Source organism: Porcisia hertigi, chromosome 36 (assembly GCF_017918235.1).
Source record: "Porcisia hertigi strain C119 chromosome 36, whole genome shotgun sequence".
NCBI classification, from domain to species: domain Eukaryota; phylum Euglenozoa; class Kinetoplastea; order Trypanosomatida; family Trypanosomatidae; genus Porcisia; species Porcisia hertigi.
The window spans coordinates 2,668,410-3,748,944 of NC_090595.1; the positions used below are offsets into that span (position 1 = coordinate 2,668,410).

At 55.3% G+C, this 1,080,535-nt stretch overlaps 291 protein-coding genes across 291 annotated transcripts; 85 read left to right on the plus strand and 206 right to left on the minus strand.

Annotated features, from left to right (window-relative positions):
* Window positions 1-10,892: 10,892 nt before the first annotated feature.
* On the plus strand, window positions 10,893-12,176 carry JKF63_00677 (uncharacterized protein; the record flags this gene model as incomplete). Its single annotated transcript, XM_067896728.1, has 1 exon — window positions 10,893-12,176. One exon carries the CDS (start codon window positions 10,893-10,895, stop codon window positions 12,174-12,176), a length of 1,284 nt encoding a protein of 427 aa, XP_067752885.1.
* Window positions 12,177-22,782: 10,606 nt separating this feature from the next.
* JKF63_00678 (uncharacterized protein) lies at window positions 22,783-24,360 on the plus strand (the record flags this gene model as incomplete). The annotated part of the gene is made up of 1 exon (XM_067896729.1): window positions 22,783-24,360. One exon carries the CDS (start codon window positions 22,783-22,785, stop codon window positions 24,358-24,360), a length of 1,578 nt encoding a protein of 525 aa, XP_067752886.1.
* A 1,095-nt stretch (window positions 24,361-25,455) lies between these two features.
* JKF63_00679 (uncharacterized protein) lies at window positions 25,456-26,286 on the plus strand (the record flags this gene model as incomplete). The annotated part of the gene is made up of 1 exon (XM_067896730.1): window positions 25,456-26,286. One exon carries the CDS (start codon window positions 25,456-25,458, stop codon window positions 26,284-26,286), a length of 831 nt encoding a protein of 276 aa, XP_067752887.1.
* Window positions 26,287-28,039: 1,753 nt separating this feature from the next.
* JKF63_00680 (uncharacterized protein) lies at window positions 28,040-32,491 on the plus strand (the record flags this gene model as incomplete). The annotated part of the gene is made up of 1 exon (XM_067896731.1): window positions 28,040-32,491. One exon carries the CDS (start codon window positions 28,040-28,042, stop codon window positions 32,489-32,491), a length of 4,452 nt encoding a protein of 1,483 aa, XP_067752888.1.
* Window positions 32,492-33,575: 1,084 nt separating this feature from the next.
* Window positions 33,576-34,877, plus strand: JKF63_00681 (uncharacterized protein; the record flags this gene model as incomplete). Its single annotated transcript, XM_067896732.1, has 1 exon — window positions 33,576-34,877. The coding sequence occupies one exon, from the start codon at window positions 33,576-33,578 to the stop codon at window positions 34,875-34,877; it is 1,302 nt and encodes a 433-aa protein (XP_067752889.1).
* Window positions 34,878-38,285: 3,408 nt separating this feature from the next.
* On the plus strand, window positions 38,286-40,322 carry JKF63_00682 (uncharacterized protein; the record flags this gene model as incomplete). The annotated part of the gene is made up of 1 exon (XM_067896733.1): window positions 38,286-40,322. One exon carries the CDS (start codon window positions 38,286-38,288, stop codon window positions 40,320-40,322), a length of 2,037 nt encoding a protein of 678 aa, XP_067752890.1.
* Window positions 40,323-42,488: 2,166 nt separating this feature from the next.
* On the plus strand, window positions 42,489-43,532 carry JKF63_00683 (uncharacterized protein; the record flags this gene model as incomplete). The annotated part of the gene is made up of 1 exon (XM_067896734.1): window positions 42,489-43,532. One exon carries the CDS (start codon window positions 42,489-42,491, stop codon window positions 43,530-43,532), a length of 1,044 nt encoding a protein of 347 aa, XP_067752891.1.
* A 6,489-nt stretch (window positions 43,533-50,021) lies between these two features.
* On the plus strand, window positions 50,022-51,587 carry JKF63_00684 (uncharacterized protein; the record flags this gene model as incomplete). Its single annotated transcript, XM_067896735.1, has 1 exon — window positions 50,022-51,587. The coding sequence occupies one exon, from the start codon at window positions 50,022-50,024 to the stop codon at window positions 51,585-51,587; it is 1,566 nt and encodes a 521-aa protein (XP_067752892.1).
* A 1,114-nt stretch (window positions 51,588-52,701) lies between these two features.
* JKF63_00685 (uncharacterized protein) lies at window positions 52,702-54,015 on the plus strand (the record flags this gene model as incomplete). The annotated part of the gene is made up of 1 exon (XM_067896736.1): window positions 52,702-54,015. One exon carries the CDS (start codon window positions 52,702-52,704, stop codon window positions 54,013-54,015), a length of 1,314 nt encoding a protein of 437 aa, XP_067752893.1.
* A 1,333-nt stretch (window positions 54,016-55,348) lies between these two features.
* On the plus strand, window positions 55,349-59,680 carry JKF63_00686 (uncharacterized protein; the record flags this gene model as incomplete). The annotated part of the gene is made up of 1 exon (XM_067896737.1): window positions 55,349-59,680. The coding sequence occupies one exon, from the start codon at window positions 55,349-55,351 to the stop codon at window positions 59,678-59,680; it is 4,332 nt and encodes a 1,443-aa protein (XP_067752894.1).
* Window positions 59,681-60,861: 1,181 nt separating this feature from the next.
* Window positions 60,862-63,945, plus strand: JKF63_00687 (uncharacterized protein; the record flags this gene model as incomplete). Its single annotated transcript, XM_067896738.1, has 1 exon — window positions 60,862-63,945. The coding sequence occupies one exon, from the start codon at window positions 60,862-60,864 to the stop codon at window positions 63,943-63,945; it is 3,084 nt and encodes a 1,027-aa protein (XP_067752895.1).
* A 635-nt stretch (window positions 63,946-64,580) lies between these two features.
* On the plus strand, window positions 64,581-65,117 carry JKF63_00688 (uncharacterized protein; the record flags this gene model as incomplete). Its single annotated transcript, XM_067896739.1, has 1 exon — window positions 64,581-65,117. One exon carries the CDS (start codon window positions 64,581-64,583, stop codon window positions 65,115-65,117), a length of 537 nt encoding a protein of 178 aa, XP_067752896.1.
* Window positions 65,118-66,405: 1,288 nt separating this feature from the next.
* Window positions 66,406-67,119, plus strand: JKF63_00689 (uncharacterized protein; the record flags this gene model as incomplete). The annotated part of the gene is made up of 1 exon (XM_067896740.1): window positions 66,406-67,119. One exon carries the CDS (start codon window positions 66,406-66,408, stop codon window positions 67,117-67,119), a length of 714 nt encoding a protein of 237 aa, XP_067752897.1.
* A 3,699-nt stretch (window positions 67,120-70,818) lies between these two features.
* JKF63_00690 (uncharacterized protein) lies at window positions 70,819-71,418 on the plus strand (the record flags this gene model as incomplete). Its single annotated transcript, XM_067896741.1, has 1 exon — window positions 70,819-71,418. The coding sequence occupies one exon, from the start codon at window positions 70,819-70,821 to the stop codon at window positions 71,416-71,418; it is 600 nt and encodes a 199-aa protein (XP_067752898.1).
* A 3,567-nt stretch (window positions 71,419-74,985) lies between these two features.
* On the plus strand, window positions 74,986-75,573 carry JKF63_00691 (uncharacterized protein; the record flags this gene model as incomplete). Its single annotated transcript, XM_067896742.1, has 1 exon — window positions 74,986-75,573. One exon carries the CDS (start codon window positions 74,986-74,988, stop codon window positions 75,571-75,573), a length of 588 nt encoding a protein of 195 aa, XP_067752899.1.
* An 872-nt stretch (window positions 75,574-76,445) lies between these two features.
* On the plus strand, window positions 76,446-78,425 carry JKF63_00692 (uncharacterized protein; the record flags this gene model as incomplete). Its single annotated transcript, XM_067896743.1, has 1 exon — window positions 76,446-78,425. One exon carries the CDS (start codon window positions 76,446-76,448, stop codon window positions 78,423-78,425), a length of 1,980 nt encoding a protein of 659 aa, XP_067752900.1.
* An 815-nt stretch (window positions 78,426-79,240) lies between these two features.
* JKF63_00693 (uncharacterized protein) lies at window positions 79,241-80,203 on the plus strand (the record flags this gene model as incomplete). Its single annotated transcript, XM_067896744.1, has 1 exon — window positions 79,241-80,203. The coding sequence occupies one exon, from the start codon at window positions 79,241-79,243 to the stop codon at window positions 80,201-80,203; it is 963 nt and encodes a 320-aa protein (XP_067752901.1).
* Window positions 80,204-81,133: 930 nt separating this feature from the next.
* On the plus strand, window positions 81,134-82,156 carry JKF63_00694 (uncharacterized protein; the record flags this gene model as incomplete). The annotated part of the gene is made up of 1 exon (XM_067896745.1): window positions 81,134-82,156. One exon carries the CDS (start codon window positions 81,134-81,136, stop codon window positions 82,154-82,156), a length of 1,023 nt encoding a protein of 340 aa, XP_067752902.1.
* A 2,402-nt stretch (window positions 82,157-84,558) lies between these two features.
* On the plus strand, window positions 84,559-85,959 carry JKF63_00695 (uncharacterized protein; the record flags this gene model as incomplete). The annotated part of the gene is made up of 1 exon (XM_067896746.1): window positions 84,559-85,959. The coding sequence occupies one exon, from the start codon at window positions 84,559-84,561 to the stop codon at window positions 85,957-85,959; it is 1,401 nt and encodes a 466-aa protein (XP_067752903.1).
* Window positions 85,960-86,703: 744 nt separating this feature from the next.
* JKF63_00696 (uncharacterized protein) lies at window positions 86,704-87,714 on the plus strand (the record flags this gene model as incomplete). The annotated part of the gene is made up of 1 exon (XM_067896747.1): window positions 86,704-87,714. One exon carries the CDS (start codon window positions 86,704-86,706, stop codon window positions 87,712-87,714), a length of 1,011 nt encoding a protein of 336 aa, XP_067752904.1.
* A 1,605-nt stretch (window positions 87,715-89,319) lies between these two features.
* On the plus strand, window positions 89,320-91,797 carry JKF63_00697 (uncharacterized protein; the record flags this gene model as incomplete). The annotated part of the gene is made up of 1 exon (XM_067896748.1): window positions 89,320-91,797. The coding sequence occupies one exon, from the start codon at window positions 89,320-89,322 to the stop codon at window positions 91,795-91,797; it is 2,478 nt and encodes an 825-aa protein (XP_067752905.1).
* A 1,626-nt stretch (window positions 91,798-93,423) lies between these two features.
* Window positions 93,424-96,387, plus strand: JKF63_00698 (uncharacterized protein; the record flags this gene model as incomplete). Its single annotated transcript, XM_067896749.1, has 1 exon — window positions 93,424-96,387. The coding sequence occupies one exon, from the start codon at window positions 93,424-93,426 to the stop codon at window positions 96,385-96,387; it is 2,964 nt and encodes a 987-aa protein (XP_067752906.1).
* Window positions 96,388-97,556: 1,169 nt separating this feature from the next.
* JKF63_00699 (uncharacterized protein) lies at window positions 97,557-99,416 on the plus strand (the record flags this gene model as incomplete). The annotated part of the gene is made up of 1 exon (XM_067896750.1): window positions 97,557-99,416. The coding sequence occupies one exon, from the start codon at window positions 97,557-97,559 to the stop codon at window positions 99,414-99,416; it is 1,860 nt and encodes a 619-aa protein (XP_067752907.1).
* A 1,262-nt stretch (window positions 99,417-100,678) lies between these two features.
* JKF63_00700 (uncharacterized protein) lies at window positions 100,679-103,924 on the plus strand (the record flags this gene model as incomplete). The annotated part of the gene is made up of 1 exon (XM_067896751.1): window positions 100,679-103,924. One exon carries the CDS (start codon window positions 100,679-100,681, stop codon window positions 103,922-103,924), a length of 3,246 nt encoding a protein of 1,081 aa, XP_067752908.1.
* Window positions 103,925-104,748: 824 nt separating this feature from the next.
* On the plus strand, window positions 104,749-106,872 carry JKF63_00701 (uncharacterized protein; the record flags this gene model as incomplete). Its single annotated transcript, XM_067896752.1, has 1 exon — window positions 104,749-106,872. One exon carries the CDS (start codon window positions 104,749-104,751, stop codon window positions 106,870-106,872), a length of 2,124 nt encoding a protein of 707 aa, XP_067752909.1.
* A 4,664-nt stretch (window positions 106,873-111,536) lies between these two features.
* JKF63_00702 (uncharacterized protein) lies at window positions 111,537-113,909 on the plus strand (the record flags this gene model as incomplete). The annotated part of the gene is made up of 1 exon (XM_067896753.1): window positions 111,537-113,909. The coding sequence occupies one exon, from the start codon at window positions 111,537-111,539 to the stop codon at window positions 113,907-113,909; it is 2,373 nt and encodes a 790-aa protein (XP_067752910.1).
* Window positions 113,910-127,080: 13,171 nt separating this feature from the next.
* On the plus strand, window positions 127,081-128,388 carry JKF63_00703 (uncharacterized protein; the record flags this gene model as incomplete). The annotated part of the gene is made up of 1 exon (XM_067896754.1): window positions 127,081-128,388. One exon carries the CDS (start codon window positions 127,081-127,083, stop codon window positions 128,386-128,388), a length of 1,308 nt encoding a protein of 435 aa, XP_067752911.1.
* Window positions 128,389-129,539: 1,151 nt separating this feature from the next.
* Window positions 129,540-134,961, plus strand: JKF63_00704 (uncharacterized protein; the record flags this gene model as incomplete). The annotated part of the gene is made up of 2 exons (XM_067896755.1): window positions 129,540-129,585; window positions 129,911-134,961. The coding sequence occupies 2 exons, from the start codon at window positions 129,540-129,542 to the stop codon at window positions 134,959-134,961; spliced, it is 5,097 nt and encodes a 1,698-aa protein (XP_067752912.1).
* Window positions 134,962-136,351: 1,390 nt separating this feature from the next.
* Window positions 136,352-138,823, plus strand: JKF63_00705 (uncharacterized protein; the record flags this gene model as incomplete). Its single annotated transcript, XM_067896756.1, has 1 exon — window positions 136,352-138,823. The coding sequence occupies one exon, from the start codon at window positions 136,352-136,354 to the stop codon at window positions 138,821-138,823; it is 2,472 nt and encodes an 823-aa protein (XP_067752913.1).
* A 1,413-nt stretch (window positions 138,824-140,236) lies between these two features.
* On the plus strand, window positions 140,237-143,953 carry JKF63_00706 (uncharacterized protein; the record flags this gene model as incomplete). The annotated part of the gene is made up of 1 exon (XM_067896757.1): window positions 140,237-143,953. One exon carries the CDS (start codon window positions 140,237-140,239, stop codon window positions 143,951-143,953), a length of 3,717 nt encoding a protein of 1,238 aa, XP_067752914.1.
* A 3,220-nt stretch (window positions 143,954-147,173) lies between these two features.
* JKF63_00707 (uncharacterized protein) lies at window positions 147,174-149,408 on the plus strand (the record flags this gene model as incomplete). The annotated part of the gene is made up of 1 exon (XM_067896758.1): window positions 147,174-149,408. The coding sequence occupies one exon, from the start codon at window positions 147,174-147,176 to the stop codon at window positions 149,406-149,408; it is 2,235 nt and encodes a 744-aa protein (XP_067752915.1).
* Window positions 149,409-150,418: 1,010 nt separating this feature from the next.
* Window positions 150,419-152,047, plus strand: JKF63_00708 (uncharacterized protein; the record flags this gene model as incomplete). The annotated part of the gene is made up of 1 exon (XM_067896759.1): window positions 150,419-152,047. The coding sequence occupies one exon, from the start codon at window positions 150,419-150,421 to the stop codon at window positions 152,045-152,047; it is 1,629 nt and encodes a 542-aa protein (XP_067752916.1).
* A 1,832-nt stretch (window positions 152,048-153,879) lies between these two features.
* Window positions 153,880-160,350, plus strand: JKF63_00709 (uncharacterized protein; the record flags this gene model as incomplete). Its single annotated transcript, XM_067896760.1, has 1 exon — window positions 153,880-160,350. The coding sequence occupies one exon, from the start codon at window positions 153,880-153,882 to the stop codon at window positions 160,348-160,350; it is 6,471 nt and encodes a 2,156-aa protein (XP_067752917.1).
* A 9,974-nt stretch (window positions 160,351-170,324) lies between these two features.
* Window positions 170,325-171,986, plus strand: JKF63_00711 (uncharacterized protein; the record flags this gene model as incomplete). The annotated part of the gene is made up of 1 exon (XM_067896761.1): window positions 170,325-171,986. The coding sequence occupies one exon, from the start codon at window positions 170,325-170,327 to the stop codon at window positions 171,984-171,986; it is 1,662 nt and encodes a 553-aa protein (XP_067752918.1).
* A 1,472-nt stretch (window positions 171,987-173,458) lies between these two features.
* On the plus strand, window positions 173,459-176,074 carry JKF63_00712 (uncharacterized protein; the record flags this gene model as incomplete). Its single annotated transcript, XM_067896762.1, has 1 exon — window positions 173,459-176,074. One exon carries the CDS (start codon window positions 173,459-173,461, stop codon window positions 176,072-176,074), a length of 2,616 nt encoding a protein of 871 aa, XP_067752919.1.
* Window positions 176,075-178,526: 2,452 nt separating this feature from the next.
* JKF63_00713 (uncharacterized protein) lies at window positions 178,527-179,756 on the plus strand (the record flags this gene model as incomplete). The annotated part of the gene is made up of 1 exon (XM_067896763.1): window positions 178,527-179,756. The coding sequence occupies one exon, from the start codon at window positions 178,527-178,529 to the stop codon at window positions 179,754-179,756; it is 1,230 nt and encodes a 409-aa protein (XP_067752920.1).
* Window positions 179,757-185,004: 5,248 nt separating this feature from the next.
* On the plus strand, window positions 185,005-192,699 carry JKF63_00714 (uncharacterized protein; the record flags this gene model as incomplete). The annotated part of the gene is made up of 1 exon (XM_067896764.1): window positions 185,005-192,699. The coding sequence occupies one exon, from the start codon at window positions 185,005-185,007 to the stop codon at window positions 192,697-192,699; it is 7,695 nt and encodes a 2,564-aa protein (XP_067752921.1).
* A 1,383-nt stretch (window positions 192,700-194,082) lies between these two features.
* On the plus strand, window positions 194,083-195,597 carry JKF63_00715 (uncharacterized protein; the record flags this gene model as incomplete). Its single annotated transcript, XM_067896765.1, has 1 exon — window positions 194,083-195,597. The coding sequence occupies one exon, from the start codon at window positions 194,083-194,085 to the stop codon at window positions 195,595-195,597; it is 1,515 nt and encodes a 504-aa protein (XP_067752922.1).
* Window positions 195,598-196,723: 1,126 nt separating this feature from the next.
* On the plus strand, window positions 196,724-199,309 carry JKF63_00716 (uncharacterized protein; the record flags this gene model as incomplete). The annotated part of the gene is made up of 1 exon (XM_067896766.1): window positions 196,724-199,309. The coding sequence occupies one exon, from the start codon at window positions 196,724-196,726 to the stop codon at window positions 199,307-199,309; it is 2,586 nt and encodes an 861-aa protein (XP_067752923.1).
* Window positions 199,310-200,421: 1,112 nt separating this feature from the next.
* JKF63_00717 (uncharacterized protein) lies at window positions 200,422-203,307 on the plus strand (the record flags this gene model as incomplete). Its single annotated transcript, XM_067896767.1, has 1 exon — window positions 200,422-203,307. The coding sequence occupies one exon, from the start codon at window positions 200,422-200,424 to the stop codon at window positions 203,305-203,307; it is 2,886 nt and encodes a 961-aa protein (XP_067752924.1).
* A 1,317-nt stretch (window positions 203,308-204,624) lies between these two features.
* On the plus strand, window positions 204,625-205,233 carry JKF63_00718 (uncharacterized protein; the record flags this gene model as incomplete). The annotated part of the gene is made up of 1 exon (XM_067896768.1): window positions 204,625-205,233. One exon carries the CDS (start codon window positions 204,625-204,627, stop codon window positions 205,231-205,233), a length of 609 nt encoding a protein of 202 aa, XP_067752925.1.
* Window positions 205,234-205,860: 627 nt separating this feature from the next.
* Window positions 205,861-206,250, plus strand: JKF63_00719 (uncharacterized protein; the record flags this gene model as incomplete). Its single annotated transcript, XM_067896769.1, has 1 exon — window positions 205,861-206,250. One exon carries the CDS (start codon window positions 205,861-205,863, stop codon window positions 206,248-206,250), a length of 390 nt encoding a protein of 129 aa, XP_067752926.1.
* Window positions 206,251-209,824: 3,574 nt separating this feature from the next.
* Window positions 209,825-210,685, plus strand: JKF63_00720 (uncharacterized protein; the record flags this gene model as incomplete). Its single annotated transcript, XM_067896770.1, has 1 exon — window positions 209,825-210,685. One exon carries the CDS (start codon window positions 209,825-209,827, stop codon window positions 210,683-210,685), a length of 861 nt encoding a protein of 286 aa, XP_067752927.1.
* Window positions 210,686-211,624: 939 nt separating this feature from the next.
* On the plus strand, window positions 211,625-213,655 carry JKF63_00721 (uncharacterized protein; the record flags this gene model as incomplete). Its single annotated transcript, XM_067896771.1, has 1 exon — window positions 211,625-213,655. One exon carries the CDS (start codon window positions 211,625-211,627, stop codon window positions 213,653-213,655), a length of 2,031 nt encoding a protein of 676 aa, XP_067752928.1.
* A 1,360-nt stretch (window positions 213,656-215,015) lies between these two features.
* JKF63_00722 (uncharacterized protein) lies at window positions 215,016-215,498 on the plus strand (the record flags this gene model as incomplete). The annotated part of the gene is made up of 1 exon (XM_067896772.1): window positions 215,016-215,498. The coding sequence occupies one exon, from the start codon at window positions 215,016-215,018 to the stop codon at window positions 215,496-215,498; it is 483 nt and encodes a 160-aa protein (XP_067752929.1).
* A 1,741-nt stretch (window positions 215,499-217,239) lies between these two features.
* On the plus strand, window positions 217,240-218,070 carry JKF63_00723 (uncharacterized protein; the record flags this gene model as incomplete). The annotated part of the gene is made up of 1 exon (XM_067896773.1): window positions 217,240-218,070. One exon carries the CDS (start codon window positions 217,240-217,242, stop codon window positions 218,068-218,070), a length of 831 nt encoding a protein of 276 aa, XP_067752930.1.
* A 1,978-nt stretch (window positions 218,071-220,048) lies between these two features.
* On the plus strand, window positions 220,049-222,295 carry JKF63_00724 (uncharacterized protein; the record flags this gene model as incomplete). Its single annotated transcript, XM_067896774.1, has 1 exon — window positions 220,049-222,295. One exon carries the CDS (start codon window positions 220,049-220,051, stop codon window positions 222,293-222,295), a length of 2,247 nt encoding a protein of 748 aa, XP_067752931.1.
* A 1,259-nt stretch (window positions 222,296-223,554) lies between these two features.
* On the plus strand, window positions 223,555-225,099 carry JKF63_00725 (uncharacterized protein; the record flags this gene model as incomplete). The annotated part of the gene is made up of 1 exon (XM_067896775.1): window positions 223,555-225,099. The coding sequence occupies one exon, from the start codon at window positions 223,555-223,557 to the stop codon at window positions 225,097-225,099; it is 1,545 nt and encodes a 514-aa protein (XP_067752932.1).
* A 973-nt stretch (window positions 225,100-226,072) lies between these two features.
* On the plus strand, window positions 226,073-226,876 carry JKF63_00726 (uncharacterized protein; the record flags this gene model as incomplete). The annotated part of the gene is made up of 1 exon (XM_067896776.1): window positions 226,073-226,876. One exon carries the CDS (start codon window positions 226,073-226,075, stop codon window positions 226,874-226,876), a length of 804 nt encoding a protein of 267 aa, XP_067752933.1.
* Window positions 226,877-227,595: 719 nt separating this feature from the next.
* JKF63_00727 (uncharacterized protein) lies at window positions 227,596-228,192 on the plus strand (the record flags this gene model as incomplete). The annotated part of the gene is made up of 1 exon (XM_067896777.1): window positions 227,596-228,192. The coding sequence occupies one exon, from the start codon at window positions 227,596-227,598 to the stop codon at window positions 228,190-228,192; it is 597 nt and encodes a 198-aa protein (XP_067752934.1).
* A 1,412-nt stretch (window positions 228,193-229,604) lies between these two features.
* Window positions 229,605-232,727, plus strand: JKF63_00728 (uncharacterized protein; the record flags this gene model as incomplete). The annotated part of the gene is made up of 1 exon (XM_067896778.1): window positions 229,605-232,727. One exon carries the CDS (start codon window positions 229,605-229,607, stop codon window positions 232,725-232,727), a length of 3,123 nt encoding a protein of 1,040 aa, XP_067752935.1.
* A 706-nt stretch (window positions 232,728-233,433) lies between these two features.
* On the plus strand, window positions 233,434-235,032 carry JKF63_00729 (uncharacterized protein; the record flags this gene model as incomplete). The annotated part of the gene is made up of 1 exon (XM_067896779.1): window positions 233,434-235,032. The coding sequence occupies one exon, from the start codon at window positions 233,434-233,436 to the stop codon at window positions 235,030-235,032; it is 1,599 nt and encodes a 532-aa protein (XP_067752936.1).
* A 1,618-nt stretch (window positions 235,033-236,650) lies between these two features.
* Window positions 236,651-238,546, plus strand: JKF63_00730 (uncharacterized protein; the record flags this gene model as incomplete). The annotated part of the gene is made up of 1 exon (XM_067896780.1): window positions 236,651-238,546. One exon carries the CDS (start codon window positions 236,651-236,653, stop codon window positions 238,544-238,546), a length of 1,896 nt encoding a protein of 631 aa, XP_067752937.1.
* A 1,195-nt stretch (window positions 238,547-239,741) lies between these two features.
* Window positions 239,742-240,749, plus strand: JKF63_00731 (uncharacterized protein; the record flags this gene model as incomplete). The annotated part of the gene is made up of 1 exon (XM_067896781.1): window positions 239,742-240,749. One exon carries the CDS (start codon window positions 239,742-239,744, stop codon window positions 240,747-240,749), a length of 1,008 nt encoding a protein of 335 aa, XP_067752938.1.
* A 1,991-nt stretch (window positions 240,750-242,740) lies between these two features.
* JKF63_00732 (uncharacterized protein) lies at window positions 242,741-244,492 on the plus strand (the record flags this gene model as incomplete). The annotated part of the gene is made up of 1 exon (XM_067896782.1): window positions 242,741-244,492. The coding sequence occupies one exon, from the start codon at window positions 242,741-242,743 to the stop codon at window positions 244,490-244,492; it is 1,752 nt and encodes a 583-aa protein (XP_067752939.1).
* Window positions 244,493-249,028: 4,536 nt separating this feature from the next.
* On the plus strand, window positions 249,029-250,045 carry JKF63_00733 (uncharacterized protein; the record flags this gene model as incomplete). The annotated part of the gene is made up of 1 exon (XM_067896783.1): window positions 249,029-250,045. The coding sequence occupies one exon, from the start codon at window positions 249,029-249,031 to the stop codon at window positions 250,043-250,045; it is 1,017 nt and encodes a 338-aa protein (XP_067752940.1).
* A 1,087-nt stretch (window positions 250,046-251,132) lies between these two features.
* JKF63_00734 (uncharacterized protein) lies at window positions 251,133-252,494 on the plus strand (the record flags this gene model as incomplete). The annotated part of the gene is made up of 1 exon (XM_067896784.1): window positions 251,133-252,494. The coding sequence occupies one exon, from the start codon at window positions 251,133-251,135 to the stop codon at window positions 252,492-252,494; it is 1,362 nt and encodes a 453-aa protein (XP_067752941.1).
* A 2,074-nt stretch (window positions 252,495-254,568) lies between these two features.
* JKF63_00735 (uncharacterized protein) lies at window positions 254,569-257,097 on the plus strand (the record flags this gene model as incomplete). Its single annotated transcript, XM_067896785.1, has 1 exon — window positions 254,569-257,097. The coding sequence occupies one exon, from the start codon at window positions 254,569-254,571 to the stop codon at window positions 257,095-257,097; it is 2,529 nt and encodes an 842-aa protein (XP_067752942.1).
* Window positions 257,098-258,273: 1,176 nt separating this feature from the next.
* JKF63_00736 (uncharacterized protein) lies at window positions 258,274-258,753 on the plus strand (the record flags this gene model as incomplete). Its single annotated transcript, XM_067896786.1, has 1 exon — window positions 258,274-258,753. The coding sequence occupies one exon, from the start codon at window positions 258,274-258,276 to the stop codon at window positions 258,751-258,753; it is 480 nt and encodes a 159-aa protein (XP_067752943.1).
* An 839-nt stretch (window positions 258,754-259,592) lies between these two features.
* On the plus strand, window positions 259,593-261,005 carry JKF63_00737 (uncharacterized protein; the record flags this gene model as incomplete). Its single annotated transcript, XM_067896787.1, has 1 exon — window positions 259,593-261,005. One exon carries the CDS (start codon window positions 259,593-259,595, stop codon window positions 261,003-261,005), a length of 1,413 nt encoding a protein of 470 aa, XP_067752944.1.
* An 888-nt stretch (window positions 261,006-261,893) lies between these two features.
* JKF63_00738 (uncharacterized protein) lies at window positions 261,894-265,622 on the plus strand (the record flags this gene model as incomplete). Its single annotated transcript, XM_067896788.1, has 1 exon — window positions 261,894-265,622. One exon carries the CDS (start codon window positions 261,894-261,896, stop codon window positions 265,620-265,622), a length of 3,729 nt encoding a protein of 1,242 aa, XP_067752945.1.
* A 1,775-nt stretch (window positions 265,623-267,397) lies between these two features.
* JKF63_00739 (uncharacterized protein) lies at window positions 267,398-268,081 on the plus strand (the record flags this gene model as incomplete). The annotated part of the gene is made up of 1 exon (XM_067896789.1): window positions 267,398-268,081. The coding sequence occupies one exon, from the start codon at window positions 267,398-267,400 to the stop codon at window positions 268,079-268,081; it is 684 nt and encodes a 227-aa protein (XP_067752946.1).
* Window positions 268,082-269,717: 1,636 nt separating this feature from the next.
* JKF63_00740 (uncharacterized protein) lies at window positions 269,718-271,487 on the plus strand (the record flags this gene model as incomplete). Its single annotated transcript, XM_067896790.1, has 1 exon — window positions 269,718-271,487. The coding sequence occupies one exon, from the start codon at window positions 269,718-269,720 to the stop codon at window positions 271,485-271,487; it is 1,770 nt and encodes a 589-aa protein (XP_067752947.1).
* Window positions 271,488-272,850: 1,363 nt separating this feature from the next.
* Window positions 272,851-273,534, plus strand: JKF63_00741 (uncharacterized protein; the record flags this gene model as incomplete). The annotated part of the gene is made up of 1 exon (XM_067896791.1): window positions 272,851-273,534. The coding sequence occupies one exon, from the start codon at window positions 272,851-272,853 to the stop codon at window positions 273,532-273,534; it is 684 nt and encodes a 227-aa protein (XP_067752948.1).
* Window positions 273,535-275,055: 1,521 nt separating this feature from the next.
* JKF63_00742 (uncharacterized protein) lies at window positions 275,056-277,869 on the plus strand (the record flags this gene model as incomplete). Its single annotated transcript, XM_067896792.1, has 1 exon — window positions 275,056-277,869. The coding sequence occupies one exon, from the start codon at window positions 275,056-275,058 to the stop codon at window positions 277,867-277,869; it is 2,814 nt and encodes a 937-aa protein (XP_067752949.1).
* A 1,228-nt stretch (window positions 277,870-279,097) lies between these two features.
* On the plus strand, window positions 279,098-279,523 carry JKF63_00743 (uncharacterized protein; the record flags this gene model as incomplete). The annotated part of the gene is made up of 1 exon (XM_067896793.1): window positions 279,098-279,523. The coding sequence occupies one exon, from the start codon at window positions 279,098-279,100 to the stop codon at window positions 279,521-279,523; it is 426 nt and encodes a 141-aa protein (XP_067752950.1).
* Window positions 279,524-280,255: 732 nt separating this feature from the next.
* On the plus strand, window positions 280,256-280,495 carry JKF63_00744 (uncharacterized protein; the record flags this gene model as incomplete). Its single annotated transcript, XM_067896794.1, has 1 exon — window positions 280,256-280,495. One exon carries the CDS (start codon window positions 280,256-280,258, stop codon window positions 280,493-280,495), a length of 240 nt encoding a protein of 79 aa, XP_067752951.1.
* A 4,039-nt stretch (window positions 280,496-284,534) lies between these two features.
* On the plus strand, window positions 284,535-289,940 carry JKF63_00745 (uncharacterized protein; the record flags this gene model as incomplete). Its single annotated transcript, XM_067896795.1, has 1 exon — window positions 284,535-289,940. The coding sequence occupies one exon, from the start codon at window positions 284,535-284,537 to the stop codon at window positions 289,938-289,940; it is 5,406 nt and encodes a 1,801-aa protein (XP_067752952.1).
* A 2,621-nt stretch (window positions 289,941-292,561) lies between these two features.
* JKF63_00746 (uncharacterized protein) lies at window positions 292,562-294,640 on the plus strand (the record flags this gene model as incomplete). The annotated part of the gene is made up of 1 exon (XM_067896796.1): window positions 292,562-294,640. One exon carries the CDS (start codon window positions 292,562-292,564, stop codon window positions 294,638-294,640), a length of 2,079 nt encoding a protein of 692 aa, XP_067752953.1.
* A 2,041-nt stretch (window positions 294,641-296,681) lies between these two features.
* JKF63_00747 (uncharacterized protein) lies at window positions 296,682-298,850 on the plus strand (the record flags this gene model as incomplete). The annotated part of the gene is made up of 1 exon (XM_067896797.1): window positions 296,682-298,850. The coding sequence occupies one exon, from the start codon at window positions 296,682-296,684 to the stop codon at window positions 298,848-298,850; it is 2,169 nt and encodes a 722-aa protein (XP_067752954.1).
* A 963-nt stretch (window positions 298,851-299,813) lies between these two features.
* On the plus strand, window positions 299,814-300,305 carry JKF63_00748 (uncharacterized protein; the record flags this gene model as incomplete). Its single annotated transcript, XM_067896798.1, has 1 exon — window positions 299,814-300,305. One exon carries the CDS (start codon window positions 299,814-299,816, stop codon window positions 300,303-300,305), a length of 492 nt encoding a protein of 163 aa, XP_067752955.1.
* A 3,520-nt stretch (window positions 300,306-303,825) lies between these two features.
* JKF63_00749 (uncharacterized protein) lies at window positions 303,826-308,244 on the plus strand (the record flags this gene model as incomplete). Its single annotated transcript, XM_067896799.1, has 1 exon — window positions 303,826-308,244. The coding sequence occupies one exon, from the start codon at window positions 303,826-303,828 to the stop codon at window positions 308,242-308,244; it is 4,419 nt and encodes a 1,472-aa protein (XP_067752956.1).
* A 2,253-nt stretch (window positions 308,245-310,497) lies between these two features.
* On the plus strand, window positions 310,498-314,502 carry JKF63_00750 (uncharacterized protein; the record flags this gene model as incomplete). The annotated part of the gene is made up of 1 exon (XM_067896800.1): window positions 310,498-314,502. The coding sequence occupies one exon, from the start codon at window positions 310,498-310,500 to the stop codon at window positions 314,500-314,502; it is 4,005 nt and encodes a 1,334-aa protein (XP_067752957.1).
* Window positions 314,503-316,452: 1,950 nt separating this feature from the next.
* JKF63_00751 (uncharacterized protein) lies at window positions 316,453-316,860 on the plus strand (the record flags this gene model as incomplete). Its single annotated transcript, XM_067896801.1, has 1 exon — window positions 316,453-316,860. One exon carries the CDS (start codon window positions 316,453-316,455, stop codon window positions 316,858-316,860), a length of 408 nt encoding a protein of 135 aa, XP_067752958.1.
* An 873-nt stretch (window positions 316,861-317,733) lies between these two features.
* On the plus strand, window positions 317,734-319,587 carry JKF63_00752 (uncharacterized protein; the record flags this gene model as incomplete). Its single annotated transcript, XM_067896802.1, has 1 exon — window positions 317,734-319,587. The coding sequence occupies one exon, from the start codon at window positions 317,734-317,736 to the stop codon at window positions 319,585-319,587; it is 1,854 nt and encodes a 617-aa protein (XP_067752959.1).
* Window positions 319,588-320,548: 961 nt separating this feature from the next.
* JKF63_00753 (uncharacterized protein) lies at window positions 320,549-322,201 on the plus strand (the record flags this gene model as incomplete). Its single annotated transcript, XM_067896803.1, has 1 exon — window positions 320,549-322,201. The coding sequence occupies one exon, from the start codon at window positions 320,549-320,551 to the stop codon at window positions 322,199-322,201; it is 1,653 nt and encodes a 550-aa protein (XP_067752960.1).
* Window positions 322,202-323,211: 1,010 nt separating this feature from the next.
* On the plus strand, window positions 323,212-324,171 carry JKF63_00754 (uncharacterized protein; the record flags this gene model as incomplete). Its single annotated transcript, XM_067896804.1, has 1 exon — window positions 323,212-324,171. One exon carries the CDS (start codon window positions 323,212-323,214, stop codon window positions 324,169-324,171), a length of 960 nt encoding a protein of 319 aa, XP_067752961.1.
* A 1,941-nt stretch (window positions 324,172-326,112) lies between these two features.
* JKF63_00755 (uncharacterized protein) lies at window positions 326,113-328,899 on the plus strand (the record flags this gene model as incomplete). Its single annotated transcript, XM_067896805.1, has 1 exon — window positions 326,113-328,899. One exon carries the CDS (start codon window positions 326,113-326,115, stop codon window positions 328,897-328,899), a length of 2,787 nt encoding a protein of 928 aa, XP_067752962.1.
* Window positions 328,900-329,733: 834 nt separating this feature from the next.
* Window positions 329,734-331,260, plus strand: JKF63_00756 (uncharacterized protein; the record flags this gene model as incomplete). Its single annotated transcript, XM_067896806.1, has 1 exon — window positions 329,734-331,260. The coding sequence occupies one exon, from the start codon at window positions 329,734-329,736 to the stop codon at window positions 331,258-331,260; it is 1,527 nt and encodes a 508-aa protein (XP_067752963.1).
* An 892-nt stretch (window positions 331,261-332,152) lies between these two features.
* Window positions 332,153-332,989, plus strand: JKF63_00757 (uncharacterized protein; the record flags this gene model as incomplete). The annotated part of the gene is made up of 1 exon (XM_067896807.1): window positions 332,153-332,989. The coding sequence occupies one exon, from the start codon at window positions 332,153-332,155 to the stop codon at window positions 332,987-332,989; it is 837 nt and encodes a 278-aa protein (XP_067752964.1).
* Window positions 332,990-333,685: 696 nt separating this feature from the next.
* Window positions 333,686-335,215, plus strand: JKF63_00758 (uncharacterized protein; the record flags this gene model as incomplete). The annotated part of the gene is made up of 1 exon (XM_067896808.1): window positions 333,686-335,215. One exon carries the CDS (start codon window positions 333,686-333,688, stop codon window positions 335,213-335,215), a length of 1,530 nt encoding a protein of 509 aa, XP_067752965.1.
* An 812-nt stretch (window positions 335,216-336,027) lies between these two features.
* JKF63_00759 (uncharacterized protein) lies at window positions 336,028-337,467 on the plus strand (the record flags this gene model as incomplete). The annotated part of the gene is made up of 1 exon (XM_067896809.1): window positions 336,028-337,467. The coding sequence occupies one exon, from the start codon at window positions 336,028-336,030 to the stop codon at window positions 337,465-337,467; it is 1,440 nt and encodes a 479-aa protein (XP_067752966.1).
* A 2,883-nt stretch (window positions 337,468-340,350) lies between these two features.
* On the plus strand, window positions 340,351-343,974 carry JKF63_00760 (uncharacterized protein; the record flags this gene model as incomplete). The annotated part of the gene is made up of 1 exon (XM_067896810.1): window positions 340,351-343,974. One exon carries the CDS (start codon window positions 340,351-340,353, stop codon window positions 343,972-343,974), a length of 3,624 nt encoding a protein of 1,207 aa, XP_067752967.1.
* A 2,492-nt stretch (window positions 343,975-346,466) lies between these two features.
* Window positions 346,467-348,308, plus strand: JKF63_00761 (uncharacterized protein; the record flags this gene model as incomplete). The annotated part of the gene is made up of 1 exon (XM_067896811.1): window positions 346,467-348,308. One exon carries the CDS (start codon window positions 346,467-346,469, stop codon window positions 348,306-348,308), a length of 1,842 nt encoding a protein of 613 aa, XP_067752968.1.
* Window positions 348,309-351,271: 2,963 nt separating this feature from the next.
* Window positions 351,272-351,982, plus strand: JKF63_00762 (uncharacterized protein; the record flags this gene model as incomplete). Its single annotated transcript, XM_067896812.1, has 1 exon — window positions 351,272-351,982. One exon carries the CDS (start codon window positions 351,272-351,274, stop codon window positions 351,980-351,982), a length of 711 nt encoding a protein of 236 aa, XP_067752969.1.
* Window positions 351,983-354,916: 2,934 nt separating this feature from the next.
* On the minus strand, window positions 354,917-355,867 carry JKF63_00764 (uncharacterized protein; the record flags this gene model as incomplete). Its single annotated transcript, XM_067896813.1, has 1 exon — window positions 354,917-355,867. One exon carries the CDS (start codon window positions 355,865-355,867, stop codon window positions 354,917-354,919), a length of 951 nt encoding a protein of 316 aa, XP_067752970.1.
* Window positions 355,868-356,383: 516 nt separating this feature from the next.
* JKF63_00765 (uncharacterized protein) lies at window positions 356,384-357,049 on the minus strand (the record flags this gene model as incomplete). The annotated part of the gene is made up of 1 exon (XM_067896814.1): window positions 356,384-357,049. One exon carries the CDS (start codon window positions 357,047-357,049, stop codon window positions 356,384-356,386), a length of 666 nt encoding a protein of 221 aa, XP_067752971.1.
* Window positions 357,050-357,500: 451 nt separating this feature from the next.
* JKF63_00766 (uncharacterized protein) lies at window positions 357,501-363,974 on the minus strand (the record flags this gene model as incomplete). Its single annotated transcript, XM_067896815.1, has 1 exon — window positions 357,501-363,974. One exon carries the CDS (start codon window positions 363,972-363,974, stop codon window positions 357,501-357,503), a length of 6,474 nt encoding a protein of 2,157 aa, XP_067752972.1.
* A 1,566-nt stretch (window positions 363,975-365,540) lies between these two features.
* On the minus strand, window positions 365,541-366,620 carry JKF63_00767 (uncharacterized protein; the record flags this gene model as incomplete). Its single annotated transcript, XM_067896816.1, has 1 exon — window positions 365,541-366,620. The coding sequence occupies one exon, from the start codon at window positions 366,618-366,620 to the stop codon at window positions 365,541-365,543; it is 1,080 nt and encodes a 359-aa protein (XP_067752973.1).
* An 861-nt stretch (window positions 366,621-367,481) lies between these two features.
* JKF63_00768 (uncharacterized protein) lies at window positions 367,482-368,882 on the minus strand (the record flags this gene model as incomplete). The annotated part of the gene is made up of 1 exon (XM_067896817.1): window positions 367,482-368,882. The coding sequence occupies one exon, from the start codon at window positions 368,880-368,882 to the stop codon at window positions 367,482-367,484; it is 1,401 nt and encodes a 466-aa protein (XP_067752974.1).
* A 3,043-nt stretch (window positions 368,883-371,925) lies between these two features.
* On the minus strand, window positions 371,926-373,638 carry JKF63_00769 (uncharacterized protein; the record flags this gene model as incomplete). The annotated part of the gene is made up of 1 exon (XM_067896818.1): window positions 371,926-373,638. The coding sequence occupies one exon, from the start codon at window positions 373,636-373,638 to the stop codon at window positions 371,926-371,928; it is 1,713 nt and encodes a 570-aa protein (XP_067752975.1).
* Window positions 373,639-374,414: 776 nt separating this feature from the next.
* JKF63_00770 (uncharacterized protein) lies at window positions 374,415-375,539 on the minus strand (the record flags this gene model as incomplete). The annotated part of the gene is made up of 1 exon (XM_067896819.1): window positions 374,415-375,539. The coding sequence occupies one exon, from the start codon at window positions 375,537-375,539 to the stop codon at window positions 374,415-374,417; it is 1,125 nt and encodes a 374-aa protein (XP_067752976.1).
* Window positions 375,540-377,444: 1,905 nt separating this feature from the next.
* On the minus strand, window positions 377,445-378,272 carry JKF63_00771 (uncharacterized protein; the record flags this gene model as incomplete). Its single annotated transcript, XM_067896820.1, has 1 exon — window positions 377,445-378,272. One exon carries the CDS (start codon window positions 378,270-378,272, stop codon window positions 377,445-377,447), a length of 828 nt encoding a protein of 275 aa, XP_067752977.1.
* Window positions 378,273-378,975: 703 nt separating this feature from the next.
* On the minus strand, window positions 378,976-381,120 carry JKF63_00772 (uncharacterized protein; the record flags this gene model as incomplete). The annotated part of the gene is made up of 1 exon (XM_067896821.1): window positions 378,976-381,120. The coding sequence occupies one exon, from the start codon at window positions 381,118-381,120 to the stop codon at window positions 378,976-378,978; it is 2,145 nt and encodes a 714-aa protein (XP_067752978.1).
* Window positions 381,121-382,275: 1,155 nt separating this feature from the next.
* Window positions 382,276-385,167, minus strand: JKF63_00773 (uncharacterized protein; the record flags this gene model as incomplete). The annotated part of the gene is made up of 1 exon (XM_067896822.1): window positions 382,276-385,167. The coding sequence occupies one exon, from the start codon at window positions 385,165-385,167 to the stop codon at window positions 382,276-382,278; it is 2,892 nt and encodes a 963-aa protein (XP_067752979.1).
* Window positions 385,168-386,003: 836 nt separating this feature from the next.
* On the minus strand, window positions 386,004-387,062 carry JKF63_00774 (uncharacterized protein; the record flags this gene model as incomplete). The annotated part of the gene is made up of 1 exon (XM_067896823.1): window positions 386,004-387,062. The coding sequence occupies one exon, from the start codon at window positions 387,060-387,062 to the stop codon at window positions 386,004-386,006; it is 1,059 nt and encodes a 352-aa protein (XP_067752980.1).
* Window positions 387,063-396,314: 9,252 nt separating this feature from the next.
* JKF63_00775 (uncharacterized protein) lies at window positions 396,315-397,304 on the minus strand (the record flags this gene model as incomplete). Its single annotated transcript, XM_067896824.1, has 1 exon — window positions 396,315-397,304. One exon carries the CDS (start codon window positions 397,302-397,304, stop codon window positions 396,315-396,317), a length of 990 nt encoding a protein of 329 aa, XP_067752981.1.
* A 1,701-nt stretch (window positions 397,305-399,005) lies between these two features.
* Window positions 399,006-400,679, minus strand: JKF63_00776 (uncharacterized protein; the record flags this gene model as incomplete). The annotated part of the gene is made up of 1 exon (XM_067896825.1): window positions 399,006-400,679. The coding sequence occupies one exon, from the start codon at window positions 400,677-400,679 to the stop codon at window positions 399,006-399,008; it is 1,674 nt and encodes a 557-aa protein (XP_067752982.1).
* A 2,022-nt stretch (window positions 400,680-402,701) lies between these two features.
* On the minus strand, window positions 402,702-403,505 carry JKF63_00777 (uncharacterized protein; the record flags this gene model as incomplete). The annotated part of the gene is made up of 1 exon (XM_067896826.1): window positions 402,702-403,505. The coding sequence occupies one exon, from the start codon at window positions 403,503-403,505 to the stop codon at window positions 402,702-402,704; it is 804 nt and encodes a 267-aa protein (XP_067752983.1).
* A 2,497-nt stretch (window positions 403,506-406,002) lies between these two features.
* On the minus strand, window positions 406,003-406,743 carry JKF63_00778 (uncharacterized protein; the record flags this gene model as incomplete). Its single annotated transcript, XM_067896827.1, has 1 exon — window positions 406,003-406,743. The coding sequence occupies one exon, from the start codon at window positions 406,741-406,743 to the stop codon at window positions 406,003-406,005; it is 741 nt and encodes a 246-aa protein (XP_067752984.1).
* A 1,144-nt stretch (window positions 406,744-407,887) lies between these two features.
* On the minus strand, window positions 407,888-410,425 carry JKF63_00779 (uncharacterized protein; the record flags this gene model as incomplete). The annotated part of the gene is made up of 1 exon (XM_067896828.1): window positions 407,888-410,425. The coding sequence occupies one exon, from the start codon at window positions 410,423-410,425 to the stop codon at window positions 407,888-407,890; it is 2,538 nt and encodes an 845-aa protein (XP_067752985.1).
* A 1,147-nt stretch (window positions 410,426-411,572) lies between these two features.
* Window positions 411,573-412,745, minus strand: JKF63_00780 (uncharacterized protein; the record flags this gene model as incomplete). Its single annotated transcript, XM_067896829.1, has 1 exon — window positions 411,573-412,745. The coding sequence occupies one exon, from the start codon at window positions 412,743-412,745 to the stop codon at window positions 411,573-411,575; it is 1,173 nt and encodes a 390-aa protein (XP_067752986.1).
* A 1,777-nt stretch (window positions 412,746-414,522) lies between these two features.
* On the minus strand, window positions 414,523-415,818 carry JKF63_00781 (uncharacterized protein; the record flags this gene model as incomplete). The annotated part of the gene is made up of 1 exon (XM_067896830.1): window positions 414,523-415,818. The coding sequence occupies one exon, from the start codon at window positions 415,816-415,818 to the stop codon at window positions 414,523-414,525; it is 1,296 nt and encodes a 431-aa protein (XP_067752987.1).
* A 2,361-nt stretch (window positions 415,819-418,179) lies between these two features.
* JKF63_00782 (uncharacterized protein) lies at window positions 418,180-418,983 on the minus strand (the record flags this gene model as incomplete). The annotated part of the gene is made up of 1 exon (XM_067896831.1): window positions 418,180-418,983. The coding sequence occupies one exon, from the start codon at window positions 418,981-418,983 to the stop codon at window positions 418,180-418,182; it is 804 nt and encodes a 267-aa protein (XP_067752988.1).
* Window positions 418,984-420,383: 1,400 nt separating this feature from the next.
* JKF63_00783 (uncharacterized protein) lies at window positions 420,384-421,730 on the minus strand (the record flags this gene model as incomplete). The annotated part of the gene is made up of 1 exon (XM_067896832.1): window positions 420,384-421,730. One exon carries the CDS (start codon window positions 421,728-421,730, stop codon window positions 420,384-420,386), a length of 1,347 nt encoding a protein of 448 aa, XP_067752989.1.
* Window positions 421,731-422,785: 1,055 nt separating this feature from the next.
* On the minus strand, window positions 422,786-423,964 carry JKF63_00784 (uncharacterized protein; the record flags this gene model as incomplete). Its single annotated transcript, XM_067896833.1, has 1 exon — window positions 422,786-423,964. The coding sequence occupies one exon, from the start codon at window positions 423,962-423,964 to the stop codon at window positions 422,786-422,788; it is 1,179 nt and encodes a 392-aa protein (XP_067752990.1).
* A 1,092-nt stretch (window positions 423,965-425,056) lies between these two features.
* JKF63_00785 (uncharacterized protein) lies at window positions 425,057-426,859 on the minus strand (the record flags this gene model as incomplete). Its single annotated transcript, XM_067896834.1, has 1 exon — window positions 425,057-426,859. The coding sequence occupies one exon, from the start codon at window positions 426,857-426,859 to the stop codon at window positions 425,057-425,059; it is 1,803 nt and encodes a 600-aa protein (XP_067752991.1).
* Window positions 426,860-428,728: 1,869 nt separating this feature from the next.
* Window positions 428,729-429,556, minus strand: JKF63_00786 (uncharacterized protein; the record flags this gene model as incomplete). The annotated part of the gene is made up of 1 exon (XM_067896835.1): window positions 428,729-429,556. The coding sequence occupies one exon, from the start codon at window positions 429,554-429,556 to the stop codon at window positions 428,729-428,731; it is 828 nt and encodes a 275-aa protein (XP_067752992.1).
* A 2,499-nt stretch (window positions 429,557-432,055) lies between these two features.
* JKF63_00787 (uncharacterized protein) lies at window positions 432,056-434,959 on the minus strand (the record flags this gene model as incomplete). The annotated part of the gene is made up of 1 exon (XM_067896836.1): window positions 432,056-434,959. The coding sequence occupies one exon, from the start codon at window positions 434,957-434,959 to the stop codon at window positions 432,056-432,058; it is 2,904 nt and encodes a 967-aa protein (XP_067752993.1).
* A 1,156-nt stretch (window positions 434,960-436,115) lies between these two features.
* JKF63_00788 (uncharacterized protein) lies at window positions 436,116-436,910 on the minus strand (the record flags this gene model as incomplete). The annotated part of the gene is made up of 1 exon (XM_067896837.1): window positions 436,116-436,910. The coding sequence occupies one exon, from the start codon at window positions 436,908-436,910 to the stop codon at window positions 436,116-436,118; it is 795 nt and encodes a 264-aa protein (XP_067752994.1).
* A 1,167-nt stretch (window positions 436,911-438,077) lies between these two features.
* On the minus strand, window positions 438,078-438,818 carry JKF63_00789 (uncharacterized protein; the record flags this gene model as incomplete). The annotated part of the gene is made up of 1 exon (XM_067896838.1): window positions 438,078-438,818. One exon carries the CDS (start codon window positions 438,816-438,818, stop codon window positions 438,078-438,080), a length of 741 nt encoding a protein of 246 aa, XP_067752995.1.
* A 2,031-nt stretch (window positions 438,819-440,849) lies between these two features.
* JKF63_00790 (uncharacterized protein) lies at window positions 440,850-441,686 on the minus strand (the record flags this gene model as incomplete). The annotated part of the gene is made up of 1 exon (XM_067896839.1): window positions 440,850-441,686. The coding sequence occupies one exon, from the start codon at window positions 441,684-441,686 to the stop codon at window positions 440,850-440,852; it is 837 nt and encodes a 278-aa protein (XP_067752996.1).
* Window positions 441,687-443,765: 2,079 nt separating this feature from the next.
* Window positions 443,766-445,427, minus strand: JKF63_00791 (uncharacterized protein; the record flags this gene model as incomplete). The annotated part of the gene is made up of 1 exon (XM_067896840.1): window positions 443,766-445,427. The coding sequence occupies one exon, from the start codon at window positions 445,425-445,427 to the stop codon at window positions 443,766-443,768; it is 1,662 nt and encodes a 553-aa protein (XP_067752997.1).
* Window positions 445,428-448,625: 3,198 nt separating this feature from the next.
* On the minus strand, window positions 448,626-450,503 carry JKF63_00792 (uncharacterized protein; the record flags this gene model as incomplete). The annotated part of the gene is made up of 1 exon (XM_067896841.1): window positions 448,626-450,503. One exon carries the CDS (start codon window positions 450,501-450,503, stop codon window positions 448,626-448,628), a length of 1,878 nt encoding a protein of 625 aa, XP_067752998.1.
* An 890-nt stretch (window positions 450,504-451,393) lies between these two features.
* On the minus strand, window positions 451,394-453,088 carry JKF63_00793 (uncharacterized protein; the record flags this gene model as incomplete). Its single annotated transcript, XM_067896842.1, has 1 exon — window positions 451,394-453,088. The coding sequence occupies one exon, from the start codon at window positions 453,086-453,088 to the stop codon at window positions 451,394-451,396; it is 1,695 nt and encodes a 564-aa protein (XP_067752999.1).
* Window positions 453,089-454,509: 1,421 nt separating this feature from the next.
* Window positions 454,510-455,139, minus strand: JKF63_00794 (uncharacterized protein; the record flags this gene model as incomplete). The annotated part of the gene is made up of 1 exon (XM_067896843.1): window positions 454,510-455,139. The coding sequence occupies one exon, from the start codon at window positions 455,137-455,139 to the stop codon at window positions 454,510-454,512; it is 630 nt and encodes a 209-aa protein (XP_067753000.1).
* A 2,839-nt stretch (window positions 455,140-457,978) lies between these two features.
* On the minus strand, window positions 457,979-459,577 carry JKF63_00795 (uncharacterized protein; the record flags this gene model as incomplete). Its single annotated transcript, XM_067896844.1, has 1 exon — window positions 457,979-459,577. The coding sequence occupies one exon, from the start codon at window positions 459,575-459,577 to the stop codon at window positions 457,979-457,981; it is 1,599 nt and encodes a 532-aa protein (XP_067753001.1).
* Window positions 459,578-461,551: 1,974 nt separating this feature from the next.
* JKF63_00796 (uncharacterized protein) lies at window positions 461,552-465,412 on the minus strand (the record flags this gene model as incomplete). The annotated part of the gene is made up of 1 exon (XM_067896845.1): window positions 461,552-465,412. One exon carries the CDS (start codon window positions 465,410-465,412, stop codon window positions 461,552-461,554), a length of 3,861 nt encoding a protein of 1,286 aa, XP_067753002.1.
* Window positions 465,413-466,160: 748 nt separating this feature from the next.
* JKF63_00797 (uncharacterized protein) lies at window positions 466,161-469,118 on the minus strand (the record flags this gene model as incomplete). Its single annotated transcript, XM_067896846.1, has 1 exon — window positions 466,161-469,118. The coding sequence occupies one exon, from the start codon at window positions 469,116-469,118 to the stop codon at window positions 466,161-466,163; it is 2,958 nt and encodes a 985-aa protein (XP_067753003.1).
* A 911-nt stretch (window positions 469,119-470,029) lies between these two features.
* On the minus strand, window positions 470,030-474,409 carry JKF63_00798 (uncharacterized protein; the record flags this gene model as incomplete). The annotated part of the gene is made up of 1 exon (XM_067896847.1): window positions 470,030-474,409. The coding sequence occupies one exon, from the start codon at window positions 474,407-474,409 to the stop codon at window positions 470,030-470,032; it is 4,380 nt and encodes a 1,459-aa protein (XP_067753004.1).
* Window positions 474,410-475,850: 1,441 nt separating this feature from the next.
* JKF63_00799 (uncharacterized protein) lies at window positions 475,851-476,588 on the minus strand (the record flags this gene model as incomplete). The annotated part of the gene is made up of 1 exon (XM_067896848.1): window positions 475,851-476,588. The coding sequence occupies one exon, from the start codon at window positions 476,586-476,588 to the stop codon at window positions 475,851-475,853; it is 738 nt and encodes a 245-aa protein (XP_067753005.1).
* Window positions 476,589-477,648: 1,060 nt separating this feature from the next.
* JKF63_00800 (uncharacterized protein) lies at window positions 477,649-479,016 on the minus strand (the record flags this gene model as incomplete). The annotated part of the gene is made up of 1 exon (XM_067896849.1): window positions 477,649-479,016. One exon carries the CDS (start codon window positions 479,014-479,016, stop codon window positions 477,649-477,651), a length of 1,368 nt encoding a protein of 455 aa, XP_067753006.1.
* A 1,629-nt stretch (window positions 479,017-480,645) lies between these two features.
* On the minus strand, window positions 480,646-484,110 carry JKF63_00801 (uncharacterized protein; the record flags this gene model as incomplete). The annotated part of the gene is made up of 1 exon (XM_067896850.1): window positions 480,646-484,110. The coding sequence occupies one exon, from the start codon at window positions 484,108-484,110 to the stop codon at window positions 480,646-480,648; it is 3,465 nt and encodes a 1,154-aa protein (XP_067753007.1).
* A 1,003-nt stretch (window positions 484,111-485,113) lies between these two features.
* On the minus strand, window positions 485,114-514,986 carry JKF63_00802 (uncharacterized protein; the record flags this gene model as incomplete). Its single annotated transcript, XM_067896851.1, has 4 exons — window positions 485,114-505,135; window positions 505,166-505,390; window positions 507,460-507,626; window positions 512,115-514,986. 4 exons carry the CDS (start codon window positions 514,984-514,986, stop codon window positions 485,114-485,116), a joined length of 23,286 nt encoding a protein of 7,761 aa, XP_067753008.1.
* Window positions 514,987-518,102: 3,116 nt separating this feature from the next.
* Window positions 518,103-520,646, minus strand: JKF63_00803 (uncharacterized protein; the record flags this gene model as incomplete). Its single annotated transcript, XM_067896852.1, has 1 exon — window positions 518,103-520,646. The coding sequence occupies one exon, from the start codon at window positions 520,644-520,646 to the stop codon at window positions 518,103-518,105; it is 2,544 nt and encodes an 847-aa protein (XP_067753009.1).
* A 740-nt stretch (window positions 520,647-521,386) lies between these two features.
* Window positions 521,387-523,642, minus strand: JKF63_00804 (uncharacterized protein; the record flags this gene model as incomplete). Its single annotated transcript, XM_067896853.1, has 1 exon — window positions 521,387-523,642. One exon carries the CDS (start codon window positions 523,640-523,642, stop codon window positions 521,387-521,389), a length of 2,256 nt encoding a protein of 751 aa, XP_067753010.1.
* Window positions 523,643-524,455: 813 nt separating this feature from the next.
* JKF63_00805 (uncharacterized protein) lies at window positions 524,456-527,629 on the minus strand (the record flags this gene model as incomplete). The annotated part of the gene is made up of 1 exon (XM_067896854.1): window positions 524,456-527,629. One exon carries the CDS (start codon window positions 527,627-527,629, stop codon window positions 524,456-524,458), a length of 3,174 nt encoding a protein of 1,057 aa, XP_067753011.1.
* A 1,498-nt stretch (window positions 527,630-529,127) lies between these two features.
* JKF63_00806 (uncharacterized protein) lies at window positions 529,128-529,697 on the minus strand (the record flags this gene model as incomplete). Its single annotated transcript, XM_067896855.1, has 1 exon — window positions 529,128-529,697. The coding sequence occupies one exon, from the start codon at window positions 529,695-529,697 to the stop codon at window positions 529,128-529,130; it is 570 nt and encodes a 189-aa protein (XP_067753012.1).
* Window positions 529,698-533,203: 3,506 nt separating this feature from the next.
* JKF63_00807 (uncharacterized protein) lies at window positions 533,204-537,328 on the minus strand (the record flags this gene model as incomplete). Its single annotated transcript, XM_067896856.1, has 1 exon — window positions 533,204-537,328. One exon carries the CDS (start codon window positions 537,326-537,328, stop codon window positions 533,204-533,206), a length of 4,125 nt encoding a protein of 1,374 aa, XP_067753013.1.
* A 2,453-nt stretch (window positions 537,329-539,781) lies between these two features.
* Window positions 539,782-540,897, minus strand: JKF63_00808 (uncharacterized protein; the record flags this gene model as incomplete). Its single annotated transcript, XM_067896857.1, has 1 exon — window positions 539,782-540,897. One exon carries the CDS (start codon window positions 540,895-540,897, stop codon window positions 539,782-539,784), a length of 1,116 nt encoding a protein of 371 aa, XP_067753014.1.
* Window positions 540,898-542,342: 1,445 nt separating this feature from the next.
* Window positions 542,343-544,274, minus strand: JKF63_00809 (uncharacterized protein; the record flags this gene model as incomplete). Its single annotated transcript, XM_067896858.1, has 1 exon — window positions 542,343-544,274. One exon carries the CDS (start codon window positions 544,272-544,274, stop codon window positions 542,343-542,345), a length of 1,932 nt encoding a protein of 643 aa, XP_067753015.1.
* A 1,290-nt stretch (window positions 544,275-545,564) lies between these two features.
* On the minus strand, window positions 545,565-548,843 carry JKF63_00810 (uncharacterized protein; the record flags this gene model as incomplete). The annotated part of the gene is made up of 1 exon (XM_067896859.1): window positions 545,565-548,843. The coding sequence occupies one exon, from the start codon at window positions 548,841-548,843 to the stop codon at window positions 545,565-545,567; it is 3,279 nt and encodes a 1,092-aa protein (XP_067753016.1).
* Window positions 548,844-551,190: 2,347 nt separating this feature from the next.
* JKF63_00811 (uncharacterized protein) lies at window positions 551,191-553,752 on the minus strand (the record flags this gene model as incomplete). The annotated part of the gene is made up of 1 exon (XM_067896860.1): window positions 551,191-553,752. One exon carries the CDS (start codon window positions 553,750-553,752, stop codon window positions 551,191-551,193), a length of 2,562 nt encoding a protein of 853 aa, XP_067753017.1.
* A 1,916-nt stretch (window positions 553,753-555,668) lies between these two features.
* Window positions 555,669-559,430, minus strand: JKF63_00812 (uncharacterized protein; the record flags this gene model as incomplete). The annotated part of the gene is made up of 1 exon (XM_067896861.1): window positions 555,669-559,430. The coding sequence occupies one exon, from the start codon at window positions 559,428-559,430 to the stop codon at window positions 555,669-555,671; it is 3,762 nt and encodes a 1,253-aa protein (XP_067753018.1).
* A 956-nt stretch (window positions 559,431-560,386) lies between these two features.
* On the minus strand, window positions 560,387-561,253 carry JKF63_00813 (uncharacterized protein; the record flags this gene model as incomplete). Its single annotated transcript, XM_067896862.1, has 1 exon — window positions 560,387-561,253. The coding sequence occupies one exon, from the start codon at window positions 561,251-561,253 to the stop codon at window positions 560,387-560,389; it is 867 nt and encodes a 288-aa protein (XP_067753019.1).
* A 492-nt stretch (window positions 561,254-561,745) lies between these two features.
* Window positions 561,746-563,386, minus strand: JKF63_00814 (uncharacterized protein; the record flags this gene model as incomplete). Its single annotated transcript, XM_067896863.1, has 1 exon — window positions 561,746-563,386. The coding sequence occupies one exon, from the start codon at window positions 563,384-563,386 to the stop codon at window positions 561,746-561,748; it is 1,641 nt and encodes a 546-aa protein (XP_067753020.1).
* A 644-nt stretch (window positions 563,387-564,030) lies between these two features.
* On the minus strand, window positions 564,031-565,500 carry JKF63_00815 (uncharacterized protein; the record flags this gene model as incomplete). Its single annotated transcript, XM_067896864.1, has 1 exon — window positions 564,031-565,500. One exon carries the CDS (start codon window positions 565,498-565,500, stop codon window positions 564,031-564,033), a length of 1,470 nt encoding a protein of 489 aa, XP_067753021.1.
* Window positions 565,501-567,794: 2,294 nt separating this feature from the next.
* On the minus strand, window positions 567,795-569,339 carry JKF63_00816 (uncharacterized protein; the record flags this gene model as incomplete). Its single annotated transcript, XM_067896865.1, has 1 exon — window positions 567,795-569,339. The coding sequence occupies one exon, from the start codon at window positions 569,337-569,339 to the stop codon at window positions 567,795-567,797; it is 1,545 nt and encodes a 514-aa protein (XP_067753022.1).
* A 1,578-nt stretch (window positions 569,340-570,917) lies between these two features.
* Window positions 570,918-571,994, minus strand: JKF63_00817 (uncharacterized protein; the record flags this gene model as incomplete). Its single annotated transcript, XM_067896866.1, has 1 exon — window positions 570,918-571,994. The coding sequence occupies one exon, from the start codon at window positions 571,992-571,994 to the stop codon at window positions 570,918-570,920; it is 1,077 nt and encodes a 358-aa protein (XP_067753023.1).
* Window positions 571,995-573,154: 1,160 nt separating this feature from the next.
* JKF63_00818 (uncharacterized protein) lies at window positions 573,155-574,957 on the minus strand (the record flags this gene model as incomplete). The annotated part of the gene is made up of 1 exon (XM_067896867.1): window positions 573,155-574,957. The coding sequence occupies one exon, from the start codon at window positions 574,955-574,957 to the stop codon at window positions 573,155-573,157; it is 1,803 nt and encodes a 600-aa protein (XP_067753024.1).
* Window positions 574,958-575,392: 435 nt separating this feature from the next.
* JKF63_00819 (uncharacterized protein) lies at window positions 575,393-576,589 on the minus strand (the record flags this gene model as incomplete). Its single annotated transcript, XM_067896868.1, has 1 exon — window positions 575,393-576,589. One exon carries the CDS (start codon window positions 576,587-576,589, stop codon window positions 575,393-575,395), a length of 1,197 nt encoding a protein of 398 aa, XP_067753025.1.
* Window positions 576,590-577,135: 546 nt separating this feature from the next.
* Window positions 577,136-577,996, minus strand: JKF63_00820 (uncharacterized protein; the record flags this gene model as incomplete). The annotated part of the gene is made up of 1 exon (XM_067896869.1): window positions 577,136-577,996. The coding sequence occupies one exon, from the start codon at window positions 577,994-577,996 to the stop codon at window positions 577,136-577,138; it is 861 nt and encodes a 286-aa protein (XP_067753026.1).
* A 596-nt stretch (window positions 577,997-578,592) lies between these two features.
* Window positions 578,593-579,759, minus strand: JKF63_00821 (uncharacterized protein; the record flags this gene model as incomplete). The annotated part of the gene is made up of 1 exon (XM_067896870.1): window positions 578,593-579,759. One exon carries the CDS (start codon window positions 579,757-579,759, stop codon window positions 578,593-578,595), a length of 1,167 nt encoding a protein of 388 aa, XP_067753027.1.
* A 747-nt stretch (window positions 579,760-580,506) lies between these two features.
* JKF63_00822 (uncharacterized protein) lies at window positions 580,507-582,306 on the minus strand (the record flags this gene model as incomplete). Its single annotated transcript, XM_067896871.1, has 1 exon — window positions 580,507-582,306. The coding sequence occupies one exon, from the start codon at window positions 582,304-582,306 to the stop codon at window positions 580,507-580,509; it is 1,800 nt and encodes a 599-aa protein (XP_067753028.1).
* Window positions 582,307-582,956: 650 nt separating this feature from the next.
* Window positions 582,957-584,219, minus strand: JKF63_00823 (uncharacterized protein; the record flags this gene model as incomplete). Its single annotated transcript, XM_067896872.1, has 1 exon — window positions 582,957-584,219. One exon carries the CDS (start codon window positions 584,217-584,219, stop codon window positions 582,957-582,959), a length of 1,263 nt encoding a protein of 420 aa, XP_067753029.1.
* A 1,422-nt stretch (window positions 584,220-585,641) lies between these two features.
* Window positions 585,642-587,210, minus strand: JKF63_00824 (uncharacterized protein; the record flags this gene model as incomplete). Its single annotated transcript, XM_067896873.1, has 1 exon — window positions 585,642-587,210. One exon carries the CDS (start codon window positions 587,208-587,210, stop codon window positions 585,642-585,644), a length of 1,569 nt encoding a protein of 522 aa, XP_067753030.1.
* A 1,185-nt stretch (window positions 587,211-588,395) lies between these two features.
* JKF63_00825 (uncharacterized protein) lies at window positions 588,396-591,311 on the minus strand (the record flags this gene model as incomplete). The annotated part of the gene is made up of 1 exon (XM_067896874.1): window positions 588,396-591,311. The coding sequence occupies one exon, from the start codon at window positions 591,309-591,311 to the stop codon at window positions 588,396-588,398; it is 2,916 nt and encodes a 971-aa protein (XP_067753031.1).
* A 4,519-nt stretch (window positions 591,312-595,830) lies between these two features.
* On the minus strand, window positions 595,831-598,190 carry JKF63_00826 (uncharacterized protein; the record flags this gene model as incomplete). Its single annotated transcript, XM_067896875.1, has 3 exons — window positions 595,831-596,397; window positions 596,446-596,723; window positions 596,759-598,190. 3 exons carry the CDS (start codon window positions 598,188-598,190, stop codon window positions 595,831-595,833), a joined length of 2,277 nt encoding a protein of 758 aa, XP_067753032.1.
* An 8,054-nt stretch (window positions 598,191-606,244) lies between these two features.
* JKF63_00827 (uncharacterized protein) lies at window positions 606,245-607,132 on the minus strand (the record flags this gene model as incomplete). Its single annotated transcript, XM_067896876.1, has 1 exon — window positions 606,245-607,132. One exon carries the CDS (start codon window positions 607,130-607,132, stop codon window positions 606,245-606,247), a length of 888 nt encoding a protein of 295 aa, XP_067753033.1.
* A 1,533-nt stretch (window positions 607,133-608,665) lies between these two features.
* On the minus strand, window positions 608,666-609,757 carry JKF63_00828 (uncharacterized protein; the record flags this gene model as incomplete). The annotated part of the gene is made up of 1 exon (XM_067896877.1): window positions 608,666-609,757. One exon carries the CDS (start codon window positions 609,755-609,757, stop codon window positions 608,666-608,668), a length of 1,092 nt encoding a protein of 363 aa, XP_067753034.1.
* An 822-nt stretch (window positions 609,758-610,579) lies between these two features.
* JKF63_00829 (uncharacterized protein) lies at window positions 610,580-612,133 on the minus strand (the record flags this gene model as incomplete). The annotated part of the gene is made up of 1 exon (XM_067896878.1): window positions 610,580-612,133. The coding sequence occupies one exon, from the start codon at window positions 612,131-612,133 to the stop codon at window positions 610,580-610,582; it is 1,554 nt and encodes a 517-aa protein (XP_067753035.1).
* A 2,167-nt stretch (window positions 612,134-614,300) lies between these two features.
* JKF63_00830 (uncharacterized protein) lies at window positions 614,301-616,289 on the minus strand (the record flags this gene model as incomplete). The annotated part of the gene is made up of 1 exon (XM_067896879.1): window positions 614,301-616,289. The coding sequence occupies one exon, from the start codon at window positions 616,287-616,289 to the stop codon at window positions 614,301-614,303; it is 1,989 nt and encodes a 662-aa protein (XP_067753036.1).
* A 524-nt stretch (window positions 616,290-616,813) lies between these two features.
* On the minus strand, window positions 616,814-618,211 carry JKF63_00831 (uncharacterized protein; the record flags this gene model as incomplete). Its single annotated transcript, XM_067896880.1, has 1 exon — window positions 616,814-618,211. The coding sequence occupies one exon, from the start codon at window positions 618,209-618,211 to the stop codon at window positions 616,814-616,816; it is 1,398 nt and encodes a 465-aa protein (XP_067753037.1).
* Window positions 618,212-618,848: 637 nt separating this feature from the next.
* Window positions 618,849-622,517, minus strand: JKF63_00832 (uncharacterized protein; the record flags this gene model as incomplete). Its single annotated transcript, XM_067896881.1, has 1 exon — window positions 618,849-622,517. One exon carries the CDS (start codon window positions 622,515-622,517, stop codon window positions 618,849-618,851), a length of 3,669 nt encoding a protein of 1,222 aa, XP_067753038.1.
* A 1,057-nt stretch (window positions 622,518-623,574) lies between these two features.
* JKF63_00833 (uncharacterized protein) lies at window positions 623,575-626,031 on the minus strand (the record flags this gene model as incomplete). The annotated part of the gene is made up of 1 exon (XM_067896882.1): window positions 623,575-626,031. One exon carries the CDS (start codon window positions 626,029-626,031, stop codon window positions 623,575-623,577), a length of 2,457 nt encoding a protein of 818 aa, XP_067753039.1.
* Window positions 626,032-627,220: 1,189 nt separating this feature from the next.
* JKF63_00834 (uncharacterized protein) lies at window positions 627,221-627,940 on the minus strand (the record flags this gene model as incomplete). Its single annotated transcript, XM_067896883.1, has 1 exon — window positions 627,221-627,940. The coding sequence occupies one exon, from the start codon at window positions 627,938-627,940 to the stop codon at window positions 627,221-627,223; it is 720 nt and encodes a 239-aa protein (XP_067753040.1).
* Window positions 627,941-629,128: 1,188 nt separating this feature from the next.
* On the minus strand, window positions 629,129-630,250 carry JKF63_00835 (uncharacterized protein; the record flags this gene model as incomplete). The annotated part of the gene is made up of 1 exon (XM_067896884.1): window positions 629,129-630,250. The coding sequence occupies one exon, from the start codon at window positions 630,248-630,250 to the stop codon at window positions 629,129-629,131; it is 1,122 nt and encodes a 373-aa protein (XP_067753041.1).
* A 1,440-nt stretch (window positions 630,251-631,690) lies between these two features.
* JKF63_00836 (uncharacterized protein) lies at window positions 631,691-632,488 on the minus strand (the record flags this gene model as incomplete). Its single annotated transcript, XM_067896885.1, has 1 exon — window positions 631,691-632,488. The coding sequence occupies one exon, from the start codon at window positions 632,486-632,488 to the stop codon at window positions 631,691-631,693; it is 798 nt and encodes a 265-aa protein (XP_067753042.1).
* Window positions 632,489-633,534: 1,046 nt separating this feature from the next.
* JKF63_00837 (uncharacterized protein) lies at window positions 633,535-635,229 on the minus strand (the record flags this gene model as incomplete). Its single annotated transcript, XM_067896886.1, has 2 exons — window positions 633,535-634,475; window positions 634,509-635,229. 2 exons carry the CDS (start codon window positions 635,227-635,229, stop codon window positions 633,535-633,537), a joined length of 1,662 nt encoding a protein of 553 aa, XP_067753043.1.
* A 639-nt stretch (window positions 635,230-635,868) lies between these two features.
* On the minus strand, window positions 635,869-637,467 carry JKF63_00838 (uncharacterized protein; the record flags this gene model as incomplete). Its single annotated transcript, XM_067896887.1, has 1 exon — window positions 635,869-637,467. One exon carries the CDS (start codon window positions 637,465-637,467, stop codon window positions 635,869-635,871), a length of 1,599 nt encoding a protein of 532 aa, XP_067753044.1.
* Window positions 637,468-639,657: 2,190 nt separating this feature from the next.
* On the minus strand, window positions 639,658-643,371 carry JKF63_00839 (uncharacterized protein; the record flags this gene model as incomplete). Its single annotated transcript, XM_067896888.1, has 2 exons — window positions 639,658-643,004; window positions 643,038-643,371. 2 exons carry the CDS (start codon window positions 643,369-643,371, stop codon window positions 639,658-639,660), a joined length of 3,681 nt encoding a protein of 1,226 aa, XP_067753045.1.
* Window positions 643,372-644,400: 1,029 nt separating this feature from the next.
* On the minus strand, window positions 644,401-645,102 carry JKF63_00840 (uncharacterized protein; the record flags this gene model as incomplete). Its single annotated transcript, XM_067896889.1, has 1 exon — window positions 644,401-645,102. One exon carries the CDS (start codon window positions 645,100-645,102, stop codon window positions 644,401-644,403), a length of 702 nt encoding a protein of 233 aa, XP_067753046.1.
* An 866-nt stretch (window positions 645,103-645,968) lies between these two features.
* Window positions 645,969-647,462, minus strand: JKF63_00841 (uncharacterized protein; the record flags this gene model as incomplete). The annotated part of the gene is made up of 1 exon (XM_067896890.1): window positions 645,969-647,462. The coding sequence occupies one exon, from the start codon at window positions 647,460-647,462 to the stop codon at window positions 645,969-645,971; it is 1,494 nt and encodes a 497-aa protein (XP_067753047.1).
* A 762-nt stretch (window positions 647,463-648,224) lies between these two features.
* Window positions 648,225-649,226, minus strand: JKF63_00842 (uncharacterized protein; the record flags this gene model as incomplete). Its single annotated transcript, XM_067896891.1, has 1 exon — window positions 648,225-649,226. The coding sequence occupies one exon, from the start codon at window positions 649,224-649,226 to the stop codon at window positions 648,225-648,227; it is 1,002 nt and encodes a 333-aa protein (XP_067753048.1).
* A 1,314-nt stretch (window positions 649,227-650,540) lies between these two features.
* Window positions 650,541-652,670, minus strand: JKF63_00843 (uncharacterized protein; the record flags this gene model as incomplete). The annotated part of the gene is made up of 1 exon (XM_067896892.1): window positions 650,541-652,670. The coding sequence occupies one exon, from the start codon at window positions 652,668-652,670 to the stop codon at window positions 650,541-650,543; it is 2,130 nt and encodes a 709-aa protein (XP_067753049.1).
* A 1,466-nt stretch (window positions 652,671-654,136) lies between these two features.
* On the minus strand, window positions 654,137-656,230 carry JKF63_00844 (uncharacterized protein; the record flags this gene model as incomplete). Its single annotated transcript, XM_067896893.1, has 1 exon — window positions 654,137-656,230. The coding sequence occupies one exon, from the start codon at window positions 656,228-656,230 to the stop codon at window positions 654,137-654,139; it is 2,094 nt and encodes a 697-aa protein (XP_067753050.1).
* An 876-nt stretch (window positions 656,231-657,106) lies between these two features.
* Window positions 657,107-657,823, minus strand: JKF63_00845 (uncharacterized protein; the record flags this gene model as incomplete). Its single annotated transcript, XM_067896894.1, has 1 exon — window positions 657,107-657,823. One exon carries the CDS (start codon window positions 657,821-657,823, stop codon window positions 657,107-657,109), a length of 717 nt encoding a protein of 238 aa, XP_067753051.1.
* A 542-nt stretch (window positions 657,824-658,365) lies between these two features.
* On the minus strand, window positions 658,366-659,334 carry JKF63_00846 (uncharacterized protein; the record flags this gene model as incomplete). The annotated part of the gene is made up of 1 exon (XM_067896895.1): window positions 658,366-659,334. The coding sequence occupies one exon, from the start codon at window positions 659,332-659,334 to the stop codon at window positions 658,366-658,368; it is 969 nt and encodes a 322-aa protein (XP_067753052.1).
* Window positions 659,335-660,797: 1,463 nt separating this feature from the next.
* JKF63_00847 (uncharacterized protein) lies at window positions 660,798-663,185 on the minus strand (the record flags this gene model as incomplete). Its single annotated transcript, XM_067896896.1, has 1 exon — window positions 660,798-663,185. The coding sequence occupies one exon, from the start codon at window positions 663,183-663,185 to the stop codon at window positions 660,798-660,800; it is 2,388 nt and encodes a 795-aa protein (XP_067753053.1).
* Window positions 663,186-666,350: 3,165 nt separating this feature from the next.
* On the minus strand, window positions 666,351-667,166 carry JKF63_00848 (uncharacterized protein; the record flags this gene model as incomplete). Its single annotated transcript, XM_067896897.1, has 1 exon — window positions 666,351-667,166. One exon carries the CDS (start codon window positions 667,164-667,166, stop codon window positions 666,351-666,353), a length of 816 nt encoding a protein of 271 aa, XP_067753054.1.
* A 1,101-nt stretch (window positions 667,167-668,267) lies between these two features.
* On the minus strand, window positions 668,268-668,534 carry JKF63_00849 (uncharacterized protein; the record flags this gene model as incomplete). The annotated part of the gene is made up of 1 exon (XM_067896898.1): window positions 668,268-668,534. The coding sequence occupies one exon, from the start codon at window positions 668,532-668,534 to the stop codon at window positions 668,268-668,270; it is 267 nt and encodes an 88-aa protein (XP_067753055.1).
* Window positions 668,535-669,076: 542 nt separating this feature from the next.
* On the minus strand, window positions 669,077-671,080 carry JKF63_00850 (uncharacterized protein; the record flags this gene model as incomplete). The annotated part of the gene is made up of 1 exon (XM_067896899.1): window positions 669,077-671,080. One exon carries the CDS (start codon window positions 671,078-671,080, stop codon window positions 669,077-669,079), a length of 2,004 nt encoding a protein of 667 aa, XP_067753056.1.
* A 496-nt stretch (window positions 671,081-671,576) lies between these two features.
* JKF63_00851 (uncharacterized protein) lies at window positions 671,577-672,899 on the minus strand (the record flags this gene model as incomplete). Its single annotated transcript, XM_067896900.1, has 1 exon — window positions 671,577-672,899. One exon carries the CDS (start codon window positions 672,897-672,899, stop codon window positions 671,577-671,579), a length of 1,323 nt encoding a protein of 440 aa, XP_067753057.1.
* Window positions 672,900-676,263: 3,364 nt separating this feature from the next.
* On the minus strand, window positions 676,264-678,306 carry JKF63_00852 (uncharacterized protein; the record flags this gene model as incomplete). Its single annotated transcript, XM_067896901.1, has 1 exon — window positions 676,264-678,306. One exon carries the CDS (start codon window positions 678,304-678,306, stop codon window positions 676,264-676,266), a length of 2,043 nt encoding a protein of 680 aa, XP_067753058.1.
* A 729-nt stretch (window positions 678,307-679,035) lies between these two features.
* Window positions 679,036-684,132, minus strand: JKF63_00853 (uncharacterized protein; the record flags this gene model as incomplete). The annotated part of the gene is made up of 1 exon (XM_067896902.1): window positions 679,036-684,132. One exon carries the CDS (start codon window positions 684,130-684,132, stop codon window positions 679,036-679,038), a length of 5,097 nt encoding a protein of 1,698 aa, XP_067753059.1.
* A 1,189-nt stretch (window positions 684,133-685,321) lies between these two features.
* Window positions 685,322-685,837, minus strand: JKF63_00854 (uncharacterized protein; the record flags this gene model as incomplete). The annotated part of the gene is made up of 1 exon (XM_067896903.1): window positions 685,322-685,837. The coding sequence occupies one exon, from the start codon at window positions 685,835-685,837 to the stop codon at window positions 685,322-685,324; it is 516 nt and encodes a 171-aa protein (XP_067753060.1).
* Window positions 685,838-687,834: 1,997 nt separating this feature from the next.
* Window positions 687,835-689,238, minus strand: JKF63_00855 (uncharacterized protein; the record flags this gene model as incomplete). Its single annotated transcript, XM_067896904.1, has 1 exon — window positions 687,835-689,238. The coding sequence occupies one exon, from the start codon at window positions 689,236-689,238 to the stop codon at window positions 687,835-687,837; it is 1,404 nt and encodes a 467-aa protein (XP_067753061.1).
* A 780-nt stretch (window positions 689,239-690,018) lies between these two features.
* Window positions 690,019-690,831, minus strand: JKF63_00856 (uncharacterized protein; the record flags this gene model as incomplete). The annotated part of the gene is made up of 1 exon (XM_067896905.1): window positions 690,019-690,831. The coding sequence occupies one exon, from the start codon at window positions 690,829-690,831 to the stop codon at window positions 690,019-690,021; it is 813 nt and encodes a 270-aa protein (XP_067753062.1).
* A 794-nt stretch (window positions 690,832-691,625) lies between these two features.
* On the minus strand, window positions 691,626-697,187 carry JKF63_00857 (uncharacterized protein; the record flags this gene model as incomplete). The annotated part of the gene is made up of 1 exon (XM_067896906.1): window positions 691,626-697,187. The coding sequence occupies one exon, from the start codon at window positions 697,185-697,187 to the stop codon at window positions 691,626-691,628; it is 5,562 nt and encodes a 1,853-aa protein (XP_067753063.1).
* A 961-nt stretch (window positions 697,188-698,148) lies between these two features.
* Window positions 698,149-699,654, minus strand: JKF63_00858 (uncharacterized protein; the record flags this gene model as incomplete). Its single annotated transcript, XM_067896907.1, has 1 exon — window positions 698,149-699,654. The coding sequence occupies one exon, from the start codon at window positions 699,652-699,654 to the stop codon at window positions 698,149-698,151; it is 1,506 nt and encodes a 501-aa protein (XP_067753064.1).
* A 2,714-nt stretch (window positions 699,655-702,368) lies between these two features.
* Window positions 702,369-703,877, minus strand: JKF63_00859 (uncharacterized protein; the record flags this gene model as incomplete). The annotated part of the gene is made up of 1 exon (XM_067896908.1): window positions 702,369-703,877. One exon carries the CDS (start codon window positions 703,875-703,877, stop codon window positions 702,369-702,371), a length of 1,509 nt encoding a protein of 502 aa, XP_067753065.1.
* Window positions 703,878-705,910: 2,033 nt separating this feature from the next.
* JKF63_00860 (uncharacterized protein) lies at window positions 705,911-706,522 on the minus strand (the record flags this gene model as incomplete). The annotated part of the gene is made up of 1 exon (XM_067896909.1): window positions 705,911-706,522. One exon carries the CDS (start codon window positions 706,520-706,522, stop codon window positions 705,911-705,913), a length of 612 nt encoding a protein of 203 aa, XP_067753066.1.
* Window positions 706,523-707,856: 1,334 nt separating this feature from the next.
* JKF63_00861 (uncharacterized protein) lies at window positions 707,857-708,468 on the minus strand (the record flags this gene model as incomplete). Its single annotated transcript, XM_067896910.1, has 1 exon — window positions 707,857-708,468. One exon carries the CDS (start codon window positions 708,466-708,468, stop codon window positions 707,857-707,859), a length of 612 nt encoding a protein of 203 aa, XP_067753067.1.
* Window positions 708,469-709,805: 1,337 nt separating this feature from the next.
* JKF63_00862 (uncharacterized protein) lies at window positions 709,806-710,417 on the minus strand (the record flags this gene model as incomplete). Its single annotated transcript, XM_067896911.1, has 1 exon — window positions 709,806-710,417. The coding sequence occupies one exon, from the start codon at window positions 710,415-710,417 to the stop codon at window positions 709,806-709,808; it is 612 nt and encodes a 203-aa protein (XP_067753068.1).
* A 1,338-nt stretch (window positions 710,418-711,755) lies between these two features.
* JKF63_00863 (uncharacterized protein) lies at window positions 711,756-712,451 on the minus strand (the record flags this gene model as incomplete). Its single annotated transcript, XM_067896912.1, has 1 exon — window positions 711,756-712,451. One exon carries the CDS (start codon window positions 712,449-712,451, stop codon window positions 711,756-711,758), a length of 696 nt encoding a protein of 231 aa, XP_067753069.1.
* Window positions 712,452-713,646: 1,195 nt separating this feature from the next.
* On the minus strand, window positions 713,647-714,594 carry JKF63_00864 (uncharacterized protein; the record flags this gene model as incomplete). Its single annotated transcript, XM_067896913.1, has 1 exon — window positions 713,647-714,594. One exon carries the CDS (start codon window positions 714,592-714,594, stop codon window positions 713,647-713,649), a length of 948 nt encoding a protein of 315 aa, XP_067753070.1.
* Window positions 714,595-717,896: 3,302 nt separating this feature from the next.
* Window positions 717,897-718,271, minus strand: JKF63_00865 (uncharacterized protein; the record flags this gene model as incomplete). The annotated part of the gene is made up of 1 exon (XM_067896914.1): window positions 717,897-718,271. One exon carries the CDS (start codon window positions 718,269-718,271, stop codon window positions 717,897-717,899), a length of 375 nt encoding a protein of 124 aa, XP_067753071.1.
* A 4,282-nt stretch (window positions 718,272-722,553) lies between these two features.
* JKF63_00866 (uncharacterized protein) lies at window positions 722,554-723,936 on the minus strand (the record flags this gene model as incomplete). Its single annotated transcript, XM_067896915.1, has 1 exon — window positions 722,554-723,936. One exon carries the CDS (start codon window positions 723,934-723,936, stop codon window positions 722,554-722,556), a length of 1,383 nt encoding a protein of 460 aa, XP_067753072.1.
* Window positions 723,937-728,810: 4,874 nt separating this feature from the next.
* Window positions 728,811-731,003, minus strand: JKF63_00867 (uncharacterized protein; the record flags this gene model as incomplete). Its single annotated transcript, XM_067896916.1, has 1 exon — window positions 728,811-731,003. The coding sequence occupies one exon, from the start codon at window positions 731,001-731,003 to the stop codon at window positions 728,811-728,813; it is 2,193 nt and encodes a 730-aa protein (XP_067753073.1).
* Window positions 731,004-732,674: 1,671 nt separating this feature from the next.
* Window positions 732,675-735,053, minus strand: JKF63_00868 (uncharacterized protein; the record flags this gene model as incomplete). Its single annotated transcript, XM_067896917.1, has 1 exon — window positions 732,675-735,053. One exon carries the CDS (start codon window positions 735,051-735,053, stop codon window positions 732,675-732,677), a length of 2,379 nt encoding a protein of 792 aa, XP_067753074.1.
* Window positions 735,054-735,959: 906 nt separating this feature from the next.
* On the minus strand, window positions 735,960-737,057 carry JKF63_00869 (uncharacterized protein; the record flags this gene model as incomplete). The annotated part of the gene is made up of 1 exon (XM_067896918.1): window positions 735,960-737,057. One exon carries the CDS (start codon window positions 737,055-737,057, stop codon window positions 735,960-735,962), a length of 1,098 nt encoding a protein of 365 aa, XP_067753075.1.
* A 993-nt stretch (window positions 737,058-738,050) lies between these two features.
* JKF63_00870 (uncharacterized protein) lies at window positions 738,051-744,035 on the minus strand (the record flags this gene model as incomplete). The annotated part of the gene is made up of 1 exon (XM_067896919.1): window positions 738,051-744,035. One exon carries the CDS (start codon window positions 744,033-744,035, stop codon window positions 738,051-738,053), a length of 5,985 nt encoding a protein of 1,994 aa, XP_067753076.1.
* Window positions 744,036-746,194: 2,159 nt separating this feature from the next.
* On the minus strand, window positions 746,195-747,448 carry JKF63_00871 (uncharacterized protein; the record flags this gene model as incomplete). Its single annotated transcript, XM_067896920.1, has 1 exon — window positions 746,195-747,448. One exon carries the CDS (start codon window positions 747,446-747,448, stop codon window positions 746,195-746,197), a length of 1,254 nt encoding a protein of 417 aa, XP_067753077.1.
* Window positions 747,449-750,864: 3,416 nt separating this feature from the next.
* JKF63_00872 (uncharacterized protein) lies at window positions 750,865-751,989 on the minus strand (the record flags this gene model as incomplete). Its single annotated transcript, XM_067896921.1, has 1 exon — window positions 750,865-751,989. One exon carries the CDS (start codon window positions 751,987-751,989, stop codon window positions 750,865-750,867), a length of 1,125 nt encoding a protein of 374 aa, XP_067753078.1.
* A 7,276-nt stretch (window positions 751,990-759,265) lies between these two features.
* JKF63_00873 (uncharacterized protein) lies at window positions 759,266-759,808 on the minus strand (the record flags this gene model as incomplete). The annotated part of the gene is made up of 1 exon (XM_067896922.1): window positions 759,266-759,808. The coding sequence occupies one exon, from the start codon at window positions 759,806-759,808 to the stop codon at window positions 759,266-759,268; it is 543 nt and encodes a 180-aa protein (XP_067753079.1).
* A 1,272-nt stretch (window positions 759,809-761,080) lies between these two features.
* On the minus strand, window positions 761,081-761,962 carry JKF63_00874 (uncharacterized protein; the record flags this gene model as incomplete). Its single annotated transcript, XM_067896923.1, has 1 exon — window positions 761,081-761,962. The coding sequence occupies one exon, from the start codon at window positions 761,960-761,962 to the stop codon at window positions 761,081-761,083; it is 882 nt and encodes a 293-aa protein (XP_067753080.1).
* Window positions 761,963-763,071: 1,109 nt separating this feature from the next.
* On the minus strand, window positions 763,072-764,952 carry JKF63_00875 (uncharacterized protein; the record flags this gene model as incomplete). Its single annotated transcript, XM_067896924.1, has 1 exon — window positions 763,072-764,952. The coding sequence occupies one exon, from the start codon at window positions 764,950-764,952 to the stop codon at window positions 763,072-763,074; it is 1,881 nt and encodes a 626-aa protein (XP_067753081.1).
* Window positions 764,953-766,572: 1,620 nt separating this feature from the next.
* On the minus strand, window positions 766,573-767,742 carry JKF63_00876 (uncharacterized protein; the record flags this gene model as incomplete). Its single annotated transcript, XM_067896925.1, has 1 exon — window positions 766,573-767,742. The coding sequence occupies one exon, from the start codon at window positions 767,740-767,742 to the stop codon at window positions 766,573-766,575; it is 1,170 nt and encodes a 389-aa protein (XP_067753082.1).
* A 3,084-nt stretch (window positions 767,743-770,826) lies between these two features.
* On the minus strand, window positions 770,827-771,759 carry JKF63_00877 (uncharacterized protein; the record flags this gene model as incomplete). Its single annotated transcript, XM_067896926.1, has 1 exon — window positions 770,827-771,759. One exon carries the CDS (start codon window positions 771,757-771,759, stop codon window positions 770,827-770,829), a length of 933 nt encoding a protein of 310 aa, XP_067753083.1.
* A 2,583-nt stretch (window positions 771,760-774,342) lies between these two features.
* JKF63_00878 (uncharacterized protein) lies at window positions 774,343-776,226 on the minus strand (the record flags this gene model as incomplete). The annotated part of the gene is made up of 1 exon (XM_067896927.1): window positions 774,343-776,226. One exon carries the CDS (start codon window positions 776,224-776,226, stop codon window positions 774,343-774,345), a length of 1,884 nt encoding a protein of 627 aa, XP_067753084.1.
* Window positions 776,227-777,846: 1,620 nt separating this feature from the next.
* On the minus strand, window positions 777,847-779,718 carry JKF63_00879 (uncharacterized protein; the record flags this gene model as incomplete). Its single annotated transcript, XM_067896928.1, has 1 exon — window positions 777,847-779,718. The coding sequence occupies one exon, from the start codon at window positions 779,716-779,718 to the stop codon at window positions 777,847-777,849; it is 1,872 nt and encodes a 623-aa protein (XP_067753085.1).
* Window positions 779,719-780,746: 1,028 nt separating this feature from the next.
* Window positions 780,747-782,258, minus strand: JKF63_00880 (uncharacterized protein; the record flags this gene model as incomplete). The annotated part of the gene is made up of 2 exons (XM_067896929.1): window positions 780,747-782,167; window positions 782,207-782,258. The coding sequence occupies 2 exons, from the start codon at window positions 782,256-782,258 to the stop codon at window positions 780,747-780,749; spliced, it is 1,473 nt and encodes a 490-aa protein (XP_067753086.1).
* Window positions 782,259-783,370: 1,112 nt separating this feature from the next.
* On the minus strand, window positions 783,371-786,412 carry JKF63_00881 (uncharacterized protein; the record flags this gene model as incomplete). The annotated part of the gene is made up of 1 exon (XM_067896930.1): window positions 783,371-786,412. One exon carries the CDS (start codon window positions 786,410-786,412, stop codon window positions 783,371-783,373), a length of 3,042 nt encoding a protein of 1,013 aa, XP_067753087.1.
* A 1,357-nt stretch (window positions 786,413-787,769) lies between these two features.
* Window positions 787,770-789,794, minus strand: JKF63_00882 (uncharacterized protein; the record flags this gene model as incomplete). Its single annotated transcript, XM_067896931.1, has 1 exon — window positions 787,770-789,794. One exon carries the CDS (start codon window positions 789,792-789,794, stop codon window positions 787,770-787,772), a length of 2,025 nt encoding a protein of 674 aa, XP_067753088.1.
* Window positions 789,795-790,879: 1,085 nt separating this feature from the next.
* Window positions 790,880-791,698, minus strand: JKF63_00883 (uncharacterized protein; the record flags this gene model as incomplete). Its single annotated transcript, XM_067896932.1, has 1 exon — window positions 790,880-791,698. The coding sequence occupies one exon, from the start codon at window positions 791,696-791,698 to the stop codon at window positions 790,880-790,882; it is 819 nt and encodes a 272-aa protein (XP_067753089.1).
* Window positions 791,699-792,867: 1,169 nt separating this feature from the next.
* JKF63_00884 (uncharacterized protein) lies at window positions 792,868-799,884 on the minus strand (the record flags this gene model as incomplete). Its single annotated transcript, XM_067896933.1, has 1 exon — window positions 792,868-799,884. The coding sequence occupies one exon, from the start codon at window positions 799,882-799,884 to the stop codon at window positions 792,868-792,870; it is 7,017 nt and encodes a 2,338-aa protein (XP_067753090.1).
* Window positions 799,885-801,149: 1,265 nt separating this feature from the next.
* On the minus strand, window positions 801,150-804,101 carry JKF63_00885 (uncharacterized protein; the record flags this gene model as incomplete). Its single annotated transcript, XM_067896934.1, has 1 exon — window positions 801,150-804,101. The coding sequence occupies one exon, from the start codon at window positions 804,099-804,101 to the stop codon at window positions 801,150-801,152; it is 2,952 nt and encodes a 983-aa protein (XP_067753091.1).
* A 1,285-nt stretch (window positions 804,102-805,386) lies between these two features.
* Window positions 805,387-806,367, minus strand: JKF63_00886 (uncharacterized protein; the record flags this gene model as incomplete). The annotated part of the gene is made up of 1 exon (XM_067896935.1): window positions 805,387-806,367. One exon carries the CDS (start codon window positions 806,365-806,367, stop codon window positions 805,387-805,389), a length of 981 nt encoding a protein of 326 aa, XP_067753092.1.
* Window positions 806,368-808,176: 1,809 nt separating this feature from the next.
* On the minus strand, window positions 808,177-810,429 carry JKF63_00887 (uncharacterized protein; the record flags this gene model as incomplete). Its single annotated transcript, XM_067896936.1, has 1 exon — window positions 808,177-810,429. The coding sequence occupies one exon, from the start codon at window positions 810,427-810,429 to the stop codon at window positions 808,177-808,179; it is 2,253 nt and encodes a 750-aa protein (XP_067753093.1).
* A 1,837-nt stretch (window positions 810,430-812,266) lies between these two features.
* On the minus strand, window positions 812,267-812,707 carry JKF63_00888 (uncharacterized protein; the record flags this gene model as incomplete). The annotated part of the gene is made up of 1 exon (XM_067896937.1): window positions 812,267-812,707. One exon carries the CDS (start codon window positions 812,705-812,707, stop codon window positions 812,267-812,269), a length of 441 nt encoding a protein of 146 aa, XP_067753094.1.
* A 1,149-nt stretch (window positions 812,708-813,856) lies between these two features.
* On the minus strand, window positions 813,857-815,539 carry JKF63_00889 (uncharacterized protein; the record flags this gene model as incomplete). The annotated part of the gene is made up of 1 exon (XM_067896938.1): window positions 813,857-815,539. The coding sequence occupies one exon, from the start codon at window positions 815,537-815,539 to the stop codon at window positions 813,857-813,859; it is 1,683 nt and encodes a 560-aa protein (XP_067753095.1).
* Window positions 815,540-817,753: 2,214 nt separating this feature from the next.
* Window positions 817,754-819,088, minus strand: JKF63_00890 (uncharacterized protein; the record flags this gene model as incomplete). Its single annotated transcript, XM_067896939.1, has 1 exon — window positions 817,754-819,088. The coding sequence occupies one exon, from the start codon at window positions 819,086-819,088 to the stop codon at window positions 817,754-817,756; it is 1,335 nt and encodes a 444-aa protein (XP_067753096.1).
* Window positions 819,089-823,366: 4,278 nt separating this feature from the next.
* Window positions 823,367-824,923, minus strand: JKF63_00891 (uncharacterized protein; the record flags this gene model as incomplete). The annotated part of the gene is made up of 1 exon (XM_067896940.1): window positions 823,367-824,923. The coding sequence occupies one exon, from the start codon at window positions 824,921-824,923 to the stop codon at window positions 823,367-823,369; it is 1,557 nt and encodes a 518-aa protein (XP_067753097.1).
* A 2,421-nt stretch (window positions 824,924-827,344) lies between these two features.
* On the minus strand, window positions 827,345-829,018 carry JKF63_00892 (uncharacterized protein; the record flags this gene model as incomplete). The annotated part of the gene is made up of 1 exon (XM_067896941.1): window positions 827,345-829,018. The coding sequence occupies one exon, from the start codon at window positions 829,016-829,018 to the stop codon at window positions 827,345-827,347; it is 1,674 nt and encodes a 557-aa protein (XP_067753098.1).
* Window positions 829,019-831,611: 2,593 nt separating this feature from the next.
* JKF63_00893 (uncharacterized protein) lies at window positions 831,612-832,106 on the minus strand (the record flags this gene model as incomplete). Its single annotated transcript, XM_067896942.1, has 1 exon — window positions 831,612-832,106. The coding sequence occupies one exon, from the start codon at window positions 832,104-832,106 to the stop codon at window positions 831,612-831,614; it is 495 nt and encodes a 164-aa protein (XP_067753099.1).
* Window positions 832,107-834,527: 2,421 nt separating this feature from the next.
* On the minus strand, window positions 834,528-834,881 carry JKF63_00894 (uncharacterized protein; the record flags this gene model as incomplete). Its single annotated transcript, XM_067896943.1, has 1 exon — window positions 834,528-834,881. One exon carries the CDS (start codon window positions 834,879-834,881, stop codon window positions 834,528-834,530), a length of 354 nt encoding a protein of 117 aa, XP_067753100.1.
* Window positions 834,882-835,627: 746 nt separating this feature from the next.
* JKF63_00895 (uncharacterized protein) lies at window positions 835,628-836,596 on the minus strand (the record flags this gene model as incomplete). Its single annotated transcript, XM_067896944.1, has 1 exon — window positions 835,628-836,596. One exon carries the CDS (start codon window positions 836,594-836,596, stop codon window positions 835,628-835,630), a length of 969 nt encoding a protein of 322 aa, XP_067753101.1.
* A 676-nt stretch (window positions 836,597-837,272) lies between these two features.
* On the minus strand, window positions 837,273-839,324 carry JKF63_00896 (uncharacterized protein; the record flags this gene model as incomplete). The annotated part of the gene is made up of 2 exons (XM_067896945.1): window positions 837,273-837,650; window positions 837,843-839,324. 2 exons carry the CDS (start codon window positions 839,322-839,324, stop codon window positions 837,273-837,275), a joined length of 1,860 nt encoding a protein of 619 aa, XP_067753102.1.
* A 711-nt stretch (window positions 839,325-840,035) lies between these two features.
* JKF63_00897 (uncharacterized protein) lies at window positions 840,036-842,657 on the minus strand (the record flags this gene model as incomplete). Its single annotated transcript, XM_067896946.1, has 2 exons — window positions 840,036-841,683; window positions 841,714-842,657. 2 exons carry the CDS (start codon window positions 842,655-842,657, stop codon window positions 840,036-840,038), a joined length of 2,592 nt encoding a protein of 863 aa, XP_067753103.1.
* Window positions 842,658-844,848: 2,191 nt separating this feature from the next.
* On the minus strand, window positions 844,849-845,337 carry JKF63_00898 (uncharacterized protein; the record flags this gene model as incomplete). Its single annotated transcript, XM_067896947.1, has 1 exon — window positions 844,849-845,337. The coding sequence occupies one exon, from the start codon at window positions 845,335-845,337 to the stop codon at window positions 844,849-844,851; it is 489 nt and encodes a 162-aa protein (XP_067753104.1).
* Window positions 845,338-846,551: 1,214 nt separating this feature from the next.
* On the minus strand, window positions 846,552-847,658 carry JKF63_00899 (uncharacterized protein; the record flags this gene model as incomplete). The annotated part of the gene is made up of 1 exon (XM_067896948.1): window positions 846,552-847,658. One exon carries the CDS (start codon window positions 847,656-847,658, stop codon window positions 846,552-846,554), a length of 1,107 nt encoding a protein of 368 aa, XP_067753105.1.
* Window positions 847,659-848,828: 1,170 nt separating this feature from the next.
* On the minus strand, window positions 848,829-850,055 carry JKF63_00900 (uncharacterized protein; the record flags this gene model as incomplete). The annotated part of the gene is made up of 1 exon (XM_067896949.1): window positions 848,829-850,055. The coding sequence occupies one exon, from the start codon at window positions 850,053-850,055 to the stop codon at window positions 848,829-848,831; it is 1,227 nt and encodes a 408-aa protein (XP_067753106.1).
* A 2,362-nt stretch (window positions 850,056-852,417) lies between these two features.
* JKF63_00901 (uncharacterized protein) lies at window positions 852,418-853,872 on the minus strand (the record flags this gene model as incomplete). The annotated part of the gene is made up of 1 exon (XM_067896950.1): window positions 852,418-853,872. One exon carries the CDS (start codon window positions 853,870-853,872, stop codon window positions 852,418-852,420), a length of 1,455 nt encoding a protein of 484 aa, XP_067753107.1.
* A 2,205-nt stretch (window positions 853,873-856,077) lies between these two features.
* JKF63_00902 (uncharacterized protein) lies at window positions 856,078-856,848 on the minus strand (the record flags this gene model as incomplete). Its single annotated transcript, XM_067896951.1, has 1 exon — window positions 856,078-856,848. One exon carries the CDS (start codon window positions 856,846-856,848, stop codon window positions 856,078-856,080), a length of 771 nt encoding a protein of 256 aa, XP_067753108.1.
* A 1,144-nt stretch (window positions 856,849-857,992) lies between these two features.
* JKF63_00903 (uncharacterized protein) lies at window positions 857,993-858,550 on the minus strand (the record flags this gene model as incomplete). Its single annotated transcript, XM_067896952.1, has 1 exon — window positions 857,993-858,550. The coding sequence occupies one exon, from the start codon at window positions 858,548-858,550 to the stop codon at window positions 857,993-857,995; it is 558 nt and encodes a 185-aa protein (XP_067753109.1).
* A 666-nt stretch (window positions 858,551-859,216) lies between these two features.
* On the minus strand, window positions 859,217-862,531 carry JKF63_00904 (uncharacterized protein; the record flags this gene model as incomplete). The annotated part of the gene is made up of 1 exon (XM_067896953.1): window positions 859,217-862,531. The coding sequence occupies one exon, from the start codon at window positions 862,529-862,531 to the stop codon at window positions 859,217-859,219; it is 3,315 nt and encodes a 1,104-aa protein (XP_067753110.1).
* A 751-nt stretch (window positions 862,532-863,282) lies between these two features.
* On the minus strand, window positions 863,283-867,047 carry JKF63_00905 (uncharacterized protein; the record flags this gene model as incomplete). The annotated part of the gene is made up of 1 exon (XM_067896954.1): window positions 863,283-867,047. One exon carries the CDS (start codon window positions 867,045-867,047, stop codon window positions 863,283-863,285), a length of 3,765 nt encoding a protein of 1,254 aa, XP_067753111.1.
* A 1,836-nt stretch (window positions 867,048-868,883) lies between these two features.
* On the minus strand, window positions 868,884-873,044 carry JKF63_00906 (uncharacterized protein; the record flags this gene model as incomplete). The annotated part of the gene is made up of 1 exon (XM_067896955.1): window positions 868,884-873,044. The coding sequence occupies one exon, from the start codon at window positions 873,042-873,044 to the stop codon at window positions 868,884-868,886; it is 4,161 nt and encodes a 1,386-aa protein (XP_067753112.1).
* Window positions 873,045-875,046: 2,002 nt separating this feature from the next.
* On the minus strand, window positions 875,047-875,583 carry JKF63_00907 (uncharacterized protein; the record flags this gene model as incomplete). The annotated part of the gene is made up of 1 exon (XM_067896956.1): window positions 875,047-875,583. One exon carries the CDS (start codon window positions 875,581-875,583, stop codon window positions 875,047-875,049), a length of 537 nt encoding a protein of 178 aa, XP_067753113.1.
* Window positions 875,584-876,568: 985 nt separating this feature from the next.
* Window positions 876,569-878,788, minus strand: JKF63_00908 (uncharacterized protein; the record flags this gene model as incomplete). Its single annotated transcript, XM_067896957.1, has 1 exon — window positions 876,569-878,788. One exon carries the CDS (start codon window positions 878,786-878,788, stop codon window positions 876,569-876,571), a length of 2,220 nt encoding a protein of 739 aa, XP_067753114.1.
* A 3,615-nt stretch (window positions 878,789-882,403) lies between these two features.
* Window positions 882,404-883,306, minus strand: JKF63_00909 (uncharacterized protein; the record flags this gene model as incomplete). Its single annotated transcript, XM_067896958.1, has 1 exon — window positions 882,404-883,306. One exon carries the CDS (start codon window positions 883,304-883,306, stop codon window positions 882,404-882,406), a length of 903 nt encoding a protein of 300 aa, XP_067753115.1.
* Window positions 883,307-886,678: 3,372 nt separating this feature from the next.
* JKF63_00910 (uncharacterized protein) lies at window positions 886,679-887,692 on the minus strand (the record flags this gene model as incomplete). The annotated part of the gene is made up of 1 exon (XM_067896959.1): window positions 886,679-887,692. One exon carries the CDS (start codon window positions 887,690-887,692, stop codon window positions 886,679-886,681), a length of 1,014 nt encoding a protein of 337 aa, XP_067753116.1.
* Window positions 887,693-893,424: 5,732 nt separating this feature from the next.
* On the minus strand, window positions 893,425-895,140 carry JKF63_00911 (uncharacterized protein; the record flags this gene model as incomplete). The annotated part of the gene is made up of 1 exon (XM_067896960.1): window positions 893,425-895,140. The coding sequence occupies one exon, from the start codon at window positions 895,138-895,140 to the stop codon at window positions 893,425-893,427; it is 1,716 nt and encodes a 571-aa protein (XP_067753117.1).
* A 1,852-nt stretch (window positions 895,141-896,992) lies between these two features.
* Window positions 896,993-902,143, minus strand: JKF63_00912 (uncharacterized protein; the record flags this gene model as incomplete). The annotated part of the gene is made up of 2 exons (XM_067896961.1): window positions 896,993-897,670; window positions 900,974-902,143. 2 exons carry the CDS (start codon window positions 902,141-902,143, stop codon window positions 896,993-896,995), a joined length of 1,848 nt encoding a protein of 615 aa, XP_067753118.1.
* A 1,998-nt stretch (window positions 902,144-904,141) lies between these two features.
* Window positions 904,142-905,857, minus strand: JKF63_00913 (uncharacterized protein; the record flags this gene model as incomplete). Its single annotated transcript, XM_067896962.1, has 1 exon — window positions 904,142-905,857. One exon carries the CDS (start codon window positions 905,855-905,857, stop codon window positions 904,142-904,144), a length of 1,716 nt encoding a protein of 571 aa, XP_067753119.1.
* Window positions 905,858-907,716: 1,859 nt separating this feature from the next.
* Window positions 907,717-909,432, minus strand: JKF63_00914 (uncharacterized protein; the record flags this gene model as incomplete). Its single annotated transcript, XM_067896963.1, has 1 exon — window positions 907,717-909,432. One exon carries the CDS (start codon window positions 909,430-909,432, stop codon window positions 907,717-907,719), a length of 1,716 nt encoding a protein of 571 aa, XP_067753120.1.
* A 1,856-nt stretch (window positions 909,433-911,288) lies between these two features.
* Window positions 911,289-913,004, minus strand: JKF63_00915 (uncharacterized protein; the record flags this gene model as incomplete). Its single annotated transcript, XM_067896964.1, has 1 exon — window positions 911,289-913,004. The coding sequence occupies one exon, from the start codon at window positions 913,002-913,004 to the stop codon at window positions 911,289-911,291; it is 1,716 nt and encodes a 571-aa protein (XP_067753121.1).
* Window positions 913,005-914,875: 1,871 nt separating this feature from the next.
* JKF63_00916 (uncharacterized protein) lies at window positions 914,876-916,540 on the minus strand (the record flags this gene model as incomplete). The annotated part of the gene is made up of 1 exon (XM_067896965.1): window positions 914,876-916,540. One exon carries the CDS (start codon window positions 916,538-916,540, stop codon window positions 914,876-914,878), a length of 1,665 nt encoding a protein of 554 aa, XP_067753122.1.
* Window positions 916,541-917,943: 1,403 nt separating this feature from the next.
* JKF63_00917 (uncharacterized protein) lies at window positions 917,944-918,906 on the minus strand (the record flags this gene model as incomplete). The annotated part of the gene is made up of 1 exon (XM_067896966.1): window positions 917,944-918,906. One exon carries the CDS (start codon window positions 918,904-918,906, stop codon window positions 917,944-917,946), a length of 963 nt encoding a protein of 320 aa, XP_067753123.1.
* Window positions 918,907-919,893: 987 nt separating this feature from the next.
* Window positions 919,894-927,714, minus strand: JKF63_00918 (uncharacterized protein; the record flags this gene model as incomplete). The annotated part of the gene is made up of 1 exon (XM_067896967.1): window positions 919,894-927,714. The coding sequence occupies one exon, from the start codon at window positions 927,712-927,714 to the stop codon at window positions 919,894-919,896; it is 7,821 nt and encodes a 2,606-aa protein (XP_067753124.1).
* Window positions 927,715-935,943: 8,229 nt separating this feature from the next.
* Window positions 935,944-936,771, minus strand: JKF63_00919 (uncharacterized protein; the record flags this gene model as incomplete). Its single annotated transcript, XM_067896968.1, has 1 exon — window positions 935,944-936,771. One exon carries the CDS (start codon window positions 936,769-936,771, stop codon window positions 935,944-935,946), a length of 828 nt encoding a protein of 275 aa, XP_067753125.1.
* Window positions 936,772-939,477: 2,706 nt separating this feature from the next.
* On the minus strand, window positions 939,478-951,978 carry JKF63_00920 (uncharacterized protein; the record flags this gene model as incomplete). Its single annotated transcript, XM_067896969.1, has 1 exon — window positions 939,478-951,978. The coding sequence occupies one exon, from the start codon at window positions 951,976-951,978 to the stop codon at window positions 939,478-939,480; it is 12,501 nt and encodes a 4,166-aa protein (XP_067753126.1).
* Window positions 951,979-952,907: 929 nt separating this feature from the next.
* JKF63_00921 (uncharacterized protein) lies at window positions 952,908-953,492 on the minus strand (the record flags this gene model as incomplete). Its single annotated transcript, XM_067896970.1, has 1 exon — window positions 952,908-953,492. The coding sequence occupies one exon, from the start codon at window positions 953,490-953,492 to the stop codon at window positions 952,908-952,910; it is 585 nt and encodes a 194-aa protein (XP_067753127.1).
* A 469-nt stretch (window positions 953,493-953,961) lies between these two features.
* On the minus strand, window positions 953,962-954,228 carry JKF63_00922 (uncharacterized protein; the record flags this gene model as incomplete). The annotated part of the gene is made up of 1 exon (XM_067896971.1): window positions 953,962-954,228. The coding sequence occupies one exon, from the start codon at window positions 954,226-954,228 to the stop codon at window positions 953,962-953,964; it is 267 nt and encodes an 88-aa protein (XP_067753128.1).
* A 571-nt stretch (window positions 954,229-954,799) lies between these two features.
* On the minus strand, window positions 954,800-955,357 carry JKF63_00923 (uncharacterized protein; the record flags this gene model as incomplete). Its single annotated transcript, XM_067896972.1, has 1 exon — window positions 954,800-955,357. The coding sequence occupies one exon, from the start codon at window positions 955,355-955,357 to the stop codon at window positions 954,800-954,802; it is 558 nt and encodes a 185-aa protein (XP_067753129.1).
* Window positions 955,358-960,998: 5,641 nt separating this feature from the next.
* Window positions 960,999-962,525, minus strand: JKF63_00924 (uncharacterized protein; the record flags this gene model as incomplete). The annotated part of the gene is made up of 1 exon (XM_067896973.1): window positions 960,999-962,525. One exon carries the CDS (start codon window positions 962,523-962,525, stop codon window positions 960,999-961,001), a length of 1,527 nt encoding a protein of 508 aa, XP_067753130.1.
* Window positions 962,526-968,054: 5,529 nt separating this feature from the next.
* JKF63_00925 (uncharacterized protein) lies at window positions 968,055-968,843 on the minus strand (the record flags this gene model as incomplete). Its single annotated transcript, XM_067896974.1, has 1 exon — window positions 968,055-968,843. One exon carries the CDS (start codon window positions 968,841-968,843, stop codon window positions 968,055-968,057), a length of 789 nt encoding a protein of 262 aa, XP_067753131.1.
* Window positions 968,844-970,787: 1,944 nt separating this feature from the next.
* Window positions 970,788-972,626, minus strand: JKF63_00926 (uncharacterized protein; the record flags this gene model as incomplete). Its single annotated transcript, XM_067896975.1, has 1 exon — window positions 970,788-972,626. One exon carries the CDS (start codon window positions 972,624-972,626, stop codon window positions 970,788-970,790), a length of 1,839 nt encoding a protein of 612 aa, XP_067753132.1.
* Window positions 972,627-973,535: 909 nt separating this feature from the next.
* On the minus strand, window positions 973,536-975,761 carry JKF63_00927 (uncharacterized protein; the record flags this gene model as incomplete). Its single annotated transcript, XM_067896976.1, has 1 exon — window positions 973,536-975,761. One exon carries the CDS (start codon window positions 975,759-975,761, stop codon window positions 973,536-973,538), a length of 2,226 nt encoding a protein of 741 aa, XP_067753133.1.
* A 1,416-nt stretch (window positions 975,762-977,177) lies between these two features.
* Window positions 977,178-978,107, minus strand: JKF63_00928 (uncharacterized protein; the record flags this gene model as incomplete). Its single annotated transcript, XM_067896977.1, has 1 exon — window positions 977,178-978,107. One exon carries the CDS (start codon window positions 978,105-978,107, stop codon window positions 977,178-977,180), a length of 930 nt encoding a protein of 309 aa, XP_067753134.1.
* Window positions 978,108-979,681: 1,574 nt separating this feature from the next.
* Window positions 979,682-980,464, minus strand: JKF63_00929 (uncharacterized protein; the record flags this gene model as incomplete). Its single annotated transcript, XM_067896978.1, has 1 exon — window positions 979,682-980,464. One exon carries the CDS (start codon window positions 980,462-980,464, stop codon window positions 979,682-979,684), a length of 783 nt encoding a protein of 260 aa, XP_067753135.1.
* A 398-nt stretch (window positions 980,465-980,862) lies between these two features.
* JKF63_00930 (uncharacterized protein) lies at window positions 980,863-981,312 on the minus strand (the record flags this gene model as incomplete). The annotated part of the gene is made up of 1 exon (XM_067896979.1): window positions 980,863-981,312. The coding sequence occupies one exon, from the start codon at window positions 981,310-981,312 to the stop codon at window positions 980,863-980,865; it is 450 nt and encodes a 149-aa protein (XP_067753136.1).
* A 926-nt stretch (window positions 981,313-982,238) lies between these two features.
* Window positions 982,239-983,834, minus strand: JKF63_00931 (uncharacterized protein; the record flags this gene model as incomplete). Its single annotated transcript, XM_067896980.1, has 1 exon — window positions 982,239-983,834. One exon carries the CDS (start codon window positions 983,832-983,834, stop codon window positions 982,239-982,241), a length of 1,596 nt encoding a protein of 531 aa, XP_067753137.1.
* An 805-nt stretch (window positions 983,835-984,639) lies between these two features.
* On the minus strand, window positions 984,640-985,410 carry JKF63_00932 (uncharacterized protein; the record flags this gene model as incomplete). Its single annotated transcript, XM_067896981.1, has 1 exon — window positions 984,640-985,410. The coding sequence occupies one exon, from the start codon at window positions 985,408-985,410 to the stop codon at window positions 984,640-984,642; it is 771 nt and encodes a 256-aa protein (XP_067753138.1).
* Window positions 985,411-986,541: 1,131 nt separating this feature from the next.
* JKF63_00933 (uncharacterized protein) lies at window positions 986,542-989,079 on the minus strand (the record flags this gene model as incomplete). The annotated part of the gene is made up of 1 exon (XM_067896982.1): window positions 986,542-989,079. The coding sequence occupies one exon, from the start codon at window positions 989,077-989,079 to the stop codon at window positions 986,542-986,544; it is 2,538 nt and encodes an 845-aa protein (XP_067753139.1).
* Window positions 989,080-990,203: 1,124 nt separating this feature from the next.
* Window positions 990,204-991,130, minus strand: JKF63_00934 (uncharacterized protein; the record flags this gene model as incomplete). Its single annotated transcript, XM_067896983.1, has 1 exon — window positions 990,204-991,130. One exon carries the CDS (start codon window positions 991,128-991,130, stop codon window positions 990,204-990,206), a length of 927 nt encoding a protein of 308 aa, XP_067753140.1.
* Window positions 991,131-991,627: 497 nt separating this feature from the next.
* Window positions 991,628-992,221, minus strand: JKF63_00935 (uncharacterized protein; the record flags this gene model as incomplete). The annotated part of the gene is made up of 1 exon (XM_067896984.1): window positions 991,628-992,221. The coding sequence occupies one exon, from the start codon at window positions 992,219-992,221 to the stop codon at window positions 991,628-991,630; it is 594 nt and encodes a 197-aa protein (XP_067753141.1).
* Window positions 992,222-993,323: 1,102 nt separating this feature from the next.
* JKF63_00936 (uncharacterized protein) lies at window positions 993,324-994,154 on the minus strand (the record flags this gene model as incomplete). The annotated part of the gene is made up of 1 exon (XM_067896985.1): window positions 993,324-994,154. The coding sequence occupies one exon, from the start codon at window positions 994,152-994,154 to the stop codon at window positions 993,324-993,326; it is 831 nt and encodes a 276-aa protein (XP_067753142.1).
* A 1,511-nt stretch (window positions 994,155-995,665) lies between these two features.
* JKF63_00937 (uncharacterized protein) lies at window positions 995,666-996,742 on the minus strand (the record flags this gene model as incomplete). The annotated part of the gene is made up of 1 exon (XM_067896986.1): window positions 995,666-996,742. The coding sequence occupies one exon, from the start codon at window positions 996,740-996,742 to the stop codon at window positions 995,666-995,668; it is 1,077 nt and encodes a 358-aa protein (XP_067753143.1).
* Window positions 996,743-997,956: 1,214 nt separating this feature from the next.
* Window positions 997,957-998,211, minus strand: JKF63_00938 (uncharacterized protein; the record flags this gene model as incomplete). Its single annotated transcript, XM_067896987.1, has 1 exon — window positions 997,957-998,211. The coding sequence occupies one exon, from the start codon at window positions 998,209-998,211 to the stop codon at window positions 997,957-997,959; it is 255 nt and encodes an 84-aa protein (XP_067753144.1).
* A 188-nt stretch (window positions 998,212-998,399) lies between these two features.
* JKF63_00939 (uncharacterized protein) lies at window positions 998,400-998,936 on the minus strand (the record flags this gene model as incomplete). Its single annotated transcript, XM_067896988.1, has 1 exon — window positions 998,400-998,936. One exon carries the CDS (start codon window positions 998,934-998,936, stop codon window positions 998,400-998,402), a length of 537 nt encoding a protein of 178 aa, XP_067753145.1.
* A 1,173-nt stretch (window positions 998,937-1,000,109) lies between these two features.
* JKF63_00940 (uncharacterized protein) lies at window positions 1,000,110-1,001,090 on the minus strand (the record flags this gene model as incomplete). Its single annotated transcript, XM_067896989.1, has 1 exon — window positions 1,000,110-1,001,090. The coding sequence occupies one exon, from the start codon at window positions 1,001,088-1,001,090 to the stop codon at window positions 1,000,110-1,000,112; it is 981 nt and encodes a 326-aa protein (XP_067753146.1).
* Window positions 1,001,091-1,003,886: 2,796 nt separating this feature from the next.
* Window positions 1,003,887-1,005,686, minus strand: JKF63_00941 (uncharacterized protein; the record flags this gene model as incomplete). Its single annotated transcript, XM_067896990.1, has 1 exon — window positions 1,003,887-1,005,686. One exon carries the CDS (start codon window positions 1,005,684-1,005,686, stop codon window positions 1,003,887-1,003,889), a length of 1,800 nt encoding a protein of 599 aa, XP_067753147.1.
* Window positions 1,005,687-1,006,944: 1,258 nt separating this feature from the next.
* On the minus strand, window positions 1,006,945-1,008,144 carry JKF63_00942 (uncharacterized protein; the record flags this gene model as incomplete). Its single annotated transcript, XM_067896991.1, has 1 exon — window positions 1,006,945-1,008,144. One exon carries the CDS (start codon window positions 1,008,142-1,008,144, stop codon window positions 1,006,945-1,006,947), a length of 1,200 nt encoding a protein of 399 aa, XP_067753148.1.
* Window positions 1,008,145-1,008,964: 820 nt separating this feature from the next.
* JKF63_00943 (uncharacterized protein) lies at window positions 1,008,965-1,011,106 on the minus strand (the record flags this gene model as incomplete). Its single annotated transcript, XM_067896992.1, has 1 exon — window positions 1,008,965-1,011,106. One exon carries the CDS (start codon window positions 1,011,104-1,011,106, stop codon window positions 1,008,965-1,008,967), a length of 2,142 nt encoding a protein of 713 aa, XP_067753149.1.
* A 2,620-nt stretch (window positions 1,011,107-1,013,726) lies between these two features.
* JKF63_00944 (uncharacterized protein) lies at window positions 1,013,727-1,014,158 on the minus strand (the record flags this gene model as incomplete). The annotated part of the gene is made up of 1 exon (XM_067896993.1): window positions 1,013,727-1,014,158. The coding sequence occupies one exon, from the start codon at window positions 1,014,156-1,014,158 to the stop codon at window positions 1,013,727-1,013,729; it is 432 nt and encodes a 143-aa protein (XP_067753150.1).
* An 811-nt stretch (window positions 1,014,159-1,014,969) lies between these two features.
* Window positions 1,014,970-1,016,727, minus strand: JKF63_00945 (uncharacterized protein; the record flags this gene model as incomplete). The annotated part of the gene is made up of 1 exon (XM_067896994.1): window positions 1,014,970-1,016,727. One exon carries the CDS (start codon window positions 1,016,725-1,016,727, stop codon window positions 1,014,970-1,014,972), a length of 1,758 nt encoding a protein of 585 aa, XP_067753151.1.
* Window positions 1,016,728-1,018,182: 1,455 nt separating this feature from the next.
* JKF63_00946 (uncharacterized protein) lies at window positions 1,018,183-1,019,355 on the minus strand (the record flags this gene model as incomplete). Its single annotated transcript, XM_067896995.1, has 1 exon — window positions 1,018,183-1,019,355. One exon carries the CDS (start codon window positions 1,019,353-1,019,355, stop codon window positions 1,018,183-1,018,185), a length of 1,173 nt encoding a protein of 390 aa, XP_067753152.1.
* Window positions 1,019,356-1,021,464: 2,109 nt separating this feature from the next.
* Window positions 1,021,465-1,022,187, minus strand: JKF63_00947 (uncharacterized protein; the record flags this gene model as incomplete). The annotated part of the gene is made up of 1 exon (XM_067896996.1): window positions 1,021,465-1,022,187. One exon carries the CDS (start codon window positions 1,022,185-1,022,187, stop codon window positions 1,021,465-1,021,467), a length of 723 nt encoding a protein of 240 aa, XP_067753153.1.
* Window positions 1,022,188-1,023,820: 1,633 nt separating this feature from the next.
* JKF63_00948 (uncharacterized protein) lies at window positions 1,023,821-1,024,597 on the minus strand (the record flags this gene model as incomplete). The annotated part of the gene is made up of 1 exon (XM_067896997.1): window positions 1,023,821-1,024,597. The coding sequence occupies one exon, from the start codon at window positions 1,024,595-1,024,597 to the stop codon at window positions 1,023,821-1,023,823; it is 777 nt and encodes a 258-aa protein (XP_067753154.1).
* Window positions 1,024,598-1,026,700: 2,103 nt separating this feature from the next.
* On the minus strand, window positions 1,026,701-1,027,651 carry JKF63_00949 (uncharacterized protein; the record flags this gene model as incomplete). Its single annotated transcript, XM_067896998.1, has 1 exon — window positions 1,026,701-1,027,651. One exon carries the CDS (start codon window positions 1,027,649-1,027,651, stop codon window positions 1,026,701-1,026,703), a length of 951 nt encoding a protein of 316 aa, XP_067753155.1.
* Window positions 1,027,652-1,030,754: 3,103 nt separating this feature from the next.
* Window positions 1,030,755-1,031,885, minus strand: JKF63_00950 (uncharacterized protein; the record flags this gene model as incomplete). The annotated part of the gene is made up of 1 exon (XM_067896999.1): window positions 1,030,755-1,031,885. The coding sequence occupies one exon, from the start codon at window positions 1,031,883-1,031,885 to the stop codon at window positions 1,030,755-1,030,757; it is 1,131 nt and encodes a 376-aa protein (XP_067753156.1).
* A 793-nt stretch (window positions 1,031,886-1,032,678) lies between these two features.
* JKF63_00951 (uncharacterized protein) lies at window positions 1,032,679-1,033,260 on the minus strand (the record flags this gene model as incomplete). Its single annotated transcript, XM_067897000.1, has 1 exon — window positions 1,032,679-1,033,260. The coding sequence occupies one exon, from the start codon at window positions 1,033,258-1,033,260 to the stop codon at window positions 1,032,679-1,032,681; it is 582 nt and encodes a 193-aa protein (XP_067753157.1).
* Window positions 1,033,261-1,034,472: 1,212 nt separating this feature from the next.
* On the minus strand, window positions 1,034,473-1,036,419 carry JKF63_00952 (uncharacterized protein; the record flags this gene model as incomplete). The annotated part of the gene is made up of 1 exon (XM_067897001.1): window positions 1,034,473-1,036,419. One exon carries the CDS (start codon window positions 1,036,417-1,036,419, stop codon window positions 1,034,473-1,034,475), a length of 1,947 nt encoding a protein of 648 aa, XP_067753158.1.
* Window positions 1,036,420-1,038,741: 2,322 nt separating this feature from the next.
* JKF63_00953 (uncharacterized protein) lies at window positions 1,038,742-1,040,997 on the minus strand (the record flags this gene model as incomplete). The annotated part of the gene is made up of 1 exon (XM_067897002.1): window positions 1,038,742-1,040,997. One exon carries the CDS (start codon window positions 1,040,995-1,040,997, stop codon window positions 1,038,742-1,038,744), a length of 2,256 nt encoding a protein of 751 aa, XP_067753159.1.
* A 2,897-nt stretch (window positions 1,040,998-1,043,894) lies between these two features.
* Window positions 1,043,895-1,045,004, minus strand: JKF63_00954 (uncharacterized protein; the record flags this gene model as incomplete). Its single annotated transcript, XM_067897003.1, has 1 exon — window positions 1,043,895-1,045,004. The coding sequence occupies one exon, from the start codon at window positions 1,045,002-1,045,004 to the stop codon at window positions 1,043,895-1,043,897; it is 1,110 nt and encodes a 369-aa protein (XP_067753160.1).
* A 2,142-nt stretch (window positions 1,045,005-1,047,146) lies between these two features.
* JKF63_00955 (uncharacterized protein) lies at window positions 1,047,147-1,048,373 on the minus strand (the record flags this gene model as incomplete). The annotated part of the gene is made up of 1 exon (XM_067897004.1): window positions 1,047,147-1,048,373. The coding sequence occupies one exon, from the start codon at window positions 1,048,371-1,048,373 to the stop codon at window positions 1,047,147-1,047,149; it is 1,227 nt and encodes a 408-aa protein (XP_067753161.1).
* Window positions 1,048,374-1,049,410: 1,037 nt separating this feature from the next.
* On the minus strand, window positions 1,049,411-1,049,974 carry JKF63_00956 (uncharacterized protein; the record flags this gene model as incomplete). Its single annotated transcript, XM_067897005.1, has 1 exon — window positions 1,049,411-1,049,974. One exon carries the CDS (start codon window positions 1,049,972-1,049,974, stop codon window positions 1,049,411-1,049,413), a length of 564 nt encoding a protein of 187 aa, XP_067753162.1.
* Window positions 1,049,975-1,051,566: 1,592 nt separating this feature from the next.
* JKF63_00957 (uncharacterized protein) lies at window positions 1,051,567-1,052,160 on the minus strand (the record flags this gene model as incomplete). The annotated part of the gene is made up of 1 exon (XM_067897006.1): window positions 1,051,567-1,052,160. The coding sequence occupies one exon, from the start codon at window positions 1,052,158-1,052,160 to the stop codon at window positions 1,051,567-1,051,569; it is 594 nt and encodes a 197-aa protein (XP_067753163.1).
* Window positions 1,052,161-1,053,365: 1,205 nt separating this feature from the next.
* Window positions 1,053,366-1,053,647, minus strand: JKF63_00958 (uncharacterized protein; the record flags this gene model as incomplete). The annotated part of the gene is made up of 1 exon (XM_067897007.1): window positions 1,053,366-1,053,647. One exon carries the CDS (start codon window positions 1,053,645-1,053,647, stop codon window positions 1,053,366-1,053,368), a length of 282 nt encoding a protein of 93 aa, XP_067753164.1.
* A 1,543-nt stretch (window positions 1,053,648-1,055,190) lies between these two features.
* On the minus strand, window positions 1,055,191-1,056,852 carry JKF63_00959 (uncharacterized protein; the record flags this gene model as incomplete). The annotated part of the gene is made up of 1 exon (XM_067897008.1): window positions 1,055,191-1,056,852. The coding sequence occupies one exon, from the start codon at window positions 1,056,850-1,056,852 to the stop codon at window positions 1,055,191-1,055,193; it is 1,662 nt and encodes a 553-aa protein (XP_067753165.1).
* Window positions 1,056,853-1,058,163: 1,311 nt separating this feature from the next.
* On the minus strand, window positions 1,058,164-1,059,363 carry JKF63_00960 (uncharacterized protein; the record flags this gene model as incomplete). The annotated part of the gene is made up of 1 exon (XM_067897009.1): window positions 1,058,164-1,059,363. One exon carries the CDS (start codon window positions 1,059,361-1,059,363, stop codon window positions 1,058,164-1,058,166), a length of 1,200 nt encoding a protein of 399 aa, XP_067753166.1.
* A 1,477-nt stretch (window positions 1,059,364-1,060,840) lies between these two features.
* Window positions 1,060,841-1,061,281, minus strand: JKF63_00961 (uncharacterized protein; the record flags this gene model as incomplete). The annotated part of the gene is made up of 1 exon (XM_067897010.1): window positions 1,060,841-1,061,281. The coding sequence occupies one exon, from the start codon at window positions 1,061,279-1,061,281 to the stop codon at window positions 1,060,841-1,060,843; it is 441 nt and encodes a 146-aa protein (XP_067753167.1).
* A 1,281-nt stretch (window positions 1,061,282-1,062,562) lies between these two features.
* JKF63_00962 (uncharacterized protein) lies at window positions 1,062,563-1,063,051 on the minus strand (the record flags this gene model as incomplete). The annotated part of the gene is made up of 1 exon (XM_067897011.1): window positions 1,062,563-1,063,051. One exon carries the CDS (start codon window positions 1,063,049-1,063,051, stop codon window positions 1,062,563-1,062,565), a length of 489 nt encoding a protein of 162 aa, XP_067753168.1.
* Window positions 1,063,052-1,064,010: 959 nt separating this feature from the next.
* JKF63_00963 (uncharacterized protein) lies at window positions 1,064,011-1,065,129 on the minus strand (the record flags this gene model as incomplete). The annotated part of the gene is made up of 1 exon (XM_067897012.1): window positions 1,064,011-1,065,129. One exon carries the CDS (start codon window positions 1,065,127-1,065,129, stop codon window positions 1,064,011-1,064,013), a length of 1,119 nt encoding a protein of 372 aa, XP_067753169.1.
* Window positions 1,065,130-1,066,275: 1,146 nt separating this feature from the next.
* On the minus strand, window positions 1,066,276-1,067,718 carry JKF63_00964 (uncharacterized protein; the record flags this gene model as incomplete). Its single annotated transcript, XM_067897013.1, has 1 exon — window positions 1,066,276-1,067,718. One exon carries the CDS (start codon window positions 1,067,716-1,067,718, stop codon window positions 1,066,276-1,066,278), a length of 1,443 nt encoding a protein of 480 aa, XP_067753170.1.
* Window positions 1,067,719-1,068,652: 934 nt separating this feature from the next.
* Window positions 1,068,653-1,068,910, minus strand: JKF63_00965 (uncharacterized protein; the record flags this gene model as incomplete). Its single annotated transcript, XM_067897014.1, has 1 exon — window positions 1,068,653-1,068,910. The coding sequence occupies one exon, from the start codon at window positions 1,068,908-1,068,910 to the stop codon at window positions 1,068,653-1,068,655; it is 258 nt and encodes an 85-aa protein (XP_067753171.1).
* A 793-nt stretch (window positions 1,068,911-1,069,703) lies between these two features.
* Window positions 1,069,704-1,070,759, minus strand: JKF63_00966 (uncharacterized protein; the record flags this gene model as incomplete). Its single annotated transcript, XM_067897015.1, has 1 exon — window positions 1,069,704-1,070,759. One exon carries the CDS (start codon window positions 1,070,757-1,070,759, stop codon window positions 1,069,704-1,069,706), a length of 1,056 nt encoding a protein of 351 aa, XP_067753172.1.
* A 1,838-nt stretch (window positions 1,070,760-1,072,597) lies between these two features.
* Window positions 1,072,598-1,073,524, minus strand: JKF63_00967 (uncharacterized protein; the record flags this gene model as incomplete). The annotated part of the gene is made up of 1 exon (XM_067897016.1): window positions 1,072,598-1,073,524. The coding sequence occupies one exon, from the start codon at window positions 1,073,522-1,073,524 to the stop codon at window positions 1,072,598-1,072,600; it is 927 nt and encodes a 308-aa protein (XP_067753173.1).
* Window positions 1,073,525-1,074,577: 1,053 nt separating this feature from the next.
* On the minus strand, window positions 1,074,578-1,078,654 carry JKF63_00968 (uncharacterized protein; the record flags this gene model as incomplete). The annotated part of the gene is made up of 1 exon (XM_067897017.1): window positions 1,074,578-1,078,654. One exon carries the CDS (start codon window positions 1,078,652-1,078,654, stop codon window positions 1,074,578-1,074,580), a length of 4,077 nt encoding a protein of 1,358 aa, XP_067753174.1.
* Window positions 1,078,655-1,079,473: 819 nt separating this feature from the next.
* Window positions 1,079,474-1,080,307, minus strand: JKF63_00969 (uncharacterized protein; the record flags this gene model as incomplete). The annotated part of the gene is made up of 1 exon (XM_067897018.1): window positions 1,079,474-1,080,307. The coding sequence occupies one exon, from the start codon at window positions 1,080,305-1,080,307 to the stop codon at window positions 1,079,474-1,079,476; it is 834 nt and encodes a 277-aa protein (XP_067753175.1).
* Window positions 1,080,308-1,080,535: the final 228 nt, after the last annotated feature.

Consider the following 1,080,535-nt stretch of genomic DNA (forward strand, 5'->3'; position numbering starts at 1 on the left):
ACTCAACTTGGCATCCTCCCCTCCCAAACGGAGTATTTCCACAACAGGCTGCATATATATATATATATATATATGCATAGCGCTCTCATATGAGAATAAGCCGTAAACACCGTGTTACGTGCGCTCGTGCCGCTACGACGTCCCACACCACCGCCTGTGGGAACTAACCAAACTGGGGATCGTACGTGAATTCCATCTACTGATCGTGCAAATTCAAGCAATGCAAAGTCACGAATACGTGCCCCACGGTGTGCTTCCTCGATGTGCGGTCGCGATGCACCCGTCCTCAGATCCCTACAGTGGGAACAACACAAGTTGAATCACAGCATCTTTCACGGCGCTGCATAAGTCCAACGGAGCAGCGAAGTTCGTTTTCGTCGAGGACATTCTTTCCAGAGGCGCTCTCAGAGTGCCGCTATTTTGTAGAACCGGCAGAGCAAAAAGTCTCCTTCGCTGTACGAGTCTACCTCGGGTATTACATGTCTGTATGACTTTCTTTTTGTACTGCTCTTGTTTGTAGCGTAAATTTCCGGTCAGTGTGGATGAATCTCATCTCTTGTGTTGTGTTGTCTCATGCCTCACCACGTGCTGCCTAATTTCTAGCTGTTTCTCACATCTACATGTTCGTTCAATAGCGCCTGAGCGGCAGGATTGTTCCCCATCGTTTTGTGTCTGCCATCTTTGAACCGAGTCATGGGAATTCCAATGCCACAACCTTATCGTGCTCTCTGACGCTAAAACAAAAGCCTCCGCTAATGACAACTTCCTCTCCCCTTTTGCTCTGCACACCCTTCGCGACATGCCACCTAGGGGTAGTGCAGCGAAGTGACAAGTGCCTCCCTGCAACGTCACCAATCGTTTGCACTCCTGTGGGTTTTATCACCTTATTGGGTGCGAGAAACACGGAACGCAGCATCATTTCTGCCGGCTGGATTTGCCAGGTGAACTTTGGGTAATGCAGCGGTGCCTGTCTGCGCTGCAGCGTTTTTGCTGCAACATTCAATGTTGCAACCTGTGGGCTGCATCGGCGGTGAAGGCCAGTGCGCTGGTTCTTTTGGGGGCTCGATAAAAAGTTAGGTGGATAGGGTTAGGGATAGGTGGATAGGGTTAGGGATAGGTGGATAGGGTTAGGGATAGGTGGATAGGGTTAGGGATAGGTGGATAGGGTTAGGGATAGGTGGATAGGGTTAGGGATAGGTGGATAGGGTTAGGGATAGGTGGATAGGGTTAGGGATAGGTGGATAGGGTTAGGGATAGGTGGATAGGGTTAGGGTTAGGGTTAGGGTTTCATTGGCGAAGTCTTTTCGACGGAGGCAATCGAATGGTACATGATTTTCTGGATGGATGAAAGTTCTGCACGGGAGGGGGGTCCGAGCGAGGGGGTCGGGTACCATGTGGCCGGCCGGCTTTCCGAGTGAGTGACGCACATTCACTGCTATGCAGTGTGTGGTGCGGGGGATTTCTGAAGAATGCATGTCCGGGTTTCGTCCGAGATGTCTGGTCCGAATGTATTTTGGTACCCCGGACCCGGGTGTACCCGGGACGGTTTGGTCCAGTGCACCTTGTGTGCCGATATGCTCTTGAAGCGGTTTTCTACAAATGTGATGTCACATGCGTGTATGTTTGTTATCTCTTTACCGAATGATTATTCGTTCTCTCTCCTTCTACTTCTGTCTCTTATGGAATTGGATACAAATCCAGTAAGTAATCTAAGTGGGTTTAATGCGGTCTCTGACGCAAAAACGCCCACCCACCCAACCCTGAGAACTGGAACTCCTGACGGTGTCTGGTCCACGGTGAAGTGGTTTTTCTTAAAGAAATGTTGATTCAGTTTAAGCTGTTCTATGCCACACGATGGCAGATCAGCAAACCAGTTTGTTTTCAAGGTGGTCAAGAATGCCACGCGAGTGTGATTTTATTCCGTATTTTTACATGTGCCCGAGGGGGGTTTCGACCAGCTCTCCTTTTCCCCCGCGCCCGGGTCTTTCCAAGAAAGAGGGCGCGGGTCTGAGTTGAAAGGGTGCGCTTCCGAGATGGTAGGATCGTGGCGGAAAGCTATCCACCCTCATATGCCGATGGCGTTTCAACACCCCGTGGGCTTTAACAAGGGGAATCGTTGACCCCATTAAGGTCATTCTTCTTTAAAAGTTCTTTAGTTTTTCAAGCACCATCTTCCCTTCAATAGTTGATGGCTGGGCATCGCTGGGTGAAGAAATGGTAGCCAGGATGACCTGAAAAATGGGAAAACTATATCTAACGTTTATGATTGATTTCTCTAAAGATTCTCTTGTTTCCAGTTTCTCTTAACACAGCTTGGATTCACGCTGTGTTCGCCATAACCCTCTGACGAACGCCGGCGGGGCGTTTGTCATCCACCCAGTATCTTTTCTTTGTTTTCTGTCACTCTTTGATTTGTTCGATTTCTCTAGTTTAGTAGATTCTCTTGTCTTCATCTTTTTGCCCACTGACAACACGAGTGCTCGTTTCGCCTCGGCTTCTTCCTTTTTTCCCTCGGGCACCACCGTTTGTTCAGTCGGAGCTGATTTGCCTTTGTAGTTTCATATGTTTTCAGATTTTCTTTCGTGATCCGTTGTTCTTGCATGTCCGTTTGGCATGCACACCTTTGGCACAAATGAAGGGGCACTCGGTGCTGGGGGCTTCCCCGGTACCGGTGCCAAGCCACAAGAAAAAACACACAACAGAGATGTAGACGACGTGACGTGTCCCACACGCGACTGGACGCGAAGGGTGGACGAACGGAACCCCAGTTACGCGGCCACGCGGCTGTAGTCGCGTGCCTGCCTTGCCGCTTCCCATCGGGGTCGCGAAGAATCATGCCATGACCTGCCCCACCTCAGGCCACGCCTCCCTCACTTCCCCTCGGCCTCTTTCTTTCGCGACACATCTCACACAGGTCGGTAGCATTAGGGTTAGGGTTAGGGTTAGGGTTAGGGTTAGGGTTTCATTGGCGAAGTCTTTTCGACGGAGGCAATCGAATGGTACATGATTTTCTGGAGGGATTGAAAGTCTACACGGGAGGGGGGGTCCGAGCGAGGGGGTCGGGTACCATGTGGTCGGCCGGCTTTCCGAGTGAGCGACGCACATTCACTGCTATGCAGTGTGTGGTGCGGGGGATTTCTGACGAATGCATGTCCGGGTTTCGTCCGAGATGTCTGGTCCGAATGTATTTTGGTACCCCGGACCCGGGTGTACCCGGGACGGTTTGGTCCAGTGCACCTTGTGTGCCGATATGCTCCTGAAGTGGTTTTCTACAAATGTGATGTCACATGTATGTGTGTTTGTTATCTCTTTACCGAATGATTATTCGTTCTCTCTCCTTCTACTTCTGTCTCTTATGGAATTGGATACAAATCCAGTAAGTAATCTTAGTGGGTTTAATGCGGTCTCTGACGCAAAAACGAAAACAAAAACACATTTTGCACAAAAAATACCGTACGCACGCGCCCAGGCAGATCCGCAGCTTCTCGTCATCTAGCCGTTCAAGAAGTTCCGCCACGTCACAAAAGACGATTGTACTTCACAACATTCGCGCTTAACAATGAGCAACAAGACGGATATCGCTTCGCTTTCCACCGAGGAGGGCGATGTGGACATCAGTTTCTTTTTGAACAACCCAAGCACGTCGACTAGAGCGAAGACGTGGAGAGGTCTCCGCAAACAAGGGATCATTTCAGCGGAGAAGTATCACGAAGAGCTTGTGCGCCTGGCTGAGGGTCTTGAAAAGGACAAGGAAAGGGACCGAACGGTGCCGTTGGACGGTGACGCGAGGATTCAACACAACATGATGGAAGCGCAAACCATCTACGCGGACACACGGCTCCGCGAATGCATGAACACGGAAAATGCAGACAAACAGGCTATCGAGGCGCTCCGGAGCCTACGCCAAACAACGGGAGACCCGTTAGAAGGGGCCCTGGAAAAACTGGAAACGGCAATCGAAGCATCACAGGTGACACCAGTCGTGGCGGCGTCGGCGGTAATCCTGCTCGGCCTATCCGGGCCGGAGCTGAAAGAATTGAGCGATAGGGAGCGGATCGCGTTATGGCTCGATGTGTTTCTCGAAGAACCCAAGCCGACGCGCCTTTTCCGGTACAACGTGCATGTTGCAAGGGCGATGGGAGCCCAGATGCGTACATGGCGACAAATTATCCAAGAAGTCAGCGAGCCATTGCTTCCACAAACGCCACGCCTGGCGAGATTCACGCGAGACATTATGGAAACAGCGCAGGCTGCAGTAATGACTAAAAGGCGGAATTTGAAGGCGGCGCTGGTTACACCAAAAACCCAAAAGCACGTTCCGGAACTCAAAGGACGATAAATGTGACCCGCTTGAAGGTGGAGCTGCGTATGCGCAAATTGTGGGCACGGACGGGTCACCAATTGGAGCGTTGGACTTGAGCAGCTGGGATGAATTCGCCACCACTCTTAACGCAAAGTTGGACACCCTCAATGCCAATGATCGTGAGCTTGTTTGCTCGGATGATGAAAGAACGCATGCGCGCGCAAACGCGCCAAAGCACTCAATACCGCTCGGACGCCCCGCAAATTACAAGAGTTACCAAGGACGAAATTATTCAAATGGTAGCAGGCGAGGCGGCTACGGCAACGGAAGCGCAGGAGGCAGAGGCCACCATGCCGCGGAGGCGAACCGCAGGAAAATCCAAAAACTGCGATGCGCGACGGAACGGCGGCCGTCGTTTTGAAGGAGGAATCCACACACACATCAAAAAATATGTCGAATATTGCCCGCGAATTCGGCAAGGAGGTGTGGGGCGGCGACATGCTCGAAGGCAAAACATCAAACATAGAACTCGACGCCATTTACGAGCAGTACCTCCCACCAAAACGCATCGTTCCGTCGGATACAATGGTGTACTTGGACCGCGATAAAACCCAACAACTTACGAAGATGGTGCGCGAGCACGGCTTTGTTTATTTTCCAATCTTTATTATGAAGCATTGGATAGCGGGCATTTTGGAGCAAGACGACGAGGATGCAACAGGCATTCAGTTATCCCTTTATGATTCCGCACCATCCCCAATTTTGGAGCAACAACTCAATGAGAACCTCAAAAAGGTTTGGCCGGCTTTGCGTTTGGTGAAACAATTTTCGCCACGTCAGGAACGCTATAGCAATGATTGTGGGTTGTTCATGTCCGCGGCATTTTTCAGTCATTATTTACAATTAATGGTTGATCACCGTCGTGATTTGCCACGGTGTTTGCGACGACTATTTTATGCGGCGTCGCAGTATCACCCGCCTCGTGATTATTTCCTCACGAAAATGAGAAAGGTGCTCACGAACCACCCGGTGTCTAGGAAAGATTTCTTTTACGATGAAATCGCGAAGATGCCATGGAAGCGTGCAAAAATGGATGACGCAGTCCAATCATCCGGATCACGCGACGCTCTCCACGGAGGTGGTGGTGTAAAGCAGTCGAAAAAGTCTCCGCCGAATCGGAAACGACCAACGACACGCACCACACGAGCGGTCCAGAGCATTCCAAAACCATCTTCGAGACAGAAGAAAAGGGAAACCAGGATGCAGAGGAACGTGGACCGAGCTGCGCGAACGAGGCGCACACCACAGGAGAGAAAATCGACATCGCAGGCGTCGTCCCGAAAACGTCCGGACAGGTCCTCGATGGATGCTCCGCTTCCAAGGCGTAAGGCTGCAAAGAAACGTGGTAGACAAATGTCCGTGGATCCAGTTCAGGTGACAGAAAACACATCACATTCCCCACTGGTAAGCGACCCCTCATCCGATGATGAGGACATGCTGCTGATTGATGCGATCGCGCGTGCCGACGCACGCGCTGCAGCACTACAAGGCCATGCACCCGTCAATAAAACAACCAGCGTATCAGCACGAGTCACGGCTCACGAGCCTGAGAGCACACCGGCGAAAATTCCCGAAAAAACATCAGAAGATGAGCAGAGGATTGTCCCAGAAAACATCCCAGGGAGTACGCCAGCGAACCCGACCGTGAGTATAGCTGAAAACGTACCGGTGAATCCATCATCACCACCTCCACAAGGGAAATGCATCTCCGAGTGGATAGAAGAAACATTCGCAGAGGCAAACAAACACGCCAGGAGGGTATACGAATTTGTTTTGGATCACCTATGGGCTGCGACGGCTCTGGCGAGAGCCGGCGATGGTGTCGCGCGCGGTATGAGCGACACAGCCGTTGGACAGCAGCGTGTGCGACACAAACTGACACCGCTGCAACCCTATAGTGTTCAAGAGATGCTGAAACTTCTCCACAAGAAGATCCACATCGTGGATCCATCACCGACCGATCCGAATGAGGTGATTTTCCGTGAGGAGAACGGAGCCGATGAGGTGTCGATGGACCCTCCGATCGACGAATTGTATCTCGTTCGAGGGCCCTCGATGTCGGCGTTATCTGACCAGTTTAGAAACTATAAGTTTCTCCTCGGAGCGAGACTCCGTGAGGCACCGGAAGACATGAACGGTGTGCGATACCCGAGCTATTACGTCCTCACAAAGGTGGCGTCAGAGGCGACGGTGGGTGTGTACATTCCCGCCGGGATGACGCATTACCCGACCTCAAAGCCACAGCGTGCGTCACGCCACGCGTCCCGATACGTGCCTCGTCCAAGAGGTGCGACGCCGGAGACACATCAAGGTCGCTCGGATGATCCAGCGCCACGCCTGACCAGACGGAAAAGATGGCCAGGTGATGGAGTGAACGTCGATCCGGACATCAACGATGAAGGCGATGAAGGCGAGACATCCAGGATTCCTGGCAACAGGAAAGGTGATGGATACGCCGATGTCGACGCGAACATATCGGAGGAGGCGAAACGAGCACTCGAGGATATCCGTTCAAACCCTTTAAACATGCAGGGCAGGCCTCTTTCGCAAGCAGAGGAAGCAGAGGCCTGCCCGAGAAACTGGTTCCTCTTCAGCGCGAAACCGCCACACGTCTCACAGCTGGCATGGAGTCTTGTGAGGCCGGACACGCGCGCACACCATCTACGATGGCTGACGCGCATAAAATGCATGAATTCAGAGCAGATGCTCATGCGTCTTCCGTCGGCGTGCATCGACCTGATCCTGTCGACCGCTCGGGCACGCAAATGGAAGTGGGCAACGACAGCGAAGGCGTTTGCGGGAGTAGCGGGTGCGCTGCGCGACCTGCCGCTCTATTCCACCCAATCGCGAGGCATTCGCCTCCAGGACGACCCGGAATGGCGAAGCGCTTTTGGCACGGCGCAGCGCTTCATGAAGGAGTCGGTGCCAGACGCGCCTCCTTTCGTATCGCGTATGCAGGTCGAGAAAATCCTCGACCGACTTCGCCTAGGCCATCCTCGGGCTGCACTTTTCTTGGCGATGATGTGGGGATTCGCGGCGCGAGCGTGCGACATATCCACGCTGCGTGTGAAGGACGTGACGGTGTTTCCGACACCCGCTGCGGAGCCGGACCACCACAGCAGGAGAAGAGCGACCACCATCGCAGAGGAGGAGCCGTGCGTGCGAATCACCCTGACGATACGCAAAGGAAAAGGTGCCAAGACGAGGAGCCCATACCCTGTGCCGTCGATGCTGACCAGAGACCTTGCAGCCACGCTGCAAGAGATGATGGCAAAACGGAAACCATCAGAGGAGTTGTTCGCGCCTCACTCGGAGGAGCTGAGGTCGCGGATCGCACACGAGGTGCGGACAGAGATGCGAGGCGCACAGCTGCCCTCGATTCGAAAAGGCGCACTCCGCTGCATGGCGGAAGCGGGTGTCCCGCTGAAGGACTTGATGACGATATCAGGCCACGCCAAACAAGCCACGCTGCTGCGCTACCTTGGGTATGGCCAGCAGCCTACGGTGGAGGCCGAGACCGCAAGGGAAAACGCAGGAAGAGCGTTATTCCAGACCCGCTAGAAGCGGCGACTTCGGTGTTTCGTTTCCGCTCCCAGGAATCGTCATGTGCGAACCTCGCGATTGCACCGCAAGAGGTGTCGGACATGGTGGATCGCATGTCCGGGTTCGTCCGAGTGATGGCGGAAAGGCCGGCGCTGGTAAAGCACTGGCCGCTGCACTTGAAACAAAACACGCCGCTGGACATGGAGGCGGTGCTGACGATGCCGACAAAACGCGCCTCCACAAAGCGTTTTCTTCGCCGGATCCAGTGCTTCCTGGATCCCTGCTTCATGACGGATTGCGGACCTCGCGGACCATCAAAAAATGCGCCCTGACAGCGGACGAGATCCGCCAGGCAGTCGACATGGGAAAATTCGAGCCGTGTCCTGCCAACAGGTGGGTACCCAGGCGCAACTGCCTGAGGGAGTGCATGGCGTGAACGTGTTCACGGTGCCCGAGTTGAAGGGCAGACGGCGCCTCATCACGGAGCCGCTGCTGAACCGGGTGATTCCGACACATCACGTGCCACGCGTCCACTACGACACCCGCCTCGGAAGGCGGCAGCGGTTGCGATACGCCCGCTACATGCTGCAGATCGATTTCGAAGCTTATTACGACGCTATCCCGATCGCGGCGACACTCCGCAACAAGTTCGTTTTTCGAGCACGACATGACGGACGCTACTACCGTCTGCGGACGCTTCCGACCGGTGCGCGGTGGAGCGTTGCAGTGGGTCAGGCCGTGACCTGGACGATCGTCGACATCGACACGCCAGTCACCATCACCACCCTCATCGACAACATTCTGATTGCAGCGAAGGAGGGTCAGGAACGTGAGTTCCTGATGGCGGTGCGCGCGGTCGTGGCGCGCATCAAGGCGGCGAACCTCATGACATCACCAAACCGTGACGAGTTGGAGGTGATGTCCGACGAGGCGATCCTGCAGATGGCAGGTGCCAATACGGTGTTTCTCGGTGAGGAATACATGTGGAACGGACATGAGCGTCTGATTCGGAACTCGGTCAAGACCGTGGCGAAGATGCAGATTGCGCTTCGGAAAACTTCCCACACGATCCGCAGTTTGGCGTCGCTGATCTCGCTGATATTTTTCGCACTCCACACCACCCAGGTGAACCCGGCTCGCGCCTTCAAGCTGTTGAGAACCTACCGCGGCATATTCCGTCTGACGTTTCGGGGCTTTGACTGGGACGACCCAGTGCCATACATTGACTCGGCGGTTTCGCGCACACTCCAGGAGATTGGCGGAGCACTTGTGCACAACCAGTGGTGGAGAATATCGAATGAGCGTCACCCGTCCTATGACGAGGCGGCCTACGACGCGGTGTGTTTCACCGACGCGTCGCTGGAAGGCTGGGGTGCGGTCCTTCACCTGCGCGAGGCCGGCGCCACGGAAATGTGGACGTATCGACAACGTTGGACCGAGGACCTGGAGCAGCAGCTCTGCGGTGAGGACGGCGAGGCGACCCGCGTGCTGGAAAAACTGCGAAAATACCAGCAACAATGCCATAGGAATCCGGACGGCAAACTAGGAGATCCGGACCTCGAGACGGACCGGTTCCAGGCGAGGTACTCGGCACATGCGGAACCTCGCGCCGCGCAACTGATGCTGCGACACATTGTGGAACACCATCGCGTTCCAGATGGTGCACGCATCGCGCTGGCAACGGATCACCGGGCGATTGTGATTGCGCAAAAGCACCTGAACGGTTTCGGTGGCATCGGCAGAGGCTATGCACTGAACAAACTTTTCGAGTACACATATGACCTCTGGTGTGACAGAGGCATCGACGTAGTGTTTTTCTACGTCGAGGGTGCGCAGAATCCGGCTGACGCCTACTCGCGCCACTTTGGGGTGGACGCGACGGGATCGCTGGAGGTGGAACGTGTAGCTCCCATCGGTGTGCCGTTTCTCCGCCAAACGTGGTGCCCGCTATGCGAAGAGCAGCCCCGCGAGGAGGGCGGAGAAGTGTGACGACCAACCCCGCACACACACACACGCACACCATGAGATGAAGAACTTCGAAGGAAGAAAAGATGCAAGAGTGGTTTCTGGCTAACCGCGCGCTATGGGGGCTTCCCGGTACCGGTGCCAAGCCACAAGAAAAAACACACAACAGAGATGTAGACGACGTGACGTGTCCCACACGCGACTGGACGCGAAGGGTGGACGAACGGAACCCCAGTTACGCGGCCACGCGGCTGTAGTCGCGTGCCTGCCTTGCCGCTTCCCATCGGGGTCGCGAAGAATCATGCCATGACTTGCCCCACCTCAGGCCACGCCTCCTCACTTCCCCTCGGCCTCTTTCTTTCGCGACACATCTCACACAGGTCGGTAGCATTTCATTGGCGAAGTCTTTTCGACGGAGGCAATCGAATGGTACATGATTTTCTGGAGGGATTGAAAGTCTACACGGGAGGGGGTCCGAGCGAGGGGTCGGGTACCATGTGGTCGGCCGGCTTTCCGAGTGAGCGACGCACATTCACTGCTATGCAGTGTGTGGTGCGGGGATTTCTGACGAATGCATGTCCGGGTTTCGTCCGAGATGTCTGGTCCGAATGTATTTTGGTACCCCGGACCCGGGTGTACCCAGGACGGTTGGTCCAGTGCACCTTGTGTGCCGATATGCTCCTGAAGTGGTTTTCTACAAATTTGATGTCACATGTATGTGTGTTTGTTATCTCTTTACCGAATGATTATTCGTTCTCTCTCCTTCTACTTCTGTCTCTTATGGAATTGGATACAAATCCAGTAAGTAATCTTAGTGGGTTTAATGCGGTCTCTGACGCAAAAACGAATTCTTACACAAAAATTGAAGCACGCTCAGTTACGCCAACAAAGTTTAAACAGACGCCGTTTATCAGGGAATCTACCAGACGATTTATCAGACAATTTATCAGACGACTCATCAAACATCAACGCAACAATGGAGCCAACCAGACGACTCACAGAGGAGGAGCTTGATGAGAAAATGAAAGTCTATTTTGCAAATCCCGAAACCCGAACCTCAGCCTCAACGATAAAAAAGATGTACCTCGGAGGAAGCATTGATCACAACCAATTTATCGAGTTGTGCATGGGTATGGCCACCGGCTTGCTCGAAGGCAAAGGGGACGGGTCAGCATCTGCCAGATCATATGACAGCAGGGCGACCTTTGAGGAACACCCGCGCAACATCCAGAGGGAAATGATGCACGCGCAATCGTTATTTTCCGATAAGGAAATGCGAAAGTATCTATCTACGGAGGATAGAAACAAGAGACTCTTGCAGCGTTTGAGCGAGGTAGCGGACCCAATGGAAGGACTACAGGCAAGGTTAGAGGCGTCCATCGAAGCAAAACTTCTCACACCGATCATGGCAGCATCCGCGGTAATCCTGCTCGGCCTTGCGGGGCCTGGGGCTCAGGAGATGAGCCTTGCAGAGCGGATCACTCTTTGGTACGAATTCTTTGTACATGAGCCAAGCACGTCGCGTTTATATCGTTACAACACGTTTATTACCAGCGCGCTTGAAGGTGACAACATGGAGTGGCGCGAAATACTCTCAAAAGTGGACACCCCTCTACTTCCTGAGACGGCTCGGTTGGCGCGTTTCAACCGGATTGCGCTAGAGGAGGCGCGGAAAGAGGCGGATAACACAGCGACAAATATCCAGGGAGGTGGCGGCCATGAAAAGAAATCGCAAAGATTGTTCAGGCGGGCAAAAGATGACAAACACGACCTGCTCGAGGGCGGGGCGCAATACGCACCCATTTTGGGCCCGGACGGATCACAAACTGGAGCTTTGGACTTGAGCAGCTGGGAAGAATTCGCCGCTACGCTTAACGCAAAGTTGGACGCCCTCAACGCCAATGATCGTGAGCTTGCTTCCCGGATATTGAACGAACGCATGCGCACGCAAACGCGCCAAACAAACCAAAAGAGTTACCAAGGACGAACTTATACAAACGGTGGCAGGCGAAACGGCTACGGCAACGGCGGCGCAGGAGGCAGAGGCCACACATACCGAGGAGGCGAACCGCAGGAAAATCCAAAAACTGATGCGCGACGGAACGGCAGCCGTCGTTTTGAAGGAGGAATCCACACACACATCAAAAAATATGTCGAATATTGCCCGCGAATTCGGCAAGGAGGTGTGGGGCGGCGATATGCTCGAAGGCAAAACATCAAACATAGAACTCGACGCAATTTACGAGCAGTACCTCCCACCAAAACGTATCGTTCCGTCGGATACAATGGTGTACTTGGACCGTGATAAAACCCAACAACTTACGAAGATGGTGCGCAAGCACGGCTTTGTGTATTTTCCAATCTTTATTATGAAGCATTGGATAGCGGGCATTTTGGAGCAAGACGACGAGGATGCAACAGGCATTCAGTTATCCCTTTATGATTCCGCACCATCCCCAATTTTGGAGCAACAACTCAATGAGAACCTCAAAAAGGTTTGGCCGGCTTTGCGTTTGGTGAAACAATTTTCGCCACGTCAGGAACGCTATAGCAATGATTGTGGGTTGTTCATGTCCGCGGCATTTTTCAGTCATTATTTACAATTAATGGTCGATCACCGGCGTGATTTGCCACGGTGTTTGCGACGACTATTTTTTGCGGCGTCGCAGTATCACCCGCCTCGTGATTATTTCCTCACGAAAATGAGAAAGGTGCTCACGAACCACCCGGTATCTAGGAAAGATTTCTTTTACGATGAAATCGCAAAGATGCCATGGAAGCGTGCAAAAATGGATGACGCAGTCCAATCATCCGGATCACACGACGCTCTCCACGGAGGCGGTGGTTTAAAGCAGTCGAAAAAGTCTCCGCCGAATCGGAAACGACCCACGACACGCACCACACGAGCGGTCCAGAGCATTCCAAAACCATCTTCGAGACAGAAGAAAAAGGAAACCAGGATGCAGAGGAACGTGGACCGAGCTGCGCGAACGAGGCGCACACCACAGGAGAGAAAATCGACATCGCAGGCGTCGTCCCGAAAACGTCCGGACAGGTCCTCGATGGATGCTCCGCTTCCAAGACGTAAGGCTGCAAAGAAACGTGGTAGACAAACGTCCGTGGATCCAGTTCGAGTGACGGAAAACACATCACATTCCCCACTGGTAAACGAACCCTCATCCGATGATGAGGACATACTGCTGATTGATGCGATCGCGCGTGCCGACGCACGTGCTGCAGCACTGCAAGGCAATGCACCCGTCAATAAAACAACCAGCGTATCAGCACGAGTCGTGGCTCACGAGCCTGAGAACGCATCGGCGAAAATTCCCGACAAAGAATCAGAAAATGAGCAGAGGATTGTCCCAGAGAACATCCCAGGGAGTATGCCAACGAACGCGACCGTGAGTGTAGCTGAAAACGTGCCGGCGAATCCATCACCACCATCTCCACAAGGGAAATGCATCTCTGAGTGGATAGAAGAAACATTCGCAGAGGCAAACAAACACGCCAGGAAGGTATACGAATTCGTTTTGGATCACCTATGGGCTGCGACGGCTCTGGCGAGAGCCGGTGATGGTGTCGCGCGCGGTATGAGTGACACAGCCGTTGGACAGCAGCGTGTGCGACACAAACTGACACCGCTGCAACCCTATAGTGTTCAAGAGATGCTGAAACTTCTCCACAAGAAGATCCACATCGTGGATCCATCACCGACCGATCCGAATGAGGTGATTTTCCGTGAGGAGAACGGAGCCGATGAGGTGTCGATGGACCCTCCGATCGACGAATTGTATCTCGTTCGAGGGCCCTCGATGTCGGCGTTATCTGACCAGTTTAGAAACTATAAGTTTCTCCTCGGAGCGAGACTCCGTGAGGCACCGGAAGACATGAACGGTGTGCGATACCCGAGCTATTACGTCCTCACAAAGGTGGCGTCAGAGGCGACGGTGGGTGTGTACATTCCCGCCGGGATGACGCATTACCCGACCTCAAAGCCACAGCGTGCGTCACGCCACGCGTCCCGATACGTGCCTCGTCCAAGAGGTGCGACGCCGGAGACACATCAAGGTCGCTCGGATGATCCAGCGCCACGCCTGACCAGACGGAAAAGATGGCCAGGTGATGGAGTGAACGTCGATCCGGACATCAACGATGAAGGCGATGAAGGCGAGACATCCAGGATTCCTGGCAACAGGAAAGGTGATGGATACGCCGATGTCGACGCAAACATATCGGAGGAGGCGAAACGAGCACTCGATGATATCCGTTCAAACCCTTTAAACATGCAGGGCAGGCCTCTTTCGCAAGCAGAGGAAGCAGAGGCCTGCCCGAGAAACTGGTTCCTCTTCAGCGCGAAACCGCCACGTCTCACAGCTGGCATGGAGTCTTGTGAGGCCGGACACGCGCGCACACCATCTACGATGGCTGACGCGCATAAAATGCATGAATTCAGAGCAGATGCTCATGCGTCTTCCGTCGGCGTGTATCGACCTGATCTTGTCGACCGCTCGGGCACGCAAATGGAAGTGGGCAACGACAGCGAAGGCGTTCGCGGGAGTAGCGGGTGCGCTGCGCGACTTGCCGCTCTATTCCACCCAGTCGCGAGGCATTCGCCTCCAGGACGACCCGGAATGGCGAAGCGCTTTTGGCACGGCGCAGCGCTTCATGAAGGAGTCGGTGCCAGACGCGCCTCCTTTCGGTATCGCGTATGCAGGTCGAGAAATCCTCGACCGACTTCGCCTAGGCCATCCTCGGGCTGCACTTTTCTTGGCGATGATGTGGGGATTCGCCGCGCGAGCGTGCGACATATCCACGCTTCGGGTGAAGGACGTGACGGTGTTTCCGACACCCGCGGCGGAACCGGACCACCGCGGCAGGAGGAGAGCGACCACCATCGCAGAGGAGGAGCCGTGCGTGCGAATCACCCTGACGATACGCAAAGGAAAAGGTGCCAAGACGAGGGGTCCATACCCTGTGCCGTCGATGCTGACCAGAGACCTTGCAGCCACGCTGCAAGAGATGATGGCAAAACGGAAACCATCAGAGGAGTTGTTCGCGCCTCACTCGGAGGAGCTGAGGTCGCGGATCGCACACGAGGTGCGGACAGAGATGCGAGGCGCACAGCTGCCCTCGATTCGAAAAGGCGCACTCCGCTGCATGGCGGAAGCGGGTGTCCCGCTGAAGGACTTGATGACGATATCAGGCCACGCCAAACAAGCCACGCTGCTGCGCTACGCTGGGTATGGCCAGCAGCCTGCGGTGGAGGCCGAGACCGCAAGGAAAACGCAGGAAGGGCGCTATTCCAGACCCGCTAGAAGCGGCGACTTCGGTGTTTCGTTTCCGCTCCCAGGAATCGTCATGTGCGAACCTCGCGATTGCACCGCAAGAGGTGTCGGACATGGTGGATCGCATGTCCGGGTTCGTCCGAGTGATGGCGGAAAGGCCGGCGCTAGTAAAGCACTGGCCGCTGCACTTGAAACAAAACACGCCGCTGGATATGGAGGCGGTGCTGATGATGCCGACAAAACGCGCCTCCACAAAGCGTTTTCTTCGCCGGATCCAGTGCTTCCTGGATCCCTGCTTCTATGACGGATTGCGGACCTCGCGGACCATCAAAAAATGCGCCCTGACAGCGGACGAGATCCGCCAGGCAGTCGACATGGGAAAATTCGAGCCGTGTCCTGCCAACGGATTGGGTACCCAGGCGCAGCTGCCTGAGGGAGTGCATGGCGTGAACGTGTTCACGGTGCCCGGAGTTGAAGGGCAGACGGCGCCTCATCACCGGAGCCGCTGCTGAATCGGGTGATCCCGACACATCACGTGCCACGCGTCCACTACGACACTCGCCTTGGAAGGCGGCAGCGGTTGCGATACGCCCGCTACATGCTGCAGATCGATTTCGAAGCTTATTACGACGCTATCCCGATCGCGGCGACACTCCGCAACAAGTTCGTTTTCGAGCACGACATGACGGGCGATACTACCGTCTGCGGACGCTCCCGACCGGTGCGCGGTGGAGCGTTGCAGTGGGTCAGGCCGTGACGCTGGACGATCGTCGACATCGACACGCCAGTCACCATCACCACCCTCATCGACAACATTCTGATCGCAGCGAAAGAAGGTGAGGAACGTGAGTTCCTGATGGCGGTGCGCGCGGTCGTGGCGCGCATCAAGGCGGCAAACCTCATGACATCACCAAACCGTGACGAGTTGGAGGTGATGTCCGACGAACGATCTTGCAGATGGCAGAGTGCCAATACGGTGTTTCTCGGTGAGGAATACGTGGAACGGACATGAACGTCTGATTCGGAACTCGGTCAAGACCGTGGCGAAGATGCAGATTGCGCTGCGAAAAACTTCCACACGATCCGCAGTTTGGCGTCACTGATCTCGCTGATATTTTTCGCCTCCACACCACCCAGGTGAACCCGGCTCGCGCCTTCAAGCTGTTGAGAACCTACCGCGGCATATTCCGTCTGACGTTTCGGGGCTTCGACTGGGACGACCCAGTGCCATACATTGACTCGGCGGTTTCGCGCACACTCCAGGAGATTGGCGGAGCACTTGTGCACAACCGGTGGTGGAGAATATCGAATGAGCGTCACCCGTCCTATGACGAGGCGGCCTACGACGCGGTGTGTTTCACCGACGCGTCGCTGGAAGGCTGGGGTGCGGTCCTTCACCTGCGCGAGGCCGGCGCCACTGGAAGTGTGGACGTATCGACAACGTTGGACCGAGGACCTGGAGCAGCAGCTCTGCGGTGAGGACGGCGAGGCGACCCGCGTGCTGGAAAAACTGCGAAAATACCAGCAACAATGCCATAGGAATCCGGACGGCAAACTAGGAGATCCGGACCTCGAGACGGACCGGTTCCAGGCGAGGTACTCGGCGCATGCGGAACCTCGCGCAGCGCAACTGATGCTGCGATACATTGTGGAACACCATCGCGTTCCCGATGGTGCACGCATCGCGCTGGCAACGGATCACCGGGCGGTGGTGATTGCACAAAAGCACCTGAACGGTTTCGGTGGCATTGGCAGAGGCTATGCACTGAACAAACTTTTCAGTACACATATGACCTCTGGTGTGACAGAGGCATCGACGTAGTGTTTTCTACGTCGAGGTGCGCAGAATCCGGCTGACGCCTACTCGCGCCACTTTGGGGTTGACGCGACAGGGTCGCTGGAGGTGGAGCGTGTAGCTCCCATCGGTGTGCCGTTTCTCCGCCAAACGTGGTGCCCGCTATGCGAAGAGCAGCCCCGCGAGGAGGCGGAGAAGTGTGACGACCAACCCGCACACACACACACGCACACCATGAGATGAAGAACTTCGAAGGAAGAAAAGATGCAAGAGTGGTTTCTGGCTAACCGCGCGCTATGGGGGCTTCCCCGGTGCCGGTGCCAAGCCACAAGAAAAAACACACAACAGAGATGTAGACGACGTGGCGTGTCCCACACCGCGACTGGACGCGAAGGGTGGACGAACGGAACCCCAGTTACGCGGCCACGCGGCTGCTAGTCGCGTGCCTGCCTGCCGCTTCCCATCGGGGTCGCGAAGAATCATGCCATGACCTGCCCCACCTCAGGCCACGCCTCCCTCCACTTCCCTCGGCGTCGCTGCTTTCGCGACACATCTCACACAGGTCGGTAGCATTTCATTGGCGAAGTCTTTTCGACGGAGGCAATCGAATGGTACATGATTTTCTGGAGGGATTGAAAGTCTACACGGGAGGGGTCCGAGCGAGGGGTCGGGTACCATGTGGTCGAGCCGGCTTTCCGAGTGAGCGACGCACATTCACTGCTATGCAGTGTGTGGTGCGGGGATTTCTGACGAATGCATGTCGGGTTTCGTCCGAGATGTCTGGTCGAATGTATTTTGGTACCCCGGACCCGGGTGTACCCAGGACAGTTGGTCAGTGCACCTTGTGTGCCGATATGCTCCTGAAGTGGTTTTCTACAAATGTCATGTCACATGTATGTGTGTTTGTTATCTCTTTGCCGAATGATTATTCGTTCTCTCTCCTTCTACTTCTGTCTCTTATGGGATGTGGATTACAAATCCAGTAAGTAATCTTAGTGGGTTTGGTGCGGTCTCTGACGCAAAAACGCCCACCCGCAACCCTGAGAACCGGAACTCCTGACGGTGTCTGGTCCACAGTGAAGTGGTTTTCAGAATGTTGATTCAGTTTAAGCTGTTCCATGCCACACGATGGCAGATCAGCAAAGCAGTTTGTTTTCAAGGCGGTCAAGAATGCCACGCGACTGTGATTCTATCCAGTGTTTTGCAGGTTCAATGTTTTTGCAGGTGCCCGAGAGGTTTTTCGACCAGCTCTCTTTCACCCGCGCCCCGGGTTTCAAGAAAGAGAGCGGGTGTCTAAGTTGAAAGGGTGCGCTTCCTCTGTTGTAAAACCTTTCCGGAAAGCTAACCACCCTCATATGCCAATGGCGTTTCAACACCCGTGGGCTTTAACAAAAGGGAACCGTTGATTGATTTTGTTCCCTCCGTAATGACATCCCTTTCAGATTCTTTACTTTTCAGCATTTTCTTCCCTTCAATAGTTAGTGGCTGGGCAGTCGCTGGGTGAAGAAATGGTAGCCAGGATGACCTCAAAAATGGAAAAACTATATCTAACGTTTATGATTGACTTGTTTTCAGTTTTCTCTTGACACAGCATGGATTCACGCTGTGTTCGCCATAACCCTCTGACGAACGCCGGCGGGGCGTTTGTCATCCACCCAATATCTTTTCTTTGTTTTCCGTCACTCTTTGATTTGTTCGATTTCTCTAGTTTAGTAGATTCTCTTGTCTTCATCTTTTTGCCCACTGACAACACGAGTGCTCGTTTCGCCTCAGCTTCTTCCCTTTTCCCTCAGGCACCACCGTTTGTTCAGTCGGAGCTGATTTGCCTTTGTAGTTTCATATGTTTTCAGATTTTCTTTCGTGATCCGTTGTTCTTGCATGTCCGTTTGGCATGCGCACCTTTAGCACAAATGAAGGGGCACTCGGTGCTGGGGGCTTCCCAGGTACCGGTGCCAAGCCACTAGAAAAACACACAACAGAGATGTAGACGACGTGACGTGTCCCACACGCGACTGGACGCGAAGGGTGGACGAACGGAACCCCAGTTACGCGGCCACGCGGCTGTAGTCGCGTGCCTGCCTTGCCGCTTCCCATCAGGGGTCGCGAAGAATCATGCCATGACCTGCCCCACCTCAGGCCACGCCTCCCTCACTTCCCCTCGGCCTCCTTCTTTCGCGACCCATCTCCACACAAGTCAATATTGGTTGAAGTTAGGTGTGGGTGAGGTTAGAATTTAAAATTTAGAATTAGGTAAGTTAGAATTAAAATTAAATTAAGGTAAGTTAAAATTAAAATTAAATATTAAAGTTAAGTTGAAATTAAAATTAAATTAAAATTTAAAATTGCAAAATTTAAAGTTAAAATTAAAATTAAAGTGAAATTGAAGTTAAAAGTTAGGTGAAATTTAAAATTAAAATTAAAATTAAAATTAAAGTTAAATTTAAAATTAAAGTTAGGAGTTAAAATTAATTAAAATTTGAAAATTTAAAATTTAGAAATTAAAATTTAGGTAGTAAGTCAAGTCAAATTAAATTGAAATTAGAAATTAAAATTAAAATTATAAATTAAAATTTAGAGTTGAATTAAGATTAGGTGGAATTAGAGTTAAAAGTTAAGTTAGAGTTAAAATTAAAATTAAAGTTAAGATTAAAATTGGAGTTTAAGAATTAAAATTAGAAATTAAAATTTAAAAGTTAGGGTAAAGTTAAGAATTAAGTGAAATTAGAATTAAATTAAATTAAAATTAAAATTTAAAAATTAAGTCAGAAATTAAAATTAGAGTTAAGGTCAGAAATTAAAATTAAAATTAAAATTAAGATTAAGAAGTTAAGAATTAAAGATTAAAATTTGGAATTAAAATTTAAAATTAAAATTAAAATTAAAATTTAAAATTAAAATTAAAATTGAAGTAAAATTAAAATTAAGTCAAGTCAAGTCAAATTAAAATTAAAATTAAGAAGTTAGGGTTAAGTCAGAGTTAGGGTTAGAAGTTAGGGTTAAAGTTAGAGTTAAGAGTTAGGGTTAGGGTTAGGGTTAGGGTTAGGGTTAGGGTTAGGAGTTAGGGTTAGGGTTAGGGTTAGGGTTAGGAGTTAGGGTTAGGAGTTAGGGTTAGGGTTTTGAGGTTAGGGTTAGGGTTAGGGTTAGGGTTAGGGTTAGGGTTAGGGTTAGGGTTAGGAGTTAGGGTTAGGGTTAGGGTTAGGGTTAGGGTTAGGGTTAGAGTTAGGAGTTAAAGTTAAGGTTAAAGTTAAGAGTTAAGGTTAAGAGTTAAGGTTAAGGTTAAAGTTAGGATTAAAGTTAAAGTTAGAGTTAGAAGTTAGAGTTAGAGGTTAGGTCAAGTTAGAAGTTAAGGTTAGAGTTAGAGTTAGGGTTAGGGTTAGGGTTAGGGTTAGGGTTAGGGTTAGGGTTAGGGTTAGGAGTTAGGGTTAGGGTTAGGGTTAAGGTTAGGGTTAGGGTTAAGGTTAGGATTAGGAGTTAGGGTTAGGGTTAAGGTTAAGGTTAGGAGTTAGGGTTAGGAGTTAGGGTTAGGGTTAGGGTTAGGTAAGTTAGGGTTAGGGTTAAGATTAGGAGTTAGGGTTAAGGTTAAGTGAGTTAGGGTTAGGGTTAAAGTTAGGAGTTAGGAAGTTAAAGTTAGAATTAGAGTTAGAGTTAGGGTTAGGAGTTAGGGTTAGGGTTAGGGTTAGGGTTAGGGTTAGGGTTAGGGTTAGGGTTAGGGTTAGGGTTAGGGTTAGGGTTAGGGTTAGGGTTAGGGTTAGGGTTAGGGTTAGGGTTAGGGTTAGGGTTAGGGTTAGGGTTAGGGTTAGGGTTAGGGTTAGGGTTAGGGTTAGGGTTAGGGTTAGGGTTAGGGTTAGGGTTAGGGTTAGGGTTAGGGTTAGGGTTAGGGTTAGGGTTAGGGTTAGGGTTAGGGTTAGGGTTAGGGTTAGGGTTAGGGTTAGGGTTAGGGTTAGGGTTAGGGTTAGGGTTAGGGTTAGGGTTAGGGTTAGGGTTAGGGTTAGGGTTAGGGTTAGGGTTAGGGTTAGGGTTAGGGTTAGGGTTAGGGTTAGGGTTAGGGTTAGGGTTAGGGTTAGGGTTAGGGTTAGGGTTAGGGTTAGGGTTAGGGTTAGGGTTAGGGTTAGGGTTAGGGTTAGGGTTAGGGTTAGGGTTAGGGTTAGGGTTAGGGTTAGGGTTAGGGTTAGGGTTAGGGTTAGGGTTAGGGTTAGGGTTAGGGTTAGGGTTAGGGTTAGGGTTAGGGTTAGGGTTAGGGTTAGGGTTAGGGTTAGGGTTAGGGTTAGGGTTAGGGTTAGGGTTAGGGTTAGGGTTAGGGTTAGGGTTAGGGTTAGGGTTAGGGTTAGGGTTAGGGTTAGGGTTAGGGTTAGGGTTAGGGTTAGGGTTAGGGTTAGGGTTAGGGTTAGGGTTAGGGTTAGGGTTAGGGTTAGGGTTAGGGTTAGGGTTAGGGTTAGGGTTAGGGTTAGGGTTAGGGTTAGGGTTAGGGTTAGGGTTAGGGTTAGGGTTAGGGTTAGGGTTAGGGTTAGGGTTAGGGTTAGGGTTAGGGTTAGGGTTAGGGTTAGGGTTAGGGTTAGGGTTAGGGTTAGGGTTAGGGTTAGGGTTAGGGTTAGGGTTAGGGTTAGGGTTAGGGTTAGGGTTAGGGTTAGGGTTAGGGTTAGGGTTAGGGTTAGGGTTAGGGTTAGGGTTAGGGTTAGGGTTAGGGTTAGGGTTAGGGTTAGGGTTAGGGTTAGGGTTAGGGTTAGGGTTAGGGTTAGGGTTAGGGTTCCCCCTCTCGACCTATGTCGTTTGCTGTTTTATGTAGATTCAAATCGAATCGTTGACAAAGATAGGCAGTCCCCCCTCCCCTCCCTCTTCCCCCCACGGACAGTCACACCCATGTGGAAATGAGTGGCGGCAGGGGTCAGCGTCCCTCCTGTGCGACAAACCCTCGAGGGGATTACACTCGTGCGCTGCATTACTGTGTGCTGCTCACTCATATTTGGATAAAAACTGGCTTATCCCTTCTCTGTGACCACGCGAAGAGTAGCACGGATCTCAACTGGCATAAAAGTCCTCGCCTCGCCCTCACCTCCTCTCTTCTTTCTTTCGCTTTTCAACTGCTCACTCTTCACTGGCGCGACCTCACTAGGTGAGGGCTAAATCCAAAGGGAAGCACAAAAATATCGGAGATCGCGCACCTAGGCTGCCCCTGATCAGTCGCGTGGTACGCACGCCCCCTTCTGGGCATTCACATCCCCAAGGCATTTTTTTTTGGCCTGTTTGACTCTTCTGTGTTCTCTGCTCTCCGTTCTATTCGAAGACAGGCTTGCTCACATAAGCCACACTAAAGACGTAGCTCTGCCCCCCCCCCCTCCCCCCAACGCATACACATCCCCATACACGTAGAAACGTTCCGTGTGCGTCCTGTGTGCCTTTTTTCGAGAGTTGAACGGCCAACGATCGTATCCTAGCTGTGCTGTATCTGTTGCGTGTGGCCCATCGGTAAATCCTTCCCTCCCCCTCTCTCTCTCACATCAGCTTCTCTACCGGTGTCCCAGGAGAAACAGTTGATTCCTTTCTGTCCGCACTTTTCATCACCGGAGTGTAATAAGGTGGTAGGCAGTTCTAGGGACAGGAGGGGGGGTCTAAGAGGGCTAGCTAGCAATCCAAAACCACCACCACCAAGAAGAGGCGTGACACAGGGTCGATAGTCTCTGGTGGACAACAACAGACGAACCCGAGGCCTTTGACGTCTTGGGTCCCCACACAAGAGCAGCCGCTGCAATCACTTGGTGTGTGTGTGTGTGTGTGTGTAGAGGGTGGGGTGGATTGGGGGGTGGGGAAGAACAAAACAATAGGACAGGCAAATGGAGGGCATTCCACACCAGTTGATCAGTCGGATCTCCGAAATGTCGCTCTCGGATACCCAAATCCAGTCGTACGGCCGGTGGCTCGTAGCCGCAATGGGAGCCTACTACGTGGCGAGTGCATGGCAGAGGGACATTCCTGCAGATGTGCAGATTGCGATTACGGGGCACATGGTGCAGGGCTACGACCGCAGCACCATCACCACTCGCCTTGAGCAGCGCCACACGCGCCAGCTTCTACAACGAATCACGGGGCTGAACGAGCTGCGCCAGCAGCTGCGCTCGGAGACAGACAAGGTGGCGAAGCTGCAGGGCTGGCAACAGGTTTTCAAGTTGACTCTAGTCAACATTGTCGCTATCACCTACACACACAGTCTCACTATTTCGTTGCTTTCAATTAAGAACATGGTTCGAGTGCTTGTTTTCCTTCTGAATCGTCGCGAGAGCGCGGCGCTGTCCAGCAGCCGCCGAGGCCCCATCTCGACTGTTCGGGCATGGTGGACCAGCGGGCGGCGCGCTGGCCTCACGGGTATCCTGATGGAGACGATGTTGGCGAAGGTAGCCACGCAAGCGAGTGAGCAGGCGTCGCCGTTTGTAAACGCAGAGCTGGAGGAGGAAGTAGGGACTGAGGGGCTTCCCCCGCTACCTGCGCCGCCACCGATCGACGGCCGCGCCGCCTTTTTGCAGGCACAGCAGCAGCAGGAGCTGCTCGAGACGATGCACGGCGAGAGTCTGAACCAAGTGGAGCAGGCCTTCTCCGTTCGCGCGGTGCTGGAGGCGGCAGTTCCACGTATTGTGGCGTGCGCTACTGCCGCTGTGGACTGCGCCATTGCGGCGAGGCCCCCGCACCTGTTCAGCGTCAGTGGCATTGTCCGCGCGGCTGACCTGCGAAGTCTGCTGCGTGACATTGCCCTCAGGATGGAGCGGAGCGCTTGCATAGCCGAATGGGTGCAACGGCCGCGCCCCTCTGTGATGCCGATATGCCGTCCACGCAGTGACGTGTGCACCTCACCAGTCGTAGCACCGCCTAGGCACACAGAAACAAGCAAGGGCCGCTCGCAACCAGACGACGATGAGGAGCTGCTCGACGAGCGAGATCCTTCACTGACGTCATCGGAGGACATCATCGAGTTTCCTCACGGATCTACAACACTGCTGCGCCCCGACGGGCGCCCAGTGCGCCGCCGCGCTGGCGACCACAATGAGGGTCGAGTGATCGATGAGATGTTTGGTCGTCGCCTCACCGCGCAGGAGGAGGCTTTGCAGGAAGAGGCAATGCGTCGTGAGCTTTTGCTGAAAACACAGATGGCGGCGTTTTTCTCAGAGCTGTCACAGAGCGCGAGCTTCGGCGAGCTGTGTATCACGTATGCTGCAGAGCTGCTGTCGACGCAGTTCAAGGAGGCGAGTAACATCACGCGCGTCAAGACATACGATGTGGGGACAGATACAGCAAAAATGGCAATGGTCATTGCGGCCCTCGACGGCTGCCGATTAGCGGCACTGGAGGAAGAGTGCGAGGTAAAACCGTACATGCGACTCTTCTGCGAGGAAACCATCCGCTCCACCTGCGCGTCGTAACACACGTTACTATTTGTCCTCGCTCCTCTCTGTCCTTGACAAACCTCCGTATATGCGCCTGTGTGTGTGTGTGTGTGTGTGTATGCCTTGGTGTTCATGAGTCCCATGTAAAGGTGCCGTGCGCCTCGCCGGATCGCCTGATATGATAACCGCTTTAAGTTTTTATGTGAAGGTGCTTCAAAAAAAAAAAATAGATGGGGCAAGACGGCGAAGTCAACCAAGTCGAGAGCATGCAGTGGCACTTTGGGGGCAGCAAGGAGAGCAGCCTCGTCCCTATTTTATTCGGTCCCTTCAAAGGTGCGTATCGTTTATCTTGCGCTGTCCCGCTTTCCTTTACCCCCTCCTCTCCCCTCTCCACCCCACGCGGGTCCTGTATATCAGCGTGAATAGGGGGGGAGGGAGGAGGAAGGAAGGAAGGGAAGGAAGGGGACGAAGACGAGGGAGGGGGGCTGCAGCTAAATTTGTGTTTGGATTTCGCCCCTTTTTTTCCTCACCTGTTCTCCCTCTTGGCGCACCAGACCTTTCAAAGGTGATTGGTTTGGTTAGGTTGAACAGGGGGAGGTGGGGGTGTCTCTGTCTCAGAGAAAGAGACAAGCGCGGTCGCTTCCTCACTGTCCGCGATGATGTTCGAATCTTGTACTCACCTGCATCCGCTTCTTCTCCCCCCCCCTCCTCTACACACACACACACACACACACTTCTTCTCATTTCCTACAATGCACCTGTGCCTCTTTTTGTGGTGGTGGTGATTCTCGTTGCCCCTGCACTCATGCGCTCTTATTTACCCATGACACATCTTACTTTTTTTTTTGGAAAAAGTCTCACTCACTGCTCTATTGAGGGCAAGTAGGACCTACAAGAGTACGGTGACCCGCACATCCTCCACTCATACTACACAGGGGGGTGGGGTGGGGGGAGAGTGTCTGGATCGGAGTCTTTCTCGGGAGGGGTATAGCACTCGCTACGAACGACCACAAACGTAAAATCACGCACACTGTGAGCGTCCTGAGTACATTCAGCCATATAAGGGCCCGTCCTCTGTTTTTTGTTCATTTGTTTTTTGTTGCGTATTTCCTAGACCGGTGGGGCAGGAAGATGGGCCCAGAGGCGAGACAGGTGGCCACCTGGGAGAGGCTGCGGAACGAGGCACGGCAAACTGACCAGCTAATTGATCAGCAGCTGCGCACGCTGGAGGTGGTGGCACATTTTGATGACGATAATATGACTGACCGCGCAGGCACCTCGTTTTCCTTGAAAGGCGCTGGAACTTCGTCTTCGGTGACCCCAGTGGTGCCAAGCACCAATCCCACTTTTCCACACCATAGCACCGCCAACCCACCCTCGGCGTCCACTCGAACGTTAGAAGAGGTGGAGCGCCAATATCACGCAGCCGACGGTGATGTCGGTGAGCTACTCCGTCGACTAGAGCTAACCGTCATGAGCATGGAGGAGGCGTGCAGTGAGTTCGGCCCCACCTCGGCAGCCGCGCGGCACACGGATCGCTTCCGCGGAGTTCTGGCTGAGAAGCAGCAGGCGCGTCGTCGCCTTGCGTTGGTGTACCGACAGCGCAAAGAACGTTATGAGCTGGCTGCATCGCGGCTATCGGGCGCCGCGCGACGCCACGTCGGCTCTGCTGACGATGACACCAGCGGCGGTGTGCGTATTCTGATGGACGAGCAAGCCGCAATCCAACACACGCTGAACCGCGTGAATGGTTTGCTGGAGCAGGCAGGGGGGACACGAAATCGGCTGCTCCTGCAGCGCGAGCGCTTCAACGACATTGGCGACAAACTACTCCACATTGCAGAGCGCATACCATTTCTGCAGAACGTTCTCCATCGCATCGACGTGCATAGGCGACGTGAGACGGTGGTGTTGGGCACTGTTATGTCATCTCTCTTGTTTATCTTCTTTTTTTTCTTGTAGCGACAGTTCGTGGTTGCATCTTCGCGTGCGTGTCCTCATCGGACTTCCCCTGAATGCGATTGACGCGTACTGGTGTGTGGGGCAACGCCTCGACTTTGGTGGCGCTGTTGGTGTTGTTGCTGTTTCATTAAGAGTGTACATCATTCAATTCTATTCCCATCTTCCCCCCCCCCTCTGACGTCGCCTTCATTGCCCTCCGCACTACCGCGCACCAAAAAAAAAAAGAAGAACAAGACCAAGAAAAGGATCATGTACCTATTTCTGCTAGGCCCGGGTACACATGACAAGTGAATAGACATCGGTGATTTGAGTAGGGGGACGATTTGGTTAGTGGGGTGGGGGAGGGGGGGGGGAGGGCGAGACAAGTCTCATGTCTAAGACAATGGGCTTTATTACCTTTTTCTGTATCCCTCCCTTTTCCACACACACACACACATCTGTTAAACTTCTGGTATTAAAGAAGTCCCAATGCCGAGGGTGCTTATCCGATGCCATGTTCTCCGTGTGAGTGTGGGGGTGGGGTTGGGGGAGAGGGAGGGAGGGGGGGGGGCGGGGGAGGCGGGGTATCTTCCCAGCTTGTGTCCGCATCGCCTGGAGTATAAGAGCGGCCGACGTTTTCTTTTGTTTCTTTATGCCAGCCAACCTCCTATCACTGGTTCCTTCTCCCGTTTTTCGTGCATCTTCACTTTCGCCTCGAGCCAACACGGAAGTCCCGAGTGTATCACCCCCTTCCCCCCCCCCCCCACCACCACCACCACCACCTCTCCTTCCAAAGTCACATGGCACTACTTGGTGAACTGTGCCCGTTTTTTATCCCCCCCCCCTTTCCTCCATTATTCTCTTTGTCGCTTTTTTTTTGCCACTCAGTGCCGCGTGATTGTGGGCAATACCTTTGCTGTATGCTCACACATTGACTAGAAAGGCGCGAATACATACGCCCATACACATAAACCGAAACTACCACCGCTTCGCTCGTTGCGCCTCTTTCCCGTTCTCAACTTTATATACTGCTTTTTTATTTGTGCTAGAGCTCAGCTTTTGCTGCTGCCGCCTCGAACCTCAGCAACTTTGTTTCCCCAAACTTCTCCCCTGTCTGCCCTCGATCCCCTTGCCTCCCCCCCCTCCCCCATCCGGTCCCACCTCTCCTCACTTCACTGTTAGACTCTTTCCTTATTGTGTGCGGGTGTATGCGCTTGTATACCACTATGAATGTGTGTGTATGTGTTTGTTGTTGTGTCCTTTGTGATTCTCTTCCCCCCTTCTTGGTCCCTCCGCCCTCCCCTTTCTTCTCCTTCACCTATCTACACTACCTTTAATGGATAATCGCCTTCCCTCTCTCTCGCTCCTTCACACGTCAAGAGTACACAGAAAGATCAATGTAAGAAAAAGACAATTTTTCATTTTCAGGGGCACACACACACACACACACATACACACAGTCACAGACAGCAGGTACACAAAAGTGCAGGGCGTACCTTTTTTTCATAGAAGGCAAGCCCCAGCTCCCCCCCGACTGCTTCCACGACACGGGATCTTCGTGTAAGATCGACGATAGTTCGAAATGCTAGACAAGGGGAAAGGAAGGAGGTTGAGATCTCGTGCAGCCATAAAGGCGCACTTGGGTCCACTGCAAATGAATCGGCCAGAAGCCGGGATGACCGAGGCAGCGCCCCCACCCGCGTCGGCGTCCGCCTCTCCATATCGACATGCACCTGCTCTTGCCGTCTTTTCACCCTCCACCCGTGGAAACGCTATGGGGTTGGGTGGGAGGGATGGGTTGCCAAAGAGGCAGCGTGTCACACCGCGTGTGGCCTCCCAGAAGCGACGCCCAGAGCAGGGCGCGGCGAACAACAAAAACGATACGCATGCAAATCACAGTAATCACTCTAGCAACTCGCCCCCTCTATTGGTATCGGCAGCTGGCCTGCGCAGCCGTGCAAACCGCGCTAGTCCACTCCCCACCAACTCTAAATCCCTTTTCCAGAAAGCAGCCCGACTTTCATCCCCTCTCACCATCTCACCGGCTTGTTTTGCGCCTGCGAAGGCGCTGAAGGTTCAGGCACCGGCGAGTCACCGCGCTAACCAGACCCCAGCGTCTCAGCAGCCGCTGCGTGAAGGGGGAGCACCCAGCACCGCTCTACGGCAACCCCCGCGCGGAGGTGTGCACTCGCAGCGGGAGGCGACTTGCAAACCAGACTCACTGGCATCCCTTCTGCGTGGTGAGGCCCCATCACCTCTGCGAGTCTCTGCTGCCTCAACCTCACTTCCGCCGCCTCCAACCCTCCCGGCTACCACAGCGCAGAACGCACACGGTTGCAATTTATCTGTGCCGTGCGGGAGCAGTTGTCCAGAGACGTCTGCCGTTACGACTCCCTCACCACAGACGCACTCGAATGTGGGAGTTCATGCCAGCAACGGCGATCTAATTGCGACCAGTGGAAACGACAATTGCGGTTCAACTGACAGTCTTGGACGTGTCAAACACGACTCGATCATCCCAGCCCAGGACCGCCGTAACGAGGCTGCGGTTTTGCTCCCGACACAGCAGCTACTGGAGGAAGGTTACTACGTGGCGTCTGACTCAAGCGTTAACTCAAGCTTTTCTGAGACGCCGCGATCAGCGAGGCACGTCTCTTTCGGCGGCAGCCCCCGTGCGGGTACCGCAAGACAGCCGTTGGATCTGAACTGTAGCGGCAAGGCGAGTGGCGATCAATCAACGCCAGTAACTATCGCCGCTTCCCCACGGGACCTCAACCGCCTCCAGGACCGCCGAGATTCCGACAGACGCGTTGGCTTGGAAGAGGAGGGGGAGGACGACGCCAGTAACTTCAACAGGAACGAGGAGCAGGTGGTGCTGAGCTACATGGACTCCGGGGTAGGGTCACTTTGTACAGCGGGCCCGCCCCCATTACGGCATACATGGCCGCCGCCCATGACGCGTCAGGAGTCTGCTTCCGCGGCGGAAGCAGGAGAGGGATCCATCGACGGCCCCGGCACCTTTAGTGTGAGCGGGGATGGCCGAAAAATCGGCGAGGATCCGCCAAGCCGCATGGCCGCCAGTTGGCCTCCAAAGCCGCGCTATCTCCGTGAGCCATCACAGCGCAATCCGGTCCCCTCAGTATCCAGGTCAGCATCAGCCCACAAGGATGCCTCGACAGCGATTCAGCGGCCACCGCGTGGCCACAAATCAAGCGGTGCGCCACCCGGGTTAACGACGGCCACTGCTACGCCAAGTATGCCTGTGGGGCAGCGCTCGGCTGCGAATACACCCGCTTCATCCCACTATGATTTACTAACTACACTAGAACACCACGAGGCGACTGTGACCGCGCCTTCACCGCGCTCCTCGGCGTTCACAGCGCGGATGCCGCCGCCGTCTAGCAATGAGGAGGAGCTCCTGGACCGGCAGTGCCGACAACTGAGTCTCCACGAGGCGTTTTTCACTAACGCGAGCCGCACTGTATGGCTTGTAGACGACAATGTTTTGGCCAAAGTTCTCGAGTATGTGCGGATTATGGGCTACGAGCACCCCGCATTGAGGTGTGACCGCATCAAGGGCCAGCCCTCGCTTTGGAGCAGCAGCAGCGCCATCGCCTCTCCCATCTCGCCGGAGAAGCCAAAGAAGGCAACAAAGTCGCCTTCCCTCGCCGCAAGTGCGGAGAGCATGGAGGCAAAGTCGAAGGCGCCGCAAAACACGGATGCGCCATCATCATCCGCTACCGCAGAACCTGTGGCGGATGCTCTCGCTTTGTCGAGCAGCGCCGACATTTCACCGGGCCCGTCCAGTGGTCCCAATGACACAACGGCGTCTGCAGCGCCTGTGGCCAGGCATTACTATTTGAAGACGGAGAAGCCCAGTTGCACTGAACAGTATGTAAACATGTCCACAGCGACTGCAGCGGGACATTTGTTTTTAACATTCAGTGAGGCAATGCGGTGGCTGGCGGAGCAGGAGTACGTTATCGGGACGGTGCTCATGTGTTGTGCGCGCTTTGTGGGCGATCCGGCCGCTGACGGCGTGACAGACACGGCAGCGTGGCAACACCGCCGTGGAGTGATGCAACGGAAAAGGCCGTGCATCCCGATACGGTACCACCCCATCCACTTCGTAGCCTTGTTGGTGCGCTCGCGGTTCCCAGAATGGGGAGGCATGGCGGCCTTTACCCACGCTTGGGAAACACAGATTCGTCTGGTACTGGCCAGCGCGTCGCCGTCGCACCAGCGCCTTTTCAAGTTCCCCGATGATGACCTCGTGCTCAGCTCCGACTGCGAGGCAGGGAACCTGCACCGCGTGGAGCGCACAGCAGAGCGATACCTTTTTCTCATTTGGCTGGAGCCGGATCAGAGGAGCGACAAGCGAATTTGGTTTCGCTTTTCCGTGGCGGGGGCGGTGGAGGGGTGCACACTTCGGTTTCGCCTGATGAACGCCGCCCCACATGTCAAGCTTTATCGACAGAACGGCATGATCCCAGTGTGGCGTGATGGTCTGAGCCAGCCGTATTGGGGGGCGGTGGACTCGTGCACCTTTCGCACTACAAACAGAGACCTGGTCGGTGAGGTTTGCTTCTCTGTGACCGCCCGCAATTCCACCGAAACGATACAGATTGCTTTCTGTGCGCCTTACACGTATGCCGATTTACTTTGCCATGTGTGTCACTGGCATGCCCTAGCCAAGCTCAGTTGCTCTGACATTCGCTTCCACGAGCGGATACTCGGCCGGAGTCCGGATGGCCGAAAGCTTCACTTGCTCATCGTGACCAGCAACCTCGGCGTAGAATCGGTGTCGACAAAAAACGGGGATAAAAAGGGCGCCACGGCCACAGGCGGCAACTCATCCAGCGGCTGGGTCAGCTCGGGCTTTGCGGGGTCCACCATGGCAATAGCACCAGGGAAAGGCAAGGCTTCTGCGGGAAAAGAGGCGGTTCGGGGCCCTTACGCCAACTTCGCCTCGGGCAAAAAGGTCGTACTTGTCACTGGACGTGTGCACCCTGGAGAGGTGACGGCGTCGCACGGTGTTCACGGCCTCATATCCTTACTGCTCTCCAGCGACGCCCGTGCGGCCCAGCTGCGCGAGCATTTTATCTTTTTTATTGTTCCAATGCTGAACCCCGACAGCGTCAGCCGTGGTCACTCCCGTATGGATCAGTACGGCAACAACCTCAATCGCTGCTACAAAGACCCAGACGAGAAGACGCAGCCAACCGTGCTCGCGCTGCGGCGCGTATTTGAGCATCTGCAGCACACATATCGCGAGCGCTTCATCATGTACCTGGATTTCCATTCCCACGCATCGCAATCTAGCGGTTTTGTCTTTGGCAACAACCTGCCGGTTTCTGTGCAGCACTGGAACCTTTTTTTTCCGCGCCTGGTGGAACTGCACGCGCGACACGTCTTCTCGGTCGGCCTCTGCCGCTTCGGCCGCGTGCACATGACAGCGAAAGATGGGTCATCGCGAGTGCTCTTCGGCAGCAGTCTCATCCACAGTTATACAGTGGAGCTGACGCACTTCACAGATCGCCGCCTTTACGCGGACGATTTCACTGCCATGAACAACGGCAGCCGCGTTCTGTTTGAGGTAACGTGCCCACCATTACCCCAAACGGCGGGGCAGGCCGGCGACACCTACGGGAATGCAGATGCTGACCAGGCAATGGCGAAGGGCCCCGCAGGGGAACCGTGTCACAGCGCCACCCCGTCGCGCACACCCGCTGTGAAGCTGACAACTGGGATTCACCGCATCCGCAAGCGGTCGCACTGTACACTTCCCGTTCGAGGAGGAACGTGCCAGTCGAAACCCGAGGGTTCGGGAGCTCGAGCCAGAGGCAACTCCAAGCACAAGAACCCCTGCGATACCGCCACGAGGAGTCGCCGGTATGCCAGGCAGACAAGCGTCGGTGGGCACCCCGGCGGCCAGCCGTGCGCATCACAACCCGGCAGCCCGAGAGCGACGCCGTTTCTGCAGCCCATCTCCATCCCCACCGTTCTTTGCCAGAGCGCGGAGGTGGGGCAAGCATGCCTGCTGGCGCTGCTAGACTACTGCTCCATCGGGGCATATCCGTCGCCGGAGCTGACGCTGTTTGGCGGCATGGATGGGGTGCTGCGCGCCTCAAGGCGCCAAGTTGAGATAGATTCCTCGAGGAAGAGTAACAAGTCTCAGCCATTCACCACCCACTCTGGGATGCGCCCCATCTACAAGCAGTATTAGTCTTTCTCGGCGCTGGACATCTCCTCGGTAACTTTTGTAGTGATTACGTGGAGCGGCCATCAGGGAAACCAGCGCTGCCATTTCTGGAGGCCTCGACCGGGAAGCTTCAGGGGTGTTTGCGCCGGCCTCAATGGCCTACACCGGCAACACGCATCTTTTTTTTTTCAACGCGCTTTCCTCACCTGTTGACTGGTGCTGTGGCCACCTCACATATCACCTGGATAGAATACATCAACTGGACCACCTGTTCTTTTGTGACGGGTATAAACGGGGATCTAGGGAAGCTATGCCCAGCGCGAGACTTGCAGCAGACGTGTGGCGCACGCACGTCGATGCGTTGAACGCCGCCACTTGTGGTTCTTGCTATTCGCCCTGCGAAGCGCATCCGCCCTCGGCCCTGGAGTCAGCTGTCCTACACGTGGGCTGCGTACTGCCGTTTCCCCGTGTGGCTCCCACCACTTGCGGGCCCCCCAAATAACCCGCTGGGGGAGGAGAGGGTGTGCAGTCGACCCCTTCCCCATCCCTCTTCTTTACCCCGCGTCCTCTCCCGAGCATGCATATATATATATATATATATATATATTGCAAATGCTCTTCACTGGCTGCTTTCTCTCCCCAACAGTTTTGGCCGATTCCTCTACCACACACCGTCGGCCTTCCAGCAACGCACAGTTCCACAAGCACCAACACATTTCTTGTTTATTATTATTGCCTGTATCTACCTCGACCAAAAACGTTTATACAAACGTGTAGCAACACACCCACGAGACCCGTGACCCCTACGCTTTCTTCGGTTCAACACATTTGCAGGAGTACAGAGAAATCTGGGACACAGGAGCCTCGTGGTTGCACGCGTGCTTGTATGTGCATACAGTTGCTTTTTCTTCGTCTCTTTTCATCGTCTCACCCTTTCTCCATAGAAGACGGGCAGCTTCCATCCTCCCCATCTCCTTTTGTTTTTGTTTTTTTCATGATCAGCCTGCTGCTCGCACAACACATACACTCAAGGAAGGAAGGGCGAACTAAAACCACACCTTTTAACTATTTCCCCTCGATAAACATCGCTTCCGCTACATAGACAATCATGAGCGCCGCCCCTGACCAGCCATCGACGCACGCGGCGGAGGCGGCCCAACAGCACAGTGATGATGCTCAGCATAAATTCCAGAACGAAGAAGTGGAAGACCGGGTAACCAAGGCGGAAGCGGATGCATCAGCGCAAAGTGATCAGGAAGAAGAGGTAAGCAACACCAGCAGTGACGAGCACGAAGATGACGAGGAAGGGGAGCAGGACGACGACGACGACGACGACTCCACCTTTCAGTTTGCCACGGATGAGGACGCAGAGGAACAACGTCAGGTCGGTCTCGCCGCGTACAACGAGGGCCGCTACGAGGACGCGCTCGATGTGCAGTACCGTGTGGTGCGTCACTTCTCCAACAAATACGGCTCTACTTCGGCCAAGTGCGGCAAGTACTTTCTCGACTACGGTCTCTCACAGCTGCGTCTGCTTCAGGGACAAACCACTGTGGATGATGTTCTGCAGCCTCGTGACGAAGACGCGCTCATGACGTGCTACGTGAACCTGGAGGTGGCACGCGTCTGCTTCCAGAAGCTGGAGAACGAAGTCGGTGAAGAAGATGTAGAGACGGAGCTGTCGCTAGCCGAGGTGCACAACGCACTTGCGCAGCTATTCGTGGAGAAAGAAGATTACGATGCTGCGCTGCGCGAGTACGAGGCAGAGCTGCTGCAGTACCGCTGCCTTCAAGATGCCGCGCCGGAGGAGGAGAAGCTCACCATCGTCCCTGCCGGGCGCGTGATCGGGGTTCTTTATGGCATTGCTGACTGCTTCATGAAGGAGAGCGACTTCGAAGGGGCTGAAGAACGTCTGCGGGCCACGCTGGAAGAAATCAAACTTTATCCGACCGGTACCATTGACTCTAGCCTAATAGCAGAGCTAGAGGAGTTACTGGTCGACGCCGTTGACATGAAAGGCGGCAAGTTCCAGGAAATTCAGGACGCCATTAAGCAGCAGTTTGCTGCAGAAGCAGAGCAGATCCCCACACCACAGGAGTTCTATTCAGTTGACAAGGGCGGTAAGCATCCTTTTCTCTCCGCCGTCCCTGGTTGTGCAGCAGATGACGTAGCGGAGAACTCGTACTTGTCTATGCCCATGTCCGCCAATGGACAGGCCCTCGCCACAAACGAGCACAGCAATAGCCTCTCTGTTTCTCTCTTCCCGCCGCAAGGAAGCCGCAGTGGCACACCGAGCGGCCCTGTGCAGCACGCGACAGTGCGCAAGAAGCACAAGCATACCAGTGGCGACTCGCTCTCGAAGGCACAGCCGGAGAACAAGAGGCCGCGGGCAGAATCGGCGTATGTCTAGAGCCTCCGTCGCCACACGGGGGCACCTCAAAAGAAGAGGGCGGAGGTGACGGATGTGTTTGTGTGGGCGATTAAAGTGGCGGTGGTGGGGGAGGAGGGGGGGGGGCGCGGGGAACATTGAGGCAAGGAGACGGAAGCGTGTCGGTCTAAGCCGGCTGGCCGAGACGGTGAGTCCTCTTTCCAGACCATTTCCTTTCAGAGGAGTTCTCTTTTTGAATTTGATCACTACTTAGCAGCGTGGGAAGTCGCCTTGCCCCTGTCCTCCTTTCGCTGTCTCCGTTATCCCCCACCCCACCCCGTATGCCTACCAAGCTCTTTTTTCCGTGTATCTGTGACGTTTTTTTTTTTTTTTTTGGAGGAGGGGGGGGGTAGTACTCATGCACTGTTTTTCAGCTCTGTTGTCGGGCATCAAGAATGAGCAGACACAAAAAAGACGGCACAGATGCGTGAATGCGTTCGGTGGTGGGCGTTGGTGGCCGAAACGTCAAAGGACAGGAAGATGATAATGCAGCAGTGTACCACCCGGCACCACGTGCGCAGTATAGAGCGACACGTTGTGTTAGCGGAGCAATTGCGCGGCTCTACATCTTCGATTTTCGGTGTTTGTGTCGCTTTGCGGCCCCCCCCCCCGTCTTTTTTCCCTCGATTCCCGGCACTTTCGGTCAAGTTTTCTCTCTGGTATACCTCTTTTGAGGGGTGGGCTCTCCGTCCCCCCCCCCTGCCAACCGTAAACAAAAACTGACAATCATCATAAGGAACTTTTTTCTTCTTGAACAGGAGAGGCGGCCTCCTCGTCTCTGCGCTGTGCGGCGGTGGGCGATGTGCCGTTCTACTAGCAGCTGCCCTTCACGGACCCCAAGCATTGCTATCCACTCTCTTGGGGGGGGGGCCTCCGGTGTGTATTTGGATAGAGTGAAACGGCCCTTTGGGGGGGGGGGGGGGGAAGTGCGCCATGCAACATATCTATGCTATGTGATACGCTGTAGGGGGAATGTGCAGGGTGCAGCGAGCAGCAGTTGCATCCGTTGCCCTCTCCCCTCTCACCGTGTATGTATTACCTTCACCCTCTTCGCAACTGTTCCTCCTCTTTTCCGCCCTGCGCTCTTTCTCGCCTGCGATGGACTGGTATGCCCAACTCAACCACATGCACCCACACCCATACATGCACGTATATTTGTGTGTACACACGCTCACGAATGACCCCTGAAGCAGCCACCACGGCAGTGCACGTATGCACTTTTCCCTACGCTTGTTTTTCCTGAATTGTTGTTTGGTCTCGTGTTGTCCACAGGGTGCGTACTCATAAACAGCGATCTCGCTGAGGCCCCAGAGGTGGAGGGAAAGCTGCGCCACTCCTCGGGACGTTGATTCTTGTATGACTTCCTCTACGACAGCCACTGTCATCTCCATCGGATGCCACCAAATGTGCCAGTGGCAGGCGATACCAGGGTCTCTTGACACCGCCGCTCATTCCAGGTAACAGGGCGACTACGTGCAGTGTCGCGTGACAGGGTTGGTGATTTGCGGTACTCACCCTCTTATCGACTGGGACGCTGTGGCACAGGTGTCTGCCACACATGCGGCGGCCTTGATAGGATTCGGTATGCACCCGTGGCTTGTGACGAACGTAGTTTTCTCGCCGCAGGATTCGGGGGAAAATGGAACTACGAAACAGAACTCGGGTGCCTTGTCCTCAGCTGTACACCTGCCAAGTGAGGCTTGTTGTGGTTGCAGCAGCGACTGCTGCTCTGAAGCGAGCGCAAAGGCAGTCACCCCTGGTGTAGTTGCCCCATCGATCTTTGATCTCTCTCGGGAAAGCGTCTGCAGCAGCACCCCCTCGCGATGGTTGCGGAAATCGGCCTTGACAAGCTGCGCGGGGGCCGCCCGAGGCTGTTCAAGTGGAGGCCTTTATCGCCCAGCCTCGCCTCGCCGCAGCCTATCGTCGTCTGGTCTCTGTTCACTGCGTTCGCCACTACGGTCTGTTGCTACAGGTGCTCCGAGACTTGCCGGCAGAAGACACCCCGCCCGTCATCATCCCTCACGTCTTCACCGAGTCGCTGGGGTGGTGGTGGTGGTGGTGGCAAAGTCTCTCCTGTTCGTCAAGAACAAAAAGTACATGCCAACAGCAAATAGGTCGACGACGTCTGCACAAGACGCGATGGCGACGGTCGACAGCGGCGGACACGGTGCGAATCAAAGACCCCCATTTCTTCTGGGTCGGTTTGTCGACTAGTTTCACTGTGACAAACTTCGCGGCACAGACGCCGCCGTTGCTGCTTGATGCGCGGCGTGTGCTGCTGGAGACGGATGAGCACTACAGCGGCGTCAAGGCGCACTTACTCTAGGAGGCGAGTGAACCCCCATGCAGAGGTGGAGACAGCAGCGAGTATTCCCAACGGGTGCTACTCGTGTGTGTCGGTCGACTCTCAGGAACACGTCGTGAAGCTAGCTGGTTTGAGGGAACGGATTCGCGAGACCATGTCTCAAAAAAGCGGAGGCTTCGAGTCTGTCGGTAGAGGCAGTTCTTCACGACGCGTTGGTGCAGGCTTACTCGGAGGCGTTCCGGTCGGTTCTAGAGAAGGCGGACACGCGTTGACTACAACGTGGAGGCGGAGGCCCAAGGGGGCTGGGAGGGGAGGGGAGGGGGGCAAAGTGGCCTAATCGCCTCTCACCCTACTGCGGTCCGCCCACAAAAGTTTACTTGGCAAAGAATAAGAACGCACGCCGCTGGGACTATTGAGCGCAACTCCCACATGGAAGCCTTCACTTCATGCACAGGTCCACAGTAGTACTGAGGCTTCCCCCATTGGTACTGGAAGGGCTGGATGAGGCCATCCACTGGAGTGTGCTCCCCTATACAGCATTGGTGGGGCTAATGCTATTCTATACGCTTCTTTGTCAATCGTCGCTCAGCTAGACGCCACTCGTACCTACTTCCATCTCACCCCCCCCCCTCCCCTTCCTCCTTCCCCTTCCCCCCAATGCTCCGTGGTCACTCCCTCTTTTCGCCTTGATGCAGTCTGCCATAGAAGACGTGTTCACTCTTTTCTCAGGGTTTTTTTTCTTGACTCGACGAATACCACACCCGCAATAAGAGCTCGGAAAACACGCGACCAGAGCCGCATCACGTGGAGAATAAAATTTTCTGTGCCCTTGCTGCACTCGAACACGTTATCGCCACCATAGGCCTTGGACTGTTGGAGGAGGAGGGTGGAGTTGTCCTCACGTGTGTTTCTCATTATTATTCTTATTTACCAAAGTGTTAGATAAACCGTTGTCTTGCACTGCACACATCTCATACATACGTACGCATACATCAGTACATCATCGCATCGAGGAGCACCAGCATCTCTCCTCTTCCAGTGGCCTTATTTATCTCTCCCTCCCCCCCCCTGCCCTTGAGTCGAGAATGTTCTTTTGGGGCAGCTACAACTTTCAAGAGACGCAGTTGTCAGAGAATCCTGACCGTCCACCGCTGCGCTATCCCGCCTATCTCCCGCCCTCCCTCGCAGCCCTGCGCCGCAGTGCGCCTGTGAGCCACAACACAACCACTGCCATTACCTCTTCCTCTCTGCAGTCCGATGCAGCATCCGTGCAAAGAGCGCTTCAGAGCATCACGGCGCTGCGCATGCAGGTCCAGCACATCGCGTGCGGCACGAAACACCTTGTCGCAAGTGTGAGTCTTGTGCCAGCCACAGAGACAGCACCAGCGAGCGATAGCAGTGCTCGAATCGCACTTTATGGTATGGGGAACAACGAGTGCGGTCAGCTCGGTCACCATGTGGCGAACTACGCAACTGCGCTGACACCTCTTCACCTCGAGGACATCATGGAGGGCACCGTCGTTAGCGTCGCGTGTGGGGCACGGCACACAGTTGTATGCACCTCCACGGGCTGCGTTTACGTTACCGGAGACAATTCGTTCCACCAGCTGGGACTGCCTAGCCAAATGCTCAAACCGCTGCCGCGTGGTGGTTCATTTGCGCCAAGCTTCACCCAGCTCAAAAGCCTTGCACACGTGAAGGCAGTGTACGCCAACGGCAACGTATCCTTTGCGCTTGACCGACGCGGCCAGGTGTATTCGTGGGGTGAGGCCAAGTTCGGGCACCTCGGGCACAACGACAAGGGTGAGCGGCTCGACATGCAGACCCTCAAGACCGTTTCAGAAGATGTCCCCACGCCGCAGCTGGTGCGATGGTTCGAACGTCACCGGGTCACCATCGTGGAAGTGGCGGTGGGTAGGGCACACATGGTCTGTCGAAGCGAGGATGAAGTCTATACGTGCGGCGAAGCTTCTTTCGGGAAACTCGGGCAGGGTGACATCGACCCGCGTTTAGAGCCGACACGCGTGGAGTTCCCTCCGCGCAAACAAACAGAGCGGCTGCTGGGAATCGCGGCTGGCGATGAGCACACCCTTGTTCTCAAGGAAAATCCGCTCATCGGGTCTACCGTATACTTTTTTGGCAAGCTCAGCAATGGAGATGGACAGCTCCAGCCCATTGTTGTTCAGATTCCAACGACGACAGTGCGCTCGGTGGTTGCTGGCCGCGGCACCTTCTGCGCTGTTGTCACCCAGGAGGGCCAACTTTACGTCTGGGGCAAGCACTCGTATGCGAAAGTGTATAATGGTACAAATGCAGCGGCGCCACGAACGCAGCCCAGCAAGGTCCAGCTGCTCGATCCCTACGAGATCGGTGGAGTGGTTTCAGGGGGCACGTTCATGGTGGCTTATGCCTCTGCAGGGGTCAAGAAGGAGATCGAGGTACCAGAGCAGGGCGGCACAGCGACTAAGGAGGCCGTCTCGGCGACAACGGTGGCGCGCAGCTGGGACGTTGTTGTCCCACACGACGCTCGTGTCGGGCGGGATAGCCTTGGCGATCCTGAGGAGCAGTACGAGGCGGCCATGCGTGCCCTCTTGCGTCAATACCTTGGTCCCGCTTTAGGGGGCGCTTACGTGGCGCAACTTCCAGTAGCACCTCCACGCAGCGCAGCGCCAGTGTACGAGTTTGACCACATTGCTGTGAAGGATTTGGGCCGCGGGCAAAAGGTGCGGCTATGGATGACAAATGTCTACGCTTTGGGCACCATCGTCGACGAAATGGCCGACCAGGCGCCGGGTGCGTCTTTCAGCCAGACAGGCGAAGCATCCACCACTAACGCCGCCGCTGCCGCCGCGCACTACTCCCCTTCTCGGTCCGATGAGAAGAATCAGGTGGACGCTTTGACGAAGTCTGACGCGGCGGCAAGGGAGGATGCCGAGAACGACTCCCCAGCGTTGCCTAAGGGAAAGCGAGTAAAAGTGGAGTGGCAGCGTGATGACTGGGACGATGAGGTACTCACACTCTACTCCGATGACGAAACACTTGATGAGGAGAACGAAAACCGCTGGCAGCCATTCTGGTTTGAGCAGACCCCTGACGGCGAGTACGTCGTTTCTAAGAAGTAAGTGATTTGACCGCTGGCGGAGGGAGGGAGGGGGGGGGTCCTTGTACGCATATTTGTGCCTGGGTTGAAGGGGAGAGGAGTAAGGAAAACACAGAACCTGTATCGCTGAGGGCGATTTGGGAGGTGATAGGAGTCGCAGCCCCCCCCCCTTTTTGCACACCCCCACACGGTTTGCTTGTACACTGTCGATCAGAGCAGCGAGAGGGCGGATATCATGAAAGGGGGGGGGCGGCGGCAGAGCCTTTTCTAGAAGTTCTGCGTGACCGAAGACAGAAACAGCTCTGCTCAAGTGAGTCTGTCGGGTGCAGGTCTTTGTGGTGGGGTGAACTGGCGTTACCTCCTTTTCTCGTACCCTTTCCCAATGGAGCTCACACGTAGAATGTGTGTACCTCCCGAGAAGAGTTCCACGCGCATACCAACTAAGAAAAAAAAGGGCTCTATGCCAACGTGATGGTGGCGCAGGGGGGGATATTCGGCTCTTTTCGTGGGCAGTCTCGCTCCCCCTAATGCACCAGTCGAAGGGGAAACGTCGCGTCACCTTACATGTTCGCGATGCAGTGCACTTGATTACACAACTTGTGACAAAAAAGCATTGTTCCGATTGGGGCAAGATTACGCCGCCACCTTCTCTTATTTTTATATGCCCGCTCATTTTTTTTTTACAGTCCTCTGGCGGCGCAAATGCATATAAACTTGCGCGCTTGACATGTGCACTTCATTGTGCCTCAGTATGCTCTTTTTCACCCCCCCACCCTTTCCCTTCCACTGCTGTACTCTTCTATACATTTGCATTCAAACATATGCGCACGCACACACATACACACACACACTCGCACCCTCTTTTTGGTCTTACACGCCTTCCTTTTCCTTTTTCCTCAAACTCAGGCAATGAAGCTAGCTGCAGTGACAGACGTTGATAATGTGAACCTCAAAACTGTGTCTCGTGCACCTTGTGAAAGTGCTTCTGGTGTGTGCTGCCCTCTCCATTGGATGGCTTCTAGTCACGTGATTACTGGGATCGGCTCCCTCATTTCCCCTCTCCCTCCCTTCCCTCAAGGCCTCGGGCCCCGTCTAGTGTGTATGTACGGCATTTTCCCATCTGTCTTTTAGAACCTCTTTGGCTGTCTCTTCGCCATTAGCTCTGCTTGCCTCCCCCTCTCCCCCCCCCTCCTCTCCCCGCTCTCTATACCCCCCCCCTCTTCGCCCATCGGACTGCTTTTAAACCCCGCCTTTGTCATCATCGTCCATATTTGGAGTGATGTGCGTTTCAGCAGGGAGCAAAAGAGTCCAAGTGGGACAGGAAGGGATGGCGTGTAAAGTTTGGGGTGGGGGGGGTGTGGGGGTGGAGGGGCGGTAAGAGGGGCGGCGGGGTTTCACGTGGATAATTACTTCAATTCTCGAAGAGGTGTAACGCGGCAGAAAGAACCAAAAGCAAGAAGAGGAAAGGGGGAAGGAGGGCGGCTTTGATGCGGTTTGGGTTTTCATGGATGCGAAAGAGGGAAGGGGGTGGTTTAACGAAGAGACGCAAGAGGAGCCCGCTAAGCGCCACGCCTCGATTTCAGCAGTGGACGGCGAAGCCCCTTTGGTGAGATGTACTAGCCCGTGTATGCGGCAGCTAATTTGGTCGTGCCATCACAAGGTGTAGAATACGTAGAATAGAGTGATCTGCGGCAGCATCCAAATATATCCCTGGATAGCATTTATGCACAGACAGTGGAAACCACAGAAGTGAGTGAAGGGGTTCTCTTATGTGGTGAGCGTGACTGATGGTGTTGTGGAAGCGCCTATTGCACTCTCTCCTACTCGCCTTTCACCTCACCCCTCTGTGCTGAATAAACTCCTGTAACGGGCTGCCCCGGTGTCGACGAGGATTAGCGCAGTTGTGTAACGTGTCGAGAAAAGGACTGCGCCAGTGTAATCATGTGACCCTCGCTCCTCTTCATTGACGCCTTCACATGCCATGGCATCTATTGATGATCACGTGTATCTCCTAATATATATACATTTATTTTCTGTTGGCTTGTTTCACCACCACTTCCTTTTCGGATTATCACACAACATTGCTTACGTGTGCATGTGCTCCTGAACGCGCGCGCGCGCGCACACACACGTTCCTTTTAAACATATTTTTGAGGAATCCCCTCAGTATGTATCGATATCCTGGCACATGTCATTCACCGTCTTCCGATTCTTTGGGAGTGTGGCGATCGGCTTCGCTGCGTCGCCGCTCTTTCGCGGAGCCGCCGTGGCGCTATGCGAGGTGATGAAACCCTCGGCGCAGACGGGTATGTATAGCGCGACCCACATCTCCCCAGATGGCCTTGTGAACCACCTCTTTGACCAGGATCCTCTACCGACCAAAGAGGAGCTGCAGTACGTAAAGACATGGGGCGTGCCGTGGGTGGAGGATTGGGATCGCCCGAGAGACCGCGGCATTTGCGCAGACCGCGGTACGTCCGACCAGCGTCAGATTATCATGATTCGACATGGCCAGTACCGGAATGAGGGCAAACACGATGACAGTATTCGTCGACTAACATCTCTGGGACAGCGACAAGCCCGCGAGACGGGGGTGTACTTGCGGAGGCTCTTTGAAGAGGGCGAGAAGCGGAATGCGCTCAAGGCCGAATACCGCCAGGCTCGTCAAGCCTACAAACACGCTACAAAGGACGGCGCCTCTCAGAAGAATCTGGCGGAGCTGGAGAAGAAAGTCGATGAGGCACGACTGGCGCTATCCGGTGCTGGCGGTATTTTCGTCGATAAAGTACCGTCAGCGGTACATGTCTCAGACATGACCCGAGCCAAGGAGACCGCCGACCTTATTCTGGAGGCGTTTCCATCCGACTTGCGGCTTCGCCCGTGTGTGGACCCGCAGCTGCGTGAGCGCACTCCGTGCCCGGTGCAGCCGGTCAGATCTCTCACTGTTCTCCCTGAGGACATGCGCATCGCAGAGGCCGTGTTCGACCGTTACTTTCATCGGCCCGTGGAGCCTGGCACGTGTGTCGAGGTCATCGTTGGCCACAGCAACATGATTCGATATCTCACCATGCGCGCACTGCAGTTACCTCCCGAGGCGTGGCTGCGCACTTCGCTGCCACACTGCAGCCTCACAACCATCACCATTCGCGGCAATGGCCATGTAAGCCTCGTCGGTATGGGCTCGTACGGCCATCTGCCTCCAGAAATTGTAACAGTGTCCAACGTGAAGTAGCGCGGCTCTCTGTGCCAAATCTGTCTGTCCGTCCATAAGCAGGACGGTCTGTCAGTGGATGCATCTTTACTGTTTGGGTTTCTTCATTACAGTAACGTGCCTCCTCACTCTGATGTCCCACGTAGACATCCATTCTACAAATCGACCGCCCTTCCCTCATCTTGCTCCGAGAACGGCGGGAAAACGCCACCACCACGAGTGCTCTTGAGATGTTAACGCTCACCTGACAGTGCAGCGCGCGGCTCTCTACCACTCCTTCCTTCCTCCGCTCAGAACCTCACGCGCGCACCCTCCGCTGCCTTCGAGATCTGCTATCCTTGTATGAAGAACTCCCTATTGTACCACATCTATGAAAAAGCCCATTCCTCCGCCTCACCCACCATTGTCCTCTTCGGCACTTCTCCGCGATCGACGACGTTGCACGCGCTCGAGCTACGAATACTCTTCCAGTATCCACTAAGCCCCTACTGGAGCGGCAATGGGTGAAAAGAAAGCACAGCCATCGGACACAGGGCAGCTAAACTTGGTGCCTCCCTGTGATGAAGTCAGGCCCGCGAGAATAGTGAGAGATGCCAGGGCACGGCGCACGTCGCTTCCCTGCCGCTTTTTGCGTGTGCCCCGTTGTGACTGTGGCAGGTGGGGGAGGGGAAAGGGAGGGGAAGGAAGAGGGGCAGTTGCGGTGGTGGCAGCTGCGCATCGCCGTCTTTCGGCGAGATGCGGGTGCGTGCACGTGCGCTGTGTGATGTGTAGCCGCAAACAAAGGAACACGGGGGGACTCCAAACAGGACTCATTCCTTTGCGTGATGGAACTGCGGCGAGATGGCTCGTACGGCGCTGCGCCCCCTCCACTCCCCTCTTCCCTTCTCTCTCCTTGTGCTGTTGGTAGTGCTGTTGGTGGTGGTGGTGTGTTGTGGTGTGGTGTGAAACATGTGGGAGAGCCGTCAGTCTCTTCAGGGACTGTCCTCCTCACTTCCTCCATCCCTCGGTGCAACTGCATTCTGTCACTGCCCCGCTGTGTGGCTCGCGGTGGTTTCTGTCACGGCTCTCACGAACAATCCCGCCCGGAGTTTACCATACTTGATCTCTTGCGCGGACCTACGGGTGCCCAGATGCGACGACGTGTGTGGTGTGCGGGGAGCGTACATATGCGCGCTGTAGCTGCGCCAAAAGGGGTCTTTGTCAAATTCCTTGCAACGGCTGGTGGTGAAGCTGCGCGAAGGGGGGGGGAACTCTCCTTGTGCTGCTCTCCCACCCGTGTCGATGCCGTGCCCAGGACCGTATGACCCCAAGAGCGTTCTGCTATTGTGCGTGTGTAGGGTGTGTGAGCGAGAGAGACGACGACGACAACTCAACTTCATTTCCAAAACACAGTTGGTGAGGGCCTTTATTTCGATGATGATGCACAAGTTAATCCATTCTCTGAGTTTCTCCGCGCTCGCACACCTTTCTGTATTTGTGCGTTTGTGTCTGCGTGTCCGTGAGCTGCGGCCTGCCGGGGTGGTACAAGCATTAGACATATAGGGGTGGTTGGCGTGGAAAGGGTGGGGGAAGGGAAGGGAGAGGTCAGCGTGCAGCCGCAAACAAAGGAACACGGGGGGACTCCAAACAGGACTCATTCCTTTGCGTGATGGAACTGCGGCGAGATGGCTCGTACGGCGCTGCGCCCCCTCCACCCCCCCACCCCCCACCCCCCACACCTCACCTCACCTGCGTTCCGTGTGTGTGTGTGTGTGTGTGTGTGTGTGTGGACGACTAGCATCCGGTGGTGCTGAAACGGCACGCCCATGCACCGTCGGCGGGGGCGGCGTGGCACGCACTGTCGTGTCGGGTGAAAAGAAAGCACAGCCATCGGACACAGGGCAGCTAAACTTGGTGCCTCCCTGTGATGAAGTCAGGCCCGCGAGAATAGTGAGAGATGCCAGGGCACGGCGCACGTCGCTTCCCTGCCGCTTTTTGCGTGTGCCCCGTTGTGACTGTGGCAGGTGGGGGAGGGGAAAGGGAGGGGAAGGAAGAGGGGCAGTTGCGGTGGTGGCAGCTGCGCATCGCCGTCTTTCGGCGAGATGCGGGTGCGTGCACGTGCGCTGTGTGATGTGTAGCCGCAAACAAAGGAACACGGGGGGACTCCAAACAGGACTCATTCCTTTGCGTGATGGAACTGCGGCGAGATGGCTCGTACGGCGCTGCGCCCCCTCCACTCCCCTCTTCCCTTCTCTCTCCTTGTGCTGTTGGTAGTGCTGTTGGTGGTGGTGGTGTGTTGTGGTGTGGTGTGAAACATGTGGGAGAGCCGTCAGTCTCTTCAGGGACTGTCCTCCTCACTTCCTCCATCCCTCGGTGCAACTGCATTCTGTCACTGCCCCGCTGTGTGGCTCGCGGTGGTTTCTGTCACGGCTCTCACGAACAATCCCGCCCGGAGTTTACCATACTTGATCTCTTGCGCGGACCTACGGGTGCCCAGATGCGACGACGTGTGTGGTGTGCGGGAGCGTACATATGCGCGCTGTAGCTGCGCCAAAAGGGGTCTTTGTCAAATTCCTTGCAACGGCTGGTGGTGAAGCTGCGCGAAGGGGGGGGGAACTCTCCTTGTGCTGCTCTCCCACCCGTGTCGATGCCGTGCCCAGGACCGTATGACCCCAAGAGCGTTCTGCTATTGTGCGTGTGTAGGGTGTGTGAGCGAGAGAGACGACGACGACAACTCAACTTCATTTCCAAAACACAGTTGGTGAGGGCCTTTATTTCGATGATGATGCACAAGTTAATCCATTCTCTGAGTTTCTCCGCGCTCGCACACCTTTCTGTATTTGTGCGTTTGTGTCTGCGTGTCCGTGAGCTGCGGCCTGCCGGGGTGGTACAAGCATTAGACATATAGGGGTGGTTGGCGTGGAAAGGGTGGGGGAAGGGAAGGGAGAGGTCAGCGTGCAGCCGCAAACAAAGGAACACGGGGGGACTCCAAACAGGACTCATTCCTTTGCGTGATGGAACTGCGGCGAGATGGCTCGTACGGCGCTGCGCCCCCTCCACCCCCCCACCCCCCACCCCCCACACCTCACCTCACCTGCGTTCCGTGTGTGTGTGTGTGTGTGTGTGTGTGTGTGGACGACTAGCATCCGGTGGTGCTGAAACGGCACGCCCATGCACCGTCGGCGGGGGCGGCGTGGCACGCACTGTCGTGTCGGGTGAAAAGAAAGCACAGCCATCGGACACAGGGCAGCTAAACTTGGTGCCTCCCTGTGATGAAGTCAGGCCCGCGAGAATAGTGAGAGATGCCAGGGCACGGCGCACGTCGCTTCCCTGCCGCTTTTTGCGTGTGCCCCGTTGTGACTGTGGCAGGTGGGGGAGGGGAAAGGGAGGGGAAGGAAGAGGGGCAGTTGCGGTGGTGGCAGCTGCGCATCGCCGTCTTTCGGCGAGATGCGGGTGCGTGCACGTGCGCTGTGTGATGTGTAGCCGCAAACAAAGGAACACGGGGGGACTCCAAACAGGACTCATTCCTTTGCGTGATGGAACTGCGGCGAGATGGCTCGTACGGCGCTGCGCCCCCTCCACTCCCCTCTTCCCTTCTCTCTCCTTGTGCTGTTGGTAGTGCTGTTGGTGGTGGTGGTGTGTTGTGGTGTGGTGTGAAACATGTGGGAGAGCCGTCAGTCTCTTCAGGGACTGTCCTCCTCACTTCCTCCATCCCTCGGTGCAACTGCATTCTGTCACTGCCCCGCTGTGTGGCTCGCGGTGGTTTCTGTCACGGCTCTCACGAACAATCCCGCCCGGAGTTTACCATACTTGATCTCTTGCGCGGACCTACGGGTGCCCAGATGCGACGACGTGTGTGGTGTGCGGGGAGCGTACATATGCGCGCTGTAGCTGCGCCAAAAGGGGTCTTTGTCAAATTCCTTGCAACGGCTGGTGGTGAAGCTGCGCGAAGGGGGGGGGAACTCTCCTTGTGCTGCTCTCCCACCCGTGTCGATGCCGTGCCCAGGACCGTATGACCCCAAGAGCGTTCTGCTATTGTGCGTGTGTAGGGTGTGTGAGCGAGAGAGACGACGACGACAACTCAACTTCATTTCCAAAACACAGTTGGTGAGGGCCTTTATTTCGATGATGATGCACAAGTTAATCCATTCTCTGAGTTTCTCCGCGCTCGCACACCTTTCTGTATTTGTGCGTTTGTGTCTGCGTGTCCGTGAGCTGCGGCCTGCCGGGGTGGTACAAGCATTAGACATATAGGGGTGGTTGGCGTGGAAAGGGTGGGGGAAGGGAAGGGAGAGGTCAGCGTGCAGCCGCAAACAAAGGAACACGGGGGGACTCCAAACAGGACTCATTCCTTTGCGTGATGGAACTGCGGCGAGATGGCTCGTACGGCGCTGCGCCCCCTCCACCCCCCCACCCCCCACCCCCCACACCTCACCTCACCTGCGTTCCGTGTGTGTGTGTGTGTGTGTGTGTGTGTGTGGACGACTAGCATCCGGTGGTGCTGAAACGGCACGCCCATGCACAGTCGGCGGGGGCGGCGTGGCACGCACTGTCGTGTCGGGTGAAAAGAAAGCACAGCCATCGGACACAGGGCAGCTAAACTTGGTGCCTCCCTGTGATGAAGTCAGGCCCGCGAGAATAGTGAGAGATGCCAGGGCACGGCGCACGTCGCTTCCCTGCCGCTTTTTGCGTGTGCCCCGTTGTGACTGTGGCAGGTGGGGGAGGGGAAAGGGAGGGGAAGGAAGAGGGGCAGTTGCGGTGGTGGCAGCTGCGCATCGCCGTCTTTCGGCGAGATGCGGGTGCGTGCACGTGCGCTGTGTGATGTGTAGCCGCAAACAAAGGAACACGGGGGGACTCCAAACAGGACTCATTCCTTTGCGTGATGGAACTGCGGCGAGATGGCTCGTACGGCGCTGCGCCCCCTCCACTCCCCTCTTCCCTTCTCTCTCCTTGTGCTGTTGGTAGTGCTGTTGGTGGTGGTGGTGTGTTGTGGTGTGGTGTGAAACATGTGGGAGAGCCGTCAGTCTCTTCAGGGACTGTCCTCCTCACTTCCTCCATCCCTCGGTGCAACTGCATTCTGTCACTGCCCCGCTGTGTGGCTCGCGGTGGTTTCTGTCACGGCTCTCACGAACAATCCCGCCCGGAGTTTACCATACTTGATCTCTTGCGCGGACCTACGGGTGCCCAGATGCGACGACGTGTGTGGTGTGCGGGGAGCGTACATATGCGCGCTGTAGCTGCGCCAAAAGGGGTCTTTGTCAAATTCCTTGCAACGGCTGGTGGTGAAGCTGCGCGAAGGGGGGGGGAACTCTCCTTGTGCTGCTCTCCCACCCGTGTCGATGCCGTGCCCAGGACCGTATGACCCCAAGAGCGTTCTGCTATTGTGCGTGTGTAGGGTGTGTGAGCGAGAGAGACGACGACGACAACTCAACTTCATTTCCAAAACACAGTTGGTGAGGGCCTTTATTTCGATGATGATGCACAAGTTAATCCATTCTCTGAGTTTCTCCGCGCTCGCACACCTTTCTGTATTTGTGCGTTTGTGTCTGCGTGTCCGTGAGCTGCGGCCTGCCGGGGTGGTACAAGCATTAGACATATAGGGGTGGTTGGCGTGGAAAGGGTGGGGGAAGGGAAGGGAGAGGTCAGCGTGCAGCCGCAAACAAAGGAACACGGGGGGACTCCAAACAGGACTCATTCCTTTGCGTGATGGAACTGCGGCGAGATGGCTCGTACGGCGCTGCGCCCCCTCCACTCCCCCCCCCCCCACTCCTGCGGTAGTCAGATACGAAAGTTATAAAAGCCTACCAGAAGAGTTTCAGATGCAGAATCTTGTATTTTTCGAGTCTCACGTGAAGGGGAGGGATGCCTCTGTTGTGCTCTTTCAGGGAAAGGGAAGAGGATCGTCGACGAGGGCTAGTCACGCTGTTGAAAGGTGCTGTGGCTGTGTGGCTTTCAGCGCTGGGGCTTGAGACGGTGTGAGTTTGTTCTCTCCCGGGTGCTCTCTTATCTTCGCAAGACTGCGCCTGGTTTGACTAGGGCATTCTCAGAAATTCAAAGAAGAGATAAAACTCACAGACGCGCTTCTTTAGATGGGATTGTTGGTGATACGGAATAGCGAGTCCAGGGGGTTGAGACACAACAGCGTGTGGTGCATAGATGAGAGAATTTAATCCACGCGCGTGTTTTCGAATGAGACGCACTTCTTCCCCTTTTACGTTACCTCATCTTTTTCTCCACCCCTCTCGCCTTATCTTTCCACATGCACACGTGGATGCATAGATTAGAACAACATATATACGCGTACCCATCTGTTTTGTTCACCCGTTCGCGAACCTCGGTGACCAAGCAACAAGTGTGCAGAGTCATCGTACCCTGTGCCCCCCCCTCCCCAACAAAACCACCATCAGCACCGGCGACTATCATCACAAACGGTGGTCTGTATTACGTGCGTTCCCCTTTCTTCTGGGAACTGTGACGGGGGGCACTTCGTTGTTGTTGAACGCAAAAAAAAAAGAAATCAGTGCGACAGGTATGATGGAAGGAGACACGAACTATATATACCAGTACGCGAATCGCGAGGGTCGCACTGGGTTGGAGCTCGATGTATTTTACCGCCACTACTCTCGCATTACTCCTGCGTACGGCTGTCGCCTCATGAACGCTGTTCTTAGTGCCTTGGAGGACGCCAAAACTCACGCACCGATGGAGTTATCCGCTGCGTTGAAAATCCAGTCAACATTTCGAATGTTTCGGCAGCGGAAGGCGTTTCTCGCAGTACGGCAGAACGCCTGCCTAATCCAGCGCGTGTTTCGTGGGTACGCAACGCGTACGCACCTGGATGTGGAACGGACTACCGTGCGGCAAGTGGCTTACCTGCAAACAGTCTTTGATATGTTTGCAACGAGGATTCAGGCATGCTACCGTGGGTATCAGAGTCGCAAGATGAAGGCGAACTACTACGCACAGAAGGCGTATCTACAGGTCGTAACAGCGCGCTCGTCGCAGGTACTGGCACAAGCACACAGCACGCAAGTTGAGCAGGACACCTTGCGCAACGCGGAGGCACAACGCGTGCATGAACTCTCCTATGCCCGTCGAACCGCACGCATGCACTACATGGTGTCAACCTCTAGTGTCGCGAGTGTCTACCAACGTTTCGGAGCGCCCTCTTGGGCTATACAGCCCTCGCAGGACACCTTGCCCACTGACAGCGATGTACACAACTATAATGAGGTGAGGAGTTTGGCAAGTCCGGTGCCACCGACTGTGAATTCGACCGGTGGCACCGTGGATGGTGAACTCCTCGTGTCGGAAGTCGGCAACTGCACGTCAGGCCAAAAACTAGAAAAAGATATTCGTCACAACGCCCGTGCAGCACGCAGGGAGCCCACGATTGTCAAGACCAAGACGGACCGCAGTCATATCGCCTCCACTGTTCCCCAAACAGCCTCGCCCGAGTCACACGACAATGCAATGGCGGGACAGAAAGCGGCAGAGAGACTCACAGCAAGCACTACGAATCCGGCGCAGGGCACGCGGCTACCCCCCCTGAAGTCTTCGCGGCTTGCACAACGCGATCTTCAGCCTAGCGCTTCCGTCTCAGCGACGGTTCCGTGGGAGCTGTCAACAACCCATCCGCCGAAGAGACCGCTCACAACTCAAGCACCTCCTTCCGCGGGACCGTCTTTTAGTGAGACAGCGCCTCCCGCTGTATTGCCCCATACACTTCGAGCAAGCCGAAAGACTCACTGCGCGCAACACAATACTGAGAATGAATGTCCCTATCCCACAGGAGTGGCTGGCGGGGCAGCTGCTGGATCAGCTCCCTCTGCAGACACTGTGAACTCATCCATGCCAAGTGCAGCCGTCTCTTCTTTTCACCGCCGCTTTGATGTTAAGCGGCATGACTGCCTCGAGCACCATCTAAGCATCGTCAACGGAGTCACCAGCAATGGTGCTGACGCGCACACCTTCAGTGGCCCTATTTCCTCATCAGAGGAGTACTCCGCCGGGAAGCGTAGAGTAGACCAAAAGGTGATACAGGCGCTACACGGCGATGCCATCTTCAAGGTGCCCGCAGGGAGAGGTCGGCGATAGGATGGCGGCCCAAAACCAGAGAGGCGCATGCGTGAAAATTTTATAAGGGTGGTGGCTCTTGACTAACCACGCCCTGCTCTGCTGCGTCGGTGGGTCACCACATTACGCAGCTGCTCTCCCTTCATCTCCACTGGCATGCACACACACACACACACACACACGGTTCCCTGCACCCAAAGCTGATTTTTGAAGGTTCTGAAATTTTGTATGTAATGCGTCGGGTCTTTCTCGTATGTATCCCACTTGACATGTTTTCTACTCCAGACTTACATCTGTACCATATGACCGATAGATCCACCCCGTGTGTTCTACATTGTTTCTTTTCTTTGCCCTTTTGTTATTCGCTGCAGCCTTTTGATCGCCTGCTTTTGGTGCTCCACCGATCATCTTTGTGGCGCGCGCGCGTCCTGTGTGTGTGGATGTGAGTACGACGTGGAGATATCATGTACATGTAACTTCACCCCCTCCCCCCCCCTCTGCACACCTATCCACCCCCCCCAAAAAATCTCTTTCTACATGTATGTATTTATATACAGACAAAGGTGCCGGTGGAAACGACCCGCCTCGCCGTACGTTGTGTCAATACTGAACCCCCCCCCCCACTAACCTATCGCTCTGGCCTTGCGTCACGGATAACGCTAACATAGAGTGGTGGATGCATCCGAGGAGCACACCTAAAAAAAAAAGAAGCAAGGTGACTCGCTTCCCCGCTGTGTAACGCTGCGCTCTAGTTGTTCATGGGACAAGTAAGTCTTTATCCAACTAAAAGTTTCATGTGAACACAAACATCACCACGATTTCTTCTCTCTTCCGTTTCACCGCAAGAGTCACTAACTGTCGCTCTGCTGCTGTGAATCGGTGTATATTTTTCGTTTAAACACTGGTCATTACGTTCACACACACACACACACACACACACACACACAGGCTCTGAACGCTGAGATACTCGCACTATTAATATAGCAGATTACTGTGACTATACAGCGAGGTGCATTGCGCCACGCAGATTTCCTCACTCAGAATCTGGAGTTCATCCGAGCAGCCCCCCCCTCCCTCCCCCGTTTCTTTTTTATATTTTTTTCCTCGGGGTTTTTTTGATCAGAAGGAAGGAGAGATGCAGTGCATTCCCAGTCGCGGCTGTGATCTAACGCACACTCTCACGGATCGAACGCTGGCTGTGGAGCAAATTATGGGTGGCCGGTCGCTGTTGCCACCCTCCCCAGCTGCTGACCAACTGCTGCGGCTTCTGCGGGAGTCTGGCCACCCATGTGCCTCACCGGCAAAACAGGGCGGAAGTTCAGACGTATTAGAATGGACGCCGACGTCCTTCTCGGCAGCGAACATCACACGCCATTGCCCGTCGAGCGGGCGTGTGGCAAGCAGTTTTGCTGCCGCTGGGGCTCACTCAATGCTGGGTGAAATGCTGCAGTTCTTCGCTGAATCAATGACACGTCTCTTCGTTATTGGCGTGGCCGATCCGTCCGTCCGCGCGTTCCCTTCAGAGTGGGAACGTCGCCTGCACGCCCCAGCGGCCGCGTCCCTGCGCCAGCACCACCTCTACGAGCTACAGGGTTTTAGCACGCTCTTCATGTTCGTTTGGGGAAAGGTAGCCGCGTCATTCCCATTTTCGATAGGTCAAGGCGAAGAGCAGGCTCTTCTAGAGCCTGCCGCTGGAACCACAGTAGCATCGTACACGCCCATTATGAGCGCCAGTGGCGACGCACTTGCCAAGGGCCCGAAGGAGGAGCAACCAGTGACCCACCCTCTCCCACCGTCTGCGTCACCTAGTACAGAGCGTAGGACCCTACCCATTCACACGGCCATCGAGAAGAGCAGCAACTGCAGTGCGACATGCGGCAAAAACATGGAGCAAGGACGGCCGTGTATTCCCCTCACCTCTGCGACACTGTTTCTTCCAGATGTAAAGGCTTCACCCCCTATCGTGGTCAAGAAGCAACCAAAAGACAACTCCTCCTCAGCAGCGCCGAGTCGATCTGAACGACAGCCGGCGACGCTCGCTGTATTCCAGCACTCGCTGACAGCACAAGCTAAGACGCAGAAACCCTTTCTGCCGTCGATTCCACGCGAGGGACTTGTGCCATCTACTGCTCACCGAGAGTACGCTACTCGAGAGGGTGAGTGGCTACACTCGACAACCTATGGCGCAGCGAACAACAATGCACCACGCTTGCACACATCGGAGCAATCCGCTGTGGGTGCGGCTGCATCACACCCCACGTCATCGCGGACCTTGTCGGTGGAGAAGGCAATGCAGTTGAGCCGGGAGCGGGAGCTCCAAAAGGAATTGGGTGTCCGCCGTGTGCGCAACTATGCCGCTGAAGCTGATATGCGCGATTACCTCCACAGCTATGAAGCGAACTTGCGGAGCGTGCTAGACGAAGATGTAGCCATAGAAGGAAGTGTATAGAGAGAAGTTCGCCGAGTGTTTTTTCTTTCTTGGTGGTCAAAAAAGGGATTCTCTGCCCCGTCTTCCTCGGATACGGCCACTACTGAACTCTTTTTTTTTTACTCGCTCTTTTTTTTTGTGGTATCCCTCCATTATGTAAACAAGCCCATAACACTGCGGCAGGATGGGGTTGAAGGATACACTGTGGGCTGGTGTGGTGTTTGATACTCCTCCTTTTGCAGATTCCTCCTCACACCCTTTATCCCTCCCCCCCCCCTCTCCCCACAGCTTGTGTTGCGTACACTTTATTATTATTGCCATATCTGTACTTAACTCTCTCTTTCCCTTTGTTCCATCTTTGGGGGGGGAGGAGAAGAGAGGGCCTTACGCCATCTGCAGTCTCTTGGGGGGGGGTGACTCATGCTGGTCGCCCACACATCGTGAGTCGTACCGTTTCACGAATCCCCATTTTGTCGGGGAAAAGAACACCGACACAAGGCATTTTACGTGCGTGACTCAAAGAAGTAGGGCTACAATCACAAGGGGAAAAAAGGCAGGGCCCAAACAAAAAAAATGACACTTATTGGCGTCTTTTGCATATTCCTGGTTTGGTTTGAAGGAGTCTTCACGACTGGGATGCGCGTACGCCAGTTGCATCGAGCTTCTACAGCTCCTCTGTTTGGCTAGATGGCAAATGGCTCTAACACGCCAAACGCGCGCTTGTACCGAAGCATGTGTCTTGTGTTTCCACTCTACATGTTTGGAACCTCTCTATAAAACACCAGCACCTGTGTTCGTTGCGCCGCGCATCGGCGATAAGCTAATTGCACAGCCTTTTATCCTGGAATGTACACTCCCCATCTCGGCTTTCTATTCTCATCTTCATCTCCCCGTCATTCTCTCTCCTCAAGTGGTTCAGCCACCGGCCGTTGGTGCGTGAAGCGCAGCGAATGCACTGAGCACAAATTACATTATTCCCTGGTCCTCTCGACGCTATAGGGCTGCTATGTGTGCGTGCACAAGCAAGTACTTGACAAAGGTACGTCTGCAGAGGCATCTCTTGCACCCGGTTAGACTAAGGTAGACAACCAGCCTCCACAATAGTACACGGGAAGAAATCAAGCTCATACACTCGGCGTTTTCCTTGTGTGTTGCCCCTATCGTTTTTTTTTGTCGCTGCTGTTGCTTTTAATCCCTCTCCTCCCTCGATTCATGTGTGTTGGTGTGATTCAGGGTGCGTCTATTCCTTTTTGTGTGTGTGTGTGCGCGCACACTTCCTTTGCCCGTCTGCAGTCACCAAGACTGCATGCACGTCACCAAGAGCACACATTTATACGGTCTTGAAGGAGGTCTCATGAAGGTTGTTAGGTCTGTACTGCTGCAACGTGATATCGGCTCTCGAAGGGCGCGCCACTGGCGCAGCCGGCCCCTGTTGCTCCACATCACCTCTGCACTTATCGTTCTTGTAATTCTCAGTTTTGCCGCACTGCTGTGGTCTGCCAGCTACAAGGATGAGGAAGCGATGTCTGGTGAACAATACTCCTTTTTACTGAGCCACTGGGTGAACAAAAAAGTCGGTGCCGACAGCAAGATCCAGATTGGCAGGCCCCCCGCTCGGTCAAGTGGGTCTCCTGCGGAAAAGCTGCCAAGCGGAGGAGACACGATTTGGTTCAGTCCCAACATTCGCGCCGCTGGCGCTGGCAACACGTCCGAGTTATATTCTGTCTTCGAGTCTGCTGGCAACGTACGTATTGCGCTTCCCTCGGGCGTCGGTGAGGACACTGTAACGTGTGCACCGCGGATCTTTGCCTTTCTCGCACCCTGGAGAACCTACGAACGCTCGCTGGCTACGCGCGGCGCCTACGCGTGCGACACTGCAGCCATTGCGGACGTTAATGAGGAGCTGCAGGCCTCCTCGCGGAGGAGTCTCGTGCCCGTGAAACACATCGAGGTGCGTTTGGTGCGACAGCGCAAGTCACGCAATGCGTGGGTAGTTCCGACGGAGGCTACACTGCCCATTGTGGGAATCCTTCCTCGTGAATTGACGACGCTCGTCTACGCGGAAGAGCTGCTTGTCAAATCCGACTTGCGCCAAGATGGCTTGGTGTCTCTGGTGGCAGCGGTGCAGCCAGACAGTGTTAGAAATTCTTCGATGGTCGTGGGCATTGACACACACTTACGTGCGTCGGCCGCCAAAAGACGCGGCGGTGGTGCCCACTATGACACAGGTAATGGAACCGTTCTAATACCCTCCCCTTTGCTGGAATTTAGCAGCGTCCCTAGTTATCTCACCGGGCCATCCGCATTTTCTACTGCAGAGAGCTCAGAGGTTTCGCCCGGAACAACGCTGTTGAAGTGGCGCACTGGAAGCGCCACGGCGACAAGCCACAGGGAGGCGCTCGAGCTTATCCTCGACATTGCCCATCCTGGTCGGCCAAAATCGAGCTTCCCGTTGCATGCCAAGAAGGAAGTGAAGATGCGCCCCGGCTCTCGAGACAACACCTACACCGCTGCTCTTGAGGCCACCGTGTGCAGTGCACGTATTGTTCGCCTCTATGGTCTCAGCGCCTCACTATCATCCATAGACACTCATGGCGGCTTTCGAGATAAAAACGCAGCGGCAGGCGGGCCCCACGGGATCCAGCTAAATATGTCCGAGGAGGTGGAGATGGTGATCGGCTCAGAGGCGGGGCTGTCGTCTGGAGGCGCACCGCTAAGCGGTGTTGTGCCCCTTCTCTACGTGGAGCTATCCAACAAGAGGGGCGCTGACGCGAAGAAAGGCGCACAGAACAAAGAGCGTCAAACAGTAGGGCTTCTGTGGCTGCACTCTGGCTCGTTCTTTGTCTCTACCTTCACATCGCCTGACCCCACTGACGATGACAAGCCCCCACGTACCTGCGTACGGCTGCGCGGAACAGCCGGCGCGACGTCAGTGTACCTGCTTCCGGGGCCAACGCCTGCGGAGGTGCTCCGTCAGTACTACACCCTCGTCGGATTCCCCACACTGCCCCCACGATTTCTCTTGGGGTACCATCACGGCCTGCAAGGCGCCGCCGCCACCACCGAGCAGAGCGTGGAGAATCTGAGTGAAGCCTTTCTTACAAGCGGCGTACCGCTGGACAGTGTCTGGATCAGTAGCCCCACAGTGGCGGCGGGCGACACCCCCTTCACATGGAACCACACGCGCTTCCCGGATCCGCTGATGCTCCAGTCCAATTTATGGTACCGAGGTCGACGCTACGTGGTGGTGCGCAGTGTTCCCACCATCCCAAAAACAACGCGCTCCCCGCTGTTCCTCGAAGGCCGTCGCCAAGGCTTCTTTGTGTCGATAAGTGCCGAGGAGACAGCAGGTTGGTCGGCGCTCAGCGTGGATGGGGTTCCCAGTCACGTTGTTGATTTTTTTAATCCGATGGCATGCAAGTGGTATGGTGGAATGCTCAAGTACCATCGCTACGTGGGCTCTTCAAATCATACGTTCATTACTCTTCAACACAGCACGCCCGCTGTGCTAACGGGTTCGGCACTTGGCAAAGGGAGTAATGCGTTACTGCGCTCGCTACCTCGGTCACAGGTAGGTGGTGAGCCACTGCTGATGGACCTAGGCCACTATGGTGGCCTTCAGCACCGACAAGTACATCAGCTGCTCGCCTTGCAGTTTGCGCGTGCGGCGCACGATGGCATGCTGCGTCGAACTTTCTATCACCGGCGCGCTTTGATTTTCACTGAGAGCTACTTCGCCGGCACCCAGCAGTACGCGGTGGTGCGAGTGGAGACGCAGCCGCGGTGGACCGACGCCGTGCAGGCTGACCCGGCTGCGATTCTGACAGAGGCGTGGCGCACTCTTCACAGAGCTGTCTGCGAATGTGCACAGTTGGGAATGCTGGGCATTCCGTTCAGTGGCGCTAACCTTGCGGGAGGTCTCGTGTCACGCTTGCTCCTGCTAGCGAAGATGCCTAGCAACACTACGACACCCTCGGCTACCGCAGCAGGAAGGACAGGTGAACATGGCGGCAACAACACCGCAGAGGTAAATGCCGAGCTGATGATGTCGCCTGACGCGTCGGGAGATGCTATAAGGGAGATGGAAGAACTCTTGGTGCGGTGGTACCAAGCAGGCGTTTTCTTTGGTGCAATGTACGCCGACGAGTCAGCGGCAGCGGCGGACGCGCCAACCGCCAGCGGTGTGAATTCATCGCAGCCTTGGGCGGCTGCTCCGTGGTGGACGCGATGGCCTGTCGCCGTTGCCACCCGCCAAGCCATCCACGCCAACCTCCACGCCCGATATGCACTGCTGCCTTACCTCTACACCTCTGCTTATCACGCTAGCGAGGAAGGGAGCATCTTCCTGGCACCACTGGCGTTCGCCTCCTCGGAAGCGTCCCCGCCCCACGAGGACACGACCGCACAGACCTGCTACGCTACAGGCAGTGCGCTGATTGTGTGTCCGGTCACTCAGCCCGTGCATCCCCCACAAACACTACCGAGGAGCGAAGGCGGTTCTCATATAAATAGTAGCGGTTTTTTTGACTTTTGGACAGGGACGTGGCATGGCGCCTCTTCCTCTGTCGCTGGAGGTGCGTCGTCGTGGGCAGCAGTGGCGCAGAATCGCACACCGGCTTCTCAGGAGCTAGCGTGGTTGGCAGCCAGCGATGACGTTCCCCTCAAGGATCTCCCGGCGGCGACGTCCGTTGCCCCTGTCTTTCTGCGCAGTGGTCACATTGTGGCGACTCAAAACGTTATCGCGTCGCGAACGGACAGCACGCATGTGGGTTCAAACTGGACTTTCACAGTGGCTCTTCCGCCTTTGCCTACCGCTGGGGGCGTTTCGGCCACGTTGCCGGTGCTGTTAGCCGAAGGTGACGTCTTTTGGGACGAAGGTAGCCACAACAGCCAGAGCCACCCCCCTACGATGAAGCCTGGTGCCTTCCCGCCGCCGGACATGCCCCGCATCCCGACAAAGGTGAACCACTGTGAGCTGCAGATGAAGTGCTTCTACGAAGAAGGTGGCGCATCAGCAGCTACTGCGCGACTGACGGTGGAAGTGGCGCAGACGTCCGAGTCGTGCCCGGACGCTTTGGGAGAATTAGTGTCGCACTGGAACGAGGAGCCGCGTGGCTTCCATGAGTATCTAATGAGGGCGAACGCGCGCAGAGACGCGCGATTGCATCAACTGGGAATGGAGCAGGAAGCCCTGGAAGACAAAGGTCTGCGTCGTGACAGAGACCGGGCAAACGACTTGCTTGGAGCTTCACGGTTTACACCCGAAGACCTGCGCGGACTCCGCTTGCCTGACGCACACAACGAATCCACGCGCGATGAGCTCTGGAACTCTCACCTTCTTCAGCGTTTCCGCTTTCTTTTTCAGCGTCCAGAAGACGCGGCGCGCCTTGCACAGAGGCTGTCGACATCAACAGCAGCCACAGTTTTCCTTGTAGAGCGTCGCAGTAGCACTGGCGGCACACCTGACGCAGAGATCGACGAGAACGGTCCTAAGGGAAAGACTGTTCGCGCGTCTCACGACGGGCCGGACGCACACGCGATCGTCGTGGATATGACATCAGCTCAGCAGGATGGAGCAGCTGCGGCGTCGGTGTTTGGCGCCCGGAAGGTCGTCCTTTCGGACGGCTCAGTCACGGTACACGTGCCGCCTCGTCATACATGGCGCTTCACCTTTTCCTTAAAGTAGATATGGAGTGGGGCGGGGAGGGGTGCAAAGGAGGGAAAGGCAGATTTTTTTCGACACATGGTCTCGACCCGCATTCTTCTTATCGCACGACATGCCCTACTCACTTTTTGATGTGATGTTCGGGTCACGGTTTGTATAACCTATCTTCACAGGAACACACCGGACTTCTCTGGTGTCTAATTCAATCATGAGTCCTCCTCCGCGCCGCGCCGCTCTGTGTATGTGTGTGTGTTTGGGGGGGGGGGGGTTGGCCCCCTTTTTTCCCCTCTCGAGTGTTTCCCCATCTTCGTAGTTTGTTCTTTAACCGCACCATGTGATCACCATTTGTGCGTAATCATGTGTATTCAACTTTTAAAAAAAATGACGCCAATACAAATGGAGGAGGAACGAATGGCCTACAGCAGCTCTGCTGATTTTTGTTTCTTTGTTGTATGTATTATTTATCGCCCATGTTATGATGAGGTGCGCAGCTGCCCTCCCTCCCCTCCCCCCCCCCAAATATATATATATATATATCTGCATATGTGTACCCTCCAATATAACCCCTCCCCAAACCTTAGTTTTTTTATTTTTCGATCCCGATTTTTTGTTTGTTTTGTCTTTTTTTGCCCCCCTCCCCCCTCCCTTCGAGCGTCTTTACTCCCTGTGTTAACCCGCCGGTATTTCTCGTTCTGTGTCATTTTTCCTCCTTGTTGGGATCATAACTCTTTGAATCGTTGAAATCTCCTCCATGAATCAGCAAAGACTTGGTACAAAACATTGTGTTTGGATACGCGCAATCCCCCTTTTTCCCCTGTCTGGTGAAGGAAAACGCTGACAACTGCGAAAGCCTCCTGGCTGTTAAGTCGAGCTTTTTGGGGGGGGGGTGGCGCACAGTTTATCAATCCCCTCTGGGTCGCCCCGCCTCGATATGCTCTCTTTCCTGCCATCTAACACGAGCACGCACGCTCGTGTGAGACAGAATAGCTTCCCTCGCTCATTTTTTTTTTCGTTGCTGCTGTGTGGAGGTGTAGCAGGCTGCAGTGTGCGGAAAGGTAGCATAGACTGACTTTTGACGCTCCCTTGCTTCCTTGTTTTCTCACTGTCTCTCTTAACCCTTCCGGTTGCCAACCCCCCCTTCTTCGCCTCAGTCCTACAGCGCAAAGGGCTCCCTCCCCTCCCCCCCCCCCAAAAAAAAAAACATGAATCTTAGGACCTTGTCACGGCGTCTGGCACCTCATGCCACGCATAGCCGCGTACAGGCGGTCTCTCCCTCGTCTTCGCGGAAGCAAAATCAGCATGGGGTTGCACCGCTCCTTCAGTTCCCCCAGTTTCACCCCATCTCCTTTCCCCAGGATAAGTTTCTCTCCATCAAGTCCCGCTCCCTGGAGACGTACACAAAGGTGCGCGGCGACGTGCTGCAGCGGTGTGCAAATCTGTGTGCGCAGCTGCAACGTCAGCAGGAACACGCACAGCAGCGCAGAAGTGACGTGACCACTCTAGAAGAGACTATGGAAAACAAGACGTCCTCTTCCCCAACCGTCGGCACATCATCACAGATCCCTAGCCACCCCTTGACACCTCACCAAGCAGAGGAACTTCTCCTCCTGACAAAAAAAGTGGAGGACCTCGTCCAATACCAGGGGTTTCTCCTCACCGACGAGCTTGTCTGGCGCATGTTGCACCTCTGCATACAGTGCGGTGCCCCACAGCTTGCAGTAGGTGGGTGGTTGCAGAAACATGTACTCGAAGAAAAGCGTGGCCCACCCTTTCCACTCTTTATCCTCGAGGACCTGACGGCCGCGCTGCGCTTTTGGGTACTGCCGCGGCTTCCCGAAAGTGGTGCCAACTTGACATGCAGTAGTGTTGTGATTGCAGCGAGCTCTGGTAACACACAAGAAAGTCGAAGTGTTGCTTTTGAGGACGGACTTGCGGCGGCGCAGCGATTCCTTTGGTTCCACCATCTCCATCCCGGATTGTCATCATCTATAGCGACAACGGCCGAGGTCCCTAGCGCAGCGCAAGCCTACACCTCGCACTTGTTTAAGGAGCATGTCTGGCCTGTGTGGCAGGCATTGGAGGCAATGAACTTGACATTTGCTGATCTAGGGTTCAGAAACGTCGAAGACGCGGAGGAACAAAAAGTGGTGAGCGATGGGCCAGGGGACGAGAAGAAAGCAGACACACGCTCATCTCGCATGGATAGAGGGGAGGAGGATGGCAGGCACGCAGCCTGGCTGCCTCACACGGAGACCCAGACACTAGCTGTGCGCACCGCCCTCATGTCTGTTACGCCGCTCTACTCATTTCACGCCCCCACACCGTCAGCGCTGCCCTCCAACATCGCTGAGGACACAACCAACTCGTCGAAGACCGCGCGCAGCCGCGCGCACACTCTGCTCTGCAATGCCCCGCCGCTATTCCCGAGCGAGGCAGCCGCCATTGTGGCGCCGCTGCGGGCGCTCTTGGATACGTGGCTGGTGTTGGCCCAGTGTGCCGCCGAGGCGAAAGACGTGCTGCTGCTGAAGACGTTGTTGCGCGCTGTGTGTCTTGGCTTCCTGGTGCACCCGGTGATGGCGCCTCGTGGCAAAGACAGTGCAGCAGAAGTTGAGGATGGAGTGCCAGCTCCCCCGGTGGGCGTAAACGAAGATGCTTGGTGCCAGTACGCGGCTTCTGGCGCTGAGCAAGCCAAAGATGAAGCACACCGCCGCGCAGCCGAGCTGCAAGCTCGAGCAATGGTGCGCGAGTTTGTCAACGGTAGTCTCTCAGTGCTTCAGTACGGATTGTTGTGTGCGGAGCAGGATGCAGCTCTGTGGCAGCTACACGACACTTGCGCGCTGGTTTTTGGTTGCGCCGATACGCTGCGCAGCCTCCAGGGTTCCCAAAGAGAGCGACAGCGTCGCTCCCTTATAGCACACGATTCGAAGTTGCACCGCATGTCTGCAGTGGTACTTGCACAGTCAGCATCAACTGAGGAGGGGGATGGTGTACTGCTATCAGCATTGTCGTGTGCACTCATCTCGTGTTTTGCACGAGGACATCAAGCAGCCAGTGATATTGAGCACGCGAGCGCTACGGGTGCCATACACGCCTTTGTCCGCCATGCCCTCGCACACCCCGCAGGAGAGACGACGGTGCACCCATACGCCGAAGCTGGTTTGTATGTTGCTCTGTTTACAGGTGACGAGGCGCTGCTGGCCCAAGCCGCCCCCTCCGACAAGGAAATGAACACCTCGGAAGCGACGCTACTCTTGCTCCACGCACGCGCACTGCGCTCGTACCGGACAGCTGCCATGCGTCTTGCCACCGAGCGCGAAGTGCATGACGATGAGGCACCCGGAGAGGACGCCTGGCATGTGTTGACAGAAGCTCTGCAACAAGAAGTGCTGCATGTCACTGCTGCAGAAAGCGACACCGACACACCGCGCGCGCGGTTCATGGAAAACTGCCTGACGGTGCTCACCCTCGGCGTCGCGAGACGCCAGGCGAAGAGCGCTGCTACTTTTGTGCAGTGCGTTCAGCAGCACACAACGACACCGACCTCGGGAGAAGGGAAGGAAGGCGGCGACGGCACCTCGGACGAGCACCACAACTCCTACGACAATGTCGAGGCGGAGAAACAGCGACAGGAGGTGATCGAAGTAGCCTGGGCGCAATTCTATGATGGAACGAATGCGTGTACGCGAGACGCACTGACACAGGTGGAAAAGCTACTGGACGCTTCCCCCTCACACGACGGTCTGGATTTCTGCTTGTCTCCGTCATCGTTGAGCACGCTCGCTATGCTGACTCGCCTGGGGGTCTACGCGGAGGAAGAGGCGCAAGCAAGCGCGGCAGTGGTATCGGCAGGGGGGCCTACGAGCATCGCTGGTGCTGAAAACTCTGGCTCCCACCCCCCATCTTTTCCTCTGAGCACCACCCTCGACCGTGTCTTGGCGCGGATGGTGAGGGACACATGCACTCAGCTTCGCAGTGTCTTGGTCTCATCAACCGACGGTGCAGCACCGACCGCCAAGACCAGTGTTGTTGGCAACTGGGTACAGTGGGTGCTCCTGACACTCATGTCCCGAAGAGCATGGTCCGACGTGTTGGCTGTGCTGTGTGCGCTGGATGGCGAAGCGAGTGCAGAAAGCCCTTCCACTACGGCCGGCAGTACGAACACGCTCCTCTGTAGTGCCACTGTCGACCCATCTGTCTTCGCAGCCTTGTATGCACGCGCACTGGAGGACGGTGCCGCGAGTGTGTGCGCCTTTCTGCGTCCCCGACGTGAGCGGCTCTTCTTCTAAGCGACGTGCCTAGTCAACGAATCGCGCTGATTCACAACGAAACGAGTGCGCGTACAGCACTCCCAATAAGTGTACCTCCACGTGATTCCTCTTCTCTCCTCCCGCTTTTACCCCCCCCCTCCCCCTCACCCACCCCTCTTCTGTTGCTCTCTCACTCGAGCAACAAACAAAATAGGGGAGGGGGAGGGTAAAAGCGCAACACTTTGATAAGTCAGCGGAGCGATGGGCTATGCAGGTCTGTCACGACAGACGTGACGCTCCTCGCGTGTAGCACACAAGCTGAACGGCCGACTGCTTCTTTCTATTCAGATACACTTTTGAGGGTAATCGCGCGGTTTCCCTCTCTGCTATGCCTCCACCTCATTTGGCCCTCTAACATTATCCTCCTCTCTTCCTCTTTGCCCCCTCCCCCTCCCCTGCTTGAAGTTCGCATGAAGAAACGGGAGAATGTACGATGATTTTAATCAACACCACCACTAACACGAAAAACAAAGCAAACAAACAAAAAAGCGAGACAGTCAAGCCTTGAAGCAGCGGCGGCACGCAAAGAAACCTGTGTGTGTGTGTGTGTTTATTCTTGCTAACGCCTCTCTACATTGACCGCATCAGCGTTTGGTCGAACGCACATCTCCATCATGCGACGCACACGCCTCGTGGGCACGGCGACGCCGGATAAGTTTAGCATCCTCGGTACGACCCACCCTAAACCGAAGCGCAACGGCATGGGTCGTGACAACAAGATGCGCAGCAAGCCTAGCGACAACGTAGCGTGGTACGACAAAGGGCCTGTGGAGTGGCTTCCGCGCCCCGTTCGACTCACTTACGATCAACTTGACCAGCTGCGCGACTGGATGATGCGCGAGACCATTTCAGGCCGAACGGAAGAGTTCAACAAAATTCGTCACCTCCATCGAGAGTGGTCGCAGCACCCACTCATGCCAGTGCTTGGCGATGTCGAACCTAAATTTCCACTTAACCTGTACAAGCAGAATCATCGAGCGAAGCGGCGCTTCCTGGTACGCTGGCACAAGGCAAACAGTCCGACGTACTGGATGTGGATGCCACGTGGTCCGACGGTGGCGACTCCGCTTCACCGCTCAACCCCTTCACAGTTTCCGGAGCAGTGGAAGAAACTAGCGCGCCACAGCGGCAGCAGCTCTGTGACGCAGTGAGCCCAGTAAAGGGAGTGTGCTGTGATTGCTTTCAAAAACGAGCGGGAAGGCTTCTCCGCCTTTGGGGGGAGGGGGGGTTGTCGAGCAGCGATAACGAAGCATACATTCTATGTTCTATCCGAAGCAGAAGCGCGCAGCTCTTCTGTCTCTTCCTAACTTTATCTCGCTCTCTCAGGTTATGGTGATGTCACTGCATGGAGTGTGCTTCTCGGATATTTTCTCAACAGCACGTACAGCTGCTGATGCGAGAAAGGGAGGGGGGGGGGGCAACATCGCTTTGCAGTCATCGACTGGCATTCTCCTGATGTGTGTACGTACGCACTGGCCCCTCGCTTTTCTTTTTTTTTTGTGGCATGCTTCGTTACGACAATCATGTAGCAAATAAAGAAGAAATCAAGAACTAGGAAAAAACCCTTCGGACCGAAAACGCCGTATCAGGTATCATAAAATCTGGCGACACCACCGGACACTGTTTGTATGAACCTGTGCGCACACCAAAACGCCTGTGCCGGTGTATTGTTCATGTTCCCTTCCCCCCCTTACCCTCCTTCCCTCAGTTGTTACTAATATGCCACTGCTGTTGTTCCCTGATCCGAAAAATGTAAACACTCGCTTCCTCATTTTCGAGGAAATATGCCGCATGACTGACAGCGGGGCACACCTCGGTGTGGATTGGGGGAGGAGGGGGGGTCAGAGGGGAGGCTCACTACCCGCGCTGTGGTTAAGCTAAGCAGCCTCCTATCTCTCTTCCCCCCCCCGCCCCCTCTCCTCCTCCGTCAATGTCCAGGCATTTCTGCCTTGACGAGGTCAACTACCTGCGACGGCGCGAGGTCAGAGCGATATATTGCTACTGATGCGGCGTGTTGAGGGCCTGGGTGGCGCTGCGTCGGAGCGACCCGCGACCGGTAAGACGTTTGCACAACCCGGGTGCTAGCCACAAGGTGTCTGTCTGAACTCGAGCGCATCTCTCCCGGTCCTCACCGCCCACGGGGTGGGAGAGAGGAGCCTGTGCCAGATGGGGGAAGGGGGTAGGCTTGAGTTTGGACTTACTGTGGGGCAAAATGGACAAGCTGAGAAAAGGAGGGAGACTGCTCCCACGGTTATCCTTCCTGTGCCTTTTCCTCGTTATTTTTGTATTTATTCTCGCCTGGACCTCTCCTCTTATTCTCCAGGCCGTGCACGCCCAAGACACAAGGCTGCACTGAACTGTCGCCTTCCTCGGAAGCATCAACATTGATACGTCAGGAGAGGCGCAAGAAAAGAAAGTCAGAGACAAAGCAGGTCAAGGATGGAAACATCACATCGTCACGCAAAGGGTAAGCCCTCCTGTGGCGGGTGCGTCATGGGCTCCATTGTGGCGTTCTTTACCCTGCGCATATCCTTGAGCATCATCTACTTCGTTCTGCTTATACTTCTCTGCCTGACGCAGGTCATGCCGCTCTTTTCCACCCCGGATTTCAGCGTCATGAACATCGAGGCAAGTCGCATCGTCGGAGCAAAGCCGTTCCTCTATTGGAAGTGGTACAAAATGGACGCCCACATCGACGGCGCCAACGCCACGGGCCGCGTCGACGTTAGGATGTGGGCGACGACAGTGAACGTTAGTATCGAGATTCCATACGGCTATATGCCGCAGAACATAACGCAACAGTATTACGCTCAGGATGTTCCATGCGCCGCGTTTCGTAGCTCTATGAAGTGCATGCAGATTTTCAGTCTCCTTTCCATCTTCTCGGGCTTCATTGTGTGGGTGTTTGCGGCCTCGAACTTGTTTACTCGCCTGTTCCTGCCGCTACTGTGGTTATCCCTGTGGATCACCATCGCTTTCACGACGACGATGATGGCCATGATGTTCCGCATCCTTTTCGAAGGGGCATGCTACGGCGAGGCGTACCAGATGCCACCATTCACAAGTCTAGCCATGCCGACGGGCGGCTTTGCGTTCGCTTTCATTTGCCAACAGACGTACCTCTTTACCTCTCTCTTGACAGTATTCCTGTAAGACACACTAAGGAAAAGTTAGGGCGAGATGTCCAAGGGCGGGGGCGGTGAAGGGAGGCGGGGGTGATACCCTTCAACCGTGTCAACCGTCTCCCTCCCTCTTATCTCCCTTTGTATGCTACTCCTCGTCTTTTGTTCTGTTTTCCGCTGGCTCTTTGAGGTATAGCGAAACAGCTCTCTGCTGCTGCTGCTGCTGCCGCTAGCACAAGCACCATCTCCCGTAGTTTTCTGCCCTCCCTCCCTCCCCACTCACCCACCCACCCACCCACACCCGCACAGACACCGCGTAGTCTTCGCAAGAAAGCGTGGATGGAAGAAAAGACGCCAGCGAAGAGGAGTGCGAGTGTGAGTGAGGTGGATGATCTCTCTTGATTTGTGATGCTCTGTGCATCTTTAGCAGAGTTGGCCTCGGATGAGAGAGAGAGAGGTGTACAAGGTTGCCGAAAGAAAACGCCACACGAGCACTGTGTGGCTACAACGCATTGAAAGGGGTGAGTCCTGCCCTACTACAAAAACCCAATCAACAGTGAGGGTTGGAAGAGGCTGTTCTCCTCTCCTCTACACTCTCCCCCCCCCTGTCCTACAAAGAAGGCTGTCGGCGTGCACAGCCAGTTCTCTGAACCCAACAACTCGATCTGGCTCATTTTGTGTGTGTGCTATGTACTGCTATTATTATTTACTATTCTGTTATGTGCTGTGTCTGTCAGTTGGAGAGGGGGGGGAGGGGGGAGGGGGGGGAACATGCGGATCTGTGTGACCAACTCTGCCCATGTGTCTACGTCTTTTTTTAATTATTATTGTACCTGCGTTTCTTTCTACATTTTCGGCCCTTCCTCCCCTCACTCATCCTCTCATATGTATGCCTGCTTCACAGTGCTGCTTTTCTTTCTTTCTGTCTTCCGCCTATGTGTTTCTCTGTTGGCCCTATTCACTTTTTTGATGAACGTACTCTGTTACTGTTTTCTAACTGGCTTGTTCTTTGAACGTGTACGCGGACAGTGCTGCCCCCACCCCCCACCCCCCATTTCCTACGCACATACACCTATACACGCACACAGGGACCTTGGGTGTCTTTGGAATAAACATATGGACGTGTGTGCATGTGTATGTTTGAGGTGCCTAGCCTCTTGACACTCCTTCTCCCGCTACTCTGTCATCTCTTGTGGAACACGCTCACTGCCCTTTGGCTTATCCCAGGCATCCTCCTCTTTTCTTCCCTGAGGAGCGGACACAAACCCCGCTTTTCACGCGAAAAATAACGAGGCAAATCAGCGACGGAGTGATCTGCATGTGGTGTGACAAGGAATCAAGGCAATGCCCCCCAAGGCATTGCCAGATCTCCTATTTTTGCTGACATGCGCACAAACAAGCCGCGGCCCCCCCCCCCCCCCTCCCCTCCCCCAATCCTCCACCCTTTTTCGGCAAATGGTCATGGTGCGACCATAGCACACACACACACACACGCGCGCGCTCTTTTCTTCCTCCCAGTGTATAAAAGGGGGCATTTTTCCCCTTCCCCGTTTCTTTCCTTTCTGGTTTTTTCCCATTTTCATTCCCCTCAGTTATCCCCTCCCCCGCCTCCGTGTTCGCTGCTTCCCCATATCCCCCCTCTTTTCACTTGTGTGCCTACTCCTGTGTTTCTGCGCTTGTGTTCGTCACCCCTTCTTGGTCGAATTATATACATAGCGCCCATTTTGATCTCCTCCTCGCCTCCGCTGTTGTTTTGTTTTCCTTCATACCATATCTGTCTGCCACGGCGTGATGCACACAGAGACAGTGCGCACCAAATGCGTGGATGTTCTTTGCACGTGTCACCTTTGTTTTTTTTTTAGGGGGAGAGATCGCGTTCGCCTAATTGTCGGCTCACATTTTGCACTTTATTTTTTTTTGTGTATCTAGGGGAGAGGTGAAAAGGGGGGTGTCTGCTCTCTGTCCACCCCTTCTCTGAGGCACTCTGATTCTTCATGCCACTGTTCTTATCGTTGCTACTTTTGTGTTCGTTTTGACGAGTCACACGACATCGTATAGGTGCACCGCAGCACCTTCACACTCTGTTTCTTTACAACTGAATCGCCCTTCAAGGCTACTTCCCCCCCCCCACCCACCCACACACACCAGTGCGTTGGTGTACTTGTATAGTGAGGGGGAGTGTCTTGGCTGACAGCGGGGCACACCTCGGTGTGGATTGGGGGAGGAGGGGGGGTCAGAGGGGAGGCTCACTACCCGCGCTGTGGTTAAGCTAAGCAGCCTCCTATCTCTCTTCCCCCCCCGCCCCCTCTCCTCCTCCGTCAATGTCCAGGCATTTCTGCCTTGACGAGGTCAACTACCTGCGACGGCGCGAGGTCAGAGCGATATGTTGCTACTGATGCGGCGTGTTGAGGGCCTGGGTGGCGCTGCGTCGGAGCGACCCGCGACCGGTAAGACGTTTGCACAACCCGGGTGCTAGCCACAAGGTGTCTGTCTGAACTCGAGCGCATCTTTCCCGGTCCTCACCGCCCACGGGGTGGGAGAGAGGAGCCTGTGCCAGATGGAGGAAGGGGGTAGGCTTGAGTTTGGACTTACTGTGGGGCAAAATGAGCAAGCATAAAAATCTCATTGACATCTCGCCAGTATTTCGTTTCTTTCTTTTCATAGTCTTTGTCGTTGTTCCAGCTCCTTGGCTTGGATAACCAATGTGGTGTGAATAACGATGCTTGTGTAGTGGTAGCATGAGCGCTCCTTCCCCTCCTCGAATGTCGGTGTCAATGGTCAGCCCATTTGTTGTGGGTTAAGCGAGTATGTCTCTCGAAGCGTGGGGAGCGAGGTTTTTCTTTTCCTTCCCTGTTACTGTGCGTGTCCTCCCTTTTCTCTTGCATGGGCCCCCTTTTTTACCCTTCAAAACAAGAATGAATTTCTCACACAAGTGGGTGTCTTCGCTCGGTTGTCGTTGAGCTCCGTAGCTTCATATGGAGACCTCTCTCACATTGGCGTGCGACTCCGCAGAGTAGCCATCGAAAAAAAAAACGATCAGCCATTCGAGTGGCACGGAGAAGAGGTCCATGGGGAGGGGAGGGGGGAAGGGAAGAGTATATAACGCGGAGTGGAGTGCATGTAGCAGTCATTTCGCTGGTCTCATCGTGTGGTGTGCCCCTTAAAGCTACACTTCGTAAAACGCTGACACGGATACCCCCCAAAAAAAAAACACGAATAGATGCGAATAGTAAAATAGAGAGGAAGGGAGAGCGGTGTTATGGTGTCGCTACACCCTGTGTGTGTCTCTCTCTCCCGTCCGCTGCGCCTGTCCTATTTTTTTTTGTAGGCATCTGTGTGTGTGGGGGGGGTGCTAAACATTACTTCCCTCGCACGCGTCATTCTCCATATGTTTCTCAACAGTCATCTCCAAATGACCGCACCTTGTCTTCATAAAAATATACCTTCAACATATATATATATGTATATATATTAAACTTCACAACAGCAAACACGAACACTCGCTTCGGTCTCATTGCTCGTAATCCAAGTGCGTATTGATCAATATATACATACGAATGTGTAATTCCCTGTGACAGCTTGGCCGCCTTTTGCACCCGTTCTTCATTCATTCCGACTTCCAGCTGTATACGTTGTGTTGGTGTAGGTTCACCAGTCTCGGTGCACACACACACACACAGTTATACTACTCGATATAAAGGGTCGTGTTTTTCATCCCTCTTGCGTGAAGATGATCCTCTTACGATATGTTTTACTAGCGCTGGTGCTCGTATTCTTCGTAATCTCTCTCGTAGCAACGCTGCCTTTGCCCCTGTACTCGCAAAAAATAAGAGATTATAACCAAGATGGCGAGGTGATTGTGTCGATGTGGTTCATATCCGTCGGTGAAGTCACCCTGACGGGTGAAAACGCGACAGTTACCCCGACGTCTCTCCCCGTTCGCGTCAACTACGCCGGCTGTGAAGACTTCCGCGCCACCTTTCGCTCTTTACAGGCCTTCTCGATTGGCGGCACGGTATTCGGCTTCTACGCCGTTCTCTTGTCATCTCTGCAGTCGTTCTTCCGCCTGAAGGTCAAGCTGCCGCTGTTTCTCTTCATCCTTCTGGCCACATTGTGTGAACTGCTGTCCGTTTTAGTCGCCGGTATTGCGCACAGCAAAGAGTTCTGCACGAACGTCGACGGGAGCACCAACGTTACCCCCGTCGTATTCAAGAATGCTGGTTATCGGCTCAGCAGTAGCTTTACCCTTCATGTGGTGGCGCTAGTGGGGTACTTCAGCTGCCTCCTCATAACCCCTTTCACCCAGCAGCTCTGGTGCGGAAAGCGCTAAGCGCTGCAGGTGAGTGGCCACGTTGTTGTTGGAACACAGTCTCTGTAAAGGACAGAAGGAAGAATAGAAACAAGAGCCGGTGTATGGGGGAAAAAAAAGAGCCCATTGAAAAAAATGAGGAGAGGAGTTCAACCCGGGGAACTGCCGCTCGATCTTGAGAGTACCAAGCTCTTGTCGCTCGCGCAATCCCCCCACCCACCCACCCCTGACATGGACACACCACGGGGTAGAGAGGGGGAGGGGGGTAGTGGCACCACACACCCTTTTTGTGTGTTTCTTTGACGGTAAATCCACTTTGTGACACTTCTGTGTGTGTGTCGGCCTGTGTTGACGCGGCAATGAACCATGTTGATTTATTTGCTTGTTTTTTTTTTTTTGCGCTCTCGCGGAATTTTATTCTGTTTCCAGTGAGTCTTCAATGAATGGTGCTAACATATATCTTTGTCGCCTCTACACGCTCCATCCCCCATCGTCTTATCAGGTGAGACTGTTCGCTTTCTCTTTCTCTCTCTCATCTCCAAGCCTGTATACTCGTGTGCATGAATATGCTTCTTGAAGGGAACTGCCACGTTGTACAAGATGGAATCCCGTTGCACAAGACGCACGCACGCACGCAAACCGCGAGGGAAAAAAAAGCCACGCAGAGACATTGACAAGGAGCATCTGCGAGTGTTTTGATAGGCACTTCTCACTCCTTTCTTTTCCTCCACTTCGAGCCGGGGCGCGCGGGGGGTTAAATAAGGGGGTGGGGTGGGTGGTGGTGGGACTAGATTTTACTCTATTGCCATCATCTTCGTTTTAACCGTTGGCTGTCTTGATTCATGTGCTTTTCTTCGCCTGTCCTTTATTATTCGTTTTTTCCGTTACGGTTCGTGTTTTAGTAGCCGCTTGGCTCTGTACGTGAACGTGCCACTGTCTTGACTACATAAATGTACATTCATGTGTGTGTGTGTGTGTGTCACTCAAAACATGTTGTTATTTTGCATCTGTGCACAGATTCTCTTTTTTTCTACCCCACCCCCCCCCCCTCTTCCCATATCCCATGTGCGGCTTTGATGTGTTTTCTAGTGCACTCGAGGTTGTTGCTGAGCACGAGTGGCACTGTATATATTTTTTTGTCCCGTCTCCCTCCTGCTCCTTATTCATTTCAAATGTTTCTATACTGTGGATCCAAGTGCGTGTTGCAACGTGCACAGTGGTACACCACATCATATGTGTCAAGTTTTTTCTGCTGCACCCCTCTTGGTTTGCAGTGCATGCGCAGCGTTATTCACGCAAGAACCGAAGTAGACAGGAACGTCAGAACTCCTCCCCATCCTCCCTTGATACCTTCTTTTCTCGGTCTTTGCGTGCGCACGCGCGCGTGTGTGTGTGTGCATGTGCATGGATAGTGAGGGGATGTCTTGGTGATTAGTCATGTGCTAACCGGACACATTTTTCTGTTCTTCCTTTTTTTTCATTTTGTGATTTCGCTTTTGTTCTTTGTTGTTGTTTGGTTTCGTGTGTAGAGTGCCTGAGCACGTGTGTTCAATCGCATTTTATCTTCGTGTTTTTCCCTCCTCCTTCCTAGCCCGACCCCCACCCGCCCGCCTTTTTTTTCCTTTATTCTTTCCTTCGCGGAGCTCTCAGACATCGGTGGGGTCATGTAACAGAATTGGTGCGAGGGAGAGGGTTCTGTCCCGTTGTACCAGGCCCGCCCTGTACACACACACACAAAAAAAAAGTTTTCCCATTCTCGTCTTCCATCTCCCCCTCGCATGCTCTCCTCCGCGCGTGCCTGGCATTTGCCGTCTCACGGGTTTGACCAGTGCTGACGGAGCCCCAATATACACATCTCAGGGCACCCCACACGAACGCTGAGAGAGAGGCACATGAGCAAGCACGTCATTAAAAAAAGGGTGGAAGCCCAGGCTTCCATTTTTGAAATGCTAGGCAACGCCTCGACGATGTCGTCGCACACGACTTTGCCCTTCAACGCACTCCGCACATTTTTGGCCCCATGCCAAGTCTGCATGAGCATCGCCATGCCACCCAGAGATGTATCGCCTTTATAGTAGCTCTTTTTTTTTTTAACCACTGTTCGAAAGAGAGTAACGGAAGTCGTTGAGACCTCAGATTGGTCATGCGCTGAATAGGGCGATGTATCACGAAGGGGTGAAAAGGCGCCAGTAGGGAATTTGGGAGGGGGAGGGGAGAGGGGGAGGGAGAGGGGGAAGGGGGGAGAGGGGGGACTACAGCAGTGCGAGAATGTACGGATTCAGTGAAGGGAACCCCTTGTCTCTCTCAGACTCCCCCTCTCTCACCACCACTACCGTGCGTATTTCCTTGGTAATGTAGAAACCGCACATACTGCTGCTGGAGGGAAGAGATGAGAAGTCCAAGATTGTGGAGACGAGAGGTTGGAGAGTCGAAGAAGCACCACCAGTCGGACTCAGCGACGACGCAGGAAAGGAGGAGGAGATGAGGCGAACACTGTCGCTCATCTGTCGCCTTTGTTGTTGCTGTCCCGACTGTCCTGTGCATGTTTTTTTCCGTTAGGGCCGCACCTATTGTGTATGTGTGTATGCCCTCTCTCCTTCCTCTTGTGTCTGGTAGAATTTTTTCCCCTTTCCTGGGCCCTGATTTGCTCACCTTGACGATGCTGTGATTGCTTCCCCTCACACCCATCTCACTTTACAACACATGCATCAAAGCTCAGAAGTGAGTCACATTGGGTGTGAAGTGCAGTGGGGGAGGGGGGGAGGTGAGGGTTGTGTTTCACAGAGGAGCCAAGGGACAGAACAGTGTAGAGTAATACGGTCGTACACATGTATACCATCTGCGTGCGAACGTAAGGTATGTATCCAGGGTTGGCACATCCCCTCGCTCCCCCCTCCATCTCCTTCGTTTCCTCCACAAGGGAGGGGGGCAAATACAGAAGAGCGTATCAGCAACTTCAGAAGAAAAAAAAACAGAAAACAAAGAAGACGTTTCCCATCGCTGGACAGTGGCGCGGCATGTACACGAACCACAAAGACGGAGGGTCGCGTAGATATCGTCACGAGTGGACGTACGGGACTTTGTGTCGCTGAGGCTGCCACCGCACCCGCAGCACCTTTCATGTGCCTTTCGCCATCGCCAAGCGACGTAAAGCCGTTTTGTATTGGCTCGACTGAGCCGGACTTCCTGCGAGCGCGTACAGTTACCTTTGAGGCGGCAAAAAAGAAGGGTACGTTGTTGCGGCGCCACTGATCTCCCCCACCCTGTCGCTGTGTACCACCACGTCACCCTCGCACTGCAGACCCTAACATGTAGGTGGTTGTAACACGACAATGACATGGTTTATCCGGTTTTTTACTCCTCCTTCTCTCCCTCACGGCAGCCAAAAGTACCTCCACAGCCCTCTTGGTGGTTTCGCTTCCCGAGTATTTCACCCTCCTACTCTCTTGGCCTTTCCCTCAACCATTTATTGGTTGCCCCTCCCCCACCCCCAGTAGGGCGTTACCTCCTCCACGCACCCTAAAGAAGTACTCCCCTTTCACAGAACAGCCGCTGCCGTTACGTCGGCCATAAAAAAAAATAAGAATAATGTCAGCGATCCTCGACACAGCGAAACTGCAAACACCGTCAGAGCAACAGCAGGTGCATTACATCTCTGATAATCTGTACTCGCTCGGCACCCTCAGTTGCGCCATCTGCGGCCATGCATTTCCAATTTGCACAAATGCTTGGCAACGAAGCTCCTGCGGCTGGTGCGGGACTTTGCATGAGCCCGGCACCCACTCAGCGTTCCAAAACCATCTCCGTACCTCGAACGGGACTAACGGTGGTGTCAACGCGTGCAAAAAAGCGTGCTCCCTGAACACAAGCGCCGCCCTCTTGTTCACCGAGAAAGAAGTAACCGCCGCGATGGAACACATTCGCCAGACACTCGGTGACTGTGCAGGCGCCGGGGCCGCGTCATCCTCTGCGGCAGCGCCCGGAACCGCGGGCAGATTTCAGCGCATCGGCAATACCGAGGTAGACAATCGCATCATCGAGGAGGCCTTTTGCGAGACGTGCGGTGTCCACACTCTATGTAAAACCTTCGCCCGGCAAACGCGAAGTGCTGACGAAGGTCAAACAATTTTTTTTCAGTGCACCAAGTGCGGTTCAGAGTGGCAGCAGAACTCGTAGGAGGGGGTGGTGGGGCCGACTGCGACGCTCCCCACTCCTGCCACCCAGCCGAACGAGTTGTCATGGCAACCTCATATAGCGAACAGAGTAGAGCTCGTGTTTGTCCTTGTGATTTGCCCCCCCCCATCCCCACCCCTCACTCCTGTCCACTCTCTTTTTTTCTGGCTTGCGTGGGCTTTTCCGTCCCGGGTGTGTGTGTGTGTGTGTTTAACCCTCCCCCCCCAACTCCCTAATATGACTAGCCGGTCTCTCACCTGTACACTATGGGTCGTTTTTCAAGGGTGTGATCACGCCCCCCCACCCCCACCCCACCCCAAACACACAACACTCGTGCGCGCACCAGCACATCACTGGTCGTCTTCGTTGAGCAGTGTAAGAAAAAGCACACAAAACAGCACTTCTTTCGCGTGTGTGTGTGGGGGGAGGGGAGGGGCAGAGAGGCAGCAACAGGTAGGGACGTTACCCAATCCACTTCGCTCTCCCCTTTACGCTCCGAAGCTGCGCATGTGCAACGCCATATCAACGTCTCTCTCTTATTTTCTTCCTCCGCATCACTCTTCAAATGCTGCCTTTTCTCGGGCCCTGCGTTTTGTGGGCTTGGCATTTGTTTTCTCTCCACTAATTTATCACGCACGTGCGCACATTGCGTGTAGAGGGGGATTGGGACGATACCTGGTGTTCTCACTCACTTGACTCAGTAAGTGTTCGAGAGGGAGGGGGGGAGTAGTCACCGCAAAGCTTTGACGCGACTATACGAAGTTGAAATTGAGCGTCGTGAGAAAGTCGTCTACACATCTTTCTTTTTTTCTTTTTACTCGAACATTTGTAACCAGCGAAACACCCACGAAATCTCTCGCCCTCGGAATCCGACGATGATGGTGAGCGAATCCCGCAGGGTCTCTGCAACCTCGCTGAGGCCAGCTGCGCCTTCAACTTCAGCGCCGGATCCGCAACACCCTGGTGGTGGTGTCCGCGCAACCGCCACGTCAAAAAGCAACAGGCCGACTTCGGCCACAGCTTCGCTGGTGGTGGCCTCGGTGAAGGAGTCGTCCGTCACGTTGAGTGAAGCTGCCAACACAACTACGCACCTGGAGCGTGTGCTACAGATAGGCCAGCCGATCTTCTCCACGCAGCTTGACTTCATCAAGGCCAACCGTGCTGTGGCCTCGCTGGAGCGCGCGGTGGAGCGACTAGAGCTTCTCAGCCTCCTAGACACAGCCGGTACCACGCTAGATACGGAAGGAAATCACAGTAATGCAAACGGCACGGGAACTCCGACGAATGCAAGAGCTGTAGACGCAACGGGAAACGCTAGCCTTCACCCACGAGGCGCATCGCGTGGACCAGCTGTGCTGACCGGCGCTGGTCACGACGCGAGCGTCGCGACTGCAAAGAAGGTGGCGGAGGTCCTTGCAATCAGTCAGCAGCAGCGCAGATGTGGACGGGCATCGGTGCTTGAGTTGCTGGCGGAGCAGCGAGTGTTGGAACGTCGATACGGTGAGCTGTTGATACAAGCTCAACCAACAGTTTCCCTCCACCCGGGCGTACCGCACCTGCGCCCCCAGTGCTTCGCGCACGTCCGCGACCCGGCCCAGATGGCTTTGGAGCGAGAGCTCGCCTTGGTCTCTGCCAGGCTCCGAGACACCAATCGCCTATTGTGCACACAGCTTCAGGATAACCCCCAAGACATGGACAACTGGGCCAAGGTGAGCAATGGACGACGAGAGCTCACGGCATTGTTGAAACAGGTGATAGAAGAGCTCACTGTGGGATACAAGAGTGCAACCCACCATCAACATTCTCGACAGTATCAGCAAAGTGCAAGCTCTCTCCTGGACAGTGCTCTCCGCGGAGGAAAAGCCTCACTCGGCGCCAGCGAAGACGGGCGCAGTGGCCTTTTGGCAACCGAAGAGGACTCTCTTGGCCCGAATAGCAGCAGTCTCGGTGGCCCTGGACTCACCCGCAACGGCAGTAGACAATCGTCCATGGTGGGCGGCGGCGTCACCGGCGACTCCATTGAAAGCGGCTCGCGGGCCTCCCCCTTTCTTCGAGGGTTTGGCAGTACTCTGCCCCGGTGTCACCAGATGCGACCGATGCAACAGGCACCGCGCATCCCGCTCCTTTCATCGTACCAGCAGTTCGCAGTGAAGATCCTGCAGGAAGAGGCTTCGCAGCGCTGGGCAGATGACGTGCTAGCCAAGGAACGCGCGTTGAATCAAAACGTGAAGCAGCTGCAGTCGGACCTCGTGCGTGAGCAAGAACTCAAGGACAAGGAAGTTTCAGAACGCCAGGCTCGCATTTCGGCGTTGCGGCTTGAGCTGCGTCAACTGAAAGCCACATTACAGCAGCGCGCTGAAGCAGCCAAAGCTCGTGGCGAGGCCGCTACGGAAAACCTTCAGCGGGAAGGCTCCGCCGAGGTGAGAGTCGTGCGAGAAGAGATGCAGCACTACGAGCAGTTGCTTATGATCGGCGCCGAGACACACGAGGCCTTCAGCGCCTACCTGCTCGAGCGCACGGCCGCAATGGATGGGTTAGCCAGCGAATGGGAAGCCAAAACTCTCCAGGAGCTCAAAAAGAAGGAGGCAGCGAAGATTGACGCGGAGGGAAATCGGCAGGCGTGCGCGCAGCGTCTCACTGACCTGGAGCACCAACAGGAAGTTCAGCAGGAGCTCAAGGAGAAGCGCGAAGCCGTACAGAAAGCGGAAGAGGACACACGCAGACGCGCTGAGGATCAGCAGAGCGCCGAGTACGTGGCAGCGTCGGTGCTGCAGGCCGCCCTAAAGGCGATGATGACACGCCAAGCACTTCGCAAGCTACAGAAGGGCTCCAAAAAAAAGAAGAAAAAGGAATAATCCGACACGTCATTCAGGTGGTTGTAAACGCGCATAACTCCTTTGCGCTCGACTGTGTGTGTGTGCGCGCGTGCGCGCGCGCGCGGCGGAGTGGGAAAAGCTGTGTAGAGCACCTAGCCTTTGCTGCATCCAGAAGGGCTGCATCCGCGGTAGGTTCTCCATGGCACTGGACAGCAGTATATCCATGTAAATAGGACATCACTATTGCTTTCTCCTCTCATGGAATGTATTATGAACACACACACACACACACACACACACACGTTACTTCTCTACGGTGGGGCCTCAAAAGCTATATACCAAGAGTGAAGGGGTAGAAGTGCGAAACCGTCTCCAAGGCGCGTGTTATCCGTGAAGAAGTCGATCGGCTTCCCTTATCATGACTCCACGGCGAGGCCGCTATGGGAGACATCGTTTTAGGGTCCTGGTGGCGCGTAGACAATCGAGAAGGAAAGAAAGAGTGTTGCACCGCACCCGTCTTCCCTTCCCATTCGATCGCCTACAAGTACATTGCCCATTACCTTTCATGTCGCACTCTTTCGACTTTGACCTCCCCCCCCGCCTTTCTGGCAACATGCGCCACCCTCCGTATCGCAGAGGCTCAATGCAGTCACTGTTTGAACACTGACACGCACAAACACACAATCATCTTGGAAAGACAAGTCAGCGGGCGTAGACCAGGCAGAGAGAAGCGTTCTCTTCCTCCCCCCCCCCACCCCACACACTCACACTGGAGGCTGGAGCGGCACTTTTCTTCGTGCGCCGAAGCAGTCTCTCTCTCTCCGTCAAGGCAGTCTTCGGACGTACCCAAAACCATGAAGAAGAAACCTCTTCAGAAGATGAAGGGTAGAGATGCAGCTCAAGCCAAGCACCAACAAACCACTTCCAGGCCGACTGCGGCGTCTGGTGAACACCCCCCTCGGACACAAAATAGGGAAGGCACAACACCGTCTGCCCCCAAGTCTATCCAGGACATTGCTCGACTCTTTATCGGGGCGAGCAGTGTTGGCGAAGCATTAGAGAACACCGAGAGACATACCACTCAGCTGAAGAACGCAAAGAGTTTAACAAAGCGACCCCGCGAGGGTGCAGAGAACGATGCATTTGGAAATCGCTCTCAGGCGAAGCGGTCAATGGGGTCGGCAATCGCCTCATCGTCGTCGTCCACTACAAATACGATCATAACCCTCAAGGGGAAGGCACACAAGCAGACAAAGCGGACAGAGAATCATGAAAATGGTGACGACGAGGAAGATGCTGAGCTCTCAAAGGCCGTACAAGCGCAGACGCTGCACTTCCTGCAGCACTTAAATTCGAAGAGTAGTAAAGCATTCTGGGGGCTGCGCGATGTCGCGCAAGGCAAGCGATCCGCGGCGGCAGCGGCAGCGGCAGCAACTGCTTCATCACCCTCGGGCAAGAAAACTGCGAAACGTGGCACCAAAGGTGCGAAGAAGGCGGTCCATGACGAAGAGGAAATGTGGCGCGTTGGCGGACCGTACATTCCTGGTGATGAGGACAGTTATACCAGCGAGAATGAGCCCGAACGTGGATGCAGCGACCGTTCTGAGTCGCGTGATTCGACAAGCAGCAGCGAGCCGTCGTGGATCACAGACAGCAGCGAAGAGGGAGAGGTCAGCAGCAACGGCGACACGGATAGCGCCCAGGTGGCTACTGGCACCACAAGCCGTCGCAGTATGCCAAGGCCGCCAAAGCAAGGTGGTGGTGGTGGTGGTCACTTGTTCCAGGGCGGCAGCGATGGCGTCTGGGACGATGATTGATGCCACAAAAAGGGTACGAGAGAACGCCTTCCGAAATGTACGAGTGCATTCTATTCCCGATTTGTAGACTGAAACGATCATGTCTGGATGTGAGTTGGAACAAAAAAGAGCCCCGCAATCACCGCCGTGACAGCGCTGTTGCGCGGGTCACCCCCCCCCCTCTCTCTCTCCCCCGGGAGGGAGGGGGGAGTGGGGGCATTAGCACACACCTAATACAAGATAAAGTACGTCGTGTCAATGCGCATCAGGGAAGAGAAGTGCATAATGGAATGGATGAGTTGGTAGGGCGGAGACACTCATACCCACCTCATCCCCTCAACCGTGATTGTAGCGCCGTCGTGTATTGGAAGCGCAATGCCTACACGAGGAAAAGAAAGGGGGGCGCTTATCTCATCTGATGATTGACCACCTCTGCGACTCGCAAATGGGGCACGTCTGTGTGTGTGTGTGTGTGTGTGTTTATGCTAGTCTTCTGCCTTGTCTTTCTCTGCGTCTCGTGTTTACTCTTGAAGATCACTTCTCTTCGCTCTTTCATCGCCGTCTTTTTTCCCGCTTGTTTTTTCATTGTCAACTATTCTGCGCGCCTTTTTTGGCCCGCCGCTCATCTGCCATCGATGTCGCCTCGCCCCCCCCCCTTCTCTCCTCCTCACCCTCTCAAAAACCTTGACTGACGCACACGCACACAAGAGAAAGTTGCTCATATCAGGGGAAACCACACAAAAACACGAACAGTTGCAGCATTGCGCACATATCACGCCTTTTTCTTTCTTTTTCTCTTTGTTGTCGGTGCTATTCATCTCTTTCTCTTGCTCCTCATAAAAGTCTCACGAGCAAGCGCAGGCTCATAAACACACACATACATACATCTTACTCGCCTACTCCACAAAAAACAAAAAAATACTGCACGTGCTCCCGGAAAATAAAAAAAGCATGTCTTCTCCCAGCAACTTTAAGAAACTGCAGGTCATGTGCCTGTCCAGGGACTTTCGCAAATCCACTTCGATCGTCGAAGCGCAGCTGCCGGAGGAAGTGCCAGAGGGAACAGTGCGTGTGTCTGTCAAGTACGCCGGCATTAACGCAAGCGACTTGAACTTCACGAATGGATCGTACCTCAGAAAAGCGGTGCCACCCTTCGATTGTGGTTTTGAGGCTGCTGGTACGGTGGTGAAGATTGGCGCCGGTGTCACGAACGTGAAGGAAGGTGACCACGTGGTGATGATGCAGTACGGATCCTTCGCCGAATTTCTTGACGTTCCTGCGGAAGTGTGCGTGTTGGTGCCAGAGCTGAAGCCCGAGTACGTCGTGCTCCCCGTCAGCGCCCTCACGGCAGTCGTCGCGCTTGGTGAGGTATGCCATGTGAAGGAGGGCGATGTGGCGCTGGTGACGGCGGCCGCCGGTGGGACCGGTCAAATAGCGGTGCAGCTTCTCAAGCACGTTTACGGCTGCACGGTGATTGGCACCTGTTCGACCGATGAGAAGACGGAGTTCCTCAAGAGCATTGGTTGCGACCACGTCATCAACTACAAGACGGAGAGCCTCGACAGCCGTCTACACGAGCTTTGCCCGAAGGGTGTAGACATCGTCTACGAGTGCGTCGGCGGCCAGACCTTCAACGATGCTGTGCGCAACATCGCTGTCCATGGCCGCGTGGTGATTATCGGCTTGATCTCGAGCTACAAAGACGGTCAAACGGTGCCCTTCTCTCACCCAAGCGGCGCCCCGCTGCCGAAGGTGCTCCTGGGGAAGTCCGCATCCCTGAACGGCTTTTTCCTCCCGCAGTTTCAATCGGTCATGCCAAAATACATGGAAAGTCTGCTCCAGTATGTCAAGGACGGCAAGGTCAAGCTCTTCGTGGACAAGAAAATGTTTCATGGGTTGAGCAGCATCGCAGATGCCGTTGATCATCTATACTCGTGCACGAGCTACGGTAAGATCGTTGTTGAGATTCAGTAGTTCCAAAAAAAAAAAGAGAGGAAGAGTGCCGGTATTGTGCCGCCTACACGGGGCTTGTGTGTAATATATATACATATATATGTACACCCGCTGACGGCATCGAGAGGAAAAGTGGAAGAAAATAGGCACGGTAATCAAAGACGACAGTGCTATCACCATCACTCCCGGTGCCTCTGCGTTGGACCCAAAGTGCTACTGTGACGTCGATGCGCACACACAACCGCACTTCAACGTACCGCCTCACCCCCCCCTCCTTCCTCCCCTTTTCAAGCCTGCCGCTGGGCCAACGTGAGCCTCCCACATATTTTTTTTAATCATTTTCGAGCCTGAGCTGGACAATGTGTACATGGAGCTCATGTCTTCGTACCCCCCCCTTCCTTTCAACTTGTGAAATTTTGCATGTGGGTGTATGCGTTTTTTTTTTTTTGAGGGGGGCCTCTTTTTTTTTACCCCTCTCCCCCCTTCATAGACGTGCATTCACGCTATGCCGCACATCATGACGTTTCTCGTTATTTCATTTTTGTTCTACTGAGTTTTTTGTTATAATTATCGCGGGTGGCTAGCCAGCAGCTGCATCATCAAGCATGATCATCATCAAGGGAGGGATGGTAAAAACACCAACGTGTCTCAGTGACTCCTCTGTGTCTTCTCATATCAGCCCAGCACCCACCCACACGCACACCTTTCATTCTCGCCCCTCCCCCTCCCTTCCCCCCCCCTCCCATCAGCGCAATCACCCCTTATATATATTTATTTCTTCCTGCGGCACGATGTCTTTCTCCCCTTCTTCCGGCCGTCTCTCTTCTTTTCATTTTTACGTTTAGGGAAGAGGGGAACTGGAGCAATACTGGTTGCGCGTGTGGTGGCACCGATGCTCCAAGGGCAAACCCCCTTGATGAAGTCGCCACCACGGAAGGCCACAGCGTACATGTGTCGTGTCACGAAGGCTAGATGAAACCAGCCATCGATGCTATTGCCTGAAACTGAAAAAATAAACTCTACACACACACACACACACACACACACACACACACGAAGCTCGCGCATGCGAAAAAAAAAACGAGAAATCATGAGGATAGGTGAAAACTCTTTTTTTCATATAGGAACGCAAGGCAACGGCTTCAAAATTGAAGCAAGGTGTTCCTCAAGTAAAAGAACATCTTGTGATTACGCACGCGCGGATTGGGGGGTGCAGCACTCTTCCACGGTGGTTGCTTATTGGTCGCCGTTCTCTCTTTGGTTTTTCCCCCTTCCCTCCCTCCCCTGTACTAGCATGACTTTCCTCTTCCTATTGCGTCTCGCCGCACCTCTCCCCCTCCCCTGCAGGTGCAAGAGCTTACCTTCGAGAAAAGCCAAATAGGGGCCACCTCACGGGCCTCTACACGTCTGAGCTCAGGTGGTCTTTCCATAACGCTCACAACCCTTCCCAAGAATACTTGGATATCAATATCTGGAAGAGAATTCACACACACACAACAAAGAGGCTCTTGGGGTACAGAGTACGACGTATTTGAATTACGGAAGACACCCGTGTATCCCACACGGGGTCTCTCTGTCTGTCGGACATCATCTGCTTCCGTTGGTGTTGCCACGTCCTAGACCCTAACACACACACACACCTCACTGATCTTTCAATTCGTTCCGGCGGTTCATAAACGTCCTGGCACGGATGGAAAGTCCCGCAGTCTCGGCATTCCTCTTCCCCATCTCATCTCTGTCATCCCCCCCCCTCCCTCCCCGCCGTCACTAATATAATCGGCGGCGACTGTGCTGCTGCCGCTGCCAACACCCTCAAAGTGAACAGCGGTTCAGAAAAAAGAAAACGAATCAAAAGAAGGCAAGGCATTTCCGCAGAATCACTAGAAGTTGGTGGAACCACGACACTTGCACATTTGTGGAATAGCGGGAAAATACAGCTGAGAGGGTGAGAACACTAACTGAAGAGCAGCATCAACGCCCCCCCCCCATATTCGTGTCCCTTTCGCTTCTTCTTGGATTCCTTTCATTGAAGAGTTATTGCTTGTTATTGTTTTGAGGGTAGATCGCACTCTAACGCCGGCAATCTCTGCGTGTGCATATATATATATATATACCCGTGTACATACATAGTAAAAGCGCCAACTCTATATCCGATTTTTTCCCTCTCTAACCCCCCTCCCCTCCCCTCTTCCCTCCCTCCCCCCCCCCTCCCTGTTGACGGTACTTACGTATACATTTGGAAGGAGCATTGGTGTCGTCGCTCCGCTTAGTGTTAGGTATCGCAGCTGCCAAATATTTGGCTACTGCATCCCTCCCTTTTTTTGTTTTTTTATAATTCTCTCTTCGCACGCAGTAGTAGATTCCCTTTGGTGCGCACGAGGAACGAGACGAGGATCACCTTTGTTTTTTCCCTCAGCGCCATCATGGCGACTAGTCTTGTGGAATCCGGCTGGAACGCGGCCGCCGCGGTTGCCGCACACGCACCAGCGCTCGGGCTCATTCTACTCGGCAGCATCGCGGCGTATGTTGGTACGATACGGTACATCCCTAGGGTGTCGAGGACACTCTTTGAGCGCAACATCTTTGGTGTAGACATCAACAAGACCACGCCGGAGCAGTTCCAGAGTTTTGCGGCGATGCGCCGGGCTGGGCGAACAGGGGAAAAGGAATTTCAGAAGCAAGCAATCCCAGAGTCTCTCGGCATCCTCTCAGGCGCCGTGTACCTTTCTGTGGTGATGGTGCTCACTGTGTGTTTCGGACTACTTGGAGTTGCTAGTGACGGCGTAGACGACATGCATGCGTCGCTGTCGGGTCCTTTGATGACCATCTCTGTGATGCTTTTGCTGGGCTTCGTGGATGATGTGCTGGATGTAAAATGGCGCCATAAGATCATTCTCAGCACACTCGGTTCGCTGCCGCTCATCATGACGTATGAAGGCAGCTTGTCTGTGCTGATGCCGCGTGTGTTTGGCCGCTTCGCTCTGCCCACGATGAAAGCAACGACGGATTGGCTGCTGAGCTTCACCGCTGCAAAAGAGGAATCGGCAACCGAGTTTCGCATCACAGCCCCCTTACGGTGGCTCTCCTTCGCCGTAAACCATCGCTCCTTCATTGATGTCTACCCCAGTGGTGCAGTCTTGATCTACCTCGGCCCAGTCTATCTCGTTTACCTTTCCATGCTGTGCATCTTCTGCACAAATAGCATCAACATTCTCGCCGGCGTCAACGGCGTTGAGGTTGGGCAGAGCCTTGTGATTGCAATCGCATCGGTGATCTACAACCTGTGTCAAATGCGCCTCGAGAGGCAAGTGAAATCAGATTGGAGCATCTCCGACTCTGCGGCGGCTGCGGTGCTCGACATGTCGAGCGACCATCAGCTGCGTGCGCTGCTCTTGTTGGGCCCTTTCATTGGTGTCAGCCTGGCGCTTTGGCGCTACAACCGTTACCCCGCCCGCATTTTCGTGGGTGACAGCTATACCTACTTCGCCGGCACTGTGCTGGCCGTTTCCAGCATCACAGGCGTATACAGCAAGACGCTGCTCCTCTTTTTTGCGCCCCAGCTGTTCAACTTCATTATATCACTGCCGCAGCTATTCGGCATTGTGCCGTGCCCGCGCCACCGCGTGCCGACATGGAATCCGGAGACGAACTTGCTGTCAAACAGCCACAATTATACAATCCTCAACGTCATCCTTTATTTCCGTGGCGACATGCATGAACAGAAACTGACGAGGGCAATTCTCAAATGTCAGGTCATTGCCTGTGCTCTCGGCTTCACCGTGCGGTATGTGCTGAGCTCCCTTCTCTACGATGAAGTACGCTAGAGATCGGTCTGGAGGAGGAGCGAGAGAGGCCAGGTACGGTTCAACTAAGTGTTTTCCCCTCTTGTGTCGTGCGGCTATGCGTACCCTGATGAGTGCTCTTGAATAGAGCCTTCTGCAGTGTAAGAAGGCGCAGAACTGTTGTGAAATGTGGAGGGAAGAAACAACTACTACGTTGGCACTGTGGGTATAGCCTGCCGCGCTCGCATCTGACTTTTCTCGGCGTTAAAGAAAAAAGAAGAGGTAAAGATCATCGGTACTATTGTGAGGCAAACGTATTCCCTGTGGATACAATGGCGATCTGCGCTCCAGGTACAACCGCTGTATATCACCGGCGCCTTGACGTTCTCCCGCCCTCTGAGATCCTCATAATATGCAGAGGCGAGGGGCACAGCAAAGAGTATCTTTGTATAAAGACTCTTTCTCTCCCCCCACCCCCCCCACCCACCCCCCACCCCTCTCAAGTGTGCTTGTGCCCGTGTCTATAATGCACCATCGGGTACGAACCGGCGCGAACACATAGCCACTTGCACCCACAAAATATCCTCACCACGTGCAGAAGGAAAGGCGTAGCAGCTTCTCCGGTCACGCCTTCTACATGCGAACTATTCTGAGAGACCACCGACGGGCATTCACAGACTTGCATACAACACATTCGCACACCTATACACTCCGTAACTCCATAAAATCCATGTAAAGGGAGGGGAGGGGAGAGTTGCAACCCGCTTTGACTTCATCATCTCAGTAATGTCTTCAGCGACGCGAGATGGTGCTGGTGGGAGCAGTGGTGCCAACCTCGCCGTTGGTTCCCTCGCGGATGAACGCGCGTTCAACAACTACCACCTGTCATCTTTCATGGCGATGGAGGTGCCGACAACAATTGTCCCTCGATTTTCGATGGACCGCGTCGACTGCCTTGGCGGCAGCTACGGGCCATTTGCACCACAATACCCCATCGATGTCCCACTCTGGCTCGCCCTCTACCTGAGACGAACTGACACGTGTTCAATCCAGCCACCAGACTTTCTCCGTGTGGAGTACTTGCGCGATGTCATCGAGAGAGAGCGGACCAATGACCAGGGCTTCGAGAGCCTGCCGTTTTACTTTTATGAAATAGCAAAGAAGCTCGCAGAGCGGGGCGGTGGTGGTGGAGTTGGAGGGGGAAGCGCCAGCACCGAGGACAGTGACACGATCCCTCACGTTGTGGAAGTCATCCGCCTTGTCAGTGAAATACACGCGATGCGGCAGCAGAAGCTCAAGAATCTCATGACCGTCTTTGAGGCGGAAGGCTCTCCAATGTTTATTCCAGGCGTTTTGCTGACAAACATCGTCTGCCATGAACTGCACTTTCTGCGAACCAGCTTTGCGATCGTTCTTCAGCAGGCTGCATCAATGGAGCGACAGCGGCAGCAGCCGATACGACTGCCACTCGTCTCCGTGGCCACACCAGGTCGCCTGTCCTCTACCGGGGGCGGAACGGCGCTGATGAGTGGGGTGAGTAGTCCACGCACGACGACGACGCTGGCCTCGACAGGCACGCAAGACACAGCCACCACGGTGACGGACGGTGTCTCCAAAATAGGTGATGACAGCTTCATACACGACGGCATCACGAATTCTCAGGGATCGGCGCTGACATCAGCAACGACGGCGACGGCCATGACACCGAGTACCGCAAATGAGCCCAATGCGATGGCGGACGTCACACCACTGGCCCAGCCGGCAGTAAAGAAGCGTCGCACCCTTCGACAGACATAGTGGTGTTGTTAACTTGGAAAAGCAAGCTACCTCCAACAACAGCAGTATCGTTTGAGGGGGGACGTGTGTCACCGTATCCCGGTGACCCTGTTGGAGTTTACAAAGCAGAGAGTTCACGTGGCCGCACGTCCAGTGGCTAATAACATATACATACATACATGTTTTTTTCCTCTCGGACACCGCCGCACACCCAACCCAAAGCTTCCGCCTCAGGTCAACACAAAAGCCATGCGCTGATACCTTTGTATTTTACTCCAAAAGGGGGGGGCATGAGCTCGTCACTCGTAACATTTCTTGATGAGCATCCGAATGCAATATGATGAAACGCATTGTTTTGGTGTTCTTCAGCAACATCCTGGCCGTGAATCTCAATATTTAGTATTTGCACCGACTTGTGTGGTGCGTTCCGTCTCTTTGCCTCCTGTCCCCCCCCCTTCCCCTCCCACGCCCTCCCTCTTCGACCTCTTGTCTCCTTTCCACTCCATCTGTGTCTGCGTCCCACACCTCACTCACCTATGCAGTGAAGACCGGAACTGAAAAGCGAACAGATTGTGAAAGGGGGGGGTCCATTGATGCCAACTAAGGAAAAAAGGATCACTGAGACATCCTACTCTCTCAAATATCTTCTTGCCCTTCTCCCTCTTTTACTTCAGAAAGCACATCAGCCCCACAGTGCCAGGCGGCATAACCTCAAAAAATCGTGGAAAGCAACACCACACGATCCTGAGAAGAGGAAAAGCTTTTTTTAACAAGCACAAACAGCTCATCTTTTCTCCATAACAATACCTCCAGAAAAGGGGGAACCTTTCACCTCCACTCCCACCCCCCCTTCTTGTGTTAACACCCCACTAATATTGCAGTCCCACTCCTCCCCTTTCCCTACTGCTCTCCACCTCCGCAGCGCCTTTCCTGCGCGCTATCAGTCTGTTCTGTCTTTGGTCAGGGGTGTGCCACATCATTCCTTTTTGTTAGTGCGGTATCTAAGGCTCTCGAACGTCCGTTGACGATTACTGGTGACTTTCCTTTGTATTTTTCCTTGTTTTTGTTTCTATGCTTCTGCTGTTGCACGAGATCTCCCGAGTATGCCGTGAACTGGTATGGTATCTGCACTGCTGCATGGGTCCTCCCATTTTTCCCTCCCTCCCCCTCCCCCCTCTTCATAAGGCCGCCATCTTTGAATCGGCCTTTGCCTTCCCACCCCCCTCCTCCCTCTATCCCTAAAAAAAAAATTCTGTTCCTCCTCCGTACTCTGAATCGGTGAGCATTGAGCTTTCTGTCATCGGGGGGCGTTGTGTGTCCGCTACCTACTCACTACTATCGCACATTATATAAGCTTGTATCTACACATATTTGTACGTTCACACAAGCCCAATAACACCTTCTCACGCCACTATTACTGGGGGACTGATTTGGTTGTGGAAGAAGAGGGCAAGTGTTTCGCGGGTAGGCAGGTGGTTCGCGTCTCTCGCACTTCTTGCATCAGATATTCCCAGACGCCATTACAGCCGACACGAAGGTGGAAAAAAAAGTTGAAATCTCCATACGTACGTGCTGACTTGAACCCAAACGGGGGTGTGGGGTAGAAGTTCGCGCGTGCCTGCTCTCATGCTTCGCAGAGGACGCCGCTCTTCTGAGAAGATGGTGCCGGGGTTGCTGGTGCTGCTGCGTCACCCGTCTTGCTACCCCGGTGACCGTCTTCAAGGTGTCGCCATTCTCAATCTACCGTTTCCCTGCGATATTTTAGCACTCGAGGTGCGGATCCTGGGGAAGGAGAAATCCAGTTTGGGTGGGCTAATCTTTACCGACAAGAACCCCGAGGCACGGCATACAACTTACTACGAGCAGTTCATCACTCTGAGGGGAATAGGTCATGATCTGCTGCAGATGAAACAACCGCTGCTAAGCCGCTGTGCAACGGTGATGTCACGCGAGGCTTTTGCTCGGAAATCCATCTCGTTCTCTACTGAGGAGCAAACGCCCCAATCCCTGATCCGCAGTGCGGCCTTTCCGCCGCCATCGCCCATGTGCAGCGAGGTACCAGACCTCACAGCATCCGTGACCCAGAGCACACGGAAGGAGGCGGTTCATCTCATTCCCGGCACCTACTCCTATCCCTTCTCGGTAATCCTTCCCGACAACCTGCCCGCATCACGTGAACTTTCTCACGGACGTGATGGCCGCTGTGTGCTGCGCTATTGTGTCATTGCCTCGCTCATCATGACAAGCGGCAAAATATACACCTCCGAGGCGCGGTTCCGCGTGAACCCACTGCCGGTGCAGGTGCAGCGTTGGTATCAACTTCACGGGAATGAGCAGCTACTTTTCGGAAATGCAGTGCAACACGACGAGGCGGACAACACCAAGCCTCGCTCTCGTTTTATGGCCCGACTCATGTCCTCGGTCGGGGCCCTGCCAGCGGACACGGCGGAGCGCAATCGTGAAGCCGCGTCTATGCGTTGTATGCGTCACCACCGCCAGTTTCACGAGGATCAGCTCGCGCTCGAAACTGCCGAGTACACAGAGACAACCAACGAGCGTGCCGACCAAAAGAAACACCTAATGCGCGGAAAGGAGGCCATGGCGGGTGCTCCATTGGCGGCGACAGCCGAGACCCTTGCTGAGAGGGTAAAGAGTAACCCAAGGAAGCTGCGAAGTCAACGGGAGCAAGAGGAAAAGGAGCTTCGGTCTTTAGACGGAGAGGATGTGACTGATGGCGTGGTGAACCAGCTGGATAGCGAACCAGATGACCAAGTGTACATCTTTCTGCCAGAGAGTCCCTTGGAAGCAGTGGCAACGAGTACAGCAAGGGAGATGGACGATGATAACGACAGAGTCGACTGCAACAGCGGAGGGATGAGTGTTGCGAATCCCGCCTCACTGGGAGATGAGGACGGTACGGCAAAACCGCGCCGTGCCTGTCCCGAGAAGGTCGTGGCTAACGCGCCGGCCTACACCGCTATGGTTGAACAGAACGTGGAAAAGCTCTTCTCCACGCCACCTGAGAAAGAACTCCCGACTCCCTTGGCGGACATGAAGATGCAGCCTGCCCACCAAGCAGAGGCCGTGTCGAACAACAACAAGCAGAAAAACTGCGAGGTTCCCAATGAAAGGAAGTCTTGTGGCACACACAAAGACCGCCGCTTCCAGCCACCGCAGTGGAAACAAGAGTTCTTCCTCAACCTGCGAAGCGGAGTTCTGCGCACCGGCAAAGTGAGGGTTCTCCTCACACTTCGAAGCCCTTTAGTGACGGTCGGTGTCGAGGGGGTTGGCGCGACAGTCCTCGTTGACAACTCAGGTGGAAGCGGTGACATCTCACACATCAAATACTCCCTCGTCACACGGTCTTACATCCGCACCAAGGCCGAGGTCTGCAACTATCAGATGACTACAGTGGAAAGAAGCTCCTATGTTGATGTGAAAAGAGGCAAAGTGGTGACGCTTCCGGAGGTGGACCTGCCGGTGCCGAAGTCGACGCCTCTCACCATGGTGACGGAAGGTATGGGCACCCTCACCTTTCTGGATGTGCGACTCTATGTCGGCACCACCCTAAAGACCTTCTCGAAGTCTGTGGCAACGGAGGTGGTGCTCGTGTCGGGGCAGGACATTCTCAACTGCAGCCGCCGCCTCCTTCGCTGGACGTGCTTCTTTCGCCGCCGAAGTGGGGTGGGCGCCAGCGACATCACGGTGCGCCCCCCCACTATCAACCTCTCTGAGAAGAACTCTAGGCTGTGTGTTATGGACGCCGGCTACAGCAGCGCACCCGGTAAGCAGGGGAGGCCCTCGTTGCAGACAAAAGATTCCCACACTTCATCTGTGCCATTATCTTCGGTGAGTCGCTCCATGAGCATCCTCCAAACAGGTCATCGCATTTCCAAGGAGGCGCCGTCCGTCGACGTACAACACCTGGCCAGAGCACTCAACTACGAGGAAGCTGTCTTTATGCCATGCGATGACAACGGGGATGCGTCAGGTTTCCCGAGCCACGCGGATCCAATGGCGTCGCTCAACCCACTCTTTGGGTCGGCTTACAACGTCGAAAACATGCCGACAGAGGGCGACAAGTACAATGTACTACGATACTAGTTTGGAAAGATGGACAAGAAGCCAATCTAGTGGTGGTGACTCACAACTGGCCGCTGCGCCTTCATTGCACATTGCACCCTCCTCCTCCCCCCCTCTTGCTGTTGTGAAAAAAATATCGACGATGAGGAGAACCCGCCGGGTCCACTCATACAACTTCGTGTGCAGTGGAGTATGAGGTCTGTGTGAAACGTTTATCTGCTGCATTTGAGATGTTTTGTGCTCAGCAATGCATGTTGCCCTTTCTTCTCTCATGCATGCTAGTAAGCGTATGCGCGTGCATCATTTAGAGCAGTACTCCTTTCCCTCCCTCGCACTAGGGACCATGACGGTATGCAAGCATCTGGGCCGTGGAACAACAAGAAAAGAACTGTTGAGCGAGACAAAACGTTGTTGAGAGTAGAAAAATGTTCCCGTCGTGTTTTTTAAGCACGAGGAAAAGTTCACAGTATCCGCGCAGTCCAGTTGTCTGATTGTGTCGTCGTCTTGTGGTGTGTACTGAACTGCTCGTGTGCTTGGCGCTGGGTCAGAGAAGCCCCCTCCACCCCCCCCCTACGCACACGCCATTTCATTGACCAAATTGCTTTTTTTTAACTGTTTATAGCCCGCTTGTTTTTTTTCTGTTATTGATTGTATTAAGGATAATTTTTTTGTGTGTGCGTCTGTCTCCATTTTCCCGGGTGCATATCTTTTAATTTTTTTTCGGATCTTCTTGGCGAAGCACACTGGACGGGCCATTCGACCTATCATTCGTACCGAAGCGCTCGTACTCATCTGCCTATCGTCTTTGAACCCAAATCGCTTTACATTGTGTGTATATGTGCTTCATAGTTGTCTATTGTTTCCTTTCCCACCCACACCACCCTTTTTTTTCGCCCATTCTTTTTATGCACAGGAAAACACACGCATGCACACACACACACCTCATTTCACTGCTGTTGTACAGGGAAAGAAAAACGCGGTCACAGGAAAACTCGAAACATGAGTATTGAGGCGTGACAAAAGAAATTTACACACAACCACGCCCACACGCGGAGAGTAAAGTCTAAATGCTGAACGACCCCCTTTTTGAACGCAACATGAATGAAATCGGAGTTGGTAAGCAGAGAAATGAGGGAAAGCGAGGAAGGGGGTGAACCTCTGCTTCGGACTGATCTAAGCTGCCTTATCCGATTCCAGGCACACTCTGAACCCTGCAATAGGCACGAGATGCTGTTCGGTCATGCAATAGAGCCCCTGATCACCGCGACTTTGACCTACCCCGCTGCGCAGCCATCTGCTCCTTCATTCTGAACCTCCTTTGGGTGTCACCCCTGTCCGGGGTTCCACTCAATTCTGTTCACGTGCTATCTTTTATTGTCACCCCCACCTCCTCCACTTTACCGACATACTCCCCTTCTTTGGGGGAAAAAAGAAAGCGGCCACCTATAGCTCCCTGCTCACGCTGCCCTCACATTACGGACGACGGGAGAAAAAGTAGAGAACAAGGCGACTGCCTCAGCGAACGTGGACCTGCCTTTGTGTGTGTGTGTGTGTGAGAGTTATCCCTCTCTCTTCAACACACCCCACCGTGGCCCTCTTTTTTGTGTGACTCTACATACACTTCATCTCTTTGACCAACTAGCAAGGATGCAGTCCTTTGACGCATTTCGCGTGGTGGGCTCCATCTGCGGATCTGTCCCAGTGTCCCCCACGCTGCTCTACGGTACACCAGTACTGATGGTAGCCACTGGCAGAACGTTCCAGCTGTATAAGGGCAAGGAACTGGCGATGATGCGCGGCGGTCCGACGTTTCAGGATGCGGTGCATGCGGTGGCGCAGGTTGGCAAGTACCGAGCCGTCGCGGAGGGACCGCGTCTGCACGTTTACGTGCACCACAAGCCACTCTGGTCTGGCCACCATGAGCCCGCCACGAAGCCGAACATCACAATACTAGTGGCCCAGGGTGACCTCCTTTTCAGCGTCGGCGAGGACAAACGCGTTGTCGTCTGGGAGCTCAAAACGGGTATGGTGCTGCAAGAGATATTGGTAGAGCACAGCGAGACCGTCACGTGTCTTGAACTATTGACAGGGTACACTAACAAGATGCTGCTCGCAACGGCAGAGGGAACGCTGCAACTCTGGAACTTCCGCTCTGGTGCCTGCTTGTGGTACTCAGTGCGCAGTGCCAGTAGCAGTGGTTGCAGCTCCAGGCAGACGTCACGTGCCACCACCGGGAGTGTCGCTGCTATCACAGCGCTCGCTTGCAGCCCGTACAAAGACATCATCGCCTACGGTACGACGGAAGGGGAAGTAGTTGCCTTCAACGTGGCAGCAGACGAAGTGATCACCACCTTTGACCACAGCGGCAGCGATGCGGTTACATCGCTCCTCTTTCGGACGGACAAGGACGGCCTTCTCGTGTCCGGCACGAGTCTTGGCGAGGTGGTCATCTGGGACCTTGAAAATCGATGCATGGACGGCACCTTGACACGGTCCAAGCAAGTGCGGTCAGAGCTGGAGGTGCTGGAGCGTCCCCACGTCGACAGAGTGCACTCGCTCGTTATGTTCAACCTGCCTGAGTACACATCGTTGCTCATTACAGGCGGTGCTGACAATGCTCTCATGCAGTTCCGCTTTGACACCGTGGACGGCCTTGGTGTATTGGTGCGGGAGCGCCGCGGGCACATGGGGAGCTGCACAGATGCCATCTTCTATAACACCGACCTCCTCGTCACGGCCGGCAACGACCGATCCTTGCGCGTCACACACGTCTTTTCCGATCGCGCGTCATGGGAGCTGTCGCAGGGCAAGCTGGGGAAGCGCGGACGCGAACAGAACATGGGGCGGGAGGCCGTAAAGCTACCCCCCGCCACCGCGCTGGCTGCCGCGACGACGCGCAATTACCAGTGGTCGAGCCTTGTGTCCCTACATGCGGCGTCTGCGCTAGCATGCGGTTGGCGGATGGATAGCCGGGCCTTGGAATTCAAGCTATCCGGCATCCAGACCTCCGCTCACACCGCCCGCGCGCTGGCGCTCTCAGACTGTGGCAACTACGCTGTCGTCGGATACTCCAGTGGAAATGTTGCCGTGTTAAACTTGCAGAACCGCAGCGTACGCCACTTCTTCGATGCCGACGTGGGTGCCGACCGAGCCCACGACAGCTCAGTGGAGTGCGTTGAAGTGGCCTGCGGAAACACCGTCGTCGTGACAGCCGGCCTGGATGGCGTGATCAAGATGTGGGACCTGTGGGCTGGCAAGCTGAAAGCCGCCATTCCCACTGACCAGCCAATGACCAAGTCCTGCTTACACGAAGCATCGTCGCTCTTCATTGTTGCGCAGCATTTCACCATTCGCGTCTATCACGCTAACCCCGACGTCGGCCTCACCAGCGAGGAGCTGCGCACCCCAGTCCGCGAGCTGGAAGGCCACAATAGCCCCGTTACGGCGCTCGCGCTCGCGCCTGATACGTACCGCTACGTAGTCTCGACCTCTGGCGATGGTGCGCTGCTCGTCTGGGACTTGGCTGCGGCGGCGTGTGTCGGGCAGTACCGCTTCGCGTCTCCAGCTCTCTCGCTCAGTTTTCACCCCGATGCACTCTTCCTGGTGACCACACACGCCGGTGAGCGGGGCGCGTATCTCTGGGTGAACAACATCCGCTACGGCTACGTACCGGAGGTGCTTCCAACGCCCAAGGAGAACGCGGTGGAGACACTACCGTGGCTGCACTTTCCCACCGCGCACGGGTCCTCTGAGGATACTGCGGAGGACAGCGCAAACGGCGGCGTGCCGCGCAATCCTGCGACGACGACACTCACAGAGGCGGAGGAGGAGGAACACATCGCCGCAGAGGCAGAAGCACGGGAGGCGGCAGGTGCAGAAGCAAACCTGTTTGATGCGTCCCAGGACATTGCGCTGGTGCGTCGCCGACAAACGGAGGCACAGCAGACAGCGCTGGACGCCATCACGACAGAGGGCATCCAGCTCGCTGGCGTGCCGCAGCGTCTGTGGTTTAACCTCACCGTCTTGGATCAGATCAGGGAAAAGAATCAGCCACTGCTCCCGCCCAAGAAAAAGGATGTGCCTTTTTTTTTGCCAACCACACAGGAACTGCGGCCAACATTTCTTGTCATGGTGTCCGACAGTCTCAAAAGTGGTTCTGACAACGCGAACGGTCGGCTGATGCGCGCTAATATGGAGGAGCTAACACCAGTTCAAGAAATGCTTGTGAACCAGGAGCACGACGCTCTCATGGAGTACTTTCTTTCCCTCAAGACAGCGCAAGCGATTGACCTGGAGGTAAAACGTGCGGTGGACTATGTAGACGGCAGCAACTATACGGCCGCTGAGCTGGCGAGGATGCAGACGTGTGCGAAAGGGCTGCTGGCTTTCATTACAGAGTGGCTTCGGCGCAACAAGAATGTCGACCTGGTGCAAGGCATCCTTGCGGACGTGGTCCGCTCGCATGGGGCACTGCTGACCCGCCTCGGGGACGCTATCGTGCCAGCGCTGGAGGAATTAGCAGAGGTGCAGAACACAGTGCGCTACTCAATTGATCACCTCGTGTCGTACCCAGCCTGTCTCGCGGGAACCTTCTCTGGAACAAACTTCTAACCTAACAGGTAGCGGCGACGCAGCAGAGCGGCCGGGGGGGAGGGAGGAAGGAATGGCGAAGAAAGAGTGCTAAAAAAAATCGACGCGCTGCCGGCATTGTCGGTTCGTGTGCCCTTGTCAGAAAGCATGCCATAATGTGGTGGTATCCCTCGGTGTGCGAGACCTGCATATGGCGATGATCTACAGGTATTGCTTGACAAGTCTGCACCTTCTCCCATAAGCCGAGCTTTGCCTTCTTGCTCGCACTCGCTTTGGTCATTCCGTCAGTTTTTCGTTTAAGCATTTGCGTGCTCGCTTGCTGATCACACACACACACCTCCCTCCCCTTGTCGGTAGTGATCTAGGCAAAAATAAGAGTCGCAGCGTAAGAATGGATCGCTTTTTCGTTTTCTTCCATTTTTCAACGCGTAACAACGTTCATAGGACGTGGGGGGGGACCTCAGCGTGGGGTTGTCGGGGGGGGTCAACAGCCCATTCTGTTAGAAAGCCAAACAACCCCCTATTCCCCCTCCCCCCCCCCCCCCCCCCCGCCAAGGCCGAAACACTTCTACTGAGGAAAGGATCGGGTGCCTACAAAACAAAGTCACAGCAATGCGCCGCTAGTGATGTAGGCACTCCAAGCCCTGGACAGTGCTCCTCACATGAGTAGGTCAGCACTGCTCTACCACGTATCTACTGCTGTGTCGCGCCACACCTGGGAGCGTGTGCCAGGTCGGAGGGTGGAGTGTAGAATTGGACCCAAGTTGTCTGGCAGGATGGACGAACCGGGGGGGGGGAGGGGTACCAAGTGCGTAACGGGAGGAAAAACGATGGGGGAAATCCAACATGCACGCCTGGAATCCCCCACCACCCCCACCTAGTGTACGCATTCAGGGTGATCTGCATGTGGTGCGTACCCTTACGGGGGAACGTACGGCGTGCTTGGACACACGCACGTCGACTTGCGCTTCCTCTACAAGTTTCCCACCCATTTTTGCCTTTGCGGGTGCACATAGCAGCACCACCGTTCGCACGACAAGAGCCGGCTAACGACTTTACAACATCAACACCCCATTACACACCACTCCTTTTCCCCTTCTTGTACCCCAACAGTCCTCTTCTCGTGGCACCATTGTTGTTTTCTTCCAGTGCCCCCCCCCCCCTCCATCCTCGTCAAGAACCATACATAGATGCACGCGATGAACGACGCCTGTCCGTTTCATCCGCAGATCAACCCACGCAGTAGGCGCCTTGCACGAAATGCACCGACTCTTCGCGAGCGCCAAGGACAAGAACAGCAGCAGTCTATTGGCCGTGAGGTCCATTCCGCGCAACCACAGCGAGGCACAGCGACACCCGGCCCTAGGGTGCAGGAATTCGCTGTGAAAACTGAGAACGACGTCGCAGAGTCCGTGTGGGATCTCTGGCGCGCAGTGGCGACCGAGGAAGCACGCGAGACTGAGGCTGCCTTTGTGCGCCCTGTGCACTCCCGGAACGGCGACGATTCACGCCAAGACCGTCGGCCGCGCGTGGTGTACGTGAAGACGGTGCTTGGGATGCTGAACGCCCTCGGCGTTACTTCGCCCCAGCATGATAACCTAATCGCCAAGTTTCTCAAGGCAATGGCAGTGGAAAGTGGCGCCTCGGAAGCCTCCAAGCGTGACACGACGGTGGACGCGGCGCGCTTCATGTACGTCTTCTCGACAGTGTGGCGCGCGGCTGTCACAAACCGCACACGGCCACTTCCCACGCCAGCGCAGGTAGCTGTGCTGCGATGCTCAACGCCTGTGGTACGGCAGCGCGGCAGCTCCTCCAGCGGGGCAACAATGCGCCGCACCTACGCCGAAGAAAACCCACGCCGAGGAGCCCTACCATCACCGATGAAGACTTCACCCACACCCGCACCGTCTTCAGAGGTAGGCAACAGCGGTGGCAGCTTCTCAGTGGTCAGCGAAGGGACATCGTCCCCACTCTCCGTCGTCGACATTAGCAACGGAAGCAGCGTGGGAGAGGCACACTCAGACAAGGGGAGCGCATCTCCCTCCACTAGCAGCGGAAACGGGAACGAAAGGGAAAGTAACGCAGCACATAGCGACGCTGACTTTCTGCGCACAAATATGTCCAGTGCATCGTCCAGTACCCCGGGCTCCGAGACGGAGCCGCAGGCCGGCATTCGCAGCCAGGAACAGTCGCCAGTATCCATGGGGCCGCTGGCCGGGCTCAGCTCGAGCCCGGAGCTGCGTAACCCAGTCAAACTCGTCACCAACACCCCAACCTGCCCAAGCGTCACTCCCCGCACCCAGCACCGATCGCCGTTCGCCGCTGCAGCGCCGCTCTGCAGCGCGGCCATGCTGCATACTCGTCGCGTGTGCTCGACCCTGCGCGCAATACCGAGCGACTCTAATCTGCTCTCGAGCACGGCCAGCAGGGAGCTTAAGAGGGCGACAAAGTGCGTGCCTGGCGGGCTGATGCGTGAGTGCACCTTCAAGCCCGTCATCAACCCCGTTCATGAGCAGTTGCCGGTCAGCTCCCGGAGCGCGGCTGTCGTGCCAAAACGCAGGCCCGCCTCGACACCGCCGCCCACCACCCTCCAGTCGAACACGCAGCCGCTCCGTCTGGGGCGAGGCAATCTCGCGGGGTGGGAGAGCAAGCCTTTCGACGATGACGGCGGCAACCGGAGCCAGGCAGCGGCAGTCCCCCTGGCGGCCGAGTTTGAGACGGCGGTGCGCCGCATGGTCGCCGCGCGGCAGCAGCAACAGCGCCTACAGTCTCCTCAGCCAACCATGCAGAATGTGGGCCACCACTCTGCGACCACGCCACAGTCTGTCGTGCAGGCTACGGAGGCAAACTCTCGCAAGCCGCTGCTTTATGTGGACATTGATCTGCCGCAGGGCATACGAGACCGCCTCGCCCTGTACGCGGGGGACAACGTCCATCATGTAGCACAGCGCTTCGGCATCCTCCACGGGCTAACCGACTCCCTGCGCCAGCGGCTGGAGACAGCGCTGACAGCTGAACTTCGTGCCCTCGCAGTTCAAAGACCTGTATAGATGAAAAAAGCATATATTTTTTTTCACGCACTTAAATCGGCCTTCTCGCCCCCAACCCCCCCCGCGTTTCCATTGAGCCTTTTGCTGGGGGGGGGGGGGGGGAGAAGACCCGAGGCCGGCGCGCGCGCCACCCAGCCAGTCCCCCAAGCCAACCCTGGGAGTTGGGAAAAGTCACTCCTACCTGGACTCGAACCAGGGTTATCGGATTCAGAGTCCGAGGTGATAACCGCTACACTATAGGAGCGCGTTTGTCAGCATTCAATTTTAGAATAGCTCTTTTGGAAATCCTGCGTTGCTGCCTCTTTCTCCACGCAATGGCCCCTGGGCGCCGGCCGAGGGGCGGGCGCCGCCCGTGGGCGGGGGGCCGTTCCCGGGGCCACCCCCTGCGAAAAGCCGCACGTGGGTGGGGACCAAGGCGAGGCGCGAGAAAGCGTGGCAGGGGGATCCTCGGCATGAGGGCGAAAAGGCTTCGGGACAGCAGCGGCGATAAGAAGAGGGGAACTCGCTGCCCTGCCACGCAATAAAGCTGTGCCAGATCGGGGGTGAGACGTGGTGGTCGAAAGTTGCTCTGGCAAAATAAACGGGACGTGGACACAATCGCATCAAGAGCCTCTTAGCTACACCACCCCTCTTCCCCTTCTCATCCTATTGACCTAAAATCGTTCAAGATGTGTCTCCCTTGTTTTCCTCTGAAGAGGCACGTCGCCTCTAGTGTTTTTGAGCCTTTGGTGGACACATCCGAGAGCAGCATGTGGAAACCCCAGCACCCATTTCTGCCACTAAGAGTGCTGAGGAAGTATTTGCTGGAGGCGTGCACTTGGAAAAGCTGTCAAGAAAATCAGTCTCGTACTTTTTGACCCGGACAAAACTTGAATAACAATGCAGAGAGCGGGAGCCAGCACACTGTATGAATTCAATGTGTGGGAAAAGTACAAAAAAAGGATCTCTAAATGGGGTGAACACTCTTCTTCAGTTTAGCGACTCCGTGAACCAACACATTTTGTGACAGAACTGGGGTGCCATTCCGCTGCTCATTATCACGAGACAAAACAATGGAGGTCATCTGGAAAAAAAAACGCACCTGCCTACGACCTCGCTCCATTCTCACTATTCCCTGTATTTTACCCCCTTCTCTTGCCTCAAGTTTTCTACCTTTTTAGCTGAATCATACGCTAGAGCACTGCCATTTGTACAGAAAAAGGCTCCTTCTGCTTTCCAGCTCCAAAACATTCTTACACACTCCCCGGAAAAAAAAAGCGGAAATGTCGGAGGATTCCTTCAAGGCGCTTTTGAGCACCCTGGCGAAAAAGGGCGAGAAACACGTCAGGTTCTCCGGGATGGAAATCAGTGACCCTCAGTTTCGGCTCATCGTCACTGCGATGGACCAAACACGTCCCGGACCGCAAACAATCGATGTATCCAACAACAAAATCACTTCGGCTAGCATTGAATGTCTGGTGAGTTTCTTGGCCACCGCGTCAGTGGAATCAGTAGACCTTCACAAAAATCAGATCGATGAAGATGGTGCTCGCGCTTTTTTCAGTCTCTTCGAAACAGCGACGTCGATCAAAAATCTTGATCTGCGACATAATACTTGCAGCCCGGCGACGGCGTTGCGCCTTTACTACCTGGGCAGAAGCGACTTGTATACTCCTGACGTGCGCTCCGCTCTACTTTACGGGAAAGCATCGCATATTTCTTTCGCTGGCATGAACTACACTGACTTGGGGAGGGAGTTTCTGGAGTGTGTCCTCAGCACACAAGGCCTGCAATCTATTGATTTCAGCGGCGTCAGCCTTGGCACTGGGGGTATGTCTTTGATTGGCACCCTTTTGAGAAATACGCAAGTGTCCGCGCTCTCTTTCCGAAACTGTGATTTGTCCAACGATGCGGTGCTGGCGTTCATCGAAGCTGGTGACGTCGTAAATGATCACCACCTCAGCAGCTTGGACTTTTCTTCCAATATGGGGCTGAGAGACGACCTGGTGCGGAAGCTCATTTCGCACCTATTTGATAAGAATGACAACATCGTCAATCTTGAACTAAGTGGAACGAGCATCGCATCGACGTATCTCAGTCTGGTTGAGAAAGAGTGCAAGATGAACCAAGAACATCCTGCCATCAAGCGCGCAGCGATCGCCCTTCGCAACAACTTGCCAGCTTCGGAGAAAATCATCCTTCAGTGGGACGCACCGTTGCCTACGTGCATGGATTACCTTGCTGGTTGCATCGCAAACAGTTCCGTGATACAGCACCTCAATATCAGCAATACTTTGATCGATGATGCAGCGCTGCAATTGTTATCGGATGCGCTTCGGAAAAACACATCCCTCAGAGTGATCGAACTTGCGAACTGTCGCGTCACGGCTATTGGTATCCAAGCGTTGTTTGCCGTTCTCCAAAAACCCACCTGCTCCGTGCAGGAGGTCAACATTGCGAACAACAATCTCGGCGAAGACAGCGTCGAGTTTATCACAGCCGCCCTCCGCTCAAATCCTAATTTGGTGATGCTGAACGTCGATGTAAACCCCGCCATTTCTTCCGCATCCATGCAGGAAATTGCGGGGCTTGTCATGGTAAACCGCGCTCCGCCTAGAATTCGCTCGTTATTACCTTCGATCGAAAGCAACTCTAAGAATTTGGAATCACTTGATTTTTCTGGCAGGGATGTTGCGGTCAACGATGACTGCGTGTGGCTGCTTGTGCAGGCGCTACAAACGAATTCGACTGTTCGGCGACTTGACTTCTCGCACAACTGCTTTGGAGACGGGGGTGTCTCTTACCTCGCCGACTACCTCACTGATAACCGCTTCATACGGGAGGTGAACCTATCCAGCTGCGCGATAGGGAACCGAGGTGCTCAAAGGATTTGTGAGGCACTCGTCACGAACAGAGCGCTGGTCAAGATCGATTTGTCGGACAACATGATGGACATCGAGGGTCTGAGTACGCTTCCAGCCGTGCTACGCAAAAACGACACACTGCGCGAGTTCAAGCTAAAAAACACCCGCTTGAATGCCGCGTTTATTGAGCAAGTAGATATGGCGTGCTCTCTGAATCGCGAATGTAGGGCGGTGAAGAATGTCTACTACCGCCTTAAGGATGGGGATGCGTCTCTCAAGAAAATTGAGCTGTGCAATCCCGATAACGAGCATGTCATTGACGACGAAACTGTTCGCACGATTTGCACAGTTTTGACTCAAAAGACGTTTGTGGAGGTTATTGATCTGAGCGAGAATCATATCGGAAAAGACGGCTGCGCTGCACTCGCGGCGACGCTATCCGAGCCTACGTCCAGGGTGAGAAAGCTCATCTTATCTAAAAACCCAATCGATGATTATGCCGTGGCGGAATTGGTGGCTTGCTTCCCCAATAACGTAACGCTGCGTGAGGTCATTTTGTACAGTACCGATATGACCAACACAGGCATCGGAATGCTCGCCAAAGGCCTCGAGAGAAACAACACCATCTACTGGATTGGCGTCTTGAATGACGATGCCGTCAGTGATGAGGTGACGCTTCTCCAGCGGAACCTTGCCCTCAACAACAGCTCATCTACACTGAAGAAGGTAATTCTTTCCATCGATTCCGGCGAGGATGTCCAAGACGTCGATCTGAGTCATCCTGTCGACAGCTCGCTGAATGATGAGCTGTGCCAGTATTTGTGTGCGAGCCTGCTGCGCTGCAGTAAGATACAGTCTCTGAATTTGTCGAACAATATGATTACGTCAGCATCTGTTCCGTATATTGTGGAGGTGATGGAGTTGTGTCCTTCACTATTTTTCTTGGACTTATCCAACAACAAGATCGACGAGAAGGGGGCCGAGCAGATCATCGAATGTTTAGAGCGTGTTTCCCATGTGCGTATCGTGCAAATTGCTGGTAACTCGCTCACGACTGAAATCATGGAGCGCGTTGCTCATCTGGCTTCCTTGAACTCAGGATCTGATGCTCTTAAGAAACTGTTCCTGTTAACGGCCCGCGGCGAGCCGTTGCCCGAGAACATCGATCTGAGCGGCACCGAGAACTCTTACAAGCTGACAGATGAGGAGGTGGTTGCACTAGCCGGGCTCCTACGGTACAGCAGCGTTGTAAGGTCGCTGGATTTGGGCAACAACAATTTCTCTGATGAGGGCTGCATCGCAATTGCTGCAGTTCTGCGCGTCAATCACACACTTGAGGAACTGAACTTTGCAGGGAATGCTATTGGCGCAAACGGTGGCGAAGCATTGTTCTTCGCTCTCAAGATTAACCCGCAGCTGCAGTTGCTGAACTTGGAAAACACAGCTATTCCTGGTGAAATCTTGGAAGATATTGTGAGTCTACTGCACGTCAATCAGATGCCTCATCGTGCACCGATCGACATGCGTGGGGTGAAACTCGAGGAAGTGGATGACGCGATCCAGTTTCACTCCACAGACTACTATGTCTCGCAAATGGTCACCATTGATGAGACCATTCAGGACCGCGAGGAAGCGAAAGTTCAACTGATCGAGCAGAGGATGTAGAGTGAAGTAGTGGTGGTGTGCGCAAGGATGCGGTGACCATCTGCCTTGTCTTTTCCTATTCGCGATGCTCATATAGAGACATTGGCACTTTTATTTTCCTACCTGGAATGTTTCTTTTGTCTCTTCTTACTGATGTAATTCATGTCTTCCAAACTTTCATGCTTTATGCAAGTCCTCCCCTCCCCCTTTTCCACTGGCTTGTTCGACACATTCCCCCCCCTCCCCCCTTCTATCTGGGATTGACAAATCCTTTTTTGTTTTCCGTTTCGACCGATGAGAGGAATCTACTGCGCTGAGACTCATTTGATTTTGAGATGTACACATATCTAATCCGTTCACAGTGCCTCAAAGTACTTCCGTGCACATCTTTTCCTTTTCCATGCTTCTTCGCCCTCTAGTTGTGTATCCGAATGGCTTCTCCTCTTTATGCCCTGGTTTGTCTTCGGAAGGTTCGAAGAAAAGAAAAAAGTACAATCCTCCGTGCTCCTCTCAAGGTGTGTGACCTCCTAGCTTTAGCTGTATGTAGTTGGCAGGCGCGTTCTCAGTGTATCCAAATGACTTCTGGTGGCATATGAGAGGCCCCTCGCCACACCCTTCTCTGACACTGGGGTCCCTGGGGGTCAGTGTATCATTGTAATGTTAAGGCAACCTTCGTACTCTTCTACTCTTCATTTCCTTTGGGATGTGTTGGAGGGACATTTATTTTTGCTTCTCATATGCTTCTGTGTAGTTCATACTTGCCTGGTGATGCATTTGATGATATTCGAGCAGCTCCCCAGTGTTCGCCCTCAGTTTGTTTCAACTAGTTTTGCCCCCGGCGAGCCATGGCAAGCGCGGGGGAGCAATCCTTGCCGCCGCTGTTTGTGCTACAAAAACATGTGGATCCGGTTCTTTGCTGCCGCTTCTATCCATCCGAGGCGTACCAGCGTGATGAGTCAAACTGGTTTCTCACAGGGGATGCGGGTGGGCTTGTTGTATTGTGGAACCTTTGCACGCGGCGCGAGATCATTTCCTTCTCGGTCTTGACAGAGGCTCATCGGCAACTTCGTGGAGGTTCACAGCGCGGTCTTGAGAGCGGCACTCGCACGAGGGCTGAACCTGTGCCAGGAAACGAAGGGCTGTCGGAGCAGGCCAACACTTCGCCTTTGGGACCCCACAGTCGGAGCATTTTGTCTGTGGGGTTCATTCCGTTGTCACTTTCGTCTTTGCAGCCAACAGAACACACAGGGCATAGCGGAGGGGTTGTGGAGGTGTTGAGGGGGCGGGGCACAGAGGGAGCTATGACAAACGCTCCCGTGTGTCCCACTCCGCTTGAGAGTGCCGCAAAGGGTACCACTGGCTGGGCGCAGCAGGGGCGGCAACGGTTCCGACTTCCTCGACGAGCACCGACACCGTGTGTCACTTCGGGTCAGGAACCTTGTTCATCAGTGGGTGATGTCGTGAATGACAGCGTGCCGGGAGTCGCCTTCGCCCCATCATCAACTATTTGTTTTTACACACATTGTCGTGATCAGCGTGTGTACATATGGTGTCTGAGGCGTCCATGCGTTGGCGTACGTCCCATATCGGCGTGCAATTTAGAACCCCGGCTTGTCGCCGTGCTCACCGCCCCACAACACGGCTTCTGTCCGGTGGAGAGCGTCTCAAAGACGGTGGGCCCGTTCACGCGGACGTATCTCGCAATTCCTCACGACTCGGGAGGTGAAGTGACTGTCTGGGAGTTGGCATGGAGACAGCCCGGCAGCGCGCGGTTCGCAAGTGCGATGGAGGCGGAGAAAGGTTCTCTCGACCGGCCGCCCTCGTCGTCGGGCAGTGCAAGCGTCTGCGAGGATGAAGAAGAGGAGATGAGCACGTCCGAGTTGAACCCGATGGATGCTTTCATTGCACGAGCCGCGGCAGAGGAGCGACGTCAAGCAAAGATGAAGCAGAAGTCCTCCCGTCTCACTGGAGAAAGTGAGTCAGACGATCTTTTCCTGCCTGCAGCTCTCCCCAAATTGCTGGTCTCCAGGGGTGAACGTTCCTCGATGCTGTGCTACGTGGACCCTGCCGCCACAACAGGATCCAGCAACTTTTCCATCCGCCTCCTTTGCACATTCTCAGCCTGCCCTACGTTCAAAGGGGGCACCATTATGCGCCTTACTATGTGCCGCGATGCGCAGCACATCGCTGTAGCATTTGAGAGTGGCCACATCGTTTTGGCTCGCTATCGCATCGCACATGTGACCGGCATGTCAGACCAGCCAGGAGAGACTCGCCAAACTAGTGTGTCTGTGTGTGAACCCCAGGTGCGCAACGTCACCCGCGCCTTTGCGGAGTCGGCGCTGGTTTGTTGGTGGAGCGGGCGGCGCATGCTCGCCTGCTCTGCGGAGGGAGGCATGCACTGTTACAACATGGTGTCAACGGCGGAGGGTCTTTTAGAGGCGCAGTTAGTGTGGAGTGTGACACTACGCAAAGGTATCGGTAGCGTCTTCTTGCAAAGGAATCTCGTCGTCGCTGGCTGCTGGGACAGCACGCTGCGCCTGTATGATGCGCGTGACGGTCGGCTTGTCAGCATCCTAAGCTACCAAAGGGGTGCGATAAATGAGGTGCGAATGGCTCCTCCCACTATCGCGCGGGTAGCGGCGTTTGGGTTTGACGTGCGTCAGCCAAGACTGTATGCCGACTTGCCTGACGCCTCTTCCACCACCACCACCACAGCTTGCATTGCATCCAGCACGGCTGGTGTCAAGCAGGAAGGCATGTCACAATACGTTGAAGCGCCCCTTTGCGAAGCCAGCACATCGGACACAATGTTCTCAAATGACCGTTCGGGGGCGCAGACTGCAGAAGAGCAGCTAGTGTACTTGTTTGCGTCCGCGAGCAAGGACAGCACTGTAGCCCTCTGGCGCGTGGACCTTGGGGTGGCGGTGGAGGCGGCGGCGGCGGCTCGAAGCGCCATCACTGCGTGAGGGGTCTGTAAAAAGTCTGACGGATAAACTGAATATGGAAAACCGCCCCAACACCCCTGCGGTTTCTTATATTGGATGACTTCCATGCATCTACGCGTGCAACTATGTCCCCTGCATGAAGCAAAGGCAAACAGGAAGACGGAGCGATATCGCGCATCAACAGATGCTCAACAAGGCTGCCGGCCTCCTGATAGTTGGGGATAGCGAATAGCCTCCTGATTTATTCAAAACCGGGCAGAAAAAGAGAACCAATGGGGGGGGGTGAGGCAAACAGATTCCCCCCAGTTGTGTCTTTTTCCCGCATTTTCGACTGCCTTTGGGTGAGCGTTTTGTTTTCATGAGATTGACGTCTCGGGAGGCGCCCCCTTCTTTTGTTTGCTCCTTCCCTACCCACCTCCACCCGAATTCGAGCTCGCTTCACTTGTGTTCTCTTTTCGCTCCCCCCCTTCCCCTCCACACCGATGAATGAAAACACACTGTTTGGCTTCTTCACCCTTTCCCCTTTCTGTACAGCCATCTTTATACCTTCTTCTTCGCACACGTGCAGGACATTGGTGCCCCACACAGACACACCCGTGTGTTCCTTAGAGTGTACAGGTCTCCGTGTGTCGTCGTCAAAAATTCTTGAGCGCTCAATCTCTTGTACATACAAGAGATTGAGCTAAATACATACACAACAGAAACAAAAACAGCAAGTACTCGACAAATATATAAAGAGGACAGGGTTGACGGCTGAAGCCTCGAAACTGCGAGCCTGCTTGTTACGTTCATCACAACCATCCTGAAGAAGCACCGAGCCCCGCAGTATCAGCACTACTAGTGGACGCGAGGGTCAAACGTATTTCGATCAACTGAGTAATCGTGAAAGCGAACGAGAGTTACGAGAAAAGGACGAAACCGGCGACAAAGAGCTCAAGTGCAACGGTGTTTTTTTTTGTCGATACACGTATCGTTCAACATTCTTTCTCCTGAGCCCCCCCCCCCTCCTTCCCTCCCCAACACACACGCCCTGCTGTTTGTCAAGTGACAAAGAGCACAGTTAAGTGGTCCATGACCCTTTGACTGCACGTTAGCACCTCGTTCAGTTTCTAAAGGGATTAGGCATTTTGGACTGCACAGCCCCCCCCCCCCATTGAGTACGTTCTGGAGGTACGTCTTACCTACCACAACGAAAAACAGCATACTATAGTGCGGGGGTGGGGGTGGGGGCAGGAAGGGGGTCCTCTGCTATCGACCGTGCGCGCCAAGGTTTTCTTCCCAGATTTTTCTTTTTTTCACTTTCTTTCCACTGCTAACGTGACAACCAGGATTGTACCTCATCGTTGCCTTTTTAGTGTGCTTTATCCCTTTTGTTCCTGTCGTTTCTTAAGCTGCTGTTGCTGCTTTTGCCTCCCCCCCTTCTTTCTTCTTCCTCCTTCGTCCCTCACAATATTGCGTTAGATATAGCACATCCATACCGTCCACACCTAGTGCTTAAATCAGCTCTTTTTTTTCGTTTTTCTCCCCTTGTCTCTCTCTGCTTCCGATACCCCCCCCCCCCATCCTCCATCTTTGGTCGTGGGTTTTCACGACGACCTGCGACGTACACTGTGCGACGCTAGCGAATACACTCATCTCCGACTCACCCCCGCACACGACTAGCACACAACATACTTGAATCGTATACACACACGACGGACACAACACCATTCACACCAATTTATCCCCGTCGTGCTTTTTAGGCCCCCCCCCCCTTCCACAAGGAGCAAAGGTTGCCATTAACGCCAAAGGATAGCCACAAATACAGACATCCCCCCCCCCCCCCCACATACACACACACACACACACACACGAGGCACAACAACAAAATACACGGGTGGGGGATTGGTTCGTTCATAACATGAGCCTTACCCCGATTTCTTCGTTGCTACAGTGACCGTGACAAAACTAAAAGATAATTTCTCGCGTTCAAGCAAAAAGGGGGAAACAGAGGGGAAGCAAAGGGCGCTCCGAAAATAGTGCCCACTTTGACTCCTGTGTGTGTGTGAGAGAGAGCGTTTTGTGCGTGAAACTACCTTGTCTCACTTCTCGTTTTTTCTCGCCTCCCTCCCTCCCTCCCTTCCTCCCCCACCTTCAACTGTATTTTTCCTGGATTTGGCTTCCCTCTTCTGTTCTTCTCCCCCTCTTTCTTCCTACTCCTGTTTTGTAGCTTTTTTTTTGTTTGCTCTCTATTGAAAGGGAAGATATTCGAATACAAAGGGGGGAAGGGAGCAAGAAGGGGTTCATCTCATCGCGTCTTGTTTTTACTGCCTCAAATCGTGCCGGAGTTCTTCATTGGAGAGAAAAAAGGAAAGAACGTGAAAATCAGTCCAAGGCAGCTGCTAAACCAGAGAAAACAGAAAACTGACAGAAGTCTTTAGTCTTGGAGGAATAGGGCAGTGAAAGTACAACGGAACCCCCCAAAGAGAAGTGCCGTAGGAAGGACTAGTGTCGTTCTTCGATCTCGTCTGTCTTTTTTTTTAAATCATTGTCTTGTGCGGATCCTGTTCTCTTTCTCGGCTTCGTCCTTTGAATTGCATCACTCTGTTTTTCACACGGGGTTTTCATTGCCGTTTCCTGAGAAACAGCCTTCCTTTCTTCCTGCGTCATTTAGCTCCCCTTTTCCCTGGTGCTTTGTGTGTTTGTGTGTTTGTGGTCCCCCCCTCGACTTACGTAATTTCCCTCCTATCTTGAGGCGTCGGCGTTTGTCCCGCCTCGACCGCCTTCTCTCTTTTTTTTTTCTAATCCCCCCTTTCTCGTCAGATTTTTGGTTGCTCTCTGCCTTCTTTTTCCCCTTTATTTTACTTCGTGTTTGTGCTGTGTCTTATTCTGCTTTTCGTGTTTAGAATCTTTTTCGTTTTACGCCTGTGTTTGTCTTCTTTTTTTTAAAAAAAAATCCTCCGATTGTTGTCACGTGTTGGGCGCTTTTGTGGGTGTGGCACTTCTTTTTTTTTTGCGTTTTTTGAAGTGTGCTTCCCCCCCCCTTACTCCCCCTTTCCTCCTCCTTTCTTCTCTCTCCTCTCTCCTTTTCTACTTTTTGTTCTCTTTGTCGTGATTGTCACACCTTTTTTTTTTCTCTCCCCCCTTTCGTTGCTCGTGTGCATTTTTGTTCTACTCTTCATTCTACATTTCTGCTTCTATCCGTGTGTTTTCATCATTACTTTCCCAGGGAAAAATAAACCTCACTTGCCCCCCCCCTCTCTCCAAACCTGAAAAAAAATCTCTCGGCATCTTTGTGTGTGTGTGTGTGTGTCTCACACCTTTCCATCTGGTCTTCCTCGTCTTTTCTCTTCTTCCTCTCTCTTGGTGTGAATTGGAGTACATTCTTTCATTTTTTAAAAAACTCTTCCGCGAGTTGAGCCCCCTACTTTGCCTCGTTTTATATTTTGTCTTTTTTTTTGTGTGGGTTCAATTAAGACAACAAAAGTTAGCGACGCGGCTACTAGAGGGAGAAGAAGTGGTGACGGAAAAAAAAGACAAACACCCAACGATTCTCCCCTTGTAGAAAAAACAAACGAGGAAAACAAACAAACACAAAAAAGAGAAGCCTTGCGCCGCCCTTGAATTTTCTATTTGCCTTTCTGAGAAAGGAGCACCAGAAGCACTGAGGTACAAAAGTAGAGAGGAAAGAGACACACATTAGAACAAAATCAAAGGAAGCTGACAGAAACGTGTTTCCCTTCTAGCGTACGCTCTCTTAGATTTATTAAACACGCCGGTGTCTTTTCTCCTTTCTGCTCTCTTGTCGGCAACATCACAACACAAAGGGCAGAACCCCCTGATTACTCGTCTCTCTTTTTTTTTCTCTTCGCACTTTCCGCGTTTACCCCCCCCCCCCACCCCACCCGTTCTAGCGAAGAGTTATTCTTCTTCGAAAAGGGAGAAGAACATTGCAGGGGATTCTCGGGCTTCCTCCTTTTTCCTCCTTTAAAAAAGTTTTCCCTCCTCTCTGTTTTTTTTCGTTTTTTTGTCTTCCTGGTTATAAATCGTTTATCATCTCCCCCTCTCTTCCCCACGCTCACTTTTTTTTTTAAATTCCGCTTCCCTTCCTTCTTTCACTTGCCACCCCCTCTTTTATATTCCTCCTTCTACTACTACTACTACCTTGTTTCTGTTTTTTTTTGTCTCCTTCCCTTTGCTTGAAGCGTTTTATTACATTTTTCTTTGCTTCCTTGCAAGTGTTCTTACTGTTTCTTTGTTGTTGTTGATTAATAGATCACCAGATTTTTCTACCTGTGCCTCTTTCTCTCTCCCCCTCTCGAACCCCCCCCGTGTGTGTGTGTGTGTTGCGTGTGTTGCGTGAACTTTTTTCTTTCTTACCACTTTTGCCTCTGTATTTTCTTCGTATTACAACTGCCCACCACGGGTTTCTATCTTTTTTTTTTATTTTGACGCTCTCCGCTTTCCACGGCACTTCTCTGACCCCTCCTTCCACATAGGAGCACCACGCATCTACATATTTCGACTAACACGTCTATACCCACCATAGCGAAGACACCGCCAAAGCTTCCCCCCTTTTTAAATTATTTACTATTGACTGACCCTTGTTTTTTTTTATTTGTATATATTTATACATATATATATATATATATATATATATATATATTCGTTTCATTAAAAAAAACGTGTCCTCCTCCTGTTTCGAGATGAAGTCGTACAGGGCTCCGGCGTCTTTCCGGCAAGGTCGTTACATTCCAAACAAGGTGCTCGGTACAGGGACGTATGGGCAGGTGATTCGATGCTACGATACTTTTACTGGTGAGGAGGTTGCTGTAAAAGTCGCACAGAGGGACGATGCGTACCGTCGCTCTGCTTTGAACGAAATCGCCGCGTTGGTTTCCCTCAAGGAGAGCTACGACTCGGTAAGCATCCTGGACTCCTTCGAGGACGGCGGGCATGTGTGTATTGTCTCGGAGCTGCTGGACTGCAACCTTTTCGAGGTGCTGCGCCATCGGGGTTTCAGTCCATTGTCACTGCCCGAAGTACGCCAGGTTGCTCTGCGCGTATTGAGCGCCCTAGCCTCGCTCCACAGCAATGGGTACATTCATTGCGACATTAAGCCCGAGAATATCATGCTGCGCCGCCGAACCCCCGTGACCGCCGATTCTTCGTCCGTGCTGGGGTCCAATACCAACGAGGGCGCCAGCTGCCGATTGTCGAAGAGCCGGGACCAGAATAGCTTCCCAAATGCTCTGACATCCGGCCAAGAGACCCTGATGGTGGATATCATCGCCAATACCCATGACCAGCTGTGGCGTAGCACGAACGTGATCGACTCTCTCGCTGGGAGAAAACATGGCATCTCCTTCCTGGACAGCGATATGAATGCAGCCTTGTCTCCGCGGACGGGAAACTGTTTTGGGGGCTACTCGCAGACGCAGCACAGGCATAGCGGCGGTTTTGATGCAATTTTCGGCGTCCCAGCTGCTGGAGTGAGCACTAGTAGGGCCGGCAACGATTACCGCAACGCCCTCCGTGCTGATCGAGAGACGCCCACTGAAGGCAGTAACGAGTGTCAGGAATGGCCAACGCACCGTCCTGACTGTAATCCCTACAGCCGCACATGCCTCATCGACTTTGGCGCCGTGCGCCGGTTTAACGAAAACACGTACTACGACGTGCAGTCGCTTTGGTACCGTGCACCGGAGGTGTTGTGTGGACTTCCTTACACCACTGCAATCGATTCCTGGAGTGTTGGGTGCGTTCTCTTCGAGCTCTTCACCGGCAAGCCGCTTTTCCCGGGCGAGGACCTGCAGCAGCAACTCTCGCTGATTGTGCAACACGTTGGCTATCCCTCAAAGGCGGCACTGACGATGGGGTGCTTGGCGTCACAGTTTCAGCTTCCCATGACGTACGTGCTGCCCAACTCGCGAAGGGAGCACGTGCAGCAGTGCATTCTTGCCTCCCGCAAGGCGGGAGTTGAACGATGGCGCAAACATCAAATGCATAGGCATCAAGAAGCCCACGCCGCGGGTCATCCGCAGTCGTGGTCTCGCTGTACCACCGCTTTCCCCAGCTCCACGGCGGAGGATGACTATCTGCTGAACGCTTCTCCCTACGGCGTTTCGGGTGTAGAGGCGCCTTCGGAGGGAGTGGATCTGCTCGTTGGGCTTATTTGTGATCTTCTGCACCCAGACGAGTCGCAGCGAATGAGCTGCACGCAAGCACTCCGGCATCCATTCTTCAATCGCATCCCGGCGTGTGGCAACACCACCTCGTTCCCCCAAAACGCGACTTCAACCGCCTGCTTGCCGTCCATATCTGCCGCACCGGCGCCGATGCCATGTGTTATGACCACAAACACCACCGGCCGGCCGGTGGTGATGACCGCCTCACCGGTGACCGTGTCGGTGGGGTGCTCTCCTGTGAGCCCTTTTGTGGTGCACCCAGTCCACTCCGCCCCCGCCGCCGCGGTGCCCTTCACCGTGGCAGCGGTGGGGTCAATGATGGGGATGGAAATGAAGGCATCGCCTTTGAGTGTTCCTCCGTCACATCAGTCCACTCAGGCGTTCAGCGCGTACCCCGCTGTCGCGACTTCTACAGTTTACACCACCAACGCTACAGGGCAAGTGCTGCAGTGTTCTGTGCCGGTTTTCACTCCCATGGCTCACCGAGTAGCACCAACCCTCGGCCCCACGTTTTTACCGCTTGGCATGACGGCACAGAGCCCGGTCGGTGGCGCATTTCGCCCCTTCAATGAAACGGCGTCGCATCAGCGGCATCAGACCCTGTCCGACGTGAACCTCTCTCCAACTTTTTCGCCGACAGGAACGCTCGTACACTCGACTGTTCCTCTAGGATTCATGCCTACCGAAGCTTCTGACCCATCCACAGCCGCCACTGTAGCCTCAGATGTGTCACTACAGCCTCGCAATGCCTCTTCGTACGTGTTTGCCAGTGCCGGCGCGATTCCATGCACACGGGAATACGACCCTGATATTCTGTCGGCTGGGGTGTCGCCGTACGTTCTGTGTCCCTTGCCGCCTCACCACGCCTGCGCCGCGGTCATGTCTCCTTGAGTGGGCGCAGACACCACAGCGGATTCTATCTCCGGAACCAGGGACTAGCATGTATCGTGTACACCCACGCAGGTGTTTCTCGACACATTTTTTAGCCATGTCGCCTTGACTCCTTGTGTGTCTTTTGTTTTCTTCCTGAGTACTCTTTTTTTTTTCCGGACGATTGAAAGGATAGGAAGAGCCCCAATGGGATAACGTTTCGCTTTATTTGTTTTCTTTTTGTTTTGTTTTCGATTGTGACTTTCAAAGGCCCGAAGCTTTTGGCTAGATTACCCCCCTAACCTCAACTGTTCACAAGAGGAAAGGAGCGAGGGAGGCTGCTTTCGTTGCAACCACTGTTTCTGCGTCAATCATCACACGGAAAAGCACAACACTCCACTCTCCCTCTCCCTTCCTAAAAAAAAAAGGAAGAGGGGCGATAGAGTGTGTGGGATTAGAGAGGTGTGCATCAAGTGCAGTCGCTTTACATGTGTGAAAGCCACTTCCCTTTCAGATTTTTTTTGTTTTCGCTTTCTCGCCCGTGTTTCTTGTTTTCTGTTGCTCCTCTGCCCCTTCAAAAATATGTGTTTTCCCCCACTTTTTTTCTTTGTCAGTTGTGCTGTTTTCCAAAATTTGTTTTTTTTTTCGCCATCCCCCCTCTCGCTTCGGTCATTTGTTCCTGTGTCTCTTTGCCTTTGCTTCCGTCTCTTTTTCGTCGGATGTATGTTTGCGCTGTGTGAACCAACGCAGATCGCGGGGCTTCTCTCACCTCTACCACTGGCGATGCCATCCACCCCCTTTCAAGTAACGAAGCGCTCATTCGCACATGCCCTTCTTGTTTGCTCCTCTGCATGTCCTCACGGAACAAACATGAGTTTGCGTTTTTTTTTTATGTCATCCGTTTTTTTTTCCTGTTACTACGCTCTCTCTCAGGAAAGGGGCAAAGAAAGAGAGGAGGAACAAAGTGAGGAGGCAATGAGTGCGAAAAAAAAAATAATAGCCACTGATGTTTATCGAGGATCTACAGCTGTCTCTCTCCTCGCTCTCCTTCATTCTTTCTTATCGGTTCCTCTCATGTTCATGTTTTCTTGCATCTTTTTTTTTCCCGCTCTCCCCACCCCTCTGTGTAAGTCTGTTATCGGCTCTTCGTTTTCCACTTCTTTTTTATTCAAGTGCTGACCCCTTTCCGCTGCCTCCCCCCTGTGTGTGTGTGTGTGTATGTGTGGTGGTGGTGGTGTGTACACTTGTCTCTCTCATTTGAACGAGAAACCATCCCGTTCTTCTCCCCTGTTTTGTCGCTTCTCTTCTCCTCAGAACACTCTCGCCTCAACCCACCTTTTACTTCTTCTCTTCGATTGCCCTCCTCCCTTTTTTTATTTGTCTCCCCAGGCCTTCACGTATTAAAAAAAATCAGCATTATGCAACATCGTTTATCAGCTCGTTTTTTTTTGTGTGTGTGCGGATGCGTTTCTTCTCATGTTTGTTTTCCCCCTTAGCTGATTCCTTTATTTATATATTTTTTCTTTTCACGTTTTTCTTCCCCTTTAATTCAAGAAGGACTGCCCCACACTCTCCCCGCCTTTCCTCTACCCACCATGCCACCCGCTTTCTAGAGCGTCTATGCTCGACTCTTGTTATATATTGCTTCTCTATCACCGGCTTCTTTTTTTTTTCGTGGTCTCCTTTTTTCTTCTCGCTTCTTGAGCACTTCCTATTTCATTTTTTCTCTCTCCCTCTCTGCTCCTGCAGGTCCGTGTCTTTTCTAACTTGCTTTACAAGTGGTGCGTGCTCGTTGTACTTCTATTTTTTTTTGTTGAGTTTCTTCTGTCGGTCACTTTGCCTGGTCTCCCATTGAGACGCAGTAGGGCCAACCGTATGGCAGCGTGAGAAGACGTGAACATGCGAGGCATTCCAGTCTCTGTGCAATATGGAGACATTTTATTTCGCAGCTCCCATCTCTCTCTCTCCCCCTTCACTCCTCGTTTTTTTTTTTTGAGTGTGTGTGTGTGTGTGTGCACACAAGTCATTTCAGTTCAAGCAGTTTCTCAAAAGAAAGAGGCGTTTGGGGAGGGGAGGGTCTGGCACAATCGAGCCTTCTTTACTCGTTTCTTTTCTTTTTCTTTTGCGCTCTTCACCTGATAGTGGCACGAGAACGTTCCCCTCCTCCCCTCTGCATACATTTGAATCTAAGTTTTTGTTGAGTGTGATCGATCGAACACTTTAAATGATGGAAATGGCAATACAGACGTTCAAGAGAGAAAAAGGGAAGCACCTCATTGCGAGAGAGAGAGAGAGAGAGAAGGGGGGGCGGCGGCTTTTCTACATCTCAAAAAACAAAAAGAATACGAGAAGTAAGTGGAGATTTCAAAGAAGAGGCAAGCGAAAAAGCAACGAACATGAAATATCTGTTGCCTTGTTTGTGCTCTTTCTTCGTATATGATGCATCCACACACACACACACACACACACAATGCCCCCCCCACCCCCCCACACAACGATCGTTATATATATATATATAAAGGAGGAAAACGTTGCGTCTGCAGTCACGCGCCTCCAATTTGACCAAAGCCACTTTCAGTCTCGCATTTTTTTTCGTGTGTGAGCGAGGCGGGTGTGTATCTTCTCAGTTGGCTGCAACGTCTCGTTTGTCTACTTCTCTTCCGTCTTCTCTCTTTCATGATCGAGGCTTGCTCTTCTTTCCCTGCTGGGAAGGAGTGCGTTTGCTTCTCTGTGCATCCTCTCCCATTTCTACATTCTGTGACGCTTCGTTTTGTTTGCATGTGTGCCCTTTTCTTCGTCTCTTGAGTACTCCATTAATTTGTTTCTTGGGTGTTTTCTCTTCTCCCCCCTTCTCCAGTTTATACACGCATACACATACGCGCATGTATATATATATATATGTTCAGGAGCTACCTCCTTATACCTCTAGTTCTCACCGGCTTTAGTGTGGTGGTCTTGAGGTCTAACGTTACCCCTGGTCTTTTCGTGTTTCTCTTCCCGTTCTTTCCCCCCTGTTTTCTCGTCTTTTCCCTTCTCTTTTTAATTCAAAAAAAAATTCCCTCTGTTACTTCAATGTTCCCCTGTGAGCTCTCTTATACATTTTACTTCTTCACCTCACTCTTTTTTTTTTGGTGTTATTGTGTTACGTCCAGGTCTCCGTCTTTTTATTCGCTGAGTGTCTTGTTTAAAAAAAAACAACAAAGGTTCTGTGAAGGGATGGAAAAGAATAAATTTTTACATCTCTCGATCCAGACATCCTTTTTTTTTTCCCCGTTCTCCGCTCATTTGCTTCTTTCCTGCTAGACCTCTTTTAGTACCGCCGCTTGCGCCACTGGTCTTTTTTTTTTCACACTCGTTTTTTTTTGTTTATCCCTTTTTCTGTACGCAGTGACCAAGACAAAAGAACAGGAAAAACAGAGAGAAACGGGGAGAATAACACCCGAGCGAAAAAAAAAAGAAAAAGTGGAGGGGGAAAAGGCAGAGATGAACCTCCCCACTCTTATCACCGTCGAGAATTCTATCCTGTTTTTCCTCTCCTTGCGCGTCTTCAATTTTTTTTATCTTGTTTTTCCCCCCCGTTTCCTCTCTTCCCCATCTTGTCAGTTTTTTTTCTTACCTCTCTCTCTCCCATTTTCCTTTACGTCTGCTACTTTTCTTCTCCCTTTCCTCTTCCATGAGTGTTCCTTGAGTTTCCCCATATGATTAGTTTTCCTAGCTTCTCTGTTGATTATGTTCATCTTTATTTCCTCTCTTCGCTTGCTGGCTGCTCATCGACCTGTGACGCTGTCTTTACTCTCCCTCTATAGTGTGATGTTGAGAAGCGAAAACAACACAAAAAACCCAGAGCAGGAGATCAAAACAAACAGCAAAACATGTGATGTTTTTACTTCCATCTGATTAAGTAGGAAAGAAGAATAGAAAGAAACAGATCCATCATCGTTTTCACGCACGCCCCTCCCCCCTCCCTCCTCCATCCTCTTCTTCCCTCTCAAATGTTTTCCTTTTTTTTTCATTATTTTCGTCGATCTCCATCTCTAGTGCATACATCTGGTCTTTTTGGTCCTCGTCTTTTCCTTTTTTTCGCCCCATTTTTCCATTGTTCCCCCCCCTTGCTGAGTTAGCTACTCGTCTTCCCTCCCTTCTTCCTATTTCGAGTGTGCGTGCAGCTCTTCGGCTCCTCTTTTTTTTTTCTCCTCCCTATCAAGATCATTTTAACCTTGAGCTAATACGGTTATTATTTTTTTGTGGTACTGTTTCCCCTCCTCCTCCTCCTCCTCCGATCATCCGTCCTTTTTTTGGTGTAAAATAGAACTCAACCCCCCCCCTCTCCGGCCCTCTCTACTTCAAAAGGAAACATCGACCCCCTCCCCCTCACTGCCTTCCCCCCGATGACGTGTATGCGTGAAGTTCGTGCGACTTTTTTTCTCGAGTGCGTAGGAGCGGGGAGAGAGGGAGGGGGAGGAAGAGGGGAGAACTGTCGCTTTTTCCTGGTCTTTTTTTTTGACAATTCCGGTTGAACGGGTTATATACAATATATATATATATATAGATGCGCAGTGTATTCCTCTTGGCTTCTGTTTGTGCGGGAGCGTGGAATGCACCCCTCTCGGCCTTCCCTCCCCCCTCTCCCCTGGCAAATCCATTTTCTACGTTTTCACTTTCTCTTTGCCTCGCCCTGCTGCCGGCCCCCTCCTTCCTCTTGTTGTTTTCTTCTTCCTCTTCTCACCCCCCCTTTTTTCCTCCTTCCTCGCGTCTCCACTCAGTTGTGCCGCGTGTACAGTGACAGGACAAAGAAAAAACAATTACACAAGATACAAGACGCAGGAGACAATCTCGGAGGCGTCATCTTCTTTTCCGTTCTGTAGCTCTCGATCTTGTTTGTCTGTGTGTATATGACCTCCGTTTTTTCTTTTTACTCCTTCCGCGCATCACTCGGCTTCGTTTGATTGGATGTTCTGGTTGTATTTCCTTTTCTCTGCTTCATGTCTAGACGATGGATGGTTAGTCGTAGTTTGAGGGGAAAGGGGTGGAGTGCGTTTTCGTTAGCTCGACAGGGCCGGTTAATGTCTCGGGCGGCGGTGAGATACAAGCCGATGTGCATGTCTTGGGAGAGAGAGAGAGAGGGGTGGGGGCGTGACTCTGTAAGCTCAAATGATTATCGGCTTCTTCTTTTTTTTTGGGGGGGGCATGCGTGCACCGAATTCACCCCTACCATGCAAATGAGCACTTGACCGTAAACACGCAGGTGTGCCAAATGTGATGAGTGTGCCTGTAGAGCTGTATCTTCGCCTACCTTGGATGGTCAGAAGGCGGGGAGGGGAGGGGAGGGGAGGGGGGGGCGCCCAGAGAACGCAGATGCATTCCACAACGGTAGGCCTTTTTCCGTCGCAAGGCGTCTGCCGCTTCCCCTCCTCCGAGCCGGTACACTAGATCACAGAGTAGAACACGCTGCCACCACCACCACAAAAAGAAAAAAAAAACACAGGAGTTCTCCGCGCGGGGAAGAATTCAGGGTTTTGAAAGCGCCTCGGCGGCAGGTGACACAAAAAGAAGTGGCGAAGCAGCTCTCAAACTCGGGGGCGTTGTATAAAGATGGATTTGGTGGACGGGAGGGGGGTTGCGGACGGTTCGGGGTGGTGTCGGTGGTAGTATAAGCGCTAACTGAACCACGGACTTCTGTCTCCGTGCGCCGTTCCCTCTAAGCACAAGGAGGAGTGGGGTCACCTATCAAGATCTGCGATGCCTCATCCCCTCATTTTTCATTCAACTTCTCTCCCCTCTCCACATTACACATGGCCTCGAAGTTTTGACAACGTTAAAGTTTTTCTGAGCACATGTGCCAAAAAAAAAAACAGAGGGAGAGCCTGAGAGAGAAGGGGAGAGCGCAGACAGCGTGTGCGAATATGCAGAACACATATATACAAAGGGTCGGAGGGGTGTATCTTTACAGCCCAGCCATTAGCGTGCGGTGCTGGTGCTGGGGGAAGGAGCGGAGGAGGTATTGGAAGAACACTAGAAAAAAAAGAGGCACACACACACATACACACACACAAAATAAAAGACTCACGCGCACAGGAGAGGCAACAGAAGTCAAAGAACAAACAAAATGGTGGAAATATAAATATATAAATATATAAATATATATGTTTGTGTGTCTGTAATATCCATACAGTTCTGTTCTCGATGCGCAGAGGTTTCAATATGAGGCTCCTTTCACGGTGGTTGATGGGTTATCCAAGAAGACATTGCGCGCATGTGTGTGTGTGTGAGCGTGTACGTAAATGTATGTTGGATTTTTCTTTTTTTCTCGGTTTGTTTTGAAATTTGTCTTCGTGTGATGTTTTTCTCGTCATCTTTCCTGTGTCCCTGAGGGGGGGGGGCGGCGGCTATCAGATCAACTCTTGAAAGCGTAGGAAAGGCAGGGGGGAGGGAGGGAGAGAACAATCCACAGGGACCCAAGGGTATGTCCAGTCGCATCTGAAAATTCATTTTAGCCAAGGTCACCTGCACACCCTTCTCTCGCTTGCTGTGTTTTTGTTGTGCGTCTCGCCCACCTCATCTCGTGTACTTCATGCCAGTTTGTCTTCCCCCTGTGGGGAGGGGGGGTTGGGGAAGGCATGCCTGAGTGAGTATGCATGCAATCGGTGTTCCTTTTTAGGTTTATTGTCCCACTTTCCACTCATTTTTCTCTCCCCAGCACCTCTCACATTTAATTTTGATTGGCGAAGGACCAAGCGGACACTCTCTCTCCATCCTTTTAACTTTTTTTTGGCCCCCACCTCCCTCTCAGCTTCCTCCTCCTCCTCCTCCTCCTCTCTCTTTTCTCTTTTCCCTTCTCCCTTCTCCCTTCTTCCCGCCCTCCCCCCACTCCATTTCTCTTCGTTCCCCCTGTTTATCGAGCCGGTGGATGTGTTTCACTTTTTGGTTTTGCCGTTTCGATTCATGTTTCTCTCTTGTTTTTTTTTTCCTTTTCTTCCTCTCGGTGTGTGTGTCCTACTTTTCTTTGTTCCTTACACACTTTGACTCCTTCTTCCAATCTCAACACCCCCCATCCTCTCCAACCTCATTTGTGTCCTCCCGCTCACTCGAAAGCGCATGAGGGGCTAACACGTATGCGTCGCGCTGGCCGGGCCCACCGACTTGAAGATAACGATAGCCCAAAGGGGGCACTACTGGTGCACATCCCGCTTTGTACAACCCAACAGCGAAGCACGGGAAAGTTTTACTGGCGGCTTCGTGAAACGAGAAGGAAAAAATGGAAAGTAGTCTGCAATCGGATAGTGTCTCTTTGAAAAAAAATTTTGTGCGCCTCTTTCATGTACGTAGGAGGCATTCAACACAATACGATATCATCACATTGACATTAAAAAAAGGGACAATGACGCCCCCTTCCGTATTTTCACCCCTCTTCGTTTGTTGTTGCTTCCTCCTTTCCCTTCCCCTCTCCTCTACATTCGTCGCCCTGGCTGGTTTTCGTTTTATTTACTTTCTGTCGGGGGCACCCGCTGCTGCTTCCTTACATTTTAGCTTTTCTTTTTGTGCTCCAAGACTGAGGCACCCACATCAAGTGGACTCTTCTCGTTTTTTTTTTCGCGGAGGGGGAATTAGGTTCTCTTTAGCGCTCAACTGTCTTTTTTTTTTACACTTTTTACTCTTCCTTTTCTTCTTGTGCTTTCACTCTCCCCCCCCCTCCCCTCCCTTTCCTCTTTTTACCCCCTCTCCCCCCTCTCACCCGTGTTCTTTCAACGCCCCCCTTTTTTTTGTATATGTAGTAGTATTATTACTTTTCTATCCTCCATGTTCCTATTTGTCGTGGTATTGTCTATGTTCTCTTTCTTTCGCGCACTCCATCTTCGCATTTTTTCTTATTATGGGCCCACCTTTCATTCTTGTCCTCCACGTCACCCTTCTTCGCCGCTTTCTCGTGTGTGTCTTTTTTTTTCTGTTTGTTCACTTGCTTTCTCTGCTGGCGTGAGTATACTCAGTCCCCCCCCCCCACCCTCCGTCTCGCTTCTTCGTTTCTCTCGTTCGCTATGTGTGTGTGTGTCTGTGGGCGCGCTTTCAACTGCCTCCCTTCTTTTTTTTCCCCTATACCTCCTCTTCCTTTTTAGGTTTTTCTGAAGCCGCCGCGCCAGTCCGACTACCTGCTTTTTTCCCTCTCCCCGAAGTCCGCACCGCCCACCTCTGCGGGGACAAGCAAAAAAAAATGAACGTTCTCTGCCTGCAAATGCCGCCCTGGTCTCGCGCTTCAGAGCCGTTCCACCGCCTTTCGTGCGAAGGAGCAGAAAATAATGATGTACGCAAAAACAAAACAAATGTAAAAAAAATTAGAAAAGAATGTCTGTTAAGGCTTAACGGCATCGGAGGTCATATTGAAAGGAAATACTTGAAGCACAAAACTAAGTCGAGCCCACAGTAATTTGTAGCACTGCGACTGTTGCCAATAGCGAGGGCTGGACGAGGGAAACCCCTACACAGAAATGTAATCCGTCGCAACTAAAGAAATACAGCATCGGCTTGAAATTGATGCTCTGGGAAAGAAACTGTAGTTGAAAACAACAAAAGGTGGGAAGGGAAATATACCCCCCCCCCCAAAAAAAAAAATGAAGCAAAGGAAAACATCCGTGAGGGACACAAATGAAAATCTCTTCACTGTTTGTTCTTTTTGATCAGTTGATGCTTTTGTTTTACTGTTTTTCTTTTCATTCTGAAATACGCCTCCGAGATTGTGCCTGTACGTGTGTATGTTTTTTTTTTAAATCCCCTCACTTCACTCCCGTTTCCCAGTCATCTTTTTTTTTTCTTCCCACTGCTGCTTCACTTTTTAAAATATCGGCGACTCCTACAGATGAACACTCTCATAAGAAACTTCTTCTGTTTTTTTTGGTTCTCCTATTGTGCTGGCCCACTTAATTTGTTTTTCCCCTTCTCATTCCTTGAGTGTTTCTTCTTTTTTTCTCTTTTGATTGCACGAACTTGTCTCTTTGCACTCATATATGTTTTTCCTTTTTTTTCTCTCTCCCTCTCTCCCCACCTTTATTGTCGCGCCTCCTCTTTCTCTCGTGCGCTCTCGCTTTATCTTTTTCCTTTCCGTTTTTGTTGTTTTTTGGTCTTTGAGTTTTTTTTACCCTCCTTTTTTGTTTTCCGGACTCCCTTTTTTACGTATCGTTTTTTTTTCACTCATTTACATCTATACATCTATATATGTATATCAGAAAAACACACATCCACATCCACACACGCACACAAACGTGTTGGCGTTTTCATATTTACTTTGGTGGTCTTCATTCTTGGGATATTTGTTGAGATGATCTGTCTTTTTTTCCCCCCTCCTTTACCTCTTGTGCTGTTCTATCCCGTGTGTGCTCTCTGCTGCCTCCCCTCCCCCAAAGATACTCCCATGGGGCCAAGCGCGCATATGCACACTTCTCAAACGCTGCTTTTCTCGTTGCCCCTTCCCCTCTCCCGTTGCTTTCTTTGTGTGTTTAGTTGTATCTTTTTTTTCCATTAGTTCTCCTTCTACGATCACACGCTTCGTCTCCTTTTCACACCACCGTTTATTACGCTTCTCCCCGCCTCCTTTCCCTCCCCCAATGCTCTGCTCGAAAAGTTTTTTTCCCCTCTGTGGTCCTTCTCAGTTTTTTTTTTTTAGCACGGAGGATCAGGCGAGGGAATGGATTACGGATTCGCTTTTTTTTAGCGGGGGTTTCTTTTTTCTCACCCTCAGGTTTCAGACATAAATTTGGTAGAAGGTGAACGGAAGGCAACGGTGCACGGAGGAACAAGTAAGCACGGCATTGTTGTCTCCCAGAAGTGGAGAAAGAAATGAAAGAGGCCGGCTCGCGTTTCTTTCCAGTCCTATCCGTCTGCTCCTCTATCCTTTCTCTCTCTCTCTCTCTTTCCCCCCATTGTGCGTGTCGTGTTTTTTCTCCCTCTCTCTTTTTCACTTTTTCTTTTCTCGGCGCGTTCCAGTATTTTTCTTCATTTTCGAGTCAACCCCCCTTTTTTGTACTGTTCTCCTGTCACTTCAAATCGCACAGCGTAAAATAAAAAAAAAAATTCAGATCCGGTCGTTCACTCAGTGGTGATACGCTTTTTTTTTGTGACCTTAACTTGTCTCCCTTTTGTTTGAAGGATAAGAAAAAGAAGCAGCCTTGACTTCACTTTTTTTATTCGCATTAATTTTCACTTTTATTACTATTTTTTTTTTTGATCTCCTCTCAGCTCGCTTTGACACATTTGTTTTCACATTACCTTATAATTCTATATAATCCACCATATGTATGCCTCTTTTTTAAACCTGTGATGCTCTATGAGAAACATCCCAGTCCGTGTATTTGCCTGCGCCTCTTATTTGCACGTGCTTCACTCACGAGCCTCCCTTTCCTCTCTTCATTGAAGCGTGCATAAAGCTGGCACGAACAGTACCGTGGTGGTGGTGGTGGCGACAGAGGGGAACAAAGGAGGAGGGAGGCAATGGGGAAAGAGGCCCATCCTTGGGTGCTGCGTCCTGGAAGACAAGGAGGTCAAACACATTGAGCCAGATTCTATAAAAGACTTTGTGTTGTCTTTGTCTGTATTCTGTGTGTGCCCTCCCCCTTTCCCACCGTTCTCTTCTTGTGAACCCTTGCAGGTGTGCACTGCCTTTTGCCTGCCTGCGCGTTACTTCTTTACCTGCCGAGTTCCCCTTGAGGCGATCGCGCAAGAAAAGCAAAAGAGGTAACTGCCTTCAAATCGACACAGGAGAACAATCAAAACAAAACCCAAGGCCGCCGCCTTTTTCCCTTCCGAACATCTGACCAGGGTAGAGACGAACATGATTGCAGAGCAGTTGTAAAACACAACAGAGAGGAACCTCCTTCTTCCTCCTTCCCCCCATTGCACATCGATGCATTCCTCCCTTCGCCTCCCTCCGCGAAGGGAGGACTCACACAAAGAACAAAAAAATGGAGTTCATAGTGAAGTACTGCTCGCTTTTTTCCTTTTTTTTTTGGTGTACCCCCAATTTTTCCTTGTTGAAGATCGCGACAGCTTTCAGCACGACTTCTTCGTCTCAACCCCCCGCCCCCCCGCACCCCCGCACCCCCGCACCCCCGCACCCCCCCCCCCATCCTCCACGCTATACATGCAGGCATGTCTCTCCACGATAGTTTTGGGCGGGCTTTCAAAAAGAACGCTCCTTTGTTTTTGTTGTGTGGATGACCTCCACCGCTACGACTTTGACACGCCCGAAAAGAGGAAAACAAAATGAAGAGAGAGCGAAAGCAGCGTCATTCTTCTCGAACAGAGAATCTACACGAAAGGTAAACTCAGCTGCCATGTTCCCCCCTCCTCCCGCATCTTTTTTAAACTCTTCGATGTCACCCCCTCCCCCCGTCATCTTCGAGGCTCATTCTTTTTTTTCCACTTTATTGGTTGTCTAGAGAGAGACGCTGACGCAGACGCATACGCGCACACATTCCTCTCTGTTTCTCTTTTTCTCCTTTTATTAAGTGTGATGTGTGTTTTTTGAGGTCTTCGCGATGGCCTCCCTCTTCCCCATCGCTCTCTTCCGCCTTTCCTTTTATCTCTTTTTGCTTTTTGTGATTTATCTTACAGTTTTTTCACCCTCTCTCTGTGCGTAAGCGCGCGTCCATATGTGTGTGTGTGTGTGTGTGTGTGCAATGAGAAGTTGCAGACCGTAGAGCTTCGGTATCGGTACTTGTGAGGATCGATGGGGAGGGTTACGTCACATCTTTTTAGCACCGTTTCCCTCATTCACTTACCTTATAAACCTACGACTTCTGGACTGCGTCCCCCTTTTTAAAAAATCTCTCCCTGCGGCACCCTCGTATCTCAGCAGCGATTCGATTCGAAAATTGAGCGTAGCCTCTTTGTCTCTTTCCCGTCAAGGTTTGCTCTTATTTGCGTGTGTGACCAAATGTTTCGCCGCCCTCCCCCCCAATTCTTGTGTTGTGGTGCCTCTATTGAACTGTCCTGCGTTTTCTTTGCACCTTTTTTTTTTGTGATCTTTGCCTTCCCCCCCCCCCCGCCCGTTCTTGCACCTTATCTTCGTTCCACCGACTGTCCCCTCCCCCATTTTTGTTCCTGTATGCTTCTTTCTCTTTTTTTTCGCTCTACAGATTTTTGTCACCTCCCTCTCTTTCGTGTGTGTGTGTGTGTGTGTGTGTGTGTGTGTGTGTGTGTGTCCCTCTTTGATGAGCTGAGCTTTTTTTTTTCTCTCACCTTCACGTTTTTTTCCACGCACCGACACACACACACACACACACACACGCACACACACAGAGATCGAGATGCAAGCCACACGAATTTGTCTGCTTCTCTCTTTCATATATGTCTCTATGGCAAAGTGAACCTCACCGCATTTGTTTTGGTCCCCCTCCCCCCCCCTCCTTCCGCGCACAAACCACTTGTTTCATCTCCCTAATCTTCCCCCACGACCCGTTCTAGGATTCGTGTGTTGCAACACACGAGCACTGTGGTGTCCTTGCTTCACCATCCGATCCCGTTTTCATTTATCCAGTCTAGAGCATCCCAAACTATTCGGACTGTCATTCGAGTGATCTCGAGGGGGGGAGGGGGGGGGGCGCACACATGAAGGCGCGAAGACGGAGGAAACAGCACAGTTGAATAATTAAAAATGCAGCATAGAGAGGCTCTGATGCCGAAACAAATACTCGTCAGCAAATTTCAAAGAGCCGATGAAAAATGAAAAACACACACACACAAAAAAAGCCAAGCGACACCGTCTCATTTTTTCTCACATCTTTTTGAGAGAAAAGCGTTTTAGTTGTCTTTGTGTGTGTGTGTGTGCTGTAGGTTGTTTGGAAGAGAACGCCTTCTCTTTCAAGGGGGGGGGTGAGTAGCGCACAGGACCCCCTGTGCGCTATGGGCTCACTGTCTATGTCGAATGGTCTCTTGACGATTTCACTATTTTGTATGTTGTTAGTACTCCCTTTACTCCGTGTTATTCTCCCCCTTTTCTTTTTCCTATTGATTCGTTTTGCTGTTAACCACCTGAACCTCCAAACTCAAACCACCTGGTGCGCCTCATCTACGCATGAACTCACTGTTTTTTTTTTCGTTGTTCGCATCACACCTATACATGTGTCCACGGCTCCGACCAAACATAATCGGCGCACTCTTGTAAGAGAAGAAGCATCTTTTCCCTTACGCGGACACTTCTGCCCCAATGTCCTCTACGTTCACCAGCTCCCAAGAGACCGACCACCTCTCGCCGGTCGCTGTGTTGCAGGCTTCACATCCTGACTCCGCGAGTATCGAGGTACCTTGCGAGGTGGGCGGGAAGTCGCAGTCTATGACTCCCGATGGGGCCTCTCAGCGGCAGCTTCAGGGTCCGGCGGACGTGGCTGCAGCCAAGAGTAAACTACCTGTGTCGGCCGCGAGTAGTTCCGCGTTGCCGCACAGCCATGGAGCTTCTTCGAGCGTTGACCAAAGCCGGAAGGGGGACGGCGCTAGTGATGACACCCCAATCTCACATTTGTCGTGTCCGGCGGCATCGCTGGATCGACCACGTGACGATGAATTCGACGCGCTGGAGCGGCGGGCTCGCGTTGTCCTGGAGACCATCGGAACTCAGGGTGGGGTTCAGGGGTCGAACCTGGGTGAACATGTTGAGGTTCTGCAGTCTTATCGTACAGGATGCCAGGAGCGCGCCATGTATCGCGAAGCGTACCTTGTGCACCAGTTGCTGAGAAATCTGCGGTTGGAGGAGGAGACTCGACACCTGCGCGGAATCACGGAGAAGCAGATGGAGGAGCGCCGCATGCTCGAAGAGGCTCACCGCGAGGAGTTTCGCCAGTTCCATCATTCATGGAACGCCCGCATTGACGCATTTGAGGAGGAGCAGCTGGAGGCGGAGATGGCGCTACTAGAGCGGCAAAACGAGGAGCTTATTCGTTTCCAGGAAGAGATGCGGGAGTTCCAACCTCGCGTACTCAAGTACAGCCGCTCGCTGATTGAATCTCGCCTGAAACAACAGACGCTGGCCAAGCAGCAGGACTACGTGAAGGCGGAGGCGGAAAGGGTGAACGCCGAGGCAATCGAGGCAGCCGACATGGAGCGGTTTCAGGCCACCCGCAGGGATATGTATGAGCGCCGCGAGTACGCCTCGCGCCATCGTCATCAGCAAGAGCTATTTGCGCTTCGATCGAAGATCGAGAGTCGCCGGTTGTATCTCGAGAGATACCGCAAACAGGAGCTCGACGTTCTTTTGCAACGCTACATCAACAGCCGTCGCTCCATGGAGTTACAGCAGAACATTGTGCGCAACAAGACCGGCACTCTGTTGCTGAAGCATGCGTGCAATATGAAAACGGACAACAGCGGAACGGCGGTGCTGGTGGAATGCGCTGAATCCGGCACCTTTGGCTCCTCGGTTCAACGACGCTCGGTTTCACGAGCCCCGCGAGTCATTGGGCCAATTGAACAGGGCGGCCGTGGCGTGTCGCCAGGGGGACAGAGTGTAGAGCGCGCGTGAGGGGTCTTTATGTGCACTATACTTTCTCAAGCAGCGTTCATTACTTTCTATCAGTGGATTTGAAAATTTGCCATCTACTTTTTTTATTTTCCAAAGCTGCGTTGACAGTAGTGTTGTTGTCGCGCAATGCATTACTCACGATGCCATCGATTTGGTTATAGTGGCACACGTTCGAGTTGGTTAATCTCCTTAGATGTCTACTACGCTTTTTTTTCCCCGAGGGCGGTTCCCCCACAATACCGCTAGCTTGAATGCGCGCTGTCCACACAAGTGCTGAGGCACCCACATGCAGTCAAGTTCTCATTGTCATGGGTTTTCGTGGGATGTGCGGGAGCGGTTAGAGAAAGAAAACTAGCGTGATGCAACGAGTGAGGCCACGCGGGAGGGGGGTGAGGGGCGTGTCAGCACCGCAATACATTTTTTTCTTTTTCTTTTGTGCTGGCGTTTTGTAGCGCTGGAAAGGGCACCTCTCATGCCGCGTGTTCGCATAAGTGTGTGTCTATATATGCATGTATACACACGTGTACGTTGAGTGTGTGTGTGTGTGTGTGTGTGTGTGTGTGTGTGTTTGTACATTCACTTCCTTTTTACTTTGTTCTGCTCTTTTAAGTGCGTTCATCTGCGTTGTGATCATGTACATTTCCCTTTTTTATTTGTCTTCCCCACCCCCCTCCCCCCCCACCGTAGGGTTCGTTTTCGTTTACACTCTTTCTTTTTCCTCTTCTTTATGCGACTGTGGCCGCACACAGAGTGTCGCACAGCGTCACAGATGAGCGAGCCTGTGTGGAAGGGGCAGGCATGCTCGAATGGCCACCCGTGGTGCGGCAGAAAGCAGCGTGGGCTGATTTGTAGCAAACACTTTTCGCTTCCCACGTCAGCTCATGCAGGGCGCTGTGCGTTGCTATGGGCACTTGTATGTGCACGTGTGTCGTGCTCTGGCGATTGTGATTTGTGGCCCTACTGATTCTTTCTCCTCTCTGGAGAGGACCTTCAGTTATCGCGTTGAGGTCACCCTCGCTCACTCACCTACGCTCTCCCCCTCCTCCTCCTCCCCCTCCTCCTTTTTGTTGTTGCATGCAAACTCTATCTTCTTCGTTTTCTTTTTCAATTTTTTTTTGTGCTGAAACTCTTCCCTCCCTCGTCTCTCTATTATGTATGCACATACATACATACATACACACACACACACACACACACCTGCGCTGCCAACACGAACCACTTCCGCATACCCGTGAGAGATTAAACGGGGAAAAAGCGGGAGGAGAACATAAAGAAGCCAAGTGAAAACACACACACACACACACACACACACAGGAACACATACACACATACACATTCCAAACACAGTGCGTGTTATTGCATTGTGTCGCACATTTTCCCTGCCCCCCATAACACTAACACATACAGACACGTACAGACGTTCCTACACCGACCCGCACACACGGGCACCCTAATTGACGCATCTATTGACGGTTTCGAAAAACATCTCCCCCTTTTACTAGAGAAAGACCCAGGTTCACATACATAATGCTGGGGACGCTGTTTTTCGACGAGTCGTGCGTCGGCACCGCATTCCGGGCACGCGTGCGTGATCAGGCTGCGCCCTCGTATCAATCCAATGCGACCAGGCACAATTCGTGGAGCACCGAAACTGCAACTCCGCAGCCGCACGACTGTATAGCGCGCCTGCACGACGGTGGTGGTCTCGCGCCGGCGCATAGTTGCGTGTTTAGCTGCCGCGGCGAGGTAGCTCTGCCGTCTATTCAAGCCTCTTTACTCTGGTGGCTGGACGCCGACGCTAGTGTAGTGCGGCTTCTCGTTGTGAACGACACGCAAAGCAGCGAAGCCGCTCGAGGCTTCAAGTCGCGTCTCTTGACCGTTGAACTGGCGGCCGCGGCTCCTAGCGACCTGGTGGCATGCGGTGTCACTCGTAGCTACATGGGAGACAACGGCGTTTCAGTTGTCTGGGTGCATCGGGGCTTACCTGGAGAAGCCCAAGAGGAGCTGCTGTGTCCCGGGTTCGTGCACGTGACGGTGCAGCGTGACGTGGACAACACAGGGTACAGCAATCTCCTGATCTTCCCAGATGAGCGAGTGGTTCAGTGCGCGCCACTGTCTTGTGTCCCGCGCTCTTTCTTTCAGGGCGCTTTGGCAGGCAGCGGCAGTGCTGCCTGCATCGTCGCGGCGCTGCCTGACGACGTAACGCCGTCCACAATCTCCATTATTGTGCTCACCGATGGCGCGCGTCTCTGGCGGGCTGAGCTGTTTGCGGACGGTACCGCGGCTGTCAGCGGGTTTCGAGATGAGCACCGGCGCAACGTGCTCCGGTCCTTGTGTGACTCCAACGAGGAGGTGAGGCTGCTCGATACGCGCAGTGTTGTCGCCGACCTGCAGCGCCTGGCGAGTTCGATGCCGTCGGTCTCGCCGTCTTCCGCTGATGCTGGCTCAGCGGAGTCGAGCGGTTCTGCTCGCGGGTCCACATGGATCCGCCGACTCCTGGATAGCGTCAGTCGCACTGGGGCAGCCACTGCTGATGGCAACGACAGCGCCGCTGCTGGCGTTCTGGAAGTGGCGCTTCCTGCTGTTGTCAGGAAGTGCCTTTACGTTGCCGTCACGGCTGTCCAGCAAAGTTCGCTTGTTGTGGTGACCCGATGGAACGGTCAGCTGGAAGTCTACGATACAGCCAACAGCACCCTGACGTTGGCTCAGGACTACCCTATTGGGATACTGCCTCAGTCGATTCTCCGCCCTGTAGAGATGAACATCTCAGGCCATGGAACAAGGGCAAACCCAGGGAAAGGTCAGTTGTGCGCGCTACCCCCTGGGCGTGTCGTACAGTGGGCCACACGGAGCCCATCGACGCAGCTACTGCACGTCGTCTCTTGCTGTAGCAGCGGAGAAGGGCCTGCCTGCCTCTGGAGCGCACTCCCCCCGTTGGCGCCGCCATCAAGGGTCATTGGACTCCAGCAAGCGGGCGACGCTGGCGAGGTTTTGGCCCAGCACTGTACGCTGAGCGTAGCGCCGCCGACGCAATCCAGTGTTCCGCTCGCGTGTGCAGTAACAGCAGACGGACGAAGAATGGTGCTCGTTAGTGACATCGGATCGGAGGAGGATGGGCACCTGCTCTGCACTCGCTCTCTCGGCGCACTGACGCTGCGTGGTGAACAGGCGTATGAGGAAGGAGTGGTGACGGTGGTGCAGGTTATGGAGGCGGCCGATGGCGCCGGGTTTGGTGATTTACTGCGTACAGGCCGCGTTCATGGGTATCTCTGCCAGGGGGCGCGCATGCAGAGCGTCGTCGCGCGGGAGAACGCCGTTCTTACGGTAGAGCGTGGCCCAAAGACGTGCCGTTTGTACTCGCTAGAGGGCGCTGCACCGGACGCGATGCGGCTGGCGAACGAGGGGGTCGTGGTCGGTGTGGATGAAGAGGATGTCTGCGTCATGGAGTCAGGCATCACTGGCGATGGTGTTGTCGCCACGTGCGTCGGTGGCGGTCTGCTGCCGTCGCATCGCGTGCACTACGTTCCGCTATCAGAGGCATCCCCGCTCTTGCCGGGCGCTGCAGCATCGGACGCTGTTCACGACGCGGAGGGCTTTTTGCTCTACTGGGAGGGGGTCAACCTTCTGCAAGCGTGCCCGCATGGATCTCGACTCATGTCGGATCTCCTGGAAGACGTGCTGCTCGCTGCGATCCCCATTGCACAGCTCGCCTCGCTACCACGATTTCTAAGTGAGGCGCACCTTAGCGGGCACACAGCGGCGTTGCAGCGAAGCTCAGCGACAACGAAGGCTGCTGCGCGCGCCGCCATTCGAGTGGCATTGTCGCCGGCGCTGACGGCCACGGCTACGGCTGGCGAGACGGAGCACGAATTCTACCGGTTTAGCCGCCTCTACGTGACACACGCCACGCTCAGTGAACTCCTGTCTCGCATCACTTTTCTCACCACCACGTATTTGGGTTGGCAGAACACTTATTCAGCTCCACACGCACTTTCTTCAGGTGTCGAGGATGACTGTGAATCAAGCTCAGCGGATTGGGTTTCCAACCAGCTCGTCGCAGCACTCGAAGTGCTGGTGGCGGCGTACCACGCGGTTCCCGCTGCCGGGGCCGATCTTATTCAGCTTGCCCTTGTCGATGGTAGCGTGAGCCAGCCGTCGTGCGACGCCCTTGTGACGGCGTTGCTGCCAACCCTGACTGATACAGCGTGCTTGGACGACGACGAGGACCCAAGTGCGGGTGGCTGGGAGATGAGCGCGTTATCTATGGTGCAGGTGGCTAACCGTTTGCTTCGCTGTGGCACTCCCTCCACGGCGCGCGCCTGCACGCTCTGGGTGAAACAACTTTCGCATCGATTTCCTCTTTTGCTACACTACCAGTTGCTCTCGCTGCTAGAGACAGCTGGGGCTTCTGCACAGTCCGAGCGTGTACTGGCGCTTTGCGAGCGCGTGTGCCAAGCACTGGCTAGGGAGGCTCCCGCTGCCGTCACAACCGCTCTTCTTTTGGAAGGCTTGCTGCTGACGGACGTCTCTGGCCCTGGTTCGGCGTTCCTCCAGGTGTCTGTCGATGAGATCGCCGCATTCCTGGCCACCGACCCTACTCTGGGGCCGAAGCTGTACGCGGTGGGTGTGCTGCGACGCACCACCGCGGTCGGTTTCCTGTACACCTCTCTCAGTCACACCGTCACTCACCGCTACCTCTACACCATGCTCACGGCATGCGTTGAGACCATCGAGCGAATGAAAAGGGCCCCTTCGACCACCGCTTCCGCACCGACTCTCGCTCCTTTTGGGCAGCTGCGTCGTGCGCTGGAGGAGTTGCAGGTGGACGCGCTGCTGGCTAGCGCTCTCGCGAGGGTGTCGGATGGTGATGTTGCAGGCTGCTTTCACGACGTGCAGACTGCGCTGGATTTCATGGCGCGCTATAAATACTCCCCATCGTATGCAGAGATGGTTCAGCTGATTCTTGGCCACGTTGTCGAGGCGGCTTGCGCGTCACAAGCAAAGATGAATGCGCTGCTGCGTGCCACCACCCTTGACGCAGCACAGCTGGAGGAGCCGTTGATTCTACGGTGGTACAACTACATTGCGCGTCTGCCGACCAAGACAGCCACGGAAGCTACCGAGGCGTTGCGGTACCGCGCGATCATGGGTTTGCATCGATATTTGATGAGCCGCCATAGCTACTCCCAGTGTGCACGGCTCATGTCGAATTTGGCAACGCTAATCCGTTGCTCGCCACTGCGCCGCAGCGCGTCTGCCAGGATATCGGTGAGCGAACTCGCCGGGCTTGCGCTGCACGCAGCGGAAATGATTGCGCCCTCGGCCCCAATGCCCGAGTCAGCGGCTGGCAAGCCAGGTGAAACCAATGAAGCTGCACCCAATGAAGTCTCACATAACCCAGCGCCGATAGGAAGTTCGCAGTTGTCACTGGGGTATTCATGGCAGGCGTCGACTTCGGCGTATCCGGCTTCTTTTGACTGCGATGCGTCCACTCTCGGTGCACCAGCACGTGGTTCTCAATGGCTAACGCGCGCCGACATTCCCTGGCTTCGCCGTCGCTTGTACCAAGCCCACTGCGAGCGCCAGCTGTGGCGCCGTGGCTGCACGTTGGATTGCACTGACTTGTGGGTTGAGGGTGCCCCAGCGGACGCCTACAGGGTCGGCGTGGAGAAGTTAGTGGCGGCGCTGATGCAGGCGCGACTCTGGCCTCAGGCCTTTCGCTTCGCCTGCCTCTCAGCTGTATACGACCCCTGTACGGTGCTGATTGAGTGGGCAGTAGACCTTCTGCGTGCACCACGAGAGTACAGTAGTAGGGAAGTCGCCGAGGCAGAGGCCGCGGACGCTGACCGAGCCGCGGCGTGGGAGGAGCTCATCGGCTACTGCGGAGAGTTGTCCAACCTCGAGAACCAGTTTTACGCGTACGTGGGCACTGTAACGGCAGCGTTGATGTGCGCTTACTCCCAAGTGCCTACCGCGCTCTTGGCAGCCCACCGCGCTGCCGACGCCTACACGGCCATGACAACGCTCTTCCACGTCGCTCTCATGCTGCGCAAGCAGGTGGAGTTGGCAGAGGTTGAGCCGCAGTGCGACGAAGAAGACACAAATGAATTATCATCGTCCTCCTCGAGCGGTAGGGCCAGAGTGGCAACGACCGGTGCCAGCGCAGGAAATCAAGGCGCGGCCTCTCTCAATGAGACGCGGTGCAATGTGTGGCGTGCTTGGTGTGCGGCAGCTGGAATCGGCATTGACGTACTCACTAAGAGTCGTTCATGCCACCCCGCTGCATCCCTTTTCCAGCGCAGAGTTGGCGCCATGATCGGCTCCAGCGAGGTGCCGGCGGCGGCGGCGACGTTCACGCAGACTGTCGCCTTCCCCACACGAGATTTTCCCGCTCTCTCGTCGGTCGCGCGCGTACCGTTTTCTGCTTTCACAGCTGGCGCGCTTGATCCGATGGCGGTGTTCGCGAGCGAGCTTCTCAGGATTCCAGCTTACCGAGCGTCCCTTCGCCTGGTCGAACAGGGTGAGGCAACGCTGCATCAGTTCCAGGATTTGATGAAGCGACCGTGTAGTTGATGGGGTGGCTGGTCGCTGTTGAGTACTGAGGAAGAAAAAGGGATTGCCATGTGCGACGGCGCTTTGCACAGGGGGTGCGCTGTCTAGTAGTGAGAGAGCAGAGATGTGGGGTATGCCTGTCTCTGCTTCTCGCTGCGGGATGGGCCCTTCTCAGACTTGTAATCGTCGACAGTCTTTGGTCTTGTCGCCGCTTTAACGTTGTTAGTAAGTGGATGCGTGGTTATGTTTGTGTGTGTGTGTGTTTCGAAAGCTGTCCTCGTGCAGGGTTGAACGCGCCGTGGAACTAGCGAAGCATGTTTGCAGCGCCATTATTGCGAGTTCGGTCCATTCCCCCCCCCCCCCCCTCCCCCTCCCCACGCTGCGCTGTACATCTTTTTTCTCCCTATCGTTTGTAATTCAGATAGGGTGTTCGCTTCTGTGCTGGCCTGACTGTGTGAGGACCATAATGTGTTACGGCTGGTGTCGGTGCGTGCTCGTGTTCGCTCGCCCGCAGTCCGTTGTGGATCGGCCACTTTTCCTGTTTGTCGTTCATCTCTCTTTGTTGTTGTTTGGTTTTAATATTTGGGTAGTGGCAACTCATGAATTAGGCGCAGTGGCTGCCAAGCTGAACGCGCTTTGATGAGCGGGGGTGATAGTGTGCCCCTTTCGCCTACACAACGAGTGTCATGGAGTCGGCCTCTATCTGACTTCGCCGCATCGTCTCACGCTGGGGCAGCGTTTTACTTGCGCAGTGACTCACCCCGGGGTCATGTCAGACCCCCCCCCCCCCAGGTTTCTCCGTGCATTTCTCTTGCCTACCCTCCCGCTCAATCTACGCATCACGGCTTCGCGAGGTCGGTGCCTTCCATGCGTGAATTGCGCCCGCTCCTCGGACACCGCAGCCCACAGGCACCAGCTCGCACACTTGTGCTGTCCTCGCCCCACCTTTAGTCCTGTTTTTATTGCATCATTCAACTCCGATAAATTTGTATCCCCTCCTGCCCCCCCCCCTCTCAATACACATTATACACACACACACGCATACACAAAGTCGTCTCTCTCTCATCTTCAGGGGGGGCGGGCTCACTGAATCTGGAGAGTTGTTCATCTTCCTTCTCTCCCCGCTTTTTTCTTTCCCCCTCAAGTGAAGCGGAGGGCAACACAAACCTGCTCGAGAGGCGTGAACATACAAGAATAGAAAATTCCTGATCTTTTCTGGTGGCGTGCTCACGACAACAACAACCCACCCCCCGCTTCAAGCCACCTACCTTCTCTCCAAAGGTAGAACACAGCGCACGCCAGCATTCACCTTCGCGGCCATCATTTCTAGGCGTGCTGCCGTATCCTTCTTTTTTTTTTACCCTTGCATTTGTGCACACTGCTTCCCAGCGGAACTGAGTGAAAGTGAGCAATGAAGCGCTCTCGCCAGGAGAATCGACGCCTAGGCCCCGCTGCGGCCGCCATGCGTCGCCATGACGTGTACCGAGACGGTCGTCAAGCGGAGGAGCAGGTGAGCATCCACAAGCTCTTCCGGGACGCAGTGGCGATGCAAAAGTTTCACTCCCCAAACCAGTCTGGCGCCGGGGCCCGTGTGATGATCCACAGCCGCGAGGAGCTCGCTTTGTATCGCCAGAAGCGGCGAGCAGAGCTGGAGGAAAGCGTGCGGCGCGGCTTCAAGGCGATCGGCAACTGGATCCGCTACGCGCGTTGGGAGGCACAACAACGCGATTTTGACCGCATGCGGGCTGTTATGGAGCGCGCAGTTCTCGTGCACGGCGGGAATCCAAACCTCTGGCGCGATTACGCAGAGCTGGAGGAGTCCAACGGATTCATTGAACATGCTCGCCAAGTATGGAGCCGCGGCGTGACGGCGCTGCCGTCGAGTGTGGACTTGTGGGTCAAGTACCTTGCCATGGAGCAGGCCGTGGGCCGAGATCAGCGAGTGCGAGACGTATTTCATCGATGGCTAGCAGGTGACGCCGTGCCGCCATGCGCATATGAGCTCGCCGCCCTCTACGAGGCACAACAGCAATGTCAGGTTGGCTGCCGCGATATCCTCCGCCGCTGCGTCGAACGCTTCAACACACCGGAAAGCTGGATGCTGTACAGCGCCACAGAGCAGCAAGTCTTCGGCGATCGGGGGCGTGCTGTGAAGGTACTCGAGACAGCAATGCAGGCACTTCCTGACGAAGCCCTCTGGGGGCCAGAAGAATGTCGAGTGCCGCTCGCACTGGCCGAGGCACATATCGCTGCCGGCAACATCACTCAAGCTCGAAATCTGTTTCACAGCGCACTGGAACACGTGGCGGATCATCCGCCATTACTTGACAAGGTGCTGGCGTGTTACAGCCGCTTTGAGCGTCTGTGCGGAGACGGTGCACACTCTGACCAAGTGGCACGACTACGCACTATACAGCTTTATGAAGGGCGACTCCTCAAGAATGCAAATGACCTCGACGCTTATCTGACGCTGTACTCACTTTACCGTGATCAGGAGAGCGAGAGCCGCCTGTGCGCAAGCGTTTTAGACACCAAAGCGTTGACAACTGCGAGCAGCCACGCTGAGCCAACGTCAAGGGCTCTGGCCATCTCGCCAGGGACCCCCATGTCTCAGTCGCGACAGATCCTCGAGCGCGCGCTCCAGATTACTGCTCGCGGCCCGTATTGCGCACAGCAACGTGCCGTACTGGTGATGGAGTACGCACGCGTCTGTGAGGCGGATGGCGAGCTTGATGCGGCCCGTCGCATCCTCGCACAGGAAATCAAGAACTTTCCTTTTGAGGCGGCGCTGTGCCCTCGGCTGTGGGTGGAGGCGTCGGCAATAGAGGAGCGCCACGGCGACCCCGCTCAGGCGCGCCGACTCTTGCGCGCCGGGTCTCAAGTGACAAAGGATGTCCGCCTGTTCGAAGAGGCCATCAAGCTTGATGAACGGCAGCGAGACGCGGCTATTGAGGCAATGCACACCGCAGCGGGTGAGTCCGCGCCGCCATCGGCGAACGAGGTGGAGGAGACGTGCGCACCGTACGTGGCGGAGTTACGCACAGACTACCAAAATGCTATCCAGGCTTTCCCGTATAATGTGCAGTGGTGGCTGCGCTACGCGAAGCTAGAGGAACAGCATCAGGAGGTTCCCCGCGCAGACGCGCTATACAGCGCCTGCATCCGTACCTTCAACAGCGAAGCTGAGCGGGTCACATCCTTTGCGCAGCGCTACGATCTCCTCGGCCACGTTGACACCGCTTGGGCACACCGGATTCATCTCCACACACGGCGAATCCGTGCCCTGCAGCGACAAGTGACGCGGCGCAAGGGGGGCGCCGCAGGCGTCGAGACTGCTCAGACCGAGTTGGCGACGCTGCACGAAAAGGTTTCGTGCTTGTATGCATCTCTTCTGCAGGACGTTTGGAACGCGTACCGGCACGAGGCAGTGACGTGGTTTTCACGGTACTTCGAGGCTGGTGAGGGCAGCGGCTCTGGTGTGCTCTCTGGTGCCGCACCGAAGACGCTATCCTCGTCCCTTTCGCCGGCTACCGCGCGTTGGTCAGAGGCGGTGGAGGCGGTGGCGGGGTACATGGGGCGGTTGGGCGCAGGTAATGTAGACCAGGGTTCACCACAGGGTCCCACAACGGCTCTCCGGTCGATACTAAAGTCAATGGTTGAGGCAGAGCGTCACGCTATTCGCCGATCCCTTGGCTGGACGGAGCAGACAACACAGTTCGACACCGTGCAGAGGGCGCGCGAGTGGGGCGAACTGCTGCTGTCGCCGCTCCTCGATGAGTGGAGCAAGTTTGAGCTCACGCACGGTGGGTCACTCGAGGCGGTTACGGCAGCCATGGAAAAGCCCACGAAGCGCCGCACACGACTCTTCAAGGCGCGATCGTAACCAAAGTGCCAAGGAGGGGGTGGGGTGAGGGAAGCTAGTGCAGGCCTAATGATATCACAGTGGACTATGGACAGACGTGTCTGCATCGGCTACACAGCACGTGTGTCGGCCTGCCTGGATAGGTGAGGTGGTGCCTGGTTACTAGGTTTCCAACCAGTATGCCAGCGTCGTCTTGTAGCTGTCATTACTGACAGCACGTGCTGGCGAGAGGGCAAACGATCGTTAATGAAATATACCGAATACTCTAAAAGAAGAGTGGGATCACTTGGTTGGTGTGTGCTCACTCTATCGAGAGTCGGCTGATAACTACCATCGCTGTTCCCCATGGCGGCTGGATGCTGACCGCTGCGTGGCCATGTGAAGCCGCTTCTCTTCAAGTTGCCGTTTCCGACGCTGGCTCGTCTTTCAAGAGTCCCTGTGTCGAGTGGAGGGGGAGGGGGACTTTCTTCCATTGAAGTGAACGCCTCGGCTGTGAGACCATCGTTATCTGCGAAGTGCAGCCAGTGAGGCAAATGAATGTGCACGTGTCTCGTTTATGTTTTATATATTTCACTTTTCCGCACCCTTTTTTTTCCCATTCCCTTGCTTTGTGCCAGCTCCTGCGGCCGCGTTGGATCACTTCGCCTATTCTCTGCAAGAATCTCACAGTGCACCAGTCCACGAATTATATATTTACGTACAGATATACATATATATATATTGCTCCTTTTTTTCTCCGTTGTGGTCAGCGGGGGAGGGTGGACGAGTGGGAAGTGAATCGAGGTACTGGGGACCACAACTTCCCTCTAGGCCTTCCGGCTCGCTTGTGCGGTGAGAGGAAACCACGCACATTTCATTGGGCGGTGCGACTTTAATCCCAGCGCCGTTTTGTTCAGCGAGTGTACCGCGTCTTGGCGGGTGCGACCCCGCGGACGCCTTCGCTCTTCTGCCAGTTCTCCTCCCCCCCTCTCCCCTACCCCGGGGGTCTTCTGCTTGGCAAGTGCATTTTTTTGTCACCACTTTCACCAGCTTCCCGTTTTTCCTCCTTTGGTTGGGGGGTCTTCGCTGTGTCTCACAAGCACTGGCCCACGCCTTGCCCTTCTCCCTTCCCTTTCATGTATGTGTGCTTGTTTCTGGGCTAGATGTTTTTAATTTACCTCTCAGCCCCCCCCTCCCCCTCCCTCCCGGCCTTCCTCTTCTCCTTACCTTTCTGTTCCTTTACCCACATCTCTGTATCATTTTCTTCACTCTTCACTTTTTTTATGTTCTCCGCTAGAAAGATTCTTGTGTTTCTATAGTGGGCTTCGCTGCTGCCCAGCAACACGGAGGTGCTCTTCCTCCCCGAGGCTCTACTAGTATACCCACACTGGATCTCTTGTTTTGCTTCCCCCCTCCTTTCCTCTCTTCCCCGACTGGTTAGACACACCGGAAAACATGAATCGCACGGTTTCTGAGTTGGTGCCGCAGCACGGCCCTTTGCCGCACATGGGTCTTCTGCGATGCCAGGTGGAGCGCCGTGGTCGTCACAGTCTCAAAGGTTACCGCAAGCGCTTCTGGGTCGTGGATGAGCGCAACGGACGGCTAGAGGTGTACAAGAATGATCAAGAACACGTGCCCATACAAGTTTACCGCGCAGCAGACATCCGTAATGTAATCTACGCGGATGACAAGCAGAACCGCTTCTTTGTCATGCTAGTGCAGACACGCGGATCGCGCGACATTAAGTTCCGTATGAGCAGTTTTGAAGAGCGTGAATCCTGGTCCAGAGCGATAACACATATAATGGACGCATACTCGGCGATTAACAAGCACAAGAATGTACTTGGCATGGTCCTGCGGCGCGCCAAAACGGTGTCGGAGGCGCTCGGGGTCAATATCTTGATTGACAGCGGGCGCTTGCTTGCTGAGGTACCAGAGGACTTGCTCCAGTACGTCGCTGAAGCTGTTGACATTGCCTTGGCCAGCGTCACGACAGTTGTGCGTTCCCTTAATGGGGAGGGATTGGACATGCCACGAAACTACATCCTTTACGTGCACACAATCACGGACGAGACGCTACTGCCCCAGCGCCAGGAAACAAAGTACAACCCAGCCGTGCGAACCATGACAATGAGTGTATGTCTTATGCGGGTGAAGTCAGAGCGGGTCAGCTTTGTGGTCACGCAACCAGATGAGGTGTTTCGGCTGGTGCAGTCAAGCGTCTTCCGAAACCCCGTGATCGAGGGATGGATCGAGAAGGAGCCGAATTGCGCACGAGCGTGCGCTGAAATACAGGATTACCTCGGGCTGCCGGCGGCGCGGCGCAGCTGGATCACGTTTCAGTGGGGTCAGAATGTCAGCAACGGCGCCAAAGTAGAGGCCTTTTTGCAGAGGTTCGTGACGGTGGCGTTTTTTGAGCACGCGCTGCAGAGTGTTAAAACCGCTGTGGTGCGTGTGGAGCGACTCATCGCTGACACAGATGGGCAGGCCGTCTTCGATACCTCTACTGCGAGCTTCCCTGCTGCATCAGGACGAGACGGCGGGATCGCATCGTCACACACTACCTGGCGCCCACCAATGGCTTCTGGCGGAGCCACGCAGTTGGAGAGAATCTTCGGTTTAAATAACAGCGCCACTCAGGCGACAAATTTAGCAGGCGGCCTTGGCAGCTCAACACGTGGTGGCGGGGGTGGTGGCTTCCACAGTCACGAGCCCTCGAACGGAGGCGAGGTGAGCAACTTGGCAGGTGGCGCTGCGGATTCCGAGCTCGCCATTCAGCTTATCCGTGAGAATGTGGCAGGTTTGTGCATCCAGCTAGAGAAATGTGTTGTCGAGAATGGCGCCGCACCCCCGCCGATTGTGACGGTGCACTCATCTGAGTATGAGCAGCATTGCCGGCCCGCGTTCTTGCTGGTGACCAAGTGCCGTCGCGTATTCCCTCGCGAGCACAAAACGACGGACGATGTGCTGAGTGACGAGCTGTACGAGGTTGCCTACAACGCCTTCCTCCAACAACGGCTCAGTCTGCTGCGGACCGAGCTGAATAACATCTTTGAAAAACAGGTGAAGGTGGTGATCATGTGGGATCTCCTCTTCCGCGCCGCCGAAGACCTGAAGATCCCGGTCGGTGTGGAGGAGTTGCCGAAACTTCTGCGGTACGTGAAGGGTGTGTGCCTGTCGAGGCTACAGCACCTTGCCCAGGTTCTGCGCCATGCTCACTCCGACGTACCCGGTCATTTGGAGGACCACGACTACCTGTACAACACTTTTTGCAGCTGTGTCGGCACCGTCGTTGTGAACTTCTTGCCGTACACGGTGACGAGTGATGCGAGCGTCTTGGAGCCGAAATTGCAGGCGGGTGTACTCACCGACACACTCTATTGCACGAGGGAGGAGTCGATGCCAAGTTTAATGGCGGCCCTTGGACACGTCCATCGCGGTTGTGCCGGCAAGGGGACACGTATTTCGCTGGCTGGGACGGGCTTTGACAGCGTTCTCCTGTATGCGGCGGAGGTGAAGCTGGGCGCGTGGTGCGAGGGCTACTTTTCCAACCCAGAGCACGTGATTTCAGACCAGCGACGCCAATTTCTGGAGGACGAGTTCGACAGTGACACGGATGGCTCCTCCGTCGAAGTGCTGCAGGACCCCGACTTCGGCGAAGCGGTGGCCTACGAGCGTAGCGCTGAGATTGGATTGTTGACAATGCAGCGAGTTGTGAACGCGATCTATGATTCGCAGCACCGGGCGCCGGTGGATCTAAAGATCGGGTCCGAAGACATTGTGCGCGCCATCCACGCCTTCGTATCCGCCTTTGGTGATGACAAACGGCCCAGCAAACATGATGTGGCGCGTGTCCTCATCATCAATCTTCAGCGCCTGCGCCAAATGTATGTGCGCGCAGTGGATGACGAGACAACGTCGTTGTTGACGTTCTCGCAGGCTCGCCAGCTCCTGCGCGACTTTTGCGAGTACAAGATGAATGAGCAGTATATTGATGTGGCGTTGCGCCAGATTTCTTCGCTGGGGACAGAGCCACTGTTGCTGTTCGGCGCTCGTCGAAGCTGTCCCGAAGGCGATTCGCACGAACTGGCGCAGCGAGCGAGTGGGGAGACTCGCGTCAACGCAAGGGACAGCGGTGCCCCGCTAGCGGAGACTACAGCGCCTGAGCAGTGTCTCCAGACCCACAATACAGAAAAAACCGATGCAGACCTCCTAAGTGGAACAGAAATCCACAACAAGGGGCCAGGGCCCAGCGAGAACCGATCTGCTTTAGCACGGAATGGGCTGTCGCAGACTAAAATGCAAGTCAACGCCTCCGCCGCCACCGTCGCCCGCTTGGGGGAAAGCCTATCCAGCACCTCAGCGTTAATGACGCCCGCGACGATGCTCAGTCACCAAGGGATGCGCCCCCGCCTGCCCCCTGCGATGACTGACGCCTTTGATTTTACCTCCGTGTCGTACGTAGCGTTGACGGAGCTGCTACCGCGCGAGGCCCGCCTGGCTCGTCTTGCGTGGCGTGTGGGATTCGTCTTTGGCCTTGAGAACACTGGAAAGTCGCTTATCGTCGACTCCATACGCGGTATCGCCAGACCGACGGTGGCGACGGTGGGCCTCTCTCAGCAAGTCGTTGCCTTTGATGAGTGGGTGTGGGGACTGAAAGAGCTCGGCGGCCGTGAGAGTTTTCGAAAGAACTGGCGCTATTACACACGCCGCATTGAAACCATTCACTTTCTTATGTTTGTTTTGGACGTTCTCGACGGGCAGACCCTGGGTGAGGCGCGGCAGTACTTGAGGGAGGTCACGTCCTACTATAATGGCGCGCCTCTGCTTGTCGTCTTCAATAATTTCCGTGAGGGACACCGGCGCTTCGACATCACAGAGTTCGAGTCCCTCCTCAACCTCGATAAGCTTCGGAAGCGACACGGGGCTGAGGTACTTTCTTGCGTGTGCGACATCACGGTGGTGCACTCGAAGAACCGACGGCTCCCTCAAACTCTGAGCTCTGCGCTAAGCAGGCTTTCTAGCTTACTCATGACCGGCTCAAAAGACAAGAATTCGGAAGGGGGAGAGACTCCACAGGTACCGAAGGTGAACACTCCCGTCTCGGCAACCGTGGTGGATGGAGCAGCTGGCGCCGCCGCAGCTGGCGCTAGTGTAGCGCTCTTGATGTAGAGCACCCTGACTGCAACCTAGAGTGACGCTGCTCTTGGTGCACCGATGTTACTCCCCCCTTCCTTTCTGTCTCCCACAGGTTGTGTGCAGCTTAAAGTTTGTCGCGCACCCGAGAGTCGCCGCAGTACGCAACGATAGCTTCGTGGTACGTAACGCAGCGAAAATTCCCTCCTCACTCCCCGGTGCTGTATCTCCCCTGCCCATGGATGACGCCAGTTTGTTTCCCGCTCGCTCCTTCTGCATGGCCGCGGTCATACACACAGAAATCTACAATTGGACTCTTTGGAGCCCCCTCCCCCTTTTTTTTTTGCCCTATGGCAAAGAGGCCACAAAAGGCCTTTGAAGGAAGATCGAGACTCTCTCGATCGACAGAACAACAAGTGACTTCTAGGCTGAACAAGTGTGACTGAACACTTGAGGCGAGCATTTACGCCCGATGCGTGAAAACGCGTGCGCGTGTGCGTACGTGTCCAGAAAGGCGTACATCCCAGTGATGACCTCTCCTGCTCTCTTGCCCAGCTGTCGCAGGGTGCACTGCCGAGAGGTCTTGTTCCTCAGTGCGTGTGGACCTACCTACCCCCCCCCCCTCTTCCCCCCCGCCAATGTGCTCTCTTTTTTTTTTCTGTGCCTCTTTCCAATATACGCACCTTCCTATCTCACCTCCCTCACAAATTGTGTCTCGGTCCTACACACGTATCCGAGCATGCGAGCCTCCCATCACGCGCACACGTTCCACAACCTTCCGACCAGTACAGGCATTCTTCTACTCTTTCGCTTTCTCCGAAAACCGCTGTACATTTTGCCGCCTTTACTTTTCCTCCTCACCGCACTGCACTCGCTTCTTTGTTTGCGATACCAACACCGCGCGACCACAGCCTCATACACACATGCACTCGGTGCAGGTCTCTGTGTGGCTCACCCTGATGCCCCTATGTCAGGGGTGAGCAACCCATCTTGCTTTTCATTCCTTTTCACGATGTTTCTCTCGCTTCGCGAATCGTTCTTCTTTCCCGTGCTTCCGCGATCTCTCTCTATCTTCTCCTCTCCCCCTCCCGCTTTCTCATCCGGGTAGTACTCGCACTTATTCGTTGACTTCCCATGTTACTCCATTGATGCACCCCACCTTGCACGCATTTTCACGATGCGCATGTCTGCATGCTCGCTAACTTGCAATGACACGTTTCTTTTTCCTCTGTGTGCACCGATAGTTTTTCTTCCCCCCCCCCCCCCATGCCTCCTTCACCTCAACAGCAGGATCTCTCGTTTCACTCCGTCTCACAAATTTTTTTTTTGCAGTTATATATATATATTCCAATGTCTCATTCCAAATTCTTGAATACATGTTCTACTATATGTGTTGTTTTTCTCTTCTCCGCGGGATGAAAGAGATGTGCGGGCTGTGGTGCTTCTTTTTTTGTTGTGCTTCTCTCTCTTCACACTAGCGTAGCCTCGATTAGGGTTGACCAGGAACGCGCGTCGGTGTGTGTGTGTGTGATCCGCAGTTGCCCATTTTCCATTTCGCTACCTCCTCGTTCTGCCATCCTCTTCTTCCCACAAACCCGTCAGTGCAACATGTGGCACTATTTCCTGCACTCGACAAAGTGATGAGTCTCTCACGCCGGAGATATAAGGCAAAATCACTCCAATTTTACATTGTGTGAGGTCCCGCGATCTTCCAACTGGAGATGTCCCCCCCCCCCTCCCATTTTCTCCGGACGCTAGATGCAGTCCGCTTGGATCAAGGCGCAGTATACCTTCAAATCCGTTTGGGGCAGAATTGTACAGCACCCGTCTGAAGGGTGGGGAGGGGGGGGCAAGGAAGACGAAGAAGAGGGCTAATGGGTCTTGTTCTCTGCTGATACTGCTGGGTATATCGCACTAGAACACCAGTGTGTGCTGCGTGTGTAGTGACCGACGTGGATGAGGTACAGTTTTACACACATGCCCGTGTTGACTAGCTCGTGACCTCCTGACATGTTTCACTGATTGCGGGAGCGCATTAGAGTTTGGTGTATAAAGTTGTTTTGTCTTCACTGCGCTGGGGGTTCTAGTAACCTGTCCCTCGGTGCACACAAATGGATTCTTGGAGCCGTCTCTGATGGCGGGGCCATCTCAGGTTTCTGCAACCGACGGGGCTCTGAGGAAGGTATGACTATGGATTTTGACGACCCAGGTCCGGCCCCGCCCCGCGCGGCGTCAGTGCTCTCCGTGGTGCTGCGCACGTCTTCACCGTTCCCTTCTTATGAGCGAAACGGCTAGTGTGCGACTGGACAGCCTCTCACCCAGTCTTGACTTTCTATTTGTGAGGAGCCTGAGCCGCCTCGAGGGGAGATGCACCGCGAGGCGACCGGCATTAGTAGGCCTGGTTGTGAGGGGAGTGGCCTGCGCAGCGGCTGGACAGCACTGGAGGTGGAGGCCGCGTTTGGAATACTGAGGCCCCACTGCTTGAAGCCTCCCTACCACTTGCTGGGGGCACGCTGAGGTGGGCTTGTAGCAGGTGGGGTTGAGGAATACTCTACGCATGCTGTGTGGCAGATGAGAGAAAACGCTGACGGGAAATGACTGGCAGGTTAACACCGAGACTTTTTCATCCTCACCTTCACCGTTGCCCTTACATTTTTTTTATGTGATACTACCTCATAGAGCTTGCAACTAACGCATTCATTTCGAGAACCTTCTGCGCCACCGTACACTGACCGGCGCACACCACGAGGGCATCGTTGTTCCTTTTCGTTTCTGTTCTTCTGAAATCACCTGCCGGTCGCGCAGCCCGTTTTTTTCCATTTCACAGAGAACGCTCTCCCCCTCCTTCCCCAGGAGAATAAAAGCAAAGTTTTTTTTTTGGCTAGCACTTTTGTATCGCGTCTATTCATTTTGTTTAATTTTCTCCTCATCGGCCAGTCCACTGCTGTTCTTTCACCGAAAGGTAGTGTTGGGGGGGGGGGGGGACGAGACTGCCCGGCATAGAGCCACCTCGATCGAATTCCCCGACCTGCTTCTCGGTCAAGGTCTCAAGAGCGGGTATCTTCTCCGGAGTGACAGCAGGAACACACGTTTCCTTTACGGCAGGTTTGGCAGCCATACTGTCTTGCCACTTTGCGAAGGCGGAGGAAGAAGAGCGGCACAGTGTACTGCCTACCTCTTCTCCTTAATTTTCCATTTGCAGTCACACACACACACACACACACACACACACACACACACAGCCTGGGCGGTACAAATGGCTTCCCATGCTGGGTCAGCGGTCTCACCGCTCCCGTACGGTGCGTATCAAGGCAGTTTCCGTGGCGTGGTGGCGTGCTCCAACCGCGATGATGGCTACTTCAGCGGCGAAAACAACTACGTGAACATGCTAATTTACACCGGGTTTCGCTACCAATGCGTCGAGTACGCGCGACGCTTTTTGCTGCTGACTACCGGCTGCCTCTTTGACAGCTGTGGCAGAGCCAGCGAAATCTATGCGATGAATCACATCACACACGTGGAGACGGGGGCGCAATATGCTCTCCACCACCACCACAACGATGGCACGGCAACGCAGAGGCCAGAGCCGGGTGATGTTATCATCTACCCATACCACCCAAAGATGACTCCGTGGGGACACGTTGGCATCATTTCCTTCGTTGACGATGGCCGTGTTGGCATTGCAGAGCAAAACCAGCACTTTGGCTCCTTCGTCTCACCGGATGAGTCGTACCTCAACGGAGAGCGGTGTGTCGCACGGTATGCCACACTCCACCATGACCAAGTGACCAATACGTGGCGCATTGAGGAACCCGGCACGCTGCCAAGGGCCCTGGGTTGGATGTCCTACCCTGATGCCCCCACTCGCGAGAAGATCCACGCGCCGCTCAAGCCGCTTCCCCACGCAATCAAGGCGCGCTCGACTCCCTTCGATCAGCACGACCATCCCTTTTTCACCCATTACCACCTGCGCAGCGGCTTTGACATCCCCAGTGGCTCCGTCGAGCACCTGTATGGTCTGCGAAGCGGCGCCAAAGAGGCCTTGGTAGGAGCAACGAGCGCCGTCGCACGCGTGCTTCGATTTACACTGCAGCTTTTTTTCAATCGCTGTCGCCTCGGCCCCGTCTTTCGCGCGCTGCCTGCAAATTCGCTGAGCGCTCACCCGCCGGAGACCGCTGATGCATGCATCGAATCATGCCCTGAGCTGGATGCACTCTTCAGGGTTCTCGCCCAGGAAGACGTCATCGACGCAACCGAATCTACTCCCGACCACCTGCGACAGGCTCTCGCATCATACTTCAATATCCCAATCGAGTGGATTATGTCCATGGAGCGGGAATTCGCGAAGGGGGAGGCGCACATGGCCGCAGTCGTAAGCTTTTACCCCAACATCTCAACGGACTTGGTCGACGTTGAGGCGTTTCGCGCAGCACGCCGTAGTTGGAACACAGAGGCTGCATCAGCTGTAGAGAAGCTGTCCCTAGCTCCAACCCAAACCGGCACCCGCATTCCTGACGGGGCGACCGCCGCGACTCCACCGGTCACGATAGAGGAATTGCCATTCAAGAACCCCCATGACGAGGCGTGGTGCTTGGCGGGCGTCAATTTTGGCAATGCGCGCATCATGACAGAACTGTCGCATCTCAACGGGATTCAGCCGCAGATGACAGAGGCTCTGGCGCTCATGGATCCCTCCGTTCGCTGCCACACGTCTGCGCAGTACTCCACAGACTTTGCCGGCTACCTCAAGTTCGTCGAAACCGTCTACGGTCCTCGCACAGCCTTTACGATTGTCCTGAGCGACGAACACCCAATGGATGGCTTACTGCGAAAGATGGTCACCATTGTGCAGAATTTGTGCGACCGCGTCAAACATCCAATCCGCGTCGTGAATGAGAAGGACCTGGTGTTTGTAGATGGAAGGTTACAGATCGCATCGACAGAGGCCTCTCCAATGGCTGACACCACACCAAGCGAGGCGCAAGATGTCAACTTTGTGTATATGCTGTGCGAATGGTCCTGCGTCTTGGAGAACAGAGAAACTAACCACGCCGCTTTGTACAGCGCTGCTGTTGATCCCGCATCCGATGTGGTCTTCGCAAAGCCGCTGTGGTCATACCTCTGCACCGGGGCACTGAACGTTGACGACGCGGAGAGAACGTCTCACACTCACTCCCGAAGTTCCGCCTCGGTGCGGTTCTTTGATGTTTGCCGACGTCTGTATCGGCTGGCGTCGCCGAAGCCGCCGGCAGAGATGCGGGACTTGGAAGTGCTCGAGTACATTGATAGCTGCCGCCGGATTCACATCGACGCCGAGACGGTGCCTGTGTACTCTCCCGTTGACCTCCGTTCCGACTCTCTCATGATTAACTTTGCGTGGAGCTGCTCCATGGGACACGTCGGCGGCGCTCTTCAGGTTGACGCAGAGAACACTGGCGCTGACCCTGGCCACCCGGCTTCCCTCTTTTTCATGTTTTCAACCGACGTGTGACACTAGGCAAAACATTTTCCTCCCCTCCCCCTACCGACAACGAGGGCAGAGCTTCTAGCTGTGTGGGGATGGGGGCTCGATTCCGATATGACTGTACTACAGCCGCCCGGGGCACGTTGATCGACTTAGGCGTATTGTAGCTTGTGTGTGTGTGTGTCTTGTGTCTGAGTGTTCGATATTCGTGGGAGGTGTGTACGTCATACAGATATCCCGCATCTTTCTTCATGCTGCGCGTATGTGTGTGTTTGTGTGAGTGCACGTGTGTGAGCAAGTAGGGGGCGTTGGCTCATTTTTTGTGCTCTTCTTGGGTATTTCTTTTTGCATCCTTCGTATTTCATTTCCCTTTTAGGTTTGCAAAAACAAGACACACACACACACACACACACACACACACACACACACACACACACACACACGGAATAACACGAGCCATATACATTGGCAGCGGTGCACCTATGCATCAATGTAGAGAGCTAGTCCTGCTCGCCGCTTCTTAACGCTCCTCACTAACCTTGCTCGTTCGCCTAGACTGTCCATCATATTCCCCCCCCTCCCCCTTTTCAGGGAAGAGCATCATCATTGTAACTCCTGGGGTTTTCCCTTGCTACAGAAATTTCGGCTCGCTCACCAGGTAGAGCACCACTGAATGTTCCCCAGTTTTATTCAGTGGAGGTGTGCTTCGATCTTCAGATCGTGTGATATAACGAGAGAGTTTGTGCTCGGGGCTGTCAGTGCAGAGGACGAAAAAAAAAAAATAGCAAACAATACTTAGCCGAGCGCGCCCAAGTCCAGCGAGTTGCACAGAGTCCATTTGGCTACTTTGCGCCACGCGCTCACATTCAGCATGCAACGCACGCCGTTGCCCGACCCTTTTTTTCTTCTATTTGAGGGCTCCTATGAAACGCTTTCTCAGGAAAGACATTTTGTTGGCTCACCTCATTTACCGTCCTCTTCTTTTTTTTCCTTATTCAGTCTTTAATTCTTCTGCTAGCCACGCCAAAACGCCGAGAATGTTTGCTTTGGCTGAGTCAGGCAAGAGCGGATCTAGCTTCTACCTTGGCAAGAACCCGTCGCCGGAAGCCTTCGCCAAGTATGCCAAAAAACATGACATATTTCTGCATCCTAATGTGGCCTTTTTCGTTCCTACCAAGACGATGGGAATGGGTGTCTTTGCTTCCCGCCCGCTCCCCGCTGGCACCGTTGTAGTCAGCTGTCCTGAGACTTCTGGGGTGTCCCCATACATGAAAGAAGTGGCGACCTCGCCGTGTGTGGCTGTATTGCATGCATGTCCGGCTGCCATGGAGGACGCAACACTTTTCGATGTCTTGGTGCTCATGGCGGAGCTAGGCCGTGCAAATTCGCCCTGGCGGCCGTGGTTGGAGGCCTGTCCACGAATGGAACATCACTTGTTTGACCTTTGCCCCGCGCAAGCGGCTGTACTAGGGGTGGAGAGTGTGATGGGTAGCGAGGAGAGCGGTGTTGCAGAGGCTTCTCGAGCAGCCGGAGAGGCCGCAGATGTCGCTTTAGCGATATTAGGGTTGGCTGGCGTCACGGGTTTATCGCAGGCGCTCAGCGATGTGCGTGTGGCTCAGCGGTGGACCTCCGCTCAGGCCATTATGGCGGCATTCCCGGACGTCTGGCCCGCCAGCAAAGTCTCTTTTGACCTCTTTTCAGAGGCGCTCTCGCAGGTTTACTCGCGAAACTTTCACCGCGAGGAGCTCCCAGGACGAGAAGGCCCTTACCTTCTGCCTGGCCTTGACATTTTGAATCACTCATTCGCTGCCAATACCAACTTTGAAATCCGTGGTGGCGGCCGCAAACACGGCACCGCTTTCACTGTCGTCACCACTCGCCCCGTTCAGAAGGGCGAGCAGGTGTATGGCTGTTACGGCCGCATCGGAGCGGCACGCTTTTGCGTCGAGTTTCAGTTTCTCACCAAAGCGGTGCTGCAAAATGACTTTGTGCGCTTCTCGGCCGCGTCGCTGGCCACGGTGGCAACGTTGCTGCATTATTGGAGAGTAGCGAGGGAGGCACCGGGGTTCACTGAGAGCTCGCTGGGAATTACGGCGTACCTCCACATCTGCGCAGAGAGCAGCGGATCTGAAGCGGGGACAGGGACACTTGGGTGGAAATCAGCTTTCTTTGGTGGCGACTCCGCGGCAGATGTCGGGGCTCGTCACAAGGAGATGAGGTGGCGCGTCGAGCGGCTACAAAGACTGGGACTCTTGTACGATGAGGGGCTTTATGTGGTACGGCCATACGCGACGTGGGAGGCGGAGGAGGCTTCTGAACCGGCGCCGAGCTTTCGCTGGAGTACACCAGCCGAACACGAGGAGGAGGTGAGGCAGCACAGTCGCGTGCTGGCTGCTACGGTGTTCTTGCTCACCGCGCCCAAGAGCGTGTACGAGGATCTTTATCATCGCATTACTGTCGACTGGGAGCCACCACAGTCGGCGCAGGTGTCTGCTGTAGTGCGAGATTTTCTGCACATCAAGATGATGGCTGCGCAACGGCAACATGATGCCGTCTGTAGTGTCTTTGGTGCCTCTTCTCGTGATGTGGTGCGCCGCAAGCTAGTGCAAGATGTGTTGATCTCTGAGATGGAGACCCTGCGCTACTACGCTAACGCTTTTGTCTGAGTTGCTCGGAGTCACAAAACAAAACAAAAAAGGATGAACGCTGTGTGGTTCCAACAGTTGAATGCGCAATGCGTTTGGGTGTGGGGCTCCATGAACGCATGCAGCCGATTTCATTTGCCGCGGCAAAGGCTCGCTTACTGACTACTCTTCCCTCGGTTGCCTCGCTAGAACATGTCGGGTAGACGCATATTTGTCCCCCCTTTGCGTCCCATAAATATAAATATATACATACATTATATTTACTGGCCCCTCTGCTTATGTGTTTCTGACGCGTGTATGTGTGTGTGTGTGTGTGTGTCTAATGAGCTTGAAGAGAAATAAAAATTTAAACAACTAAGCGCGTCTACACTTTGCATTGGGCAACAACAGCAATCACGACCAGCGACCTTCTCTCTCGCTCTCTCTCTTTTTCATATCCATTCTGCCCCCTTTTTCTTTGGCACCCACTTTTGTGTGCTGCAATGGCGGCAGAAAGCGCATGTGCCTTTTTCCCTATGGGGCAGCGAGGGGGTTGCTTTTTCTTTTTTTTGGTCATCCTCTGTTCCATATCTGCAGTGGCCCACGACATTTGGCCATGCGTCTTTCCTGCTTTGCCCCCTTTTCCTATTTCATTGCACTCTACCTCACTCTCATGTCTTTGCCTCACCCTTGACGCTGATGTGTATGTTTTGTGCTCAGCCGCTCACGTACACATATGCGAGTACGTGTTCCTCCCCTAAAATAACGGGGAAAAAAAGAAACGGAATCAGCAAAAAAAGGGGGGCCACATTTGAACTGAAAATTATTTCGGTACCACGGCAGTGTGTCAATCCTCCCTTCCCGGTGTGGTGCACCCTCGACACAACTCGCGCCATCTACAAGATTTGACATGCCATCTTTTATGCACGCCAGCGAGGCATCCGAAAAAAGGAGAGGTCCACTTCACACCCCTTTCTCTCTCTCCCCCCTCCCCTTATCGTGCCCCTCCCCCCCCTTTCTGCTGCATATTCGTCGGAAGCATCGCCTTCAAGCTTGGATGCATCAGCACCGCTACCCTTTTAAGCACAATTCATATACACACACACACACTCGGCTATAAAAAAAAATTTGTGCTTTTTCCAGAATTTTTCCAAGCAGGGGTTTCTCCACATCTACGCTTCTTCTGCTGTCGCACCTCTTTCTTTATCCCCTACCCTCAGCATTTAGGTTGTCACGTCCAACTGGAGGTTCGGGGAGCTCTGTTTTTCTCTCCTTTCGCAACATCACCCGTCTCGCGCGGAATCCCTTCTCTGCCCCCCCCCCTCCTTCACCGTGGATTCTCCTTATCTGTTGCTGCAGTTTTTTTTTTTTTGTGACGTGGGCGCAGATCTTCTGTATGGACCTTTCTCCCTCCCCCTTTCCCTGCTCTTGATTTCCCCCCTTTTTTTTTTTCTTCCCTGGACGTCTCTCCATTCCCTCCTCTTCGTTTTTCGATCGCGTCTCGAATTTGTTACCTCCTTTTTTTTCCCTCTCAAAGAGGGCGTTTGTGGCGTTCTTTCCCCTTTGCTTGCTTTCGTTCTTGGGTGAATGGATAGGCCTGCAAGAACCTGCAGGGCATGCAGACACACACACACACACACACACACACACACACACACATACACACATACACACGAAGAGGCCGTTGAGAGGAGAGGGAGTGCAGGCTATATTCACACACGAAACAAAATCACACAAGACCGACAGTGTCAAAGAGTGCAGACCAGAACCGTTATTGCTGCTCGCGTTAGTTTTTCTTTTTATTTTCAGTGAAGTTATACGCATCTATATTTGTACTTTTGTATTACACGCTCGGCTTGGCTGTAGTCAGCCTCATGGGCAAGCTAATCATCACCGTTCACAAATGCAAGCTGTACCGCCCTGTAAGCAGTGGCAACTTCGTTGTCAATCCACGCGTCACCGTCGTCGTCGATGGCACGTACAGATTTCAGACAAGTATCAAGAAAAACACCGTTTCCCCAGAGTTCAACGACTCTTTTTGCGTTGGTAACACTCATCGGCTAGCTGTGATCGAGGTGTCTGTGTACGATGTGCAGGAGCCGTCCGGCTTGGTGCTGCCAGGCATCGGCGTCTTGACAGCAAAACGAGGCGTGATGCGGGCGCTCAGTTCTATCGGCACAGACGAAGGCGAAGTCACTGGTGCTACCACATCGAGCTCCGCGGGTGGTGATGGTGCCATGAGCAGTAACGGTGGCGCATCGTCGTCGTCTAGAGCACGACAACCGGTGCTGTTGGGGCGATGCTACATTTCCATTGAGCGTTTGGTGCATCATGAGCGCAAGCGCAGAAAGTACTACCTAGCCACACCACTCCCATCCGCGTTTGCAGCAGCATCGCCTGGGGGTAACGTGTTTTCGGCAGCAACCCACATCGACGCGAGCGAAGACGCTCTCAGCACGTCACCATCTGCGATGACGGCAGACGTCGGCCCCTCTCTTCTCCACCGAAACACTCCGCCAGGCATTGCCGGCACACTCATAGTTTCTCTCGAGTCCGACTCGCTTGGCGAGCCGCCGTCCCAGCTACGCCTCAACGAGGAGCTCGAGGAGGCTTATGTGCAGCGTTTGCGCCGCTTTCTGATATGCTACGATCAGCCCAAAGTTGCTGTGCTGGACGTGTTGATGGCACACGTGCGTGACAGCACGGAGCGAGGCCCTCATAGCAGCAGTGGTCACCGTAATAATGGGAACAGTTCCAGTAGAGCGGAGTTGTCCGCTAGAAGGGGGTCCTTCTCGCAGGCCAGTAAGCAGAACCGATCAAGCGCCAACTTATCTGTTTGCAGCGTCTCCACCCTACAGAGTTCCGGCTTCGAAAACGTCACATCGCGAGGCGGCATTGCGTCAGAGCACCAAGGGAGCACGCGCGGTCGCGAGGTTTTGCCGGCGACAACTTCATCGAATGCCTGCCCAAATGTCATCTTGCCGCTCCATCAGGACGGAAGCTCTACCAGCGGCAGTATCTCGGTTCCTCTTCTCGGCACCACTCTCTTAAAGCGCACCGTACGCCTTGGTGGCCGCGCAGAGCTCACGGTCGAGCTCCCTGAAGGAGCAGAAACCTTCAAGGAAATGATGGAACGACTTTCCAGCGAGTACCACGCGAGTGAGCCGGGCGATTTTCGCGTTGTGCTGCGCGCGAATGGCTGTACGAACATCGACAAGGACCACTGGAATGAGTCGCTGCTCGGGTCCGACGACGTCTTTGTCATATTCCGAAGCGAGGCGGAGGAGTTCGAGACGGACGCAGCAAAGCTCCAGAACACAGTTATTTGGGCACAATCGAACATCATCACCATGGACGTTGTAAATCCACATCGCTTCTATGTGACAGTCATACTTATGGGCCGCTGCGGTACCAAGACGTACGAAATCGGTCGCTGCTGCGTGAGTGCGGCTTCGCTCTCACAGGGGCACGTCTCGCGCCGGGACATGTTTCTGTGCATGGGAGAGAGCGTTACGCAAGTCTCGGTGAATGGTGTAGTGCACCTCCTCATGCGACCCATCAACTTCGGTCTTGCCCCGTGTGATATGGCCGAGAGTGTCGACGGTTTTTACGACCGACTCAGCCGCTTTTTCAAACGGTACGATCCTTTACGGCTGCCGTTGGTGGACGCCTTGGCGCGATCTCGCCTGCATGGGCTCGATGCGTACATGAAGGAATTGGTGGACTTGTACGGCCGTGAGCCGGGTACCGCACGCCTGCTAGTGACTATCGATTCCCTTATCTCCCTACGCGAGACAGCCGAACTGGACCTGAGTGGGCAGGAGGTTCGCGTCTTGCTCACGATGGGCTCCTCCAGCGTGCGCACCAAATCATTTCCTGTGTGGCAGTTCGCGCCGACAAATGTGCGAGAAAATTATTTATTTGACGTGGTGAGAGAGACTGACCTCATTCGAATCGAGGTTGTAAACGCGCGCGAGGATCAGATTGTCTACGGCCGCGTTGACTTCAGCTGCCTGAACACGCAGCGCGGCACCACGAATAAACGCGATCTGTACCTCATCGGCGAAGCCGGGACGCGGGAGGCTTACTTCAGCGGTATCGTGCGCGTGAGCCTCTACAGCGATGAGGTGGGGCACAACTACGAGGTGGACGCGAACCTTGAGGAAGCGTTTGCCGGACGGCTGCGCCGCTACGTGTACCGCCGCATCCCGGAGAACCTGCACCGCGTAAGCTTAGCAGTCGCGACGGTGTTTGACATGGAGTCTTTCATTGCGCAGTTGGCTGTCCAGTACGGTGACGAGGATCCCACTTATGCTCTCTTCTTTACCCTCGTGGGATGCCGTCAGCTGCGCTCTAGGTTTGGCGGCATCAACCCTTACGTCGTCGTGCGTATGGGTATTGACGCCTATCAGACGAAGACGGCGAAGGCGACTGAGGAGCCTGACTACTTTGAGTTCTTTCAATTTTTCTACGATCGGCCTGAAGACATGTTTATTACTCTTGTGGTGATGGATCAGGCAGGTATTGGCAGAGATAAGGAGGTCGGACGGGCGGTGATCCCGCTGGCGAATGTGCAGCCGTCACGGGATTACAGCGATTGGATGCCGGTCCTAAACAAGAGGAAGGATGGCGAAGTGCGGAAGGTAGGCACGATCGGGTTCAAGTACACCGTAGTTGACCTGAACCTGGTGGACCACACCCGGGCTCGCCTTATGAAGGAGCAGTACCAGAAGCGAAACGCACGCGCGCATGTTGTGATGAGCGGACAAGGCGAAAGTGAGGGTGTGGGTACGGCTTCACTAGGGGCCGGCGACGTTGACGTCCCGAACCCATCTTCTACTGTTGCTCGATCCTGGGGCACCTTCAAGAGGAACCTCCGACAAGTTTCCCTCTCAGCGCAGTCGATGTTGGCGGTGAGCGGGCCCAACAGAGGCACTGAGGAGTCTGACCGCTACGAGCAAACCATGAACGAAAACACGAACCTCGTCGAGGCGGGGATGGAAACAGGTTCTTTAAAGTCTGCCCACTCCACCAGTCCTCGTGCGCCGACGATGAACCTGATGGACGGTGGCATTTATTCTGTCGAGGAATTCTGCGCCTCCGACTTTAGCCCACTAAACTCCGCAGCGCTTTCTGAGACGGATCTGGACGCGACTCCCTCGCTGCAAATGACATACCGGGCACCGACATACGGAGCGGATACGTTGACTGGGGTTTGCTCACTCCCCATGGACGAGGGCAGGAGAGCCAGTGCTGACTTGACGCGGATGCGATTGCGCGTGCGCTTACTGAGCTGCAGAAACCTCTGCAAGTCTGGGCGCAGCATGCCGAATCCGTATGTGTTGCTTTCTACCATCTGCGAGTCCCATCAATCTCGGGTGCAGTTCTCTACCACGGAGCCGCAGTACAACGAAACATTTCAGTTCATTGTCGAAGACCCAAGCATTGACTACCTCTCCATCACAGTCCTCACCGACACACCATACGGGTTGAGGAAATTGGGGCACTGTACATTGTCTATGCGCAACGTGCAGTGTGGCACGATGTGCACGCGGTGGATGTCCCTGGTCGTCGATCCCTTTCAGCCATCGGCGATGGAGTGCGGTGCCGTGTACCTCTCGCTCGGTGCTGTCCACTTCGGCATCAACTGTCCTCCCTCCATAGAGGCCGAGAACCGCTTGCGGGAGCAAATCCGCGAGTACCTTCGGCACCACGCGCGGCGGCAGCTCCACCGCTTGGAATGGTACGTAGGAGAGTTTTCACAACTCGAGAACATCTTGCTTGGCGGCTGGTTCCACAACACTGGCAACGATGCCGGCGGCGATGATACAGGGACGCGGGTCGCCAACTTGGAGGTGACGGTGCTGGGCATATCGCATCTCTATTCCAGTGGTTTTCTCGCCGAAGGTAGCTGTGTCGTGAAAGTGAAGGTGGGTGGCCAGACGCGATCCAAGACAAAACCCATTGCAGGCTCCCGGGGCAACTTTCCCGCTCCGCAGTACCAAGACCCGTTGTGCTTCGCCGTGACGGAGCCGACGAGGACGCTCGTTCGACTGAGCGTCATATTGAATGAGAAAACGAGCGTCGGCGAGTGCTATGTGTCCTTGGCGGATCTGCACCGTGGTGTCGCAAAACAGAGAACGCTTATGCTGGTGATGGATTCACGCTCCTCGCGCGCGGAGGCTGTAGGGTTCATTCACATCTCCATCTTCTGCACAAATTATGGGAGCTCGGCCCCGGAGCCGACGAAGGAGGAGCTGGCGCTGCACTCGCGCCTAACCCGCTTTTACTACTATTATCTCCCCACAGAGCTGGCGATGGTGGATGTGAAGTTTGCCACGATGCTGAACGTGACGGCATACTTGAACCGCATGGTGGAGAAGTACGGCCCGGAGCCAGGCGACTACCATCTCCGGGTCACGGTCGATCGCTGCCGCAGCCTGGTCATCAAGAATAACAACACACTGCTGCATGTGTTTTGCGTGGTTCGTATTGGGTTGCAGGAGTTTCGCAGCTCTACTGTCGAGGGCCGCAGCGAGTTTATCTTTGGCGAGAACTTCGACCTCACCGTCGGTCTTCCTCAGTATGACAAGGTGGAGCTGATTTTGATGCGCTACTACCCGTCGAAACAGGTGGAGCTGGGCCGCACGCAGGTGGAGCTGAGAGCGCTGAAGGTAGGGGAGAACACCATGGAACTGTCACTTGTCAGAGGCGCTGGTACAAAAGCGGCAGGTGTTTGTGGGGTTCTGAGGATTACTTGCGTCCCTGTGGACTTTGGCCGCGACAGCCAGACGCACGCCCGGACGCATTCGGTTTTCGCCTACGGCTTCGACGAAACCTTGGCGCAGACTACGTATCTCTCAGCCTTGTCAGCAGCGGTCGCCGTCTCGGGTGTGTCTCAGCACAACAGTCTGCCGGGCGAACGTGGAAACAGCAAAGAGCCGTCAGAGCGGGAGCACGGGATGCAGTCGTCATTCATATCACCTACGACGGCCTCTGTCACAATCGTTGGGTTTATTGGCTTGACCTTGCGTGATGCCGAGATATACATCCGCGTGTCGGGGCGCGACAGGGTGTTGCTCAAGACAAAGCCTATCCCGGCAGATCAACTAGCTGCTTTGGAGGCGAGCACGTCCACCTTCACGATTGAGGACATTGCAGCCAACTACGAGAAGGAGTACACGCTCAAGCTCGGGTTTCGGAAACTGCTCGGCACCGAGACGCTGTGCTACGCCGACTTTTGTCTCATGCCATGCCCCGCGGAGATGACGGTGGAGAAACGTTTGCGTCTTTACAACTTAAGTTCACAGTTCTTGGGCATCTGTCGCCTAAGCATAACACTGCCCAGTGTTCATTTGCCTTCGCAGAAGTGGAGGCATCTCTCACCCACAGTCTTTGAGCCGCTCATGGACGACATCGCGTCGCTGGTGGCTACTTACATGCCGAAGGATTTGCGGCTGCTGGATCTTATCGTGTGTCAAGCCCCAGACGCGCGTCGACTGCACCGCGCGCTGAGATTACAACTGGAGCCGACCGTCGTGGCGACGGTGTACGTGGCGATTCATGACGTTGACTTGCGCGCCACAGCAATACGGAATTTGTGTGTTGTGACAGCGTCTGTTGGGAACTTCACCTCTGAAGTACCGCGCCGGCAACCCGGGGCCCACCCAGTGTACCCGTACGGCATGACGAACGCAAACATTTCCAATTTGGACTTCCCGCTGCTACGGGTTGATATCAGCAATACCGGGCCTACCGACTCCTTAACTCTGTGCGTATGCGATCGCGCCTCCAAGGCAAAGTCGGAGGAGGTCGGCCGCGCTACTGTGTCCCTGAAAGCCCTTCTGAGCCCGGCGGTCTTCGACATGTCTGAGAAGGTACAGGTGCCCCTTGTATCGGTGCGCCGCGCTGCGAACCGCGTGAATGCGAGTTTGGTCGGCACCATCACTTTTAGTCTTATCCCCCCTGCTTTTGAGAGCTACGCCACTTCGGTGCGCTTCGCCTCGACCATCTTAGATGGTTTCGATCGTGATTACTTCCGCTACTACAGCGATCGTATTTGCCGCTTGCTGAGCCACTACGACGCGAACTCGCTTGTAGACATCCACTCACGCCTCTACGAGACTTACGTCTCTTGTCGTTGCTGGGAGAGCGGGCTGCCGGCCTACTTGTCCAGTCTGGTAGTGCGCTGGGGACCGGAGCTAGACAGCTTTGGGCCGCCGCCTGCGCTGAAGAGTCACGACGCCGCTCACCAGAGCAGAACGGTGGTGTCGGTAGTGGAGGAGAGCAACGCCGCAGTTTCGGCTGAACAGGCGCCAGCCCTCGCGCTGCGATCCGGGAAATGAGAAAAATTATCACAGCGTCGAGAGTTGAAAACTATTTGGGTGGCTGGGGGTGATCGGGCGGGGCGGGGTTAAAAAAAGAGGGCACCCCCTCTGCTTTGAAGGCGCAGGTTTGTGCAGTCGAAAAGGTAGAGAGAGAGCTTTGACGCTGAGGCAATGCCTGCCCCCCCCCCCCCCCGCTCTCTCCCTCGTGTTGGGCACTTACACCACTGCAGATAGGTGTCAACATGCCACGTACTGGAAGATCGTTTGGTGAAAAACTCGCTTTACATTGAATGGGTTCACAATTCTGTATTGGTGTCTGTCTGCGGTAGAAGCGGTGACTGTTGGTTCGCACATACATGGCTGCCTCGATGTCGTTGCCGGACTTTCTCTCCCCTTTTTTTTTTGTATGACTCTCTCCATCTTCTTTAGAAGGCGGTTGTATGTATCTTGAGGAGCGTTATGTGCCCTCAGACGGTTACGAGTGTGTGTGTGTGTGTGTTTTCCTTGACTGCATTGTGTGGAGCCCCCGGTATATGGTTCGGCCCTTGGCGTTATATTTCACATCGTCTGTTTTCCGTGCATTCAACCGATGTGGAAATGCGCTCGCGTCGTGTTCATGCGGGAGAGAGTGTACGTATGAGGTTATTGTTCTGCTCGTGGCGGCATATGTGTCTCCCCTTCCGACCTCTTGAGTCGCCCTCTCCCCTACAGATCGTTCTGGTGCTTCACTCCTTTCCCGTTTTTTTTTCTGTTTGTATTCGGCCAACGTCTGCTTTTAATGGGTGAGGGATCCCCCACTTTGCGTGAGATATCCTAGTTTTTTTTTTTTTTCGATTGCGCTGTTCTCCCTGATAGGGAGACCTCCCGATGATTCCGACAGCTCAACTGATCCCTGTTCCGCCTCTCCCTTCATTGGGGTGCCGCTTTTTTTACTTACACAACCAGTTATGTGAGCACCTGTGCGAGTGTTTCCAGGTGAAGCGCGGAACAAAAAACAGGTTGAAGCCATCATCTCTGCCGGAAGGGGGGGGGGGGGGCAGGGGAATCGCTCCATGACACACCAAAAAATCTCGAAAAATGTACGTACATCGTTCATATATATATATGTACATATACACCTGTACTTCCTGCGCCCCCCTTCGAAAGTGCCGTAGATAATTTGATTTCAATTTTGATTACTTTGCGTTGTTCATCTCTTTTTTTTTTCTCGTGGTCTTTGTCCTATAACACAACTTTCATGGGTGGCGGGCACACCACGGCATGATGAATTCGGTGTCCTGTGCTCATTCGTTTCCAAAGATGGGCAACACCGAATTCTCACGTCGTGGAACCGTCTCTGATGGCGGGCCATCTCAGGTCTCTGCAACCGACGGGGCTCTGAGGAAGGTATGACTATGAATTTTGACGACCCAGGTCCCGCCCCGCCCCGCGCGGCGTCAGTGCTCTCCGTGGTGCTGCGCACGTCTTCACCGTTCCCTTCTTATGAGCGAAACGGCTAGTGTGCGACTGGACAGCCTCTCACCCAGTCTTGACTTTCTATTTGTGAGGAGCCTGAGCCGCCTCGAGGGGAGATGCACCGCGAGGCGACCGGCATTAGTAGGCCTGGTTGTGAGGGGAGTGGCCTGCGCAGCGGCTGGACAGCACTGGAGGTGGAGGCCGCGTTCGGAATTCCCGACTAGTATTCCTGCAGCTGGTGCTCATCTCTACTTTGACACCAGGTAGTCAGCGTATTAGAGTCTGCCGTAGAGTGGGAGGTTTGTCTTATAGTAAACTGGACACTTGAAGGAAAAAATATATCTCTTTATCCACGGTGTCTGGCTTTTTACTTCACCACATGAGCGAGTGCACGCCTCTGAAGCGTTTCATCTGCTGCGAACATTTGTATGAGTGTGCACGCTGGGAGAGGGGTACTTCTCGTTCACTTTAACCCCCCTTCCCCCCTCGCACACACTCCGACACACGCACACACAGCACAGACGCACACACATTAGTCACATCATCTCTCCGATTCATTCGTGGTCAATTTTCGTTTAGTCCCTCTGTTTTCTTCTATGTATTTTTTTTGTGGCTGTCATTTCTTGTCAGGTTGCCCTCGACTCTTTCACATTTTTTTCCTCCCCATCTCCAAGCTTTCCCTCTCCAGAGAATTCGGTCTGCATTGATCTACACTCGAAAACCAAAAAACTACACATGTATCCAACAGGCACACAACTGTGAGCACAGGTAGCCGCATTCACTCCTTTGCTTGGGTCGTCACGACCACATTCACGTTATTATTTGTGCTTCCTTTTCGAATGCTCCTCGCCCCTTCCTCTCTCTCCCACCCCCGACACTCAAGCCTCTCTTCTCCCCTCTTTTTATCCCTTCTTCACCGCATTGGCACCTCCCCCCTTCCGCCCCCCCCCCCAACCACCGGAGGACCCAAGTGCATACACCAACTCAAAAAACAAAGGATCTCTCTCTGAGCGTAGGGGCACCTTGAAGAACTTTTCTAGCTCGTTTTTCAATTGTCTGATTGGACGCCAAGCCCTCAGCGCACCACATTGTGTCCACTGGGTAGGGGTCATATCGCCACAGAAGATTGGGTTTCAGGGTCTTTTATTTCTGTGACACACCATCCTCGCGGCTCCCGCCGCACAACAGAAAGTGCCGCGCACCAAAACGGTTACTCGCACTGTGAGGTAGTGGAAACTACAGAAGAGGTGACAACCCGTGCTGCTCCGGTGATGCAGGCATCTGTGGATGCCGCAGACTCGGGGCTGTACGAGCAACACTGGTCGAACGGCAACGGCGGGCGCGCACAGGATTCCCACCGAGATGGTCCGCAGAAGCACTATGGACTGACATATCACAGCAACGGTCATGAGCCACGCGAAAGCCTGAGAAAACTGAAACAGGAGAAAAACACCAGTGCGCGAAGGGCAGCGATGTCTGGTGCTCTGGCCGTTGACTCTTCCAGCCGCCATAGTGGCACGTCCAAGCGGAGCGGCCCTATTCCCGGCGGCAGCGCGTCATTCAACGCTACACCGCGCCGCCACAACACCGGTGTACGCTCGCCACGTGCCTCTCGTGTGGCACAGTTACCAGTCGATATTTTAATGTTGGAGGACTACGAAACGTCTGCACGCCGGCGCCGCAGTGCTGGACACCACACGTATGAGCAGGGCCCAAGGGACACGGTGGACTTTCCAGAGAGGCGCGGTGGTCGCTCGCACCATCAAGGTCGCTCTTCAGGCGTCCACGCGTCTGGCAGCGTTGATAAAAAAAAAGGCGGACAGGGCTCTCTTGTCGCAGCTGCGTCAGCGGGGACGTGCCATTTTCGGGTACGTCTTCACGAGTGCCGCGGCGTCTTTGCCCATTCGGAAGAGTTAGGCCGCGCTCCCCCTGCCGTGTACTTCGTCGTGCACACCACAGAGGAGCGCGGTCGCACTGCAGTGGGAGAGAATAGGAGCTACAACACCTTTTTCAAGGACGAGTTTATGTTTTCCTCAGTCGACCCTGAGCACGATGCGCTGGTGTGCACGCTGGTGTCGGCCACTTCAGGGCAAAGTTCAAAGGGCAGCCCCGTGCAACGGGACAAAAAAGTTGCGGAGTGTGTACTGGCGTTGCACAACTTATCGTGGCATAGAGAGCGGAAGGTTTGGGTGCCGCTCGTCCACCACCCCGCCACTCCACGGGCATATGAACAGGGCAAAGTGCTGGTGAGCATTTACTCAGAAGACTTCGGCTACGACAACGTGGCGACGGACGAGGAGGAGAAGGCGTGCGCTGCTGCCATTCACGAGAGTCTGATCCGGTATGCCCCAGAGGAGCTGCATCGGCTAGATTGGATGACAGCTGCCTATCTTTACAAGGGCCCCGAGGCTTTGGCGAAGCTCTGCGCGTCCTACCGGCTCCGCACCATGCAGCCTGTGCCAGTCCACGTGACGGTTCAGCGTGTCGACGGCTTGACGGACGAGATGGGCCGCCCAACGCGTGTTTCTGAGGTCTACGTTGTTGTCAGCGACGGCTGTGTAGAACAGCAGTCAAAAATGGTGCAATATCGCCGCGGCGCCATCATCAAAAGTGAATTCGACGTCACTCTAGCGAATCCGGAGGTTGACACGCTGAGTTTGATGGTCTTTGGCAATGGCCGTAAACTTGGCGAAGCCATTGCGGGGTTGACGAACGTGCAGGCTGGGAAGGTGAAGGAGGTGACACTGATGCTTGTGCGTGCTGCTGGAACCGGTGACGCCTCGAATGGCGGGCAGGTGACGATCACTCTTCAAACACAGAAGTACAGCAGCCCGAACCAAATGTCCGCAGCGCAGGAGGCTCGCCTTCGCGAGCGCGTGTTGGCGTACTTGTGGTGCTACCTTCGGGACGACTTGCATCGCCTCGACGCGATTGTGAGCGCCATCGACGATGAGGAGATGCACATGAAGGAGTGGGCACGCACTGTTGGGCCCGAGAAGAGGCCAAGGCATCTCACCATGAGCGTGCAAGGGGCACGAAATGTACATGCTGACCGCTGGTTATCGCAACGGTGCTACGCTCGCATCTCTGTCGGGCCTACAACGGTGCGAACGGAACTTGCGACTAACCGAAACGGTGCCTTTGTGTTTCGCGAGCACTTTAGCGTGTGCGTGTATGATCCTGCGCACGACGCTATCGAGATAATGATCGTCGCGGAGGGTGACCATGGAGAGCAGGAGGTGGGCCGTGTCTGCTTAGGCGTCGCCAACCTTCCGCGCCAGCGCGCCGTGGTCCGGACGCTTCATCTCGTCGCCGCTGCAACAAAGCGTGACGCTCACGTACAGGGTGAAGTGAACGTGGAGCTGGTGGCGGAAGACTTCGGGCTTACTGGCACATTGGCACACACTACTGCTGAGAGCGTTGGCTCTGCGTCCAGCCAGTACATGCAGCGGCTCGAGGCCATTATGCAGCGCAGCTCACCGGAAAGGCTCCACCGCGTGCCCTTTATGCTTGATACTGCACCACCTGGCGAAGCTGAGCGCGTCGTCGAGAATCAGGCAAAGCAGTACGGCGGCGACGTAGCAGTCGCTCCGATGACAGTCAAGATTCTCGGCGTCAAAGGCTTTAGGCCGGATGTGAGATTTCACGTGAAGGTGTACCTCAATAATGAGTCGATTTTGCGCACCAGGGACGTGAAGGGATCTGCGGAGGTCATCATGAACATCGATCACCGCAACGAGACGACGGTCCGACTGAAGGGGGCGGCGCAGGCTCTCATGATCTTCGAGGTTGTTGCCCAACACAGCATGTTTCGCAAGACGGAGGTCCTTGGTACTGTCGAGATAGCCTTGGCGAGTCTCCTACGTGGGGAAAAAAACGTGTTGTGGGTGCCTTTTTTCCGCCCCCTCAAGGAGTCAGCGTTTGACAGCAGTGAAAACAGCGACCACAGCTTCGTGCCATGTTTTTCGAACAGGCAGAAGGGCGCCATCAAGGGCAATCGCATGCCTAACTCAAGTAGCAGGGCGGCTCCTTGGCAGCCGCAGCTGTACAGTGTGGCACCAGGACGCCAAAGCGCTCCCACCCCCTTACCCGTTGGCCTGCTGGGCGTGGAGTTGCAGTCCGCTGCTTTTCCGGCGACCACCGTCACTGAGTTCAAGTTGGATGACGACTGTGGGCGGGTGGGTGAGTCGGCGCGAGAGGCTGTCACGCATGACGTGACATCGCTAATTGCCAAGATGAGACCGACCGCATTGTCAAAGGTGCAGCCCATGATTGCACAGTGCACGTCGCTCAAGGCTGCTCACGACGAGCTGCGCGCGGAGCTGTCAAGGTCACCTATTGCGGCCACTGTCTACGTGAATATCGAATCCGTGGACCTCGCGACTGAGGCCGGCAAATTGCAGGAAGCGCGAGGCGAAATTGTGGTGGAGGCCGTCTGCGGCAGCGAGCGTCAACAATCGCACAAGCGGATAGAGTTCGAAAACGACGCGCTCCACCAACGAGAGGTCTATACCCAGATTCGTCTCGATATCCCGGAAAGGTGTGATGGCGCCATCAACAGCCCCAGTGGACCTTTCCCGAGGACTGCGGCGTGTAACCAGAATGTGCCGGCCCTGGAGTTGCGCCTGGTTGGAGTGTACAGCGGTGATCGGGCGGCTGCGGTGGCTCAGGGTCCGACTGGCGGGGTTCTCGGAGGCAGCGCATTCGTTGCCGATGCTGGCCGTCCGAATTACTATGAAACTAAGGATTCTTCTTCAGACACCTCGACAGTCTCGTACTACGCGGGCGGTGCGAACAACATCAACAGTTATGTGAAGGTTCCCAAAGGCCACAGTCGACGGTGGCACATCAGCCACCTGGGCCAGAAATCCGCGGGGGGGCCGTCGGGGGCGGTTGTTGTGCAGCAACAGCAAGAACCGCCTCAGAGCCATCAGGGGCAGCAGTTGCACTCAAACTGCAGAAGCGGTGCAGCAGCGCCCTTGCCATACACCGACGACCACCGGAATATCGCTGATTCCTGGCGCCGGAACGATGGCGAGAAGAACGACAAGTATCGCGTCGGTGGCGGGGGCGGCAATCACCGATACCTCGACTCCTCGTTATCATCTCGCCCGCAGAGCTTCGTCTATGCAGAGAGGACGCTGTTTCACCAACACGCAGGCCTGATAAATGCGGCTATCGGCAACCAACAGCAAGGTAGCGCCGCATCCCCGTCAACCACAGCTGCGTCGGCTCTGCAAGCCCGGAGTGCGCCGTATAGAGGGGAGATCGGTGTCGTCCGTCTGTCCCTGCGCGCGCTCTTGACAAAGCCACTCTATAAGGTTGGCGACACGCTCCGCGTGCCGATCGTGGCACCAATGATTCCAGCCAAGCTGTCCCAACACTCGCGTCACTCTCCCGAGGTTAACCAGCACTGTATTGTCGGTCACGTTACGCTGCGGCTGACGTTGCCGGGTTTTGAGCGCGTTCCCAGTTCACTGCGGCTTGGCAGTCGCCACGGTATGTCGAAAGTGGTGCCGAGCTTCGTGCATTACTATGAGAGACGCATCGGGGCATACTTGCGGTTGCACATTGCGACGGATCTGGCGACCTTCCACTACAATTTGTATGAGCGAGACGTGGTGTCTGGGTGCTGGCCAGTGTCTCTGCCCAACTGGCTGAACACGCTTGTTGAGCAATGGGGTCCAGAGGTGGGGACGTTTGGACCGGTGCCCGCGCTCCCCTTCGACCCTGAAGAGCTGGAGGTGGTGCGGCATCGGTACAAAGCGTTGTGTTGTGAGCAGGCGTTGGCGCTGGCGCGCTCGGCGCGGTGTAGGCGAGGCGCAAGTCTCGGTGTCAGCAAAGAGAACAGCGCTCACTCTAGCCGAAGTCTGAGTCTTTCTGCCGTCTCTCGAGGGTACTCGCGTATGCGGGCGGAGGCCGCGGATAAGAAGAGGGGCATCAGCGCAAGCAGAAAACACGATGCCGTGGTGGTGCCCGTAGAACCAGTGTACAGCTTCTAGATCGAAAAGCTTGTGTCAGCATAGACTTACACACACACACACATTTATTTATATATATTTCCTCCAGTCCACGGTATGTTTCCTTTCAATGCTCGCGCTGTGGACGTGCTCTGCAATGAGCTGCCCATGTTGGGTGAATCCCCCTTCCTGCCCCGCCGCGGTGACGGCTCGCCGTTGGTTGCCTTTTTTCTTGATGTGTTCAAACCCCTTTCATCTTTTTCCTCATGTCTCTTTCTGTTTGCTCAGACATAGGCGTTGTCTTGCTTCTATCACTTTGTGTATGTCTCCGTGTATTTGTACGTTTATGCGCCACCCCCCCCCTCCCTCTCCCCCCCTCCCTCCCTCTCTCTCTCCCCTCAAAAAAAAACAAAATTTCCCCGTCTTTTGATTATTTTGTTCTGGAAGACTTCGTGTCGATTGAGTACATCATTTCCTTTTTTTTGTCTTTTTTCTTGTTTCCTATTTTTATCTCCCATATTTCCCCCCTCTTCTGTAGTTGTCTTTGATGCTGTTTTCCCGTGCGAGTGTTTGCTCTGCCGCTTCCATTCACTCTCCTGTGTTGATCTACTTTTTTTTTTGTTTGTGTGGTATTTTGTTGGTTAGTACTGCCGTTTGTTACCGATCTTACCTTCTGACGTCTGTGCGCTCGGATGCTTGCACAGTCCCCCCCTCTCCCTCCCGTTTGCTTGAAAGGGGGGGGGGAAGGAGTTCCCCAGATGTTCCTTGGTGTGAAACACGCTCACCCTCCTCTTCACACCTCAGACGTCACTTCGACTACTCCAGACGTTCTGCAAATATATCGGTCACTGGAAACCATTCAGTAGTCCAGTGGGGTAGCTCTCCAGTAGGGTGTGTGGTAGTGGTTGTTCTCGGCAAAGGGTAGGGGGCACAAAAAAAAAAGTGCATCAGTGCGACAGCTCAACGTCTTTATAACGGAGAGCTTTTTTTTGTCGACTTTTCGACCTCCCCTATTCTACGCGCACCTTCACCCTCTCTTTTCAACTCATTGCGTAACAGAGGTGTCTTTTATGGACGCACCCCCTCCCCCCCTTACACATACACATACACATACACACACACACACACACACACACACACCTCCGATAATGTTTTGTTGTTTTTTTTCTTCCCGCTTCGGTTTTAACATTTATTCCCGTTTTCTTAACCTCTGGACATCTCCGAGAGTGTCGATTGCACTCGTTTCCTTTTGACTAGCAGGCATAAAAAACCCCTTTCTCTTTACTGCCTTTTGGTTGGCTCTGTGTCTCTACTTGTGTGTGTGTGTGTGTGTGTTGCATAGGTCAGGCCTGTCGTGTACATCGCATCTCTTCACCTGCTCCTCACATCTCATGTATCTGTTTTTTTCTACTGTTTTTGTTTTCATTTACTGGTTGGCGTTCTCCATTGTCTGTGTCTACTGGGAGGGGGTTCGTTATGAATTCCCAGCCATTGTTTTCTCTCCTAGAAACGACAAAAACACAATGAGGGGACGAATTTTGGTGGGCTTCCTCTGCAGACGGCTTCGTGTGTGTGTGTGTGTGTGTGTGTGCACGCGCTCATTTGAGACACGTGCTCCGGAGCCTAGGACACACAAGAGCACCGATGGCTGAGTCCCAGTGACTTCTCTTTCGGCTCCCGTTTTCTCTTCCCCCAATCATTCGCTAAACTTCGATGCACATTACAAATGTGGTCTCTGCTCACCCCTTTCCGTGGCAGAGGTGCTCCGCCAGAATGGGGTCAGATGGGACATGTGGTGGCAGGTGGCGCTCACCCTGCTTCTCACGATGAAACCCTTCTCCTCGTCATCTGCCATTGTCACCCGTCCTACGCTCTCGCTTTTCCCCTTTGGTTTTCCCTTGGCTGATGCGGCACGGCTTTTCCACCACCTCGATAATATGCTTCCGCCTTTTCCCTCTATATATGTGTGTGTGTGTGTGTATCGTGGCCTATATCTTACTTTTGTTGCAGCATGTGCTTCATCACAACGTGTACCCCATCTCCGTGTATTTACGCGTCGATCTCCTGCTTTGAGTAGCCACATCTACCAGACTCTTTGATTTGATCACCGCTCCGGGTTTTTACTGGGCATTTAAAAGCGTTTTTTTTTGTTGTTGACAATAGAGGAAAAAAAAAGGCCTAAACAAAGGAGAGCAGCGGGAGCCCCCCTTATCATTTTCTTTACAGCGCGAGCGTCTCATTAAATTCGCTCGGTATTGTCACTCGTGTTTTTTTTTCTGTATATAGTCCGCACGTGTGTTGCGTTTTCTGTGTTGTGTTGTGCGTGCGTGTGTGTGTGTGTGTGTGGTCAGTATACGGCTCTCTCTTACAGACTAGTTGTTGACGACTCGATCCAATCAAAGCAGTGCATTATCAAGAGTTTTAGGGAGGGAAAGGAAATTCGAAGGTGTGCAGGCGGTGTCGATCGACCACTCTCTGCTCCTAGCCATCGTCGCCTCCATCTAGACGGCAGTTTATATATCTATATATATCTATATTTCCACCCGTAGAACTTCTCTCTTTCCATTTCACTGTACGATGAACAACGATGACTCTTTCAGACAGGTGAATGGGAACGGTATTGTGGCGCAGCACCTCAGTATGCACCCAAAGCTGATGACCCACCGGCGGGACATTGACTCCCCCGCCACCTTGTCGCCTCGGACGCTTCAAAGCTTCAAAGTGGTACCCACGAACACGGAATTGGCGGTAGCAGGAGTGACGCTGCAGGACGGGGTGGTGCAGCAGTTATCTGCGCGTGAGGAGATGAAAGGGTCTTTGGCTGGTCCGCGCGAGATGTCGTCGTCGAGGGACTCTAGCCGCCGTGCACCGGAGGCAATCGCTGCGGGCGCCGCAAACGTCAAACTATTGCTGAACAAAGAATCTAACCCACCCAGCATCACCAATGATACCCCTCGCGGGCATGAACCGCACAAACAGCAGCGTCAGTCAGCGTGCAACGTTCCCTCCAGCGGTGTTGCGCACCGTTCGGTTTGTGACAACCGCCCGCGTGAACTCATACAGCCTGATCAAGGGAGCACTAGATCCCTAGCAAAGTCGTCGTCGTCGAGGCGTAAAGACCCATACGAGCACGTTACTTCCGTCTTACACAGCTACTGCCACAACAACATTACTGCTCTCGAGGCACAGTACAAGGTGATGCGCAGTCGCTCTAACCCACCGGGCACGCAGGGAGACCTTTTACGGCCGCGTAACAGCGTATCACCCCTCTCGGTGGAGTCGGTGTACAAGACTTCAAGTCAGAGACAGCCATCTTTGCCTTCGGGGAGTAGGCTTCAGCGACTTTCCCCAACACCGTCTTCCACTCGCCAGAACTCTCCGCTGCCGCGATTGGTGGTGGAGGAGTACCTTCGAGGAGGCACGCCTCGCGTGGCCCTGGATGCTCCGCATATTCGTTACGCTGAGGCACTTTACAACAGGAGCAGCCGCCGCTCCTTCTCTGCCAAGCGCTTCTCGTTTCTGCACTCCGCCTCGAGCGGCACGGCAACCGAGTACGTCCCAGAAGTTGCAACGCGGATCCCAGACCGTTTCAAGTACGTTCCACCCACGGAGGAGGAACGGCGTATCCGCCGCGAAGCGACTCTGCGAGCCCTCCAGGAATGGCGGGAGCGGCACAAAACTCTGGACCGTAGAGGCCGTGGCGGCATGGACGTGGCCGACAGTGGTGCAAGAGTCGGTCTACACAACAACACACCAGCCCAGCACCGAGCACGAGCCCGCTCCCAGCAGCCGCCGCCTGCTTATTCGGCACTCTCCGCATCCGACGCGTCATCGGAGTTGCGGTTGCAGGATTTTGGTGAGGCGGCGGCTGGGCCTCCACTTCAGAGCTTGCCTGGCGACACCACTCATTCTCACTCCGCCCAATCGAGGGATTTTTCCACCCCCTTCTCAGCGCGCCGCCCAATGACGCCGAGGGAGGCCCAAGGTGTGTGGGGCCAGAGCGAGGACGGCTATGCTCATGAGGATGCGGGGAAGTGGGAGCAGCTCCCAGCATCTATGGGAAAGCGATCTGGAACGCCTCGTAATCGCCGCTACCGGGGTGCTGTGTCGCGTGAGTCGCCCCGTAAGAGTCGAAAGTCCCTGCAGGCTTCCTCCCGTGGCGAAGGCGGTGCGGGCTCGAATTCTTTCCACCGAAAGCTATTATTTGACGTGGCTGCACCCACCGTGTCTGTTGCCTAACGTGTCACCGATGCTGCCCCCGCACCCTTTGCCCAGGAGATGAGGACACAATGAGTGATAGACGAGGGATATGGAGGAGAAGGCATCAGACGTGTATCTTGGCGTGTGCCCATGGTAATTCCTTTCTTCGCATCCGCTGTACCGTTTTTTTTTGTGTTTTACTTTCGCAGGTTCGGCAGATGACACCTTCATTCAAGGGCCTTGTGTGTTTTTTCCGCTTCTTGATTTACTTTTCTTCAAGAGAGGGGTGTTGTGATAGTGGTGGTAGTAGGTGCTCTCCGTTGCGCCGTCTCCTTTCCCTCTCCCTTGCCTTGCCTTCCTCTCTGCTACGCTTCGTTGTTAGCGTTTTCGCTTTTTCTTTCCTATTCAGACGTATTTCGTGTGGTGCACGACGACGTCGACTCCCTCCCCCCCCTCCCCCCTCCCCCCCCCTCAGCCGCGGGTGTGAAGGTGGGGGACTGTGTTTCTCGCCATGATTTCCTTTGGTTCGATTTCTTCTGTAAGTATCGACTTTTCAGCGACACTAACTGTGTTGTGGGGGTGGGGGGACGGTAAGCGGATGCCGGCGCAGTTGCGCGTGCCTAGACCTGCACTGTCGGCTCGCTGTCGTTGTCGACACAGCGGCCTAAAGGTGGCCTCCTTGAGGAGAAACACCGCCCTCCTCATCTGTCCGCCAATGAACAAGCAGGTAATCTCTAAGAGAAGCAAAAAAAAACTCTCAGAAGAAAAACGAGACCCCTCATTGTACCTCCGCAGCAGGTCACCAAACAAAAAAATCACGGCTGCTGATCGGTACATGCCTTCTCTTCTCTTGCTCGAGGACGATCTGCTCACCGTGACTGCATCTGATCACATCGCTTCGATAGCGCATATGCAGCAGTACAGCTTTCTTGTGGTCGCTCTCAACTTTTTCCCACACCCTTTCTCACACCTCGCGCTCTTCCCCCTACTCTGTGCCACAAGGATGGTCTGCACTGTATCACAACTTGTCGAAAAGCACGCCATACTACGGTGATCGCAGAAAAGAGAACCGCACTTTTCAGTTTGACTGCGACCGGAGGGGCAACGCAACGCCTTGTGGGATCGAGAACTTGGTCACCGCCATCGTTGCTCCCTCTCTGCTCTATGGACAGGACTTTGGGAGGGAGTTGGGGACGAGAAGAGCAAATTCGTGCGCTTCCTTTTTCTCGTTTTACATCACATTATACGGAGATCGGCATTGCCATAGGATAGTGAGCCGCATCGCAGCATCGCTTTCGCGTCAATCTTTTGACAGAAGAGTCCCCAAACCATACTTTTTGGGCTTTGTGAGCGCTACGCATTCCGGGAAGAGAAGAAAGGAGGTGTCAGCCGCCATTAGTCCAGCTGCCCCCCCTCCCCCCCTCCCCCCTTGGCGGCGGCTTTTCACTGTCGCCGCTCTCGCGCGATCCTGATCTGGTGTGCGATCTGTCGTGTCGTCAGTAAGTTTCCATATGGACGACTTGCGTGCATCGGGTCTATTACCCCAGCCAAAAACACCGGAGCCGCAGCGCCTTCCATCCCGAGGCCTGGGGTGCTACCCAGAGTCGCACATCTCAACGGCTTACCATGATGCTGCTCTTCTCCAGGCAGGGGAAGCGGTCACGTGCATGTATGACGAGGAGGAGGATATGCCACATGCGCAGCACTCCACCGGAAGGTATGCGACGCTTCCTCATGCGGAGGATGACCGCGCTAATGCCAGCACACCACGAACTATGTGTCAGTCTCGGCCCAGGCAGTGCCCCGAGCTTCAATATTCGCATCCCTTTTTCATTCCATCACACAGCGCGCACGGATCCGTTGTTCATGTGAAGATGTCGCCGTGCTCGTTTGTGCCATCTGCCAATGACGACCCCGTGGTGCGTCGTGTTCGGTCTTTCTCATGTCCAAGTGCGGATCGCTCTGTCGCGCCGCCTCGCTACTCAGTGGAGTACAGTGCTGGCAGTGGAGGAGGGCCAGGGCAAAGTATAGGTCGACACACCACTCTGCTAGGCGGTGCGTCATCCACCTACGCCACTATTTCTGGCACTCCGTCAGCTGGTGTGGCTACACACCCATCAGTGCCGTTACACTCAGTGTGGACCTCAGCAGCACCCTCAGTGGTGAAAGGACACGGTGACGCTCCTTCGAAAAGTTACGACGATGCCGACGATAGACCCTCTGGCGCTATTCACGACGTGTTTTGCTCGCACACAGGCACCACGCTCCCGGAGGCGACTACTTCCTCCGTCCCACGACTTACCCGTCTTTCACTTACTTCCGTTGGGCAGAGTCCTGCTGCCCATGCGAACTGGTCCATTGGCCGCCAGACTACCCTGCGGTGCCGCGACGCCTATTCCGACGTGCATTCTGATGAGGGCACCGCTCAAGAAGAGGTGGGGAATGGCATGGAACCGTGGGTTAGTGATTCCAGGAGGATCCAGTGTTTTGCCGATGAGGCCCAGGCGCTGCTACCGTGTTCCCATGACAGAGAAGAGCAACAAGAGGAGGAGACATTGGTTGCCATCCCGACTTCCCATCATACTGGTGACCCGCCAAGCCGCCAAATCTTAGTGGGGTCTTCACCACCCATCATATGGCAGCCAGCGCCCCTGTCAGCGTCTTTTCCAGCCTCCCAGCTGGATTTTTCCGACTGCTGCCAAGACAACGCCATGCTACTGAGCAGCGCACCTATGGCAAGCACCGAAGATGAAGTAAACGACGACGACAGCGACGCAACGCGGTCGATCAGGATGCCGCCAACGGGCGACGTTGCGTTCGCAGAGCGGAAGGCTTCCTTGGCCGCTTTGGGGGATGCCCCGCGCAGGAATTATGTCCGATTGAGCTGCGGAAAAAACCCTCCACCCAACGATGTTGTCCACCAAGAGGGGTTTGTACTGTCGCAAACAAAGGGTGGTGCTGCTGGCGGTGCGCCTACCGGTGTCAAATCTACACTTCCCGTCGCTGCGTCAGACGCTCGTTTTCAGGGGCTTGGGGCGTCGCTAGGCTCCAATGTCGGCAACTGCGGCGGTGGCCGCTCGGAGTCCGCTGCGGAATGGCGGTACAACACATCCATTATCACCCCACAAGGGCGCAGTGTGCAGGTCGATGTCCCAAGCCAGCTGCGTAAGTCCGTATACTCAACGTCCACGGCGGCGGGCGAGACGGTAGCGGCGCAGCTGGCGCAAATTTCTATCCACACCTCCCCTACTCAAAAGAGGCTTGCGTTTGACGAGGAGGAGTTTGCGGGGAGGCACAGCGGTGGTGAATCGCCGGCTTTGACCCCTGCGGTGCCCTTCGTCGCTGACGATGTTGCTCGACAGCGCGCTTGGAACAGTACCGCAGCGGCGGAGGGCTGCGCAAGTTCTTCGGTGGCCGGTTTCATGAGTAGAGGCGCCGGTGGCCCTCGTGAGTTGTGTGGCAGTCGCGGTCCGAGCGGGCTGCAGCTCCTCAGCTCCCGCAAGCGCTGTCTCGCCGAGATGCAAGCGACAGACACCACCCAGGAACGGGGCGATACAACGTTGGCGGCAAGAGCCAGTAAGAACTCGCAGGGTGCGGAGAGTTTTCTACAGTGCACAACCAACGATGTTCATGTAGCGACTCCGTGTGAGAAGGTGGGGGAAGGTAATGAGAAGAGCGACAGCGACAGTCTCATGAAGGCACTGAAGCGCCAGAGGCGCGAAGAGCTGTGGTGTAGGCGACTACAGTGCCCACCTCCGACTGCACCTAACAGCACAGAGGACCTCATACCGGCTCCGGTGCTACCACTTGATACTGACACGGCGCCTTGCTCACCAGCGCTCTCATCGTACCTCGGTTGCGCTTTTCACATGACTTACTCAACGCAGGATCAGCCGCCTCAAGGTCGCCTCCACTGCGGTGACTCGGGTTCATGGAGTCAGATGAGCGGCATCGGCTACGTGACGCCAGCGTCGCAGAGCACATCGATGGGTCTTTGGGGGGTCTCGGCCACTCTTTCTCAAGTCCCCCCCGGCGCTGCCGCTGTGAGCTCTGTTGGCTCCGATTCGCAAGTGTTGACGCCGCTCCCCACAAACGTGCCTCCACACCCATCGTTGTGCAAGCGGTAGGGAATGAGATCCATCCCGCTAGAGAGATGAAAGCCGCGCTTGACAGTCATGTACAAACTACTCGCGTGCATCGGCATACGTCTTACTCAGCAGCCCTCGCGCTTTGTGTTCGCTGGTAAACCTGTGCCTGCAATGCTTCTAGGCTCGTAGTATGTGTATGTATATATAAATATATGTTTGTATTGTGCTGTGTTCTCTGCACATTTCCTTTATTGTTGAACTCTCTTCTCCCTCTTTTCTTCTGGGTTTGGCTGCATCGCCGACCAATGTGTGGAGTTTCGTGATGGTCTTGTACGAAAGGGCGAACTTCTTTTGCGCTCTTTTTTTTTTGCACCTCGTTTTTTTTTTTTTTCGCCACCTCTACCGAATTGTCTTTGCATCTCAGCATCCTTCTTCCCGCTTTTTTTCCCCCACCCATTTTGTTCGGCGTGGAGGCAGCAAGTGAAGAGAGACTCGAGCGGGTAAGAAGAAAAGCCCCTGCTGGCACATCCGTAGATTCGTGCTCTGTGAGTCGCTCTTTGTCTGTCCCCTCCCCCACTCGACTCACGCACCTTGTTCGCTGTTACATTTTTCATCTCTCAACGCGTTTGTTTTGTGTGACTTGGTTTCTCCCGTCACTACTTTCAACATTTTCTCTCTTTTCCCTTCCTTTGTTAGATCCTCAAGTGTACCGTGCTTCTGCACGGACGGCTTTGCCCCCCCCCCTTCTTCCTCTTTTCATCTATCCCATTAGTCCCAGAAAGAACCCACAACTTCCACCGTTTTGGCTGCAGACACCGACTTGGGTGTATTTTTCATCTTTTAGTGTAGTTTCCTTTCTCAAGGAGCGTGGCCGTTTTGTGTGCGTGTGTGTGTGCTGAGTTGTGTGCTGTGTTCGTTTGTTTTGGTCGTTGTGCTTGATTTTTCTTTTACGTTTGTTTGTTGGATCGATCAGTTCGTCCCCCTTCCCCCCCCCCCTCACACACACGCACACACACACAGATTTTTTATCATCGGCTTGCTGATCCTCTTCCTTCAGCATCCCCCCTTCACATCATCTTCGTCTTTATGTTAGCTTTTGTTTTTCCTAGATTTCAGTAGAACTCAAGATTCACTTGCATGTTTGTTCAAGTCTTTTTTTTTGGAGCGGGGAGACTCTCCCTCTCCCTGTACTCCACAGAAACTCTGCTTTCAATTTTTTTCCAAGTGTTTTCTTCCCCTCACAAATGAGAGACATGAACGAAAAACTGAAAAGCAATCAGTATATATATATACATAAATACACACACACACACACACATATATATATATTGGTCTCCCAGCAAGAGAACAGGTCGCAGCTCGAGTAAAAATGTGCCACCCCTTCTTTTTTTTTTTGCGCGAGCAGCGACAACCGAGAGAAAACAGCGGAGCTAGCCAGGTGTTTTTTTGGGGGGGGTGTTCTCAAGGGACGTGGATTGTGGTTGGTGTGCGTGCTTTGGCATTTGTCCACCAGATATCATCAAGGGGAAACGAAAGAAAACTCTACGAAACGCGTTCCCCTCTTTCACCCCCTCCCTGTGCGGCTCCGCCTTCACTCTCTGACAGGCCAATGGACCAATGGAAAACACAAGGGTGATGTGCAACTAGCGAAGGGGTTCCTTAGCCGTGTTGCACCGTAGTAGTAGTAGTAGTAGTACACTACTGCTGCGCTGGCGGGGGTCGGTAGGTCACGAAGGGGCTACTGCCCCCTCCGTTCTCCACTCATCACCAAATCGCGTAGCTGACATGTGTGCCTGTTGCAGCCCCCCCCCACCTCGCCCCCCTTCTCGGTGTAAATCTAGGTGTTTGCGTATACCAAAAATAACCAATGGCATCTGCCTTCACCTTTCCTCCCTCGAAAACAACAACAACAACAACACACACACACACACGGACCTCTGTATTCCTTTCTCTCTACCCGCCTTTTCCATGGAGTTTACACCGTGCGCGCGTGTGTATTGTGTCCTGCCGCTAATCACCTTATTTTCGCATCCCCACATTCTTCCCCAATCCCTTTCTTTTTACGAGTAAGTCTGTGATCGTATACGATTTTGGCCAACTGGCATGTACTACACGTAGTCGCGCAGAATCCTTTTACATCTTTCCCCCTTTTCTTTTCGTACTTCAAACGCGCACACGCATTTATGCGAAGTTGCCTTTGGCACAGCATCCAACTGCCGCACGTTTGAACGGAAAGGTCTCATACACGGCCTGCTTCCGCGCTCGCCAAAAATTTTTTCTTTTCGCCAAATCCTTTCATTCAACGTTTCCCCCCCCCCCCCCCCCCACTTTAGGAGGAGGTTGGAAGGTATCTACTGCGCTTGGTTTATCTCCGCTGTATTGTTGGTTTTCCCCTCCGCCTCGACCACCACCACCACTACCACGTATTTCCCTCCTTCCTCACACTCACACACTCACTCACTCGCCAGTCACTCACCGCCTTTATACAGCAATGTCTACTGACGTCGCAGCGGCGACATCGTCGTTAACGGCGCCGGCGAGCAACACCGCCGTCTCCGACTACTTTTTGCAGAAGATCCACGAGCTGCGCGCAACGCAGAAGCGCACATTTGATAACTTCCAGCGTCTGGAAGCCCAACGTAATGACCTCAATCGCCGTGTTCGCCATCTCAAAGAGGAAGTGCAGATGCTTCAAGAGTCGGGCTCCGTGGTGGCGGACGTTATTAAGGTAATGGACAAGAACAAGGTTCTCGTGAAAACTGGCAATGGCCAGGGAAAGTTGGTTGTGAACGTGGACAAGACCGTAGACGTCAAGGAGTTAACCCCCAACGCACGTGTTGCTCTGCGCAGCGGCACGTCGGCCATTCACTATATTCTGCCCACCAAGGTCGATCCGCTAGTCTCGCTCATGAAGGTCGAGAAGGCAGGCAAGGAGTCGACCTATGACGAGATCGGCGGCTTGTCGCGTCAGGTGAAGGAGATCAAGGAAGTGATTGAGCTCCCAGTGAAGCACCCGAAGCTGTTCGAGGCTCTGGGTATTGAGCAGCCGAAGGGTGTGCTGCTGTATGGCCCGCCCGGCACCGGGAAGACGCTCCTGGCGCGTGCTGTGGCGCACCACACCGATTGCACTTTCATCCGTGTGAGCGGCGCAGAGTTGGTGCAGAAATACATCGGCGAGGGTGCCCGCATGGTGCGAGAGCTATTTGTGATGGCGCGTGAGCATAGCCCCTCTATCATTTTCATGGACGAGATCGATTCCATCGGTTCCTCGCGCCTGGAGTCGGGCGAAAACGGTGATAGTGAAGTACAGCGCACCATGCTTGAGCTGCTGAACCAGCTGGATGGGTTCGAGGCCTCCAAAAACATTAAAGTGATTATGGCAACCAACCGCATGGACATCCTCGACGAGGCGCTGCTGCGTCCTGGTCGTATTGACCGAAAGATTGAGTTTCCCGCTCCCGATGAGGCGGCCCGCTTTGAGATTCTCAAGATTCACTCGCGCAAGATGAATCTGACCCGCGGGATCGATCTCAAGGACATCGCCAAGAAAACGTCGAACTGCTCTGGCGCAGAACTGAAGGCAGTGTGCACGGAGGCGGGTATGTTTGCCCTACGCGAGCGCCGCGTGCACATCACACACGAGGACTTTGTTCTTGCCGTTGCCAAGGTGATGCACAAGGATCAGGACAAGAATGTGTCGTTGAAGAAAATGTGGAAGTAAAAAGAAAGAGGCGTTTTTTTTTTTTGGAGGGGAGGGGGGGGGAAGTGGGGGAGCCTGCAACGGCAGCAGCAAATCCGCACCTACTCCAGTCTGTGGTGAACGACGTCTTGTATGAACCCGAGTCTCATGTACATCTGTCTTGGGTCAAAGCACTGGGTTACTGGACTGTTGTTTCCTGTTTGGTTCACACTGTTGAGCGGAACCGCGTCCCTATCCGCTGTCCCCCTTTCTTTTCTCTTTGGGCTACTTTGCCTGTCAGACGCTGCCAGATCGGGGGTGACAAGATTTTAGTGTATTGACTCACAAGCTTTAGCATAGAGAGTTTGTGTGTGTGTGTGTGTGTATGTATGCGCCCTTGTTGGTTATCGCCCCGACTCCTTGTGGGCTGTGCGAGGAGGTGTGGGCCTCCGTTTCACCACCAACCCTCTTTCTTTCGTGGTTTCTCTCGGGTGTGATGATGGCGGTGTCATCAGGATGTGTTTTTTTTTTGTCTTTCCCCACCATCCCCCCGATTGTATATGAGTCTGTCTGTCAGCGCACACTGCATTTTTTTTTCCATGTTTGCGTTTGTGTTTTTCTGCGCTCTGGCCTCCTTGGTGTTTGTTTTTCCGGGGACTTGCAGAGTGTCTGAAGAGAACAGCGCAAAGGAAGTGTGAGTGACGAGGAGGCGATGATGGATGCGGGGATGAGGGAGAGCAACGGCGGTATTGTGTTGGGAGATAAGGGCAGCGCGCCAGCCGGGCAACAGTAACGCGGGATAATAAAGACAAGCTACTGACCAGTAAGATGCTTGCAGTGTGTGAATGGTCTTTTTCTTTCCCAGCGTTACCTCCAGCTCTCTTTGAGTCGTAACCTGTTGCCACGGCTCTGCCACATGGCATTCCTTCCAGCTGGTGCAGGTGCTTTGCTCGTTCGCCTCAGCCGCTGCTCTCTGTGATTCCATCGGACTCTACTTCGGCGAGAATCCCCTCATGTGGCTCCCTCATGTGGCTCCCTCGTTGCCCACCCTCTCTATTTTTAACGTTACTGGCCCTGTTTTCCCGTTCTCGTTGTAGGTGAATCATGCGGATCAAAAAGGAAAGATCGCAGGACACGGCAAAAAAAGAAAGGAGGAAAACTCTCGGGGGTTGTCTGCCCGCTGTGGTGCGTACACTTGGTGTTCATGACGATGTCACGCTTAGTCTCTTGTGTGCACGCTGAGGCTTGAGTTGGGGTTCGTCATGTCGAGGATATATGGCGTACCCGAGAGGCCCCGTGGCTGTCGGGGGAAAGAAAATCACAACGTGGTGCTTTTTCCGTAATGGGGGTGGTGGCATTCTTTATGAGGTTAAACGTAATGCCGATACACACGAAAGGGGTTCCTCTTGAGGCTTTTCCCTAACTTTTGCTTCTCGCTCACAGGCATTTGCGACGTGCTTCCCCCCCCCCCTTCCCCCCCAACCTCCGCTGTTTGATAGCCTGCACTGTCTCACACAAGGAACTTGACTACTTCTTGACACCCCATTCTCCAACATTTTCTGCTTCACTGCTGCTCTTCGTGGAATTGTTCCACGTTCTTGTTATCCCGCTCCCTCATTTGGGAAACTTGTGCACACATTATGTTGCATCCACACACACACACACACACACACACACACACATACATGCAAAAAAAAAAGGAATCGATTTCACATCGCACTTTCGCCTGATAGGTGTGCGCTCGCTACCACTGCCGACCACAATTTCTGTTTTTTTTTTCGGAGGGGGTTCTGATGCCACGAACAGAATTAGCCGCGTTCCACTTTTGCTCGCGTGTCCGTCTTGTACAGAAAGCCGTTTCGAAAAAACAAAAAAAATATGTACGATTAGAAAAGGGCAAAGAAGCAAAACAAAAAAAAACATTTAGAGCGGTGCTGCCACTACAACAACAGCGGGAGAGATCGAGTTGGCATCCCTATCAGTTCGGCGTTCTCTTCTTTTCCCTTATCTTTATCTTGGTGCTTCTCTGCCACTTTGTTTGCGTGTTCTGCCCTCTTCAACTGTTCCAGTTTCTTCGTCACATCGATTGTCTATTTTCTCCCTTTTCCTCTTTGGTTTTTTTCCCCTCACGAATTCGCTTTTGCTGTCTTGTTTGGGTGCAGATCGAAACGGGGGTCCGGATCTCTCTCTCCATTTTTCCGCGGACACATTAGAAAAACATTTCGGAGTGACTTTGCACACACATACACACACATACACGCACGCACGCACGGAACGACACAAGCGCACCACACACACGCAGAAGTTTTCCTCCATTGAAGGAAGAAACCTTCCTACCCCCCCCTCCCCCCCCAGTCAACGTTAGGGGTTACACATACACACAAAGAGGGGAGGGGGCTGGTCCTTATAACCGCAGTGGGTGGGGGCAGGCTTCAAATCTTTTTTTGAAAAAAAATTTATTTGGTGCAGTGGCCCTGGTGTTTTTTTGCTTTTTATAATCTTCATTTTCTATTATTATTCCACTCCCACAATATCGGCACTACAAGACTTTTTTTTTGTTGTTGGCTGCAGATAGCTTGCGTTCTGCGGCTCGTATACTTCGTGTTCCCCCCCCCTATCTCTTCATTTCAATTTCTGTTCTCACTGTTTGTGAACTCTGTGGTGACGGTTTGGGATCTCTTTTCCCCGCCCCATATCTCATTTGTCTGCTAGTAAGTGAGTGGAGGCCGTACGCGTCGTTCTTGGGTGCACCACACATATCTGTGAGTAAAAGTCAAGCAAGCTGTTTAGACAGGGAGCGGCGCGTTTTCTTGGAGAGTCATTTGACGAGAAACATTTTTTTTTCTGTGTGTGTGTGTTTCCGTCGAGCAAGACGGCGACACCTCCCCCCGCTTACGCATTTTTTTGTTGTTGATAGATTGGAGAACATTGGATCCTTGATTATCTTTTCATTCATTTGTTTTCTCTCTTTTGCCCCTCTCAGCACAGCTCCGCCGTTGCTCTGTTTTGTTGCTGTTTGCTGGTCGAGTTCAATTGTGTTGCGTCGCGTCGTCGCTCGTAAGTGTACCGCTGTTGGTTTTTTTACCCTCCCTCCGTTGGTGTACATAAAATCCTCCACCTCTTCATGCTCTCCCGTTAAAGGTATATTTATTTTCGCTCTTCTGACGTCTCTTCCACTCCCTGTGCGTATGTTTGTTTGTGTTTGAAGGTGTTCACGTGTCACTTTGTTCGTATATAGATCAACCGCTCAAGTGTGGCGTGGGTTGGATCGGTGTGACTTCTTTCGTATGTTTTTTTTTTTCACCTCCCCCCCTTTCGCTTCTTTCTGCTCATATTCTCTTTGTGTGCCCTCTTCCTCTGCTTCTCTTTCTCCTGTCCCCGCACCCTGTTGAAAAGCCAAGCAAGTTTTCTTTTTACTTTCTTCTCTCAATTGTGGGCTTTTTGTTTCCATCGGTGGCCACCTACCGAACTGTGCGCGCGCGTGTGTGTGTGCGTTTGTCCCTGCTGCTGTTTGTGCAGCGGATTCGTTGTTGGTCGTCTTGCTCCTGCGCCGCAATCATTTTCTTCACCCCCCTTTTCCTTTTTATTTACTCGGTTTGGACTCGTTTTTGCAGAGTGTTGTACTAACATCTGCCCTCTGGCATCTTTGCACTTCTGATTTGCCCCATCCCCCCCCCCTCCCCTCCCTCCCGTTGATTCGTCTCTCATTTCTGGGTCCTAGTACGGAGTCATATTTGCAATACACTGCTGTTGTGGGTATTGCAGAGCTGGTTCCCTCTCTTTGATACAACCCTCCTCCTCCTCCTCAACGTTGGTGTACCCTTCACGGTTCACTGATTGCCCGTAATCTCTTCCCACCAACATATGTATTTCTCGCGCTGTTCTGTTGCAGCCCCCCCCTTTTCCTCACGTGGTCGTCTGGGGCGCCATTTGTGTTGCACAAGTGCTCGCTCATCAATTTATGTGTTTGGTTCCTCTGCCCTCAAAACCCTTCAGGAGTGATTCGCTTCTTCGTATTTTCTTTTTACACACACTTGAGACTCTGATCGACGGGGTATATTTTGTATATCTATATATATCTATATATATATTTGTGTCCGTGTGTGGGTGCGTGCCTCTCTCCTCCTGCACAGCTTTGTTTCTCTTTATCCATTGATTCTCTTACACGCCCCGCCCCTCCCTTACCTCAAAACCCCTCTCTTCTTTTTATTAGTTTGTGCACCTTTGTCTGTAAGCGCGCCCGAATTTCGTGGGTACTTGTTTCTCTTTTCTGTTTACTAGAACCGCGTCTATAGTTAACCCGGACGTTGCGTAGCTGTGCTCTGCGGCTACCGTTTTCGCCCGTGCGCCCCTTATTTTTACTTCTGCTGTGTTTCCTGGTTCATTCTTTATTCATCTCTGTGTGTCTTTCCGTTCGCATGTGTATTCTGCCTCTGTACATATCGTCTGTTTCCTTGTTGTTGCCGGGACCACTCATCACCCCTCTTTTTTTTTTCCGTGGCCACTACCCGTTCTTTCTGCTCAGTCTGTTCTTCGCACGCACAACTCAGTCTGTTTGGTTCAACCACAGCGTCAGTAAAAGGGGTTGCCCTGCGCGCGTACATACACGACACGCCTGGCTGCTGTATGCGACACGTCATATACGCTGTCTTTTCTGTTTTCGGTATAACTACAAATAGAGGATCAGAACGGGATAACAGCCCCCCCCCCTCCAAAAAGAAGCAAGAAGTACCGCGGAGAAGCCGGCATTTTGCCTGGTAAGTGTGTTCCTTCTCTCTCCCCCCCTCCCCCCGCCACTCTGATTTCTTAAACGTCACCCTTAACCGCTGCTTCAACTATTATATTTCTACTGTGACTGTGTGGTGCCTGACCTGTTTCAGAACCTCTTCCTCTCCTCCTCACACCACATTCTTTTCCTTCATTTGGTAAGTTTGTGTGTGTGTGTGTGTGTGTGTCCCTCTGTCCATCGGATTTTCGGCTCGTTCCTGGGGCCTCGTGCCTCCCTGCTCTCTCTCTCTCCCTCTACCCCTGTGAGGGTCTCTAAGATTTCTGTCTTGTTTTGTTCGTCTCAGTATCTTCCCTGCAACTTGTGAGAATTTCTTAAAGCCTGGTGAAGAACGGGAACGGTGTGGCGGCTCCCGTAGTCCTTCAGCGTCTGCGTGGTGAGGAACAGATCGACCAGCACGCGCTTTACGCGCCTCCCGGGGCTCTAGCTCAGCGTTGTGGGACCACACGGTCTCCTTCTGTCTGTTGATAGCACCGCTGCGATACCGGGGGCAGTGCAGCAAGCATGCGTTCGGTTGCCTTGTTAGACAGCATTCGCTCAGCGTACTTGGCAAGCTATGAAGCGGATCACCGACCACACGAGAAGACTCCCGGACCCTCACGTAGGACCAGTGGTCAGGGTGAAGCCACCGCCGCACTGGAGGCCGCACATCAGCGCCTCGCGGAGAACCTCAGATTGCTTTGCACGGACATTTGCATCTCAGGTGAAGAGTACGTGCGAACGTTTCCGGCGAAGCTCTTCGTGCCGATGCTGACCGAGATCCTGGCTGCTGCTCACGCTCTGCAGAGCAGCGAGGGTTGCGTCACGAACCCCTTTTCATTGAAGGACTGTGACAGAAACGCGCAGTGCAACTTGGATGCGGCAAGCCAGAGGCCACGGGAGGTTTCCCTGAAGAGTCGATCGAATGAGCTTTTGTCGAGGTGCATGTCCTACACTGGCGTGCAGGTGGCCTCAGTCATTGAAGTCCTCGCGCTGCGCGCACTGGCGCTCATTGCGGATATTGTGCCCAGGGGGAGCTTTGCATTTTGTCCCCGAAGAAGCAAAGACACCATTCCCACGTTAGCCTTGTACCTCGCCAATCACAAGCTCCTAGTCGTCAACGAGGACCTTCTGGAGGAGCTGCTCAAGTGCTTTCTTTACGTCTCCAGGGTTGCCCACGACGCATGCCTCGATGCACGCGTCCCAGAACATACCACGGAGCTGCTACTGGTTTTGGTGCCCCACCACTTGCGCCTCCTCTGCGTTCAAGTCGTCTCAAATCTTCTCTCGCTCGCGAGGGAGTCGCACTTGGGGTGTGTGTGGTCGCCGGTAATCGCCAAGTTGCTGAGGTCGATGGACAAATTCCTCTTGGAGGGCACCTTTCGTGTCGGCACACCTGACACAGCACATCAAGTGCCGATGAATGGCTCCTCGGCGCTAGCAGCAGCGTCGTCGTCGTCGTCGGTGCGCGCGAGTCCAAGGGCAGCCGCAGCAGCTCCCACGAACTCATACCCAACCCTTGCCTCTGCGTGGTCACTAACACCAGAGGAGGCGACGTTGTTGGAACACTACATGGAGGCGATTGCACACGCCATCGACCGTCTCTTCGTCTGTGTTGTCTCGATGAAAGCACACGTGAAGTTGCTCAATCACATAATGCAATTATGCGTGCGGTTGCTTTATATGTCGCTGCGTATCACTTCCCCCGCCTCTGGCGAGCGGCTCCGCTCTATCGCCCTCTCGCCAATTCTTGCTTTTTATTTGTCCAATCCGACGTTTGCTGTGCCGGTGATGCTGCAGCTGCGGGTCTGGGAGGCCGTGTGTGGCTGCATGCTTGCGCTGGTGGAGCACCGGGAGAGGACGTCCAAGACCACCAGCACACCGGCGGGGGACAGTGCTTCCGGAGGCGAGATAGCCAACGATCCAACAGTCGACAACGCTGCTAACTTCAGCGATCACTCTTCGAGCTCCACATTGTCAGATCTGCCAAGGCCAATTAGATCGCCAGCAGTCCTGCATCGGGGCACCGCCAGGGACGGCGGCTCCAACGCGGTAGCGGGAGTGACGCAGCTCGGCGCGCCTCGGCCTGGCGGCCCCGCTCTCACAACCGGCCCCGTGCTCACCACCGACGTGACTACGATTCCTTTCATCGCTGATGAACTGCGACTGCTCCCGTTGTTGGAGTTTTTGCTTGTGTTGCTCCCATGCGCCCGCCGCGGGCACTCGCACACCGACTTCCGCAACACAACGCTGCCATACTTCGGCTGGGCGTGGGAGGACGATTTTCACAACGAAACCGAGTGTGACGAGTTGCTGTCTCAGCGACTCGAGTGCGTGTATCAGCAGACGCGCAACTGCCGCACGCATCAACTCTTTGTAGTGAGCCATGAAAGGCGTCGTGTTTTTTACACCGACTTCCTGAGCAAGTCATACCTGAACGAGCGTCAGGAGCACCACTGTCTGCACCGAAAGCCGTTCCTAACAGGTTACGTGCATAGCACGCAAAACGCACTGCTGCGCGGCTGCACGTGCCACGCTTCGCACCCTGCCCCTCTTTTTTCGACTTGGCCGAATCGCAGCTGCATGCGGTTCCGAACAGCCGATATCGAGACCACCACCCAGAGGCGGGTGCCGGACGACGACGACGACGACGACACGGAAAACGAGGAGGATCGCTTCCCAGCACCAGAGCCTGCGCCGCGAGAGGCTGCGATCGCGCAGGCCTCGTCGTCACAGTTGGTGCGCACGAGAGGTGGCACCGGCGAGAGAATGGGAGGGTCTCCCCCTTCACCATCTTGTCCCCAGGACCGCCCTATAAGTCTACTGCAAATGCCTGGTGCGCAAGCGAATGACTCCGATGACAACGGCGGCAACCAGAACGCTTCGACAAGCCAGTCGGCAAGTCCGCGGTCGATAGCTGCGTCCCCAAACCGAGGGGGCAGCGGTGACCCGATATATGCGCAAAGCAGCACCCTACCCCCGCGCCCTGTGTACAGCGGTGAGGAAGAAGAGGATATGTTCGAGGAAGACTACTATGGCACTGCGAACAGGGACCAGAACGCAGCACAGCTGCGCAACTCGCGCCGTTGCTGCGGTTGGCTTGACATCCTCTTGTGCAGGCGCGACCCTGGAGCTACTGCCACGTCGCACCGCCGAAACCGTCGAAGGCAGATGAGCGCCTACCCCCACTATTCTTCCTCTTATTCCTCCCAGCACAGGCGCTCATTAGCATTGACCGTTCTACCGATGGAGGCAGTGCTGGAAGGTCCTGGAGAGCGCCTTCAGGCTGACCCAGCGACGCGCAAGGCATTTTTGCGCAAGGGCGTGCTGTCCAGCATGCTTTCTACCATCGTGCCGGCACTGCTCAGCGTCCTTGACAACTGCGTGAACCCGGTTGTGGCGCGTCACAGCGTCACGCTCCTCCTGCGGTGTCTCTCTCTTAGTGCCGACTTGCGAACGCAGGTGACAGGCGAGCCTATTGAGCTTGTCACGAGTGGCAGCTCTAAGAGGACGCCGCCCGGTGCGACGGCAGCTTCGGGGGTGAGTGAGGAGAAGACCCGGCGGCTCATATCTTTTTGCAAATGGATCAACGGCGCAGCAGACGGCAAACCGAAGCGGTGGCAGCGCGCGGAGTGGGAGGCGACGCAGGCGGCACTGCAACGATTTGTCCCGTCCTTGCGCGAGGTGCTGGTGGGCTTGTATGTGGCGGGCGGTGTACACATAATGGCGGAGCGGCAGGAAGTCTTTGGGTACCTTCGCGACGATGCCTTGATGGCCGACGAATTGGCCAGGGTTGGACTGTCAAACCAGTTTTCCGGCTTTCAGTTGGCCTTACCCTCTGAGCAGCATATCTGCACAGCTGATACAATCGGGCTCCTCCTCAGCCTTTTTGCCAGTCCTGGGTTGATGAATGGCGAGACGTCGGTGTCCAGCTCGGGAGCACCCAATAAAGGGGAGAAGACGAGCAGTCTTTTCACATCACCGCGGTCCAGCTTTCGTGGCGGAAAGGACGCGCAGGAGCCCGTAGCGGGGCAGCCACAAGGCCTAGCTGAATGCGCACTTCGCCCCTCACAGCTTTTGCAGGACGGAGGTTTCTCGGTCGGTCCTTTAGCGCAACTGGAGACGTCGTCATTGCGCTGCGAGAGTGAGGTCGTGCGGGGTGACCCAGGACACAACGTACAACGCCCCCCAACTACCTCTCTTCTTGCACATGTGCAGCCAGCCTGCAGCACCGATGACAACGCGATAGCCCTGATTTCTCTCGGTGCTGGAAATAAACTGCCGCGTCGCACATCTCCGACGACTCCTTCGCATGCCTGCAACATATCGTTCGCACAGGCTGCCGCGAAAGGTCACTGCAACAAAAGTGAAGTGGCACACGATCGCCTTTCCAAGGCACCAGCTGTGGTGGCACCGAGTGGCCGCGACTTGCGTGGAACTGGATTCTTCACGCTGCATCAGAAAACACTTCTCATTAGTTACGCTAGTCAGATCGTGCGCCGATCTGTGATGGTGTGCGCTGCGGCGCAGCAGATTCACGACTCGATGAGCCACCAAGTGTACTGCACACGCGTCGTCTTCGGCTCCGAGGAAGGGGGCAGCGGCGGTATGCTACCGGCACGCTCCAAAGACCTGACTTTACGCCTCATGCCGGACGCCCAGTGCCCGTATCACTCAACCTTCCCAGCCTGTGCGGAGACCTTTTTTCGTGCATCGCAGGCGCTGCTAATGGCCCTGCTTGCTGCAGGGATATCGCCGCCGTTCTCACCCCGGGTAACCACGTCGGTATCAGAGGACTCCTCCGCGTGGCCGCTGAGGACGATTCTATCACCTGTCTTCGCACCTGCAGCCCAGTCATCGACGATACCGCGTCTTCAAGTCGCAAATCTAGGCCGACAAGGTTCCTCTACTCCCTTCACAGCGCCGGGCGATGAAGAGGGTGCCACGACGCCGTCGCACAGCGCATCGTGTACAGGGTCGAATATTGAGCAGGAAATCTCAGTGGACGTTGAGCTGTCTGGGATCCCAGCGACAGTGAACGCTGCTGAGATGCAGGGGGCCATCGACAGCGCCATGGGAGACACCGTAGGGGTGTATCGCCGACTCCCTCCGGCTCTGCGCGGATTGCTGGGCTTTTATGACTACTGCAAGCGGTCAAACGTTGAGCTTCGCGCGGCTGTTGTCGAGACGCCTGAGATTTTGGGTGGAGTTGCCACCAGTCTGGACCAGTGGCTGGCGTCGCGTGAACGACAGCGCGAGGATGTCCAGTACTCGAACGCCAGTTTAGCACACTCCGCATTTATGTCAAACAATTCCTTGGACACGTGCAGCAGCCCCCGTATGGATGGGGGGCCACCGAGTCAGCCACACCTACGCCTCGACAGCACGGCTCGCGGAAAGCTGCTGTCCCTGACGGCCGACTTCGCCACCACGATCGGGCGTGATCTCGGCCTTTCCACGCTAGACGTTGCCCCATCGGTGGTGATGAAGCAGCCCTTCGGCTTTCTGAAACGAGCAAAGCGATTGAAGACCTTTGGCGTAATTCGTTACCTGGTATGGCGGCCTCTGAGAATCGCCCTTTGTCTGAAGGTGCCAGCGTCGGCGAACGAGCTCCACCGTAACACTTGCAGCACTGGTGACGCCCCCTCTCTGTGTGGCGGAGAATCTACGCAAAGAGCGAAGCCTGCTGTGGTGGTGCGATCTACTGAACTGCCCATCATCACAGATGTCGAGCTAGACGACCCGATGATGTCGGTGCTCCCGACCACTACGCTTAGCTCGCTTGCGGAGGCAGTGGCGGCGCATGTTCAGCTCCCGCTGCGCACTACACACCCCACAACCAGCACTCGCAAGGCCCCGAAGCAGTCGCCGGCACCGCAGCCGATGCACGCGAAACAGGAACGTCTCAACCCGTCCGGATCGGGCTCACGATTCCCCACACGTCGAAAGTGTTTCGAGGGGCACCACGCTGACAAAACAGCCGCAACGGCGACGGGGGGAAGTACCGCGGGAATGCCTGTTTCTGCTGATCGTATTTTGTTTTTCGTAGATGGCACACCGCTCCTCTCACCAATGACGACGTTGCTCGATGCGCTCACCGCCTTTTCCGCCAGTGGGGCTAGTCTACGTGATTTTGTGAAGGTGCAGCGAGGTTCTTCGGACCCCATGGATACACCCAATGCCAAGATCACGGCGTTGCTGCCGACGCTGCCGTTCTGGACGCTTACCCACAGCCTCGAGTTTGTCGTACTGTCAGAGCCGCTGCCGGCATCGCTGCTTTTCGATTCAGCAGGAGCAGCCGGGTCGTCTTCCATGACAGAATGTTGTTGCTGCTGCGGTTGCGACGGCTTGAGGCCAGCGTTTTTCTGCAGTCCAAAGCACCTCTTCGACGCGGCACCGGCGAGTGGGCCACTTGCCCTATACTCCGCCCTCTCAACATTGATGCGAGAGGAGGTTGGGAGCTCGCTGACCGCCCTGGAAAGCAACCAGCGACGGCTGAGCAGCGCTGTAGTGCATGAGCTCTACCACCAGCTTGACATGCTCATGATGCCGCCATTGCTCTGGTGCTCCGGTATCGGCGGCGCTTCCTGTGAAAAACACAGTGGCCCGGTCGGAAACTCCGGTGTTTCGCTGTCTTCAGAGGCGTTCCCTCTGCCATCCTACGCGCTGTGGCGCTATCCCTTTATTTTCTCCACGGAAATGCGCTTTTCTATTTTTAAATTTTTTATTTCGGCCCAACGTTCGCTGAGTCACGAGCAGGCGAAGCGTCTCCTGCAAAACTTCCGGCACCTGTTAGTGCCTGCTGCGCCTAGAGACGAAGCACAGGCAGCGACGGGCAGCGCGGCAGAAGAGGCCCAGAAAACCCTGAATATTGTCGGCTTGCAGTGGCTCTCGGGAGAGGTGGCGCGTCGCTACCGCGTCACACTTGAAGTGCACCGGGACGACATCTTACGTAGTGCGGAGGAGCTGATCCGGCTAGCGACTTGCAATGTCGCTATTGACGTGGCATTTGTGGGCGAGGCTGGGATTGGAAACGGCCCAGCAATGGAGTTTTATGAGATGATCGCCGATGCACTGGTGGACCCGAAGCACGGCTTGTGGCGCACCGAGCCCATCCCGGTTAATGAGGTGGTGGACTCGGCGTCTCTCACCGCGATGCCCCCGCCGGCTCTGGGAGCCAACCCGTTCCCGCGTACTGCGGTTTTCGGTGCACCACAGCCCCGACGTTCGTGCACGCCTCTTTTCCCTGCAGCGAAGCAGACTCCGACAAGTCTACATTACTGGAAGCTTCTTGGCGTTCTTCTCGGCCGCCTTCTAGTTGTCGACAGGGCTACTTCGCTTAGTTTTCACCCCTTACTGCTGCGCCGGCTGCGCGGAGAGTCACTCATGTCGACCGAGAGTGGGGCGTCGCGCAACATGTCCCAGGTAGATGCCGCGCTGGAGCTTTCTCTTCAACGACTGGAGATGATGAGTGCTGATACCCTGGCGGCGTGTGCGCTTTTCTTCACCATCCCGCTGAGCGAGGCCGACGGTTACGTGCCAGGTATAGTCAGCGAGCTGCCACTCGTGCCGGGCGGTGCCGATCGCCAGGTCACGGCGGACAACGTGCGCGAATACACGCATCGTCTGCGCAACTTTTATCTACACACTGTGCCTGACCTCGCCCTGTTGCACTTACGCCAAGGACTCCAGATCACCGTGAACCCACTGTACCTACAGCTTTTCAACGTGAGTGAGCTGGGGCGGCTACTGGGCTCTCCGCAGGATTCCAAAATATGGGAAACGCGTGAGGACTTCTCCCGCAATGTGGAGGCGGCGCACGGGTATCACATGAAGAGTGATGTGGTGCAATACCTTCTCGATGTCGTGCCAACCTGGGGCGCGAGGATGCAGCGCGCGTTCCTGAAGTTTGTCACTGGAACGAGCGCGGTGCCGTTTGGCGGTCTGACCCAGCGCATCAAAGTGGTGCGGCGAGATGCCGACATATCTGTGGCGGATTTGACCCTCACGTCCACAGTCTACTCCTTCGGCGCCAGCACTGGTGCGCTTGCCACCAGCTCAAGCTTTCCCACCGGCCTCGCCAACCACGACAACAGCTTGCCGACTGTCAGTACCTGCTTCCTATACTTGAAGCTACCCAACTACAGCAGCAAGGCCGTACTGCAGGATCGACTCCGCTTTGCCGTCTGTGAAGGACAAGGCTTCTTTTCCTTGACGTAGCTGCACGTCCTTGTGGGACCGTTTTGCACGGGTATGCACGCGCGTGCGTGCTGGAGGGGGGGGGCGGGAGGGGGTGCGTGTTTTTGGTTTTCCGGAATTATTGGCTCCTTTGTTTTTTCAACAAAGTGACCGAGATTTACATGCGACTTCGTGGTTTTTTGTCGGATGAATGGCTGGCTGGCTGTTCATACCCAGCTGTGCTTCAGAGATGTGGCTTGGCTTATATAATATTTTGTGTGTGCCTCTCTCTCCCACTTTTTTTTTCGTCCTCTGATGCATCTCTCTCGTTTGCTCCTTTTCCTCCAAATGCTTTGAAGGGTTTTTCCCCACACGGTCCCCCCCCCCCCCTCCCTCCCTCCCTCTCTCCCTCTCTTGGTCCTCACCGGGTTCTTCACCTTGGTTTTCTTCTGTTGTTTTGTTTGCTTAGTCTCATATACACGACTGCTGCCTATCCTCTCTCTGTTTCCTTTCCATATGTGCATCTCTATTACTGATGGACTTCATAACGGTTTGTGCTCTACCGGACAGAGGTGTTCTTCTGCGCGTCCATCAGTGCTTCATTCACTCGTTCACTCTTGTACTGCCGATCTTTTTTTTTTTCAAAAAAAGCCCAATCGCTTGGCTTATTGGCCTTTGCAGTGGATGCGAACTCGTTTCACGCTGTCCCAGCACAGTCTCTTTTTTTTCTACCCCCTTTCCCCCCATTTCATGGCGGCGGAATGAAGTTTAAGGATCAGGTGGTCATTGACCTGTCGATGTACGACGTGCTTGGACAGTCGTCTGCTGTTATCTGGTGGGTAGATGGGTGCATGCCACCTCGAGGTTTGAGTAATGAAGCACACACAAGAAAGAAAACAAAAAAAAAAACGACGATGCGCATCGTGTCTGTGCGCGCATGATTCTGCAGGGGAGCAGAGATGAAAGCAGTGACAGGTAAGAGGAGAGCAGAGTGGCTTTGATCTTCTTTGTACTCTTTGTCGTCTTGTATCCCCCCCCTCGCTTTCCTGCTCTCATGCATCCCTCTTCCTCCCCCGACCACACACAGTTTTTTTTTTCTTCCCCCTTTCCGCTTTCTCCCCCCCTACTCTATAGTTTCCAGTAGGTTTATTTGTGACGAAAGTGTTTGATCGACTCAATCGACACACCGCAGCCATCATTGACCTCCAGAGGGAGGAGATTGGGTAGAGGAAAAAGCGCAGGCATACATACTGCCCCCCCCCCCTCCCTCCCGCAAACCACCTCTCCACCCACCCACACACACATATGCACATGTGCATATCGTGTGTCAAACGGTTTTGTGTCCCCGAGAACAGCTTCCGATATGAAGAGCACAGACATTGCGCAGGGTCAAGAAAAAAATAAGAACCATCACCACACAAGCAAATGAAGGGGTGGAGACAAGCCCACGTACGCGCAGAATGCCCCCCTTTGGTGGCAGCGGCGATTCGGGGTCAGTCCTTCAGCGTGGCTGTCGCGCTGCCATGCAATAGACGTTACTTATCCCATAGTAGAAGCGACCTCGGATCCTACGGAGATACTTTGTGCACTAGCACGTCTTCGAAGTACTCAGAGAGTAAGTCTACAGTTACTTCCAATGCGCCTGGTACCCCCTCCGCACGAGTAAAGCCCCCTTCCTACCTGTATCGCTCCTTCATGGGTCACTCGACACGTTTTGCCTCGATGGCGCCGCCGCTCACTGGTGCAGGTATCACGGAGCTGGAGCGCGAGCCCCTGACGCATAGTACGCCAGGCCGCGTCAACGATCACGTGTGCATCGGCATGGTCAAGGCTCTTCGTTGGCTGGCCGATCGCCTCTTTCGCGAGCGGCATATCCACCGTGCGACGATGCTGGTGACCATCGCTGCTGCAGCTCCAGCGGCGGGCTCGGTGGCAGCGTATTTGCGCATGTTCTTCAAGCGGCGGAACAGCAGCAGCACCTCCACAGGCGGCGCGAAGACGTCCATCGCCGCAGAAGCGAGCTCACCCTTTCTTGCATCCGTCCACTCACCGAGTGACGGCGGTGCGCCTTTTATTCGTGGCACTTGTCGTTCCTTCGTCACGGCGCGCCCGTCACTTCCCATGTCTCCACCCAGCGCCGCCAAGGAAAGGGCCGGGGCGACCCTAGCGCACTCCTATGTTGACGAGCTCCGCGGGTTGCTCACGCAGTGTGAGAGCCATGCAGTTCATTACCATGTGCTCAGCTGCATGGCTGAGATTACACACGTTGAGCGGGGCTTTGTGTTTCTGCTGCAGGCGCTACACTTCACCATTTACCTCGCATTGTTTCTTTTTTACCCCCGCATGGGCTTTCGGCTCATGGCTTACACTGCGGAGGAATCCTCTGTCGTGTGGACGCAGATGGTGAACGATATTGACCTGGGCAAGATCGGCGATGTGCGTGTGCCGCAACTAGCATTGCATTACTGGGGGCTGGATGGTGCTGCGACTGCGCCAGAGGCCCCGGTGCCGACGGCAGTAGTACCAAATGAGCAGAAGGTAGATCTCTGCAAGAAGAGTGAAGGACGCTTCACAGAGGAAGTACTTGTCACTGATGCGGAAAAATTGCGTACGTCACGCCCCGGTGTCGATAGCGCTGATCAGTCTGCAACGTTCTCAACAACATCTTTCGACCATGCAACTGCGTCTTCCACGGCTTCTGGGATTCGCGACGACAGTGCCGTAGGCAGGAGGGGTATCGAGGAGCATGTCATCCCCACCGCCAATGTTGACACCGTCCCGGCGGCAGCGATCTTGACACTTCGCGACGTGGCACTCCTCATCCGCTCTGATGAGATGGTCTTCCGCGATCTGAACCACGAATTCACGGATGAGCTGGACAGGCAGCCGAGCTGGCTGCAGCGTCTCGTGGATTCCTTCAATACAGAGAAGCAACCGTGAGGCCTACTCTCGCTACTCTGCAGAAATCTGCCTGAAGCGTGCGCGTCGGGCTTCTGTGGATGTGAGCATCTTTTTTTCTGGAGAGGTGGGCAACTTCTCTCTCCATCCCCCAAAGGCGGGCACGCAGAGCGCGGCTGACGTTGAAACCATAAGAAAAGTCTCCTACGAAACTAGTCAAGTACACACACAGACACACACACTTACACACAGACTTACGCGCACAGGGAAGGGGGGGGGCGGCTTCTTTGGCAATCCCTCCCTCCCCCCTCCTTGGATGTCACTCTTGCCTCCTTGTTCTTTTCAAACCTTGACGCTGGGAGATTACAGCGGTTGTTTTTTTTTTTGGAGGCTTCATTACCGTCATTTGTTTTCGTTGCCACCATTTTGGTTTCAGCTGCACATAGGCAAAGACGCGTCTCGAACAAGCAAAACCCCTCATAAAAAATCAAACCGAATGAAAGAGAAAACAATCACCTTTTACAGTGTGCATGGAGAGGGCCGCGCCGGTGGAGTTCGGCCCCCCCCCCCTCCCCCCAACTGATACTGTTTCGCCGTTGATGCTCATGAACCTTTGGTTGTGTTTGGAGGCGGTGAGATCACACGCCTTTTTCCTGTTTCGGCTCCTACTTCTTGAGAGCGATACATTCACAGACATCTTTGCAGGGATGTGGCCACACGGCTTTGTGGACTGGACCAGAAGCAAAAATTTCTCCCCTCACTCATTTCTATTATGCGCTTTCTCTTTTTTTTTTACTTCCGGTTTCCCAGTAACAGAACGCGTGCGTTTTTGGTGTTGTGGAATACTCTTTTTTTTTTTTGTGATCCCTTGATAGACCTCACACAAGTCTCAGCCGTCCCCCTCCCCCCCCCCTCTTCCTCCTTTCCCCCCTCCCAAAAAAAGGGTAAGGACAATACGTTACATCCACTAAGGTCGTCGTCTTTCTGGACTCCACAAGCACACGCGCACGCACGCACGCACACACCTACACCGTTGCTTGCACCTGTTGTGACAGTTGTTCCTGCGGTTGTTTGTTGTACGACTGCTGCTGCGTATATATACATATTTGCCCTTCCGTTCCTCCGCCCCTCATTTGTGTTTTTTTTTTTCTTCCGTTTAGCGTATACAATGAACGGCAACGCAGATTGGACCCGATTCCTGGGCTCGCTGGAGAAGCGAGGGCTGCGATTTGATCAAGTGCAGTACGCCACTGAACGGCAGGAGGTCATTCGCGCCACCGGCATCACAGATGCACTGAGTATCGCCGTAATAGAGACGGAGTGGCAGCGTCACTGCAACAGTGGGAGAGACACCGCAGATGCGGGATCCCTGAGTCGCCAAAACTCTTTAGGCACCAACTCTACCAGAATGCACACCCTGGCTCCTCTTCTTTCCCAACCAGCTCCAGGGGAAGGCGGACCGAACACGCTGCCCAGAGCCTCACACGGCGGTTTTGACGGCGTGCCTGCTCTCCATGAGCCATCACAATTGGCTAGCATGCCAGAGGAGATACAGGATACAGTGTTGGTAAGAGAGGTTCTCGCAGCCGCAGTAGGACTTGGTGGCATGTTCCTCCAGTACACACCAGCGGCATGCGGCTCCAGCGGTGGCCTCACGCTCACCGGCGGATTCCAGGTCTCGTCTCATGTGCCCATTTCGATGCGAGGCCTCTGCGAAACGATCCTGCCTGTCGCTGACGCCTTCACGGCGCTGCGCTGCATTGAGAAGGCTGAGTACACCAGCCGCAGTCTGGTGCTCATGGCGCTTGGCGAAGTGGTCTCGGAGATCAACACCAGTTACGCACACCAGGTCTCCAGGCTACAAGTGTGGAGTGAGGGGCGGCCGATGCCACTAATGGGCGTCGTGTCGGAAATTCTCCGAGTAGGGCACCACGTGGTGCGACTGCGGCAGGTACTGCCAATGGACCTCATTCATACAGCGCTCTCTGACGCGGCGCCGACTTCATCGACTTCTGCTTTTCCCTCCACCGGGTTGGTGGGGCCTCGCATACTGAATCATCTTTGTGATCAAGTGAACAAGTATTCCGGCAGCCACGAGGATCACGAACTGTTGATGCTGCTACTCCGTCGCTCGCTCGTTCCTTACCTGCGCATGTTGCAGCGCTGGATGCACGGCGGCGTGCTAGACGACCCATACGGAGAGTTCTTCATATCTGAAGTCTACCGCCCTGCGCGTCCCGCCCCAACAGCCGCGAGTCACCAGCAGCAGCGACACGTTGGTCAGTTCTTTCTCGATGCATTGGCGCCGTCGGCATCAAACGCAGGGCGCGCCAGTGAAATCGGAGTCGGCGGTTTCAGCCCAGTTTCGCAGGGCCGGTTTGGCTCGCACCGACGTGCAGCGGCACAGCAGGACGTGGTCGCCTTTGAGCGCCGCTTTTCCCTCAACAAGAGTCTCGTACCGGTCTTCCTCAAGACGCCGAGTCGCATAGCCAAAATGGTTTTCTTTGCGGGTAAGTACTGCTGCCTTTTGCGAGAGTACGGCGCCGCGCTGCCGGTGTTCCGCTCTGCATCCCTGGCCGGTGGTGCGGCTGGGCCAGAATTACCCAGCACCGACGGCTCTGGGAACGCATTCTTGACCTGGAGTGGTGCGGACCAGCTCCAACGCCAGGTACAGGAATCGTTTGAGATCTCCAGCGGTGCCGTTATTCAGCTGCTGTTTAGTCCCTCCGTCGACTTACTCGGACACCTCAAGTCTTTGAAGCTTTATTTTCTCCAAGAGCGGGGGGACTGGGTGGTGGACTTTCTCGACAGCGCCGACAGCCTCCTCGCCGAATATCCAGATCGCGTCAAAGCACATTCGATGCAGGTTTTATTACAGGCAGCAGTGGCTCGCAGCTGCGCAAGTGACCCGTATCATGACCTCATCGGGTGCAGCTTCGCAACCTGCACGTTGGAGGAGTTGCTGCAAGAGCAGAATCGGCAACGAGACAGCGGCCGCGACACGACTACTGCGGTCGTCGGCGAGGATGCGACGGCAACCCTGGTGTCCCGTCGGAGCATGGCTGATGGTGTCACTGGCACCGACGTTGACACTCGGCGCAGTCTGGAGTTGCTTCAGCTTGAGGCAGACCTTCAGTGGCCCCTGACTCTTGTGCTCGATGCAAAGGTGACACACAAGCTCAATGTGATCTTTCGCCTGCTGGTTTGGGTGAAGACGTGTGAGCGGCGCTTGTGTGAGCTGTGGTACAACAATGAGCTCCTGGGCGAGTTCAGTGCCGCCTATGGACTGAAGCACCAGTTTGAACAGTTTCTGCGCCAGTTTCAGTTCTACGCAGCCCATTTTGTGCTAGAGCCACTGTGGAGCCGCCTTATTGTGCGCATCGGTCAAGCAGACAGCGTGTTCTCCATATCGCAGGCGCTCACGGACTTCTTCGATAATGTGGAACAAGGCTTGGCTCTTTCCAGCACCCAGCGCTTCCGCAGTCTGGCGCACATTCTCGAGCTGACGGAGCGCTTCTGCGCGGTGGGAATGCACAGCAGTACGGCGACGATGCCGCTGATTGAGGCAACATTGCACTCCGTAGAGGACCAGTTTTTACGTGCGTTGTCAGAGCTCGCGTCGCCGGTCGGATCCGACTACCCGCAGTTGGTGCCGCTGCTCACGTGGATCGACTTTAGCCGCTTCTATGATCACAACAATGTCTATCACGTTGCACACGGTGCAGCAGGTGTTGCGGCGAGTCGTACTCTCTGATGCTGAGGAGAAGGACATGTGTGGGCGGAAGCGGCCTGGAAGGTCTCGTGAGAGGGCGTCAAAAAAGAAGTCGCAGGGCTACAATCGCGTAGCGTCACAATTTCTTTCTTTGGATGCCGTTTTGGGCGCTCTAGCTGCCTCCTTGTCTCCCCCTCCCTGGTGTTTCTCGCCTGACGTGACTACTGCGCAAATGGGGGCACGATCGGAGAGAACGAAGTTGGGGGTGTTTCTGGTCATCGCTCCTTGTCAGAGAGGAGGTGACAAAGGCAGTGAGGGGTGTGGAGGGCCTCTTCTCCCCATATAGATTGAACTGTAGAGCAGGCTGAAAAGCGGAAACGGCTGAGGTCCTGTGTGTTGCCGACTCGGTCCCGTGCGGATCGGCCGCCTACCGCAGAGGATTTGCGCGGGTGATAGTCGGATGCGGTGCAGCCGCTCGTTTTCTATTTTATTACTCACCAAAATATACCGGCTCCGTTGAATCACCCCCCCCTCCCCCTCCCCCTCCCCCTCCTCCTCCTCCACAAAAAAAAGCAAAAAGGGGAGAAGTGTGAGTGATGACCCTTTATGTGTACTGCGCAACGCCAGTATTGGGTGATTTCTGCTCCGCCTTATCTTCCTCTCTCGTATGACACACCCGTCCACAACTGTCGTCTCACTGCCCTCCTTTTGTCCTCTCTCCCGTTTACAAGAGGCCTGTGCTGGGGAAACGCGTTTTTTCCCCCAAGTCTGTTTGTATCCACGCGCGCAGTAGTGGGCCAATTGTGTCGAGGAGATTTTCAGTAGCGAGTCTTTCTCCTTTTTATTTGCCTTCCTTCTCCCTATTATTTCTCTGCTAGTTGTGGTTGCCCAACAAACTCCTTTTGTATGTTCCACTCCCCCCTTCCCTTTCCCCGTCTCCGCCTCTAGGTCCGTTGCCACACAAAGTGATCCCCTGACCCCCCCCCCCCCAACACACCCACTACTCGTCTTCAGAGGGGGGCACGCGGGTGAACAGATTCTCCCGATTCCCCAGCTTTTTCTTGCCGTCTATTCAGTCACAGTGGGTCGCTCAAACGAGTGCGTCTATATTTTCCTGTTCTGAGCCGGGCGGGAAAACACACCCATCACTGACAATGACGCAAAAAAGAACGACGTTCAAGCAGCGGATTCGCAAGAATGACATGAGACAGCGCCACGAAATCGGTACCGGCTTGCGCAAACGTATGGGTGCCGCTCGCCGTATCTACAACCGGTTTGACTCGGTGGACAATGGTGCGCGGCCCATGGAGATGATCATGTCCGAGATTGCAGAAGGTACTGCTGTACCGAGTCAAGAGGTGGCTCTCGATCCCCGTAGCCTGACAGATCTGTTGCTTCGTCCGGCCAAGGACGTCGTGGACGACAGCAATCCGCCGACGCACGCCAACGTGGCGAACACCTCTTCTGGTGGGGGTGCACCGAAGTCGAATGGAAACATCCATGTTCCATCGAAGAAAAAGTCAGGGAAACCGCACGCACTCCTCGCCTCGGCCCCACTTGCAGCTGAGAGGGTCCTGCCGTCGCAGCCGTTGGCTGTAGATGACCCGCTTGCGTTGCCGGATACTCGCATCTTCGAGGAGGAGGAGCGACAGGAGCGCCTCGCCCGCGCGGCGGCGGCGCAGCAAAACGAGAACAAGAATCTATACCGCCACAGTGGACAGTCATACCTGTTTTGGGAGCGTATTGCGCTACACCCTCTTCTGCTTCAGGCTTTGAGGAAGCTGCACTTCACCCACCCTACCCCTGTGCAAGAAGAAGTCCTCCCGAACGTGCTGGCACAGGGTAACAAGGATCTCGCAAGGCAGCTGAGCAGCCAAGAAAGCAAGAAAAGCAAGAAGCACAAGCGCAGCAGTGCTGCTGGTGCTGCTGGCAGCGCTGGTCAGGATGTGGTGGTGTCGGCTGAGACCGGCAGCGGCAAGACGCTTGTGTTTGCGCTGCCCATCCTGCAACACCTTCTCACGACTCTGGACCAAGAGGGAGTAGAGGCGCCTACGCCGGCGCCATCAACTGAGACTCCAGAGACGACGACCACGCCAGTCACTTTGGACGCTAATTTGGCGCGCGCCGAGCGAAAGTTGGCCCGCCAAAGACGCATTATGCACTCTCTCATTATTTCCCCCACGCGCGAGCTCGCACTCCAGATTTACTCGGCTTTTCGTCAGCTAACCGAGTTCGCCCCACAGGTAGTGGTGGGGTGTGTGGTCGGTGGCATGGCCCAGGAGCGCCAGCAGCGTGTTCTGAACCGACACCCTCATATCCTTATCTGTACCCCGGGTCGTTTGTGGGACTTGGTGCAGAAGAACGAGGGTTGTTACCTAGGCCATAGCATCAGCAGGCGTCTGCACTACGTTGTTCTGGATGAGGCCGACAAGATGCTGCAGTCTGGGCGCTTCGATGAGCTGCGAACGCTGCTAGAGCGCATCCATTGCGAAGTGCTCCCGGCAGGCTTTGTGCAGGAGCGTGAGGAGGGTGCCGAGGCGGGCGAAATCTCTGTCGAGAGTGGCCGCTGGGACCCCGATACGAAGACGTTTATACCGTTCGGCAAAGAAGAGGTGAACGCGGCGAAGCGGACGGGGGTGACGGGGGATATGGACGGAGACGCTGCCGAGGCGACGGAGTCGGCAGTAAAGACGAAGAAGGGTAAAAAGCGCGCTCGCGCCGCAAAGGAAGCGACGGAGGAAGCCCCTACACCGACCGCACAAATGAAGAAGAAAAAAGCGGACGATGGGGATATGTCATCGACAAAGAAGCACAAGGCATCCAAGAAGTACGCGAAGCAGGTGGCCCGTGCGGTGGAGGAAGAGGACGAGGATGCGAGAGACGAAGAAGAAGTGACAAGTGAGACTCAGAACATATGCGATGGTCATCGAAAGAAGGATGAGCCGCAGCCTACCCCGATGCCACCAGAGCCGGCTGCGGAGCACCGCGTCATCACTTACGTAACGTCCGCCACGCTGTCGTTGCAAACAAATTACGAGCGGCGCGACTTTTCGGCTCGCAAGAGCATTATTCGCACCTCGAATGCGGATGTGCTCAACAAAGTTCTACAGCAGCTGGAGATCAAGCCGAGTAACGCGCTCGTATTTTCTCTGGCAGAATCGGCCACTGTCGCCGCGCGCATTAACGAGACGTACCTCCGCTGCCCCGAGAATAGCAAGGATCTTTACTTGTACTACTTCCTGAAGACCTACCACGACGATCGCGCCATCATCTTCGTGAATGCGATTTCTATGCTCCGGCGCTTGGTGAACCTGCTCGAAGTGCTCGGTATTGCGGTGGTGGGTCTGCACGCCTCTATGCAACAGCGTCAGCGTCTGAAGTTCATTGACAAGTTCAAGCGGGGTGATATCCGCGTCCTCGTGGCCACCGACGTCGCATCGCGTGGTCTCGATATCGATGGACTAAAATACGTGGTTCACTATCAAGTACCGCGTACTACAGATGCGTATATCCACCGCTGCGGTCGTACAGCGCGCTGCGGTGGCACCGGCCTCTCTCTCCTCCTCGTCAACGCTCAGGAGCACATGTCTTTTCGTAAACTGATGGAGTCGCTTGGTCGCAAGGAGAGCGAGGTGGAGACGTTTGCGCTGCAGGCGACAGTGGTGCATCAGCTTCACAGTCACCTGCGCATCGCATGGCAGATTGATAAGCTGCAGAAGGAAATCAGGAAGTCATGCGCGAAGAATCAGTGGGTGAATCGCATGACGAAAGAGGCGGACTTGGAGACAGACGACATGTACGACGATACCGTAGACGCTGAGAATCGTGAAAAGAAAAAGGCCCTTCGCATCTTGCAGCGTGAGCTCGAGCTGCTGGGAAAGAAGTTCACGGGCCAGTTTGGTGGCAAGGGCGCCTTCCGAACGAGCGCTTACGCTCTGGGTGCCAAACAGGCCGAGCAGCGGCTGAAGGAGCGCGCTGACCGCCAAGCGATTTGCGCGTCTAACAAGAAGAAAAACCTCGCGAAGGGCGGTGGTAAGTAACATCGGCGGCACTCGGCCCATGCGTCGAGGAAGAAGAAAAAAAAAACGGCGTTCAGAGAGGATGTCTTCGTACCCTCACCCTGTTTTTTTTTTTCTACCCTTTGCTCTCTCCTTTCGCACCGCACACTTCTCCTCCTCAGACCGAACCTCCTGCCTCCTCTGCCCACCAGGCATGCTTTCCTCCTCTTGTTCCCATGGCATGCGTGTTGCGGGGGCTTAGGAATCGTGCATGCTCTGTGGCTTGTGAAGTTTTTTTTCTTGTTTTTTTTTTTTGAACTCACTTGTCGTTAAGCGACTGCATGGAAATTGCAGATTAACATCGAATAACGAAGAAAAAAAAATACCGCAAACGCACTCTCAACACTTGCGTAACGTCTTTTTGGTGGAGACCGTTGTGAATGTGTGCGAATGTGTTTCCTGTTTGGCTCTTTCTGGTGTGTGCTGCCAATTAACCTTCTTCTCGCCCTTTTGGTTTTCTTCTCATTGAATTTGTTGTCTCGCTCCTGTTGTCTTCACAGATCATCGCAGCTTGTCTTCTGCTGTAGCGTTATGACAGCAACCAGGACAAGGAAAAGGGAGGAAGCGCACGTATCACTGCGCCTACGTAAGAAAGATGCTGGGGGCTATGATGCTTTTTTTTTATTGGTCGTTCTTACTCTGTGGTGCTGATCACACATTGGAGGTCTTGGGTGGGCGCATCGCTTCGCGAGCGGTTGCTGCTGCGTTCTGAGGGGGACCTTCTCTCCCTTCCCCCCCTCCCCCCCAAAAAAAAGAAAAAAGTGTAGATATATATATATATATATCTATAAATGACTGTGTTGTAGCTTCGCTCCGCCTTTCTCTTTTCCTCCAAAGTTCAGTCGTTGACCTGGTCGGGATGGAGGCTATGGTGAGGGAGTGGTGTTCCTGTCGTTTCCCGTGACCACGGGCTGAATATGCCACGGGCTTCGTGCAACCGAGGCAAACCAAACAGAAGGGGGAAAAAGGGGATCATGGCGGCGAGGGGACAACGTACTTTACTTTCTTCACATACACCTCTTTCTTCTCCATCTCCGCTTCTCAAGGTCCAACACGCACACGCACACATTTTAGGAGAGGAAAAGATTACCGGGCTCCTCTTCTCCTCCTTTCTGTAGCGCATCGCACTCTAAAAGGAGTTGGCAACGACGAGCGATATTCAGCGCACACAACCGCTCATTGAGAAGCAGAACGGAAAAAAAAGAAGGGGAGGGGGAAAGAGTGAGGGAGGGAGCAGAAAAGAGGAGCCAACCACGAAATAAACTAAACACACAGGAGCACTCCTTTGTCTCACCGAATATGCGACGTGCCGGATTTCCCAGGGCCGCTACGACGGCGTTTGTTACCGGACGCATTCTTGTGTCTCAGCTGCTTGTTTCACCAACTCTGTCGTCGTCGTCGTCGTCCTCGTCGGGCCTATGCGGGAATGTCTCGGCCCAGTGCTGCCTGTATCACACTGGCGGTCTTTTCGCGCGTACCCCACTTGTCCGCTTTGACCTGCGCAAACATGAGATGGAGAAGCGGCGACGTCGCGAGTTGGAGAAGGCTGGTATCGACCCAGCCGATGATGATGACGCGCCATGGATCGCCCCAGAGGAACAACAACGACTAGAGGAGGAGGAAGAGCAACAACGTGCGGAAAAGGAGGCACAGCGGCAGGCATTCCTGAAAAAGCGTGCCGAAGAGGAGATAGTGAAAAGGCAGAAGTTCAAAGAGTTTCGCGCACGGCAGATCGCCATGAGTCGCCAACGGAAGGAGTCGATGGCAGAGAAGAAGGAGGAGGGGCGACAGCACCGCCAGCGGACGAGTCGCGTCGAGACTCTTGAAGATGAGCCCGCGGAGGATGGCCTGAGTGCAGCCGTCGGCGGTGATGATGTCGAAAACGCACCTGCACGCAGTACGCACTAGAAACAGACGGAGGGACAGCGTCTGTGCTTCCATCGCTCTGTACACGTATTGTGAGGGTTCTGCAACTACGGTAGGGGCTGCTCAACACGCTTGACGCAGGCGTGCTCGATGCACCTCGTCGTCGTCAGCTTTGCATTCTAATATTCACCACAAACTGTTATGCATATCGCCATTTGATGTGCTTGTCTTCCTTCCCCCCTCCCTTCCCACCTCCCCTCTCCCCCTTCCAGTCACTCAAATCTTTGTGCCTTCATGCTCGGAGGTTGATGGGAGTGTTTGCTTTGGCGTTTCCAAGTGCTTCGCCCCCTACTCCCTACCCCGTACCCCTACCCCCTTCATCGGAGTAGTCCAATCAGAGATGCTCCGATTTGCCCTAGCACGGACACCCTGGAACATCATCTTTATAAGATCAGGGGTGCTCTTCCTTCCCCTCTTGTCTGCTCGCTTTTCACTCTTGCCTCTCTCTTTGATGATGTTTTGCTGAGCGCTGTCTTACGTAATTTCCCTCTCCTCTCCCCCATCCCTCATGTGCACTCTCACGCACTCGCTTCTTCACTCCCCCGAACACCTGGTCACGCACACTCTGCAGTCACCACTGCATAGCTTAATTAGCTTCGTTCGCAAAGGATGGTCGCTGTTCGCGCTAAGGTGGGCTCCCGCAGTCACATTCGCCAGAAGCAGCTGGCCAAGGGCAAGAAGGTCTTCAAGATCGACTGCAGCATCCCGGCCGCTGATGGCATCTTCAGCGAGGATGTGCTTGGCAACTTCGAGCAGTTCTTCCAGGACAACACGAAGCTAAACGGCCGCAAGGGCAAGCTGACTGAAAAGGTCCGCCTGACGATGAAGGACAACGTGCTGATCATCACCACCACGATGGTGTACCGCAAGAAGTACTTCAAGTACCTCACCAAGAAGTTCCTCAAGAAGAAGGACCTGCGCGACTGGATCCGCATCCTTTCCACTGGCAAGGGGACGTACCAGCTCAAGTACTTCAACATCCAGGACCAGGAAGAGTAACACCACGCCGCCTCGAACGTTTTCGCCGCTCCTTGCTCAAAAATCGACGTGCAGCCTGGGCAGCACCCCGCCTCTCTCGCAGGAAGCCTGCATGCGCATGCGTATCTGTGAGTGCGATGGACCTCACTGCCGCTCGTATGTTGCGCACGCGAATGTGCATAGGGGAACCCCCCCCCCTCTCCTTGTGTAACCCTTCCACTTCTCCTTTTTCGATCATCTCGTTGCTGTATCTCTTTACATCTCCACCATGGGTCACGCGTGTGTTTTGAGCGGACCATGGCTGTCCGCATGACGGAGGAGGGCTAACGGTGTGAAAAAAACATCCAAGGGGGTAGCTGATTAAGGAGTGGAGGGAGACAAACAAACGGGGGAGGGAGGGGGGGGGGGGCGGAGGTACACCTTCGGTGCATTTTTCGCTACGTACGTCCGGCACCTGTCGTGCAGATGTGAGTGACGTGTATGTTGAGCTGAACAATTCAAGTACTTTTTCTTTTTTGTTGTTCTTTTCCCCTTTTTTTTTCGCTCTATGTCCCCCTCCCCCACCTCTGGCCTGTCCTTTTTTTTTACCCACGTTTTTCAAGGTGAGGGCGGATGGCTAAGAGCGCAGGGCTTTTTGTTATTTACACATTTCGGGGGACAAAGAGGCGCCAACTCGAACTTGACAAATAAACAAGCGAACACACACCCTCAGGCAGGCAGGCAGAGAGAGGGCGAGGGAAGAAACCCTAGAAGCAAAGGGAAAAAATCGTGACGGCTACAGAAAAGCGGTCGCTCGTTGCGGGTGGGGATGATGCAGGGGCATGAAGAGGGGGGGGGGAAGGGTGAGACATGAGCACTGTCAATGATAGGGAGGCGCCCCTGTAGTCTCGTCCAGGTCAGAAAAAAAAATGGCGTGTGAGATGTCTACGAGAGGGTGAGCCAGGATGAGAGGTGTGTGTAAACACCTCTACTGTTTCGTTGAAATTCCTGGCTCAGCCGTGCCCGGCTCCCTCGTTCCACCCACGCTGCCATTCCTCACGTGCCATGCGAAATGGCGTGTATCACTCCTGACTGATGCCTCTTTCTCTCCCCCGAGGATTTCATTCACTCGCTGTGCCCATCACACAAGGCGTGGCTGAGAAGTGGCATTCGAGGCATGTGTGAGATGGTACAAAGCCTTCTTTGGTCTCTCTCTCTCTCTCTTCGTGTATCAAGCTGAATGGACCGTCACTATCCGCCCCATCCTCTTGAACTTTCCCTTTTTTTACCCTCTTGCTTGCTGTCGCACGACTCCTCTGCGTGTGATGGCAGTGGCCACCCGATCACGTGTGTGTGTGTGTGTGTGTGTGTGTGGCGGCATTGGGCAGAGACGCGACTGCTTTGGTTCCTGCGTAACGCTACGCCGCTTCTTTTACTTGCGTATCGTATGTGGCGACTTTTTCCTGAAGCGACACAGTAGTTCTTGTCTCCAAGACAGCCCCAGCTGCTCATCTCAACCGTGTGCGGGGCCAATGTTTTTTTTTTCTCCTCCTTTGAGGACAGCCGCATCGGTGGCTCTGCACTGAGCCTCTGTTTGTCCTGCCAAACGCCGTATTTGATGAAGTGCAAAGCAGATCATTGCTTCATTGCCGTCTTGGCATTCCAACGAGTTTTCCCCCTCTTCCCACACGTGATGCGCGCACATCACCGGCAGAAATGCTCTACACCGGGAGGAGCAGTTCCCCAGTACCCCTCGGAGTGAGGGGGGATGGCACGCCTCTCAAAGAGAGCACATCGTGTGTTCCGAAGTGCTTCCCATGAACGCCGGAAGCCATCCATTTGATGCGCTCCATCAAAAAGGCACGGGAACCACGCTGTGTGATGCAGCGTCTCGCATGCCACTGCCAATAGGCTCGAGACACTTGTTCAGGTGCGGTGTGCGCACATTGGACACGGAGAAGAATCAGCGCAACGTGTTTCTTGAGAGTAAACCCATGGGAGATTCGTGGCTCTGAGGTCGTGTGCCCAGAATGCGTTTCTCAAGTAGGGAGGTTTAGTGGGGAGAGGGGGGGGGCAAGTCAAGACGACACGAGAGCCACTTCCGTGGCGACCGAGCTTGTTGCTGGGGGGGGGGGGGGGGGGTACGACTTCGTGGTGATGCGCGGAAAGAACTGCTTCCAGGCGGTGAGTCTGCCCAAGTACGGATCAGCGTTTCCATTTATCGAAGCTCGAGCAATCAGCGCTGGTGCCATGACGTGAAAGACTACCCTAGCGCATCTGAGAGATTTTGCCGGATGGTTGGTATGTCCCCCAGTGCAGTAGTCCAACTCCTTGGCAGATGCCCAGACGATATGAGGGGGTGCCCCTCTTTCTACCACAGAGAGGTGTAAAGCCTCTGGGGAGCTCTAACTTTCTCCACTGAGTCGTCAGGAGTTCCTTACGATGAACCCTCTCCAGAAAAAAAAGGCACTCCCGTTACCCCTTCTCCCAGCGCCGTGGGTCACGTCACCTCCTCCTTTGATCATAGTAATAAATACGAATATCCGCCCGCGTTGTGCACGCGCCTGCGGTGCATTTTTTTCTGCTCTCTGAATTTATTATTATTATTAGTATTCCGTCACCGGGGAAGCGACACTGTGTGTCTTCAATGGCTCCTCTCTTCCCCACATGTAGGTGGTGACGAGTGCAATCTGGTTGGACACGGTCGCTATTCCCATACAGGAGACCTGGAAAATGGGAAAGGTTGAACCACACGAGGCGGCCAATGTATTGTGGGCTCACGGGAATATGCACACGCACACGCACACGCACACAGTTTCTACTTTTAGTGGCGAGGTGTTGTCACAGAGGTCTTTTGTGAGCTGATCGCTGTAACTTTGCGAAACGTGACGTGGGGGGGGTACCCTACGGGTGTCGCTGGCAGATGTGTTTTTCGTGTTCCTCGCCCTAATAAAAAGAAATACCAGCCTCCCCATAAAACATATTCCCTCCTTGAGGGGGGAGGGGGGGGGTGTCCACCGCGTATCCGGCCAACGTCTATGCGTCTTTATAGCTCATTCCTTTTCTTCCCTTTCCATCTTTACGGTGTTGTTGCATTATTCACACGGGCATGTGGGCTGACGGTACACCGAGGACATACCAACTAAAATGGAGCATCTTTAGCAGTTGTGACGGCGAGGTTTTTGGGTGGTTCACGTTTACCGTGCGTATCTTGTCTGCACCGTGGGCGCACTCCCTGTTTTTGTGTATTGGAGGACTTAATCTTATTATATATACATACATATATATTCCCACCTACACGCACACTTCTTTGGAGGGGGGGAAGAGAGTAATATTGTAAAAAAAAAGAAAGCTTCGTTTTTTCCCGCTGTTCTAATCGAAACGAAAAGGAGGGGTGGAACAACACGCACACACGCGCGAAAAAAAAACCTTTACTCTGAAAGAGGAGATCACGCGACCGTGTGTCGTAGAGACGTTAGGCATCCCGTGCAGTCCCTCCACACACACACAGCAGCGGCGCTTCCTCTGCGGCTTCTTGTTGGCCGCTCTCGCTCATTGCCGTCTCTGTGGGGAAACTAGCATTGGCGAACAAGCAAGCAAGCAAAAAAAAAAGCGCATGGGAGGTTCAAGTAGCAAGCAACCGAAGCCGCAGACGCCGGCGGCGGTCGAGGTCGGGGATGCGGGCGCCCCGGTGAAGGCCCCGGCAAAGTTAAGCGAGTACGATCATTACATCGACTTCCGTAATCAACTTCTGGACTTTGCACTCGGGGAGAGCGCATTCGACTACACAGAGCGTCTTTTTGCAGAACAGCCTGACAGCCCTGAGGTCATGGCGCTCCTAGCGGAAACCGCCTTTTTGTATGACAAAACGAAGAACAAAGTGTCACGTGAGCACTGGTGCGATCGTCTGGACCTGCTGCAGCGCGGTGTTGACGTGAGCCGCAAATGCATCAACGAAAACAAGGAATACGGTCCGTGCTATCGAACCTACGTCATGTGCGCTGCACGCGAGGCGGAGGCCCTTTACTATCTGAAGAGCTTCACGGGACTGGGGCTGGTGGAAAACTATGCGGCAATTATGCGTAGGGGTACCAAGGGAATGGAGTTGCTACCCACAGACGCGGAGATTCCCAACACCCTCGGTGCTGTGTGTGCTCGGTGCGCCTTCCGCTGGTATGACCCGTCTCGCGTGTATGCATGGTACTACGGGCTGCCACCAACACGCAAGTTGCGTGAGCTCAGTGTAGAGTTCCATAAGATGGCATGTGAGAACGACCCCAAGAGCCTGGAATACGCCTGCCGCTTGGCCCAGGCGTACTTCCAGTTGGGCGATTTGCCGAATGCCAGGCGCTGGTATGTGAAGGTGCGGGATGAAATGCCGCCGCAGGAGCTGAAGGATGATAAATGGCAGGGCGTCGCTCACACGCAGCTGTCGACGGCCTTTGCGAAGCCCAAATGGAATGTTCCCTTTGCTTGATCGGAAATGTCAAGTAACGTTTTGTGTGTGTCTGCGGGGTGGGGGGGGGGAGGCGAAGTCGGGATACGAGGGGGTGGGCGGCGACACTCGATGCCCCCTCCTCAGCTCTTTTTGGCGCATGCTACGCTGATAGACTGGGCCTGTGTGTTTGGTTTTGGTTGCACGGCTCTCTGGTCTTCCCTGGGACAAAGTTTTTTTTTCGTGAACTCTCCTTGTATGGCCTTTCACATTACAGAGCGATGGTGCAGATGCGACAATGGTGTGCACAGGCTTTTCTTCTTTGCTGCGCAGTTGCCAAGTGTGGGTTGGGGAGTGCTTTTTTTCTTCAGGTCTTCCCCCGCCTCTTCCCCTCTTTTCCTGCCGATGACTCTCTCGCATTCTAACCTGTGCGTGTGGTGCAATACACCTTTTGCAGTGCTACTCTCTCCTCTTTGTGCACGCAAGGGGTTTCGTGGCGGTGTGTCTGTGTGTGTGGGTGGGTGTGGGTAAGTGTGTGAATGTGTGAGTGATATGTGTATGGCACCAGGGGATGGCCATTGTATACACCACTTGTTTCACTCCCCCCTCTTCTCCCTCGTCCTCACATTGCAGATGCTTTCATTTCGCGCTGTTCACGGTCTCTCCAAAATGCTCTTTTTGCCGCACCGCTCCCTCAGGTCATATCCTCGAACTCCCTTCCCCCCTCTCTCTCTCTCTGTTCCCTATTCTGTGTTGTTGTTTGAATATGTGTGGTGGTACACGCGTACCACTTCCGCTCGCGCGCACCCTCCCTCTCCCCCCCCTCCCCATCCCCCTGCCTCCCTCGGCGTGTTTTTCATCCACGACTGCAGTTCCATCTCATTTGCCCGCCGGCGTTGCGTTTCCTAGCTGCTCTCTTTGCCGGGTTTGTCAGCGCCAAAGCCGCTTCGTCGACGTCCGCATTTCCACTTTTTCAGCAAGATGTTCCGGCGACTTGTGTCCTGTGCATCACCAGCGCGCTCTCGATGTTTTGGTGCAACTGGCGTCTTGGAATCTGCTCGCTTCGCCTCCACAGCGGATGCGTCGGCGGTGGCGTCCTCCGGGTCTTCTGAGGTGTCAGCCTACGGTAGTGTACCCGATATCCCGAACCTCAACTTCCTCGCTGACCCCGAAAACCTGCTGAACACCGTGGATGCCACGGTGTGTGTATGCGACTCCCTACTCAAGGGAATACCAAAGGCCGAGACGCCGCAAGCCAAGCATGACTTAATCGACTCCACCAGCAACGTGCTGTGCCTGCTGTTGGACCCCTGCGAGTTTGTGCGTCAAATCCACCCAGACGAGAAATACAAACGCGGCGCCTCTCTCGCCTTCCAGAGGGGCTACGAGTACATGTGTGAGGTGAATTCGCGCCGTGACCTGTACGACGTTATCAAAGAGTTGGATAGTCCCGAGGGCCGCAAAGGTCTAACCGCGGAGTCCATCAAGAATGTGGTGCAGCTAAAGCGGGATATGGAGAACAACGGCATCCATCTTCCAGACGCGCAGCGTGCCAAGGTAACCGAGATGAACATCGAGAAGGAGGAGCTGGCCACGCGTTTCCTAACTGAGCAGGGATCCGCGAACCCTTTTGGCACTCTCCGGTACCTGCTGCAGTGCCGCTACGAGCTGGCGCAGTTGCTCGGCTTTGAAAGCTACGCGGAGCAGCAGCTGCGCGGGACGATGCTGGAGAACCAACAAAACGTGTGGCATTTTCTGTGTAGCATCGCCAACAAGTATCGTCCACGCGCGGAGGCGGAGATGGACCTTATTCGTAAACACATCGGCGAGGTCCGCAACCGCGTCAACATCACAGATGAATTTCGTGCTCGCGTGGCGGTTTCCATGCGACGTGATGCAGAGCCGGAGAACGCCCTGGAGTACTTCTCCGTGGCAAATTGCGTGCGTGGCATCCAGTGCCTCTGCTCGGAGGTATTCGGCGTGAAGCTGGAAGAGGTCCCTTTCAACCCCGAGGAGATCTTCAACCTCAGTGCCAAAAAGTTTCACGTGTACGATGAGCACCGGAAGTTCCTCGGTGTGATCGTACTAGACATGTACATGAACGAGATGAAGTACTGCCAAGCGGGTCACTTGACCCTACAACTAGGATGCGTCCCGCATCAGGAGGCTCTCGCCACAGTCGGACTGCAGTTGCCGAAGCGCCAGTATCCAGTGGTCGTGCTCACGGCGAACGTTGGCATGCTGAAGCCCGCGCAATGTCGCCCTGACGGCACATATGACGACGAGTCCACCCTCATGCAGCCCAATGAAGTGACGACTGTTTTTCATGAGTTCGGCCACGCTATGCACACTATCTTTGGTCAGACGCAAGTGCAGAACCTCGCCGGCACGCGCTCGAGCATCGACTACGTGGAAACGTTTTCGCAGCTTTTTGAGCAGTTCCTCTCGTCCCACGAATTCCTCAAACTGTGGGCGCATCGCATCAATACGCGCGAACCGATTTCTTTCGACATTGTGCAGAAGCGCAACGACGCAGCGAACATGTTCAAGCACCTGGACATGCTCGACCAGGTGGTGCTGTCCGCTGTGGACCAGGCGCTGCATGGCCCACAACCGCTGACGGTGTACTTCCCGCACGGCGACAAGGGACACGTCGGCAAGCGCACACTTGGCGATCTTGGCGACTACGGCCGTGGCGGGTTTAACATGGCACGTGCACTTATTCAGGTGGCGAAGCCGCTCTCCGTGGCCGAGCCGACTGAAACCGGCGTCTTGGGAACGTTGTCGTTCGAGCATCTTTCCGGCTACCCGGCTGGATACTACGGCTACCTCTACAGCCTCAGCGTTGCGCGCCGAATCTGGACCAAGAAGTTTGAGCGAGACCCGCTCAACCGCGACGCCGGGCGCGAACTGGTGGAAAAAGTTATGCGTCACGGTGCCGCCTGCGACCCACGCGAAACCATTGAGAAGTACCTTGGAGACAACCTCACAGATATTGATATTTGGGCCTAAGACGGGGGGAGAGGGAGAATGTTGGGTTGGTGCGTGGAAGTGTGCACGTCTTTCTCTGGCTCGGATAAAACGCGACTCAAGAGCAAGGAGGGGGGGGGGAGGTGGACGGTTAGAGACAAGGAGTCCACTGAGCTGTGGCAGAGGTGGACGTGCGTGGGTCTCATGAGAGCCGGCGCTTCTCGCAGATAATTTCTTCGGGTGTTTCTTTTTTTCTTCCTCGCTGTGCTGCGCTGTTCTCCAAGGTTTCTTTACCAGCTGTTTCAGGGCCGCGTCGGTGTGGTGGCAGATGTTTATGGTAGCTCGGCTGCTGACACGGGTGGACTTGGGGACGCTGGCAAGCTCGACTCAGGCGGCCTGCTAGGCATTTATACTGCATATTGGAAGAGTGATATGCCTCTTTGATACTCCTCGTGTTTTGTGTGTGACTGCGTGCGCAGAGGTGCGATGAACACCCCCAATGATTTGTCAATGCCTGTTCATTGCCTGTCCGCCTTGCAGTTGCGTACACACACATATATACAGTAACCGGCTACTTCACTTATTTGAAGCTGGCACTTAAAGAAAGCTCAGACAGAGAAAAAAGGTGGGGAGGAAAGAGAAAGAGTTACTGTTAGAGAACTGTGGCGTTTGCAGGATCATCCGGAAAAGAGGCGGGGTGAGAGAGCAGAAGTGCTGCATTCATCCTCTGAGTCCACGCCAGCACGCGCATCGCTGCCAAGCGTCGACGAAGGGCGGGGGTGGGGGGAGGACGCCACTTTGATCGCAAGTGACCACCATCTAGTACTAAAAACGCCATCAAACGCAACAAAGAGGACGAAAGGCAGGCATGCTAACCGATTTGTACGCGCCAAGTATCGCAACGTACAACTTGCTGTATACCTAGAGGGACCTCCACCCCACACATCTGACGCGATCGCCCCACCAGTACATGTTGGTCTCCTCTTCCCCCTTTTCCCTTCCCATTCCCGCTTGATCGCTCCACCGTGCCCTCAATTTTCCTCTTTTCTATTATTTCCGCTGTTTGATATATCCATATATATAAATCCTCCAAACGGATCCCGTGATCTCCACGGGCGCACTGTCCTCGAATCCGTCTCGTTGCACACACCGTTTGCACGTGGTGGTGCGGTGAATTGAGCGTGGAATTCCTCGCCTGCTCGCGCGCTCTTCACACGTAACTCTCACCACCTCCTACCCGCGTTGGTCTTTCCGGGAAGGTCTTCTGTGTGCCGTCTCTCGGAATTTTTAACCTGGTTGCCTTGTGTCATACTCCCCTACCCCACCCCACTCCACCCCATCCCAGTCACGGGCTTTTCCTTTATCTGACTCAAGCCTATTTGGGTGATTTTCGACTCGAATCATGATGCGCTCCTCCTTTGTTTGTATGGCGGTTCCTGTAGCGGCTACCGGGGCTGCTATTGCCACCTCTGGCGATCCCAAGATGACCTCTCTACACAAGCTTCTCACTGGCGAGGTCCAGTTCCGCAACAATGCCCCCCTGAAGGCGTGCAATATCGAGCACAACTTTGGTGCAAACTGGAGGTCGGACATCGAGGCGTACGCAAAGTCCCTGCCAGCAGACCAGAAAAGCGCTTTGGAGCGCCAGGTTGCGCGCGTTATGCTGACTCGCTACACGACTCGCGAGCTGGCTGAGTACTGCAGTGAGGGCCCGGAGCATCTCGAGGCGGTAGCGCGGGAGGCGAATGTCGCGCAGGCCAAGACGTACGCGCAGATAAACGGTCTCGACAAGCTGGAGGCCTACGTAAACGCCGAAGCCAAGAATGCCGGCTGGTCCAGCGGGGACGCGAAGAAATTTTTGGATGCTGTCAAGGCGGCCCAATAGTCGCTTGGCGGGGAAGGGGCGACTTTACGCCAAGACATGTGTGTGTGTGTGTGTATGCGTGTTTGTCTGCCTGCCTGTCTGAGGAGTTGAGGGCGTGGGGACGGGGACGGGGACGGGGAAGGAGGGGAGGGGGCGGCGGCGGCTGCGCAGTATGTCGCACTGGCCCTCCTCTGACGTTGTCTTGTTCGCCCCTCCCGGGTGTTTTTGCATGTGCTTTTTTGTTCCACAGCCGTGTAATTTTTCATTGGCTCTCCGTGCTTCTGACACGGAATTCTCCCCTCTTTTCGATGCTGCAGCCTACCATCTATCTGCCTCCGCACATCGCCACCCAAAGCGCGTATCCGATAGAGGCAGGGTTCACATGTGTCAATTGATGGCAGAGAAGGAAGACCACGTGGAGAAAGCGGTAGCAGCAACAGGCCAGTGTGCATGTGTGGTAATATGTGTGCACTGCACTAGGAACGACTCCACAAGTCAGAGGCAATAGAGCGCCAAGGGGCTGGTGGGGAACGTGAAGATGCGTGCGAGAAGCGGCCCTCCTTCCAGTGCACTGTCCGCTTCATTGTTATAGTGTAGTTTAGTGAGAGAAAAAGGAGGAAAAAAAGGATACACTAGGCGGGTGCAATGCTGCCCTTCAGTGAAAGAAAATACATGCGTTCTTGCGCTTGTGCGTGCGTGTGTACGCGTCTATTGATGGTGTGAAAAAGGGAAAGAGAGCGTATTAGTGACCAAGAGTGGCCACAAACGGGGGGCAGGGCACACGACTCAGACTATGAGAGAGAGAGACCACGAAGCTCGTCGTTCTTTGGTTTGCTCTTGATGCGTGGTGTGTGAACGGTGGTGTATCTTTGCGTTTCGCTGTGCGTGCACGCTCCTCCCCAATCTTTTTTTTTGTTCGCGCCGATCTGCCAGTGATCGCAACCTCTTTAAAAAAAAGAAGAAAAGGCTGTCTTTAAACGGATCAACACTAGAAGAACACAAGCAATAATTGTATTCGGGGAAATAGTGCGCGCAGCGACGTGTGTAGGCGCGCGTTCGGAATCCCATGGACGGGTGTGTGTCCCAGACCCCCTCCCCTCCCCTCACACACACACACACATACACGTCTCTGGCACACGTTCATCCGTTCCATTAGGCTCTATGGTGCTGCGACATTTCCCTTGCTGGAACGAAATCTCACCGTGGTTCGTCAAGAGTCGCTCGCTCACCTCTCCGGTGGCGTAGAAGTCATCGCAACATTGAACACCGCAGGCCGAGGCACCTCAACGGGTCATCTGGTCGTAATCGCTCAGAGAACTCTCTAATTTTCCTCCACTACTCTGTGTTGCTCTGATGGCGCTCGACGCGCTTGGTTTGCTGCTACAAACTATATGTATGCCGACACCCCCTAGGTAAACAAAGGATCTGGTTATCATCCACCCCGCCTAGATCACCACACGAAGACCGTCTGATCGACACATCACAGTAACACCACAGTTCTGCGTACGCCAGAGGGCGACCTGACTATTTTAACGCTCGTTCCTACGATATCGGCCCCGCTCTTTTTGTCCGCCTTTACTGCTCTCCCTCTGTGTGTGTGTGTGTGTGTGTGTGTGTGTGTGTCCTTGGGCAGGTTGAGAATTTACTGCGCGCTTCAGCTGTCCGTGTGGGGCAACCCGGCACAGAAGCAACTCACGTAGTGCTGACCATCGGCTCTGTGCTGTCCTCAAACGTGCAATTTCTGCGGATCGTTTCCAAGACCATGGGTACGGCCAAGTTCCAGCTGTACACGGCACTTGGAGTCTCCAAAGAATGCTCCATCGAGGATGTCACGCGCGCGTATCGGCGGCTTGCACTAAGGTACCACCCAGACCGCAACCCAGACGGTGCGGAAGAGTTCAAGAAAATTTCGAACGCCTACACGGTACTGTCTGACCCACAGCGCCGCGCAGTGTACGACTCGACGGGGGTTGTTCCTGACTCTGCCGACGCGTTGCATGGGGTGTCTGATGAAGCGGCTCGTCAGCAGCGCTCGGCGGAGCTAGCGGGTCAGGTGCGCAACTTCTTTGCCATCTACGCTGGATCGGCTGAGGAGCAGGGGGACGTGATTGAGGGCTACGAAAAGTGCCATGGCGACTTCAAAAAGATGGTGCGGCAGTACTTACTTTTCGACAACGGTCTCGAGACGGAGGTTCAGCGGCTCCATCGTCTTGTCTCGACGCTGATCGCAAAGGGGAAACTCTCAAGGACACCAGCGTGGGAGTCGACGAGTACCCAGAAAAGCATCCTACGCCTGGAGAAATCTCTGCGTCGTGAGCGTGAGGAGGCGGAGGAGGTGCTGAAGGAGATGGCCTGCAACGGGGCGGCTGAGGCAGAGTCCGCAGACGGAGGCCTTGGCGCCCTTCAGGTTATGATTCGAGAGCGTCAGCGGTCATCATATGAGTCGATGCTGAACGATCTCGAGAGCCGGTACGTGATGAATGGCACTAACAGCGCACGGCGGTCGAACAAGCGCACACGCGAGACAGCGCCGATCGTTTCCGCAGACGAACGTGTCGCTAAAAAGCGCCGAAAGGCTTCCGATCGAGCCTAAGGAGTTGAGCACAGGCGCACAACTTTGGTGTTCTACAGGTGAATCTCTCCTATCGTGCAACGTGTCCCTCTGGCCTCCGTTGTTTCTGTTGGATTCTTTTGTTTCGTAGTCGGCGGCATTTTTGATGCCTGAGCGGGTTTGTTTTTTTTATTCCACACCCACACACGCCATCTCCCGGCGCGAATTTTAGCGGTTTTGTCCTGTTTTTTTTTTGCCGTGATTCCTCAACCGACTTGTACTCGCTCCTTGGGTCCTGTCTGAGATAAATGTCATGGATACCGTTCTTCTTTTTTTTTTACGCTTTGCACACATCTGCAGCCCCCCTTTTTTTGGTTTCTTTGTTTGCTGTCTACACCCTTACGTTGATTCATTAGAGGAGGAAGAGGAGAAACGAGAGACAGGCGTGTGTACCAGGTGATCACTGCGCACCTCTTCATCGACAAAGCAAAAAACAACAACAACAAAGGGCAACGAGATCAGGCGCGGGAAATTACAGGGGAAAATGGGAGGAAACAGCGTTGACCGCCTCCCTCTTCCCTCCCCCCGTCTCTCAATCCGGCGGATGCCAGGTGAACAAGACAATCAATGTTTCAGTTTCCATCAGTGTGGTTGGTAGAGAAGTCACTTGTGCAGGACCTGTGGCCATCCTTCAGTGGCACTGTGAGTTTTGCTTTCCCCCGTGACCTCGTTTCTCTGTGACGCAGATGTCTCGCATCATTTCCTGACGCACTCGTATGGGGTGTTGCTAGAGTCGGATACTTTGTGACTCGGTCACGATTGCATTGGTGTCGCGCACCCGAATTCTACACCGACCTTCTCTTTCTGTTGGTTCTGTTCTGTTGTGTGTCTTACTCTCTCACCGCACACCATCTCCTCCACCTTCCCCCTCCCTCCACCGCGGAGGAAGCGTTTTTTTTTCGGAGTGGAATGACGCTCTCTGTGCCCAGTGCCTCACATTTCTGTTCTACATTTACTCCGCCTGTGCCACGATAGGCTGGAACGGCCGTCATCGGGCCGACGCATTAGTCAACGATTTTTACTCACCGTGCTCTTCTCTACTCGCACCACCCGCCCTCCGCCTTCTCCTCCCACGACACTGTATCGCATCCCGTTTCTTGGACAAATTTTTCTGCGCTCATTTGAGCAGGGATAGGGAGGCCACGGTGCAGGCAGCCTTGTAGGCACGGAGGCTGACTTTTCCCCCCTTTCAAGTTTCTTTTCACCAGTCAAGAGAGAGAGTGGCTGGTGTGTCCTGTGACTGACTGACACCTTTCAATCATTCTTTTTCGTTGCCGGGGGAACACGCGGCTAGCAACGAAGCCGATTTTCATTTCTGAGTGGACTGGTAAAAAAAGAGGGGGAAAAGAAAAAAAGGGGCAGGAGCGCAAGCCGTGGCGACACAGGCTTTCATCCTTGATATCCTCGTCGCACAGACACGCACACTTTGCCATCAACGACTTGAGGATTTTTTGTTTTCGTTCTACACACCGAACTGGCTCATATTATGCAAAGAGAAGAACAGCGCAGAACGTAAAGCCCTGTGTTTTCTATTGCGTTCTCTGTCAATATTTATATGAGAAAATTCCTTGGAAGGAGACGTACATATACATATATACATATATATTTATATATTTATATGTTAATGATTCGGCTCGCATAACGACGTTTCCCTTTTTGTTTTTGTTTTTTCTTGTTCGTCTACCTGGTGCGCTGTTTTGCTTACCCTGAATACGCAAGGGGATCGTCTCATATATATTTATATAGTCAGAGAGAGAGAGGTGTAGTCCCCCTCCTCCCCCTCCTCCCCTCCCCTCCCCCTCCTCCCCTTCCCTCAGTCCTACCCCCTACCCACCCTACCCAGAGTTTACGCATTATCTTTTTTTTGTCTCTGGTGTTTACCGATTGGTTCTTGGTTTTCGTCACCCTCCCTCCGCTTCGTTCTTCTTACTCGACATTGTCTTGCGAGGTGGCAATATCGATGCAGTCTTTTGGATCGCGCTCCTCTCTGCTTGTGAACGATGTTCGCGCGTCGCAGCGGCGGTCTTTTACCAGCCGTATCAGCCATCGCGTCGCCTTGAGGCTTTCCTTTGCGGGTCCTCCGGTTGAGGCGCGCTCAGGCACGCTGACTGGTACCATCATCAACACGTTGTGTAGCGTCATTGGCGCCGGGGTTCTGTCCTTGCCACTAGCGCTCTATTTCTCTTCTATCGTAGTTGGGCTGACTATTCTCCTGGTTCTCTCGGCGTTCGCAGCCTTTAGTGTGTACTGCCTCGTCGTGGGCTGCGACGCTACAGGGCGGTACTCGCTCACGGAGGTGGTTGCGTTTTCCCTCTACCCACCGCAGTTGTGGGAGGAGTACATCTCCACTCAAAAAGCTTCCGTAGATGTGGCGTCACTGCAAGAGGCGTCGTGCTCGGGAAGACAGCAGCATAGCGACGGGGCGGCGACGAGAACAGCTGTGGGGCAACACAGAGTCCAAGAGGAAGGCAGGGCGAGCGACAAGAAACGAGGCAGAGGAGCCTCCCAGCACATTGGCGACCACGGCCGCCACCGACACAACCCCCAAGAGCACGCTTGCACGGATGATTGTTCGGCCGCGTCCTTTGTCGTCTCTCCCACGAGCGCCGACGCTGCACTGCGCGACGAGTACGCGCGAAACGAGTGGCGCCGCCGCCGCTGCCGCCGTGTCGTCGCAATGCTGATGGAGCTGGTCATTTTCTGCAGCAACTACGGCGCCCTTGTGGTTTACTCAAGGGTGATTGCCGATTCCATGCCACCAGTGGTTGCATATGTCACGCAAACGGACGGCGTGCTCGTATCGAAGCACTTTTGGCTTGTTGCCGGCGGCATAGTTTTTTTTATTCTCAGCTGCGCACGCAACATGGAGGAGCTCAAGTGGACTTCACTGCTAGGTTTTCTGACAATTTTTTACCTTGTTGTGCTCATCACCTTCCGCTACTACACCCAGCAGTATTATGACTACCCGCACGTTGACCCGCGCAGCCATGGCGAGTTGCATTGGTTCGTCCTCTCCTTTGGTGTGCTGCGGGCGATCTCAGCCTTCTCCTTGGCTTTCAGCTACCACTACAATGTACCGTACTTCTACAAGGAGCTTCAGGATCGCCGACCGCAAAGCATGATGCGGTCCCTCTTGGTGGCCTTCCCAATCATCATCGGCTGCTACGCCTTGACTGGAATATTTGGCTACTGGACGTTTGGTGATGAGGTGGCGGCGCGGAAGGTTGGCGGCAACATCATCTCCAACTACCCAAAGACCGACCTTCTCATGAATATTGGCCGCTTAGGCCTCTTCGCCCATTTTGCATGCGTGTTCCCGGTGGTTTCGATCTGCACACGTCGCGGTTTGCATCGGCTAAGCATGATTGCCTTGACATGGTCTGATCAGTCCGCCTTAATGATGGAGGCTGCGAGGGCTTCTGGCGCAGAGCTTACAGAGGCCGAAATGAGGGGGTATATGAGCACAGCAACAGGGCCCTCCTCGGCGCCGGCACTGGACTCGATGAACGGCGGAGGTCACGGCGACGGTGTCCCTCCTGGTGAAAATGCCCCTTTGCTGCCACGTCGCGTCAGCTCCACACCGGGCTACGAGGGGTTCGGGAGAAGTTATCCATTCCACCACGCCGACTTTCCACCAGACAACGATGCTGAATCTGCTTCTTTTGCAAGTACAAACTTCAATGCAGGTGCCGGGTTGTGCGGAAACTCGTGCCAACACCCGACTCACTCGGAGCCCGCGCGCATTTCACAACCCGATCCGGAGCAGCCGGGCACCATCGATGTGGATCGCGACGTCGGCTCGCCTGACCAGACCACGACCCTTGCCATTGTGATAGAGGCGGCCATTCTCGTCTGCACGACGGTGATGATGGCCGCAGTAGTGCCCGGCATCGACTTTGTGATTCACCTGATCGGAACTCTGACCAGTGTCTTTGTTGTGATGGTCGCGCCTGGAATGGTGGGGTGGTGCGTATTTTCGCCGAGGGGTCCGTTCGGCTCTGCGTCAGCTGCGGCGGCCGCGTATGAGGGCGAAGAGGGGAATTCCTTGGATGCTGCTGTAAGTGGCGCGTGCTCGCGTTTCCGCCTGATTCGACTGAAGCGGCTTATGTGTCTCGTGAGCGCCGGCCTTGGGATAAGTTTGACGTGTATTGGCACCACGATGATTGTGTACGACACGCTCTGGAGAGTACCGCTGCCGGTTGGGTGATGCCGAGCCCCTCTGTTGTCGCACTGTTGGAGCAGATACTGCACTCTGTAGAACAATGTCTGAGAGTAGATGCCTGATGGGGGAGGGGGGGGGGGAATCGGTCTTTAGAGCTGCCCGTGTTTCACGAACGTGTGGCTGCGCAGCTCTTTTGTTAACGGCTGTCACATTCACCGCGTTCTGTCTTGACGCGCCGTGCGCTCGGAAAAAAAAATCCTTTTTTACTGCCCCTCCCCCACTTCTTCGGTTCCACATCCACCTCCTCCTCCTGCATCCTCCACCCCCCAACCCCCACTCTGCGTTTCTCCACATTTAAACCGAAGGAAGCGACGCACGTTTGAGTGTATCCGGCAGCGTAATAAAATCACCTGCGTGTTTCCTTACGTCTGTGTGGGTGCATGTGTGTATTTGCATGTATGCATCTTCACTGGTCTCTCTAATTTGCATGTAATTCTGCTTATTCTTTTTTTTTTTGAGAGAGAGAGAGAGGGGGGGGGATGATGTTCCAGTGGGCTTTATGCTTTTTTTTTTTTGAATGACAGGAATCGCTCATATAGGTGCGCTATTATAGGGGGGGGGGAGGGGAAGAGGAAGATCGCTGCAGCTTTGTGTGGGGGTATTATCGCTGTAGTGAGCCTTATTCAGCAACTCAGGGACTAGAAGACCCCTCTTTTTTTCTCCCCTTCCTCTAGGCATGTGGGGTATTGCAATGTTTGTGGGGACCACGACGTGTGGATCTGCTTTGAGGTTTGTGCGTGTGCCTGCGCAGGAAAACCAGGTTCGGTTTCTCAGGTGGGCGATGCGGGACAGGGCGACAGCGCCAAACGCGCTGTAGAGGTTATGTCGCTGCATTCGAGTCCCGACCTGCCTTATTGTCTCTTCTCTCCCTTTTTTTTTGCGCCTCGACACCGCACGACGAGCCAATAGAACTCTCAGTGCCGTGAAGGACGCCCATGAGTGTTGTCCTCCTCGGAGTGTGCAGCTACACATTCCAGAGAAGAAAGTAGAAAAACCTTTCCATGGATATTAAAAGCTTTTTTCTCTTTGCCCTCTCATTCGAGCCTTGGGCACGCCTTTGGTATTTCACAGCACATGGCGTGTGACTGACCCAGCGCCGACCGCAGCCCTCCCATCCGGACAAAAACAGAAAAATGTTTTGTGCTCCCCTCGAACCCTCTTCCATCTCCCATCCCCCCTTTTCACGGTGCGTAACCGAATTAGTCCCCTCGAACGTCGTAGAACGGGGCTGCATCTTGACCCTCATGAAGACCATCTTGACACCTTCTTTTGTGCAAGGGGTCGTGGTGCTGTCGCCGGCGTGCGGGCATCGCGGAGTGGCTGGCCTTCGCCGCAGCGTTGCCAGACGAAGCGGTCTTTTTCTGTGCGCGCTGCATTTTCGGGGGCCGTCGTTACTGAAGGCTAGTGTGCGCTGCCGATCAGACTCTAGGTTTTCGAAGAGCCGCCCGGTGAAGTATGTGTCTACTGAGGCGCCAGAACTTCGGAGTGAAAGCTCTAGCCTTGAGACAGAGCCGTACTGCGCCGGCGGCGCTCTCTCCGCAGACTACGCCGGAGGGCTGAGCAATGTCACGGCGAAGAAGTTCCGCGGCATGGAGGCGGTAGGCACGTGGGCAGAAGGCGAGGACGACAGAGGGGGGGACCACGCCAGCACGAGCAGCGCTGCGGAGCCGAAAAGCATAGACTTTACGTGCGGCGAGAAGCTGAGCAAGCTGGAGAGGCATTATCACCGGAAAGCCCCGAGCGACCGGTTTCTCTCCTCCAATGAACGCCGGCTCTTCTCGCGCATGATTTACGAAGCTTTTTACAAGGAAGGTGTGCAGACGGAGGTCGACCCCGCAACTCTGTACCAGGCCTCGCTCGAGGTGCGGTGGGTAGAGGAGTGGGTCGCTAGCCGCGCGCGCGAAGAGCGCTGGTCCGAGGACAAGGCGCGACGCCTGGTGAAACGGTCGCTCCTCGAACGGGTCGACCTCCACAAGCCACTCTCATACATTATCGGCTCGCAGCCATTCTTTGGTTGTGAGATCTGTTGCGAGGCGCCGCTTTTGTGCCCGCGGCCCGAGACGGAGATGTGGACGCACTGGCTGGTGTACAACCACCTTGCCCGCGCGGTGCCCACCAACGCCGCCACCGGTACGTCTGCAGTTGAGCCATCGATCCGCATCCTCGACGTATGCTGCGGTACAGGCTGCATCGGTGTGGCCCTGGCGAAGCACCTGCCATGCGCCGCTGTCACTGCCCTTGACATTCTGCCAGTCGCGGTGCGGGTGTCGCGAGAGAACGCCACACGGAATGGGATTTCGCCTGACCGCTACTCGGCAATAGAGAGTGACATGTTTAGCTGCTTCCTGGATGAGCAGACGCCTGGTACGCAGGTGAACAGCGCCACAGAGAGCGGAGACCGTCCCATTGGCACTGTCAAAGATGTATACGCTGGCACGTATGATGTGATCGTTAGCAACCCACCGTACGTGTTACCAAAACAGTACGTCGACCTTCCTCGCACCATTACGCATTGGGAGTCTAAGACGGCGCTCGTCGGTGACGACTACCGCGAGTCCCGCCAGTACCTATATTTCAAAGAGCTTTGTGTGCATGGGGCAAAACTGCTCAAGTCGCGTACGCAACGCAACGAAGTGCTGCGTGACTCGCCGAACATAGCAATCGAGGTCGGATTGCAGGCGCACATGGTGGCTGACCTGATGGAAAAGAGCAACTACTGGCGAGATGTCCAAATTCATTTGGATTACGCCCAACAGGAGCGCTGGATCACTGCGAACTCTGCGCATTGAGTTCAAAGCCCATCTTCCCTTGTTATGCGAGAAATTCGTCTGGGTCATTTTTTTTTTCTGTGGTCAGCCTCGGTGTTTTTCTCTCTTTCCGTTCTCCTCCTCCTTTTTTGACGACTCTGTTTACGCTTCGTTTCAATTCTTTTTAGGCCCCCCCCCCCCCCCCCCCCCTTTCCACGGGCTGCAGCCCGTCACGCCGGAGACGTTTGAGATGATACACAACGACATCATGCAGACGACCTCGCTTCCGACGAGGCAGGCATGCAAAAAAAAAGAAAAAAGCAGAAATGTCTATTGAAGGGAGGATGTCACAGCAGAACCTACTTTTCGGGGGTTCTCTCTTCACGGAAGGCGATGAGCAAAGGAGTGCGGGGAGCGGCTCATCGCTTCCGTAGAGAACTGGGTGCACTTGTTTGTGTGTTGACTGGTTGCCTCGCTGACGGCTCCTTTACTTTCCTATCTTCTGTGAACAGTCTCGTTGACCATGGGTCCTTGTCCCGCCCCCCGCTTGCCCAGAGCCCACCCAAACGCCTCGAAAAAGGACGCACACGACAAAGGTCGATGAGTGCCCTGTTTTATTGGAGATGGACGACTGTCGCTAGTATTTGACCGAATTCGTGTTTGACTCTCCCCTCTTTTCTTCATTTGTGTGCTCATGGAAGCTGTTGTTATTATTGTGCTCCCCCGCTCCTTACCTCCTCCTCGCCTCACCTGTGGTGTCTCTTCCCTCAAGCTCTTCTCTTGACCACCTCCTTGCAAATTCGTACACGGAGTGACCGAGATACACCATCAAACAAGGAGAGGCATACAGGAGCATCTCAGGCACATCATCACTAGATCAAACACCTCATTCCTGTGCCTCTGACCCTCCCCCCTTCCCCCTTCTTTTCCCGTTGGGTTCATCCGTGTTCCATCTCCTGTCGCTCATCGTCACAGGCCTCGGCTCCACGAACCCGCCCCATTCCGTACTACAACAATGGTACTTATAGAATGTAAACGGCTGCCCAAGGAAGAGTATAGCAAGGACTATGATGCTTTCCTTGTGAGCATGCCGGCCACCACCAATATTGGTGAAGCAACCGACGCCATCCAACGCATGCAAAACACGCGTGTCCGGCTTAATTGGATGATGACGGCAGCGAAGCAGATGATCAAGGATGGCATGGTGAACGAGTCGCAGCAGCACTACTTTAGCGGTCCAATTGGGGACACGGAGCGCTACCTGTCACTAGACCGCACAGAAAAGCGGCAGCTGTGCGTGCAGAGTGAAATGGATGCCCTGGTGGAGGCCTTCAAAGGGGGTGCAATGATTGTCTTCCCAGCGGAGTGCAGTGGTGTCGATGCGTGTCGGCGCCTGGCGGCGATTCTCGACAGTGATGCGGCATCAGACAGTGAAAAATCCAAGGCGCACCGTATTCTCAGCATCATTGACGAGGGAGCAACGAATGAGAACACCCTGTCAGGGCGTGCGGTGATGTGGTGGAGCGCCAAGCCACTCGCGCGCGACACCGACTTTGTCAAGTACGTCGGCAAGAACGACAAGACGAAGATTACAGTGAAGCTGGTCGCTGAGGGTGGCCCGCCACCACCTCGCGAACCGGTCGTCGATGCAAAGGCGCAAGCAGAACTGATGCAGCATTTCTATCGAAAGCAAGAGGAGATGAAGAAACTTGTCGAGGACGAGGATATTTCGTACGGCAACAGTGGCTGGGCTAATCCACATGGGCTGAAAAACCAGTTACAAGGCCTTGATTCGATCCACTACAGAGGCGCACTCTAGAGGGGTGTGTGTCTTCACGAAACGTGCCACGAAGAACGTATTGATCATCATACCCTCCTTCCCCTTCCCCTCCATGGTCGAGAATGTGACTCCTGTGTCTGTAAGCGTTGGCCCCCTCCCCCCCCCCCCTCCCCTACTCCCCTCACACACACATACAAACACACACACATGCACATACGTGTAAATGTGGGGGGGGGGAATATGTATCGATATTTCAAGAAGAGGCCTTGAAGGTTGGTTAGCCTTGACATGGAGATGCTTGCTTGACAACAACTTTTGGTCCAATCGCTCGCGCTTTAGCCCCGCAAGTAGTGGATGTCTACTGTTGTGTAGTCGCCTTTACTCGAAAGCAAACCCGCACAAGTTCAGCGGCAGTACATGTGGCTGATGTTGCCATGTATCCCGGACGCTCCCCCCTTTTCCCTTTCTCCATGGGCGAGCCTTCTCTCTCTCTCTTCCTTGTCATCATCCCACTCCAATTCTTTGTTGTTCTTTTCGCTCTTTCTGAATGGGATTTTTTTTTTCTGGGCGCGTATCTCTTGTCGTATTTGACGTGTCGTGGTACGCCTCACTACGCGACCGACTCCCATTTGTTTTTCCTCACCTACGGTCTACGCCGGATACTGGCGCTCAACTCTCGTTTCTCCCTATGAACTCGCGTTGCGACGATACCCCAGCAGAGTAACTAAAACCCCCATTTGGTACCTTCCGTGGCAATCATGGGCGTTGATCTGACTGGCATCTCCAAGAAGAGTCGTGTGATTCGCCATCACACGTACTCCACGAACCCGTACATCAAGCTTCTGATCAAGCTGTACAAGTTCCTCGCGAAGCGCACGAGCTCTGGCTTCAACAAGGTCGTGTACCAGCGCCTGCTCAAGAGCCGCAGCAACCGCGCCCCGATCTCGCTGAGCCGCATTGCCGTCGTCATGAAGCGCAAGGCCGTCTTCACTGAAAAGAGCAAGAAGGCCCCGATCGCTGTCGTGGTCGGTGACGTGCTCGATGATGTGCGGATGGCACGCATCCCCGCGATGCGCGTCTGCGCCCTGCGCTTCTCCAAGAACGCGCGCCAAAGCATTGTTGCCGCCGGCGGTGAGTGCCTGACCTTTGACCAGCTCGCCATGGTCGCTCCGACTGGCAAGAACACGTATCTCCTGCGTGGTCGCAAGTCTGGCCGCGAGTCTGTGCGCCACTTCGGTGCCTCTGGCGTGCCCGGCAGCCACTCGAAGCCGCACGCGACCAACCGCGGCAAGGAGACGAAGCGCGGCCGCCGCCCGGGTCAGTCGTACAAGCGCAAGGCCTTCCGTCACGTCTAATCTCCTCCGGCTTTGGGCGACGTGTGTTCTTGTCACTCGACTGGTATGCTGAAACAATGTCATTGGCCGTATGTCTGTCGAGGCGCGAGAAGAAAAAAATGGGCAGTCCAAGGCCGTTTGCGCGTGAGAGGAGAACGCAAGAGATTCTTGCGATGGGGGCTCTTCAGCTGCTCCTCGGCCACTCTCTCCATCATATCATCCGAGCGCACGACGTCCTCTTCGCACCTTCTTTCAGGCCCCGCTACAGCACAGAGGTCAGGCTACGAATAGACGGAACAGCTTATCCGAGGCAGCAGCAAACGCATGCATGCATGCTATTCGGTGTGGTGGGTGAGGGAGCAGAGATGTGAAACACAAGAGCCCATCGCGTGTCTCACATCTTTGTTCTTTGTATTTACTTCTCTGGTCTGTATTTTCTTCTTTCGATTTTTGTTTTCAGTTGAGTTTCCAAAACATGACATCCAGGGAAGTTCACCACCGTCAAGGGGCGGCGGGGGGGGGACAGGGAAGGGAAGGGAAGGTGGGATTGGATAGAGCGGTGGTGGGAGTGGCGTAGTACATCTACTTGTCTCTCCTTCTCTTCTCGGTCCTGCTTCAGGCAGGCCCGACCTCTCTCAGATTTCCCCCTCCCTTCCCCCCAACCCCCCCACCCCTCACCTCCTCCCCCTCTTCCTCCCCTTCGAGACTTGTGCGGGCGCACAATTTCCCAGAGGTCGGAGGGGGGGGGGTCTTTTGGAGAACCAAAACTCACAAGTCCGACGGTGGCAACCGTTCCTCAACATCTGAGTCGACAGCCTGAAGGAGCATGCGTGAACCATCTCACTCGGTGCCCGAGGGCGTCATGCACATGCGGTGCAGTCCTCTCTCTGAACGTGGTGGTCACCTCCCTTCCGCTCTCTTCTCTCCTCCTCTTAGGTTTCTCTCTACTGCAGATCGGCCTCCCTTCGGACGACTTTTTATCTCATCTCTCCCCTCGAGTTAGCTTTCCCCCATATACACACACCACCGGCATTTCCCTGGGCGTCCAAGATCTCAATAACAAGTCTCTTGTTAGGTCTCTGCGCGCGTGTGTGTGTGTGTGTGTGTTTCGTCGCTGACTTTATTCGAAAACGTTTCCTTCTCTTTTCACGAGGGGGAGGGGGAGAGAGAAAAAAACAGAACAACGTACCGCATGCAGTAGCTCTGCGCACAGGCATACTATTGAAGGGGCAAAACGCACACACATAGACACACACACACACACACACAAAACTGGATGGCATCTTGGAAGCCTCCTCTCCTTCCGGCTATATTCTTGTCTGCCAGGATCCACTGATTGCCGCTCACCGCTGCGTTTGAAAATAGGAAAATACACACGGCTACGTCAAACCTACTCATTTATTTATTTACTCTTATTTAAAACATCTTCGTATATGTCGTCTGCGCACCACAGCGGTATTCTGGGTGGTGCTACGGCTGAAGCTAGGCGAGTGAACGCAATGAGTTTACAACGGATCGCCGCCATACTGAAGGCGTGTGGGGTGTCAGAAGGGCACGGCTCCCCACAAATTTATGCGAATCCGGAGTCGATACACATCATTGCACCTGGTGACCTGAAGTTTTTGGTTTCGTACGCGGACGTGGTTGCCACGCACAAGGATCTGCGCTACGATGTGCGCGCCTTCACTGGCATTCTGTGGGGCATGACCCAGCATGCAGAGCGGAACATTGACAAAGTGCTGCGCGGTGCCGTGGGCACCAGTGCGGCGGTCGCGGAGAGTACAGGAGCTGGTAACACCGGTGGCGCGCCGTCGTCGTCGCTGTCCCCGGCATCTTCGCAGACATCCGTGTACGCGAATGTGTCGAAGATGTACTTGGACATTTACCCACACCTCCTTCAGGTGTCCAGGGTGACGACGTTGCTGCGCGCTTATGAGAGTCCGGGCGCGCGCGCAGGAGTGCGAGGCACACGTCGAATAGCAGAGGTGGACGTTGATGTGGTCGCCCGATTGGCAACTCGACTGACCCATCTTTTCTTGGGCGAGGCGGGTGAGCGCTCGTCCTTGCTGTCAAGCGGCGCGGGTATGCTAAATGTGATGGCTGCCTACACGAACGTTGGTCACCTGCTCTTCCGTGCCACTGAGGGTGCACTTAGCTCTGTCACCCTGCTGCTCTCCTCGTTGGCTGCTCGCCCTGGCGGTGATGCGGAGCCCATTCTCCGCTACTTTAACGACGATAACGCCTGGCGGGCCAGTGCACTGGGACTCTTCATTACTGAGAGCTACAGCACTGCGATTCAGACGGTGCTGTTCGCCCTCTTTCAGCGTCGTCGTGACTTTGACAATGTCGAGGAAGTCACCGCAAAGCTCTTTTTACGACGTCTCGCCTCTCGTCCGCCGTATCGATGGCGAACATTTCGTTTATTGTACTTCACGGTGCAGGAAGTTGGGGCGCACGACACGCATGCCGCAGAGAATCAGCAAGGCAGTAGCGCGTACGGCCAGCTACTTGTGTTCCGCCGCATCCAGCGTGCGATTCAGAGGTGCCTCACCACACATGGCTCTAGTACCGCTGATGAGCTGGCGGCTGTAAAGGCGCTGCGGAGGGGTGTGACGGCGCAAGTTCATCGCGCTTGGTTTCTGCCGGCAAGCGCCGGCGGGCGGTCACAACTTTTGTCGTACTACGAGCTTCTCGTGTTCTCAGCACTTCAGGGGATGCCGCAGGTGAATTTTACGGAAGACGCCGAGTTGCTACGGCGCGCTGAGCAGACAGGCCTGTCGGCCGAGCCGGAGGTCCTCACTCCTTCGTTTCTGCGTTTGCTGATGGCCTGCTGCTACACCATTCCACCACCAACGGACGGGACTTTCGCGCACGCCCCGCTGACGACGCCTTCCACCTTGGCTCTTTACGAATCGCTCTCGAAACACGTATTTCAAATAGGTATGTGCTCGAGTGCCGTGAGAGCGGAGGAGGTGAATCCACTGTTTTCTAGTCCTGCTTTGCAGATGGAGACACACATAGATCTTTGTCTATGGAACGCAATCAACAACACGCGTGAGGACGAGCTGGATGTGGCGGAGGCCCTTCCCGCGAAGGAAAAGAGTGACGGCGCGGCAGCGAACCCCGCCGTGGAGTCTCGAGCCCCACCTGTGAATACCACAACTGGGGCACCAAAGGAGACTGGGTTCCCCCCTTCCACTTCGTCTGGCGGGTCCGCAGAGGTGAGTGTTCTCTCAGGAACGCCCCCCCTGCCGAAAGCCCCGACGCCCATCGTTGCGCTTTTTCATCGTATTCGCCGCGACGTGTCGCTCTTGTTTGCTGGCAACGGGGATGTCCTGCAGCACATCCCGGAGGCGGCGGGGGCTCGAGCAACGAGCTTTCCGCTAGGCTTCCGCGTCATGACCCTCACCACGGTGAAGGTCCTCTTCATCGCGTTGCGCACCGCAGACTTTTTCCACCACATATCCCCCACAGAAATGTTGCCGGTCGTTGCGCAGCTATTTGCTCTACGAGCTTACTACCCCGTGTCACTCTCAGCGACCGAGACAGAGCGCAAGGAGGCGCAGCGTCTGCTGTCCTTGCTGCAGAATACATTGGCGCTTCTGCCGCAAGAGATGAAGGCGGCAACGGTGAACGAACTTCTCCGGCGCGTTCTCGTTCCCATCAGCACGACGGCGCATCACGCCAGCCAGCTTCAGCTCGCATTGTTCGAGGCCTATCTGCATTCCATGGCGACCGCGAGCGCCGCCAACGCTGTCGCCGAGGACCTCATGCTGGAGCACTGGGTTGACATCGCAGTGCCAGCCATCACGAACCGGCACAGCGTTCCGCTAGCCAATGCTGGTCATGACTTCCTCATCGCCGCCTTCAGGGCCGAAAAGTACGTCAGTCCTCTTTTTGTGCCCACGTATGTCTCCCTGTACGCCCCCAATGCGGAGCTCTTCAGCAACGGTCGCAGCGTCTCCCAGGCGGCTGCTTACCCGCCACTGTCCGTGAGTGCAATCCAGCATTTCGCGCGTATGGTGAGAACTGCGTGTCATGGCATTGAGCGGTGTGACTCGACGGCGTTGGCGCGACTGCTCGATGAAGTCCCCGGTGGTCCAGTGGAGGATGCGGTGCCGGCTACCGCGAATGCCTTGACAGCGTATATGTCCAAACTGTCACCAGCGCAACGCGCCGCACTCCGCAAGGTGACACCGATAAATGCCGTTCTTCTTGTCGTGTCTGCGTTGTTTGAGTGGCTATGTCTGTTGTGGAATAACTCGCCTGGGTACGTGAAGGTAGCGCAGGACCTCTTCGTGGCGTATTTCTCGGGGCTGTGTAACTTGCTGCAGTGCACGAGCACGCCAGTCCTGCAGCGCGTGTGTGCCTCAATTGAGGCGATCGAGGTGGAGCATTTGCGCGGCTCTGGCAACGTGCAGCTCCAATTTCTGAAGTACGTGAGCTCAGTCGTCGACTCAGTCCAGGTACCATCGAAGGTCGGCATCGCCGAGTGGTTCCTCAAAATGAGCAAGCGTATCCAAGAACAGAACTACGGAAGGCAGTCGAAGCTGTAGCCCAGCGCTCAGTGTGGGCCCTCGTGTCGTGTCGTGTCGTGTGTGTGTGTGTTTGTGTGTGTGTGTATTTGTGTTTGTGTGCGTGTTTCCGTGGCCTTTGCCTTGGTACGTAAAAAAAGAGCAACCACATATATTTGTACATGTGCATTCTGTGGAGCACAGTCCCGGAACATTTATCGAATCCCTCCTGCGGTGTTCTCGTAGGCAGCGCAACAACGCTGTATTTCTGAGGCGAGAAACTGTGAGGCAGACATTGGCGCTCACACGAATCTTTTCCTGTGTCGCGCTGTTGGCTTCTCTGAACCCCATACATACATATATGTATATATATATATTCTCTTCCTCCTCTCGTCCTTGGTCGGGTGTTATCGCCGCGTATCTGTGGACATTTCCACTGATATCTCAGGTCGTGTATTTTTATTTATTTTTATTGTGCTTTGCATGGGCCTCAAGTTTAAGCTGGGGGGGGAGGTGACATCTTCGTTTATTACCAACAAGGTGGTTTCGTCAGGCGTTGCTCCGAAGCCTTTGTATTGGTGATTCTTGCGAGAAGGCTGTGCAGACCTCATCACTGGTTTTGGGCAGAGAAAGAAAGCCCGGGCGAGAAAAAGAAAGGATTAAAAAAAAAAACGGATCTGCCACCGCTCGGTCCCCGGTCTCAATTTTTGGGTGTTCGTTCCGCATCATTGTTGACTCTAGTCTTGGAATGCGTGCATCACAGCTATGTCGAGGTGCACCACTCTGCAACATCGCCCGCGGTTTGCACCGCATTGCTGAGGCGATGCTCATGAGTGCTAATGGATCAGTGACTGGGGCGGATCCCCGGCACGCATCAACCGCGTCGTCGGCCTCAAACGCGGCGGGTGAGTCAGTGAGCTCTTTAGTTGCGCAGGGCCCCACCACACCTTCTTGGGCGCTACCGATGGATTTGGCAGAAGATTTATCGAAACCACAAGCACCAAGGGACATGCAGTTTAAACGTGTTCCCTCCTCCCGCGTCGGCCGCGCGGCTGGCTTCGCGTCCCTGTTTGCCCAGCTTGGCTGGGAGAAGATGATGGGCAGCACTCCAGCTGGGGGACTGATCTCTGAGCGCGGCCATGGACACATTGTCAACACTTTGTGTCGCATGCGTGGTGCTGTCTTGAAACTGGGCCAGATGCTCAGTATCCAGGATGAGAACACGATTCCACCCCATATAGCGTCCCTCTTCGAACGTGTGCGTGATCAGGCGTTTGCGATGCCGCCGGCGCAACTTGACCGCACCCTCGCCAAGGAGTTTGGCAACGCGAAATGGCGCACAGACCTGTTTCATAGCTTTGACGACACTCCTGTGGCAGCGGCGAGCATCGGTCAAGTACACCATGCCACCTTGAGGCCCGGCGCTGCGGGCACTGACCCGACAAAGCCGCCCGTAGAGGTTGCGGTCAAGGTGCAGTACCCTGGAGTGGCGGAGAGCATCGACTCCGATGTAGCAAACCTGAAGATGCTCATGTCTGTTGGCGTACTTCCACCCGGGATGTTTGTGGAAAAGATTCTTCAAGAGCTGCGCAACGAACTGAGCGCTGAATGTCGGTACACCCTCGAGGCATCCAAGCAGATGAGGTACCGCGAGCTGGTCGCTGCTGACCCCTCTCTTTCGACATTTTTTTACGTCCCCAAAGTCTACCAACAAATCACCACGGATCATGTGCTCGTCAGCGAGTACGTGCGCGGCGTCACGATTGATCACCTCGGCAAGCGGCCTGGGGTTCCACAGGAGTTGCGAAACTACGTGGCGGATCGGTTGATGGACTTGACGCTGAAAGAGCTGTTCGTGTGGCGGTTTATGCAGACCGATCCAAACTTCTCGAACTTTCTGTATAGCGCAAAAGAAAATCGAGTCTACCTGCTCGACTTTGGTGCGTCTCGCGAGTATTCGAGCGAATTCTTGGAGGACTACCTCGATGTCGTGACAGCGGCCGCTAATGGGGACCGCGAGACCATCATTGCGAAGAGCATTGCGCTGGGTTTCCTTACGGGTAGAGAGGTGGAGGAGATGCTGGACGCACACTGCGCTAGTGTCTTGCTGCTGGGGAAGCCATTCAAAGATCGAGTGCAGGCCTTCGACTTCGCTGCTCAGAACCTGCCATCCCTTATCCAGGCATATGTGCCGACAATGGTGAGGCTTCGTCTCCGTCCACCACCGCCCCCAGTCTACTCGCTGCACCGACGCCTGAGCGGCACGATTCTCCTCGCGACTAAGTTCAAGGCGGCTATTCACAGTGGAAGGCAGTTCTGGGATATCCGGGACCAGTTGCGAAAATGAGCTTGTTCTTGTCTGAGGTGGAGCTTTGAAGCTCTCGCTCGGCTCAAGTCGCAACTGCTGGGGGATAAAATACTTGGAGTGGCCGTGATGTCATTCATGGAGGAGGGGGAGAGGAGTGGTTATGTGTGTCTTTGTGTGTGTGTTTGTTGGGCGGTGGGGGTGGGGGGGTCTTGCCGAGTCTCTTGCTACCCCTTGTGTGTGCGTTCCTGCACTGAATTGTTGTGTGCTCACATGATCCTTTTTTTATTCCTTGAGAAAGCGCAGACGCAATGTGAAGGTAAGGAACCGCCCCAAACCAAAACCTGGAAGACTGCATATGGCGGCGGGACAGCTTGAAGCTTTTGCGCATAAGAGCACACGTGGTCAGTGGCTTCCGATTCCTCCTCTCTCTTTTCCCTCTCTCACTGTCTCTCTCTTAGCGTCACGAAGCACTTGAACAACGTCGGCTACGAGGATAGCGGCGCCAGGGCTGTGCTTGTTGTTGTTGTTGTCGTGGCCGACGTTTTTCCGTTTCGCTGCAGGCAAGCGAGGCATGAGACGCCGTTTTTTCCTCAGTCCCTCTCCCATCCTCTAATCACTGAGAGAATGGGCGTGTGCGCTGTTTGAAATGGCCAGGGAGAGAGAGAGACGGACAGCATGCCATTATGTGGTACATGTCCACGTCACCATGAACTTCGTTCTCGGTTGCACTTGTCAGCATCGCCCTTAACTCTTTCTTTGCATCCTCACCGCTTCTTTTTTTTTCCTCTTTCACCACCACCTGCTCTCCGTTCTCAATCACCTGACACACGCACACACACACATATATATATATATATCTTTCGTCTTGCTGCGGTCCCTTCGCCCCCTCGCTTCCCCTTTCGTTGGTCGGTTGTGTTCGCCACGCGTTTCACGTGATCGTGCGTTTGTATCAGAGACGGACAGGCGTCTGCGACTGCACATCCCTTCGGGCTCACATCAGCTAATATACACCCTCGCGGGGCGTCTTGTGCTGCTCTTGACCACCCCTCCTCCCACCCGTCCTGAAGGTGAATGAAGTGTGCATCGAAAGGAACCCTTCGCAGGGGACAAACTCAGACCCAACCTTTCCCAGTCGGCTCAATCTCTAACGGGTGGTGTTCTCCCCCCCCCCATTTCTGCTTTGCTTCATTTAGTCCACACTAATTCCGCCTGCTGCTTCTCTGCCTCCCTTCCCCTCCCCTCCCCTCCCCTCCCTTCCCTCCCCAGTGGCTCTACTCCCAACCACGCCTCCTGCTCCCCCATGAGACGTACCTGGCTGTGTGTACTGTTTATTTGAAAGCATCTAGTTGCTCTGTATGTGTCTCAGCTCTCGCTCCTCTCCATGAGTCGCACATCGGTTTTTTTCTTTCGGTTTAGAACGACGTTGTGGGCTGGAGCATAACGGGAACTGGACACTTCGTGCTTTGCAACGGGCTGTCACTCTTTTGTTGCTTTGGTCGGTGGACTTCAGAGTCGGTTCTTTGGGGTTTCCTAACATATCCGCTGCGGCACTTGCGCTTCAGAAGCATCCACCTGTCTGCCTCATCCTGTGCTCTTTGCTCTCCTTTGGGTTTCTGTTTTTTTTTTTTTAATCGTCGTCCCTCTTATACTGACTGATATGCACGGTGCCTCCCCTGCTTCACGCAGTGAAGTGAATCGTGCTTACCCACTGCAGGCCGTGCAAGGTGTACTGCTCGCGACAGTCAAGCGCAGCGGTGGTGGTGAAAAGAGCCAAGATCCGCTTCGCTGTGCATCGGACAGGGTGCGCGGGAAACCCCAGTCCACGCCAGGCGACACAGAGAGCGTGCCTCGGGTATGCGCTGCCCCTACCAGCATTGGCAGGACTGCCGTGTCGTCTGCACCACAATCTCTAGCGAGCGCACTAAATGGGTCAGTCCAATCAAGTCGGTTTCTTCCTCCGCCTGCGGCTGCAACGTCTCCCTCGGCGGAAAACCTCCAGCGCAGTAGCGGTCGCTGTCGCAGCGCCGGAACGGGAACGCTTTTTCTCCCGACATCTTCGGTTTCGCTGTGTCTGTCGGTCACATCGCCGACGATACCGGTGTCGTTTACTGAACAGAAATCGTGTGCCACCACCGCAGGCGGAGCAGCCTCTTCGGCGCAAGTCGCCAGTGAGGCAGCGAGCACTAAGAAACCGTTGTGCATAAGAAAGAGGCGACCGGTAAAAAAGAGTGACGGTTCCCAGGGCGCGTCACTTGCCAACCCGCCCTTGCCTGAGAATAGCACGACGCGTACGGTCTATTCTCTGCCTCACAGATGGACTACCGAGAGTGGGGTGAAGTCCCCGCCCTGTGAGGCGCAAACGAGGCTCTCACCCTCTCGCCTGGCGTCGCCGGCGCTCTCGGAATCTGCCGCCGGTGAGGCGGAAGCGATGGAATTGAACGCGGTGGCGCCCGTAATGCCACAGGTGGCGGTCTTGCCGCAACTACCAAGTGCGCCTCCTTCGGCACCACCCTCGAAGGGATGGTCGGCGCCAATGCATACGCACGGAATCCCCGAGCACCTACCTACAGACGATCCTGACGTACTTGTGCCTGCGCACAAGTATGTTTATGATCTGAAGACTTGCACATGGAAAGGGGTGAGCGCCATGATTCGCGTGCTCCATCCAAATCGAGGTCTCAGTCAGGGGGAAATGCGTGTGTGCTTTCCGTTAGAGGAGGTGGACGAGGCCGGTTTCCGTTCTCTCATGGTGGCCAAGATGTTTCGCCATAACATTTCGAACGTGACCGTGAAGGACTACTTCAACGAGGGTGAGTCGCAGTGCATCTGCGGGATTTTCGCAGAGAGGTTCAACCGGGCGCAGGCATCCAAAGACGTTCAGCGGCACGTCGTCTCCTTCCTACAGTGCGAGACGTTACGCATCAAGCGATGCGACATACCAGAAGCGCATCAGCACAAGCGTACTGGCTTCTTCTCGTACCACCCAACCGACTCCGCTGACATCTTCTTCACAATGGAGCCACGACTCGACGGATTTTTCACCAAGTACACAAGCAACTTCGGGGGCGTTTACGAGGGTTTTGAGAGGCCGCTGAGCTCGGAAGAGGAGCGCAGGCGACATGGTGTGCTCTTGGCCGTGGAGGCCTTCTCGCATTTCACCCTAGAGGAGAGTGGCGGGTCGATGCTGGTATCCGACCTACAAGGTGTTCATGACTTCTTGACGGACCCGCAGATTCACACCGAGGATGGAAAAGGGTTCGGCATGGGCAACATGGGTCGGGAGGGCATTGGGAGGTGGAGGGAGGCTCACGTGTGTAACGAAGTATGCACGGCGTTGAAGCTGAAGCCGCTTTCCAAAGACTGGAGAGGCACCCCGTCAGTCGCGGAGAATGAAAATCGCACGAGCTACTATGAGATTCTGCGTGCCAAGCTACGCAGCTCAGCACTGGCTGCGTCCGAGGAGATACTGCCGCTCCCCGAGCCGCTCTCCGACATGTGTGATGATGAACGACTGGAGTATGCCATGCGGCTCTCAGCCCTGGTGACACTGTGATGAGATCCAGGCGTTGGGTTCTGGTTTGTGCCCTTCTGTTTGTGGAATGTAATTCGCTTCACCTGTAATGTGGGTTTGCAATCATCACTTTCCTCTACCCAGGGGCTGCCTCACCCCTGCGTCGTGCCACCCTGTTTTGCCCACCGCCGTCTCCTTCCATTCTGCGGGGCTAGCATCCATGCACACAGTAGTGTAGCCTGATGTACTCTTGTGGGCGCCAAGAGGACTACTCGCTATCCTGCGTTCCCATCCGGCCCCCCTCTTGGCAGCCTTCGTGCTCCTCACTCGCTATGAACGGTGAGCGACCCGAGTGTCCCCCTCAGTGCACACCCTGATATATCGGCCAGAAAGCACTTTGACCACGAAGCGCCCCGTGACGAGTGCGGGGAGAGGAGGCTGGCCCACCCCTCATGTCACATTCGGCCCATGGTTTTGCTCCCTGCATCCCAAGGTTGGAGGAGGCTGTATGGCCTTTTCCACCTTTCACCGCCGTCGTGTTTTTTTTTGACTTTTTGATGTCGTTCTTTTTCATTACTCCGTTGTTGCATATATATTTCCCCCCCCCCCCATGTGCAAGTCTGCCAAGACACCCATTAGCGGGGTTAATGCGCTTCGGTGCGCCCGCCTGTAGTTGCACGTCACCGCTTTTTATATGCCGAGAGAGGTGAAAAAAATATATTTTTCCCTGATTCTTTGTGATTGGCGCATGGATTTCTTTCACTTCTTCCCCCCTCACCCTCCCCCCCAACTCCCAACTCTCCCCCCACACATATTGGCACTTACACATCGAAAGAAAAATTCTGGGTGACATGGTGGTGACAGTGACGTACAAATGAAGAAAAACGTCTTCATAAACGAAAAAAAAGGAGAACCGAAAACAAAAGTAGAGAGAGCAGCGCGCCTCCTTCATGCGCACACAGAGTAACACCGACCACCAGGGGACTCGGGTCTTGACGCGCTACAGTGGGAAAGGAAATCTGGGCTTGCTCTTAACCTTATGCTTTTGGTTGCAGCGAACAATATTTTGAGCGCTATCGATCCTGACCTCGGCTGCTGACACTCCACTACCCCTTCCCACCCACGCCCACTCATTTCTCTTATGAGCAACCCACTAAAGAAGCCACAGCCCAGGCTTTCTTTCTCGCAAGGATACAGACACGCACTACCTTTGGAGTGTCCTACCAACGCCTGATTCATGAACCCGGACACCCAAGACGTTCTGCCATCGGAGGAATATCCGCCGGTGGTGTGTCCCGCAAAAAAATACATCTTCGACCTTCGCTCCTATGTTTGGAAGGAGATGGATTGTCTGATTCGCATTCCCCATCCACACAAAGGAATGGGCCACGGTGGCATGCGTGTGTGTTACAAAGTGGAAGACGTGGACGAGGATGGGGCTGGGGCACCCATGGTGGCGAAGATGTTCCGTCGTAACATCAGTGATGTGGTAGAGAAGGACTACTTCAACGAGGGCGCTGCACAGTGCATGTGTGAAGAGTTCGCAGACAACTTCAATCGTATCCATCTCTCAAACGTCTCCAAGCCAAACATATCGTTTTTGCAGTGTTACGTCGTCCGGATACCACGCGCCAACATTCCGACAGCGTACCAGAACAAGCGCACAGGATTCTTTTCTTACAAGACTCAGGATACACAGGAGGTTATGTTTGTGATGGAGCCAATGTTGAACGGCTGCTTCACCAAGTACAACAGTAACTATGGAGAGACTTACCGGGAGGACAAGAAGGCGGCCCTCACCTCAACGCAGGCAAAGCGGCGAACGGAGATATTCGAAGCTGCTGAGGCATTCTCACATTTTACCCTCGTGGAGAGCGGTGGCTCAATGCTGCTGTGCGACTTACAGGGGGTGAACGACTTTCTCACTGATCCGCAGATCCATACCGAGGATGGGAAGGGGCTCGGCATGGGTAACATGGGACAAGAAGGGATCGACAAGTGGATGGAGAAGCACACATGCAATGAGATTTGCTGCGCACTCGGTCTGCAGCCCTTAGATGGTAGCGTTCTCAACCGCGCGACGCGCGACCCCGATGCCAACCCGTATCTGGGGCTTCGCGCCCGATTGCAAAGTCAAAAGCCCGTCCAACTGCGTGATTTAGTTCCACTTTCGAAACCGCTAGAGGAAATGACAGAGGCGGAGCGCATTGATTATGCTTTGAAGCTGTCTGAGCTGACAAACTAGACGAGGGCAGTGATTCGTAGTCTTCCAGCGTCCTCTTTATAATTTGCTACCTTGTAGTAGCGAATACCCATGTTTCGGTTAATGTCTATGGCGAGAGAAGGGCAAGAGGAGAGGAGAGAAGGGGGGGGGGAGGGAGGTGGGCTGATGTGTGTGTGTGTGTGTGTGTGCGCTCGCCTCCCAGTAATTCTGGCTTCTCGAGGAAGAGGTGTGTGGCAGCACTTGTATGTCCCGATCTGTTTTATTATTATTGTTTTTGTGGTTCGCACCACTCTTTTCCTCTTGCATATGCACACACACACATATATATATATATGTGTGTGTGTGTGTGTATTTATTTGGGAGAAATCCCACTTACATCCCACTTTTACTTTTTTTCCCGTGTGAAGACGGCTATTTTTGTACAGTCGTGTCTGCGTGCCACCGGTGTCCTCAGTGGCCGTTCGTCAATGAAGTGCCGTAGCGTTATGCAGCGATGGTGAGACTGACCGCTTTTTCAACCATTATGTTTCTGTTCAAGAAAAACAAATATATTAGAAGACCACCTGTTGTGAATTATTCCCATCCGAAGGCGGTGATCGCGTCAAATTTCAAAGGGATGTATTTTCACACTGACCTGAGCCGTGATCAGAAAAAAAGTTGCGTGGCCGTGTCATGGACACTCTATCGCGATCCGGCGATGGTCTGAACGAACGCTAAAGGTGAAACATGACAGGCTCCCTCCCCTCCTCGCAAAAGGGTTTCGGCTTTTTGATAGCTATCGCATGAAAATAGGAGAGGTGACAAAGCGGGGCACACAGGGGACTGGGAAACTGTGTGCTTGATAAGAGGGGAAAGCGCGGGGTCTGTGGAACCACTCTTCTAGATTTTTTTCCCGTCAAGTAGACCCTCTCTTCCAGGCAGGCTGAGCCCCCCCCTCCCCCCCCACGCACACACACACACGCGCACCTTCTCGGCAGGCGTGTTTCCCGTAACACCGATCTTTCTTCTCTCTGTATCCACTGTCAATTGCAAAACCCCTCAAGTACCACTTTTTTGTCCTTCTTGCTGTTGCTCTCGTGTTTGCTCTTTTTCTATCTCGTCACTCTTCACTTTCTACACACACACACACACACACACACACACACTATTGGCACTCGTGATACCAGTGGTTTCTACCCAGATTCGTTAACGTAGGTCTTGAAGGGACTCATTAGCTGATACGCTTTATTTTCTCTTGTAAGAAGTACCCCCCCTCTTTTTGTATTTTTTTTTCTGTATTGTTCTCCATTCGCTGTGCGGCTCGCCTCTCTGGGGGTTTCCTTCCCGTGTGTACGATTCCATTCAATTCTCAGTCGTTGCTTCTGTTGTTGTGGCTGTTTGTGTTACAGCCTTTCTTTTTTTTGTTTGTTTGATCGTTTTTTTTTTTCGAGTCCCCTCTCCTCCCTACGAGCAGTTTTGTCGTCCACCTTTCTTGTATTCTCATTAGTTTTTTTTCCCTCCCCTACTGAACTTCTGCTTTTTTGTGTTTGTGGAGGGGACGGTGTTGGGAGAAGAGGCGAAGGGGGGAGGGGGCTGATCCTTTGTCGTTAGATCCTGCGTTTTCCGTTACATATTTTTCCAGTTCTGTTGTCTTCTTTCGTAGGCTGAGCTGTCTGCTACTCGTAATAACAAACACATCCACACACACACACACACACACACACAGGGTTTCTAGACAAAAGCACGAGGACGACAGAAGTGGTGGTGTGGGGAAGAAAAAAATCAAGCAATCTCACAAAGAGTTTTCAGTGAAGAATAAGAAAGAAAACGCAAGAAAACACACAGTGAGCTTTTGTCGGTTCAATACAACTCGTGAGAAATATTTTTGTGTACGTGCACCTTTTTGGGTGGTTACTTGAACACACACACACACACACACACTTACTCACGTACAGCGGGGATCGAGTCACTTATTTATCCAATCGTTCATACCGTACGTGTTTTCACTCTATAAGCGTTTCACTCTCTTCTCGATGCCGCAGCCAGCTTCTAGTCAAGCTTTCGATCGGGAGCAGCTGACAAGCATGGTGCACAAGCTTGCGATGGATGCTGAAGACTTTTTCACCCAGCAGCAAAAGACGCTCCAGACTGCGTATGCCGACCTCAGCAGTCGCATTGAGCAGCTGCGAGTGCGCGTGCAGCAACAACACCAGCTCAGCACCATGAACACGGCCAACAGCGGGTATAGCAACACGAATCCATCGCTTTACTCCACACATTCACATTTGCCGAATGCGGACCTGCTGGACCCCACCCGTTTAAAAACTGGCATGATAAGTAGTCTTGCTGCGACGCCCAGCGCTGTCAATGCGATTAATGCCACCCCTCTCCGGTCAAACATCGGGGGCGCATCGCGGTCACTGATGAGCAGCCTCAATGGATCTCACGCAATGGTTTCCATGGCTGATGCGATGTCAGAGAACGCACGCTCTAACGGTGCGCTTGGAGGCTACCTGAGCGCCGCTCTGAATGGAGTCAGTGCAGCGGGGGTGGGGCCTGCGGCAATGTGCACCCACCAAGCTGATCCTGTGACACCACCCAGCAAACAGGCCGCTGCAGCGCAGCCTACCGGCAATGGCGCCGGAGTGATGTCGCTGCACGTTGGAGGCGGATTGACCACTGTGTCCTCTGCGGACGATTCAATAAACGGGGAATTTTTCTCTTCTGCACCAAATAGGGGCAACCAGAGCCACGACGAGTCGCTGATGGCGTCCCCGCAGGCCTCACAAAAGCTCTCGTTGGCCGACTTCATTGAAGGGTTCAACATATCCTCTCACTCCGCGAATACGACCGCCTGCTCCGCCTTTAACTTTGAGTCGCTTTATGAGCACCTCACGGATGGAAGTGGCCCAGAGGAGTTGGTGCAGACCCCCGTCGACCACACAGCCAATGCACCAAACTTGTTTGCAGCCAGTCCAATTCCTACTGCACAAGTGGCAGTACACGGCCACCACCACGACAACGGAAGCGAACACCCCACGGACGCGAACACCCGTAGCAGCGGTGCGACAGCGAAAAGCAGCATTCCCATCGACACGCTCCGGGCTCTGCACGACCAGCATCTAACGACGAGCGTGCACGTTGTGTACGAATGTGGGAGGCCAAGAGTCTTGAAAGTCGCTGATGGCGCCTCCGATGCACCCGGGAAGCTCGGTATTGACCCCCGTAGTCGCTGCGAGGTCCTGGTGGAGTTTAAACGGAAGCGTGTGCTAAAGTACGAAGCACAGGAGTACGTTGCACCGGGTAGCTACGTCATAGTAGGGGGTGACCGCGGCGAGGACTTGGGTCTTGTTGTGTACGTCTGGTGTGAGGTAGCACAAGAGGGTAACAACCATGGTCACGGAGGGAATGGCGCTGGCGCACCGGAAAAGTCTGGCTCACACGCACGGAAGCGCAAGGTGGTTGGTGTTGGCCTGACGGACAGCAAGTTGCCGCGCAACATGGGTGTTGGAAACGGCACCGTCTTGCGAATGGCAACAGAAACTGAGGTGCATCAATTACTTGGAACACAGGCGGAGCTAGAACGTCGCGCTTTTGACGTATGTTCGCAGCTGGTCCTGGACCATTCCTTGCCAATGGTGATTGTGGACGCCGAATATCAGTTCGACAAGAAAAAGTTGACGTTCTTCTACGAAGCTCAGCAGCGGATGGACTTCCGCGAACTGGTGCGTCATCTATACAAGACCTTTCGTGCGCGGATTTGGATGGAGCTGCTGGATTCTTGAAAACAAAAAAGCCCCTAAAGTGATGTGCTTTCCCTCCCTACAATCCCTTCCCTCCCTGTGAAGAAGTCTACGTCATGAGAAAAGAAGCGTACACTGATGTGGTTTTGCCTCATTGCTTTAACCATTTGTCTCAACTGTGTGCGTGTGCGCGCGTCGTGTGTGTGTGGGGGGGGGGGCGGGGGGAGCAGCGTCAGTGGGTGTTTGTTTCTATTATTTTTCTTCACTGCTTTCATAGATGTCACCATTCTAACTTTTTTTTTCCATTTCACTTTCTTGTATGTGTGTGTGTGTGTGTGTTTCTTTACAGGTGCATTTTTTACTTTTCAGACCCCGAACGCCGAAGCACGAGAGGGGAGACGTAGTGGGGGGAGAGAGAGACGTAGATCAACCCCGCCACCCCCCCCCCCAAAAAAAAAAAAAAAAAACGAGATCGCGATCAGAAGGCAGAGCAGGTGTGAGAAAGGTCTAGACCAACAGCACTGGTTAATCAGAGGGGTCACGAAGGAAAAACAACGAAAAATCGAAAATAGGCGGGAAAAATAGATTGATGAACATAAAACAAGACGCTGTATGAACGACAGACTCGGGCGACGCGCCTCATCGCATGCTCTATCATGTGCCAATTTATCCTCTCTCACACTCCGACTGCGAGCAGAGTCACCATAGGGGAGGGTAGTTTGGAGAGGGCAACAGCTATTGGACTCTCGTGGCATCTGTGGCCGACAGTGCAGCAGAGGGCACTCGAAAGTACTTATCGTTTTGATGCTCCTTTTTTTTTTCGTCTAGCTTTAGCAACTTTCGGTTACCTACCGTGAATGAGAACGGAACAGGAAAACCCGATGCGGAGATGGTCTGACGCTCTCCGCCCCTTTTTTTATTCCGCCTGCCTCCCTCTCGCTGCCTTTCTAGGGTCAACGAGAAAATAGAAAGAATAAAGGATAGCTTGAAGAAGTGACAGCATTGCTTTCCCAGATATTTTAATCGGCAAAAAAAAGCGACTTGAGAGGCGCGCAATGTGACCTGAGAGAATTACAGATAGCCACATATGCAAAAAAAACTCATTTTGATTGGTTACAACAGTTTTTATCCCGATTGTTCTTCCTCTAGTTTTATTACTATTTATATTCATATCTCTTCTGTTGGGTGAAGAGCAGATGCGAATGCGTACACACCAAAAAACACGGGTAGTCCCCTCCCCCGATTTTTTTTTTGTGTGTGTGTGTGGTGGTGGGGAGGGGGGAGGGGGGGAGAAAGCTTTGCCCCGCTTTCATGCCTCAACACAGTTCATTTTCTGGGAAGGATTCATGCGAGTGTGTGGTGTTCGCTCCCTTGGCCCCCTCCCCCCCTCTTTTCCCCTCTCTCTTTGTTTGCTGATAACCCGCTGGGCAATTTTGTTTCAGCGCCCCCCTTTTCTCCCCGTACTGCTTCAGATTTTCTATATTGTAGCCACTTTCGCTTCATGCGGTCTCTCCTCTAATTTTTTTTCAGCTCTTTTGCTTTTGTTCAGAATCAGATCACGGATGTTGTTTCAATTCTCGCTTTATAGTCTGGGGCTCATTATGGCGACCTTCATGTGGAGGTTACGTGTATATGCATTCGTTTCTCTTCCACATTTTGCATTTGAGAGCTCCTCCTCCCCCTCCCCCTCCCCCACCTCCCCCACCCCCCCGCATCCCTCCGTTCGCGTCTTTTTTCTCTTAGTTCACTCTACGTTTAAGTAATGTAGGGATGGACAATGAGTGCTCAGTTACGAAGGGTGCACCTCTCCAGTTCACGGATCGAATAGCCTTCTTGTTTGTTTATGTTTGTGTGTCTGAGTGGCGCCTGCTTTCTTCTGGTCGCGTGTATGAAAGCCTTCTCCCTGCCCTCCCCTCCCATCCTCTTTGTTTCCCTATTGTTCAGATACCCCCCTTTCTTTTTTTTTTGTCCAAGGCTGAGGAGGAGGGGGGGGCGGAAGGGAGTACGTGAAAGGGGTAGGGGGAGGGGGTTTACTCTACCCTGCACTCTCTTTCTTTGTTACCACCTCATTCTTTTTTTTTCGCTTTCTTCGGCGTTCTTCAGATTTACTACGGTTCTTCTCACTGCAGCTCTACAGCTTCTTTTCCTTCCATCTCCACTTGTCTGTGTAGACGATATCCCCCTGCGGCTCTGCTGTCCATAACAGCAGGGGATACATGAGCGAGTTATTCGGAACCTAGTGTGCTGCCATGAGAGGAGACCAAGCGGATGCTCCTCTCCTTGCTATAGCCGCTGCGCTTCTTTCCGCGGAGAGAGGTGAGGCGGGGGGGGCGGGCAAGGGAAAGGGCAGAGGCGTACAACGTAGCACCATCACAGCGCTGCTGGGGGCATCTGTCCGGTTATGGACGGGCCGTTGCAGCCGAGCGACTGAGCACGCCTTGTGCCAACCACCCGATCTGAAGGCGATTGTGACTGGACGTAATTTCCCCATGCCCTGACTGGGGGGGGGCCACCTGGGGACGGAAGGACCCTGCATGCCCTCGAGGAGTACACTTTTTTGCGTGACTGTTGTGATGGAGGCGGCTCTGAGCTGATGCGGGAGTCGCGCAGGTGAGGAAGGTGCGGCGTGGGGATGTCCGAGATTATGCATCGCTGCGAAGGCGTCTACAGCTGGTGCTTTTTCACCACGCAGTGAGGCCCGATATGCTCTCTCGGGGGAGGGGGGAGGTGTGGAAGAGGGTACGAGGGCATGGTAGGGGTAAGGGGAGGGGGAGGGAACAGTAAGGAGTCCACCCGCTATTGTACGACAACGTCGATAAGCAGGGAGAAAAATCAAAGAAATGCATTTTTTAAATGTTCATATACATATCTGCGCAGCATCGTTCATGCTGACTCTCCATGTATGCACGCGGGGTCTCGCTAGTTCAGTAGGAGAGACCCACAAGAGGTGTAGACGTCGTACTTTTTCTCCACTACTTTAACGGCGAGAGTCGTTCCGAGCAGAGCCCGATGTGGCCTAGCAGACTGCCGCTTTTTGTTTTTTTCCATGTTGTGCTGGTCATGTGAGGGCTGACCATTCTATCCCTGCCCACTATCACCTCACCCCTTTGCCTGACCGGGCGTGCGTTTTTGTTTTTTTGTACCCCCCCCTTTTTTTGTTTTTTTGTGGTTGTTTTTGTGTTCTGTTGGTTTTCTTGCCGCTCCTTTTCTAGAAATGTGTATACTATGCCTTCCCTCCGTGTTTTGTTTCCCTCCTGGCATGGTGTAGAGGTGTGACTGCGTTTTTGGTGTTTTTGTGTTTGTTGTTGTGGTGCTCTGCTCTTCTTTTTTTTTCGCCCCCCCCTCCCCCTCCCCCGTTTGTGCAGGTGTGTTCATGTATGTTAATTTCTGTTGTCCTGTGGGCCTCTCTACTTTTTTTTTCTCTCCCCCTTTTTTTTTCGGTGGTGTCCAATGAGCCGTGCGCTTTCGCATGGATCACACACGATGCCTGGAAGAGAAAACGAGGCCGTCAACTTAAGTGGGCAAAAAGAAAAGTGTGAACGGGCAAATGCGATTGCATGCAGGACAGGCGTAAAAAGAAGGCCCCCCCCCCCCACACACACACACACATGAACAAGATTCAAACAGACATCAATGAGAGAAAAAAAAGAAATGAGAAGACAGTTGGTAATGCACTTCTTTTTTATTATTATTAAAGTATTGAGGGTCTGTTTTGTTAAATGTGCTTTTTTTTGTCTCTTGTTCGTTCACTTTGCTGTTATTGTGCCTGTTTCTGGTGTGCGCCTAGGGCTATACACGGTGATAAACCTCCATGCTTAGTTCCACAATTGATCTGTTTGTTGATCACCCCCCTTTTTTTCCCCCGTTTCTCGATGGTTGTTGTCTTTGCATCACCGGCTCTCCCCCTCCCCTCCAAAAAAAAAATGTCTATGCGTGGTCCTTGTAAATCCCCCTTTCCCGCTCACATTAAATTTTCTGGTTTATTTCCAAACAGAGGGTCCCCCCAAAAAAGGTAAAACAATCGAAGTAAGGCTAACAACAGTGGTGGTGGCCGGCGGGGGGGGGGGGCGGGGCGGGGCGGAGTGAGGGGGTGAGGAGGAAGAAACAGGAAATCGTTAGTACAGGCGATGAGCTGCCTGGAACAACAACAAAAAAAAACACAAAAAAAAAACGCCCCGAAGACTGTCCAGTGCTCAATCGCCCGTCAATACCCGAGAGGAGAAGTGACTGGCTTTACTACGCAGACTGAAACGAGGAGAATCCGCACGCCTTTTGGTGACTACGCCAGCTGTCGTATCGCCTCGATTACAAGGACGGCAATGTGGCAATCAAGAAAGCCTTGTGCACCCAATGCATTTATCACCACAATCCACTCGCTGCCACAGTCACACCTGTTTGCAGTGAGCAGACGAAACACCTCATCACCTGCCGGTGCTATTATTCTCTATACGAGCGGCCTTTGTCCATAACGGATCACCTCTGATGTTCACCCCACCGTATGCTTCTTGTTTTTCTCAACGCTATTCCCCCCCCCCCCCCACGCCGCATCTCCTGCCATCCCTCTCGCCACTCACCCAAATGATCTACGCACTCCAACAGCACACCATGTCCACGGGTGCAACGAGTGCGGTGCCTTTTTCAGCGGGACTGAGATTTGACCGAAAGGCCATCAACGGCTCCCCTGGAAAGGACACGTCTCCTGAAATAAGACATGGCATACACCATGAAGAGCCGCCAGCGGCTGACCAGACGACGGGGTGGGTAAAACACCACCGCATCGAATCAGAGGAGGAGCGGCTGATGCGGAGAGCTGCCGAGGTGCGCCACTGCATTGAAGTGGAATTGGCGCCACGTCAGGAGGAGGTCGACTGTGTACTCCGAAATAGACGTCGACAACTCGTTGAGCTGCGACGCTTGTTACCGAGTGAGCGCTTTCTGAATTTTCGACAGAGGTGTGCTCGATGGCGAGATGAGCTGCGGCTTTTCGAAGAACTCGTTGTACAGGCCTTGATGAGAGAAGCTGTGGGCAGTGCGGTGCGCGGTGGCGAGGTGATGGACCCCGCCCGGTGGCGAAAGTCAAACCAATGGCCGAACATTCGAAATTTTCTCCAGTTAGAATTGCATTTGTGCCTTGCCTTTGAGGGGAATTTCTCGGCAGGGGTTACCTCTTCAGAGCAATTGAAGGGCGGCACGGCTGCGATTCACCAGCATTTAGCAGCCTTGTGGAGAGACCACCAAGATAAGATTCTCACGCATGATTTTCTTGACTCTTATTACAGATTGAGGGACGTTGTAGAAGGCTGGGGAAGTGGCTGGTATGCGAGGCCGTCGTGTGTCGACGCTGGAGACAACATCCGCACCACTGCGCATTCCAAGTCGGGTTATGCAGCGTCCCCCTCTCGCGCCTGCCCTTTTGCCACATGGGAGACCCTCTCTCCGGCAGAACGCCTCAACGGATACTCCACAATGTGTCCTCGTCACCTCACCGAGGAGGTTGTACATTCCTTGGAGACTCTTCTCGCCACCCACTTTGCAGATGTGTGGAGGCACGTTCACACAGTCATCGACAGTCGAGACAACTGGTCAAGTACATGACAAGAAAGACTGCATATCGATAGTTGATTTCGAAGCACCGAGATCCTGGAAACTACAGGGCCATTGCTTCACAAGTAGTTGCGGTTGCCCCCCTCCCCCCCCCCCCTTCTCTCCCCTCGACCATATCTAGTGACTGGTACTCCCTAGATGCTTTGGGGGGGGGGGTTGTATGAGGCGTTAGCCACCGCTCCTCATGTTATCCACATTACCTCCTCCACACCGCCCGCTCTTCTTGTCTCGGGTGGGTTCACGATGTACATGAGTATTTTTCGTTTGTTATTGCCAGGTGTGATCTCCTGGTAACTGTATGCCCGATGACATCTCTGCACTTCCCTTCCTGTACCCTCACAGTGTTGTTCTAGTACTTTACTGCTGTATGTATGCGTGTGTGTGTGGGGGGGGGGGGGGGGGGGGTCCTGTTGTACCATAACACAAGGGAAGTTACCAACAGACTTTAGGGCGTGCATGAGTCTCGGTTTTGCCGATGACGGCTCTTGAAATTTGGGTTTCCAGATCGGCATTCGACCAGAAAAAAAAAAGAAGCGGCCAGCAGCGATACTGCAAAGCACGTTGGTATCAAACAAAAAGAAATGTCACCTTCTCGAAGGGCCTCTTATAGGGATGCACACGACAGCCTCGCCCATGCCGAGAAGGTTCACGAGCACCCTGTGGCCATAGCGTACCTGCGAAAAAAAAAGGGGAGGGCAGCCCCAACTATCTGACGTGTTCCGCTCGTTTTTCATGCGTCTCTCTCGCGTGTTTACTGCACTTTCTTCTGTTTCTCATTTTTTTTTGTTACATGGATATACATATAACTATACCTACACATATTTATATATATTTATATTTGGGGGGGCACGTGTGTGTTGTGGCTATTGCTTTTTTATTTTTGTTTTTTGCCCTCTTGTGGGTGCTGGTGGTTTTGGCGCACTTCTAGACGGCTGGTGTGCTTTGCGCGTGCGCGACTGTTGGCCGCTTCCCCCGCCGCTCATCTTTTTTTATACTGGGTGGCCCTTCTCCGTGTAGTCTCTCCTCATATTTGTGTTCTCCGTCGCTTTTCTTTTTTCCGCCACCTACGCGGACCCCCATGTCGGAATCGGAGGATCGGTCGCAGAGCGCACTAGCGCCAACCGTGTCCAAGAGGACGCCGCACCGTGCGTGGGTGGATGAGGAGGATGAGGCTGTGGAACGTGACACAGCGGCGTTCTTGAAGGAGAGCCACGTCAAGCCGGCGTGGGCGCTTAGCGACACTGGGTATGCTGAGGAGAATGAGCTCGACGCCAGTGGAGGCGCCACTGCGGTTTGCCGGCGCGCTGCCGAGGCCTTGGCGCGCAAACGGTTCCGTAGCGAGGATCTTGATACCGTGCTATCGCGCAAGGAGCCGCTCCTCTGGTCTAAGAATGACCGACCACATAGTGCTGCACCGACGGTGCTGTCAGTGCTACCCCTTCCACGCGACTCCGCAAGAACGATCCACTGGCATCGCAACGGGCAACTTGCGATCGTCGGTGGCAACCATGCCATCTATACTTTCCACGCCGCCGGCCGCTTTGTGGAGCTGCTGTCCCAAGTAAAGATTAGCGAGCGAGTGCAAACCACGGCGCTGTCGGACAACGGGGAAGAAGTGATTATCGGCGCCCATGAAGCCTACGCCCCGCAGCTGCTCAACATCGCCACTGGGCAGTTAACACCGTTAACATTCCTGAACACGCGTAACACTGCCGTGCATCGTAACGGGCGACGCGACAACACGCGAAATGAGTTCTTCATATCGAAGCTGGTGTGCCGACCCAACGACCCCGTGAGTCGTGGTTTGGCAATCGCTTACGGCTCGTCGGTGACACTTGCCTCGCTCTCCACCGCTAGCGTTATTTGCGAGATCACAACCGATACAACCGTTGTGGATGTGGCCTTTCTTTCGTCGACTGAGCTCGCTGTGGCAACAAAGAACAAAATTCTTCTCTACGACGTCCGTAAGCTGAGTCGGTTTACCCGAGAGCTGACCGACGACGCCGCCGTCGACATCACGACCTGCGGATTCTCCGCCTCCCATTCAGTCGGTGGGAGTGAGCGCGTCATGGGAATCGGTTGCGCAAGCGGTGTCGTGAGCGTTTACGACAGCACGACACTGCCTTCCGCGGCAACTACCGAGGGCTCTGCGAAGGGAGGAGGTGCACGGCCAAAACTGCTTCGCGAGCTGAAGCAACTGGTGACACCCATCTCGTGTCTGTGCTTCGGCGAAGATAGCCAAGGCAGCTCGGTGCTGGCGTTCTCAACTCATGGGCAGAAGGGCGGCTTCCGTCTTGCACGGCTCCCCGACCTGAACGTAGTTCCTTCTTTCCCAGCCGTGTCGACACGGCACGGATTTGTTCAGAGCATAGCCATTGCCCAGACAGTCCCAATCCTCTCTGTCGGTGAGCGTCGGAAGGTGACCAACTACGCGCTGTAGTGGATAGGGCGCACCCGCGAATCGCGCATCGGAGAAAGCTAAATAAAAGGGAGGTGTGTACCTCTCGGCTCTGTGGCGAGGAGAGAGCCGGGAAGAGCTCTTCGGAATCCACGCAGCGAGGCGTGTGTGAAAAAGGCTGCCAAGGGTTTACAGAGGCAGCCCATTTTTTTCTCCAATTCTCTCTGTTTGGCTTGCTGCGCCATCGAGATAAATAAGCGGCGGAGGATTGTGGCGTCGGCTCTGTTCACCTGACCTCTTCCTTGTTTATCAGCTCCCTGCCCCCCCCCCCCCCTTACTCAAATAGCATCTTCGGTGGGGGAGGGTTTTGTAAAGAATAACCACGGCGGCAACTTTTCTGTGCCAGGTGAGGATGCATGAGCTGGAATAAGTTTGACGTACAGAAGTTCGCCCACTCCCAGGTGGCAACACGGACGAAAGTAAGTTGTTGTTGGCCTCGACGCACACGTACTTTGACCTCTTTTTTTTACGTCACCTCGTGTGTGTGGGGGTGTGTGTGTGTGTGTGTTTCTCAATTTTTTTTTGGTTCGCGTAATCGATGATTGGACACCCGTGACAGTCAGATAATGAAAATGATGTAAGGTTATACACCAGCTTCCTCGCGTGCCGCACAAAGTTCCCTTCTCTGCCACGGTGGGCTCGCCTTGTATTTCACAGCGTCAGCGATGTGTGCGAAGTGCACCCACATCTCTTTTGTTCCACTGTCGGCAGAGATAGTTGCAAGGCCTTCTATCGAAACGCAAAGGAAAATATTCGCGCGATCATTGATACGTAGTTCTCCCATTGCATCTGTCGTGGGGGAGTAACAAGAAGGTCCATGCGTACGCATGTGGGTGTGCACTGAGGATGACGATGCATGATGCCGCGTGACTTTATCCCCTTCATCAGTGCTACCTCTTTCGTCATCCGCTTTTAAAAATCTGTCCATCATCTGCAGTTCCCTCTCCGTCCTCCCCCCGCCACACACACACACACACACACACACAAACCCCTTCTTCCTCAAAAATCTTACATTTATTCTGTTGTGGAGAGGGGAGCGCAGTGGTGTTTTCGGGTCAAGGTAAATTGGTGCTGAGTCGTTGCTGTGACTGAGGACGGGAGCACTATTCGATACGTCAGCAGGCAAGCGGAGAACGGGTTTCCGTTTGTGCGACATCTATCCGTCCCTCCCCGCTGCCCGTTTTTCACGCCCCCCCCGCTTCGAACTTTATTGGGCAGCTGATTCCGTGGGAGAGTTCTTGGTCTTTCTACAACGTGCTATCAGAAAGCCTTTTTTTTACCGCGTGTGTGTGTGTGTGGGGGTGCTCCTTCACTTCCCACTCCCCTGTTATGTTCACAGCTCGTTTCTCCCTTAGAGAGTCTCGACTTGTTCCGCTGAGGCGAAGAGGTTCGTTTTCGACTTTACGAGCATCTTTCCACCCCTCCTCCCCATCGATTTCTTGACCACGTGCCTTTACTGTTGGAATTTCTCACATGTAGTGTGTGTCCCTCGCCCCCCTCCCCTCCACTTGTTTTTTTTTCCTGTTTACGCCGCACTTTTAATTTCTACTCCAGTTTTTTTTCTTCTCCCCTCTCGCTCGCTTTCGCTCTCCTCTTGGTTTCATTCGGCCCCCACCCCACTACTCTCCCCCTCCCCCCGTCATCGACAAAGCACACGCACACACACACACATTCGGTGTCTAGCTGTCCGATCTCCGAGACCATCGTTTCCCCTCCCCTTCCCTCCCCCTCAAAAAAAAGAGTGATTTGTTTAGGGAGTCAATCCCTTCAGCCCTGTCTGTATCCTCGCCAGTGGCGGTTATACGCAAGTTATCGTGGACGTATTTGAAATCTTCCTTTCTTCCTTTTGCCGTTGCGGTGCACTGTCTCGTCGGCGCCTCAGAACATATCAGGCGACTGATGCTGTTTTGCCTCCTCCTCCCTGCCCCCTCCCTCCCCCTTTTTTCAAGCTTTGAAAAAACAACAACAACAACCCCCAATTCGTGTGCTTGGTCCGCGTTCATAGCCGTCCAACGCTCCTCGCCGCATGTCCGTTTCAGCTCCCGGTAGACACGGCATGGCAGGGCCCGCACAGCAGACAAAAACTGCAGCAGCAGCGAAGAGTACTTTGGACTACATCCCTAGCAAACTTGGCTACGACACCGTTATTCCCGTTTCCATTCTGGAGGACCGCACGGAATTCATCGAAAAGTGCAAACCCTACGATATCATTGATGGACCAAACCCTCTCGATGAACCCGAAGTGTCGGATGTCACACTGCCGCAGACACCCGGTGTCAGTGTGTCATCGGCGGCAAAGGTGACCCAGTCTGGGCGTTCTTCAGGGTGCAGCATTCGCAAAAGCGCGAGCTCTTTGTTGAGGGCAGAGAAGGACAATCATGTCAAGCAGGAGACGGATGACGAGGAGGAGCGAAGCGGGGGGGCTAGTCTGGTCTTTACTCGACCATCAAGAACTGGATGGGCACAGGAACGTCTTGCGGAGCGTCGTCCGTATCAGATTTTACGGTCGCACGATATAGAGACGCGTGCTCGTTATGTCTTGGACGACATGGACTACGATTGGTGCAAGTGGCATGACATCTCGCCGGAGAGCCTTCAGCGTGGTGTGACGTACCTAGAATGGGCCTATGTCTCCTCACTCATCAAGGCAGCGATGCCGACCGTTGGCGCTTTGGGAGCCTCAGCCTCGACCACCTGTGTTTCTGTCGTCAAGCGCAATGCCGACGAGCTCCAGTCGTCGAAAAAAATCTCGTCGTCTTCGTCCAGCTCACCCACAGCAGGCAACGGAAGACGCACGACTTCGAGATTGCAGAAGGGCAGAAACGGACTCAGTGCCGGGGAATCTGCAGTGCACGTGTGCGCACTGTGCTCTAAACCGGTACAGCTCCTCCCGTCACAACCGCAAACGGGTGCCATGAAAGGTGGTATGAGCACTGCTCATCCTGTCCACGAGAGGCCTGCTGAAGTAAGGCATTCGTTGGGTGCGCCCTCATCGCTGCCCATTGCACATCACGATCCAGGGTTTGTTGGCGGTGGTAGGCGTGGGGCACCCGCCCCCCACTCGTCGTTGCCCGTGCCGGCCACTAACGGCCAATCCGCGAATGCCTCCTTCGCGGTAGCCTTTCCTTCGCACGACTTTCATAGTAAAGGACTCCGCTGCACCGGCTGTGGTGTTGTAGCTCACTTGCGCTGTTGGTGCTTAGCAGAACCCCCGAAGTGGCCGGAGGCGTGGACCTGTGAGGGCTGCACGATTAGCGCCCGGCACCGTAAGCGAAGTGCCGGTGTTTGCTGCATGTGCGGCCGTCCTGGTGGTGTGCTTTTGGCGTATGTCTCCTGTCCACCAAAGGGCGAGGGTAAAGGTGCGCAGCTCCGATCCTCTTCGCACGTGTCCGCCCAGCGCAGGTCGTCGTCGTCGTCGTCGTCAGCGATTGCGTTATCGGAAACAGTCTGCCATGCAGTGTGTGCCCTAAGTATACCGGAGTTGGCGGTACACCCCCAGGACACAGTGTCGCCGCGCAACGGAAGCGGTGATGCGCCAATGCGCCCGTACGTGTACGCGACTCGCCGGCTTGGCAAGCACAAGTTCGCTATGACTTGCGCCTTTTGCCAGTGTGGGGTTGGCCGATGTGTACAGTGCTCGCACCCCCATTGCTTCGAGGCGATGCACGCGTCCTGTGCGGCCGAAGCGCACACCGTCGATTGCGAATCTGAGTTACCCCTTTCTCTGGCGGCTGCTCATTCAAGTATCCCTTGCACGGTTGCTCGTAATGGTGCAGCGCCTCTACATGGAGTCATACGCCCCATTTCCTCAGGCAATGGGTGTAGCGGCTCTTTGAAGAGCACCATCAGCTGGAGTAGCTGCTCGCTTTATTGCCGGAGGCATTACGGCTACTCTGCCAGCAACTCGGTGAAGTCCGCTCAGCTTGACCACAAGGCGGAGGCGGAGGCGCTGGCACTGGATTTGACCGGTCTACTCACTGGCGGTGATGGAGTGACGTCACCGGTGGTGCGCAAGCGTGGCCGCGGGCGACCGCCCGCGGCCCTGGTGCAACAGAGAGAGGCGGAGCGGGAGCTTATTGAGAAGTTGCGCAGGTACTGGCTTGAGCGCCGGGAACAGCGCCGTCAGTCATCGGCGCAACTTGTGAGCGAAATTAACGCACGGCTGCGGCCGATTGTGGAGGCGTCGCTCCGCCCCGAGATTGTGAAGATATCGGTTTCAAAGGTGCGACTTTCTCATTTTTTAAGTCTTGTGCCCGAGTGGCAGTCCAGGCTCGTTGCCATCGTGGAGGGTGAACTTCCCTTGCCAGACGAGGAGTACGACGACGCGCAGAAGTACCGCAAGGCGGCACATACCCGTCGCTCTGGCAACACGCGCAGTTTGTATGAAAGAATGTGTGGGTGCGCCGTGCAACTTGATTTGTTATGCCAGGTATCCGGGGTTTTGAAGAAGCAGTGCGCGTTGCGGCGCTCAAGCGTCGAGCAGGAGCTGGCTGCTCTCCGACTTCTTAGTGGATGGCAATGGGAGGGGGTGCAGGTGGAGGCAAGGTCGGAGTCCAAGAGGAAAGCGAACACATCTTTGCAATAGTAGGCTGGTGTGCTTTCTATATAGCGGTGCGTCGACTAAGTGGGTCGTAAGGTGTAGGGAACCCCCCAAAGCCCCCTCCCCCCCCCCCTGCAAGATACCTTTCAGGCGAATACCGACGTGTTTTGCTCCTTTACTTGCGGCAAATCTCCAATTTATCTTGCGTGGTGTGCATGTCGGTTTTGTTTTTCCCTCCCGGATTGTAAAGCACGTGGTTCGCACCCCCTCCCCCGAAAAAAAAACTTCACAGAGGCCATGAGAAGAAGCAGGAACTGCGACTCCAGTGGGGGAGAGGGGGCTGAGGGAGGAGTAGTGGAGAAAGTGAGAGCGACGCGCTGTCAGGAAGCGTTGGTACATGGTGAGTGATGCCACCCATTCGCTACGCTCTTTTATGGCATGGGTAGCACTTCTCCGCAGGAAGCTATGCGATCGAATTCGGGATCCTCATTCCAGGCACTGGAATGCCTACCATTACGGAATGCCTTGTGAAAAGTGTTGCTATGGAGAGTGGTGCACCCTGCTATCTCCCACGTGTCTCCAGACTTTGTTCTGTGTGCGGCTCTGGAGACACAATGCCCACAAAGAGTACGCACTGGCTAAATCACTTGCACATGTGTTATTGCATTCTTCACTTACTCTCTTCCCCGTTTTTTTTCATAATTCTGTCGAGCTGTTTAAAAGGTTTTTGGCGGGGTTTTTCTCGGTAGGGCTACAGGGACGCCGGCGCCACCGAGAACGCCCTTCCACGCACGCCTCGGGTGTATAGACGTTTGCCTCCGTAAACGCACGCATCCCATTATAGATCACCGCCTTCCCTCACCTCTGCCCCTTCTCCCACTGCGCGTTGCTGGTCGGATTTCTCGTTTTTATCATTCGGCATATTGACTTTGCGCGGCTTTAAAGAAGGGAACACTTGCGTGTAAGACTTCTGCACGGTCCCAACTTGGGAGGAGGAGTAGAGAAAGGTGGGGGGGGGGCGGGAGGGCGGGGAGTAACACGCAACACACAGAAAAGACCCCACGTTTTTTTTTTTTGGGGGGGGGTCCAGGTAAATCGCTGGTCAGTTTGTCTGACTAAGCTGTGAGCGTGTGAAGACATCTCACACCTCCTCTCTCCCGGACACCAGTTTTTACACCGCCCTCTCTCTTTCCCTCACAAGAAAAAAAAAACAGCGAAAGGATGCGCGTTCGCACATACCACAAACACATCATTCAGCGCAACAGCCCTGCACTGCACGGTCTCCTCGCCCTACACACTGTATTTTCCCTCTTCTACTCCGCCCCGATCTGGTTCACCTATCTTGGTATTCGCTTCCACCGAGCCAGTGTCACTACAGTGCAGCGGACATGGATGATCTGTGTGCTCCTCCTATGGTTCATAGGGGAGATCCTTCGACTTTACCTGGGCCGCGTGGGCAACAAGCACACACTCTTTGTTGAGCTGATCGCATTCACTATCATGACCCTTGTTCCCCAGCTTCTACTCGTAGGCGCTCTTCTGTTTTTCCTCCCGGAGCCCAACGACTTGGAATTCGGTGTTTGTGTCACGCAGGTCCTACTGCTGGTTCTGGAATTCTTTGCTGCGGTGCAACTGTTGATGCGGGTGGCGCGAAACAACGTCCTTGACTTTTATGTCTCTCTTGGCACGCCATACCGGTGAGGCGCCAAGCAGCGCACTTCTGTGTGCCCGGCACTGCCTGTGTCTGTCTGTGATCCTCGGAACAGGGATAGTGCACATGTCTGCCTCTCACGGTACACTGAGTGAAATGGGTAACATGCGGCAACGGTGTCCTAGAGGGTCTTGTGCGTTTTTCTCTATTCCCCCTTTTTTTTGTGGTGCCATAATTTTTACTGCTGTTTCCATCACCCCCCCCCCCCCACACACACACACACAATCAGACTGGCTCGCTCGCGCGCTCGTTACGGCAACTCGACATGTTTTCAAGACATCAGGGGCTCACCCTGAAAACTGTAAAGGTTGCCACGCGAACCAGTGAAGAATATAGATACCCACCGCAACACCAGTGGCGTGCGGAATCTTCAAAAAAAAAAAAAGAAGCGAAGCTATGCACCGCTCGTGGGGCAAAGTGTCTTGACAGCAATGTCAGTTGAAGAGTCAGGAACACCAACAAAAAATACAGTCTAAAATGTGGCCTGCATGTATCTGCAGGCGATCGGCAGCGCCTGGAATCACTCATTCCACTCGTGCTCTACTCTGTATTTTTTGTGTTCTGTAGACTTCCACTGTATCGGCAACGTGCGTTCAAAGAGGCTCTCTCGGCTCTTTTTTTGACTTCTGATGGCGTCCCCTCTCATCACAATTTATTTCGGTAGTTCTTCTTCCTTTTCTCATGTTCAAGTCATGGGCGTTGGCACCCAGAACTGACCACGCTTTTTCACACCGTACAGCAACGTTGACCACTTCTTTTTCCCAGGCACCCCCGGGCTCTGGGGCATCAGTCTCAAATCGAAACTTCCCCCTCCCCCTTCCTTGCAAAAATGGATATATCGGCTCAGCTTTGGTCTTTGGTGGACCAGGCGCGGAGCTCATCGTCCTCAGCGCGGATGGAAACCCTTTCCACTGGTCGCAAACGGACGGCGGAAGAGCTCCAGGCGACTCAGTCTTTGTTGACAACCTCTCAAGCGCTTGTCAATGCCGCGACAATGGCGATGGTGCGTGCAACGGGGCACATTTCAACGGTAATGGCTGCACTCGACGCGGTGACGCCCACCTCCATGGGCCATCTGCAGAACAGCCTCCTCCTCTCGGATGCCGAACTTCTTTCCGTAAGCAGCTCCTTGAGGGCGTTCATGGACACACTCGAAAAGGCCACCCTGCTGACAGCTACACGGCGTCGGTGCGGTCGATCAAGCTCTGCATCCCCGACCACGACGGGAGCCTCTCATGCGCTGGATAGTTTCTCAACAGACACATCTGATGGATCCGGTCACAAGGGCCAAACTGGTCTCGTCGCGCATCTTCGACAGACAGTTTCTACACTGGAGACACACATCGCCGCAAAACGCCTCCACGTCGCCCTTGCAAAGGAGGAGTTGGCCCTGTACAAGAGAGAGCTGTTTGTCTACGGCCACTGTGGTGTGCTCTCTTGCTCCGAAGAGGTTTCCACTCAGCTTGCCGCTTGCGTGGATACAGTGCGCAAGGCGGCGGCGTCGCGAGACGAGCGTAACGCCAAGACAGGAGAGTATGATGGCGCCGATAAACGCTCTGCAGAGGCGGATGCGCAACGAGGAGGTCATCACTTGTCGTCGAAGCCTCAGGCTACCAAGTCAGGCTTTGGCTCAACTTTCCGTGTCGTTGACACCATTATTCAGCAGACTGCAAAGTCTGTCAAGACAGCCGGCAGCCATGCAGATTCGGCACTGCAGGTGGCACTTACAGGTGGTCACGCGGTCCGGCAGCTACTCCACGCGGGCACGATCTCGGTACATGGCACCCTCATGCTCGATTCAGGAGCGCGCAGCGGCAGGGACCACAATCACGCCGAGCAAATCGCTGAGACGTCGATGCTGGCTGGTGGAGTTGGCGAGCCCTCGCTACCCACACTTCAGCCATACGAGCTCACGAGCGAAGAAAAAGCGTCTCTGGAGGAGCAGAATGCTGCGCTTCTACAGGCTCAGCATGAGGCGTCTGCGCAAGATGCCAAGGCAGTGGAGGCGTCGGTTAGAGAGTTGTCACAGCTCACTTCCCTCATGAATGAGCAGGTCATGCAACAATCAGAAAAGTTTTCGCTGCTCATCAAAAACACAGAGTTGGCGCACAGTCACGTCAAGAAAGCGGTGGGCGAGGTGCAGAAGCCTCTCAGCACCTTTTGGAATCCCACCCGCCAACTGATTGCGCTCCTTTGGGCATGCACGGCCATTGTACTCACAGCAAATTGGCTTTCCAGGTGAAAATTGCCGTTCGAGGAGCACGGAGGTTGTGAAAAGAGAGAGAACGCTGGAGCCCCTTCCCCCTCCACACACACACACACACCACGTCTTGCCACATGGGCTGGAAAGGCCTTCTTCTTCCCCTTCCTTTTTTTTTGAAATTTCTGGACACCGGTTCTCCAAATCCGAGTGGGATGCAAAGGGGGTGGGGGTGGAGACCGCTGCCCTCCTCCTTCTGTGCCTCACTGCAGTGAGGGGGTTCAGGCAAGCACATCGAAGAAGCGCTCAGGTGGGAGCAGCGGGAGACAAGCCAATGAGGATGTCGTGGCAGCTGCACATCCACAGCGACAGTGCGGAGAGGAGGTATGCCCACGGGCGCTATTGTGCGTGTGTTCACGCTGTCCTGGTCGCGGGGAATAACCTCTCCCATGTTCGTTATGCCTCACATTAGTACAACACGTACACACAAGCCTTTGAGTGTCGTGCTGAGGCGACAATGTCCTGGCGCCCTCCCAGTAGCAGCAGCTATTTTCACACATGTAGGTTGTCTCCGATATATATATATATATATTCCGGGAGCCATTGTGAACCTCCTCCTCCCCCCCCCCCCGCTGCGTGTCGTCTGTTTCGACCCCCCCCCCCTACAATGCTTGGAGTGCACGTTGGTCGATTTTCTCTCCTCTTTTTCACTCCCCCACTCCTCCGCCTCCATCCTATCGTGACACGCCGCCGTTACGCTCCCCCAAAGAGTTTCTCTCCTCTTTAGCTCCTTTCTTGGCTGGCAACTGAGTCATTCCTGCGACCACCAACATTCCTTCACAAAGAGAGAGACACAGGCAGACGCTCGAGCTCCCGAAGGGACTCTCGAAGCCCCTCTCCACTTCCTCCCGTGCAGTCACGGTAATTGAAATGCGACTTTGCGCTTCTCCTCGGTGGGTGGTGCGGTACCTCCGTAGTGCAGTGGCCCCGGGCACGCGCGTAAGCGTGGCGACACGGCAAGAGTGCCTTGAGGCAGTTTCAACTGTTTCCACCTGTAGTACCCGCTGCTACGCGACAGGCTCTACGGGCTTTGGGAAACCAGCCGGTGTGTCGTCTGGCGCTGCGGCTGCCGACCTGAAATCTGCTCAAAACGCCGTGTCATCGAAGGTGAGAAGCAGCCGCTTTGTGCGAACCATCGCTGGTGTGGAGGATTCTGTCCAACCGAGTGGCCATCCGGAGAGCGGTGGTGTCCTGCAGGAGGGCGGGAGAGTCACACGGCCAGCGCTGCATTTGAGACTCTCCGCACCCCCTGATTTATTCTCTGCGGCTGCCGTCACTGCATATCTTCAACGTCTCCACAGTCTTTTGCGCCACGAACGTCATGCGTATACTCGTTCATCTGCTGTGCACGAGCTCGGGAAGATTGTCTTGCCTTTGGTGAAGGGTATCGACGGCGGCACCGTGCTTCTATTGTTGCAGACGCTGCGTATGGCGGACGCCCCCCGTGATATGCCTCTTGTCAGAGACGCGACTACATGGATGGGCTTGCATGGTCTAAACTTGACGGTGCCCCAGACGATGGCTGCGATTGAGCTGTTACTTCACTTTGACGGCACAGTGGCGTCTGAGGTGGCGGCGGCGTTGACACAGCGCACGCCGCAGTCGACCCTTTTGTCGTTGCCCACAACACGTGTGGTGTCAATTCTTACGGCAATTCTCCTCACGGTGACGTACGGTGAACATAGTCAAGTGACACTGCAGTCAATCACACAGGTTGAGTGCGCCAGTCAACATAAATTGCTTTCGGCGGAAGGGCTGCGTGACGCGTGTATTAGTGGCGATTTACACTCTGTGTCCCCTGGAAGCCTCGCGCAACTTTTGCGCTCGTTGTGGCTCTTCAAACACGTCAATCGGTTTTTCTACAGTACTGAGGCTGCCGCCGAGTGGCGCTCCCTGGAGGATTCAGTGTGCCACGTCCTCGCCATGACTGACAAGTGTGCCGAAGTGCCGCTATCCGACGTTGTCGCGCTCATAGGTGATCTTTACGAGTGGAAAAATCAGCGCAGCAGCTCCGAGGCTGTGGTAATGGGAAAAAATGATCCACTGGAGCAAATCTCTGTCGCGCTGCTTCTTCGCCTCAAAGACGTCACGAGGCGCGTACGGTGTGGTGCTCCCGAGTCGAGCTTAGCGAACTCGATCTTGCCAGAACCTTGGGCGATGAGCGACATATCCGCGGTGTGGTCCCAACGCTTGGCATGCACTGACGGTCACGGCGTCACAACGGTCGTTCACTCTCTTGGGCATGACGGCAACGGAAGTGAAACGGCGGGTGCCTATGTGATCGCTCTGCGGGATCTTCAGGAGGCCATCGTGGGTGTGGTCAGCGCGCGCTGCAAAACAGAGCCGCAAAGCATAGCTGTTTTGCAGATGACTGCGCGCGTTTGCAGTGAGTTGGTGGTCTCGTGGATGGCAACCGCTCAACAGGCACGCGACAGCGCTGATCTCCAGGGAGCGGGTGAGGACTTGTCTACGATAATGCCGGATCTTGCCTCTCTCATTCCCGAGGCTGTGCTGCAAGAACTTCTTGACGGCATCTCAGCACAGTTGCAGGCCGACAGCATCACATGGACGCCGCAGATGGTTCGGGAAGCGGTTACCACGCTAGGGAATAGCAGAGATTCTGCGCACCGCGCGCAGGCGTTGGAATTGGCGAAAACATGGTACCGGCAGCTGCAGGCACGTGCCCAGGATGGCGCCCGGCTTCAACCGATTGAACTCCTGGCCTTTTTCATGCCGACGTTGTTATGCGAGGAGAAAAAAGGTGTGACGGAAGCGGTGAAGGCGTCACTGTCGAGGTGGAGTGTCGCCGAAGTGCTCTACTTCTTCTCCGAAATAGCGATCTGCGGCCAACGAGACGGTGGCGTGGAGGGTATCGCGGTCCTGCGAGAGTCGGGAAAGCTCCTCTGCCCCTACGTTGCGAAGGCTTCTGCAGCGCAGCTGGTGGGGCTCGTTGAGTGCTACGGCGCAGCACAGGTGCGAAGCGATGACTTTTGTGAGGCGGTGGCGGCCCGACTTTCGGAACTGTTGCGGGCCACTGTTGCAGACGCGTCTCGCGAAACAATGTACTCGTCAGTGGCGCCATCTACCGCTGCACCCGTAGATCATGCAAACGCTCCTACCGTAGGGGACGCGCAGGCGTTGACCGCTGACGCCGCGGCTCCCAGTCGAAACAGGACAGCGGGAGCGGTCACATCTCCACAGGTGACGCTATCACAGCTCGCACGGCTCCTGCGTTCCCTGGCGCTTATGGAGACGCGGCAGGCGACACCGTTTGTCGACGCCGCTCACACGATTACGTGCGCTGCGGACGCCGATCAGGGCACCGCAGAGCAGATCACACATCTCATTGCGGCGTACGCGAAGATGCTCATTTGGTCCTATCCCGTTATTCGTGCACTGGCGGAGCGTCTGTTGCGCATAAACAGGTCGGAAGTCACCCTATCGCACCTAGTGACTGCACAGTTGGCGTTGCTACGCATGGATGTTTCCCTGCCCCCCGTCACGGGACGCTTTTATGAGCAAATCTCTCAAGTGTACAACCCAGCCACCACAGGATCCCACATTTCTTCTCCATGTGCCAATGCCCTTCATGAGATGGTCGTGCAGCTGTCTATTCTCGCGCGACTGTGCGGTCACCCCTCGGATACGCCCTGGGACGAGGTGGCGTTGCAGGTCTTAATTGACCGAGTCGTTGCCTGCGCAGATCGTTTGAGGGTGGATGAAGTCGCAGAGGTGCTGCTGTCTCTTGGTCGGCTTGGCAAAGGGGACTCTGCGGCCTTTGAAAGTCTCACCGTTCGCACCCTGGGCATGTTGCCAAAGGTACCACCGCAGGTGATGGCGCACGTGGTGGAGGCGTACGCGCTCGCTGGTCGGGGTCGGGACACCGAGTTGTTTACCCTCGTCGCCGACCGAACTGTAGCCATGCGCCACGAAATGGCCTCGGTAACCATCGCCAGCATACTGGCCTCTTTTGCCAAGGCGGGGGCGCGTAACGACAGACTTTTCATTGAGGTCATTCCACGCGTCCGCCACGTCGCGACTTATGGAACTCCGCGCGATGTGGTGAACGTTGTTAGCGCCTACGCTAGTGTGAACTTGTGGCACTACAAACTCTTCGCGCGCCTCGCTGAGAGGGCCATTCAACTGCGCGGCGATTTCCGCACACCCGAAGTGGTGGCCCTCTTCCAGGCGTACGCCACAGTGCAGATGCGCTACGACCGCCTCTTCACAGAATTCGCGCCACGCGTTCAGACGCTGATTCATCTCTTCTCCCCAGCCGATTTGGCATCCATCGTCTCCAGCTACGCGCAGTTGGACATACGTTGCCCGCCGGTGTGGAAAGCGACGGCGGCCCAGGCTGTGACGGTCGCAGAGAGCTTCGCCCTAGAGGATGCAAGGAGGCTTCTTGATGCCTTCGCGTCCCAGTCGTTTTTCAATCAAGAGTGCGTGGAGGCGCTGACAAGACGCTTCCCGGAACTAGCGAGTATTTCTGGAAGCTCCTCTGCGGCTACCGCCGACGGCCGCGAAAGCGATGGCTCTGACTCTCAGCGCCCTGGGCGTGAGGAACGTGTTGTCACTGAAACTTCGGAGTGTGTGTGAGGTCTGGGTTACAAAGGCGGGTGGGGCAAATTGGTCACTAGGGGTACACAATTTCGTTTGGAGTTGCGAACTGATGTCCACCCGCGCCACATACGAATCGGCTAGTCTACAGTGACAGAGAGAGAGGCATCTACTGACCGCTGACATCGCCTGACGTTCTGGGGCGGGTTTTTCTTGCCTTCTCTCACAAACAGGGAATGGCTCCGCACTGGGGGGGGGGGGGCGGGGCAGGCGGACGCTCCTCTCCTTGCTATAGCCGCTGCGCTTCTTTCCGCAGAGAGGGATGAGGGGGGGGGGCGGGCAAGGGCAAGGGCAAGGGCAGGGGCGTACAACGTAGCACCATCACAGCGCTGCTGGGGGCATCTGTCCGGTTATGGACGGGCCGTTGCAGCCGAGCGACTGAGCACGCCTTGTGCCAACCACCCGATCTGAAGGCGATTGTGACTGGACGTAATTTCCCCATGCCCTGACTGGGGGGGGGCCACCTGGGGACGGAAGGACCCTGCATGCCCTCGAGGAGTACACTTTTTTTCGTGACTGTTGTGATGGAAGCGGCTTTGAGCTGATGCGGGAGTCGCGCAGGTGAGGAGGGTGCGGCGTGGGGATGCCCGAGATTATGCATCGCTGCGAAGGCGTCTACAGCTGGTGCTTTTTCACCACGCAGTGAGGCCCGATATGCTTTCTCGGGGGAGGGGGGGTGTGGAGGAGGGTACGAGGGCATGGTAGGGGTAAGGGGAGGGGGAGGGAACAGTGAGGAGTTTGCGTCATGGTAACAGGCAGAGTGAATGCCTGAAGAAATGAAGACTTCCTGTGCCTTTTTTTTGGCGTTGGCCTTCTCAGTGGTCGTGTCCTTCGTTGAGAATTGTTGCGTCCCCCCCTCCCAAAAAAAAAGCAGAACGGGCGGTCTTTATAGGGTCCAAGTCTTGCTTATCGGTTTCAACCGGAGGTCCACATGCCCGCATGACCATTGTCGGATTCTGTTTGATTCAACTCTTCGGGGGGAGGCCCTGCGACGCAGCGGCGGCCCGCGTGTTGCTCGTAGTGTGGGGAAAGACTCGCTTGCACGAGAGAGGGGTAGTGGACAGTCAATGTCGGGGATCGGTGTTCATCCTCGATGTCATACCGTGCACCAACAATGACCGCTTCATCAATAACACCAGTTCATTGTCGACGAGAAGAGAAACATTTTACGGGCGACGGGTCCGAGCTTCTCGAGGAGGAGCAAACACAAACACACACACACGCACACACACACGCACAGTTCCAATCCCACAATCAAGCTAGCTGGGACGAGATATTCACGTGTGGTTTATTTACCCGCGCCCATACAGAGTGAACGCGTGTTTGACCACTGCTGCCCGCCTCATGGGTGCAGAGCAACGGAAGGTCATGAACCAAAGAGAGGGGTAGCTTGACTCCCTACTGTGAAATCGGCGCGAGAGTGAAGGCGGCGGCGGCGGCGGGTGGGGGGGGGTAGCAGCGACTCAAACAACGAAACCAAAACATAGAGAATATATATATATATATTTCTCACATATCGTGCAAACCAAATCGCGGTGACCCACGTCCCGGGGGGAGACGCTGTCCTCACTTTCACCCTCTTCTGAGAAAAAAAATCATAGGAGCCACAAGAAAAACTTGGAGACGATTCTATTCGCATTGCCCCGTCCTCTTCTCTCGTCTACTCTTTTCATATACAGGAACACAGGATCGTTCACACAAGAGCTAAATCGCACGCCTACATCGCCACCGCTTTCTTTATTCGTGGGCGCACTATGGCTACCACTGGAAAGCTGTGCCTCGTATCGGGCAACAAGGGGAAGCTGTTAGAGGTGCAGCGCTACCTTACCCAGGTCAATGTGATTGTAGAAGCGGTGAAGATTGACCTGCCCGAGATGCAGAATGCATCAGTGGACAAGATTAGCTGGAATAAGGCGGTGGAGGCTTACAGGACAGTGAACAGGATACCGGCTGGCGAACCGCTCCGTCATGGCGGCACACCGGTGCTTGTGGACGATACCTCGCTCGAATTTGATGCCCTAAATGGGCTCCCTGGCCCCTACATAAAATGGTTCCTTGACCGGCTGGGCGTGGAGGGTCTTTTGAAAATGGTTGAGGGCTTCGCCGCACCTCCTGAGGAGCACACAGCTCCAGAAGGAATTGCACACCGCGGTGCAAAGGCCGTCTGCGTTCTCTCCCTTTGCCGCGGTGTCGACAAAGCCTCGGGGCAACCGTTGGTGGAGCAGTTTCGTGGTGTATGCCCTGGCGCACTGCCTGTTGCCCCTCGTGGTGGTGTCGGTTTTGGGTGGGATTCAATATTTGCCCCTGAAGCTCAAACGCCCACGTACGCAAAGACTTTTGCAGAGATGTCCGTGGACGAAAAGAATACCATTTCTCATCGCTGCAAGGCGCTTGAACTGCTCACAGAGTACCTCAAGACCCACGAGCTGGAGTTGTAAGGCATCGCGGATTTTTTTTGTTTTCTTTGTGCGATACAATCCATGCAACAAACCGGTGTGTCAACACGCACGGTGGGGTAGGGAGAGGAAAAATAATTTAGGGTATTTTGGCAGCTAGCAGCTGCGTTGAGCACTTTTTGGAAAACATCATGTACGATATCATCCCTTTTTCATTGACTGCATCTGATCTTACCGCTTCTCCTCTGCCCCCCCCCCCCCCCCCTCCCATCCTCCCTTCCTGGTGCGCATGGGAGTTTCGACAACTACCGCCAAGCGCACAGCGGTTTGTCAGATTGTGCCAGAGGCAGAAAAGCTCCAGAGGCCATGCGTACGTTATCCGTTCTCCTCGTCCCCCTAAACGACAATGGTTTTTTTTTTGGGGGGGGGGCGGGGGTAATTCATTTTAATCCCCACGCTTTTCACCTCGCTTGCCTGCCTCTCTTCTTTCCAGGGTTCCTTGACATTGCATCTATCAGCATTGACTCCTCATCTCGGAGAACGGAGGGAGAGGGCCACACAGCGGGGAGGGGGGGGGGTGCGTTGGGCGCTGCGCCGGAGAGCCTTGGGGTGGTCATCTGTCCCTGGTACAGCTCTGCACACATTCTGCCCGCTACGAGGCGGCCTGAGGAAGCGTCTCACGCCGAGTTACTCAACGGGCCACTGAGACCACTGGTTGGGTGGGGGACTGGGATGAGGGAAGAGAGGAGAGGAGAGGAGAGGAGAGGAGGGAGAAAGGGAAGAGGGGGGGGGGTGAGGCTCGGAGCACCCTGCGCTCGAGGTTACGATCTCGCACGGGAGGACGCGACGACGTACATTTGGCCGGTGCGCGTCGCTGCCCTCCACCCTTTCTGGGTCCTGAGAGCGATGCGCGGGTGCGCTGGCACAAGCACACACAAACACACGCACAAAGAGGTCATCTGTCCCCTTGAGTTTTCCGCGTTTCTATTTGCTGTTTTTTTTTTTGTTCCCCCCCCGAGTTGTGTCGTACCGAGTGCATTCGGCTCTTTTGAACTCTTTTTTTAAAGGCTTCGTCGTATAGTGTTCCTGCAGGGAGAAGGCGATGATGTTTTTGACAACTAATTGTCAGAATTCAGTTCTGGCATCATTCCCTCGTGCAGAATGGCTTCGCAATTAATTCTCTGTTTTTTTTGTAACTCTCTGTATTCTTTTTTGTTTTTACTGCTGCAAAAAAAAAAAGACGACACCACGCTGCGGTGCTACTACACTTCCACAGGAGTAGCCGTAGACGGAAGAACAAACGCACACGGCTGGAGTAGCACGAGGGTGGGTGGCGGGGCAAGCGTCTTGCCGGTTTCATATTGAGGGACGCAACCGTGATGGACGATTCACCATTGAATTACCGCGGCCACTAAGTGCAAACTGGTGCCCGCATTTCCTTTGCATGTTCGCTCACATTCACTTCTCTTCAACTACTCCTTCTATTGAATTCTCCGCGATTTGTCATTATGAGCATAGTGCCCACTTCTGAGGCGGGTAGACTTGCCGCCTTCTGCCTCTTGCCAACCACAGCTTGTTCCGCGTTTTCCACAAGGCACGTGTCGGACTTTTTTTTTCAGTTCCTTTCTTGTTTTTTCTTTGTTTCCTCCCGTGCTTTGCACTCGTTGATCGCGTCTCTATGTCAGCGGAGAAGGCCGTGTTAAAGGATGGCGCCATGACGTTAAGCGAGGAGGTGGCCGTGGACAAAGTCCTAGTCGATGACATGCCTTCAAAGGTGCCTCGGCAACCCTTGCGTTGGTTCGCTCTTGTCATGACGGCCGTTCTGCTCTTTCTCGTGGTGCCCCTGCGCCTCTGGTGGGCCCCTCACTTTATCCGTGGGCCTGCTTCGAACCTGAACTCTCTGTTCATCTCATACACCAACGACAGTGACACACACTACGAAACCGACACGTCAATCGACGCAATGAAGCGAAGAGCTGCGCAGGGCCATGCATATCCCCTTAGCGCTGAACCATCCGAAGGCTGCGCCAGCGGTGCCCCGGTATTCCCCAAGGGTGAAGAGACGGTTGTAAGTTTTACGACAAAGGATAACGAGCAGCGCAGCGCGGTGGTCTACGTGCCGGAGTCTTACCCGATGGAAACCGAAAACGGATACACGAGACCGGTAGCCCTTATGGTTCAGCTTCATGGATTAAATGACAACTGCATGCGCTTTCTAAGACACACCGGGTTCAAGACTTACGCAGACCTCGACGGGTTCGTGATTGTGAGTCTGTGTGGCTCTCAAGGGTACTTGGGTACTGGCTGGAACGCCGGCACATGCTGCGGCTTTGCTGGCGACCTGCCTGATGACGTGGCCTTCGCGAAACAGGTGGTAGTGGAGCTTTCGCAGAAGCTTTGTATTGATAAGGACCGCGTAATGGCCGTCGGGTTCAGCAATGGTGCCATGCTCTCGGAGGTACTGGCCTGCGAGGCACCTGACATATTCCGTGCAGTCGCCTCCGTCGCCGGTGTAGTGGAGCTGCGCCCTGGAAATGAAGCGGGGCTACAGGCCTGCACCACTGCCGTCGAGAAGGCCTCGTCCACTGCGCGGACGAGTGTGCTCATGGTTCACGGTACAGCAGATCTCCTGGTTCCGTGGGCTGGTAACGCCTTACTCGGATTCCCCTCAACACAGCTGAACGTGGATGGATGGGTTACGCGCAACGGGTGTACAGGAAATCCCATCACCACTATCAACACACACAGTTACTCAAACCTGATTTACGACAACTGCACTATCGGCACGCATCCTGCCGACGTTTTTTCGAGAGCGAAGCCAGGGAAGGAGAGGGTAGGTTCCGAAGAGGCTCATGAGTACCAGTGGTGTCGGGAAGAGGAAAAGGAGGCGAGTGCTTTGCCTGGGGCGAGGACGAGGAGCGAGGCGGACGTAGAGTGCTTTTTCGCGGAGGTGAGTCTTGGCGGGATCGGTGGCATGGGTGAGGACGGAAGACTCGTCACGAAGCGGCGGTACATACCGAGTTTTGACGGCGAGGTCGCTCACAGGACCGGCACACCGATGTGCAAGAGGAAGAAATACCGATACATGGAGGGCGGAGGTCACATGAAGGGCCTCAGAGCCGAAATGTGGAACATCGCCGAGGGGAAGCACGACCATGCCCGCTCACATCCGCGCACGGAGGCACACTGGCCAAGTCAGCCTCTACGCAAACACCATTGGGAAGCGAAGCATCGCAAGCGGCACGTTCGGCGCTTCAGTCGCACTCCAAGGGAAGGCTGGGGCGCCTCCGTAGAGCACAACATCATCCCACGTGGGCGGAACGGCACGAGTGAGGTAGAGCTGGTCCGCGTGAATGGTGGATCGCATGGTTGGCCAAGCGACATTGAGTTCTCGACGACGGACTACATCTACAGGTTCGGGCTTCGCATCTTCGGGCTCTACAACTGATAGTGCTTCACGAGAAAACACATGCGGGCTCTATTCTCTTTTTGTTTCCCCGTTTTTCGCTTTACTCAGATCCCTTTCCCACTACACACTTTCTCGCTCGACAGCGCGTCTAGGACCGTGGCGCTCCGTGATGCTGTTGGCGATACATCAAGTAAACGCGGAACGTTTTCGGGATCGCTTTATTTCGTACCTCTCTTGTGTCAAACTCTGCGCGCAGTCCACTCTCTCTTTCAACCATCACCAGCCCTGCCCGGCTCTTCTGTGCTTTTTGCGAAGGTTGGAAGGCGAGAGGAGGAGGAGGAGGGCATCAAGTGCAATCGAAGGAATTGAAAATGATCGGTGTGGAAGGACCGCTGACTGCATATAGTCAAATGTGAGGGGAAGAAACATCATGTTCAGCCCCCCTTTTTTCCCCTATGTAGGGGGTTTACTACTTTGCTTCAAATCCTTTTGCTGATCGTTTTTTTTTGTGTCCGTTTTTTTTTTTAAAGGGTTGTTCACTTGTCAAGCTCTCGCCCTAGTATCTCAGCGAGGCAAGACCTGCAGTGTGGGCTGTGTGTTTACGGACGCTCCTTTGTTTTTTTTGTTTTTCACTTGTCATGTATTTTTTTTTTCTGTGCCTCTTGGAGAAGCCCGCTTTCCAAAACCCGCATATTGCCCTTTCTTTTCCAATTGACTTATGAGCGCGTTTAAATTCAATCCCCGCCTGATTTCTCCTTTGTGTTGTTTCGAAGTACTTCTTGCTTTTTTTAGCGGACGCCCGCCATTGTCCAATGTGAAGTCGGTACTCGCCGACTGAGCGCACACGAAATGTAAAGGGAGTAAAGGGAGCGGGAAAGACACACTGGCCTTTTGAGCGCATTTTCTGTGCGTCTCTTGCTGCGTTTCGGGTTTTTTTTTCCCTGATGGGATTGAGGATCATCTCTGTGGTGGGACTTGCTCCGCCTTTTGTGTGTCATTATAGTTTCCCTGTGGCATCAGCGAAGCATAAAAAAATAGAAATATCGCCAGCCGGACTACGGAGAGCACAACAGACCGCTGCACGCGCCTACATATTTGCCCGACAGGCCTTCGCCTGCTTTCATGCATCCTCATTGTCTCTTTCTACACCTCGCTCTCCTCTGTGTCCTCGTTTCTCCCTTCCTTTTCTGTCTGTATTGCCGACATCGTTTCCTTTCGTTGGCTTTATCTGGGTTTTTCAATACGGGACAATCCTCTTTTTTTTTTACTTCCTCCCCTTTTTTTCATCTTCTCCTCTTCTTCATCCTCCTTTGCCGCCACCCGCTTCACGACAATTGGCACAGCAATCTCCCCCCAAAAAAAAAGAAAAAAAGTCCCCCGAGAACAGAGGAAAAAAAACGGAATGCCCAAATCGAAGCGTGCCAAGATTGTCCCGCTCACCAAGACGCAGGCAAAGACACGCGGGGATAAGGACAAGCTCATTGAGCGTATCCGTGAAGCCTTGGATGTCTACAGTGATGTGTACACCTTTCAGCTACACAACATCCGAACCAACATTCTGCAGCAGATTCGAGAGGAGCGTGCCGGGGACAGTCGCATCTTTCTGGGAAACAATAAGCTCATGATGATTGCCATTGGTCGTGACGAGGAGAGCGCGCAGAAAGAAAATTTGCACAAGCTGTCGCCGTTTCTCACGGGACTATGTGGGTTGCTCTTCACGAATCTCAGCAAGAAGCAGGTAAAGGAGTACTTCGCAACTGTCGGTGCCCCTGTCTATGCCCGGACCGGGCAAACGGCTACGGACTCGCTTGTGCTCAAGGCAGGGCCGCTGCCACGGTTTCCGCACAGCATGTTTGATCACCTTGCGAAGCTTGGTCTGCCCATCAAGCTGGACCGCGGTGTAATAATTCTTTTGCAGGACACCACCGTCTGTGAGCCGGGTGATACGCTTAGCGCAGAAGCTGCGCAGCTCTTAAAGCTCTTCGGAGTTCAGTCTGCCGAGTTTAAGATTGACCTCACAGCTCACTGGACGAAAGGCGTGGCGAAGAAAGTGAGTAGTAGCGCGCCTAAAAACGGGAACAAATAGAGAAGGCGTATCCCATCGGGCTGTGCGATTGCGTGCACAGTGTGCCCGGGGCGGAGAGAGAGCTCATTTCACTCTTAGTGATGACAGCTGTTGTGTTGTTTTCTAAGTAGAATGGTGCGTTGTATAGCAAGGGCGCAAGAAGTCTTGATGAATACTTAAGCCAACGTTTCTTTGCCCCCGACACGCTACGGTTGACATTATGTCAAGACGCGAGCTGGTTGCGGTGTCTGTCCCTTGCTGCCCTCCTCGTTCTTTCCTCTGGCCCTGATCACGTGTGCTTGGTGTTTAACTGTTAATTTTCTGCCGTTCTGCCCCGTGTGACTCTTTAAGAAACGTATAAGCGTATCGTTCATTCTCCTCCTCCTTCACATGCTTTGTGAAAAAAAAAAACGGGCCTTTCTCTGAGTGGGAGAGGTGCTCACCTTGACGTGGTGGAGACTTCCTTTTGAATGCGAAACTGTTAATGTTTTATTCTGTTTCTCCCTCAGCACAGCACAGTGTGCCCGCGTGGGGAGTGGGTGAGGCTCATAGACTGTGAATACTCCCCGGCGATCCCTGGGAACTTCTACGAGTGTGTTCCTCCGAGAAACTCAACCCTGTGCCAAGTGACAGCCGAGTCTTGTAATCACGGAGGATTTCTGTGTACGTGACCGTTCCCCTAGCCTCCATTCGTGCTTTGCCCGTAGATGGCACACACCGATTTTTCTCTCTCTAGAGTTGTTTTTTCTCCCAGGGCTCTTACCTTTCCTCTACTCAGCTCGTAATCGTGCCCTCCGCCTCGTCAACCCCACCTCTCTCTCGCTCTGGCTTTCTTCTCGTCCTCTCTTTTTTTCCCCCTCTGTGCATGCCCAAACGCATCAGCTGTGACACTTCTCGATGTGCAATGAGATGAAACACTAGCACCACAAAAACGCAACATTTCCGTTGTTTTGGGTGCTGCGCGTCCGTCAGATCGCCGTGAAGGTAGCCATATCCCTCTCTCCCCGCGCATATTGACCCCCCTCCCTCCCTCCCTCCTTCCCTCCCTTCTTCCCTCCCCCCTCCCCTCCAGTGCTAGCAAAGCACGCGTATACTCACACACACACACACACACAACTGCTCCCCCTTTCACAAGCCATTACTACGATTCCCTCTTTGCGATCTTGTCCGCTTCTTATCAACTACTCTTTTCAAATTTTTTTTGGGGGGTGTGCATATTTTGGACACCACTCTAAAAAAATAAGGGAGTGGATTACTTTCACTAGATTGTGTACCCTCATTGTATCTCTGCTCCCATAGTCGGTGCGGTTGCTGACGGCTGGTGAAGGGGGTAGTGAGCATAAACATCAGCGCGAGCGTCTTCATTTATTTTTGCTCATCATCATCAGACCCGCGCACGTACTATACCAGACGTGGTTCTGGGGAGAAATAATTTTCATATATATATATTTTTCGTAGAGCGAGGAGAGAGAGGCTGGGTGGGTGGGTGGGGAGGGAAGGAGAGCGGGAGGCGACGGGGCGAACCGTCAACCGTTTCGGAAAATGATGTCCTTTGAGACCCGAGATGCAGTGAAAGATTACGAACTGTCTCAGAACGTCTTATTGCGGAGTATTCTGCCTGGCGGCCTTCTTGAGTCTCTCGAAGTGAAGCAACGCTGTGAAACCCTTTTGGTGCCACGACAGGCATCGCTTGAGGTCGTTGATATTGCCCAGTATTTTTTAGCCACTCCACAGTCGTCGTGCCCCGCAGCGGGCGTCGAATCCACATCTTTGCTCACCGCGCTTTTTGGGGAAGACGAGGAGACCCTAGAGAAAGGTAGAGGCGATACACCAAAGACGAGGGATGGGTGTGGTGCGCCCGGGACCCCCGGCGTGACGTTTCCGCCTGAGAATGGCGACGCCTTTCGGGCTGCGCTGGCCCGATTTCTCGACTATCACCTCCTCCATTTCGACAGCTTTGGCATCTCCGAATTCGTCAACCTCAACGGTCAGCGGGGCGCTTTTGCTGAGGACTTGGACCACGTGAAACGCTTCGGTCACTTTGGCAAAATACCCGTGATTGCTGACGCCGGTGCGCTGTGTCCATCACAAAGCGATCCTGGTACTGCCGTTACCGTGTCGGCTGCTGATGCCGCGGCGCGCACTCTCTCTTGCCGCCCTTCGTCTCTACAAATGTTTATTATTGACCAACCCTTGATGGACTCGAATGAAATCAGCTTCATCAGAAATACATTGCGCAAACTATGTCTTCCCATGGCCCCAAGAGTCACGGCGAGCGAGGGGGCTGTGGAGTCCACTACCGGTCTGGCAAAGATATCGTCTGCGATGAACGATCCTAACACTGAACACATCCCAGCGCAGGCGAATCTGCCCAACCTGTCGGCCTGTACGTTAGCCCGCATAGCGGCGCTGGACATGGAAGAGGCTAAAGAAACCGATCCTGCTGAGGGGTTGTGTACCGAGACTGTCGTGATCGAAGACTTCGAGGATGAACCACCCAAGGATGCTGACCTAGAGGCTTGTGTGACCAAGCACACGTATATCAGCGAGCAGCAGCGCCAGCGCCAATCCAGCGAATGCAAATGTGCAGAGGGGACAATGGCGCGTGCTGCCAGCAGTGCTCGTTTTGACGGATGTTTAGCCAGCGCGCCGTCTCCCTCTACGTCGTCGTCCTCCGCGAAATGTCCTCAGGCAGTTCGCATGACCCCCACCTGCAGCTCCCAACAACCATTCAGCGGGAGTGGTGCCACTGCTTCCGCTCTCCCTACTACTACTCCTGCTTCTCTGCACGCCAATGTACTTCGCCGCGAGTACAGTCGCGAATGCATCAAAGATTACCGTCGTGTGGTAGCCGCAGACAACGATATCGCCTACAACGTATTTGAAGACTTCATGTCGACGCAGTGCCCAAATTCGTTGGCGATGATGTTGAGCGAGTACGTCTCAAAAAACCAACAATTGCAGCAGCCGATACTAAACAACATCAAGTACAACACTTTTATTGAGAAGTGTCACGCACAGCTGCGCCACATACCTTTTCTCTCCAGGAACAAGAGCCGACTGACGGCCGTGAGGGAGGGTATCGAGCGGTACGTTACGACAAGACTCTACCGCCAACTCTTCAACGTCTCCGAGGATGATAAGCGCAAAAACACGCTACTGCAACAGAAGCTTACACGACTGGAGAACATGGCGCCCGAAAGTTTGGATGCGCTGCCAGAGGTGGAGCGGCACCATGTCTGGGGGCAGGCGATGTTTGAGCTGGATGGTATGGACTTTTTCATATCACCACGAGAAAAGCTCCGGTGTGGAATGCGGGCATATGAGCTGCTGAGTCTCGCCATCGGTGATATTCTTCGACAGCGGCGCCATGCGGCACAGGGAGGGAGCGCTTCTCCTACAGGCAGCACTCCTACCAACGTCGGTGACGAACCGCTGGTGTTCGGTGCCGACGCAAGTTTGCCCTGCTTTCTCCTGCTCGTACTGCGCGCGCGACCGCTGAGCTTTGTGCACAACGTTTCCTACATTGAAAAGTTTCGCCACCCCACACTCATGTCTGACATGGAGTCCTACTGTTTAGCGACGCTGCAGTCCTCTCTGATATTCTGGCAGAATTGCCGCGACGACGGACAGATCTCTCCAGCCGCCGCCGCAGGCACTACGCCTGGCGGTGGCGCATCGCTGTTGCACACTGCAGGTTCAACTGATTCCCATGCGCTTGCCACGTGCCCCTCACCAATCTCAGGAATAATAAAGAAGCAGCCACCACCGCCACGTATGACAGAGAACGATCTACTGCCGTCTGTGCGACAGACATCGTTGTCTCGTCGCCAGCAAGCTACGGCAGTCACCAGCAACGCGTGCGTGGATAGGGCGGCAGTGCTCCCAGGTGGAAGTGTAAGTTCGCAAGAAGAGTCACCGACTGGTCTGGATGTACTATTCGGGTGCTCAAACCGCAAGTTGATGCCTGTTGCTAGTGACGCCAGCCCGGGTACTAAAGGTGTTAGCTCAAGGGGCAACCCAGCACCGCCCCCACACACGAAAAGTGCAGGCGACTCGCTTCCCGGCACAGCACCAGGATTGGCTGCCCGCCAGTTACCGCCGCAAGGCACCCTGTTGGCGTCGACATCCGTCGTTCCGCATGCGGGGGCGGTTCCTCAAGTGAATGTCGAACCCTCTTTCCACACTGACTGGACAAAATCGCCCATCTCACCACAGTGTGCTTCGAACGCGTCCTCACGCGAGCGGGTGCGTGACCTTTTGATAACGCAGAACAAGAGCTTTGAACAGCTCACCCCCACAGAACTTCGCATGGTTGTCGAGCAAGCTCGGTTACTTCTACGAGAGGGGCGGTGAAAAGACGTTTGTTTGCGCCATCTTGGGTAGTCTTGTTGTGGAACCTGCTTCCTGGTCTGTGACTGGAGGAAATAAATAATAAAGAAAAAAGGTGTGTGTGTGTGTGTGTGTGTGTGTGTGTGTATGTGTGTGTAAAGCTGGGAAGGTCGAACGCTCGAGCATATCATGCATGTTCAGCGATTTCTCAAAGACTGGTGATTCGGTCCCCTCCCCCCTCTCCCCGATGCACGGGTGTAAAGCGCTCTGCGCTTCCTCGTATACTATACACACCACCTATCAGGGTTTCTCCTCCACATCTTAGATGCGCTCGAGTTTTTTTTTTTTTTATTGAGGGGGGGCGTGTAGTGGTGGCGATCCCACACCCCTCCCTTTCTCTGGCCTTTTTATCACACCCCATATTGCTCTTGTCCCCACACCAACTTTAACGTAGTTTATCCTTTTTTCCGAATTCCTGTATTTTTGAATTGTCTGTATCTTTGTGTGTGTGTTCTTCATTGTGCCATTGCTATTTCTCCTTCAACAAGTATTCTACCACGAGGTTTCCCTTTCGCTTCACCCCCGGCGAGGGGCCACCTATCCATGAAGCCTGATCCAAAGGCCTTGCGGATGGGTTCCCCCCTCCTCCTTTTCAAGGACCCGCCAAGCAGGACAGCCTATTTCTCTGGGGTTCACTTGAACACTAAGGAACCCCCCAGGCGATGCGCGAAAGTGAAGCGAACATCACCTGTCGATCTGTGTCCTCCTCCCCCCTCCCCATGTCGTAAGAGGTTTTGGCAGCGAATACACTCCGCCCTGCCTGCCAGAACAGGGCAACAATACGAAGGAGGAGGGGGGAGGGAGGGAAACAACGGCAATGCAAAGAGCCGTGATGGGGCGCAGTACTTCTCTGTTAGTGTGTTTCCGCGTCCCGCGAGATGGCATCATTCCACTGCTTCTCCTCTCTCTCTTGTTGGCATTTCCCATGTGCTCGGTTTGAATCGTACTCACACGCAAACACGCGCACGCGCCTGCACGTACATCCGTACTCCATCGGACATGCATAGTGTTGTTGGTCAGGTTATCGAAATCGCGCTGAGGCAGCTCAGTTTTTCTACACGGAGCGGGAACAAAAGGCGGTGTGTATTACATATCAGCCGAGAAAACGAAACGAAAACGTAAACAAACAACCAAAGTCTAGAAACATTCCGATACACACACACATATTCATATATATATATATATATATTACATGCTTTGTCGCAAAACCCTTGTTTATTTGGCCCAAGGAATCGTACGTACACCCCGACACATGATGACAGAGGAGAAGAGTATTGCGCAGGTTGCGGAGCTGGAGAAGCGCGCCACGAGTGCTGAGCAGCAACTATGTGCTCTGAAGGAGCAGCTCGAAGGTGGTGCAAGCTCTGCTGCCAGCCGGGCGAACCTGGAGGCCCGTTTGCGTGAGCTTCTTCAGCGCATGTACGAAGACCGTGAAGAATGCGAGACGATCCGCGCCCAACGTGACGAACTAAAGGAGGAGAACACTCGTCTGCAGACGGATGTTCGGAAGTGTGAATATCGCATTGCACACTTGATGCGCACGATTGATGGGATTGAAAACGGCAAATATCATGATGCAGACAAGGACCAGCCAAACACCCAGACATGGAGGCGTTAACGCGAAAGTGCTCTATGATGCATCCACGTTTTCTCTCTCTGCGATACGGTGGAGATTGGACCCGTGGCTCGCTCAGACACAAGAGACTCCATCCCTCTACTTCATCTGCGTGCAGACCCGTCAAGTTGATTTCTCTCTTTTTTTTCCGCCTTCCTATTAACGGACAAACATGAACCTATATACACGCCGGTTTTGATTTTAAACAAGAATTTGTCACCAAAGGCGTACTCGTGCGTGTGTGCAGGTAAAGTGATTGCTTCTCGTCACACGGCAATAGGACATCCACCCAAAACAGAGATGAAGAGAGAATAGTCCCGATCGCTTCCCATGAGTTCCACGCCTCGTGGCCTCGGCGCAGGTGCGTCACGGGTAGCTTATGCACGCATTTATGCACGCATTTATGACGCGTATCTTGCGGCGCTGGTCACCTCGTCCTCCTCATGTGTATGCCTTCTCCCTCGTTAGAGCCCTGTCACGACACGTGGTGTGATTGGCTTCCCTCTTGATGTCGATCGTACAAGAACATTGTCTCGGCTCCGCTGCTCACTCCCGCTCACTGTACTGCGTCGGAGGCCGGGGGGGGGGAGGGGAGGGGAAGGGGGAACAAGCGCTGCTGTCTCCTCCTTTTTTTCTTCTCATTCACTGTTTTCCTCCTTTTCTTTCGCTGCTCTTTCTCCACAGGGTAACGCCACCAAGAAAAAAGTTTTTTTTTCCTCCTTATCTGTTGCATTCATGGTGGCATACACGCGTGACGAGGTGGCGGCCCATTGCACCCCGAAAGACTACTGGACGATTGTGGATGGATATGTTTATCACTTCGATATCGACTTCATTACAACGCTACACCCCGGTGGACTGAGCATCGTGGAGGCGGCGGGCAAAGATGGCTCCCTTATGTTTCATGAAAACCACGACTTTGAAAAAGTAAAACCCCTATTGGATAAGTATTGTATCGGTGAACTGAGGGAGTAGTAATGCTTCCCTGGTGGTGTGGTGACCGTTGACTGTGTCGCTCTGGTGCTGAGGGACGGCTCGTGGATCTCAGTAAATGAGTTTGCCTCTGTTTCTGTTTTTGTTGTTGTTCGCTTCGTTTGCGGCGGATTTCATGCATCTCTGTTGTCGCAAAGGCACACGGATGCTACACAGCGACTTCTTGCGTGGTTGCATGGCTTCCTCTGCGCATACTTGTGCCGGCCTGCGCTTTTATTGGCAATGAACCCTTCTTTGGACATCACGGAAAGCCAGAGTCTTGCGACCTGAAGATGGTGAACTTCTCCTTCTGCATACGAGCGAAGCCGCTCTTCAAGAAGGGCCTCAAACCTCTGTCGTGCTCAGAAGGGGCGCTCTAGGTCGGTGTATCGCTTTGCGAAATGGGTATGAGGGTGCCACAAGGGTGGTCGATGCGGGACACCCGTAGTGTCGGACCCCGGGACATATTTTCACGTCCTACTATCGTTCAGCACCCACTGCACCTATACACGTACACATCTGTCGTTTCTCGGAAGCACATGGCTGTGTGTTTCCTTGTGTTCTTGCTGTGCTGCCACGAAAATTCCACGTTGCTTTGACGCTTGTACACGCTGTCGCCAGACTGAAAGAGGTGTCGGTGCATACATATATACATATATATAGATATGTATGTACATATACATATGTTTATATATTATAAATATATATATGTGTGCGTGTATTCCTCAAGCGTCCATCACACGCACACATTTCTTACAGACTAGCCGAGTCTTTTTTTTTGGGGGGGGGTCTTTTATTTTCCGCAGAAGGGTGTGTGTACGTAGTTGCATGTACGTAAACTCATCTGTTCACCAAGAGAGTGAGCTTCTTCCGCTGCACACATACGTTTGCGTCTCTGACTCTACGCCCACGGTCATCTTCTTATCGGAGCGGCTGTGCGACCTTCAAGACGAAAACGAGTCGGTCCGTGAAGAGTCCCCGCGGGCTCGGATATCATCCTCCCCTCCCTCCCCGCATATCGAGGGGAGAGGGTGGGGAACTGTGAATATGCGAAACGGTGAGGTCTTCTTCTTTTTTCTTTTTTTTTAAGTGAATAAGCGTTGTATGCATGTTCGATGCACCGCGAGAGAAGGTGCTGTGCAAGCAGACAATATGTCATACGAAACTTCATTGATTGCGTTGTGCGTTCATCTCCGTCTTGGAACTCTCCGGTGTGTGTATGTGTTTTTGTACTCTTTTTTTCCTGGGTTCTGGGCGGAGGGGAAGGAGCAAGGGAGGTTACGGGGGGGGGAGTGGGGGCGGTTCAAATATATATACACACACATATTTATATATGTAACCATGTCACTACTCTTGCTGACAGCATTCGTATCACCACATCATTGCCTGTGCCATGTATAGACAACATATATATGTATGTTGATAGTGGTGAGGGCTCGTCTTTGGCAGGAGAAAAAAAAACGCAGACGTCTGCCGGTTGCCGTATCCCCCTTTTGTTCTCCCCTCTGCTGCAGCAACTTTTTTCTTCACTTTCTCTCAGTGTGGGCCTTCTCTGCTGTCTCGTGGACAAGGAAAAAAAAACGTGCCTTTGTGTTTTCTTCGAGTGGTGTTGTGGGTTCTATCCCCACAACTCCTCGTTTAGAGCTTCCGCTTTGGTGACCCAGAGCTGAAACTTCGGCGATGTCTACCTCAATGTTTCCGTGAGTGTCAAACATAGCATATATGCACAAGTAGTGCCTAAATGTCATATTCAATACGAAGTTTAGACATGCACTCGGCACGATTACACTTCTGCGCGCACCCACACCCACATCGCCTCTATCGGAATAACTGACCGGTCCTGTGAAACCCATGGCAGAACCGCATATCTTATCATCGTCTTTCATCTTTCGTGCCTTCCTTTTCTCTCTACTTTTCTCTCCCCCATACTCTGATCAAGGAAACATATATATATATTTGCATGTATACATGCATGTACATGCTGATATTATATGTATATGTATATAATCCAACCTCGTTTTCGTTCGTAGGTGTGTGTCTGTCTGTCCGTCTGTCTCTGTGTGCGTGTGCGAACCTGCTGCACCTGTAGACATATTTAAAAAATTTTTTCTTTTTTTCTATTTTTATCCCCCACCTCATCGCGAGGAAGCCACTTACGGGTCAAGTAGCGGGAGAGTAAGCTGCTTTTTCTTCTACTTCCCTCCCTCCCCCCCCCCCCTACTGTGCGTGTGTGTCTCTGTGTCTGGTCAGAGTACACTCAGTGAATAGCAATACGGTCGCACACACCAAAAGGGAGAAAAAGGGGGGTTACAAACAAACCAAAGAGAGGCAGGCGACACTTATAAGTGAAAGCAGAGACGGGAGCCGACAAGAGTGCTAAAACAACTGAGTAGGGTGCGAGACTGGAAATACACGATAATACAAACAAGTCATCGAGGAAAGTGACCACCACTCTTTTGTGTATGTGTGTGTATGTGAATTTGCATCTACTCAGGTCACAAAACGTTCTGGTAGTCACACATAAAGTGGACAGCAGGTGCCGGTCTTTCCCTTCTCTGCATTGACCTCCCCCTCCTCCCCCCCTTTGTGGATCGCCGCCGCATTGCACACAGGTCCTCTCTTGTGTGATTTCTTCCGTGACAAGCGACGGAAAGAAATCACCACAGCGCCTTTGTTTCCGTTATCCTCTAAGAATCCGTGCACTGCAGTCGGTCTCTGATTTGGCGTGTGTTTTATCTCGCTGTGTGTGTTTTTTTTTTCCATGCCCACGTAGCGTTTTCTCTGGGAACACGCTTACCTCTCCTCCTCCTCCCCCCCCCCCACACGTGGTGTCTTTCGGTTCTGTTTGTGCTTCAGGCCGACTGCATAGCGTTTCATCATCATATCTTCGCCAGATTCTACCCTCTAGCCCCCCCCCTTGTGCTTCTTTTGCCTTTGTGTGATAGTGCATGTATTGATTTTCTCTAGTTTATATCTACTTCATCGGCTGTATTTATTGTCCCCCCCTCCCTCCCTCCCCCGGGCGTTTCTGCTTCGGTTTTGTGGGTGTTTTGTGTGTGAAGATACATTCACGCACTGAAGAAAAAAACCCAAAACACCCTTTCCGCCATTTTCCTCTTCACTCTCTTTTTTTTGCGTTTCTTTTTCAGTGGCTGTTCTACGTTGTTTGAGCTTTGTGCTCTCTTGGGTTCTGTTACACCATTTTAAAATATATATTTCCTCATTTCCCTTCTCTCCTTTGCGTCATCAACGACGTTTTTTTTTTTCGTTTTTTTAACCCCTCACCCCCTCACCCACCTTTTCTCCCTCTTTTCCTTTTTCCTTTTCTGGTGTGCGTATCTCCCCGCATAACTTGTTTCCATTTTTTTCTCCCTTCTCTCTTCGTCGGTCGTTGGTTTTTTTTGTTTTTTTTTCCTCGATCTTTTTATCCCACTCCCCTTTCCTACCCTCCCCCTCAGCTGTTTCTTTCAACTTAGTGTGGACATCGGTTGTGCTGTTCATTTTTTTTTCCTCTTGTGTGGTTCCAAAGGTTGCGTGTGTGTGTGCACGTTTTCGCTTTCTTTTTTTTAGTTGCCGTCAGTGGGGGATCCCAGCGGAGTTTCTCGTGCAGAGGTGGGGGGGCTCTTGTGCTTTGTTTTTGAGCTCCTTCCACCTCCACCGGTGAAGTGTGCACTAGTGTAGCCCCTCTGAACTTCGCGCAGTCACTTTTGATTCCGCTGTCATTGATTCCTACTTGGCGTGGGCATTGAGAAGTGCGGGTTATCGAGTGACTACTTCAAAGGGCAAAAACAGTTGGTGAAGCAGCGTTCATTGCCCACGAACTCCCGCCTAAAAGGTAAGGCGCAGGTCAAATAAAAGGCAGAACGACTGTGGTGAGAGGAGAAATTTGTGCCACAGTCGCGCCCCGGTGTTTGTTGTTGCGTTGCCCCCTTTTTTTTTAGTTTGTATTTGTGTGTGTGTTTGTGTGTGCGAAGCGACGCTTTTTTTTTTGTCGCTTACTACTAATTTTTAAACCAGAAAAGTGTGATTGACGAGAGAGGTCATGGGGCGTGCACACCGACACTCAAACGGACATGGGGTGAACGGTATCATAAGCGGCACCAGTGCGGCGGTTCTCGCACCCGCAGACGCAACTGATGCACAGGCGCGAAAAGCAAGAGGTGAGGATCGCACTAGGAGCGACGGCATCAACGAGTCCAGCGATGCAGCGAGGAATGCGGCAAAGCGAGTGGGTCTACTCGAGCGTTGCTGGAAACCCCTCGATAGCCTCCTTATAGACATTTTCTACACCATTGGGGCTCGGTTTCTCATTCCCCATAATGTCGCTGCCGTGTCCAACTTCGCCGAGGAGGGTCTCGCTCATCGGCAGGGTTTTTTGTTTCTTCTAGGGCACTTTATCTCCATCATCACTCTTATAGCGTCCGCAGCGTGCTCGCGCCGCTTCAGCAACCTGATGAACGGCGCGTCTCCAGTGATGGGACAGATTCTGTTCTGCGTCTCGCATCTGTCGCAAGTGACCCCAGAGCAGCTGGGCTGGAGTCTGTTCTGCAGTGGCCTCCTGCCACCCAGCGCTTTCGATTGGACGGCGCTGGAGGGCAGCGGAAACGGCGGCGTACTGATGTCCAGCAGGGCAGGAGGTCAGACAGCCAGACGACAGGCGCTAATCGTAAGTGGTGGCAGCGGACTTTGCGCCAAGAGCGCATCCCTGGGTGAGTCGCAGAGCTTGGGAAGTGTAGGCGGTGGCAGTGCAGGGGGCATCACGGGTTTCCGGTACACAGGTGGGAACCTGGTGCGCTTTTTATTAGGGCGTAAAGCAACCGACACGAATCGCCACGAGTCATTGCGTTCGTACCTCTACTGCAGCTTTTACTCGCCGTCGGCGTTCTTGGTGGAGCAAACGGTGTGGTTTGTGGTTTTGGCCCTGACGCTGGATGTGCTCTCACTCCAGCGGCTAGCGGTGGCCGCCTTCCTTGTAAATCTTCTGGGGTGGTTGCCGGTCTACTCTGTCAAGCCGTTGGCAGGACTTGAGGCGGGGTTGGTGCTTCTCTTCATGTACTGGATCCCGTCGTATGAGATAGATGACGCCGTGATCTCCCTCACGTGTTTTCACCACTTCGTTTACCGCGTGCTCACGGCCTACTGCGCTTCCCTTTGCATTACCCTCCTATTTGCTGAGACGTTGCTTCTAGATGACGTCCGCCGAGGGCTCGTCCAGGGGGTCATTACGCTTCCACAGCGCCTGCTGCACGTGACGGGTCACCACCATGTTGTCGCCCGGCTTGTGCATGGGTGCATGCGGCTGCGGTGTGAGTACTTTTACTTTGTCGACTTTTATTTCTTCTTGGGAATCATGTGTTGGTTCTCGCTCGGGTTGTTGGAAACGACTCTCAGCATACCTGTCTTCGGCACTGCTGCGCTTCTGACTGCGGTGCCGTTGTTGGTGGGTAACGGGTGGATGGAAACACCGCTGCAGGCACTCAAGGACACGGTTATTTATCTCAGCTTCTACGCTCTAACAGCATTTTTACTGGCATACGTTGTGCCGTGGAGCGGACTGGCGTTTCTGTCGAATGCCATGCAGTCAGCCGCAGTACTGTTTTTCATGGCGTCCCGTTGCGAGTATAAGCAGCCGGGCGGGTGTGCTTATCTGCTACTTTTGGTGGTGATGATGCTCATTTACCTCTATGAGAAAAGCAACTCAACGCGCAGGGCAATGCCATCGTCCGTGTGGGGCGACTATGACCCCAACTCGCTCACTAAGTCAGGGAGTGCGGTGCGAAGTGTATCACACAACAATCAGGTGGCTGGGGAAGCACAACTCAGCTACTTCCATATTGTGTGCCTTACTTTCTACCAACTTCTTTGTAGAGGCTTGAGCGAGGAGGGGGTCCAGCTGATGCACTTTAATGTTGTTGTGCTTGGCACCATGCTGCTGTTCACCACCACCATACGCGCTGTGGTTGGGGAGGCCGTGCACGTCTCAAGCCTCGCTCAGTTAGCATCGACCTCAGCGGAAACGACCGCTACCTCTGCGGTGGCATTGGCTGCTGCGACCACACCACCGGTGTCTGCAGCCACGAAACAGGCTGCAGGTAAAGTGGAGCATACGGTCAGCATCGCCCAAGTCTCTTCGGGGCGCAACAGCAGCCTCCGTGGTGTATCGCACGGCTCCCAGGGTGGTTCAACGGCGTCCTCTGCGCCTGGGAAAAACAGATCTGCACCGCAACCGGGGGGAGTAAAGGCTTTACCGTCCTCTATTTCAAACAGCGTGAAGCGTCCATTGAAAGGGTCATCGCAGGCAGGTGCGATTGTAGTGGACGTCTTCGCCAACAGCGACGGCAGCGATGGGGCGGCAACACCCGTAGAGACTGTGTTTGAAGCGGCTGCAACAGTGGTTAGTAACCAAGAGGAAAAGTTCATTGAGGAGGTTAAACGGTCTACCACAGTAGTGGAGTCTCCTCCAAGGGAAAACGATGCCCAGCTGACCTCCTCAATAACCCCGGTCGCGACGGGTTGGGGGGCGGCCGAGAACGCGGTGGTGTTAGAAACAGTAGCAGTGAAGACGGATAACCCCGCGGTGCACCCTCCAGTGGAGTTTCGCTCAAATAAGTCGAAGCGCGGAGGCAAACAGAAGGGGCCGTCACCCTCACTTGCGACGGTGTCGTCGACCCCGAATCAAACGCCGGTGACGACATCGCTCGAGAGAGTGGGAAATACAAGGATTATGCCTCCTCACGCATCCAGTGACCTCGATGGCAACGGAACGGAGGAGTCAACGCCGGCGATTTGGGGAGGGGCCAGCGCCATTATGCACGATGGAGTGCAGAACTTCTCTCCGGAGGAGAGTGTCATAAACAAAGCAGCCTCTTCGCTCAGCTCCACAAGGTCACCCTGTGTCGTGAGCGGGACCGCGCTCACGAGCACCTGCCCTGAGCAAGCCGCGTCTGTCACACACCGCAGTTGCACACCTTCAGAAATGCTTGATGAAAGTCGCTGCGAAAGGCCAGAGCAGGAACAGCCACGCGAAACAGAGCGACCAGGCACACAAGAGCCAGTCACGACATCCCCATCGACCGCCTCTGTTACCGCGTCTACGCTGTCGCCCAAGACAAAAGCGGAACGGAAGGACCAACAGCAGCACCAGCGGACACCCACGTCGTCTAAAGACCAGAAGAATGCGAGAGAGACCGGTCCACTGAACGCGGCGTACCCAGCGCCCGTGCTTCCACAATCCCGCTCTCAAACAGAAGAGCTGAAGAAGGCGGTGGAGCCCTCAGTAACGACCTCCGAAAGCACCCGACTAACAACAGCAACTGAGACGGCCGAGGCGACGCGAGCTAAGAATTCGATAGCGGACGCCCGGACGCCAGCGACTTTGGGCGCCAAGGCTACAAGGCTGAAAACATCAGTGGGATCGACCAGCTCTGCGTTAGCTGCTGTGGGAGTTGAAAAGAGCACCACCACAACCAACGTGATTGAGAAAGCTGACGGCAGCGCGAAGGCTGTCGCCGGCAGGCACAGCACCAACAGCAAAGCTGCAGAGGCAGCACCTGCTGCCAACGAGGCTGATCCTTCGGCACTCGCGTACCGGCGCAACAATCGGTCGGCGGCGGCGGCAGGAGCAGCAGGAGCCCCTACAGCTATAGATGCAGCGCTCGCTGAAAAGCAAGTGCATGAAAAGGCGACATCACCCACTCTACCGGCGAAGGAGAGTGACGCCAATATGGCAAGCATCGCCGCCATCCCCTCCGCGCAAGCCCCGACTGTGCCATTGAAAGAATTGTCAACGGCTTCAGCTTTACAGTCGACCGCGACTGCACCAGCGGCCTTCCCAGTGCCGTTGCCGCGCTCTGCAAAGGCAGCTGACGATGCCGGCAAGGTTGAAGCTGCTCAGAGGCCAGTGAGCAGCAACGAACAGCGCCCTAAAGAGCCGCTACAGCGAGCGTGGCGCGAGGTGCGACGGGCAAATGCCGTTAGCATGTCCTCAGGCTTGATGAAGTGCGAGTCTGACCTGCTCACAGCGAGTGATCTGGGGAATGACTCGAAAAGCAAATCCTCTGCCGTCATCACTGCCGAGGAGGAAGAGGAGGAGGATAAGGAAGAAAGCGTAGCCTATGACCTGAACCGCGTGCTCAGCTTTCTAAAACTGAAGGGGGACTGCTCCGCTGATGTAGACTATCACGATGAGGATCACCATTACGGAAGCAGCTCGGTGTTGTCGGGCGATCGCTTCAGTCACGACACCACGTCCTTTCATGTTCATGGGAAGCTGGTGCCCTCGGCAGCCTCGATGCGCCTGCCGCTCACAAACGCGCATGTGATGAACTGCGGCGTGTCTGCAACAGCAGACTGTGAAGTCCCTCTCAAGGTGTTTAGCACGGGGCTGCAACTGCATGACGAGTCAGGCTCCCAGCACGGGTCGTTCGCGGCGGCTCATCTATCAAGCAGTGCGTCGCTGATCGACACCACGCCGCGAGTTTCTCATCCACCGACGTCAACATCGGAGTGGACCGCTACCGGTGGAGGCGGTATCGAAGATAGTAACGCCGCGTCTTCCGCATCTTTGAATTGCATCAGTACCAATGGCAGCGGCACTTTTGCGCCGCCTGGCGCCTCCTCGCCTGTTTTTCGCGTCTTCGCGACACACCCCAACGGAGCAGGCGTTGCCACGACCACCACGGGGCCATTGTCACCGCAGCCGCAGTCGGCGTTCATGGCTATCTCGTCCCATGGCAGCGCACCGCCGCACCCTAGAATTGTTGAGGGCAGCGCGGAACCGCCGTCCGTTACACGGCACATGGATTATAACGCCTCCAGCAACCACCTGTCCTATTACCAAATCCCCCAGGCTACCCCTGCCGCCGCGCCGCCTTCGCCGGCGGTGGAGACGCGATTGTTGTCGTCGTCTTACGCGCCTTTCGGCATCTCGACTCACAATCCCAGCCTCTCGTCGATGCCGTCCCTGTCAGGCTTTGGCCAAGGCGATTCTGGCCCTGGTGCTGAGAGGAGCTCGTCGGTGTCGCGTCGCCGTGCCACACCAAAGAGCTGGGTTTCATCAAACGAGCAGGCGGAGAAGCAGCAGCGGCAGCAGACCCAACCCCAGGCCACTCCTGTGGCTACCACGATGCAGCCGTTGCAATCTGCTGCACCTGCTTTCCAGCAGCCTATGATGATGATGATGCAAGCCCCTAATGGCCAGATGGCCCTCTATCCAATGGTGTACAAGCCACATGTGTATATGATGAACGCAAGCGGGATGATTCAGCACCCGCATGGTGTTCAAATGGTCCCACACCCGCAGCAACAGCAGATGTTGTACGCAGCTGCTGAACCGTCGCGAGGGTTCGCCGGGCCAATTACCTACCAGATCCCACCCGAGGGTTCATATGTGACAACGGGGCTTCAGATGTCGCAGCAGATGAGGGTCCAATATCCACATCAGCAATAAGGAAAGCAGCGATTTCGAGTAGACGGGCTGATGGTGATGTGTGAAACTCGAGGCCACGTTGGCGGATGCGACTCCCGAGGCCCGGTACCCTTCCACAGTGCTCTTTACGAGTGGTGGGTGTGATGAAGCCTAGAAAATAAGTTTCCCTTAAAAACGAATGTGCATGTTTATAGTGAAAAGCTCTTTTTCGCCCGGTACAATGACCGACGTGCGCGCCTTCGTGTTTTCCTCTCATTTTTTTTTACATACCTCTCTACTGCTCCCTGTGCTCCACTTTTACGGTAAGTTTTTGAAAATGGTGGACGCAACACAGGAAAAGAACCTAGGCTTACATTCTCTTATCTGTTCCCCCCCCCCCCCTGTTCCTCCTCCTCCTCCCCCCCCCCCCCAAATGTGCTCATTTACAAAGAAGCTCATAGTCGCTGCCGACCCCCTTCTTCAGTACCGTCAGTGAATCACAGTCCTGCCGAAGCATCACCGGAAAAGAGTGAAGTGGTATCGTATTCCGTGTGTTGCCTGAACCGAGAGGGTCGTTTGCATGTATCTAGACACCACACGTAAGGGTAGTGAACGTCAAAGCGGATGAGGATAGTGGAGAGGTAGAGAGGTTTGAAAATGAATCCGACCTCGGGCTTGAACACTTGGCTCGTCTCGCATCACTCTGACTTCTGTTTTAACTAGCGCAGCGCTCAACCACAAAAAAAAAAACACGTACCCTCGCTGTATGCGACCTTTTCTGCACTCACCTCAGCGCATCTCAGGAGGGGGCAACAGCAGGCGTACAGCGCGGATTTTCCCCAGTACGACAATTTAGGCCTCTGTAGCTGAAACCTGTGGAAGAGTGGCCGGTATTGTGTGTGTGTGTGTGTATCCCACCTCACACTGGACTGCGCTCCTTTTGAAGGCATTCCTTGTTAACAACGCCCACCGTAAAAATATATATATGTCTCCGTAGGGTTTAACTGAGTCGAAGTGACACCGAATAGCCACTCTCGAACGCATCTACTCGGACCATGTCTCATTGTAACGGCTATCCCCCCCCCCTCCCCTCCCCGCTTCCCTCCTCTCGTCCCCTCATTTCTTTACACAACCAGCAACTGGAGAGGGAAAAAAAAACAGATGACTGATGTAGCACTGAAGCGCTGCTTGTTTGTTTGTTGTTGATACCAAAGTACATGAAATGGTTCTGAAAACACCTCTCTCCGCCCCCTCCCTCCCTCCCTTCGATTCTCTTCCCTCCTTTCGATCTTGTCCCCACCTGCCCCTCTTGAAAAAAAAAAAAGACATTCCCTTCAAGAGAGAGTATATCATTACCGGTTTCTACATTGGACACACTCCGTCTTTTCGCAGGCGTTCCACTTTTGGTTCATCAATCATCCATAATTTCTTTACGTCTATAGTGGGGTTGTGAGGGCTTGTTTTTTTTTGCTGTAATTTTCTGTGTGTCTGTGTGTGTAGCGGTATCATCTCCGACCGTCATTGCTTTGGTGTGTACCTGACAAAAGACGGGGGGGGGGCGGATATCAGTGCCACTCCGAGTAACACTCCCGCTAACACAGGGTTGGACGAGCCCTCGTGCTCTTTGAGTTAGCACATCCACAAATACACAGCGCACATCTATGCACTCCGGTCGGCGACTTGTTGTGGTGTCAACGATCAGCCTCAACTCCCCCCCCTCCACACACACGTACACACAACACAAAGCGTCTCCCTCTTAGCCTGCAGGGATGAACATCCAAATATCTGGGAATTTGAGCAAGCCGACTGTGATCTTCATTGCCGGCTGGCCCGATACCTGTGATGTTTTCCGCGAGAATTTAATGGCTACCCTGGCTACAGATTATCGCATTGTGGGGGTGACTTTGCCCGGCTTCGACGCCGAACATCCGTTTCTACAAGAGCTGCGCAACCGAGGGGGAGGGGAGGACCCGAGTGTGCTGCCAAAACTGTGGCGCGGGGGGGGAAACGCGCAATCGACCACATCCAGGACAAATAGGTCCACATGGATGAGCACATTCTCACCTTCCCGAATTCTCCACTTCACCAGCACCGCACCGCAGGCAAACGGCGGTGACGGTGACAGCGGTGGCGTTTCATCCAGGAGCACTCTGCTAGACTCTCTAGGCCTTCGTAGTTGCTGCGCCTCATTAGAGCCCTTTAAGACCCCCTGGAGGGGTCACAGTTTTCAAGACCTTGTGACGCTGCTCGAAATTGCAGTGGACACCGCCATGGAAACGTGCAACTACAGCTCACCTACTCTCACACCCACCCCTCCGGAGGCGCACGTCCGCACTAGCAACAGCGCAGTCAGCAGCAGCGGCAGCCAAGTCCCAAATGTTACCACCGACACGTTGGCGGCGCACCAGTTGCCACCTAGGTACACTCAACCTGTGCTTATTGCCCACAACTGGGGGTGCCTCTTAGCTTACGAGCTTATCCTCGCCAGACCTGGGTTGTTCTCACGCATGGTCGCCTTAGATGTCGGCGCCTACCTCTTCGAGAGCGACGCCACTCACATCGAGCGTATGTGCTCTCTGATTTCAGGACAAAACACAGGCGGGTGGTCAGATCCGGCTAGCCGTTTTTCTGTAGCCACCGCAGTACATACTGCACCCAAAACGATGAAGAGGAATGGGGAGTTGTCAACATCTGGTCAAGAGATTGATGCTACTGCAGAGACCTTAGCCAACTGCGAACCTAAGCCAGCTCAAGAAGACTCAGGGGTCACACGGACTGGTGCTGCGCAGCCGGCTTTGTTGACACCACTTCAGCCGCGCAGGGGGTCCACGAGATGGGGGACGAAACGCTCTCTCGCTTCCCAGTATGCTCTACGCCAGCGCAGGGGGGGTGCTGCTGCTGCTGCTGCACAGCAGCGCTCTGATACACACAAAAGGTTTTTCCTTGTCTTCTATCAATTTTTCCTGATTGTTTGTGGGCTGTTTATGCCCACTCGACTGGCGCGTTGGTTTCTGGGCTGGTTTTCGAATCTTGCCGGACGACCCTCCTACACATACGACCCACAGATGGTGGTGACGCCCACGGTGGCATTACTGAATCACACCCTCAACACACAGTTCTTCGTGCGACACCCTTTTGCCGTGGAGAACCGTTGCGCCATGCATGCACCCATGCTTCTGCAGATGCGAGAGACAGCAGCCTCATCATCTTCTTGGGTCCCTGGAACCGCTGAATCTCCGAAGGTGAGCTGCGACGCAAATCAGAGCGCCCCGCATCCGGCGATCTCCGGTTGGAAGATCGTGCTCATACCATATGTGGAAAATACATCGGCCGCACCCTTCCCGAACAAAATACCGCCTGACAATCAGTATCAGACACGAGCCCAACCGAGGCGCACGGTATCGAGACCTAGTCCCCTGTTCAACAATAGAACCATGGGGTCATTTGATAGAAACTGCGGCATGGCCCGCAAGTCTACACACTCTGGACGCACACGGCGGTACTCACTCTACGGCGACTGGACCACAGAGACCTCCACCATCGTTGATGGTGTCGGTCACCGCAGCGAGGGCGGCTGCGGTACCAGAAAAAAAACCAGCAGGCTCGAGAGAAACCTGACAGACCGTGCAAACGTCGTCATCTCATCCTACACGAAGGGTGCGCCTGTAGGGTTTGCTGAGTGGGACTTGCTTGCGGCAGATACTTGCGGCACCCTGGGTCCAACACACACTAGTGTTGGCAGCAGTGGCAAACTTGATCCCTACACATCACTCAACGCCATCGCTTCGCCGGTGTGGGTGTCGGAAGACCCACTGGCTCTCGCAGGCGCGCAGAGCTTTATGGAAACGCACCGGGCTGCTGTAGTAAATGGTGAGAACGACGCATTCTCGTCGTCTGCAGAGTACGCCCTTTCACGCAGCGACGTTCGTACGGGCAATTTTGACTCTTCGATCGCGGGTCCCGGGCAAATCCACGTGGCAAAGCGGCGCCTATTTTATCAAGCCGTGGTGTTCCCGCCGCTGAACACAGACGTCTCTCCACTAATATCGGCGTCGCCTCACAGTAGCGGCGACGTGAGCGGGTCGGGGAGTATGTCTTCTTTTCAATGCTCGACGGAGGGGGGCCGTGTGCGCAAGTCGAACTGCGCTGCCCCGGTGCACGCCTCTGTGCCGGTGTCCCCTTCGCCATGCCAATCATGGATATATCTCCGATACTGGATGGGGTCCTTCTTGATGTGCGTCGTGGCGCTTGTGTCGTGGCTCCTCGGAGAAAAACAGTCTAGGCAGGCGACGTCGGTGTCAAGCTTCAGAACGGGGGCACCGAGGGCCAATGTGGCTTCTAACAAGACATCATCCAACCTCATGACAACCGCGATGACAACAATTTACCGTCGACTACCCGCCACGCCTTCTCTTGCAGCAGACGTGTCTACGCTGCCTGGAAACGGTGACATTGTACTGCACCCCAAAGGCTACTCTCCCTTGGTTACCCAACGTTTCTTTGTTCCCCTGCCAATCCCAATTTTGTTCATGTACGGCGGCGAGAAGCGCGTCATGTTTCACGCAGACCACTGGTGCGCGTACATTCGTCACTATCAACGGCCACGTGACGGGATCTCTGACGTGGTTGAGGTTCAGGGTGGTGGGCACTGGTTTTTCGCTGAAAAGAAATACCAAAAGAAAGTAGCCGATCGCATCGCTGAGTTCCTTGCCGTAGAGCCCACAGTCTCCCATGGGGTATGACGAGACGATGTTCTGCGACTCTGAGGTGGCGCTACAACGTTGAGTTTTTCTCTAATGTGCTCACGGTCGGCGCTATTTCCCGTTTTCTCTCCCAATGACGGTGCCACCGTGCCAGATACCGCACCGCAACACATCAGAAAGTGATCTGCTCTTGTTTGATGAGAACTCTCTTTCCTGGTATATTCGTGGAGACGGGGGTTTCCGCGTGTGTAACCGTGTCTTTCACCTGTGTACCGCTTCTGTGACGTAGACCCCCTTCTTCTAGAAGGAATGCATGTCACCGAGGCTATTCATATATATTTTTGGTGTTGTGCAGATGAAGCGCCTCTCCCCATCTCGTTATCCTCTGCGTAGGCGACGGTTTTTTTTCGATACATTTGCCCAACATCTCCCCCACACGATCCATGATGCCCATCGCCTCGCATAGGCTTCTCAAACACCTCTGCGCAACTCTGTGAGGCCTCCAAGAGCCTGCGATCTCCCGCATCGCTGGGTGCCATGGCGGTAGACTCCTAAGGGAGGGAAGGCAGAAGAGGAGAGACGGAGAGGAGAGGAGAGGAGGGAGGGAGAAAGGGAAGAGGGAGGGGGAGGGGGAGAGAGAGCAGGCGGTGTGGCGGCGACTGACACCGCGCTAGCCGTGTGGCCTCCTCCTCCCCACCAGGCCGTCTACTCCACCCGGCGTTGCCGTGACAGCGGTCCGCGCGGCGTTGTGCCCGACCTTTCCTCGACGTTGCTACGCGGGCCCCGCGGGGAGAGGTCGAGGCTTGGAGCACCCCGCGCTCGAGGTTACGATCTCGCACGGGAGGACGCGACGACGTACATTTGGCCGGTGCGCGTCGCTGCCCTCCACCCTTTCCGGGTCCTGAGAGCGATGCGCGGGTGCGCTGGCACAAGCACACACAAACACACACACACAGACAGAGAGACAGACACACCCATGTCAGCCTCTTGTGACACACACCACGACCTTCCCCTCCCCTCCCCTTCACCCACCCCCTGTACGACAAGTGCCACGGCGTCTGCGCGCTGAACCAGGAGCCCGGGGGCGATTTTTCCTCGAGGAAGGTATGCAGCCGTCCCGAGCCCGATTCGCGGTGGACTAGCGGCACCTTCCTGCCGGCAGAAGCTGAAGGAAAAGGGGGGAGGGAGGGGTTGATGGTACGCATCACGCAGTTCAAACCGAGCGATTCCTAGGGCTACGCACCCCGGAGCCGTGTTCGGTAGAGCAAGCTCATATGCGCTGGGAGTGGCCGAGAATGTCTTTCCCCAGATGGTGAACAGGGAATGCACTGACTGCTCAATAACTGTGCGTGTCCGAGGTGCGCCTATCTTTACAAATTTATAGAGCCACGCGTGGATGCTCAGAAGTGGCTTTATGGTAGGTGTGATTGCAGACTTTTCATCGATTTGGTCTCTTTTTTTTTTTCACCAGTTTTCTCACCTCCGATCTCCGGGCCTGTGTGGCTGCCCACCTCGTTTGATCTGGTGCTACAGAAGGTACACAGTAACTACCCTCCTTTCCCCCTCCCCCCCCCCAAAAAAAAATGGAAACATCAAGTCTTGCTGCTTGGCGCTGCGAGAAAAAAAAAGACTGCAAATGTGATGGGTGAATATATGCCGGTGCTCTATGAGGGACGAGGCAACATGCACAAACAGCAAATCGCTGTGGCGGTCTCCAAGGAGAGAGGAGTGCAGGGCTCGCTCGCGTGGCAGCACTTCTGGTCGACTGGTAATATCGCTGTAGCGCTCCTGCCCATTTTTTCTCTGCTATACCCCGAAATCCGTCCCTGATTTCAACTGACGTCTTTTTTTTTCTTTCACTCTATATTTTCACCTCCTGCTGGTTCGGGTAGGAGTTCTCCCGGTACGGTTACGGAGGCTTTTCTGTGGGTGAGAGACGAGCCTTTCATCCAAGTGCTCATTGAACCGATCGATGGGAGTGTGTGGAGGGGAGGGGAAGGAAAGTTGGTGGTGTTCTCATTAGCGTTTCTGCGTACTGGTCTTTGATTCTCTGTCGAGGTTACACGGACGCCAGCAGAAAATGGAGCTCGATAATCTCAAAGAGGATGTTCTCATGGGGGACACAAACGAGGTCACGGTGCCGGCGGCAGTCGTTGCCTCAGCTCCTGTGCTCGATATTGGCTTCCATCCGCGCCTCCCAATCTTGGCAGCCGGTCTTGTCACTGGCGAGATCGAAATATTCGAGCGTAAGAGTGTCGATGAGATGGTAAAGGTTCCCCTACAGAACGATTTTTCGTCATGGATCTTCAATGGACAGTACAAGGAGGACGAGGTATTGATGAACTACCACCACCAGAACATGCTCATGCACCCATCCGGCGGTGTCTCATCGATGGAGTTTACCGACGATGGCGCCTACCTTGTTAGCGCCAGTGGTGATCGCACGATATCTGTGATGGACTGTGTATCACTCCGTCTGGTCATTCATATCCCCTCGGATGAGGTGCAGGCTCGCACTGCCGGCAAGAAGAAGCTGAACGCCATTAACAAAAAAAACGACCCCACTGTAGATCTTGGCAGGGCGGCAAAAAAGAAGGCAACCTCGTTGGAACGCTGTAAGAAGAGTGGATACACTGTGCCAGTGAACCCACACAAATACGGCATCTCCTCACTCAACGTTTGTGACGAAAATCTGATAGCCACCGGAGATGACGACGGACTCGTCGCGGTGTGGGACATGCGTGAGCGGAAGCCTGTTCACACCTACCACGAGCACGGCGACTACGTGTCACAGCTTTGCTACTTCACAGATGCACAGGAACTTGTTTCCAGCAGTGGAGACACCTGCCTCGGCGCCTACGACATGCGGGCTGGAAAAATCCGGGATTTTAGTGTACGCCGCAAGGACGAGCTGAACTGCTTCGCCTTCATCAACAGCAGTGGTATCGGCAACACCGCTTTCATCCCAAGTATTGTGTGCGGCACACCTCACGGTGGTCTGCCTATATGGAAGTACGGCTCCTGGACTCGCCCGTACGATGTGATGGAAAGCCATCCTGCAGAGTGCGAGGCCATTATCTCTTTTCACGGCGAAAACACCACTTTCAATCACAATCTCATTCTTACTGGTGCATGTGATGGACTGGTGCGGGTGCTGCAGATGTACCCGGTGCGCCGGAACCTTTGCCAGCTAAGTGCCCGTGACTACACGTATTCGCACTCGAGCGTTCTTGGAATCCAAAGCAGTAGCAGTGGACATCAACACCAAGGTAACTACGTGGTGCGTCGCGCACGCGGACAAGAAGCGATCAGCCGCATGCGCGTCTCGCATGACGCTAATCTGCTCGCTGTTAGTGGCCATGACAACATCATCGACTTTGTCGACATCTCCTTCATGAACGATGAGTCAGAGCTGGATCAACTACGAGGTCGTGCAGAGCAGCGCCATCTGCGGACACTGCGCGAGCTCGATCGTGAACGAGACGAAGAAGAAGAACGGGAACATCTTCTTATGGGCGGCCGTGGTACGGATGGTGATGACGACAACAGCAACGGCGACGAGCTCAGCAGTGACTCCTCGACGAGTAGAAGTTCATCTCAATCGAGCGAGGATAACAGCCAAGATTTCCAGACGGGGGAGGCGAGACAGGTCAGATTGGATCAGCGAGAGGCGCTACGGCAGAAGCTCGAAAGGATTCGTTCTGCTCCAAAGAGACGCGCCCACTCAGACTCCAGCAGCTCCGATGGCGAGGCTCATGGTAATTCCTCACGAGCGTCCGAGAAAAAGGCCCCGGCGAGGTCAGAAAAGACTTATGCAGAGAAGGTGGATAAAACAACGAAATCGAAGCGCGGATCTGCAGCGACACCCCTGGCGCCTTCTCAAGACAACGGGGCACGGTTGCCTGCAAAGATTCCACAGTCGGCAGGTTGTGATATTTCTGATAGATGTGGGACACGCGATCGTGTGTCCTTTAAGAAAGCAAAGCACACACCCGCAACAGATACCACCCCCTCTGTCACTAACACCCCTACTGGCACTAACGTCGCTTCTTCTGTTGATGCGGAGGCGGCAGAGAACGCGATGGAAGTCTACCGGACCGAGCGGCAAAAGAAGCGTGAGCGGGCCGCGGCAGCCCGTTGGTTGAAAGAGGAGCGGCGAAAAAAAATAAACTTCGCATTCGAGAAGCGCCGCAGGCGCGTCGGTGGATTTTTCGGTGATATGGCGCGGAGAGACGACGATAGCGACTAACCAAGGGACATCCGCCCACACACTTTCTTGCCTCTTACTAGTGAAGGAAAAAAAAGGAGATGGCGGAGCCTATTGGCGCGAGTTTGTCTCTTTCTCTGTCTGTCTGTCTGTCTGTCTGTGTGTGTGTGTGTTTCCCCTGAGAGTCGACTGGATTTTCGCCTAATTTAACGCCCGTGTAAGCCTTGGTCGAGTTGGCGCACTTTTGTATTTTTCTTTCACCATTCAGCACTCCTCTGTCTGACTCCTCTCCAAAAAAAAAAAAGAAAAAAGAAAAATATATAATAATTGTAAGGTAAAACAGAGAACCTGTAAAAGGCGCAGGAATATACGTAAATATATTTTTGGGAGAGACTTCCATTCTAGAAGTGATGGGGGGGGGGCGGGTGGGGAGGGGCTGCACCAGGATGGGTGGGGCTCACGGGCTGATAGTCGCACCCACAAGCATTTGCATGTGAGGAGAAAACACGAGTGCAATGCCACACAGATGCCGTGCTGCGCTTCTTGAATCCTGACTCACGTCCATATGGTTTACAGGTCACTCCCCCGCCCAAAAAAAAAAAACGCAAAAACATTTGACTGGAATGGTAACATTGTCGAATAAGCCAAGCGCTTTGGCTCTTTTGAGCTCGCAGAACAGCGCTGGTGCATGTAAAAAATGGCGCCTCAATGTAACCTACTTTTTACTGTAGTGAAGTGTATTGCCGTCGAACACTGTCTGCTATCAACGGTTTTGAAATCCCTGCCAGGGTTCTCTGCCCCGCTTCGCTCTCACAAGTATTCGACCATCCAAAGTCAAGCACACCCATAACCCCCATCTTGGTCGCACCCCGTGAGGCACGTATCTGTCTCTTTGTTTTTTGTACGCAACTTAGGTTTGCGCGCTGCTCACCGTTTTCATTCGCTCGACCCGGGATCACCTCTCATGTAAACAGATAAAGAGGGAAAAGGGTACATCCGCTCATCATGCCTGCACTCCCCGCCGCCAAAGGAAAGGATGCCGCCAACGCGCCCAAGAAAAAGGTCCACCCGCCGGAGCCCTGCGGCTGTGGTGTGGACACCTACCGTGCACCCCCAAAGGGGAAAAAAGGTATAGCCCCCGTAGTGCACAATGCTGGCTGTGTATACCAGCGTACCACCTGTGATGCCTACCCTCATCTTCCGCGTTGCTTGGTGTGCCAAGACCCGTGCAAATTTTGCCTTGGCAAGTACCGCTGGTGTCCCCACTGCTACGAAAAACAGTGCACGAATCTGTACAAGCGCATCGTCATCGGTCTAGAACAGCTCACTGGCAGTGATGTAGGCCCCGGAAAAGGAGAGCTTCCTGCATCCATAAGTCGTCGTTTTACCACGCGACTCCGATCGACCGTTCGCTTCGTAAATGGGAGCCGCGGTGGATCCAGGACAGACCGCGGGTCCTCTGAGCAACGGCGTAGCAGTAGCACGGCAGTGAAATGACTCTCAAAACAACAACAAAAAAAGAATACGTGGAATCCCACCCCCTCGTGTGTGTGGCAGATGGCAATGCGACAGGGCGTCTTCCAAGGTGGGTTTTGACGCGCTGAAAACAAAGAAGTGGGTCATGGTTGATGTACATGAGCGCCTCGTGCACCACTGGTGCTTTGCAATCGGAATCCTGACATTCTCCGATTGGGTGAGCGGACTTGTGGAGCTAATCACCGCGGCTCTTTGATGCCTCGTATCGGCTGTTGCGCTCGCTGCGACACAACTACACAAAGACTCACTCGTCTGATTCCGGGCTTGTGGCTCTGCGTGTGTGTGCGTGGATGGGGGGAGGGGGGGGTTCTCTCCTCTTCCTTCATGCGGTCAGGCAACGCTTCCTGGATGAGCCAGGTGGTATTAAGTCCCAGCACCTGTAGCGTCGGGGTGGGGTGGGGGGGGGCCCTTCCTCTCATCTCCCTCTCTTTTTATGGCTGGGAAAAACGCTGAACCCGTGTCTGCTGTCAACCTATTTAGTTGGGAATGGAGTTTTGCCCCTTCTTTTGATGGGCTCGAGTAAATGCGTGCATGTCTCTCTGACTCGAGTATGTAAATGTAGCCCACAAGCATAGACAACAAACTAACGCGGACATCGATAAGCCTACATGCATGTGTATTAATACATCATGTGCACCGACACGTGAGAGAAATCTTTACATATATATATATATATATGTCGGACTGAGAAACGCCGACAAGCGAGGAATAGTGGCGAAGGAGGCATCGATGGGATGCACACGTGAGGAACCATTGTGATGGACATAGCATAGGTCGCTCTAGGGACGTCCCTATTAGTCAAGAGCGGCGGCTGTTTGAGCTACTTGGCTGCGGCGCGCGTAAAATCCAGCGAACATGTCGGCAGGGCTTCCTGTAGACCCTCTCTCCCGCCCTCTCTCTCAGCCAATCGCGTCTGGCGGAGGGGGGGGGCACTGCGGCCAATGGCTTGGGGAAAAGCGGGAAAGACGCGCAGGTCTCCATCTCGACCACTCCGGGTGCCCGCGGTGCCGCAGTTTGGAGGGGCACGTGCATAGCGCTCTGACCCGTCGATGTGGAACAGGACCGCGCGGCAGTGCTTGAATCTGCTGGTAACTGCACTGACGGTGTTGTGCAGCCGTGGGATACGCTGATATGCCCTCACAGTTGGTGATCCAGTCTCCCATTTTGCACTTTTACGTGGGTGGTGGGGCGCAGTTTGGAGCTCGGGACAAGCGATCATCATTTTTATTCCATCCAACACCATAGCTGTGGACGGGGTGCAAACCTGTGTCCCTTTCACCTGAAGTGCCGTGATCTTCACCCTCTTCTCCCAGAAGACGGCTTCTGCGGTATGCAGAACCACGTGTGACAGGTAGTCACCAATTATTTGTCCCCGTTACTGGTGCGTTCCTGCTTTTCGCCGTGAAGACCTCAGTGCAGGTCGTCAATGACAGGGTTCTTGACCGCATCCCACGAGGCCTGCTCATGAGTGCATCAGACCGTAATCGCCGTTGCCGCCGACTCAGCGCAGTGTCTAGCTTCTTCCCGCTGGATGCTACTCCGGCGGCCGGTTCACTGCAAATCTTACTGAACCGCCCCCGCGACACCGTCCTTCGCCGCCAAGGTGGTGGCGAAAGGGGCTTTCAGGGGACAGGGCGTTGCGTGAGCAGTGTGTCTCTTCACAGCGGGGCTGTCTTGTCTGTTTGTTTCTGCAGCGACCCTAACGAGCACAGGAAGCAGAATAGCGCGCTTGCGTGTGCGACTATTTCATTCACTGGTGTGTGGGGACCGTTCCAAACCAAGGACTCGTGTCTCTTCTCGTTTCCCGCTGGACTTCGACCTTTCCCATGGCGTGTGAAACGCTTGTTACCGGAATTCTCATGAAATTCCGTTTCACCATCGCCTGTTATTTTTTTTTTCCGCGGAGCTGGGAGCAGAGAAAAAAAATGCGTGGCACCCGGCTCTACGGAGAACCAGCCTCAACTCGGCATTTTGTCTTGGAAAATCTCCGAGTGGCTGTAGTATGTAGCGACACATCTTCGCCCTTCCGGGTCCGGCAGCTCGGATGTCTTCTTTTTTTGGGGGTCAGCGTTTGTCATGTTTACTGCGTATATATATATATATATATATATATATGTATGGAGACGACTTGTTGCAATCGGAGGACCAAGCTGTGCCTGTTTCACAAATCATTCGTGATTTCCTGTGGCGCAACTGAGGGCTGTGTTCTCCGATACGGTGTAACGGCCGGGAGGAGGGGGAAAGGTGGTGGTGGTGGTAGTGGTTGGGGGGGGCTCCAATGTGCAAGACAAGAGGAGAAAAATGGAAAGTGTTCTGAGGGGGTTGTCCATTCTACAGGGCATGAATCTGTTCGCACTAGGGCGACGCTAACAGAAGCAAAGGGCTGAGGCGCGGTGCACGCGCCGCGAGCTCATCCAGCAGGGTCTCACGCTTACTGACGCCGACGCCGCCAAGTACATTGAACGAATGGGTCCGCGTGGTAGATTTGGGGGGCACGGTGCGCGGTCGATGAGGAGAGTCCAGGTTAGTGTCCACAAGCAGCGGGAGCGGTTCATCGTACCAACAAGGCACCCAAGCTGGAAACCCTTCTTCATGTGGCCGCACTTTGCAGCTTCTCTCCGCTGCTCCACACACTGTTCGTGGTCAACAGCGAATGACGGGGTGGGGGGGTGAACGTGCGCTGGCGTGTAGCGGCCCGGAAATTCGCTGCACCCTTCCCAATTTTTTGTTTCCCAGGCACCACTGCCTGTTGATGTAATTACAACATGGGTGATTTTATCGAGTTGCTAAAAAGCGCTTACGTTCTTTGTGCTCGGCCACCGATTCCCTTCTTTCTTTTGCTCTCTCTTTACAAGTACAGACACAGCGGGGGGGAGAGGGGGAGACGAATATAGCCGTTGCTTTTTTTTTTGGTGTTGTTCCTCCATACGTGCCCAGCAGGAATCCTCAGCGGATTCGTGTTGGGTACCAGCTGCTCTTTCGAAGCGGCAACAAACGCACTGCGCAGCTCTCCAATTGCTAGGCCATGTCGTGTACCCTCATCACCTGCGCGGACACACGTCGGCCTCGTCTTGTGCTCTACCTTGCAGGGAGAGGAGCATGCCCCTAGCGTACCGAAAGTGAGACGACAGGCCGTACCCTTCGTGCTTCATCGTTTCGTGTGTTCTGAAGTGCTTCAGCATAGGAGCAGTGAGCACAACTAAGCCGCTCCTTGCTCTCCTCTCTTCTTATGTTTTTCACTCTCCTCTGGATCTTTACCCTGGATCGACTACGCCTGGCGACGGTGCACATGGACTACTCTCTATTGCGTGGACACGGGACTTAGTGGAGGCTGGTTTACATTACTCGCTTTCCGGGATACGCGTCTCTGTGTCCGTGTCTGTGTGTGTGTGTGTGAATGGGGGAGTGGGGGGGTGCGAGGACAACGATTCTTCTACCCATTCTCGTGTTTTACTTCCAGTACCTGTATGATCTCCTCGACATGACCGTGTCGATCACCAGCAGCACTGTCGTGGACTCATTATGGGCTCCAGAGGACGTGGGCGCCATTCCGCTCCACGCGAGCGGGCAGTTCTTGGCGCTTGTCTTATCGCCGACAGCCGCCCTAGCCAATAATACCGTCACTTCAGTTGCCTTTCACCCCGTCGACGAAACGTGTTTTGTATTGGGGACCGAAGCTGGCCGAGCATATGGGGTCTCTTTGCAGGAAAATAAACTTTTTCTCCTTGGAGACGTGGGCGAGCGCGGTGCACTGCGATGCGCGACCTTCTGTCCCGGCTACCTTACAAGCCCAATTGTGGTGTTCGCCTGCAGCGACAATCGGCTCATTTTCCTAGATTGGAAACGCGGGGTTGTTTTGCAGGATGTACCGGCGGCGGCACACGATAGGCCGATCCTGGGCATTGTAACCGGGGCCTCAACAGAGTCTCTCTTCTGTACACTAAGTGCAGACGCGATATCCTGCTGGGAGCCCCTTGCAAACAGCGACACCGCCTATGCTATTGGTTCATTAAGCTCGGCTCCTCTTGCATCCAGCCACCAGGGGTCATTCAATACAGCGGGCGAAGCCGGCCCTTTGCCAAACGGTCGCAGCACATATGGATCTTCGATGCCCCGCTACGGCTGTACTGGTAGTGCGTTGCCGACCCAGTGTACCCTTCAGCTCCAGGAGAAAGATGACCTGAACGCGAATCGTCTGGACACAGTCATGCACCGCTTTCTTGGCGTACACATTCTTCACCCAGCTTTGCTGGTCTCTGTGGAAACCAGCGGTGTGTTATCTCTTTGGTCGCGCACCGCAGTAGCTGCAGATGGCGACCCCGTAGCGCAGCGGACCCCACTTCAACTGCAGAAAAGCGCTACAACACCGTCGGTGCTGCGAGTACGCACCTCCGTGCAGTGCGGCACCCTCATCGCCCTCGGTGCGGACGCCGCGACAGCAGATGAGCTACGCGACCAACTTGTGCCGGCGGTGGCCTTTATTGCGGGCCAAACGCTAGAGGGCGCGGGGATGGTGCGACTGCCTGCTCGCGGCACTGGTGGCTACACAAAAGATCGCGCCGTGACTGTTTATCAGCTCAGTGCGCTGCATTCAGATTGCGTCGCATGTCTTTTGAGCACCGGTGTCGTCCATGTGGTGCTACCGAGCACGTTTCACCTTGTCTTCTCCATTCCCCCGCCATCGGTGGGTAACCCTGCCCAACACTTCAGCCCACGGTCGAGCTGGAACTTCACCCCCTCTGGGCCCACGTTAGGCGCCATGTGGCGCGAGCATCTCCTTATCCTTCTGCACCTACCAACCGCCCATCATGGTGATTTGGGCACTGCGCCCGTCTTCGAGCCGGCTGTCTTACGCGCCGGGTCAATGATGGTATCCTCGACGGAAGTTATCGTCAACAAGGAGCGATCCTCTGCCAAGTCAAAGGCGCCACAACTGGGCAACTGGGTCGACGATCCCTCCACTGCTGCAACGAACAGCACAGTCGTAGTGGCGCAATCTTTTCTGCGCCCCTGTAAAGCAGCGCAGATGAAGTTTTCATTACCCCTAAAAACCGCTGACGCTGTGCCCAGCGCAGTCGATGCCGCGCTCGCAGTTCTGTCTTTTTGCCGGCCACATGTCGTTGTCCCCCCAAAAGGACTCCCAGAGTCCTGGGCAGACGTGAACGAAGTGGACCTGTGCTTCATGGCCACAGAGATAACCGACCGCCGGTTCGGTGGCAGCAAGGAGAAAGACAAAAGAACGACCACTACTTCGCCAGTGGCTTGGTCGTCCACTGCAGCGTTCTGCGATACCCTCTGCGCCTCCTCCTGCCAGTATAATCTGAACCAACTTCAGGCGCACCTGCTGAAGTATGGCGTCTATCCACATCAGTACCGGACCGCAATTTGGCGCTTCCTTGCCGGATTGCCGAGCAAGGCGAAGACGGCGTCGCAGTTTGCCGCACTCGCGCGAAGACCAGTCCATTTGGGCGTGTCGCAGCTCATGGCCCCCTTCCCGCTCCCTCCGTCCGGTACGCGTGACGCTGTAGAAATGGCGCTCTCCTGTCTGTGCTGGGCCTCCCCGGTTTTCACTCTCGCCTCTTACCTCCCAGTGCTCGTGTACCCACTTAGCATGATCTTCCAAGACGACGTTCAGGGCGTGGTTGAGCTCGTGTTGATGTTTTTCCTAAACTGGGGAAAGGATTTTTTTGTGTGCCACCCTCACGGCCCAGCGACACTGCTCATGGCCATGGAACACGAGCTGCGCCGCCTGGATGCGCAACTTTGCCAGCACCTCGATGCCATAGGCGCGGGCGTAGCGGTGTGGGGCTGGGAACTGCTAACAACGTTTTTTACAGACTGCCTCACTGGGCCGGAATGGGTGCAGCTGATGGACCACACCTTTACTGCCTCGCCGCTGTGGCTTTTTGCCTTTCACGTCACCCTCGTGCGTACACGACTTCGCTCGGAGCTGTCGACGGCGCTTAGCGTAGAAGAGGTCCGACGGGTACTTCGTTCCATACCCATGGTCACTGCGTCCCCTCAAGCCTCATCGCCAACGAAGTCCTTGAAGGGGACAATCGAGGAGACGTATCGACTTCACCACAGGTGGTCGCGTGAGTCGTTCGACTTGCCAGCGAACTTCGCTGGATTCAAAGTGTTTCAGACCCTCACGACAGGGTTTGCTTATCCGTCCAACTTCACCCACGACTCCGTCATACTCGCTCAGAAACTCCACGAGCTCTCGGTTCTGCAAAGCAGTCGTGATGAGGAAAAAAAAGCTGCAGCCTACCTGGACGGGTTGCGCAAGACCGCCGAGGTGTCCTCCTCCGAGGACGCGGCGTTTCTGCAACAGCAGCGCGCTCGCATGACTGCCAAGTACGATGCATCTGCTGCTTCTTGGCAGGCGCATGTGGCGTTGGAGCGGTCTCGACAAGAGAGGGATGAGGAGGAGCGGAAGCTGCGGTGGGACGCGTTGCAGAAGCAGACACGTAACGCTGAGGAGTTGGAGTCGCTGCGAGCCGAGATGAACATGATGGAATCACAGCTACGACATGACATGGTGGATCGCCACATGGAGGAACTCAAGTGGCGACTAGCGGCCCACTTGTCAGACGAGGAGCTGATGCGGCTGCAAAAGGACGCTGATGCACAGGTGGAGCTTGCGGTTCGTCGCATATCTGAGGATGAACGGCGGCACGCAGAGGACACTGTAGAATTCAGGGCGGCGCCGCTGCTTTTAAGCGAGGCGCTGCCTAAGGAAGAAGACGATACCCAAGCAGAGGTAGCGGCGGCGCAGAGATCCGACGACCAGGGTCCCCACCCACTCGCCCCGCTGCAGCCCACCGCGGTCCTAGCAGATGATGAGTCGAACCAGACGAGAGAGATGACACTCCGACACAGCGGGGATTTAATCCCAACACCGGAGGAGGGGCTGGAGTCTGCAGAGACACTGGAGGCCTCGGGAAGCGTCGTTGGGTCAAGTCAGCTCCAGGGGATGTGTGCCCTCTCCAATGCGCAATCTTCAGGCCCTTCCTCTGCTCTTAGCTGCAAGGGCTCTCCTGCTGTATCACACGCCGCAGCGTGCGACGCTGGTCTTCATCTCGGTGGACGACCACAGCATAGAAAAGATACTACCCATCCACTGGAAGTTGTTCCATCACCAACCCAGGCGCCCATGGATCACCCTTGTGATGAAGATGGCGGGGGGGACCAACGCAGTGGCGTGCTCGAAAATGCGGTCGCACACCGAAAAGTCGATCGGCAAAAAGGCAGGAGGCGGTACACGTCACTGCCGCGACACGACTATCGCGACCCATCTGAGGAAAACCACAAGATTGCTCATTCACAGCAGCGTTTCCTAGAGCTGCGCAATCGTGTCTTGGGTAGAAGAGACCCCGACCCTCGCCCTAAGGAATCAGGAGACCCGCTTCGGCGATACCGACCACCGTGTCGCGGCGACGGCAGCACCACAGTGACGTCTGACTCCACGCCGACAATGACGGCGACAGCGTCATACCCGTCGTCCTACGCTGTGCCATGCAGCGGGCGTCGCCTTTATGACAACTATGAGCCTGGTGGACGTTCTTGCGGCGTCACGAAGTGCTCCTACAACCACCACCGATGCAGACATTTAAAAACACCCCTTTACCCATACAGCGACACCACGACAACGATCACGGCTGGCAGCGCCTCCCAGGAGCAGACGGTCAGCGTCACTACCACAGGAAGCAGCTACGACTCACTGTCTAGGTACACATCCCAGGGCTGCGTTTACTCCACCGCCACCTCGACGCTGTGGCGCAGTGGCGAGTCTCCATCAATGGCCTCGACGACCTCTGTCTCGTCCTCCCATGTATCTGACACACTCCAACACCACAGACATGGGCCTCTGCGGGAAAACCACCACGCGCAGACATAGTTCCCACACCGCCGATGTTCGGTACCGCGACGTGAGCGAGCCACCACCGCAGGAGACACCGTCGTTGACTCTTTCTTCTCTGCTGAATCGCCTGTTGGGCAAGCTTTTGGAACGTCGCCGCTGAGTGCCATGGCAGTAGACTCCTAAGTGAGGGAAGGCAGAAGAGGAGAGACGGAGAAGAGAGGAGAGGAGGGAGGGAGAAAGGGAAGAGGGGGGGGGAGCAGGCGGTGTGGCGGCGGCTGACACCGCGCTAGCCGTGTGGCCTTCTCCTCCCCACCAGGCCTACCTCACCCTCCTCTGCCCTCCTCAAGCCAGGCCGTCTACTCCACCCGGCGTTGCCGTGACAGCGGTCCGCGCGGCGTTGTGCCCGACCTCTCCCCGACGTTGCTACGCGGGCCCCGCGGGGGGAGGTCGAGGCTCGGAGCACCCTGCGCTCGAGGTTACGATCTCGCACGGGAGGATGTGACGACGCACATCTGGCCGGTGCGCGTCGCTGCCCTCCACCCTTTCCGGGTCCTGAGAGCGATGCGCGTTTGCGCTGGCACAAGCACACACACACACACACAGACAGACAGACAGACAGACACACCCATGTCAGCCTCTTGTGACACACACCACGACCTTCCCCTCCCCTCCCCTCTCCTACCTTCACCCCTCCCCCCTGTACGACAAGTGCCACGGCGTCTGCGCGCTGAACCAGGAGCCCGGGGGCGATTTTTCCTGGAGGAAGGTATGCAGCCGTCCCGAGCCCGATTCACGGTGGACTAGCGGCACCTTCCTGCCGGCAGAAGCTGAGGGAAAAGGGGGGGGGAGGGGTTGATGGTACGCATCACGCAGTTCAAATCGAGCGATTCCCAGGGCTACGTGCCCCGGAGCCGTGCTCGGTGAAGCAGAGAGAGGTGCCTCCCGATGGCGTGGGAATGCTCCCGAGAGTGCCTCCATGTTATAAGCAGCGCTGCAAGGAAAAGAAAACGCGCAACCGATGGTTTTTGTGGTGCTGAGCGGGCACTCACGACTTTGGCTCATCTCGCTGTGGACGTCGCGCGTGCGAAGTGAACTAATTCCCGGAGATTATGTGGTAGGAGTTCGCTTAGCCTTGGCCGTGTGGGATTCTCTGATCTTGTTCTGCTTTTTTCTTGTGTTTTGGTTGTGGTCAATGTCACAGATGACTTTCCTTGGATTTGTTATTTTTTTCGTGCACAAATTGGAAGTCGTAGAAATGGGGGAAACGCACGCTGCCAGGTGAACAACACCTTTTGGTTTCGTGGGGGCGACTCCTTCTTGCATGAGGGCAACCGCCCGAAGGGCCCTGCGTTGCACGGTAACGCTAGCCGTACTTGGCTCCCCATTCACTCACTCACTCATACACGCACGTAAAAGAGAACTCTGGGTTGATGATATCCTGGATTTTCAAATGAGTCTCCTTAGGCTTCTTTTTCAATTGGGGATTGCACGAGTGCTTACATCGACGGCTGCGTCTTGTTTTCGTTTTCGCTTGTCTTCACGGTTTGGGGCTTCCGCGTTCCCTTTATGGGTATTTGCCCTCTGATTCTTTCATTCACACGTTATGTGGCGCGTGGCGCGGAGTGGTGCCGATCTGCGTCTGGCCTAAAGCGAAGAGGAATATGTGGTGTAGCGTGACTGATGCAGCTCTGGAGTTGAGACTATCGAGCTGGAAGCAGCAGAGGTTTTGGGACACAGACGCCCCCCCCCACATACACACACTCCCCCCCTCCACCGGGTGACCATTTCAGTGCCTGCACTACTCCCCAACGTCTCTTCTCTCTAAGTAGACACTTGCCGCGGTGATGGAACTGTGCCCATTTCTTGTCCCACGTTTTCCCCCTTTTTTTGTATATGGCTGCGGTCCGCTCCGTAGCGGATATCGGGGCTCTACTACTGCCTTCTGTCGTCTGTATCCTCCTCTCCAGATTTTAGCGGTACCGTGGCAATTACTTCCACCGTATTGTGCAGTTTTTTTTTTTCCTGCTTACAGATGACGCTCATGTAGCGCCGCCCCCCTTCACCCCCCCCCAACCCTCCCCTCCCCCCGCCATTGCTCACTAACCGAGAAGACAACAGTGCCTGCAGTGACGGTGTCGAGCTCTCCTATCATTGGACCGCCATTCTTTTTGCAAACGACGATTGCGCTGGTGTTGCTGCTACCCCCTCTTTTTTTTTACGCCATCTTGCGCGCGTGTCTGAAAGTCTCCAACGCATTTTTTTCTTTTCTCTCTCCTTAGAGGGGCGAAAATGGAGACGTCACCGAACAGGGCAAGCGCCAGTATGGACCTCTACGTTCTGGAATACATGGCAAATATGCGCTGGTTGCTCCGGTACGCTGCCAGTGAGCTCGATCCGACTGTTGAGCAACAATACCCGGGTTTCATCGCTCAGGTGGCCAAGCTGGACCTCCATCTCTCCGGCATAGCGTTTGAGCGGGGCTGCACACTTGGAGATCTGCCCTTTGGCATTTTGCGTCTCTCACGTGAGGCAATGTTGTATTTGCTAGTGTCAGATCATCTTCTTGGCGGATGCCCGCCGACCATGCACCCGTTCCTCATGCGAGCCGTCGCAGCGGATTCGAACAGTGCACCACGTGCGCTTCCCAGAAGGGCGCCACTTTGCCCTGACCTCAATGTGAGCTTCCCCAGCGACGACGATGGTGATGGCAAAGGACGGGACACACCACGTACAGCCACGGAACTTGACGTGCAGCCGCTCGCTGCAATCGACCTTTACAACGAGGAATTGATACGGCAGGCTGAAGGCAGGGACCAGGAAAGAGGGAAACAGGGGATGCTGCTGCTGCTGCGATGGCTTTTTAGCGAAGGCGTGCTCTCAGAATATGAGGTTTCGCTGACGTTGGAGACAGGGAACAGCGCCGCTGGGAGTCTTTGCCCCCAGGCAATGATGGCGACCCCTGCGGCGACGGACGACGAGCAATTTCGCCGGCATCAGCAACTAGCGCATCGGCTTGCGGAATTGGCACCCTTCTACTTTGGCGCACACCTCCTAGTTTCGCGCTCGCTGCTCCTGCAGTACTGCGCGACGCTACTCACCGTCGAAGCGGTGATGCAGCATGTCGCTTACCTGCGATCGGTGGTGTCGTCCTCTGCCCAACGCTTCTCCGCGGCTCCGCCGCCGTCTAGCGTTGAGGGGGCCTTTCTCGAGTGGTTTCAGGCCATTGTGGACTCCATCAACACAAGCGAGGCCGGCGCGGTGGTGATTGGTGGCCTGCGAGATTGCGCGGCTCTTTCTGCCTTCATTCAGCACGGGCCGTTTTGTGATGATGTGATGGATCCGGCAGATCGTGATTTTTTCCGACTCGTGCAGAGCGGCGAATCGGTGTGTGTGGCACTTCTGTTCTACTACCCAGATGCTTTCCCGCTCGTAGAGCTGTCGGACGCATTGCGAGCGGCGGAAGACCGTGTTCGTCGACACGAAGACACGGACTTGTCTCTAGACGTGCTGCACCAGCAGTTGTCATTGTGCTACTGGACAGCCATTAAGGCAGCAGCGCGTCAGCTGGGCATACCGATGCTTCTGAATGCGGAGGAGATTGTCGCATATGGTCGCACAGCCCTTCCCCTGCACTTGTTTTGCCTTACCCAGCAACTTTTCGCGGTGCTCGCCACCAAAGCAGAAGAGGATGTGCGCGTGAGCGTTGACACGGCGTCGTGGGAACAGGTCCACAGCAAAGGTTCCTTGGCAGCGGGTATGAAGGGTGCGCAATTTGACGTGGGAACGGATGCTCAGGGACAGAGTGGCACAGCCGCGTCAAAGGAGAGCAACAGCGCGCTTTCAGGGGCGCAACAGGTGCTGCGCAGGTCGATGCAAGAACAGTTCTCGGCACCTTTGTGGGCGACCAGAGAGGCCCGCGACGGTGATAGGGGAACCGACAAGGTTCGCGTGGATTTTGGCCATAGCGAACGCCTCCAGGAAAGCGACACCGCTGCGCAGCTTTCCTTGCCTGGGCGCGCTACAGGGAGTCCTGAAACAGACGAGTGCCGCTCAATTCAAGCGGACACGGACGTGCCTCAGTGTGAGGAGGATGGCACCGGCCAGGATACAACACAGTTCTCCATCCAGCTGGCCCACACCCAGCGTGGCGGTCACCTTTCTTCGGCGAGGGCGTGCGAGGACATCCCTGAGACGGCCACATCAGTTTTGCGGCCCATGACTAGGCGACGATGGAGCACGCTGACGCGTTCGAGCGCAGGTGCCGCTCCGTCAGCTACCTCGACGATTTCGTTCGACACCCTCACAAAGGTACCCTCTGCGGGCTGTCCCGATGAACAGCACAACACTGATTCACGAAGTCTTCTCTTCGGCTCGCACGTCGTCGACACATACGTTCGAGCCGAGGAGGTGTATGCCCACCGCCGGCATGCCACAACTGAAAGTGACCTCATCGCACAGCCTGGTCCTGAGCGGAACCTTGTGCGCCCAACATCTTCAGACACGCTGCTTCATGCGAGAGCGGTAGAGGCTGGTTTACATGCCCGCTCCACCGCGTCCTGTGCGGGGCTGACTGCCGTGACTGTTGTGACAGTCAACTTGCCAAGTGTGACGGTTTCGGTAGCCGAGAAATCGCCTCTGAGCAAGGAAAAAGAAACGCGGTTGTCGTTACACAGTCCGGGAGAGGGCAACTGCGGCGAGAAAAACCTGTCCGCTGTGCTAGATCTTTCAGGTGATTCACAGGGTGTAGTAGTAAATACTGCGCGTGTGGTCGAACCGTCTGTGAGCTCCTCCCGCAGTAGCCTTCTCGAGTTCGTTGTCAAGATACCTTCAGGGCCTGCTGAGGGGGCACCCAGAGTAGCCACAGAGGTCATCCCGGAAGGCGATCTCACAGGGAAAAAGTACACGCTGACCGCCAAGGCCGCCTCGCCTTGTGCAACAGTTTTGTCTCCGCGACCGCAGGTGCTTGGAGCCGCTGCAAGGGCTTCCATTTCCAGTCGAACTGACGCGATCAATTGCCCCCGGGTGGTGAGCTCCATGGTGAGGTGCTCTGCAGTGCCTATTCCTCGACAACTAGCGTCTCCCAATCACGATCTCGGCGAGCGGGATCACGATGCAGGCGGCGATATGGCTGTTCTTGAGCGACAGTCCGGAGGTGGATCCACCGGCTGCCCCTCACCAAGGGGTTCATTGGCAGTTCCGAAGGACAAGACGGCTCTCGGTGGGAAATCTTCTTCTGCAAGGCACACGCGTGCGCCATCCAGTTTCGCTCCTCCTCGGGAACCAGCGATATTACCTCCACAGATACAGACGAGGTCCATCTTCAGCGGGGATAATTCAAGCCACCCTCATTTGCACAGGGCTCTCGGTGCCACAGACCTGAAGGTGAAAAACGAGTCCGTGTCCCCACTCCCCGTCGACAGACCAACGGCTCTTGAACATGCCACAGGTGCTAGCAGAAGCCCGTCGATACCGGCAAAGAGAACAGAACAATCTGTGATACCAGGGACAGATTCTCAGAAGGATGTTGCAGAGGTGAACTACGTCAGGGTGAGGTCCAGATCGCCCGCCTCGCCATTCCAGAAAATCACGCCGATGCGAGCCAACGGTGACGCACTGTCCACCATCCTCAAAGAGGACCTGGAAGAAGACTACACCCTCCCTCCCTGTATGTTGGCCGCTTCCCCGGACTTTCAAACATCTGGTCTCGGCAAAGCTCCTCGACGCGTCGGGGAGCGAGCGCTAGATCCCACCACACCCCTAGGCACGGTGAGCGCAGTAACGGACTCCCGTGCAGTTTCGCCGCTTACACCCGTGCAAACTCGCAGTGGGTCAGATTCCTACGACACCCAATACGCAACGCTGCTAGAGGATATGTCCGCTTCTGAATTGGACACACTTCGCCGCTGTCACCGCACCACTGACGAGGAGAGCTGGTTCTCGAGCACAGTACACCCGTGTCAGCGCCCGCTGCGCAGCACCGCCGAGTCTGTTGCAAGAGCCTTATCGCCGACGCAGAAACCTGCACAAGTTTGCGACCTTCTAGATCGATTGACAGGGATTAATTTGGCTGAGTTAGTGGAGAAGGACAAGCCAGAGCTGTACAACGCTCTGTCACAGCAGCACGCCATTGTGAGTGAACTAAAAGCTGCTTTGAATGGAGGGAGCACTCGTGTGGCGAGCAGAGGGCTTTTCTACACGGCGGGTCGCCGACCATCACTGCCGCGCAAGCGATACGTGCACCTGCATTCCCCGACTGAGAAAACGCGCGAATTCGACGCAAAGGCGGTGAGCTAGGTGAGAAAAGGTGTGCTCAGCCGCAGCGCCGACGCGTCTACGGATGCCCCAGAAATGCCGCGAAGTCTCCAATCCATTACCGGGAGAGGTTTCGGCGTGTGTTTGACCCCCCCCCCCCCCCCCCCCAATAGAAAAAAAATACCGCGACGTTCCTCAGCAACTCACTGGGACTCACGTATTGGAAGCTTATCATTGAAGCCTATCGCCTTCGCCTCCAGAGAAGGCAGCTGGAACGGAACGGTGCCTCGGCGTGTGCTAAAGCGGAAAACAAAGGGGCACACACGCACACCAACCCGCGAGGTACCATTTGCCTACGAGAGATGAGGTGCTCCAAAACCCATCACAACGCGAAACAGGCACCCACTAGTGTGGGAATGAAACCTAAGCTCACCTCATTCTGCTTCACCGAACACTGCTCCGGGGCGCGTAGCCCTAGGAATCGCTCGGGTTGAACTGCGTGATGCGTACCATCAACCCCTCCCCTCCCTTTTCCCCCAGCTTCTGCCGGCAGGAAGGTGCCGCTAGTCCACCGTGAATCGGGCTCGGGACGGCTGTATACCTTCCTCCAGGAAAAATCGCCCCCGAGCTCCTGGTTCAGCGCGCAGTCGCCGTGGCACTTGCCGTACAGGAGGGGGGGGTGAAGGGGAGGGGAGGGGAAGGTCGTGGTGTGTGTCACAAGAGGCTGACATGGGTGTGTCTGTCTGTCTGTCTGTCTGTGTGTGTGTGTTTGTTTGTGTGTGCTTGTGCCAGCGCACCCGCGCATCGCTCTCAGGACCCGGAAAGGGTGGAGGGCAGCGACGCGCACCGGCCAAATGTACGTCGTCACATCCTCCCGTGCGAGATCGTAACCTCGAGCGCAGGGTGCTCCGAGCCTCGACCTCCCCCGCGGGGCCCGCGTAGCAACGTCGGGGAGAGGTCGGGCACAACGCCGCGCGGACCGCTGTCACGGCAACGCCGGGTGGAGTAGACGGCCTGGCTTGAGGAGGGCTGAGGAGGGTGAGGTAGGCCTGGTGGGGAGGAAGAGGCCACACGGCTAGCGCGGTGTCAGCCGCCGCCACACCGCCTGCTCCCTCCCCCCCCCCCCCCTCTTCCCTTTCTCCCTCACTTAGGAGTCTACTGCCATGGCACCCAGCGATGCAGGAGATCGCAGGCTCTTGGAGGCCACACAGACCTGGCCCAAACGCACTGGCACTACTCGCTGAAGTGACCGGGAATAAAAAGATGCTCACCTCAAACGGTCGAAGAGGAAAAAAAAACGGTCGCGCCCCACCTGAACTCCTTGTCACTTGTTCGGATTGCTCACTGCTGCTTCGAGCATCCTAGAAATTGAAAGAAAACGGCTGGAGTTCCTAGAGCATGGAGGTCACGGGGAACGGTGCGCATAGCTTTTGCTAAACACTCCAGAACGAAGTTGTGTGCCGACCCCCAGCTAGTTTTTTGTTCTTGGTGGGGTGTCCAATTCAGCGACGCATACCTGAAGGGCTCGCTGGCTTAGTTAGGGGCTGACATACCAGTGGCCATGAGAGGTGATGAAGTGTCTCGAGAGTCGTGTGGTTCGTGAGGCGGAGGCAGTCATGGTTGGGTTTCCGGCCGTTCAGATTCTGAAGTGCGCCTCAAAATTCCCAAGTCGTCATGTGGCTTGCTGTACGTGAAGTTGTCCCCCCTTTTTGGCGTCTCGATTTCTCGCTGCTTGTACCCCCAGCACCTCTCCGATGTGTGGTGACACCGCGTCCATCGGTAGGGTTTGGGTATCCCTCCCTGTAAACAATCCCCTTGTATTTCTTTCCTCTCATGCCCTTGGCCTTTCTTTGCCTCAGCACTGGTCCGGTGCGAGGTGAAGCTGACCTCACCCCCCCCTCCCCACCACCACACACACACACACCAACGCATCGCTGAACCGCGGTTGTTCTTATTTCGCTTCTCTAGCTGAGCTCTTATTCAGAACCAGCTATGGAAACCGGTGATCAACGGGCGCAGGTCGCCATTAATGGGTTCATTGGCTCTATTCTGATTGCCGTGGGCTCCATCGTCTACGTACTCTGGGCTGTATTGCCAGATGAACTTCTCCACCAGATGCATCTCACGTACTACCCCGATCGCTACTGGGCCGTGGCGATGCCCGCCATTCTGGTGATGTTTCTCTTCCACTACTTTACCACCTCCTGGCTCCTAGTGCTCGTCACAACGCACCCCTTGACAGATGGAAGGTGTGTCACAGATGTAGATAGCAAGCCGGAAAAGGAAATCGAAGTCGGTGCACTGGCGGACTCTAGCAGCAGCGTGCCACCATGGGTGGATATCCCGGTTTCAGTGGCTAGTCACCTCCTGTTTGAGCCATGGAATGCAAAGGTGCGATAGAGTACACGGTGTGCGACAGAAGGTATGATTGAGAGAAAGGCGGTGATGGAAAGGTTCATGGATGATGTCCATGCGCAGATGTTGCCGGCTTAGTCAAGAATAAGTGTTGTTGCAAAAAAAAAACAGAGGTTTTCCTGCTTCGTGACGTTTTGTTGCCAATGTGCTTGCATTTGTTGTGCTGTGCTGAGCTGAGCTGAGCTGAGCTTCACCTGTCTTTTATCTTTGAGCGATACCAAATATATATATATATGTCTGTTGTGCACGGAAGGGTGGTGCAGTCACTTTAGATCGCGCGTCCATTGATGATGGTGAGTGTTTTTTTTTTTTTGCACCACCCCTCCCCGAGACGTCGATGACCCTCAAAAAGGAAAGGACGCAAATGTATCGCGCATTCAGGAGAGGGAAGCAGTAGAGAGGCGGAAGGAGGGGTGGGGGGATAATGACATACAGCACTCTGTTCCTCCTTCCCGATCGCTACCCCTTCCCCCCACCCCCACCCCCACTCCGAGGACCCACAGACGCCCCACATAAAACATATAGCTATACAAAAGCTTACTCGGTATTGTCTGCATCTCGCGCGGGGGTGGTGGTGCTCTAATCGACCTTATCTGAATGCGGCGAGAGGAGGCAGAGGATCGTGTGTCTCGCACGGCCAGCCCTATAAAAACCACCCGTGTTCCATGCCGGAAAGATCTGCCCGTCAGCGCCGTACTGCGCTGGAATATGCCATCAACATTTCTCCAACCTCACACCATCCCGGCGCTGATTGAACCCACGCATAATTATTGCACGAGACCCGGACGCGCTTACGGGTCACCCTTGCGCGCACTCAATAAGGCAAGAATCTACACCACAACAGCTTTTTAAGCAGCAATGTCGTTGCGGCGCTCCTGTCTGCTCCTGCAAGAAAGCGCGCTGGAGTTGTGTACACTACATCGGTTGTTGCGACACTGTGCGCGCTACCCCGAGCGGTTCGACCTAGCCGAGATGTACAAAATCGGCATCCTTCTAAAGGACCCAAATGACGTGCTGGAGTTGAGGTCAAACCCGGAGTTTTTGTGTGGCTTGGCCACCCGATACGCACAAATCCGCGAAAACGCCTCGCCTTTTCAAACATCCCTATTGGACGCCGTACTGCCGCGCTCGCGGTCTGAGTCGAGTGCTGGCAGCAGCGTAGCAAAGACCGGTGTAGCAGGGGCGGAGCCGGCCGTAGGATTACCCAGTCAGCAGGATGCTGTTCTGCCGATAACGGCGTATGAGTACTTCAAGGCCATCATGGATTTGGTAAACGACGCGGAGGCAGAGCACTACCGTGCGATTGCCCGCGAGGCGCGTACATCACTGCGGGGGCGCCAACCGGACACAAAGGAGGACGGTCCGGGAGGTGCATCTCCTGAGCGAGCGGAGGCAGAAGCGAACGCAGCGTCTGCCGGTGATTACGCGAGCTCGCGGAGCCTCGGCGAGGCGCTCGGAGGCAGTCGCGCAAACGTGCTGGAAGCGCACCTCTCCGCTCTTTTACCGAATCTTCGTCAACTATCACCGACAGACACGTGCAAGCTCATCAAGGCACTTGCAAAGTTCAACTACACCAACTACGAACGCGCGATGCTTCTGACGCGCCGCGGATGTGAAGTTTCTGGACACCTGTCACATCGAGAGTTGTGCCAACTATTTTTTAACCTACACAAGCTTCACACTCGCGACTCCCTAGTCTCTATCGTGAACCGCCTCCTCGAGCATGTGACAGAGATGTCGGCGGAAGAAGTGTTTCTGCTCTGTCAAGCGCTGGAGCGGCAAGAAAATACGTCGTCGGCGTCGCAGCGCCTCTTGACATCGCTAGTGCCACAGGCTCTCAAGAAACTGTCCGACGCCACCTCCGCATCCTATCACCGCGCCTTGCTGGTGTCCATGGCACGCTACCATGTGGCGCAGCCTGTTACACTGCAAAGGGTCCTGCGGGACTGGGTAGACCACTGGAAGGCGATGACCTCGGAGCGGGACTTGCTGAAAGTCTTCGAAGCCGCCGCGTCGCTTTTATCGGTAGCGCAGCTGGAAACGTTGCAACAACTCGTTGATCGTCTCACGGAGCTTGCACCGGCAATGGATATCAGCAATATGGACCGTGCCATGGATCTTTTATCAAAAGTGCCGATGAATATGAGTGCCAGATGCATGATGGTCATGTTGGAAAGACTCACTGGCGAGGCAGGTCGTCTGAGCGTGGGGCAGACGGTTTTTATTCTGCAGCTGCTCTCCACGTATACGCCTGCCAAGGGACACGCGGCGGTGGTTTCCATGGCCTACGCGGTGTCGGTGCGTGCGCCCGGCATGGACGCCGAGTCACTGGAGAGCGTTGTGATATCACTCGCAATGCTAGAGCTCTACACGGACGACTTCTTCACCATTGCACACGTACTGCAGACGCAAAAGGGCGGTATGCGCAGCTTATCGGCGGTGCAAGAGCTTCTCCAGTATTGCACTCCAGCGATGGTTGCTACCAAGCGCGGTCTTGGAATGCTAGCGAACGTCATCTGCACCTTGGCCCCAATGCTGAACGATGAAGAACTCGCGTCGTGTCGCCGTTCGCTGGTGAAATTGGGAGTAGAGGACCGTGACGTGTTGCAGAGTATCTTTACGAGGGCGAAGCAGCTTCACCGCACCCAGTCACACGGCCAAACGCGCAAGAAGCGGCGTGGCAATTATGATCCGATGGAAGGCCTACTCTGAGGGGGAAAAGGTGGGAGTGGATGTGGTGGTGGTGGGAGGGGCGGGGCGGTCGAATGTGGTAAAGCAACACAGACACACGCACACAAAAACGGCCCTGCGGGGAGACGCGCAGCGCGACTACGACCGCCACCATCGTTGCCTCAACAAAAATAGTAACAACAACAAAGGAGTGAGGGGGAAAGGAGCTCTGCTTGGGTTGTAGCGCCGCATGGCTAGAGGTGGCGCCCCTCGATCGCGGCATCTGTATTGGGCATGACGAGCGCTTCTTTTCGGCCTTTTAGCCGTCTACTTTTCAAAATGGAGCGCTGATACGGATTCTAGATGCCGACCATGAAAGCCAAAGGGGGTGAAAGAAGTGAGGGATTCACGACGGAATGAGCCGTACAAGTGCTCTAGAGGTCGTCACACAGGATCACTACGCTGGTCACAAGGCTGTACGCAAGCGATTGAGGCACACGTTTAAAGTGAGATGCTGTGGGGCTCTAACGTGCCTGTATCGGGAAAGTCTCACATGTGGTCTGCCATTCAGTCAGGACAGTACAGTACCCGTGGCTGTCAGGCCCTCTCCCAATTCGCGCGGAGCTTTACAGGCTTGGCATTTCCCCCATTTTTTCACACCACCGTTACGTGGCAAACATCTGGACACACAAACGGAGGGGGGCAGACGCTGTATGCGTGAAATGAACTACTACTATTCTGCTCGTTCTTTTGATCTCCCTTTGGGGGCTTCTCCGGGAGGACACAACGATGACACACACACACACACACACACTTACACACACGGGCGCACAGCCCAAGGGGCACTTGAAACACGCATGACAGTGCCGGTCCCTCAAAACGTGAGCATTGACCCCTCCCCCCACCCCACCCCACCCTCACCCTTCCCCCGTCACCGAAAAAGGGGGTCTCGTAAGGAAAGCTGCCCCTGGCACATCCGGTGGCGGCGGAAAAATCAAGAAAGATGAACCGCGCTATCGCTGGTGAGGCCGCCGGGGTGGCGGTTGTGAACCTTTTCCCTTCGGCTCTCTCTACAGGTAACTGTCCTGCATCGCTGGACTACATTTTCCAGCGCGTCCGCCTCCACCTTGTTCCGTTCAACGCCCAAGACATCTATCAAGTGTGCACTATTGCCTACAACCATGACACGCTGGGCATGTTGCATGATGCGGAGCTGATGCGAGGTATCGCTGACGCTTTTCAGCGATCGGATCAGCGGGTACTCAATCCGTTCCAGACCAGCCTCGTGATGGACACGCTTCGCCGCGCTGGGATCAATGCCTCACCCAAAGAGGTGATGGTGCCAGAGGAGGATGCGATTTCCCCCGAGACCTTGCTTAACGTTTTGCGCGCCATGAACGTACACGCCGGGACACGCGACGAGCACAAGATATCCGATGTGCTGAGGAAAGTGCCCGCCGTACTCGATGAGTTTAGTCCAACGCAGTTGTCTCTCGCTCTTTCTGAGCTGGCGAAGCTGCGTTGTTCTAACGCCGATGCCATGAATCGCATGGCTAAGCGCCTCTTCGAAAACACAGATGATCTCAGCACCATGGAGGTGACACTAACGGTCAAGGCGCTCGCCGAAACTCGAGGAATGCCGTACGCGACGGTGCGACGTGCGTTCGCGCTTGCGGAACAGCGGCGGAGTGAATTTCAGCCGGACGACTACGTAGCCGTACTCCTCGCGCTGCAAGGAGCAGGAAAACAGTACAGCCGCACCTTTGTGAAGCTGATCGAGTCCGCGCTGGAGAAAGTGGAGAACTTAGACGCGGTAACTCTGACGCAATTCCTAGTTACGTTCGCCTCTTTCAGTTACGAAAAGCGGGAGCACCTTGAAATCTTCGCCGATGCCCTCGTGGACGTCGCAAGTGATCTCGATCAACGTCATTTGGTGCAGGCGCTGATTGCGCTCCAGCAACTCCATCTTCTTCACGAGGAACTTTTCAGTGCACTCGCTTCGTGCATGACGCGTTTCGCGAAAACATTGGAGCCGCGGCTGATAGCGCCCGTAATGGATATCTGCAGCGGTGTACCCTACAATACAGATGGCCTGATGCATTCGTTGCTCGATCGCGCACTCGAGTGCACACGCATGCTTCATCCAAACGACCTCGCCGATATTCTGGATATTGTCGCGCTCTACCCCGGTGCTCGCGGTCACGCGCTAGTCGAAGTCTTTGGCCGGCAGGCGCGGCTACGGTTGGAGGTGTTCAACCCTGTCTCACTGGCGCGCGCAACGCGAGGGCTGGCCCATCTCGGCTACAGAGACGCGGACTATTACACACAGGCCGCCGACACGGGGTTTCGCTTCGGGTTCAAGGATTGGACTTTTTTGGAGCCTATCCTCATGGGCATGTGCTTCAATGAAGAGGTACCGGTACGCACTGTGAAGGTCCTTGCTTCTTTTGTGACACCAATGGCAAAATCCATGACCCTGCAAGAAGTGGAGCGTGCAAACCGATACCTTGTGCAGCTCAAATGCGAGGAGGATCATGTCTACCGCGCGCTTGCTAACCGGGTGATGCACTTCGTGAAGGAAATTACCCCGGATATGCCACAAGAACTTCAAGCGTTAGTGCAGCGTGGGGCCGTTAATCGGATTAGTGAGGGTTGATGTTCTCTGTCCGGGCGTTGCGCTATGAAGAGTGCAGTACAGACCCTCACAGAAGAGAGGCACAAAAGCAAATGTCTGCCGTATGGCTGTCGGCTCACCATGTCGACTATCCCTGGCGTTTACGGAAAGCTTTTCCTTGTGTGTGTGTGTGTGTGTGTATGTTTGTGGGGGGTGCATATATATTTTTTCCCCTGCCGTGGGGTGCTCTTCGTTGAAAAGACAGGAAACAGGGGCGCTTGCCCGAGTGGCGAAATCCAATAATCAGGCTGATACGCAATCAGGGCATGGCGCTGTTGTTGCGGAGCATGCACACGGGAGAACGTAAGCGGCTTTCTGTACGTTTTCTGTAGTAGTTTCTGCTTGTTTCTGCAAACATACCCAACCGCCTGCTCCATGTTTTTTTTTTCGAGATGCAGAGTCGTGAAAGGGGATATCTGTGCGCGACGAACTCGTTTTTGTTCTCACACGCCCGCTGCCGAGTCGAGGTGCTTTTCGATGGCGATTCCATCCAAACCTCCACGTGCACTTGTGGTGGGTGTTGCGCCAACAGCCTCCCCCCCCCCCCGCCCTTTGACTCACTCTCAGTGCCATGCGCTCTTTTCCCTTGTGCGCCCCAACCCCTTTCACCTGCGCATTTTTGGATTGTGTGCTTCTGTATTCTTCCACTTCACTCTATACCCCCGTCCTTGTGTCGCGGCGGAGTCTCCTCCGTCTCATGCATTAACCAGATTTCTTGAGAATAAGAGCGTGACAGCAACGACAGCACACATTGACTCTAACCCCCTCCCCCCAACCACACACACACACACACAGACAGACACACGAAGAGCTACGTAACATCCACAGTGCGCCCAAATTTCTCGTTTTTATTGTTGTTAGCTTCTCCCAGTAGGCACTCTTGACCCCCCCCCCCCCCGCTCCGCCTTTGGTTTAGCCACGCCTTCCGCTGCTCTTGTGTTTTTCTTTCTCCTTACAAATTCAGCCGGTTAGGTTTCCTCGCGGCGTGCACGATGGAGGGCCGCCTGATTGTTCTGCCACGCGATGGCCTCCGCAAGACAAGTGTTTTCGTGACTGGGAATGCCCATCGGTGCATCCTTGTTGTCGGCTCACAGACGGAGACGCTCTTTGCCACGCCTTTTGTGGAGCATATGGTTGAGAAGTTGGGGAAAAAATGGGCCGTCGCGCAGGTGATGCTTGGCAGCAGCATTGTCGGTCAATGTGAACACGGCCACGACGTGGACGCAGATGATGTGGCTGCTGCACTGGGTGCTCTGGTGAAGGAGCAGGGTATGGATGAGGTTGTCCTGTACGCTAGTGGCACTGGCGTTCAGGTGGCACTGGAGGTGTTGGCGTCGAAATCTCAGTCGAAGTTGGTGACGCGTGTCATCTTTCATGGAGGAATTTTGCCGCCGCAGGGCAGCGCATTGTTTTCTGTAGAAGCGACACAACGCCGTGTCGAGTTTGCGCATAAGCTCATTGAAGAGAAGCGCGGCAACGACACTTCAGCAATGCTGAAAGTGTACGACATGGTGGTGACGCCAGGACGCCTCTTTCGGGATGCAACGCTAACAGTGCAGGAGGCTGTGTGGCAACCGGCCTTGGGGGAGTCCTTTTCAACGTGCAAGAAGACGCTGCGTGGGGTTACCGTTCCAGTGTTATTTCTACTCTCGACAGAGGCGTCGTACACGGCTGCCGCGAAGGATGCCTTACCGACGGTGCAGGAGGCGGTGAAACACGCAACTGGGCTCCCCGCCGAGGACATTCAAATTTCCCTCATCCCTTCTACGATCGACGAATATCGACGCGGGCTCAACGGCAATGCCCCACTGGTTATCAAGACGATCAACGAGTTCATTGAAAACGCTGATGAGCGTCGTGATAAGCGCGCTTCGGTCGCGGCAGCGGAAGCAGCTCGGGAGGATCAAGCGAAGCGAATAGCGCTTTCCAAGGCTTTGTCTATATCGCAATAAGGCACTTGCGTTGAAAGCAGAATCACAGTGATGACGCGGATCGGTGTGTATGTGTGTTTCTTTTGTTTTTTTTTTGGGGGGGGGCGCGGGGGAAGAGAGGAAGGAGGGAGGGGGGGGGGGGGGAAGGCAGTTCCTCATATCGAGTCCTCACGTTTGAATGCGGGCTGCTGTGGAACCGTCAGTGAATGTTCGCCACCACCACTGTCCCTCCATCTCCGCCTCCCCACTGTGGATTGTTTGCATACGCTAAAGCACCGGCTCTAGAATTGGTTCTCACGCCGAGGCCGTCTTCTCGAGCTCCTCTCTTTCTACGGTCCTCTCCTTCACTCCCTCTTTCCCCCACTTTCTTACACACCTTGGCCACTGCGCCGCAGCACGCTCAACTTCTCCCCTACACGGGGCCCATTCCCCCTCCTCCACAACATCCTCTGTTAATCTCCATGTTTTAATACCCGTTTTTTTTTGGCATGTATGTACGAGACGGAGGAAACAAAGCAGCAGCAGCAGCAGCAAAAAGGAAGACAAAAAAGTGCTCGTCGACATTGCCTTCCTTTTTGCTGGTGTTTGTTCTCACGGCTGTTTTTCATTGTGTCTCTTATTTGTTTATCTCGAGTGCTGTCCCCTTCGGAGTATATTGGAGGCAATCACTCACCGGTTTGGGCCACATCATCCCTACATTATCATGTCGTATCAGTCCTGTCCACTTTCTCCGAAGTTGCTGGCCGTCGTGTAAGCGCACACCAAATATACATACACGCACCCACTACCTCACTGCCTCAACTGGGACACCCCCGAGACAATGCTATCTCGCATATAGCGGCGGATCTGTCTGCGGGGGGGGTTGGAGGGTTGGGGTGGTCGTCTTTGAGCTCTTTACGGCTTCTTTTTTTTTGTACCCCCTTCGATGTGAACTAAGCGAACGATGTTCCGTCTCTCTCGTTCCTCTTTTTTTTGATCGCGTTTCAGTAGCGGTCCCGATTATGTCGTACAAACGAAACCAACAAGAAAACAACCCAACCAACCAACAAACAAAACGTGGACGAGCACTGTCCAGGGCTGGGGGTGGGGGAGAGTTTTTGTTTCCCATCTTTGTACCCCCCCCCCCCCAACGGCGACATATTCGTGGAAGTGCCGGCGATGGGCAATTCCACGGTGTGCCACCTTTGTTAATGCAGCGCGTCAACATCCACCCTGACAACACCCACTGCGGTTCTCTCAGTAAGTTGGGCCAGGGGGGGGGGAGGTGCGGCCTTCAAACGATGATGTGGGTTTGCACCAAGTGAACAGAAATGAATGTCACCTAAGCTATACAGAAAGAAGAGCACAGGAGAGGAGATGATGCATAGAGAAACGGTGTCCACAAGCGCTCTCACGTCTTTTCACTCCCCAACTCTCCTGATCCCTGCAACCTTTTGCCTTCTCCTTGTATAGGGAGGTTGTCGTGCACCCTCCCAAAACGGACGAGTGTTGGCTCTCCTCCTCGGCCGAACAAACACCAAGGAAGCATACCCCGATACGGGTTCTCGCTCTTCTCTCATATTGGTTTACTGTTGCCTCACCTCGTGGATAGCCAAGTGGCGATCATCTCTTGATGCACAGTGGAAAACAGCCTCCCCTTTCCCCCATCCCCCCACACTCAAAAAGATCCGTATAAAACGAGAAAGGGGATGAACTATATCAAGGACAAGAAAAAAGCAGATCCCGGTGTTCTTTTTTTTTTTGTCGCTTTCTGTGTTTGTTTGTTTTTTCTTGAGGGGAACTATTCCCTCCCCCCCCCACACACACACACATCTTCCCCAATTAATCGAGCAAACCTCCACATCCTCACGTATTCACCGAGGCATCGGTGCAACACGGGTCGCTCGCGCACGACACCCTCCTCTGCACCCCATTGGTGTAGGACGCTTCTTTTTTTTCCACTTTCCGTGAAAGCCAGCCTGCATGATGTCAGAAAACGATAAGGGCATCTACACGGTGCATGAGGTCTGTCGTGATGACCGATCCCAGCTGACACGACCAGTGGAAAAAGAGGGCCTGGAGGACACAAGCTTGTCGCCAGAACGGTACTACCCCCTCGGGACGAAGGAGAGGCACGCCTTCGACGAGCATATGCGACGGCTTCGGCAGAAGGCTGTCTTGGTGGAAAAACAGCGTCTGTTCCGCGTGTCGCACCCGTTTCAACCAAACACCACCACACCCCCTGCACCCGCACAAGACACAGTGACGGATAAAGCACAGGCGAAAGTTCAAACCCCCTTAGAGCGTCCGATCCCCTCTGGCGTTGGGCCTTCCTCATCTCCGTCAAATAGGGGTCCAGTGTTTGATCGCCTAGCCGCGCAGGCGCTGCAGCTTGAGATGCGCCGCCGGCATCGCGAAGAGCAACAACGGCGGGCTGAAGCGGCTGCTCTGCATGGGGCATTTCAACCTCAAATCAATCACAGAGCCCCCATCTACGTCGAGCGCCTCCGGCACCTTGACTCGGTCCGCGTGGAGGACCGCCTTTTGCGCTACGGCGAGTTGGTCGCCCGCGAACGACAACGTAAGCAGGAGCTCACAGATTTGGAGGATACCCTGGCGTGGCAGTCTGCGCAGGCATCTTTGGTCGGCTCAGGTGCTGCTCAGACACAAAGCCTGGAGGACCGTCGCCGACAGCAGGAAGAGTTCCAGGCGCGCAACACACGATTTCTTGCGGAGCGGTCGAAGCACCGCCAAAGAGCTGAGGCGGCCGCTGCTGAGGCCTTCCCTTTCCACCCGAAGATCTCCGCTACATCCGCCTCGCTCGATGAAGCCCGCCAACGCTGGGCCGGCAACGCTTGTGCAGGAAAGCTGAGTGAGCTGCTGAGTCGCTCTGTCGACACACCGGGTGTTGAAGTCTCCAAAGCAACCACTAACGGTAGTCGTCGCAGCGACGCCCTCTACGCGCTGGCAGTCTCTCGGCAGCGCCACAGGATTCAAAACATTGACCAAAGTGGTGCTGCTCAGCACGCGTCCAATGAGATTGTGGACAAAGCCAACGCTCTCGGGGACTCAGGTGCGACCCATCAACCAGTGACTAACCCAACGTCGGACAAGTGGATCGCCAAAGGGGCACACGGACCTTTCTTTCGAGAGAGCTTTGTTCATCGCCAGTCTTTGTACGAAGAGGTGAAGCGGGAAGAGGCGGCACTCCGTGCCACCGCTATGCAGACACAGGAGTGCAGCGGGGAGAGAGCATTGGTGCACAAAGTGGATGCGAGGGAGCTGACTCAGCGCCTCTACTACAACGCCAAAAGAGTGAGCGAGGATGCGGGGCGGCGTCGGCAGGCCTCTGTGAGTGCCCAAGAATGCCCTTTCCGCCCTCAACTGTCTCCAGGCACGAAGTACGTCTTGCGGCACATGACCTCCCGTGATGGCGATGTCGTGACGCGACTGACGTGTCAGCACGGCAGAAGCGCGTCCCGCGGGGTGCGCACTGCGGCTGACAGCGATCTGTACCGTCCTTCACCCCATCGTCGACTTCCCCTGCAACCCATATCTCAATCTCCATCGCAGCAAAGACAATCCGTGGAGAACAGCTGTAAGGAGGTGGTGACAAGTCCCTCGCAGGAGAAATCGAGACAGCCGTCGAGGTCACCCCGGCGAGAGACCCGGGTCGCAACTACCAACGGCAGCGGCGACGAGCTACCGCAGCAGGGTCAAAGACGGCAAAACCGCCTTATTTTGACGCGTGACCAGATCGACAGTTTTTACCTTCGGCAAATGACTGCGGTTCAGCAGCGGCAAGACTCGATTCAAGAACGTAAGGAAAGTGAGGCGGCGCAGGAACTCGTGGACTGCACCTTTAGACCTCGCACGAACACGAACCGACACGTGGATGTAGAGGGCGCTGGGTCTGCTGTGAAAAGCACTGCGGCGTCCGTGAAGCTGGTCACGGGTGTTTCTGAGTTTCTTGAACGACAGGCCCTTGCACGGATGCGCAAGACAGAGCACGATGAACTTGTACGCGCCATCGGTCTTCCACGGAATAAGGGCGCCGTGAACAACAGTGCGTCTGCTGGCACTACGATCTTGAGCCCCTTCAAACTCGAGACTGAGAATCGCCGTAAGCACTCACCGGGCTCGCTGACTTACGCGTCAAGCCTCCCACCTGAGACGAGAAAGATTCATGACCCCGAGTCCATTTCACTCGCAGCGCTGACGACGGCCGAGCGCGCGTTGTGCGACGCCATCGAGGAGTCACGTAGCCACCCGCGTTCAGGCCCCCAGGCCCCACTCTTTCCCCTTCCTGGTTATTTGCCAGAGAAAAAAGAGGCCCAGCATTTCGGCGGTGCCCATCATCCTGAGGCTCATGCCGACCGTCCCGTGAAGTTGGCGGCTACCAAACCACCACAGATAGTGCCTGCGGAGGACGAGGGATGGGACAGTGCATACACGGTCGGACCCGGAAACGAACGAGTGTCGCTTTTCTCCTTGATTTCCCCGAATGCTTTCTCGGGTCGCAGTCTGGACACTGTTACGGTTGATTGTCGTAATGAAAGGAGTGCATTCGCGGCGCGCGACATCAAGCGAGACTCCGTCTCATCATCTGCCTTGAAAAGCGCGAGCGCGAGCGCGAGGCGCCGCAATCCGCACCGCTCAGTCTCCTTTGCGGAAGAGAGAAGTGAAGCGCCGCTCGCGGAAATAGCACACAAGGGTCGAAACTCATACGCTGATCCCACCCACTTGGCTTTCCTGAATGGAGGCTTGTGAGGAGCTAGACACAACGCGAGGTGGAGATGTCTGATAGAGCTGCCGCCCAACGGAAGGAAACCTCCTCAATGCGTCACACTTTCGTTTCTTGGTGTCCCGATCTTAGCGGGGAGTGGGAAGACATAGCCGGGGAAACCATAAAAAGTTGAACTCTTGAGTGCCATGAGCTATCAGTATGGTTCGGGTGAGGTGCCTCGTAGTAGACACAACCACCCTCACATGGTGCTCTGCATCTGTACTTCTGCAATGAGTGACATAGAAACAGTGGAGGAAAAAAACAACAACAACAGTGCATCCGAAGTTGCCCCGTTCGTCATCTCTTTTTTTTCCGTTTTTTTTTTGAATCGGCATGCACACCGCATTCCGTGGAACCTATGAACGAAGTGGCCGCCTCCCCCCTCCCTTTCCCCCCATCCCTCCATCCCCTCCCCCCCCCAAAAAATACTGTGGTCATTGTCTCCACCCCTCACCCCCCCCCGTCTTTGGGCTCTCTCCTCCCTGCCAACACATTTTCGCTGTCCCTTTCCCCTTTTCTGCCCGCCACTGACCACGAAGGATAAGATCCTCCCAGGGATTCTCGCTCCCGGTACATGAACGCGCGCAGACACACACACACACACACACATACACAAAGCACTATTCGATTTTACAGAGGAAGTTCAATAGATTTCACACATCGAAACTTTAGACTGTGTTGCTCCTGCATCTCGTTGGCTACCGATGGGCCGACACACTGCACCGCGTCGTACCCAAAATATAATAATACCATAAAGAAAAAAAATAAGGAGGAAGAAAGTGGTGCCATCCATTCGACACAACTCTCGGCTCTTCACTATGCCGCTCCTATCACAGAAGCGGAAGCGCGACACGAGCGAGCTCAAGCTTCACGACTCGAAGCGACGGCGAGTCTCCGAGGCTCTGATAATCACCGGTGTGGGGAGAGAATTCGACCGCACACTGCCGTTTTGGCGCTGCTTTATTGATCTTCGGCTCACCACTGGCCGCGTGCCAGAGGTGGTGAGGCGAGAGACGCGGGTGCTATGTCGCATTCCCTGCAAAGTGTTCAAGCGCTTTGATGTGGTGTGGGCACGCACAATTGTAAACATTCGACCCGTTCATGTGCCGACATGGCAAGAGCGAAAACGCCTGGTGTGGCCATCACGCACAAAAGGCGGGGTACCAGTCAAAGCATCCCCACTAGGCGCACCTGCACCGGCAACACAGGGCCATGAAACCCCACAAACAGCCCCGAACGCTGACCCTGCAGTACATGTATACACGATTGATACGTTCCACTTCGTCCATGAGGACGCCTACAAGAAAGGTGGGGATAGGGACCGCAGCTTTCATGTGCAGTCCGTGGTGTTCCGCGATGCACCTCACATTCTACAATGTGTGGGCAGCTCGATGGTGTCCTTTTCTTTGATTGTCTACACATCCCTGCGTCTGGTGCACGAGTGTGACGCACGAAAGTGCACGCCTCACCAATTGTGTCGACAGGTGGGAGAGCTCATAGCTGCGTGCAACGAAACTGGTCCTGCCTCGACAACGGAGTCGAGCTCCAAGTGTGTAGACAACCCCTCCGCAGCCGCGACTACAACGCAGGGCGCCGACAAGGATTTCAAAATCAAGTTTCCCACACAGGCTAGAGAGGGAAAGTTTGTGCAAGGCAGCAATTACAACTTGAACGCCTCAGGCGCGGCGTTTTCGGCACTGGTGGCGTGGTGTCCTCCTCCCACCGTGCGCATTCTGATTCTTGGGATGGGTGGCAACAGCATGGCGTACGCCCTGCGCCTCGTCGTTGGACCCGACGCGCTCATCGAGGTCGTCGAGGTAGAGCCGGCCGTTGTAGCGGCGTGCATTCAAATGGGCACCCTCTGCGACACCGACGCCAACACAAAAGTGCATCTGCAAGATGCTGACAAGTGCTTGACGTCACTGCCCCCAAGCGCGTATGATTTCATCTACATGGACATATTCGAACCCGTGACCGCTACAATGTGCAACCTGCACCCCTGGGTCTTGGAGGCACACAGACTTCTCAGTCCAGGCGGTCTACTAGTGATGAACGAACATCATCTACCCTCAGCGGCGAACTTGGCGCCCTACACAAAGGTTTTCGGCGAGGGAAATGTGCAGGCGGTCAATGTGCGTGGATGGAGTGAAAGTATTGTCGTTTGTGTCGCCCCGGGCGATGCGGCCACCGACAGGCACTCGTTGGATGTTTCCAAGACACATGCAAACATAGCGTTCGATATTTACGAATTCCTCGTACCCGGGTGGCTGCCTCACTTTTCGTGGTTGGTGAAGGCAACAACATACCGTCACGAGGGTGTCCGCTGCCGCCTGTGGACGTCGTGATAAGAGGGAGCCGAGCAACCGATGAAGAGAAGTTGTGTTTGACTCACCGTCGGCTATGCCGATGCTTGTTTGGTGTAGTGGTGTTGAAATGACAACATGTCGCCAATGGTGCGTATCGTTCAGCTATTGCGTGTGATAACCTTGCTCGCCACAGACGCACATACACAACTTGAAAGTCAAAGGGACTTCCCGGGCACCGTCGAATCTTGCAGAGAAACCGCCACATCCTCCCTGTTAAAAGGGGAGAGAGGTCCCCAGCGCAGAAACCCACCGCAACGCGTTTAGATGCCCGGCATGTCGACTAAAGAGACCTTTCCGATTTCACAAGAATGAAAAATGGACGGGATGGACTTCTTGTCCACCGCTTTCCTGGCTCTCTCTCTCTACACATCAAACCCCACTGTCGACCTGTATGAGAGAGCGCCTGTGTATCTGTTTGTGGTCACAAAAAAAAAAAAAACATCATCCTCGATGTAACATTTTCATTTTCGCATTTTCTACTCGCGTCAACCTCACCACATCTCTCTCTCTGTCTCTCACCCTTGACGACGCATAACCCGGCTCTCACATCATTGCTCTACATAACCCCCACTCCCCCCCAAAAAAAAAAAACATCATCCGAGAGGGGGCAGCAGAAGTAGGTTCCAGGGCATCTTCTCTCAATCTCCCTTGCACGTTGCTGGGAAAGGGGATAAAAGAATACATATGCATTTGTGATCGATTATACGTGAGTAGATGCTCGCCACAGCAAGGCACATCGACGCAGTTGTCTTCTTTTCCTTTTGTTGATAGCACCCCACTCCCACTAGGTTGCGTGGGTCTTGAGTCCTTGCTCAGTGTGAACCTCGCTCATTGCTCATCTCGCACCTCTTTTTTTGTGACAAGTAAAAAAATGGCTTCGTTATCTGAGGCGCGTGTGGCACGCTTTACCTCGCGCTGGCTTACGGATGAGCTTAACAGTTTTGCGCGGACAGGTAACTGGGAAGGCGCACTGCAGACCTTTGACCGCATGCAGCAGTCCAGTTTGGTGCGTCGAAATGTTTTCCACTACACCACGGTGCTGAAGGCATGCACTCGCGCCGGACAGATGGACGTTGCCATGACGGTCTTTCGTCAGATGAAGACCAATCAAGTGGTGCCTAATGTGTACACGTACACGACTCTCATCAACGGTTGCGCCAACGCGAAAAAACTGGACCTGGCACTGCGCATTTTTGCCGAGATGCGCCTCGCTGAGGTTCCACCAAACGTGAAGACAATGACCGCACTAATCTCTGTCTGCTCACGATGCGGAGAGTGGAAGAAGGGTTTTCAGGTGCTGGACCAGTGTGAAGAACTGTTTATTGCCCCGAATGCGATGACCTACACCGCCGTCATGGATGGCTGCCGTCGCGCCGGTGTGTGCACACCCGCCGTGGCACTACTGGAAAGAAGGATGACGGATCCCACTCAGGTGAGACCCAACGAGGTCACATACAATACCGTTCTTGGCGCTTGCACCGCTGCAAAAGACCACATGGCTGCGTTACGTGTCTATGCGCGTATGGTAGCAGACGGCTATGAGCCAATAGAGTACACTCGTGGGCTCCTTATCGAAGTATTGCGTGGCACATCGCTCGATGGCCTCGCTGAAAAAATGTCTGTACGTGTGAAAACCTCAAAGTGGCAAGAGTATGTGCCAGACTCGGACCCGGCCATAGCATTGCAAGCTGCCCATGAAGACACGTGAGGGGGGGGGAGTGGGAAAGGGAACACTTCAACGAAGTCCCGAGGCGTTGTTCCCCTTTTTCTGAGAGTCGCTCTTATTGTTGCTGTGGCACTTGCGTGGTGCGATTGAAGGCACACTGACGTCACCGATGTGTGTACGAGGTGGTGGGAAAAGGTGTTTGTTCTTGTGCCTTGGTGCCTATATGCGTGCATATGTTAGTGGCGAAGTGCATCACAGAATAACAAACACACACACACACACACAGAGAAACGCAACCGTAAACTGTACGCGGGGTCATCTGCTCTGACAAGTCCACGTTGTGAAAAAACACTTCTGTAGCTCTGAATTCCTTCCCCCGCAAACCCACTGCCAGCAAATTACACTCGTCCGGCTACAGGAACAGCTAAACCTCTTTGGGAGGGGAGGGAGGGAGGCAGGGGGGTTCTTATCGAACCGAAAGAACACTTCCCCCCCCCCCCCCAAAAAAAAAAAAAGCTATGAGTAGCTTCGTCCCTGCCCTTCTTGCCCCTCCCCATTTTTTCCTTCTCTCCTCAACAAAGCTCGCCAGTGGCCAGAGACTCTTCGTGCTGGGGTGACGTTGGCGCAATACATTTCATCGTTTTCTCGGGTAGTCCGCTAGACACGCACACCCACACCCGCCCACACACACACACACACACACACACACAAGCGCAAACAGTGGGGAGGGGGGTGAAAATGAATCCGAGGGGTCTGGAGGAGCTTCTCGTATCTAACGCGGCTGCCGCCCAGGAACTCCACGGCGTCGCGGTGCTGGATGTGCCTCCATTCGACCCTGACGCGCCGCCTCGCACGTCCAGCAGCAACAAGAAGAGTAGCGGCGCAGTGATGTCAGAGGCGATGCGACTGCGCGCCAACGTGCTGTGGCGAGCACTGTACCCACGCACTGCCCCACCCACCGCCCCTCCTGCGACGGGGTCATCGAGCGCCGGCGTTGGAGCAGCCGCCACCACGAAGCCTGACCCTCCCGGCCATGATGCCGTACGCCAAGGTGTTCTGGCTGTGGTCACCAGTACGTCTAGCGGAAAGAATAGCAAGCCATCGGTGTCGGCGAGTAGTGATGTACTGGCGTACAAGCGGGCTCGTGACGCGGATGATATTCTATCTGTTAACCCAGAGCAATTGAAAGCCCGTAGCACTCTTGTGGTGTCGAAGGCGGCTGAGGAGGAGGTCGAGGCGCGGCAGTACTCTGCTCCGCCGAAGTGGAAGCTTTCGAAGGTGCTTGTCGGGCATCAGGGATGGGTTTGGGCAACTGCCGTAGAGCCTGGTAACAAGTGGTTCGCCACCGGCGGCTTCGATGCCATCATCAAGGTCTGGGATCTTGAAACAGGGGCGCTCAAAATGAACTTGACAGGACACAAGGAAGCTGTTCGGTCCATCTCGCTGAGTAGGCGATCGCCGTACATGTTTAGCGGCAGCGACGACCACTCTGTCAAGTGCTGGGATCTCGAGCGCAACGAAGTGGTACGCGAATTCTTTGGGCACAGGAGCTCCGTGCACTGCGTCGCGGCGCATCCGTCTTTGGATGTGGTGATCAGCGGCAGTCGAGACACGACCGTGCGCGTCTTTGATGTCCGCTCCCGGGCGGTGGTGCACACCATGGTGGGGCATACAGACAGCGTGATGTCGCTGGTGGTGCAGCAAGAGGAGCCTCAGGTCATCTCGGGTGGTAGCGACGGGTTCATCTATCTATGGGACTTGAGGTCTGGTCAGCCGTCCAAGAGACTAACGCGTCACAAGAAGCCGGTGCGTGGGCTTTCCTTCACCGCCGCCGGTGACGCGCTGGTGTCGTGTGGTGCCGACGAGGTGCGGGTGTGGAATCTGCCATCGGGTGAATTCGTAACAAACGCCCACACGGAGGTCGTAGAGGATCGCAGAGGCACGAATGCCCCCGGCGGAGGTCTCCGCAGCACAGACGAGAGAGAGGAGTACGCGTATCGGTGGAGCTGCTGTGCGATGAGCCCACGCAGCGTCCTCGCGGTAGGCAGCCAAGATGGGGAATTGGCGTTCTACGACTGGAACCGCCCGCAGCCGAGGCGGGTCGCGGGCAAGTTCTACGCGCCCTATCAGTGGACAAAAACTAAGTCACTTCCAGGAACCCTGCAGGGTGAGGGCGGCATCAACGCCATCACATATGACGTCTCGGGCACTCGTCTCATCACGGCGGAGAGCGACAAGAGTGTCAAGATATGGCGGATGCGCGACTAAAGTGAAACTATGTTCCAGGCGCCGTTGTGTATGTGTATGTGTCTGTGTGTGGTGGTGGCCCCCCACCTTCTGCGACGCCCTCTTTTTCCTCTTTTCATGTGCTCCCCCTTTGCGTGTGTATACGCGAGCCGTGGCGTTTGGCGGCTCCCTGAGCGAAGCGTCGACGTTGCTGGTAATGGGCGGACCTATAACTCCCGAGACGCATTCCCACGCTAACGCCCAGGTGCGTCCACTCCAACGCTAGCAGAAAGAGTTACATATGTGTATATATATATGTGTGTGTGTGTACATATATATGCATATTTACATTTAGCCTTCTTTTAAATTGTTCTTTGATGTCGTCGGTAATATTTCAGACTTAGACTGCCTTCGCATCATCACGGACGCAGTCAGGGGCACAGTTGTGTTTCCATCGATACCGAGAATGTCTAAGTTGTCGAGCACGCACCACCTCCCCTCCCCCCGCTCATCCCCGCACATACACGCGCCGGCATCATGCTCTTGCGTCGTGTTCGCCTCCTGGGCATATGCGGCGTCTTTTGTTGTCTCATGTCATCAGCTTCCGCCGACGCCGTCTGCTACTCTCTTCACTCTCTGAACCTTGCGTGCACCTTCTCTGTTCCTTCATCTATTGCGTCATCTCGCGGACGACAAGGCCTTCTCCGCGAGGCCAGTGCTTATCCGCGCGAATAACACACAGTGAACGCGAAGTGAACCCTCTGCATGTCCCTTTGTTGTTGTTGTTTTGAATTTGTTGCCTCACCGTGTCTTCCATTCGGTCCTCCTCCCACTTCATTCCACGCACCCCAAGCATGTCTTCCTACTCTAGCTACGTAGGTTCCTCCGGATACTCAACGTCGGCGGTGGGCAACCACCGCGAACGGGTCACCCGTATTCTTGTCGTAGGCGAGGCGAGCGTGGGCAAGACACTGCTGATTCGGCGATTGTGCGATCACATTTTTGGAGACATTGCGATTGAGAGAGGCAATGGTGCAGTATCACCCCTCGAGGCTCCGCAGTGTTCGGATCATGCGTCGGGGGATAACGACCTCGGGCCCGAGTGGGGACCGACGGTGGGGATCGCTGTGCAGGCTCTGAAGCGTACTACCTCAGTTCTCGAGAACACCGCCACTAACTCGGGTCCAAGTATGCCACCACTGTACAACGCAACCGCTGCGAGTGAGCAAACACTAGAGCTGCCCAGTTTGTACTCGGTGGGGAGGGCCAGCTACTCCAATCCTTATGTCGAGGGAACGCAGTACATGGTCAACGGCCCTGGAGGAACCAGCAGTGCGCTCCAATACCGGGGGCAACCTGGTGCGGTTTCAAAAAACTGTACAGCTCAACCGTATCATAGAGTCACCTCCCGGTGCCAGCATCGACAAATGGTTTCACAAATAGTCGAGTTTCATGAATTAGGTGGCACTCACGGCTACCGCGATGTCGCACGGCTACCCTTGAGCAGTACCCACTACGATGGTGTCATGTTTGTGTACCATCGTCGCAGCCTCACCAGCATCTTGTACCTAAAGGAATGGTACTCTTGGATCCAAAGTGTGTTCTCACCTGGCCCGGTTGTACCCAGCCACACCGGAACCGAGGCCCGCACCTCTTGTAGATCGCCAAATGCAATGCCGAGATTTATGCTGGTGGGTACTCAACTGCCCGGTGACGAGACTCCCGCTGCCGCTGCCGGCATCGGTAAGGCCGCCGAGCAGACACTTCACGCTTCATCCGGTATTATTTGTGACGAGGGCCTGCTGGATGACAACCTGGAGGTGAAGCTGCGCGCACTGTACTCCCGTCAATCACGGAATCAGCAAAGTCGCGCGCGGCGTGTCCTCGCGACTGTGCTCGGTTGCTTAGCGTGGCCCTACCACGTATGTTGGTGCCTGTCCCATCCCTTCTTTCTCTTATCGGTGCAGTACCAGGAAGAACGCGGTCCGCTAGATGGACGTGTCAGGTGGGTGTACAGGTTACTGGAGCGATTCATGCTGCTGCTCTACCGTGCCGAGCAGGCACTACTCTACGTGATGGCGGTTATTTTGTTTGGACCACACCAAGAGGCCGTGGTGCTCGGCCACTCGTCCTCGAAGGCAATTCTGGGGGATATTCGTAATGATGAGTTGTGTGTAGCACAGGCGCATGTGTGTCGCTTGGACAGTGACACTTCTTTTCAGTCCTCCTTGGATGAGCTGCTGGCTTTCTTTGACATTCTCCTTCGTGACGATACCCCCGACGAGGAGCGTTAAGAAGCGATTCACCCTCATTCTCTGTCTGTCCTCAAAAGCCCAAAGGTGCCGTGTATCCTGGATCGGTCTTTATTTTTCTCAACCTACTTGACTCCTCTTTCTGGATGTTAAGCGACTCCTTGCTATGACCTGAGGCGATGATTGCCGCATTTCTTCTTTTCGGCTGGTGGTTAACTTTATCCCCCGCTCCGTCCCAGGTCTTTGTGCTTTTGAAACCCTTTGCGTCTCTCGTGTCATGGCGGCACGCAAGTTGAACAGGTGTGTCTGGAGGCGTGTACATCTCTCGCTTCCCTCTCGTTGAGAGATCACTTTTTAGGTTGAACCCTTGGTTTGTCTTGCTCCGTGGTGGCCTTCTCACGCACACACAAGATACACACTCCCCCCTACTTTGCTGCTGACGTTTGGTGTTTGTGTGTGTGTATGTGTGTGTGTGGGGGGGGGGGGAAGCCTGCGGCTTTGTCTGCACGTTATTTTTCATCTTTGTATCCGTGCGTGTGTGCGAAACCAAAGGTGCATTTCTGTCTTCAAGGGGGTCTGTCGTCTCTGCTATGCTCCTGCCTTATTTTTTTTACTCGTTGCGTTCAACGACGGGAGTGTATTCGTATATTTCTGTATTCCACTCTCGTTTGGTGGCCTCGCTTGTGTTGTACCGGGCTTCTGCACTCGCTCATATCTTCGCCTCCCCCCTCCCATCCCCTCCCTTCTCTCCATCCCCCACCGAAACTTTCAAGTCGAGGAGAGGAGCGGCCCAATGAATTAAAGTGACGTACGAGCGAGGCGAAGGCTATACCTTCCTCCTCCTCCTCCTTCCCCCCCCCCCTCTCTCTCTCTCTTCAGCAATAGCGGGGGCTGTAATGTACGTGGTTGAAACACGCAAACAAATACACGATCGCCAATAGAGGCATTTCTAGCAAGAGACAGTCGAGTAACGATCATTGATGGCGACACGTGAACCTGTCGTCGTCCTTGAAGCAGTGGAAATAGACCCGCTAGCAATACCCCCCTTTGTTGTTGTTGCTTTTTTTGTGTGCAGGAGAGTGTAGCCGAGGCGCATCAAACACATTGAAGGAAAACAGGCTTCGTTTTTATCACAGCCTTGATATACGAGACGATGCACCCTCTCGTTTGATGAGAAAGGGCATAAACGGTAATGCACCTCAGTTCTTGGAGTCGACGCCATGATCCAGCTGCTTCCCAGTGCGAGGTGTCGAACGAACTTGTGAAAGTGGGGCAACGGCGGTGCGGTGCCCAAAGGTGCAGAGTGTGCCTGGGGCATTTTCCACGATAACGACACGGAAGTGGAAGCAACCTGCGCTTATGTCTCACTGCGCGTCTTTCCCACGCCGCAATCACGCCTCTTTTGCTCTCCTCAACTCCTCTCTGTCTCTCTCTCTTTCTGTCGCGTATCAACCGTCGTCACCACACGCACACATACCCCACGCTATTGTTGCCCGCACGTGACTCACCTCTGTGCGTTGTTAAAAGAAATGTAAATCCCGCCCGTCTTACCTTTTGCCAGGTAGGTAGTGTCACATTCTAGCGTGGAAAGCGCAGCGCGTGCTTGAGTGCAGACGTGTACACCCGCGTGGGTTGGAATGTGAGAGCCTTCGCATGAGCGTACCTTTCGTCTGTGTGGAGGTGTTCATGTCTGTATTACGCTCTTCCGTGGTGTACTGCATCTGTTTCCAGCAATTCAAGCGGTGTCTGCTGAGGCCAGGCGGTTAGCGTCTTGAGAGGAGTGTTGGGATCCGCCATCTCGTTGCTAGTCTGTGTGTGTCTCACTCTCACTCACACACACACTCACACACACACTCACACACACACACACACACACACACACGCCATCATTATTAACAAGGTTAGGCGATCACGTCGAATTTTCACCCCTCATCCCTCATCCCGCCCCCCCTCCCCTTACCTCCCTCTTACTGTACATACCTTCCATACGATCCCCTCATTCTGCTTCTCCATTATATATATATATGGTTCTTGCCACATTCCCTTGTCTTTACTGTCGCTGTGGCTCGCCGCTGAAAAGCTTCCACGTACACACACGCACCGACGTATGCCCAGGATAAGAAGACTTGCACACAGCGAATCACGGACAAACGGAACCAAGCGCCTTTCCCATGAGGTATGGCATTTCATCTCGTTTGCGACGTAATTTGATTGGCAAGTATCCAGCACGCGCACTCTTCACGGTTTTCGTTTTTCTCTCTCTCTCTGTGTTGTTCTCGCGCGTGTGTGTCTGTGTACCTGCGAGTTCTGCTTAAAATCTTCACTATTTGCCGATTTGCCTCCCGCTGTAGTGGGTGTAAGCGCTCGTCACTCCTCTCTCCATTCTCCGAGAAGCAGAGGCACACAAATTTCTCTTCCTCGTCGTCTGTCGGTTTTGGTTGTTGTCTGTTTCACTCAAAACTCTCGCGCAGAGACCTTGGTGTTGCTGTCGTTTTTTTTTTCATTTATTATTATTATCGGAGTCTTCCCCCCCCTCTGATTTGTTGTGTTTTCGCCTTCGCAACTGTTTCGCGAAGCTCGACTTGCTGTTTGTTTGGTAGTCTGCCGCTACGGCCACTACCGCCTACATCCCCTGCCAAATAGACAAAGTCTCACCCCATCTGAAAACAAAGAACGCGCTTGCCTTTGTTTAACATATCGACTTTGTGCCCTCTCCTCTCCGCGTGTGTGTGTGTGTCCGGCAATCAGAGATCCGGTGTATCCCTGGGGGAAGGGGCGAAGACGAGCAGCTGAAAAAAAAAAGTGTCACACATCAATCCAAACATCTCAGCAAAGGGGTAGTGTGTACGGAGCGATACCTGTGTCATACGTAAAACACCGCAGCCCGCGAAAGAGCGAACAGGAGAACAAAAAAAAGACGCGGCAATGGACTCGAGTTTAAGTAAACACGTCGACTCCGTACGATCGGCGCACTCGTACGATCGTCAAGTCAGCAACAGTAATCGAACCCTCTCCTCGTTCGTCGTCATGAATGAGAAGCGCTCGTGGCGCCCCTCGTCGTCGTTGTTTCATCCCATTTTAACCTTTATGCCGAACCCCGCCCCACTAGCATTGGCAGCAGCAAATCCGTTTTTGCGTCTCTTCGTTGAGAGAAACATGGAGGGCGGTGGCTTCGTCATGTGTGACTACCAAGTCACCCCCGTAACGCTGGAACAAAACCCATGTGGGTGCGAAGACGTTGGCGAGGCGGACGCGCTCGCGCGAGATACCAACCGCTACGGTTTGAATGGGGGGCTATTTGGGGGAGTGGACCCATTCGGCGACCGGGCTTCTTTTGAGCACAGCGGCGTGTGCTCAGGCACCAGCGGTCTGGTTGTGGAGGAAGACGGTCCCGTTGACACCTGGGCCAGCGAGGAGGAGAACGATGAGAGCGCTCATGAGTATAGGAGTGACCCGCCCCTCAGTCAGAGCGTTGGGGCGTCTTGTGTCATTCCACTGTACATCAAAGGCATGGGCGCATCGCAAGGCCTGAGCCCCTTGTCAAACCACTGCTACCCATTCGTAGGTGTGAACCGCGTTGCTCCGTCTGCGACGCAGATGGTCAGCAGATCCTTCAAGCCTAACGCTACCACAGCGGCTGACCTGCGCGACCGCGACTGTCTTTGGGAGTGTTGGCAGTCCACAGCACTGGAGATGTCCCTCTGCGTGAGCGTCACCTGCAAGTCGAACGCTAGCCTTCACTTCGCGACTTTGGGTGCATGGTGGCTGTCGCGGTATTACGGTATCTCGCTGCGACTTCACCACATGCATCCGGCGCAGCTGACGGCCTTCAAAGCGGTTCAACGGGAACTTTTACTGAAAGAAATTTGTTTGGAAAACTGCGTCATCTCTGAAGATCTCCTGCAGTGTATATCTGCATGCTCTAACCTCCTTTCGCTATCCATTATCTCTTGCTCCGCGTCGCAGCCCGTGACACTGCGGTGCATCGACTCCATTTTGTGCAAGGGGAGCGAAATACGATCCGCAGGTCTCTCTGACGCACCCCACAGCCCTCCCCTGGACGGTGACGCAAATGGTGGGGCGGGCAGAGAAGACGGTGTGCGCCGTGGTTTCGACACGTCGCGCAGTAACGAATTCCCAGCGAGGGGTAAATCTCTTCATGACCTACGAGAAGTGACCAACTTGTACGTCTCTGGAGTTCGCCCTCTCGGCTCGTTGACGCAGCTGCGCTGCCTTCATATTCTTCACACCCCACTGCACGACTCCTTTCTCCAGGCCCTGACCACCTGCACATCGCTGGAGTGCCTCATCCTGCATCGCTGCCGTGGTGTCCGCTCTCTGGAACCGCTTCAGCGGCTGGGCAACCTCCAGTCGCTGAGCTTGCATGGCCTCTCCGTGACGGACACGGACCTCCTCCCGCTCACGGGCTGCACACGGCTGCGGCAACTGGTCCTGGATGAGTGTCGACAGATCACAGACCTCAGCTTTTTGGCGAAGCTGCGTGGGACGCTGGAGCGCCTGCGCATGCCGCGGACCCAGCTATCTAACGCAAACATGCAGCACATTGGCCTGTGTGATAAACTAGTCGAGCTCCACTTGCAGTCGATACGCCAGCTCACGGACGTCGACGCATTAAAAAACCTCACGGCGCTCCGCGTACTGAACCTGAGCGATAACTTGGTAACGGACGAAGGATGCAGTGCGCTGCACTGCATGCCGAGTCTGCAGCGGCTGAACTTGGCATCCTGTCGCTGCATCAAATCGCTCACCGCAGGTCTCAGTACATATGGGCGCTGGACGCATCGACTTTTGTCTCTGGATTTGTCGCAGACGAACATCACCGACGCCGGTATGCAGTGCGTCCAGCAGTGCGCCGATTTACGATACCTGAATCTGAGCGGCTGCAAAAGCCTGAAGCGACTGTCTTGGCTTCAGAAAATGAGCTTTCTTCGCTGGCTACACCTTGGAGGGACTCGCGTGACGGACGACGAGACGAACCGGTACCTATCGCTGGCTCGCAACCTGCGCTTCTTGAGCCTGGGCGGCTGCTCCAGTGTGCGGTCACTCATCTTTGCTGGCAATCTACCGCAGCTCGAGTATCTGAACCTCGAGTCAACAGGTGTTTCTGACAGCGAGCTCTCATGCTTGTGCCGGTGCGGCAAGCTGCGCTACCTATCATTGCGGTCTTGTGTTGATATCCGCGATATCTCGCCTCTGTCCTTATTACCAGCTCTCGTGGAGCTAAACGTCTCTCTGACGGCTCTTGGCTCCTCAGCCGGCGACACGCTCAGCACGACACCAGACGGTAGTGATGGCCAAGGCAGTGCCCCCGGGTCACCCACGTTTGTCTGCTCGGCACCGAGTCGTGTGTCGAAGGAGTCTTCTTCGCCTCTCTCCTCGCTGACTTCCGGACCATCTGGGTCACTGGGCATAGGCGCAAGTTGCTTCGCCGTTCTGCAGGTGCTGCACTTGAACGGCTGCAGTCGAGTCACTCGACTCGAGGGGTTGGAGAGGACTTTTCCAGAACTGCGCGTGCTCTACGCCAATCGTATCTCCTTGATTTCAACACGTATCGCGGGCATGGGTTTTGCCGGTACGCTTAGGCGCGGGAGCACGGGTTCGACCGCGCAGAAACGCGGACTGCCACAACTCACGCGCAGCGTGAGCGTAAATGTTGGTGTGGCCAAGGGCGAGAGTTTACATCCCGCCAACAAGTCCGCGACGCACCTCGACCAAGTTCTCCAGCAGTACGTGCCCCAACCACCAGCGACCCCACGGCCACGCACCGCTCACGAAGGTGTATCTGATCCGTTTCACCGCTCTCGTTCTCGTGGAAGCAAGCCAACTGCGAAGGACCGATCCGAAGTCCTGCGCTCCTCTGGCAAGACGGTTCGCGTACTGCGGCTGGTGCTCCGGCGGAGCTCCGTCAGTGACGCGATTCTGGAGCAGATTTGTGTCACGTTCGCGTGCGTCTCCTGTCTCGACCTGACGAGGTGCACTCAACTTCAATGCCTCCCAGGCTTGGAGAGGCTTTACGCTCTCCGGGAGCTGACTTTGACACAATCCTCTGTAGACAACGATGGGGTGCGAGCCGTCAGCGCATGCGAGACACTCGAGGTGTTGCGTCTCACCGAGTGCCGTAATGTTACCGACGTGAACTGTATAGGCCGCCTTCGTCGATTGCGCGTCTTGTGTGTAGCGGGGACGCAGCTGACCAATCAAGGACTCGAGGGCGTAGGGCAGTGCTTCGCATTGCAGTACTTAAACTGCGCCGAGTGCCGGTATCTGTCGGACGTTAACGTGCTCAGTTCTCTAAAGCATCTGGTCGAGCTGCATCTCGAGCGAACTGATGTTGTCGACACAGGCATTAGTGGAATTTTGCGGTGCTCGGCGCTGCAGCGAGTGTATTTCACGCGGTGTCAGCGACTCACCACTGTTGGCGATGTCCGAGCCTTTCTGCCGCAACTGGAGGTACTCGACGTCTACGGTACATCGATCCCGACACGTGTGGCTGGCCAAGGGCAACAGTTTGCTTGCCTCGTCATGTAATGCAGACGGGGGAAGATGGGGAGGCCGCTGTACTTCCCCAACTGCCCTATGTGTGCACATTGCTTGACCTGTCGGCACGTTCAGGTGTTGCAGTCTTTCCAATCTCGGTAGTATCAGTGCAGTGTATTCTCCCTCTTTTGTACTGCCTGCAGAAAAAAGTCTCTCTGGTCTCGCTTGACTTCTTTTTACCATTCGTCGATTCATCGTAACGGAACGGGAAGGAGCCCTCAAAGGAATACATTATACATGATACATATATATACATATAATATATGTGTGTGTGTATTTTCGAGAAGCGCGCTCACATTTACGCTCAAAACAATGGTGAGCCACACGTACACCATGTACGGATGAGCGTTTTTGTGAAGTGATGTGACACAAATAAATGCGTACTGCAAAGCCCCCTGTTTCAAAACGCGGGTACCTCTGACAGCTGCACCTCATAGCCTCCATCTTTCGCTAGGTGCGCCCCTGTCGGTGGTACCCATGAAAGAACCCATTCACATGGATCCGCTTTCACTTTTGTCAGCTGTGAGGGTTTTCCTTCATCTCCACGAACACCACCACCGCGTGGTGCCCCGTTTCCCTCTTTTTGTTACCTCCCACCCTCACACCCTTCTCCCGCTACCCTGAATTTTGAGGCAATGTGTCGCTTCCGTCGTTGGCATTATGTTTCACTACTTTCCTCTTCCATCTGCATTGGACTACACTTCGACTATCGTCAAATCGACGTTTTTTCTCCATGAACACCAAAATAATTACATGTGCGAAGGTGTCATCGCTTACCTGATCCCTATACGCATTCTGCTCTGCATTTGTTTCTCGTCATCACTTCGCTGTCCCCCCCCCCTTTCTTCGCCCCTCTCAGGAGCTCCCCACCCCCTGTTCGAGCCAGCACAAGGTAGGAACTGGGAATCTACAAAGCGAAGTCGTCACAAGAACTAGACGCACCACAAATACGAAACCTGTAGTTCGCATCTTTATTCATTGGCGAGTGTTGGTTTGTTTTGTTTTGTTTTTCCTCGATTCACTGTTCGCGCATATTCATACGCCGTAGACACGGATACACACACATTCAAAGAAAAAAAACAATTGGATCACGCTGAGACAGGGGCACCCTTTCTGTGTCTTGTATCCATTCTCTCGTAATTGGTGCGTGTGACGCGCACCACTCCATCGACCACAATTTTTACCACCGCTGCTCTTTGCTCGTCTCTCCCCCCCCCCCCCCCACATCTCACCTCCTCTTTGTGTATCACCGACCCTTTCTCTTCCCTGTCCATACCTTTCTGTTAGAGGACGCCACGATAGAGATCGCAGGTGCAGAGATTTATTCTAAAGATTTTTGTGTGTAGGGTGTCGCTGGGGGAGTGCAGTCTCTGGACTCTCACGCTCCCCCTCCATAAAAAGGTTTTTTTTTTCAATGGATACGTGTGTGCGCGCGCATTTTTATTTTTGTACATTTTATTTCCCTCTCGTTGTTGGTGTTTTGTCGCCCTGGTCGTCGTCTTTCTTGGTTTGCCACGTCACTCTCGTGGATGCCCACGCACGTGAACGGTAGTCGGTAAACAACGCTGCCTCCTCCTCTCCTGTCCTTTGGTGGTGGTGGTGGTGGTGGTGAGGCAGGTTTTTGTGCGGGACGGTCACTTTTCACTGTGTAAGTGAACCCCGCCCCCCTTTTTTTTACAAGTGTGTGTTTTTCTTTATTTTTATTTTCATGTTATTGAACTGCACGCCTTCAGGTTTCCGCGTCTACAGGTGGTGGGTAATATTTTTCGATCCGTTAGCCCTACCGTTTGCTGCTGCTGCCGCTGCTTTTTTTTTCTATATTCCCCCTCCCCCGATCTCCTCTGCCCGTTTTTCACCACCGCCCCGCCCCTCTCCGGTGAATACCTTTGTACCCACGTTTTGGCTGTGTGTGTAGTTTGTGGGGCTTCTCCACTCACTTTTCCATTTCCGCCATTGGGAAGTTTGAAGCGGTTGTGGTGACGGTGTTGTCTGCTCACCAGCCATCCACACAAACACACGCACAGACACACTAACTTTCTTTTTTTCTCTGCACGCGCGCGGCTGTGTGTGTGTGTGTCCTCTCCTGATTTCGTGGCTTATCACACGCGAGTGGCGAGAACACATATTTGCGGGCGTTTCAGTGTTTTTGTACCCCTTTCATCGTTTTTTTTTCTTTTTGCTCTCTTTTTCGCCGAGCACTTTACCCCGCCACACTCCTTTCCCCGAAAAAAAAAAACTTATCCCTGACTCCTCCTAACGCACGCGCACCTTTCCCCCACTACTATTTCCTCGAAAGGGTGCGCTCTCTGTTTGTTGTTGTTGCCACTCTCCACTCGACGAGGTGCATCGCTGAACCTGCTGTAGATCAAGGCTGTGTCACTGACTTCTAGTCATTCATTACCGTAAAAAAAAAAGGTATCAGACAGATCGCTTTAGGGTGAACAAGAGCCCAACAACCCTGAGGCATCACGATCACGAAAGAGATGAGCGGCATCACAGTGCAGCTTGTGTTCGCCTTCGTTGGTACGCGCGTGCCCTACTATATCCCGGGGACGACTGCCACACCGGGATCGTCAGCCCGATCCCGTTTCGGCAATGCGTCCTGTGTTTCGATCAACGAGACAGCACCATCGTCGGTTCGCTCTGACCCTGCTGGGACGTCTCCGCATCTGAACCCACGCGCTGCGCCCAAGCCGATCACCGCACAGGAACTACTTTCTCACCTCGCAAAACCGCTGGAGCCGTCCCAGCAGACCATTAGAAGTATCGAGGGCGTCACTACCGAATCGGCCTCCTCGTCGACCACCCGATCGTCGTCTCACAAACTACCCGTACTGGAGCTTTTCGACTACACCACTCTTTCCCCGCTGGAGGGCACAGCCGTGCTGTGCGACGAGCAACTCCTTCTAGTGTTGTGCGACATTGTCACTAGCGCACAGCTTGTGGAGGCGCTGCAGCATGAGTGGTTGGAAGTGTACAGCGGGGCTCACCACCCGCACTCGCACAACCGCACGTCAACCACGCTTCCACTGACGCACAAGACAGACATGGCCGTTTGCACGACGGAGGAGCGGTTGCGAAATGTGGCGCAAGCGCAACAGGCACTTTGCAAACCCGTTGGCCTTCATCTCTCCATCTTAGGAAAAGAGTTGGTGTCACTCCAAGCGACCTTGGCCACGCAGAAGGAACAGCTGGCACAACTCCGATCCTTCACCACACCAGCCCCCCCGACAGATGCTGCTTCAGCAGGAAGCGGAACGGAGTATCCCTTATCATCGGTCTCGCCTGATCACGCCGCTCTATTTCCACTTTTAATGGAGCTGGATCCGAGTCTCGTTTCAGGATCGGCTCAGGGTACCGCGGATGCCTCCACCCTCCCGAAGGTGGAGGCACCCCTGGGGTTCTGTGAGACGCGGATTCGCGCTGTTGACACTGTGATACAGCGCGCTACAAAGCACAATGCGAAGCTTTTGAAGCTCGCCGCCGATGAACGGGCCACAGAAGAAGCGTTTGAAAAGGGTGATGCCAGTCGCGCCTGCGCCGAATACCTCGACCACGCAGAGCAAGACCGCAGCGCAGCGGAGGCTGTGATTGCAAAGTTTCAAGTTGAGATGACTCGCCAGCTAAAGGTGGTGCGGCAACTGGTCGCGTACATCACGCAGGTGCGGGGCCTGGTGAACAAGGCCAAGCATGACATGGGCGTTGTGGAGCTGATCCTTTCACGACTTTCTCTGACGAGCCTGCGGCCGCAACTAATGGAGGAGGCAGAGGCTTTACTGCGTCGACGTGTTATTCTGCGGCGTGCTGCTCGTCGGCAAATGCTGATGTTGCAAGAGACAGAGTTCGTGGAGCTGCAGCAAGACCTCGAGTCTTTCTCGCAGCGACCGGAGGTGCAGAAAGTGCTGCCCGAGATGGTGCGGTGGTATCTAAGGGCACCTTTGCCCAGTCTTCAGCCCCAGGAAGACCCAGTCGCTACGATGCTCGATCATGCCCTTATTGACCGCGAGGAGGATGAAGCACAAGAGCTGCTTGATAAAACATGGGTCTGCACGGCGGACTCTGCAGATCCCGCAACAAATGCTCTGCAGATCACCAAAGCGATGCTCCCGGTGGAGCGGCTCGTGCTGCGTTTGCAAGAGGCCCGTGCAAGTGCTGCATCCTACAAAAGTCGCGTAGAGGAGTTGGAGGAAAGACTCAAAACCCACGAAGCCGCTGGCTCGCCTTCGCCACCACCGCAGGAGAACACTGAGGCCGAACCACCGTCCAGGCAAATGTCAGTTGAAGCCGGGCCACTTGAAGGTGAGACTGATCTGGGCCAAATTTGAGGCTCTACAGGACTTGTTATACACACCCACCCCCCCCCCCCCCCAAAAAAAAAAGATCCGGCCCCCTTCCCTTGAGCGCAAGTGAACCGCATCTCGATGTAGCGCAGCGACACATTCGTATACACCCATAGCTCTCATGGACGGAGCGCCACCATGGAAGAGCCTTGTAACGACCTCTCTCTCTTGTTACGCGTTGCTTTGTGAGAGCTCTTTCAAGGCGCGCGACCACGCTCAAAGTACCCCCACCCCCTGCCCTTTTCCCCTCCTGATGTGTTTTGGACATTTTTCTTCTCTCTTATACGATGCAACATTTAGTGAATCGCTTTTTGTTTCACGCGCGCGCGTGTGTGTGTGTGTGTGTGTGTTTATGTGTGTGTGTATGAGTGTGTGTGTGTGTGTGTGTGTGTGTGCTCCCCCGGGAATAGAATCGCTGCTGACCAGTGCCCTTTGGTTGCCGCACGGCGCGCAAAAATGGTTTCTTGGTTGTGAAGCGGCAGCATGTCTACCGTCTCGCACGGTACCACACATGCGGAATGGTCTGCATGGAGGGTGTGCGTGTGTGTGTAGGGTAGGAGGGGGCGTAGAGGAGCGTTGTTTGTCTGTGAAGAGGAGTATCTGTGAGTATGTGGGCGTGCGCGAGTACTCGCCTGCGCAGTGGCGCACGGCCTCCAACTTATCCTCTACGCGACGCCTCTGCGCATCCTCATCTCCTCCGCGCCTGCGTGGGGGAGAGAGACCTTCAGCACGTAGTCGATCCCTGACACACACATGCCCTCTCCTCTTTGCTCTCTCCATGGTTCTTTTGTTTCAATGATGCGGTTTCTTTTTTTTTCTGCGCTGTGTGATGTGTATATATGCCCATGTCGCCGTCGCCGTTACTGATTTGTGCGCTTCACAAACAGTTCACTGTATCAGACTTCCGTTTGTGCCTCATCATCACCGTGACGAAAAAGACATCGTCTGAAGGAGGAAAAAAAAGTAATGCAAAAAAAAAACGACAGAGAGACGCCGGGGTGTAATTTGATGCATAGCAACACACCCCGTCAGAGACTCGCGCGAAGGTCAGAGATTTTTCATCAGGAAGCATTCTCATGGACCAGAGGATAGTATACGGTTTGCTGTGTTCCCGGTGGCCCCACACCTTTCCCTGGCCACTCACTCACCCTTCTTCAGCTCCCTCTCCTCATCGATATTTTTCCGAAGCTCGTTGGTGGGCACATACATTTAAAAAAAAATGTGAAACATCCGCTCTCGCAGAACTCCTTCCCTAACAGCCCTCTTTCCCCCCCCCCTCCCCCTCTGTCGCTCTCCTCTTAACACTCTCGCACCGCTTCAAAAAAAAAAAAGGGGGTAGACATTCTCGCAAACCTCTCTTTCCAACCCGCCTCCCCCAGTGTGCGTTCGTGTGTGTCAGTCTGCATTATAGGGATATCTCTTTTCCGACTATTGTCTCTCGGTTACTTCTTCAGTCTGCGTTGGACTGACACAGCAGCACAGGTGCCCAAGCGTTCGCCCTTACAGATCTTTGTTTTTTGCTCCCTCTGCGAGGCCAGACCGACGCGACAACTAACCGGCAGAGAAGACGCTGAATCAGACCTCCTCCTTGCTCACGATCTCCCCCCCCCCCCCACCTCCCTTCACACACACACACTCTAGAGTGACTCATTGCCATCTCATTTGCTTGACAGGATAGTGGAGAAGTAGAAAAAAAAGGGGTCTTTGTCAGGGTCCAAGGCCTCCTCCTTCCCGGAGACTCACTACATCGTCGCTGCCTCTCGAGCTTTTCTCTCGAACAAAGCACAACTGAGGTCTACCACACCCACAGGAGTCACAAAAGACGCAAGGCACCTTAGCAATTTTTTTTTTCGACGCGGAGAAAAAAAAATTGCTCCTTTCCCCTCTTGCGTGTGTGGTTGTCGTGCAAAACGAATATCTCAGACCGGCCAGTGCGCATGGTGGTGGTCTGATAGAAATTTGATTGCATAGAATCAAGAAAGAGGCGGCACCTCATTCCTCTTGTAGTTTCTTCGGTAGGGGTCCTTCTTTGTGTCGCACCCACACACACACCCTTATTTGTAGACCCCCACGCCCACATCGTACCTATATCTAATTCACATATGTGCATTGCTTGTTGTTTACTTCTTGTGTGATTTCTTCGGGGGGAGGGTGACTTTTGGTGGAACTTTTGTCTTTTTGGCGTGGAGGCCCCCCCCCCCTTTTCTCTCTCTCCAAAGTCTGTGGGTTTTTTTTTTGGACTCCCTGCTTGCGCCAGTGCTGTGTAACTCCCTTCTCCCCCCCCCCAGAAAAAAAAATTGTATTTTCTCCCCCTTCGTTTCTAGTGATCACTCATCGTGCCCTCCCTTTTTTTCATAAAAGTGAATTCGCTTGTCTTTGTTCTGCGCATCGGCTTTCTTTCGCCTTGCTTCTTGTACGTGTGCGGAGTTGGCCAGTTGTGCAGAGAGGACAAAGCTGCAACACTTGGCGATTACAGCAGCTTAATTGTTTCAACTTCCCCCTTCCATCCTCCCCATCCTTTTGGACCTCCGATTGACGTGTAGGTAAAGAGACTCGCAGAATATCGAAGAGGAAAGGTTGCTTTTTCCGCGCCGAGATACACCCGGTAGTGTCTGTGAAGAGGCCTGCCGCCGCGGCGTCTGCGTGTGGTTTCCTCTCCTTTGTCTCCTGTGTTTCCCTTTCGTTTATCCACCCCGCACCACCCAGTAGCTGGGAAGAGGCCTGGAAGACCTGCGTCACGACGGTGTTGAGAGTCGTCTTTGGGCAGATTTTGCATTTTTCAGCTCGTTCTCTCCTCTTCTTCACTTCGCACGAACCGCATCGTTTTTTGTTTTGTTTTTGGAGGGGGGAGGGTGCTTGTGTTGGTGCATTGAAGCCTCAAACCTTAGCGGGCCAATCCATATACTCAACGAAGCAGTGCGCGTGCGGACACAGCGCCTCCCTCCACCATGTCTCTTTTGGCGTTGAACGTTTGCCTGATCAGCTCAGCCTTTGACACGGTGGCGCTCCCGCTGTCGTCGACGCTGTGTCCTGTTGAAGAGGGTGATGACGTCAAGGACACCTCCATGTCCTACTGCCTCGCGCCACTGACGGAGAAGAAGATGCGAAAAGGTTACGGCTACGCACACTGCACCGTGATGCAGCTGTGCGCGCGGGCGCTGGACTTGAAAGCCGTCCGTGAGGCTGTGCGCGAGACGTGGTTGAAGTTCCGCACGCAGATGTTAGAATCGAAAGAGACCCTGCTGCTAAGCGGCGTCGCCGACGGCCCGATCTTCGCAACAACGGAGGAGGGGTGCACCGTGAGACTGCCGAACATTACGGTAGTGCGCAGCCCCGAGCTAATGCAGCTGCACGAGAGTATCGTGCGCGAGCTAGGTAAATACCACGTAAAAGTAAGCTCAGAGGATGTGGCCAAGTCCGCCTTTCACAAGAGGTTTCCCGCAGATAGCAACAGCGCCACAGCGGAGTGGATGCTATCCTTCACAAACAAGTACGCTCACGAAAACTATACGCCACACATCACCCTCGGCGCCTGCACCGAGAAGAACGTGGGGGTGTTTTCGCTTTTAAAAAAGACTGAAATTCCCTGGCGAGAGTGCCGACTTGTGGTGAGCCACATGGGAAACTTTTGCTCCTGCTTTGATCTCCTCGATAGCTGAAGCGTGTCACGCGAACGTATTCACGCGCCTATCGCTCGGCGCTTTTATTTCATTCCGGGGAGAGAGGAGGGACTCGCCTTTAGTATTTCTTTTGTGTGTGTGTGTCTGTAGGGAAGGGATGGGGTTCTTATGCTGTAAGAGGTCATGGTGTCTTACTACACGTGTCCCCTTTTCCCTCAACCCCACCCTTGTCTTTCTCCTTTTGCTCCCCACTGTTGAGCTTGCGCATCTATTGCCTGCCTGCCCCCCCCCCCCTCCCAGGAGTGATTTGTGTGTGGGTGTCAACGTATAAGTGCTAGTTTTGGCTGTACGCTTCCTTCTGCTCGCGCACCACTTTTGGGGGTGTAAGTGATGAACCACCGTTGTTGGTGGCGCTCGTAGAAATTTTGTATCTCTGTTATACTGTTGCTCACGTGTTTTTTTTTCTGTTTAAATCGCTGTGCATCTCTTTTTTGTTTCCCTAACCAAGACAGCTGCGTTAGTGTTTGCCGCAATCGGGTGGTACCGCGCGGTGTCGCCGTCCCCTACCCACCAGCGGAAAAAAAAAGGGTCTGTGCTGAGCTTCATGTATATATGTGTCTATGCGGAGTGCAGGGGAGGGGAGGGGAAGGGGGGGGGGTGAGAGAGGTGAGCGTTTGCACAGCCTCTACCCTGCTCTGAGGATTAAAGCATGTGACCCCAAAAGCCTCAAGGACTGCGACGAGGCGAAGATGTCCGCAATATATTGGTGACAGTGTATACCTGATCGCTGTCGTTATGTTTTTTTTATCTAGGGGTGGGGAGCCGGAATCGGCTGCGTCGAGGGCGTTGCGCAATAGACCCCCCCCCCTGCGCCTCTCATTGAATGGGGTTCATGCTCTGTTGACCTGCCTGTACTCTTGAGTAACGTTGATTCAGGGAAGGACACGACGACGTATCTGCCATCACGGCGGTTGGAGACGTATGGCAATACAAGATGAAGTTGCAGATATTTCCGAGCCGCGCTAGCGTCACACAACTTACGTACTTCTGGTGCTTATGCGTACGGTCCCCTCAAGTGGTGGTACTGCTTCTCCCCTGTGGCCGTTGGTCTGGTCTTGGTAGTCTTTTCTGCGTCCTTGGCCGCTATCGTCAAGTAGCTCCTACCGGTTCTTTCCCCTTCGCTTCCCACTCTCTGAGACGCTTCTCCTCGTCACGTCAACCAAAAACACATCCCGGCTTTTCCTGCTTATTTGGTTTTTTTTTTGTATTCTTTTGATGCATAGTAACATGTCCTCCTCTCTCGCTCCCTTCTGCATGGGTGTCTAGGGTTGTCGCAGGCGTGACTTCACCGCGAGAGCTTTACGTTGATGCCCTTTCTTCTTTTTTTTTCTCTCCTCCCAAAGAATCCCTGTGCCGGTGCCTACGCCACGCACATTGAGACTATTCTCACAGTCGGGGGAGGGGGGGGGGGGCATCCAACGCCTCCCCTGCTCGGACATATCACTCTTGTCAAAACTACCACGAGCTGCCCAACAGTTAGTGGAAACACACACACACACGAACGAACGAACGAACGAGGTGAGACTCGTCCCCGTTTTTTTTTTCCTCTTCTCATTCTCCTTGGTCCACACCAAGTAATCCTGTATTTTTTCTTCCTCTTCTGCACACAGGTTTTCACGGTGGTGGGGCAGTGTAAGGTGCAATGGAAATAATGGGCCTGTTGCTTCAGATCATCTCGGTGTCCGCCACACTGGCGTCACTGTGCATGGTGGCGTCGCCCATCATCACCGCCAAGAACATGCGCGCCACCAAGTCGGTAGGAATCATGACAATCACTTATTTTTTGCGGGCGCAGCTCCTCAACTGGAACGTGTGGGCCATGTATGGTGCCCAAATCACTGCGTATCCAGTGATTATCTGCAATACCATTGGCTGTTCCATTGCAGCATAATGCGTCCTGACTTTTTTAACGATAGCCCGCCTGGAGAAGAAGTCGGGTCGCGTGCTCGCGTCGACGACGTATGGCAAGTCACAGCAGGTGACCATCATCACCGCTGCTTTAATCGTCACCTTAATGCTGGTGTTTCTGTACCTGATGAACTTCGTAAGCCCCGCCGCTGCCATACCAGTGAACGGCATCCTGGGGGGGGGGGGATGCCGTTCTGTCTTCATGTTGAGGTCCCCCGCTGGGCATGGCAAGGTCCATCATTGCAAACAGAAACGCCGAGCCGCTCGAGCCAGTAACGGTGTTTTTTTTTTTTTTGCGACGCTGAACAGCGTGCTGTGGACTGTCCATGGCCTGTTGACGATGGATCTGTTCATCACGATACCCAACACGCTTTGCACCTTGGCCTGCCTTTTTCAGATTCTTCTTCTGATGCGGTACGGTCGTCGCCACGCGACACCTCTCTTTATGGCAGAGGCGCTGGCGCCGGTACCTCTCAACTAGGCCCGTGTCCTAAAACACACGCTGAGGTGTAGAGCGCGCCGCAATAACGTAGAGGGGGGGGGAAACTGCAGAGGTGGAAGGATGACGGCTGGTTTGCATTTTCTCAGACCCCCGACCCCGGGATTCGTTACGCCCTCGGGATTCGTTACGCCCTCGCGCCTCGCGGGGCCTTCTTCCCCTCCTCGTGCTGGCCTGCCGTGCAGGCGCGGCGCCTGCGAAACGGAGCAGGGGCGCTTGTTGGGTGGTTTTGGGGGTCGTGGGTTTGGTGTTCTGGGTCGTTTGAGGGGCATGGGTTTTTGCGCGTCGGCGGGGGGGTGGGGCCCCCGCCTAAACGCGGGCGGTGGCCGGGGGGCAGGGTGGTGGTGGTTTCGGGGGGGGGGGGAAGAAAACCGCCCCCCCCCAAAAAAAAAAACTCAAAGCGTTTCTTTCTGTACATCAATGGAACCGACAAACGTACGCCGGGAGGGTTGGGACAGAGGGGGGGGGGGTCGTCGTCGTCATCGGCAACAAGAAAGGGGGAGCACCTAGCCGACTCCAAGACGCAAGGGGTCCTGGTGAATGACGGGGTTGCGTGCTGCAGGGATGTATATGGGTTCGTCTTCGGCATCCTGCGGAGCCGCCGCGTCGCTGGGAGTTGTGTGGGCAACAAAGTACGCTGTTGGTCGCGTTACCGGACCGTTGCAACGCCGAGCCTCCCGTTGCGCCTCGCGCATGTCGCCGTAGTACGCAAATTGCTCTTGCCTCTCGGCAGCGGCCCTGGCGCGCTGCGCGTCGCGGACTTCCTCTTCGGCCGCTATGCCGCCCGTTGCAAAGGCCTCAGCACGCGCCCGCTCGTCGTCAAAGACAGGGTACTCGTCGAGAAACCGCAATGCAGGGAACGAGGCAATCCAGCGCTTGCGGTAGTGCACTGTGTGTCGACACAACTCATTCCCATGAAGCAGCAAAGTTCGCAGCGTGGCGCGGTGACGGCGCAGGCACCCACTGGTCTTCTCCTCGTCCTCGATACGGTTGTACGACACGTCGAGAGAAATCAAGCTGGAAAGTCCCTGCACGCCGTCGAGGCGTTGAAGATTGTTGTGTCCCGCCAGAAGCGTCTGTAGCTGCGGTGCCGCCTCGTCGAGGGCGTTGAGTGTTACAATCTGGTTCTGGGCAACGTCCAACGTGCGCAAGGTCGGCAAGTAGGGCAGCGAGTCGAGACGAGAGAGCGTGTTGCAGGACAGGTACAGAGAGTCGAGGCGGGTAAGCGCGGCGAGTCCGGAAAGATCACTTAGGGCGTTGTGGTCAAGATAGAGCACGACACAGCCGGTAAAGGCTGAGAGGCCGTTGAGCTCGGCGAAACCAAGGTGCTGCAGGTAGAGTTTTTCGTTGAGCTCTGGTGTCCAATACCCCTGCTGTTTCCTGCACTCCTGGATAATACGCGCCTCCGACATCATGGGCGCGCCAGTGCCATCATCGGCACCGTGGCGAACCTCCATTTTGTTGGCTCGCCGGGCCAGCAGGGACTTTCTTCCCCGAAGGATGGTGGTAAAAAAAAAAAAACACTTGGGCGCTGAGGGAGACAGAGAAAACCAAAGAGCAAAGACTTGTGATGAAGAATAGGGAAGCATTCAAAGAAAGCAGGAGCTCCATCGTTGGTCATCGTGTGATGCACCACAGTGAACCTACAGAAGTGAATTGATCGGGAAGAGCAACACCTCCTCCCCTTCCCCCCCCCCTCCGAATCACACCCGTCGGTGTCGTTTCGCATGGTCAAGGGCAGTCGCTGCGCACACACCTCCTCGCAACGTTGTTTACCATCCGTTGTGATCCTTGGTTGTGCACACCACCACCAAAAAAAAAAGCGGAGAGCAGAGGAGGTGTACGTGTGTGTGTGTGTGACGTGCATCCTGCATATATGTTCCGTTCTTTTTTTTTCTCTCTCTCTTACTCGTGCGATTAAGGAAGCGCACCCTATTGGTCGCCGCGAAAACGTAGGGGAGACCTGCCACAGGCTACCCCGACTGGCTCCTGATCTGCTCCAACAATGAGGCCTTGCGCACCTGAAGTCCCTTCATCGCAGCCTGCAGCAGCTGACTCATCGTCGGCGTCTCACACGCGCCCTGGTGGCAGCAGTAGTACACACCACCGAGAGAAAGGCCGCTGCACACCATCACGCTGGCCTTCATCATCGCGGCTTCCTCTCGCGTGGGGTCCACAACGATCATGCCATCGTGCCGCAGCGCAGCACCGCACGCTGAGAAGGTGTCGTACATCTCCACACCACCTGCGGCGAGGGCGGCGCATAAGGCAGTGGTAGCGGCATCCCAGACAGCGCCATCGTCATGGAGCACTTCAATCAGGACCTCCAGCAGCAGTTGTGGGATGCGCTCCAGCAACACGACTTGCTCTGCAACTCCCTCGAGGGCGAGAGCCATGTCACCGTCACCAGAGGTGTCGAGGTTGGGCGAGGTCGCCGAGGTACGGTGGACTTGGCAGCTCACGCGCCCGCGCGTCCCGCGGTATTCCTGAACCAGCTGCTGCGGTGGGCGAACCCCACACAGGACGCGCGTCTGGCCAATCTCTACACAGGCGCTGCTGTGGCAGTTGGCCAGAACATTGGTTACAACGTGAATAGCACGCACCGCCCCTAGTGCCTCACGACCGTCTGCCCGCTTCATATGTGCGGCCGTAGTGTGACGGTTCGAAAACTGATGAAGAAAAGAGAAGCTTGACTTCTTTGCTAGTGCGTGTATGTCGATAAGTGGGCGCCCATGGCGGAGGAAAAAGTAGTAGGGGGGGGGAGGGACGAGGAGAGCTTCAAGTAAGCGCCGTAGCAAGAAAAAGAGTGCGTGTAACAGGAGGCACCAAGTGCTTCAACACGGCCGTCCATGGGGATGTGAAAGAGGAGTACCCTTGCCTGCAAGGCGCTTCTGTGGACTCCCGTGGACGCATGCCGGAACGCACTGAAGGACGACGCGGAAAAAAAAAAGTGTGGTTACACTGGTAATGAAGAGGAAAACACCAACAACAGGGACAAAATCACCAAGGAGGGTTTCATGACGCCAAACCCCAGAAGCTACGCGAAGTCAATGCGACCGCGTATGACGATAGAATGGCGGCCCTAGCGCGCTACGGCTCCCCGAACAGTTCCAGAATCTCACTGTCGGTGAGGGCATCGACGCTGAGGAGCTTGTCTTCCAAAGTTGTCAGCGCTCCCGGTACAGCGCCCTGCACGCCACTGAGTGTCCCAGATAGTCGCTGAGACGGCGGAGGTGCCGACTTGCCCGTCTCGGCTCTCGCCCCGCTCGGTCCAGCTTCGTGAGCAGCCCCTATCGGTGCAGATTTCCTTGTGCTCGGCGTGCTGGTGTCGCTCAGTTGAGAGCAGGACGCCGTTGTTGGCCACGCCAGATATGACTTGAGCACAGAATAAAAGTTTTCGTCGCGGTCTATGTTCACCTTCGTCTGACGTACTCGGCGCTGCATGCGAGCGATGTCGATGGTCGTTGCCGCTGGCCGGATGACTGCCGCGGCCGGGGGCGCGGTGTGGTCCTGATGCCCAACCGGTGTGCCAGCGGGGCCGCTAATCGCGGAGGACCACACGGCGGAAGTCCCAACATCCCCGCCCCGAGCCCGCTCTCCCGATTTTCCAGACAAGAGCCGCTCCTGCATGCACACCCAGCATCCCTGATGAGACCCCATCGCCTGCACTGCGCAGATCGTGTGGAAAGCGTGCCCACACGTGTACACGGAAACTGCCGCGAGTGCGCCACCAGCAGCAGCCTCATTAGTTCCTCCCCCAGCATCCAGCGACGGGGGCGGCTGACTCAAATAAGTATGACAAAATGCACAGCAGTCCGACTGTGGGGCGACGCCCGCGTTCAACCTCAGATAGTGTTCGCGTCCCAGCCGCATCGCGTCACTCTTTATTATTTGTTCGCACAGACGATTCGCCTTGAGGTCGAAACTGAAAGATGCCATCAGGTCCAACACAATCGGTCTGAGGGTCCAGAAAGTTCCTTTTCGATTGTCGCAAAATAGTTTGTTCGCAACGACCGATATGTCCACGAAGCGCATCATTGATTGCAAAATGCTGCATGCGTACTGGGTGTAGACCGCGACAAGCACATCGATGCAACGTCTTTCCTCACTGCGAAGGCGTGTCGTCAAGTCCTCCAGGTGCTGCGGTGGCCCCGTAGCAGAGGATGTGAGTGCCAGCGTTGCAGCGGCAGCGTCAGCGTCATGATGGGACGTGAGGGCGAGGCAGACCGCAACGTGCAGTCTACGGCTCATCCCTGCGGGGTCGATTCCTGAGGAAGGCTGAGCTGGTGCTGCAGATCCGCCGGGTACGGCGAACTCGTCGTTTTGGATCCTCAATGCGCACAAGCGATGGCGCGGCACCATGAAAACATCGAGGAGTCGAAACCAATACTCCGGGTGTTGCACGGGTTCGACGGGGACGCCGTGTTTAGCCGCAGCAGGCGTGCACGACGACGTGCCAGCAGGTGTGGGGGGGGTGACGCCCGCAGCCAACGACCCACCAGCGAGACCATTCACCTCATACTTGCTGCACAGCTCTTTTCCAATCTCGACAAAGCGCCATAGCTCAGTGGCGGACCTCAAAGCAGGGAGGTCGAAGGGCAGCGGTAGGTCACCAGTGACAGAAGAAGAGACACCCTTCCCCGTATGCGGTTTTGCCGCTTCGCCGGTGTGAGTAGCAGCTGTAGTTGTCAACACGGGCACAGACTCGACACATTCTTGATCGCCCCCCGCCTCAGTCGTTGTTCGCGCACCTGCGCTCAGATACGTCATCACCTCTTCACTAAGGGCACTGAGTCGCTCCCGCATGGCGGCCAGCATCACCTTCATGGCCTCATCGATCATCGCCACCTTTTCTAGCAAGTATACAGTCGCGTCGGCGATGCCGTGCTTGCGCACGGCACGTAGCGCCAGCTGCATGTCGTATGTAACTCGATTGCCTTTTTGACGTAGGTAGGTGTATACGGTGTCAGGCGCGTGCGCACAAAGTAGCTCAATGTACGTATTCTGCAAGCTCATGTCGTTTGCCACTGTCTGGCACCCATGGGTCATCAGTTCATGAAGGTAGTCCAAAAAGGCGGCGCTCGACCCACGAAGCAGCCTCATCACCTCGCTGTGGTTCGAGGGCAGGTAGTCAAATATGAACTGTGCGAGTGCAGTCGCGTCGATGCGGGCGAGCACTTCCACCCGACTCATCACCGCTCGCTGGAGCGCCTTGATGGCAGCGTCAGCAGGAGTTGTCTCTGTAGCGGTAATGCCGATCGAGGAACGCGAGGTTTCCTTGCTGTGGAGTCGCTCGCCAAGGTCGCCTAAGCTACCTTCCACGTCAGATGTGGCCAAGTCGCCTGCCAGCGGCAAGGGCTCCTTGGTGCCTGCTGCGCCGGTGCGGAAGCGAGCGCTGTCAAACACGCTGCTCCCTGAGCGTTGACACGCACTCAATTCTTGCTGGGAGACATTCATTCGTTGAGCCCTCACGCTTTGTAAGCGCTGCATCTCGCCACGGAGCATAGCGAAGACGTCGTATTGCAGCTGCGCATCCACGCGGTTCTGCTTAGGGTCGGTGTAACATGCAATCGCCTCTGTATATCGCTGCTCCACACAAAAGACGGCGGCTAGGCAGCGCGTCATCTGCAGCCGCGTGAAGTCAGACTGAAAAACGGACACAAGGTGTCTCGGAACCACATCGGGGGCTAGGACACGGAGCAGGTGCTCCTGCAACTGTCGCCGCTCCTCCGCTGTCTCGGCGCTTTGAAATGCAAACAGAGCGTCTTGAATCACCAGGTCAACCCATACATCTAGTCGGACAGAAGGCCGGCTTGATTGACCGTTCACCAGTTCTTCAGCGTCCGTGGAGAGAAAAAGCTCATTGAAAATTGCCGCACCGGCGAGGAACGTGTGGACAGTGATGTAAGGCGGGAAGGGGCGCTGCGCCAGCTCAGTCGCCTTCAGCGTCCGTAGTGCGGGCAAGCGAACCAATGCTTCATCATCAACACGGAAGATATCCAGTGGCCCCTGCTGTTGACCGCTTGACGACAGAAAATCGCTCTCCGTTGCGTCACGCGGCCGGGTGCGCGAGCCCCCTGTCAAGATGAAATACATACTTGACACGAACTGGGTGCGAGAAAGCCCACCCGCGCCACCCCAAGGACTACACGGACCTTCATCGGAGAGCGCAAAAAGAAGAACACGGATGGCGTGCTCCGGTCGCCGTCGCAAGAAGCGGAGTAGATTATGATCCTCGATACTACGTACATTGCCCGTATCGCTGCGACTAGTGCTCAAGGTCGTCAAGAGAAGGTACTCGAGAAGTGCTTTCTTGGCAGGTCTCTGTTCGCTGGCGGCAAGATCAGCACCTGGTAGCAGGCTACCACCCTTCAAGGTACACTCTACAAGGTCCACCGCCACCGAGGCGTCGTCGCGGGAGTCGAAGAGACCTGAGCACTTGACAACCTGGGGCGCCCACTTCTCTCCCCCACTGATGTTCGCGCAAAAAGCAGTGTCTGCCTTCTCTTCCTCGTCCATTGCGTACGCGAGGGCATCCACGTAGCGCTGCTGCCGCAACGACAAGATCAATACAGTCAGGCGCACCAGGCCGTGCTCTTCGGCGAGACGCAGTAAAGTAGGGAGGTCCGTATCGAGGTACATGAGGGCCAGCTCCGCACGTTCCTTGCCGCTTCTCCTCGATGCCGAATCGACATCGTGCCTTACCTCAGACATGCTCCTTCGCGCCTCGTTTCCGCTTCCGGCTGACCGCCGTCGCAGCCCCAACGCCCTTTCCACCGCATACAGCTGACCATCATCGAGAAACAGGTGAACAAACTGCTCAATCAGCGGTTCTGGCATGTAGGTGACGAGACCGCATCGCATGCAGTGTTCCAGCACACACAACAGATGCGAAAGCAGCCCCCGTTGCTGAAGCGCGTGGACGACCGGCCCGTACAGCAAGCTTAACCCATCGACGGCACTGCAATACGATATAATCTGTTGCAGTAGATCAAATAGAGATCCAGCCCCGCTGCTAGGGTCAATGCCTCCGGCCAAGTCTTTCGACTGTCCATCGCTGCGCTTCTCTGTGACCTCGCTGACAGGGAACGAAGGGAAACTATTTTTCACATAAGCAACAAGAATGAGCTCTATGAACTGATGCAGCTCGCAACGGCGCCGCGCCGCGTTGCTGCTAAGCCCAACAGTGGAGAGCGCCACCTCCTCGGCAAACCCTTTTGCAAGATCCAGAGCCTCGGTGAACCTGTGCCCCGCCAGCAGTGAGGACAAACGCTCTCTCCATGAACGTAACGCGATGCCGTAGGCGCGCCCTTTGCCCATGAGCAACGCCGTGGATCGGCTCGTCGCAGCGCACCCGTTGTACACGACACCGCAGAAAGGACTAGAGAAGCTGAGATACTCGAAAGAGCTCAAGCGGTGCCGCTCCACTATGGCCGCCACCGAAGCATCCATGAGTTGAGCACTGCTATTTTCGTCGCACAACAGCACGTTGCATCCTGCCAGGGGAACCATCTGCAAGAGCGGCGCTGGTACACGGATCAGGGCAAGCCGCACCAGCCCTTCTACCATCGGATCCGCGAGTATGGCCTTCCTGCGGGTATGTGACTCTGGGACGCGTAGATTGATCAGTAGAAGCTCCACTTCAGTGTTCCATGAAACGCACAGCAGCACCCGCGGCGTCGTCGTCTCTGTCTCTGTCACAACAAAGCGAACCAGCTCGTTTCCACGCGCAGACGAGGGCCGGTGGCTGTGATGCGCAAGATCAGTGATGGCGCTCTGCGAACCGGCCTCCACAAGGTACACCAGAACAGCGTCACTGCGCACCGTTGCTACAAAGTGTTTACCAGCGATGGTGGACCACATCGTCGACGATAACCCCGCCTCTGCCGCCGTTGCCGGCGAAAGCGGTGGTGGCGCGCAGAGCCACGGCACACCGGAGTCGACGCCTTTGTCTGCTCCGCTACTGAGGAGCAGATGCTCCTTCACAACTGACAGATGGGTCATATAGAAGCAGCTAGGACACGGCAGCGTATCCATGTCGCTAATCGGCGCTGTCGCTGAAGCAGGGGTAATGGAGACGGCCCGCAGCGTGTACTTCGTCATCACTTTGCAGAAGCGATAGAGTTTCACGGCACCGCTGCTGTCCAAGACGAGAATGTGCGTCGGATCACGATGCAGGTGCACCACACGCAGCAGCGGCACCTTGCTTTCGTCTGATACGATTCGCAGCGGGGCAAGGGTATGCAAGGACCAGAGAATAAAGATGCCTCTTGCGTGGCCCGTGGCCGCTGTTGACTTTTCGCCACTGTCATCCCCGTCATCACGTGAAGCGGTACAAGTGCAGAGTGACAGAGATACGACGGCGCCACGCACGTTCACCGCGCTTGCCTCCACTGAACCGCAGATACCTAGCACAGCCCATCGGTGATCGAATAGGATGACGACGCCGAGTGTCGTGCCCATGGCACAGCTGAGCGACTGTGACCGAGTAACCGCCACCGATGAAACGCCCCTCGAACGCACATACGGTATGATGCCGGTGTTGACCGACTCTGCGAGGGCAACACAGGTAGGTGTCCCTGCCGTTTCGCGCAGGGAAGCCAGTTTGTGGCGAAGCGTCATCTGCTCGTGGATGTGCAGCACCAGCTCGTCTCGTGGCGTTTCGGACAGCACCGTCGAGGTAGCAAACCGCTTCGCTTGCTCCAAGACTACGTCCACCTCATCCAAGCCCTCATTTCTGATCCCACGGATGTCGGCGACCGTAACCGCAGCCCCGGTGTCGGCCACAGACACCGTTTCACTCATGAAATCACCACTGATGCTGGACTGCTGGCCGTCCAGGGCGGCTAAAATGGTGTCGAGGATGATCCCCTCCTCTTCTTTCACCATTTCCACTTTGGGGGGCGTCGGTGCGGAGACGATGCGCCTTGGCGCTGACAAGCTAGCACAGTCTCCCCTTTGAATCCCTAGATGGTGTGACGAAGTAGTCTGTGAAGTGGTAACAGGCTCACTCGCGGACACCTGCCGGGACGTAGAAAGGGCACAAGGAAATGGGGTGGGAGTGACTGCCAGTGACTGGGTGCCTGCCTGATTGTTCTCCAATAGACTCTCGGCTTCGTCACTCCTTTCCCCCCCTGCGCCGTCGGCGCACCGCTCCCTGTGGGCGGCACTGGTGATGAAGGGGGTAGTGCCAGCTGTGAGGTTAACCAGCTCCTGCAGCAACAGCGCTTCCTCATCAGCCCCCAAAGCGTAGGAGCTTCCATGGCGTGAAATAGGACCGGAGGTGAAGGACGTGTTGGCAAGTGGTCCATCACTGTTGTGGATTGAAGGCTGAGGGGACCCTGTCAAGTTCGCAAATGGATCGAGGGGAGGCAAACGCTTTAGTGCGTTCTCGACGAGGGACCTTTCTTCTTGCCCACATGCATCTTTGCCCCCAACAACGCAGTGGGTTTCGCCCCGAGTCTTGGGGAGGGGCTCGAACGTCGGGGTGACCAGGGAAGGTCGGCATTCCCCTTGGTGGGGGCGAGGCCGTCGCTGAGCCCCCCTATCGCCAGAGACGTCCATGTTGAGAATGCCGCTCCCAAAAACTGCAGGGCACGTTTCGGAGGGCGCAAAAAAAAAAAAACGAGAGCGGCGTTGAATGTGTTACATGAAGCGGAACGAAGCAATGGTGGTGGTGTGGGGAGGGGAGGGGAGGAAAAAGGCTTATGGGCAACACACAAGACGCGAGATGCACGTCGTTGTCGAGACGCAAGTATACCAGGGCGTACTTGAGACGCAGCCGCTACCCTCCCTCTCCCCCAAGCGCCTTATGTAAGTGGTGTACGCTGGAAAACGCAGCTGAGCGGTGCAAGTACAATGTGCAGTGATATTATTCCTGACACCCCCCCACACACACAGAGGGTCTATCAATAAGCATATGGATGTGTGCGTGTCTCTTTTTCACGAGGGTGTCTAGCCATAATTTGTTTGTTCAAAGGGTCGAAAATGTAGAAGGGGGCTTTATAGACTCTCCTAGAAGATACAACCGGGTCATATTAAAAGTAGCCATCGAGGCAAATCCTTCGCTTCCTACATGGGTGTTTCTCCTGGCGTGTGTTGCAGTGCGCAACTGTGGAATAATGGGAGCCCGTTTGCTGCGTTCGGACTTGATCGCTGTGCCTCCTTCCTCCCCCCTCCCTGGAGAGAATACACCGCACACAAGACCCCTTTGAGGTCACTCGTCGGAGTGAGGCGCTTGACTATTCGGAATGCAGCTGGAAACCTTGTGTTTCCTTGGCGATTTGAAGTGTTATCATCGTTGGTTTGTTTGCTCTCAAAAAACAAACAAAATCTAAAAAAAATGGATGCTACGCGTACATGGCAAGAAGAAAGGAATGAGAGTGGGGAGACACAGACGGAATGCACGGTCATACAGGCCACACACAGGTGACCAAACACCATTCACAACACTAGAAATCAACGACACAGGGCAAGCAAGCAAAAGCCTCACACCGTCAGGAAAAAAGATTAATGGTGAGGGGAGAGGTGGGGTTGGGGTACATCGACAATCCGACAAGTACAGGGAAAACCGAAGTAGTCGGGAAAGGGTGAAGCAGGGAAGATATGAAGCCCCCATACCGACACAAACGCAAAATCAGATGAATAGTGCCTGTGTGCTTCACTCTCTCTCCCACTGGTTGGAATTGTACATGGGTGGGGAGGGGGAGGGGGAGGGGGAGGGAAAAAGGAGGAAAAAGCGCATCACAGCACCAGAGGACTCTGGTCACGAGAAGAAGAAAAAAAAACTAGCACGGTTCCAATGCGTGTGCACGCCAATCGGCGACGTGACAGTAGTGCACATTCATCAGAAAGGAAACAAAACGAGCTGCTGGGGGTGTGGAGATGCAGGGACTAAAGGAGATCCATATTTAGAAGCACAACAACACCCTTCAGCTGGGGCACCGGTCCCATGGCACGGCAGCTCACGCGAGAGGTGCCAGAGACGCGATGATCACCGTGTTTGTGCTCCAGACGAATCACATTCGATGCGAGCTACGCCAATGTCACCCCCCCACAGGAGTGCAAACATGATACGACCACTCGAACACTGCCTTATCCTCTCTCAGGGTAATAGAGACACATGTGCGTCTAAATTCCAGGCTCATCGAGATGCATCATGCGGAACTCCTGCTTCTTCGCGATCTGACCCATGAGGTCCTTGCGGTACTGCTGGCGGCGCTCCGCGTCCCGTAGCCGTTCTTCCTGGAGAATGAGGCGATTTGACTCAGCTGCCAACTCGTGCCGCTGGCGCGTCACCTCCTTCGGTTCATCGTAGTTGTGCTTCCGGCGGAATTCCTTGTCGCGTTCGATGCAGTCCTTCAGGTCTTTGCGGAACTGCTCTTTCTTGCGTTGCGCCGCCTCCTGCTCTTCCTTGGTGAGACGACGGTTGTGCTCCTCCAGTGCTGCCACCTCCTCGTAGTGCTTTGCAGCGGTATATTCCTTGTTCTTGACGGCCTCCCGGTGGAACTCCTCATTGTGCAGTTGGAGCGACCGTATGACGTTCTTCCGCTGACGCTCGTCCATTTCCGCGCGATGGCGGTTATTCTCACTTATGAGGGCCTCCAGCTCCCGTTCACTCGCGTTCCTCGCTTGCTGCGCCGCCTTCTTGGCAGCCAGCTCGCGCTTGTACGACTCCTTCAACCGCATCATGTACTTTCGATCCTCTTCCATCTCCTTGGCGTGAAGCTCGGCCACCATGCGGTTCTCGTCCTCGTTAATTTTACGCAGTGCCTCCGTCTGCCGGGCCTCATCCTCAGCCATCTGCTTCACAGCCGCTTCGTGAAGCGCCAGCTGCTCCTTGGCGTCGCGCTCATACAAGCGGTTGTACTCACGTTTTTTGGCAGCCTCCTCTTCCTTCTCCAGTTTGTAGGTGTTTTCTGCCGCTTGGCCTTTGCCAGAGGCCCGCATCGAACGCGGGCCACCGCCAGGGAGAGGGCGGCCATCAGCACCACACGTGGCTTTGGAGCTACCACTCCTCCTGGTCGCCTGAACCCACTCCTGTCTCTTCAGCTCCTTTTCCTCTTTCCGGAGTGTGGCCATGCGCAGGTCGTCTTCCTCCAGCTGCTTCCGCGTCGGCGCATACTGTGATACACGGAGTTGGTTCAACTCGACGAGGAAGTTACGACGCTTCATGCCAGCTGGGCCAGCTTCAACAGGTGGGAGCGGCATCTTTTGTCTGTCTGTCTGAGTAGTCGCTAATTTAAAGCGATGCCCGGATGTGTGTATGATACGTTGCGCCCAAACGGAAAGGTGGTTCGTGTAATCAACACGGCAGAAAAGATGGATGGAGTCCTTGCCGCGAAACTGTTTCTTTGTGTGTGTGTGTGTGTGGAAAAAAGGGATAGCGTTCACCCCACAATACTTTTTGAACAACGCGTATCGAGTTGTGTCGGTGTGTTTGTTGGGTCTCGTAGGAATTGGTGTAGAAATACAACAAAAAAGAGAAGAGAGAGAGAGGGGAGCGAAGCGAGGCAGTGTGGGTCATGTATCCGCGTCACATGAAAAGACATGCAAACAGGGTATGCGAGGGGCGGGGTGGGTGGGGGGAGGGGGGGGGGAGGCCACTCTTCAATCGCAAGGCCCCTCTCTAGCTGGATGCTGCCGTTGCTCACAGCGCGACCGAGAATGCCAGCTACCATGTCGGATGCTGATGTCGGGAGTCGTACGAAGAAGCGGTGCCTCGTCTGTGTCTGTCTGTCTCTTTCTCTCTCTCCGAGTGCACGAAGGAGAGACCTCGAGAACGCAAAGTTTGACCTCTGTGGGTTGTCTGCACGTGACGAAACCAAAGATAAAACGGGAAACATTTGGAAGGGAGAGAAAAAGGAAAGTCCAGAGAGCAGGAGCGCCCATCCATGTCCAACAAGGGTATGGCAAGGAGAGACCCTCAAAGAGTATTTTCAAGACAGATGCACATCTACATGTACCGTGAGCTCCACCGTGGCGCACGGTGGCGACACTTCGCGTTTTCTCCTGGCATAGACGCCGCCAACAACGAGCTCCCAGAGAAAGAGAGAGAAGAGCTGCGCGAGCTCATTGCATGTGCGACGAGATCACCGCTGCGAGCATTTCCACGTGCGCGCTGCTGTCATTCAACGCAGGAATATACCGCACTTCCTTCCACCCTATACGCTGGAAGTGGGGACAGAGGCGCTGCTCGATCGTCCACAGGGTGTTGACATCATCCACGGCGACACCCGGGCAGACAACGTACGCCCTTGGCATGAGCGTGTGCGGCAGATTGATCCGCGATGAGTCGCTCGAAGGGAGGCTTTTGCTGTCTATTGTCGAATCGCAAAGGGATTCGCTGATTTCGCGATACCTGGCCGAGGTCGGCTGAGAGCTCGTCGCCGCTCTGTGGAGCAGGTGCTTCAGGATCTTTACCAGAACTTTATCGATCCGGGGCTCCATCTGCTGCTCTCCTCCCTGGCCCAAGTACCCACCCACCACGCGACTCGGGTCCAACACATCAGAGAAGTAGTTCCCGCCGTCGATCGCACTGCATTCTGAGAGGTTGGCTTTAGGAGACGGCACACTTAGCATATCGCGAAGCTTCCCTAAAGTGCGCGTGTACTCCTGTTTGCAAGTGTCGCCAAACCGCGTGAAGCGGATCGGCACGGCTTCAAACACAACGAAGAGCCAGTCTGGTTTGCCCTGCTCGCCGATGAACCGGCGAATGTGTCTATGCCACGCCTCCACGTACGCGCTATGGTGGCTGTAGCTGCGAATGAAGTTCACGTTCGGGATGCTGCGCTGTTGTTGGAAGTAGCCGCACTGTGTCACCGCGTCCCAGACGGCGGCGGACCGCACCGAGGTGTAGTGTGGGTAAAGAGGGAGAATTATGAGGTGCTCCGTGTGCGTGCGGATCGCCTCGCCAGCCGAGTCTCGAGACTCGTCACCGTAATTTCCATACAGTCGAAGACGCTCAAGTGCAGAAGCGATGCTGCCATCGGAGTGGTAAAAGCCAACCTCTATCTGCACAGATACATCGCTGTTTGACCTCTGCAGTCGATTTTGCATCCAAAGCTCAAGACGCCGGCCAAGCAGTCGGGTCAACTGAACGGCCGACGCCACGCCGGTAGTGCTTCCCTGGCGACTCCTAGCAGCGGTGTTGCGTTCCTGCAACACGGACGACACACTGCGCGGGGTGTAGGTTGGAGGTGTGACCCACGTGCTGCGGTACGACTCCATCACCTCCAATAATCGAAATGGCAGAACATGGGCGTACAAGAGTGGCCGCCAAAGCCACATAGGCGCGAAGTCCACGAGACGCCGATTTGAGTACTGAGCCTCGAGAAAGCGCCATACATGCCAAAGAGACAGACTGTCTGGAGCCCCCTCTGTCACCAGCAAGACGCCATACCGCGTGCCTGTGTTGTAGCACGTGTTCAAAACAGAAGATGCTGAGCTGGTCTTGCCTGTATCAACGCTCATAACGCTTTTCGGCCAAGCCGGTCACAGCGCGTGGTGACACAACTCCAACACGGCCGCGACCGAGAGGCAGCTTTAAAGCAGTTCAACTTCAGGGGTTGTGGGAGGCAGGTATTTATGAGGCGAGCAACAGGCGGAGCGGGTCCACAGAGAAAAGGAAGGGGGACTGTAAAAATGGAACAAAAAAGAACGCCGCTGGTGTATAAGGGCGTGGTGTGTGTGTGTGTGTGTGTGTGTAATATATGCAGGATGTTAGCCGTTTCGCTACAAAGCAAACAAAATGAAATACATTCAGAGAGGAGCACAGACAGAGAAGAGGACGGGAAAGGGGGAGGGGCAATTTAATGATAAGGGTGGAGATGTGACGTTTCTTCTCCGCGATGCGTCCAAATCGTTTGAGAAAGCGAGTAACAAAAAAAGAAAGTATCGAAATGGATGCCCTGGAAAGGGAAAAAAAAGGAGGACTCCAGACGGATGATGTCAGTCAGATATTCACGCGTCCTCGGCCAGAGACAACAACACAAAAAGAAAGTGGAAGGAGAGAAAGGAGAAACAGGCGTACAGGATAGCCAAGCGTCAAAAGACAGAGCACAGGGCGTGTGATCCTTACATGCGATAAACTGAGAATGAACGATACCAACGGCGCGCCCGGATGAGGAGAGGGGAATCACGCTTCGAGTAAGTGGTAAAAGCCGATTAGTATATTGGGGACTGAGTGAGCGTGGCCTTCGCAGTGTAAAAAGATCGTGTGCAGCGCTTGTGAGAGCAGCGCGTACAGTCAAGAGAAAGAGAAAAGAAGATTGAGTGATCGGATGGTCGCAGAGTCGAAATTGCATCCAGCCCCGCACCCTCCACTGCCGGTGGCGACATTTAGAACACCCCTCCGCCGGAATACAAAAAGGTCGAGTTGAGAAAGACGACCTGCCCGACTACATGAGAGACGATCAATCCACTGTGTGTAGACATCGCTGTGGTTATTTTCTAGGCGTATCTGTGTGTGTGTGTGTGTGTTTTTTGTGTGTGTGGGGGGGGATTCGAAAAAAAAAAACGGCATCATCTCACGACTCGTGGTTGTCGCTGTCGTCGTCTTCTGCAAAACGTTTTGATTCTCGGGAATCGAGGGGGAGACGTGAACGAAAAACAACGCAGATGAGGCGAACCAAGCACGCCAGCAAACAGGATCACTGACGCAAGGCACAAAAAAAAATTGTACAGCGTTTCTTGTCAGATGCGCCGACGTAGGGAACACAATGATAGCGAAAAGTCGTGGGTGCTGGAGTGGGAAGTTGGGGAAGGGGGGAGCGCACAGGCGAACCTCAGTGGCATTAAAAGTCGAGGAGACCATCCAAGAGGGCGGTGAACCGGAATCGGACGAGGCAACAGAGAAAACAAACACCTGACAAAAAGAGTACGGCGAAAAACTCGCCAGGGACACAAGAGAAAGGCCGTACACAGAGAAAATCACAGCGTGCAAGGCGAGGGACGGGCGGGCGGGAAGCCGAGGCAGCGACAGAGGCGTCCGCATACCACACCGACGGGCCTCACACTACACAGCGAAGAAGAGGAGAATGCAGCGTGCTTGAATTCGAGTCTAGGGGAGAAATCATCGCAGTCAGATTTACACTGTTTAGTGCGCGCGTGTGTATGTTGGACAGCAATGATGAGTGGAATGGCGTCTAAAAACGGAAGGGAGGCTGCAACGAAAAAGCGAGCCTGGGCAAGGGAAGCAGTATGACGAAGTCGAGCGAGGGGCAGGGGGGAAAAAAAGAGGAAAGAACACATGCACGCATGCCCACTTCCATACACATGGACATTCGGCAAGAAACATGCCTAAAAATAGAGGAGATGAGCGCATACCGGAGACATGAATCGAATCGTGGGCGGGGGAAAAAAAGAAGACAGAGCGGTGGCAGGTCCCAGCGCGATTATAGCAACACAACTAGTTCCAACTGAAAAGGGGAGGAGGAGGGGGGCGGGGCGAGGCGAGGCGAGGCAAAGCGGGGTAGGAAATAGTGAGATTTATAAAAGACGTTACGATCGAAAGCGGCACCGCGGGCACGCGCACGTGTGGGGACTTCACTGATACAGTAACCACCTCCGCCACAGTGTCCTACCGTGCAGCCGGAGTCACTAACTGCCCCCCTCTCCATCACTCCAGTGTTTCCCTAGTTCCAGTCATCCCTGTTTTTGGTCTCTCTGGGTGCGGTTGCTACGGCGTACGAGAAGAGCGCGTCCGCATACATGCCATACACACAGAATACACAGGAACATAATCGAATGGATGAGGAGAAGGGGGGGGGCGAGAGAAAAGCGTTCGTAAAGACACACGATCACTAAAGCACACCCTGATACTAACACAGCTCCCTGCAAGCACACAAATAAAAAAAAAACTAAAACGATAAAGAACACTCAAACGCGCAACGACACTGTGAGGAGCAGGAGGGGAATCCGAAAAGGCGTAATTGGGGGGAGGGTGCGGCAGGACAGGATGGCAGGGGAATCAAGACCCGTTCGTGTGACGAATGGCGAATGACGATCACACAGAGAAAGAGGGGAGGGGAGGGGGGAGGGGCACCGTGTGCCTTATAGATCGGCAGTGTGTCTTTGAAGGGGAGGGCATGGTGGAAAAAATCAACCTTGTACCTGGAACGACAATGCGCAATGTCCTCTCCTCCACCCAGGCCGTCAGTGTTGAGCTGCAAGACCGTCCAAAAATGTTATCACCCTTCTCCTTCACGAGCGGACATTTGCGCCGACTAACCTCCCTCCCCTCCCCCCTTGAAGCTTCTCCAGGCGCTTTCAGGAACACATGAGTTTCAAATCCATGTTTGACAGCTCGCTGGTGTTGCGCCAAAATCGCTCCAGTGGAATTCTTTTGCAGACGGGCAAAAATAGTTCGTGAGATTGAATCTGTTGCACACTATAACCTCCGCTGACCATGGCGGCAAGCCTGCCGAACCGCCAAGTGAACCCGTTGTGCTTCTCGCAGTATCCATGCTAAAATCTGGACTGGGCGCGACATGGATCCCGCCCGGTGCTAGCGGCGCTAATATGGTGGTTTTGTAGGCGGCAGGCACCTGCTGGGGTACTTCCAGACAATGCGCGGCCCTGACGTCTTGCGTTGTTGTGCAGGATCCTTTTCCTTCACTGCTGTGGGCTTCGGTGTGATCGCGCTATCGCGTCGGTGAAGACGACGACCGCCGCCCTCCACACCACTGCCATGCCTCCTTGATTGCGCCACATTGGGGGCCTCTGTGCCCGGTGCCGCTTTACCTTTTTTCGCCCCCTCACTCGCCTGAGCTACGGCGGCACAATGCGGCACAGACGCCGGCACCTCACAGACACCTGTGGGGCTCTCACCTGCACAGGGCGCTGACGCGGGCCTCACTGAACTGTCTCTCAAGGGTGATGTAGCCGCGATTTTTTCCTGGTCCCTGCGGTCGCTCACGTCATCTCTGACGCCGATCGCGTTCGTGTCGAGGGCGGGGGTATTCACTGGACCATCAGGGACCACCTCAAAAGCGGTGATATTTTCCTCCGACAACGCCTTCGCCGACACGCACGGTGATTCATGGGTGCGAGGCTCGTTCAAGTGGTGCTTCTCTTCCTCAAATTGCGCGACGGGTGACTCCACAGCGGACGCAGATGTCGCTGTGCCTGGAGGCTGCCCCACGGAGGCATCGGGGAGCGTCTCAAATACGGCAATGTCCCCTTCGACGGCTGGCTCTGGCGTGAGGAAGTTCAGTTCGCTCTGGGCGATGTTGTTTTGCTGTTGCCCAATCTGGTGTTCGTACACGATGGTGCGTGGCGCCGTCTTGATGGTGCCAGTGCTGTACGCTATGCGTGCCATGGCCATCAGGCATGTCACGACCTGCCGGTCGCTTTTTTTGTCCACAAGGTCAGAGACTGTGAATAGCTGCGCGTCAACCAGTTTATAGCGCAATTTTGCCTCTTTAAGGAAGATGTCCACATTGTCGCGGACAAAGAAGCCGGATGTGCGTTTGGGCAGCTTCAGGTCCTCGTCCGCTACGGGGGGATCTTCCATCTTCTGTAACAGCACGTGAAGCAGGACTCCAGAGCGTAGGGCATCAATGAAGTTGGTCACTGACAACAAACTGGGTTTGTACATGTCCCCGACTATCTTCAGAAGCCACTCGCGCACCTCCTCGCCCATGATCTCGTCGAGGGCTTCACGTGTTGGTGCGACGCCCATCTGACTAGACGGCCTGGCGAAGAGAAGTGACGATGCGGGCGTCCTTTGCAACATAGCATCGCTGTCTTCTGGGAGCGCGATGCTCGTCATATTGGCCTCATTTACTTTGATGTATCCCATCGGCCTGTTCGCGCGCGCTGCCTCGATTTGCTCCTCAGTGACGTTGCTCTCTGGGTTTGAAGGGCTGTTGGGCGAGGCCACCAGAAGACGCCTGTTGAGGTGATGTACGCCGTACTTGCGCTCCAGCGAGCGCACCGCGTCCATCTCTGTGAGCCCCCTCATCTCGCTTTGCCGGATGACGCTCTCGATATCCGCGTCAGTGGCGCTGGGGACAGCCGTGCGCAGTCGCCTCTCCACGGCCTCACGCTGAGGCAGCTTCTTGACTTTGAGGAGCTGGTACAGCTCCTCGAAGAGCTCGGCAGGGGTCTGGCCCGCCTTCTCCGCGAGCGCGACGGTTTCATCAACCTTGTCGACCTTGGAAAAGTCATAGATGCGAAAGATGTCCTCGAGATCCCGCTTGTCTTGCTCGGTGAAGTGCGCCGTCATGACGAACAAACCACTGCGACCAGAGCGAGAACAGGTGAAGGTGATGGGTAAGGGGGGGGAGGGGGGGGGAGGGGAGGGGCACGGATGAACGCGCAGAATCGACAGGCTTCTTATCTCAATACACTCAAAGAGAAGCGGGTGACTACGATACTCGCCACTTGCAATGGGGCGTGTACCTGATTTTTTTTTAGTTGGGGGTTGCGCAGAAGAAGAGGGGAGGGGGAAAACAGAAAAGACAAGGAAAGAGGCGGTGGAGGTAGAGTGCAGGTTCCGTGGAAAAAAGCAAAGCCACACAAAGAAGTGAAAAAAGGGGGGAGGGGGGAAAGTGGGGGAGCGGCAGGCAGCCTGGCAGACAAGTTCCCCTTCAAAGAAGTTTCCTGGAAGACGTCTAGCTTAATGTTAATAATAATAGAGGTGCGCGTGGCGTCGCCTGTGTGTAGGAGGAGGAGGCGAAGAAGTGTAGTGGAAGAGAGGAGGGATCCCGGTATACCTCCCACTGAACGTGTCACCACGCTGCACTTGACGGTATGTTTGATGTCGCGACGTCTTGGTGTCTCAGGTGGTCTCTTTTTCATGCTCCCTCGATTATGCAAGGTGCGTCAGTCACTGCTCTTCGCCGACGAGGAAGCATCCATCTTCCTTACAAACAGCAAGCAGGAACAGGAAACCAAAAGAAAAAAAGGGGCAAAAGAAGCCATCGAACGCTCCCCAAAGAACGGAAGAGGTACCTTACAACAGTACACCGTTTGTTCTTCACTCCTCGGACACGGACCTTTTCACTCCTGAGCTATTATGGACGCAATATCGTAGTACGGGGCGCATGCCGCTGGTGCATGAACACCCTTCTCAGTAATGAGACCACCGGTGATGAGCCCACCCGGCGTAATGTCGAAGACGGGATTCCAAATGGAGAGCTGTGGCCCATCTGCCACGACGCGCTGCTTTGTGGCCATGTTTGTCGTTATTTCCGTTGTCTCACGCTCCTCGATCTTGACGTAGTCGCCACTCGCAGTCTTCGCGTCAAGCGTCGTCGTGGGGGCGGCCACGTAGAACTTCACGCCGTGAAATTTTGCCGACACGGCCAAGTTGTACGTCCCGATTTTGTTCGCCGTATCACCGTTCTGGCAAATGCGGTCAGCTCCCACAATGACGGCGTCAATCTTGCGGCTTTTCATCAGTGACGAGGCTGCCCCGTCGCAGATGAGAGTGCACGGGATGCCTTCCTGTACGCACTCGTACACCGTGAGCCGAGCCCCTTGGTTCCACGGCCGTGTCTCACACACGTACACCTGCTCCAACATGTCGCTGTAGAAGAGTTGGCGTACGACGCCGAGTGCTGTGCCGTAGCGCGACGTCGCCAGTGCGCCTGTGTTGCAGATTGTGAGAATGTTTACCCTATCATGACCTTCAGCCTTGGCAGCGGCTGAAATATGAGCAGCGCCGTGTTGCATGATGCCCTCGTTGAAGGCTACGTCCTCCGCATACACCGCCTCGGCCAACGCAACGAAAGCTTGGGCAACCTCGGCGGCCTCTTTGCTCACGTCAAGCTCATTCACCTGCGCCTTGAGATTGTGCAGACAGTTAAAGAGGTTCACGGCGGTCGGCCTGCTCGTCATCACGTAGTCACAGCTCTGGATCAAAAAATCCTGCACCTCGCTGCCGCTCTTGAGGTCGCCGTCGATAACTCTCTTCTGAGTCGCCACAGCGATGCCAAGCGCGGCGCTGACAGCGATCGCTGGCGCACCACGCACCCGCATCTCCTTTATGGCCGACCAAATATCCTCCACAGTGAGGACATCGTCGAAGACAGTCTCGAGAGGCACCTTGCGCTGATCCAGGAGACGTAAAGAGCCGCGGGTATACTTGATGGACTCTAGCGTGGCGTGATGCGGCTTCGACATTATTATAGAGTAGATCACGACGGAAGAGAAGACAAGTCGAGGATGATGATAAGGAAGCGAGAATGTTACACTGTCTCGCGAAGAGGTGAAGAGAGGAGGTCGTTACGTTTTCTGTGTGTGCGTGCGTGTGTGTGTGTGTGTGTCAGCAAACGTGTCTGTCTGTATATTTGTGTGCGTGTGCGCCTTCGTGAGCGGTTGGCATGTGGGGATCTTCTCTGGCAGCTCGGCGGGGGAAAGGGAAAAAAGGAGAAAGACCTTTACAGCGTGGTAGATTGTCAGACGCCAGAGCATTGAAATGTGGACGGGACGGGGGTGCACACACACACGTAGCTGCGCAACGATAACACACAGGTGTGTCGCGAAGTAAACATCAGGGGCATCTCTGGGAATCCCCCTAGGAGTTTCGACGCTGCAGTGCACTCCCAATACTCGGAAAAAAGATCCCAAATGTTCTTTGTGTGAGTCCCGAAAATGCCAATTAAGCACCCCTTCTCTTCGTCCGCTCTTTACCCCCCCTCCCCCCCCCCTCCCCACCTCCTCCTCCTCCTCAGGGCGTTGCCACCTTTTACGCTTCTCGTGTAAAGGCGCGACCTGAAGCAACAGAGAAAGACGGGGGAGGGGGAGGCACGAGTGCTAGTGTGCTAAAGGGACTTGGACATCTGATCAAGGCCGAGTGGGGGAGGCCACACAGGAGAGCTACACACACAACCAAAAATATTTACGCGTTTTTTTTCGTCGTGTTTCTTTTCCGTGAGCCTCTCCCCTTCGCCGATAGCAGGACGATCATTCGCGGCCAATGAGCGCGAGAGCAACAACTTGGGCAGAGGGCGCACAGCCTAGCGTGCAATCACGACTCTGGTCGATAAGGCAGAAATACCGAAAAAAAAAAAAAACTGGTCAGGAGGGTGAACTTCTCGACGGGTTCAAGAGGAAGAAAAAAAAAAGAGAAACAATAGGAAAAAAAAGGATGGGGCATCAAACGAGGTCGAGTGCTGGAAAAGAGCGATAAGCAGCGGAGTCATTCCCTCATTCACGCAATAGCCCCTCCCCCCCCCGTCCCATGGCTGAAGTGGGCTTTGGAGAGTTTGGGCACCAGGCTGACAACAACAAAAAAAACCTTCTCAGTCACACTCCCAAAGTCATTACCCATACGATGATCGACAACACCACAATCGCCGCCGAACACGCACCGACACCGATCTTAACTAGAGTAATAAGAGGGGGATAAAGTTAATTCGACTGATTCTTCCTGCTTTGCTTTCGAGTTAGGGTCTCGCGGAAGTGGGATCGTCGCGGAGGTTGTGTTATAGTGTTTTACACTTCTCCACGACAGTTTTTACTTCATGGAGGAGGAGATGTAACATTTTCCTCACGCTTTCATGATTCCATGGAGGGACATGGATTAATGATACTCGACACCGTCAGGACGCCAATATATTTGCCTGGCCCTTCATCTTCTTCTGTCAAAAGTGTGAATTGACGCATGACTCATCTACACCGTTCAATGTTCTGCACTGTTCCCGATTGAGCACCTGCGAGCTTCCGAATCGAGGGGGGGGGGGACGTATCCACCAAATGCCGGCCATCCAGCTGCGCATAAGACAAACAACTGCGATGTGCATCCAATGTTCCAACCACGGAAAGGAGTAAGGATAGGCGAGTGAGAGAGGGGGGTGGCGGGGGGAACGTACAACCGAAAAGTGTAATGTATCCAAACTTCTGAGAGTCGGATGCCGTCACCTGTGGGGTGTACATGCCTCTCGTATCATTCGCGCCACGCTTTCTGCAATCCATTCCGGCCCCTCCTCCCCCTCTCTTCCGCGTGCCCTCCCCCCTCCCCTCCCACTACCACCATCACCCCTGCCCACGACGTCTTCTCAATGTCCGCCACCGGCATCCCGTGTGTCACTTGAACGTGTTCCGGTTTGCTGATGTCGCCCGCTCCTTCTCTCGCTCTGGTATCGTCAGGAGGATATTTTTCGTCACCTCCATGATGTGTTTGAAACGGTCTGGCCCGAGTTGAATTCCTCCCCACCAACGTGTCACAACCACAATGTAGCCATCGACCTGTAGCTGATCCAGCAGAAACATCATCTTGATGGATGCGCCACTCTCCCCGTCGTCGTCGCTGTCCTGGTGTAGCAAGCCGTTCGCATCAGTGAAGCGGTAGGCGTAGATTGTAGGGTGCGCTGCGCAGGCAATTTTTTTGATTGAGCGCAGATGCCGCACTACCTCGCCCACCTCGTCGGTGGAGTGAACAGGGGCCATGTGGGCCACAAACTGCGATCGGCGGTCTACAATCACCTCGCCTGACCAAATATCGATACGTGTCTCTTGCCTGTACTCTTCCCCTAACTGCAGTTGGTCTTCCCCCTCCTTTATCCCAGTCCGTCGCGCCTCTTCGGTCCTCTCCTTCAATTCCTTCAACTCCTCAGCCACGCTCTGGGCCAAGGGAATGAGGAGCGCCAGCATCGGAGCCCCGAGTGAGAGCTCATCGCGCATGCGGCGGTTCACCTTCGCAGAGAAGGCGCTGCTCATCTGCGAATTGGGGCTAGAGAGAAGGTACAGCTGCGGGTAGCTCTCCTCTGGATACCCACGTGGGGGGAGTGTGATTTGCAGTTCGAAGTGAAACGGCAGGTGCACAACGACTGAGTCTGGGGTGCCCTCATACCCCTCGCACTCGTCGCTGAACATGCTCAAGATCATCTCAATCTCCTCTTGATTGGTGGACATGGTTCTGAGGAGTGCAGCACCTGTGTCCTGTTTCTATACACCAACGTGTTCTCCCCGTTGTGGTTTCGTTCAGTTATGCTTACCGGTGTACGAAAGCGACCATTAAAAAAAAAAGAGAGGGGGGGGGGTCGTACCGGTGGAAGCAGCCCCTGTTCAGGGGATATTCACCATGGTGTGGATGTGAGCGAATATGCCATACACTCACATACACACATGCACAAGATACAAAAAAAAGGGGGGGTGAAAAGACCAACACGAATGCAGCACACAGATCAAGTAGAGAAATACGTTTCTCAAGTCAAGACGGTAAGCCTTGACAGTGAGAGTGGAGGAGGGAAAGGAGAGGGGGAAAGACGAGGGGATAGCGGAAGGGAGGAGGGGGAGGGGGGGGGCAACATGCATGGGGTACCGAGTCATTCTCTTCTTGTTATTGCCACCAGAGAATGAACTCGATCTCAGGAAGTCCCTTCAAGACACGCATCTCCACAAGCATGCCCTCTGTGAACAATTTTTCTGTTTGTTCTCTTCGCTTATGCGAAAAATGAGGCGCTGTGGCCACGCCAGCCAACACCGACAAATACAATGGGGGGTGACACAAACAGCTGATGTGAAATACCATGGAGTGGCAAGAGTGAGAGGTGTGTGGGGCAGGGGGGGGGAGGGAGGAGGTGAACATCGCGCATAAGTGCCGCCGGCGGAGAGATCACATCTTTGTCGAGCTCGTACCTTTCCCACTCTCCGTCATCTCTAGCACATCATCTACCTTGCTCTCTAGTCCCAGCACCGAAGATGAGAGGTGGTTCAGGACGGTGGCCATCTCCGTCTGAAAAGTGGCCTGCGCTGGGATGGAGAGCGCTAACAGCTGTTTGAGCTCGCCCACGCTGTTGCGGAGCTCGTCCTGGCCTGCTTTCAGCTCGTGTATCGCCGCGCGCAACTCCTTATCCACCGCGAAGGCGCCTGAGGGGGAAGACGGGAGAAAAGCGCTGTCGACACGCTTCTCCAAGGACGGGATGCCACTGGAGCTGGCTTTTTCTTGCAGTCTAGAGCTCACCCCGACGGATTCACCGGTGGACCGTGGCAGATGAGCAAGCTGCGGCGCCTGGGTGAAGAGTTCACTAGGGATCGGCAAATGATTGTAGAGATACCAAGCCCGCTTCATTGCGTACTCGGTCCGAGCTGGTTGGTGGCTACAGCGGGCCATTAAGTTTCGCGTTGTGATGCTTGCTCGGTATTTTCGAGGGATCGACTGCACGTTCGGGTCGCGCAAGAATCTTCGGTTCACCACCTCGCCCACAACCTCCGGCACCAGAACATCCTCAGCCTTGTCGGATACGCCGTGAGGATAGTGGTAGTAGCCTTCACCAGTGAAGATAAGCAGTGATCTGGGCTCCATTACAACACTCTGCAGTGGGACCTTCTTGCCGATGTCACCCTCAGTGAACTTGAAAGTGTCGTTGTAGTGGTTCATCGGCTGGCTCTCGTACAGCGGCTGCTTTGGATAAAAGCTCATCAGACAAGGCGAGGCCAAGGAGAGTACAGTCACCATTGGCACGTAGATGGGACCGTCGCAGTGCGGACCGATGCCCTCGCCTTGTTGGTACTCATGAATGCGCACGCTATTCGGAAATGTGGTGGGCGTGAAGAGCCCATCGTAGACTTGCATGTCGATACACTCTTGGACCCATGGCGGCATATTTGCATCGCTCACGAAGCTTTTTTGACAGGTCTCGCACATGGTGCAGCCCCACTCCTGGCACGTGCGCTTGGTCAGCTTCGACTTCAGTTCTTGGGGTGTCTCCTTCACAAACTTGAGCATCTGCGTCTCCTCGGCCGCTGAGATGTAGTCGGGTATGTAATAAATTCCCGGGATCGTGCCCACGGCATATTGAGCCAGGTCAATGTGCAACGCAGAAGGCTTGCCGACAGAGCCAGCGAGATGAGACGCCGCCTCTTTTTCCCGGCGTCGTTCGGCACGCCGCACATGCGAGTCAGCATGCAGATGCTCTGGGAATACCTGGGCAAAAACGCACTGCAGCTCCGCATTGGGCACAAACGGCGTTTTGGCGGCGGAGGCATCCCACGGGGAGAGCTTTGCCGCGTTGAATTGACCGCTCGCTTTTGGACACAACTCCCCCAGTGCGTCTTGGTCGCCGACAAATTCCGTTGAAGGGACACCAGACGCGCCCATGACGGGAGCGCCGCTTTTACTTCGCTGCGAAGGAAGCAGCGAGGGGAAGTCGGTGTTGCGATTCCTTCGGCGCCACACTCCAACTAGAGAGAAGGTTGTGTAATCAGAAGACTTGGCCGTCACCCGCTTCACCATTCCGGTGATGTCAAACGTGAGGCCGTACTGAGGCACCACAGTGTCTGTCGGCTGGTAGCTGTAGCTTTCCAGGTGACAGGTGAAGGCAGTGCCGGTGGCCCCTGCGTCGAGGACTTGCAGCTTGCCAATTCCGTAGCCGAGCCCGTTCGCCGGGCGGTAGTACACAAAATGATCGTGGTCCACGAACAGCTCACCTTGGAGATCCTCGGTCATCACCAGCCACGGGCCGTAGATGTCGCGCACGAAGTCTACACCAACAGTGCTTTCCGTGACAATGTCATTGGCCAGATCAGCGGGATCGACTGTGTCAGAGAACTCGGCAGTACTGAAGTTGGGGGTGGAGTGGTGGAAGCCCTTCGCCCTCATTTCAGCACCGATCCCAGCCGTGGTGCCCGCATTGGTGGAAGACACGGATGGGGTGCTTGTGATGTGCCGGCGCTGATGTAGCAGTTGCTGAACGGCATCTGACGCGCACAAATAAGCAATACGGCGTCGCCGTTGCTGGACAACTCGAAGGCACCGCATTTCTGCTTTGGGTGAACAAACGTTGATGACCTGCACGACTTGACGAAGCGAACGAGGCACAACGTCGAGTGTTCCGTATAACAGTGCTGCCGGCGCTGTCCTGTCCGTGTCACTTTGCAGAGGTGCGCCACAGGAATGGAGTTGCCACCTCGCCCTTGCGACACCCAAGACGGAACGATCTGGAGGTTCCGCTGTCGTGGAGAGAGCAGAGGAGGCCACTCCAAATGCAGCGATGGGCGCTTCTCACCTCACCAGTGAACTTCCGAGGCTGCACAAAAAAAAAAATAGGGGGATTCTTTTAGATTAAAATCCTGCGTTTTCTTCTTCCCGCAACTGGAGCCGGCAGGTATACTGTGTCCCCATCCAAAACTGCAGAACGCAGAGCGAGACAGGGGCGGAGGGGAGAGGCGTGTTGAAGATACAGCTAGAGGGCGTGGCAGCACCAAAAACGTTTAGCTCCTTCGCACTATATGAAGAGAGGCACGGAAAGAGTGTCACGGCGGACGTAGACCTGTGAGATGGGATGTATCCTGTTGGGCGGTGAACGAAGGAAAGCGGCACGGGGGGAGGAAGAGGGGGGGGGTGAACAGTGTAGCATGCAACAGCACCAACCCCTTCCGTGTGTATATATATTTCTTCACTCTTGGGAAAAGGGGTCACATCCTTGGGCACCACTGCTCATGCGAGGCAATGGTGCTTAGCGAGGAGGGGAAAGAAGTGTCTCCGCAAAGAGTTGGGCTAATCCCCCGTTTCTCCCGCACGTCATCTGAAGAAGTCTGCGCATGCTCGCGCGAATGCTGTCGTTACGATAACGCATATGATGTAATCCACACACCACAGCGAAACTAAAACTGCGCAACTGCACCCCCCAAAAAAAAAAAACAAAGAAAACAAAGGGAAGTAAAAAAACAAAAATACTGAGGTCGACAGAAGCAGCTCCACCGCGCCGGATCACGATTCCACAGTGATTCATGCATCCTTCCACAGCGGGACCAGGGGGAACGGTGGGGGTGAAAAGGAGGGGTAAAAAAAGGTGAGAGAATCGCTTCCAGACGTTCATGCGCGGCTCAATTACAAGCACACAACAAATGACCCCGCGTAGCCCCCTTTCGAATACAACATGAAAAAAAAAACGGAAAGAAAAAGGGCCAAGGACTACCGAGATGACGCAACGTTGATGGAGCTCCACATGCACACCGCATCGCGGAAGCGCTGTAGCACTGCAGCTTGCTCCGCGATAAACCCGCATGGTAGTCCAGCGGCGTCAAGATCGGGTTGGTGTGAGCATGGCAGGGCGACGCTCAGATACTTCATCAAAACGATGTACTCGGGGTGGTGCTGAGCGATCTCTTTAGCCTCGTCGTTTAAAGCTGAGCGCATGCTACAGACCTCTGAGGATATGTGCGTGACACCAGTGCAGGAATGCCCCAGCCCCACTGAGGGACCATCTGCGCACGCGCGTGCACCATCGCCGTGCGGCGCGGTTGCTACCCAGCCGTAACAGAAGACACGGCCGTTCTCGAAGCGCTCGTCGACGTCAACGGTGAGATCCAAGCCTTCGCCGTCCCTGTCCATCACCTCGAATGCGTTACCCACATCCTCATCCACCCCTGCACAACTAAGCACTAATGCCCGCCGCGGAACATCCACCCCCTGAACTTCACCGAACGCCTCCAGAAGCGTCAGACGTACCCACGGGAAGGAGGCGCTCGCTGCATCGTACTGGACACGCACTGCCGTGAAACCAGGTGGAGAGGGCAACTCGTCGTAGGAGTGCACTCCATTTTCGAGGGCATAGCGATCACGAGGCGAGCTGCACAGCATAAAGTCTCGCAGCTGTGTCAAAGAACACGGAAATACCAATGAAAGAACCACTAAAGGTGGGCTAGCGGCTTCGGTGGTCCACGGAATATACTTTGCGAAGACGTCACCGTACCGCAAAGTCCCTGGGCTTTCCAGCGCGCGATCACCTTCGGCGCAGTGCACCTTGTACAGAAAATGCAACAAGGGCTCTTTGTCCAGTGCCACCATATTGCTAGAGTTCTGGCGGCGCTGCTGCGCCTCGCACAGGGACCGAAGACGATCCATGCGGCGCTCCATCCATCTCGACACACCCGACAAGAACTCCGCGGCAGCGCTTCTCTTCTGAAGCGAAAGGTACCATCGGCTAACACAGATGGACGGCAGGGCTACGGTGGGCTTGAACAGCATGTATTGCGAAACGCGGACTCTGTCTGCACTGCGGGAAACGGCAACGGCAATGACGCCGAACACACGGACTTGCATGTGCTGACAATGGCTGTCAGGATGCACGCCACGATAGCAGCTATTCGTATTGTCTGCGGAGACCCACACATACGTTGCTGCAGGCACGCTAGGCGCATGAAAACCGTACCGACTGCTCTCTGGTTGGGTCAACTCCGCCTCCGTGCACTCCAGAGCCATGTCCCATGGACACTGAAACAAATCGCCTGCATCGAACTGGTAGTGGCGCAGCTGACCTGCAGCGGGCACCGCTACGTGAACCGATGTGGTGGGTTTGTGGCGGACTGTCTGGTGAAATCCACCCGACGAAGCACCAATGTTGAGGACCCGCACCAGCTCCGGGTCAATCACCGGAGCTAGTGCCGGACTCCGCAGCACAGCTGAAAAGGTGTCGAGACGGCAGTGGAGCGACGTGCTGACGCGCATCGCCATGATCAGCGGGTCATTTGAGCGCAACGGCTCCGGCAATGTTCGCAACTCCGCATACTCCAATCCCCCAGCCTCGCGCCGCGTATGCCAGCCATGGGACCGCGCAAGCGAGCTAAGGAGCTGAATCAGGGGATCCAGGCTTCTCGCGGTGGCGGGTTGCCTCGGGGACATGGAAGTGTGCGGACAGCGATCCCTTGCAGGGCTGCTCTTCATCCCTGATGGCGGCGATGAGCCCCGTTGCTCAGCTGCCAGGGGCTGCACGGGAGGTGGAAAGTCGGTTGACAGCGAGGCCATGGAACCCACTGCGTCCAACTTGGTTGAAGGTGAGCTGACCGTTTCCTTGGCTAAAGGTCCCTCCATTGTGGGCGCCGCAGGCGATGGGGTTGGATCGCAATATCCTTTGGCAGGAGATGGTGTCGATACAACTTCTTCCTCGGCAATCAATGATAGCGCCAAAGGACTATCTGCAACTGCTATTTGTGACTCTAGCGGTTGTGTCGCCTGCAGCTCTTCAGTTGAGAGCGCACTTGGACTGCTCAACGTACAATTCGCTGCCCGCGCTGCTGCTCCTGCTGATTCGGCGAGCGCTGCCAACCTCCTCATCTTGTTTGTATTCTCTGACACAGCTGCAGCAATCACCCACTTGGGAATGTGACCAGCTGGATCGACGCAGCAGTAGTTCATGACGCGCAACCCCCCTTGACAGGCGGGGTCCTCAAAGGCCATGTATCCAAAACAGTGAATAAAGCCGCGGACGAGCGGTTTGCCCTTTTCAAGAGTTGGAGCTGCCGTTGCGTCCACCTCCGGCGCAGTCACGCTGTTCTGCAAATATATTCTCCGCTCGGTGTCTGACGCCCCTCCGCATCCTTGACGGGACTGTGAACATGCGCTGGTAGCCAGAGCGCCGTCGGGTGCGAAAGCGCAGCCTAGCTTGAAACCAGAGGATACACGTCTGAGCTGCTCTTGCGTTGTGAACACCGCTGCCGACCAGACGCAAAAGTCACGTGGAGCAACCAGCCATGGAGAAGGCGATGCGTAGGACGCGTACACAAGTGTGGTGCACCCGCGCTGCTCCAGGGTGCGCAATTCATTCAAAGTGGGGTCACACAGCCGCATAGAAGCCTCATCCTTCAGTACGTGGTGAAAAGAATCGAGGTCGGCATTCACAACAAACTGCGTCCTATAGCACTTCTGGGGAAGTCCCAGCGTCGGGTTGGGAGGGAGTTCAGACACAATATACCCATCTTTACTAGAAAGTTGCCTCCACGAAAGGTGCTCCAAGTCAGAGAGTGCAAAAAGCGATTTTAGCAGCGGCAGCGCGGCCTCGACATCCGCATCGGGGGAGACGAACATGAGGGAGGGGCGGTGCACCTTTTCGTACCGTTGTTGTTCTTTTTATATCTTCACTGCGCGGGTATGACCACCTTAACGAGCCAAAGCACTTTGCGTCATCGAAAAAAAAACGACGAAAGTCCGGGGAGCAGAACCGGGTGATAAGAGAGAAAATCGGGGTTGGGGGGAGGGGGGACGGCACAGCACAGCAGTAGTGAAATAAACAACATATATAGTATATATGGAGACTCACCGCGCTAATGAATGGGCGCAGAATCTCGGTTATCGCACTGGCGTTGGGTTTTGCAGAAACGGGGCGAGGGAGAAGGGAAATATGTGGGCACAGGATCACCGGTATTCATCACCGATCAATGGGACAAGGAGAGACAGGCCTCAAATGTCGCTGGTGTTTGCTCATCATGCGTTCACATGAGTGCCGCGAGGATCATTAGGGAGAGGCTCAGCAAATACGACCGATACCCTCTCTTGGATCGGGGCATGGAGTATACCCACTGCGTGGCGTGACGTCCTCGTGACGGACACTGTGGCTCACGTAAAACATCAATCAATGAGAGAGGAAGGAGCTGACCTCTAGAGCTTCAGGTGGTGGTGGCGGTGGTGTGGTAAAAATTAGAAATGTATTTTTGGGGGGTATACGTGTGTTTTTTTCCTGACGATTTGAATTACCTGAACTGTGAACAGCAGCAGCACCATACGTGTCTGCGTCAGCGGTGCCTCCTCTCCACCTCCCTTCCAGCACAAAGGGCCATCATTCGCACGCGCACACATATGCAGAGCGTGCACGTGAAGATAAGCTCGTCTGTTGGGATCGCCCAGCGTGGGCTTACTCTTAGTGCTCACGACTGTCGCCGCAGACGCTTGTAGTTCTCATAGGAGCGGCCTATCTTCGACGCAGCACGGTGGCGGGCACTACCCGAGGATGGTTCTGTCCTACCGGAGGCATGAGCGCTACGAGGCATCTCACGAAGGAGACCGTCCAGCCTGCCCTGCTCCTCAAGGGACATTTGAGCACGGTAACGCGGCGCCTGCCACTCTGGGTACGACGGCTCCCATTCGCTCTTCCGCATGGGTATATCGAAGTCCGCAGCCGTGGCACCGGGATTCGTATGCTCGTATGGCGAGCGGCGAAGCGCACGACGTGTGGCAGGTTCGGTTATCGGTGTCGAGGTAGTTTGCCTCTCAGGGCCTGAAGAGGCCGCGCTCCTTGACGAAGCTGCAGTCGATTGGCGCTTGTCTTGCCGGAGAACGTACTGAATTCGTAGCTTGAACTGGGCATTCTGAAGGCGTCGCTCGACAAACGTTGCGGGTTTGCCCATAGTTCGGGCGACTTGCCGCACAGTGGCACCCCCGCGGATCATGCGGTAGATGGTGAGATCATCCTCAAAGGTGAAGAACCTGTTATGACTGAACGGGTGATTCGCGGGGTTGTTCATCTCTCCGGAGAACGTGTCGCTGCTGGTCATCATCGCCTGCCAATCCAGCGACGTCTTCATCGACCAGGAAGAGTCATCACCGCTAGCAAAGTCGTCAGGCACTCGGCGCCGGCGCATGACAGCCTTGCGAGTATAGCGACTAGCACTGGTGGCGGCTTCACCTCCTTGCTGCCGAGAAACGCCCTCTGCTGAGCCGGCGTCGGCATCGTAGGCGCCTTGCAAAATGCCGCTCGACTGGATTAGCTCATATGCCGTATTAATTACCTTCATCCGATTGTCGTCACCACTGCTCAGATCGGGGTGGTGGAGCCTTGCCATCTCGAGGTACTGCCGCCGGACATCGTCCACGCCGGGTCGATTTGATGCCGGTGCTCGTGGATTGTACGTCAGACCGAGCACCTTGAACGCAGCGACAACGTCCTCAATTACGGGTGCACGGCGGAAACACGTTCGGGTGAACATGATGAACGGTACACCGCTCCAAGTGGCCAAGACTGTTTGGAGTTACAGGCGTAAAGCTGCACAAGGTTGAAAAAATGGCGGGGAAAGAGCGAATTTTTTTTTTTGGGGGGGAGGGGGGGGGGGGGGGAAGGAGGGGAGAGAGTGGGAATGCCCCGCTGTCAAACGTAAGCGCAAGCACAGTACACACAGTGGAATGACGCCACAAGGGTGAACGCGGACACAGCTGCGAAGCGGATGCGCAGCCTCCCCTGCACGCCAGCAGAGCTGTATCCAGTGTAGTGTGAGAGAATGAAAATGCACCCGTTTCAAATACAAGCAGGTGCAACAAGACGAGATACCGGAATAATAGAGAATGTACAGTGAGTAGAAAGTAGAGGGCTATAAACCGCCACAACTTGTTTGCTCTTGGCTCTCTCAACAAGAAGTGAAGAAGGGACGAGGAGGAAGAGAAGGAAGGGAAGAGGGGGGCGATGTGTCCACTGCAACCGAAAGACAGTTGTTTCCGAGATAAAAAAAGTAACACACACCCGCGTGCGCGCACTCCCCCCCCCCCTACCCCCTCCCCTCTGCCACTACTCCTCCTGATGTTTAAGCTGCTGGAACCTGACAGCCTCCCACCCTGTGGAAGATTTTTTTTTTTGCACCAGCCTCCGTGGTGCTTGGTGCAAGGCTGCCCCTTGAGCCTCAGCCTCTGGTGGGGAGAGGGGCACTGTCTTGTGAACCTAAGGTCGGAGAACAGCCCCGTTCGACTTCTTGAGTCCTCAGACTCGAGCTCGTTTTGTTTGTGGACAAGAGATGTTTGTGAGGTTCCTTCTCTCCTTCCGGCCCACCCCCCACTCCGTTGGGGTTTGGCTCGATGCTTACAACATGAAAATTCGATAAGGACGAGCCAGCTGATGATGATAGTAGGGTGGGGCAGATGTCGCATGAACACCACAAAATCGAAGAAAAACATAGAAACACGGAGGCTAGGCGGGGGCAGGGCGGGTGTCCAAACATCAAAAAAGAGAAGATGAAAGTGAAAAGGAGGAAGAGAAGAGGGGGGAGAGACAATAACACACTATATATGCAATATATGTACACAAACATGTAAAATATATATATATATCCAGCAAAAACACCACAGATAACACCGGAGACACCAACCGCCAAACTGCGCAAAAAAAAAACGGAAGAAGGCACAACTGAAAAACAAAAAAGAGAGCAAAAAAGAGAGAGGCACTTGAACGTTCTGTGGAACCAAAAAAAAATAGAACAGGACAGGTGGTGGTGGGGAGACGTGTGGGCTATCTGTGTGTTTGCGCGTGGATGACAGGATGGGTGGAAAGTGAAGGAGTATGAGGGATCAACAAGCACAGTGAATCATGCAAGTATAGACCACTATTCATGCGCAGACGTGCGCACACACATCACACACACGCACACACGAGGTAGAGAGCTGGCTCAGACGCGCATATCGGAAAACTAAATATAAATATATATACATATGTAGAGTGAGGGGGGGGGGGGGGAGGAGGGAGAACACGTGCTGATGTTGTGTGTATGGGTGAAAGAAAGTGAATCCGATTGAAACAAAAACAGATGACGGCACCAGCAAATCGAGAGAGAAACGAGAGCCTTGGTACTGCAGTGAGATGATCCCGCAATGGTGTGTTTGTGTGCTACTTAATCACCACACCCAAGCATTCATTGCATGATCCCTCTTTCCGCAACTATCCAGACGTGGCTTCATCTTTTTTTTTTGAATTCGGATTCCGGTTCCCCTTTAAAGTTTTGCATATGAAGCTCTGCCACCTCCGTGTGGGTGTGTGTCCTCTTGGCCTGCCTCGTGTGTCTCCCGACTCTCCTTTTGCGGATTACTTGGACTTGCCCCCGATCTCTTTTTTTGAGGGGGTAGGGAAGGTGACAAGATACAGCGCAACACGAAGAGAGAGATCCAAAGACAAAACTGGAGACCCCCTTAACAACAACAACCGCAAAAAAAAAAAGAGCGGTTAGACAATACTTCGCGTTCATCCTCCCACCCGCTCTTCTTTTTTTTTCAGAGTTTCTCTGAGAGTAGAAGTCCTTCTCGCCAAAGACCTGAAAATCGCCCTAAATACGCTCTTGCCAACGACCGCAGCCCAGGTTCAACACAAGTTGGACGCTGTGTTTTCTGTCACACCGTCGAGGTGGGGTATAGGGGGAGCGCGGGCGGGGGGCGGGGGGGGGGGGAGAGATCAAAACAGGGATTAGGAAGGTGTACGAACACAATGACTCTCTCTTATGATAACGTACATACACATATATAACAATAAGCACGACGCGAAGGAGTCATTACAAGCCAATATATAAAGACAGCTGAAAAACGAGGTAAAAGTAAATATACTCGTTACGGAGGAGCAGACGCATTTGGAAAACAACAAAAAAAAAGACACGCGCTAAAACCAATACAACCACCCCCTACAAGGGAGAAAAGAGTTCAAAACATACGCGCATAAAAATACGCGACGAAAACATACAACCAGAATAGAACGTACAAAATCACACACACTCACAAAAAAAAAAGGCGTCCAAGACGGACACCGCGAGCGCAAACGCACCCTCACCAGTGGCACTAACGGCCCCCCCCCCCCCCTCTCCCCCTCCCACTCCCATACACACACACACACACACACACACACACACACGAAAAAAAAAAAACGAGATCAAGCCATAGCACCATTCCCCGCCTCTGTTGAATCTTCTCTGTTGGAGGACAAGTTATCGTTTCTTCCGTCGCAGACGCAAACGCACATGCGTGATGTGGCCACAGGGACGAGCACATTCACAAAAAAAAGGGAGCGATAACAACAAAAAACATATCCACAGGAAAGAGAAAGAGGGGGGGGGGTCAAGGCAGACACAGAGATAGCCCAACATGGATCAAAGGCTCAAAAGCAGAGAGGCGTCAAAACAAAACGTCGGTCTAAAAGTTTTTTGGTTGCCTATAGACAAAAATGAGTGTGTTCGAGGGAGGGGGGGGGAGGGGGAATGCGAAAAAAAAAAAACAGGACTGGAGAACATCAAGTGAATTACGAGCCGTGATCGGCTTTAGTGGGGGACTGAAATATACATAGGATAAAACACGGTTGGCAAAGAGCAGGAGCGAGAGAACGTTTTTTTTTGCGAATTTTCCAATGCCAAAACAAAGGTGTAAAAAAATATATAAAATGAAAAGAGAGCGCGAGCAGCACATGCGCATGCACGTCTCCATCGTGAGAGCAGGGTGTACGTCGGTACGGTTGCGAGAAAAGACAAGAAGATAGACAAGAGGAAGCCCAACAGACTTCAAATAAAAATAAATAACGAAACAGCCGCTAGGCACCGCACCAATTCTCTTGCTCCGTATGTGACGCCGGTTCTCCTCTCGTTGTACGCCACCCCTCTCCCATGTGAAAAGCGCACCTTTTTTTTTTGTTTAACTCGCGCCTTAAGGTCGGTGAATAGAAAACACTGCAAGTAGGCGGATAAAACACAAGTCACGCAGCCACCTATAAGCGCACATGTTGGAGCTGCACGAATCCACAAACACCGGATGCCAGTCGCCAATTTCTTCCATGACGAACAACACACAACGACTCTAAGGCTCTCCCCCACTGTTCATAACACCACTTGGGATAAGACGGGGCGCCGCGTACGCCCAGAAAGGTGCCATGGATCTCTTGCCCCCTCTCTAGTACTTGTTTTTTTTTTCCTCTTTCCACCTTCCCAATCAGTTGTAAATGTGACGGGAGGGTTTAACCAATTCATGTGGACCCGTGCAGAAACTTGTGGTTCGGAATGCAGGGCATCCCCCCCCCCTTGGAAGTGTGCATACATCTAAGCTTGATGTTTCCCGTAGACAAATTCCCCCGCTGCAGCTCCGCCCGGTGATCGCACCGGTATGCAAGAGAAGACGCTGGCCGAGGGGGGGGGGAAACAATTTAAAATACGGATCCGTTGCCCCACCACACATGCTGAGAGAGCGTTCTAATCGGAGCCCCATGCCACTCGAAGAGGAGGAGGAGGTGGCAGCTTTTATCGAACAGCCAAGCCCAGTCTAATTGCGATGACTCCTCAGGTTACAGAGAGAGAGAATGCAACACAGACAGAGATTGTTTGTCTGGTGAAGATACAACCAACCCCCTTTCGAAGAAAACCTGTTTGAGGAGCTGTGGCACTGAGCCTGTGCGCGTGGTGGAGTAATGACCTGTTCTGGACACATACTTTTGCCTGCGAGATAAAATCAGCTCTCTCAGTGTCTCTGTGTGTGTGTGTGTGTGTGTATCCTTATAGTCGTCCGATAAGCATTGTGCACAAACTTGGACGACATTGTTTTTCGCAACTTGTTCATTCAGATGTTTTTTGTATTTCTCCTTCTTTTGCTCCACCGTGTTCTTCAACCACGACTCAACCTCTACATGCGTAGACAGAGGGACACACCCCACACGCTTCTGGTGCACCACGGCTACCTCATTGTTGTCTAGGTGCAGGCGTCTCTGCAATCAAGTGAGGCCATGGGTCTAAATCGCCCTTCTTGTCGATCCTTCGCCACATTCTCGGATTTTTTTTCTGTCCGGCACACGCCAGGAAAACCCGCACGCAGCACACGCTTCGGATCCGGATGGACAGCTATCCTTTTTTTTTCTGTTCAAGCGCCCAGACAATCGCACATGTCGTACAGATAAAAGAGAACCACAACTGTGAACGTCATCAGATCTCAACGGGAAGAACGCCCCCATAGCCTCAGGGCATGAACTCCCCCCCCCCCCTCCTTTAAAGAGACTGCACTGTACCTGTACTTGATGCCTCCTCTTCTCCTCCCCCTTCAAACTTTTCCACACCATGTCTAGTGTGACTTCGGATGCTCCTGTCACATTTCTGGGACACTAACTGCACAAGCCCACTCAGCCGCATAGGACAGGCACATGTTTACGCCCGATTAGGGGTCATCGGCTTGTGTCTTCGCCCACTACTCACTGACCTCTGCTTCCCTCGCTTCCATGGAGCGCACCACCACAGGCACGCGCAGCAGCGCGTCACCATGGCCTGCACAGTTGTGCGCCGTGAGGGAAACAAAAATAGTTCAGAATCCGCGCTGTCCTCTTGGGGAAAGGAGTGAAAAAGAGGGCGTGCCTCAGTGCTCTGCCCGCACGCGCCGCGACATGTCGAACACTGTCACGAGTCCGCGGCAGCGCTGCCATCAAGACCTCTCATGCGTCCGCACGTCTTTCATGGAAAAGAGTGGGAGGTTGTGGTCGGTAACAGAAGAGACCGGGGCGTGCATGTGTGGGTGTTTGGGGGGGCAGCGCACAGACAGCGCATCCGCGCATCGCTCTCAGGACCCGGAAAGGGTGGAGGGCAGCGACGCGCACCGGTCAGATGTGCGTCGTCACGTCCTCCCGTGCGAGATCGTAACCTCGAGCGCAGGGTGCTCCGAGCCTCGACCTCTTCCCGCAGGGCCCGCGTAGCAACGTCGGGGAGAGGTCGGGCACAACGCCGCGCGGACCGCTGTCACGGCAACGCCGGGTGGAGTAGACGGCCTGGTGGGGAGGAGGAGGCCACACGGCTAGCGCGGTGTCAGCCGCCGCCACACCGTCTGCCTGCTCTCTCCCCTCCCCCTCTCCTTCCTCTCTTCCCCCTCCCAATTCCCCACCCCACCAGTGGTCTCGGTGGCCCGTTGGGTAACTCGGCGTGAGACGCTTCCTCGGGCCGCCTCGTCAACTCGGCGTACACGTGTTCACGGGTGTGGGGCGGCTGTCGTCGACGGCGCCTCGAGAGAACAAGTCGCGCGTCTCAGACGCCGGACGCCAACGTTCCCCAATGTGAGAACTCATTCTGTTAGTTGTTCTCATGCAACCGTTTTTTTTCCTGATCCCGGTGATCTGTGGGCGACACAAAGACACAGAGGAACCGCTGATGGGGAAGGGGGGAGTGGGGAAGTACGAGGCAGGGCAGAGTATCGCACGGAAGAAAACAAAAAGATACACGGAAAACGACAAGTCGACACAGTCGCAACACACACACACAGCACGAAAAAAAAAAAACGGGGGGAGTGAGAGACTCCTGTAGAGGAAAATGGGCATCCGAGCCAAAAGTGAGCTGTACAGGCGAAGAAGCGAAAATAATGAAGAGCCAAAAGAGGACGGACTCACATGAGAATTCTAAATATCGTAAGCGTAGGTTGTGGTTATAGCTTTGTGTTTGTCTGTGTGCATGTGTGTATTTTCCTCCCGGTTGGGGATGGTCAAAGTGACCACGAGCAGCAGCAGCAGCAACAAACAAGGAAAAGGAAACAGGAACACGGAGGTGGGCACGAGGTACAATAGCGCTCCTCCTCCCCTTTAATAAAACGACAAGAAGAAGTGAACGAGGGAACCTGTACAGACGACCCTGGATAATTAGAAAAAGGACAAAAACAGGATGGGAGGGCGGAACTAGGTTACAGGCCAAATTCAATGAGACATGACCTCCACGGTGAGCAGCACACATGAAGCGATAACGTCGGAGGAGAAGGGATGGGGTAGGGTAGGGTGGGGTTAGAAGCACTCTGGGGAGGGGGGGGGGAGGAAGGAAGGAAGGGGGATGCGAAAAAAGGGGGGTGCCGATATCCACCCATCACCGGGGGGCACACCAGGGTAAGAAAAGCGAAACGATACCTTGTCAAGATGCTCATGTTTGCTGGATGCAGTATATAATGTCGAGGAGCGGAGGCAACGGTGGCGTCAGCGTGGCCTTTTGAACATGAGCGATACAGCGTCAAGTGGGAGTTTTTTTTCGGTGTTCCAGGCTACGTGCTTTCCTATTCCTCTCTCACCACCACCACCACCACACACGTAAAAAAAAAACAGAACGTTATCAACTTTCCTTCCATCTCGCGCTTCCCCTATTTACAGCCCCCACGTCGGTAGTAGACACAGAAATGCATCACCGTCTATCGCCGCCATGGCACTGCTTTTTCTTCATGTTGCCCCACCCCCTCCCCTCTCCATCCTAGAATCCATGACAAACAGGCATCAACAAAAGAATTTCAGAGAGAACATCACCACGAAGGTGCCGAGTACACACACACACACAAAAAAAAAAAGAGGCGAACGAGTTCTAGAAAGTCAAAAGAAATATGGAAATAAAAACAGCTTCCACAAAAAAAAAATTCTTACCAAAGTGAGAAGAACCAAAAGGGTCGGACATGAGGAGGGGTTGGTGGGCAGGCAGAAAAAAAAGAGGGAAAATAAGAAAACACACCGGTAGAGCAGACACAAACACACGCACGCACCGACGCTCAGGGAAACACTCAAGTACACCTTATGCACCGTCTTGCGAGCAAACAATCCACGACAAAGGGGTGCCGCCCCCCTCTCCCCCCTTCAGCACAACCTGCGCGTCTCTGCAATCGTGCGCCCCTAGATAAAAGCACATCGCATTTTTCTGCGTGTACACCACCCCTCGTTGCGTTTTTCTTTTGGTGTGTGTGCGATTGTTGATTGTGGTTGTCGTTGCTCTATTCACGTGTGAGAATTCCTGAAGGCCAGTGCCTGGAAAGCGAACGCTTAGGGAGGGTATGAGTCCGTAGAGATGAAAGCGAATCCACACAGGCATGAAAAAAAGACTCAGTGGTGCGGCAACATAAAATAGTGGTGTAAACAGTGGTGTGATCGCACTAGTTTTGTAGGTGGAGAGTATCACGTTTATATAAAAAAAACAGAGCAGAAGAATGACGCCTGGCTTCGAGACTTTGGATAAACCCCTTAAAAACCCTGCACGATGCGCTGTTTCATGTCCACGTATAAATACTTGTCTGTTTAGAAGGCAAATCGTGAAAAAAAGAGGGTGGTCAAAAATAAAAGGAGGGTCAGTGTAGTGTTTGATCTATCGAAAACACCGAGAGTTGAAGATACAGAAAAGCGAAACGTACCGCTGTGAACCTGTCCCTACAGGGGGGGAGAGCGGGGGGGTTGGAGGCGGGTGAAACCAAAACGGTAAGACAACAATGGTCCTCAAAAGACACGCGCATGCACAAAATGAAAAAAAAAAGAAATATGCGGACATAGTGCTTTCTCTAAACAGGTGGTACACCACATGGCGGGGGGGGCGGTGGATCCGTCACATCTGACTTGAGATGCCGCTGCGTCGCCTACACCTTGGCACACACACACACACAATCAAAAAAGAAAAAGGAGCTGAAGCCTACACAATAGGCAGAATCAACAAAAAACGAAAGGGGAGAGCGCAGAAGCGCGGGGCACACGAGTTCCGGTGAGATTATACGGTAGGAGAGGAGGAAAAACACCCCCATCCACCCACTCAGTCACCCCGCCCCCCCCCACCCCACCCCCAGAAAAAAAGAGAGACAGTGAAGCGTTCATTTCCAAGCCCACTTCATTTTTCCACAGTCTTCTTCACTTTTTTCGTATTTGACTGAATCGCGTGTTCTATATACATTTTTTATAGCCTCCACCCCCACACGGTACGCCCCCTTTTTTACGTCATCAGAAGAGGGGCTTGCAAACACGGTTTCTGCTTTCTTCTCCTCACCTTATCTATAAATATATAAATAAATATAACCCCTGACGTTGCCCTCGAGTTGTGTGCATGTATGTGTGAGTGTGTGTGGAAGGGGAGGGGAAGGGGGAGGGAGTCATTAAACACCACATGCAGTAGGAACGAACAGCTTAGATATGAACACGTATGCACTCGGGAGGGAGATGTGGGGGGGGAGGGACAACAACGAAGAAGGGAGAGAACAAAATGTTGATCAGGATGGCGCCTGTCAACACAAAACGTACACACGCGGAAGGGGAGACAAAAAAAAGAACAAACGCGGTCAAACAAGTGTGGCTAATACACATTAGCCTCGTGGCCGTGTAAAAGGAGCGCTCGTCACTCTCGCGGCGCTCACAGGTTACCGCGGGGATTTACCACAGGATACAACAACGACACCTAAAGGGAAATAACTGCTGAACAGACTGAAAGGGATGAGTGCGCAAACATCGAAGACAAGTTTGGGCAAACGCGCATGGAGTACGGAAAGTGGTACGTGAGTCCCCCAAGTAGGAGCAGCTCACCAGGGACACGGTCGTGGCACGTTCAAAACATCATCGCTCAGAGAGCCTGGGCCCGATTCTTTTTTTTTGTGTGTGTGTGTGTTCGTATCACTGTCTTCCAACCACGCACTCATCTCTCCCGACAAGTTCTCGAAACCGCTCACCTTCTCACAATAGAGAGAAAAAAAAATCATTTTTGTTGTGTCTATTAATACATCGCGGCAGACGAGACCGGGTACGTAAAGACAACCTCGGCGCCCTCGTGTAGTGCCAGTTCGTCCACCAGTCGATCAACGAGGTTCTTGTCGCCAAAGACTTTCACCAGGAACGTGACGGCGCTGAGGTCGAGCAGCCACTCTGCATCGAGAAACTGAACAGGGACACCGAGTTCCGCAGCGAGTTTCCGCGCGTTAGCCAGCGACCTCAAATCGTGACTTCGGAGGTCCAACTTCGTCTCTTTGTCGAAGTCGCGCGCATGACGCAGCAAGCGCGGCACCGTCAGCATCTCCTCGGGGGAGAGGTAGTTCGGGTCCATGTTGTCTTCCGTGTAAAAGGTGATCGGCTTGGCAGTGGTGATGGCACTAACCAGACCCATATGTAGACCATTGTTGCCTGGGTACTGCGCTACGACCATGTCGCCAGTGAACGTTCGAAACGGAGCTATGAACCAGGCAGAGCCGAAACGGAAGTTCACCGAGGCGTAGCGGATCACAGCTGGGACGGCCGTCGCGCCAGAGGTAAGAGAGGAGGAGGCGGGGTGCGAGTGTGCACCGGTGACCGAAAACCCAGAGCGGACCGTTGAGTTTATCTCCTTTGTGTGTTGGCTACCAGATTCGCTACTCGCCTCGCTCACGCCATCATCGTTGCCGCTATCTGCCGTGGTACCGCTCTTGGTGGATGAGGTATCTAAGTGTTCCATATCGGGGGTGGGACAACTGGAACTAAACTTGCTGTCCATAGTCTTCACAGGAGCACCCTTGGTCACCTTCCTTCGCTGCTCTTTCTCCTGCGACATAGGCTCACTCTTCTTCTCCTTAGCCAAGACATTGTAGATGTAGCGAAAAGACTCTGCGGCACTATCGCGGTCCTTTTCTTCCAGAAGTGAGAATGCGTACGGGTCGTGGCGGTAGCTAGACGCCGATCGGATCCGCAGGTCTCGTGAGAGACTGGGGACATTGGAGGAAACAATGGTGGCCATGCTTCTTTGTTTTTGTGTGTGTGTGTGTGTGTGTGTGTGTGTGTGCGTGTGTATCTTTTCCTTTTTGCTGTGATAGTACAGGAGAGCGGCGGAGCAGCTCTGACACGCAGCAACTCGAGAGAACAGGGGGTCCCCAGAAATGGAATGAACCTATAAAATAGATTTCCCGCCCACCCGCCACGCCAGGGGGACGACGAAAAAAAAAAAGAAGGATCACAGGGGAAACCCAACAGAAAAAACGTATCCCATTGACGTGAGGGAGGGGAGGTCGAGCCAAGGACACAGAGAAAATCGAGAAGGGAAAGCAGGAGAAGTGGGAAAGGACGACCACATTAAGGCGCAGGGGAGTTCAGAGAAGGCGTCCATTTAACACACTCGGAATGCACGTTAGAACGGGAACAAGCAAGTATGAGCAGGTAGACGAGCGACACTGACACGACGTGCATCGCCTTTTGTCTGTGCGTGTGTGGGGAAGAGGGCGGGGGCGGGGAGTACCTGTGCTCGCTTGTAGTTGCATAGGTCAGGATAGAGAGTTTGCATTACCCTTAATTTTTTTTTGTAGTGCCTTTTTGTTTGTCCATTGATGTGCTCCAATGGCTTTGCTCGCTACGTGTGCAGTGTAGTATGTTTGAGGGGAGGGGCTGAGGAGGAGGAGGTCGTGGTGCAACACGTTTGGGGTACCCCCTCTCTCTCTCTTTCTCTCTCTTACAAAAGAGAGAGAACAAGGGCGCTGAAGTACAGGTTGCCTGCTATTATGGGGGTCCTCCAATAGTTCGTCTCCTCCGTTTTTGTGTGTTCACCCACACCAAATCCGTCAGAGGAAGCGGCGTTCATAGAATTGGAACACACACACACAGACAGGAACAGAAATAGTCAGCAGGGTGAGGGAGGGGACGGATCGGTGCAAAGCAGGCGAGGATCCCACACAACAACGTAAACAGGTGAGGAAGAAAGGGGGAGGGGGGAGAGGGGAAAAGAGAACTAAAATATCTGAGGAGTGTAACTCACAACGGTCGGTATTCAGGTGAATTGCCCCCTCGTGGTGGTGGGTTGAAACGACAGGGAAGAGGAAAAAGGGAGCGAGTGGGGACAGTGATGTTGGAAATGCATGCACAGAAAAAAACGGCAAAAAATGAAAGAGCAACAGTGAGTGTGGTATGCGTGTACAGGGAGGGAGGGGGGGAGGGAAAGGATTTCAAGAACAGCAAGAGAGCGTCCGCAAATTCACGGAAGGTCATCACCCCGGCCAGCTGACAGCAGACCCCCTCCCCCTCCCCCTCCAGGGTAGACCGGGTTCCCAGACCTACAACGAAGATGCGGGAAGGGTGACGTATTTATGTGCGCAAAGATTCGGCAATGCACTTCGAGAGTGCGGAGGTGCCTACACAAAACTGTCACTCATGGGGATTAGACCTCTCTGTCCACGCTTTTACGTGACTTTCGTATTTCAGTCGCTTGCGGATCCCTCAGTAGCCCCGCGCCCCGGCCCCCGCCCCCCTTGCCCCGCAACGCGCACGCTCTTCGTAGCCTTTCATCTCTCAGACAACGTTGCCACTTGAGGAGATTTCACAGAGGCGAAAAAAAGGTGCACGCGACGCGTACTGTTGGAAGCCTGTCTCGCGTGCGCATCACATCCCCCCGTTGTGGCATAAGACGATGAAACCAGACCCAAAAGAGTAGCCGTCGCGGACTTCGCAACACCTAGACACGATAGGCAGCGGCTGTGTCATACAAGACAGCAGCAGCATCCCGCAGCTCCGCCTTTGAGACCCCGTAGCGCTCAAAGTGGTGCACGAATGCGCCAACGTTGAGTTGCTCTTCGGCGCGACAGGCGGCATCCGCCAGCGCCTCGCCCACTGTGGGGGTGTGGCCGTACAGGGTGACGCTTTGGTCCGGCCGGCTGCTCGACAAGCTTGGACGCCACTCCTCTACGGGTGTAACAAAGAGCGACGTCATCGGGAACGGTGACGCGGCGCTGTCAGCCATCAGGTTGCGCAGCTCACGAATACCGTCTGTACTCGCCGCGACGCCGCGAAGGACCCATAAGCAGCTTCGGTTCTGCATGTAAAATGCGGAAACGTCCGTCTCGTGGGCAGGCGCTCCTTTGCCCTGTGAGGGGAAAGGGCCAAGTGCAGTCGAGGCAGTAAAGGTGTGTGTGGCCGTGCGAGCCGCCTCGCCAAGCGCGGCCGCCCACGTAAGGGAACCATTGCTCCTCTGTGGCGTCAATGAACCCATGAAAAACTTCATCACAGGGTCCAGCGAGAGGGACTCCACGACATCCATGGCAGTGGCGTACCGCTGCGGCGCGGTGCCTTCTACGACGGAGCGGAGCGAGCCGCTCCCTACGATGCCTTGGCGAGAGCCACTCCTCGGGCCGAGTATGCGATGCTTCGAGACATCCCTTTGGGGAGACGGGACTGTATAGAGAAGTTGCGGTAGATAAAGCGGCGTGAGCAGTTCGGTGATACGGTGGTTTATAAGCGGGAAGGAAACTTCGCCAGCGTCTTTGAAGCCGTGATTCGCCCGAGCGCCTTTTAGCTCCTCCGCGATGGCGTCATTAGAAGCGATGAAGATGCCATCTGCCAGGTCTCGCAGCGTGCTAGCCGCCATGAGAACATTATACCACTGCGTCACCACCTCCCCACAACGGAACGGCCACACGACGGAGTGCAGCAGGGTGGTGCGTGGGAACATCGTCTTTATCTCTTCCGCTACGAGGCAGCTGACACCAGAGCCGGTGCCGCCAGCGATGCTGTGAAGCACATGAAAAGTTGACACGGCAGTGCCATGTTGTTCACTCTCACGACGAAGACACTCTACGATCGCGTCGCGACGACTTTGTCCCTGCTGGTGATACCCAAAGGCCCAGTTATTGCCGCTACCTTCTCCGCGAGTCACACACTGCTGTGGCGCCAGCGAGTAGAAGCCTCTGGAAGCACACTGTGCTGCTTGGGGGTGCGAAGATGGGGGCGGTGTGTCAGATTTCAGGGGCCCGTTAACGCGCTTCATTGTGACGTCGATTACTTTGGGTTCCATATCCACCAAAACACACCGTGGTTGAGGCAACGAGGTGTCGACGGCTGCACGCTCCGACTCTTGTGCGTAGTGAGAGAGTGAGTAGTAGCGTTGGCGCCGGAGGCAGCGAGACGCATCGGGGGGCTCGCTTGACGGCACTGTCGCGGCGCCGGTCGGTGCCAAAGGTGGTTGTTGGCGCCCCATCCGCGGCACCTGCAGCGCTGGTCTGAAGTGCGTAGCCGAAACGCGCATCTGGTAGCCTTCATCGAGGCTCGCCTCCGCCTCGGATGCGATCGTGTCGAGAAACGTCGTGCCAACTTGATTGCCGCACTGCCCTACAAAAATATGCACAGTGGTCATTCTTGCACGACCGAGAATGACCTACACACGAGCCTTGCAAGGGGGGGGGAGGGAGGGAGGGAAGGAGGGGAGGGAACGGTACAGGGGGCGCGGTATGCAGAGACGGCACACCAAAAACGAAGCCGGAAAGATGTAACCAAAGAAAGACCTCAATGGGGTTTTATTTCTAGAGGTATTTGTGCTGATTCGTCCGTTTGTCCTTCGGTCTTCGATAATGAGCTCGGTCTAGGGACTTCCCAATACTAAAGTATCGAATCTTACAACGGGAAAGAAAACCAAAACGGTGATGGCACGAGTAAAACTCTCATGGTGGTTATATATGTATATCCCTTTCTATGACCACAGTTCAAGAAAAAGAAAAGGTGAATGTGTGCAAGCTGAACGACGGACAGGCTTCGTGTCAGACATATCTTCACGTTCCAGTGGAACTAATGCCTGGGCGCTTCCAGCCGGGCTCATGTGCCCCCCCCCCACCCCACTCTTTCCTCTTGAGAGAGAGCTGTGCGCCTCTTCGTTTTTGAAAGAAGCACGAGGGGGGAGGGGAAAGCACTCTACAAGAGCAATATCGCCCCTGGGTAACGTGCACGGTGTGATGGCCAACACGGAGTTCTTCACATATATATGAATAGATGGAAGGCTATTTGTGAGGAAAGAGGGTTGAAGTGACTCCCCGTATGAGAGACGGACAAAAAAAAACATTATGACAAAAAAATTGTCAACAAAGAGGACGTGAAGCGTTAAAGCGGCTGAGATGACTCCGGGTGGGTCTAGACAGGAAAAGTGGACAAAGAGCCTCATTCCGAGCTTCACGTACCGGCCCATGAGGGTGAATTTATTGGGTGCTCTTCGGTGCACGTGCCTCCTCCCGTCTACGCTAAAACCACCACCACCTCGCAGCAACATGACAGATGCGCTGCCTCCCACCCCCCCTTTTTTTTCGAGTGAGGAATTCCTTCACTTTAGAGACTCAATACTGACCCACACACCCTCACGTAGTGCAGATGACTAAAGCTGCTATGTAGATGTGTGTGTGTGTGCGAATGCCTCCCTCCGTCGTTGTCATCCTCCTCTTTCTGATCCGCCCCCCCCCCCGCCCTGCCTCTCTCTCTCCTCTCCTCTCCCAGGAAAGGAAAAAAAAATAATAGTAATAAGTCTATCCAAAACGACAGTTTTGGAGGAAGTGTGTGGGTGTGCGCCTTTCTCATCACACGACGTTACACAGCGGAGGGCACAACAAAGATCAAAAATAAAATATTATATATCATGTAAATATATATATATATATACCATGAAGACATGAACAAAGAGAGAGAGCTGAGGGAAAGGGGGGGGGAGGGGGAGGGGGGCTTGTGAGCACGAGTGCGTGAGGTGAAGAAGAAAAAAAGTACACAGAAAACACACACACACACAGACAGACTCAAATCATTACATCTTTCGGAGAAGGGAGGTACTCGGTGAAGGGAGGGTGCCACGAGCTCAGAAAAGTCAAAGTGACAAATCCAGGAGAGCGTACAGAACTCGTAACAGAGCATAACACGGCACAGGAACAACGGGGGAGACCTGCAGGCATAAGGCCTTTCACCACAACGACTTTGCAGATCACCCGCTGCTCACTGACTCGCTAGGCAGCTAGCTGGCACTGTCTTGCCACTTCTCTTTGGGGGTAGTGAAAACAGAGGTCTTGTGCAACACGACACGTCGATACCAAGATCACACCAATAGCCCACCATCAATGAAATGGGAGCCGCCCTCAGAATAACTTTGCTGCACAGCCAACTCCATCAGATCAAGGGAGAAAAGAACGGCTGAGCAACACCACGTGCGCATCAGGCAACCTCGTTGCATTCTGAACACCAAGACATCCTGCTCACGAAGCACCACCTTATCACCAACACACTCACACGCATTACATTCTGACGGAGGAGCACCCCCCCTCCCTCCCTCCCTCCCTCCATTTAAGAGCACCTGTGAGGAGTGCATCCTTTCCCTAGGGCAACTTATACTTTTTATTATTATTTAAGCTCAAGTCACCACAACCCATCGCCTTCGTCGACCTGATCTGTTTTGAACTTTACCAACCCCGCCACTGCCAGCGTCCACCGCACCTGCACTGTCCCCAGCCGCCAAACCGCTACAAGTAAACGCTGAAGCTAAAGTAACAGACTGCGTGCGCACCACGCGCGCGTCAGAGGTTCCCCTGGACGTGAGTCCGGAGCGCATCAAGCGCTCCACGCAGAACGCGAGGCCGATCATGATGAGCTCCGCAATCACGAGCGTACCGCGGTGCTCCCGCCGAAGAATCAGAAGGCGAGATTTGATGGCGTGTCGCAAGTAAAAGCGCGCTAGTGCAAGGCGAGCCCGGCCAAAAGCGGTCAACTTGCCTTCGCAGAGCGGATAGCAAAATTCATAATGGAGTACCGTGACATCACGCCGCAGGAACCAAACGGCGGTCACCAGGCTATCCATCTCGGGGTCGCCACCAAGACTGAAGGTGGAGGGATGATACGCCACATTCCGTGCAGCAAACTCCTGTGAGTCAAAGATATACGCAGTAAGCTGCACAGCGTTGCCGATGACGTAGTCTTCGCCTAAAAGACCCCACCTCTGCTGAAACGGTTTATTCTCGAGGACATCTTTTAGAACTCGCTTCGCTAACGCGATTTTTTGTGTCCTGACGTTGTCCATAAGCGTGTCGCAACCACGTAGGAAAGGCTCTTGCAGACATTCTTGATATGCTGAGGACCCATGCGCATCCGTTTCCGCTTCTGAAAGCGTCAGCTCATCTCGAAATGGATTTAGCAGGCTGCGCTGTGCGGAGTCCACCATCTCCAGCACCTCTCCACACAACTTGCAGAGCCGAAGCCCATTACATGGAGTCAAAAGAGAAAAAACATATTCTTGAGCCGTTAAAGTGTCGGGCAACCGCGTGATGTCCAAGAGTAGTGGAGAGGACAAGACCAGGAGAATAACAACAAGAGTGCGATTGATCCATAGACCACCCCTGAAAAGAGTCATTCTGCGTGGAAACAACAACAAAAAAGAACAAAAAACACAATATACGAATATCTAAATGTGGGTAAACAGCGTACCAGCGAGGGGGGACTACAACTGGGAGAGGCAGGGAGGAAAATTGAATAATACAACAAAAAGGGAAGACAGCCTAAGCCAATACCACACCGAAAATACCGCTGAAACCGTACAACGCAGCCGCACACCCGCAGAGGCAAGCAGCTCAGCACCAATGCACCAAATGTATAGATAAATATATATAAATATATATATATATATAATAAATATATGTAGGGAAGAACCAGAAAAGGAAATCGAGAAAAAATCGAGCAATCAACCCCCCCCAAAAAAAAGAAAACGAGCCACTTCTTCAAGGCCAAAGCTGTGGCTGTTCGGTGCTACAGAAAAGAAGGGGGTAAAAAAAAAGAGCATCAAGTGTGCAATACTCGAGCAAAAGGTAATGTAGCAGGGGAGAATTGGGGGGGGGGGGTAGACAAAGTGAAGGGAGGGGAGGGGAGGGTAGAAGAGGAAAACGGAAGTGCCGTGAATACGGAACAAAAAAAGGCGCTATGACGTAAAGAAAACACACACACACACAAAAAAAAGAAAACGACGAGGACGAAGTAGTTTCAGGAGTCGATGTGTCGATGGTTTAATCAAAGCAGAGCGATCCACAAAAAAAAACGTTTTTGGCTTTTTGTGTGTAAAAGTCACTGCTTAAACAAACACAAACAAATAATTTTTTTTTTCACCACCCCTTTCATTTCCTTCCTTTCGTCGCCGTACAGTCCACTTGGCCTCTGTGCAGCGAGGCTAAGCAACCAAAAGGAGGAGGAGATGCCACCGGCAACGACGATCGTGCCAGACAGACAAATCTGATGGGTCGAGCGAGAGTCAGAGAATACCAGGCTATCTTTTTTTTTGTGGTGATGATGGTGGAAGGGGGGGGGGGAAGGGAGATAAAGGTAGCCTGAGATATCGAAAAACGGAAAAAATAGCTTCCAAAACAATGTAGACACGGACCGCGCCCTCTCTACCATAGAATACGGCCCCAAACCAGCACCGGTGTCCCAGTATGTCACCAACGTGACACTGCGAATTGCAGCGAACCGCCGCGCTACTTGAAAGACAGAGAGAGCTCTTTTTGCTCCACTCCCGGTGTGCTTGTGATAGGAACAGAAAAGTGGACGCCCCAGGTAATTCTCTGCGTCACAGAACAAGTACGCTTATCCGCCAGAAGGTAGCACTGTGCTGCTTTTTAATGTTTTTTTAAATATTTTTCATGCGCTTCGACGAGTTCGCGACCACACCCTAGACAGCTCGACGGCGCACACGTGGCTAGGAGTGAGAGCTGGGGTAAAAGATTCACAGATAGGGAAGGGTTTTAGAAAAGTATGTTAAAGTGACACTCCAAGCAGCATCCTCCGGAAGAGGCCGTATTCGAAGCGGTAGCTATTCAGCTCCCCGGAGCTCTAATGACTTGGTCCTGGACCCACTGCTCAGAAGAAGAACCCCCCCTTTTCTCCCTTCTAAAGCGGTGAGATAAAGCACGAAGGGCTGTTACTTTTCAAGCCCCTCGCTCCATCGCTCCTGATGCCACTACATCGCTGAAAGAAAATGCTGAATAGTCTAGCAAAACCCCTTTTCTGCGCTAGCCTTTACAAGACTGTTGATTCACATCAACGCAGGAGGGGGTTGTTGACTGTGCGTGCTACGGACGAGTAGTCGAGAGCCAAAGCGCACTTTGGCTCCTCTACTTTTTTGTTTTTCTTTTGTTTTTTTTTGTGGGGGGTTGGGGGGTAATGTTTACTCAAAGCATTAAAATGATCAGTCAAATCATGAAAGAATTGCGATGTTCTTCAATCCGATGTTTCGCTCGAATCCTCGACTCGTCTCAGGCCACAGAACGTGCCCGCGCCGCCAAAAAAAAAAAACCGCACTCCCGTGCCCAGCGCACCCACTAGGATGGGAAAACAGTCGAAAACCCCCCAAACGGAAGACAAGCGTACTTCTATCGGGGTGTCAGTGGGGCCGGTGAACAATGTGACCAACAGAAAGAGTGGAATAAGAGAGAGAGCGTGTGGGCTAAGTAAGTGAGCCCCATGCTAGCGTTGTCGGTGGGTCGATTCCCGCGTCGAACACATCTGGCGGCCAACAAGGTTGGTAAGGGCTTACATAACTTTTACCTTCCTCTCTTGGTCAGGTCCGGAACAAAAAGGAAAAACGACGGGAAGCGCAGTGTGCCTCAGACAGCAAATGCAGGAAAGAAGGCGCATTAGGCAGTGTCGTCTCAGCCGCGTACACGTAGTCGCTTTTACGCCTCCCACGCGTTGTCGTCGGTGCGCTCCACCCACCCGAAGCCCTCCTCGACATCGGCGGCGGGTGCAGCAGCGGCAGCAGCGGCGCTCTCCTCCGCAGCCTCGTTGGGGTCGCGGTAGAAGAACAGGTCCACCTTCTCCTCCCACGGCACGGAGCGCACAATCGTGCCGCGCAGGCGCAGCACCTCGCGCGCAAGCAGCCAGTACATCATACCAATCGACTTGATGCCGCGGTTGTTGCACGGAATCGCGATGTCCACAAACTCCAGCGGCGCATCCGTGTCGCACAGCGCAATCACAGGGATGTTCACCAGCGACGCCTCACGGATGGCCTGGTGGTCCGTGCGCGGGTCCGTCACCACAAGCACGCGCGGCTGCACGAACTTCTTCTGGATCTGGTTCGTGAACGTACCAGGGATGAAGCGGCCGCCGTGGAAGCTCGTGCCCACGTGCTGCGAGAACTTGTAGATGGCGCGGGTACCGTACAGGCGCGACGAGCACACGCACACGTCCTTCGGGTTCTCCACAGCAGCAATCACGCGCGCAGCGAGGATCAGCTTCTCCCACGTCATGTGAATGTCAATGATGTTGCTGCCCTCCGGCGTGCGGCCGTAGATGTACTTCTTCATCGCGCTGCTCTGGTTGCGTGTGCCGATGTGGCAGCGCATCGCCAGCAGCTTCTGCGCGTCGCTCTCCTTCATCCGGAGAACCTTCGAGCCAGACTCCACAGCGGACATGATGATGGGTTGTGGATGGAGATAAAGAGAAGGGAATGAGAAACACAACGGGTGGAAGAACTGAAGGCAGGTGTTGGCGGATACATGCACGTGTTTGTGTTAGTGCCCACATCCGTGTGGGTCAACCGACAATGTGCGATCAAGAATTTGGAGTGAAGCCGAGTAGTATGGCGATTGCACGATGAGGAAAATGAGAGAAGGTGCGCATGAAAGACCACCATCATGTGTCGACGGTACGAGCGAGAGGAGAAGGAAGAGAATAAGAGGAGAGGGGAGAAACAAGGCCGTGCAACCATCACCGGGCAACAGTAGCAACAGCGAGCATCACCACAAAAAAAAGGGGGCGCATATGTGGGGGAGGAGGGGGGACATGTGACGCCAAACGATGAGGGAAGCGATCCAAGGCGTCAAAGACGCCTTCAATAGCTCGGGCGAAGGCACACGCAATGCCTATTGACCTCGCCTCACGTGGGACTCCCACCAAGGGTGGGTGCGGGGCTGTCAAATCGTCTATGCCAGATACTGCCGGAAGAGACGGTCATTGGGCTTCCCATAACAGTCGCTTTTTTTCGGTTCATCTCCACCCGAGGGTTAAAGGAGCGAGAGCAGAAGGCGCTCCTCCTCCTCCCCCCCCCCCCCCTTTGCGAGCCATATGTTTTTCTTTTGGGGGGTCAGAGTAAAAAAAAAAAGTGTAAGACAGTACATGACGTCCTCTATCGCCTCGGGGCGATAAAAGCCGCTGGGTGTCGTAACGGGAACTCGAAGAAAAAAGCGCAAGTCTTCAGCGCGAATTGCGATGTCAGTCAACGATATTTCTTACTTTGTATTGTACATGGGGTGAAGCCAAAAGACTGAGACAGACAGTCACACACACATACACACACACACACACAAAACGTGTTCTAAGAGGGGCATATATGATGGCAGCCACAACAAGAACAGTTGGTGAAAATACGTGCCTGCGCCTCCATAGACGCAGCGACATACTCAAGAAAAGCGGTCATGAAGCTGTTCTTGTGAAGCAGCAAAAACAAAATCACACAAGGAGCAAAGACTCCGTGAGAAACACATATTTTCACAAGCGGGCGTGTGCAGGGCTCTCGCTGACGATTCGTCGATTACCGGCAAACAGGGATCTCATCGCTTACGAGACAGGAAGGGAATTTGCTGCAGTCATGGAGCTATTCTTGACTTTCATGTTGTAGTATTTCTGCCGCGCTTCGTCGAGCTCACGAGTAAGACGTGCCACCTCGTACCGAAGCTCTGCTGTGCGTGTGGCCATCATGTTGAGTTCTGATGCCTTTTGCTTCATTTGCGCGTTTTTTTTCTGCAGGTCTTTCCTGTACACGTTGAGGTGCTGCGCTACCTCCGGACCGGGCTGACGCGCCGCCATGGCCTGCAGCTCCATCAACAGCCTCCTCTTTACGTCGAGTGTCATGTCCTGCTTCATGCACTCCTCTGACTGGAGGAGCAAGTTGCGCTGGAGTAGTTTCATCTTTGGCAGCAGATCCGCCATCGAAGGATAGGCACCGCCAACGCGGCGCCACCGAGACGCATTCTGGGGATTCTCGAGCTCCTCGGAGAGGGCAGCCACCTTGGCCTCCTCCAGAAGCACATCCTTCTTTTTGGCGCGCAACCGACCCTTAATATTGGAGATTTCAGTCCCACGGATGTGCGCCAGCATAGACTGATGCTCCACTTCCCGAAGCTTGAAATGAAGCAGGCGAATATCCTGCAGCCTGTCGCGGTACACCGCCTCTCCTTCGTTGATGCTGTCCTGTAGAAGATGCAATTGCTCGTAAAGCAGGCCCAGCTCGTCATTGCGGCGAATCAGCTGGGCGGCGAGGGCGTCGCGCTCGTTGCTCATTTTCAGGAACTCACGCTGTTGCTCTAAGAGGTTCTTGTCGCACTCCTGCACCACCTTCAGGAGCTGTTTGACTTCCTGCCCGAGCCGCTCTCCCTCTTGCTTCGTCGCGTCAAAGCTAGCGGTGCTGTCGTTGACAAGCTGACGGGACTTCATGAGGCGTTCCTTGCTAATCTTGCACATCGATTTGTCATTCTGGCACTTGCGCGCCTTCTGCGCCAGCTCCTCCTTGAACTGCTGCACCTGGCGGTCCACCATTTTCACCCGCTGTCGATATTCGACAATCTCATCCTGCGCGTCAACGAGGCGCTTGGAAAGCTGGTTGCGCTCTGCCCGCATGTGCTCGTACTTTGTCTGCTGCTGCGTTAGGCGACGTTCGCTCTCGTCGAGCTTCCGCTGAACCTCCTCCACTTGCAACGCCGCAACTTTCAGCTCTTCCTCGGCGCTGTGGCTTTGCCCACCCATCTGCGACACCTCGTTCACGCAGCTATCACGCTCTTTCTCCAGGCGTTGGAGCGTGTCTCCAAGACGACGTCCGATTTCACTCTCCTGTTGAATGCACGCTTCCAGCTCCGCATGCTGCTCGGCCTCGTTCTGAATGAGAGCCTGTGTCGCGGCCTGCAGCGCCTCCTCCTTGGCGCCTTTCTTCTCGAGGGCCCCGCACTCTCGGCTCAGGAGATTCAGTGCGTCCTGCAGGGACTGCCTCTCTTGCCTCACCGCAGCGATGCGCTTGGACACCGTCTCCCCCTCGTACGCAATGTTCACCTCGTCTTTTCGGATGTTATCAATCTGCTGTCTCAGACGGTCGAACTCGCCAAAGTCGCGCTCCTCGATGCGAGTCACGCGGACGCACTCATCACGTGTTTCTACAATTTTCCTCTCAGTGGCGGCTATTTGTTTCTCCATATCGTGCAGTCGCTCGTTTAGATCAGCGGTTGTGTCGACGCTGTCGTTGTAGGACTGCTGGGTGTGATAGAGTTGCTTCTCGGCGGTTTCGAGCTGCTGCTGTAGTGCTTGCCGTCGGCGCTGGAGCTTTTCTAGCTCGGCCTGCTGCGTCTCGGCATGCTTCCGGATTGAATACAAGCGTTCTTGACGCTCCTGCAGCGCCTTTTCACGCGTCTTGAGTGCCAAAACGAGCTCGCGAGCCTGATATTCGGCTCTCTCGCGCGCATTGCGCTCACGGTTGTACTCTTGCCGCAGAAGCTCGTGACGGTTGGACAAGAGCCTCCGCTCCTGCACCGCCGCATCAGTCGAGGTCTTCAGGTTACCGAGAGTGGCTGTCTTCTCGGCAATCCCGTTCGTGTAGTCCTCGATCTGTTTTGTCATGTCCTCCGTCTCTGACAACAGACGCTTGTTCTCGAGCTTGAGCTGCTCCAGGGTCGAAGTATGGTCGCTACCCATTGAGGTGCCCTCGTGAATCATGTTTTCCAGGGACTGGATTTCCTGCTTCAGAGTCTTCACCATATCTCGCGCACGCTGATCTTTCTGATTTGCCACGTCCACGGTGCGCCATGCCTTCTCAATCTCCTTTTTAAGCGCCTCGATGGTACTGTGGTCGCCCTGTGAGAGCTTCACGGCGGCTTGCATTTTCGCTGCGTTGGACAGCAACTCTTGCGTCAGTTGCTGACACTGCGCGACAATACTGCTTTCCGATGTGTGAACCTTTTTGAGACAGCGGTACAACTTTTCGTACTCCAGTCGAAAGTGACCCAGCGACTCCTCGCCCTCCAAGGCAGACATGGCCTGCTTGAAGTCCCTCTCCAACGAGTTGAAGAGGGTGTCCGAGACGGACACGGTAGGCTTCACTGCGTCCGCCATTGTGGTTACGATGGGAACAGTGCGCTGACTTCTTTCGGAGGTAGCAGTGACGACGTGGGAGTCAGTTACCCCTCTGCACCTCCTCTCAAAGGGGGGAGGACAAAGGAAGGGGGGAAGGAGGGGAGGGGGATGGCAAGAGAGAGGGCAGGCCTAGCAAGACCCGGGAAAAAGAGAAATTTTGCTCGATTTGTTTCCTCCTCTGGTGGGAGGAGAACAAATATAGAGAGAAAATGAGCCGGGGAAAAAGAGAAAAAGGAGGCGAAGGGATGCCACGCCCAAGAGGGCCCGTGAATGCAGCTGCTCAGCAGGCCCCCGTGCTCCCCCTCAGGGTGTACGAAAAGAGTGCACGTGCTCTGCGCGAATGCTTCTCGTGCGCAAACCCTTGCCACGAACTTGAAGCCACGAGGCGAGGGTAGGGAAGGAATATAGAAAGAGATTGAGAAAGAGACAAGGAGCGGTTGAGAAGCACAAAGGGGCAAGCGCACATGAAAGTGAGTAAGAGGCGCAGGGGGAAGGGGGGGCATAAACGCCTTCATTCGCCGAATTTCTGCGCCAGTCATTGGGGGGGGGTGACAGCAGTACCGACACAGGCGCACTGGCATGTGCAAGAGCCCATAGCAAGGAGATCGTGTCCGTAACACGTTGAATGGCCATAGAGACGTGCAGAAACATGCAACATAGAGGGAGATCCGAGTCCGCCAGTCCTCTCATTCCTACACTGAGTCGAAAAATATCGTGTCCGTTGTGGTGGACAGTGATATCGCGTGCGAAAAAAGTGCAGGCCGTGGCGTGTAATATTTCATTTTTTTTTGTTTTGACTAAAGTGGACCACCCCCTTTTTTTTCTCGACTGCGGAGAGACCCCACACCACGCCACTGAAGCAGCGTGTATAGCGCGACAGCAGGGAAAATGCAACGACTCGGCCGTAGTACGACAACAATCAAGAGGAGAGGGACACTGTCCGCAACAACAACAACAACAACGAGAAGTCGGACATGCAGGTGATGGTTGTGGTGGCGTCTGTGTGTGCGTGTGTGTGCGAGGGGGGTGGAAGGAGGAGGAAGGAATCCCGAACCATTTTTACACGCACCGAGATGATGTCCGCTGTACCCCCATTAAAACAACAACCAAACGCGAAAGATCTCCGCTATGCGTCTTGAGACGGTGCAGCGGATTCGCTCGAGGGCGCGAATGATCCCCCCACGACACGTCGCATTTGATGGATCTCACTCCGTAGCGACTCTGTCCACTGCAGCAGCTCCCCACGACTGACCATGCGCTTCTCCAGATCACCCAGCCAGTCTTTCACCTCATGAAAGGCACCCTCAAGTGAATCCTGGTTTTGCAGTCGCACAATAGACGCGCTCTGCACCTCCAGCTCTTGCTCCACCTTTTGCTGAGCCGACAACAGCGAACGTATCTGCTGCTCGAATTCTTTTTCGCTTTGAACTTGCTGAGTTCGCATCGCCTTGGTGTCGGCATACAACCGAGCAACATCTTCTTGAATTTTGCTCATCAGCTTCGCTGCCATGGTGTCTCGTGCTTCACTGCTTACTTCGCTGGAGGCACGCAGTGCCTCCTGTTGCGTCACCACCGCCTCTACGCTTTGGCGCACATTCTGCTGAAAGTGCCGTAGCTCCGCCGACTGGGCAGTACCTGTATGTTGCAGATCGCGGACGTCTGACTGGATCTGTGCAAGTGCATCTTCTATGGCGCACAGACGCCGCTCGGTTTGGCGTTCATGTTTGTCTATCTGCTGCCGGTAGTCCAGAAGCACGTCATATACGCGATCCTGGTGCTGACGCAAAACGTGGTGAAAGGCCTGCTGCGGTGAAGGCGCGGGGGCTGTTGCGGTATTCGACGCCGCGTAGCCGTCCTCGTCGCTGCTCGCTGTAGAAAACGGCGCAGCGGAGGAAGACGGAGCTGAACCCTTGAAGCTCTGCAAGGGCGCAATGTGGATCCGCTGGAGCACCTTTTCCAACTCCTCATAAACATTTGCCAAGTGCTCACAGTGTTGATGCCTTTCACCAAAGAGGCAAGCGATCTGACGTTCATGCCGACGTACATCTCGCCGAACGAGACTGAGTTGCTGCTCGGGTGAGGAGGCGATTTGGCCGGCATCCTCATCTTCGCTCTGGGTGTTTCCCGAGCGATCAAAGCCTGGCTCCGATTCGCAAACATCATCTCTGCCACCGCAGGGCCTACACGTTACACCGTCGCCACACAATGAGGGCGTTGTTCCCCTCAATGCCGACTTGGGTAACATTGTGTCTAGAAGAGGACGCCCGCTGGTATTACGACTATCGTTCAGTGTCGACATTATTGTGAATGTATACCTGCCGCGAGGCGGTGGGTGTCATGAATCAAGTCGGAGGCAGTCGTGGCGGGGCTCCCCCTCTTGGGTGTAAAAGGGGGCAGAGACACACGTACAGCCCAGTGGCGATTGCAAGTGGCAAAAAGATAGCTGAGATCTCTACAAGTGGAAATGGTTAAGGGGTGCTGTAGACCACTCTATGACGCCAGCCGTCGAGGTGATCCTATCGTTATCAGGAGTTTAGCAGTGTAACAGAAACCAGATCGGTTCCAATCTATGTGAGAGTCCGCCTTGTTTATGTGTTTTTTTGGCTCTATTTGAAGCAGCTTCCGCGGGTTCCGTGGTTACGGTCATGATCCGCACTGCACAATTGACGAGCGCCGTGATAGCCAGACCGTTGCGCAGAGAATCGTACACACACGACAAAAAAAAACAGGAGCGCCGCCACTCAACCTTCTGTATGTTGTGAGAATGCCGCACGTGAAAATGCGCGGGCGAGGGAGATTAAAGTAGGGAAAGAGGGGAAAGAAGGAGCGGCAACCATCCACACACACATACACACACGAAAAAAAACACGAGGCACGGGAAGAGGTTCAAACGACATTGTGGGGGAAGGAGGAGAGGTCGACATGATGCAGGAACTCCCGGGAAAAAGCACTCAGACTCGAGTGAAGATGCACACATCGGAGGAATCCCGACAAAGGTTAACAAACATCAGAGGGAGGGGGGCAACAGTCCAGCACAGAAGCCTCGAGGGAGTTCTGAGGCTCGTCGGTAGTACTTGAGGCGCGTGGCGTTTTTTTTTTGAGCCCAGAGCACATCACAGACGCATTCTGAGCTGCACCGATGCACAGCACTCTTCGCAAGTTTAGTAACCGAGAAGGAATAACATTGGGGCACAGGTACGTGTGTAGTAGTCCATCGGCGAAGTGTCTTCTGCGCCCGCTCTCTCTTTCCCCTCTTTTTTTTGTCTATTGGTCTTCCCTCTCAAAGTTACTCGCTTCTGCTTTGTAGAGTGTGCATCACCTGGTGTCTCTCCATGATTTCTCGACGTCTATTTGCTGCGCAAGGAGGGACATTGGCGACGCCGCTTGACGGCAAATGCACCACACGCCAAATACACACATACAGGTCCAGGCGGAAAAAAGAAAAAATCACCAGAGGAAAGGGGAGGGGGGAGGGGGGAGGGGGGGGAGCACCAAGCAAAGAACTGCAGAAAAGCAAAATGATAGTAAAACAAACAAACAAACAAAAGCTGAACTCAACAGAGGAGGGCAAAGCAGAGGAGCAAAGGTGACACACCCAACAACTTCGAGGTAGTGAAACAGGACACAACTAGCTGACACTGAGCAAGCGCACATCTACGCTAGGCCAACACCAAGCAAGCAGAGAAAAGGAGAGGAGGGGGGGGGGGGGCTTGCCACTAGAAATGAGAGCGCACACACATGTGCAACTCAGCGGAGGCTAAAACGGCGGAAATATATACAAACAGCCAGACCTTGCGCCAAGAAGCAAAGACAACAACAACAGAGAGACGAACGTCGAAAGCGAAGCGTGCCTGAACAAGCGATCAGTGATGGGAGCATAACCATTTGAGTCCCCCCTCCCGATAGCCAGTTCAATCCTGTAAGCCGCACCCGATGATGGAGTCCTTGCACACGGGAAAGCCGCTCGTCCCTGCTCCCCGCGCTCTCTCTCTCTTTGCCCCCCCCCCTCCCCACACACACACCACAATCAAAAAAAAAATTTACTTTTCGTTTTCTGCACCCTCTCCCCCTTTCGTTTACCAGCGGAAGTCGTTAAAGATGTTCGTGATGTTCGCGTACGAGCCGTTCCACTCGCTCGGCGACGAGTCCGTATTGTGTTCAGCAAACAGCTTCACCCCCGGCGCAGGTGGAGCCATCGCGAAGTTCTTGTCATCGGGTCGATTTGCTGGTGACCATCCTTGCGTAATGCGGGTGATTGTGTGGTGAAACGGCTCCCGACCCTCCTCGAAGTCTCGCACCTTCGCCTTGACGCCTGGAGTGACGTCCTCCTCGTAGTGGATCATGAGCGTCTCTAGCTGACCCATCGCATTTCGGTAATGCACGACCTGGTCACCATAGCGGGACATGTTGCGGAACGACTCAGCCACGCTCTCGCGATGCAGCAGCGATGCATAGTACGGACGCTTGTACTCGAACTTGCTCACCTCGCCAATTTTACAAGCCGGTGCACCACCCCAGAGCTCGCCATCCCCGATCTTGGTATCCGCCGTCACCACGCTACCAGGCAGGATATGCACCATGATGCCTGTTGTCACGCCCTTCATGATCTTGGTATTGTGGCCAATGCGGTTGAAGGATCCAATGGAGCAGCTGTCGAGATAGCAGTTCGACTCGACAATGGTGTTTGGCATGATGCGTGTGACGCCATCCATGCCGTCCCACTGCTGATAAGGGTTGAGAAGCTCATGGCGCTGGTACGCCAGAAGATCGGTGGGCGCGTCGCTCATGATGCACGTGTTCTCCAAAATCTGCACGCCTTCAGCAATGTACACGCAGTTGGTATCCCCTCGAATCGTCACACCCTCCATAATGCAGGCACCGACACCGATCACCACCTGACCGACTAGCGATGCCGTTTGGCCCACGTACTCGGCCGACGCGTCCACAGAGGCGTGGTAGTTGTTGGGCACCTTTTGGTAAAAGTAAAGCTGCGCACACACACGGTTCATGGAGAACGGTTCGAGGTAATTGTCGTAGAGCACCTGCATGAGACGTGAGCCCTTGGATATGCGGTCAAAGTTGCCGTAGGCCATTTGATGAAAGGTACCGTCCATGTTGCCCATGATGCCAAACTGCATGAGGGCAAGCGGGTGGCGCGGATCCTCAGGGTCTATAAAGGTGCCAGCACGATCGTTCAGGTTAGACATGGTGCTACCGCCCTGGAGCACAAGTGTCTCAATCGGAAGCGATTTGATGAAGTTAGCCCAACCAGGACCCGCGTACTGGCCCTGTTGATAACCCCACAGCACATCCGGGTGCACGCTGCCGATGGCGTCACTCCACATCAGCCGGTGGAGAGTGCGACGCAGCATGGTAGAAAATTGATTCGCTAAAAATATTCGAGTTTACGTGTGTATATGTAGATGTAGACAGAGAGAGAAAGAGAGGAACAGAGGGAATGTCTTGTGCTAGAAAACAACAACAAAAAAAAACACAAAGATAATAAAAGGGAAGCTTATCCTGTTTGGGTAATGAAGAATATATATATATATATATATATATAGATAGATACACACCTTTATAATAATAATAAAAACGGCAGTGCGCACAGACCTGGAAAGGAACACAACTCTTCGAACAACGATATATTGACTCTATTTTGTGTGTGTGTGTGTGTGTTTATATATTTAGTTTTCGGTAATGAGGGAAGGGGGAGGGGAGGGATCGTGTCGCTATCGTTCGTGAAATGACGCTCTGTAAAGGTGCCGCCCGTCGAGAAGAGTAACATCAAGCGACAAAGCAAGAAAAACAAAACGTAAACACCGAGAGAGAGTAAGGGGGCGGGAGCACACACACACACAAAAAAGAGAAAACGATACACTATATACGCTGAAGCCAATGGCCAGGTGCGCGAGAGGAAGGGTTTAACTATTTTGGTTGATTTGACCCTCTTATTTTTCCTGGTGTTGAACACTTTTGAATAGAGATCCTGTGAACGGAGGGGGGGGGAGGGGGGAGGGCGCCACGAAAGCAAATTGTGGGGAAGAGAGCTTGCTGATAGGGTGATACCTACTACTATGTATAGGCTAGAATACACGAGAAGACGCCGGCAACTAGAAAAAGAGAGAGCACTATGGGAATAGGTGTGGGGGAAGAGCAAAAACGGTTGTGTTGGACCACTGTGAAAGATTTTTTGTTGTTGGGGGGGGGGGGGGTGCATACACACTCAAAACTACTCGAAAATAATTTTGTCTTCGGTGGAACACTTTTCTAGGCACATATCAGCAAAAACCATTTTTTTAAAGTCAAGTTGACGCTGTCAATGCACTGCAGCGCATAAATGAATCGGCGGGGGGGGAAGGAGGAGAAGGAGGAAGAGGAGGGGCTAACTGGGCCCAGAAACAGGGAGGAGTTGCGGGAGATGACAGAACAAATGGAATCGTGATTTTGGCTAAGCAAAAGAGGTGTGTAAGGTGATGCATGTGGGAAAGAGACCCCCGATGCGCCTTCCCATAGTCGTGACGCAGGCTGACGTAGTCCTCACTTTTGTCCCTTCCCAAAACTCTTAGCGCTGCCCAATACAGTGCATCATAGCAGGAAAGAAAGGCATATAACTTGGTGGCACCGTGGTAGTGCTTGCGCTCCAACACCTCATCGATAAGGTATTCTTCACCCAAGGACTAACGGCATGCCGAGGTGTGTGTGTGTGTGTGTGTGTGTGTGTGACGGGAAGGGGGGGGGGCATGAGTGCGCTCAGCACCTTAGGTGACCCCTTATGTTTATGAATAGGCTCTTTTTTTTCCTTTGCTGACCCTCCCCCCTCTCGGTGTCATGGTGGGAGTCCCTTGGACCATACACCCCCACCGTGTCGTACTGAAGTTCAATGATGCGTCACACAAGAAATATATATATATATATGGCGAAAGTAAAAGGAATGTGAACACGCACTACACCCATCGTTCCTCCGAAGACAAAAGTAAAAAAAGGGGGAAGGAGAGCAAGCTAGGTGTAGATAGTTTCCATTGCGTTTGTATGCGTGGTATGTGAGCTCTGTAGACAAAGGACAACGGGGAGAAAGAGAAAGCAGAAAAGTGGGGCACCATGGGAAGACTCAAAGAAGGCAAACAGTGCAAATATCGATGAGGAGAGGGACACACCAGCAAGGGAGAGGGGGGAGAAAAAAAAAACCCATGTCCTCACAAAAAAAAAAACTCCTCCATGAGATGATAAACATAAGGGAGAGGGTGGGAAAAAATATATAAATATTATATGGATAGCGCATGTAAGACCACCATGAGTGAAGAGCAGGTGATGTTCTACTTCAACAGCTAGAAAACAAAAGGCCTCGAGCGCTGTGGAGAGCGAGAACAACGCTGCAAAAAAAAAAATCACCTTTGTTCACTTACACATGATATTACGGATTATGCCCACTCATGTGCTCGTGTGAGAGGCGCGAAAACTGTGAACCACACATTCTTTGGGAGGGAAGCAGCAACCAGACACACACACACACACAAAACAGAACAACGCAAAACAACATTCAACACAAACAGACCGGGAGGCATACTTTTTTTCTTAGAGCAAAGCCCCTGCATCTGGTAGGGAGCCGCATTTTCGATACATTCCTCGTGATTTTTTTTGTTTCACTAGATGAGCACTTGTATTTTTTGCTTCTTTTCGTTGTGGGGGGGGGGGGGGAAGAGGAGGCACACTCCACCCCATTCCAATGAACGCTAGATGTTGATTTGCCGTTCTTGCTGCTGTTGCAAATCAGCAGCGATTTCTGCCGCCTTTGTTGCTAGTGCACGACGTCGCTCGTCAAGTGAGATCTTTTTTGTCACCATGAGCGACCACAGAAATCCGTTGTAGCGACGACATAAATCGCCCACATCTCCCCATGGGGATGCCACAGAGTTTGTCTGGTGGGAGCAGATCAAACCACCAAACCAGCGATGCTCCATACTAGTGATGTGCATGGCCCCATATGTGTGGTCGCGCTCGAGCTGCAATGTGAAGGAGGCTGGGAAAACGAATAGTGGAATGGAGTAACGGGTGAAGGGAACCGTAAGGCAGATGTCGGTGCGTGTGTTCCCGTGGAGGAAGACGACGTCGCCCTGCACCTCTCGACGAATCTCGTGCAAATACGGCTCCACGCGAATCGGCAGCTTCTCGAGAAGGTAAATGCCATCTCGAATTTCGCTAATCCCATCCAGCACTGCCATCGAGTCTTGGAGAACCGCCTTGGGAGAGAGTTGAGCTGTAGCAAACATCGGCGGCTGCATGGCTAAGATGCTCAGCCACACGTCGAGGCACTCACGCTCTCTTTTTGACAGCACAGGGGAGTAGAAGGCCGGAGTCCAGAAAGCAAAATAGTGCGTCCGTCTCCGTAGGGTGGGTTTACTGTAATCCCAGTGCTCCTCAAACGCGCGGTCACGGCCAAACGCTGAGCAGAGGAAGAGGGAAGACGACATGGCGAGGTGCACGCCAATGATGGCACCGCAAGCGCGACCCAACGCGAAGTGAGGTCGCGGAGCCATGCTTTGCGTGCGCAAATGTTTAGAAAGAGACACGTTTGTAGACCGCGCATACAACGCTGCAGATCAGGAAAAAATAGATGAGTAGCGATAGGGATGTGTGCTTCGCTCTGTCCTCTCAGCAATGTCGATTAGCTGGGGATCGCCCTCCCCCACGAGAAAGACTCTCACTCGGTGACAAACACAGACCCAATGTTACTGCTCGACAATGTGGCGAGCGTATCTTTAGCCAGTGAGTATGAAGGTCTGATTGCCTCCTCAAGCTGCGTGATGTTGTGCGCTAGCTGGTACTGCCGTACATGCTCACCATTCAAGTGAGCTTTGACGAAGCACGGGGCCCCAAGGGGGGGGGGGGGGTCAAGGGAAACACGGGGTGCCAGGTGAGGGAGGGTGATGGGTTACCCCGCACATGTTGGAACGCGTGTGGTTATTTTTAAAAAGGTAGTCGACGCGGTTAGGAGCCGTTTTGCAGGGGACGTGGTGGGTCAAGTGTGGGAGATGAGAGCAAGAAAGCAAACGGGATTCGTGAAGACGAAGTGGATGGAGCCTACGAGAGGGGGGGGGGGGGAATGAAAAAAGCATGAAGAGAGTCCTCGAACCTTCACGAGCCCAGAAACCCCGAACCCTTCTGTGGTCTGACACGGCGCATGTCTGTCTGTATCAACACAGAGGGAGAGAGTGGCCGTAACTAGGCAACGCAAACGAAAAGGTTAATGCATGTGTGTGTGCGTGTGTGTGGGAGGGGGGAAGGCCACGTTCGTTCTGACGACGAATGCTTGCCAGCTTTTCATCGATGTGAATTACACAAAATGGAAATATACACACATGTTTTTTTTTTCAGTTTCGCGCGTCGACGCGTGCCGACGGCAGCGAATCATTGTAGTCGTCCGTGCGACTTCTTGGGTTCGAAATATCGTTTTTTCTCTCTTTTTGACCCTGTTCTTATAACGCATTAACCTTCGGTGCGCAATCCTGCCGGCGAAGCGCGTGTTTATGATACAATACAAAGAGCGGAGAGCGCGAAGTGGGGGGACTTTACAGCAATGATAAGCGACAATGGCGTCCCCCCCCCCTGCCACTGCCACTGCCGCCGCCGCCTCTCATCGCCACACGACTAGGCGCACGCACGTTTACACTGTGCCCTCTGGCGACCTTTTAGTCGCACATCCGCTGAAGGAAAACCGCCGTCGCTTAATCGAAATATACGCAAGGAAGAGAGCACACCCACGCTGTGACGACGTGCCGAGTCGCCCATTCACTGTACTCTCGGACGTCGCCGTTCCTCTACGGCGGTGTCGGAGCAGGGAAGAAGAAGAAGGGGAAGAAGGAGGCAAGAAATTTCGCAGAATTAGCACGCAACGAGAGCGCCGATCCTGCTTGCTTGCCGCCATCACGGTTTCCGTTCACTTGCGGTGTGCAGCGCGCACCTTTTTCTTTTCGTTGACGTTGTACTTATGGTAGGACGAATACACTCGCGGGTCAGCCAAGTTCTTTTTCTTCTGCTTCGGCGCTTCTCCAAAGATGGCAAGGGCATCGTTGTCATTCTGCATGACCTGATGCTGCTTCACCTTGCTACTCGCCTTACCGCGGATTACGTGTGCCAATTGATCCTCGCGGAGCACGAGATTCCGATTCGTCCCATGCTTACCGCCGCGCGGCTTTGGGAGATTGTAGATGGTGCCGCGAGTGCTAATACGCTTTCGGAAGTTGATGTAGAGCTTCTTTTCGCCCTGGTCATTCACCACGTAGTTCACACGCCGCAGTGTGTCGCCGGAACCGCACTCGGGACAAAACTGACGGGTTGTGTCGACAACAAGAGCGAAGCAGGCAGTACAACGCATCAACCATAGGCGCAGCTCACGAATGTGCATGCCATTTGTGCCTACGATCGGAACTCCGAGATGCATGAGGGTGTTCTGCATGGCGTAGTCTGATGTAACGCAAGCCATGCCGGCTTCGAAGAGACGTCCAGCTTTGTGGCATCGGTCTTCGATCTCGTGAATGTTCGCCGGCGTAATCCACTCCCCCTCCCCATCGTCCTCCTCAACAGCACCCGCAGCGCCTTGACTATTGACCACCTCCGCCTCATCGCTCCAGCTACCCCAGCCCGGCATTCCGCCTGACGACGTGCCCGGCGGGAGCGCTGGATCCAACGTCTCTGCTTCGCCATGTGCATTTTCCCCGCCCTCAGCGTCCGAGTCGTCCTCGCTCATCTCCTCCGTCATGACCTGAACCTTGTCGTGGTTGCCCGGGTTCACTTGCGGCGGGCGCGGCTCGATGGGCTCGCCAAGGAATCCACCAATTTTACAGCAGTCGAGCGCGAGAGCGCAAAGACGGATGTCGGTGCGAGACATGGCACCAAAATCACCGGTGCGTTCGGCACAGGCGACCACGGCAGCGACCGCCTCCGGGGTAGGATCTAGCACTGTCACTGTGTGTGGCAGACGCTCGAGCAGCTCCTGTGACGCTCGATCCTTGATCTCGGCAATCACCTGCGCCGTCGTCACCAGCGCGTCAGCCGTTGACACAAAGTTGTCCATCCCCTTAATGATGGCGTTAGCATCCAAGATGAGAAGACCCTTGGAAAAGGACGGGAGCCTCACCTCTGCCGTCGCGTGCTGTGGGTTCTGCAGCTGTCGCTCGGCGTTATCCTGCAATGGGTCGACGGCATACACAGTGACTCGCGGTTTTGCCGCGAAGTTGGCCGCCTCTTCCGGCTTGATACTTTTCACCAAAGATACCCAAGACATTATGTCGACCTTGTACAATCGCGCAAGTGGTGGTGCAGACAAGGGAAACAAAAAAAGCACACTTGGACAATGTGAATGAGCGAGCGCTCGGGGGAGGAGGGGGCGGGGCGCTGAGTGCCGTGGTAAAAAAAACAAACTAATAATGGTGGAACCGAAACCCCAAATAATGAAAGGAGCACCGAGGGCAGAGAATAGAGAATAAAGAGGAGAGAAAAGCGAAGCACTTTTTTTAATTATTTTTTTTCCGTGTCTAATTTTGGCGAACAGAGGCCTGCAATACCACTCAACTCATACGATGATGGCTGGAGCAAAACCTAGAGGAGATGAAGAGACAGTGAGCCCACAACGACACGAACGCGAAGAGACGGGGGAGGGAGAGGAGATCGTCAAGACGCTGCAAACGATGTACGAAAGGGACAGCGAATGCGTGCTCCTTTCAGGCCAGATGGAAGGCGCGAGGGAAAGAGCAAAGTCGGTGCCGAAAATGCGTGGCTGTCTGTGATGTGCTCTGGAACCAAATATTTCCCATACGCCCTCTCTTCTTCCTTCGCCTTCCCCCCACCCCCCCCCCCACCCTCAAAGCACACACAAGGTGTGTCTTTAGCCCTCGTCAAATCCTCGCTTTGCAGACGTGTGTTTTATGTTGGCTGTTGAGATTACCGAAATTGCGAGGAGGGGGAGGGGGGGGGGGGGGGGCAGTGCCCTTCGTGGTCCATTATTTTAAAGCACTACTCTGTGTTTGTTCTTCACGTTTCGAGCGATATTACAGCATTATCGAGGCGTAAGGAAGGTCAAATGAAACAAAGGATGCAGGTGGTGGTGAAGGAAGAGGGGAGGGGGGAGAGAGGGTTCCACACGACAAATAATCGCACTACGCCGCCATCGGGCGAGCTAAACCACAGCCGACACGCAGTCTTCGTGCTTGCAGAAATCTGAGGGTACAAGAAAGCTCGCAGACGTAATCGGTGCGTTTTCCTCCTCATCAAAAGACCTCCGCGAGCACACCCAACGGCGTTCCACGACCATAATGACGTTTTGTGTTGCCTCTGGTGTCACTACGTTCCCCCGGCATCGAACTCGCGAAGACTCAGCACCATCCGATTTGTTTTCAAGCGACGCTCAAAAGTGAAGAGAAGCGCCAAATCAGTGGCGTTGCAAGGCCGCAGCTTTTGCTGGACCAGGGAGGAATGCAGCACAAAAGGCCCGTTACGGACGAGAGAGATGACGGCACCGCTGCGCTGAAGCCTACGCGCCATTCGGTACGGCAGCAGAGGCGTGGTCAGAAGCAGTCGCTCCTCTGCGAGCAGTTGCATTGTCGGGAACAACTGGTTTGCGACAGTGTCACGAGTCTGCGGGGGTGGGGGACAGCAGACGCACGAGCAGGAAACACCGACGTCTGTCGGAAGCAGCGATTGCACCTGCTCCTGGAATGTCTCTTCGGCATCCTTCGCGGCGTTCCGTACAACCTCGGGCGGTGTCCCGCGAGGGAAGCGCACATCATAGACCCCAAAGTTGCCCAGACTTTCATTGTTCCAGTACCGCACCATGGAGACGTCATTGCTGGCAATGCCAATACCCTTCATGCCGTTCAGGAAACCGATCGGTCGGAAGACATTGAGGCCGAGCGCGCTGCTCGGCTCAGTGCCCATGGTGGGGGCCATGCGATGAACAAAGCTCCGGGGCTCGCTCTCCTCCGAAGAAACGGAGAGGCCAGGGTGCAGATAGATAAAGGTGTACGTGCGGTGTAGCGCACGCTTGAGTGCCGGAACCCAGGGACCCCTAGCGGGTTGTGTGGCCTCCTGTACGCCTGCCCCTGTCGAGCTACTCGATTGCAACGCCGGCAGAGAGGAGCAGACCTGGATGTCCAGCTCCTGAAACGTTTCCCACGCAAGCTGGCTCTCGAGATCGCTGGCCTTCGATACAATTACGTCATTCACCTTCAACCCCCCGCACTTCACCAGCGCCTGCGTCTCAGCAAAAGGGATGCCGCATCGATGGAACAACCAGTGGTATAGAGAGGGGGCGTGGGCAACCGTGTTGATTTGTGAGTTAATGAAGCCGCGGCGGTTGCGCAGCATTGCAGTTTCGGTCATCTCCTTCTTGTGCAGAACGCCGATGCGGAAAACACGTCCCTTTGTCTGCTTCGCTATGTACTGCTTCTTCGCAACTGGGTACTGCCGCGCACTCACGAGTCGCGTAAGTCCCTTGTTGAGCTTTTCAAGATTAAAACTCATCCCTTTCAAGTCGATTCAAGCGAGAGTGTCTCTCTGTCTGTGTGTGTGTGTGTGTGTGTGTGTGTGTGTCTGTGTGTTTAGAGAGAGAGAGAATCCGCGGAAGGCGAGTAGGAGCGAGTCCAAAGGCACACACATCCCCGCGTTGTGACGTAATCCGCTACACCACCGAGAAATACTTGTGGTGTGCGATTCCGGTTCCGCTCCTACAAAAGGAAAAAGTCGCGTGGAGAAGCGCACTTTTTTTTTACACCCATCCACTCTCAAAGGAGAGAGAGAGAGATCTAACATGCACCGCACACGCATACGCAGACAAACACAGGACAGAACGCGGAAAGCGCGCATTGTGGTCGCGAAAAAAAACAAAAATATGTAAAAAAACACACGATGCGCGGGGAGGGCAAGGGGAAGGGGAGAAAGAGGCGAAACATCAGCGGCAAAAGTACGTGAAGCAAAGAGTAAAAGGAGATATGGAGGAAAAAGAAGGAATACACTCATTGAGCTGACGGTTGTGTAAAAGTGCGGCGAGGCATTCACACCAGGTAACGCACCACGCCACGATAACGCCAGCCTGTATGAGGAGGAGGGGGGGGAGAGGAAGTGGGGCGACGTCGATCATCATTGCAACACCGGTCAAGGCAACAGTACCCCCTTTTGCAGCGAGGCAATCTCCAATTACCTCCAGAGAGAAAAGAGTAAACGCCATCAGACGAGGAAATTCATTGTTACTCTTCCTTTTGTTTGAGGTAGGCTAGCCTATAGTCTCGCGGTCCTCTTGGACACACATACACATGCACACCTCACTCCAAAGAACGAAGATAGAAAGGTAAGCGCTTCGAATCGTTAGGTTATACGCTTATCTTGCGGTTAAAAAGAGAGAGACAGGCGGCACACCTGCGGGGTGGTGGGCGCGGACGCGTCGAAAGAGGATGGAAAGGTACGTGCGCCACACAGATCTTCCTCTACGTCGTACACGCGTCTGTGTATGTGTGTGTGTGTGTGTGTGAGAGAGGAAAGGGGGGGGGGGGTCCGAGCGAAGATGAATGACGGGCTGGAGCGAATACGGACACCGCATCACCACAACACGCATCCCACTCACTCCTTGTCTTCTGTCCTGTACTGGCTCGCTTCCTCCTCCAACTGCTTTGCGATGGCAGCTTGCTTGACTTTATTGCGCTCGTCGTTCACGAAGCGTAGTGCTCGGCGCGGCAGGGCAACCGTGCCCGCGAGGTGACGCTGGGTCTGCGCAAGGCGGTCAGCCACCATCCGCTTCACGTCAGCGTCGATGCCATCGACAGACGCGGCGACGGCAATAGCAGACAGCACATCGACGCTTGACGGCAAGAAGAACTTAGCGCAACCCGCCTCCCACAGCTGATCCACAACCTCCCGGAGTGCGGGGGTGTCCCCGGCTGTCAGGGATTTGAGCTTAATGACCGTTTCAAGTTCGCTTGCCTGCTGCGCGATGTCACTCTCCGTCTTCTGCTCGAGCAGCGCTATAAATCGCTCATCTGCAGGAGACAGGAGGCCTTTCTCCTTGCACCATTCAAGCATCTTTGAGAACTTGGAGAAAGGCTGTTGCGTAACGCTCGGTGAACGCTGCTCTAGCACCGTTTCCAATGCATGAAAGGCCACAGAGACGATCGCCTGAAAGCTCTTCACCTCGTCATCAGTGAGAGGGCCGCGGCATTGAGCAGTGACGGGGACAGTAGCGGCTACTCCATTATCAGAGGTGTCATACGAAGCGGCTATGGTTTCTGTCTGTGCCGGCTTCTCGTCGCCCTCTCCGCCAGACACCTCGTCCTCCTCCCCCACCACCGTCGCATCTTGGGTTGAAACCCGTGCGTGGTGAGTCGGGGCGACTCCTGTTGCGGTCTCCGCGGGCAGCGTAAACGCCGGCTCTACAAGTCGGCGCGCCTTCGACAGCAGCTTGCTGATGAGCTGACACTTCGCTGCGTAGTCAAGCTTCGCTGCACGGGTGCTGTAGAAGACGTCGCCGCTCTCCGCATCATCTTGCCTGTCAGCGAACAGGGAAGTCAGTTTCTTGGCACACACCTGGATGTCTTCGACAGATCTGGACAGCTCGATCAGTCGCTGCAGACGGCCAACGGCATCAAGGGCGGCTAGCTTCTTTAGCAGCTCGCGAGGTGAGAGAAGCGAGGCTGTTGCTTCGTCTAGTGGAGGTACCGCAGGTGCAGGAGCCTGCGGTGACGGCGATAAGCCCTCTGCCCCACCCTCTGTAGAGGCTGTCACATCGACCTTTGTTTCTTTCGCGGGCAATGTGTGAACGCCCTCGCCCCAGGCCGACTTACGCACACCTTCTTGCTCGCAGCGGATTAGAAACTCGTGCGCGGAAGGAGTCATTGGGTTTTTAGAAAGCGCATACAAGGCAAAGAGCCGCTCGAGAGTGGTTAAAATCTCATCTTTGTACTTCGACATCAGCTCCCCGTAAACTGCTTCGGGTCGCTGGCTCACGGCTTGCAGGAACGTGTTGACGGACTTGATGTCTCGGAACTTGTCGCTTGAGTGGTACTCACGAATGTACTCGGCGATCGTGGCCGCGTCACCGAACATGGAGTGCAGAAGCGCAAAGTTGGAGTTAGGCTTCTGCTCTTTCTTCGCGCGCTTCGCTGCCAACTTCTCATCCTGCGGCGTGTGAGTACCGTGCTTTCCCGAAAGAGAGCGGTGGCGCACAGGCTTCCTTCGCAAGGAGCCGCGGCCTCCATGATGCCCGTCACCTCGGCCTCGGCCGCGAGCATCGCCAGCACCGCCGCCCCGTCCGCGGAAGGCAGCCTCGCCACCGCGCAAAGTCCTCTGGCCACGCCCGCCGCGATCAGCCCCCCTCGACGAGGAGGGCTTCTGTGCGCGGGCGCTGAAAGAAGATGGAGTTCTTTCCATGAGGTTCGGACTTCGCAGTAATCCCAGTACTTGAGAAACACAGCGACAACTGCCACCGCCCACAATCCCAACACTAGAGACGCGAAAAGCGGTGATGACGCAGCTAAGGGCGAAGATAACGTCTGTGCAGGTCAAGTAACACCGCCTCACACACCTTCCGCCGGTTTGCGTATCCGTTGATAAACACAGAGAGAAGAGAAAAAAAAGGAGCGGAGATGATGGGCATGTGAATGCGAAAGCGGTGGGGTGGGGAGGGGAGGGGAGAGAGAGGGGGGGGGGGGCCTTACAAACAAACGAACGCTCACCTCCTCGTAGTTGCTGTCTGCGAATATGTCAGGTAAAAATAATGTGTTGACCGGAAAAGTGCAAAACCTTTTTTTACCTTTATACACACACCGGGGACCAGAAGCATGGTGCGGCGAATGTGACACGGGGTGTGTGTCCACCCCTTCCCCCCCCCCTCCCCCCTTAGACAACCCCACACCTACGCGATATTACGTTCTGTCACTGAAGTGTTGCACGATACAAAGGGAGTCCCTAGCCTACCGCGCTAGGAGCCTTCATTGGCATGAGTCTGCGTGTGTCTGTCTGTGTGTGTGTGTGTGTGTGTGTGTGTGTTTGTTTAGAATCACGATTGCTTTTTTTCTTCGTTGCTTCGTGTAATCCCTTTGCAGGGGTGATCCACTGAAGCGCAGCGCCATATAGGCGCTTACGTGTAAAAATGACGCAGATCACTAGTGCACAGATTCCACGCTGTTGCGCACTCCCTGGGAGGGACATCTGAACAGGCGACACACGTACATGGACACGGACACCAAACCAGACGACCATGCCTAGAATAGTGATCGACCTCCCATCCCCACCACTCGTGGAGCGACAAAAAAGCACAAACACAAGGCAAACCCTGCACATCACGGACACATGCGCAGTACACCTTCGACGAGGTAAGGACAGATGGACCAGAAAAAAAAAACGCACGCATGTAATGCCAACATATGTGCGCACAGTGGTCATGAGACTATGTAGCCCCCCCCCCTTTTTTTCCTTTGAGATCGCAGAGGGAGGGAGGGGCAAGAAAGCACAAGAAGTCACCATGAAAAAAAAAATGTGCTTCATGAGAAACGGGCAAACAACAAAACTTAGACACGTCACAACACACACACACACACTCAAGAAAGGGAGGAAGGAATGAGCCAGTGGCACGACCGCGAATACAGTGCGTAACTCAACACAAAGCACCAGCCAAAACAGGAAAAAAAACACGCGAAGCAGGAATGGTCGGAGCGCCTGACACAGAAATTCTCTGCTACGGAATCCCCCCCCCCTCTCTGTGGTCTGTCCTATCTGGGCATGTAGCTCGTCCATCCCCAGGCGCCTTCGTTACGAAAGCCTTCACAAACGATGCCACCGATATCCCTGCACCCCAAGTAAAACACCCTAGAGACATCAGGTTTGTAAGCCCAAATCGAGGAAGCCACTGTGATCGCGGCACGAAAAAAAGAAAGTTTGTGTGTGTGTGTGTGTGTGTGTATGCGTGTTTGGAGGGGGGAGGCCGCAGAACCCACATAATGTGGGAACCGGGGGAGGGGGGAGGGGGGATGCATCATTCCTCCGCAGCAGTCGATCCGTCCGATGCCCCGCAAGCGCTGCAGGGCAAAAGGAGCCAGAAAGAGAGAGATGTTGTTTTTTCTTCCTGGATTTCGCCACGTCAAGCACCAAGTTGAAAACGGATGGAGTCCCTTTGACCACGCCCATTTTTGTGTGCGTCCGCGTGTGCAAACAAGCGAATATAAATACATGAATGGGGATGTATCTCCGCACAAGTAGACGCTTCCCTCACCTTCCATATCATCCGATTCAAGGACTCATCTATTCCGCTTTCTTTGAGCTAGTAGAACTGGACGATTCTGTGACCTTCCGCAGATCCATGGCGTTCGACCCTGCGACGCCACCCTCCTCATCCTTGTGGAGAGCCCTACCCTCAGTATTGCGTGACATATCCCCTGCCCCTACGGAAGCCACATCGCCCCCACCAGTATCTGCGTTGTTGGTGATGAGAGGCGTCCCGGGCTTGCGAACGCGAAAGCCGTATACCTTCGGGACGTACTGCTGCCCTGGCGGAGGGATCAAGACGCCTCGCTCGCACAGGTGCATCAACAGCAGATGAGGGAAAGTGGTACCCCAGAAGGCACCGTCGAGGCTACGGTGGCGGACAGAGCGCGGGTGGTAGATATCTTCACAGCGAGGACAAAAAAGCTTCACGGAGCTTTCGCGTACCACGTCACTCTGGCCCACTGGAAGCAGCGCAAACCCCTCGCAGAAGACACGAGGGCAACTACCAAACTCACCCTGCACATACTTTTCCTCCATTAGCTTTAAACCGCGACCGGTGGTAATGAAGCGAGCGTGAATAAGACCGTAGAGGATCTCCGCAGAACTTTCCACTAGACGCTTCTGCTGCTCCGTGAGCCCGTCGCTCTCCATTGACTCCACGTCGAGGATCAGCTCCAATGCGTAGTGGTAAAACGGCACTATTGGAGCCAATCCCGTCAAGTTGAAGTCATCCGTGATGAATTCTCGATCGACCATGCAGAAGAACTCATTTCCCTTCAAGTCGCAGAACCACGTAATCCAGCTCACGAGCTCCTCATCCTCGTACTCATACTCCATATTCTCTGGGGAGTACGTCTCATCCATTTTTTTTCGTCTTCTTCAGTGCGCTTTGGTGTTGCTGTTGCGCTCTGATTTTTGTAGTATGCCTCGCAGGTTAAGGAGACAAATACAGCGGTACTTCGACGGCGACAGATGGCAAGAGCGAATCATGTCAGCGTCGAATACAGAACAAATACGAAGTGTTTACACTCGCCAGGCCAAAAGTGGGAGAGTTTAAAATGCGGCGAGCCAATCGGTGCCGCACAGGGATGAGGGAGGGGGGGAGTGGGGGAGTGGGGGAGCGAATAACGATCTGTGTATTATTCAATAGTGCGACTTAACGCGCACGCGTCGGAGGCGTGCATGGAAGCGGAGTTGACAAAAAAAATTGCAATCGGGGACGCAAAAGAAAAAAGACGGGGGAAAAGAAATTGTGTGACATCTGTGAAAAAAGATGGCATAAAGAACGAGGGGTATGATAGAGGGTGCGGGGAACCATCCGCTGTTGTTTACAATACCAACGGTGGCATGATGCACGCACGCACAGGCGTGACAAGTGCCCTCGTGGAGCTACAATGCGCGTCTGCATCGAGTATTTTCATTGGGGGACGCTCCCTACACGATTTGAGGCGACTAGGCCAGCCGTCACTGTAGAGAGGGAGCCCTTGTCCGACAGAACGCACACCGCACACAAATAAAACTCGCACCGAATATCTTCCTTCCTTCTCTCTCTGTCCGCGCCCCTGGCTGCTCCACAAAGACACCAGACCTGGCAAGTGCAGCATACCATTACACCTCCCAGCCCTGTGTGGTGTGAAGCCATTGAAGAACAAGGAAACCAAAGAGAAGGGAGGCGGTCATACCTTTATTGATATGGCCAGGAAGCAAAACACCTTCACACAAGCACACACACACAGACAGACAGACAGAAAAACACACAGTACACGCGCCCGAAAAAAAAAGAGCATTACTTTACCGGTACAAACTTTGAACACATCGACACGCACTGCTTAGACCACCAACTGACATCCCTTTACACCGGCACAGCATGCTCCTGGCCCTCCAATAACTTCTCTTGTGAGAACAAACCAAAATCAGCTCGATAAAAAAAATGAAGCATACACGCACCCATGTTTCCTTGCTTTTTTTATATAGAACGAAACAGCGTCAAGAACGCTGTAGTTGAAGCTTCAAACATTCGCGCACACAAGCGCACTTACACAGCGACACACACCCACTTACATCTATCTTGCACCACAGAAGAAAAAAAATTAAACCGAAAAGATAAAGTGAAGAGTGCCAGCAAAGCACATGAGGAGGAAACCCTTGCACGGCTCTTCCTCAACTCCAGCAACCCTCGTGAACCACGTGAGTGCGCACACATGAAGAAAAAATTAGACCCCCACACACGTAACAACAAACACCTAAAGCGACGATAAATGCAAAAGAGGACATCAACGGCAGCGCTGTGCTAGCGAGGAGGGGAGAAAGAGGAGAGAGGAGAGGAGAGGAGAGGAATACTTCTCGTTCTACGCAGAAAATACGCAGCGCTCCTCTCCATCTGAGGAGTCGACTCGTTTTCATCCTTCGATCAAAAATAAAAATACAGCGAAAGCGATAACAAAAATAAATGAGGGGACAAAAACACAACCCCACGGCGTCAGCGTATATACACCCCCCACCCCCACCCCCTTTTTCCTCCACCCCGTCCCAGTTAAAAGTTAAATGATAGGTGACCTGCTGCTTTTTTCTCTTATGTTGAGTTCTCTTTTTTTTTTGACTGTTTGGGTGGGAGGGGAAGAGAGGGAGAGAGGAGGAGAGCGTTTCTTTCGCACCACGGGCAATTAGAGCATCGCGTCTCGGGTGCACTGCAGTACGTGTGTCGCCTCCAGCCTCCACAAGTGTCGACAGAGCCTTTTTTCTATATATACAAATATATATATATATATATATATATATATATATGTTTATGCGGTTTAGCTGACCAATATTGCCCCCCTCTCTCTCTACACCCCCCCTCATCAATTCTTCCACAGTACCTATTAGCTTAAACTCTTCGGCCTTTGTCGTGAATACCAAACACACACACACGCGTATCTGTTTCTCCCCTCTTCCTCTTTTTCTTGTTGTTGGGTCCGTTTTTTGTTTTTTTTTTCAGTGCGCCCTCATTTCTACGCAGCAGGAAAAAAAAAGTGGGGGCGGCTGAGAAGACGGCCTCTTTGAGATGTCACTGCAGCTGTCAGGTTATCCCCCTACCCCCATCCCTGCCCTGGGACACACAGACACACGAAAACACAAACCTGTAACTCTATTCAGACACAGAAGGACACAGAAGAAAAAGAAAGGAAAATGGAGAACAGAGAATCAGAACATGGGGGGAAAAAGGGGGAGGAGGGGGGGAGGCGCACAAAGGTCATGAGACAACGCACAGCACGAGACCTTCCATCTGGAGAAAGATGGGGAACAAGGGCGACGTCGATGACTATGAGGACTCATTACTCTTCCCCCTCAAGATGTTTTTTGTTCTCTTTCGCAGAGGCACACCTACTCTGCGTTCGAAGCGGTCGGCTCAACGGACACACTCGGGGCGCTTGCGGCCCCGAGGCGGCTGCTCTGTTCGCTTTGCCACCCGGCGAGACCCCTCCCAAACTGAGTTCTGTTGAGCTTAGCAAGGCTGGCAGTCATAAAGCTGTAGTACTTCGCCTCCAACTCCTTGGCCTCGTCCACCATCTCCGACTCGGCAGCTACCTTGCCCGTTGCGTATTCCGTCAGCTGCCCGCACAGGTGGCGCACCACATAGTTCCCAGATGGACTGATGGCGACGCTCATGAGCGAATCATCGCCCTTATTCATCAACGCACGTGCAACCTGGAGTGTGAACCGGCCCCCATCTTTTGTCTGTCGAGCCACAGTTAGCGCCTCCTGAACACAGTGAGACTGGTACTTCTCCTTCGAGGAGTCGAAGATGGTGTCAATGATGCGGTCAAGTAGCGTGCGCATGTTCTCCTCGATGAGGGTGCCCGGCACAGCACGGCACGCGAGGCTCGTCAAGAGATTTCGGTAGATATTTCCCTCCGTAAAGCTTGCATCCCTGGTCGACCATGTGCCCGCCAGAGTCGTGAGAATCGTCTCGCAGTTCTGAACAAACGTATCATGCTCCTTTTTCTTTCGGCTAGCGGGACTCTTGAGTGCGGCGAGCACAACGTCAGCGAAGATCGGCGTCATGTAGCGCAGAACAAAAGAGCCGATGAGGTGGTGGCCAACGTACCGCAGGCGACTCTCAACCGTTGCCGGCTTTTCCGCAGCAGCGGCATCGGCATCGAGCTGCGCCTGCGTGACATAGCGCGTCCGCTTGCGACGCAACAAGGGTTGCTCGCCGGTGCACCACGACTCAGCAACAGCGTAGTACAGATGCCAGTCCATCGGCGCTGTCGAACTTTTGTACTCGGCGAGGCTGCCAGGGGCCTGCTTCGCCTCCGGCGTTTCCGGCGTTGCCTCCTCCGCGTTCTCCGGCGCATCCTCCGTCTTCGCCTTCTGCGCACCGTCATCGGAGTTTGCTTCAGCCTCCCCCGCCTCGCGGCCTCTCTTGAGGCCAGGCTTTTTGTTGGACTCCTCCACAGCTCGCTCAGCGACGCTAACCTTGGCGTGCTGGGGGTCCATGGCCTGCAAAAGAGCCAGAATGGTGTTGCCGCAGCTGGCGGAGCTGGTCAGCTGCACACCGTAGCGTGCGATGGCGTCACACAGAACCTTCACCTCATGCACCTTCGCCTTAGGGGGCTTTGCGGCCCCCGAGCCAAGGGGAACGACGCCAAAGAACTGGAAAACAAGGTCTGATAGGAGCGGGTAGTGCAACAGCGGATCGATAAGGCGCAGTGAGGCGCTCCATTCGATGCGATTGAGGGGGTTGCCCTCCGGGTTTGGCGGCGGAGGCGCCATCTTCTCAAAGAAGATCTGTCGCTTACTGCTGACAGCGAGGGCAGTGCGCAAAATTCGAATGCCCTGTGGCGATGACATGAGCGTGCGCTTCACAGTCTTCTTCGAGCCGGCGGCAACCTCCACCGATTTGTCAGCTGCCGCAGCCTTGCGTTCTTCTCCCTCCTCGGGCTCCTCGCCTTCGTTGGGGTTATCCTCAGCGTCCTCGCCTTCGTCTTGTCCATCAGCTTGCTGCTGGCCGCCGTCCTCGGTATCCGCAAACCGCATGAGACGACTGAAGAGCTTCGTGGACTCGTCCGAGTCAGCTGCCATCTCGGTTAGGACCGCTTCGTAGGTGGCGATGTCCTTTGGGATCGCCTCGAGGAGCTCATCAGTGGTCTTTTCCTGCAGGTTCACCGGCGTGGCGCCCTCCTCCGGTGCCGTCTGCGGCTTGTCAAATGGTGTCAGGAGCATCATAAGGGAGCGGAATGTGCTGAACACGGGACCCTGGATAGCGGCACCGTTCGCCAGTTCGATAAGGCGCTCAGCATGGCCGACAATCACGTAAGGGACCCCCATAAACGTCTCAGCTGTCTTTTCCGAGAGGAGTGTGTCGTCGTTACTACGGGGAATAGACAGACAGGCAGCGGCGTACTTCTTCTGAATGATGACCAGAACACGGATCGCACTGCCGCGGGCGCGCGCACGCAGTGAGGAAAGCACCTCCGGCGTGACAATCGTCTCTGTTGCACCCTTTCGGCCGACCTCCTCCAGCTGCGCGTAGCTGTCGAGATGGACGACAGCGTACGACTCGAACATGCGCCCACCGCGGCCGCGACCTGCTCCACGACCACCGCGCTGGGACCCAGCCGGCCCGCCACGGCCGCCACGACCGAATGGTTGGTGGTACGGCTGCTGCTGCTGTTGCTGTTGGTGCTGTTGGTGCTGCTGCTGGTGGGGTTGTTGGTGTTGCCCGCCGTACGCACCACCCTGGAAGCCTCCACGCACCGCCGGTGCATAGTTGTTGTTGTAGCCCTGGTTGTAGTAACCCTGCTGCTGCTGAGCAGGGTAGTAGCCCTGGCCATAACCACCGCGGCTCATTACACCCGCGGAGCCGGGGTACCCCTGCTGCATGCCGACGCCACCGTACGGACCACCGCCCTGGTAGTAGCCACCTCGAGGAGCGTAGCCTTGTTGAGGTTGCTGAACCTGCTGCTGCTGAGGCTGCGGTTGCTGCTGCTGCTGCTGGGGCTGGGGCTGGGGCTGCTGGGTCTGCTGGGTCTGCGGCTGCTGGTACCCTCCGCGCGCAGCGTATTGCTGGGGGTATGTTTGGTTGTAGCCGCTGTACTGCTGCGCAGCCATCTGCGGGGTTTGCTGAGGGGCCATCTGCTGCGGTTGCTGGGCCTGCGCTGGGTAGTAGCCAGTGCCGCCGCCGCGCCCCGCCTGCTGTGGGTATCCTTGCATACCATTTTGTGGCGGGTAGCTGCTTGGGTATCCGGCGTACGGATTCGCGTTGTGCGGGGCTCCTCCCTGCATTTTCTTCGTTTTTCTTCTTTGCTTGAAAACTCGCGAGTTTGGACTTGTACGTCGACGAGTAGCGGAATCAAAAGACGGAGAAAAAAAACGAGAAACAAACGCAGAAAGAGAGGGGAAAAAAGATCAATTTTTTAAATAAAAATGTACGTATTCTTTTACCGTGATCTCCGGTAAAAAAAAAGGGGGGGACGAGAAGGAGGAGGAAGGGGGGGCGGGGTCGACTGGCAGGTGCGCGCGCAAGTTGAAAGGGATGATTAGTATAAAGTGCACACGTTCACATGAGTTGCAATACGGTGGGTCCAGAAAACGAAACAAAACAGGAAAGAGAGAGAGAGACCGGCGAGAAAATACCAGCGCAGCACATGGAAAGAGCCAAAAAAAAAGAGCAGACAATGAAGCGTAGACCGGAAGAGAGAAGGAGATGAGATAAGCTGGTCCCTCACGGTAATAATGAGAGGAGAGCTGTAAGCGGCCCTTAGAGAAAACGGGAGGCATACTCGGATACGCATATGATCAAATGTTATGATGTCTTACAGAAACGCTCAGGGTGAGGCTAGTGACACACGCAGGTACCTCTCAGCACATATGGTACAGGGCAGCTTGCCTCCTCGTTGGAGAGCTGCGGTGGCGCTTCATCGTTCATTGCTCGCTCTCGAGACTGTTCGAACCTACAGTGCGCATACTTTGAAATGTTGGTGGTTAGAGCGAACATAAAAGGATTGTGCCGAATCTAAAACGAAAAGTCGTTGACACAGGGATTGGCAGCAAAGTGCCGGCCATTCCACCCTTCAGGGGAAAGGTAGAGGGGGAGGGGGGGGGCGGTTCCAGTCTAGTGTACATACAGTAATCACACATGAGAATAACATTGATGGCAAGGGGGAAAAGTTAGATGGTTAGACACCACCACACACCGGGAGTTGGGAAGAACAGAGCATATGTAAGGAGAGGAGGGCGTGTGTGTGTGTGTGTGTGTGTGTGCTGAGAGAGAAATCACTAGTATCAGCGGGTATGCGAGCCTACTTGCCGATTTCATGGTTTGACATTCCCCTGCTTCATAACGTGGACAAATTATAGCGATCATCGAGCATACCAAAGAGGAATACAGACTCTGAAGCCACACCGTGGGACTCAGGCACGCCATCTCACTTACTGATGATTACCAGTGGGTTCTGCGATACGAGGAGCCGCCTAAACCATCATTCAGTTCTGCGGCGGTTACACGGGACTCGGCCAACAGGGTGCTGTGAACTTGGGACTGCAGCAAGTTCTCTGAAGTGCAGTTCTTTTGATATCGGCACGGTGCATTCGGACCGCCGAGCGTCCGTGATGGCGGATCATACGGCACCACCACCTCGGCAGGCCCAGCAGATGCCTGCATGCGAGCCAGAAAGTCAGTGCTCCACTTCATACGATACGTTCGGCCTTGAAACTCCAGAAAGCCTATGCCAATGTCAATCGTGAGCGTCGAGGCGGTGTTGCGTTGCAGATACTTTCCAATCTCGCGTATCGAGTCTTTCACAGCCGCCTCGACAACGAAACGGTCTGCACCAACAATGGAAGCGATGGTCGTGTAGCTGACCGAGTCAGGAACGGTTGCGTGGTAATGCGCATCTCGCATCTCCAGCACATTGGCAAGGTGAAACTTCGATGTGAAATCTGGCAACAGGACCAACTGTGGCTTCAGTTCGGTGGCGGTAGATTTATCAAAGAGCATGACGCGCTGCACTTTGACGCTGGCGTGCAGAAAGTCCAGCACGATCCCGGACCGCTTCTTGATGAGCATTTCCTCCAACTGTTCACCTAACACGCGCCAGATCACGTTTAGCTGATGCGCCGTGCCCCTCCGTTTTGTTTGCAGGGTGTACATGCCGTCAACGGCAGCCACGATCTCCGCTATTTCGCCGTAGCAGCAACGACACACACGGCCAGAGCAAGACAACGATTGGTCCATTTGCGAACTACTCAAACCAGGTGCAAGAACAAACAAACAAGACACAGTTGAAAGTAAGTTCCGTTGGGGTAAAGGAAGGAGGGGAGGGGGGGGGGGGGGCGGAACAGTTGCGTAAATCACGTAGCCCGCACTCACTGTGCAAGTGTCGCGTAGAAAAAAAGTAATCAAGGAAGACTTGTTATGCCTCAACGGGCGAAGACTACAGCCCTAGCTGCCAAAAAACACAGACAGTACAGGCGCTGTCAGAGAGAGAGAGAGAGATGAGCTGGGCACTGAGACATGCCTCATATCAGTGAAGATGTGATAAACGAACCATGCGCACGCACACAGACACACACACAGACACACCGGAGGAGAGAGACGGCAAAAACAGGGAGTTTGATGGACGAGAAACGGGGAAGTCATTCACCTAGAGCTGCCTAAATACAAATAGCACAACGCGGAGGAGGGTCGCCTCAAGTCTTGATCGCAAAACTAGGTGTGCATGTTGCTTGTCGTACATCTTCATTCGCGTAGCAAGCCCTTTTCCACGACTGCAGAGCGCACTACTTCAAGCGCTCATCGTGGCAGTGCTCGCATACCGTGGCTGAAGCTGAGCAGGATTGCCATCCCCTCCCCTTTCGCCAAAAGGAACGAAAAAGGAGTGCCCCCCCCCGCTGCGCGGAACCGACACACACACGCACGCCGTCTCGCTGTCGATTCGGCGGTGCATACACGCGTTGCATCAACCTGTTAACGAATTGGAACGTTTTTTTTGAGTTCGAAATGCATACAAAGTAAGCCCCCGGGGGAGAAACCCGATCCAATGCGCAGTGCTGTGGGCATACCGTTGTGAAAGGGTCGATTCCCTCATCGAACGTCAGACACCCAGCAAACCGCTTTGAATCGTCGAAGGAGAGTCACCCTCTCCCTTCGCCGCCGCCGCCGCGTTGACCAATAAAAGGAAAAAAGAAATGAGAAAATCAGCTTGACGGAGAAAAAAAACACTTTTTTGTGCACTTACAGCACAGCTTGACCTCAGCCAGACACGCCGCGCGAAAAGAGATGTCAACGCGTTGTGGGAGAAACAAGGGTGGGTAGGAACAGAGAGGGAAGGGGAAGATACCTGCTGAACTTGTCTAGTCCGCCTCTCTTTCATCGCACCTTGAGACTCTCCCCTACAACACCTCACGCCTCCCACGCGTTGTCGTCGGTGCGCTCCACCCACCCGAAGCCCTCCTCGACATCGGCGGCGGGTGCAGCAGCGGCAGCAGCGGCGCTCTCCTCCGCAGCCTCGTTGGGGTCGCGGTAGAAGAACAGGTCCACCTTCTCCTCCCACGGCACGGAGCGCACAATCGTGCCGCGCAGGCGCAGCACCTCGCGCGCAAGCAGCCAGTACATCATACCAATCGACTTGATGCCGCGGTTGTTGCACGGAATCGCGATGTCCACAAACTCCAGCGGCGCATCCGTGTCGCACAGCGCAATCACAGGGATGTTCACCAGCGACGCCTCACGGATGGCCTGGTGGTCCGTGCGCGGGTCCGTCACCACAAGCACGCGCGGCTGCACGAACTTCTTCTGGATCTGGTTCGTGAACGTACCAGGGATGAAGCGGCCGCCGTGGAAGCTCGTGCCCACGTGCTGCGAGAACTTGTAGATGGCGCGGGTACCGTACAGGCGCGACGAGCACACGCACACGTCCTTCGGGTTCTCCACAGCAGCAATCACGCGCGCAGCGAGGATCAGCTTCTCCCACGTCATGTGAATGTCAATGATGTTGCTGCCCTCCGGCGTGCGGCCGTAGATGTACTTCTTCATCGCGCTGCTCTGGTTGCGTGTACCGATGTGGCAGCGCATCGCCAGCAGCTTCTGCGCGTCGCTCTCCTTCATCCGGAGAACCTTCGAGCCAGACTCCACAGCGGACATCGTGGAAGGTGAAGAGGGGGTAAAGGAAACCTTGAGGTAGCAAGACTGCAATAGTCAGGGGAACGGGTGTTGGTGTGTAAGGAATACAGGTGGCAGGAGAAAAAAAAGTTTCCATCCCAAATCGGGGGGTTTCGAAAGTTCCGGTAAAACCGGACAGAGGGTGCAAAGGAGAGACAAAGGTAAGGTGGTCCCAGGGGAAAAAAGGAGGAGAAAGGGAGATGAGGCATCTCATAGAATCGTGTTCATGATTAGAGCCTCGTCGGGAGTCATGTGGGCAGGTAGCAAGAAGAAAGGCAACAAAACTGAACACCAAGCGCCGGAATGATTTCATTGATTAGAGACGTTACGTTTGCGCAAAGGTGTCGTGTTTTCCCCCATTTTGTTCTAATTGGGCGAAGTTCTGTTGATTATTTCGGGAAAAAGCACAGAGTTGCGTCAATGAGCGCGGAAATTTCCGGTCCGAGCAGGTGCGCTTCACCTCACAGATTCGTGTGGCCCTCCCGCCGGAGAATAAAAAAAACAGAGAGAGCACGACCCACAACCCTGAATGTGCGCGCATATTTGAGGGGGGGGGAAGGGACGAGCAACTGGAAACGGGTCGTCTTATTCTCCGTTTGGCCTTGTGAAGTCGAAATAGCAGAAAAGAGAGAACAAGGGAGAAACTTCAAATCCTGATGAAGGAGCTGAGTGGAGTTTATGCTGTGTCCGTTACTCCTCAGTGTACAGACTCTCTGAGCGACCCTTGCCACCGCCCCCCCCCCGTGGGTGATACTTAATCCAGAGGCACTAAAAGTCTTTGCGTAACTGTCGCGTTTGGGGAACGAGCCGAAGATCAACACCAAACACTCGATCAGTACGTTTCCCTTTGCAAAGCCGCAGTGCACCTCTTGGAAGTATTGTTCGTGATGCGGCCAATGCTTTTGGAGGAATCCCACCATGGCGTCTCTGTCGACTACATCCATGAGTGCCCGCATTTCGACGTGATCGAACCGGTGAAAAGATAAGCCTACATCCACCAGCCGATGGTAGCTTTGTTGGGCAGTGGTAGCACTCGACTGTTTCGAGGCTGCTCGAAGGCATACGGACGCGCCACTAAGTCAGAAACAGAGTTAGTCACCTTGGCGGAGTAACGCAGCCGCGCGTGGGGAAAGTGCGTCTTAAGGAGCTCGATAGAGGGATGTGCAAGCGGTTGTCTACTGGTTACAACGTGTTGAGAGGCGGACTAGTTGATAGTTGAGGCAACAACAGCGCTAGCTGCGCTGCCAGTGCGAAAGCTCGTCGACAAACATCGAAGAGTTTCCAACCAATGCAGTGCACATTCATAGACAAGCGCACGGGAGAGCTATGAGGCGCTGCCTGCAGGTGCGCCGAGGAAACGGAAGATACGGTAGAGATAAGGGTGGAGTACAAGAGAGGCTACAATATATATATATATATATGTTCAAAGGGAATAAATCACACACACACAAAGGGACGGGAGGTGATGGGGGGGGAGGAGGCAGACGTCTGCAACGTGAGAGAGACGAGGCAATGTACCGCTACGCGCGTATCGACTGTCATCTCCGGGAGAGTGGTGTTGCGACGACGCCACAGGTCTGTGCTCTCCCTGTGAGGGGCCATGTGGCAGCGTGGCTCGAGCGTAGCTCACCCCCGCCCTTCCTTGCCCACTGGTGTGGTGCTTGAGTCTCCCCCCGAGGGATGCCGCCCCGTGGCGGGGCTGCCAGCAAACCCCTTGGCGCGCCGAGACCACGCGGAGATGACGGCGTCGACCACAGCTGCACTGCTCGTGTAGCGGTGTTTCGCACCACACGACGGGTCGGTTGAGAAGCTGAACCTGGTGTGAAGATGAACGCATTTCATGTTGTGTGGAAGATCAAAAACATCCGAGAGAGAGGCAACCACACGCTCGGTGGCCCGATAGAGCGCAGAGCTCCTCCCTTTTCGCCCAGCCCTGCTGAAATGCTGCAGTGGGAGAATATCAAATTGAAATCCCTGCGATCGAGCTCGACGGCGGCGTTCCAACTTGAGTGCTTAGTCACTGGCGTCCATGTGGGTGAACTTGAGGCCGAAGCGCGGCGCCAGAGCACCTTTATCGGGAGCGAACGGGGCTGTCATCGTCGCTGTAATCTTCCATATGTCATTCATGTTCCGGATAGATGTGATGGTGTAGGTGCCGTCTGTGACATTGGTATTGAACATGAAGCGACCACCACATGGCGAGCGAGTCTGCACACCGGCGATAAAGCGCTTCTGCTCTGCCATGACGGCGACATCCATGTAGGTGTGCAGAGGGATGCGCATGTGCACAGAGAAACCGTTCCGCAGACTGTACTGACCAAGCAAATCACCATTGCCAATGTTTGGACACGTATAGCGGACAATGGTGGTGGTGAAGTCGCGCACACCGCTTCGCTTGGGATCGTACTGCAGCGAGGCGCCGGCATAAACCTTATCTGAAAGACGCGTCGTCACATTTGCATCGGTCGAAAACCCGTCGAGCAGTGCCGTTTTGCAGTTGGCGGTGAAGGCGGGGTGCTTGGCCGTCACCTTGAGAGAAGGAACAGCAGCGTCCACCTCGATTTTGTTTGACGTGTTGTTGACCTTGGCGTGATATATGACAGTGGGCAGATACTCCCGCCATGACTTGAAAGCGGCGGACATCTTCGACTGAAAAGTCGTGTGGTATTCCGGGCACTCCAAAGAAAGGTGCACACCAACACCTTTGGGGCTGGCGAAGGGGTACGCAGCGAGGCGGTTCGGCGCTCCGTCCTGTTTCGAATCTATCAACCATCCGCGAACATTGTCGCCCTTCGTCAAATAAGCCTCGACCACACTTGCTAGATCTTTGTAGGACGGCGGCGCTGACATAATTCCCTTTCTGTGCGCACGCGTGAGTGTGTGTGTGTGTGCGTGTGTGTGTGTGTGTGTGTGTATGTGTGCGTGTGTGTGTGTGTGTGTGTGTGTACGTGTGTGTAGGGGGCAGTGGAGAGGGTTGGCCGCAGAACGACTACGCGTTTTGCTGGCGTCACGGGGGCTGAAGTGGAGGATTCTGGAGATTCATGGTTCGCTGCATTCGATTGGGCCGTTTCGAAAAAGGAAGTGCTAACCCAGCGCCATTGCGATAGGAGCCGGATGAAATTGCCAGGCAAAAAAAAAAACATCCACTCCCCCGCTAGCCCCTCAGGAGTTGTGGGCTCTGCGGCATCGCCTTTGCTTTTTCTCGGATGGTCGGTGTCTTTTTTTTTCCCCACCCCCTTGCCTGGAGTTCCGTCTGCTGCTGTGCGACTTTCTTTTCAACTCCCGGGGAGCGGGAGAGGAGGGAGGGAGGGGCAGACAATGTCGGCCTGCTTTAGCCACGGGTGCTGTTCCGATCACGCTCGACAACGATCGTCGTTTGATGGGTGACTATGGGTTAAAGGCATAAATACACATCCCCTCGCTTGTCTAGGGCGTTGTGGGCAGGAGAGGGAAGAAAGGAAGTGGTGCCATGTCCCTGAAATGGGCCGGGAGTAGAGCGGAGGAGTAAGCGCAAGCGTTTGTGTGTGGTTTGATTAGAATTGCTTGGGTCATGGGGACTGCGTTTCTTCGGCCCCTTCGTGGGAACAAAGAAGGACGACCCCACTCTTGGCGGCTGCCACTCGCTATGCCGTGAATCCATGGGAGAGTTCGAAGGCTATTTGGTTGCTCATGCTCACCGGAAGAGATTTCACGGACGAAAAAGTAAGAAACAAAACATAGACAACAAACACTAGCGGATCCCCCCCCCTCCCCATTGACACATATTTGTATACTTCACCCGCCGCGGTTTAAGTGCATACGACGCGGGATCGCCTGCCAAGTAAGAAAATTAAAGATAGTGTATTCGATGCGGCTTCTCCCTGTCCTCCTCGTTCTTTCTTTTTTCACTGGGTAGACACGTCCCGAGTTTCTTTCGAGATGGCCACCGGAGCAGAAGAGGCGAGCAAGTGAGGTTGTCACCCCCCCCCCTCCTTTGCCCTTTTCTTCGTCGGGAGAGAACCGCAATACAAGAAGCAAAAGAGGGAAAAGAGGCAATCACACAATGAACTGCCCAATCCCAGAAAAGCGGGATTGGCGCCTTGGAACGATAAAAGCGAATAAAAACGGAGGAGACACCCAGAGATAGAAAAAGCACAGGGCACTGAGACCAGGGATGTTGCACGGGGAGAGAGAGAACGCGCGCCATCAGCGTAAGGTGCCCGCATCACAGGTAAAAGTGTGTGTGTGTGTGTGTGAGTTGGTCAGGACACCAAAGTGAGTGGACAAAATGAGTATATATACAAGGTTTGTGTGGGAGGGGAAAGGGAGGAGGGGGGAAGAAGCGTGTCGTTCATTAGCGAAGTCCACCAAAGCGCGCAAAGCAGCAAGTCAAGGGGAATGGATGAGAACGCATACACTTATGCACATCTCTCAACGTGTGCGATAAAATCGCCAGCAACAGACACACCAAAACAAAACAGATAAAAGTCAAAGGGGTGCATTATTGAGACCCCCTCCACCACCACCTTCCCACCATCCGAAAGGGAAGAGCGCACATCAGGAAAGGAAATACGGTAGAATAAAATCCATGCGCACGAGGCTGTCGCGAGGACTTAGCCCCCCACTACCTCCCTTTTTTTTATTGAGGGGGGGAGGGGGGGGGGGGGAGAGCCAAAAAGAAACCCGGAGGAGGAAAGTGAACAAGCCCCTATTCGCAAGGGGGCAGAAGAGAAATTCAACGTACCCCGCTCGTGCAATCCCCAACTTGATGGACTCACAGAGACGTCTGCTCCACACTCCTTTGACGTTGACCACTACTCATGCTCGTACGATTATGAGCAACTCGAAAGTCTCACCATGAGGAAATGTCATCCGCCTCCCCCCCCCCGAAAAAAAAAAGAAAAAAGATGGTCGACAAATGCTACAAAGCAACGGTGTTTCCTGCTACTTTTAGCTGCCCGTGTGACTTTCAAGAAAAGCATCAAAATCATCATCATCCCTGGGTGGGGTCGTCGCCATTGGGGCGGACTCCAGCGCTGAAGGTTGCGGCTCTGTTGGCGCCTCTTCAGCTTCGGCCTCCTCCATTGCCTGCGGCTCTGCTGGCGCCTCTTCAGCTTCGGCCTCCTCCATTGCCTGCGGCTCTGTTGACGCCTCTTCAGCTTCGGCCTCCTCCATTGCCTGCGGCTCTGTTGGCGCCTCTTCAGCTTCGGCCTCCTCCATTGCTTGTGGCTCTGTGGGTGACGGCAGCGTCGCCGCATGGACATGACCTGACGGGGTTTCTGCGTCGTCACCCAAACTGGGTGCAGCCGCTGCAGCAGTCCGCTCACTCGACGGTTCCCGAGGTGACACATGTGCTGACGCCGCATCATCCGAAGAAAGCTCCAGGGACGTGGACATCAACGCTGCCGCCTGTGGCGCAGACTGCGCACCTCCAAACAAGTCCTCCACCGTTGGCGCAGCGGCGCTGGGGGGCGAGGCAACTGGCGCTGAAAAACCGCCTGCCACGCCCGTGGTCCCGCTGGGTATCTCAGCGTGCGGCGGTGTATCGCGTAATGGCATCGCGGTCACTTGCAAAGAGGGCGAGCTGCCAAAGGGCTGTTCCGTGTCACCAGCGGACCGCACTGCCGTGTGCTGACGCGCTGAAGGCGTTGTTGGCTGCCCGGCAAGTGTGGCGTCACGTTTCTGCTGCGCAATTACATCTTCGACTTTCTTCATCACAGCGGACTGACTTTCTGAAACGGTCTGCTGCAAGTCTCGGTCCACCTGTAGGTTCGAGGAGAGGAGAATGGTTACGTATTCATGATCCTTCCGTACCTGAGACATGTAACTCTGCACCACTTCATCATCGCACATGGGCATTTCGGGATTCATCTCGGCGTTGCTCACATACTCGGAAAAAGCTATGCACGTCTCCAGCATGGCCGAAACACGCTCAGGTGTAGGGAGGTCGATCGGAATGGCGTTTACAATACTGCGCCTCTCCCGGCGTTGACCGTGTGAGCGGGGCCCGTGGTCGCCACGGCTAGCATCTGCCTGTTGCTCCGACTGTTGCCGAGGGTGGTTTGGAGCGTTTACCTGGACTTTTATGCGCGCATCCCGTTGCGGTTCCAGGCCTTCAAAGCAATTGGGACCCAACTCCTTCCGCACATCGTCGGCGAGTGTTGTGAGGATGTGCGTTTCCCTGGCGGGGTGACCGCGAAACCAAATGCTGAGGTTGAGAATCAGCAGAAGTGCTGCCTCCTTCGCTTGCATTGCACGCCCAGTGGTGGGGTGGAGGCATCCTACAGCGACGAGATCGCGCAAAAGACCTTTTTGTGCCGCTATCTGGATATGAAAAGGTGTGGGGCAATTCTTGAACATGGGCTCCAGCAGCTGGATCGTGAGGTGCTTGACAGCAACATTCGCGTCCGTAATCCGGCGCCGTAGGGCCCGCACGACGTCAATGATAGCCTCAGGTTTCCTATTCACCGTGTCGCAGAGAAACTTGACATGCTCGTACGTTGGGATGAGGAGGTGTGGGGCAGTGCACTCCTCCACAATTTCCATATAAGCAGTAGGAATAAGGCGCGACGCCCTGTCCTTAATCTCCTCGATAAGCGAAAGCTGAACCATTCTTGTGATGGGGGAGAGAGGAGAGGCGGAGGGGTACACGAGAACGGTGGTCTCGACTCTTTTCCGGGAGGGAAAAGAAAAAAAGTGGGGGATACGCTGGAACGCCAAGCAGCACGTCTGAAATATGACAACAACACAAAGGCACTGTAGTGTCAAGACTCATGTAAAAACAAACAAAAAAAAAAGAAAGCCTATTCAAATGATGGCGTTGTCTACCTGAGTGTAAAATGGCAATTGTGATCGTAGTAGAAGCCAAAATAGACAGCGAGAGAGCAAAGCAACGCAATTGAAAGGGAATGCAAATATGAATATACACACGGAGTGCTGTGAAGGGGACGAGCGGGCTTGACCTTGAGGGAAGGCGGTGGAACCCTGCCAGTAACGAGATGCAAGATCGACACGAAGAGGGTGTGGTTTGTTTGGGGGCAGCCACAGTGTGCTCTACGGATATAATACACAAACGCGCGCAGATGCACCGAGACGCACACGAACAGTCACAAAGGATCACGAGCGATAAAGGTGTGTGCGTGAGAGAGAGAGAGTGTGTGTGTGTGTGTGTGCGTGTGAGAGCAAATGTGGCGACTAAGCGTGTTCTCTGGACATACAAAACTGCAGTTGAGGGTACCGAGAGCAACAGACGCACACACGCGCGAAGGGGAGGGGGGGTATGAGGATTACGACATATAGAGTCATAAAATTCAAAGCAAACCAAAAAGGTAGTGATGAAGTAAAAGAGCAAAGAAAAGTCTGTCATAGCACGGCGTGACTGATGGGTGATGCTGGACACACATGCATTACGTCGAAAACAACGCTCGAGCGCAGTGGGTGGTGGTGTCCCCAGTGGCACCAGGTGGCTCTTCAGGGAGACGACGACAACACCCTCCTTTGGTGGAGGAAAGCGATATATCCTGGAAGTATTCCGCTTCACGCCACGTGGCCTTGAAATCTACTGTGACATCCCCCAGAACGGAAAAAAACTCATCTCAGACAAAAAAACAACGGGGATAACCGAGTGAGTCGATCCGATACGCCCAGCTCTAATGCGCCCCCCCCCTTCCCCACTCCCCCGCATTGAAGGACTAGCAGCCTCACTCACCATCTACAGAAGTTAGACGAGGCATGTGTGATGGGCCAAGCATCATCATCCCCCCAGACACCTCTGCGATTCACACTTTCCCAAGAGATCTGCTTTGAAGTAAGGGTACTCGCTCATTAACAGACACGCATGCGCCGACACGGCCCAGAAACAGCGCCAGCGCGGGAGCAATATCCATATAGAAAAAGATACAAGTGTGTGTGTGTGTGCGTCACTGCTTACTGCGTTTGTGCGTGCAGGTGTGCGGTTGTATGTGGCTGCTTGTAAGAAAAGGGGGAATGGAATGTGAAACAGAGAACCCAACAAGGAACACGCGCATGCGCATTGCAAACAATGGGGGGGAAGGGGGAGATGCTGAAGGTGTTGAGAGATGAAAAACGATCACCAAGAGAAGAAGCGATAAAGTACGTGTACAAAAGAAGGAGTTACGTGCCGTGCCTGTCTCCAAGTACACACCCTCGCGGATTCCCTTCAACACCCTTTGTTCCTTGAGATGACGGAAAACAAGTGAAAACAAACAAAAGTAAACCATCGCTCCTGCGAACATCGAAATGACCTCAACACCCCACACAATGGCGAAGACGTGGACAACAACAAATAAATAAATAAAGACCATAAAAATAAATATATATGTATGTATATATATATATTGCGCATTCGTGCAAGCGTGTGTAAATGTACGCTTCTCTCCCCCTCTTCTCTCTGTTTGTTCCAACACGCAAGAGTGGCGCCACGAGAAGAGACAGCGGAGAGGGGATAAAAAGACGACCACAACCCACTTCACCCACCCAGACCTACACACTAGTGAACAGACACGCACGCCTCAATGCAGGCACAAAGCTTAGCCTTAAAACCAAGGCAAAGTTTGAATGTAGGGCTCAAACACAAAGAAGAGAGGGGGGGAGGGGGGAAAGAGACCGAAAAGGGTGAGAGAGAGGGGAACACGCGACGTTTGACGAGTCAAACATACAGGAAGCGCGCACTCACAAGGAACGATAATACAGGTCATGACTACAACTGATACAAACAAGCCAACAACAACAAAAAAAAAACGCTGTTTAGTACTTGGTTTTCCCTCTGCCTGTGTGCGTGCCTGGGCGAGCGAATCACCTCTCTGCCCAGAAGTGCAGAGAAACGCCATAAGAGGAAAACATAAGAGAAACGTCGGGGTGGACGAACGGTAAAACAGATGAACCTTTTTTTTCCAGCGTCTCGGATTCTGTGACTCAAAACACACACACACACACACATTCACATTCACACATAAATCTAAACACCAAAAATTGAAACATGTTTTTAAAAGTCAAAAAAGTATGCGTCACCGTGTAGGGCAATCGTAAGTCAAAGGGGGGAGAGCTACAACCCCCCTCCCCCCGCAAAGTGCCTCACCACCACCACCCACCACCCTCTCCCTCCTTCCTTCCAAGAAAAAAAAAGGAGGTGACGGCGTGCAAGAGCAATCGTGGAGACACATCTTTCAAAACAAAGGGGCGGAATGCCAGCGTGACGTACGCACATGACGACGTCGCCACTACAGGCTTCTGACAAAGAAACAAAACACAAGGGGGAAGAGCACAAATCTGCTACACAGGAAAGCAATCCAACTCAAGCTGCTCAGCACCATCCCAAAATCCTTCCCGCACCTGCGATACCCCCCCCCCCACACACATAAGAGCATAGGGACATCTGAGTAGGTGGGCATGAGAAAGAGAGACTAGGGATGAAGACCCACCACGAATGCTGAATGAGCACACCAGAGCACTCGCACGTCCTACTCGCCTGAGACCCATTGTCTGCTTCCTTTTGAATGCTTGAGAGATGTGTCAAGTAAAAAAAAAGGCAACAAAAACAGGCGGAGCGCAATCAAAATATATGAGCAATTCACTAAAAAAAAAAGAAAGAAAGGCGGAGACGCTCACCTGATCAAACATGAGCGAATTCACCGGGGGAGGGGGAGGAGGCTTGTAATAAATCGTGCAAAGGGATGGGGGAAAAAAGTCTGGTAGTGTGTGTGTAAGTGAACCAATAAACACCCAAGCACACTGAAACCCATTTCATTTTGAGGGGGGGGGGCAAAAAGAACAATTGAAAAGTCTCTCACTCTACATGAGGGCACACTGACACTGTGGCTGTCTTGTGTCGAGCTCATTTTGCATACGGCGCATCTCCTGCTCCGCATCCGCCATCTCTTTCTCGTACCTCGCAATCTCCTCTTCCAACTCCTGCTTCTCCCTACTCGGGGCAGCAGCTTTGTAGGCGATATCGTAGTCTGCCTGAATGACACGTATACGTTCGTTGATCGTGTCAAGCGTCTTTGCAACGGAGCGCTCCGCTTCAATTCTCTGGACCTCAGCATCGGCCTTTTGCTTTTCCTCTGATTCACTGATGAGGAGAACCCGCTGCTCATCCGGGGAAGCGATGTTGAAGGCCTCAATCCGCTTTGTCCTCAAATCCTCCTCCTTGTACTCGTTAAGGCGTTTTTCATACACAGCCGTGTTCTGCTGCTGCTTATGCAACTTGGCCTCCATCGCGTCAGCGCGCACCTTCGCATCGTCGGCGTCGCGCATCAGCTGCATCGTTTCCGCTTCGCAGGCGGTCTGCGACTCTTGGAAACTTTTGATCTCCGCCCTCTTCGTGTTCAACTCCCTATTCATCTCCTTGCGTACACGGTTCGAGCGCTCCGCCTCCATGTTGCGGCCAATCGTCGCCAGCTTCACACGGCGCTGCTTCTCAACCGCCAGTTTCGCAGCCTTGTTATACTTGGCCTCTTGCTTCATGAGCTCCACCTCACGCGCGTTCAGCTCCTGCTGGACAACAGACGTCGCCTCGTGTGTTTTTCTTTCCTCCACTCGCAGGTCTTTCACCTCGTCGGCCAGTCGGCGCATCTCCACGAAGCTTTCATCGTGAAACAGCTGCGGAGCTCCCTTCAAATTCATCACTTTTACACTGAACTGGAGCGTGTTGAGGTCATCCCGCATCGCCTCGTAATACGGGTTAAGACACGAGATAATGTTCAAGTGAAAACCCTGCTGCAGTAGCGACGGGTACAGCTTCGTGAAGGCGGTCTCGCGCACCGGCACCTTTGCCAACGGGTTCTCGCCGCTGTCATGCTCCACAGCAACATCGACGCAGCGCTGGAAAGCGGATGGCATGTTACGCAGGAGCACAAACAACACATGGACGTGACGTGACTTGCACACGGACTGGTCCGGGTTCTCCGGGTCCTCAAACTCGAAGGTCTCGGTGAAGCGGAGGGAGACGGTGTGGGTGCAGTTTCGCTTTGCAACAATGTGATGAAGTTGTTGAATGATCTGGAGCAGCTCCTGCGTCTTCTCCACATCGACACTATGAGCACCCATTAGCCTCGGCCCAGTGGGGGTCATCTGCAATTTCAGGGGACCCGCAGCCGCTTTGTTGGTGTCCCCGCGCTGGCCTGCGGCGAGGAGATCGACATAGGTCTCACCAGAAATGTCCACCGCCTCCACTTCCACGCTGAGGGTACAGTTGGCTTCCGCGCTCTCCTTGAAGTGGGAAAGAATGTCCTCCGCAAAGCGTGGCAAAATGCCGCGACTGGCGCCCTCGGCCTCGTCGCCGTAGAGGGTGTAGAAGCACCCGCTGCTGCTGGCACCGGCGACGCAAAACGCGGTGCTATAGCCCTCGACGATTGCCGGGATCATCGGTGCCACAACGCGGTTGTACACCACCTGCTGAGTGGCAACCTTCTGCTTCGTGGCGGACTTGGAGGTCACATCCCCCGGCTCTTGATAGGACCAGAGCACCTCACCAACCGGGAAGATGGCGTTGTGGCGCACCTCAAAGCCGTTTTGGGGGTCTAGGACAGAGATGATGTTATCACCGTTCCATTCGAGAATACCACGGGGGATGGCGCTTCCTTCGGGGCACACCCTCGCCTCGGCCGGCGTGAAGGGACGCACGCGCACGAAGCTGCGGCACGAGCTTGTTTTCAGACTCGTCGTCATGGTGGAGTGGCACACACGGAGAGAGTAGAGATCAGAAGAAGCGTATGACAACCAATACAAACGACGTTCACTTAACTTTTTTCTTTTCCGGGGGTTCAAAAAGGTTTTCGGGTGACTGTGTATATATCACTGCAAGCACGTGTGTGCGTGTATACGTGTAGACAATCTTTTATGCGAGGAGAGAAGGACCGCCAAGCACGCCCTGTACCGCACACAAAGACGTGGGGTAGCAAGTAAGGTAGGGTTGGGGTAAGACGGAGTAGAGGCGCCAGCACCGTGCTCGTACAAAGTAAAGTGGCTGCAGAAACCGCGCACACGGCATCGAGGACAGAGAGAAGAGGAGGAGATTAACAGAGACGTAGAGAAGAAAAACCAACATGAAGCTGCAACATCCAAAAAAGGCAGGCGTACCAGGAAGTGTCCCATGCACCAACTGGTACCCAATCGAGCGATGTTCAAGACCTGCGTGGTCCGCCCCCCCCCCCCCTCCCTCCCCCCCTCCCTCCCCGGCAGGGGAGGAAGGCGGGAAGAGGGGGAGGGGAGGGGGAGCGGGAGCGTCGCTCAACCAACGTTTCGCCGACACGCACACAGAATATACCACGGCTTGCTGCAAAGGAGTGCAAACGGACCCGACACGCCGCAAGGGGACACACAGAGAGACGCCGAAAGGCCCTTCCCTTCTTTTTTTTTGTACAGGCGTGCCAACGAAGAAACACGAGAGGCGCACAGCGGATGCGACACATCAATTGATCATCAAATCCGCACCGAAAAAAATGAGTTACTGGTTGCCTCTTTCGAGCTTTAATCCGTTGTGTAAGAATGATCCAACGAGAGTAACAGAGTGAGGGTACAATGGGTTCACCGAGAAAAGAGGGGGGTAGACTGCTTTACTAGTCCATACGCGCACGCTTGTGCGCCGCCCGCTCCTCTTCGAGTGCTACTCGTAGCGGTGCCGTCATCTCGGGCAGTCCCATCGCCACGTACAAGTTCACTGCGCCCTTCAGCACCTCGACGCCCTGATTGAGCGGTAACAATCGCTGGGTGTGCCACCGCAGTTCCTCGTCGGTCTGGAACCTCTCCAAGACAGCGGACATGCCCATCTCCTCTGCCATCCCTTTGAAGAGATACTGGATGATAAGCCGTTGCGATTCATTATTCTCCACAATATCAAGACAGCTCAAGCAACGGCTCCAGTATAGGGAGTTGGTGCGGAGCAGATGACTGTAAACCTTGCACGTGTACTCGATTTGCTTCAACGTCAACTCGCCCGCGCTCTCATAGCGTGCGTGAAAAGCCTCCACAAAGAACGCCTGGAATCGCCCGTTGCTCTTGCACAGCCGCTCCGCTGCCATGCTGTACATTTTGCGGTAGGCCCGCTCCTCACAGCAACCCTCAATCACCATGAAACAGATGGTCCGTTCCGTCTGCGGTTGCATCTGCCGCAGAATCTTGTGTACTGCTTCATCAGCGCGGATGCTGCTACGCATCGCCAGATACACCTCACGGCGGAGCTGGCGCTCCTCAGCGTCGATGAGGGTTTTTGACGCATCAAGGTCAGCACGGGAGGGAAATGAAGCGGCATCCGATGCAGGGGCGCTTTCCCCAGTCGTTGGGCCATCAGCCGCCTCGCCGGCGTCTTGATCGCCTCCCTCCTCGTCCTCGTCTACCTCGGCGTCAGCGACCTGTTGCAGTAGCTCCACCTCCCAGTCCTCGCCGAGAATCAGCTTCCGAACTGCCTCGTACTGCTCCTCGTGAGCGTCGTACTCCGCATCGAAAGAGTACCGGTCCAGTGCATCCTCAGTCGGGTACTTTTCCTCCAAGTCGATCTCATGTGCTTGCTGCATCTCCAATTCAAAGAGAACGAGGTACTCTGGGATGGCCTCCTCCTTTTCCTTTCGCCGCTCCCACTCCTGCACCTCCCTCAAGCACGACTCGAGCACCGCTTGGGAGCGAGAAGACAGCCGCAACTCCTCGTCATCCATAGCCAGGAGGTCTCGGAAAGGCGTCAAGATTTGCTCGTGGAAAGAGCGTCGCTCTTGAAGCGACATGACTTTAAACGTTTCCCTGAAGAGGCTAGCCGCCTGATCAATGTCCTCGTCGCTCCGTTTCTCGGCCATCAAGTGCTTCAGCAGTACTTGATAGATGATATCCACCTCAACGACATGCAGTATAAAGAGCCACCCGAGGAATCGACTCGCGTTCTCGACGTACCGCCAGTCTTTACGTAGATAGGCGCGGTTCCACTGAACCACAAGGCGCCTGCAGAGCAGCTCAACGACCGCGGGAAGGTCTTTGTTGATGCGGCTGGCTAAGGCAGCCAGCACAGGGGTAAGATCCGGATCGACTTGCTGTGTGCGCATCATACTGCGGGCAAACAAGCCACGCCCCCGCACAAGGTTCTCTCGGAAGAGCTCCACAGCCGACTGCTCAAGGTTGTGTTTGCTCACCTTGTTTATCACCCCAGTGATGCTCCGGCCCAATGCACGCCATGCCTCTTGCTGAAAGGCTACCGAGCTGGTAGAGGAGAGATCCTCTGAGGACGATGCCGCTGCTTGACGGCGATGAGGAGGAACGTAGCGAGACATCAAAACACCACGGGCAAATTAGGGTGAATTCACTTTGTCCGTGAAGGTGTCAATCGACCCAACCTAAGCACGAGGAGCAGCGCCACCACCGCCAGAGATCAACTGTTCCACCGCCCCGACAACAACAATAATAATAATAATATATATATATATATATATATATGTATATATATATACTAAAGACGCACGCCGAGAAGGTTGGAAGCAGGTGGAATACCCGGCGAATCACCGAATGTTTTTCTCAAGCACTTTCTGTTGCTCTGGGGAGAGGGGGGGTGAGAGTTCGATGTCTGCGTTGATGTACTTTGTGGTTGATCGACCAGGAGCGGGGTCAATGTTGAAAAGAGAGCCCTCGGCCACCCGGATCCAAGTTTCTGTGCACTGGTCAGCCTGCTTCGGTGGAAGATGTGAAATAAAGAAAAGGGGAAGTTAAGTTGTGCATTAGAGCATAAAGCCTGGAGAGAGGCCACAGCAGGGAGGGGAGGGGGGAGGGAAGGGGAGAGGGAAAGAAAGAAGGGTGACATTCTGCGGACACACGGTGGATTGTGTGAAGGAATGAGCAAGAGGGGGAAGGGGGAGGGGGAGGGGGGGGGGCACCCCGTGTGGTATATACCCCTCTACACCACCGAGATCGCAAGCACGTTTTTTTTTGTGGTTGTGCGGAACGGGAGCTGTGAAAGACACGAGCAAATATTACAGAAGAGAAAACACAGAGCTGTGCCCTTTGCCTACGGAGATTGCTCAGTTGGCAATCAAGTGAAAGACGGTGATCCTCTTCACGCCTCAACATGGCAAAAAGCAGCAGCCACTTCCTTCTGTGCGCATAGACCAGTTCGCCCTCCCCCAACTCCCCCGACGATGTCTGCGAGCGTGGATGCCTCTCTCTCTGACCTTACACCCCGTAAGCGATAGAAATGAAATCAAAATAAGAGGTCAAGACGAGCGGCCACGAAAAGACAGACAGACAGAGAGACCGGGAATGGGGGGGGGGGGTGGCCAGGGGATTATCACAAGCAGCTTTGATGAAGTAACAAAAAAAAAGAGGGGAGACATTAGCGCCCGTTTCCGCGACGGCATTCGTTTTCATTGCGAGAGCAACCACCAGCAGAACATCTGTCCGGGCACAAAGGAAGAAAAAAAAAACCAAGGGGAGGTGTAGCCCAAAACGACAACAACAAAGAAACTCTGCCCTCTCCACAATTTCACATAAATCAGCTCACCACACAAAAGAAGAGAAAATATGTTTGGCCGCAGACCCGTAGTGCTCTACATCCTTGGATCTTTCCTTCACACCATAAGGAGGGGGAGCAGCAGGTCCGAAAAGAAAGCGGCGTCGATGCCGCAACTAAACAGGCGCATTAGAATGCAAGTGAGAACGAGGGAGAAACAAAAAAAACAACAGCTCCCTCCGTTTTTTCTTCTCATTGTCGCTTGGATAGCGTCGGATCACTTTCCAAAAAAGCTTTCAAGCAAGCGTACCCCCTCTCTAGGTCGTACGCAAAGTCACGCGTCGCGGACTCATCCAGCATGTCCGCGGCGTTCATGCTATCGAGACGTTTCTGCCACTTCTGCAGCCGTACACAAAAATCCTCCTTGCTCAGGTCCAACCTCTTCAGCACCTGCAGAAGATCTCCGAGAGGCGGGTTGAGGACGTCAACAGACGTTTGTTGGAGGCGCAGTGAGTCCAACAACGTGATGAAGTGGTCGCTGCACTCCACAGCCTGTCGGGCGAGAAAGCGAGCGTTGTTTTCGTTCGGACTGCTAATCGGACCCTCTCGAATCGTTGCCCGCGCCGCTGGACAGCGCGTACAGTACTTGTCAAAGAAGTCGTCAATCGTCGTGAAGTACGGGTTTTGGGCATTTTGAAGGTGCACGACGGTGTTTTTATACTTCTCGAGAAGCCGGCGAACGGTAGAGACGTATTGGTCTTGAGTGATGAGGTCGCGGCGATTCGCCTTCTCAATCTGCTCGATAGCGATAATGACGGCGAAGAGATCGGCGAGGTAATCGATATGTTGCCGGTCCTCAGGCGGTATCCCAATGGACGCCATTCCGGATCCACGCTCTTGCTATCTGGAACGGTAAAGGGTGCAGAAAGACACTCGGAAACTGTATGTATATATATGTATATGTATATATATGTTTGTGTATGCACACACACAGAGTGGGGTGCGGTTGAACAACGATAGGGGTCACTTTGTTTCGACTTGGTGTTTGTGTGCCCCTCTACAAGCGCACGTTGAGGAGGGGGGAAAACTCACGCGAGACAACTTTGGAGAGGATAAATACGCGTAAGTGTGCTGGTGGAGGGCGGAGAGAGGGAGAGAATAGGAGCAGGAGCAGAAACGGAAAAAATAATAATTGGGTGATATTCACTGCTACGTGCGCCAGATACACGGAAGCAGAAAGGTCACGTGGTTCGACACCAAAGAAAAAAGAGGCAAGAATGGGGGGAAGAGGGGAAGGAAGAAAAGGTCGAGTGAATAAACAAAATTCGAGGTTTCACAGTGGAGGGGGATGAACAATGCGCTTGTGGGAGCCGTATAATGTGTAGTCTCTACCACCACGACACACAGAGAACTTCGCATGCAAATGTGGCACCCTACCCACCCCCTCCTCTCCGCGCCGTGTTAACTGCATCCCTCCACCCCACCCCACTCTCGGGAATCTTCCGTTCTCGAGGGGGAGGGGACATATATATATATATGGAAGCGTTGTCTGCGCTTTCGGAGGGCCATGCAACGAGGTGTACCCCCCGTCTAATGCATCGCTTTCCCCTTTCTTTATTGGGGGGTGACTATATAGTGTTGCAGTTTGGCCGAAAAGTGATTGTTCAGATAAAGTGATAAGAAGCAAACATTTCATTGGAAATCAGTCATCACTTCAACATATTGGGTGCGGTGTCCTCGACCCCCACCCCCTCCATCGTCCTTGTCATTGTCAGCTCGACAATACAAAAAAAGAAATGGAGAGTCTTTGCTCCAGGGAAAAGAGTCAGCGTGTAATGTGCGGCGTGTAAACGACTGTGAAAAGGAGCGCACCAGCGCGCACTTCATAGGGAGGCGGAAAGAAAGAAAGAAAAGCAAAAGAATGTAAGCGAAGAGAGAACAGCTACATGAAGTGACGCCGCGTCCAGAAACTCCGAAGAAACACAACAGACAGTGGAAGCGTGCCCATCAGGAACAAAGTACGGCGAGTGCGGAGGGTCGTAAAAGACGTGAAGGTGGATCAAAATAAGCGCCAAAGGTCTGCGCATGAAAGACTCATCGTCACGAACAAACGTACACGAACATTTTTCATGCATATAATGCAAATCAGAAAATGAAGAGCGAAGAGCCGATGGACTAGTGCAAAGGCGCACTGCCTCCGTGGCGAGGCAGTGGAGGGGGGGGGGGGGGGCGAAAAATAGGAAAGCAAAAAAAACCATCCCACTAATGGGGAGCTGCACAAGCACAGGCACACACAAATATGCAATACGTACGTATACGTATATGAAGTGAAACAAGCAAACACAAACGGGACGTCCGGCCCGAAGTTGAACAGCAAAGGCCGTCAGCGACCAGTGCACGATACAAAATTATCTCGCAATCAAATAAAGAGAAACTTCACTCTCGATAAGAGCGTCAGCCGTGTTGGTCAAGCCGTCACATCTCCCCTCCCCCCCTCTCCCCCCAGGCACACACGCCCAAGAGCCCAACGACAGACGCCCTAATCCAACAAATGGTTCACAAAGTCAGAGCGTGTCAACAAGCGGTCGGGGTACTCTTTTACTTTATCGTACGACTCTCTCAACAAGTTGGCACCCATACGAACACGGCCACAACTCATCGGTTTCCAGCCCACCGGGGCCTCACTCGAGTCATGTACGACGAAGCGGTCTCCATCCCATCCGGTCGTGCGTGCCCCCCCTCCCCCCCCCCTTTGTCATTGCGCACCTCATCTGACCGATACGCGCTGTGTATTCAGCGCCAGACCGACGTGGCCAGCCCTGGTCCTCGTCGCGCGGGGTAGCAGTTGGGGGTCGTCTAGGCGCCGGCAGGATGAGCACAAGGATCGTGTGTCGTCCGGCTTCAGGCGAAGGCCCCGCATCCCACCCCCCTCGCGTGTCGGCCCCCTCGGCTGCTTCAGCTCGCTGCAGTCCAGGCGGGAAAGCGGTGTGGAAAAGCGCCCACACTGCCCTTCACACGACTCGGTGGTACAATACGGGGTGGACACGCCCACGCTTCCAGTGGCCGAGGCACCAGCCGGCCTACCTGCCTCAGATGCAGGAGACGCCGCACGTTCCGCACACGTGTGCGCATTGAGGCTCCATGCTATGGGGTTCTACTTGCCGTGCTTGCACATCACATCGACTCGCCTGGCTCCCTGGACACCCTCCCCCCCCCCACACCACCTCTCCTCCCCGCTTGGGTGGCAAGCACCACGCCAGCCATGCATGGCAGCGCGTGCGCACAGTGATCCCGGCTACGAATCGGAGGGGGGGGGGGGCAGCAAAAAGATGTCGCTCTTTCCTGGGCCCGTAACCCTTCGCCATGAGGGGATTTTTCCGGCTAGATGAGCCCATGCACAGGGCACACGCACAGATGAAATACTTTGATGCCGTGGCATGAGTTCCCCTGCTAAACTGGAGGAGTGCTCACTCGGGAGACCATACGCCTCAGAGACCCGCTTGGGAGGGGGGGAGGGGGGAAGAAAAAGTCAGAAAAAAAGAAGTCAAGGAAAGCACCACTGGCACTCGCGCGCTGTTTTCGTTGGTTTCGATCACTCATGGCAGCCGTTGGGCCACTCAAACTCAGTAATGCGGTATCGCGTTTTTCGACGCACTTCCACGGCACTACTGCCGCCCCCTTCGTGTATGAACAAACCATCTTCTTTTGTGGTCTGGGCGGCTCACTCCTGTTTTCCCTTCACCTCCCACGGACGGAACATGTACGTGCAGTGCGTGAGAACGTACCAAAGGCTCGAGAGCATGTCGCCAATGCTAGTCGGGGCAGCGAAAGCAAGCGCCTTGCGAAGCACGGCGTAGGTCTCAGAATTGAATGGGTACCACCAGAGATTGCGGGGCAGCGAGCTGAAGAGCGCCTTGTCCGAATTGATGCACTTCGCGTTCACCATTTCCTTCAGCCCAAGATAGCCGTGGGTGCGGCCGATTCCGCTCTCCTTCCACCCACCCCACGGTGCCTCCGACATTCCGTGGGAGTAGAGATGGTCGTTGATGGTAACTACGCCGCTCTGGAGCCGCATCGCGACCTCCTTAGCATGCTTCAGGTTCCGCGAGTGGACGCTGCTCGTGAGGGCCAAGGTGCACTCGTTGGCCATCTGGATAGCCTCCTCCTCGGTCTTGAAGGGGACCACAGGAAGGATGGGACCAAAGGTCTCCTCCCTCATGACGCGCATCGAGGGCGTGCAGCCGCTGAGGACCGTCGCTGGGTAAAAAAGGCCGTCCTTAGGGCAATGCACACACGGGCAGCTCTGGGCCTCAATTTTGGCACCATGCGCCAGGGCATCTTTCACGTGGGCTTCCACTGTCTCGTACTGACTCTTTGTTGTTATACAGCCAATGTCCACATCGAAGGCGCCCGTTTCCGGGCCGTGGCGTAAAGCCTCCGTCTTGGCATTCAGCTGCGCCAGGAACTCGGGATAGATGGACTCATCCACGTAGATGCGCTCCACGCCGCCGCAGCTCTGGCCGGCGTTCTGATAGCCCCCCCAACAAGCGCAGTTCACAGCGCGCTCGATGGATGCGTCCTTCAACACCACCATCGGATCATTGCCGCCAAGCTCCAAAGACACCGGTGTCAGTGTCTTGGCCGCCTCGGCCATGAGCTTCTTGCCAACGCCGACGCTACCAGTGAAAAAAAGTTTGTTGATGCCGGACTCAAGCAGAGCCGTGCCAGCCTCCGCACCGCCAATGATCAAATGTTGAAACAGTCCCGCCGGCAGCCCACCAGCCTGCACCACCTCATCAATAAAACAACCCACAGGCACTACGTTGGTGGCCACCTTGAGCAGCACTGCATTTCCCGCCATGAGTCCCATCAAAACCTCACCAAAGGGAATCGAGAACGGATAATTCCAGGGCGAGATGATGCCGACAACGCCGACCGGTTCGTAGTAGAGTGTGTTCGACTTGTTGGCAAAGAAGATGGAGCCGAGGGGCAGCTTCTGCGGTGCCAGGACCTTCCTGGTGTTCTTTGAGTACCAGTCGCACGCCAAGACGCTTGGGATGATCTCGGTTGCCAGAGCGTCCTGACGAGTCTTTCCACTGCAAGACACAATCACATCGCTCGCGCGCTCAGCGTTCGCAGCTAAGAATGCCTTCATCTTCTTCACGTACACCGCTCGCTTTTCATACGTGAGCTGGGCCCACGCCTTTTGTGCCACCCGCGCGTTCGCCACAGCTGTTTTAACATCGGATGCATGCACCGGCACATACCTGCCCACCACTGCACCCGTGGCCGGGTTCTTGACCTCGAATTGATGCAGCATCTTCTCTCTTTGTCCTTGCTTGAAAGTTTGGATTGCCCTTTGCCTCCAATGCACACTTGTGACAGTAGCGGGAAGGAGAAACAGAAGGGTGAAAAAAAAAACCCGAGCTCCTCTAATGCCGGATACTTCAGCTTGTCGCTACGGTATTGCGTTTTTGTTTTGTTTTGTTTGTCTGGAGGTAAGAGGAATGTTGGCCTCGTTCGTTTAATAACACACTGGCGGTAATGGTCAAGTTGGTGTTGACCTGTGTGTGTGTGTGTGTGTGTATCTTTCTGTATACATACACGTGCGTATTTAACCCCAATAGGCACTCGAAGTAACTGAAGTGATCCTCTGTTTAGGGTGAGGGACAGAAGAATGAGTGAGTGAGTGAGTGAGTGAGTCGGCGCTTTTGTGGGAGACGAAAGGGGTTGGAAGGGGGAAAAACGCGGGAAGGGGAGCAGTTGAGAGAGACAGAACGCTGTGCGTTTTGAATCGCACGGAAAAAAAAGGAGGGGAGGGAGTAACGCGTACGTGCGCTTTCCACACCTGAACGGTGTCTCTCTGGAAGAGCTTGCAGATTCAAAAAGGGCGGAGGGTCGATCTGCGTCGCGGTACAGACAGACTACACCCACACACGTACACACCAGGAATTAAAGCACACTTCAATGAGGGCCCGGGGGAGGGGGGAGAGAGAGAGAACGACACCAACAAATAGAAGAGATGCAGAGAAGCGCTTGCCGATCTTCGAAAACGAGGGCGCCGCACATGTCAAGTACCCCAAAACTCCCTCTTAATAGTCAGGAGCTCACCCTGTCACGTAACATCCCACAAGACGAATCCGAACCGCTCTACCCCCCGCCCCCCACCCATCCCTCGGACTGTCACGGGTCCACCCGCGGGGTGCGAAACACCGCTACACGAGTAGTGCAGCCGTGGTCGACGCCGTCATCTCCGCGTGGTCTCGGCGCGCCAAGGGGTTTGCTGGCAGCCCCGCCACGGGGCGGCATCCCTCGGGGGGAGACTCAAGCACCACACCAGTGGGCAAGGAAGGGCGGGGGTGAGCTACGCTCGAGCCACGCTGCCACATGGCCCCTCACAGGGAGAGCACAGACCTGTGGCGTCGTCACAACACCACTCTCCCGGAGATGACAATCGATACGCGCGTAGCGGTACATTGCCTCGTCTCTCTCACGTTGCAGACGTCCGCCTCCTCCCCCCCCCCGTCACCTCCCGGCCCCTGCTAGAGGTGGCTTTGCATTGGCGTCTGGCTGGGTACACGCCAGGCGCACCCCGCAGGAGTGCGCGCTGGAGCCCACCTGATGAACAGCACGCTGGTGCACCTCGGGCAAAACAAAAGTAAGCAGAGCCTGTGTGAGATACGAAACGACAAGACAAACAAGGGTTCATGTAGGTTTATAGGCGGTCAACGTAGTACCCGTGCGAAAATCTGATCATGTGAAAGAAATACTGCCAGACGTATGAAGACGGAGCAAAGGCATTCCCCCTCTCAACGAAGACACTTGAGAGCCACAGTAGTACCCTCGAGAGAAGTGGAACAAGAGAGAGATTCAGGACAGTCATACCTTCACCCCCCCCCCCCCCCCCACACACACTTTCTTTACCCTCAGCGGCGATACTTTGATCACCGTCAGTGCCGAGACTTCCCTCCGGGTTGAGCCGCATCCTTTTCCATGTCCTCCTGCTTCATTCTTCGGGAGAGGCATTACACACCCCCTCCAAAAAAAAAAACAAAGAAAAACATCCTCGAGTATCGCCGCCGCTGTTACTAACACGCACTGGCGGAGACCGAGGGGCAGCGAAAGTCGACAATGAGGTGAGAGTCGATCACAAAGAAGCTGTGCTAGACAGTAAAAAAAAACGCGTGGAAGGGCTACCCTGCCCAGGTACTCATTGTGCTCTCCTCGGATGAAAGTGGTGGCGTTGAAGTGTGTCGAGACTTTTGCAAATAAGGGCAATGTTTGAAGCCAGAATTCAACAGTGCAGGTCGTACTCAGCCCGGAATCGGGGCTGGAAAACGCCCGCCTGCGTCCTCTCTTCACTGGAGTCTTCGTCCAGGTCGTGCATTTGCGCTCCATAAGACAACACCAACGCGTCGTACCTTTTCTCGGCATCCGCACGGTGACAACGGCCGTACTGAATGGCAAGCAACTGATCAACAGGGATGTGCGCCTTGAGGACGACCTCGCGCTGCCGCTTGCGTATCGCCAGGGCGAGAGCAGCGGCAGACGAGCTTTGCATCTCAGGCACCGAATCCGACGGACTGCCCCCCTCTCCATGGAGGTCTGCGCCACTACGGAGGTTAGTCGATGACCACAAAAGCTCATCCAGGAACGAGTTCGGCAGACGTACCTGCCGCTGGCAACCCTTGCTGACGATGCACGCCGCAGACTCTCCACGATCCCTCTTTAGTGCACAATAGCTGTACGAGATGCCGCCCTGACGAGGTAGTGCACCGGCGTCATCCTCGATCTCTCCCTCCGTCTCCTCTGCGGCGTGAGCGGCAATCTCGAGCTCCAATTCTTGCCCAGCTGCACGATCCTCGGCATCCTCCACGTTTGCCATAGCCTCAAGAACATCCCGCGGTGACGATACTGTGCCAGCATTGCCGCCGCCGTCGACGCGTGTCGACGCAGAGATGGCGTCTGCCACCGTGGCGTCCTCGTCTAGGTCATGAAAGAAGCTGCGGAGGTTCACCGGGTCCGAAAGGGCCGCGAAGGCGGCGGCGCTGTCGTCGTACTGCTCACTCACCCCTGCAATGGTGTGAAATTGACCTCCGCGAATGACGACGTTGTTGAGCTTCTTGCGCTCTCGCGCCTTTTCTAGGATGCTCTCCTCTACTGTATGCTCGCTGATGAGGCGGTAGATGGTCACTGGGCGTGTTTGCCCGATCCGGTGACATCGGTCCTGTGCCTGCAGGTCCATGGTGGGGTTCCAGTCGCTGTCGTAGAAGATAACGGTATCGGCACCGGTGAGGTTGAGGCCAATGCCCCCGGAACGCGTGGAGAGAACCATGCAGGTGATGCGTGGATCGGCATTGAAGCGATCGACGTACTGCTGTCGTAGCTCTGCCTTGGTGGAGCCATCTAGGCGCATGTACACCACTCCAATCAAGGCCAAGAAGCGCTCCAGGACGTTTAGCATGTGAACAAACTGGGAGAAAATGAGCACGCGGTGTCCATCGTGCCGCAGGTTCTTGAGGGCCGTTTCTAAAAACTGAAGTTTGCCGCAGTCGTGAATGAGGAGACGCTTGTCGGGGAAGCTGAAGCTGCGCCGTACCTGTATGGGCCACATCTCCTGGAAGAAGAACGCGGCATCGTATCGCTGCCGAGGTGGCGCGCGGCCGCTCAAGGCAGAATCCTGAGCCTTGGCGACGACGCCGATCAGAGGCGCACACCCTTCACGGTCGAGAGCTTCGAACGGACTGGGGTGGGGAATGGGGAGACACCAGTGCAATCTTGGCGGGCGCGCCGCCAAGGCCGCCGGGACATAAACACAAACTCGTTCAATGACAGGAAAGAGAGCGGCGGCACGCTCGGCAATGGAGGGGCACAAGCACGGATAGTTCTGGGCTAGGGTGATTTGTCGTAGCGAGATTTGACACGCCCGCGGCACATACATGTTTCGCGCTGTCTGAATACTGTGGTATCGCTGCATTTGTGCAGCTGCGGTGCAGTAGTGCCTTGAGCGACTCTGCTGTCCGGCCCGTGCCAAGACACTAGCAAAGGCTGTTCTCAGGGCTGCGGTGCAACTGCAGAGCTGAGGGGAGCTCAGCATCGACTCATGCGGAGGACTTGCTGCTGCTTTGAAAAGGGACGGGTTGAAGCGCTCCGCAAACGCTGCCATCGCAGCTGACAACGACACGTCTGGCCGCTCTACCTGGGTGAGGACGAGCCACCACGGAACGGTGGCCCCGGTGCCAATGAAAGAAAACTCCTGTCGGTACTCGCACTCGCTGGCGGTCATGCCCAAGCCAGGCACCTCCTCTGCCTGCCCTTGCGCGGCGCTCTCCCGCCTCCTGTCGTCGTTCACATCAAGCACGTAGAAGCAAGGAAAACGCCATCGGCCTCTGTCATCATTGTCGAGCAGGAGTACCTCCCGTGGCACGTGCTGCTCTATGGCGGCTTCGTAGCTGAGGACCAATGGAGAGGTGGTAGGTCGCTCCTCGAAGAGGTCTGGGTGGTCGCACACCTTGCGCAACGCCAGAAGCACGCTCAGTACCCCGCCAGTGTTGCCGCCACCGCGTAACTTTTGTCGGGTCTCAGCAAGCTGCATGTAGTCGTCGTACAGGGAACGCTGGCGACGTGAGAGGTGACACAGCACCACCTTCTCTGTCTTGGTAGGCAGTTGGGTCTCGACGTCCTTCTTGAGCCGTCGCAACATGAATGGACGAATCAGGGTCTGCAGACGCCGTACGATGTCCTCGTTTAGCGTCGACCGCCCCGTTATCATTTCATCCATAGGATTGCTAAACCACTCCTTGAACTCCGTGTTGGAGCGAAACGCTGAGGCAAAAGGAAGGAGGAAGTGGAAGAGGGACCACAGCTCCATGATTGAGTTTTGCAACGGGGTGCCCGTTAGCAACAGGCGGTACTCCGCCTGGAGATCAAAAAGCGACTGCCATTTAAGACTCATGAAGTTCTTTACTTGATGAGCCTCATCGAGCACCAGAAATCCCCACGGACGGCGGCGGAACACCTTGCGGTCCTGGACCACCAAATTATACGAGGTCACACACACGTGAAACGCATCCTCACTGGTCCACCCCTTGCGCAACTGGTGGCGCTCCTTTGCAGACCCGATGTAGGTGATGACCTTGAACCCTGGTGCCCACCGCTCCAGCTCTGCTTTCCAGTTCAGCACGACTGTGGTCGGCACCACAATCAGGTGCGGACCCCAGTCGTTGCGGTACTCGGCGAAGTAGCACAGGAGCGCAATCGTCTGAACGGTTTTGCCCAGACCCATCTCGTCAGCAAGGATGCCGTTGAGGTTGTTCTCGTAGAGGTGAACCAGCCAGCGTAAGGCGGTGCGCTGATAGTGCCGCAGCGGTCGCTGCCCTCCCTCGGTGTCCAACAAAGAAAGAGCCGCCTCGATCGGGGCTTCATCATTGTCACCCACCTTGTCCCAGAAGGACGCGTGTGCTGATGAGGTCGTCGGGAAAAGGGGCAGCGTACTGTCAAGTTGAGACGCCTCAGGGGTGCAATAGCCTATCCCATCAAGGCTGCCAGTAGTGGCCCGTCCAGTCATCGATATTGGAGAAGCAAAATCTGATTGTTTGCGGGCAGCGCTAAAGATGCTCTCGAGAAGCTTGCGCGTCAACTCCTCTGTCTCGCGTAGAAGATCTTCCTGCTTGCGGCGGTCGTGCTGGTGCTTCATCACGTCAAACTCCACCTTGGCCAACTGCTGGTAGGCGTCGCCGCGCCTAGACCAGTATCTGCGTACCCCAGCGGCAATGCGCTCGCCAGCGCGTGCTCGCGCCTCACGCTGCTGCTGGCGCTGCTTCTCCGCCCGCTCTTGCAGCTCCGCGTGGTAGCGACTGAGCTCTCGACTGATGGATTGGCGAATGTTCTTGAACTTGCGCTGTGACCGTTGTGATGCCTCACACGACTGGATGGAAGAGAGGACTACACGCTGCCACAGAGGCAGAGGCACCGCAGGGGCCAGTGCAAAGGACGGCGAGGGAAATCGCTGGGGGCGGCTGCGCTGGAGGACTGGCACCAACTCCGCCATGCCTTCGCCACCTTTATCTGCATCACTGTCCCAGTTAAAATCAGTGGAGGAGGACAGCAGCGCACAAGTAATAGAACGATCCCCCTCCTGCTTGATGTCATTCATCTGTACGGATGGGTTATCTTTGGTATATCAAGGTGTCGTATATACAACACACCCACAGAGACGGCACACATACACGCGTGTGTGTGTGCGCCCTTTTTGAACCTGTTTTACAGAGGCACTGGTGCGGCACAGGCCCCACAGTTGAGTAATGGATTCCACGTATGGTTTTATGAAAGAATAGCAGGCGAGAAAGCATGAAACGGAAAAAAAAAGGAATAAGGACCCAGGGCTTCGAGAGGAGCATCGGCATCAAGAAAGGTGCATGATAGACGGTGATCCGGAGGTAGAGGGGGAGGGGGGAGGGGGAGGGGGGGGAGGGAGCATGCCTTCCCCGGGGTGTCAATTCAGTATAAAGAACAGACGCCCAATTCTTCTAAGGTGGCGCGCATCGTGCCGATCGGCCCCCTCCATCACATTTGGCTGTATCTCTTGTATTCTGTGTGTCCCCACGTGCGTGCGGAGATGAAATAGTTTGCCTGATGTATTCAAGACGAGCACATTTGGTTTACACAGTTAGACAAACCCTCGTCGAGGCTAGAACGGATGACCCCCCCCCCTCCCCAGCCCCACCGTCTACCGCTGTGTATCCAAGACAAGGATCCCGAATACACCACGGCCACTACGCGTCTCCGGGTTTGTTGTTATTTCGAAAGGAGTGTGCGCGCCTTCACCCGTGATGAAAATCAGCGCGTCCCAGCCGAACGGACCCCCCCCCTCCCCCGCGTGCTCAACTCTTGGCGGTTTCACTTCACAAAGCGCCACCACAAAGGAGACGCATCTTCATCACTGCAATCACATCAACCTGGCGCGCACGGTCCTCGAGGTACTGCGCTAGTTGCAGCATCCCCTGTCGCAGCCCACAATCTTCCACGCCAGAAGCAATCTCCGGTATGCGCATGAACAGCTGCGACTCGACCAGTGCATGAAGAAGTCTGCCCGCCTGTTCTCGAGATTCGTCGCAATGGCATCTCTCTGCGACAGCCTCGCTTGCCCCATCGGGCGCGGAGTGCAGTAGACAAAAAATGGACGCCGCTACGCAACGCATCAGACGGTGAAGATCGTCTTTTCTCGGGAACATTACCTGCGAGACCGCCGGTGTCGCGTTCGACTGCACGAGTCGTATGACGCACTCCACATCAACCGTCGTCGTCAACTGCTCCAAAAGTGCCATTCGCAGGTGACTGACGGCGTGCGGCTGGAGTTGTACCAGTTGTGGATTGATTAGCTGAGACTCCGCGATAAGCTGCAACAGATCCGCTGCAGCGCAGCAGGTGAGGACCTGCAGGCAACACAGGCTGCCGGGGAAGCGAAGCTGTGGCGGAATAACATCACTGACCGAGAAAATGTCGACTACATTGATCAAGGAATCCGGGTCTGCCACTCCAGTGAAAAAAAGTCGCACGCCAACTTGCCGTGCACGCCACAAGACGCGCACCACTTCAGACACACGCGCGCGTTCCTCACAGGCCTGCGTGGTTGCGCCAATGTACTCTTGGTACCGATAACAGAGGTGAGAGAGAAGTTGGGAGCTGGGGATGCCTGGGGACGGCGAAGTCGCCGCGCCGGTGCGCTGTGCACGCTCCAGCATGGCAAGCGCTCGCAGCATCGACGACGACGACGGCACGGGCGCCGTCGTCATCATTCGCTGGGTAGTCCTCTCTGCCGCCTTGGCCAGCGCAGCGGCAGAGCGACAAAGGGCAAACTGCGGACTGAATACACGTGCCGCCACTAAATGCAGACGCACTGCGCGCAACGTCACCACAGCCTCTAGCTCCCCACTCGGTGCATTCGCGGCACTGGCTGAAAAGTATTCCGCCAGGGCGGTCTGCAACTCATCGAGAAGCGGTGGCACCTCCAGGGCCCCCTTGGCCACGTCGTGAGCGGCCGCATCAACTAACACCGTGCTAGGGTAGAGGTGAAGGATAGCGGCGAGAAGCATGTCCGCATCCGCCGTCGGTGAACCGTCGGGGGCGACAGACGTGCTCGCGCGCAGGCCCGATGCGACTTCACGCAAGATGGGATCAAGCGCCCCAAAAGGTGGAAGCCAGTGGAACGCCGACTTCTCCGGTACCGTCTGTGTTGGGCCAGTGAAAAAGCCCCACTCGCTGTCGTCAGTGTCGCCATTGGAGCCGACAAGACGCGCGTACGCGTACAGCATCTCAACGTTGGTGCGCAAACAACGCCTTTTAGATGAAAGGCCAAGATATCGACGAAACAAAAAGGAGGCGCTGCGTTCGAGCTGCACTCGGTCGACGTTTTTGCCGCGCCGCTGCAGTGAGACAAGAGATCGAAGCATCCACGATATCATGGTTGCTGGTGTCTCGGAGAGCAGTGGCACGAGTTCAAGAAGCGCGGAGACGGAGACGGAGAGCAGCGGTATCGATGGGGCGGCGCTCCGCCTGCCTCTCGGCACCTCAACAGGCTCGAGCAACACAGCATAACCCCGTGCGTAGCTGTCGAGTAGTGCAGCTACTAGGAATTGATCAGGAGAAACAGCCACGTCGATCAGGCTGGATTCGTTAGCTGAGGTGCTGAGAAGGCGGGCCTGCTCTGATCGCACCAAGTCGGAGAGTATTGTGAAACAAAGATCCACTGATATCCGCCATACTTTCTGCTCGTCTACAAAAGTGTGCGGAGTCGCCGAGGGGACCTGGCCGGCAGGAGGCCGCTCATGTGTTTTGTTCAACACCGGAAAGGGAGCCGAACGCGACGGGTGAATCGCAAGAGCGGAGAGCATCGCCGCCAACGCGCTCGCCAATTTTGTTCCGTCGTACACATTCAATCGCTTCCGCGTGTGTAAGGCTGTGCCGGCAGCCTCATTTTGCGTTCTTGCAAGTGGCGTCAGAAGGGCAACTGTTCGTTGCAGATCCAGCCTACAAACATCTGCCCCAAAGGAGTACACAAACTGAACATATGCGCCCGGGCTGACCTTATTCGCGAGCGCGCCAAAAGCAGCACAGATATCAAAATCCTTACACTCTTGAAGAAGGTCCTCCTTGCGCCCCTGCAACGACACTGCCCACTGCGTTGAGGGAGGTATCACAAGCAACAGATGAAGCAGTTGCCATGCTACGTTGCCTGACGCGCGGGTGAGCACTTGCCGATCCCTCATTAAATTAGTAAGGCTGCGTATAAGGGTCTGTGCGGAGGTTTTGAGAGGTGCCGTCGTCGCCCACCACTGCTGCTGAGACGTGTAGCGCGAAGAGTTGACGTAGAGAGCAACGTACGCAATGTGCAAACCAATGTCATCAGGGTTCTCTGCAAGGAGTGAATGAGTAAGCCGTAGGACGTGCTCAGTCGCCTCCGCGAGCCCTGCAGAGCGACCCAACTTGGCGAGGACAAGTGCCGCTTTCTGAGCAATGCGCGGATTGGCAGCGCACGACAACGTCGGTGTCAAGCTGCGGGACCCGTGTACGCCATCTTTGCATGGAAGTTCACAAAAACGTTTCAGTAGAACGTGTTGAACAACTGGAAACCGCGCCGACTGGAGCGTGCAGAGGTGATTTACAGCGTCCACCAACACCGCCACCGGTACTTCCGCCGGCGAAGAGGCGAGCGAGAAGCTCGCCCTCTCGCAGATGAGCCTCACCTCTGGCCGAGTGAGCCGTAAAGCGCTTAGTGCCTTTATGAGTAGAAGTGCGTCCTGCGCATTGTAGGGCTTCGTGATGGCAGCCGCCCGTTGGACTAGTGATAACAGGGCTGACATTGGGAAGACGAGATCGTATCGAGTGGAGGCGACCAGGCGCAGCACGGCGCTCCGTAGAGGGGACAAAGCCAGTTTAGCGGAGAAGGGAGGGAGGTGGTCGCAAGATACACGTGCGATGCGGCCATGCAAAGTACCATTGAAAGAAAAAGATACGCAGAGAAACATGAAAGCAAGAAGTGAGTAAAGAGAGTTGCAGATAACATCGGGGGAAAGGTGTTGGAGATGGTTGAAGAAGCGCTAGCCATGAGCAAACGCCTCGACCCCTCCGCCCCCTCTCAGACACACACACACACACACACACACGCTCGCGCAAACTATAGCTGTGGGAGCTAGCACTGCTTGCGCGTCATTTGAAACCCAAGGTCATCGAGAGCAGCACATTAGAATTTTCTGCGCCGCGGTCTTTCCTTGGAAAAGAGAAGATGTGTGAGGCAAAATATAGACAAATAGATAAATATAGATTTGTGCGCAGTGCATACGGCTGATGCGGCCAAGCACAAACAGCGCGACCAGTCTGCTGGGGCGGCACGGAAAAAAAAACCTCACATGGCGGCATCATGGCTGACGTTGGCGCTGAAGGCATCACAGCCTTTGCGTGACGAGACACACTACGACACAAGATGCATATAGGAAGATGTCAACGCGCACGTAAGACGCGTCGCAAATTAAAAACGCACTCGATCGTGCGTCACCAAGTACGCGCTCTGCATTGCAGTTATTTCGACTCAGTTAAAGCACGCAAAAACATGTCCCATTTGGGGTAGACGGGAGCATGTGTATACGCAGCACTTACGCGTACGAGCGGCATCGGCGAGCGGGGGGGGGGGGGGGCAGATGGGGGAGAGTTCACAGCAGCAGAAACATCCCTTTGTCCCCAATCACCCAACCGACCTTCACTTCTATAGCCCCGCTTATCCAACGAGCTCGAACCCTTGACCAACGATGGCTACCCGTAATCGAGTTGGCACATGTCCATCACGTGGCGCCTCGCTCACAACGGCGGCCCCGCTCACGCAACGCACACTAACGCGCTGTGAAAACGATCGACGCAGTTCGCCGCGCTGGGCCGCCTCCGGTTCAAACTCGATAAAGTGCTCCTCGGTGACCACAACGAGCGGGAGCGAGAGCGCAGGCCAGTGCACACTTCTCCCCGCCGTCAAACCGGTTGACGCACTCCAGAGCAGCCGCAGTTCAGCAGTGAGCACATCACCGCCGTGCACCTCCGAGACCTCCAGCGCCATCAAGTGCACAACCCCGGAGTCGTGCAACGCCGCAAACCGCCATTCGTGTATTGTCGCTTCTGCGTGAGATAGGGACGTTGTCGGTATTCGCTGCAGCTCGCTGATCGCGTTCACGCAAGACTGCTCTAATCGCGTCTGGGAACGCACGGTGTGCGATACAGCATCGACAACGTACACGACACCATTTGTGTCCCCGGCCAGTACCAAGGGCGGCGTTCGGTCGATGTTAGCCGTGCATGTCGACGCGCTGTGGTCGCCGCCGTGTGAGGAGCCCATACACATGATAGGCCTTGCCCGCTCTGCATTCAGGACCCCTTGCCACCGGAGCTGCAGCGTAGCCGTCGTCGACTGAAGCGTGCTACCCCCCACACCCCGGCCTTTCTGAATCTCGAAAAAGAGCACGGTCCCGTCACTGCTGCCCACAGCGACCTCCGTCGAGCTCACCGCCGTCACAGCCATGTAACGCGGCATGCGGTCGGTAAGCGTCAGCGAGGCAGGCACCGCAACACCCCGCTTTGCACGCCGCCGGTGAAAACGCGCGCTGCTGATCCGAGGCGCGTACGGCACCGCGTCCCCATTGATATCCGTTACTGAAACGCTACTGGGCTCTGACTTCGTCGTGTTCTGCCGCGACGAGGCGCCGCCGCCGCACCACCAATCCAACAACTCCAAAGGGCTAGAGGTCTGGGCAGCAGACCACAAGTTCACCATAGCACCACCGCCAACCGAGACAAACCACAACGCACTCGCCTCTGACCGGGGCAGCACAGCCAGCGCCAGGATGTTCGAATGATGGGTACCACACACGTTCAACGGTGCAAGCAAGCCACTAGGCGGGAGATGCACATGGGGGACCTCGATGGCGGCACTCGTGGCCCGAATCGGAAACAAGACAAGACTGCAATCCTCATTACCCATCAAAAGACAGTCAAGTGGCGCTGGTGCGTACGCCACGCAGTTGTAGTCCTTGCCTGGGAACCCTCGCCCGTGCAAGAGAGCCGTCTGGGATCCACTGAGCGGAAGCCTATTCTGCATCAATGCGGCTCGGCCTGTCTGCACTATCATCCGCTCCACAGTTTGACCGTCAGAGCAGTGCGCGAACAATGCCAACGGGCCACTAGTGGAAGAGCCGGAAACGACGCGTGCGGCTAGCAGGCGTGGCGCGCGAACTCCGTCGCAGCTGCCCACCGGCACCCACGAGGCTCGGCCTGGGATACGATGAAGGACAGAAACGGTCGTGCCGCACTGGACAACCCACAAGGAGGGCGACACAGAGAGAACAGAAGAGACTTCGAAGGGAAGACGCAGCGGCTTTTTCGCGCACATTGGCAGCGGGGACGCCCCCACAGCTGCGTCATCTCTATACGCGGAAGGGGAGAGATCCGCGTACACATATCCCACCACTCCACCAGTTCCCGCAACTGTGATGAGGATAGTCGATGGCACGCACGCACTACCGACAGCTGACGCGAGGTGACACTCCTCGGTGCAAATCGCAGAAATGGCGAGGTGTAGGTGCTCGGCAAAAACGTAGCGGTGAATACAGGCAACAGCTCTCAGGGAGATAGCGGGGGGTGGCGTCTGGAGATGGAGAGGATCACTCGTCGACTCCAGGAAAGAGCTCATCACGTCATTCCGCGTGCCCAGCAGGCACCCATTCCTATCGCCGACGAACAGCCAGAGCGAAAGAACCGCGCCCCCCTTCACAGTAGCGCAGCTGTCGCCTTTGCCATTACATGCGCTTTGCTGGCCACTGAGGATGTGTACCAGCGACAAGGCCGTCGTGAGACTGCCGGGGCCGTCGCTATAGACAACGAGCGTCTGCCAAACGGTGCTCGCGCACAGCTCAACAGACCAACCACACGCTCCAGAGTGTTCCTTGCCCGGAGAGGCATGGGATAACATCAGCCGCAGCCTCGAAAGCACTATTGTGTCGCGTAGATGATTCGTTGCGACAATGAACTCGCAGATAGTCGCCTCTGTTGAACTGCGTACAGCTGCATCAGAATCATCGCTGACAGAGTCCGTCGTGGAGCTGGTGTTGGAATCGGGTACCGGCAAAGCGGATATCTGAGTGATTTTGCCAAAGGAGTGAAGAGCGGACGTGACCAAGAGTCCCCACTCACTTGGCCTGCCGGTTTGAGGAGCGGCGAACGCAGCCACAGGGAGGCACCTGTCGAGCTTTGCCCTAAAATAACTGTAGGGTACAACGCGCAGGACGCCAGTTGTTGTCCCAACCAATGCGCATCCCACAGACGCGCGGCTTGATCCTCTCACTGAGGGTGCGCGAAACCGTGCGACAACGCTTTCCAACGTCGCTGGTATACCCCAGTCCAAGGCTGGCACGTTCCTGGCACCTCCACAACGCTGTTGCAAACCGTTGACGGGCAGTGCGATCCACCAGCTCCTCGAAGATGCATCGCAACTCTTGACACACAGAGCGCGACCGGTACAAGCGAGTAGTAGACCATCGCCATCCACGTGCACTGCACGCACTTGCTCGATCTTCCGTGCCGATGCACTTAATGTGGGACATGGCTGCAGCACATTTCCTCCACCATCGGTGGCTACACCCTCACATATCTTTGCAGTTGCCACGATGGGAGGCTCACGCATTACAGCGTCCACTTGCAGTTGCATCGATCCGCTGTCTTCGCCTGACTCACGCTTCAGTGCAGACTGTAGGGCATGCGCGAAGACGGCACCGTCAAAGCCACCAGAGATGAGCATCACACTCCGCGGAGTGGCCCTAGAAAAGGCCACGCGATAGGCGCCGTGACCGCGGTGCTGATGAAGACGTACCAAACGAGGCGTTGCCAGGCCCTTTGACCTACCGGAATGAGCCCCGCTACACTGGGGCCGCGCAGCCAGGTCGTCATCCTCGCCGTGGCTTACCTCGATCACCTGTACAGAGCCGTCCTCGCCGGCAACGCCAACGTACACAGCGCAGCCGCGCCAAGGTCGCTCGCCGCTTTCCGGCGCCTGTGGCCACCATGCGGCATGCAGCGCGACATCGAAAATACGACTGCGGACGAAACCGGCACCGCACCCACGCCACAACAACACCCAGCCGCTTTCCTGCACCCCTGCGCCCTTTTCCGAGCAGTCGCGACTCCGTGTCATTGAGCACTGTCGCTCATAGAGCGCCACGGACCGATCGTCGCTGCACGAAACGAGGTACGTTCGTGCGAGCGAAGTAGTGTCGTCCCATGTATTGGCAAACCCGCACGACTCTGCGGTAACATCTGTCACCCGAACTGCAAAAATGGCACAGCCACTAGGATGAGCCTGAACACGAGACACAACCATGCACGTCACCGCACTCTGCCTGTACGTCTCCAGGGGTGCTGTGCGAGCAACTCCTACACCCTCATCGCCCAGGAAAGCCCTCCACTCTACAATCTCGCCTGTGTACGTAGCCGAAAAAAAGTGGCATGAAGCACCCGTCATTTTTTCCGCCGCCGTCTTAGGGGTTCCTTCGTGGCCGTCAGGGGAGAAGGAATGTCGCACGAGACCGTCTGCAGCGAGCACCACGCCCAGCAGTGGACCGCCAACGCGTGTGAGCGGACAGCACAATGGAACGTCATGGTGACCCGAGGTAGTGTGCGCGCGCAGCGCCGCCACAATGCGGTCCAGGACGCCGTAGAACAAATTATTCGCGGCGGTTAGTACACAAACAAAACCTTTTTGCGCGTCCACCACAATCCGCAAGACACGCTCCCCGTCGGAGCGGAAAATTGTGCGGCAGACGGACGTTGACAGATCGCTGTCAACGCCATACTGGCCGAGTACGTGATCTGCTGCGCCCATGAACACGATTGGTACATTCAACGAAGTGTGAGCCACCTCAAGTGAAGTGATGCTCGTGCCCAGTGGCGCCGTGGCGAAGCGTGCGGAGGCAAAAGCAGCGTGTGACCCCTTCGTCGGACTACAGGATAACGACGCCATTTCACTCCAGTAGACGGTGTTGCCTGACGCGAAGTACACATCGCCACCACTGCTAGAGCACGTAATGGCAGTGATCGGTGCATCGTAGACGCCGCAGCGCATGTACGAAAAAGGTCAAGGTAGCGCAGCCCTGGGTATGGTGGCTAGGAAGCCGATGTGCACGCACAAAGTCAGAGGCAGTCTGGTAATGAATAGGAGTATGGGAGAGGTGCAGTCGACGTGAACCGGAAAAAGGAGGGGAGAAAAGAAAACAGGGGGCGGGATGAGGGGGGAGGGGGGAGAGGGGAGAGGACAGGTGGACCAGCCACACTGCATACAAAAGAGTCATGATGTTGAGAGTACAGCATAGCACAGACAGCGCAACTTTGGACGCATCCTTGTAAACGAAGCTTTCTCCTCCCAGCCCGGAGCCAGAACGAGATGATAATAAAAACAGAACAACGATACAAGCACACTTGAAGACATGAGGTGCCGATGTTTCCCGCCGCGTGCACTCTCTAGGAGAGCGCGAACACGGCATTGTCATGTGTTCACGTACGTATCGGTGCTGCCTTCATTACTCTTCCAGTCAAAAGATTTCTTTGCAAGTTTACTCGTATCCAGTGGCATGTGTTGGCCGCTGCCATCGCTGCTTCCTTTCAAAACTCCGATACGTACGTTCCGACACACAACATCGCACAAGACGAATCCGAACCGCTCTACCCCCCGCCCCCCACCCATCCCTCGGACTGTCACGGGTCCACCCGCGGGGTGCGAAACACCGCGACACGAGTAGTGCAGCCGTGGTCGACGCCGTCATCTCCGCGTGGTCTCGGCGCGCCAAGGGGTTTGCTGGCAGCCCCGCCACGGGGCGGCATCCCTCGGGGGGAGACTCAAGCACCACACCAGTGGGCAAGAAAGGCCGGGGGTGAGCTACGCTCGAGCCACGCTGCCACATGGCCCCTCACAGAGAGAGCACAGACCTGTGGCGTCGTCACAACACCACTCTCCCGGAGATGACAGTCGATACGCGCGTAGCGGTACATTGCCTTGTCTCTCTCACGTTGCAGACGACTGCCTCCTCCCCCCCCCCCGTCACCTCCCGGCCCCTGCTAGAGGTGGCTTTGCATTGGCGTCTGGCTGGGTACACGCCAGGCACACCCCGCAGGAGTGCGCGCTGGAGCCCACCTGATGAACAGCATGCTGGGATGTGCGCTCCTCATTCGAAAATCTAGCACTCCCACACAAACGCGCACATCCGTCCTCTGCGCAGACCACGAATGACACCGCACCCGATATGTTCACTGCAGCACGCGCGCCGCATACGAGTCCGCCTCCGAAGAGGCTGAGGCAACAGGGAAAAAAAACAAAAATAATCGTTCGTTCGCATTTCAAAAATAAACGCAAGACCCGAGAAAAAAGGCGCGGCAGCCCAGCCGCGCTTAAGCAGAAGCACCAAGAGAAACTCAACAGAGTCGCAGCTCTCACGCAGATGATAGCTGACCTGTTCAGTAGTTCTCACCCCCAACAGCGTCACCAACTGACACGCCAAGTAGTGCCCCCGCTAATCATCGAGCATGTGACACTGCACGGTCTCCTTCACACGTGAGTGATCTAGTTGAGGTATAGAACAGAGTTTTTTCATTGGGAGACTCATCACGTACCGACACTGCGACGACTCGTAGAGACTCATGTACGGGACAAGTTTCTCAATGTGAGATGAGAGGCAGTAGAAGCGCACTTCTGTTTCTATCCGGCGACTCTTATCGTAGGGGCACTCATCACCGTCACCGTAGATGGTTGCAGCATACCGGCCGAACGCATCGGTAGCGTACCAGTACTGCTGCAGACCGTCAGTCCGGCTCCTCCCCAACACATGGTTCTTGCCTTCGGAGTAAAAAAACTGGCTTACCATAGTGCCCCAGCAGTAGCCATTCAATTGCTTTTCCTGCGCGTGGTGGATGCATGAAGAGTCGGTCCTCCGCATGGCGGCTATGAAGGCCTCCATTTGAGACCCCAGTTGACCAGGTTTAGCTTCGAATGGATCACGGCGCTGTATGCTCAGCGTTTCGCATACATAACGAGAGCCGTTGCTAAGTTGGACATATCGCGCTGTGTTTGACCCTTCAGGGTTTCTGCCAGGCTGATGGCGACCACTATAGGGTGCAAACAAAAACATATAATTGTGCTCCACGGCGTTGGGGAGATCTATGGACGCTGCCGAAGCGCCACGTAGACCAAACGCCGCGCAGGTAACAACTGCGGCAACAAGCCACAAGACCCAATTACTGCTGCACCCCATTGTTTGGTGGGAAGCGCGACGTGAGAAACCCGAGAGGCCGATGGGTGACGTCAGTGACACGTCGCGTCTTTTATTTTTTATTTTTCACAAGAACTTTTTTGTTCTTTGTACGCTGCGGTTTGTGGTTTTATGGGAAGAGACAGCAGATAGATTCGCGTGTGTGTCTGTACGCGCAAACAAGCACACTTGCCATTAAAGGACAGCAATCCAAACACGCACACACACACTGTGCCGTAGCGTCCAGTGTATTTACCCCTCGCGGTCCAGGGGGGCGTGCTCGCGAGCCTCTTGACACAATCTCACTTACACAATCCGAACAGTGTCGAGTAGGCGCAGAAGAGGAGACGGCAAAAAAAAGTAGAAATGAATGAAAAAGTGGATTCAGCAGAGAAGAGGGAAAATAGGGGGGAACCATCAGAACAGCATGGAAGCAGAACGAAGAGTTCACTCACTGCCAACACCACGTAAAGACGACATAAAGTGCGCGCACACACACAAAAAACAAATCCAACAGGTGTATGTCATTATGTGAACTGGATATACGCCCGCCACGTATGGTGAGTGCGCCCGACTCTTGCCTCGCATGTTTTCGTTCTTTTTAGCAATTTCTTTCTCCGTTTGCTGTGATCGGATAACGGGATAAAGGATGGCAGTCGCATAAAATAGTCTGCCGCTATGCCGTTCTCGCGCGAGAGCCTTCAAGGAGGTGTGCGCCACCCACCACAAGTCCGCCCACAGCGCACATGAACGTCGTTGAGGGGGGGGGGGCGTTCCTTCTCTCTCATTCGCTTGATGAACAGTGCGGTGAAAGGATTGTGTCCGAGTTCGTCGGTGCAAAGATACAGTTGAACCTCCCATACTCTGGACGGCACCCTACCTGCTAACCCGCAACGTGGGTCCGCGCCGTATAGGAGGCGCTCAGCACTACGCGCTGCCGTGAAAAAAAAAGTCTTGCAGGGAGTTGCGCAAATACCAGCTGCGAGCCCATCACCGAAAGAGAAGAAAAAAAACCTCTAGGGTTGTCTTGTGGGAACGAAGAGCGTTTCCATATTCATCATAATTAGCACGAGCGCAACGTTCGCAGTGAAACATGATCCTCGCCCAGGTGCATCTGCGCCTTCGCCAGCAAGTGCGACAAGTGTGTGTCTCGAAGGAGAGGCGGACGGTATTCCCCGGGGAAAACGTCTCCGGGCCAAGTGGTGGCCCCTAAGAGCGCAGCTTTCGCCTCAGCACAGCTCTTCCATCCCCGCAGCGCCGCCACGAGCTGAGTATCCTTGTCTACAGTACGCAATCCTACCGGAGTGAGAAACGCTTCCAGGAGTGCCAACACAAAACCATGAACCGCGTCCACGTGCGCATACGTGCTCTCGAGTTTTGCGCGGTCGTTTCGGATAACCTTGAGTGCCTTTGCCGTGTGGTCAACAAGACCATGACTCCCGCCGGGAACTACGTCAGCTGCGGTATCCATCGCAAGAAAGGCGAAGGAGATGGAGTAGTGCAAACGGAATGGCGCGTAGGAGGGATATAAGACAATAAGCTCTTCGTACGTTGCGGCGACGCGGCGTGCCACAGCGGACCAGGAGGAAAAGGACGATTCACAGAAATTTCTCGAGTGCCATACATCGCCCAGCAGCCCTCGCCTGCATGCCGCCCCGCCGGACCAGTTGAACAGATCATAGGTCCTCACCGGTGTGTTACGCTCACGCGCCTCCGCCAGGGGCACCGTGTGAACGCGTGGACTCCAGGAGAGCAAATTGATGGCGCGCAGCAGCGCACGAGCGTGGTTAGGAGTGTCATCCTGAAGGAGGTAATACTCCGGCAACACTGCGCTGTAGATGTATAGGTCACCGAGCATCCAGCTGAAGGTGGTGCGCATTAGTGAAGTTGGCGCCTCGTGGATCTCTGCGTTGGCTTCCTGGAGCAGCATGGCTTTAAGCTTCGTGTAGCTAACATCAGCAGCGCCTCGCAGCGCAGAGCCGACAGTAGAAAGGTGGTGTTGACTAACGTCCAGCTCGCGAAGAGCACGCCCGCTGTCGTCTAGCTCCTGGGCAGCAGCCACCTGCTCAAGTAATTGCACGTACACAGCTCCCAGCTCAGCCGCTGTCTTGATAAGGTGGTCCAGCGTTTGCAGCGTGGCCCGCTTCGCCGCCTGGGAGGTGGCCATGTCCAGCACCATCACATCCCGTTCAGTCACCACAGAGTGCTTTGTTGGGAAGCGACGCGGTCGCTGGTGCGTATTCGATTGGACCTTCACGTATTTAGTCAGGCACAAGTAAAGCAGCACGCACACAATGAAGCAGCCCGCTGCGATCCAAACTGTAGACACTCGTTGCCGGTGTTTCAATCGACCATTCAACGCGGAAACTCGAACAGGCGGCGGCGGCGGGGTAACGCCTGAGTTCTGGGCGATGCCACCGCGTCGATGCATTTCAGAAAGACGAGTACGCAACTCAGGAGTAAAGGGAGGCAGGCGATATTCCGGCGCTGCTGTGTCACTTTAATAAACAAAAGTTGGCAGCATCTTTGGAGAGAAGCAACAGGCGGGGAGGAGGAAGGGAAGAGGAGGGGAGGGGAGGAGAGGGGGGGGGGGCAAAATGGGGTGCCAGCGGGAAACAGAGAACGGTACAATGAGGTGAGAGGTTTAAAGGAGGATGTGAAAAGGGGAGGGATACTTGGGGGCACACCAGTCATATATTGTGATCACAGGGAGATTGTGGAAATATGGTCGTTTGGACTCTTCAAAACAGTTGCGTCTGTGCATTGCTGAAGCGCTCGGACTAAAAAGTCTGTGCTTCGAGGATTGCGAGACCTACGCGTCTGTACATGCCAGCAATTATTGTGTGCATGCAGCTCCACAGGCGCACCTTGTTCTATTGCAGATGGGTTATTCCTTGTTTTTGTTACCGAAGATTGCGGACCTTTGGCCGCATTTCGTGTTTGTGACTGTGTGTGTCTGTGTGTGCGCGCGCGCGCGTGGGGAGGTGAGGAGGGTAAGCTAGGGAGGTGCTACTTCCGCGCAGAGGGGGGGGGGAAGCCTTTGCGGGGAGCCGGTGTGATTTTGACAGAGATCCGCCTTAGTCATTCGTCAGGTGTGTGCGTACTATGGTCAACCACTATAACCCTTCCCTCCCTCGTCTCTGACCTATTTGCCCTCGTTTTTTTTTTCAAGGCCACGGAGGGGGATGGGGCGTACAGCTAAAATGGCGATGACCTGTATTTCCATCCACCCTGGCTGTCCTCTCTTCTTTCAGCCATGAACAGGGCTAGTTGTCATGTGGGACCGACGCATGCAGTTGTCTTCGAGTTTTGCCGCTCGTCTGTTCACGCATCGGAAAGTGGCACATGAAAAAAAAAGAGACGAAAAAGTAAGTGAAAGAGCGTCGGGGAGAGAGAGGACTTTGGGGAGAGGGGAGAGGGGGACAAAGTCCAACGGGGAAGAAATAGAGGCCGACACGATGGTGGCAATAGAAATGATCGGTTGGTTAACACATTGAAGGGAAAAAAAACAGGGTAAAGCGATAAAAAGGTATCATGAGAGCACACCCAGACAATAATTTTAAAAAAGCAACTTGCAAAGCAGGAGTAGCACACCGCACATAGAACAGCAACAAACTACACAAACAGCCACGGGGGGGTGAACAAAAAAGGGGGCGCATGAAACCAAAGAGACGAAACATGAAGGGACTAATTGGTGTGTGTGTGTGTGTGGAGGGGGGGGGGGATGCCACGATAGTCGCCCCAAAATTATGCACTCACCCACCTGCAGGCACCAAAGACTCCTCCCACTTCCTCTCCCTCCTCTCTCTGATTAAACGCACCAAAAGAGACGACGACATGAACGGAACTTCTGAACCTGAAACCCGCAGACGAGGCGCACCGAGTGCAACTCCGAAACCTCCGCTGTACAGCTGGCCCGACGTTCTGGGGGGAGGAGGAAGAGAGGAGGGGGGGGAAGGAAAACGTGCAAAAGATGGGCTGCCAACACATGATTGGAAAAATGTCGCGCGTGATCCCCTCTCTCTGACTGTTTCTCGCTCGTGAGGGTGAGACACAATCCCTACATCTCCCGCAGGTGATTAACGACGCCGCCACGGACAGTGTACTCGTTCAGTGTCTCCATGGTGATATCGCGCAGGCTCTTCGCGAGCACTCTCGGAATGGATAGCGTGGTCTCTTCAGGTACCGTACTCACGTCGGCGACCATGCAGAAGCGCTCCAGGGCCTTCTTGGAGAAGCCATCGATGCCATCCATCACCACAACGGCGCGGTTGGTCGCCGTATCCATGCGACGCGCACACGCCTCAAAGTAGTCCATCTCTGGACGCCAACGCAGCCCCAGCTCCTCACCTTCCTTTCCCTCCAGGAAGCTGTCGAAGATGGAGCTGCCTTTCGTGATTTCGTTGATCACCCAGCGAGCGTTTTTACTACCGCTAACACACCCGACGGCAATCCCATACTGGCGGAGAAGAGAGATGAGCTGCAGAACACCATCCCGCATCGGCATGCCATGCGTCGTTGCATAAGAACGGAAGAGCTCTAGCTTTCGGTGACATAAACCGTAAAGCGTATTCGACTCCGCCGTGTCGCCGGGCTCACCGGTCGGTAGCGGGTGTCTGTTATACTTCTTGAAGATCTCGTTCAGGCCGTAGAAGGGCTTCACGTGGCGCAGGTAGGCGAGGTAGAGCTCCTTCGTCATGGCGAAGTCTGAGAAGTCGTGCTGGTGAAAATGCTCCTCCAGCGTTTGTGTCCACGCCTGGTAGTGAACGCCCTCGATGTCCTCGACGACGCTATCCAGCTCGAACACGACGCAGTCAAAGTCGAACACGCGCACCTCTCGAAAAAGTCGCACCGTCTCGGGGTGATTAAGTCGCAGGGTTATGCTGTTGACTCCGGCGTGAACCACAATGAGGTCTGCCACACCCTCTGGGGAGCTGATTAGTGTGTATGTCACAAGCCTCTGCGTCACCAAGATGCGCACTAGACAGCCGCGGTGCCGCACGTGAAACTCAAACTCGTCCATTTCCTCACTCAGCGCAGGGTTGAAGTGCAGAATGCCCTGCGCAACGCGCAGTCCACAGATGCCCGCTGCCATGGAGCACCACGACCCTGCCGCCGCAGTGCAGTGAAGGCCGCCACCGGAATTTCCGAGGAGGTTGTCGATGTCAACAAAGAGTGAGTCATGAAAGTAGCGCATCGCCTTATCTGAGAGGCGCAGCTGAGCTGCCACGACGCTGAAGATAGCGAGCCGTAGAGCCGAATCAGAGGCGGTCACGGCCTCATAAAACATAAAGTCCGCCTTTGCCTCATCCAAAGAGAATCGCTCCGGGAGAAGCATAATAGCCAGCAATACATCTGGTACGCGACACACTTGATGCCGGTACACAACTGTCGGGTGGTAGAGAGATGTCAGTGGGCCCTGTGCACCGTCCTTGAGCGACGTGAGGTTCCAACGTTTTTTGCGCATGAACGACTGGTCCATTGGGTGGATACGATGGGCGCCGTCGAAGGGCAGGACCATCTTGGCCGCAGCCTGATCCATCGCGATAATGTCGTTTTCTGTCATCTGTGCCTGGTGCATGATGCCGCACCACATATCCGGGTTCTCCTGTCGAAGCGTTGCTGCCAGCTGAACTGCCCACTGCAAATGCATTTGCGCCATCAAATTCGTGAAGAAGTTGTTGTCAGCGACATCGTTGTAGGTGTCGGGGCCTGAAACGGAGCGCAGATGGAACTGACCCTTCTCCCATGACCCCCAGTGCAGCCATACAAGGGCTGTCGCGAAGATGAGATCAGCGCCACCCTGCACGAGAATGCTCGTGTCATTCGTCGCTGTCACGTACTCCTTCAGCGCATAAACAACAACCGCATTCACGAAGAGGAAAGCGCCACAATACGGTGTGGGGTTATTCTCTCCCGTTACAGTGCGATAGGGAAACAAGGCGCCGCGGGGCAGCGATATGTCCGCTGCGATGTTCTTCGCTTCGTTCAGCGTGCGAATGCGAAACTCAAGCAACGCACGTGCTTTTTCAGGGCACGCGTGTGAGAGAAACGGCACGATCAGTGCGTCCACATCCCATTGGTGCACACCCAGTAACATATCCCCTGTCAGACCGTGGGTGGGGAAACAGTAGTACGGATCCCCGCTAGTCGACATGTACGTCTGGAGGATATTGAAGCGGAAGGCACCCTGCACATCCGCCCTCGGCTCCACTCGCACATCCGCGGTGTCCCAGAAAGCACTCATTACACAGCGGTGCTCTGCCAAGAGCCCCTCGTACCCGAGCGCTGCCGCCTCTCGGGTTTGATGCGTCGCCACATCGAGCAGCTCCTCTGTTGTTGCGTCCTCATCTCCAAAGTGACCAATGACTTTGACGAATTCTAGAATAACGCCGTCGGAGATGCAGCTTGTGTAGGAAGTCTCCGTTCCCCACTTCGTCTCACGACTGCTTGGCGTAAGAGTCGTCGGAGACGTGGCGGCCTGGCTTGAGGGAGAAACGTTGCCCGATGGGTCGGCACCCGATGGTGACGAAGCAAAAACCAAGTCGCCGCCGGTGCCGACTTGGGTGGAGGAGCTGAGGTCCGGTAGCGGAAAATTCTCCATTCCTGCCGAGTAGGAGCAGGACGTGCACGTCTCGACGGTAGCAATGGCAAGATGACGGCAGCTATTACGCGTCCGCACGAGCACGACACTCATGGACTCTTGAATATTCGACTGAGTGAACATCGTCTCAACATCGTATTCATCTGCTGACAAAAACGTGCGCGAGATGAGGCGCACGTCGGTATTGTGTGCATTCCGAACGCTCATCTTATAGTGCATGACAGAAATATTCTTGCGCGCCGCTGAGACAAAACGGCGAGTTTCTATCGTTATTTCGCGGTGCTGCTGGTTGGAGAACCATACAAAACGGCGGTGCAGCTCCCCCGTCCGCAAATCAAGTCGGCGGGTATGACTCCGTGTGGGGCCCCTCGCAGCGCTAATGTGTTCGCCGCTGAGGAAGGCGTCAACACAAAAGGCGTCGGGCGTGCGCAGGCGGTAGCCCTCCTTGGTGGGGATACCGACGGAAAAAGAGCGTGGATGCATGAGCGGGCGCTGCTCATAGAACCCGGAGAAGTACACTCCTCGTTGTGGAGTGTGACTGCTGGCTCTCCAGTCACCGTTGCCGTCGCCGTGTATGCGCGAGTAGGCCTGCTTCTTTCCATTCCTCAGAGCTAAACAACGCTCCCTGCCATCGCTGGAGAGAGTGTCACTCTTTAGATGGTTATTACTACATACAGGCTGGCGACTAGTGTATCCCTTGTGTCGTTCGTGGCGGCTCTGGCCCACATCTGTCTCCTCTGCGTGCCCGCGCACCCCGACAAGGCCGTTGCCGAGAGAGAAGAGCGTCTCGCTCACAAGCGCTTGGCCGCCGACTGGCAGAGTATCCTCCCGCAGCTCCCAGCGATCCACCTTGATGGCCGCATCGCATCGACGCCCAATAGACGCGCTGCCGGCTGCGTCTTCCGTTCCCTTTGCTGACATCACGCGTGAAGCGAACGACGACACAAAAACAGAGACAGGAAGTGGAAAATGAAAAATGGGAGAAGGCGTCGCAGGGATTATTTCCCCCCTTCTCCCCCTTTTTTTAAGAAGAGGGGGTCAAGTAAATGACGCAATGAGAGCGACTCTGGTGCGGCAGTGACCTACAGCATGCAATCAAGACAGCGCCTCGCGCAGCGTGTCTATTAGACGTCTACGCAACGGGCAATTGAGACGCGTTAGACCTCAGTGTAGTCACGCAAACAATGTCGACGCAAAGGCTGGTATGCTTTGAGTGCGCTCAGGGTTTCAACTGAGCAGGAATGAAATAATCGAAGAAGAAAAGAGTGGGGGGGTTGTCAAACTCAAAATAAATTTGGCTATCGCTGCTTTTTGAGTGTTGTGCGCGTTTAGTGTGTGTGTGTGGACGGGCGTGTGTCGGGAGGGAGGGGGGGGATGGAGGGGGGAGTCGCGAGGAAGATGAGGGGAGAAGTATATAGTAAGAAATGAACAAACATCGATGACAGATACGATGGATGAAATTCATTACCCCCTCCCTGACACACGCTCATGGCACGATGAAGCCGAGCCTACACCTTCGCGGAGAGCGCTCCTTGCAGGATGCTTTTGATGAACTCTCACGGTCTACCCTCCACTAGGCGTGAATGGGGGAAGACTTGGAGGAACGAGGCCATGAGAGAGGTACGTCACTTGAAGATGACCCCTCGCAGTTGGACGCCTCGGCATCCTGGATGCTCTTTGTTCTCTTGTTCCACTTTTGTGCTAGGGAAAAACACTGCCCCGGGCAGAGGCAGAATAGGCCAAAGAGGGGGAGGGAGCTGCCCATCACGAGAAAAAGAAAGCAAAAGAGTCTCGATGTATTTTCATCCATGGGGCACCGACTGCACTCGGGACGCCTGGTTACCCCATCTGACGAGCAAAGACACGGTAAGAACGAAGCCCCCCCCCCTCCCTGCAGGGTGGGGGGAGGGGGAGGGGGGGGGGGCTAGCTTTCCGAAATGGAAGCGGCGCAATGCGACGGGCGCGACGACATAGACGCCGACCGCGGTACCGAGGGACGCACTGTTGCATGAATTCGATGTCGCAACGTGCTGAAGCGGTGCCGAATGATATCCTGATCAGCGCGGTATTTCACGGCGAGCTCGCTGGCCTGTTGATCGAGGTGGCTGTCGAGCTCGCGAAGACTCGCCTCAAGCTTGTGATCCTCTTGCACCTTGAACTGCACACGGCGGCGCAGCTCCATGACCGTCTCCTCCGCAGCGACCTGCTCCTGTGACAGCTGGTGATAGCGAGTCATCACATCTTGCCATTCGGTTGTCAGAGCGCGAACGTGGTCCTCTTGCTGCTTCAGTAGCGCCTGTAGACCGTCTAGAATTGCCGCTTGCTCCCGTGCCTGCGAGTCCTCGAGTGCCACGAGATGGTCGTTTTGGTACGACAGTGTCAGGTCCGCTGTGGTGGACGCGCAGGTAGCGCCAGAGGATGTGACGTCTACTCGACCCCCATGGCTGTGAATAGCTTCCACCAAAGCGTCCATAAAGGCGGGGAGGCGCTGAACCCTATCGCGGTGTCGATTGCTGCTATCCCGCAATGTACGCAGACTATCCAGCAAGTTGTGAAGCCACTCCGCAAAGGCGCCGGAGCGAAGAGCCGAAAACGACACCCGGGCACACCCCGACACGTCCTGCAGCACATCGACGACGACACCATTCAAAAAGTCCTTCACGGAGGTGCACTTGGAATTTACTAGAGTGTTGACAAGATGAAGTATTGCCTTCACAGTTTCGTTGAAGCGCGGTGATGCTGTCTCGTTGCTGTGAAGCACAGGTGTCAGCGCGGGCAGCATGTCGCTAGCATCCGTGAGCGTAGTTGGGGCATCCCCGCCAAAGTGGCCGCGTAGAGAGGCGAACACCTCTTGCAGCTCCTTGTGTGTGCGGCGCACACAGTCGGCAGCTTCAACGATCACCTGGACCGCCTGCTTCACCCCCGCTTCGCTTGAGAGAAACTCAACACTGTCAAGTGAAGCAACCACTGACCCCAGACCACTGTGGCAGCCTGCGGGCTCGCCTACCAGCTGAGGAAGGAGGATTGTGCGGAACGCCTGCCATAGCGTCGACAATGGTGTGGAGGTCTGGAGGCGAGCCTCCTCATCCCTACACATTCCAGCCCCCCGGGCAGCCAACTGCAGCTTGGCAGCGTTGCCTTCTTCTGCCGTGGAGGCGAGTACATCCGCAAGGTATACGACTCCGTCCAAGCAGTCCATCGGGGTACTCCTGTTCAACCGCAGCAGCTCTGCCGGCCCCAGCACGGCTGCTGCACGGCGCTCTAGGGCTAAAAAGGTGTCGCTGACATGTTGCTCTAGCTGTACGATTTTCCGCTGCAACATGTCATGAGACTTCTCTAGCGAAGCCAGGCGAAACCTTTCCATGTCCCGCTCCTGCACTACGTCGTGCAACCTGCCCTCAAGGCTTTCGACCTCTCTGTGGAGCACCTTGCCACGAGCAAGGATTCCATCATCGCCATCTTGCTGCCTCACTAAAAGCTGGACAGCAGCATGCATGGCAAGTGCAACGTCTTCGAGCGATTGAAGCTCGAGTTGGTGCGAGGGCATCAGTTCGATTACAGCCGCCTTCAACGACACGGAGGACAGCAGCAAGGCGTTGGCGCGCTGCAGCAACCTGCCTTCTCGGGACTCGGCCTCTTGCCCCGCGACCGTCAAAGCGTCCATGCGGCACTGTAGGATCCTCACCTCTGCGCCAATCCCCTGTGCGTCGCTCCTCAGTCGCGCAGCCTCCTCGACCTTCGCTCGCACAGCCTGCACTGCAGCGGCCCACTGCTCTCTACTTACAGCCGCGGCATCAAACACTGGTAACTGAGCCGAGTCAACGGATAAACACAACTCCTTCGCCATGTCAGAGTACGCCTCCACTGCCATTTTGACCGCACATTTCAGCGTCCCAATCTCGTCTGCCTCGTGTAGCTCATAGTGCCGAAGCGTCTCACGAAGAGCTTTCAAGTTGTGTTCGGCAGCGTTGCACTGACTCTGAAGCTCTGCAACCGCGGCGGAGGTGTCGCTAACATTTTTCTCCAAGCGGCGTCGGGCCGCGGCGTCTGCGGCGGCAGTGCGCGCGAGCTGCGCTGACGCCTCCACCAGATGGGGCAAGCATGACACGTCCCACAGCAAAAATTGACCATCGGGGAGGAGAACAGAGCTGAGGGACTTGAGAGCATCCCAGACATGCTCTAGCTGACCTTCCAGCTCCGTCGCCCTGCCTCGCGAAATGTCGAGCTCTGTCTGTCCGCTTTCAAGTGCTAACTTATGAGCTACCTGAACAGAGTTCAGGTCGCTACGCAGTTCAGCGCACGTCACGGCCAAGGACCCGTGAGCCTGAAGAAGGCGGGGGACAAGAACAGCTTCCTGCTTCAAAATTTGCACTGCCTTTGATGAGAAGCACGTTGGATCATCGACATCTAACACCTCACCCTCGCCGAGCGATCTACGACACTCCTCCTGCACAGACACCAAGTCAAGGGCAGCAGTGACCAATGACTCGTGTGCAGTGAGGAAGGTGCAGTGCTCGGCTGATGTTTGCGCACACTGCCTCTTGGCGGCCTCTGCGCGGGCGGCCTCCTCTGTCGCCAGGCACCGCAGGTCATGCTGCTGTGAATAATAAATAGAACGGAGACGACCAGTAAGCTCCCCCGACGACAAAATGGCACGCGCAGCGCGTTCTTCCGCAAAGAGCACCTCTAGCCCCAGTGTGTCAACTTGCCTCTGGAGTTTTGGCACCACCACTTCTCGCAGCTTCGCCCATTCTCGCTGAACCTCAAAGGCGAGCTCCCCCAACGACAAGGACGCGCGTCCCCACGAGCTCTGCACCGATGGGGTGGAAAAGATGCCGGTCAACTCGCTCTCAAGTGAAGTCAGCCTCGCACACTCTTTCGTGTACGACTTGCATCTTTCTACGAGGTTCAGAGAGTGCGTGGAAAGGAAAGGCGCGGAATCTGGTAAGGCAACTGAGGCTTCATGCAGAAGTGTACGGAGATCAGCGAGCTCTTTGTCATGGCACTCAATCTTTTCCGATGCCGAGCGAGATGCCACACGAAGCTTTTCCAACTCCGCCACCACGGCGGAGACGAGAGTGGGTATGCAGGATTCGGTACTCGATAGACAATCCTGCAAACACTCACGCAACTTCTGGAAGACTCGAGCACTGTCCACTGTGTACTCAGACAGATGCTGAGCGGTGAATTCGAGGTAGTCCAGCATCGACAGTTGTGAATCCGGTGAAACAGCGGAAGGGTGAGCCGCCATTAAGCTGTGATCATCAGTAGACGGTACATCAACGCCGGCAGCAGCCAAAGCATTACGCAGCGTCTGTGCCACACGCGCTACCCCGCGGTACCACCGTTCACTTGTGCGCCAGGCGTCACTGGCAGCAAGGTGAAGATCTTGGCGTTCCTCTATCATAGCAGACACAGCCCCTACAAGCTTGCTGGGTGCTGAACCCCAGCCCACACAAGGAGGAGATACCGCACCTGTTCCAATGGCACCAGGGTGGACTTCTGTAGACGATGCCATTCCATGCGACACAGCAGCATCTGGCGAGCTCTCTGGTAGCACCGCAAGGTGCAGCTGGAAGGCTTTCTCCACAGCACTGAGAAGTGCCTCACGGGTAGCTCCCTCGGTGCAGGGGGCCGACACCGCTGCCCCAAGCAAGCGCTCTGCTTCTGCAAGCTCGCGACTCAGTCGTGAGACCTGCGCCGGAAGATCAACAAGAGCGGTACCCGGCAGCAGACGGGAGACTCCTGCCACTACAGCATGAAGCAGATGCACCTCTGTAGCGCTGGGGACCATCGTCAAGGCCCAATCCTGCACTAGCTCGCGGCGCCAACACCCTTCCCTGACCTCTAGAGACTTCTTTTCGTGATCGAGACGGTAAGCTGCGACCAGATCCACCACCTCCTCCAATGACTGCAACTGACCCAACGCCTTAAGGCACGCACTGACATCAGCGGCTTGGGATGCCTCGCGCTCCTCCGCCTTGTCGAGTCGATCCTGGGTGGCGCTCATATCTGCTCGCGCAAGTGTCAGCTTCTCTTCCAGTCGTGCAACCTCCTCCGTTGCACTCTTTAGGCGGGACTCCAACGCCGCCCGTTCACGGGCGCCGGCATCGAGGGCCTCCTCGTGTGCACGATCAGCGACAAGTTGTGCGCGCGCCGCGGACTCTCTACGCGCTTCATGCGCCGCCTCAATTGTCGCAATCGACTTTTGAAACTCCTGCAACTGCGCCTTTATCTTCTCTTGATTCTGCTCGCCGGCCTTCACAGCAGCACGCAATTCGTCGCTCTCTTGCGTCATACGGGCTATTGTCGCTTCACCAGAGCGATGTTCAGCGGCAACCCACCCACAAGCATCTAAGATGCAAGAAAAATGCTCTTGAAGCGCTTCCTTGGCTTCCCTGAAGTCCTCTAGTGAGATGGCTTGTCGCACAAGCGCAAGTACCTCTGCCATCCTCAAATGTTGTGGCCTGGGGTCGCGCTGCAGCGTCACGATGGCACCGACGTCCTCAGCAAACCTGCCAAACAGTTTCGCGACTGTGTCCCAGCGCTCCTGCAGAAGAGCCATGTTCGCATCAAGCATCGATCTCTTTTGTTGCTCGTCTATAAGCGCCAGCTCCGCTGCTTCAAAGCGTTCGCGCGCCACACCCAACTGACCCTGCAATGAGTTTTGTATCCTCACAGCCTCCTCTTCTTCCCATTTTCGCTCTTGCAGCCTCTGGAACTGACTCCGCTCCATCTGCTCCACGCGGGCGCGCACACCCTCTGTAACAACTGCCAACAATTCAGGAGAAAACTCGGTCGGTGCCACATCAGTCGCGACCTTCGCAAGTGGGGTTAGTACATCCAACGCACGCTCAACGGCTTGGACGTAACCCTGCAAGACAGTGCATATAAGTGCCGTAACGTTTCTGAGGGCACCTTCTGCCTCCTCGTACGTCACGAGCGTGTCTGTGTTTGGTAGAGCGCCGGCCCGGGTGGTGGCGTTAACCGGAACGGCGCACCGCAACGCCCCGCAGCACGCAACAATCGCTCGAATGAGATCACTTCGTTGCTGTGACACGGCAGCCAAGTCCGCCTCTGAAGAGAGAGCCTGCCGCAACTGCAAAAGCTTCCCGCATACTTGAGCGGCGAGTCGTGGCGACTGGCTGTACTCCGAAAACGACGCGGGCTCGCAGCTGCTCATAGGGGTATTGTGCAAGCCCCTGTCTTCGTCCACGGCCGACAGAGTACGGTACGTCGCCTTCAGAATGTCCACTAGCTCCCTCTGCCAGTGTACGGATTCTGAAGCCGTGGCTGCCAGCCCGCGGCACGCAACACGCAGACCCCACTCCATCGGCAGAGCAGACTGCGAGGGAATATCTAACTCGTTCCCCACACCCTCACCGCGGGGTAGCGCCCTCTGCAAAGTCGCCCAGCTCTCCCTTACCGAGGTATCGCATTCCCTCAGCAACGACATCAATGAAGATTGTGATTCCTCCCGAGCTACCGCATCGCAGCCGAGAGACAGTAGCGCGTCACAGCCGCTTCGGAGAGTCTCCGCGAGGAAAGCAAGCGATGCTTTATTCTGCTCATCGGAAACCTCGTCACCTTTGCTTCTCCGCAAAAGCGTGCTCAACTTTTCCAAAGCCACTCGCACATTCGTATCCTCATGCCAACGTATCTCCTGAGCGGCGTCTAAAGCGGCAGCACGCCACAGCTTCAGCTCCTCCAGCTCAGCCCTCAGCTCAGTGAGAGGATCCGTGGCTCCAGTTCCCGCTGCGAGCCCCAACTCCCTCAATACCGCATAACACATCCCTTTTTTCCTGTCAAAAGGATAAAAAAAACCCCAAGTCAGTCCACATCTATAGCGACTCTCGGCCTCCTCCAACTCGATTTCTTTCAACGCCAAACGCTGCGCACCAAGCGCCGCTTCCCTCCTCGAAGAGGCATCCGAAGATCGGTGCTCCGCCAGTACCTCTTCAGCTTCTGACTTCTCCTTCTCTAAGCGTGCTGCGAGGGCCTGTAGACACTCCCCAGCCGCAGCGATGTCCGCGCGGAGGGCACGCTCGCGCTCTGCAGCCTCGGCTGCCGCCTGCGCGATTGCAGCGCTCGCACTCTCGGCCGGTGCCGCGTCCGCGCCCAGCGCAGCAAGAGCCTGCGCCACGCCGTCGGTCAGCTCCTCGCGCGCAGCAGCCGTCTCCGACAGGCGCCTGTCCGCGTCACGCAGTCGGGCGTCGTGCTCCGCCCGCAGCTCCTGGCACTCGGCATCCGCCGCAGCCAGCCGCTCCTCCGCCGTAGCGATGTCCGCGCGGAGGGCACGCTCGCGCTCTGCAGCCTCGGCTGCCGCCTGCGCGATTGCAGCGCTCGCACTCTCGGCCGGTGCCGCGTCCGCGCCCAGCGCAGCAAGAGCCTGCGCCACGCCGTCGGTCAGCTCCTCGCGCGCAGCAGCCGTCTCCGACAGGCGCCTGTCCGCGTCACGCAGTCGGGCGTCGTGCTCCGCCCGCAGCTCCTGGCACTCGGCCTCCGCCGCAGCCAGCCGCTCCTCCGCCGTAGCAATGTCCGCGCGGAGGGCACGCTCGCGCTCTGCAGCCTCGGCTGCCGCCTGCGCGATCGCAGCGCTCGCACTCTCGGCCGGTGCCGCGTCCGCGCCCAGCGCAGCAAGAGCCTGCGCCACGCCGTCGGTCAGCTCCTCGCGCGCAGCAGCCGTCTCCGACAGGCGCCTGTCCGCGTCACGCAGTCGGGCGTCGTGCTCCGCCCGCAGCTCCTGGCACTCGGCATCCGCCGCAGCCAGCCGCTCCTCCGCCGCAGCGATGTCCGCGCGGAGGGCACGCTCGCGCTCTGCAGCCTCGGCTGCCGCCTGCGCGATCGCAGCGCTCGCACTCTCGGCCGGTGCCGCGTCCGCGCCCAGCGCAGCAAGAGCCTGCGCCACGCCGTCGGTCAGCTCCTCGCGCGCAGCAGCCGTCTCCGACAGGCGCCTGTCCGCGTCACGCAGTCGGGCGTCGTGCTCCGCCCGCAGCTCCTGGCACTCGGCATCCGCCGCAGCCAGCCGCTCCTCCGCCGCAGCGATGTCCGCGCGGAGGGCACGCTCGCGCTCTGCAGCCTCGGCTGCCGCCTGCGCGATTGCAGCGCTCGCACTCTCGGCCGGTGCCGCGTCCGCGCCCAGCGCAGCAAGAGCCTGCGCCACGCCGTCGGTCAGCTCCTCGCGCGCAGCAGCCGTCTCCGACAGGCGCCTGTCCGCGTCACGCAGTCGGGCGTCGTGCTCCGCCCGCAGCTCCTGGCACTCGGCATCCGCCGCAGCCAGCCGCTCCTCCGCCGCAGCGATGTCCGCGCGGAGGGCACGCTCGCGCTCTGCAGCCTCGGCTGCCGCCTGCGCGATTGCAGCGCTCGCACTCTCGGCCGGTGCCGCGTCCGCGCCCAGCGCAGCAAGAGCCTGCGCCACGCCGTCGGTCAGCTCCTCGCGCGCAGCAGCCGTCTCCGACAGGCGCCTGTCCGCGTCACGCAGTCGGGCGCCGTGCTCCGCCCGCAGCTCCTGGCACTCGGCATCCGCCGCAGCCAGCCGCGCCTCCGCCGCAGCGATGTCCGCGCGGAGGGCACGCTCGCGCTCTGCGGCCTCGGCTGCCGCCTGCGCGATTGCAGCGCTCGCACTCTCGGCCGGTGCCGCGTCCGCGCCCAGCGCAGCAAGAGCCTGCGCCACGCCGTCGGTCAGCTCCTCGCGCGCAGCAGCCGTCTCCGACAGGCGCCTGTCCGCGTCACGCAGTCGGGCGTCGTGCTCCGCCCGCAGCTCCTGGCGCTCGGCATCCGCCGCAGCCAGCCGCTCCTCCGCCGCAGCGATGTCCGCGCGGAGGGCACGCTCGCGCTCTGCAGCCTCGGCTGCCGCCTGCGCGATCGCAGCGCTCGCACTCTCGGCCGGTGCCGCGTCCGCGCCCAGCGCAGCAAGAGCCTGCGCCACGCCGTCGGTCAGCTCCTCGCGCGCAGCAGCCGTCTCCGACAGGCGCCTGTCCGCGTCACGCAGTCGGGCGTCGTGCTCCGCCCGCAGCTCCTGGCACTCGGCATCCGCCGCAGCCAGCCGCTCCTCCGCCGCAGCGATGTCCGCGCGGAGGGCACGCTCGCGCTCTGCAGCCTCGGCTGCCGCCTGCGCGATTGCAGCGCTCGCACTCTCGGCCGGTGCCGCGTCCGCGCCCAGCGCAGCAAGAGCCTGCGCCACGCCGTCGGTCAGCTCCTCGCGCGCAGCAGCCGTCTCCGACAGGCGCCTGTCCGCGTCACGCAGTCGGGCGTCGTGCTCCGCCCGCAGCTCCTGGCACTCGGCATCCGCCGCAGCCAGCCGCTCCTCCGCCGCAGCGATGTCCGCGCGGAGGGCACGCTCGCGCTCTGCAGCCTCGGCTGCCGCCTGCGCGATTGCAGCGCTCGCACTCTCGGCCGGTGCCGCGTCCGCGCCCAGCGCAGCAAGAGCCTGCGCCACGCCGTCGGTCAGCTCCTCGCGCGCAGCAGCCGTCTCCGACAGGCGCCTGTCCGCGTCACGCAGTCGGGCGTCGTGCTCCGCCCGCAGCTCCTGGCACTCGGCATCCGCCGCAGCCAGCCGCTCCTCCGCCGCAGCGATGTCCGCGCGGAGGGCACGCTCGCGCTCTGCAGCCTCGGCTGCCGCCTGCGCGATTGCAGCGCTCGCACTCTCGGCCGGTGCCGCGTCCGCGCCCAGCGCAGCAAGAGCCTGCGCCACGCCGTCGGTCAGCTCCTCGCGCGCAGCAGCCGTCTCCGACAGGCGCCTGTCCGCGTCACGCAGTCGGGCGTCGTGCTCCGCCCGCAGCTCCTGGCACTCGGCCTCCGCCGCAGCCAGCCGCTCCTCCGCCGTAGCAATGTCCGCGCGGAGGGCACGCTCGCGCTCTGCAGCCTCGGCTGCCGCCTGCGCGATTGCAGCGCTCGCACTCTCGGCCGGTGCCGCGTCCGCGCCCAGCGCAGCAAGAGCCTGCGCCACGCCGTCGGTCAGCTCCTCGCGCGCAGCAGCCGTCTCCGACAGGCGCCTGTCCGCGTCACGCAGTCGGGCGTCGTGCTCCGCCCGCAGCTCCTGGCACTCGGCATCCGCCGCAGCCAGCCGCTCCTCCGCCGTAGCAATGTCCGCGCGGAGGGCACGTTCGCGCTCTACAGCCTCGGCTGCCGCCTGCACGATCGCAGTGCTCGCACTCTCGGCCGGTGCCGCGTCCGCGCCCAGCGCAGCAAGAGCCTGCGCCACGCCGTCGGTCAGCTCCTCGCGCGCAGCAGCCGTCTCCGACAGGCGCCTGTCCGCGTCACGCAGTCGGGCGTCGTGCTCCGCCCGCAGCTCCTGGCACTCGGCATCCGCCGCAGCCAGCCGCTCCTCCGCCGTAGCGATGTCCGCGCGGAGGGCACGCTCGCGCTCTGCAGCCTCGGCTGCCGCCTGCGCGATTGCAGCGCTCGCACTCTCGGCCGGTGCCGCGTCCGCGCCCAGCGCAGCAAGAGCCTGCGCCACGCCGTCGGTCAGCTCCTCGCGCGCAGCAGCCGTCTCCGACAGGCGCCTGTCCGCGTCACGCAGTCGGGCGTCGTGCTCCGCCCGCAGCTCCTGGCACTCGGCATCCGCCGCAGCCAGCCGCTCCTCCGCCGCAGCGATGTCCGCGCGGAGGGCACGCTCGCGCTCTGCAGCCTCGGCTGCCGCCTGCGCGATTGCAGCGCTCGCACTCTCGGCCGGTGCCGCGTCCGCGCCCAGCGCAGCAAGAGCCTGCGCCACGCCGTCGGTCAGCTCCTCGCGCGCAGCAGCCGTCTCCGACAGGCGCCTGTCCGCGTCACGCAGTCGGGCGTCGTGCTCCGCCCGCAGCTCCTGGCACTCGGCATCCGCCGCAGCCAGCCGCTCCTCCGCCGCAGCGATGTCCGCGCGGAGGGCACGCTCGCGCTCTGCAGCCTCGGCTGCCGCCTGCGCGATTGCAGCGCTCGCACTCTCGGCCGGTGCCGCGTCCGCGCCCAGCGCAGCAAGAGCCTGCGCCACGCCGTCGGTCAGCTCCTCGCGCGCAGCAGCCGTCTCCGACAGGCGCCTGTCCGCGTCACGCAGTCGGGCGTCGTGCTCCGCCCGCAGCTCCTGGCACTCGGCCTCCGCCGCAGCCAGCCGCTCCTCCGCCGTAGCGATGTCCGCGCGGAGGGCACGCTCGCGCTCTGCAGCCTCGGCTGCCGCCTGCGCGATTGCAGCGCTCGCACTCTCGGCCGGTGCCGCGTCCGCGCCCAGCGCAGCAAGAGCCTGCGCCACGCCGTCGGTCAGCTCCTCGCGCGCAGCAGCCGTCTCCGACAGGCGCCTGTCCGCGTCACGCAGTCGGGCGTCGTGCTCCGCCCGCAGCTCCTGGCACTCGGCATCCGCCGCAGCCAGCCGCTCCTCCGCCGCAGCGATGTCCGCGCGGAGGGCACGCTCGCGCTCTGCAGCCTCGGCTGCCGCCTGCGCGATTGCAGCGCTCGCACTCTCGGCCGGTGCCGCGTCCGCGCCCAGCGCAGCAAGAGCCTGCGCCACGCCGTCGGTCAGCTCCTCGCGCGCAGCAGCCGTCTCCGACAGGCGCCTGTCCGCGTCACGCAGTCGGGCGTCGTGCTCCGCCCGCAGCTCCTGGCACTCGGCATCCGCCGCAGCCAGCCGCTCCTCCGCCGCAGCGATGTCCGCGCGGAGGGCACGCTCGCGCTCTGCAGCCTCGGCTGCCGCCTGCGCGATTGCAGCGCTCGCACTCTCGGCCGGTGCCGCGTCCGCGCCCAGCGCAGCAAGAGCCTGCGCCACGCCGTCGGTCAGCTCCTCGCGCGCAGCAGCCGTCTCCGACAGGCGCCTGTCCGCGTCACGCAGTCGGGCGTCGTGCTCCGCCCGCAGCTCCTGGCACTCGGCATCCGCCGCAGCCAGCCGCTCCTCCGCCGTAGCAATGTCCGCGCGGAGGGCACGCTCGCGCTCTACAGCCTCGGCTGCCGCCTGCACGATCGCAGTGCTCGCACTCTCGGCCGGTGCCGCGTCCGCGCCCAGCGCAGCAAGAGCCTGCGCCACGCCGTCGGTCAGCTCCTCGCGCGCAGCAGCCGTCTCCGACAGGCGCCTGTCCGCGTCACGCAGTCGGGCGTCGTGCTCCGCCCGCAGCTCCTGGCACTCGGCATCCGCCGCAGCCAGCCGCTCCTCCGCCGCAGCGATGTCCGCGCGGAGGGCACGCTCGCGCTCTGCGGCCTCGGCTGCCGCCTGCGCGATTGCAGCGCTCGCACTCTCGGCCGGTGCCGCGTCCGCGCCCAGCGCAGCAAGAGCCTGCGCCACGCCGTCGGTCAGCTCCTCGCGCGCAGCAGCCGTCTCCGACAGGCGCCTGTCCGCGTCACGCAGTCGGGCGTCGTGCTCCGCCCGCAGCTCCTGGCACTCGGCATCCGCCGCAGCCAGCCGCTCCTCCGCCGCAGCGATGTCCGCGCGGAGGGCACGCTCGCGCTCTGCGGCCTCGGCTGCCGCCTGCGCGATTGCAGCGCTCGCACTCTCGGCCGGTGCCGCGTCCGCGCCCAGCGCAGCAAGAGCCTGCGCCACGCCGTCGGTCAGCTCCTCGCGCGCAGCAGCCGTCTCCGACAGGCGCCTGTCCGCGTCACGCAGTCGGGCGTCGTGCTCCGCCCGCAGCTCCTGGCACTCGGCCTCCGCCGCAGCCAGCCGCTCCTCCGCCGTAGCAATGTCCGCGCGGAGGGCACGCTCGCGCTCTGCGGCCTCGGCTGCCGCCTGCGCGATTGCAGCGCTCGCACTCTCGGCCGGTGCCGCGTCCGCGCCCAGCGCAGCAAGAGCCTGCGCCACGCCGTCGGTCAGCTCCTCGCGCGCAGCAGCCGTCTCCGACAGGCGCCTGTCCGCGTCACGCAGTTGGGCGCCGTGCTCCGCCCGCAGCTCCTGGCACTCGGCGTCCGCCGCAGCCAGCCGCGCCTCCGCCGCAGCGATGTCCGCGCGGAGGGCACGCTCGCGCTCTGCGGCCTCGGCTGCCGCCTGCGCGATTGCAGCGCTCGCACTCTCGGCCGGTGCCGCGTCCGCGCCCAGCGCAGCAAGAGCCTGCGCCACGCCGTCGGTCAGCTCCTCGCGCGCAGCAGCCGTCTCCGACAGGCGCCTGTCCGCGTCACGCAGTTGGGCGCCGTGCTCCGCCCGCAGCTCCTGGCACTCGGCCTCCGCCGCAGCCAGCCGCTCCTCCGCCGTAGCAATGTCCGCGCGGAGGGCACGCTCGCGCTCTGCAGCCTCGGCTGCCGCCTGCACGATCGCAGCGCTCGCACTCTCGGCCGGTGCCGCGTCCGCGCCCAGCGCAGCAAGAGCCTGCGCCACGCCGTCGGTCAGCTCCTCGCGCGCAGCAGCCGTCTCCGACAGGCGCCTGTCCGCGTCACGCAGTCGGGCGTCGTGCTCCGCCCGCAGCTCCTGGCGCTCGGCATCCGCCGCAGCCAGCCGCTCCTCCGCCGCAGCGATGTCCGCGCGGAGGGCACGCTCGCGCTCTGCAGCCTCGGCTGCCGCCTGCGCGATCGCAGCGCTCGCACTCTCGGCCGGTGCCGCGTCCGCGCCCAGCGCAGCAAGAGCCTGCGCCACGCCGTCGGTCAGCTCCTCGCGCGCAGCAGCCGTCTCCGACAGGCGCCTGTCCGCGTCACGCAGTCGGGCGTCGTGCTCCGCCCGCAGCTCCTGGCACTCGGCATCCGCCGCAGCCAGCCGCTCCTCCGCCGCAGCGATGTCCGCGCGGAGGGCACGCTCGCGCTCTGCAGCCTCGGCTGCCGCCTGCGCGATCGCAGCGCTCGCACTCTCGGCCGGTGCCGCGTCCGCGCCCAGCGCAGCAAGAGCCTGCGCCACGCCGTCGGTCAGCTCCTCGCGCGCAGCAGCCGTCTCCGACAGGCGCCTGTCCGCGTCACGCAGTCGGGCGTCGTGCTCCGCCCGCAGCTCCTGGCACTCGGCATCCGCCGCAGCCAGCCGCTCCTCCGCCGCAGCGATGTCCGCGCGGAGGGCACGCTCGCGCTCTGCAGCCTCGGCTGCCGCCTGCGCGATTGCAGCGCTCGCACTCTCGGCCGGTGCCGCGTCCGCGCCCAGCGCAGCAAGAGCCTGCGCCACGCCGTCGGTCAGCTCCTCGCGCGCAGCAGCCGTCTCCGACAGGCGCCTGTCCGCGTCACGCAGTCGGGCGTCGTGCTCCGCCCGCAGCTCCTGGCACTCGGCATCCGCCGCAGCCAGCCGCTCCTCCGCCGCAGCGATGTCCGCGCGGAGGGCACGCTCGCGCTCTGCAGCCTCGGCTGCCGCCTGCGCGATTGCAGCGCTCGCACTCTCGGCCGGTGCCGCGTCCGCGCCCAGCGCAGCAAGAGCCTGCGCCACGCCGTCGGTCAGCTCCTCGCGCGCAGCAGCCGTCTCCGACAGGCGCCTGTCCGCGTCACGCAGTTGGGCGCCGTGCTCCGCCCGCAGCTCCTGGCACTCGGCATCCGCCGCAGCCAGCCGCGCCTCCGCCGCAGCGATGTCCGCGCGGAGGGCACGCTCGCGCTCTGCGGCCTCGGCTGCCGCCTGCGCGATTGCAGCGCTCGCACTCTCGGCCGGTGCCGCGTCCGCGCCCAGCGCAGCAAGAGCCTGCGCCACGCCGTCGGTCAGCTCCTCGCGCGCAGCAGCCGTCTCCGACAGGCGCCTGTCCGCGTCACGCAGTCGGGCGTCGTGCTCCGCCCGCAGCTCCTGGCACTCGGCATCCGCCGCAGCCAGCCGCGCCTCCGCCGCAGCGATGTCCGCGCGGAGGGCACGCTCGCGCTCTGCAGCCTCGGCTGCCGCCTGCGCGATTGCAGCGCTCGCACTCTCGGCCGGTGCCGCGTCCGCGCCCAGCGCAGCAAGAGCCTGCGCCACGCCGTCGGTCAGCTCCTCGCGCGCAGCAGCCGTCTCCGACAGGCGCCTGTCCGCGTCACGCAGTCGGGCGTCGTGCTCCGCCCGCAGCTCCTGGCACTCGGCCTCCGCCGCAGCCAGCCGCTCCTCCGCCGTAGCAATGTCCGCGCGGAGGGCACGCTCGCGCTCTGCGGCCTCGGCTGCCGCCTGCGCGATTGCAGCGCTCGCACTCTCGGCCGGTGCCGCGTCCGCGCCCAGCGCAGCAAGAGCCTGCGCCACGCCGTCGGTCAGCTCCTCGCGCGCAGCAGCCGTCTCCGACAGGCGCCTGTCCGCGTCACGCAGTCGGGCGTCGTGCTCCGCCCGCAGCTCCTGGCACTCGGCATCCGCCGCAGCCAGCCGCTCCTCCGCCGCAGCGATGTCCGCGCGGAGGGCACGCTCGCGCTCTGCAGCCTCGGCTGCCGCCTGCGCGATTGCAGCGCTCGCACTCTCGGCCGGTGCCGCGTCCGCGCCCAGCGCAGCAAGAGCCTGCGCCACGCCGTCGGTCAGCTCCTCGCGCGCAGCAGCCGTCTCCGACAGGCGCCTGTCCGCGTCACGCAGTCGGGCGTCGTGCTCCGCCCGCAGCTCCTGGCACTCGGCATCCGCCGCAGCCAGCCGCTCCTCCGCCGCAGCGATGTCCGCGCGGAGGGCACGCTCGCGCTCTGCAGCCTCGGCTGCCGCCTGCGCGATTGCAGCGCTCGCACTCTCGGCCGGTGCCGCGTCCGCGCCCAGCGCAGCAAGAGCCTGCGCCACGCCGTCGGTCAGCTCCTCGCGCGCAGCAGCCGTCTCCGACAGGCGCCTGTCCGCGTCACGCAGTCGGGCGTCGTGCTCCGCCCGCAGCTCCTGGCACTCGGCATCCGCCGCAGCCAGCCGCTCCTCCGCCGCAGCGATGTCCGCGCGGAGGGCACGCTCGCGCTCTGCAGCCTCGGCTGCCGCCTGCGCGATTGCAGCGCTCGCACTCTCGGCCGGTGCCGCGTCCGCGCCCAGCGCAGCAAGAGCCTGCGCCACGCCGTCGGTCAGCTCCTCGCGCGCAGCAGCCGTCTCCGACAGGCGCCTGTCCGCGTCACGCAGTTGGGCGCCGTGCTCCGCCCGCAGCTCCTGGCACTCGGCATCCGCCGCAGCCAGCCGCGCCTCCGCCGCAGCGATGTCCGCGCGGAGGGCACGCTCGCGCTCTGCGGCCTCGGCTGCCGCCTGCGCGATTGCAGCGCTCGCACTCTCGGCCGGTGCCGCGTCCGCGCCCAGCGCAGCAAGAGCCTGCGCCACGCCGTCGGTCAGCTCCTCGCGCGCAGCAGCCGTCTCCGACAGGCGCCTGTCCGCGTCACGCAGTCGGGCGTCGTGCTCCGCCCGCAGCTCCTGGCACTCGGCATCCGCCGCAGCCAGCCGCGCCTCCGCCGCAGCGATGTCCGCGCGGAGGGCACGCTCGCGCTCTACGGCCTCGGCTGCCGCCAGCGCGATCGCAGCGCTCGCACTCTCGGCCGGTGCCGCGTCCGCGCCCAGCGCAGCAAGAGCCTGCGCCACGCCGTCGGTCAGCTCCTCGCGCGCAGCAGCCGTCTCCGACAGGCGCCTGTCCGCGTCACGCAGTCGGGCGTCGTGCTCCGCCCGCAGCTCCTGGCACTCGGCATCCGCCGCAGCCAGCCGCGCCTCCGCCGCAGCGATGTCCGCGCGGAGGGCACGCTCGCGCTCTGCAGCCTCGGCTGCCGCCTGCACGATCGCAGTGCTCGCACTCTCGGCCGGTGCCGCGTCCGCGCCCAGCGCAGCAAGAGCCTGCGCCACGCCGTCGGTCAGCTCCTCGCGCGCAGCAGCCGTCTCCGACAGGCGCCTGTCCGCGTCACGCAGTCGGGCGTCGTGCTCCGCCCGCAGCTCCTGGCACTCGGCATCCGCCGCAGCCAGCCGCTCCTCCGCCGTAGCGATGTCCGCGCGGAGGGCACGCTCGCGCTCTGCAGCCTCGGCTGCCGCCTGCGCGATTGCAGCGCTCGCACTCTCGGCCGGTGCCGCGTCCGCGCCCAGCGCAGCAAGAGCCTGCGCCACGCCGTCGGTCAGCTCCTCGCGCGCAGCAGCCGTCTCCGACAGGCGCCTGTCCGCGTCACGCAGTCGGGCGTCGTGCTCCGCCCGCAGCTCCTGGCACTCGGCATCCGCCGCAGCCAGCCGCTCCTCCGCCGCAGCGATGTCCGCGCGGAGGGCACGCTCGCGCTCTGCAGCCTCGGCTGCCGCCTGCGCGATTGCAGCGCTCGCACTCTCGGCCGGTGCCGCGTCCGCGCCCAGCGCAGCAAGAGCCTGCGCCACGCCGTCGGTCAGCTCCTCGCGCGCAGCAGCCGTCTCCGACAGGCGCCTGTCCGCGTCACGCAGTCGGGCGTCGTGCTCCGCCCGCAGCTCCTGGCACTCGGCCTCCGCCGCAGCCAGCCGCTCCTCCGCCGTAGCAATGTCCGCGCGGAGGGCACGCTCGCGCTCTGCAGCCTCGGCTGCCGCCTGCGCGATCGCAGCGCTCGCACTCTCGGCCGGTGCCGCGTCCGCGCCCAGCGCAGCAAGAGCCTGCGCCACGCCGTCGGTCAGCTCCTCGCGCGCAGCAGCCGTCTCCGACAGGCGCCTGTCCGCGTCACGCAGTCGGGCGTCGTGCTCCGCCCGCAGCTCCTGGCACTCGGCATCCGCCGCAGCCAGCCGCTCCTCCGCCGCAGCGATGTCCGCGCGGAGGGCACGCTCGCGCTCTGCAGCCTCGGCTGCCGCCTGCGCGATCGCAGCGCTCGCACTCTCGGCCGGTGCCGCGTCCGCGCCCAGCGCAGCAAGAGCCTGCGCCACGCCGTCGGTCAGCTCCTCGCGCGCAGCAGCCGTCTCCGACAGGCGCCTGTCCGCGTCACGCAGTCGGGCGTCGTGCTCCGCCCGCAGCTCCTGGCACTCGGCATCCGCCGCAGCCAGCCGCTCCTCCGCCGCAGCGATGTCCGCGCGGAGGGCACGCTCGCGCTCTGCAGCCTCGGCTGCCGCCTGCGCGATCGCAGCGCTCGCACTCTCGGCCGGTGCCGCGTCCGCGCCCAGCGCAGCAAGAGCCTGCGCCACGCCGTCGGTCAGCTCCTCGCGCGCAGCAGCCGTCTCCGACAGGCGCCTGTCCGCGTCACGCAGTCGGGCGTCGTGCTCCGCCCGCAGCTCCTGGCACTCGGCATCCGCCGCAGCCAGCCGCTCCTCCGCCGCAGCGATGTCCGCGCGGAGGGCACGCTCGCGCTCTGCAGCCTCGGCTGCCGCCTGCGCGATTGCAGCGCTCGCACTCTCGGCCGGTGCCGCGTCCGCGCCCAGCGCAGCAAGAGCCTGCGCCACGCCGTCGGTCAGCTCCTCGCGCGCAGCAGCCGTCTCCGACAGGCGCCTGTCCGCGTCACGCAGTCGGGCGTCGTGCTCCGCCCGCAGCTCCTGGCACTCGGCATCCGCCGCAGCCAGCCGCTCCTCCGCCGCAGCGATGTCCGCGCGGAGGGCACGCTCGCGCTCTGCAGCCTCGGCTGCCGCCTGCGCGATTGCAGCGCTCGCACTCTCGGCCGGTGCCGCGTCCGCGCCCAGCGCAGCAAGAGCCTGCGCCACGCCGTCGGTCAGCTCCTCGCGCGCAGCAGCCGTCTCCGACAGGCGCCTGTCCGCGTCACGCAGTCGGGCGTCGTGCTCCGCCCGCAGCTCCTGGCACTCGGCATCCGCCGCAGCCAGCCGCGCCTCCGCCGCAGCGATGTCCGCGCGGAGGGCACGCTCGCGCTCTGCAGCCTCGGCTGCCGCCTGCGCGATTGCAGCGCTCGCACTCTCGGCCGGTGCCGCGTCCGCGCCCAGCGCAGCAAGAGCCTGCGCCACGCCGTCGGTCAGCTCCTCGCGCGCAGCAGCCGTCTCCGACAGGCGCCTGTCCGCGTCACGCAGTCGGGCGTCGTGCTCCGCCCGCAGCTCCTGGCACTCGGCCTCCGCCGCAGCCAGCCGCTCCTCCGCCGCAGCCATGTCCGCGCAGAGGGCACGCTCGCGCTCTGCAGCCTCGGCTGCCGCCTGCGCGATCGCAGCGCTCGCACTCTCGGCCGGTGCCGCGTCCGCGCCCAGCGCAGCAAGAGCCTGCGCCACGCCGTCGGTCAGCTCCTCGCGCGCAGCAGCCGTCTCCGACAGGCGCCTGTCCGCGTCACGCAGTCGGGCGTCGTGCTCCGCCCGCAGCTCCTGGCACTCGGCATCCGCCGCAGCCAGCCGCTCCTCCGCCGCAGCGATGTCCGCGCGGAGGGCACGCTCGCGCTCTGCAGCCTCGGCTGCCGCCTGCGCGATTGCAGCGCTCGCACTCTCGGCCGGTGCCGCGTCCGCGCCCAGCGCAGCAAGAGCCTGCGCCACGCCGTCGGTCAGCTCCTCGCGCGCAGCAGCCGTCTCCGACAGGCGCCTGTCCGCGTCACGCAGTCGGGCGTCGTGCTCCGCCCGCAGCTCCTGGCACTCGGCATCCGCCGCAGCCAGCCGCTCCTCCGCCGCAGCGATGTCCGCGCGGAGGGCACGCTCGCGCTCTGCAGCCTCGGCTGCCGCCTGCGCGATTGCAGCGCTCGCACTCTCGGCCGGTGCCGCGTCCGCGCCCAGCGCAGCAAGAGCCTGCGCCACGCCGTCGGTCAGCTCCTCGCGCGCAGCAGCCGTCTCCGACAGGCGCCTGTCCGCGTCACGCAGTCGGGCGTCGTGCTCCGCCCGCAGCTCCTGGCACTCGGCATCCGCCGCAGCCAGCCGCTCCTCCGCCGCAGCGATGTCCGCGCGGAGGGCACGCTCGCGCTCTGCGGCCTCGGCTGCCGCCTGCGCGATTGCAGCGCTCGCACTCTCGGCCGGTGCCGCGTCCGCGCCCAGCGCAGCAAGAGCCTGCGCCACGCCGTCGGTCAGCTCCTCGCGCGCAGCAGCCGTCTCCGACAGGCGCCTGTCCGCGTCACGCAGTCGGGCGTCGTGCTCCGCCCGCAGCTCCTGGCACTCGGCATCCGCCGCAGCCAGCCGCGCCTCCGCCGCAGCGATGTCCGCGCGGAGGGCACGCTCGCGCTCTGCGGCCTCGGCTGCCGCCTGCGCGATTGCAGCGCTCGCACTCTCGGCCGGTGCCGCGTCCGCGCCCAGCGCAGCAAGAGCCTGCGCCACGCCGTCGGTCAGCTCCTCGCGCGCAGCAGCCGTCTCCGACAGGCGCCTGTCCGCGTCACGCAGTCGGGCGTCGTGCTCCGCCCGCAGCTCCTGGCACTCGGCATCCGCCGCAGCCAGCCGCGCCTCCGCCGCAGCGATGTCCGCGCGGAGGGCACGCTCGCGCTCTGCGGCCTCGGCTGCCGCCTGCGCGATCGCAGCGCTCGCACTCTCGGCCGGTGCCGCGTCCGCGCCCAGCGCAGCAAGAGCCTGCGCCACGCCGTCGGTCAGCTCCTCGCGCGCAGCAGCCGTCTCCGACAGGCGCCTGTCCGCGTCACGCAGTCGGGCGTCGTGCTCCGCCCGCAGCTCCTGGCACTCGGCATCCGCCGCAGCCAGCCGCGCCTCCGCCGCAGCGATGTCCGCGCGGAGGGCACGCTCGCGCTCTGCAGCCTCGGCTGCCGCCTGCGCGATCGCAGCGCTCGCACTCTCGGCCGGTGCCGCGTCCGCGCCCAGCGCAGCAAGAGCCTGCGCCACGCCGTCGGTCAGCTCCTCGCGCGCAGCAGCCGTCTCCGACAGGCGCCTGTCCGCGTCACGCAGTCGGGCGTCGTGCTCCGCCCGCAGCTCCTGGCACTCGGCATCCGCCGCAGCCAGCCGCTCCTCCGCCGCAGCGATGTCCGCGCGGAGGGCACGCTCGCGCTCTGCAGCCTCGGCTGCCGCCTGCGCGATTGCAGCGCTCGCACTCTCGGCCGGTGCCGCGTCCGCGCCCAGCGCAGCAAGAGCCTGCGCCACGCCGTCGGTCAGCTCCTCGCGCGCAGCAGCCGTCTCCGACAGGCGCCTGTCCGCGTCACGCAGTCGGGCGTCGTGCTCCGCCCGCAGCTCCTGGCACTCGGCATCCGCCGCAGCCAGCCGCTCCTCCGCCGCAGCGATGTCCGCGCGGAGGGCACGCTCGCGCTCTGCAGCCTCGGCTGCCGCCTGCGCGATTGCAGCGCTCGCACTCTCGGCCGGTGCCGCGTCCGCGCCCAGCGCAGCAAGAGCCTGCGCCACGCCGTCGGTCAGCTCCTCGCGCGCAGCAGCCGTCTCCGACAGGCGCCTGTCCGCGTCACGCAGTCGGGCGTCGTGCTCCGCCCGCAGCTCCTGGCACTCGGCCTCCGCCGCAGCCAGCCGCTCCTCCGCCGCAGCGATGTCCGCGCGGAGGGCACGCTCGCGCTCTGCAGCCTCGGCTGCCGCCTGCGCGATTGCAGCGCTCGCACTCTCGGCCGGTGCCGCGTCCGCGCCCAGCGCAGCAAGAGCCTGCGCCACGCCGTCGGTCAGCTCCTCGCGCGCAGCAGCCGTCTCCGACAGGCGCCTGTCCGCGTCACGCAGTCGGGCGTCGTGCTCCGCCCGCAGCTCCTGGCACTCGGCATCCGCCGCAGCCAGCCGCTCCTCCGCCGCAGCGATGTCCGCGCGGAGGGCACGCTCGCGCTCTGCAGCCTCGGCTGCCGCCTGCGCGATTGCAGCGCTCGCACTCTCGGCCGGTGCCGCGTCCGCGCCCAGCGCAGCAAGAGCCTGCGCCACGCCGTCGGTCAGCTCCTCGCGCGCAGCAGCCGTCTCCGACAGGCGCCTGTCCGCGTCACGCAGTCGGGCGTCGTGCTCCGCCCGCAGCTCCTGGCACTCGGCATCCGCCGCAGCCAGCCGCTCCTCCGCCGCAGCGATGTCCGCGCGGAGGGCACGCTCGCGCTCTGCAGCCTCGGCTGCCGCCTGCGCGATTGCAGCGCTCGCACTCTCGGCCGGTGCCGCGTCCGCGCCCAGCGCAGCAAGAGCCTGCGCCACGCCGTCGGTCAGCTCCTCGCGCGCAGCAGCCGTCTCCGACAGGCGCCTGTCCGCGTCACGCAGTCGGGCGTCGTGCTCCGCCCGCAGCTCCTGGCACTCGGCATCCGCCGCAGCCAGCCGCTCCTCCGCCGCAGCGATGTCCGCGCGGAGGGCACGCTCGCGCTCTGCAGCCTCGGCTGCCGCCTGCACGATCGCAGCGCTCGCACTCTCGGCCGGTGCCGCGTCCGCGCCCAGCGCAGCAAGAGCCTGCGCCACGCCGTCGGTCAGCTCCTCGCGCGCAGCAGCCGTCTCCGACAGGCGCCTGTCCGCGTCACGCAGTCGGGCGTCGTGCTCCGCCCGCAGCTCCTGGCACTCGGCATCCGCCGCAGCCAGCCGCTCCTCCGCCGCAGCGATGTCCGCGCGGAGGGCACGCTCGCGCTCTGCGGCCTCGGCTGCCGCCTGCGCGATTGCAGCGCTCGCACTCTCGGCCGGTGCCGCGTCCGCGCCCAGCGCAGCAAGAGCCTGCGCCACGCCGTCGGTCAGCTCCTCGCGCGCAGCAGCCGTCTCCGACAGGCGCCTGTCCGCGTCACGCAGTCGGGCGTCGTGCTCCGCCCGCAGCTCCTGGCACTCGGCATCCGCCGCAGCCAGCCGCTCCTCCGCCGCAGCGATGTCCGCGCGGAGGGCACGCTCGCGCTCTGCAGCCTCGGCTGCCGCCTGCGCGATTGCAGCGCTCGCACTCTCGGCCGGTGCCGCGTCCGCGCCCAGCGCAGCAAGAGCCTGCGCCACGCCGTCGGTCAGCTCCTCGCGCGCAGCAGCCGTCTCCGACAGGCGCCTGTCCGCGTCACGCAGTCGGGCGTCGTGCTCCGCCCGCAGCTCCTGGCACTCGGCATCCGCCGCAGCCAGCCGCTCCTCCGCCGCAGCGATGTCCGCGCGGAGGGCACGCTCGCGCTCTGCGGCCTCGGCTGCCGCCTGCGCGATTGCAGCGCTCGCACTCTCGGCCGGTGCCGCGTCCGCGCCCAGCGCAGCAAGAGCCTGCGCCACGCCGTCGGTCAGCTCCTCGCGCGCAGCAGCCGTCTCCGACAGGCGCCTGTCCGCGTCACGCAGTCGGGCGTCGTGCTCCGCCCGCAGCTCCTGGCACTCGGCCTCCGCCGCAGCCAGCCGCTCCTCCGCCGTAGCAATGTCCGCGCGGAGGGCACGCTCGCGCTCTGCGGCCTCGGCTGCCGCCTGCGCGATTGCAGCGCTCGCACTCTCGGCCGGTGCCGCGTCCGCGCCCAGCGCAGCAGAGCCTGCGCCACGCCGTCGGTCAGCTCCTCGCGCGCAGCAGCCGTCTCCGACAGGCGCCTGTCCGCGTCACGCAGTCGGGCGTCGTGCTCCGCCCGCAGCTCCTGGCACTCGGCATCCGCCGCAGCCAGCCGCTCCTCCGCCGCAGCGATGTCCGCGCAGAGGGCACGCTCGCGCTCTACAGCCTCGGCTGCCGCCTGCGCGATTGCAGCGCTCGCACTCTCGGCCGGTGCCGCGTCCGCGCCCAGCGCAGCAAGAGCCTGCGCCACGCCGTCGGTCAGCTCCTCGTGCGCAGCAGCCGTCTCCGACAGGCGCCTGTCCGCGTCACGCAGTCGGGCGTCGTGCTCCGCCCGCAGCTCCTGGCACTCGGCCTCCGCCGCAGCCAGCCGCTCCTCCGCCGCAGCGATGTCCGCGCGGAGGGCACGCTCGCGCTCTGCAGCCTCGGCTGCCGCCTGCGCGATCGCAGCGCTCGCACTCTCGGCCGGTGCCGCGTCCGCGCCCAGCGCAGCAAGAGCCTGCGCCACGCCGTCGGTCAGCTCCTCGCGCGCAGCAGCCGTCTCCGACAGGCGCCTGTCCGCGTCACGCAGTCGGGCGTCGTGCTCCGCCCGCAGCTCCTGGCACTCGGCATCCGCCGCAGCCAGCCGCTCCTCCGCCGCAGCGATGTCCGCGCGGAGGGCACGCTCGCGCTCTGCAGCCTCGGCTGCCGCCTGCGCGATTGCAGCGCTCGCACTCTCGGCCGGTGCCGCGTCCGCGCCCAGCGCAGCAAGAGCCTGCGCCACGCCGTCGGTCAGCTCCTCGCGCGCAGCAGCCGTCTCCGACAGGCGCCTGTCCGCGTCACGCAGTCGGGCGTCGTGCTCCGCCCGCAGCTCCTGGCACTCGGCCTCCGCCGCAGCCAGCCGCTCCTCCGCCGTAGCGATGTCCGCGCGGAGGGCACGCTCGCGCTCTGCAGCCTCGGCTGCCGCCTGCGCGATTGCAGCGCTCGCACTCTCGGCCGGTGCCGCGTCCGCGCCCAGCGCAGCAAGAGCCTGCGCCACGCCGTCGGTCAGCTCCTCGCGCGCAGCAGCCGTCTCCGACAGGCGCCTGTCCGCGTCACGCAGTCGGGCGTCGTGCTCCGCCCGCAGCTCCTGGCACTCGGCATCCGCCGCAGCCAGCCGCTCCTCCGCCGCAGCGATGTCCGCGCGGAGGGCACGCTCGCGCTCTGCAGCCTCGGCTGCCGCCTGCGCGATTGCAGCGCTCGCACTCTCGGCCGGTGCCGCGTCCGCGCCCAGCGCAGCAAGAGCCTGCGCCACGCCGTCGGTCAGCTCCTCGCGCGCAGCAGCCGTCTCCGACAGGCGCCTGTCCGCGTCACGCAGTCGGGCGTCGTGCTCCGCCCGCAGCTCCTGGCACTCGGCGTCCGCCGCAGCCAGCCGCGCCTCCGCCGCAGCGATGTCCGCGCGGAGGGCACGCTCGCGCTCTGCGGCCTCGGCTGCCGCCTGCGCGATTGCAGCGCTCGCACTCTCGGCCGGTGCCGCGTCCGCGCCCAGCGCAGCAAGAGCCTGCGCCACGCCGTCGGTCAGCTCCTCGCGCGCAGCAGCCGTCTCCGACAGGCGCCTGTCCGCGTCACGCAGTCGGGCGTCGTGCTCCGCCCGCAGCTCCTGGCACTCGGCGTCCGCCGCAGCCAGCCGCGCCTCCGCCGCAGCGATGTCCGCGCGGAGGGCACGCTCGCGCTCTGCGGCCTCGGCTGCCGCCTGCGCGATTGCAGCGCTCGCACTCTCGGCCGGTGCCGCGTCCGCGCCCAGCGCAGCAAGAGCCTGCGCCACGCCGTCGGTCAGCTCCTCGCGCGCAGCAGCCGTCTCCGACAGGCGCCTGTCCGCGTCACGCAGTCGGGCGTCATGCTCCGCCCGCAGCTCCTGGCACTCGGCATCCGCCGCAGCCAGCCGCGCCTCCGCCGCAGCGATGTCCGCGCGGAGGGCACGCTCGCGCTCTGCAGCCTCGGCTGCCGCCTGCACGATCGCAGCGCTCGCACTCTCGGCCGGTGCCGCATCCGCGCCCAGCGCAGCAAGAGCCTGCGCCACGCCGTCGGTCAGCTCCTCGCGCGCAGCAGCCGTCTCCGACAGGCGCCTGTCCGCGTCACGCAGTTGGGCGCCGTGCTCCGCCCGCAGCTCCTGGCACTCGGCATCCGCCGCAGCCAGCCGCTCCTCCGCCGCAGCGATGTCCGCGCGGAGGGCACGCTCGCGCTCTGCAGCCTCGGCTGCCGCCTGCGCGATCGCAGCGCTCGCACTCTCGGCCGGTGCCGCGTCCGCGCCCAGCGCAGCAAGAGCCTGCGCCACGCCGTCGGTCAGCTCCTCGCGCGCAGCAGCCGTCTCCGACAGGCGCCTGTCCGCGTCACGCAGTTGGGCGCCGTGCTCCGCCCGCAGCTCCTGGCACTCGGCATCCGCCGCAGCCAGCCGCTCCTCCGCCGCAGCGATGTCCGCGCGGAGGGCACGCTCGCGCTCTGCAGCCTCGGCTGCCGCCTGCACGATCGCAGCGCTCGCACTCTCGGCCGGTGCCGCATCCGCGCCCAGCGCAGCAAGAGCCTGCGCCACGCCGTCGGTCAGCTCCTCGCGCGCAGCAGCCGTCTCCGACAGGCGCCTGTCCGCGTCACGCAGTCGGGCGTCGTGCTCCGCCCGCAGCTCCTGGCACTCGGCGTCCGCCGCAGCCAGCCGCGCCTCCGCCGCAGCGATGTCCGCGCGGAGGGCACGCTCGCGCTCTGCGGCCTCGGCTGCCGCCTGCGCGATTGCAGCGCTCGCACTCTCGGCCGGTGCCGCGTCCGCGCCCAGCGCAGCAAGAGCCTGCGCCACGCCGTCGGTCAGCTCCTCGCGCGCAGCAGCCGTCTCCGACAGGCGCCTGTCCGCGTCACGCAGTCGGGCGTCGTGCTCCGCCCGCAGCTCCTGGCACTCGGCATCCGCCGCAGCCAGCCGCTCCTCCGCCGCAGCGATGTCCGCGCGGAGGGCACGCTCGCGCTCTGCAGCCTCGGCTGCCGCCTGCGCGATCGCAGCGCTCGCACTCTCGGCCGGTGCCGCGTCCGCGCCCAGCGCAGCAAGAGCCTGCGCCACGCCGTCGGTCAGCTCCTCGCGCGCAGCAGCCGTCTCCGACAGGCGCCTGTCCGCGTCACGCAGTTGGGCGTCGTGCTCCGCCCGCAGCTCCTGGCACTCGGCATCCGCCGCAGCCAGCCGCTCCTCCGCCGCAGCGATGTCCGCGCGGAGGGCACGCTCGCGCTCTGCAGCCTCGGCTGCCGCCTGCGCGATCGCAGCGCTCGCACTCTCGGCCGGTGCCGCATCCGCGCCCAGCGCAGCAAGAGCCTGCGCCACGCCGTCGGTCAGCTCCTCGCGCGCAGCAGCCGTCTCCGACAGGCGCCTGTCCGCGTCACGCAGTCGGGCGTCGTGCTCCGCCCGCAGCTCCTGGCACTCGGCGTCCGCCGCAGCCAGCCGCGCCTCCGCCGCAGCGATGTCCGCGCGGAGGGCACGCTCGCGCTCTGCGGCCTCGGCTGCCGCCTGCGCGATTGCAGCGCTCGCACTCTCGGCCGGTGCCGCGTCCGCGCCCAGCGCAGCAAGAGCCTGCGCCACGCCGTCGGTCAGCTCCTCGCGCGCAGCAGCCGTCTCCGACAGGCGCCTGTCCGCGTCACGCAGTCGGGCGTCGTGCTCCGCCCGCAGCTCCTGGCACTCGGCATCCGCCGCAGCCAGCCGCTCCTCCGCCGCAGCGATGTCCGCGCGGAGGGCACGCTCGCGCTCTGCAGCCTCGGCTGCCGCCTGCGCGATCGCAGCGCTCGCACTCTCGGCCGGTGCCGCGTCCGCGCCCAGCGCAGCAAGAGCCTGCGCCACGCCGTCGGTCAGCTCCTCGCGCGCAGCAGCCGTCTCCGACAGGCGCCTGTCCGCGTCACGCAGTCGGGCGTCGTGCTCCGCCCGCAGCTCCTGGCACTCGGCGTCCGCCGCAGCCAGCCGCGCCTCCGCCGCAGCGATGTCCGCGCGGAGGGCACGCTCGCGCTCTGCAGCCTCGGCTGCCGCCTGCGCGATTGCAGCGCTCGCACTCTCGGCCGGTGCCGCGTCCGCGCCCAGCGCAGCAAGAGCCTGCGCCACGCCGTCGGTCAGCTCCTCGCGCGCAGCAGCCGTCTCCGACAGGCGCCTGTCCGCGTCACGCAGTCGGGCGTCGTGCTCCGCCCGCAGCTCCTGGCACTCGGCATCCGCCGCAGCCAGCCGCGCCTCCGCCGCAGCGATGTCCGCGCGGAGGGCACGCTCGCGCTCTGCAGCCTCGGCTGCCGCCTGCGCGATCGCAGCGCTCGCACTCTCGGCCGGTGCCGCGTCCGCGCCCAGCGCAGCAAGAGCCTGCGCCACGCCGTCGGTCAGCTCCTCGCGCGCAGCAGCCGTCTCCGACAGGCGCCTGTCCGCGTCACGCAGTCGGGCGTCGTGCTCCGCCCGCAGCTCCTGGCACTCGGCATCCGCCGCAGCCAGCCGCTCCTCCGCCGCAGCGATGTCCGCGCGGAGGGCACGCTCGCGCTCTGCGGCCTCGGCTGCCGCCTGCGCGATTGCAGCGCTCGCACTCTCGGCCGGTGCCGCGTCCGCGCCCAGCGCAGCAAGAGCCTGCGCCACGCCGTCGGTCAGCTCCTCGCGCGCAGCAGCCGTCTCCGACAGGCGCCTGTCCGCGTCACGCAGTCGGGCGCCGTGCTCCGCCCGCAGCTCCTGGCACTCGGCGTCCGCCGCAGCCAGCCGCTCCTCCGCCGCAGCGATGTCCGCGCGGAGGGCACGCTCGCGCTCTGCAGCCTCGGCTGCCGCCTGCGCGATTGCAGCGCTCGCACTCTCGGCCGGTGCCGCGTCCGCGCCCAGCGCAGCAAGAGCCTGCGCCACGCCGTCGGTCAGCTCCTCGCGCGCAGCAGCCGTCTCCGACAGGCGCCTGTCCGCGTCACGCAGTCGGGCGCCGTGCTCTGCAGGTGCGGGTGTCTCACTCTCACTTCCGGGCGGCGCGGCTTCCACGCCTGCGGTGCGAACTCGTATAGCTATGTCGCCCTTTTTTTCATTCGGGAGTCGGTCGACGCTTGATATCCAGGTCGCATTGCTGACGGAGTACCCGGACTTTTGCTCGCCAAGACTCAGCAGGTTCTCGAGTTGCGCGGTTCTACTCTGAAGAGTTTGAATGTAGGTATTGATGGGGACATCACCACATAGCTGTTGCAGCTGTGAATAGAGAAGCGATTTGGTGTGGAGATCCTGTAGAAGGCCAGGGAGTTGATCGAGCTCGCTCGTGGTCGGGGGTGAAGAGAAACGGCAGCTTACCGGGGCGGAGAATGCCTGGTCGGTAGGCACGCTTTCAGGAAAGCTTCCTGTTAGGTGAACCAGCAAGTGCCTTTCGAGGATGTCCCAAAGCTTAGGGAAGATATTGTGCTCGTCTCTCATGATTGTGAGGACGTCAAGTTGAGTAGCGTTATCGGGTGGTCCTGCATCCGAGTAGAGGGTAGATGTTTCCTGCAATAAATTCTGATATGCATGGACTGCGCCGGTAATCATCTCGAGTACCGATCCGTCGAACGCGGCCGTTGCAGTCAGAGGCGCTACCGCCTCAATAGCCCAGTCGTAGAACGCCTGTAGTCGTTGGGATACGGTGGCAGATTCAAGAGTGACCTCATTTGGTGTAATGGTGAGAAGCGTCGCCAGTTTTTGAAGAGTTTCCCGATGCCCCAGGACATTCGGCGTCATGGCATCAGGGCTCTCAAGCGCATCCGTAGACGGCGCAGTGGCAGGTTGCTGAGTACACTGAAGCCTCAGGGCAGTGTCCGCCTTCGCAGGTGTATTGGTTGCCAGTGAAGAAGCGGGAAGAAGCACAGCCCCTCGTGGTATAGCAGACTGTAGAGCAGACACCTTTGCTTGCAGGACAGCAACGTCTTTCTCCCACGCCTCCTTTGCTGCCAGAAAGTTGTGCTTGAGGTTGGCAATTTCGTCATCGCGCTCCTGCCTCAACACCTCCAACTCCCTCATCACCTCCTCTAGCTCGCGTTGCCTCTCCCGTGCATCGCTGCGCTCCTGCTCGAGAGCTTTGATCGCCTCTAAATGAGAAACAGAAACGACGATTTTATGCGGGCCCGTAGAGGGTGTCGACGAATGACCTGTGAGCGGTGCTTCTCTCGTGCCGCCGAGGGAACTGTTTGGGCTCAGAGGTGCTTCACTGAGGGCCAAATTGTCAAAGAGTACCGCGCCGCGGAGTGTCGTGAGAAACAACATACGCAAGGACGCATAATTTCGGTATTGCGACCGCATCATTTCCTGTACGGCGTCGCTGTACAGGAATACAAGCTCCTCTAACCTGCGAGAAAGCTGCTTTGCGTGTCGACTCGCATCGAAGTGTTGCTGCTGAAGACTGTCCATCTCCATTTCTTTCCGGTTCAGGGCTATGAGAATCTCATTCAACTTCAATGACGCACCAGACGCCGTTGAGGCATCGGTAGGGGCTTTTTCGAGGGCAAGAGACGCCTTGAGAGCGGCCACCTCCGCAGTGGCGCGCGCCAGCTCGTCAAGAAGAACCGACACGATCGTCTCCACACGTTGGGGAAGCGCCGTGCGATTCAGCTGTACTGCCTTCTCGCGGTTCGAGTCCTCCGTCAGGAGAACAGTGCCTGAGCTCACATTTTGTGCAAATCTCTCTATGGCATTCACGCAGGCGCTCTCCAGCTTTGCCACGTCGGTGGTAGCTTCGCTTGCCTTGGTCGCCGTGTTGTCCCTTTGCTGTGCCGCCCCGCTACCTACTGGCTCTAATGGCGAAAGCCTCCCCCTCAGGCGCTCTAGGTAGGCGTGCAGTATGCCAGGGGACATCCGTTCAGCTTTCACCTCCTTGTCTTCTACAAGTGATCCCACGTCCGCCGCCACTGCCTGAAACTGCTCCAGCTTCACTCGAAGGTCGCTCACCTGAGACCTCATCTCGTTGAAGCGCGTCTCCGTCGTTCCCGACGTTGCCAGACCAGGTGGAATAACACTCGATGCGAGTGGGGGCGAGGGCAGCGGAGACGACGGCCCTGCCGCATTTGCTCCGGAAGACTCGGATGGTACCACCCTCGTCCAAGGGCGCATGCGTTGCTCAATAGCGTGCAGCACAGACTCCGTGTGAACGTCCCAGTCGAGCCCACCGCTACTCGCTGGTGTTTCGAAGAGGTCGGCACTCTTTACCTGCAAAGAAGGGTTCGAGAAGTGGGCAAAGTCATTCAGCAAGGCCACACATCGATTCCTCCACAAATGCAGTGAGCTACGGCCAATAGCGCCGCCGCCAAAGCCCTGCCCTCCATCACCGTCCTCATCACTCGAGGTGGTGTCGTCGTGATCTGGCGCACCACCTGGGGGTCCCTGTGCCTTTTCGGCCTTCCTGTCACGGCCCCACACGAACCCTTCGTGAAGAGGTGGACTCACGTACAGATCGACAAATTTTCTCCAAATAGAAAAGTCTTGCTGATCGTCTGTACAGAGCACAACGCGCTCGCGCTTTCCTAGCGATGCGGTACCAGGGTCAGTGTTGTCACGCAGAAACTCCAAGACCAGATAGTAGTAGGTCACCGGGAGCGATTCATGGCTGATTCGACGCCGCAGGACATGAGCCGTGTTGTTCGCCGGAAACTCGGCCCCTCGCGGTTTAGGGTGATGTATAAACCACGCTACCTGCTTCATGCTACGGAAGGCGATCTCCTTTATCTGCTTGTTCTGCACACTACGGGAGGTGTACGCGCAAAAACGGTCTTTCTCGATGATGATAAAGTTTTTGAGGCCACGACCCGCCCCGACCTTCGACGGCCCCAAACTATCAGCGCACATCCACATTTCACCTTTGATGCTCATGGGAGCATCGATAATCTCCTCCATAAACGACATGGGCGACACACCCTATGGGCCGCTCCCCTTTTTTGTGTGTTCCTTTTTGATTCGTCACCGTCTTGAGGGGCGCAAAAACAAAAAAAAAAACAGCGTGGAGATCGTAAAGAATTAGAGAGCACGAGATGCCCCCGCTCCACCCACCCACCACGAAAGGACGGAAATGGGGAAAGCGAGCGAGGGAATCGGCTGTAAGTGGTGGTAGGCGGGGCAAAAAAAGAGGGGGGAAAAAAAGTGGGCGTAAGACGGGGGGGGCAACGCAATGACACGGGCGCACTTATCTCGAAGTTATGAGTCGCGTCTAAAAATCAGGTGCGGTGCCGGGCACAAACAGGAGGACACGCTTTTTCACAGTGTGGAGAAAAAAAAGAAATACATATATATCATGTCAAGAGCAAGCGAATCACGACTACGCCAACAAAGGCTGAAAGAACAAACAGTTGCTCGCCAAATACCACAAAATGACCACGTTGAAGTCCAAGAGGCCTGAGCCAATCAGCAGCTCGACTCGAGACACAGGATCCAGCAACCTTACGAAACTGAGCTGATTGGAGGCAAGAAAAGAAAAACGAGAGCAGTTATGGGTAAAACAACACGGCGTGCACGTTTCTGGAACACCTCGGTGAAGTTGTCGGGTAGTATACCCCCCCCCGCAGCGTAAAACACACGTCAAAAACAAACACAAGGAAAAAGAAAAGAGAAGCGCAGCAGTTCGGGGAGAGTGAAAGAAGATCGACAATGATAGGAGTCGATTCCGTAAGAGCGAGAAGAAGGAATGGAAAGAGCACACGTTGAGGTGAGGGAGAGGAGCCCAAAAAAGGTGAAATAACTTTGTACACAGAAATGTCTTCAGCCCGTGTACAAAAAAACAGTCAAGAAGATTGAAAGGGGGGAAGGAAAAGACGCCGACCTGCACAATCACAGACACAATCCTGCAGGCCACCAAAAAAAAAGCCGAATAAATCCGGCGAGACGTGTCCGTAAACAAAGAGAAGGGGGAGAAAAAGAGAAGCACCCCTTTGCCAAAGGGAATAAGGGGGGGGGGGAACAGTGACACGACAGCAGTGGAGGCGGAATTGTCTCGCAAAGACACGCGGCAGATGCACAGAGAGTCGGAGAGACGCGAGCGAGGCTGTTAAAAGGTCTCGCAGTGCTGCGAGGAACGTAATGCTGCGCCGTCGCCAACGGCTTCAGGTAGTCCACAAAAACTCTAAGAAAGTAATCGACAACGGTGGTGCTTGCACACCGCTGAGCCTCCCCCTCTTCGCCCTAAGCCTTTGAAACAAAGACAATGTATCGGCAATCGGATGAATGTGTTGGTTTATATGTATAGTAAACAAGATTCCGCAACAATGTTCCTGGTTGAAGCTGCCAAAAGAAGCGGTTAAATGGGGCGCGTGTCTAACGATTTGTTTTTAGTTGATGTAAGCCAGCTGTACGTATGCATGTCCTGAGAAAAATGCTCTAGTAGTCAGCGTGTCAACGGCGATGTGGTGGAGGAAAGTCTAGAATATTGTTTCAACTGTATCTGTCTTTTTTTTGTTCTTTCTCGGAAGCAGCTATTCGGATGTAGCTGAGTGCTTCTGGGTTAATTGGAGGGGGGGAGGGGGAATCTCTAATACCTGTTAGATAGGAGAAAATGCGTAAAAGATAATATGATGAACGTGAAACGACAAAAAAAAGGGGGCAGAGAGGCACGAGGAATAACCGATGCACAGACCACCACCTTCGCCGATCCTTTCCACCGGCGTCCCACCACGCGAAAAGATACAACTCCAGGAAGGAAGAAGAAAAAAAAAGAAAGACGGGGTAAAAGAAGGAAAGGGAGAAATGTGCGAGTAAAAAGATGGGAATGAGACCCATGTACGTACATATGAGAAGTCTGACAAGACGAGCGCAGGCGGGAGTCCGTCCAAAAAACCAAAGGCTTGTAAAGACACAAGACATGCGAGAATCCCTGGCCAGCGAAATACAACTCAAACATCGCAGAAGTACCAAGGGACCCCACCAGAAAGAAAACCCGGAAGGGGCCTTCCTTTCACTCTCCTCAATTTCTTTCATGGCTTAGCAACGTGTCCCCCTCCCTCTCTTACGACCCACACCTGCAAAAAAAAAAGGCGGGAGTGTAATGCTGGAACAGTGAATGGATATCATCCTTGTAGACGAAACCGCATCCCCACTCCACCCATTATGCCCTCGAGCCTCTCTCTCTTCTCCGTCGAAAGACTGAAAGAAGACCATTACATGCATTTTTTTTTCCAAGAACATCTTGCTCATGCACGCCGCACCAGGATGCATTGTGTAATCTGAAGAGCGAAAAGGGGGAGGGGGGGAGGGAGGTGGTGCTGATCACCACTGTAGTGATTCAGCGAATGAGTTTGTCTGGCTTTTCATTTGTGACCTCATCTGGTATATTTTTCGCATCCGCTGTCATTATCACCTCTGTTGTTCTTTAAAGAGAGGCTCTCAAGACACGTGGCCTGGCAAAGTGGACGAGGTGCATTGTGAGATGCCTGCTTGCCGGGTTCGGTTACTTTGTGGGTGTTGTCGTTAGCACCGATGTGATTGAATTCGCCGGCTATCGCCAAAAAAAAGGTACCAAAGCGAAAAAAAAGGCGGAGAGTGTCTTCGAACGGGGGAGCAAACGCAGGGGTATATATTAGTTTTCATGTATGATCGGTCCTCTCCCAGGCGAGCAAGGGGGGGGGGGGGAAGGGGAAAGGTCTGGAAGCCCTCAGATGTGCATGCTCTTGGTCACTAGTGCCGCTCGTTCTCGGGGCAACTGGGGATCGCTGGGCGAAAGGGCGAAACACCACCCCGCCCCCCGAAAAAAAAACAAGCCATACATGAACATGGGCGAAACGACGAGTCAGCATGGATGACAACAAGGGGTTGAAAAAGTAACGGGTAGATACACACGTGTAGACGTACACAAAGTCAAGACAAGCGCCTCTCCTGCCATGTACCCTTCCGCGAGCTCGCCCTTACAGCAACGATGTGGAAGATGAGACACTGTTCCGCCTGTGTGTGTGTGTGTGAGTAATACACACACACACACACACACGAGAGAGAGAAAGAGGGGAGGAGAAGTGACACATACAATGCCTCTTCTACAACTATACGACTGGTGAAGATTCCGTTGAGGTGGTTTGCGCGGGCAGCGTCTCGGGCGCGTCAACCGGCAAAGTATCTGCTCTATCGGCCACCGGTGCGAGTGTCTGGTCCGAATGTGGGGGTGGAACGAAGGGTGGCGCTGACCGCATGGTGACCTTCAATGTGAACTTGGGCGGTGGCGGCTTTGTTTGGCTGGCATCGTCATAGCCCTCTTGGCTTCCTGGAGCGCCAGAAGACACCTCAACACCGCAGTGAGACTCGGAATTCGAATCGACGCCATCGTCGTCCGCATCGCTGAGGTCGCTGTAGCTCGACTCGTAAGTGGAAGACAAAGCCGTGTCACCGTCATCGCTATCCTTCTCACCACTACCACTCGTGTAGGTGCTGCCGCTCCCTTCCTCACTGAGGGTGGAGTGAAACATGCTTACTGCGGCGTTAGACGCGCATATCTCTTCGTTGGAGCGGCGCAGTACCCCACTGGTCGCTTCAGTCGACCACGCCGGCAACGGGTCGCGAACACGCACCGCTGAGCCTAGCAAATGAGAAAAAGTGCCAATCTCCAGGCCGGCACGATCGGCATAGGGGTCGCTAATGTCCGGCAACGGCTTCTCGCGCAGAAGCGCGGTCCGCACGCTGGTGAATGTGTCGCTCTGGCGATCAAACGTCGCCTCAATAAGGCGCTCCTCGTCCCGAATGGTGTAGTCTTCGTCGTACTTGGCGAGCTCCGCAACATAGCGATACATCCGTTTGAAGCGCTCTGCGAGTTCGCTGTTGCCCTGCAAGTGTACCCACACTTTGCAACCCAATGTGAGCACCTGCCGCTTCACCTCCGAGGAAAGTCCACCAAAGCGCTTTGCAAACACCCGGAAGCAGTCCGGCGCGGCAGCCGCCAGGGAAGGGTGCTTGGAGATGTTTTCGCCTGCCAACCACAAAATTGTCGCCACTGCCGACGGGTCCGTGATCCGCTCCTCCATAATGTCGAGCATTAGTTGGAAAGCAAGTCGTGAGATGCGTATCGGGTCCGTTCCGTGCAGGACCAACACACGCAGCACCGCTACGGCCTCTGCGATGACAGCAGGCGAGCTGGTCCGATTCAAGAAGAGCGGGGTCACGAGACGAATGGTGTGAGAGGCGAAGGGGGGGTACTGCTGCAGCACTTGCGTCAGTCCCTGAATCGCCTCTACGACGGCGACATCGTTGTACTGCTGAAGATAGGAGCGGAACTCCCGAAACACCTCTGTCGCTGTGGATGGCGTCACCAGGTGGGAAAGAATGCGCAGTTTGACGTGCCGCACATCCGTCGCGTCCAGGGGCAGCAGAAAAAAGTACTTCAGATACGGCAGGAATGCATCACGTTGAAGCAGCAACAGATCGTATATGACATGCAGCACGACAATCTGACCCTCAGTGCACGTGTTCAGCAGCCGCATCACCGACTTCACACACGCCCCCTGAAAGCGCGGGGTGCCACAGTGACGAAAGAGGGCAACGGCCGCCACCCCAGTAGCGCTGTTCATGCTCCATAGGAGTGGCCGAGTCGAATTTAAAAGTAGCAGTAGATCCGGGTCTATATGTTTCTCAACGGCGGCGTCGCTCATCTTGACATTGTACCCCAGTGACGGGGTGACATTGAAAGAGGAGCGAGAGGCGGATGTTGCATCGTCATCGACATCTTCACTCTCCGACCCTTCCCCACCGGAGCGCGAGGAGGCGTGGCTTCCTCGGACAGCTTTGGCAGCGAATGGCCCGCTGGGGTCGACAAAGTGAAGCCGGGCGTAGCGCAACAGCAGGCGCAGCAGCACCACCTGGCCCCACTCCTCACACTCCTTGAGAATCGTGCACAAGCGACGGTACACACCGTGGACGAGATCCCACTCATCTGGGCAGATCCTTGTGTACGCCAACGCGGCTGCGCCGACCACGTCAGGGCTTCGGTCAGACAGTAAAGCTCGCAGCAGCTGGCGCACACTGTCCCGATCCAGCTCCTGGCGAGCGATTGTGTGCATCTGCACCAGTGCAAGGGCAGCCGTCTTGCGCACCACCGGTGCCACATCGCTAGCACACTTTTTGACAGCAACCATCACCACGGGATGTATGGCAAGGATGCGAAGCGAAGCGAGCATGCGGAGGGCGAGTGCGCGGACATGCATGCTGGGATCGAGCAAGTCCTTCTGAAAGGCAGAGATCGATAGGAGTGTCTCGTTGGGGCAATCATCGGCATAGTAGACGATGAAGATGTAGATGAGCTTGCGTAGTTCAATAGAGGGGACGTGAATGTTTTTGACCACATCGGGAAAGAAGTAGCGCATGTCACTGCCTTTGCACATCTGCGCGACGATGCGCTTCATGCCATCGCGCTTGTCATGCAGTGACTCGGAGTTCAGGCTGCGACGTAGATCATCGACTCTTGGGGCTACCGAAAAGAACTGTGCGTCTCCGGCGACAAGTGAGCGAGCCTTGCTGAAAGCGGAGGTTGTATTGCTCGCGTACTTCCACGCCCGCTCTGTGACATAAGTTGCCTGCTCAATAAGCCCAGCACCGCTCATTGGATCAGAAAACCCGCGGCTGGAAGAAGAATGAGGAAGGAAAGAAAGAGAAAGCCAGAAATGGGGGGGGGGGGGTACAATGTAGAAAATGTTCGAGTGAAAAGATGCGAGGGCTCGAAAACGTACGGAGTACGTAGGGCATGGAGAAGGGAGGAAAAAACAAAACGGGGTCACATTTAGGGGGTTGAATGCCATGGTGGGAAGAAATGTCTCGCTACGTGACTAAACACGTCGCAGGCATTCTCCCCCTTTCCCTCTTTCCGAAAAGAGTGTCCTCGCACGACTTTCGAGTCGTGGCGCAGCAACATCCCTCTCCCCCTGTGATGCGAAAATCAGGCTTAGTAAATGTCACTGGGCGCCTTCCTTCACTCTCTCTCTCTTTTGGCGACAGGGCTCTGCGTTGCTCAACAACACAGCGGTTTGACAACGGCGATGGTAAACTTCTTCTTCATTTTTTTTTTATTGTGTGAATATGCGTCGTTTGCACAACATTTGAGAGCCGCGTGCAAAGGGGTGGCAGAGTGCACACAACGACCCGCCCCCCCCCCTCCACACACACACACACACACACACACACACACACAGACTCCCTCAACCCCTCGATGCAGGTCACCGACAACCCACACACAAGCACATTCACACAGCGCCGCCGCGTTGTGCTCTTTCTCCCTTCCCCTGTCTGACCTGCACATTAGAGAGTTAGCACAAACACCCCTAAGTCGTGTCATTGGCCGTCACGCTCAGAGCTGATCAGCGTCAATAATGTACGGCTTTGCGTCGCCAGGAGTAACGACGGTGTCATCGTCACTGCGAGACTTGACCATCCCCCGTTCAGCTTTGGCGCTGGTCCTGGAGTTGGAAGAAGAGAGAAATGTGGTGTTATCAGGGCCTCTTTTGTGTCCAGCTACCCTTGTGGACATCTCATCCACGCCCTGACCATTGGCGGCTTCCTCCCTCCGCGTAGATGGTTGTGTGAGCGTGGCCGACGATCTCTCCGCAGCCGCGGCGGCAAAAAAGGTCCGCAGTCCCAGAGGTGGTCGATACATGCACTTGTGATCCTCTACCACCTTTCCTGGACGTTGAAGTAGCCTCCTTGTCATACCGAGTCTCTCCAAGTCCAGAAGCAAGCCCACTCCGATATGATCGCTGAACTGAGGCGGGGTCACGAAAAGACCAGTAGAGGGCAAGCCAGCAAAGCAAAGCTCCCGGGCTTGCTCAGACAGCGGCGGCATCCCGGTTCCGTCGAAGGGCGCGGGGGGGTAGGAGCCGTTGGCCATGGCGCGCCCCATGCCGTCGCGGTAAAGCTCGCCATGCACTTCGCTAAAAAAATCCTCGCGAAGAGAAGATGGATGTGCTGCACTGGAGTCGGACGAGCCCTGCACTGAGACTCCAGGGAAGACGTTGTTGGCTGTCTCTGCCCGGCACACCACACCAGGGAGCAGCGCGGAGTCGACGAGGATGTAGTCCAGTCGCGTGCCCTCGTTTTCGAGGCGGCGGTTGCGCGACTGATCCCAGCAAGTGTATGGACATGGGCAGTAGGGCCGCAGCTGTTGACGCTCCACCTCGCGCAGCAACATCGCATCAATCAGCGGTATGTCCGCCGGAGCTCTACACCACGTATCAACCACCTCCTTTTTAAGAAGAAAAGTGTCCCACATTCGCACCCGCGAGAGCTTTTCTCGACAAGCCACCGGTTCGGCGCTCACCGCCAAGGGTAACCGTCGCGGCACTGGAGAGGAAGAAACCGGCAAACGAAGCTGGAGAAGTCGACCCATGAACTCTGCTGACGCGTCCGAATGCGGAGCAAGTCCACAGAAGTGCACCACCGCGTACAGCTCGTTGTTGTGGGTACACGGAAAGCTTTTGACGAAGTCGGAGGCGTACACGCAACGAAAGCCAACGTCGTAAAGGGCCTGTAGCGGCACCGGCGGTGTCGTGAAGTTGTGCTCAGCCCTTCCATTGCCGCCGGTGCCTCGCTGGGGGAGAAGCGCGCAGAGCCGCCGCAACGCTTCACGATCGATTGTATTGTCGTCCCTGTTGGCCACTGTGTCAACCGAAACAACGCCGGTTCCAGCCGACGACGTGGTGGGGGACGGCAATATGGGCGGAGTAAGCGACGCCGCCGCCCCAGCAGCAGCAGCAGCAGTGCTGATCCCCGTAGACGCGGCCAACTCTTGCGCACGAACACACAAATGATTAGCGATCATGTTCGATACCCTTTGCATGGCCGATTTTGAAAGATGGGGATGCGCTGCCGCCCAGGCAGCGTCTCCTTCAGACTCTGCAAGTGCCTGCAGCTGGAGCAAAGCGCCCAGATGCACGCGCCGGAGTGACCAGGCGGCGTCGTGCGCACGATACGTCATGTTCAGATCACCAGCGAGGATAACCGGCTTCTCTGTCTCTTTGCGCAACTGCTCCATTTTCTCGTCCAAGGCGTGAAGGAAACGGAACTTGAAGTTTTGCCGGGCCCCACCGCGAGCGTTTGGCACGTACACGTTCACAAGCACAAAGGCGCTGTGGTGGGTCACCACGACGCGACCCTCCTCGTTGAACTCGTCCTGCGCAAAGGGCCGGTTGTCGCATCTCCACGTAAGACCCTTTCGCGCAAACGTTACGACGCCGTTGAGGCCGCGGTGCTGTTTGCCGCTAAAGCACCAGAACGACTCCCAGCCGTCTATGCCGTCGCTGCAACCGCCACCGCCGCTGCTGCTACCGGTGGATGCGCCGCCTTCGACAGACCCAGCTGAGCGTACAGATTCCTGTACAGCCACCAGACGCTTTAGAGAAGCAACAACGGGCCGGCGACTCACGGGGGGATCGCTGGCACCCATCTCTACTGGGGACACGTTCAGTTTTGCCAACGTGCCTTTGCATTCCTGGAGGCAAATGATGTCTGCCGTGGTGCAAGCAAAGAAGTCGTGGATGCTGCCAAAGCTCTCTCGAATCGCCCCGGAGGTGGCGGACCACCCCGCGACGTTCCAGCTAATCAAGAACATCGCGTGCTACACGTAATTCGCGTGTGACGATATCTTTGCACCAAGGGGTCGATGAGACTGCGAATACCTCAGATGTTAGGAAATGGTATTTATTTATTTTCTTTTTGCCTTCTCAAACTGAGGTCACACTCCTCGAACTCAACAAGAGCACCCTGCGTACTTGGTCACACAAGATGTGTGTGTGTGCGTGTGCGTGTGTGCGCGCTGAAGTTTTTGTGAGGATTCCTCGCCGCACGTACGGGTACTAAAGCCCAGCAGAAATAATGGTGTGCAAAGAGGTGCTGGGGAGCGCGCCTTGCTGAGATAAAATCAAAAGAGAGTTCAAGGCAGCACAAACGAGGGTTTATTTTTAATTACAAACGGGGGCGGGTGGCAATAGGGAAAGCGAATCCACAGCGCAGTGCCGCTGAAGTCATGGTCATGCCGAGCAGGAGAGTAGCTCTAGATCCAGAATGAAAATTTTCGACTCCAGAAACGCCAGGCGCTACCGTGACGAAACGATTCGGGCAGGATTTCCCCTGCCCCCCCCCTCTCTCTCCCCTTGGAACATGAAAGATTGAGCATCGCAAGAAAAAAGTAAAAGCCTTCACATTGGATGGCACCCACGCACGTAAATACTTCGCATGCGGCCTCATGCGGACGCGCAACTCCCCTCCCCTCCCCAGACCCATTTGAAAAACACCGAGGTAGCAGAACAAAAAGAAATCGAAGTCACACTTCAATGCATTGTCGACACCAAGCCTCAACAAGACGGAAGGCGCAATTATTGGGTAGCCCCTCAGAGACTCACCTCTACTGCCCGTCTGCTTTAGCTCACAGTCGGCGCTTTAGCTCATCCTTGAAGCGGTCCAGAAAGCTAGCGACATTCCGAGCTCCACTAGCCGGGGTGGCTCCGCTGGCAGCGAGCCGGCTAGTATTGTTGCTTTCCATGAAGAAGTTGTAATTTTTCTGGAGCCGAAGCCAGCGTGTCCGCACTGCCGGGCTGCATCCGGACAATACACCGTCGCTGGCCAACTGATGGATCCCAGGCAAGAGGTATCGATACACAAGCGTCGGCGTCACCACAGCGCACCTGACGATGCTGCTCAGAAGTGCCTGAAGCAAGAGCATCGTATCCTCCCAGTGGTGTGCAGCGAGGGCATCCTCCTCGCCGCTTGTACCTCCGTGTGGGGTATCTGCCCCACCCGAGGACGACGATATCGGAAACGACGACGACGACGCCGATGCCGCTGTTGCAGCAAGCCTCCCCTGAGATAGCAGCATCACGTACAGCTCGGCGAGGCGGTCCATGAGAACAGACAGCTGTGGGTAGAGAAGCGCCTCGCGCGGCTCAGCCGGCATGCGCTCCATGAGCTGACACAGCTGCTGTAGCAGGCAGCGGGTGTAACGCGAAGTACACCCGGTCGCATCTGCCGCACGCAGCACCGGCCTAATCGTTTTCTCTTGCGCCCGGGGCTCTGTCAGGGCGATCGAGATGGAGAGGAAGCCAGATAATGCAGCCTCTTGCACAGCTGCCTGTGAATCCTCTAGAAGAGGCAACAACGGTTCAATCAGCAAGGTGACTTTCAAGCGCTCGTTCGCAAGCATGGCGCAGGTATCATGAGCCAACACCACCGCTGTCAGCCGCCGCCGCTCGTCTGGAGAAGCCACGAGAAAGCTCACCAATCCTGATATGCCAGACGCCATTTCGTAGCTTTCCATCGCAAACGGGGCCAAGGCTGCAACACACTGGATGCAAGCCATGAGCGGCGCAGGGCGGGGGGACCTGAAGTCCTTGTTGTTGAGGGAAATGTACCGCGCAACGAGGTGGAGACTCTCGTCTTGGATATGATGTGCGGGGACGAGGTCAGACGTCGGTGCTGTGGATGGAGAGGGAGCACTGATGGCGGTCGTCTCCCTCGTATCTGGCGCGGCGGCGGCGGCGGCGGCGGCGGCGGCGCCTGTGCCGCTCTGAGGCAGTGACATAGTCTTACCACAGAGGAAAAGGAAAAAGGAAAACACAAAGTGTAACCGCCCTCTCTCCAGGTCGTGCAGAGACAGAGAAGCATCCAGTGCACTTTGCGAGGGGGGAAGCTGCAGGGGTAGTGTGGGTGGCGATGTCGTATTCATGGCAGAGGGGTTCTCTGCTACTACGGCAGCCTCGATGCCATGTTGGGGAGAAGACACCAGCAAACCTTTCAGGCACTGGACAACCTCTTGCCATGCTTGTGCTCCAAGCAGCGGCACCAACGACGCAAGTGTGGCACAGAGCGCGCACAACGGACCACACAAGCGAGCGCTCGCATCAGCGCCACTTAGCATGACATTCTCTTCACCCGTGGTCAAGGACGCAAAGTGAACCTTGGACAGGAGGGGGCAAAGCAGATTGCAGGCAACGGGAAGCACGACACGCACGTAGGTGGATGATAGCGAAGGCGAGGATAGAGTGCCACCATTGCCCTCACAACCATCATGGCACTCCAAGACCTCGTGACTATGCAGCAGCTCAGCTGCGACACAGCGAAGGGCCGCGTGAAGAAGCTGAATAAGAGTCATGACGTTGCCGAGAGACAATGCCGCCGCTACGGATGCGCTTGTCCGGCCCGGGGCGCTCTTCTGGCTTTCCTCACGGGTGGTAGTGCCGGCAGATGCGTTGGGGGGTTCCAAAGTAGACCCACCGCCGTTTTTCTTGTCTCGTCCTTTTAGCAACAGCAGTTGTGTTGTCTCCATCCCAATTACAGAGAGCAGCAGAGGAACGAATTGAATGAGAAGGACCCCATCTCGGAGGAACAGAGGGTAAAGCGCCTCGCACAACTGCGTCTGTGCCGCCTGGCGCACAGTACGGCTGCTGCTGTCAGTAGCCAACTGCACCAGCATCCCCATGAAATATGTCTTCTGAGTCGGCGACAAGGGCACGCAGCTAACACCATACGGGCAGACAGCAGACGTACGTGTGGAGGACGAGCGCGCGGCGCTTGTATCCGATGGTAGCAGGACCCCGAGGTTCGAGTGAGACATGCTGCCGGCCGACGCAGAGGGGCCCGGGGTGACTGTGGTGCCGGTAGTCGTGGCGTCCCCCCCCCAAAGCAAGGAGAGGCAGCGTGGCAACTCGCTGCGCACTGCGGACGTATCATCCTCACACAACGGTCGCAGGAGCCCTTGGCAAAGCGAATAACGTACCTGTGGAGAGCCTCGCAGAAGCGGTGCCACAGCAGCTGCGCAATCAAGGGCCAGCAGCCGCCGCTCAAACACCCGCGCGTTGACGAGGGTGTAAAGCTCCGGAATTAGCTCCTGCTCCAGCACTCGCGACGGTGCCTCCTGGGCAACACACAGCCACTCCTGCACAATGGCTATTCGATGCTCCACCATCGGTCGCTTGTAGAGAGTTAACATCATGTACCGCGCCGCCGCGCGCACAGCACTGGACGAGCCCAGCATCGCCACGGTGCGAAGGAGTGGAAGAAGAATGTCCTTCCGGATTGGATCAACTGAGCTGGCCAAGGCCTGCATGCGCTCAGCAATAATAGCAACAGTCTGCCGCAGCTGAGTGTCCAGCTCGCGTACTCGGGTGCACAACTGCGCGGTGGACTCCTCAGCCATCTGCACCTGCCTCTCTAAACCGCTGCGCTCCTCATTGGTACGCTGCGCACCTCGCTGGATAAAGAGAGCGCACAGCTGAGGGTCCCAGTGTTCTAGCAAAGCGAGCACGTCGTCGTTGGACGTCAAGTCCCTGTATGCAGAGAGGGCCTCCACGACACCCTCGCGCAACTCAAACAGAATCCCTGTGGATGGCAAAAAAGCACCATCTGTCGCCGCCCTCTCGACACTGTCGCGCGCAACGCGCTGTCCGACAGAAGCCTCCTCACGCGTCAGCGTCTGTGAAGAGATTTCCATCATGAGTGCATCGTGGGCATGGGTGAATCCACGGTGGCGCAGCCAGTGCAGGACCTCCCTCTCCGACAACTCAGCGCCGCCGCTGAAAGTTTTGAAAGAGTCGGTGAGGTCCATTGTGTCGTGGTACAGCGAAGAACATACGAGCAGCTAGGTCATACAAAAAGTGGAAGAGGGAGTTGGGGGGAGGAAGAGGAAGGAATGTCTCAATGGATCGTCAACGAGCTCACAAATGAAAAATAAATGCAGTGGTGTGGGTGAGACCGGACAAGTATAAACATATACATACATATATACAGCGGATGGTCCACACACACACACACACACACACTTCTTCGAGAGGGAAATCGCGAACGGAGAGAGCACAACTATCAAAAAGAGACCAAATGAGCTCACTAGCAAATCGAAAGAGGGGGGGGGGGCAGATCAACCAAGAAGAGGGAGAGGGTAAATGCGACAGCGCGGGAGGAGAGGGAGGGAGAGCGGAGTCCTTACAGCAAGACAAGCAAACGGTCGCCGACCAACTACGATGTCATGGGCTGCAGGTCCCCGCCTACGCTATCGGAAAAACTGCCGCGCACCCCATTGTGCTTTTCTGCCAGTGGCAGCGGGTCGCACACGCACGCATGTATTGCGTGTGTGTGTGTTTTTTTGTACTGTGGGTGTGCAAAAGAGTCCTTACTTTCCTTCATCGCCGTGAGAGAGAAGCATGGGGTAGGGAGATGTAAAGAAGAGAAAGGCGCTCTGTCAACAGTCGCCCACATGTGGTGAAACAACCCGATGCAGAGGACATGTATGCGCGCGCGCGCGCGTGAGTGCGATCGTGTCGCGTACACACTGGGCTTTGGTACTCGAGGCAACAACTAGGCGCTGTATGCGCATGTGTTTCGCTTGGTACTCTTGGAACATGCTGAGCTGCGCATCTTCCTGGCAATGCTCTCGGGCCACCAGGTGGAGATGAAGCTGTGGGGTTATATGCGAAGAACGAACTGCAACACAAATACACAGAAAAGGCTCCGAGCAGGGCTTTGACAGCATGAAAGAAAGAAAAAAAACCGAACAGCTGAGTATGGGGGGAGTATCTCCCAAATGTATCGACGCATGGAAATAAGCGTTGTGCGCTTGAGGTGAATCCTTCTCGTTAACTCTGATCATTTCGTGAAAGCTGGCGACGAAAACACAACAGGGAATAATCTGGGGGAAAAAAAAGAAGGACCCGATTTTCTCCTTTCATTGAAACAGCTGCAGAAGCCCAGTAGCTGGCTGCGAAAGATGATAACAACAAGTTGCAGCAGAGGAAGCGGTTGGATAGAGGTCGGCCGACGAACGACTGGAGTCCCTATCCAATTCGAGCCTTCCTTGTCATGCACTGCGAGAATCTATAATAAAAAAAAGTGGGTGAAACATAATAATAATAATACATCGAAGAGCACCGAGGCCCGCGATAGAAATGTTGAGCAACATCCTGCCGAGAGAAACCTCGAAAAAAAAAGAAATGAAAAGTGGGTGGGCGCACTGAAGATGATGAAAAACTTTGGGCAGAGAGATACGCGGATCGTTGTGTTTGTGGTACACATACATACATATGGATATATATGGTAAATGCACACACACCTCAAGAAGTCACACCCTCTCCTCTCGTCATCTTGTCAGCGGACGCTTCAAGCTCGGCTTTGGTGCGTTGTACTGTTGGTTGATGACGACCCGTAACGTACTTCTCGTAGAGGGCAATGTGCTTCTTGCGCTCCCGCTGCATCCCTTCTCGGTACAGCCGGTCCGTCGTGGCCTGCTGTTCCTTTGCCTTCAATCTTCGCGTGCTGCGTTCGTAGTGTGATGTCTCCCGCGCATACAAGCGGTCGAAGTTTTCCTTCTGAAGAGCGAGCGACTCGTCGTAGAGATGGCGCACTAGGGCTGTCTCCTCGCTAGGTGATATTGTGCTCGATTTAATGGTGGTGTCCACCTGCCGTGCGACATCCTCTCGCGCCCGCTGTTGCCGCTCAAGAGAGTCGTCATAGAGGTGACGGATATGTCGTTTGAGAGCCTCCTGGGTTATGGTGAGTCGCGGCACAAGCGGCTTTAGTTCGACTTCCGGGCGATAAATGGTGCTGAGACGATCTGCGCTGCGCTGCAACTCCTCGTCCGTCATCCTCTTTGCAGGTACGCATTGCTCTTCCGTGGTGTACATGGCGGTGCAACCTTTCCCCTCCCCTCTTAGGCAAAAAAAAAGAGCCCTAGTAGAAACAAAGGGGTGGCCCAGAGAAGCACGCGTGTAAGACAGCAAGTGCCCACCTGAAGAGGCCAACACTGGTCACACCGCAAAAAATATATAGCGCAAATATGCACCGGAATCTCTTCTATTTTTCCTGCTTGCAACCGGCGGCGGCTATGATGAGTCCACACCACGGGGGAATTACAGCGCGGGGAAAAAAAGAAAAGAAATCTCCACTTTTCAAACACGATAAAAGAATCGTGAGTCCAAGCAAAAATGAAATGTTGAGAGAACACAAAGGAAAAAGCGCGGTGACGACAACATCACAGGGAGTTGTGAGGAATGAAAGTCGGGCCCAGAGAAAGGTGTGCAGATATCGGTGAGGGAGTCGATACCGGTAGTGCGACCCAAGGCACACAGTCTTCCCTCGAAATCGGTGCTCTTCCCGAAGGCATTTACATGCGCTGCAAACATCGTACAGAGAGAGATCGAATCATAATAAAACGGCATGTAAGCTGGAGACTACCGCCATCCACCGAGCCGACCAGCCACCACAAACAACCGAGCACTCCCTCCCATGCTGCTGACCACGCACCAGCGAACACTGTTGTTCAAACAACAGTCGCATTGGCCTTTTCTTTTTGCATAATCACTTTTTCCCCATTGTTCTAACAGGTCAGAAAAAAGAGATCCAGTAATACGGTGCATAGTATCAATGCACTAGAGAGAGAGGCGCGAAAAAAAAAAATTGTCTCTCTTTTATTTGACGTTTCGCTCTACCAATGCGGAAACAAAAAACAGGGTGGCGCAACAATACACATGCCGCAACAGCCTACCCCGGTTCCTCTGGTGCACCGCAGCTGCACGTTTGTCATGTACGACGAAGCGGTCTCCATCCCATCCGGTCGTGCGTGCCCCCCCTCCCCAACCCCCTTTGTCATTGCGCACCTCATCTGACCGATACGCGCTGTGCGTTCAGCGCCAGACCAACGTGGGCAGCCCTGGTCCTCGTCGCGCGGGGTAGCAGTTGGGGGTCGTCTAGGCGCCGGCAGGATGAGCACAAGGATCGTGTGTCGTCCGGCTTCAGGCGAAGGCCCCGCATCCCACCCCCCTCGCGTGTCGGCCCCCTCGGCTGCTTCAGCTCGCTGCAGTCCAGGCGGGAAAGCGGTGTGGAAAAGCGCCCACACTGCCCTTCACACGACTCGGTGGTACAATACGGGGTGGACACGCCCACGCTTCCAGTGGCCGAGGCACCAGCCGGCCTACCTGCCTCAGATGCAGGAGACGCCGCACGTTCCGCACACGTGTGCGCATTGAGGCTCCATGCTATGGGGTTCTACTTGCCGTGCTTGCACATCACATCGACTCGCCTAGCCCCTGGACACCCTCCCCCCCCCCCCACACACCACCTCTCCTCCCCGCTTGGGTGGCAAGCACCACGCCAGCCATGCATGGCAGCGCGTGCGCACAGTGATCCCCGCTACGAATCGGAGGGGAGGGGGGGGGGGGGCAGCAAAAAGATGTCGCTCTTTCCTGGGTCCGTAACCCTTCGCCATGAGGGGATTTTTCCGGCTAGATGAGCCCATGCACAGGCACACTATTACTCATAGCTAGCCGGCTTAAAAAGGCATCGGAGGGAGGCGGGGGAAAAGACACCAAACCGCATTTATCTTTGCATGGTGAATGTGGTGGGCATCATCCAGTGATTGTGTAGAGAGACATGACGTACAACGATGTGTCTCTTCTGAGAACAACCGATGCAAAAAACGCGTAGCACGTCCAGCTCAATGGTTGCGTCGAAGACTCTCTCGAAGCCAAAATAGTCAGTGGCGAAGAGAAAAGCTTTTGCTGCAGTGGGGTTACCGCAATGTTGACGCAGAAGACTGCGCATCATAAGCACTCCTTGCCGCTACCGCCTCTCACCCGCCTCGGCGGGACTTCTGGGCACAGAGGAGTGGCTGTAGAGTGCCGGGCGTGAGTAGACTCTTGCCGCCTCGCAAGCATGATACCCCTGTTCTTCTGTGTGGTGCAGTAGGCGCCGAGCAAATCCTCTGTTGGCGTACCAAATTCTGTACGACGACTTCAGGGGATGGTGGGCTTGCGGTGTCTGACACCTTTGACCAGGTCAGTAATCCATGCAGGTGACGTCAGTTCCTCTGACACAGCCCAGTCCGAGAACGCGTCAATTTCGTGACCACTCTTCGAATCCACTCGGGACAGGAAAAAAAAGTGACCATGCACTTGACCCGCGTGTTGCGCCAGCATCTTGTGCGCAATCGCGTCACAATATATCATCTTCCAACGCTGTTGGGCGACTGTCGAACATCCCGAGCAAGGGTGACCGACACCGTAAGGATAATCATGCCTGTTTTACCCCTCCTAGTTTTTTTTTGATACCTGATCGGGTCATCTTTACACCAGTCCGAATCCCAATCCAGCTGCACCACGCCCAGCCCAAGCGCTTCAAGCAAGGAGGACCGCAGCATCTCGGTGTTGCACCTCCGAGTGTGTTTCTGAGATAATGCATCGAGACCACGTCTCGTCCGGTAACCAACTACGCTTACCGAGATAACCTTTCTCCTTGGTTGAGGAGGAGAGCCTCGCAAAGTGGGAGAGGTGGTTCTGGCGAGCCGCAAGTTTTTCCTCGCAAAGGGACTTCACCTGAATCCCAATGGAGGCAGTGATTTGGTACGGTACATAAGGCTGTGGCGCATGAGGGAGTAAGTCATGCGCTGGGAGCTCCGAAGGGGGGTTCATGCCAGTAAATAACTCTATTAAGAGCTGCCCCGAATGTTTGACAAGACCGCGATCTGGTGGTCGACAACCGCCGCTCCAAGTCCACAAAGGAGCCTCCCTCGCGTGACGGAGATACACCTACAGGGGGGGGTTCGGCGCAGGACGGCAGCGCGCCTCTGAGAGACCGTATTGATTGACCTCTTCGAGTCCTACCACGTAGAACACGAAAAAAAAGAAAAAAAGGAAAGAAGAATGAGGATAAGAAAGGTAGCGGGGGAGGGAAGAGCACACATAGCCCCCCCCCCCCTAGTAAAGGAAAATAGAAGAGTAACCTACAAGGGGAGAAAGGGGGATGGGGGTGTAAACCGGGGAGAGAGAGGACACAGTCGAGACACACAGACACACAGAAAGAGAGAGACACACACACAAACCGGGGGAACAAGATTGAAAAATGAAAAAAAAAGCTAAAAGCGCGGTGTTGCAGGTAAGAAGAACGCAGGCCGCGCTGAGACGGAAGGAGGGGGGGGGATATCCTCCCCTACAAGGGGGTCACTCTGTATACGGGGTGGAGGTGGAGAGAGAGAGAGTCGCACACGCAATCAAGACCTTGTAGCTAAATCGGCTGCAAGCCATAGTAGCCTCCACTTTAATAGCCCACACAAGCCAGGACAAAGAAACAAGAAACCAAATCAAACAGTAGCACATCTCCTGAGCTTGAGAAATTATGAGAAGAACCACCTCTTTGATCAGTCGGTCTGGTAGACGCAGGCAGCCTTGTGGCTCCTTGCATTGGCGGGGGTCCATGAGAGACACAAATAAGTCTGCAGCTCTTCCTCCGTGGGCGCCTCGACGCCGAAGGTGGGATAGAATTGATCGAACAGCTCACGCAGTGCGTGAAAAGCTTCTTCTTGTGAGGTGACGCGCCGCGCACTGCCCCAGACAACCACACTTTTCGCAAAATCACCCTCGACGTTTACGCAGCGGCAGTACAGCTCGTCAAGCGGCCAGTACCGACCAAGCCCATCGTCCACGACGCACGATTCAAGGACCGTTTCACCAATATAACGCTTCCGTACGAGCTCTGCCACATTGGGCTGCATGCCTTGACCCAGATCAATCATGTATATGAACCGAAGTGGGCCTAGTCCCGCATCATCCGCCGCACCTGTATCGGCCGGAAAGCGCAAGTACTGTAACGGCTCGTCCGATCCAAATTGGAATCTGTACAGTATACCAGCGTAGTACTGGCGTGACTTAGACAGCGGCGCGTCCTCCTTTGGGTGTTCCCTGAGGTAGGCGGAGTGCGCCGGCGGCAGCGCCACGTAGCAGTACCCAATGTTGTCCCCGCGCAGCTGATTCATCAGCACCATATCGAGTACCTTCCAGTCGAAGAGCGCCTTGATAGCGAGCTGAAAAAAGAGGAATTGGAAAAGCTCACCATCGCGTAGGGGAGAGTTTAGGAGCTGGTCGCAATAGGGATCGAAGCCGGCGTCACACTCCGTCAAGAACCGACCCAGTGTGCCGTCCATCAAGTCCGTGACGAGGTAGCACAGTTTTGTGGTCGCGCCATCGGCCCCGCGTCGCAGCTCGTCGGCAGCCTCCGCTGGAAGCCCCTTCGGTGTCTGCTGGCTCACAATGAAATCATGGGCGCGGCCGCCCTTGCACACCTTCAAGTCTTCGAGCTGATTCACCAATACGTAGAAAGCGACATCGATGAGAGACTCTCGGACATACTGCTCTTGGTTCAGGCCATCCGGGATGACAAATACCTTCACCGCCACGGGATAGCGCTGCGGACCATAGGTCCCGCGGAAAACAAGACTGCTGCCGCCGCGACCCATAAGCTCTAGGAGTTCTACATCATTCGTTGGACCATCAAAAATGGTGCAATTGCCCGTCTGCACATAGTCACACCAACGCGTGGCCAAGCCCTTCTGCGCTTTAGGCAAACTTGATGGCCCAACAGAGTACGCGTTCAGCGACTGGTTGCAAACTGTTGTCGCCTCGTCCAACTCTACGTGTGCGTTTTTTTCTAGGACGAGAAGTGCCGAGGCCTCGGGCCCCGCGTTCCCCTTCCCCTGTGAAGCATCCACAGTAGCGATCAAGGCCGCGGCAGTGCTTGGGCCTCGCGCGGCCGTGGTGCCAACAATGACAGAAGAACCATTCGCGTATGGAATGCCTTTAACAGCGCCCAGCGCCCCCTCCGGCGACTTTGTGCTGACCAAGTCAACTGCATCAAAAGCGCGAATGTTTTTTTCCGCTCTGTCCCTGTCCTGACGATGCTTCACGCACTCGCTGACAGCATGAAGCGACACTTCCAGAAAGGGCTTCATGGTATCGACCGTGTTTAGTCGACGCTGGACTATTGTCAGTGACGATCGTGCAGATGAAGATGCAGCACTGGCCCCAGTCGTGCTTGTCGACTCACCCGTCGGCATGCACGGTAGAAGTGGATCACTCACCGCGGTGGCGGCCAAGGTATCACCCACATGAAGTGGGCCAGTTGCTGACTCCTCGGAGACAGCAGACGAGGACGACGCTACGTTGCTTGGTGAAACAAAGAAGTGTGACAGGGCACCACCGAAGCGACGCAACGCTGCCCCAGCAGTGAACTCGCCGCAGCGGAACAGCAGCGGCGTGAAGGACGGAGTGCCATCATGAGCGTTCCCGGTAGTGCGGCGCCAAAGCTCGCCACGAGTGCACCCGAACTGGCCCTTCATTTTCTCGAATAGAGCCACCAACGCCAGAAGGGCAGTCTCGGGACTGCTAACCTCCACCGTTGACGCCCACTGCGCCACGCTGCAGCCCACGTCACCTAGGCACGGCAAGGTATCGCCAGCGCCAAAAAGCGGCAGTGAGGTGGTCTCCTGCAGCTCCGCAGGGGTTGCATAAAGTGGCACAACCGCCTCTTCCAGGTTGAGCAGCGTCAGGAGGCGGGTGTGAGCGGGAAAGAGCAGCCACTCATGCCTATTCAAAGGGTGCTCGAAGGCAACGTGGTGGCTACCACTGGACCGCGCGGCGACCAAGTCGGCGCGAAGGTACCGAGCGTGCTGTCCAGGCAGCGTGAAGGTCATACCACGGAATCGGATGTCGAAGTAGGCGCGAAAGAGCAGCTGCAGGTAGAAGAGCTGAAACACCTCGCCATCCGTGAAGGGCTGAGTTGTCAGCGACCATGGCCGGCGCATCACACCCTTGCGAGACATGGGGAACAAGACCGCCACGGGTACACGGCGAGAACGCAGTCTGTCTGTCCCTCTTTTTAACGCATTGAGTGCAGTTGTCGCGCCGCTCACCTTTGCCTCGATGCGTATCCGCTGGTGGCCCACAAGGTCGTCCCATGCACATAGCCGTACCGCCACATAGGGGAAGCAGGCTACATCGCAACAGCCGGCCTTGCCGAGGGTCAGGTAGAGGGCGGCTGTCGTGCAGAAGCGCTTCCAGCGCGGCACGACCGGGGCATCGGCGCTTGCAACACCGTCGGTCGGGAAGCTGATAGGGCTGCGAGCCAGAGAGCCGGTGCTGTTCACGCCTGAACCAGTCCCGCCCATGGTCGCACGTTCCAGGAAATCGGGAGATGGTGTATCAAGCAGTATGCCGGCCCCGCTGCCGCCGCCTTCACCACTGAATGACACATCGGTGGAGCGCCAGAACGTCGACACAATGTCGGGGAACGCCACTTCGTCTGCCATCTCCACTCCGAGCCCAGTATGGGGCGCGGCGTCCGCTCCGACAACCGTGTAACGGCCCTCGTCTGTGCCGCGCACGCCTACCGATGACTCGTCTGCAATGGCCGGTGGCAGAACTTCGATCGCCTCCCCCTGCTTGTCCAAAAGAGGAAGTAGCAGGAACTCGGACCCATCCCAGACGCACTCAGGGTACGCCTTCAACAGAGACTCTAGTGGACTCACCTCACCTTGCTGCACTTCCACACGGTAAGTGCGTGCCTCGGCATCGCCAATATGCACAGCGAGCGTCTCCGCACGCAATCGGGCACGGCGCGCTCGTGTCTGCGGCCGGACACGCACACGCAGTGATTGCCACGATGGTGGTGGTTTTTCGGTAGGCTGTGCAGGGCTGCTGACACGGCACGACGCCATACGCAGGTTGAGACTGGGAAGGTCAGTGCTGACCAGAGAATCGTCGACTACGGCGGAGCCCAAAAACTGCAGTACTTGAAGCGGATGTTGCTGTTTCTCGGCAAGGGGAGCGTCTTGCTTCCCGGAGGCAGACAGATTAAATGCCATGCCACCATCGCCTCTGCGCAACCGCCACTTCAACGAGGTCTTGCTCAGCTCCTTTTCTCTCGCGCTGGGACGAGCTGGCGCGGCCGAGGTTGTACCGGACGCCAAAATCTCAGAGTGCGCGTGGCACACAATGGAAGCCGCGGACCGCCGCAGTGGAGGATTGGAAACTGCTGTCAGAACGAGTGGTTGCCACCCCCCAAGCGGCGACGCACGCGCTTGCTCACTGTAGAGAAGTGATGTGTGCTGCGCCATTCGTAGGCGCGCGAGAGTTTTCTGGGCCGCTGCAGCAACCTTTTCTTGTGTTTCAGGAGGTGGTGAGTGGTGCCGCCGCGGTGGCGAAGCACACGCAAACTCCGAAGAGCGGTCCAAGGGTCGTGCGGGAAAGAGCGCTGATCGAGGGTCAGGCTGAGTAACAGACAACGTTTTCACTGCGGCCGGGGGCGACGGCTCAGCGTGCACACCATGTGGTGAGCAGCTACTCTTGCCGCATCTCTGCGCCGAGGAATGCACGCGACGAGAACCAGCCGGGCGCCGGTGTGGTGGTTGCGGGGCGATGTAAAGGGCGCGAAATCGGTTTTCAAGAATCGCCTCCCGCACGCGAGAGGCTTCAACAACAATGGGGTCCATCCCAAGAGTTGACTGGAGAAAGAGGGGTTGAAGTACACGCTGAAGGGGGTTTCGTATAGCGGTAGAAAAGTGGTGGTTCACGTTTCTGAACACGAGGCCCTTTTCGGGTCCCTTTAAGTGTCACACGCAATCGAGTCAGGCGAGACGGAGAGAGAAAACGAGGGGGTGAGAAAAGCGCAGGTGATTCTCGAGCAAACGCCGCATGTAAAAAAAAAATACCTGAGGCACTTTCTGATGCGAGATCCAAGGGGAAAATAAAATCGAGTCTTAGAGATCAACTTAGGGCCTTTTGAGTGCATATCAGCTACGTCGGAAACATTTGCACAAATGTCAGAGAACAGTCGGCAAGACGGGGAGGGCGGGGCAGTGAAGTGGGGACCATCACGGCGAAGGCAAAAAAAAAGGAGCGCCTATCGCCTCTCCCTACTCGGGGGTGAAATTTGATTTGAACGGCGAGCGAACACGCTTCGAATACACACTCAGCCACCAGCAAGGGAGCGCCCCCAAAGAAACTCCAATGTAAGACACCGCTGGAAATGTAGCATCAGTAGACTTGAAAAGACGTGAAGAATGCTCTGACGCAAGCACGCACTATACTCGCACGTGTCTGCCCAGCCGAGGAATGTTGCAAAGGATGAGAGGCGGCAGCGGAGAAAGACGACGCAAAGCAAGATCGGCAACAAAAGATAAGCGATAGGACGCCTTACTTTCAATGAAAGTACAGGTAAAGAATACCACCGGGGATAATTCTATTCTTCATTCGACGTTTCGCTCTACCAATGCGGAAACAAAAAACAGGGTGGCGCAACAATACACATGCCGCAACAGCCTACCCCGGTTCCTCTGGTGCACCGCAGCTGCATGTTTGTCATGTACGACGAAGCGGTCTCCATCCCATCCGGTCGTGCGTGCACCCCCCCTCCCCCCCCCTTTGTCATTGCGCACCTCATCTGACCGATACGCGCTGTGGGTTCAGCGCCAGAGCAACGTGGGCAGCCCTGGTCCTCGTCGCGCGGGGTAGCAGTTGGGGGTCGTCTAGGCGCCGGCAGGATGAGCACAAGGATCGTGTGTCGTCCGGCTTCAGGCGAAGGCCCCGCATCCCACCCCCCTCGCGTGTCGGCCCCCTCGGCTGCTTCAGCTCGCTGCAGTCCAGGCGGGAAAGCGGTGTGGAAAAGCGCCCACACTGCCCTTCACACGACTCGGTGGTACAATACGGGGTGGACACGCCCACGCTTCCAGTGGCCGAGGCACCAGCCGGCCTACCTGCCTCAGATGCAGGAGACGCCGCACGTTCCGCACACGTGTGCGCATTGAGGCTCCATGCTATGGGGTTCTACTTGCCGTGCTTGCACATCACATCGACTCGCCTAGCCCCTGGACACCCTCCCCCCCCCCCACACACCACCTCTCCTCCCCGCTTGGGTGGCAAGCACCACCCCAGCCATGCATGGCAGCGCGTGCGCGCAGTGATCCCCGCTACGAATCGGAGGGGGGGGGGGCAGCAAAAAGATGTCGCTCTTTCCTGGGCCCGTATACGTGTAGAATCGTCGACACGTTTCGGGTGCAGTTGGCTCAAACGTCTTCACAGCAGCATGTCCCTGCGCCACACCGCCGGCACAGACCTGCGCGCAGACACCAGTCGTCCGCAATCATTGTACCCATGGAGAGGAGGGGCGAAATGCAAACCTTTGTCTTCCAGACGGAGTGGATACACACTATATCCTGAAGCCCGACGCTGTGGTGGACGGCAACATCGGGCGGGGGTAAATGGCAGACAGGAAGGAAATATAGGAAGAAGAAAGTACGAAGTTAGGAAGTACGGAAGTGACCGCCACACACACACACAGACACAGACATCATGTGAGTCAGTGAAGGTTTGCTGTGGGAGCGCGAGCCATCCCAGATGCGCGTCGACCAAGCGGGGGGGAAAGGGGGCAGTGCAAGTCACTCAGCGGCTGCTTCACAACTTTTTGTACGTGGAAACTGTGCTTCTGGCGAGGTCCTGCCGCGTTCTTTTCTAGTAGCCTTCGGCCCCTCCCCCTTTTTTGAATTCTCGATTGTCGCCCTTCATTTGGGGGGGGGGGGGGCCGTTGTTTTCCCTCCACGATTCTGTTCGTTTTGCTTAACTTCTGTGAGACAGGGGTGCTTCCCTTTCTCCACCTCACTTCGCCCCTCGAGGCCGTTTAAAGTTTGTGTCCGGGGGCACAGCACGTCCTCAAGACGCGAAGGGCGCAAGCAGAGGGATGAGGGAGAAATTGGGAGGAGCCAAAGAGCAGGAAGGGAATGATTCACACCTTTGCCAGGTCACAGTGGAAGGAAAGGGGAGGGGAGGCGCGTGCAGACCGCCGTGGCGCCTGAAACAACGAAAGTAAAAGGAAGCCACGGAGGGGGGCAAAGATGGAAAGAAGACGGCCCAGCAGCGGAGAAGCAGCACTGTCGCAGGACCTGGGTTGTTAACGGACATACGCAGGAGGTGCGGCGATCTGCGGAGCCACGCTCCGTCCGCTCTTGTCGCGCTGGAGCTCACGCTCATCCTTCTTCGCAGCTAGTCGCCGTTGCTCGTACTCCTCCAGGTCCTTGCGCATGCGCCGCGTCTTGTTAGCCTTCTCCTCCTTACTCCAAAGATACGGCATGAACCAAGGGATGTTGCGCATGCGCTGGTTCACTGTGTCCATCTCCTTCAGATACTTGACACGCATCTCCAGCGTTGAAGAGTTGTCGCTGGCATAGGCCTGCATCTCCTCCTTCAACTGATGCGGCAGCTCGCGCTCCAGCCGGCAGCCATTGTAGATCCACGAAACGTGCGGAATGTTCGGACGGGTTCGAATGCGCTCCATGATGAGTCGCTGCACCCAGTGATGGAGACGGTGCAATTGTGGCTCTATTGCAAAGCGCGCAGCCGGGTCAACAGTGGACCAAACAACATACACCTCCTTGGAGCGGCGCGACGCAATCACCTCCTCGATCATTAGCTGTGCAAAGTCAATCTGCTCCGCGATATGGGCAGGACACGCTTTAAGAGAGTGTCGCAGGTGGTAGGCAATTTTGTCGGCAAAGGCCTGTGCAGAGGGGGACATGTTTGCGCGATGACGCAGGTAGCGAACCTCTTTGCTCAGCATCCCCTCCGGCTCAGGCGCGCTTGGCCACAGCTTGCCTTCAGCAAGTTTGCGTGCTGCCAGTGGGGTGAAGGGAATGGGTGGGGCCTCGTACTTGGCAGCCTGTTGCGGCGAGTCGTACTTGAGTGCCTCTCGCTCCGAAAAGCCGAAATTCTTGCTGTTGCGTAGAGGTTCCAGGTCGCCGAGACCTTGGAGGGCGTACGTCGCGTTCAGCTTCACACCCTCGCGATCAAGACGCGATCCGGTAGAGTACAAGCGCTGTTCCACGTAACGATAGGATGACTGGTTGGCGGGGTTGATATTGCGCCCCTGCAGCACTGCGCGAATGGTTTCATCGCGCTGTGCTTTCGTCTGCTTTAGCGGAAGCACAGATGGGCTCCGAAATCGGTGGCGTAGCTTGGTTTGGTATTTTATGGAGCGCTTGCTCATGAACACCATGTTGGTGGGTCGCATTGCTGATCCTCGGCTGCGCACGTTCTACGCAGGCGCATTTAATAAGAGGAGGAGGAAGAGGGGGGAAAAAAGATCGAAACGCAAACACACACACACACACACACAGACGTACACAATGAATAGATAAGGTAGAGAAATGAAATGGTGTGGAGCAGAAAGTATGCCCTCCCCCCCCCCACTATTTGAAGGAAAGAGACACAGGAGCGGATTTGCATCGTTTCACGGGCACGAGAAAAGCCGGTGGTGGCTGATGAGCAGCAAGGCATGCCAGGTCTTGGCTCTTCGTTTCACTTCGGATTCCACTTCATCCTGCCTGGAGCAGCAGCAGCGGCTCCTCACGCCCTTGTACTAGGGTGCAAAGACAGTTGCATCGGCATCGTAAAGCCGCTCCCTCATCACGGGGGAAAGGGGGCGAAAAAAAAAAAGATATTCTGGCTACTACTTGATTTGTTGCCGCTATGCTTCAACAGCCTCGGGATAATGAGGAGCACCTTCACGTGGTTTATCAAGGGGGAGGGGTCTCGAATACCCGCTTGACATAAAAGACAGAGATCCACATATTCCTCTGACAATCCTAAGCCACCTCTGCGGGTGTAGAGGTCAGGAACTGACGTAGTGGTGGTGAAGGGGGGGGGGGGGCACAGTGTTTGCCGTTGTTGATGTCGGCTATCATGTCCGGGATGTGGCGTTGCGACGGCGCGCAAGTCCGAACCCTCTTTATGATGATCAAGGTGTCAGCGTGGCTCAAGAGTAGCTCACCCGGCTCTCACGGCCCTCTAGTGAAGTACCTCAGTCGCGCCGAGGGATGCAGCACGTGGCAACCAGCCTATCGTCGGCGCCTGTGGAGAACTACTTACAAAGAGGGGATGTGCGGCAGAGTTCACGCTGAGATGACCGAGTCGTCCCCTTGTGAGACGCGTGTGCGGTGCCGTTTTCGCACCACGCGGCGGGCCAGTGACAAAGCAAGGTTGGTGGGGGCGGATCAAGGGCGTCTGATGTCGTATGGTAGAGTGGATACACTGTAGCGTAGAAACGAAAGAAGGCGCATCAGGAGCTATTCCTCGCCTCTGAAGCCAAGTGAGAACAAAAAAACGCAGCACCACACACACAGACACATCGAGGGGAACTCGAGGGAGCAACGCAAGGGGCAAACGGCGCCTGTGCGCGTGCTTCCGTCTCAAGTGCCCCCGCGCCGTTGCGCGCACGCGCACACCCGAGTCACGCAAGTTGGGGCCTGAAACTGCACACGGTGAAGTCAACGCAGTGGGGTAGGAGACCTAGGAGCGGCGTACACGCCAGAACAGGCGGTACAACCACACATGCGACGCTGGATGACACACAGACCTGGAAGCGTTGGCGTAAAGCCCCCCCCCTCCCGTCACGCTGCCTCGGCGCCACTTCTCCCATCCTCTGGCGACGTCCTACTCCTGACGGCCTTGACCTGATCAAACAACGCCGGACACGTCTACAGCAGCAGCAGTACCTCTTCTCATCGCCTCCCGACGCGCCCTCCGCACCTTCGCCACTTCGTACTCGGGAATGGCGGCGACGTAGATGCGACGGCCATGGTAGAGGGACGTAAGGGTGTACTGTGGACAGTTCATCTTCGCCAGCATGGCATACAACGTCTGCAAGTGCTTGTTCACAGATCCACGCACAGCTACCGCCGTACTGCTGGTGCCCATCGCCTGTCGTGCAGAAGGCACACACTCGGAGAGAGAAGCAGCAGTGCCAGCCACATTGTAGCGAGCTGCCGCCGTGTACGCGCGATAGAAATCTGCTTCCTCGGCCCGCATGGTGCTCAGATCCAGAGGCCGCCTAAACTGTGCAGCCTCTTCCTCTACCTCCATCTGCCCCCGGTGCCCCGCCTCCTCTACCTTCGTGGAAGACTTCTTGCCAACAGTATCTTCTTCTCGTACTGGCGGCACGAGATGCTGAGCGCTGACATCGTCCTCATCGGGAGATTTCTCGGTTTTATGGACAATTGCTGACGTCATGAGCCTACTCGAGTGAGTTGCGAGTGCGTCAACCCCGCGCGTCTTGTAATCGTGCGGTACAGCGTCATGCAGGCCACCCTCCCTTCTTCCGAAGTCGTGAAGTGTGTCATCGAGTACCTCCCGTGCTGCCAGAAACGCGATCTCCAAGTCCTGCGAACGGGCCTGCACACTGCAGACATTGTCGTCCACAATCATCAGAGACCGTATGTTCGCTAGCTGGGGCAGCAGGTACCCCGCACATCCCCTCCACACACCCTCGAGTGGCTCACGACGCAAGGTGCGGACGCCGTCACTGCTCATGAATGCGTTGAAGGAAGCGCACTGGGACATGAGGAAGGGGAGTACCTCTGTTATGAGCTCGAAGCATGGCGCCAGAGACTCGGGAACCGTGTCGGGGTAGTCAATGTCCCCAATGGTGGCTGACGCACCAGCACGACCGGCGAGGGTGGGCGCGCCAGGTTTGGCATTGCCCCCGGATGCTCCCTCGCTGGTGCAAGCGGCATCTTCAGCCGCGTCGACGAAGGTGGCACCACGCCATCCGGTCATCCGTTCCACGTACTTCGTCACGCATGGAAACTTGCCCGCCAGCATCGACGACGGTGGGTCATCCATGAAGAAGAAACTGGAAAAGGCAGCACCGAGCGTGACATCAGCCAGAGTGGGGTGTGGGGTGCCAAGTAAAAAGTCCTTGTTTGGATGCTCGCGCAGATGTGCCTCAAGAGCCGTGCAGAAGCGCTCGAAGTGCTCCTCCATAAAGGGCGCTGTCACCTTAGAAGCACCTGTCGCCGAGACTAACCGAGTCATCACTTCTCGAAACCGTGGCGCCATCGTGCGAGCAAACCCGATTCCAGGAATAGGAAAAAAGTAGCGCACGTATCCCTCCAGCACATCGAGTGCGTCGCCACGGATGTAACGAAACATAGCACCGGTCTTCGCGAGCCACCAGCATGCGTACACCACCACGCACCAAGAAGCCAGGTGCAGCTGTGGATGCGTTTCTTTTCGGACTAGAAGCCTCTGTGTGCGTAGAGCTGTTGGCAAAGCGCCACTCCCGGCGTGTGGAACGCCGCCGCCGCCGCTCTGACGAGTGTAACTTACTTCGCCCTTTGCAAAGCGAGCAATGGCCTCGACCTCCTCGTCTAGCTCGACCGTTTCCGCCAGTTGCCAGACCTGCAAAGGAGAGGCACCGCTTGGTGTCAAGGTGCAAAAAACGCTGCGAGCACGGTAATACAGTGAGTACACCATGGTAGTAGTAAAGCTCGTGCAGTAAACTCGAAAAGGGAGCTGTTTGAGCCGGAGGTAGGTGACATGTTGATGCAACGACAGCGTGTAGGGCGAACCAAAGACGCGGAACGGCGTCGTCGACGGTTGGCCACCCATGAGCACCTAAACGATTGGCGCGGTAGGCGAAAGGGATATCCCCATCGATGGGGGGGGGGGAGGAAGGGGAGCGCGACGGCTGCCTGACACTTCGCTTAGCTCGCGGTCTCAAAACAACGACACAGACTCTGGTAGCATTACGCCTTGGACCACGCCTGTGTATGACCCCCTGCCGACACCTAGCCGACAACTACGTCAAACACAGCAAATGGAAATGCAGAAAAATGAGGCCAATCATGCAAGAGCTTAGACTCGAACACGCCGCACGCCGGTGTTGAATAGATAGGTGTGTGTGTGTGTGTATGAAGGGGGGGGGAGGGGGTACATGACACCAAAGCAAAACCAAGAAAGACCGACGAAAGGAGACTCGAAACAGTAAAGGACGTGAGAAGGGGAGGCGCGCGGGTAGAAACCATGACTCAGGAGCAAGGCTTCTTTTAAAAGGCTGGCTGTTGGTGCACGTAGACACAGGGGGATGGGCAGACAGATACGTAAGGGAAGAAACGACACGCACCACATGTGTGTGTGTGTGTGTGTGTGTCAGAGAGAGAAAACGAGCGAAACCCAGACTCATACGCACAGAGAGAGAAAGAGACCCCCCCCCTTCAAGAAGCCAGTAAAACGGTGAGCGCAATAGACACTGAATACCTCAGCCTCCGCGAGCACAACAATTCTCTCACCCGTGCGTGTGTGTGTGTGTATGAGTGTACAGGGGGGGGGATACCTACTATTGAATCATATGTCTCTTGGATTTGTATGGTGATGCGTCTTGAACCTCACGTGCAGGTACAGGAGTGTGAAGATGGGGGGGGGGGCATGAGCACATCCTTTGCTGCGCCAAGAAAGAGGAGATCACCAACAAAGTTACACCAAAGCTATGAGCAAGTCGGCATATTCCCATCTATCTAACCAACCTCTTGAGGGTGTGTGCGATTGAGCTGGCCGCCAATCCCTGCCAGTAGATATAGATTGGATGGTGTACAAGAGCATTGGAAAAAAAAAACTTTCCTTGCTGTGTTTGCGCCTCGACAAGGATGTGAAGCCACCCGCGTCCCTCCGCTCCCGGGTGTCTCACACCGGATGGAGACTTGAAGGAAGACGCAAAGAAGACAACCTACGCTGAACACACGAGAAGTAGAAATTGCGAGAAAGAACAGGCGACGAGGTCACTGGGGTGGGAGGGGGAGGGGGGGGGAAGGCCGCTTCAATGTAGTGGTCGTCGTTGAGAGAGAAGCACCTCAAAAACCGCGCTTGATGAAATGAAATAGCCTCAAATGATTCGAGAAGTCATCACTCCAGCAGCCCGCCACAGACTCGGCAGCGCGGACCTTCTGCAAAGTCACTCAGTCCGCACGCGAGGCATCGTGTCAGTACGTAGCTCTCGGAGAAAAAGGAGAGAGGGCTAAGTGTGGAGCCCGAGAAGAGCGTAGTGTGTGACGCAGGAGACCCGTTGTGTGGGTTGCCCTTCGTCACAGAACTCTCGCCGGCTGGGACGTGCGTCGATGTGCTCGAGAGACTTAGATGAAACGCCACACAAGCAGGGCGATCACAGAGGGAACAGGGAAACAAGTGCGGCGATGCGGTCTCGGAAGCGTCGCTACCTGAGGGTGATGAGAGACCAGCGCTCCGCCGATTACTATACGCAGTCGCCTCCAAAAAAGTCTGAAGCGAGGACACCCACGAGGACGAAACGCACCAGTGCAGTTGCGCCACCGGCCGCGATGCATCAGTCAACGCCTCGCGAGGCGACCTCTCGTCGTCCCGACCAGGTCCCACAGACCCACCGCAGTCAGCGACAGTGATGAGGCGAAAGCTTGAAAGCGATGTGGCTTGTTTGTGGCTGCTGTCCTTGCGCAAAGCAGCCTTCTGTGCTTTGATGTAGGCCTCCACGAATGCGATGGCTCCGTCGACGTCGAGTGCGTCAGGCCTTGTAGAGCAACACGCGGACCCCCCCATGGTTGCCGCATGGTCACGGAAATGCTCTGATCCCTCAGGTTTCATATTTGCGTAGCGGTAGCGTTTGGCGAGGATGCGCACGGCGTTGGAGAGAACCAGTTCGCTCACAACTGGCCTATCCCACGGACAGAGTACACAAATGTGCCGCAGCAGGACCCACCACAGCCACGAGGCCTGCATCACCTCCATAGAAGGTGGCGACACGAAGACAGATGACATGCCGCTTGCTGAGTCACAGGCAACGGTTGACACCTGTAAAGGCCACCGCAAGAAAACATCGACTCCGAACTGTGCGCGTAGCTGCAAATATCGGCGGCGCGCGGGCATCGCGGCCAGGCAAGGCCTTTGTGAGGAAGCCATGCCGCCAGGCATCATCCATCGCCGATAGGCCTGTATCGTCTCTGTCGACGGCAATTGGCGTGCCTGTTGATGCGCCTGCGCATATTGGTGCACCTCGCTGGATTGAGCTCCAGACCCTGGAAAAAGTTGTTCATGCAGGAAAAAAGACGTGCTTGTCTGCTGCTGCAGCATACAACGAAGTGTGCTCCCTCGGAGCTCGTACGGCGCAACAGCCCTTTCGGGTGCGCTGGCTTCGTGCAGGGTCCCCGCTACCGCCTCGGGCACAAAAGCGCCTAACTCAACTAGTCTACTTAGCCACCCACCACACGTGTCCACAGAGACAGGCCACAGGTGCGTCGGTTCATGACTCGCCTGCCCTGATTGCACAGCCGCCACCGCCAGTGTACCAGATGGGTGCAGCGCTACGCCCACGATCCCAGCACAGGTGCGCGGTGGCATCTCGCTACAGCCTGCCAGCAAAGGGCACCGAAGCAATGCCGTAGAGGAAGGGCCGCAGACGAGAAACATGTGCACGGATTTTTCACCGATACCGAGAACTGCGACGCTGGCATGACCAAGCGAAGGGCTTGGGGAGGTAGGACAATCACCTTCGTTGCCAGCGTCGGTACCGGTGACTCTTGAATGTGCCACAAACGGAACCACCATCAGCCGGCGCAGGCACACCTCGCCCCGGAGGGCGTCGAGGCCATAGTGCGCGTCAGTTTGACACACGGTGCGGCGATAGGGCGCTGGGGACGCGGAGTCGGAAAACGACGACAGCGCTCCGAGTGCAAAGCGTCCCCGTAGCACTGCACCGGGCGCGGATACAAAGACCACCGTGTCGACCTCAAGCCCTGGCGGCGGGTGCTCTGTTCGCGTGGTCGTCTGGCCGGTGCGCTGCACAGCTACAGCGCATACAGATGTCGGCACTGACGTCAACGACGGCACCTCCACTATATAAGCTAGATGGGCCATCGTAGCCGAGTGCTCCGGCGACTGAGACGTTACGTGCATGATACGAAGCATATACGGGCTAGCAATTATTACTATTCGCCGCAGTTGTTTGAGAGCAGTGGCGGTCGCAGCTGCGGCACTAAGCCCATCCGTAAAGAGTGTTGTCATACACAACGGAGCGGGGCCTCGAAATCCGAGCTTTGCCACTTCATCCTCTGCACCCCATCTATAGAGTGGAGTCGGCAGGGAAAGCGTGACGGGAGCATCCTCATCTGACAAGTGACCAGATAACGCCACCACGTGAAGCCCCTTGCAAGTGAGAACAAGTAAATCATCCTGGTCGAGCCAGAGGTAGTCCAGCACACCACTAACATCGTCGCTCTCCGTTGGAGTGGCACTGAATTCCTTCGCGTTGGTTGCAGTAGGTGGGCGCCAACGCTCGCGTGCGTCGACACACCTCAGCATCGCGTCCTCATGCGCATGGGTTCCTTTTCCCTCACCAGCGACCGACGCCCCGGACCGGGGTGCGAGACGCGACATCGGAGGTTTGCTTTCTGACGATGCGTCTGTGTCATGCCTACTGCTGTTGCTGCTCGATGAGGGTGTTCTACTACTCAATGCGCTGCTGCTACTGCTGGCACTTTCGTCGTCACTGGTGCTATTAGTGGTCGGCGTAGGACTGTTCCTAGACCGTCCTCTCTTCCGTCCAGTTGCGGTGGAAGCGGTCCTCGACACGGGCTTCATCTTTTTCGTCGATGTTGACTTGACTGAAACTTTCGCAGCACCTGCGCTACGTCTCCCAATCGCGGGTTGTTTTGCCGCGGGGGAACGAGGCACATGAAGCTCCTTCTGCGACGCCTCAGCGGCCGTTCCGTCTCCGTGAAAAGGAAGCCGAGCGAGCCCGCCGCGAAAGCAGGCGATGCCGATTCCGTGGCTCGACACCACACGGTTCGCGCCGTGGCGAGAAACGCGATACACCACCAGATTACTAGTCGTTTGCACGCACAGACGAGCGGAAGCTGGATAGTACACCTCGGGCAGTAAGGCGGTGCTCCACTTGGCGCCAACAACAACCTCGACAGATTCTCCGTCGTCGCGGTGAGCAAGCGGATGATTACGCACGCTGCGCTGGCACGCAGGGGTGAGCAGGTTTCCCAAGTACATCGAAACCGCCCAGCGTGTACAAACCTGGAGTACGTTGTGTGGACCCCAGCTGATGCAATCCGCCGACCGCGCAGGGACATCGTCCAGAGGGAAGCATTTCTCTACAGAAACCTCGGTGCCACAGGGAAGGAGCGGCGCACGAGCACCGGTAGGCATGAACGAGAAAATGCTGCTCGCGCACGTAGGGGGGGGGAGGGAAGACTAGGACAGAGTGGGGAGGCCGTGAAACCAGAAAAGGTAGAAAGACAACCGACGGGGAGAGCGAAGTCTCGTAAGAGTGACTGTGTGTATGCTCTCGACAGGAGGGTGGGGAAGATATCACGGAACTCCGAAGTGAGTGTGGTCGCCAGATACTGTGGAAATAGTGGATGCTCCGTCGTTTTTATAGCTGTATCGTCTCCTTTTGGGGCTCTTCTTAGATGACTCAACGCAGCAGTGGATACTCGTTTTGGTCCACCTCTTCGTGATGCGTTATTCGTGCGGGTGTAGCTTTCTTCTATACGTACATGTCTATGAAGCGAAGAGGCGCCCTGGGAGCTGCAAAAAAAAATCACACTGCGGGCAGTTGGCGTGTCGGTGGGTAAGCAGAGGAGTGTAGAGACCTCTCCCAGCTGACCGCAACCACCACAAAACTCCCAAAATCTTGTCGAAAACAATGGAGTACAATGATCTCCGCGCAACCCTAGGGAAGGAATCAAAATCGCTAGAGGAATGAAAGTTCCGCGAGCCAATGAAGAAAAAAAAATTTGCAGCGAACGAGTCCCACCGCGCTCCCGTGGGGTGGAGGGGGGAGGGGGGAGGGAGTCTGCTCGCGAAAAGCGGTCGAGTTGGACCTCAAAGAAGCGTTTCAGCAGATGGGGCACTTTTGGTGTGAACCGTGAAAGAATACTGCACGCTGGCAGTTTTTTTCTTGAGCAGCGCACCTGCCGAAAGAGAAATGGGGAAGATACTGAGTAAACCCCGACCCCATCTCCACACACACACACACACACACAGGGAAAAAAAACGTCAGGAAAGTGGTGTCGGGGGGGGGAAGACGACACATGATGAGAAATACGCTCATGTTTCATCCCTCGCAATTCAATAGATGAATACATGCATAAAAGAGCGTGGCGTGTGTCTGAAGAATGGCAGCTGTTCTGCGTACTGCCGCAAAACGAAAAGGGAAACATCCGTGTGCCGCTCCCGTGAGCAGAGAGCGGGCGAAACACGTCTCGATCACACCTCGGTGCCTTCGGGTGCACGGGTGCATCCACAAAACACAGACGTGACCCCCAATATTTTTTTTTGTTTTAGAGGAGAGAGTTGCACTCTTTTCCGGCCCAACGATTCAACTAGGAACGGAGAGATGGAGAGAGCGAGTAGGGCATACTTTACATGTGGAAAACCTACACGGATACACAAAAACAAAGCCCCACAGCACACACTCACACACTTACATATATATAGATAGAGTTTTTTTTTGCATACATCGTGAGCTAAAAGAAGAGAGAAGGAGGGGGGAGGGGGGAACACTGCAACGCCACCACCATCACCACCCAAAAAAAAAAAACATGATCACGCGATAGAAAAAAAAGAGGACGAAACGCGTGATTGACCAATGTCTTCCCCCTCCCCCCCTCCCTCCCTCCCTCCCCCCCCCTCGACTGCCTATTCAATGACTTCGTGGCAACCTGCTGTCATTGGACTTTCCCTGTGGATATGCCTTCCATTAGCATGGCTACTCTCCCACCCACCTCTTTCCCCCATCTATAATGATAGTTGTTACCCGTGTAATGACCTCGCAAAGCATCTCAGACATATGGACGCGCAGAAAGGCGGTGATGCAGAGGATGACAGGCAGGAGAAAAGAAGTGGGCGAAGAGAGTGGTAGCGCAAAAAAAAGGCTGCAAAGGAAAAGATAAATCGAGAGTGCGAGGAGGTAGGGCGGTGTAACAGAAACGAAGAAACCAAGTGAGCGGGGGCAAAAAAAAGAACAACCAAACAACAAAAAAAAATACGAGAAACAGCGGCATGAAAAAGAATGTACACGAGAACCTAGAAAAATAATTAAAGGTGTACACATATATACATCTACGCAGACACATGTGTATATGTATACATATATATATACAATGAAAAAGAAAAGATATATATAATCCTTTGATATACCTTTTTTTATATAAAGGGGGATGAGAACCCAGCAAAGGATATGCTGAGAAAAAACTCCACCAAGAGAAAAGTGGGAAGGAGACCAGTGGAAATTTTGAGACGCATTCATACATGCATACATACACACAGACACGCGCGCGCGCGCGACCAAAACCATCGCATGCAGATCACATATCCGGGAAGCCGCCAACGAAGCCGTAAAGACAATGAAAAGGGGTAGAGGGACTCTAACACGCCGGAAGGATTGCGAGAAATACCAAAGGATGTCGTGCGCACCGAGATACAAGATCATCACGAGGATACAACAAGGCCCTAGACCGCCTTGCGTCACCTGTAATCACCTCCTCAAATCTCAGACGTTGGAGATCGGAGGTAAGCGACCAGCTGCGGCGTACTCCGCATCCATCCCTGTCACGATGCAGCTAGGACGAAACACGTGCTCTTTGGGGAAATTGTGGCGAGCTGTGCTGGCCGACAAGGGTCGATGAGGCTGCAGCGTTGTTGGTAAAGTAGTGTTGAAGCTATCCTGAACGGCTGCATCATCATCAGCGGCGGCGCTAGAAGCTGCGCCCAAGGCAGCTTCGGTCTCCTTTGAGTTGCCCTTAGTTGTGTTGGATGTCATCAACGACGTCTGCCGGTCGTAACTTTCGAGGGCTTCGAGCAGCTCCGGGTTCATGTAAGAAGGGAGCTGATTCTCGACAAGGACTCGCAGCTGCGCAAAGAGGGGCACAAGAAGACGATATCGTCGCTCCGTGTGCTGCAGTCGGCGCGCCATCAGCTCCCTCTCCTCTTGCGCCCTCCTGACCTTGTACCCACCCATCGTTTCCGCCTCCACTTGCAGGGCAATCGTTTTGTCTTTTAGTGCGACCACATTGCGCTCGTATGCCCGCAACTCCCTTGTGAGCTTGTCGTTCAGCTCCGTCAGTTGGCGATACCCTGCCTGGTCGCCGATGGCACACTCCAGGCGCTCAACCGTGCGCCTTGCAATGCTTAGTTCTCTTCGGATGTCAGCATTCTCCGCCTGCAGAGCCTTCACAGCCTCCTCGTGCTTAGAGCTTTGCAGGTGTGCTGTATGCTCCATTTCCCGGATGTGTTCTTGGAGACGACATACGTTCCGCTCCGCCATGTCAGCACGCTCGCACTCCATCGCGCGCGCCGACTTCTCCGTTTCGAACTCGCCCGTGAGTCGGCTCTCTAGCTGGGCCGCCTCCATCTGCAGGTGTCCTACCTCCTTGGTGTGTGAGCGTCGCTGCAGCGCTGCTCTCTCGGTGATCTCACTGATTTTCCTCTTGAGGTTCTCGCATTCGGCGTTTAGGCAGATGGTGTTGTGGGTGTACGCAGTTTCCTTCTCGGCACTAGTAGTGCGGAGACGCTCTAGCTCCTCGCTTGCAGTCGTGTGATGGGCAGTAACTTGCGTGAGCTGCTCGTATAGCTCCTGCTCCCGCTTCCGGGAGGACTCCTGAAGCGCGTCCAGCGCGCTACGGAGGGAACCCCGCTCTGCCTCCGTCGCTGTGAGCTGTGTCTGCAGTGCATTCGCGTGTAGCTCCTTCTCGCGGAGAAGCTGCGCACTGGTGGACTGCTGCTTTGTGATATCCCCTTTGAGAACCGCAATGGTCTCAAACGCCTCTCGATCTTTGCGCTCCATCATCTCCTGCAGACACTGCAGCCTTGTCTTCAGACTGTCGATTTCGGCGCGAGTGAGAATCTTGTGGTTGAACTTCGCGTCCTCGGCGAGCTCCTTTGCCTTCAACGCAAGGTCGAGGTCTTTCTTCTGATTGGCCAACTCCGCTTGCATAGCCGTGTTGGTGGCGTGGTCAGCCTGCGCCTGTTGGGCAGCTTGATGCAGGGCTGCCTTGAGCTCCTCTTTCAGGCCCGCGCACTCTTGGCGCACGTCACCCAGTTCGGCCGTCAGCTTCTCCACCTCCATGCGGTGCACATCGAGCTCCAGCTCCAGCTGGCGCTGCTGCACGGCGGCGGCCGAAAGGGTCTTCTCCATATCCATCAGTGCACTCTGGCGAGCCGCCTGTGCATCGCGACGCAGCTTACTGGCCGCCTCCAGCTCTGTCTCCCGCTTCTGGGCAAGCTCGTGTAACCGCTTGTTGTCCTCTCGGACAGACTCCAGCTGCGTGTTCAGGATGCCGATCAACAAGTTGCACTTCTCCTCCTCCTTGCGGACGTGAGTCACTTCCTCCTGCAGCTGCGTGGCAGTTGCCTTGTAGCGCTCTACTTCCGTCTGCATGACGCGCAGGAGCGCCACCGTTTCTTCGTCGCCTGACGGCGCTGTGGATTTCTTCGCCCTTGCGGCCTCCTCAGCAGCAACGGCGGCGGCGGCCTCTGCAGCACTAGTCGCCTTAGTCTTCTCAAGCTCCAGCGTCGCGCATTTCATCTCCAATTCTTGGTGAGCCTGCTGCAGTGCATCGTATTCCGCCTCCAACTTGCGCTGCGCTTCTTGGTGTGCGTGGTCACCTTCGGTTAGCTGCTGCAGCAATTCCGTGTATCGCAATTGTGCCAACTCTAACTCGTTTGAGAGCAGCGCTACCCGACGCAGAGCTGACGCTTTCTCCTTCTCCAGTAGGTCATTCTCTTGCTTTTTGAGCTCCAGCCTCGCCTCAGCCTCCTGAAGGTCCTGCACCTTCTGCGCAATCCTGAGAGCGATCTCCTTCTCCTTTGCGGCGTAATAAGCCTTGCGCTCCTTCTCGGCTAACGTGTTGCGTACATCTCTTTCACGAAGCTGGTGCGCCTCGAGCAGCTTTCTCTCTTCCTCCTCGATGCGCTGGCGAAGCTCGCTTTCCTCATTGCGAATATGCCACTTTTGCGTCTCTTGGCGCAGGATTTCGGCCTCCTGCGCCAACTCCACCTCCTTGGCAGCAATTGCCGGAGACACCTTGGAGCGCCTGGGTTTCTTTGTAGGCATTGGTGAGCTCTAGATGCGTGGAATTTTCTCGGCAACGTTGCCTCGCGTGCTTGAGAGGGATGATGGGCGGAAAAAAAAAGAAGAGTTCCGTTCTTTCGTGTGTGTGTGTGTGTGTGTGTGTGTGTGGTCGAAGACACGTATAGATGAGACCCACGACGCCTACATAAACAAACCCCAAACGAACGGAAACTGGAATAAGCGATCCTGGTTGCGGGGTCTTGCCTTACACAAAAAAAAAAACTACTCGCAGCTTGTCGTCACTCCCACACAGAGACACGACAATAAATATGGGAAAAGCGAAACATGAAGAATGTGTAAAGGGAGGGAGAACGGCGGTCATGCGTGGAGGAAGAGAATGAGCAGAAAGGTGAGGAAGGGGAAAAAATGATGCTGAGCGGTGCTGTGAGTAGCTCCGTATATGGCACCTTTGCACGTAAACTCAGCGAGATCACTCACTTCGGGGAACAGATGCATGTTTCCCCTTTTTCTCATCATACGCTGCGGCATGAACCGAAGTCCATACAACACCTGGCAGACAGTGCGGCACGCCGATACACCCTTACGCTCTTTTGCAGTCTGTCCTACAGAGCGAAAGTACACTGCCGAGGAAATGGGGAGGAAAAAGTGCGACAGAGGCAAAGGAAATAAAAGCAGTGTGCTCCATTGTGTCGCGTGCACAAAGGCTGCTTGCAGAAGGGGGAAGGGAGGGAGGGGAGGGAGGGAGGAGTCGTGTGCACTGGACACAGAGGACGTGACCCATACATTTCTTCATGCTGCTCCCCCTTCCTCCTCTCGCTCTTGTCGCCGCCGCCGCCGCTGCGCCCCCACCTCCCTCCCGTTCCGAGGGGGAAAAAACGACGAGTAGTATGAAAAAGAGTACGTGGGCAGGGAAGGAGTGGAGGAGGAAAGCACACAAGAGTGGGTGGGCGGAGTGTATGTGCGGTCGGCTGAGCTGGTCAGCGCGATGGGGACGAGCATTTAAAAAAAAAAAAGAGAGGAAGCCAAAAAGAATCACAAAGTCTATGACGACAAATCCGAGAGGTAAACTCAACAAGGGAAAAATACGGAAGCGGGGGAAGAAACGAAGGGCAAAAGGCGGAACTGGTGACTGATATGGTAGGCGAGAAAACACGAGCTGGGACGACCTGCAACAAAGCCCAAAGAAACATACTGATGGGTGCGATTGGTTAAGAATGAACGAGATGTTCTACACACAAGCGCGCAAATTCACGAGCCAAACAACTATACCAATTATAAACAGAAGAAAAAAACCAGCCGAGGGGAGGAACAACAAAGTGTTGGTTGCCTCTTCACTGTTTCCTCCTGTGCTCTCCTTCCTCCTCCCTTCCCCCTCTCCGGCTTTACTCTTCCTTATTCTATAGGGAATGGGGGGGGGGGGCTACACAGACGCAAACGCAAGAAATGATGCAGTCGAGGCGAACAAAAAGAAAAACAGCGTAAAGTAACACGAATCGATATTGACAATGCTGGCGTGACGAAATTGAGAAAGGAAACGGTGGCAACAGCAAACAAGCTCGAGAGAAGACTCCATCCGAGAAGAGAGTAATGCCATCGAGTAGCGCCCTGTGTAAAGTGCACTGCACACAAACCTCATCATTTTTTTTTTACGGGAACGCATGCTTATTACAAATCCGCTGCCATGCCACGTGAACTGATATCCTCGTCTCCCTCTCGTTTTCCAATGCCAAGCTTCACCAACATTCAGCACCGCTGTGCCACCTGTTGACGTCGCCGTCGTCACGGATCTAGCGCGGTGCCCCCCCCCCACACACACACACGCACACACACACGTAATCTAAGGACAGCAACTAAATAGAAGCGAATATCTCCGCAGGACAGTGGGGAATATAAGCCACAAATGAACACCAAGGCAACCCATACAACCTGCGCTGCCATCACCTCCTGAAGTTGTTGTTCAGAACCGTCTCTAGCTGTGACAAAATACCGGTTTGATCAACGATAAATGGCTCAGCGGTGCCGTCTGCATTGATGTAATACTTTTGGCCAACATTGTGACGCCGGTCGCTTTGCCAGCGAATATCCACCATAGCATTACACACTACTTGCGAGCGCAGGTTAGACAAACGGAAGAGTGTGAAGGACCCAGACGGATCGGGGAAGACCTTGCGAACATACACGAACTTCGTGTCCCGAGGTACGTGGGACATGCTACGGTGGTGAATGTAGGCAGCATGCACTGCTGCTGGAGTAAGACCCTCCGCCCTCAAGCGACTAAACTCGTCAACAAACCCAGTGATACAACGTAACACACCACCCAGGTACCGCTGCGCCTCGGGCAGGCTTAGAATCCGCGCCTCTTCATCGTAGAACGTCTGTACATGCGGGTGAGGCTGACTTCGGTTAGTGCTCTCATTATTCATGCACGGCACGTAGAGGATCAGTTTTGAGTACACGTCCAACACGGCAGTGCCGACTCCTGCTTCGGTGGGAAACATGGCCCCGTAGCGGCCGGGCTGGAGTGAGTAGTACATGACAACGGTGTCTTCGTTTGTGAAGGAGTAGAAACGCACCCAGCCACCGCTAAGAAAATCGTCCAAGAATTGCTGACGATTGTGCTCCCCGCGCGGCAACGCCAAAAAGGCACCGTTGGGCCGACTCAGCGCCTGACTGCGTGTCGGGCCGGCCGCGTTACCTATAGCAACAGTCGAAGTGACTGTCCCATCAGACGTCCCTGCCGTCACAGTCGTGCACGGGGCCGTCATTACGTTCGCCATGGAGTAGCGCGACTGGCGGATGGAAGCAAAGCCCGTGGGAGGAATAGCAGCGGGTATCGGACAGGCAGTAACGTGCGCCTTCAAAGCGGCTGCCGGAGTAGGCGCCGCTGGGCCGCGGCGCGGCAGTGGCGGACCACCCTGTGCAGTGTGCCCGCTAACGGAAGGCGCACGTGGCTGCTGCCCTTGGCCGCGCAGCACGTGTAGCGGCTGAGCCGCACGCTTCACTAGGTCTTCCTCCACAGCGACGCGCTTAACCGCACTGGACGACGACGGCGCATGCGCAGGCTGCTGCCGCTCCTCACGAGCGCGCTTGTGGGGACTTTGAGGCTTCTCCACTCGCGAAGAGGAGGCGCTGCGCGGCACGCGCGGCTGACGCTGCAGCTCACGAGGCCGGTCGGCGACTTCTGCACGAATAGTTATGACTTCCGCCCGCGCCACCTCAATGCTCTCTGCGCGGCGACGAGCGGCAATGCCGATGATCTGGCCGCTGCTGTTGTACTGGGGCGGCGTGGCTGGCCCCGATAAGAGGAGGTCAGAATTCAGTCCCTCCTTCCGCTGCTCTACCTCCTTCATTATGTCGCGCAGCTCATCAGAACTGCGCGGCTGCACCCGTGCGCGCGACCCCTTTCTTGGTACCTGCACCTGGGGCGGCAAGTTGAGTGAAAGGCTATCGCTGGGCGTGGCGGATGGTCGGCCGTGCCGACTACCCGTGCGCTCTCGTCGTTGTGAGGATTCCCGGCTGGCGGTGGAAGCGCGCGAGCCCACTTCAGGAAAGTCCGCCTCGCGGTGCTCAGCCACCATTGCGTCAAAGTCCACAACGCTGTGCGCGTTAGGGTCCCCAATGCTGATGCGGCCACCAGTGGATGTGCGGTTGTACGTAGGACGTCCCGAGCGGCGGCGGCTCGTGTGCAGTTTCGGATCGCTGTCGGTGGTCTCAGGCAGCTGGGCTTCCAGCAGACTCACTCTCTTCGGCTCGTCCCATAGCATTGTGTTCATGCGCGAGGATCGCCGTGGCGAAGGGCTTGCGCTCGGGCCGCGACAACGCAAGGAGTGCCCCTGTAGCTTTGCAGCGGATGTGAAGCGCTTTGCGCAGGACACACAGACAAAGTTAACATCTTTGAATTTGCCGGAGTACGCGCACTTCATGCAAACATCGTAGTCACACTTATAGCATCGGAAGGCCAGCGACTCAGTGGTGATCTTGAGAATTCCACGGTCGCACACGTTGCAGTCGAAGCCATTGTAACCATGCGGCATCGAGGTCAGCTTTGTCATGATGTGTCCGTTCATACACTTGAAGTCTCGCTCTATCTCACTTGTCATGTCGCGTGGCAGGGAGACCACAGCACGAAGATTCCAACGAGTAGCGGTGTCGCGCCCGGGGTAAACCATTGCATACTGATCCGGAGTACGACGCACAATTTTGCCCTGGACCTCCTCCGTCAAGCTTACGCTGGAACGCACCGATCGAGATGCACGAGGAGCAGCAGCCTCGTGATCAGCACCCCCGGACACTAAAGAAACGCTACCACACCTTCCGCGGGTAGACAGGCGAGCTAGAAATTGATTACGCAGCCTCCCGTGATGCACAGCCTCGGACTGGAGGATGTCAGTCCTAGCGTCCTCTTCCGCCCGCGCTAGTGCCAAGAGGCTCGCGAGTACGTTGTAGGTCTCGTAGTACTGAAGCTCTAGCTGTGCGCGACTGCGTTGCTCGGTGGCCTCGACACGCTCTAACGCCTCGCGAAGCACAGCCTCTGTCGTCCGCTTTGCGCGGAACTGTAAGTTCTCACCAAGGTTGTTCAGAGGCGGGCCACTCGAGGAGGATTCTAGCAAGTTAAGTTTCTGAAGAAGTGAAAGTGGGCAGGATAGTGGCCGGCGGTTCCACACAGAGTCTTCAAGGACCTCCATCAGCGTGGCGCGCCGTGACGGATCGCGGTGTAACACGCGCTCCACAAGCCGGCAGAGCAGTGGATCACCGTCCCACTCTCTGGGCCAACTCCATGAAGCGCCTGCCACGGCATTGAACAGGGCAAGCGATTTGTGCTCTTTGTCCAGCTGGCGGATACCGTTCTGCTCCATGGCCTCGAGATACGGATTCATACGTGTCAAAAGAACGTAAAGGACCACACCGATACTCCACGTGTCCACTTCCTTGCCGTAGCTCAGCGACGGGGCGTCTGAATTTTTGGTCATGCGCTTGTAAACCTCGGTCGCCATTTCAGGTGCCATGTACATCGCCGTCCCGGCCACGGTCTTGCGAGGATGAGCCTCTGATATGCGGCTGGAAAGACCGAAATCTGTAATCTTCAAATTCCCTTCGTTGTCGAACAAAAGATTCTGTGGCTTCAGGTCACGGTGAATGCAGCCCTTTGAATGAATGTATGAGATGGTGCTTACTAGGGCCCACCCAATCCACAGAATCTCTGGAACGTCAAGACTTCGGTTAGCTACGATGTCGTGGAGTGACTTGCCTGCACAACGCTCCATTACTAAGTAAGCGCGATCTTCATCTTTACCAGCAGCGTAGAATTTCACAATGTTCGGGTGGCGCGAGAAGTGGCTCATGAGCGTCACTTCCTCCTTCAGTCGCTTCCAGTCGTTTTCGCTCATGCGTTTCGATGATACCTTCAGCGCGTAGGTCTCACCGCTGTTGGAAACAGCATCGAATACCTTTCCAAACCCCCCTTTCCCAAGCAGTCCAATGGTAACCAGTCTAAGGTCCTCTTCCTCAAAGTAGACTGTCATGTGCTCCTGCAGATGATCGTCGTCATCTCTTTGATCGACGAAACACTTTTGGATGTGCGGTGTCTTCACAATGCTGCCTAGTCGAGAAATGGCAGGGGTTTGCGACAAATCACGCGGCATAGAAATCGCACCGCCCCGTGGTGGGGTTTTTGACGGCGAGTTGCAAAAGTGCGTCATTAAGAGACAGTTCCCCTGTTATCTAATCTGTGAATTTATCAGTGTCTTCTGGAAGTCACAGCGAACGATTTGTGATGGTATTGGGGGTTAGCCTTTACAGACGGGAAAAAAAAACATAAATAAATGACTAATTCTATGAGGTAGCAGTGAAAGGTTGAGCTGGTAGTTGAGCCTTGGCCCTTTTGAATCTTCGCCACGAAGTTTTCAACTTCAGCTCCGCACGCTGCGACTACATGCAACGCGAGGGAAGGGGAAGAGCTCAGAGCTTTTGCTGTGCCCAATCGCCTTCTGTGTGTATGTGTATCCATAAAGATATATATTTCCGTGTGTTAGAACCAAGGGTGAGCGTAAAGATTGAAATATGAAAGGGTGTGAAGATGTCAACAGTTTTTTTGGTGCAGGGATGCACTCGAGGCGGTGGACGTAGGTTACAGCGCAAGTATGCGTAAGGCATGTCCATCTTTTCAGTAGAGTTGCACATGGGTTCGAGGGTGCGATTCAAACGTCTTTAGAGAAAATCCATGTGGACACCATGATATCAACCTCACCCAAGAAGAAAAGGGAATTTCGCCCATATAGCTTGTTGTGTTCAATTCAAAGAACTTTAAGATCAAGTATGTAAAGATAGTGCGACATAGCTACCTGTAAAAAGCGAAAAGGTGAAGCACACAGCGTCGGCAAAAAAAAAAACCTCCACCATTGGCAGTTTTTCAGTGAAAGAAAACAAACCAGAGAGCTAGACAGCAAAAAAAAAAGAAAAGCATCAAGAAATCTGAATCCCAGACGGGACCGTTTGGGCAATCCATCAGGGTATCCTCTCTTTGGCATGCAGTTCCTATCCTCCTCTACTTTCGTCTGTAGCTTCTCGAGAAACTTTTTTTTGTCGATCTGGAGATAGTGGAGACGCTTTGCTTTATACAGAAAAGCTGCTCAGTCCCAGCTGTCCTTTCATGAATTTACGCAGTGTTCGGCTCCGGCTTCGCCTCAGAATTCATCTCTGAAGCTTTTGCAATGGGAATTTCTGAGTCAGTCTTTGTAGTGATGGGTGTGGGAGCTGTTTTCACACCCGTATGGATGCAAGCAATGCCCCCAGATAAGTTCTCATAGCGCACGTACCCAAAGCCAGCGTCGCGGATCATCTGCGCAAAGGTCTCTTGATCCGGAAATGCGCGAATACTATCAACTAAGTAGCGGTAACTCTCCTCATCCGCAAGCAGGCGCCCTGCTTGTGGTATAAAGCCGTAAGACCACAAGTCGTAAGGCATGCTCAAAAGAGGGCAGGTCACCTTGCTGAACTCCAGCACGTTCATGACACCCCCTACCTTGAGAACACGAAAAGCTTCGCGTAGAGCCTTTGGTCTATCGCTGAAGTTACGAATGCCAAATGACACTGTGTAGCTGTCGAACGCACCGTCTTCGAACGGAAGCTCCTCACCGCTTGCACAAACCCAATCGATATCCATGTACCCCTCACGCTCCGCACGCTTCTCACCTTCTTTCAGCATCATGGAGTTAATATCACACACGACAACTTTTGTGCCATCAAAGGCCTTTGGCACCAGGCCGAAAGAGTGCTCGCGGTCACGGATACTGTCCGTGATCCTAAAGGCAATATCGCCTGTACCACCCGCAACATCCAAGAACTTGCACCCAGCCGATGGGCAAACACAGTTCTCGACAAAGTGCTTCTTCCAAATGCGGTGAACGCCTAAAGAGAGCACGTCGTTCATAATGTCGTATTTGGAGGCAACGGAGTCGAACACCTTTTTCACGTAGGCATCGCCAAGGCCCATGTTGCTGCAAAGCCGTGTGTAGCGTAGCATTTTTCTTTTCCACCTTCAGTGGGGGAGAAAAAATAACGTTGGAGATGTGGGTCACTTCATAAAAAAAATTTTTTTTTTGACAGTGTCACCTGAATACGGTGATCACTTCCCTTTTGTTGAAGTCATTAAGAAGCATAGACACGAAGTAAAAGGTGGTAATGATGTCGTGAACAGCTGAAGTAAAGCTGGAACAACCCCCCAGGCATACAAATGAAGCCGATCAGGCATACTGTACTACGTATAATTATTCCGACTTCTTTTCGGCGCACAAAACAACAACAAAAGGACTGTCTCTGCTTTGCGGCCGTGGATTTGCTAAAATGTTGTGCCCAGGCATGAAAAGATGAAACACAAGTCTAGAGCAACTTTGATGTTCTAGCCGCCTTGGAGGGGAAAAAAAGAGAGGCGCCGCTGCAAAATCAGAAGCGACTTCACGTTCTTCTTCAGGCATCAATTTTTTTTTTTAAGGGAGGTTTTTTTTTCCCCCGAGATCTATGAGGCACAATCAGAGAGTAGATGCAAATCGCCGTCATCACCCCCGATGCAAATCGCGTTGTGTTTATTGGATGCAGAAACACTGCATATTTGATAGGACCAATCGGTGAATGGGCAAGAAAAGAGAAGGGGCAGAGACTTTGGGCACTTTTTCGAATCTGCTGGAACAGGTGCACAGTCGTCGTTGCTTTCAGACTCTGACAGAAGAGATCTAGCGTCCGTGAAGTCACCCAAAAATGCTGTTTGCGTTTTTTTACCGGTACCCGTGATGCTGGACCTTTCAATAGAAGCTGTCGAGTAGTCTTCAGTTGCGGAAATTGGACAACCGATATCGTAAAATAAAAGACTGTTAGACGAAATGTGAGGGTACATAAGACGGTTGAGGAAAGGCAGAACAGCCAACTTTGGTGGGGACAGATTAGCTGAAAGTTGAGTGCGGCGCGAGTCGCTGGTGCTGACGCGCGTCACTTCCTCAAAGGAAGACGCACCAATCAAGAAACAGCAAATGTCACCCGAGTCAGTGTTGAGCCACACCATTGGCGCACCGCATCTGCTCGAGGATGATGGCTGCACAACGTGCAGCGCTTCAATTTCTCCACCAACAGAACTTATTGTGACAGGCTCGTTGCGCTTGCGCAAGTCCCACAGCACCAGCATCCCATCTTTGCTCCCGGTAAGCAACTGGAGACCATTGCTCCGGTCTGCTACCTCAACAGCAGTGATGGCTGTTCCTTGCGACACTCGCCGTGTGCCTGAGCTGGACGCGCTTAAAATTGCAGGTGGTGGTGGTGTCTCCGTACAAACTAGAAGATTTTCGGTCCGCACATCGACAAGTGCAGAGCAGCCGTTGGATAGTGCAGCGACAGCTACACTGTCTGACATCGTCACCACGGCAGTGGTTGTCGAGACACCACTGAGCAGCTGCGAGGAGTTGCCAAATATCAAAGCGCGAACGCTGTACGTGCGGAGGGGCTCTCCTGTTGCTTCATCCAAATCCTCAAGGTCGAAAATATCGATTTGTGGGGCGCCACTATATCCACAAATCGTGTTCAAGGTACTTCCAAGAAATTGTGTCACTGAGAGGCCGAAGCTAATTCTGTTTTCTCCCCCCAATCGTGCTTGCACAGTGGCTGATTTAAGCTCCAGAACTGGTTTCGATGCCTCTCGTGGCACATCCCCGGGTGTAAGCCAAGACAACGCGCCAAAAAGCTTAAAACCCGAGCGTTGAGAAGCGACAAGGTATTCATCTCTGGGATCCCACGTTGTGCTCGAGATGCAATTTCTGAAGGTTTCCAGTGGTGAGACAAGAGGTTCCCCGTCGTAGGTGCTTCGAGTAGGGTGTATGCTCGGGACAACAGTGCGAATCACAGGTGATGCATCAGGTGGAAGAGCGCTCCAAGAGTGCGGGCGAATGCCATACTTGGTTTGCGCGAAAAGTCCGCGGTAGAGGTGTGGCCGGAGATAGCGAAGCTGTGAAATCAGTGCTTTGGACGCTCGTCCAGGGAGAGGATACGAGACGACGTAGTCGTCTTCTCGATGCCGCTTCAACGACCCTTTGGTTGGGTTTGTTGGGTCTTTTATTGGTAACGTCTCTGTTCTTCGGCTCGGGCCGGTGAACGCGTGCAGGGTTGTCTGCATGAGGGGGGCTGTCTGGTAATGGCGGCAGCGAACTCCGAGAGCAAGGGAAGGGAGGATCCAGAGAGTGGCAAACTAGAAAGTGGTGGGGATCGTGCATGGGGCCTCCGCCTGCTCCTGTTGGTTTGTCTGGGGCGGCGTCCCGTTTCGCGCGCGCCGCCGGGGTCCTTTCGCGGGGCGTTTTTTTTTTTGCTGGGGGGGGGGCGCTGTTTCGGGGGCCTGGCCCATGGCCCAGGGGGGGGGGCGCGGCGCGTTCGCCTGCCCCCCGAGGCGAGACGGACAAGGCCCCGCGCGCGAACCGCAGCCTGGCGCCGGCGCCAAAAGCAGGCCCGGGCGCGGGTCTTATCAGCCCCCGCAGAGTTTACAAAAGAATCGACGGGACCAGAAAAAGAGACGCGAGCAAAACAGCACAGGAGTGGGAAAGGAAGCAGAAAACGGGGAGAGGGTGTTGGGGGGGGGTCCTGGCGTATAGGGAAGAGCGAGCGGGAGAAGATGGAGAAGGTCTAGGAGAGAGAGCTCTGCTTCATGTCGTCGGGTATGAAGTGGTGTTGTTCAGCGAAATCAAACAGCGCCCGCAAAAACGACAGCCGCACACCCAGGGTTTCGAAGCCAGAAGCTTCACTCGACGCGGTGTGCGGCTCAAAGACCTACGGCGGCGTCTCGGCAAACGCGGCCGTTGAGCCGTCTCCCGCGCTGTGCACGCGAGATGGTGAGAAGCGCTTCATGCGATTAGCCCCCCGCTGTCGTGCGAGCTCTGTTTGCAGGAGCGACGTGCGCGGCAACACGTGGCTCATGGTCGCTCGAGGGACATCGGCCTGGCCCCAAGGCATTTTCTGTTCGCGCGGGGTCGATGTGAGGGGCGGCCTGGGTGAAGGCGAGGTTGGATGAAATACGTCACGTGAAGCCACCCCAGGCGACCGCAGATGGGCTGGATGGCTCATTCCGGGGATGCACCCTAAATTGAGCGATGGCACAGCGCGCTGCAGGTAGTTTTCCATGGTGGCTGCATCGTCGTCGGCCGTTCGTTTGTTGGAGTAAGTCGACGACCGGAGGGGTGCAAATATCGAGGTCGTGCCCCGCTTTCGGTGTCGGGCGGGGATGGGCGTGACCAGTGGGGAGTCCATTTGCGTCGAAGCCGGGTCGAAGCGGGCAACCGTTGGGACTGTCAAACGTGGCCGACTGTCGAGCAGGTTGACGCCGTTCTTTTTGGATAGGAGCATGCGCTTCATCTCGCGCTGTACTGCGTAGTAGAGAAACAGATACTGATCCTTGCGTCGGACCATTCCACTGCGACACGCCTTCAGGAAGCAAACAATGCGAGGGATGCTGATGTTTTCTTGACTTAGCTGAAACTGCGCGAGGGCGATGTGGAGACCAATGAAGACCCCTGTGCGCCCAACACCGCCGGAGCAGTGCACCACGACCGGCGATTGTGTGCTACGTGGTGACTTGGCTATGGTATAGATCACTTCCATTAGCGTGACACTGCCCTGCGGCACCCCTTGATCCGGCCAAGCCAGGTATTGCATGTGAAACACCTCTTTCTGGTCACCGGTGATGCTGCGGAGCAGCAGACGTCGATGAATCAAGTCCTGCCGCATGCTCTCCGCAACGAGTGTGACGGACAGTATTCCCAGGTCATAGGTCTTGCTTCGTGGAGGCCAGTACATCTGGCTCTTTACTTTGCCGTTCTCCTCCACTGCGCAGAGCATGACAATGAAGGCTGCGTCATTCTCGTATACCATGCGCCAAAAGTCCAGTACCGTATTCTTCATCGGCGCCTGTGTTGCAATGTACACAAACGGCACGTTGAACTTCTTGCGGGCGTCAACGTAGTTGGCGTTGATGTACGTTCCGTCTCCTCGAAGGCTGGTTTCGTTCAGGCGCACGATCGTGCCCTCGTTCGGCTTCACATCGGGGAAGCGGTTCTTCATTATATTCGAACCCAGAGATGCACTGAAGTACTCATCCAAATTGCTCCGTACTTTTTCGTCTATACGGTTTAGCTTCGCCAGCTCTCGATCAAACCCGTCTTCGGTGGTGGGGTAAACACGCTCACCAAGGCGCCGGAGGTGCATGTCGAAGCGCTGCTTCTCTTCGTACTGTCTTTTGCTCATCCTCGTTGTGCTGTTAGTATCCCGCGAATTTTTGCAATGTGCACGCCTTGGACACCATCTTTTCAAGCCACCTCAGCTGAACAACAGTACTGGAAGTCTTGGCGAGGGTGGAAGGGGGGGGGGAGCGCGATGGCGTGGCACGGTCACACATATGCACATACACCCCACACAGAGGAGGGGAAGGGGGAACAGGGGCCTTTTGACAACCGAAGCGCACAAACAAGCGGTTTAACGCAAAGGCACGATTTCATAACTTGAAGAAAAAGAGGGTAGAAAAGTGAAGGCGATGTGAGCAATGATAGACTGAAGGGAGGGAAGGCAATAGAGAGCACTCATCGGCCAAACAACAACACTTTTTTTTTTGGTAACGGTGTCGCAAAAACAGTGCTCGTGTGGAGTCTGACGCATTTTCTTTTTTCCACGCCTCGTTCACCTCCACCCTCCAGACACGCCATACATCAAATTATGCGACTCATTTGTGAGCCTGGCTTCGTCACGTGCCAACATGAAAAGTGTGACGACACCACGCAAAGACACCTACACGGCACTATGAAAATTTCTTCTGAAGCGTGGCATTCTGCCCGAAACAATTTAACACACACAATACACATGCCACAACAGCCTACCCCGGTTCCTCTGGTGCACCGCGGCTGCACGTTTGTCATGTACGACAAAGCGGTCTCCATCCCATCCGGTCGTGCGTGCCCTCCCTCCCCCCCCCTTTGTCATTGCGCACCTCATCTGACCGATACGCGCTGTGCGTTCAGCGCCAGACCAACGTGGGCAGCCCTGGTCCTCGTCGCGCGGGGTAGCAGTTGGGGGTCGTCTAGGCGCCGGCAGGATGAGCACAAGGATCGTGTGTCGTCCGGCTTCAGGCGAAGGCCCCGCATCCCACCCCCCTCGCGTGTTGGCCCCCTCGGCTGCTTCAGCTCGCTGCAGTCCAGGCGGAAAAGCGGTGTGGAAAAGCGCCCACACTGCCCTTCACACGACTCGGTGGTACAATACGGGGTGGACACGCCCACGCTTCCAGTGGCCGAGGCACCAGCCGGCCTACCTGCCTCAGATGCAGGAGACGCCGCACGTTCCGCACACGTGTGCGCATTGAGGCTCCATGCTATGGGGTTCTACTTGCCGTGCTTGCACATCACATCGACTCGCCTAGCCCTTTGGAGAGCTTACATGTATTTTACGAGGCGATTCTATCCTACAACATCGTGTAGAGAACTTTCCAGACTCTGACACAGGCCCCCCTTCCGCCTGGTGGTGCAGCAGAGCGGTATACAGGTGTTGGAATGGTGCTGACCAAGTCACCTGAGCACGGCCTCTGATTCGGGCACTACACAGACCTAGCCGCCTCGCAGGTCACTCTTTACAGCCGCACCCGTTGGGCTGGTCGCCACGCGTTGGAGCCACATTGACACCCTTGTCCATTGTATCGATGGGGGCAGGCATAGGCACTGTGGCGGGCCACCCCGCCGCAACACCACACTGCGGACATTGCCGCTAGCATTAATAGCGACGACGCACTCCGAATCGGCCAATGGTGGTGGTGGTGGTGCTGGGGGAGGTTCGGTGGACTGCTTGTCTTTCGCACAAGAAATGGGTAATGGTCCCCTGCTGATGTGCGCTGAGATGTGCCGCCCCCCTTCCCCCCCCCCCCTCCCCGCTACCCGGGAATGAATTATATACCGGGAAGTGTAAAACACAAAAAAGAGGTGCATAGCAAGTTAACCAAAGGAAAAACAACGAGACCGGAAACAAAAATAAGAAGAGTAAAAAAAAGGGTTCACCTGTGACATAGTTTAACCGAGGAAATATAGAGGGACAGAGAGACTCGAAGAGATTACGTACATACACACAAAATACACATACACAGGCTGACGCGACGGGACAGAACAAAGAAGTGTGTGAGCACAAAAAAAAAAACGGGAAGACGGTGGTCACGAGACAGGAGAGAGAAAAGGACTGAGCAAGGGCCAACACTGGCGAGAAAGGACTCGGCACTTCGGTGTGGGCGGGTGGGGGAGAAAGAGTCGCAGTGCCGGGGAGGGTGTATGACAAAAAAGTGTGTCCTGCCACAAGGCCCCGTGAAGCGCGACGGCAATCGCTGACCCTGAAACGAAATAGTGAGAACAGAGTTGCGCAAACGAGAGGAGCAGAGACGGAGGTGTGCAGTGTAATCGAACAATCTTTGCGTGCCTATCGAGGCACAACATCACTTGGCGCTCCCTCTTTTCCATCTCCTGTTGAGCATCCCTCAACCCCTCCGTGCTTACGCCGTTGTCGCGCAGACGTTACCCCTTGCTTTTTAGTGCCGCCGCCGGGACAGCGGCTGTTGCTTTAGAAGCCTGGGTGTCTTTGGGGGCCTGCTCAGGCGTGGTTTGTGGCGCCGCCTTCTCCGCCATGGCAGAGGTAGCATTGTTGCCCGGCTTCACAGGGTCAGGAGATTGGTGAACGGTCTTGCATCTCATTTCCCTCGACACTCCTTCCACTGCCAGCGCAGAGTACTTGCGGTCTTCGCTGAGGTCGCCAATGTACGTGATATCGCGGCCGAAGATTTGGCTTCCGGCCCAGTTCACAATCACGTAGAGCTTGCTGCGGATGGAGCCGAGGATCGTCAGATAGGCGCTCTTCCACACCCACAGCGCCATGTACCCATTCACGTCGATTTTGAATTTTTGACCAAGCGAGACAATGGCGGAGCGGTTGCCGATGGAGGCCATGCTGCCCAGACTCCTGTAAACGAACGGCTTGCTCATTTGCTTCCCCTTGAGCAGATTGTTGATCTCCTTTCCGATGTAGCGACCCTGGCGTGAGGCGACGGCGGCCAGCGTCGGCAGCGGTTTCTCATTGCTGGCTGCACAGTCGCCAGCGGAGAACACGTTGGGGATCGGAGTGCCATCGCGCAGAACCCGCAAGTGGTCGTCGATGGAAATGCGTCCGCGAGTAGTCTTGTCGCACTTTAGGGCCTTGGTGAGCGGACCCGAGCCGACACCCGTGCTCCACACTACCAACCCCGTCGGCAGCACCTCGCCTGACTTGGTGAAGACTTCCTGATCGGTGACACCCACTACGGCCGTCTTTCGGATTTTCACGCCTAGCTCTTTCAGGCGGCGCTGGCCGTACTTGCGCAGCGCGGTGTCGAAGGACCCGAGAACTTCACCCGCCTCCAGCACGGTTACCTTACAGTGCGGCAGCAGCGCTGCGTTGATCTTCTTGATGTCTTCCCGGAAGAAGTCGGCGAGGTTGGCGGCAAACTCGATACCAGTGGGTCCACCACCCACGACTACCGTGTGCAGAAGCCGTTTCGCCTCTGCGCTCGAGGTGGTCGGAAGGTCGGCGGCCATAATGTTTTGCACGAGGCGTTTGCGGATGCCCCGGGCCTCGTTCACCTCACGCAGGAAAAATGCTTTTTCTTCAACTCCAGGGATATTGAACGTGTTGGGGAGAGCACCATAGGCCATGATGAGGTAGTCATACTCAACGCTGAAGGTGTTGACCGGCACGTTCTCCGAGCCGCCAACGACGCCGACGCCGACGCACTGCACCAGCTTCTTGTCAAAGTCCACGTCGTAAATGACGCTGCGGATAAAGCGGTGGGGTGGATTTGCCAGTGAGGGCTGAATGTTGGTGATGGGCTCACAAACCGAGCGGAATTCAAGCGTACCCGTCGTTGTCTGCGGAAGCAGCGGTGTGAAGACCATGTGGTTTCGATTTGAGATAACCTGGATAGTGCACAAGTTGGGGTCGAGCTGGCGGGCGGCGTAGCAGCCGGCCCATCCGGTGCCTAGCACAACCACCCTCGGCTTTGTCAGCCACAGCATAGTGTTGCGTAGCATATCTGGATTATGAGGGAGGGGGGGGGAGGTTTAAGTCTAGCGTAGTGCGCGATGAGATACGAATGTTGCCTCAAGTTCGGATAATTCCAACTCCAAAATTATGCGTCTGCTGCTAAATAATCGGGACGATGGGGATGCGTGCAAGGGGAATTTTACCTACGAGTCTACGGATAGACACTATGAAACGGAGACCGTCAAGGACAGCACCCGATGCACCAATAGGCACTAACACACACACACACACACACACACACACGCGCCCAGTAGAGGGAGGGGGGGGGGCACGTAAGGACAGGTGCGATTCAGGATGAAGATTGCGAAAGCCCCACGTCAAGAGAGAGAGAAATGAAGGAGGCGGGGGGGGGGGAGGCTAACCCAGTTGCTTCAAAGACTGTATGATCCTCCCTTCTGCGTGTGCACCCCTGTGTAGAGGGTGTATAGTCTTCTTTTTTTTTCGCTTGTAGAACACTGCGTATGACTCTGTGTAATGAGGGGCACGAAGACTGTATTCGAAATTGGAAACAGCTCAAGACTCCCTCCCCAAAAGCCAGTCTGTACGTTGTATTCTTCGCTGGTTCCGCGTAGGCGGGGGAAAACGAGGGTGCAGACAAAGAAGGGTCAATGGAAAAGAAAAAAAAACAGAAAAAAATCCACAAAATGAGTAAATTTAATGTGTGAAAAGTGCGTACATGTAAGAGAAACAAGAAGGAAACATTAAATGAGATGTGCGGTAGTGGTGGTGGTGGTGGGCAGTAGTAATAGTAGCGATGTAAGTACGAGAGAGAGAGAGCAACACCTCAAAGGGGAAAAAACCAACAAAAATAGGGGGAAAGAGTGGGGGGGGGGGGAAGCAAGGCTCGGCGACACTACAATGCCAATCACCGAGGAATGGGTGCTGACAAGGTGAGAAGTTCTCTGAACGTCTATGTGCTTGACTAAAAATCTTTGCTATTTACTTTTCGGTTTAAGGGGATAGAAGAGGCTGGAGGCAGTGGAGGAGCGTGAGCGTCAACGGATGCCCAGAGCTAGTGAGCAGAACGCGGCGAAGGTGTGGTTGGGTGGGAAGTGATGAAGGGCGACACAGAAGGGAAGTTTAGGCCAATAAGTAGTGGCGGAAGAAGGGCAAGCGATAGAGCGGGGATGCATGCAGCAAGAGTGACACTCTGTCTTTAGAAGTGGTGACGCCCTTCGCGCAGAAGATCCCCCCAAACCCCCCCCCCCCCAAAAAAAAAGGTACCTCTGCAGTTGAAATGATACACACAAAAAAGGGGGCGGGGTGGGAGGGGCTGGATCTAGCGGGTATCCTGGCCTCTTGGAAAGGATGACACAACTTCCCGTGCTCGTATATTTTTACTTAGCTTGTTGCATGTCTAAGGGGTGTGACAAGGACGGGGGAGGGGGCGAAACAGTAGTCAAGTGTTCCCTCGTGTGTGCGCGTGTTCGGCTGTTGTTCATCGACCGGTGCGTAGTTGCTGTCTCACCAGTGACGTGTTCCAGACATTTTTGGCGATCGGTCGCTTCTTGCTTACTTTTTTTTTTAGAGGGCATACATTTTTTTTTAATGTACTCGTGAGTTGCTTACTCGTTACGGCGCGGCCACTCGTCTTCTTCTACAAGAGACTCGAGCGGTTGCAGGACATCTTCACGCTTTGACATGAAACGTTCGGGCTGCCCCACCGTCTCGAGGCTTTCCTCTGTGTGCATACGAAAAATGGCGTCGGCCAGAAGCTTTGCGATGGAGATTACCTTGATCTTGCTGCACTTCTGGCGGGATTCCTCCTGCGGAATGCTATCTGTTACCACCACCTCCACCAGCGCGCTGCACTGCGTCAGCCGCTCACACGCGGGGTCAGTGAAAATACCGTGGGTTGCGTAGGCGTGGACCTCCTTTGCTCCGTACTCCTTCAACACCTCCGCCGCCTTGCAGAGCGTTCCGGCCGTGTCGATCATGTCATCCACAATGATGCACACGCACCCATCGACCTCGCCGACCAGCTGCATCGACTCGACTTGGTTCGCCACGACGCGGCGCTTCAGAATCGTGACGATGCGGCTGGCACCGATGCGGTCGCCCATTCGGCGAGCCCGGTTCACCGCGCCGGCGTCTGGTGCCACTACCACCAAGTTGCTCGGAGTAAAGTTTTTTTGTTTAACATACTCAGCGAACTCGGAGCTGGGGCTGAGGTCCGCTACTGGGCACCCGTGGAAAAAGCCTTGAATCTGGCCGCAGTGCAGGTCCATCGTCACAACGCCGTTGACGCCCATCTCCGTCACCATCCGCGCAACGGCAGACGCGCTAATGGGCACGCGGCCCGTATGCTTGCGGTCCTGGCGAGCGTATCCATAGTGTGGAATCACAGCAATCACGCGCTGTGCGGAGGACAACTTCAGGGTATGAATGATGAGAAGCAGCTCCATCACCGCCTGATTCACGTTCGTCCCCGAAGCGTTGCCGCAGGTCGGTTGGATGACGAAGACATCATCGCCACGAATCGACTCAAGAATCTTTACATTTGTTTCCCCGTTAGCAAAGCTGCCGACGCGGCTGGCCGTAACGGGGATGTTGAGGTAGCGGCATACGTCTTCGGCGAGTTTCGGATTCGCGTTGCCGTGAATTACGCGGAGGGAGCCGTTGCGGCGGTTGCACGATTCCATAATGAATGCGGGAGAGGGAGAAAACAAAGGAAGAGGAAAAATATGCTATGTAACAGTGGGCTTATGGATGGTTGGGAGTGTGAGCGCTGCCTGTTATCAGGCGGGTTTTTTTCGTCAAAGAATGTAAATGCTCTTCTTCTGTCTCTTTTTCCTGCGTCGAAAAGATTTGATTCACTGGGCGGTTGTCATCGATGACAGTGAAATATCGCTCCTTTCCGAGACACCCCAGGCGAGGGAAAACCAAATGCAACAACAAAACGTATTGCCGCGTGTCTGCCTTTGCTGAGCTTTTCGTTTTACTAATGTGTTTGAGCAAATTGTCTAGGCTGCTCGGATTGCGACCGTGTGCGTGTGTTGTGTGTATGTGTTCGTAGGAAAAGGGTACGCCGCGATGCTGGGGAATGGGTGGGAAATGAGGGAAAGGAGGGCTGAAGGTTCAACTAAATGAAAACAAAAGTAAGTGAAAGGGTGGGGTACGGCTCCGCTTCAACTGGGTGCCTTGTCCTGTCCCCGCATACGCTAGTTCCTTCTGTGGTTGTTTAGATTTGCCCCAACACTGACTGGTTAGTGGAACAGAAGCGCCAAAATGTGTTTTGTGTGTTTTGTGTGTAATGTGAGGTGCTCAGACGCCACGTTGGATGGATTTGCTTGTGAAGTGGCTTTCGCTTATACGTAAATGAAAGGAATCACCACCTGGAGGGTGACGCGAGAATAAAAGTTGGAGGCGTCTGGGTATAGGGAGTGGGGGTAAAAGGGGGGGGGGGCAGGGCCCAGCGGCGAGCTCCATGAACGCCGTCTTGCCCTCTCGATCTCTTCTGCACGGAAGGAGTGTGGTTGTTGTTTATTCGGATGTGTCCAGAAGAGGTTTGCTGATGTGGGGGACTTGGAGCCGGCTGCGCAGCGTGTTCCCATGCGTCGATGCAGCATGAGCTCTATTTGGGAACGAGTCGTTTTGATGGGAAACGGTAGTGTAAGGGGTTGGCGACTGTCGCAGTGGGTAGCTCATATGAATGACTGGTAGCCGAACGAGAGAGACCGACGGGAACAAAAAAAAACGCTCTCACACGCGCCCCCCCCCTTCCCCATAACACACACACACACACAGAGGCTCCCGATTTGTACGACGACTTCCACGCGTCCGTGCCAGTGGTTCATGAGCTTCACTTGCTCTTCGATACGGGTTTTGGCATTAGTGATGCGTAGACGGTGTCAAGCAACAGCTGCTGGCACTGAGCTGGTGTGAGGGCTGCGGGGGCGTCATCCTCGTTCTTGTGAGAGCCTAGACACATGCTGGGAAGCCTCAGATTCCCCGTAGCCGATGCCGAGTGCGATTGCAGTCCCTGCCGGAAGGACGCCTCCATTTCGCGCACCTGCTCCGCATGCAGTGGCTCGAATTTGATCCGGCGGTCGATACGACCAGGCCGCAGCAGTACTTCGGCAAAGGGAATGTGACTCGTGTTGTTAGCCGTGATCAAGAGCAACCGCCCCTCGCCGCTGGAAACACCGTCCAGGGCGTTCAGCAAGGCGCTCAGGGACATGGCTGAGCGCGGGCCGCCTCCAATGTCCGTTGAATAGGACGAGGCAGGGGATGTTGGCGGTACCTCAACTACTTCTTCTGTGGATGCGACGCTCACAGTGGCTCCCCCAGCGTAGTGTGCAGCCCTCGGTTGCGTTTTGAGAACATTTTCTAGATCCTCTATTAGTAGAATCGACCGGCGCGGCACGCTACTGGCGAGCGACAGCAGAGCGTCGTCGTCCATGTTGTCACTGCGGAGGGAAAGGATGTGCACGGGAAGACCCAGCTCTCCAGCGAGCGCCATCACAAAACTTGTTTTGCCGGTGCCGGGCGGGCCTTCGAGGAGATACCCGCGACGCCACGGGATTCCGAGCGCCGCGTACGTGTCTTTGAGCTGGAAAAAAAGTCTCGCCTCATCGACAACGGCCTTGGTCTCTGACGGTAGGTAGAGTGTGGAAAGCGGTCGACGGATGCGCTCAGTAAGGGGGCGCCAGCGTGGACCGTAACCCTCGCTGAGGTACATGTACACAGTGTTGCGCACATTCGCCCTCCACGACTCGTGTACATGGGTGATGAACTGTTGCACCACCGCTCGGCGGCGTGTGAAAAATGTCAGAGTGAGCTTATCGTTCTCGCGATCCACGCGATTGGCCGCTGCGGCTTTTTGCTTGGATAGATCCTCAGAGCGTGTGATGTGGACCCAAGTTGATCCGAAGCGGAACAGATGACTCCCATAGCCCGGCACCAGTGTGACACGCGCATCGGCGTCGGTGTCAGCACCTGCGTCGGTGTCGTCTGACAGCGACAATGGCGCGTCTCTCCAGACCATCTTCTGCTCGTCCTGTATTGTGACCGGTTTCAAGGCCAGGTTTCGGATGCATTGTCCATGCGGCTGACGACCCATCCAGTCCACAATCATCGCAAACTCTTGCGAAGAAGAGCGCACCTCCAGCGTCGTGGAAAGACTGTTTTTGAGGAATTGCCACATGGTCGACTTCTGCGCAGTGAAGAGATCCCACATGGCTGAGAGGATAAAGATGGCAAAGGCCAGCATGATCACTTCCTTGTTTCCGAGCGCGATGCTGCGAGTACCAGCCCGCCTGCCTTCACCCTCTTCGTTCGATGAATCTTCAGTGGACAGGATGCCGCGCTGCTGCCGACGGGCACGTAGTTTTCTCCTTTCGCGCCGCCCCTGTGGCTCTTTGTTGTCTGGTGGCGATTGTGTGAATGTCGGAGGCACACCTCGTTGGTTTCCAGTTCGACCATGGAGAAGAGCCATGAGCCCCGCTGGGGACGTGAGGAGGTCCGATGGATTCGGCATATGAAAGTCCCGTTTTACAACGCGGAGCGGATACCACACAAAACACGTACCGCTGCCTGCAAAGGAGCCGCGCTGCGACACAGACGCACGGATGCACCTTGCTGCCACCATTCCATGTCGCTGCATGTGCAGTTCCGATCACGTATGTGTGAGACTCTTTGTGTGAAGGTGTGGCTGAGCCCGATCTCTGCGCGCGTGTCTGCGCTTCTGCCCAACGAATAGGGCTGGGTAAATGGAAGGGGCAAAGAAAAAAGAGGAAATGCCTGCAGTGCTGTTGTTGCTGGAGATTGAGGTGCACCGTCTAAACAGAGCTTCGCGGCAGCGCGCCGCACCAAGAGCAGCAGTAGCCGGTTAGATTATCTTCACACCGTCATTAAACTGTTTTGTGGAGCAGAAAGGGGGTGCCATCAAAGGTCGCCGACGGGGAATGGAGGAGGGGGAAAGAAGACGAGTGACACAATTATGGGCGTTGAGCACCCCTCCCCTCGCAGCTTCCACATCAGATGCCAAGTTTTACTTTTGTCGTCGTCATCGTCGTCTTTGTATCGCGTCTCCGATGTCTCATACCTCAATTATCTCATACCCGTCTTTTAGACGAGCGTAGACGCCGTCGACAGCGTTGGGGGCGCGATCCTCTACATGCCCCACAATCCACGATGGACACCCGCCATCGACCTCCATGAGCTCTGCGCAGAACGCCTCTGCCGCGGTTGAGCTTGGAAACGCTACCAGCAGCCCACCGCTGGTCTCCGCTGAGTACCCCTCGAAGAGGCGGTACTTGTCATTCATCCGCCTTGAGGCTAAAACGGCGGTCTTGAAAATCGGAAGTTGTTCCAATACGAGGCAGAGCGAGCGAGGAGAATCGCCAGCGGACTGAGCTGCTCCGAGGTTGTTCGCGTGCCCCAGTATGCCAAAGCCGGTCACGTCGGTGGCCCCGTGCGCACCGTATTTCCGCATCAGCCGAGCCCCTTCGCGGTTCAGGCGCCGCATGCTGTCCGTCGCCACATTGTAGAGCTCTTCTATCTCGCCGGGGGTGATGTGCCCTGCGATGGCTTCCTCGTACAGTGGCGAGGGGCGCAGTAGCCATTGTTTGAGATTCACTGCGATCTGGCACCCAAGCGGCTTCGTCAGCACCAACACATCGCCGGAGCGCAGGAGTCCATTGGGCCGCACCATTTCGGCTTCGGTCACGACGGCCATGGCCACCCCGCCAATCAGCGGCCAGGGGTTCATGACTGTCTGTCCCCCCGTCACCGTTGTTGTGGCCAACCGCGCCCGCTCCGCAAAACCCTTCATGATTTCCCGCGTCGTGATGAGGCGCTCATGTTCGTCCATGTCCGTGCTGGCCGCGAGGAGCATCAGCATTGTATCACAGTCTGAGATGCCCATGCTATACAGGTCTGACAAGACATTGGCGGCCCCGATTTGGCCTTGCAGAAACGGGTCTGACACACTGGGGAAGAAGAAGTCCGTAGTGGAGACGAGGAAAAGCGCCTCGCCTTTGCTGTTCGTGTGGTGCAGTGGAACAATGCTGCAGTCCATGCCAACGTCTTTTCGCCCCGGTGTTGTCGAGACTTCTTGCAGCAACGCCAGAAGCTTTGGCTGCGGCAGTTTGCAGCTGCACCCCTTCAGACGTGTGTAGTCTGTGAGCTGGAACTCGGCAGGGAGACCCAATGAGACGGGGTCGAAGCGCGTTTTTCTGCGCTCGGCCATCCCCTCCGATGCCCCCCTGGTAGACTGTGGCCGCTTGTGGGACATGGGCGGTGCTGCGGCTCCTCCAGAGTCTGAGTGAAGGGGGGAAAAGGAGGAGATTCGAGTCTTTTTCGGAGCTGGCGGCCCTGTCCAGGGGTGCAAGCGCGAGGTGAAGTGCACGGGCAGGGAGGTCAGGAGGAGAGGGGGAGGGGGGGGGAGGAGAGTAAGAGAGAGACACACACAAAGTGCGAAAAGGATGATGGAGAGCAGCATCGGGAGAGTGTCAGGGTTATGTGCCGATGGAGTGTTCCTGCGCGGGGTGAACACCACGTCACGTTACCGTTCCCCCTTTGTGGCCGATTTCCCGAGGAGGCCGTGCATTCGATTGAGAGCGCCCGTGAGGGTCGACGCATCGGCGCTGAAGATATATATATATATATATTCCCCCCCTTAGGGAGTGTACTCATTATCGTCACAGCGGCGCGATAGTGGCCCGCATCCGTTACCAACGTCAGTACAAGGTACACAAACACACACATACACAAACACATACACAACCTAGCCGTCCTAGATATGTTATCATACGGGCAGTGCCCAAAGCAATGAAGGAGTTTACAGGTCTTCAAGGAACTCGTTGAGCTCGGTGTCTTCCTCTTCGATTGGTGCCTCCTCCCGCTTCCGTTTGCGACTCTTGTCTGTCTCCGTCTCGTCCTCACCCGCACCCGCCGCAGCGGCCTTCTCCGCCGCCGCCTTCTTTCGCTTCTCCGCTGCCGTCATCCATGTACGCGGATCGTAGCGACCGTCCACCTGGGCCATGCGGCGGCGGTTGTTCTCACGAAATTCGACCGCCTCTGGCTCATCGGACAGAATCCACTCGATGCGCTCAGCGGCGGTCTGCAAATCCTCTTCCGTGGTGGCAGTGATTCGCACGTGTGGGTCCTCCAAAGCCATGGCGGCTGCATTGGGGTTCGTGTCTTTTAAGGGGTTGGTGATGCCTCGCCCCACCAGCACAATGTGGCAGTTGGTTTCCTTCTCTAGCTGCTGATGCACCAAACCGCGTGGCCCGATGAGAGCGCCGTAGTCGCCCGTCTCGATTTGTTCGGCAGTAAAGTAGATGCGACGGTTGATATCTTTGGACTTGTTGGCCGCGTACTCAGCCCGCTCCACATAAGTACGCAGCAGCTTGCTAATGTCGTCCATGACGTGCAGTCGCTTTTCCATCACCACATCTTCAGGTGTGTTGGTGCGGTTGCCACTCGCATCGTATTCTGGATCCAGTGGGATGTTTCGGAAGTAAGCCTCGCAGGTGCTCGTGGCGAGCATGCGCTGCATATCATTCGCCAGCACGCGAAGAAGAAAGGCACGCAGAAATTGTCCATCCTCGTGTACGAGTGCCTCGGAGGGGACATAGCTCGGCACCTGCAAGTTGGTGTAGCGCGACTCGCTCCAGCGAGATGTGGTGTCCTTCGGCATGAGTGTGAGAGAGAAAAGCGCACGAAGAAAAAGATAAAAAAAAGGAGTGTGCGACTGGGTAGGGTGTTTCCAGCCAAAAATAAATGCGTCGCCGCGTGTTTTCCCACCTTTTTTTTTATTGTGGGGATCTGAAAAGAAAAAAAAACATTCAACAATCAAAACAAATGGGAAGCACACACGACGGAGGAGAACGAGAGAGAGTGGAGAGGCGTTGTGCAATGGGTGTTGGTAGGGGACGCGTCACACCATAGAGTGAGACACATGAATGTCCGAGAAACGTGCTTGTTCAGTTGGTCGCTTCATGTCCGCCTGAAGCAGAAGCGGCGGCCAAAAGAAAAAAAGAAGGGGGGGCGGGTAAGAGACACCGCCGCTTGCTTTCCGGCGCCCAGACCCGAAAACAAAGCGATAGTTGGGTAAGTTAGGTCACCTTTGATGACCCGTCCACATCATTGGATCGCTTTGCTGCTGCTTCGAGAATGTGTGTGTGTGTGTGTGTGTGGTGGGTGAAGTTGGAGAAAGCGGGACCTGAAAAAGCGTCCTCGGAGAAGCACATCTGTGGTAATGCACACATGCAGGCGAGGGCCATGCATCACTGGCTAGGGGTTGTGTGTGTACATGGGGGGTGTATCGTTGACGCCGTCTCTCTGAACAGCAAACCAGACGGCATTGTCGTCTACGTCGCAAATCCGCGGAGGTGCATCTCCCCAGCCCGCCACACACTCGTTGACGGCATCTCGACAGCCTTGCCAGTAGTGATAGTCGTCGACTTGCACCATGCGGTGGGGAGTAGGGTGGATGTTTGCAACGTCCTTGTCCACCGCACGACGGCGCATCAACGGGATAAGAGGCTCGAGTGCGGCGCGCGTAGACGCATACCAGTCGGCGTCAATGTGAAGAAGTGCAACGCCGTCTTGTTGGATGTCGCTGCGCGACAGCAGATGCGTTGGGATGGAGTCGGCAAAAAGCCCCTCGATCACCTCGAGTCGATCGTCGACACCGAAGTTCCGCGCAAGCTGCCGCACGTGCGCCGCCGGCGAGCGGCACGTGCCAGTTCCCCACGAAGCCGTTGCTTCGTCCGGGCTCTGGGGCGGTTTGAACTGGAAGGGAGAGACAGCACTGAGAGAGGTGCTGACAAGGCGATCCTTTGCGGTGGGAGGCGGCATACCAGTGAAGCTATCGAGGGCAAAGACACGCCGTAGCGGCGACGCACGAGCATCGCTAGCGGCCTCGGCCTCTGCCAACACAACGGCCATCAGCACAGCCGATCCACCGCCTGCGGTCCCGCATTCCACGACGTGCCCCGAATCCCCACTCGTGCCGCGTTGCGTATCAAGACGTGCAAGGCGGTCAGTCGCCTGGTATAAGTTCAGCAGTCGAGGCCATGTCAGCATTGTCGAGTCAAACAGGGCATCGAAGAGAAGCGAGAATAGTGGGTACTGCTTACGCACTACTGCCGGCGGTGCCAGGAGGACCCGCGCGGTGTCATTAACTTCATGAAGCAGTGTACGTGCCTTGTGATGTTCAGGATGCAGGCGCAGCTCTTCCAGCAGACTCTGCCGCGCCGCGAGTAGGTTACTCTTTTCTTTGTCGAAGAGAAAGCACAGCGCACGCGCATAGTCGATTCCTTGTACCGTAGAGGACACTGCCTTGAGATCGTTGAGGCGAGGAAGCGCCACTGAAACGTGTCCCCGATGGATGTCGCGAAGACACTCCTCCACTGTCGCGGTAGCCACGGCACAGTAAAGCGATGCTGTGCGCCACATCCAAAGTGATGCTCTCTGAGGTGGGGGGCAGTCGGGGAAGAGAAAAGGCGCGTGTTGCATGGCCGCGTGTGGATGGTAGAAGAGCGTGAGAGGCACATGAATGACAAAGGAAACCATTTGTCAAAAGTTCACTCAGTTGCAAGAAACGTGCGCGGTGTCCGAGAGTTTTGGAGGAGGAGCTCAGCGAAGAGCTGTGCTAATCGAGGAAAAAGGGATTCACACACACACACACACACATACACGCGCCTTTTTTTTCACTAAGCAGGGTCAGGAGATGGTGCTTTGGTGACTACAAGACGAGGTCGCTGCGCTTTCCCACCCGAGAGCATACATCAAGTTCCCCCAGACATTTTCCCTAGTGTCTTTGCAACATCGCCTGTCACGACGTCTTCCGAAAAGGTGTACATCTAATGGGGTGCCAAGGACGCTATAGGAGAGCACGGAGCAGCCCCCGGAGACACAAGAGCGATCGGTGGGCTCGTTCAAAAAAAGAAATAAAGGGGAGAGACTGAGTGATTTTCCCGCATGATCATGCGCGATATACAAAAAATTGCCCCCACGACACAGGTCTCTCCCTCGGCCTTGCCGCAGCGAAAGAGCCCACAAATGCGCACCTCGACTAGCAATCTAAGCACTAAAGCACAGATAATACACACACACACACACGAAAAGAAAGCAGTAGAGAGGTATTTTTTTTTCTGTCCTTCCCGTTTGATTCAGTACGTCGCGAATATTTCCCAGTCACGCTTACTTGATCAGCTTCACCATGAGCGTGCAGCTCTTCTCCACACCCAGGCTTGCAATGGTGCGCTGGTGCTCATTCCACTCTTGCTTCTGCGGAAAGGCCTGATAGAGCTCGTAGCGGAGGGTCTGGAAGCTTGGCGCAGCGGCAACAAATTCTTTACGCAAGGATGCCACTGTGTCCTCCGGGGCCATGTGCAGGGTGATTTTTTGTCCACTGGGAAGCCGTATGAGAACAGCGATGAGGTTGCCCACGATCATTGGACTCGCGGCAAGGTGAGCTGAGTTCTCGGGGGAGGCATGCTGCTGTTGCTGCGCCACTCGTCGACGGTACGCGGCCTCTGTAGCGCTGACATGTTTCACCGTGGCAGAAGTTTGCGGCGCTGACGGACTGGATGCGCCGTTTGGCACGACTCCCATAAAAGCCGCCATGCTATCACGCACCGCGACTAGCTGACCGCTGGTCGTTACTGTTCGCTCCGGTATCTTTTTCAGGAATTCCTCTGCGCTGACAGTGGTGTAGCCAATATTTTTCTTCTGCTCATCTAACGTGTGTACCCGCCCAGGAATGTTGCCAGCGTTCTGTGGTGCCCTACCAAGCCGCCGGCCACCTTCTTTCGGAAAGGAAGATTCTTTATTCGCTGCAGAAGCGGCACCGCCATGATGTTCTCCGCACACTTCGCTGGTTTGATCCACCACCTCGATAGGAAATCCTTCTGGGTACTTCTCCTTGAACTCGTACGGGTAAAATCCCTCGGTGAGATCATCCAGAAAGGCGTCGCAGAGTGCCCAGCCGTACGGACGGAAGGGTCCCTGGTTCACGCAAATGCCGTTTTTATATATCACCACGCGCACAACATCGCGCTCGCGGATGCCGGCCTGGTTGCCTTCTTTGACGACCCCCTTCCAGCCCACATAATCGGATAGTATGCGCGCGTTCTTAATGAGCAACTCCACATCCACGGGGCTAGGTAGATCCCGACGACCTGGCGGCTGCGAGGGCGATTTTGCGACAGTCGAGACTGCGTCGCAGTTGCTCGACGGACCGCCACCTTTCTGGTTACTGAAGGGAAGGGTATCGGGACGCCTTGTAGTCGCAAGGTGGACCCGACCCCCCTTCCCTGGGGCCTTGGCACCGCCGTCGTCCATGAGGTCGTCCTTGAAGTCGCCATCAAAGAGATTGACCTTTGTAGGATGAGACGGCGTGGACGGCGGGGCTTGGGAGCTGAGGGTTGCGTCTTTCGCATGGCTGCGCGGTGACGGTGGGTGACTACTTGTAGCCCTGGAGCTTGCCGCCTTGATCTCGCGCAGCTGCGCCTGGAGCAGCTCCTTCTCATCGTAGAGGGTCAACACTGCTGTCTCGGTTTCCTCACGCAGCTCACGCTCTCGCTGATACTTGTCGTTGAGCTGGCGGTACTTGGCATGCATCTCTTGCAGTTCCGCCTGATACACTTTGTGCTTGGACTCCAGGTCCTTGAGACGTGCTGCCATGGCCGTGACAAGGTCGTCGCTGTTGGTGTTGCTGCCGTTACGCACACGCGTGCGTAGTTGACGCGCGAAGTGCTCCTTCTCTACGTGAGCATCTTGGGCTACAAAACCCGGGCTGAGTGTCCGGTCCACCAACGGCTGATGTGCGCGACTTGGGCGAAGGACGTCTTGCAGCAGCTCTCTCCGTGTGGCATCGTCGAGGACGTTGGGGGAAAGCAGCAGTGGGTCTTCCAGTCCGATGCCATTCTTGGATGGTTTCGCCCGAAAGCGCTGGGGCGACCCCGGCTGTTTTGATGCAGATTGACGAATGTTGTCCATATCGACTACACAGACACACGCACACACAAAAAAAAAACCAGCAAACAAACGAAGAGGCCGACAGAGGGCGCAAGCGATACTCTGCGGAGGAGAAAAAAATACCTCAGCGTCCAAAGTACCGACTCTGTTCTTTACCCTCGACGTTAACATAGCCGTAAACACGATGTGGAAGAGGAGAGAGAAGAGGAGATGAATACATGATTTCCCACGAACTTTTTTCCTGAGCGTCTGTCACTCTGCACACGCCCCGGGAAAGGGGGGGGGGGAGGATAACCCTATTGTGTAGAGGAATCGCAAAACCACGAAGTATCGGTGATGGAGCAGCCGCTTCAGCGGTCTCCTTAAGGTTCCCCCTTCTACTTTTGTGGCACAACTCACTAGCGAGCATTCTCCGTGTTTTGCTTTGGATTGACAAGATCTGTGGTGCGCAGCCTCTGGACAGCATCTGAGTTTCCCATTTTCTCCCGGCTGTGGCGGTGGTGTATGCGTATCGGAGGGTGGGGGAAGGAGGAGGTAAAGGTAGGAGGAGAGGCCAGGAGAGCCACCCGACAGCGTTCATATCTTTACACAAACACGCACGCCCAGGTCAACACCGAGGCTTTTCAGCAGCGATGTAATGGTCTTTTTTCCCTCGACCATTACAAAAAACGTCAATCGACCACAACACACGGCACCGGGTTCACCTGGAAGCTGTCCAACTCCTGCTCCCAGCCGCAAACCAGCTCACTCATCATTTCCACGTGGTACTCACAAAGTTGGCGGGCCTCCGTCACTGTCCAGAGAGATGCCTTGCTCGTCTCTTTCGAGGAGCGATGCGGTGGGCACCTGAAGCGCACCACTGTCTTCCAGTAGGCGTCTTGAGGCTGCACCGTATGCGGCGCCCGACGAACTCGTGCAGCGGTGCTGTCCTTGACCTTCATCGTTCCGTTGAAATCAGAGAGTGTCGTGTAGTGTGTGCCGCACGGATTCATTGATGGATACACGCTCTCCCACACCAGGTGCTCAGGGTTCCACCGCGGCTTCGAAAGACGCGGGTGGTACCGCCCTATCACCTCAAAAACGCCGTTGTACCGTGAGTTCTGCAAGATGGCGTGCCGAGTCGACGGACTGTGGTGCATTGCGTGCAAGAACTCTAGCAGGTTTGGTGCATCCCTGTTTTGCGCTGATTTGCTTTTCGGGTTGCTGTGTTGAGAAGGCTGTTGAAGCAGGTGCTTCAGGCGCTGGTGCTGGACGCGGTATACAACGCCGGCGGGGCACAGTTCGTAGTACCGCTCTGTGCCCGTCAGCGCTTTCTCGCCTTCTCCGTACAGACAACGGGAGGACTGCTCACTAGCAACATTGTGCCACCACACCTCGAGCGCGCTTGACATGGCAGCACGGTTGCGCGCTATGTAGCGTTGCTGCTGCAACGCCTGCAGCGTTCGATTCTGTGGAAGCGGGAGACGACAGTGCAGCAGAAGTGGCTCTGCTTCAACATCTTCCCAGCGAGGGTGCCCATCCCCACTACGTCGACGCGGTCGCTCCTTGTTCCACACAACCCACTCCCCAGAAAGTCTGCAGCGAAATGGAAGAGGTGCATCGATGGCGTTGATTCCCTGATACGCCAGTGCAGTGGTGAGGTGCTCGTCTAAGGCGTAGGTGTGCATGGATGCCTCCTCTCTCGCCGACGCCGACGGTGGGTCATGTTCTTCCAAGAGGCGATACCCGCTGCGTGCAATGGTCAAGAGTGTGCCGTTTGGAGCGTTGTAGAACTTATTCTGGAGATCGAGATCGGTGTCAAAGCGGTTCAACACAACAATTGTGTACGCATCAGCACCGGACCACCCATTGGCTAAGTGAACAGGCTCCGTAAAAAGAAGAAGTCCCACCACCACAGCACACACCACCAAAGGAGGGAAAGGTGAAAGGCCCATCTTGTGCGCCAAAGAGTTCAATGCTAGTCGGAAGACGAGAATTGAGGTGCTCTTCGCTGACAGAAGAAACAACCCAGAGAGAGAGAGAGTGAGTGACAAAGGTCGGCAGGATTGGAGATGGTCTGCAGGGAGAGAGCGACACAAACGTCAGCGAGAGTGAGCCACAGGAAAGCGCTCGCCATCATCACCTCGATGCACACCCGCATGTGTGTGTGTGTGTGTGTGTGTGTGTGTGTCCGCAATAGCTTTTCGTACGAGGGCATGCGTGTTCACTTGACCTCAAACCCTTGACTGTAAGGTTGCAAATTGGTTATTACTTCGGCCATGAAACTCAAGTCGAGGAAAAGACAGAATGGAAAAAAAAAGGAAAAAAAAAGCGCACAAAAAGACATCTTTGTCTGCAAGGAATTATTCGCGTCACCATATGTTGGACACCCCACCCCACTTTTGTCATTGCTCACCCTTTTTGCCTAAAAGAGAGTCCCGTACAAAATATGTATATGTAGTACAACAATCCGGCTGTTGCAAGGGATGCGTGGGTGAGAGACCGACCGCACATCACTCCAGCAGTGTCCTCAGAATCCCTCGCTATGAGGCGCATCAAATGTACCGCCCCTGCAGTGAGCCAGCACAATTTGCTCACGAACAGGTCCACTCTCAGCGATCACTCAACCACCGGATTCTCTTGACCACAAAGGAAGCGTGCATGAGGCATTGTATATATATATATATATGTGCATGCCAGGGTATCCATTCCACCACAAAGTATATCAGCTCCACTCCAGACGCTAACACAGGCCCCCCTTCCGCCTGGTGGTGCAACAGAGCGGTATACAGGTGTTGGAATGATGCTGGCCGAGTCACCTGAGCACGGCCTCTGATTCGGGCACTACACAGACCTAGCCGCCTCGCAGGTCACTCTTTACAGCCGCACCCGTTGGGCTGGTCGCCATGCGTTGGAGCCACATTGACACCCTTGTCCATTGTATCGATGGGGGCAGGCATAAGCACTGTGGCGGGCCACCCCGCCGCAACACCACACTGCAGACATTGCCGCTAGCATTAATAGCGACGACGCACTCCGAATCGGCTAATGGTGGTGGTGGTGGTGCTGGGGGAGGTTCGGTGGACTGCTTGTCTTTCGCACAAGAAATGGGTAATGGTCCCCTGCTGATGTGCGCTGAGATGTGCCGCCCCCCTTCCCCTCCCCCCCCCTCCCCGCTACCCGGGAATGAATTATATACCGGGAAGTGTAAAACACAAAAAAGAGGTGCATAGCAAGTTAACCAAAGGAAAAAGAAGCACAACAAAGCGGGGTGTCTGCTAAAAGACACCAGAACAGATGGGGATGTGTGGGGGCGGGGGGGGGGGGAAGTAAGCGATGGGCGTTATGCCTCCGAGGACTGTTGCATTGCGGTGTGGTTACCAATGGAAGCGCGAGCTGGCCAACTTCACAATATCCTCCGCAATCGCCATGGATGCAGTGGCGGCAGGACTCGGTGCATTACGAACGTTCAGGATGAGTGGGTCCTCGATACCGGTGGTTTTAATGGCCTTGTCGGGTAGCGGCACATCTTTGATCAGTTCAAGCGTCTTCTTCTCATTCATCAACGCCTGCACCATCACCCGCGGTCGTGCGAGCTCCATCGCGAGATCTGCGCTCAGGGTCCCGTCCTCTGCCACCCCGACAGCCATGACGCCGCAGAAGCTGTCAGCAATGTCCTTCGCTTCGATGGAGGGGATCAGCTTTTGCGCCTCGCGGAGGAATCTCCGTTTGCTCAGGTCCATGTAGTAGGTCTGGCACAGGACACCAAAGTTGGAAACGAGACTCACCCACCCACCTTTGCTAAAAGCGCAGTTGAAGCAATACTCAAGGTCGATTGTGTAGGGTGTGTAGCCGTAGCGATCCAAGGAAAACGCGGACCCTGGTCCGATAATCACTTGGCGGCCGCGGCGCACATCCACTGTCGGCGTGAAATGGACACCAACGCTGAGGCCCTTACGGCTATCAGGGCATGGGTACACGTGCATGTGCACCATGTCGCGGCGTTCAGGCGTTAGTTGGTAGTACCGCCCGCGGAAGCCGTAGATCTGGACCACCCGCTTGCCCACCCACTCCATAATACCACCAGAGCGCTTTGCTATCACATCGCTACTGAGACCGCAGCATGTAATGACTCGTTTTGCCAAGATGGTCTTTTCCGGCCCAAGATGGTTCTTCTCACGTCCGCGGATGAGCACCATCTCATTCGCGCCTTTACCCTGCGGGTTGGGCACCGACACGCCAATGAAGTCCTGTGCATCGAATTGGAATTGTGCGGCAAACTTGTTGGCTGCGTTGGACTTCAATTCACTCAACATGCAGCGTGTCACTTCTGCAAAGTCGACGATGCCCGAGGCGGGGGACCACAGGGCAGAGACGCCGGTCACCAGAGGCTCTTTTTTCTTGATGGCGTCCACACCTTCAAGAATTTCGAGTCCCTTGACACCATTCGCCACACCCCAGTCGTACATCCTCTGAACAATAGAGCGCTGGCTTTCTTCCGTGGCGACGATAATCTTGCCACACAGCTCGTAGGGGAGGTTGTTCTTCTTGCAGTAGTCGATGATCATATCGTGGCCGCGAGGGCACAGCTTCGCCATGGCGGAGTTGGGTGGATAAAACATACCGGCATGGATGCAGCCGCTGTTGTGGCCGGATTGGTGCTGCGCCACATCTGCTTCGCGTTCGATGAGAGCGACACGCTTGCTGGGGTATTTTAGGCGGATCTCGCGGGCGGTGGCGACCCCGACGATGCCGCCGCCGACGATGGCGACGTCGTACACGTCACGGCGGTCGTCCTTGGAGAAGGTGATGAGCGAGTGAGAGGTGCTGGCGCTGTCGGTAGCCATGTTGCCATACCCACGACCGCAGTAAACTATTCCGACCAGGCCGCCCACAGCGGCCACCTGGCATGTGCCAGAGAAGAGCTTGCCAAGCACCGACGCCATGTTCTTTTTTTTTTTTTTGCGAGATCAGGTGGTGATGCCACCAGAGTTCCGCGCACAGAGAAAAAACGAAGGGGAGGGAGAGTGGGGGATGTGGGGGGGAGGGGGGGGGAGGGAGAGGGGAGAAATGGGGAGTTGAAAAAAAAAAACAACCCAAAACAGGAAATATGATGCGTTTTGAAATGAGTTATCGATCAAAAGGTAGAAGTTCGATGGAGAAGGGGAGAACAGAGAGGAGTATGCGCGCAACAAGAGACTAGCATGCCTTCAAAAAGAAGAAAAGGCGCATACAGCAGCACACAGCGTCACTGAGCGTATTACGTGCGTATATCAGGCGGACTTCAAGGATGAGCAGGAGAGAGGAGGGAAAGTGTAAGATTCGGGTAAAAGAAGAAAGGAGGTGGGGCGCCTGTGTACAAATCTGATGAAGGGTCTTACGTGCCGCAGTAAGGGGGCGCTTCTCTAGCGGTAAAAGAGCAGTGGTGGTGAGCGGCCTTACCCAAGAGTGGAGAGGTTTTAGGGGGTGAAGGGGTGTGGGGGGAAAGAGTCGCAGAGTAAAGGGATGGGTGATGGGGGCATCAGGGCGAGCGAGAGGGTCAAGGATGACCGAGGAGGGGGGGGGTGCTGGAGGTGTGCCGTTAATGTCTTCAGGGCAGCGAAGAAAGACCCCAAGGCGAGGGGGGTGTCTGTGTGGGTACGGGTATCGTGATATATCACATAACATCCATTTTATTTATCGCTTGTGCTCTAATAGCCCCGGAAACTCTTGAGTTCCACCCCACTCTTTACCCCGTTCACATCCGTTCTCTCACTTATGAATTTGCCGTTTCCCCGCTTTTTGTTTTTCTTTTGCGACTCGTTTCTGAATGTTTAGGTGGCGTTTCCACCAGAATTCGTTGATACTCGTTAATGGTCTTAAACAACGTGCGTCTCCCTCATTCACTGAACTTACACGAGATTTCGGTTGTCAAGCGGGCTGATGCGCGATCCCCGGCATCGTTCGGCAAGCTGGAAGTGCCAGCAGCATACGAGGAGTGTGGAAAGAACCAGGCGAAAGCGACAGGGGGGTGGGTGGGTGGGTGGGAGAGAGGGGAGACGCGGCACGATGGCAGAGCCATAACGTGTCGAGATAAAACAGCTATCCCAAGCAGCAACTGTTCTTTGCCTTCGTGTGTGTGCGTGTGTGTGTTAGAGCTCGACTTGGCTGCACCGGTCCAGCATGTCAAGGGCACGAGTCGTCGTGTCGTCCATCATATCCATGGCCTGGAAGCACTTCACGAGTTGGTGCCCCACGATGTTGCGCTGGGTGGCGGGGAGAATGCGAAGCGAGTGCCAGAGTTGACGATCATGAAGAACCAGCTCATGGAGCAAGCGGGCGAGTACTCGCACCGACTTTCGCACTGCAAGTACAGAGATGGGTGTGCTAGCAGTTCCGCTGTGAGCAGCGACGCCCTCGTCGTGGGCCGCATACTCCAGCACGCCCGTTGCGAGGCGCACAATAGCGTCGACTGTCACTTGACTGTCTGTCATTACCGTCTCACTCTCCTTGACGGCGACATCCACAGCTGCTTTCCCCTCCCTTGTAGAGCGAGCACGCCGCATGGCGGTAGATTCGTGCTGCCGCTGCTTCTCCAAGTTCTGCAGGCGCTGCGCCAGGGCCCCATTCACCGTCACCAGCACGTGCTCACCAAAGGTTGCCCATATGATAGACTGAGGGCGCACCGTGTGCGAAGTGAGCAAGCGACCAGCGCTGCCACCGCGCTGGTGCACCCGCTGGGCACGAATGAGCGGGAACAGAAGTGTAGTGGCATCCCACAAGATGGCTAGGTCCTGTAGCGAGAAAGCGCTTGGCTGGCCAGAATTCGTCTGAAGCGTCCCCGAGATAAGCAGAGCCTCGGCGAGGAAGAGACATCCTGTGACCAGAGTATCGAGTGCCTCGGCGGGCAACGCTTGTTTCAGAAGCTGCGCTGAATCACTGCAACTCGCGTGACTCGCGCACAGTTGAATCAGTCGAACAAGTTCACTCAATGGCAGAGATCCGGCCATTTCACCCAATTTTTGCACATGGACTTCAGTGAGGTGCCTTTCCCGAAGTGCCGCAACAAGCTGCCGCTGCTGTAGCCGTGCTTGCTGCACAATAGTGCCAAGTACATAGCCTTCTGCATTTCGGCGACCGTGCTGAGCGTACAGCTTCATGCGGTGCGGACGCGTGGCAAAAGCCAGAAGGGAAGACTGTCGTGCCTTCTCTTGCAACACTCGACTCGTTTTGGTCCGCAGTTCAGGGAACATGTCGCGCAGTAGCTGCGACAGCAAGATCGCAGAACCAGCGTCGCCAGGAGGGACCAGGCGAAGAGCGTGCAGCTGGGCTGCGAGCCGCGCGGCTTCCACAGGCTCAAGGCGCCCTGGCATTGTGGCCGTTCCCTCTTCCCTGGGGCAATGTATGTACTGTTTAGCGATGAGATGCCTCTTCACCTCTTGGCCTACCGTTATTATAGCGTCCTCGAGGCGATGGAGGGTGCGTTGCTGTGATGTGGAGGCCTCCTCGCTGCTCACGGGCGATGACATCTGCTGCGGCGTCAAAGCCAGAACACCAGAAGCTAATCGCTGCAGTGTCACGCAGAGATCAAGAAGCTCTGCGGCGCAGCCGAGGCGAAGCAGCGCCGGCACGTCCATCTCAGGCAAGACGAGACTATGGAGGGTCAGAGTTTCCGAGGCTAGAGGAATTACGTGCGCTGTGTGAGGGGGAACCCATCGCATCGGCATCACGCTACCAGATCGTTGCTTCCGCTTGGCACGCGTGGAATCGGGGCCACAGGCACGTAGCGTGCTCATCGCGAGTGGCGGGTCAGTTGCAGTACAATGAGGAGACGTCACGGACTCTTGCAGCATTAAGAAAAGTGCGTCTTCGCTGTCCCCCAGAGCTTTTTCAGAACTACCGAAATCTTTGGTATCGGGTGCTTCGCCGAGGGCTTTGACTGACGCCGCCGCCGGCGCGCTCGGCGCGGCAGGTTCGTTGAGGCTACTGGTGTCTGCTTTCCGTTTGCGGACGTGCCACGACCGCGACGGCATCGAGACAACAAAGCGTGGCGCGTGTCGACTGAAGCTCCTTCCCTCCACATAGTCTCGCAGAACCCCCATTGAGATACGCGAAAACGCAAGACACATGAAAAGTAGTTGCTGGGCAGGAGGCGCCGCCGTGGAGGACTCTCCACCCGCCGCCGCACGCTTGTGCTCCATGACAGCCGCTGCCCAAAGGGATTTGCGCAACAGTAGCTGCCACAGGCGTGCCGAGACGAACGAGCGGGCAACCAGCGAGGTGCGCAGCATTGAAAAATCATTTTTGGCGGAACGACATTGTTCCTGCAGCGTATTGGCTGTTTCTCGCAGAAGTGCGAGTTCGTCCTCGTTGTGTTTGTCACTCTTTTCTCCATTTTTGCGAGTGCAACGGTTCAGCTGACCCGCGAAATCCTGCTGAAATTTCCGCCACTTGGCATCCGCCGCCACGCATCTGCGCTGCGCGGTTTCCTCTTTCCCTCGCAAAAAAACCCGACGCGCTTCCTCCACCGTGTGGAGAAGCCTTAAAAGGAGAACCACAGCGTCGAGCTGCTGACGCGAAGTTGTAGGAGAGGGCTGCTTTACGGAGAGAGTCTTACCCTCATCGGGTTGCATAGTTGGTGCTGAGGAGGGGGAAGAAACAGTGACGTCACTGTGCGGCAGCGATGACACACCGTTAGCCGAGGTGCTATCTGTTGGATCCGCGGACGCATGCGCAGCGTTTCGTTGCGCAACCCGTTGCTTTTGGCGGTATTCCAGTTTCCACCAGCTGCGCTCCACTAGCGAGACAGAAAGTGGGATACGCCGAAACAGAAGCTGAGTTTGGGCAGCAGCGCAGTACGACAAGGTGCTTGGATGTGCTGAGGCAGAGGACCGTCCTCGTCGCCGACCAGCGGAGATTCGAGGCCCTACTTCATCTTCGTCCTTTGCTAGGATTGGTGCGGGGCGCGTGGAGTCGAAGTGGTGACGCGCACGTGCTTCATGGGATCGCACGCTACTTAGACGGCGTGTAAGGTGAGCAAGCTCGCTTAAGCGCTTGGCAAACTCCATCAGCTGCGTGGGCGTGCCGTAGAGGCAAGGTCGTGAAAGTGAGAAGGAATATAAGGCAGCGGGGGTAGAGGGCAGAGGTGGTGGTGATCATCTAGGTGTCCGTGCCTCTGCGTGTTTGTGTGTGTTATAGTTTTTCATGCGGCTGCGCCGGTACATGGAAGACGTTGGCAGCAAGAGAAAAAGCGCCGCGTTTCATCTGCATCGTGGAATGAGCCACCTGCTTGCTAAGCAGAGGGGGGATTGGGAGTAGTGGTGGAGAGACGGTACAGCTCTACTTCGTGCTTTCGTTTTTTCTTTCTTTTGCTTTCACATCTTTGTTTTCTCCCTCCTCCCCCCACCTCCACGGCCGCTGTTTTAGCGATAGGGCCCCCTCTTTTCTCGCTGCTCTCTTGGCCTTCCCTCCCCCTTTTTTCTCCAGCAAGCGGTGAGGTGCGGGGGAGGGAGGGAGGGGGGGGGGTTGTCTCGCGGGGTTTGACATGAGTGGACAATGACGAAGGACAAGAAGGGGGGAGGGGGAATGAATGAATGGCGATGCCGACCATCACCCAAAACGGGGGAAAAAACAAACGAAGAAAAAGAGGGGGGCAACGATAAGAAAAAAGGAGGCCACACCAAACGTGTAGGTGCGCCAGAAACCGCGCGCTCCATGCACTGTTTTTCACCCCTCCCCTCCCCCCCCTCACCCCGCCTGCCGACTCGGGGAATTTAAATGCATATCCAGTTGTTGGAGGGGAAGCGCAGCAGCAAAATTTCTCGTCAGACGTGTGCGCGTGTAAAGAGAGGAGGAGAGGTTGGGGGGGGGGGGACGATGGCAACATGTAGAGCGATGAAACAGGGGGAATGGGGGAAAAAAGAACAGGTATAGAAAGAGTAATGGTGACAAAACCAAAAGAAGTGACGCAGGGGGTTCCTCTTGTGAAAAAACTTCTCGTTCCACACCACTAGGGCGCACTCTGTCATGCAGCGCTTTGAGCCGTAGAGGAAGTGAAGAGTACACTTGTACAGGAAGCCTTTGATAAGTAAAGCAAACAATTTATATGTATATACGTATATATACATACAGAGGTCTAGAGAGAACAACTCGAGACCAAAAAGATATTTGCCCAAGGCACCAACCAATGACACACGAGGACCATATCGACGGGTGAAGGTAGAAGGCCAGCAGAGACACACAACAAGCATGACCATAGTAATCATGTAGGCTAGCCTTCGGAACAACCACAAAGGAAAAGGGAGCCTGAGGGAGTCGGCATCCAGCCATCTCATGGGAGTTTCTTCCTGTGTAGAGGAACCCCCCCCCCCCCAAATCCGTGCCCGAGGTTGATCGATATCCAGCGCCGCATCTACTGTGAAGGTAAGTCTTTCTTCACGATTGCCTCGACTCGGGCGCATTATTCCGTAGACGTCAGCGTGCCTTGGCTTGAAACCTCGGGGACGTGGCAGTCGGCTTTTTTTTTACTCTGTGCCCCTAGCGTTGTCGGTTACCAAGAGTTCGTACCGCGTCCGCCACCGCCACCGCCGCTGCTCTTGTCCGAGGGTTGTGTCCAACGGGCAAACGTATCACAATGTCACTCATTTGTGAGCCTGGCTTCTCGTTCTGAAAACGTGAGAGAAAGCGAGAGGGGGTTGAGGAGTAACGAAGAGAGGAGAAATGACGCAGGGGAATCAGCAGCGTTGTATCCGTTCAACCTGCTATTCTGTCTGAAACAATTTAACACACACACAATACACATGCCGCAACAGCCTACCCCGGTTCCTCTGGTGCACCGCGGCTGCATGTTTGTCATGTACGACGAAGCGGTCTCCATCCCATCCGGTCGTGCGTGCCCCCCCTCCCCCCCCCCCCTTTGTCATTGCTCACCTCATCTGACCGATACGCGCTGTGCGTTCAGCGCCAGACCGACGTGGCCAGCCCTGGTCCTCGTCGCGCGGGGTAGCAGTTGGGGGTCGTCTAGGCGCCGGCAGGATGAGCACAAGGATCGTGTGTCGTCCGGCTTCAGGCGAAGGCCCCGCATCCCACCCCCCTCGCGTGTTGGCCCCCTCGGCTGCTTCAGCTCGCTGCAGTCCAGGCGGGAAAGCGGTGTGGAAAAGCGCCCACACTGCCCTTCACACGACTCGGTGGTACAATACGGGGTGGACACGCCCACGCTTCCAGTGGCCGAGGCACCAGCCGGCCTACCTGCCTCAGATGCAGGAGACGCCGCACGTTCCGCACACGTGTGCGCATTGAGGCTCCATGCTATGGGGTTCTACTTGCCGTGCTTGCACATCACATCGACTCGCCTGCCCCCCTGGACACCTTCCCTCCCCCCACCACCTCTCCTCCCCGCTTGGGTGGCAAGCACCACGCCAGCCATGCATGGCAGCGCGGGCGCGCAGTGATCCCCGCGACGAATCGGAGAGGAGGGGGGGGGCAGCAAAAAGATGTCGCTCTTTCCTGGGCCCGTATACGTGTAGAATCGTCGACACGTTTCGGGTGCAGTTGGCTCAAACGTCTTCACAGCCACATGTCCCTGCGCCACACCGTCGGCACAGACCTGCGCGCGGACACCAGTCGTCCGCAATCATTGTACCCATGGAGAGGAGGGGCGAGATGCGAACCTTTGTCTTCCAGACGGAGTGGATACACACTAGACCCTGAAGCCCGACGCTGTGGTGGACGGCAACATCGGGGCGCAATAGAGGAGCAGAGAGACGACGCAAAAGCGAAAAGGAGTGGCAGGTGGAGGGGGCGAGGAAGAGAACAGAGGAAAAAGAAGCACAGGTCAACAGACAGACACAGGGGGAGGGCGCAAAAAAAAAAAACATTTTCTTCTGGTGCTGAATCGCTTTATTGGAGTGTAGCTTCTCTCCCTTTTCTTCGCTCGCACCGGTTTTTCCTCTGATGTGCCCTCTTTATAACTATTTTTGTTTTTGGTTTGTTTGTTTGTCCATTGGTCACTTCGACATTCACTTATCATTTTTGTTTTCATGCGTATTTGAATGTCACCCGTCTGTATATCCATATATACATATATACATTATATACACATACGTATAAGTATGTTCTCCCCTTTATTATTTGCTCCCCGTTGCGTCTCTCTCAAGGTGAAGAAGGGAGGTTGATGCGGGTGTGCGACGGGGGCGGGGGGCGATGAGACAGCAAAGTGTGTAGCGCGAAAAGGAGTTACGAGGCGCAAGGTGAGAAAAAAAATGAAATACGGAATATCCCAGTTATCAACCACCGACAATCTCCCACACAGGCGGTTGCTGCAGGGTTAAGTCGCACAGCGAAATTAGAGCATCGCGCACCCGCTCAGGTGTTTTCGTTTGGAAGAACGTCTGCAACACAAGCACGCTGTCGACGGGAGGGGGGAGGGATTTGTGGTTGGACCGCAAAAAGAGTATCGCGGAAGATAAGAGTAGCTGTGACGAAGCAAACACGGGCTTCTCTCTTTCCCCCCTTTCGATTTTCCCTTTCCTCCTCTCCTACCGACACGTGCAAAGAGAGCATATCAGCGATACTAAAGGAAATATATATATATATACATATATACATGTTCCTGCCACGAAACTGTGTCGACGGAATCTGGAGGAGGAGGAGGAGGAGGAGGGGAACCAATACATGAAAAACGTCCAGGGGACGTACATGCGCTTGATGAAGAAGAGAAAATAAGAGAGAAAAGGCGAGACCCAGAGGAACAGCAATGACTAACGAAAGAAAACACTACACACAGATGAGCACACTCATAGAGAGATGGAGGGGCAGGAAAAGTTGCTAGACCAGTCACATACTCGATTACAGTGACATACACACACAAATACCTTGACAGGAAAAAAAGAAAAGGCGTGCTATATATATATATATATATTTAAAATGCGTGCATCCCAACGTATCATGAGTAGTTTTAATAGGTCCGCATATATACACACATACATATACATATATAACGCAGAGTGGAAGAACAAAAGAATAAAAAAAAATCGAAAACGAACATGGAAAAAAAAAGACACACCAGAAATGCGTTTCTGTTCACCTCCCCATTCCTCCACACACATCTCCTGCGTTCAAATCTGTCTCCCCCGCTTTCTCTTTTTCTCTTCACTGCAGCTCATCGTCTCTTTTTTTTTTCTGTGTGCCTCTCTCGGCAAAACACGATTGGCTGGCCAAACCATCACCATTACGAGAGGAGGGGGGGGGGAAGGGAAAGGAAAGAGCTGATCGTTGACGTGACGACTGCAGAGATGCTTGAAAACAGCGTGGAGACCCCCGGCGCGTGGGAATAATAAACGCCAGAACACACAAGCACAGACACATACAGAGGCACTGTCATGAGGAGAGACACAGGAAACGAATCTTCTGCAATTGAGACCGAGAAGTGGGTTTTACTTTCCTTGTGAGGAAAGGTGGGGGGGGGAGGTGGAGGCGGGGAGGAGCGGCGAGAGAGAAGGGCGGGGGCGGGGAAGAAGGCAGTGCTTCTTCCCTTCATATCTATAAGAAAATGACAAATGAATGAAGAAAGAGCCGAAACACATAGGATCACACGCTTGAGTAGTTTAGTGTGATATTTACAGCAGCGAAGCGATGCAGGCGGGGGGGGGTCAACCTTGGTTGGATGGATGTGGCAGTGTAAGTCACCTGCGAAAAAAAAGATTTACGAAACCGATTTTCTTTTATTGGGGTTACTCTCACCCCCTTTTCTGCTTTCCTTGCGTTATATATGGGAGGGCGGTGGTGGTGGTGGTGTAGTGACATGACCTCTGTGTGTTTCGCATTCATCTTACCTCGGTCGCCCAGGAAACTTTGGAGAGGGATTGATATCACCACTAAACGCGAAGGGGCGAAGAACGAACGCGAGCCCATTACGAGTAAGGGGTGGTGTTCGAGGGAAAAATGAACGGGTAGGAGACCGCTTGGTAGTTCTCTGGGTTCATGACAGGCACTTGTACAAAAGTCGGCTGCTGTACTTGAGATGGTGTGGAGAGTGTTGTTGACCGCAGAAACGTCAGCCCTCCAAAAGAGGCCGAGGGGGGTGGCGGCAGGAGGGCCTGCTGCCGCTGGTGTGCAGGGTTCATCACACAGTAGTAAGACGACTCTGCCATTGCACTAGATGCGATCGAAAGCGGTGGTGGTGGTGGTGGTGGTGGTGGTTGAGATGTCTCGAATTGCTGCATCTGGGGAGGCGTCGAAACGTTCGTCCAGTACATACCGGGCGCAGGGTTCACTTGACCTTGGGATGGGTAGTGCATCTGTACCAAGGAAAGTGGCTGAGGGGTTGACTGCGTGCGCGTGACGGTGTTGCTGGGGAGGCGAACGGTGTGTACGTTTGGCGGAGCTTGTTGCTGTTGGGGCACGTAAAAACAAGAGGGAATCGTGTAGCTCATCGCATGCTCTTGTCGGTTCTGCAGTTGCTGCTGCTGATGCTGCTGCTGCTGCGGCGGCGGCGAGGACGGGGTAGAGTAGTTGCCCTGTGAAGACGCTGTCACCGACTGAGTCCAGAACGCCGAGTTCGTGTGAGCCACCACTTTCTCCAACTGGCTGGCAGATAGCTGCCCAACCTGGTGCTGCTGGTGCACCTGCTGAACCGATTGACTAGACCGGTTGCTGTTGGATCCATGACTGCCGCCAGCACGACTGCCAGTTCCGCCTTTGCCACTTTGGCGTTTATGATGTTCCGCAACTGCGGTGTAGAGAACCTCGCTCAGTTCCACACCGGTGATAGCGCGCGTCAAGTCCAGCTCTTCATGGTGCTGTTCGCTCACAAAGCGGAACTCTACCGTGTCGGAGCGCATAGGGTCGACCAGGGTGTTGCCAAGTTGATGGAACTGGAACTTCGACCAAGGGCACTGGATGCGCTCACCGGCGAGGTAGATGGTGACGCACGCAAAGTTCACTTGATACTCGGCGGCATGCGCGACTAAGGGTTCGCCACGGAGAATGCGGTGCGCCGCCGCCAGCGCGTCATTGCTGCGTAGTCGCGCAAAGTACACACGCTTCTTGTCCCGGTTCGTGCCTCGTCGAATAACACACGGAAGCCGACGCAGCCATTGGTCCTCTGACAAGCCACTGTATACCTTTTCGGCGTTCAAAGGCGTTGTGGGGATGAACGAGCTACTAGTCTGCCCACCAACTGCGGAGGGAATGGGGGCCTCGGCAGTGCTGGCGACATGGTCAGAGGGAGGAAAGAAGACGTCCTCAACTGTTGTCGAGGCCATGGAGCTTCGAGAGTTGTGGATCAACCGTGCGATGAGCACGCTCACATTTGCAACGAGGGTGCCGATGTTCTCACCATGGGCGCACTCGCACAATACCAGTTCGCCGACTTTGAGTGCTGCACGCAGTTTAGGGGGCACAAAGCACACACAGAAGGTCTTGTCAAAGACGACAAGAGCGTGGACGAGGTCCGTCACTTCGTCTCTTTCGGTTTCTAGGGCCGAGGAAGAGACCGATGAGGCAGCGCTGTTGATAGGGTTGATATGGGGAGCATCGCTGTCTGGTCCGTTACTAGCGGAAGCCCGCAGGTCTGCCAATGTCATGGCACCCCTTGTCTTGTCGGTGCATCGCGCTGTCAATACAGGAACGTTTGGCTGCACGCCGGATGACGCGCTGTTGCTCCACTCTGCAGTGCACATATCCACCTCCTTTGACGAAGGCGTGGTCGTTCCGTACTGAGGTGCGAACTGGAGAAGCGTCCCATGAAAGTTTCCAGATGGTTGTGTGGAGTAGGGAGGCTTGTGTTGGTACTGCGGCAGTTGCGAGGGCTGACCACTTGACGTGTTGAGAGACACCGTGACAGACATGTCTGGGGTGCTACTGTTGAACACCTGGGGAAGTGAAAACGACATGGGAGCACCGAGCATACTTTGCTCACTGTCCGCATCTGTCAAGGAGCAGTCCATGTTGCTATTGGAGATGCGTATGTGTCTCCTCCACACACACACACACACACACGTGCACGCGCGAAAAAAAAAGGGTGGGTGGCGAGGGTCAAACACAGGCACAGCGATAAAAAAGAGGTGGAAAGCAAAACAAAAAAAAACACAAAAGCAACGAACAACAGAGAGGGGTGAACAAAGCACCAATCGAGAACGATTGTCTTCAGCACTTTGAAGATCAAAACAACAAAGAGAAAAGGCAGACTATTAAAAAAAGAAATTCGAAAACTTTGAAGACGGGCTACAGTCCTGATCGAGTTAGGACAAAAAAACACAAAAAGACAAATGAGAGAGAGGTTTCTGGAAGAGGAAGGAGGGGTGTGTGTGTGTGTGTGTGTGTGAGGGGCACCGATCATACGTTTGTGACTCACCACAAGCTCAAAAAAAAAGCTCGAAAAAGGGGGAGGACGTGGGACGAAGTGAGAGAGAGGGCCGTCAAAGATCACGGTGAAAAAAATTAATTCTCGACTAGAGAAGAGCGACAATAAAAAAACGAAAAAAGTTCGGATGTATAATAGCTACGTCGACAAAGCAGGCCAGGTGGGGGGAATGGGGGGAGGGTGACACGGCGTGGCGAATGTGCTAAAGGCACAGAATAAGAGAAAGATGTGTTGAAGCTATATAGTTAAAATAAGCCAATTAAAAAAGGAAGAAATACTGGAGTGAGTGAGTTGTGGTGGGTCAACAAGAGCGGCGGAGGGGTGCAAAAAACAAAACGCGGATGGAAAAACAGCTCCACCACGCACACGGATACAGATATGCGGAAAAATGATAAAGGTGTTTATCAGTTTCTCTTTGAAACCTTTTCTTTTGGTGTAGATATATATTTCTTTGGTGACCTTTCGCGGCGCCCTACGTCGCAGAGGGCGTTCTCTTTTTTTTTCTTGTCCGCAAAGCTGAAGGTCTATACGTTTGCACCAATGCTTCGAGGAGCAGGAAAAATGTCAATGCCACTTTTTTGGTGGTTCCCTTGCCCCCCCCTCCCCCTCCCCCCCAAATAGAGGCACTTTACTTTCCGATCTTTTCTTTATTTACTAAGATCAAGAGTGTCACCGTTGAGCCACCGATATCTTTCAATACCACAGCTTTTTTGTTTTTGTGGTTGAGGGGGAAAAACAAGAGCACCTTCCTAGTCGAAAAGGGGGTGGGAGAGGGGGCAGAAAAAAATGCACTGCAGTTGTGGTATAATGCGAGTAAGGCGGAGGAAAGATAGATTTCAAGACAAAACGGAACACTTCGCAACAACAAAAAGTGATTAGGTTTTTTTTTTACTCCCCCAAAGCGTATATGTATGTGCGTATATGTATATATATATATATATATATCCATACACACAGGAGGGGGGGAGAGGGGCAAGGAGAGATGGGGTCTGGCAATTAGATGTGTAAAGAAGGTGATCGGTGAGATCGCGAGTGAAAAAAAAAGAAATTTGACTGAGTACGTGGACAGAGTTGTGAATGCAAAAGCGTGCGAAGGCGCGCAGGTGTCTCACAAGAGGGCGTGCGCAGCCACACACGTCACCAGCAATACACTGCAATGGTTTCGTTCACCCCCCCCCCAAAAAAAAAGAGAAATTTGATAGTAAAAAGGGATGTTTATACACACACACACACTAATCAACATAAAAACTACAGTCCCCCCCCAAATCAGCCGTCGGTGCACACAGGTACACACTCGAGCTTACGCACACGAAAGTGAGCGGAGCGAAGTAGGGGGGGGGATGGGGAGAGAAGAGTTGAACTGACCGAATAGGCAAAAAATAATAGAAACACACACACGAGGAGAACTGATCCAGAAGAGACTAAAAAAGGTAAAAAAAAAGTGCCGCGTGAAGATCGATCCCAGCCAAAAAGCAAAATATATTTCCCCACTTTTGAGGCCACTGCAACAAGCAACGGCAAGGTCAAAGAAGAATAAAAGATAGAAGGTACAGCGAACCAGAAAAAAACGACTTTGTTTTTATGTATGTACCTGTGCTTGCTCGTGTGCCTCGGTTCGGGGGTGGGGGTGAGGGGATCTAGTGCAAGAAGCTTGAGTGCACACCACTGTGATCAGCAAAACAGTTAGTATTAGAGCAGAACAGAGCTAAGCACGCAGAGACAGAGACGTGGTAGTGACTCGTCTCTTCTTTTTTTTTTTGCCTTCCCTAATAATAGTGAAATTGAAAAAAAAGGGTAGAAAGAGCGAGAGGGGGCAAGGGAAGAAAAGAATAGATGTACTCAACTCAATCTTGAAATTCAACGGAGGTGGAGGAGGAAGAGTGAAAGAGGTCGTGTGAGCGCCAAGAAAAAAAAAACAGAGAGAGGAGGAACGTAAAGAGAGAAACGCTGGGGAACAATGGCAGATCCAGAGACGGTGGAAAAACAAGAACGTAAAGGCGAGTGCACACGGAAAAATTCCGTAATACAAGAAGCCTTGCGCCAAATTCAATCGCACAGGTGGAATGACTAGCGTAATAAGAGAGGGGAACCAACACAAGGCGCGCGGGCGGGAGGGAGGGGGGGGGGTACCGATTGACGTGATATGCAACCAACAAACCTTAGGTGCCCGGTGACTCACGCCCGCTACCCCACAAACACAAAGGAAATGGAGTGTGCAGCGTTTGACAGAAAAAGATGGAAGAGCCGTCAGAGAGACAAAGCCAGATCCCACGAGCTAAAATCTAGAAAGAGGAGAGGGGTGGGGAAAATAGAGGTGTGTTAATGGAAATCGGAACAAGAAAGAGGCACTCACACGAGCACTAACACAAAAGAAAAAAAATCTATTGCGAAGAGGACGCCTCCCCTCGCCAGCATGCGTCTCCAATGACTTTTCCCTATGTAGTTCGAAAGGAAAAGAGGAGAGCGGCAACGAAAAGATAAGTCACCACAACGACGAGGAAATTCGAAAACGAAAACCAGGAAAAAAGAGAGAAAATGTCGGGGGCGATTTGAAAAACAAAACAGAAAAAGAGGTGAAATGCACACACACACACACACACACTCACAGGGAGAGAGAGAGAGAGAGGGGATGGGTGTATGTGTGACAGTTTTTCGCCGATAGGAGGGGCAAGGGCAAGCGAGGTTACAAAGAGAGAAGCAATCTGAAGAAGAAAAAGGGAGGGGGTTTGGTGCTTAGGGAATTACAAGAACAAGAGGAATGAAGCACTTCACCGCAGTGGGCGTCGAACAGAAATACAATAGTGGTCGAGGAAGCCTTACGGTTAAAAAAAGACAGCCGTCCTTCCTGCTCTCCGTTGTGAGAGGTGCGCTTATTCTGTATGCTTGATGCTTCCGTTCTCTGTAATCGTTATGCTGCAAAGAAAGGGGAGGGGGTAAAGGGAAATATCGCGCCGAAAAATAAATGAAAGATGCAAAGAGGCGTTCAACGAACACACACACACACACCTAACGGCCACGAGAGGGAGGGAGGGAGGGGGGGGGGCACTCCCAAAACAGCAGCGAATACGGCAAACGACAAGTGACCGCGGTTATGCATATAAACAAATGATGCCCAATCCAGTATTGCAACTGGTGCTAGCTTCCTCCTCTCACCAAGACAACAACAAGGCCCCGCACAGGGCCTCCAGAAGGCAAATAAATGGACTGCTAAACTCCCTACGGGAAAAGCAGAAGACAATAGGGGAGGGGCGAGGGGGGATGAGAGGAGAAAATGGCCTACACACGTACACAAGCAAACGTGTACCCACGCAAACAGGAGAGAGAAGATAAAACGATACAACAGACAAAATATTCAACCCGCAAAAAAAAAGTGAAGAAAAAAGTGGACAATGTTAAAAGCACGAGAAACAATCGAAGGAAAGTGAGAGCAATGGCCACACACACACACACACACACACACGTGCGCGCACGCAGACACGAAAAGGGACTCGAGGCTTCCGCTCAACTATAAGAAACGCAGCACAACAGGAGGGCAGGCGGGGGAGGGGAGAGAGAAGAACACCAACAACACCAGGCACAAAAAAATGAAGTAGAAAACACACGCACGCACAGAACAGCAAGGGATAAAGATAGAGCAACAAAAAACCAAACAAGAGAACGGAGGGAATATACGAGCCAAAAATGAAGAAAAGCAGTGCACACGAGGAGGCTGAAGAGAACAGGACACAAACACACTCGCCAAAAAAAAAACCCACACTTGCAGTAAAAAAAAAGAGGGGTTCACTGTTATATGGAGGATACACAGAGATGATTGAACTAATGTTGGTGTTTTTTCCCCTTGTAGGAGGGACGGCTGGGCTTGGCTACGTTCAAAGGAGAAGAAGTTGTGTTTGTTCTGCTCCACCTTCACCGGATCCCAGTACTTGGTTTTATTGTCGTATTTCAAACGAAAAAACAGAGAGTAAAGATACCAGTGTCATATACACATACCTTTCGGACTACTTCTTCACACATAACAGGGGTAAGGTTGGGGAAGAGGGTGCAACTCAAACCAACCAAGGTTGCCGGAGGGCAAATTTTTGATTTGTAGGGGTTAAATGATGTCAAACTAACAGATTTCACGCAGAACACACTGCGTCTGCGTTTTGTTTTCTCCAGTGCGGTCGAAACCTTCTTCGCTCCACAGTTGAAATCCTCTTAAAAAATTTTTTTGTGCCTTCACACCTTTTATTTATTCTTCTCCTCTCCACCTTCACCTCCCCACACATACAAGGGGCAGCGAAAACACAGAAATGAGCCAAACGACAATGGAAACGTGTAGAAGGACACAAATACACAGAAACACTCACACACACACACACACACACACACACCAAATAGTCTGTGGCGATGCGCTTCGCTTTTTACTCCTGCAAAAAAAAAAAAAAACGCACCGCTTTTGCGTGAAGTGCGTGCGTGTCTGTGTGTCAAGGGGGAGGGATGAAAGCACGACCACACAGATGAACCGCTCCCTTTCTAAAATAATAAAAAAAAGCGATGCACAAAGCACGCGGAAACGAGAATCAAAAAGGAAAGGGAAGCACAGAGGAGGGGCTGTGGGCAAGGACAATGCTGCAGCCACACACACACAGACACCAACGTAGAGGAAACGGACAAACGAGAAAAAACATATAATTTTTAATTTTTTTGGCTTTCTTTCCTTGTGTTTGCGTTCAACCGAGGAGGAAGAAGAGGCAAAAGTGAGCACACACACACACACACACACGACGAGAATCTGTGTTTGAATATGTAAATTACAGGGGCCTTGGATGTATACAAAAAATCACGTCAAAAGGAAGACACAGAGAAAAGAGGTGAGTGCTTGCAGGAACGTAAGAGCAGGTAACCAGCCAATCAATGAAATCAGCGAGTATCTCAAGAGAGACGATTACTCGAGCTGTTCAACGCAAGCGCACACCAGAGGTGCACCCAGCACCTTTAAGAGGGACGGGGAGGGGAGGTCCACAAAATTGGTACGAGGGGAAACCGAAAAGACTGCAACGAAAGAGTGGAGAAAATATATGACGGAAAGAGTGTAGTGCGGGGGATAAGGCACACTCGAGGAGTGGAGAACGTCTTTAGCGAGTGGGATAGGTGCGCACACACACACCTACACACACACACACACGGGCACACACGCACGCGTGCACCGACGCTTCGATTTTCTCCAATAATCGAAAGATAATGATGTTATTTGATAGCGTTACTTGCAGATTCGAGAGGAGAAAGAGAGGTGAAGAGTCAGCCACAGGATTTATATAAACAAAAAGAGGACAGGACAAGTGCGAGAGGATAATGCACAGGACTGAAGGGAAAAAGTGAAAAGCGCTGATGGCAAGAGCGGAGAGGGGGAAGGGAAGGAGGGAGGGAGGGAAGAGGGGGGGGGTGAGTCAGGTAGAAGGAAAGCGTCGGTTAAATGAAACACAAAAACTCAACCAAGATACGAAAAAGAAGGGGTACACACAAAACCCAGCCTTTTCTGTTATATCCGCACTCGGCAAAAAAAAAACCAATGAAAAAAGATCAAATCAAGGAAGAAAAAGATACACTACGAAAGGGACGGGGGACACCAACAAGGATCCACTGAGGATGTCCAACGAAGGGCGTGAGCGTGGACGGTGGGTTCACCGCGAATAGAGGAGGAGGGGTGCCAGGAGTAGCGTTGGCTACCTTGAGAAAAGGGGGGGGACACGCACGAACACAATAAAGGCAGAAGGGGAGAACAAATCGCTCGTGTGAATTCCTCGAAAGGTAAAAACCACGAGCAGAACCACTGCGCAAAAAGAAGAAAAACGGAGAAAACCTTTTTGAAAGGAGTGCTCACTTCTGCGCGCGGTAGGTGTTGTGGGAGAGAGAGGAGGGGGGGGGGATATGGACTTACAAAAGAGAACAAGCAAGCAAAAAAAGGGGACACACACACACACACACACAGAGCCAAACAAGGTACCCCCCTTTTCTCTCCTCGCCCCTTCCCCCCTAAAATGAGGAAAGAGGTGAAAAGTGCGATTTCTCGCGTTTCCAGCCTTTTGTCCCTTCTCTCCCCCCTTCCCCTTCGGCTATGAGTTCTGGTTTGATGTTTTGACCTCCTTGAGAAAAAAAAACGAGCAAACAAAATTGTGTGTTTGTATAAGTGCGGTACTGGCGTGTATTTTTCACAGCAGCGAGGACGAAAACAGGCGGCTCTGTAAGACTTCTCCCTCAAGATCAGCCCCAATATAGGCGATTTTATTCCTTCAATTGTAAAATTCTCTTCTCCTTCGCCTCTTTATACTTCTCTTGTATGTATCTCCTTCCTCAGCTTCCAGTGGATTTTCTTATCCAGTTTGTGCGTGTCTTTTCTGTGCGCCCAGGTCTGTGGCATCAGCTGCTGCCGTGTTTTCGAGAGCTCTTTTTTTTTTCGGTTTGCTTGTCGAGTTCAGGGTATTGGTAGGGGGGAACCTACAGAGATAGAACCCGCGTATCCTTCTCTTCCTTCGACACGCGCGTTGATGTGGTGCTGGTGCTGTTTATTCTGTGTATCAATACTCTGGACGATCAGACGCCTGCCCCACACATACACGCGAAAAAAAAGACAGAAGACGAGGAGATTCAAGGAAGAAAAGCCAAAGCCACCGCCTCCCCCCCCAAAAACTGGAAATAGCACAAAGTGTGCAAAGCGAGAGAGAAAAAAAAGGGGGAGGAGGGACGGGGTACGAGATCTGCGAATATGTGGTGAGGGGTGTGTGTGTGTGTGTGGGAGGGGACGATAAAGAAAGAGGCCGCGATTCTAGAGTGGCTGTTGAGTACAGCGTAGGCTCACGTAAGTGCGGCTTTCAATATACGTGTTAGTGTTTCTGGACTTTTTTGGTGTGTGGAGGATGAGAAAAAGACGCTGCCTCTCACAGATTGGTCGATGGGCGCCACGTGCCAGCAAAACGAGGAGGGTGAGGTGATGGGGTGCGAGGAGAGAGAGAGGGAAGTGAAGAGAGGAGGGTGTCTCTTTTTGATTATGTGGGTAGAGACAGACGTCACCCAGCGGAGCACACCGCACAATCCGTTTGAGGAGGAGTGCGCATGGCAAAGGCAAGTTCAGACCAGGAGCGCCCCTCTCACCCGACTTCTACACAGCTTTGTATCGACATCATCTGCATGTTCCTTCGTAGGCACCCACCAAAGCGGTTGAATCTGCAGAAGTCGGTGATGCCTCAGTGACCAAAGATCATCACTTTGGCGCACAGCCCTTCCTCTCCCAAGATGCAATCAAGGTGAAAAGGCTTCGTTAAGTCGAGGGGGGGGGGAGGAGCTGACGTTTGTTGTTAAAAGCAACACCGCCGGTTGTAGCGGCTCGCTTCATTCGTCTGGTGCGCTCTCCCCTCCCCCCCTCCCCCTTCTCTCCCGAAGAAAACAGTGCATGGCTGTTACTCTCATAGGCGTGAAGAATGCTGGGGCATTAAAATAATAAAAAAAGGAATACAGCAGTGAGCAGCAGGCGCTGGGGAGGGGGAACCCAAAATACACACACACACAAAAAAAAAATAGAGCAGTGTAAACAAGTGTCTGAAGGACACGGAGAGGCCCCTGTCAGTGGGGGATGTGCGTTTATAAAATGAGCATGATCCGTTAGCGAGTGGCACCTTTATCGTCGATAAGCCACGTTGTCATCTCTTGCAGAAGGCCGAGAAGCCGTTTCCGCTGAAGTTCTAATTGGCCCTCGACGACTTCTTCGTTCCCCCCCTGAGCCGAGCTCCCTCGGGAGGGTGTGGCGCGGTGCAACACGCCGTCGAGTCCAGCGTACACGTTCCACCAATCAGCGTCATGGGTGGCAGGAAACACACGACTCTTTTCGGGGTTTTCCGTTATTAGCTGAGGTGAGTGAGAAGAAGCGCAGGGGGTTGCGACAGAGCGCTTTCTGGACTCGGCGTCTTCGGGCTCTAGCGAGACGTGGGCGAATTGGTGAATGGTGTGAACCGCTTCGCACACCAGCATTGCCCTTTCGAGAGGAAGCTTCTGCTTCTGTCGCGTCTTCTGTGCGCGCTCGTCGAGGGTGGTGCAGAGCTGCCCCACTTTCTCTGCAACTCGCTGAAGCTTTGAGGAAAGTGCTAGTACCATAATGTCGCTGACACTCCGTTCAAGAGCAGAGAACGACGTTGAAAGACCAGTACTGTAAAAAACGTTCTCTCTCTCCAAAGCTGAGCACCAGGCCCTCTGAACCTCACACTCGTACGCAGAGGGTTCATCCAAAGCCTGGGTAGACGCAAGCTCCGCCCGATCGCGTTCAGCTGCCTTGTGTATCATCAGCGATCCCTTGGTCTGCGCAGTTTCAACTGGGGTCGTTGAGGCGCGAATGAGATCCGCGGCACCCAACGACATGGAAGACAGAAGCCCTTCAAGGCTCGCCAGCTCGGCGAAGGCTTGCTCTGTCTGTCGCAGTGTGGCACCGAGTCGCACGACGGCGCCGCCCGCAGACACTGCTCCGGTTAAGGATGCTGGTGGGGTTTCGTTCTGCATTGTTGGCCTTTATGTGTGAGATATTGAGCAATGAGAGCGAGCTATCGGTGGTTGTTTGATGCCATTCCGCACAGCGTTAGCTGACATGCGCTGGCAGGGCAAAAAGACCGATTTTTTTTTTTGGGGGGGGGGGGGTGGGTGGGGAAGCCAAGCGAAGTGTTACAGAGCAAGACGTACGGAAAACTTGCATTATTAATTGTACCCGCGCTGAGTGATGGAGGCGCAACGTGTGCGCCGCCTTCACAGCGGAAAGGCCCTACTCGTTATATGTCTATTGACAAACGGGCCTCTGGTAGACCTGCAACCACCCTCCCTCGCACCGGACTAAAAAGAGCAGCTTACGGGGCGTGGTGGTGGTGGTGGTGGTGGGGGGGTTGCTGCTGAAGGGACAATAAGTCCAAGAACGTCTTGATGGAGAGGCTCCACTCTCTCCCTCTCCCCCCTCCCCCGTGCCGCGCTGCCACCCTTCTTGGCGTCAGCTAAAGAAGAAAGCCATTGATTTTTTTTTTCATTACGAGTTCCCTCTCCCCTCTCCCCTTCCCTTGATGTGCCTCCATTTCATTCAGTTCAGTTTTACTTCCTCAGCCCTTTTCATGACGCCCGTTTGAAAAGAAAAAACAGGGGCATTTTTTTCTTGTTCTCACCCACCGCGGCGGCGCGCGCTAAGCACAGTTTAGTGGCGCTGGCAACAACAAAAAAATGCGAGGGCCGACGAAAAAAGAAAAAAAAAGACCAGGTGAAGCTGAATAAGCAACCTCAAGTATCAAGTGTTTCATAGTGATGAGGAGGGCGGGCGAGCTTCCAAAGCCCCCCCCCCTCCTCAAAAAATAAAGACAATGATGTCTGTGCAAAACTAATCGAGGAGCCCCATATTGAAAATCCAATAGCATTTTTTTTTTCAAGCCCCCACCCACTTCGAATCGCCTCTGTTGTTGATTAAATGTGGCTCTAGAAGAGAGCTCCACCGATCACCCCGGTGATGCGAAACAAATGAGAAATGAGCGGAATCGCAAACTGCCAGTGGAGTTCCCCCCCCCTTCCACCCCTACACACACACACACACGCATATATAAATATGCATATAAATATATATGTATATATATATATAATTCCACAGGATTCCCTGCAGAGACACACACACACACACACAAAGCAACGGGCGCACACACCCACATCCAGATACAGAGGGTCTAGAGGGCATAACGAACCACAAGAAATTCCATCAACACCATAATAGCGCATGTATTGTCTTACGAATTTGCGTCGAAAAGGCTCATAAACGTGAGCAGGCCGGTGATAGCACAGATGTAGAAACAGAGAAATAGCAAAGGAATGTGTGTAGAGAGAGAGGGGGAGGGGGGGAGAAGGCAGGGGTTCTGCATGCTGCCGTATCAAAGATAATATAGAAAAAAAAAGCGACAAACCAACAGAATGTGAAGGGACGGATGGGAGTCAACGAATACGTGTGTATGAACGCGGCCACCACCTCTCACGCTGACACGGCGTGTTTTTGAATCCAGAACACCTGCCGCCCTACACGCACACGATCATTTGGCGATTAACGTACATGGAAACGCAGTTATAGAAGTGGGTGATGGCCGCTCCTAGCACACACAGATGCCATACTTGATGACTGGAGAAGTAGAGGTCGAATGTGCCTGGCGAGAGCGCCTCTGGGATGCGGAAGGCGTAGATAAAAACACCCACGCCGTACAAGGTTAGCATCAGTAGCAACCCTTTTACATATGGGGCGCTGATGTCTAACGGAATCATTTGCGAAATGTGAACTGTGGGAATGATCCCCGAGCCGGCCATGCAGACGTAGAAGATGATCTTCTTGGTGGCAAATGCCTCAGAGGTCCAGTGGCGAAAGAAGGGCCCAATGAGACCCACCACTCCAAAGGTGCCAATCATGGACAAGTACGCGTTGCGCCACTCTGGGGCGCAGCTCATGGTGTAGAAGCAGAAGGGCAGAAAAGAGCCCACGACGAGGAAGGTGATGCCGTAGTAGTCCAGGGCGTGCATGCGATGGTAGAGGTCTTCGCTCATATGGCACAGAAATGTGTGGAAGCACGCACTGCAGAGGAGACACATGACACATGCAAAAGAGAACGCGCCGAAGATGATGAAGGGCCACGCAGTGCGCGCGCCATCAACCAGGACCGGGTGCGCCGTGCGGTTCTCCTGGTGAAAAACATTGCCGGAGAGGTACTCTGGGATGATGTGATGCGTGAAAAGATGAGCTATCATCCCCAGGAAAAAAAGAACACCAATAAGGTGACTCCAAATATTGATCGTCTCATTATGCATGCTGAACAGGCTTTGGATACACTGCTTCCCTGTATAGTAAGCCCGATACCCACGCAGGATGTACATGTTTTCGCGTAGGTATATCGGCACATCTTGGATCACGTACAGAGGAAGTGATGTGTCGTCGTTATACGGTTTTGCGTGCTCGCAGTTCGCTTGCTTTCGCGCGTTCCGTATCTTCTCAGCATATGTGGCGTCCGAAGCCTTCAGGACACCAGGGAGGTTGTTCTTCAGCGTAGATGAGGACATGCTCACGCAAGCTAGATCAGGTGCCGACAACTTCGACGCAGTCTTCGAGTTCTTGCGAAACCGCATGGCGTAGTCTGTGGTAGGGTTAGTAGCAGTAGAATTAATGGGATTCGAAAGTGTAGGAGACGGGAAAGGAAAGTGACACTGAGAAAAGGACAAGATAGACGCTGCAGTCAAGCGTGTCTCTCTTTTTTTTTTTACATTTGCATTCCACGCTTGATTGCATGGGGGTACACTCCAAACTCTGACCCAGGCCTGCCCCACAGGCCCCCCCTCCGCCTGGTGGTGCAGCAGAGCGGTATACAGGTGTTGGAATGGTGCTGACCAAGTCACCTGAGCACGGCCTCTGATTCGGGCACTACACAGACCTAGCCGCCTCGCAGGTCACTCTTTACAGCCGCACCCGTTGGGCTGGTCGCCACGCGTTGGAGCCACATTGACACCCTTGTCCATTGTATCGATGGGGGCAGGCATAGGCACTGTGGCGGGCCACCCCGCCGCAACACCACACTGCGGACATTGCCGCTAGCATTAATAGCGACGACGCACTCCGAATCGGCTAATGGTGGTGGTGGTGGTGCTGGGGGAGGTTCGGTGGACTGCTTGTCTTTCGCACCAGAAATGGGTAATGGTCCCCTGCTGATGTGCGCTGATCGGTTTCCTGCCATGAGAGCTGAGGAAGTCAGAGTCTTTCCCCTCCTTTCCCTTCGAAAAAAAAAATAAAAAGGTGTGTGTATGTGTGTGAAGTGGAGATGGCAAGGGAGTGCCGGTTTCGCTGCAAGCGAGTTAGTCGTCAGAGTGGTCACCTCTGCGCCACCAGGGAAACACGCGAAGATCCGTTTTACCAGAAAATACGAATCGTATTAATAAAAAGAGCTGAAGGCGAACCTATCCGCACATGCCATCGCTTACTTTCCACAACTGGTACATGCTGATGCAATTGAAATAGTGTACAAAGGCTGCCATGGAGACGAAGAGGTGCCACATCTGATGACTAGAGAGCCAGCAGTCAAAGTGACCAGCGTAACGAGATTCGGGGAATTTGGTGACGTAGAAAAAAACGCCACTGGAATAGAGCAGCACCATCAAAAAGACGCCGAGCACTGTGGACATACTCGCCGCGTTAATTGGGAAAATAATGGTGAAGTGAATGATTGGGATCACTCCACTAAAACCCACTCCGAGGAACACACTTAAACGTACCCACACATGCCTGTGAAACGCATCGGTCCACGGGCCGATGATGCCGGCCATACCAAGAATCGAAATCGCCGTTATGTACACCGTCCGCACCACTGGTTGGCAGTGAAACATGACGTACAGAGGCGGCAGGAAACTAGACACGATGAGAGCTGTGATGCCTATAAAGTCCAGCCGCCCCATCGCTGTCATGACGCGGCAGCTGCAGTGACTGTTGAAGAGATGGTATAGGGTGCTGTTGAGCATGCAGATGAGAGAGCCGAAACAGAAAAAACCATACACTTGCTTGGTCGCGCCCAGTGACGGGGCCGTGATGACCTTGTTGAGAACTGTGGTGTACAGCAGAACAGTGAAAACGAGAAAAATGACAAAGGTGAGCATGTGCGAGTACACGTTGATGGTCTCGTTATGCCAGCCAAAGAGACTCTTGAAACACATACGAGCCGAGTAGAAGGCCCGGTAGCCGCCGCGGATGTACTGGTTGTACTTTTGCCACTGTGGGATTTCCTCGAACTTGTACAGAGGAAGCTCCCGATCGAGCCCCATGGAAAGCAAATTCCATTGCTGACTTCTCATCGCATCGAACGGCGGCGCCTTTGCTACGAGGGGGAAGTGGGGCTTGTGGCTTCCACCGTTGTGCGGCTGCGTTTTCCCATCCGTCACCGCCTGTCCCTTCGGATGCGGCGTTTCCCCGCTCTGGGCCGCAACCGAATATTTGGCGGAGGGGGAGGCTGCGGGGCTGACATCAGTGATGTGCTGCGTTTCTGCTGGGGATACCGGCACGATCGCTATCCTGGTTTCCCTGTGAGACATGACGGTGTCAAAGGGGACGGGGTAGCTGGGGGCGCTGTCGAGCCCCCGTCGAGTCTCCGAGGATGAATCAGCGTGACGGCCGTGCTGACTGTCGACGTCGTCCATGAAAAAATTGTGGTGTCGCTCAGTAGGGATGAAGGGTGGGGTCGCCACTGTCTCCGACGAGGAGTAGCTTGGCAGTGTGGCGTGGGCGCATTCGCTGCTCTCGAGACTATGGTGTTGCTGCACTGAGGAACGTGTTGGGTGTCTGCGATTTCCATCCACAGATAGAAAGGGCGCCGATGAGGGGCACTCTCGCATCAAGTCACCCAGTGTCAACTCATCATTTTCTTCTCTGTCAGCTAAGACTCGACTGTCTTCTTTAAGCTCTAGCGAGGACCACCGGGGGGCATCGTCCTCTAAAGTGATGTTAGTTGCCCTCCAAGACATTGTTGCCTCTGTTTATATATATATATATTTTGATTGCAACACACACTCACACACACACACACATACAGACGGGTACAGCGTCAGTAAACGTCCAAGGCCGGCAAGATGCTACCCCGCCAGCCCCCAATATTGGCATGCAATGACGAGATTGATCAGCGAACAACGGAGGCGGGGGGGTGACTGGTGGGCGAAGGATGATGAAAGTGTTGCGTTCTCACGGAGAGTTCAATCAGAACACAAAAGAAATTCAGGAACAATAACGAAGAGAACGGCAAGTAGGGGGGGTTGGAGAAGACAAGAGGCCGAGTATGGGGTAGGATTGGGGGGGGGGGGAGAGTGCGCTCGGCGCTCAAATGACCAAAGGCGCATCCTGCCGCTCTTTTAGCCATGGGGACACCACAATAGCTAATGTGCGATACCGAAGGTGTTCACGTGGTCTTTCTGGGGAGGGGTTGCAGTCGGTGTGTGTGTGTGTGTGTGAATATTATGACTGAAAAGCTCTATGGAAGACAAAAAAAAATGAGACGTGTGCCTCTTGCCTCGAATGTTTCGGTCACCTCTCCACGAAACGAAAAGAGAGGTCTGCTCTCTCTTCTCAGGAGCCTAAAGGCACACACATTCACCGTCACACGACTACACGCACCCCACAGAAAAAAAAAAATTCAGTGGTGACCCCATTACACATGCCACTACACCTTCCCTCCTTTTTTACATTTGGGGTCTCAAAAAAGCCACACAAGATAATGAGAAGATGCTGCTCACTTTGTGTGTTCCCCGCCTCCCTCCATCCGTTAAACGGTTCCCCTCTCACACACAAAACGGCGTAGCGAGTCGGTCCATTTTTTTTTGCGCAATGTGCAGGATTGTGAAGAGATGCACAATAATAATCAAAAGAGCAGAGGCGTTCAAAGCCACTGAAAACGAATACGAGATGAGCGACGACAGCCTCATGCACGTCCCGCATCTTCCCTATTCATTGCTGAGAGAGAGAGGGGGGGGGGGTCGAAAGAATGCAGTCTCAAGAAAGTGCGAGTGGCCCCTGGTGGTGGTGGAGCTGGAGGAACGGAAGGGGGTGGGAAAGTCACGAAGGGAGAACTCAGATCACCACAAGAGCGAAACAGTGACTTCATTGCTCCCTGCCCACACACGCCTCACGGAAGGTCACTCCCTCCCCTCCCCCCCCCCCCGCCGCCAGTGGGAGAGAGACAGCAGACCACGAAAACGAGACATTTTAAAAGACGTGAGGAGCACCAAAACAACAAAAAAGGACGCCCAGCAAGAATTCGCTCACCTAACTTGCCCTCACAGCGATTACGAGCACAGGTGTGTGTGTGTGTGTGTGGTGGTGGTGGGGGAGCCACAAAACGGGATCAGTGGATACCATGACAACAAGAAAGAAAATGGTAAAAGAGTCGAATCACCTTTCACTATTCAGAGACGAGACGAGAAGAAGCAGAACAAAACAGTAAAAGTGCCAGGAAGTGTTGCGTGATCGTTTGCGCCTCGTTGAATGAGGGTCGGGGGTGGAGGTGATGATTGGGATTGTATGGAGGGAGTGGCGCGGGGGACCCCTCCCCCACCCCCCCCAAAAAAAAAGGCACTCACATTTTTTCCCTCCAGGCGAACATAATAGAGTACCGAATACGAATGCGACACACGTCGTCAGAGAGAGAGAGAGAGCCACGGAGCAGAGGAAAACAAAGGATTGGGGGTGGTGTCTTGTGACATTCTTCGAGTCGGCCGAGCAGGTTTCCAAACCGGATAGGAAAGGTCATCGAGAGATAAGGAGAGGGGGGGGGGCATCGGAGGTGGTGTTGCACACACACGGCATAGTGTTTAGAATCTGAAGAGAGGTTCCGTTACAGAGAGGTCTATGCTCCCTCGTATCGAGACTTTATAGGACGCAATGCGCGTGTGCCCACAAGCCACGTTGGCGTAATGCTTCCACGACAAGTGTGTCGCGGGCTTTGGAGGTGGGAGGGGGGGGGGAGGGCGTTGATGCTACGACGATGTCGTTCTTGTGAGATTCTTGCGTTGCTTTTCATTCGGTCACGTTTTTTTCTCTCTTTTTCGCGGGGCTGTCGCGGTCAAATCTCGGCCCATTGCAAACTCAGAGTCGGTGCGGTTACCTGCGGCAGGACGCTGGGGTCGAGTCCAGTGCATCTTTTCATCGAGCCGAGCTGTACACCCGGTTCGAAAGCTGGCTCCATGCAGCCACCACCTCCGCTCCGATTTCGGAGCCGGGGCATGCTTGCTCGGCTTTATCATCCTGAATGACCATGAGCCGACTCGGGCACGACAAGCGAACGAGGCTGTTGGCGACAGCTGCGAGGCACGATGAGTTGGTAGCCTCGCTGACTGTTTCGCGGGGACGCTTCCGGAATTTCAGGTGAGCAATCGGTCCATCAGAGGCGGACGGGTCTTGATAATGTGCACCGTGAACGTAAAGACACTCCCGCGGTGGCAGTGATCGAACCCAGCGGCAGAATCGTGACTGCTCGATCGTTGCCCGCACCTGGGCGGCGTGCACTTGTTTCGAGTCAGGGATTATGATGAGAATCGACACGGCTATAGTCAACGAGGCGTTTTCCAGCCATTTTAGCAGATGCGAAAATGCTGCCGCGATAACCTCATGGTCGAAGGGAGGATTGCACTCCAGTCGTAACAGGTGGTGTGAGTTTGACACCGACGCCGTCGTGGACACGTCACCACCACCACTACCACCACCACCACTAGTAGGGCAGCGAGCAGGGGACGCTACATCCTCAACCGCCCCACATGAGGACCTCTCAGCTGCATTCACCGCCGCGATGCATGCCGCTGCGTCACAGCAGCCGAAGAAGTTTCCAAGTGAGCCGAAGTCAGCATCTGTGTCATGAAAGACGGAAAAGAAGAAAGACCGCGTTGCGTTGAAGGGGCTTGAAAAGCATTCTGCGATGACGGTCGGACGCTGGGTCGAGAGCAGCCCCTGATGGTGGTGCTCGAAAACGTCGATTACCGAAGGTGGTACAGCGGCTTGCCACCCGGACTCTTTTTCCATCCTGCCCCCACTAAGGCCATGATAACGCAGAAGCAAGCGCGCCAAGGCGTGCAGGAAGAGGAGTTTCGTCGTCGTTGGCGCCGCCACTGGGCGCTGAGCAGTGTAGCGGGCGTGCAGGCGTAGCACGACATCAGCTCCTATGGGGATGCGAAAGCGGAGAGCGGCGTCACTCAGCACTGTCCATTCCACATCGTACTGCTCTTGACAAGGGACGGTGTCGCTACACGACGATGCCGATGGAACGAGCCAGTCCCGCAAGCGCACCCACTCGCTAGAGCTCTCGACACCTCGCACTAGGTCGATTACAATGGCTGTCCTACCCGACCCGCCGATGCCACCCGATGGGGGAGCGGATTCCAGCACCCCCAACAGGCGTGCATCTCCGCTTTCCAAGTACACTTTTAGCTCCCAGGGTCGTTCCTCGCCGCCGTTGTATTTTTGCATTTGCACGGCCTCCCTGCGTTGCGCCAGCTGTTTGCGCGCAACGTAGAAAATGTAGGTCACCTCGTCCGTTAGTTGCCACGCCCGCTTGCGCTTTTGATTGAAGGAGGTGTCCATCTTGTTGGCCGCCCCGCAAAGTTTGTTGAGACACAAATCGAGGACGTTTTTGGAAGCATGATGGGGCTCGATAGCCTCCAGTGCTGGTAAAAGTGCATCGTGGTAAAAGGGCTCGGGTATGGCGAGGCGGAGGTTCTTGATTGAAACAGAGCGCTGCAACTGCGCCGACGTGGTTGCAGCAGCGTCGTCCGTGGTCTCTAAGGGCTCAACGACCCCCCGTATATCACCCTGGTCATACTGCATTGCTACCAGACGCAGGCGCCCCGCACCAATGGGCATTACTTCTGGCACCTCCACGACTTCCGCCTGCCGGCGGACGTCGATAATGGGATGAACCCACCGCCTTGTCCGCTGCACGCACTCGGTATCCCGGACACCGGGGGGGTTGGACGTCGTTACGGCAAGGCTCTGGTGGCCTTCGAAGATGGCGCTGGGTAGGAGTCCCCTGGCGTGCGATGAAGACGAGCTCGGCAGGTGTGCTTTGCACAGCCGCCCGAGCTCCTCTTGCACAGTCAAGGCAGCTCTGTAGCGGAGGAGCTCCTCCAGTAGGCTCTGCATTGCTTCTGATGACGCGATGCGGATGCGCGAGGTGGACCTAAAGGGAGAATGAATGTGCCGCTGGTGTGTTCGTTGGCAACATAGAGTTGACTGATCTGTCGTGGCGCAAATGTGAGCAGCAGTAGTGGCGGGGAGGGGGGGGTGCGACGCGGCAGTGAGCATGAATGTTGCGGGTGCGCAGAGGAGATGATGAAAGTGGTGCGGAGACAGCGAACACACGAAGCGTGTACCTTTCCTAGACATCAAGGTAGGCACGTGTCAACTAGGGGATGAGGTGAGGCCAGGAGAGGCGGTGCGACCTTCGCACGAAATCACACATCATCTCGAAGGAAGCATCTTGGGCACTGAGCAGAGCGAGCAATACGCTCACGTAGGCTCATTCCGTAGCAGTAACGTGTGCAGAGCACCGAGGAGGAGGGGACCCCACAAGAAGCGGGGTAGCGCGAAAACCAAACTAGCACGGGAAGGCTGTAGGACGACTACAGACACGCTCGGCAGCAACGCGGCGCCTACTTTCTTCGCGCTCATTGTGTGTGAGGGAGGGAGGAGACACACCCCTCTAACTCCTCCCAGAGGCCCAGAACAGTTTGCTGGAACTGTTGAATCACTGACTCTTGGATATCGTCGATGCTGCGGCTGAGCACGTCGACAGCGGCGTTGTCCATCACATTGTTGCCTGTCGTGCTCAGTTGTCGAATTTGCACCTTGAAGCGCTGTGCGGCCTCTCGCTTGGCGGCTGCGAGACTCTTGCGGAATACGGCGGTCCTCTGCCGCGTTGACGACTCGTCATCGTTGTCACAGGCGTTCTGATGGGTTTGCTGGCAGAGAAACGCGTGCACGACGCTTCTCAGTTGCAGGTCCAGCTTGTGGGTGTGGGGGGTTTCGACAGCCTTGGCCGTCCGCAGGAGACACGCGTTCTCATTGAGCGGCTCGTCCTCGCGTAACCTGAGCAACCGAGCGCGGAGAACGTCCTGGTACTGCCGCTGGCACTCGTCCCACGCTTCAGGCTGCTGTAGCGCCACTTCAAAGAAACCCGCAGCGGTTTCTGCCAATGTGCCTGGGCAGTTCTTATCTAGCGTAACCCCTCGCGTCGCGTGTACCACCAGCCCCCACGGCTGCGTCGTCGCAGTCCACTGCCACCCCTCCACTTCACATGCGTTCCGAGCTCCATGATCCACAACACCTGTCGCCACACAGCAGTGGTCGAACAATGCGTCCATAGAGCAAATCACTGGTGGCGGTACCCACGCAGGCGCATTGGCCTTCTCCCCGTTGGACGCATCCCATGATTGATCACGCTGTGCGTTGCGTGCGAGGCACACATCTAGCGGTGTGGAGAAGCGAAGTTCAAAAAGTGGAATGAAGGGTTGCTGCGACTGCGCTGCGGTGATCGAGGCATCGTGGAGTGATGGCAAAGAGTACGCCTTTCCTTCAAGGGTGCGGCACAGTTGGTAATAGCGCTCTCGCATGCTTCGGTAGTGCATGTTATCTTCCACGAATACGATGGGAACGACCACATGCGCGGTCTCGTCGCAGCCGGCAGTCTCCTCGATACATGCGTGCAGCGTCGACTGCGTCAGTTCCAGCAGCCGCCTCGTGGCTCGCTTCCAAAGCAGAGGATTGAACTTACGTTTTCCTGCCGAGGTAGCTGGATCTGTTGTTTGTGTTGCTGCTGCTGAGAGATCTTCAAGTACCTCATCGAGTTGCAGAACAGAGTGTATGCGACCGCGACTGCGCCCGCCGAAAAGCGGTACCGTTCCCAACGTGCCGTCGGGTTGTAGGACGTAGTGTTGCGCAGCGGCGAGAAAAGTTGACTTACCAGAGGCGGGGATTCCCGTGACGAGGATGAGGAGCACCGACGGGTGCCGCGCGGCAGCGGCAGCAGTTGGGCATACAGGATGCGTCTTCACACGCAAGCACATAGGGAGCTAAGGTGGTGGTATCGAGGTACACACAGCGAGTGAGAGAGAGAGAGGAGGGTGGGATGGGGTAGATTACTAACAACATTGAGATGAAAACAAAAAAAAAACGATGAAGAGGGGGCGGGACAAGGAGGCCCTCTTCTACCCGCACGCGAATACACACACACACAATTTTGTCCCATAGGGGATGGCAAACGGAAAGGGTAGGCGAGACGAGTACATCACCAACGGCTGCACCACTTGAGAGTCCGCAAAGATCTCCGGCCGTTATACAACGCCTTACCTCCTTCTCCCCCTCCCCTCTCCCCCAAATCCCGTTGAACAGAGCGACGCGTCAACCCCCCCCCCCCCCCCCACCAGAAAAAAAAAACGCGCACGTGTGCGTCACCATCAAGCGTGTTGAGTCGACGACACCTAAAATGGCAAAATGTTTTTTTCTTATTTTTTTATTCAGTTGCATCAACTGAGATTTCTTGCAGAAAATGTGATGATACACGCGTACTCCCGACACCCCGTCGCACAAAAATGGAAAACAGATTTCGCCATCATCACAGCAGCTCCATCTTGTCTTTTTTTTTCCGTCTTTCCCTCCACTTGAAACGAGTGGCCGTTCTGCTGCACGTGCGCCACGGCAGCGTTACGACCGCATGCGTCGGCAGGTGAACAGGATGTTGTTGCGTGCAGTACGCAGCTGGCGCTGATCTTTTTCCGTGTGTGTTTCGCTGAGACCGTTCGATCTCCCCACCCGCTCTTCTTCGAGGCCGCTGCCGATGTCCACGGATGCAAGCTTGCATTCCTCCTTCTCCTCGCTCAGCCGATCCATGAGCTGGGTAAGATAGACACGCAGCTCCATATCTGTGAATTGATCTTGCAACTCGAACATGCGCGAGACTTCAACAAAGGAAAGCAGCCTCGACTCTGCTGTCGGATCTTTTTTTACAACCGAGATCTCCTTTGCACCGCCGTCCTCCGGTGAGACAGCGGCGGGCCTGGCTCGACAATAGATCCACTCTCCCTTGTTGTCGCGCACCTTGGAGAAAAGTAGCAGGCGCTGCGCAGCCACCTCAGTGGTCTCTTGCACCAGCACCGAGTTGAAGTGGCCGACTCGAATCACAATCGTCGCAGCAACCAGCTCTCGCCAAACACTGCGCCAAACAGATGGCGCGACCCACCGCTGATACCGCTTCAGGAGTCCACACGCCACCTCTGTCTGACTGATCCATCGCGCACGGAAGGCTTGACTACTGCTACCAGACGATTCCGTGTAGAGTGGATTTGTCAGGAATTTCAACGCGAAGAAGACTTCGCTCATAGCAAAATTGCAACGTGCAATCACCTCCTCCTTTGTTGTTGTCAACTCCCACTGGACACAGGAGCGCCGAGAGACATCGGCTTCCAAGAGGACCCTTTCACAGTACTCCAGCTCCGCTTCCGTCGAGGGTGTGCACGACTCCCCCCCCGTCGCTTGGGTGCTCATTGAAATCACGAAGTTCCGCTTCACGTATGACTGCATGACACCGAGATACTTGTCCATGGGGGCGTTCTGTAGAAGAGTTGAGGCGACAACGCAGGATATCTGCCATATTAGTGTAGCGCAAACGAGGCGCCGCAGCTGTACTTCGCGACCGGAGGACTGTCCCTGCTTTCCAGGCCCTACCGGCGCGGGGTCTTTGAATTCCAGACGATCTAATGCCAGTCGGCTCACCATGATCAAGAGCTGGTGTCCCACGTCGCGGCTTGCTCGGGAGTGTGCAAAACGGTCGGAGAGGACACGATAGACGTACGACGTCATACTCAAGATCGACTCGCGCTTCCTCCACGATAAGGGAGCAATCTTATCCTCTTTAGCGCACTCACCCACCGCCGCGGCGGCCGCGGAGAGACACGCTTCGCTATTGACCGATAGCGTGCAAATGTGATGCAGGAAGTGAAGCAGCTTCGGTAGCAAAGAATTACGCAGTTGTCGCTCTGCTTCGGGGCGCTGTATATCAGATGAGGTTACTTGCGGCGACATTTGCGAAGCGTCACGGATCGTATCAATGGTCTTTTCCATGACGTCAGAGATGTTCGGCAGTTCGTCCAACGTCATGTTGGCTGCGAGCGCGAGCGACAGTGCAGAATCGAACGTTTGTGCCATGACCAGTCTCGTGTAAAAACCAGACGAAGAGGCGGACGCGGCGGCGGCGAGCCGGCGCTGATGGTGGCGAGTTGGAAGTACACGCTGCAGAACACCGAAGCAGGCGACAACCAGCTTCCGCACGTTTTCCTCAGCCGCCTGGAACGGTGGCACATCTGCCGCTGCTGTGCTCGATTTCAAAATGCGCTTGTGAACTGAGTAAAATCGATGAAGTATGGCGATGTTGCGGTTAAAGGAGTCTGGCAATACATGATGATCTCTAATCGAGTCCATGAAAGTAGTCAAGTCTGCCATTAGCTCCGCCGCAACAGCGACGAGATCGGCGTGTTCCGCTGGGCTCAGGTCTTTTCGCGCAGCGAGTTCGACTTGTAGCCTCACGGTAATCCAACTAAGCTGAAGGGTCTTGTTCTCTCCCCTGACTCCCTCCACCATAGCCGTTTTAGCCTGTGTCCCAGAAGAGATGTTGCCCGTCACGCCCACTGGCCGCGAATCGCGCGCAGAGCCTTGTACCACTGACGAGATATACCGCAAATGCACACCGATAATATGTTGCATGCGACGTGTAGAGCGCATCGCAAGCTGCACCAATTCACTTGATGCGCTGCGACAGTTCCCTAGGTTTTTGAACCGATACAGGCAGTACACGATGGCGGACTCCACCACGTGCAGACGCATGATGAAGTCCTCATTAAAATTGCATTCCGACGCAATTCTCGCTTCATTTCCTTGGTCTGGAAAATCCCCCTTCACGAAACCGCTTCGATTCTTTGCGGGTACTGGCGGGGCCGGCGCATCCAAGAACTTCTCCAGTGCCCTCAGAAGAGAAAGTGTGGCCTTTCCTGCGGTGGCGTTCGTCTTCTCCACCCGTGATGGATCACCCTCCATCTCCTCGTCTTCCGCCCCATCCCCCGACTCCTCGACAACCTCACTTTCGTTCAAGTTATCAACACGAGTCACAACGGAAAGCATTTGACGGATGCGATACTTCGTGTCGAGGGCCCTCAGCGAGGGGATGGTGTCTGCTTCAAGCGCTCTCAAGTACTCTCGCATCAGCGGCTCTGTGCACTCCACCGCGGCGCTGAAGAGGTCTTGGTCAAAGCGCAGCTCACTCATGCCAGTGGCATACTGTGTGAGCACCATAAGGCGCTCTTTCACCCCCATGGAGCCAAACAAAGACACGTCCCGCTCATGCTTGCCACTTCTTTCAACCTCGACGCGGCGTCGCTCCTCGGCGATGCGAGCCGCGGTGCGCATGGCTGTGTAGGCGGTTGGCGCCCATGCTTTTTCACGGCCGGTCGCAATGCACGTGATGAAGAGCCACTCGTGCACTGTGAGTTCCCGCACAGCAACAATCTTATCCGTGTGACGCAGCAAGCTCAGATTTAAAAGAGCACCGCGCAGCGCTGTACAGGCAAAATTGGAGTACAACGTCTCGTGATTCACAGGCGGTGAAAAGTGGTGCAGCGGCATATTTTGAGGCGCTTGAGCAGAAAATCGCCTCCGGCTGAGTTTTGCTGTAAAGGCAAGCAACTTTGGAATTAACATCAGTATCTCCGCGGGTGTTACCGCATTCCTCTTCGACTTTCCGTACACGTCTCTCAGCAAAACACTGTACTCGCGCTCTGTACCCCCCTCTGCGCCGGCTTTGGAAGCAAGGGCCTCGATGTAGTCGCCTGCCAGACCTTCGTCCGCTGGGGGGAGTCGCCGAGCAATTTCATCTACGATTTCTGACAGGTCGATGTTGTAGGTTGTGGGAAGGAGGGCTTGAATCCACCGCGGCAGTCCTGCTAAAAAGGTACCCACCTCTTCGTTTTGCTTGAGAACCCAGCGCGGCACCGACGCCGGTAGCCAGTCCTGCCTGGCCACGTTGTGCGTGTCTTTGTCAGCGATCCGAATACAGGCAATCGTGATGACCACAAGGATCAAGTTAATTGTCCGCGCTGTCGCGTATGGACGGGGAAGGAGATGTAGAATGATGGCGGCAAAGATTGCATTTACATGCGGTGCGCGACCGCGCACTGGAATATTGAACAGCGCGAAACGGTTCAGGATGGAAGCAGCACTACTCTCCGGGACCGGGGGTGGGAGCTGCAGACAGAGAAGTATGCACGGGATCTGTTTCGCAAGGGGCACCCTATTCGTTTCAGCGATACGCTCGAGATGCGTCATGGTTCCACTCTCCGCCGTTTCTTTGCAACGTGCGCCTCGCCCGCTATCGCGTTCTTCATTTTCCCACTGAAAAGCAAGCCGTGCCGCCGTGTTGTGCGTTGAGCGGGATAGATCATTGACCAATGTATTGGGGAGGCGGCGCAATCCACGTTCTTTCTGAGGGCCCATCCGTTTCAGGAGGGTCATTACAGCGGCATTATACCCCAACATGTTTTTTTCTTCACCCTTCTTCTTCTCCGTACGAGGCACCTACGCGTATCTCACGCGGTTGCAAAGGCGACCGTCACGCACCGCAGATGCGTGTGCGGAGTCCCTCTTTCTGCGACGAACAGAATGTGGGGAAAGGGAAAACACGAATGGCGACCCAAGCCAGTGGTGATGCGTCTGGCTAAACGAGTGCCACATGCGAGTGAATGTGAAGGGGCTTCGCTGTGTGGCGACGGAAGCGAGTGGGTGGGTGGGGGTGAAGGGACACAGCGCACAAGAGTCGTAAAACAGCAACTACAGCTGCGCTCGCTTTCTAGTCAGTGAGGTTTGGAGGAAGGAGGGAAGGAGGGAGGGGGAGAGGGGAGGGGAGAAGGAGGGGTGCGAGTTTTTTGTCACACGTTTGCACTCACTGCCCCGTTTCTGATGGTGACACAAGCACAGCGAAGAGGCTCCACTTAAAAAAAGAAAGAAAAAATAGCAGGCAGAGAAACCGTCCCGTCCATGCGGCAGTGCAGACGTGGGACATGCACACCCAGGCACGCGATAAGAATATATTCAAAGGCTATACATAAAAAGAGCCGGCGTGAAGTGAGGTGGGGTGGTGATGGAGATTGAAGAGTGAGGTTGAGTATAAGAGACAAAAGAGGCAAGGGACCGGCAGGGGAGGAGGGGGGGGGAGCAAAGGCCAACAGATGCAAAACTTTGGACCCCCTATCCTCCATCTTGCGGTTTGGTTACAGTGAGATGGGGTGGGGGTGTCCTGCTGTTCGTCGTAATCCATTCTTTTTTCCATATAGTTGGTGTGCGTGTAGTTCTTGCGCTTCATACTTTACACGCTAGCTGCAGGCTTTCACTGACGCATGACCTCTTCTATCAATTCCATGTCCTTTGGGATAGTAGCTGTCAAGACAATGCTCGAGTACGGGTACCAGTCGGAGAATCCCGCCTCCGGCACCAGTGGCCCGTCCGGGTACGCTGGGTTCGGGACAAACATTTGCTGCTGTATGGTGCACAGGTCTGTTATCAGGGATGCCTTCGCCCTCGACAGTCCTTCAAAGGCCACACGTTGGACAAACAGGAAGTGCACGGCATTTAGAGCCTCTGCGGTCATACTTTTAGCCCATATCGAGGTTATGTGCGCGTCGCACACAGACACCAGGAGGGAGGGTGTTGTCCCTGTCCCGCTGGCATCGTAGTAGCGATGGAACGCAGCGAGAGCATGCTGCAGGTAGTCTCCACGGCTCCACGGACACTGCGCCCGATGCACCCCATCTTTGCAAACGTTGATGTCCTCGTCATTTGGGGATGGCAAGATAAGAATATCATCTTCGATTTGCATCCCAACACCGCCGTGAAAGACGACTGGTAAGTGTGCTTTCTCAAGACCAAATAGGGCCGCTCTTTGTGCGCTTGGCATGTATACACCAGGTTCGACGGTGTGCATCATGCCTCCATGAAGGACCCGCGGACTGAGCCGCTGCTCTCGCGCGACCTCTTTTTTTTCGCTCGTTCCAGTGAGTGGCCACGGTAGGCTGCTTGGCTCTTCGTGGATGTCAAGGCCAAAGAAATGACCAAACGAGTGGGCGCAGAAGCAAGATCGCACCAGTGCAAGGGGTACTCGCTGTTCATGCGACGATGCTGCTTCTTGAGCGATGTCAACACCAAGAAAACACAGCAACGCCTGCGTTTCGTCCATGTGCATTCGAGCTACTTCACCTATTGTGACCCCTGGCCCCATGCGTTGAAGCAGCTTGCGCTGAATCTGAAGTAGCCCCTTATACAGCGGGACATATGAAGGGGGGAAGTGGGGGCTGCCGATCGGAAGCGTTCGCGTGCAGTCTGTGGGGACGCCGTCCACTTCTACTCCGGCATCCACGCGCACGACGTCACCCAATGTGGCCACACCGTCGTTACTGGTGAAGTGGATTTCGGTGCCGCGCACTCCACTCGCCACCACGGGAATATATGCAGAGCGTGCTTGGGCAGTCGCTCCCCCGCGCGCGCTGATATCACAAACGGCACGCTGAAACTCACAGTGCAGGACGTGCTCCGAGAGCGTGGCGGGGGCGCGCTGCATGATCCGCAGAAAGGCGTCTTCGGTAGCGCGGGCACTACGCAGGTGCTGCCGTAGCTGTGAAGGACTCTTGGTCTGCCGGTATAACCACGTGTACGCATTACTACGACGAACAGGCAGACACACTTCCATCTTGACACCCAGTTCGCGGTCCGTGTTTTCGAATGGGGTGGTGATGGTTACCAGGGGATCACGCCCTCGTGAGGTACGAGGTGCGCTGCCTCGCGTGGGTGGCGCATTGGCGGTGCCGGACACGAGTCCGGGGGTGTACCCGGCGACTGCCAAGTAGCGGACTTCAATCAGACCACACGAGGACTGCGGCCCTGGTTTAGCTGTTGTTTCGAAAGCGAGAGGGCGTGGCAAGTTTACCAGAAGCGGTGTGCTGCTCAGCGTGGAGAAGAGTGCCTCAAGGGGGTGATGGAAGACAGAAGGGCCGTGGGCTGCTTTAATGGCCTTTCTCAAGGCCACCGACGTTGTGGGCTGGCGAACGCGGTATCGTCTACCATCCCAACGCAGCTGTTGCGGATACGCTGCAAACATACGCGGCATGACAGTGAGCGCGAGCTGCCTTCCTAGTTGCTCCGCGCTTTCCAGCAGCGACGTCGAGGGCGCGAGGTTGCCGTGCTCTGCCCACTTCTTTACCTGCTCCTGTGTCATGTCTGTAATGAACGACATCAATGCCTTGCAGACTGTACGCACCTCGTTAGTCGTGACCACGTTCTCGTGGGTGCCGGGTCGTGATATGCCACCAGCATGGTCATCAGAGCAGAGAAGGCGCTTGTATTGGCTAACTCCCGCTTCCTCAGATCCCCACACTAACGTCGAGGTGTCGGTGGTCACGGGTGGTACACAAAGAAGGGTTCGCGTAGCGGTACCCTTCATGTATTTCGCGAACGCTGCAATGGTGACCTGTACATCTTCGGTGATCGCCGACGAAGGAGGGGCGAGTTGGCGCCTCATTGGGACGCACACGCCGAAAAGGTGGTACCACAAGGAGTCATGACGATGCGGCCACAGGATATCATGGCTATATAGAGATTCATCGGCGGCGGGAAGCAAAACAATGGAGTTATCAGGGAGGCAGTCCAGAAACCGCCTTCGCCGGTCCGCGTACTCCTGTGCGCTCACTTCGTTGGTGGCTGAACTTGTGTCACCAATCCAGCGCGTCGAGCCATACGTGGCTGACACAAGATGCTTGCGCGCTGGTGCGGCGCGCCATGCTCGAAGAAGCATGTGAGCTTTTCATGACCGGCCCAAGGGATGAGGATGGGGTGTCTGTGTGCGCGTGTGTGAAGCAAATTAATGGGAGAAGCGGCGCGTGCTTCACTACATCGTTGCCGTATCGCAGCTAAAGGATAGAGCGTCTTCCGGTTTTCAATCAAGTGTGCGTGTGTGTGTTGGAGAGAAGGGGGGGGGGCTGAACGACGCGGCAAAAAAAACTGGACCGTACGTGAAGAGGGCTGAAAGGGCAGAGGGAGGGGGGTGGGGAGAGTTTTCAGAGATACAAGACTCATACTTGATGCGATATACGTAACTCACAAGACGTGCGTGCATGCGTGTGCGTGTCTGTGTGCCCTTTGCGTTTCACCAAAATGCTGAGATGCGCATAAGTAGATCAGCACATATCCGCACATGAATGTATTTTCGTTTACACCGAAGCCGCCGCCCCATCCACGCAAAAGGATCATCTATGCACACACACACACACACACACAACTATATATAAATATAGATATGTACATATATACTGAAGCCTCGAGCATCGCCTCACGAAATTCGCCACCACGAGCCGTTTTCGAGATGAGAGGAAGACACTTCATGTCCCGTTGAAAATGGTTTAGCGATTTTTGTTGTTCCTATTTCTTTTGCACATGTCGATGGGAAGGAGGAAGAGAGGGGGAGGAGGAGGAGGAGGAGGAGGTTGGGGGGTGGGGCAGGTGAAGATAGTAAGCAGCCCCTCTTCCCTTTCCCAAGACCCACACTCCTTGTCACTTCACCACAGCAACATTTCTACGGCAGAAGTACCAGAGCGGTGGTCTGCACAAGGGCCTGGTGGAGGCCCGATACAAATAGAGCACACACACACACACACACAAAGTGAGAGTCCCTCCAAAAAAAAAAATGCAAGCGTTTCACAGCTGTTGCAGCGGCATTCTTGTGGAGCGGGAGGAAGAGAGACCTCTCAAAGGTACGTGTCTCAAAAGCGAGGGCGTATGTTCTGCCCAAGCACCCAAGAGTTCACACAGATGCTTCAACTCCCCCTCTCCACATTCGGCTCCGCTATCAGAGGGCCGAAAGCTGCTAGCGAGTGCTCTTTCTTATATTTGTGAGAATCCAGGTGTGTGTCTCATTTGGGGGGAGGGAAGGGAGGGGAGGGGAGGGAGGGAGGGGGGGGGGGGAGGGGGGGGGGTGTAACGAAGACTTAGGCGATTTTCTGCTTGATAAAGTACTGCTCCAGGTATCGCTTAGACCACACGCTGAGCCCCAAAGCGATGAACATATTGAGTACAACACTAAGGATGCACAAGTAAAAGGCAGAATTGACGGTATGGTCAAAAAAATACCGCCGTGTCTGGTACATGCGGAGCTCGTCCACGGTCGTCTCCACGGACAAGTTTAACATGCGCAGGCGGTCGGCGTAGTCAGCCATCTCTGGTGGCTTGTCCACCACGACGGCGCCGTCCTCTAGCTTGGGAGGCTCCACGATGTCATTGGCGGCGCTGAAAGACATTTCAAAGCGCATCGCAGGTTTTCTAAGGGGCAGCAGGAAGCACATTTTGTAGGTGCCGGTCTGCTCAGCGTAGAAGAATATCTGCGAGATGTCGCCAAAGGTGTCGATGTTGTCCCTCAAAGGGATTTCAGGACCGCGCTTGAATGCCGCGCTACTGGGCGCATAGAGCTTTGTGCTGATCCCAGCCAGGCGCGGGTCGATACAGCGGTGCTGAAATGTGACCAGGACGGGGTCACCCTGCGGATCGCGGTAGGCGTGGTAGTCTGTGCAAAACTCTTTCCCTGGCAGCAACTTCACGTAGACCCCAGCGTGAATGGATGTGGCAGCGTCGACGCTTGCACACAGCAAGGACACCAACAAGAGCGCTAGGAAGCGCAACGGGACTAACCTCGCCGACATGCGCCTAATCATCAGGTCAGGAGTGCCCAGGCAGAAGGTGAGGCGCGCGCTACTCCCTTTTACGCAAAAAAAAATGCACGAATCACGCACACGGCCGGTCAACGCTTGTGTGCCCGAAACACCCACAAAAAAAGCGGGGGAAGTAGCCGGGAGACGCCTTTGCTTTCTTCCTGACACTCTCGACGACGCCCTCCCCCCTCTCCCCTCCCTCCCTCCTACAAAAAAAAACCTTCAGGGCAGGGTGCCGAAGCAAATCTTGTTGATTCTTTCACCTATAGTTTTGGAACCGCGAGGAGGGCCGTCTTGATTCCCACGAGACCAGAAACCGAGGGGTGGGGAGGGGAGGGAGGGAGGGAGGGAGAAGGGAGGTGGTATACGTACCCTCCCCCTCAAATACGTGTATAACGTGTGTGTAAAGAAAGAAAGAGAGGTAGGTCCGATTTCCGGTAGGAGGCAAAAGGTGGGGGCCGTGCAGAGTCACGCGCAATCAACCGCTGCGGGATGAACAAGAACGAGGGTTGGAAAAAAAAGAGTGAGGGGGACAGCATTCACCGTGTCCACAGAAAGGCGTTTTGCTTCCCGATGCTTTCAAAGAGAGAGAGAGAAATGTGTTTTGGACTGGTCACATTACTCCCAGGCCTCCTGCAGTGGAGCACACATGGCTTTCTGCGATGCGTGTAAGGGTGAAATGACTTTTTTTTTGCATGTTGTGAATGCGTGTTTAGACTTAGAATAGTCCAAGAAACAACACGACGCGTATTACGTCTACCAGCCTCCACTCTTCTCCCTACACGGCTGTACAAGCAACAAGACAAGCACGCGACAAGTATGCACAGAGGGCACCCTCGACAGCAATGGCGACTGGGGGGGGGGGGGATACACAGAAACAGATGTGCATGCGCATCTCCTCGAAGCCGAGGAAAACCTCCTGTCAGCCACGTACATTCCTGACCACCACCACCACCATCACAAGAAAAACTGGAGGAGAAAACCGACTGAACGACATGGTGTAGCGATCAAATGAAATCGTTGCGGTCCAGCAACCAAAAGAAATATGAAACCAGATAAACCAGGCACGCAGTTTTACCAAAGTGCATTTGTCATCGCGCTCTCCTCTCTTTGGCTCGCTCAAGCGACACCACACGTACGTCAGCCAGGGCGCTTCCCACCCCTTTTTCGCTGCCACACTACTCCTGGCAGCTACCACCATCGCGAGAAAGCCCGTGCAAGTCGGTCCGCGGTGGTGCTGCTGCCCCCTTCTTCCACTGCCTGTTTTTGCCGGATTCGCTCCGCGAGGGAGTTTGTTTTTGGGTCACTGTAGACCATAACGGATTTGAATAGTTTTGAGGCAAAGTTCTTCGCACTATGCACATACGATGGCCGCGTGCTGCTGTTGTCAAAGAAGAAGCTGCCGTTGAGGCTTTGATTACCTAACTCGCTGCTTTGATAATGCATTCGCTCGGCGCTGATCAGTATGTTCTCGTAACCAGCCTCGGCGAGAGTGTTTTGCAGAGGGGCCTGTGCGAAGGCGGAGAGGAAGACACGGATTTGGTGGGCGCCCGGTGTCATAGTGTAGGAAATAACTCCTCGTGTCGTCTGCAGAATTTCATCGATATGCGAGGTGTCCGTCATTGCATCCAGTGCTGGTATCTCTAGTACAATGGAGAGAGGGCAATCTTTGTTGACGCTGTGGACCAGTCCCGAGGGCTGAGGCGCCGGGTCGACTATGCCCTGCGGCCAGTAAGAGCTACAGCCAGTCATGTCCAAGCCAGCTTCACCAGAGATGGTGGAGGTCGGATTCGAGTCACCGGCCACCTCCGCATGACTATCGTCGACTACCGTGTCATGCTCGCGAGTGGCTTCCGACGATTTTTGCAACTTTGAGGAGTTTCCAGCGTGCGAGGGGGCCGGAGCGTTCAGGGGTATCGCTCCCGCGGGTACGACCTCGGCATCCTGTTCTCCACAGTGTGCGGCCAGCTGTTCACGCGGGTCTCCGTTGTGGAAAGCCGGCGCAAGGAGATCAAGTGTTTTATTGGAGAGATCAAACAGTTCTGGGTCGTCGTAGCGGGTTTCATTGTAAATCTCGACCACACCCTTGACGATTTCGTGGTTGTTGCCGAGCAGTTCGATGTTCTCATGGTGCTCAGCCAGCAGATGAACAGCCTCCAGAGAAAGCTTGCGGATCTGGCGGACTTGGCTAGAGAGGAAACGGGAAAGGGTCGGAAGGGAATTACGGCGTGCGACGAGAGGACGCAAATCGTAGTTCTCCAAGAGCGCATGAAAGCGCTGCACCATCGATAGTTCGGTGTTGATAGTGGCCATGGCTGTAAGTGCGCGGAGAGTGAGCACTGGTAAGACAGTGAAAGAAAAAAACAAACAAACAAACGAGTACCCCCAGTGTGTCCAAGAGTGTTACGGTGTGCCCCCCCCCTCAAAAAAAAAGTGGTGGTGGTGAACGTGTGAGCAATGGCTTCACTTTCGAAGCCAAGAGATGCCTATTGTTCGCCAGATTTGAATCCACGTGTACACTTTGCTCTTTTGTTTTGCACGCGAAAACCTTCAAAAGTGTTTATGGCGTTGGGATTGTTCTCTAATAGTGTGTCCGTGTGTGTGTGAATGTGTTCAGCAGAGAGCGCTGAAGAACGCAGGCGGAGGAGGGGGTAAAGGTGCGCACTTCCGCTCCACAACAATACGCACACACACACACACACACACACAAGAAAAAAATGGGATGCGGGAGGCCGAGTAGACGGGAAAAGGACTGAATCGGACCACTGGAGACGTCAACTAACAGGAAAGAGTGACGGATGCGTCGCTGCAGCACACCATTCTCAAAAGTACTGCCACCCGAGATAGAGGATTTGGACCTCTGTGGAGAATCGATGGGGAACAAAGCAGGGGAATGCCTGTCACCTGCAAGATTGTGGCCGGTGTCCAGCGGGAATCGAGGAGAAACCCGTACTTTTATGAGCGGGGTAGGGGTCGAACGTTGAAGGGTGAGGAAAGGGAGGAGCCAAGGATAAGGAACCATGTGTAGAGAGAGGGAAGTGGGTGGGGTGGGGGGGGGGGGGGGGCGGGCTGCGAACCAGTTACTCGGAGCACAACCCCGAGAAGCAAGGGCTAAAAATGCGTGCCTCTTTTTGTCTCGCTCGCTTGTGCAGCCAAGGAATATGAAGCACAAGGGAGACAGATGCACGGCCATGGTCCGAAAGAGAACAACAACGGCGAGGAGAGCTACGCTAGCAGAGGATGAGGCGGAAAGGGGTGATCTGGGTCTCTTTGGGTTTTCACCGATCACTGCCGTGGCGTAGTCAAAGGAACACTGCAGGGGGCGGGCGCGTCGGGAATATCCGAAAAAAAAGAAATAAAATACGAAAAGAGATCAACAAAGATGCGATGCATGCGCTAAAAAGGTCTTTTTTTTCCACTCTTGGGAGTTTCCATCGTCAGTCTTTGTCGGTTGAAGGGCGGTTTAACTAGCACTTCAACATGCTGCCGTGGTGAAAGCAAAAAAAAAAACGTGGGGTTGCAGTGGCCAAAGGTTATGGGGCGAGAGGAGAGGGGAGGGGAGGAGGGGGGGAGGGGGGGGGGAGCGGCTTTCGCACTGCCACTCGGCATGGGGAGAAAAAGTTAAAAGAAAAACGAGAGAACATTGCACAACTCAACCGTATGCACTGTATGTGTGTGATACACATGGAGGAATAAATCGGGAATGGCCAATAGGGAAGACTGGGAGATGGTTAGGGGGGTTGCGATATAGGTTTAAAAGGAGTCACTTGGTTGCGTCAAGAGCTTGTAGCCTTTTTTGCCGTCTGCCACAATGCGCGAGACAAACTGCCCCGGGATGGCACGCTCCACAATGTCGTTGTCCTTCTCTGAGGGGAAGAGAACGTTGACGGCGTTGCTGCACGCCGTGACAATCTCAGTGTTGAGAGCCTGGGCCTTGTCCAGGAGGTACACATTCACGCTGGCAGATCGCTCAATGTCGATGGTCTGCGATGCCTGCGCCACTTGAACGTCGATTTCAGAGCAGTTGAGCACCTCAAGCGAAGATACAACGATTTTCAAAGAGACCTGAACCTTGGTGCAGTTGACAATGCTCACGGAATTCACCTTGTTGCTGATGGTGACGTGGGCGTGCTTGCAATTTTCGATACGGACCGCGTGGCGCATTTCTGCCTTGTCGAGCACCAGCTGCAGCTGCTTGTCTGAACTCCCGGTTTGGTTCTTGACGACCCATCGCTTGTCCCCCTCAAGCTCCAGAACCGGTGGTTGAGCTGTCTCCTTTCCGGCACGGGTCTCAGTTTGGTTCTTTGAAAGACGACGTTCCTCGGCGGCTGCTTTTTTGCGCACCAGCTCGCTCATGTCGACCTCACCGTGCTTGATGTTCTTTTTGTAGGTTTTTTCATCATCCGAGACATGGCGTAGGCGCGAGGTGATGTCGTCACCACCTTCGCGGATTTCCGCAAACATTGCGGCAGCTGCTTCCCCAACACCTGCGCTGGAGGCTGCGGAGCGGGCGACCTGCTTCGGCGGCGGCGGGGGTGGTGGTATCGACATTGTTGTTGACGGCCCTCACGACTGAATGTAGTCTATAGGCGGGTGCGAGAAACGGCAAAAAAAAAGGGACGTCGAAATAACCGCTTTGTGTGGCTTGCGCAGCACGTCGATGGGATCAGGAGAGAATGGGAGGGTGGTGGTGGTGAGGTCACTGAGCGAGCGAGCACAAAAAATGGATTCTACGTGATAAGAGGGTCGTGGTACCGAAAAAAAAAAAAACAGTATCCCATTGCAGAGGATGAGAGGTGGGGGAGTGAGGCGAGGAGGGAGGAGGAGCCGCAACACATTGCTGGCTTGTGCAAGTCTGCTTGTGACTTACACTTCTTTTTATTCGAAAAACATATGCTGGCGGTTTCCTTGGCAGCGGTAGGGGTGGGTGGTGTGCGTAGGGCTTTTCACCAGGACCTTCTCTTCATGTGTTAGACGTACACTACCACCGAAATTCTGGGCATGTGTGTTCGCGCGCTCGCTTCCTCTTGGGGTGTTTGCCGGTGTTGTGGAATTGCATATTTCTAATGCGAGTTCAACACAGATGAACTTCTTGCCCACAGCATCGCACCGGTCCATACCCGACAAGACACCTATAATGGCGTGGCGAACATTGGTGAATGGACTTCGTAGGCCAGGGGGTGGAGGGGGGGGGTTGTGTCTGACTCAGCGTCGCCAAGTTCGAGTTATTTTTTCCTTTTCGGAGGGGGAAGGAGATGGAGATGGAGGTAAAAGGGGCTCACTGCTGGCGTGCCCCAGCACGTTACCGAGTGGCGCGTGGGGTTGTGTGAGTTTCGACCTGGAGCATCTCGTGCGATCGACAAGCTCGACGCAGTTGGAAGTTACCTGCTCCCTGAGTGCAAAGGCTACGGAGGGCTCCACCGAGAACCACGTATTCACCGGTGTCGTGCTCCCCGCAGAAAGTAACATCTCCTGCGCGCCCTTCTGCATACCAGAGTCGAGGGGCAAGAGCTGCACGTTTCCTGTGCCCCCTTCACCTTCCCCTCCCCCAATACACACACACCCACACCGTCCATGAGAATCACCCTTCAGCCAACTCATTCCGTACTGTTCAGTTTAATCAGATCTGCCGTCACATGATCGTAGTAGGCGACGCGATCGGACGGTACGGCATTGTCCTCGTCACCGTCGACGACTACCCCTCTCCCCGACAGCGTTGTGCTCCACGAGAACACGTCGGAAAGGAAGAGCTGCGGCACCTCCATGCTTTCGGCCAGCTTTGCCGCACGCAAAAGCTGATAGGATACCGCAAAGACAAACTCTTGTGTCTCCTGTGAGAGCTCTTCACGGCTGGCGGCCCCCTGCCTGCCGCGGTGCTCGTGCACAGCCGTCGTCAGTTCCACCACTGCCGTCACCGCAATTAGGTCTGACAGGAATGTTACGACGTCTTCACGGCGGTGCACTGTAGTTGTGGCCGTGGTCAGCGCTTCAAGAAGCAAAAACAGAGGGCATTCCAACATAAACGCCAGCGAGCAGAGCTCCTCGTCTGCCAGCGTCATCGCAGCAACACCGCCTGCATCTGCATCGGTGGATGCTACGCTACAGCGTCCCTCTCTTGAGGGTGGGGTCCCAGGCCGTGCTGCGAGTGCCTTTTTGAGGGCTCTCGCGTGCTTGTGAAAGCGGCCTGCTACGGTGCGCGTGTTATAAAACGAAGCTCGAAGCATCTTCACAACAGCCTTCGTAGAGAAGTGTTGCTGGTGTCCGAAGCGTTGAAGCGCGACGAGCAGCTGGAGCAATTCCTTGACCGGGTAGAAGCGCAGTTGTGGGTAAAGAAGGCCAGACCGGCTGGGTTTCCCATTTCGCATGGTGCACTTTATCACCACCTCGAGGACCGCTTCCTCCGCAATTCCAAGCGATGCCATTGTGTAGAGCATCCCAGGGAGGGGTAGCGGTGACGCGCTTGGTTCCTGCGACATAATCTCCACACCAACTCCGATGCCCGCCTCAAGGTTGTCCTCACCGGTGGTGTTACTTGCCACAGAGCACGTGGGGCTAGCCTCTCCATCCACCCCTGTCTCAGCCAAGGCAAACAGGTGCCGGCGAATCTCGTTCATTATTTGCAGAAGCAGTTGTCCATCTTCCACGTCGGCGCTGTCGTACAAGCGCAGAAAAAGAGTCAACTCAGCCAGGGAGAAGTCGGTTGTTGTATTCGTCTGCGGGGGAGGGGGGGGGGTTGCCAACAGGTTTCCGTTCATCACTGGCACAACGCGGAAACGATGGCGCGATGCAGGCTTCGCCGCGCTGCCAGAGCTTAACGTTGCGGGATGAGGAGGAAGAAGACCGCGCAGGGGCCCGAAGACGTCCCGCCTGGCGCTGAACTCAGCGTAGCCTCTAGAAGACCCCAGGGGGGAGGAGGTCTGGGGGTGGTCGGTGCTGGAGAGCAGGTGAAGCAGCTTTTGAGCACATTGGACCAACGGGTTTTCAGTACGAACAGGTGCAGACGGTGTCGGCTGCGGAATGCTGATCCGACGTTGATCTGACCTCAGCACCGCAAAGGGTTTAGGCGGTGCGGACTCAGGTGGCGACCCTCCGTGAAGCGTTCGTATCTGTGAAGCGCACGTTGGTGCCGTGCGTGGTGTTTCTGTCACTTCCCCCTTCACTGCCTCAGTCGAGCAGGAGGCATCTGGAGTGTTCAGAGATCGCACGCGCCGTTTACTGAGGCGGCGCCCAACCCCCACTTGCCTAGTAAAATACCTTGGCGTCCAGAGACGAGCGACGGTACGTGCCAGCATGTGTGTGTGTGTGTGGGTGTATGTGCGCCTCGTTTCTCAGAAAGCAGCCATGCGAAAGCTGCATTAGATGGAGGACACAATTTATGAAAATATAAAAGGAATGGTGAAGGGGCATTGCAGCGCAATGGACGAGTAACGAGGGGCAGGAAGAGGGTTTGTGAAGGTCCCCATCGTAGGAGAAGCATACGCGCAGAGAGCGGGCGGCCCCAGGCGTTTCTGTCATCTGCGAGTCGGTGTACACATCAAAAAACTATGCGTGCGGTACGTTGACATGTTCTTTTTTATTTTAATCCGTTTCGTTTCCGTGGTTCAGTAAACAAAGTGAATGGAAGAGGAGAAGCAGTGATGGGCAAGATCGCGACCGCCTGCGATACCGCCTCATGGCAAACTACGATGTTATAGTCTCTCCTCCCTCCTCTTCCTTCCTCCCCCCTCCGCACCGCGAGCACACGGCGACCTTTTCACGGACATGCGGCTTCGATACCACACACCAAAAAATTAAGTCAAGCGACACCTTAACCGGATCGGAGTGTCAAAGACATTTAACAACAACAGAGGGGGAGAGGGAGAGGAAAAAATGAGAACAGACGTCACGACCAAACTCTTTGTTTGACCGACGCCCAGCGCAGCCTTTTTTTTTCACTCCAGCTGTTTCTCACTTTCGTATAGGTGATGACTCAGCGATATGCGATCGATGTCGCACAGGAGCACGGTCTCTAGCTTTCCTGTGCCCGCCATTTTCATAACGACGTATCCGTTCTCTTTTTTCTTTTTTGGCTCCATGGGAAAGACTATGTTGCCCTCGGTGTTGCGGGGCTTCTTTTCCTTGCGCTTCTTCGCCAGCCTCTTCGCCGTTGTCAGGACGAGTTCGATCGTGCCTATGTTATTATTAAGAAGCGTTTTTACTAATCCAATTGGTCCGCGGTTCCACCGCATGTGTATGTCGAGCAGGTGTTTGCGTTCGTACATGCAAAACACACTAGGGACATCGATTTTCTGAAGATCACCTGTGATGAGACGACGATCGAGCAAGTACACCAAGTCCCACGTACGAAGCACGTCAACGGCGCTTGCTACGTTCTCTTGCTGCTCCTCGTTGAGGAGGACGGCGGAAGAGGCGGGTGTGGTTGCTAGGGGGCGAAAGATCCGCGCGAACGGCTGCCAAGAGGACCACCACGACGCTACTGCGACGTTGTTCAGCGCCTCTAGGTCGATGTTGCCGCGCACCGCTTGCGAGGCAAAGGTCTCAAATGTATCGAGGGTAAAAACGTACTTCTTTGCATTGACTGTCGCGGGATCCAGCTTGACCCGTGGGTGCGTGAACACCACGACGGGAATGACACACTTGCCGCAGACCTTATGGATGGACTTGTCCGAGTACCATGTGGCACGTTTGCTATTTGTGTCCTTGTCCTTGCCGAATAGAGTCGCGTCGGATTGAACAAGATGTGAGTCTGGGAGCTCCACACGACGTGCATTCTCAATGTAGCGGCGCAGTGCGGCGGCCTTCTCAACGTTGTCCTCTTGCACATCCTCAAACTCGAGTGTGTCCATTCGTTTGAGATTGCGACACTGGTACCAGCGCGGCCCATTGCTCCACACGAAGCCTTGCCAGTTTTTCACCTCTACAACAAGGATGACAGGGCCAACCGCGACGACGTCGATTTCGCGGTTATGCCCGACGCGTGCCACAGCCACACGACGACGTAAAAAGATGTCTGTCCAGCCCACCTTACGCAGAACCGCCTCAACCTTTTCCTCCGCCTGCATCGACCGCAAGAAACTTTGCTGTTCACGCGTCAGCGAGTCTTCTCGGCGAAGCTGCGATCGAGCCTGCGCACGCAACGTGGTGCGGTAGACATTGCGGCTGAGGGCAAAGGCTATTGCGCAGAGTAGGATGGTCGTTATGGCTAGGAGAACGTACACGGTGTCACTCAGCAGAGAAAGCATGGCGCTCATGGCGTGTGTGCCTTTATGCTCCCCTGCCCTATGGCAAAGAACAAAACGGCAGAGGTACACACAGGGGGCAGCAAGGGGGTGACAACACGCTGCGGCGCCCGAGCCGTGCACGTGTGTAGTCCGTACGGTTCCAACTTTTGATGCCGTGCCATGAAAGAGAGGAAGAAGGAGGAGTTTGTCAGAGGCGAGAATGGTGGTTGGCAAAACGGAGACTTGAGTGGAATACTGAGAAGGGGGCCGCGCTGCCCACCTTCTTCCACCCCTCCCACACACATACATGCGGAAGGGGGGGGGGGAGAGTGTCTATCGAAAAAAAAAACAATAACACCCGTGCCTGATCCGACCACACGTCGATCGGGAGGCGACTTGGGGAACATCCTGCTTTGGCACATTACAGTAAAGTCATCTGTCGAGAAATAACTGCACTCTGACTGGGCACAACGACAAAAAGGCGTTTACTTTTTTTCCACGACTTCCACAACAGCTTCTTCTTGCGCCCCCCTTTTTCGTGATTGCACGTTATCATGATGGGCAACCGGTGAGAAGAAGAAAAAAAATACAAATAAACATACAAAATGCAGCGCGATTACACACTCTCGGCTGTACGGAGTCTTTCTCCATTTTACTCCGTCACACCGACACACTCAGCGAGGCGGTTTCGCCAGGGAAAGAGTCTGACAGAGACAGTGAGGGAGATGCAGGGCATAGTGCTGTATCACTGTTTCCCCCCCCCTCCCCCTTCAAGAAGAAACAAAGTGCCTATTCACACTCGTCGAAACCACCACCACGACCACCGGCTCCACACCATAGCAGTCTCCACACTCCACACCACGACGCATCTCCTATACCTACATATATATATATATATATATTTATATTTATATATATGTGCTTCCCTCCCCTTTTGGCAGGTCGCAATTTTACTGTATGCTGTCATCAAGCGCGCTACTAGACAAATCGCATTCTGCTAGCAGCACCACTTCAATGGCATGGAATCGCATTCACACTTCCTTTTTCCCTGACAGCTGGCGCCGATACTTTCTCATCACCTCTGAGCAAGGACTCGGCGCCCAGAAAGACAGTGTACATCCTCAAAATAATCGCAGGGACTAGAGGGGGCGTAACGAGAGTGATGTGAGAGACGAAGCAGGGTGGCGAGGAAGAACACACACACACACACACACACACACCCAGACGCGCGATTCTGTAGCTGATACTTAAATTCTTTTTTTTTACAATTTTTTTATCAAGTTCAAGCAGAGTAGCCCAACGTACAAAAACAACTATGACCTAACGAGGTACAACAGAGGTCGCATTGATGGAGTCGAAGGAGCACGCATCCACCAGGAAAGAAAATAAAAACAAGAAAAATGTGTGTGCGTGCGTGGATGAGTAAAAGAAGGGGAAAGAGGCACCAAACAAAAACACAAACGTACTTGTTCATCGGTGGGAGTTCATAATATGCACACGCAGACACAGACACACACATACAAACAGGGGGGGGGGGGACAGGATCAGATGCAGCAGGGGGCGCGTGGCTCGTTCAGCGAATCTCACGGTGTAGTAAGTGCCTATGCTAAGGCCAACGGCAGACTGCGCTCTGTTTTGACATTGTCATCGGAACTAGCCATATATATATAAATATAAAGTGAGGCCACGGGGGGGGGGGGCAAAAAAAAAGATACCTGCTCCCTGACAAGTGCACGATACGCGGCGCGCATAAGTGTACCCACTTTAACACGCGGATCCGTAGTTTGTAGGCAGTGAGCCTTTTTCTTTCCTTGTTCCCCCCGCCCCCGTGTGTTCTTCTTGCTGCTGAATAAATGAGTCGCCTGCTGTTGTCGATGGATGATCAACTCGGCTCACAGCATGCGTAGACGCCTTTGCCTCCATCCTTTCACACTCCACAAGGCACACATAATAATTAGCACAAATAAAGCAAGACATGCGTGGAGAGGAGTGATGGGGGGAAGCGGGGGGAGATGGGTGATGCCGCTCCATTTGTCTACTTTATCACATTCACACAAGACCGAATGTGATAAAGAAGAGAAGATGAAAAGTTGCTTCCGAGTCCGTCAAGCGTTTTTTTTTTTTAGAGGGCCAAGAGGAAGCATTGCACAGGAGTTAACCACCAGGTCCCTCTTTAGAGTCCGTTAAGGCACTTACAATGGTGGGTGACATCATTACCACCACTCCTATTGTCATGTAGAAAAATAATAATAATAAAAGATGCAAAGAAAGAGAAAAAAAAATGTGCTCTACCACTCCAAAACAAACAAACATGGAAAGGGACAACGGCAGGCGACTCATGCAACCATGCCTGCATAACATCATCCATCAGTAGTACACCCTCCTTTTTTTTTTTCAAAGTCCTCATTCCTTCAGATTTGTGGAATTGCTAGCTCTGACACCCGGGCTTGTCGCCGGCGCCTAGGAGCAGCACATGCCCCTCTCTTGAGATTCAAGACCTCAAGCCTTTGGTTTGGTGAAGGCAAGGCGCATTGCGACCCCTGAGATGCTGTTATCCTCTTCCGCGATAAGCTCGGCGTCGCTTGGCATCTGGTCCATCGTTGTCCACAGGCCCCTTAGGGTCTGGTTGATTTGGTCTTTGCGGTTGAGGATGGATGCCGTCAAGTCCGCCTCCTCCGCCTCGAAGTACACATTGATCTCGTCAGTCATCACCAGTTTTGCCTTCTTGCGTAGCTGCTGTACGCGGTTCACAAACTCGCGCGCGCGCCATGAGTCTATCAGCTCTGGATCCTCACGCTTATCCACCAAGACAACAACGTTGTTGTCGGTGTTGCACTGGAAGTCGGTAATGCCCTCCTTGACCACACGCAGCACCTTGACGTCTTCGATGGTCAGCTCTTTGCCGCCGACGACACCCTTCTGGTTTTGTAGGAACTTGGCCACCTCCTCCGACGTCATGGCCTGGATGCACTTACGAATCGCCGGCATCTCTTTGCGGTACTTCTTGCCGAGAACCTCGAAGTTTGCGTCTAGCTTTGTCTCTACGTACTCCTGGCCACTTGACATGACAATCTCAAAAGCGTTCACCTCGTCCTTTATGTACTCCGCCATCTTGCGCACGTCTCCGATGTACTCCTGGTCAGGATGCACAATGACGACCTGGCGCACAGGCCGCTTGATCGGGATAACCATCTGATCGCGTAACACACGTACCAGGTCGACGATGGTCATCATCCGCGACATGGAGCGTTCCAGATCCGGGTCGTCAAAGGAGGCGTCCTCATCGGGGATCATGAGGTAGTGCACCGAGTCCACTTGCTCGCATGCAGGGAGGAGTTGTTTGATCTGCTGGTAAAGCATCTCTGCCACAAACGGGGCGATGTGGGCCACTATGCGTGAAACCGAGAAGAGCAGATACAGCATCGTTGACAGCGCTTGCGAGCGGTCTCCGCTGTCCGTGGCATTTTTCATGCGGCGGCGATTCATGCGCACATACCAGTTAGACAGGTTTTCGACGAAGTGCAAAATGCCCGGGACAACGTTGTACAGGTGGTACAGCTTCATCTCCGCCTTCACGTAGCGGAGCAGAGTCTGGCACGAGGCGAGAATCCAGCGGTCCATCTCGTTCGTGCTGCGCACCTGCAGCGACACCTGTCCACCGGCTGCCATGCAGTAGTTCGTGTTTGAGATGAAAAACTTGGCGGCGTTGAAGAGGGGCAGGAGGATGTCTTTGACCACACCCTTCACGCCAGCCTCACGGAAACGCAGCGGCTCGGCTCGCACAACCGGCGAGCTTATCATGTACATGCGCAGGGCGTCTGCTCCGTAGGTATTCATTACCAGATTCGGCTCCGGGTAGTTTTTGAGGCGCTTGCTCATCTTCTTACCGTCCTCGGCGAGGATGAGCCCACAAACGGCGACGTTTCGAAAAGGAGGGACATCGAAGAGTGCAACGCTAAGCACGAGGAGGGTGTAGAACCAGCCGCGCGTTTGGTCCAAGCCTTCCGACACGAAGTTGGCCGGGAACAGGTTCTTGAACCGTTCCTGGTTCTCAAAAGGGTAGTGCTCTTGTGCAAACGGCATTGAGCCAGACTCAAACCAGCAGTCGAACACCATTTCCACGCGCCTCAGCGGTGGCATGCCAGGGCGCTTGCTGGGGATCGTGATCTTGTCCACGTACTCCCGATGAAGGTCTGTGATACCGGTAACACCAGAGAGCTCCTCGAGCTGCTTGATGCTGCTGATGCAGATGACCTCCTCCCAGTCCTCGCTATGCCAAATCGGCATCGGCGTGCCCCAATAGCGGTTGCGCGATACGTTCCAGTCGCGCGCCTCGGTGAGCCAGTTGGCAAAGCGGCGGGTCTTGACGAATTCGGGTACCCAGTACGTATTCTCGGTGCATTGGATAAGACGGTCGCGGAAGGCTTCCACATTGACAAACCACGATTCGACGGCCTTGTAGATGAGCGGGGTTTCGCTGCGCCAGCAGAAGGGGTAGCTATGCACGATCGACGCCTTGTGGAACAGCTGTCCCTTTGCTTCGAGTGCCTTGATAATCTCTGGGTCCGCCGCCTTGACGTGCTTGCCGGCAAAGTCTGTGACCTCGCTTGTGAAGATGCCATTCTCGTCGACTGGGCAGACAAATTTGCCGCCCTTCTCGAAGATACCGGCTTCCAAACACACCTGGTAATCCTCCTCACCGAAGCCGGGGGCCTGGTGTACGATACCCGTACCAGCGTCCGTTGACACGTAGCTGCCGGGGATGATACGGAAGGCCGTTGAACCCATGGATGACTCAAAGTATGGGAAAAGTGGTACAAACTTTGCGCCTACCAGCTGCGCACCTTTTACTTTCTCCACAACTGTGTACGGCGCGACACCCGTCTCCGCAGCCTTGTCGCCATCCTTTGCCTTCTTAGCCTTCTTGTTATCCTTCGTCTGGTACACCTCCGTCAGACGGGCCTCCGCGAGCCAGTAGTGGCGCTGTGACTTTGTGTCAAGTACCTTCACATAGTCCACCTCGGGGTGCACGCACAAGCTAAGGTTGCTTGGCAACGTCCAGGGCGTGGTGGTCCAGGCGAGGAAGTACGTGTTGGGGTCGGCTCGACTCTGGAAGGCAACAGTGACGGCTGGGTCGCTGACCTCCCTGTAGTCAGAATTCGCTTCAAAGTTGCTCAGCGGTGTTGTGCAGGCCGTCGAGTACGGCATCACGCGGAACCCACGGTACACCAGCTTTTTCTCCCACAGTTGCGAGAAGACCCACCAGACGCTCTCCATGTACGTGATGTACATCGTTTTGTAGTCGTCCTTGAAGTCGATCCAGCGACCAGCCCGCACAACCGTTTTTTCCCACTCGTCCACATAGCGGGTGACGACCTTCTTGCACTCGGCGTTGTACTTTTCAATGCCGATCTTCGCCACGTCGTGTGATGTTTTGATGCCGAGCATCTTGTCGATCTCATACTCCACTGGGAGACCGTGGCAGTCCCAGCCAAAGCGACGTATGACGTGGTGGTTCGTTTGGTAGGCAAAGCGAGTGACCATGTCTTTGATCGTACCAGCCAATATGTGTCCGTAGTGCGGCAGACCAGTCGCGAACGGCGGGCCGTCATAGAAGCTGAAAGGCTCGCGACCCTCTGAAAGCTTCATCGAAGTGCGAAAGCAGTCCTTCTCACGCCACATCGCGAGAACCTCCTCCTCCATCTGGGGGAAGTTCAGAACATCGGCGTAGTTCTTCAGTGGCCCGCACTGCTGCACCCCCACCTGTGGGTCTTGGTGCTGCTGCTGCTGCTGCTGCCGCTGGTTACCCTCGTCCGCCATGTTAGATGACAACGTGGGGAGATAGGGTGGTGAGAGGGAGGCGTTGGAGGGCGGCGGATGGGGAGGGGAGTGGACGGTAGGTTTATGTGTCTGATTGTTAACGTTAGGGGTGCTAAAATCGGCGTGTCTGCCGTCGGTGCCGCGGGCGGTGTCCGGTGCGGTGAACGGCGGACGAGGGGAAGGGAAAGGGTGGGAGAGAGAGGAGGAAGAGGGAGCGGCAGTAAAACTAGATGTCGCTGTGTTCATCACGGGCTGCCCGACCGAGTAGATGACCGTGCGGGTTGCAGTGGGATAAGGTTTACCACTTTTTTCACTCTTCTTTAACCTCCCCGCCGTACACGCCAAGACACCACAACCGTAGCCTCGCGCGAGTGGTGTGCTGCACCGAAGCATTCAACGACTGTGACACCCGCAGGCGCGCCAAAGAAAGAGCCGCAGACGTACAAAATCCAAGCAGTCTGGAACCCCCCAAGCACACACACACAATTCAGTAGCGCGGGGTTCGCGAAAATAACAAATGCAAAGTAGAGCGAATACTTTCGTTTTGTTTTCCCTTTTGTTTGAGCGTTGGGCAGGCGAGATTGGGAAGGGGGGGGGGGGGTGGGGTGAAATTGGGGGTGGTGTGGTGTGGGGATCAAACGATGAGAGGTCACCCTGGAACAACAACAACAGCACAGACACAAAAGCTTAAAGAAAAGTCAGTGGAGGTGGGTGGGAGGTTCACGACGGAGGAGTGTGTGTGTGTGTGTGTGGAGGGCAGGCATACATACGCATGTGTGCTTTATACCATTGCTGCACTTTACAGCCCTGGAAGGCAGCGGGCACCCACCTTTTGGGTGTGTACACGCGCGTTGCACGAGCATGACGCAGTACCAGAGAAAGAGTAGGATGAGTCTTCAGAGTACCAGCGTATCTGTGTGTATGCATGTAGCCGCCCTGTTGAGGTGGAAAAAGAAGAGGAGTAGCCACAGTGAGGGAGACTCGGAGTTACCACCAGTGTCATGCACCCTTCCCACGACGGCATGCGCTCAATTCCAGCCTACCCCCCCCCCCCCCCGAGGATGTCGTCGCTTGAAGACCCTAGACGTAAAGCTGGGGCGTATTTGCTAATCGTTGAGCCTGTCAAAAAAAAAAAGCTCCTGGAAAGAACAGATGGGCGAGTGAGTGGCCCCCCCTCCCTTCAAAAAAAAAAGGGGCACCCAGTCCCTCCCTCCGTTACTTTTTCGTTTCACCATTATATTTGACTTCACAAAAAAAAAACGAGAGTCGTCACACACAACAAACAGCCGCGGCCGTTGAGAACAGAGAAACTTGACGTCGTGATAACCTCACAGGCGTACCAGCAGCGAGCCAATCTTTTAGATGACCAAACCTTTGCAGATAAAAATGAGACATGTAGCCTCACCATGAAGTCCATTCCATTCAGAGGGTGCGCAGCAGCAACTGCTCGTACTCGGTTGGGCTGACGATGCGTTCGCGGAGGTTGTCCTGCGCTACCCCAAAGGCCTCCACGCGCAGTGCCAGCTGCAGCGCTAGCAGGTGCTTGCAACACCACACATTCTGTCGTTGAATCGACTGGTAGACGTACGCGGAACAGGGGCAGTAGTAGGGAGAGAAGAGTGTGTGCTCACCGACTTGGTAGAGGTGGCGTTCCCGCTGCTTCGCCACCTGAAAGGAGGGTCCGGCAGTGCTTCCATGATCCTTCGGCTCTAAGGCGGCATTGCATAGCCCAGTGGACGACACTACGTCCATCACAGAGGATTCCCCGTGCTGGGTCTCGTGATGTGTGTTGACCTCATCATCTGTCGACGTTTTCGTGGCATTGTCAGATGCCTTCACTTCGGCGCGCTCGACATACCGTATAATCGGTTCAGCCCCATGCAGTGCAATGCCGATGGCTGACAGCGCCGTTTTTCCATAAAGAATTTCAAGTGGCGCCAGAGCTTCCTCGATGCTTCTGGGCACCTGTTGAACTCCAGAGCCGTCCGTGCTTTCCAGGTGTTGGGTATCCCTGGTGCCGGAGTTCACCGCAATATACGTTGCGTAGTTGTCTAATACAGCGCGGGTGATCGGCGCTAGGTAGTTTTCCACCGCCCTCGAAAGGCGCCCCGCTGCTGTGTCCATGAATGTGGAATGGTGAGGGAGTCCAGACGCGCGATGCGTGCTGCGTCTTGTGGGGAATTCCTTTGACAAGCCGTTAGAGTTACAGAGGAGAGGAGAGTACAGAACTAGAGAGGGCTTGGCACGGGCAACCAGTTGCACTTCTAAGGGGTGCTGGCACGAACGCCGGGGACGTATCGCCGATTGTTTGCAGTCAAGAATATAGCACTTCAGGTCCGCGGCTGTTTCCACACGCTGCTGCGCCGCAAAGACCAGTGTGCGCTCATCCCCCGCCCGCCCCCCGCTACACTTTAAAAGCCTCACACTGACTGCCACCAATCAGCGAGAGGCATCAAAGGGTCAAGTCCCTTTTTACGAGATGGATAAGTCTGAGCAGTGTATGACCACTGATGTTGGCGGCCGGGCTCTGAGTGGCGCTGTGTCTGGAGCGACCCGCGGACACCAAACACGCCTGTACCGCTTTTGTATTCAGCAAGGTGTCGGGGAGTAGACTCGAGCGTATCTCCCGCCCGCCCGCCCACCCGTCCGATCCCCCGGTGCCTACAGCGGGCGTACCGGAGCCATCTCGACGGATACAACGCGTCTCGACCAGCACGGTGGAGGCGGGCCTTCTCGTCACAGCCTGACAAGCTGGAGGTGGGTGCAGGTAGAGGCCGAGCCCGTGGCTCCGATGACGAAGCCAGCATCCTTTGAGCGGTGGATTCAACTTGTCCTAGACGGCGGAACGAGCACGTCGAGAGGTGCGTATGCAGACACACACACACACACACACAGACGCTCACCGAATGTGGAGAAACGCGGGGATAAAATGATGCTGTTGGACGAGCGTGGCGTTGCTGAACACTGGCCCAGGGTCACCGGTGTCCAGCTCATTTGTGGTGGTGTCGACGCCGCCGCGGCTCCCCGTCGCTCTCGTGGCGGCGGCGGTGGCGCTTTTCCCGCTTTGACTTCCGGACGAGAATGTTCTCATTATCTTCTTCGTGACGCGACCGGCGTCGCGACGCATCGGGGTTCCTGTCAGAGGGGAAGGAGGCGCCGATCAAATCACGCAGTTCTTCGATGCTCGCCGGGTTTGCGAAGGTGGCAGGTGGAAGCCCTACAGGATTGCTGGTCGAATCTGGCGGCGGTGCCGGAGCAGGTGACGCGGTGAGTGAGCTTTTGACGATGGCGTCTGTAGCCGTTTCTCCAGCCACTTTGAGTTGCTCCATGGCCAGGTTGTATTGGTCTCGCTCGGCAACAGTGCGGTAGAGCGGAACCGTGCTCAATGCACGTGCGTCTGCCAAGGCTGTCGCTGCAGGGCGACTGCCAGCACCATTGCTGCTATATACGCCGTATCTATACGAGATGGCCTTTAAAAGGCGCTCACTCACCCCCAATGCCGTGGACCACTTGTCGGGTAGTGCGATATCAGACGGGCACGACTGCTGAATGGCGTAGATGGCGAGGGCGTCGGCCGGGACCGAGAGGAGCCGGCGGCATCGCGGGAGGTCGTTCACAATTTGCACTGCACGAATCATCCACTGCGTGAGAGCCGCAGGTGGACGTGCGACAGCTGCCACGGCGACGCCACTTGGACGAGTGACACCGATTACTGAAGTACTAGGGTCACCGGGGCTGTCAGCGGTGCAATTTTGGGCCTTTTCACTCACATGCTCCACCAAGAGATTCAAGTAGAGAAGAACGTACTTGTATGGAGTCTCAACAAACGTCTGGAAACCGAGCTGGTGCAAGACCACCTCCTCCGCCTCAACCACACAGGCCTTGTAGTCCTCGTAGCGCGGTAGAGAGGGTTTGGTTAGCTCGTTCACTGGTGCCCCGCTGCGCCGAAGGCTCAGCCGCATGCAGATGTTCACCACGGCACGAATGCGCGTTGATGGGTCCTCCATCTTGGTTGCAATAAGCAGACATGCCGCCACGAGGTACATGATATCCTCTTGATCCGACAAGTGATGAATGCAGTAGTCGAGCGGGGCGTGCAAATCGACCAAAGGCACAAGACCGGTGCGCATCTTCAGCTGAACGTGGTTTGGTATGAGGTATTCGACCCCGCTAGGGTGCGCATGCTTGTTCGGGGCGTCATCGGTCTTCTCCGTCATGGATGGGCTGCAGTTGGGCGAGGCAGCTGCTAGCAGCTTAAGCTGGGCACGCTTGAGTTCCTCGTTGAGACGATTCCGGTGAGCAGGCATGTCAAGAGCGCCAATGTACTGGGAACGGAAGTGTGTCTCAACGGATGCCTCAAAGCGCTGGAAAAGGATCGAAGCGCGGAAAATCGCAGAGGGAGTGATTCGCAGCAGAAGACCTGCGGTGCGGATCAGGTCCACGCCATAGGCCGTGTATGCGTCCCGCGCCGCGGCATCCGTCATGGCAATCGATGACGATACGGGGGGGGGGGAGGGGGGGCGGGGGATGCAGGGCGTCTCTAATACTCTAGCGGGTGCAGAGAAAACAGAAGAAGAAGTCTGTGTGGTAGTGACTGGGTAGATACCGCGGCACTAACACCCAGATACACGAAAGTCTCTGAGGGAGAGTCTACCTTTCCACTACCCCACTGCAATCAATCACTCCGAGACGCAGGGGTCTGCGAGTTTGGCACCGTTTCCCTTCACTTTCCGTGATGAGCGATATGTAATGGTAAAGAGTAAGGGGGGGGGGGCAGGCAACAGAAAGGGGAGGGGGGAAGATAATGAACCACAGAATAGAGAGGAGGAGTAACAGGCATGCATCGTCTTTTCTACTCACACAATGCCACTCAGGGGGCTGTATCTCCCATAGACAAGCAGAAAGTCAAAGGTCTACGCATTTCGATCGACAGACGTCTCCCCCCCCCCCGGTGCTTCCGGGCTGCATTCTGAGCTACATATACATGATGCGAGTGAAGAGCAGTTTGTTTTTCCACTTGGATCCCTGTACGTGTTTTCATGTTCAGTGCTGCGTCAACGTTACCGAATAGCATGCCAATCAGCACATCGTCACACACACATACACACACGCACACGCAGTCACACAGAAGCCTTTTGGAGGAGGAGGAGGGGGGGGTTAAAGAATGCCGCTCGACTTGTTTCAAGTTCGCTCAATGATGGTTTTCTCGATGGAAGCATGCACAGAGCAAGATTCTCTCATATGCCTCAAAGGTCGTCAGCGTCAGTGGGACTGCTTGATCGGCGATACTCGCGCTGCTGCTGCTGCTGCTGCTTCTCGTGGCCATCCTCACCGCGCATGTACCTCTGCAGCGTGGCGAACTCGTCGTCATTGAGGTTGAATGCAACGGGGTCGACTGCCTGCACATCCTCCTTGTTGCCATTCACGAAGGCGTCTTTCATGCGTCGAATCTCGTCTCGCGAAAAGACATCGGCGGACTGACCCTGTTCACGCGTTAGGCGGTGCAGCATCGTCTCCATCTCTCGTTCCTCCGGTTCGATTTCCTGGGGTCTATCCAAGCTGATCGCCGCGCGCAGATCCGAGTTTTTCGCGAGGGCCGCATTCAGTTTACTCACTAAAGCCGCGTGTTTTTTGCAGTGCGGAGAAGGTGCGCAGAAAGTGCTGAAGATGGCGCTGCGGCGTGCCGTGCTATCGATGTCGCGCCTCCCTTTCGCTTCTTTCACCAGTCGACCCGAGAAGCCATCCATGTAGCTGCTGTCCATCCACTCTTCACACAACATCGCCACTGTGTCGCAGGTGCGGCCGCACTTGCTGAAGTAGTTTACTACTCCCACACTCATCTGATACTGTGGCGTCGCAGTGACTGAACTGCCGGCACTGCTCCTAGCGGGCGTCTTCTCCTCCACTTGCAAGGCGACTTGGCGAATCCACTCGCCTTGTTCCTTGAACGGCACACACATGTTTTCCACTTCCTCTAGCACGTCATCCTCACGCACTTGCAGCCGCTTTGCATGAAGTTCCTTGCGCTTTGCCTCCACCTGGTGGAGGGCGTTTGTGACAATAAAAGAGCACACGTCACAACGCAGCGCATTTTGAACAACAGGGGGGAAGGGGGTGTTCACAGGAAGTTGTTTGCGGGCGCTGGTACGTCCAGTTACTACAACTAGCACACATAAGAGCAGTAACACTACTGTTGTCGCGAGCTGCCGGGTCGCCCAGACACGCGAGCGAGGGCTACAAGACAACATCGGTGTAATTTTATCTAGGAGAATGTTTTTTTTTGCCCCTAGAGTTGTAAATGTGTTGAGCTTTGGGAATCCCTGGGCGAGATGGGGGAGGGAAAGAGTACTAGGAACGAGATACGTAGAGCAGTGAGTTCCCCTTCCCACATATATGGCGTATGGCGCGCATGCTCGAGGACGAGGTGATTCCAAGCACCGAAAAGAGTCGGAGAGGAACTACGAGAAGAGGCATTGATGTGGATGCCGAAGCTGCGGGTGAAGGCGGGGGGGGGGGTAGGGGCAACGAAGCGTTATCACATATGAATAAAAAAAAGTGCCCCCCCCCCCCTCCCCCCACTATTGCAAGAAACTTTTTGTTTTCTTGCATTTCCTCCAAGCCCTCCTCCTGCCCATGCCTTCGTTATTTTTGAGCGCCTCTTGCACTCCCTGGGGCGACGCCGCACACACATATTGCACCGACACACCTGGCACCATTTAGTTCAAAATGGGAGTGGCGGTGGTTTGACGTGATTCCATAAAATACAATGAGCCTCCCCCCGTTCGTTCGTCTCCCCCCCGTGTCCATGCGCGTAAGTTGCCGCTGCGTATCTGCGTAGGTGTGCGTCTGTGACCATGTGAGACCATGAAATATCCATCATCGACAGTTTCGCTTTGGGGGGTGGGGTGAAGAAAAGTTACTCCTCACTTGCCATAAAGGCCCCCCTCCCCCGTCCTCAGGTGGCGATCGTATTCGATTCTTCCGCCCAATCAGCTGGTGTGATGTGTGTTATTTTTCTTCTTCTCATTGCGTCCATGTGGTTTTCGGAGACAAACATTTACGATAACAGTCACCCTAGCTCAGCCATCGGCGGGTTGCCTCTGCCTCGCAGGCCCCTCACAAGTAGACAGTTGGGGACTGGGTGAGATGCGTTCGAGTCAAATAGGGGAATGTCCTGGACTGTGAATGGTATAGACCTGGTCACAGCCGCGGATCGCTCCGACGCCACGCAATCCAGAACCTGCGCCGCAGAATCAGTTGCGCCACAGTTTTCTTCATTCATTGCGACCTAGGGTGCATGGCCCTTCTTCCACCAGCAAAAACGGGTTCGGTTTTGGCCGCCGGGGAGGGGGGGGGGGAAGCTGCTTGGCTTCCCCCGGGGAAGCGGGATAGCACACCTTTCTGATGCCTCATGCTGACATGCCCACCCTTCATTAGATGTGTGGGAAATGACAGAAATGGGGAGGGAGGGACACAGAGAAGAGGGCATCAGCGAGCTTTAGGGATAAATGGGTAGACAATAAGTCCCCCCCCCAATCGGAAAAAAAATCTCCCGCGTACGACTACCCCGTTTTGCGGAAAACTTCGCGCGCGCGCTGCTCCAGCTCTGCCTGAGTGAGCGACCCTTTTTCTGGGCCATCGCTTACCTCCTTGGAACCGCTCGCTGGTGCTTCGTACTGGAGAACGACCCTTTGAATGTTACGCATGTGCTCCTCCCTCCTCCTCTTCGCTTCCGGACTGTCGTCCTCCTCGTACAAGTAGCAGAACACGACAGTGCGCAACCAGTCCGGCATGTTTTCGCGAAGCGCCAGCTCTGTGGCTCTGGCATGAAAGCGGCGTCGGTACGGCTCCATTCGGGTCAGAAAGGCATCCTCAAAATCATAGAAACGGCTCAGCATCGAGGGGCTTTGGTCCATATGCACCGTTTTGTGAACCATGTTGACCAAACGACTCGTGCTGTAAGGGTTCCCTTCAAACCTTAGCAAGGTTTGAGGCGACGCCTCGCTCGCTGGTGTTGACTGTCTTCGCTTCCCCCCCTCCGGGTTCAAACCATTGAAGAGCATCTGCAGTTCCTCCTCGACATCTGTCCGTCGACTTGGTGAGAGCTTCGACGTCGCCAGGCCCCACATCTTCACTGTTTCGATATCCTCCTCGCGGAGGCGGTGTGCCTGATGCTCCACAAGCTTCCCAAGAACCTTTGCAGCACCCGGTGCGAAGTCCATCGCGTGGTCTCCAAAGCCGCAACATACAAAACAGTTATAGGCCCCGCCATTGTGGTCGACAATAGGAACACCGTCCGGGGTGAAGGCTCGCACATACTCGTTCACGTGAACAATGTTGCTGCGATGCTCGACTTCCGCTGGCGTGGAAGACGCGCTCAGGGGGACCGACAAGCCACACTTGGCTCGCAAATACGACTCTAGCCGATCGAGCTGGCGCGACACAAGCGCATGGGCATTGGTCTTGATAGTGCTGTTCAGGGAAAGGAGCCCTTGCAGCACGATCTCTTGTTGAGCCGGCAGCACCTTGGATTGAATCGTCGAGGTGATGGCACAGGGCTTGGCGTTGGGCCCACCGTCGTTACTTGTATTGGACTTGATGGTGCTTGGCAATGTGTAGCCGTACAGGCTGCAGTTGCTGCTGAGTAGCGCCAACGTCACCGGGGCAGGTCGCGCAAGAGACTTTGCTGCGCCGTTGCCGCTAGACGTTGAATCTATTTCAGGCAAAGACGACGTCGCTCCTGCGGCTGTGGGTGGGGAGGGCTTGCATTGAAACAGAGACCTGATTGCGTCGTTGAGGGCACCGCTCGGCTTCTCGACCACTGCCGAGAGACCACTGAGGCCCAGGATCGGAAGTCGAGAGTTGGGAAGGGTTAAGGTGCCCGTGTTTGCTCCTGCTGCGAGCACCACCACATCATACCGTTCGCTGGCGAAAAGACGCTTTTCCGGGCACGAGGGGTCAGACTTTGAGACGCGAACGCTACTGGTGGATTCGATGTCGTACTTGAGGTTGGTGACGGTGTCCTCGAGCCGCTCGCCAAGAGCAAACTGAACGCCGTAGTGTTGTCTGCACACGTCCGCCAACGCTCGTGTCCAACTAACGGGGTCGACCATCAAGGGCTCCGCGTGCGCGGTGGCGGCGGTCTCTTTCCGCTCATTGAGAACGGTGACTCGTCCAGCAAAGACGTGCTGCTGTAGTTGTGGGTACTTTTTCAGGAGATCACACACTACCGAGTGACTCACACAGGACAGGTTGTTTGTGTATTTCATCACCTCTGCTTCGGAGAAGCAGGAGCGAAGCCGCCCCCACATCCACCGGTACAACACCGGGTTGAGGAGGGTGTTGAAGAGATGTTCCCGGACAATCAAATCTGGGCAGCTGGTAGGAAACAGCACGCCGCGCAGAGCCTCTCTTCGGAATGCCGTCCGAGAAAATACAGGCTCAATGAAGCCGACACCGACAAATGGAAGTGAGTAGCGCGTCTCCCCTTCCGCTATGTCACCAAAACGCTCAAAGACGGTTACCCTGAAGCCCAGTTTGGCGAGCTCGTAGGCCACATGCACACCGGCTACACCCGCACCAATGACAGCGGCACTCGGCGCAGCCAGCGATAATCGCTCCGATAGATTTGAAAGGGGCTCGTCGCTCACCGGCGCGGGTGCCGGTGACACCCGAGACCCACGCTGTCCCATGACGCGCCACTGGAGTCGGAGGTGGTATCGGGTCGATATTTTCCATACAACCTGCGTAGATGAGGCAGCAGCAAGGTCAGGGGGGTAAAGCGCCCCTGTATGAGTGACCGAGGCCGAGTCGGCAGGGGATACTCGAACTGGTGAATTTGATCCTGTGGAAAAAATCGTAAGCGAGTCTCTACAAAGATCAACAGGAAACGAGGGGTGTGGAAGGGAATGAAGGGGAAGGGGGAGGGTGGGGCGGGGCCAGACGCGCCTTACCGAGAAGAGATTCGGCGACGTGTGCTTCTTTCACGCGACTAGTTCAAGCGCACCGTTTTTTTTTTTGTTTCCTCACGAGGCCACGGCAATGCAGGCACCCACCTGTTGTCACAGGAGCAGATCAACTCCTGCCGCGAAGTCACAAAGAGCTTGAGAGCAGAGCCTTTGCTGCAGTGATGACGCTTAGGGTAAGAGGAGGGGGGCACCACCCTGCTCAGCGAGGATCGACGCACCGGAAGGAGTGCTCGAGAACTCACTTCCTAGGGAGGGGAGAGGGGGAAAAAAGAGAGGACAGCTGCGCCGCGTCGTCAAAAATTTGCTGGGGACACGCGATACTTGCATGAATGGAAGTCACTGTGTCTTGAGGCGATGGAGCGCTTGATCCAGGAACGATGAGGTAGTCAGGCTTTTGGGTCCCCAGAGACACTTCGCACGTTCCCTTCGGCACAGACAAAGTGATTGTTGTGGCAAGGTTTAAGTCTCTGGGCTTGACGCGGTAAACGCCCCAAGATATGCGAGGGTGAGTGGAGGGTACGAGGCTTTCTTATTTCCAGCGACATGTTGAGCGCTTTTCCCCTTTCCTTTCCTGTGATGTTGGCGGCCGGGCTCTGAGTGGCGCTGTGTCTGGTGCGACTCGCGGACACCAAACACGCCTGTACCGCTTTTGTATTCAGCAAGGCGTCGGAGAGTAGACTCGAGCGTATCTCCCGCCCGCCCGCCCACCCGTCCGATCCCCCGGTGCCTACAGCGGGCGTACCGGAGCCATCTCGACGGATACAACGCGTCTCGACCAGCACGGTGGAGGCGGGCCTTCTCGTCACAGCCTGACAAGCTGGAGGTGGGTGCAGGTAGAGGCCGAGCCCGTGGCTCCGATGACGAAGCCAGCATCCTTTGAGCGGTGGATATGTGTGATGTTATGATATGGAGACGTGACTTTCCTGCGATGTATTACGGAATGGCCACATCGAGAACAACAAAGGTAATACAACACAAGAGATTTTTTATCCCCCCTCCCCTTCAACGGGACGATGGGTGTTAGACGTGTGTGTGTGTGTGTGTTAATCTGAGAACACCGCAGCAAAAAAAGAGATGATGAGCACGGCCACAGAGAACCCAAACTCACATAGCCTCTGTGCGTCTCCGTCGCGAACTGAACAACAAGCGCCAGCGAAGGTGCGAACCCACGCTTGTCAGTTGAGATTGCCCTACGAAGCGGAGGACAGAAAGGCTGGTGCGGCCTCCTGTAGCCACTCTTCTTGCACCACTGAAACGTCCTTCATGTACCGCTTCGTGGTTCGAACCACGCTGTTGAAGATCACCAGCGCCGGCTTCTTGCGATGGGTGAAGAGGACGCTGGAAGGGTGGATGTGAACCGGCAGCTGCCCCACGATGGTCTGATACATGCCGAGTTTCGCGTTGTAAAAGGCGGCGTTCAGGAAGTAGCCGAAGCAGAGCGCACGGCGCACCAGCTCTGCATCAAGAAGCTTTCCTTTGCGCTTCGTGTTTCCATGCAATGACTCACCCTCACCGTGTCGCAGTGCCTCGTAGCTTTCCAGCAGATCAACGGCGTCATCTGCGTTCTCGACCCGGGGGCGTTTGTGCGGCAGCAAGGCGGAGTCACTAGCACTGCCGGATCGCAAGTACCGAAGAGACACTGGGAGAATCTTGGCGAGCAGCTCGGTGTCGCTTTTCTCTTCTAAAATGCCCTCCAGTTGAGTAATGATGTCCTCCACCTTCAACATTTGCCGGTGGCTCATAGAGTTGGACTCACACCATGTCTTGCGCTGATCGCGCGGGGAGCGGCGGTACGCCTGATAGATGCTGAGGAGCGTCGCGTGGTCGCCGGCGGACTTCGCAAACGCTGCGCGGCAGCGGTCAGCGGCCTCCTTGAACTCACGCGAGGTGAGAAACAGGTTTTCAGTGCTTGCCATAGCAATGACGACAACTGCCTCGTGGGCTACACCGAGAGCCTTGGCGGCCAAGAGGACCATTGCAGGCATCGGCTCAATCGGAAAGTCTGTCAATCGGTCACCCAATGCCGTTATGTGGCCCTCTTTGTCAAGAGCTTGCAACAACATGAGCGTTTCTTCGGCCTTCGCCACAGCGCGAGGCCGCGGCGCGTCCATAAACTCGAACGCGAGAATATTGTTGATCCGGAGGCTCTTCATTTGGAGCACAACACTGAGCAAACTGCTGCGGCGGATTTCGGGAATCGTGTTCTCGCTCAGGTTCTCAAACGCGCTTGCGGTGTAGAGGCGGTAGCACTTGCCCGCTGCCACGCGACCAGCACGCCCCGCGCGCTGCGTAGCCTGGGCGCGGCTGATGTCCACCTCTGTCAATGCCTCCATCCCGGACTTGCTGTTGTAATACTTCGCCTTCACCACGCCACTGTCCACAACGTAGCGGATGCCCTCCACCGTAATAGACGTCTCAGCAATGTTCGTAGCGAGAATAACCTTGCGCAACCCGTTCGGGTTCGGGTCGAAGACGAGCAGCTGCTGTTCGTACGGCATAGCGGCGTAAAGTGTGAGCACTGAGAAGTCAGGCACGTCGTTAGGGAGAAGCTTCATGCGCTCTAGCAGAATGCGCTTGGCGTCCTCGACTTCTTCTTGACCTGTGAGGAAACACAGCACATCGCCAGGCGCCTCCGTCTCGTGGATTAGCAGGATCGTGCTTATGGCCGCTTCAACGTAGTCTGCCTGTGGCTCTACTGTGTGCATGATTGTCACTGGAAACATACGGCCGTGCACTACGCCGATTGGGGCGTTCCACCAAAACTTCGAAAAGTGCTCAGCGTTCAGCGTGGCGGACATGACCACAATCTTAAGCGAGTCCTCGCGCTTGCGCGCAATCGCCTTGAGCAGTCCGAAGAGCACGTCTCCGTGCAAGGTGCGCTCGTGGGCCTCGTCGAGGATGATGCAGCCGTACTTGGACAGCGTTGGGTCGGCTTGAATCTCACGCAGCAGAATACCGTCGGTGAGAAACTTGATACGGGTGGCGTCGGTGCACGTGTCATCAAAGCGGACAGCGTAGGCCACTTCACCACCGACCTTTCCACCACGCTGGTGGGCGACGTGCCGGGCAATGCTGACAGCGGCAACACGGCGTGGCTGTGTGCACCCCACAATCCCAGCTCCGTGACGCTTACTTAGTATTTCGTCCCACACATACTGCGGAATCTGCGTCGTCTTACCCGATCCGGTTTCACCAACAATTATTACGGCTTGGTTCTTGCGGATCATGCGGACGATGGAGGTCCGCGCTTCCGTGACGGGAAGTTCTAGGCTGCTGTTCGCCATTATGTCCTAGAGATGAGACCAGGGAGAAAATGTTTACCTTGTCGTCAGCAGCAAGCAACCAAGAAAAGCCGTGCACAAGCGTGCGTGTGCTGCCCCCGTGCGCTCGCTGGTAACCTTTATTCCACTGAGAGGAGGGGGCAGGGGCGGGGTATGAGGGGAGGGGAGGAAGTAGTGATCGTCGTGGTGGTCAATTGGAGGCGAAGAAATGCACTCACAATAGGGCAAGACATAATAAAAGCAGCGTCCCCATGAGGTCGATCTGGAGGCGTGACTCCGGCACATGCATTAGAGCCGTAAGAGAACTGGCAAATTGGGCATTGGCTCGATTCATTAACCGTGTGGCACCATAGTGAAACGAGATGGGGTAAGGGTGGGGGACGCAGCATCACAGCGATGCCGGCCAAACTGTTTAGCTTACTTTTCATTGTCTCCATTTGTCAGGCAGTTGTTGTGAGCGAGGTGCCCATGTTTAATCTGTCAGTAGCGACAGCGTCGTTTGTTTTTTGCTTCCTCGCACCCGCTACACACGTGTCGGCGTTTGTAAAGCGGGGATGGAGAAGGAGCAGCTCGGGTGGGGATTGGGGTGGGAAGGAACAGGTGGGAAACAGGCGCGATATCCAGCGTCGATCAACCATTGCAGGTGTCGCAAGTCCCGTGTTGACCATGTCACGAGTCCCATGGGAAGGTATCACTGGTGCGAAAAGAAAAAAGAAACACCAGCAGAGACACGCATTCCCAGTCAAGCGGTATAAGCACGATGACCAGCACCTTCGTTCGCCTTACATAAAGCGCTGTCATTGAGCAACGCCTTCACGTCTCTCTCTGTCGGGTTGGTACCCCTATTTTTGCCAACCCGCCTCTTCAGGGGACACCCTCTCAACCACAGAGCGAGGCCAAATCTCCACCAAAGAGGTATTCCTCCGGTACGGAGTTGAAAAACTGCTGGAACTGGTAGGAGCTGAAAATGTAAAATGGGATATCGATGGGCTGCAGCCGTGTCCACTCTGCTCGTGCAGCATCGCCCATCGGCGTCTTGGCGCGCAGAGCTGTAGAGAGCAGTTGGTGGCTCGGGTAGGTTGCATCCGCCCACATTTCCGCCACAGCGAGACCAGTCAGGATGGGCATTGTGCGGCCACGCAGAAAGCGCGGCAATTTGTCATGGAAAACCTTAAAGATGACGTACACGGGTGGGGTCACAACGCAGACAGGGGCCAGAAAAAGCTGGTACTGGACGAAGCGGTACGAAGCCCAGAACTTTTTCTCTTCCTTGGTCGCCGGCAGCTCGTCAGACATGCAGATTTGCCGGCAATTGTTCATCAATATTTTAACATTGCGCACTTTCTCGCGTGTGTGGCGCTCGCTAGGGGTCGGGAAAAGGGGAACACGGTACCGCAGTCCTTCTGTGCCAGACCAACTCCGTGTGTCAGGGTCGTAGACGCCAGGGTCACGGTCCTCGGGTGCTGCCGCCTGGAAACTCGTCTGTGTTTGGCCGAGCACAACTTGGATAAAGTCCACGAAGAAGGCCGTAAAACCACTGCACATGTCAAACAGAGACGGCACATTGTTGCCGATACCCGTGTTGTAGTGGGACATGTGAGTGGACGGAAACGGGCCAAATGAGGAAAGGCAGGCCGCTTGCTAGCGAAGATAGCGCAGAGTAAAAGTGGTCAAAGAAGGGAGACGTGAGAGGAGCAGCAGCAGCAGCAGAGGAACATGGGTTGGGTGAAAACGATGTCGAAGTCACATTCGCGTGTTAGCGGTGAGGTGGGAGCAAATAAATTAGTGCACTCTCGGCGCATACCACTGGAGTTTCGAGGGTGCACTGAGGGAGGGTGTCAGGTTCTTGTCGCAGTGCTCATGTTTCCGCTTTGTTCCACCTAATCGCTGCTTCTTTGCCCCCCCCCTCCCCCCACGACCAGCAGCAGCAGCAGCTGCAGCGGTTCTGCGCTCCTTCTCATGGGTCCACCGATGCAGAGAGAAATATGGTTTTTGTTTTGGGTGGAGTCTTCGCTTTGCTGCAGTGGCCATTCTTTCGGTCATGGCATGGGGAGTGTAATGAGGAAAACCTCGCAGCTCGCTTGCGCCCTTGATACCCCCCTCCCCCCGACCTCAATCAAGCGACGTTATCTAGGAGGCTACGCTTTCCACGATCGCGTTTCCGGGCGATGGGGAATGGCAAGCAAGTTATGATGGACATCGCCACGCCGCATAGGGTGGTGGAAAATCTTTCGACTGCGTGGCCCGTAGAAGTAATCGAGCCGTTTCTTTTCCTCCAGGACCCACGGTTTATCCTTGAAGTGCTCTCGCAGCTCCATCGTCTGCTTGGTCCGCAGGCTGGCGTGAATTTCTGTGATGGTCGGAGGCCTCAGTTGTGCCTTCGTCTCGAGCGGCCGCGCAGAGGCGAATGCGCGATCCAGCCGCTTTGCCATGACCTCCGCCACGTGTGTCATTTCTTCTCTCTTGTCAACGCAGCGCATATCGTCGCAAATAGCAGCGGCGCGCAGCACAATGGCTACGGCGTCAGGGTGCGAGTGGGAACATCCCTGTGCGTACTGCGCACAGCCCTCAACATACTGTAAAAAGGTGTCCTGATCCGGCTCTGGTAACTCATCAAAGACTTTTATCTGACCACTGAGCCGCATCTCGCTAAAGCACTCGAGGGCCTTCAATAACATCTTTGCCTTGTCATATCCACGATTGTTGTCTTTTACCTTCCACCGCTTCGTCATCAGTTCCACCAACACGTTGAGACGCTCCGCCGGCGGCAGGTCTTCGAGGCGGTTTGTTGACAAGACGTAGGCGTCGTTGTTGCTGTCGTCGCGCAGCATAGCCAAGTTCTCGGTGGCCTCGCGCTCGTGGCCGACCTCAGAAACAAGCTCGTAGTTGTTACCCGCCTTTAGCCACCAGTTGCGTGAAAAGCGCCGGCAGTCCTTTACAAGACTCTTGTAGCGCGCGTGCGGATATTGGTGTAGATTGCGAAGACCACGTCGTTGGACAGTGAGGGGCGAGCAAGAACTAGTCATGGGTGTTGAAGAGCGAAGTGATGCGCGTGGGCGAAGCTGCATGGCGGTAACAGTACACGCAGCCGATGAAAATCTCTGCATTGCTACGCGTAAAGAGCCAGAAGATTCAAGAGGGGTGAGTCCCCTACCGACGCAGCCAAAAATGGGGACGGTGCGTGAGAAGGAAAGAAAGAGAACGATGGCGAGCAGTCGCCAGAGTGACCAGCGGGTACGGATGGGCTGGAGCTACCACGCGCTATCGCCTCCTCGTACTCCTTGGTACGCCTTAAGTAATTGTGCTTCGCTAAGATTTGAAGAGAGATCCGCACAGTGGGGAATAAGGCGTGAGCAAAACAGTAACGGCAGGCAAGGAGGGCATAGGCAGCACACAGGTCTCACTGCTTCCAATGTGTTTTTCAAAGTGCATCTATAGGGCACAAACCACACATTTGTGGAGAGGCAGACAAAGCCACATGTCCCCCCTCCCCCCCGGGAATGAGGGCAGATCTACATGCATCGACAGCCATTTCGCTACTTCTCTATCCTTCCATCGCGCTGTTGAAGTGCCACGGAAGAGAATAGATACATCATGATATTTCAGGAAGCCCATGATCCGTTCGTTGCGCTTTGTGATCGCGTTACTCTTTTCCTTCAGTCAACTGGGTAGGCCCTTCCCCCCCCCCCAAAAAAAAAGCGCACATCCATAGGCACAACAGTGCACAATGACAGCGCGCTTCACCGCTTTTCTCTTTTTTTTCCTTTTCAAATGGCGAACGAGCACACACGCAGGACTACCGGCCTGTGTATTGCAGTGATGTTCTGCTCTGTCAGGCGCAACATCAACATGCAAATATCTCAGAAAGTAACAAAAAAGCCCTGCGCTGCTGCTGAACTTCGTGTTCAACCAAGTCTTCCACGAGAAGGTGGTCAGCAAGAAGATTTCCATACCACCACATTCTGCAACCTCCCCCCCTCCCCACGTTGATACCAATCTTACGCACGGCGCGCCTTCCCTTACTATTGCTCAGCTCATCTACAGGGGGGGGGGGCGACTGCACCCTATGGATCGAGGTGGGCTGCGTGTGCAGCGGCCCCGCTCGTGGGGGAATGCCTACTATATATATTTTTTTCCGTCTCCCTCTACTTCATAGGAGAGAGTGGGCATGCCACCCTTTCCTCAACCTGCACCCCTTCGGACAAGGGGCAGGTAGGTCATGTGGATTGAATCCTCGGGTCAAATATGTGTCTCCGGTGGAAAAACCTCGGTGGCGGTCGTCGTCCTTTAGGAGCATTAAACAAACAAAACTGTTTTTGAGGGGCGGTATGGGTTCAATCGTTGACAAAATATGTGGTGCGCTCGTGTTACCGTTACCATGGCAGCGAGTCTCCTGGGCCCGTGCCTAGCGTAGCACTTTCTGCCAAAAAAACTCAAATACTCGCTGTCGTTGTCCAAGGGTAGACGTTAGAGTCTTGATTTCTCAGCAGAGTGCACACCAGGCTGCTACCCCCCCCCCCCCCCCCCCCGTTGGAGGAGGCTGGCATGAATGGAGGCGGTGGCATGAGTCTCAGTCGTCGGCAGAGAATTTGCCCCGCTTCACTGCGCGCTGGAGGGAGCCTTTCGCTCCACCAGCCTTCGCCTTGGACGTTTTCTTCTTGTTGGCATACACGGGCATATTTTGCTTTCGCTCTGACTGGATTTCCTGCGTGCGCGCCAAGCGATCCTTAGAGCGCTTCTCGTGGTAGTGTTTGTCGTGGTACTCATCGCGAGGTCCCCGTTGCCGCGAACGCATCGCTGGGTCAGGCGCACCTGCAGGAGCCTGCTCTTGACGTCCATCGGGTGCAGTTAACTCCGCGTCCTCGAGCCTGGGAGCAGAACCGCCTGCACCTCCCCAGTTTACACGACGTCCACGTCCCGGTTGCGCGGCGCCATTGTTTCCGTCGTCGCCGCTGTCGGAGGTATCGTCGATGATGTCACCACCGGCGAGGTGCATATCTTGCTGACCATCGTCCATCTCATCTTCGTACATGATTTCGTTCAGTAAACGAATCTTTGCCTTCATTTCCTCGTCGACATCGAAGGCGTCGGACACGTAGGACTGAGGGTTGTTCAAGGTGACCTTGTACTCTGCTTCATCATCGATGTTGTCCTCGTTCGCGGCACCGTCAGCATAGGCGTCGTCGCCGTCTGAGCTCGTAACCATCTCGTAAAGGTCGCGGCCCATGAGACGATAGAGCATGCCGGCCTCAAAGTCGTTGTCAAAGTCGTCCAGGGCCAAATGCGCCGAGCCATCAGGGCGATTCGCTGCGGACTGTGCTGCAGAAGTGCTACCAGCGGCGACAGGATAAGCCATGTTACCCACATCGGCCTCTCCCGCAGCCAGTCCGGCCGCCAGCTCGGCGTCTGAGAGTCCAGGCGCCGTCAGTGGACCAACGAGGTGCGGTGGCAGGTTATCCATACTGGCATCCATTATAAGTTGCTCCACGTCATTGCGGTAGAAGTCCAAGGCCGACCGCACGCCCGCGGCACTATACTGTGGAAACACCTCCATCACCATGGCGACAAGAGGATCGTCAACCGTCTTCGCTGCGGCAGGCGCCGGTGGCGGAGGAGACGGCGCCTGGCTACGTTCAGCGAGGCTGTAGTCGTTGGCTGCATTGCCATCTGGGATGCCCTGCAGTGCCTTCGTGATAGTCTCCTCTGAAGCGCCAAGTTTTGCGGCTTCCTCGGTCGTCACAAGGTGACGCGCAAGAAGATCATCAATTCGAACGCCCTGGCGCACAATTTCCAGCAGAAGCAGTTCGAAATATCGCTGCCGAGAGCCTCGAGAGGCATCGGCAAAGTCGTTGCTATCTGACGTCTCCGTTGTCAGAGTCAGCAATACTTTCCCGAGCGCCTTCTCGCCCACGTCGTCGGCGAAGCGGGGTGGGGGGTAGAGGAAGTGGATGAGGTTCAAAAACGATCCATTGCCATATGCGTGTAGGGCTTCTTGAACAAAGCCACGTCCATGCTGATGCAGGTACTCCCGCAAGTGGCTGTAGGTCCGATGAATGAGCGGGGCAACACAGTAGCCATCCGCCTCCTGCCGCCGCCGCAGACCCTGAGGGGCGTAGGTGTGATACAAGAGCAACACGGACGACGCGTTGATCGCAGCGTTCACGATAACCGAGTTAGCACGGCTCAAGATTGGCCGCCGCGGCGTTAGGCTATCGCAGACCATGATGAAATGCTGGAGAATAGGCGAAATCACGTCCACCACCACACGCAGCGCTCGTAACGTCCGAGGAAGTGACATGTAGTCTGCGAGGAAGGGAGCACAGTGCACCACAGCCCAAAGCTGCTTGGTGAGACGATATACCTGCTCAAAGGAGGAAAAGATATCGCCGGGCGGGCGCTGGAAGCGGCCGCGCTGCAGATCACGCGAGCACCGCACGGCGAGGCGGTTGACGCCGTCCCACCAGGTCGGCATAAAGGTGTTGAGCGTGCAGAGGTAGCTGGGATTGAGGAGGATCAGGGAGGTGAGTGCGACAGAGGCGGCAGCGCCGCTGTGGCGGAGCAGCAATAGGGATACTGGGAAGAGCAGCTTCCACGGCAGAAGCACATTCAGCCGCGCAGCCAGACTTGCCGGGTCCACATGGCGCCGAGAGCACGAATCTGTGCCGGTTGCAAGACGAATGAGAACTTCAATGATACGCTGCTCACCGTCTGGCGTCACCGCCCTGCGCTGCGCTTTGGAGTGGGAACTGTGGGCGTGGTCGATGGCAGTGATAACGTTCACTAACACCACCGGCAAACGATCATGGTTCGCTACAACGATCCAGAAGGTGAGGTCATCTGCCTGCGCCAGCCGCTCAATACCAACCCACAACTTTTCAGAGAGATCTACAGAGGCGAAGAAAGTGCTGCAGACGGCGCCGCCCGGATCTGGGAAGGCGTTTTGCAACGAAGAGGCCATGCCACTCGCGGAGAGTCGCAACGAAAGAGGTAGGTGCCGAGTGAGTGGTGTTTGTATATTGATTCCTAAGAGGACCAAGCATATGGGCGGTGCCCCACCCTCGCGAAAAAGAGAGAAAAAAGAGTCATCAAATAAGAAGGGAGGCAGAGAGATTGGTAAGGCACGTTGTAGGAAGAAAAAAGGGGGGGGCTCAGAGAAGCAGCGGAGGGGTCGGTAGCTGTCGCCGCGGCCGCTTATCCGACACAGAATCTCACGACGTCCGAAAAGAGGGACTTCGAGACAAGTATCCCTTTCCCTGTCTCTTCTACCTGTCAAGATGGACCTTTAATCAAAAAAGGTAAACATATGCATATATGTGTGTATATATTATGTGATTTTTTGGTTTTTTTTTTTTTGGGGGGGGGGAAGGGTAGAGGAGGCCTACTCCCCCAGAGATGAGTGCGCATATATGTGCTTGTGTGCTTACAGTTGCATCGAAGAGGAAACAGTAAACAAGAATAAAATTCGCGCGATTCACCGTCGCGATGCGTGTTGGAAAGGGGTTTATTACCCAGGGAGAGAGGGTGGGGTTTTCCCCTCCCTTCTCCTAAGCCCCAAGCGCGGTACATCGCATTCCCAACGTTAGCAGCCGCTAACACAGTGAGCTTCTCGTTTCCCTCCCTTGCAGGAAAAAAAAAGTGTCCAGCACCACCAAACTCCTGCACAGATGCTTTCCTGTGTGTGTGTGCATGCGCACGATTGGGCGACTTTGAAGGACCTCATTTCTTCATCCAGTGGAAACCTGCCATGCACAGCTGGGTTTCCAGTGGTGGCTGCCGTCTTCAACCAACACATGCACACCCATGGCTGTGACGTAGCTCTACAGATTGCACCCCTGCATGCCCATTCTGCGCAGAGAGGAAGAATTTGATTTTTCCAACCATGAAATCAACGCTGCTGACAGACCTCTCTTCATGTGAGTGGGCACTCACTTGCTGCGAAGTGCATAAGGGGTTACTGGGGAGGGGGCGGCGCGTAGAATAACAGCAAAAAAACCCACAATCCAGGTTCAGTTGACCAGCTCCAGCGGGCCATTACAGTAGACTATTCTGACTGCGTAGCAGCGTCCACCCCCCGAAAAAAAGCCTGTGTGGCCACTAGTCAGCTTCATTTGTTTGGGGACGGGATACAGCTGTAGCCCTGCTTGCTTGCCTGCCTATCGCGGTTGCGATCCAATCGTGAGCTTTCGAGCGCGTGATAAGGGCTAACCGGCCCAGATGCAGCGCGTGCCCCCCCCCCCCTTCTAGGCGCGCCTTTCAGCTTCCATGTGAAAGTAAGTGGGTAAGGAAAATTTGGGAGAGGCAGCGGGGGATCCGCGCTTCGAACCGATGGTGCCTTTGTAAAAAAAATCTTTCTTGACTACCACGGCTTCTCGTACATGAAGAAACCTTGGTGACAGTTGCGCTGTCCAGATGCGGAGGCGGAACAAAAATCAAAGAGGGAGACTAAAGCGATGAGTAGTCCCTGCGTTGTGCGGACCGAGACCGCACGCACAGTATCCCCAAAGGTACGAACAAGCATCCACCATATCGGCTTGTGATGAGAGCCGATCAACAGCCATGAGCTCAACGCCGCGCGGCTGGACTAGATGCTTCTCTGCCCGCATCGCTGTTGCCTGTAGGGCGGCCTACTTCTTTGATGCAGTGAAGGGGAAAACACCATATCGTAACACTGGCCTCTGTAGTTGTGATCTGCGTGCCTACCCCTCGCAGGTCAGAAATGCTGGGCCACTCCCGGTGAAGCTCACATCGAGAAATCGGCCCCACTGAAGAAGCGACCCCACTAGTCGCCTCGCGGCGTCTTTCGCTAAACCAGCGACACGGCCATGGCCTTTCATGTGGCACGTTTGTACCAAGCGAACAGAGGCGTCGATTTTTGAGATCTGTAGACAGACTGGAGACCGTGATCCGGGTACTCAGCTAGGTTCACCGTAGTTCTGTCCATAATGGAAGATAATCCTCTTCTTTGCTTTCTACACCCCAAACAGGAACGACTGTTAGGCGGTGCCACTTCGCCTTGTCTGCATTACCACAAGGTCCTCTCATCACATTGGTCCGAGCCCCCCCCCCCCTCTACGGAAGCGTTCAGATTAGTTGATGAGACCCCACTCTTGACGGCATACCGTTCCTGCTGGGTTAGCGCTCTTCCCTCCTCTGCGCGGCACTGTGGGTCTACTCATATGAGGGGTGCGGAGGAGATCACACTGCGTAGCCGTAGCAGGCAGATGGTGGCTTCTCGGTAACCGCAGTTGAAGTCACTCAAAAAGGTCCGATGTAGCGGAGATCAGCCCTGTATGTGTGTGTGTGTAAGTGTGCGCGTGTGTGCATATAGGAAGTGATGTCAGGTTTTCCATTTTTGTGGAGCGACACTGTGACATTTGCAGGAATAGGGCGGCAGGCAGCCATTAAAAAAAACGATCATGGCTATTCTGCTCTGTGAAATATGTGCGCCATACAATGTCCCCCCCTCTCTCCTCATTTCTCTCTGCCCGCAGCAGTGCAGTCCTGGCGTTGCCCCAGCAGAATAGCAAAGGCTGAACAAAAATCCGCGCCAGAGCAGGAACACAAGTGTGAGGAGTGGGTGTGGAAGGCCCATGCACACATCAGATGGGATGTAGCGTGTGGTACGCCGCCCAACAAAACTCCCTAAAGCGTAGCACTACGCGGAGGTGCGAATACCACGCGGTTGGCCAACATACGTTATGATGCCTTTATCTGAGCTATACACACACGACACGTCAAATCGTGTGTGAATCAAAGTACACTTGTCGAGCATTAGTGAAAACGGTGCGCATCAATAAAGCCAAATTTCCGTGTTACAATGACACGCTGTACACACACACACACACAAAGAGAGAGCGCGAAACACGGGAACTCCGTGGTCGGGGCGTTTTATTTCTTAGTTCTCAATCACAGAAAGGAAAAAAAAGCCAGAAAGCTGCAACAGCGAGCATTGGTGAGGTGCGGATCGCGCAGTGGAGGACAACCAGAGCGGGGAGATCAGGCGCACACATCGTCGTATGGGATCACAAAAAGTGAGAGATCCATGAGTGTGACTTCTTGGAACAACACACAGGCGCAGCCATCGGTAAATATTGTGTGGGTCATCGGCTTCTTGGGTTTCCTTTCAGCACGCACCAGCCCCCGTTTTCTTGTCATCCACTGTCCGCACGTACTCCACAAAGTCGTCGATGGTGACGGGCCACGAATCTTCACTGTCATATGCTACGTAGCTGTCAAGCTGTGAAAACAGCATCAGTTGCGTCCAGGTGTCGAACGATACTCCAGACTGCTCTACAGGCACGGTGCCCGACTTGCTTTCGGGTGTCTTTTCGTTTAAGATGGAAATAAAGTCGAGCCACTGATGAATACGGGGAAAGCACACGTACGCGGTGAACTTCTCGCCCGCCTCCTCCGGCGTGAACGAGACCATCGACGGCGACGAGAAGAAGAAACATGACCACAACTCCTTCGCGCTGTCCACACGATCGGAGGCTTCGTTTCCTTTTAGGCACCAATTGTAGAGAAACTGGTAGAAGCTGTTGCGCTTTTCCGCGTTGCTGCGAATAGTTTTATTGAGATCAATGATCGAAGCACGCGCGAGGGCGAACAAGGGGCTGTATGCATTCTCTTTGGTGGGGGGTGTGATGTTGCGGGGGAGCTTCCTGAGCAGTTTGGTCATCCACGCTACAAAGTGCTTTTCTGATATTTTATATATCCGCTTTGAGGACTCGTCTACAGCGAAGGCCAACAGATGGAGCGAAAGGTCCTCGAGGCTCAAGCCAGTCACGGCGGCAAGCGACTCGAAGTGCCCTATTTCGAGGAATCTCTCGCCGTCCACCATCGCGGGTATGGGGATCTGCTCATAGATGTAATCGAAGGCTTCCTGTGCCACGGTCACCATAGGCAGTTCGCTTTCCTTTGACACCTTCAAGAAGCCCATCTTGAAAGCAATGCGATGACTAAAGCAGAGAGTAGCTAATATGTCTCAAGGGCATAAGTCCGCAGCAAGCCAAGTCGAGGGAAGAAAAAGTAAACACAGCAGGAACAAAAACAAAATTATGAGACAATCACACAACGCCCTGGCCGCCTGGAATGGGGGATCAAAACACCCCGACCGGTGGCGCGTGAGAGGGTGAAAACGAGATTCGTGCACGCACACCTACACACGGAAACACAAAAAGGTGCCCAAGCGTCAGTGAAACGTGTTACACAAATCAATCTGAGCCACAGGGCGCCAGTCCCCTCCACTCACCCACACACAGCAACAAAAACAAATGAGCAGGAAAAAATTCAGGGAACGCTCACAAACCCCGCGTCTACGGATATTCTAGGTAAACGAAGACACTGAGCAGGTTGGGTCGCGCACGTAGTCCAAGGCGAAGACCAGGACGGGGGGGGGGGAAGAGGGCAAGAAGACAGGAAGGGAAAGCGCTAAATGTTTCTGTGTTGCAAGTACCATGCGCTCTTCCTTCCAGGAAATTTAAGGGAAGCACACGCACATCAAAAAAAAAACGGATCCTGTGTCGGCGGAGTCTGAGCCGTATAGTAAAAGAGGCGTGTGGCGGCTAGCCAGAGGAGAGGAGGAGAAGTGTGTAAGTGTTGGAGGAGACGTAGCAGAACGCTCAAGGAAGCGCAGTCGCACCCTAAGGGAGAAGCTTACAGGGGAGGCGCAGAGAGCAACCAGCATGTTGGGGAGTCTATGAAGAGTATGTAGGCCATGGTTGGTGGTCGGGCGAAGAGAGGTAACAAACGGTGGTACCCAGCGACAGAACCCTCAAGATCTGCCGCGTAGATTCGTTTTCTTGTTGTCGTTCGTGCAGGATTCTTGGCGATGATAGTTTGATTATGAGCGGCGGCGGCGTACACAGCTTATGCGAGAGGGAAGAACATACATGCACGCACAAGTGCGCCATCACCACACCAGAAGGCGCACTTGTGCACTTGTAGAGGCACAGCAAACGAAAAGGAAGCCTGAAACAAACAAAAACAAAAACAATGCGAATCCTTGTCAGTCTGAGCTGGAACCCTATGCTCCATGACTTCAGCGGTTTGTAATATTGCGCATTCGTGCCGGATCTGTTCGTTTGACACAGTCGCATACACTGTGGATGTTGCACTTGCGTTCCCCCGTTTTGACCCACTTTCCGCCCTTTCCCTGTTTCACATCAAAACTGACGTTTCGGGAGCTCACCATCTTTAGATCCCCGCGTTTGTGCTTAATCTTGCCCTTGTTATTGAGCTTTCGCGGTCGATCAGCCATTGCAAGCTTCCGCTTTTGCTTTGGGGCCTTTTTGGTGCGCTTGCCCATTTTTGCGTGTCTCTGTCTGTCTGTGTGTGTGTGTATGTGTGCACTGCGAGCAGTCAAGTCCACGCGTTTTCAACAAATTCAGGAAGAAGAGGTGAGGAGAGAAGATGAAAGGAATTCGAGGGAGAGCAAAAAAAAAAAAGAGATGGCGTTGGACACATGTATGAGATTCATGGACCCAGAGAGAGAATACGGCAGTTGCCCCCCCCCCCCAGTTCATCTACCAGATCTGCGCCCCCTCTTTTTCAAACGTACTTTGGATCCCTTTTTCGCTTGCTTCCGCTGCTTTTAATTTCCTTCACTCCCCCCACAAGAAAAAAAAATAGTACAACATCAGAAAAACAGATTGGTGTATCGATACGTGAAGCTCTGGGACGCATTGGCGTGCATACGCATAAGTACGCCATGGCCAAGAGCTGCGCAAGTTTATTGACAATGTGTCATGTGCCTCCCTCCCTCCCCCCCCTGGAGAGACAGCGCGTCGTGGTTTCCCACGGAAAATGCAAATACGCACACAAATACAAGCGCACGTGAACTGCGCCGTGTCAATGTGAGGTGACAAACTCCAACAGTCGCATGGCGTCTGGCAAGTCAGTGCACAATTGCACACACTCACAGCACTGAGCCAGCTGATTCCTCTCCATGTCGTAGCGCTGTCTCCACAGGTTGGCAAGGAGCTGGCGGATGGCGTCGTGCTGGTGGGGGCCCATGCGGCCCATTTGCAGAAGCGCCCGCAGGGATTTTATCAAGTCTTCTGCAGTCATCTCCGCGCTGTGGGCTTCCACAGCGACGCAGAGGGGCTCCAGCCGGTGTGATTCTTCCCGGGATGTCTCCCCGAATGTCGCCGCCACGCGCGTTGCCACCTTGGCCAATAGGGAGGGGCCTTTTTGAGTTGTGCTGCAGAGGTGCTGTGGTTTGATCTGCTCAGCCAGTTCTAGCACACGCTCCTTTGGCACCGTGGCCCACGTGCGCAGCAGCACCTCCACAGGATGGTCGTCTGATCCCAGCTGTGGAGTCAGGGGAATGCGCGGGTGGTGCTGGATTCCGCAGTGCAGTAGAGCGTTCATGACATAGGGGCCCTCGTGCGGCTCGATGTCCTTGAGCTTTTCGGCTACTATGGAGACGCTTCGCTCGATCTTGGCGTGCCATGCGGGGCGAAGTTCTGGCGGGACCTGGTCGGCTGACATGCCGCCCAAGGCGTACAGAAGCTTGCACCGTTCGGTTGTTGCGAGGCGGCCAATGCTGCGGCGAGTATGCCGTGCTGTCATGAGTTTGAACTTGGGTGCCCGGATATCAAGACAAGCGAGACCGTGGCCAATATCGATGTACCACTCCGGCGGAAGCACGTACTCATTGTCGTTCAAGGGATCGGCAATGGCTCGGCGTGCGCGGTGGGAGAACGTGTTCTGCTTTTGCGCATCGCACTTGTCCTCTTGTGGGGGAGATCGTGAGGGACATGAGGACCCATCGCGGGTGCACTTTTGCCGCCGGTGCGCGTGAGAAGCGCGGAGCGCGTGGAGGAAGACGCCATCCATAAGCCTCGTCTCGTTTGGCGGTGGCTGATGCAGCATTGCAAGTCCGAGAACGTGCTGTCGCACCGCCTCGGCGTTGCAATTCTCGGCTTCGATCAGACTTGAAAAGTACTTTTGATGGATATGGCGGTGCTGTAGTGTGCCGAGGTGAAACAAAACCTGGCACAACTGCTGACTGGAGAGGAGAGCGTGCTGGGCAAAGAGGACGTCACAACTGCGATTGCACACCTCTGCGTCGTAGAGGCCGGTCTGCGCCATCGTTGCAAGGCACATGCCTGCATCTGTGCGATTCAGATTTACCTCGCGCAGCGATGTCAAGAGCCCGCGCGCACCGATACAGCGCTGCATCTTGGCCTCCATTCGGATTTTTGCCTTTGCCGGGAGCAGCCCGTTTTTGTCCGCACTGACCGCGGGGAAGTGAAATCCATTGCCATAGAGCCGACTGGTCGCCCCGAGGAGCGACAGCACACTGATCGCGGTTGGCATCTCTCGAGGGAGGGACCACAACTGCATAGCACGCTGATAGACGGGAAAGAGAAAAGAGTCGAAACGGTGCACGGGCGCTGTGGAGGTCAGCGAACTAGACACTGATGACGCGGCAGTGTTCGACTGCGCTGGAATTTCCGACAACTCTAACAGGCGAGTCTGGCAGTCGTCCAGGGAGCTGATGGAACGAAGCAGCGAGCACAGGTCATTGAGGTTGATGCAGCTGCCAGTGTGGCCACCATCTGTGTATTTTTTCGTGAGAGCTGCGCATAAGTCCAAGGCGTCCAGGGCCGGCAGCACGTCCTCGTCTGACACGAAGCGCAGCACCGTCGCAGAGACCCGCAGCAGCTTTGGCACCAACAAGGAAATCTCCGAGCTCACAGAGGATGGTGTCCCGATAACCGGTAGCTGCTCCCGCAGCAGCTGAATACCCTCCCGTGCCAGTAAAAGTGGTGCACCGCGGCGTTGGAGCAGGTTTACTTGGATGCGCGAGAGCTCGGCGCACAACCCAGCCAGGCTAACACCGTGCATTATGGACCTTCCTCATCCAACCGTGAGCACTCGCAAGGCACTACAGATGTCGACGTAAACAGTAGAGAGTAATCGTCACGCTATGGAATGCTCCGTCGCCGCAGTTACAAGCGGGAGGCAGGGAAATCAGAGATCAGATGAACATGTCCCCACGCACAACGGATAAGAGCATCGCGAAAAAGCACAGCGAGGAGGAACGCAGTAAGAGAGCGCGGGTGGTGGTGGTGTGTGTGAAAAGTCAGAGAGTCGATGCAGAAAAGGAAATGAGGGACGCTCTTGCAGTGTCTTGAGCTCCGGCGAGAGAGATGGACGCCCACAGCAGGCTCTAGAAGATCGAACAGATCTACCATCCGCGCATCGGAAAGGACGCTGGGGGACGACGCTCAAAAAAAAAAAACGGGTTATGATTTGATGTTCTACGTGAACGCGCATGTTTCACTTAGTAGTGGTACTGGTTGTTGAGCACTCTGTCGCTTTTTCCCGCAGCTACGGCATTCTACGCCTCGGCAATCGGGAGGGATACCATGCTGGGCTGGCTTGTACTTTCGCTGCCGCAGTCGTAACCGTAGTAATACCCCCCTGCCGTGATGGGGTCTTGGGGGCCCACCAAAGAGGGCGTGATAGAGACGTTCTGCGCTAATTTGCGTGTTTTTCGAGAGTGTGACAGCAGCTGCGAAGGAAGTGGGGAGGCTTCCATGTCCTGCTGTCGTGGTGAGCGGTGAGTGGAATACCGGAGGGAGAACGCAGATGAACTGCACGCATCCTGACTCCGCGACGCGGAGGGGTCTAGGAAGAGAGGCTGCGAGGGGTAGGATCTGGCATCCTGCGATGGGGGCCTCGATAACGCTCTATCAAAGTAGTTGTGAAAGCTCGAGTCAAGGTGGTGCGTCTCAGCAGTCTGGTGTGGCGGTGGGTGGCGGAGGTCAGCATTGTCATTTGAGGATGATGTAGACTCGCTGGCGTCGGAGTCGACTGCACGTGAGGGCGATACCCGATCCGCGAGACCCCCTCGACTTGGCATCGTCGCGGCAATAGGACCGCTCCCCGGGCCATACACGCTGGCTGGGGTCGCAGCAGAGAGGGAGGGGTTAGTCAGAGCCTGTACGCTGATGGGTTGGCGGACCCCGAGGATTACGCCCGCACTGAAGGGGGTCAGGGTGGTTGCTTTCACAGTGTTCTGCGGCTTTGCCGCATCTTCCGGAGCGCCTTCAGAAGAGCTGCTGCTCGAAGTTGACGGATGCACCAGTGCAGTCGTTTGAACAGGCATCTGCTTTCGACTGAGGTGAAAGGAAGAGAGTTTGTTTCGCGGTGCCTCAGAGGGCGTTCGGGTCGCTTGGGCTGCCTTTGTTTCTGCTGTTGTGTTTTGCGCCATATGCCTCGAGGTAGGGGAATCGCCAACCGGTGGCAGGGCGCTGTAATTGTACCTGTCCTGTTCACTACGGGTGGTGCTGGTGGAATGGCGCAACTGCCAGGAGTCCAGGGCCGAATCCGTTGATGCACCTTTCTTTTGGGCATTGTCGACTGTGGAGGCATCCGCGACATTCTTGCGCTCCTGCGCGCAAACCGAGGGCACGGCTTCTTTAGCCCGGGTCTGCGACCTGGTCATGGGCATCGCATTGCTGCTACCCGATGAGCTCTCCTGGTTGTCTGCATCATCATCGTGGTGCTGAGCGCGCAGGAGGTCGACTACAGAGGTCGGTATGGTAGCCTGCGTCCCTTCGATCCTCGCTGAGGAGTTCTCGTGGGTCGACGTTTCGTGGACGCGGGCTGCGTTCGTACGGCGCAGACTCGTGGGGGGCGTTTGACCAGAGCTTTCCATCGTTCCAGACCGAATACACTTTGTTTGGCCACTCTCCTTCCTCTGCGGCTTCTCAGAGATGGGGGGGCTTCTTGAAATTGAAGGGGGTCGGCGCTTCGGCTTCGCTGTCTTTGGGGATGCACCTTTCCTCGACGTGTTGCGGTGACTGTGCGAAGACGCTACGCTGGAAGAGGATTCAGAGGAGCCGTGCGACTGACACTTGTATGACGTGACACTGGAGCTCCGTCGAGAATTCCATGAGCTACGACTGCCGGGAGAGACTGAGCGGCGATTTTCGCGTTGATGGCGTGACGTATGCCGTTTTCGTTGGCTATGGGAAACACTAGCATCACCGCGTTGCAGTTGGTGCTGCTGCTGCGCCAGCAGCAGCTGCACCAACGGTAGTATCTGCTTGAAGGAATCGACGGTGTCCTGTAAATTTGCGGTAGTGTCAGTGTTAGGGGCTGTGGGAGGCGATGCCGTGGGCGAGGGGTCTACGTGACTTCGATATTGATGATGCCCGGGCATAGGTGCCTCCATAACTTGAGTCACACGGTGCACCATGAGGCGTAGACGCATCACCTCTGCGCTGAGGGCCTCTACCTCTTGTTCAAGAATATCCATGTACATGATAATGACAAAGGGGAGGCGCCTTCCTGTGGACAGTTGAGGCCCTGCGAGGGCAGAAAAGGGGGCCAACAAAACGCAGACGAAGGCTGTGGGAAGGAAAAAAGAAGACAACGAGCTTGGAGGAGGGCGACTTGCTCAAGATTGTCTACATGGCCACTCTGAACGTATTGCAAGGGGAAAAAGCGCATAAAAGACAACCCCCGGCAGAGGTTGATTCAAGGCCGTGATGGTTTGATGCAACTCGGATGCGCCGGACTAAGGGGCACACAGATGTGCAACCGCACGAAGCTCGCCGAGGGAAGACCAGTCAATGTGGCGATGATATGCTTGCATGTATCGGTGATGCCACAGGCTCACTAAGCCAGGTCGATGGCTTGTGCACCACCCCTTTTTTTTTTTGTCAGGGGGAAAGGGGAGGGCAAGGGGGTAGCTTTACAACCGAGAAAGGGTCGCGGAAAGCTATGGGGAGTGGAGGGCAATAGAGTACAAAAAGGGGGCTCTAGGAGGTGAGCGAGCAGACAGGCAGTGGGCCAGATAATCCCCAAATAATCCAAGCCGCCGCAAACTGAACGCTTTCAACGGAGGGTTACTGCTTCCGTCACGGGCATCCGCGATGCATCACGATGTGCGAAGATATCACACGCCAATGGTCAGCCTACATATTCAGATTGGCACAGGGGCGGGGTGTATTTCTGCGCATATCTTCTGGGTTTGCTTGCTTCTTGCGAAACAAGGCGAGTATAAGATTTTTTTGTCTGGGCCTATGTGTGCTCACACGCACTCACAAATGAGCGGGTGGAGGACAGCGCAACCGTATAGAGGAGGCGGAGAGGAGGAGGGGGGGGGGGTGAAGGGAAAACCCGCTAGTGCGACTGGCCGCCTCCGTTAGACAAACAGCATCCGAGGTAGGACGTCAGTTCCGCAAGCACGATAGTCAAAAGGGATACACGACCACATCCACATCACCTGTGGTCATCGGCGACTTCGAGCGAGACTACCTACAGAGGGAAAAGGAAGCGCGTCCCGCTTCCCCCTCGGGCTGGCGAACAGTGCTGGATATCTCCAAACCCAGGTCGATTCACGCCGTCTGCGCACCCCCCCCTCTCCTTTATGCGTCCCGTGCTGAGAATCCCTGGCGCCCAGTTGCTGTTTACCCGAGCACACCTTTCCACCACTTAAGAATGCAATTCCAAACGGCTCTGTCATCTCGGCCCCAAATATGCTGAACGCATTTGTGACCTCAAGATCCTTCTACAGGTCTGGCGCTCCAGAGTCCTCGTAGGCTTCGCGTTACTCCATAGGTCACGGGTCCAATGTGGACGTGGTAAATACACAGTTTCACCGGGAAGGAGCCGGCCTTAATCGTGCTGTTGACCTCTGAGGGCCTTCGTGATTGTTTGACGACGTTGCGTACCAGTGCCGAGAGGGTTCATGTACTCCTGGGCCGTGAGGGCCGTCCACGTAGAGAATCGAACCATAAGCCGGACTCGGTGGACCCCCCTCTGGAATCGCGGGAGGCCCTTAACAACCCCCACCAGCGACCTGCGAATAGGAGCACCGGCGCTTGTATCCATTACAGTGGCAAATTTGTCGCTGCTACACTCGAGTCAGCCCTTGACTGTAGCGCATGCAGTGCAAAAGCACGGTTTCGAGCGTCCTCGGGGTGGCTTCGCGGCTCGTGCTCACGAGCGTCATGGGCGCGGGAGTCGCCCTCTTCTTCACGGTACACCGCGAGGCCATTGACCGCAATTTAGTGCACTTTTAAGCAGACAAAGAGGGGGTCTAAATATCGACGCATCCAAGCGGCTCGTTGCGCGGGAACTCCAGACCCCCTGCAACGGCTAGCACTGCTGCGAAGAAGCCCCCTTCGTGTCGCATATGCCCAGTCGCCGGAGCGTGCGCTGCCCTTTTTCTGCGAAGTGAAAAAAAAAGACCGCTATTTCTCACAGAAGGGACACGCATAAGAGATGGAAAAGGCGCGTCAGGGGTGGACTATACCGCTGTTAGGATATCCGCAGTCCGTGAAAGGGACTTTCCTCCTCGACGTCCGTGTTGTGAGCCCGATGCACCTCCCGAGGCACTAATAGGGATCCGTCACACACACCTTACAGGCACACGACTACGCGACCTGATTGGGTGATTTTTTTTTTTTTTGAAGGGGAAGAAGGACGAGGGGAGACTCGATGTGACATCCACTGCTCAGGTCTGGTGGGGTGTTTTTGGTCAGTGAAAATGTGAGGTGGAATGACGAGGGTGAGGGGAAAAAAGGAAAAAAAAACAAGTAAACGCGATTCGGAAAGCAAGAGCTTTTTATTTTTGTTCTCTTTCATAGAATGCTGATGGGGGTAAAACGTAGATGTGCGTCTTGCGAGCCGATGGGAGAAGCGGAGCGGTTGAGGTACTCAACCGAAGGGGGTACATCGCAAGGAGGAAAAGCGGTGATACAAAGCAGATCACCTCATTCGGCGAGCGCGGGGGTTCTATTCGTTTTCCGACCATGTAAACGTCTCTTTACACGCGAAGTCGGCGATGCTCCAGATACGCAGGGGCAGCAAAAAAAAAAAGCATGCGGCAGCGCTAGACCTCTGTTGTCGTTACTTACACGAGTTATCTCATTAAGCGCCATCCGTAATTTGGAAGAGCCGACGACGGGGAGGGGGGGGCAGCAGCAGCAGAGGAACCAGGGGAATGTTGTCCCGGAGAAAAACAAAACAACATGGTTCGGCACCGACAACCATCACCCCTCACGCCTCCGCTACCCATCCTCAGCACCCGAGTCTTTTTCTTGGAAGCTCTCCGTGACGGGAATGCAAAATTCTCTAAGCACGCTCGTCGCATAGCTGCCGGGTGGAAGTGAGAAAACGGCCACCACCGCCTGCACGGGCCCAGCCGGTTCCGTCACCGATGCCGTTTGGTTGACGGGGTGCAGCGCCGGCGCCACGATACCCACCGCGTCGCGGTGCTTCTCCCAATCGGACTTCAGCACAGGGGTTCGCCACGATGGCACCGTTTCCACACGCAGGGTGAAGTCTTTTGGTTGCACTCCCAGCGCACGGTATGTTCCGTGGAAGTGAAACACCTTCTTCAGTGCGAGCGCCTCTTTAGACGAGAAGTTTATACCCAATTCCGCGAGAACGGCATCGTAGTCGTCGCGCGTGCAGCCCCGGGAGGAGGGGTATGAGAGATCTGGATCGGGGCCTGGGACTGGCAGCATGACGTCTACCAGACCAAAATACTTGCAATCGTCTTCGTTCTCGAGGCGACGAGTAGCTGGCAGTTTGGTGCCTTCAGGAATCTCTCTCGGCTGCGGGTCCTTGCCTGCCAGTCGCGCTAGGTACGTGAGCTCAAGCACCAGATCACCCACTTCGGGTCGCATTCGGCTTGCGGACGATAACCGCGACGAGGCCAGGCGGTTCCACACAAGACTTTGAACGGCGTGAAAATACATCATTGCCATGGTACGTGCGATGGCCTGCAGCGAGCCGAGGTAGTCGTTTGGGTTCGTCGACAGATGCTTGAGGAGGTCGCGCTCCTGATAGCAGTAATACGGCGTGGCCTGCAGCGCTGCTGTGTAATCGCTCGCGTCAAAAAGCTTCACTATTCGTTGCATCTCCGGCACCATGCACGATTTCGACAGAAGCATCAAACGGAGACCCTCGCGTAGGCGCCCTTTCAGAAACTGAATACCGACGTCGCTGGTCAGCACGTCCGTCGTGCCGAAGCGCTGTGGACCAAAGTAGTTGATTACCCCGACGTCTCGCACGATGCGCTCTACGTCGTGCAGATGCTCAGCTGAAAGCGTTTGGCACATCGAAGTGCCGCTTTCAGTGGCTGACCGCGGGGTGGGGAAGACACGAAGAACAATACGGAACTGGTTCCCGAGGGTGTCTCCGAGGCGCAGCCCGTGGTCTTCCTCAGTGAAACCACACACCTTGATCACATTGTGCGCCCCGAAGGTACGACTATTGACCGTCTGGATCCGTTCCACTGTGGTTTCGCGTATAGCGACGCGTTGCAGTGTGACGGCCCGCTTGTCCTTGGTGCCGCAGAACTGCAGCTGTCGCGAGGAGAGCTTCAGGTGATGGGCGAGCATGCGCAGCGCCTGATTGCTGTCTATGTTCTCCTTATAAAGGGTGAAGTGGTGGTACTTTTGCACTGTGGAATTGGTGCGGGAGCGGCGACGTTCCTCACGGCGATCCGCTGCGTTCGCCTTGATGATGGTCACCACTCCATCGACCGTGTTGCTCACGTGCGTACTCCCCAAACACGCCTTGATGGCTTTGTGCAATTCGGCACGCTTTTCCTTGTCGGTGACGCTAGGCAGCGCGATCGACTTGGCCGCATCGGCGAGTCCGATAAGTAGATGAGAAAGGTCCTCAGCGCTGATGAGGGGACCGATCAGCTTTGCAACGGTGCTGGACGCTGCAGAAGAATTTGTTTCGACAGCCTTTAGCGTGCCTGTTGCTCCACCACCGACCTCCTGTTCCTCACGAGAGCGCTTTGGTGAACTAACGGAGATTCCGTCCTGTGCTGAAGCATCTTCACTCTTCGCTGCGACGGTGCAGTCCAACTCGAGCACGAGGGGGGCGCCATTGCCGTAAAAGGCAGGCAGCTCACGCACCTCAAAGTCGGTGTAAAGTGTTTTCAGCGAGACGATGGGGAGTGAAAGAGGGATGCCATCCGTTGCGTCGTGGCGGTAGAGCTCCACAATTCGGCGCGTTGCGCCAATGCTTTCCTCGCGCACGCTGTGCTGACTGGCCACCCTGGCGAGAAAATTCGCCAGTTGATCAACATTCATTCTACTCGAGAGAGGGTGGGTGATGTGGAGTGGTGGGGCCACTACGAATGCGCTTTCATGTCAGCGCGGGTGGAATTACGGGAGCAATACAAGAACAGGAGGAGGACGAGGGACTAAGTGCACCCCCCGGAAAAGAAAGAGAAAGTAGACGATAGGGTTCAGCTGCAAGTACGAATATTAGAAAAGCTAATTGGCTCTTCACTTTCTGTAGATCTGTGATTGGCCTCAACGCAGCACTCCTACCCCCTCGGGCTAAGAAAATTCTCGGCACGCAAAAGCCCGCCGTCCACACACGAGGAGGAGAGGATTCAGTGCTCATTTGGCGATAAACCGCCCCCCCCCCCCATTCTCCTTTCCATTCGATCTCATACACTTTTTTTTTTGCTTTTGGCCGGATTCGCAGGTGAGGCTGAGCGGTCGTTCGGCGATTCAAGCACCACGCTCAAACTCGTTCGATTCTAGTCAAAGAGTACATTTGCGTCAGAGCAGATAGAGCCACTCAGACCAAGAGTATCAGCCAGGGCTAAAATAGACCAAGAGCTCTTGAGCGAAACACACACACACACACAGAGACGTGCATCACACATCACACGAGGTATATCACGATGGTGAGGGAGGGAGGAAATGTCATGGCAAAAAAAGATTTCGTATACCCATTCGCACAGCACCCCACGACTCACCGGTAGAGCTTTACACAGCATCGACACCCCCTCCAGTATTCTCTCGGCCTCACATTAGCTTCTCCCACTTCTCGACAATCAAGGGAAGTTCGCGTGCAATCTGTTGCGCAGCGGGCGGAAGGTGCCGGCGGCCTTCGCATACCCACTGAGAAAGTGTAAAGAGCAGGTGGAAGAAATTCTTGCGAGGTGGACTTTCCTTCCTCATCGAGAGAACGGACGACACAAGTCGGCCCATCTCCCGGTGCTCTGCCGGTGTCACCCAGACAGGCACAGAGAAGACCAATCCGGGCGGCGTAATGTACGGAGAACGTGGGGTAAAACACCTTCGGTCTCGGTCGTCATCTGCGTCCCTGTTTACCGCGCTCTCAGAAGTCGCCGCCACTATCATTTCGCTTTCACACTCTTCCAGCCACGTGCGTAACTCCCCCGACACCGCGTTTGTCATGCCGCGGAGCTGTTCTGAGGTCACATCGTAGGCAGTGCGCTCGCCACGCTGTCCATATCCTTTATGCCGCGCCGTCACGTAGTGGAGAATAAGCACCAAAAAGGACTGAAGAGCGGTTGCCGCCACTTGCGGCGCGGCTGACTTGGTCGATAAGAGTAACATCTCCTGCTCTACAGCCGCCACTGGGAACAGGTGCTTGATCTCATAGTCCATGACTACCACATGGGCGATGTCTGGGTGAGACTCCTGAAGACCCAAGCATTGGGCGAGACGTGCCAGGACTTGTCGGGTATCCTCGGCGACAATGCCGAGACACGGCGGTGGCCCAACGGTAATCGCGGCACGTGCGTGATGCTGTGCGTGCAGCACACCACTCGCGGCCAGAAACCGTCGAAGCACCGTTGCTGCTGCCTTGACATTCAGCGGGGCACTATGCGTGTCCTCTTCCTCCGCCGCGTACGGTGAGCGCGCTGGGTCTGAGAGACAAAGGGTCTGTGAGGGGGGGTCCACCAGGGAGGCTTGGCGGCCTGCCGGCCTCGATGCCAGCGGAGTCACACCAGCGGAAACCCCATCAGGGAGGAGCTGAAGTTGAGCTCGCCTGTTTGAACCGCAGAGGAGTTCTTTCCACGGGACGGTGAGGTGCGACTGCAGCTGCGTCAGCGGCACACCGCCCACCGTCGAGGAGGACACCTCTGAAAAGAAAAGAATCAATTCCACCAGCCGCCGCACTCGCTGTGCCCGCCGCAGCGGGGCGCGCGGGGTCTGAGCTAGCACCTGCATCCAAATCCTCAACCGTAGGCGAAAGAAGTTCGACACAAGCGGGAACAGCAGCAAGTCATCCGCTGCCAAGGCAAGGCGGACCTGCTCGATAACAAGAGCCCGCTCAGCGTGCTCGAGTGGCGCTACGACACGCAGCAACATGTGTTCTAGCAGAGCGGCTAGCTGCAGCACACTTTTCAGGTAATTGCGAGAGGCACGGCTGCTAGACAGCATGAGGTCAGATGGCGTGCCGTCGACTGGGAAAAAGTTTCCATCAGGGACAGTATTCGTCTCCCAGAAAAAAAAAGAGACGTCGGTGAGGGGGCGCAGAACGTGCTCCAGGACACTTATAGTCACTAGAATGATGCACGATTCATACACGGCCCTCCCGCTGCCGCTGCGCAATGACGCATTGGCGCCGTCTTTCGTGAAGGTGGACCTCAGCTCTTGCCAGAGCTGTTCGATAGGCTGCAACGCCTCGTCGCAGAAACGCTTCGCATCCCACTGGTTCCTGTCAATCCACGGTAGCGACTTGACAACAACAGTGCTTGGGTCGGAAGCGTATCCTTCCTCGCCGAGGAGCGAGACGAGCGCCAGAAAACGCGGGAAGAAGCGGGCGGCGTCTGCGTCTGCGTCTGCTCGAGGGATTGTGAAGTCGTCAAGAAGCGTGGATGTGATGCCGTTCTTCTGCAGGTATGCCTCCATGATGTCGCCCTCAGGGCCGGCACCCACTCCTGCCACGGTCGACTTGATTTTATCGCTGTTACATGCACCCATGCCCAGTTTGTCGTTTAGCATCCCTGACGGCTCAACGCCGCCCAATCGTAGAAACAAGGCCACTGGGGCATCGGAGACACAGCTGCGAATTCCGCCTGGGGCGGCTCCTGTTCCCTCGGATGTGCTGGGTAGGCGTGAATCTTTCGAGAGGCTATGCCATAGTTGAAGCAGTTGTCGAACGCGGCGCAGTAGCAGGTCGCATTGCGGAGAGGAAGCCGGCCGGCGCAGCACAATTCGAACTGCGCAGCACCACAGCAACCCTGTCACGCTATCGACCGCGGCGCCTTTCGCCAGCTCACCGGCGACGGAGACGAACGGGATCGGGGCCCGCGCCAGGGCAGCAGTAAAGTGCTCGTCGGAGAAGCTGAGCAGCGTGGCAGCGAGACATCCCACAGTAGTGCTGGAAAGCAACGCGGCAAGGTCTCGACCAGCTTGCCGTACCATCCACGTGACAGTGATGTGTGCGATATCCCCGTCTGTACAGCCAATGTCCCGGAGTGCGGGAAGCTGCGTGAGAAAGCTATCCGCGCCCCACACCCCGAAGACGAGGTCAGAGAGGGGTCCCAGAATGGTGACGCCACCATCAGCGTCTTCGGCACTTTCGATAGCGTCACGCAAAAGGGTAGGTCGTGCCGATCCGACGTAAAAGCAGCGCAGGAATGCAGAAAGGGAAATGAAGTGAGACGGTGGTGCCAAAAAAGGCAGGGGTGCCGGCTTGTGTGCGCTTGCTACTTCTGCAGCAGTGAAGGAATGAGGGGAGCCGCGCATTCTCTGCTGCAGGTACGCAGACATGTGCCTACTATAGATGTTCAGTTCGGTGGGGTGTGCCGCAAGGGTGGCGGTGACATGCACGTCCATGGACTTGACAAAGGCCGCAACGACAGGGTATGCGGTGATACAGAACGTCGCTTTCCAGAGGTCGGGGGTCACTAGGGCTGAGGTCCACTGCTGCGGGTCAAAGTAGCGAAGTGCGGCGACGTCTTTGCAGGAAAGGAGGCGGTGGTAGTTTTCTACCAAGTTCGCATACAGCTGCACGTAGTGAATACACTGCGCGGCGGTCACGCCGCGTGGCATGGCCGTAGTCGCGCCATCGAGGATTTCACGCGGTGTACATGGCATCGGTGCCACCGCGATCTCGGCGTACCCCGGCGCGAATCGACATTGAACTGTCTCGCACAGAGTGGCTAGTTGAGCCAGGTAGGTGCGCACCTCATCGCCGCCCGTGACAATGCAACCGCTTTGGGGTGTGTTCAATTCCTGCACACGTGGGTGTGGCAAAGGAAGCCTCAGCGCAAGCTCAAGAAAATCGTCCGGGGTCTGGCAAGCGCGAAGCATCGACCTGCTCAGAGCAGAGCCTTCACCGTCGAGAGACCCTACATCTGCGTCTGGGGTTGGCTTTGCAGGCCGCAGGAAGCGAAGGCGAGCGTAGCTTGCCAGCGGGTTTTCCAGCACCCACGGAATGCTAATACGGAACACATTCCCGCTGGGGTCCATTAGCAGCGGGGCACTGCCGTTGCCGTCAAACCCCCTTGTGGGTCGGCCTTGTCCGTCTGCGCCCGGCGTTCCATCAAACACCTCACGTGGCACCCCCGAGAATCGCAAGAGCACACTACCCTCTGGCACGTGTCGAGCGGCGAGGCGTCGCCAGGTTCGCGCCGTGTAGAGCTCGAGCGCGTGGCGTAAGGGCAGATATACGACGAGCAACAGGGCGGACCTGCCGCCGGCTAGTTCTGTCCACCACCACGTAAACTGTGCAGCGCGACAGCCCTTCAAAACTGCCACCACAAGGCCGCTTTGGACATCCACCACATAAATGCGGCCACCACACTCAACCGCGAGCGCGGCCCACTGTTGCGTAGGATCCACCTGCAGTGCAGTACACTTAGCGTCAGCTTGCAGGAACCTGTGCGTGCACGGTGCGGTGACTTCGCTGAGATGTTGCGGGGACTCTGCTGCCCTGGGCGTGCCCAGGGCAGTGAACCAGAGCGAGCGAGCCACACCTGTCACCATGTTCTTCACAGCCTTGAATGTATTGGAAGCCGATAAGCCTGGCGGTGGTGGTTCCACACGGAACGCCGAAAACAACGGATTTGAGCCACCGACAATGAGCACCCCAGATAAACCGCTTCGCTCTCCGAGCGGGGACAGTAGCGGCGATGCTTTCCCACGGGAAATTTCGCTGAAGAGGTCCGCATCACCGATAGAGAAGGTCGCTGACTCCGCCGCCTTTGGTGACGCAGTTCGACTCTCAACAGACGAGTAGGAGGCCGGCGACGATGCCAAGATTGAGACACAGCTGACATGAGCCGCAAACTCGCTGGCAGGCCCGGCGACTGGAAAGGAAGTGGTGGAAGTATCCGGCGACCACTCCAAAATAAGGTGCGGGCGATTGCCGTCAAGACGATCGATGGAGGTGCGTACGAACACATCTAGTGCTGGGCGTGAGAGTTCTACGACTTTTCCGCCCCTGTGTACGACATAGACACTTTCAATGCTCGAGTCGGCTGTTGGTGAAGCACGTGTGGTGCTGTTTTTTGCAGAAACTCCTCCACCACGTCCTTGGTTGGACAGCGCACCGGTAGACCTTTGTGAGAGGGGAAGAGTTGGATTCCATAGTAGCGCGTCGGACCGCTGGCGCACCACAAACTTCACCACTGCCTGGTTTGCAGGGGCGCGTTGACCACTCATTGACCAGCGTGTTGCCGTGGTGTCGTTGTTCTCTCCTGTGTAGCCCGTAGACGTGGTGGTGAGGAGCGCGCCGCGCCGGTCGTCATCGAAGCGATGATGCTGCTGGAACTGTGCAACGGCTACTATGGTGCCGCGCAACGCGTTTCCAACAAGAACCGTTCCGTTGGACGTACCGATAAAGAAGTGCACGTGGATGTTGTTTATCGACCTTTGCGATACCCTCTCTGCGGTGCTTATCCCCGCCACACTGTCCTCTTGTTCTGCAACCGCGATACCCACCGCCGCGTCGAGTTGTTCGCGTACCAGGGAGACAGTTTCGATGACCCCCTCGTCCTCGGCGACGAGTTGAATTATTCGCGGAACCCGAAAGCCAGACTTGAGCCCCGCTGGTATATTCACGGCAAATGCGCGCTTTGGTGAGTCTTCCGGGGACGCCGGCTGCAACAACTCGAGAATGCATCGGTTCTTTGCTCGCATAATCGTCGCGATGAGAAAAAGTCCAGGAATCACCTCGACTGCACAAGATGCTGTACGTGTGGAGAAGTCGGCATCGCGCGGGGGGACTCTGCCCACGTTAATCAGTTCCAAAGGGGTTGTGGCTTCCATTGAGTGCACATTGTGCTTATGGAATGAGCAGAAAGAGAAAGGGTCGGGGAAAGGGGAGGGCGGAGAGAATGAGGGGTGGTGGTGGATTGTGAAGAAACCGCGAAGCGCCACTAGGGTCGGTTGCGGGGTGGGATTCTGTGAATATTATCTACAACGGGGAATGAACCGAGTGAGTGGATCTGCGACTGCACGGTAGTGTATCGAAAGGCTACTAAAGCAATGTGGACGCTGTCGGTGGCCCCTTGCTGCACGGGAACACCGCCTCGCCAAATGCATGGTAAAGATGAGAGAGCGAAACCCGAAAACGGTGTGTGTAGGGGGGGGGAGAGGGAGAGGAGAAAGGGGAGGGGGGGGGAGATGAAGTGCGGAGACGCGGCCTTTTCAGGTAGAGCTGAAAGGCGAGGGTAGGTGTAACTCACAAGATTTGTATGCGTAAGACGTTCATGTGGAGCCTCTTTTTTTTGTTCCATCTGGAAAGGTGTACCCCATTGTCTTGTGCGTCTCTTTGTTATGGGAAGGAATTTCCATGCCATCGTCGGCGTCGCTGCGAGTCGCCGCTTGTCACTCAGGATCAGTGAGGGAGTAGGAATTCTGAGAAGAGGGAGGTGGGGCTAACACAGAGATGAGAATGCCATTAGTACGGGTACGTTTGTGAAATTTTGTTGCGCAGCTGCGGGAAGGAAGAAGCGCTCGGCACCAGAAACGGAGGACAGAGCAGGCGAGGCAAGCAAAAAATGAGCAGCGAGAGAGACACAACGCCAAGTGAGAGAGGTCAGTGCAATGGCACTCCGGCCTTATTTTCACGGCCCATGACCGAGGTGATCAGCCGCATCGAGGGGGGAGGGCGGGTCTCTCTCATTTTTGTTGTTTCCTTCAGTGGGCCATGTTGGAGCAAGATGAACAGATGTGTAGAGGGTGTCCTATGTTTACAACGTCCTGGATGTACGCGTGTGCGCTCATTCAGGCCCCCTTCCCCCACTCTCCAGAGCAGAATGGAGGGAGGCAAAAGAATACTAGGTAGACAGAAAAGGGGGACCCTGAAGAACGAGTAGGACTGGTTTCAGAACTTTGGTGGCTCTGCGGAGCTGGTGGCTGTAGTCCACTCTTTCTTATCCTTCGCCAGGGCGGCAGCCTCCGCGGTGAATGGAGTGCCCGGGTTTGGGTCTTTCCACGTGACGATAGAATTCAGAACGACATTGTTCGGCACGCAAACGACTGCCTTCTCATCGTTTCGCAGGTAGATGTAGCGCGTGTCCCAGTGTATAACGGTGCCCGATACTTTGGTGGGACCCACGCCGATTGCGACCTTGTTGCCTGTGCGCAGCACTTGCTGGCCGGAAAGGGCGATGCTGGCGACAAAATTTGCCCCGAAATCTTTGCACGCAAAACCGATTGTAGCACCGGTGACGCCCGCGGCGGCGATAAGAGGTGATGTGTCGACGCCGAACGTCCCTAGAGCCGTGAATACCAGAAGTCCTTCCACCACTAAAGCCGTTACACCGCTGGCAATACTGCGCTGCCCCGGGTCGTTGATGATTCCTGTGGTTTCATAAATCGAATTGAAAAAACGCTTCATTTTTTCTTCTTCCCCGCTATTGTCTGCAGTGACTTTCTGTGGTGCAACAACTGTAACAGGCTGGTGAACTATGCAGGTTGTTGAATGCAAGTGAGAATGACGGTGGAAGCAAGCTGGAGTGGACGGGAGTGGGGACCGAGACCACTTTGAGCAATAACCACCGGACCTTGATCCATGTCAGGAACGTGGAGGCATAACACCGCTCAGAGGTCAAACGAGTAGCAGGGCCGGTATGTGTGCAGCTGCCGTGCGTTCTCGCCGCATCAAAGATTTTGACAGGACCCCCCCCCCCAAACGAAGGGAACAACACCCTCGATGCCGTGTTAAATGGAGCAACCGAAGGAGTGTGCCCCCCATCCAAGGAGGGCAAGACACAGACACACACACACAAAGAAGAAGATTTTTTCACGAGCCATGCGCAGGTGCGGACTAACGCATCCTCGCGTCTTCTCACCTCACTTGCCTCACTGTCCCTCTTTATATGTATGACTCGCAAACGTGCACACACCACACCATGTTGCACCGTTGTGACGACTAGCAGCCTACATAGATGCTTTTCAGATCTTTTTTTCAAAAAGTGAGCCGCACATACATGTATTTCTTTTCCCCATTGGTTTCGGTTAGGTGTATTACAGACGCTCACGGTTGCCGTGGCGATGTGCTGGCACGTACGTATGGTTCACCAATTTGTCAGTAGACAGACAGACAGCCACACGCACACACACGCACACGCACGCACGCGCGAATCGAATCAGACAAAGAGAGTTAACGTCCATCGCCTCCTTCCCACTATTCAAACAGAGATCACGGGCGCTGGGCAGAGGGGTGGGAAACGCAAAACAAGAAACGAAAATAAACAAACACTCCTCAATCGCAGGGCATCAGGTATGCAGAGGGAGGCTACTGCGCCTGGGCATCTCGTTTCAGGTGCCAGACACAAGGAGAGGGGTGCGAGCACACCGTGGTCGTTCCTTGCAAGCTCACCACAGCTGTGCCTACACCTCAAAGACGTCACTCGCTTCTGAAACCTCCCGCAGCACACCAAAAGAAATGTGGGGTCGAGTGCATTCTTGGAGAACTGACAGCTCTGGTGGCTGTGTGGGAGAGGGGGCGGGGGGTGGCGAGGATAGGCGCTTTACAGGCCAGTGCTAGCCGCACCCGCCGGCTTGGCAGTCTGCTTGTTAACGATGGCCGCCTTGGACTTTCCGTAGTCATCACGACGGCGGCCGCTAGACCTGAGGAACTGCTGGTACTGGGCGGAGTTGGTGTCGTAGATCATGATGAAAGCAAGAGGTGGAGGTTGGAGGAAGGGGAGGAGGGGCGCAGAGGCAAGGTGAGAGACGAACCCTGTCCGAAGAGATTACGACTCTGATTGACTTAAAGGTATACGTGTGTAGGCGAGAGAGAGGACAAGATGGCGAGGAGCTTCGTAACAAAAAATATGCGATTATCGGGTGGAGGGGGGTGGTGACGGTGGTTGTGCGTGTGCGGGCGTCGGCGCGGTATCCAAGTTAGTGCAGCAGAAACAAAATGGATGGGGGGGGGTGAGGGGAAGCGGGGGTGAAAAAAAGACGAGTAAATCTGAAGAGAAATACTCCAGAAGGGATGTCGCACTGTCCACACGCACTCTTTGTTGCCACAATTTGTTCAGCTCAACACAGAGCCAGAGAAATGGATACCCTCGCTGCACTGAGCTGATAGGCGGGGGGGGGGGGGGGGATGGGCAGGAAAGAGTAGTTTTGCATGCGCGCTCGCTTCATCAGAATGTTGCTCCAGGGCTGCGTTTTTTTTTTTGCGTTTGAGTGAGGGAGGTTAGGTTTCAGGTTTGCATATTCACGACCCTCTTAATCGATTAGAGAGGCTCCTACAAGAGAAAAAAAAGAAAAACATACGCCGGTACCGACGCTGTCGAGAATTGTGAGAGGCGGCGGCATATACAGCGGGTCTAGTGCATAATGCGCTCGGCGGCAGCACCAACTTGGCATCCTCGACTCAACTCAATTGGTGTATCCTTCGCTGGAAGTCTCTGCTTTCTCAGTCTTATTTTTTTGGAGGGGGGCCATCTCCTCAAGTTCCTCGACCGCTGGCCTCTTGTGACTCGCCTCCGGCGTGGCTGATGAAACGGGCGTCGTTGCCGTTCCCAGCGACAGCGGTGTCGCGGTTTTCCGGCCAACTTTAATCGCGGTAAGAAGATAACCAGCCGCTGTGCTCATGTTGACGGTGGGGTGGGTGCGCTTCGGCAGCACCTGGTGATGACGATACCACGTCTCGGATATTTGAATGTTTACACAGTCGTTGCGTAACGCTACAAAAATACCTGTGAGGTCTTCAGGGAAGGGGCTGTAGACAACGATGTGCCCACCATATGCCAAGAAAGGAAAAAGGTCTGCTACGGCATCTTGGGGCGCATCGTCGTCGCAGACGACGAGGGCATCTGCTGGATTCTCGAGTAAAAGCTGACGGGCCTCGAGCCCTTTTATCCACTGTGTCACACCAGGGCTGCTGTGGATATGCGGTGGACGCTCCACGGCAGCAGCGCCGTTGTTCCCCTTCTCTGTGGACTCAGTCGTGTCCATGGCGGATGTCTTTCCGAGCTCCTCCAGCCCTTCCAGAAACCCTGGGTTTCTGGGAACCGCCTTCCAGCGCTCTTTGACAAGAGGGAGTTTGAGCATCTTGATGGCAGTCACCGGATTCGGTTGTGCGTTCTTGTCGAGGACTTGAAAAATGCGACCCTCGTTAGACATGCGCGTGAGGAGACTTGCCGGCAGTACTCCGTTTGTCTTGTCGTACAGAATGACACGGCTGTTGTGGTGGACATCGCTATGATGCAGAATGAGAGCGACCGTGTCAGCGCGCAGGCGGAGGCTCCGTGCATCCTCCAACACGCTATCGGAGGGGTTGATGGTGGGAAGGTAGAGCTCCGCCAGGTTATCGACCGTCACACGTTCCACCTTGAAGAGAGTTCCGTACTTTTTCTTTTTTTTCTTGAGGTATTTTTCCTGTGCGAAACCGGTTTTAGTTTCGTAGCTGGTACTCTTCTCCACCAGTGTTTGGAGAAGATCACCGAGGCCCTTCTCGCGACGAATCGCAGCCACCTCATCGTTCGAGAGCTGCTGATTTGTGTTGTCATCCACCAGGTCTCGATTGTCCTTCATCTCCTCGCCCCCACCAACCTCGGTGATGTCGAGATCTGGGTACTCGTGGCTCTCCACGAACTTCTTTCCTCCATGGTCGAGGTGACACACTCCACCGTACCGCATGCCAATCAGCGTCGTCGCGAGTGCCACGCCAGATCGACCTAGGCGCACAGTCACATTCTTCTTGATCTGCACAATCTTGGTCGAACCCCCTCCGCTAATAAAGACGTAGTCGTCCTCTTGAATAAAATCTGAGGTACTCATTCGATCTTGAAGTCGCTGATTTGTGTGCGCTCTCCCTCCCAAAGGAATGCGTACGTTTTTAGGCGAAGGGAATTGAGCGGAAGAGGGGGAGGAGAGCTGCAGACGTAGCAAACACAACCTCCTAGTGGTGAGTGTGCACGATCGCTGGTGACAACCCCCTGTCTATGATCCCTTGCTTAGGGTGCAGCTGTGCTGACTCGATCTGGTTCCGTTACCTGACGAGGCGCGCGAGCGCATACAGAGAGACATAAGGAGAGCAGAGCAGAGCAGAGAGAGAGTAGACGAGAGTGCGGAGACGCGGAGACGAAGCCGCGTCACATACGCGCATGGGAACGGAATACGAAACAGAAGGCGGAGAGGCCATAGGGTCGTCAACCCGAGCCTTCCTCATGCAGGTGTCAGGTGGAACCGCTCAAAGGGGTGTGATAAAAAGCGAGACTGTCACCTTCTCTTTCCCCTTCTGGAGTGTGCAGCTAAAAAGAGTTGCCGAAGAAGCTAAAACCGCCGTGTACAAGTATTTCAATCTAGTGACCACTTCCACGTTGACACATCGATTGCGGATGGCCAGCTTGTTTTCACTGATGTTTGTTCCCCGTGTGTGCGTGTGTGTGTGTGGGGGGGGGGGAGACCTTTCCCCCGTTGCAAAACTACATGGTAGGCTTATCGTAAACGCACGAAAAACATAGCAGCGGATGTGTTCATCGATTTTCCTTCTTGTTGGTTTACAAGGAACATCTACATAGCGAATGACGAGCGACAAAGACTTGGTGGCCTTTTTTTTTACTGCCCCTGTGGTGGAGGTGATCCCGTCGTCATCGCTTTGGGATTACATCGATCTGCAGCGCACTCGAGTTGGCGCCGCAACGCGGTCTCCTCGTTCAGGTTGCCTGTCATCTGCTGGCGGATAGACTGAAAGGATGAGACAGCGGCGTCCACGATAGCGGTGGTGGTGGTTTCTATGGTGCCATCCAACTCTGTGGCGGGGCAGCCGGCAAGGGCCTTTGTGCGTGAAGAGGCGAACACTCCATCGACCCAGCGCACGTGTGGCACCTTGGCGAGGAACTGCTCCTTGTATGCCGCAACGTCGCGGCACACGGGATTGTCCAGTAGCAGCATCTCATCCGATACTCGATGATGAATTCCGTTTCTCTGGTCGATATTGGCGAAAGGAACGTGCCGCTGCAATACGAGTTCAACAAGGCAGGGAAGCGCTACAAGTGGTTGAAGGGAATCGACTGAGGCGAGCATGTTACCCTCCAAAAAACACCGCTGCAAGGACGCGCACTTGACCAGCGCACTTATGTCGTGGAGACTGTTCTCGGCTGCGTTGAGAAACGTCAGCTGAGGTGCGATGATTTCCAGCCCAGACAGCGTACTTAGTTTGTTTCCCGACACGTCGAGTACACGCAAAACACCGCAGCGGAGGAATGCGTTGGGGCCAATCCTCTGATATCCTTTTCGTGGTACGCTGACGTGAAAAATTAACTCGGGGTCGTACTGCTGGGAGAACGTGAGGCAATCATTTTCAGTGAGGATATTTGCGGTATCACATTCTGACATGGCGTTGCTCTGGCTCGACAACTGTGCATGCATGCATATATATATATATATATGTACGTGTTCTTCTCTTGCGTATGTTTGAGAGTCCACAAGTCAGCTGAGGCGGAGACCGCAGAGTCTAGCACCAAAGGTACCGGCGGATGAACCTGGGGCTGCAGGGATTGCCGTGCGAAAGCTAAACCGCAGAGTACGGGGCAAAGGGCTCAGGCAAAGTAGCGTAGCACTAGATCCAGAGGAGTTTTTTTTTTGAGGTGTGGTAAGATGAAAGGCGCGAGCGTCATAGTAGGCAAGGGTCTAGCAAGAAGCAGCATAGCGGGTTGGGCCTTGATCATGGTTTTTTTCCCCAGGTTCTGTTCACTGCCCCCCCCCCTCCCCCTAAGAGACGGGTGCGCTGGACCATGTGTCAGCGAGGTAGAGTGTGATGCGACACGAAGGAACCCTCATGGAGAAAAGAATCGACATCAGCTGGAAGAATGCCCAAACTGGTGTGCGTTGAGGAGGAGGGAGGGAGGGAGGGAGGGGGGGAGGGAGGGAGGAGGGGGAATGGTCTATTCCGTCTCAAATTCCGCTGACCTGCCCGTTGGTTCATCTTCATTCAAACTGTTACGTCTCTGTGAAGCCGTGGCAGCTGTGCGCATGCGCGTGTGGGTAATGGAGTAATCACCTGTAGAGAGGGCACACAAAAAACACGAATCCCTTCCGTCATTTTTTTTTGATGGGGGGTGGGGGGGGGGGGGTGGGGCTCATTCAACTAATGCACTCCTGAAATGCGCTTGGGTGATCGTCTCTACTCTCATCCCCATCACGCGCTTAGCCAAAAGGCTTCATCAGCACTGACAGCGGTACAGCAAGGCCTCTTGCTTCACCTTGCGTTGAGCAGACCAAAAATCCTTGACACGTTGCTGGCTCTTCACCTTCCGCAGGCGCGACGCGCGTAGCTGCGCTGGCAGCTCCACCTCGAAAACGTCACACAGCTCTTCCGTCATGGCCTGGAACTGCGCGTGTCCCCGTGCGCCATCTCGGCTGTCCAGGATATGGAGCACCAAGGCACTTACGCTATTACTGTAGCCCATCTCCAGGTCGAGGATTAACCGGCCCACCTGATACTGCTGAAGCGGTGTCAGCATAGACACCATCTTCTCCAGCCGTTGAAAGCAAAGAACAACAAGTCGCTCAGGCAACTGCGAGACGGTGAGGCTGGCAACGGCCTGTAGAACGCTGAGTAGCTGAGGAATGTCCAGCTTCACCTCTGCTGTCGCTTGTCGCTCCAGAGCCTGAAGCGCAGCCGTTACGACGATTTTGTCGTCGATGCTGAAATGCGCATGGCATTGCACGAGACGCACAATCGCACTGCGGCGGCACTGATCAAGCATAGGCAACATCCGCGTGTCAATGGCGTCCAACACCGGCTCCACAATCGCCTCGCTGCTGGCCTGCAGCGCAGCCGTGAGGACCAGCTCCAGGTCCTCGGGGGAGAGCAGCGGAACATCGCTTTCTATCAGAGGAAACAAGATTGTCTCGAAACGGCGCAGCACAGATGTGTCCATGGCGATGGCCTTGAGGAGAACACACCGGCTGTGGGCATCAGCGCGCTCAAAAGACGATGACAGGACCTTGTCAAATGAATCGCATTTGCCCATGACCGGAACTGCGTTAGTGGAGTTGCCGACTGGACGTGTTGCTTGTGACTCTATAAGCATTAGATCCCACGCCCTCAGGCGACTGATACTCTGCACTAGCCCTGCAAATTCACTCGGCTTCAGATCACCACTGCGATAGAGGAGCATCCTACACACGTGCCTAATTGCTGCCTCTCCCATCGCTGACAGTGACGAGGTGCCGCTGGTGCTGAGCAGCTTCGTTACGGCGGCCAACCAATGCTGAACGGTGTTGAAGACGCTCAGCACCAGTTCCGTGACCGATAGCAAGGGGAACAGCGGAGATCCTGGCTCTGTCACCTCCGCACACTTTGCGGCAACTTGGAGGAGTGCCTCCAAGGCAGATATGGTATCGCTGTCAGAGGTCGCCGCAACCGCCTTATAAATGCTGGCTAGATGTGGCTCAGTAAATACAGACTGAAAAATAATGGCCACTGTAGACGGGAGGAAAACGCGGTGCTCTGCGAGGAGCTGCACCAGAGCCGCCAGATCGCGCCACTGAACCGGCGTGGCCGCCAGCATATCGGGTAGAAGCTTCTGCTCGACCTTCGCCACAACACCTTGTTCCCGCATCTGGTGCAGGGAGGGCGGATATGAAATGAGGAAGAAACGAAGCGCCTCGAGAGTGGAAATGAGTTCAAGAGACAAGAGACGATCGCAACAAGTGCGAATGAGCTCTCGGCGTTCGTGCTGCTCTGACTCCCCAACTATGTAACCAGTCGCCTTCATCTCCCAGAGAATGTCGTCGACGTTCGAAAGACTGTTTTCAGTCGCTGCTGACTTCCTTGCGGTCAGCAGGTCCACCAAGGTAGGGCGCTCGGTGCGGAAGAGGAGATATCCCTGGAGGATCATCATCAACAAGCTCTTGTCTGACTCACTGGCATTCTCGGCTGCAGCGGATACTCGATCCAGCAAACTCCGCAGGAGTGGCAATGACACCTCCTCATGACGCGCTGCCAACGCGGACAGCACACGAGTGACCCACGCAATGGTCATGTGTGGCAGATGCGCCGCAACAACTGCTTCGGTAATTTTCATCGGCAGCTTTTTTGCGATCGTTATGAACTCATTAAGATCGACGGTCGCATATATGTCGGTTTTGGAAAGCGACGCCAGCACCTCCTCCACCCCGGCAGGGTACTGCGCCACTAGCAGAAGCAGTTCGCGCTGGCTAAAGTCACACAGCTGAGGCTGCAACTGCTGCGCCACAAACGGGGCAACGTGAGGAAAAAATAGGGAAAGTCGCTGGAGATGAGAAAGCCCCAGTTGTTTCAACTCAGCGGGTTGCAGATATGGGATAAGTCGCAGGAGGTGGGTCTCCAGCTCGGCGCGGACTGCCGATTTACCGTCATCCTCATCCGTTTCATCTGCGCCCTCGTCACCTTCCTCGAGCTCCGCGTGATCTTGCGCCAAGGCACCCCGCCGCTCTGATGCCGAGGCTTTATCGTCGCCGCCCGAGTTGTTGTTCAGTAGGAACGTCAGTTGGGGCACACGGAGGTGCGGTACCGCAAGTGTTAAGTGGTGCAAGAAGCTGGCGATGGACTTGAAAACCGTCGCGCTCCGCTCCCGGTTGTCTTTGATGTGCCCTACGACGATACGGTCGTGAAGAGTGGAGAAGGCGATGGCGCCTATCTGAAGGTCCTCGGCCAAAAATGGTACCGGGCGGCGCCTCTTGACCGCCATGAAATAGGCGGAGAGGACGTGTTGGAAGATGCGGATGTCGCAGCTGGTGAGAAGGGCTTTCAGGAAAGTGGGAAGCAGTGCGGGGAGAGCGATGGAGCTGTCGATGCGCACGGCACACACAAAGTGCGCGGCGAGAGGTGGCCCATCGAAGACTAGTGAGCAAGGCTGCTTGCCATCCATCGCAGCTACGGGGTTGCTGTTCATTGGGTGCTCATCCCACGAGACGGTCTGCGAGTTCACCTTTGCCTTCCTGTCCACGGTGGTCCCTGAAGCGGGCGTACACCAAACGGATGCTGCATCGCTCTCTGCCATCATCGACGTTCTGTCCGCCATGCGACGAGCGACAGCAAGCATGACACGATAGGGCTGCTTGCAGCCCACTTGGAGCATGAGGCTTAGTACCTCCTCCACCTCCTCGTCCGTCACAGAAGTCATAAAGTCAGCCTCGGGGACAATGCTTGCATCGTCGACGTTGGCTTTTTGTTCATCTGCGGCATCGTCCCCGTCTTCCACGTCGTCTTGGCTGATGTCATCGACAGCGCGCGCGCTGTCCTCCTCTGTCGAAGTCTGCCTTTCTTTGGTGCTGTTTTCTACTTCGCGCGCCGCGCTTGCCTGTGGCAGTGCTGCAGCTTCTGCCACATTTTCGGTCGCCAATGCACTTTCCTTGCCACTGTTCTCGGCCGCTGCGAGACACTGGAGGTAGTGCTCAAACCACAAACGCACTGTCTCACGACGTGCGGTGCTGACAGAGGCGTTGTCGCTGTCTAAAGCGCCGATCGCGAGTAGGTAGCGCACCGTGCGAATGAGAGTTGTGGTGTGCACTTTTAGAGCGTTTGCGTGCCGTAGGGCGGGGTCTGCGCTCAGACGCATGCCCAGGGTGCGCTGGGAAAAGACAAACGCGGTGTGCTCCGGGGTGGCCGCCTTGCACTCAATTGCCAAGGGGGCAACAAAGCGCACGAATGCAAAGAAGTTCTGGAAGTGTCCTTCACCAGCGAGGCGAATCATGTGGGTTACCAGGCGGCGCTTAGTCTCCTCCTTCGTGAGGATTCCCGCTGTCTTGGCGAGAATGGGAAGGGACACCGCCCCGATTCGCGGATCCCTCCAGTCTCTCAAGACTGGAAGGACCAACACCTTGAGCAACACCTGCTCGTCCATGGCATCATCGGCGGGGATAGATTGATGCGTGATCCGGCTATCCACGTATGCGCTCAGTGCGCTGATCACCGCCACACTCGTGGTGATGAAGTTTCCTTTGCCCCGCGTCGATTCACTAATGTTTTTCTCGGTGCACCCTTTCCAGTCAATGGCGCTGACGAGAGTTCTGAGCATGACAGGTATCTCCGCTTCGGCGTTTGGGACTGCTTCTTCCACATGGTGAAGTTGCTTCGAAGACTGTCGATACTTCTCCAAGAAATAAAGGATCGCACACAAATCCAGGGTGAGTGGAACTTTCAAGGAGATCGGCTGCTTTGCATTCTGCACAGCAGCGGCCTTATCGCCATCCTCCCCCTTGGCCGCCTGTATCTTGCCGAGTAGCTCAGGCACTATAGCCAAGCTGCACAATAGAACCAATCGACACAGCGTCCAGGGAAGCTGCAACCCCAAGCTCAGCAGCAGCGACAATGCAATATGAGGTTCCAGCTTCCGCTGTGGCATATCTTCGGCGCCGTCGCTTTGCTGGAAACGATGACGCAGCAGCTGATAAATTCGTTCACGGTACTGGGATCTGCGCTTGGCGTAGCTGAGGATCTCCACGAGCACATGAAACTCCATAGTAGACGAGCACGTCAAAATGTAATCCGGCACAGAGCTCGACCGGCATAGACTTCTGCTTCGCACGGCTGCTAAGATGGCTGGCAGGCAGCGCATCTCCTCGACTGTGAAGGTTGAGGGGTGGCGCAGGACACACAGCAAGTACTCCATCAGGTGCGCCCGACACGTCGGTGGCGCGGATCGTGCGTTCAAAAGGATACGAGCGAAGTCACCGATACGCACAGAGCTTGTTCCAGTGACATGATAGCGAAGGGGTGAGTCTGCAGTGCATGGGGCGGAGGCGCAGCCCTCCGCACCCTTTGCCGAGGCAGAGGGGGGCGGAACCACCGCGCTAAGACAAGCGTTTGCTAAGACCTCGGTGTCGCTAGTGGACTCCCGATCCTGACGAGACGCGCGTAAGGGGGGCGTGATCAGCGCATCGAGGAGCTTCGCGACTTTTGCCATGAGATGTTGATGATGTGTGGCGAGAAATTGCTGGCATCGCGCTGGATCGAAAAGAAGAAGCGTCGTGAGAAGGGCTTCAATTGTCGTGCTTTCGAGCATGCTTGACTGCACATCTGCTGAGGCACTACAGTGGAGATTTACTTGATGAACAAGCGCAAACCACAATGCCGGTGGAGACGAGAGAGTTTCCAAAATTTCAGAAGGCAGCTTTAGTGGGTTATCGTGGGTGACACGATCTAGCGCGTAGGCAGCGGAGAGGAGAATCAAGAACGGCTGAATTTCCAGCTGCTCACTGCTCACCGATCGTGCCATTAGTAGGGAAATGCAGCGACACAATCCTCTAATAAGGTCACTCGATGGCGGCTCAGCAGAGCCATTTGCACTCCATCGGTGTCTCTGGCGATCAAGCACCTCGGCCAAAAAGCTCAAAAGAACCAAACACTGCCCACAGGAGAAGCTGTCGGCGCTCTCCTGGACCCACCGTAGCACGCCTACATTCATGTCGTCGATATCATCCATCGGATTAGCGGGGTTCACCAAGTTGATTTTCTCACCGTCTTGGTGGTAAGCACACCATCGAATGATGGCGTTGAATCCCCGACGTTTGATCTCTTTCTGCTTCGAATACGACATTGGCGCTGAATCGTTGCGCTTCTTGGAGACACATGGCACCGAATCTCGGAGCTGGCGTAGAATGGCACCAGGTTTCAGGATCTGCTGCGCGTCGGACTCGAACAAAGATGAGCTTTGACGCAATGGGGGAGAGGAGAGCAGTATCAGCGGCAATCTCGATGCACCAGCTAGCAGTTGCGCAGTTGTTAGAAAAGCCATTATCGTGCACCCCGAAAGCCTTGCAGAGAGATGACCAGGGGCGGGGGTGAGGGCTGAACAGAGTGGCGTCCCCTGAGGGATGGCTTGTCAAGTGCTTCAGTGCACGCTGTTCTTGGGTAGTTGCACACCAGGAGGGGAGAGGGGAGAAAGGAAGTCGAGGGCGGACAATGTGGCGATAAAGGTACAAAGGAAAAAAAACCAATCAGGGAAAGGATAGTATAGTTGCAGCAGCCGCCCGGAGTGGCCACAGCACAGTCGCAGATGCGCGCTGGGTAGAATAAGACATTCCAGTTTGGGGGTGGGGTGGGGGAACGACCATGGCGCCAAAGGCACGATGGAGACATTCATTTATGCAACTCCTGCCCCGACAAGGCAAGCCCAGACTATGCGAAGAAATGAGAGATGGGAGTTCCCTGTAAAAACGGGAACGCTCCCGGTGTGGTGTGGTGTGGTGTGTGAGTGTAGGGGGAAAGGGGGGAAGGGGGAAGGGGGGAAGGGGGCATGTTGTGTGTTCTTCCCTTCAAATTTGGTAGTGTGCCTCCTCCCCACCCCTCCCTTCCTATTAAACACTGCGCGTTGTGGCGAACACGGGACGCGCCATCCACATTTTGTTGTTGTTGGGCATTCTTTTGGAGGTCAGTTTTGTTTAGTTTCCCTCTCTCGTCTGTTTCGAGACGCACTTCTTTTTCATCCCACACCAACACTTCCCCCCTCCTCCGGCGCGTGAGGCTGCGCAAAAAAAAAAAAGAGTGATTGGGAATATTTGAAGGGGGGTGGAGAGAAAGGGGAGAGAGGGGAGGGGGGTTCGTGTGCGGAGCACCGGATCCCTCAAAGTCATGTCTACACATAAATGTTCGACTCATCGTCCTCATCTTTCTCAATAGAGTCGCTCATGCACCTAGAGGCAGGCACGAGGGCGGGACGCAAGGGAAACGCATAGCAGTGGGTAGCTGCCATCACCTTATCGTGTACAGTTTGAGGCAATGGCCTCTATCACACCCCTCACAGAACTCTTCGCGCGATCCAATTGGATTCGTATAAGATGTAGGTCTTCTTCACTGAGACCCTCCAGCTCTGTTACAGTTTCCAGTGTGGGCTGTATTACATGAGCCAGCAACGCTGCACTCTCTACCTCAGCCTCACGCCTCCGCTTGCCGCGGGGTGTCTTGCCCTTCGTCAGCTTTGCCGTTTTCTCTGTGACTGACGGCGACTCTATTTGCCCCGCTGCTTCGCGCAGCCTCGTCGCTGTGAGACCGGAGGCACTGATGCGCAAAAGGCGGGAGAGCAGAGCAGCACTATCCAAGGCTCCACTAAACCGACTCTCTTCGCGCATTGCGACGAGAAGCGACCACGCACTGCGACTGTTCCCTCGCCTTCCACCCAGTAGTGCTCGCACCTGCTCGTAGGCACTTACTACGCGCTCATCAAGCTGCTGCTCTGCTGTTCGGAGCTGCTCGTACTCATCTGTATGGGCGGCGTCTCTGCGCATCTGCAAAACCAGGTCACGCAACATCGACGCCGAGAGCGAGGAGCGCAGTTCTGCTGATAGTTGCTGAAGATATTTCTCATCACTCACTTCGCAGACAGTGCTTTTCGCATCGGGGCAGGCGTCGGGGTAGGGATCAGGCACCGCATCGCCGGCGCCACCAGCACGAGGGGGCGGCGCTGTAGAATTTTCCCTCGAGTAGAGGTATGCAGCGTAGGCGGTGTGGTGGTTAACGAGCTCGCGCCAGGCACGTTGCGCAGCGGCGGTTCCTTTGCGCCGAAGAGCTTTTTCCAGGTGTGTTTTTGCTTCGTCGACGGAGATTACGCCATCTACCGTGAGGTACAGCCGTCCTTGAAGCTTTCCTCCAGAGGGCGCAGCCTCACAGCGCACAGAGTCCAGTGACTCATGTCTGTCGGAGAGAAAACGCGGCGGCGTGGCGTCGCTGCGGGTATCGTTACCGTGAAAAGAGGGAGGTGCGTCGCGGCGCCACTCCTGTAACGCCCAGGACACTTTTACGAACTCTGAAAACACCATCGCTATCCGCGCGACGTCATCCATGGTACAGGTGTGGTGACAGTAGCGCGTAATCGCGCCAAGCCAACGGTCATCAATGGCAACGCTGTGCACCGCTGTCAGATGGCTGGCCGGCAGTCCTCTGGAAGTAGGGGTCGTAGGCATCACTTTCCCTGTGAGTTCCTCCCTATGGGCGGAGAACCCCACGCGGCCGTGAAGAGCGCCGAGTTGCGCCTTCTCAATTAGGCTGACAAGGCACATGCTGTGTAGCAACTGCGCCAAGTGCGTATTCCAGGCGTCATGATTCGTTGTTCCGGGAAGGGTCGAGGTGATATCTGCCGTCTCCTCTAGGATCGCCATAGCAGGAGGCTCTGAGATGGCTACCGAGTCCACCAGAGCACGCACATAATGGGAGGCATCCGCTGCGGTGCGGCGTGGTGGGGATCCGACAGAGGAGGACCAAGACATGCGGAGAAGTGCGCAACACAGACAACCATGTCACGCACCTCTTGAAAAATAGAAATGACGACCCGAGCGGCCAAATTTTATTTTTAATGACACACGGCAGTCGACAGAGAAAGGCACGCCCGATTTGTGCAAGCGTCCCGTGCTTGCGGGAGATGTGAGAGAAGTGTTAGGCGTACTTGCCTACACAATGTTCAAGCAGAGGGGCACCTCGTTCGCCTACGCACCCTTTTCTTTCACAGAGGTTTCACTCTGAGGTGGGCGTCGGGACAGCCGTCTAGCCAGTCGGAAAGAAAGAAATCAAAGCCCTCGTGGATGTGTTCCGAGAACCACCGCCCTCCAAAAGAACATCCTCACCCCGTAGCGTGAAGTGAAGTAGCACAAGAACAAAAAAGGGCCGGAAAGGAGAGCGAGTGACAGAGGTGTGTGTGTGAATCGAGGCTAGCTATAGATGGCGTGAGCGAGCACAACGTAAAAGCATTTCTGGAAGCACCACTTTAGGATCATTTAGGACACTTCCGCAAGTTGGAGGCAGTATACCCAGGTTGACGGTGTGGAGGTCTCGCTCAAAGGTGCATGAAGACGCAAGACGCACATGTAATGAACCACGCCCTGTATTGTGAGACAAATCCAGTGACGGGATTCCCACTCAATAGACCCCAGGTCCTGCTCGAAGACAACTCAGAGCCTCATCCATCGGCCTCGTATCTCACTCGCGGCGACAGAAAAGAGAGGGCCACACGGTGTTAAGGGACACAAGACGAGTTTGATCGAGATCACCACCAAAAGATGTGGGGAGGGGGAGGGGGGTGAAACAGGAACGGGGATTGAATTCAGAAAGAAGAGAATATGCAAGCGAGCGTAGGCTTCCCCCAGCCTCGATGATGTGTGTGTTTTCACCGATCACGAGGGTCGAATGTCATAGGAACAAAGTGGGGTGGTGGGGTCAGAACGTGTTCCTCAGCGTGACAACCTAAACAAACAAAAAAACGCCCACACTCATATTTATCTAGACATATTATTCTCAAAAAGAAAAAAAAGGCCGCGCACACGAGTGCGCCGGACAAATCTCCCAGCGCCAGCTGCAGCAGCACACGCTGCTGCCATACATTGATGATTGGGAGGGAGGGAGGTTGAGACGGCATTTCTGGAGGGCCTCATTTGATATTTTTCGTTTGAACTAAAGGGGGAGAAATAAACGAAGGGGGCTGAGTTCAGCACACACACACGGACACACAGGGCTCTATGTTGGAGACCGACACAGAGTACACGCACCGTACCCCAAGCTCGCCCACACACCGTGTGCATTCGAGATGTGAAGACGACGACAACGCAGCACCATCGCATATAACGTTTAGCGAAGAGCGAGTGCCCGATGTCAGATCGATGCGCTTTTCAGGGCAACCCCTGAACAACACTTCTGTGCATCTCTGAGAGTACGCCCGCCTCTACCCTTATGTGTGTGCGTGTGTGTATGCAATGCTTGTCACGAACTCGGGACCAGCGAAAACGAGCAATCTATGGAGCCAAACAATCACCTTGCGAGGGGATCTGCCTCACTCCTTTTTTCTTCAAAAAGTAAAAGTAACAAACAAAAAAAAAAGTGCGGTTGAACGCAAAGGAGGGTCGATCCATTTGCAGGCAGAGATCTATATGAAGAAGGTATGTTGCTCGCTAGAGCGTGACAAGGGAACACAACGCGAGTGGTGTTCGACAGCGCTACTCCCAAGTCCAAAGTCGAGGGAAAAGAAACGAGCCCGTTCTTCACCAGGCGGGAAAGCTTTAGGCTGGAAAGGATCACAGGGTGGAGGGCTTCACTCCTTGACGCTTTGGATACGACAGTGCTCTAACTGAAGCCAAAATAATAATGATAAAAAAACTCTATGTCAATGAAAGCCGAGAAAATGGAGCCGTTATTTTTTTCCGCTTCTCGTCAAGCGTGTTTGCACACCCACCCCAGAAAACTCTTCCATCACCGTACACACGACAACCAGTGGGTAATCAGCGAGGAGAAAGTGTGGCGTGTGCTGGAGGAGGGAGTGCCCGTGCGTAGGCGCGTCAGCTCGCAGCTGGTGTAATCTATCTATGCCCCCCCCCAAAAAAAAATACGTACATGTGACATGTGCAGGCACAAACGGAAAAAAGCGGGGAAAGAAAAAAAACGGGAAGCCCCCCAAATTGGTCTGCCCCTATGTATCGTGCTGGTGGAATGCGCGAACGTTGAGGTCTTTGTGCGCTTGCGTCTACCCCGAGGGTTGGGGGTGACACTCTCTATGACCCAATACTGATTAAAGACACGCAACGGACGAGGGTGAAGCGAGAAGATGTTGGTTGGCGACAAGACGTAACACTCACGTCGTCGACACGACGGAGTCCCCACACAACGGTCCCGCATTCCTCCCACAAGCATGTCCTTACACTGGAAAAAACGAACAAAGTGCACGACAGACTGAATGTAAAAAAAAAGTTTTTTTTTGAGGGGGCTCACTCCAGGAGGACTTTTCGGTGACGCCGTTGGATTCATCGCGTATGGACGGGGCAACGGAGGGAAGAAACCCCTTGATGGAAAAGTGAAAGTGATAAATAAAAAAAAGGGGCCGAGCAGCGAGGTACTGCCTGCACGCGGGGGGGGGGGGAGATCCCGACAAATGTTGAGAACATAACAAAAATGTGAGAGCCTTACGTACTTATCTAACGGCACAGGACACACTGCTGTTTCACTTCTTCATTGCCTCAGCGACAGCAGCAATACGGGCCTTTGCGCCACGCTTGTCATCCTTCACACTAGTAAGTGTCCAGGCCTTCGCAACTTGAGCCATCCGCGTCGAGCTGGGAACGTCTTTTAATACGGGAAGTAAGGCCGCGTAGGTGGCTCCAAATGGGTTGCGGTTATAGTACTGGGGAACTTTGATATCCTTCTCTCTGAGCGTAGATAGGTTTAGACCTTTGAGTGCTGCTGGCGTCCCTGCATGGCTCGACGCGCGTGGCTGGGAGCTACGGTGCCCGTGTGTTGGCGGGCTCACACGAGGGAGACCAATCATCGACTTTGAGCCCGTCCGCTTCTCCAGAAGTTCAGTTGCGCGCGCAATGCGCTGATTCAAGCCTCTCAGAGAGTGCGTTTCTATCCACAATGCCTTGATTTGGCGAGAAGCCTGTCTCCTTGGATGGTTTGGAATGAGCCCGGTCATGCACATGTGTCGATAGAAACGAATGTAGGGGTTTCGACGACGGCGAGCTGCATCGGCGCTGCTTGTTGCTACGATTCTTTGCGGTTTTGACATGCCCAGCTTTGCACTGCGTAATTTCGGTGCTACTCGCTTCGCAGGAGCAGCAGCAGTCTTGCGAGAAGCGTGCTTTTTGTGCGTCTTTGTTCTTTTTGCTGGCTGTTGCTTCTGTGTAGACAACTTGGCACCGACCTTTCCCCCAATACTTGCCTTAGCAGAAGCCCGTCTCTTAGAAGCCATCCGCACCGCTCGCTTCCTCAGCGCTCTTCTTGGTTTTCGCACCGCGGCCTTGCGAATGGGTGGCACTCTCTGTGTTTTTTTCAGCTTCCGTGACGTTGTGCGGGGCTTCGTCGACTTGGCCATCTTACGGCTGGCACGATTTTTTGATCTACTTGCGCTTTTGTTTATGGCGCGTGTAATGCGGCGCTTGATGATCCTTTTACTCAGTTTCCTTGATAACCCCGCTTTAGCGCGCTTCTGGGATTTGTTCAGCAGTCGCACAGCCAGGTCAACACGCTTCTGGGACGAAAGAGATCGCTGCTGCCTTGTCATGACCCACATGCGAAGTACTCGCTTGCGATTCGCCTCCGTGAGCGGAAGCTTGGTGCGTTGCATCACAGCTTTTTGAAAGGCGGCAAAGAACTGGACGCCCTTTTTCTTGGGCTGCTGCGACCTTTTCACGGAAAATACTTTTCGCCTTGTAGTCGTACTGTGCAGGGGTTTCGGCGAGGACGCTGCACCCGCGTTCCGCACACGCCTTGCGACATTCTCCACTTCCTTACTGATATTCCTGCTATCCCTACGAAAGACGCTGAGCGCTGCGGTCACGCGCGGTGCACAGTAGCGACGGCCGTATTGCGGCGCTGTCCTGCGCCAAAGGACCGCAGCCGTTTGCATTATTCGCGACGGCTCTTTTTTGCAGATTGGAGCGTTCAGCGCTTTGAAGAAGCTGGCGAACGGTGGCCGGCGGCGCACCAAGGCTGGCGCTGATCTCCGAAACATCGTACCGTTTTAGTATACGCGAGTTTAGTTCAGAATTTGCCGGTGTTTCACCGACGTCTCTTTTTTTTTTTCACTGAAACTGTTCTGAAGAACTCGTGTGTGTGTACGTAGCGATTGACAGTATAGAGAGAGGGGGGGGTGGAGATAAAAACAAGGACAGTTTTTCTGTGTGGAAAGAGCAGGGAGGTGAATAGATGGGTGGAGGGTGAAAAGAGGAAGAGATGAAGAGGTCGGCAATCGTGCCCTTACATCCCTAATGGCTGAAATGGTAGAGACGGTGGCTCAAGGGGCAGAATAGGGGGCCCGAGAACACGAGGAAGATGCGGTGAGGTTGCGGCGGACAGAGAACGACGAAGTGCGTGGCGGAGAAGAAGTCCGGGTGCACTGATACTAGACTTTTCTCACACTTTTTTTTTATTCTACACAGAGGTGCGAGAAAAAAAAGGCGTCACACCCTCCCCTCACTTCAACGTTACGAGTTAGAAGGAAGGAAAAGCAAGCACTACTGTATCGACTACCTGAACGGTGAGACAGCTACGTTTGCAACTCCCTCAGTAATTGCTACAAAGTCTGCCCAACGGTACATCTAACAGGAAACGTTGCCCATGCCAACGAGAGGCAAAATACTTCTCTCCCTTCGCGTATAATTCTCCACTTTCTGTAGCGAGAAGGGTCTTAGACACAAGCGTCGAGTTTGTTTTGAGAAAGGAGGTGGGGTGAGAGAGGCGAAACAGAGATGGCAACAAGGCTGCAGAACACACCCGGGTGGAGAACAAAGTGAAGCGGATGAAGTGTGAGAATGTAGGTGTAAGTACGGTTCTTGGGTGAAGGTGGTTGCGTGACCCACGATCGATGACGACGAGAGCAACGGTTGAGGCAGGAGAGGTGCAGAGCAAATAGGGGGCGAAGAAGGGTCAGCGACGAGAAATCACAGAAGCCAACGCCCGAGAGAGAGAGCTCGTGGCATATGCAGCTCCACGCGAGCTGCGAAGGCCCGCGCGACAGCACGCGGGGGACCTTGCAAAACAAACAAAAAGGGGGGTTTGGCGGGAGGGTGTCGGCTTTCTCGACTCCCCCCCGCCCCACCACCACCACCAACAGAGCAGCTCTTGCCCCAATAGCAAGGCTTCACGTCTTTATCATGTCTTTGTTGTTGTACCGCTTCTAGAAGTCAGTGCAAGCAATATGTAGGGGCCTCTGAGAGACCCTCACCCCTGGTGATTGGGGAATTAAAAAAAGCCATATGCTCGCACGCCTTTACCAAATAATGCGCTGGCAGGTGACGAGAGGGGACGTTGCCGAAAACCAAAATGAAAAACGCACAATTGATCCCCGCAGAGGGATTCAATGCTCGTACGGGTGCAAGGGGCGGGCGATCGGCGAAAACGGTGCCGTCAACCCCATCCGAGGCACATAGAGATACATGTGGAAAAAAGGAGGGGGCCAGGTGTCCATTCTGCACCACCCGTACTGAAATTTCTGTACAAGCTGATTCGCGTCCAATTTTGCAGCAAAGCTGCTTCGTCGCGCCCGCGCGGGGTATAGTAAGGAAAGAGTAATAAAACCAGTAAGGAGAAAAAAAGGAATACAGGGAGATGCTCTGCCCGAACGCACACACACAGACACAATGGCGTCGCACTCCAAAGAAAAGCACGGAGGGGGGGGGGGGTTGAGGGACTTCTGAGCATGCGCATGTAGTCCTCAGAAAAACGGAGAATAAAAAGAAAAGCGAGCCACACAAAGCTTACCTAAACACATGTCGCCAGGGCTGGTGCTGGTGCTGGTGCATTGCTCAGTATCTACAGTATGCCACCGAGGTGCATATCAGCGCGGACACACAGCACCATTTCAGCATGTTAGGGACGCTGTGCACGCGTCCGAGATCCAACAAATCAAGATGTTGCGGCTGTCAGCGATATGACACGTGTCGCTTGTCGGCGACTGTGAAATAGATGGCAGCACGTACTGTTTCTATTCATTCGCTAGAGCCCACAGAACACGAGCGCACGATGTGCCTCCAAATGTGCGCGGATTTACGCGCCGCGCACAATAAAGCGGCCCTCATCGGGGAGGTGCGTTTTGGGGTCGGCTGGCTTCTCGATGGAGCCAAAGGGCATCTGAGCAACCAGCTTCCAGTTCTCCGAGAGATCAAACGCGGCGCGGAGATCCTGCTCGATCAGCGCGTTGTAGTGCTGCAGCGTTGCACCGATGCCACCCTGTGCCAGTGCTGACCACACCGCAAACTGGGCCATCCCGGAGGCGTGCTGCGAGAAGGTCGGGAAGCTCTCGGCATAGCTCGGGAACGACTCCTGCTGCTCCTTAATGGCAGCGTCATCCTCGTAGAAGAGAACCGTGCCGGCGCCCGCGGCGAAGCAGTTGTCCACCTTTGCCTCGCTCTGCTGGTACTGCTCCTCCGTTGTTACCTTCTTGAGTGCCGCCTTCACGATCTCCCACACCTTGTGGTGCTCCGCACCGAACAGGATGACGGCGCGGGAGCTCTGCACGTTGAAGGAAGAGGGGCACTGGCGGATAGTGCTCTGGATGATGTCGGCAATCTCCTTGGGGCTCTGTGGAAGCTTGTTCCCCAGGTTATAGATGCTGCGGCGCTTCGAAATGGCCTCGATGTACTGTGCAGAGGACGGCATGATGACGCTGGGGTGGGGTGAGAGAGGCGAAACAGAGATGGCAACAAGGCTGCAGAACACACCCGGGTGGAGAACAAAGTGAAGCGGATGAAGTGTGAGAATGTAGGTGTAAGTACGGTTCTTGGGTGAAGGTGGTTGCGTGACCCACGATCGATGACGACGAGAGCAACGGTTGAGGCAGGAGAGGTGCAGAGCAAATAGGGGGCGAAGAAGGGTCAGCGACGAGAAATCACAGAAGCCAACGCCCGAGAGAGAGAGCTCGTGGCATATGCAGCTCCACGCGAGCTGCGAAGGCCCGCGCGACAGCACGCGGGGGACCTTGCAAAACAAACAAAAAGGGGGGTTTGGCGGGAGGGTGTCGGCTTTCTCGACTCCCCCCCGCCCCACCACCACCACCAACAGAGCAGCTCTTGCCCCAATAGCAAGGCTTCACGTCTTTATCATGTCTTTGTTGTTGTACCGCTTCTAGAAGTCAGTGCAAGCAATATGTAGGGGCCTCTGAGAGACCCTCACCCCTGGTGATTGGGGAATTAAAAAAAGCCATATGCTCGCACGCCTTTACCAAATAATGCGCTGGCAGGTGACGAGAGGGGACGTTGCCGAAAACCAAAATGAAAAACGCACAATTGATCCCCGCAGAGGGGATTCAATGCTCGTACGGGTGCAAGGGGCGGGCGATCGGCGAAAACGGTGCCGTCAACCCCATCCGAGGCACATAGAGATACATGTGGAAAAAAGGAGGGGGCCAGGTGTCCATTCTGCACCACCCGTACTGAAATTTCTGTACAAGCTGATTCGCGTCCAATTTTGCAGCAAAGCTGCTTCGTCGCGCCCGCGCGGGGTATAGTAAGGAAAGAGTAATAAAACCAGTAAGGAGAAAAAAGGAATACAGGGAGATGCTCTGCCCGAACGCACACACACAGACACAATGGCGTCGCACTCCAAAGAAAAGCACGGAGGGGGGGGGGGGTTGAGGGACTTCTGAGCATGCGCATGTAGTCCTCAGAAAAACGGAGAATAAAAAGAAAAGCGAGCCACACAAAGCTTACCTAAACACATGTCGCCAGGGCTGGTGCTGGTGCTGGTGCATTGCTCAGTATCTACAGTATGTCACCGAGGTGCATATCAGCGCGGACACACAGCACCATTTCAGCATGTTAAGGACGCTGTGCACGCGTCCGAGATCCAACAAATCAAGATGTTGCGGCTGTCAGCGATATGACACGTGTCGCTTGTCGGCGACTGTGAAATAGATGGCAGCACGTACTGTTTCTATTCATTCGCTAGAGCCCACAGAACACGAGCGCACGATGTGCCTCCAAATGTGCGCGGATTTACGCGCCGCGCACAATAAAGCGGCCCTCATCGGGGAGGTGCGTTTTGGGGTCGGCTGGCTTCTCGATGGAGCCAAAGGGCATCTGAGCAACCAGCTTCCAGTTCTCCGAGAGATCAAACGCGGCGCGGAGATCCTGCTCGATCAGCGCGTTGTAGTGCTGCAGCGTTGCACCGATGCCACCCTGTGCCAGTGCTGACCACACCGCAAACTGGGCCATCCCGGAGGCGTGCTGCGAGAAGGTCGGGAAGCTCTCGGCATAGCTCGGGAACGACTCCTGCTGCTCCTTAATGGCAGCGTCATCCTCGTAGAAGAGAACCGTGCCGGCGCCCGCGGCGAAGCAGTTGTCCACCTTTGCCTCGCTCTGCTGGTACTGCTCCTCCGTTGTTACCTTCTTGAGTGCCGCCTTCACGATCTCCCACACCTTGTGGTGCTCCGCACCGAACAGGATGACGGCGCGGGAGCTCTGCACGTTGAAGGAAGAGGGGCACTGGCGGATAGTGCTCTGGATGATGTCGGCAATCTCCTTGGGGCTCTGTGGAAGCTTGTTGCCCAGGTTATAGATGCTGCGGCGCTTCGAAATGGCCTCGATGTACTGTGCAGAGGACGGCATGATGACGCTGGGGTGGGGTGAGAGAGGCGAAACAGAGATGGCAACAAGGCTGCAGAACACACCCGGGTGGAGAACAAAGTGAAGCGGATGAAGTGTGAGAATGTAGGTGTAAGTACGGTTCTTGGGTGAAGGTGGTTGCGTGACCCACGATCGATGACGACGAGAGCAACGGTTGAGGCAGGAGAGGTGCAGAGCAAATAGGGGGCGAAGAAGGGTCAGCGACGAGAAATCACAGAAGCCAACGCCCGAGAGAGAGAGCTCGTGGCATATGCAGCTCCACGCGAGCTGCGAAGGCCCGCGCGACAGCACGCGGGGGACCTTGCAAAACAAACAAAAAGGGGGGTTTGGCGGGAGGGTGTCGGCTTTCTCGACTCCCCCCCGCCCCACCACCACCACCAACAGAGCAGCTCTTGCCCCAATAGCAAGGCTTCACGTCTTTATCATGTCTTTGTTGTTGTACCGCTTCTAGAAGTCAGTGCAAGCAATATGTAGGGGCCTCTGAGAGACCCTCACCCCTGGTGATTGGGGAATTAAAAAAAAAGCCATATGCTCGCACGCCTTTACCAAATAATGCGCTGGCAGGTGACGAGAGGGGACGTTGCCGAAAACCAAAATGAAAAACGCACAATTGATCCCCGCAGAGGGGATTCAATGCTCGTACGGGTGCAAGGGGCGGGCGATCGGCGAAAACGGTGCCGTCAACCCCATCCGAGGCACATAGAGATACATGTGGAAAAAAGGAGGGGGCCAGGTGTCCATTCTGCACCACCCGTACTGAAATTTCTGTACAAGCTGATTCGCGTCCAATTTTGCAGCAAAGCTGCTTCGTCGCGCCCGCGCGGGGTATAGTAAGGAAAGAGTAATAAAACCAGTAAGGAGAAAAAAAGGAATACAGGGAGATGCTCTGCCCGAACGCACACACACAGACACAATGGCGTCGCACTCCAAAGAAAAGCACGGAGGGGGGAGGGGGGGGGGGTTGAGGGACTTCTGAGCATGCGCATGTAGTCCTCAGAAAAACGGAGAATAAAAAGAAAAGCGAGCCACACAAAGCTTACCTAAACACATGTCGCCAGGGCTGGTGCTGGTGCATTGCTCAGTATCTACAGTATGCCACCGAGGTGCATATCAGCGCGGACACACAGCACCATTTCAGCATGTTAGGGACGCTGTGCACGCGTCCGAGATCCAACAAATCAAGATGTTGCGGCTGTCAGCGATATGACACGTGTCGCTTGTCGGCGACTGTGAAATAGATGGCAGCACGTACTGTTTCTATTCATTCGCTAGAGCCCACAGAACACGAGCGCACGATGTGCCTCCAAATGTGCGCGGATTTACGCGCCGCGCACAATAAAGCGGCCCTCATCGGGGAGGTGCGTTTTGGGGTCGGCTGGCTTCTCGATGGAGCCAAAGGGCATCTGAGCAACCAGCTTCCAGTTCTCCGAGAGATCAAACGCGGCGCGGAGATCCTGCTCGATCAGCGCGTTGTAGTGCTGCAGCGTTGCACCGATGCCACCCTGTGCCAGTGCTGACCACACCGCAAACTGGGCCATCCCGGAGGCGTGCTGCGAGAAGGTCGGGAAGCTCTCGGCATAGCTCGGGAACGACTCCTGCTGCTCCTTAATGGCAGCGTCATCCTCGTAGAAGAGAACCGTGCCGGCGCCCGCGGCGAAGCAGTTGTCCACCTTTGCCTCGCTCTGCTGGTACTGCTCCTCCGTTGTTACCTTCTTGAGTGCCGCCTTCACGATCTCCCACACCTTGTGGTGCTCCGCACCGAACAGGATGACGGCGCGGGAGCTCTGCACGTTGAAGGAAGAGGGGCACTGGCGGATAGTGCTCTGGATGATGTCGGCAATCTCCTTGGGGCTCTGTGGAAGCTTGTTGCCCAGGTTATAGATGCTGCGGCGCTTCGAAATGGCCTCGATGTACTGTGCAGAGGACGGCATGATGACGCTGGGGTGGGGTGAGAGAGGCGAAACAGAGATGGCAACAAGGCTGCAGAACACACCCGGGTGGAGAACAAAGTGAAGCGGATGAAGTGTGAGAATGTAGGTGTAAGTACGGTTCTTGGGTGAAGGTGGTTGCGTGACCCACGATCGATGACGACGAGAGCAACGGTTGAGGCAGGAGAGGTGCAGAGCAAATAGGGGGCGAAGAAGGGTCAGCGACGAGAAATCACAGAAGCCAACGCCCGAGAGAGAGAGCTCGTGGCATATGCAGCTCCACGCGAGCTGCGAAGGCCCGCGCGACAGCACGCAGGGGACCTTGCAAAACAAACAAAAAGGGGGTTTGGCGGGAGGGTGTCGGCTTTCTCGACTCCCCCGCCCCACCACCACCACCAACAGAGCAGCTCTTGCCCCAATAGCAAGGCTTCACGTCTTTATCATGTCTTTGTTGTTGTACCGCTTCTAGAAGTCAGTGCAAGCAATATGTAGGGGCCTCTGAGAGACCCTCACCCCTGGTGATTGGGGAATTAAAAAAAAAGCCATATGCTCGCACGCCTTTACCAAATAATGCGCTGGCAGGTGACGAGAGGGGACGTTGCCGAAAACCAAAATGAAAAACGCACAATTGATCCCCGCAGAGGGATTCAATGCTCGTACGGGTGCAAGGGGCGGGCGATCGGCGAAAACGGTGCCGTCAACCCCATCCGAGGCACATAGAGATACATGTGGAAAAAAGGAGGGGGCCAGGTGTCCATTCTGCACCACCCGTACTGAAATTTCTGTACAAGCTGATTCGCGTCCAATTTTGCAGCAAAGCTGCTTCGTCGCGCCCGCGCGGGGTATAGTAAGGAAAGAGTAATAAAACCAGTAAGGAGAAAAAAAGGAATACAGGGAGATGCTCTGCCCGAACGCACACACACAGACACAATGGCGTCGCACTCCAAAGAAAAGCACGGAGGGGGGAGGGGGGGGGGTTGAGGGACTTCTGAGCATGCGCATGTAGTCCTCAGAAAAACGGAGAATAAAAAGAAAAGCGAGCCACACAAAGCTTACCTAAACACATGTCGCCAGGGCTGGTGCTGGTGCTGGTGCATTGCTCAGTATCTACAGTATGTCACCGAGGTGCATATCAGCGCGGACACACAGCACCATTTCAGCATGTTAAGGACGCTGTGCACGCGTCCGAGATCCAACAAATCAAGATGTTGCGGCTGTCAGCGATATGACACGTGTCGCTTGTCGGCGACTGTGAAATAGATGGCAGCACGTACTGTTTCTATTCATTCGCTAGAGCCCACAGAACACGAGCGCACGATGTGCCTCCAAATGTGCGCGGATTTACGCGCCGCGCACAATAAAGCGGCCCTCATCGGGGAGGTGCGTTTTGGGGTCGGCTGGCTTCTCGATGGAGCCAAAGGGCATCTGAGCAACCAGCTTCCAGTTCTCCGAGAGATCAAACGCGGCGCGGAGATCCTGCTCGATCAGCGCGTTGTAGTGCTGCAGCGTTGCACCGATGCCACCCTGTGCCAGTGCTGACCACACCGCAAACTGGGCCATCCCGGAGGCGTGCTGCGAGAAGGTCGGGAAGCTCTCGGCATAGCTCGGGAACGACTCCTGCTGCTCCTTAATGGCAGCGTCATCCTCGTAGAAGAGAACCGTGCCGGCGCCCGCGGCGAAGCAGTTGTCCACCTTTGCCTCGCTCTGCTGGTACTGCTCCTCCGTTGTTACCTTCTTGAGTGCCGCCTTCACGATCTCCCACACCTTGTGGTGCTCCGCACCGAACAGGATGACGGCGCGGGAGCTCTGCACGTTGAAGGAAGAGGGGCACTGGCGGATAGTGCTCTGGATGATGTCGGCAATCTCCTTGGGGCTCTGTGGAAGCTTGTTCCCCAGGTTATAGATGCTGCGGCGCTTCGAAATGGCCTCGATGTACTGTGCCGGCGTCTTGATCGGGCGTGTGTTTTTGGAGGCTGCTTTCGCTGATGGAGCAGAACCGGTCTTAGCGGCGGTAGACTTTTTCGAAAAGCACAACATGGGTAGTGGTAGTGCGGGATTGGGAGGGTCTTTGTCGAACGGGCTAAATGTAGCAACGGGTGTGGAGGGAGTGTAGGGGATGTGTGGGGGCAAAAAGAATGAAAAAAAAGAGAATTGTGGGAACCTCAACGGAGTCGGTGGGTGGGGAAGGGGAATGGTCGTGGAAAACCTCGGTGGACGGAGAGAAACGAGTCACTGTAGTGAACCCAACAAAATGGTTTTATGGGTTGTTTTTTTTTTGGATGTGTTGGAGAATCGAGTAGCGCGTGCATAATTGGAAACACGCGAGCGACGAGGCAACATACAACGGTTGGAGGGGGGAGGGTGAGAACGAGGGGAAAAAAGGAATCTCATGCTAGGAGATGTGCAGTGCATAGAAATGTCGCAAGGGTCGCTTGAAGTAAGAAGCTGATAAAGGCGCACAAAGATGTCGAAGTCGACGCGATGAGGGGTGTAAGAGAGGGCCGTGGCTCATCGCGCAACAGAAATTTATACTTGAGGTCGAGCTCTCAGCACACAGCGGGTCACCAAGAAAAGCTCATGAGTGCCCAAAACAGAACAACGAGGAAGAGAAATCTCATTAATCGCCTCCGCCCCCTTCTTCTCGCCCCTCGGAATCCCGTTGGGGGTTCTCACGCACAAAGAAAACTGACTGAACGCAAGTGAAGGCTGCCGGTCCTCAGAGAGGAGGAGAGCAGTCCTGGATTGAGTCAGAGGAGCAAGTAAAAAAAAAAATGAGACGTTCCGATACAAAAGCAACCACGCTTTCGATGAGCCTCAAGACCAACAGGACGGGAACAGCAACGAGGGGGTCAAGTATAAGCCGAGCCACAGAGCGGTGTGCAAAAACACCGGTAGCCGAGAAAAGTGTGGGTCGAAATAATAAAAACAGAAATGATAAGCACCACTGAAACGTTCTTGGAGATTTTATCGGACAGACTTCACGAAAAGTCTCGCTGAGGGATGCAAACCTGCCACACAACCCACTCGTTGCTATAACCGGAAACAGGCTCAATATTCATCGGCATATCTTTTGTTCGTCGTTGTTCGCCTCTCTTACCACTAAAAGAGATTAAGTGATAGGATATTGAAAGTTGAAGGCCTTAGAAGAGTTCGATAGCGTCGCTGAAGAGGATCGGGCAACTTCTGTGAGCCGATTCACCCTTACCGGTGTCAGCAAAGGCCGCCGTGGTGTTCAGAAAGGGCTAGCGGATTCCGTGTGGATGCACGCGCCCTTCGCCGCGCTCGATAGAGGTGTTACTGTTGTGGGAAACGCTTTCGCTGATGCTTTATTCATGGCCCTAGGCGTGCTTGATTCGGTCATTCCTTCTTTCTGCGTACTCGCGGCCAGATTGTCGGCCAGCTTTACTTTCGCGGCCTCTAGCCGGCGTTGCCGCTCCTCGTGTGTGAGGGAACGCCACCGCTCCCCGATCACGCGCATCCGTTCTTTTGGCTTCACATGATGCAGGGAGGCCATTTGCTCTTTTACAAACACAGAGTACGGCGGCGCCGCATACTGCTCCACAGCTTTCTTCTTTTTGAGTGTAGTGGGCTCGCCAATGCTTGCCTGTGCCGTCTCCTTTTGTGTGTTTTCCTTGGCTATCCGCCCGTGAGCTTTTTCACGCCTCTTCCGTGTCTTCTTTTTTTCTGTTTTCGTCGATGAATTTGAGGTGGGGAAGGCCGGTCTCTTGCGCGCAGGAATCATCGGTAGTACAGGTGCCGTGGGCCTCTTCGAGTTCGCAACATTGTATTGCTCGGCGCGGACCTCTAACGCCTTCCTAGCCTTCTCTGGCAGGGACTCAAAGATGTGCAGCAGTTTCATCTCTTTTTCTCGAGGACTGGCGCCAACGATAGCGGGGTTGTCTTGCTGCTCTTGGGTGAAAAACTCATAGAGTGTGACAGGTTTGAAGAAGGCGGCAGCGCGCTCCAGTGCCTCCTGACGCAGTTGCTCGATAGATGCCTGCTGCTTAAGGCCAAGCAGGCGTTCTTCTGAGAGATCCCGGAAGAGCTGCGAAATCGCCTTGCGCCGCTCCCCTTGTGTCAGCTCGCAAAGAGACCTATTAGTGAGAAGTTGTTCGCGGCAGAAGATTTCAAACACTTTCCCGCGCCGCGAGCGGTATTGCACACGAGTGCGACACAGCATCGTGAGCAACGTCAAGCAGGAGGGGTGGGGTGGGGTGGGGGGCAAAGAGTCAACTGGAAGCCGGCAATTTCGGAAATAAGAAAACGATATACGGCCGTGAAAGGTGGCGTCGCAAGGAATACGGAAAAAAGTGAGGATGTACTCTACAGCGCTGCTTTTTGTTTTGCAAAATAGTAATAGAAGAGTTTTTTTTTCTCGTCTATGGGTGTATCCCGACCATGGTATCCCATGCCCCTGTAGAGAGATCTAGTAAACTACGAGCCTCCTCGCCTCGGTAGGCGCTTTGGCAATTGCACCTGCCTTTTGTGTGTCACGGAGAGGCGCACAGAGGGTGACTATCGCATGCGGGTTCGAGATGTCTAGAGAGGATATATTTGTGTTTCGCGCGTGTGTTTGTGGAGGCGCATGTGTGCGTCCCGCGACCTCTATTTCCCTACTTAGACAACAGATAAATTGGTCAAGATCGTCAGAGGACCGTGTGTGTCTGTTGTGTGTGTGTGCTTACCACTGTGATATATATGTGCACGCACACGTTGGCGGGCGCATGTACTTTGCTCTTGCCACCTCACTAACGAGCGCTGGCAGATCAAAAATAGAGCGGAGTTATGGAGAGAGACGGGAGGAGTAAGTAGAGAGGGCTAAAAAGAGAGAATCTCGCCTTACCAAAGCGAAAAAAAAAGGAAAGAGTCGGATCCCATCGACACACAGACCGATGAGCAGCGACAAGGAGGGTTGGTCCGTCAAGCCGGCTTGCAGTCTAATGCGCCGACTATCCCTGTGGCAACGGAGCCCGCACTCAGAAGTGTATTCGGTGTCAGATGTACAACGAAACATAACAAAATGTGCTTCCACCATTGATGCAGAGGAATACTGTAGAGAACAGGCACATTCTTCTTGATTGAAGATGAGGTATACATATAAATATATATTTTGAATTCTCCTGTTTCTCCGGGGCGCTTGAGAGTCATTCTAATGAGGATGTATGGACTGAGAAAAACATGAAGAGGAGGGAAAGAAGAAGACTGGCAGGTAATGGAAGTGAAGAGAGGGGGGGGGGTCGATTACTAAGAGGTACGCTGGAGAGAGGCGAGTGCGCCAAAGAAACAGGTGTGCAGCAAGCTTACCCTCCTTCCTCCCCTTCTACCCCCCCCCCCCCCCCCCCACAAAAAACAAAAGAAAAATCCGAGTGTTTCCATACCAAGAAAGTGCCATGGGTGCACATATATATATATGTCTAGATTCGGGGTGTGTTCATGTGGGGGGAGGGGGGGGAGGCACGGAGTGGGAAAGCATGAAAGACGACAATTTTGCATACAGCAAAATAAGATGTTAAAAAATTGTGTTCTGGATGGCGTGGCTCGAAGTCCCACCAAAAGCATTTGTCGTTGCGTGCTGTTGAAATAGGATGCATACAACTGTCGCTGTTCACCCCAAAGTGTTACCTTCACCGCCTCACCAGGTTGCCCCCCCCACCCCCCCCACCACCGTTTCCTTTTTACATTTCACTTCCGAAGAGCTCAATTTGCTTTGCCCCTCCGTTACCCTCCCCCCGCTTCTGCGTCTAAAATCCACAGGAATGTGTAAGGTGAGCACAAGTGTGCCGACCACGTGGTACCCCCCCCCCCGGCGCACGCAGTATCCCCGCAAGGCATTCACTGAGACTCGAGCATGTCTATGGAGTACGGAGAGGAGGAAACAGAGGACGCTGGCATTGTCTTCTTCACCTTCGGCGAGGACTCATGTCTGGCAACGATGAGCCCAGTGTGTTTGAGCTGGGGGAAACAGACGAAATGACTCCCACAACTTCTGTGCATCCTCGTCTCCACTCTCTTGTTTCGCCTGGAGCTCTGTTGCTTTCGCTTGCGCTATTTGTTTCTCCTCAAGTGCCCTACTTGCCCTCGGTGTATTCGAGGTGAAACAGTGGCAAATCGGAGTGGAAAAACAAGAGCGAGACACACACACACACACACAAGGGGTAAGTCCGCGGTGCATGTCGTTGCACCTCGTATAAAGGTCGTCAACGATTGTGTTGTGGAAAAGGACGAAGGCGGAATGGCCTCTGGCACAAACGCATGGGTACAAAGGCAGTCTTGCACGTTGTCTCCACCACCTTCCCCCTCCCTCCCCCCCCCCCCACCTATCGCCCCTCCTACATATCCCCGGTCGTTTTTGCCACAATTGCAGAGAACTAGACAGCTAACCGGAAGAAGAGTAAAAAGAAAAGATCATTTTCGAAAAAAAAATACATAAAGGACAGAAAGAGCTTGGGTGGGGTCAGACGAAAGTCGAGGTGAGGGAAAGGGGGGGGGGGCATGAAAAAAGTGTCGGTGGTCCGAGAAGACTCGTCCGCCTGTTCCCTCCTTCAAGAAACCATCGAGGCAGAGGCCAGAGTGGCGTGTGCCACAATTTCCCCCTGAACCGATCGTACGAGGGGCTCCCAGTAGACGCGCAGGAATGCGCACACCAAACTTCTTCACCTACCTCCTCCTGTCCTGTCCTCCTGCGCGCGCACACACACACACACAACGAATTACCCAGCGCACTCACATCTACATTCTCCTTCTTCCCCTCCCCCTCCCGCCTCTAAGACCCAACAGAGCACCAAACAGCTGGGGGTGGGGGAGTGGTGGGAACAAAATCACAACAAAACAAAACACATCAGCGCAGCGAGGGTGGGTATTGTGCCCGAACGCGCGCACATTCAGATCTATAGTTTCGAAAGAGGAGAACAAAAGTGAAAACCACCAGACTAGAAAAGAAAAGAGGGAGAAAAAAAACACGGTAAAGACACAAGTACAAGCATGAAATGGGATATGACCTTCGAGAGGGCGGCGACAATAGGGAGGCACGTCTGTAAAGGAAGGTGCAGAGTGCTTCGGGTGTGTGGGGGGTGGGGGGGGGGGGGAATGTCCGAACAAAGACAGTTTCAGCACTGAAGAGAGGGACAAAATCGACAGTAGAAAAGAATCGATGGATTCAGAGGTCACTTCGATGCAAGGCGCGGTTTCACTCAGCCATACCGGCGCCCTGCACCATAAGCGTGAAACCCACTTTTTTTCTCTCCCCTTGAAACACACAGCTTTCTCGTTCTGCTGCTTTGGTTCGCGGCCCCCCCCCCCTGGACAAGACATCTTTCGTTGTCAGGAACGTCTACTCCGTGCCCAACCCCCAAAAGGCTACATAGGCCTTTCACACTATGCTCCATTCCTGCAATACCCTACCTGCATATATTTCCTTTGAACCCATTCATCACATCAGCATTTTCTAGGGGGTCGGCTTCGGAAGCTATTTGGTGTGTACACCTACTTGCCTGTGCGCGCGTTGTGCTGCTTCCACAGTTTTGCCACCGCCTTCATGCGGTCGCGGTGCGGCAACTTCTCGAAACGGCCGATGTGCTCCTTCACAAACTTGGCGTACAGCGACGGGGCGCGCTCCGACCTCGGTTTCTTGTTGACGCTCTGCTTGTTGCTTGACTTCTTTCGACCAAAACTGGTGTAGGCAGCGGCGCGCTTGTCGAGTGCGGCTTTGTCGCCCGGGCTCAGGGACTTGTAGAGAGTCGATGTCATCTTGCCGCGCTCAGCGACAGCAAGGCCCTTGAGCTTCGGGTTGTTTTTCTGTTCGATCATGAACATAGCATACGCGCCAATTGCAAGACGGCGAGGAACGAATCGAAGCATTTTTTTTTGATCTGTTCTTTACGGTAGTAGCGAAGTTGTTTGATGATCGGTGTTTTGAAGTTGGTGGTGTGTGTGTATGTGTGTGTGTTGAGGCAGGGATACGACTCTGTACACTCGGACGAGTGTGTGATGTAAGCGGAAGATTGGGGAGGGGGGGGGGGGGGGGGAGGGGGGGGGTAGCAGGGAGGAATAGAATCAGAAAGCAGAGGAGTCGATTAGCCATTAAGAATGCCAAGAGCACGTTTACTTTTCTGAGATTAAGCCGTACAAGGGGGAGAGACAAACGTGCCATGCGGCGAACGTTTCAACACTCGACATTCCGCAAGGTGGTCGATTAGAATCTTGCGTGGAAATTTCTTTCACGGCAGAGCCTGTTTAATCAAACGAGAGACTCGCACGCCCCCATCCACTCGCATCACTCAGAGAATGCCGTATGAGCATGGTTGGGGGCCGCTGTCTTGCCGCGAAACAGTTGCGTCATCTGTACGTGCGTGCGCCCCCTGTCCATGGAGTCTGCGAACTGCAATGTTGCTCGTCATGCTGGATGCTACAGACACAAGTACACACACGTGCGCCCATTTTCCCACCACGCTACAGCCGCCATAGTCTTGACGTCTTGAAAATGTGGCACCCCGTTGGCGGCTATTCTTTTTGGGTTGTTTGATTTCATCCGACATCAGGACTGCCATTTTTTACAGGAAAAAATGAAAACATCATGAATAGATCGATCAAGAACATGACAAACACTTCAAAGAGGAAGAGATCACCCAAGCAAAGAAATCCCATAGGTTCCCTCTCCTGGGACCTCAACTTTTCCTGAGACCTTGCAGCATCCGAAAAACAGCATATCACCTTCTCCCTCTGAATTTTTTTGTGAGCTGTTTCAACGTTGTTTCCTTTAGCGTGTATGCAGAACAAAGCGAGGACAACCGATAGACGGGCGGGGTCAGAGGTAGGAGGAGAGGGGGTAACAGAGCCGGGAGGGGGAGAGAGGCACATTTGTATGTGCCTGTGTTTTTATCTCCTGGCAAAGAAGACCATCTCTCCAGAGCGCTGAGGGGGGGGGGGAGAAGGAGGAGGTGTTGCTAAAAACACACACGGACAGCAGTGATGCAGGAAATGACAGACACCTTCATCGATTTCACATCCTCGACAGCAACGAGACAAACGTACAGGGGGAGGGGGATAGAGAAGGATGGTAAAATTTGCTGCCATGCGCTGCTCCGCTACTCACATGCGATACATCTCTTTTTTTTTCTTTTTTTCCTCCTCTCGTTCAAGTTCGATTTCATAAATGTATTTTTTTCTTTCTCCTCTTGTTTTTTTTTGTCCGTTCATCGTTGTTCTGATCACTTTTTTTTTTGCTCCTTTCAAAAGGAAAAAACATTCTGTTCTTCTCTCCACTCCTATTCTGGTAGTGATGGGGTTCGTGTGGTTGGTGTAGTGTTTTTGGTGTGTGCGTGTGTGTGGGTGTTTTTTTTTTGTTTGCCCTCCGATTTTCCACTACGCAGTACAGCGAAATACAGGTGGGAGGGAGGGGGTGAATACAATTAAAAAAGAAAAGGAAAACAACAACCCCCGAGAGGTGTGGCGGGTGGGGGGGGGGGGAACACCAGTTATAACATAAAGACCGTAGAAGGAAATGGAGGCACAACACGCACACACACACACACGCACACACACGTATATATATAGACACATACACATACATCCATATTCTCATACGTAATACCACTCCAGGGAAACATCCCACCAAAAAGGGAGCACACACATAGGAAGGAGGGAGGGCGTCACAGTTGCGGGGTGGATGCGGGGCAGGGAGAGACTGGTATGGGGATTAGAAGGGAGAGAGAGAACGCGCGCGAACGTCAAAAGTAACGGGGTTTGTGTGTCTTGTCAGTGAAAAGGCACCAGCATCCCCCCACCTCCCAAAAGAATGTTTTCGGGAAATTGCAGATGATGTACCCCGCACACGAGGACGTGCTCTACAAGGAGCGCGAGACAACTCCCATAGTCCTTTTCATTCCACATCAACGGAAATGGTTACCTCATCGCTCTTCCACAAATACTACCAATCGTGAGGCTGAAGAGGACGCGGGACTGAGGTCAACGAACTCATCCCCCCCCACCCTCTCCCCCTCTCCCTCCCTCCCTCCCTGCACTGCGCTCAAATTACTTGTCCAGCGGAACATCAGACGTACAGAGAAGCATAGACAATCACCCAAACAAGACGATCGAAAAGGTCGAAAATATCAACTCTTCCATCCGTTTGCGCCCTTTTGCTGTTGCGGTTACCTAAAATGACATCTTTTTCTCTCGTATTTTTTTTTAGATTTGTTGTCTACATACGCATACACACACATACTCATATACATATATAGACGTATATATATATAAATATAAATATATATATATCCTCGACATATCCCCACACACAAAGTGTTCAAACATACCACGCCTCACCTCACACAAAACATACATAAAAAAAGACATTCCGAAAAGACACACTTGTGTGCCTCTCTTTTTTTTTTTCTGCTACTTCGTCAGAGCAGACAAACAAAAAAGAAGGGCAGGGAGTGTGGGAGCACAGAGGTAAAGTAGCACATGTGTCCAATCACGGCAAAGAGCGCAAGAGCCCAACAGGTGAGTGGTACATCACATTCTCGAGAGATACAATGAAAAAAAAAACATTCGGGGGAAGCGCAAACCACTACTTACTGTTGTGTCTGTTCTCTTCCCGTTTTCTTCTCTCTTGCACACTCCGTCGCGTGCGGCAAACGTCTGCACCACACTCGAGGTGATCGAATAGGTGCACCTGTACGCTACCAGCCAGTAAAGACTCACATGTACATACATAAAGCACACCGTGAACACCCCTAGACATAAAAGAAGGGGCGGCTTTCCGTTGCTCAGAGAAAGTGGAGGGAGAAAAAAAGAAAGAGTTTGGCACATCAATGTGCGGTCCATCGGAAAGAAAAGACTTGGAAAGAGAGGGTACAAGGAGGGGGAAAAAGAGAGAAAATCGTGAGTTCGCCGCCTACACCTTCACGCAGAGCCGCCCCCCGTATATCTGAACACACAGGTGAGTGTATACAGATATAAATATATTTATATATGGCCAGGAGTGGCAATGTGGAGAAGGAGTAGAATGGACGGAAGGCGGGGCGGAGCAGGGGATCAGGGGGCACTCGTGGAGGTGAGGGGAGAAACAACACACACGCACACAAAGGGAAAGTGTAAAAAACAAAAACAAAAAAAAAAGGACGGTACAATTTGAAGAAAAAAAATGCGGCAGCCGAAGTGGCCACGACACGAAAGGGAGGGCCAACGCTGTTTTCTACTCCATACCTATCCTGGGCTCGGAATCGGAAAGAAGCAAGAAGATGAGAGTATCGTGCGGCAAGAGTGTTGTGAGAGGCCCATATGCGCATGAGACACGCGTACCCAATCACAGTAGGCCTCTGCGCACGTGCTTCGTGGAACGAATCTCTTTGTTCACACACACATACACACATACACATACACATGCACACACGCACACAGAGAGAGGGAAAAACCCCCTTTTGTCATTGCCTACAATCGTGACGACAGAAGCGATGCGCTAGGTACATCATGGTTTCGCTTCAGCGCCTTGGCGGTGCATTTCCATTCCCCCTTTTTTTTTGTTCATGGTGTACCCCCTCCACGAGCACATACAGGCCTTCTTTTCCAGCTGCTCAGCAGCTAAGAGGCCCGGGGGCGAACCTGACGAGGAGGCCGGGAAGAAACAGGGAAAAAAGGCGCATTTCCTTCACTCGCTTTGTCATTAGAGTCGTCGTTGCGTGAGTGTGTGTGTGTCAGAAAACACAGTGAAAAACCGACGCAAAAACGAGAACATAACATTGGAATCGCTGTTCTCTCCACGAAGGCACGTGGTGACGGGCCTCCCTTTGCTTGATTGTGCCAGGCCTCATACGTGCCAAGGCCAACGCATCGTGGCGTCGGAAGCTGCATCACGCCACAAATGTCGCCGCCACTTTGTAGAGCGACTTCTTCGTTGAGGGTCCTCTCTGTTTGCTTTTCATTAGTATAGCCCTCGTGTATGCCACCACACAACGGATTCGTACTTTTCATGAGTGTAGAGGAGCTGATCGATCGCAAAGTGATGCTAAAATCGCCAGACACACTCGCTCCCGGTGAATGTGAAACAAAAGGAAAGCAACCCACCCTTCCCTTACCCTTCCCTTGCCCTTTCCAAGCGACACTCTAAGATGCACCAGCGGGGGGACAGTGACGCTGCTTCTCACATTAGAGAAATGGAAGATACGGAGTTTTTGTGGAACTCGCCACGGGCCTTGCCAATGACGTAAGGCGTGTTGAGGTCGTCCAGTTTGCTTTCCATGTTCACGCGCGAGACCGGGCGCACCGGGGGCTTCTCGGGCGTCGGGTCCACACTGGGATCATAGTAGCGCAGGATGTTCGCGGTATCGGCATTCTTCTTGCACAGCTGTTTGTGGGAGCGGTATTTGCCGTCGAAGACGGGGTCCTCGCGCTTCTTTAGGCTCGCGCTACGGCCGTTTTGTTGGTGAGAATCCCCCTTGTAGTTCCTCCCCGGCATGCCACCGTAGAAGAGGTTAGCGGTGTCGTGCGGTGGACGGCAAGAGCCACGAGCCAAGCCGTGCGGGTGCTCTTTCGGCGGAACACCCCAACGGCCAGTACCAAGCACGTCGTGCTCCTCCTTAGCGGGAGTGTTTATGGGCTTGATCGCAGCCGGCTTCCTGGGTGGCATATCCGGGGGGACGTACATACGGGGGCCAAGTTGCTTGTGGGGCTGTGGCTTCTCGTTAAGCTCTTCAGCGGTGTAGGTATAGAGGTTAAGCACGTCGACGGACTCGTTCGCCTTGTTGGAAGTCTTGTGGCATGGCAGCAGCGAGAGTTTGTGTGAATTCTCTTCTCCCTCCAACGGCCGCATCTGACCGAACATCTCTGCATCCTTGAAGGGCGGTTTGATGTGGCGCTTGCCAGTTAACGCGGGGGTATCGCGCGGTGGAAGCGGATTGTTGTCTTCAAAGTACGGCGCGCCCAGCGAGTCCTGCGGCTGCGTCATTCTCACACCGCAACGCCACGGTGCCTCCGCCGCAGTGACAATGCAGTTATTCGTGAGGCCGTCGGGGTGACGAAAATTCCCCACGACTGCGGTATTAGCACCACAGCTTCTGTTCTTGATGCGGGCTTTCCTCTCGCGGGCAGCGCCTTCACCGCGCTTGGCTGGGGTGCCGTACGACGCACCAGTTGAAGATACCGAAGCGCGAGGGGCGCCATTGCACGCCGTACCTTTGCGCCCGTTGCTGGGGACCTCGAAACCGCTGTCGATCATCAAGTACTCATCCGTGAGCATGAGACCTACTGTGTCACGGTTACTTTCAGGGTTGCGGCGAATGCCGGAGCACTGACGCGGTGGTTGGCGAGGGCCCCCAAAGAACTCGGTCGGGGAGCCGTAGTTGTCGCGAGGAGCAACGCCATGGTGGCGACCGACGGGCGTGCGAACCTCGGCATCCTTGTCAATCACATCCAAGCCGACAATCACACGCGCTGCGTTCTCGCCACTGCGGTTCTTCCTGGCACGCTGACGCAGCGCCAGGCACATCGGTTCGCCGTTTTGATGAGTTGATGTTTCCTGCGTCATCGCTGGAGTACCAGAAACAACCGGGATTGGGGGTTCGGAGGGGGGAGGGGGTGATATTGAAAAGGAATGCGGGGGGAGGAAGAAAAAAAAAGATGGTGGTACAGGGACGCCTGAAAGATACTATATTCTTCCGTGAGCTTGTTCTCCTCTGGACAGAGCTGCGCGATTACAGGGGCATCAAAGATAAACGTATGCATCACGCGTGGTTCACAATGTAGCGCATGTCAGCATACAGGAGAAGTAGACACCGGCGGCAATTGTGAGACAGAAGGGTAAGAGAGATGAGGGAGAATTGAGAGTGATGAACAGTGATACGCGAGACGATACCCCAACCGCATCCAAGCGAATCCACACGACGATGGATACCAGTTCGAAAAGTGTGCCTGCATTTACTCCTGAGCACACTCCTCACGTGAGTCCAAGAACCTTCAACTCGTGCAGCGACAAGTGAGGAAAAAAAAGCTCATGTATTTGAGCTACGAATACGAAATGCGAGATTTTTTGAGTAGATTTACCATGACAAAAAGGGACTAGGAGGTTCCCCCCCCCCGCCCCCCCCGCGTCGGTTGAATCGCCCAGTCAGCGTCGATACAGCGGACCCAGCCTGCATAGACAGACTTTCCCGGCAGCCTCGGCTTTTCCACGTGACAAGTAACCATTTTGGATGGCATCGAGGATATCTTGGTGAAGTCGCGTGTTTTTTTCAGCGTAGTCAGACTCACATGTCGCGCATCCCAGGGTGCGTCTGGTGGGTGACAAGACGCTGTTAACCCCCCGTGCGCACGGGACACCACCCATCGCACAATAGTCGAGAGACAAATGTAGGCGTAGTATCGGCGCTCGGCATCCCCCAAAGACACACACACACACACAAGTCGCTTCATCTTGCCAACCGATACAGTGTAGAGCACACAAGAAATCGACGTGTCGTTTTCGTGCAGCACACAGACGTGGTCGGCGCTCTTCGCCAAAAGGCACAAAAACGAGTGGACCCCGGGGAAAAGAGGAGGAGGAGGAACAAGCGGGAGGCGCTAGTAACGCTGATCCAGTGCTTACCCTCCTTCTTTTCCCCCACAGGACCATTCTGGCACACACACACACACACACACACACGACCCGCGTAAAACACAGCACACCCCCGGACCACCACACCTTCACCGGATGCCGGGAGAATAAGCGTGAGACGCGCGCCAGGGCAACACCACATCGGCTGATCCCTGCAGGGTCGCTATCGCAAGCTCTACACGCCCCCGCCTCGCCAGTCCTTCACCCCCCCCCCTCACAGCGACACCCACAAAGCTCGTCGTCACCTGAAATTCCCCCCTTTCGGCGGTGCAGGCTGCCTTACCCTTGGGCAATACACCATGGCATAACATAGGCTCACCGAACTCCACGCGTCGCTCAGAACATTAGTTGTACAGATGCGTTCATGGTCGTTGGATTTCCCGAGGCGACGTCAATCACCGACACCAGTAACACGGCATCGCTCTGATGACCCCCCCCCCCACGCCGTGGGTGTGTGGCCCTGAAGCTCAGCTGAGGTGTCCTTCGTCCCCACGGCCAACGATCTCCTCCCCACCGCCCCGCCCTCTACCACAATCCAATAGACTATAGCGCTTCGTTGTGTGTGTGTTTGTCACTTCTTCTACAACCGATGAGGACTGCACTGAGATCAAGAGTCTCGAGACATCCAGAGAGTTGTAGTTCGCTTTAGAGAGTCCCACACCCCTCTCGCCACGCCCCACAGGGAGAAAAATTGAAAGACACGTAAAAGACAAACAAACAGGAGCTACGGCGCATCGGGGCACCAGCTCCCAGGTGAAAAGGCGATCAGATTCTCGATACGTATTGCTACTAGGCTGTTCGATCATGCAAGCAAACACCTACCAAACTACCCTCTACGCACACTTATCACTGTGTGTGTGTGAAGGAGCAGCTAGGTAGGTGTCGGCTCCGTTGATTAGAAAAAAGTAGAGTGTCATCATGCCTTCCCATTAAAGTACTGCCCCCCTAAACACACACACACACACAAGTCGCTTCATCTTGCCAACCGATACAGTGTAGAACACACAAGAAATCGACGTGTCGTTTTCGTGCAGCACACAGACGTGGTCGGCGCTCTTCGCCAAAAGGCACAAAAACGAGTGGACCCCGGGGAAAAGAGGAGGAGGAGGAACAAGCGGGAGGCGCTAGTAACGCTGATCCAGTGCTTACCCTCCTTCTTTTCCCCCACAGGACCATTCTGGCACACACACACACACACACACACACACGACCCGCGTAAAACACAGCACACCCCCGGACCACCACACCTTCACCGGATGCCGGGAGAATAAGCGTGAGACGCGCGCCAGGGCAACACCAGATCGGCTGATCCCTGCAGGGTCGCTATCGCAAGCTCTACACGCCCCCGCCTCGCCAGTCCTTCACCCCCCCCCCTCACAGCGACACCCACAAAGCTCGTCGTCACCTGAAATTCCCCCCCTTCGGCGGTGCAGGCTGCCTTACCCTTGGGCAATACACCATGGCATAACATAGGCTCACCGAACTCCACGCGTCGCTCAGAACATTAGTTGTACAGATGCGTTCATGGTCGTTGGATTTCCCGAGGCGACGTCAATCACCGACACCAGTAACGCGGCATCGCTCGGATGACCCCCCCCCCCCACGCCGTGGGTGTGTGGCCCTGAAGCTCAGCTGAGGTGTCCTTCGTCCCCACGGCCAACGATCTCCTCCCCACCGCCCCGCCCTCTACCACAATCCAATAGACTATAGCGCTTCGTTGTGTGTGTGTTTGTCACTTCTTCTACAACCGATGAGGACTGCACTGAAATCAAGAGTCTCGAGACATCCAGAGAGTTGTAGTTCGCTTTAGGGAGTCCCACACCCCTCTCGCCACGCCCCACAGGGAGAAAAATTGAGAGACACGTAAAAGACAAACAAACAGGAGCTACGGCGCATCGGGGCACCAGCTCCCAGGTGAAAAGGCGATCAGATTCTCGATACGTATTGCTACTAGGCTGTTCGATCATGCAAGCAAACACCTACCAAACTACCCTCTACGCACACTTAGCACTGTGTGTGTGTGTGTGTGTGAAGGAGCAGCTAGGTAGGTGTCGGCTCCGTTGATTAGAAAAAAGTAGAGTGTCATCATGCCTTCCCATTAAAGTAGTGCCCCCCTAAACACACACACACACAAAAGTCGCTTCATCTTGCCAACCGATACAGTGTAGAACACACAAGAAATCGACGTGTCGTTTTTCGTGCAGCACACAGACGTGGTCGGCGCTCTTCGCCAAAAGGCACAAAAACGAGTGGACCCCGGGGAAAAGAGGAGGAGGAGGAACAAGCGGGAGGCGCTAGTAACGCTGATCCAGTGCTTACCCTCCTTCTTTTCCCCCACAGGACCATTCTGGCACACACACACACACACACACACACGACCCGCGTAAAACACAGCACACCCCCGGACCACCACACCTTCACCGGATGCCGGGAGAATAAGCGTGAGACGCGCGCCAGGGCAACACCACATCGGCTGATCCCTGCAGGGTCGCTATCGCAAGCTCTACACGCCCCCGCCTCGCCAGTCCTTCACCCCCCTCACAGCGACACCCACAAAGCTCGTCGTCACCTGAAATTCCCCCCTTTCGGCGGTGCAGGCTGCCTTACCCTTAGGCAATACACCATGGCATAACATAGGCTCACCGAACTCCACGCGTCGCTCAGAACATTAGTTGTACAGATGCGTTCATGGTCGTTGGATTTCCCGAGGCGACGTCAATCACCGACACCAGTAACGCGGCATCGCTCGGATGACCCCCCACGCCGTGGGTGTGTGGCCCTGAAGCTCAGCTGAGGTGTCCTTCGTCCCCACGGCCAACGATCTCCTCCCCACCGCCCCGCCCTCTACCACAATCCAATAGACTATAGCGCTTCGTTGTGTGTGTGTTTGTCACTTCTTCTACAACCGATGAGGACTGCACTGAGATCAAGAGTCTCGAGACATCCAGAGAGTTGTAGTTCGCTTTAGAGAGTCCCACACCCCTCTCGCCACGCCCCACAGGGAGAAAAATTGAGAGACACGTAAAAGACAAACAAACAGGAGCTACGGCGCATCGGGGCACCAGCTCCCAGGTGAAAAGGCGATCAGATTCTCGATACGTATTGCTACTAGGCTGTTCGATCATGCAAGCAAACACCTACCAAACTACCCTCTACGCACACTTAGCACTGTGTGTGTGTGTGTGTGTGAAGGAGCAGCTAGGTAGGTGTCGGCTCCGTTGATTAGAAAAAAGTAGAGTGTCATCATGCCTTCCCATTAAAGTACTGCCCCCCTAAACACACACACACACACACAATGTTGTAGTGACACACCCTGAGTGATGCGAGCCGGCACTTTCGCGACCACGATCGGATTGATGTGTGAAGTGCGTGGTGGCAAATGCAGAAAAAGAGCAGAGTGTGTGTGTGTGCTTGACAGAATGGCGAGAAAGAGGAGAGTGAAGCAGTGCAGGAGTAAAAATGTGAGGCGCATACAATTCCTTTTAGCGGACAGTTCGGGTGAGTTAAAGGATTCAGGCATAGACAATGCGCGGTGAGCAGCGGTGGTGTGGACAGAACGTCTGTGTGTCTCCGAAAGGGAAAGGATGGGGGGGGGTGTTAAGGGACATGACAATGCCCAAGTCACCCTGCCCTCCCTAAATCCATGAAACCAAAAGATGCAAGGGGGCAACGCACAAGGTGAACACAGAGTTAGCAGAGTCTGTCTGGACGCGGTACCCCCCACCACTGAACAGACAACAACATTTCCAACCAAAAAAAAGATACAGAAGCAAGTCCACAAAGCGTCAGAGGTCACATGATGCACATCATCAGAAAACGCTTGCTATACCGCTTAGCCTACAACTTGTTCTGCCACGAGTCCTGCCGCCACCTCCGTTTCGTATGTATGCACAGAGGGCCTCAAGGAAATCATTCAAATCGACTGCACGCATGCACAAGTGGTGCACCTGCGAAGGGGTTATCAAAAAGTTGTACGTGGTACCATGCAGTCTTCCTGATCCCTGTGAGGATGCCTCCTCATCCTCTAAGGCTGCGATGCATGACCGCACCTGGGCTGCTTGCTGCATGGAGAGCTGACGGTATACTCTTTCCTCGATGTTTGGAGTGTGCGCCTGTCGAGGGGGCTGAACAGGACGCGAGTCGTCGTTGCTTCTGCCCTTCAAAGCGCGTGTGGTAGAGAGGAGCGCCCCGTGGCCAAAGCATTTACCTATCCCCGTCGGCTCATCGCAGAGTTCTTGGGGTGGTGTGGGGGCACATGGCTGCATGCGTCCTAAACTCTTGTGACCCCCCTGTTTCTCGTTGTTAGAAGTGCCAGCGGTGGATAAGGCACCATATGGTACGCAGCCTTCAACGCCGAAGAACAGTCCGCAAAGATGGAGCAGATCCTCCATCTCGATGAAGTCGAATCGGAGATGCGTCGACAGTCTCCCTGGTCGAAGCAGTGCCGGGTCAAGCCTTTCGGGGTGATCTGCTATCATAACCACTATTTGCTCCGGGGCCTCTACCGCACCGTCGAGGACATTCAGCAGGGCAGAAAGGTTCAGTGTGTCCATCTGAGATTCGTGCAACCCCAGCAACCCTTGGAAACCGAGCTCCTTTGATGTGGCCATCGGAAGCGGGCCTTGTGGGGTCTTTTGTTCCACAAATATCGCCCCTTTCTGGCACAGCCTATCGGTGCCGCGATCCTGCGCCGCTGGATCGACCGCAACGAATTCTTTCGTTTCGCCATCCTCCCCGACAACGTTGGACAAGTCTCGACTCCGTAGACCACGCGAGGGGCATGTGCGCACAACGCGCGTGTGGTCACGCGCGCGCAGGAGGTCGCAATTGGTGTCGACATCCTCTAGGAGGAAGATCACCTTTCTGGTGCTCAGGAGGGCCCACTCCTTTGTACTGCCTGGCAGTACCTCTTCAAAGTGGAAAATACTGAACAGCTGGGCGTTACGCGACAAGCTGGAGAGGGGGATACGGACAATGTGGCGTTGGGTGTGGTAGGCCAGAGCACGCACGAAAGATCGCTTGCCTGTGCCGCGGGGGCCATAGAGGAGAAAGCCTAGTTTATGAGGGAATCCCTGGATCGCATAACGTCCTTTCTTCTCTGTAAAGCGCTCGAGCAACGCTTTGACATGCTCGCGGCGCGGAAAAAAGACAGTGTCCAGTGTCGGTCCAAGTGGAAGTGGCACGCTCTGCACCATAACACCCCCAGCTTTGGCCGTAGTGCGGTACATGCGCAATGCGCTGTTCTCTTGGTCGCAATACCCATTGTCGAAGTAGAAGTTCAGCGCGTCCTTGACAAAACGCCACAGAGTGGCGTCTGCGGCGGCGCCGCCGCCTGAGGTTTCGCCCTTGCGCACGCGGAGAAAGACGCTACGGTATGCCTCGGGAGAGCAGTTTTTCAAGCGCAGCGTTGACATCCATGTACACATCTCCACCCCATCTTGGTGAGTCGGGGTCCAGAAAGGGTAAATAGGCAGCTTCACTGGCACCATTAACTTCTCGTTCTTCCGAAACGAGAGGTCCTCTTCACTCTCGAAGTAGTCGTCGTCGTCTTCGTCGTCGCATTCGCGCTTGCAGTAAAGGGACAGCAGGTTAATCATAAAGGACTTGCTGCGTACCTCCGCCGCGGTGAGGGGTTTGACCCGCCAGAGCTTCTGTGTCACGTATACCAGTATTGCCGTGCACATGTGGTGCTCCTGCTCAAAAGTCAGGTAAAAATCTCTGGTGATAACATCTTGCAGCTTCCAATAGACGTAGGCGTGCTCCACAGGGATGTCTAGTCTGTACCACAGGGCAACCTGTCGTATTGCGATGTACCCAAGGACAAGAGCGACCAACGTAACCTCGAATGGGAAAGGCGAGTAGCTGTTCGACAGCCTGTAGAGCACCGCCAGCAAGGCGTTCCAACGAGCTTCAAAGGCTCGCAAGAGAGTAAGAATGTGGCTTCCCTCCAGCGACGAGGTGTACGCCGACGCCGTGACATCAGTGAGCGGTGAGTTGAACATGCAGCAAGGTCATGAGCAAAGCGTTGGGCGGATAATGGACCAGGAGCACAGGTGGTCTCAGAGACTTCAAGAGCGACAGATTGGAGGGGGAGGGGGGACTTTCGATGAATGGTAAAAAAAAGAGAGGGCCTGTAAGCAACACACACACTCACACACACAAAAGCGCGTGGTGCCAGGGAATGGTGTGGGAACTGCTGTGCAAGACACTAGTTGGATGTAGTAGTCAAGGCATGTCGAAACTAAGGGATCATTGAAAAAGTGAAGTGTGCGCTCATGTATGGTGGGTGAGGGCGGAAGGGGATGGGGATGGAGAATATATACGAGAGAGAAGGAAAGACACACAGAAATGAAGGGGAGGGGGGGGGTTAGTCGATAAGGGGGGCAAGCGGGAGGGGCAGTTGAAATGGCCCGTGTCGAAGGAAGTCTGGATGAAGCCGCCAGGTCACACTCGCAAACACTCTCCTCACTCTCCAAAGCCAGTGGGCGACCAGGAAAGGGGGACTGTAAAACCACAACACACCCGCCCGAATCGACATAGGCATTGGTACAAACGCCCAAAACATCAACGGTGATGGCGAGAGCATCTCCCTCCACATAAGTGCGCGTGTTACTTTCATAGACAGAAAAAAAGACATCGACAGTACAAAGAGTCAAGGAGAGTGAGCGTTCCTGTAGGGCATCGACCAGGTGTCCTTACCCCTAGGCAATGCGCTGAGAGAGGGCCTCGTGCACCTACGAAAAAGTGAGCGACGTATTGTATGATGGCGTGGATTCGTTTTTTTTTTTGCCTTCGTCGAGACGGATCACCTCTGATAGCTACCGACGAGAAGCACAGAAATCTCGAACATAGGCAGTCCGCATGTTTTCTCAAAGAAGCAGGGATTACAACAAGTTCTTTGATGCGGTTCCAGTCGGACACCAAAGATGCGATTTTTTCCTTCACACACACACACACACACACGCACGCACGCACGCACAAAAAAAAAGGAGAGGGAAAAAAGATAAGGAAAAAGAACTTTACATGTGAAGTTGGGAGAGAGAGGCAGTGAACAAGTTAACCAGAAAGGCCTCGCGCTATTGCACGCCCAAACGTCATACTTCGCTCTACACAAATCGGTGCAGTAGTGCGACAGAAACAAACAAAAAAATGCCTTACACTCATTCGTAAAAGTGTATATACACAGCCACGTTGCCGAGGAGCAACCTGAACAGCTTCAATTGAAAGAAAAAGACGGGGTATACCAGAAGGAAAACCTACTGTGGTGTGCGTGTGTGATTGTGTGTGTGTGTGGGTGGGGGGGGGTAGTGTACATAAGTTACCAGGTGGACTCCCAAAGAGGAAAAAAAACATGGAGTGCGTGAAGACATTCACGTGCGTTACGAATTCAGCACGGTATTTCAAATTCAAACGTGGAACGGGAGAGAGAGAGAGAGGGAGGGGGGGGGACCGGGACTGGTGGAGCAATCTGGCCTTGTCAAAAAAAAAGGAATTGCAAAGAGTACGTGAAGAGGCCAGTGCTCAGGAGCTACCGGATTTAGATACACGTGTGCCTATGATCAAGGGAAGCTTCACTACAAGCCGAAGCAAAGATTGGCCCTGGAACGATGCACAGCCGGTTCCTCACACAAAGACATGGACAGCAAAACTATACAACGACAACAGCAACCGCATTACATTTTCAGGATAGCGAGCATCACCAAGGAGAACTGTGCGTAGTTAATCATTCCGATCGCAGATGGTTTGTTTGCCAGCTCCGTGGTCACGACCCTCACGTCAGCGGCGCTTCGCATTACCAGCAGAAAGGGTAGCAGAAAGCGCTGCACACGAGCTCGATTCACAGGAACACCGCAGTTGTCAATGGGGGACATAAGCCGAGATGGTGAGTAGCGACGCCACACCCCAGAGCCCCCAGTCCATTCCTCAAGCAAAAGATCTACCAAGGCCGATACCGGTAGAGCATCCTTCTGACCTGCGACGGAGCAAAGCTTCTTGAAAAGCAAATACATGCTGTGGTCGTCGAACCTTCCACCGGCAGCCGTTGTTTGCGCAACGATATACTGCGGCCCCAATGCCACAGATCGCATGAGACTTCCTGCGTATATCGCAACCGCCCGCTCGACACCTTTTGGTGGAATCACCTCAAGCTGTTTTGACCTGTTCGGCTGCACAATTAACGCCTTGGCCTGAGCGTCCTTTGCTGAAGCAGCTTCCACAGAAGCGTCGCCGTCGCCCACTTTCTCATCGCTGTCATCCGTAAAAGACAATGTGTTCAGGGAGGTGTTCAGCTCCAGCGCAAGCGTGGAGTTTTGAATCACACCAAGGATCTCGTGGCACCACAGAGTGAAAGGGATATTCGTGAAGGCCACTTCTGCGACGGTGGTCGGGATCGTGGCCGGCATCAGACCTCCTGGAAATGATGCGGAGGTGTAGTTGCCCAGCTCCTGCACCGCCACTGTCACTTTCCACACAAAACCGCTGCTGCGCACATAGCGCTCAACAGTCTCCAGGACAATCTGACACACGAGGAAGAGAGCCCGCCGGTAGCGCAGCTGTGGTGTGAAGCGGGCCTTGTCAACATTGCAGTCCTCCTCTAGGATCATCACACTCCCTGCGTCACTTCCCTCGTGGAGAAGCTCCAGGCACGGCGTGAGGAGATCGACGGGGTTCAGATCCAGAAGCACCGCACGCACACCGTGCACCTCGGCGCACACAAACCCCTGCAGGACCCACTGCCGCAGTCGCTCCGCTGCACGGCTGGCGTACACGACACCCCACGGCGATGTCCCCGGCGCGTCGAGAGCCTCAGTCTTCGGCAGAAAAGAGCTCACTTCGTTCTCCACAAAGAGCGTTGACACCTCACGGTGCGTTGGCAACAGTAGCAGTCGCACGCACGGGACTCTCTGCAACTCGAGCGAGAGGAGAGGGTGAGTACTTTTCTGGGGTTCGAGGGAGGAACCCCACTCATTGGGCACCTCCAAGCGCTTTACCCGGTACTCGGCCAGATCCAGTTTGCCATCACGCCACGCGAAGAGCAACGAGGTGCTTCTCTGAACCACCTCAATACGGCTCCGTAGGCGGGGGCCTTCGTTTTTGTAGATGTACATCCACGGGTCTGGTGCTTGAACCACGCAGGGTCGCTGATCATCAGAGCCCGTCACTGACTCAGCGGCATCGCCGGCAACCACGTTCTTACTAACTGCGCCGTTAAAATCCACGCCTGCGTCTTCGACGTTGAAGCGCTCGAGTACGCGGGCAACGCTGCTGCATAGCTTCGAGAGCGGCGATGCAGTGCGAACCTCACGTGCAACCGACTCCGGCACAACTAGGCTGTTAGGCAAGGGTGAGTTAACCGAAGAGGTAGGTGAGGCAGGGAGGGCTGCCGGGTTGTGCACGCGATTTGTCGGTGCGTTCGCGCGCCACTCGTCGCGGTACTGAATGCCGCGCTGAAGCTCCGCGTAGTAGGTGGCTGACGACGTGAGCACCGCCACCAGCTTGAAGCGAGGCGCCGGCACTTTTTGGGGGTCATGGATCTCCTGCTCAGGGGTGACGTTTCGGAATACGAGGCGCAAAATGGGCTCGGGAACTTGACTGCCCTCTGTCTGGTGGTCTCCCTCCGCGGCAGCGGGAAGACGGTACACGACAAAGGTATACTCCGGCAGAAGCGGGTGGTGTGCCACACGGCTTGTCGTGTCCATAGCGCGTGAGAAGACCTGCTCGTACGAGTCTGCGATGCAGTTCCCCGAGTCACCACAGCGAGGGGGTGCCGCCACCAGCACTAGCTGCTCTTCTGAGTCGACCACTACACCATATTGAAGAAGCTGCAGCTGCTGCAGTGTCAGAGTATCCCGCAGCAGCGGGTGTGAGGCGTAAATGCGGTGCACCGGGTGTTGAAAGGGAATAGCGAATTCATCAACAATGAGCTCAAAGCGCATATCCAGCCGCTCGATGTCGTGAAGAACTGCGTTCGCTGAGCCCGGCCTCGTCAGCTCCTCTTCCGGGACCCACGAGAAGGGGCTCAGCGGAGCAATGGAATTCTGCACAAACTCCATCTTGCCTGATTTCTATCCAAACCGTTGGATGGGGTACACCTGGGGAGAAGAGGTAATGCGCAGGAACAAAAAAAAAAAGAGCAAACTGTATTCGTGATGCGAGAAGACAGATAAAAATTAGTGAATTACGTGTGGAGATTGTGGGCCTGCCTCCTAGACTGAAGAGACTGTAGCATTAGAAGAGCACATGAGCGAGGGAGGGGGGGGGGGGGGAGAAAAGGGGGCGAAGTCGTTGAACGAGAACACTAACCACAGATGAGGGGACGTCTTTTTTTTTCACGACCCCACCCACTCAACTCCTCCAGGGAGACAGAGAGTGAGCGAGACAATGTCAAACGCAGCCCCTTTCCCACTGAAACAAGTTTTGCTCAGTAGTCGGAAAAGACTTGGTGAAGTGCACGGCTGTCAACGATGTCTTTGTATGTATGTGTGTGTGTGTGTGTGTGTGTGTGTGGAGGGGAGGGGGGGCCATGTTTTGGCAGAAATCAAGCCAAGAGTACTCGATTCTCAGTCCCGTCTCCGTCCCTTCTGCTCGGGCATTACCGCGTTCCGGGGTAAAATGCGGGAACAACAACAGTAGGACACCACTCTGCAATCAGATGAACACCCCCAAGGGCCCTCTTTGACACAACAGCCTTCTCGCCTTAGCAACCCACAGACACACTCACACTTGGACATGCGGGGACAGAAAGCGGTGAATGGCAATCGTAAATAAACAACAAAAACGGTGAATCAGTCATACCCGGCGGGAGGGGAGGGGCGAAGGAAAGCAGGAGGAGGGCAGACGAAGAGAGCCACTATGCCCCTTCCCCAACCACCACACCGTCTTGGATGAGCCGTTGGTAATTGCCTTCTCCGACCCGCTTTTCCTGCCCTTTTCGACCTCTCTCTCTCTGCGTGCGTTACCTAGGCCGCATTCGTGTTGAAGATATCAAACGCCGCCTTGTAGAAAATATCGACATTTTGATCAATCAACGCCCGGTTCTCGAGGTCGGTTTGCTTCATCATGAGCACCAGCGTCAAGGAGCTCGGCAGCTCACGGACGTAGATGCAGTCCTCATTGCTAAGTTGGATCACTGCATTCGCGCCGCGGTACAAATCGGATGATACAGATGCCGACGCGTCTACACCACCAGGAGAGCAAAAAGTGGCCGTGCTGGGCGCAGTGGAAGGAAGCACACCGTGCCCTGAATCCATCGAAATGTCCTTTACACCAGCAGTGACAACCTCGCGTGGCCGCGTGTAAATGCGACTCATTTTTACGAGTACCTCGATGGCGTCGCTGCAGAGATCGTAGGTGCGCGACTTGAGACGGTTGCGCTCGTCCACCGCGACGTAGATTTTAGATCGGCTAAGGAACAGGTAAGAAAGATCAATATTGCTGTTGGAGTTCAACATCTGCAGGAGCTCTGTAATATAGGGCGTCTTCAACTTGATGAGCTTTTGAACCACAAGGGAGAAGGCCTGGAAGATGGAATGATCGTAAATCGAGGTGAGATTGAAGTTCAGGCGCAGTGGGTGCACATTCTCCAGCAACTGCTTGGCCTCCTCCTCCACACGACGCTGAAGGCTCGCGAGGAGGTCTGCCTGGTGATCTTCGCTCAGCGCATCGACTTTGTGGATAAATACCTCAACACACAACTCCGGATTGTGTCGATACGCGGCACTGATCGTGTCGAGGAGTCGGGCACGTGCGTCGTCTATAAGTTCACGGCAGTCCAGCACGTATACAATCGCGCCACAATTCTCCAAAAGCTGATTCACATCAAAACGACTGGCGTTATTGGAATCGAACGGGTCATTTTGGCCAGGAAAGTCCCACACTTCGAAATTCACGAAGTCATTTGAGTGCACCGTCGTCTTCTCTGGCTGAACGGTAGTGGCCAAGGTGGCCGAGTCGTGTGGCTGCATACCCTCAAAAACGACCTTCTGGATGCTGCTCTTGCCCGACTTTCGAAGCCCCATGAGCAGCACCTTGGGTAGTGCCAGCATATCGCTAGACATGGTGAGGTCACCGCTTCCTTAACGGCCGGCAGGAAAGGGGGAAAAAAGAGAGAGAGAACAGCAGAAAAAAAGGTCAAGTGTTTTACATAAGCAACACTTCGAATGAGCAACACGCCGCGATGTAAGGATACCCACAGAAACGGAGAGTGAAACCGAGTGGTGATACGGAGGGCATGTGAAATTTTGCAAAAAAAAAAAGCTATGAGCTTTTGGGAGTGAAATCCGCTTACTCCTGTGATGTGAAGCTCAAAGACGGTTTGTGGCGTCGCGGGGAAGCGGGGGGGGGTCAGGAGGAATGGGTGTCAAGAAGACCAAGATAGAACGGTGAGAAGCGGTGGCAGCGCCAGCGAAGCCATTTTTATTGATTTTCCGGTACTGGCAAAACGTGTGATCAAGGCACAAGACATACGCGCAGCACGCACACTGGCACCATTCTACACACTAACAATACCCCAGTGTGTGCCTGTGTATTGTGTGTTTTTACGGAGAGGGGAAGAAGGGCGTACCACACCCCCAGCCCAGAAAGGGCAGCAAAGCACCCCAAGGACTGCGTCAGTACGCTGTCCTCACCTCGCGACAATTGTGCCCCCCCCCCCCCGCGTCTGCATCTGTTCCTCATGCTCCTCTGAGATCGCTCTTTCGTATATCACGAAAAAAGAAGATACTGACATACTCGTGTGTCTTTTGCTTGCGTGACTTTGCATGCTGCGCCACACCTGCGCGAGAATTCGCCACGTTACTTTCACCTCATAACATACCGGCAAAACCCTGGACACAAACAAAAGTTTTCCCTCCCCCTCCCTCCCCCCCCCCCCACACACATTCCACTACCAGGTCTTCCACGATGAGTGCGCCAAACGCTCCTCCGCGCCGCTCGCCTCACCACTCCGACACCAATACACACAAACACACACACCACTCACACACACCACTCACATTCGCTCATATGACAGAGGTTGCAGAGAAGCACAGGCATTATCATCTGGATGGCCATCACAGGCTCTCGATCAGGTGTTCCAGCTGCGCAGTCTGTGCTTGCACTACACGGCTTAAGAGTGGGCAGCGCAATTCGTGGAGGTCCTTTACCAGGCTTCGCAGTGTGCGAACGAGGCGCTCTGTGGAACGGAGAACCCCCTGCAGCACTTCTGTTGTGCGGTACGTACCAGGAGCGCTGCTCGAATTCTGGACAAAGTCTTGCAAGGTGAGCGTGTAGGCTGTCAGCGCCAGCTGCACTGTCTCCAAGTGTACCGACTGCACGTCCGCTGCTACGTCAATATGGGCGTCGAACGTGAAGGAGTCGTCCAGATCTGTAGCTGTTTCGGCATCAACGGCAAGCGGGCCACGGCTAGAGGACCGCGTCACACTGGACTCGTGTGACGCAAACCCGGTGAAGCCTACACTCGTGGACAGCTCAACCGAACCACCGCCGCAACCCGAGGCAGTCGTGGCGGTGACACCCCGAAGGATCTGCAGCTCCCGCACAGTGAACTGGCGCAAAAGGTCTAGCGAGTCCACCAGCGAGGTGGCTGAAGAAGAGGCAGCGGAGGCGCTGCCACCGGCATGCTGCGGTGCTCTTCCGCGCACCATAGCCGGCCGGAGCAACTGAGGTGAGAACACAAAAGCCGCCAGTGTTGCACCGCCACGCGGAACAGCGTAGCACGATTGTTTCAACAAAATCGTGAGTTCGTTGCGCAGGATATACGCTTGGGCAAACGTGATCCGCTTCCCTTCAGTGAGGACGGCATCCGCCCCAGGAAGCGACGCCACACACTGCCGGTGCAGGTGGGGTTCTCGGAGAAATGCGAAGCCGGCCTGAACACACGGCGTTAGTTTTTCAAGAAGAATGTTCTGTGCCGCCAGAACCGCGGCCAGTCGTGTGCACACATCCACCTCTTCGATTTCCCAGAAAAGAAGCCCGCGCCGGTCGGCACCGCACACGACAGTGAACGCACTGAGTGCGGTGGCGAACCGTGAGTTGCTCAGCAGGGCTGCCTTCAGCGCCGGCGCCCAACCTGCTGCAATTGCATTGTACGGCCCGCGTACTGTCATGACTGTGCACCACAGGGAGAGCACTGCGAGCCAGCAGGCGTTCCATGCCAGTCGTAAATGACGCTGCGCACCGGTGTCGTAAATAGAGGCGACAGAAAACTGACCCAGAGCCTGCAGAAAGCCAAGAAGAATGTCTTTATCCACGAAGCCCGTAACCGCTGTCTGCCCACCAAAGTGGGCGATGACACTGTTAACGCACTCCAGAACTCGCACAAAGCGGAGCGCGTGAGCGTTGATCGGCTGCGTTGGCTGAACAAATGCTGTGAGACGCGTCGCTATCTGCAGCAAGGTCGGCAGCAAGCGGCTGAGAAGCATTGCGTCCACACACCCCTCAGCGCGGGGTCGACTGAAGACGCCTGTGCAGCCGTTCACCAGCTGATCCAACACCTCCACTGTCTCCGGTGTCCATGTGAGTTGGAGCAACATGTCGTGGAGTGCAGCCTGTACCATCGTCATCAACTCCTCAACGGCAACGTGAGCGACTAATGTGGACGGAGAAAACGCGGAGACAACAGGAAGTACGCCCACCAGCACGAATGTGTGTTTTTTATTTGCTTTGGCAAAGGCTACCAGACGCTGCAGCAACGGCTTCGCAGTCGGACTCATCTCAAGAAGCTCTGTAGCATCGCTGTCGGCGGCGCTCTCCATCATACTTGTAGCCGCCTTAGCTAAACGCAGTTGCTGTTGCACCTGACGGGTGAGGAATGGGGTCAGCAGCGGCGACCCTGGCGGGCACGCCACCAATGACTCAATAGCGCACTCCAGTAGCTGCTGTGTGCGCTTACCGAACAGACTAGCCGTACTGGTGTCAGCGCCACTAAGCCACAACAGCTGCTCAAGCACAGATGCCAAGTCTGCCATTGCGTCTAGCTGCGAGGCAAGACTATTGAGGCGGTCATCGTCACCCGTACCAGAAAAGAATCGCGCAGTGGCGGTACCGACGGGAAACAGCTTCTGATGAGCCAAAACAACCTCGATGTCTTCACTGGATAGAGAATGCAAAGCACCCGTTGTGCTCAAACGCTTACTGTTTGCACGTGCAGCCGAGGCAGCAGCCAACGCCGTCGGTACAGAAACAGGGCGCAGAATATTGCTTTGCGATGATCCACGGAGAATGGAGTGGGGGTTCTTACCCGGCCGCTTACTTGACGAGTACTTCGATTTGGTCGATGTACTTCCGCGAGGAAAAACGACGCTGGCGCTAACATCGGGGTTCTCGCCTAACGTCATGCTCGTCGTCAGCCTCACTAGCGAGTCGGTCAAGTCAGCATAGTTCAACTCGCACCGCGCCTCATCATACAGGGCGCGTGCATGCTGGAGAGCAGCGGCGCCGTGTCGCAGAAGCTGATCCATGCCATCCGTGTATGCAGCCAGCACCTTGCTGCGGGAGACCCTCAGCAAGCGCGCTGCTGCCGTCCCACATGAAAACGGTGTCGCCTTGTTGATGTCATTCCCATCTCCACCGTAACCACCTCCGCCACCCACACAGCTGTCGACGCCTGCGCTAGTTGACTTCGACTTGGACAGCTCCAGCGCAACTCTTGCGTTAGCATAAGCAATACAGGCCACCACCAGCGTTGTCTCCTCCCAATCGTCACCTGTTGGACAGGTGTTCGTGTTCGCCGATTGGCTGCTCACGCGGGGTACGAGTGACACGATCTCCTGCACTGGTACGAGTCTTGTCATGCCGCTGGTGCGAAGAATGTTTAATGCGAGAGCCTTTTCGTAGGGAGCGGCCTTGTCTGAGCGCACGGTCCTCACCAGCAACTGTATGAGCGGCAAGTCCGCTGGTTGTGTCTCTGCTCGGCTAGCGGCGCTGCTGCCAACTTGGTCGTCGTTGCTTGTGGCTTGACCTGCTGCTGCGCCATCACTAGTGTCACTGTCTCCGTCAACGTCTTGCTTATCAGGGCCAAACAGGAGGAGAAATAATGCTGGGCACCACATGGACATTGCCTGCACCACTTCCAGCCGCAACGCGTTCGGTGGCGACCCCATGCGCTCCTGCTGCACCTGCAGAATGCTTTGCGTGACCCCAAGAGCCTCGCTGGGAGAAAGATTCGAGCGGAGAATCTGGAACATGGACTCTGCGTTGCCCTGAATGGCTATTGCGTGCAGAGCAGCCACGAGAAGCTCAGCCACTGCGTGATGAGCCGATGCCATGGAATCGTCGCAGAGCAGCTGCAGGAGTACGTGCATCACACTGCGCCAACGACGGCCCATGCCTTCTCGAGGGAGCTCGATCACCACCCTATCTCCGCTGCTGCCCATTCGCGGAGCACACGGAGCAGGAAAGACGGCCGTGGCGACTAGTGAGGGAACATTGTAGAGCAGCACAGCTTTGTAGAGCACCGAGGCTGCAGCGCACGCCGAACACCACGTTGGTTCCCCGGCCACCACCCAACACCCTCTAGCATGTGCCTGTGACAGTGTGTCAAGTGCCTCACCAAGGCGTCCGATAAGCTGCGGCAACTGCGAAACCGTCACCCTGCCAAACAGTGCCCCCCCATCCTCGCAGTGGTCTTCCATCAAGGCGGAGATGGTGTGCACTAGCGTAGTCGCTGTCGTCGCACCCCCCGAAGACCAGCTGAAGGTGCCTGGAGGGAGTTCTGCAAGAAGAACAACGAGGCGTCCAGGCTCCGCTGGCGACACCTCGTGCGCGGTACGGCACAGATGGTGGTGAAGCTGCACACAAGCGCATAGATCCGTTTCGACGTACTCGTCCTTCAACGCCAACGCTGCCCAGTTCGATGGGGCCAAGAGTTGGGCCATTAAATCTCTGAAAGAGTCTACAGCAGATGCGTAGCGCTGTAGGAGACGGTACACAATTCGCTTCATCCTCAAAGAGGAGCTGCGCGCTTTGATGACAGTCGTCACCAGGTGGTTTACGAGGCCAACAAGGTCACTGGCGCCAGTTTTTTGCTTCAACTGCTGCAACGAGTGAGGAAATCGACACATAAATGCGCACAGCAGCGTCGCTGTAGACTCGCAAAGAAGAGGTTTCTGACAGTCGCGCAGGCTCCTCTGCTCTGTGGTGCATGCAAGAGCAGACGTGAGGTTCTCGCGCAGTAAGTCCATACATAACGCGAAGAGGTGGCGACCCGTTCGAGGCACTGCCGCGGGCGGCTCCGTATTTTCGATACCGCGCTGGCGCGCGGTGTTGTCCTCCACCATCGCGGTCTGAAGCGAAGGCGGTAAGTACAAGAAGAGGTGGAGTTCTTCCAAGGAGCCGAGAAGCGACGGCAACGCGGATGTTACATACGCCAGTAAAGACAGATAAAAGACAAAGGTGCGGGGAGAATCGGCCTCCGCCTCACACCGTGCAAGAAACGTCTCCGGCGTATCCTCAGTCTCGAGGAGCGCGCCATTGTCCTCCACCACGTCACTCTTCGTCTGGAGCGCACCACCAGGGCACCGGACCGCCTGCCCGCACGGCTGCCCCGATGGACTAGCGTGGTGCACTGCGCCTGCTGCGCCGGTCTCGATACGACGCGTCTGCAGCTGCAAAGACGACTCGACCAGCGGCGCGTTGCGCCCGCTCCCGTGTTGATTAGCCCGAACAATCGCGCTAGACGGTTGTGCTACAGTCAAATGTGATACCCTCTTTAGCGCCAGGGTCTTTAGGGCGCTTGACGGCTCACGCTCGTAGGAACCCTCATGGCGACTGAGGGCCCGATGAAGAAAGCTCACAAGGTTCACGTAGCTTTCAGAGTACGTCGACCATGTCGACCCGTATATGCTCACCGCACGAGTAATGTGAAGCAGAGCGTCAGTCGTGCAGTAGCACCATGCCGCCTCTGACATCACCGATAAAAAACGCTCCATCGCGTGGCCGAATGCCCATTCAGCGATGCCTTCGACAACACGGACGGCGTCGGTGGTGTCCGCACAGGTGGCTATGTCGCCAACTGCGTCATACAGGGTGGCCTTGCGCACCACTTCGAGTGCGCGACTTTGCCACGCCGAAGCCATCCGCGGACATGCTGTGGGAAGGGCCGCCATAAAGGCTAAGTGCGCCATGTTCGCCTGAGCAGTGGCGCCAAGCTCTAGGTTTTGCAGCGCGTCCTCGAGCACGCTTTGGGGCAGACGAGGTGCCTGGAGAATGCAGAAAGAGGTGAGGCAGATGACGCTTCGACGCAGGTACGCGGGAGGATGTGCCACCGCCTGGACGAGTTCGGCGCCCATGTCTCTGTTGAGGCCGTACAAGGATGCGAGTGTCTCCTCGCTGATAACGACGCTGGATGATACCCTCTCGCTGGGGTCGGCCGCTCTTGCGTGATAAGCAATGAGCAGAAGCACGTCGCAGTAGTGCGACAGCGCCGCCTCTTCGCCCGCTCGCCGGCCGGGCGACGATACATCACTGCTGCAACGTAGCCACAGGGCCCGCATTTGCTCGGCCGCGGTGGAGAAAAAACGCCCGTCGGTGAGCAAGGCCATCAGGCGCGGGAAATTGCTGGAACGTCGGTGCGCTCGATGGGATCGCTGCAGAATCGCGCTGAGCACACTGAGCACCCTGGTCAGCAGAGCGAGTTCATCGGCTGGGGACTGCTGCTGTGCGGCCTCCTCAAGTGAGTGCTTCACGCGTGCGTCAGTATGCTGTTTGGTACTGGGGGGCGGGGTCGGCGTATACGCGGTCACGCTCTTGAGCACTGGTAAGAGTGATGGAGAGCTGCTACCTGCGGCATCTCTGAACACAGAGTAGGGCGCCGCCGCAAGAGTTCCAACCACGTAGTCGTCCGTGTCCTCCGTACCCGGAGCCAGAGCGTCGCGCTCGCCCGCCCTTCCGAGACGAGGAGATAGCGCTATCTCGATGCACGGTGCCTTAACTCCTCGGCAGCTAAATGAGTTTGCCAGCGACTCCAGCACGCTGACCTGCGCGTCTGTCCCCCGCCCGTGTGACATGACCGGCGTAGTGGGTTGCTTGATGGGCATAGGAGCTGTGTCAGAGTCAGCTTCAGGGAAGGACTTTGACGAGAACGGCTGAGGCGCCGACGCCGACGCGGTTAAAGGGGCGCAGAAAACAGACATGGCGTGTCCTTAAGAAATAGAAACCAGGTGAGTTTAATTGTGTAACGAAATCCCGCGCAAGGCAGGTACGATCCCGACTGGGAAGTAAGTAAAGGTTTATTTTTTGTGTGTGCCTTGTGGGGGTGGACGGGTGAGGGGTGAGGGACGTGTTCCTGCCACGTGAGGCGTACAGATACCCAATTACGCTATGAGGTGGCCAACTACGCCTGTAGAGAGGGAGGGATAGAGGGGGGGGGGTCCCGACTTTAAGGTGGGGAGCTTGATTCCCCGTTTACTAGACCTATTCTTTTCTTAGCTTGGCGGTGTTTGTGTTCGTTTGTGCGGGGACAACTCCAATGGAGTTCCTTGCCGTTGTCCGCTAAAAAAAAAACAATCAGCCCCACTTCTCTTCTAAATGGACGGATACCAGGCACCAGAAAAGTTTCTGGCCTTGATACTGAGACAGCCACGAGGCTTCGCTGTGGTGTGCGTGTGTCACTCTCCTCTGTGGAGTGGCGCTGCCAAGTAGAAAAAAGTTTTTTCTTCAGAGATTCTTCACTGAGTAAAACAACGCGAGCCGAGGCGAACGACGAAGAAAAGAGTGAAGAGTTAACACGGGAGGGCGTTCGGTGGTCATATCGTGCATATTTCAACGCGCAGGGCAACAACGGCAAAACGCTGGGAAAAAGGCATCACGTACACGCACGCCCGGATGATGGGCATATCGCTCCACGACAGAAGAGAATCGGGAGCGTGTCACAGTCTCACTAGAGACAAAGCAAAAAAAACGTTCACGTGAAAGTCCCTCATGTAAACTCGGGAAGGGGCGGGGGCTCCGATGACACCAGTTTCTCTTGTTTGTGTCTTTAGTCGTAGTGATATCGGGGTGCAGATGACATTTACGGAATTTCTCAGGTGTACGCTTTACGTCAAGCGCCCGACTCCTCTCGCCTCACACTTCGCTGTACGTGTTTCTCTCACTCGAGAGAAAAACTGCCGCGCTTACTCGCTTGGCAGAACCAATAAAATTAAAAAAAACACGCTTGTGCCATTCATATGATCGGCAAAGGGTCCAGGTGGATCCAAACGCATCACACACAGCTCTCATTACTTGTTGGCGGGGGGAGTGTGCCACACCGCGATGGTCGCACTGCGTGGTGATCCATAAAGCGTGAGCACCTGTGAGTCGACCTGCAACATAAAATCTGGTGGGGGGTGGGGTGGTGGAGAGTGGAGAGTGGAGAAAGTGAGGTGAACCACCCGTTGAAGGGAAAGGCCCCGTGCTCCCTAAGCGAGTGGGCATCGTAGCAAACACGCTTGTGTTGCTGCGTCGCACCACCATGTGTGTGCGCGTCCGAAGAGGGAGGCGGTGGTAAAATCTACGGTCCCAATAACATTCTCCGGCAGCATAAACCCGTTGAGGAGCCAAGAAAAGCGTCAGAGAAAAGAAGCGCTTCACCTCGACATTGCAAAAACGGTGTTGGTGGTGCTGCCAGTGGAACCCCCCACGAGAAGAAGAAGACGCGTGCCACACATTGACAGAAGAACAGAGACGGAGAAGCACCCTCACCATTCTCACTCCTCCGTGAACGAGGCCTCCTCCTCCTCCCTCCCCCCCCCCAACCCCTCTGAACCCTGTTTTGTTGTTGTTTGAAGGGGGTGGAATGGTTCACCTGGAGACTTTTTGGATGAAGTCTTAGAAAAGCCACGACAGGCGCAGCCGACATTTCTCTACTGAGATTTCTTCCATTTCATTGCAATACTGACACGTGCGTGTGATGCCCTGCACGGAGCCAGGGGCCGAGAAACCACTGCTCCCAGTCACACACACACACACACATACACATATGCACCAGGCTGTCATTTACCATGGTTGTCCCTTTACTCAATGTCGACGAGCTACCGGTAGTAGTGGTGGTGCAGAGGGGAGCGGAGATAAAATAAGAGCGGAAAAGAAAGCCTGCGATTTGTCACAGCTGTATAATTCAAATATGCTCTCGATTTTTTTTCTGAGGGGGAGGGGAGGGGAGGGGAGGGGGGTAGTGGATCTACAGGGGCAGTGCTATGCCGAGGGATCTACGGTTCTAAGCTGACTTCTTCGGTTTAATGGTCATAATAGAGATACCGAGATAGCGGGAGATCTGAGTAAAAACAGAGAGAACCATATGGCCGTACTGCACGGCCGCGAAGACGGAAAGTCCAGTCAGTGTGCGGCCAAGCATCGTCTCCACCACCTCGTGTGATACTGAGACATTACCGACGTAATGCATCACAGACGCCGCTGTTAGTGCAGCAAAGAAGAGAACTATATGCCAATTCGCCGTTTGGTATGGCATGATGGTCAGCCGCGCCACGGTGAGCCGTGTTACTGTGATCGACATGAGTAGCCCATAGCTGATCTCTAGCGCGAATGGAAAGCGCACCGTCACGTTGGGGAATACCACGAAAACGTGCACCATGAGGGCCGTTATGACCGCGATCGGCAGTGCGGCGAGCAAAGGCGTCAACTTCGATTGGTGCACCGTTGGCCGAAGTACCACATGCAGTAGATTCATCAGAATCGTGAAAGAGCAGGAGAGCAGGAAGAACATGAAAAGGACACTGCGAATGGACTCGATACGAACGGTCCCGCTAGAGCCGGGCAAGAGCAACGCCAAAAATGGTGGACATGCCACCTCATAGGGCCCCACCACCGGCACGTCCCAGATCGAGTCCCCATAAACGGCTGAGAGGATGAACAGCAGGCAGTTGATGATAATCCCCTCTGTGGGACCACTCATGTAGCCGAGGTCCAACACCCCTGTGCTAAACTGTTCCCAGATCGTGGTGAACAGGCCAATGGAGGAGAGTGTCAAGAGCCAGAAGCGTTCCAGCGGTGTCATGGAGACGGCGAGGCTCAGGTTCAGGAACACAAAGGGGGTGAGAAAGGCGTCGCAGCCGTGGTCGAAGAGTTCGCCCAGTGGACTCCCAGTGCCGGTTCGCCGCGCCTGCTTGCCATCAATGGCGTCTAGGGTTTGGTAGACGAAGAGCGCGAAGGCCGCGTAGTACAAGGACCAGCTGGGGAACTGAGCCTCCTCACAGATAAAGTAGTATAGCATCACGACTGTTGAGGACATGCCAACGAAAAATCCGGCAAAGGTGATGCAGTTTGGCGCTACGGTCATGGGCACAAGACTCACAACGAAATTCCAGTAGCGCTGCAGCACATATCGGCTCAGTATAGACAAGTCCGTACCAGAGTACCTGTACCTCTTCAAATTAGGTAAGTAGGAAGGAGGAATGTACTCATTTTTAAGTGGGTTAACGTTCTTCCTGCATCGAGTACACTTTGGGGGCATTTTTTTCTTTCTTGCCGTCTGCCGGTGTTTGGCTTTCTCGCGTCGAGGGTCTACTTCTTCGGCGACGAACGTCGATGCCGTTGGAAAGCGGATAAGGGGGAGGGGGGGGACTTCACACAACAACAGCGGGGAAAAAGAAAAACGAAGCCTTTAGAATGAGGGGCAGGGGCATGAGATTCAGAGGAGGAGGGACAGTGGCGGTATTTGCGAGCGTTCGCGTACATGCATGTCCGCGTGTAAGGGAGGAGGGAGGGGGGGGGGTTGTTCCGTACTGCTCGAATGAGGGTAAGGAGAAGAGGTGAATGAGGTGCCCGGAGGGACACTGAGAAAAAAAAGGCGGCAAAGACAACGCGAAAAGAAAAAATGAGATGTACTGAGAACCTCCTTGGACCAAAGTTGCACACCGACCACGAGCAGAGAGCCACACGCACGCGTCTTTCGTCTTCCCAGCTCCGCAAGACAACTCAACAGACGCAAACCCCACTTGAAATCATATGGGAGCTGCTGGGAAGGTTTTGGACGTGTTCAGTGCGTCAAATGATGCCCGCTACGTAATCGTGGACGCGCACCACTATCGTAGGTAGTGAAGATTGTCGCACCCGTGCTAAGGAGAGTTCCAGTACCGCTAAGCTTTAAGAAAGTGTGGGGATTTCTTTTTCTTGTAAACTTGTCTTTTGTGTGTGTTTCCACGTGCTTTGCACATTCGGGTTCTAAAAAAAAAACAGAGATGCTTATGTTGAAGGAGTGAAGGGCTTTGAGACCGGGTGAATAATGGCAAAAAAGTGGCGACGATGTTCATGAGTTGCAGTCAGATCAAAAGCGCAACGAATACAATTTTTTTTTTTTTGGGGGGGGGGGGAGACTCGAAGAAAGTGAACAAAGAGTATGTGTGGCACAACATAAAAGTGAAGAACAGGACGAGTATGGCAGGAGGGAGTGAGGTAGACACGTAGGAACGCTCATGAGCAGCAAAAAGCACCGTTATTTTCCCTTTTTTGTAATCGATAGAGGGCCCCAGAGATGAGGGTGGGGGGGGGGGGGAGAGGAAGAGGAAGAGAGCCAATAAGGTGTGTGCTTGTGCGGGTACCAAGCGTATAAATGGGTAAATGAGATCAAGAGGCCTATGAGGATTGAAGCCCCACAAAAGGCATGAAGTGTCCCCTACCACCCACCCCCACCCCCCTCCGCACCCCTACTCGCTACAAAGCATACCTATGGTTTCCCGGATCTTCGTCTCAAACTTGACTCGAGACTTCGCACTCCAACGATGTTTTTTTGCTTTTCCCCTTATTCCTTGCTTTCTCCACGCACACATCGAGACAGCAAGCGAGCAAAGAAACAAAACAGAAAGTGAAAGCCGTAACTGAGCTTATTTTCGCTGCTTCGCGTCACAGTACAACTCACCTCTCGTGATATAAGCGGCCCCGTCCTGCAGGGAATGCTGCGCGTGCTCGACACAACGAAGACGACTTGCGTAAAACGCACGGCTTGACTCTGAGCAGACCACGTCCAGAGCCCTGCACCAACGGCGCAATCCGCAGCTTCTGTTGTGCAGCTGGTAACAGGTCCACCGCCCCCCCCCCTCCGGGGCGGGATGGGATCAAGACAGGGCGAGCTCAGCGTGGAGGTTGGTCAGCAGCAGGCTGCGGGGACCCTCTCTGTTCTCGTCCCCCGCCTCTAGGCCGTGCTCCCACCCCACCCCGCCCCGCTCCACCCCAGCCCCTTACACGATCTCCAAAGCCGCTGAGACCCTCAACATTATGTGGAGCCACTGCACTTCACAGCCCAGAGGAGTCGACCATGTTACGAAAGGTTACCCTGTCATTTCCCAGCATCCCTCAGTCCCACCACCTTCCCTCTATACCGATGGACGCGGTGTCGCATCCTCTGCACAGAGCCGCGCAGAGGGAGTTCATGGGCGCACGTGAAAAATATGAGAATATATTCGAATATATATATATATAAGTAGACAGATATCTTTCTAGGTCCATGAGTTGTTCTTTAATCGACCTCTCAGCTTCTCACCTTCTCTTATCATCATCAATGCCGTTCAATGAGAGCACAGAGCCTCAACCTCTCTCTACCACCGCCTCCCTCTTCGGACGCGCACACACATGGTGGTGCGACGCAGCAACACAAGCGTGTTTGCTACGATGCCCACTCGCTTAGGGAGCGCGGGGCCTTTCCCTTCAACGGGTGGCCCACCTCACTTTCTCCACTCTCCACCACCCCACCCCCCACCAGATTTTATGTTGCAGGTCGACTCACAGGTGCTCACGCTTTATGGATCACCACGCAGTGCGACCATCGCGGTGTGGCACACTCCCCCCCGCCAACAAGTAATGAGAGCTGTGTGTGATGCGTTTGGATCCACCTGGACCCTTTGCCGATCATATGAATGGCACAAGCGTGTTTTACTTTGTTCCTCGCGGAATAACGAGACGTCTCCCAGTCGCAGACACTTGCTGCTGAGAACTACGATGAGATGTCTGCTGCCATTCACCGCATAAGGAGACCAAAAAAGTGGCCCCCGACTACTCACACAGCGACTACCATCACCACTTCCAAAAAGCCTTACGGATTTGATTCCACGGCAAACGGGCACCGACAGTGTCAATACTGGTGAGCACGACAAAAAAAAGGGGGGGGGGCAGAGTGAGGGGGGTTGAGAAGACCATCCAAGACTGCATAGACAAACTGAAAGAAAGTCGATGAAAAAGAGGGGAAACACACACACCACATCCCGAAGGAGACAAGACGAGCTCACGAAATCTGTCGTTGCCCAGCACAGTCACCGAGGTGAATGGAGGTGGTTCTTTTGTCGATATGTTCGTGGCCTACCCACTGGTTCCCAAGTTATCGCTTCACGGACTTCAGAGCTCCTCGCCGGCTCTCCTTTCCCTGTTTTCCTCACTCGCACACGGCAAAGCATTTTCGTTTTCTACCGTGTGTGCGTGCGTGTGTGCGTGTGTCTGGGTGAATGTAACGGCGGGCCGTGGAGAAAGAAAGGGGTCAGGAAACAATGGCCTGCAGCGGCAGGAAGTCTTTTTATACGCCCATCAGATTGCTTCCTTTTATGCCAACGTGTATAAAAACCTAAATGAGGTGATATGCATGCGGACATTTACTGTCTGCGAACCGCTGCCCACCCTAGTGGAGACTGAGTAGCCACGATACACGGACTCGTGTGAGCGTGTTCGTCCACGCATGTTCGGCGGTAGGAGGTAGTGAGCACAGAGAAAACGAAAAAAAAACCGAACAATCGTTGAGCAGGCGCAAGGGATAATACACTCTCCGTGAGACAGAGCTCGCCCCGTCTGAGAACATTCTTCAATTTGTTTTCGGGTTTTATTGCTCCTTGAGGAAACATATCCATTACCTCCTCTCTCCACTGTCACTTCTCCGCCCAGATTCCATCAAGACAAGTCCTGCTCCTGTATGCACCTCTTGGTATCTACAACGAGCTGCGCCATGTCCACCTCGCACTCGCGCTGCATCAGCTGCTTAAAGGATAGGATGTACGGCAAATGAATCGAAGCCATTGTTTCAAACGTGATCCAGTTGTTTAGTGGACGGAGGCACAAAATAGAGGCCCCTACCGCCCCCGACGCCTTGGCTGCAGAGGCCTCACTGGTGCTGTCCGTCACAAAAACGATTTGCATCGTGTCCGGTGAGATACCAAGTTTTTCAGCCATGAGTGTGCGAATCTTCATGTAGCTCTTCGGCATCAGTTTCGTGCCGACAAGTGCGGGGTCGAAATACGCCGTAATGAAGGGGTTTAGATCTCCATACTGAGTGCATCCCATGACAAGCTTCTGGGATGCGATGCTGCCGGAGCTGTACAGGGCGATACACGCCCGCTTTGCCATTGCCGGGGTACCCACATGGCGAAAAAACGTATTTACATCGGGGAACACCTGAGACTTCAACTTGCCCTCAGCAAAAACCTCCGACCAAATCAAGGCCTGAATGGCTTTGATGGATGTCCTCGTCGAACCACTGCTCAACTCTTCGCGGAAAAAAGTGCAGAAATGCTTCCGCGCATCCTCGTTCATCGCGTCGTCTTTCCAGTCACGTGCTTTACACTCGGCAAGAGTTTGAGCCAGCGTTTCGGAGGAGTTTGACAGCGTTTTCGCGACCGGGGAGGACTGCGGGTCGACAGCGGCATTGATGAGGTCCACGAACCCTTGATCCGCGGGCAAGTGATTCGCCACGTAGGACTCGATACGGGCGTCAGCGAGAGGCATCATGATTTGCTGGACAAAAGGAAGTGGTATTGTTGTGCCCTCAATGTCCAAGAGGAACACGGTCATGGACCCGTACATGGACGTCGTGACGCAGCTCACATCGTCTGACAGAGGAAGATGAATGTGCCTTTCCTGGAGGACTTCGAACAGGCTAGGCGCTGTCCCAGGTGTGCTGCGAGACCTTTCCTTGATAGCCTCCGCCACCTCTTCGTAGCTTATATCGGCAGGCATCGCGTCCGCTAAGTGCGCCAACACGAGCTGGGCCTCGAAGCAAGAAAGTGCGTTTCGAAGCATGTTTGCTGTGCCGGAGGGTGTGAGAGGAGAGTGTGGAAACCCTGAGGTGGAAGAAAAAGGGCGGGGTTAAGTCTCGCAGGTCAAGAGGGGATAATGTGTTGGGAAACAAGACAGAGTGGGGAACTCTCTATAGAACGATGGAAGTTGAGTGGAGTCGATGCCAGGGGAGCCCCTCGACACAAAACAAGAGATGCACAGGAGAAAGAGGAACGCGAGGGCGGAAAAGCGGAGAGGGAAAAAAAAGATGAGGAATCAAGAGCGCGCGAGCACACACACTCACACAAGCAAGAAACAAGTGTTAAGTGAGGAGTACGAAACAACAACAAAAAAAGACAGACAGACAGACAACAAGCAAAGCGAAAGCTTGAGCAGCGGATCCAAGATAAAAAAGACAGCGAGAAAAGTAAAGAAATGAAAAGTCCCCAACGCCGCCGCCGCCGTTTCTTTTGACTGGAGGGGAGGGGGACACTGTTTGAAGTAGGGCGTTTAGAGAAAACCGGGCGCGTCTGGAAAATGTGTGTGTGCCTGTACACCGAAGCTGTATCAGTGCTGTTATTCCAACTGGAAGCAAGCAAAAAAAAAGGGGGGGAAGGCAGAGGGGAGAAGAGAAAAACAGCCTCCAAAAGAGGCACACAAGCGCACACACAGTAGAAACAAATCCGAGGGAGAAGAAAAGATGAAGAAAAAGATAAAACAATCAAACGACAAAATAGCCGCACGAACACCAACCCTTGCACACCAGTTCAGGAAAATGGGGCAAAAAAAAAAGAGAAGAGAGACGCGTTTGTTTATGTTGTCTTCGCTTCTCCGTTGTCCGTGTTTTTCCCTCTCTTCCAGTTTAATACTTCACACGAACAGGGGAGTGTGAGCAAACAATGAGAACACCAGAAGTAAAAAAAAAATCACAGCAGCACCAGCAGTCCCCCTGTTGTGGCCTAATTAGCAAGGGTTGGATTCTAAAGGGGCAAACAGCACCGTCAAGTGGTGGGAGAGGGGAAAAAACAAGAGGGGGTGGGGGGGGGGGGCGGGATAGAGCGGGAAGAGGAGAACCACAACCCCAAGGCACAAGAACGACAAACAAAGACTAAAAGAATGAAAAAAGAACTTTTGAGCGGATAGACTTTTTTTTTCGAATCGCAATGAGACACACAAAGTCATATAAAGAGATTGGAAAGATGACAGGCGGGGGGGGGGGGGGGGGGAGAGGGAGAGGGGAAGAGGAAAGGAGAGGAACGGAGAGGAGAGATGCGCGAAAAAAAAATAGTTTTCGAATTTTGTGAATGTGTGTGTATAAATACTTCTTACCTTCAGTTCGACACGTGTGGCTGCAGAATCGGGGAGTGAGAAGAAGGGGACAAAAAGAATGTGTATTATTATTATTAAACTTGGGGAGTGCCATATCCATGAACTAGCCTGTTAGAGGCGATGTCACCAACGCCCTGAACTTGACCAGAGACATACAAAAAGAAGGAAGGCGCTACCATCCGCATTGCACCACAAAAAAAAAAATCACTGTTCAGCGCTCTGATATAGGTGCCAGTGGATTAGTAATGAACGCTGCTCCCTGTTTAGCATATGCCTCGATTTTTTTTTCCTGTGTGGCTAGACTGACCGTGTTTCCGTGTGATCCGAGGATTTGCACTTGAGGCCATCTATACCAGAGTCTAGAGCTGATTAGTTGTATTGAATCCCAGCCGAATACGCAAGGCTTTTCACCCGATGCGCGGATCGGGGGTACGAGAGGTATCCCTGCGCGGGCGGAGTTTTTTTTTATTCGGTGAAATGATAGGAGACGGCAGGTATGTCGTCGATGCATGAGTGGTATCCGTAGCTCATACTTTTGGATATCACGGGATGGTGTACAAAAAAAAAAGACGGTACCAGGCACCATCTCCAGAAGCGTCCACGTTGCTGGTGCCCATGGCTCGCCCAGTATTTACCAGTGAGATTTTTTTTTTGCCGAGGTTGTCACCCTGACGCATGTCTTCACACCCTTTATCCCCTTCTCTCAGTGCAGCACACGTGGAAAACTCGGCTTCTTCAGCGGGCACTAATCGAAGAGGGCGTTTCCTGAGTATTTTGATGTTACTTTCTTATTCGAAACGCGGCATTCGCCTTGCGCACCCTAATACAGATGTGCCCTCGAGGATTGCATGACCTTCCTCCCCCCCTCAGTGCGGCCACATTAGAATCCCGGTGGTGCTTCGTCGTAGAAAACAAAGAAAAAACATGAAGTGTAAAAAAAAAGGTGTGCAAGATTTTGGGGGCAAACCAAACACCTGGCATAAGTCCCACCCCCCCCCCTCCGGCCGCACCCCTACCTGCTTGGAGAGGAGGGGGGGGGGGGAGGGGGGGTTCTCAGCTGTTGGACCGAGTCCTTACTTGGCGTGGTGCACACCTTGTCTCCGACGCCCTTGCTTTGCCGCAGTCAATATCATTACGATACACAAGCGCGGGAATTTCAGGAGAGGCCACTCTCCTTGTGCCTCAAAGTGAGCCTGACCTGCCTTCACGATTCCTAGGGTCGCTTGACGATATGTCACCAGCGACGCCCCCAAGTACCCTTGCCCCATGCGCTTGTATCACACGCTAAGCAGGCGAGGCGGACATACAACCAGTCCTGATGAGTTTCTGCCTCGGCACCGACGCAGTGGATGAACTCGTACCTCGACCTCGTCCAGTCAGCCTACCCCACACTGAAGACGTGAGCAGGAGATCAATCAACAGGAATGGGTTCTGCGCTGCAGTACACAGAGGCAGAATTGTACAGCTCAACAACTTCACTTTTTGAAAAATAAAATAGTGGGCCCAGCTACGCCGAACGCCGTATCCATCTAGAGCTCGTTCGCGGTAATACTGGGCAACCCCCCCCCCGGGACAAATCCTACGCGGCAACGGGGCGTGGTTGCTTTGCCTGCATTGATCCCCCTTTTCCACAAGTATGGCACAGCGTCGTGTGCTCCTTCAGCTAAGCCCCCCCCCTCCCCCTTCCCGACAGATTTCAAAGAGAGTTGGGAGAGGAAACAGACAGCACGTCGACAATCAGAGGGGCAACACTTGGAACACCTCTTACATGCTGTACATTCACTACCCCTCCAACGACAGCGATAGTAAAACAGGGCCATGTCTGATGACATTCTAGAATTTTGTAGCGTCAATGCCGTTATGAAGAGTTCACATATAATAGCGGGTCAAGGTGAGTGTGGTATTCGTCTGGGCTGCAGGGAGAAAGAGGGGGAGGTAGAAGGGATGATGATCCCCTCCATCCCTGCCTCGTGCTCCTCTCTGGTTCGATGTTACCGGACCCGAGCATTCTGTGCGCACCCCCATGCCATGCAGCCGTCGAATATGCCACGCAAAAGGTCGGTGCAGCGCTGAGAGTTGTTGGGATGCCTTCACAGGGTGGGGCTACTCTGTTGCCTGAGGCACTTTTCTGCAGCGAAACCAGCGCCAAGGCCCACCAGTTTGAGACGGGGTTTCTGACCCCCGCATAGTCCCCAGTGACAGGCTTGCGTTACGCCACTCCAGAGGCGCGCAAAATCTGCCCCCAAGGGGTCCTTGGTGTATATATATACATATATATATATGTGTGTGTGTGTGTGATCGCGTCGGTGCCGGAATAGAAGTCTGTGGAAAGGATGCTAGTTGGGAATACTCAAATTACCTTCAGCTCGTTCGGAAGGGAGAGGGAAAGGGAAGCTCTTGCCTTGTGCCCTGCCTCCTCCCCCCCCCCTCTACCCCCACCGGCTCTTAACAACTAGAAGGGAACCCTGGAGTTGCCTGCGATGCCCTTTATATGAGAGCGGTGTAGTGTACAACGCTGGGAAATCCTACTTCATCCCGGAAGAGTCTGTGGTTGGCTTCCTGTGCGCGGACCAACTCGACTAATAAAAGGGGCTCCGTCGTAGGTAGTGACCACTAAAGCGATGTCATCATATATGGATCAGAGGACACGGTGCCCTTCATACATGAATGTACATACTACAGTGTAAGTGTACTCAGGGTGACGTGTCCGCATGCCCGCGGGAGATACGCAATCCACTTTTTGAAGACCCACACAATAAACGCGCTGGCTTGGATGTCGAGCTCAATCGTAGCCAACGTCTTCCCACTGTCCGTTACTCGTTGTCGATATGTGTTCGACACCGTTTCTCCTTTCCTCCCAGCGAGGATGGAGGTTGCTTTGGTCACACCGCCGGCGCAGCAGTAGGATAAGTGTACATATGTATACATACACACACACTCCTGTGTTGATGTGTGGAACACGCGCACCACGCTGTGGCGAAAGCAGAGAGGGTGGGGATCGACGGCACAATTCGCGGGGAGCCAAGCGAGTTTCCAAGCCACGGAAACGAAAACACAGGCAGCCTAACAAGCCCAAAGAAGTCTTATATAGTTGACACAAGCACAGGCTTTTGAGCGCACCCAGGGCTTGCCGTGAAGGGATGACTTAGACATACTGCGTCTCCAGTTTCGCATGCCATTCAATTTGTGTTTTGTCGTTTCCTCCTGCTCGGTCTTCCGCTGGTGCACCCAGTGACTAAAAAACGTCGCTGCTTTTTGGGGGGTTGTTTCTCCCCCTCCCGTCACAGTGCTGCTTCCTGGGCGTGGGTGTAGGCGGGGACGCGTTGGAAGTTTTTGTGTGCCTTATTCGAGGTGGATCATCCCTTGTTTGCACCCACTCGGGGTAACGAGGACCTACGAATTTTGTGTGAGAGTGAGAGGGGAAACTCCCCACTTTTTTTTTTGGGGGGGGGGGGGGGGGCTTGGAAGGCGGCGCGTGCGCGTCCAGGACAAAAAAAAGAAGGGATAAGGGGAAGGCAGGCCCGTGAAGGCAAAGGGGGGGGGAGGGGGGGCAGCAAAGTAGAGGCAAGTGGACGCGCGAGCCCAGAGTTGGTGCCTCGGCAGGAGGTAGGATATCAAAGGGACCATACTGGTGTCGTCAACCCTGACGGTCTCGTGAACCTGAAGAGTATCTTCATTCAACAAATAGCGAGAGAGCTGCTTCATTGAAGGACCCACGCCTCTGGCGCGAAGCACACACGCCGATGAGCTAACTTAAAGGAACCCCATCACAAACGGACGATACAGGGGGTGTGAGGGCGAGCGCGCTTCAAGACGAGTTAGTCACTTTTCGGTGAAGCATCGCAGCCCAACACACACACGCACACACTCCGCTCGCCAGTTCTTTTTTTGTTTGTTTGCCTTGCTTCACTTTGTAAGTTGAACGGAGACGCCCTCGCACTCTCTGAACGAGGAGAGGGGCGCGCGCGCGCACACACACGCGCGCAAAAAAAAAAGTCGGTGGAGTACACAGGAGGCACAAAAACACATATACCTCGATCTAAAACATTGGAAGTGCCGCACATGGGCCCGTTCGTACGCGCGCCCATGCGCACAAACAAGGGAACTTGTAGAACAAAAAGAAAATCTATATCTGAAAGAAGGCGACGGAGAACGACGCTCACTTACCACAATGACACGGACGCGAGAGGGGGAAAAGATACGAGACAGAGATAATGAGGGCTGAGGCAAACGGACTGCAGGGGTCCGCGCAGCGCGCTGCGATCAAAAAGAAAAGCAAAACAGGGTAAAGACACCGTCTCGTAGACGCACGCACACACGTCAAAAATAGTGCGCAGGAAAAAAAAGGGACATTCTAATGGGAATGAAGACCACAGTCAGTTGAAAGGGGGAGGGGGGGGGCAAGAGTTCCGATAGACACTCGAACCCACTCATTCGGAAAGAATTCATTCCTGGGAAAGCTGTGCGCTCGAGAGAGGCCGGCGGTACACGACCGCGTGGCGGTGGTGATTGGGGGAGGGGGTATCCCTACAGGGTCACGTCGGGAGCAGCAACACCGGCCAGAGTATCACAGAAAGGCGCTTGTGGTCAAATGCCGCCCCCAGCCCTCTACCCCGGCAATAGTGCATTCATGTGCTCCGCGGATGGTCGGACTCACTTCTTCACTTCTCTTCTTCGCATCTACGGATTTTTTGTCTCTCCACTAATTTGACTCTTCCATTAGTGTTTTCCTGATTCAACACCTGTGGTCTCTTCTCCGGATCAAGTGTATATATGTCTGTACAAATATATATATATATATATATATGTATATATATATATATATATGTATTTTTACATACTAGTGATGCACATCACAATTGAGTTCACCTTTCATCTTCCCGGCTGTTCCTTTCTATCGGTAGACCAACCATGACCATATGAGCCCCCCCTCCCACACACACACACACACACACACATCCCACTACGCTGTGTTCAACAGCACTTGTATAATACCACCGCTCACAGTCGCTGGGAGGGCACCAGATGAGAGAGAGAACAAGCGTGTATTGGGGCAGTGGCAGTGGCAGTGGCGCGCTCATATGGAGTGCAGTGGTCAATAACGTTCAAATACACGCGAGCTAAACGAGTCGAAGGTAAAAAACAAATCCTGGTAAAAAAAAGAAGAGAGACGAGCTGCCAGGCGGTAAAGAAAAGGGGGCATAAAGAGTGAGAGCAGGCTACACTAAACGAACTCCATTTGGCATGGGGAGGGGGGAGGAGGGGGAGCGCCTTCCCCCCCTCCCCCCTCCCCCACCCACCCCGACGCACCTGGGGAAACAAAGCAAAAAAAGTGCGTGCGTGTGTGCGTATGCCTGTGGAGGGAGAAAAAGGCAACAACACACAGCGAGCCTCCACCTGAGCCTCATCAGACATGGGCAATGCCACAAGGCAGGGTTCAGACGATACGGAGGAGAGCTCGCGTAGCTACGTAAACACGATACATCAGACTCCCAGTGAGCAGCGTACCCCAGCCCTCTCACCCGCCTAAAAAAAAAGGCAGACTCATATAAGAAAAACAGTGGTACAGGAAAAAGAAGTCAACATCGCCGAACAGCACGCCTCAGACTCCAAGAGCCAAAGCAAGCGGACTCACACGCACATGCACGGGTATGGGAGAAAGCACTACACGTTCTCTCGTGGAGTACGATTCGCCCCCCCCCCCCTCCTCCTCCTCCTCCTCCTCCTTCCCCCCCCTTCCTCCGCCACCCCAACCTTGAAAAACGGAAAGAAAAGTCGGAAACGCACCCTCGATTGGAGGTATACGGCAACGGAAGAAGCGAGCAGCCAAGACAAGAGTCCGAATGCAAGGCCACGTAAGATGTGTGAGTGTGTGTGTGTGTGTGGATGAGTTCGTACGTCGTACTCATGTTGTGAAATACATTTTCTTTTTATAGGACATGCGGCGGAAAAAAGAATGTCAAAGGCGAATTCACTTTTTGCCTGCACCACTCTTTCGAGTGATCTTCTTCTTCATCTTGGGCTTGGTGGCGGCCTTTACCTTGGAAACGGTCTTGGATTTGGCAGCGGGCTTGGCCTTGGCCTTGGCCTTCGGCTTGGCAGCAGCCCTTTTCACTGCTTTTTTTGCGGAGGCCACATTCTTGACATTGCCCTCCTCCAGGGCCTTGGCCACCTGCAAATCGAGCGGCTTATGAAGCTCGTATAGCTGAGACAAGGCAGCGAAGCGTTTGCGGTAGTTGAGACCCTTCACCACCTTGTAGTTCTGACGCACAAACTCTGCGAACTCTGTCTTGCGTGGTGGCTTAGCGCGCTTCGTCTTGCGCAGACTCGGGTACACCTCCGCCCTCTTCTGCAAGTCACGGCGCTGCTGCCGCGAAAGCCCATTGTACATCTTGGAGAGCAGCTTTCCGCGCTTCGCGATGGACACACCCTGGAGCGCAGGGTTATTCTTCTGATCCATCAGGAAGATAGAGAACGGGCTAACGCCGCGGAGAATGCGAGCCGCACGAAACATGGTTTGGTGGGGTAATGTCGGTAGAAGTTCTAAACGAAAAAAGAAAAGAGTGAAGAGAGGGTGTATAGTGCCTTCCAGGGGGTCACAAACAAAGCGAGACCGGAATAGTAAAATCTATGAAGTCGCGTATCGGTGGGTGCTGACAGAAGTGGATGCAGAAGAGAGACCACGGGGGTGTAAGGTGGGTAGCGTGGCAATGGGGAGGGGGGGAAGTATCTATAGATCACACGAAGCTGAGGGATGATGCTGAAACAGGCGGAGACACTGCCTCTCTCGTTCCGTTTTGCGTGCTGCACTGAGGTAGAGAAGCGTGTGGCAAAGACTGTGCAATGTATGCGCGGTGGTATGCAGGGTGGACGAAAACACACAAATGACGGAGATAGTCATAAATAATAATAATAAAACCGAAAGAAAACAAAGAGATGTTTCATTTAGAAGACCAAATAAAGACGGGGATGCAGGGAAAAGTGAAGTCAAAGGAAACAGGGGCGAGGAGGGGGAACGAAAAACCGTCGAACAGCCGATACCCCCCTGCATGTGGAGAGTTGTGTGTGTGTGTGTGTGTGTGTGTGACGGACAACCTCTGAATGACAAATCGAGCCCAGCAAAAAATTCAGAGCCGAAAAGGTAGAAAAGTGTTCCCGTCCAGTAACGCTGCGATATAGAAATATATATATATATATACCTCAGCGTTTCTTTTTGGGTTCAGAGGTGAGAATAGCTGTATGGCGTCATTTGAACTCAGCCAGCACAACCCACTGCATGTACAATGGGGAAGGAGGTATGGTAAGGACACCCCTTTCCCCAACATGGTTTGAAGATTTTCCTCTTGGCCTGCGTACGTGTATGCGCACACACGCACCCATGTAGTAAGTAGTGCCTGTTGCTTTTACATGTGTGTCGCTGTGCGGAGTCTCATGCGACGATCATCACGTGGGGATCACCGCATGGTGGAAACAAAAAAAAACCAATGCACCTCCGCATCACAAAATAACCAGCTTGGTGGCGCAACTGTACAGAATGTCGGAGTGTCCAGTGGAAAGGAAAAAAAAAGGGCTGCACGGAAAAAAAAAGGCGCCGGTTCTGCTGTCGAAACAGTAAAACACCACCGGAGCGGTTACGCGAGAATCACCTGCGAAACTCGATAACGTCAACGGCTGACGGTGAACAGTGGGTACCAGCATCGCACCCACTGCTCCTCTCTCTCCCTCTATTATACCCTCCCCCCTTCACACACACACACACACTCCCACACGAATCAAAAGAGCCCACCTATAAAGCTTTCGACGCCGTGATTTCAGTTGGGGCGCTTCCCGCCGTCGCGTCGTTCAGCATCCTCGCGATGTTCTCAAAAGTGGCGATCTGGGTCCGCATCGTTTCCGCTTTCTCCTCCAGCGCGGAAACCTTGGCGAGCTCCTTGTCTCGCTCGGCCTTACTTGTCGCAGCGCGACGCCGAAGCATTTCGAGATCGGCACTCAGCGCCTTGAGGGTGCGCGTGTTACGGTCTTTGTCTAGCGAGGCAGACTCGTATAACTTCTTGGACTCACTCAGCTGCCCTTGAATGTCAGAGAAGCGGGACAGGAAAGCGTCAACCTTTGACTTGAGCTCCTCCTGCCCCGCCTTCGCAGCGCGAAGCTGCTCCGTTTCTGCGTCTAGCTGTTTCTTTAGTTCGGGGGCGCGGAGGATGTTGTCTTTGTTCTTCTCAGCAAGTGCCTGCATCTCGCCTTCGCGCTTCCCCACGAGTTCATCGAACTTCTCCCTGCCGGTGTTTGAATGCTGATCATAGATCTCTTTCTGTTTTAAGAGCAGATCTTTGCGCGACTGTGCGCGCTGCTCGCGCTGCGCCAAATCTCTTGACAACTCATCTGCCTCGGCAATGTGCTTTTTTAGCTCCTCCGAAAGCTTTTTCTTCTGGTTCTCGTCATCTTCTTGAAGCGCCTTGTACTTTGCATCTGACTCATCATTCATCTTCTCAAGTGTCTCCTGCAGACTCTTCAGTTTCGTCAACTTCTCTTGCTCCACGGAAAGCTCCTGCCGGAGATCCTTTTCCTGTATCAGCTTGTTGTCCAGCTCCTGCTGCTTCACCTCTAGGTCTAGTTCGCGGTTGCGGATTCGAAGCAGCTGCATTACGAGTCGATCGGATAGGGCAGACATTGTGATGAGGAAGATGATCTATGTGTCTTAGTGTGTGCGTCGTGCGTATGACTGTTCCCTTTTATTTTGTATCTTCCCCTTTTTGTACCCCCCCCCACCTCAAAGAAAGAGGGGTGGATGTGGGACAGGAGTGCCGGGGAGTGCGTGATGGTGTACCGCGCACACACACATACACAAGCAGATATATACGCATATATATATGTGTATACACACACCCGTACATAAAAAAAGGGGGGAAAGGCGGCAAAAAAAATGAAGATCAGGAAAGTGGCAACCAGTGCCGCATGTAGAGAAAAAAACATAGGGGTTTCTTTTCGCCCTGGGCTACTGTCTTTCCCCTCCTCTTCTGCGTCGTCTCTGAGCTGAGAAGAGTTCTCTTTCAAGACTTTTTGGGAGTCGCCCTATCCGGACTTGGAAACGTAAGTATATATGTAAATATTACACATATATATATATAATCCCATTAACATAAACATCTCGATATATTTTCTCGACTTGTGCTTGTTGGGGCGGCGCCCGGAGGTGGTTAGAGACGTATCCTCTGTTATAATGTGCTGTCCATAGCCCCCGGGAGAGGTGCGAAGCAGTGAAGGGGGCGAGATGTGTTGGGCTCCAACAATGACAGCATCCGAAGGTGCACCCAATAAAGAAGGGTATGATGCGCTGTGATCGGCTCACTAAGAAGGCGGGCCGCGCCGGAAGCAGCGCCCGAGTACTGCGCAAGAGCAGCTTTCAAGGAAGGTTCTGATGAGGATGTATGCGTGCGTGCGTAAGTGTGTGTGTGTGTGCATGCGTTACTTGCTGCCAGACGCAACGCTGGCGTACACGTGCAGCAGCACAGACGCACATAAACTGGAGACGCAAGCACGCCCAATACTTACAATAGAGAAATCATTCAAACACTAACAGCTAAACATTTGTTTCCACTGAATACTCCAAACGGCAAGGCGGTGTGGAAACGGGGTATGGCAAAGCTGAACGAGTTGTGCATCACACCCACTCTCCGTCACAAAGTGGCAAGCGTGACACAGCCTGCGCGTCATCATTGTCATCGTCTCCTCTGAAGGACACACTCCCCCCCCTCCCCCACGGAGAAGCCTTCCATGTTTTCAGGGGTCGCGTAGATCCTCAGCAACGAATCTTCTGAAGTTGGCGCCGCCGCGGTTGGATATTTCGGGGATTGTCAAAAAAACGATTTTGCGTGGGATGGTGGCATCAAACATGTAAAGTGTGACGTCGCCGCCGTAGTGGGAGAGAACGTCTTTTGTTACTTTCTGTAGCATATTCTCGCAAACGCCGCATGGAAACAGGGGGTTCGCCTCTTTGTTGTGAGACATTCCATGCACAAACACCTCACGAACACCCCAGGTGGGTACACCCAACGAAGCAAGCTTGCCCATCGCATTCTGCTCAGAGCAGCGTGATCCACTTGGGGTGCTGAGCTCGTAGTTGACTGCGATCACGCCTCGTCGCGTGCACTGGCACCATGAACCGCTCGGTGTGCCCATTTCCTCAACGTCAGACTTCAAGGGCACCTCAACGATTCGTTCGTCAGGCGCGATGTTGAGATTATCGCCGTTGCAATGACAATGGCACTTGTTGACATCCACAAAGGTGAGCACTGACGTAACAACCGGCCGCGTTGGATCGTTCTTGCGCCAACTGCAGTGCGCATGCGTTCGGCAAAAGCTCTGAATCATCCTTGTGGCGTTCATGAAGAAACTGTTGGGGTGCTCCTTTTTCAAGTCGAGAACGGTGAAGGCCTCGTCTGTGCTGTAGCGGGCACGGATCAAAGAGCACGCATTCATCACAAACGGGGAGACCTGGAGCTGCGAGAAGACAGACGCGGTCAAGTTGCGCAGGTCGCCAACCGTTTTCAGGAATCCAGGCAGTACAACAGGCGTCTCAATGCGTGGAAACGCCAGCAGCGCGCTTTGCAGTGGTGTTTTTGTGTCCAGGTCCCGGACTGCTGAGAGTATCAAAAAAGCCTCTGCCCATTTCGGCGGTACTCTGGTGGCCAGCAAATTGAAGGCGGTGTTGCCGAGGACCTGCATGTCACCCACGGTGCGCACGCCTTCCCCGTCAAGAAACTCGTAGAAGGCGCCAACCTCTTCCTTCGAGAGGGCTTCGTCCATCACAACCCGAGCACACTCCCGAAGGCTAACTCCTGACGCTTGCATCTGTCTCGGTATCACCGCGTTGGTGGCATGAATGTACAAGCAGCCGATGCCGTTGCGGCACGTCTTGTTGAAGCGACACATCGTGGGCACCAAAGCGGAAAGCACCTTGGCGGCCTTCAACCCCAGTGCAAAAAAATACCCGGCAGTCGGCTCTATTTCGTCGTGCGCTAAACGCACGTGGTACCCAGCGCGCGAGACCGTCAGTGGTAGCCTTGGGAACGTATCCACACGCATGCGCCATGCACCAGGCCTGAAGTGGATGCGGTCACATGAGCAGTCCGATTTCTCACAGCCTCGGAAACAATGATGCACTTTCGTGGGAGACACATAGAACCGAATCGGTGGCGGCTGAACGTCGCGCTTGTGGAAGAGATAAAACGCCACACCACTTTTGCGTGCACATGGTGTCACCTTGGTCGTAGGGAAACCAGAGGAATCCGTGCTGCCGCCAATAACAGTCGGCGACACATGGGTCTTTTCCTCCGAGGGGCAGCAATTGGGTCTCGCCAGTGACTTTTCCGGCAGTGAGAGCGGTGGCGACGTCGCTGGACGCAACAACGGGGTGTGGGGACCAGGTACCATGTTTTCTCCTGTTGCAAAGCCCTCGGGTGCTGCAGAGGCGGCCCTGGTTCCCAGGGAAAGGCTCCCTACAGAACAAGTAGCAAAGCATTCATCGTCGGAGAACAGCGCCGAGTTATCCACCGTGAGGGCGAGTACGACAAAGGACTGCGCTTGCTGCGCTTCCTTGTGGGGGAGATACCCCTTGTAAAACGGGATGGAATTGAAGGCTTGCGCAGCGATTTCAGACATGATTTTCCCAAGACGGTACGGAGCATAAAATATGGTGGGGAGGAGAGGGGAAGGGAGAGGAGAGGGAGTTCATATATATATGTGTATATATGTGTGTGTGTACGTATGTATATGTATACACAAAGCAAAAGAGGGAGAGTGAGATGCTGTGGTGGTGAAATACCGCCTGAAATGTGGAAGAAATATAATGTACAGTGAACAGGAGAGGGGGGAGGAGAAAGGGGGGGGGAACACCCCCATGTAACTCTGCAGTGAGTAAAAAAATGAAAGCAGCCGCGGACCAACTCTTTTTGAGAGACCAATAAAGATTCTTTTCCGCTTGGTCAAAAAACTATTTTACACAGACGATGTGAAAAAAAAAAGGGTGCAGAGCGAGAGAATCGAAAAAAAAAAACCACTTTGTGTGAAAAGCACACACCCGAAGTGGACTCCCTTTCGCGTGAAAGTCGTGGCTGACCTCCTCCTCTTTGCTTGGCCACCTCCTCGTTTGCTTTTTTTGTTTTCGTAAGGTTGGACTTCCCCGCCTCTGGACGTCGAAGAAGCACACGATGCGTATCTCAAATTCCTAGAGGTATGAGAAAGCCACCATTACAGGGAAGACGGTACAAGGTGGGAGGGAGGGGGAGAGGGGGTTGGATTGGGAAACAAAAAAAGGCGACAAGGGTGGAGACGTCAAAGAAACGGAGCAGTGAAGTGGATCAAAGAGGATGTTTTTCTTTAGCGAGCCATTCAGGAATCGGAAGATCAATATGTGTTCGCGCACCCAAGAGCATCACAGTGCAACTCACCTCTCGTGATATAAGCGGCCCCGTCCTGCAGGGAATGCTGCGCGTGCTCGACGCAACGAAGACGACTTGCGTAAAACGCACGGCTTGACTCTGAGCAGACCACGTCCAGAACCCTGCACCAACGGCGCAATCCGCAGCTTCTGTTGTGCAGTTGGTAACAGGTCCACCGCCCCCCCCCCACCCCCCCAAGAGCAACTGAGACGCTTTGAAAGAGACAGCAACAAGAGCAAAACTCCATAGACACAATATGGTGAAAAAAAGGGCGGACTGTTCTTAGCCTTCGCGCTGTAGATCGAGCTGTATAAACCCGACCATCCCCACACACCCCTCCTTACAAACCCGTATCCCCTCTCCAACAAAACTTTGGAGCACAGCGGGGAGGGGGGGGAGGGAGGGGGGGGGGGGGACAGGCTACATGTGTAAAGAGGTCTACAGACACAAAGTAACAGGGAGACGGGAACAGAAGCACCATCAATAGCTTCAGGTATAGAGGAGCTTCCCGACGAGGGATGGGTAAAATCCCTGCCACTATGACCCCTCGGCACAGGCACAGCTCCAGTAACGAGCAGCGCACGTTTGGTGCTCTCTGCACCAAATCATCTCGCGTCTCTTTCTTTCCACCTTGGTACAGCTGTTTCTTGATACGGATCCACGAGAACTAGGAGCTAGGAGAGACGGTAGATGCGGGGGGAGGGGTTCGCAGTAGCAAGGCATATCGTATCTCATGAACGGGTTTTCGATATTTGATGGTCTTTTTTCTAGGAGGGGAAGCGGTGATGAGCCCAAGTCGACTTTAAGCGTCTATGGTGAAACGCAGAAGCGGGCGGCGCATTCAACGAGAGCATCGCTCTCGCCGCCACGCAGTTCCGGCACGGAAGGCCTTGCCAAGGACGTCGGCGTCGTAGTCGAAAAGGGGATCAAGGGTGAAAGGTTCGACGCAGTTATTTTCTTCCGCAATTACCTCCTTCAGTTCTGCCAACAAGCCGGTGTTGGGTGTGTCTGGAAAGACATCGTAGTGAAGTTGAAAGTTGACTGGCGCATCTTCCAGCAGTCCAGGCAAGGCAAAACTGTCAACGGAACTCCGACGTGAGGCGGTGCTTCCGCTGGGACTATGAGGGTGCTGTTCGAGAGTCTTGAGCGTAGCCTCGGTGACGCTGGGGGCCCCTGTCTGCGAGGAACGGGGTGACTCCAGCGGAACTTCAGCCTTTTTCTGTGTCTTATTGTCATCCACACTGAGTATTTCATCGAGTGTTGGAAGGGACCCACGCGACAAGGGGATCGGCACACTGACGTCTGAATCATCTTGAAGGGTGCACGACGCCGCTGCCGTGTCAACAAAGTTGTCGAAGCTGGTGGGCACCTCTGTCGCATACCCTTCGACAAAGGCGACGATATTGCCAGTGCGCGTTTCATCCCCCAACTTGACAATCTCCAACTCCTCCTCTTCCCCATGGGCGGTCACCCAAGGTTTAGCGTCGGCCGATGTCGCTTGCAACTTTGCGTTCAATGGCCATCGTCGAGTGCTGATCTGTTTTGGGGATTTTATTGAAGAGAGCGGTTCACTTCTCTCCTCCTCTACATCCCTGCTATGGACCTCTTCGAGTGCACGCCGCCGAACCTGTGCTTCGTGCCGTTGCAGTCGTTGGTGTAGCTCTGTGAACGAAGCTGCTGGCCGGGGATTCTGCCAGCCCACATCGCCCGCCTCCGCGTTCACAGGAGGAGGAAGTTCCTGGTGGGCCTCCAGCTTCGCCAGCGCGTTTACCCTATCATTGGGGGTAAGATGTAAAAAACTGGAGACGAAGCTCACGGCGTCCTCCTCGCGACTATTCACGAAGGCCTCCAACGCTCCCTGTACTGCATTCGATGAGGAAGACGGATCCTGGTGTAGCACCGCTTGCGGTTCCATAAAACTCACTGAATCCCGCTCACTTCGCCCGGAGTGCTTTCCTGCGTAGGAGCAAAAGTGAACTGCCTCAACATCGCCACACCTCGGATACATCATTGCATCAAGGCCATTTAATCACCCCTCAAACCGAAACCCGACAAGGCAAAAGAAAAGGAGTGAGGTTTCTGCCTGTGCCTGTGCCTGTGTTTGTGGTGCGGTGCGGTCTATAGTGATGGGTGCACAAGAGACCAGTGCAATGGTGACGTATTTCCTATATCGATTATCTATTTGTGACTCCTCCTTGGGTGTAATGGGGTACCGTCAAGCCCTGTCTGTGTGTGTGTGTGTGTGCGAAAGCGTAACGGATGCACCTCCGTCTGGGAGCGCTGGGTAGGGAAAGGAAGGACAAGAGGCTGATAGTCATTCCTGAAAGGCTTCGCGGCGTTTGAGGACAGTGCAGAAGTTATTGAGGATCGGTTTGGGCGGGGGCAGCAGCCAATGAGTCCACCAAATCGACATGAAACCAACAAAGGTTCACCTGAACAACACTTAATCGCACAAGACGCGGCTGTGGCGTGAAGATAAACACCTTGGGGAGCCAAGACCTCTTAGAGAGGCCCTCGGCCGTGATGTGCAATATAAAGCAGTTTATTTTTTCGTCGTTTGTTTGCTCTCATCCCCTCTAATCTCGTTCACTCATACAAAAGATTCGGCGGCCGGAAGAAATGAAACACGGCCGCCCCTGGTTGTCTTCTCCAACTCCGCGGGTACGTGTTGAAGCCGGTGGCAGCGGCGGTATCCGGTTCCAAAAAAAGAAAAGGAGCGCCAGTACGCACTGTCCTTTAATGTGTTTACAAGTTGGGTCTATTTTCCTCAGCGGCTTTTTCCTTTTTTTAAACTTTATTTCATAACGCCTATAGTGATACTGACGTGGAGCACAGGAACGCAGCACCACACGCGCAAAATATGTTTTTCCATCGGTGGAGGAAGAGGAGGAGATGAAGCACGAGGCGATGTGCGTACACAGGCTGCCGTTTCTCCCGCGACAAGTGGACGAGGTATACTACAATTGAAGGGGAAAGAAAAGACAGGGATGAAGACACACACACACACACGCACGCACAAGCAAACATATACGAAAAGAGAATCACACGAAAATATCAACGCCCCAGAAAGGAAAGCAAACAAACGCTGAAGTAGAAGAGGGAAGACACAATGATAATGAAAATTTTGAAGCTGTACACTGTCGCAGAGGTAATCAGCAACAGGAACGGGCGTACTCGCACACGTCAGCAAAACATCTGTGGAAAGCAGGGAAAGGAGGTGAACAGGGGAGGGGTACCGGTGGAGGGGAGGGGAGGGGAAGACAACAGTGAGAAAAAGCAAACAATAGAAATAATACTCGGACCCATCCCTCCCCCCCCCTCCCCTCCACCACCACACACACGCATACTGACCACTCATGTTTACCGGAGGACCAACCCTTCGTGCTTATTAAAGAAACTCGAGAAGCATCCAGAAAACAAACGTCCGGAAAACCTTCCGTGCCCCGAGTCTTCTTGTGAAATAGCGAGTCGGGGGTGGCGCGCCACCCGAGACTACATGACAAAAAAAAAAGCGGAGCACATCAAAATTCTGAAGACGAAACAGATTGATGTGGACGCATACATGAAGCTCCACGCAAGGAAAGGACCATGAAGAGAAATCGAAGATAGCGTGGGCGGAGAGTCTAGACGTGAGAGTGCCCCTCCCCTTCCGCGCTCCTGGTGCATCACTCTCCTCCTTTTCCACGTCGGCTTCATTATGTATCGATGCGTCTTTTCTATGGAGGGGGGGGAGGGGAGGAGGAGGGGGGTCTCCCTCTCCCCTCGATAGCATTCGCACTCCCTTGAAGGGAGAAAAAAGGCCAGGCGTTCTTATTGTTTTTTTTTCTGTGTGCCGCTCGCCCTTTTCTCTCGTGGCGTTCGCTTCGCTTTACACCTCGTATACATTTGCATACAGAAAATGCGCACACCCGATTCCCTCTTTCCCTCCCCTCACGCGCGCTTTTTTCACACTCTCCTCAACACATACATGTATGCGGGTCTGTGTGCGCGGCACACTGCTGCACTATCAAGGAAGAGGTACGAGCATAGAAAATTTACACGGGCGTGGTAGCAAAACAAACTGGAGACTACGCATCGCGGGCGACGAGAGGGGGAAGAGAGACAGAGAGCCCAGAAAGAGAAACGAAGGGAGCAAAGCCCGGGGGAAAAGGGGATCGAGAATACTCACAGGGCTTAATGTTTTTTTTTATTCTGGTTATGTCTTTTTTTCGCTTTTTGTTGTGGCTGTTGTTTGGCGACGTAACCAGTGAATTCCAGTTCTCTCCGTGTGTTGTGCACTAATTTTTGGTGGTAAAAGCAAAAGGGAGGGGTGAAGGCGGAGACACCTGCAGAATAATAAAAAAAGAGGGGGTTGTCCAAAATACAGTTCTACGATCGACGCAAGGAAGAAAACTCAAAAACAAGTAGCCCAGACGCAACAATGCTGGTGAAATTAAAGTACGAGTTTGGGAGGTTGGGGGGAGGGGGGGGAGACAAAGTAGGTATCTCGATTTTTATTATTCATGGGCGACACACGTTTGTAGTATAGCTTTGATTTTTTTTGGGGGGGATTCTTGTATTCCCCACCGTTTTCTACTGCGCATTCACCGCTGTTCATTCCGTGTGTGTGTGTGTGTGTGTGTGTGAAAAAAAATGTGTTGGCGGACTTTTGTGCTCACTTACATGAGCACCACGTGAACGCAAGATCACATTTTCACGTCTAGACAAAGAAAGGAAAAAGGGAGAGAGGGACAAACGGACGGGACACACGCAAAGGATATCACAGAGAAAATGGGGAGGTAAGGTGTGGTCGAAGAAAACGAAAAACGCGACGCGGCACACGCACACACACATATCCAAGAAGCATTGATATGGAAACGTGTACATAAAAAAAATAAACAGCACACGAATAAGCGGAGAGAGGCGAAGAAAAAAAGGGGAAGGGGGAGGACCTACCTGTTAGGGGTACTCTAGCACACACACACAGGTCTGCCTTGACGATCTATTTTTTCCCTTTTGATGTTTGCGCGTTCTGTGAACAAAATCGCGCAGCCCCAGAGAAATGGGAAGTTAGATGCCGGTATACGGGAGACCCTTACCGCCGCCGTTGCCCGCCTCACCGGAAACCACGCTTGTGAAGGTAGGCGAGTAGCATTGAAGGGCGGTCTGTCTGCAGGATGCCAGCGCAGAGATGATCCACCATGTAGCCCCAGTTGGCGTCTGCGTCTTGCAATGCGTGATCATCGCTATGGCCGCCACATGTGGTCGGCCAGATCGTGTTGAACCAGAGCGCTGCCTTGGATTTCTTCGCGAGGTTTTGAATGTATTGCAAAATGTCAGACCTTTCGGTTTCAAAGTTGAGCTCATAGAGGACGTGGTGGTCGGCGAAAGCGCGGTCAATGGTCTCGTACGTTGTTTCGTTTGTGAGTGTTATAATGGGCATAAATACGACGCGCTCGAGCAGGTCCGCGGAATATCGCTTGCGCAGATCATCAAGAGGGATCTCCGACTTCAGAATGGTCTGCTCCACCATTCCCGTCTTCACGAGGAGCGGGTAGAGTTCATCAAAGTAGACGTCAGCCTTGTCCAGGTTGAGAACAATGCGGTCCTTTGCAAGTAGGAGTACCTCCTCTACCGTCGGGATCGTGAACTCGGTCATGTTGCCAAGACCGTCCTTGAGACGCAACGCCCGCACCTCGGCAAGAGTGTGATCGCACACCCTGCCACTTCCATTCGTTGTGCGGTCCAGGGTCTCGTCATGCATGAGAATAAGCGCACCGTCACGCGTGCGCCAAACATCCACCTCGACAATGTCCGCCCCCATCTCGATGCAGCTCTCCACAGCCTCGAGCGTGTTCTCGACGTAATTGCGCCAGTCCCCTCGGTGGCAGGCGACGCACACCGGAGACACAGAGCCGGGGAAGTGAAGCGGAAGACGCAGGCGAGGGCGCGAGCTCACCTCATTTTCACAAACACGATTGTTGCACGTTTCCATATCCATCTCGCCCCGCTGCGCAATCAAAGTGTGGTCCAATGAGGGATGGTGCATCGTCCCCACTGGCAAAAAAGGCCCCGTGGAGCTGCAGAAAAAGCCGATGAGGCGAAACCGTAGTCGGTGTGTAAAGAAGACAAGGACGCGTCCGAGGAAGTCGAGCAAGAACACCGGGTAAAAGATTCCTCTGATAAATAGAAGAGCTGCGCAGGGATGCTGCCGGTACGCTGCGACTAGTAACCGTGAGTGTAGGGGAGGGGGGGAGGGGGGGAAGGGAGGCATCAAATGATGTACAAGAGAAAACGGTTGAGTGACATTTCCCTAGAGGCGTCTATGAGTGTGAGTGTGGGTGAGGCGGTGTAAGAGAGAGGCACACCAAAAAATGTGGGTTAAAAGGGAGCAGGGAGTGTCAAGCAAACACACACACACACACACACACACACACAAGTAGTGCAGTTCACAACGTGTCATGATTCGCCAGAGAACAAAAAAGAGAGAGCAAGTAGAACCTGTGGATCAGTGTGCACTCAAGGCGCGTTCTCGAACACGGGCCAAGACAGGGACGCCAGAGTCTAGCGACGCAGGGTGAGATAGGCCTACCCTATCATACACCCTTGGTTCATGTCACGAGCTCCAACGCCCTCCCCCTTTTTTTTGTAAAAAGAAGGGGGTCGATGGAGGGTCACCCCAGAAGCGACGAGAACACTCCCAATAACGAAGCAGCGGTGCACTGACCAACTAGAAAGCCCATGAACGCTCCAGAACAAGCCTGTGGGTCACTGCCTGACAATTCACAATTGATCTACCTGGATGTTCAACGTTTTCTTTTTCGACACACTCACCTCTAGGGACAATTTTTAAAAAATGGGGAAACAAAAAAAAACCGTACACTCACGTTGGGTCGTCAGAAGAGCAAGCCTGAGCAAGCTCAGGCTTGAGTGACCCCATAAACACGGGACGTGGTGCACAGAGACTAAAAAAAAAAAAAACACAGAAGCCATGCGGGTACAGATATATGCCAGGACAGATGAAACGGATGGACAAGCAAAGATGTTCACACCTGCCGAATCCAACTCCGCGGATACCTACAAAAAAAAAAGAGAGTGCCCCTAAAGAGCGTACACACCACCACACAAATAAAGTCACTTGGCCGTCAGTTGTCAACAGAAAACACCGTCACTTACACACACAGACCGCGTGTATCATTCGGGGGAACATGGCGGCGGCAGAGAGGACAGAAACTAAAGGAAACAAAGCAAGTTGCATTGTAGGGTCACAGCCGGTGATAAAGCGCACGTGCTCCAAGTTCTTGAAAGATGTGCGAGTCAATAAGAAGAGCAACACAACGTTAAACTGGCACTTCACGAGGTGTGTGCATGTGGGCCTCCACTTTTTTTTTGCCGGTACAACTTCTCTTTTTTGGTTTTCTTTTGCCTTCCTCCCCGTGACGATACACACAGCGAGACCCCCCCCCCCTCCCCCACAACAGCCCAAAATGAAACGACGAGCGCGCCGCGATAACAACTCTGTTGGGGTGGGGGAGGGGGAGAAGAGAAGAGAAAAAGGGAAGAGGGAAGAGGGAGGGGAACAGAGGACGAGAAAAAAATATATACGGGGAGAAAGCGAGGTCCTACTGAGCCAGCAACAACAACAAGATCGTAGGCAAAAAGTAGGAGAAAATAAAAGCAAAGCAAACGCCTCTATAAATTCAAACAAGGAAGAGGGTATACGCAAAGCCAAAGGTCGTACACACAAAGGGAAAAGCCCCCACATCGAGGTCATAGAGGGGTGGTATAGGCAAGAAAGTCTAGTGAGAAAGATAAAAGTGGAGGAAGACGGCAAAAAAAAAAAAAAGAATGTCAGCTCTGAGGTGCACAGAGCGGCGGCAGCAGCAGCAACAGGGCGAGTGGCGGATAAGACACCAAAATATATACACACATTTGTGGTCTAGAGAATGCTACGGCTATTCTCGTTTTCTCCTCTAGCCTTTTGTGTGTTTGTGTGTGTGTGCGTTTTCGCTCTATTCCTTCCTTCATGCCCTTCGCCCCGCAAATACACCCTCCCAGCAAATTAGGAATACAAAATTCTTGGGGAAGCGGGGGGGGGGGGGGAAGGGAGCGAATATTCCATCAAAGCCCCCACCCCCACCCCAGAAACAAAAAAAACGTGCTCGTCATGGAAAGCGTAGAGGCCATGATCAAATCACCAAAAAAAAGATGGGATGAGAAAGACAAAGAAAGAAAACCTGGAAGGCGAGGGCAACAGTGTATGCAACAACTCAGCAGTCAGTCGCATACACCCGACGGAGCCTGAAAACGGCTAATCTGTCACGGGATCACCTCTCTCACGCCCTCAGACCCCCCACCACGCCGGTGAAAAAGTGAAAGAATGCACTAGACAGAAAAGAGGAAATCATCGTGAATGTAGTGGGAGAAGAGGCAGAAGAACTCACACCACTAGGCAGACACAGAAATGTACATTTTTAGTTTCATGTAAAACCCACAAGAAACAGTCAGTTTTCCGGATATAAGTGCACCCGACAATTTGGGGATTGGCACCGAAATGGTGGGGTAGATATGCACGAGAGGAGGGGGAGGAAGGGCACAAAAAACCTCAGAACACCTCCTCCTGTCCTCACCCTTAGCTCTTGTTTTCCGAGCCCCTGGTCGGAGTAGGGGAAAGGGGGGCACTATAGGGACCGGAGGATGCGAACGAGCTACTGCGCGTGTGAGATGCGCTTTCACTCTCACCTGTGTACTCCGTCTCCTCATCCGAATACATACTGGCACCCGTGTAGGTGTAGCTACTCGAACCCCTCACGTCTTCGGTAAGGGACGCTAAAGAGGTCCTGTTTAGATGCGTTGTAGCCTCCGTGTAGTCGTCGTACGACGTCCCGCTCCCTGTCATGTCGGATTCAAGCGGCGCTTGGAATCTGCGACTGGCGCGAAGGCTGGCCGATCCGCTCACGTCCCGCGCAGAGACGCTGTGGGAGGCACTTGCCACAGGGTCATGGCCACGCCGCTTCGTCGACCTGTGCCGTGCCGCCTCATAGCCCCCAGCGCCGCCTTGGCGACTGGTAGGCGTTGTGTCGCTGTAGTTTTCCTTATCTACGTCACTCTCGGACCTGCCGTAGGGCATTTGCGACAAGCGCAGTGACTCCCCTGGGAACGCCGGTTCCTCTTCTTCTTCGATATAATCCTCGTACTCATTCCTGTCGTTCCTAGCAGACGCGAAGGCGGAAGCCGGCGTCGCCGCGGCATCTACATCGTACCAGTCGCGTTGCGATGTCTTCAAGAAGGGCGCTGGTGCGGAGTCTGAGGTGTCTGTGCCGCCTAATATCTTCGCAGCGTTGTTGTCCTGTGGAGGAGTCCACCGGCTGTTCAAAAGCCGCTCCGCACGGCTGCTGCGGCTGTACAGGAGAAGCAGGAGAATCATGGTCACGATTAAGCCAAACAAGAGCCACCCAAGCGTCGAAAAGACAGGTATCAATGCCCAAGCCAAGCTGATCGCCTGGCGACCGCGCTCGATGCGCACAGCGACCAGGTAAAGTGAAAAAAGCAGCATGCCATTGGAGAAGAAGGAGCCCACCGTGTCGAACGCGACGCCCATGGCAGAGTGCACACCGATGGTCCTCTTCATTAAGCTGCGCAGGTACGCCTCGGCGATGCGGAGGCCCGTACGGACACAAAACGGCACGAATATCGTAAACCAAGAGCGGTTCAGTCGCCCATCCAGTTTTAAGCCAATGAGTACCCACTGCGCCACGCCGCACAGCATGTGCAGGAAGCCCATCGCAAAGATGCCCTTGTATATAAGTGGGCTTGGAGGGGTGTTGCCGACCTCCATCTGCAGCCGCAGCCGCCGGGGCCAGCGCCAGATGAGGGAAGTCGCATAGTATAACACGTCACCTAGGATGGGCATACTCATGTACTGCATGTAGAACCCCATCCCCGATGCAGGGTCGTCGCGGATCTGGAAGACCATAACAAACGTGATGCAGAGGTAGCACACGGAGGCCAGAAAGTTGCCGGCCGGGGACAGACGATCCACATTCGACATCCCCTCTCTATACGTCCTCAGTGAAGTAAGGTTCACTACGACTGCCATCGCGGTGATCGCAACCATGATCGAAACGAAGATCATGAGCGGCAGCGTGATCATCTCCAAACTCAGCGACATGTAGGCCGCGTCGTGCATCGCAAGAAGCACAAAAAAACAGCCTAGCAGCACCACCTCTATCATGAGTACGAGCGAGTAGAGAATCACAGAGCCGACAGCCCCGAGAACGGGGACAAACGGCCCCCACGTACCGCTGGCGATGAATCCATATGCATCTTCGCCAATCGAATCGTAAAGGTATTTTCGACTGCGGTTGTACAGCACCAAGTAGGCCTGAAAGTAATGGTGACGTAGCGTGACCTTACGAAAATTCCATTTCACCTGCCGTGCCGTCGTCGGTCGGACAAGGTCGAGCAGGTGATACAACCTCCAGTTGCGCGCGGGCAGTATTTCGTCTTTGCACATTGGATATGCAGTGAGATAGTCTTGTGGGGTTTGAAGATGAAGCTTACGCCTACTCGAATAAATATGCACGCACACAATACGGGAGTCCTCGCCGAATGGGCGGTTATGACTCTGTCAAACCAAGTAGAATGGAAGCCACCACCCACCACCGTACACACCCCTTCGTCTAACAGTGGAAAATTTAATCCGTTGGACGTCGGCAGTTTATCGAGAAAAAAGTGATCGTGAAGAGGGCATGCAGATGACGCTGAAAAACAAAAGCGGGAAAACATATAAAGCACGGGAGAACGAGGGCGCTTGGTAGTGGGAGTGGGGAAAAAAAACCTGGCGAAAACAAAAATTGATGCTCAAAGAGAAATCCACCTAATTCACAGATGTTCGCCCTTACCCCGTGTCACCAGGAACGCACCGGGGAGGGGGGGAAGAAAGGGGGAAAAAATGGTGCAGACCACTGAGAAGAGAGAGGAGGAGTGTAGGTTGAGGGAGAGGAGAAATGGAAGGGGAGGGAAAGGGGGGTGGGGAAGACATATGAAAGGCAACCAAATGGGCAGAGCTCACGAAGACCAATCTCTCACACTGACATTAAAAACAAACGCGAAAACGCAAATGTTCTTTGCTGGATGCACAGCCAAGGCAAAGGGGGGAGGAAACAGCTAGACAATGCGTTTCCTTTTTTGCTTTTGTATTTTTCCTTTTCTTTTGGTGGAGAGTGGAGGGAGGGGGATGGGGGTAGTCGCACGGAGATGAGCCGGAATATAAAGATGAGAGTATGGAGCGATAGCGACGTCAGCGCCACTTACTAGCGCTTGGGTGCCCATTCTGGTGCTCGATTTTCAGGCAACAGAGACGGAGACCGGCGAGAAGAAATGAGGCAGTAAAGCCCAAAGCACCCGGGCACGCAAACCAGTGAACGAAGTGCTCTTAATATGCCTGCCGATTGGCGATCTAGGAGTAGTATCAAAGTACGGGTGTAAGAATGGCTCCGTGCATGTGTGCGTGTGTGTGTGTATGTCTAACACTGCTCCGATTAAAGAGGAAAGAAATGTAAACGGGGGGCAGAAGTAGTACCCACATAAATACATACAAGCTTCCCTACAGATACACACACACACACATACACACACATTGAGCCCGTGTAGAAACGTGAGTCATATTTGAAAGTCAGTGAAAGGCGAGGCGGTGAATTAGCATCACGTGCGGTTGAATAAAGAGTTGCGGCAGCTTTACACTGTTATCGCGCACTGTTTCCATCGCATCTGTTTGTCTTTTTTATGTTGCCTTTTTTCCACTGTGAGAAGATCATCCCTCTGCCGCTACACACACACACACACACACACACACACACACACACACACACACACACACACGCACAGAGACCCACAAGTGAAGGGGGAAAAAAGATACGTAATGAATAGAGGGAGGGGAGGTAGAAGGGACGCGGTAGTGTAACCAACCCCCTCATTCATCCCCCCTCTTTTTTTTCCTCGTTCACCCGAGCCGGCGCCGGATGTTTTCCTTTTTTTTTGCTTACGTCCGTTGCTTTTGAGGCGCACAGGAGAAAAAAACCAACCCCGCTCTCCCCCACCCCTCAAAAAAAAAACAAAATCGCCCCCACATCCGTTAGCGCTGGGCTTTGTACTGTTCGTGTGTCACGGGATGTTTCCACGTGGTCGACTTCTTGCCAGACTGTAAAAAAAAGTATTGCGTCGTGCGGCGCGACAAGCCATATTCCCAGCCGCTGGGGAGGGGCGGGAAGGGGAGTCCCGGCGCGTGCGTCGCGGCAGTGGTGGCGGAACTCGAGGCAGCCATATCTCTAACTTCAGTCGGGGCAGTAGTGGGGAGCTCATTGAGCGCCTGCGCCGCCGCAGAGCCACTCGGCTCTGGTGACGAGGCAGCGGGTAAGGCTTGCGGAGCCTGAGTGCCGCTGGCCGCCGCCCTTGCCTCTCCCACGAAGCGCACAGACAAGTTCGAATGAGAGGTGGCCTGCTGTCGCGCCAGTCGCGCGTTTGCTGCCTCCGCAAATTGCACCACGCCGTACCTCAGGGCTTCCACGGTGCGCACCGTCTGCGCGCGGCGAAACCCGTCGCACCACCGGAACATGTATACAAAGGCGTCCTCGTCGATTTCAGGAGGCAGTGGCATGACAATAAGCGTATCCTTGTGCCGTTCTTTTTGCCAGGAAGTCTCCACGGGCAGGGCGACTTCCGGTGTCGACGCACTGCCAGTCGCGGCCGCCTTCCTCGAAAGAAGCACCGGTGGAACAAGTAGCCGCCACTGCTCAGATGCGCGCAGGTGGACACATTTACATTGACCACCAGCGTCGCACTTGTCCTTATCACACTCAGAATCGAATTTGGTGCAGACATCAATGGGGGTAAAGTCGCCCAGCCGGCGATGCTGGAGGTACGCCGCCAGCCCTGACGTCGGAAATAGGCCCCCGGTCGACAGAACGCACCAGCCAAACGCGCTTTGCGCGAGGACGGTGTCATGGACGCTATCAACGAATACGGCACTGTCCGCCTTTGTCCCGCTTGTGGCGCCGGCATTCATCTGATAAAGGTGCACCTTTGTCCGCTGCTGCTCCTCTGTGGTATGAGGCTCCGTCTGCATCGATACAATCGGCAATCGCTGAATACTTACACGGGGCCATTTCGAGCGCCTCCCTGGCTGACACAAGAGGGCGGCACACAGGTCAGCAGCCTCGGCGCTCGAGAAGAAAACCGTAGCCCACGCATATTCGCGCTCTTGCAGTGGAACCCCAGGCAGCTGTGCAATCTGGTGAGGCGACTCAAGAAGAACTCGCTCCACATGGCTGGTCATGCGTACCGACTCGATCTCGTCCATCACCTGCTCCTTGTTGAGCTGTGTGAGGGCGCGAAAGACGCCCAGGCGTAATCCGGCGCGCACATCCATTTCACTGATGTCCTTCGCCGACGCACTGAGAGTCGGAAGCGGCGCCGGCACAGGCCACGCACCGGAGGGTGGGCGGGGAAAGATGGGACCGTATCGTGGCGCAGGTATAGGTGCCAATGGCGGCGCTGGAAAAATCGATGTACCACCTTTTACCGCCTGCGTCGAAGTGCTGGGTGCACTAACGGGGATGGAGTCTTGCAGGCGCTGACCCACCTCCTCCAGGCGTGGAAGCTTTCGAGGCGCTGTCCCTGCCTCTGCACCCCCATCGCTGGCCTCTTCGTCCGATTCATCGCTGCACCAAGACCCATCCGCGGACGTGGATGCCGATGCCGATGCCGAGGGTGAAAGAGACGATGTAGCGAAGTTACTGGGGCCGGAATCATTCGACAAGTTCTCTTGCGCCGCAGGGGAGTCGGTGGCGGAAGCGGAAGAGAAAGAAGTAGAAGCGGTGGTGGCCGTGTGCGTCCTTTCTGAGGCGGACACAGATACTGCGCTGCCCCCTTCTTCTTCTTCACTGCTGCCTCTAGAGATGCTACCGCGGTCTCCGTCTCTGGACACCGCTCGTGAAGTTGTGGGCATCGGCTCCCTGGAAGTTCGGAGAGGCGCTACAGTTTCTATATGAATAGACTGAAATAATGGGCTATGCCTACGTGTGCAATGTGATGGTCTTTTCTCATAGTTACTCTCTGTTGTATGAGTCCATATCGGCGGAAGCCCATATTCGCTCGCTAGGAAACGCGAAACCACGCGGAAAAAAAAAGCGGGGAGAGAAAAATGGAGGAAAAGAGAGAACAGCGCCTTGTCGGGTATGATAGCAGGCGGAAGGCTTTTTTTTTCCTATCACAGTAAAGCCCCCCACCCCCACCCCTCAAGGGTCAACGCGCGAGCATACAGCGATCATCGATGTGGTGGATAAGGAGAGAGGAGCAGCCAAGGAGAGCACAGAGCTTGGCAATGAAAAGTTTGGGGGAGACTTAACCTGTGGGAAGCCAGCGTTGGATGTGCAGTTGTCTCACAATGAAGTGGGCAGCAAAAAAAAAAATAGAGGCTGTTCATGGAAAACAGTGACCGTACCGCAGCCGATGTTCACACTCGATTGGCAATGACACACTCTAAATGACCGACTTTTGTTTCTCTTTCGTCCTTGTAACACAAACTATATCTAAGGGTCGCTCTGACCGACGCCACGCTCCCTTATGTGACCTCCGCGTGTGGATTGAGGGAGGGGGAGGGCGTGAGGCTGATCGATGCAAATGCAGCGCCTCGACGTAAGACAAGCGCGCGCACCCACGGAAACAGACGATTTTCTCCTGATTTCTATTTTTTTTTTTGGGGGGGGGGGTAGTGGGGGCGTTGTCGTCGAGAGGGAATGCAGAGGCACACGGAAGCACCGGCAGGGAGGGTGAGAGCAAGGGGGAAGGGAGGAGGGGGCAGCGGAAATCAGGCACACACCTGAGAGAGAGAAACAAAGACATGCCCAGGCAACGCCTAGCTCGCAGCACCCTTGCGACAGGCGCTGTACACACACACACATATATATATGTATATATAAATGTACATATATATGCATGACCACGTCGCCCCCTTCTCTTGGCGCATGTATTCAATCAGATGAGGGGATTACGTGCAGGCGGACTCCGACGTCTGCGGTGGTGTCGGTAGGCGCTCGTGTCCGGGGAGAAGGGGGTCATCACAGCATGGTCGGCATTCGAATGAGTGGGTCGTGGTGCTGAGGCGCGCCGCGAGACTACAGACACCACCGAGTCCGCCCGGCTCACCACACTGTTCACCGAAGTTGATCTACCGTGCATATCAGAGACGCTGTCGCAGCGGCTGCGCTCGCGTTGCTCGCGCCACCCAACCCACTCCTCTTCCAGTGAAGTGTGTTGTCGAGGTCCCTGCTGGTGCCGCTCCAACCGAGCAAGCACCTCTGCAATGTACTTCTCGTGCTCACTCGGTGGACGTCGATCAGCGGGGAGATCTGCAAGGTTTGAGGTAAGCGGTGGCGGTCGTTGTTGCATAAATGTGTGCTCCCATCCGCCCTGCACGCTGGAAGCCTCACACGCACGCGCCCGGCGGTAGCCGGAAACTGTTTGGTCTGCATCCTTCGCGGACCACTGAGAACCACGCAGCGGCGTGTTGGTGCGGTTGGTGTCCGATGATGCCAGCGGGCCCGAGGTAGGGGTGTTGGCGTCTATCGACGTCTCCAGGCCTCGGTGAGGAGACGACCGCAAGCGGGAACAAGCCTGCGAGGCTTTCTGAGCTACAGGATTCGTTGTGTTGTGCGGGTGCTCTGGCGACCAAGACCACCGCGGTGCGTGACTATCCGCGCCACTCTCCGCATGTACGTTTGAAGGGCTGGTGGTATCCACTAACGGTTTCGGAGCGGTGTTCGACGACGTGGTGGCATGTGCATCAGCAGCTGTAGAAGAGGCAGTTATAGCCGCGGGCGGCTGAGGAGACGCGCGCCAGTTCATCGGGGATCTATTACCGTTGGTTTCAACGCGACGAACTCGGACATCCAGCGCGGTACGCTGCCCAGTGGGATTATAGCGGAACGGAATGGCGTACTCCTTCCACTCCTTCACATCGGCTTTGAGCTTCGCAGGATCCAGGGAAAAGCGAGCGACTTGTCGCTTGCCTTCCAACAGTGAAAACCGCAACTTCTCTGAACCGTCCACCGGCTTGAGTGTAATGCACGCCTGTTGTCCCTTATACACCACCTCTTTGGGTTCGCAGCAAACGACGGGGGTCGTGCTAAAGCTGTAGGAGCCAAAACGGATTCTCACACTATACTCGCCACCTAGAAGCAGCGGGGCTGGATGATCGAGGTCGATGCTATCTGATCTCACCACAATGCGCTCCAACTGTATATCCAGGCTTTGCACAGCGCCAGGTGTACACTTAGTGAAGATTGATGTCCCCCTAACTGGTGTGGAGCGCATTGCTGTTGTCGTGGGCATCGGCTGTGCGAGCTGTTGTTCTCCTCTATCGACGCCAACGTCGTCGTCCTGCATCGGTTTCTGGTCTGGAGGTGGTGTAAAGGAAGGAACGTTCGATGTCGCGCGTGGGGGCGTCTTTAGTAGGCGGTCGCGGGACGGATTACGTTCGAGGGACATCTGGCCGGCCATCGAGGGCTTGCTTGCCAGAAACGTAGCGGCGTTGCTGGAGTGCGCCCCTCGTGCATCCTCGATTTCATGCACATAAAGGGAGAAGAGAAGTTTGCCTGTCACCGCACCGCAGGCATTACGGAGCTTGATGGCATAATTCTTCTTTGGCTTGTCAAAAAAGGGACTTGGGTCAAGAGCACACTTGGCCACGGCGGGTAGCGGCCCAGCACCGCTGTATGTGGACGGCCGCAAGGCGAAGGTGACCACATCCCGCTCGCTGTCTAAGATGAGTTGATGCGACTGCGTCGAAAACGTCAGCACCACGTCCGCGCCGATTTCCTTGAAGCGAATATCCTCTGTTGCTCCATCTACGTGGTAGACACCAGTGCTGCCACACGAGTTGGCCTTTGAGCGCGGCGTCCGAGACCAGCTACAATGATAGGAAAGAGCATCAGGGATGTCTCGCTGCGCCGCATTGTTTGAACAGAGCCCTGTGAAGCTGGAGATGTCGCACACAAAGCGGTACAGGACAAAGTCGAGCTGGATCATTTCCACTAGAAACGGGTGGGTATGGGGATGTGAGTAGTGGAGCCGGCTCACTGCCGTAGTAGTTTCCACACTCCCGTGCCGCCGTAGATTCGGCTGAGAAAGGGGAGGACGAGAGAGGGAACGATGAACAAGCACCACGGACGCGTAACAAAAAAAAAAACCCTCCAGATCACCAACAGGAAAACGAAGGAGCCTGCCGATCAGATGGGCCTTGCGTGGGAAGCAACGGATTCAAGGGAAACACACACACACACACAAAGTAGAAGAGCGATTTGGAGGAAGGGAGAGTTGTTTCAGTACATCGTCGATGCCGCGGTTGCGATAGGTAGATCCATATTGGCTTCGCGCATAATCCCTCGAGAGAAGCGCAAATAGAAATGTTTAAGCCTGAGTGCTACATCTGCGTAGCTGTCCCTCTTGAGCTGAACGGGGTTTGCCCAGTCCTCCCCCTCCCCCTCCCCCAAGGGCAACGCTGATTTTGGCCTTGGGCTGAAAAAAAAAAGAGCGGAGATGAGGGGGCAACGCGGAAATTCGATAAAAAAGAAGAGAAAGTCATCACAGCAGCACCGATTTCACGTGTAGAGGGAACCGAGGAAAATTCTATCGATGTCGCCTAGCGCCACTACATCGGTTGACGAATCGGTCTCCCGCCCCTCGGGCCTGACCGTCTTCGTATCAGCTGCAACAAGGGTCTCATGCGCCGCAGAATGAATGGGGGCATGTGTATCACCTGCAACTCCGTGCACGCTCTCACCAAAGACATAGGTCCGATTCACTTCGGCTGCTGGACCAATAGGAGACGGAGAGCGGCTACCAAACAAGTCAATATCACCCTGGCCAGCCTTCACGGTGCAACTTCCATCAGCGATGGCGGCGCGCGGACCCTCGCTTGCGTACTCGCGGGCGCGGTGACTCGCCAAACTGCTTGTGCGGGTCACCAGGGGCACCGCAGTTGCAGAGAAGACATTCTTGTGGACGAAAGATGATGTCGCTCTCTTCTTACCACGCCTCATTTGGTGATCCGGATCGGACCCCAATCCAACCACTGCGGCAGGATTCGATTCTCCCCGAGCAGCCGAAACCCACTTGGTGTTGCTGGAATTCTGCATCGACTGCGCTGCGTGCCCCTTGGGCATCGGGGGCAGTGATTGAGAAGAGTGCCAATTTTCCGGCAAGTGCAAGAGCGCCGAGCCTACATGTCGGTTTTTCATAATAGCATCGACGTATTCCTTGCGAAGGTCCAACTGATTGGCCTCCTCCATGACGTGGTGCTCGAGGGCATCCACCTGCGCATGCAATGACTGTAGCGTCAACTGGTCCACCTTTGCCTGCAGGCTTCGTTCGCGGAGGAGGTCTAACTTCTGAAACGTGTCTGCGAGTAGGCGTTCAGTCTCGACGCGGTAGCTGGTGAGGGACTGTGACCACGTGCCCAGCTCCTCGGTGAAAGCGGCACGAGCAGCGCGCAACGATTGCTGTGCCGACATGACATCACCGAAGCGTTGGTTCACGCTGCGAAGAAGGCCAGTAGTGAGGCTGCTGTTCACAGGCACTGGGGAACTTGTTGAGGTCAGGCAACGCGACAGTTGCCCTCGAATCGTCTGCTCCCACTCAGCACAGACAGCTTTGACGACCGCTCGTTGTTCCGTAGCCTGCATCCGGCGATGCTGTAGTTGCGACGCCCAACCGCAGGTGAGCTCCTTGACGTCGGAGATGCTGCGCTGCAGTGCCTCGCGGCTGTGCTGAAGTGAAGAGAGGGAGTGCTGCCATCCTCCGCTGAGTTGCTGTACCGAGGAGGAAGAAGACACGTGCGAGTTCCCATAGTCGCGCATTCCACTGGTCCGGTTGTAGTCGACCGCGGGGGCGACTCCCCCCGGAGACAATAAGCTCAGCTTGTGCTCGCGTCGACTGCGAAACAAAAGCACCAGTTGCTCCATTCGGATACGGACGCGATCTAACTCGCTGTGTACCTCCTCCACTGTTGGTGCGGTAGACACTGGCACCCGAGACGGAGACTTGATAAACGTGCGATGGATTTCTCGACTCTCCCGCAACGCGCGTACTTCGGCCTCTGCACGAGAGCGAAACACTCGGTGCTGTGCCGCCAAATCCTCCTGACGCGCCGACAGCTCCTTTGCTGCCGCGTCCCGCTGCGTGATGGCGATTGCAGACTTCGTTTCTAATCCCCGGCGCATCTCCTGCTCCAACATGGCGCAGCTTCGCTCTGTCATGGATGCCAGCTGGCTTTGAAAGGCAGCCAGACGTTGACTGCACTCGGCATTGTGTTGCCGATGCGCCGTTTCAGCGGTGATCTTGAAAACACCAAGGGCGCTGTCTGCACGCTCTTGGAAGGTGCGGCGGCACGTGTCTTGGAAGGCGGCCGCCTCCGCCTCACGCCGCGATCGGTGTTGTGCCATCGTTTTTGCACGGGCCTCGGCATCATTGGCAAAGATATCGGCTCTTTGCTGTCGTGCTGCCGACAAGTGCTCACGAGCACTCCGCACCACTGCGTCCCTGCATTGCAACGCCAACCTTCGCTTCAGGTGACGTACGCCGTCCTGGACACCAAGCAGGAGAGCATCAATCACGGAGGCCTGGAGCTCATCGCTGGTATCCTGTGTGGCGGCTGCCTCGAACTCCGCACGGAGGGTGAGGTTCGTCGACTGTTGCGCCTGCACAGCCTGAGTAAGATCTTCTATTTGTTGTTGGTGGCGCTGCGTGCATTCACGACGATACTCACGCATCTCTTCCTCAGTGTCCCTCGAGGCTGTAGCCGACACGGCGCTCTCGCGAACTCTTCGCTCTATTTCAGCCTCCTCTTTTCTTTTCTGCTCACGGGCTGTGGCCTCTGTGCTCCTCAGAGACACTAGCGTCCGCTCGAGCTCCGATACCTCGACCGTCAGCGGATGGAGGCCTCTCTGAAGTTCCTCTACGCGACGCTTCCCTTCGTCCAACTGACGGTCCAGATCAATCAGTTCTTGACTCAGGGTCGCTTTCTGGGTCTGCTGTATATCTGTCTCTTCCGAGGGGTGTAAGGCTGCAGGGCTGGCGGTGGTAACGGCACCGCTGTAGGCAAAAGAAAAGTCGGCTGCCATTGGAGTCGCCGAAGCGGCGGCCGACGAGTCCCCACCCTCGTATCGCAAAAAGACCGGCACAGACCTCGAGGGCGGCGACGCCATCGGCTCACAACAGGGGGCCGGCGGCTGACTGTGACAATCTAAAAGGGCAACTTCGTGCACATTGCCCTGTGTGGACGAGGGGTGACCTGCCTCAGGTTTCGGGCTCGCAGTTGCGGGTGATTTTTCGATCTCATTCAGGAAGTCAAGTGAATCATGCTCGGTTGCACGGAACACGGTAGCGGTCCTCACCGGTGAACCCACAGCCGATGAAGTCTCGACAGCCACGGAGAGGGGTGCAGAGACGCTGGGCGAAAACGGCGGTAATGTGCTCGTTGATGCCGTGACGGCACCGGGCGGAGCAGGCCCAATAGCACCATTGTCTATAGTGCTTAGCCAGGAAGGGCAACTCGCTGCCTGACTCGCAGGGACGGACGGGGCAGCAGATGGCGATGAGGCAGGGTTCAAGCCTTTGCGTCGCCCTGCAATCGGAACTGACATTCAGCCTCACGCAGACGATGTGAAATGGAAGAGGGTGCTCGAGTTTTGATCCCAATCTCTGGCTCGCAAGAGAAGGGTTCCACAGGGTCAAAGACTGTAATGCAGCCTGACCAGTGCGAGGGGGAGGGAGGGGGGAGGAGGAGGAGGAGAGGCGGCGGTTGCGCCAGGGTGCGGTGGCTTTGGTGGGGTGTTGTATTAGGCCGTTTCCGGCAGAAAGTCGGCTTCGTTGACAGTACGTTGCGTCTTCCTGAGCGTTGCGAATCAAAGAAGAAGCGAGCTCTATTGGTGTCTAATGGGCTAACCAAATATCTGGCAAGCACCGCTCTCTCCTCTAGTGAGGCTGACCCTCGTGGCAAGATGCACAAACAGAACTCCACTGAACACAGCGGTTTCCGTGGTGCATTACGTCGCTTAGTGGTCTCTGTAGGCGAGAAAAAAAAAGAGAAAGAGGAAGTGCAGAGGGAGCAGCGGATGTAGAGACGCGCTTGAAGCCTGGGCACGCCACGCGGCGAGTACACGCGAGGCAGATTTTTTTTCTTGCACTACTGCACAGGAAAACCCCTCCCGTGGCACACAGCAATGGAGCTACGGCTGTCCTGGTATGCTCGGATAGTCTTGTTCACTAACACTTACGCTCGTTTTTTTTTGTCTCCGGAGTGGAGCCGCTTTGCGGGCGCGAGGATGAGACCTCTCTGATTCGATTCAAAGGGTCGTTTAATGGGCAGAGTGGTTGAGGGGGCTATGGTCTGAAGCGATCCCTATCCCGAGGCGCACAAGTGCACAGAAACCCTCCCATTTGCGTGCGCGAAACAGCGGATAGTACATGTGGTGGTGAGCCATGGGTACACCGGGGAAGGGGAGGAGAGGTGAGGCGGGGGTCAGATCCCTGGGATAGCATATGCGCACACGCACGAATATGAGTCCCTATAGAGAGGGGAGGGGGCGAGAAAAAAAAAAAGAAGAGCACACCGACAGGCGGACCCTATTCCTCAAGCAACGTGAACTCAACAGCAAAAGAAAACACACACACAAACATATAAAACCAGAAAACTGTACATCGTAAAACCCAGAGAAACAACACTGGAAACAAAACATCGTGCCCCCCCCTCCTTTCTCTCTCCTTCCCTCCCCTTCCGCCCTCCTCCCCCTGTAAGGCCACATTTTCTTCCATTCACTAGTGAGGAAACATTTCGTGGACCTCCGCATACAAACGAGAGAGCCCAGATGAACGGAATAAGCAAAAAGCGAGTTTTGGGGGGGGGAGGGGTAGCGATGCCTCGCCGGTGCAGAAATACAACTAGTCAAGAGGAAGAGGCGGAAGAAAAAAAAAACAGACGCAACAAAGCTGCGAATGTTTCTACTGTTGGGTCAGAAATGTGAGGAGGTCGTGATCCACCTGTGCTGCGTCGCAAGGCAATTCTTCCACCGGAGCAATAGGGTCCAACTTGGTCGCTAATGGCCCAGCTTGCGAGTTTGCATGGTGTGACATCCGTGCATGTCGCTGTCCCTCTTGTCGTATTCGCTTGAACAGCAGCTGAATAACGCGCTCTTTGTCCGCCCAACACAGATCAGTCACCTCGACCTTCTTTACATCTTGCCAGGTCAGAGTGGTGGGCAGGGGCTGAGGAAGCGGCGTCTCGCCTGTCGTGAAAGTGTCTACTAAACGGCAATGCTCTGGGGAAGCCAGAAGGGGGGGAGGACTGCATCCTGGTATGTCGGGCGTCTTTCCGAGTCGAAACGGGGCGCCATCCTCCAAAGAGGTGGTGGTGCAGGGCTCCCTTTGGCTACCCGACGTGCCAACACCCACGCAGCGATCTCTTGCGGTGATCAAAAGCGAGGGGGTGTGGTGCTCCTGGAGACGCAGGTATGGCGGTGTTGAATGCGATAGCGCGACAAGAACGCTACTGTTTTTGATGACATCAGCGGGAGGAGACGGTTGCGAGTTTGCTGGTGCTGGACCGCCCAGATGCGCCGTACTTTGAATCGGGTTTTTTGAGAACAAAGCCGCAACGCCAGATTTCGGATGCCGGGCGCTTGAGGAGGCTGCGGTGATACGTTTGGGGAAGCCTTTGCGATCTAAAGACCAGCCTGTCGTCGGAGATGACGACGTCAACGGGGCAGGTCCTTCGCTGTCTGTCAACATGAGTCGCTGAAAACCCTCCAATCGTAAGAGAGACGAATTCGTGTGGGCCGGCAAAGCCTGCCTTGGGTTGGTGACACGCCCTGCCGGCATATTCTCCAGGAGTGCTCGCCGCCGCTCCGCCACGACACTTTCACGTACCTCTGCCAAAGCCGCGTGAAAAAACTTTTCCAGCTCAGACCGCTGTGCGAGCAAGTTGCTAGCCGCGCCTCGCAGCTGTGTGAGCTCGCGCTGAAGCTGCACTGCGTCTCGCCGGGCATCATCTCGTTCCCGGGTCAGTAGCTCAAGTGCATCGCGGTGAGACTTGCGTTCGGCAAGGAGCTCTTTCTCATACTTGGCGACAGCGATGTCGAGTTTGTCCTCGGAGGCCTTCACCTGCAAACGCAGGGCCGCGATTTCGTCCTTTTGACATATACTGCGCTGGAGCATCTCGCGTGTGACGCCGCCGCCGATGTCCGTCTCACGCTTCAGACGCACATACTTGTCGTTCAACTCACTGTAATCGGCACGGACCTTTGTTAACTCCTGCGCTAGCATGAGCTTCTCCTTTAGAAGCTCGAAGTTGCTGTCGTGCACCTCCTTTGTGTGAGGCTCAAGTAGCTCCGCAGCTTTAGCGTGGACATCGGCGGTGTAAGTTGTAGCTAGCTGCTCCTCCTTGATGCGGTACTTGACCCGACTCTCTAGCATTTCGAGGCGGGCGTTCCGCATCTCTCTCTCGTTTGCGGCGGCCCCCACCTCGCATGCTTTCTTCAGCACCTGTAGCTCGGCGGATGTGTCGGAGCGCTGATCGAGCTCAATGAGTGCACTGTGGAGTTGTCTGCTAAGCTCTTGTACAGTGCGGCGCAGATGACCGATTTCGTTGTCTTTCGCGCGCAGCGCACGCTGTTGAAGAGCCGGAGCGAGGCCGTCGTCGGAGGTGGGCATCGACACCTTGCACAGCCCGGATGCCGCCTGATCGCCCTCAGACGTATGCGATACCTCGACTGCTGCATCCCTGGGAGGCAGTTTAGCAGCAGATGTCGCTAGAACACCTTCCCCTCCGCCATCGACCGCGCTGTTGGTCCAGTTCGCAGAGTCCGGTGAAGAGAAAACTGGGAAAAAGGCCTCCGCACGCTCCAGTGCTCTCGCGATGCGGTCTTCGATCCGAGAGCGATCCGTTAACGCCTTTGCTGCCACAGTGGATGTAGCGGTAGCGCTGCTAGCGGAAAGACCCACAGCCGTTGGCTTGTGTGCCTGCTCCATCTTTTTTCCTCTTCCCCACCCCGGAAAAAAAAAATTGACACTACCAGGGCCTCGAGAGCAAAGTGAAGGCACCACGAGGCGCAACCCCTCCCCCTCTTCTCCTCCTCCTTTGATTTCCCTGTCAATTGAGGGGGCCTTGATTCTCTTCGTACTGTTTTACCCCCCACCCCACCCCCTTTGTCATGCCAAGGTCTTCTTGTACACCACGGCGTGCAGCGTAAAAAAAAAAGACCAAAACGGCAAACCAAGCAAGGAGAGGAAGGGAGAGGGTGGCAAGTAAAAAAAAAAGAGCGAGGAGAGAAGGCATGAGTGAAGCTGGGGATGACAGAGTGTGTGACAAGGACACATACGCGCCGGGCGCGGGGACCTCGCTGGGAGTACAAGAGCGAAATAGCAGGAGCAGACACCCTCCCGCCGGGACTGGGATGGCGCACCATTAAACCTGCAGTTATGCCCCCTCCGATATCTTTTCTGCTGCCAGTGCTCCCCTGCCAGGAAATGTAGGAAGCGAAAGAGGAAAAGCCCAAAGGGTGGAGGGGGGTAGGGGAGAATGAGGAAGGGGCGCGAGGAGTTTCTTCTCACTTGATGTTGGTGTGGCATTTCCACCACTCGCCCTCCCTCCCCCATTCCCGCGCATGTCACACGGCGTGAGCTGTGTGGAGCTGTGGAGGCAAGGATTGTTGAGGAGGTTGTAAGTACGGTCACACACACACACACACACAAGAAAAAAAAGGGGGGCGCTTGTGTGTGTGGTGTGTGTGTGTGTGCGTGGGGGGTAAACAATGGATAAACAGTATCACAGTCGCCTCGCCAGAAATGCAAACGGCTAGACATCAACGGCGCACATCCCGAGCGCCAGTACCCCACACGAGAACCAAAAAAAAAGAATGGCCATGACGTACTAGCCTGTAGAGATCTGACGTTTATCACCCACACAGAGTGAGACGCCAGAAACAAAGGCAAGGGCTTATAGATGGGGACATGTGTGAAAGCACAAGCGACGAGTAAGATTCGCAGCGCATAGTAATGCAGATCGCACAGCACATATCGGTATATTCTCTCTGTGTGTCATATACCCCCACACTCTATGGCATTCCTCGAATGGACTTGCCTTCCTTCACCCTCTGCCCTTCCTCGGCAACGAAACGCTTGGCCCTCGCCAAGACATTCTCATCACGGCTGTTGAACAACGTCTGATCCTCGCGCTCGCAGGGGGAGTTGTACATTAGGTTCAGGGCGATGCAGTCGTAGTGGTTGCCGGTGTACACGAGGAAGGCGCGGACTGTGTATCCTTGTCCAGTGCCGAAGCGCTGGAGACTAGAGGACTGGAGATCTAAAGCAAAAATCTCTGTCTTGTACAGGAACGAGAGTATCTCAAGCTCTATGGCACCGCCCCACGAGTCTTTCTCCGAAAGCCAAGACGCGTAGGCGACCGGGTCCATTCCAAGTGTGTTCATGTTGAACATCTCTGGGTGATCTAATATGGCCCTGACGCACTCCTGCCGGATCAGCGCTCCTTCAGTGCGGCTCTTGTCGCGCAGGACGTAAGCGCAGGCGTGAAAAAGGCAGCTGTTGTCTGCAGGACACTGGCGGCGCGTAAAGTGCGCCCGCTCAGAAGCCGGAGGAACATAGCGCTCGCCTGTGTTTCCCAGTTGAACCTTGGCCTCTCCCTCTTGAATGATCAACATGTCGTTTGGGCGGAGCTTGACAGCACTGAGAGGGCTGTCGGAGGCGAGGTCCACAGGCTTCGGGGGGAAACCAGCGAGCACGCGGAGCCTATCAATGTCTATGCCCGAACTCTGGGACAATAGCGCGGCAGCTTCGCCCCAGGTGGCGCTAGGGTTAAGCTCCACCTGCAGCGGTGTGCTGCTCTTCGGTGTACGAATGCGTACGGTGATGGACATACGGAACAATATAGCTGGGTGAGGCGGCGAAGGGAGTCAGAGAAGAGCCGGTAGGCTGTTTCACTGGAGCGCCTAGACGATGTCAAGGCAACACTGTGACACTGACGCTTCACACTAACGAAGCAAAAATAACCTCCCCTTGGAAAAACAAAAAGAGGGCCAAGGCAGTGCAGCAGTGACGATACATTCACTGTGTGTTTCTGGTTCAAGGAAAAAGCGCACGAAACGAAAAGTGGGTGAGTTGTGCATCGTACACAAGATGATGAAAAAGAGTTAAAAGGGTGGGGGAAACAAGTGGGCGAAGAGAAGAGGCCTGGTGTGCATTCATGCAAATTGCTGATCATCGGTCACAGTCGGCATGGCTGCTGCTGCCCGAAGACCAATGTTGGCGGCGGCCAGGTGAATGCAGTGATCCCTTTTTGTGTCGAGTGTAGAGGAGACGTCGCGCACGCTGCTGAATGCTAAAGGCACAAGCCTATACGCCCCAAACACACGAGGATAGAGACGCAAAACAGAACTTTATATATACATATATATATAAATATATCCGCGAACATATTATGAAGGGATATGCATTCACGTTTCTTGCAGACGCCCCCATCACCCTGTCCTTTTATTCTTTGCTTCGCTTTTTTTTTCGTGGTGTTGGTTTAAGAAATTACATCTTGTGTGGGGGGGAAGAGGGGGGTGCATGAACAAACACACATGAGAAACAATTTGGTACATCGGCCTCTCCTCTCCCTATATGGGTGCGCCCCGGGGGGGGGGTCCACATTCTACGCGACACATCCTTGTGGGTTAGGAGTAGAGAGCGGGAGCGTTTGGCGGACCTGAGAGGCTCGCCTTGATAAATAGTTTATGGTCTCGCAATACCCTCAGCCTGGAAAAAAGAGAGGAGGGTGGGGGAAAGCTGGTGGCGTAGACAATGGTTCCCCTCGGCAATTCTTTCCAACATGCTAGTAACCAATGCATCCATGCATGCACATCGGCAGTGGTGCAAAGGGGAGTGGCGTATGCGAGTCTTAGCCCGACCTCCTCCTCCCCATTGCCCTACAAACGGATACCAGCGCACGAGCTTGGGTATGCGAGGAACAAAAGGCAGCTCCCCAGAGCGACGGCAGCACACCACACAGCAGACACATTCTTTCAACTTCTCCCACAAGTCGCGGTCAGCGTGGGCATGGTAGTCGGTTGAAGAAACTCATGTCATTTGCGTCAGACATGGACTCCCCAACAGATACACAGTACTCACGACCTGATATAGTGGCTGAGGCAGCCATTGCACTGGCGGCATCCCCCTGAGCTTTCTGTGTTTTCCGTGCTTCAGGTCGCAGTGGCACGTGCTTGTACAGCGTTGCACGTCGCTGGTACATCTCAAAGTACTCACGGTACGTCGTCTCCTCAAAGCTGGTGAGATAGTCGGGGTCTCGGTGAGCCTTGAGGTAGAGTGCTATATATTTGAGTGCGGACTCTTCGACGGAGAGCCCTGGGTAGATGGGGCGCGTCTGTGCCACCGCGAGGAGCGCCAGAGCCACCGGATCGTACATCTGGCGCTGAATGTATTCTTCGTGGTCGACAATGTCAGATGGCCTGGTGCCGGAGGGCAGAGGACGCCGCAGAACCTGTGGCAGGTGAGCACCCTCGACGTATTGCCATGGGCGGCGCAGGAATCGCGCCATATGCTCCATGTTACGCAGCGCGTACAGCTGTCCGTCGTACTCGACAACGGAGTTGAGTGATCCCTTTTTGGCCACCGGCTGGATGACGCCACGCATCCCGCGATGCTCGCGGGTGTCGTAAAGAAGCACAGGGCAGCAGCCTTCGAGTGCCAAGTCGGCCTCTTCCACTGGAGAGGCAACAACTGATGGGAGCTGTTTCGGCATGGGCTTGACCTTGGACGGGTCGGTCACCGTTGTCGGGTCACTGAGGAAGCGCTCCAGGTATTCGGCGGAGCTGAAGAAGTAGTACTGATTCAGATAGATCGCACCCCAACGCAAGTCCACCTCATTTGTAGCCGGTGGGGAGATGGCTGCCGCTGCAATGGCCTCCTCGGCAGTGGTCGTAGGCACGCGTACGCTGCGCACCAGGTCGTCGTGCTCAAGCCACTCGTACGGGCAGAAGGCGCCATATGGGGAGAGGTGGTGGTGAAGGTGACGATAGACTTGGTAGGACTTGCTTAGTCGAGTTGGAAAAGCGCGGTACCTCTGCAGCATCGCCTCCTCCGCCTGCAGAACGTGTTCCTCGACACCGTGAACGGCCGCCACAAGATTGCTGGCATCGAGGGAAACACTCGGCCGTGGAAGTGAAAAGTGCACGGCCGCGTGGCGCCCCAACGTGGAAAAAGCCGCGGCGCACCCCTCCGCCTTTGCATGTACGCTCGCTTCCGGGGGTTCACTCGGCGCACCACTATTCACGAAGGCAAATGACGTCGCCATCACCTTGACAATTGGAGCGGCACATGCTATCTGTGAAATGGATTCTGCTGAAAAGCCGGTGTTGGGCAAGTTGAGCAACACAGCTCCAGTGCGCTTCACCTCCGCGGTAGACAAATACAGGGTGAGTAACTTGTGCACAAGGTCAGCCTCGACGAAGCCCCGCTCAGCCGCGAGCATGCAGTCTAGCTTCAGCATCTGCCAGTGGGGGTGCACAGCCCCCCACGTGAGCAGTGACGGAATAGACACACACTTGACTCGTAAGTTGAAGGCTATGGAGTCGGCCAGCACACGCTCCTTCTCGCCACTCTTCTCCGCGGCGTAGCGGTCGTCAAGATCGTATACTGAGACAACGGGTTGCTGCAGCAGCATCGGGTTCGGCGGCGCTTGACGAATAAACGGCCATGGGTCGCGCACAAAACAAAGGAGCGAGTCATCGTCCTCGAAGAAGTAGAGACGGTGGTGCACACGCGCCACTCGCAGCGCTGCTTCTCGCTGTCGCCGCTTCTTTCTTCTCTCCACCACGTCGCGCAGCTCCTGTAGATCGTCCGAAAAAACTTCACTCAGCTCCTCCGGCTCTTCCAGCTCGTTAGGATTGCCCTTCTCGGCATCCACATGGCCGCCTACGCCGTAGTATTCTTCCTTCGTTCGTTGCGGTCTCTCCGCGCTGACACGCACACCGGCGGGCTTCCAAGCGCACTGGATTTGGGGGCCTCCTTGACGATGGCGGTACACACGGACCGGGTCTTCATAGCCGAAGGACGACAGGTCACAACTGCCGGCCACCAAGCGCGCCTGTGCGTCCTCGAAACTGATCACCTCTGGCACGTAAAACAGCGATGCACGGTAGCGCATGTGGCGTCCGAGGGCATCGACAGCAGCGCGGTAGACGGTCTCCTTCGCTGCCCTCCCATCAATTCGAACGATTTCCACAAGCCTCTCCTCAACACAGTCCACAAACTCATCTAGTGCTTCTTCCTGTCCCACAAAAGTATCTTCAGTGGGCAACGGCGCGTCCCCCTCGCCGGGGACGTCAGCATCCGCCACTTCAGAGTCCTGACCGGTGCCACCACCAAGCACATCGGGGGCCTCCTCTGTCTGCTGCACCACTGCCTCGTCATCTGCATCGGAAGGGGAATCAATGTCATTCACACCAATGTGGCGACGCCGCCACTTGCGCAGCGCCTTCTCGCGACGGCGTTGGAGCCTAGCGGCGTCTCGGGCGGCTTGGGTGGTCTTCCTTTCGGCCTCCGCCTTCCTCGCTGCTGTGTCCTGGACTTGAACGCGGTGTAGTTCCTCCTGCCGCTGCGCGTGGCGCAGCGCGTTCCGCTGGGCGAAGGTCTCGCCTTCGATGTTCAGCCGCAGCACCACTTCTGGGACGCAACCCTCCTCAAAGAGGATTTCAAGATCGCTGTCAGAAAACGGGGGACAGATCATCACGTAGCCGAGCGTTTCGAAGGGATGAAAGCGCGTCACGCAGCTCGCAATACGCAGGTATGCCTCATTCAAGCGCATCTGCTTATCTTCGGGGTCCTCTGGTTCAAACTCAAGCTTCTCCTGCAACTCAGCCTCCTTCGCTTCGTCCCAGTTGTCCTCCTCCTCCTCGTCCTCCTCGTCCAGGCCTGAGCCGCTGCGCGCGGCGAGCTCCTCCTCGCGCTGCTCGCGTTCCCTCAGCAGGCGCTCCGCCTCCGCCTTGTCCTTGAGCTTTGCCTTCTCTTTCTCCGCTGTGTTGCGCACCTCCTCGAGCAGCATGCGGGCGCGACTCACAAACGGGTTCGCACCTCCGACATCCTGGGGAATGAACACACCGCTCACCATGCCGCCGCCTGGCGTGATGGCGGCCTCAATACATTCCTCAAAGAATTGGCGATCGTACTTGAAAAACGGCACACGGTAATCCTCCTGGAGTCTGCCCGCTAGTGTTTTCTTGCCGGAATGCACCGATCCTACCAGCCACAAACGAGGCGGGAGCTTCTCCGGGGGTAGCTCTCCGATGTACCGTTGCGGACAGCGTGTGAACGCGTCGCACGCCTCCTGAGTAGCAAATATGTAAAGACCGTCCAAGTGGCGCAGGCAGAACTCCTGCCGCCCTCGCACGAGGATGCCGCGGTCGTGCAGCGTAACGGGGCAGTAGTCGAGGCGCGAGCCAAACTGGTGCAAAAAGCGACACATCGGCCGAGTGAGCGGGTGCCGCGGCGGACGCGGCACTTGCGGAACCGCCTCCTCATCAGGATTCAGGAGCGCCGCCTCCTCGGCTAGCTCCTCAGCCTCCTCGTCGTCCGCGTTCTCATCCTCCTCGCCCAATGCCTCGTCCACGAAGGCCTCTCTCGCTTGGATGGCAAGAGGGTCCAACTGTTGCATCACCTCGGCGACTATCTCGTGCACCACAGGTACCTCAGGTAAGGTAAAATAGAGGACGTTGAAGGGCTGCGGCTCTTGCTGTGATGCATGACCTGCCTCTGCTGTCACAGAACGCCATTGCACCATTGGGCCGCTTTCAAGAAGCTCCAGTATTTGCGATAGAACGGACGCGCCACTCCCTTCGACATCGCCTGTCTTAGCCTCATCCTCTTCCTCGGCCCCCATCGAGGCTGTGGCGGCGGCAGGACGCAGGACCAGCACTGACTCGGGCATCAGGCCGTTCTCCCACAAGCGCTGCAGATAGCTTCCCTGGAGATCTGTCGGCGTCACTGCTGAGAGCAGCACCGGGGGTGCGCGCGCCGCTTTCTCCGTCTCTGCACGAATAATCATCATTTTCTTATCGGCCATGCTTTGCGGACCCTCCAAAATGCTTGACTGGAGACCGCGTCTCTGTGACGAGTCCGTGGCGGAGGTGCCGCTCTGCTGCTGCTGCTGCTGAGACGCCTGGTTTTTTGAGGAGACAGCACTTGCCTCCCCTGTTGGCTTCTTCAGCTTTGGCTTAGTGGGCACCGCCTTACCCCTGCCCTTACCCTTGTTTTTCTTTGCCAACGCCTTGGCAGCGAGCTCCTTGCGCTCCGCTCGCGCCTTGCGGGCTTTATCCTCCGCCTGCTGCCGTTCGACGCATGTTTCGTGGCGCTTCTGCAGCAGGGTCTGACGCGGCTCGAGGTGCTTCACAAACTCCGAGACCGTGTAAGGCCTCAGATCAAATTGTGCTGCGATTTCACCCACCAGGTGCTGCATGGCTTCTACCACCGCGCTCGTGGAGTGGACTAGCGTGTCGTCCGCCACCACGAGCAGCGGTTTTCGATATGCTGAAGAGCGCTGGCGCAGGTACTTGACAGGGAAGTCCATGAAGGCCGCCCGCTTGCTAGAGGAAGCGAACAAGTAGTAGCAGCCACGGTAAGCGCACGCGTAGCAAGCTGCTCCCTCCACTAATACGTGGTCCTCAAATGCTGTTACAGGGCAATACCGTTTCCATACGGGGGAGAGCGACAGCTGTGCATGCTGGGCAGCCTCTTCTACAAGACGGCACGTGTCCTCGTCCATGGCGACCGAATAGAATTGGTCATAGTCGCCCTCTTCATGCTGCCCATCTTCCCTTTCACCTGTCCTCGGGAGACCGAGAAACGTCGGCTCGTCACACGGGTACAAACGAAAAACCTTCGCGATATAAGCTGTTACCTCCTTCGTGCTCGCAGACGCAATGGGGTCCACAAGCACGTGGCGGTCTATGCTCTTGGCAGAGTCCACATGTTCCCGCCAGCTCGAGGTCCAGTCCTGTTCTTCAAGGGAAGGAAGAGTAACAGCACTCTCCACGTCATCTGCGACGGTGAAAGGAGGCTGCACCCCCGCAGAAAGGCGACCTTCATAGATGAGAGCTGAGAGTCGCAGGCGCATCTCTGTCGCCTGTTTCTCAGAGAGTGCAGAGAATGGCGACGCGTTCGCGTTCTCCGGCTCGTCAGCGGTGTCCTCCTGATTCCGCTCGGCATCGGCTTTCTGCTCCTCCTCCTCCTCCTCCAAGGCGTCTAGAATGTCCTGTGCCTCGGCCGCCTGTTGTCGAGCCAACTCCAAATCGGAAGCGGGCGGTGCTGCCTTCCCTGTCGCGGACTCGAGTTCAAGCAAATGCGCTAAAATCTTCTCGCAGTCAGCCCGCATCTGTGCCTTCTCCAGGGCTTGTGCCTTCTTTGCTTGTTCCTTGACGAATGCATCCACCGCACGCCGCGATGCCGCTGCCGCAGCACTGATTCTGTCCCTCGCGTGTTCTAGGTACACATCAGACACTGCGGTGCACAGCTCCACCACGTGGTCTGGCATCGAAACCTCAGCCAACTGCAACGAATTCACAAAATGCTCGTTGAAGGCATCTGTGGTGCCTGCGGTAGAAAACAGTGTATCACTGAGCACGTAGCCGCGATACTCGACACGCGCGCTTGACAAGGCCTCCTGGACTAGTTGCACCTGCACCGTCATCGGAATTGGAGTGCCTTCTGCAAGGCATGCCGCCAACATCTCGGCCACTGGCGCTTTTCCTGGATTTCGAAGCGCAGTCATGGCCAATTCAAGCACATCCAAGTGAACACAGTGCAGTTCCTCGGCGAGTTGTCTTCCTACATCGCTTTTGCCGATGCCCACAGGTCCGAGGAGGAGGATGCGCGGGCACCTATGGCGGTGATAGCGCTCAGCCTCCTGTTGCACAGCACGTAGTTCATCAGGCATGTACAGTGTCACAGGACTCAACAGGTCGCGACGCCAGCTTGATAGCGTGACCTCCTCCGGGTGGAGGAAAAAATCGGCATTCGTACGAGCATCTTGCTGCGCCGCCGTTGCAGCATCGCCTTGGTTTGAGTACGCCTTGGCTTCCTCAGTGCGATGCACCAACTCTTGTAGGTAGGCGGCCGCGTCGCTGCGTTGGGCGTACACCGCGCATATTTCCTCGCAAGCCAGTTGGAACTGTAAAACAGTGAGCTGGCCGTGCGGGTCGCGGTAGCGCTTGTACAAATACTCCGCCGCCTCGCTTGACCTCAGCGCGTTCGTGTTGCGAAAGTGCAGCCCGTGGAACCACTCAAAGAAGAGGCGAAACTGTGGCAGGGTGATGATCGAGTTGCTCGCATCACCGTGGAGGTGGAGCTTCTCAGAAAGGGTGTCGTATATAGCAGGGTACAAGCGCGGAGGAAGCACCTCAATGTACTCCGCGACAGGCGCCTCTAGATAAACAGGTGCTGCCGTGCGTTGAATGGTGAGCACCTCGGTTGGCTGCAGCAAGTTGTACGGCTCCTCGTCGTTCACCACGCAGTCTACCAGCTCGGCGTTGAAGTCCACCCATTTCTCCCGTTCCTCTTCGTTCCTCTGGGCAGAAATCATGCCAGGCATCCAGCGAGTTGGCACGCTTTCTAAAAAGGCGACGAAGTCTTCGTGTGTGTAGGTCTCTCGCGGCTCCGCCACTGCAGCCGCAGCATCGACCCCGTCGCTGTTGGTGATGCCTAGAGCGCCCGCGCGCAGGACCACCTCCACAGCGGTCCTCGTGTCTGAATCAAGGGCGTTCCCGTGGAGAGCGAGATAAATGCAAGACACGAGGTGCGCCATTTCTGAACGCGGCAGAACGACTGAAAACAACGATGAGGACGCTGTGTTTTTATCTACATCGGTGTGCAGACTGTCCCCCGTCTCATGTGGCTGCACAGCCCCTGCATCTTCGTCGGGAGCCTCTGATTCGATGCGCTGCTGATGCTGTTGCACAGAGGGGAGCGCGCGCCAGAGCCGCTCCCTTATATCCTCAATGGAGATGGGAGGTGCTGCCTCAACGGCTGCGGCGGCGTGCAAAATCTTCTTCATTTCGAGTGATACGCCCACAGAGACTCAAAGAAGAAGCGCGGTAGTGAGATGATCGCCTATATATACACACACAAATATGTCTATATATATATATATATTGCCGGGAAAAAAAAACGAAGTAAGAAACTGTCCGCAACCTCAGGTCGACCACAGCGCAAACTGCAGTGCGTTGCTTGCTGCTTTTATTCCTCTTTTTTCCCCCGCCTGCACGTGGCCAGGTGCACGCGCGCACGAAATTTGAGAAATCACTGGTGCACTCCTCGTGCGACTGTGCGCGCACACGAAGTATTCGGTGACAAGAGTCCCCTTCTACGGACGCGCCCCTCCCCGAAGAACTTCCCTTTGCTTCGGTGTTCAAACGGCGCCGGCCGAGTTGTGCCTTGGGCAGAAGTGTACCCCGCACAGAAACGGAAGAGTGAAGCTGCGAGAAGAGAGCAGCAGAAGATCAAAAGGCAGAGTCGTGAGGGGAGGTGGAGGGTGAGAGAAGAGAATACCGTGGAGGTGGGGAAGGCGGAGGGGGCGCAGTCCATGAGGCAAGAGACGCACCCTACCACCACCACCACCACCCCATGACACAAATCCAAGTATGGATGAGCGAGAGACTGATATGTTGAGGGGAAACCGGCATTCCACCAACCCTCTTTGCGTTCCCTCGTAGAGGAAAACTTGGAAAGTCAGGAGGGGGAGGGGGGGGAGAACCAGTCGAGCGGAAGGAACCTACTGACATCATCACACGCGGAAGGTTACAGCTGCCGCTCGCTCATTCGATTCGCTGGGAGTCCACCTAAACACTTCGGTCGCGCATAGGCCAGCGAAGGAGAGACGCTGCAGCTGACGTCAGCCACAGATCGCCAGGGTCCCTTTTCTTATTACTTTTCTTAATGTTGGGTTCTGGATGTTGTAAACCTCAATGACTCACATCTGCCCTACACCAACACGGGCGCTTCGAATATCAAGACGAATTAGCGACACCTATGGACCAGCCCACAACGGGCTCAGGTGGATCCTCCAGGAGAGAAACTGGAAGAGCCCACGAAGAACAGGGGGAGTAACCAGATGGCAACGAAGAGAAGGATGGGGGGGGGGGGGAAGCCAATGTTTTTCAAAGCCCATCAACGCAAAGAATGGAAAAGGAGGCACATACCGGATGAGAAACACGGACGATGTCAGCAGCTGCCCGCATTCACTAGTCACGATTGCGATTCCGCACGCCCCCTTTCCCCCGACAGGGTGTGAACCAGCCGGCTAGGTTTCCCTTTGCTGCGCTACGCGTCAGCATCGGGCGGTTCGGCGATGTCGGCGCCTTGAATCCACTCGGCACGGCGCAGAAGATCAAACGCCGATGCAAACAGCTCCGTGGCCGTTTCAGAGGGGAGGTGGAGTGGAGGCACCTGCGCCGCCTCATACAGTGCGCGGGCATCCATCCAGAGCTGAATCGTCATCTTGTCACGGTCCGACGCGGTCTCCACCGTGACGCGTTGACCACCACCCGTCGAAACGACGCCCCCAAGAGCCTCCTCACCGTTGCCAGGAGAAGCCTCCACGGTCTGCGACACGACACTTCCCTCCTTACGACGGCGCAACTTCTCCCAGCTCTCCTCGGTCTTCTTGGCCATGATGAGCGTCTCCTTCGCCAACGCAACAAAGTGCACCATGATTCGCCGCAGCATCTCGGCCACACACTCCTGAAGGGCCGACCCACTCAAGCCGCTCTTCTGCGCCTCCTCAGCGAACCTCTGCAATGGATGCAGCACAGGAGCGACGTACCACGACGCCGCAGATGGCAGCGTCTTGCGCGTGTGAGAATATGCTGAGCGGACAGACTTGAGATTTTGTAGCGGCACTATCGCCGCCTCGGCGACCTGCTGCACAAGTGTCTCCCTCGCCCGCTCAACGAACCGACCGCACACAGACACGCTGGCAAACTCCAGGACGTCCTTGACAAGGTCCTTTGTGCTACGCTCAGGGGCGGGTGCGCTAGTGATCTTGAGAGTTGTCGAAAACACTTCACTCATTGCCTGCCCTGACTCCACTTCCAAGCGCCCGAGAATGACATGAAGTAGTTTCCCTGTCAGGAAATCACGCAGAGTGTGCGCGTCAGCGATCGCCAAAAGAAGCGTGTGGCGCGCTCCCCTCGCAGGAGTACCACCGTTCTCTGACGCATTTGTGCCATCGAGCGTCTCCGCAGCAGTCATCGCGCCGCTCGTGTCCAACGGCACCTGGTCCGCTGCTTCTTGTACGCGCGTCAGCAACCGGTAGCAGAACACGACAACTTGTCGTAAAAACCACGGTGTGCACTGTAGGAGAAACACGGAGGACGAGAACAGGCGCAGCAGCTGCTGGTGGGCGATGTAGAAGATGCGGCAATGGTAATCGCTGCTCGTCGATGCTGGTAGGCTGTCCAGTGGGGAAGAAACAGACTGTACCGCCTTATCCATCTCACTCACGCGCAGCATGGCGTAGACGTTGAGGTTCCACTTGTGGTTCCATAAAACAACATCGGGCGACTGACGCAAGACTGATAGCTCCTCCAGGTCCGCGCAGGAATCTTCCACGATTGCGAGAAGCTCGTAGGCTGCCTTATACTTGACCTGGAACTGATTTGGGATGCCGATCTCGTACAACGACGGCAGCTTCTTCACTAGCGTCTCGCTCAATATGGGCCACACGACCGTGGCAACAGGATGCAAGGTGGTACCGTAGTGCTTGCGCAACAGCGGTAACAGCGGCAATACAGTCTTCTGCAGCACCCCACTAATCTCTTTGAGAAGAGCCACCGTGCTCTCGGCGCTTTGCCGCGCCTGTGTGGCGGCTTTCCACGAAATGACAGCCTCTAGCAGTGGGCGAATCACAGCGTTGCGGAACACCACGGAGAACTGCTCCATCTCTCCCGCTTGGGCGTAGAGCTCAATGACACGGCCCAGAAGCTGCCGGGCAACGGGAGAACCTGCCGTCGGAGGCGCAGAGGGGGCCAAAGCCGTGCCCACCACCGCAAAGGCAGACGACGTCGAGGAAGCACTGCCGTTTTCCGAGGCGAGGCGAAGCACTAGCTGGCTGGTGTGAAGCAACACTGCCTTCAAGATGCCCATCACGGACTGTTCAGCAGTCTCCACGTACGATAGCGCCTCCATCTTTTCCTGCTCGCGCGACGGCAACGACCCGAGGCGTTGATACGTTTCCTTTAGCTCCTGGAAAAGCAGCACAACATCCTCGAGCGCATCCAGTACAGCGTCGGAAAGGCAAGATTCGGGCGAGATCGAAAAGCTTGTCTTTTCTATAGCCACGGCACTCCTGGCGTCCTCTTCCCGCGAATCAACGCTGACTCTGAGCATGGCCGCACTACTGCTACCTTTGCCGCTCCCAGCAGCGTGGCTGCGCCCTGTAGCCGTCGACGAATCCACAGTTATATGTACCAGACCAGCCAGGTCATCCAGTTGGTAGGCGAGTGTCTCATACATAACCATACACCTCAGGTAGACGGCATCGAAGGCGCGCTCCATCTCTGCAGCACACGCAGCCTCCACGTTGCACTTCATTGTTTCTGACGTCGCTGACAGCTGACCAACGACGCTACACAACGTCGTCATTGCCAAAGTGAGGGGCCGCTCCATAAATGATAACTCATCCCGCATCCCCACTAGGTGGCCGGATACATTCACAAAGGCCGTGTGCACGTCGGTATTGACACACTGCGCAATTTTTTCCTCCAGATAATCCGCATATGTGTGGAGATCCTCCGATAGGGATTTGAGAGGCACGCCGTGCTGCACCTTTCCATTGACAAAGGCCATCGGATCAAAGGTATGAAGCCTTTGTGGGCTGCGTCGTCGTTGACCGCCGTCGGTGCCGTTCGCCGATTCGAATGAAGAAGAAAGCGAGGAGGCTGCACTGCAAGATGATGAGTTGGTGCCTTCTCCATCGGCGTCGTCGCTACTGTCATCCTCCACAAGGATGCCAAACTCGTGCTCGGCGAAGCAGAGCTGAATAAGTTGGAGCTCCTGCCTTAGCAGCTCGGCTTCTGCCTCGGCGTCATCAGCGATGTCGGACAAAGGGGCAGCTGATGTCAAGGTCTTCGCACCCGGTATGGGAAGGGTAGACGATTCTAGAACATCGCTGGCTGGGGGAAGTGTAGATGATGCATCGGGAGGAGAGGGGTCAGCCATGTTCAACACCTCCTGCTGCCCCAGTGAGGCGGTCCCTGTGGAGCCTTCGCGCATGAGACTAGCGACAAACTCGACAAGAGAGAAAAGCAGAGCAGAGTCCCAAGAGGGAAGTCCTGATGATGAAAATGTGTGCCGCTGAGATGGCAGTTGAGCAACGAAGAATGACCGTGAAGCCACAAAGGGGAAATCCGCATGTACCAGCCAAAGCGCCTTACAAAAATGTGCACCGGTGCCGGCCCTATACGAGGTCGTTTGATAAAAGTCTGTGCAAGATGATACGCCAGGCCTTCTGTCGGACGCACAGTGCATCAAAGAGAAGGGAGAGAGGCGAGTGATGATGATGATGGTGTGTGTGGGGGGGGTTCAGATCAGTATTCCGGAGAAGGCAATATATTGGTAATGAACAACAACAATTAAAATGCAGCAAGGAAGAGGAGAAAGTCGACCGTAAGTAGAGAGAATTGGCAATCGCAACAGCAAGCGCGTGTGGTGATACATCGCGTGCCCGAACTGGGGCATGCACGCCATTACCGCGCGCACAGGCAGAATAACACTGGTAAAGGAGGAGGTCGACGTGCAGCTCCGTGCTGGATGCGTGACTCAGAAGTCAAGTGTCGTCACATGAGGGAGACACGAATCACAACAATAGAGAGCCCACAGGTGGCGCTCAACACCGAGGCAGCAGCTGCCACGAGGGGGCTGCCCTTGGACAGAATGGTCTCCACCTCGCTCTCCAATTTGATCTGGCCCCAGTTCGCCCCCTACGCCTCAACAACAACAAAAACTTCGAGCGTGTTTTCTCCCATAATGGGAACAAACGCCGTGGAAGACATTTTCCTCCTGTGCTGTTTTGAAAAATTTTGTGGACACCCTTTACGTTCTTCACCCGTACGCACAAGACTGTGTGTACCGCCGTCTGCCCACGCGCAGGCGCGTGGCGTACCGTCCCCTGCCTGGCATGGTACCCATTTGGTCTTCCACTGACGCACCACACTTCGATGCAGGCAAAGACACACCGACGGCGCGCGAAACAAACAGAGGAACGCCAAGTGCCTTTCTGCCAACGAAACGTGAGAAACTCCGGCGCACAGAACGCCCACATTAATCGAAATGCACGAGTCCAGCTGACGAGGAAAGAGGGCAGCATTCATGACTAGATGAGAGGGGAGGCCAAAAGACCACAGAGCAGCTGCCACACTAAACTTTCACTCTTCTTCGACACTCTACACACCCATTAGAGGGGGAGGGGGGAAAAAACCTACTCACCACCACCGCCACTCCCTCCCCCTTCCCCCCCCCCCCAGACGACGGCACTGGCGATTTGCGAGTGTGCACCAGCCTAAGTAGAATGGGATTCGGCGGCAGCCTTTATTTTCTCCATGTGGCGCCGGCGAGCCTCGCCCGAGTTCACGTCGAGCTGGAACGCCTCCCGTGCTTCATGATGGCGAACCTCACGCAGCCACGTTAAGTTTCCCCGCTCATTCTCGACACTGCGCGGCTCGTAAACAGCTTTGCCAAACTGCCAGTCGAGGTGGTGCATCCGCTCCCACTCCCGCACCACAGCGTCGCGATTGTCAGTCGGCAAGGCATGCACAAAGCCTAGCTGTGGTTGCAGGGGATGCGAGCGCATTACAGCTTTGGCTGCCTCGGGTACCTCGTGCTGCTCAGGCTCTCGGGCGACTGTAACATGTGTGAGAACAAAGTCGATGATGTTTGCAACGCTTTTCAGCTCCAGGCGGTCGGCAGAGGTGGGAACCAGACGGAAGACACCTTCGAGGACTTTGTCCAGGACTCTCTCACGGAGCGTTTCCTCCTCAAAAACAAAGCTCTCAATGATGCGCCGCTCCGGCAGGTCTGTGAGAGGTTTGCCCTCAAAGTCTAGTCGGCGCAGCTCGTAGCCGTCCCGTTGTGTTTCTGCAAAGATGACCTCCGTTAGCTTATCAACGAGGTAGCTCTGAATCTCCTCGTTGCTCATACTTAGCACCACGTCTGCGAATTCGTCGTCCCATGCAGGTGGGCGAATTCCCTGGGGGCGAGGAGGCACGTAGTCGTCAGGCGCTACGTTGGGTAGCCATGGGTACTGTGTATGCCACCACTTCCACGCATACGCCGACGTGCCGCGAGTAAGGCCACATCCCTCCGGATTGAAGCGCTCCACGTATGGTTGAGGCCGATGGGAGTGGCCCTGCTCCCATTTCGTGATGCCCTGCGCCTCGCGTTGCCAGCGATTCAGCTCCTTATACTTTTGCATATGGGGGCGGCCCCGGCGCAGCACGTTCTTGTGCTGCGACTTGAGCAATGTTGCAGTGCGATACAACATGGGAACGCTGTGTAAGTACTGTGCTTGTGTCTGTGCGTGTGCGCGCGCGCGTGGGGGGAGAGAGGAGGACGAGGTGGCGGCAGAAACAGCGGTGGTTTAACCAGGAGGCGCTGCTGGATGCTCTGCTCTGAGAGCTTGAAGACGGTGAAGATTGTCGAATAGAGTGTTGCGCGGGACAATGGGAAAAGAAGTGAGCCTGATTCAAAGGGGAAGGGGGAAAGGGAAACAGGGGGCGAAGATGCTCCATAGGGGGTGTCACGGAAATCATGAGCCCTCGTTGAGCAAGGACATCGTCGGTCACACACACACACACACACACACGTGTCCCCTTGAATGCAAAGAGGTAAAAAAAAGGTGGGGTCTCCAATCCGAAGAGAGGTTCCGGCTGAATGATGGTACCCTGAACAGGTGGCGACTCAAGCGCTTTGGCAAACCGAGCGGCAAACCCCTGCTTGAAATATATATATATATATATATATGCGTATATATTTAGACCCATGATTAGATCCGCACACGTACGCGCCCACTGTATCGAGCCGTCCCCTCTAAACACGGCTAGGGGCAGGGGTTACCGAGGTCACTCTCGACGTTCGACACCTTCCCTTCTTACACTTCATTTTGTTGTTGTTTTCAATTGAGGTTCGTCGCCGTCGATGTTACCGAACTTATAAAAAGACTCACGCATGTACCGCCCCCCACCCCCCGCCAAGACACACACAGAGAGAGAGACGCACACATCACCACATGTCCACCAATTTTTGACAGCACAGAGCAAAATCACAACCTTACGGAAAAGCCGCATCATCTCATTTCCCTTTCTTTCCTTTTTTTCGCGTGTGTGTGTGGGTGGGGAGGGGAGGCGGCTGTCAATGTGGTTTTGTCAATTAGTTTATTTTTTGTGGTTTTTCGTTTTCCCCCGAGTAACCGACGCGAGGCGAGTGGAACTAACAAACAAAGCGAAAGTGCAAAAGACTACCGGAGATAAAAAAAGGGGGCGGGGGAGAAGCAGACACAGGCATACACAAGGTGACTGTTCACCACTGGAGTGGAGAAAGGAGGGAGGGAGGGAGGGAGTGAAAGGAAAAGACCGATGCTTGTGTGTGAACTCGAAGGCGCATCACGTCAAAGGAACACCTGTGTTGAAGATCTCACCACTGTCCGTCGAATCTTATTGACACCGCCATGCCTGGAAAACCTAAGGGGCAATATCACCCTGATGTTGGTCGCTCTTCTTTTTTTTCTCCGTGCCCTCCAAGGATTCAGAAAACTGCAAGACCGGGGAAGGGGAAGGCGAGACGACCGACAGCGGGTACTACTGAGCTGTAATTGTCACCATGTCAGGGATTGTGTGTGTGTGTGTATGGGTGAGTGGGTGTATGCAAGTGTGCATGGCACAGCGAAAAGCGCGGCAGCGCTTCTACCCACCACCAGCGACGGGGGAGAGGGGGGAGGAACGTAAAAACACAAGAAAACTGACGAATTCACGGCACGAAAGAATCACGGGAAAGCAGCACCGCGTCTGGTTGGGCTTGGAGCTGGGAGGGGGAGAGAGAGGGAGGGAGGGAAGTGGTAGACAGTAAGAGAAAAAAAAGGATGATGCGTGTGTGTCGTTCTGTTGCTGGAAACAAAAACCTGTTGCAGAGCGTTTTCTCCTGAAAACCCCGTAGAAAGACCAAAGAAGGAGATCCCAAAATAATAATAATAATCCCTGACTGTCACAAAAAAAAAAATTCACTGTGCAATGACTCGAAGAAGGGCCAGCAGGAGAACGGAATGGGGGGGACACCAGTACCAGTTTTTCAGGCACAGTTACACCGTGTTAGGGTACACCTGCGCCATTTGTTCCACAAAAAACCTGAACTTCTCATTTTTTTGGTTCTCTCGAATCCACTCCTGTACCTCAGCCTCATCGAGGTAGCCTTGTTGGCTCAGCTCGATCATGAAGTCGGAGACGATGTCCTTCATGAAGGTGCGCTGCTTGATTGAGGCAATGCAGCTAAGGATCTCGCTGCCAGTGGGCTTGTCGCCGGGTCGAGCCTCCTTCCACTTGCCAAGCACGGACGTCCACACCTCCAGAAAGTCTTCCTCCCACTCCATCTCCGCGCCCTCAAGCGGTACGTACAGCGCATCGAGGTAGTTGGCGGTGCGCGCCATGACGCTGCTCACCATCGACAAAAAGTCCATATGCTTGGTTGTCGTCAGGCAAGCGACGAAACGGCTGTACACTTTGGGGAGGTCTTCCTTGATATTGTACGCCAAGGCGTTTGTCAGACACCATGAGTAGCCCCGAGACAGCTCATTGATATCAAACATTCCACTGTTCAGCGAGTCCATGAAAAGCTGGCGGTCCTCATCGGACGACGTCTCGGTCACCTTCTTTACAATTATGTACACAGCGCACATACGGCACATGTGTGCGGCGTCCTGTGGCACCATCTCCACGATTGCCTCTCCGGCAGCGGCCCAGTTCCCTTCGGTGTGCGCATCGCGGATGCAGCTTAGAACACGCGAGCTGAGGTCCTCGTCAACGCACTTTGGCGGTGTGGCGAGCGCCATGAACTTGCGGTCCTCATCACTCATCTGCGATGTGGCCGCCGCCGCGGACTGCTGAGCGGTCGGCGGTGACGCAAGCCCCTCTCCTGAGAAGGGCACCGGTGGCATCATGTACTCGTTGCTGGTGGGAAGCTGACTGGGGTCCTGACGCAGGCTGCTCGGGCCACCGCCGCGGCCACCTTTGTCGTCTCCTCCGTCTGCGATGCTGGGAGGCCGCGGCATGCCACGGTTGCCACCAGCGTGAGAGCCGCCAGTGCTTGGCCCACGACCACCAGCGTGCTGGTGTTGCTGCTGCCACGACATGCCTCCGGCACCGCCAAAGTTGGTTGGAGAAGAATTTTGGTGGCTGTGGTCGCCTGATCCACTAAAGCCACCGGCGTTGCTGTGAGTGCCTGCGTTGTTGCTAGAGCGGTGATGGGGGCGGTCGTTGTTGTTCGCGTTGCTGTTGTCCTCAGCGCCGCCACCAGAGGGCTCTTGGGCCTGCGTTTCCTTTGGCTTCCATCCACTGTTCCGCCACTCCAGCAGGTTTTGAATGAGAAACCGGATACGCCGCGAAAAGCGGGGATCGTTCATTGACGATTTCAACGCGCGCCAGATGCAGTCGTGTGGGTGCTCAGCAGCAGCGGAGTCTTTCGGCACGTGGTGCAGCGCCATGGCGGCGTTTTCATCAAAGCGCTTGCCAATCACGTTCATGAGGCTCACCATCATTTCGAGGTCGGCATCAGTCGTGACTAGCTTGGGACTCGGAATAAAGCCCAACACAAGCGCTGTCGAGCACACGGCCAAAATCACGCGGTGCGAAATGACGGAGCGCATGTAAAGCTCGCCAACAAACTTGATGTTAGCCATGTTGCGCTTCCGCAGCTGCTCCTCAGCCTCGGCGTTGGACGGTGGCGGCTGCTTAACAAAGCTGTCGTGGAACTCCTGACAGCGCATCACCAACGCGTTGCGCACGCGACCACTCACGTTCTTCTGATCTTCCTCCCTTGCCTGCATCGCTGCCATGAGCTGGCCGAGTTCGGAATTGGGCTTCTCCGCAGCCTCAGCGACGAGGTCCTGCTCATACACTTTGATGCGCTGGCACAGCTGGGCGTAAACACCAGAGAAAACAGGCTCCGCCATGGCCTTATTGAAGATGATGTCCACGGCACCTTTCAGCACCAACGGGTTCAAGACCAAATCCGGCGAGAGAGCCTCCTCCACAACAGCGTCAAAGTTCATGCTGGTCAGTTTGTTCAGTGTTCCCTGCACCCGGCGAAGCTCCCGCTCCGACTCGTCCATGTCGTTCTTGTCCCGCACGCGGAACCCTTTTTCGGACATCACCAGCTTAGGAATCTTCGCTTTGCGCTGCTTCTCTAGGCGAGCCATCAGCAGCACCCGCTCCAGCGAGAAGTTCGGCTCAGGAATGGCTGTCCAGGTGTCTCGAAAGGCCAGAATATCGGCGAGTGTCATCTGGTTCTTCACCTTCTCCTCCTTCTGAGGAACGATGCGCCGCAAGTTGAACAGCATGATGGCGGGGTGGAACGTTTCTTTTTTTTTTCGTGTAATGACACACTGTCTCGGAGCCGAGGAGGTAACGACGATTCCTAGTCGATTGGGTTCACCCACTCACTGAAGCTCCCTCTTAGTATACCTTTATCGCCTTGTGTAGCGTCTAAACCCAGCCTCGGTGCCCCCACCCCTGTGTGGTCGCGAAATTCTTTTTCTTTTGTGGGTATGTGTGTGTGTGTGTGTGTTGAAGAGAGGAATACCGGATGAATCCGTCTCTCTCTCTCTCTCACTCACTCACTCACTCACTCACGCTTCAGGATCGCCACTGGAGGCAAGAGAAATTGCAACCTACAATCATAAAACAAAAAACAAAATCGCCACAGGAGTCTACAAAGACACTCCCAGTCTGGAAATTCCTTTACGACGAGAACTGAAAACCAACAACACGGAGGCGAACCAGACAACGCGTTTCTCCTTCGTGGAAAGGCCCTGGAAAGAAGGCCAGGGGTTATCACCAAAAACAAAAACAACCAAAAAAATCCGCTTCAGCGCACGTTGTGGCGATGCACAAATCGACTCAACTTTTTTCTTCTATTTGTTTAAGATTGAGTAGCGGGGTCGGGGCGGAGAGAGGGGAAGGGAGGGGAGTAGAACTGGGAGTGGGAGTGGGAGTGGGAGTGGGAGAGGAGGGAATGGTTAGGGGAGGAGAGAGGGGTCCGTGAGGAGATCAGCCAGGACGAGGATAAGCGGGATCAAATACCAACTACGCTGCTCACCAGTCGCACACAAGAATTGAAGGGAACATGCGACGTGAGAAAAAAACGCGTTGCGCGAAGCTCCCGAACCGGGCAACTTCACGAATGCGTGCATCATCGCGAAATCCTTTCACAAACAGAAAGAGAGACACGGGCCGTTTAAAAAGTAAGTCTTACAGAGATTGGCAGCGCCTTTAGACAGCGCACAAACAGAAATCTGTGAGACAGGTTTGCGTGGCGCAGGGACGTGCTGAAAATCAGTGGACTATAGAGCGCGTACTCTCCCTTATCCTCTCCTATCCCTCACCTCGTCCAACACGGCAAATGATGAGCGGGATATGAGAGCGCCCTTGGTGATCCCCTTGTGGTTGTATTGATGTTTTTTTTTATTAGAAAGACATTGGGTATGTACATACACATACACTGTCCTTTTCCCCCTTCTGTTGCCGCACCTGGAAGGGCACCGCTTTGCCGAATCAGAGCGCTCATCACAGCAGAGAAAACAACAACAGTCATCACAATCACGCACGAGCCGTGCGCGGCGGGGTGGACGTATCACACAGCGGGATGGCTTGCACAGATTGGATCGTGTAATTTGTAGGGCAGGCCTTTCAGATGGCCGAAACATTCAAGAATATACACATATGTATATATCGTGGGGAAGAAAAGGCAAGGGGCTGGGATACCCACAACCCGCGCACACCTGTAGCAGCAGCAGCAGAAGCAGCAATCTGGGAAGCAGGATATATATATATATATATAGGATTACAACGAACAGAAGAGAGCTCGGCACAGACACGCACATTGAGAGACTTAAAACGCACACCGTCTCTTTGCGCACACACACACACACACACCACCTAAAATGACAACGACGACAGCTGCCTCTGCAGTACACCAAGAAGAGAGGAGGGTCGGCGATATGCAGCAAAGAGGGGATCAATTAGCCAGCAACCCCCCCCCTCTCCCCCTCCTCCTCCTCCATTCACGGCACGACGTTCTCGTCCCTCGCACATAGCCACGCAACTCCTAGGAGCCCTCGCGACATCTGAAACCAAAGGACAGGACTTATGGAGAGGGTACACACGTGGGTCCGTCAGCTAGGGCAACAGAGGTGGTGGACAAATGATAGTGTGTAACGCACCGACCGCATCAGCGGCGGCGCGAGTAGCCATGCGGGCCTCGACCACAGTGGGTGTTGGGTGCGACGTGAGGTGCACGAGTCGGTGGGCGATTACGGCTACGGACTCGACTCTCAGCAACATCTCCTGGTGGGCGCGACTACTCGGAATATGGGGTGATCCGAGAGGACGCGCGACAGACGGGAGAGCGGGCGACCTCACCGCCGCAGAGACTTTGCAAAAGTCAGCCAGCCACAAACGCTGCTCCTCGATCAGCTCTGCGCGTGTCGAGTACTCCGCCGTGACTCCAAGGTACACTTCCTTCGGAGAAGGTAGATCGAAGATGCTTAAAGAGGGTGCGTCGGCACCCCGTGGTGACCGTTTCCTGCGTGACCTGGGTGGGTGTTGTGAGGAATTCATGGCGCCGCAGTACAAAGGGCCATCGCTGCTGCCGCCTCCCTCCCTCCCCCCCCCCCCCCCCGTGTCTTTTCTCTCCACACTTCGCACAAAGGAATCAGAGACAGGAAAACAAGGAATTAGCCAGCTACGCCTGGTTTTCTGCTTTGGTGGCTAACGTAGCGGAGATCAGTGTGAAGGTCCAATCTCGCACATCACGCGCGCAACAACAACAATAAAAAAAAGAGAACCGATATCTGTAGACAGCAAGGCGAGGCGTGTGTTTGACGCCGGTGTCTGGCCAAATTGGCATCAATCGATAAAAGCAGGTATCACAAACATGTTTAGAGGTAGGGCCAGGGAAGCGCGCAATTGATTCTTGTTTCTCGGGTTCCTGCCATGTGGTGGTAATGTCAACGGCGGCGTTGGGGCTCAATGAGACATTGTGAGCTGCGTAAAGTTGCTGCAGTCCCCTAAACTGAAGGGGTGGGGGGGACACAATAAGCCCATCCAAAACGAGTGGAAAAGACCCACCACCACCTTGTCGTGTGTGTGTGTGTGTGTCTGTATTAGGAGACGGCCATAAAATCTCACCTTCTCAGCGCTGAGCCTTCGATGGGATGCGCTTGAGATCCTGGTGACCTCCCCACTTCCTAGAGAGCGCATCAAGGACTCCTCAATCCCCATTCCGCATTTCTCGCTGTCGCACAACCAATCTCTCTTTTTCATTGGGGCTTGGGGGAGGCACACGAGCACACACGAAAAAAAAAAGAAACGAGCACGCGAGGAAGATCGAACGTCGACACAATCAGTCGAGAACATACAAAGTCGGGATCCGTGCGAAGGCAGACAAGAAGAAAAGCAAAAGAGGAGGAGGATGGCAAACGTGTGTACCTTCGCAAAATGCGGAGGGCATCATCTCCCCTCCCCCAAAAAATATAAATATATATATATATACCAGGTCGCGGAGGCACCATTCGCAAAAAGGGCGTGCAGCTCAGCAAGAAAAAAAAAGGCAGTAAAAGAGCCCCCACAACGCCCATCCTCGTTTCTCCGCACGCTAACAATCGCAGACAAAAGAAATCTAGACGGAAGGGGATGAAACTGGGCCAGTACACACACACACACGTCATATACGAGCGCGGCGCGACAATCCTCATCCTGAGTATCCGATTAGTCTCGAGAATGGGAGCCCATCATTTCCCAGTACTCGTCACCATATCGGTTCAGCTCAGCCGTCTTGAACTTCACACGGTGCGCGCGGCGAAGCAGCTCACGTGCGTCTTTTCCGTCCTGCAGACTCTTGAGCGCCTTCAACATTTCCTCAAATGACAACGTCAAGAGGCGAGACTCTTCCCATTTCATGAGCGCGATACCGATGCGAAAGATGATCTTCCAGCCTTCCGAGAAGAAAATGTCCCACACTCGCAGCAGCGCCCGAAAGGGAAAGTGAGCCACGAACAGCGTGAGAAACCACTGAGAGGCAAAGAAGGAGGGCTGTATATCAAGTTGATCGAGCCGCTTCGACAGTCGCGGGAGCAGTCGCGTAATAAGACGCTTCAGCTGATAGAACAGCTGCTGTAGCAGTGGAAATCCAGGCCTGAACAGCTCCCGCATTTTGTAGCGTTCGTTGTACATCATCTCGTGCAAGGCCCAGAAGGACTCCTCCTCGGCCATTTGCGTGGACAGGGCGGCGACGAGGAAACCCATGCCCTGTACGTAGCCGACCTCCGGATCACACCCGGCGTAGGCGTGTAAGACGTTGCGCAGGAAGATCTGACCAACACCACCGGCGTCCTGAAAGAGGACATGAGTGGGAAACGTGCGGGAAAGATCGCGTGAGATGATCGCATCGACTTCTTTGCTCGCGAGTTTCTTTTCTCGCAGCGCCGCATACACACCATTGTTCTCTTCGGAGTTCAGTTGGTGAAAAGACCCCAGCAGCAGTTGCCACGCCACGCCGCGGAACCGACTTGGGATTCCTTTGCGGCACCTCTCCTTAAGCTTGGCATTCATCTTCGTGTGTGTCTTGTTCCAGTCGGCCGCCATGTTCGCCCACTTGATCTCCCGCCGCATCACCTGCTTCCCGTCAATGCGTCGAATGTATTTTTCGTCCTTTGCTTTTGTGTCCTCGTCGATTACAAAACCGAACTCGTCCACAAACTGCTGCTCAGCCTCTCTCTCTTCGGCATCGACTAGGCTATCGTTACCCGGTTGGGAATGACGATCCTCAGCATCTCGGGTTTCAAGTTGGTGATGATTGCCGCCCCCATCAGTGTCTGAGTCACTGCAGCCCGTTGGCGCCGCACGTAGCTGACTATTGCGCAGAGCCTGTGGGAACCCTGCACCCTTCACCACGCGCCGGTTTTCGGGTATAAGCGGTGTCGGATGCACGGCACCACTTCGCGGTACGGCGGCCGCGCAAGGCACCGGCGCTTTCGCAGCCTGGGGGGCGCGGATAAACGGGCCGGAGTGGTCTAATTGCACCTCATCATCCGTGGTCACCAGACGCAAGGGAGAGGAAACCAGCTCGACCGCATGCCCCATATATCCCGGGTGACCAAAGGAGTCATGGAGTGTTGCAATACTGCCCTGTGGAAACCGTGACGAGTGGCGTCCCGGGGACGCCGGTATACCCTGTACCGTGTCATCGCTCTCCGCAAGGACCGTTTCTATTGTGGCGAAATGCGCGGAAGGTGTGAGAGGGGCATCTCTTACTTTGGAAGGGTCTCGCTTCACAGTGAAGGAATTGCCTTCGGCGTGTGCGGCAGATATGCGAAGGGGGGTGTTCCTGGCGAGATTATGTTGGGCACCCTCGTCCTCATCGAAGCGCGTGAACACGCTGACCTCATCCATCGTGTATTGAGTCGATGGATTTCCTTGATAACCCCCGTCGACAGAAAAGTTTGATTCGAGATATCCAAAAAGGGTGGGGGAGGAGGGAGAGGGGGGAACAGGGAGACAGAAAGAAAGGTTCTAGTACAACTGCCCCTGTAGTCTTTTTTTTTTTGGGGGGGGGTATAGAGGCGCGATTAATAAACGTTTGATTGCGGGGTGAGTGTACGCCTGCGGCGGACGGACGTGTCGTGTGATGTATGCAATTCTCCCTATCACGCGTGCCCTCCAGATCCAGGCACTAAGTGGCAAAGAAGAACAGCGGGAAAAAAAAGAGAGACGACAGAGAAGAAACGGGGGGGTACCCACAGTCGTACTAAATAAGAAAAAGGCGGGAATCGACACCTCACCTGTGCTTGCTGTGGAGAATAGCCGGCAGGCTCTTTGTTCTTGTTTCAGGGGGGAGAGAGGTATAGCTGCGCCTGTGAAGAAAAAATTTTTTCTCGGGCGCTCGAACCGCCCTTTGGAGATGAGAAAAGTTGCGTGGAAACTGAGAGAGAGGGCACCCTCCTCCCTTTCTCTCGCGCCAGCGCCGAGTTTTCGCCCTCTCGTGGTGGAGAAAAAAAAACAGGGGAAGAAGAAAAGGGAATAAAAACAAGAGGGAGGATGCGCTGGCCAAAGGAGTAGGAGAAAGGTGAGAAAGGAGCTTTGGGGAAACGCCGCCCACAGCCCTCCACTTCTCTTTGTTCTCTTCTGCGTTGATTTTGGCGCCCGACAAGCGGGGGGGGATAAACAGCAACAAAATAGCGAACAGATGAGACAAGAAACAGGTGTGTAGAAAAAAAGGTGTAGAGGGGGGTGAGGGAGGTGAGGGAGGGCACATTGGTAGTGCAGATTCTCTCCCCTCGCCAGCGATTTTTTTTTCTCCCAGTAAGTGAAACTTGACTATGTCAGGGGTGCCTTCCATGGAGTGCACCCCCTTGAGCTTCACACGCGATGCCCCCTGTACTTCTTTTCATTTGTGGTTTGGCTGCTGTACGGGGCAGCCACCACAGCCCTTTCTTTCCCCTCCCCCCTTTCTCCTCAACGCATGGGTAATACTGACGATGCGTATAAACAGAAAACAGGACAGCCACGACAGATGCGGGAAAGCTTGTCCTTGATGTTCTCTCATTCCCGGCATCGACATGAGTACAGTCCTCAAGCTCAACCTCGGGCTGCCATTTGGCCATTGCATGGTGCCAATCAGTGGAAGACGTGCCTCGAGGTACAATCCCATCCACGTCACCAAGAGCCGCCTTTGCTAGTCGCCACACAAAGTATCCTCTCCCCCGAAAAGGGGGGGGGTAGGGAGATCAAATGACCCTCTCCCACCCACCCCCTCCCCCAAGCACCAACAGTTGATGGGAGACAGGATGAGACGCCTTCGAGATGCGCTGGCACTTCGCTAAACACATTGGTGAAACAAACACCCTCCCTGTCGCGAGTGCTCGACCCCCTGTGACCGTCAGCAGTGGTTCAGCGTAGCCAGCGAGGAGAATAAAGGGTTGCCGCGCTTCCCGAAGAGTGAGTAAACCCGACTAACCTCCCCCACTTGATAACTCCTTTTCCCCCTTCACACAGACACACACACACACACACGAGCGCGCGCGCTGGAAAGTCACAGGTCATCTAGGACGCGATGTAACCCTCATGAAATAGACAAAAGGGATCACTCCCAGTGGCCTTCAGCAGCCGCACAACCATGACGGGGGGGGGGGGGAGGGAGGGAGGAGAGAACGAAAGAAGAGCGTGAAGAGAAGGGAGGAGAGGCTGGAACGGAAAAAAAAGCACTTGTGGTATGCTCTCGTGCTCCTTCATCGTAGGACGCTACACGACAGCCACACGCCGTCAACACTACATCACAAATCTGAGCGAATATATTCAAGCCACCGAGCCCCAGAGGGAAATGGAGCGAAAATGGTCAAGACGCTCTCACGTGAAAAAGAAAATGCGAAAAAAGAAAGACTCAAAGCAAGATAAGCGGGAACGACCGCAGGACAAAAACGAGGAGATCCTTGGAATGGATGACAGGAAATATAGAGCACGCTTACGTCTATACATGTATGTCCGTGTGGATGTGAGTTTTCGTAACACCCCCCCCTCCCTCTCCCCTCTACCCACCAACCCCCCCCCACAACGCTCTAGTGGATATATGCGGCCCCTCCCCCCCCCCCCTTCTCGCACGACGCCCTTTTACACTCGCGGCGCATTGTACGCCTCCACCAACGCCCTAACGTAGGCGCTACTGAATCGAATGTTGAGCGCGGTTTTGAGAAGCTCTACAGGTCGCTTGGACTCCTGTATGTCCTTGAGCGCCAGGAGCACCTCTGTCTCCGTCCCCAAGGATAGTAGCCGCCGCCTATCCATCTTTAGCAGAGCCAGTGCGATTCGGTACACTGGCTTCCACCCCTCGCAGAGAAACATATCCCAAATGCGGGAGACGAGACCAAAGTTAAAGTAGTACGTGAACACCGTCATGAACCAATGCACAGCGTAAAACGATGGGTGTATGTGATGCCTGTCGTGCAGGTGAGTGTACAGTTTTGGCATCTTCTTGTGCATGAGTTCTTCGAATACATGAAAGCAGCACTGTAACTGTGGGAATCCAGGAGAGAAGACCACCCTCATATTGTACTTCGCGTTGTTCATAAGGGCAACAAAAGCCCAAAAAGCCGACTCCTCCTCTTCGACCTGGAGGATAAGGGTGGCAGCAAGAAAACCCATGCCCTGGCAATATCCAACGCTGGGGTCATAGTTCGCATAGGCGTGTAGAATGCTGCGCAGCATCTGCTGCCCCTGGCCTAACCCACCCGAGCTGAAGAGACGGTGCGTGGGAAAGGTGCGGTCCAGGTCGCGCTCGATAATCCCCTTGAGGTCCTCTGAGACGAGTGGATCACTCCGAAGGCGCATGTAGACCCCTGGGTGGCTCTCTTTCATTCCCCAGGACTCCAGCAGGCGCTGCCAGACCACGTGTCGCAGCGCCTGTGGTACCCCGCGTCGGCAATACCGCTTCAGCGTGTCCGGCCTAACGCTGGCCCAATGGCTAACCATGTGCTGCCACTTCCCCAGATACTCTTGGCTGTAGCCTTTGGCGTGGCGCTCGTAGTCCTCTGCAGCTTTCTCCACCTCCGTTACACGGAAACCGAACATGTCATAGCACTCGTAAGCAAAGCGCTTCGACGCGGCAGCGCGGCGATGCGCACTCACAACAGCCTCCATCTGTGTGGAGATGACGTGGAAACGGCTTTGCCTTGAGGATGTATCCGGGCTGCCCGGTGCAGTTTGGCATTCTTCCCGGCCGTGGGAGCTGCCACCTCGGTCATGTAAGATCGCCTCCTCCTCCTCTTCGCTGTCACTGTCCACGGCAGCCCGGTTGAGACGCCCTGTGGTGGAGCTGATGGCGACCGGCATTAAGCCGCGGCGCAGATGCACCTCCTCAGCGTGAGGGAGAATCAAAAGAGCTCCCCCGATCACCGTCGTCGGTGAGACATTGGCGGTAGTGACACTGTCACGCCTCACGGTCGTCATCACTAAAAAAAAAGTGTAAAAAACAAAATATGTAAAGGTGAATAAACCGCTTCAGAGGTGGTGCCGCCTACACAGATGAGCGCACCAGCGTAGCGGCACGTGTGGAAAGGCGGTTGTGGTGGAGTGGAAAAAAAGGTAGAAGATATGTCTCCCAACCTGGATAGACACTGCGGCCGAATCCGTTTGAAAGGGGGGATGCGAGGCCAACACTGTCAAGCTTTTATTATGGGGGAAGCGCAGAGTGAATCTCGGTTAGAAACCGCTGTTGGCATCCCGCAAGCGAATAAGACCTATGGGCGGTTGCGCGCGTCGATCTCAGATTACTCGGAGTTGCTGTGTCATCAGTGTGCCGGATTGCTTTTCCCCGCCGACAGGCAGCGCGGACAGCAAGTGAGCAAGACCAGGTGTGTCTCGAGGAGACAACCTGCGAGATGAGAAGCAAAGTAATGAATGGAAGCGGCCAGTGATGGAAAAAAAAAGTGGTGATGAGCGGCGAGGACAAATGCGGAGCGGTATGGCCGGAAAGGGTTACGTCGCCATCCACCGTTGATAGCAGCCAGGCCCCCCTCGTGGGGAGAAGGAAAAACGAGAAGTCAGAAATGCGGCTCATCTTTTGAGTGGAACCTACCCGCTGTCTTCTGGTGCGCCCAACGTCAACAGGACACGCAAGTGGCCCTAGGGCCAACACTGTGGATTCCGTAGCGGTGCGTTTTTGCTTTCCTTTAAAAGGAGCTTTGGGATCAAACCAGTGAGAAACGATGGCAACGTGCGCTGCTGCAGGCCGCAACCCCCCCCACTCCCTCCACCTCCCCCTCCCCCTCCCCCAATCAGAGGGGAGGGGAGAGGAGGAAATAGAAACGTGATGGAGAACAGCACGGCGGGCTAAACATTACCGGGGAGATGTGTGACATGCAACCTTCCGTGGACACTTCAAAGAGGTTCGGCAGAATCCGTGAGGGGGCTCTCAACATGCTTGAGAGGCCTCACTGTGACGTCGATGCTCGGAATCCTCGCGGTTGCCGTCTCTACTCGTGTCCGATCGAGCCCCAAAATGACGTTGTTGAAACCGCTCTTTGACGTTGCCGGTTTAAAAAAAAAACGGATAGCGGGAGACAACAGAGTGTTTACACGAACATGCGAACAGGTGTTGATGTTCAACCCAAAATGCTCTCCAGTACACACTGTCCTAGAGCCGGTGACTCCTTTTGCCTCCATACCGCCGTTGAGGGCGGCTTTGTGACCGTATGTGGTTGCTGTGACACAAATGATGCAAAAAAAAAACGAGCATCGGCGTGCACATCGTGCGGTGAGCCCAGTGGAGGATTGCAACACTGCACGCTAACGGTATGCAGTACGGGCCGATAAAAGAAAGTCGCGGGACAGGTGTGCAACGAGCCACCTGGCCGCATCCTGAAGGTTATTCGCCAGTCACACACCGTCGGACATCTGAAATTTCGAAACTGGTGCAGGAGGAGAGGACGAGTCGGGGTGCGCACAGGGACTGTTTCTGCGTATTTGAGGCACGCACTCCCGGTTTCGCGCAGATCCCGAGGAGAGTGGCAGTGTTGCAGACCCCCCCCCCTCTGCGCCAGCGGCAACACCAGTGCGCAGACTCCCGTTGCTCAGCGCCGTGCATAGTGTGCTGCTGGTGGGTATGCCGCAACCAACGCCTTCAGGAAGCTCACATTTCTCGTATGACGACTCCCCCCCATCGCCCCTGCCTCGTTTTTTTTTGTGCGTGTGTGCACACGAAAGTGTGGCTATTCTCTCGCAGGAGAAAACTCCCGACACACAGCGACGCAGCGCCCACTCTCGCCATTTAACGGAGGGCGACAACACCGCTTCCACAGTGGACTGATAACGCGCCCACCCAACTACGCCACGCGCAGATCCCAGCTCAGTGGTTTTCTTCCCGACTTGGCCACCGTGGCGACGCAGAACACTGTAGAATTTGCGCCTGAAGCAGGTACTCGAAAAGAGAATCCGAGGTGGTGATAATAACAATAGAAAAAAAAACAGTGTTGCCTCGAACAGCAGTGAGCATCGGCACCAATGCCTTCCCGACACTTAAACGTTATCTAGGCGACGCCTCCATAGCCATGGGGCCATCCACTCCACGGTGCCCGCTGGGCATCGCGGTAGTTGAACGCGCACGTCATGAGTGAGACTCGCCTTCCAGAATACACACACCAGCCCCGGTGTCTGGTTAGCCGCCACATTGTCACTGAGTTGAGGATGCGCGAGCCGTATGCCTCGCTTCGGTGCAACGCTGGTGTCCCGAGCATTCTTTTGCAGCAACTCCAATCGATTGTGACGACACCTCGAGCGCTGAAGTGATCGGCATCTGGTCATTCAAAACCGAATACTCACCTACCGAAGAGTGTCTGCCCTCAGAAACGTGGTGGGCAAACAGAGCTGATATCTTTGACAGACGCCGATCCCTCTGTACTCCTTGTGTACGATCTCTCCACGAAAGGACGTCTTCAAGTCGCCTCAAGAGCGACCACAAAGATAAGAAAGCGTGCCCTCCCAGCCCCCTCCCCCCCCCCTTGTCAGGAGACAGTGAAGACAAAGCCAAATATCCAAAAACCATGGTCATCATGGTGCGTCAGCCGGTGCCCGCATCTGCCCCGCGCGAGGTCAGGAAAAAAAATGTATTTGCTTGAAGCAAAGTACGGATTGTTGGGGTCAGTGCGCCCTCGTTTCAGCGCGGTGTCCAGGGCGCCCCTACACACAGGTCATTACTAGCCATGGGGTACGGGGCTTCGTCGTTGCGCTCCGCCACATCAGCCCTGGGAGAAGGGGGAAGCAAGATGTGTTTTCTTTTGTCTGCCCGTGCATGTCGTGGGGGGCAGCACCACCGAAACATTCCCAAGTACCCGTTGGGTCAATGGGATGGACAAAAAACAGCAAGAAAGACATGGGCAGTCAAGCGCGTGTGGTCGAAGCCAAGCATAAAAAAAAATTGCAGGAGCAACACAGTAGCAGTTAGAGGAGGGGTGCCGGCACAAAAAAAAAATATGGACCCATATTGTGCGTCATTGGCAAGGCTACACGCGTGGTGGATTTAGCTTGCGAGGAAGAGAAAGCCGGTGCAGCACAAAAAAAAAAGATGTGGCGAGTTTATGAAGTGGTCCAAAGAAGACAACACCCGACATCTTTTTCTCGCGTTTGCTTCCTCCACCTCCTGCCCCCACACACCTCCTCCTCCTCCCTCTCCCTTTGTATCCGCCTCATCCTCGGGCATGGGGGGCAGTATTGTGGTACCCCCAACCTCACGCTGCGTTTGTTTTACACCACACGCACGTACACACGCACCTCATTTCACTCGCATCTCCCCTTTTTCTTCAGCGGAATGTCATCATTCGCAGCAGTATTCGTTGCCGTCGTTGTTTCCTTAGGGCTGTGTTGCAGTTACATTGGGGAAGGGAGTTGCGGTGTGTGTGTGTGTGTGTGTGTGTGCTTATTTGTTTAATTTTTTTTCTCTTGTCGAAAAGAGAAAAGTAACCTTAGTTAGCACCCGCCAGGTATAACAGAGAGTGTGTGGAGATGACGCTGCACACGCTAAGAACTTGAGAGAGAGGGTGCGTGACTCCCCCTCCCCTCTCCCTCTCCGTGTGTGCGCCGAAAGTGGACTACTGGGAAACGAGTGAGCTTGAAAAATCGCGCATGTGTGTATATCCGTGTGAAAAATCACATTAGTGCTTACCCGGCTTCGGGGAGGAGGGGGGGAAGGGGGTTCTTCACCCGTCACCTTTCTCATTCTTAGATACATCGCAGCGGCTGTCACCCCCTGCGTGGCGCGTGACCGAAGGCGCGCCGAGTCAGCAACCAGAGGAACGCATGCACGCGCTCTGTTGAACGAGTCTTCGGGGGGGAGTCTGTAATAAACAACGAAATCAAAGCCGCCCTGCCCCCCACCCCACCTCCGCCCAGTGGCCTCAAACACACTGGCGCCCCTTCTCTGAAAGCCCAAAGGGCACAAAGAAGAGAATCGAACATAAAGGCAGGGGTGGCGGCAGAAAGCCCTGTTCGCCACGCTCTGCCCGCAATTCGCAAAGCCTTCCTCTCCACGATGCATTCAACGCCACACTAAGTCACGAAAAGGCACGGCAACGGGAGAAGGGGTCTCAACAGAGCGCCTGTGGTGGCCACCACAGGTGTACGTGCCACCGCCGGAAGGTGAGGAAGAGGGCGGCCCACTGCTTCGGGCTTCCAACTGTCCTGCTCCTACGAAATCGTGCCACTCGCACACAAGGTTGTGGTGCGGTCTTGCGACTACTTTAGCAGGCTGTCTTCAATGCGGCCACTGAAGATGCCATAATTGCGCCTCGCGTTGTCAAGCTTTGTCTTCAAGAAGTTCTTCACGACCCCTTTTGAAATGTGACCCTCGCTCACCAGCCACGGCGCGGTGTGACGGACCATGTTGAATTCCGGGTTCAGGTTCATGATGAACGACTCGAGCACAAGAACAGCAAAAAGCAGCGACACATAGGCGGGGTCCATTTGGACGTTGTTCTGGCGAATACTCTCGAAGACGGACTGCAAAATGTTTGTGACGGCATTCTCGTCGTTACGCGTAGGGCGAAAGTGCTTGAAGAGATCATCCAAGTCGCGGCGGAAGAGACCAGCGTTGGCGTACGGCTGGCTGTCGGACATGGAAAGAAGACTATCTGCGCACTGGCTGGGATTCCAGCGCACAAAAGACTCCAACAACTGACGCGTCACGGCACTTTCGTGCTCGCTGAGCTGCTGGCAGAGGCCGACGTCGATCATGGTCACCCTCGGCTCGTGCGGGTCGCTCTCGCAGTCGATGAGAATATTGCCTGGGTGCATATCACCGTGAATGAAGTTGTCGCGCAGAAGCATCTTGCACCACGTGTTGAGACCCTTGTTCGCCAGCGTATCGCGAGCGTGTGACGGCAGCGACGCAAGGAACTCTGGGTTAGCCGGCTCACCTGCGCAGAATGTCTCCACAAGAACCCGCTGTGTCGACATGAGCGGCTCGGGAAACTCCACGTATCGCTCAGACTGGAAATTGTTGCGAAACCGCGAGAGGTTTTGCGCCTCCACGCGGAAGTCCAGCTGCGCCGCCAGATGAGTCGTGAAGGCCAAGGACAGCGACGGCAGGCGGTAGCGGTCGAAGCGAGGGCACCACACGTCCACTATATGGGCCAAATCGTTCAGAATGGTAAAATCCAGCACAATCGTCTCAATGATGCCGGGGTGCATAACCTTCACGACAACCTTGCGGCTTGAATTCTTCAGTTTTGCAAGATGCACCTGACCAATCGAGCCGGAGCCGACCGTCTTTGATTGAACGGACTCGAAGACCGTGAAGGGGTCGCACTTGAGCTCCTCACCCAAGATTCTCAGCGTGTCCTCGTACGAATGCTCATCGACCTCGTTGTACAGACGCTTGAAAACGTTGCGGAGTTCAGGGGCGAACAAGTCCTCGCGCGTACAACTCCACTGGCCAATCTTTACAAAAACTGGTCCTGCACGCTGCACCGCTGCCAGCAGAATCTCTAGCCATCGGTCATACCATTCCTTCCGCAGCGACATGAGAAAGTAGAGAGCAGCAACAGGAATGAAGATGAGCGCCAGCTTCACCAGACGCCAGCACACGGCGATGCGCGACGGACGTAAGACTACACGGCCCTCCAAGATAAGGTTTCCTTTCCCGTCCACGAGCGGTTTTTGGACGTGCGACGGAGGGCGAGTGCTCTCTCGATACCGCACGTACACGACAAGGCTACCTACACCGACGGCAGGGATACCGACCGCTGTCAGCGCAACCTTGGCTACCCGGGAGCGCAAAAACCTCACTGTCATGATGCAGCCATACAAAAAGAATGCCAAAGAAAATACGCTTCACATGGAGAGGCGTTGCAACATGTATTATTGGAATGACGAGCGCAGGGTGAGCACGCCTCCGTGGGTGGGAGAATAGAATGCAGATAGTATAAGGTTGGTGACAGCCAGTGATGTGGCAGGACCGTGAGAACGCAGTCAGCAGCCCCGTTCTGCCTTCACTGATTTGGTTCGGTACAAGCGGACCCGAGGCGCGGCTAAGTGACCACACAAATGAATGGGGAAACGGGTGAGGGTAAATGATGCAAGTACACACGTGCGTAGAGCACAGATGAAGCAAGGGAAGGAGGGCGATTGGGAACAATAAAGTAAAAAATCAATGAAGCATTTTGACTCGTCAGGGTTGGGGGGGGGGGGAGCGGATGGGGCAATGTGGGGATGGCACAAGTATTGGGTGGTGATCCCGATGATGACGACAAGAAGGATCGGGAGCGAGACGGATAAAGAAAAACGCAAAGAGTACAGCGTTTTTTTTTTGTCGTGTGGGGAGGGGGGTATCAACATCGCCGACCACCAATCAAATGGTGCACAAACATGTCCGCGGAATCTGTCTCCTTGGCACGACTGCTACCGAATGCACACACTCAAGCAAACGAGGGACATGACCTCCCCCGTCCTCACTCTGGCTAGTGAATCGTCGAGCTCCCGCCCTGTCATCCTCACCTGCCCTCGCTGCCCCCCCCCTTCAATCGCAATGCGTGCGTGCGGGTGGGGTTGGCGTGCACAAAGGGGAGCAATCGGTATGGAAAAGTATACGTGTCTAAAATGAAGTGGGGAAAGAACACCGCGATCGGTTCAGCAAACGACTCACTCACCCCAACAAAAACATTTTTGCAGCTTCGGCCCACCACGTCACACACAAACTTCACCAAGTCCTACCACCGCACGTCTGTCTCATTCGCACCCTGAAAGTAGTGACCCCCCCAAAAAAAAGAGGGGGCAGCAAGCGCAATATACCGCGTACTTCGGAGCGGGGGGGGGGGGGACCGGTGGTCCACGACTCAGGTTTTTTTTTAATTATAAATAATGTAGGGGAATCGCAGAGAGAGAGAAAGGGTGTGGTGTGGTGTGCGAATTGAACAGGAATAAAAAAAAACCAGAATAGACAGACTCACCAGAATCAAACAACAAAGGCTAGGCAAGGGTAGAGAGGCTGTTACACACACACACACACACACATACAATCAACAGACGAAGAAGGGGGGGAGATAAAACAGAACAAAAGTCAATATTAAAACCACTGCAAGACGGGGGCAAATAAAATCCCACAAACTCGCAGACGCGGGGAGACGGTGACCAAGTGAAAGAAATTGAGCCAATGGCCTTGGCGACCTGAGAACTCTCCTCCGCTCTCCTCGCTGCCACCAAACCCCGCAGATCCGCCGCCCCCCACACATTGGTGAAGGGGCGAGCGAGGATGACGCGGAAGGGTTCATTTGGGGGAGAAAGGAGAACCAGCCGAGGACAACAAAAACAACGAGTGCGAACGATAGTCGAACACCAAGAAAAAAGGGGGGAAACATTGCGTGATTATCATATGTGATCAAAGGTGTGACCCAGCACCTTTCCTTGTACATTTGAGCAGGGTCAAAGGACCGCTTTCCGACGCCAACTCCGACACACGACGACTACACAATAACATGCACACGAACAGAAAGCGCGGCCCAAGACAGTATCTCTCCCCCCCCCCCCCCTTGCCTCGACACCAACACCACGTACAAACTAAGAGCGCCGTTTAATCAAGCACACACACACACACACACACAAAAGAAATCAAATCAAAACAAACGTGGACGTGAAACAATCGAGACCTCCAGGACAGGAGAGGGAAAGGGCACGGCATGCACAGTACACGGGGGTGGACTCGAGGACGGACAAGGTGGGGGGGGGGGGGGGTCGTTGGAGGGGGAGACGAGGCGAAGCGCACCCCCTCCCCAAAGGGGAAAATAAGAAAGGTGTGCTCACATCAACTCCACTCCACACGCACGCCCGTCCACCTCGCCTGTGATATGTTTCGTTAGAAAAACTGTGGAGGGATGAGTGAAGTGATCGGGAAGAGAGCTGGAAGGCATCTTTTTTTTTTTTTGAACGCGCGCGAGGTCGATAGGGCAGGGGAGTGCTGGGTAAAAAAACGGTGGTTGTGGACATCTTCCATGAAGTGGATTCATAGACGAGGTATTTATTCTGCTTCTGGAGCAGCCAGCAACTTCGCTTGATACCCGTACACGCTTTCGTATCTCACTTCCTTCGGTGGTGGTGGTGGGTGAGGGGGGGGGATATATGAAGAAATTAGTTCGAAGCATGACCACCCAACACTGCAAAGAACAATCTCGTGAGACTCCCTTCCCCCTTTTTTTTCTGTGTGTGCGTGTGTGTATTCGCTTAGATGCTCCACGTAATCTTGAACATCCACTCAGCGGCCTTCTCTTGGTTGCCTTGCGCCAGTTCGAGGAAGACCTCCAAGATGCAGTAGGCGAACATCGTATCACGCTCTGGCGTGTACTCGGCGACCCCGGATGGGGCTGCGTCATAGATCTTGCGCAGCAACGATTCCATGATCGAGTGCGCCTGGTTCCACGAACCCGTCAATATGTGTGAAATTGTCAACTTGACGAAGAGTGCCTCTATGCGACTGCGCTGCGACGAGTCGAGGGGATCAATGCTGGATCCTGTGACTAGAGACGAGAGCGAGGCTCGACGAAGAACCTTCATGGCCCGGTCGGGATCGTTGAGATGCACAAGTGCCTCTACTACGTAAATCAGCAGAGTGGCATGCAAATTCGACGGTAGTGGGTGGCGATCGTGGGCATTCAGCAGCTCCTGGCCAGCTTCGGCCGCCGCCATGTAGTTGCGTCGGCTCAACTCGAGGGCCACCCAATACAACATGGCGTACTGCAGGAGGGCCTCCTCGTGGGGAAACGCCTCCACCACACTACTGAATGTGTGTCCCTTGGGGACTAGAAGAAAGAGAGCGTTCTGCACAGCGGCCGTGGCAATCTCCTCAAACGCAGACTTCTCCTTGGTGTCTTTTGATGGCTCGACCGTCGCTGGTCCAGGCACGCTGATCGCACTGGGCAGCAGCATGAACTCCAAGTTGGAATATACCTTTCCACTTTGCAGCATCTCGCTGAAGGCGCTTTGCTGCCGCTCGTAGTCAACGCGGCGCTGCCTACGGGCCTCCTGCTGCACACACGACACTGCCGCCTCCGCACAGCGTACCCAGAAAGTCGCAGAGGCCTTCATTGAGTCCTGCACCGCGAGGAATTCCTGTAGCGCGCCCTCGTAGTCCTCCCGAAGTAGTGCGCAGAGCCCGACATTGTACTGAATGGGACAAAGGTTATGCTGCCCCGCCGGCTTTGATGCAGCTGCCTTCTCCGCCTTGGCGAAGCACAAACTTGCGACATTAAGTTTGTCCTCGGAGAGGGAAAAGACGCCTAGGTTATTGAAATACACCGCCTGCTTCACGTGCTCGTTTTCCAAAGTCGAGAAGATGTCATGAAGGCCACTAGAATCGGCAAAAGCGGCCTCTACCAGCTTCATCAGCTCCGGCACCATACGCAGTTTATCCATGCTGGACGTGAGAACGCTCTGCACCAGCTCTTCGTCGTGTCGGTTTGACATGCGACTCGTGGTCTTGCGGATCGGCTTTGTGAGCGTGTGGAAGAGACAAAGGCTGTGCACCAGCGTTGACAAGGCTACGTCCTGTCCGTTTTCCAAAATCCGGCGCAGCAGCAGTATGGCCTCGTGCGCTTGACCGCTGCGAGCGTAGAGGACAGCTTGGTTGTAGACTGCCGTCTCGTGGCCCTCGTATTGTAGCATCAGGCCCGGCGCCTTCATGTTGGGGTCTTCACCAGGAGCCTCGGCGCTGGCACGCAGCGCTGCCAATGCCTGCTCACCTGTCAGCTGGTTCTGCAGGTAGCGAACAATCACTAAATTGTGCTGTACCTTCATGTCCTCCTGTGGCATTCCCCACAGCACCTTCTCTGCCTCGCCATAGTTGCCGGCAGAGAACGCCGTCTTGGCGTCAGCCAGTTGCTTTTTGAGCACCTCGGTCATCAATAAAAGGAGGGAAGGGGAGGGAAGCGAACACACGAGATATACCTTGAAGAAAACAGAAATGGAGTGGCACAATTACAGGGAAATGGAAATAACCAAAGGCAGAGAACGTGACCTTCACAAAAACAGGCCGTGCGAGGGCCTGGGCGCGGGAAGGGGGAGGGGGGGGGGCTAAAAAATGAATGAGTGATCACCGGAGAGGAAAGAAAAAGGAGCAGTCAGAACGATGAGCGACACCAACGTACAAACATATGTCACTGCGGGGGCTCCCAGCAACAAACAAGGGGGAGGCGGGACAGGCAGACAGAGGAATCCGAAAACGCGCAAATATGGATATAATACAGAAAATCAAATGATGGGCCCCCCCGAAAAAAAAAACAAAAAAACAGCTACAACAGTTGCCACTGTTGACACAAGAACAAGGGGAAAAAGTGTAGAAGTTCTCCGCTTCACACGATCATTAAGAGGAGATCGTTTCCGTCAGACAACAGACAACCAACGCCAAAATAAAGGGGGGAAGGGACGGAACAAAAAAAGGAAAGAGAGAGAGAGACCTAACGCACGAGAAATTGGTGACTCTGTGTGTGTGTGTGTCTGTGTGTGTGTCTGTGAAAAACGCAAAAGAAAAGAAATCCCTCTCACCAAATCTACGGTTTGAGGCAAGATAAAATGGAGCACCGGTGGGGAGAAAGAAGGAGCACCGAATCACGTGGACAAAAGGGACTTTGCTCGCCTATTTGGCCACAAGAGGGACAGCACCAGAGATATATAAATATATATATAAATATGGGTACTCCCTCTCTGATCACGATAGACGAGTGTACTAGGCGAAATGAGAAGACACCACGAAAGCGAAAACAGTGAGTTGGTAAACGTCTCGTCCGTCACTCTTCTGCTTCCGTCAAGAAAAGTCTAGAGCCACGGTTGAGAGACGAAAAACAGAAGCGGGCCAGTGTAAACGCTACGCAAAGAGCTCCCCGGAAAAAAAACCCGCCCGACTAAGTTTCTGCAACGACAACGGAGGTCTGTGAGTGGGGAGCTGTGGGGAGGGGAGGGGGTGAGTCTGTATTTCGGAGGGGGGGGGGGGCAGGGGGACGGCAGCGCAAATGACGGTGTGCAAATATTGCCAACGTAAAGGTGTTAGAAACCCCCTGACCTGTTATCTTTGTATTCGCCTCTTCCCTTTTTCGTGCTTCGTTGGGGGCCGGTCGGCGTGAAGAGAGAACACTTGATGAGATCGAGGAACAGGGAATCTGTTACAAAGCGGCAGAGTTAGTCTACTCACCAAAAAAAAAACAGGCAAAGCAGAGCGAAGAGTTTGCGTGTGTGTGTGTGTGTGTGCGCGCGCGCCTGTTCCGAATCGAAGCTACACGATGGCAGGTCCTGGAATTCCTCTCAGAGTATTTGTCTGCCTCTCTGTGTGTGTGCGTGTGGACTCGCGTACGTTGTCCTTCTGTCAGGGACAAATCGGTGAGGAGAGGGGAGAAGTGCGATTGAGAACGACACGGAAACGAGGGGGGGAGGGAGGGAGGAAAAAACAAAGAAGGGGGTGAGGAGAAAGGCGGGACAGACTGTTTTTCTGTGCTCAACTCGACAACCTCTTTTTGTTTGCGCTCTTTTCTGATTTGGGTTTTTTTTTCTGCGGATAGAGACGGGCGGATGCTGAATTGTGTGTGTGTGTGTGTGTGTGTTTCCCGATCCAAAAATATATGTAATAATAGTAATACACATCACGTGCATCACCTCATTCCGAAGGCGGTCGATGCACACAGTACAGAAAAAAAAAGACGTGAGATGGCAGAGGTAATATTTCAGAAAAGCTTGACATTCAGAATCACACAAGCCGCCACTACTGTGTGCGTGTGTGTGTAGGATGGAAGGAATATAAAAAATCACGGGACCCCTCTCCAAGCTGCAGCGTTGCCCTTCTAAAACGAATCCAAATAATCTCGAGCCCCGCTCTGTACCTCTTCACAAACGAGCTGCCGCACCAAATTTGTTGGGGAGGGGGCCTCCCTGCAGATATATATATATTCATTGGCTTACTTTTCGAGGAGCTGCCACACTTTTTTTTTGGTGGAGAGGGTGGAGGGAAATGGGGGAAGTAGGCCCCTCCCCACACACACACACACTTTGGGGTTGCCGACACCTTTGCGAATTCGTCCGACTTTGTGCACGTGTCTTTAGGGGGTTTCTTTTTCCACCGATCGCTTGGAAAAGGGTGGTCTTCAACACACATGAACGCTGCGAGGGTTCACCCCATGACGTGGGTGTTGATACAACAGCAGCAGCAGCACCACCACCACCACCACACGCGATTCATTTGCTCTGCATACATAGGACGTGTATATGTGTGTAGGTGTGAGGCCATTCACCTGCTCCGTGCAACCCCACCCCACCCCCCCCACACACACACACACACACAAACACACAAACCAGCATCATCACTTCTGAAACAGTGACAGTCTCTTCTGTTGCATGTACATCAATCAGCAGAGAAGCAAACAAGAGAGGAAGCAATCGGTGACAGACAGTGTCGCCGCACAAGCGCTCTCTTCCTGCGTCTTTTATTTCTCCAGAAACCGAGCAGCAATCACATGTCGGACTTCAGCATCCTTTTGAACTCCTCACGGGAAATGCGGTCGTCACGGTCGAGTACATCACACTCATGAATGAGCTCCTGCAACATACTTTCTGGGATATCCTCGCCGACCTCCGCCGCTACCCGCTTCAGGTCTTCGAGAACGATGAACTCCGACTTGCCCTGTGTGAAAAGCGGGAAGGCGAGGTCCAGCTCTTCGTCGACGTCTGCAAAAAAGCGTTGGCGCATGATATCCTCGAACTCGCTGAGGACGAGGTTGCTAGAGACACCGCCGCGATCCATCTCAGCCACGAGCTTGCGCACCGCGTCCTTGTCTGGCTCGTACCCAAGCGCGCGCAATGCCACCCTCAAATCGTTCGGTGTAATGGTGTTTAAGCCCTTTACGTCAAGGGCGCGGAACGCTTCCTCAATGTCTCGCTTCTGCTGGTCTGTCAAATCGCGCGGCAGCCGCCGGCCATCGGCGGTCGAAAAAGCGGTATTGTTCATGACGGAGAGGACAAGTACAACCGTAAGAAGCAACCGTCAAGATAAATGTGTGCTACTGTCAAGAGACTAAAGAATGCCTCACGAGCTTCACGAAGGGGGAGGGGGGGGGGCTGAGAGGAAGACAGAAAAGCAGAGGACAGCGTCCTATTATGGCGAGTGAGACACTTTTGTAATACCGTGGTAGGCCCGTCTCTCAACCGCAAGTGTGAAGCACGGCTTGTTCCGATTGTGTGAGTTGGGTTTGAATGAAGATACCGCAGCGAGACGAGTGGCAACAACATCAGGGAAGGTAGACGATGGTGTGCGAGAAGCAAACAAAAAAGACCAAATGCAGTAAATACATGCGAGTGGAATGAAGAGTCCTTCGCATAGACATCATCGTGCTGTCTCGTGCTTAGCAAAGGAAGAAAAGAGCACACCTCATAAACGTGTCTTGGACCCACCCGCTCTCCGACGAGAGCCAAAGCAATGCTTCATTATGGGAACAAGGAGCCGAGCCGGCAGTCACCTCACCCCCCCCCCCTCCCACACACACACAGTGTAATTGGGGGCGTCATCAGCCGTCACACCCGCGGCATTGTTGCTCTTGCTTGAAACCGGAGTGCAGCGAAACAACCAACAACAAAGAGAACACAGTGAGACAACAACGCCATCACACAATCAACCATCACCTGGAGAGGCAAAACACGAAGCATATCCACTATGGGACTCATGGAACAAACCCGCGTACGCTATTGAGTGCACCGGCCATAGAAAGAGGGGAGACGGTGTCCGCTCACCACTGAGGAGCAAAAACAAAGATGCGCCCGCGGTGTGTCCTGGATGGCCCTTCCCCCACCTCACTAGCACAAGACAGCAACGAGCAGCGACGGGGGAATGGAGCAGGGCAATCAGCCATCAGTGAATGAACAGAACACACGGACCGACCAGCACAGGTTGGGGGCGCGTGGCCCTCACGGCCCATCCCAACAACAACAACACCGGAAAAAAAAAAACAGCAATAATTTGAGGAGCACCGCAAGGCAATGGGAGAGAAGAAAGGCGGAGGAAAAAGAGGGAAAGGGGTAAACAAAAAACAAAACTATATATATAAAACTGTACGGCAAAGGCTGCACTCGCTCGGATGAGCGAGGGATTGTTGGAAGAAGGGACTTTGTGTGGATAGAGAAGGCAATAGTACGCAGTGTGTGCGTGACGCTTGTCGTCCAGGCGGGACCACATTTGTGGCTTTCTCCGCAAGGAGTCATAAAATGTAAAAAAACGGTCACTCTTTTCGACTTCTCGGACACCCCAATCACTACCTGATGAAGCACCCCATGCACGTATGTCTTTTTCGCAACAACACACACCCGACACGCTCGTTCAGCTATATGGCGTGTGCATCTCCAGACGACCCTCTGCTTTGGTGTAGTGGTCGACACATCAAAACACAGCTCATTTAGAAATGGAGTGATGACGGGAAGCGATTGACAAAAAGGGCATCAGGCGCTGGCAAGGATGTAAAGCGAGGGCATTTGTTTTTCTTCGAGTACGAAATGGAGGACGATCTGCCAATTCTCTCACAGGAATCCGTATCAAATGCGTCGCATTGATAGAGACCCACGTTTGTCCCCCTCTCTCTTGTCTGCCGTGCGCTGTAGTTCTACCACAGCCGGTGATGCATGAGTCGCGGGATGCATTCGTGTTCGCACCTTTCTCCCCCCTAATAATAATAAAAAAGGAGGTGTTTTATGCCAACAATCTGGAAAACAGCAGCCATGGCACCACAAGAGAGAGTAAAAAGAGGTTTGGGGCGCAGGTGAGACGTTCAGCAAGAATATGACGAGCTGTGTTGATGTTTGGATCTGATATGGACGCAAGTTTATATCGGCGCTGTCTTTCTTCGACACCCCCCCCCTCCTGCCCTTCCACCTCGATGAGAGGTTAAGGGCTTTCCTCAGGACTTTCCGTGACTCGTCCTTGCGGCAGCATCCCCCCCCCCCCCCCTTGTGGTGCTTTTCTTGAAATGGACATGCACACACACACACAGAGAGAGAGAGACGCAGATGCAGCCCTACCTCGGCGCTGTACGCAGAGCACACTGCCCACGCGAATCAAGACGAAGAGAGGAACGAAAGCAGGAAGTCAAGGAAAAAGGAGGGAGGAGACCGGCGGCCAAAAGACATGCTCGTTGTTTGACCAATCCATTCCCTCACATACACATTCTCGGAGTTATCTTCTTACGTGAACTTACAACAGGGAAGAACTGGCGAAGGAGGAGAAGCAGACGCACGGGCTGGATGTATACAAAGAGACTCCACAGAAACTGTGGAGCGACCCAGGACGAGCCGGAGTGCACCAAAGAGCTCTTCTTTCTGCTTCAAAACTCGATCCGCCGTGGATGTTCATTCTGCGGCGCTTGCTCTCACCTGCTTACCTTCCTCAGCCAGAGGCACAGCCACCCGAGGTCGGCGCCTTGGGCAATGTATGCACGTTGCCCCCACGGCGGTTGACAGCAGCAGCCCAGCCGCCATTCCCTCCACCGCCTAACGTCTGGCCACCGCCACCACGGCGGTTCAGAAACGCTCGTAGCGAGTCCAACATACCGCCACCGTTAGCGCGGGCATTCGCCATACGAGGAGCGGGGTTTTGATAATCCTCTACAACACGCGCCATCGGCTGGGTTGACAATAGGGTCTGTGCGAAGAGAGCGAGCGCAGTCCAGAGCGCGAGTAGAAACCCCTGTACGGTGAAGGGCTTTTTCTCTACAGCGCGTCCATTGTGAATATAGGTCATCTCTCACCTGCACACAGCACCCCCTGCAGGGACAAATGACAGGGCAACCGGACACGCACACGTTGGGCCAGAAGGGCTCGAAACGGAACTGAGCGCAGCATACCAAAAGAACATCGGCGACAGATGCACATGATAATATTTTGTAAAAAAAAAGGGAAAGGATAGAACAGCAGAGATGGGGAGCAACGAGTGTTGAGTAGAAATAAAAAAGAAACGCACACATCTATCAGATTTGCGCTCCGCAGACGAGGGCCAGGAGGCGACGAAACACAAAAACTACAAGACAGGAGAGAGCCTCCACAAAATGAGGTGGCGCCTCTGGGGTTCTCAGTGATACTCGCCCCCTCCCCTCTCTCCAAATCGGGGTTAAAACACCCGTGAACTATGGAATGACACGTTCGGGAAAACGTTGAGGGGAAAGTCGAAGAGAAGTCGACCGTGGGCATCGGCCACAGAAGTGTAGCGGGGAAGGGGAGAGGGGGGGAGGTAACGGCATTGTGTCTCTCTAGTCCGGTACAAGTGTACAACGCCCCCAGCGGCTCCTGTGCACTTTCATAATTTTTTTTTAATCGAAGCTGTCCGCTTTACTCTCCCTTTTACTCGTGGCTGGATACGTACACTGAGCGGTGACAAAACATGCGTAACAGGAGGGTGAGCATTATGAATCAAAAACACAAGAGCAGTTGATGCAGGCGCATACGTGCAACGACGAGAGGCAAAACAGACTGTCCAGGAATCCCACCAAATCACGCAATGGTGTGCCGCAGTGCTGCGGAAGGTTCGCCACGTTCCAGTGACTCCAACAGCACACACGCGCGACAAAGGCGCTGACTTGTAAGGTAACCGCACTTCTCGCACGGCTTTGGGGCGCTGGTTGGCACCGACTCCTCAGCTTGCACCTCCAAGTGTTCTCCGCTGTAGACGGTGTCCGCAATGCTGCGAGGTCGCAGTGCTTCCAGCTCTTTTACTAACGTCCGGGCAGTTCCCCGAAAGGCCTCCTTGGCATATGTGCACTCGGTAGTGAAGTAGTCCAGGTGCTTGAAGTGTGCGTAGAGCACTATTTCCTTCTCGTAGGCGTACTTCAGTGGCTTCACGCGTGGCAGAATTCCCTCGCCGGCGCTCACGCCACTCGTGCAGCGCGACAAGCGTGGCGCGTCGCCGCGAAGGACGTTCATGAGAATGGTCTCAGCCATGTCGTCGGCGTTGTGACCGGTCGCGATCTTGTGAGCCTTGACCAACACAGCCCCCTTTTCCAGAGCCTGGCGGCGGAACACACCGCAGAAGGTGCAGTTGTTCCGTAGGCCGACGACGCGCACAATATCGTCCATCGTCCATCCGAAGATGTCATGGTAAGACAAGATGTGCAGAGGAAGACCATAACACGCAGAGTTGCGCTTCACTGTCTCAAGGCTGTCGTCACGATATCCTGCGATGCCCTCGTCGATGCTCACAAGTTCAATGTGAATATTGTACATGTAGCGTTTGTTGAGGGTGTCGAGTAGATGAATCAAAACGGTGCTGTCCTTTCCGCCGCTTGCCCCGCAAGCAACCACTTCGCCGGGTTCAAAAAGACCTTCCGCTTGAATAGTGTTGTGGATCTCCATCTCGAATAGAGTCAAAAAGCACCCACGACACAACACCTGCCCGTTGCGCGGCCGTTTCACTGCTGCCCGTTCCACGCCGCACTTGGTGCACAAAAACTTGGATGGTGGCATCCCCCCCTCCCCTCCCCTCTCTATGGCAGGGTCCGGAAAGGAAATATATAAGTGCAGGTCAAACAAAACTGGATACACCACCCCCGCAACCCTTTCAAGCAAAAGCGTCAAGTCCACCTTTTCAGGTGTGGGACGTCAAATATGGAATGACATCCCATTGTGTGTGTGTGTGTGTGTGTGTATGTGTGGGTGCGTGCGTAGAGGAGAGGGAGGCAAAGTATCGTGCGTGATCCGATGCAAACGGCGTCACGAAAAGCCCCCCGACACGGAAACGTTTTTTTTTGGTCGTGTCAGGCAGAAAAGGCCATGGGTTACAAAAAAAAAAAGTCATGGGAAGTGGGTAAGCAAGACAGGAAAGTTACGGCTTTGGTCTCCCATGTCAAAGGGGAAGGGCTGATACCATTAGAGCAGCACAGCGACCAAGGCGAGGTCAAAAATCTCGCGTTGCTGTCCCACTCAAGAAGCGCGTGGCCTATGATTTGTGTATGCATGCGGAGATAAAAGGGTGAGGTCTTCGAGGCTTGGTTTGTGTTGTCATGATCTCGCATAGAGGCATGCGCGTGTCTTCACATCCGATGCAGGGAAAGTCCGTTCGGCGCTACTCACCATTCAGCGCGCACGTTATTTTGTAACTACATGCAATCACAAGGCAAGGGGCGATCCGTCCCAGCCACTGCTACCTCCACGGCGACCGGCGAATGACGACGCTGGGCTTCGCGTGCAGCATCGCGATCACCCGGTTCTCCAAGGACTCACGATGGTGATGTTGCTGCTGCTGCTGTTGCTGGACGTCCATCACGTAAGAAGAAGAGCGCACACCCTTCAATGACGGCGCGGCCGCATTAGAGACGAAGCTGCTGGCGCAAGCAGACAAAGGCGCGGATGGGTGCATGAGCGAATTCGACAAGAACGAGCTGAGAACTTTTTCAGGGTGTCGCGTGGATTCTTTCTGGATGGGTAACGATGCCGAGACCGAGAGCGTTGTGGCGATATCCGGCTGGATGAAGGAGGCGATGTCAGAGTAGTAGGCGCTCTCCTCAGCCAGATTTGAACGCTCCACAACAATGGGCATGAACCGTCCCTGTTCCTTTGGTGTGGAGCTGCTAGGCTTCGCTGGTTTCGGCAACAGCTGAGTGGCATCAGGTGCGGGCAGGCTCACAGATGCAGCTTGGTGTTGAGATGGCAGCGGTGGAGTTGGCATACCGATTGGCGAGTGCGGGGCGGCGGCCTCGGTTGGATGTAGCGCCGCCAGGGCCTTCGCCTGCGGGCTGCTGTCGTTGCGGAGACATTGCTGCAAATGCGATACAACCGCCCATAGAGAGTCGACACTCTCCCGCACCGCGGCCTGCTCTCGCCGCCCTTGAGCTGCGTAACTCTGGATAGCATCTTTCATAGCTGCGGCATGCTCCCTTGAGTGTCGCACCATGTCATTGTGAGCGTCTCGCTGAGCGGTAACCTGCCGGTGCAAGTCCCCGTGGGCTTGAAGGAGGGACGAGTACTGCTGCTGCTGCTGGCAAACGAGCCGCTGCATCTGCGAGAGTGAGGCTTTCATTTGCTCCACCACCGTCGATGCCGATCTCGGAGACGATCTCCCGTCATTGGTGCCGTTTGCCTGCTGACTGTCGCCAACGTCTTCGCTGGTGTGCAGTTGTCTCGATGGTCCACGAGACCCGCTGTCAGCAGCACTGAGAGTCGGGGAAAGGAATCCTTGGTTCCCTCGCAGGCGAATAGCGAAGCTGCTCAACTGCGGCCCAGGGCGCCTCAGCGGCCTTGCCGACGAAACGCCAGCAGTGGCCAGCATCGCGGCCATTGGAGGATCACGAGCGTTTTTTGCACTCATCAGAAGAGGTGCAGAAGAGTGTGCGCTACTGAGGTCGGCGATCGTGCTCGGAAGAGGCGAGTCGTCTGCCACAGTTGGCGTACGACAGAGAGTACCTCTGCACGCGCTGGGTGGTGCTCTAGGGACCGAGCTAGTGGGGTGGTGATTGAGCGGCTCCGTCTCCCCCACCCCACTACTAGCATCAATCTGTGACGCTTTATAGCGACTGCCAGAAGCTGCGCCGGCGCTATCCATTGTAGCATGCTGCGACTTGTTGGAGGTCCCCCGAACGAGTGCAGTGGAGGAAGCGGTAAGAGAGTCTGCTAAGGGAAACCCCCGGTTAGACGGCACCAATGACGCTGGACGTATGTGAGACACTGCGCCCCTCGACGACACATTTGGTTCCCGACTAGCGCCTCGCAAACTTAAATGAATCAAAGGTGGAGATGGCAGCGGTGCAGCCGGTGGTGAAGCCGCCCCGCCGTAAACGCTCGAGTGAGCCGCTAAAGAAGAAGACTGCCTTTGCGGTTGCACGGAAGAGAAATCCCTGGGCGACAGAGGCGTGGGGAAAGGCGATGGGACGGCATCGATACCCCCAGGCGATGGATCGGTTACTGGCTGCTGCGTCGCGGCCTCATTCTCACTCAGTGGAGAAGCGCTGAGGCGGTAACCACCGTTCTCGCCTGGATTGCAGCTTCGGCTGCTCAAACGACTCAGACTGTTGCGCTCCTTGTAAAACTCCACCCCAGAGATAGGCCCTCCTGTAGCTGCTTGCATAGGGCCTTTGGCAGCTGAGCTTTTCTGAAATCCGGTAACGGTTGAGTTTTCACCACAAGAGTTGAGGTGCGTCTTCATATCATCGAACCGCATCCCGCTGCCGCAGTAAGAGCACACAGCCAGGGTACTCATCGAACTACTCGCTGGTGTGCCTGTGAATCCATGCCCGAGTATGCGAGCATGGACGTGTGTGTGTGTGTGTGTATGTGTATGTGTATGCGTGTGTATGTGTGTGTGCCACGCACTCTGGCGAATCACTCACAAATGGGGAAGCGCACACTTGATCCAAATGAGCGAGACCCCCTCCCCGTGCCCGCAATCTGCATGAATATCTATCTATACTTGTACGTATGTCTATGTGTTTACGTGTGACAAAAGAGGGGAAGGGAACGGGTACGCCCCACGGCTAGGCTGTAAGAACGGGCCTCGACGTGAAAAGAAAAAATGGGATTCGTAGTAAAAGGTGTGATCGTCACAATCGGCAGTAAAGTGGGACGGGGACGGGGAAGGGGACGGGGGGGAGAGAATCGGAGGGGAGGGGGGTACCAGGCGGAGCTGCGAAATGAATTCATTTCACTCGCGCCTCCAACGCACCAACCGCCCTCGACTGCCAGGAGCGGACTTCGTCTCCTGCACGCCTCCGTGGTACCCCATGTATCCTTGTTTGCTTTTCTTTTGAGGGATCGCATTGATCGTGTAAGAGAAAAAAAAACGCAGATAACCACAAGAAGCCTTATTGCTGCACAAGTGACGTTTTTTTTTGGCGCAGAGATTCACCACTTGTGGTGTAATAAAATCTCTTCCAAGTGCGCCTTTCCCATGACCGTGTGGAGTCTCTGCCTTTTAGCGCTGTGCAGTGGCGGGGCGCTTCAGGACCGCTGACACGCCCCTCTCTTTTGACGCCGACCGCTGCGGTGTATTGCCTGATCGTTGACCGCTAATCAATAGGTTGCGCTTGTCGGATGGGATGGAGGCGCTCATTATGCTTGGTGGCACCAGCGTCGTCAGTTGCTGCCGCTCGGTGGTCGAGACGTTCACGGCCCCTTCGCAAGGCGACCGCAAGTGCAAGCCCTCGGGGACCTTTTCGGACAAGTCGCGTCTTAGCCGAGCGCTGTTTCCAGCCTCTGGGTCTTTCTTCGCTTGGACAGTCCTGCGTTGCCGCCTGCGACGGGAGGGCAGCTGCGTGGAGAACAAAATAGCACGCCTCTGAGGTGCGGGCGCAGACAGCTCAGGTGACGCTGGTTCCGCTGTCACAGACTTGGTTTTCGCACTCTCCGTTTCGGTCTGCAGAATCGGCGACAGACTGCGCTGACGTGGAAGCGCACGCATAGTGATTCGGCTACGCAGCTCAAACAGCTCCAGCGAGCGCTGCGCGGACGCGTTCATACCTGTCGTTCGCGCCGCTGTCGCCCGGTCCTCATGCTTTAGGTGCGCTGGACAAGGAGCACGGAGCGCCGTACGTGCCACCGGAGTGAGCTTTCCTCGTGTCGTGCTTTCGCTTGCGCGGCCACCTCGATTCTGGCTTGCCCCCAAGGCCGACTGAAGTCGCTTCTGTCGTGGCAACTGGTTACCACTCTCGGTTGCCTTGACCACAACAGGCGACACCGTCCGTTGTTCCCCATTACTAACTTGCTGCTCAAGTCGGAGAAGCCGACGATGCGCCGATACGCGCGGCGGTGGCGGCGACGATGCCTTGGCCGCGATATTTCGCGATTTTGAGGTGGTGTCGAAGAGGGGAACCCCTCCTCTGCCCGATTCCTTTCTGGTCCGCGTTCCTCCCATCAAGAGAGAGGCGGCGATGGCGTCACTTCTAGTGGCATATGGGCTGGCGGCGACTGGGATGCTGTCAGAGCACGCGGACGATGCGCGTCGCTGTGTTGAGCTCAAAGGATGTGCTAAACCTCGTGGAGCCCTATTAGTTGAAATCGCCTCCCCTGGTGTCACTGTGACACCGTGCATGCAAGCTGTTGACGGACGCTCGCGACGGCATTTTCTGCGGCCGGGCAGGGATACGATAGGGGCGATAAGTGAACCACCGCGATGGTGCCCTTTCTCCGCCAGCAAAGCGGTAGGTTGAAGCGAGCCGCGACTGTCGCCTTTGCCATCCTGGAGAACCTCGACCTCGATGGAGTCGTCCGAGATCATGTCCAAGTCGCGCGATGGTGCTACGGGACAGGGACCACTGCTGCCCGGAGGAGGCGGGCGCGCAGGTGTCATGTGTGGAGAAAGTCCACCGTCGAGACTGGAAGACTCGCTCTTATGCACCGGTGGTACGTTAGGTAGCAATGGAAAACACAGCCGTCGGCATCCCTTGACGCCGCACTCCTGTATGTCTTTTTGGGCCATACCAAAGGCAGTGACCACTCCACTCGCGTCCATGTCATCCGCCGCCTGGAAGAGGTGGGCGAAGGACATGAGTGAGCCGCTCATACGCCGCGCTGCCCCCTCGGCGGTGTGCCCCGCAGCCGCGAAAAAGGCGGCCGGCTTGGATGCGTAATACGGAACGACAACGGCCTCCCACAAGTAAGAGAAAAGCGCCGCTTGGCTCTTTGCGCGGCGCGCCGCCGAGTGAGAAGAGCTCTGCAGTGCTGTTCCGTGCGAAACGCGAGTAGGTGATGTCGGCGTTAATAACCGCGACTGGAAGACCACAGAAGACGGTCTGTCCATCACCAGCACTTCTTCTGTCTCTTCAGTGTTGCTGGTGTGCCTTTTTTGTCGTTCTCTAGTGCCGTCTGGAGAAGCTGGGGTGATCCACTGTGTGCTCACTGTGGCGCTGGCGTCTCGCGGTATCACCGAATCCGCGGAAGCCATGACCTGTAGCGGCACAGCGACGCCGTGAATGTACAGGCTGTCTGTCGGCACCGTCGACCGAAACTCAACCACCTGACTCCGCAGAATCTCGTCCTTGACTCCCGGTCCGCCGCGGACAGGGCGATACGGGTTCCACCGCGCTCGCCTTTTCTCGAGTGCAGCCTGCAAGGCAGACCGACTGTGAGTTGCAGACCAGAGCGCCGACCAGAGTTCCCGTAGCTCCTCCTCTGCCTTGATGTCTAGTTGTGGGGGGAACTCGAGAGAAGCGCGCAATTCCGAGGAGACGGCGACGAGGCTCGGCACCCGATCCAGATCCTGCGCTGACTGCGAAGCCGAGGCGGTGTCCCAGAGCGGTGACGGCAGCAACATCTCCCCAGAAGCTATCGGCTCGCTTGGGGGTACATCTAGCGAAGCCAGGACAGTGTCGCTACTGAGAACCAGCGATGATGACACGCTACGATTTCCCGAGATACACTGAGATGACCCTTGCGAGATTGACGTCGGTGGCTGTCGCGCAGTACCACCACCGCCCACTTCTGCTGCACGTCCGACCATACTGGTTAAACGCCCCTCATTAACCGAGGGGAAGGATCGCTTGACGCCGCCTCTCGTTGCTTCGGCGGTGGGGCCATGCAACCGTCGCGCCTCAGTCATTCAGTCAACTCCAAACACTACTGCCGTTACGCCTATGTGATGTGAAGAGTACGCCAAAAAAAAAAATGATTCCGCTCCCCGGAAAGTCGTCAAGGGATTGATCTGTATCGGTAGTGCACAGGACATAGGGGGCCACTGAACCGTAGGCCACCACGTGTGTGTTGTCGGGGAGAAAGAAAGAGCGACCGGGGAAAAAAAAAACTGTGGGTCTGCGGAACAGGCGGATGCAAAGCAGCAGCAGTAGCAATAACAGCGAAAATAAAAGTAGATGCTGTCCAACCAGTATCCTAGCCAATGGCAACAGGATAGGGGAGGGGAGAAGGGGAAGGGAGGCCTGTTGGGCGACGGCAAAGGCCGTACCGATGGAGCGCGGTAATAAACCAATAAAAAAACGCGAAAATCAAAGACACCAAAAAGAGGGGTGGGTGGGTGGGTGAAGCCTCGCCCTCGTCTGCGCGCACACACACACGCTAAGCGACAAGCGCACGTACAGAGAACAAAGAAAACTTTACAGAAAAAAAAACGCGCCACCGAAGGTGGGACGCGCGACCGGAAGTCCGATTGAGAGTTGCCACAGAAGAGCTCAAAAAAGGTCCAGGAAACCTTCACCGCTTATTTATATATGTAATAAAAAGGGGGCGACGACCTCCTTTTTTTTCCTTCTTTTTGACGTGCACGAAAAAAGAATTCACGACTGGTGTTCGAAAGTGGTGACGACAAGGGGAGAGAGAGAGAGAGGAAGGAACTGCAGTTAGCTGACGTTGATATTCAGTTGTGCACTTGTGTGAGAGACGCACACGAGTGAGGGGTGAGATACGTCACATAATGTTTTTTTTTTTGCGAGGGAGACAAGAAAATGGAAGGTGTATCACCAAGAAATGAGGGAAAGAGAAGGATACGTGAGTGGGAAAAGGGGGTAGGAAAAAAGTTGTCCATGGAGAAGAGAGGTAGAACCGTACTTTTGGGGAGGAAGCAAGAAATAACAATGCCAATGGAACACAGATGAGGAAGAGTCAACACGGTCATCAGAACTGCAGCAGCCCCCCCCCAAAAAAAAAAATAAAGCGGAGAAGCACAATGATGGCGCCGCCGCTCGCTTCGGTGCACCCGTGTATTGCAGAGAGTGTGTGCGCACGCCGTTTCTCTCTGGCAAAGCAAAAGAAAAAGGGGGAGTAGAACCTTTACTAGAAGGGTCGACCATCGCATCAACACTCATGTGCACGAAATGAATGCGCCTCATTCATCACCCTCGAGGGCCTCTCCAATGGTCTCCGACGTTTTCAAATCGACAGTATTACCGAGTAGCAGTGTATATTACATATTTTTTTTTGGTACGGCTTGGGCGTGTGTGTGTGTGTGTGTGTGTTCATCCCCGCTCACTGTTTTGTGGTGTTTTTTTTTGTTCTTGCGCGGATGCCAATGCCTTAACGCTGCCTCATATGAAGAGTGGATATCAGCAGGCGCACGAGAAAAAGCCAAACCCACAGTCGTGACAACCCGGCGTGCGTGTGGTTTACAGGGAATGCATGATGAATAAGACAGAGGAGCTATTGAGAATGCGCCACTGCGCGACGTGCCCCTACCTCCTTCCCCTCCCCCCAAGAACACACACACACACACACACACACACCACGCTCTCCTCGGCCATATCTTTGGCGCTCCCCAGACAGCGCATCACGAGGGGTAGATAGGGGGGGAAGGCAGAGAGCAGAACAAAATTACAGAGGAGCAGAGGAAGCTCACTTCGCAAATACAGAGCGCGAATAGCAACACTATACAGAAAAAACAGATTCACACAAGAAGGCACACCAGAAGAAACAGCCGCCGAGCGGTGCCGAAACCTAACATTGAGAGAAAAAAAAGCATCCGACACCACGACATGCGCGAGCACCCCAGCAAAGGCAGAAGCGCACATTTAACCTCCCCCCCCCCCTCTGCCTCACCTTCGCTGCAAAAGAAAAAACACGTGGTTCTAGGAGGAAAAAAAAACAGAGTCAATAACACCCATGTGCTGTCAAGGAACATAAGAACCATCTCAACTGAGTGACGACGCGCACCAACTGCCGGACTTGTATGCGAAGTGAGAGACACCGGTGCCAGAACGCAACCGACACGTGGAGAGGAATAAACAGACGAGGGAATGCCAGCAGGGAGAGATGAAGAACCGTTAATGGTAAGTAGGAACAATGAGCTACTTGGCTCGTGGCGCTAGGATGTTCTTCGGCCTCTTGCCAACGCCTTGCTGTTGCTGCTGTTGCTGACGTTGCTCTTTCCAAAGGCGGGCAATAGCCTCCACACGCTTGTTGTACTTCTTTGCTTGGCGCTGATGAGCGCTCAGGCGCTTCTGCTGCCCCTTCCCGCAAGCGGCCCTTCGAGTTTTCACTTTGGTGGCCTTCGGTTGTACTTGGAGTTGTGGTATCGCTCTACGCCCCAATTTTTTCTTCCCCTTCGCCAACGCGCCCGGGGACGATACAGGCTTTTGGCGCCATGAGAGCGCATTCCTCGATGAATCCCAGCGGCTGAGCCGCCATCCAGTGCTACTTTGCCGTACACACGACACCAGAGGGGCATAGAAAGAAGAGGGCAAGGCGGTGCCCGTGGCGAGGACGTTCACACGTACTGTCCGATATGACATAGACACCACGTCACGGCGTAGCAAAAATGTAGAAGCCCGCAGCATCGAGGGGCGCACCAGTCGGATCTCCCTGTGTGCACAATCTGTGTGGGGTGTTATGCCGGATGTGGAGCAACTACAGCCCCCACAAAGCAGAGAAGCAACAACAGATAAAACGCACGAGACGAGGAATGGAGAGAGGCGGTAGGGAAGGAGTGAGAACCGAGCTGTGCGGTTGCGTTTAGGCTTAGGTGTAGATGTGGATACGGGGGAAAGTAATGCAGTTTTTTCCCCGTCTCTGTTGCGCCCCCCCCCCTCTTCGTTTTCGGTGGTGATTCTCACCAGTTGAGGCACGTGGGTGTTTGGGTGATCATAAACGGTCAGAGGATGGGGCGAGAGAAACGCAGGAGCGATACTCGGTGAAAGTCTGCGGGAGGAAGTGTGCGCGTGCGCACAGAGGGCGAACCCTCCCTCTCAAGGCGTACGGGGGGGGTCCGTTTTGCCTGCTTTTTTTTTACCCAACTAGAGAAAAAAAGATGAAAGAGGTGCAAACGAAAAGAGACGCGGCCGGTGCAAGCGGGGGAGGGAGGGGAGGGGAGGGGGGTTGACACAGACAAAGCACACCCCCAACGGCGCCAAAATAAATTCCATGAGGAACAGAGAATGGTGCTGCTCCACCGCATGACAGACTTGAGTGGTATGAGGAGATCACACGGGACGACAGGAGATCGAGAGAATCTCCTGAAAACAGAAAAGAATCGATAAAACACCTAGACATGGTTGCTAAGCGTTGGTTTTAGCAGCAAGGAAGACAGCACGGGGTGAAGCAATCAACAACGAAGCGCCTGTTTGGATAACAGGCGACAGCAGTGACCCATTTTTATTGTTGGGGAGGGAGGCACAAAAAAAAACTTGAGCGGCACAAGTTTTTACAGCCTGCACAAGTGTACGCCACGCCAAAAGAAACACAGAGGGGTGTTGTGATATAAAGAAAAACGAAAGGCCAGAAGCGAGGACAACAGGGGAGGGGAGGGGGGCGCCAGGGAAAAACAGTGCGACTATGTCCGCAACATTTTAGAGAGACACAAATTTACACATAAAAAAAACACCAAGATGTCTCCTGGCATCACTCATGCTGTGCACTCTCAATCACCTGGGCAACTCGCCTGACTCGTGTCAGAGCACAGCAGGCATTGATCTTCGCTTACGATTTCCATCTGCCTTTGGACATCCATTCACACAGCCCTCATTTCACCACACACACACACACACACAGACATCTACAGAAAGAGAAAAAATTTAGGCAAGAGTGGGACGTGGAGAAGAAAAATATGCTTTACATTCAATCGAGCACACAATAAGCGCCGTAGCAGCAGCCCCTCCTCGCTACAAGGGGTGAACCGCAGCATGTTGTCGACGTAAAAGAGGGCCTCATCGTTGTTGCGGAGCTTCGTGTAGCCGACGGCAAGGTGGTAGTTGCACTTCGCCAGGCGCTCTTGATGCGACTGAGCGTCCTCACAAGCCCAGGAGCATTTGTGGGCGCTTGAGTCTGCCGTGCCTGGAGCGGTGTTCCTCGCATCAGATGACCTCTGCGGGCTCAGTGTACCAATAATCTCAGAAGTAGTAGTATTAGATGAAGAGGATGGGGCGACTGATGCGCCACCCACGCACCCTGAGGGCCCCACAGACGGCCCGCGGTCACGCACTAAAGAAAGGGGAGCCGATCTACATTCGTCTTCTGGGGGAGGCGGGGCCGTGGCGAGCTGAACAGCGAAACCACGCCGGATCACGCGCGGTCCCCTGATTGTGGTGCTGTTGGCGACTGTATCGCCAGGGCGACGAAGGGAACAGTGATCCACATCTGCAGCGCCACCACTTGTACTTGAGCATTGTCCCTCATCTGAACCTGCAGAGATGCTCACGCTATTATGACGACGAGCCACGTTATTGTCGCTGTCGTGGTCGACGTTTGAGGCGCTTTGAACGGCTTGTCTTCGAGCCTCCTCACCGTCGTCGTCGTCGTCGTCGCCAGCCACGGCCCCGTGTGTCTTGCATACCACGGTGGTCCAATACTCCTCCCAACGCCCCTTTAACAGATACAACATTAGCTCCACGCCTTCCTGGACGAGCGCTGCATCGGAGTGCCACAGAAGCGCAACGGCCAGCTCGTACGCCGTTTCGTCACCCGTCGCCTCGCTCACCCCACCCTCAAGCTGGAGGCGCAAACATCTGATGACTGCGTTCAAATCCTCAACTTGCTCTGAAGAGGGGTACAAAACGGACATATAATACGGGTTTTGAGAACGCAGAATCTGCAGAGACTCGACGATGCCGGCCGGCCCCGCGAATTCAGCTTGGGCGGCGCGGGAGGCAAACAAAGCAGACATGAGCTCGCCGCTGTAAATATGCTTGGAAACGAAAAGCCCAGTGTTTTTCTGTGTTTTTCCTTTCTTGCTTCTCACGCTCACGCGCCACTTTGACCTCACAGCACAAAGCCAGGCCCTCCGTCAGAGGTGGGTCAATGCAACGTCAACGGAGAGGCACCCAGACGGACATGAATGCACTATAGCGCTTATGTGTCCGCCGATCCACCCATATGGTAGAGGGGGGAGAGACGAAAAGCAGGGAGAGACCGGAGTTCCGTACCCTCGGTGCGGGGTAAGGGGTACTCAGAAGAGGAGCGGAGATGGGAGGTGGTGAGAGATGGCGCGCGTCTGCTCACGACATACACACACGAGCAGACCCGTGGAAGAAGAAAAAAAAGCAAGTCAACGCTGGAGGCAATGAGGCGAATATCCGAAGAAGAGCAGAAAACAGAAATGCCTAATTGTAGAGGGAGAAAAGGAAAGTACAGGCAAAGAGCGCGACACAACGCAGCGAGGGTTAAAAAAAATGATTGGCGTATGCCAGAGGCAAACCGAAAGTATGCCTCAGGGCAATCCAAATAACAGAGAGGGAGAGAGAGAGAGACCAAGTTATAGATCAGATGGAGGGGGGGGTGTTAAATGGGGAGAAAACTTGTGTAAGTGAGCATCCCGAGCACCATCGTGTGTGCGAAGCATTGGAATATTGCGAGTACAAACGGCGGCAGGGGGAGGAAGGGGGAAGGGGGGACGATGACTCATTTTTTCCGAGAACACATTTTTTTGTTGTTATGATCATTACTTGGTGGAGGTATTCCCCTTTTTCTCTTTCTTTCCATCTATTGTCGACATTCTTGCAAGGGCATCACATGAGTAGCTCTGCGACCCCAAGTAAAGCACTGCGTACGTCAGCCGGTGTGCCACAGCAACAGGGGGGGGGGTACCCTACAGCAGCTTTAGAAAGCATCGCTCTAGGTGGCCAATAGGGGAGCTTCTTTTCTTCAACAGCTGCATGCGTGCAAACAAATTTCATCAAGGCGGTTAATATCACCCTACTACTTCTCCTACGCACACACAAACACACACACACACACACACGGGGCACGCGATAACGCCACTCGATTTCAGAACAGCACGGGAAAGAGCGCGTGAGAGACAAAAAAAACCCGAGGAGAGCTGTGAAAGCGATGCCTCTCAGCCGGCCTTCTCCGGCTCCTCCATGATCTGCTTAATCGCCTCGGAGAACTTCTTCGTGTTCGCCTCGGCGTTGGGGCCGGTAAACTTGAGAAGGTACGTGTGCGGGCCCTCGCTGGTGGCGACCGCCAAGATGAGATGCTTCGCCTCCGTCTTGGAGAGCGTAAAAAGGTTCTTGCCGACGGTCGCGTTAAGGGCGTAGCCGCCACGGACTAGGAGTCGATGAACGTGAACCCCAGCCTCCGTCTTTTTCTCTTCTGCAATGATTTTCGCCTCCCCGATCCCGCGCTCCACCCACCGGCCTGGCGCATCACCATCTCCCTTTGCAAAGACAAACAGTTTCGAGGGTGCCGTGGCCAAAACGTTGCGAGCCGCCTGCTCGACAATTTCACTGCCAAAGCCGGAGCCGTCCGCGTCGTCCTTAGGTGCCTTGTCGCTGTTATCATCACCCCCGCCGTCTGCCTCGGATATTTGGTCATGTTTCTCCTCCTGTATCTTCTTCCGGGCCTCCACAAAGCTGTTAACCGCGGAACCAAAGTTAAACGAGCCCGCTCCGAAGACAGGAGCTTTGGGCTCCGCCATCGCCGTCGATACCGCTGGTGCGGGTTCCTTCGATGGGGGCTCATCCGTCTTAGTGGCGCTGGGGATGCCCGCGGAGCCAAAGCCAAAACTAAGACCGCCCGCTGAACTGCTCGCAGTGCCTGAAGAAGCAGAGGTGGAGCCAAAAAAACTGCTACCCATTTTCGTGGATCCGTTGCCACTGTCCGTTGTCGAAGCGCCCAAGGGAAATGAAATCGTCGGTGTCTTCGAAGACTCCGCAGTTGCGGGAGCCGTGGCGTTCCCACCAAATCTGAATGCCGTAGGTGTAGTGGCGGGGGGGTGCACCAATGACGACGTCGGTTGAGTTGAGGATGACGCCAACGCGGCAGGCGAACCCCCAACTGCCGTGCCCTTGACGACGCTTCCAGCGCCAAACGAAACCTTAAACGCGGGAGGCTCCTTATCACTCGCGACTGCTACGTCCTTGAAAAGAGAAGGGGTGTTCGCAAAGGCGCTCGACGATGAGCCCCGATCAGTGCGACGCACTCGTACGACACGACGGGTAGCCATCTCAGACTCATCGGCAACCTGTGGGGTCGTCAGAAACTCCTCATCAGCGCGACTTTCCCCATCGTCGTCTCGGGTCAACTGGTCCCCTGCAAAACGCTTTCGCAGACCCTCGCTCATCTTGATGAGACTGCAAGCTGTGTCTGTAAAAAGCTGACGCGGTACCAAGTGGTGGAACAAGAAGAAAAAAAAGCGGCGGAAAGGAAAAATGTGCCTCAAAGACTTTTCCCGCCCGTGTCGTCAGCTGAGTTGACAAGACGGTCGCGAAGGCCGCAAGTGATACACAAAGCTCCGCTGTCAGACCCAATATTCAGAGAAAAGGGGGAGAAAAGAGGAGAATCGCTGAAAAAGACCAACAAGGACCAAACACATAAAATGGGCGTGTGGTCCCGAAAGTAAGCATGAAGGATGGGAGCGTGGACGTTGTGCAACTCTCGAAAAAAACGACGCGCATCTTCAGAGAGCGAGGAGAGTACAGAGAAAAACAGTGAATTCCACCGAAGCCCAAGATATGGCGGAGTGCGTGACAGTGGAAGCTTTCTCGCACGAGGAGGAGATGATATTTGCCGTACCAACGAGCGCAATATGGAGCTGACATTCTCCTCCACTTCATCTAGAGAAATAAACAAAATTACTAACAAAAAAGACTCGGATGTCTGAAAGAGTCCCGCGATTTCCCCCTCCCCCGTACTTTACAGATTTTAACTTCATGGCGTTTTGCTGGACTGCATCCATACAAACATGTTTTTCGTGTTCGTTTTCCCCCAAGCGAAACCACGCCATTGCTGCACTTCACGTCCTTCACTAGAATAACATACCTGCAGAGAGACCCGCGGATGGGAGGGGGAGGGAGAGGGAGGGGGGGGGCACGGAGTTCAACGCCACTGCAGGAATGGTGTGCCAAAAAAAAAGTCGAACCTTTTAAAAAAATGGGATTCCTCCTGTAACAAAAAAAAATCCACCCAGCCAATTAAAGTAAGTACGCGCAATCGGGGGAGGACCAACCCCCTCCCCCTCCCACTCCCTGGCGCCTCGCTGTCACCGCCCTCTCCCCTTTCTATATGTACTCTCTCTCTCTCAATACATTTCCCGTTTTGTGTATATTTTTAGCGCATACAAGTGGACCATAAACTAGCTGGGGAATTGTCGAGAAAGTCAGTGAGGATTGAGTGCCTCAGCAAGTCGGTATGGCGCGGGGGGAGACGGAAGACGCAGATCAACACGCACGCAGACGGCCCAACAGGCCACACCCGTGTCTCCTCATCTTCGCGGCACAAAAATGCCAAAACAATACGAGGTAAAAAAAGAGGATTGTTGGACAGGGCGGGTTCCGGAGTTGAAGGAAGAGGGGGGGGAGGGGGCAGGCACGGGAAAAAAAGAGGGTTTCTTGGTGAAAACATAACCAAGAAAGGCGAGGAAAAACGAAAAGACGAAACGAGGGTGGGGGGCGGAGGGGTCTCGCCAGTATCACGAGCATAAGACGGCACTGTGATGCCCGCCCTCCCCCTCCCCTAAAGGCAGAGGAAGTGAGTAAATCCATCGAATAAAAAGGAAAGTGTAACTCAAGGGTCACCCACCGCCTTATCACTCTTTCCTTGTCCATCTGTGAAGCTAAAGTTTCCGAGTGACTCCCCTCTCTATTGACCCCTCCCCCCTCACTGACTTGCCAAATTGTTGGTATGCGTCACAGTGAACGTGAAAATGAGAAAGAGAGGGGTGAGGATTGGGGAGGATATGCGACGAGAAACAAACACACGTGCCTCCCCTCCCATCAGTGCCATCGTCTCTTGTAGTTTCTTCAGGGCACGAAGGAGGGGGGGTGAGGGCGTCTACCCCGTCCCCCTCTCAAAAGATGCGGGGAGAAGAAAAGGGGGAGAGGGGGAGGCGGTGAGGAAGAGCAGAAAGAGGTGTCTTATAAAAACAAACGAAAAAAGGGAAATCGACGGAGTAGATGAGAGGTGGCAATAACATAATGGGGAGGGGGGAGGAAAGAACATGGACAAGTGAGAGACACCAACAGCGTCGACAGCAGTATCAAATGGGCAAGTGCTTCCTAATCAAAACAGCTGAGGGTATGTGAGCTACATCAGGAAGGGGGTAGGGGGGTACAGTAGGGAGAGAGAAGGTGAAGATGACCGGGGCGAGGACAGCGCCGTACTGTACCGTGTGGACGAAGAAAAAAAAAACGAGGATATATAATGACGCAGATTGGACTCGTGTGAAGAGGCCAGAAAGAAAGGTGATAGAACAGAGGGCGGCAATCCACATTAAACACGAGCTGTTCACTGTATAAGTGGTAACAGTGCCCACCTAGCACACACACACACACAAAAGACCCACGCACTGAGCCGGGGGGGGGGGGGGGAAGGGCAAACCGAAAACAATTTGCATTGGGAAGTGCATATGTGTGTCTGTGGAGGGAAGGGAAGAGAAGGGGGGCGCCAGCCGATAACTGCGCCAGCAAAAGCATTCTGTTGTGCCACTATCGATTGCGCTCCGAGCGCCGCTTGGTAGGTCTCGCAGCGGGTACGTTCAGCTCCACATGCACCACTGCCGGCCTGCTGTTCGGGTTGGCAGACTCGGCGCCCACGTACTCCTTCAGCCAGAATAAAAAGCGACTGCACGCACAAGATGCGACAAAATGAAACGGTTGCGTTCGCTGACTGCCGCGGATCGAAGACCGCAAGGCGGTGGAAGGACGACTTGAGACTTCCTCTTCGGACAGGGAGAGAGCGCGCTGCTGATGTGTTGTCAGACAAAAACGGTAGATCGGTATTTGAAGATCCCCGGCGAGGCGCTTCACTGGCGCTGGATTGTCGCTGAACACCACGTAGAGACTTCCGTCGTCCACCACTGCCGCGGTCGGCACACACCGTGAAAACAGATCCCTGCGAGTGGGTGCGACGGTCTGTCCGCTCAGTTGCTGGACAGGTGTCCACGTGCAACTAGACGACCCTGAAGTGCAGAGCAAAGATAAACACCACAAGTCATCAAGGATCGCTGTGGCGGTGCGGCCGCCGTAGAGCCAAAGACACTGCCGAGTCGCATCGAACGCCAGCACAGCGACCTCCCGCGGACATGGATTGACACCTGGAGCCACCTTCAGCTTCTCCCAGTGCGCTACGCTTCGCTGGATGGATGGAGTGAGCCAGAGCCGCCACACGTCATTAAACCATGAGGTGGTGTCGTTACCTCCAAAGACGTACAAGACGGGCTCCATAACCGTCGGTGTCGGGACACCAGAGAGCGTCGGCGCTGCAACGACAGCCGTTGAAGACACGCCAGAAGGCTGCTGCAGCGCCGCGGCTGGAGGTGTTGATAGGTTATTGTGCCAAAGCGATGTAGGCTCGCAAACCCCAGCAGCGAGCGCGTGTCCGTAGCGTCCCGCCGGTCGCGGAGACACCAGCGGGTCGGCCTCCAAACGATTCCATTGATACAAGGTATCATCATCCCCCTTCACCGACCGTCCACGTCCATTTGCGGGGGCGTTAGAGGCGCCTCCTTTTCCAGTCCCCGCGTGACCCACTGGAGAGGTGCCGTCCGGGCCAGGAGTGCTGCCTTTGTGCTGCAAAGGGTGAAGAAGCCATAGCTCGGCGCTGCACTTCTCGCCGTCCCATCCACCAAATAAGACAATGGACTCAGCGGCAGGTACAGCAGCAGCGCTGGCGTGAGAAACACGGACCGGGGCATCGGGCAGTCGCGTCCAGACGCGCGTTGCCACGTCCCACATGCGCACGTGGGACACGATACGCTGTGTGGAAACATCAAAGCCTCCGATTACAAAGACTTTGCTCTCTGTGCACACCGTCGTCGATTCGACGATGGACGTGGCCCACGGCTGAGACGCATCCTGCTGAGCAACTGCGGTGCGTTTGGCTGATGCTGTGGTCGCCTCCGCGTACGGAAACTCCAACAAGACGCTGCATAGCTCCGTCATTGATGGTGAATTTTAGGTCTACTAATCAAACAAAGTGAAAAAGTGAGCAGAAAGCACCAAACGGTACGCGAGTGTCAGCAGCAGCAGCAGCAGCAGCAGACCGCCCCAGGAGAGAGAAGTAGTGTTGTGTGGTCCTCCATGCAGTCAACTCATAGCGACCTCTAGAGTATATCCGCGGATAACAGCAAGCTCTTCAGAGTGCAAGGGCTGGTATAGAAGTTCGGGTCTAAATGGATCACCAAAGGAAAAACAAAATGTTGCAGATACGCACACGACGGCAGCTCTGCTGGCCCGATCGGAAGCGGGGGTCTGGTGGAGGGAGCGAGGGAATACACACACACCACACCGGTGAAGAGATATGGAGGCGGTGGAGTACTAAAGCCGACGAAGCTCAAAAGGCGGCGAAAGCGTGCGTGCGTGCTGTTATCCGCAAAAAAAAAGCGAGTGAAGAGGAAGCACAAGACAAATAGATGAAAGCCAAGGATCACCAAGTAAACTATTGCCTCCGCAACTGAGACCGAGTATGCTAAATCTTGTTTTGGTTCCCGGATATTGACAGCAGACAGCCCACAGCGGTGAGCAGCTCTGCTTCTCCGCCACCTCACCCCGACACGCACCCCAGGGAAAGACACCTCATTTGACTTTGGCAACGCCCTTGGCTATTTATGTGCATCCTTTTATTATTATTATTCCACTCACTCACGATTGCTTCGCTCATTGGCATTCAAACATATGTGTGCCCGTGTACATCATCTATGTGTGGTCGTTTTGTTGTTGCTCTGCAGATACAGTGCCTCCAGAGAGGGAAGGAGGGGGAAAAAAAAAAGGCCCGCTCGATCACAGCTCGCAAGTTTTCATCTGGGCAGGCCCCCCCCCCTGTGCACAATAAGGAGATGCTTTCGCCACAGCGCTACAACGTGCGTATCGACCTGTACACTAGAATTGAACCATGTGAACAGGGGGTTACCGAAAGAAGAAGAGCACTGCAAGCATTTGTAGGCGCGCATGTAAAATGAACCCCTCATCACCACCACCACCACCACCAAAAAAAAAAGATGTCTCCTCAAACGATGGCAGTGGTCATCACTTTCTCTCCTCCACCCATTCATGGTGCTGGAGTGTACGTTATCCAGAGACGACGACGACGACGGCGAGACAAACACGCTTTGCTGGCCTTTGGCACCAAAGCACATGCACATCAGCGCGCAAGTTTTGTTACAGCCCCTCAGAGTCGCAGAAAGTAGAGGCAAAACAGCAACCCCCATTTTTTTTTTTGAGGAGGGGGGGGGGGGGTATGAGACTCTCCGCTCTTTTGACACGCACTCCTGATACGAGGAAATGCCGAAGCACAGCCTTTCTCGGTATACACACACACACACACATATATACATACATATATGTATATATACACACGCACGAGGAACAGACGGAACGAGAGGAAGGGGGAACATGCATCGCCTCCCCATAGTGGGCAGAGCTGTTCGTCTTGTGGAGGGGAATCGAGGGGAGGAAAAGGGGGTGGGGTGCAAGAAAGCCCAGAAAAGATGAGATCTAAAACGATAAGGGCTGCGAATGGGGGATGGAGCTCGGGGCTTACAAAGGGCATAAAGTAACACACAATGGCCTCGATTGGCGTACAGTCCTCCCCCCCTCCCCCCCGACGCATGAATACAAAAAACGAAAGCAAGAAGAAACACACACACGACGCAGCGATACGAGGCAAAGAAGAGGAGGGAAATCAAGAAAACCGCTTCAGTTGACCGGCGCTCTTGAATGGCAAATTGTACGACATCAAGCCTATTGCCAAGTGCAAGAACAACTGCGGGGGGAGGGGGAGGGGGGGGGTCGACGAGAGGAACACGGCATACTTTACAAGGTGAGAGACTCTGTTGTGGTTGCGTCTTCTACGCTAAGCGGAATCCTGGGCGCGGAGAGATGCTGGGCATCAAGGCACCAGAGGCTCTCGCCTTCCTCCTCCAAGCACACACACACACACAAACACACGTCTTCACAAAGCTCACGCATGGAGACACACCCCGTGGAGACGAAAAAGACCTGAGGAAAATAAAACAGCTCAGTGACACACTCTGACTTCTCCCACCGCTCCCCCCTCCCCCAAGCAATGATGTTTCGCTCTCTCACCAGGAAGCCCTCCCATCCTCTACCAAGCCTCTCCGTTGTCCTTGCCTCGAGGCCCATCATCTCTTAAGCAAGGCTGGGCATCATCTGCCCACGAACACGGTTCTTGAGTGACGCTGCAATCGCACCCTGGTCCTCCGCGATGGCATCCACCACGGCCTGCACGTCCTCGGGTTTGAAAAGACCGTAGCAGATGCCACCGTGGCGGCTGTAGACAATTACGTTGCCCGCATAGATGTGACCGCCCAAATGCGCGCATGAGTAGACGGTTACCCTCTCCGCCCCAGCGGCGCCCATCTTCTCCAGAATGGCATGGCGAAAAAGGTCAACCAAGACAAGGCCGCAGTAACCACAGCGCGCATCGCGAGAGGAGTGAGAGCAGATAAAGATGAAGTACTCGCCCGACCGGTCGACAGCAAGTGCGCCCTTCGCCTCCCACGGCAGCTCATAGGGCTCTGAAACGCCGCTGTACTGCGTAATTGTCACCGCCTTCTTGTCGCCGATGAGCTTGAAGTGTAGGATTGAGTCGTCTGTACCCTTGCCGTCGTGTGAAACAGTTAAACTTGCATCCGGGCACTTCAACTTGATACGTTGACTCAATTCCTTGAAGCCAGGCACGTTCTCCGTTTTCTTGTCCCACTCCCTCACCGGGATACGCGTGTTCAGAAATATGTGCTCTCCCAGGGTCATACTTCCGATCATCTTGGCAGGGATTGGACCGCAGCACTCCTCACGACCAAAGCCGTGCTTGTGAGGATCGAGTCCTTCAATGTCCTGCAGCGTTTCCTTCGTCAGCCTCGGCTTGATCGCCTCAAAGGAGTTGGGATCAGTCGACATGTTGCGCACCGCGCGAGCGAGAGTGGAAGCGAAAATTTGAGGTGAGGAGAGCTTGGAGAAGTGGGAATACATCCAAATGGGGGGGGGGGAAAAGAGGGGGCGGCGACGAGTAATCACGAAACGGAGAGAGTTGTCACCAGTGCAAACCTCAAAGCATCATGAAGTGCGAATACAGGCACAGAACCAAAAAAAAAGTAGAGACGGCAATGTACCCACTTACGGCTGTCACCCGTCACCCAGTGATAAAGGGGTACTAATAAAAACAGGGGGAAAGTTGGGGGGGGGGGGCAAAATGTGGACACAGAAAGATCGATGGAATTCAAGGAGGACTCACCCATCAAACACCAACTTGGACAGGAGTTGAAGGAAGTGCGTGTTTTGGGGGGTTCCCCTCTCGGCTAAGCGAGGCAGGGGGAGGGAGGGGGGAGGGGGTATTGAAGCCCTTCTTGGCGAGAAGGTGGGATAGTTGACGTGCGTGCAACTCAAAAAAAAAAGAGAGAAAAGAATGATAGGAAAGGAAGAAGAGTAACCGTAATGGGAAACGGGTGTAGTTGCCCAGAGAGCTGAATGAAAAAGCGGCACCGTGCCGTTAGCGGTGTGGCATCCGACGGATGCAGACCGTGGGGCATGCAGGCACCCAAAATTGTGCACACACACACACACACATATATATATATATATGTATACGAAGTGGGGAAAGGAAAGAGGAACGAAGAGGACAAATGACCACGTGACTATAAATGTTTGGAGGTGAAAGAAAAAGGTGGCGCATGTGCGCGCGCGTGCAGGGCGGAAATCCCCCCGAGCGGGTCAAGGCGCAAGCAGCCACACACCCCTCCCCACACACACAAACGAAAGCAATCTGTTAATCGAGAGGAAAAGGAGTGGCAGCCCCCTTCCCCTCCACCGTTCCCCCGGCTTCCTCCGACCGCCCATCTGAATCAACGTCGTCGAAACGAGCTCGACCTACGCTTTTGCTTTACTCACGTTACCGAAATGGTCCGCTATTACTTCATTCGTTTCCTGGATCATCTTTCCTGGGCAACCGGAAACTCAGAAACTGTGAACGATAGAACTCACACACCAAAGCTAGGCGATAACACAACTCATTTGAGTATAGTCCCCCACCCGCCCCAAGAGGTGATCATGACGACTCCTCGCGGTTGCTTCGGCTGTCAGCCATACTCTTGGCGCTGAGTGGATCTACGGCGCGTGGCCGCACCAACATCTTCTTGGGAACACAATAAGGGAAAACAAGCGCGTTGCACACCGGGTTCAGCGACTCCTTGCCGCGGATTGGTGTCTCCCAGCTCTTGATGCGCTTCAGTTTACCGATCTTGGCCAGTGCAACTTGCCGCTGGCGGTAGGCGGACAGACGATCCTGAAAAAGTGCCACCACTGGAGGTACCGCAAACTCAAACTCGCGCTCGTTCAGCGAGCCGTCTGTCTGGATTATCAGCGTCTTGTCCATGCGCGGGAATCGTGACCGCTCAATCGCCAGCTCTTCGCGGTACATGCCACGGTTCTCGATGTGCTGCACCTCACTCAAATGTCGATCCTTGATGAAGGTGCGAAGTACGTAGGGAATTTTGTAGTCTGTTGGACGCAACTTTGGGTTGGGGGAGACCAGCCGTGCCAGCGGCCGCAGACCCGCAGGAGGCGGAGCGCTTTTGGTCACTACTGCCCACTTGTTCAATACCATGGTCTCCTAATCTAATGAATTTATTCTCACGCGCATGAATGTGTAAATGTGTATATACAGAGGCGCTGCGCCACACACTTTTGCTCACAGAGCCTGCCGGTGGGGGGGCAGCATCAAAGAGAGCACAAGGAGAGGAGCAATGGGGCAAGGGAGAAGAATGGTGGAACAGTTCCCAGCGTTGTGCGGACCAAATCCACGGCTAAGTAAAACACACACACACACGAAAAAAAAGGAACAAGGGTACATAGCAGTTGACACGCTCTCGCGAACACGTGCAGAATCAAAGATGAAGCAAATGACAATGGGTAAGGAATACGCGTAGCTGACAGGCATGGCAGCCGCAGAATCGGGAAATCTGCCTGCATATGCGCTCTGCTCATTCCCAAGGGCTGGTTCCTCTCAGAGCATCCCTCTGTACCCCCCCCCCTTCCTTTCCCCTCTTACCCACGCCAGTTATCCTCTCCGCCTTGTTGTCATCTGCCCCCTCCTATCACAGTTCCTTGAGTCTCTCTTTTTGGTGCTCAAGACCAATGTGAGGTGCACAAACTCCAATGATTCACCTGTGTGACAGCTACACGAGGGGAGGGGGAGAAGGAGGAGGAAGGGAGGGGATTATGTCGACTCAGACGCAATTCGTGGTTACCTCCCCCCCCCCCCCCGATGCTGTCACTGAAAACTGACCTGGCCTACGCCACCTTCAGCCTCGACGCCATGCTGCTGAGCGTATGTGATGTAGCGATCAATCGTGTGTGGGGTTAGCTGATATAAGAGCAGCCGCCTTTCCCCCAACCACCGGAGCAACGGAAGCGAGGCGAAACGAATCCCATGCACCACCGCCGCCCGTTCCATTGCGGAGACAAGATTGCCCATATCGTCGCCAGCGACGCGGTCCGCCGTCTCCACGAGACCACCGGCTGAGCTGTCTAAGCCCAGAGCCGCGATCGACAGAGCGTTGAGTTTCTCTGGGCAGTCGATGGCCCGACGAAGCAAACTATGGCAAGCCACGTCGAGCACACAAAGAAAGGCAATGCCACACTCGACAACGCAGATACGGCTGCCATTGGCAGGCAGAGCTCGGCCAGATAGAGTGGGGTGCATTGGCAATGCGGCACTCATGCCCTTCATGAGCCTCGACACGGTTGCTGACGTCGCCACACCCTGCTCTGCCATGGATTCCTCGCCGCGTGTCGTCCAACTGTCAACCGTGGCGTCCGGGCGTAGCAACACAAGCGGCGCAAGATGTGTGCTGTAGAATCGCTTCACGAGTGCCTCTCTCTTCGCTCCACCCCTGGCACCTGTGATGAGCCGCTGAGACCAGAAAGCCACGGTTGCGGACATCTCCAACCCTACAGTGCCCGTACGCGTCGTCACACACGGATGGCGCCAGACGTGAGTGACATACAGCTCTGCGAGCGATGCAGGTGATGCGCCATGGAAGCCTGGCACGCTGCCGGGTGCAGCTGCCAACGTGCGAGCGTCGCTCACCTCGACAAGCTGGTGTGGCCAGCGCGGATCAGAGCAGGGCAACTTAGATGAACATGCCTCGACGAATGCTTGCTGCGGTACTAGGTGGGCAGACGACCGCGTCAGACACACACACTCTGCCACCCCTGCCGGGTCGCCAGGAAGCAATACGGTGACGCTGTGGTGACTGCTGGTGTTCGCCAACTGTAGCGAGGCGAGGAACTGCAGTTTCTGCTGATGTGGTACTTCCTGGGAAAGAACCAAAATCACGTCTGCCGGCTGATCGCAAATCTCACACACGAGGTCGGCTACAGACGCGCGCCGCAGTGAAGAGGCGGTGACGTCAACGACAACCGCAGACAAGGGTGAAGGGGAATTGGTCGTGAGCGCAAACGCAGGTGAGGCGACGGCTAGGTAGTTTTGCCTGCTCCGCCGTATCGGCAGAGAATGCATCGCGTCGGAAATAGCCTGATAGGTGGAGAACTCATTGGCATCGGGCGACAGCATCACATCGCACAAGCACCACCAGACCTCGCTGGCAGTGACGCAGGCAGACATGCGCGTGGAGGAAGTGGCACATATTTTGTTGCTCGCCGGTCGCATTTCGTACGTACTCCCCTTCACCCGCTCCCACCACCGCCTGGCCGTGGACCACGTAGCATGAAGCCACAGCGACTTCTCTGTGGGGCGCTTCCCTGATGAGCCCGTGAAACCCTCCCTCGGAGGTACAGTCAAAGCTGTGCAGCTCATCAGGAGCGCAGCGGAAACTTCATGAGGCATGGCGTGCAGGCGTTGTATCACTTCCGCAACTATGTTACGTGGTAGTGTGGAAGCCATCACACCGGCAGGACGTCCTCCAGCGCGTGCAAGCGCCTCTAGAAGCAACGCGCGCTCCGCTTCACTGTTGCAGAGGGCAGTCACAGCCTGCGCGAGTCGCCGAACTGTCCAAGGCGCTGGGAGCACGCCCACGCCGATCCCGCTGAAGGAAAGCTGGACGACGGCTTTCGTGGGGGTGTGGTGCATCGTACGGAAAGGCTCAAGGAGATCCATTTCATACGCGGTGCAGGCCAGCAACAGCTCCGCAGCCGTGTCATGAATGACCAGCGGGGTATCGGCATCAACTCGGCGTAACTCTGCAATGTAGCACAGTCCACGCTCAGGGCCCTCGGCCATGCGTTGCAGAAGTCGCTCTTTCAGAAACTGGATCGCTACGCGCTCCTCAGCCTGAGAGATGATCTCGGGCCACCCCCCAGGTTCTAGAAACGCACACGAAGCACAAGCTGTGTTCGTCGAATCCACTCCAAGGTGCACGTGCCGCGAACCCTGGGGGAGAGTGGGCAATGACTCAGCGAACGACACTGCTTCGTGAAGGGCCTCGAGCAGCTCACGGGGAGTCGGATAGGGGCGTCTCAAGCTCACCACCACCGCTGATCCACGCAGCCTGCATTGGAGAAGGGGTGCCCTGTGTGGCTCATGGGTAGGCAGGCCATCTGGGGAAAAACGGCACTTTGAGGATGGGTAGTGATGAGAAGAAACATGGATGGTGGTTGCGGGGTTTTCCGCTACGGAGAGACAAGGCTCTATGTCGACTGTTGACGGGGCTGGTGTCGGTTTGTTGTGCGCTGGTTCCGGGTGTGCAGCAGTGTGGACCGCAAGTGGCGCCACTGGTCCTACAGGGTCCACTGTTGATGAGGCTGAAACGGGTTGTGGTGGTGCAGGCGGTGCTTCACTGCAGGGCAGTGCCGGAGCCATCGGTGGTGGTGGCGGTGGTGGTGGCAGCGGCGGTGGAGTGAACAACTTCGCCGGTTCCCCTTCCTTCGCTATCGTTGCACCGCCCTCCACGCTTTCCAGGGCTGGAGAGAACAGTGTATTTTCCAACTCCTCCAGAGTGAAGGCAATGTCGGACGCTCCGTGGGCGTCGGAGGTGGCCTCCAAGTGCTGTGGCGTGAGAGCAAATGCTGGTGTCCAGGACTGAAGAGGCGGCAACGCTGCTTCACCAGACTGCGACGCCGGTGGAGGCGATGAAGCGCGGCGATGACGTAGGCCGGCGCTCACGACCGGCGCTGATGCCGAGAGCAGTGGTGCTTCGATTACCGGTTTCTCATCGAGCGAGACCTCCCGTGGCGCTGGAGGCGATGTGGGGCCCTTTGAAGCGGCCCCGCCCTTCGGTACGCGGATCTTTGATCCGAGATTCCTCAGGCTCGACGCGGGAATGGACACGCGACTACGCTTGTGCTCATCGGCAACCCTCTTGCCGAGTTCGAAGATGTCGTCCAGCAACGCGTTCGCCACGCTGTTGCCGCGGTGACGACGTTGGCGCTGCTGCTCATCTACCTCATCAACGGTCGGGTTTTCTGGGAAAAAAGATGTGGTCTCGTTGGCAGTGGCGCGTTTGTCAAATGACGCACCGCTACATGACGTTTGGTAGATTGAGGCCTGTGCTCGACGGATAATGTTGACCACCCAGATAAAATGAGGAGGCTGGTACGACAGCGTCTCCTGTCTAAGTCGGCGCATTAACGGAAGGGGTGGGGGGTGGGGAAAGAAGAACACACACACACACACACACAAATGAGGCGCAACGCGTCGGTGTATGCTTTTCTCTTCGACTAAAAAAAGGAGAGAGCCGCAACCAGTATGAAACGCGATTGGCACGGGCAAGATAGAGAGGAGCACAGAAAGGGGAGTTGAAGAGGAGCAGAGGCAGGCAGGGAGAGGTGCACATATTTAGACACACATGTCGAGTTGAGACTAAGTGCGCGCCACAGGAAAGTAAAACAAGCGAAGGGTTTGGTGCAAATGACGCGGATCGACGTATATACACACATATGCGTACCCCGGTAGTTCTCACAACCACCACGACACGAGGAAAAATAAAACCCCACATTGAGATTTATGTTTTCTGCAATGAGCCGTTTTTTGTGTCCTGTTCATTTTTTTTTTTTGGGGGGGGGGGGGAGGTGACGAGAGCTAAAGTTCAGTGCTATGGGCCTCGCCCCACCACCTCTTGCCAGAACCCGAAACAAGAAGCGATGCCGCGTTGTAGAGCTGTCTGTTGCGCTTGAGATGAAAGGGGCAACGATAAGAGGTAAAAGGGAGGAAAGAGTACGCGAAGAAATTGCGATACCGGAAGCGGAAATAAAGCGCGCCCCCCCCTCCCCTACACCCCCTCTCCCAACCACTGCTACCCTTCCTGTCGCTTGCGTCGCCCTCCTCTACCATTGATGTGTCCTGCGCTGCTCCCCGCGCACAGAAAACACCGCTCTACCTAGTCGCGGGAGCAGGCAGGGTCTGGTTGTCCTGGCGGGGGCGGCAAAAACCACAGCAGCACCGCTTCCTCTGACGACACCGGCGCAAAAGACTGACTGCGCTGCATCACTGCAGAAACGGATGCCACCTCGGCGCACTTGAGTACATCGTAGCCGAACTTCTCAACGTTGGCCGTGAAGAGCATCACATCCGATGCAGCTGCAGCATGGTCATCCTCTGCTGTGGTTGGTACCTGCACGGTCCACTGGCGCAGCATGACACTCAATGATCCGAGCAGTGGTACTATCACGCCGTCCATGTCCCGAGGTGGAAGCAACGGCCGCAACACACGCATCAGCCGTGCCACTTCGCGGAGCATTGCCATTACCCATTCGTTACCCCCCGGCGGCCAGCGACCCTTCTGCATCGAGAGGTGGCCCAGGCTATCCACCTTGCGGTATACGAGGGACCCCATTTTTGAAAAGAACTCGTTTCGGTGCGCTAGGGAGTTCTGCACGATACGGTTCCAGTCATTCTTGATGAACAGCTTCGTGTCAGGTGCGGTGGTTGGTGAGGAGGAGTCTGACGGCGCTGGTGGCGATGAAGTCCAGCCGACAAGGCCAAGCGCATTCGCCACCGCCAGCTCATTGTGCGCTGACGGGCCACGCAGCAACCCACCAATAGCACTTCCTTGAATGGCAGCAGCCAAGTGTGCTTGCAGAGCAGGGATGAAGTCAATAAGAAACGAAACACACTGCGAAGCGACGCACAAGTGCTGCGTGGTGATGGTGGAAAGCGTGCCTCGCTCCACTGCCCGCGCACCAAGCACCATGGCAGCTGTCTGTCCCTCGTACTCGTCGAGCAGATCGCTCATGCGTGTCACGACGTCGAAGGCGAGAAATGGAAAAAGAGCAATGTATTCATGATATCTGTGCAACAGATCCACCAACACCAAAAGGGAGTTTGGCATGACACGGCCTTCTACTTCGTCAACATCAGCAGTCTGTGCCGCCTCCGCCGCAGCGTGAGCCACGTCACCGTTGCCAAGGGCGGCATCCCCGCTACTGCATCGCACCCGCACGTAGAGTTTCGTGGCCCCGGTGCTCAACAGATCCCCCGCGTCGTTCGAAGCCGGTGCCACACGAGGCGAGCTAGCTGAAAGGCCCCGCCGGTTTAAGCCGCCGTCGCCGTCGCACGAGGCGAACAGTACTCTCAGCGAACGCAGTCGGAACGCCTGTAGCGCTGCCGCTTCCAAGGTGCACATGTCCCCCACCTGCTGTTGTATGGACTCGTGGACCACCTCTATGGCCGTCCATGTCTCCCCTGCCGTGACCATTGTCACCTTCTCCCGGTTGAGGCTGTGCTGATGGCGAAAAAAGCGCTTTGCAAGTCGCTGGACGCTGGTGCCAATCACCTTGGTCGGACGGTACAGAGCAAAACTGGCCGGCTCCCAGCCATCTGTGGCAAACGATGACGTGGAGCTGCCCATCGTAGACGACACCAGTGAAGTGGTGGATGCACTGTACTCTTTGAGACCCTCGCGTAGTAGAGACACCAGTCGGCCAGCCACTTCGTTTGTCACGCGCATCGGAAACTGCACGCTGACGCGCACAAGCTGCGCCACCTCCGTCATGGACGACAGGTGCGGCCCTTTCGCGTACTCTTCCAACAACGAGGCGATCAGTGTCTCCGCCTCACCACACACGCGCCCCAACAAGTCCTTCGTCGCCGTCTCTATCGTGGCATTGCAGTTATCGTACATGGCGAGCGCCGTGCGCAGCCCTCCGGTGAGGAGGAATCCCCAATTTTGGGATATGTGTGTCACGAAGTCCACGAGTACGTCCACAAACTGCTGCAGCACCTGCCGGTATCCCTGATAATTGAGGTGTGCCACAAACGCACATAACCGCTGACGAGTCTCTGGCAAGGCAACAGCAGCCGTGTTGGCAACGACGGCGAGAAGTTCATTTGCCTTCGCATCATTCAGTGTGCCCGTGTTCATCAAGAGGCTGACGAGCGTCTCCTGTGCCATGGCGTGAAGCAGCTCAACAATCTTCCCAAGGTATAGATGGTTTGCCGCGTGCAGCACACCAAGCCGCGTGACGCTCTGACACACCGTCCCCACGCGCTCGCCTGTCTCGCTTTCGCCGAGGCCACTCAGCATTAGGCGACAGTACTCTTCAAGCACAGCACCCTCCAGGTCCTTGCGGGCCTTCTTCACACGTCTCGGTACTTCCGCGAGACACCTCAGCTGCAACAAGGACCTCCACACGCTACTCGACATTGCATCCTTAGCGCCGCGCACTGCCAGCTCCATCTCCAGCAACGCGGATGTGATGGTCAGAACTTCGCCAAAGTCACGCTCGGGCAGTGCTGCCCAGTTCTCCACATCCCCCAACAGCCGCAACAACTGCTGCGCTGCGGTGGCGGTGTTGTGTAGTTGCAATAGGTTCTGTCGTCGCCGGTACAGCGTGCCAATGCGGAGGTAGTCAGCAACGAAGTGCTCACCAGCGCGCATGCCGCCCTCACGAGCCACTCGAGCGTCAGCCCAGACGCTGCGAGCATCGCCGCTCAACGAGCTGAACTTGCAGGAGGTAGCAAAAAAGTCTTCGGAGCGGTGTTTGACATGCTGCAGCAGACACCTTTCCACCTCCGACTCCCACGCACGCAGTTCTTTGTTGCGGCTCTCCAGATATTCGTATTCAGCAGCAAAGGTGTTAACATCCACCACCTCACTCGCTGTTGTGTCTCCCTGAACGGAATCACGGGCGCCTGACGTGCCCAATTCAGGCGCTGCTCCTGAGCTACTCTGTATGGTTGCTGGGGCGGGTGATGAGGTCAGCGTGGCGGCAGGTAGGGAGTCCCCCACCGCCTCCGACAAACAATGTATCTCAATGGCCGGATCGTAAGACGCGAGAAAAAATGACGTTGGCACCCCTGTGGGCCACGGACACTCATCCACTGTCGCTGCACGGCCATGGTGTGTGGAGTCGTTCCCAGCCCCCTCCGCACTGTCATCCCGCCACTCCGTCGCATTGTTTGCGATTCCCTCACTTCGGTTGATCTGGTAGGCCTTGGAGATGAGGTTTACATAACCACTGAAGAACTGACTGGGCGTATACTCGGCAAGCAAGGAGGCAGAAGACTCAGGCCCAGCCTGAGCAGCCGAGAAGGCACCGAGCACGTCCTCAAGGTCCCCCGTTCGGCCATTGAAGTCAAAAGCCGCATAGAGCTTTCCTCCCAGCCACGTGGTCCAGTCCACATTCGTGGTCGGCTCACCCGGGTTGTTCAGGATCGAGATGAAGCTCTGCCCCACGGAGTGCTGCAGCTGGGCGAAGTGCTGCTGGGAAACGGGATCGAGGGCGGTGAAGGGAGACGAGTCCTCGAAAGACGGCGACACAACGCCATTGCGCTGGTTGCGCTGCCGCTCGAGCTCGTCAGCAGCGCAGTCCTCTTGAAGCTGTCTGAAGAGTCCATCCGCCACGTGCAGCTTCTGCTCCGGGTTCGAGGCGGAGACCTCGTACAGCCAGTTGCACAGCTGGGTTCGAAGCGTCGCAGAAGACACGCCATTTCTTATACACTCCTCCACAACAAGCGAGGGAAGTCCCAAGGCGTGGGCGATATGGAGACGACTAAATCCGTGGTACACAATGAGGTGGGCGCAGATGGTTGCAGCTGCATCGTCACCGCAGGGAGCGATACAGGCGAGAGCCCTGCCCTTTTGTATGGAAAGGGGCGGCGTCGATGAAGTCAGCTCGGTGTGTCGCTTTGGATACGAGGACATGGCGTTCCATATACCTCCGTATTACCCTCTTCGCCGCGGATTGTATCGTACACACGTAGTGCGCTGTTGATATTTTGTTCTAGTTCTGCACCCGCCCTCGTGCTGCGGTCCCCGATAGCTACGCAGAGTGAACACTGTACGACTGCCCTGGCAGTCTTACGGTGGTGGAGCTCGTGTTCCTCGTTGTAAACCGTTCGAGAAAAGCTAGAGTGAAGAGCGGACGTAGTCTGAGAGTGTGGAAGGTAGAGCAGAGGGGCTGTGAGTGGGTGAGTATGCGACCGCCTCTCAAAGGCGCACGTTGCTTTCGGTTTCCCTCAGGAGCCGCGGGTGTCGCGTTTTTTTTTCTTTGGCTTCTGCGATGACAGCCGAGGCAGCTGACTGAACACCCATTCAAATTGCACCCAACGCGCCACAGTGAAAGCAGAAATGTACGTTTGAAAAGCAAGAAGAAAATCCAAAGATATTTTTTTCACATGGTCAGTGGAGAGGAGACAAGAGAGGATTTGAGAGCACAGCATACCACATCTACCCTTCCCGACGAACCTACGCAAGACATCTCTCTCTCCCCCCCCCCCCCCCATTGGGGGTAAGCGTCTTTTCATGTTGCAATGTTCATGACAGGTAATCCTGTGAAAGTGTTTGAGTGTGAGTGGGAATATCTTCACGGGGTGCCGGGGGGAGGCGGGGGAGGAGGGCGCGTGACACGGCTCCGCCGATCCTTGGCTTCCCTGCAAACGGGAAATGATGGGAGGGCTAAACTTTGAGAGGAAATTTGACTCCAAGGCGAAATGCGGGGAGGCGGGGGGAGTGGCGCGAAACGTGCTGGATGGCATCACATCCCTGTGACGAATAAGAGTGAAGGAAACAAAAAGCAGAATATGATGAGATTGGGCGGGAGGGAGGGAGGGAGGGGGGGGGGCACCTTGTCAGGTGCGGGCGTAGTGACAACAGCGAGACGATCAAGCATTGCTCATAGCGATGGTGGTGGTGAGGCTTTCTTAGCCACACACACGCACACACCCGCGCAAGAAGCTCAGCACGTATTCGTCTGCCACTCACACTGCCCTCGGCTCAATCCAGTGTATCTAATCGTTGTATATCTATCTCTGTGTAGCCTACCTTGAGTCCATGCCGAGGCGTGCCCACCTTTTCAGTACACAGAAAAGAAGGGAGGAGAGGTTGAGGTGTGGCTGTGTGAACTTATATGTACACACCACTCCGCTCAAGGGAAGGGAGTATATATATACATATATTATGTGCGCATAGAAAATGCCTTTGAGCACCAGAACCTCTCTCATTCACAGCTGAATGAGTGAGGAAGACACCGTGGGCAGCACCTCGGAGGAGTGACACACGGGGCAGGGCTTTAGAGACACCCTGTGGATCTGAGCTAGCCTGGATTTCGCGTTGTCAAGGCGGAATTACCTATGCGGAAGGCGACGGCAGCGTCGTACCGGAAAAAAGAAGTGTGGAATAAGCGCTAGCGGCGGCGGGAAGGACAGCACCGCGTGTGGGAGGGGCTGGCACCAGTGATCTCGGTAAAGTAGACGCAAATTATTACAGCAGCGAAAGCCGCGGGGCGCTCAACTTCGGTGTCACCAAATCGCGAGACCGGAGTCTCTCCAGCGCTGCCGTGACGAGCTTGGTCGCTCCACAGTCGCCGCGGATTCAACGCCCCTATAGCCTCTAAATCTCCCGCAGCGCGACGCCCCTCTCCCTTCCCCCCGACCCCACCCCCACTCCACACTTACACACACACACACACACACCTGATGCCGAATGACAGCTTTTGCTGCTGTTGCGGGTGCCTCTCTCGAGAACTGGAATCACGTTGCCTCAGCATGCCCGAGGTGAAGTAATTGCCATGGGAGAAGAAGAGGCAGCGTGGTCGCTATCCTCTAGGAGATTGCTTTGCATGGTCTCACTTGGAAATGTGTTGTTCGCCGGTGAAGCACCCTCAAGTTTCTTGCCAGCAGCAATGTCAGTGGTGATACCGGTGACAGGAAATACACTTGCATAGGATACCCCTTCTCCCTCACGTGTCCGGGCAGTGAGACGCTCCGCAGGTGAACTCGAAGCTGTGCTGCCATTCTCCTGGTAGCGTAACTCCACAGAACTGAAACCGCTGTCCTCCTCCAACGCCCTATCCTCACCTGTCTGATCGGCATGCAAAATGTCTACTGTTGCCACCCCTCCATCCTCCTTTTCGTTGCGGCGCAGATCGCTTGGGGAAACCACGGCCCCGCTCGACTGCAGAGCGTCGGAAGCGGGCGATGGAGTTGGGATCTTGCACAGCCCAGCCGCCCCAGTACCCATCACAGTAGACCCGCCACCCATCATGATCCCAAGCGCGTTGCCTTCAGGGGTGGACACCACACCGGTGACGCTGCCGCCAACGTTCAAACCTTTAGTCAACGACTGTAGAGGTGGCTCAAAAGTCTTTTGCATTTCCTCCATGTGGTGACGCTCCGCCAGTGGCCCCACAAAATCGAAAGAGGCGTTTCCAGAGTACTGCTGAACGAGATCTGCAGTTATGTTGTGTTCGATGCTGTGGGTGAGGGAGCTTGAGAAGTCTCGACCTGCCCCCCCTCCTCCACTGCTCAACTCGTCGTGGGTAACCCTCGCCAACGCAAACGAGCTCGTTGGGCGCGGTGGGTACAAGTCGGAGGTCACCACTGGTGTACAGGCGGCGGAGGGCATTACCGTCTTGGCAGGATTGTGGAGAGTCAGCGACGCAGTGGCGCCGGGAGAGCGCGCGAGTGAAACAGAAGAACAACATTCATTTGCCGGGGGCGTCACCGTGGACTGCGCAGTCATGACAGCTGCCTCCGTCTTTCCTGCTGGCTGCCTCAAAGGAAACGCGGGGAGTGGCGACAGCGCGTCAGAATCGCGGGAAGGCTGCATCGGCCGCGTGGCATCCTCGGCCACCGCATGCGCGCCAGGGATAGTGCAGCTGCTGGGCTCCGCCACTTCCGCCCGCTGCAAAGAGATGGCTTTCGGCTCGTTCCCCTTCAGGTTGGCGAGTGGGCTCTGCCCATCATCGCCGCTGCTGGAATACGTCGATTTAAACGAAGAAGAGTGAGAATAGGAAGAAGTGAATGAGCTGCCGCTCCTGGTTTCACTGCTGGGGGTAAGCGTCTGCTCTGCATGGGCGGGGTGGACAGTCAATCCTGGATGTTGCAAGGTTGCGTCAGGTGTATGCACCACAGCTCGCAGATTGGACGAAGGCAAGGGGCCAGACATGACGTTGCGATTGATAAGAATGGAAACTGGAGCTGCCACAGCAACCGGTGACGGGGGAAGATCATTTGCAGAGGTGTGGGTGTTCATTGAGGCGGTGCTGGTCGTGAGGGTGGCAGGCCGCTCCTGCCTGGGCGTGCCTTCGAGATCAGACGTGGACAATCGGGAAGAGTGCGCAGCGGTGACGGCAGGGCTCGAATCTTGTCCGCTGCTTTTCTCTGGAGTTGCTTCACCTTTGCCAGCATCGTCGTGACTGTAGTCATCTGCTGTGCTCATAGAATCCGATGGGACGGCCATGTCTGTCAAAGCAGCGGCGTGACCGTCAACCAGCTCCTGAGGCACCGCAACGTCGCACTCACGCTCACGACGACGCTGACCCGTAAGGGAGGCAGCAGCCAAGCTGCCGGTAGAGCTGCCTGGCGTATGCGCCGACACGGAAGAAAGTGACGTCAAATCGTCCTCGCTGTCGCCTTTGTCGATCATCTCGGGCATGGAGGATAGCCCGGACTCCCCCACACCTCTGTCGGTGAAGGAGGGGACGTTATCTCGCGCAGTTGTTGATGGTGCAACACCTTCCTTGCTGGAAGACAACTGCGCACTCTCGGTCCACCTGGATGTCGGCCGCATTGAGCCCGCCTTCGAGTCCTCTGTGCTTGGACGCGGTAGAGAGGCCTTGAAACTGGCTGGTGCTGGCAGTATTGGCCTATTCTCTGGCAAGGGGCATTGCTCAGCGGCCACATCTGACTGTTCATCGCGTAACATTGGCCGCGGTAAAGTAACAGCACTAGGTGAAGTAAATGAAGGCAGGACAGCAGTCCCGACCTCCGTCTCCGGCTGACTCACCGACTCAAGCAACCTCTCTATCAACTCAATCTGGTGCCGCTCCGCACTCTCGGCCAACTGAGCCTCGTATGCTTCTTTTTGGGCCTCCAGCTTCTGCACAAGAACAGTCAGTTGACCCCGCAGCCTCTGTATAGTCTCCTCGTGCTGCGCCTCGCGATCCCGCGCCATGGCGTGCACCTCTGCGTACAACTCCTGATACTTTCCCTCCACCGAACGCGCTGTCTGCTGATGTACCACTTTGATCTCGTCGTGCAGGACTGCCTCACTCTGCTGGCTCTTCCGCAGTAGCTCGACGAGTCGATCGCGCTCCTCAACTATGGTGCGCAGCGTGGCGGGTGAAGACTGTGTATCGAGCACCTGACGATACGCCTCCAATTCTCGATCTGAGTGAAGGAGGCGTGCCTGGGTATCAGCCAACTCCCGCTGTGCACGAGCAAGTTCCTGCGGCAGTCGCACCAGCGCCTTCCACTCCACCTGCAAGACACTGTAGCGGCGCGTCAGATCCTCTAGTTTTCGTGTTGTTGTGAGGAGCGCCGCGTCAGTCTTCTGATACTGTTGGGCCAAAAGCCCGAGACGCTCTCCTAGGTCGTGGATAGTGTCATCCTTCTTTCGGAGGAACGCATCATCCACTGCAAGCGCGAATGACGGCGGTGACGCACTCCTCTCCAACACGCGGCACGGTGCCACAGGCCCAGTTATCATTACCCCTCCGTCGCACTGAGAGGTGTGTGAATCAGCCTCTTGGCCACTGCTTTTGGGTGGTCGCCCATTGCCAAAAGCCAACGACCCAGCCGTGGCACCTGCCTGTCTCGAATATCGGCTTAGCTCGCCACGCACCGCCTCGAGTTCCTCCAGCAAAACGCGCGCTCTGCTGCCACGCGTGTCACGACGCAACCGGTCCACCTCCGCCCGGAGCTCCTCGTTCTGTTTCATCAAAAAGTACGCGCGGTGCTGCCAGTACTCTTTCCGACAGGCCTGCCTGGCAGAAGTAGCGACCCCCGGTGCTGCGTCACTCTTCGACGGGCTACACGCGGTCACAGCCGCCGCTGTGTCAACCGCGGCACCGGCTGCATTCGCATCATTGGCCTCACTGTACCTGTCGACCATGGTCTCTGGGACACCGTGCAGAGAGCGCAAGAGGACGTGTGCATGGCGCAGCTGCCTTTGAAGGCTAAGCACCTCGCATTTCTTATCGGCCAGCTCGCGCGTCAAGGCAAACCATGCATCCTCTGTACGCAACTGACCCTGAAGAAGTGACACTGATCCCGACTCTGTCCTCCGTGCGGGCAACGAAGCACAGCTAGCGGAGCGCACGCGCGAGCGCAGTCGATGCGGTAGCGGAGTGTGCGCTAAGCGTGGCGTCGCAGGCATTGCAACTTGTGAGGCTTCGTTGGTCACCATTTCGAAGCCGTGTCGCATTTTCTCATCCGCAGCAGACTTTGTCGACGAGGGTTGTGGCGACGGAGGCGTGTGAGTCTCAGACACGGCTGGTGGACGTGTGCTGTCAACTGCAGTGCCGTACAGTAACCGCAGCTGGCGTGCTGCCCCTCGGAGACCGCTTTTGCCACGGGAGCCCACAGCAACAGTGGTGGCGGGTCTGTGCAAAACATGGATGACGTGGGGAAATGAGCCGATACGCGTGCCCCCGGCAACGCGCCGTGTCGATGGTGCGGATGAGTGCCCGGGCCTCGCATAGGCGTCATGAGGCAAGGCACGCGAATGAGTCTTGGTCAGAGTCGTCGGCGGTTCGCTGTTGACGCCCGTGCCGAGGTAAGTGCTCTTAAACTCCGCTGTATTGAGGAAGCGACTACCAGGCAAGAACTGCAGTGCCTCCTCATCTGCCGTGAGGGGAGAGCGAGCGTAGATGCTCTCCTCGCATGTGTCCGTGGGGCAAAAGTGGTACTGTGATGTCATCGATATGGCGTCAGATAACGCACCATCGAAACGGGGGATTGGAGGGGAGAAGGAAGGGAGAGAGAATGAAGAGGTCGGGTCCTGTAAAAAAAAAAAGCGGGTGAAAAATGTGGAAGTGCCGAGCCCCTTCGCGTGTTTGTGTTGCCGTCCCTACGGTACCCCTCTGAGACGCTGAAAATAAAATGGTGAGAATAAAGCCGTACGCCTTCTCTATACAAAGGGGGGGGGGCTAGTTGTCACCGATGTCGTTGGACGAGCCAGTTCTTGCGGAGAAAGTGGGGAGGGAGATAAAGAAAACGATACGGATCGTCTATACTGTCACGGCGATGCTGGACTCGTGTAGGGAGGAGAAACAAGGGGGAGAGTTAGTGGGTGGGGTGAGTGTAAGTGAACGATGAGGGTAGGATGTATGCATGAGATCTAAACTGGGGATTATTTTTCAAGAAATGTGCGCCGGCGCTGCCCAAGTGAACAGGGACGAGTCAGGCAAGTCAGAAACGTGCGCGGGGGAAAATAGGAGAACAGTGCGCACGTTTCGATTGTTCTGGTGTGAAGTAAATGGAAGAAACCGAGGGAGGGGGTGTCAAAGACGGACGCCTTGACTGTGTCAAGTGATGAGCAAAACGAATAGAAGCGGAAGAGTACAAATGAGCCCCATTTGCGGGTAGAACTCCGGCAGATGAGAGGAAGGGGGTCACTACAATATCGCCTACCTAACGTACGTGACAGTTTGGCATTTCAAAGTTGAGTCTCCGAAAGGATTGGACACTTGGGCAGACGCGTGCAAAGCGCGAAGACAGACGAGCACACACACACACACACCGAAGAAAAAAATCCTATGCCCGAGGATCAGTAACCTGCCGACAGTAATATCAAAGAAACGAGACGCGCAGTCCGCATGCACGCCTCTTCTTTGACGGTGCGTCATTGTCTGTGCAGACGTCTAGGTACATGGTGTCGTTTAAAAAGTTATCGCTTTCAACTTTTTTTCTGAGCAGCAAAGTAGGGAGGCGCGCCTTCAATTTTATTTTCCGCAACGCTGCAGGAGCGCAAATCACTGCGGGGGGGTGGTGCGCGGCAGAAAATCTGCGCACAAAGAGACAGGCGACAAACTCACACAGATACACACGTTACAGAAGGAGCTGATGTTCATGATGAGGGTTAGTGGAGTAGGTGTGGTCGTTGAAAAGGGTCAACTCTCGTAGAAAGGTCTTTTAGACGAACAAGTATGGGGTTGCATGTGGACGTCAAACGTGTGGAGAGAGGGACGGTGGCGGAACCCCGTACGCCCTGACATCAAAACACAAGCTTTGAAAAGCAAAAGCCAAGAGTGTATGATTGGTTTCCTTGCGCAAAAAGCGAATACTTCCAGCCTCCCCCCCCCCTCCCTCCCTCTCTCCCTCTGTCCGTCCTCTCTCCAGATTCGTGCCTCTCACACTCAACTAACATCAGCATATCACTGCTTGACGTTAGAGTGCGTCCTCGCCAAACAGAAAAACAAAATACATCCAACAAGGGAGACACACACGCAAGGGGGAAAAACAACGAAGAGTGGTGACAAGAGTGGAGGGAATACATATGTGTAGATGAAACACCGATGCACGCGCACGCAGAAAGAGAGACACACGCTCACAGACACACACACGGACGGAATAAAAGACGGGTGAAACCCTCAGTCAATCTGAAAAACACGGAGAAAAGCAAAACGACAGGGAAAAAAGGAATGGACAGAGCGCATAAACTAACACGTCATTGTCGCCCTCCCCACCCCCCACCCCCACCCCTCTCCCTACAGACGCTGAAAAACACAGAGGGAGGGAACATGGTGGAATCGATTGCACATCCCATCGCCAAGACTAGAGGGCGCCGCACCGCATCCCCTACCTGGAAATAAAAAAAAACATAATGACCAGAGTAAAGCAGAAGAGAGGGTGCAAAGAAAGGATAGAGAGTGTGTGCACAAGAAGAAGTGAGGCAAGGCAGGCAATACAGAAATCGCTAGTCATTTCTTCACCTGCTTCACAGCCCAACTGATGCCCTCATCCAACCCCTCACTTGTTTTGGCTGAGCAGCCCTGAATGTGCCAGCGCCGGTCTCGCAAATCCGTCAGATTAAGTGCCACAGTGACCTCCTCCACCGAGAGTGCACCGAGAAAATCCTGCTTGTTTGCAAAAATGAGTATAGGCACCCCGGCCACCTTCTCTTCCTCGAGAAGGTGCTGCAGCCCAAGGCGTGCCTCAAGGATGCGCTGGTGATCGGCGGCATCCACAACGTAGATGATAACATCGACCTCTTTGAAATACTGCCGCCAGTAATAGCGGGCCGCGCGCTGACCTCCCATATCCCACACGTTAAGCTTGACCCCGCTGATGATGAGTTTCTTGATCTGGAATCCCTGCGTGGACACCACCTGAGAGACATCCTCGTCACACAGCTGGCGCAGAATACTCGTTTTGCCAGCGTTGTCGAGACCTAAAATTAAAATGCCAGCGGGATTACTGCTGGGGCGGATACGCATCAAGACGTCTAAGATGCCCATTACTGCCTTCCCTGTCCGCTGATTGCATGAGCGTTGTACGCGTTGGTGCAAAAGGCAGTACTTCACTCTTCCTCCTCCTCCTCCTTCCTGCCTTGCCTTCGCCCCTCTCTCTCCCCTCCCCCGCTAAACCCCCTTCTGACCGAATACGAGTTTTGCCCTTTTGATGCTGAAGATAGATGATAAGCAAGGCGTCAGTTTTGTGAAGCGACAGCCTTTGCCCCCACACAGATTAGAGAGGTGGGAAGAGTGCAGACGAGAGTACTGGAAGGAGGAAATAAAAAAAGGGGGAGTGAGTATCCCCCCTGCGCATTCCGCCTCTGGGACCGGATCGACACACGAACTTCTGCAAGAGGCTAGTGGGAGCACAACTAGAAATGCAACATCAGGGAAGAGAGAAAAACTGCATGATGAAGCGAAGTGCAGGAGGTGACCTGCTCACCTGCCCAGCAGAGCAGCAGAAAATGTGTGTACTCCGGTCACCTCAGCCGTTGTCGTGAGTGTGGATCTTGTGCGCTTAAGGGGGAGAGGGGCGACGCAAGCGTCGCGAATCGAGAGTCTCCCTACACCACACCACCAAATAAAAGAAACAACGCCGACAACGTCCTCATCAAACTTAGAGCAGCAGGCGCACGCCGCCACACATACGAATGCCTAATTTAGAAAAGAGGCGCGCTGTGATTGCGAGCGTGTCAGTGTGTGGCCTTAATACCAAACGTGACTCTCGGCACGATTCTCCATCGAGCTCCCTTTTGCACGCGTTTCCCTCTCCCTGCGCGCCGCTCCCACTCGGCCTCCACGCACGGATGAAGAGGAAGAGAGAAGATCGAGCGTGAGGCTCATGAAAACGAAAAAGCATGCACAGAAAGAGCCAACAAGAATCTCATGAGAGGAAACTCTTCGCTGTGTCTCTAGCGTGGCGGGTGCACCCTTCCCCCCTCCATGTTTGCCGCGTTGAAATCACCTCTCTGTCACGGCAGCCGCGTGACTACACAACATTCAAGTCAAAACTGCCACTCACCACCTCATCCGATACCTCCGCCGCCGGAGGCATCGTGTTCCCCTTAGCTGCATCAAGGTGCCTCTTCCGGTGGCGGTGGTACCCACGACTGTCCCGGCTATCGAGTGCTGTGTGGCGACACTTCGCCTTTCCCTTCCGGGGTGATGCCTCATTCTTTGCTGAGCCGAGTTCTCCAGCGCGTTGCACCACGGCATCGTCAGACCCAGCGTCTGCTGTCAGGGCAGGCACATCTGCCGTAAGAGCTGCTGTCATCTGCGCGAGGATGGTGGCTACATCGGCGTCAAATTCAGGGGTGGGTGCTGTGGTGGGAAAAGACGAGTGCATGCCTGCCCTCCGAACCACGCGCCGCGTTCCCAGCAGTGGGGCAGTTCGTAAACCAGGGGGTCCTAACTTTTGCGAACTGGAAGATGGTGTTGCAGGGCTACACTCGGAAGCTGTGCTACGCGGCTCGTCTTCCTCCTCCTCCTCCTCGCCAAAGAAGCTGTCAAGAGGGCCACTCATGTCTTGAACCATGTCGCTAACCCAAGTGTTTACACACTCCTCTGCTGGCGGTCCCATCACCTGGGGGGTGGCGAGCAGCCGAGATGGCACCTCCTCAGAAAGGGGTGGGAGTGCAAAACCAGAGCCGTTTGTGCTCGCACGGGGAGCACCAGAGCAGTTTGCTGTCTGACTTTCACGAGTCAAACTCACGGCTCGTGGGAGGGCATTGGAGACATTGGACAGATGCGCACCAGTGCGACACTTTGCAGGAGCGCGGCAGCCGTCGCTAGCGGCACCAGAGGCAGAGGACGACTTGGACGAGCAGAGTGAAGACTCACGAGATTCGCCAGTGTCGCTGTTGCCTAGGAAAAGCCTCATAGCCTCTGCGTCTTTGGTCGAGCGGTTGAGCGAAGCCTGACTTAGTTGCGTAGATTTTCCATCTCCATTGGTGGAAGAAGCCCAATTGCCAACGGTGCACGCCGGGGCGCTTGAGTGGTGCTGCATTCGCAGGCCTCCAGATCCTCTCTGTGGCGTTGGCATTGTTTGTGACTTCGTCTCTCTTGTCGTCACGGCGGGGCCGCACAACGTCGGTTCAGCATCTCTCCTTGAGCTCTGACTCGCGGTCCCGAAAGCGGGTGTTTCAGAATGGTTACTAAGCGGGGGTGGGGATGATGTCAAGGTGCGAGGCTCGCTTGCCAGCACCTCGTGAGGCAGCGGACCCCCGTGCACTCGTAATTGATCGGCAAGGTCGCCTCCTACAGATTCGATGCCAGGTGGTGGAGCGGGCGTTGCATCGCCACCAGCAATAGACACGGCCTGCTGACGCGCTAGGAGCCCTAAGAGTTCCTGCACGCGAAACTCCTCTGCGGCGATGCGCACCAGTGTGCTAGCCACGTGCAGAGCTCGCACGACGCCAAGGATCCCTGCACCGGTCTCGGCGCTCAGCACCGCTGTCATGGGGCGTACCGAGAACTCAGGTGGTGCCTGGCGCCCCTCAAGCATGCGGAGCATTGTAGTTGTCGTGGCGCGACGCACACGGCCGCACCAAGATTGCACCTCATCTAGTGTGACAGCAACGCCAGCGCCGATGAGAGGTGCCAAATCAGAAAAGTTTAGGGCGTACAAGACGCAGGTTGTGGGTGGCACCTGCAACGTTTCTTGCTTCGCGTACTCCCATGAGCTACGTTGAGAAGGGTCTATCATGAAAATGACGAGATGGCATCCATCATACACGTTCAGAGACCGTGCATCAGCCGCCACACGTAGGGCCTCGTGTAGCTGTGCCGTCGGGATGTGTAACGCCGTTTTGGAGCCGGTGTTCGCCGAAAAGGTCGAGGCAGATCTCTGGCGGCCCTCCTCGATCACCTCCCATATGTCTACCTTCGTGCCCTCGTGCGGGGCACATTGTTCCCCTTGCAATCGCATCGTTGAAGCGATGAGCTCAGTAGACGGGGTGTACCGCGTCGGGAGTGGATGACCGCTAAGCCGTGCCAGCAAAGTGCTCTTACCTGTGGCGCGGGTACCACGCAACACAACCTTCATGTTGTAACGTGTTCCCTTTTTCATCTCCTCCTGCACCTGAGGTGAGAGAGGCCACACTCCGCTACCCAACCTCTGGGCTGACGCATCACTGCCGCCTCTGGAAGTGCCCTTGGGTGAAGGATGAGAAGGCCCCAAATACGACTGTATGTAACCCAGAAATGACATGATCCACAAAGTGTGGGCAAGACCGCGGCAACGGGCCGTGTTTGAAAAACGGGGGGAGGGGGAGGGGGAGGGGCGAAAGAAGAGAGATGATCAGCTAACCTCAAGTGCAGGAAACGGGGGAGGTGGTCGACGGCGAGTGACAAGACACGGAGCGCAGCCAAAACACGAAATCAACGATCCAAAAATTGTGGCCAAGAGCACAAATACAAACCCCGAAAGAAAGTGGAAGCGGCGGGGAGATGATGGCGACGCAAAAGATGCTATAGGTAAGTAATGAAATGCTTGTGCGTGGTGTGTGTGTGTGTGTGTGTGTGTGTGTGTGCAGGGTGGGGAGGGGGAGGGGGAGGGGGGGTACCGAAAGCAGGCTAGAAAGGAGACGGGTGTCCTTTAGGGTTCGGTGAGTGACATGACCCTATTGAGAGGGTGGGGTCAAAGAGTCGACACAGGGAGAAACCCAATAGATGAGTCGTTAAAGTTGCGCAACATTGATCAGCCTAACACGCCGCCCAACACGTTGAGAAAAAACATGCACCGGGGATCCGTAGGGATGCAAATTATGGGATACGAGGGTAAAGCGGTGAGCACAAGGTTTGAGTTGAAAGGCAGTGACAACGATATAACATCATATCTAGAAGAGAGAAGGATACGTCGCATCGTGCAAAGGGCTCGACCGAGTGGAAGCACATTGCACTCTCCGTGTAGAAGAGAGCAGCTGCTCGGAAGGGATAGGATAGCCTTCACACTACTACAAGTCCACCGCTCTTCGCAGTAGCTGGAAGACACATCTTCGAAACCGATGGTCACACCACACAACCATTTAAACCACAACCTCTCCTGTGAACGTTTTGCGACCCCGTACCCCAGTACACCATTGTCACTGCTATGAGGGAGACACGAAGTCTGTCCATGATACGCTCTGCTGTAAGTGCGTATGTGTGTATGCGTGTACGTGCACCTGTGTGTGTGTGTGTCTATTCATTTTCCCCCGTTCTTTTTGTTATTTTAGGGTGGCTCTGCTCTTGTGTGGGCTCAAGGCGCTGTTGCTGAGCACACTCACGTACAAATGCATGCAAAAGACACAGACCCTCACATACACCCTCGTAAAACAAAGTTGAAGAGGGGAAGAGCTAAATATTGCGTAGGTTTATTGCAGATAAGTACGTCAATAGACGGGAGTCCAACTAACACGACGAACACGAGATAGAAACTCTTACAGAGAGCCAGAGAGAGAACCAACGAGACCTGAAGCGGGAGATGGCGAAAGGGTGGAAGAAAACGCAACAAAGACAGCGATTCGGACACGAAAGGCGTCGAAGAGTGAAAGTTTGTCGAGGGGGGTCGTTAGGGATATATATATACACTCACATTTTTACAGAAACATATATATATATATATAAATACATATGTGTGTGTACATATATCAGAATTGGCGTTACTTCCCCCCCCGCTGTAGTGCTTTCCCTTCATGTTACGCTGCAGAAAAAAAGAGAACCAAAAAAACAGCCGTATACATCGCCCGACACCCAGCGAGACGATCTCGGACGAATGGGAGAGGGTGGGGGGAGAAAGTACCGAAAGGCGGACTCGCATGCGAGGCGGGTCGAGGATGCTGCCGAGGGAAAGAACAATGAAAATCTAAGAGAATCAGTATTCACTCACCGCCAGTATTGATACAAGGACAGGCGTAGGAAAAAAGAGTAGCAGACGAGGGGGGGGGTAAAACAGCGCGACTACGCCCAGCACCACCAATTAAAGGTAACCGACGGTGAAAAAAAGCAGAGACGCACACAGCAAAAAAAAATAAAGCAACGGTCTCCCCAACCATGGAGGAGATATCGGGGAGGTGGAACACATCAAGTGATTACAGACAGCGTACAAGACGGCGGGGAAGCCGACAAAGGCCAAAACGGCGACGCGGCAGAGCGCAGAGATTTCCATGGCTGTGAGAAGACGAGCACGTCAAATTACTCCGAGTAAAGCAATATTTTTGTTTGTCTCTTTTTTTGCATGAATCTTCTGCATCACGAAGAGGCCAAGAGAGATGCCTAGGCGGCAGCAATTGCCCATACCTTTGCATCACGGCGGCTAAGCTCTGGCTCTCTTGGAAGTAGCCCTCCCCACTTTCTGCCTTTGAGTCGAGTCATGCGTCTAATGGGCTCTTCTTGTCCTCTAGTATTCCTTCCTGGGCTACGTCCTGCGCGCTGAGTGTGAAACCATGTCGGGTAAGACTACGTGGCTTCATCGGAGCGGGTCCGCGCTCAGGGTCCTCCTCGAGCGCACAAGCGGTGGTGTCTGTCATGTGGCTGGTAGGCCAAGGGGAGGGGGTAAAGGTATAGGCGCGTGCGCTGTGAACTCCAAAAGGGGGTCGGCCAGATTCGTTACAGGTGAACTCCCAGGCCCTGCAGTCGGCATGTGTGTGCCATGTTACCCGCCGAATCGCTTCAGGGCAGTGCGCGCCACAATATAGTATAGGGACTGTCCAGACTGGGGCCTGGGGAGGAGCCGTGGTGTAAGTGGAGGTACTCTTGTCATGCATCGCGCCCATGTACGTCAGGGTTGATCGGTGTGAATCTCTTCGCGCCTTTTTTTTGTTTTGTACACCACTCCTGGTTACCCGGCCTCTGGATGGTTTTCGTGGATGTGACGCACTATGCCAGCTGCGCATTACAGTGCGTGCGCATACTGCCCGTATTCGTACACCTCGCGATCTGCTGCAGAACGACGTTGTCCGCTGGGACGCTGACAGTCTTGTTGCCCTTTCCGTCGACGCCATAGGGGTGAGGGTGTGGGGTCTTGGGCGGCTTGCCCGCGAGCTCCTGCTCCCAGAGAGCCCGTGACTCGTCGCCCCTGAGTGGGTCACAGGAGAGGCATCGCGAAACACCCAACGGGGGGAAGCCGATGCAGCGCGTCTGGGATGTTCAGAGTCGAATGACTGCTTGCAGGATCACAGAGTGAGGTGCGCCGCATTTGGAGTCTCGAGGGGCACCGCGAGGTTTGGGTAGGGTATACCGAGCACATTGCACGACTGGACGACTGGACGCTGCGGTGGTGTAAACGCGGGGATAAATACACACTCCTGTCGTTGGGTCGGCTAAGAGACGACTTCGAATCAATGGAAGCCAAACCAATCGAAGCGAACGAACGACGTCGACAATGAAACAGCAATAAAGGGGGGGGGGGCTAACCCTTTTTAAACAAAAATGGAGGCCCACAATTCCAACAGCAACAAATAACAACGAAATTTGAAGAAGGCGTAAAGACGCAGTGGATGGCGACACAGCGGTAGGAAAAAAAAAAAGTGGCAGCGCTCTTCAAAGACAGTGGAGGTTAGGGGAGGGGAGGGGAGGGAAGGCGATGAAGGGAGACGCGAAACAAAAAAAAAAGTTGCACCGTATGAGAAACCCACGAACAACAGCACAAGGCACACATGCACGCAAAGATGAGGGGGAGGGGGAGGGGGGAAGGGGGGGGGAGGTCCTTACGCGCATCACTTCGAGGGCGCACACTGAAATAAGCAATGCTTGCGCGTTTTTCATTATGCTTCATTGCAAGGAGAAAGAAAAGAGTGAGGAGAGACATGAGCATAACGCGAAAAGGGGTGAAGCAATAGTCAACCTAGTACAGAAAGCACTTGAAGCGCCTCTTTTCATGGCGTGCCTGCGTCCCCGGCTCCGTCAGCGTCACCTTCCTAGTGGAGCTAGATGGCCTCCCTCTCTCTCTGCCGCGTCCGCTATTGGATTTGCCAGCAGTACTGATAGTCTTTTCGACACAACCTTCGCGGCTTGCACCCGATCTACCTACTGCCGTGAAAGAAGAGGGAGACGCCGCTCCCGTGTAAGGCACCTCGGCAGCATGTGCGCCAGCGCTGCCCAGATCTTTGCCCAGGATCATCGACGACTCCGTTGCAGCCGACGCCACTGGAGTCGGATCCTCTTCTTTTTCCAAGTGACCTGAGCTCTGGATGTCCTCTCGTCCTTCGTCCCTGTTGTCCTGAGCCGCGTTCTCTACACACTGCTGTGCCGTGAACTCAAACAGCTGCGTCACATTAAAGTCGTCTTTTGATGAAACGCGGAACAGCGGCAACTCGAGCTGGGCAGCGAGCTGCTCTGCCTCCTCATTTGTTATAACAGCTTCATGTGAGAGATCGAACTTTGTTTGACACAACACCATGGTTATCAAGCCACATACAGACTCTACCCGCTGCTTCCACCCGGCGACGTTCATGAAACTGTCGCGATCAACAGCGCTAAATGTCAAGATGGCGGCACCGGCGCCGCGGTAGTAGGCCTGTGTCAGTGCGTTAAAGACCTCTTGCCCCGCGGTGTCCCAGAGCATGAGCTTCACTGTAGAGTTTGAGGACCGAAGAAAGACATCCTTCTCCAAAAATTCAGCACCGATGGTTTTTCGGTAGTGTTCGATAAAATCGCCCTTCACAAAGCGGCGCAACATACATGTCTTACCAACGTTGCCATCGCCGACTACGATGACTTTGATGCTCTCCTCCCCGTAGTCTAGCATCGCTTTATGATTCCACAGTGGTGGCTGCGCGGCATACAACAACACCCCAAAATTGCGCGGGCAATACGTGGAATGGTGGAAGGGGTGCACTGTGGTGTACTTCGGCGAACTGACTTGGCTAAACCGCAGCGCAAAAACACCTTCCTGGTCGATGTACAAGGCGGCGGGGGGGGGGGAAGGAAGGGGGGGGGAGTCGAGAGTAGGTGTGGCCCTTCGTTCAAAATGGCGCACGTATGAGGTCCCAAGGAGGCGGGTCGGTTTCACACTATGCAGAGGGAGAGCACCAAAGTCAAGACAAAACAGAGGAAATGACAAGAGTGCGAAAGGATGACTCGGCTGTCGGAACGAGTGTCTTCGAACAAACGAGTCCTCTGGGGGCCGTTGCTTCAGACAAAGACGTGCTGAGGTGTCTCTATGATAGATGTGTGGAGGTTGTGAGGGAATCCACAGTCTGTTTAGCCAACTAACCGGATTCTGAGGCGTGTGCACACGGGGTCAAGAAAAAAACACACGGATGGCCACCCCCCCCTTTCTCCTCCTGGAGAGAAAGAGAAAAAGAAAGAGGGAAACAATGAAGACAGTTCCTACAAATGAGTGGCCCAAGCGCACCGTTCAAAACTGCGGCGCAACGCACAAACGAGAGCAAAGACAAGTGAAAAAGGGGGGCAAGGAGCCAAAGCGAATTTTCGATGTGTGACGGGGCTCAGTGAAGGGTGCTGCACTTTAACAACGTTACTTGGAGAGCGCCCACGATGAACGGCGACGTAGCGTCGAGCCCTGGGAGTAACGTTGTGCACCAAATGGGCGACAGCGGTTCAGTGATCCGAAAGATTGAATGTAAGAAACTGAAGGTTTAAAAGACAAATGTGCGCTGCTCCTTACACTCGTAGATATTTACCTGTAAAGACGCCGCACCTCAGCCGCCCGCCGCGGAAGCGACAAAAAAGAGAGAGAGAGCAGAAAAAGAAAGGCGAGTGAGGAAGTGAGAGAGCGAGACGAGCCGCATTGCACTTCTAACGGGCTGGGGTACCCGTTGATTTGGTGGTCCCTTACTCGACTATATTTCCACAGGCATGTATCAAAACAAGAGACAGTCTTCCAATTCAGATCGGCGGCACAGCAGGAGAAAATTTTGACGGGAGCAGTAGCCCGCCATTCGCTAGGCAGCAACATCAACGCGAGACAGGGGGCGCGTTACAAGAGACGTGGGAGCAACAAAGTCGGGCGTGGATTTTGTGTGGTTTGACATGAGTGTTTTTTTTTTTGGAACGAGCGAGGGGCGAACGAATGTGGAACAGTTTCACGCGCGTTACAACTGCGAGTGGCCTCGCACCGCCGCAGCCAGCGGGGAGAGGGCGGGGGGAGGCAAGGGAGGACGACTAAGAGAAGAAGTGGCACAGGGTAAGACGCCGAAGCACGCTGCACTACTGTCGCTACTGGTCGCTTGGGTGCGCGGTCAGTATGCGCCTGGGCGCTAGCGCACGATAGATGAAGGGACTCGGCCCTTATTTTGCAGTTAGCCCAGTTTCAGGTACTTGTGCGGGTAGTGCGTGGTCGCAAACTCATCGGTCACCTTGAAAAGCAGCTCCCTCACCTCTAAGAGGTAGCCCCACATCCCTCGACATCTTCGACTTGATCAGGATGGGCTTCACATGTTAGCCCTACGGATGCACTGTATTACAACGCAATCGCACAGCTTTTGGGCGGATGACCACAATGAGCTGCGAGAGCTCCGATGGCATCAATCGATTACGCGAATACACTAGCTCAGTAATGAGTAAACCCAGCGACCGCCCTACAGGACACCTCGCAGCGCTGAGCCCAAGCGTCTACACGTTCATCTACTTCTTCCTCTGGCCATGCCAGATTCACACCACAGCCACACAGCCCTCAGGATTCCCTCGAACGAATTTGCGCTCCAGTTTGCAGTGCATAACTAAATGGAACGGGCTTCCTATAACTCGTCTGTAAGTGCTCGCATGTAGCTCTGCTTCATCCGGCTGACTGATCGCGTGCATGCGGTTCACCGCCAGCCTTTTTTTTCCGCGCGCCGAGGTGAAGTGCCAGCAGCAGCGTCACGTGCTCAAGCAAATACAGCAGAGTTGGCTACCATCCGCTCCTCCCACAGCAACTTTGTTTCATTTATACCGCTAGAGGAGGGGAAGGGAGGGGGTCTCACATACCGGCCTGTCAAAGCCGTTGGCGCAGGCCGCCGCGTCCTCCACTCATGTGATCAAGTGCAATTTTCAGAGGCTCAGAAGGAGTAGATATTGCAGGTACTGCAGACTCAGGCGTGGCTGCCTCGTGGCACCCCGTACACCTGCAATGGAGTAGCGGTGAAGAGAGGTGTTTGGAGGGAGGGAGATAGGGGAATAGAGGGGCACAGAGCTCAAAATGGGTAGGTAAGTGAGAAAGCACGACGTAATTTGACCTGCGCAAGCGTCTTGGTGAGTGTGTGTGTGTGTGTGTGTCAGAGAGGGAGTCGGGCGGGAGGGGGGGGGGAGAGAATGGTCACAGTGCAGCATCAGGTACGCGCAATGGGCATGAAAATTAGGACAACATGACCGTGCGCACCGTTGAAAATGTTGCGGCGGGCAGAGAAATAGAACGTCCCATATATATGCACACGAGGCGCCGTGTGCATCGGTGAACGAACGCAATGTGTGCGCTTGTGATGCGCACGAGGCGTCCTCCCTTTGTACCATCTAACGAAGGCGATGAGGTTGTGAGTGTGAGTTATATATATTTTGGGATCCTTGTGTCATTTCCTTCTTTTTTGTTGTCGGTGTCGCCTTTTGTTGTTTTTTTACATGCGCTCATTGCCATCGCGCAGACCCTGAGAAAAGGGAGGAAGAAACAAAAACGGTAAAAAAGACAGAGGTTCATGATAAATATATATATACGTGTGTGTGTGTGTGTGTGTGTGTGCTTCGGGTGGAAGGGGAGGGGGAGGGGTGGGCCTTTCCTTTTTTTCCAATATCGGGGCCTTTTCGCGGCAAGGTTCGATGCCGACGTTTTTCCCTTTTTTTTGTTGCTTCACCCCTCAGAAGATGAAAAGGAATCTGGGATATAAAAGGAAAGAGGCGCAGATACCTGCGAGAAGAGGGGGCAGGCGAGCGCACTCCGCGCTACCAACAAGTTGGACGCATACAAAAAAAAAGGTTGCCTGAGTATCACACGACGCCACTCGCCAGGTTAACACTCTGAGGAGGCTGTAGAGGCCAAGGATGAAAGCCGCACCACGGAGTCGTCGAGCCCAGAAGCGTAAAGCCGGTGAAATCACGACAAGTGACCGGCACTGTCTGCAGTCTGACTCACCGCCCTCCTCCCCCCCCCCCTCAAAAACTTGCCAGACGAACCACCGCAAACAGACTAAAATGTACACTTCTCTATCAAGCGTTTGGTGTCTTCGGTCAGCGATTCGGGAAAGTCAACTGCAATTGTCACAAACAGATCACCGTTGCGGTTTGTCTTTCGATCAGGCATGCCAAACCCAGACACGCGCATTTTCCGACCATTTTTGCTGACGCCGGTGAGAGGCAAGGAGACCATCTGGCCGTCGATGCCCTTCACGGACACGGTGCTGCCCAACAGAGCCTGTTTGAGGTTAATGTGCAAGGTGGTCATGAGATCCGTGCCTTGGCGCTCAAACCGCGGATGTGGCCGCTCGTCCAATATAAAGACCATGTCGGCGAGTACATTGGGCGGATACCCCTCCACCAGCCCGCCTTCGCGCTCAAAGCGAATCTTTGTGCCCTTCTTGTACCCGGGAAGCACCTTCACCTCGAAAGTCTTCTTCTCCGTCCCGGATGGCATGTTGCGAGAAACGCAGAACTTCTTTGTGCAGCCTGTGTAGATCTCCTCCAGCGTGCAAGCAAATGTGTACTCCACCGGTGGCACCTCGTATGTTGGAGACGACTGTGGAGTTCCAAAGCCTGTGGCGAACCCCTCCGGGCCGCCGAACCCGCGGAAAATACGATGGAGACCCGGACCGCCGCCACCGAAGGCATCTCCACCGGCAAATGGGTCAGAGGTGCCGAAGAATTGATTGAAGATCTTGAAAGCGTCTGTGTTGGAAAAATGATACGTGGTGCCATGAGCACCGCCCGTGTGCATGCCTGCGCCACCCATACTGGCGCCGCCATCGTCAGGGAGGCCGCCCTTCAAGCCCTCTTCACCGTAGAGGTCGTAAATTTTCTTCTTCTTTTCATCGCTAAGCACATCGTAGGCCTCGCTCACCTCTTTGAATTTCCGCTCCGCGAACTCACGATTGTCAGCGTTTTTGTCTGGATGATACTTGAGAGCGAGTTGATGATACGCCTTCTTGATCTCATTCGGTTTGGCGCTTCGGCTCACACCGAGCACCTTGTAGTAGTCCACGCCCATTTTTTTTTCTGGCGTCGGACTAACAGTCCTTGTAAAGAAGGGGGGGAGCGGAGGGGAGGGGAGGGGAGGGGAGGTACAACAAACACAACTTTTCTATTCACCCGAAAAGTACCACACACCCCGAAGAGAGAGAAGCGCAAGCACAAAAAAAAAAGATTGTATAGTTGATCAAGCCAATGGCGCTGTTCGCGTGAATTTTTCGTATCACCGCACCAATGTGCTAAGCTGACGCACAAAAGTTGACGATGTATATAACAGCGTCTCCGCTGTCCTCTGAGAAAGCGTACTCTGAATCGAGTACAATAGTCTGACACCAATGGCTGCTGGCACAGCGGCGCTAGCGTCTTTCTTTTCCAGTCTAGAACTGATGGTGGCACACAACTAGTCGCCGGAGGGGGGGGGGCGAGGACACCAAGAACAACGAAACGCACGCACACACGCACAAATGAGCGGAGGAGAAAAAATCAAAGGAAAGAAACGCAAATTTGAGGAGTCGGGGAATTGTACAAAATAAAAACACACGAAAATAAATCTGAAAAGGTGATATATGTAAATGGCGCCGCAAACGAGTCTGCGTCTGAATGGGGAGACCTTCAGCAGCGTCAGTGGCAGAGGCAACGCCAATAGAAACTTTGCTGGTTCAAGCTCCTGTTGCTACTGCAATGTGAATTGGTGGGTGTGCGTCCTTTGTATATAAATATATATATATATATATTTGTGCTTTAACCCCCTCTCTTTTTTATTGTAGTTTGAATGTACACTCGTCGGAAAATTTGGTTAACGCTGGTGCGATTGTACGTAGTGACCTTTTTTGTGAATGTTTTACACACACACACACACAACAGCCCCCCGTAAGTATGGGGAAAAAGAGTGTTTTGTGATCCAGCACGTAGTCGTCACGCGTCACGCACACGTTTGGATGTGTATATGGGAAGTGTGCCCAGTGCCCAGGATGCCAGGCGTTGGGCATATGTGCGATATCGCGATAGGAAACAAAGAGAATAAAAACGAAGAAGAGAGGAGAGAATCGGGAGCAATGGCAGGATTAGGTACTGAGAGAAGACTTGCATCGAGACCTTTTGGGGTGACGAGAAGATGTAACAGCATGAAGACGCGTGGATAGACCATGAACACGCGAGCAGTCCAGTGCACGTGCGGGTGAATCACTCGGGGGGAGGGGGGAAGGGGGTGCAAAACTAGAGAAGAAACAATGAAGAGACCTTCAGTCACACCCTCTAGTGAACTCTGTCTCCACCATCTCCCCCCTTTTCCTGCTTGTCGCGCGGAGCTTATCTGCCCTTTACGGTTGATTCAAGAGGACACTGGTGAGTACAAGCCTTGCAGAGAGTCCACTTACCACCGTCACCCCTCTCTGAGGGGGCCTTCTTTGTGCGGGAACGAGCTCAGCTAACCCCATGTTGTCCATCAAGGCACGCGCTAGCGAAGAAGACATTTGCAGAGGTGCACGATGAAACGGGTGTAGTTACACCGCTGTCGCTATGGCCCAAGCGCTCGTGGAGATATGCAACACCAGGCTCGCACATCTACGCCGCCCAAAGTTGGCACATACCTTACTCCTAAAATTCCTTCTTCGTGGTTCAAGTAGTGCCCCCTACTCCCCCCCCCCACCCACTCACCCACCCCTTACACCATTGCCATTACTTTCGGATCGGCGCCGAGAAAGTACAAAAAAAAACTGCACACACACACACACATATGCACACAAATATATATATATGTACATGTATGTGAGAACCAGCCGGTAAGTGTGTGTGTGCGCCTGTGCGTGTGGAGGATAGGTGAGGAGGAGGGGGGGGGGAGCGGAGGCGATTGCGCAGCCTTGATTGACATCGAAACATGCAATGAACTTCGTTATGGGCAGCAATGCGAATCCTTGTTGATGGGGTAGATTGTATTGTCCTGGTGTACACGGCTAAGTGTAAACGAAACGCCTCTTCATAGGTGTAGACGGCGCTGTGCAGACTTTACACTTCACAAACGAAGGAACACAGTTTTTTTTTTGTTTGTTTTCGAAGAAAGCACTTTTGAAGTTTGATTTTTTTTTTGCCACTCCGCGGTGAGGAGGCCATCGCCTCCTCCTGCAAAGGGGGAGAAGTAGTACACAAGACCAGCATAAGCAAGGAAAAGGAAAAACGAAAAAAAAAAGCACACCCCTATACACGCATGCATACCTGCGCATATAAATGCCTGTACGTAATTATGTAGGCATGTGCATATAAAAGCGTGGATAGAATTTGTGGAGGAGAAGAAGAGAAAACCAGAAAAAGATTCTAAAAGAAACAAATAAAAATACATAACACGGAAGAGGTACTGAAAAGGGAAAAAAAAAGAGGGGGTGAACATACCTGCAGAGGGTAAAAAAAACTGCACGTGTCTGTGTATCGGTGTTATTGGTTGGTCAGTGGCTTAAATGGGGAGGAGGGGGGGGAGGGGGATAGATGTGTTTATCGTTATGCTTTATTTGGCCATCTCCACTCACTGACAACATACAACACACACTTAAATGTACGGAAACCACCACACCTGCAGTACTGCACCTGTGACTACGACCAGTTCATTTCGATCTCCATCCAGCAGCCCCCTTTTTTTGTAGGTGACTTCCCTCGACCTCGCTTTCAGTGTTTTATACACTTCGAACAGCACTTTTAAAAGAGCCTCAAGCGCTTATATTCTGCTTGATCGCCCCCCCCCGTTGTCGCTCGCTTTTTGTCGTGGGTTTGGGTCTCGTGCCACATTTAAAAGAAAAAAGCACAGAGCACTGACCTTTTCGCGCAGCGACCTTGTCACATGAAATACCTATATACATATATATATAAGTACCTGTTATGGAAGCAGGAGAAGCTTGGTCAACGTAGGCGTGAAGAGGAAACAATCGAAGACGACGACCCATGGAGTGGGAGCACACACAGGGGTCGGGGGCAACGGAAAACCGACATCAAATACTATTCTTATTTTTTTTTGTCCAGGACCTTTCCTCTCTTTCAGCGTGTGGTTTCTCCCTTGGCAGATCCTTGTCACTGACACAGCCGTCTCGGTGACACTACAAAGCGAAATAAAAAATTAAGGGAAGGCACACGCGTAAAATGTACGAGCGCGCGGGGCAGATTTTTCTGCAGCTTTTTTTTTTGCTTGTGTATGGCCATGCAATAATTCATTGCCCTCTCCTTTGGGGACCGTTTTTTTTTTCCGTCTCTCTCTTTTTTGTCCCCTCCACCCTCTCGTCCTTACACACCTCTTACATATCATCGTCGTCGCCCCGTCTCTTTATTTTTTCTACTCCTTACGACCTCTTGTTTTCGCTTCTATTTGTGACTGCCTCCCCCCCCCCCTTGAGGAGGCACAATTCAGTTCCTAATGCGCAGAGAAGCTACACAAGACGCACACGGGGAGACAATTGAATCATGCATCGACTCAAAAACTTCTTGGTGAAAATACGAGATGGGTGTACCGAGTCCTTTTCGTTTTAATAGTACGATGGCGTGTGCGCGCCAGAGGAGAAAAAAAAAAGAGACAAACCCCTCTACAGCAAGAAGAGAGCGGCGAGCGAAAGGGAAGAAGGGAGGGAGGGGGGGGAGCGAAGACAGCGCCAACATGCCGGTATTCTCCGTGCGACCCCCTCTGTGTGTGTATGGAAGATTTTTTTATTTTGTTTCCTTGCCTCGCTTTCCCGTTCGAGGATGGACGCGAATTACAAAGAGACAAAAAGGGGGGCAATATTGAACTCAGCGCCGTGGGGAGGGGAGGAGTAAACGGGAGTCCGACTCAAGACAGAGCACCTCCCGAGCTGAAAAAAGTAGAATGAAAAAAAAAAATCGGATGTGAAATCTAAAGCACTCGAGACCAAGGGGGGAAGGGAGGGGCACAAGTGAGCAGGCGCGGTATGAGAACAGTTCGACCCTGCGCGCCACAGCTTATATTCTTTGTTTTTTCCCGCCTGTTCAGTATTTGCAATCTCGTCGAGCATAGCGCCAACAAAGTGAAGTTGGACTTTAGCGCTCCTTCCTCCTTTCTCCTCTAGGTGTATTCCTCTCCGATCTTCCGTCAAAGCCGCCATCCCCGTGTCCAATAAAACCTATATAGTCATTGATCTCAAAGGAAAAGAAAGTCTAGAAACTCAGCGACGGGCCACAAGAGCACCTTACCAAGTGCGTCGACGTAATGAGGACACCGCAAACACAATGACCAAACTCGTACAATCCCAGTGCTCCGCACTTTGCACAGCCCCAGGTTGCCTAGTAGGCGTACAGAATTTTCATTTTTGGAAATTATGTCAGCTCTCAGAAGAAGGACATCAAGTCACTTTGTGTCACCAAATGCGGAGCAGGGTATACAACCCGATACAGACTCAGCAGGAAACCGCAACCACGTGCCTTATCTCACCAGAATCCACGATACTCACCCACCCCCCGAAACACACACCGTACCACCACCTAGAACCGGTGTGAGACACCGCAGCCTGTTTGTCAGGGGAACAGAACACTCTCTATGATGGGAGAGGCAGAAAAGCTGCACAGCATACTCAAAACGACAGGGAAAGGCACGAAAAAAAAAACAAAGATATGGCGAAAACAGCAACTCAAACCGTATGCCACACACCCGCGTGCCCAGAGAGTCCTCTTCGGCGGGGATCTGCGAAACGGTGATATCATAACACTGGAGAACAAAAAAATGCTCCTGCACATGATCAATGTCTTCACAGGAACATGTTCTCTCCTCCTTGCCTTTCGCGCTCCTCTGTCGCGGCGCGTCAGGGTACGCCAGCGTCTTCGTATGGCAGAGACGACTGAACCGCACCCTGGCATCGCCCCGCACGCACGCGCCGCGCACCTGCGCATGCAAAGGCTAAGGCAGAAAAATAACAGAGAAGAGAGGAGAGGTATCACTTTTGAGTTTTTAAATAATGCCGCTCATTGCGCTCGTCGCACGCAACACACACACACACACATCAAATCGCACCACACCACATCACCAGCGCCAACACCAGGCAACACAACGCAGGCGCCGTGCTGTAGCTCGCGCAAAGCGCGCGAGCGTTGGATCCGGCGTCTCCGTGTGGAGGATAGATGAGGAGAGAGAGGGGGGGGCAGGAGGAGATGGCGGAGGAGAGCAGGACGTGCGCGACACCGGAAACAGGTGCCAAACGCTGCGCGCAGAGCTCGGGCGCGAGACACGCCCAACATCGTGCACAACGAAAGTGCGACGTACATCACAGTTTTGCCGCAGAACACAGAGAGGCAGAAACAAAAAGCAAGCCAGTGGGGAAGACGCAAGATACAAAATAGGGGGGAGGGAGAGGCGGGGTTGGACAAAAATAAGGTTTTCGTTTTTTGAACCATGATTACACAGAGAAAGAGCGGGTGAAAGAAAGCGCATCGCTGCGGCGGGTCGAGCAGCGTGCTGTGTCACGTCACAGCCCGTGCAGTCCTGTAGACGCACGGCGCAAGACCCAGCGCCTGGCGAGTGTGACAGCGAACGAAAAGCAAAGAGGCGGAAGACGGGGAGAGGGCGCACCCTTCAACAGCGCAGAAGTCCCCCATCCCAGCAGGCAGTCGACCCCTGCCCCCTCCGCCCTCTTCCTCTCGCGCGAGTGATGACACAGCCTCAACGGGAGCGAGGTCACAGCTACGTGCAGGCACACCGATCGTGGAGGTGGGAACTGAATTGGGGGCGACAGAGCAGCTGGGAAGACCGGCGCAGCCTCCTCCTCCTCTTCAGTCAGCCCTGTTACCGCTGGACATCCCACTCGTCTCCTTCTTGTCGGCAGGCACAGCAGCCACAGCCTTTTTCTTACCATCGCGCTCCTCGTCCCACGGGTGAAGGAAGAAGACCTGGACAACGAAGCAGATGATGCCCAGACCACCGAAGAAGATGAAGGCAACGGCCTGGCCCTTGTCCTGGTTACCAGACGAACCCCCAGAGATTCGCTCTGTTGCGATCGGGTAGCACACATTGATGATGAGGTTGAAGATGAACTGCATCACTTGCGTGAACGACGCACCGCGTGGGCGGAACGACGGCGGGAACATGTCCTGTGTCAGCACGAAGTAGCACGGGCCCACGCACACCTCAAAGCCAAGAATGAACAGCAGAATGCCAGTGATAGCCACGCCATTCTTCACTTCCAGCGTACTGGTGACCCCGGGGTACACAGGGATTCCACACATGAACAGGCACATGCACGACGTGAAGATCGAGCCGAACAGGAACAGCTGGCGCATCGTGAACACATACGAGAGCGGGATCGACGCAAGTGTCGTCACGAAGTTCCACACCATCACAACGAAGTTGCCCACCAGCGGCGCCAGACCAAGACTGCCCATGATCGTCGGCGCGTAGTTCATCACGGCGTTGATACCAGTCAGCTGCAGCGTGCCAGCCATCACGCAGCCCATCAGCAGGCGCGGGGCCATCTCGACATAGCCGTACTCGTTGGAGTCCAGCCCAATGGTACCCTCACCCCCCTCATTCTCCCCGCCGAACTTCGCGCGTGACTCGCTTATCACAAAGCCGAGCAGAATCGTCAGCAGGCTGAACACAGTCGAGAACGCACACAGACCCTGCATGCGTGCCATCACCATCTGGTCCTTGTCACGGTCAAACCAGATGCTCTGGCCAAGTGCAAGCCCTATCAACGCAGCGATGAAGATGCCAAACGTCGTGAACACCTGGAACAACACACCAATCGTGCGCTTCCACTTCGGGTGTGCGTTCTGGTCGGTGTACACAGGGCACGCGACACCAATCACGCCAAGGAACAGACCAATCACGAAGCGGCCGACAACCAGCACCCAGAACTCGTTCTCCGCGCACGACACATGGTACATCACGGACGAGACGACACCCACGAGGCCTACAAGCAAGAACGATGCCTTCGCGCCGATCGCCGACGCAAGCGGGCCGGCAAACATAGAGCCGATCAGGGAGCCGGCAATCATCGAGCCGGCAAAGATACCGCTCTCCGACGCCGAGAAGCCCGACGGGTTCTGGCATTCCCCGGCACTGTATGACCACCTGCAGTGTGGATCGGCCTCACACCGCGTCATCGCACCTGGCATCTCCGCAGGGGTCGCGTAGCTGTACTCCCTGCGGCACGTGACTTCGGGCCAGCCACAGTAGCCGCTGCCAGTCGCATCCGTTATCCACTGACAGTCGGCGTTGGGCGCCGTCACACAACCACTCTCGTGACGGAAGTTAGCGCAGTTCGTGCTGAAGCCAAACAGCGTCGCGTACACACCGACAAACCCAATCGAGTAGCCGTTCAGAGTGCCACCGATTGCCTGCACAAGCATGACCTTGGCGTTGCTCGCCGACAGGAACGGCGGCGCTTCGTCCTGGTCCTCCACCGCATTCCTCTCAACATCTTTATAGATCGGCTCACCGGGCACACAGCCCGCGCAGCGCCCGTTTGCCCCGACCTCGTCGCTCATCGACGTGAGAAGTGCTTTCAATAGGCGGACTGGACCAAGGGCAGGCTAGTAGGCAGCGAAAACAGTGTCACACAGTGGGTGCTGGCAGAAACAAAAGATGAGAGCTTGAAAGCCAGCTGCTGCGTGTTCGGTTACTTGCTGGGGGGGAAGCTAAAAGCGCAGGGAAAGTGTTACTGCACGAAGTTCGGATATATGGGGAAAGAAAAATACAAACGCATGCATTGGAGGTACAGATGAAGGATACGCGGAGGAATTGAGCGGCAGCACACGCATACGCGTCGACAAGAACGCGCAAACGTGCGCCGTCGCACGCCGGACTAAACAACAGCATCGCTATCGCGCTCTCTTGCCAGACAACACGAAGAGGCTACAGTGCGCTCGTCTATCCAACACACTACGCTGAGAGGCTGATAAGCACCCCACATGAGCTCGCGCAGCACGAGCAGGCGAGGGGGAGGGGGAGGGGGAGGGGGGAGGGGGGTGCACCGCCACATCATAAAGCTACTTTAGAAACTCGAGCGACACATGGCGCAATTAGGAGGAGAAACAATGCGTTTTTGTTGTTTTTTTCTACCACGTCCCCGCACCCATTCAAGTGACAGAATGACACTGGACAGCCCGAAGTGGGGGGTGGGGGGATTTTTAAAAAAAAAAAAAGAAAGCGACAAAGGCGAGTCGCGGGCATCCCTCACATATGCATAACGGGTGGAGGTCAGCGCCACGCTACCTCGCTTTCATTGACCTGTGCACAGCATCAGGCTCATACAGGGCACCCTGAAGGGTAACCGTAGACACACCGGGAAAAACAATACTTTTACTCTGGATATAGATTTTCAGAAGAATAAGCTACTCTCTCCTCCTTGCCTTTCGCGCTCCTCTGTCGCGGCGCGTCAGGGTACGCCAGCGTCTTCGTATGGCAGAGACGACTGAACCGCACCCTGGCATCGCCCCGCACGCACGCGCCGCGCACCTGCGCATGCAAAGGCTAAGGCAGAAAAATAACAGAGAAGAGAGGAGAGGTATCACTTTTGAGTTTTTAAATAATGCCGCTCATTGCGGTCGTCGCACGCTACACACACACACACATCAAATCGCACCACACCACATCACCAGCGCCAACACCAGGCAACACAACGCAGGCGCCGTGCTGTAGCTCGCGCAAAGCGCGCGAGCGTTGGATCCGGCGTCTGCGTGTGGAGGATAGATGAGGAGAGAGGGGGGGGGGCAGGAGGAGATGGCGGAGGAGAGCAGGACGTGCGCGACACCGGAAACAGGTGCCAAACGCTGCGCGCAGAGCTCGGGCGCGAGACACGCCCAACATCGTGCACAACGAAAGTGCGACGTACATCACAGTTTTGCCGCAGAACACAGAGAGGCAGAAACAAAAAGCAAGCCAGTGGGGAAGACGCAAGATACAAAATAGGGGGGAGGGAGAGGCGGGGTTGGACAAAAATAAGGTTTTCGTTTTTTGAACCATGATTACATAGAGAAAGAGCGGGTGAAAGAAAGCGCATCGCTGCGGCGGGTCGAGCAGCGCGCTGTGTCACGTCACAGCCCGTGCAGTCCTGTAGACGCACGGCGCAAGACCCAGCGCCTGGCGAGTGTGACAGCGAACGAAAAGCAAAGAGGCGGAAGACGGGGAGAGGGCGCACCCTTCAACAGCGCAGAAGTCCCCCATCCCAGCAGGCAGTCGACCCCTGCCCCCTCCGCCCTCTTCCTCTCGCGCGAGTGATGACACAGCCTCAACGGGAGCGAGGTCACAGCTACGTGCAGGCACACCGATCGTGGAGGTGGGAACTGAATTGGGGGCGACAGAGCAGCTGGGAAGACCGGCGCAGCCTCCTCCTCCTCTTCAGTCAGCCCTGTTACCGCTGGACATCTCACTCATCTCCTTCTTGTCGGCAGGCACAGCAGCCACAGCCTTTTTCTTACCATCGCGCTCCTCGTCCCACGGGTGAAGGAAGAAGACCTGGACAACGAAGCAGATGATGCCCAGACCACCGAAGAAGATGAAGGCAACGGCCTGGCCCTTGTCCTGGTTACCAGACGAACCCCCAGAGATTCGCTCTGTTGCGATCGGGTAGCACACATTGATGATGAGGTTGAAGATGAACTGCATCACTTGCGTGAACGACGCACCGCGTGGGCGGAACGACGGCGGGAACATGTCCTGTGTCAGCACGAAGTAGCACGGGCCCACGCACACCTCAAAGCCAAGAATGAACAGCAGAATGCCAGTGATAGCCACGCCATTCTTCACTTCCAGCTTACTGGTGACCCCGGGGTACACAGGGATTCCACACATGAACAGGCACATGCACGACGTGAAGATCGAGCCGAACAGGAACAGCTGGCGCATCGTGAACACGTACGAGAGCGGGATCGACACAAACGTCGTCACGAAGTTCCACACCATCACAACGAAGTTGCCCACCAGCGGCGCCAGACCAAGACTGCCCATGATCGTCGGCGCGTAGTTCATCACGGCGTTGATACCAGTCAGCTGCAGCGTGCCAGCCATCACGCAGCCCATCAGCAGGCGCGGGGCCATCTCGACATAGCCGTACTCGTTGGAGTCCAGCCCAATGGTACCCTCACCCCCCTCATTCTCCCCGCCGAACTTCGCGCGTGACTCGCTTATCACAAAGCCGAGCAGAATCGTCAGCAGGCTGAACACAGTCGAGAACGCACACAGACCCTGCATGCGTGCCATCACCATCTGGTCCTTGTCACGGTCAAACCAGATGCTCTGGCCAAGTGCAAGCCCTATCAACGCAGCGACGAAGATGCCAAACGTCGTGAACACCTGGAACAACACACCAATCGTGCGCTTCCACTTCGGGTGTGCGTTCTGGTCGGTGTACACAGGGCACGCGACACCAATCACGCCAAGGAACAGACCAATCACGAAGCGGCCGACAACCAGCACCCAGAACTCGTTCTCCGCGCACGACACATGGTACATCACGGACGAGACGACACCCACGAGGCCTACAAGCATGAACGAGGTCTTCGCGCCGATCGCCGACGCAAGTGGCCCGGCAAACATAGAGCCGATCAGGCAGCCGGCAATCATCGAGCCGGCAAAGATACCGCTCTCCGACGCCGAGAAGCCCGACGGGTTCTGGCATTCCCCGGCACTGTATGACCACCTGCAGTGTGGATCGGCCTCACACCGCGTCATCGCACCTGGCATCTCCGCAGGGGTCGCGTAGCTGTACTCCCTGCGGCACGTGACCTCGGGCCAGCCACAGTAGCCGCTGCCAGTCGCATCCGTTATCCACTGACAGTCGGCGTTGGGCGCCGTCACACAGCCACTCTCGTGACGGAAGTTAGCGCAGTTCGTGCTGAAGCCAAACAGCGTCGCGTACACACCGACAAACCCAATCGAGTAGCCGTTCAGAGTGCCACCGATTGCCTGCACAAGCATGACCTTGGCGTTGCTCGCCGACAGGAACGGCGGCGCTTCGTCCTGGTCCTCCACCGCATTCCTCTCAACATCTTTATAGATCGGCTCACCGGGCACACAGCCCGCGCAGCGCCCGTTTGCCCCGACCTCGTCGCTCATCGACGTGAGAAGTGCTTTCAATAGGCGGACTGGACCAAGGGCAGGCTAGTAGGCAGCGAAAACAGTGTCACACAGTGGGTGCTGGCAGAAACAAAAGATGAGAGCTTGAAAGCCAGCTGCTGCGTGTTCGGTTACTTGCTGGGGGGGAAGCTAAAAGCGCAGGGAAAGTGTTACTGCACGAAGTTCGGATATATGGGGAAAGAAAAATACAAACGCATGCATTGGAGGTACAGATGAAGGATACGCGGAGGAATTGAGCGGCAGCACACGCATACGCGTCGACAAGAACGCGCAAACGTGCGCCGTCGCACGCCGGACTAAACAACAGCATCGCTATCGCGCTCTCTTGCCAGACAACACGAAGAGGCTACAGTGCGCTCGTCTATCCAACACACTACGCTGAGAGGCTGATAAGCACCCCACATGAGCTCGCGCAGCACGAGCAGGCGAGGGGGAGGGGGAGGGGAGGGGGAGGGGAGGGGGAGGGGGTGCACCGCCACATCATAAAGCTACTTTAGAAACTCGAGCGACACATGGCGCAATTAGGAGGAGAAACAATGCGTTTTTGTTGTTTTTTTCTACCACGTCCCCGCACCCATTCAAGTGACAGAATGACACTGGACAGCCCGAAGTGGGGGGGTGGGGGGATTTTCAAAAAAAAAAAGAAAGCGACAAAGGCGAGTCGCGGGCATCCCTCACATATGCATAACGGGTGGAGGTCAGCGCCACGCTACCTCGCTTTCATTGACCTGTGCACAGCATCAGGCTCATACAGGGCACCCTGAAGGGTAACCGTAGACACACCGGGAAAAACAATACTTTTACTCTGGATATAGATTTTCAGAAGAATAAGCTACTCTCTCCTCCTTGCCTTTCGCGCTCCTCTGTCGCGGCGCGTCAGGGTACGCCAGCGTCTTCGTATGGCAGAGACGACTGAACCGCACCCTGGCATCGCCCCGCACGCACGCGCCGCGCACCTGCGCATGCAAAGGCTAAGGCAGAAAAATAACAGAGAAGAGAGGAGAGGTATCACTTTTGAGTTTTTAAATAATGCCGCTCATTGCGGTCGTCGCACGCCACACACACACACACACATCAAATCGCACCACACCACCAGCGCCAACACCAGGCAACACAACGCAGGCGCCGTGCTGTAGCTCGCGCAAAGCGCGCGAGCGTTGGATCCGGCGTCTGCGTGTGGAGGATAGGTGAGGAGAGAGAGGGGGGGGGCAGGAGGAGATGGCGGAGGAGAGCAGGACGTGCGCGACACCGGAAACAGGTGCCAAACGCTGCGCGCAGAGCTCGGGCGCGAGACACGCCCAACATCGTGCACAACGAAAGTGCGACGTACATCACAGTTTTGCCGCAGAACACAGAGAGTCAGAAACAAAAAGCAAGCCAGTGGGGAAGACGCAAGATACAAAATAGGGGGGAGGGAGAGGCGGGGTTGGACAAAAATAAGGTTTTCGTTTTTTGAACCATGATTACATAGGAGAAAATCGGGTGAAAGAAAGCGCATCGCTGCGGCGGGTCGAGCAGCGTGCTGTGTCACGTCACAGCCCGTGCAGTCCTGTAGACGCACGGCGCAAGACCCAGCGCCTGGCGAGTGTGACAGCGAACGAAAAGCAAAGAGGCGGAAGACGGGGAGAGGGCGCACCCTTCAACAGCGCAGAAGTCCCCCATCCCAGCAGGCAGTCGACCCCTGCCCCCTCCGCCCTCTTCCTCTCGCGCGAGTGATGACACAGCCTCAACGGGAGCGAGGTCACAGCTACGTGCAGGCACACCGATCGTGGAGGTGGGAACTGAATTGGGGGCGACAGAGCAGCTGGGAAGACCGGCGCAGCCTCCTCCTCCTCTTCAGTCAGCCCTGTTACCGCTGGACATCTCACTCATCTCCTTCTTGTCGGCAGGCACAGCAGCCACAGCCTTTTTCTTACCATCGCGCTCCTCGTCCCACGGGTGAAGGAAGAAGACCTGGACAACGAAGCAGATGATGCCCAGACCACCGAAGAAGATGAAGGCAACGGCCTGGCCCTTGTCCTGGTTACCAGACGAACCCCCAGAGATTCGCTCTGTTGCGATCGGGTAGCACACATTGATGATGAGGTTGAAGATGAACTGCATCACTTGCGTGAACGACGCACCGCGTGGGCGGAACGACGGCGGGAACATGTCCTGTGTCAGCACGAAGTAGCACGGGCCCACGCACACCTCAAAGCCAAGAATGAACAGCAGAATGCCAGTGATAGCCACGCCATTCTTCACCTCCAGCTTACTGGTGACCCCGGGGTACACAGGGATTCCACACATGAACAGGCACATGCACGACGTGAAGATCGAGCCGAACAGGAACAGCTGGCGCATCGTGAACACGTACGAGAGCGGGATCGACACAAACGTCGTCACGAAGTTCCACACCATCACAACGAAGTTGCCCACCAGCGGCGCCAGACCAAGACTGCCCATGATCGTCGGCGCGTAGTTCATCACGGCGTTGATACCAGTCAGCTGCAGCGTGCCAGCCATCACGCAGCCCATCAGCAGGCGCGGGGCCATCTCGACATAGCCGTACTCGTTGGAGTCCAGCCCAATGGTACCCTCACCCCCCTCATTCTCCCCGCCGAACTTCGCGCGTGACTCGCTTATCACAAAGCCGAGCAGAATCGTCAGCAGGCTGAACACAGTCGAGAACGCACACAGACCCTGCATGCGTGCCATCACCATCTGGTCCTTGTCACGGTCAAACCAGATGCTCTGGCCAAGTGCAAGCCCTATCAACGCAGCGACGAAGATGCCAAACGTCGTGAACACCTGGAACAACACACCAATCGTGCGCTTCCACTTCGGGTGTGCGTTCTGGTCGGTGTACACAGGGCACGCGACACCAATCACGCCAAGGAACAGACCAATCACGAAGCGGCCGACAACCAGCACCCAGAACTCGTTCTCCGCGCACGACACATGGTACATCACGGACGAGACGACACCCACGAGGCCTACAAGCATGAACGAGGTCTTCGCGCCGATCGCCGACGCAAGTGGCCCGGCAAACATAGAGCCGATCAGGCAGCCGGCAATCATCGAGCCGGCAAAGATACCGCTCTCCGACGCCGAGAAGCCCGACGGGTTCTGGCATTCCCCGGCACTGTATGACCACCTGCAGTGTGGATCGGCCTCACACCGCGTCATCGCACCTGGCATCTCCGCAGGGGTCGCGTAGCTGTACTCCCTGCGGCACGTGACCTCGGGCCAGCCACAGTAGCCGCTGCCAGTCGCATCCGTTATCCACTGACAGTCGGCGTTGGGCGCCGTCACACAGCCACTCTCGTGACGGAAGTTAGCGCAGTTCGTGCTGAAGCCAAACAGCGTCGCGTACACACCGACAAACCCAATCGAGTAGCCGTTCAGAGTGCCACCGATTGCCTGCACAAGCATGACCTTGGCGTTGCTCGCCGACAGGAACGGCGGCGCTTCGTCCTGGTCCTCCACCGCATTCCTCTCAACATCTTTATAGATCGGCTCACCGGGCACACAGCCCGCGCAGCGCCCGTTTGCCCCGACCTCGTCGCTCATCGACGTGAGAAGTGCTTTCAATAGGCGGACTGGACCAAGGGCAGGCTAGTAGGCAGCGAAAACAGTGTCACACAGTGGGTGCTGGCAGAAACAAAAGATGAGAGCTTGAAAGCCAGCTGCTGCGTGTTCGGTTACTTGCTGGGGGGGAAGCTAAAAGCGCAGGGAAAGTGTTACTGCACGAAGTTCGGATATATGGGGAAAGAAAAATACAAACGCATGCATTGGAGGTACAGATGAAGGATACGCGGAGGAATTGAGCGGCAGCACACGCATACGCGTCGACAAGAACGCGCAAACGTGCGCCGTCGCACGCCGGACTAAACAACAGCATCGCTATCGCGCTCTCTTGCCAGACAACACGAAGAGGCTACAGTGCGCTCGTCTATCCAACACACTACGCTGAGAGGCTGATAAGCACCCCACATGAGCTCGCGCAACACGAGCAGGCGAGGGGGAGGGGGAGGGGAGGGGGAGGGGGAGGGGGGGGTGCACCGCCACATCATAAAGCTACTTTAGAAACTCGAGCGACACATGGCGCAATTAGGAGGAGAAACAATGCGTTTTTGTTGTTTTTTTCTACCACGTCCCCGCACCCATTCAAGTGACAGAATGACACTGGACAGCCCGAAGTGGGGGGGTGGGGGATTTTTAAAAAAAAAAGAAAGCGACAAAGGCGAGTCGCGGGCATCCCTCACATATGCATAACGGGTGGAGGTCAGCGCCACGCTACGTCGCTTTCATTGACCTGTGCATAGCATCAGGCTCATACGAGCAGCAACGAGGGTAAGATGAAAGAAAAGATGGGTTATACAACAATCAAAATTTGACGTTCGTCTGCATACCAACGCAATAGCCGCTCTCTCCTCCTTGCCTTTCGCGCTCCTCTGTCGCGGCGCGTCGGGAGTACGCCAGCGTCTTCGTATGGCAGAGACGACTGAACCGCACCCTGGCATCGCCCCGCACGCACGCGCCGCGCACCTGCGCATGCAAAGGCTAAGGCAGAAAAATAACAGAGAAGAGAGGAGAGGTATCACCTTTGAGTTTTTAAATAATGCCGCTCATTGCGGTCGTCGCACGCTACACACACACACACACACATCAAATCGCACCACCACATCACCAGCGCCAACACCAGGCAACACAACGCAGGCGCCGTGCTGTAGCTCGCGCAAAGCGCGCGAGCGTTGGATCCGGCGTCTGCGTGTGGAGGATAGGTGAGGAGAGAGAGGGGGGCAGGAGGAGATGGCGGAGGAGAGCAGGACGTGCGCGACACCGGAAACAGGTGCCAAACGCTGCGCGCAGAGCTCGGGCGCGAGACACGCCCAACATCGTGCACAACGAAAGTGCGACGTACATCACAGTTTTGCCGCAGAACACAGAGAGGCAGAAACAAAAAGCAAGCCAGTGGGGAAGACGCAAGATACAAAATAGGGGGGAGGGAGAGGCGGGGTTGGACAAAAATAAGGTTTTCGTTTTTTGAACCATTATTACACAGAGAAAGAGCGGGTGAAAGAAAGCGCATCGCTGCGGCGGGTCGAGCAGCGTGCTGTGTCACGTCACAGCCCGTGCAGTCCTGTAGACGCACGGCGCAAGACCCAGCGCCTGGCGAGTGTGACAGCGAACGAAAAGCAAAGAGGCGGAAGACGGGGAGAGGGCGCACCCTTCAACAGCGCAGAAGTCCCCCATCCCAGCAGGCAGTCGACCCCTGCCCCCTCCGCCCTCTTCCTCTCGCGCGAGTGATGACACAGCCTCAATGGGAGCGAGGTCACAGCTACGCGCAGGCACACCGATCGTGGAGGTGGGAACTGAATTGGGGGCGACAGAGCAGCTGGGAAGACCGGCGCAGCCTCCTCCTCCTCTTCAGTCAGCCCTGTTACCGCTGGACATCTCACTCATCTCCTTCTTGTCGGCAGGCACAGCAGCCACAGCCTTTTTCTTACCATCGCGCTCCTCGTCCCACGGGTGAAGGAAGAAGACCTGGACAACGAAGCAGATGATGCCCAGACCACCGAAGAAGATGAAGGCAACGGCCTGGCCCTTGTCCTGGTTACCAGACGAACCCCCAGAGATTCGCTCTGTTGCGATCGGGTAGCACACATTGATGATGAGGTTGAAGATGAACTGCATCACTTGCGTGAACGACGCACCGCGTGGGCGGAACGACGGCGGGAACATGTCCTGTGTCAGCACGAAGTAGCACGGGCCCACGCACACCTCAAAGCCAAGAATGAACAGCAGAATGCCAGTGATAGCCACGCCATTCTTCACTTCCAGCGTACTGGTGACCCCGGGGTACACAGGGATTCCACACATGAACAGGCACATGCACGACGTGAAGATCGAGCCGAACAGGAACAGCTGGCGCATCGTGAACACATACGAGAGCGGGATCGACGCAAGTGTCGTCACGAAGTTCCACACCATCACAACGAAGTTGCCCACCAGCGGCGCCAGACCAAGACTGCCCATGATCGTCGGCGCGTAGTTCATCACGGCGTTGATACCAGTCAGCTGCAGCGTGCCAGCCATCACGCAGCCCATCAGCAGGCGCGGGGCCATCTCGACATAGCCGTACTCGTTGGAGTCCAGCCCAATGGTACCCTCACCCCCCTCATTCTCCCCGCCGAACTTCGCGCGTGACTCGCTTATCACAAAGCCGAGCAGAATCGTCAGCAGGCTGAACACAGTCGAGAACGCACACAGACCCTGCATGCGTGCCATCACCATCTGGTCCTTGTCACGGTCAAACCAGATGCTCTGGCCAAGTGCAAGCCCTATCAACGCAGCGATGAAGATGCCAAACGTCGTGAACACCTGGAACAACACACCAATCGTGCGCTTCCACTTCGGGTGTGCGTTCTGGTCGGTGTACACAGGGCACGCGACACCAATCACGCCAAGGAACAGACCAATCACGAAGCGGCCGACAACCAGCACCCAGAACTCGTTCTCCGCGCACGACACATGGTACATCACGGACGAGACGACACCCACGAGGCCTACAAGCATGAACGAGGTCTTCGCGCCGATCGCCGACGCAAGCGGGCCGGCAAACATAGAGCCGATCAGGGAGCCGGCAATCATCGAGCCGGCAAAGATACCGCTCTCCGACGCCGAGAAGCCCGACGGGTTCTGGCATTCCCCGGCACTGTATGACCACCTGCAGTGTGGATCGGCCTCACACCGCGTCATCGCACCTGGCATCTCCGCAGGGGTCGCGTAGCTGTACTCCCTGCGGCACGTGACCTCGGGCCAGCCACAGTAGCCGCTGCCAGTCGCATCCGTTATCCACTGACAGTCGGCGTTGGGCGCCGTCACACAGCCACTCTCGTGACGGAAGTTAGCGCAGTTCGTGCTGAAGCCAAACAGCGTCGCGTACACACCGACAAACCCAATCGAGTAGCCGTTCAGAGTGCCACCGATTGCCTGCACAAGCATGACCTTGGCGTTGCTCGCCGACAGGAACGGCGGCGCTTCGTCCTGGTCCTCCACCGCATTCCTCTCAACATCTTTATAGACCGGCTCACCCGGCACACAGTCCGCGCAGCGCCCGTTTGCCCCGACCTCGTCGCTCATCGACGTGAGAAGTGCTTTCAATAGGCGGACTGGACCAAGGGCAGGCTAGTAGGCAGCGAAAACAGTGTCACACAGTGGGTGCTGGCAGAAACAAAAGATGAGAGCTTGAAAGCCAGCTGCTGCGTGTTCGGTTACTTGCTGGGGGGGAAGCTAAAAGCGCAGGGAAAGTGTTACTGCACGAAGTTCGGATATATGGGGAAAGAAAAATACAAACGCATGCATTGGAGGTACAGATGAAGGATACGCGGAGGAATTGAGCGGCAGCACACGCATACGCGTCGACAAGAACGCGCAAACGTGCGCCGTCGCACGCCGGACTAAACAACAGCATCGCTATCGCGCTCTCTTGCCAGACAACACGAAGAGGCTACAGTGCGCTCGTCTATCCAACACACTACGCTGAGAGGCTGATAAGCACCCCACATGAGCTCGCGCAACACGAGCAGGGGAGGGGGAGGGGGAGGGAGGGGGAGGGGGAGGGGGGGGTGCACCGCCACATCATAAAGCTACTTTAGAAACTCGAGCGACACATGGCGCAATTAGGAGGAGAAACAATGCGTTTTTGTTGTTTTTTTCTACCACGTCCCCGCACCCATTCAAGTGACAGAATGACACTGGACAGCCCGAAGTGGGGGGGTGGGGGATTTTTAAAAAAAAAAGAAAGCGACAAAGGCGAGTCGCGGGCATCCCTCACATATGCATAACGGGTGGAGGTCAGCGCCACGCTACGTCGCTTTCATTGACCTGTGCATAGCATCAGGCTCATACGAGCAGCAACGAGGGTAAGATGAAAGAAAAGATGGGTTATACAACAATCAAAATTTGACGTTCGTCTGCATACCAACGCAATAGCCGCTCTCTCCTCCTTGCCTTTCGCGCTCCTCTGTCGCGGCGCGTCAGGGTACGCCAGCGTCTTCGTATGGCAGAGACGACTGAACCGCACCCTGGCATCGCCCCGCACGCACGCGCCGCGCACCTGCGCATGCAAAGGCTAAGGCAGAAAAATAACAGAGAAGAGAGGAGAGGTATCACCTTTGAGTTTTTAAATAATGCCGCTCATTGCGGTCGTCGCACGCTACACACACACACACACACACATCAAATCGCACCACACCACCAGCGCCAACACCAGGCAACACAACGCAGGCGCCGTGCTGTAGCTCGCGCAAAGCGCGCGAGCGTTGGATCCGGCGTCTGCGTGTGGAGGATAGATGAGGAGAGAGGGGGGGGGGCAGGAGGAGATGGCGGAGGAGAGCAGGACGTGCGCGACACCGGAAACAGGTGCCAAACGCTGCGCGCAGAGCTCGGGCGCGAGACACGCCCAACATCGTGCACAACGAAAGTGCGACGTACATCACAGTTTTGCCGCAGAACACAGAGAGGCAGAAACAAAAAGCAAGCCAGTGGGGAAGACGCAAGATACAAAATAGGGGGGAGGGAGAGGCGGGGTTGGACAAAAATAAGGTTTTCGTTTTTTGAACCATTATTACACAGAGAAAGAGCGGGTGAAAGAAAGCGCATCGCTGCGGCGGGTCGAGCAGCGCGCTGTGTCACGTCACAGCCCGTGCAGTCCTGTAGACGCACGGCGCAAGACCCAGCGCCTGGCGAGTGTGACAGCGAACGAAAAGCAAAGAGGCGGAAGACGGGGAGAGGGCGCACCCTTCAACAGCGCAGAAGTCCCCCATCCCAGCAGGCAGTCGACCCCTGCCCCCTCCGCCCTCTTCCTCCCGCGCGAGTGATGACACAGCCTCAATGGGAGCGAGGTCACAGCTACGCGCAGGCACACCGATCGTGGAGGTGGGAACTGAATTGGGGGCGACAGAGCAGCTGGGAAGACCGGCGCAGCCTCCTCCTCCTCTTCAGTCAGCCCTGTTACCGCTGGACATCTCACTCATCTCCTTCTTGTCGGCAGGCACAGCAGCCACAGCCTTTTTCTTACCATCGCGCTCCTCGTCCCACGGGTGAAGGAAGAAGACCTGGACAACGAAGCAGATGATGCCCAGACCACCGAAGAAGATGAAGGCAACGGCCTGGCCCTTGTCCTGGTTACCAGACGAACCCCCAGAGATTCGCTCTGTTGCGATCGGGTAGCACACATTGATGATGAGGTTGAAGATGAACTGCATCACTTGCGTGAACGACGCACCGCGTGGGCGGAACGACGGCGGGAACATGTCCTGTGTCAGCACGAAGTAGCACGGGCCCACGCACACCTCAAAGCCAAGAATGAACAGCAGAATGCCAGTGATAGCCACGCCATTCTTCACTTCCAGCGTACTGGTGACCCCGGGGTACACAGGGATTCCACACATGAACAGGCACATGCACGACGTGAAGATCGAGCCGAACAGGAACAGCTGGCGCATCGTGAACACATACGAGAGCGGGATCGACGCAAGTGTCGTCACGAAGTTCCACACCATCACAACGAAGTTGCCCACCAGCGGCGCCAGACCAAGACTGCCCATGATCGTCGGCGCGTAGTTCATCACGGCGTTGATACCAGTCAGCTGCAGCGTGCCAGCCATCACGCAGCCCATCAGCAGGCGCGGGGCCATCTCGACATAGCCGTACTCGTTGGAGTCCAGCCCAATGGTACCCTCACCCCCCTCATTCTCCCCGCCGAACTTCGCGCGTGACTCGCTTATCACAAAGCCGAGCAGAATCGTCAGCAGGCTGAACACAGTCGAGAACGCACACAGACCCTGCATGCGTGCCATCACCATCTGGTCCTTGTCACGGTCAAACCAGATGCTCTGGCCAAGTGCAAGCCCTATCAACGCAGCGATGAAGATGCCAAACGTCGTGAACACCTGGAACAACACACCAATCGTGCGCTTCCACTTCGGGTGTGCGTTCTGGTCGGTGTACACAGGGCACGCGACACCAATCACGCCAAGGAACAGACCAATCACGAAGCGGCCGACAACCAGCACCCAGAACTCGTTCTCCGCGCACGACACATGGTACATCACGGACGAGACGACACCCACGAGGCCTACAAGCATGAACGAGGTCTTCGCGCCGATCGCCGACGCAAGCGGGCCGGCAAACATAGAGCCGATCAGGGAGCCGGCAATCATCGAGCCGGCAAAGATACCGCTCTCCGACGCCGAGAAGCCCGACGGGTTCTGGCATTCCCCGGCACTGTATGACCACCTGCAGTGTGGATCGGCCTCACACCGCGTCATCGCACCTGGCATCTCCGCAGGGGTCGCGTAGCTGTACTCCCTGCGGCACGTGACCTCGGGCCAGCCACAGTAGCCGCTGCCAGTCGCATCCGTTATCCACTGACAGTCGGCGTTGGGCGCCGTCACACAACCACTCTCGTGACGGAAGTTAGCGCAGTTCGTGCTGAAGCCAAACAGCGTCGCGTACACACCGACAAACCCAATCGAGTAGCCGTTCAGAGTGCCACCGATTGCCTGCACAAGCATGACCTTGGCGTTGCTCGCCGACAGGAACGGCGGCGCTTCGTCCTGGTCCTCCACCGCATTCCTCTCAACATCTTTATAGACCGGCTCACCCGGCACACAGTCCGCGCAGCGCCCGTTTGCCCCGACCTCGTCGCTCATCGACGTGAGAAGTGCTTTCAATAGGCGGACTGGACCAAGGGCAGGCTAGTAGGCAGCGAAAACAGTGTCACACAGTGGGTGCTGGCAGAAACAAAAGATGAGAGCTTGAAAGCCAGCTGCTGCGTGTTCGGTTACTTGCTGGGGGGAAGCTAAAAGCGCAGGGAAAGTGTTACTGCACGAAGTTCGGATATATGGGGAAAGAAAAATACAAACGCATGCATTGGAGGTACAGATGAAGGATACGCGGAGGAATTGAGCGGCAGCACACGCATACGCGTCGACAAGAACGCGCAAACGTGCGCCGTCGCACGCCGGACTAAACAACAGCATCGCTATCGCGCTCTCTTGCCAGACAACACGAAGAGGCTACAGTGCGCTCGTCTATCCAACACACTACGCTGAGAGGCTGATAAGCACCCCACATGAGCTCGCGCAACACGAGCAGGCGAGGGGGAGGGGGAGGGGGAGGGGGAGGGGGGGGGGTGCACCGCCACATCATAAAGCTACTTTAGAAACTCGAGCGACACATGGCGCAATTAGGAGGAGAAACAATGCGTTTTTGTTGTTTTTTTCTACCACGTCCCCGCACCCATTCAAGTGACAGAATGACACTGGACAGCCCGAAGTGGGGGGGTGGGGGATTTTAAAAAAAAAAAAGAAAGCGACAAAGGCGAGTCGCGGGCGTCCCTCACATATGCATAACGGGTGGAGGTCAGCGCCACGCTACGTCGCTTTCATTGACCTGTGCATAGCATCAGGCTCATACGAGCAGCAACGAGGGTAAGATGAAAGAAAAGATGGGTTATACAACAATCAAAATTTGACGTTCGTCTGCATACCAACGCAATAGCCGCTCTCTCCTCCTTGCCTTTCGCGCTCCTCTGTCGCGGCGCGTCAGGGTACGCCAGCGTCTTCGTATGGCAGAGACGACTGAACCGCACCCTGGCATCGCCCCGCACGCACGCGCCGCGCACCTGCGCATGCAAAGGCTAAGGCAGAAAAATAACAGAGAAGAGAGGAGAGGTATCACCTTTGAGTTTTTAAATAATGCCGCTCATTGCGGTCGTCGCACGCTACACACACACACACACATCAAATCGCACCACACCACATCACCAGCGCCAACACCAGGCAACACAACGCAGGCGCCGTGCTGTAGCTCGCGCAAAGCGCGCGAGCGTTGGATCCGGCGTCTGCGTGTGGAGGATAGGTGAGGAGAGAGAGGGGGGCAGGAGGAGATGGCGGAGGAGAGCAGGACGTGCGCGACACCGGAAACAGGTGCCAAACGCTGCGCGCAGAGCTCGGGCGCGAGACACGCCCAACATCGTGCACAACGAAAGTGCGACGTACATCACAGTTTTGCCGCAGAACACAGAGAGGCAGAAACAAAAAGCAAGCCAGTGGGGAAGACGCAAGATACAAAATAGGGGGGAGGGAGAGGCGGGGTTGGACAAAAATAAGGTTTTCGTTTTTTGAACCATTATTACACAGAGAAAGAGCGGGTGAAAGAAAGCGCATCGCTGCGGCGGGTCGAGCAGCGTGCTGTGTCACGTCACAGCCCGTGCAGTCCTGTAGACGCACGGCGCAAGACCCAGCGCCTGGCGAGTGTGACAGCGAACGAAAAGCAAAGAGGCGGAAGACGGGGAGAGGGCGCACCCTTCAACAGCGCAGAAGTCCCCCATCCCAGCAGGCAGTCGACCCCTGCCCCCTCCGCCCTCTTCCTCTCGCGCGAGTGATGACACAGCCTCAATGGGAGCGAGGTCACAGCTACGCGCAGGCACACCGATCGTGGAGGTGGGAACTGAATTGGGGGCGACAGAGCAGCTGGGAAGACCGGCGCAGCCTCCTCCTCCTCTTCAGTCAGCCCTGTTACCGCTGGACATCTCACTCATCTCCTTCTTGTCGGCAGGCACAGCAGCCACAGCCTTTTTCTTACCATCGCGCTCCTCGTCCCACGGGTGAAGGAAGAAGACCTGGACAACGAAGCAGATGATGCCCAGACCACCGAAGAAGATGAAGGCAACGGCCTGGCCCTTGTCCTGGTTACCAGACGAACCCCCAGAGATTCGCTCTGTTGCGATCGGGTAGCACACATTGATGATGAGGTTGAAGATGAACTGCATCACTTGCGTGAACGACGCACCGCGTGGGCGGAACGACGGCGGGAACATGTCCTGTGTCAGCACGAAGTAGCACGGGCCCACGCACACCTCAAAGCCAAGAATGAACAGCAGAATGCCAGTGATAGCCACGCCATTCTTCACTTCCAGCGTACTGGTGACCCCGGGGTACACAGGGATTCCACACATGAACAGGCACATGCACGACGTGAAGATCGAGCCGAACAGGAACAGCTGGCGCATCGTGAACACATACGAGAGCGGGATCGACGCAAGTGTCGTCACGAAGTTCCACACCATCACAACGAAGTTGCCCACCAGCGGCGCCAGACCAAGACTGCCCATGATCGTCGGCGCGTAGTTCATCACGGCGTTGATACCAGTCAGCTGCAGCGTGCCAGCCATCACGCAGCCCATCAGCAGGCGCGGGGCCATCTCGACATAGCCGTACTCGTTGGAGTCCAGCCCAATGGTACCCTCACCCCCCTCATTCTCCCCGCCGAACTTCGCGCGTGACTCGCTTATCACAAAGCCGAGCAGAATCGTCAGCAGGCTGAACACAGTCGAGAACGCACACAGACCCTGCATGCGTGCCATCACCATCTGGTCCTTGTCACGGTCAAACCAGATGCTCTGGCCAAGTGCAAGCCCTATCAACGCAGCGATGAAGATGCCAAACGTCGTGAACACCTGGAACAACACACCAATCGTGCGCTTCCACTTCGGGTGTGCGTTCTGGTCGGTGTACACAGGGCACGCGACACCAATCACGCCAAGGAACAGACCAATCACGAAGCGGCCGACAACCAGCACCCAGAACTCGTTCTCCGCGCACGACACATGGTACATCACGGACGAGACGACACCCACGAGGCCTACAAGCATGAACGAGGTCTTCGCGCCGATCGCCGACGCAAGCGGGCCGGCAAACATAGAGCCGATCAGGGAGCCGGCAATCATCGAGCCGGCAAAGATACCGCTCTCCGACGCCGAGAAGCCCGACGGGTTCTGGCATTCCCCGGCACTGTATGACCACCTGCAGTGTGGATCGGCCTCACACCGCGTCATCGCACCTGGCATCTCCGCAGGGGTCGCGTAGCTGTACTCCCTGCGGCACGTGACCTCGGGCCAGCCACAGTAGCCGCTGCCAGTCGCATCCGTTATCCACTGACAGTCGGCGTTGGGCGCCGTCACACAACCACTCTCGTGACGGAAGTTAGCGCAGTTCGTGCTGAAGCCAAACAGCGTCGCGTACACACCGACAAACCCAACCGAGTAGCCGTTCAGAGTGCCACCGATTGCCTGCACAAGCATGACCTTGGCGTTGCTCGCCGACAGGAACGGCGGCGCTTCGTCCTGGTCCTCCACCGCATTCCTCTCAACATCTTTATAGACCGGCTCACCCGGCACACAGTCCGCGCAGCGCCCGTTTGCCCCGACCTCGTCGCTCATCGACGTGAGAAGTGCTTTCAATAGGCGGACTGGACCAAGGGCAGGCTAGTAGGCAGCGAAAACAGTGTCACACAGTGGGTGCTGGCAGAAACAAAAGATGAGAGCTTGAAAGCCAGCTGCTGCGTGTTCGGTTACTTGCTGGGGGGAAGCTAAAAGCGCAGGGAAAGTGTTACTGCACGAAGTTCGGATATATGGGGAAAGAAAAATACAAACGCATGCATTGGAGGTACAGATGAAGGATACGCGGAGGAATTGAGCGGCAGCACACGCATACGCGTCGACAAGAACGCGCAAACGTGCGCCGTCGCACGCCGGACTAAACAACAGCATCGCTATCGCGCTCTCTTGCCAGACAACACGAAGAGGCTACAGTGCGCTCGTCTATCCAACACACTACGCTGAGAGGCTGATAAGCACCCCACATGAGCTCGCGCAACACGAGCAGGCGAGGGGGAGGGGGAGGGGGAGGGGGAGGGGGAGGGGGGTGCACCGCCACATCATAAAGCTACTTTAGAAACTCGAGCGACACATGGCGCAATTAGGAGGAGAAACAATGCGTTTTTGTTGTTTTTTTCTACCACGTCCCCGCACCCATTCAAGTGACAGAATGACACTGGACAGCCCGAAGTGGGGGGGTGGGGGATTTTAAAAAAAAAAAGAAAGCGACAAAGGCGAGTCGCGGGCATCCCTCACATATGCATAACGGGTGGAGGTCAGCGCCACGCTACCTCGCTTTCATTGACCTGTGCACAGCATCAGGCTCATACGAGCAGTAACGAGGGTAAGATGAAAGAAAAGATGGGTTATACAACAATCAAAATTTGACGTTCGTCTGCATACCAACGCAATAGCCGCTCTCTCCTCCTTGCCTTTCGCGCTCCTCTGTCGCGGCGCGTCAGGGTACGCCAGCGTCTTCGTATGGCAGAGACGACTGAACCGCACCCTGGCATCGCCCCGCACGCACGCGCCGCGCACCTGCGCATGCAAAGGCTAAGGCAGAAAAATAACAGAGAAGAGAGGAGAGGTATCACTTTTGAGTTTTTAAATAATGCCGCTCATTGCGGTCGTCGCACGCTACACACACACACACACACACACACATCAAATCGCACCACACCACATCACCAGCGCCAACACCAGGCAACACAACGCAGGCGCCGTGCTGTAGCTCGCGCAAAGCGCGCGAGCGTTGGATCCGGCGTCTGCGTGTGGAGGATAGGTGAGGAGAGAGAGGGGGGGGGGGGCAGGAGGAGATGGCGGAGGAGAGCAGGACGTGCGCGACACCGGAAACAGGTGCCAAACGCTGCGCGCAGAGCTCGGGCGCGAGACACGCCCAACATCGTGCACAACGAAAGTGCGACGTACATCACAGTTTTGCCGCAGAACACAGAGGGGCAGAAACAAAAAGCAAGCCAGTGGGGAAGACGCAAGATACAAAATAGGGGGGAGGGAGAGGCGGGGTTGGACAAAAATAAGGTTTTCGTTTTTTGAACCATTATTACACAGAGAAAGAGCGGGTGAAAGAAAGCGCATCGCTGCGGCGGGTCGAGCAGCGTGCTGTGTCACGTCACAGCCCGTGCAGTCCTGTAGACGCACGGCGCAAGACCCAGCGCCTGGCGAGTGTGACAGCGAACGAAAAGCAAAGAGGCGGAAGACGGGGAGAGGGCGCACCCTTCAACAGCGCAGAAGTCCCCCATCCCAGCAGGCAGTCGACCCCTGCCCCCTCCGCCCTCTTCCTCTCGCGCGAGTGATGACACAGCCTCAACGGGAGCGAGGTCACAGCTACGTGCAGGCACACCGATCGTAGAGGTGGGAACTGAATTGGGGGCGACAGAGCAGCTGGGAAGACCGGCGCAGCCTCCTCCTCCTCTTCAGTCAGCCCTGTTACCGCTGGACATCTCACTCATCTCCTTCTTGTCGGCAGGCACAGCAGCCACAGCCTTTTTCTTACCATCGCGCTCCTCGTCCCACGGGTGAAGGAAGAAGACCTGGACAACGAAGCAGATGATGCCCAGACCACCGAAGAAGATGAAGGCAACGGCCTGGCCCTTGTCCTGGTTACCAGACGAACCCCCAGAGATTCGCTCTGTTGCGATCGGGTAGCACACATTGATGATGAGGTTGAAGATGAACTGCATCACTTGCGTGAACGACGCACCGCGTGGGCGGAACGACGGCGGGAACATGTCCTGTGTCAGCACGAAGTAGCACGGGCCCACGCACACCTCAAAGCCAAGAATGAACAGCAGAATGCCAGTGATAGCCACGCCATTCTTCACTTCCAGCGTACTGGTGACCCCGGGGTACACAGGGATTCCACACATGAACAGGCACATGCACGACATGAAGATCGAGCCGAACAGGAACAGCTGGCGCATCGTGAACACGTACGAGAGCGGGATCGACACAAACGTCGTCACGAAGTTCCACACCATCACAACGAAGTTGCCCACCAGCGGCGCCAGACCAAGACTGCCCATGATCGTCGGCGCGTAGTTCATCACGGCGTTGATACCAGTCAGCTGCAGCGTGCCAGCCATCACGCAGCCCATCAGCAGGCGCGGGGCCATCTCGACATAGCCGTACTCGTTGGAGTCCAGCCCAATGGTACCCTCACCCCCCTCATTCTCCCCGCCGAACTTCGCGCGTGACTCGCTTATCACAAAGCCGAGCAGAATCGTCAGCAGGCTGAACACAGTCGAGAACGCACACAGACCCTGCATGCGTGCCATCACCATCTGGTCCTTGTCACGGTCAAACCAGATGCTCTGGCCAAGTGCAAGCCCTATCAACGCAGCGACGAAGATGCCAAACGTCGTGAACACCTGGAACAACACACCAATCGTGCGCTTCCACTTCGGGTGTGCGTTCTGGTCGGTGTACACAGGGCACGCGACACCAATCACGCCAAGGAACAGACCAATCACGAAGCGGCCGACAACCAGCACCCAGAACTCGTTCTCCGCGCACGACACATGGTACATCACGGACGAGACGACACCCACGAGGCCTACAAGCATGAACGAGGTCTTCGCGCCGATCGCCGACGCAAGTGGCCCGGCAAACATAGAGCCGATCAGGCAGCCGGCAATCATCGAGCCGGCAAAGATACCGCTCTCCGACGCCGAGAAGCCCGACGGGTTCTGGCATTCCCCGGCGCTGTATGACCACCTGCAGTGTGGATCGGCCTCACACCGCGTCATCGCACCTGGCATCTCCGCAGGGGTCGCGTAGCTGTACTCCCTGCGGCACGTGACCTCGGGCCAGCCACAGTAGCCGCTGCCAGTCGCATCCGTTATCCACTGACAGTCGGCGTTGGGCGCCGTCACACAACCACTCTCGTGACGGAAGTTAGCGCAGTTCGTGCTGAAGCCAAACAGCGTCGCGTACACACCGACAAACCCAATCGAGTAGCCGTTCAGAGTGCCACCAATGGCCTGCACAAGCATGACCTTGACGTTGCTCGCCGACAGAAGAGATGGAGACAAGTGATTATCCGTCGAGAAAGATTGCCTAGTAAACGCTTCAGTCGCCATTTTCGTTGTAGGATGGGGTAAGGATAGAGTGTGTCAGTACGAAGGTACTGGAAGTCCCAGAGATTTGCGGTTGAATGATCTCGGAGGTGGTGGTATTGGTGGCAACGTTGTTGAAAAAACATAGAGACATAGCGACTACCGTCAACGGTAACCCGGTGCGCTGCGCTGATCTTCTGGGTTGAGTTTCGTGCGTTGTTCAGTGTGGATTTTCTCTCCCTGGAAGCGTTAGAAAAGTCGTTGTGGAGTCATGGGGTCTCTGTCGTCATCTTCCGCGTCGACTCTTTGAGGCAGCCTCCTTGGCTCTGGAAGCGTAGTGCCTGAGATCTAAATGGTGGCATAGTCGGGGTTATATTAAATGTGTGGTCTTTCCACGGTGCTAGGTGCTGTTGGAGTGGGGTAAGGCACGCAAACCTGATAATTGGTCGCATCTGGGGTTTCCGTTCATTGACGTTACGAGCTCAAAGTGATTGGATGCCTGCCAGCTAAGACCAGTGGCGGGTAGGTGAATGGAGTATCAGCCGGTACTTTTGTGTGTGTGAGGGGGGGGGGCTCAGACTGGAAACTGCGGGAGAATGGATGAGGAAATGAGGAGGAGGTGCCTGTAACAGGCTACAGTGTGAGGATGCATAGTAAGAAGAAAAGCAGGTCCTCAAGGGGAACGTAGCACTGAGTTCGCAATCTAAAAGAAAAGGAGCAGGGGTCTTCTGATGTCGCGTCCTTGGTTCAGATGAGAGGTCGTTGAGATAGCGAAGACGGAAGCGCACATCCCTCTACTGGGATTGTAGCCCATACACCGAAATGACGAGGAGTGTATCGTTGTATTAATTGTTTTGTGCACCTTTTTTTAGACGGCGAGTCGAGGGGGATATTGGGGTGGATCGTGTGCACCGCAGCATTCTCAAACACAGTCAACCCTGGGAGATCATACGCTTAACAGCCGAAGGAAATGGAAAGGTGGAGGCAAAGAAGCATGGCAAAAAAAAAACAGTGATTTTGCCCTCTATACAGGCTTTTGGTAGGTGAAGCTGTACAAACGGGGGGAGGGGGGGAACACTCTGGCGCATGCTTAAACGCGGCATCTGTGCCAGTCGTTGCCGTAGAGAATATGAGAACCGAGTGCTGAAGGTCTCGAAAAAAGTTCTCTGGTGATAAATATCAAAAAAAAAAAGTGAGAAGTAAAAAAAAAAAAACATTACGGAAACAAGCGTTGCACACCGAATTAAAAAGGAATCGAAATATTCCCACTTGTGCTGGGGGGGGAAGACAATTCTCACCTTATTTGACGAGCGGACCAAACACAGCATATGTTTTTTTTGCCAGGCAGTTTTCACACACACACACACACACAACCCCCATCCCCTTATGGCCAAATTCATCACCTCACCCATGGATGGCGGAATGCACTACATGAGGAGCTTGGCGCTGCGGAGAGCTCTCACGGCCGCTGCAATGTCAGATGGACTTGTGCGGCAGCACCCACCCACAAGACGGGCGCCGTGCGAAACCCACTCTTGCGCCAATGCTGCCAAGCTCAGACTAGTTCCATCGCTCATCGCTACAGGGTGCCAAGTCTTCGTCACTGGATCGTAGGACTCACCAGAGTTTGTGTACACTACGAGTGGCATCGCGGTTAAGGTGTGAAGATGGGCCAACACAGCGGAAGCTTCAGACATGGGGATGCAATTGACGCCCATGGCGATAATCTGCGGCGACGTCTCAAGGATGGGGATGATATCTTCCCACTTAGTACCGTCGCTGATCGCCTCCGCGGGTGAGGTGGAAGAGGTTGTGAAGGACACCCACGCCCTGGAGTGAGGATATTCCTCCTCCAGCAACGCCACAATTGCGCTCACCTCTGCGGCAGAAGCTTGTGTTTCAATGGCAAGTACGTCTGCGCCGGCGCGGAGCAGTGCTGCAATGCGAAGGCGATGGAATTCCTTGAACTCCTCTGCGCTGCGAACGTAGTCACCGCGGTATTCAGAGCCGTCGGCGAGGTAGGCACCATACGGACCGACCGAGCCGGCTACAAAAATCGGCGCAGCCTGTGGATTCTCTTTCAAGTACCGCTCCCGAGCGGCAAGAGCGATGCGCACCGACTCTTCAATGAGCGCCACCGCAGCACCCGCGGTGAGATGAGCGTGTTCCATGAGGCTCTGCGGTGTGATCTGGTAGCTGGCTGTGGTGATGCACCGTGCGCCAGCTTGCAGATACGCGAGCTCCACCTCTTGGATCTGCTGCGGTGACTCTAGTAAAGCCTTGCCGGACCAGAGAGGACTGAGAATATTGCAGCCGCGTGCCTCCAGCTCCGTCCCCAGTCCACCATCAAGCACCACGATGTGCTTGGGATCTGTCAAGTAGGCTTCCATATAGTCTACCTTTAAACATGTGCGTTTGCCACAGGAATATGTAAATGTTTCCCTTGGCGAAAGGTATTGGTGTATTACCTTCGCTCTAGACCACGGGGCCGAGGACATGTGATGGTGGTGAACAATGATGATGCATTCCAACCCCGACCGGGCGCAAAGGCAAAGAGACAATGGGAATAAGGAACGTAGCGAGCCAGAGAAGAGCGTGGCAGTGAGAAAAGGCTTGAAGGTGGACGCGGGGAGAAAGATGACACGGGACAGACAAATTTGGTCACCCATCTGACGTGGCGGAAAATGTTTAGAGCCCGCAGAGCAATAAAAAAAAAGCGAGCTTGCTGCACCGTTTTGCCCCTCTGATTTCAGTCCGGTCCTTCACACCACGAAAAAAAAAATATGTATGTATCCACTGTTGCATCCTCCGCGCACCAAAGTGCAAACTTTGTGTGGCCGTGGGCCACTTCAATGGCGTGAATTGGCGAACCTCGGGAAGACAAAAGGAAATCAGACCAAAAGGCGGCAACCAAAGCCCTTTCTGGTACAGTCGCTCTTACCACCACCACCACTACTCCCCCCCCCCTCCTATCCCTTTTTTTTACCTCCTCCTCCATACACCTCTGCATTCAAGACCGGTGACGGTAAGTTGAGAACGCCGTGTGCACCCCCCCCCCACCCTCGCACCAACATCACCACGCATTACACCCACCTGCCGCCTTCTCGCTAGGCTTAAAAAGCCGTCTCTTTCCGCGCGTTGAGGTGACATTGCCACTTTTTCGGGGGTCCGTTGTGGAACTGCACAAGACCGTTCAAGCTTTAAAAGCTCACAGATGTGATTGTATGTACGTGCTCCTCTGCATACGCATAGACATGCCACTTCTCCATCACCCCGCTCTCTTAAATGACACCGGAGCCGCCGCCTTGATCGCCTGCACCCCCTCTCCCCCCACTCCTAGCGGTGTAGCTCAGCGCGCTCTCGGACGTTGGCAGACTTCACCAGAACGGGCACCAGCCTTGGAAGTGGACGCACAAATTTTCATTGGAGGTGGCCTCTGAAATGAGCCGAGTCACCTGCGCCTGGACGGACAGCCCGTCCTCGCTGCTCGTCGTTGGTGCTGCCAATACGGCCCTTCCCTGGCGGCTGCTGACCGTTGGGCTCTCCGTTGAATCATTATTCACAGCCACACCCACGCCGCCTGCCGTGCGCTCAGAGGTGCTGGCCTGGAGCTGCCAGCCAGCAAACTCACGGCCCTCGAGCTTTTCACGGATGCGATTCACCACCTTCTTCGCTTCGCTAGCGTGATTGACTGACATGTTGCTCAGCAAGTCTGACGAGTGATTGCTAGCTACGGGGGGAGGTGAAAGAGCAGGAGCGCTCGAAGTGGACGCAACCTGTGGTGGGCGAAAGGAACCAACACACTGGGCCATGGAGCGCGACACAGGCGTGCGAGAGGCAAAAGCAGTGCGAGATTTGTGAAATGACTCACCAAGGGCTGCATAGGCCGGGCGCTGTGGGTGGCCGCTGAGTGGCGCGGGCGTATCAGCAGAACGCATTCTGCTGCTCGGCACTGCCGACACAACGGCAGCAGACGCGGTTGCCTCATCCTCCAGCTCGTCGCGCCACCACGACACAAGGGGATCATGCACAAACGCCTCCAACAGCGCCAGAATGCTGCTACCCTCCTCGCGCAACACGCCCATCACCGTGATGCAACCATGACGGAAGAGCCCATCGATGCCACCCATTTCCATCGCCTTGACGAGCATTCGAGTCAGTCGGAATGGCACCTTCTCAGGGAACGCGCTGCGGTTCTGCGCCACGTCGAAGCAATCACCAAAGTCGATGTGCACGACACGACCGCTAAAGGAATGGATCATCAAGTTCGACGGATGACGGTCGCCGAGGCCTAAAATATGGCCAACCATCGACATGGTGGCAAGTGAGCAAACATATGTAGTGCGCCGATCCAGCCATGCCTCGGCGCTTGGTGCGCGCATCCAGAGCGAGTTGGCAAGGTCAGTGCCCTCTGTCTGCTCCAGGGCAAACTCGAACGGCTCCACATGTTGAATTACCTGCAGGCGGTCCAAGTCAACGTTGAAACTCAGCATGAGATTCATCTCAATTGAGAGGTATTTGGAGTGCACACGATAGTCCTTGATCAGTTGGTGCAATGTGTCACAGTGATCAACCCAGCCCACCAGCCCAGCGTTCTCGCTGAGAGGGGTGACAGAGAAGACCTGGATCATGCAGTCACGACGCTGGATAGCCGAGTGTTTCTCCAGCAGCGCGTTCACGAAAGCCAACAGCTGCATGACGCGCTCATCGAGTCGCAGATCTTCGTGACCTTTAAGGAGGAACTTGTACAAGAAACCATCCGTGCCAGTCATATACAGGCGACGGGGGTGCTGCTTGGAGTTCATGACCTTCAGTGTGTTTTGGAAGGAGGCGATGCGCGGATACACCCCAGTCTCGTTGTACTGCCCGGGTACCACCAGCGACAGGTCCTTGCCGCACTGCATCAATCGTGGGCTCACAAGCTGGAGGGCAAGGGAGGACATACTGTTGATCTGCTCATCCAGCCGCTTCACTGCCGTCTTGAAACGATTCCAAGCCTCCTCCATGTATATATTGCTTCCAGTCGATGCAGCCTTTTCAACGTACTCGCAGGCGCCACCAAGCAACTCACCAAACTCGACCACGAAATGAGACTCGGCGAGGGTGTCAGGGTGCGATAGCTGCTCGAGCAACGGCTGTAGCGCAAGAAAGACGTTGTGGGCGTTCTTATCGCGCCCCCATTGAAACCACGCGCGCTCAAGTTCATCAAACCACAGCTCCGTCCACAGCACAGCACACCGTACGAGCTCCTGGCAGACAAGAGCGGCGTCCTTGACCATCGTGTGACCATCATGGTGCATCTCCTTGATTCGGCCAAGCAGCCGCTGTGCTGCCTTCTTGCGCTCCATCTGCTCTGCTGTGTTGCTCTCCGCTCCCTGGACGCTGGAATTCAGCGTGACGTTGAGGTTATACAGCAACGCCTGCGGGTGGGCCTTGGCAACGATGGCGAGCAGTTGAAAGACAGACTCTGACACAACAGCGTCGCGCGAGTGCAGGCGGGCAATGATTTGAGGAATAACCTTGAGCCATACCGTCGGGCTCACCTGAAGAATTTCGGCCTGCAGCGCGGCGTTTTCTTGGACTTTCGGCAACGCAGCATGAATAAACCACAGCGAAAGAAACCCTAGCATATCCTCGAGCTCCTGAGAGGAGGAGACACTCCTCACATAGCCGTCCATAGCAGCCACGATGTGGTTAACGTACTCATCGCGGTGCAGCTCGCTCGCCGTACCGCGGGAGCGGTGTATGACAAGGTCATGGTTAAACCGCGCCCACGTGTGCCAAATCGTGCCGTTGGTGCTGTCAAGGCTGGTCGCCCTCTCGAGGTGATGACGAATGTACTCGCGGTGGTGCGTATCGACACTCTGCCGCTTCTTTTTTGACATAGCAAAAAGCCAACTCGCTAGTTTTGCGTGACACATGGCCAAACTCGCCTGACTGTCTCCGCCGTCTAAGAGAGAGAACGCTGCCGCGTCTACCTTTTTAAGGTACGTCTCAAGTTGCTCCGTAGCCTTTTCACGCTCATTCATGTCGTATAGGTGTTGACAGGCGGCGAGGGCGATGGGGGGTTGCGGCAACCGCGGCTGCTCCAGCGCGGCAGTCATAGTCTGATTACCAAGAAGCTCGAACAGGATGTCGCGCGACGTGCGGTCTCGACCGTGCACGCGCGACAGCGACACGAACCGCAGCCACATCTCCAGCTCTCGCTCCAGGGGAATGACAAGCGTGTGATCAGCAAGAGTGCCAGGCCACCCTTCGTACGCCATAGCGGCGAGTCGCTTCTCCCAGAGTTCTTGCCAGTGGTTGAGACCCTGCGGATTATCGGCGACAAACGCGAACTCTTCCAACTCGCTCAGCTGCTGAATACCGACAAACAGACCGTAGGCGCGGTCGTAGCTTTCCGCCACGAGCGCAGACAGCGTCGAGTCAAGTCGCTTGCGGCAGTTTTGAATCACAGGGACGGCATCGTGGAACTGACCCTTGTGGGTGGCGAGCACAGCCCGGTAAAAAACCGCGGTTGTGCCGACATAGCCGTCATCGGTCATATAAGCTGTAATCTTCTCCATGTCATCCCAGCAGCGCAGCAGCCAAGCCGCGTGGGCACCGTACGGGGCCAGCTCCGCTGCCTCCTTTCGCGCGATGCGAGGGTAGAACAGCTTCCACGACTCCAGCAGTCGACCGTAGTCGCCGAGGTTGTCGAGGGAGCGCATGAGGCCGACCATGTTGCTGAGCTTGTTCGGCTCTGTCTGAAGACCCTTTTCATACGCCCGAAGACTCTGCGACCACCACTGCAACTTCTCGAACAGCTGGGCATCCATCATGAGTGGAAGCTCTGACGACGGCTTGCCAGTCAGAAACGAAAAGTTGCGCTGGATGTACTTGAGCATACCCTCCGCGCTCTCACGTAGCCCTAACAGATTACCAAGGTAGATGCTTTTCTCGCACCACTGTAGAAGTCTACCCCACTCTTCTGGAGGCAGAGGGTGTACTTGACCGCGCATCACGTTGCGCTCGTACTCGTACGTCGCCTCGTGGAACTGAATCTCGACGTAATGCAGAGCCTTGGCGTATAAGTTGCACCGCTCGCTACTTTCCATGAGCGTCTTCAGGTCAAAAAGCAGCCCGGCATACGTGCTATGTGAGCCTTCTTTGGGGTTAAACCGCATCTCCAGTCGCTCCATGTACTCGGACAAGTTCAGCAATTCCTGCAACACCTCTGAGGGCACGCGGTCGCTGCGCAGAACGTTGCCGAGGAGGGCACGAACTGTCTCTTTCGTACGAGGCTCCATCTCCGCATAGCACACAGCGAAGGCGGAGTGCAGCATGTCCCGCGCAAAAGGCTCGTGCAGTTGAGCAAGGGCAAAGGCAAACGCATGTGCGCTCGACGGGCTTGACCGTAATAGCTCCACCGCCAAATGCTTCAACCACGAGTTCCACTCCTCTTCGGTCTCCCGGTCGCGCGCGACGAGAACGCCACGCAGCTGCGCAAAGTTGTCCTCCAGTGCAGCCTTGCGCCGCTGCACGAACTGCTGAGTGTTGACGCCATACCGGGCGGCGGCTTCCTCCTCTTGCGCTTCGCTGCTCTCAGGTGCAGCCACACGGCCGCTCGTCCGCAGGGTGCTGAGCACAAACGACTTTACTTCCTGCCCGTCCTCGCCGTAGGCGTGCAGCAATGGAAACACCAGGGGGGTGTACTTCTCAAAGTCGCTACCAAGGTTTCGACTAACGTTGCGCACTGCGTCGAGGGCGACGGCGACGAAGGTGCACACGTTGGCGCTTGTCCCACTCGCACCAGTCGCCACCTCAGCCGCACAGCGGCGCTGCTGCGTGAGCAGCAAGGGATGCGACTCCATTTCCTTCAGCACACGGCACAAACAGTGGACGCAGCGCGACGCGTGAAACACAAGACGCGGCAGTCGACGAGCGAAATTACGAATGGCATCTGCAGCTGCTGCACGGCACGCCACTGGGTAGGCAGGGTTACTTGCCACCTCACAAACGCACGGTACGACGTTGTGGAGGTAGTCGTCAAGCAAATGACCCATCTCTACAAAGAAGGCAAAGACAGGCTCGCTGGCGTGCGCGGCATCTGCCTGCACCGTCTGGATGAGTGAAGGCAGCACCAGTGAGAGGGAAGGACGGAATTCCTCACGGAGCGAGCGGCGCAGCTCGTTCAGGACACACAATATTTCCACAAGCACGCCGCGATCCCCAGTGGGAAGGAAGCTGATGCATGTGGTGATCAGTTCATCCAGGTACGGGCGAACTTGTTGGCCGTAAAGATAAACGATGCGCGTCAGCACCCCCAGCAGGTTCTCTCGTATCTTCGCCTGGAGTTTAATTTGCTGAAGAACTGTTTGCAGTATATCACGGTGCAAGGGGATTAGGCACCCACTCGCTGCCTCCTTGAGCGAAAGCGTGTTCGCAATCACCTGAACAGCGCACAAACACTGGTCATCTGATAAGGATGGCAACTGCAAGACGCCAAGGACGCTCTTGACAACATTCTGAGCAATCGCCTCTTCACCGCGAGAGGAAGACAGCTGGAGCACAGCAGAGGAAGCTGCCCCGCTGCTGTAAAGACCCCCATCTCGCAAGTGCCGCGTGATCTCCTTTGCGCGGACCGGATCGACAGCCCCAATGATGCCCATTAACTTCAACACATCCAATCGCACCGGCCATGTCTCCTTGAAGCCACCGTGAAGGGCAGAGAGAAGAACGCGCAGCAACTCAGGGTTTGTCTCGTACACGTCCACATCCTTCGTGGTGCGGATGATATCTCCCAGAGCACGAATGGCCTCGATCTTCTTCTGAATGCTGGATGAGTCCAAGATGTGCCTAATGACACACGGTCGGACGGCAGCTACCACCGCCACGTCGTCGCCCTCCGCGTACCGCGCGAGCTTCCCGAGAAGCGATAAGAGCGCCGTGATCACCGGAACAGGCTTCTTTTCATCTTGCAGCCGCTTTACGCAACCTTGCAGCAGAGACGAGATGTACGGGCGCGCCATCACAGGTGCAGACTCTACCACCGCGCTCAGCACCGCCGCCGCTTGCTCCTGCCTTTTCGGTGCGTGGAAAAGCTGAATGTCCATGATACACTGCACCATAACGCAGCGCAGCATAGGGAGGATGCACGACGGATTTCGACTGGAAAGGCGACCCAATAGACGTACAGCAGCAATGCGATTCGGATGGTGGTCGTGCAGAGACGGGAACAGCGCCGTGCAGATGTCCTGCAGAGCCAGTGAGTAGTCGAACTCCGCGCTGAGGTGCTCCAGCGTGTGCAAGCGGATGTCGCTCTCAGTGTCCGCAACAGCTGCGCTCACCAATTTTCGGATGACCGTGTTCACCAATCCAATGTGCTCACGGCCCCGGTGAATCACAACTCCAACGGCAGTACGCTCACACGGCGACTGTGAGCAGCCGGAGAGAACCAGCTTGAAACAGAGGTCGATCGCACTCCGGCGCACTTCCTCGTGTGGATCCGATACGTATCGGATTACAGCGTCGCACAAGAACTGCAACGTCGAGTACCCAGTAAAGTCGAGGCTGCTGAGGGAGTTGAGGTTGCGCACAATCACACTGTGGTCCGTCTCGCTTGACCCAGAGGCGTGTCTAGGCCAGTTGCGCATGCGTAACAGCTGCTGCTTTGTCGCCTCCAAGACCTTCGACAAGCACGTCGATCGCAACTCCGGGAAGGCCGTGCAGATCTTCGCTACGTCGCGCGCGAAGTGCTCGGTCACCAATCCAGCAAAGAGTGGCCCAAGCAGGTGCCGCAGGAAAGGGCGTACCGCATTGGGCTCTACGCTAGAAAGTGTGGCAAAGCACGTCACAGCCTCAGGGCACCGGTCACGGAAAGGGCGCGGTGTCAGCGAAGATTCTATATACTTCATCATGAAATCCAGGAACGGTACGACGAGGCTGGGCAACACCGTAAAGAGTCGCGCGAACATCTGAAACACCATCGCGCGCTCATCCGTACCCTCCGTGCCAACAAACACCACCGCCGCCAGCGCACGCACACGCTTCACTGAGATCTCCTTGAACGTGGTGCTGTCGTACTGCGCCAGCAGGGGTATCGCATTGAAGACCTCGCCTCGCACGTCACTGCTGTGGGAAGTGCGTACCAGGTTATTGTTGACGAATGTCCAGAATTTCAGAATGTGCTTGCGCCCCTGGTTTGAGAAGCCGACGGCTCGCCCCTCCGCCTCACGAGAAGCCGTCGCGGAGAGAACCGAATTGAAAGCCAAGAGGCACCCATGCAAGACGCTGTCACTGCCATACAGGACACTCCGCTCCGCGTCTTCAAGGAACGTATTCTGCCAGCGGCTGTAGAGATTGAAATCAGTAGAGCGATACGCGATGATTAACGTGTGAAAGAGCGCTTCGCCGCCACTTACGCGCACGAGTCTGTTGGCGTCGAGGATGGCACGGCGCAGGCACTCAATAATGTTGTTCACATGCGGCGCAATTATCGATGGCACGCGGCGCACGAGCTGCTGAATGAAGATGCACCCTGACAGCTTCGTTGCCGTGGGAAATAAATTCTCCTCTGTCAGTGTGACGCGCTCACCCTGCCGCGAAGTGTCCACCATGGGCGACACGGCCAAAGGATCTGTCGTTCCTTTCTTAATACCGCGCAGGCTCGCCACCTCGTTCAAGAATGCCTCATCGTGCCCGCCACGCATCAGTAAGGCCAACGAAAAGTGCAAACAGTTGTTGATGATGCCCTCGATTACACTGCTTCCGTTGCTGAGCAGCAATCCCCACACCTCGCCAGCCTCCAAGGCTGTTTCATGGTCGGACGTCTCCAGTACGCAGTGCACTAGAAGCTCCGAAAAGAACTTCGTTAGTTCATTCAGCTCCACATACTCCACTGGCAACAGGGCCCGTAGCACCTGCACACCCGCCCTGTGCGTCTGCGGCTGCTCAAACAAGTGTCGCAGTTGCGCATTCAGCCAGTTTGGGAAAATGCGCGCGTTGGCCGTGTAGGATTTGATGAAATTTCGGTGAAACAAAGTGTCCTTCTCTTCCTCGATCACGTATTCCAGCTTGAGGATAATAGACGGCAGCGTCTGCGGGGTGGAGGACTCCAGTTCTTGGAATATGGGCCGCAGCTGTCCAATAAGCGGGTGGCGATCACTGTTCGTGCCGCCGCTGGCATTGCTGCTGCCTACACCACTTTTGGACTCCATCCCACCGCCTTGCTAGCTTCACGTTTTCTCAAGCCACAAATGATGCAGGTGTGGCGAGTCACCGGAGAAACCCCCTTTCGACAGACTCGCCAAGGCACAGAAGAAAAAAAACCAGAGAGGGTGTGCAGGGACAAGAGAAGCGGGGGAAATAGAGGAGAGAACAGTTGATATTGCCAATGAAAGCAGCACCCCCTTGACTCGAAACGCACATGAGCCCGCTATAATTGGATGCCCAACACAGCAAATCTCGCCTCGCGAATTTCAAGGGAAATCGGGGGGGGGGGGAGCGCGACAGTCAATCAGAAAAGGGAGAGCCGAAAATCAATAGTACGGATTCAGGGGGGGGGAAGGGGGCACCGAAGGTTGCAGGCCTTAAGAAGTGCCGGGGTTCTGCGCCAGTCAAACCACCCGTGAGGAGGACCGGGCGTTAGTGGAGTGCCTACCAATTGGGGTAGAAAACAGGGCAAGACACAAAGACACGAGGAGAAAGCAGGAGAACCTCCGCGTGTATGCGTGTGTTCAGGGGTGTGTGTGTACGCATACATACACAAGAGAGGGGGGGGGGGGTAAACAGTGGCGAAAACGAAAACAACGAAGCGCAGGAGATCACAAAAGGATATGTAAGGAGAAAACGGGGGTACGGTGCGAAGGCGAAGAAGACCACACACGCACACACAACCTGTTTACAAAGGCCGGCAACACCTAAAGAAAAGACCCGACACCGCCAGAGTGGTTCAAGCTCGAAGCGATTGTGTGTGCGCGTGTGTGTGGTGGGGAGGGGAGGGGAGGAGGGAAAGAGAGCAAAACGCGAGACGTGCGAAATGGAGAAGGAAAGTGCTCTCCATTCAAACCGGTGACCACAATGCCACTGCACTACGCTGCAGCAATGATAATATGAGATGGGAACCGGCCGTGGAAGCAAAACAAAGGACGCAAGAGACAATGCGATAGATGCACACACATGCGCACGCTTCACTGGCTCAGGCAACATGGACATGAGAAAAGCCTCAAGTGCTCTGATACCGCGGTGTCGCTCCCCCACCTCCACTTTCGAGTGTGGATATGTGGGGAGCGCCTCACACGCGTAAAGCCAGGCGTGAGACTGGCGAGAGATGTAGTGAAAAAAGGGGGGGCTGGTTTTTCACTTTCGCTTGATTGACATGTTGCTTCGTCTCCGCACGACAAAACACGTGCGGACGCGACAACACATCGTCTGGGGTCCTTTCCTTCCTCTTTTTCAGCCTCGCCTCACTGGCTGCAACGCAACCGTTGCAGAGGGGAAACCGGCAGGAGGTTCTCCCCGATTACGAGTGCGCGGATGAGGAGGGGGGAGGGAGGGGGGGGAGGGCACACGAGCTGCCCCCTTCTACCCCTTTTCTTTTGGTTGTCGCTATTCTAGTGTGCATGTGCGCATTGCACAGCACTACGAAGTACGAGGAGACGGACCCGGGAGGCTATACAGCAACAAACAAACAGGGGAAAAAAGAGTAACAGGAGAAACAGCAGATCAGACACGGGACGGGGGGTGAGAAGACAAAGGCGTACGATAACAGCCGCTTGGCAGCAACACAACCGCACTGAAGAACACAAAACAATAAGCATAGGGGAAGGCACTAGGCAATCCTCGCACAACTCCGCATGAGCATCAACCATACCTAGGGTTCCTGGAGAGGTTCGTGTAGTACAGTGTGCTGCCAACTACTACCCCCCCCCTTCAGCATTGTGGGACATCCACTCTCGCCAGAACGTTGACATAGACCCGCGTTTACACCACCGCAGCGCCCAGTCGTCCAGTCGTGCAATGTGCTCGGTATACCCTACCCAAACCTCGCGGTGCCCCTCGAGACTCCAAATGCGGCGCACCTCACTCTGTGATCCTGCAAGCAGTCATTCGACTCTGAACATCCCAGACGCGCTGCATCGGCTTCCCCCCGTTGGGTGTTTCGCGATGCCTCTCCTGTGACCCACTCAAGGGCGACGAGTCACGGGCTCTCTGGGAGCAGGAGCTCGCGGGCAAGCCGCCCAAGACCCCACGCCCTCACCCCTATGGCGTCGACGGAAAGGGCAACAAGACTGTCAGCGTCCCAGCGGACAACGTCGTCCTGCAGCAGATCGCGAGGGGTACGAATACGGGCAGTATGCGCACGCACTGTAATGCGCAGCTGGCATAGTGCGTCACATCCACGAAAACCATCCAGAGGCCGGGTAACCAGGAGTGGTGTACAAAACAAAAAAAAGGCGCGAAGAGATTCACACCGATCAACCCTGACGTACATGGGCGCGATGCATGACAAGAGTACCTCCACTTACACCACGGCTCCTCCCCAGGCCCCAGTCTGGACAGTCCCTATACTATATTGTGGCGCGCACTGCCCTGAAGCGATTCGGCGGGTAACATGGCACACACATGCCGACTGCAGGGCCTGGGAGTTCACCTGTAACGAATCTGGCCGACCCCCTTTTGGAGTTCACAGCGCACGCGCCTATACCTTTACCCCCTTCCCTTGGCTTACCAGCCACATGACAGACACCACCGCTTGTGCGCTCGAGGAGGACCCTGAGCGCGGACCCGCTCCGATGAAGGCACGTGGTCTTACCCGACATGGTTTCACACTCAGCGCGCAGGACGTAGCCCAGTAAGGAATACTAGAGGACAAGAACAGCCCATTAGACGCATGACTCGACTCAAAGGCAGAAAGTGGGGAGGGCTACCTCCAAGAGAGCCAGAGCTTAGCCGCCGTGATGCAAAGGTATGGGCAATTGCTGCCGCCTAGGCATCTCTCTTGGCCTCTTCGTGATGCAGAAGATTCATGCAAAAGAAAAAAGCAGCTACATTATACCACTGAGTAAGGTGCTGCGAACGTACCCGGTCACACGGACCCCCTTGCTGATGCGGACCTTGCTTTACGGCTTGTTTCTCAGCTTTTTGTATCAAGAGAATGTTGAGGTGGGTAACCCTCCCTTCCCCCCCCCCCTTGTGTCTACCTTTGAACAGTCAAACACTAGTGCACTTCTTGAGCTTCAGGGAATCGTGTGTGAATGGGCGCTAAAGGGGAAAAAACAATGTAGCAGGAGGAGGAAAAAAGCAGCGTGAGTCGTGATGCCCGCCCGGTGACATCGGTTTCGCAGGGGTAGAAGCTAGAAACATATTTTTATGCATCACCATCATTCTTGACCCGTTTCAAACTCCTCCTTGCAAACGCATCAAGAGTTTTTCGACAACATTTACACACTTCATCTAGGTAAGCTTGAATACCTCAACCTGCACCGGCGAAAAAGCTTAGGCAGAAGAAGAGGGAAAAGCACTCACCGCAGCTACACGCAGGAACCGTATCGGCAACACCAATCTAGAAAGAGACAGAGAGCCAGAAGGAGTGGACTCAGAAGGAGCTCAACGGAAGGACATGACACGCAAGATAGAGAAAGCACGACGCCGTGAATCAAGCTGCGGATAAAGTGAGACCATAACCACCTGTAGTGTATGCTCCCGCGAAGAGCATACAAAGGTATGCAATATCCCAGAAGCTTGAAGAAAAACACCTTTGATACACGACGCAGCGCACATGTGTGGGGGAGGGGGAGGGGGGGGGGGAATGGGGGAATGGGGGAATGGGGTAGAGTTCATCCAGCAGGGGGTAGGGGATTCAAGGAGGCGATGGAAATCAGAAGTGAAACATTTGAAAGGGGAGAGGGGTAGGACTGGCTTTCTCCCGCAACGCAAAGAGGGGGGGGGGGGAAGCGCGCTCGGCTGCTTCTCGAATACCTGTTATGCCGCCCTCTTCACTGCGATCAAGGTCACGCGGCTGTGCGACATGAGGGAAAGAAGAGGAGAATGGCGTCGAGACTGCACTTCATGCCGATGTCAAGTTCCGCCTTCGTTTTCTTTTTTTCTCCGTCAGACACCACATGAAGTGAAGACAGGCTGCAGTGCTTGGAAGTAGCCCACTGGCACCACCTCGCTGGATCGTCTGAGTTATCATTACTAGTTGCCTTCCAAGTCCCCGATGAGCAGCTGTACCGCACAATCACTTGTCGTCCAAAAAAAAAAATTTTGACAGAGTTTGTGCTTCAGCACGTGACCCCCGCCCCTGCCTTCCCCATTGCTCAGGAAATAAGGGGGATCATCGTGTTCCTCTTCGATGCCTCCTCCTCCTCAACACCCCTCGGCACAGAACACAGAAGATGGTCGAAGACTGAGAAAAGCAGAGCAGCGATTTCATCACGCTGGAGAGGGAGGGAGAGGGGGGGGGGGGGGGGGGCATAGCGCCTCTCCAAGACTTGATGAAACCAAAAAGAAAGAAAAAAGGCAACGGAAACCCACAACCGAAAATACCGCAGGGTCAACTGGACGGTCAACAACAAAATGTACCGCATTGTACATGAAGAGATAAAAAAGGGGGACGAGAGAGAAATACACCAACAACTCGCGGACACACAAAACACACCAACACACACACACACACACAGCATCCGCGTTCCACCCACATAGATGTCGAGTTAGAAAAGCGAAGGTCGATGCGCTGTTCACCTTCCTTTGATGTCTTCCGACGGCCATATCCCTCAACAGCTCAGCGCTGCTACCTTCGTGAAGCAAAACACTTTATCACTCAAGATGTTCATTCTGCCATATCCACGGCGAGTTCAACCCCAAGCTCTACCACCGGTCTGCCCCCGTCATCGTCACTCGGTCCGAGGCAGCGGCACACACGCTCAATGCGCGAATGCCGAAGCCGTGACCTCAGCACGGCGTCTGCCCCAATCCCAGCGGAAAAGGCCGGAGTCACACGCCAACACTCGGCACAAAATGTGGATGGTGCAAACGTCTTTGTGGCCGCAGGTGACTCCGACGCAACGCCGCCCAGGACCCGGGTGCCAACATCAATAGCAGTTCATCGCCCTGCCCCCGCCACCCTCCAAACACCGCAATTCCTACGCCACACACGGGTGCATGACACTGTGGCCTGCTGAAGCGGTTCGGCATTGGCAGAGGGGGATGATCGGTGGCCGCATGGATTCACTCCAAGCGTCGATAATAATAGCCCAAGCACAACGCTGAGGTAATCAGGGTTATCGGGGAAGAAGCGGACGGAAGGAAAAAACACAAGTAGTAAAAGCGAAGGCAGAAACATATGCGATATGCCTATGTTGACTAAACTCATGCCTTTCATTTTATCGCCGTGAATCCCAAAATTTTCCGTGCACATTTTGGCAAGGATAAATCACACGCACTGCGTGACGCTTGCGATAAGCATCACCCCTGCACGAGAGACCTTCACTGCCCCTTTCTTTTTCCCAGCTTTTGGGAGCTCCAGTTTTCACTTTTGACCCCTCGCGCTTGCTCGCATGGATCGAAACTGCCAAAGACAAAACGAAGAACACAGCGGTACTGGACACACATGTATGCACGATTGCCTCGCAGCGGAAGCAGACACACGCAGACATACAATTCATGCAAAAAGAAAAAACACGGAAGATGGAGAACTGCGACGCACATGGTGGGCGGGAGGGGGTAATGGAGAGGGGCTCGGAACAAGCAGTGAAGGGAGAAACAGAAAAGACGGGGGAAGAGGTAGAAGAAACATAATCGAGCTAATGAACGTCCACCCCCTCCCTCTTTTTAGGTCGTCTGTTGTTTATGGAACAGAAAAACAAATTTCGAAGGAGTAAAACGGGTTTGTAGAACAATGTCAAGCGGTTAGCAACAACAAAAGACGGAGAGAAATGAAAGCAGCTGGAATAAAGAAGAAAAACGCGGGCATTACAAGACGCACTCAACTATTAGAAAAAAAGGGGGGAAGAGAGGGGGTAAAAGATGTGACGCTCGACAGCGCACCACCAGTGGCTTACAAAAAGAAAAAAAACATGCATATCGGGGGGATCACAACGGTGTTCGGTCACCCACCGAGAGGACCGCGGACCTGTGGCATGCATGCACGCACGCAAGTACTCGAAGAAGTAGCAGAAATTAGCCTTTCCATAAACACCTGACCTGGCACACTTTTATGAATGTGGCAAAGACAGGTATGAAAAAAAAAAACAGCACCTAAACGGAATGCAAGAAGGAATGCTGGAAAATGAGGCATCGCACGCGCTGAGCGTGTGTCCCTCTCCCCCCCCCCCCCCCCCAGTGTCCTGCTTGTCAGTCAACGTTTAAAAGTGCACGTGAAGAAACAACGCTGATGAAAACCCAAAAAAAAAGGCGCACATCGCAGGATGCGTGATACGCTGGGCGTTGTGCGCCCCCCTCCCACCCACTTTGCCTCAACAACAACTTCCTCAGGGAGTTTCCTCTTCCGTTTCATTTGCCCGCACATTAAGACGCACCCTCCAAAAACAATCTGACCCAACCCCCTATACCTCGGAAGTCTTTGCACATCCTATGCCTTGGAAAAGCTGTCCTGCCACTTCACACGTACTCTCCCTCTCCCTCGGTGGACTACGAGTGCGCTAATGACTGAAAAACTAAAGATTGAATTAAACGCGAGGAGATTGATATATGGAGATGGGGAATTTGTAAAACAAAATACACGAAGGAGGCGTAAAACAGACCGAGCGAGAACATGGCAACACTGTAACGTGTGAGAGTGTATACCCACAAACGTAAACATCCACCAGAACGCACACTCAACATAACAAGACTTGAGATGCCCTCAGCCCCCTCTCCTCGCCTTGTTACGAGTGCCGTTGTCGCATACCCCCCCCCCTTCTGCCTAAGTATACTTTCTGGCTGGTTATTGCCTTTGAATCTCAGAAAAGCAGCTGTGTGAGGTGAAGGAGCGGGTGGCGGCCGTGTGGGTGTTTCATTTTTTTCACGCTTTTTTTTCATCGCCAACACGCGTGCACTCATTCAGCCACTCGACATCAGTTCTCTCCCTGTTCGATTCCGTCACCCAGCTCCCCCCCCTTTTGGGGTGTGTTTCTGCTCCTCGAGTGCCCTGGCGCTGTTGCACGCCCCTATCCCTCCCCCAACGGAATCACTCCTTGCCCATCCCCACGCGGGGCTCTCTGTTCTACACGAGAATCATTGTACATTATACGTCGCCTCCCCGCTCCTCTCATGTCAGAGATCAGTGTTCCGTCATCCATGGCTTGCAGTGCATCGTCACAGTGGCACGCAGAATGGACGTGTATATATACATATATATATATATATGCCTGCTGTGTGGAGCTGAGAAGACGAAGGATGCGAAAAATGAGAAACACTGGTGTCTAATAATGAGGAACACATATATATATATATATATATCAAACCGTTCACACGAAAGAGATCGACGAAGCGCTGGCGGAGACTGTGATAGACAGGGAGGGCGAATCCGTGAGAAGGGGCAGACACACGCACAAAGACACATACAGAGACATGCAGGCAATCTTCGCAATAAAGCCACAGCGAGGAGACCCGCTCACATTTGCCCAAAAACGGGGGTGCCTTCATGCACGCTCACGGAAAGACGGCACATGCACTGCAGGCGCGGGAGGGTGGGAGTTGTGTCAAAATGACGAACCCAGAAGATGAGTGGGCGAGCGGGGGGGGGGGGGGAGACGGAGAAACACAACGGAAGAAAACAATCACAAATAGACTGAGGCTTGCGTTGGAGAAAGGGAATGAACAGAGGGGCAACAACGGGCCCCAACTTCATACCATCCATCATTTGATGTTGCTGACGGGCATGACAAAAAGAGAGAAAAGTACGAGCATGAGAGGAACGATGTCTCTGAGAGGATGGGCGGTAACAGAAGAAACACACAAGAACAGACCACCTCACGAAAGCAAACATGAGGAAGAGTGTACGTGAGAGGCAGGGCGTCACCGCGTGCTGCCGCTGGGCCGCACGGTGCTGAGTCGGCGCCATGAGGCGAGACAGTCTGCTGCTTTTCTCTGATAGCCTCGCCGAGCATTCCTGTTCCCCAACAAGCGATGAAAATGGAAACAACAAAAGCGGAAATGGAGCAAAGGGGAGAGAACAATACAAAAACGCCGAGCATCAAAAAAAAAGACGTAACAACGCTGCATCTACGTGACATGCACGTTCTTCGACATTTTTTTTTTGTTGCGTGCAATCTGACGTCTATGTTTGCGTGCCTTGGCGAGCTGTGTGTGTGTGTGTGTGTGTGTGTGTGTGTCTATATGTGTTTGTGCGTGCTGCATTGAGAGAAGGGCAGAGGAAATCCTTCTACCTTCTACTCAGCTCTCTGCATCGTGGAGGGCCGAGAGTTGGTCACATGCCGCCATCACCCATCGTAGCCGCTGCCCTCGCCACCGTCCCCGGTGTTATCCAGCACACAGACGGCGTGCTTCAGCGGATCCTTGTTGGGGCACTCGGTCGCAGCCTTTGGCGTCAGCCCCGGAGGCGGCGGCAAAAGATACCGCGTGTCCTTCCAGACCAACCATATGCCAATAATGCCAGACAAGAAGCCGCACAAAAACTCGATTGTCTTGACCGGATGGTAACACGGTATCCACTTGAAGTAGACGTACATGTCACACAGAGTTCGCACAATGAGCGCGTTCGAGACCCGCATATCCAAATGGGCGTGCAAGCGCTGCGGCGGCGTGGAAGCGTCACGCAGCGCCTGCTGCAGCGCAGAGCGACGAGTGAGCTCCATCATGAGACAACACGTTAGAGAGAGGGATTTGAAAAAGCGGTAGAAGAACGAAAATCTCTCGCGGCTCCATTTGTGAAAGACAACCTTCTGCAGGTAGTTGAGATCACCACTCAGTTGCTCCGGCACTCGAAAAAAGAATGAGAGCCAGGTAAAAACCCAACGCCACAACTCCATTTGATCCTTCATAGCGAACATCCTCATCCCTTGCCTGAGCGTAATTGGTGAACGGCCGAAGTTGCACAACATGCGGCATTCAATGATGCCATCGGCGAGCTGAAAGTACCTCTTCTTGACCTTCACATCAGTGCTATACACCATACACAAACGGACAAAATTGAGCACTGCCTTCAACATCATGTCCACGCCAACCCCCTTCTTCTGATAGTCGCTGAGAGCAGCGAGAAGCGGGACAAGCGTGACGGTGCCGTCATTGGCGTTGGAAGACTGACTCATTCGGGCCAAAACACCGCAGGAAAAAGGAGGAGCTACGAGGGTATATTTAAAGTGATGACCCACGGTGCCACATAGAGGAGGAAAAAAAGATCACTCCAAAACAAAAGACGAAGGGGTGCAAGCTCTGCACGAGATCACAAACACAACAAGACGGAGTTTATGACGAGACAGCCCTCGGATAGACTTACCGACAAAAAAAAGAACAAAAGGCAAAACGGTTTCTTTCTTATCGTTTGAATGCGCAGTGGGGTGATGGTCCGCTTCAGATGGTGTGGTACAGTTATGTCCTCCTGTTTCGTCGTTTGTATGTCAGCGATCGGCACGTCTTCGAGAGAGTTATGTACCCCCCCCGCGAAAAAAAAAACGCAATAGACACGCGAGACGCGAAACGTGTGAGAGGAGAGAGAAACACACCGCAGAAAAAAAAAGAGAATCTCTGTGACAGGATAACAATAGCACAACGATAAGGGAGACAGCTAACGTAGGAAACCGTGGTCGCCTTCGCTTGACCGAGATGCCAGAGAGATTCGTCAACAAAGAATGGAAAACTCGAGAAAATATATATCAAGAAAGGCACTCGTAAGATAGGCCAGAAACCTTCTTTTCGGGCGGGATGGTAGTAGAGCACAGCTCAGGCGCGTAACGAGATGGATGCAGTCGCTGCTGTGTGAGCGGCGTCAGCAGCAAATGTGGAAAGAACTTCGTTGTTTGCCTTGAATGGTAACGCGCACCGCCCTTTTTTTGTTTCCGTCCCTGGTCTGTGTTCTGAGGAAGGAAGGAAGAAAAGGGGAGAGAGGTAATGATGGTGGTGGTGGTGGTGAAAGAGAAAAACGGGACACTAGACAAAGAGTAGTCGCCAAATCCTACAAGCGCACACCTTTCTTTGTGCTCTTTGTTAGTGTGCGCGGGTGCCACCGTCAGCGCTTGGCGACGCTGGTGTAATTTGCACACACTCCTGTGTGGGAATATGTGACAGCGTACTTCAAGAGTGGGTATGGCCAAAAAAAGAGGGAAGGGAGTCGGGTGAAACAAAACCGGAGACGTAAAACTAGAGGCTGTGGAGGCGAGGGGAAAAAAGAACAGAGAGTCTAGATAGATGGAGAAACAGAAGGTGGACACAACAACACACGGACATAGAGACTAGCACAAAAGTGAGCGAAAGGCCCATGGGTATTATCATGATCATCTTCCTCCGTCAACTACCGAGGGGTCTTCAGAGCGACTGGGTTGGGAGGGAGGGAGGGGGGAATGAGGAAAAAAAGGGGGAGTCTCCGACATTTCCGAGTGGCGATTTCCGCACGTTTTGAAGTTCCATTTTGCGACACGCTTCCAGCAGATAGACAGACAAGAGAGAAAGGGGACGCACCGTCGAAAGTAGATTCTTGTATTGAGAATGAGCAGTGGTCCGAGAAAATGAGCAACACGAAGATGGTAACAGGGAAAACAAAGCGACTTTTTTTTTGTGCCTTGCATCAAACTCGCGCGCGCGCTCAAGGCACAAAAAGCACTCGTGAAAACACAAAATTGCCTCCCTCCCCTCCCCTCCCCCCCCCCCCCAACGTCGTCAACGTTACGCGACACGGCAAAGACACAAGCACCAGTCCCGGTTTTGTATACCGCGGAGGGAAGGGGAGGAGAGAAGTGGATCAATTTGCCAACGGAATCGACGGCAGCACGTACATATGCCAGTCTATTTCCTCCCTACCGCACCCCCTTATTTCGGATAAGGCAGGCTGGGCCTTGAGCTCTCCTTGACTTGTCGTCGTCACTCGGTCCGAGGCAGCGGCACACACGCTCGTCGCGCGAATGCCGAAGCCGTGACCTCAGCACGGCGTCTGCCCCAATCCGAGCGGAAAAAACCGGAGTCGCACGCCAACTCTCGGCACAAAATGTGGATGGCGCAAACGTCTTTGTGGCCGCAGGTGACTCCGACGCAACGCCGCCCAGGACCCGGGCGCCAACATCAATAGCAGTTCATCGCCGTGCCCCTGCCCCCTGCCCCCGCCACCCTCCAAACACCGCAATTCCTACGCCACACACGGGTGCATGACACTGTGGCCTGCTGAAGCGGTTCGGCATTGGCAGAGGGGGGTGATCGGTGGCCGCATGGATTCACTCCAAGCGTCGATAATAATAGCCCAAGCACAACGCTGAGGTAATCAGGGTCATCAAACCTTGCCGTGCCACTCAAAAAAGAGTGACAAACAGGAAGCAAGAATACGACGGCTGCAACCCACTGAATCTCTCAGAGATGCAATGGCAGCACACCGGCGACAGCGACTGGCAACCATGCTGAAAATGTCGAAAGCGTCTGGTTTAGGGTGAACTGTCCCTGCATATGCTGTCCGCAGTGGCCAGCCTACATCATAAAACCTGCCTGCAAAACCAGAGGCCACGAGACCCTCACTCTGATGTGGTGGTGTCCTTTTTCTCGGGGAGACACGGAGGAGAAAGGGGGTGCAACAAAGTGCAATGAGCATACCGATTGAATGCGAGACTGGAGGCAGAAACCGGCGATAAGTCAACGTGCCGATCAAAACAAACATGGCAGCAATAAGACAGTCTCACCGCCCCTCGAACCTTTACTACCTTCGCTGGACCCTGCCTGCTTGCCCCCTCCCTCTCGCGCGCGCCTTCGCTGTCGCTGATGAGGGGGGAGGGGGTGAAACTGTCGCTTACAAAAACTCTCCCCTGTGACGCGTCCTGTCATTCCTCCTCGGAGTTGGGAGGCATGACCATGTCCTGCTGGCCCTCATCGAGGACAACAGACAGCTGTGGGCCTTCGTCCTCGTCAACAACGCGGGCAGTGAAATCGGTGTCCATATCAGCACAGTTCTCAATACTGTAGTAGAGTTTCCGCTTCATCACCTCCAGAGTGCTGTAATCGGGCACCTCAATGGCGAAGAAGCACGTCGCTGCACGTGGAAGAATAGTGTCGGCGTCGGCCTGCGTGGTGAGGGGCAGAATGCGCAACTTCACAGGCATTCGATCTCGTCCCGATACAAAGCGAAGAAAGAGCCTCCGCTGTAGCGGCGTGGCTTCCTCTAGAGCCCTCCACAGAAACTGCACACGCCGATCCTCACTGGTCAAGCCCTCGTATGATGCCCCCTTGCGGAGTTCCTCTGGTGTGTAGTCTGCCTGCCCACACACGCGCAGCTCCAGCTCTTCTGGGGTCAAAAGCAGCACGGCTACCTCCGGCACCACCGACAACAGCCCTTCCCGCATCTTGTGCAGCTGGAGATCAAACTCGTGAAGTCGCGCCTGCAGCAATGCCTCGGCGTACTCGCTGCAACGTGCCAACGTCACTCGTGTCTGTGCGCCACCCTCCATCAGCTCTTTTGTTGAGTTGTCGCTTAGCCGCGTAACAAAGTACTCTTCGCCAAAGACGTCCTCGAAGAGTTCCATCGCATTGTCCCCCTTCTCGCCCCCGTCTACCATCGCCGCGGCGACGTTTGCGGCACTGAGATTGCGGAACTCACGAATGCACTGCACGCAAATTGCATCGATCTGTTCCACCTCCGTTTCTGTGACGGGGTAGGCGCACAGGTAGCGCCACACCAGCGGCGGGAAAAACAAATCAAGCGTGTCTTCGCTCCGCAGCGCACCACCCATCAACTTCCCAATGAACACAAACGCCTCTAGGTCGTAGGAAGAGGAGGCAGAGGCAGCCGGCACGTACGCCTCACGGTAGCCCCCGGTGTTGTGCACGTGATTTGCTGTGGGCACAAAGAACGGCAGACGGTCGGACATGAGCTCACGGCACATCTCGCTCAGGTGCTCGCGGAACGGACCGCCGGCGTCCTCGGCACCTTCGCCAAGAAAGACGGTGTTCCAGAAGCGCTGGTGAGTCTGGAAAATGCGGGAAGAATGGGAGCCCAGCAGGGTGAAGGTTTGACCAAACACGGAAGACTTTAGTGACTGCCCCTCCGTGTGCGCCTTGATACGGTTAATAGAAATGCGATACTGCTCCGAGCGCACGGATGACAGAGTGAGAAAACTCTCCACCATCTTCTGCCGCACAGCGCGGAACAGTAGCGTGCGCATCGACAGAAACAAAAGTGTCATGAGCGTCGGGTGGGTGGTGTTGAGGGACAGAAACGGAAGGAGAGCCAGAACGATTTTGCCGACCGCTTTCAGGACCTTGAACATATCCCACGAGCGTTCCGCAAGCGTAGCCGCGCTGACCCCACCGCTGCGGCTCTCGGGGTATGAGAAAGTGGCGAGGTAATGCGCTAGCTCCTCCTCGGCGTTCTTTGTGAACGCCTTCGTGACGTCGCTCGAGAAGTTGTCGATGGCGTGGACGATGAGGCGATATGGAAGCAGGTTCTTCTCAAAACCGTCCATGGACCACAAGTGTGTCCCTTGCGTCGAAGCAGCGGCTGGTGCGCGCGAGGCAGGAGAAGCCCTGCGGACAGTCACTGCCGCTGTCGCACCAGGGCCCATTGTGGGGTGGACACTGTGGAGAACTCGCCACGCCTCCTGCATTGCCGTCATGCGCTGCTGCGTACTCGCCACCGAGGCATTGTTGTAGAACGTGTCCATTCGTTCATTCCACGAGTCCGGCACACCAAGTGGATTGAAGCCCTCCGGCTTGTACTTAAAGGGCGAAGAACCGAAGTTGAAGCTCACCGCACCTCCAGAGCGAAGTGACACGGCCGGGACGTAATAGAGGCCCTGGGGGATTCCGCGAAAGGTGCACGTCTCCGTCAGCGGTGACTCGGACTCAAGGACGGAGGTGCCGGAAATGGGACGGCCGTTCAGAAAAAAGCTTAGCTCGCCATGGGTCATGTCAACTGCGCAGCCCACCACATCTCCGGAAGCCCACCGCCGCGGCATGTTCACCAGCTCCGGTACACCACGATGCCACATCAGGCGGCGAAACAGATCAACTGACCAAGAGGTGGAGGAGTCCCCGACGCCGTGGCCGTTGCCGTGCGGCGCCTCACCCTTCTGCATCCACCCGATCTGCATCAAACCCTGAGTCTGCAAGGTCACCTCAAAGTACCAGGCACCGGCCCCTACTGCGCAGTCCGCCGTCACGGTCTCGAAATCGAGACCAGTGTTCTTCACGTCCTCCATGTTCACCTGCACGTTTGCAGAAGCTTGCACTGACACAAGCGCCGGACCCATCCGTTCCGTGGAACCGGAGAACGGGTCCGCCTCCTCGTAGTAGAACGGTGGCAGAGGATATCGGCCGCCGGTGAGGAGGTGAGCCGCAATGTCCTGCAGTGAGCGCATCTGGTTGTAGGGGAACATCGTGCCAAGAGATAGGTTAGCCGGGTCCAAGGGCAAACAGCCAGACGGAACCTCGTGCTCGAAATAGGCTGCCCCAAAATTGAGCGACACAGAGTCTGCCTGTTCCATCGACACATACGGGTAGTAGGCAACCGGTGCTGAGCCGCGCCCAACAAAACGATGCCTGGTGTGGTGATGAGTGCTGCGGCGATTGCCGTCACCATCGTAATACTCCCCTGCTACGCTGGAGTGATCCAAATCCTCGTCGCTTCTGTCCGTCTCGGGCGTCGTGGTGGCCGAGGAGGAGGAAGCGGCAGCGGCAGCTTCGATGGAAGCAGCCTCTGGCCCAAAGGCAAAGCTCACCATCTGGACTCCGTTGACAAGAATCGTGCACCGCTGAGCCGGTACGTCAATCACAATGCCCAGAAAGTCCCTACTGAACCACAACGGCGCCGTTGAGCTCTGCTGTAAAATTGTCAGTTGCTGGTGTTCCGCAGAGTGCAAGACACCAGTGCAGCCGTTGAAGGCGACCGGCTCACGCCCCTGCATCGCAGCGCTCGTCAGTGGCATCGGCGTCTCCTGATCAAGGAAGACGGTAGACGGGATAGGCAGCACACCAACCGAAAGGTCGCCCGTCCCGCCAATTCGCAGCTCGTAGTACCAGCGACCGGCAGTGAGCGGCACCCCGGCCACCACCGAGCCCCCTGCGCCCTCGCTCCGGACATTACACACCCCGTCGCCGCCCCATTCGAGTGAGAGGCTTTGTGGGTTTCGAACCTTTTGGATGCTTACCCGGTCTGCAGCGGATTCGCGCAGTCGATACAGTTGTCGCTGCTCTTGTCGGTGACGCATGAAATGCGCAGCCACCGCACTCTCTTCTGCGCTGGCGTCCGCTGGGGGCAGTGCTCCCCCGGCGCTCCCTTCATCAAGCGCACCAGGGCCTCTGCCTGCCTGGTCAACCTCGTGCGATCGCGCCGTTCGCGTGGCCAGACAGCACTGGGATGCATCACGCTGCATGACGTAGCTCTCCATGGCTGTCTGAATGAAGCAGCCAAGCACGCGCTGCGTAGAGAAACGCCGTCGGTAGTGGCGCAGAGCCATGCGGCGAACATCGTGCAGAAGCAGCGACAACGACAACGGCAGCGGGACTGTGCAGAATTGCGGGCTGTACAAGAGCAGCTGGTTGAGGCATGCGAAAGCGATAAGTCGTGTTTTACTGGGGTTCCGCTGTGCGACGGTCTGAAGGGCCATGAGGCATTCCACTGACCACACGTACGCACCCGCCAAGCTCGCTGGAGGATCAAGTGTGAGAAACACAGAAAGCGCACTTTGAAAGAGACGCATCGCGCGCAGCTGCGGCTGGTACTCGTGAACGACAGCGATACGATGACCCCAGCTGGACGACTCCGCCGCCGATCGCACTGTCAGGAAAAACTGCGGCAAGCACACTTCAAACGATGAGAGCGCTGTGCTGCAGAACTCGGACAGCATCGTACTTATCTTCTGGTCAGCTGAGACAGTTACAAGTTGCCAACTTGCCACACTTCGCTCATCTATGAATACGGCGTAGGACCGCTGTCCCGGCACGTGCACCTCGTACACATTCGAGGCGAATGGCCGCTGAGGGTGCGCCGACTCAAATATGCGAGCGTGAGGAGGCTTCTGAGCAATGCGAAGAAGCTCCACCAGCAATGCATTTCCAATCTCCCACATTGCCTTTGCGTTCGAAGCATCCTCGGGAGGGCAGCGGCACAGATGGCCCAAGGAGCGCCATATCTCATCCAGCAGCGTCGACATATCCTTGCCCAGTGACGACACGGCCCAATGTGCAAGGCGCGCCATGGAGGCGCTATCCTTGATGGTCTGCATGGCGGGCTGATCCGAGTCAGCCAAGCCGGCAGAGGACTTTACCACGCGACACAAAGCGTAAGCCAAAAGGTGGGCGCTGTAGAAGGCTAGGAGTTGCCGATGGCAGCTTGCACACGTGCTCAACAACTGCTCGCGGGACTCGGAGCACTTTTTGTGCCACAGCAACGACTGCTGCGCCGGCAGTGGCTCACTAAGCACGCGAAGGTCGGCTTCCATCGACTCGCTGCTGAAGTCCAGCTCCTGCGCGCACGCCTCGCAGGCCTGCATATGGCGAGCGGCTGCTTCTTCGGACTCGTCAAGGTAGCCTACGTCCCCCTCCGTCCAGATATCCAACCCAAACGATGCGGGGGCCTTGGCCGCGTTCTCGATACCGGTCCGCGTCGTCTTGAGCAGCAATACCAAATGCGACTCCAGAAACGTTGCCAGGGACGAGTTCAAGCATCGCAGCTGCTCCACCATAGCCGGCCGCAAGGCGAGCTCATAGACGCGGAAGTTCTTTATGTCACCGACAAAAGCACTGGAACCGAGCTGCTGAGGAATGCCGCCGAGCCGCAGCTCCTCCTGCAAAAGGGAGCCGCCACCGGTCTTCATCGACCGAGTATCGAGAAGCAGGCCACCACGAAAGAGAGAGAGGGTGGTGCCCGATTGAACAAATGAGACGCGAATCCACGTGTTGAGGTCGACCTCAGACAAGGTGAACGCACAAACCGTTGCCGGGTCGGCGGGGTCACATTTCGCTTCACCTCCAGGGACACAGGGAAGCCAACCAAACTCCAAGTTGCCCCTCGTAATGCGGGCCACTATCTCCAGCGCCGTCGCAGCCGAGCCACTACGCAGCACTTGCGCAAAAATAATTTGATGGCGCTTTGTGTTAGTGATGCGCAATGAGAGATCGACGGTGAAGCTTAGCCCCACTGGCGCACCAGCCACCACGCGCACGCAACCTCCGTTAAAGTGAATCGTGTCGAACGTCTCTCGTTCGGGTGGCAGAAAGAGAGCATCTGACGTAGAGGAGGCCGATAGCCGCGTCACTGCCTGGGTGAAGGCGACGGTGGCAAGCTGGGATTGCTCCGCCTCTTCGTCGTCAATGCCGTCCTCCTCGTCGATGTCATCGATACTGGGCAGCGCGTACGGGGAGCGCCTGCCGAACTCGGAGTCCTCCTCTTCCTCCTCCTCCTCCTCTTCCTCCTCGTAGGTTAAGTCGGGCTCCTCGGGGACTTGGCCCAACAGATGGCAGTGAAGAAGAGGGTTGAGAGCCGCAAACGCCCGCAGCCGCAGCGAGGAAGAAAACGTAGGAGAGGTGATATTGTTGCCAACCCGCCCGAGGCCGCGTCCCGCGTTCCCTCGCGATCCCAAGCGCTCTCTACCACCGCTGCCAACTCGACCCCCGCGATCCCCGCGCACCGCGCTGAGAGAGCTTCGAGGCAACCCGCGTCGCTGTCGGCACTGGAGCAGGCCCCACAAGCTCAGCGCGAGCTCTAACCGAACATGGTCCATATTAGACGTGACATCGTCGGACATGCCGGTGAGCAATGAAAGAGAGTCAATGAGCGCTGGTGACACGGACACAACGTGTTGCTCTGCACAGCGAACTAGCACACAGGACAACTGAGTGACAAGACACACATCCTCGCTCGACCGCGTCGCCGGCGTCACAGTTGGGAACCTCGCTTGCGCCAGCCGCGCCACCGCCTCGGCAAGCTCCAGGTGAGCCGGGCATCCCTTAATCGGAAAGATGGCACTCGATGGCCCGTCGCCGCACACGGTAGCGTGCACAAAGCGCAGTGGAAGCGTCTTGATAACGTAAGTGGCTGTGGCGGGCTGCATCGTTGTCGCCGTCGTCGCCGTCGCCGTCTTTGGTGAGTCATTGGTTTGCACCTCAAGAACCTCACATATCTCCTCCGACCACGAGACGCGCAGGAGCAGCACAGGTGCGACGGAATGCGAAGGGAGGTGTGCCATAACTGTATCACCTGGAACAGCAAGCCGGGGTATACCTCCAAGGATGGCGAGACTAAGAAGAACATCACGTGTACTGGATTTTTCCCCTCCGCTTTTTTCCTGATCGCCTTCGATGTTCTGCTGATCGACTCTCAACGTGTACTTTAGCCACGATTGTAACGCTGTCTGCCAGGCGTGATGGCTGCGCCCATTGTGGTCGTTGTTGAGCCGCTGCAGCAGCGACAACGCGAGCCAGTGTGCTGCGTCACAGGAAGTTACCGCCCCCACGGGTGCGCTGCTCTCAAACACATGCCGAGTCTCAGAGGCAGACAAGCGTGCGTCGCCAGTGATGATGATACAGCTTGCTAGCTGAAGCAGCACATCAAGAAAATTGGGCAGCGATGGATGAGATGACGCAACTGCCGCAGGAATGGATGGGGCGGTGTGCGCCGCCCTGGGCATTGGCGTCTTAGCAGTTACAACATCCGCCTTTCGTGGACTGCTTGTCGGAGTGCCACTGAGAACAACCGTCGGTGGTGTTAAATACATGGTGTAGTACCACGCCGTCAAAAGCGCTGTAACTGCCTCGTTCTCATCTGCGCTGAATAGGCCGAGACGTGAATGGGTAAAGAGCCACCGTGTCGCCATTTTTGCAAGCAGCGCGGCAACGCGACTGGTGTGGCTAGCAATGACGTCTCCTGGCACGCCGCAAAGAAGTTTGCACAACAATGTCAGATGGCTGAGCAAGGTCGTCACATACTGAACTGGAAGTGGCAATTGCGAAACGGGCACCTCTGCTGAGGGGGCCAAGGCCCCAATGAGGGCATCCAGACAACGCCCCACCGTTTCCGCGAGCTCCGTCATGGATGCTGGCGCAACGCAGGCAGACTGGGCGGCGGCTTCACAGATCATCGTCGCCGCGCGCATAGAAAGGAGTCGGAACGCATCCCAGCCGTCCCAGAAGACATCCAACTCCAAGCACGAGCCCAAATGACGTGCGCCGGAAGCGAGTGCCGTTGGTGATACCACTCGCGACGTAGCCTGGGCGGCATGTGTGGGCCAACATTGGTAAACAAACGGACGAGCCCCAAAGTTCACGAGTACGGAGCCCTTTCCTTTAATGCCAACGAGAGGGCTGAGTTGCTCGGGCGTCACAACCGCCTTTACGGTGTGAAGAAACTTACCATTTCGGGTCCAGAAAATATCGCCGGCCTCGCGGTCCCAACCACAGCCGACAACGTCACCCATGCCGAACGTGGCGCCAATCACGCGCGCGCTGCGATTGGTGTACACAGCCCCCTCCAGCCCATCATACGCATATGAACCTGGATCCCAGCCTGGCATCTGCGAGAGATTGTAGTCCGCAGGTCCCAGACCAACACTCACATATCCTCCCTGGTACACATCTACCACGCAAACCTCGTAGTAGTACGAGGCCGCCTCCTTGTGCACTGATTTCATCCAACTGCACGGTGCAACGCAACTGCCGCGGCCGCCGGAGGAGCGCAATGTCAAGCCAGAAGCCCCGACCGTCATGGTAAAGGCACATCCGGTCGGAGAGAGCTTTGTGGCTCGCAGTGCCCACGGCAGACAGCCGTTCACTCGCTCGTACAGAAGCTCCCGAAACCCGTCAGTTGTCCACAGACGGTGCATCACCGAGGCGGAGGCGCTGGTGGTACGCAGCTTGCGCAAATCTGTGCGTCGAAAGGGGCAAGAAAAAAGAGCAGCCAACAACACCACCCACGGCTGCGTCTGCTTCGTGACTTCTTCGTACGCCTTCACAGCTGCCTCCAGGAGCAAGAAGAAGGCACTTTGCAATCGAGTGACCTGCTCCACTGAGCAGCCGTCGATGCCGTCCGCGTAGTGCCATCCACAGAGGGTCCGCGCGATTACAGGGTGGAGCACACGGGCCAGCAGTGCACTGTGGCGCGCCTCCTCGGTTAGCTGCCACAGAAGCTGGAGACCTACAAGACGATACTGCGCTTTCTTCGATCGCCACGCAACCGCACTTTCCATCTCCGACGTGCTCACCTCACTCTGGAAGCAGGCAATAATCTCAGCACCGTTGTTCAGATCTGCTGTTTCCTCGCGCGAGGACATGAGCGCCTTTAGCTGCCGCATTACCTTCCAGTTCTTGAAAAGGCTCCGCCAGCGCTGCTGTTCAGTCAACCGTGCAGCGCGCGGGTTGGCTATGCTGCCGGTGCGGCTCTTCGATGAGGCGAAAGAGGAAGTGGCCCCCAACTGCATCGTGCCGATCTCGTCGTCTCCAACCTCGGTGATCGGTTCGAACAGCGCCAGAAACACAGCGCGCTCCCGCATCTTTGCAACGTACTCCTTCGACTCCTGCCGCTTTGACAGACACCACGGTCGAAGCTTGAGCACCAGCTGAAAGGCAGGAGAGAGGCTCTCGGGAGTGGCCTCACGCAGAGCCTGGGTCGGTAGCAGCAGTGCACAGCACGCAGCCATCACCTGCCGCTCTGTCTCGCGCAGCTGTTCGTCACGCACTACACGCAATGCCGAAACGTCCTTCATCTGCAACTCCTCGAAAACTCGACTTACGGCACCAACGCCGCCTTGAAGATTCTTGATGAGGGCGTCACGCTCTGTGTTTGGGCGGCGCTGGCCGTTACGCAGTACACTCAGATACTGTGGCCTAGACAAGGGCGCAGATGCTTGCGGCACACCCAGTGTGGTTGAGGCTGCCGTCCCCTTCGAAACAAACACCGCATCCTCTGAAGAGGGAATGGGATTGAGCAACGTGCACCCTAGCTGGGCGAGTGAGTAGGTAAGGGCGATACACAGACGCGAGGCCCAGCGCTTCGCCTCATTGCCGGAAAAAGAATCGATTAGCACAAGGAGGGACTCGCGGCACTTTTGCAACGATGCCGAGCACGCAGCGAGGGCTGATGTTGGGAGCAGTGGCAGAGACACGGCAAACGAAGCGAGCAGTGCACCTATTGGACTGATTTGCAGGCACTTGAAAAACGTCTCCTCTGCGTCTGGTAGCTGGCGCAACGCCGTCGATACAGCGTCCAGCATTTTCTCGCAGCACCGCAGGAGGGCAGTGCTGTACGCGCACTGGAGGGTCTCCAGACGAGCTGCATCCCTGTCCATACCGCATCCCGACAACAGCACCTCCGCCAAAACTTCCAAGCAGTGGCTTGTCCGCTGGAGGCCATCGACGCTGTTCACGCGCAGCGAGCGATCCACCTGGAACATGGCTTCGAGGTATAAAGAAGAGAATAGAGAGGACAAATGATTCGTGGGCTGTGAAGAAAGTAGGTCGCAGCACGTGTGAAGAGAACTGTAGTGCGTCAGCAGGCAGCAGTACACCGTCTCCACCGGAGGCGTTCGCGTCTTACCCGAGTGTTCCCTCAAGAACAGCAGCCTAGCAGCCTCTGTCAGAAAACATTGGCCGCAACATTGAAGAAGAGCCGAAGAGGACGGGGCAATCAAACGAGTGCGGCGAAGCGCAAACCATGTGATGGACTCCCGCAGATGCGATGTGAGCGTGGGCACGACAGAGCTCTCCGTTTCCTCTACCCCCGCCACAGCTCGCAACAGCTGCTCCACAGAGTCGTAGCACCCACCCACGCGACGGGCGAAGTCCTGCGGTGAGTTGTACAATCGTGCTAGTAAATTCACCTGAAGCAAAGTGCACGTTTGGTGCACCAGATCAAGGCCACACTGCGAATCTGGCGCCGACGATGCCTGCTGAGCCACTTGCAGCAGCAGGGTGAGTACCCCATCATCGGGGTCAAGTACAAAAGGTGGGACAACAGCGGCCCAAGTGGATTGATCTGTCAAGTACTGCACAGCCCTCAGAAGCCGCTGCGCGTGTGCAGCGCTGCGCCCAAGGACCGCCTTCCCGCATTGCCACGAGGTTGCATAGGGTGCGTGTGGGGCTGCTTCGCTGTGGCCGGCATAAGGCCACATCTCCCACATAAACACTTGCTCGACGGTGCTGGTGGCTACAAGCGAAACAGCGCTCCTCGAAGGCGCCGCGACAGCGCAGCAGCACAAGGATTCGCGTGTAGGGTGCGTGGTGATCCCTTTTACACGCCAGGAAGGAGGAAGCTCTACACTGCGCTGCGCCGCAAGACAGCGCCGGTCACGGGCGTAGTCGAAAATGCACAGCGTGTGGTCAGACCGCACACCGGCAACAGTGTATGACTCTTGCGATGCCGCAAAAAAGACCTCGTCCGCCTCCTCAATCCAGACCTGCGGCACAAAATCGAGCACCTGCCGGCTTTCGAGGGAGTCCTCCAAGACGGGAAACGAGTCCACTGCGCACCAGTATAGCTCCCCATAGGGCAAGATAGCGTGTTCGTGGTGAACAGCGTAGTCCATAATCACATTTCCGTACCCCTCATTGAGTGGGAAGTATCCAGAGAGGCCATCCTCATTGCCAAGAAGCGGCCGCCTCGCGTCTCGCGCCAGCTCCGCGGCGGAGCGCATGTGCTGCCAAATACGCACCTCAGCTGCCAATCCGATAAAGCTCTTGCCAATAACGCACTTGGCGTTCTGAATGGCGTTTGGTGAAACAAGAGCTGGCTGTCGACTGACCAGCTCGTGATTAAGCCACAGTTCCCATGCAGCACCGTTGAAATTGAGAGCAACATGCCACCATCGTTCCAGTACAGAAAGCTTCCCAGCAGAGTTGTACATCGCAAAAGACGGCCCCAGGCGTGGTGTGCGCGCACCGCCGCGCCACCGCACCCCGTCGCCGACGGGCTCGATCCCGAGAAGCACCTCATCAACACTTTTGTCACCGATGGAAAGAAAGATCTGATCCTTCGCCACGCTGCGCGGAAAGACCCACATCTCAATACAGAAGGGGTGAAACCTCTCCTTGAGGGTCACCCGCCCTACCGAGACGGAAACAGACTTAGTAAAGTGAAAAGCAGTGCGACGATTTGATGACGGGTATAACGATGGGTTGCGCAAGAGAGGAGCAAGTTCCATTGCCGCGGAACTGCCGAGGAGCGCCTCGAGAGAGGCTTCACCCACATAGAGGCAGCTACGCGTGCGCTGTGGGGGGTGCGATGAAACAAGACAGCATAGCATGTTCGTCTCCGTTACGCAGAAGTGGAAGCGGACCTCCGCTAAGGAAAGCCCTGCTGTGCACAGAGTGAGAGAGCCATAGGATTTTTCATCACGGCTCTCTCGGCGAACGGAAAAGTGCCACAGGTGCTCGTCCCGCCCGAGAGCTCGAATGCACAACGATACCTCTTCAGAGAGATATAGAACAACATCTCCGCGTTGGCCTGGCAGCGGCTCCACGCTGCGCTGCACGAAACGGGTACCCATTGTCCCCATCTCCTCGTAGCGGGCAACGTGTGTGTCGCCCAGAAGAAGAAGAGTTCGACCGTGCGATGAGCACTTCAAGGGATCTTTCGCTCGAAACTGAGAGGGTAGCACGAGTGTCTTGACAAGGAAATCAGACATGGTCGCCGAGGAGACACTGACGCACTGTGAAGATGAACTGGGGGGGAAAACGGCGGGATCGAGAGAAAGCAGCGCGGAAGGTGCGACCAGGCACTTCAATAACGGGGACAGACGGCCACTGCGCAGTGCCAGACTTAACTTCGCGCGCGCAACAGCTACGCGCAACTCTTCACTCAGCTCGTATTCATTGGCGTGGGCCTCTACAATGCGAAAGAGCTCCAAACACGATTGCGGTGAAGCCAGGTCCAAGTTCACATGCGCGACGCTGTCTAGAAGCACTGACGTGTATGCACCTTTGCGGTCACAGTCAGTGATTGCTCCCAGCAGCGCGATAGTACTTAGCAGGCTGGTTTGATCTTCCTGTGGGGGAAGGGAAGCGCCCATCGACAGGACAGCCTCACTCAGGCGACCACGAATTTGCTTCGATGATGACAAGGAGAGCTTGACTTTGCGGAAACGACCTGCAAACACCCGTTCAATACGCGATGAGCGGGCGTGCAGGCGCTTCTTGAGAGCAGCAAGAAGGTTGTTTTGAAGGTTTGCCGCCAGCGGTGCCTCCAAAAGAAAACTCGGCACCGTGGCCTCATCAGAGACCGGAAAGGAAAAGCTTGCTGATTCCTCAGCATCGTTATCGTCGGTGGCGGCAACACAGTCAATGATATCTGCAACATTTAGCAGTCCCCAATCGTCGTCATTGATGCCGGAGTTCATCATGTCGTTTCCTGTGTGCACGATTGAATCGACTGAAGGCAGTTCCAATAACCTATCACCAAGAGAGACAGAGCTAAAGAGTGGGAAAATATATATGCAACAGCCTCGCAGATCTCTGCGACCTACACAGATCTTCAAGAGAGCCAATCAGGTGTACAAAACGAGGTGCAACGCAATCGGGAGGCAAAAGGCAATACGACGTCCCTATCTCATTCACTGCCGTGTTGTCTGAACAGCCCGATAAAACCCCGGATAAAAAAGTTGAGTAGTACGGCTCTTTTCGAGTACATGTATTTGTGTAAAAGTAGAAAACTCAACAATTTTGTTTTTTGGGGGGTGCTAAAGATTTTGGTTTCTTGGCCCAGGGGACAACTCAGTCTCTTTAAAAAGATACGTTTGTAGCCTTCCCAATCGCTCTTTCAAATGGGGGAATGGGAGAGGGGGAGGGGAGGAGGAAGGAGGAAAGGGGAGAGAGGAAGGGGGAGAGGAGCATTGAAAGCAGCAAAAAAAGAAAAGTGGAACTCACCAAAAGTAACAGTATCAATGCCAAACATATGAAAAGATGAGAAGCGATCAGCGGACGCCATACCGCTCTCGATGTTCGAAACACACATACACACACGAACAAGCACCAATGAGAAAGAAAAGACGGCGCGGTGTGATAACCCACCACCCCATTGCTACCCTCAAGTTCGTTTGTGGGTATGTGCTTTGCGCGGGCCAGCGCGGCAACAGACTCTACTCTCCCTTTTCCCCGGAGTATTGCTCGAGTCGTGTCTTGTGTGTCAGTACGCTTTCTTCCTTCAGTTTGTCACACAGAAACGCTCAAGTAACGCAGGAGTTCAGAAAACCCCCTTCGTCTCTGGAGCAAACCCATCCCAATCTTTTTTCCCGAGTCAAGGAGAATGGAAAGGGAGGGAAGAAAAAGAATCTCACGTGCCCTCGCCTTCGAGAGTCGGAAAAACGGCGCGTATTTCATCCACCTGTGGTGTCCTAAAGTCGTCGGGCAGGGTTGCAGCGTCTACATCTATACTCAGACGATCACAGGCATCGAGCAAGCAGGCCCGAGCAGCAGCCTCCGGAGATAAACAGTGGTGAGAAGCGTAAAGCGTGTCCGATAACGCAATGGCGACTCGCCCGACGCATTCGCGAATCTTGAGAGGCAGCGGTCGATGCATCACAAGTCTCTTGAGCTCCAGCCGAAGGCAACCTTCGATCAGCACTACGTGAGGCCTAACATACTCGAAAATGAGCATTTCGACAGCGGCAATGTCCGTTTCGTTTGAGACCGACCGCAGCTGAGCCAAAGTGGGACATTTTGAACTCATCCGGGAGATGTTGAGAGCATAAGACAGCGAAGCACAGAGAAGCACGTCCCTTGGTAAGTCAGTTTTAAGCTTTGCAGAAGCAAGATGATAAACGACAGCCGCACGGTTTCGGATGCTGCGCGAGCACTTCAATTGGTGATACGGGTGCGATTGCCTCTCACCATGCGAGGAGCCGAGCCCTTCACACATCAGAAATTTTATGCCCCGAGACACGAATATACCCGCGGCAGCTAAAGATGAGAACAAAATGGGGTCAAAAGAGAAGGCAAGCCATGGAAAAACCGAAGAGAAGACCGCGGCTTGCAAAAGGGTGGAAGAACAAGGGGGAACCCCATCAAGGCGCACTGAATGCGCTTGGAGCTGGGCAAGTACATCCTAGTCAAGCAGTATTTTCCTTGAAAAATATCACAAGAGTCAGAGACACGCCTTCCCAAACGAACATCAAACCACGATATCAGGGTCTTTGTACGCCAGGTGTCCTCCACGAACTAGCCACGTGACGCCTTCTTGGTCCCTCTTCTCCACATACCGAAAACACCTGATCAGCTCGACAAATATCACATCCCCTAACGGTGAACAGCGAAGACAAAGAGCCATGATGATGCCCGTTCATCAACAGGGAAACAAGAGTATTTCCTCCTATCACCCATATATCATCCTAGTTCGCCACGGTGGCGCAGTCCGTGATAGTATCAGATATCTCGATACCCTGCATCATGCTCACTGCAAATGTCAAAACAGAAAGAAGCGCGACACCGATAATAAGCCCAGTCGCGGTGGTGCTGGACATAGCGATAGTCACAGTGGTATCGCTGGTAACCTCCGCCTCGGCGGCGAAGCACATAGTTGTCATCAGAGACGCAAGTAGAACAAAAATTGTCGACTTCATGACGGCAGCTGCGTTCTTATTTAGCTCGATATCCATGAACGGAGAGTCCTCAGAGTAGTTTGTCAATGCGTGTCGCCTTTACTCAAGCCAAACGTCATGGGCAGAAAAACGGGTTCGAGGCGTGAGTGCGTGATTTTACCTGTGCAAGAACCTGAGCAGCCTTTATTCCCCGTTTTCTTGATTGGACCAGCAGGGCGCTTTCCTGAACTCCCCTTTTTTTTCCGAGTGAACGGTATGAACAGTTTTTTTTTTTCGCTTGAATGTGAAGTATACGTGCGTGTGTGCTGCGCGTGCTCCAGAACTGATCCGTCAGAAACTCATGCGAATCGAAAGGGAGAAGTAGAAAATAAAGAGTAGAAACATGAGATCGAGCAATGCGTAAAGAGAGATCGTTGCTGTGTGCTCTTCGCCCTTGCGCCCCATAAAACTCGACAGATGCGTCGGCATGGCCATTTTCACGTGAAGCAACACATTGTTGTCAAAACGACCTCAACGCTGCTGTCGGTGTGCAGGAAAAAAAAAGAAACGTCCTTCCCAGCTGTCTTCTTTATGTATTGACTCTGTGAGAAAAACATGAACTGTGCCTTCGGAGGTCACAATGAGGAGCTCACGTTTCGTCTTTGCCTTTTACATGGCGCAAATACCACGCAGACCACGAAGAGCGCTCCATTTCAGGAATCGACGCATAGCTCTGATAATCTGCTGTGTCACGCTTTAACTTCAGCCAGCGCCGAATCGTTTCCTCGCTCGAAGCATCATTGTCGAAGAGCTCGTTTTCTAAAAGGGGAATGTCACTGAGATCGACGTGCTGCAATCGGTCTGCTGCGTTCTCGTCCAACAACAAGTCATCAATCAACTCGTCTATCACTGCGCGATTATCATCCAAGTCTGTAGGAGCGTTGCCAGTCGAAGCGATATCCTCGAATACTTTGGCGCAGTGAATATCTTTAGCTGCACTACGGTTGATGGCAGCTCTCTGGCGAATCGCGTCATGAATTGGGACCCGCTTCTTTACGTTACTGAGGAATTCCATCGCAGTGTCCCGCCGCTCCTGTAGATACCTCTGCTTCCACTGAAAGCCGTCCGATCCGTCTCCAAAGCTTGAGAACACGCGCCTCGAGCCTTTCAGAACCACAGGTGATCGGACGCAGGTAACACCCCTCATTGATCCTCTCAGTCCACTGCACCCTGGTACTGGGGGGAGGGGGGGAGTCTCCCCATGGTAGTTCAGTTGAGGAAAATGACAAATGGAAGAAAAAAGGGGGGATGTCAAGATTTAGAGTCGTAGTACAGGGAGGGAGGGGAAGAGAGAGTTGAGTAGGGGCATGAAAAGCGGTGCAGCGACAAATTCTCAAAAGGAGATGATGATCCCCAAAAAAAAAATGCTCTACATTTCACTGCATGTTCCCCCCACTATTTCTCGCCGGCGAATTTCACGTTCCTGTAGAAATGTGTGCCAACTTAAACTCACCCTTTTTTTCTGGCGCCCTTTTATACCCAGAAGCGCTGGCAGAACAATCAACGCGTATTCTGTAAGCTCCAAACCATCAGCAGTCAAACACCACTCACGAATGGGTGGACTCGCGCATTCCTCCTGATTCGTCACTCAAGATTCCCCGTATCCCTCCCCATGAATTGTAGTAACCCTGCATCACTGCCCCCCCCCCCTCCACGTGGTCGAGGGGAAGCCACGAGGAGAGCTTCTCTGACAAATATCTCGTGAGCAAATAGAGTGATTCCAGATGGACGCGCCTCAGTAAATGAGAAAGTCCCCACACGCGCAACCCCCCTAAAAAAAATGGCGACCGGAGCACGACGCAGGAAATCCTTGCTGAGGGGTTTCATATCGGTGGTGGCTTCAAACGCAATACGCAAACGGGGTGAGCTGTGCAAAGCAAAGGGGCCGGAAGGCTAACCCAGAAACCTGGTGGTTCAGCTTGCATGATCATGTATGGCGCCGCAGCCCACTTGTTACCAGCCGCGCAAGTTTCGCCACTCTCAGTGCAAACAAAACAGCGACCCACACAAACCAATATGGACGCACCGGTAATCATGGACGCAACAGGACCCTTCCCCATACCCCCCCCGATACAAAAAGCAGCGTCCTGTCCGGGAAGCAGATCAGTGCCTCCCTTTCAAGCTGCCGCAACAACATCCCCAAAAGACCCCCCTACTGGACACCACAGAAACCGACTCGGGCATCTGTCCAATGTGTTCAAGTACCTGTAAAACAATCTCGAACGGGAAAGAGAGAAGAATAACCGAGATGTCCACAACACGGCAGCATCAAAGATGGCTCGTGGTCTGCAAACCTCCAAAGGGCGAATCATCATCTCAATTCATGGAAGCATAGGGGTCTAATTTACTTGCCAGGCCGCCTCGCCAAAAAAAAAATCGTCCTTTTCCCCTTCATGGCTTCGAAAATGATCCCCGACAACACGATAGCTACGACGTGTGTCTGCTCCTCGCATTGTATGGGTTTTGGCTTCTCGTACCACATTGAAAATCCTCTTTGCATGCTGTACCCCCTCCCCCACACCACACACGCACTTCCTGACCACCGAATGTTATCCGCTTTTTTTCAAATATACATACATTACAAATCCAAAGCCTGGGTGCGACAGCTAACTCCCCTCCAGACTACCTCCGGATACCCCTATAAGCGACGAAGTCAGCACAGCCAGATCATTTCTGGGCGTGATCGATAAACTGCGGGTAAGTGCAAAGACTCCTTCCAGAGTGCCGCCCACTGAGTCGCAATCCAACTCCTCTGCGGTTTTCGCAAACAACAGAACCTTTCAAAAAAAAAAAAGGACAGTGCCACATCAAGGAAATCGGCAGCTGCACCCCAGCGAGTCGCCGCGTACCCCCGGGACAATTTCTCCTGAGGTATTTGCGCTCCACGGTTCTTCTCGATCTCTGTTGGCCCTTGACCACGCCATCCAGCGTCGTCAGCAACTCGGCAAGCCTTTCTTCCTTCAGCGTGAAGGGCACAACCCATCCCTGGGTCTCTCTAGAGACGGATTTAGTAACAACCCCTTTTCGCACGATGTTGGCATCACCAAAGGTGACGCTGGCACGCGCCGGCCTCTCTGCCCAGTGGGCTCGATCATCTGCACTGACGATCCCCATTGCATAGAAGAATCTTCTCCGCCCATCGGCTCGCATGTGCGCACACCAGACTTCCACACTTCAAAAACAAGGGCGACATGTGGATGTTTGAAAAGCACATTTGTACTGCCCTTTAGAGGATTTCCTTCCTTCGCGGAGTGAACGCCCCTCCCCCACGAATCACCTCGCCTGGCCAGCAAATAAATTCTTTTCGTACCACTCCCGTTCCTTGAAAATACATTTTCGCAGCAGCTAGCCCGAACCTCTATAGCTGACTGCGGTAGGTTGCTCACGAGTTCTGTGCTTTCTCGCTCATGCTCTACCAAACATATCTAGGGCAACCAAAGGATCCCTCTTGTGTTTCATGAAATGTACAATGCCCAGGCAGATCGTATACCTGCGCATCGACGAACGTTTCGCTGCGTGCTGAGCGACCCCCTTACGTGATCCAGCTGGTGCCATACTCGACGTTTTGTAAAAGTTATGCAGCGCTATTCGTACTCCACATTATCAACGGAGTCACGGGCCCCAGCTGTTCACTTCCATCGCCGCAACTCGACTTGCCCAACAGTGCCTTATACATCTCCTGGAGCGATACAGGCGCATTACCGACCTCTCCATTGCGACTAGCAACTCCAGAATGACATCACCGCTCAGCTGTACCTTGTAGTTGGGCGATGTCCGCCCACTCATCTCTTCCCAGGGGCGGGCCGCTGCCCACGCTAGCCAAAAAATCGCTTTGCCGCGTCGCACAGGAGGAGATTGTTGTAACCACCTCGAAGTCCTTCGGCGCAACAGGTCTCGCATGAACTACCGCCACCACACTCTGATCCTCCCATAGTCCTTCGGGTATTAATTTACGAAAACAAAAAAATGCACAACAAAAGTGTCCCAAACAGCGCGCGGTAGCGCATCCTTGTGAAACATATGAGGGGCTGGGACTCGAAGTACGGCAAAAGAGTGTTTATATTCATCTCCAGCTCTATATTCCTACAAAAACCTTAATAGCGCTATCGACCATTGACGTCCTCAGTGTCCAGGAGGGCGGCCCTCATTTCCTACCAAGGATTCTTGTCCACTCACTTCTTCGGGATGACAACAGTCCAAGAATGAAGCTCATGTAAACCACAAGCAAGTATCACACCCCACTCCCTCAGTGTCCGAACATCGGACCAGATGCCCTATCACCGATTCCTACACAGGATCTAGGCGTCAGTGCCTCACCACGCCGATCCCCTCCTAACCGCATCGCGGATTCATGTTTTGTCGTGGTGTTGAGACATGCAGTCACTACAAAGTCGCTCTTTTCACTGTCGAACTTTGTTTCGAGAGCATCCCAGTGGCCTTGGGACCACGCACAGCCTGAAGCCGTCTAATGCTACACGACTTTCTATTATTACAGCCCGCCTCCTCGGTGACGAAACCGTGCAATGCGACCTTTTTGTCCGCATCGGCAGCACCGTGTACTCTCTATGGGCCTATCATCGCGTCTGACGACATCAGTGTATTTCACTATTGCAGTCGCTCATTGGCTTGATTCGTGCGCGTTGCCGCACAAACCCCAAAGGGGCCAAATACAGAAACTCACTATTGTGGTTGAAAGCGGAAAATTGCCCCACCCCGCCATTACCACCCTGGAGCATGCCGAACAGACCTGTCATGCTGTTTCATGACTCTCCTGAACAATGCCATCAGCGTGTGTAGCACCGTCTCGGATTGTTCATGCGGCAATACCAAGACTCACGGAAGTTTCTTACGCACAAAAAAAAAACATTCATTCTACACCTTTGACCGATAATCCCGTGAAGTCTCTCACCATAAGTTGGCACCCTTGAGATCATAGGCAATTACCGCAACAGTGGCACCGGCACTTTTTGTGATAATTCATGGAAGAAAAGACTGCGTCATCAATCGGCCCTTAGACCTCCCATGGATCCTTCGTAGATTCTCAGTTTATTTATTTCATTGGAAACCATCGGACGTGTTTGGTGGAAAAAGATTTCAGCCGCATTCCCCGAAACCCTTTTCCATGGTCACCAGCATCGGAGTTAGAAAAAAACAAAGCCAATGTGCTTCCCTTTTGGACCCCTCCGAGTCCTCCTGCATAGTTCGTGATACATTAATTCGTGACACCTATGCGTACCCCCGAAGTAACTACACTTGCCTACATAGATTTTTTAACCCCACCCACATTCACCAAAGCTTGTCTAGAGGTGTCAAGTAACCCTCAAAAGTCCCTGTAATGTCAACTGTAAAGTGTCTTTCTTATTCCAAGATTAGAAGGCCGCTGGGTAGCTTGCCCATCAGCCCCACAGACCCTCTCCACCGTCAGTCTTCCATTCGTCTCCGTCCTTGAACCGTATCGGTGCTTTAATGCGTGCAATCCATGTGCAAACGCAAAAATCTGCTCTCCGGATGCTTCGCGTGCGTATAAGCGTGATTCACCATTCCTCTGGAAAGCGCACCATACTTGTCGAATTTAGCCATCATCATACGCATAATCACTTTCTGTGGGACGGAATCGATCGGCGTCCATGCCTGCATCACTTCTATGAGAACGTGGCATCAAAACTCTTCTCAATCCAGTGCACGCAAGCTTATAATTCGCACACCTCGAGACTCAAGTTTCGAGCTCCTTGCCCCTTTCTTGCTATTAACGTGTCCCAGGAATTGGGTGATACTGTAATACCTCGCATTACTGTGCATCCCCCCACCTCGAAGAACAGTTTGCTGAAGGACATATTCCGACCCTTCCTCCGCAACGGTGTTGCCAACCTCTTTTTCCTCAAGCACCAGCTAATAGTGGTCTCTGGTTTGAAAAAGACAAATGCATAGTTAACAAAAGCCGTATGCTCTCTTGTGAAACAATACGAAAATTCCTAATGGGTGGCCCTTGACTGGAATGTAGCTTCCCGGAAATGTATTACTTTACCAGCGATGAAACATTTCAAAAGAATGTGTCCGGTAAGAGAGCGCTTCTGTGATCAAAAAAGATAACCGACATAAATCATCATAATTGCCGTGAGCTGCAGAAGGGTTTGTATATTTGGAAACGTAGCTTACAGAAGAGGATTATGGGCTCTTTGTTGTGAATAGTGGAGGAGATTCAACAGCAATCGGTAACTCGAATTCTTACGCCACCGAGAGAAGAGGCAAAGAAGAGGAAACACACCATAAACGTTTCGTGAAAACACCAATGAGGCTGTGGCGGATTATTTGAGAGTACTGTCTTCCTTTACTCCCAATCATATATCTGACACCGTGGCCATTCTTGTCGAATCACTAGCAAGGATTGAAAGCACACAATTCACCTCGACAATACTGGCTTGTCGTAGCCCTAATTGCGATTTTTTCGCGCGAGACCGATGATTCCCAGCACACGGCGGTATTCGCTGTGATGATTAAAAACAGACGCTAGAAACGGACCGCTTCTTTTTTTCCACTTTTGTGGTTTAGCGGCCAACCTCGCGGTGCTCAGGACGCTCATGCGAAAGGTTGAAAAGTGACGATATGAAGTCATGCGGCTGTTTTCCACTTTTTTTTTCTGTGCTACGCTGCGGCTTCCTTATAGGAGCACATAATGTACCACGCCGCTTGCTCCAGTAATCGCCGGATAAAAAAAATGAGGCCATTCTCTCTCCCCACTGAAAAATAAATGTGTACAACGGGCCGGCGGAGTCAAGCATGGACTTGCCTCAGAGTTTCTTCAACGTAATGCATTTTAAAAGTGCAAGATCAATATTTGTATCCACAGACAAATTATCATTCTTGACCGAATTTAGTCGACCCCATAGATCCTCAAGTTTCGTAGCGTGTTTCATTCGAACGCAGTACGACGAGTACTTCGCGCCCTCTGCTGGCACAAGGCCGCTGATCTCATAGGGAAGCAGCTTCGCATCCATGTTGGCCCTTACCGCCGATTGGATAGCGGCTTCTTCTGTTGCGAAAAAGAGCGCTTCAATTTCCCCGAGATTGCGCGGAAGGCTTGTTTCCAGAATGAACGTGTTGGGGTTGACGAGCTTGTCTCCGGTGTCCGCGCAACAAAAGTAGGCACTTCCATATGCTGAGATGACATTTTTCGCCTCGTCGAATGCGTCGGGGTACAGTTTTTGCATTAGTGAGAACGCGACTCCGGTCATGTACGCGTCGTACGCGGCTTCGTGCGCTTTGTTCTGCAGTTCAACTGTGCGGTCGTTGTAGCTGTGAAATCCCAGGGGAAGGCGAAACTGTGTTGAAAATTCGTCGCCGGAAAGACCGGCTCGCCGCCGACACTCGCGATAGAGAGGCTCGAGGTGTGTGACTGGAAACGCGCTGTCGCCTGTCAACTTGGTAGCCATAGTTTTTGTGTCGTAAATGATAGGCAGCGTGCGGTGCAGGATCTTCTTGAATTCTACGTAATCGCTGGGCAGATTAGTTTCGTGCATGTGGATCATGAACATGAGATCCTGCATGAAATTGTGGCCCACAACTGGTTTCCCGCTTTGTAGAACGGCTTTCCAAAATTGTCGGAAGCCGAGCCGATGCGCTTGCACGCGCTCGTCCTGCACGCGATTTTTCTCCTTTTCTCCAACCCACTCGCTCGTGCTCCGTTTTGTCAGTGTGAACCTTATTTTTTCCGCCAGGGATGGGTTGCCGGTGTAATTGACAATGACGTGGGAGTCGTATTTGCGGCGGATGTCCTCCTGGAGGCGCCGTGCGAAACCCATCGTGCAGCACAGATCTTTGATTAGGGGCGCCTCATCGGTCGAGAACCACTTATCGATTTGTTCTCTGAAATGGGTTTTGGTTGTCAGCTCCTTATCGTCCATTTCAGTGGGGCAAATTTTCGTGTAAGCCGCTTCCTCCTCTGCGTTGCAGTAGGGCAGGCCCAATGTAAGCCACGTTTGAAAATCCATATGATTCTCCGAAAGGAAAGAAATGGCGGAGAGGTCGAGACGCAGATCCCCGGTGTCTTTGAGGAGGTAGAAGTTGTATGGCCGAACTTCGTAGGTGCCATCCTCGGATTTCGTGAAGAAGACGATGCCTATTTGAAATGCGTTGTAGGCCTCCACAGCAGCACGCTTTGCGTGGTACACCGCCTCTGGCGGGGAGCCGATAGGCGCCGAGACGCCAGATACATCAACGCCCGTCATTTCCTGGTCGATTGCGCAGAACTCGCAGCGCTCCAAGTCGCGCATAAACTCGGGAAGCGCCAGATCATAGTTCAGCCGAGTTATATTCATCCGACTTTGGGAAAAAGACTTTGAAGGGAAATAAAAGTCGAAAATTCTGCTGCGGTGTGGGCGCACGGGAAAGTCTTCTTTTATGTGCGCAGGGGCGCAAAAGTTGTGGTGGTCGTTCGATGTTCAGATCCACGAAAAAAAAAAACGAGATAGATACATTCAGGGAATGGGTGCGATGGTGCGCGGAGGGTTTTGGGAATTTGGAAGCCTGCAGGAAAAGCGGTCGTGATGAGCAGAATGGCGGCAACTGTGTCGGAAAAGGGTGTTCACTTTTGAGTGGCGGGGAAACTTAAAGGCGGTTGGTGACTGGATTGCTTTTCCCCTTCCCCTTCCCCGCCCCGCCCCACGCATGAAAAGATGAGGTGACGCGCGGTGTATGGGCACGCCTTTGCTTTGGGAAGCTCTGTTGTGTGCGGGGCTTTCGATTTGCGCTGGGTATCCCTCATTTGTGAGGGGCCAGGCTGGGCCTCGCACCACGCGGCGACGACGAGTCAAAAAAAAAAGCGCGAGGCAGCGGCACACACGCTCGATGCGCGAATGCCGAAGCCGTGACCTCAGCAGCGGCGTCTGCCTCAGGCTTTGCCTGCCTTCGCCTCCCGAAGCCCCCCCCCCCGGCCTGACTCGGACTGGCTGACGAGTGGGCGACCGAGGGCCGAACGAAATAGGTCGGAGTCACACGCCAACACTCGGCAGAAAATGTGGATGGTGCAAACGTCTTTGTGGCCGCAGGTGACTCCGACGCTACGCCGCCCAGGACCCGGGCGCCAACATCAATAGCAGCTCATCGCCCTGCCCCCGCCACCCTCCAAACACCACAACTCCTACGCCACACACGGGTGCATGACACTTTGGCCTGCTGAGGCGGTTCGGCATTGGCAGAGGGGGGTGATCGGTGGCCGCATGGATTTTTTTTTTGAAGGCCGCAAAAAATGACGGGGGCGCCTGCGAGTGCAACCCCGGGGCGCGCGATGGGTGGGGGGCTAGGGGGGTTTTGGGTTTGGGGAAAAAGCGCGCAGCCCACTCATGTGAGGCCCCAAAATTTGAAATGATGGCAGAGGCGCTGCTTAGTAAAAGTCGAAGCAGCGGATCTGTATGATGGGAGAAGAATAACGCTGTTGTACGAGTGTGTTGGAGTTTGGCGGCCTGCGTAACCTGAACATTTTACCTAGGGAAACCCCCGAGGCAGCGGATTCATAGCTCAGTGGTAGAGCATTCGGCTGCAGTCCGAATGGTCCCCGGTTCAAACCCGGGTGGGTCCTCCCTTTTTCCCCCAGACCCGGCTTCGTCGCTCGGGCGGCTGGTTGGCCTCTTCGCGGAGGTGGTCTTGGTGGGGGCGGGCTGGGCACCTGCATCCATTTTCAAAGCCTTGCTCGCTCGGTTGGTGTCTGCGCGTGGGTTGTTCTCGCATTCCACGGTGGTTTCCCACCACAAAGCCGAAAAAACCCCATGCCGTTATGCGCATTTTCGGGGCCGGGTGGCCTTGATCACTCGCAGTCGAATGTTGGCGGCTCCGTTGCCTATTTTTTCGCACCGCCAGGAGGAGGGGAAAAATACCTGTGACCTAGTAAAATTTTGCGATTGGAAGTGCGTGCTGGAATTCCTTTTCCGCGTTCTTGACCTGCGCGGGCTTTTCCCTGGTGGGCGTCAGTGCCGGCAGCATCCTGTTTTGCCTAATGGGGAATAAGTGCGCTGGCATGCGCGACGCCAGCGGCACGGGTTTTCCCCGGGCGGCTTTGGGGCGTAAACGCGGGCCCCCCGCATATTCCAGATGCCGGCAAGGGGAGCCCCACCCTATGGTTTTATTGCCGTGGGGGTGTTGGTTGTAAGGGTTGGATCGCCAGGCGTTCGCATAGGGACATTGTGCCGGGATTATGGGTCACCCTTGTTCTAACAAGTGCTTCGTTTTGTCGCTCTTTCTTTCCCGCGGTGAGAATTTCCTCCGGATCCTCGGGGCCAAATGCCTGGCAAAGATGCACAGCTGATATTTTTTTTTTGGCTGGTCTATCATGGTGCCTCGGCCTTTCCTGATGCCGTGCTCGCCCCTTAAGTTTGACAGTTCTAAAAGGACGGATGGCTGTTTCGAAGGCTCCTGTGGATTCCCCTGGGGTGGTCATGGGCGCTGGTCGGCGCCGCGTGGTCGAGAAACGCGGTGGGGCGCTGCGTGGGATACTGCTTTTCGGAAAAAAATGCGCGAACAATGCGAGAGCTTGGGATCCCCCCCTGCGATATCAATGCTCCGCCGCGCCCCGTCAGACATCTTGCTTTGGACAACTGCGGCCTTGCCGTGGTACTTTCGGGTGTGCCAAACTAAAACGGATCACTGTTCACATTGGCTTTCGCGCCTGGCGCGCTGGAATGGCTTCTCGTTTCGTGCGGCCATGGGGGGCGGGGGGGCGTTCACCATTGCACGGTAATGGGCTACTTTTTTTGTGGGGCCACCGGGCTGCTTTCAACTGGCTTACCTGATCGTATTGCGGATATGTAATTGGTTTTTTGGGGGTTGTTTTTTCCTAGTCCGCTCGTTCTCTCTGGGGGGGGGGGCGGGGCGCTATTCAGGGGTCGTGTCCCATTTGCGTCCTGGCCGTAGGGGGTGCGATCCCTCTTGCTGGGCCCTCCTATTTGCGTGTCGGGCATGGTGTGGGGAGTCTAGTTCTTTTCTTTTGGTGTGGGGCTGGGTGGTCTTGGTGGGGGCTTGAGTCCCCCTGGCCGCGTTGAATTGCCGGGTGCGCGGCGGGGCCCTTGGGGGTTTGGGCTTTGTGGTTGTTGGGGGCTGGTTGTCTCTCTATGGGGTCAGGGTTTGCTTCTTATGCCGCGGTGGTGCGCCCATGGGGCTAATGTGTTGTGCTGTGCGCCCATTCGGTTGTGGCTGTAAGGGGGCTGGCGTCCTGGATTTCAGGGGGCTCTGGCGGGGTGGGCGCGGAGGGGGGGGGTACGCCTCATCTAGGGGTCTGTTTGGTGGTGGGTTGGTGGGCGCGTGCGTTTCCAGAGGTCCTCTTTCTTTGATGGGGAAATGCCTCGGCGCATGCGTGGTGCCCGCTCGCTTTGTTATGCCGCCCCTTGCCCCCGCCCCTTGCTCCCGCCCCGTCCCCTTCAGGGTCTCCAGGGCCCGGGGCTTGTCTTACCCGGGCCCGGTAATCATGTGTTCATCGCCCCTCTGTCTTCAAAAAAAGATCGTTTTGAACGCCGGGCATGCTGGTGGGTCTGTCTGTCGTGTCGCTGCTGCTGTTCCTTGTGGCGCGCTGGTTTTGGCCTGGGGTGGTGGCTCAGGGTGGGGGTGTTGGCGTCATCTTCGCTCCGCGCTGTTTCCCTGATGCGCGATTGCTCCGCTTAGCCCCCCGAAGCCCCCCCCCCCCCGGGCTGACTCGGACTGGCTGAAGAGTGGGCGACCGAGGGCTGAACGAATTGGGTCGGAATCACACGCCAACTCTCGGCACAAAATGTGGATGGTGCAAACGTCTTTGTGGCCGCAGGTGACTCCGACGCAGCGCCGCCCAGGACCCGGGCGCCAACATCAATAGCAGTTCATCACCCTGCCCCTGCCCCCTGTCCCCGCCACCCTCCAAACACCGCAATTCCTACGCCACACACGGGTGCATGACACTGTGGCCTGCTGAAGCGGTTCGGCATTGGCAGAGGGGGATGATCGGTGGCCGCATGGATTTTTTTTTTGAAGGCCGCAAAAAATGACGGGGGCGCCTGCGAGTGCAACCCCGGGGCGCACGGTGAGTGGGGGGCTAGGGGGGTTTTGGGTTTGGGGAAAAAGCGCGCAGCCCACTTCTGTGAGGCCCCAAAATTTGAAATGATGGCAGAGGCGCTGCTTAGTAAAAGTCGAAGCAGCGGATCTGTGTGTTGGGAGAAGAATAACGCTGTTGTATGAGTGTGTTGGGGTTCGGCGGCCTGCGTAACCTGAACATTTTACCTAGGGAAACCCCCGAGGCAGCGGATTCATAGCTCAGTGGTAGAGCATTCGGCTGCAGTCCGAATGGTCCCCGGTTCAAACCCGGGTGGGTCCTCCCTTTTTCCCCCAGACCCGGCTTCGTCGCTCGGGCGGCTGGTTGGCCTCTTCGCGGAGGTGGTCTTGGTGGGGGCGGGCTGGGCACCTGCATCCATTTTCAAAGCCTTGCTCGCTCGGTTGGTGTCTGCGCGTGGGTTGTTCTCGCATTCCAGAGTGGTTTCCCACCACAAAGCCGAAAAAACCCCATGCCGTTATGCGCATTTTCGGGGTCGGATGGCCTTGTTGTGGCTTCTGGGGGTGGCGGCCTGAACCGCGCCCTTGGTTAACTTTTGGGCTGCCATTCGTCGGCTTTGTCTGGCGTTCTGGAGGTCTGATGGTGTCTTTTTTGCATCCAGGGGGGGTCTCGGCCAAGCACCGCTGTGGATGTCTCATAGAAAAAGGGGTCAAGGAACGCCCTTATTCAAGGGAGGAAGGGGAGGGGGGCCGATGGAACCGTAAATCGGTCGTGCCGCTGTGAAGGAAAGGACGGCGCACGGAGAATAGGGCGCAGTTGTCGCCGATGAAGGAAGGGGCGCAAAAATGCCACTCGTCCTGGAAAAGGAGCTGTGCATCCTGCTCTCATTGGGGTTTTGTCGCGGAGAGCCTCTGCCATATCCGTAGTGACCGCATTTTGCATAGCGAGAGTGCGTCGCCTCACCGCACAACGCAACCCCAACACCGATGCAAGCGGAATAGCAAAAAAAAAGTCTTGATGAACCACCAATGCCGGTGAAGGGAAATCGCGAGGACGGCGTGCACTAAACCAGTGCCGTAAGAGATGATGGGGTAAAAATTCCCGCTTTTCTTCATTGAGGGGCGCCGGGGCGAAAAAGTGATGAGAGTGGGGTTTGAACCCACGCCCTCGAAAGGATTGGAACCTTAATCCAACGTCTTAGACCACTCGACCATCTCACCTTGTGTTACGCTCCGTATTCCGATAAGGTGAGAGTGAAAATGCACCATCAGGGAAAAAGTTTAGCACCGATTGGTTTCGATCCAACGACCTATGGGTTATGAGCCCATCGCGCTTCCACTGCGCTACGGTGCTGCCGGCAACCCCGAGAACACTCGTGACCTACCCGAGGCGAGTCCCACGCGTTGACTCAAACTCAGGGGCGGTAATGTGGTCGTTTGGTCTAGTGGTATGATTCCTGTTTTGGGTACAGGAGGTCACGGGTTCAATTCCCGTAACGACCCTTTTTTCAAAAATCCGAAAGTCGGAGGCAGCGGACCGTTGTTGAATTCACACTGTTTCTCACTTTTTTCTTGAGGGGATGAGGGAGCCCGCCCTCTCATAACTTGGCGCGCTTAATGGGAAAAAGGGAAACGAAGGGGCTGAGCCCGGTTTCGACTTTGGTTGGCGGGTGGTTTGACCCTCTCTTTTATGCATTCTTTTATGTGTTGATAGTCCAGTGGCGACACGTGGGAGCCCCGCCCTCCCCCCCTTCCTCCTCCTCTCTTCCGTGCTTCGCTTATACGTCGTTACACACACACACACACACACCATTCGTCCAGAGTTGCCCCCCTCCGCGCCCTCAGACGTCTTCTTCCGCCGACACACGACGACTCGCCATCGCGGCGCGGCGCAGCACCACGAGACGCTTCTGTCGCTTCGCCTCCTCGCGCGCCTTCACGCGCAACTTGACGCTCGCCGCGGTGTCCTCTGTCTTCTTCACAGATATCTTCTTGCGCGACGCTGCGGTCGACTGCTGCTGCTGTGCGGCGTGAAATTTCACGGCGCGCTTCGGCAACGTTACTGGCGTCTCCTGGCGGATCTCCGTCACAGGCCGCAGGCACTGTCGCAGTTTCTCGAGTGCTTCCTTCGTTGGGGACTTGCGGTGCTGCATCGAGAAACCAGTCAGCGGCACCACCGTCACAGTCTCCTGCGCCCCGTCCCATATCTCTGTCAAAATCTCTACGTCATCTGCATTTGTCATGCTCGGCACCCGCAGTCCCTTGGCCGAGTGCAGCTCGTCCTCCTCGGACTGCAGGGTTGCTTCGAGAACCCTAATGCGGCCAACTGGTGGGTTGCGCAGCGCCCGCAGCGCCGACATTTCCTCCTTGTTGCGGTCCACGTAAAGCTGCACGAGCTGCGCAACGGTCTCGTCCGGCACGGCACTGGTTTTGCAGCCGAGGGCAATGCACTGCTCCCGAAACCAAAAAAAACGCATGAATTGCAGTGCTTGCTCCATCTTGAGCTTGTTCTTCTGTGCATCAAGCCGGGCGGCGCGCTTTTCCTTCTTTTCCAGTTGTCGCACCGAGCGGTCACGGGGGTGAGGCACCGCGCGCTTCTCCCGCGCTATGTTCAGCAATGCACGGCGCATCGTATTATAGCGGGCGCCTAAAGGCACGCACAAAAAGACTAAAGGGGTGAGAGGAGGAAAGGGGGTTGAGAGGAGAGGGAAGCATATATGTTACCGAGCAAGTATGGCGCTACAGCGGTGGTGAGCAGTGCACACATCGTGCTCTAGAAGCGGTAGCATCCTGACACACGTGCGTGTAATCAAGCCACTGCACCATATTGCCGAATCCATGGAGAGTTGAATTTTGTGGCGGTTGCCTTCGCAACCATCGTCGGCGAAGGAGACTAACGGAGCAAAGGGAAAGCTCGCGCAATCACATTTGAGGGGGAGGGCAGAAGTTGAAGACGTGCATTTCCAGCGTGGCCATTCTGTCATATGCACGGCGAGTTCAACTCCAAGCTCTACCAGCGGTCTGCCCCCGTCATCATCACTTGGTGCGAGGCAGCGGCACACACGCTCGTCGCGCGAATGCCGAAGCCGTCATCTCAGCAGCGGCGTCTGCCCCAATCTGAGCGGAAAAGGTCGGAATCACACGCCAACACTCGGCACAAAATGTGGATGGTGCAAACGTCTTTGCGGCCGCAGGTGACTCCGACGCAACGCCGCCCAGGACCCGGGCGCCAACATCAGTAGCAGTTCATCGCCCTGCCTTAGCCCTTGTGTGCGCCTGCATGCACACCGACACGACATGGCCCCACATTCGTAGTGGCTTTTCCCCTTCGCTTGGTCCGAACGTGTGCAGCGAAGAGTTGATGCCACCCTACACTTCGAGGAGGCTATACGCGCGCAGTTCGAGATGCATCCAGTACGATAACCACCTCACAGCTCCTGTGAGCAGCACCACGTCGCACAGGTGGGCGGTCGTTGAGGATGTGGGGTATGATATAGTTGGTGGTTCTTGTTGGCCCCGATCGTCATGAGCTTCCGCCTTTCAAGAACAACCATTTGTAATGCACATGTCGACCCGCAGTAGATATACGAGCTCTGAAACACACTGGCGAAGGGGGTAAGGGACCATGTCAGTATGAAGGAAAAAACAGATGCACACACCCAAAAAAAAGGATACTTGAACAGAAAATGTAGAGTGGAGTTACAGGAGCGTGGGTAAGAGTTTTTTTTTTTGGGGGGGGGCGGAGGCGGAATTAATGGTGTGTGAGCAATCACAGCTGCTGTATTCTTCCATATCCCCTATAAGAGGGGGATGGTGTGTGTGTGTGTGTGGGAATGGAGTGGGGGGGGGGGGAAGGAGTAGAGCAAATACAGGGCAGGTTTAGAGGTGAAGAGGGAAGCGGGAGGTGTGCGTCAATCCTACAGTAGGCTGACTATACCAGTGCGACCAGGCCACTGCAACGCATGGTACGCGAGGGATCGAAAGAAGGGCAGGGGGGATGCACATACATGCAAAGAGAAGCATCCGCATAGATACTTGGAGGAGCAACTTAAAGGTCTGAGATGCGCATTGCGCGACAGTCAAAAGGAATCCGTGACTGGTTCATTGGGGTTACGTGTGCACCTGGGAAAAAAACGACAAAAAAAAGATGGCACACAAATACAACGGCTGGTTAGGAAGACGCCCATCATGGTCAGCGCAGCGTTCTGCATATCGTCCCATGTTGTGTCCACGTACGATTAACATAGGTTTGCCGTCATCTTGATAGTCGCCCCCCCCCCTCCTTCTCCCCCCCGCCTTTGGGCCCATGCTGTGGCATAAAGGGAGCACACTGGACACACTATACCGACGCAGTGGGAGAGCACGACGTACGAACGCGGTCTCCCGCTTGCCTCCTCCACACAGATGCAGGCCGACAACAACCAAAAGAATCCGCCCCAAAGAGGCATCAAAGCGACATGCCGGGGGGGGGGGGGAGGGCGGGGGACTGCGCCTCTCCAAATGGATGGAAAACTGTGCGACCAAGGGGCCTCCTTTCTAAACGTTTTTCTTGTAAATTCCTCCTGTCAGCCTCTTCAGTACTTTTCGAGCACTACGCCTGGGTGGTTCGCCTTGCAATCGTCACACACCGCTCCGAGCTCTTCACTCCACCATTTCGGCCGGTTCTTGTCGCAGATTCCGCACGGCTCGAATGCTTCTGTTTTCGGAGCCCGCTGCAGGCGAGGCGCAATGCGCTTCTCATAGACCTGACTCCGGATGAGATCGATGCTGTTACCTTCTTCACCGAGGTCGACTGACGGTGCCCGTTGGAGGATGGCGAGGATATCCTCGCGGTCAGCGACGCGAGAATCCAGACGCATCAGCTCGTACAGCTCGTTCGCCTCGGCAGAGCTCTTGACAGCAAGCAGTTCAGTGCGGAAGTGCTCGACGATGGCGAGACAGAAGCGGATGAGGAATCGCATACCGCCTTCCATGAAGGAGTCCAAGAATGTGAAGAGTTCATTGAACTGCAGCACGTGAATGCACAGACCTGTTAAGATCTTCTGCAGGTAGGTGTCTGGCCAGAAGTTGAGTTTCTCTAGGTGCTTTGCGACCTCGGGATACTTCTTGTGCATGAAGTGCTCGACCACCCACGCACTCGTGGCAAAGCCCACCGCCTCCGCTGCCCAATGTCCTTTTAGGTACTCTGTCGCCACAAATCGAAGCACCGCTGCCGTCTCGGCTTCCGACAACACGAGCATGCACAGACCAGCAAGGTAGCTCATGGCCTGACCATACGCATGAAACTCGTGGTACATGGCGTTCAGGAACGCCACCATCTTTCGGCGGTGATCTGGATGGAAAAAGGTTCGGTCTGCGTCCTTGATGATTACGCGCACCACCCCCTCATCCTCGTCTTCCAACTCCACATACTGCACGGGCTTCTGGTAAAACGCGGCCTTCTTCACCCATTTCTCCAGCCGCGACCGCAGCTCATCCTTGTGCGCCTCCAGAAATCCGTTGTTTAGGTTGAGCAACGGAGCCCTCTCCACCACCTCTGCCTGCCAGAAAAGGGGCATATCAAAGTAAGGGCCTGTGAAATGGGTGGGTGTACAGTACTTCGGAGCCTTCTTATCTGACGCCAGGTCCGCAGTGGCGGCCTCAGCAGCTGCACCAAAGCCGGACACTGCTGGAGAAGGATTCGTTGTTGCTGTCACCCCAACCGTCTGGCCGAAACCGAACGAAACCGGTGCTGTCGTTCCAGAGGAAGACGTCGCCGTTGTTTTGACCACGTTGTCGAAACCGAACACTGGCTTCACGTCAGACGTTGGGGTGGTCTTTGTGGCAGCTGCAGCACCAAAGCCGAAAGTGCTTGCACTGGCAGCGGCGGGAGTGCCAAACGTACTTTTTTGAGTCGTTGGTGCTTCCCCAAGCACTGAGCCTTGGGTAATCGGCGTCGAATTCGATGCGGGTACCCCGAACCCAAACACTGGTGCAGCGGCAGCACTGGGGGAGGTGGAGGGGAACGCGGCGCTTGAGCCGGTCGACGACGGCATAGCCGCGGCGGGAGCACCCAAGATGCTTTTCTGCACCAATGGCGCCTTTTCCAGCACCGAATCCTGTGTTCCTGGAGTCGAGACCGCTGACGGCGCCTCCAATGCTGCGTATGTCTTCCACACCTCTGCATCCGGCTTGCCCGATTTTTTTTTCAACTCTCGCGCTTCTCGATAAATGACGCGCAGCTCATCGTTGATCTTCTCCGCATTTGTGTGGGCCACTTTCAAATCCTCGAAGAAGTCGGTCGGTATGGAAGAGAATGACTGCGTGAAAGAGGCGAGGGCAGCGGGGTAACTGCCGAAGGAATCGAAGCACTCCTTGGCGTGGGCCTCCTTGAGCCCAGTGATCTTTTGGAGGTGAGCGGCGGTGGAGGACATTGTGGCTGCTCCGAGGGGTGAGGGAGAAAAGAGCTGTGATAATAGGGGCGAGGGTTTGTATAGAGCTCGTTTTGCTGACACTGGGCAGCGCGATTGACGAGAGAAAAAGGTGGATGGAGGCGAGTACGACCTGTCTTGAAGCACGACGAGTTCGATAGCACGTGCCCTTCTTTGTATATAACGCAAACACACACACACACACACGCACACCAATATTTACTTGTCACGATTACACTCGGCGGTTTAAGAGGCTTGAAAGTGAGGCGCAGGTTACAGCTACCCGCGGTGCGAAATCATAAAAGAGGTGATATGGCGCTCTACAATGGGGAGAGTTCAAAGGGGGAAGGCGTGTCAGAGGGTCAAGAGAATGGGAGAATGCGGTCGGGTTTGCATGAAGCGCAACTGCCCCATACTGGAGGCGGTTGCCCGTGTGTGGGTGTGTGCAACTTGGGTCGGTAGCACACTACTAAAAAACCACAACACTATCACGGGGAGAAGCATTGACGAAGTTTGGCGATTGGCGTTGTCACTGCAGAAATGGATTTTTATAGACATGCAGACACGGACATACCGATGCCAAGAGACCACCATTCCCCATATAGTGAAAGAAAGGGAGAGAGAGCGACATTGTACATGAAGGCAATGGCGCAAAACCAGTCAACGGTATCAAGCACCACAGTGGAGTGGAGCAACCGTGTGCACAAAGCCTCTGCAAGGCGCGTGCGAGCGCAAAAAGCAACAACCAATAAGAAGCGAAACCTACACGATGGCCGCTTGACTGGAAAGCGGGCCAACGCAATCGCTAACTGCTCCAACCGAGCAGTCGTGTTAGTGTACATCCGGCAGCGATGCCCCCCCCCCCACTCGCCTGGTGGCGCATATGTGCTTGTCAGGGCTTTTCGCCGTTCCTTACAATAAAAGGGTACGCTGAATCTCTTGCAGTGAAAGCCGCCGCTCGGTCCAGCAGTTCACCCCTGGGGTGTAGTAGAATCTGTAGAGCAGCGCCCCGATCTCATCATCCGTCATAGGCGTCTTTAGGCGATTCTTCAGGCAGTCCTGAAAATCGGACATGCTCAGATTACTGTCGTACGTGGACTGGGAAGTGGCTCGGAGGGATCGAATTGCAAGTGTACGACGTGCCTCGATGAGGATAAGGAAGCGCTGCAGCGCCTCCTGCGCCCGCGCCTCGGCGTCAGCTCTGTTTGCCAGCATCATTGCACTTTGCACTGGTCCCCGCTGAACCGTCACGCCGTTTCGGGCGTCGCCCCACGTCTTCACTGATTCGCGCGGCTTGAAGGTGGAAATGAACTGCTGCTGCATGAGCTGCTCTGTAAAATCAGCTAGTGACACCCACCCATCTTTGTCACCGTCGGCGCGCTCCATCACATTCGTCAATTCTGCCTCTGTCGCATGTATGCCGGCGTCACTGAGTACCTCACGCACGTTCTCCCGTGTGAGCCCTTGCGTTGAAGATGAGGCGTAGTGACGGAAGGCGTCGGTGATGCGCGAAAACTGCTGGTGCAGGTGCGACGCTGCTATGCTGAGGATTTCTAGCGTGCGAAAGTAGGCCTCATCCATGTTAGGCATTCCCATCTCTAGGTAGCGCTTCGTTCGCTCATCCATTTCTCTGAGGCGATAGTCGACGCCGTCCAGGCGAATCGTGTTGCCCACCTTCAACAGAGTGGGGTCCTGCACGTGCTCCACTGCACGGCGGGAAAAAATCTTCCCCCCGATGTGGCCGCTGTTGTGCAACTGAAGCTCGTAGACAGACACAGTGTCGTCAGCGAGGTAGTAGCAGATCATGAATTGACGTCCCTCGTTTTCTTCCGACGGTTCCACCAGCTCGGCCCCGAAGCGGAAGACATCTTGCGCGTAGCGGGTCAGCTTCAGGACATCCTTCTCGGGGGGAGAGTCGTCAAATACCATCGTTGAGGCACCAAAACGCTTGCCAGAGGCATCGGCGCCCTTTCGTGTCTCCTTGGTCCGCTGCCGTCGCTGCTTAGCCAAGGCGATTTCGTCTCCCTCGCATGGTGGTGCGGCGAAGGCTGGCTCAGGGATGCCTCGCGCCTCCATGTACTCCCGTGTATGTTCGTCGCAGTCGTAGATAAAGAAGGGTCGTGTGAAGATGTCCACCGTTGAGCCAGTACGCAAGTCCTCCGCAGTAAGGCATGCCGGCGGGGGGCCCTGCGGACGGTTGAGCGTTTCGGTGGAGAGCAGCACCGCTCGCGACTCCTTCGGGATACGCCTCCGGCGCACGAACACGGGGTAAGGGTCGCGGCCGTCGTTATCTGCGTTGTCGAACAGTACGGCAATGCTCCCGTCTGCCAGAAAATAATAGATGCGGAATTTCCTCTTCTCCCAAACGGCGTAGAAGCGCAACACGTTTCGGTCGTACTCGTAGAAGTCACGTGCTTTTATCCGTTCTGCAGGGGTGAGGAGGCTGGCGTGAGTCCCCGCGCGCGTAGCCGCCTGTACCTCAAACACGCGCCGCATCTCGATATGCTGCTCATCCATTTCACCGGGGCAGCGCATGGCCTTGGCCTCGAAATTGTCGAGAGGGTACTCCAGCGGTTCAGGCTGGGGCATACCCATCACCTCGAAAAACTCGCGTGTAAAGGCATCGCAGTCGACGAGCTGGTACGTCAACCCACGGCACGTAATGGTGGCGCCGATGCACATTCGGAACACATCCACCTCGTCTGGTCTGAAGCGCGACACCGTAGTGCCCTTCGGCAGACCGCTGTTCACCACCGCTGGCGTCTCAATGATATTGAGCGATCCGTCAGCGAGAAAATAGTGTATCTTTACTTTGCGCACGCGCCACGTTTCGATGCTGCTTCCCACCACCTTCTCCGTGTAGTAGGCAAAGAATCGAAGCACTTTGTTATCTAGCGTGCGCCACGACGGAAAGTGCTGGAGAATGACACGTACCGGGATACCACATCCTTCCGGCGCTGTGGCAGCGGCTACAGCGGCGCCGTCAAGTGCCGCCGAATCCTTGACGATACGTGTACCTTCATCGTCAATGGTGCAGTACTGTCGTTTTCCATGCGAAGCGGTGTGTTGCAGCTCTGAGAATGTGAAGCCTGGAAGCTTGGGTAGCGCATTGTATACCGTCTTCTCGCGAAGGCTCATTTTTTTGTCGGCCGACTCGTGCGGCTGGTGAAATTTCTTTTCCACTTTCCAGTCAGTTTCTTATCGGTCTTGAGTGTTCAGCTGCTTGTGCTTGAGTCGGGCGACGTGGTTTGATAGGACGGTGTTTACTTTCGCTTGGGAGAGAGGGGGCGCGACCGCGTGTCCCAGAAAGACGAGAGAGAGAGTGTGTGTGTGAATGAGAGGAAGGGAGAGAAGGCTAAGCGGCAGCGGATACATGCGTGCTGGAGATGCACGGGGAAGATAAGAGTATGAGGTGCAGCACAGGCAACAATACCCCGAGGGCGTCGCACACCTTAGTGTGTCGCCTCTGAGAGGTATGTCACGGAAGGGGTACTCGTGTGGTTAGCAGTCATGTTGGTCTGAGGGAACATTCGCACAACTTTCGCGAATAGAATGCACTGATCATAAAATAGAGAACACATACGGGAAGAGGTAACCGCAATCACACACTCACCTACCCCACCCACACACGCGTACACATACACCAACGGAAAGACTTCCACGGTTGGGTTTACTCGCGAGTCACGTGAGAAATGATTGACACAGTAACCGTTACCGGTCCACTGCGCATTCCACAGTAAAGAAAGGTGGTGCAGGTCACGTGTATGTGGGAGAGGGCACAACAAGGAGGGCAGGTGTGTAGGGGATGGGTATGGCTGAGTGGCTGCTGGACGTCATCATGAACAAATCAAAAAACAACAACAACCAAACTATCAAGAGAAGAGAAGAGATAGCGAGTACTGAGCGAAAGAGGGGGGGGGATAGGCTGGCCTTTACAAAAAGCTAAGACGGCAGCGCGGAAAGAAGCCGAAAAGAAGATTGAACAAACCAGATGAGAACAATAAAAAAACAAAAAACGCATGTTAAGAGAGGGGGGGGGGTCGGGGAGAGGGGGTGATGCAGTCAGGGAGGTGGGCCATGCCACACACAGACGGCAGCACACACGTGCGGCTGTTTGTGGTGAGTACCCATGCGGGTGAAGGGGTTCTCATCTGTTTCTCAGCGCGCGCGCACACACACACACAGACGGTTACCCGAGAGCAAGCACATGGCAACGGCACAGAGCATGAGCGAGAACAATTACACACCCACAGTCGCCACAGACGTGCACGCGCGGCTCATCATATCGAGGACCTTTGGGAAACCAAAAAAAGGGGAGGAGGAGGGGGGGGGGTAGTTACGGTAAGGGATAAGTCATTGAAAATTTCCCTCATGGGATCTGCGCACTTCAGTGTGGGGGCGAACTCCTTTCAATGCTTTCCTTCGGTTCGGCCTCCATGACAATTCTGCTGTTATTACTCATGAAGCCATGTGCGCACGATGTTGGCAAGCAGCAAGACAAAAAGAAAAAAAAAACATGTATAGGGATCGAACTCATTTTCGTGAGGTGTGCCCTCACTCGACTAGCGCATTCAGTCGCCTCAGAACCTCAAAAGTCTGAGTGGAGTTGTTGAGCGTGTAGAAGTGAAGGTGGTGGTAGTCGAGATCAGAGGCGCGAATGTACTCAATCATCTGCACACACTGCTCCACGCCATATTTCTTGAGACCCTCGGGATTCTCTTTCAGCTCCACCACTCGCTTTTTCACATCATCCGGGACATTCGTCCTACAGAGTGACACCATCCGCTCAAAACCAGCGTAGGTTGTGATGGGAAGCAGCCCTGCAAGAATGGGGACAGTAATGTCTACTTCTCGACAGCGCTTCACAAATTTTACATATACGGAAGGATCGTAGAAAAGTTGCGTGACGACCAAGCTAGCACCGGCGTCGACCTTCTCCTTGAGGTAAATCAACTCTTTCTGGTAGTCCTCTTCAGATATGCTGCCGTCCTTGGCGATGGCGCTGGGGTGGCCCTCGGGATATCCGGCGACCGACACACAGAAGAAGTCGCCGTACGTGGCGCGAATGTATTGCACAAGCTCCTTTGCGCACGTCAGGCCATCCGGGTTGGCCTGGAACTCCACACCTTGTGGTGGGTCACCGCGGAGTGCGAGGATGTTTCGGATACCGTGTGCCTTTGCGAAATCAAGCCCTTCTTTGATGAGGCCTCGCGGCATGTTGGTGCACGTGATATGCATATTGACGGGCGTATCAGGGTACTTCTCCTGGAGGACTTTGCAGAGGCGCATTGTGGTGTCACTCGAGCGACCACCAGCGCCCCACGTCAGGTCGAGGAAAACTGGTGACTGACGCATAATGCTGGGGATCAGGACATTCATCATGGTTTCCTCCGCCTTCTCGCTGCGGGGGGGATAAAACTCATAAGACGTGTACCACTTCTTGGTATCCTCGGCAATGACGGCATCACTGATAAATCCGGGCATGGTGTTGCGTGATATCTCGGCGTGAAAAGTGAACGGGAAACAACAGCAACAAAAACAAACAGAAAAATCGTGTCGTCAGCGCGATTTAGCTGCTTCTGGGGGGAGGGGTGAGGGTGACGAGGACAGGGGGAGCGGGAGGAGGGGAAGGAAGCGAAAAAAAAGCTATTGTACAGATTTCAGTGGATATATGGGTGCAACCTGAGCAGTGCAGCAAGGAGAGAATGAACGAAAGGATCGACATGCACTGCTAATGCCCAGGAGTTTATACCCGTGTATGCGTGGGCAAGGGCGCGCGTGTGTCTTTTTGTGTTTGCTTGTATGTGTCGGTGTGGTTTTTATGGTGCCTGGCTGCGGAAGGCGGCGAGAAGGGGGATAGAGAAAAAAAGAGCGACAGTTTCGCAATTCGCAACACAGAGGGCATACCAGTTACTTTCACAGAGCAGCCTCCAATCCAAGCAAGAGCGCGAAGCGCAATGCAGCCTCTCGCCGGGGTCTCCGGTGTACTACAAGTCGGGGGCGGGGGCGGGTAAGGCACAGAAGGGGGAGTACACAAAGTGCGAGAGGACAGAAGTGGTTCCCCGCACGCGCACAACACCACTTTTTAAGCCTCATCAGATTGCAAATGCTGTTTGTATTTCACTTCGCCAGCATACACAGTGCATAAAAAATCTTTCCAGGCGAAGTTACCCGCACATTCGCCGCCGCCGCCGCCGCTCCCCCTCCCCCCTCCTCCCCCCTCCCATAAAGCCATCGCAACATCAAAGGTTAAGTATGCTTAGAGGCATACTCGACAAGGAAGATGTGGAGGCAAACGGATGACGCATGCGTACTCACCCAACACTACAGGCAAGCGACTAGATGAGGGGGGGGGACAGAGAACAAAGGGGGACAAGCAAAAACCAAAAGAAAAACACCATAGAAACATGAGAAAGTTTACTCGAAATATGTTAAGAGGGAAAACGAACCACAAGAGAGAGAGGGAGGGGTGAGTGGGGAGACCAACAGAGAACAACTGAGGTTCATGAAGAGCGACACCGTATTTTCTTCGTGAGTTACACCTTAATCCAAAAATTGTCAACACATTACCTCAAAAGGGAACCCGCCTCTGCCCTGACACACGCACATGCACAACTATACAGCAAGTGGCTCTATACACGTTACGACTTCTGTTTTGTCCCGGCCACCGCCGTTGTCTTTTCCTTTCAAAACAAGACGATTCAAACGTCAGAGCAGAGAGACACCATGCCACAACACCTTCCCAGGCACAAGTTGCGAGAAAGTCACACAGGAAAATCATAATGGAACGGAAAGCAAAAAAAAAGACGTGTGTGTGTGTGGGGGGTCATATTCACTCGAAAAGGCACACACGCACACAAACCTGGGGACAAAAGGGAAGGGCTCAGTGGGGAGATGACGCAAGGGCATTCCGGTACAGGGGAAGCTAAGCGGAGGAGCTGGAGTAAGCGCATACTCCAGCTCTGTCGTTCCCTCTGTTTCTTGCCCCTTCCGGGGGAGGTGGTGGTTCTTTACCGTGATTAGCCACCACACTCAGGTCCCTCCGCGCTTGTAAAACGTTAGACGAGTAGAACGGCGTTGATGCAACCATCGTTTTCTGGATTGTTTGTCACCTGCGCGTACTTGCCCCAGACAACTTTACCAGACGGCGTCACTAGACCTAGCTCGGACACATTCACCTCAATCACACAGCCCTTTGTAATGACGCCGAGGCCGGTGTACATCTTTCCCTGTGGATTCTTTTTGACGGAGATGATGGGGAGGTAGAAGGTGGCCTTCAGCTCCGGATGGGTAACGTGGGCCTTCTTGAAACGCAGTGCCATGGGCCGGATGAAGCGCTCCATCTTTGGCATGCGGCGGGTGAAGGTCTCCCCAACAAACGTTACTTTGTTTACCAAGCGCTTCCACGACTTCTTGCCGCGCTTACCAGAGGTAACGGCCTTGAGCATCTCATCCTCCGAAACCGTCTTGACCTTTTCGATTGGCACGGCCCACTTTCCGGCTTTTTCCTTTCGCTTTTGCTTCAGCGAGTTCGATAGAACCTTGGCGCGGTCGGCCTCACTACGGTCCATCAGAAAGCCAGGCAGAGCATTCTTGGGTCCCTTGTCCTTCACCCGCTCTGTCGTCTGCTTCTCCTCGTGCTCGCGGATTTTCTTGCGGATCTCCGCCTTTTCCGCGTAACGGGCCTTCTGAGCCAGCTTCGCCTTGATACCACGCACCCGCTTGAGATAGGTAGCGTCTGTGTGTGCCTTGCGGGCCTCGCGCTTGCGAGTGCGTTCGACATGGTCGAGGCGGCGACCATAGCGCTTCTGCGCCTGCTCAATATACTCGTTCTGTGGCATTGATGTCGCGTTGCTGCGAGAGCGCTGCGCACGCAATGAAAGTCAATTATTCTTATAGGTTCTAGGAGGGTGGAGCGGAGAGAGGGGGGGGGTGGGGGACTAGGGAGTGGCCCCAGCGGAACCAAAGAAGAAGGAAGGGGGGGGGGGAACAGAAGTCAAGCGAACGGAAATTGGAGGGTGTACAGCACCACGTGTGGCATAGGTGCGTGCATGTGTGTATATATATATATATTGGAATGTGGTGGGGGCATGAGGGGGTTCGAACGTGGTAGATCACACCAACACCCTAGCCCTACCTCAATGCGTCGCATCCCCCACCCCCTGGTTTTTGTGTCATCTACTCTACACGTGCGCTGGTGTCACACTTTCTTTCTCACGACCATTTGTTTTCCACCTTCTCACTGTGGGGGAAAAAACAAAACTTCAGTGCACTCGCGCACCAACGCGTCCATCACGTGCTGCTCGTGCTTTGATAGCCGAGACATGTTGAAGGTCGGGTACGCGGCGCAGGGCGGTGCCGTGCCGGCAGTCCCCGGGGAAGAGACACACTCGTTTGGATAGGAGAAGTCCGAGATGGTGAACGCCTCGTGTGAACGTGGCGACAGGTGCGTTCGCGTTGAATCGTCGTCACGTGTGCGGTTCCGTTTCACAATGCGCAGTCGATCCTCCACGGTGTGCGGTCCACTAGTTGCGCCGCTGATGTGAAGAGTAGGGACACTGATGTTGTGTTGAAGCGGCACCACTCCGGCCACTGGAGCCGATTTGGGTCTCTCATAGGAAGGAGAGACGGCATGGCGTGGGCTTAGCCCACCAATGCCTGGGCTGCTTTGATGTGATCGGAAAACCATCGAAATACAGAAAGCGTCAATTCGACGTTCAACACATTTGGAGACACCTCGAAGAGTGTGCGGTTGCCCGTGAGAGAGTGTCTCAAACGTCAGCGTTGAGCTTTATTGCCGACACACACTCGTTGCACCACACGTTTGTATGGAGGCAGTGGGAGTAATAATTTGGTTTATGACGCCCAAGGAGTCGGAGGAGTCTGATACCGCCAAGTTTGTGGGTGTGTAGCTAGCTAAACCTTATGTTTTTGGCCTCCCACTACGCAGCATCCTGAGAAGCGTGCGCACAGGAAAAAAAAGACCACCCCTGTGTGCAGTCCTCACCATGGAGGTATAGGTGTGGGATGCAGGCGGGTTTGCTCACGTTTGAACGAAAAACACCACGGGATTTGTGTGCCAGGCAAGGGAGAGGTGAGTGTGTCACGGCAGTGGGGAGGGGGCGAGTTGCAAAAGTAGCTGCACGAAGGGGGGGGGGGGTGGGCTGTGCCGAGTGGGCCAGCATGTGGTGGTGGTGGGGCGTCGCAATATTGCTCCTTGCGTCTGCGAGGTATAGAGGGGGACATTTGGCAGTAAGTGTGGGTATACTTACTTCAATAGATTCACCTTCCCGCAGGACGGTTCCAGCGGATTTGATGTACGGGTGTGGTGCACCTCAGTCTTCCTCAAAATCTAGGGGGGAGGGTGGAAGCACCAAAGAGCGCATACAGGCTCGTGAGTTTCGGGGTACAGCAACAGCAACAAACGCCCAGCATGCACAGGAAATAAAAGCATAATGCAGGGGGGGGGGAGGGAGGGAGGGTCAACGTAAACTATTGCACTTCTCATTCCACACGAGACGAGTGCATAGCAAGTTTATGAGGGCCAGGGATGCTTGCCACGCAATAGTGTTAGGTCGCTGACTCTCAGGCCCCTCAAAATAAGCCACGTATGTCTCAATACTCACGGTATTGAAGCAGATTCCCAACATGATCGCTGTCGTACTGGTTCTCGTCAAACCGTTTGCGCCCAAAGCGGACCACATCTTCCTGGCCCTGTCCGGGCCTCGTGGTTCCCGTGAGTGTTGGGGTATGTTTGCTAAACTCTAGGCTCGTGGTGTTCCGTTCACGCGTCACCGACGGCGTGCCCGCTGTCACCGCTGATCCCGCCCCGCGTGACGGTTCCTCGTACCGCTGAGAGTAGATCAGGTCCCGGGCCGCACTCGACTCGTGGTATGCGCGGCGGGATAAGGGTCGGCTAAAAGGCTCTTCCTGTCGCAGAACACGTTCCAGTTCCGCGTTTTTGTGGGTGAGGGGTCGGATCTCGGCTGGTGCAGTGGACGGCTCAGGTGCGTCGGGCTCATCGACGATTTCAATGACCTCCACTTCAGGCTCTTCCGTGGCTTCCACTCCACGGGGGATCGCTGCCCCGTTCTTCGGATTGGAGCCATTGATGATATTGTAAACGGACTCTCCAGATGCACTTGTCGGTCGCAGGCCGGCGCGGCGTAGCCCATCGTCGAAGCCAACTTCCTCGCCCTTCATCGACATCGGCCAAGTGTCGTCGAAGCGGTGGTCAACGGCGGCTTGCGAGTCGTACGCTCCATTTTCAACGGGATCAGCATGGCATCTGTGGCGGTTGTAGCGTTCAATGCGCTGGTCCAGGTCGTCCTGGCGGCGACGCATTGCTCGTTCTGCGAGTGCGACCGTGTGCGCCACCTTTTTGCGTTGCTCTTCCTGCTGGAAGATATCGTCAAAGAGACGGCCAGACGGCGAGGCAGCAACAAAGACTGGCCTTTTAATCTCTGTGCTGTCGCCTGCCTTGGCTGCGTCCGCTGTCGACGCAGGGGCGGTGCACCAGCTTGCTCGAGAGGGGTGTGACGAGGAGGGACGCGATCCCGCCGCCGAGCCGAGCGCTGAGGAGGTCGCTGTGTTCGCCTGCCTCTGCAGCGCTTCATATCCTTCGCGCTGAAGCTCTCCCGGCCACTTTCGGCTGTCTATCTCATACATCTCGAGGCGTAGATCATCATGAGCGCTCAGAACAACCTTCTGTTTCTTGATGGAGATGGTGGCGACGCCTGGCAGCAATAACTGGAACACGCGTCCGCGTGAAAGACCTTCGCCCACGTACAGGAAGAACTCCTTAAGCGCAGCGGAGGCTGTTCGCGCTGGCACGCCGCACACTGCTACGATGTCCGCCATGTTCACTCGCACATAGCCTTCCCCACCAGGTCGCTCGAGCGGCACTTTGCTGGTGTCAACGCCGTAACGGTTTGCGTAGTTGATGTTGATGCCGAAGCACAGCTTGCGCGTTGTGTAGGATTTTTGCTGCCTGTCCCGTAGAAGAACGTACTCTCTGGTCCACAGCGCACCGAACGGGTAGATTTGCACGGCGCTGCCATCGAGAAGAAGACGGCGTGCTACCACCGCCACGGCCACCCAGACTTTCTCCAATTCACTCAACAGGAACACGTTGCTGTCCGACGAGTTTTGCCCCGCGGCACACTCAACGAGCGCCACGTTTGTCGTGATAGCTCCGCGACTACTCAACATCTCTCCTTTGGGGCGTCTATGTAAATGTGCGCGCGTGGGTGTGTGTATATGTTATGCGCCTCTGGGGGCACGTCTATGTATTCCTGTATGACCCTCTCAGGGAAATGTCCGCTATAACCGGTGCTCCCCCCTCCTCTCCTTCCACCCTCTACTCTTTCTCTCTCTATCTATATATGAATATATACTTGCCTTGTAGAGTTGGCCCACGCTGTCACTGTGCACCGCTTAATTGCCAATCCAACGGAGTAGAGAGAAAATGCTAAGCGAGGGGATGGAGATGAGAGAAACCAGGTATGTCAGGTGGGTGGGGATTGGGACCAGTGGGATACTGGTGTGCGTGGGGCTGTGTATATGTGTGTCAGTGAGTGTGCACACCGTATAGCCTACGGACCTGCACGCACTGCTGTATAGAAAAACGAAGAGAAACAGAGGAGTCGAAGGAGAGGGGGGGGGGAGAGAGAGAGAGAGGAAAGCGGGCAGTGCGCTTTCTTCAACATGGGCAGCGATGAGTGGCAAAGTAGCGCGACTGAGAGAGAGCCCTGGCAGGGCGGTGGCTATAGGGGGGACACGTGTGCGTCTTGTATTTTTAACAGTCTCTCTCCCGCTAAGAGGATATAACGGGGGTGGGGGTAGGAGGGGGGATGACTTGGACAAGAGTACATTTGTGTGTGTGTGTGTGTGTGTGTGGGGAGTATAGAGGCCGGTAAGCGATGTTACACGCTCGACGGGCTGCGGAGCAGAAAGGCAGACGCGTAAGAAGAGGCGTGTGCTTGGAGAGAGGGGGGGGGGAAGGGGGAGGAGGGACTCAATCGTAGAACGACTCGAAAGGGTCTGTGCGCCGGCGGGCGTGCTTTACTACGGCTTCGGGTTGGCCAGAGACGAGCGCAGGATACAGCGCTGCTTTCTCGTCCTCCGTGTCACGCCAGGCGTCAGTTTTCAGAGCAGGTTTTTTTTCCATCCTGCAGTCCACCACCCGCTGCGCAGGCAATTGCTCCTCGTCACTCTCATTACAAAAGAGCGAGGGTGGGCGCAGTGGGGTGGAGCTGAGAACGGTCTCCACTTCCCCCCTCTCGCGCTCCTGTGACATGCTGCGGGGTAGTGAAGCCGCGGGCACCGTGGTGGTGGTGGAAGCCTCCATCAATGTTCTGGCAATCCCTGCGACGGCGGCGATGCCCCGCAGTAGTGCAGTACACACGTGTGTGCCGTATTGAATGAGTCCCCAGTCTCCAATGATTTGCACGTGACGCACGACAACGGCGTCAATTACTGGAGAGTAAGTGTCAACCAAGCCCGCAAAGAGTCTTTGGTAGACTTGCACCGCACCGACAAAGCGAGGATGTGCAAAATACAGGGCCAGTACGATGCGGGCGCACAGGTATAGCCAATACATGGCCATTAAGGGGGAGAGGAATAGAACATCCACTACCTCCAGCAGCCATGCAAAGATGAGCGTTAGCGTTACATTGGTTACCTGCAGTGCGTCGGAATGTCGCGAGCGGCAGAGCTGCGCGCCGTAGATGACCGGCTGAACAAAGGAGAGGTACACAAGGTAGCTCCGCAGCAGCAACTCTAACATTGTCTACACAGATATATGCTTTCGGGGAGATGCCGGTGGCGGTGGGGGGGGGGGAGCTTTGGTGGTCCGGGGGCAGTTGTGCGGTTGCGTGTAAGTGCAAGAACGAGGGTGATGGTGATAAGAGGAGAAGGGCGGCAGGGCGAGGGCGGGGACGAGAGGGCCCAGAGAACAAGGGATGTGTGGCTGAGGGGTGAAAGGTAGTGGTGAGAACAAACGGCAGCGCAGGCGGTCTCTCGCTGGCTTGTGGTCGTACAGAAAGAAACTCCCTCAAATAGTCGCAGTGCTGAGACTGTGGCAGGTGATGTGATGCGTGGCTTGAGCGCTTGTCGGCGACACCATTGCGAAAGCCACGTGTCCGCGTATCGGATAGAGACAGAGAAGCAGTTGATGGCGAGGAGGTTTGTGTGCTGTCCATCATTTTTTTTTCTTTGGTGTGGCATCCATGGTCTTTCATTCCCATTGGGAGAGTTTACAATATGAATGGGGGCGCGGGGGAAGGAGTGTGTTCAAGGAACAGACGGCAACGCCCCCCCCTCCTCCCCCCATCCGAGGGAGGGTGGTGGTGGTGGTGTGGGACGCAAATCAACAGGAACAAGTTGAGCTAAATGAATTACTAAACAACACCAACTAGCGAGCTACGAGACTAAACACGGGAGTGCCAAGCCCATCTCTGCTGATTAATGAGAAAGCCAGGGGGGAGGGCGGTGGGAGAAGTTACGTGGGTCAGCGTTTGCCCCGTGGAGGCACACACCACACAAACCTCGCTGCCTCTTTCCCCCACACGACTCTTTGCAGAGCACCGCACCTCTAGTGTTTTTTTTCTCCACACCACCAAAGGGGTAGAGAGCGTGACGCAGACGCAGAACCCCCCCAACTAGTGAGTAAGGGGAGGGGGTCTCAAGAGACAACATCGGTGCGGTGAAAGAGGTAAAGGGGGAACGGCTGCTACACTGAGCGTCGTTTCTCATCATCTCTTCTTCACCAGTGCGGCGGCCGATCGAATGCAGACCGTTGTCATCGAAAAGAGCTTCCCCCTCAAAAAAAAAGCGCCGCGGACGAGTTCCCCCCTCCCCCGCCCCTCCGCACGACACTATCGACACTCCGCGTGTGTTGCACCAGGCGGTCCCTGAGCTACTGTGCCACCGCCAGCTTCTTGAGGTGCTGCATGAACACTTGCAAGGAGGCGTCATCGGTGTACACGAGCTCCCCTTCCTGTGAGCCGTAGGCCCCAGAGTCGGCGGATGCGTAGGAGCGACTGGGGTTGATACGGTTGTACAGGATACGAGCATCCGGATCGTCCTGACACACTTCGATGAGACGCGGGGTGGGGTAGCGGGAGCTGACGAGGACTTGCGCATCGGCCAGCGGCACCTCCAGAAATTTTTTGAAATACTCGTACTCTTCTTGCTCTGCATAACCTGCTTTTTTCCACGCAGCAATGGTGGCGTCGTAATGGATGAGCACTTCGAAGAAAGTGTCCAGTAGCAAAATGTTGTTGGGTTGGATGGCGGTGCTGTCAAGTGGCACGGGCTGAGGAGCTGCGTCCATGCGGTAGCTGTACAGGGTGGGCTGAATCTGCACAATGGAGTCCTCAACGTTGGACTTGAGCAGTTGCAGGCGCAAGAACGCCGTCTCGTCAGGGCTCGAGTTGAATATTTGCAGATATCCAGAGCGACGCAGGTGATACATAAAGGCGGGGAAGTACACGAACTCCCGCGGCAGCCGCAGCGAGTCGGGTAGGTCTTTAGTGTACTCACCAAAGCGGGAGACGAGACGCACCACAGTACGATCCAGCCAGCGCAGCACATCGAAGAGAGGCATGCTGTCGGTTTTGTGGACCGCCTCGCGTGCCAGCAATACGGCAGCGGTCTCCTGGTCGAAGGCGGCCACGAGGTCCTGAATGGGCGGGTTCTGCGCCTGCCGCAGTGTTAGCGTGGTGACGCGTGTGTGCGTCTCCTGCCCCATCTCATACTTTGTCACGATTTGAGTGTAGCGCAGGGGACTCTTTGTCGCCTCGGTGGATTGCGTGTTGGCTGTGTCGTAGTAGATGGCGAAGGTAGTGGTCGAGTCAAGCTGGCATGTCGTCCACTGGCAAGTGCCACCAAGCCCGATTTCGTACTCCGCCACAGATGCGGATTTCTTGCCTGTGCCGACGCAGGGGCCAATGACACCCTGCACTTTCCATGTTGGCGACGTGATGACATCCATGGTTGCATTCAGCCCCATATTGAGCGTTCCATCCTCACGACGTGCAAAGAACTGATGAAGGGAGACGCGAAATGGTTCGTCTAGCCACGACTCCGCATTTAGCACGACACCCCCGGAGGACTGCACGCATGTCTTCATCTCCGCCAGACCAAATTGGTCCAGGGAGGCAACGAAGCAGTTGAGAGAATGTCCCTGCGCAACAATGCGACGCATGAGCGTCTCGTAGAATGAGCATGATGTGCTCCAATATGTGGCAGCCGCCGTCTCGTCGCGGATGTCAGCGTGCACGCGAATCATCTTCTCCCGGCTCACGTCCACCACAATACCAGGGCCCGACGTGCAGACGCCGGACATGAAGGTGAGAATACAGGAGCCCGTGTTTGGAGACACTGCCTGCAGCAGGCTGGCTGCGACTGAGAGCGCAGCACCGGTGCACCGTAGCGGACGGTGGCCCTTCATGACGGGCCACAAGTCGCGGGACAAGGAGGAGATGAGCTGCGTCACCTGAGCCGAGCAACTACGCAAAGGAGCCACAAATCGGCTGGTGTCGGGCAAGAACACTTTCAACTGCTCCACTGTCACCTCCTGGGTGCCGCGCAGCACCATGGCGCGCGGGTATGAGGCAGATCTGGCGATTTCGTGTACACTGACAGTCGTGCCGTACGTGATGACTGCTACGTTTGCGTACTCTGGGATCATCTGCACAGACTGTAGCAGGAAGTCACGCAGACCCTGGAGCTCCTCGTCCGTGTCCAGGCACATGTCAATTACTAGCATGAACGTTGGCGGATTTCGGCTAGGCACACGCGCTACGAATTCTATTGTTGTCGAGGACGGCTGCATCTCCGGCGGAAGATTATATTCATTCGCTTGCTGATGCTGTGGTGGCAGTGCGTTCTTGGTGTGGCAGAGCGGACATCCCCATGTTCGCGTGCGGGGGTCGAGGGTGGCGTACGGGTTCAGAACGCCCTCGCACACTGTACACTGCGTCGGGGCGTAACTGAGCTGAGTGCACTGGGTGCCAAGGGGAGAGTACAAACAACCCAACGGGGCCACCATGCGCACGCTGTCGACACGGTTCATCGAATAAAGCGACCACGACCAGCGCGTTGTCGCATCAACACGGCTTTCTTCTACCGTTCCCACAACAGGCTGGTCAAAGGTGGCAGCCTGCGTTTGTGGCTGCGGACTGTATGTCGATTGGGATGAATGCTGCTGGTGGTCATTTGTATAGTGGCTGTCCCGGGGATCTTGGGATTGCACTGCTTGTTCTTGCTGTTGATGATACGTGTATGCTTGCTGGGCATCATACCCTTGGTACGCCCCGTTTTGGGCTCCATAACCGCCGTAACCATTCGCTGGTGCGGCACCGCCGTACGCACCGGCGCTGGCAGTATAAGCCTGAGGCTGCTGTTGGCCGTACTGGGCCACATAGTTTCCATAGCCGTACTCTCCACTCATGATTTGTTAATGTTTCACCACCCGCGGTTATGCATCAATGACAAATTACAGGACCCTCTATATCCTCTGCTGTTTTTTCCCAATCTGTTGGTGTGTCTTTGGATGAATTGTTGCGGACAGTGTGGCGGGGGCAGAAGCGTACACTCTGAGACAGCGACTAGAGGGGGAGGGCCACCGCCGTTGCAGTGATCTGTCTCTCACCGCTGCGTACTCGACTCCCTGACGTCTAACACACACACACACACACACACACACACACAAAGAGCTGCTTGCCAGCCTATGAGTGCGCGAGTGGGTGGCAGTGTAGTGGTGTATGTGTGTGCGTGTGGTAATTGATGCCGGCCCACGCTCACGTGAGGTCGCCAGAGCGGAGGTGATATAAAATAAAACGAAGAGTAGAAGAGGGGGGGGGGGGAGTGCAGAAGGTAGCACCCAAGATAAAGTGAAATGTCCAGTGGGCGTAAATAAAATCGTGAGTGAAAAAGGGGGAAAGAGGAGGCGATAGCACGAGGCGGTGATGCCGCTGCCCCAGCGCTCCGTCCCTACTACTAAAACCACAGGGGAAAATGTAAAATGGCAATGGGCGTACCAAAAATATCACAGCTTGTGTTCGTATGGCGACGTGGATGTGCGTTGGATATCACGTAGAGATCTGACCCACTTTCTTCTTTTGCGTTCTGTGTGTGTTCCAATGTCGCGTTACTCGTGATTCATGCGGTTGAGAGAGAGAGAGTGGAGGGAGGGATCAGTGAAAGTGGAGGCGGGCATCGAAGAACGGCCTGGTGTCAAGTTCCCATGTACCGAAGACACAGAGTGAGTGGGGTCATTGAGTCCCAGGTGAGAAATGAAATGAGCTTTCCGTGTGGCGGTGGTGTGGTGGAGACCGATTCCCCTGCGAGCTCAGCCAGCCGCACCCAGAAGCCCGAAATGGTCGCTGGTCAGAATATCTTCTCTCGTTCAGCGCGAGAAACGGACAACAGCGCCACGCGGCGTCACCCTCCTCTGCCCATACAGGCCAACACGTCCGTCGTCACATCAGTACACCCAACGCGCATACCCTACACACACACACACACACACACACACCCACAAACGTTTTAGCCGACTTTTTTTTTGTTGACCTTTCAGGAAAAGAAAGAGCCCAGGACGTCGTCCTCGTCGTTTGGTCCACAAGGCGGATTGCCGCCACCACTTCCTTCCTCCTTCACTGGATAGCCGCCACCTGCCCCGCTGTGCGCAGAGACGTGAGATGAGGTGCCTTGCTCCGTCTTCACTACATCATTCCCTGGGGTAAGAGTGGCGTTTCGACCCTCCAGTTCGACACGTTCTGCTTCACACCACGCCAGCAATGCCGCGTTTTTTTCGAACCGGTTCTCCACGGCTTTCCTCAAGGCGATGAGGCTTCGCCTTGCCGCATCGTCTACAATGGCGCTGCTAGCGCTTGAGCCCCCACCTGCCGATCGCGATGCCGTATCTTGGCCACTTGACCCCTCGTTATTGGCGTTAGCTTCTTCAGCTTTGATCCGCTTGTTCAGCAGCCACTGCTCCTTAGCGTGCTGGTAGCGCTGCATGAGGTTGGCGACCTGCATCAAGGCAGAGGGGACGGTAGTGCGGCGACCGGCGTCGTCCTGCCCGTCCTGTGCGGTGCTCTGCAGCTTAGTGAGCCAGGCCGCTGGGAACAGGTTTAGCATGCCCCACCAATCCGTTGCTTTCTGCAAGGCTATCAGGAAAGCGGTATGATCACTCGCCCTGTGCCGCAGCGTGTCCCTCACCGCGCTTGGCAAGGTGAGACTCACAGCCTTTAAGATAGATCGCTTTGCGTTGTCCGAGACACCGCGGGTGGCGCAGCTCAGCAGTACTTCGTGGATCACATACACCAGCGAGGCCCGCTGGGCGTCCGTTGTATCCTTGTGCTTCATTTTTTCCGCCACGTACCTTAGAATGGCATCGGCCTCGGCGCCGTGTAGGGCGCACCACGTGGCGACGCCGACGATGGCACCGGTGGAGGGACCGACGAGGTCGATGCGGCGAGCAATCTGTTCACGGTTCATTGTTGACGTGTGCTCTAATGCGACGTTACTTTTGTCCTTTTTGACTTTTTCTTTTCCCGCGTGATGTGAGAAGCGAAAGTGGAGACAGAGAGAGGCGGGTGGGGGGAGTGAGCAAGAGGACCAGATAAGGTATCTCCGTTGAGGGAAGTACCCCGTTTCTTTTTTTTTTCCAGGGGGAGGGAGGGATGGGGCCAGCGGAGGAGAATGAGGGCATAACGCAAGAAGAGACACGCGAGGCACACCCAGCGGGCCGCAAGGTGGGCTAGGCGAAGAGCTGCTCGGAGATCCAGATGAAAGGCTCCCCATGCTACGCGAGCATGCTGAGAGCCTTTGTGTCATCTCGTTGCTTGGCGAAACATTTGCTTGTATAGGTCACCGCTGTTGATTGAACTGCTTTACGTAGAACGGTCTCCCACGTTGACCGTGAGAGTTGGCATTCGTCGCACGCTCTTGTACCCGTGCAAGGCGTTGATGTCTCTCCCTCCTTTGCAGGACCTTCAGAAATCATTCAAGGCGTAGCGGGCGCGGGTAGTGAAATGGCGACTGTTTTCTGTTGAAAACGCCCAGCGTGGGTCTTCTTTGCGGAGCCACGCAATCATGTACGCCACCTGCACGTCTCTCGGGGTGTCGAACTCCATATCCGCGCGGCGTTGCTGAACCTCGCCCGTTTGTGTGGGGCGACCGGCCGCTGCGAGTCCCATGTCATTTGCCGCACGCAGCGAGTGGCGCACGTCCATCATGACATCGCCCGTGCCCGGGCACTTCTGCACCGTATAAAACTTGCGCCCGTGCGACTCAAGTACAAGCCACTCGTGTTTCTGACGAAAAAGCCTCGCCATCGCGTTGGACTCACATGGTGCATAGAAGGTGTACACGTGACGGATCACATCATGCGCGTTTAGCACCACCTCTCGGTGGATCATAATTTTTCCCTCCTTGGCGAGGCAGTCGCTGGTGAAGTCCAGAGCCAAGCCAATGCCAGCGAAGCTCGTGACTATCAGGACATGATTCGCCAGAGACGTCCGGGCAGGGGCGGCGGCCATGGAGAGCGCCGTGCCCAGCACCGCTCCTCCACTCAGGCCTTGACCCATTTGCGGCACACGAGTGCGTCCTCCTCGCTCACCCGAAAGGGTCTGAGAATGACGGGGCGAGGGGGGAGGGGTGTAAGGTCAGCAGCGAGTCCCTCCCCCGACGATAACGAAGCCACAAGGCAAAGCACCCAAGACAAGAGAGAGGGGCGATGAAGGGGAGGAGATGGGGAGAGGGCGGAGCGGGGCAGTAGTGGCGGAGTGCCTAAAAGGGTAGCGTGAGGCAGAGTTACAGCGACTTCTCCAGCTCGTCGGAAAGCGTTAGTAACCCGACAGACATTGGTGTGGCTAAGGATTTATTCCCACTCCTAAAATGAGATAACTGAGTGCGCAAGAGCGCCGGTCACGTTTTGTACATTCGAGATGGAGTGCCTGTTCGCTGTGAAGCGAGACATGTAGAGGGACGTCAGAGGACACATCTGTCAGTAGGAGTGATGAAGGGTGGGGGTGGGGAGGAGGGGTGCATACATATGGAGGGAACAAAAACATGAAAACATTCAGTGAACGGCGCCTTGTTGGACAGTGTGGCGCTGTAGGTGTGTAGGATGCGATGCCACGCGTTTTCGTCAGAGTGGCTCACCGTACCAACGGGGGAGGCGACAACGAAAGGTCCAGTACCTCCAACGAGCATCTGCATTTCACACTTGTGGGAAGTAAATCACACGCGTCGTGACAGAATTGCGGACGAGGGCTGGGGGCGAGAAAGGCACCAGAGGGTCTCTGAAAGGAAACCGCAACACCATGAAAGAAAGCTCTACTCGTGCCCCCCCCCCCAAAAAAAAAAGGAAGAGAAGGGGCAGCGAGAGGGGGAAGGATGGGTGAGGAGGAGGAAAAGTGGTGGTGGGGAGTAGAGTGTAAACGAGAGAGAGAACAAGATTCTTCACCTCTCAGCAGTGGTGCTTCACATCTCCCCTTCCCCAACTTCGTTGGGAGGGTAAAGCAAGGAAGGATTTCACGCCGGAAACTCGATTGTTACACTTTTAGCACAAAGCCCCTCCCTCCCTCCCTCCCTCCCAAACACTTGTAGTCACCCCCGGAAGGGGAGCACTTTGTCATCGACTGCAACCACCAGTTCAACTGAGGTGCAAGGGACACTAGCTCTGCGTCAAATAACCGCAGGGTACCGGCGCGGATCGTCTTTACGTGACAGCGCGCGCAGATTATCCATGGAAATACTCGGTGACCCATTTTCAAAGTCACGAATGATGGTGCCGCGCGGATGCTCTGTAGCTGTTTCGTGGGATTGTTCGAAAGCAGTGGTGGACTCATGGCGAGCGGACGAGGGCACCCAAAGTGGGTACTCTGCGAGGGAGGTAATGTGGGGGGAGTGGGCGATGGTGTAGTGCATCTCCTGTATCGGCAGCGGCGGCGGATACTTGGGTACCGCCGTCAGCTGCATGGGTGCCGCTGGGTCCAGAAAGCGCCCATACATGTTTTCCTGCAGGGCTACCTTCATGACGTTGCCGAACTGACGCTCCAGGAAGCCGGCGAGGTACCATGAGATGGTTGTCCAGGAGACGAGGGCAGATGGAACAAAGAACATAGTCTGCAGAATGAAGGAGGCATCCCCGAAAGTGCCATTCTGCCAACCCACCTGCACAAAGGCGTGGGTTTCAATGATCATCAAGGGCAGGTCTTTGCAGAAGAGCATGAGCCAGAGGCCAACGCACAGAAGCCAGATGCATTCTGCATGGGTGTGAGAATACTTGTAGGACCGCAACCACATCACCGAGCTCACGCAAAGAAAGACAAGGCATCCGATAATGCAAAAGGCTAGATGGGCATTAATGAGGGCTCCAGGGTAGACACTGCGGCGATGCTGAAAATAAATGATCGTGTTCACCACAGATACCCCCAACCCACAGGCGTAGAGGAAAATGAGAGTCGGAGGCAGTAGAGGGGCCCTGCGGTCGATAAAGCACCCGCAGAGAGCCATTCTGTGTTTTTCTAGAGGTGTTGATGGCAACAGATGAAAGAAGACTGGCCGTGACACTGTATCACCACCTATAAAGAGTATATAAACACACACACACACACACACCTGCTTGGATCACCGGTCGTGTGGGAGGGGAAGAGAGAGAGTGGGGGGGGGGGGAGCAGGGAGACAGAGGTTTAGCAGCAGTATCCGTTTATCACCACCGTGGTCGCAGCAACCTACGCGGTAGAGGGAAAAAATGCAACAACGTCAAATTAAAAAAAAGGTAAGAGGCTGTGCGATGAGCGATGCGCACACCACCGAGAGGAGGAAAGAGGCAGCGGAAGCGTGAGACAGCTCAAAACAGGGTTGAGAACGGGTGAGAATCGTGGAGGGAGGTGGCGCTGCTCTTACACTGCCTACGCATCCCCCCACCCACGAACACGCACGCACACGACACAGGGGCGATAAAAATGAATCCAGCAATCAGAAGGGAAGAGTATCAGGGTGAGTGAGGGTGGGGGAGAGGGGGGGGGGGAAGGGGAAGTACACACTGGGCCACAAAAAGAAAAACGATCCGTCAATGTGGGGAAATATTAGGCTTGAAAAAAAAAAAGAGGACGGCGTCCTTTCAGTGCTCAGGTCCTGCGCGCCTTGAAGCTTATATGCTTCTCTGAAGATCTGTACAGCGTATCCTCGCTTGTTGTGTGTGTGTGTGTGTGTGCGTGAAGTATACGGGCAGACGTGTATGGAGGAGGAGGAGAAGAGGGTGGAGAAAGAAGGGCAAAGCTATGCGGCAAAGTAAATCTGCGAGAGAACGTTGGTTCTGTTCGCATGACTACATCAACTCAGAAAGAATAGAGTAAAAGAGAGCGTCCTCTGTCACTCTTCGTCCCCAATAGCGAGTGTTTTTTGTTGTTGTTTGTTTGCTGCTTGTTAATGAGGCCGAGCAACGCGTGCGTGCATGCGTGGCCGGGGCCTTTGAAGGCATTGCTCTAGGGTAACAAGCGCAGACTTTTTTGAACACGAGAAAGGTCCAATCTCTGCATTTGTTTCGAATATCCTCGGCGCTTCACAGCGTTGAGGCGCGGAGGGAGAATAGGGGGAGAGGGAGGGAGGGGTGGCAACGACATCGTTATACATCACGATAACACATGGGTGCAACGGGTGACGAGTGAGACGGCAGAACGAAGAGAGGGATGAGTGTGACTCATACAGAGGAGTGGAGCAAAGCCGAAACAGAGGGCACTGCCAACGACTAGAACGTAGAGAGGACACGGCAGGTATGAGACAGTCATAGCGCTGTCCCCACCTGCCGTCGCTGCCGCCACGACTGCGCATGCAAAAATGGAAGCGGCAGAGTTATGCGAAGCAGTGTATTGAAGTCAGCATCGCCTTTGTTTTTTCTTCCTCCCCCCTCCCCTCCCCACAAGGCCCACGCGGTGGGTCGCTTCGGATCTGCGCGCTGCACGGAAGTTCGGGCTCCTTGGACACGTTTCTTTGTGCACCGTGCCGACAACTGCTGTTCGCCTCTAATACATGTCTGTAATGTGGTGTCGGTATTGTAGCCCAATCTCGTTGTACAGTGACGCCTTGTACTCTTCCTTGGTGTAGATTTTCTCATCCACGAGAGGAAGAACGAGTGGGCCGAGATTTTGAATCATCTCCAGCTCTCCCGGTTGCACGAACGGTGCGACGTAGGAGTGCTGCAGCGCTTCCATCGCGGTGAGCCGCTTCTTTGGGTTGAAGACAATGAGCTTCGTCATCAGGTCTGTCGCGTCGCTGTCGCCAAGATCCTTGTTCCCCACAAGGGGAGAGAAGTTCAGCGGGATCGGAAGAGAGTTGATCAGCTTCTCCAATTCAGGCGAATGGAGGCTACGCACGTCCGCGTCGCCCGGCGCACCAATAGACTCTATGATGAGGCGCAGCTGATCTAGAGTGTTGCGACCTTCGAAGAGTGGGTGACCCAGCTGCATCTCCCCGATCACACACCCGATGGCCCACATATCCATCGCTGTAGAGTAGGCGCGCGACTTCACTAAAATCTCTGGCGACCGATACCATCGTGTGGCAATGTAGTCCGTCATGTCCAGAAACTCCTGCTCGTTGTCGTACCCGCTGCGAAACGTGCGTGCCAGGCCAAAGTCCCCGAGCTTAATGGAGCAGTCACTGCTCACAAATATGTTGGCCGGTTTCAAGTCTCGGTGAATGATGTTCTGTGCGTGGAGCTGTGCCACTGTGCGAAGGAGCTGATAGGTGAGGAAGCGCTTGTGATCACGCATCAAGAGATTTTTCCGGATAATCGCTGAGAGGTCGGTTTCAATCAGCTCAAAGACAATATATAAGTCAATATCGTTGGCCGCACGTATGACGTCGAGGATACCGACAATGTAGGGGTTGTGCCGCAGTCGCTGCAGAAGCATGACTTCCCGATAGGTGCGCTGAGCGTCCTGTACATTGCCGAAGGCGTCGTAAACCTTTTTGAGGGCGACACACCTGTCAGTGCGGCGGTCGAGGGCACACCAAACGACCCCGTAGGCCCCGCTACCGATGTGACGGAGTATGCGATAGCGCTGCTCGACTTCACCGTCGATGCCATAGGAGGTCATGACGGCCTATTGGGAGGGAGGGTAGAGGGACACCGAGTTACCAGAGGTATGTTTCCCTCTCCCTCTCCCTCTCTTTTACGTTCTTTTAGGTATGTGGGATTACGTGCGTGTGCGCTGTACCGTCACCACGGGGCGCTCACAGGGCAGGCAGGCAGGAGGTGGAGTGGCGAACGAAAACAGTACGATGCACAACACACCGTCTCGGGGAATCTAAATGAGGTCTACACAGGGCAGTGCGGGGGTTTTCACTCCCGTTTTTTTTTTCGTTTTCCTTTTTTTTGTGTGTGTTCCGTTCACCGACGAATAGTTCTCATCAACACGGACATCGGTGTTCACCTGGAACGAGGGGGAGGGGGCAAGAGGAGCGTTGATGGAAGTGAAGACGACGGAGACGTAGATGAAGAGAAGAAAAAGAGGTTATATAGGGAGTACACAGACGGGGAGAGGGCCACGCATACGCTATACACACACTCATACAGATGCTGACTCGTCGATGCGGAGTATCCTCTTCCGCTTTTGTTGTTGTTGCTACATCGTGCATATTATCATGGGTATGCGAGTGGGGCACATCCATAGCGCATTTCATTCCAGGCCAAATATCGTGAGAGGCGGTGTATGTGTGCGTGTGTCCACTCTCTCGCAACACGTCCTGCCCATCCTTCAACTACGAGCCACCTCCAGAACGCTCTTGTTGCTGGCGGACGATGTTTCCGTTAGTGGCACCTCAGCTTTCTCTCTCTGCCGGACGAACAGTGTTTAGGGGGGGGGGGGGGGGGTGAACAGACACAGATTCCACAAGCTGCTACTGGAGAGAGGAGTGTGTGTAGGAGAGAGGAGGACACACAACCGCCAGAGAAATTCACAATCCAATACGTCCCCATACATGGACACGCATCAAACATCCAACTTCGAGTGGGTCAGATGCCGCAGACGTTAAGTAGAACAAAAACAAAGCCAGAGCTATCCTTTTTTCCCTTGGGGAAAAAGGAGGAGTTCGCCCACACGACACAGCGAGAGTAACTATAAGGCATGTGCGAGAGTGCAAACAAAAAAATACAATGGAGATCTGGAAGAGAGATCGCGTTACACAAAGCGCAGCTGTGACACATTTCGGTCTCTACGGACGACATTTGCCGTGCTCATTCGCTATCACAGATGCAGAGGAAGAAAAAAAAAGAATATCGTATTAAGTCAGTGGAGGCGATGTATTCGTCTCACTCGCTTTGCTTGCGAATGACTGTGCCGATCACAAGGCCGTCGGCCAAGCCGTTGATGATGGTCGTGGCAATGCGACGACCCTTCTCCAGCGGGAGCAGGCGCGGTGTCCACGTCACAGACTTCGGGAAGGTCGACTCGTGGTAAAGCGAAGAACTGCTGTTACTGTTACTGCTGCTGGAGTCTGGAATGTCGGTTGACGGGTAGCATTGGAGGTCGATAGCTGAGAGGAGGTAGGTCTTCAGGCAGTTCATATTTTTGTACTGTGTCTCTGTCACGACGCAGCTTCCATCCGCCACGGCGGGGCGCGAGTAGTCGGCCAGACGGCGGACGTTATCCAGCGGGCAAACGCCGGTTGTGACAACGTACCCATTGTCGGCTTCGTCGATGCAGTTCACCTGCACGTCGATCTGCTGGAAGACGTAGCTGTCGTCTTTGGCTTTCACAGGGTAGCCGCGTAGTGCGGGTGCATCGTCGTGTCGCCCTGGTCACCGAACGTGACAGCCAAGGAAGCAACTTTTGTGTCGTGAGCGCTGTACTGGAACAACTTGTCCGACGGCGAGAGGCGGTACGCGTTGATGTTCGCCAGTATCGTCTGCGCAAGGTTCTGTGAGGCAGAGCCCTGGGTCAGATCTAGTTTCTTCGAGTCCTTCCAGCCAAGGATGTACCCGTACCAAGCGGCTTTGACCTCCATGAGACCCGGACACACCGCCTTGAGGGCGACAGCGCTGTCACGGCGACCGGAGGCCTCAAAGGCGATAGCCACCTCGTGCAGGTGGAGAACACAATCGCTGCGAGTGTCGTAATTCATGCACAGACCCTCGATCCATGCCTCCTTGGCAGCTGCTTGAATGGCGTCCCATGTGAGGTGCGCATCCACCACCGTGTCGGGGGTGGCGTACAGCGTTTGATTGTCGAGCCAGCGACGGCTCATCACAGAGGGCATCGGGTCCGTGTTGAACACCGTGTCGGTTGTCATATTCTCCGAGTAGACCACCGGGTAGAAGAAGTCGTCCTGGAAGAGCCACGGAGAAAGGCGGTTGCGGTTTGGACGGTGCGCTGTGCGAGAGTGGAGCGGGTGTACACGGCAGAAGAGCTGGACTGCCTAGACGGGAAGAGAGGGCTCTCCACAAGCGAGAGATTGTTGTAGCGGCTGCGGGAGAAGATTCCGATAGCACGGGCCATCGCGATACCCACGTCGGTCAACTCACCACACTGGTGCAGCGTAAGGCAATTCTCTGTCTTGCTGTCCCACATGAGAGGATTGTAGGCACCATGGTGGTGTACCATCTGCACCATGCGCACCACCATGCGTGCGTCGACCGACAGGGTCACTGAAACCAGGAGTGCCGTCACTATCACCCGGAGATACATGGACGCCATCTTCTCTGCAGATCCACGGTTTTTTTTTGCCTTCCCCTTTGGCTGAGATGTGCGGCAAGGGTAACAGGGAGAAGGAGTGGAGAAAAAAGGGGAGACGAGTTGTAGGTGCAAGTACTGAGCTTTACAAGACGGGGAGAGCTCGTTAGACTTTTGCGTTTGGTCTTTTGAAGGCGGTGTAGCGCTGGGGGGGGGGTTGAGAGAGCACCTCAGAAAATATATCGCTCTATGTATGAGAGGGGTGGGTGTATCCACGCCTAGAAGTGATCCCGAGGGCTGTTTCCAAGGGGATGGCGGTAGAAAAGTGGTGTGGGTGTGTGTGAGGGGAGGGGTGTAGCAGAATAGTCGCCAAGGTGCGTGTACTTGCACAGAGTTGCGTGGTGCATGCAAAAAAAAATGTTAGGCGAGCAAGAATGGTCGGTGGTGGTGGTGGGGTCCACAAGCCCAAATGGTTGGAGGGCTTTGTTTATACATATACATATATATATATACTATTCTCGGGGAGGGTAGCGGCGAAATGCTCCCCTGCGCTTGGTGAACATTCATCCACACGGAAGCGCATACGCAAAAACGGCAAGTAGCCCAATACGGAGCTGGGTAACGAGTAGATCTGTTGACGGTCAGGTGCATTGCTACATATATATATATATATGTATAGATTCATTCTTGCGCCAGCGTCTCGTAAAGGAGGCTTGGCATCGAGGTGTGGGGCAGAGAGAGAGAGGGATGCGATACACAGACATAAACGCGCATATACGTTAACGGAATGAACTCATGAGCGTCCTCGCCCACCGAGGGCCTTCAGACGCATCGCGCGCATCTCCTCCGGAGAAGGGCGTGCCGGCGGCGGCGCAACACCCGCCGAGCTTGCTGAGGCTTCATTTGACTGATTCTCAGAGTTGAGACCTCCTCGTAGGACTCGACCTACACCTGTAAAGGTGGGGTGCGTTGCCCCGGCCGCGGCGTTCCCACCCAACAGGCTGGAGGACGAGGCGGCGGTTTGCCCTGGCTGCTGTTGGGGCGGATTCGCCCCGGTCACATTTGGGGGATCGTCAGTGAGACTCGGCGGGCGGAAATTGAAGGGCTGAAACTGAACACCGGTCGCGGCGCTTGCACCGATAACGTTGGTGCCGGTCGGTGATGCTACTCCGTAAATGGGCGTCTCTGGTGGCGACGGCGGCATGTCAAGAGGCCGTTCAAAGTCTACCTTCAGTTCCACTGGTGCCCCATCTGCGCGCACTGTCAGGATGCCGTTGACGGACTCTTGCTTCATGTCAATGATGTCTACCAGATCGAGCTGGAACTCACGATCCACGTAGCTGATCACAATTGTAGTCCCCTTTGTGAGCACGGGATACTGAGCGAGGCGCAGCTCCAGCAGGTGACGCGGATTCTCGAACATGACAAGTGCTTTTTGATGTGGTCGGAGTTTCACAAGGGAGCCTGGAGGAAGACTGCAGCTCTGCACCTTCACCACCATCGTGTCACGGAGACTCAGGTGCTGGAACATCCAATCCGGGAGCACCACCGAGCCTGCTTGGGCGTTGAACTCGAGCACCGCTGCGTACACGCGCTTCTGACCTGGAGTGATGATCTCAAACTGAAGGGGGTAGACCATGGTTATTCGACACAAGTCATCCAGCACGCTTGATGGCAAGAGGACGCGACTTCCATAGTTGATGCGCTGCTGCTTGACGCTGGAGGCTGACATTGCCATCAGCCGTGTCTCGTAGGACTGCGGAAGTGCCGCCATAGAGTTGCCGCGGGGAACAGGGTGGGCAACAAATATCGGTACTTGACTAGCTTCTTTTGGACCTGATGCGAGGAAAGAGATTGGGTTATATAAATCACACCCGAAGAGCTCAAGTGCCGGAGCGTCCTTTGAAGGGGGAGGGGAGGGAAGTGAGGAAGAGGGGATCAGCAGAGATAGTAAATAATTTTCTTTTCCACATGCCATGTGGTGATCGGTTTGGACGTCTAGGCTGGATAGGTTCACTGTGTCATCTTATCTCGGGGGGGGGAGAGTTGAGAATAAAAGTGGGTACAGGTGAGGAGCGAAGCTGCGCGCGACACAGTCATTCCTCCTGTGAATAGGAAACGGCCTCTTCAAGGCATGCTATCTTCGTGCTTGCGTAGTCGGTACAGGATCCCGTGCGACATAGGTGCGGGAAGTCCCCCTTCCTTTCATACCCCTCAGTATATACACGGTCTCGCCTGATTGGGCTCTTCTTCCTCACCCCGTCGCCAGTCAGGTCTGTGCCACACCACGGCCCATGCGTCGCTTGCCTCAGCGTACAAGACGGGAGGAAATCTCATGGGGAGGGAGGAGCAGAAAAGTTAATTCGGACGATTATTATTTGTACATGTATACATACATATACATACAAATATATATACATTACATACATGGGGCATATTAATTTGTTTCGAAGAGGAAAAAAATAAAAAACAAAAAAAGCTATGCAAATCTCATCAATTTATTTTTTCCTTTAATTCCAAAAAGTCTGCGCCGACGTTCTGCCCTCCCGTATTGCACGAGGATCACCGGACTGACAATATAAGTAAATAAAACGATAAGGTTATGCATCCAAAGTACCACGTACACCAGTCACAGAAACCCAACGCAGCTCATCTGCCTGGCTCTGTCAAGGTGCAGCTCATATAGCTGGTGGCAAAGCTAGGCGCAGGATCCCCCCCCCTCTGTCTCGCTACCACCCAACCCGGAAAGCGCGGACAGGATGTCTGCGCGAGGATGTACTCAGGAATTGAAAACTGGTGTGATTAGACTGCTTGCAGCCGCGATCATACTTGTCGGCTGTGTCTGTCATGCATCACCAAACACACCACGGCCCTATTTGTGTACCCCAGATGAGATGAATTACTCACATCCCTGATCCGAGCCAAATGTGAGTCTGTTCAAACGTTGTGTGTCTGGCTTCGTTGGCTGCAGAACCGCCCCCCTCCCCCCAACTCGGCATATAGGCAGATTCCCCATCGCAGGCGAAAAAAACATTTTTTTCATAGAGCACACACGCACGCACACACACACACACACGAAGAGACTCCGCTGTACCTTTTTCGAGACTTGAGAGTGACACGTCCCCTCCACCACCACCGTCACGCAAGATACGGCATAGTACGGCGGCTCGCTTTCGCCCGATCGTGGAAGTCGGTAGCAATTGCTCGCGCCGTGCATAGAGCGATGCCACGTCGCTAACATCCCGGTGACATGGTCCAGACCTACCACACTTTCTTTCAAGAGAGTCGGTACAGTGAGAGGAGGAGTAGCCCCCCTTTTTACCTCACGGTCTGCAAGGGCCACCCGCGTCCGGTCTACCTCACTAGCAGCCAACTCAACTTCGCCAAGGGTGAAAACGCGCCGGCCCGAATTCCCGTCGTCGGAGCTGCTGCTTTCTCCGATCTGCAATGCGGCGCGTCTCAAAAGTCGCACAAGTCGGTACTTTGCGGAGCGCGCCTTGAACCCCGAGCACCCCACCCCACCCGCCGAGAACGGTGACTAAGGCGGCCCCTGGTAACCCCTGGTTCGTCTCTGGGTTTAGGCTGGAACGGTTGCTTACGCTGGTGCTGGCGGTGCGGCTGAGGTATCCACCACCGTATTCGGTTGGGTTGCCGGAGGCTTTCTTTCGGCGTTGTCAGCAAGACGGTTGCTTTTGGGGCAGCGGTCTTCACACGAACCACGGCTTTCCCTAGTCATTCCACACTTTTGGTGAGGGCGGCGGCACAGCACTTCATTCCCCTTAGCGTCTCCATGCGCTTTGACCACTCCGCTCCATCACCCCTCCGCCCCCCCCCCCCCAATTGATCAGGTCTTGCAAGGTGGGTAGGGAAAAGGAAAGGGGTTTCCGGCGCATATTCGTTCATGTGGACGAGCTCATTGCCTTCGTACATGTATACATTTATCTAAATGCATATGTATATTTGCGTGTATGTATAGTTGTCGACAGGGACGAGGAAACTGAATAATGCAGACATGTGCACCCGCACCACAGGTCGGTGGAGATAACGGTGTTAATGAGGCTACACGATCGGCGGTGCAGAGGGAATGGAGTACGGGGTTTGAGCCGGTGACGCGCGTACGCTCTGAGAGAGATTACAAAAACACACACACATACACACACACACACACAAAGGATGTTACGGGCACATACGTCTGCCATGTTCGACAGCATTCGAGTTCGCATTCAAGAAGCTTCGCTCTGATGCACAGGTTTAATTCCCTTTTCCCCGTTTCTTGTCTTTATGCTGAGAAGTCGGGCTGCGGATTGCAGAGAGGGAACATGGCATCCAAGAGGAACAAACACGCATGCGCCTACCCCACATTAGGCCGTGTTTCATGAGCGTCGTGTTTCTCGCTTACACGGGCAGTGCGGTTCTATTTACAATACCAAGAGCAGTCCACTCTCCCAAGGCCGCAGGCACCTCCGGAGCTCTCAACGGGGGAGGGAGAGGAGGGGAAGACAAGCGTGAATCCAGTCTGGGCATTCCCGAGTTGTGTGGGAGTCAAGCTGCAGGAGGTCCCTCAGCTAGTTCAGCACACAATCCTCTGGAGGAGCTCGCTACGGTACTCCTCCAGCTCGCGCGGCACCACCGCACTGTCGGCGCAGAGCCATCGCACCAAAAGCCACCGTTCTTTGCTTAGCTGTGCACCACCCACCCACAGCTTCGTCTTCGTGGTCGATGCGGCAGTTCCCTCAACGTAAAAGCACGCTTGCCCTGCAGTGTTGGTCGAACGCTGTGGGTGGATAGGGGTGAGCAATAGCGACTCCACGTAGGACCACAGCTGCCCCAGCGAGTGATCGTTCATGTCGCTCACAGATTGCAGCTCCACCTCGAACAATTCCGCAGCATTCACAGGCGTTATGAAGAGAGTCAGAGAGGACCCGTAGGGGTGCTCGCACACGACAGTGTCGAAGTGCTCAGGTGGTGGTAGTGGCACTGTCAAATGAGCAGACCGGTAGACACTATTGAGAAAGTCTCCATCTTTGGCGGTGGCCTCGTGTGCCGTAACCGCCACAAGTGCGGGCGGCAGCGACGGGGTCGACAATGTGGGGTCGGCCGATGCACTGCCAGCCATGTGCCACGTCAGCTCAACAGACACATGAGCATCACACAACAACGAGATGACATTGTGCTCCCTCTCTTTGTCTGTTTTGCGCTCGCTCACTGTGTTCGGGGAAACGGTTACCGTAGCTTTCCACGACGCCCGGGGATCACAGCCGCGGCTGCTCGGTGTCAAACTGAGCTCGCTACGTGCGGCGTGGGGAGCCGTTGGCGCCCGCACCACGACGTCCACGGGGGTCTCCACGACATAGATGCGGTCGACACCCTCAACTTGAACGTGATACTTGTTCCGGCCCCGTCGACGAGGAGGCCAGATGCCCCCCGTCCGATCCGCGCCATGCAGTCGCGCGCTTTGCACCGCGTAGAGCAAACTCGACAGTCGCTCTTCGTAGGTGTCTGTACAGGTCTGCATTTGAATCACGTAGGCCATGTTGTCCTGGACAAGGTAGAAGGTGTCCAGAGTCACTGGAGAGGGCCCCACGTGGGTGCATACGTACGACTCCATCACTGTCGTGGCGATATTGCGGGCAGCGGTGAAGAGCTTCACCTCGAAGATGGTTCCAGTGGCCTCTGCTAAAGCGCGAGCCCGCACCAGCGAACGCTTGACATAGGTTTCCGTTGTCAGCGGCGCGTCGCTGTCAAATGTGCTGCAGTTCTCTGCCATGATGCTCAGTTGGGTGCCATCCTCGTGCAAGAAGCGCAGGACCTCGAGTGGGTAGTTGTAAAAGGCGCAGTCATCCATGTAGTCGGGTGTGATTTCCGCGGTGAGGGCCGCCACCCGTACTCGGATCGCACCGACAGACCTGTGAAAGGCACTTCTACGTTCTGATGAGTTGAGAACGTGACATTCCCGATGCACCTGTGACGGCTGCGCTCGAGGGGAAGGTGGCGTGAAAGAGGGGAGGGATTTCCTTGGGAGGTTCTCCGTATGCGGCTGATTTTGTCGAGTATGCGGCATTTTTATTGAGTACGCCGTGCTGCTGTGTGTGACCTCGTGGAGGCCACCTGCACTGGCCCCCATGCTCTGGCCCCTCGTAATGTTTCTGGGCGCATCCGGTGCGACACGCTGAGTGTTCCTCAGCCCCACGAGTGGGTTGTACACAGACGAAAGCACACCTGGCGTGTCGGGTGAGCGGCCGCAGGATTTCCCTCGAAGGGGTTGCCGCGCGGGAGTCAACGGGGGGTAGGCCAGGGAGGCGGAGCGCAGCTCTGCTCGATGCTTCTTCCGGCCTGGCCCGAGTTTCCGACTAGTGATATGGTACACCATGGCACCAATTGCCAAGACAATCGGTATCCACCACCCGTTCTTTCCCCGGCTTTCCATTGTCGAGGCGCCAGGGAAATGGGGGAGGGGTGGAGAGGCGAAAGCGAGCGGGTTCACACCAAAGAGCCTAAAGTTTGACTATGGGCATAACATGCACGTCAGGCTTCAGGGACGAGATTGTGCCATGGACAGACGCGACACAAACATAAAGATGGGGCGCGAGGCGAGAGAGACAGGGAGACACGAGAGTTGAAGTCAGCCCCCGTTCCTCTAGAGGAGTATGTATGGAATCAAAGTGACTTCAACGGTCGTCGGAGACAAGGTGGGGCAATCTGTGCAGTCACAATAACACGCTCCAGTTTGCTTTTCCGCGATGTATACCCCCTCTCCAAAAGAGGGTCTGCGTCTCTCTCTCTCTTTCTATGCGCGAATTACTACAAATACTAGCGTGATGATGATGATGATGATCAGCGTTACAAGCACCGACAGAAAAGGGAGAACAGCAACGAAAAACGTTATTCGCGCGAGCGGCCTTGTGATGAACAACAAAGAAACCACCACGGTAGAGCACCCATCAATCCATACTTGGATGGTGCAGGTACACCACAAACATGATACACAGCTTAGTCGTGCTGCACCTCGTGGTGATTTTTCTCTCTTGGTTACGTCACGGGCCCACAAGACGGACTTCAGTAGGGAGCGCGCTGGTGTAGCGTGTGTATGTGTAGGAGGAGGGGGGAGGGGGGAGGTTGAGGTGAAGGGCTCGAGAGGTGAGGTGATTACCTGTCCGTGTTTATATAAGGTCACTGGGGAGGAAGATGCCAGCAAGTTACAAGGAGAGACTACATGATTGGTCGTATTCTCAGCCAGGTAGGGCGGAGCGCCAAGCTGATATTGGGGTCACCACCCAGCATGCGGTGCAGATGTCTCGCTACATGCAGGGAAGACACAGAGGGTAGGGGGTGCGGGAAATGCCATGCAGCGACTTCTCGTCGGTGCCGAGAAGCGTTCAAACCACGTCGCAGAACCTAGCGCAGCCAAGTTTTTTTTCTTGTTTAGTATTGTTGTTCTTTGCGGCAAGTGCACGCTGGTGGAATCTGGCGGTCATCATCACAGAAAAGCGCATGGATGAGAGGGATGCTGTGGGGGTGGGGGGGGGTGGGGTGTGTGGGGGTTACGAGCGAAAGGGGCGGCTCCCATCACCACACACACACACACACAGAGACGCACGCATTTCCGATGCATTTACCTCAATTTCGCTTCATACGAAGAGCAGTTCAGGATGCGTCTTGCCTATTTCTGTCACCGCCACCGCAATGCGGTTGAATGCGTCGGTGTCAGTAATTCGCGCGTGCGCACTGGCATCGTCGGTGAACTCGACAAAACCGGTGTCCTGATGAATCACAGCGCAGATTCGATGCGACATCACCATAGAAACGAGAAGATCGTATAACTCGACCTCGGTGATGTCTTGGTCATCCATGTGCACGCAGAGGGAGTGCCAGTGCACACATTCGAACGTCTTTGCGAGAATGATAATGTTATGCTCGCGCAGTGCGTCACGAAGAGCCGACTGCGGTAGGTAGTCACCAGCGGCTGCCAAGGCACCCTGCACGTCAGAGGCGCTGAGGAGTTGACCGTTGTACGCGCTTTGCACGCAGTCGTAGAGTGGCGGTACGAGGGGGGTGACATTGCTGCGTTGTGTGACACTGTACAAGATTGCCTGCCGCTCCTTCTCACACGTGCGAGCGCACAAAGCGCACAGTGCTGCGCGGTGGAGTGCCACAGGATCTTCGCTATTTTCGTGAAGGGCAAGAAAGGACTGAAAGGCCCGCAGGTAATCGTGGTGCTGTTGGCGGTATAGACCGAGCTCGAGCAGGTAGGCGCACACAACGGCGCGGCGATGACTCTGTGTCTCGTTATCGCCGCCTTGGGGATCTACTTGGCTGGCAATCGAGTGATAAACCGACATTCCTTTCTGGACTGCAGAGTCCGCGTGGCGTGGGCTTGCCGTGACCCGCGATGCCTTCAACACGCGTGCCGTGCAAGCCAGACGGTCTAGAGGGGTGAGACCATCGTGAACGAAAAACGCGGGCGACTGCAGAACCTCCACATCGAGCGCCATAGACTTGTCAAGTTTGTCAACTGTAGCGTATGCGGTCGCCAAAACCGTCGCAAGCAGAAGTGCTTCGCCCGTCATGCTAGAAGTGGATGAATGATTTGTGCGGAACTCCGGCATCCTCCACAGTGCTTCGCATGCCTCTGCGACGCAGCCAGCGGTTTCCGACGCACGTGCGTGGGCTAAGAGGGCCAGAGATAGCTGGGAGAAAAACGCCTTGCGTCCGTCGAGGGAAGCACCGTGCAGGCCCTCTAGTGCGGCCGAAGCGGCGCCAGGTGCATCACCACACTTCAGCGCCGCATTTAGCTTTGTCCATGAAAACGCACTTGGCCTCTCAGTCATGGCTTGAGAGACAGAGGACGATAGATAGTGTAGGTTATAGCAGCACCGAGTTCCCTCACTCAGACGTGCAGACGAGCCGAGGAGGACAGGCAACTACGGTCGCTGCACCAGACAGTAGTACGTTGATATGGTGAGGTGTTGATGTTGGCTTAATGTTGTAGAGCCCCAAAACAACAACAAAACAGGAGGAGGGCGAAGTGGAATGGAAGTCAAGGTGGCAGTCTTGACGCCAGGGCTCGGGAGCGCGCGCGTCTTTCTTCCTTTATATACGTCTGCCGCGCCGGTGGCTAGTGCACCACGAATGGCGCCGAGGATCGCCACATGCTGAACGCTTTGGTGGGGGAGACTCGCAAGCGCCTGATGCTCGCACATAAACGGTCATCAATGTCACTACAACATGTACAAAATACGCGCGCTTGTCTTTCATTTCCACGGCCTCCAACTACGGAACATGTACGAATCTTTTCTGTGATGGAGCGTGTGTGTGTGTGGGGGGGGGGGGGGGGAGGAGAAGGATTGCATGCGGCGGTGCTTTACACACCTGGATCCCAACGCCTCGGAGATGAAGACGTCAGTGCCAGTAACGATCCCCAGTCGTGATTCCTGAAAAACACAACACAACACACACACACACACACACACACACACACACACACACGTCGGAACGTTTCGTGATTATTCAACTCTTTGTTTCCCCTTTCCATTGGTGAAATGCGCTATGCTCTTATTTATTCGAGAATTACGGAGAAAGGAAGGAGGGGAGGGTGTGTGTGCATTACTTGCCAGATGAAGCCCAGTTTTGTGAGCAGAGGGTGGCAAGCTACTTGACAGCCTTCCTCTTCTTCAAGAAGAAATCGACGGCGTCGTCGACGGATTTGTGTTCCACAGTAGACTGTCCGTTGTCATCAGAGCGCCCACGCTTGCCTTGACGTGCCTTTGCGACCGTAGACGCGAGCTGCGCCACATCGTCGGCGATGCGCTTGTCTTTCCGCGAGACTTCTAACTGGAAGCGCGGGTCGGACAGAAGCTTTGACTTGAAGCGGTCATCTATTTGCTCCTCCGCCTGCCGTGCTTCCTGCTCACGCCGAGTCAGTTGCACTTGCTGGGTGACCCCAAGCTGGTTAGCGGCGCGCATCTTCTTCTTGGCGGTGCGTTCCTCTGCCAGCCGCTCCTTCACTTGTTTTGCGTGCGCCTTGCGACGCTCCTTGCCCGTCAAGCGCACTGCACCGTCGTCGGCGCCCATCAGCTCCTTGAGTTTCTGACGATTTTCAGCCTGGTGCGCAGCCTGGGAGGCCTTCCCTGCCTCCCGCTCCTGGCGCAGCATATCCTTCTTGGATTTCTTCATCTCCTTTCGACGCAGCTTGTACTTTAGTTCTGCCCGCTTCGCGATGTCGGCAGTCTTCATTTTCTGCCGCAATCGCGCATCGCGTTGTAGAGTAGCGGCCTTCGTGTCGGCGTCCATATCAAACGTTGCCTCCCTGTCGCCCATAGCAGAATCCTCTTCGCTGTCGCCTCCTCCATCGAAGTCGATACTGTCGACGTCAATGTCGCTGAGACGGTTAAGCGAATCCCCGTCGCTGCTTGTGTCCAAGTCGTCTGCGCTGTGGCTGCTATCAGCGTCGTCGCCGAGTTTGTCACCCGAGTCCTCTGTCAGATTCTCGGGGATGCCGCCCACCTCCTCCAACAGGGCAGCGTACTTGCGACGGATGTTGCGTTTCGTGCGTGCCTTCTTTTCCTGGTCAAGAAGGTTGCCGCCCATCTCGTCGTCCGAGTCTGCCGGGGCGAGGTAGGCGGCAAGGTCATCCTCCTCCGTTGTGCCCGTGAAGGAGTCCTGCACAGACTGGTGACGGAAAACGTCGTCTTGGTCCCAAGAGATGCGAAACTTGCTCTGGCTCAGTGCGCTCATCTTGAAGGATGCCAACGGTTTGAAGTTGGGCGGGATGCAGTCCGCGCGACCCACCGGGTTCTCAAACGTTTCGTCGTCGTCGATGTAGCGGAGGTCTAGTACGACACCGCTAGCCTCGATGTCCATTCCGTCAAGCTCGTTGTACACCACCGCTGCGGTGTCGGCGGAGTCGAATGTGGCCACCGCGTAGTAATACTTCATCCGATCCATTTCGTACCGCCGGTACTTCCCACTAGAAAACAGCTCGCCGTCTTCGCCCTGCTCTGCCATCATGTTTGGGTCGTCGTCTACCCACCCGTCGCTGCGAGGTTCGCTGACGGCGTCCTCGGAGACGTCCTCTGGCAGCTCCTCCACCTCTGGCATCACGCTGTCGCTGACCTCCCCAGTGCCCTCTTCGCCATCAGTAGCGACGGCCGCATCGCCGTCATGCACCCACAGATCGGGTCCGTGCATCTTCTCGTGCTCCATCATCCGTTTGCCAAACTCACTCTGGTAAACGCACACGTCGATCAGCTGACCACCGAGGGGGAGGGCGTGAAAGAGAATGGCGTAGAGGTCGACGGCACGCACATGATCCCAGTCGCAGCTCACGATTGCGACACGACGACTGGCTTTGGTGAGCTCGACCTCTTCAGGCGCCCAGGCGGCTACCTCGTCGTCCAGTGCGGCTTCCTCATCCTTCGAAAGCGACACGTGATCCTCTCCCCCTCCCTCCCCGTCAACGACACTACGGGGGCTGCTGCTGGAGGCAGACGACGCCTGCTCGCTGACGTCGCTGGAAACCGTCGACGCCGCATCACTCACCTCCACGTCCTCTTCAACCTCGGCTGATCGAAAATGCTTGGCAAACCGTGGATCCCTCTGCACCGCCCTTTCCACCGCGTCTCGCTTCTGTCGCTGTGGTTGCCGCATAACCTGGGCAGCCACCCTGAAGCGAGGGTCAGTGAAGCGTGCGGCAAACCGGCTATCACTGTTGCCACGCCCACGCCCACGTCCACGTCCACGGTAGTTGCCGCCTCCGCCGCGGCCACTTGAGGAGCTCTGCAGCGTCTTCATTGCGTCTCTTAGTTTGTGTATCGGTTGGTCGAAATAAAACTGCCGCGGTGAGACAGACGTGTTAGCGATGGAAGAGAAAAAACAGTCCGCACCAGAACCGAGCGCGTGTGGCGGCTCACATCAAAAGAAGATTAATGAAAACATAGGAGGAGGAGGTACGCAGGAGGCGAAGCCGAGTTGAATGAGAAAGCGGAGGTCTCACTGCCCATCACCCTCCTAGGCAGATTGCCTCGCATGCACACATAGGGTGTGCCTCAAAGATGACTCCAGCGACCCAACGCTCAAGTGATGTGGCTAGCCGTGATGAAGCGGTGCGTTTGCCGAGTGGATGGTCGTTGTGGCGAACTTTTTGTCCTGAGAGGCACAGAGCAGGGTGGTGCACACATGTATATATTTATATATATATAAACGACACATGCCCAAAACAGGTAGGCCCCATGACTGCGAATACCGACAATGCGGAAAAAAAAGGAAGGGCGAAGTGTGGCCATGGGGAGGAAATCGCACATACGTACAATGTCGCATGTGGGGCTTCTCATTCCACAAAATTTCTTTTTTTTGTGTGTGTGTGTGTGTCTCCCGGGGTACTTCCTACCCGCGTGTCCGTCTCAGCTCAGTGAAAAACGTTCAAACAAGAGAACAGGAACTGTAAGTTCAGATGAGGAGGTCGTCTTTTCCCTTCTCCTCGTATTGGACCTCTACGGTTCAGCGCGATCGTATTCTGCCATGCAGGATATGAGGACAACCCAATTCCACTCGCTCTTTGCTTCAAACTTTATCCCCTCACCCACCTCGCACATCACTTCTTCCCGCTACTCTTCTCATTGTGGTGGTCAGGTGCTCCAATAAGGAGAACACCAAGTCCCGGCAAGACATGTCTGAGTCACCTTAACACACTGTGGCTGGTCACTCCAGTGACCACGCGAATTAGGGACTGAACACCGGACATCTGTAGTGAAACGTCGATCTGACTCTGCCAGGTTGCAAGGACTCGACTCCGTTCACTCTTCAGAGACGTTTCGGCATTGCAAGAGAGATGTGAGCTGCGTGACTTCCACCAAGAGGTGAGTCGTGAATTCCCTGATGCCACACTTCGCGGGACTCCCTATCCCCAAGAAAGCAGGGAAGAGTGTGCAGCTGGCAACAACAGTGTGAGGCACGGAAAAAGAAGGAGGAGGAAGAGAACCTAACAAAGTTGACCCATTCAGAGAGGCATTTGCCTTTGCTTCCCCCAAACCGGCCCTTCATTCAACACCAAGTCGACGGGGGTGCGCATGCGTCTATTTTTCCCCGCCGGCACCCTCCGTGTCCATCTCTGATTGTATCACAGCATCCTCTCCCCCCCCCGCCCCGTCATCTAGGACGACTCGCCTGCGATCGCATCCGGTCATGCAATCAAGAGGCTCTTCTCTCTTCCTTTCCCCGCCCCCTCCCCAATCCCCCTTTTTTTTCAGATACACACAGGTGGGGGGGGGTATCGGCGGCAAACGGAAATGGGGGTGGACTGCATAGCAGGAGCAATGGCGGCTGCCGGGCGTGCCAGGGGGAGGGACCGGTTAGGCACATGTCAGGCGAAAACAAAGAGGGAGCTCGATGGCTCGAATATAACACCCGCTTCGAGTTTCACGTAGCGCACTGCATACGATAAAATGATCTGTAGACTTCTCAGGACTTGGACATATATATATATATATATATATATGCATCGTGTACGCCATTCTGTTCGCTGTGTCTCTTTACACTGGCCCCTCCATATTGTACAGATGTTCTTCCCCCCAAAAATTCTCCTGGTGGCGGTGTATCGCTGTTTTCGCTCCCGTAGAAGCGCACAGAGGGTGTGGGAAATACGCCGCGATTAACATGAGTGCAAGTGCGTCGTCGTCACGTACGCGAGAGCCCGCTGTTTCGAGTCCCGGTGACTGGAATACACAACGCAATGCTGATTTTTGAGGAGTAAAGTGGACACCATACAGAGAGTGATGACTGCAAGGAAGTGGCACACAGGCAGACACACACACACGCAGACACGTGCCAGCCGTCGGTGGTGGTGATAAAAGGTCTGGGGAAGGAATAAGAAGGAGATGTCTACGCTGGATAAAACACCAGGCTGTCAAAATTACAGCCAGAGTAGAGATACGAAGGAGGGGCGTAAAGAGAGGGGGAGGGGGAGGGGGAGGGGGGGGGGCGACGGAGGAGAGCGCTGATGATACACACGGGAAGGGTAGAGGAGGAACAGAAGCGCCTGTGTCATCTTGAACAACATCCAGGAAAACTACGTGTGTGTGTGTCTGTCTGCAAGTAGACAACTCTTTCACCCCTCTGGCGTCTGGGCCCTCCCCCCCACCTCTCTCTCTCTCTCCCATAAACAGTAAAACTGAGCTCCACTGCAGCAAAGACGACAACGGCCCTTCAAAAGTAAAGGGGGAACCTGCAAGAATAAAAAAAAGGCAGCGAGAACAAAGTAGCATTTTTTGTTGTTGTTTCGCACGCACTAACTACGAGAGAAAGACCCACACCCAGAATAGACCCGGTATCGTGGTGGAGGAGTGGGGGCGGAATAGAGGGAACACCATGTAAGAGCTACTACACTTCTCTCCCCGTCCCCAGCAGAGAGATGGCCCTACATAGACTTCCTTTTGTTTAGGCTCTTCATGACGTAGGTGAAGGCACCGTTGACGTTTCCGATCAGCACGACCCAAAGGAAGATGATTGCGCAGCTCCATATGCGATAGATGGGGTATATGGCTACTATCAGCGTGCACAGGCCAAAGCAGATAAGGAAAGATGCCACCAGCATGTATGCCTCGTGGTGACGATACCACTTCGGATCCTGCGGGATCTTGTACCGCGCTGTGTACCCCCACATGCAGAAGAAAGCAGCGATCATGAGCAGAGAGGGGTAGAGGAACAGGTTGTAGGTCCGTTCTGCCGCGATACACTCCTGTATCATGCCCGTGGTGTAGATCGCGTAAAACGACACAATGGAGATGCAGAAGCGTTTCACGAAACTGCTACCCGTCTCGGGCTGCATCTTGGCCGCATTTAGATGCATGATTTCACTCGCTTGGGGGCGTGAGGCGTTTATAATTAAAGGTAGAGAAGGTCCGGTAGACGTGCGTGTCGGCTCCCTGAAGAGGTCAGCGACTCGAGATAACCCGCTATGCCTTCCACAGGACAGAGAAAACGACACGCACACACCAAAAAAAAAACGCCGTGGCGAGACGAGAGGTGCAAGGGACACAGAAAGTAATGCTGTAGAGGGATGCGAGGCAATGGGAACAGCGAGCCTGGGTAGATGGGAAGAGCAGGTGCAGAAGGAGGAGGAGGGAGTAAAGTGCAGAGCTAGTCGTGTAGCGGATGGTGGTGGTGGTGGTGGTGGTGGTGGTGGGGTTCTCCACTGATGCAGAGTTGTGGTTCTCTTTTCATGTCTTCCGGCACACATCCATGTGCTGAATTAGTGCTTTTCCATGTACGCACACACAAAGACCCACGGAGATGGATAAAAGGGTTGAGATACTGCAACAAAAAGGCCACACACGCACTCAGTGTGGGCACACCGCGGGCGCTGTGAAGCAGAGAGGGACAACACACGCGAACACACACGTGGGAAAAAGAAAACATACACACACGCACACACACACACACACACAAATACTGACGCGCACCCAGGATGCACTTGATCGCTGGCTTTACATATATATTATACATCTGAACCACACGGCAGGGGGGGACTAATGAGATGCACATTTCGTTTGTTTTTTTGGCGGGGAGTCCCTTGCTGAACGCGGGAGACATGTCTACCGAGAAGAGAGGCGAAGAAACCCCGCTAAGGACGCCAGAGCTCAGAGCAGGTGAACCGCTTGCTACTCAAACACCGACGTATCTACGCCCAGTTCCCTCAAACGCCGTAGCGTGACTGCCTCCAGTATCTCCACCTCATCTGTTTTGAGTACCTCAGTGCTTGGCAGAGCTGACAAGGCGGCATGCGCAGGATTCGTTCCCACAACATTGACCATATCGGCTACAAAAGGCGTGGGTGGGGTGAGGGAGACGTTTATATCGGCGCTGCTTAGCGAGCTCTTCTTTATTGTCGCCGGTGTTTCCATTGCTACCGGTGGAAGCGACACTGAATTCTTTGCCTCCACGGAGAAACCGCTCCGGGTGCCCCTTGAGGTGCTGCGGGACCTGTTCGCTTCTTGCATCTTTTGTATGGCGCTGACATTGTGACGGAGAAGACCCTCCTCGAGTTTGCCTACCGTCTTCTCGAGGCGCGTCGCCTCCTCCACTGCCGTTACCCAGTAAGACTCCAACGTTGTCGCGTGCCGAGACAAGTCCTTCACCGTCGCCATAGGACGAAGCGGCGCTGACCGCCGAAGCGCGTTTTGACCCAAGAGCTTCAGGGCATCGCGAGCCTCGGTCGTGCTCGTGCGCTCGTTTGCATTACACGTAACGGTGCGGAAAATAAGCTGCGGTTGGAGTGGAAAGTCGTCCATCCCTTTTTCCTCCGCTCTCAGGTCGAGTCTGGCCAGGTACTTGGCGGTCGCATGTAACTTGTTTGGCAGGTAAAAACGGTTGGTCCACTCAGCGATCATTGTCTCGTAGTAGGACGAAATAATTGAAGAATACAGCATCGCCGTTTGCGCAACCGCCTCCTCGTTGTGTCTATGGAAAGGGACAGGGTTGGTTGACGAGCCTATCAAGTGAATAACCGCCATCACTGTCGAGGGATGTGTCGCAACGGAGCGCTCCGTGTAGCGGTCAAACACCGGCATCAACAGCTGCGCAGTGTTTGTACGCTCGATTAGTTCTGTTAACATCATGTCCTCCAAGGGCACACTCAGAGAGGGCTGTACGCTCTGGTGCGGCTTCAAGTTGAGGGCTACGCCTGTCTGGCATACCACGCAAGGAATGGAGAGCTCGAGGGCGCAGTAGGGTGCTGAGTTTGCGAGCGCCGAGAGTTCCCGCCCCACCACAAACGGCGCTACTAGCTCCGTCGAAGAGAGATTTTGACGGGGCCGCAGCCACAACAGCGCTACTCTGGCTCTGCACTGCACCGCTAGACTCTCCAGCATGCTGTACAGCGTCGCAGAGACGAGGTCGAATGCGGTGATCATGCGCTTCAGTTGATAGGATGGGACGGTGCCTTCGAACATGAGACGTGGCGAGTTAGTAGGTAGACCGACAAAGGAAGGGGAGGATATCCCCGCAGAGGGCACCCGCGACGCAGCATCAGATGTCCCACTGTAATCCGTTCCGCTAGATCCGCGGTACCGGCCACCGCCGGGCACAAAAGAGACGGCGCGTGATGCGCCCCCGCGGGTCTTCCGCTGTTGCTGTTGTGGTCCCTTCTGGGCGTTTGAAGACGAGAACGGTGACACTAGAGGGTCGTTCTGCCGCTTGTGCAGCCCCTGCACCTCCTCCTCCACGGCGCCGCAGAGTTCCTGAAGCAGCTGCGCAAGTTGTGATAGGCGACTATCGTCTTTACTCGTCTTGCCGCGAATCTCAGACAAGAGGGACGTTGTGCGGCTGAGACAGCGGCCGACTCTGTTGCTGAAGGATGCTGGTGCAAGCATATCCTCTGGGAAGCTGTGCTGACAGCTAGCGCAGAGCATCGTTGCCATGGTCAAAGCGTGGGGGAGGGGGGAGGGGAGGGGGGCCAAGTGACTGTGAAGGATCTCTCCGTGGAGGTAAGAAACAAACAAACAAACAAACACACGCACACACACACACACAGAAATCGCCCAGAGGAGCAGACGAGTGCGCGGAGAGTGAGTCGTGCACGGGGTGGATATTAGCGCAAGCAACCCCCTGAGGGCCAAAGTAGATAACCCCTGGGGAGGGGGGGGCGGTAAGAGGGGAAACGAGGAAGAGACGGGGTCGATAGGACAGGGGAAAGGTAGGATGGGGGGAATCCAGGGGAGAATAGAGTATCACGAGCAAGCCGGGAGGGGGCGGTATGGAGAGGAAGCACTTGATCCTTGTTGAGCACAGGAATGCACATGCACACATAGATGTTAATCTGTGAAATACTTTTCGTGGTACGTTTGTCGTCGAGGGGAACAGCTGCCAAGACCGAAGTGGACGCAGTGGGCCTTTCGTTTTTCTTTGGTGGCACATTTAAGTTTTTTTATTTCTTGTTCACTTCGTTGCTGCCTTTGCAGCCCATTCAAGTGTACGATAAGAGCGAGGGGTGGGGGGTGGGGATTGAACACACGATGCGTGATGGGGGGGGGGGACGGTGAAAACAGACAGCAGTGAACACTTGCGTGGCTCAGCCTTTTTTCTCTCTTTTCCAGAACATCACCCGCTCCCCTGTCAACGTCTCGGCGCCACTGGGCAAATAGAGATGAAGCGCAAAACAACAACAAATACTCGCGTGAAAAGGAAGGAGGTGGGGAAGCAGAGCGACAACAACGAGGAAAACGAGCGATGGCAATTCAGATGACTAAAGATACCCTAGAAAAAAAACCGCGCACATATTCGTGCATATGTGCACACAAGCACACACACACACACACACAGAGAAACAGATGATCGGCGCCACGGACACAGAGGGTCGAACAAAAAACGGAGGGGAAAGAAACAGAGTCGGGCGTGCGCAGACGGGGTGGTGGTGGGCGACAAGGTGAAGCAAAGTGGAGAAAAGCATGTCCACTGCACACTGAAGAGCACACCGCCACGAGACCGGTTTCACATTAAGGAAGGCGATGAGGCGTGCGAAGAGGAGACAAGGGACGTTCGGAAGAACGAAAAGAAGCGTTGATGAGAGAAGAAATCCAGTGACAAGAAACGCGGGGCTAACAAATCGAAGGGGGATTTCAGTTGGTGTTGTGGTCACTGGAGTTCTGCTCCGCCTCTACCTGCCGGGCGCAGATGAGTATATGACGGGAAAAAACATGACAGACACCCAAAGTCATATGACAGTCGAGGAAGAAGACAACAGAGAGAAACAGAAGAGGGGTAAGTCATTTGCTTTGCTGCGTTCATCCTTCTCCCCCCCCCCCCTACCCACCCACCCACCCACCCACCGAGGTGAGGGGGAAGTCTGTTACTTTCTAGCCCTCTTGATTTTATGGTCACTCAAAAGAGAAATCCGAGTCTTCCAAGTCGGTCTGGTGCTGGTGCCCCTGTTGTGGCTGTACCGAAAGTAGTGTGTCCAGCGACGCGTGTTTTTCACAGTCGTGCCGCGAGATCATATTGAAGAGTGACTCATGATCCACGTCGAAGTCATCGTCGGCGGCGATAGGGGCGATTTCTTTCATCGCTCGTTTCGACTCCGGTTCGTACTCGGCATCCAACTGCGTCGTTGGAGAGCGGCGCTTACGTGGCCGACACGGCGGCGCGGCTGTCATTTCGTCTAGAGTCCCTAGCGTTGCCGCCGGCACAGAAACCTCGAGCTCCTCACTCTTGACGAGCATGTTTGTTTCCGAAGGCTGCCCGCCTGCAATCTCATCTAGGAAAGCCAGCTCTTCGGAGTTCAGTTTTTTCGGTTTCACTGGCTGCTGTGTTTCCTTCTTCTTTGCCTCGTAGCGCACCTCGAAGGTGGCCATGTCGATCGGGTGTTTCTGGTTAAGAGCAGCCTGCACTTCCTTCGGCTTTTGCCGCATTTCTCGTTGATAAAGTCGCTTGATGTCTCTGCGTGAGCGACCGGGGAAGAGCACAGCGATAGCGCTAAAGTCTGTGCCGTATTGGGAAAGCGCCTGGTAGAAACTGCGCACCTCCCCTTCACTCCAGTCAATGCGTGCCTGCCGATTTGGGAGACGACGCGCTCGCGTTTCGAGGTCCGCTGAACCTTGTGTACTCCCGGCCTGCGCCTCCTCGCCAACATCATATGCGTTTTCTGCACCACCGTCACGCTCCTCTTCGTCTGAGGAGACTGGAGGCGGCGGCGAGTTACCCCACGAAGGGTACTGCGAGTTGTGCTGCTGCAGACGCTGAGAGTGAGGAAGTGGCGCCACTGTCGCGCCTGGTCGAGGTACACCGCTGCCTCCTGGCGGCGTGCGCATGTGCGCCGTAGATAGCGCGCCTCGTAAAACCTGCCCAATCGAGAAGTTCTGCGGATTCTTGGGCAGTGTGGGAGGCAACTGTTCAAGTGGAATCTGTGCCAGCATGCTCAGTGGCAGGCTGCCGGTTGGGTATTCGAACGACGTACTCAGCGGACTCGGCATTGCCGCTTGGTAAGGGGATAGCCTGTTGGCCACGACATCGTCAAGCTGATCCGGGGGAAATTCGAACTCGTTGTCGTCCATAGCGCGGGTTGTGCGTATATGGGTGAGATGGTGCTTCTTTGAGTGCAACCCGGAACCAGGGGCACAAGCCGTAGAGATGCCACCAAACGTGCGACGACTCGCCCGCAGCAAGGCGTTGACGAGAGGTGTAGAACAACGTCAGCAACGAGTGGAGTACCCCCTCTCCCCCTTCCCCGCAGTCTCGAGAAATGACGTGAATCACAAAACCAGACCAATAAAAAAGGTGGAGTGTACACTACCGCCCACGATGAAGCAGAAAGCGAGGTGTACGGACCCAAACTACACCAGCGTCAGATGCACCGGGAGTTAGTGTGGACGCAACAAGACGTCGGATTGCGGGGAGGTGGACAGGCGTGGTGGCGGTGGGTTGCCAGAGAGAACAGGACAAAAGTCACGAAAGAATAGGGCTTACTATGCGGTAGGAAAAAAAAGGGGGGAGAGAGATTGGGTGGGGTGGGGTACTCGTGAGGAGAAGTGTTTAGGGTCGTTTGAAACAACGCATGGAATCCACACAAAGGGAGAGCGAGCCAACCGCAACAGACGTACCATCAAATGGAGGAACTAGTCGACAATCCAAACGTGAGCAAGGGGAGATGTATAGGGGGGAGAAGAGCAACAGTACCACATCGGCAAGGAGAAGCCGCCGAAAAAAAAAAGGAGAAACACAGCAAGCGATGCTCACCGCTCACGCAGAGCAAGCCAGGGCGCTCCGAGGTTAAGAGGCAGGTGGCGAGAGAGGAAAGGGGAAGTAGCCTATGTTCTCCACAAAGACAGACCAATGGAAAGGTGGGGGATCGGTCGGTGGTGCATTCCTTCAGCAGTCGTGCTACAGCGGAGAGAGGGGGGCGTTGTACCTACTTCAAGTACAATGATGCTGGTGTGTGTGTACGTGCCCGTGCACGCTCGTCAGCCTCATATAACAGGGGTACACCTAGAAGGAGAGATCACAGCTAGCGAATGAAAAGAAAAGTAGGGCGCGGCGCTGCTTTGTATGTGTAATCTTGAGGGAGCTTGGCCCACGTCTTTTTCGTTTTTTTTTTTGGGGGGGGAGAGTGACTGAGATTATTATTATTATTCAGCAGAAATGAAGCCACCCAACTGAAATGGGGTGTGCGTTGGAGTCGCTCGAAAGAGCAACACGAAGCGAGGTCGATGAAGGAATTCGACACGAAGAAGATTGGGAGGTTAATGGAAAAGAGATCGACCAGTCCATATTCTTGCGATGATGGCAGTGGTCAGGAAAAAGGCGGTGCGTGTGATGCGCGCAGAGTGCACTGCCCGAGACGGGGAGCTGTGTTTGGTCAGTTTTTGTTTTTTCGCCCTCGCGTCGCTCCATTCGGAGTCCTGCTATGGAGATCGACCGCTACTCTAACCGACGCCGAGAGTGTGAAGGGCAAACTCTTCTCGCTGCCTCCTCGTTCGTGACGCGCGCTTGACATGAGCCCCGTGTTATGGGTGTGCATCCCAGAGGTGTAGTTCGTTCATCATCGTCGGCGCGAGAGACGGTTGTTGACGTCACAGTGCCCCCTCCCCTCCCCCACCTTTCCAGCACTCACGTCAGCGCATGCAAAGGCCTCAGGTACTTCACAAGAAGTAGCACAGGGGGTTCGGATAGAGAGGAGACGAAGCGGTGGGGAGGGGGGGAGAGGCGACACCCAAGGCGTGAGGAATCGAAAGCAACAACACCGACATTAATGTATGTTTTACACGCGCGCACACATAGACAGGCATATAAATATATCTGTAGACGTGCTTAGACCTTTTTTGCGTGCAGGAAAAAAATGAAAAGAGTAAAGGGGGGGGGGGGCACAGCAAACTGCAGAGGAGGCTTGAGGGGGAAAAAACGGCAACAGACGCGATAGAAATATATATAAATTTATTCAAAAGGAGAAAAAAGGGAAGAGAGACGTCGAGGCGCGCACAAGTCAATGGGGAGAAAACACGTCAAGACTCACAGACAGCCATCACATGTGACTTTTCAAATGTGCCGTAGCCCCACGTAAGCATTGCCATACCGTGACGTCTTACAGCGCACGTTTCGCACTAACATCACACACACACACACAGCCCTGCCGGTTACGAGCACCTCAGCTTTTACCGAATAGAGAACTAACGGAGCGCCTTCTCGAAGAAGTCCAGCAGGAGCTGACGTGCCGTGTCCACATCCTTCATTTCTGCGGCCGTGTAGGTGTCAGGGTCGTAGCGGGCACCAAAGAAGCCGTGCGGCAGGGTGTCAAAGCGCTGGTACATATGCGGCTCCACCGGGTGAGCGCTGACAGCGGCTTCCACGTCGTTCATAGGAGGCTCGTCCTTCGACGGCATCACCAGCACTGGAGTTTTCGCCAGTTTCACAGCGTCGGCAGTGAAGAAGGATGGGTGAGCCGTGGCGGCCGCGTCAATCTTGCTCTGTGCCGCCATCATGAAGGGCAGGGCAGCTCCCCAGCACATGCCAACGGCGCCCACTTTTGCACACCCCATCTGGCGCAGAACCGCAATAGCTTTCTCCATCCGGGGAGAAAATGTGTCGAGTTTTGAGATTCTCTCCACATATTTGGTCCAGCGCTCTGACTGAAAGTCGGCCGGCCATTCCGACTCTGGCCATGCAAGCGCGCCAAAGAAGTCCGGCATGACGACGAGGTAGCCCTGCTCAGCCAGCATGTCAGCCAAGCGCTTCGAGTTGGGCAGCATGCCGAAGATGTCGCTCACGACGACAACGCCAGCCTTGCTGTTGTAGGGACCAACCATGTAGAAATCGTCACCAGTGGGGCTGCATTTGCACGTGGCGGCACCCTTGTCGGTAGGACAGCAGCGGACAGGGGACGGAGACGACATTTCTTATATGTTTTTTTCTCCCTTTGTTGTTGAGAATACCAATGAGGGACAGTCTTCAGGTATTTGCAGTCCACTAGGGATTTCGTACAAGTCGAATAAATGTTGGTCACACACACACACACACACAAAGGGAAGGGGAAGTGGAAGAGTTTTATGATCGTGACCGAAATAAAAGGGCAGAACAAATGTTGCGGGGTGGGGGTGGAGGGGGTACTGCATGCATTCTGCGTGTGGCGTGCGGGACATGTAGAAAAGTGGCGTGTGGAGGAGGGAGTAGGCGCAAGGTGAACCACGGATGACGGATCCGCATGGAAGGTACAAACACAGGGGCTAAAGATCAGTAGGATGTAGAAACGCGACGAGGCAAAAAGTGTCCGCAGACGTGCACCTTCGAAAGAGACACGGTGCAGACCAGACAGGCTGGGCGAGGGAGCACCAATCGGGGGTGCTGTGGAGCGATACGGCACAATGCACGATGCCCTTTTACCTTTTTCAAATTCCCTTCAAGCGTCGTCAAAGTCACACGGACCGCCTTCTCGCCCACGTACGTGCGCTGTCGATGTTTTCGTCTCCAAAAGCGCCATCGTGGACGGCGGGCGGGGGAAGGGGGGGGGGGGGGTCAGGCAGACGGGGAGTTGCATTATGAAGGGGGAAATTGAGGCAGGAGACGCAGATGTTGTACTGACACATAAACAGAGAAAAGAGCAGCGGGCGGAGGGCGTAGGAAACATAAAAAAAAGATGGGAAGAAAAAAGCTGTGGGGTGTGTGCGGGTTATCTGCGCTTCGATGAAGGAGTTAAAGGGACTTGCACCGACAACATATATATATATATATATAATGTATCGTGAGAGAGTCGGGGACCGCAAGCGGAGATGGATGCAGCCAAAGGTGTTAATCGATGTAGTCCCCGTTTCTATACTTGGACAAGTGGGGGGGGGCAAAAAAAACCAAGGGGAAAAAAGAAGTATCGAGAAATGCGACCAATATTTTGGTGAACGTGCCGGGGACAGTTCTCCTTTCATGCACAAGGACATCAAAGCATCCATCTTTCTTGAGGAACAAAAAAAAAGACGAAAACGATACGCACTTGAAGAACAACAACGAAAATGTTTTGACACGCGTCTAGGAGAGAGAGGCAGCGGTAATCGGACATGGGGAGCAGTGCACGATTATAAATAAGCCTATACACGCAGGAAGAGGGGGAGGAGGAGGAGGAGGAGGAGGCGGGGGTGTTTTCAGCGCGAAAAAGACAACAAACACCAACACAGTCGAGTGTTGTGGCAAATAGAAACACAGAGAGAACTAAGATGCATCCAAATAATACGATAGGGGCATAGCGGTTTGTTTGTGTTTGTGTGTGTGTGTGCAGGGGAATGAGGGGGGGGGGAACTCATTCCATCTGATTGGTCCTGGATTGTCCTTGGTCCGTTTTGAACCGAAAAGGAAATGAAAGGAGAAGGGGCCACCCTATCAGGCAGGTCCGATGAGAGATGTTGTGTTTGATTGCAAAATATCTCCCCCCTTCCATTGGAAAAAAGAAGAAGCTGCATGTCACTTTTCGACTACGAATATGCAGACGTGCGAACAAGTGCCAGGTCAATCCGTTGGAGGCGCATGAGACAACGAGTGGATTTACGTGTTCTTGGTGCCCCAGCTCAGCTGAGCTTCCAGCGATGTGAGTGGCACAAACTGCACGCCGCACACAGTCCTCATCTTGATATCGCCCTCACTATCCTTTGTGAAGACCTGTAACTCCTGCGCCTCGCCTGGGTCACCAACGGGTACCACCAGCGTGCCGCCCTGCCGGAGAAGGCAAAAATACACTGGCACAAGAGCTTTTGGCGTAGTGGCGCCGACGTGAATCACGTCAAAGGCATCACCACTGCCTACACCGACGCCAGCAATGGAGTGAGGTTTTCGTCCGTCTCCGTGTAGCAGCGTGACGCGATGGTCCTGGATCCAGTCAGGGAAATGTGTTTTGATGGTATGCTCTGACCTCTTCTGGAGCTCCAGCACGTGCTCGACACCAATTACCTCAAACATCTGTGGTACACCCTCCCGCCAAGACGCCTCACACAACGAGGCGAAGGCCGCCGTCATGTAGCCACTGCCACTGCCGATGTCCAGCAGTCGCAGCGGCAAGCGGTGACTTTGATCTACGCTCCGATAATTTAGCACGGTCGCGCTCGCGAGCTCCAGCATAATAGCATGCATGTGCGGGGCGCTAATAGTGACGCCGAAGCCGATGGGCACAGGCCTATCGCAGTACGCCTCCTCGGGATTGTGGACAAACCAGCCACGGTCCACGCGGCGCATGGCTTCAATCACTTCTCGGGTCTTGATAAGGCCCTCACGCTGCAGAGCTGCCACCATTCCCGCATTCGTCTTCGACGAACAGCACCACGCCATATTGCCCAGTGCAACTTTTAGTCTGTGGGTGCTGGGAAAAATTCGTTGGCAATGCAGACACACACACACACACGCAACACCCAGAAAAAACCCGCGTGATGGGTAAAAATGAACAAAGGACCACGAGAAAATGTACAGGCGAGAGGGTTGGGTGGGGGGGGGGAGAGGACGTGTACCTGTATGCACGTTTGGTGAGAGTGAAGCGGCGCTGGTGAGCTTCACACGGGTGGAGCGCTGCGCGGGGTGGCGGTGGCGGTGGTCGTGGGGGGAGGGAAGCCGATATTTTCAACAGAAGATGAGAGGAGAGGCACAAAGAGGGCTGTGACTGGATCATAGTTGTGCTGCTGCGCTCAATAAGGCGTGTCCAATTGACACACACACACACACACACAAAGATGTGCGTTGAGGGTCGAAAGCGGGGAGGGGCAGAGAGCGTTAAGCAATATCTGAGCATCGTAGATGAACATCCAAGCAGCCTGTCTATGCCCTATGACTTGTGAGAGTGGGTGGGGTGCCGCCTAGAGTGCTAGCCATCTGTACATCCACGTGAAGGGAGGGGGGGGGTTCAAGCGGCCACGGCGTGCCGGCAACCATTCTCTACCTTCGTTTTTCATCCTCCCAGGACCTTTCTTCACCACACACAAAACAGATATATTGTGGTATCCCGGGGACCACTACCCATTCCGTGGGTATGCGCCAAGAGCCCGCTGCCCGCCTCCTCCAGGACCCCTTCTCCCCTCCGTGCCCCTCCAGGACAACCAGCTACTAGCTCTTTGCGCGCAGGCATGTTGCTCATGGAGAAGCGCCCCGTCGCCCCGCTCCTGTGCCAGCGGCGCAAGTGGGAGATGGCAACAGTGCACCCCCATCGCAGACAACACCGTCGTCCTGCAAGAGGCCCCAGCGATGCACGAATGCGAGCACGGTGCGCGCGCGCTGTCAGAGCATAGCGGGCGTGGTGTATTCTCCCCCACCCACCTCGAGGACAGAAAACACCACAGAGGCCAGATGGGCAAGAGGGACAGGCGAGGGCCGCGCAAACAGACCCGCACTCACACGCTCTCAAGTCTGCATGTCTGCGCACCTCTCTCTGCATCCCCACCCCGTGAACTCGGGTTGCACAGACGCCGGGGGCGCGGCGAGGGCGCCCCTGAACCACGCCATCGAGTCACACAGGGTTTCGACTGGCCAGTCTTCGCACCGTGCGGTGGAATGCAGCGCGTTGAGGTCGCAGACGGAGAAGCACGGCACGTGGGTAGAAAGCAGGGTCTGAGAGGGCGCTGGTATCGCGCGCCTGCCAACTCTCTCCTTTGCCTTCGCCCCGCAGCCGCCATTGCTCCTGCTATGCAGTCCACCCCCATTTCCGTTTGCCGCCGATACCCCCCCCCCCCCCACACCACCCCACCCCACCTGTGTGCATCTGAAAAAAAGGGGGATTGGGGAGGAGGAGGGGTGGGGGGAGGAAGAGAGAAGAGCCTCTTGATTGCATGACCGGATGCGATCGCAGGCGAGTCGTCCTAGATGACAGGGGGGGGGGAGGGGCCTGCTTGTCATTGCTCTCTACCCCCCTCCTCCCAACAACAGCAAGAAAGCAGTTTCGATTGATGAGAGCAGAAAAGTAAAAACAGCATTGAAAAAAAATGTATTTTAGCGATAAGAGCCAACAAAATAAACACATTGACAAGCACAATACACGTAGGGCCCCACGTGGTGGTGGTGGCGGTCGAAGGGGGGGGGGAGGGGAGGAGGGTGGCGGCTAAACGGCAGTGGTGTACTCGTGACAACGAAGCGGGGGTAGAAAAGATTTCAATAGCGGATATATTTCGGTGCACACATGAGGGATGCGCTACTGTCAAGCTTGGGTGTGTGGGTCTGCATGTCGCTGTGGTTAGTACACTCCCCCATTCAGTATTCAAGTGGCGCGTCGTGCAGGAGAGGCAAGAGAAAAGGGGGCGGGGGGGGGCGCTCCATACACACACACACACAGACGTAATCACCGAGTGTGTGGACTAAAGGCGCAACTACGAAGACGTTCCATCAACAATTTAGATACAAAAACAGGCTGTCTTCAACATTGTCCCGCGCCTCGTGGTTGAGTCACGCTGGCTAAGCGCCCGGGTCGGTAGATTTGCCGGTGTCTAGCGACGTCTTCAAGTGCAACACCCGAAGTGACACACCCACGGCAGCCTCTGTCATCGATCGTGCGGAGGGGCGCATCGGCGGCGCCACCATTGGAGCACGAGCAGCGTTGCCGTTGCTGCCCCATATTGGCTTCAGTGGCGGCCCTGTAGCGATGGAGCCGGGGCGAGGCGGCGGCCACCACAGACTAGTTTCCCGACTCCGAAGGCCGCTGGTGCAAGGGATAGCGCCGTTCTGCTCGACGTGCTGTGAGGCGCCCTCCTCCCGCAGTTGCCGAAGCGCATGCCGGGCATGCATCAGCTCCGAGGCAAGGTAACGTATGTTTTCAAGTGTGACCGCAGAGTGAGAAAGAATATCTGCATCCCAGGCGACCATCTCTGCATCCCTGGAAAGTGATGGCGACGATACATGTGGCACCTCTTCGTCAACAGTGACTGGAGAGGGACTTTGACCCACAGCGGCAAAGTCCCTGTCGGCATGAACGCCTTCGCTCGCTAAAGCGCCACTGCTGTGCTGTGTGAGCTTGGGTTTTGGGCTCGTCTTGGCTTCCATTTCTTGTAGACGCGATGGCCAATCGACACCGGCATTGCGGGGGGTGGGCGCTGATGTAGACGCCAATGGCGTGGCAGGCTTCTCCAATTGCATGAGGATCTCCTCAAACTGTTGCACAAAGAATACCATTGCTTCGAAAGTGGACATACGCCCAAGCTGCTTCCATGCCTGATGCTTCTTACGCTCTGTCGTGTACCAGATGGGCGGGGCCGAAGTGATACATTGACCGTGGTCAGCTTGCTGGCGCAGTGCGTAGAACATGAGCTTCTGCACATCTGTGAGCAGTGGAGTCTTCTCCAAGTCACCAATGTAGTAGTCAAAGTACTTGACGACTTCGTGGTATTTCTTCGGAAATGCCAAATCCATCCTTCACTGAGAGGCGAAGCGAATTTGGGGGGAGAATCCTGAAGGGGGCACAAGGGGGTAGGGGATAAACAAAATGATGGGGGAGGGAGGGAGAGGGAGGGAGAGAGTGAAGCAGGCGAATAAAGACTGGTTGCAGAGGAGCTGCTGGTGTGTCATGACACAGCGCGGCAGTGGTGCGGGGTTCATGGGAGACCCGACCGTGTCTTGCCTACGCTGTTTTGCTACATTGTGCTTCTCATTGAATAAGGGAGGTGAAGCAGATATAGCAAAGACAATTGTGGCGAACACACACCGCTGCAGCCGAGTGTATTCGAGTATGCTGCGTGTCTGTTACCACGTTGCACACCGCGAGGAGGAGAGAACGTCCATGGCGCGTTTTGATTTAGCATTTACTGGTGTAGGCAACATAGAATGAAGGTGACATGGCGAAGGGGGTGGGGGTGGTGGGGGGGGGGACAATGCCCCACACAACGGCACAGAGGTGTCCGAGGAAATATGCACACACACAGAGAGCCCTACACGAAACAAACATAAAGGCGCGCCACCCGCGTAGGAGCAGGAGAACGCGAAGAAACATCCTCTCCGCACCAGGCGCATGCACACAGCGGTCTTCCACCTTCCATGGTAGGAGGTTGCCATGCACTCCCGGGTGACCAGTCAGGGCTCCTGCCCCTCAGTCGCTTGTCAGAGTGCCACCAGAGCCACTTGGCAAAGATGGCGTACGATGCAGGAGCGGCGCAGCAACACACACAAGCTGTGGGTTCACCGCGTGGTGGGGGAAGAGGGGGTGGCGACAGGACTGTCGCCGCGAGCGCTAACCCCGCTGTTTCAAAACTTCTTTTTTAGCTTCTTGCGTATCTCACTCGACGGCTTTGTTCTCACAGAGTTGTCGCACGCCTCCTCAAAGAGGCCTAGATAGGCAAAATGAAAAAAGCCAAGGAAAAAACAAAACCGACGCGCACAGACGCGCGTAGAAAAACATCCACACCAACCCACGAGCAAAAAAAAAGTCACACCGATTAGAAAGGGGGGGGGGAGAAATAAAAAAAAAACATCATAATTATCATCCAGACACACCCCCAAGTCAATCGCGCAAGTACGATGAAAAAAAAAGCAGCGCCTCAAAATATACACTGAATTCGACGGAGATGCTCGCGTCTGTTCAGAACTACGTTATGCCCTCCATCGAAGGCCCATCCGCTTACTTGTACGACGCCTCTCGGATCTGCGCCTTCTTTTTATTCCACTCCCTGCATCACCCCTTTCACTGCTAGCGTTGCGAAAATGGGTAACTTGCAGGTAGCAGAAACGAAGAAGAGGGGGGAGGGGCCACACACTGGCAAAATGTCAAGAATTTCCCCTCCCCTCCCCCTTTTTCACAACTTCTAGCCGCACCCAATTAGGGGGATGCGGCGCCGGGACGCATTGCAGCGTCGTTTCGTAAAGCGCCAAAATTACACCCCATTGTTTTACTATTCGGTGGGTGGGATGTTCATTCCTTCAAAAGTTTCCGTCTGGCGCATCGGTTTTGTCTTGCGCTCTTGCAATGTAGGTGTTGAGAAGCACCAAATCTACCTCCCAACTCAACCCTCTTTGCGTCCGAAAAAAAAAGGGGGGGCGGGTTGTATGTGAGCTCAGACGGAGGCGTCATGATGCCACACAAGGGCAAGACACTGGCTAACTGCGCAGTGTGACTCCTTCCCTCAAGTCACAGTGTTTGTGCGGTCATTTAGGGAAACGATGTGGATGCCTGCGTGATGGGATGTAAATTGTGTGCGTGATACGCTCTAAAGAGAGAGCGAGTTGGATCACCACGCAAACACTCAGCGCGGGCGATGTTCTGTTCGTGAGGGGGAGGGTATGCAAGGCCTGCACCCTCTCATACCCTCAAAAGAAAACGAAATTTTATGTCGTCCGGTGAGCTAGTCAACACCAACTGCGACACACACACACACACACACACAAGAAAGAAGAGAGCGACAGACAACACGCGCTGCTCTGCCGCTCACCACCGTCACACGCCGGGGGGGGAGTAGGGGGAATCACTCTCGACCACACGCAATGATCACTTCCTCACGGCAACATGGCTGAGAGAGAAAAATGAGGGAGAGTCTCACGCCTGAGGGAGGGAGAGAGGTCAGCCAGGAAATCAGAGGGGGGCCACCAAGTGCACAAAACAACAATGAACATCCAAGGTACAGAAGAAGGAAGGGAGGCATAACGTTTGTTTTTTTGTGAGTTCCTCTCGACGTAGGAGGCGGAGGATAGGCAGTGGTGTTTGCGTTGGCGGCTGTAATCCTTTCAGAGACGGCGGCGTGACAAAACCCGTGCCGGGAGAGCAATCACAGAGCACATGCCGTACACACTCTCCGAAAGCTGACAGTGCCACAGAGCTATGCACAGACATGTTAGCTACACCGTTGTGTACCTACGCTGTGGCACGTTTTCTTATCCTCTCTCTCGAAAGGGCAGGGGAAGAGGAGTGGAGGGGGGCGCGCAAGCAAAACTTGCTCGCAGGTCTCCCTCCTGCTCTTCCGGGATTTTCTGAACGGAGACCAAAAAGGCAAGGGGCGGGTGGAGACATTTCCCCTCTGTGTCTTTGAATATATCAGCTGAGAGTCGGGGGGAGGGGAGGGTGACGGGGGCGGGGGGGGAAGAGGGAGGGAGGGGGGCAGAGAAAGGGCAGGGGTGGCAGGGTGACGGAGAGTCGCGTGGTGCAAGGGCACACGCACACCACCGAGACTGAAGACACACTCCGCTACCCATGGAGGCTGAGATGAGCAACGCAAAGGGAATACGGGCGGGAAGATACAAAAATTAGAAGAAAGAGAGGAAAGTAACAACAACAAAAACGATCGGGGGAAACGTGAATGGCACGAAAAAGTTGACAAACAAAGACTCATTCGGAAAGATCTGCAGATCTTAGCCGCGACGGTGGCGGTGGTCGTGGGGGAGTGAGAGGGAGAGGGGCGAGGAGTGTGAACCGAAAGGACGACTGGGTACGACTGTACTACGGTGCAGGTCACGTACGCAGGGCAGCACACGAAGGCGACAATGCGATCACCTACTGTGCAGGGGAGGTACGAGGCGCGCCTGCGTGCTGCTAATAAGGTCGATGGGGAAAGGTGCTGGGTCCGTAGCCGCCGCGGTGCGTGTGCGGTTGCGGTTGCGGGGGGCCGTAGTAGTGGTGATGGGAATGCAGCGGCCCATCGTAGTAGTGATGCTGTGCTGGAGGCGGTGGACCGTAGTGATTGTGCGTCGGTGGCGGTCCTCCTCCGTACTGATGCGACGGGGGTGGCGCTCCGTGATGATGCGGATGTGGGGCACCGAGGGGGTTGGGGGGGTAAAAATATGGCGGGCCTCCCCGCCCACGGCCTCGTCCCCGCCCACGGCCACGACCACGACCACGGCCTCGTGACAAGGGTGCGAGGTCCGCGTAGAGGTCTACCTCCTCATCTGGATCTGGCAGAGCTGAAATCACGAAGGCCTCCTTCTTCTCCACCTTCGCCGGTGGCTGCTCGCTTGCAACATCGTCGCGCTCACGTGAGAGAGCCGCTTCTTCGGCCACGTCCAGTAGGGAGGACGGTGCGGGCGTTGTGGAGGGTCGCAGGGACGGCGTAGGGACTGCGCTTGGCTGGTTAGAGAGATTGAAAGATTCTGTTGGGTCAGTGGCGACAGTTGTGGTGTGCGCTTCACCCGTTTCCATCTTTGATGATGGCTCCGCTCGTGGGGCGGTTGCGGTGATGGACCCGACTTGAGCAGTGGCTGTCGCTGTCACCTCTGCGACAGTGTCGCGTTCTATCTTCAGCTCATCCCTCTTTTTTGCCATACGAGCCTTAAAAGCGCTGAAGCTGAGCGTCGAGGCAGCGGTGCCGGTGGTGTTCGTGCCGCTGCTGCTGCTGCTGCACGTCACCTGCGTTAAGGTGCCGGTTTCGTGAGACGCTGTGGCACTAACGTCTGTCTGGGCAGAGGCTGCATTGCTAGCCTCTAGGGATCGCGCAACAGCCTCCATCACCTCAGCTTTTACGTCGGCATGACTACTCAGCAGGTTATGCAAGGCCGTCAGGGCAGCTGTTGTGACGCTCGCTGGCGTTGCGGGGAGGGCGACGACAGCGTCCGAGGCCTCGCGCGTCAGGATTTTCATTTCCTCCACATCGATGTGGTTCTTCTCTTCGTATGTTTGAAGCACAGACTTCACGTGCTCACGCACCTCGCGCTTGTTCGACAAGGACATTTGAGAGGTGGTGATCGGAGAGGGGATGGGGATGACACGGGATGGATCGCGCACAGAACGCAGCTGACTCGATCCGCCTCTGCCGGGCCGCACCGATAATCCACTTTTGAATGCAGTAACGGTTTTGTCCGCTATAGCGCAGGTGCTCGGCACGGTACAAAAATGATCTGTGGAATCCAAAAGCCACACGCCTAGACAAATTGGTTGTGGTGGTGGTTGGGGCGAGGGAAGCTCAAAAAGAAAAGGAAGGAGGCGGTGTGCAGCTCGATCGCTAGGGTGCTGCAGCACAACTCCGGAGAATGGAAACGCAGGGAACAGAGCAGATGGATGTTTCGTGACACACATGTGGAAGTACCGGAAGGTGATCTGTAGGGCATAATGGCGAGCGCAAAAAGAAGATTCAATTATGCTCGGGGGTTGTGGTGGGCAGCTTTTTTTTTTGGGGGGGGACGGGAGGCGGCGATGGACATGACTTCCAGTCGCGGTCCTGATGAGGGCACCCACGTGTGTCTTTCTTTGCTCCCCACGCCGCTTTCGAGCCGCAAGAAGCACGTGCGAGAAAGGAAGACGACCAGCAAGGCTGGGGGAAGATGTTTTTTTTTTTTGAGGGGGGGGGAGCAACACAACATTGCTGCTAGGAAAAGTCATCATACAACGGGGACAGGTCGGTAATGGAAAGAGGGGAGAAAGAAGAAGACGGGGTACCGAAACACACACATGTACACACGTACGTGCGCGCTACGTGAATTTCTGAGAGAGCTCAAGGCGCTCTTGCCCAATGAGGCTAGCGCCCTTAGGCAAAGCGGTCCGCCACTTGCCACGTCTTGATACGGTACTCTGCTACGGGGTTGGTCACAAAGTCTTTCTCGTACAACGCCTCACGAACCCGCTGCTGGTCGCGCTGGTGACGCAGCTCATCATGCGAGTAAATCTGGTTTCGCTGGAAGTCGCGTTGGAAGTAACGCTCGCGGGCGATAAATTTAGTGAAGTTGTTCCACAACAACATCGCACCAAAACACGTCCAGAAGGACCAGCGGACAGATGCGCCGGTTTTGTTCAGGAATCGTGTGTAGAGGAAATTCACAAAACTGGCACCAAAGAGACTCGTGACGAGCACCGGCGTACAGCGCGCGTTCGTGTTCATGAGGGTGCGCAGGTTCCAGTGGGATTCGCCATCCCCCGGCTTAAACACGCGCTCGACAAGACCAGCGTTTGGTACCTCGTTGTTCTCCAAGAAAAAGTCAAACTGACGAAAGTTGGGCTCAAAGCGGTTGTCCACCATGACCGTCGGCACTGAGCCGTGCCAGTTGAACGATGTGGGTCCATTGGCCTTGCCAATCATAAAATGTCCCTGAGCTCCGTTACCACCCGACATTGTGCAGAGAGCGTTGACTGGGGGGGGGTCTCACTAAAAAATAAAAATCAAAGAAAAATAAAGGGGGGGGGGGAACAAAGCGCGGGGAGAATGGGAGGGACAACCGTGCAACGTACGAAGCGCGCTCGTGTGCGTTGTCGTATATCAGGCGCAGTGTGTACAGCGGAGGGATTGGGGGTGGGGGAGGGGGGGGGGCGAAGCAGAGAAAAGCACTACACAACAGAAACGGGAAAGGGAGGAGGCGAGATGGTGCCAGACGCACGTTGTTATACAGTTGCTCTAAAGAGAAGCGCAACAACAAAAGCCGCTACGGAATGGCCTTCCTTTGCTGCCACTTCTTGAAAGCTATGTGTGCTGAGCAAGAACAGTCGATTCGTATCATCAAAAAAAAAGGGAGGGGGTGTCAAAGAAGAGTCAAGGCTCAATATAAATGCTCAGTATGCTATCTGCACAGCAGTTCTATTAGTGCAATGGCTAGGCCTCTATAACAAACCGAAGAGGATAGGCTATCACTTGTCAAGTGAACAGGACAGAAGAAGAAGATGGGTCGAAAAAAAAGACGGAGAGAAATTGCTGTCATCCCGGCAGGTGAGCCATGCACAACCATGAGAGCACACACTATTCAGGCTCAGTTCGTTTGTGTGTCCGTGTGTAGGGAGGTGGGAAAGGCAAACCTGCCCTCCACCTTTCCTCAAGAAGGCTCAGTGGCGCACCAGTTTCCTGCTTTAAGAGGCCCGCACATCGCAGTTTGGGTGTCTGTCCTCTTCACGTACCAGCTCGCTGTCGCCTACATGTAAACGTGCCTTTTGCCATTTTTTTGTCTTACCTGCCTTGTTTCCTCTGTTGGCCCTTTCCCTTGTTGTGCGGGGATGCTGATTGCTCCCAGGACGGGTGCCGGTGGGTTGGTGTACATCAAGTAAAAGAGGGCTGGGCAAGGGGGGGGGGACGACATGGGGGATAAAGAAGCCCCACAGAACTTCCCTCCCTCCCCCCCCCCTCACATAGAAAGTTAGCGCATCTCTTTTGAAGGAGGCCTCTGTGCAGACATGCAAACAAGTCTACATCATTGCAAAGCAAACAAAAAGCGGAAGAGCAGAAACAAACAGCACAGACCCCCCCTCCTCCTCCTCCTCCCCCTCCACGCCACCCACCACTGCCTACACACAAAAAAACACAGCGGCAATGCACTGCATCTTCAATGCCGTGCTCTTCTTAGGATTTCCGTGAGGAATCGATCATGGCCTCCGTGACAAGGCGAGGTGTGGCGTACAGTTCGTAGTTGATAGAGCTGCCCATATACTGACGGATCAGGCCTTTGAGTTCGTTGTTTTGTGCTCGAATCGTGTCAGTGTCACGGATGAGCTGCTTCCGCTGCTGGAGCTGCGAGAGGTACTGACTGAGGCCGTCCTCCAGGGCTTCCCAGACTGCCAGGTGGTCCTTTGGCACCGTTTGGGCCATGTTGCGCCAGTACTCTTTCTCTGCCAAGCGCCGCTTTTCGGCGTTGTGCACCTCATCGGCGTGTTTCTGCTCGACGGTTGGGCCTGTTGTCGACGTTGTCTTCATTTCTTCCTTAGCACGGTGCCTGAGGTAGGTGTCCAAAGCGCTGAGCGCCTCCTGCGGGTTGATTAGGGCGACCGTCTCATCTTCGTTTTCTACTAAAAAGTATTCCAACATGTCCTTTACATCACTTGTGCGATTGAGCCCTAGCGTGGTGAGAATGCCCTCCACATCCGCCTGCTCCTCCGTTGTGCCACGTATACTCTGGATGGCGTCTCGAACGTTGCTGTCAACTAAGAACCGCGCCTGTGACTTGAGAATGCTGAAAAGCATCTGCGCTGCTTCTGACATTTCCACCTCTGGCGCCTCTTGGGGCTGCTCGTCAATCTCGTCCCTCTGAGCCTCGACCTCCATCTCCTCGCGAGGCCAGTAGCGCAGCGCCGGCGGTTGCCAGGGCATCCGCAAGAGTTCCTCATACACGAGGCGATCTGCTTGCAAGCATTCCTGCGCGAGGGATTGGCACTTGTCGTGGTGAAGCTTCCACAGCTGGTGGTACTTCACTTTATCCTTCTTTTCAAATTTGGCGAATTTGTCCTGTGTATCTGTGTACTGCTGATTTAAGCGGTGCAACTGCTTTGTCAGCTCGTTGTTCGCGCGCTGGAACCGCTTGTCCGCATCCTGATAGCGTGCCAGCAACGTCGCCAGCGTCTCCTGTAGTCGCGTGATCTTTTTTTTGTACTGCGCCTGCGCACTACGGTTCTCCTTCACTCGCTCGCGCAGCACCTGCAAGTTGTATGTGAGCCGTTCGCCGTTGAGGAGGTAGTCGGCCTTCGCTTTTTCAAGCTCCTCACGCAACGCGTGCACGTCGGATTGGTGCCCACGCTTTACTTCATTGAAGTCTTCGTAGCTGGACTCATATCGTTCCGCAAGCTGCTCTTGGGCCTCCACTATCTTCTGCTCGCGGTGCTTTCGGTACTCGATCTCCTTTGTGCGTCGCGTCTTGACCAACTCCTTTACCTCCTCGGCGCACTTGTCCAAGTACGCCTTTCGCTCTGCTTCGTATGTACTCTCGATGTCCTGCAGCTTCGTCGTGTACTGATGAAGATAGTCTTCTGTGCTTGCACGCATCGTCTCGACGAGCTGATTGACCTTTTCCTTGTTCTTTTTGAGCAAGCCAACATACTCCTCCTCTCGCTGGTGCAACTGCTCACGCAGCTCCGAGATAAGCTTCTCCTTCACGTCAACGAGCGCCGCACACTCCTTGCGCTGTTCCGTGAGAGCTGTGTGGAGTTCGTGGGGGACTCCCATACGGTAGAGAGCCTCGAACTGCAGCAGCAGTGCCCCGTGTTGCGCGTCAGCGCCGCTGCTTTCTTGAGTCTGTACAAATTTCTGCTCCACGTCCTGAGCGTGCTGACGGCGTTCTGACTCTGCCACTTCTGCAGAGACGAGGATTTTGGTGGCGGCGTCGATGTTTGCGTGGTGCAGCATCGACATTTGGTAACGTGTGTCCAACGTCTTCTGCTCAGCCGCAGAGCGGGAAGATGTTTCTTTAGTCAAGCCATCGGCGGATTCATTTGAGCCGTCGCACGCATGCAGTTTATTTTGAATGCGCTTCCGCTGCGCTTCGATGCGCTCCTCTGGCGGCAGACTCGCGTCAGCCATCTCAATGAAGTGGGTAAAATCGGAAGGGGGAAGAGGGGGGAGAAAGAAAGGAACGTCACGATGTGGTGGTGAACAACAACGAGGAGGGGTGGGGCAAAATTGTAGGGCTGAGGCAGGGCGACTGCGTCGTCGATTCACGTGTGGTTGCCAAAGCAGAGACAACACGGAAGGTGACTCTTCTCCTTTCTCCACTTGACTGTGCGCCCGTGTGTGTGTGTGTGTGTGTTTGGGGGGGGGGGGGGGGGGGAGAGGGAACGAGAGAGGGGGTAGGATGACGGAGGAGGCACATTAAGTGAGTGGGAAAAAAGAACAGGCGCGCAGTAACGGCAGACATGGCTCGTCTCTGCGCGGTAATGCGATCTCGTGTGCGACATCGTCAAAGCCGGCTGCGATTGTATCTCACTGATGCAGAAGCTAACGACAATACAATTTCTACTGAGGCTGCCCAGAGGAGAGGTAGTGACGGCCAACAGATCATCTTGTAACAGGGTGTGCGACAAGACAGACAAACGAGAGGGGGAGGGGGGAGAGCGAGCGGGCGGGTCGGGATGTGTTCACCTTCCTCGCTGCGCCTACGCCGGACGAGGGCGTATGTCTGTGGGTGTGTATAGATACACGTAATTTTTTAGATTGTCTGTTGGACACAACTGACATGGACAACGGCTGGCACAAAACAATGTAGGCCAATATCAACTCACAGGGTGTGCATGAGAAAGTAGTAAAAAAACAACAGCACTGATGTGGAGGACGGAATGTTCAGAGGCTGGGGAATGTGGGATAGGGGAGCAGCATGTGTGTGCATACATGTCGTTGCGCAAGCCCTCCCACCGTCCCCTCAAAAAAAAAAAACGCAGATAGGTCCATCCCCAGGTGCAGATTCTCACCACCATTGTGAGGAGGAGGGGAGGGGAGGGGGGGGGGGGAACCCCGAACTGCGTGTCCTCTTCTATGATATTTCGCTGATGCCTTTCTACAATGTACGCAGTTGTATGAGGCAAAGGCGCACGTCCGTGACTGGGCGGCCACAGCGAGAGAGGAAGCCGCCACAAAAGGCAAGACGAAGTCCCCCGAGGAACAAGTGAGGCAAACGAAACGAGGGGCGGGAAACGAGGCAGGGGACGACACCCGTTGTTTCCATCGAGGGACACGTCCACCAAAAAAAAAATCACAGAAGAATCTCTATGTCGTGGCGAAGGGTGGAGGAGAGAGAAATAATAAAAAAATAGCCTCTGGCCCTGATGGTACTCCTCTTTGAGACACGCAGGCTACACAGAGTGGGAGGGAGGGGGGGGGGGGAGAAGGCGCCGATGAAACACATCTTAGTCACACCTACTTGTCTTTATACAGAGCGTGAGTATGATTACAATCGGGGAAACCAAAGCGCATGCACATACATATTGATACGAGTGTGTGCTCCTGCGTCGAGGTTACGCTTGGCAGGGCAGCTGAGTGGGGAAAGAGATTGCAGATGGGAGTGCGTCCCACCCATCCTGAACGTCAACGTCTGCCACTGAATAAAGGGACAAAGTCATTTGAAGGCGGAACGGGGAAGCCCCCGGTAAAAGAGGGACGAACGGCAGCCCTGAGAGGAAAAAAAGACAGTGGTGGAGAATGCGTACAGGGGAAATTTGTGTGGGCGCGCAGTTAAGCCGGCGCATCTCTCACTTTTGCTCTGCCCTACGTGTTGTTTTTGCCTTTGATCCCACATAAAACCGAAGAAGCGATTCGCAATCCTCTGCTTCATATCATCTTCGCTGGAACCACTACTGCCACCCCCCCCCACACACACACACCTTTTTCCCTCTGACTCGACAGGACTCGCGCTGCCTCATCGAGACAGTCTCTGAATAGCCCCCCCTCCCCCCCCACCCCTCTGGTTTTCCCCATCCGGTCATGCGCAGTACACATTGTGGAAAAACGGTCGGCAAGGAGGGGTAGGAGAGGAGAGAAACGGAGGGGGAGAGAAAGACGACGACGACTCTTCCTCCTCGCCAGCTCCTACTGCTCCCTCAGTAGTAGCCACGTGCCCAACTATGCTGCATCGGTGCCATCGCTGTTGCTACTCCCCCCTCCCCCTGTCACTGCGGCCAGAAAGACGCTAGAGGCAGGTAGGGAGGGAAAGAGGGGGGGGGGTAAAAGGGAGGCTGAAGGGGCGAGAAACGGTTCCTAAGAAAAAATGGAGAGAACAATCGAAGCCCCAACAAACAGTTTTGTTTTGTAGTGAGCCTGCCTCTGCTGGCGCTCTTTGCAGCGGAAGGGGGGCGGCGGTTGTGACGGAATTCAGTCTCGCTCTTGTCGTACAAGAAAAATGGTGCGAAGTCACTATTCCTCCACAGAGGATCCAGCGCCGAAAAGCTGGACACCACGTGCGCCGTCACGCGAGCAAGAAAAGCCGCCGCGCATGTCATACATCGACCCGCTTTGTAGAGTGGAGTTCGTGTAGGGCGAAGCTGACAGGCCCAGCTCACTGCGCTGATGGCTCTTCGCCGGCGTCTCGTCCACGTAGTTCTTGGCTGGCGTGGCTACTTCAAAGACGCCGTAGACGTACCTGCCCAGCTCCGTGTTGATGCAGGTGGCCAGGCACTGCTCCACCAAAGGCAGGTGCGCATTTCCTTTCACCACCAGGGCAGCGTAGGGCACCGACTCTAGAGAGGGATAGCGCACGAGTTCCTCGATCATCCGCACCAGCACATCGTCCCGGGGGGCAACCCGAAGAAGCAGCCGACCAAGGGCATTCAACACCTGGGGTATCTGCAGGTAGGCGGAAAGAGTAAGCACTTTGCTGGACAGCTGCGTCTCCAAAATCTGAAGTGCGGCTGTCTGCGGGATCGTGGGCAACGGTGGTGCCAGGACAGCGCCGCGAGTAGCTTCCATGGCGCAGTGGTGGCACTGACACTGAAAGTACGCGTATTGCGGACGCTCCACGAGGACCCCACCCGTGGGCGGGTGGTGTGCAGAGCAGTGCGAGCACAGCGGCACCAAGGCACCGCTGACGGGCAGCCGGTAGATGCAAGCCAGTTGATATGGGGTAATTGCTATCTTTGGTGTAGCCTCGCCGCTGGGGCCAGCTTTTGCCGTGCAGATGTGCCGCGGGGACTGCGCCGCTTCGCTAGCGCCCGGTTCGGCGCTATGCATGCGAGGGTCATTGAAGGCCATTTCGTAAAAACACTCCATCGCCTTTATGTAGACGGCAGGGTTTTGGGTGTCTGAAAACATTCTGAGCAACCGATCTAGGAGAACAGCGCTGAGCATCGCGATGTTGTGAGGGCAGTGCTTGGCCAGGTACTGCGTCACACGGAAAACAGCTATCTGAGACTCTGCCAGGCATGCGTTAGCGGCGAGGCCGCCCACAACTTCGAGGGCGTCGAGGTTGAGGTAGTTGCGCTGCACGCGTAGAAGGTCCACCTCTGCCATGGTGGCTAGTGCCTCACAGAACACCTTGGAGAGGTGATGCTTGTGATCGCCGCACAGCTGATCACGGATCGGCTGCAGCACATCGAGGTCGAGGCGCGTCTCGCGGATGCAGTGCTGCAGCAGGCAGCTGCCCATTTCAGTCATGGTTAGAAAGAGACGACCGAGCCGCTGCCGTTCTACGCTTTTGCTGGTATGTATCACAGTCACCGCAGGGGCACAGAGAGGCGGTAGTTGCCCGGAAGGCTCTTCTGGTAGTAAGCGCATCAGACGGTCCATGGCAGCCAGCGCACGGGAGACGAGGTATGCGAAGGAGGAGGGTAGCCGCACCCTCCAGGTGCAAGCGAGGTGGTAGGCCGCGCAGAGGCAGCGTGCCAATACATCACCAAAAAGAAACGCCATGGCGCCATCCACGAGTTTGAAGACAAACTGAAGCTCCTCCATATCCATGCGCTCCACCAACTTGGTGAGAACAAAGTGCAGCACGAAGTGAACATACTCAACCAGCGGCAGCGGATCCGGGGCAGTGCGAAAGTGGCAGCAATGAATCTCCAACGTAGACAGGAGTGGGTACATAACAAGTGCGCTCATTACAATACCATAGGCCTCGTTCTCGTCAATCGTCTGCATGCACTCTTGGAGTAGGTCGTACAGGACGTTGATGCTCACCGCACCACTGGCAATGTCGCCACCGAGTTTGCGGTTGTTGAGGTGCAATTCAGTGAGTAGCTGCATGCTGGGGCTGGTGTGGGGATGCACGCCTACAACGTGCGACCGATTAATCCACCCACCAGACGCAATGCGGTAGTACTCTGTCGAAGGTTCAGACTCGTCGACAGCGGTGCTCACCACCCGTAGCAGGCGTCCAGCGTAGAGCGGTGAGAGACGGTAGCTCTGCCCGCGAGGCCGCGTGTGCACTGCCGCACTGGCTTCGTCGTAGTCAAGCATTGGGTGACGGATTACTACCTGCGGCTTCGCCAGGAGTTCCTCCTGCACCGCAAAACACTTCTCACAGAGCAGGAACTCACATGGAGACTCCACGCAGCCGAACCAGCGCACATCGGAGTCGTCTGATAGAGCCTTGCACACGGAGCACTGCCGCCCGGTCGGTACCGCCGGAAGCGCATCGAAGCCGTGGCAGGGATGCGAACCGTGACGGTATGCCATTAGTGCGTGTGAGGGAGGGGGAACGCTAAGGAAACAATAAGGTGCACACACAAACACACAAATAGGACACCACCACACGCGCCAACGCACACGTGTGGGGGTTATCGGCGTCTATGTGACGTCAAGGACAGGAGAAGAACAAATTACACCGAGTGAAAACAAAACGAGATGATCCACGATAAAAATGTTCCGGATACGGGAGAGCGGGAAAAAAGGAAGGAATGAGGGGAGCACCTTGCTCTCGCTGTATGTGAATGTAGGTGTATGAGTATATAGACTCTTCGGGGGGGGGGGGGGGGGGGGGCTGCTGTGTCTAGAGGCTTCACACACCTTCTGCGTTACGCCTGTCAATCTACAGAAGATCTGCTCGTGTTCCTATGTGTGTGTTTGTACAAGGACACACTCTCAAATCGAGTAAAAAAAAAAAAAAACAAATTGCCGGCCAGCGTAGGAAAAATACGGGATGGGGAGGGGGGGGGGGCAACAGGGGATGTAAAAGGGGGAGGGGGGGGTGTCCGTTTGGACTAAAGTAAAACCCAGAAACGAAACCAACACACAATTTGTGAAGAAAAAAGAATAGATGTGAGAGGTGCGACGCCTGTTGTGGAGACGGAGTCAGGGTAGATGTGGGTGCGTGGTATGATGTGTTCTATGGATATCGATTAGGAAAAAAAAGCGAGGCAAATCGCAGATAGTGCCACAAACCGTTGCGCTGGTTCTCTCTCCCCTGCAATGAAGAAAAAAGGAGGGAGTAAAGGGAGACAACACCGGCGAAGGCGTGCGCCGATACCAACGAATGCGCAACAGGCTCTCGAAGCGCACGGGGGGGGGGAGGAGGGGAGCAAGCGGCACAGTACGAAAAGGAAAGATAAGTTCGCAGACAAGATTGCTGACTTCTTCTTATTGGGCTAACACTCCTCGTTACGTTGCTCACAGCCTGCAATGATCGGCTACGTTGCGCGCGTGTCTTCTATATATGTATATAGAACTTTGGGCTTCCTCTGATACGTACGATGTGCGTCGCTGCTGCCCCTTTGCGAGCTGTTTACCTTTGCCCCGCGTGTCAATAGAAGGGTCTATGAGAGAAACAGAAGAAAGATCTGGGGACGGATTTGTGTGAGTGGGTGGTGTGTGTGAGGGAGCGGGGCGGCGTCGTGGATCTGAGACAGGGGAAAAACAAGTGACTCACCAACACACACACACACACGCACAGTCAGTAGAAAAGACACCCGAGAAGGAGAGCAGCTGTTCGGTTGCTCGTGGTGGTAGCGTCAGATCAGATGACAGCCGTACTGGACCTCCTTTTCCCCGTCTTACTTTTTCGAGTACGAGTCGCGCGGGTTCGTTGGTTCTGTTTGCCTTGTCCCAGGACGACAATGTGTGTGCATATGCGCGTATTGTTGACGGGAGCTGATAGAGGACAGACACGAAGGGGAAAAAAACGAGAATGTGCTCTGTGGGAAGGAGGCGTACCAGCACCTTTGTGTTTGTGTCTTGGAGATTTGGTACGACTGACGATGGGTGGGAGAGGAGAGGAGCAGCGCACAGATGAAAAAAAAAGAGAAAGGGGTAGAGGGAGCCGGGAGGGAGGGGAGGGGAGGGGAGGGGGAAAAAAAAGAGAAAACAAGAATAGAAGGCGGTGGTGGTGCAGGGCAGGGGTTCTATCAGCTTGGTTCCTTCTTTGAGTTATTATAAGATGTATGATGCGAGTCAATTGTTTCTTTATAGGGATTTCTGGTCGCTAGTGCGGTCGGGGAACGGTGGCAGCGGCGCCTTCGTTTACCTCTCTGAGGGTCAGTCAGCCTTTCCGGTAGGTGATCCTCTGTGTGTTGGTGTCTAGTCAGCTTCTCCACTGCGATGCCTACGACAGAGCGGATGCAAACACCGAAGAGCACACGGATGATGCACACTAGGGAAAAAAAGGGGGAACGACGAGGATGGCGGGGCGAGAGTCACTGTGGATGTCAGAGACCGAAAAAAAAACACGAAACAACTACGCACGACCAAGGTTACTTGCTACGACTCCCTGGGCAAACGGAGCGTTGGTGGTCACGAATCGTAGAGCAACCACAGCAGTAGCAGCAGCAGCAGCGGAGGGGAAAGGAGGGGGAGAAATACAGAGGAGCAGATGAGGCGTTGAGCGAGGACACTCGCTCAACGCAGACGTGGATCGGCACAGCCACAGTGAGCACCGGAAGCGGGCGGCAGCGGCAGAGGCCATTGACATGTCTCAAGAGGCACCCTCCGTTACCTCCGCTCGAAATCAGACCCAAGGGCCACCTCACATACAACATGTGCAATCACCCCTGCAACGAACACCGGAAAAGGCTGCATCTGCATTGCTGGTGCCCTGTTGAACATCTTTTTCTCGTGTGATACTTTGACTTTCATCACCCTCCCTTCTCTCGCCGTGTCGTCAGAGTGAGAGGGACAAAACTGGACAGCGCGGACATAAACGCGAACCATTGCGTATTTTACATTCCCGAGTCTCTCTCTCTCTCTCTTGTTCACACTCGACAATGAACGACACATATGTGACAACACAGCTCTCTCGCTCCTGATTCCGCAGACAGTGAAACCGAGATCAATTCACTACGTTTTGGTAAAGACCATACAACAACGACAACAGACACGCACATATTTCACAGACTTTCTCAGACTTCTTACCCCCTCCACCCCACCCCTTACCCTTGCCCACTGCGCCGCCACTGCAAATAGCCAATCACATTCTCAGTAAGATGCACTTCCACTAAAAGTGTCACCCGCTGAGACATGACGTTGTGGGGCTTAGCGCGGTAGCTGTGCGCGTGTGAGTGAGGAAGGGGTAGGGGGCTTCCACTCAGAGTCCAGTACACGGGGACCATTGTGTCTGCGGGCACCAGCAGTGTCGCTGCACTTCAGTGAGTGTGCTCCTGGCCTACAGCGGCGACATCTACGCTGGCTTGCTGAGTGATGTCGGAGAGCTGCTTTGCGCCTTCGTAGGTGAAGCCAAACGAGCAGCCGCCGACGATGCCGACCAGCAGATTGCCCCCCAACCCCTTCCACAGCGCACTCACCCCTTCGTTTTTGATCATACTCTTAACGATTTGCAGGAGTGGGAAGCGTACCCCTTCGACACGCTTGCCCACCTGCAAGCGCAGTCGCAGCACGTATATAGGGTTCATGAAAACGCCGATCACCATACTCGCTGCGGCGCCCACTCCGCCGTTCACGAGGACGTTGTCAGTGGAAGAGGTGCAGCAGCGTGGCAACCACTGCTGTACGGGTTGCGGCACCACGGCAGAAAGTCGTGCCCCTATTGCTGGCGCAGCGCCGTATACTCTGCGCTTAAAAGACTCGTAAACAAACCACCATGCTCCGGTGAGGGGTGCCACCACGAGCGTCAGCAGGGTCCCACGAAACAGACAGCTCACCCCTTGCTCACGCACCAGTGTCATGGTTGTACGCAAAGCGGACATGTAGTTGTGTTCGCTAGAGTAGGAGCTGCCAGCCACCATCTGCACTTGCGAGACCACTGCGAAGGGGTTGAAGATGGGTGTGGATCCGAGATCCGCAAGCAGGCCTGCGCCGAAGCTGCGCCACTCCCGCTCTTGAAGCGGCAACTTCTCCTTCCAATACTCGACGAGAAAGTAATAGACAAGCTCACTCAGCACGGTGCCCGAGATGGCCGCTCCTGCGCCGCGGTACAGACCACAGATGCCGTGAGACCGCCGCACCTCCTGCAGCACCTTGGCTGCCGACACACGAGTCGTGCAGCACTGCTGACGAGCAATGACCAGGAAGATTGGCTGCCCGAGGAAGCTGTAGGTGAGGGAGGTCAGTCCAAAAGTCATCATGAGTTTCCCTGGGTCGACATCGGACCAAGAGCGCGTCACTGCAGAGACGATTGGCGGAGGCGGCAACTCGAGTGTGTTGTGCAGGCGCGGTACCGCACCTATCTCCAAGAGGATATCCGCCGGCGAAGGTTGTGGGATAGTGTCTGACGCCTTGGCATTTGAAGAACTCATCGAGAGAGAACAGCAGACGACCTACGGGGGACTGCAGAAGGCGGAAGAACAATGTGGGAGAAGTAGTCGGCGTACAAACATCGCCAACACCACAAGGACCCTAAACGGTGTCGCGATAACACCGAGGCGGTGCGGTGCCCCCACGAGGAAGGGGGAAAAAACAAAAGGAAAGGGCGAAGGAGCAGAAGACACAGACGAGGTCGCAGGGATATGCCCCCCTCTCTGTGAAACGACACTTTCAATTCACCGAGTGAGGCAACAAAGATCGAAAATGAAAGGAAACGTGAGACAAGTGCAAACCGGAGAATGAGAAGAACAGAGACGCCAAACGCAACAGACGCCGCACAAGAGGGGGGAGGGGAGGAGAGAAGAAAGAGGAAAGAGGGGAGGAGAGAGGCGCACCGGTTAACGCGATCTCGCAGTGTCCTCTCGTCTTCAGAAGAGGGGGCTCACAAAAGGGGGGCCTCCGTGCGTGCGTCGGCGTCGCTGAGCTCGAGATACACAAAACAACCAGAGAAGTTGCGATAAAAGTCGGTGGGCGTAATTGAAGAGATGAGACTCCGTGGGAGGGAGGAGGGGGGGGGAGGGGGAGGGTAAACACGTGAGGTGAGCGTGAGGTGGAATCGAGCGGAGATTTTGGAAACGCAGAGGCTTGTGAGAGGGACGGAGGAGTTTAAAAACAAACAAACAAAAAGACGCTTCGAAGTAAACATACAGTCGCCACCGACACGCAGTAAATTCTAACGGCTACAGCGTCCTTTATCGCCCACGTTTTTTCCTCTCTTCTTCAAGCGATTACCGTTGCGGTGCAGAAGCGACGCAGGGCAGATGCGTGGCCTCCTCTTTAGCCCCTCTGCGTGTATGCGCACCTGACTGTTTGTGCAGGTTGCCTTCTGCCTTGTTTCGCTTCCCAGTGAGATTAGCTACGCGTGAAACACCACCACTCCCTGGTGCTCTGCGGCGCGCGCCCAAGACTTCGCTGCTTTCGCGCAAGACGTTGGTGAAGAATGGAGAATGGGCGGGTCGATGGCAGAGATGGCCACTGAACTTCACTGCATTACAGACACGACGTGCAACGACGAGTCGCGCAGCGACAGGGAAAGGTGAGGAGGGGGGAAAGAGGGAGGACGGAGGTTCAGCTGCGGGAATGCGGTACGACCGCTGCAACAGGACTTCGAGGGGTGCCGGTGGACAAAGAAAGGGGAGCAGAGAGATGGATGTGTGGCTGTAAGCTGCGCCATCTAGTTTTTCTTCTCTCTTTTATTCTTCCTTCCTTTCAAAAAAAAAAGGGCTGCACCGCAAAGAAGAAAATCTGTAGGAATGTGCGTATTGATGTCTGAGAGCTTGATGTGTAACCCGGGGGAGGGGGAGAGTGTGTAACTGCATGTGGCGGCGACAAGCCGCTGAACTGACGAGGGTGTTTCCACAGTTGAACGCGAGAAGGCAAGCCCCGTCCTGTGAGAGACTTTACCGCCGAGGATGTGGGGGAGGGGAAGAGAGGAGAGGAGAGGAAAGGGAATCGCGGGGAACCGCAGAGTTGACGTTGTGGACGCCCGAGTGGGCGCGCACATCCGCCGGCTAATTTACTGAAGGCGGCGTCGGTGGTGGGCGTGGTGTGGTGGAGTGGAGCCCAATAAAAGCCATGCGAGTCGGCCAGAAGCGAAGAGGAGTGACACAATGAGATGAACGAGAGGGGGGGGGCCGGTCGGTGGCGATAGACGGCCATTGGCCCTGAGGGGGGGGGGGCGCTCATGTGCTTTGGCGCAGGACAAAAGCCAGAGGCGTCCCCCCCTGCAGTGTGTCAGGAGTGATGCCCAAGGGGAGGAATGGAAGATCGAGCTCATTTGGAGCTTGTTTTGCGTCCCGCACGCCGCCACCCCACACGGTAAGTAAAAACACAGCACTCCATCCCCATTTGTCGCTCTTGCCAGGGCAGAGCGGAGTGCCCGTTTAAGCGAGATTGCGGAGTCGTCTCGGTCGCATTAATTCATTTTGTTTTCCCCTTCATTCGACTTACATCGGCCTCCCCCTGAGCGCTGGATGAGGGGACAATCAGGGCCCGCACGCATTCCTCTGTACGAGCAGCAGCGGCCGCCGTCTCGGCGGAGGGGAGACCCCAACAAGAAGACGTGAATGGAGCAGCTACAGAACAATAATATCAGCGGTGACGTTGCGGCCACTGCTGAAGAGCTCGTAGCCAAACCGACGGTAGTAGTGTGTGATGGCACCTGCTATGGAGAGCAACCAAGCGAGGAGAATAAGAATCCCCTGCACCACTGCGGGGATGGTGCCGATGGACACGAAGCACAACATTGTGCATGTCACCACCACCACCACCATCGCTGAGCGCATGATCTCTTCCAGAGTCTCAGCTGTCGCGACGTGTCGGCGCCAGGAAAAAGCGCCGAGAATCAGAAATAAAACTGTGGTGATGGCGTAGACAACTCCCGATGTCAGCAGCGCTGTCGCCATCGCCGTCACCTTCAGAGCCCACATCAAAAACTCGCCGAAAAGGCTATCGATGCGAGGCTCCAGGGAGTAGTAAACAACGGCGCGTCCACCTAGCAGCCGAAGAGACGTGATGCCGGCGTCGAGACTGAGAAACGACATGGCAATGAGAAGCCACGCAACGATGCTACCACGCCAGTGAGTACCGCTCCCACAGGTGCGCGCAGATGGGGTTTCAGTGAAGCTCGCAGGTGTTTCATCGCATGAGAGGAGGCGGCTGGCACAGAGGAGCACGATCAGCATCAGTGATAACGGCAGCCAGGAGCTCAGATGGAGCCATACGTGCAGACGGTCCTCCGGTGAACTCACATGAAAAGGATTGTAGCGCTTTGGGGGCAGAAGTAGTAGTCCGAAGAGAAGCCCCGCCAGCCCCAGACAAATCAAAATGCCCACGCACATGAGAAGGACGGTGCCACCCAGGGTATCGGGCAGATTGAGCATGGCGAAGGCATATGGGGTTCCCTTCACAGTGTAGTATGTGAAGATGTAAAGACATAACGGGTGTCCAATTGCGACAACAGCCAGTGTCTGCACTAGCATCCATGATTGGAACGTATTGGGAAGTAGTCGCGTGACGGTTGTGGAGACACGCTCGTAGCGATAATGGCCGACTTCGATGAACATAAAAGGAGCTATTCGCCTAAGCAGGTTGGCCATGAGCACAAGGAGCACCACAACGGTGAGCGTGATGTTGACGGTGTGCGGGTGGACGTGGCTGGCATAGAGCATAGCGACTACGTAAACCGAAAATGCGAGGACCTCCAACGCCAACGGCGCCACCGTTTGCACATAGCGAAAGACTTCTGCTGACACGGCAGCGATCACGGGTGTGTCATGGGGCACACTGTCAAACGTTATCATGGCGTATCTGTGTTAGCAGGTGTGAGGACTGCCCTCGTGAGGGAATCCCCGCGAAGAGGGGGGGAAGAGCGGGGTGGGGGGGGGATAAAGAGCATGAGATGAGAAGACGCGATTAGCTATGAGCGAAAAAATCACCGAAGCCAACGCCAGAGAATATCACGAATGGTTGATATCGGGCAAATCTCTGTAGGCATGCGTGGGTGCCCCTGTTCAAGTACGGCCGCCGATGTGCCTTGATCTACGATAATACACTATGGGACCGCTTTTGGATTCCAAGCTCACACCGCCCCCCAAAAAAGCGAATTAGAGACCAAACGGGAGAGAGAGAGAGGCGGAGAGGCGGTTACGAGGAAAACTGTGGCTAAAAGGCCAGCGACCGTGGATCTGCGCGAGCCCATGTGAGATTGATCAGAACGATAGAAGGAAAGAAGAGGTGATGTGTACACAGACCTAGGCGAGGCTCTTAGTCATCTGCTGAAAAAAAAAATAGCGAGGTTAAGCAGGAGAGTGGAGCAGTGCTCAGAGGTGTGATGGTTCTTTTTTTTTCCGTCCTCTCCTCTGCTTTTTTTTTCGCTCCAGAAAACCATTTTTTCTCTCTTCACCCCCCCCCCTCCCTCCCTCCCTCCCTCCCCCCCTTTTCCCCATTCAGCCCTCAATTGTGTAGTTACCAACCGTAGCAGCGCAGGGAAGGTCTGCTTCACCAGCCGGAGAATCACCCCAGTTACGTCGTCGTCGTCGTCGGTGGCTCAGCCGTTGTGCCGATGGCGCACACACACACACACACACACAGACATAGGGATAACGACAAAATAAAACCTACACGCAAACAATTCCAGACACCTGCACTGCCAGCCTCAGCGGAGAGTGTCCATGGCAGCGAGACGAGCTACACCCCGGAGCATGACGACGCACGCGGTGAGTTCAGTGGACTTATCGCCACAAAAAGTGGCCTTGACCACACACCCGATCCCCTCTCTCCCCTTATCCCATCCGCTGTCCTTGTGCGTGTTGTGCTGATGGAGTCTCCTTTTTTTTTCTTATCGCCACACATAGGTGCCTAGATGTGTCACCTCACGCATCAGCAGCCCCGCCTCACGCAGCCGTTTGAATACCGTCGGGGCGCTGCGCTGGTATTGCACGGGGAGTTCCATGATGTAGTAATGGATGTCCTTGCCCGGAACCGCCTGCACGAGACCTACGATGGCACTCTCCAGATCACAGGAATTCTGGGGAGAAGCAGACGCTGGTGTGTCCGCGGGCATTTCGGGCGCTGTCGGGGCACTCGGTGGGGCGTGTCGGAGAAGTGACAGATCCTCCTCATCTGCGTTGTGGGGCCTCACCTCGTGTCTCCTCGGGTTCGAAAACAGCGGGTACCAGCGCGGTGCCGCATCTTTGCCATCGGCGCGGTCAATATCTATCTTGCCATTGCGCTTCAAGACGCCCCAAAGAAGGTGGTTCAAGTGCATCACGTTGTCCCCACCAAAGTATCTGTTGGCGTAGTAGACGGTTGTCATTCCTGGATCCCTGCGGACGGTTTGCAGGAGACTGCCAGGGGTTAACGGGCGATACGCCCCTAGAGGCTGCATGGCACTTCGTCTCATGATTGAGAGAGAAAACGCGCAGTGATTATGTAAGAGGAGAGAAAAACAAAGTGTGGGGATATTCGGGCAACCCCGAGGGAAGCACACACGCACACACCCCAGACAGTGTCTGCTGTTCTCTTGCGGTCCGCAGCGGTGGGGCAGGGGGGGGGGGGAGGGGGGGGGGGAAGAGGAGGAGATGATAGAAAGAAACTTGTATAACAAGAGGAGTACGCAGTCGCTCTCCCCTCCACGCAGACACGCACACGAAAGGTGTAGACAACGGGTCTAGTAGTCTGTCGTGTTGTGTCCAGCGTGATACTCGTACCTTCAAGAGGGGGGGGGGTATATTAATGCGACATTTGTTACTACGCTTAGCACCTTGACATCAGCCTACCGTGTGTAGCGCCACCTACGACGCCTCTCCACACTCTGATGGATGCTGGCAGACAGTCACAGAGAGGAAGAACCTAACCCCCTTCCCCCTCCTATACACGCACCACCGCCACCGCTCATCTGAACAGGCTCAAGCAATTCTTTTGACGTGAATTCATGTGTTTTGTACATTGCTTTCACTGTTTGGAGGTGCGAGGCTGTGTGAAGGTACAGCTTGGGAAAAAAAAAAGCATTGTGTATATATATAATATATATATTTTTGCATTCAAAGCACGACACATGCAACTGGGGAGAAACACTGACCACCACCCCAATCACACCAAGGACCCTCCTCCTCGATACACACAGAGCGAAGTCTCACATACCCCAAAAGGAAACGGGGAATGGAGAGAACACGCGTATAGAAAACACTGACAAACTGAGAAACGGACAGGCGAGCTGGGAAAGGGAGGGAGGGACGGCCACGAGACAAACCACACAGACAAGTCACGCTGCCAGCCTTCGGCGCAAGGAATGAAAGAATAAAAAAAGGGAGATCGAAGAACGTTCCATAGACGCACCCCTACAGGAGACACCACACATGCTGAGAGTAACATGTGCGTGCCGAAGATGGAAGGGCGTTGGCGGGGGTAGAGAAGCGTCGATGCGTCGAGGTGACAGATGAAAAAGAGGATCCGTGCAGAACGAGGGACGAGACCCGGACACGTTCGGTACAAAGCAAGAGAAACCCAAAGGTTTTCACAGGGAAACTTTTTACACTCTCCACACCCACGCATATCTTGTTCACACACATCCGTCCCAGTTAAACAGGGAGATGCCTTGAGCACACTTAAGCACCATGAAACCATCTCATGCCGGCATGCGAGGAAGCCAGCAGATCAGCCGTCAACATCCCCAGCCCTGTAGCCCAAGAAAAAAAAGTCACCCGCAGACAAGCATCAGCACATTCCCACAATACACGGGGACGTGACCATCTACAGGGGTTCGTGTAAGCTCGCAGCAAGCGCACAAAGGTCCATTACCCGGAAAAGAAGTCCACTCAAACGGACCGATCTATGCACTAAAGGCCGCACACTTTGTTGGCATCAAACACGAAAAAAAAAGGGGGTTGAAAAAGAAAGTACTTGGAAATGAGCCAGCGAAGATGTGAGCCGAGAGGGGACTCGAGTAGACATCTCTGCCCAATTCCCCTCGCTGTACGCTTTTGAAGGTTCTGTTCAGCGGCGACCAGGGCCCGAGCGCTTTATCTGCTCCGTGACTAAATCCAGTCGTGCGCGGATTGCACTGTAGCGGTACTGCGCCTGCTCACGAACGACTTCAGGTGTGGAAGCGCGAAACGGCAACACCAGCACGCTGACCAGTTTGTACTCTAAATTCTCTACGAACTCCAAATTAGCGGTGCCATCGTCGCCAAGAAGAAGAGCCGCGATAAAACGGCCCGGCTCTCGGATGCACCGGTTGAACATTTTCAGCAGCGTCATCAAGAACTCCGAAAATTCACACACGAGGTTCTGGTCCTCGCGAAGTCGCAGAAACCCCTGATCGTTGATGATGCAGGTGTAGTGGAAGAATATGTCTGACTCGGTAATCACTTCTACACGAAGACTAGCGAGGTTGCGCTCTTCACCACTAGTGAGCACTTTGATCTTCATCGGCTCCAGAGAGCCGGCAGACGATTGCCCACCTCGCATGGTGCGCAGTTCACATGGCACCTCTCGGTCATAGACAAGGCGCGAGCCATCCGCTAATGAAGGGTCCGCCTGCTGAATCGCTATGAAATCCTGCTCAAGCTGTGATAAGAGGTCCGCCATGAGTGCAGCAGGCAACGCGGTTGCCTGTGTGTCGGTGCTCAGCTTGGTCAAACGAGACGTGTCCACAGAAAGAGGGCCGAGAAGTGTCTACTGGGAAGCGGGGGGGGGGGGAGAGACGGCAGAGGGGGGCTAAACTTATACACGACGTGATCTCTATGACAAATATAGGGGGGGGCGGGGGAACGAACGCAAGACAAGTCGTTTGCACAAAGAGCAAAAGAGGAAAAAAAGCTCTGAGACAGCCGTAGTGATGTGGAGGGCCAAAGCGCACAAGTGTGTGTGTGTGTGTGTGTGTCGGGGAGGGGAATGGAGGGGGGGGGGATAGGAAAGATACAGCGAGCCAGAGACGTTGTATGCTGGTCAAGAGCCACCGCTAGTTGTCGTCTCGAGTCGGCGTTGCTCACCGCCTGGTTGGGTGTATGCACAGATAACAGATATTGGTTGCCGGGATAGTGGTGGTGGTGTAGAGCACCAAGTGGGAAAGAGCACCCTCAACGAGCGATGACACGAGGCTGCGTGTGGTGTGTACGCGCTGTGGTGGTGGTGGTAGAGGTAAAGTCACTCGAGCGCTCTTCCCGTGGTTCAGTGAGGGTAAAGGCGGCGTCCAAAGAGGCAGAACGTACAGGTTGGGAGCGACCGTCGTGGCGGGTGAAAAGAGGGAGGTTTACCTTCAAACGTGCGTAGCATCTCAGTTTCTTAGGGAAGTACGGTGGTCCACTTTTTCATGATGTCGACGTGTTTGTGCGGGGACTTTCGGCATCTTGAATCGCCTCCCCCCCTAAAAAGGGCCAGAACCGGCCTTCTACGACCTTCATAGTGTCTCAAGTCCTCGTACGGGAGGCATTTTGTAGCATCAAGAGACTCTTGAGCTCTCATGTATCGGTGCAATATCAGCCATCGCATAAGACCTTCCCTCCCTCCCTCCCCCCGCCACCGTTTTAATGTCTGTGTGTGACGTAGTGCGCGCACGGTATCATAGCCAGCCGCATTAGGCGAGAAAGTGTGAGGGATATCGAGAAGGGGAAGCGCGCACTCGAAAACGCTAAACAAGAGTCCATTTTTTTTTCTTTTTATGAAAAGGCTCACTCGGCATAAGAGCGTCTTCGCTTGTGCCAGGGTTGCATCAGGCGGCTGGTTGATTCTGTGGGGTTGGGCATGAGAGGCACGGTTCGTTAATGACAGGGTGTTCCTCTGTTGTTGCTGTTTCAGAGGCGGTAGCCCTTCTGCATGGGAGGCTTATTGGTGAAGTACACCTCCTCCACCATCTCACGCTGGCGTACGCAGTCCACACAAACACCACCGCCGTCTTTCTGCCGATCAGAGTTCCACTTGAAAGTGTAGGCGATACCTCCGACGGCAAAGAGGAGCGTCAAGGGGAGGAGATAGCCGAGTTTTCTCGTCGGTGCTTGCCTACGTGAGTCCATGGCCACCATGCGAGGAGATCTCGCCGCCAAGTTCGGCCCGTTGTTGATGCCGGGTAACTTCATCGCTACGTATGTCTCTTACTGCTGTTGTCAGCGCAGAAAGAGAGGATGGAAAGGAAGAAGCAAGGAAGACGATAACTATCACCACAGCGACAGGGTACAGCAGGTATGTTTGATTGTCTCGAAGGGCCCAGAGGCAAAGCGGCCCCTTAGTTGCACCCGGGATTCTTTAGCTGACGCTTGGATACACGCATTGGCACCACGTGCTGAAAAAAGAGAAAAGGGGAGTAATACACGCACCCACCCACACCTGCTTGCACAGACAAGTAGACGGAGGCGTGTGTTTCGTTGAATGACACAGTCGGTGCACAGGCAATTGGGAAAATGGAGGTGGAGCAGGGCAGGGCGGGGCGGGGAATGAGTGAGATGAGAAATGAGGGAAATACCAAGTGGAGAACAGTGAGGGGTGGGGATAGACACACCCACACCCACACAGTGCCACCCACCCCCTCTTTCCCCATCCACCCACGACTATCATACCCATTTATATCGGAGGACGAGGAGGGCGCAGTGTCGTGCGGTGAGAACAAAGGTGGCTGTTGACACTTCACGGACGTGTACCTTCCACAACAGAATACCCTGAAGATAGAATAGGCACGTCCTTCCCTTGGACCTCTCCGCCCTGTGCTGTATGCGTGTCCGTCGATTTTTGTAAACTATTTTCCTTCGCGCTTGAGACGTTCTCTACAAAAACATGTTTTTTCCCTCAAGACGCGTGTAAGACATCGTTTAGTGTCGAGGAGAATTCACTGCAAGAGGGGGGGGGATGCAACCTCAAGTGTATGAGTGTAAGAGCAATAGGCTCTCCTGTACAGCAACAACAACAAAAAAAGATGAAGCAAACATATAGGCATATATGTATATAACGTGCCCCTGAAGCCACCAATACCCCCCCCTTCTTCCCAGCGTTGAGTGTTAGCCCTTTGCATCCGAATCGCCATTGGCTGCCAGGAAGAATGCCTCCCGCCCAAAAAAAAAAGAAAATAGCGGTCTCACGCAAGGAAAAATGAGAAGGATGCTTGCCTTCTCCATGACGACACAGGTCGGGATGAGAGTGCACACGAAGTCGCCTCTACACGACCGCCACCAGACAGTGGAGTAGAAAGTTTTTTTTTCCGGGGGAAGAGTGCCTACTCTCGCGCTTCTTCCCCTTCTATTTGGATCATTTTGAGGTAAATGAAAAAAAAACAATCAATAACTAGACGTTCTCCACTCTACTTCGTTACGATGCGTACGTGTGCAGACATGTCGGCGGGGCAAAAGGAGAGGAGGGAGGGGGAGGGCCGCAGTTTGCCTCAATATTGCAGTGCCTTGTTGCGCCTCCACCCCTGGAAGATGGGAGATGTATTGGTGCTGTGACGCCTTCACGTGCGCTCTTCAGGGTCCCTCTGTGAAAGGCTGGGGGGGGGGGGGAAGGGGGAAGGGGGTCCCTGTTGATGTGTATATGTGGGTGTTGGTGTCAGGGAGGGAGTTGAGGGTCGGGGCCGATGGGGGGAAACTTGTGTAAGTATAAGCTGCGGACGATCCGAGCCCATGAACCGAAGCTTCATTCCTCGACGCAGATCAGGCTGGGCTCGTAGTCCGCTGGCGCTTCGAAGCCAAGCAAATTAATGAAAGTAGCCGTCACATTTGCGAGGCCTGCCATCGGCAGGTCCGTGCGCATCGCAACGCGGGGGTCGAGCCCTGCACCACCAATGAAGACAGGAACGGGGGCGAGGGTGTGGGAAGTGAGGGGGAGCACAGTGCCTTTATCACCCTTCAACGGCTTGCCCTTCTTGTCGCGCTGCGCCATATCGTCGGAATTACCGTGGTCCGCTGTCACGATGAAAACACCATTGACGCTGTTCACCGCCTCCTCGAGCCTTGCCAGCGCCTTGTCAACAGACTCGACCCCAATAATGGTGGCCTTGAGGTCGCCGGTGTGGCCCACCATGTCGCCGTTGGGGAAGTTGACGCGCACCACATCGTACTTGCCGCTCTTCAAGGCATCGATAGCCGCGTCGGTGATTTCGGCCGACTTCATCTCCGGCTTTTCATTGAAGTGGACTCGGTCGCTCGGTATCTCGATGAAGGTCTCATGCGCCTCGTTCACCTTCCCACTGCGGTTGCCATTCCAGAAGTACGTCACGTGGCCGAACTTCTGCGTCTCAGAGCAGGCGAATATGTTGAGCCCGCTGCCGCACAGGTACTCCTCACTTACACAGCTCAGCTTCGGCGGCGGCACAAGGAAGTTGTTCGGAATGCCCAAGTCACCGTCGTAGCGCATCATGCCGGCGTAGCGGATCTTAGGCATGCGCACGCGGTCAAATTTGTCAAAGTCCTCATCCTCGAAGGCGCGCGACATCTCAATCACGCGATCGCCGCGAAAGTTGAAGCATAGCACAGAGTCGCCGTCTTCGATGGTGCCGAGCGGCTTATCCTGGTCATCCACCACCACGAACGGCGGGTAATACTGGTCCGTGACCTTGGCGTCCTCCTCGCGAAACACCGTGATGGCCTCCTTGGCGCTGCGGAAGTGGCGAGCGTCGCCGAGAACCTGCGCCCTCCAGCCGCGCTCAACAATGCTCCAGTCGGCGTCATAGCGGTCCATCGTTACGAACATTCGGCCGCCACCGCTAGCTATTTGGGCATCGCAGCCGCCCTGGCGCACCTTGGCTAGCACCGCCTCCAGCTCTTCTGTGAAGCGGAAGGATGAGCCATCGGGCACATCACGGCCATCGTAGAGCACGTGGAGACGAATCCTCTTGGCACCATCCTTGGCTGCCTGCTCGATGATAGGATAAAGCTGGTTGTCGCGCGAGTGCACGCCACCGTCGCTCAGCAGACCAATCAGGTGGAGGGTGCTGCCTTCTTTTTGAAAGCCGCCTTGGAGGTAGCGATAGCCCTCGCTGGTGTAGATTTCGCCGCTTTTGAGCGCATCGTCGACGAGGGAGGCTCCCTGAAGGGCCACACGTCCAGCGCCGAGAGCATTGTGACCAACCTCGCTGTTGCCCATGTCAGCGTCGGTGGGAAGGCCCACAGCGGTACCGTGCGCACGGATGGAGCGAAAGTGGCGACTGTTCTGACGCACCGAGTCCATGAACGGAGTTGCGGCCATATGCACCGCATCGTAGTCATCCTCCGGGCCGATGCCGACGCCGTCCATCACCACGAGCAGCAGCCTGCGGCGAGGGAGCTGGGCGTGCGGCTTCAAAACAAGCTTCGACATGAGGGCGTGGAGGGGGAAGCGTGTACAATTGAGGTCCGTGAGCAACAGCTTTTGTGGTACGAGAAGCCGCAATGCGGTGAAATACACTAAAGACCAGCAATTAAAGCGGGAGATGATGTGTGTGTGTGTGGGGGGGGGGGGGGGGGGTAAGGTGTAAGAGCTAATATTTAATCAAGTGAGATACACAATGTGCTGCCCTTGATGCAAAGAAACGTCGAGGAAGGGAGTAAATGTGAAGGAAAGATGACGTGAACGCAAAAGCACGCGCGTCAAGTGAAGGTGGTGGGGAGGCAGGGGGCACATGTCCACCCAGTGCACAAAGGAATACACGGTGCCTCTACACTTCGATAAAGCGGCTGCCTTATGTTAGGCACGTATCGCATTTAGAGAAAAAAATGTGCGTGTGTGTGCATATGTAAGAGAGAGAGAGAGCGGGGGAGGGGTATGGCGCCTGTTCATTACCTCACGCGTCTTCGAGCGGCCACTTGGACGACGCGTGTATCAATAGCCCCCCTCTTCCTCTCCCGTGGCGTCCTCCGGCGCATAAACCCACTAATGCCAATCGCCTCTGAGCGAAGTGCGCGGATACGAAAAAAAAAACTCGTCACAGCTGAAGACGACTGTTAAACGCGGCGTGTCTTCCACGAAAAACAAATTAGCGCCCCCCCCGCAATACGAGACATGGGTAAGCCTGAGCTTGGCCCGGGTCTGTCTGCCCCACGGGGCCCATCGCGGTGTGGGCCAAGCAGCGGCACACACACACACACGCGGTTCTGCAACACCCACTCCGTCATACGTGCGCGGCCTCGGTCACGGGCTCTGCTCACCCCCGCCCCCCGGCGTGCACAGAGACCCGCGGTGCACCCTGTGGCGTGGCTCAGGTACCCCCCCTCCCCTCCCCTGACAGTTGACAGCAAGCACCGGCTGGGGGTGCGTCCGAGTCACGCCGACACATTGCCCATCATTTCGATGACACGACCGTGTTTGCGGTCACGGGGCACTCCGCCACCGCGACCGCCGACGCCCGTGGCGATCGATCACCCACTGACAGCCCCCCCCTCCCCCCATCCCTCCCCTCATGACGTAGGTGCTTGGCCCTGTCACTGTCAGTAGTGCTTCAACGCTCGTAGGGAGGAGGGATAAGGGGACTTGTGACTCCGCTACGCAGCGGGGCACTTCTCACCCCGGGCGCTCCCTACGCTGCGATGGCCCACGTCCTCAAAGGGCAGAGTACTGGGAGTAGGGACAACGTTCGACGAAAAGGCGCGGCTACTACTACTACTGGGTGCGTGATAGCCTCTTTAGCGGACGTCACTCTCTCTCCCCGTCCTCACTCGACAACGCTATGTTTTCGTCGTCGGACTTCGCTGCTGCGTTCTCTTGAGTTTTGTTGTTCAACTCTTCCGCCATGGCTGGGATAGCATCGATTATCATTTGCAGCGCGATTAGTTGGTTCTTCGCCACGGTAGCGTTCATGTCTCGGATGTGTTCCATGAAAACCTTGTCTTGCAGGCACCACTCTGGTGGGATGAGCTCAGGCACGTGCTCGTTGTCCACGAACCCGAACTCGTATAGGCTGTCAAGATACAGGCTCCAGGCCTCGTTTGGGTAGCCGAGAAAGTCGACACAGACCAAGTACCGCTCGCTGTTCACAACGCGACTGTGGCGCGGCTTCGCGACGTGGACGCGACGGTACATACAACACGAGAGGTATAGCACCGCCCGCGAGAGCGGAGAAAACGTGTCGAACAGCTTCAGCACAAAGCAGCCACCTTTGCGTAGTAGCTTGAGGGCTGCAAGCCACTGACCGTACATGAGACGAGATGATATAGTCTCCTGGTAGTTGGCAACGGAAACGTCGACGTTAAAGCCGCCGTCGGCAACGACGAGATACAACGGTGCCGCCTTGGTGATGGATGCGAGACAATTGATGTTGCAGAGTTTAAAAATGTCGCCCGTGCCATCAAGGCCGTAGGTGCACGTGAAGCGTGGCGACTTGAGCAAGTGCCCATACCAATCGAGTCCGCTGACGCCAGCGAGTGTCATGCCGTAACCCTGCAGGTGCCGCCATCCTTGCTTTCGACCAGCTTGTAGCAACGCCTGGCTGAAGGCCCCAGGGCCGCCACACACGTCCGCGAAGGCGAAGTCGCGCGGCCGCTTGATCGACTTTCCACGCAACAGTTTCGACAGTTCCATCCAGACCCCCGTCGATTCCATAGACTCTAGCAGCTTATAACCCGCTCGATTCGAGAAGTGCCGCTGCTCCCCGCTGGCAGCGAGCGGAAAGAGTTTATTACGAGTGGCCGTGTATGTCTCCGCCGGAATGGGGTCCAGTTGCGTCTTTAAAGACCACAATTCTTCTCGGATGGCCGTCTGTTCATCATCGAAGGCATCGCGCCAGTGGCGCTGCGTGAACTCCTTGCAGCTCAGCGACGCCAGCGGTGGCAACTCGGTATCTCCACTGCGGCGAATGAGGAATTCGAGGGAATGATCCTCGACTGTTCTCTTCATTGCATCTACTCTGTCAGTCACCGTTCCCCGTCCACACCGAACTAGGAAAAGCGCAGAAATTGTGTGGTGATGTTGGAGGGGGTGTCGGTGAGACGAGAAATCGATGCCCATCACACAGACACGTGAAGCAAAGAAAATAGACACAAAGATGCAGGCAAAGAAAGGGGCACCGATAGGAAGAAGGCGGAAGTCGTACAACGACACCTACATAAACGTCACCGTGGCAGCTCCAGGCGGCGCTACACACGAACACACACACACACACCCATTAAGCGCACTCCCCAGCAGTATCCTAGAGACCTTGGAGGGTGATCCCCCTACCTCTCTGGAGCGCGATCGTGTTCACCACGGTCTCTGCTTGAGTTTTATATTAGCATTGAATTCTCATCTTTTTACGATGTTCTCTCCCGCCTGCCCGCGGTTACTTCTCTCGATGTGATTCGTCGAAGATGTCAACAGCAGAAAATCTGGCACGAAAAAAGTACCGCCTGTCGCAGTGACGTGGTGGTCGAGTGCACCCCATTCCCGGGTGGGCTGACAGTAAAACAGTTGAAGAGTTCAATAGAGTTGAGCAATGAAATGATCGCGAGGCCGCTGTATGTAGGATGCTGGTGTCTCACGAACGCAGACAGACAGGCATGCGTGCAGGGTCAGAGGAGCCCTGCAAAGAGCAGGGGTTGATGTAACAAGATGAGCCCTTGAGGAGACGTGAAGGCAGCAAAGCGTGAAGGGGGAGGATAAAATGAGCGAGGGGGGTGGCCATCAGCAGCCAAGTTGCAGCCGTGAGGTATGCGTCGGCATTCTCCTCCGCGCACCGTCTTCCATGACGTTCTCTATGCAACTGCATAGCTTCACGCTGGCTTGCCTTCACCTGAGCCATTTCTTTTTCGGGGAAGCCCTGAGGTTGTCGGTGACCTCATCGTGGTATCCCGGGGACCACAACCCATTCCGTGGGTATGCACGAAGAGCCCGCTGCCCGCCTCCTCCAGCCCCCATGCTCCCCCCCCCCTCCTCTCCCCTCTCACCCCACCCGTGCGTATCTGAAAAAAAAAGGGGGATTGGGGAGGAGAAGGGGTGGGGGGAGGAAGAGAGAAGAGCCTCTTGATTGCATGACCGGATGCGATCGCAGGCGGGTCGTCCTAGATGACGGGGGGAGGATGCTGTCGATACAACCAGAGATGGACACGGGGGGGGGTGCCGGCGGGGGAATAGTCGCATGCGCACATTTTTTTTTGAGTTGCTGATGTCGAGAGAATAATACATTGGCAAAAAAAAAAAATTAACGGCTTTGGTGTGCGTGGGTTGCCATGAAAACACACACACCAGCACAAAATGGACACCACACCCCTTTTTTTAAACGGCGTGGGTGTTTTTTTTTTTCATCGTAAAAGATGTCGTGACCACATTCCCATTCGGCTACCAGACGGTGGTGGTGTTGAGAGTATGTACTCTTGTTTTTTCTCACGTTTACATTCTTTCACTGCGTTAAGTTTTTCTGTCGGGTGTAGAAATCTTCGTCCGGTTCAAACCTGCCAACGACGGGGTATTTACCCTCGAACTTTTCGGCCCACTCATCAAGGGTTTGCATGTGCTCCGGCGAGAGATCGTCCCAGTTTGCGTTTGCCTCCTCGTCACTTATCAGCATCTTGCCGAGACACCGTGACACCTCTTTGCCGGCAAACACCGCGTAGGACTTGCCAGGGCCGTAGAAATCAGCTCCACTGGTGCAGTCATACACGATGCCCTTCACAGACATGTAGATTGGCACACCGTTCTCGCCTGTGAACGGGGCCAGATCGCCTGTAGTAAAGGATCTCATGTTCGCTGGCTCCGATTTCGCTGTGTTCGGCTCGACGTTGTGATGCGTGGTGTTATCCACAGCGCCTGAGATGAAGCCCCAAAGGTTGCGCCAGCTCATCTAAAGAGAAGTCCGCGGAGTGAAGTCTGAGTCACGTACAGGTTTGGGAGGGAGGGGGGGGTGAGGGAGGGAGGGGCTGAGCGATAAGAAGTGAGGGCGGCGCCGGAATTGACAACAGGGCGCAGAGAACAGGCCAGCAGCAAACGAGCGCAACAGAAATGCGTAGGGACACAAGCGGAGAAAAAAAACGCCACTACGCAAGGGAATAATCGCCCCCACAGGACCCCCTTTTCGAAAGAAAAAAAAAGTATTGAATAGAGTCGTCAACGACAACGACGACCGAAGCGCCAAACGTCTTTTCTTTCTCCGTTCGTGGACGCGCGTGGTAGGAAGATAGGCGAGAAGGAGAAAGAGGTGATGCGTCAAAGGCGGTTGAACAACAACAAAAAAAGAGAGACAATCACGCGTCAATCGTCTGTCCAGCTGCGTGGATAATAACAGGATGGAGGCTTTTTCCTTTATGTTCCCCCTCTTTGTTTCTCTGTGATGAAAACGGGTGAAGAGAGAGAGAGAGAGAGGGAGGGGGTGATAGCGGTAGAATGGGCAATAGTGAATAGAGAGGTGTGTGTGTTGGGGGTGGGGGAGGGGGAGGGGGAGTCGCTGGAGAAATCGCAGGCAGTCATAAGCAGCAGCGTATGTTTGTGTATGTGTGTGTGTGTGTGTGCGTTTTTAGGGGGCATGCGCATTGAAGAGCGGCGGTGTGATGCAGGGATAAACCCCGCATAGTTGTCAGGTGAGGGGAGAAAAAAAAAAACGGAAGAATGTGGAAGAGCCATGAGACACTAGTACTACTCTGAGCCTGTTAGCTTCAGGAGGACCAGAGGTAGATACGGAGAAGGGGCTCGATGGAGCACTTTCTGTTGGCGCTTTTCCTCACAATTCTTTTTTTTTTTTGGCCGAGCGCCTGCGACAAAGAAGACGGGAGTTTTTGGAGCAGCTCTCCTTTCCTTGTAGCTGTGGTGGTGGTGGTGAAAACAGGAGTATCATATAGGACACAAAAACCTGAGGCATACACACACAACCATATGAGCAGAAGCACGTGAAATAGTTTACATAGCGGTCATCGTTGATGTGTGTGTGTCGACACTTTCCCATGACCGTGCCTTTACGCACGCAAGCAAACACGCACATACTGGATACGATAGGAAGCGCACAGGAGAAAGCCGAGTTGCATCAGCGAGAGGGGAAGGGGAGGGGAGGGAAGTCCCACGAGCGCAGAGCAGGCTTCACCAAAAGCAAAGACTAGATAAATACACCCCCACCCACCCCTCTGTCGCTTTGCTACGCTATCGTGAACCGCTTGGCCAACGTCTCTTTTAGCTGCAGACCGAAATCAAGCGCCTTTTCATTCATCAGCGTGCGCATCTCCTCCACTTTCGCCTCCCATTGCGACAGCTCGGCCTCTTTGCGCTCCGTCAGCTCTGAGATTTTCCCACGCAACAACTCATTATCCGCTTCTGCCTCCTGCTCAGACTTCTCCATATTCAGGTGACGCTGCTGGAGCTGGTCGAGATTGGTTGTAGTATAGCTACTGAGAACCTTGACCTTTTCGTCCAGGTCACGACTCTCCTTCTCCGCCATTACCTCGGCCTCAGCTATTTGCCGCTCGAGACCGGCGATCTCGGCATTGAGACGGAGGCCCTGGTCGGTGCTAATTGCCAGCATCTTTTCCACCGCGGCGCACTGCTGAGAAAGTGACTCCAGCTTCTCCTTTCGTGCCGCGATTACCTCCTCCGGGGAGACCGCTTTCTTAAAGCCCTTCGCCGGCATCGCGTGTGACCAGAGGGGAGAGGGGGAAGGGTGAGTGGGCAGGTGAGTAGGAAGACGGGGGTGTAAAGAAAAACAGTGATCAGCAAGTATCGCTCCTCAATGCGTTGAGCCTTTACGCACCGATGTTGTGAGGGTAGTGGAGTGGGAGGAGATTGTGCGTAGACGTGTGCTACCGTTCCATTCAAGGAGGGAGGGGTGAAGCAAGGGGATCAGCGGAGTGCTGTAGAAGTGAAAAGAAAGTGTTGCAAGAAGAATTCATAACACCGCTGATAGCACTCGGAGGCTACAGGTCTTTCTCTACGGTAATGGGTGGCCGGCGCACCCCCCTCCCCCTCCACACTGGACAACGGTGTGCATGTGAGTTGTACCATTTTCTCGGATCCTCAACCATGAAAATATATCGGCCACTTGGGTGCGGAGAAGCCTGCAATCGCTACCGCGTTCTGTCCTCCCCCCTTACTGGCGCACGCAAGAGATGTGATCCCGCTTTGCTGCACACACAAAGAGAGTATTGGTGGAGCGTATTCGGCAACAGAGACATCGCGATGACAAAGAAGGGAGAGGGGGGGGGGGCCGAGACCCACAACAAAGATCAGCAAGTGTCAAGCAACACAGAAAAAAAGAGCCGAGGACGACAAGGGGGGGAGGGTGGGGGGAGGTGAGTTGAAACAATGGAATAGTCGCCGCCTTTGCATGATAGCCAATGCAGAAAAGAGTTTATTCGTGTTTGAATTATCTCTGAAGTGTCTATTCTGCCACACAACACATCAGCTCCACTCCACTCTCTATCTCCTCCTCCACTGCCAGACCTGCCTGCCCACGGGTCCCATTGCGGTGTGTGCCAAGCAGCGGCACACACACACACACACACACACACACCTCATTTGCCTTGAGAAGGGAAAGAAGTCTCCTCGTTGCCTGCTGCGGCTCCTTTCGTTACTTCTATCCCTCCCTTTCCTCTACCGGTTGTGCACGATATCGCGCATATCCGTTAGGATATCCTCATGCTTGAGTGTATACTTGAGGTTCTCAGCAACGACGAAGCGGATGGGCGGAATGGTACGTGCGCTCAGCCCGTCCTGACCCGAGATGTCTTCAATGACGTAGTCGCCGGCGCCGCTGCTAATCATGTAGTCATCGCTGCCAAAGCAATACTTGTGCGCAAACGCTACTAGCATCATCTCTACGCAAATCAATAAGTCCTGCAGTGCTGCTGGTGTTTCTGCGGGCTCCCAGTACGAGAACTCGGGCAGATATCCGGCAGCGGATATAACCTGGATGAGCAGGCCCTGCCAGAAGGAAAGAAAAATAACGGCCTTGACGCACAAGAACTTCAAGAAGACATTGCGACCTTCTATCAAGTCCTTCAAACCCACGTAGAAGTACAGCAGCGCAGTGAATGCGACTGTGATAGAAATGTTGTACACCAAATACGTCCAAAACGTCCCCTTGGTGACATCCAACATACTTGACCCCATCGCGCCCTTGGCCGTGAGGATGACAACGATAATTGTGACGAGCGGCTTCAGTACCATAAACTGGAAAAGGCACAGCCGGCAGTTTTGCACAAAGGTCGGTGTCACCTTGATGGGTTCCAGATGGCAAAAAGGGAAGACCTGCCGTACTGGCGGGAGGTCCTCGATCATGAGGGTGCGGTACACAGTGTCGATGCCGCCCATCAGCGCCATCATGAGTTGAAAGAAGGCGTAGATAACGTAGCTCTCGTAGGCGTCGCGGATAAGGTTGAGGTACTCAGCCGCGCCAGGGGCAAGAAGACTGATCAAGGAGATAACGGCGAAGAGCGGCACCATGAAGAGAATGCGGACAATCTTCGTCTGGCACTCCGGGTCTGAAAAACAGGTAAGGTGCTCGAGAATTTGAAACAGTGACAGCAGCGTTGCGAAGATGGCGCAGTAGGACGCAACGAAGTTTGGCACCACCCGCTGGTTTTGCAGGACCATCGACAGTATGATGTAAATGAAGATGAGCAGACCCAGTACACAGGCAAAGGTGCCAGCCCAGTAGTACATTTTACGTCGCTCCGTCTTCCAGAGCAGCAACGCGGAGAAAAAGGTCATTGGTGATGTAGGGATGTGTGAGACAGTGGTGTGAGTTGATGCGGGAAGCGATTATGGACAGTGTGGCGGGAGAGAGACACAAAACTATATATAACTGCAGCTTCGGCACACCACAAATGAAAAAAAAAGCCGCGTTTGCTTAAGTTCAGTCTCTCTGTAGCTCGATCTAGTGATCGACCACAACCAGCTCTGCAAGGCTCGACCAGTAGCAGCAAAGAATACAACTGTGATACACACATGCGGAGAGATGTCGGCTTATGCAGAAGTCTCGGAACGCCAGCAAAGAAAGCCGACACACAAACCAATCTAGATTGGGGGAGAGGAAGGGGGAGCGATTCAGAATTTCCTTCGCACAGTCACTGAGGCTCACCGTCGGCGCTTTTTAGGTCCTGCTGAGCAGTAACAGGACGCGCGTACGTGTCCCTGACAGAAAGTGAAAGTGATCTCGCCGACCGCAAAATGCGCTCACTACTTTGTGCGTGCGCTTAAGGATCCGTGATGTTGCGCAGAAAAAAAAATGGGTGATGTGGGGAGAGTAGATAGAGCAGGGGGGAAAGGGAAGGGAAAGGGGGGGGTGAGATGGCGACTGGAGGAAGAGAAGGGAAACGCCAGAGAATGTGTAAGGAGCCACATCACATATGCTGCCGATGTGCACCTTGTGTCCTTGTCACGTTAGAATTGACATCTTCGATTACTGTGATCATACACACACACACACACACGCACACGCACACCTCCCCTCAGCGGAGGATGCCAAACGCGGCAGAAAGAAAGCACCCGCGCGAGGCGGTGCATCATGAAGAACACACGTCGCCACAGCTGTGGGCACGCGCAGAGAAAGTGTCCAGGGTGAGTAACGGAATCAAAGGCCGCAGCAGAGAACTCTGGGCTAAGTCTAGCCAGACATTTTACATCCTTAGACCTCAAAGGTGTAATTTATGGTGCAGATAAAACGAAAAGCTGTGCACCAAATCTTTAGAGGGACGAGTATGTCTGCGTGCAGAGCAGAGGAGTTCACATCGCCTTCCGAGTGCAGCTCGCAGGGGTTGTGAAGTGTGTCTCCATCAGAGAGTCCACTTAACCGCACGCATGGCAGAATGGCGAACAAAAAAAAACAAAGAAGCGGAAAGAGAACAACCTGAGCCGTCAAGCAGGTATGAGGTCGAACAAGCTTAGGGAGAGCTCACGAGCCAGCTGCTGGGCAGTGCTTACCGGGATCCAGCAGTGGTAGGAGCGGTTTCGCTGCGATACAACAGGGGTGAGCAAACCCCACGCAACAAAACCCTGCACGTACTGCAGCGCTACGTCTGACGTGGTGAACTCGAGCGGGTCGATGTGCGGTGTAGTCATTCGAAGCATTGCGTCGTAAAGAAATTCAAGTCGGCGCACAGTGAGGACATGGGCAGAGGCGGATAGGACTGCGGCCTTGTGCGATTGACCATTTGTCCCAGATGCCATAGCCTTGCGCTCACCAGTCCCTGAGCGGCCAAACACCTGATGCTGCTTGCGCTTCGGCACCGCACCGCCATAGAAGGCAGCGAAGGCGAGGAGCACCGCTGAGTAGCCCAGTCGCTTGAGGGCCATTACGAGCGGATTATGCGCTGACGCCGCAGTCCCATTGCCACCGCCGACGGCACCCGATGTAGCTGCCGACGAGGAAGTGCCGCCACCACCTTCGCACCGGTACTGACTCCAGGCTGCGACAAAGTGGCGCGCATTCAGCTTGTTAATTGCATTCCTTGCTGTGGGCAGAGATTGGGTCGCTTCCCCAGCTTTCTCTGACATCGCGGATGCGACCGCTGCCACCTCCAGCAGTAGCGGGGGGAGGATCTGATACACGCGTTGCACCAGGAGACGTACATCTCGGCTCACAACAGAACAGCACATCGGTTGATGAGTAGCGTAGTAGGCGAACGCATCCAGCACGACGCGGTTTACCTCTTCTGGGCTTAGTGTGCTTGTCCGATCAGTTCCAGTAGCAGAGTCGACGTGGTCTTCTGCTGATTCGGGGTCAGCAAGGAGCTGCCGCTCCTCTTCGTACTGAAGTCGCAGCCACTTAAGAATGCTCTGCACCTCCGGCCGAGCAACGAAGTGGTATCGGAAGCAATTAGACAACCGCGGCGGGAGCTCCGATATCAACCACATAATAACGGTGCAACTCTTCGCGGCAGGTGCACGCAAGTAATGTGAAAGCCACAAGTTCATCTCCTCCGAACTGTACTCCACCGTGTCGACGTCATCGATGACAAGGTGCATCTCTGACTGCTCTGGATGCGCCTCCGCCCACTCGGCAAGCGACGCACCGAACTCCAGCGGAGTGCACTCGTAGCTGAGGCGCCGACGCCGCGCATGGGGAAGCAGACGATGGGTTAGGTACCGCAATAGCCCATGCGAAGCGCTGCGCGCACTGACGTACTCCATACAGAAGGCATTCGCGTTTCCGTCACGAGAGCAAAGGCCCTGTCGTTCACGTGCCACCAGGTACTCAAGTACTAACGTCGTCTTTCCACTGCTCGGCGGGCCGACCACGCAGACGTACCCGGACCCAAAGAGCACTGTAGCATCCAGCTCGTCACGAAGATCCCCCATAGTTCATCAAGAAGTGGCAATGTATGGTCTCAGAGGAAGTGAATGTGGGACGCCTCTCGGGATAAGCGCTCCAAGGGGTGACTTCACAGGATGCCCATTACAGTGTGAAGCCGGTGATTCAGTGGCAAATCTCAAGGATCAACTTTCGTTGGTCTATCCTTGTGTCTATGAGTAGGGGGTGACGAAAGGGGCGCCCACTAGTTTCTTCTGTTGTGAACAAGATCGCACGCCGGGGAGACGGGGGGGAGGTAGGAGGTAGGAGGAGAAAGAGGAGAGGCTTCCATGAATATTGGGAGGAGGGGGGGGGGGGGAGAAGGACTGCGGCGATGTAGTGGAGACTAAAGTGCGCGTACGCGCCGAGTCTTTATAGACGAAAGAACGTCGCGCGCGGGCGCAATCTGTACGCCCACTCAAAAACTCCTTGTAAAAAAACAACGCGTTGACGCGCCCATTGATACCCGAGCCTGCACACGTCCGCAATTCAGTTTTGGTGGAGAATGACGGCTGTGTAGATAATGATGATGATGATAGCCGTGCAACCCCTCTTTACACCACACACACACACACACATCGACATCACACCGCTTTGTGTGTCTGCGCTGGTGCGCATGGGTCTGTTTTTTTTTTTACACGGTCACCAATTTCGACAAAGGCGCATTACTAAGAAGGACAACCACCACGGGGTTGGAGCCACTTCTTTCTCCTCCTCTCCCTCTTTACCCCTCCCGCGAACAAGCGCTTCGCAACAACTGAAGGGGGTGATGCAGCAGTAAAGGGGGGGGGATGCGTCGCCGAAAGTCATTTCCTCTTCAAACGCACACACGCCCCATTCGTACGTCCTCTTTTTTTTCCCGAACCACGCTCTCCGCATGCATGTTGTGCAACACCACGTCCTTTTGGGGAGAGGGGAGGGAGAGAGAGAGGGGGGGGGTCGCTACGGCATGTCCTTGTACGCCTGTGTGTAGTTCCATCGGTTTGTTTTGAAATGTCGTCTTTTGCTGAAGCGGTTGCGAGCGTCACAGGCAGCCTGATGCGAAGGATGGAAGCGCTTGTCGCGCATGAAGCGATGACGATATTTGTGGCCGCAGAACCAATGCGCCACAAAGTTTACATTTGTCGGCTTGAACATCATCATGTTCGATAACGTGGGGTGGAACAGCATACAGTTCTGCGCTGTGGCACGGAAGGACATCCTGCCAGCGGTTCAAGGAAATGAGGATGACGACACACGAGTAGCTCTCGCGCCTCTCTTCTCGTTCGAAGACACAGGCTTCTATGGAATGGCTACGAGATACAGCTGGGGTGCACAGAAATTCTGTGTCCCCTTCATGAGCAATCACCTGTGCAAGGCAGATGCATGCAACCCACAACGGGAACGAGAGAGAGAGAAGAGGAAACAGAAACGGTGGCGGCGGGATACATAGTGCATAACACTGGGGGTCATACGCAAGAAAAGCAACACATGGCCCAGCGACAACACGCGCGGATGCAGCAACGGAGAAGGAAGCAGCCTTTAGGAAACAAAATCTCACACAGAAACGTGGAAGAAAAAAAAGAAAAGCACTCGTGACTCACCCTTCGTATGAAAGCAGAGTGTGCTTTAGAGCAGCACCAGCGGCGTCTATTCTGGAGGCTTGCTCTGTCTGTCTCGGCACCCTTCCGTGTAAGAGAACCCAGTGTCTTTTTTTTTTTGCGGAGGAAGGGGAGGGGGAGAGGGCGGGGAGAGGGCGTCAGAATTTCGCCCGCCGCAGCCCCGGAGATCAATGAAAATCAGTGTGACCCCCCCCCCTCTCCTCAAATCCTGCCCTCGTTCACTGTCGAGCGGCGAGCAGACGAGAACGCCGTTCACATCCACATCACCTCAGTACTTCCTTTTAGAGTCTTCACCCTTCCCCTCATTATCAAACGGAAACATGAAGGTCTTTACCACAAGCACCACCACCACCACCACCTCTCGACCAATTTAAAAAAAGAGCGGAGGTGCGTTACTGTTGCTTGATGAGTTTCATAACGCCGGCAACAAAGGCCTCGAGATGGAGAATCGGCTTCGTTCCCAGTTTCATGTTATGATCGTACTTGGCCGCTAATTCAATTAGCGGGTGCTGAAGGGATGGCGGCACAGCCGTCAGCAAGCTATCCACTAGTGTCTTCAGAACGGTCTCGCCAGAGATGCACTGGGCGAGAAGATCATAGAACTTGAGGCGCACCTCGTGCAGCCTCTTCGGACTCTGCTCTGCCAAAATGTCGTGCGAAATCTCATCTAAGAATATTTTCCAATCCGCTTGTGGTATCGCAGCGCCATTGCCACTCCAATCCACCTTTGCCATGGCAGACGCCTCCAGCATCAACAACCCACGGCGCAGGTTACCGTCGGAGCGCAACGCTAGTGAGTGCAAGAACGCTGCTGACGGAGGGGGCCGACCCTCTCCCTCGCAGACGCGCTGGACTGCCAGCGTCAGGTTTTCCTTCGAGTGCGCGGGAACACGAATGCCGAGGCAGCGGGACCGCAGCGGTGGGATCAGACGCGAAGTCGAGTTGCAGATAAGAAAGAGGCGACACGTGCTCATGTATTTCTCCATCGTGCGGCGCAACGCGTGTTGAGCGCTTCGGGTCATCTTATCCACCTCATTGAGGACCACCACCTTGTATGGCACATTCTTTGGGCTGTTGGCTGTGGTGTGAAGAGGCACGGTCTGCGCGATCTCGCGGATCATTTGCATGACAATAGAGCGATCGTAGTTGCCAGCGTCGGATGGGTTGATATCGATGTGGTGGGGTGAGCTGAGAGTAGCAATGTCCACGGCCTTGCTGTCAGATACCTGGATGCTCTTATGCTCCAGGCGCACCGAGAAGGCGCTGGGACCGTAGATTTCATGAAGCACGGCCATGGCGCGTGTCTTCTTACCACTGCCGGACGGGCCGTAAAATAAGAGGTGCGGGAGATCTCGCGCGTTGGAAAGGCGGCTTAGAATTGCCTTCAGCTCCGGGTACAGCTCCACATCGTCAAGTGTCTTTGGGCGATACCGGTCCACCCACAACATGGCTTATGCCGCACTCTTTTTCTCGCACGCAAAGCTGTCAGGAAAGAGAGTGGGGGGTGTGCGAATGCAAGCCCCAGAGGTTCGATGAGGAGGATCCGCACACTATCCTGCGCGGGTGTGTGTCCTTTGGAGAGAGTCTATGTGTTTTGTGTGTGTTTTGCTTTTCTATATTTCTGGAAGGTAGCAGGAGCCACAGCAGCCGAGAGCAGCCTGGGTGGGGTAGGGGGTCAGGCGAAGTAAGCACGATACTTCATGGAAATATTGCAGTATCTCCCACGCAGCGCAAGAGTCAAGGTAAGAGCAAGGTAGTCGAAGATCAAGAGAGAGAGAGATGCATTCATATCGCTTTGAGTGCAGCACACCAATCAAGACGCTACCCACGAGAGTCCACTTTCTCCAAACTACGAGACACCTCGGAACCCGTTACCTCCTCCTTCTGCTCAATAATAAACGGTTTTTCTTTGCTTCAGTTGACATCCAGAGGAAGGGGTACCACGCAGGTCCTCCTCCTGTCCGTGTTGGCACCGTGTGTGCCGCGCGGATGATTCCTGTCCGAGAAAAAAAAACAGTAAGCCAGAGACAGCTAAGAGACGAGAAAAAGGTTATGTCATGTCGGGCACACAGACGTGCACCTTTGCTAGGACAGCTTAAACCCACCACGTGAGCATCAGAACTCTTTTTTTACATCTGACGTGCGCACTCTGCCACACAACGCGTCAGCACCACCCCGCACCCTCTTACCTGCCCCCACCCCACCCCGCCCCACGCCGGGCCTGTCTGCCCCACGGGGCCCATCGCGGTGTGGGCCAAGCAGCGGCACACACACACACACACACACGCGGTTCTGCAACACCCACTCCGTCATACGTGCGCGGCCTCGGTCACGGGCTCTGCTCACACCCCCACCCCCCAACACACACACACAGCCGCCCCCCGGCGTGCACAGAGACCCGCGGTGCATCCTGTGGCGTGGCTCAGGTACCCCCCCTCCCCTCCCTCCCCTGACAGTTGGCAGCAAGCACCGGCTGGGGGTGCGTCCGAGTCACGCCGGCACATTGCCCATCATTTCGATGACACGACCGTGTTTGCGGTCACGGGGCACTCCGCCACCACGACCGCCGACGCCCGTGGCGATCGATCACCCACTGACAGCCCCCCCCCCCCCCCCCCATCCCTCCCCTCATGACGTAGGTGCTTGGCCCTGTCACTGTCAGTGGTGCTTCAACGCTCGTAGGGAGGAGGGATAAGGGGACTTGTGACTCCGCTACGCAGCGGGGCACTTCTCACCCCGGGCGCTCCCTGCACTCAGCTGACCCACGTTGCCAGTCGCGTATACGAGAAACCTCAGAGGGAAGAGAGAGCCGTCACCTGTACACGGTAGACACACAAATCAAGGCAACGAAGAGCTGCAAAGAGCACGGGAAGGAAACAACATACCCCCTCCCCCTCTCTCCCCCCCCGCGAGACATTAACAACAAAAACAGCGACAGACGTATGAAGGTGAATGTTTGGGAGGGGGGGTGAAGAGATACGGAAGATGGCAGTGATGCAGAAACAGCCGTCTCCGATTTAATCGGAAAGTAATTTATCGAGTGTGCCTTCATAGACAACAGCAGCGCTGTTTCGCACACAAGTGGGGGGGGGGGGGGGGGGACTAGTCGACCTGGAACCTTTGGGATTCTTTCATCGCCAAGTCATGGATGCCTTGCCTGCCACTTCGACGTGTACTCGCTGTCACGTGCAAGTCCGCGCCCTTGCAGACACACACTCAAACAGTATCGCTTAAATCCAGAGAAAGACACACACACACACACACACACACACATATCCAGTTTGTCCTACCAGCCGTGACTAATCATTAATTTGGTGGTCAACTCGATGCCCAGCCACACGGAGGCATTCGCTGGGGCGGAGCGGAGGAGACATGCGCTGTAGCCCTTGTAGAAGGCGCGCACGCCGCCGGCCGCGTACGTTGTGCGAGCGATCTCTGAAATCGACACCCTTCCCCGAGAGGCCTGCACTCGAGTTTTGACGAAGTCGCACGGGTAGTTACTGGTCCAGAAACACATGCCGGCAGCCATGCCGCTCATCATCGGCACTACGACTTCGCGGCCACCTGATGTGGAAGCGAGCGGCGTGTCGAGGAGTGTGTTGTGCGCAATCTGGTATCCCATGAAGTAAAACGGCAGGCCAATCAGCCGAGACATCAGCGTTGGGGTATAGCCGGAGAGGATACCGTGGTACCCTTCCACCTTGATGATGCGGCGCAGGCACGAAATAGGCCCTGTCACCGCCAAGGCGTCCTTGCTGTCTTTGCAGATCATCTGCAGCTGCACTTTCACCTTTTCCACCGGGGCCACCGTAAGCACGTAAACTGGGGCGGTGAGCTGGGCAGCGATGGCGACGCGCCACAGCGGTAGTGGGGTGCGGGATTCGTGTTCGGCAGGGGTCATCCAATTCCTCATTGTCTGATTGAGGCTGAACAGCACCGCGTTTTGAAAGCCACAGAAAAAGAGCAGCGGCGTGGCGCCGGAGTAGAAGCCGCGCATGCCCTCCTCCCTCCACGTGTGCCGCACGCAGGATGAAATAGAGGGGAAGATGCCGTTTTGCACACGAGACTTGATCGTGTCGAAGGGGTGGCTGGAGATGGCCTGCAGCACCCCGCCCGCGGTGCCACCCATTAGATGGCGAAGGATTTGCAGGTGGCCTTCGGTGCGACTACCGTGAGACGGCAGATCTGCCAATGACGCAGAGTTGGTTGGCATCGTGAGAGAACCCCTCACAATCACAACGGTGCAAGGCGATTTATTTGGCAACACTAGTCGGAGCTCCCAAGGCGCGGCGTTGGAAAAACTCACGTGGACTGGCCGCGAATTAGCGGGCTAAAGTAATAAATGAAAACAGATGAAGAGTGCGTGGTGTGCTTTAGCGTGGGTCGAGCACATGGGGTGAGCGGTGCAGCCCCGTTGTGCACCACCGATTGGGTAGTCATCGCCTCAGATACACGAAATCATAGGTAAATGGGGACGCCCAGAGTGCAGAAGGAGCGCGCACGTGGAAAGAAGAGAGTTTGTGGAGATCGAGGGTGACTTCAGAAAAAAAAGAACACCTTCCATCTGGAACGTGCTTGGCAAACATTACGCGGCCGCACTATTCAGAATGGTTACACAAAGCACCTCGGCTGCAAGCAACCACCCTTGGGTGTAGTCGCAAAATTCTAGAAAGTGGAAGCTGTGCAGTATATATATATATATATAGAAATTGATTGGGGGCAGAAACATCAATAACATTGGGGGCGCTTCTCTACACGGCCAATATCTCATCAATACGATCTGTATGCGTGTGTGTGTGTTTGTTTTGTATAGCGTCAGTATCACAAGGTCATCATCTGCACATAAACACGCGCGTAATGCCCAATCGCTCCTTCTAGTGCACCACAGTCATTTACCCCAAAATAAAAGCCACTGTACATGAAAGAAAAAATTCAAAAGGCAGGAAAGGGGGAGATGAACCCAAAGCCTTCAGCCTCTGTGTGTGTGTGTGAGGTGCGGTGTGTGTGTGTGGGGGGGGGGCTCACAGACACTTCCCTCCTCCTCCTCCTCCTCCCCTCCTCCCCGCAAGGGGCGAAAAAGATGGACATGTCCTTGAGCATACATAGCGCAGCGCTTCTGCTTTGTCCCCCAGCCTTTCCTCCTCGCGGTTGCACTCACTGGGTCTTCCCGCGCACAACAGCAACTGCAACACAGAGACGGGAGCAAAAAGACCAGAGTCCAGAGACCGGAGCGTTGCAGTCGCTCATCAACTGTGGTGGAAACCCTCTACTTGCGCTTGACGAATTGCCTGCGGTGAAAGAGGTCCGCCTGGTTCAACATTTTGCGTCCGATTGGCGAGGCGCAGACATCCTCGAAGGTACACTTCAATGCCGTGTCAAAGAGAAGCCGCAGATTCATTTTTCTACACGGATCTGCTTGACCCATCAATCGCGCATTTGTCGCCTTGAGATGGCAGAGCGCGTCCATCTCATCAAATGAGACGCGGCCCTCTGCCCCCGGGGCAGAGAAAATGTAGAACGCCTTTTGGAAGCCGCGGATCGGCTGCGCGTCGGCACACAAGAAACCGAGCAGTGTGTGCGGTTGAATAACCTGGTTGGTGGGGTCATGAAATGTGCTCCACAGAATTCTCGTGTAGGCTTCGGCCAGCGCGCTGTCGAGGTAGCGGTCAATAAAACGGGGCACCTTGAGAAACTGCTCCTCGGTTAGACCACAAACTCCGAGGCTCGCTCGCGTGTCCAGGAGATCCTGGAGTAAAAACTCTCGAGCACCCCTCTGCGCGGTGACAACCGCCGGCGTGGCTGCTGCGCTGACCGGTGTGACCCAAAAAAGTAGGTGCACAACCACCTCACGCCAGTCTACAAAGCCGGTATGCTGTGGGTCGAACGTGTCAAAGAGTTCCTCGCGGGTTTTGACAACCATGTGAGCCGCGTCCAGACCGATAGCGGCAGCCTCGGTATAGTCTTGGTCCGTCACGAGAAGCAGAAAGTCGAAGCGACTTAGCTGATAATCTGGTGCAACGCAGCGGAAGTGCTGGACAAGCTCGAGCAGCCGCACCGCTGTGAGCCCCGGGTGCAGGGTGAGCTGCGGATCGATCAGCTGTGCGCAGAGCGGCACGTCTGTAATGAAGCTCCGGCGCTCCTCATTTGTGGATCTAGTCCTCGATTGCGTGACCATTGTGGGCCCCCGCGCGTCGGACGTAGTTTCGGCATTGTGCGAAACCCCCGTCGCCCTCTCCGGGAGAACTGCGAAGGTGGTGCAGCCCAGGTGCATCGCAGGGCTTTTCTTCTCTGCCTCCACACACTCACGCAAAACGTACACAGCTGTGTTTGCGGCAACAGCTTCTCGGGCCATCATCTCTGAAAGGCTTGCCTCCATTCGCGTGCGCATTTTCTTGGCGTGCGTGTCCGCCTCCCTCAGCAACTGTTGCCAACAGGAGTACATTAATGCCACCCGCGAGGAAGCGGCAGCCCTTTCGGCCTCCATTAACGCGTAGCACTTGGACGTAGCGACGACTAAGACGTGAGGCGGTGCGGCAAGGTTGTTCGTTGTCATGGTTGCACCACCACCAGTACCACCGCCGACGCGCTTCGCTGTTTTCCCATGCATCTCCACGGCAGCCTTAAGCTTATCTGTGATGGTTGAAAAGCCGTTCAGCACACCCTGCATCAGCTCCACAAGCTGGTCCTCTGCGATCTTCTCATTTTGCTCCTCCACTGCCCGGTGCCCCCTCTTGGATGTTGCCGCTCGTTTCTCCTTGGCTGATTTTATGTTCATTGCCGACCCCAACGAAAGATCCGCGATAGCGCTGACCGATTGCGTTAGTCGGTTAGGGCTGTTCGCCGACAGCCGCGGCATGTCCGCCTCGACGTCATCAAACATGAGTGGCTCCCCCGTGACGGCGCCGAGGAAAAAGGAAAACATGTGAAACGCGAAGACGTATCGATCCACCTCAGCCTGCAGGAGGCGCGCGAACTCCTGACACACAAGCGCCTGCCAGCCCCCCACGAAGCTTGCCCTGCTGGTGAACAAGTCAAGCAAGCCATTCGCCTCGGCGTCCCGCAGGGCGATGCACCTGTGGAGTGCATCACCCAGCGCGTCCAGCGACAGGTGCAGCTCGGCCTTGCACGTCGGCAACACCCGCAGGGATGCTGGCAGCGAATCGAAGCTTTCTTGGAAGCGGTGCAAGATCGCCTGTTTGTCATCCGGCCGCCTCCAGTATAACATCATTTGCGACTCCACTTGGGTGTAATAGTGGAGAAACATTTGCACCAGCTGCGTTGTGCCGCGCCAGACACCGGCGTAGTCGGCTTCGTAAAGGTCAGTGAAATGTGCCAAAGCCTCCAGCATGACATTGGCCGCAGAAGCGCTTAGTGTCGCCGTTGGCAAGCACGACGGCCTCACGGTCGCCTGGAGGGCAGGCGGGAGTGGGGCGCCTTTCTCAGTGTACAGCTCGGCAAGCCGCAGCCGTTCCGCCTCACGAGCAGCGGTCTGTGACTCAAACGCCGTCTGCAACTCGCTTAGCCGGGCAACAGAAGCGTCGCGCTCGTGAAGCAGCTGCTGGCTAATTTGGAAGTCGGAGATTATCTGGCTCACCGTCTGCAGTGCCTCCTGTTGCACCTCCTCGGCTGTGCGGTCGCCCGCCAGCTCGTAGATGGGGGCAAACGGAGGGCTCTCCGACTGACGCGTCAGCCATCGGCGTATGGCACTCCATCTCTCCATCTGGTGAAAGAAGCTTTCATATAGCTCCACTGACGATGCATCAGGGCGCCCGAGTGGCACCATGTACGGCAACCGCTCCTGCGGTGGTGGATTGTAGATGAGATGATACCTCTTGCCAGTTTCGCAGTCCGTGCGCAGTCCTGCAAAGCGGCGAAACACCTCCTCAGGGGAACAGCTGATGTGCAGCACCCCTGAGATCCCTGTAGGAAGGGAGGCCAACTCCTGCTCCGCCCGCTTCACGAAGGCGCGCTCCGCCTCCTGGGAGGGCTGCGTGTCCTCCACTTCTGGCAGCTCCACCGGAGGGAGAGAAGCAAGATCCACCTTTTTGATCGTGCGCGTCTTGGATTCTTGCTTCACTGGCACTTCCTGCTCTATTGCTAGACTATCGGAGAGACGCAAAAGGGGAGGCAGCTCCTCTGTCGCGGCCTCCATGGGAGCCACGGCGTCACTGCCGCCCTCTGCCGCCCTTGACAGACCCCATCGCTGCGCAACCATTTGATGCGGGTGCACCGGCTCGCTGCTCAATCGCTGCGCAATGGTCTTGTAGGCATCGACGGTGCGGAAGACCCCCTCGAGAAGAACGGCGTCATACGGCAACGCCTCGCGTGCGTCTTGCAGCTCCGTCAGCTGCACGGAGAGCAGCTCCGTCATAAGCTGTGCCTCCACGGCGCGCCCATCCAGAAGCGTTTCCTCCACGCAGCGTCCGAGCGTGGCCCAGTCGCGGACATCTTCCTCTTTCTCCGTGGCGTCTGATGAGGCGGCTTGCAGAGCCCGCTGCACTAGCGACTCATCGGAGATGCACAAAATGTGGTACTTTGACTTCAAAAAACTGGCCAAAAGACTCTTGCCCCCATACTTGGGGCCATCTAGCACGAAGATCGGCACCGAGCAAGACCGAAGCACCTGCGCCAGTGGTGGTCTCGATCGCTGTTGCTCGTAGCAGAGCTCCAGAAGGGCGAGAAATTCTGGGCTTGACTGGGCGTACGGACTGCCGTGCAAGATGTGATGAAACGCCTCCTTGACGGCTGAGACAGCGATGTCCTCCGCCGAAGACCGCTGCCACAGCGTCGCGTCCACGGAAAACGCTTTGAGGAGCTGTGTGCTCGAGTGGCTGAGGTAGTTCGTCTCCAGCCCAGTCAAGCACTGCGCAGTGCGCTCCATCACATCTTCCAGTGCTACCCACACAGCCCCGTTACGATCGGCGAGCATCCGAGCGGCGTACCGAGCGCTCAACGCCTCCAAACGTGCCTGGTCGCTTTTTTCCACGCTAAGCTGCGCCTCTACCTCTCGCTGGCGAGTGTGCTCCAGTAACGCGATGTCTCGGACCTGTTTGTGTTTCTTTGCCGACTCAATGTCGAGCTGACGGGTGATCGCGCGCTCGCACACCTCCGACCAACAGCCTGCAGTCTGTCGAAGCGTCAGCATGACGCCTTCCTCTGCGGTGGAGAGGCGGGTCACGTGGAAACAAATATCGTTCAAAAAGCAGCCGCGAGTTTTCGAAATGCGGGCCTCATTCAGGGCATCTTGGTACTCGTTGCGCAACTTGCGACGACGGGCACGGCTGTCGCGATCCTCCTTGTGTGCCCACGCGATGGAGGCTCGGTAGTCGTCCTCGAAGCTCATGTCTTCAGCGCATACCCATGTAAGAAAAGCCACCTATAACAAAGATGTGTGGGTACGGCTCCCAGACGAACAAACAAACGAGGCACAACCAACGCGAGTGAAATTTTGCGCACCGACTCACACGGGCGACGTTCTTCTGCAGAGTGAGCGGTGCGAAGACGGGAGAGGGGGTATGCGCAACGCCACGATGCAGGGGGCGCTTGGTGGTACAGCAGGGATGGCGAATGCATTGTTAGGTGACAGGGGACGCGGTAAAGAGAGAAGTGAAACAAACAAACAAAAAAAAAAGAGGGGGAAGAGACAGAGAGAAAGCAGATGAGAAGAGGTACAACTAGCCGGCATCAGTGTCGCTCGAGACTTTTCAGGTTAACGTCGATTCACGCTACGAGCCACAGTGGCTAAGACAGGTGATGTTGATGTGCATGCGTGTACGTGTGGATGTCTGGCGCAATCAGCGGAACACAAGCCATGGCGGCTTGAGGTAGCCCTGCATCCATTTCGTGCGATGTCGCCTTTGTACGTGAACATATGCGCAGCGGGGCCGCTCGTCGGCTACTAGGCTCAATACCAACGATACGATAAAAGACACGCGCATACGTTCGTGCGTGGGAGAGTTGTCCTGCTGTCATGCCCCCCCCCCCAATACGCACTCCCTCAAGTGCCACAGACACGTTATCCCGGAGAACATGTGGAGTAAAGAAAACAGAAGAGAAGGGGAGAGCCGAGGGAGCGCAGCTCGTGCAAAAAAAAAAAACGAGATGCCGATTCGCTGTGTCATACTAAGGTAAGGGGAAAATGCTGCATACCTCGAAAAGGAGCTCAGAGATTGCGGCTCCACGGTTTGACGCCCTTTGGAGCAGGTTTCGTAATGTTGATGCGCCGCATCGATTGATTGTACTCGTTGTACGTCTTGAAAAAATTTAGAACAGGGTGGCGCACCTGCCGCCACTGGAGACGACCCTGCCACCACAGTCGGAGGTCCACGGTCAAACGCTTGCAAGACGGGTGAAACAGGTACGCGAAAAGCATTGGCGTGATGTATCGGCAGGTGTCTGAAATGAAAGCCCAAGCCCAATTCTCACCAGTAAATACGGCCTCCGCCTTCATAATCTTCTGCTCCACTACAAAGTAAGCCGTGCCGTTGTGATGCGGGTCGTCCACAAACTGGTTCCGTGTTGTGCCTACCACCTCCAGTGCATGCTGGATCTCTTGAACGTCGTCGATTTGTGTCTCGAATATGCGCCTCTGCCGTGCGTCGTACACACGCTTCTGCACACCGTACATAACACGATTGGAGTAGCGCTGTCGCTTGTAGTACCTGGGGAACACCATTGTCTGGGTGCAGCGATAAAACCCATAAAAATGGACCACAGCTATCGGGTAGCATGCGTACGGGATGAGCATAGAGTACAGGAACGCACGGATAGGCGGAATAACCATGCCGAAGTCGATAAAGCCAAGGCGTTCGCTCGTTCGGCTGCGTGTGTGTAGCGGCTCGTCCCAGAGATCAGTCAAAAGCAAGCCGTGAAGCGACCACGCTCTATTCGCAGATGTCTCCGGTCTCCACGCCGGGCCACCACTCCGTTCTGGGAAGTGCGCGGCCAACGACGCCAACGGGGAAGTCGAGGGGGTAGGGGTAGGGTTAGGCGTCATTGCGGCAGCTCTACTCATCTATGGGGAGTGTCGGAAACCGGGTGCCTGTCCACGCGTGGGCGTTGTTAAGTGTTGCCACATTTACACCCAAGACGATAAAAATGGTGTCGAACTGTGGGTCGATTTGAATGAAACAGAAGAGGACAAAAGAAATGTGTGTGAATCATAGTGCACCCCCTCCTCCCTAAAAAAAAAAAAACTCATGTTGGCTGATCACCTCTGCCACTG